Below are 1022302 nucleotides of genomic sequence, written 5' to 3' on the forward strand. Positions count from 1 at the left end.
CCCCAATGGCTGATTAAGCCCTGCTTCTCCTAATCCTACACTCAGAAATACCCTCTTCCCTTCGACCTTCTTCCAGGTCCTTCTGTGGGAACGCAAACCTGCCAAGAGCTGCTTCCCTCCTCCTCTGGTCCTCCCAAACACCCTCCCTCCCTAGGGTCAGGTCATACACCCTAGGGTCTCCATATGGGGTCTGCAGGTGGAAGGGAGTACTGTTCCCAGAGGCAGGGGCAGGCTGTCTACTGGGTGCACCCCTAGCATTAGATGGGGGCTACCTGGGGCCACACACAGCTTTGCATCCTGGCCTCTTTCCTTTTCTCCTTCCTACAACCTTTTCCTCTTTCTGCTTGCTTCCTATACTTTTTTTTTTTTTTTTTTGACAGATAGAGTTAGACAGTGAGAGAGAGACAGAGAGAAAGGTCTTCCTTCCATTGGTTCACTCCCCAAATGGCCGCTATGGCCAGAGCTAAGCCGATCCAAAGCCAGGAGCCAGGTGCTTCTTCCCAGTCTCCCATGAGAGTGCAGGGGCCCAAGCACCCGAGCCTCCTCCACTGTCCTCCCAGGCCACAGCAGAGAGCTGGACTGGAAGAGGAGCAACCGGGACTAGAACCCAGCGCCCATATGGGATGCCGGTGCAACAGGCGGAGGATTAACCAAGTGAGCCACGGTGCAATTATATTTCTGCCCTCCAAAGATTCTTCCTCATCTCTGATTCTGCGTATTTTTTCCTTTCATGGGCTGAAACATTCTGTTTCTTCAAGACTGAGGCTTCCAGGACTGCTTCCTCGCCCTGTCATTCATTGGCTTTGGCCACTGTTCGTTGCATTTCCCTGTCTGCGGTTCATTTCTCTACCTTTGTTTCCTTGATCCATGCCTGCCTTCTAAACTTCTGTGCAGCCAGGAAGCTATTTGCAGCACACAACCTTTCTTTGGCTTCCTCCTTTTCTCTAAGTGCTTTTATTTTAAAACGGTTTAAAAATGTCTCACCAGTCTGTGTCTCCATGAAAAGAGATCCACGTTGCTGTCCCTTGTGCTTCTGTTTTATTTTTCACTTCCTCCTGTTCTAACACAGGGTCACTAACATGCTGGGTGAAACTGACCCATTGCCCCCCTTGGAGACCTTCATTTCCACTCTTACTCCAGAACCACAGTGTGTCAGACAGAATCTTCGCTGGTACATTTCACAACCTCCAGCCTTTCTTGCACAGTCCATTCAGGGCCGGGGAATGGCAACACCCAATTATAGCAAAACCCACCAGTTCAGCCCCGCCCCCTGCCCCTGCCCCATTGGGCTGTTTTCGGGAGCAGAGGAGGATGGAGGCTCATCCTATCCTTAGCAGCGACAAGGAGTAGCTGGCCCTGCAGATGCCCTGCTGGGCATGTCCCCTCATGTCAACTGCTCTCCACTACTGAGGGGTCATCCACAGTCAGGGGCCTGTGCTGCGGCTGCCCCCAAGCTTAAGCCCCAGCCTGCAGATTGGAGCTCCGGGAGCCGACCCAGGCTGACAGCCTCTGTGGGTTGCTCAGACAATTCCTTTCCCGCCTCCAGTACAGCTACGGCCAGCCTGGACCCCCACAGTTTTCATAGCACTGCAGAGGAACAGGCATGCTGTTCGGATGGCCTTCAAAGGGCGGGCCACCTCGGTTCACTCCAGGGTCTTTCCAGACTCCCTCCGGCATCTGGAACTAAAGGATCAAAGCCCTTCCTTTCCCAAGTTGTGCAAGGGTCACCTCTTCCTCCATTGCCCAGTGCCTGGCTGAATTCTGCTTCCTTCCATCTCAACTTCAGTTCTTCCCAGTCCCAAAACACCCTAGCGCCACCCCCCGCCCCAAGCAGGGGAAGACCCACCAGGATGGCTGTGCAGGGGCATCTGCTCTCTGTTGTTCTGAGGTTCCAGCTCCCTTTTTGCTTTGTGAGCAGGAGATTGTAACCCTCACGAATTGGCTTTGGAACTCAGGTTTAGGTTATTTTTAACCAAACCACTTTTCTGAATGTTTTCTGAATGTTCCTTTGTATTTCCCTTCCAGTATTGCTCTCCATAGAACTGTATGTATGTGCACAGCTTACACTGTGTATGGCAGGGAAAGGAAGGAGGAATTGACAATATTGTACTTTTCACATTTCCTAAATAGAATCTTCCTCTCCAAAACTCACGTCCCCAACCATTATTATTTTTAAATGAATATTTAATATTATTAACTTTATTTATTTGGATGAGAGAGAGAGAGAGAGAGAGAGCGAGCTTCCATCCTCTGGCTCACTCCTCAAATGCCCACACTAGCTAGGCCTGGGTCAGGTCAAAATCGGGAGCCAGGAACTCAAATTGGATCTCCCAAGTGGGTGACAGGGACCCAAGTACCTGAGCCATCACCTGCTACCTCCCAGGGTGTGGGTGTGCACTAGAAGAAAGCTGGAATCAGGAGTGGAGCCAGAACTCAAACCCAAGCACTCCCACGTGGGATGCAGGTGTGCTAATGGTATCTCAAAAAAAAAAAAAAAAAAAAAAAAGGAAAGAAACATTTATTTATTTGAAAGACTTATAAAAAGAGAAGAAGAGAGAGCTTCCATCCACTGTTCACTCCCCAAATAGTTACAAAAAGTCCAAGCCCAGGAGCCCAGAACTCCTTTGGGCTTTCCCACCTGGGTGGCAGGGGTCCAGGTGCTTAGGCTGCCTTTCACAGGTTTCCCAGGAGCATCAGCAGGGAGCTGGGTCAGAATGAGAGCAGCTGAGACTGCAGTGCTCCCATCTGAGATGCCGGTATCTCAAGTGGCAGCTTAGCATGCTTCTCCACAGCACTGTCCCCCCAAGTAGCCTCTTAACCACCACATCAAACACTTGACCCTGATCATTCTTGCAAACCTCAGCATTTTGGTCCACACTCAGTGGGCATGAGCAGTAATTCTCCAGGAAGCTTCTGGTAGAGTTCTACCAGCCACTGTGCCTCACTCCCCTATGAAACCTTCCATAAGGCAGCTTGGATGTGCCATGCTGGCAATGGGCACCTGTCTTCTAAGTAGACCAAATTCCTACATTGGACATGGGGCAAGGTCACTAGCTCACTCTTGGTGATCATCTGCACTTGCTCAGTTCACTGTGAGGTCAGCTGGGCACAGACTAAGCTTCTCTATCTTGTGTGCTTTGCGGGGGAAGCCCAGACAAATCGAAAAAATAGTATCCTTAAATTCGCATCCCAGTAATGCAGTCACAGTCTTGTGTTTTAAAGCAGGCTCCACTGAACACACTGTTATGGGTTTTACTGTACTTTCCTACCAGTTCAGTAAAGATATGCCACCCTATGGGTCTCCCTACTTTGGTCTCTTGCAAGTTCCTCCCCAAATGCCTTCCCAAACCTCTGGGCTCCTGGAACTGGGGGAGGGAGAGGGAGGATTCCAGGATCCTCTGCCTTAGCAGGTGTTGGTGAGTGGAAAATCCTTACTAGATATTTCAGATCATGCCTGGTTCTGCCCAATGCACCTGCCTTTCCCAAACAGCCAGTTGTGGGGAGAGTCCCGTGTTGTCTCTGGACACAGCAAGTGGCCTTCTCTGTATCGTATCAGGGCTCTCCTCCCTGAAAGCTCTATCTCCAGAATTTCTCATTCCTGGGCCACTTACATATGTGGCTCCACCTGCAAGGCGAGTAGTGGAATAATGTTAATACTTGTGTGGTTGAGTTTACCTCCTTCTTTAGGTCATGCTCTGGATTCTCCTTCTCCTGTTTTGACCTCTTGGGTTCTGCCTTTGATTACCCTTGTCTTTGGCCTTAGGTTCCAAAATTTCTCCTTTCTTGCAGATGTGAGATTTCTACAATGCACCTCTTGCTCTTAACTTTCTGCTTCACCTGCCCTGGGTGGTGTCATTTCCCCTCTTCCCCCTTCCTCCTTCCTCTACAGCCTCCAGACACAGTTGAGTCTGGTGCTCTCTCGCCACTGTTTCTTGCTACCCATCTTGTTCATTGCTCAGTATGATGAGGGTCGTCTCCCATTCTCCAGATTCCCGCCACCAGCTGCCATCTATCTTACTGACTCTCACCCTGAAGCTCATCCAGAAAACCTCAATCTCTTATGAAACTCCCTCTTGCCTCCAAACAACCCTTTCCCGCATTCATTCGAGCAGATGGAAATAACCCAACCGTTCCTCTTCCCCTTTCTTTTTGCCTTAAAGGCAGGCCCAGCTCTGCCCATGTGCCTTTTTATTATGTTATACTCTGGGATGCTTTACCTACCCGCTTGTTAATTGTCAACAGTAGATGTCATTACCTTCCCATGTATGCTTTTCCCATTTGAATCTGCACTGGTGTTCCCAGCTTCACAATCGGAGTTTTCTGTCGCATCTGTGTGTCTTCCGCTGTCTCTCAGTGAAATTATGTAGCATGTGGTTAACCTCAATTTCCCCTTAGACATAAGTTGATTCCACATGACTTCTCTCCATATCAGACCCTAAAGTGGTCAGCAGTCTTTCCTAGAGCCATGTAATACTTCAGGAATGCTTCTTTATTTTTAAAGATTTATTTTTATGTATTTGAAAGTCAGAGTTATGCAGAGAGAGAGAGAAGGAGATGCAGAGAGAGGTCTTCCATCCGCTGGTTCACTCCCCAATTGGCCACAACTGCCGGAGCTGTGCTGATATGCAGCCAGGAGCCAGGAGCTTCCTGGGGGTTTTCCCACATGGGTGCAGGGGCCCGAGGATTTGGGCCATCTTCCACTGTTTCCCCAGGCCATAGCAGAGAGCTGGATTGGAAGTGGAGCTGCCGGGACTCGAATGGGTGCCCACATGGGATGTTAGCACTGCAGGTGGCAGCCTTACCCACTACGCCACAGCACTGGCCCTTCATGAAGCCTTTTAAAGTCAATCTAAAGGTCAGTGTTGTGGTATAGAGAATTAAGCCAACGGTTGTGGCACTGGCATCCCATATGGGTGCTGATTTGGGCCTGGCTGCTCCACTTCAGATCCAGCCCCCTGCTAATGCACCTGGGAAAGCAGCAGAAGATGGCCCAAGTGCTTGGGCCCCTGCACCCACATGGGAGACCTGGAGGAAGCTCCTGGCTCCTGGCTTTGGTCTGGCCCAGCCCTGGCTGTTGTAGCCATTTGGGAAGTGAACCAGTGGATGAAAGATCTCTCTCTCTCTCTTTGTGTGTGTGTGTTTCCCTCTTTCCCTATAATTCTGCCTTTCAAATAAATAAAATAAATCTTAAAAAACAGTCAATCCAAAGTCCTGTATCCATTCTTAATCTTCACAGAAATAGCATCCACGCTAAATCCAGTTTCTCTACTGATCCGCAATTGCAGGAGAACATTGGCTCCTAAGAATCTGAATTATAAAAAACATACTTAGCCCCAAGTGAATTCATGGCCACGGTGCTCGCTCTATGCATCTCACTGGGTAGCTTTCCTGATCCCTGGTACAGCTGGCTGGGCAGTTGTGGGGTTGGTGGTGGAGGGCAGGTGTAGCTTGGGCTCCGGATTCAGCTTCGGTAGACTTGCTCTGTGTGCCCACCTCAAGCTGCCAGACCTTGAGCAATTTATGTTATCTAAGCCTCAAGGTCCTTGTTAGCAAAGTCAAGATGATAACACGTATCTTCTTGGTGGCTGGGAGGCTTAGATGAGACAATATTTGCTATGCCTTTAATAATATTCTGAGCACATGGTATGGGTGCAGTAAACTTTAGCTAGTGTTATTGCCACACATCTTTGTGTCAAAGGGGTCTTCATTCACTTAATTAGCCTAAATTATTTTCTTGTGTTTTTACTTCCTCAAGTCCTTCTTTAAACCTGAAAGAATTATTTCTTTTCCCTCCTTGCTCCTCCACTTGCTTTTCCACATTTTTTTGCTGATACTCACCTACGTTTATTTGTTGGCAGCCGAGGAGCCGACAGATATTAGCTACCACCCAGTCAGATTGAGTCGGGGGCAGGGGTGGGAAGAGACAAAGATCTGGATTCCAGTTTTGAGTTTGACCCATAGCTGCAGAGGATTCTTTTCCTCTTGCACATAGGCATCTATGTTTAATGCGCACAATATTCAGCCTCGAGGGGAGAATGAGAAGACAGTCAGGTGATGTGACAAACCAAAGACCTAGGGTGGGACCCCATGGAAGATAATCAGCTTTTACTGCTAGGGAATGAAGGACATCAGGCAGAGTGGGATGGAGTCACCCTAATGGGGAAAGGGATCAGGGTCAGACACCTTAGGCTACTCTCTTAACAGTGGCAATATAAAAGCAGGTAACCCTTGACCCAGGGGCAGAGTGCATAGCCAGCAAGGGACCGCAGAGGTCAGTCTCCCAAGATTCTGGCCTGTGGGTTGCTACACTGAGACTGACTGCCCGTCACCCCTTCCCTCTTTCCCTCCAGATTCCGCCCAGTCCATACCACCCCCACCTCCATTAGTCAAGTGTAAGGATTTTTTGGTGTGCCTGAAAAAAGCCATAGAGCTTTCCTGAAACTTCAAATAAATGGCCTGTTACAGTAACAGCTTCTAAAACCTTGCTCCTCCTCCAGTTTTTACCTTTACCTGACAGAGCACTTGAAAGAGTGTAAGTGTGGCAGGTTGTAGTGTTCACTTTTAAAGGGTCCTTGCTACTCGGCCCAGTTTACAAAGATCTTAATTGCTGACAACGAGTCAAATCAGGATGCACTGCTCCCTCTATTTAGAAGGGCATGACAGTTTGGGAACTGTGGGCAGTGGACATAAAAAATTGGAGTGGGAGAGGGCAGGCTGAGCAGAGGTGGTGGAAGGTCAGGAGGGTGGAGACCACCAGGGACCAGAGTTCTGGGGCCAGGACTTAGAACAAGTGACCAGGTCTCGCAGGTCGGGGAGGGAGGCAGAGAAGTGCTGCGGTTCAGCCCCTTTGCAGCCCGCCTCCCTCTCAGTGCTGGGTGAGTCATGGGCCACACAGGAGGATCTGAAGCCACCTGCAGGTTTATAAACAAGCCACGTGACCCAGTGAGACCTGAAACACCAGCTGACAAAGAAAGGGGAATTAATAGAATTCAGCTCACACTGCTGGCATAGGCCTCCCTGCGCTTGACGAGGGGAGCGCTTTATTCTTCCCATTTCATGGATGTGGAAACTGCGCCCAACAGCCAGTAAGCAGAGGAGCCAAAGTGCTTATTTCTAAGTGCTTATGCCCTAAGTGCATATTTCTCCTTCAAAACTCGTACGAGCATCTTACACAAGTGCTGGGACATCCTCATTCACATTGGATCCCGTCATGGCTTTTTCACCTCTATCAGCCTCTCTCTGCACCTGGTCCACACTGATTTTTACCAAAATTGCCCTATCAGGCTCTTCTGCATCTCCATGGAGCAACACCAGGCAAGCTCGATTTCTTGGCACTCTCGCAAAGGAAACCTGCAGGAAGGAGCGTGTTCTGCTTGTTTCTGGTGCTGCTGCTGTTGCAGCTGGCACAGTGGGGGCAGAGGAATTGCACACTTTCAGGGCAGGAGTGCGTGGCTCAGCTGGGGCACCGGGCAGCTCCTCAGTAGCAATCTTGCTGGAATCCCACCTTGGGACGCCCAACAGGGAGACATGCCTCTGGGCCCCAAAAGCTTGGGCGCCCAGAGCCATCTGTGCATCTTTTAAAAAGATCTCCTCAGGGGCTGCTACTGTGGTACAGTGTGTTAACGCACTGGCCTGAAGCGCCATCATCCCATATGGGCATTGGTTCAAGACCCGGCCGCTCCACTTCTGATCCAGCTTTCTGCTATGGCCTGGGAAATCAGTAGAAGATGGTCCAAGTCCTTGGGCTCCTGCACACGTGTGGGAGACCCGGAGGAAGCTCCTGGCTTCGGATCAGTGCAGCTCCGGCCAATTGGGGAACAAACCATTGGATGGAAGATCCCCCTCTCTCTCTCTCTCTCTGCCTCTTCTCTCTCTGTGTAACTCTTTCAAATAAATAAATAAATATTTTTTTTAAAAAAAAGATCTTATTTATTTGAGGGGCAGAGTGACAGAAAGAAACAGAGAAACAGAGAAGGAGGGTGGGATTGGGGATCTTCCATCTGCTGGTTCACTCCCTCAAATGGCTACAACAGCATTTTTTTTTTAACCTCTGGTGGGTATACCAAAATATAGGATACTCCTTGCCTCAAATTTCCAAATGGAGACTGGGTGGGTCATTATTTCTTGACTACAAATGAAGCAAAACTAGGTATGAATAAGGAAAGATGAAGACATCTCCATTTAAAATTAAGTGCATTTCAAAAATTAACCCTTACTGGTTATTGCCTTATGGTAAAATTAAACAACAAAAAAATTGGAAATAACCCAAATACTCAACAGTAGAGGATGTAGAATATCATGCATTCGGTAAAATAATGGCTATCTGGTTGATTCTTCTGTTGAAAATTAAGTGTTTACAAGTTGCTGTGTTCCCAAAAGATCTAACTCCGGAAATGCGAAGACACCAGGAGTTTAAGGTCTGGCGACTGTGAAGGACCGGGGAGGCTCCCCAGCCCCTAAGGGGTGTGGCCGTGGGCTCTGACGTCCTAGCAGTGGAAATTGGCAAGAGGCCAATGCGCAATCCAGACTAGGCTTATTGATGATTGAGCACTAGGGAGCCATGGCGGGAGAGGTTCCATCCACTGGACAGGCGTTTTTTACTGGGTGGGGAGGCGTGGCAGGGCTCCTCGGCACAGAGCACTGCAGTGCCCCCCTCACAGTGTTCTGGCTTGCCCCCTTAGCACGCGGCAGCCCAGTTTGCACCGTGCCTAGTGTTCTGTGCAGGTGCGACTGTTCCTTGTGCACATAAACACAGTCAAAATGGCAGCATTGCTCGCTCCCCGCCACCCCAGGAAAATCACATGTCATCATGTTGGGCTACTCTGGGCAGGCACTCAGGTGCTAGGGAGTCTTTTAGGGTTACAGTGTGAGCCATCCTCGCTCCTGACCGGTGTGGAGAGAGCGAACTGCGGTCAGTTGGAGATGGACACACGCTGGGTTGGCAGCAGCTGGATTTTGAGTCCTGTTTCAGTCCTGTCTCAGTCTTGGTTGGTTGGAGACCTGCCGTTACATAACCCATGCCTACTTCACTCTCTCGAGCGGAGTGCTGAACCGGAGTAGAGTGTGGTGTGCAGATGTGTGAAAAAAATTCTGGACTACTTTCTGTGTTGCCATGCAACACTTAAACGATGAGGGGAGGTGCCTCATTTCCCACAGCTCCTTCCTGGTGAAGGGTTTCAGTTGGGAATAGCCCATAGCTTTCTGGTGATGTTCTGATCTGAAGTCGCTTCTCCTTCCCCAAATGTTTCTTACCAGACTTTAAAAAAAATAAAAATAAATAAAAAAAAAAACTGATGTCTACTGGTACGCGTTGACGATTCAGATCCTGGGGAGGGGAGAGGTATGTAGAGCACTGAACAGTGAGACAGTGAGCTGACAGCTGTCACTATGCAAATGTGACCCCCACATCCACTCTGTCACCCCAGCTTCTTCCACCATTGAGAATGCTGTGAGAGGAAATGCAAAGAGAAAGCCTTATAGGTACATCGATTTTACCAGTATGAGAATGAAACTGGCCCCTCTGGGACTCCTTGGGGTATGTGGTTTCCAAATTTTATGAAATCTTACTGGGAAATTAGAGAAACAAGTACTGTGTCCTATGAAAAATTATGCCCTAGTGTAGCTGTGGTTGAGGAAGTTTAAAAGTAGACCAGTGATGTGAAAAATCTAAGAAAAAAGAAATTTGAAGAGAGGTGTTTAAAGTTCTTATTTTTTAATAAAAAAATCTTGTAGCAAATTTGGAAAATATTAAAAAATATGAATAAGCTATCTGTAAAACCACTACTCTAAAGTGACACTTCCTAGTATTTTGATGTGTTTTCTTCACCTTTTAAAATTGAATATATAAGGCCGGCGCCGTGGCTCACTAGGCTAATCCTCCGCAAGGCGGCGTCGGAACACCCGGTTCTAGTCCCGGTCGGGGTGCCGGATTCTGTCCCAGTTGCCCCTCTTCCAGGCCAGCTCTCTACTGTGGCCAGGGAGTGCAGTGGAGGATGGCCCAAGTCCTTGGGCCCTGCACCCCATGGGAAACCAGGAGAAGCACCTGGCTCCTGGCTTCGGATCAGCGCGATGTAAGGGCCGCAGTGCGCCGGCCGAGGTGGCCATTGGAGGGTGAACCAACGGCAAAGGAAGACCTTTCTCTCTGTCTCTCTCTCTCTCTCTCTGTCCACTCTGCCTTCAAAAAAACAAATAAATAAAATAAAAATAAAATAAAATTGAATATATAATTTAAAAATTTGTCTACTTGCTTATTTTTTTGAGAGACAGAGAGAGAATGCACTTCCATATGATGGTTCACTCTTTAAACGCCTGCAACAGTCGGAGCTGGGCCTGGTTTAAACCAAGAGCTTGGAAGTTGGCTAGGTCTCTCATGTGAGTGGCGGAGACCAAACCGTTTAAGCCACCACTGCTGTGTCCCCAGGTGCGTATCAGAAGGAAGTTGGTAGCAGGAGCAGAGCCAGGGCTGGAACCCAAGGACCCAATATGGAATGCAGGGGTCCTATCTAGCAACCTAACTGTTAAGCCTCATCTTGACTGTATAATTTTTATAAACCATGGTAAAATATACACAGTGTAAAATTTACTCCATTAGCCATTTGTAAATGTACAAATAAAGGACATTAAGCACATTCATGTCGCCGTGCCACTATCACCAGCAGTACTCTTCCTCTTGCCAAACTGGGACTTTGGACCCATTAAACGGTAAATCCTGTTTGTCCACTCCTCTCAGCCCATGGCAACCAGCCTTTTACTTTCTGTCCTGTGATTTTATTGGGTATATAATTTTTATTTAAAGTTGAAAGGCTACTTTGTGCCTTGTTCTTTTTAATTAATATTATATCCCCCATACATTACAATATTGCAATATATTCTATAGATATTTCTTCACTCCCCCCCTTTTTAAAAAGTCCATATGCATACTTACCCATAATGTTTTGTGAGTATAGGACATTCTGTAAAATGTCTTAAGGCGTTCCATTAAATTAACAGTGGTTGAAATCTCTTTAACAAAACAAGATAAATTGTGTCACCTGGTTTCTTTCTTTCTTTTTTTTTTTTTTTTTTTTTTTAAGATTTATTTATTTGAGGCTCGCGCCGCGGCTCACTAGGCTAATCCTCCGCCTTGTGGCGCCGGCACACCGGGTTCTAGTCCCAGTCGGGGCGCCGGATTTTGTCGCGGTCACTCCTCTTCCTGTCCAGCTCTCTGCTGTGGCCAGGGAGTGCAGTGGAGGATGGCCCAAGTGCTTGGGCCCTGCACCCAATGGGAGACCAGGAGAAGTACCTGGCTCCTGCCATCGGATCAGCGCGGTGCGCCGGCTGCAGCGCGCCAGCTGCGGCGGCCATTGGAGGGTGAACCAACGGCAAAAGGAAGACCTTTCTCTTTGTCTCTCTCACTGTCCACTCTGCCTGTCAAAAAAAAAAAAAAAGAAAAAGAAAAAAAAGAAAAAAAGAAAATATTTATTTATTTGAAATGCAGAGTGACAAAAAGAGGGAGAGACAGAGACCTTCTGTCCACTGGTTCACTCTATAAATGCAACAGCTGGGGCTGCACCAGGCTGAAGCCAGGAGTCCCAAACTCTAACTGGGTCTCCCACATGGGTGACAGGGGTGCAAGTACTTGGGTCATTTTCCACTGCTTTACCAGGCGTATTAGTAGGGAGCTGGACTGGAAGTTGAGCAGTCAAGACTTGAACCCAGTGCTCCAATAAGGGAATGCTATCACAGCAGGTGGTAGCTTAACTCACTGCACCACAGTGCCAGCCCCTATTACTTTTCTACTTTGGGAGAGAAGCTACATTTGTCAGAACAGAAGCCAAACCAAAACAGCTGTCTGTGATGTAGTCAATGTTCTGAGCCCTTCATGGCTGCCTCCACATACTGGCCTGCCCCGACTTTGGCCAAAAGAACTCATTCATCATGCAAGGTTCCTCTAGCACTTGTCTCTGGCCGGCTTCTCGAGTGTCCTGCCTTTTCTGTCTGTCACTCCAAGTTACAGATTTCAAGCCATTATCCCACTGCGGTTTGCTGGAGGTACACACTGGCCCTGATGTTCAGTTCTCTTCATTCCTAACTCCCCCACTTTTGTTGTCTCATCTGTAAAGCATTTCCTATGCCAGGGCATTCGCAAGTGCCTATAAGACAATTAATCTTCCATTAGGAATTTAGCCTCTGCGTGCTTTCTCTGGTTGCCTTTTCGTTGCCCTGGACTTTAGGAGAACATCTGCTAACATGACCAGACTCTTCTGTGTTGATCTGGACTGCAGATAATGATGCTAAAACATACATGAGGCTTGGAGTGAGTGGAGCACCGGTAAGACTATCTGATCTAGAAATTGATTTAAACCAATTAGGGCAGCTGAATTGTAAAAGTTGAGCCAGCTGCTCTCCCTCCCGTTCTTTCCTAATCAATTCTTGCCTTAGCTCACTCTGTGTAAGGAATAAAGGAGCAATCACAAAATGTCCCTGACCCGAGGATGTCTGTAAGAATTAGCTTTCAAAACGATTTCCTTCTCAGGATACGGCCTGCATGCAAAAAATAAATAGAACAATAGTAAATAGAAGGGCAAAGCCAATCAGTAAACTTGAAAGCAAGTTCTGCTATACAAAGACTGAGATGGAGCTGGACTGGAGATTGTTTTTGCCTCTGAAAGAAGAGGAAAGCATTATTGATAGTGGAAAGGAAGTGATCTGATTTGCTGAAATGTTTGCTCTAGAGGACTGCACCATGTAATGTCAGATCCAAGTTTGCCTCTGACCGCCTCAACAGATAATGTCTGAGCCTACCGCGTGACTGATTTTCTATGGGTTTTAGTTTTACTTTCTGTGTTTGATATATGTTAAACTGGTTTATCCTATTGGCTCGGACAAGTTATATTCATTCAGGAGTTGTTGGGTAATATTGGCTAACTTGACACTGCTTTTGGTTTAATATATACCCAGAAACTTCTCCATGAAAAGATTCCGACTCAAAAAATATCAGTCATGGCCACAGAGTAAGACATTGTTTTCTATTTTTGAAGGCATTTCCTGTTTAACTTTCACATACTCTGTGATGTAGGTGCAACTATTGCTTTGTTTATTTTTGCAGCCAGACAAACCAAAGCTCAACACTATCAAGTTCTTTTGCTTTCTTCTCTCCCCACCCGCCAGGCCCCAAGGTCACTATAAAAAGCAGGAATACAATCAGTGTTGGCTGACTGCCAGCTTAATGTTCCGTACCTTGGGTTAAGCTGGATCTGGGGCCACTTTTCATTTACCTCCTCAGTCCAGCAATCTAATTCTGAGTCAGGTAAATATGTTTGAGCCAAATTAGAACCAAGTGTTTAATATGCTCATAAGAAGGGTTTTACTTACGGTAGTTGTGTTTCTGCCTCTCATGCAATACATTGTGTTCTTAACAGGGCAGAAAAACCTTTATTTAAACACCTCAATCTGGTGACCTAATCCATTTTCTTTGCATCTGATGACAACATCTGGCAGTACCCAAAGTTCCCAAGTAAGTCGCTTAATGCCCAAGTGTTGCTTTTGTCTGATTTGCACTTAACTGGGACTGTCTAATAAGATTTGGACTCAGGAATGTCACAAACCTAGTAGTAGAAACTTAAACTTGGAAGGAACCTTGTAGGTTATTTTATTTGCGTTCCTGTCCAATTCAACAATGTCTTCCATGGCATTCCCAGCCTTGGCTGTCATCCCTCACCTCCCGACTTCTCCAGGAAGGGGTGCTCACGCCTGGAACACAGCAGTTCTTTCCACCTTCAAACTCTGCATTGCTGGGAAGTTCTTTCTCACACTGTCACTAAGACAGAGATTTTTCTCTCTGTGACTTCTAGCCAGTGCCCATGTTTGATCACCACATGACGAATTACATTACAGTCGTGTTACTCAAGCTGACCATCACATTCAGATTCTTCCACGTGATGAACGTGTGCACAGTTCTCAGACTGTCCCCTATGAAGAAGACTCTTCCTGGGTAGACACTTCTTGTTCCCTTAATTGTTTATTCCCCTTTCATAATTTATGTAGTCAGAATTTTTTTTTAATTTGCTAAAGGCAGTACATCCAACCAAGAATGGCAGAAATAAAGAAATAAAACAAAATCCTCCTTTGGTAGCTGCCAGGGAGTGGTTCCAGGAGCCCCATGGATACCAAACTATGAGGATGCTTCTAAGAAGCAGTGCAATATTTGCATATGACCTACATACTCCTCTCTAATTAAATCATCTCTAGATGCCTTATAATGCCAAATACAATTAAAGCTATAGAAATAGTCGTTTAGTGATACTGCTTAGGGAGTAATGAAAAGAAGAAAAGTCTGGACGTGTTGGTTGAATCTACAGATGCAGAACTCACGTACAGGGAGGGCGGACTGCATCTCTAACCCAGCTGGACCCAAGCTCATCCAAGGCCGTTAGGATCTGGTTTCGGTTGCTCTCTGTGCCATCAGAGTCCATCAGGAGAGGGAAGCCACACAATCATTGGAGCAAGAAAAACTTCATCTGAAGAATTATCAGTGTTAACAGGGGATTGGATTAGCTGGAAAGAAGTAAAGCGGATGCTAAAGAATGCAGGCACAACAGACACAGGAGCAGTACTTCCCCTGGGCTGAGATAGGGCAACTAAGGGAGAACCAGCACTCCCCACCTCAGCCCCAGGTCCCCACCCCGGGCTGAGATTCAGAGCTTCTAATTCTACAGGTATATATATATATATATGTATATATAAAATTGAAAGCAAGGACCTGAACAAATTGTTATACACCTGTGTTCACACTATTCACAATAGCCAGGATCTGGGAGCAACCCAAATATTCTTCAATGGATGACTAGAAAAATAAAATGTACATGTACACATATGATGGACCATTTATTGTTTTATTGTTTAGCCTTAAAAAGGAATGAGATTCTGACACATGCTACACTGTGGATAAACCTTGAAGACATTATACTAAGTGAAATAAGCCAGACACAAAAGGACAAGTATAGTATGATCCTACCTATATGAGATGCTTAAAATAGACAAACACCGAGAGACAGAAAGTAGAATAGTAGTTACTAGGGCTTATGGAGAGGGGAGTGTAGGGGTTATTGTTTAGTGGGTAGTTTCTGTTTGGGATGAAATCAAGTTCTAGAGATGGGTAATGGTGATGGTTACACAGTGTCTATGTATTAAAGACTGCTAAGCTGTATACTTAAAAATGGTGAAAATGGTAAATTTTGTATTATGCATAGTTTATAACAATAAAAATAGAACAAGTCTAGCAAAATTTTAATTGTTGAATTAAAATGGAGGATGGACAAGTGCTATTTGTTGTACTATTCTTTCTGTTTTTTGATTATTTGAAAACTTTTAAATTTTAGATAGAATTTGATATAGAAACAATTTATAATTTATCCTACTTCCATTTTTTTCTCAGTCCCCAAATACCCCAGACTAAACCCCACTGAAGCTTCTCACTCAAAATATTCTTTCAAGCACTTAACGTGTGAATTAGATGGGTCATAATAAAACAAAGTCTATTGGTCCGTCATAACATGCAGGCATGATTTACGACTTCCAAATCCACAAACTAAATTAAATTTTGTCTTAAAAAAATCCACAGGATCCTTAATGTCTGCAGAGCAACAGCCGGATGTCTCTGCAGGGATGCGAATGCTTCACAGCATTTTATAAACTATACTTCTTAGCCCCATCTACTTCCCATGGAGACTGTGCATGCACTGGCAGAGCACTGGAAATCACTTTCCAGAGAGTGCCATACTCCTGGTGATGTGATACAGAAGTGGTGTTATTTGTAGAAAATGTGATTGTATATTTAGATAGCTATCTTCATGGTGAGTACATATATTGTTTTGTCCACTTTTAAAAAAGAAAAAAGATGGCAGGGCTGGTGCTGTGGCATAGCAGGTGAAGCCGTCACCTGCAGTACTGGCATCTCATATGGGTGCTGGTTCGAATCCCAGATGTTCCACTTCCAATCCAGCCGTCTGCTAATGCGTGTGGGAAAGAAGCAGAAGATGGCCCAAGTGCTTGGACCCCTGCACCACATGGGAGACCCAGAAGAAACTCCTAGCTTTGGATTGGCTCAGTTCTGGCTGTTGCAGGCATTTGGGGAGTGAACCAGAGGATAGAAGACCTCTCTCTCTCTGCTTCTGTCTCTCTATAACTCTGCCTTTCAAATAAATAAATAAATCTTTAAATAAAATAAAATAAATTTTAAAAAAGATGGCTAAAATGTATGATCAGTAGAATAATTTTTTAAAAATTGAACTTGGGAATTGTTCATTTTTTGAAAATTAATTTTATTTGCGAGCAGACACACACACACACACACACACACACACACACAGATTTCCCATCTGCTGTTTCACTTCCCAAATGGCTGCAATAGCTGGGGCTAGGCCAGACCAAAGCCAGGAACCTGGAACTCAATCTGGTTCTTCCACATTGGTGACAGGGACCCAGGTACTTGAGCCATCACCTGATGCCTCCCAAGGGGCACATTAGCAGGAAGCTGGATTGGAAGTGGAGCTGAGTCTAGAACTCCAATGTGGGACCCAGGCATCCCAAGCAGTGTCCTAACTGCTCTGCCAAACACCTGCTGCTCATTTTTAAGAAAAATAATCAACTAAAACTTATTAGCAAAAACAAAAGCTCCAGAAGAAAGTATTTAAGGGGAAACAAAAACCTAGAAAAACACTGTAAGTGCAGAAAAATTGTGCGCATTAACAACCAACTCCTCATGAAGCTGGTCTGAACTAGAGGGGTGGAAAAGGAAATCCAGTTCTCCTGAGTGGAGGGTGTGGGCGGGAACCAGTTGGGGGGATGGAAAATACTTGAGAGGAATGCAGTGAGATTAACCAGGAAATGGGCATTAAATGACACCAAAGACCATCGCCCAGGTTCCATCAAGTTAAAGGACCCAGAAGAATTGAGTAGTGCCTTGATTTGAGTTTCAGACCAATATGAAATGGTAAAGGGCTAGCCTCTTTATGTCCCCAGGCTTATGCATAAATATTCATGTGTATGTTTGAATCTGTCAGTTGGAATATTATAAATGGGCATAATACTTAGATTTAAGAAGGTAGGGACAAGCTGAGGCCAGGGATACTGTGGAGGCTTGGGATTGAAATGGGGCAGAAACTTTTGTGTGACCAGGTGAACCCAGGGATGTAGTGAGATACTCCTCATTAATAAGTCATGTGAGAGCAGACTCATAGAATGGCAGATGTCCTAAACAGCACTCTGGCCTCAGAATCAGCCCTTAAGGCATTCAGATTCGGCTAAAAAGCCCATGAGAGTATTTTAGGCATGGAAAGCCAAGACACTCTGGCAAAAAACATAACAACAACAACAACAACAACAAAACCTAAATGAAAGATCTCTGTGAGTGAGATCCCAGTGGAAAGAACTGGCCATCAAAGAAGGAGGTACCTTTCTCTGAAGGGAGGAGAAAACTTCCACTTTGACTATGACCTTGTCTAAATAAGATCGGAGCTGGTGAACTCAAAAGGCTTCCATAGCCTTGGCAACTCATGACAAGAGCCTAGGGTGATTACTGACGCCATGAACAAGAGTGTCAATTGTTAAATCAACAACAGGAGTCACTGTGCACTTACTCCTCATGTAGGATCTCTGCCCTTAATGTGTCGTACAATGTGAAGTAATGCTATAACTAGTATTCAAACAGTACTTTACACTTTGTGTTTCTGTGTGGGTGCAATCTGTTGAAATCTTTACTTAAAATATACTAAATTGATCTTCTGTATATAAAGAGAATCGAAAATGAATCTTGATGTGAATGGAAGGGGAGAGGGAGCAGGAGATGGGAGGGGGTTGCAGGTGGGAGGGAAGTTATGGGGGGGAACCACTGTAATCCATAAGCTGTACTTTGGAAATTTATATTTATTAAATAAAGTTAAAAAAAAATAAGTCATGTGAGAGTCTGGGTGTTCCATGCAAGAAAGGATTTGCTCTTCCAGTAAGATCAGCCCTCTCCTTCCTTTGCTGACGAGGAAACTGAAACTCAAATTGGCAAAGTGAAATCGTTTTACCCAAGACTATGTAGATGAGATTGTTTTGCTTAATTTTTAAATAAATATTCTGCTATACTTCCAAGCAGTTTGAAGTTGTTAATCAGTATTTCCTTCTAAAAAAAAAAGTATTTTCCTTCTAAGCACTCCTCCCTCCAACAGTCTTTGAACACTTTTTTTAAAAGATTGATTTATTTGGAAGTCAGAGTTACACAGAAAGGAGAGGCAGAGACAGAGAGAGAGGTCTTCCATCCACTGGTTCACTCCCTGACTGGCCGCAACGGCCAGAGCTGTGCCGATCTGAAGCCAGGAGCCAGGAGCTTCTTTTGGGTCTCCCACATGAGTGCAGGGGCCCAAGGACTTGGGCCATCTTTTACTGCTTTCCCAGGCCATAGCAGAGAGCTGGATCGGAAGTGGAGCAGCCAGGACTCAAACTGGCACCCACATGGGATGCCAGCACTGCATGTGGCAGCTTTACCCACTACACCACAGAGCTGGCCCCAGTTTCCTGGATGGTGAGATAACACATTCTGATTAAATCAGGGAGGGAGTTCTAATGACATGGAGTCCATGGAGCTGTGGCAGCTGTTCTAGTGATGGTACCCTTAGTCCAATAACAGCCAAGAATGGTGACTGAGTGTCCTTAGGACCAGAGGCATATGCCAGTAGGTGGTTGGAGTCATAGAACAGAGTAAATGTATTTAATTCTACAGCCATGAGCTCATGAACATCTTGCCTAACCAACGAACTGTACACCAGAAAAAGCAGGCTTCCGCTTCCTTCCCAACAACAATCAAGATGCCTTTGTTGGGGAGGGGGCTGCCTTCTGGAGCAGTGGGTTAAGCCACTGGTGACATCCCATATCAGAGTGCTGGTTTGAATCCTGGCTGCTCTGCTTCTGATTCGACTTCCTGCTTATGCACCTGAGAAAACATCAGAAGGTGGCCCAAATGCTTGGGCCCCTGCCATACACATAGGAAACCTGGATAGAGTTCCTTACTTCTGGCTTTGGCCTGACACAGCCCCAGCTCTGACTGTGGAGGCCTTTTGGGAAGTGAAGGTGGAAGCTCTCTGTCTTTCTTTGTCACATTGCCTTTCAAATTAATAAATCTTAAAATATATATATATATATATGCCTTTGTGCAGTTCTATATCAACAGACAAAACTTCACTGCTCTATGAGGTGTAGTTCATGGAAGCCAGATGGGCCAGCTAAACAGTTTCTGTTACTGTAGAGTGTTGGGCACAATTCAGTAAAAATAATAGTAGCCAACACACACTGAGTGCTTGCCATGTCCCAGACACTGCTACATATACTTTCTATAATCTTCAAAACAAACAGTAGGTACAACTGTTATCCTAATGGTGCTGATGTAGAAACTAAAACCAAGAGCACTTAGGCCATTGATCTAAAAACAGTGGCCACTAAATAGCAAAGCTGGGGTTTGAGTCCAAGAATGGGCTGGGTCCAGAGTGTATGCATTTAAGTATTTATGCTCTTCAGTCTCCTCTGTGCTGTACAGTTGTTTGGAGTGGATAATTACTCATCAAACCCATGCTGTCTTCCTGTCTCCCCTCCCTTACTAAAGTATCACCGGATAATGTCCTTCCCGGATCCCCATATTCAGTGTCAGCATTAAGAATTTTTGTTGCTCTGGAAAATTTCTGGCTGAATACAGTTTTTCTTTTGCTGATTGGCAAGTAACTTGTGACATCTCTGGGCAATGCATTTCTAGAAAGGAATTACCATTCCATCTCTCTTGATCTCCTGTTGGGAGATAAAGCTTGGTGGGCTGGCCTGGCTTGGCTGGTGCGAGGTCCAGGCAGGAAGGCAAGGTTTTACTCAGTGATGAGGGGCCGTCTGTGAATGCAGAAATTATATTCTAATGGCTCATCTGAGCAAGGACGAGTTGAGGTCGGTCAAGGGAGTGGAAACAGGGAGGAATGAGATCAGAAAATCAGTGACAACAGGACCAGGAAGAAGCAAGCCAAAAAGAGTTGCCAGAGGCATTCTGGGTAATTGTAAGCAGCTCCATGCAGGATCAGAGACAGGAAGCTGTTAACCAGAGCAGAGCAGACATGTTTGAATAAACTTCACAAACACAACAGAAAAACTTTAAACTCCATTCCAACCTTGACATAGCCTTTAAATGCATTTGTAATCAGTCTGAACAATTATATGCACTCTTTTCACTTAGTGTTAATACAGCTTTTTCAGGAATCAGCAAGGTTCACATTCTTGGGTTTCTAATAGTTTTATGACATTCCTTCCTGTTACTGTTGAGCCATTTCCTTACTCTTGACTTGGTTCAGTTACTTTCTCTTCTAGGTTGTGCTTTGGTTAGGTGTTGGGGAAACATGATTGCTAAAGCAGTATTTCATCAGGTGTACATACACCTGTTGACTCATTGTGTACCAGATTCTTGACCAAAGTAGACCTTCAGGATCCACTCTGTCCAGCTGTCTACCTACAACAATAAGTTAAGGGGTCCTGGAACTCAGGGATTATAAAACCTCAAAAGATTAGGAAAGGCTAAGCCCAGGCTGTAAAGAACATACTTAATTATTTACCTGTTAGCCTACTGATTACAATATGTTCAAAACAGTGTTCAGCTTTCCAATCCTCTAGTCATGGCTAAGCCTTATGTCCTTGCTGTTGACTACTTTAAGTATCTGGATTCTACTGGTTTCGTTCTCTTGCTTAAAACTCTCCAATGAGTCCCAGTGCCCTTAGAATGAAACCCAAGTTTCCAGCAATTGTGGACAGAATAGTACTCACTCAAAGATGTCCAGTCACTGTTCCCTGGAACCTGACTGTTATATTTCCTGGTAAAAGTGATGTTGCATTTGTGATTAAGTTAAGGAACAAGAGAAAGGCAGCTGGAGATTTGGGACATGGAGACACACAGGGAGCATGGTTATGGAAAGATGAAGGCTGACACAGGACTGATGCTGCTACAAGCCAATGAACTCCTAGAGTCACTGGAACTGGAAGAAGCAATGAAGGATGATTTCAGAGAATCTGCAGAGGAAGCACAGCCCTTCTGGTGTCCAAAATCTAAGCGAATACATTCCTGTTGTTTTTAAGCCTCTCAGTTTGTGGCAACCACTGGAAGTTAAGACAACAAACTCCCCTACACTTCTCTATTTTGGAAAACCCATTAAGATCCCATTTCCCACTGTGCTGTTGACAAAAGGCACTTTGCCATCCTGCTCCCTCCCATCCCTCCATGCTTTTGCCTGTAAGTCCTCTCTCTCCCTGGCTGTGCTTCCGTAGCCGATTAGTCCACATTTCTCAGTGTGACTTTGCTGTTAGCACACACAGTGTAAACAGCATTAAGATGAAATATGTCTAGATTCAGCATGGCATCATGGCTGACCGATCCAAATGAGTGCCACCTGCAAGGAGGGAGCCAAGTCTGTGAGGCTCCCTCTGCTGTGCCAGGCACTGACCCTGTAGATGCTGGATGGTGGCAACCAGACCCTGGCAAGACTCCTAATGCAGATTCTTACAGTGTACGAGGATCTGCACTAAATAGACTGACTCTGGAAAACTCACCACAACCTGTGAGTGAGAAAATTTTGCCTTACAGAGGCTTGAAGATGAGCCTGGGGGTCGCACAAGTGGCAAGCAAATGGCAGAGGACAGGGTAGGAACGTGGCTGCCCTGCTATGTAGCCTGTGCACCATGGTGGGTGTGTGAGGAACTGCCTGGGGAGCAATATTTCTCATGGAGGAGGGAAAACTTAGAAAGAGGGGTCACAGAGCTGGCATTGTGGTGTGTTGGGTCAAACCTCCACTTGCAGCGCTGGCATCCCACATGGGCACTGGTTTGTGTCCCAGCAGCTCCTCTTCCAATCCAGCCCTCTGTTTATGGCCTGGGAAGGCAGTGGAAGATGCACCAAGTTCTTGGCCCCTTAACCCATGTGGGAGATCTGGAAGAAACTTCTGGCTGCTGGCTTTGGATTGGCCCTTGTGGCCATCTGGGGAGTGAACCAGTGGATAGAAGAATTTCTCTCTCTCTCTCTCTCTCTCTCTCTCTCTCTCTCTCTTTTTCTGTAACTCTGCCTCTCAAATAAATAAATCTAAAAAGGAAGGAAGGAAGGAAGGGAGGGAGAGAGGGAGGGAGGGAGGAAGGGAGGAAGGGAGGAAGGGAGGAAGGGAGGAAGGGAGGAAGGAAGGAAGGAAAAAAGAAAGGAAGGAAGGAAGAAAGGGTGGGTGGGTGGGTCACCAGGCTGGGGGCCCTCAGGGAAGGAAACTGTAGATTTCAGAGAAATGGTGCCAGACAGGATTCTAGTTGGCTGTCGCTGGGTCCCCATGGGAAGTGCAGGCCTAAGTACTGGTAGGAAGACCCCATGAAAGATGCATCAGCCAGGAGGGCAGTGGGCAGGGGATGTGGTTGCTCACCTGCCCCCTGGTCCCACAGACAGGGGGCTTCCAAGTGGTCACGAATTGTGGCCAGGTCTGAGAAGGTGAGCACTTGGTAAGATTTCTTGCTTTTCCAGATGGACTTTTCCCTGCCTGCTTCCCAGAGCCCATCTATGAGAGGACATGGGTACTTTTCTGCAGCCTTGGAGAGGAGCAGCCACACCAGAGATGAACTAGGTGGTATTGGCTTGCAGATGGAAGGACCTGAGGCTTGCACAAGAGAAGAAAGGAGAATCAGGGAGTTCTCTGTCGGCCTCAGCCAGAAGCCTGGCCGACAGACAGGTGGAGCAGGAAGTGAGGGGCCGTGTGACTGCACCAACAGCTAGTTGGAAGAATTTCCCAGTAGGGGACCTCGCTGCCTTTCCTCCCATGGGCCCATAGCTGTGTTTGCTGAGAGTCAGTGGCATTTTCCGGTACTTTGTATGTAGGTGTACTTTACAAAAACTTTTAAATAACTTTGGTCCCCAGTGATTCATTATTCTATTACATTAGTTAGTTGTTGGCAGATCTGTCACACCATATACAAAAGCTGAGCTATTTCAGGGACTGTGCTTATGAGTCATCTTGCCAACTTTCTCCATATATCTTCTACCACTGATCTATAATCTCATTCTTTCATTCGGTGTATACAGGTGGTAATTATGTTCCTTCCTTCTCCATTTTTTCCCATTGGAAGTTCAAAATAGCAGCAGCAGCAACAATGAAAGACAAATATGGTTTTCTTTAATATATCATGGAGACTTAGAACATTGACCTTGATATGAGTGCTTTGACTAAGATCTGAAATGCAAAGGAGTTGCAATAAATGCCCTTTTGAGATATGCAATAAGCAAAAGCGATATTGAGATAGCCTTGCATTAAATCTTATAGCCATCTTCCCAAATTTTCAAGTGTTCAAACATTCTCCTTATGTTTAATGAATCCACATTGCTGCTGAACTATATAAAGTTTATCCAGAATGCCTTAGTGTTTGTCAACACCTAACAGGCTGAAGGACCTCATTGGGAAAGCAGAGAGAAAAAATTATAGGGACCCAAGAAAAGATGGATGTCTGTGACTGAGCAACTACAAACCACATGTTTCATTCACTGTGCTATTTCTGGAAAGTCTCCCTTGGCAACTTTTAACTGTTATAGCATCGTTTCTTGGAGGCCTCTCTAGCGGTTCAAATGTAGTGAGAAGATGAGAAATTAAAATGAGAGGGAAAGAAAGAGGCTTGCTCCTCTCATTCAGAACTGTGTCTATGTTTGCCTTCTTGTTGTCTTTGGAACCCTCTCGGGTCGATTGTGCCACACTGGTGGGGGCTGTGTTGTGTATACGCAGAAAACCACACACTTCCCCATTCACAGGGCCATATCGGGAAGTTAGAGGCACAACCCTGACTTCCCTGGGGCTTTTCTGTCCAGATGCTCACATCTGTGGGCTGGCCCCAAATGAGGGTCTTTGCACCACACCAAGGTTCCTGCCCAGCTGTGTCTAACCTGACTGCCCAGCAGAGCTCTGAGAAGTTTGGACCTCAGCGTATACAAGAGTGACCCATTTGTCCTGGCAGATGCCTAGAGATGACAGTAAGTCCCAGCTTCAGGACTGGCACTCGTCAACAGCTGGAAATCTGAAACGTTCTCAAGTTTGAAAAGGTTTCCTAGATGCTGCAGATGTTGATTTTGTTGTTCAGCTATGATAATAGGGCCCATATCATGCTTTTTATGGTGGCTACACCCAGTACATTTGGGGCCCAACTTGACCAGATTTTGAAATGGAAGTACAAGTATTTTAGAGAACTGAAAGTGACTCAGTGTGGCTGGAACATAGTGTTGATACTATTAATTAGGAGTGTTTGGCTGAAATCAACAGAAAAGCCAACTTACACTGACTGAAAAAAAAGGGTTTCGTCCTCTCTTTTCCTAAAAAGTCCAGAGGTGGTCCAGGCTGGAAGGCTTGCTGGCACGGAGGGTCTTGTTTCTTTTCCCGACTTGACTCTGGCTTCCACTGCTTGAGTTCTGTCCCAGAGCAGACTTCCTTCTTGGTCCCAAGATAGAGGCCAATAGTCCTGGGGTCAGACAATTCCTCATTCATGTCAGCAGGAGAAAGAATATCTCTTTCCTCAGTTGTCAAAGACATTCCTGGGCTTCATTCTGATGGGACCCCAGTGTGGGGTACCCTGCTGGGCATAACCAGTGTATCCTTGGAGCTGAGGCAGAGTTAATCCCACCTAAACCATTTTGCTGAGAATGGGGAGTGGTTATGAAAAGGAAAATTGGGATATCGTTTTGTCCAAAGAAGAGCAAATGGATGCAAAGGAGGGGCAAACATGACATCCTCTTGTGTTGGAAGGAAAACTGTAAGCTATCCAGAGAGGTGGGCTGAGGAGTGACAGTGAAAGGGCTTTTTTTTTTTAATTTATTTTTTAAGGAATACAAATTTCATAAGTACAACTTTATTAATATAGTTATTCTTCCCACCATACCTGCCCTCCTACCCCCACTCTTACCCCTCCTTCTCCTCTCTCTCCCCTTCCCAGTCTCTCACCCCTCCTTCTCCTCTCTCTCCCCTTCCCAGTCTCATTCTCCATGAAGATTCATTTTCAGTTAACTTTGTACATAGATCAACTCTATACTAAGAAAGATTTCAACAATTTTCACACACATACACACACACAAAACTGTTTGAGAACTAGTTTTACAGTTAACTCTCATAATACAACTCATTGAAGACAGAGGTCCTGCATGGGAAGTTAGTGCACAGTGACTTCTGTTGTTAATTTAACAATTAGCACTCTTATGTATGACATCAGTAACCACCCAAAGCTCTTGACATGAGTTGCCTAGGTTGTGGAAGCCTTTTGAATCCACAAACTCTGTCAGTACTTGGATAAGGCCATAAGCAAAGTGGAAGTTCTCTCCTCCCTTTAGAGAAGAGTATCTCCTTCTTTGATGGCTACTTCTTTCCACTGGGGTCTTACTCACAGAGATCCTTCATGTAGAACATTTTTTGCCATAATGTCTTGGCTTTCCATGAAGTGCTTTGTTAAGGAGCCTCATAATCTGCAATTATCACCCAACATCCTGAAAGGCTCTCCAGGGGTATTAAACATTTGATCATCTTTTTACAAGTAGAACTTTTTGTGTATGTGATTATGAAAGCTAGATGTCTGGATAAAGAATAGTTGGGTGCCTTTAGCAGATGCTGTGCTCACTGATTTTTTTCAAGTTTATGTATTTGAAAGGTAGGGTCAGTCTCCCTCTCACACACACAGGGAGAGAGAAAGAGAGAGAGAGAGAGAGAGAGAGAGAGATCGATCTTCCATCTGCTAGTTCCCCTTCAAATGTCTGCAACAGCCATAGGTAGGTCAGACTGAAGCCAGGAGCCAGAAACTCCATTCAGGTCTCCCACAGAAGTGGCAGGGGTCCAGATATTCGAGCCATCATCTAGGGATTTCCAGGGTGTACGTAATGGTGGTGGGAGTTGATCTCAGGCACTCTGATGTGGCTGCTGCAATTACCATCCCCCATTCCACCCCCCCGCCATGTTCATTGATTTCTGTGTAGATTATAAAACCCAAAGCTTACTAGCTTAAAGCAAATTCATTATTATTTGGTTGTGGGGGAGCTGAATGGGTCTAGCTGGGCAGTTCTTGCTAGGGTTTCTCATACCACTTCAGTCATTTGTGGGCTGGAGCTACCATCACCTAAAAACTTTTTTGAACTACAGTCCAAATGACTCACTCAGCTAGCTGCAATCAATGTTGGCTAGAGGCTTGGGTGTTCTGGAGCTGTCAACCTGGACACCTGTGTGGCGTGGGCTTCTTACTGCTTGGGTCCTGGGTTCCCACTGGAAGCAGCCCAAGAATGAATATTCCAAGAAACCAAGGAGGAATTTGAAAGGTTTCTTATAACCTGTCCTCGGGTGTCCTAGAACTTCATTGCTGCCATATTTGATTGGTCCAGACACAGCCAGAATGGGTTCAAAGGGAGGTGAATCAGACTTCTGCTGTTAATGCAGAGTCGCATATGGTAAGGATAGGGGGTCTGATAATGGTCATATTTATTATCTGCTACACCTGACTTATAGTGGGGACTTCGCATGAGTGAGAAATGTGTTTTACGCATTAAGCTGTTGAGCTTTTTGGGGTTGTTACCTCATAAACCTAGACTAAGCTGATTAACAGAATGGGAATTATAAATATGTTAAAGACTTATAACAACAAATATGGTTAACTTTTCATGTATTTACCCCTATTCTTCCTTGTGTGTATTTTAATATAGTTGTTATTATGCAATATAACAAGTTTGTGGTGTTTTTTAAACCATTGAATATAATATAAACATATCCCCTTCCTATCAAGAAGTCTTAGTGAAGATTTTTAGTTGTTGAATAATATTTCATTGTTTCAAAACACTCAACTGTTCCCAAAGAGATATTTATGTTTTCCCATTTGTTTGATGTTATAAATAATACTGTAATAAACATCTTTGTGCACAAGGCACTGTTTCTTTATGATAGTGACTAAGTTTGAGCTGTTATAACAAGTACCCAAAACAGCATGACTTATCAATGGTAGAAGGTTATTTCTCCCAGTTTTGGAGGCTGGTAACCTGAGATCAGAATGCCAGCATCGTCAGGTTCTGGGAGGGCCTTCTTCTGGCTTGCATACTGCCGACTCCTCGTTGTGTCTGCACTTGGTGGAAAGAGAGTGAGAGAGCTCTCAGGGGTCCCTTTTCTAAAGGCACTGATCCCATTTACGAAGGTTGTGTCCTTCTGACCTAAAAGTTCTACTTCCTACTCACATCCCTTTGTGGGTTACATTTCAACATATGAATTCTTGAGAGACACTGACATTCAGTCCCTAACACATGGATTGCATTCATTCATCTTTGAGTTCTTGGTTTTAGAAGGTTTAATTCCTACAAATTCCTTGTGGGCACCCCTAATCTCACCCTCATTTCCCATCTCTCCAGATTTATGTTCAGTCCTGAGAGCTCCTCTTATTCTAGACTTGATGTCACTATATGAGGTGGCTAATAGGCACTCCAAGCTGAATGTGTCAAATGAACCTTGATCTTCATGCCATATTTTCAAATCAGCTCCTTGCCCAAGCATCTTTATCTCAGTAAATGGAGCCATAGCCTACCCAGTTTCTCAAGCCTAAATCTAATAATCATTCTTGGCCGGTGCCACGGCTCAATAGGCTAATCCTCCGCCTGCGGCACCGGCACACCAGGTTCTAGTCCCGGTCGGGGCACCGGATTCTGTCCCAGTTGCTCCTCTTCCAGGCCAGCTCTCTGATGTGGCCCAGGAGTGCAGAGGAGGATGGCCCAGGTCCTTGGGCCCTGCACCCGCATGGGAGACCAGGAGGAGGCACCTGGCTCCTGGCTTCGGATCAGTGCGATGCGTCGGCCACAGCGCGCCGGCCACAGTGGCCATTGGGGGGTGAACCAACGGAAAAAGGAAGACCTTTCTCCCTGTTTCTCTCTCTCACTGTCCACTTTGCCTGTCAAAAAAAAAAAAAAAAAATCATTCTTCATCCCTGTCCCCGTTCTTGCAGCTGGCTAGCCAATCCTACTTGTTCTACCTCCAAAACATACCTTCTGGGCCTATTTCTCTTTCTTTCCAAAGTTGTCACTCTGGTTCAAGCATGATACTGCCCTTGAGCCATCGTATTGGCTTGCTGATAGATTGTCCTGCTTCTGTTTTTGCCTCCCACTCTAAGGTTAAATCTGCTAAAACTAGAAATCAAATAGCGTCACCTGCCTAATTACAGTACTTTGGTTCAGGACATTCTGGTTTAAGAAAGATGGCCGGCGCCGCGGCTCACTAGGCTAATCCTCCGCCTAGCGGCGCCGGCACACCGGGTTCTAGTCCCGGTCGGGGCGCCGGATTCTGTCCCGGTTGCCCCTCTTCCAGGCCAGCCCTCTGCTGTGGCCAGGGAGTGCAGTGGAGGATGGCCCAGGTGCTTGGGCCCTGCACCCCATGGGAGACCAGGAAAAGCACCTGGCTCCTGGCTCCCGCCAGCGGATCAGCGCGGTGCGCCGGCCGCAGCGCGCCGGCCGCGGCGGCCATTGGAGGGTGAACCAACGGCAAAGGAAGACCTTTCTCTCTGTCTCTCTCTCTCACTGTCCACTCTGCCTGTCAAAAAAAAAAAAAAAAAAAAAAAAAAAAAAGAAAGAATCCTGTGGCCTCTGCCTATATTACTCAGCTCTGTACATCTGTTCCTTCTCCAGCCACAATAGCTTCTTAGTCTGGAGTTCACAGTAAATTATGTGCCTCAGGGCCTTTGCACATGCTCCCTCATGTCCTGGAACCGTTTTTCCTACGTCTTCCAAGGTCTCTTTCATCTTTCAGTTCAATTGTCATCTCCTTAGAGATGGTGTGTGGACTGTCCTATCTAGAAAATCCAGTAACTTTCCATGAAGTACACTGGGATGACTCTAGAACTTTTATGGAAGAGGGGCATGGGACAATAATCTGATTGACAAGGGGTGATGGTAGGAGGGGCTGGTTCTGACTTTTGACTAGGAAACTTGTCAACTGGAAGATGCATTTGCTTAGCAACTTACATAGGACTGGAAGACCATCACTTGCCTTAAAGAAGAGTAATGGTGATAGCAAATTAAATTAATGGATTAAATATTATGGAGCTCAAGTGCCCTCTACACTAGATGATCCTAGGTAATGTCATGATACTTATCATGTTTATTTCCTTTATTGCATTGACCCTTGTCAACAATTATCTTGTGCATTATTTGTCTCTACTTTCCTTATTCTCATGTAGGTCCCATGAGGACAAGGACCTTGTCTGTTGTCTCTCCCTATCCTACTCCATGCCATCTTCAGCTCTAAGAATGACCCCTCGTTTATAGCAGTCAATAGGTATTTTTCTTTTTCTTTTTTTTAAGATTTATTTATTTATTTGAAAGAGTTACACTGAGAGAGGAGAGGCAGAGAGAGAGACAGAGAGAGAGAAAGGTCTTCCATCCACTGGTTCATTCCCCATTTGGCTGCAATGACTGGAGCTGTGCCAATTTGAAGCCAGGAGCCAGGAGCTTCTTCTGGGTCTCCCACACAGGTGCAGGGGCCCAGGAACTTGGGCCATCTTCTACTGCTTTCCCAGGACATAAAAGAGAGCTGGATTGGAAGAGGAGCAGCCGGGACTAGAACTAGCGCCCATATGGGATGCTGGTGCTTCAGGCCAGGAAGTTAATCCACTGCGCCACAGTGACAGCCCCAATAGGTATTTTTCAATAAGTGAACTGATACACAAATAAATGAGTTCACTCCATTTCCATATCAACTTTATCCCCAAGTGGAAGATTTCATGGATTATTTTGATCTTTAAATCTATGGCATACATGTGTACCTACACATATACATGACACTGAATTTCTGGGAAAACTAAATGTGTTCAGGATTCTTCTTGTAGGAAAGCAGAGACTAGGAGAAAATAGAGTGAAGATGTGTTGGAAATTGTACAGAAGAGAAACAACAGGAAGAAAGTTCAGTAGTTGGAGAAAGTGGGAAGAAGGTGTTGTATGGCAGGAAGAGGCCATTCATAATTTTGCATCACCATCTAACAGCTATTCAGTGTTTTCCAGATTGAAATTTCCTTTCCAACTCATAGAAACTTTGATTCCAGTCTCAGAAGCAATCCTCTGCACCAAGTCCTGTGATCTCTGGCTGTGAGCCCATGTCTCTTACTTTGGTTCCCTATTTCTTGGCTACTTTTGCCTCTTGTCATTTAGTTTCATTTCCAAATTTTGGTTTCCTTTCCTAAAAGAGGACCGACTACCTTATACATGAGTCATAAGGCAGTAACCAGTGATTTCACGTGGCGACACCCAATCAAAGTGGAGCAGGTCAAGTTGGAGAAGGGGCTCTTCTCTCGGGGTGCCCCTCCTTCTAGAATCAGTCTCCCAGGTCCCCTGCCTGTCTTGGCACCCACCAGGCCTGGTGGCTGAGCTTGAGCTAAGCAGTGCAGATGTACGTCAACGGGTTTGGGTAGAAATCGGGACCGAAGAATGGGTGCTGGGGCCAGTGGAGACAGAGTTAGAGGAGGATGTGATGAGTAGTGGGACTGGGTAGCTGAAGGATGACTTGTTTAAGTAGCACCTGTCCACTTGTGATCAGCCCCGTGTGTTCTCTGTTTAAAACTTCTAGACAGGGCCAGAAATGTGGAGGAAAGACCTTTCTAAGAGGGGAGCATGGGAATCAGACAAGTTAAAGCTGAATGTATTATTTCCTACCTTTTCACCTAAGTGGGAGAAACAGATATTTTGTTAATAATTTCAACTGCAACAGTATTTACCGCCTCAACCGCCTCAACCGTTATGGCCATTCCTGCTGCGGAGCTCTCACATGTCAGCTGCTGTGCTATGGTCTTTACTTTTGTTGCTCCTAATCCTCATGTTCCTAGGGAGAACGGATGATTTCCCCCATTTTGCAAATTTCAGAAACAGGGAAAGTGAAGTGCATAGAAGTTAAGACACTACACAAGACTGTTCTCGTACAGCAGATTCAGAATTTGAACCCAAGTTTATCTGGCTCCACACTATAAAAGTTTTTATTTTAAAAATAATTTTTATGTGCTTAGGTATCTTTCCAAAGGAGTATGAATGACATATTTATGCCAGCATTTTAGAAAACCATATTGCTTTGAAAGTAGATTCTCTTGGCAACACTTGGAATTAAAGTTTCTTTGGGGTTTTATTTAATCTGGCACCAAGCTTTAGAAAAGTAATCAATGTTCTAACTTTTCAAGTTGCACACTTATTTTTGAACTGGTTTCATAGGAAGTAAGCTTATTCAATAACTGCTTGTTGAGGTTCATGTTTTGCTTGTCATTGTAGGAGTTAATGTTGAGGAATAAGGCATTTACTGTATAATTTCCTTCTACTGCCAGGGAAGGTAATGTGCAAATAATTTAGGAATTTTCTACAGAAGAAAGAAGTCATTGTGTCTTCTTGTTCATGAGTATTTGAACAGGATTTATACTGTATTGCAAAACTTACCCATGACTAGGTCTTGTGTCTGTGTTTTTAAGTACAACAATACATATTTATTACAGAAAATTGGTAAAATACAGAGAAGAAAGAAAAAGAATTATATATAATCCTACCAAAGAAAAAAATTAAAGGAAGATGTATTTTTTATGTCTTTTTTATACTACCATCTGCAGATTTAACATGTAATTTGCTAATCTACCTGGAATTTATTTTGGTGAAGGCTTTTAAGTCTTAGGTTTATAGACATCAGAGGTGAGCATAAACCTACTTCCTCAGTTTGCAATATGGCAAATAAATTTTGTTTCTGTTAGAAAAATAGAAACCTTGAGGTATTGTGGTGTTGGGAGAAAAGCTGCCGCCTGTGATGTCAGCATCCAGTATGGGTGCCGGTTTGTGTCCTGGCTGCTCTACTTCTGATCCAGCTCGGAAAGCTTCTGAGCCAAAGAAGCAGAAGATGGCCCAAGTGCTTGGGCCCCTGCACCCACGTGGGAGACCCAGAGCAAGCTCCTGGCTCCTGGCTTCAGCCTGGCCCAGCCCTGGCCATTGCAGCCATCTGGGGAGTGAACCAGCAGATGAAAGATCTCTCTGTCTCTTCCTCTCTCTCTCTCTCTCTGTAACTCCGCTTTTCAAATAAATAAATAAAATTTCTTTAAAAAAATGCAGAAACTTAGTTTGGAGTAAAATACATAAGTCCCTGATCAATTTATATTTGCTGTTGGAGAAATTCATAAGACTCTTGATGCCTTCTAGGTTTATGTGTTCAAACCTCCAAGATTAATATAAAATTTCTGCCAAGAAGATTTAATTTTTAAAAATATGAATAAGCATCTGTGTTCAAATTTAAAAGTCATTTTTTAAGTCTAAGGTGAAATAGCTTGACAGATGGTTAAAAGAGCAGAAGTTTGAGAAATATGATTTATAACAAATCTTTCAAGGAATGACTTTAAATGCCTGCCAAAAAGCTTCTCAAGTAACACCCCAAGCTTAAATTCCAACCTCCTCCAAGAGACATATGCAATGTTTTTCCTTTTTGAATAATCTTTTCTTTTAGAGAAGTGTTCAGTTTACAGCAACTCTGAGTGGAGTGTAGAGTTCCTAGGTCCTCCCTACTCATCTTTCCCTTCCCCCAACACCTGGAACCACAGATCTTTCTTTATATTTATTCATTTGAAAGGGAGAGAGATAGGGGGGGTGCAACATCCACTGGTTCACTCCCCAAATGCTCATACGAGCCAGGGCTGGGCCAGGCCCAAACCAGAAGCCCAGAACTCCAGTCAGGTCTCTCATGGGGTGACAGGGACCCAAGTAGTTGGCCATCCTCTCCTGCCTTCTCAAGATAGATTAACAGGGAGCTGGACTGGAAGCAGCAGAGTAGCCAGGCCAGCGCTTGAACTGGCACCCTGGTATGGAATGCAGATGTTGCAAGCAATGGCTTAACCCTCGGCCCCACAATGCCTACCTCTGTCTTGAAAATTTTTAAAGGGAGTCTTCTATGTCATTTAAATGGAACTGGGAGGGTCTCTGATAAGATGGCATAGAACTGTATTTCTATACCTTGATTCAAAAGCAAAAAACTTTCAATTCTGCAATTTGGACATGTTATAATTTGGATTATTCTCTTCATACAATAAATTTTAGTGGAGAGTATATCTGTTCTTACTTTATGCAGCCCATGATCTGCAACAAATGTGGCTGCTTCAAACTGGCTTCTAGCTCACAGTGGGCTGCAAAGCCACAAAGATCCCCCTATTCAGCTGTTCAGAAAGATTTCCTATAGGGTCTTTTATTGCAGCCAAGGAACATCTTCTTTACTGTAAGAAGAATAAATATGGGGCCCGCACTGTGGCATAGTAGGTTAAGCTTCTCCCCACAGCGCCAAGCATCCCATGTGGGTACTGGTTGAAGTTCCTGCTGCTCCACTTTGTGTCCAGCTCCCTGTTAATGGCCTGGGAAGGCAGCAGAGAATGGCCCAAGTGCTTGGGCCCCTGCCCAATGTGGGAGACCCAGAAGAAGCTCCTGGCTCCTGGCTTCTGATCAGCCCTGCTCTGGCTGTTTCTGCCATTTGGGGAGTGCACCAACAGATGGAAGACCTCTCTCTCTGTCTCTCCCTCTTTCTCTCTCTGTAACTCTGCCTCTCAAATAAATAAATAAATCTTTAAAAAAATACATTTGCTTCCTGTTTGCTGCAGAATTAGATAAAAGCATAAACTCTGTGTTTTATTTATTTGACAGGTAGAGTTACAGACAGTGAGAGAGAGACAGAGAGAAAGGTCCTCCACCTGATGGTTCACCCCCAAATGGACGCAACAGCTGGCGCTATGCCGATCCGAAACCAAGAGCCAGTGGCCTCTTCCTGGTCTCCAACACGGGTGCAGGGGCCCAAGCACCTGGGCCATCCTAAACTGCTTTCCCAGACCTCAGCAGAGAGCTGGACTGGAAGAGGAGCAACCGGGACTAGAACCCGGTGCCCATATGGGTTGCCGGCACTGCAGGCAGAGGATTAACCTAGTGCACCACAGCGCCAGCCCCATGTGTTTTAAAATCATGTAGCCGGGGCTGGCGCTGTGGCATAGTGAGTAAATCTGTCACCTGCAGTGCCGGCATCCCAAATGGGTGCTGGTTTGAGACCTGGCTGCTCCACTTCCGATCCAGCTCTCTGCTATGAGCTGGGAAAGCAGTAAAAGATGGCTCAAGTCCTTGGGCCCCTGCACCCACGTGGGAGACCTGGAAGAAACTCCTGGCTTCGGATCGGCGCAGCTTCAGCTGTTGCAACCATTTGGGGAGTGAACTAATGGATGGAAGACCTCTCTCTCTCTCTCTCTCTCTCTCTCTCTCTCTCTCTGCTCTGCCTCTCTGTAACTCTTTCAAATAAATAAATAAATAAATAAATCTTTAAAAAAAAGTCATGTAGTTGTTAGTCTGGACCTATTTTGAGACTAGATATCATAGCAGCTCATTTTGCACTAGTCGGTAGAGTTTATTTAGTGTTTTATATATTTTAACTTATTTTTAAAGAATAATTTCAAACTTACAGATAGATAGCAAGAATTGAAATGCTACAAAGACCAGCCTTATATTATTTACCTGGGTTCACTTACTTTTGCTTCATTTGCTTTATCCTTTGGTTATGTGGTTCTTTATGTATAATATGTAAATTATGCTATATATCGGGGCAGACATTTGATGTAGCAGTTGACATTTGGGACCTCCATATCACTCACTGGAGGCCCTGAGTTTGAGTCCTGGCTCTGCTTCTGATCCAGCTCCCTGCTAGTTCACACCCTGGGAAGCAGCGAGTGATGCCTCAGGTACTTGAGTTCCTGACACCCACATGGGACACACAGATTGAGCTCCTGGCTCCTGGCTTTGGCCTGGCCCAGCCCTGATAGTTGTGGGCATTTGGTAACTGAATCAATAGATAGGAGATCTCTCTCTCTTTCAAATAAAAAGTTAATAATTTAAATTATGCTATTTATAAAATATTTTTCTGAATCATTTGAAGGTGAATTATATACATCACTTTTTTTTTTTTTAAAGATTTGTTTATATGAAAGTCAGAGTTACACAGAGGAGGGAAAGACAGAGAAAGATCTTCCATCCACTGGTTCACTACCTAGATGGCTGTCACAGCTGGGCCAGAACAGAGCCAGGAGCTTCATCCAGGTCTCCCACCTGGGCATCAGGGGCCCAACCACTTGGGCCATCCTCCGCTGCCTTTCCCAGGCCATTAGCAGGGAAATGGATCAAAATGGAGTGGGCCAGGACACGGACTGGTGCCCATACGGGATGGCGGCACTGCAACAGCTTTACTCGCTGAGCCACCATGCCAGCCCCACATCATAACTCTTTTTTCCTAAATACTTTAGTGTGTATATCCTAAGAATTTTGATATTCTCTTATACAGCCAGAACAACAAATTGAACTTTACCACAATTTTTTATCTAATTTTCCATTCACATTACAATTTTGCCAATTGAACAAATAATGACCTGTTGAAATTCACCGCTTCTAGTACATGATCCAGTCTAAGGTCAGGTATTGCATTTAATTGTCATATCTCTTTCACCTCTTTTGATCTGAAACATTTTCACTGCTGCTTTTTTTAGAATACAGCACCCGCTCTTCAAAAATAGCATATTCATCTTTTTGTGTTTGATATTTTCCCAGAGGTGTAGGGAAAGTCTCTATGATCCAAGCTGCTATTCAGTGTTACATGGGTGTATACTGGTCCTTTGGTCAGCTATAACAAAATACCTTATACTGGGTGGTTTACAAACAATAGGATTGTATTGGTCCCAGTTAAGTCCATTATCAAGGTGCTGGCAGATTTGGCAACTGATAAGGGTCAGTTCCTCACAGGTGACACCTGTCTGTCAAATAAGGGTTCCCACCCCCTTCATGAGGCTCTACCCTCCTGACCTAGTCACCTCCTAGAGGCCCCCACCTTTCCATATCAGTACATGGGGATTAGATTCCAACAGGTGAATTCTGGGGAGACACAGTCGTTTAGCCCATGGCAACCGCAGAAGAATGGTTTCTCCTTTCCTTCTGCCGCTCGGATCTCCGCGTTCACATCACCGTTGGCAGGATTTAACCTGGAATCATTCAGGAAATGTTCTCTGTAAATTTTGAGTCCTAGGCTTTCTCCCCACAGTGCGCAGAATGTAGGAGGGGTGCATGTGATGCTGAATTGACCACTGACAAGCTGGCTCACATTGCTGCCCTGGTAAGACCTAGGCATGGAAAGGAGCAGACATGGAACTCCACTCTGGGGAGATCTCTCAGTTCTGGGAGAGTAATAAACAGGGCAGTGGCCGAGAATAACAGGGTCACTCTGTCAGACACAGTGGCTGGAAAGGCCTCCATGGGGTCTAAAAGATGACACGGAGGGCAATGGAGAAGCCTTGTGACTCTTTAGGAAACGACAGAAGTTTGAGGAGAGTGGAATTTGGTGGCACGTGGCATCATTTGACAAGTAAAGAACAGCAGGGAATGGACTGTGCTGACCCTCACGGGACCTGGTGACAAGGTGGCATTTTATTTTAAGTGAAAGAGAAGTGTTCTTACTCCCCATATGGCACCTTTGATAAGTTAGAGAAAGGAATCCACTCTTCAAGACAGTTCCATCTTCTTGGAAAATTGTTGTTTCACATTTATTTTTAAAATATTTATTTGGGGGCTGGCACTGTGGCATAGTGGGTAAAGCTGCTGCCTGTGGCACTGGCATCCCATTTGGGTGCCGGTTCAAGTCCCGGCTGCTCCTCTTCCAATCCAGCTCTCTGCTATGGCCTGGGAAAGCAGAAGATGGCCCAAATCTTTGGGCCCCTGTATACCTGTGGGAGACCTGGAAGAAGCTCCTGGCTCCTGGCTTCAGATCAGCACAGCTCTGGCCTTTGCGGACATTTGGAGAGTGAATCAGAGGATGGAAGACCTTTCTCTCTGTCTCTCCCTCTCTCTCTCTCTGTAACTATCAAAATCTTAAAAAATAAGATTTATTTATCTGAAAGGCAAAGTGACACTGAGAGGGAGGGGGAGAGAGGCAGACAAGACAGACAATAATCTTCCATCCACTGGTTCACTACCCAAAAGGCTGCGATGGTCAGGGCTGGTCCAGTCTGAAGCCAGCAGTGGCAGAGGCCCAAGTAACTGGGCCAGCTTCCCTATTTCCCAGGAGATTAGGTGGATTGGAAGCAGAGCACTGGGGACTAGCACTGGTGCTCCTATGTGGGATGTGGGTATCACAGTTGGCGGCTTAACCTGCTGCACCACAGTGCCAGCCCTGCTACTTTTTGTTAGAACAAAGCAGCTCTGGCCGGTGCCGCTGCTCACTAGGCTAATCCTCCGCCTTGTGGCGCCGGCACACTGGGTTCTAGTCCCGGTCGGGGCGCTGGATTCTGTCCCGGTTGCCCCTCTTCCAGGCCAGCCCTCTGCTGTGGCCAGGGAGTGCAGTGGAGGATGGCCCAAGTCCTTGGGCCCTGCACCCCATGGGAGACCAGGATAAGTACCTGGCTCCTGCCATCGGATCAGCGCGGTGCACCGGCAGCAGCATGCCGGCCGAGGCGGCCATTGGAGGGTGAACCAACGGCAAAGGAAGACCTTTCTCTCTGTCTCTCTCTCACTGTCCACTCTGCCTGTCATTGAAATCTGCCAGAAAAATATATGTAATAAATGTAAAATCTACAATGCCAACGAGAAAGGCACTTTCCCATAAGGATGTTCTCCTGCAACCTGTATAAGTATGCCTGACGACCCCATTGAGTAGTTGCTGAAGGTTTTCTGCAGGGAAATGACACAACCTTGGGAGGCTCCTGTGTGGAGGGGACTAGAGATCAGCAAAGTGTTTCAAAGGTAGATCCTGATATTTTGGAAGCAAAGAGATTGAATGGAGATGGGAAAGAGGATGAGAAAACCGTGACTCATCAGGTTTGTGTATGACAGTGCCATTTTACATGGATGGCCAAGACTGGCAGAAGACCAGGGCTGATGTGTGGAGAGGATAAGGAAATCAAGGCATAATCAAAACCCAGGTACTTGCTCCAGGTACTTGCCATCTCCCCTGACATGTCCTGACTTGAACTAAAAGTTAATCGAAGTCTTTTTTTTTTTTTTTTTCAAAATCCATATCCTCAGAAACCTTACTTATCAGCTTCAAGGACAATAACAAGAGCTTTTTTCCTTCAGGTTTATAAAGTTGGGCTAATTTAAATCCAAAGTTTACTAACACATTGAGGTTCCTCTCTGTTATCGGGACCCTGCCAGACACGAATCACTGTTATCGCACTTCCTCCACTCAGCAGTCTATGAGGTCGTGCCTATTTTTATCTTCACTTTACAAAGATGGGAGGCCCACAGAGAGATCTTATCACTGGATTTGATGGCAGCGCCACAGTTACAAGTCCAAGTCAGGAGTTGATCCTACTGCCTCCCAGTGCCTTGAAATCCCTTGTTTGTATCTGTGTGGCCAGTGTGCTCCAACATAACTTTCTGCAGTGATGGCAGTATTTCCCATCTGCACTGTCCAATAGTCATGCGGTTAGTGAGCACCTGAAATGTGATCCGTGTGACTGGGGAACCGACACTTTCACTGAATTAACCTAAATTTCATTAAGACATGTGGCTAGTGCCTATCGTATTTGTCAGCAGAGTTCCAAATCAGTGACCTGCACAGAGCCCAGGGAGAGCACACATTATGCTGAGTGCAGAAGAAAAGAAAACATATATACATATACACACATATAATATCATATGTAAATTGTCATATATACATACACACATACATAATAAACATAAATCATTGTTTTTCAGATTTTGTGTGTACTTTCTTGTTTATTTTTTGACAGGCAAAGTTAGTCAGTGAGAGAGACAGAGAGAGACAGAGAGAAAGGTCTTCCTTCCGTTGGTTCACCCCTCAAATAGCCTCTACTGCCAGCGCGCTGCACCTATCCGAAGCCAGGAGCCAGGTGCTTCTCCTGGTCTCCCATGCGGGTGCAGGGCCCAGGCACTTGGGCCATCCTCCACTGCATTCCCGGGGCCATGCCTTTTATAATGTACTAACAAATAAATTATAATGGATATGTGGGTGTTAAATACATATGATAATTTTTCACATTTTACTGCACTTACCATGTGCTAGGGACATGCTTTATGCATATTAATTCATTTAATTTTCAAAATGATTCTGTGAGGTAGATACTTCTATTGTCTTCATTTTACAAATGAGGAAACCAAGATAATATTTGGATGTAGCCAAGGACACAGGTAGTTGGGGTCAAAGCCAAGATTTGAGCATAGTCTGTCTGGTTTCTATCCACACACTTGATGGTAAGCTAAACAAGTACAGTGGAGGAGAGAGAGGCCAACATTTTGCTGCAGGGGGTGAGTAACCAAAGTTTTGGGGGCCTAATGTTTTAGACTAGACTTTACTGATCAAAGCATTCCCAATTTGAAAATTCAAAGGAACTTTGGAGTTTATTTAATCCAGCCTGTTTTCATGGGGACAGATACTGCTGCCTATGTAGAGGGAGACAAGGCCAAATTAAGTTGGAGTATAGTCATGGCTGAGACAGGAGTTCTGGGGCCATCTACACTTGTCTAGAGCTCACTATAGTTAACAAACTGAAACGAACGGGTGTTTGATCGTGATTCTGTAACTTTCCCTGGTTAAACAACCCAAAAAAAGGTGTTCACTTTTGGCCAGTTTTGTTTTGACTACCGATTAAAAAAAATTGTTTCGGAGCCACAGAACCAGGGAAAGCCGGGAGGGGACGGGACGCCCAGACGCCAAGAGCAGGTGTAAATAAAGCATGGTGGATCCCGAACTGCTCATTTCCCGTCAGTGATCCGCTACCTGCCGCGTGGCTGGTGGTGGTTCTAATTCAACAGCACTCAAAAGAAAAAAAAAATTGCTACAAAGACTAGGTCAATGGAAAATACAAAATTTACCAATACCTGACTCCCACCTACACACACTTTAAAAATGGACGCCGATCTCCCTCCTCCCTGCCTACCCCAGACAGCCCGCGCGCTTACAAACAGGTGCCGCCGGACAAACGAACGAGGGCACCTGTAACCTTGCGTACTGTCCTAGCGTCGCGGTCGCCAGGTGCGTGAAGTCAGTAGATGGGGTTCTGTGGCGTCAGATAAGTTTTGGAAACACTGAGTTCTACGGCTCGCACTGCAAAAGGCGGTGTGGGGAGCGTGCGCTTTCCCTCCGCTTCTAGAGGGAAGAATTTCAGAGAAAGGCACTGGAAGGCGGGATGGGCAGCAGCGCCTGGAGTAGCACACACAGGTGTGCTCGGACGCCTGGGAGCATCTAAATCCGAAGCCTTCCCTCTGCGTCCTTCAGTTTCCTGGGGAGGCCTGCTGTGGAGGTGGAGAAGGTAGTCTTCCATTCTTCTAGGCTCCCTAAGAACTTCGCACACACCTGAACAGTCCTCTCCCCGGGCTCGACCGAGCCAGGTAACTCGCAGCGCGCGGACCTTAACGACCACGAGGCGCGCGGCGCACGGTGCAGCGCAGGAGCAGGCACCCCACCCTCCCCGCGCTCGCCTGACGCCCGGGTGGGTGTGGCCTCCGCCGAAGGCCCCGCCTCTGGAGCGCGACGCGCGGGCAGGGCGGGGCGGGGCGGGGCGGGACCAGGGAACTGGCAAGAAAGGGCGGGGAGCGAGCGGTGTGGGTGTGCTCGTGCCCGCGCGCTCGCGCCCGGCGTGAGGACGGAGACGCGCCCTGCACGCGCAGGGGAGAGGCCAGCCCAGCAGCCGTTGTGGGGTTCGACTTGGAGGGGCGGGGGAGTCACCTGCGAGCGGCTGCGCCGGCCGCCCGCCCTCCTGCCGCGTCTGGATCGCGCCGGCTGAGCGGGACCGCCGGCGCACGGAGCCTGCGAGGTCAGAAAACAGCGGAACGGGCAGAGTCCGCGCTCGCCGTCAGCGACGAGCAAGAGTCGGTTCTTTGCCGCCGCTGGCTGCGCCCTGCCGGGTAGGTGAAGCCGGGCTTGGTGGCCCGCCGGCTGCGGGTGGGCTGAGAGGGGAGAAGCGAAACTTTCGGGCGCTTCCTCCCGCGGTCCCGGGGCCGTCCGCGGCGCGGGGAGGTGTCGCCGTCGCGGGCGGCGGCGGCGGCGGCGGCGGCGGCCGACGCCATGTTGGGGTCTGTGAGAAACGGGGCGCTCTCGGGCGGCTCCCCCAGCGCCCGGGGCCGGCCTGCGGGCGGGTCGCGGCCGCCGTCCCGCCGGGCCCGCCAGCGCCGGAGCGAGCCGCCTGCGCGTGCGGGACGCAGCCACTGCGAGGGGCCTCGGGGGCCGCCCGGGAGCGTCCGGCCCTCGTGGGTCCGCGGGGCGGGCGCGGGAAGGGGGCCCCCAGGTCCGGCGAGAAGTTGCGGGGCTTGAGGACCGGGGCCCAGGACGCGGGCAGTGCCGTCTCCAGACCCCAGCGCCTTTCTGTCCGGAAAGTTCGCAGGGTGTGGATCTCAGGGCGACCTTGTAACTTGAACATCATATTTCTGTGTGACTTGGGCGGGGAGGTGGGGAATGGCACTGTAGGGGGTTTGCTTTGATCGAAGGGATGACTTGGGCACTTTTTTATTTGGAGTCCTTTAAAGTTTTCTGGTCTTTCGCCGGTTTTTTTCTCTGAAGACTTGCTATCAGAGGCCGAGAGCTCGCTGGTGTAGCTCTCAGTACCTGATCGCAATAACTCGGAAGGGTGCGCCGTGGACAGGAGCAGAATGCAGGTTTCGGATACCTGAGCCCTTCGGAGTTAATTCGTAGACCGACGAAGTAAATGCCGTCTTTGTCGTGTTCTAGTACGGCCGAAGAGACTCTCTGTTAAAGTAGGATTTAGACACTACGTTGGCCGAGAGAGTCGAAGGCATGTGGTGTTCTGGTTAGAATATAGTGAAGTGACATTTCCAAGTAGTTTTCCTCTCCGTGGCTCCTTAAGGGTGCATGCCTTCCGTGTGTCGAGCGGTTGTTTTTTTTTTTTTTTTTTTTTTTTTCTGTACCCTTGGTAGCTCGCGGGGTCCTCAGGTTAATTCAGTATTAACAAAGGCTTCTATTTTTAATCTCCTGGGTCATGACAGCAGGGGAGGTGAATGGTATTAAGTTACTTATTTGGAAAGCACATGTAATCGCCTCAAAAAAAAAAAAAAAAAACAAAACTGGTGTACTAAGACCTCAGAAGAAAAGATTGAGTTTCAGTCGCCCCAGTAAATGAATAAAAACTATTTTTAATAAAACATCTTTGCTTTAAAATCCTGTTAAAAGACCGTTAACCACAAATGCAGTAAACTCCATGTTTTGGAGAGCTTCTCTTTTTACTCTTTCTGGGTGAAAATGTGATTTTTGCTCAGCTTCGCTTGCTGGTTACTTTAGTTCTTACAAATCCTTTTTGTGTTGCTTCATTGTCAAGTAAATGCCATCCATATTTATTTTTATAGCTGAAGAGTTAGTTGGACTTGAGATGACTTCACAAACCTAGCAGCCAGCCTGGTATGTTATTAACTGAGGTTTTATGGCCCTGAAGCCTTCTCATTTTTCTTACAGTGTAACTTTGTAGGGTACATAACCCATTCCTGTGGAGCAGTCCTTGTCCACCTTGTTTATTCTCATCACTGTTCTTTCTGATTTGATTTTAGCGCCTTAGTATAAATATTTCCTAGAAATCTGATTTACAAGGGTTGTTCTGCCAAAATTTTTCTTCCGAAAAATACTCGCTTAAGCCTCTGCTCTTGGAAGCCTTTTCTTCACTGTTCTTCCATTTGTCTCCTGAGAACTCAGTTCACTTCGCCCGTGGTATCCCGGTAAATACTGTGGCGCTTTGATAGCAGGCATCACATGGCTTCAGGTCTGATACTGCCCTTCCTCCCCAGCATGCTGAGAACATAGCAGATGCTCAGCAAAGGTTTGAATGGGTTACACATATGTTTGTTCCTTGTAAATATGCTTCATGAATTTCTTATTAAATTGTAATTTCCATGGGCACCGTGATTAAATCTCTGTGCAGTCTTTTCCAAAGTACATACCGTGAACTCCATTAAACCCACAGATTGGTTGATGGGGCTTTTTGTTTATTTGTTTATTTTGTTAGAATTTACCTAGTTAACTCAATGAATTTTGGCCTGGAGGTACAGAATTTGAATATTTATGAAATTTCCAAGTAGATAATAGGCTGAAGTATAATCACTGATGAATGGAAAGAAGCTGTGGGATCACCAAAAGGATTATAATAATTATCTTTAAATGAAATTGACTTTGCTTATGCTTGATGGAGATGTCTTTTACAAGATTTATTTATTTGAAATTCAGAGTGACAGAGAGAGGAGAGAAAGATATTACACTGGGGCCACCATTGGCATCCCATATGGGTCATGGTTCATGTTCCAGCTGCTCTGTTTCCAATCCAGCTCCCTGCTAATGTGCCTGGAAAAGCAGCGGCAGATGGCCCCTGTGCTTGGCTTCGGCCTGGCTCAGCTCCAGCCAGTGTGGCCTTAGGGGAGTGAACTTTTGAATGGAAGATCTCTGTCTCTATGTAACTCTACCTTTCAAATAAATAAACCTTTAAAAAAATACACATTAAAAAAAAAAAAAAAGATCTTCTCTCTGCTGATTACTTCTTAGATGGCTGCGGTGGCTGGTGCTGGGCCAGACTGAAGGCAGGAGCCTGGAACTCCATCTGGGTCTCCCACGTGGGTGGCAGGGGCCCAGGTTATTGGACCATTTTCTTTCTGCTGCTTTCACAGGTGTGTAAACAGGGAACTGGATTGGAAGCAGAGCAGCCGGGAGTCAATCAGTGCTCCAGTATGGGTTGCTGGTGTTGCAGGTGTCAGCTTAACTTGCTGTGCCACAGCGCTGGCTCTGGAAATACTATTAATACCTGAAAATTTTGAAGGTCATGTTTCTATATTTAAGCCCTTTGATAGAACAACTCATTGCTGTTCCACCAATCATTGTTTTGTCAGAATTTTCTTAGAATTTCATTTTAAAATGTCTTGCTTAGTGGAATTGCCTTTCTATTGATATGTTTATCTTTGAGAACGAACTTTTGAACATGAGCTGTCTAACGATGTGGGTGTTGGCTTAACTGAAACAGCCTTCCTAGGCATGCTTTTATGGTTACTAATTTAAATTGCAAAATCTCACCAGGTTAAAGTGTTCAGTAATTCTGTAATGACTATAGAATTTGAGGTTAATTTCCTGTTTCAGTCCAAGATAACTTTCTCTCTGGTCAATCTGTAAGACACAAACTGGAGTGCTCAATTTGGGGAGGTCCTTGGAAGAGAAGACATTCAGGTAGTTTCTGTGAGTGTAGTGGAAAGCAAGCAAGTTGCAGGTAGGGTGGGCTGGAACAAATAAAACAATTGAAATCGTATCTCTGCTAGTTTCTTACTTGTGACTGTTGAACAAGTCACTTCACTTCTCTAAGTCACTTCACTTCTCTTAGCTTCTATGGAGTCCTTTGTGAAATGGATACAGAAATATTGGCCTCACAATGTTGTTAGTTAATTAAGTTATTAATCTTCGTGAAGATTAACTAAGATGTTTATGGAAGTGTGTTTTGTATTATTTTAACAAATGAACAGACTAGCATTGAATTATATGGAAACAGAATTTGAAAATTTTTGAAGGAAAGTAGCCTTTAGAAATATCTAGTTTTCTTTCTTTCCTTTTTTTTTTTTTTTTTTTTTTAAGATGTGTTTGTTTGAGAGGCAGAGTTACAGACAGAGGGAGAGACAGAGAAAGAGGTCTTCCATCCACTGGTTCACTCCCCAATTTGCCGCAACAGTCAGAGGTGTGCCGATCCGAAGCCAGGAGCCAGGAGCTTCTTCCCACGTGGGTGGAGGGACCCAAGCACTTGAGCCATCTTCTGCTTTCCCAGCTCTTTAACAGAGAGTTGGATCTCAAGTGGAGCAGCTGGAAATGAACCAGCACCCATGTGGGTTGCTGATGCCGCATTTGGAGGCTCAGCTCACTACGTCACAGCACCAGCCCACATTTGATGTTCGATTTTGGCTGCATGTTAGCTCCTGAGAAGCTTCTTAAAAATATCGATGCTCTCCCCTCCGCTTCCCATTTTAGTCATCTTTTGAGGGGCTGGTGTTGTAGTGTCACAGAAGCCACCGCCTGTGAGTCTGGCATCCCATGTGAGTGCTGGTTTGGGTCCTGGCTGCTCCACTTTTGATCCCGCTCCCTGCTAATGTGCCTGGGAAAGCAGTGGAAGATAGCCCATTCTTGGGCAGCCACACTCACCTGGGAGACCCAGATGAAGCTCCTGGTTCCTGGCTTCGGATTGACCCAGCCCTGACCATTGTGGCCATTTCAGGAGTGAACCAGCAGATGGAAGACCTCTCTCTCTCTCTGTCTCTCTGTCTCTCCCCCTCCCCCTACTCTTTCTCTTGCAGGGGCCCAAGCATTTGCGCCCTCTTCCTCTGCTTTCCCAGACGCTTTACAGGGAAGTAGACCAGTGGTGGAGCAGCCGGGACATGAACCAGCGCCCATATGGGATGCTGGCGCTGCAGGTTGCTCTATATGCCACAGTGCTGGCTCCCCTATTGGTGTTTAACACTGTTCCAAATACCCACCCCCACTCTTGATTTGAATATGCAGGCGTGGTTAAGAACCTTTTATTAATTCAGTTTCCCATTTCCTTTTCCTTCTTTTTGTTTTGTGGTAGAATAAAAGTTGAGTGGTTAAGTATCAGCCAAAATCCCATTAAGCTATGAAGGATGTATTTGCGGCAGAGGAAAATGAAGTACATAGAGGTTAAATAACAGTTAAATTCATTTCTGGCCAGAAAACCCACATTTGGAACTAGTTTGCTAACTCCAGTGACCTTCACCTATGCTCTGCGTATTGACCTACAGGTGGGATCATGTTATTTAAACTTGTCACCATTTAGAACTACTCTAGCTCAAGTCTTAAACCCTGTGGCCACAAAGTGATGTCTGGTGAAGCAGCTTTTTATCCTTTTGCACTTCCATTTTCTCTCTGGTCATTGGTCTGTCTTTCCAATCTTGTACTTGTAGTTCATGTTCTAGCCATGAGTTCACTGGCGGTACATCATCTCTCCTGTCCTTGACCTTTGCTCAATATAACTGCCTAATTCTCAACTTAGGAATATCATTATTGGCCGGCGCCGTGGTTCACTAGGCTAATCCTCCACCTAGCGGCGCTGGCACACCGGGTTCTAGTCCCGGTCAGGGCGCCGGATTCTGTCCTGGTTGCCCCTCTTCCAGGCCAGCTCTCTGCTGTGGCCAGGGAGTGCAGTGGAGGATGGCCCAAGTGCTTGGGCCCTGCACCCCATGGGAGACCAGGAGAAGCACCTGGCTCCTGCCTTCAGATCAGCGCGGTGCGCCAGCTGCAGTGTGGCGGCCATTGGAGGGTGAACCAACGGCAAAGGAAGACCTTTCTCTCTGTCTCTCTCTCTCTCACTGTCCACTCTGCCTGTCAAAAAAAAAAAAAAAGGAATATCATTATTAACTTGTCTGCTCTCTCTGCCCCATTCTTCTCAAAAATGTCACACTGTGATGACTGTTAACCTGTTTGTTTTTCAACTATCTGTGAACTGGTTGCTTTGGTTTCTGATTCTTTTCTCTTCTTCACTTTTTCTAATTTTAACTCTTTTTTTTCTTGTATTTTCACTCTACTCAGGTTGCTGACCCCATTCTTGAAACATGTAACTCTTAAGTGACCTTACTTCCTTTGAGAGTGATTTGAAATTTTTTGATGTGAATTTTCTGTGTTCTTTGCAGAAAGTTCATCTTTTTCTTCTTCTTGCTTTTGGAAGTAGAACTGTTTTTAATTCTCTATACTTGTTTCATTTAAGCAGTTCATTTAAACAAGTTGGGAAAAAATAAAAAAAGATTTTTGTATTCTTTGTTTTTACTTACTTTTAATTGTACACAGAACTGTATTTTGCTTTTTACACTTAATTTGTTACACATTCTTTGCATTTTGTTCCTTAATTTAAAAGTGTTCTTGTCTATAAGAGATTATGTGTTCATTATAAAATAATTAGGACATGTCAAAATATTATTGCTCTGGCACTTAGAGATAACCAGAACTAATTTTTTGATGTGTGTCTTTCCAGTTTTAAACAAAATTGTACTTTGTGTTTAGAAGTCTTTAGTAAAATGCTTTATTTAACAGTGTTTTCACATGAAATGTTAAAGCATCTTAAAAATTCATGAGTATACTGTAATTTATTTAAATTAGTTTCCTGTTGTTGAACATTTAGATTGTTTTTGGCTTTCCAGTATTATAGATAGAGCTACAGTGAACTTCATGTTGATAACTTTGTACACTGGCCTAATTATTTTTTGTATATATTCTTGGAAATAGAATTGTGTAAGCTTTTGAAAGTGTTTATATTGCCAGAGTGGCATTTAGAAAAGTTATTACAGTATTCAGAATATGAATGTTGGTTTTTCTCATATCTTAATATTTCATGTTCATTTTTTTCCTTTATGAATGATAGCCAGTGTTTTTCTGTTTACTGGTCATTTCTGTTTGTTTTTTTTTTTTTTTTTTATTTGAAATTGCTGTTTATATCTTATTGTTGTTTTGGGATAGTTTTCTTTTTCCCTAAGAATTTGTTGGAGCCCTTTGTATGTATGTTGACTCTTTGCTATATTTTTCCTTAATACTTTTCCTCCAATGTTGAAATTTTAAGTTTCGGCCGGCGCCACGGCTCAATAGGCTAATCCTCCACCTGTGGCACCGGCACCCCAGGTTCTAGTCCCAGTTGGGGTGCTGGATTCTGTCCCGGTTGCCCCTCTTCCAGGCCAGCTCTCTGCTGTGGCCCGGGAAGGCAGTGGAGGATGGCCCAAGTACTTGGGCCCTGCACCCCATGGGAGACCAGGAGAAGCACAAGGCTCCTGGCTTCAGATCTGATTGCGGCCGGCCGTAGTGGCCACTTGGGTGAACCAACGGAAAAAGGAAGACCTTTCTTTCTCTCTGTCTCTATCTGTCACTCACTAACTCTGCCTGTCAAAAAAAAAAAAAAAAAGAAAGAAAGAAAGAAATTTTAAGTTTTAACTTATTTATTTGAAAGGCAGAGAGAGAGAGGGAGAGACGACAAGCTCTCCCATCTGCTAATTTATTCCTCAAATGCCTGCACCACTGGCTAGGGCTGAGCCAGACTGAAGCCAGGAACTCTGGCGGGTGTTCCAGTGTCCTTTTTTTTTTTTTTTTTTTTAAGATTTATTTATTTATTTGAAAGAGTTACACCACAGAAAGATGAGAGAGGAGAGAGGAGAGAGAGAGAGAGAGAGAGAGGTAGGTCTTCTATCCATTGGTTCACTCCCCAATTGGCCGCAAAGGCTGGAGCTGCACCTATCCAAAGCCAGGAACTTCTTCTGGGTCTCCCACAGGGGCCATCTTCTACTGCTTTCCCAGGCCACAGAGCTGAATTGGAAGTGGAGCAACCGGGACTTGAACCAGTGCCCATATGGGATGCCGGCACTGCAGGTAGCCGCTTTGACCACTACGCCACAATGCCGGCCCCCAAACATTGACTTAACTACTACAGCAAATGCCCACCTCTTCCCACTCCTCCTTGTTGATGTTTTTAAAAAAGTTGTATGTGGTACAATATTCTCTCTTAAGATAAATCATATTATATTTAACTATTCCTCTATGGATAGAAATTTAGTTAATGCCAGAAGGAAAACGTTCTGTATGCAGTACTCCTCACCTGTACCCCAGTTTATTTGTCCAGGATAAATTTCTATCAGTAAAAATTTCAAAGTTCAATACTTACATATTTTACTAAAACATTACCATTAATCCTTGATTTTTTTTCATATGTTCCACTGTTTATTGTGATTGATATTTCAGCAGATTACTTAGTCTCTGAGATTTGTGATACATGTGAAAGCATGTTGCAAAGATGCTTTGTTCTGTTTTTCTTCTATTATCTCTTCCCTTGCTCCTCACCTGCTTTTAAAACTAGATGTCACTCTGCCCCACTAGAGTTGAGTCTTCTTCCCCTTTATTTTTCCCATGTGTCAGCCAGCATCTCCAATTGGGTGACAAGCAAATGTCTCTCTGTCCTGGAACTCCTTGCTCATCCTGGCTTCTTTGCTCACGTGACAGATGGTTGTCCTGTGGAAACTCGAAGGACTTCAAGATAAGTATGTCCCAGTCGTATTCTCTCCTGAATGCCCAGTGATTTATGCTTGAACCTTTGAAGTTGCCTTACATTCACTTGTCATCCACATACTTAGTGAGCTCATAAATCTCATATTGCCTTTTCTCAGTAATCTTTCTTACCTTCTGTCTTCCCCTTTTCCACTTCTGCTGTAAATTATTGTGATGCAGGCTTTTGTTACTTCTTACTTGGAAACTGCTGTGATACTTTTTGACTGGTTTTCGTCTTCAGTCTTGCTGCTGCTTCTTCTCTCTAGTCCAGTGATTAATCTTTTCTATCTAAAAACTATCTAAAAACTTTATGTTCACATTGCCTGTATAATAAAGTCTAAACTCATCAATCTGATGCTTCCTTTCTTTTGTAGTTTGTCTCTTCCCTATCCTTCCAAACTTAATTCTACTGTACCTTCTCCTGGCCCTGCTTCCTCCAGCATGTGGTCAGTACTTCCTGCTTGGGGAGTAGATTTATGTACCATCACCTCTTATTTCCTCCCCCCGGCCAATAGTTAGTTGACTTACTGCTTTTGCTGTAAGGCTTAGCTTGAATTTCATGTTCCTTAAGAGTTGGTCCTGGGTGTTCCAAGTCATTTCAACTCTTTGACCATCAGTTTAGCTCCTTGACCGGGACCTTCATTACTCTTTTTTTGTTTCATTTTTGTTTTTAGTAATGCTTTTGGTTTGTTTTCCTCTGCTGTTTTGAACTTTGAATGTATAGATTTGAGTTCTTCATATTCTCCAGTTCATACATAGCACATTACAGGAGTACCAGACCCTTTTCTCATTTTGTTTGTTTTTTTCCTTCTTTGTCAATTACTCTCATAATTCTCTTTCCTGTAGGAGCACACTTGAATTATATATACTTGTCTGTAGACAGATAAACTTATGCATGTAGCTGTCTTTCTTCTCTATGAAGATTTTTAGTTTTGAGTCTTTTCCATCTTTTTTTAACTTTTATTTAATGAATATAAATTTCCAGAATACAGCTTATGGATTACAATGGCTTTTCCCTCCCCATGACTTCCCTCCCACCCGCAACCCTCCCCTCTCCCGCTCCCTCTTCCCTTCCATTCACATCAAGATTCATTTTCAATTATCTTTTTATACAGAAGATCAATTTAGCATATATTAAGTAAAGATTTCAACAGTTTGCAGCCACACAGAAACACAAAGTGTAAAATATTGTTTGAGTACTAGTGATAGCATTAAATTACGATGTACAGCACATTAAGGACAGAGATCCTACATGAGGAGTAAGTGCAGAGAAAACGGTCAGTAAATATTTGGATACTTAGAATTAATGGAAAATTAGTAACAGCTTTATTTGTTTCCATATTACTTAGACTACAAGCAGTAGATAATTTTAGTCTTATTATTCCTTATCCAGTTAGTCTTTTCAATCCTGAATCTTATTTTTTTTTATTTCTTCTGCAAGCTTCAGAATCTTGATCAATTCACCCCTCTACTTTTGAAGATTTATTTATTTATTTGGAAGTCATAGTTACAGAGTAAGAGGGAGAGACAGAGAAAGATCTTCATCTGCTGGATCACTCCCTAGATGGCCACAGCGGCCAGCACTGAGCCAGGCTGAAGCCAGAAAGTAGGAGCTTTATCTGGGTCTTCCATGTGGGATGCATGGGTCCAGACACTTGGGCCATCTTCGGCTGCCTTCAGAAGAGGAGCAGCCAGGACTCCAGGGGCTTGTATAGGATGCGAGCACTGCAGGCGGCAGCTTACCTGCTGTGCCACAGTGCATGCCCATTTTATACATTTGTATTTTCAGAGCTTTGTGCCTTTACTTACCAGTTTTGGCTTTTAAAGTTACACTTAACTCAGTACAACCTGTTTCAAGTGTTCAGTTGCTACATTCTCTGTGCCATGCCTCTTCTCCTTTTTCTGCTTAATTATTTTGTTGATATTTTTATTATAGTACCTAATCTCATTGCCCTTTATATGCAGCCTTACGATACAAAGCTCAATTCCCAGGGTCTGTTTCATTTCTGTTTTTCCACCAAGCATAAAGCCTTGAATGCAGTGAGCAGAATGCAACTGTTTGAATGGTGCTGAAGAAAATTTGTTAGGGAAGTGACAGAATAACCAATTCTACAGTAATATTTCAGTTGAGTTTTATCAGCTTCATTTGTCAGTTATAGAATACTTTACAGCTGTCAGCACTGTATAGCTGCCCTGTGGAAATATTTTTGAAATGATGCAGTTTTTTAATCTGAATTTTGTTGATGATGAAAATATGCACACATCATCATTTTTTTGTTTGCTAACTAAACAGCTGTGCTTTTTGGAAAGAGAAGAAATCATTTATCTGCATTATGAGATTGTGATTTAAAAAAACAGGATCTACCAATACATATAATTTATAATTAGATACTATTTTAAATAGGTCACACCATTTGCTTGTAAATTTAGCATCTAGATCTAGGGAAGCAGTTGATGTATAGGGTGTGGTTCCTTTTTTCTGTAAAATTAATATGTATATAGACATTAAAAATGGAGCCTTTGGTGGTTTTCATCAAACTCCATATGGAGAAGCCATTGCCACTTCTAACTGCTGATTATATTCATCTCAGTCGTATTGATGACATGCATTTTTATAGGTGCTATTGAGAACACAAACTTGTAGGAAATAATATTCTTGTTTTAAGATTTTCCCAAATCTGTTAGGAATAAACAGGTGCACAGTTTTATGAAACGTAGTTGAATATGTGTGCCATAAAGTGATATGAATAAAAAGGTGTGAATATTTAAAGATGAAACAACATCTGGCCGTGAGGCTGTTGAACTGAGTGCATCTTGCTGATGAGATTTAAACAAAGAACACGAGAGAAGGACTTGTTGAGCTTAGAGATGGGGAAGGAAGCCCAAAGCATATTCTAGTGATAACTAGTATCAGATTTTTTTAAAAAAAGATTTTTATTTACTTGAAAGAGTTACAGAGGGAGAGACATACACACAGTGTGTGTCATCTTCTGGTTCACTCCAAAAATGGCTTCAATGGCTGGAGCTGGGCCGGTCCGAAGCCAGGAACCAGGAGCTTCTGGGTCTTCTTTGTGGATACATTGGCCCAAGGGCTTGGACCATCTTTGGCTGCTTTCCTAAGAGCAATAGCAGGGAGCTGGATTGGAAGTGTAGCAGCTGGGATTCAAACCCGCACCCATATGGAATGCCAGCATCGCAGGTGGATGGCTTTACCTGCTACACCACAGCACCAGCCCCAGTAGTCAGGTTTGACTCTGACAAGAGAATATACGGAAAGAGAGAAAACCTTTATAACCTTGTGCTGGTTTTCCAAATTGATTTTCCAAAATCTTTGATTGTGACTTAGTTGTTATGTACTCTTTTGGGTTTCTGTATCAGACTTAGCCTATTTACCAACATTCTGCAGTAGTAATAGCTTTACCTTTTCTTGTTTCCTTTTAGTTTTTGAAGAATCATTTTGAGCATTATTTTATACTTGTTATCATATGTTTTAAAATTTTTTCCCTTATTTTGTCATTGGCTTTTGTGAAATATTTCTTGAATATTTATTTTTGAGGGTAGTAAGGTATAATGAAAAAAAAAACATGCATTTTAAAAAAGCTAGCTATGAGACCAAAGCAAAATTGCTTAACTAGTTAATGACTCAACTTACCTTTTTTTTTTTTTTAAAGTAGATATAATTATCCCTGGAAAGATGATAGTACATGAGAGTAAAATATAGTAACTAGCATGTGTGTAGATGCTCATTAATGTTAGTGTTTTCTGTTTTACTTTCTTGGCTGAGACTATAGAATAAGTCAAATTTAAGTATATTTGGTGCCTAGGAAGAGATTTTAAAAAGTAACTGTAGCTTCTCAAAATATTATTCAGGGTTTTAAGGTGTTGTTTCTTTTCAATTCAGGTTTAATATATAAATTAAATAATATATATATAAGTTAAAAATCAAGTATAACAGGTTATTCATTTTTTCTCTTTCCTAAGAAATGAACTTATTTCCTTATCAGTACTGATTTCTATAATAGATAATTGTTCTATACTCAATATATTACTGCATAATTGTTCTATAATAGATATATTACTGCCATAATGGCAGAAATCCTAGTGGAAATCTTTGTCTCTATTTGTTGCTAGAATAGGCAAAATTTACTAAAATTCAAAATTTAATTTACTGAATTTTCAAATATTTCTTTTTTGCCTTTTCATTCTGATGTTTTATTTAGACTTTCACTGATTATTTTTCTGGTCATTAGAATGTAGAACTTTTGAAAGTAAGGAACTGTCTTGGGCGGTGCCACGGCTCACTTGGCTAATCCTCTGCCTGTGGCGCCGGCACCCTGGGTTCTAGTCCCGGTTGGGGCACTGGATTCTGTCCCGGTTGCTCCTCTTCCCGTCCAGCTCTCTGCTGTGGCCCGGGAGTGCAGTGGAGGATGGCCCAAGTGCTTTTGGGTCCCTGTACCCGCATGGGAGACCAGAAGAAGCACCTGACTCCTGACTTCGGATCTGCGCAGCGTGGCCGGCTGAAGCCGCCATTTGGGGGGGGTGAACCAATGGAAGGAAGACCTGTCTCTCTGTCTCTTTCTCTCTCACTGTCTAACTCTGCCTTTCAAAAAAAAAAAAAAAAAAAAAAAAGTAAAGAACTGTCTTGGCCTTTACAGATGGTGAGCACTCAGTATTCTTTCTTTTGACATAGGTATATTAGGAGTGGGAACTGTTTGCTTTAAAACTATGTATTTGCCCAAGGAAGGTGTCCCCAGGTAGTTTATTCCTGTTTTTATCTTTTTTTTTCAACCACTTTGCCCTTGGTCTCTCCCATTTCTTTTACATTTCCTGTAATGTCCCATTTCAGCAGTCATGCAGATTTTAAATCTTGATTCTTTTTTTTTTTTTTTTTTTTTTTGACAGGCAGAGTGGACAGTGAGAGAGAGAGAGAAAGGTCTTCCTTTGCCGTTGGTTCACCCTCCAATGGCCGCCACGGCTGGCGCGCTGCGGCTGGCGCACCGCGCTGATCTGAAGGCAGGAGTCAGGTGCTTCTCCTGGTTTCCCATGGGGTGCAGGGCCCAAGTACTTGGGCCATCCTCCACTGCACTCCCTGGCCACAGCAGAGAGCTGGCCTGGAAGAGGGGCAACCGGGACAGAATCCGGCGCCCCGGCCGGGACTAGAACCTGGTGTGCCGGCGCCGCTAGGTGGAGGATTAGCCTAGTGAGCCGCGGCGCTGGCCTTGATTCATATTAAGACATAATAAAAATGATTAAAAATTAATTTGTAGGCAAGAGTATGGCTCACAGTAAACCAGAAACTTGATCATTTTACTATCAAAGACTCATTGCTTTAAAGACAGAAGAGGCTTTACAGATTATTTCATTCAAGAATCTTTGAAAGAGCAATTAAGTGATTTTTATGAAATCATTTAGTTTCTGAGTCAAGATTAGAATCCAGGTCTTTTGGTTCATAGTTCCTTGGTTTTTCTACTGTAATGCACAATTGATACTGATGCTCACTGATACCAGATATGATGGTTATGTGTAGGAAATAAATTAAGTGAGCTTTCATTTTAAAGTCACCTGTAAGGATGAGATAAGCAGTATTAGTTTTCAGTAGGAAGAACTGGGACATAGGAATCTGTGGCAGTTGGGCTCTATTCTCAATTGTAAATAGGATTTTGTGTCTTTTTTAAAAAGAGTTTTTGTCTCTTCTAGTATTACATTTTTAACAGGTGGTAGACACCCCACTGAAGAACATATTACTTTAAAAACAAGATGTTACCAAAAGACCAAGATGGAGTTTGGACAGTGTAAATACAGTTCTTGTGAAGGAGATAACTTGAAACCTTTCATTGTTTCTGTTGAATTGGTTTATAAAAGTTGGCTTTATAAAAGATAATGCTTCTGTTCTTACATTTTAACAAGAAGTAAGAGGGCAAAGGAAGTCAAAATCAGTGGAAAACTTGAATTTAATAGAATTCTTGAAGTGGCTGAATGTGAAAAGAAACAAAAATTTTCCTATCAATAGTGTTAACCAATGAGATGCCATGATGTAAAAATGAGATTAAATTTGAAGTGGCAACAAAAAAATCAAATATTTATGAACTTACTAAGAAATGGAACTATCTTATCAGAAGAAACTTACACAATTATTAGACCATAAAAGAATATTTGAAACGTTGGGAAGAGTAAGGAACACTCAAAAGTGTAAAGCTGCTGATTTATTTTGGATTAATTTATGGATATAATGTTCTATCAGCATTTCAGTGAGATTTTTTTTCTCTTTATTTTGTTTATTATTTTTGAGAAATGGTTCTAAACCTTAGCACATTAGAATTACCTGGAGAGCTTTAAAAATATTTTGGTGCTTATGCCATACCCCAAATACCACAGACGAATAAAATTAATATCTGGGGAAGGGATTGGGGTTTCAGCATTTCTTCTTTTTTTTTTTTCTTTTAAAGATTTATTTATTTATTTGAAAAACAGAGTTAGAATCAGAAGCAGAGAGAGAGAGGTCTTCCATCCACTGGTTCACTCCCCAGATGGCCACAGTGGCTAGAGCTGTGTTGATCCAAAGCCAGGAGCCAAGAGCTTCCTCTGAGTCTCCTGTGAGGGTACAGGCGCCGAAGAATTTCAGCCATCTTTCACTGCTTTCCCAGGCCATAGCAGAGACTTGGATTGGAAGTAGAGCAGCTGGGACTTGAACTGGCACTCATTTGGGATGCCAGTACTGCAGGTGGCAGCTTTACCCACTATGCCACAACACTGACCCTCTTTTTTTTTTTTTTTTTTTTAATTTTATTTGAGAGGTAGAGTTACAGACACAGGGAGAGACAGAAAGATCTTCCATCTTCCATACGCTATTTCACTCTCCAGATGGCCACAGCGGCCAGAGCTGAGCTGATTTGAAGCCAGGAACCAGAAGCTTCTTCTGGGTCTCCCATGCGGGTGCAGGGGCTCAAGTCTTGGGCCATCTTTCACTGCTTTCCCAGGCCGTAAGTCAAGAGCTAGATTGGGAGAGGAGCAATTGGAACACAAACCTGCACCCATATGGGATGCCGACGCCAAAGGTGGAGGCTTAGCCTACTATGTCACAGTGCCGGCCCCTCAATATTTCTTAACCTTTGATACTTATCATCAGAGTCCATTGGTCTCAGTTTTGGCTTATGAGATTGATTTTTTGAGTAGTTCTAATTATTTTAGTGATTGATATTTTGTAACTTATTATTTCTTAGAGATGTTCCAAAGTACAGAAAGAAGACTGATTTATTTTAAAAAGTTGAATAAAACTCATTCTAGCTTGCAGTTCTGTGTAGTTTCATTTATAAATCTTACACATACTTTTGGGATCTTGGTGATCTGACTTTTCTTGTATCTTGAAGCATTTTGCTATTTACATTACTTATGATCTTTTCCCAGTTATGTGAATGCCATAATTGGGGAAAATGCCAGAGTAATGAGATTGCCTAGAAGGATGATACAGTGGTGAAATATATTATCACGGTTGTACAGTCTTCATGTTTTCTTATTGCATTGCCCAAAGTCGTATGTTATCTAAGAAGATATGAAAGTGGTTTGGAAAAACTCTTTTGTGTCTTTTTGTTTTGAACTTTCATTCAACATGTTTGGGAATGCAGGTTTTTTGTATTCCTTTCTATCTTTAATAGCAAGGGGAGAAAATAGGTGGTGGAAGAACTGCCAGACAAATCAGAAGGTGAATGCAAAGAAACAGCAACACTCTAATGAATCACGTCAAGTGAAATGTCATGCTGTGAGGCTTCTGATGATGACTTCTTAGATGAGTTTTCTCCAACTGAAGAATTAATGAGTAAGGGCCAGTGTTGTGACATAGAGAGAGAGGTCTTCCATCCTCTGGTTCACTGCCCAGATGGCCGCAGTGGCTGGAGCCATGCCAGTCCAAAGCCAGGAGCCAGGAGCTTCTTCAGGGTCTCCCTTGTGCATCCTATGCTTTCCTACGCCACAGCAGAGAGTTGGATTGGAAGTGGAGCAGCCAGGACTCAACCAGTGCCCATACGGGATGCCAGCACTGCAGGCGGTGGCTTTACCCATGCCATAGTGCTGGCTCCATAAATAAATCTTTAGAAAAAAAGAAAAAAAAAAAAAAAGACAAGAAAAAGAAATCAGGTTCCAGCATTGTGGCATGGTGAATAAAGCTGCTACCTGGAACTCCGGTAATCCATTTGGGTGCCAGTTGGAGTCCTAGCTCCTACAGACACCTGCTTGGGCCACCCACAAGGGAGACTGGAAAGAAGCTCCTGGCCCAGCCCTGCTGTTGCGGCCATTTTGGGAGTGAACCAGCCTAAAGATCTCTCGGTGGAAGATCTCTCTGTCTCACTTGAGTGTGTGTTTATATCCTTGCAATATGAAATGTATTTGTGGTGGTACCGTCAAACTTTGGAAGCTATTTGCTCTAGGCAATTACTAATTAATTGTGCCCTAAACCTCTCCTAAGTTGCATCATGCTTAAACAGGGACTATGATTTGTGACTAAAGAGTCATTAAACATTGTCAGGAGACCAGCTAAGTAAATCATGGCATATCCTTTCAGGTGATTTGCTCAGATTAGTATTCTATTATTATTATTATTTTTTGCTTTTTTTAAAAAAGATTTATTTATTCATTTGAAAGTCAAGAGTTACACGGGGAGAGGAGAGTTAGAGAGAGGGAGGTCTTCCATCTGCTGGTTCACTCCTCAATTGGCTGCAATAGTCGGAGCTGTACCGATCCAAAACCAGGAGCCAGGAGCTTCCTCTGGGTCTCCCACATGGGTGCAGGGGCTCAAGAACTTGGACCATCTTATACTGCTTTCCCAGGCCATAGCAGAGAGCTGGATTGGAAGAGGAGCAGCCAGGACTTGAACCGGCACCCACATGGGATGCCAGCACTGCAGGCAGCGGCTTTATCCACTATGCCACAGCGCCAGCCTCCCCAACCCCCTTATTTTTCTTCACAGCTTTATGGTTTGCAGTGAAGATACAGAGGTTAGTAGTAATAGCTTTCTTAGAGTTCTTGTAGAGTTGGTAGAATTGTAAGGAACAATTAATGTTTCATAATTTACTGTTAACAGCACAGAGAAAACCTGTTCTGCTGTAACAGCCCTCATCAAGTTGCTTAACCCCTTTATGTCTGCTTACTGTTCCATAAAATGGAGCTAAAAGTGCATATATCATAAGGTTGCTTTGAGTAGGAAATACAGTAATGAATGTGAAGTACTCAGCGCATTGCGTGGCTCACTGTGATTAGAGTTCATTTCAGACTAAGTTTTGCCCCTTACTTCATTGAGCCTGTCTCTTTAGGCTTTAGTTTCTCCTTCAGCTTGCATTTCAGCTAATATTGACAGATGCTATTTTGGGGGAGTAATAAAATATTCTAGTTATTTTTTGGGAGTTTGAGACAGTTGAAATCACAAGATAATGAATTATAAATTTATGATGGTATTAATTCCAGATCTAACAATAAAGTGCAACTTGTTTACATTGTATATGGGCTGATTAATAACTGTATATATGAGTAGAATCAGTAGTAGTTTCAGAAACAGATAAATAGGGGTGGGTATTTGGTGGAGTGGTTAAGATGCCCCTGTTCTATATCAGAGTACCTGGGTTCAGTTCCTGGCTCTGGCTCCCAGTTCCAGCTTCCCACCATGCAGACCTTGGGAGGCAGCAGGTAATGGCTCAAGAAGTTGGGTCCCTGCCACCCATGTGGGAAACCTGGCTTAAGTTCCTAGCTCCAACCCTGACCCAGCTCTGGCCATCATGGGCCATTTGAGGAGTGAACCAGTGAATGGGAGTTCTTTCTTTCTGTTTCTCAAATAAATATTAAAAAAATTTTTTTAAAAGAAGGAACTAAATAGATATTTTAGTTCTTAAAAGTGCCATCCTTTTTCCTGCCTTAGGGCCTTTGAAGTTATTCCTTGTCTAGCATATTCTCCCTTGTCCGCATCCCTTATAACTGCCTATCCTAGTTTCTCCTTAGCTGAAATAACACCACTTTGGAAAGGCTTTCCCTCATCACCTGGTCTGAGTAGCTCCCAATTCATCTTTTAAAAATCACTTGAAGAAAAATCATAGCATTAATTATTACTTGGTTCTCAATTTCATTTTGTTTCCCTTGCCCCAGCTAAGAATGTAAACCTTGAAGAGCAAGGATCTCACCTATATTGTTTATTATTTTCCTTGCACCCAAATTGGTGCTGGAAAAAGCATTTGTTCAATGTTTAAAATATGAAAAAATTGTCCATAACCGTATGTTACAGTGAAATTACTGTTGTTCATGGTATGATGTACAGTTTTCTAATTTTACTTTCTGTGTATGTTTACATATTTGCAGGTATCTATGATTATGCCTTTGTGGAATATAGCATTTTATCTAAAGAAACATTTTTTACTATTTCATGTCTCTGAAATTGAGATGCCTTATAATCAAGGGCGTGTGCTATGGTTTACTTGGTAACATTTTTGTCTTTTATCAGTGACACATAAAATTAGTATGTTTAAGAATCTGTTGCATCTTAGATTTGATGAAATGTGGCTTATATTTGTGTTCTTTTTCTCAATTTTATTACTTTCTGGGAAACAGTGCATGATGACCCAAGTGCTTGAGTCTTAGCCACCATGCAGGAGACCCAGAATTTCTTACTTTTTATTTATTTATTTGAAAGAGTTACACAGAGAAAGGAAGAGAGGGAGAGAGAAAAAGAGAGATATCTTCCATCTGCTGATTCATTCCCTAATGGCTGCAACAGAGAGCTTGGGCCGGGCTGAAGCCACAATTCCGGAGCTTCCTCTGGATCTCCCACATGACCTCAGGGGTCCAAGCACCTGGGCCATCCCTTGCTGTCCTCCAAGGCACATTGGCTGGGAGCTGACTCTGAAGTGGAATAGCCAGGATTAGAACTGATGCCCATGTGGGATGCTGGCGTCCTAGGCGCCTCTACCTGCTATACCACAGTGCCAACCCCATTTGTGTTTAGCCAGAGGGAGACATGTGACAGATCTTCCACCTGCTAGTTCACTCCCCCAACGCCCACAACATGGTATATATTGAAACAAAATTGGAATCACAGTGTTTAACTCTTTTTCCCCACCTAAATATGTTGAGCATTTTCCCATACTATATATATATTTTATTTATTTATTTGACGGGTAGAGTTATAGACAGTGAGAGAGAGAGAGACAAAGGTCTTCTTTCCATTGGTTCATTCCCCAAATGACCGCCATGGCTGGCACTGCACCTGTCCGAAGCCAGGAGCCAGGTGCTTCTTCCTGGTCTCCCATGCAGGTGCAGGGGCCCAAGCACTTGGGCCATCCTCCACCACCCTCCCCGGGCCACAGCAGAGAGCTGGACTGGAAGAGGAGCAACCAGGACTAGAATTGGCACCCATATGGGATGCCGGCGCCACAGGTGGAGGATTAACCAAGTGAGCCACTACATTTATACCTGTCTCATTCTCAAGATATGTGTTGAGTATATGGTTACTTGTTCAGCCAATTCCTCTTGATGGACATTTACACCTTTTCCACTTTCTTTTTTTTTTCTTACAAGTAATGCTGTGTTGAATATCCTTGTACATACATTCATGCACTTAGTGAAATTCATAGATTGAAGTGTACCAGGGTTATCTGTTTCCCTATACCCTCACAAGTACAGCCTGTTGAAGAACTGTTAGGATTTTGTTAATATGATAAGTGAAAAATATTGTAGTATTTTAAATATCTTGTCTTTAATTATGAATTGTCAAGCTTATTTTCATGTTTGTAAGCTGTTTTTATTTCCTTTTCTGTGGTGTGCTATTGCACACTATTGACTGACAGATTAGATAGCCCTGATTCAAAAAAGAAGCCCTCAGAGTTTGGAGCCCTACATTATCAAATTAATCCTTGGGAACAACTTTCAGGGCTGCTAGAGCCCGCCTTTGTGGAGAACAAGGGGACTTTATAAAGACCTAAGATTGGGGAAGAGACAGAATTAAGGAATAACCGCAACCTATCTCTTATAATGGAGGCCAAGAAGGATTACTGTCTCATCAAAGTTCTCATCGGGAACTTTGACTTTAGATTTAAATGTTCTACTCAAACTTTATTCTTCTTTAATGTGAGTTGGTTGTATGGTGGTGGTATTAGTAAGTCTGAAATAGGACAAAACCCTGGGACTCAAGTGAGATCAATATTGGATCCAGTGATAAATTTATGATATTAAATTTGTCTGACTTTTTTCAGATCATTAAAATGTTCTTAACATTTTGAAGTACCTTTGCCATGTTATATATACCACATCAGTTTCAAAGGTTTATTTCAAACTATTTCTGCCTTTTACGTTCTTCCTCTGTGGAGGAGAGATTTTAATCCTTTGGTAAAAGTAAAGCTAGAAGATAAATGGAATATGTCAAGTACGGAGGAAAATTTTTGTAGTCTAGTTTGGGAGTTTAAGAAATACTTCTTGGAGAGATGATAATTTAAACCAGGTCTTGAAGTGTAAATAAGATTTAGCTTAAGTAATAGTAAGTAGTAAAATAAACAACAGTGAGATGTACTGTAAGTAACAGGGTATTCAGCATTTGAGGGGAGGTGTGACTTACGGTGATGCCGAGGCAATAAGCAAAAACCAGGTAAGGAAGTCCTGTAAACACCACACCAAAATGCATGTGTTTTACAGGCTAGAAGGAAACATTTTAAACAACGACAGGGTCACACTAACATTTTAAAGATCATTGTCTAAAGATTGATTTAAGGGACAAGACTGAAACAGTTCCACTGAATCAGTTAAGAGAATTGGTCTTGGCTCAGTGCTAATAGCTGGCTGGGAAAATGGCAGTCATTTTTCTTTTTTCCCCTCCCCTCCCCTCCCCTCCCCTCTCCTTTTTTTTAAAGATTTATTTATTTTTTTGAAAGTCAGAGTTACACAGAGAGGAGAGGCAGAGAGAGAGAGAGGTCTTCCATCTGCTGGTTCACTCCCCAATTGGCTGCAATGGCCAGAGCTGTGCCAATCCAAAGCCAGGAGCCAGGAGCTTCTTCAGGGTCTCCCAAGTGGGTGCAGGGGCCCAAGGATTTGGGCCATCTTCTACTGCTTTCCCAGGCCATAGCAGAGAGCTGGATTTGAAGCGAGCAGCTGGAACTCGAACCAGCACCCATATGGGATACCGGCACTTCAGGCCAGGGCGTTAACCTGTTGTACCACAGCACTGGCCCTTCATTTTTCTTAGTTTATTTAATATTTAATAGTTATTTAATCCCACTGAGATTAAATTTCATGTAGCTGAACCTGTTATTTTGCAGGGGTGACTTAAAATATTAACTGTCCATTTTGTTTTCATTCTTTTATGTCTGTAAGAAATCTGTGCTTTTATAAATACCTGCTGATCTAGTGTGATGCTGTATGGAAATAAAGTGTTTTGATATTCATAAAGTTGAGAGATACTAGCCCTTTAGGTATGCTTCTTGATTATCTTTGAGGTACAGAATTTGTGCATTTTACTTTTGCATGAAAGTAATGCATTGTTAGATTAAATTTATGTAACTCATTAGCCTTTAGAATATATACTTTCTGTGAGCTAATTTATTTTTCTTTCTTTTTCTAAAGGCTATTAGCAGAAGATGGTGGATCGCTTGGCAAACAGTGAAGCAAATACAAGGCGTATAAGCATAGTGGAAAACTGTTTTGGAGCTGCTGGTCAACCCTTAACTATACCTGGACGAGTCCTTATTGGAGAAGGAGTATTGACTAAATTGTGTAGAAAAAAGCCTAAAGCAAGGCAGTTTTTCCTATTTAATGATATTCTTGTATATGGAAATATTGTCATTCAGAAGAAAAAATATAACAAACAACACATTATTCCCCTGGAAAATGTCACTATTGATTCCATCAAAGATGAGGGGGACTTAAGGAATGGGTGGCTTATCAAAACACCAACTAAATCATTTGCAGTTTATGCTGCCACTGCCACTGAGAAGTCAGAATGGATGAATCATATAAATAAATGTGTTACTGATTTACTCTCCAAAAGCGGGAAGACACCCAGTAATGAACATGCTGCTGTTTGGGTTCCTGACTCTGAGGCAACTGTATGTATGCGTTGTCAGAAAGCAAAATTCACACCTGTTAATCGTCGTCACCATTGCCGCAAGTGTGGTTTTGTTGTCTGTGGGCCCTGCTCTGAAAAGAGGTTTCTTCTTCCCAGCCAGTCCTCTAAGCCTGTGCGGATTTGTGACTTCTGCTATGACCTGCTTTCTACTGGGGACATGGCCACATGCCAGCCTGCCAGCTCGGACTCTTACAGTCAGTCATTGAAGTCTCCTTTAAATGATGTATCTGATGATGATGACGATGATGATAGCAGTGACTAAGGACACATTTTGAAATATTTAATTGGGTGTGGCTATTTGGGAAATCAGCTTTGTGGAAAATGTAAAATTCTGAGCTCTCTCAATTTTGCTCTAGCCATGAATTTGCCTGAGAAACTTTGAACCTATGTGCCTCAATGTATTCTATAGAAAGTAAGTCCCTCCTGCCTTCTTCCCCTCCCACAGTCTTCTACAGGGATAGACTTGCAAATATAGCAGACACATTTTGAATTTCTTACTGTTGTTTATTTCTAGATTATTTTCTTGGAAGGTTGGGAAAAGATGCTTATTTAACAGATCATGTAGTATGTTTTTCTGTTATATGGAAAAGCTAAAAGCACAGAATGATGGAGAAAAGAGTATAATGTGTTTAATAATATTAGCTTTTTTCTAACCACTTTACCTAGTGGTTCAAACATCGGTAGCAAAAATACATGATTTGGAAATACTTTGGCGTTTTCGTATACCCAGTCGTGCCTTATCTTAATAGCACTGTTACATGAACAATAAGCCCCTACTTTCTCACTTTTAGATTTGTTTAAAAAACACACTGGTGCTCTTTGAGGTAATATAATAAGTGTTTATGAATGAGTTCAGTTAAGAATACTTCTCATCTGACAGCTACAAATAACAGTTTAGAAGTATCTTCATACTAAATGAATGTTTTTCTATAAAGTAGTTGTGATTACATTTTTTTATTTTATAGATACCAAATTATAATTGTCAGATATATATTTTCAATTAATAATCTGTTGTCATTCTTAGATATTTGGTTTAAAATTTATCAGTAATACTGAAATGGCCTATTGCATTAGCTTCTGCTTTTAGTAAGACATTTTTAGGTATGAGTTCATCTGCTAACATTATTTCTAGAATGAAAAATCACATAAAATCCTTGAAAATAAACAATCTTTTTTTTTTTTTAAATTCCAAGATATAAAGCACAGATCTACTTAAGCTTGAAAATCTGGAGAAATAATGTGTAAAAATGGGCAAGGCAGACCACTTTAAATTTGACTAGACTTCGTATCTGTGGGACTATTACCTATTGCAGTGTGAAACTATCTTGAATTTACAAAGGTAGTACTATATTTTATAAAGTTTTGTAAAATCTCAAGCACTATTTCTATTTTTGTAAGACAGTTGTATGTTTAATCTGTTTATGAAATCATTTTGCAACCTATGGAAATAGAGTAGCAATTGATATTTCTAAATTGTGAACTTTAAGTTAGTTTAGATTATTTTTAATGATAGTTTTTCCCTTTTTGCTTTTGAGGCGGCCATTAGGTTGAAAGTCTATTTATCATATAAAACTTGATGCGTTTTGCACTACTCTCTCCATTTGTATGCTGCAGATAACTACAGTCTTTCAAATGTGGAAAATAAGCAGTCTAAAGTTGGTTTTAAATTCTAAATCTTTTAAAAATCTGAATATATTGCAAATGTCATGAGGTTGCATTCAGTAACGAGGTGGAGGATTCTTTGATATTTTACTATTTGGTTAAGGCACTAATTTTACTTTATTTCTAAATTTTGAAAGCATCTGTGATACACATATCTTCCTCTAGGAAATGTGAAGGAAAAGCACAGCAGAACTAGGGTTGGTTTTGTTTTTGTTAAATATCAGATGGACTTTTGTTTTTAAGCAATATATACACATAGTCGATCAATCTAAGAAGGACCATGAAACCTGAGAAAAGCTGACAGAGACTTGCTGGTACATAGGAAGCTAGCAAATTCAGGAATCTTGGATGTGTTCTGAGACAGTGTTTGCATTGTCAGCCTCCATTCACTCTGTTTTTACAATAAAAATATTTTATAACTTACCTCTTATTCTCTGTATATGTGACTTGAAGATTTTCCCTTTTGCTAAGATAATAAAGATACTATGCATAATATTTTGTCTCATTATTAAGAGCTGTGAGTGCCTGCTGTGTTCAGATAGGTGCTAAGGGTAGAGCAGTGAACAGAAATCTCCTTTTCATGGAGGTTGTATGCATTTAGAACCCAGTACATGTTTTTTTCCAGGATTTTCTTCTATAATTTTTAAAGTTCTTGTAAATATTGGTTATATAAAAACCTGGAATGATATTGGTGCTCATTTTTCATGTTATTTCTTTTGAATGAGATTTACTTGGACTACTCAGTATATTGACAAAATTGATAACTGTTTATGGAGTGGAAGTAGGGATTGTATAGATGTAAAGGAAAATTACTAAATTGAGTGCACCTTAAAACAAAAATTCATGCCTTTGGATCAAGGGTATAAAATGACCATAGTTAATCGGCGTGCTGATCCGAAGCCAGGAGCCAGGTGCTTCTCCTGGTCTCCCATGCGGGTGCAGGGCCCGAGCACTTGGGCCATCCTCCACCACCCTCCCCGGGCCACAGCAGAGAGCTGGCCTGGAAGAGGGGCAACCGGGACAGAATCCGGCACCCCGACCGGGACTAGAACCCTGTGTGCTGGTGCCGCAAGGTGGAGGATTAGCCTATTGAGCCAAAGTGCCAGCCATGAAGGGTTTTTTAATCATCATTTTTATGCTAAAATTCTTACAAATAGGTGGTATTAAATTTATATATACTTAATGATTCTTGGGAGTTCCCAGTATTTGACCTGCAATCCCCTTTCTCTGAAATGTACTAATTTTGTCCTCAGAGTAACAAGTGTTTCTGAATAATTCCCACATGTATAACACATTTTACATGATAATATCAATACCAAAGTTTAGGGTGAAAATACATGAAATTGGGTTTAGTTTATTGGTAACTTCTGAAAAGTCCTTTCAGGCTAAATTATTTTAGATTCATTCAACATTTGTCAAACACTTGCTATGTCTGGTTTCATAGCTGTGTTTGGTCCCCACCAAAATCCGTATTGAGATGTGATCTCAGTGCAGCAGTATTGGAAGGTGAGACCTAGTGGGAGGTGTTTTGGTCATGGGACAGAGCACTTATGAATGGATTAATGCCTTTTTCACATGAGTTCTTGTTCTTGCTGGACTGCATTAGTTACCACAAGAGTCGGTTGTTGTAAAGCAAGGTGGCCTCTCGTGTTTTGTCTCTCCCCATACCCTTCTTTCCACCATGATTTGATGCTGAGTGAGGCAATCAGCAGGTGCAGCCTGATCTTGGACTTCATTTTCCAGAACTTTGAGCCAAAACAAGCCTCCTTCCTTTAAAAATTGCCTTGTCAGGTGTTTTGTTATAACAACAGAAAACCAACTAAGAATTGGCATTTCAAATTGTCTAAAGACATATTTCTATAAGATACATTTCTTAAGGATTGTTATCAGTGACATTCCCTTAAATATCTCATCAAAATGTTTAAGAATTGACTTTGTACTTGGCATCTATAATAATTGAAAAAACTTTAAAGCCACATACAGTCAGGTACTGCTTAACAACAGATATATTCTAAGATGTTAGGTGATTTTTTGTCATTGTGTGAACATAGAGTGTACTTACACTAAGATGGCTGTAATGTCACTAGGATGGGGCTGCTGTCGTATGTGCACTCATTGACTGGAACAGCATTGTGCAGCACACAACTGGTACCGGTCACAGATAGTAGGGCTGTTGCTGGAGTGAGTCTTATGGTCCAAGAGGAGACCAGGTGGAGTGCCTGAGCAGGACATTGGCTTTGAGAAAGTGTCCCGGGTTTTTAAGGCATTACTGTTTTTTTATTGGGTCATTCTGCGGGGGTGGGGTGGGGGTGGGGGGGACACGCCCATTGGATGGGGTTTTCACATAGTTAACGCTGATTGGCTTGGGGGTGCTGGAGATAATGGGCTCCTGGAGACTGTCTCCTTTGGGGCTCAGCCCCCCCTCCTCTGCTAGCTCTGGCTGAAAGATTGCCCCCACCCTGAAGGTATGATTTAAGGCCACAAGGTCACACATGCGGCACAATAAGCTGTTAGTGAGGGAGATGCTGGCTGGCCTGGAGACAGGCTTTTCAGCCACAGCTGACGGCTTGCTTGTGAAGGGCATTCTACCTCCATCTGAAGGGGCCCACAGACTCCCAGCCCCACTGGCCGGCCTCAACAACTGTACTTCATAGACCAGATTTCAGCAATAGAAGGCAGAATTTTAAACCACAGAACCAACAGTTTCTCTGCCTGTGTCTGCTCTAAGTGTAGAAGTTGGCGACTGGCAACAGTAGAATCTTTTGATAGCCCTCCAGTTTTCCACATCTTCCCCAGTGCTTACAGTCTTTTTAATCCTAGCCACCTGGTGGGTGTGAAGTGTCTTGTGTATGTGTGGTTTGATTTTTATTTGCAAAAAAACAGAGTTAGCTGGCTGGACTCAGTGTGGATGCTCCTACACTGGTTGGCAGCATCTGAAGCATCAGTCTTTATCTGTGGAGCCTGATCAGGGTGGGCCTTGGCTGCATTCAATGCAGCATTCCCCGTAGCCTGCTGATGTGGTGGTTGGCACCAACAGTACAAATGTGTTGTCTTCTGTCTTGAAGGTAGATGCAGTGTTCAGGGAGTGCTTGATGTTGGCACACTGGTCAAGCTTGTTTCTCCTGGGGATGATCTGAGGGTATTTAGACTGCTTGTGGAGCCACATTGTCTTAGGCTGCTGCAAGGTGGGTGACCTGTGGATCTTATTTTTTAAAATATTTTGTGATTTTTTTTTAGATTAAAACAAATTTAAAATAATTAATTTGGAAAACAGAATTAGGGAGAGACACATCTTCCATCAGCTGGTTCACTCCAAATGGCTCATCAGTCAAGTCAGCCAGATTGAGGTGAGGAATCTGGAACTCCAACTGTGTCTCCCACATGGGTGCGGGGACCCAAGCACTTGAATGGTTGGCTGCTGCTTTCACAGGTACATTAGCAGGGAGCTGGACCAGAAGTGGAGAAGCTGGGATTTGAATGGGTGCTCATGGGATGCTGGCATTGCAGGCTGTGGCTTAATCTCTGGTGCTACAATGTGGCTCCTGGACCTTTTTTCTTTTGTGGTATGCCTTTTGGCCTTCTAAACCTTTGTTTTGGCCTTGGCTTTTGGGGAAAGGGGCAGGAACTTCCTTCTTTGCTTTTGGCACCATTTTGATAAATGCTCTCTGAGGCTTTTTCTCAAATAGCTCATGGTGGTTTGGATTTGCATTTTCTTCAGGGCTAATGTTGAGGATCTTTTAATATGCTTATTGTTTGTATTTGGAGAAAAATATTTGTCCACTTGAAAATTAGGGTGTCTTTTTTTTTTTTTTTTTTTTTTTTGAAATCAGAAAGCATCCATCTGATTCTCTTCCCAAGTGCCTACAACAGCCAGGGCTGGGCTGGGCTAGGCCAAACCTAAGTGCCTGGAACTGACTCTGGGTCTACCATGTAGGTGTCTAGAACCCAAGTACTTGATCCATTAGGGTGGGCCTAAGCAGGAAGCTAGGACTGAGACTCAAGTCCAGGCACTCTAAATGGTATGTGGATTTCCCAAGTGATGCCTTAACCACTGTGTCAGATCCCTGCCCCGACCTTGATATTTTTAAAGATAATGTGTCAGTGATTTTGTAGAATGATTCTCGACGGGTTTGTCTGATGTTTCCTCCTTATTAGTAAATTTAGGGGATGCATCTGTGTAGCAAGCATATCAAAAGTTGTGTTCTTGGGGCTGGTGCTGTGGCATAGCAGATAAATGCCGGCATACCATATGGATACTAATTGCAATCCCAGCTGCTCCACTTCCTATCCAACTCCCTGCTAATGCTCCTGGGAAAGCAGCAGATGGTCCAAGTACTTGGGCCCCTGCACCCACGTGGGAGACCACTGGCCCAGGTGTGGCTGTTGCAGCCATTTGGGGAGTGAACCAGTGCATGGAAAATCTGTCTAACTGCCTTTTAAATAAATAAAAAAAGAAGTGTTCTTACCACATCTGATCCAGCCCAATTTCAGTTTGTCCCTTCACTTAACTACTTAACTGGATTTACTTTGATCATTTAATTAACCCCAGTTATTTTTCTCTTCATAGTATTTTGTGAGGTGGTGCTTTTTTATTTTTTTTATTTTATTATTTTTTTTTTAGGATTTATTTATTTACTTGAAAGGCAGAATTACAGAGAAGCAGAGAGAGAGGTCTTTCATCTGCTGGTTCACTCCCCAAATGGCCACAGCAGCTGGGGCCAGACGGATCTGAAGCCAGGAGCCAGGAGCTTCTTCCAGGTCTCCCAGTCGAGTGCAGGGGCCCAAGCACTGGAGCTGTCCTCTGCTGCTTTCCCAGGCCATAGCAGAAGTGGAGCAGCCAGATCTTGAGTAGGCGCCCATATGGGATGTTGGTGCTCAGGCAGCAGCTTTACCCGCTATGCCACAGTGCTGGCCCAAGGAGGTACTTTTGATAGTGTAAATATTGTATTCCTCATCAGGCTTTCTTTAAAAAAATAGAGACATTTTGTCCATGGTCATGATTAGACCATTACATTTAGCACTGAATGACATGGGTGCAAAAAAAAAAAAAAAAAAAAAAGCCTACATAAAAATCCTTTGGAATGCTTTATGCTTTCCACATAACAAACTAAAATAGCCTGTTACACAGTCCCAAGTACATTCCTTGAGTTGGTTTTTTTTTTGTTTGGGGTTTTTATTGACCCACATGAGAGTTTTGTTAAAAACATATCTTCTGGGTCCAGTGCTGTGGTGCAGTGGGTTTAAAGCCCTGGCCTGAAGCGCCAGCATCCCATATTGGTGCCGGTTCTAGTCCCAGCTGCTCCTCTTCCTATCCAGCTCTCTGCTATGGCCTGGGAAAACAGTAGAAGATGGCCCAAGTCCTTGGGCCCCTGCACCCACATGGGAGACCTGGAAGAAGCTCCTGGCTCCTGGCTCCTGGCTTCGGATCGGCGCAGCTCCGGCCGTTGCGGCCATCTGGGGAGTTAACCAGCGGATGGAAGACCTCTCTGTCTCTACCGCTCTCTGTAACTCTGTCTTTCAAATAAATAAAATAAATCTTTAAAAAAATACAAACATATCTTCTTCGTCCCAGTTTGGCCCTGCCACCACTGTGCAGGTGAGTTCACAACCTTTGCATTTGTTTATTTGTCTTTAGTGTTAGCATGGACTCCTGGTTCCCTAATTTAGTGGGTCTCAAACTTGAGTGTGCATTAGAATTCCTTGGAGGATTGTTAAAATGTAGATGCTGGTCGCTGTCTTGAGTTCCTGATTCTGCAGGTACAAAATGAGACCTCTATTCTGTTTTTAATTAATGTATTTGAAAGGCAGAGTTAGAAGTTGAGAGAGAGAGATCATCCATCTGCTCGTTCATTCTCTGAATGGCTGCAACAGCCAGGCCGAGGCCAGGTTGAAGCCAGGAGCTAGGAGCTTCGTGGTATCCCATGTAGGTGGCAGGAGCCCAAGCACCACAACGCCAGCCTAGAATGCGCATTTCTACCAAGTTTCCAGGTGGTACTGCTGCTGCTGGCCCATGGATCACATTTTCATACTCTTCATTATCGTAACTTTGATGTTCAAATTGTCTAATTTGGCCAGTGGCAAGCTGGCTTCTGTGTCCTATTGACAACCCCCCTTAATTAGCTGAGGTGTTTTTTTTTTTTTTTGCTGCAAGATGTTCCAGGCTCATTTTGTACTTTGTGTGCTCAGACTCAGGAATTAGCCATTTGTCCCAGGCGCCCTGGTTTATTTCAGTGGAGAGTTGTACTTAGAAGCCATGATCTGAGTAGGAAGTGTGCTCATTGTACCACTCCTAGGCCCTTTCTGGTGACAACTCCAGGTATGATATGTAGGTGCATGCATACATACACACATTCATGTCTAGATTTCCACTTCTATCTGTGGATATGGAAATCCATGCCTTCTACTGGTACCTATAGGTCTAACACTGCTGGTTTCACCAAACTTTGACAATGAGACAAAAGGAGCTTCTTCCAGGTCTTCCAACGCAGGTGCAGGGGCCCAAGGACTTGGGCCATCTTCTACTGCTTTTCCAGGCCACAGCAGAGAGCTGAATCAGAAGTGGAGCATCAGGGATTCGAACTGGTGCCCATATGGGATGCCGGCACTGCAGGCAGAAGTTCCTGGTTCCTGGCTTCAGATTGGCCCCAGCTTGGGCTGTTAAAGCCATTTGGGGAGTGAACCAATGAATGGCAGATTCTCATTCTCTCTCTCTCTCTCTCTCTCTCTCTTTCTCTCTCTGCCTCTCTTATCTCTGTGTAACTCTACCTTTCAAATAAATAAATCTTTTTTAAAAAGAACAAAGGAGGGCTGGCGCTGCGGCTCACTAGGCTAATCCTCTGCCTTGCGGCGCGGGCACACCAGGTTCTAGTCCCGGTCGGGGCGCCGGATTCTGTCCCAGTTGTTCCTCTTCCAGGCCAGCTCTCTGCTGTGGCCAGGGAGTGCAGTGGAGGATGGCCCAAGTGCTTGGGCCCTGCACCCCATGGGAGACCAGGATAAGTACCTGGCTCCTGCCATCGGATCAGCGCGGTGCGCCGGCCGCAGCACGCCAGCCGTGGCGGCCATTGGAGGGTGAACCAACGGCAAAGGAAGACCTTTCTGTCTCTCTCACTGTCCACTCTGCCTTAAAAAAAAAAAAAAAAAAAAAAAAAGGAATATTGCTAATTGAATAAGTTATACAGAATAATGCGTCACTGGGAAATAGAAAAAGCAGAACAAACTGCTAGAATTAGAAAAATGAGTTTTAAGGATTTTTTTTTGCATACTTGGTGTTTTGGAAAATCAGTTCACTTTTAACTCGGTATAGTGAAGCATATTGGCCTTTTTTTAAAAAAAGAATTAATTTGTTTGAAAGGCAGACTTACAGGGAGGGGGGAGACAAAGGAGAGACTGTTCGTCCACTGATGTTCACTCCCCAAATGGCCTCAGTGGCCAGGGCTGGACTAGGCTGAAGCCAGGATCCTGGAACTCCATCCTGGTCTCTCACGTGGGTGGCAGGGCCCCACACACTTGGGCCATTTTCTGCTGCTTTCTCAAGCACATTAACAGGGTGTTGTTCTGAAATGGAGCAGCTGGCACTCAAATCACAAGGCTGGCCCCACATAATTCCTTACTGTTGGTGGGGACTGTTCTTTGTAAAGTGTACAACTATTATCTGAGATTGTACATGTATATGTGTTTATAACTGAATTAAATTTAGTTTTGTGAAATTTGAATTTCATGCAGAGGAAGTTTCACTGTGTTAGATCCATGTTGAGAGCATGAAGATGCTAGAAATATATTTGGGTTTCTTTTTAAAAAGGATTTATTTGAAAGGAAGAGAGAGAGAGAAACAGAGATTTCCACCCACTGGTTCATTCCCTAAATGTCCACAACAGCTGGGGTTGGTTCAAGACAAAGTCAGGAACCCAAAACTCAGTCCAGGTCTCCCATGTGGGTGGAAGGGACTTAAGTACTTGAGCCACCGCCTGCTGCCTCCCACGGTGCGCATTAGCAAGAAGTTGGAGACAGAAATGGAGCCAGGACTAGAACCCAGGCACTCTGATATGGATGTGATGTCACAGGGCATCTTCACCACTAAGCCAAAAGCCCACTCCTGGGTTACTTTATATATATATATATATATATATATATATATATATATATATAATATCTGAATCTTACTTTGCACAGTACTTTCCCCCAGTAACGTGCCTGTTTCCATGTCTGCCTACCCCTAACTAAATGTGACTTTCCCAAGTGAAAAGATTCCTTCCATGTTATTCGTGGCAGGAATGAACTGCCACCCCAAGGTGTCCATTATTCTCATCACCATTTACGTAGAAACAAAATGCTCGCTATGCCAGCAAGGCAGGTCTCTTCCTTCCCATGCTAGAATGGGACCCATCACTTCCTCTCTTGGAAAGCATGGAGTTGCCACCATATTCTGCAACTTAACGTCAGGTGCACAGCACAAGTGCTTTCTTGCCAGGCACTCTTTTAGGCTCTGGGAATACAGCAGTGATCAAAACAGTCTGAAGTTCCTTTCTCAATGAAACTTAGATTCTAGCACATCATATAATACAATGTCAGGTAGTGCAAGTGCTGAGATGAAAAACTGTTCCCCCGAACTGTGGGCCTGCTTCCTGATGAGTTCAAAGAAATGCACCAGAGGGAGTTGTCATTGCAAAGCAGTTTATTTGCAGCAAATAAAGAGACCAGGGGGAATTGTTTCCAAAACTGTGACTCCACGTGCAGGGGAAATGGTGTCTCTTAATTTAGAGGGAAACAAATATGCGAGAGGGGAAGCTCTTGTCATCACATATAGGGGTGGGTAGAAGTTCACGCAGGTGCAGTTCGGGAAAGTACTCCAACACAGGTTGCATGTTAAGGTGATAAGACTCAAGCCCCTCCTGGGGCAGAGAGCTTAGTATTGAAATGAAGCCAAGAGTGACCTTTGGATACTTTCTGAGCCATCTGTGCAGCTGCTGCTCTTGCAGTAGGGTCTGGACCCGTCCAGCGGGGCTGGTGACCGTGTCTTTCCTTGGGCTTTGTCTTTCCCCCTGAAAGACGACTTCAGAGAGCATCAGGTGCTCAGAGCATGAACCACTGACAAAATGAGGTAGGGTGTTCAGGGACATTGAGGGTCATAGAGGGAGCTTAGTTTTGAGTTCCACTATGCATGAGAATAATTCAAAACATTCATGGAAAACAAAAGGTAATGTGCATTTTTCTTTTCCTTTTTTTTTAAAAGAGAGATTTTATTTATTTATTTGAGAGGTAGAGTTAGAGAGAGAGGGAGAGACAAAGAGTTCAAAGAAATGCATAGATAGAAAGATCTTCTATCTGTTGATTCACTCCCCAAATGGCTGGAGCTGTGGTGGTCCAAAGCCAGTAGCTAGGAGCTTCTTCCGGGTCTCCAACGTAGGTGCAGGGGCCCAAGCACTTGGGCCATCTGCTGCTGCTTTCCCAGGCCATAAGCAGAGAGCTGGATTGGAAGAGGAGCAGCCAGGACATGAACTGGCACCATAAGGGATGCCAGCACTGCAGACCGAGGCTTAGCCTACTATGCCACAGCGCTGACCCCTATTTTTCATGAAATTTTTAAAGTACCCCTGTACATAGCTGGTGCCTCCATAGATGCTGGAATGATTGACATTTAGATCTCAAGAGAGAAATTCAATCTACTGTCCTGGAGTCAGTTATTATGTCATAATTCCAGTCTGAAAGATGAACATCTGTTTAAGTAACTGGTGCTTAAAAGTAAAATTTCCATCCAGTCCTGATGCAGCTAGGCCTTACTAGGAAATATTTCACTTAAATTCTAGAACTTCCTTGCTTACTGAATTCAAACAAAATGTTGGTTTTCAAGGTCAAGTTTACATACATCTTTTAATTAATAAATTGGTTAGTATTTCTCTTTGGGGACTACTGAAGAAAGATTTCTCTCACTCTGAGATGACAAAAACACTTTGCTGAGTGCATAAATTAGGCATGCCAGACATGGTGACAATTGGGATGCTAGCCAGGGCTTATTCTCATTTAAAGTCGCCCTGTGTCCAGGCTTTGAAGCCTGCTACTCAGCTACTCTGCGTTCTGAGGACAACCGCTAATTAGGATGATGTACCTAAAGAATGCAGCTCTTCCCAGGCTTTTGCCAGTTCTTGGGACAATGAACTTTGAAAAGAGAGATGGGGGTTTGCTTCCTGGCTCTGGAGTGTGCAGAGCACCCAGCTCCAATGTGACCACCTCTGAGCGCCCTCTCATCTCCCTCCTCCCCCGCCCCCAACCCTTAACTATTGGAAGATGCCACCCAGATGTTGTCCAGTCCAGCACCACTCCAGGTGTAGTGACTTGCTGTATCGTGCCTGTTTACCAGGCTGGTTTGGGGCCAGTTATGGGCAGGGGGCTGCCTTGTCCCTCCCTTCAACCTCAGTACCTCCCACAGTGCCTGACCTATGGCAGGTGCTCCATGATTGTTTGGTGAGTTGAACTTGAAAGCATGCACTTGAACTTACCCTCTTAGGAGAAAGAGAAATGTCTGCAGGCATGTGGCCTCTTCTTTTAGCAGGTGCTGGAAGCTTCACGAAGCACTGCTGCTTGTTGATGATTCAGTTCATGGAGTGCGGTGCCAGGAGCACAGGCCTGTTCCTGCCTCCCAGGCTGCTCTGTGGTGTGACAGGAGGGGTGGCTTGCCTGGTCTTGTGTTCCAAGTGCCAGAATGACAAGCCCACGGCGGGGATCTCCCTCATAAGACATCTGCGCCACTTCGCTGAGCTGCGCTCTGCCTTTGCTGAGCCTGCCAGGCCTCTGTGTGCGAGGCTCTCGCCTTGCTTTTCACATATGACCCACAAAACACACTTCCACAGGCTTTTCCTTTTCTTCTCAAACTTTATTTATACTGAACGAGAGAAAGAGAAAGAGAGATCTTCCATTTGCTGGTTCACTCCCCTAAATTCCCACAACAGCGGGGATTTGGGCCAGGCTGAAGCCAGGAGCCAAGAATTCCATCCCTGTCTCCTGGAGACAAGGACCTGGGAACTTGAGCCATCACCTGCTGCCTCCAAGGAGGTGTGCACCAGTAGGAAGCTAGGATGTGAAGCAGAACCCAGACTGAAATTTTGGCTCTGTAGAACGGGATACGGGCCTCCCACTGAACCCAGTGCTGGCTCTGGGTTTTTCCTTTTCAAAATGAGGTTTGGAAATGGCAGACTGAACCTGGGCTAGCACAGATGGCACAGGCCTCCTCTGCTCCTTGGTTACTCCCATCATTCCCTGGGCAGGGTGAAGGACACATGGGAAGCATTAGACCGACTTCTGATTTGTTTGGCTGTCAGGAAGAAAAGCCTTGTATGAGTTTTTCTTCAGGACCAATTTAAATCTCTTTTCTCACATCTAGGGGATTGACTGCTATGTTTCCTATGAAGGGAGAAACCACAAGCTGCCTTTTTACTGAATTTTGGTTTCAGCAGAGGTAAGACTTAGCAATTTAAAAAAAAGATTTATTTTATTTATTTAGTTACACAGAGAGAGAGGTCTTCTGTTCCCTGGTTCACTCCCCCAAATGACTGTAACAGCTGGGGCTGAGCCAGGCTGAAGCCAGGAGCCAGGAGCTTCTTCCAGGTCTCCCACATGGGTACAGGGGCCCAAGCACTTGGGCCATCTTCCGCTGCTTTTCCTAGGAGCATTAACAGGGAGCTGGATGGGAAGTAGAGCAGCTGGGACTTGAACCAGCACCCACATGGGGTGCCAGTGTTGCAGGCAGCGGCTTTACCTGCTATGCCACAATGCTGGCCCCCATTATCAATTTTAAAATATCAGAAAACAAGGCACAGAAGTAATCTCTTTAAGGAATGTCATCTTCAAAGTCAGTCTGTGCATTAGCTGTTTATTATGTGGCATATTGTTTACATGTTGTATGTGTCTCTGTTAGCATCGTTGAAGGTACTGTAACCTAACTAGAACACTGTAGGCATTCCCATGCTGGAGAAGCAGCAGGTGGAGAGCAGGTGTGCTCTGTTGGGCAGAATCCCCTTTGTATCACCCAGCCCTGTTACTGACCAGCTTCGTGACCTTGTGTAGATTACATGACCCTGGAGTCTTGGCGGCTTCCTCTGAAAGTAGGCGTCAGTGAGAGGTATCCTGCAGAGTTACTGGGTGAGTTCCCGAGAGGCCCCCAAAGCTCTTGGCCCTGAGCTTGATATACAATCATTTCTCGAAATGTGGCTGTCATCATTTTGAAACTGCCTCCGTGTAAAGATGCTGTGCTTATCCATTGGGAGCAAATTCCGTTTCGGTCTTTTGGCTTGGTTTGATAGCTATTTTTATGTCAAGAGGGATTCTTTAGTTCCAGAAATTAAATATAGAGATGATAGTCTCCTTGCAAATGGAAATCTCAAAGAAATGACTTGGCGCCTTGTGTTGAAAAAGAAATAAAAAGCCTGAGACACCCAAGCAAGACTAAAATCACGACTGTTCAGGGCGAGTGGAGCTGATCTGGTGGAGGCTGAGGAGGGAGCTCCCAGGAACCGTGCAGCGCAAGGGTCAGCAGCAGAGGCCGGCGAAGGAGGCCCTGGAGAGGGAATTAAGCGTGTCCCGGAAGCTCGGGCAGGACATAATAGTATGGGTGAGCGAGGGATTGTCCAGAGGGCCAAGCACCAGAAGTTTCTGTTGGAGTCAGTAAGTGGGCTGGGCTCACCTGGCTCTCCAGGGACTGTTTGGATCCTGAGTCTGATTGCAGCATGGAGTGCGGGGGGCAGGGCGTGGAGACTATGGACAGGAGAATCCTTGCATCATTGTGGACTGGGAAGAAATGGTACCAGCCAGAGAGGGGCGTGGTGGTGAGAGTTACATTTGCTTTAACAAGGTGGGAGCCGTTGAACCGGCTGATGGGAAGGAGCCTGTGGCGAGGGAGGGGCTTTGATGGGGGTCACTGGTGGGTCTGTGGGCCCGACTGGGCAGGGAAGGAGGGGACGCTCGAAGAGGAAACCGGGGGTGTGGAGAGTGCAGCCAGGGTGCAGGTGCTGCTTGGCCTGTGGGTGGCTAGGGAGCTCCCTTCCCACTTCTCTTTTCTTGTGAAGCTGTGGACCAGCTGATCTCCTGAAGGGGCGGGTGCAGGGCAGTGGCAGGGTGGGAGGTTTCAGGAGCAGAGGAAATTCTGATTGGCTGCCATGGAGACTGGCGGGGAGAGCTGATCAGGAAGCCTGAGGGATTACTGGGCTGCGCTGGAGACCATGAACCTGCCAGTGGCCCACCCAGGATGGAGGAGCACTTCTGCAGGGTCCCTGTGAGGTCTTGGTTTAGAAGTGGGGTTGCAGGGTGACAGGAGTTATCACTGCAGGGTGAATCAGTGGAAAGACAATGCATGTGGCAGCCAAGGGGAGACTATTCCTAAGGCAGGGGTGCTGTGGAGTCTGGGTTTGATCGGGAAGGAAGTGAAAATGGGCCCGGAGTCAGGTGAGGCCCATGTAAGCCGCCGCGGGGGTGGCTTGTGATCAGAGCAGGCTGCTGGATTAAAGATTTCAAAGGTAGAGCGATTCCAGGTGATGAGAGTCCAGGGTGTGGACTAAGTAAGGGCGACTAAAGGGGTGTTGAGAGGACAGTCCTTTGAGATGAAAGAGCTGACATCTTGAAGATACTCAGGATTGTGGCAAGACTTGGGATAGAAAGGAAGACTGAGCAAGGCGCCAAAGGCCCCTGGAATGGGGAGGAGGATGGGAGGATGGGATTTGACATTGGCAATGTGGTGTCTGGAGGCTACTTCAGCACCAGCCTGAAAGGGCGGAGGAATTGCCATCTGGAATGAGCATTAGGGTTCTGCCCTCAACTCTTAGATGCAGTCTGTGTGGGCTGAGGGAGGCTGAGTGGTACCACCTAGGGAAGAACACACAGGAGAAGCTGTGTCCTTGCAAGAATGAGCCGGGATCCGTTTAACCCCGACGAGGTGGAAGGAGGGACCCAGTACTGACTTGATTGTGGATGAGAGAGGGTTTACCATAGAACGAAGCTCCAGGGGGCTCAGATAGAGGTTACACAGACAAGGAACAACGGGATTATTTGTACCAAGGAAGCTCAGAGCTCCTTAGGGTTAGAAAGTAGCCAGGGAGAGGAGCAGAGGGGCTCACGTTTTGGCCATTGGTCAAAGAAAAATAGGAATCTGGTGTTTGGAGAGACCAGCTGGCCACCAGATTTCCAGAGGAGTGGGTCCCAGGAGTCTAAAGAATGGGAGTTGGGGGGAGGGCTCAAGGCTTTCCGGGAGAGGTAGCCTTCCTTGGACTGGGGAGGAGATACTGCCCCATGTCAGTGGCACAGGTGAGAGGAGTTTCAAGCCACCAGGGTCCAGGGACTCGGTCGTTCAGTGCAGCTGGGACCCAGTGTGGAGTGTTACTGAGTGTCAGGTGCAGCCTGGTGACAGGGAGCCTTCCAGCACCTGCTCAGGAGTTCAGATTTTTCTGCAATGATGTGACAAATCGGAGGAAGGTGATGCCAGGGAGGAGGTGGCTGGTGCAGACCAGACAGGAGGTGGATTAACAGGAGCATTTATGTACCAACTGGAGGTTTGGTGGGGAGAACATGGGTTGGTAAGGGCTACAGAGGAGTCAGATGTAAGAGGCAGATAGAGAAAGAGAGACAGAGACTCTTGGGTGGCACATCCAAGGGCAGGATTTGCAATCTGGAGCTCTTTCTGCCTGCAGCGTTCACCCACCTGGAGGAGTTTGTTAGAGAAGCAATGCCAGTTTGCAGGTGGCGGGGCCTTACGTCATCTGACCCACAGACGTGGTGATAGCACAGAGGAGCGGTCTGAGGTCCGGGGCCGGGGCCGCCACAGGAGGTGAGTCAGAAGCAGGACCCACAGTTCCTTACTGCCAGTTTCTCACAGGCAGTTGCTTCCCAGGATGGTTGAGGCATGGGGATATCAGTTTGATAAAGAATGTATAGGTAGGCCGGTGCCGTGGCTCACTTGGCAAATCCTCCGCCTGTGGCGCCGGCACCTCAGGTTCTAGTCCCTGTTCCTCCTCTTCCAGTCCAGCTCTCTGCTGTGGCCCGGGAAGGCAGTGGAGGATGGCCCAAGTGTTTGGGCCCTGCACCTGCATGGGAGACCAGGAGGAAGCACCCGGCTCCTGGCTTCCCATCGGCGCAGTGCATCAGCCATAGCGGCCATTTGGGGGGTGAACCAATGGAAGGAAGACCTTTCTCTCTGTCTCTCTCTCTCTAACTCTGCCTGTCAAAAAATAATAAAAAAAGAAAAAAGAATGTATAGGTGAAGATTTGTCCTTTCAGACGATTGCTTCAAGGACGAGAACACAGAGCAAGCGGACTCGTTGTTGATATTCAGTGTGGCTTCTCCTAATGGCCCCTCTCGCAGCTGTGGATGTGTCTAGTGTTTGGGTGCGATGGGGTGGGGAGTGGAAGGATAGTGTCCTGTTCCCCCCAGTCCTGCAACAATTTCACTGTACTTGGAAGCTATGTTCTTGTATTGTACTTGGAGGCTGTTGTTCTATGTAACACAGGGGCCAAAGATCTAGCAAAGGCTAAAGCTCCTCTTGGAAACCTTTTGGGAAGCATCTGGCACAGTGTCTCAGGAAGGTGCACGCCAACAGCCTTTTTGCTAGGTGAGCCCCAGATGAAGTCGCTGGCTTGCATCCCGGGGCTGTGGTACACTCTTGCACGTGTCGTCAAGCACTGAGCTGTGAGATGCCCACCCCACAAGAGGTGTGTGTCCAAGGCCAACATGGGACCTTGGGTCATGCCTTTTGTCCCAGCTCAGTCTGGGCTTTAGGTCAGAGGGAGGAGAGTAGGTAGGGGCATCTACACTCAACAAAAACTAAAAATTCCTTAAAGGCCTTTTAGTTTGTATTAGAATTGAATTTAAACAATTCCAAAGCTGCTTGGCTTATTTGATGCCATTATAAGCTATCATTTCGGTGAAGTAAATTAATTCAAGTGCAAAAATCACATAAATGCTTTGATGTTCTCCCTGCCCCCACTTAACTTCTTTCTCCACACTTAGCTACTCTTTTCCCAGCAGAATTCTTTTAACCACTCCCCCCAGCCCTGCCACTGTGTATTGCTTAGAAAATGACACCCACTTTCTGTGCTCCTTCCTTGTTAACCTCTTCCCTCCCCCAAGCTTTTTAACTACATGCTTATTTACCATAGAGAGGTAAGAGCAAGTTTAGAAAAATACTGATTTTTGCTTATTTCAGAGGCAGAGAAACAGTGAGAAATCTCCCATTTGCTGGTTCACACCCCAAATGCCCACAATGGCTGGAACTGGGCCAGACTAAAGCCAGGAGCTGGAAACTCAGTTTGGGATTCCCTTGTGGGTGGCAGGGCCCAGAGTACTTGAACCAATGTGGCTGCGTCCCGGGGTGTGCTTTAACAGGAAGCTGGCACTGGAAGCAGAGCTGGGACTTGAACCCAGGCATGTGCCAAGTGGCATCTTTACTCCTGCTCCAAATGCCTGCCCTGTGTTTTGTTTTGTTTTGTTTTTTAGTTAAAAGAATTTCTTACATGTTGATTTTTTGGGGGGCAAAAATTACATAATGACTTTGGTCCTCCTTTAGTTTTTTTTTTCTGTTCAGTTGTTGCTAGTTTCCTAGCTTAGCCATATACTGGCTCTGTGATTTGATGTAATTTTCTCACATGTTTAAGCTTGTTTTCTTGCTGTGAAATAGGGGAAATAATAGCAGTTCCCTTATCATTGTCTCTAAATAGTCAGTAAAATGAAGTGCTTAGTTCCAGGTACAACAAATGTTTAATTATGATAGCTACTAAGATGTTCCATTTTTAAACATAATGCTTGCATTTTAAATTACACGCAAAGAGCTACTGAGTAAAGATAAAGAACATTTTCAGAAATGATCTACACTTTTTAAATTCAATATTTACTTACTTAGTGGAGAGACAGAGAGAGGAAGTGCTCCCCCCTGCAGGTTCATTCTCCCATTCCTTGTAACGGCCAAAGCTGGGAGCTGCGAACTCAGCCCAGGGCTCACACGGGTGTGGCAGGAACCCCATTACTTGAACCTTCACCACTGCCTCCCAGGGTCTGCATCAGGAGGAAGTTGGAGTTAGGAGCTGAAGTCAGAGGTGGGGGTCAGACCCTCACACTCAAATGTGGGCCATGAGCATCTTAACCAACAGGCTACAGGCCCACCCCAAGAATATTTGTAATGTTACCTTTTATTTCATCCCCACAATCTATGTGAACAGTTGAGCTTGGGCTGTGAAAACTATTTGGAATAGACATTTTTTCATAGCTTTGACTTTTACAATTTCTTAGTCTTTAATGGGTCTCATTATTTTTTTTCTAGAGCAGTTTTGGGTTCCCAGAAAATTAAAGCAGAAGGGACAGAGACTTCTCATATACCCTCTGTTCCCACAGACTCCCTGCCAATCCCACACCGTCCAGGAGTGGCCCATTTGTTACGACCGATGAACCTGCATTCGCCTTTTATTTTTGTAAGTGGAATACTTGCATGCCAGGGCGAGGCAGTGGTCAGGGCGGCCCAGCTGAGCAGTCACCCTTATTTGTTCAAGATGCAGGAGCTTCTTGGAACCAGATGCACTGGCCAGTGTGTCCTGTCTGACTGTCCCTTTTCTTTTCTACTTCAAGAAGTTCAAAATGCAGAAACACAGCCAGAAACCCAACGATGGTGGGGGCGGAGGGGTAGACAAAGCCCGCCTCAGAGGGGCCAGCGCTGACACTAAGGGACGTGGGAAGAATCCACGAGCAAATCATCACGCCAGCAAGCTTTCAGCTCCAGGTCCAGCTGGGGTGGTGAATGAGTAACTGGCATCCGCACCAGCTTTTCTCGTTCTGCAGGCATGGTTAGCGTCCCAGCCTTCAGCGACTCTGTCCTCAACCTGCTGCCCCAGTGCCCACTGCTCTGGCCTACCGCTGGCACAAGCTTGGAGAACCAGGCCAGAAGGTTTGCCTGATATCGACCTTTTTCATTAAAACATATATTTTCATTTTTCTGACCAAAGCCAGGAACCAGAAACTCCATGTGGGTCTCTCACAGGGGTGGCAGGGACCCAAGTACTTGAACCATCACCTGCTTCCCCCACCCCCATCCCAGGATGCACATTAGCAGGAAGCTGAATTTGGAGCAGAGCTGGGACTCAAAGCCAGGCACTCTGATATGAGATGTAGGTGTTGCAAGTGGTGTCTGAACTACTGTGCCAAACGGCTGCCCCCAGCATCAACTTATAAATACAGCTGTGCCTGGATTCAAAGGGAGGGAGGGCGTGGCAGAGTGGATGCGGGGTGTGGGCCTTGGTCTGATTGTCAGCATATTCCAGGCTGATTTCTTTCTCTGCAAGGTCACTGCACTTTCAGCGACAGAAGTAGCAATATGATTTCTTCCCCCTAGACAAGTAGGCATTTTAAAAATTAACAGAAATGGAATTTGAACCTGGGATGTAAGTGACTCAGATCACGGTCTCAGAGAGCCTCTGGTCAGGGAGAAAACGATTAGAAAAACAAAGGCTAAAGAGGAAATCTTAATGTTTTCAGGAATTTTCCATGACCATGTCTATTGTCCGGTGTTAAATTGGCCGAGAAATGCATTGTAACTTCACTTAAGAGTGAACAGCAGGGGCCTGTGCTATGGCGCAGTGGGTTAAAGCCCTGGTCTGAAGCGCCGGCATCCTGTATGGGTGACGGTTCTAGGCCCCGGTGCTCCTCTTCTGATCTGGCTCTTTGCTATGGCCTGGGAAAGCAGTGGAGGATTGCCCAAGTCCTTGGGCCCCTGCACCCCCGTGGAGACCTGGAAGAAGCTCCTGGCTCCTGGCTTTGGGTTGGCTCAGCTCCAGCTGTTGCGGCCATCTGGGGAGTGAACCAGCGAATGGAAGACTTCTCTTTGTCTCTGCCTCTCTCTGTAACTCTGTCTTTCAAATAAATGAAATACATCTTTAAAAAAAAGCGTGAACAGCAGTGAGTGAGCAGTTCTTTTGGCGGGTAAGTTGAAAGGGCTCTAGCCGTGTTTGAGAGGATTCACGTGGATGGCGTCCTGACGGCTGTGTGGAGCCAGGTGGAGGAGGGCGGACCTGGAGGAAGACGCTTGACCCTCTGTCTTTCGCTTGGGAGACTGTACATCCAGTTCACCCAAGGGTGTGGTGGGGTGAGCACCACTTTTGGCTTACGTGCTCAGTCCCCTGACTCACTTAACCTTGACGGGAAAGATTTGCCTGAAAAACTGATTTCAATGTGGGCAGGTGAACTTTCCTGGGGGCACAAGCTAATAATTTGTTCAGCTTCACATTCAGTGAAACTCTATTTTATTTTTATTATTTTTTAAAGGTTTATTTAGTTGAGAGGCAGAGTTACAGAGAGAGGGGTTTTCCATTTGCTGGTTCAGTTGCTGAATGGCAGGGAGCTGGATCAGAAGTGGGGCAGCCAGGACTCAAACCAGCACCAATACGGGATACTGGCACTGTAACCCACTATGCCACAGTGCCAGCCCTGAAACTCTATTTTTTTAAAGATTTATTTATTTATTTGAAAGTTAGAGTTACAGAGAGGCAAAGGCAGAGAGAGTGGTCAGTCTTCCATCCGCTGGTTCACTTCCCAGATGGCAGCAATGGCCAGAGCTGCGCCGATACAAAGCCAGGAGCCAGGAGCTTCTTCCTGGTCTCCCACGAGGGTGCAGGGGCCCAAGGACCTGAGCCATCTTCCACCGCTTTCCCAGGCCATAGCAGAGAGCTGGATCAGAAGTGCAGCAGCTGGGACTCAAACCGGTGTCCATATGGGATGCTGGCACTGCAGGTAGCAGCTTTACCTGCTACACCACAGCATCAACCCCTTCAAACTGTATTTTTTCATTTTTATTATTTTTTTATTTGACAGGCAGAGTTAGACAGTGAGAGAGAAAGGTCTTCCTTCCGTTGGTTCACCCCCAAATGGCCGCTACGCCAGATGCACTGCGCCAATCCGAAGCCAGGAGCCAGGTGCTTCTTCCTGGTCTCCCATGCGAGTGCAGGGCCCAAGCACTTGGGCCATCCTCCACTGCACTCCCGGGCCACAGCAGAGAGCTGGACTGGAAGAGGAGCAACCGGGACATAATCTGGCGCCCCAACCGGGACTAGAACCCGGGGTACCTGCGCCGCAGGCAGAGAATTAGCCTAGTGAGCCGCGGCGCCGGTCAAACTGTATTTTAATGAACATCTTTTCATAGTACACAAATAGAGCAGTGGGGCTGGAAGGCACAGCAGGCTCCTTGGGCAGCATGAGCAGGCACCCTGCACAAGGGGCAGGCAGACCGTTCTGAAAACCTCTCGGCTTTCCAGCACCTTCCATCACCCCCATCAGCTCTCAGCTTTCTCATATGCTATTTCCCTTGACTCCTAACTATTGCAGTAAAAACATGAACACATTGACATCTGCAGCTGCACCCACCCTATCCCACCCATGCTGTCATTTTTTTCTTTAGTTCTCACCTCCATCGAATATGCTGTTTGTTTTACTTTGTTTATATATTTTGTTTCGTCTTCCTATCTCTCTGGCTAGAAAGAAAGCTTCATGAGGCTGGATGTTTTGTTCGTTTGGCTTGTTTTTTTATCTGCAGCACCTAAAATGGTGCGTGGTACACAGTGGTACTCATTAAACACTTATGGAATGAATGAATAATGCCAGGCCCTCTAACCACGCCCATGTCACGCCTCTTAGCACAGTGTTATGGAGTTAGTTGATTGTGTGGTGGGGTTCAGAGTGAGGGGGCTCTGGCTGTCATCATGGTGTGCGCTGTGCAGCCGCCAAGGGTCCTGTGGTAGGCTCCATGATCTCTGGCATGATCCTTAAATTCTTTGTGACAATGGAGCACACATATAAGAGAGGAACACTTGAAGAGCAAGTGTCCAAGGCTGAGCCTGGCCACATAACACTGGCTATGTGCCAGGGACACAGAGTTCCAGGGGACCCCTGATGCCTGGGGGCTGGTGGGATCAAAGCAGGTGCAAGATGAGTGTGTTTTGTCTAAGAGCACTCAGTGGGCACCCAGCCTGAGAGCCTGTGCTGTGTGTCTGAATCAGAACTTGCTTGGAACACAAGAATACAAGGGCAAGGAGCAGAAATGACCAAGGAACCCTGACCTTCTCTTATTTCTGTTGCATCCCAGTATTGGTGAACTACTTCTACTGAATGGTGACAGGCCAGGGCAGAGCAACCCATGCTACCTATTCCTTTCAGTCTGTGCTTTCTCGTCTGTAAGCTGAAGGCAGAATGTTTGCACTCTGCTTTCTGCCAAAAAGTGAAATAAAATTAGAGTTCATTTTGTGTAACATTTCTGCTGTTCTATTTAGAATGGAATACATATACATATAGCAAATCTGAAATAGGAAAGGCATAAAATACTCTTATATTTGCGTTTAAAACTGGCATTGTATAATACATATAAATGAGTGACAAAATTCATGCTGATGATTTTTAAGTTTACTTTTTCTTTATTAAGAACCACAATTTATAACAAATTGAAGCATCATGACAGGATAAGCATAATGGCACAGTGGTTAAGCTGCTGCTTGGGATACCTGTATCCCAAGTAAGTTCCTGGGATTAAGTCCTGGTTCTGCTTTTGATTCAGCTTCCTGCTAACCTATCCTGGGAGCAGCAGATGATGGTTCAAGTACTTGAGTCCCTGCCACCCACATGAGAGACCTTGATGGACTTCCTGGCTCTGGCTTTGGCCTGGCCCAGCTCCAGCTGTTGTGGATAACTGGGAAGTGAGCCAGTGGTTGGAAGATCTCTCTCTTTCTGTTGTTCTTTCTTTAAGATAAATAAATTACACATTTTAAAAAAACCCATAATGACCAATCAAGGAAAAATTTTATATTTTAGTACCTTTAATGTCACTTTCCCCCCTGCCTTTTAAACAAGGGACCCCATCACAGGGGCCCATGAATCATGAAGCCAACCCATATTTGTTGCTGTGGATTCGTTTCTGAGAGGAAGAGTGTGGTGGGGACAAGAGGCATGGAGTTACCACACAGACCCCGGGAATTGGATGAAAGCGAGCCAGAGGCAAGCAGCCCGAAGACTCGTTTATTTCAGTTGCTACAGCTGCTTATATAGCCAAGGCAGCCAATCTGGTCAAGGGGCCGTCTATGCCCTAACCAATCACAGTCTGTTGCCAGGCAGTTTCCAAAGCCATCCAATCACAGCCTGTTTCCAGTCAGGCTCTGTTGCCAGGCAATTTCTGAAACCATCCAATCATGACCTGTTGTCAGTCAGGCTCTGTTGTCATGTGGTTTCCGAAGCCATCCAATCACGGCCTGTTGCCAGGCAGTTTCTGTTGTCAGCAGCCATCTTGGCATGACCTTCTCACCTTCTCATTCCACCACACTTATTCCCCTGGTTATGGTTGAATAATTCCATACGGCCAGTCAGAACCTGAAGCCATCTTTCTGAAATAGATTACATACAGGAGGCCTCAACTCACTAACCAGTTATATTCCAATTCTTAGCAGCTTGGAACTTGGCCTTTTTTTTTTTTTTTTAAAGATTTATCTATTTATTTGGAAGGCAGAGTTACAGAAAGGCAGGGGTAGAGAGAAAAAGAAAAGGGGTCTTCCATCCACTGGTTCACTCCCCAAATGGTCACAATGGCCAGAGCTGTGCAGACCTAAAGCCAGGAGCCAGGAGCTTCTTCCGGGTCTCCCATGCGGTGCAGGGGCCCAAGCACTTGGGGCATCTTCTACTGCTTTCCCAGGCAACAGCAGAGAGCTGGATCGGAAGTAGAGCAGCCGGGACTTGAACCGGGGCCCATATGAGATGCTGGCACTGCAGGCAGTGGCTGTACCTGCTACACCACAGCACCAGTTCCTGTATTTTATTATTGGAACATTGTTTTGAATATTGGTCAGCTTTCCAAGCTAATCCACAAATGTTAGCTGATTGTCTTTAGGATATTTGAATTGTTGTCCCAAAGTAGCTGATGACCATTTGTGCAGCTGCCAAATTTTACACTGTGGGGTTGCACTTAACAAGTTGGCTGGGCTATGGGAATTCTGGTTGCTTTTGGCCAATGAGATGTGAGCAGTAGCATGTGACACCTGGACCCGAGCATTTAATGGTTTTGTGAGACCCTCTCCCTGCTGCAGAGAACAGGGGTACCTGTTCCATCAGCCTGGGAGGAGCTGAGGCCTGGGGACTGTGATGGGGGTTGTGAGAAAGATCCGTCCCTGGTGTTGCAAGTCACGGATCTGGGGTTGCTGCAGCGGAAAACGTACCCTCTGATTAATAAGGGCATCAGAGTTCTTTTGTTGCAAACCATAGAACTCAGTTCTGCCTAATTAAGGCACAAGGGGGCCTTCTGTATCTGGGGCATCTCAGACTTGGAGGGGCCCAGCATCCACATCCAGGACTCCTGATTGGTTATTCATGGACTGATACCAGCAGAACTCAACTCCCGTCTTTTTCTGCTCCTGTCACTGCACCCAGAGCCAACTTCCTCATAGGGTAGCCCTCAAAGCGATGTGGAGTTGTTTGTTTCCACAAAGCAAGAGAGACCACCATGACTCTTCCTAGGGTCTGGAGTGGCATGGGGAGAGGTGGAGAGGTGGAAAGGAAGTGACGTGCAACCAACTGTAACCTGGAACATCACTGCGTAGGTTGGGGTCTGGGCCTGGGGGATACCGGTCCACACTGTGCATCTGAACATTACGTGAGCTGCTATGGGCCCGCCAGTTTGCTGAGGGCCCCCTCTTCCTAGCCTGGACACCAGTAGTTCCAGGTCTCGGCTGCATGCCCAGGTGCAAGAGGGGAAAGGGAGCTTTTGTAAAAACAAACTAGTGCCTAGGTGTACCCTTGAGATTCTGAGTGGCCTGGGGAGTCTGGGCAGCGGAGTGCACGTGCAGCTCCTGGTGAAGCTGAGGTGTGGCCATGCGTGGGTGGACCTGCCTGAGGTTCTTTGTCCAGCCAACCCCCACCAAAGCCCTTGCTCATTAAAGGGGGAGGGGAGCTACATGTATGGGGGTTCTTCCCTGTAGGCTTTCTGGTGGAAAGAAGTTAAAGCTGGTGCTGGTGTTGTGGCACAGCTGGTTAAGCTGCCGGCTATATCAGCATCTGATCCATCTCCCTGCTAATGCACCTGCGAAAGCAGTGGGTGATGGCCCAAGTAATGGAGCCCCTGCTACACATACAGGAGACCAGGATGGAGTTTCTGGCTCCCGGCTTTGGCCTGGCTCAGCCTTGTGGCCATTGGGGGAAGTCAATCAGTGGCTGGAAGACTCATTGTCTCTGTCTCTTTAAAAACAGTGAAAGCTGCTATCCTTTTTCTAGAAGCCCGAGATGCATTCTTGGCAATGGCTTAGCCCACTTGATTGACCTCAGTGCGGTTTCAGACCTGCTGCTGGACCCTGCCATTGACCTGTTCAACCCTGAAAAGGGGGAGAAGAACCCGAAATTCATCATTCACCCTCCTGTTGTTTCTTCCCTAGGAGGCTGCGTTGGTGACCCTCTAAGGTCTCACTTGCCCACTAGTCCCTGCCTCAAGAGAAAAAGGGACAGATCCAAATGCAGCAGGCACAGCTCCCCCACGCCACAAGCAGGAGGTCCAGTGCATTCCTGGGTCCCAGTGCGTAGGCTCACGGGCATGGATGTGCTCCTTTGGTGGCCTGAGCCAACATCCCTTTAGCAAAGCCATCACAGCACTGGTTGGAGTGTGAGATGTCTCGTGAGTAGGGTCTTGTCTTATTTTTGAGTTTTGAGTATCATGGGATCTGTCACTGTTGCATCGCTTCCTCTCTTCACTCCCAACTCATGTGATCCCGTAGCTGATTGGATAGAGGACGCATGCCTTTCACATGATCAGCTCACGGATTGGACTGCTGTGTGCATGCCTCCCATGTGATCCCATAGCTGATTGGACAGAAGACGCATGCCTTTCACATGATCAGCTCACGGATTGGACTGCTGTGTGCATGCCTCCCATGTGATCCCGTAGCTGATTGGATAGAGGACGCATGCCTTTCACATAATCAGCTCACGGATTGGACTGCTGTGTGCATGGACACTATAGTGCTTTTGATTGGTCGCTGTGGGTATATAAACCGTGTGGCTCTGTGCTGGGGGCGCTCTCTGGACTCCTGAGTTCAGGAGGCCCGTCTGCGCAGACGCCGAATAAATCCTCTTGCTTTTGCATCAGAAAAAAAAAAAAAAAACCTCAGTGTGTTTCATGCTTGTTTCACCTGCCAGAGGGCTGGGGGAGAAATGCTGTGGCAGCTGCAGGCGAGTCCCTGAGTCGCTCTAGAGCCTGCGGTCCAGGGGGCCTTGCAAGTGGCAGGTGGAGATTTATACCTGCATCCACTTGGCAGGGGCAGGGAGGAAGTGGTGACACTGGGCGGCTGGGCCTCCTCCCGGTGGCTCAGGCTGCCACTCGCCACCAGCCAGTTGGAGGGGACAGGAAGCAAGCGATTGTCCTTCCGGGACAAGCCAGGGCACGACTTAGGCTGTCACACTCCAGGGCTCACTGGCCATGGCCCTAGTCCATGCTGCTCCAGGAGCTATGCCTGGGCACACCCCAGCACCTTGGCCACTTCTCTCTCTCTTGCTTGTTTTACCTCCTGGGGATGCTCTTAAATGCATTCGCCAACCCCAAGCCCATCGCCATGGCTCCCTGTGTTTTTCTTTTATACCACGATGGGGATACTGCCGGTGTTAAAATCTTGAATTTTTGTAACTTTTCCTTGGAATCGCCCAATTTCAATGGCGGGAGGATATTTGGTATCATCTGACTCTCCCAAGGGGAAGTTTTCACAGGAAAATGTTTGAAAGTTTTCTTTCTTTCTTTCTTTTTTTTTTTTTTTTTTTTGGACAGGCAGAGTGGATAGTGAGAGAGAGACAGAGAGAAAGGTCTTCCTTTTGCCATTGGTTCACCCTCCAATGGCCGCCATGGCTGGTGCACTGCGGCCGGTGCACCGCGCTGATCTGAAGGCAGGAGCCAGGTGCTTCTCCTGGTCTCCCATGGGGTGCAGGGCCCAAGCACTTGGGCCATCCTCCACTGCCTTCCCGGGCCACAGCAGAGAGCTGGCCTGGAAGAGGGGCAACCAGGACAGAATCCGGTGCCCCGACCGGGACTAGAACCTGGTGTGCCGGTGCCGCTAGGCGGAGGATTAGCCCAGTAAGCCGTGGCGCCGGCCTTGAAAGCTTTCTACACACATCCTGGACTTGGCAGTGTAGGCTTTGGTGCGGAGGCAGTCTTGCGCGGGAGCAGAGCTGTGACTGGGAGCGGGCTGGCCCCTGATGCCAACGTCCGCTGGGGCCTTGGGCTCTCTGTTGCCACGTGAATTTACCCACAGACTCGGCAGCCAGCCAGCCTCGCAGTGTGGAATGCAGGCTCCGGGTCAGACTGAACTGAGGTAAGACTCGGTCTGGTCAGGGAGGCACCACATGAACTTGTGTTAGGTACTTGACCTTGCATGTTCCTTCAGCTGTGAAATGAAGACAAGGAATTTTTACGAGTTACTTTGCCTCCTAAGCTATTGGTTCCTTCAGTGGTAAACTGCCTAATCTTGCTCTTTTCACTGTCATATAAACACGCGGAGGCATCACCCAGAAAGGGACTAGCATTGTGGCATAGTGGATAAAGCCGCCACTTGCAATGCTAGCATCCTATATGGGTACCCATTCAAGTCCTGGCTGCACCACTTCTGATCCAGCTCCCTGCTAATGCACCTGGGAAAGCAGCAGAAAATGGCACAAGTGCTTGGACCGCTGCACCCATATGGGAAACCTGGAAGAAGCTCTTGGCTCCTGGCTTCAGATCAGTCCAGCTCCGGCCATTGCAGCCATTGTGGCCATTTAGGGAATGAACCACCAGATGGAAGACCTCTGTCTGTGTCTCTCCCTCTCTCTGTCTGTAACTCTGCCTCTCAAGTAAATAAATAAATAAATTAAAAAGAAAGTGTAAACGCTCTTCTTGGTTCACAGGCCACACAGAAGCAGGCATTCGGCCCTAGTTTGTCACGCTGGGCTGTGTGTTTTACTCCTGTCAAAAGAAGTGGGCCAGCAGCTGGGCTGGGTCCTGAGCGCCGTGACCTCTGTGCATGAAGAACAGGGCCTGGTGCCTCTGCACAGCCACGTGCAGCTCCCTGAGAGCTTTGCTTAGTTGTCCCCGCACAGGACTGAATTTTACATGCATTGTCATCTGCTGTCTTCCAAAAGGTCGCATGACGATGTGCTCTAGAAATGAAACTTTGAGAGGTGGCTTGCATGTGCCACACCATGGAACTGATGCCAGGAGAAATGGCCAAGTCTCTCAAGACTCCGAAGTTAGAGGAGTGCACAGTTTGTCAAACACTTCCGGTTGACTCTCAGAAGTCATTGGATTTCTGTGATGTAGAATACAACTGCGAAAGAGGAAACCTCAAGGGGAACTAGAAAATGCAGGCAAACCCGGGGCTCTTCCACAGGCTTTGAACTTGCTCTGTCAATGTTGAAGGACTCGTAGAGGTCAAGGGCACAAACCCTAGGAGTGGAGATCAGTATGCCACTATGCATGCCTTGCATAGCTGCAGGTGGCCACGTGTTATTCCCAGGGACCTGCAGATGCTGAACACAAGCAGGCGTTGAGGTAAATGATGGCTAAGATACCAAGAAAGGAAGTGATGTGCTAGTGTTTTCAGGAAAGCATGCTATTGATGGTTGAACACAGAAGAATTTGGTGACAGTGAAATTGTTCTGCATGGTAGATATGCATCATTATACGGTTGCCGAAACCCATAGGATGTACAACACCAAGAGTGGGCCTAATGTGAATTATGGACTTTGGGTCGTATTGGTGTGCCCATGTTGAGTCATCAGTTCTAACAAACTTACTCTCTGGTGGGAGACATTGGTGGGGAGGCTGTGCATGTGAGGGGCAGGAGGTGTAGGGGAAATCTCTACCTTTCTCTCAATGTACTGCGAATTTAAAACTGCTTAAAAAATGATTAATACACAGGGCCCAGATCAGGGTGTGGGAGGTGCCTACCATGCCCGTGTACAGGACACTCATTCTCGGTGCTGGGCCAGGGCAGGAACACAGAGCACAGAAGTCCACAGTGCATCTCACACTCCACAGTGGCTCAGAATCGAGGAAACACAGCAGTCACACTTCCCCAAGGGGTGGGGTCCTGGCCTCCTTAAGGGGTCTTCCTGAGCTGCCCCCTGGATGTGTCTTTTCAGTCCAAGCGCCAGCTCCTCCGAGAAGGTGCCTGTGCCTCCCCGGGCCAGGTAGGAGCCAGTCCTCTGAGCTCATCACACAGCGTATGTCTCTCTATAGGCCCTCATCTTGAAAATCTGTCTGTCCCTTGGACTTTGAGTTCCATGGGAAGGAAAAAATGGTTGCATTGTACCTTCTGCCTTCAAAAAAATAAACTCAGGAAAATTAGTCAAAGTGGATGCAGTGCTTAGGACACTTTGGAAGAAAGATGCCAATATCCACGTACCGGTGCATTGTGTGAAACCCAGGCCACTGTGTGAGAACAAGGGTGCCGCATGTTTGCCTCTAAGTTGTTGAAAATCCTTTTGTCAAGGCTGACGCTGTGGTGCAGCGGGTTAAGCTGCTGTCTGCAGCACCACATCCCATACAAGCGCTGGTTCAAGTCCCAGCTGCTCCGCTTTGGATCCAGCTCCCTGCTAATGCAACTGGGAAAATAGCAGAGGATGGCCTAAGTCATTGGGCCCCTGCACCCCTGTGAGTCCTGGCTCCTGGCTTTGGTCCCATGGGGAGTGAACCAGACAGGGAAGACCCCTGTCTCTCTCTCTGTCTCTCTCTCTCTCTGTAACTCTGACTTTCAAATAAATAAATAATTCTTTAAAAAAAATCCTCTTGTCTCACTCAATGTAAAATGCCTATCTGCTATAGAAGTGACACCTAGTTTTGCTGAGATTCTCAGAGCAATGGTCTGCTTTCCTATGAGCAAAGGCCTAGCTTGCATGTTCAGTGCTAACAGTCTCATCTATCTTGCCCTTACTCAATAACCAATGCTTTCCTTTTCCTTGTAGCCTGAGAGAAGTTTGGATCTGTTTGCACTGACTTGTTATGATGAGACAAGTCCTGAGTTGGTACCATCGAGGAAAGTAATGACATTTTATGTAATAGATGCCTATTTTTTCTTTTAAAAAACACAATTGTCTTTTTCAGAGGCAGAGTGAGAGAGAGGTCCCCATGCACTGGTTCACTGCCCAGAAGCTTGGCAGCTGGGAACTTAATTTGGGTCTCCCTAAGGCCAGCAGGGACCCGAGTACTTGAGCCATCATCTGCTGCCTGCCAGGGTGCTGGTTAGCAGGAAGCTGGAATTGGGAGCGAAGCTGGGACTCTGACTCAGGGAGGTGGGCATCCAAAGTAATGTCTTAACCACTGCACCAGATGCCAACCCCAAACGTGCGTATTTTTCTTCTGGTGTTAGGGTGGGGGCATGGGCAAGAAGGGGGATGGGCTGATGACTGAAGAGATTCACAAGACGATAAAGATGACTAGCACATATCCTTTTCCCTCTCCAGTGATAATATATATTTATTTTTAAAGATATATTTATTTAAGGGAATGGTTACAGAGAAAGAGGGAGAGACAAAGATTGAGATAGAGAGATCTTCCGCCTGCTGGTTTGTTCCCCAAATGGCCACGACTGCCAGGGCTGGGCCAGGCCAAAGGCAGGAACCTGAATCTCCATCAGGGTCTCCCATGTGGGTAGCAGGGGCCCAACACTCCTCTGCCTTCTCAGGTGCATTAGCAGGAATCTGGATGCAAAGTGGAGCAGCCGGGACTCAAACCGGTGCTCATATGGGAGCACTGCCTGAGAGGCAGGCAGTGGCATAACCTGCCGAGCCACGATGCCGGGCACCAGTAACATATTTCTATCAAGTCTCTTTTAGTGGCATAAGCTTAAAATATTCTATTATAAGAATAATACGTGGTTATTACAGAAAATGAAGGAAAACAGCCCATAATCCCACCACTCAGCAAGTTGTATTATGAAGTCCTTTTTTTGCCTTATGTATATAAAGACACATACAGAAATTGCATCACAGCATATGCATTTTCATAATAAAATCATTGCACTAAATCCTGTTGTACAAGTGCTGACAAAGCACGAGCACAAATCCGTTTTAGTGTACGTCCTGCTGAAGTGAGCACAAATCTTGTGTCTCAATTTTATTTATAAATGTTGATAAAAATATGAAATCAAGTATGTACACCAGAATCCAGCAATATGCTTCAAGAAATGTACATGGCCAGGTTAAATACACTCCAGGAATGCAGAGATAATGAGGAGGTCTATTGATGTAGCCAACTTTATATGAAAACCCCATATGATTATTTTGATACTTAAACATCTTATGACAGTTTGTAATGTAACTTAAAAATTTCAAGGTAACAGCATTATGTTTAGGCAGACATAGTCATAATAGAATCTGAGAAGACACATGTCACCATAATTTCCTTGTTCTAGAAGCGCTAGTCAGTTCCATGAGCACAATAATTAAACGTGATGATATTGGAGAGACATGATGTGATTCTCTTGCCTGACAAGAGAATCATTAAAAAAAAACCTCCATTTTTGGAGATATAAAGTTTAATAGAATATGCAGATGGAAAATAAGTCTAAGTTTCTTATGTATCAGTAATTGCCAGTTAGAAAATATAATGGAAAGTATATTCAATTCCTAGCAACATTAATAAATAAAACACCTAGGCATTCACATAACCCAGTCATATCCAAAAGCAAGTAAGATCTTTATGAAACCGTCCTGAAAGAAATCAGACTTGAGTATGTGGAAAAGACAATCCTGTTACCAGATGGGGACATCAACATTAAAGAACCACATCTTCAAGCCAGTCTACCAGTCCCACGTAACCTCAGTAGAGGTCCCAGAGACATTCTAAATGGTCTGTAGGACTCAGTACACGAGCAGCCCAATTCTGAAAAAGGCAAGTAAAAAAAGGACCTTGCTCCACTTTACTTTTTTTTTTTTACTTAATTCCAATTTTTTTTTTTTTCAGATTTATTTGAGAGAGTTACAGAAATAGGCAGAGACAGAGAGAGAGGTCTTCCATCTGCTGGTTACTCCACAAATTCACCCCCCAAACAGCTGCAATGGCTGCAGCTGGGCCAACCCGAAGCCAGAAGCCAGGAGTTTCTTCCAGGTTTCCCATGCTGGTGCAGGGGCCCAAGGACATGGGCCATCCTCTGCTGCTTTACCAGGTGCACTGGCAGGGAGCTGGATCCAAAGTGGAGTGGCTGGGACTTGAACCCGTGCCCATATGGGATGCGGGTGCTGCAGGCCAGGACTTTAACCTGCTGAGCCACAGCGCTGGCCTCGCCCTGCTTGATTTTAAAATGAAGCTGTAGGGGCCAGCACTATGGCATAGTGGGTAAAGCTTCCACCTGCAGTGCTGGCATCCCAGATGAGCACTGGTTTGAGTCCTGGCCGCTCCACTTCCGATCCAGCTCTCTGCTATGGCCTGGGAAAGCCGTAGAAAATGGCCCAAGTCCTTGGGCCCCTGCACCCACTTGGGAGACCCAGAAGAAGTTCCTGGCTCCTGGCTTCAGATCAGTGCAACTCCGGTTGTTGCAGTCTATTGGTGAGTGAACCAGTGGATGGAAGACCTCTCTCTCTCTCTCTCTGCCTCTCCTTCTCGCTCTGTATAACTCTGACTTTCAAATAAATAAATAAATCTTAAAAAAAATAAAATGAAGCTGTAGTAACTAAGTGTGTATGATGCTATCACAGACTCAGCAGACCAGTGGAATCAGCTCAGAAGGACCTGAGTGAGCGAGCATGTGAGCAGACATGCGTATGTGTGGGTGTGACTATAAATCTATATCAGAATTTATATATAAATATATTATAAAGGTGGCCATTCATGTCTCTGGGCCAACTGTCTACTAATAGGTGAGCCAGAAAGCTGGACCCTTACTTTTTATACCAAAATAAATGGAAGATAATTTTTAAAAATTCAAATATGAAGAATGAAACTGTAACATACCAAAATACAAGTGAATATTTTTAGTCTTGAAATACAGAAGGCATGATAACAAAGATAAACTATAAAGGAATATTTTATAGATTCAGCTACATAACCTTTTTAGAGTTGATCTTCTGTGTATAAAGCTAATTAAAAATGAATCTTAATGAAGAATGGGATGGGAGAGGAAGTAGGAGATGGGATGGTTTGCGGGTGGGAGGGTGGGTATGGGGGGAAGAACCAGTATAATCCAAAAGTTGTACTTTTGAAATTTCTATTTATTAAATAAAAGTTTTCTATTAAAAAAAAAGAAAGTCTTTTTTGGGCTGGTGTTGTGGTGTAGTGGGTTAAAAACTGCCACTTGTGATACCAGTATCCCTTGTGGTGCTGTCTGGAGTCCCGGCTACTCCACTTCCGATCCAGTTCCCTGCTAATGGTGTGGGAAAGCAGTAGAAGATGGCCCAAGTGTTTGGGCCCCTGCACCCACGTGGGAGATCTAGAAGAAGCTCCTGATTCCTGGCTTTGGTTTGAGTCTTGGTTGTTGTAGCCATCTGGGGACTGAACCAGCAGATGGAAGATCTCTCTTTCTCTGTCTTTCCCTCTCTCTCTGTAGCTCTGATTTTCAAATAAATAAATCTTTAGAGAGAGAGAAAATCCTTTTGCACTTCCAGGGAATGAGCAAAGTTGCAATACAAATGACAACCTAAAAGCTGACCATACATGTGACACCAGGTTAGCATCTCTAACACACAAAGGGAATTTATAAATTAGTTTTCAAAAGACAAGTTCTTTAACTGAAAAGTGATTAAGAGATACGAGAGCGCAGTTCACAGCGGACAAAGCCAATGGGAAATAGGCACAGCACTTGTCTCTTGGTGTCGGGGGGGGAGGGTTGTTCTAGGACCTTCCATGGATGCCACAGTCTGAGGCTGCTCAAGTCCATTGTATAAGACAGCAGAGTATCTACCTATAACCAATGCATCTCCTCCAGTACACTTCATCTCTAGGTTACTTATGGTATGTGAGATAATGGGACTGGCACTGTGGCGTAGCGGGTAAAGCTGCTGCCTGCAGTCCAGCATCCCATATGGGTGCCAGTTTGAGTCCCAGCTGCTCCACTTCTGATCCAGCTCTCTGCTAAGGCCTGGGATAGCAGTGGAAGATGGCCCAAGCTGTTGGCATAGCTCCGGCCATTGCAGCCACTTGGGGAGTGAACCAGCAGATGAAGGATTCTCTCTCTCTCTCTCTCTCTCTTTCTCTGCCTCTGCTTCTCTATAACTCTACCTTTCAAATAAATAAATAAATCTTTAAAAAATGTTTAGAGAATAATAACAAAGAAAATGTACATGTTCAGCGTAGCTGAAAACTTTTTTCCCAAATATTTCCTATTTGTGAAGGGTTGAATTTGTGGATGTGGAACCTGCAGATAAGGAGGGTGACTGTGCATGACAATACGACAGTTCTCACTTATAACTAACTATTGCAGGCTGTTTTGCTGTCAGATTGGCTGTGGTCGAGTAGGTGGAGGTCGTTGCTGGGGGCATTGGCTTTCAGAAGCTCTTGCTGGGGTGTAATTGGCTCCCAGCCTCCTGAGGGCACCTGGCGGTGTGTGAGGCTTGACCATAGGCATGTTCTTTGACCCAGAGAGTGCAGGTATCTGATGTGTCCCAAGGAGATCATTGGGCAGCATAAAATTCTGATTTACTCTTACGATCTTGCCTTGTAAGAAAGTCAAGTTTTTTTTTTTTTTTTTTTTTTTTTTTTTTTTTTTTTTTTTGACAGGCAGAGTGGACAGTGAGAGAGAGAAACAGAGAGAAAGGTCTTCCTTTGCCGTTGGTTCACCCTCCAATGGCCGCCGCGGCCGGCGCACCGCGCTGATCCGATGGCAGGAGCCAGGAGCCAGGTGCTTTTCCTGGTCTCCCATGGGGTGCAGGGCCCAAGCACCTGGGCCATCCTCCACTGCACTCCCTGGCCACAGCAGAGGGCTGGCCTGGAAGAGGGGCAACCGGGACAGAATCCGGCGCCCCGACCGGGACTAGAACCCGGTGTGCCGGTGCCGCTAGGCGGAGGATTAGCCTAGTGAGCCGTGGCGCCGGCAGAAAGTCAAGTTTTTAGTTAGATTGATTGGTTATTGTTTTTGTGATTTTTTTTTTGGTTGCATTGATGCTTGTGTGGTCTTTCCCTGGAAAGTAATATGAAAGTCATCTGTAATTTATAATATTTTTTGTTCGTGTTTTTACACTTTGACAATTGTACATTGTAATTAATTTTGATCGTACATTTCAATTTAGTTTGAATTTTTACATTTTCACAGTTGCCTGAAAATTTTGAGTGTGAAATGACATGGTGTTTTAAATCCATATTTTCTCACATGACCCATTTCCTCACAACCCTTGTGTTAAACAGTTCATCACATAACCTTTGATTTGCAGTTCATCATTTTAGATTCACTTATTTATGTGAAAGGCAGTTACAGAGAGAGAGAGGTCTTCCACCCACTAATTCATTCCTCAAAGGGCCACAACAGCCAGAGCTGGGCTGATCTGAAGCCAGGAGCCATGAGCTTCTTCCGGATTTCCCATGTGGGTACAGGGGCCCAAGCACTTGGGCCATCTTCCACTGCTTTCCCAGATGCATCAGCAGGGAGCTGGATAGGAAGTGGAGCAGCTGGACTCGAACTGGCATCCATATGGGATGCTGGTGCTGCAGGTGGTGGCTCTACCTGCTATGCCACAGTGCTGCCCCCGCCTCCCATTATTTCTTTTGATGCATTTCTGGATGCTTCAACTCTGCTCTAAGTGTCTGCCTATAACTTGCTTGTACTTGAAAGTTATTTAATAAATTTTAAAGCGATGAAGTACTAGTCACTGAGCATTAGTGATTTTGTCCTTAGATTTCTTGTTTATTCTTCCAAATTTGTTGGACTTCACCAAAAAGCTCCATTAGGATTTTGAGTGGAATTTATGAGGCGATAAATTCCTTTCTGAAGGTTGGCACATTGGCCTCTCCTTTGCAGGAGCCTTGGGGGTGTCTTGGTCATGACATTTTGCTCACAAACCCAACCAGGCCCAGGGCATGGAGCTGAAAAGTGGCCTCACCAGGGAGGGGGGCACCAGACCCATGTGGGACAGGTGCTCACCGAGCCTGATGCATGTCACAAAGTGGCCAGAAGTGGTGGCAATGCCAGAGGCACTTCCCATGAAAAGTATTTTGAAGCCTTATTCCAGGTCAAATTAGCCCCGAGGGGAAGTGAGGTGCCTTTTGACACTGATCCCTTTGGGAGAAGGGGTATGACAATGGGCCGGGGAATGGCATTACTGTGCTTTTTATCACAGTGGCAGCTCCTTGAGCCTCTTTGGGTCCCTCCCACAAAGGGCTGTGTGGAGCAGCAAAAAGCATAGGCCTCCCAAACAAGATGGACCTAGGCTGATTTGTGACAACTGTATGATTTTTTTTTTTTTTTTGACAGGCAGAGTGGACAGTGAGAGAGAGAGACAGAGAGAAAGGTCTTCCTTTGCCATTGGTTCACCCCACAATGGCCACTGCGGCTGGTGCACCGTGCTGTTCCGAAGCCAGGAGCCAAGTGCTTCTCCTGGTCTCCCATGACGGTGCAGGGCCCAAGAACTTGGGTCATCCTCCACTGCCTTCCTGGGCCACAGCAGAGAACTGCACAGGAAGAGGAGCAACCAGGACAGAATCTGGCGCCCCGAGTGGGACTAGAACCGGTGTGCTGGTGCCGCAGGCAGAGGATTAGCCTAGTGAGCTGAGGCGCCGGCCGGCTGCGTGATCTTGGGCAGCCTGAGCAGCTTCTCTGATCCTCATCTGAAATATGGACGATACTACACTCTTGATAGGATTATTGTATGTGTAAATTAAATAAGGATGTGCCTGTGTAGGCGGGATGCAGGGAAATGCTCACAGATGGTGACTGTTAGTCATAGCAATACAATTATTGCTTTCTGCCGGTGGGGAAGACTAACAGAAGACATGGATACAGAGTTGCTACAGTGTCTCACATCCATAGGGTGTTGTTATTGTTGCTGATGAATTGTCCTCCTTGAGGTTGGGGTTGGTGTAGCATCTGCATTCCATGGGTGACTCTCCCCCATTTGGGTACAAAGGTGTTAATTATGAGTGGAGAGCTTGGTGGCAGGTGCTGCTGTGCTGTCCCTCGCTGGCTTGCACAGGGCACTTGGCCTGAGTGGGTGTGCGCCAGCTGTGAGAATTGAGCCTTCCTCTAGGGCCTAATGATGGGAGAGCCTCCAAGCCTAGGGCCAACCCCCAGCCTCCCCTCTCCCTATAAGCTGCCAAATCCCTAAAGTAGGAGGCGGGAAGCAGCCCTTGGCAGGGAGATGGAGGCTCCTGGTTCAGTTCCCATCCAGTTTTCATGAATACTATGGTACATTAAGCAAATCAGTTGCCTCTCAAAGTATCCTTTTTCTGCTCTGTGCAGTGGAGTTCATGTAACTGAATATTTTCTCCCTTCCAGGGCTGTGTGGGGCCTCCCAACTAGGGTCCCAACTAGCATTGCTGGGTAGATGCAGGACCCTGGGTGGAATCTGAATTTCAGATGGACAATGAGGACCTTTTTAATATAAGTATATCCCAAATATTTTAATATAAGTATATCCCAAATAATCGCAGGCCATTCTTAGACACAAGCAAGTTATCTGCTGCTTTTTGGGAGTTGAATGACACTGGAAATTCCGAACTTTGCTTTGCGACACCTGTGAGGCTCTCATTAATTCCCAAGAGCTCATCCCACCAGTGCAGCGAATGCTTGCTGGGCCTGTACAGAAGGTGCACCGAGGGAGAGGAATGTAGGCTGCCCAGGGTTTCTGGCTTGGGCTTGCATCATGTGGTATCCTGGAAAGGGCCAAGGGCCCGCCATCGTGAGCTGTTGATGTTAAGGTGGGCGAGCCAATGTCCAGGCCTCCCTTTGGACTGGAAAACTCCAGAAGGCAGCCTTTGATCTTCTCCCAGGGCTTAATGTGGCATGTGTCCTCTCCCCTTGGGCCTCCAGGGCAGCCAGGTGGTGCAGGGGCAGAGCTGGGTCACATGCCGGGCAAGGGAGAAGCCCGGATTAGCACCTCCAGGCTCCCCAAGCCACACCTCTGACCCACACCCCTCCCCAGACCTGCTCATATGTGCCCACGAGGCAGCGCCTAAATCAGGCTCGCCAGCCGCTGGGGAGAGGCCCGTGACGGCCATAAAGGGAGGGGGCAGGTGGCATCCGTGGACCACACCATCAGATATCCCCTGGGTGCTGGACCTCCTGAAGCAAAAGAAGTCCCACCCTGTGCTGCAGTCCCTGCCCTGGTGGGTAGCCTGGTGGCCCACCTGCCGGAGTGCAGGACTGTGTGATGTGAGGAGATGGGTGTGGGGGACCCTCTTCCTGCCTCCTAGGGTGCTCAGGGTGAAAGACAAGGTGCCTAGCAGAGCTCACCGTCATCTCCGGGAGCTTGAAGCTTTTTACAGATTTGCCGTGGGGCAGGTGACTTGCAGGTGGGTGGCTGAGCAGCACTTGCCCCCAGGGAAGCAAAGAGGCTCCAGGCACAGACCTGGCTGGAGCTCTGGGCGGGCACAGACCCTATGACCTCAGATTAGTGCTGCAGTGTGCCCAGCCCTGTCTCAGCAAACTCAGTCTAATAAAATCCCAGCCTCGTGGGTTCCGTGATAGGTAACAAAATGACGCCCCGCTGTGCTCAGCTGAGCATCCGGTATTAGTAAAGAGAAGGAAGGTTTCTGTGGAGTAAGTTATGAAGTCTGCCGGGGCTGGTGGTTCAGGTTCCCATTCCTGCTCCCCTCTTCCTGGCCTCCAGGTGGTGCATAGGTGTGTGAGTGTGTGTGTGTGCGTGTGCGCCTGTGCGCAGTTCAGATGGGGTGAGATGCTCTCATCTGATCTTGACCAGCTGAGCACTAACCAGCAGACACACCCAAGAGACCAGGCCAGCCAGCACTTAGTTCAGTCATGCCCCTTTCCTCAGTCCTGGGTGGGTCTGCATCTGGGTGACGCAGGGACTGAACACTAGAACTCCCCTGTGTCTCTATGCTCACTGATATGGAGACAGCAAGAAAAGGGGCCCAGGCATTGTGGGGCAGCTGGTGAGGTCACTGCCTGTGAGGCAGGCATGCTATATGGGCACTGGTTCAAGTGCTGGCTGCTCCACTTCTGATCCAGCTTCCTGCTAATCCACCTAAGAAGGCAGCAGAGGATGACCCAGGTGCTTGGGCCCCTGCCATTCATGTGAGAGACCCGGATGGAGTTCCAGGCTCCTGGCTTCGGCCTGACCCAACCCTGCCCATTGTGGCCATTTGGGGAGTGAGCCAGCAGATGGAAGACCTCTCTCTCTCTTTTTCTCTCTCTCTCTCCTCTGCCTTTCAAATAAAATAGATCTTTTTAAAAAAAGTGGAGAGGAGAATGACATTTTTATGGTGCAGCTAAGTCCCAGGTGCCCAGTTCACAAAAATGGGTACAACTCTCCTGTGTGACAGAACTTGCCGGTGGGGGAGCCAGGAGCCACACCCCATACCAAGCCTGCAGCCCCCACACCGACGTTATCAGGAATCCTCACCCTGCTGCCATGCCCTCCACACCGATGGCAGAGGCGGCACACTGACTGCCAAGGTGGGAGGCAGCCTCAGTCCTTCTGCACATGGGAGCCTGCAGCATGGGCTCTGTGGTCTGAACCTTTGTGTCCCCTGCATCTCCTATGTTGCAACTGTAACGCCTAAGGTGGTGGTGTCGAGAGGTGATGAGAGCATGGGAACAGATCCCTTGTGATTGGCATTAGTGCCCTTATTTATTTATTTTTTTAAAGATTTATTTATTTATTTGAAAGAGTTACACACAGAGAGGGGGAGAGGCAGAGAGGGAGAGATCCTCCATCTGCTGGTTCACTCCCCAATTGGCGGCAATGGCTGAGCTGTGCCAATCCAAAGCCAGGAGCCAGGAGCCTCTTCTTGGTCTCCCACACGGGTACAGGGGCCCAAGGACTTGGGCGGCCATCTTCCAGTGCTTTCTCAGAGCTGGATTGGAAGTGGAGCAGCCGGGACTCAAACCAGCACCCATATGGGATGCCGGCACTGCAGGCGGTGGCTTTACCTGCTGTGCCACAGCGCTGGCCCCTAGTGCCCTTATTAAGGAGACCTCAGGGAGACCCCTCGGCCCTCCCACCAGTGAGGACACACCATCTGTGAGCCAGGAGCAGGCCCTCACCAGATACCCAGTCTGCTGGTGCCTGGATCTTGGGCTTGCAGCCCTCAGACCTAGGAGAAAGAACCGTCCACCACCTGGAAGCCACCCACTCTACGCTATTTGGTTATGGCAGCCTCAGCAGACTGAGTGCTCATGCAAATCAAGCCATGGGCCATCCTGGCACCGTGCACGCTGCCTCCCAGCTGTCTTTGCTGTGGTTCTTGTGTTAACTCAGGTGCGTCTTAGGGCTAGCCCCCCTGCAGGCTGCTGATGGCCAGTCAGGCAGGCGGGGCCAGGTATCTGACATCTGGGGGGAGTCGACATGGGGAAGGTCTTCATTCATCCATGTGAGTCAGTCATTGCCTCCTCTTCAGTTAAAATGTGACTACCTCTGGGATAAGTAAACTCAGCTCTTTCCTGTGAATTGATTTTCTCAATCACCTTTATTTTTGCTTAGAAGGACAGACTTTCTGGAGGGGTAGAGGCTGCAAGCAGAGCTTGGGATAGGTGATCTCCCTTGTCACACCCTGGCCCCACTGGACCGTCCAGGTGGAACTTGCTGGAAAGTGTGCAGACCGGTCCTGCAGCTTCGGGACTTGGTGCCTCACTCACCTCCAGCCTTGCTCTAAGAGACAGAGAAGAATGCCCAAGTCCAGGCTGCTTCACTCCCACACTGTAAAGATAATCATGTGTTGTCCATCTGAAATTCGTATTAAATCAGCATCCTGGCCGGCGCCGTGGCTCACTAGGCTAATCCTCCGCCTTGCGGCGCCGGCACACCGGATTCTAGTCCCAGTCGGGATGCCGGATTCTGTCCCGGTTGCCCCTCTTCCAGGCCAGCTCTCTGCTGTGGCCAGGGAGTGCAGTGGAGGATGGCCCAGGTGCTTGGGCCCTGCACCCCATAGGAGACCAGGATAAGTACCTGGTTCCTGCCATCGGATTAGCGTGCCGGCCGCGGCGGCCATTGGAGGGTGAACCAACGGCAAAGGAAGACCTCTCTCTCTGTCTCTCTCACTGTCCACTGTGCCTGTCAAAAAAAAAAAAAAAAAAATCAGCATCCTGCATTTTACTTGGCAACACTAATTTAAAAAAATTTTTAATTAATTTACTGATTTTTATTTGAGAGAGCACACTCCCATTTGTTAGTTCACTTTTTTTTTTTTTTTTTTTTTTTTTTTTTTTTTTTTTTTTGTGACAGGCAGAGTGAACAGTGAGAGAGAGAGACAGAGAGAAAGGTCTTCCTTTGCTGTTGGTTCACCCTCCAATGGCCGATGCAGCCAGCGCACTGCGCTGATCTGAAGCCAGGAGCCAGGTGCTTCCCCTGGTCTCCCATGGGGTGCAGGGCCCAAGCACTTGGGCCATCCTCCACTGCACTCCCGGGCCATAGCAGAGAGCTGGCCTGGAAGAGGGGCAACCGGGACAGAATCCGGCACCCCGACCGGGACTAGAACCTGGTGTGCCAGCGCCGCAGGTGGAGGATTAGCCTATTGAGCCTCGGCACGAGTCAAGTTCACTTTCTAATTGCCTGTATGGTCAGGGCCAGGCCAGACCAGAAAAAGGAGCCTGGAACACAGTCCAAGTCTCCCACACGGATAGCAGGGACCCAAATACTTGAGCCATCAGCCACTGCCTCCCAGGGTACACATTATCAGAAAGCTGGAATTGGTAGTAGAGCCAGAACTTGAACTAAGACACTCTGATATGGAAGGGCAGTGTCTTAACCGCTGGCTGAGAAGCCTGCCCTGAGGAGTCTTGACTGGGAAAGAACAGGCAGGCCATCCTGGGCGGCTCCAGGACCTGAGCACTGAAGGGTTTCTTGAGAGTGGTGTACACTCCCATAATTGGTTGGGGCCAGGGCTGGAAGGGTTCCCTTGGGTCCAAGCTGACAGGACACTGAAGGAGGTAGCCAGGCTTGAGACTCCTGAAGGTGTGCACCCAAGATTTCTGCCTGCCTGGGAGAGGGCCCTCCGTGGAAAGAGCCTTAGGGGGCCTATGTTGTGGTATAGCTGGTAAAACCAGCGCCTGTGGGTGCTGGTCTGTGTCCTGGCTGCTCCACTTCAGATCCAGCTCCTTGCTTTGGCCTGGGAAAGCGGAGGATGGCCCAAGTGTTTGGGGCCCTGTCACCCACATGGGAGACCTGGAGGAAGCTCCTAGCTCCAGGCTTCAGCTTGGTGCAGCAGTGGCCATTGCGGTCATCTAGGGGGAGTGGACCTGCGATGGATCTCTCTCCCTCTCTCTCTTTCTCTTTCTCACTGTGTAACTATTTTAAAATAAATAAATATTGGAAAAAAAGGAGCCTTTGTGGGGCGGAGGAATTTAGGAAGGAGCTGTAACCCGTGTGACAGGGCACACTGGGGACCCCGGCAAAGGGATCTGTGAAGAACCCACAGAGGGCCCTCCTGACAGACTGGGAAAGTGAAGTCTCTTCTTGAAGAGTCTGGCAGGTGTCTGCATTCGGGGACAGGCGGAGAGAGATGAAAAAGAGGGGGTAAACCTCAAGTGGGCGGAGACAGTCAAAGTTCCATTTAGGTTGGTCTGGAGTTTTTAATATTTGAAAGTAAGAATGATTAATCTGAAAGTGAGCTAGATGTTTTGAGATCCTCTCAGGGTATTTGCCCAGGTTGGGAGGAGAGAAGCTGGAGAAAAACCTGGAAAGCAAGGGTGGGAGGAAAAGTAAAGGCGATGCCAATGGGCTGCACACAAACTCTTCACCCAGGCCCGGCTCTCTCCTGCGCTGCCTGAGCACTGGTTTCTGGGAAGACTGACACACACCTTGTACCAAGCCCTCATCTCACCAGATTGTTTCTTTTCTGCACCAGGAAGGACGGCTGGACACCGTGGTGAGGTGGTGAGTGGGGAGAGGGGTGGGACAGAAGGGGGAGATGGCTGGAGGGCACCTCAGGAACCAGGACCACGTGAGACTTGATCTCTCAAAGACTGGGCCCCAGGGCACCTTGGGGAGCCAGGCCCCGATCCTGCCACCAGAAAGGGAAAGATGGGGAGCTTGCAAAGTTATGTGCCTGGAGCCTTCTGGACTGGTCCCTGGGAATTTCTGGAAGCAGGGCTCTGGCCAGAATCCCACATGGCAGCTGTTGCGTTGGAGGAGGGGATGGACAGGGAAGAGGAGGGGAGGCATGTGGGCCAATCACATGCACAGGGCCAGGCAGCCAAAGGGGGAGGTTGGGGGCACCTGTTTCATGGCTCACCAGGCTCCTGTAAATGATGATAGGGCCAGAGCCAGCGCTGGGGTATGACGGGTTAAGCCACTGCCTTTGACATCAGCATCCCATATGAGTCCTGGCTGCTCCATTTCCTATCCAGTTCCCTGCTAATGCACTTGGGAAACAGCAGAAGATGGCCCAAGGGCTTGTGCCTCTGCCACCCATGTGAGAGACCTGGATGGAGCCTGGGAGCCTGGCTTCAGCTCCCCGTCCTCCAGAAATGATTTCTTGCCTTCATGCAGGCATAGCAGGTCCTGTCATGCTTCCTGGGAAAATAAAGACATGTTGCATTTAAAGGATGCTGGGTCCTGCAAGGCACACCACAGACTTGGTTGAAAGTTCTTGGAGGGCTTTGAGGGGGTTTCTGAAAATTCGCCTTTTTCACGGGTGGAAGGGGTAGGAGGCCACGTTAATTCCTCTTGGAGGCTGATGCTCCTGCGGTTAGGGTGGGCCGAGCCAGCCTGGGACCCTCCAACCTGCCCAGACCCTGCTCCTGCCTGACTCCTGGATGTTTGGGCGTGGGGACCCGGCCGGCTTGGTGCCAGTCTGGGTGTTGCCTGGAAGTGCCACTAGGAGTCCTGCTGGGCTGCTGGGCTGGTACCTCTGGGAGAGTCCCCACCTCTCCACAGATGAGACAGGCCCTGCTCTGGACCTGGGCGGAACTGGGGGAGTGGACAGCGCCACAGCCATCTGCCATGGCCACTGCTGGAGCCGTGATGGGGTGCTGGAGGGGGCCTGGGGTCCAGCTCAGGGCAGCCCTGCTCCTGCCACAGAGAGTAGCCACCTGCAAGGACAGGTAGGCGCCTCTGCTGCTGCCGAGGCTGGGCCCGTGTCACACTTCCCAGCTCCCTTGGGCTCCATCTGTAAAGGGAGAAGATGTGGTGCAGTGCCAGAGACGTGTGCTTGGTGCCTGGCTTGTTCCAGTGGAGACTTGACCCATGCCAGCAGGACCACGGGCAGGGCAGGGGCTGGCTTCCTCCTCCCCTCCTGATCTGGCCAGAATGCCTGCATCCGGGCACTTCCCAGGTCTCTCGAGGGACCTATAATGAGGGAAGCTTGGGTCAGGTGCTGGAGGGCAGGACAAGGCGAGGAGGAGAGGGGAGAGACACTCTGCCTCAGCCGGAGTCTCACCTGTGCTTGCTACTGGGCTTGGCTGTCAGGCCAGGCGTGGCCAGCCCTGGCCAGTCCTCGGCCTGCAGGTGCGCTGCTTTGGGGAGAAGCAGTGGGTTTACTGTCCTGACTCCAGAGCAGCCTTTCCAGGGCCTAAGTCACTGTTGTTGACATCACACCTGCAATACTGCGAAGTCTTTCTCATCTTTGTCTTCTGCTAGGATCATTAGCTGGAGGCTCCCTAGTGTACAGAATCATGGCTAATTACATAGGCTGACTCGGGCCCAGGCTACCTGGATTCAAATGCTGTGGTTACTCCTTCCTCGTTGAGTGATTTTGACCAGGTGACTTGATTTGTTTGTGTCTCAGTTTTCTCATATACGAAATGGGCTTGATAATAGTATCGACACCATGGGTTTGCTGTAGTGAGGGAGGGAAATGCGTGTGAATTTATGTAAGGTGCTTAGTACAGGGGCAGACACAATCTAACCCTCAGGAAGTGGTAGTTCGTCTTGTTTTAGGTCATTATTTAGAGAGTAGGACATTTCTCCTTCTGTTGGGGGGTCATGGCTCCAATGGGAACTAAGTGGCTGCCTGTGTGCCAGGCTCAGTCATTTGGCTGTAGCCACCTGCCAAGTGGTGTTGGGAAAGATTCTGAAGCTGCAACCAAGCTCAGGAAGTGGGAATCAGTGATTACGCAGTTGGCTGTGAGTGAGGAGTTGTGGCAGGGGTGCCACGTGCTTTCTACTCCTGTTTTCTGGCTGGTCCTGTTTGAAGGGGTCTTTTTCCCTCCTCAGCGTCAGCCCCCCTCTCCCCACCCATCTTTGCAGGGCACCCTGGCACATGGATGCACCCTTTCTGCAGGTAGCCACTCTGCAGGGTCTGGAGTCCTTTCCAAGCAAGCCAAGCCCATGTGACCTGGTATCAAGGCTGCCACTAATCTCAGCAGGACACCGCACGGTTCGTGTGTGTGCAGAGCGAGTGCGGCCTCGGAGAAGGCCTGGGGTCCAGCTCAGGGCAGCCCTGCTCCTGCTGCAGGGAGGCAGGTGTGTGCCCTTGCAGGATAAAGACCAGGAAGCTCTTTATCAAGCAAGATAGTCTTCCATGACCCCTGTGGTTCTGGAATTTGGACACAGGAACTTCCTCCTCTTAGGCTCGGTAATCATCCACTCACTAATCCACCTGGCTCCGGACCTTGTGCCAGAGTTCCCTCTGTTTCCACGCAGTGTTCAGTCCTTGGTCGTCCGGTGGCAGCCCCAGGGCCCTCTTAGTCTACACAGTGCCACTCTGCCAGTGTTTGTGAGCTGTGCCCTGTCTTGAGTCAAAGAGGCCTGGATTGGAATCCCGTTGTTCCACAAATTACTACCATTGTAATTCGGATCCATTGCTTCAATTCTCAAAGCCTCACTTTCCTTGTCTATAAAATGGGAATAACTTACCTTTACTGAAATTTAAAATCTACCTCAATAATGAGCATAAGTGTTGCGACTGACGCCCAAACAGATCCATATCTCTTCAATGGCTGTGGGGGCCTCACAATGCCTGCCACATCATTTCTGATGCCAGTTCGAAGTGTGGGGACCCCGAGGCCATCCTCCTGTTTGCTGCTTGCTAACAGAATCTAGTGGAGCCGTTATGCTTAGGGTCACAGGTTGAGAGCAATCAGCCCAGGGAAGAGACACAAGGAAGAGGAAGTTCCAAGATGGAAACTTCACGTGTCCTGTGTCGGGGGCGGCGTGGGCAGCACCAGCCTTTCTTGAGAATGGTGTGTGACAGCGTGCATGGACTGCTGCCACTCGGGACCCCTGAGCCCTGGTGACCAGAGTTCTTCCTGCGGCGTAGACAGGTAGACACCGTGAACTAACCACATGGCTGACCTTTCATCCCCAGGCCTTCTGCAGATGGGGCTGATACCGCCATCCACTGTGTGGTCAGGCCATGCAGTGTGGTCTGAAACCCTCCAGGCAAACACACTCTTATCAGGTGGGACATTCCAAGGGCTTAGGGATACCTCCCTGGGAGCCAGGAACAAAGGCCAGTACATCTCTTTGGAAGAAGATTAATTCTTTCTTTTCTTCTTCTTTTAAAAAAAAGATTTATTTATTTATTTGAAAGGCAGAGTTACAGAGATATAGAGGCAGAGAAAGAGAGAGAGAGGTCTTCCATCCACTGGTTCCCTCCCAAATGGCTGCAATGGCTGGAGCTGTGCAGATCTGAAGCCAGGAGCCAGGAGCTTCTTCTGGGTATTGCACTCAGGTGCAGGGTCCCAAGGACTTGGACCATCTTCCACTGCTTTCCCAGGCACATTAGCAGGGAGTGGGATCAGAAGTGAAACAGCCGGGACTCGAACTGGCGTCCATATGGGATGCCAGCACTGCAGGTAGCAGCTTTACCTGCTGTGCCACAGTGTTGGCCCCAGAAGGTTAATTCTTCACTGTACACTGCTGCACCCTTGAAACTGCTATGTCTCTGCAGCCTTAGAGAGGTGAGGGGTGGGGAGAACAGCTAACACACGGTTGTAGCATTGAAACACTAGATTTGCTTGTACCCTACAAATACAAGGTTGTGTCCATTGCCTCCAGAGGCAGCTGAGTATGCCAATGTTTAAAACTGTTAAAACCAAGGTGCAGGCTGGCGCCGTGGCTCACTAGGCTAATTCTCTGCCTGTGGCGCCGGCACCCCGGGTTCTAGTCCCGGTCAGGGTGCTGGATTCTGTCCCGGTTGCCCCTCTTCCAGTTCAGCTCTCTGCTGTGGCCTGGGAGTGCAGTGGAGGATGGCCCAAGTCCTTGGGCCCTGCACCTGCATGGGAGACCAGGAGACCAGGAGAAGCACCTGGCTCCTGGCTTCGGATCAGTGTGGTGCGCCGGCCGCAGCAGCCATTGGGGGGTGAAGCAACGGAAAAGGAAGACCTTTCTCTCTGTCTCTCTCTCTCACTGTCCACTCTGCCTGTCAAAAACAAAACAAAACAAACAAAAAAAGAAACCAAGGTGCAAGGCTTTTCAAGGGGTATTTCCATCTGGCGTCTCATTTAATCCTCAGAAGAGGGTATGGTTAAGCCTGCGAGTGGCAGGAGCTCTGGGAGTCTGGGGCTTGCCAAGGTCATGGGCTGAAGGAGAGGAGCAAGATGTAGACCGTGCTAGCCTCCTGCATCCCTTCCTCTGCCCCACCCCGACTCCTCCTCCGGCTGTTCAGCGGGAGCGAGCCCTGTGGCTGAGAAGATCAGCAGATACTTCTCAGAATCAGGTGTCTGGTAACGCCAGGGTGGTGTGAGGACTGGCCCGCCGAGGCGTGCTTACATGAGGTCACTGCCCACCTGATGTGGCCGGCTGTCACGCGGAGGGTGTGTTCTTAGCCAGGGTGTGGAGTCTCTGAGCACCAACATGTTGGGACTCATCCGATGCGCGCTGTGGCCCAGAGCTGTGACCGCCCCGACGCTGCTGTGAATCACATGCAGTCGCTCTCTGTGCTGACACGAGTGCCGCTCCTTCAGCCCGCTCTGCCTCGGGGTTGAGGCCACGTCTGTGGCTGCCAGCTGGTGGGGAGTGGCCACTGGGTCTGGTGCTCCAGCCCCGCTCCCTCTGACCTGCCCTGAACCCGCTGGCTCGCACTGAAGGCTTTCTGGGGTACAACTGGGATCCAGGGTGCTAAGTGTCCTCCTTGAAGACGACACCTGTGCTCACAACTCGGCTTGTACGCGTGTCATTTGTGTGGGACTTGGCACCATTTTATGAAGGTCTGCGTGCTATTTAAAAAAATAGACTTATTTATTTGAAAGAGTTAGAGAGAGAGAGAGAGAGAGAGAGAGAAACTTTCATCCACTAGTTCACTCCCCTAACGGCTGCAATGGCCAGGGCTGGACCAGGTCGAAGCCAGGAGCTTCTTCCAGGTCTCCCACATGGGTGGCAGGGACACAAGTACATGGGCCATCTTCTGCTGCTTCCCCAGGCCATTAGGGAGCTGGATGGGAAGTGGATCCAGGACGCAAACCGATGCCCATATGGGATGCTGACATCACAGGTGGTAGCTTCACCTGCTGCGCCACAATGATGGCCCCCTGTGTGGTGTTTTTAAAGCATTCTCTCCTCACCTGCTGTCCCCTGATTGTTCACAGCTGCACCCTCTCGGCCCATCCCACTGGACAGCAGCTCCACGGGTAGGGCCTGCCTGTCCTGTTCATGGGTGCCTCTTTGCACATACATCAGTGCCTGGCACCCAGTGGGCCCTTGGTGAATGTTGAGTGACTACACAGAAATGAGCCCTCTAAGCTACCGGGGGCTCCTCTGTCTGCCCTGTCCCTGCAAACCGGGGGACTTCAAACTACACATTTAGAACCTCCCAGGTCGCAAGTCCACAGGTCCAAAACCAAGGTCAGGAGGTTGGGATCAAGGTGCGGGCAGCTGTGCTGCTGCTGGTGGCTGTCGGGAGAGGAAGCAGGGGCTGCAACCTCTGCCTTTGTGGTTCCGTCGCCACCTCCTCATGTGTGGGTGCCAGACCTCCGTCTGCCTCCCTCGTGATTGCATGTAGACCCCCCCCCCGGAGGGGGTCCCGGCCTCAGACTCCCTAGTCCCACCTGCGAAGCCACCTCACCCCTTTGCACTACAACGCAATATTCTCAGGTGCACCGGATTAAGGTCTCTAGGAGAGGAGGGCGGTGCTCAGCCCACCACGTTTCTGGAGGGGGATAGGAGCACGAAGCAGGCCAGTGGGAGAGAAGAGACCTTGCCTGACGCTGTGAAGTCAGCACAAGGTTGGTAGCGGACTCTGGTGCACGGGAGCCCACGCCACTGTGGAAAGCCTAAAAGGCAGGAAGAACCACCTCCTTGGCCCTTTGTGTCCTGGACCTCGGCAGCTTCCACTTGCCCTACGCGAGCAGGCTGGGGGCGGATCCCTCGTCATGGCGGCAGGTGAAGAAGTGAGGGGAACATGTACCCATCCCATTCTCACCAGGTCCTATGAGGGGACTCCGGACTCTGCCCCTTGTGGCCACTGTGACTGTCCCTCAGCCTCGAGGGCGAGGGCCGGGGTGGAGCAGGCAGACAGGGAGAGTGTAGATAACTCGGAGAGGTCAGATGTCAGATTAAAAAGGTCAGATAAGGAGGAGTCAGCCAGCCTCAGGCTGGCGGGTGGAAGTCCAGGTGCTGCGCCCACTTCTCGCCCAAGCAGGTGCAGAATAGAGTGTGAGGAGGTGGAAAGGCGCCGGGGCCTGGGCTGAGCAGGTTTTCCTCCGCTCACCCCCACGCCACACCGCCCTGCTGCCTGCCCGGCTGCCTCCACCCAGACGGTTCCCAGCGGTCAGCTGACCAATAGCCCTGGGAACCTGCCAAGTCCAGGTCTTTAGTTCTCTCTCCTCCAGATTTTCTCAAATCCCTGCCCTCATCTCACTGTGGCCTTGCAGGTGTCCCTGACCTTCCAGAGTGAGGCCCCACGTGAGGGCAAGAGTACGGCAGTGTCTGGTGCAGGACCCCCAAACCGAGGTCCCTGCTAAGAGCCCGCGGGGTGGGGGCGCCTGCTGATGCCGCCTGCCTATCTCCTTCCTGAAGGGCTGGGCTGCGCTCCCTGGGCAGTGCCTCAGCACCCACCCCAGGAGCCCTGGGCAAAGGCCCTAGTTGTGCACAGCTCCCGTGGATCTGCTCCATCCCCTGGGGGTGCTGAGGGCTACTGCAGGCTGCTGGGCAGAGTCCTGAATGGGATTCAAGTGCCCTGGCCCCGCTCCCTGGGTTTTCTCTGAGAGCCACCAGCCTCCCCCGCCTCACACCCCTGACAAATCGCCTGCCTCTTCCTGTGACGCCCCCAAGGTCACCTGCAGAGGTGAGATAGGGAGCCTGCCTTCCAGGGGCTCTTCCTGGTAGGCAGAACAGCAGGTAAGCCCAATGAGAGACGTGTGGGCAGGATTTTGCCTTGACCTCTTGATAATTTCCAGATGTCACAGGTTCCTTCTTGCCTTAAAGCCACGTGGCAAAGCTGATTGCTCTGCCCAAGCCCCTTCTCCCCTGCATCCACAAGTACCTGCTGCTGCTTCTGTTGCCCAGTAGTCTTTTCCACGTCACATCAATTGCTTCTGTTCGGCCATCACACACCTCTTTCTTTTCTCCTGTCTCCTAGAACCCTGGGCTGGGTCTGTGCTAGCTCTTGTTGTGCCCCAGTACCTGGCACATAGTTGATTCTCAGTGAATGTTTTATCAGATGATTGGAGGAAGCTGTTGTACGAAAGGAACCACTGGTTAACTTTACCAGGAAGAAATCTGGGAAGGCTTTCTGGAGGAGGTGATGATTAAGCTGTTTTTTTTTTTTTTTTTTTTTTTTTTTTTTTTTTTTTTTTTTGACAGGCAGAGTGGACAGTGAGAGAGAGAGACAGAGAGAAAGGTCTTCCTTTGCCGTTGGTTCACCCTCCAATGGCCGCCGCGGCCGGCGCGCTGTGGCCGGCGCACCACGCTGATCCGATGGCAGGAGCCAGGAGCCAGGTGCTTTTCCTGGTCTCCCGTGGGGTGCAGGGCCCAAGCACTTGGGCCATCCTCCGCTGCACTCCCGGACCACAGCAGAGAGCTGGGCTGGAAGAGGGGCAACCAGGACAGAATCCGGTGCCCCGACCGGGACTAGAACCCGGTGTGCCGGCGCCGCTAGGCGGAGGATTAGCCTAGTGAGCCGCGGCGCCGGTCTAAGCTGGGTTTTAAAGGTAGAAGAGAAGCTTACAGGGCATTCATGAAGTGGTTTCATATGGAAAGTGATTTCATGTGGAAATTCAGTATTGTTGGGACGCAGAGTGAGGGGGGGAAATGGGGTGAGGTTTAAGTGCAGCCGAGGCAGGATCTGCTCAGGGAAGGCCCAGCAGTGTTTCAGAAGCTGGTGGATAGGAGCGAGGGGGAGCGTAAAGTGACCTGAGTTCTGGTGGCCTTGTGAGGTGGACTGAGGGCTCCGGACTGGAGCTGGGAGGCCCTTCCGAGGCTCCTGCTGCTCCTGGGAGAAATGCCAGGGCCGGAGCCCATGCCGTGGCTGGGTGCCTGAGCTACCAGGCTGTGGTCTCCAGGTGGACAACTAACTTGATGTGCTAAAGCAATGGTTCTGAGTGGGAGGTGACCCCACCATCCCAGACACTGGGCGGGGACGGGGGAGGGCATCAGAGAGAAGGGAGAGGTGACAGAAGCTCCATCGCAGTCAGAGGGCGTTTGAGCATCCTTTGGGATTTCGTGTCGGAAGCAGACAGTTGAATATTTGGGATTCAAGCTCAAGGCAGAGTGTCGCTCCCCCTCTTCGTGGAGGAACGACACTAAGCCCTGCCTAGGCTTCATATCCGAGTCACAGCACCATTATGTTGCTCCCCGTCTTCGTGGAGGAACGACACAGGACCCTGCGCTGTTCTTTTGTCTGCTCGGTCCTCCCCGGGTTTGCTGCTGGTTCTTCCCGGGTTGGCTACCGTCCCTTCCACCTCCGTGGAAGGGCAGTTCCCCCTGGCCACATTCCCCACTTCCGCAGGGGAGCGGCACACCGCCGGCCGGCTCTCTCGGGGGCTGCACAGGTGTTCCCCTTAGGTGTTCCTGGTGCATGCCGTCTCTCTCCTCCTTTATAGTCCTCCTCTGCCAATCCCAACTCGGCTGCCCACACGCCGAGTACGCTGCTCTCCTCCAATCAGGAGCAAGTCCTACAGTTTATTGGTTGAACTGGAGGCAGCTGCGTAGAAGCTGTTTTCTTCTCTCCCAGCGCCATATTGTGGGAGAGCAGATGCATAGAATAAGTCTTAATTCCAGTAACTCAGTCCAGTCCGGGTTGCTCCCCACAGCAGAGGTCAGAGCAGGAGGTAGGGGTTTGGCCTTCCGGACATTGGAGTGTACACGGAAATGAAAATCACAACAATGGATGCCCTGTTTCCTCCATTCTGCAGACAATGGACCAGTCCCACTGCCAGCCCCTGGAACACAGAAGGCACTTACTGTGTGTTGCAGTGAACTTGGCTGCTTGGTCAAGGTACAGATCTCGCGAGGGCAAAGAGACGCTGGAGGCCGGGCCTCTGGGTCTGGTGCTCGTCCCTCTGTCTCGCTGTCTTGTCTCCACCGCTGTACCTGCTGCTGGCTGCCCTTGGAAGCCTCCTCCTGGGGGTGCAGAGTGTGGAGTGGTATCTTCCTGCAGCCTTGGTTTCTGTGTGGCCATGTGTGTTAGGTTAAGTAATGGCCTCAAACACATCTGAAGGTAACGTATGGCAAAGAAGACGTGGCGGATGCGATTCCATTAAAGATCTCAAGCCAGGCAGTTGGGCTTGGGTTAGCCAGGTGGGCCCTACCTGCGGTCATGTACAGCCCTGTAAGACAGAGGCAGAGGGAGAGACATGACATGCACAGAAGGGGAGGCGATGAGCCCGCAGAACCAGACACTGGAGTGAGGCGGCCACCAGGAGCCGGAAGAGGCAGGGAGCAGATACTGCCTGCAGCTCCCACAGGGAGTGCACCTGGATTTCCGTCCAGTGCCACTGATTTTGGCCTTTCTTAAGCTCCTGCTGTGTGCCAGCACAGATGCAAGAAGCCGCGAAGCACTGTGGCCATCTGACGTGGCAGCGGGGACAGGCCCAGCTTCTGTGGGGCTCTGTGGCTCCGTCTCCCCTCCCCTCTGCCTTCTCCCTCCTCTCTCTTCATGTCTCCTACTTTGTTTTCTCTCTCTGCCCATCTGCTTGGCTTCAGGTCTCTCTGTGGCCCCTGCTCGTGCACACACCGTCTCACTTCTCTCTCTGCCTGGCCTTGTAGCGATCACCTCTGCTGAAGGGCCAGGACACCATGGGAAGCACCTGTGCCCCGCCCCGCCCCGCCCGGCACCCGGTTCCTGGCTTTTCATTTACACTTCCTCTCGTGGCCCTTCTTTATAAATCCCGTCACAAAGCCCTCGGTGCCGGTGCCATAGGTGCCATACCAGTCCCCTCGCATATCCTCATCTGTTTTCATCAGTAAACACCCAAACAGTGTCCTAGTACCCTGCTCGCATGGCCCTTGGCCTGGCCTGCCAGAGAAGTTTCTGTTCACTGTGGGATTGGCAAGTGGGGTCTGGAGCCCAGACAGCAGCCACGCCACACAGCTGTCAGGCTCCTCCCCCAGGGCTCCTGATGAGAAGCCACTCAAAACAGGGCAGGAGTCCAGCTCCCTCTGAGCCTCTGGGGACTGCTGTACCTCAAGTTGGGGATGCAGGACAAGGGCACCCAGGTACAGGCTGCAGAACTCCCTGTTAGCACCCAGCTCAGAGCCTGGATCGCTGAGAGGGGCCTGGGTCCTGTCTCTCTGACTGGTGACCTTGGCGAATTGTTTGATTCCCTTGGAGCCTCAGGTTATAATCTGATCTATGCCCGTTACACCGAGATCTGTGGAGTGAGCAGCTCTAAGTGTGAGGACAGGGAGGATGAGGATGGTACTGAGGTCAGCAACTGTCGCCGACTGTCTGCTAGGCCCCATGCTAGGTGGCTTCACATACAGACTTCCCAAATCCCACAACAGCCAATGGGCCCTGCAACAGTGCTCAGTGCATGTCTCTTTCCCAGGAGAGAGGATGGAGGTGTAGAGATGTTAAGTCACTTGTCCGAGGTTGCACAGCAGGTAAGCGGCAGAGCTGGGTTTCAATCCGCACCCCTTGGAAGTGAGCATTGTCCTGAGGGGGGTTTCTGTGACAACTCTGTTCCTCCTGTGCTCTCCTGGGACAGCCTTGGGAGGGCAGCTACGGTGTTCCCTTTGCGGGTTCCTCTGAGCCACAGAATGTGCAGGTCAAGGTCTGTGGCCAGGAGGCAGGGGAGGGGTGATGCTGCCACAGAAGCTCTGGCCAGGTCCTGAGAGCACAGGGCTGTCTCCCCCGGGGCCATCCTGGGAAGGGAGCCCTGGCCCAGGCTGCAGGAGGCCCTGTGTATTGCAGGGTGTGCTCACGGTGCATTTATTTCGGGAGTATCGCCCTCCCCAGCTCTGTGTGTCAGCTGCCCACCTGCTGGCTCCTGTGTGACTAGGCTGTGTGTTGGCTTGGCCACTGCTATCTCTGTTTGCTTTCTAAAAAGAGGGTGCAGGTGGGAGGCACTGTTTAGTCACCCATTCCTTCAACAAATGCGGCTTTCGTGCATAGGATACTGTGCTCATTACACTGGGGGGTGTCAGAGATGGAGTTGGCATGAACCTCACACGTAGGAACCACACAGTCATCCAGGAACACGAGCAAGCATGGAGATGGTTCTGATGCCTTGTGCAGGCCACCGGAGTGCTCACTCCAGGGCTTCAGACAGGACTCCTGGGAGACTTCACAGGGCAGGTGGCCTCTCATTAAGGTAGGGCTCAGAAACCGCAAAACAGTGCTTTCTGGAAGGACAGCCGTAAGCTGTCATGGAGTTCCCTCTCCTGTGACAGCACAGAGGCGGTGGCACTCTGGGCTGCGAGGGAGAGCCCCAGGACCCAGTTCTGCTCTAGCTGCTCTACTGTCCTGTAGTTGGTGTCCTTATCTATATGGGTGAAGCATGGTCTTGGCCACACAGTGTCCCAGCATGTGGCTGTAGGAAGGGAGACGAGAGGATGGAGGAGCACAGGTGCTTTTGGTCCAGACCAGGAAGGGACTTACATATCCTGTCGGCTAGAGCTTGGTCCTTTGGCCACACCTGGCTTACAAAGGAGGCTGGGAAGTCTAGTCCATAGTTAAGTGAAGCGTTCTGCTAAAAGTTGAATGTGGGAGAAAGTGATGGGGAGTAGATCCCCACTCTATCATGAGCTGGGCCTTGGCCTGTGAATAGAGTTTTGTTTGGTAGAAATGCGAGTGGGAGGGCATCCCAGGCACATTCCAGGAAATGGCCGAGGTGGGGGCAGGTGCAGGAGGTGCCCCTTGGAGAAGGAGTTTCTGGCATAACTAGGGTGTAGGGTTTTGTGGAGGGGGTTGTGAACTACCTGTGGGTGGAGCTGGGGAGGCCTCACCTCTCTCATGAGCTGTTCAGCCTTCCAATAGAGTGTGGCTCTTGCCACCGGTACACCTGCTGTCCAGAACCCTTGCATCTTCTTTAACCAACCACACAGGGTGTGTGCCCACTGAGCCCTACTCAGGAAATTAAACTTTGGACTGATAGCAACCCAGGTCCTATCAAAGTCTTGGCTTTCCAAGGGTGTGCTATTTGACTACTCTCTTCAACAATGATAATTGTGTTCATACTGATTGCCAGAAAGTTCTTTACAGGACTACATCAGCTCAGTCTGCTAGAAAAAGACCTTTTCTGTGTTGGGTTTCTAATCAAACATTGTTAGGAGTATTGCACAGAATTTTGTTTTTGGTATATCACGGCATTTTCCCTTGCATTAGAAGGTCTCAATATCAAGTAGGTCTCACAATATCATGTTGCTGTGTGCTTGGCATTCAGCACTTCAACAAATGCTTATTGAGGGGCTGACTATTGGCAGTTACTGAGCTGCATGCTAGGAGCAGAGAGACAAGAGACAGAGTCCCCAAACCTGACAGAGCTCAAGATCTGGGGTGGACTGGACAGGGGTGTGTAGCAGGTAGAGTGGCCAGATGAGTGCTACATATTGATGATGTAATTTGTTAAGTGTTGTGTGAGAGAGAGGACACACTACAATGGGAGCCTGGGAATGGAAGGTCGAGGAAGCCTTCCAAAGGAGTGAGTCTTGGGGCTTGAGCAAGGGTTAATAATGTAAAGAATGGATAAAAGAATGTTCTAGGCAAGGGAAACAGCTGGGCAGAGTCACGTGGAACTGAGAGAGGGAAAGGCAGAGGTGGTTAGGGAACTGTAAGCGGCTCAGCTTGGCTCTAGTTTGGTGGGAGCCTGCGGCTGGCCTCAAGGGACCTTGTAGCCTTGCTGAGAGGTTGGGTCTTTTGCCAAAAAGTTTCTATGCCATCCTAGCAGGTGGTCAGATCCATGGCAGTCAGTGTTGTCAACATAAATTAGGTGGGGAAGGAACTAAGAAGCGAAGTTGTTGCAATATTTCAGATGAGAAATGATGTGGCTTTGCATGGGTGAAGACCACCAAGGCATAAAGAGGTGGAAAGAGACGGGGGAGGGGGGTGGAGGGACGGGTACCAGGGAAGAGAATCAGTAGCACTCAGTGACTGAGGAGGAGAGAGGATTGGGAGAATCTGTCAGCGACTGTGGCTGTTTGGGTGGGGCTGTGACTCCTGCAAAGAGCACTGGAGGAGGAGCTGTCTTCCTTGCTTGGCCACTGGGGTGCGGGATACCAGGAGGTGGTTAGAGATGGAGGAGTTTCCAAGGTACATGCGCTGGTTAGACAGGCAGGAGGGAAGGATGCTCTTGCTGTGTTGCCAGATGCTTTAATGCAATTGAAAAACATCGATGGAATGCCTGCTGTGGGCCTGGGCCCTTCACATTTGCTCATTTTGCTCTCCCTGTAAACCTCGGAGGGAGAATGCGTTTATGGATGACTGGCTTGCCTGGACCAAGGACTTAAGTCTACAGATATTATGAGCAAATTTCATGGTGAGGTTCAGAGAAGTGATATAAGCAGTTCAAGATCAGACTGCACCACAGGTGGCTGAAGGGGATTGGAGGGCAGGTCTGTACCACAACTGCCCTTCCTGGTGTGGGCGGCTTTGTGCAGGGGATGCTTTGGTTCCGGTGGAACGTGCTGCTCACGGGGGCTTGCATGAGTCCGTGGGGGTGAGGGCCGCCTGACCATGGCCTCACTGAAGTCCATGCGTTCAGTTCTGCCTCTGGCGTACCCCGGGGGGCAGACTCAGCCCAGCAACCTGTTGATACCTGGCGAGGACTCGGAGCTTACCGTGCTTGCTGGAGCGGGAGGCTTCCTGCCTCTTCCAGCCCTCTGTGTCTCCTGCTGTCACAGGAGGATGATTTGATGACACCAGGGCGGGGCTGTCCCTGGCAGGAGAAGGGGTGCACATCACTGTGGGTTGCAGGGTATGTGTGGGGGGGCAGGGGAACAGGTGAGAAGGAGGTACTTACTCACCGATATTTATTTGGCACAAGGTTAGTATGATGGGTTGGATCGGACGTCTGAGCTCCAGCCCCCAGGACCTGTGAACTTGACCTGTTTCAGAAAAGAGGTCATTGCAGATGTAATGAAGTATCACAAGCTGAGATGGTTCTGGATTTAGGGTGAGCCCTGAGTTTGGTGCCCTTGTAAGAGAGAGGAGAGGAGACTCTGCCACACGGGGAAGTCACCAGGTGAAGATGGCAGCAGAGACAGGGGGTAGGGGTTGGGGTGATGCAGCCCTAATCCAGGGGTTGCCAGAAGGTGGAGGAAGCGAGAGAGCCTTAGCTGCTGGAGGCTTTGGAAAGAGTGCAGTCTGCCTATACCTGGATCTTGGCCCAGCGATGCTAATTTCAGACCTGGGGCCTCCAGAGCCACGGCAAAACACATTCCTGTTGTTGTACGCTGTGCAGTTTGTAGTCATTTGTTGCCACAGCTGTAGGGAAAGAAAACAGCTGGCAAACATGTGGCGGGCAGGTGCCTCCTCCGCCCAGGGCAAACATCAATCATCACTCTTAGCATCCATCCCAGGGAACCCGACCCCCCTCCCTCCTGCCCGCACAGCGCTCCACAGCCGCTGGCACACCCCTGGACTTGGCAGGCTCCATTTAGTACCCCACGTGTACAGAATGCTGGGTTAAGGCACTGGCAGGGTGGAAGTGGGTCTGGGAGGGTCGCTGTTCCTGAGGGGCTGGGTGTGAGAGGGGGACACAGGTGCGTCCCCACTGGGGCATCGACACTTCCTGCCAGTCTGTGAACACCTGCTCAGGCCCACCTGGCTCAGTTCAACAGCTGGGCCGCCTCCAGCTCCCTGGCCAGTCCGCTGCTGCTCAGCAGACAGCAGCCTGGGCCTTGTTTGCTTCCCGCACCAAGGTGAATGTCAATCACAGAGATGGAACAGCAGAAACCACCACTAGAGCCAACAGAATGAAGGAAATGCACTGATGCCTGGATTTAGAGGGCTGTGAGACCCCAGAAGGGGACCTCCTTCTCACAGCCACAGAGGGCAGCACAGTGGAGGGAACACAGGTGGATTTTTTTTTTTATTTTTAAGGTGTATTTATTTATTTGAAAAGTAGAGTTGCGGGGAAAGAGACATAGAAACAGAGAACTCTTCCGTCTGCTGGTTCACTCCCCAAATGGCCACAACGGCCAGACCTGGGCCGATCCATCCAAAGCCAGGAGTGAGGAGCTTCCTCCTGGTCTCCCATGTGAGTGCAGGGACCCAAGGACTTGGGCCATCTTCCGCTGCTTTCCCAGGCAGGGAGCTGGATCAGAGGTGGAGCAGCTGGGACTTGAACCGGCGCCCATATGGGATGCTAGCGGCTTTACCACAATGCTGGCCCCAGGTGCTGAGAGTTGAATGAGGAGAGGACATGATCCAGATGTGGAGAAAGGGACAAGAGGAAGGATGCAGGCTCCCTCCCCCCATGGGAGGGGTTTTCCTCCTTGGGCAGAGACTAGTTCCTCTCGGTCACTGTACCTTACTTTGCTCTGCTCTTGCCCTCTTTGCCAAGGCCAGCCCCACCCCATCCTAAGCTCTCTGCCCCGTTCTCAGCCTGGGTGGGGAGGATCAAAGCAGCTATTGCTGAGATTGCGGGGCAACAGTAGCAATTCCTGGGGGCGAAGCTGCCCCACCCCAGGCTGAGGTCCTGTAAGCAGGCTTTGGACTTGGTGCCCGGGCCTGCTCTGTGAACCTCTCATGGCACCTGCGTGCCTAGCCTGCAATCTTCAGCTGGAGCCCTGCTCCCTGCTCACGTGAGGCCCTTGCAGTCACCCAGTGACGAGTCCGTCTTGATTGGCCAGACCCCTGCCGTCATGGTCCTAAGTTCCTGTCGCCGTCTTCCTGAGCAGGCCGCTCTCCCTCTCCCGGGCTGGTTTTGCCCTGCAGCAGGCTGCTTCCTACAGGACCCACACGCTTGCCCAGTATCTGTGCATTCAACTTAAGATAGCTTCTTTCCTTCAAAACAGAACTGCATGGTAGAGCCCTCTGAAGTTAGGTTAGAAAACTGAGATTGAGCACTGTGGCATAGTGGACCAAGCCTCTGCCTGTTGTGCCGGCATCCCATATGGGCACTGTTTGAATCCGGTTTGCTCCACTTCTGATCCAGTTCTCTGTTGTGGCCTGGAAAGCAGTAGAAGATGGCCCAAGTGCTTGGGTCCTTGCACCTGCGTGGGAGACCCAGAAGAAGCTCCTGGCTCCTGGCTTTGGATGAGCCCAGCTCTGGCCATTGTAGACATTTGGGAGTTAACCAACAGATGGAAGACCTCTCTCTGTCTCTGTCTCTGTTTCTGTCTCTCTCTGTAATTCTACCTTTCAAATAAATAAATAAAATCTTATAAAAAAGAAGAAAAGTAAGATTGAGATAGTAGAGGAAAGACACTGGGGGAAACCTGAGACTCAGATGAGGACACAGGAAAGGAGATGTGCGTCCCAGCCTCAAGGCCTCTCAGCTCTGGGCCTGCCCCTGCTCCCCAGCAAGGTGGCTCTGGCCGCAGGAGGGGGCAGCCTCTCTTCCCCTGCCCTCCTCCTTCCATCAGCCAGTGCTAGAGTCAGGCTGAAGTTAGAAACCAGGAACTGGATCCAGATCTCCTGCCTGGGGGTTGTAGGGACCTGACTACCTGAGCCAGCAGCAGTGCCTCCTAGGGTGTGCATTAGCAGGAAGCTGGAATCGGGGCCAGAGCCAGGAGCTGAGCCTGGAACTTTAACATGCGATGTGGGGCCTCCTGACCGCTGAGCTGGATGCCCACACCAGGCACTCACTCTTGATCTCTGTCCTGAATCCGGACCTTTGCTGTGCTCATCCTCCTGGTGCTGTCACTCAGCAGCTCCCAGCTCATCTAGCTGCCCGCAAGGTTCCCAGCTTTGCCCGTGGGAAGCCCTGGCCCAAGGCTCCCCGTGGCTGCCTGCTGTGCATCCTCTTCCTTCTCACCCAGACAGCTGACGGCAGCTGCTTTTCTTCTGAGATCTGTGCCCACCTTCTGCAGCATCGGTGAGGTTCAGGGTAAATTCCTCTGCTGGTGGACCAAAATGCCTGTGTGTCAAACACCTGGGGTTGATTTTTTTTAAAGATTTATTATTTATTTGAGAGGTAGAGTTATAGACAGAGGGTGAGATAGAGAGAGAGATCTTCTGTTCACTGGTTTACTTCCTGAATGCCGCAATGGCCAGAATTGGGCCAATCTAAAGCCAGGAGCCAGGAGCTTCTTCTGGGTCTCCCACATGGTTTTAGGGGCCCAAGCAGGTGGGCCATCTTTCACTGCTTTCCCAGGCCATAAGCAGAGAGCTGGATCTGAAGTGGAGTAGCTGGGACATGGACCAGTGTCCATATGGATGTAGGCTCTGCAGGCAGAGGCTTTTCATACTATGCCACAGCATCAGCCCCTCGGGTTTGATTTTTTAAGTTCAAGAAGCCTCAGTTGTGGGCTGGAGCAGGTAGATGGGCTTCGTGAAGTTCTTGGGGACCCGGGCTTCTTTCCACTCTGTGCTTTGTCATTCTTAAGCAGGAACCCACATCCTCATGACCCAAGCTCTGGGTCAGCCCCAGAGGGAAGGAAATAAGACGGAATTCCAGGTGTACCACGGAGCAGTCACAGGGCCGTGCCAAGCGCCACAGCTGTAAAAAGTCTGGGTGGCAACAGTCCCGGCTCAACACAGATGAAGGGGCCAATGAGTCCCGGTGGCAGCTCTCAGTCCCCCACGCTGTCCTCTGCCATCCTCGCTGAGGTCCTCTCGCCACATCTCAGTCTTCCCTCAAGGCTCTGAGGCCTTGGTCCTTGTTTTGTTGTGCCTGAGCGAGTGCAAACAGAGGAGCACCATGTATAAAATTTGACAGTCCTTTATTGCTGGTGGTAGAGAGTGAGCTCATGCCCTAAAGAACTCTTGACCCTGAAGCTCAAAGCAATAGGTTTCATAAAGGCAAAACCCACAAAGAGGGGAGGGGGAACATATGGTTGCTAGGGCCAAGCTGACCTAAAGCATATGCGAAACTAATATCTATCACAGCCTTGACAATACCAATTACAGGCTTGTCATTGGTCCTAAATCATATGTGGGACACAGATTACAATCTTACCATTAACCCAGGTGCAGCCTATCTGTGTTAAGCTTGAATGATCATGCTAGGGGATTTCTATGTTCTGCCAAGTAGGAGGTAGTGTGCTGTTACTGTCTTAGTTTTAGACAGTAGTTGGTTTCAGACCCTAGTCTCACGTAGGGTGGAGCCTTCTCAGGATGGAATCTTGTGTGCTCTAAAATGGAGTCCCTACTGTCAGGGTTTCCCTTCAGTTTCCCTGTGACTTCACCATCATCCTGGGAGATCCTGACATCCCTGCCAATGACCTTTTGGTGCCAGCCATCTTTTTAAAAAAAATTTAGTTAGAAAGGCAGAGTTAGCCAGAGAGAGAGAGACCTCCCATTTGCTGGTTCACTCCCCAAAGGCTCCTCCAACAGCTGAGGCTGGGTCATGCCAAAGCCAGGAGCCAGGAACTCCATCTGGGTCTCCCACATGGATGGCAGGAACTCAACACTTGGGCCATCGCCTGCTGCCTCCCAGGGTGGGTGTTAGCAGGAAGTTGGGATTGGAAACAGCTGGGATGTGAACTCAGGGACTGTAAAAATGGGAGGTGGGCATCCCAAGCAGCATCTTAACCTCTGTGCCAATGCCCACCCCAGTGCCACCTGCTTTGCCCTCTGCCCTCCTGTCCTTGTGGCTGCAGCACGGAGCCCGTCATGCCACCTCTGTCCTGCCCGTAGCCTCTTAGTCTTCCTGCTCTCGCCTCCCTCCCACGAAGCCTGTTCTAGGCTCAAAGATCTCGAGTCCTGAGCCTGTCCTCAGTTTACTTCTGTCTCTGTCCCCGGCTCCTGCTGGCCTCCCAACCCCATCATCTCCTGGTTTTCTCTCAGCCACACTCCTGCCTCTCCCTGCTGAGCGCTGCTCCTCCATCTATAGCTCCGGCAGCGACTGCAACCCCTCACAGCTTTCAGAGCCTCTCAGTGGACTCAGTCAGCTCCTTGTCCCATTTTCCCTGCGCACGCACTTCCAGCCCTGATGTTTCTCCAGCTCCCTGCTATTCAGAGAAGACGTTCTCAGGTGCTGTCTCCATTTCCTGCCCCACCTGCTGCAAGCTCCAAATTATTGCTCCTTTGAGTAGCCCCTCGATTTCCTGCACCGTCAACCTCATCTTCCTCCCTGGATGCAACACGAGGTTCTCGTGCAGGCTTAAAAAGCCTGCTGCACATCTCGTCCTAGCTATTGGGTTGCAGAGGCCCTTTCAATCGAGTCTGTTGAGAAAGTTGTCTATTCCCTTTATCCGCTTCTTCACTGCTCTCTGGCTTCTACCTTTCCCTGGTTGGCTCCTGCTCTCACTGGTTCCTGGAAACTGGGCTGAGGTCCCCCCCCCCAACACACAAGGGGTTTGCAGGGCTCTCCTGAGAGACTCCCCAGGGCTGGAGAGCTGTCAGCCCTCACTGCACCCCCACTCCCAGGTTCTCTGTTCCCCTTGTACTCCTGGTGCTGGTCTTCTGGTCTTTCTCAAACCACCCATCTCTGCATCTCTGTCCTGGGGCCAGCTCTTTTTTTTTTTTTTTTTTTTTTTAATTTGACAGGCAGAGTTAGACAGTGAGAGAGACAGAGAGAAAGGTCTTCCTTCCGTTGGTTCACCCCCCAAATGGCCGCTATGGCCAGCGTGCTGCGCTGATCCCCAAGCCAGGAGCCAGGTGCTTCTCCTGGTCTCCCATGCGGGTGCAGGGCCCAAGCACTTGGGCCATCCTCCACTGCACTCCTGGGCCACAACAGAGAGCTGGACTGGAAGAGGAGCAACCGGGACAGAACCAGCGCCCCAACTGGGACTAGAACCCAGTGTGCCAGAGCCGCAGGCAGAGGATTAGCCTAGTGAGCCGTGGCACCAGCCCCAGGGCCAGCTCTTTTGCTCTGGGTGTCCTAGGACTGCTCTGTTCTCCCACTGTGCCCCCGTAAGCCCGTGGGTCTGCCCTTTCCAGGACTTGAGTCCACCAGTGATCTTTCACGCCCAGCCCTGCCACTGCTCCCTGCCTCCCAGCAGCCTTTCTGCTCTGACGGAAGCCGGGTCGGCCGGGTCCTCAGGCCGGTTTGGGCAAGTGTGGGGGCCTGGTGGATGCACCTGCCTGGGTCTGTTGTGAGGGCACTGGGAGTCTCCTAGGCTATTGTTTCACTCTCTCCACTACTGTCAATCATTCAATCAGCACATGTTCAGGAGCACTCTTCTAGGCACTGGGGGTACTGCAGGGAAGAAAAGAGGCAGGCTCTGGTCCTCATGAAGACGGACATCACCAAGGCAACTAAGACCCCTGGGGAGAATGCAGAGGCCTGAAGGCGTAGGAACTGTGTGCTGTGTGCATATGTGAGGGTGTGCACGTTAGAGAGCAGAGACTGAGGGCACGGGGGTGGTTAAAGGAGGGGCGAGGATCCGGGGTTGAGGGGTGGCAAAGGGCCTGTGAAGTCGAACTCAAAGGAGGCTGCTGCTTTGGCCCAAGCTCCTGCCCTGGGTCCAGCATACTGGACCAAGCCAGAACAAAGTCCCTCGTGCTAGGTTGGCATGAACTCACACTGAAGTGTGAAGTGGGCCAGTCTCTAAGACACAGGGGATTCACAGCGGCCAGTCAGAAGGGGCCCAGGTCACTTGAGTCTGCTGCCTGCTGTCGAGAAAGTAACTTTGAAACCACCAGGCTGCGGCTATTCTGGGTCTCTGCTCCTTCAGCCTTCTCTGCCTGTGGAGCCCCATCCTGTGCCAGCGCGCTGGAGCCCCTTAGGCACATCACACGTCAGGCTGCTGCCGCTGCCAGTAGAAGCCAATTGGATCTCTAGATTTTCTGAGATTTTTTTTTTTTTGACAGACAGAGTTAGACAGAGAGAGAGAGAGAGAGAAAGGTCTTCCTTCCATTGGTTCACCCCCCAAATGGCCGCTATGGCTGGTGCGCTGCAGCCCGTGCGCTGCTCTGATCTGAGGCTAGGAGCCAGGAGCTTCCTCCTGGTCTCCCATGTGGGTGCAGGGCCCAAGCATTCGGGCCATCCTCCACTGCCTTCCTGGGCCACAGCAGAGAGCTGGACTGGAAGAGGAGCAACCGGGACAGGATCCAGTGCCCCAACTGGGACTAGAACCCGGGGTGCTGGTGCCTCAGGTGGAGGATTAGCCTAGTGAGCTGTGGCGCCAGCCGAGATTTTGGTTTTCAATGGTCCTGAGAGGTCAGCTGTGATCCTTTGCTTGAGGACCGAGGGAAGCAGAGTGAATCAGGAATGGCCCAATGTAAGGTTATCACGTGTGTGGAGGTGGTGGGGTGCTGAGGCTGACAGCTCAGGGCTTTGCCAGGACTTCGGGTTTACTCTGAGTGGGGGAAAGGTGGAGGGTTTTGAGCAGAAATGTGACGTGGGCTGGCTGGTGTTTGCAGAGGCTCACTCAGGCTGCCGTGGTCAGGGCAGGCCAAGGGCAGGAAGAGGAGGACCCATTGCAGTAATCTAGACCAGGGACAAGAGCTGGGCTGGGCATAGTGGGGGAGGTGAGAAGCGGTTAGAATCTGTTACCTGTCCTTAGGCTGTACCAACAGGATTGGCTACAGGGCATGAGCAGGTGGGGTGGGTCCACAGATGATGCTGTTTAAGGGCAAATAACACAGGCTCTGGACTTTTTTTGTCTATTTGGCCTCTGCCTCCAGATTGCTCAGCGTGGGTGGCATCTCAGTCAGTTGTATGTTGCTACAACAGGATGCCTGAGACTAGGTAATGTGTAAAGGAAAGAAATTCATCACTCACCGTTCTGCAGGCAGGGAAGTGCTAGACTGAAGGGCTGCATCTGGTGAGGCTGTCTTGCTGCACCGTTGTCACAGGTTATGTGACCAGAGAGCGCCGGCTCCGACCTCTCTTCCTCTTCCACCAAAGCTGCTCCTCCCAGCCTGGGGCCCCACCCTCGTCACCTGCCTACCCCTAATTACCTCCCAAAGGCCTCACTTCTGAATACCTTCGACCTGGGAATTTGGAGATTCAGCTTTCAAAATAGGAATTCATGGACACATACAAACCACAGCAGGTGTTTTGTTTTTGTTTTGTTTTGTTTTCTTCCCTGAATTAAATGGATGTCCCCAGTGTTGAGGACTAGAGAAACGTGTTTATTCTGGGGTAGGAAGAAAGGCAGGCTTGGACTGGGGCTAGGGTGTCCACGAGGCCTGGATCCCCAGGTGTGGTGATGCTGGGGACGTTTGTGGTGATGGTGGTGCGGGTGTTGCTATTGGTCTTAGTGTTGGTGGTGATGGTGATGCTGTTGGTACTGGTGGTGGGGGATGAGAGTGAGTCCCTACCGGCAGGTAGAGCAGGATCTAGATGGTGCTTGGGTGCTACGGGACCAGAGTGGGGTCGGGCGCTGTCGGTTTTCAGAGAAGTCACACCTAATCGTGGTCACACTTTATCTGCTCGCTGTACGTCTGTTCCTTTACTGACAATTCCCTGGATGGCGGCTGTTGACCCCAGAGGGTTAGGGCAACAGTGGGTGGCTCCTGGAGTGAGTATCAGAACCCATGCTTGGCTCTGGGTGTTCGATGACCCAAGACATCTCCACAACGAGCCAGGGGAATCATGGGTACCGTGTGGTAGCAGAAGTCTAGTTCAAGAAGTTCAAGAAGTCAGCTCCCATTAGATCTCCCCCTTAACCCCTTACACATATAGCAAGGCCTGCCTCCACCCCGCCCCCAGAGTTTCCTGGAGTGTGTTTGAGAGGTGTTGGACTTCCCTAAGCGTGGGCAGAGATGGAGAAAGACCATCCTGGGTGAGACATCGCTGTGCTATTTTTTACTTCACGCTCCCGTTGCCTGGGAAATGTTCTTCCTTATGGTGGGAATCAGCTGGCTCCCACACTCTCTGTCCAGACTAGCTTTCTTTCATGATGTCCATGCCTCCTGATATTTTTGTGGCTAGGAAGTAATGTGTCCGGAGTGAATGAAATCTTGTCTCCATAACACATCAGCTTCCAATTTCATAGCTTGAGATGGGAGTAAGAGCGCCAATCTCTTAGGTTAAGAATAAAAGAGGGGCCGGCGCTGTGGCACAGCGGGTTAATGCCCTGGCCTGAAGCGCCAGCATCCCATGTGGGTGCCGGTTCTAGTCCCGGCTGCTCCTCTTCTGATCCAGCTCTCTGCTATGGCCTGGGAAAGCAGTAGAAGATGGCCCAAGTCCTTGGGCCCCTGCACCCGTGTGGGAGACCCAGAAGAAGCTCCTGGCTCCTGGCTTCGGATCAGTGCAGCTCTAGCCGTTGTGGCCATCTGGGGAGTGAACCTTCAGATGGAAGACCTCTCTCTCTGTCTCTACCTCTCTCTGTAACTCTTTCAAATAAATAAAAAAAGATCTTTAAAAAAAAAAAGAATAAAATGAGATAAAGTGCATGGAAGCATCCTGTGTGGTTCTAGGGCATAAAATTGATGCCTGATTAATGTTTACAGAATGGAGCATGCCCTACTTTCTAGGAGCCGTTGAGTTTGCATGAGGGCACTGAGCAGACTTCTCAGAGTGGCACTGGCATTGGGTTCACAGAAAGCAGCTGGAAAGTGCATTTTTGGAGAGAGGTCTTGGAGCTAAGCTCCCCAAGGCCTGGCGCTGGGGCTGAACTCGCTGCAGCTGCAGGCAAGGCAGTTTCCAGAGTGTGCATGACAAGGAGATCCGAGATCCCAGGAACCGCACACCCTGCCCCAGCAATGCTGAGTCAGAGCTCTGTTTTCCTATAAGGGAGCGTTCCCCTGAACGACAGGCCTGGACAGGGCCGGCGCCTAGCTCTGTGTTGTGGGAGCAGCTTGGAGCCCTGTCTGACCCTCCCATTCCTGCAGGGAGGTGCCCAGGAGCCTCAGTTCCGGTTGCTAGCAAGAAAAGAGACGTGACTTCCGTGTGCTGGGTGGCTGCTGTTAGGTTCCTTGCCACGACTCAGTTTTTCTGTTGAAAAAGGGCTTAGTAGGTGCCTGGGATCCTGCTCAAGGGCCCAGGGCTCCCCTCCCCTGCTGTATCCCTTCTTTCCAGTGGAGGTTGGGGAAGGAAGGGTTAGATCCATCCCTGGGCCTTTCAGAAACAATGGTCACATGGCCATTTAGAAAGATTAAGTTCTGCCTAAGAGCTCATGGCCATTTCCATAATGTGCCCCAAAGTATTCTAGAATAAAAAAGAGAAAAATGGGGCTGGTGCCATGGCACAGTGTGTTAATCCTCTGCCTGCTGCACTGGTATCCCATATGGGCACCGGTTCTAGTCCTGACTGCTCCTCTTCCCATCCAGCTCTCTGCTATGGCCTGGGAAAGCAGTGAAAGCAGTGGAAGGTGGCCCAAGTCCTGGGGCCCCTGCACCCATGTGGGAGACCAGGAAGAAGCTCCTGGCTCCTGGCTTCGGATCAGCGAAGTGCTGGCCATAGCGGCCATTTGGGGAGTGAACCAACGGAAGGAAGACCTTTCTCTCTGACTCTCCCTCTCACTGTCTGTAACTCTACCTCTCAAATAAAATAAAATCTTAAAAATAAAAAGAGGAAAATGGACAGAAGAAGGCCGAGGACAGGGCCGATGTCCCAATCAAGTGGCTCCCCGCTTCGCTGGGCTCTGGATCCCACAGGAACTGTCCTGCAGTGGGGTAGCTTCCCTGTTGTCCACTGGCCACAGCTTCCGTGGGCAAGAAGCACTGTGCTGGCTTTGCGTGCTTCCAGTGTCAGAAACACAGACTTGAGACTTCCTACATTGTGCAGAATAGAGAGGGTGCTTGCTGTGCACCACGAGATTCTGAGTCGTGGCCACTGGGGGTTACAGTAACTGATCTTTAGGGTCAGATTCTAAGAGTAGATGCAAAGGAGCATGATTTTCGAGCTGACGAATGAGCAAATGCAGATGGCAATTACTGCACACAAAGCGCATTCAGGAGGACACTAAGGCCCCTGTGGGGCCCGGAGTCTCTTTTTTAGTCTTCTCGCATACAAGAGATGATTGGCGTGAGCCTGGCTGGTTCGGGAGCTAGACACAGATGTGTGCTTGCAGCTGTACTTACACTTGTGGAGCTGTCGGGACAAAACAGCATACTGCGCCCTAGTGAGCGACTGATTCAGCAGAGGCAGCTGACTGCCCACCAGCGGCTGCGAGTCCGCTCGGACAGAGCAGCCTAAGATAAAGGAAGTGCTGTGAGACATGTGAGGGCCGCAGCTGATCTGTAACGGAGTGTTTTACACGTATGGTGGCTGTACGGCATAAGAAATTCTTTTGTATAGTATTTGTCTTTCATTTATTAATTAAAGTTTAGAAAAGAATGGAGGCACCTTTCAATTAAAAACATATGTGGGGCCAGCAGTGTGGTGCAGCAGGTTAAGCTGCTGCCTGCAACGCCGGCACCCCATATGAGTGCTGGTTTGAGTCCCAGCTGCTCTACTTCCTATCTAGCTCCCTGCTAATGTAGCTGGGAAAATAGCAGAAGATGGCCCAAGTACTTGGATCCCTGCACCCATATGGCAAATGTGGATAAAGATTCTGGCTCCTGGCTTTGGCCTAGTGCAGCCATAGCCATTGTGGCCATTTGGGGAGTGAACCAGTGGATGGAAGAAGCCTCTCTTTCTCTCTTTCTCCCTCTCCCTCTCCCTCTCTCTTTCCCTTCTTCCCTCCTTCTCTCCCTCCCTCCCTCCCTCTGTAATTCTACTTTTTAAATAGAAATAAATCTTCAAACACATGTAGGGGCAGGCATTTGGCCCAGGATGTCAAACACCACTTGGGATGCCTCCATCCCCTGTTGAGTGCCTCACTTTGAGTCCTGGCCCCGTGCCTGATTCCAGCTCCCTGCTAATAAGCGCCATGGGAGGCTGCAGGTATTGGCTCAAGTAGCTGGGTTCCTACCAACCATGTGGGAGAACGGGACTGGGTTCCTGGTTTCAGCCTGGCCCAGGCCCAGCTGTTGGGGGCATCTGGGGGCATGAACCAGTGGCTGAGAGCTCTGTGTCTGTCTCTCTGCCTCTTAAATACATACATGTATACAGAGAGAGGAAGTGAGAGAGAAGTCTGCCCAGAACCTAAGGTAAGGGATACAGGGCATTAAATACAGTTCTGCCCCTCTTATCTTGCTTTCCTTACCTTCCTATCCATACACATGACCTTGGTGAAGTCCCATTTCCCGGAGCTCCTGCAAAGAAGTTGTGAAACATCCCCCAGGAGCTCGGAGCTGCAGTCTGGAACAGCAGTGAGTGGAGCTCAGGAGCAGGGACAGGGCGTCTGGGGTCTCATGGCCTCTACCCTGCTACTCTCCTCCTGCTTGGTCTGGTTTCCGCTGGTCTAAGGTGGTGAGGACGTGAATGCAGGCCCCGGGAAACCCCTGCCCTGTCCTCGGCTCATGCGGTGGGAGTCCAGGGGGAGGTGGCCTCTGGGAGTACGTGAGATGGGCAAACGCTGGCTGCTCAGACCAGGTCCTGAGGACGGCCCACAGGTGGCACCCACATCTGACCCTTGACGCCTGGGCACCCACCCTACTAGGATGGGGGAAACACATGCGGCTCAAGCAGGGGTCTCCTCCAGCCCCTTTCTTTCCCTGAGGACCCCCTTTGTAATGGTGGCCACAGTGGTGGGCAGCACTTGCAGGCCTCGGGCTGAGGAACTAGCAGAGCAGGAAGAGGACAAGGCTGGAGAGAGACAGGAGGCTGGGGTGTAGGCAGGGCCTTGAAGGCTCTGCTGGAAACGTGGGACTCTGTTTAAAGCAGGGACATGGCCTGGTCAGATGCGGTTCTCATACACAGCACTGGGACCCAGCTATAGTGCTGGGCGATGGCCTCAGCGCTCAGGCCACCAGGAAATCCGTTATGTGTGGGGCCTGGCAGTGGAATCCAGCTTGGTTGGAGGTGGCAGGTCTGTCCAGTGGGCTCCTTGCTGTGTCACTCCCCCCTGACCCTGTCCCCCCCAACATCTGCTCTCTGGGCTCTAGTCACATGCTAGCTATTTTGAATTTCTTGAAAGAGCTTCTTCATTCTCTCCTGCCTGTGGGTCTTTCTGGACACTTCCACAAAGGCAAACCAGCAACCTTACTTGGTGGTGCCTGCTCCTTCCTTAAGGGGGCACTTCTGCAGTCCCATCCTGGGCCAGGCCCCAGGGGCCCCTTGCAGTGCTTTTATTAATTGATTGATTGATTGATTGCCAGGCAGAGTTAGTGCAAGAGAGAGAGAGTTATAGGCAGTGAGAGAGAGACAGAAAGGTCTTCCTTCCGTTGGTTCACTCCCCTAATGTCCACCATGGCTGGTGCTGTGCTGATTTGAAGCCAGGAGCTGGGTGCTTCCTCCCGGTCTCCCATGCAGGTGCAGGGACCCAAGCACTTGGGCCATCCTCCTCTGCCCTCTGGGGCCACAGCAGAGAGCTGGACTGGAAGAGAAGCAACCGGAACTAGTACCCAGGCCCCAGCCGGGACTAGAACCTGGGGTGCTGGTGCCACAGGTGGAGGATTAGCCAAGTGAGCCACGGCACCGACCTGCAGTGCTTTTTGAAACATTTACCTCATTTGTAATTATATGGGTGGGGTGTGTGCATGGCTAAGGTATCTTGGCTTTGTTTTGTGGAGCCAGTCCCCCTCCACTCTCAGTCTATGTCCTTTGTGTTATGTTCCAATCCTGGGCTCTTAAGCTGGCCATGTGACCTAGGCTAGGCATTGGTACGGTCCTCCCTGTTAGCTTCAGCGATTGGAGAATGGGCAGGTGATGTAAATAAGCACTCCCTAACGACGGCTAAGGGAACTCTCTTCCTGGTTTGGGTTTTCCCCTGGTCCAAGGTGGTGGGGATGTGACTCTGAAGCTGTCTGAGCCACCCTAAGTGGCCTGAGAACTCACTCATCCCCGAGGTGCTGAGCCAGGAAGTGGCTCCCGGTCATCGTATTTATGCTCAGACTCGAGCTGTAAGCAAAGCCAAACCTATCTGTGCACACTGCTGCCTCGGTGTCAAGACATTCCTGTTGAAAACAGATCCCCTTGGGTTGTATTTGCCGTCAGTTGCAACTGAAAGATCTAAATGATAGTCCTGGACTTGGCTCCATGCCTGGTGCAAAGAAATGTGCGATATGTGAATGAACAAACCAGCAGCGGGGTCTCAGGGCTTCTCCAGGCCCACCCATTCTCTCTGAGGACCTCAAGTGAAGCAGCAGGTTCTGTGCTTTCTGGGTGATGGTCTTCTTAGAACAGCCCATTGGAATCAAGGTTCTTTAGAGCACAGAAATTCAACTATAAGAAGCTAGTCACTTGTAGGTCGTGACAGAAGGAGTCTTGGGGAAGATTTGTTGCTCAGTGAGATTTTGAGTGCCTGAAGTTCTCTTAACAAGATTCCTTTGGCTTATGGGTCTGAGAACTATTAAGAATTCTGTGTGAATAGATTTCTGTATTTGCTTGTATGAGTTTAAAGAAACTCTGAAAATATATATAAGACGCTGATAAAGGTGGTTAACTGTAGAGTGCTGGGATGGGGACCAGCCCAGGGGAGGGCCAGCAGGTACAGGAATGAGAATTTTTTTTTAAATTTAAGATTTATTTGTTTGAAAGAAAGAGAGTGAGTACACGCACATGTTTCCATCTGCTGGTTTACTTCCCAAATGGTCTCAAAGGCTCAGAATTCTTACCCTATTTGAATTCTGAGCCATCTGAGAGTGGTGTCTTCACAAACATTAAACTATAAAAAAGATACACCCTGAGAGTACAGAACCACTGAGAGCCATTATCAGCTCTTCTCAGCTGGGAGGACATTTATTCATTAGCTCATTTTCCAAGTGGGATGCCTGGTTTCAGTGGGGGTGCGGTGGGAGTGTGGTGTGGTGGTGGTGGTGGTGGTGGGGGAAGTGATGTGCTGCAAAGGAGGGGTCTGAACTGGTTGAGGAAGGGGAGTTGGAAAGAGGGATGCAGAGCACAGGGGAACTCTGGAGAGGTCTGGCCTGGGCAGGTCACCCCACCCAACAAGGTGAGAGAAGAATCAGGTAGGTCTTTCTCAGGGCGCATCTACCCCTGGTTGGATTTGATAATTTCCAGCACTCTTCGTATCTTAAAAATGTCCCTTCAAATACCATATGTTCTCTCTGATCTGTGATAACTAATAGAGCATCTAAAATAAATTCTGTAGAAGTGAAATTGACACTTTGAGAAGCAATGACTTGTACAACTCTTGTCTCAACTGTGGAGGAACAGTTTTTTTTTTTTTTTTTTTTGTTCTTCATACTATTTGTTGAATTCTTTACTTAACATAGAGTTAGTCATATGTGTATAAAGTCAATTGAATTTGATCTCAGTAAAAAATGAGTGTGAATAAGAGAGGGAGAAGGGGCCGGCGCCGCGGCTCAATAGGCTAATCCTCCACCTGCGGCACCAGCACCCCAGGTTCTAGTCCCGGTCAGGGCACCGGATTCTTTCCCGGTTGCCCCTCTTCCAGGCCAGCTCTCTGCTGTGGCCAGGGAGTGCAGTGGAGGATGGCCCAAGTGCTTGGGCCCTGCACCCCATGGGAGACCAGGAGAAGTACCTGGCTCCTGCCTTCGGATCAGCGCGGTGTGCTGGCCGCAGCGCGCCAGCCGTGGCGGCCATTGGAGGGTGAACCAACAGCAAAGGAAGACCTTTCTCTCTGTCTCTCTCTCTCACTATCCACTCTGCCTGTCAAAAAAAAAAAAAAAAAAAAGGGAGGAGGAAGTCTGTAACTCTGTAAATGTAAAGCTGTATAGCTCTGCATACATTCCTATGGACTTCTTTTTTTTATTTTATTTATTTATTTTTTTGACAGGCAGAGTGGACAGTGAGAGAGACAGAGAGAAAGATCTTCCTTTGCCATTGGTTCACCCTCCAATGGCCGCCGCAGCCGGTGCGCTGTGGCCGGTGCACGCGCTGATCCAATGGCAGGAGCCAGGTGCTTCTCCTCGTCTCCCATGGGGTGCAGGGCCCAAGCACTTGGGCCATCCTCCACTGCACTCTTGGGCCACGGCAGAGAGCTGGCCTGGAAGAGGGGCAACTGGGACAGAATCCGGTGCCCCGACCAGGACTAGAACCCGGTGTGCCAGCACCACAAGGCGGAGGGTTAGCCTAGTAAGCCGCGGCGCCGGCCCCTATGGACTTACTTCTAAGGGTACAGTTTAAAAACTTGCCATGGGACCCCAAATCCCATTAAACTGGGTGGTAAAAATGCTGTCTTAAGTGTTAAGAGGATGAAATTAAGTGATCATATAGATAGGATTAAGTGTTAAAGGGGTCATATAAATATAAAGGAGTCATATAAATAAGTGTCTGGTAATAATAATAGAATTAAAAGTGAGATTGTTCCAACAAGGGAAGCATTCCACACAGCAGACTCATAGAATGACAATCACTCTAAACAGCACTCTGACCTCAGAATCAGTCCTTATGGCATTCTGGTCTGGCTGAAAAGCTCATGAGAGGATTTCAGGCATGGAAAGCCAAGACACTGTGGCAAAAAATGTTCTGCATAAAGGATCTCTGTGATAGAGACCCCCAGTGGAAAGAAATGGCCATCAAAGAAGGATGTACCTTTCTCTGAAGGGAGGAGAGAACTTCCACTTTGCTTATGTCTTGTCTAAATACTAATGGAGACTGGATTCAAAAGGCTTCCACAGCCTTGGCAGCTCATGTCAAGAGCCTAGGGTGATCACTGACATCATACATTTTAGAGTGTTAACTGTTAATTAACAATAGGAGTCACTGTGCACTTACTTCCCATGTAGGACCTCTGTCCTCAATGAGTTGTATTATGAGAATTAACTGTAAAACTTGTTCTCAAACAGTTTGTGTGTGTGTGTATGTGTGTGCAAATTGTTTAAATCTTTACTTGGTATGGAGCTGGTTTGTGTATAAAGGTAATTCAAAATGAATCTTAATGGAGATTGGGACTGGGAATGGGAGGATGAGGTGGGGTGGGAAGAATCACTATATTCCATTGTACTTATGAAATTTGTATTCCTTAAATAAAAGGTTTATTTGGAGGAAACAAGCCCTTAACACCCACTCTGTGTCTATAGGCATGTCCTTCCAGTGCGCTGAGACTAGTGACTCATCCGTGAAATGAAGGGGCTGGATCAATGACACTGTCTAAAGTATTTCCGGTCTGGGTGCTCTCATTCTAGGATAACATCTCCCCATGCCCCTGTTAGCCCCCTTCCTGTTCAGGAAAGACAGAGTTATAACCAAGCAGCCACCATGTGCCTTCATGACATCCCAATCCTAATCATGGAAGAGAGGTTTGGAGTCAAAGCATCCACCAAAGGCATTCAGTTCCTTCTTGTGTTTAGATATCACTCAAAGAGCAGGTGGTGCATCAGCCAAGCGTGCAGTTAGTGTACTTCCTGCCCCACGCACCAGCACACTCTGGGCTCCCTTGTGGGCCTAATAATACCCTTGTGATACAACAAGGGCCCTTGCTGGCCACGTGACTTCAGCAGAGCAGAACACCTGTGCTGGTGACTGACCATGTCCCTAGAAATGCTGCCACCCCTGGCCTCAGCAATGCACACAGGGCAGGAAGGCCCTCACCTTAGGAAGATAGTGGTCATGGTCAGCCAGGTGGGCGAGGCAGCATTTGAGGATGACTGGAAGCACCCAGATGTGGTGTGGGTGTGGGTGGGGCAGCCAGACTGGTCTGCAGGGCTGCAGATTGTGCTCAGGCTCAAGGTCACAGGGTCGGTTAACAGCACGAAGGCAGGGGGCCCAGTTGGAACATTCATCCATGGCTTCAGTTTAGATTTGGATTTTACGGCAAAGGAGACAATAAATGCAGGCACAGGGATGCAGTGAGAGGATGGAGCGAGGCTCATGCTCATCATACCACTCGTGAGTGTCAGCTCCTGGCCCCCAGCCCCTCCAGGCAGTGCAAGAACAGTAGCAGCTGCTCACAGATGGGAGAACACAGTGCAGCAGACATGCTGTTTAATCCCTGTAGAACCCATCTCTTGTAATGTGTAGGCACAAAGCAGAATGGAACTCTTTATGTAGTTTGTCTATTATCTATAAGGGTACTTTCAAGAGTTTAAAATGGAATTGCGAGTTTATTTGGGTGCAAAAAAAATTGTTTAAACCCAAGAATTTTTTTCCATAATATGCATTTCTCATGAAGTCTTTGAAGGCCTCTTATATATGACATATGTAATCAGCTCTGTAATTACCTTATTATATGGCCTGTACTTTTGTTGTTAACATGTTTGCTCAATGTAACAGCTGAAATAATGGAAGAATTTTTATGACCTTGTCTTGAGATATTTTGTAAATGATTGGGAGTCACAAGTGGAGCAAACCAGGCTGCCTTCGCTGGAGGTTCTGCGGGGAAATGGCTGGCCCCAGGGAGCCCTCCTCGCAGGTGCTGGGCTCTGGCTGCCCAGGCAGCCACCAGGAAATTGGAATGACTGCTGAAGAGCCCACTCAGGTACCTTCTTGCAGCCTGAGCGCAGGGCTGTGGCACTGACCCTTCACCTCTGTCACCCTCTGCCTCTCAGCTGCCCCGCTGGGTGTCACCAGGCAGGCAGGCAGGACAGGACTGCCTGAATTCATAACCTGCACCCCTGTTTCTTTTTGAAATATGACTTTGACTCCTCTTACACTGTGTTTCTCATGTACTTTTCATTTCCCTTTTTCTCGCTTGTCTGGGAGGAATAGGAATCTCCTAACCAGTTCACTTTTCCCCCTCCCCTTCTTCCATGGAGCCCTTGGCAGAAGTCTGCTGATTGAGGTTATGGCTTACGCGTCTGTCTGCAGTCTCCAGTGGTGCCAAACCAAAGGGAGGGGGTTGAGACACTTAAGCTACAGCAGGGAGAGGTGAGGAGGGAGCCACGTGTTTGTTTTTCTTTCTCTTTTTCCTTTTTATTTCTGTGATCTTCAGAAGTTACTTTGGCAACCTGACCCAGAGCAGTGGACTTCTATGAAATACCATGTATCTACAGTACGAGTTACACTATATAAGAAGGGAAGTTGGTAAACAAAATGAGTTTGGGCTTTGAAGTCAAACAAATTTGGGTTAAAATTTTAACTTAGGTTTAGCTGAAGAGGATAACTTTTAGTAGAGAAATAACTATTAAATTTGACTCAAGAAGCGATGAAAGTATTATTTTATCCCATTCCCTGTAGTTTCTTGTATGTCTGATGTATTTCACAATCAAAATTTGAAAAAACCAATAATGCTTAACAAACACATTCTTCTTTCCATTCTTTTAGGGAAAAAATTAGTCATTCTCAACCATAGCTGGTCCTAATATAAATTGATTTCTTAAAAGGGGAAATTGGCAGTCATGTAAATTAAAAATGTGCATATGCTATGACCAAGCAACTCGACTTTTTATTTTTTGGGGCTTAAAAGAACCACCATTTCCTTGTATCGCCCAATTTTGTGGTGCGTGAATTCAGACAGGCTCTCCCGGGCAACTCTCCTGTTCACTGGCCGAAGTTACTTGCTGGTATTTAGATGGCAGATGGGCAGTTCCGGGTGGTTCAAGGGGGGCTTCACTCATGTTGCAAAGACTGGGCTCCTTTGGCACCATCAGCTGTGGTGCTTACATGTGGCCTCTTTAGCAGGCTGATCTCAGAATAGTTGGCTTTATTATGCAACGCCTTATTCATGGCCTCCCTGCTCAGAATATGGTCCACAAATCAGCAGTTAGATATCACGGAGGAGCTTGTTAGAAATGCAGACTGTGGCCAGTGATCTCACGTTTAACAGTCTAGGAAATACTAGTAAGTATGTGTACAGATATATGTGCAGAGATTTTCCCTGAAGCGTTGTTTATAACAGAACTATTTTAAAACAGAAATCTCCATAAACAGAAGAATAGCTAAAGAAATCAGTAACATCCACACCATGAATACAATGGAGTCAAGATAAGAAATGAGATGAATATATGAACACTGGCATGGAGAGATGTTCATGACACGGTGTTTAATTAAAAAGAAACAAATGGCAGAATATGAATATATAAAGATGTACATATATTTACAGCAGAGCTCAATTTAGATAAGAAAGTGACTTCAACAAATAGTTCTATCATCTATCTATCCAAAAATTCAACAAGGAGGGACACGAGTGACCAGTGTTTCTCTTTTGGAGGGTGGAGGCGTTTCTGCTTTTTAATACATTGTATTTCAATGCACCCAAGTGTGAGAGTATAAGATAATTTTTGATTTTCCATGCAATTAAAAAAAAAAACCTCTAAAAAACAAAAGCGAGCCTCTGTAGTCTGGAAATATTTGTGCTGAACAATCACGCTCAAAGGTCGTGAAGATACGGTTTCCTGGTCTCACAGTGCCTGTCAGCACAAACCCAGTCACCCTGCCAGTTTCCTCCGGCTCTGCCAAGGTCGGCACCTTGATTTCTAATCAATTGTTGTAAACGAGGAATCATCTCATTGCTCCCCTTTATATCCACTTAGATTCGTTGAAGTGCTTTAAGGTTCCATTTCACAAATGAACCAGTTAAAATGTTCCAGTTTTCTTCCCAAGATGTGACTGCAAGCTGAAAGTGACAAGTGCTTCTGTGTAGAAAGGGTTACTAACCTTCCCCAGCAGGACTCAAGGACTTGTGCCTATCCTTTCCTAAAAACAAGGACAGGTGGATTCGACGAGGGAGGATTTCTATTTTCAGCCAGAGAAAAACACTTAACTCCACCACTGTGGTTTATTGTTAACAACAGCAGACAGATTTTGATGAGAAATGGAACAGATGTTTTAGAAAATTGCTCTGCTCTGGGAGCTTTTCCCGGGGCAGCAGAGCCCAACAAAGAAATGAGATCTGGTTTTTGGAGCAGGTCTGCCCCCTATGGGTGAGATTCTCAATTTATTAGTTTGGCTTAGTCTACAGGGCCAGGAATCCTGTGTCTTTTCAAATCACTTAATCCTTGGAGGCGTACTTGTCCCTTTCTTCTTCCTTGTATTAGCTCTCCCACTGAAGGCCTGATTCAGGGCCTCTCCTTTGCTGGGTCCCTCAGGCCTCAGGGATGGCTTAGACTGTGAGTTGATGACTCAACAGCTGACCCGAAATCACAGTCAGAATTTCAGACTGTAAAAGGGGAAGTTGAAGTGATGTGCTTTCCTTTGTCCTGTCTGGGAGCAGAGTATATTTCTAGCACAAGTACTGACACATACACTTCCATTTTGGTCACGTTATAATCAATTACGAGCAACAGGGGATATCCAGTGTTGAATTTCACTAGGTTGCGAAATAGCCTAAACGTACCATTGGCCTGTAGATTTAGATGTCTAGCATTGGACACAAAGACGCCTGACCTAAAAGACCAATTATTCAAATTCTTTAGGAAACGACCCATGTTTTACCAATCCCTACTCCTCTCTGAAAACTATCACCTCTGGGCCCTGTTGTCAACACCTGGCCCTGGGCATTTAAGTGAAATGCACTGTGCTTTAAAGGTTCCCATTAAATGAGTCACATTGGTGCCGTAGCTGTAAGATGAAGCTGCTGGGAAGAAACAGTGTTTGGGGCAAACTAGGAAGAATGTTCAAGGCGCAGACGTATCTAGAATCACGGCGTAAGTCATTTTGAGAAGTGCGTTTTTCCACTAAACAGAAAGCTCAGCAAATCATGCATGCTAAGCAGTTACTATGTACCGAAGGCCTTGCTAAGTGTCCTATCTGGATTACTTTTATTTTTAACTACTTCCTCCAGCATTAACCTCTCTGAAGTGAGGATTGTTGTCTATCTCAGTTGCATTGGTTTGGGAGAAGCAGTTTAGTGAGGGTAAGTGATCTGTAGAAGATCGTGCATGCCTGGAGTCAGGTGCAGGCAGTCAAGGCCTGTGCTCTGAGCTAACCTAACACAGCTGGTTTAGGGTCAGACTCTGCTGCTCAGCAGGCACAAAGGCAAGAAGCGGCATGCAGCTCCATTGTGAGGACACAGCAGTGGGCCTCATGAGAACATACATCACCCACGTCGCTAGAGGTCAGGCCATGGGTGATACAAATCCTTTTTTTCACTCCCTTGGTTCCTCAGTGTATCTGGGACATTTTGGAGTAAGTTTTGTGCTGGTAACTCAGTTAAATACCTACAATCCTTACATAAAAGCTGAGTGGAAATAAGCCCACGTGGTCTTTAGTGCACAGTCAGCTGTGGAGGGAAACCCAGGCCAGAGGGAAGGGACCTGAAAGGCATTTTTGTGTGCTTCCGGCACCAGATGCGCAGGCTGCAGGTATTTATAATAGGATATGCCTCATTCTAGTAGGAAAAATCTTGTTTAATCCTCCTTCCCTCAAGAAAAATGTAAAGATGAGGCATTCTATTCCTTGAGAGCAAACCTGTAGCAATTTTCCCCATATATTTTGTCAACCTCAATTTAAAGTCTTGAATTTAAGAACTTACATTGGCTTCTAAGTTAAGTTTCTCTATTGACACAATTGTTTTCCATTCACTTTCTAGAGTCATGCTTTGTACATCACATTGTGACCAAGTACTGGTCTTCTCAATGGAAGATGCAGCCAATGACATTTCCTAGTTGGCCACACTCTCAGAGGTGCTTCTCCTAGTGGCAAAGGATTTGCCTTGTCTAGATTTGGAGTTTGCTATTATTTTGTGTGTAAGGTGAACGGGTCATTATGGGACTCAAAAATTAAACTTGGCATTGACACCATGTTGTTTCTAGGAACTAACAGAAATGTTAATGACAAAACACAGTCCTAAATAAAATAATCATTTTAGAAAGATTGCACAAGACAAGAGATTCATGAACATTTAATCCTGGAAAGGACATTAAAACCACTTAGTATGAGGTTGACATTTGGCCCTGGTGGGTAAGATACCCATGTCAGAGTGTCTGGGACTCAAAACTCACCTTTTGGCTAATGCAGACGCTAGAGGCAAAAGTGATGGCTCAGGTAGTTGGGTTCCTACCATTCACATGGGAGACCCAGAATTGAGTTCCTGACTCCTGGCTTCAGCCTCACCCAGCGGCATTTGGGGAATAAATCAGTGATTGAAGTTTCTCTCTCTCTCTCTCTCCCTCTCTTTCTTTTTCTCTCTCTTGTCTTCCCTACCCCACCTGTTTCTCAAGTAAATAATTTTTTTAAAATACCACTGAGTTCCTCATGGTTTCTATACTGCAAGAAGAGCTCTGGAGAGGAACATATTTGTATAGAGGTGGTGATTAAAGCTCAGAGAAAAGTGATATGTCCACGGCCTTATTGGTGTTAGTGGCTTTCAACTTTAGCTACACTCTAGGATAACTGGGAATTTGAAAAAAGTGCCAATGCTCGGGCTTTACTGCAGACAAATTAATCAGACTTTCTGGACCAGCTCTTCAGCTGATTCAATCTAAAGCCATGGCTGAGAACCACTGAGCTAGACAAGAATCCAGGCCCCAATCCTGTGCCCGGGTTATCAAATCCACAGCCCCCTCTCCTTCCCTATCCCTGAGCCCATGGCAGACATGACTAATGGATTACGGAGCTCTCTCCTCTGTGCCTAACCTGGCCTTCCTCTCATCCTGCTCCTGGAAGCTACCACCTTTCCATAAGCATTGTGAGACAGCCTGAAACCCAGCTAAACATGGGCACTATATCTTGCTTCCTTGAAACGAAACCACACGAAATATGTGAAAATACTGTTCTGGCAAAACTGGGCATGTATATTCTCACAGTCCTGACTATTCACCAGTTAGGCCATCAGGTCTTTGCAGGGGAATACCAGCGTGCAAGCCCGTGTTACTCAATTGCAACTCTGCTCTTGTGCATCTCACAGAGAGCTACTTCTCCTTCCCCTTACTCCCAGATGTGAGTTGGGTGGATTTAGGTTTGAGTGCTACTCTGCTACATACAACCTGTGTAACTTCGGGCAAATTCTTTATGCCTCAGTTTCCTCATCTGCAAGTAAGAATGATGACACTATCTCAATAGTGTCTACCCTTCCTGGCTGCCATCGGTTATAGATCTCCAGCAAAACTCAAGCCTGGGCCTTCAGTCTTTCTCAACTTTCTTTACTTGTCTGAATCCCAATCCTCTCAGCATCAAAATGGACTTGGTCTGATGAGTGGATCCTTGAGAAGAGCTAGTTCTTGGGCTTTACTACCAAGCATTCAGTGCCTGTAAATGACGTCTGAAACAATGACCGCAGCACCTGTTTCCCTTGGACACACTGTACGTTCCTAGCCAGAGATGAACTCTGCAGTTCCTCAACAATTTGGATCCTATTTAAATCAACTCTATTCAAAACTGAGAGGAAAGGATGTAGTGTTGATCTGGGTGACAAACACCAGCAGTCTAGCAGTCTGGGTCACCACCAGGGCCAGAGTGAGCCTATGTCACACATGGGAGCCACATTGTTTCTAATGCAGACCTGTTTCCGTTCAATCCTTGAGACAGGTCAGTCACTCCAGGGCGCTCATCCCCACTGTTTCTTGGCTGAGAATGTAAGTTCCTTCTGGGATCTCTCCTATTCCTGCTCAGTTCTTCCCCACCCGTTGCCATCCCCAGCCTCTCCCACCTTCCGCCCGCTGTTGCCTTCTGGAATGCCCATTTGATGGTAAATGAACTCCTCATCCCTGACCTTGCCCTAACTGGGCATGGTTTTCTTGGGACTGTCTCCCTGAGGTCCTTGCATTCTCATAGGCTGTCATTGTTTACAAACCTCCTGGAAGGAGAGGAGAGAGTAATTATGAATAGTACCACACGCACAGTCTATCACTTGGGAAAAATGCTTGTCATCTTTCTCGTCAATTGCTTCCAGCTAGTTCCATTTCTATCCCACGAGGCTGACTCTGTGGGGGCAGGTTTAATTCAGTCCTACTTAGATCACCAGTGCAGCCTCAGATCTCACCACACTGATAGAAAAAGCGGGCAAAATCAATTGCAGCTCCTCAAACACATCCGGCTGTCTACTGCCTCAGTGGATGCTGTTCTGCACCAACTCGGCTGCTGTAAGGAGGAAGCAACTCTGTCTCCCACCTTGATTTGCATGCCGGTCCGCTGTACGTACGGACCCGTTTCCTTCCCTCCAAGAGCACTTACTACCCTCCTCAGTGGTAAGTGGTGCACTTTTTTACTCCATTGATTGAGAGTTTGCAGACAACACAGATGATGTCATTTTGAGATCCATGAACCACTGACTCCAGAAGCTGGGCTTTCCTCACCACACAGGCCGTATCTCCCGATGTGAGGAGAACATAACATTGGACCTATCAAGGTATTTTTAAGCAAAGAGTATTCATACAGTTTTCAAGCTAGAAGGAAATGTGTAGGTTGTTAAGTCCAACTCTCATTTTATAGATGAGCCAAAAGACACAGTGGCTTACGGTGCCTCGGAAGTTAGTGGCCTAACTGCCCCAGATAGTTTCCCTTAGATCATAAGACCTTCAAAGAGTTTGAAATGAGATTGCTAAGACAGCTACAATAAGCACATCAACTGTTACAACACAAGGTGTTGTATAAGTAGTCTGAAAGCAGATGGAAGGGGAGAAGCACATCTGTAGGGGATGGGTAGGAAGGATGATTGTTGTACTCTACAATAGTTCTCAACCCTTTTGGTCTTGGGACTCTTCTACACTCCTAAAAATGACTGCAAACTCCAAAGAATGTGTTTTTGGGGTGTGTGTAGTGTATTTATTGTATTAGAAAATAAAATTAAGATACTATATATGCCTAAAAATAATAAGCCCATTATGCATTACCAAAACTTTATGAAAATGACTATCTTCCAAAACAAATATAGTGGAAAGAGTGTAATTTGTTTTACGTTTTTGCCAATCTCTAATCTCGCAGCTTAATAGGAGGCAGCTGGATTCTCGTATCGACTGCTTTTTCTCTATCTTGAGACAGACTGTTTTGGTTGAAACCTTAGAAAAAAATCTGGCTTCATGCAGACATGTAGTTGGAAAAGAGAATGGTATTTTGATAGTCACTTCAGATTGTGGTTATTTTTCTATATTGCATCAAAGCTTAACAAGGTCTAGTTTTAAAAAAAGTTTATTTGCTATGTAGAAACAAATCATATCAAATGAGCTTTTAGTACTCTGTTAAAATCCTCTGGCGCCGTGGCTCAATAGGCTAATCCTCCGCCTTGTGGCGCCGGCACACCGGGTTCTAGTCCCAGACGGGGTGCTGGATTCTGTCCTGGTTGCCCCTCTTCCAGGCCAGCTCTCTGCTGTGGCCAGGGAGTGCAATGGAGGATGGCCCAAGTGCTTGGGTCCTGTACCCCATGGGAGACCAGGAGAAGCACCTGGCTCCTGGCTTAGGATCAGCGCGGCGCGCTGGCTGCAGCGGCCATTGGAGGGTGAACCAACGGCAAAGGAAGACCTTTCTCTCTGTCTCTCTCTCTCTCACTATCCACTCTGCCTGTCAAAAAAAAAAAAAAAAAAAAAAAAAAAAATCCATTGGTCTGTCTTGCACTTCAAATGAATAGTCTTACTATATCATGCACTGGTCATTTGGCAATATTTGGTGATCTTCTAAATAGTATTGCATTTCATCACAAAGTTTCAAAAATTACTTGTTAATATCATCTCTAGTCTCATCAGAAAGAATTTAAGTATTGGGGAAGCTATCGTGCTCACAGTGGTAGGTACAAGTTTTCAAAATTTTAATTTTCACTTAGAATCCTGCCAGTTGTTTTCCTGGAAGTGACTTACTTTATTAATGTTCTGAATATCCATAGTTTGTTAGTCATTATTTTAAGCAAAAATGAATTCTGTAAAACTGGTAGTTTGCTCGGCTCACAATTCAGACAATTGCACAAGAGCTTTACAGATACTTCCCATTTAGTCACACAAAATGTTAAAAAGATGTTTTTGAAGGCTGAGATTAGTAAAAATATTTTTTATTTTTGCTATTAAGGATATTCTGTTTTTTTAAAAGAGATTTTCATTTATTTACTTTCATTTTATTTGAAAGCCAGAGAGAGAGAGATTGTTCACTCCCAGATGCTTGCAATACCCAGAGCTGAGTCAGGCTGAAGCCAGGAGCCTAGAACTCAACTGGTCTCCCACCTGGTGGCAGAGACTCAAGTACCAGAGCCATCTCTGCTGTCACCCAGGGTGTGCAACAGCAGGAATCTGGATCAGAAGTTGTTGCTCCCCCTCTTCATGGAGGAACGACACAGGACCCTGCGCTGTTCTTTTGTCTGCTCGGCCCTCCCCGGGTTTGCTGCTGGTTCTTCCCGGGTTGGCTGCCGTCCCTTCCACCTCCGTGGAAGGGTGGTTCCCCCTGGCCACTTTCCCCACTTCCGCAGGGGAGCGGCACACCGCCGGCCGGCTCTCTCGGGGGCTGCACAGGTGTTCCCTCAGATAGATGTTCCCCTTAGATGTTCCTGGTGCATGCCGTCTCTCCTCCTTTATAGTCCTCTTCCACCAATCCCAACTCTGCTACCCACACGCCGAGTACGCTGCTCTCCTCCAATCAGGAGTAGGTCCTACAGTTTATTGGTTGAACTGGAGGCAGCTGTATAGAAGCTGTTTCTCCCTTCTCAGCGCCATATTGTGGGAGAGCAGATGCATAGAATAAGTCTTAATTCCAGTAACTTAGTCTAGTCCGAGTTGCTCCCCACAGAAGTGAGGCTGGAACGTGGCCCCCTAGGGGGACCCAATCACTGTGCCAAACACCTGCCCCTATCAAGGACATTCTTAAATGAAACTGGCTCAGGAGCCAGGAGCTTCCCCCAGGCCTCTCACAGGAGCAGTATATTGCCTCATAAGATATTTTGTTAAAACTATAACAGCTGAGGAAAGTGTGCATTTTCAATTACTGTTAAATGCCATCTCAGTAGTATTGAATATGAAGACTCATTTCTTTCATATTTGAAAATATTAGGTGATGAGGTGGGCGTTGTGGTGTAATGACAACGATAACACACATGCCATCTTGGAGTGCTTAGGTACGCGGCCTGACTCTACTTCTGATCCAACTTTATGCCTATGTGCTCCCTGGGAGACAGCAGGTGATGGCCCAATACTTGAATCTGCCACCATGAAGGAGACAGGGATGGAGTTCCGGCTTGGCCCTAGCTGCTGTGGCCATTTGGGGAGTGAACTATCAGATTGAAGGTCACTGTTTCATTCTTTCTCTCTCATTTTGACTTTCAAATAAACAAAACTTAAAACAAAAATAGATATTACATCACTAAGAAAAGGAGGGAAAGCAATTCAGATTCAGTCTGAAGCCATCTTTTTTGGCCAAGGGAAAAGAAGGGTGCCAGGTTTACTGACATCAACTAACAGGGTGTGGATAGGCAATGCTCTATCAGCACCAGCTGTTCTTCCTGAATGTGGACCTGCTCCTCTGACTACCCTTCTTTTACATTCGCAGGTGTACACACACACACACACACACACACCCTTAAACTTGCAGCATGCTCCTCCTTCCCAACAGAAATAAATAAATCCTCTGTCCAACTGGATAGCTGGAAACCTTTTTCCTGATGTTTAGAAAAATTTAAAAAGACTGTCTCAAATTAATGCTCACATGAATAATAATGCTCACATTCATGCTCACATGAATATTTTATTATGAAATATAATAAGTAACAAAATACAAGGGAAGTTATTTATTATTTACTTATTTCAAGGCAGGATAAGGATCTGAGAGTACAATACCTTTCAAATAAAGTGGTAACTTGACTTGACAATAGGTACTTTTAAAAGTAGAAATTACAAATATTAAAGACAAATGGGCATAACATATTGAGAGTTTTGTAGACTTTGCATTTTAAAATTATAGTTGGTTAGAAACTACCCTTTTCTTCTATACTGATACAAAAGTTACAACTAGCACTAATATATCCATTTGCATATAAATATTTTCTACATTTTATACTAAAAACAGTACAATATTAAAAATATTATAAAGGCAACTGAAAATAAAAATGGGAACTCATATAAGTACTTTTGACACTGGGGATTATTATGATTATTATGTTATGGAATGCCAAATGTAGGCAATGTGTCTAAGTTTGAGGATAGTGATAATAAAATAATAAAAAGAATAAATAAAAAGATAATTTTATTCCAAAGTAGGTAAAAAGATTTTCAAAATAATTATTTAGTCAATTTGCTTGCCGGAATAAAAAGAAAATGCTATTATTACTACTGTGTATGCTTGGATCTGGTTTGTTCTGCTATTTTTTGGAACAGGTGACTTCAGTCCAAAACCCTCTCTATTTCTAAGGCAATTACACACAGAGATATATTTTGGGAAGTAAAAAATATTTACTGAAGAATAAAACCTCTAAACATCTGTAATACAAAATTGTGGGCATCAGCTCATATGAGATTTGTTCTGTTGCCATGCCTGACTTACCAGAGCAAATTTTAAAAGTATGCAGCTGTGTCACAGCTAGGACAAGGATCTGAATATTCCGTACTCTGGGCGGCTGGAAGGGCTTCAGCACAAGACTAGGCAGATCACGTCTCTGCTTCAGTCACTGCCTTTCACGTGCCCTGCGTCACAAAGTCGAACCACAGACTGAATGCCCATGGTAAAGAGTTTTCGGCAGGGATGGGGTTGTGGTGCAGCAGGGTAAGCTGCCTCTTGGGATGTCGGCATCCAATACTTAAGCAGGGGTTTGAGTCCTGGTTCCTTTGCTTCTGATCCAGCTTCCTGCTAATGTACCTGGGAAAGTAGTGGATGATGGTCCAAGTACTTGCGTCCCTGTTACTCACGTGAGAGAATGGAGTGGCGTTCCTGTCTTCTGGCTTTGGCCTGGACCAGCCCTGGCTGTTGTGGGCATCTGAGGAGTGAACCAGTGGATGGAAGATATCTTTCTGTCTCTGTCTCTCTGTCTCTCAAAAAAATAAATAATTTTTTTTAAGAGTTTTTGGTTGATTGGAAAGTCTTGAGAAGTTTTCCATGGGGCTGGGAGCTGGAAGTTTTGAGGGAACTGAATGTGCTACTATTGTAGGGATCCTTACATTTTAGTGATGTCAAGAAGGAGCCCAGTAGTTCACCTGCTGGTTGTTACGCTTTGTCTTTCTTTTCATGTACATACCTAGTAAATACTATAGCAACTTGATCCTACCAGAAAAGTCCACAGGCTGGAAAATAGTATCACTGCACTAGGTGGAGTTTTAGGAATTAAGGGCTGGAAAGTACTTGACAAATCCAAAACTGATGTATTTGTATGAGTATTTTTGTGATTTTTAGATTCATAACAAGAACATTTTCTACAGATATATTTGGTTAAATATCAAATTTAATAATTTCTTGTATCTAAATGAGCAAATGGAGGAAAAATAAGCCCAAACTGGTAACATATACTTATCATGACTGTGCATAACACTGCTTTGAGTTGGTGAGGTAAGATCAGATGTAAGGCAGTGCTTTTATAACATAAACTTATATTCCTGGAGCACATACGGTTAGCCACCGAGCGCTTGGTTTCTGCCAGGTCTACTTTATGATCTTTGGGAACAACAGAGCTTATTAGTGGAGATGAGGTAGACACCCTAGATGACCTCTCTTCTCTGGGCCAGCCTTATCCCCTGTATCTGCTAAAAAAGATGAATGTTTTCACTAAGTGTATTAGCAGTCAATACTGCAGTTGCTGATGAAAAGCTATATGGTTATATGAAACTCCATCACCGTATTTCCACTTAATAGGCGGTAGGCTAGCAAAGAACTTGACTACCTGTTACCTTACTAACTGAAACATCACACATCAGAAAGGAGTAATTCCAAAGTGTTACAGCACATTAGCTTCCCAAGTCCATTTGGTCTTCAAAAAATTGTATGGTTATGTTAAATGAAATCCACTGTCTTTTTCCAAATGGCGTGGCATTGGGCCTCTACCTAAGTATTACGATTAATGGAGACTGCTCTGGTGAGGGCATCTGTCTGGCAGGACATCTGCTTTCTTAATGCTTGCCACAAACCCAGCGAAGCAGATGATCCGTATGAAGTTCAGTCAGTTCTTCAATGGTTCTCCAGCTACACTGGCAGGCGTACGCTCGGGTTCCCTTCTTCTTCACCAACTTTGTTTTCAGTTTGTGAAATTCTGGCATGCTGTTCCTATTAGTAAAATAGCAAGGATTTAGCACAGTGGCTTTGCTCAGTCCTGAATGACCCCGGCCCCCAAATAGTTCCAGTTGCTTATTTTCCTATCTTGACAATATCTGAACAGTAAAAAGCCTGTGTTCCCTCACACTAACAACAAAAGAAATGCTCTGATGTTTTTCTTTCTGGTGGTAATTGCTCTGACATTCAGTACTTTTTAATGATGATCCTCTAGACCTATTTATTAAGGCTGTTCTGGGACATAATGACCTAAAAGGCTGAAAAATCACTGATCTGTCTTATCAAGGATGACGTTAGGGTGGGAAAAAGATGGTAATTCAATTCCTTCCTGAGATATTCGTTTATGTCATATTTTAAAAACCTGCAATCTGGCAAGTGGAGAGTATAAGAAACATGAAGATAAAATGGTTCAACAGATTAACTAAAGAAAATTTTCATTAATAGAGAAAAAGTGCCCATTATTTCTAAGAGTTGAACTCAGTGTCTTAGATTTGTTTCAATCATCTGCTGACAGCTACACTATCAGGAACAAAATCAAGGCCTATCCTGAAAAAAATGTTAAATCAATGAACAGAACCATTATAAAATACAATAATCATTGGATTTTATGCTACTATAAAAATAATACAGAAGTTAATTTTAGTTTAATTAATAAAGGAAATCAATGCTTTTCATGATATTGCATATACTGAATGTATGTAAACATTTTATGGGATAGAAAAACACCAAAATTAATAATAAGACAGTGAAAAAATACAAAGAAATGGTGAAATACAGTATAAATACTAAAAAAAGGAGAGCGTTCTTCATTGCTTGTGGATTTCACTACAATGGAAGGCAGGCTACAAAGTGCCCTCTGGTGGTCAATGGGCACCACGTTCAGTATTATGCTGTGTAAACCTCAGGCACAATTTGCGAAGTTAGATCCGAACAAAACCCGAGAGCTATTTTAGGCCAACCCTCCAGGTTTAGGAAACTGAACTAGCTAAGTCACTTTGCTAAAGTTAAGTGAACTAGGGGAAGGTGAATAATCTAAGTCTTACCAGAAAGAATAAAACCCCACCAAAACTAAGTTGGTTAAATGAGAGAAAACGTTCTTTATTCAGTCTGCAACGTATGTGGACAAACTTAACTTTGATACTTGACTGAATCCTTAATTAGAGATTTTAGTAATAGGAATAATGAATAGCCAGGGAACTAGTTAAGACACTTCCAAATGCTTTTTTAGAAGCACATGTAAGTACCTAAAAAGTTTAGAAATCAATTATTTCCCCTTAAAGAAAATACATGATTTAATGGAAAAATAAAAGCATTTTAATTAGTTATTGTGTTGGGTGGTCAATAAATATAGCTTGTTTCTCTCAGAAAGTTCTAGAACTTGTCAATTGTAAGATATTCTTATTTCCCTCATTTGTGAGATAAGGACAATAAAATAAACAACTACACAGTCTTTCACTGTGTAACAAATGTGCACCTTGACGGCATTGAAATAAAAGGCACCCTGTGTTCTGCGGGACTTTGAATGCAGTGTGCAGGCCTTTTCACTTGCCTCTGGTCACTGTCCACTTCTGGTTTCCTCCAGCGATTATTCCCCATCCTCCTCACGTGTTTCATCTACTTTCTACTCCCTTAGTTTTGGCAGATTACATCCTTGTTCTCAATTCCAGGCCACTAGATGGGAAAAGCCTTCAGTTTGTCACCTAGCTCTCTCTCCTCCTTGTTTATCTAAAGGTCATTTTCCATCTACCCACATACCTATCCCCTCTCACATCTGCCCTACCCCTCACAATAAGAACATCAAGGCATCAGCTGTTTTAACAAGATGATCCCCTTCCTCTGCATCCACTGACAGTCTTCCAAGTTGTGTGCCTCAAGAATGGCACTGTCTGTATCAGCTCCTGAACCAATGTCAGCAGCTCCTATACTGAAATATAACCTCATCCTTCAAATCTGTTCCCTCATCAAGGGACAGTACCATCGTCAGTACTAATTTTCTGGCACTTTTTCACCTCTCTACTGCTTTACCTCTTGCTATCTCTTGCCCTTGTATCCAAAAGTGTACCCAGTTCAAACCAACTGTAATCCCCAGAGATGCCACATGGCTTCACCTCTCCATCTTTAAGAATACCTCCTAAAAGAATACCAGTGTTCATCCTGTTTGCTAGGCAAACTCCTGATTACTCTTCAAGACTGTCTCAGGGTGGGGTGTATCCACCTTGCCTTATGATATCTTTCACATGTATCACATGCTGTGATACTATGATGTCTCTCTCTCTCTCTCTCTCAAAACTACAAAGACTTGAGAACAGAAAATGGGTCCTCCTCAACTTACAAGCTCAGTATCTCAGAGTGTCATAGACTAGGTACGAAATAGTGGCTGCTGGATACAGAAATGCAACTAAGCTGCACAAAATATATACGATGTCAATGATTTGTAACAGGATGGTAGAGACAGCCTTACTCTTTTTTTTTTTTTTTTTTTTTTTTGACAGGCAGAGTGGACAGAGAGAGAGACAGACAGAGAGAAAAGTCTTCCTTTTGCTGTTGGTTCACCCTCCAACAGCCGGTGGAGCCGGCACATCGCGCTGATCCGAAGCCAGGAGCCAGGTGCTTCCCCTGGTCTCCCATGCGGGTGCAGAGCCCAAGCACTTGGGCCATCCTCCACTGCACTCCCTGGCCACAGCAGAGAGCTGGCCTGGAAGAGGGGCAACCGAGAGAGAATCTGGCGCCCCAACCGGGACTAGAACCTGGTGTGCCAGCGCCGCAAGGCGGAGGATTAGCCTAGTGAGCCGCGGCGCCGGCCGAGACAGCCTTACTCTTTAGTCATTCCATTCTCTTGCTCCCAGACATATTCCCTTGAGGGCTGGATAGTATTTCCTACTGATTTAAATAACTACTGGTTTATTTTTAACAGTGTAATAAATCTTATAGTTGTCTCTGTTTTATCTAAATGTATTTTTTAAAACCAGGTTGCCAGAGTTAGAGTAAATTGCCTGTCCCTAACGACTGAGACACTGTAAGTTCCGCAGGTGCCACCTAAGTCACCCACTTCCTTATTTACACCTGGGCTCACCACCATTTTGATGTTTTATGTTAGCTGTGTAAGAAGCCACGGTTCATCTCGGTGATATGGGTTTATTAGCCATTTATTAGATTAACTAGAGGGCAGAGGGCTTACGGAAATGAGAAAACACAAAAAGAACTTGGAATTAAAAGTGAATTTTTCCAATTTTAAAAGTGGGCTAACCTAAGAGTAGGGATTCCTGATCTGGGATTTTGGGACTGTACCAGGTTCTATCTTGGTTGAGAAATGTGAAACACCTCAAGTTATAGTTTTTTCAAGTATTTGTATTTTTGAATTGTATGTGTGTTTATGAAGAGGATTCAAAGCATTCAAAGGGGCTCTTGATATGAAAGAAGTTTAAAAAATATTAAGTTAGGGGAGAGTTCTACAGATTTACCTGAGAATAGTTGTGGAAGAAAGTCTCTCAGCCTGTTCTTCATACTATTGAAAAGTGCTCCAACATATTCTCATTACTTGTATCTGAAAACAGTCTTTGCTGAGGCATAGAATCTGGGGACCAAAGCTGCCATGCTATAGATATTTCATTAATTTTTAGCTCTCTATTTTTATTTGAAGTAATATATTAGGTATGCAGCAAGTATATAAGAATAAACAAATTATAAAAATATGAGTAAGACACTATCCTGACCACAAGGATACCAGGGGTAAATGCTCCAAAGGTATGAAGTGCCGTGGACACATTTACTTGCAAGCTGACATAGTGGTAAGGGAATCATGGAAGATGCATAGTAAGTTGTACTCTGAGGCACAGGTGGGGCTCAGGCAGATAAAATGGTGGGAGGGTGTCCTAGGAGGTGGAGAGCTTACACGAGGAATGGAAGTATGGAGTAGCTAAAATCTCATGGAAGTGAAAAGTACACTGTGGGAAAGCAAAACTGGATGATGGATGGATGGAGGCTGAGTCTGGGGGGTGGTGGTGGGGGACATGGTAAGGAATTTGGACATTATCCTGTGGGCAGGAAAAGTACTGAGCAAAAGAATGGAAAACTCAGATCCATGTTTTAATTCTGAGCAAAAGAAGGATGATCTGAATGAATGGACTATAGATGGAAATATTAGAGAAGAATGTCTCATCTAGAAATAGCATATGTTCATCTAGGCTGACAGCAGACAGATGGTATAATGGTTTGAATGTCCCCACCAAATGCATGTTTAAATTTAATACTCCACTGTGAGGTGTTAAGAGTGAGACCAGGTGGGACTTTTAAGAGGGGAATGACTCTGTCCTCACTAATGGCTTATCACCAAGTGGCTTTGTTATAAGTGAGTTCTCTCTGGCTAGCTTGCTCTGTCTTGCCACGTGATGCCCTGTGCTACTTCGGGATTCTGCAGAGTCCCTACCAGATACCAAGCAGATGCTGGCTCCATGCTGCTGGACTTCCAGAACCATGAGCTAAATAGTCCCTTTTCTTTATCAGTTACCCACTTTGTGATATTCAGCAACAGAGAATGAACTCACACAGATGGAAAGGAAGAAATGGATGGGAGAGCTATATCAAAGAGGTAGAAGCTACACGATCTGGCTAAGTCCACCAAAAGACAATACTACAAAATAAGATATACAAAGTTCTTTGGTACATTTTTCACAGAGGGAAGGTCTTCAGAAACATACCTGAAAAACAGATAATCACATGATTTGTCCCACATACAGTCATTGTAGCTCACTACCCTGAAATCACAGGTTATACAACGCAGATGGTCACATGCCCTGTTCAGAGAAAGAGAAATGTGTATTAAAGATTATGGGTATGCTTAAATATGAAAATATGGTCATTTATAGGCTATGAATATGGTCACACATATTACTAAACAACAGAAAGTAAGATTAATCTAATTATACATATTTACCCTAAAAGATTATTTATATATCTAAATTTTTAAGTTAAATTTCTGTACAAGCCTTCCAGTTTTACTAAGATCTTGCACACTGGTACATACATGCACACATGTTTATTATACAGATATAAAATAAACAAAATGGATTTGTAGATCTTCTCATCCAATGGCTTAAAAATTGTGTCTGAGGAATATCTTCATTTAAGCTAACTTCTTTAAGTGCCTCTCTTACTGAAATTCTCAGGGATACCTCTATCAAAGGATGCACCACACTCCACTGAAATGAGTCTGGATCTCCCATAATTGACTTAAGTGCTGGGGCAGCATTTTGTTTGTTTCTATTTCCCCATGACCTGGTAAATACATTCACTCACCCACTTAAAGAAACTACTTGCCAGGAGCCTACTGGTCATGCATATTTTTATATAATGTGTACTTGCCAGGAGCCTACTAGTCATGCACATTTTTATATAATGTGTATTTTTCATATGCTTTATGAAGACCCCTTGCATGCATAGATTTCTGAAAGATTTTGTACCAAAATAAACTTATCATTTAATTTTATTTTCCATGAACTCTTTGAAGTACCTTTGTATTTACTAAATAGTATCTTTAGGAGAAAAATAACAACATAATGCAAAGTAAAAAAAAAAAAAAATGATGGGGGAATGGGATGGGCATTTGGCCTAGAGTTACGTAGCCCATACAAGAGTGTTTGGGCCTGGTTCCTGACTTCAGCTTCCTGTCAGTGCAGACCCTGGGAGGTAGTGGTGATAGCTCAAGTAACTGGGTGCTAAAACCCTCTCAAGAGACCTGGATTAGGTTCCCAACTCCTGGCTTTGCCATGGCCCAGGTGAAGCTGTTGTGGACATTTGGGGAATGAACCAGTAGGTGGGAGTGTGCGCTCTGTTTCTCTCTGAATTTTATAATATTTATTATAAAAATAAATAAAGTCTTAAAAAATTAAAAGGAAATAACAGTTTTCAAGATACAAAAAAAGTACAGAGTAGAAGGAAATGCTTTCAACACTTGGTCAAATACTTACATAAAAGTTGCTTGCCAACTAATGATAAAAAGGATAAACACACAATACTCTATCTCATTAATATAGGCAGTAAGTAAATAACAGTGGTTAGGAGCATGGACTATGGAATAGATTGCCTGGGTGCAAAGCTGACTTCACTATTTATTACCTGTATAACTGGCCAAGTAACATAGCTTGTGACTCATTAATTCTCATCTGTAAAATGGGGGTAATAAGAGTACTTATACATTTCATAGAATTAGTATGAGGACATAATGAGATAATATTGGTAAAGTGCTTATAACAGTGCCTGGAACATAAAGTTTGTTAAGTTAAAATATTGTATGAACTTGAAATGTAAAGCAACCATGAGATAAATTTTTTAACCAATTAACTTAGCAAAAATTGCACTTTCATATATTGCTGGTGGGTATATGAATTGCTATAATGTCTTTGGAAATTTTGGAGTTTTTTTTCCTTCATACATTTCTCTGTCACCATTCTTTTTGTTCTCTTTTTCATGTATTTTTTTAAAGATTTATTTATTTGAAAGGCAGAGTTAGAGAAAGAGGGAGAGACAGAGAAATCATCCATCTGCTGGTTCACTCCCTAAATGGCCACAATGGGCAAGGCTGTGCTGAGCTGAAGCCAGGAGCTTGGAACTCCATCTGGGTCTCTCATATGAGTGACAGGGGCCTACGCATTTGGGCCATCCTCTGCGGATTTCCCAGGCACATCAGCAGGGAGCTGGATTGGAAGTGGAGCATCCAGTACTCAAACTGGAGCAAATAGGGAATACTAGTGTCATAGGGGGCGCCTTTACTGCTATGCCACAATGCTAGCCCTGCCTGAGCATTATTTTCAGATTAAAATTATACTGAAGCACTGTATCAGCAACCCGTTTTGGGAAATCTATCAGTATATAAGCATATATTTTAAGAATTTTTACTTTAGTATCAAAATAGTAAAAATGAGGATACCACATGAATATCTATCAAAAAAGGAGAAGAGTGGAACCGATCTTGTGGAGCGGTGAGTTAAGCTGCCACCTGCGATGCTGGCATTCCATATGAGCTCCAGTTCAAGTCCTGGCTGCTCCATTTCCCATCCAGCTCCCTGATAATATGCCTGGAAAAGTAGTGGAAGAAGGCCCAAGTACTCGGGCCTTTGCCACCCACATGGGAGATCCGGATGGAGTTCCAGGCTCCTGGCTTCAGCTTGACCCAGCTCTGGCCAGTGTTAAGTATTTGGGGAATGAACCAGCAGATGGAAGATTTCTCTCTTTCTCCCTCTCTGTAATTCTTCCTTTCAAATAAAAGGAGAGGACTGAATAATGTGGAACATTAGGAAATTGATAAAGAGAATTAACTAGAATTATCTACTGATGTGAAGGAATATCCAAAGCAAGGTACACAGTAACATATATCATGGTAATCTATTTTTGTAAAAGCAACAACAATGAGAAAAGTTCCTGTATCGGTGATTATAAGTTTGTAAGAACACAGGTCATTTACTATTCAGCTAATACTGGCTGCCTTAGGACTGGTGAGAATGAAGGGAAGGCAGGGAGATGATCTTCATACATAAAAAATTTTTTTCAATAGCATATAGTACTTCTGCAATCAAAAATCAAATAAAACAAATCTATCATTACATTTTTTCAATTATTTTCCTCCAAAATTCAGATATATTAACTTGGAACTTACAAATATATTTTGGCTTGAAAGTATCATTAAAACTGCTTTATATTTCTAAAAATATTAACAATCATAACAGTAACTAAACATTTAAAATCTATAAAAGTTCCATAAGCAATTCCATATTTTCTTTCAAAGTGTTAACAATTTATGAAGTCATATTTGTACATATGAAAATTCAACACAATTATATTCATATACATTTGAATTCAGATTTTGAATGTACAAGTCAGGAAATACAAAATGATGGTTCCCAAAGCTACCATAACTTGCTTTCTTATGCATATGTAGTTTATTACATTATTGCACAGAGTGTTAACTTTAATGCCTTAATACACATTTGTAATTTTGCTGAATTACTGCTGTTGTGGGAACCATAATTTAGAATTTCCTGACAGTTTGTATGTGTAAAATTTCAACCATAATGTTAAATACAGCTTTTTAATTTAATTTAAAATTTAGTAGTTTATTTAAATCTATTCACACTACCATATTTTCCTTTGAGAAAAATAAAACTAACTTGCAGCTAAGAAATCATTCCACTGTCACAATTCACTCTATTAGATCATAATTAGCACCAGTCTATGGAATAATCCAGTCTTGCAAGTAGTTTAAGAAATAATTAGGAGAGTAAAATTCAATTGGCTTGAAATAATGCTATGGCTTTATCTATGCCAGTTATTAATGCCACCACATTTTCAACTATGATTCTCCTTTCCACTAACTGGGTAAAATATTCAAATCTTTATACTTTTAAAGTCTTTCAGTATTACCCTCAAAACACAGGAATCAGATAAACAAACAGGCAGGATAGACTCAATTCCTTTTATGCCCCAGGCATGTACATCAGTACTTAGTTTTAGGACTTAAAATGTATTTTTCTTCTTTAACTACAGATTCTCTTTGACTCACAATGGGGTTAGGTCCTGATAAAACCATTTTAAGTTGAGAATGCACTTAATACACCTACCCTAGCAAACGTCAGAGCTTAGCAACACACTACTCTGGACGGTGTTGACTGTTTGCCTTGTGATCATGTGGCTGCATATGCTGCTGCCTGGCATGCCACACATAGCTAGCCTGGGAAAAGAATAAAATTCCAAATATGGTTTCTGCCGAGTAAAGATGCACCAGCATAAAATCGGAGAATCATAGGTCAAATCATTGTAAGTCAGGGACCATCTGTATATAAATGCCTATTTAGGGGCTGGCTCTGTGGTACAGTGGGTTAAATCGCTGCCTGCGACTCTGGCATGCCAAACACGTGCTGGTTCAAGTCCTGGCTGCTCCACTTCCCATTCAGCTCCCTGCTAATGTACCTGAGAAAGCAGTGGAAGAAGGCCCAAGTGCTTGGGCCCCTGCCACATACACAGGAGACCAGGATAGAGTTCCTAGTTTTGGCCTGGCCCAGACCCAGCATTTGTGGCCATTTGGTGAGTAAACCAGTGGACGGATCTCTGTCTCTCTTTCTGTCTCTCCCTCCCTCTATGTCTTTTCCTCTCTAACTCCTTATCTCTCTGTAACTTGCCTTTCAAATACATACATAAATAAATCTAATATAAAGTGATGATTGCAATGAAAGATAAATTGTCAGGTCTGTTCCTTTAAAATGTGGAAGGAATTCATATATGAAGGAGTCACCAGCATCTTTGTCAGCTAATAAATAGAATCACCTTTTTAAAAGATGTTTGTGGTACAAATGGCCACAATACAGCCCAATATAGACTTCTGCCCAGACTCTGGTTCAGTTAAATCCTATTGGATCTACACAGTGGGCCTAGGGAGTCTTGATGTTTTAGTAGTTTGAAAATAACAGCAGGGGCTGGCGCTGTGGCTAGCAGATAAAGCCTCCACCTGCAGTGCCAGCATCCCATATGGGTGCGGTTTTGGTCCCGGCTGCTCCACTTCCAATCTAGCTCTCTGCTACGGCCTGGGAAAGCAGTGGAAGATGGCCCAAGTGATTAGGCCCCTGCACCCGTGTGGGAGACTCGGAAGAAACTCCTGGTTCCTGGCTTCAGATCGGTGCAGCTCTGGCAGTTGCAGCCATTTGGAGAGTGAACCAGTGATGGAAGACCTCTCTCTCTCTTTCTAACTCTGGCTTTCAAATAAAATAAATAAATCTTAAAAAAAAAAAATAACAACAGCTGCAAAAGTAGCTAAGATTCTCCACTCTTACATACTTTCATATGGCCTTCTGCAAAGTGGTTACGCTAGAAAGCATAAAGGCTTAGGAATCAAGTTACCAGTTTGTGTCCTTGTTTTGGAATAACTGAATTGACACTGGGCAAGACACACTACCTGGGAGTTTTCACAACTTTCTCTCTTACCTATCACAGCCATTTAATCATTGAATTCTGTCAATTCTATATACTAAATACCTCAATTTTGACTGCTTTTCCTTTATTCACAGAATACCACACAGAACACAGTTCCCATTACTTCTTTCCTGGACCACTGTAACTACTGCCTGATGACTAATTTCCCCTTGTCCTCTTCCTGTCTTGTCCCTGTAACTTCTAAGACATTTTCCACACACCAGCCAAAATAATCTTTTTTAGAAATACAAATCTGACAGAAGCCCAGCAACTTCTATGCATATAGGATATATTTTTTTCTGGAATCCTCCAAAAAGACTTTAAGGTCCCAAACTGAGTCTCAACTATCTCTCTGGCTCCCTTGAGCCACTGTCACCCCTATTCACCAAGTTCTAGGTTGCCTGGCTGCTCTCTGTTGCTCCACGTCCCCTAGCTCCTTCCCATTTCAGGGATCTCCTAACATGGTGTGCCCTCTGCTCCAATGGGCCCTCTCTTTTCTTAACTGTCACTCATTTTTCATATTGTGGTTTGATTAAATGTTATTTGCTTAGGAAGGCATTCCCTGCCCCTTCATAATTAGTTAAGGTACGCATTATTGATGCTTACATCATCCTGTACTTGCCTTAATATCCTATATTAAATGGAAATTAAATACTTATTTGTGGAATTATCTACTTAGAGTCTATCTTCTCACCTAGTCTTAAAGCTCACAGAGGACAGGGAAGTATCCATTTGTTTGTCTGCCACAATTTGTTCACTTAATCCTTAGGACTCTGCAGGTGGCTAATATGTGTTTGGTGAATTTAACACCAGTACCTCAATCTCTCCTCATTTATAAAATGGAGTTAACATTCTTGCTTTATCCGCATCTTGATTTGTTTTCCTCTGTGGATCAGGCGAACCAATATCCACGGATAAAAAACATTCTGGACAGTATGAGAGTACTTTAAAAAGTTCATGGAAAATTAAAAAGCTAGGCACGGACAGTACACTATATAGTATGGATGTAGGAGTCAGCATGAAGCCTATGGTTAATATGCTTGTATCCTATATTAGATTGCCTGGGTTTAATTCCCAGTTTTGGCCCCAGCTTCCTGCAATGAAGACCCTAGAAGGCACTGACAATGTGAAAATTAAATTCCTGCCACCTATGTCATAGAACTAGATTGAGTTCCTGGCTCTTGGCTTCAGCTTCAACTCAGGTCTGGCCATTGTGGATATTTGGGGAGTAAACCAGCAGATGGAAGCTCTGTCTCTCAAATTAAAAAAAAATAGGGGTGGGTGTTTGGCATAGCAGTTAAGACACTTGGGACACCTTCAGCCCAGGTTGGAGTGCCTGGGTTCAAGTTCTGGCTCTACTCCTCAATCTAGCTTCCTGTTGGTGTGCACCCTGGGAGGCAACAGGTTCAAGTGGTTGGGTCCCTTCTACCCACATGGGAGACCTGCATTGAGTTCTTGGCTCCTGGCTTGGCCTGGCCCAGCCTTGGCTATTAGGGCATTTGGGAAGTGAGTCAGTGTATAGACTGTCTCTTTGCCTTAAAAAAAGTACTGATATAAAGTACTTTCACATATAAAATGTTCTGTATGTATATGAATATATTTGTTTATCTTTCTATGGGTGGAGATTCTATTACCATTAAAGGGACAGTTGATGATTGATATTTCTGTGATGGGAGAAGATTTGTGAATCTAAACATTTACCTGGGCATGTACAAGTATATGCAAATGCTATCTCCTCTTGTAGCTGTGCAGAAAGTAAGGAGGAGTGGGCTTTGATAGATTTTGGCATCTTCATGAATCAATACTATGTGATAGGACCCTCAAGCTACAAAAATAGGCTGCTTTTTATTTTTTATTTACTTATTATTTTTTTTAAGATTCATTTATTTATTTGAAAGACAGAGGCAGAGGCAGAGAAGTCTTCCATCTGCTGGTTCACTCCCCAAATGGCCGCAATGGCTGGAGCTAGGCCAATCCAAAGCCAGGAGCGAAGAGCTTCTTCGGGTCTCCCACATGGGTGCAGGGGCCCAAACACTTGGGCCATCTTCGACTGCTTTCCCAGGCCATAGCAGAGAGCTGGATTGGAAGTGGAGCAGCCGAGACTTGAACTGGCGCCCATATGGGATGGTGGTGCTACAGGCAGCAGCTTCACCCGCTATACCATAGTGCCACCTGGCTGCTTTTTTAAAACTGAAATTCCATCTGGAACAAGACTCTTTTGTGATGTATTAAATCAAAGTACACAAAAAATAAACATCTACAAAAATCTTAATTAAACATTTACTTTTTTTGAAGTGAACCAGAAGGCACTGTATTTTTTAATGGTTAGTTTTAAAATCAAAAGGTACTGATATATACGAGTATTTCCTGAGATAAAATGGAAGTAGTAGTAGAATCCAGGACTCTTGCCCTTGAGATATAACATAATGAAAATTGGAACTACTAGATGATAAAGGCATAAATAACTCCAAACCAGGGTACCTACAGTAGCAAGCTATCTTTTGCACCATAATCACGGCTTTCATGTATTATTTCACTTAAGCCTCACAATGTCTCCATGCAGTATGCATAGTTTCTATGGGTGAGGAAGCCAAGGTTTTAGAAGATCAGATTCCTTTCCCAAGGCTTCCCAGCTTCTGAGTGGCACAGCAGGGATTTAACCCAGGCGTCTGTCATCAGAGCCCTTCCCTTTTCATGCCATGGTGTTATTATTTGTTTCTTCATGTGTTCTTCTACTGGTGGTGTTTTGCCTTAGTAAATTTAGGACGTGGTGAGAAATGCCTTCAAAAAGTTTAAAGAGAATGAGAAAATATATCCATAATACGTGAGTTAAGAAGACAGGATAGCAGGGGGCATGCACTGGAAAGGAGTGTTATTCTAGACAGGGAATAAATGTAAGATACTCAGAGGCAGAACAAAGTAGAAAGTAAAGAATCACGACAAAGGTTCTAGTTGAGGTGGAGCATCTGAGTCAGCTTGAATTGGAGGTGATGGAACTGCAGAGAATGGGAAGATCAAGAACAGTTTGGTAAGGCAAACAGTGAGCTCAGAGTTACTTTGAGTCAAACGGAATTCACGTTTCCCTTCTCCACATTGGAGAGGTGCTCAAAGTGATATGAGGACTTTATCTTGACTCCTATATGTGGGTGAGACTAGAGAATATGGAAGCGGGTGGTAAGTGGGAAATTCTGGCTATATTCCATGGGTGATGTGACAGAAGCTTGGATCAGAAATGTCAAGGCCTGGAAATGACTGAGATGAGTCCAAGTGAGTTGGCACAGGTAACACAGGATTGACTGCAGCAAGATTACCTTCTTGTCTAATATATAATAAATATATTCCTAATTCTTTGTTAACACAGTTCTCAACGCACTGTGATTCATTTTTAGCACTTGCAGCTGGCAGCACTTCCTCCCCTGTCCCCAGGAGATTTGTATTAGCCTTTTCACTACATGTGCAAGCCTTCTCTGCACTCCCAGTTTCACTTTGGTCCTATAGTCCCTCCTTCCAGGCTTCCTCGGATCTAAGCTAGCACCACCATGCCCTTCCAACAGTATCTTTCTAGATCCCACTTCCATTATTTAATATAAGTTAACCTCCAGAAATGTAGTCAACATGCAATCATATAACTCAACTGTTTCTCTGTAGAAAATTAATAGAAAGTTAAAAAAAAGGTATTTTAGAGATAAAAAGATAAAAAACAAGACAAAACAAAGTAATCTAGATAGGCAGGCCCCTGCCAAAAATGCTGTACCTTTTCCAAAGTGGCAGAACAGTATAAAGATTTGCTTAAGATAAGTCTGTTTCCCTATATTATGAAAAGGGGAATGGAACGTGATAGGAGCTAATACAGGTTTGGGGTCATTGGCTTCATGACTACAAGACTATCTGGAGAAAGGTGCAGAGAAAGTGGGTGTAGGACAGGCAGGGAAGAGACAAAGAATGGTGGGTTTATGCTTTTGAAAATCTGAATATATCAGAAGCAGCCTCTGTCCTATAGAACTCTTTGGGTAATACAGACTGGTAGTGTCTCACGCTGACAGTCTGGACAAGTCAGCATGGCTAAGGTATCAAGTAGCTATGTGGCCACACTGCCTCATCTGCTTTACCCACTGGCTCCCACTGCCTGGAGGAAAGTTCACTCTGCTGGTGTCCTGTGGACCCCAAACTGGAACTATAGTGATCCAGGCACTTCAAATGGGGCTTAAAAAAAAGGGTATATATGAACAATACATATCCAACAGCACAGATTTCAATAGCTATGTCCCAAGAATCATAAACATTTCAACAAAGTGTTCCTAGATTGTCAAATAAAATATACCTCTCATTATAAAACAGATTGATGCCAAGAAATATATTCTAACAACAGAGCATCAATTTATAACATCCTACCTTTGTGAAATATTTGTTCCAATCCCACAAGGAACACTGCTTCCACCAAGGTACACTGGACTGCAACTAGACGTGTTCAACAGATGGAAGAAAATGAAATTTCAACAAACAAGAAATACGAGAAGCTAATCTGTCCTCATTGACTCTGTGTTCTTGCAATCAAACTGTATATTTTCCCTAGCAAGGCAACTATTTCAAAGAAGAAGTATTTATCTCAGGACCACTGCTTTACTGGCTATAACCTGTACTTTCAGGAACACTCAAGTAGTTAAAATGAGTCACAGCAAAATGTGCTGACCACATAATGTAAGGGACAAAGTAAATACTGAAGAATATAGCAGAACATTAATTTTTAAGAAACTGTTCACACATTTTTTTTTAACATGGCAGAAAATTATTTACAATAGCAATAATCTCCCATTTAATTTCCTCTATGCTAAGGGATCACAGACCATAGGAACACTGGAGATATTGCTATTGGTCTGTCTCCTGAAGGCCAATCAGTGCTTTGTTGTTCAATGTCACAGTTGTTTAAATGATAACATTTTCTAGACTATGCTCGTAGTATTTTCTCACTAGTGTGTATAATTTACCAAAACAATTTCAACTTACCTTTTACCAAGGCCTTGGATGGAAGCTCTGATAGATGTGTTACCTGAAGATTTAGATTTTACTTTCTGTTAAAACAAAACCGTGAAAGGCCAAGAGTAACTTAGAGAATGTTAACATGAAAGCTAATATTCTTTATTTTATAACAAGAGTATTCTAAAAATTAATTTTAGTGGCATCATTTTTAGTTTCTGAAATAAAAACAATGATCAAGCCTTTTAAAGGCAAAAGGGAAGTAAGAACTCCCTGAGGAATTTGCAAATTACTCAGCTAACATTTAGTCTCTGAAATTGATATACTGCCATTATTAGCATGTTATGATTTAGAGTCACTTTATAATTCTTCAGTTAATACCAGAGTTCAGTGATTTAATATGAAAGACTGCTATTTAAAGTTTCATTCTGGAAAAATTCAATTGAGGAAGAAAAAAACCTCAGGCTCATTTTTAAAGGCTTTGAATAATACTCATCTGAACTAAAAATAAACAAACTGAACTCCTGTGTAACTTCAGGAATATTAATTTTGATCATACGGAATGGTATCAACTAATAGCTATTCAAGGAAAATGTAGAGTTACCTAATCATAACCATACAGTAGTTCCTATATGGTTACATAACATCATCATCATTAGCAAGCATTTATTAAGTGTTAACCAGTATACAGTAACAAACAACATAAACCAACCACATACTAGGACCACCGCCAAGGGGAGGAAGTGAGATGGAGAAAAGGCAATTTAAACTATGCAGAGACATGTCTTCATTTTGCCTAATGGAGGCAAAAACATTTCATCTTACTTTTCCTTAACTCTTTTACTTGATGTTAAACAGAACTGGAAAAGATTGTGGTGCATGTCTGAAAAATAATGTGAGTTTCTTTTGTTTTTGGGAACAAGTTTTATGTACCATCCAGGCTCATGTTTCACACGCCATCCGTGCTCATGACTTGGCACACTGTGAAATTTGGTGTTGGTTCCTGGTTTTCCTGTGCAAGTCTGGGAGTTCAGAAATGCAATCTAATGGGAGAGCCAGGGGGTGGAGTAAGATAACGTTATTGTTAGGGCATAATATGGCTTCTATGAACAATATGGGCATGGACTGTCCATGCATAGCCACTTCTTTTTCTCATGCAAGATGTGTTTTACATAGACTTGTTCTCTCCCTTGAAGGCCGCAAAATGGGTTACAATGAATCACTAAAAAGCTAAATATATGTAACTAAACATAGCTACTATATAACTAAACAGAACTGCATAGAAGTTTATTTCTGCAGGATTTTGAGTGCTACTTTTATCTTAAATCAATATATTTTAAAGTCCAACCAGAAAGTATGTATTTTCTCTCTTGAACACCTTGAACTGGAAAGATGGTGCCTCATACATAGGAATGGATCCTTTGGTACTTAATAACGGATTGCTCAGATGATTAATGAATTGCAACAAAACATTATGCAGTTTTTCCCCATTATTAATTAATATTTTGTACATATGATACATTTATATATTCTGTTTGCAGAGTATTTAATAATGTTATTGTGTTGAAATATTACAGATTGGATGAAAATGGCAGAGTAGGGAGGGAGCTTCCTGCTCTAGTCTAGGAAAAGACAGTTTAAAAAAAGTGGAAACAGTGCAGTCTCAGGGAAGAGTTTGGGAGAAAACAACAGAGGAAACTCTACCCAAATTGGAAGGACACATTGGACCTACGTGGAGGGTGAGGACATGCACAACTCAGGACCCCAGCATCCCAGAGCCTCCATGCCAGTGTTTGAAAATGAGGTGAGACTAGACTGCAGCAGCTCAAGCCACTGGCAAAAAAGCAGCAGGAAAAGCCTAGAGGCAATCTGGTTTGGAGCTCTATGGAGGATAGAGGAGAAAAAACAAAACGGGGGCATGTTTTCTTTCTCTGTGGTCATCCTACAACAGGGTCCTGTAACAAGCTGATAGAGAGAAGGTGCCATTTTGGATTTGGACATATGTATCAGCTGTGCCAGCTTGTGTCTGCACCCAGCAATGAGCCAAGAAGAGACAGGTCCTGAGTCTGGTGGGGAGAACAGAGAGGGATGGGTTCTCGTGACTGTGGGAGGCTTGTGTGCTGGGACTGTGAAAATACTGAGGGTGTATGGGAGGACTCAGGGTGTGACTTTGGGCAGTCACTGTGGGGAGCAACCCGGACTAGACTGAGTTACTGGAATTAAGACTTATTCTATGCATCTGCTCTCCCACAATATGGCGCTGGGAGAGGAGAAAACAGCTTCTACGCAGCTGCCTCCAGTTCAACCAATAAACTGTAGGACCTACTCCTGATTAGAGGAGAGCAGCGTACTCGGCATGTGGGCAGCCGAGTTAGGATTGGCGGAGGAGGACTATAAAGGAGGAGAGAGACGGCATTCACCAGGAACATCTACGAGGAACATCTAAGGGGAACATCTAAGGGGAACACCTGTGCAGCCCCCAGAGAGCCGGCCGGCGGCGTGCCGCTCCCCTGCGGAAGTGGGGAATGTGGCCAGGGGGAACTGCCCTTCCACGGAGGTGGAAGGGATAGTAGCCAACCCGGGAAGAACCAGCAGCAAACCCGGGGAGGGCCGAGCAGACGAAAGAACAGCGCAGGGTCCTGTGTCGTTCCTCCACGAAGACGGGGAGCGACAGTCACTGTGGGAGGCTCCACATCATCAGGGCTTCCTGGCTACTTGGTGAGGGACATTGCTGGGGAATCTGAGTTTACACTGAGGACTGCACAGAGCCTTTGTGTGGTCCTTGTGGCAAAGCATACGAATAATATACCCATTGGAGCTAGTGCTCAGGCATTGTTCTCCTTTGAGGAGAGGAGCACAGCTGAGTCTATACCAACGACAAGAACAAACTTTCCCTCTGATAAAAAATATTTACCATGCCAAATTTGGGTGTGTCACCTCAGACATGCCCTTCACCCTGAGCACTGAACAGAGCTCTTTGGCCACACCCACCACATGCCTCTAGGTATTCCTCAAAGCAGACACTCCACTAATCTACCCAGATACAGTCCAAAGATAAAATCTGCCACAGCAGAAAAAGCAAAGAAGAAACCAATGAGTATCTCCACAAATGCCAAATAACAAATGCACCAATTCAAGAAACAAGAATAAGGAAGACAACATAATGCCCCCAAAAGAATACAACACTTCAATACTAGATTGTAAAGATGATGAGATTGAAGAAATGCCAGAAATGGAATTAAAAAATTGATCATAGAATTACTCAGAAGTAATCAGAACCAAGTGCACGAACTAATGAAATCTATACATGACATGAAAGAAAATTTCTCCCATGAGATTGATATCTTAAAGAGAAACAAAAATGAAATCTTGGAAATGAAGAATTCAATAGAACAAATAAAAAAATACAGTGGGAAGCCTTAACAACAGAATCGGTTGAGCAGGAGAAAGAGTATCCGACTTAGAAAACAAAGCACAAGAAATTATACAATCAGATCAACACAACAAGAAGAACTTAGAAAACTAAAAACAAACAAACAAACAAACAAAAAAAAAAAACCACTGTTGGTAATCTACTATCAAACGACCCATCATACGGGTTCTAGGAGTTCCTAAAGGCATGGAAAGAGAGAAAGGATTAGAAGGCCTTTTTAGTGAAATAATAACAGAAAAGAAAATAATAAAAGGACATCCAGGTAAAGGAAGCACACAGAATTCCTAATAGACATAACCAGAAAAGATCTTTACCACAACATATTGTAATCAAATTTTCCATAGTAAAACATAAAGAAAATATTCTAAAATGTGTATGATTTGATCAGCCCTTGTCAAGGAACAGCTTACTATTTTATTCTTTTCAGTATTTTCTTTTTCTACTTAATACCATTGGTTGAACTCTTTACTTAACACAGAATTATTCTTAGGTGTTTAAATCCAATTGAAAATGGATCCCTGTTAAAAATTAGAGTGGGAATAAGAGGGAGGAGATGCACAGTTCAGCACACGTTCCCTCATACTAACCCCTATAGGTAAAGCTAAAAACCTGCCATGGGACTCCAAATCTCATTAAGTTGGCAGGTACTAATGCCATCTTACTAGTTAAAGTGATCATTTTAAGTGCATAACTGATCATAAAGATAGGAATAAGTGTCAAAGGGATCACATAAATAAGACCAAACGTCTGCTAATAACAATAGATAGAATTAAAAAGGAGAGAATGATCCAACATGGAAAGCAGGCCACACAGCAGACTCATAGAATGACAAATGCCCTAAACAGCATTCTGGCCTCAGAATGAGCCCTTAAGGCATTCAGATCTGGCTAAAAAGCCCATGAGAGCATTTCAGGCATGGAAAGCAAGACACTGTGACAAAACATGGCCTACATGAAAGATCTCTGTGAGATTCCAATGGAAAGAAGGGACCATCAAAGAAGGAGGAATCTTTCTCTGAAGGGAGGAGAGAACTTCCACTTTGATTACAGCCCTGTCTCAATAATGTCAGAGTTTGTGGACTGAAGAGGATGACATCATAAATTAGAGTGTCAACTGTTAAACCAACAACAGGAATCAGTATGCACTTGCTTCACGTGTAGGACCTCTGTCCTTAATGAGTTGCACTATGAGAATTAATGTAAAACTTGTCTTCAAACAGTACTTTATATGTTGTGTGTTAGTGTGGGTGCAAGCTGTTGAAATCTTTACTTGGTATAAAGATGATCTGTACATAAAGCTAATTAAAAATGAATCTTTTTTTTTTTTTTTTTTTTGACAGGCAGAATAGACAGAGAGACAGAGAGAAAGGTCTTCCTTTGCCGTTGGTTCACCCTCCAATGGCTGCCGTGGCCGGCGCACTGCAGCAGGTGCACCGCGCTGATCCGATGGCAGGAGCCAGGTGCTTCTCCTGGTCTCCCATGGGGTGCAGGGCCCAAGCACTTGGGCTATCCTCCACTGCACTCCCGGGCCACGGTAGAGAGCTGGCCTGGAAGAGGGGCAACTGGGACAGAATCCAGCGCCCCGACCAGGACTAGAACCCGGTGTACTGGCGCTGCAGGCAGAGGATTAGCCTATTGAGCCGCAGCGCCGGGCCTAACAATGAATCTTAATGAAGAATAGGATGGGAGAGGGAGTGGGGGTGGGAGGATGTGTATGGGGGGAAGAACTGCTATATTCCAAGGGCTACACCTATGAAATTTGTATTTGTTAAATAAAATCTTTCTAAAAAAAGTGTTAAAGGGATCATATTAAGTATTAAAGTGATCATATAGATAGGATTAAGTGTTAAAGGGATCATATAGATAAGATGAAGGGTCTGATAGTAACAACAGATCAAATTAAAAAGGAGAGAATGTTCCACCATGGGAGGAGTCCACACAGCAGACTCACAGAACGACAATCTTTCCAAACAAAACTCTGACTTCAGAATCACCCCTTACGGCATTCTGGTCTGGCTGAAAAGCCCATGAAAGCATTTTAGGCATGGAAAGCCAAGACACCATGGCAAAAAAATGTCCTACATGAAGGATCTCAGTGAGTGAGACCCCTGTGGAAAGAAGTGGCCATGATGTACTTTTCTCTGAAGGAAGGAGAGAACTTACACTTTGTTTATGGCCTTGTCTAAATAGTGAGGGAGACTGTGGATTCAAAAGGCTTCCAAAGATAATATTCATTTAAGAAGCATACATATACATATATATGCTAATTTTCTCATTTTGAGGATTTCTAAATAATTATCTCTAAGGATCAGTCATTTGAGGAATTATTTTTCTTTCATTTCTATGTTTTGTTTCAAGTACTGGGTATATTATCAAAGTATGAGGGACCATATATCATAGCTGCCAACTCAAAGCAGAGTGTACCCAGGACACCAAACCAAAGGAAAGAACAACGATTCCTTCTCTCCTAGGCAGCTCATGTCAAGAACCTCGGGTGATCACTGACATCATACATAAGAGTGTTAACTGTTAAATTAACAACAGGAGTCACTGTGAACTTACTTCCCATGCAGGACCTCTATCCTCAATGAGTTGTAGTATGAGAATTAACTGTAAAACTTGTTCTCAGTTTGTGTGTGTATTTGTGTGTGTGTGTGTGTGCAAATTGCTGAAACCTTTACTTAGTATAGAGTTGATCTTCTGTGTATAAAGTTAATTCTAAATGAATCTTAATGGAGAATGGGTCTGGGAATGGAGGAGGGAGGAGGAGGCGGGGTGGGAGTATAGGTGGGAGGGCAGGTATGGTGGGAAGAATCACTATATTCCTGAACTTGTACTTATGAAATTTGTACTCACTAAATAAAAGTTTTTTTTTTGGGAAAAATGAAATATTAATCAACTGGGCACTAGCTTTTTAATATAATTCAGATGAATGAAAATATTAAATTTAGAGAAATTCAGATTTTAAAGTCTTTAGTAGTCATTTGACTTTTAGTCTGGTTGACAGAAATATTAGTGCACCCAGCCGGCGCCGTGGCTCAATAGGCTAATCCTCCACCTTGCGGCGCTGGCACACCGGGTTCTAGTCCCGGTTGGGGCGCCGGATTCTGTCCCGGTTGCCCCTCTTCCAGGCCAGCTCTCTGCTGTGGCCAGGGAGTGCAGTGGAGGATGGCCCAAGTGCTTGGGCCCTGCACCCCATGGGAGACCAGGAAAAGCACCTGGCTCCTGGCTCCTGCCAGGATCAGCGCGGTGCGCCGGCTGCAGCGGCGGCCATTGGAGGGTGAACCAACGGCAAAGGAAGACCTTTCTCTCCCTGTCTCTCTCTCTCACTGTCCACTCTGCCTGTCAAAAAAAAAAAAAAAAAAAAAAAAAAGAAATATTAGTGCACCCTCTCTATATCCTTAATATCAGCAATACTTAGATTTTCAACCCACAGTCTTCTGTCTTGCTTTAATCTTCTCTACCTTTTTAAAAGAAAAAAAAAAAACCTTCAGTATTATGTTTATTTCTTAGATATTTTTGTGATAAATTTTTACTTGGTCATTTTCTTTTTTTTTTCTTATTAAAGATCTGTTTGTTTATTTGAAAGGCAACATGACACAGAGAGAGACAGAAAGATCTTCCATCTGCCCCAAATGCCACTAACAGCCAGGGCTGGGCCAGGTTGAAGCCGTAAGCCAGGAACTCTCTCTCTCCCACATGGGTATCTGGAACCCAAGCACTTGGGCCATTATCTGCTGCCTGCCAGGCGCTTTAGGAGGAAGCTGGATTGGAAGCATAGGCAATACTGATCCCAGATACTTCAATATAGGATGCAGGAGTTCTGAGTGGTGTCTTAACCCTCTGCCACAACACTTGCCCCTGGTGTATTTCTTTTCTTTTTTTTTTTTTGACAGGCAGAGTGGACAGTGAGAGAGACAGAGAGAAAGGTCTTCCTTTGCCATTGGTTCACCCTCCAATGGCCGCCGCGGCCGGCGCGCTGCGGCCTGTGCACGCGCTGATCCAATGGCAGGAGCCAGGAGCCAGGTGCTTTTCCTGGTCTCCCACGGGGTGCAGGGCCCAAGCACCTGGGCCATCCTCCACTGCACTCCCTGGCCACAGCAGAGAGCTGGCCTGGAAGAGGGGCAACCGGGACAGAATCCGGCGCCCTGACCGGGACTAGAACCCGGTGTGCCGGCGCCGCTAGGCAGAAGATTAGCCTAGTGAGCCGTGGCGCCGGCCTGGTGTATTTCTTTAAAATCTAATAAATATGTTTCACATGCAACCAAACTGGTAAGAATTAAGTATATAACTTCCTATACACCACTTGCTAGAAAAACACAAATGATACTGCCACTCTGGAAAACAATTTGGCAATGGGTAAAAAGTTGGAGATGAGCACACTTCACGATCTAGGGATTCCTCTTCAAGGTTTATACTTCTTAGAGTAACTCTTGTATGTAGGCAGAAGACATGTAAAGATACCTCAGGAAGCACTGTTTGTAGCAAACAGGGCATAATCTACATGTCTCTCTTAGGGAAGTGGATACATCCTGGTAGTCACAGAGTGGCTTACTACCTACAGCTAAAATTGTTTATGGCTATATACATATATAATAAAAGTATAAATTTATGGATGGCTAGGAGAGAGGTTAATTTTGGGAAGGAAGCAAGAATAGGACCTGGAGAGATTTACATCTCAATTTTTTAGTTAAGAAAAAGTCCAGAGAAGCAATTATAGTAAAACATAAAGATATGTTTTATGGCTCTTATATTATTTTATGAACTTTTTATCAAGTCAAGAGATACATAACATTTAAAAATGCTTTATAATGTAAAAAATTAAAATATTAACAATTTAGTCATCAGCTAATGAGACAGCAGCAATGGCACTGCAGCTGATGTGCTAAGCACATTGTTTCTGATCTTTTAGAAAAGTGTTCTTCGAGAGTACAAACAAATATTAGCAATCAACTTGATCTGTGGGTTAACTTTTACACTAACAGCTTTTCAATCTCCTTATTCTTGCTGAGAAATGAACAGGGAAACATGTTGAGAAGTTCTAATACTTATTTCTCTGAAGGCTTTACCTGGAATAATTTTGTTACTAATTGTATTTCTTAAAATTCAAAGGACTATGGATGGCTACTTGTATATTCTTTAAGACTATTTTAAACAATGATTGCATTCATTTATAATGATGTTGATCAAATGTCTGATCTGAAGTGAGCACGTGGACAAATTTGTACTGAAGAACCCTGTAACAGATAAGCCTGGGAAGAATTTAAGGAGACTTAGCATTTTAATGAAAGTTATGTAAAAAAAAATAAACAATGATTGCATATTCGTAATACTTAACTTACAAAGGGTTTTTTGTCAAAGGTAGGCTCTTCAAATATTTCCTTAATAAGAGTGTCAAGATCATCTTCTTTTTTAAACGCTTCTGTTGATCTGAGAAGAAAACACACATAGAAAAATCCCATCTGAAACTTAAAGGCAGATGAAATCAGCATCAGAAGAGTTTGTCTGAAGTCCATGACTGGAGTTGATAACAGAAGGATAAGTGTGATATTAATCATTTTCCCGCCATGAGCCTGGCCTAAGTTTGCTGGGATATATGAGGGCACTTAGTGCCTCTCAGGTTCAGATTCACACGTGTACTTTACTATTACGTACTTCGGACACTCAGAGCTATATGTTACCTTTGAGAGAAAACTGGGCACATGCTTTCCTAAATTACATCAAGCAGTTATTTAGAGAATACAAAAAATAACCCTACTTCTTTACTAGAGAAGACAAAGGCTGTGTAATCAAATAACCAACAGAATAAAAAAAAACCCAACATGTGATTTGTTAGAATATCTCAGCTCTTTATTTTCTGCAGACACAGTCATCATTGGGTTGTTAATACAAACTCATTGTTCAGAATTCCTATTTAACACCTAATATTTATTGAATACTTACTAAATGCCAGCTACCGCTCTAAGATTTTACATGGGGATATCTTTGTTATCACAATTTTATACATGAAAAAAAAAAAGACACCAACAGATTTAGAAACCTGCCCAAGGTCATACAAGTAGTGGGAGAAAAAGGCTGAAACTGAGGCAGCAGGTAACGGGTCAAGTATGTGGGTCCCTGCCACCAGCTAGAAGACCTGGGCTCCTGACTTTAGTCTGGTCAAATAAGCTTGTATTAACAATCTTGGCTATTGCAAGCTTTTGGGGACTGAACCAGCAGATGGAAGACTTTTCTCTCTTTGTCTCTCTGCTTTTTAAATAAAATGAAAATAAAGTTTAAAAAATACTACCTAGATGACTACTGAAAACTGCTTCCAGGTATAATATTTAATCTCCGGCCTCTACATCCTTCAGCTGTAGTGAAACACCTCTGACAAGTCACTGCTGTCCAAATCATTATACTCAATGGTCTTTCTCAGTTTCAATCCTCTTTAATTTTTCAGAAGCAGTTGGCAGTGCTGGAAAACAGTTTCTTAAGTGATAGCAGGTTGCTAAGTTGTCATTTTGAAATGCTTTCCTCCTGTGTTTTTTATGACATCCTGATTCTTTTTCATTTAATTTCAATTTTTTTCATTTTTTAAAAGATTTTATCTATTTTATTTGAGAGAGTTACAGACAGTGAGATGGAGAGACAGAGAGGAAGGTTTTCCTTCCATTGGTTCACTCCCCAAATGGCCGCAACGGCCAGAGCTGCACTATCCGAAGTCAGGAGCCAGGTGCCTCTTCCTGGTCACCCATGTGGGTGCAGGGGCCCAAGCAGGTGGGCCATCTTCTACTGCTTTCCCAGGCCATAGCAGAGAGCTGGATGGGAAGAGGAGCAGCTGGGACTCAAACCGGTGCCCATATGGGATGCTGGCACTGCAGGTGGCTGCTTTACCCACTGCACCACAGTGCTGGCACCTAGAACTGAATTTTTCAGATTTATTAAAAAAAAAAAAGATTTATTTATTTGAAAGGCAGAGAGAGAGGGAGGGAGGGAGGGAGAGAGAGAGAATCTTTCATCCATTGGCTCACTCCCTAAAATAAATACCTGGAATTGCTGGGGCTGGGGCAGATGAAGCCAGAAGCCAGGAACTTAATCCTGGTCTCCCACCCAGGTGATAGGGACTTAAGTACTTGAGCCACCACCTGCTGACTCCCAGAGAGTGCAAGAACAGGAAGCAAGACAGGAATCAGCAGCCAGGACTTGAATCACACACAACCTGAATGGGATGCAGATGTCCCAAGTGGTAATTTAACTTACTGTGCCTACTCCTGAGAACTCACAATTTTGCGGGAAAGAATAATACATCTTTTTGGTCTTTTGATAAAGTAATCTTCTTAATCCCATGTTAATAAACTCTGTTTTACTCCCTAAATCTGCTTAAATTCTAATCTTGATTAACATACAGTTTTGGCTGAAAATAAAAGGTATTTTCAAAATAAAGGAAATATAAACATATGAAATCTACAAGTAAATATAAAAATGTGTATACACACATATAAATTTACTACCATGTGTTGGTAAACTTAGACATAATTTTGGGCAAGTAACTGTTTTCTAAGCCTTGCTTTTGATCAGTGAAATGGAGACAAGAGTATTCATTTTGTGAGGGAGGAGATTAAGTGAAATTACACATATTAAGACTGAGCATACAGAGAGGACTCAATAAATGGTGGCCATTATTGTTGTTATAACGATAGCTGCTATCTGAGAAGTTATGACACTATCTTAAATATTCCTGTCCATATCATCCTGAACCACTTTATTCCTACAACTCTTCTACTCAATGCATATCAGCCTTTTAATAAAAATGAATCACACATTCCTCTATCATTTTGAACACCTGAACAAAATGCATGTTTGGACGACTGACATCAGCAGTTATTCCTGGTATCCAGAGTAGCATGATCATGTATTGTATCACTTGCAGAGCTACCATTTTAAGAGGCAATTTCAGCATTTAATTCTTTAGTTATATTGTCATTACAACCGCCAGGTAGTCTCCTATCAGTAAATTTACAGCATAAATAATTTCCCAGCTTTTAAATATCAATTTTGGCTCAGGCAAAATTTTGATGCATGGCATTATAAACCAGGTAGGGTCTCTACTTGATATCAGGTTTAGGGCCCTTGTTGCTGTGTTTTGCATAATTTACAGCTTACAATGTACAACTTGTCAGGTGAGAAGTTTTAGCATAAATGACAACAGTATTGGTTCATGACAGCTTTTATAAATATAGCACTGAAAAATCCAATGTGCTACAGCAGGATGGGGTACTAGAAGCATTATGGGTGGATTTTAGTAGTGCAAAAACAGTCATGAAATAAACTATGCTTGGAGAGGATCTACAGAAGTAGCGCTTTCCCTTCTGAGCCACCTACTCTAAAAAATCCTATTCCTCTGCATACTGGTTCTCTTGAAATGGGCTCTGGAAAACTTTCTCATTAAGTCCTTTGATAAGGAAGGAATAAAGTAAATCAAAAGAAATTCCAGAAGCCAGTATTACAGGGCACAGGGTTAAGCCACTGCTTAACCGAGTTAAGCCGAGTTCCGGCTGCTCCACTTCCAATCCAGCTCCCTGGTAGGGAAAATCAGCAGAAGATGGCCCAAATATTTGGACCCCTGCCACCCACCTGGGAGACCTGGAAGAAGCGCCTGGCTTCGGACTGGCCCAGTCCTGGCTGTTGAGGCCATCTGGGGAGTGAACCAGTGGATGAAAGAGCTCTCTCTCTCTCTCCCCCTCCTCCCCCCTCTGCCTTTCAAATAAATAAATGTTTAAAAATTTTTTTCAAAGTTAACATTGTTGTGGAATAGGGATGATGGATATGCTGGCAAAGGTTACATAAAGAATTCCAGCATCCAGATATTCACATACAATGAATACAATTAATGAGTGTGATATTTACATATTCAGCTAAATGAGTTTCCCTTCAGAGTTGTAATTTTAATTGGCCCTACATTTATTTTTAAAACTGCTGCTCAGGACTCAACTGATTTTTAGAAGTTCTCTTTCTGAACTCCTTTAAGAATCAATGTTTTTTATCTTCTGAGAGAATTTTTGGAAACAAGTGTCACAGGATGGAAGTCCAATGAAGTGGGTAGCAATGGAGTTGCAGAACACCTCTGGTTAACCACAGACTCCTACACGGAAGAAACCAAACCAAACCACGGCCATCGGCTTAACAAGAATGACATTCTTGGACTGACGCAGAGCTGCCTCTGTGCCATTCACAACTGTTTCCCAAACAGTCTAGGTAAGAGGCGATTTCCCAAAGATTCTCCCGAATCGCTGCACAATCTCTCACCTCATCATGCTGAAAGGCATACTTACTCTGATGCATACGGTTTGATCTTTTTTAGGGTTGAGGCGGACAATAAGAGGTAAAGGGGGGTGGCCTGTTATTTAAATGATGCCAAGTAAAAAGACTGGCAAATTTGAAAAGTAGATTTTTGGATCAAAAGACTTAAGACATGTCCCCACATTTCCATAAGGATGCCTGCACTCCGCTGGAACCTTGACTTGGGAGCCACGGGGAGAGGGACGGTAGTTGGGCTAATACAAATGACGATCACAACGAATACTTTTCCCAAGCATCTCATCTCGGGATAGAACGGAGTCGTCTTCTCCCTCCTTAACAAGGAATGGCCTGTGCAGTGGGGTCAGGGCCCCTCCCGGCGCCCGGCCAGAGGCCACACCCGGCTGGGATCGGCCTGAGCCGCGCCCCCGCCCCAACCTCAGCAAGGCTTCCAGGGCTGTCCGGCAGGCACCGACCCCAGGACTGAATGGGTGAGGGTCGGGGGCTCTGAGAGGCGGGGCATCGGCCGCACCAAAGCTCCCGGGCTAGCCCGGGGGCGGAGTCTGGGCGGAGGGAAGAGATGCCGGAGTGGAGGTGTGCACCGTCCCGGTGGCTAGGGAACTGAGAGTCAGCGTCCCAGTGCTGGGAGGAGGTCTCAACACGATTTTTTTTTTTTTTTTTTTTTTTTTTTTGGGTACGGGGCAGAGGGGCAGCTTTAGGGCCTGGAGCGGTGCATCCCTCCCGCCAGTTAACCTGAGGTTCTCTTTCGCTTCGGCTCGGTTCCGGTCGCCGCTGTGGGTGAGGCCGCCGCAGCCTTTGGGCACCTCGCCCATGCCCAGTCTCAGGGGGTCAGGTCTGCAAAACTTGGATTCGACTTCATCCAAGAGCTCGTCCAGGTCCTCCGCCATCTTGAAGCGTCACGTCTTTCCCCAGCTCCAGCGCAGCGGCAACGGCTGGTTTCCACGGCAACGCGAGGACCCGTCGCGCGCGCCCGCCCCGCCCTCTCCGCGCAGGCGCGCGCCGTTCATGGCGGCCCGAGAAACCCGCGAGGCCTGGGAGCTCCGGGCGCCGAGGGGCTCTGGTAGAAAGACGCGGTGCGTCCGCGAGGCCCGGACAACGCGAGGCTTTCCGCGAGGCTAGGGTTCCGAGCTCTCCGACCCTGTGTGACCTCGCGGCGCTTTGCTTTTTTTTCCTTTAAGAGTAATCTGGCTTTCCCTTCTCATCTCCCCCTTCCGGACCGAAGCAGTAACCACAGGCAAACTCTCTCGCTCCCTTTTTAACAACTGCTTCGTTTGGATCTATATTGTGTTCTGACCGTTCATAAATTTGTTAAAAAAATCTGTGGGGGTCGGAAGGTAACACTCTAAAGAAAAAAACGACAAATGTATAACAAAACTTGTAACCTACCGTAGTCGGCAGGATTCGAACCTGCGCGGGGAGACCCCAATGGATTTCTAGTCCATCGCCTTAACCACTCGGCCACGACTACTGCTGTTGGAAATTTTAGCAGCGAGAATCTATGTAGACTCTGGCAGCAGCGTCTGCGGGAGTAATAGGGTGGTTTGGTTCTAGAGAAAAACATTACTACGCTGGTTTATCTGATGCGAATCCGTTTAAATATTATGACTCAACTATTTTAATGATTTTCGCTGTCTGAAGGACTCAGAACGTATGTTGTCCAGCCCTTTTTATTTCATTACAAAGAAACCCGAGTTCTCGCCGGAACTCTAGAGGGAGCGAGCGAGAGAGCAAGCAAGCCGGGACTGCCACACACCTGCAGCTTGCACAGTGACCGAGCCGTGTCCCGGAGGGAACCGGGAGCCGCGGGGCTTCTGGCCGGCCTCCAGGCCTCCTCGCGTGGCCGCCCGTCCACCCCTGCGCCTTTCTCTAGGCAATCGGCTCCCACGAGAAGGCCTAGGCATCGGAAGGTTGTTACCTGCAGATTTAAATCACCACGCAGGGTCAGACCAGCGCCGCCCCCCATCCCCGACCCCGCCGTGCTGTGAAAGCCCTGTTGTGAAAGTGATAAAAATGCCAGGCTCAGGATTGTCGTTCTTGCTCTAAATTCTCTCCACGGTCTCCCGGGTGCCTTGCGCTATTTCCAAAGCGGGAGCAAAGAGGCTCGCACCCTTGCAAACTCAGAAGAGAGTTTTAAGAACTTCGTTTCTGTATCCCACGTATCCTGAATGTCCCCGAGGAGCAGCGCGCAGTAGCGCGTAGGAGCGAGCCCACTTTGCATTTGCGTGTTTAGGAGCCAGGTGTTAGCTACAACCACGGTTAAAAGTTACATTCTGAAAAGGTACACTCTTACATTAAAACTAAAGTGCTGCTCCAGATTCGCCGCGTGTTGGTTGTGTTGCTACATTTTACTGTTTTTTATGCGGCTGAAGTTATTGACGTCTAGTGTAGCTGAAATACCGCGCGCATCCCGGGGTTGCTGTGGTGTGTCTGCTCTGCTTCTCATTCGCTGATGCCGCTGCTGCCTTCGGCCATGTGGATTCACACCTGGGAAACTGCAAAGTTACAGAGGACAGCGTTTCCTCCCTAAAAGCTGGCTGTCGGATATCTACCAGCTGGCACAGCACTGATGTTACCTACAGAGCAACTGTGGATAGTCCTAGCAAGGCCACACTCCTCTTTCCTGTATTCTGATGATTGTCCCTCCAGCTTTGTTTTAGAATTCTGGCATTTTGTATGACTTACCAGTCACCTTTTTTTTTTGTTGTTGTTGTTCACCCGCAACTTGATTGCACCTGGAACTGGCTTCCAGTAGGAAGACATGTAAAAGTTGCCCTCCGAACAGCGGTTCCAGAGGAAGTAAGGCGTAGCTGTCATTAGTTTGACAGGCTTAGCTTAATGATTTTTCCCTAGAAAAGATGAAATCTGAGATAATACATACTAGTAGTTGAAAGAATCTATTTGCGTGCAAATTTGCAACAAGAGATTGTAAAGAGATAAAAGAAGAAAAGTTTCTTTTGTGTGTTGTGTTTGTGTGAATATTAAGAAAAAATTGGAGTCTATTTCCTCCTCTTCCCATCCTCACCTCCATTTTAATAAAATTCCATACATAGATCATTCAGATCTATGGCACTCATATTTGGAGAATTTCATTTACAGCTCATTCAACTCTCTGGTGGGTCTCCTGACTCCCATCATGTTCTCCTGATTTGCTTCTGACAAAACTAAATCAAGTTCAGAGTGTGCAAGAAGAAATACCGGGCATCACACAAGTGTGGCACATATGTGTATGCTGGAGATAAACTGTAAGATAATTGTGCATTATTAACATCTCCAGACATCGGGAGTGATAGCAGGGCATACTTTAGAGAACTCTGAACTATGGATGTATACGACGAAGGTAGACATGGCTTTAGACAACTCTACATTCGTGCAAATCATATTAGTAGATACAATTTTCAAAAACATGTTATATACATCTTTGGTATTTTCTATTTGTTTTCTAAAGGGAATGATCTTATTTTTTAATCTCTGTAATTGTTAATGTGCATCAACAATGGTGTGAGTTCTTATCCCCTAAATCCCAGTCTTTGAAAGCATGCCAAGTATTAGCTGTTTCAGAAACAAGTGGCAAGTGCCTCCAGATCATATAACTATTAAACACAGTAGAAGGGGTATACTGCGTATTTTCACATGTAGTATCCATAGGAAGTATTTTAAGGAAGAGGTGTCCCAATTAAGAGCACAGAGCCTCGGCTTTTCCCAGTAACTGAAGAACCTCTGAGCCTGCCTTCTCCGAAGTGAGTCAGAGGCGGTGATGCAGCTGGTTCTGTTGTCCTGTGCAGCTCCGGGCCAAGCCCTCGGTTACAAGGTGTTTTATAATCCTCCTGCCTATTCACATAATGAATCGCAAGGCCTCTTTGAATTCCCATGTACTTAGCTTGAATTTTCCCAGCCCGCTTGCTCTCCCCACAGGGCGCGGGCCTTCTGAATAAATCCCCACTGCTGGGCAGTGACCTTGGTGTGGGCAAAGCGGGGGGGGCATCCTCCGGGCCCAGCTGCAAGCTTGCGAGCAGCTGATGCTGAGAAAAAAATGGAGAAGCACTGTGGCAGCCCCGGTCCTTTCAAACAGTCCCTGAGTTAGGCCTCGATGCCGTGTAGGTAAATTCAGTCCAGAACACGCAGACTCTCTATTGGAATTTGTACAGTCATCTCTCACAGCTGTGGAGAGTTTAGACTAATCACAACTCTCACTGGGATACTATCATCTTGGTAATTTGAAAAAGGATCAGGAGCCTGCAGGCTTGGAACATCTTGAGAAAACTCTGGCTCTGAAAGACATCATCACATGTGGGGGACACCACTTGCGGCATCATTGCAGAGAGGTTAAGAATGCTGAAATCAAGTATTTCTCTGGCGTGATTTCAAATGGCTGGAGAAATCCGAGAACTTTTTTTAAAAAAAACAAAAAACTGCAAAACAGATTCTTTCCTCTTCCATCAACCCTGTTGCTGTCAATGTGTCCGATGTTAGGTGCCAGAAATGAGCATAGCCTCTTCGTGATCACAATGCCAGGGTTAGCACGGCCGCCAGGGGCTCTCGCAGGCATTGTTCGGGGCGTGTTTCCATCCACAGACACGTTCCGAAGGCGTGCGTCTCTACTCTTTCTAGTCTCAGTACATTTCTCTTCGGCAGCCTGGATCAAACCTGTCACTTTTCGTCAGACTTTCTCGTGTCTTGGGGCCCCTCGGACGCCCATTTTTCACTGACCCCGTGTGTCCATATGGTAGGGCTAGGTTCAAAGTTGGTATTTGGGAAGCAGCTTCTGACAGCAGAGAAGCCTATGAACTATAGTCATTTGTTGAGAGGGCCAGGATTCGCAGATGTGCTATACAATTTTGACCCCACCCAAATGGATATTTTATCACCATCCACATAGCAACCAACAAACAGATCAGCCAGAGGGGCAAGTGCTAATGTCTGTGGCTCAGACCTGTCAAGCCTCTGAGGAGTCAGTAGTCCAACCCGTTTCTGGCTTTAATGTGAAAATGTGCCTTCCATTCTATGGTTCTTCTCTCTGTCTTCTTTCATATCACTTTTTGCTTTGTGATTTTTAACTTCAATAAAGTTAAACCTGATCCCCAGCCCCCCCAAAAAAAGATGAATTGGGGAAATATGGGAGAACAGGATCTTCATCCAGGGGTTATAATGAAAGCAAAGTAAGAACAAATTGACGGAGGTGATTTCAAATGTCTCTAAGCCCAGGCCTGGGCTTAGGTTTGTTGCCCATCTGCCTTCCTTTCCCCTCCACTGTCAACAAAGACTCTTAGGGAGGTCCCTGAGTTTTGAGGTAGACCAGATGGCACTATTCCTCCACCTTCCCACAAGGTAGCTGGCCTGCACAGCCCTGAATAAAGGTACTTGTTGGTATCCACCTTACAATGAACTGCCCAGAGAATATTTGGGGATTAGAAGGGACTTTGATTATGTATACACCTTTTCATTTGCAATCAAAGCTAGAGAGGTGAAATAATTTAGAAATTCTTTGATTATTCTGAGATTTTTATGGCAACCATTTATTGCTTTATTTCATGTTCATGCTGGTTATTTTGGGGAAGACTATCTCCAGAGGCATAGATGGATGATAGAGATTTAATACCGCACTGCCGTATTTTAGAATCCTTCCATGCCTCCCATATTTCCTCTTCTCAATTTCTTTGACTGATGCTCCGTGTCACTCCAAGGCACCCACAACTGTAGATTAGTGGCCCTGTCTAGATCTTCTATTACATATGAGGATATGAGCTTCTGCAGGCGGGCACCAGGGCTGACATGTGTGTGCTCTGACAGTACCTAGGAAGTGTGGGGGAGGGAAGGTGTGGCTTTTGAGAATATCCAACTTGAAACTGTTGTTTGAAGTGGGCATTTGGTGCAGCAGTTAAGGTGCTGACTGGGGCACTCTCATTCCACGTCCAAGTGCCTGGGTTGGATCTTGGGTCCTCTGTTTACAATGCAGGTTTTTGATAATGCACACACTGGGAAGTAGCAGATGGCACCCATAGTTCTTGGGTCCCTGACACCCTTGTGGAAGACCTGGATTGAGTTTGTGCTCCTGGCTTCAGCCTGGCCCAGCCTTGGCTGTTGTGGGTGTTTGGGGAGTGAACTGGTGGATGGAAGCCCTCTATCTCATTGCCTTTCAAATAAAATTAAAGTATATAAAAATTTAAAAAGGACACCCTATTTTGATGTGATTTTGTGAGGACAGGGGATTCCTCTTGTATCCTAATAATGAGGTGGATTCTCAGACTCGAGTGTCAGAAGTGTTCCTGTAGCGATACTAAATTCTTCCTTTCTCCAATCCTTCTTTCTTTCAAATACGAGTACACAATGGTCTGTTCAAGCCACAGAAACTCTCAGCTGAAGAAGGGGTCTCCCTGGGCATACAAGGAGGTCTCACTTCCAGAGGGGCTATGAGAGCCACAGAGGAGGGCCCGGGCAGCTGGTGGGCCCCCTGAGGGCAAGGCCTGCACTCACCTCTGCCCCAGTGCTGACGTGTGCCTGGTCTGTGAAGGAAGGGACTGGCCTCCCCAGGCCGCAGAAGCAGCAGTATGTTTTCATATACAGAAGTGTTTTTTTTTTTTTTCCTTCTGAAACTGACGTCATCTCTGATTACATGCAGCCAAATTCAAGGAGACGTTTATCATTTATTGCCAAAGACGTCACTGCTTGCTCTGTTGGTTCCTTTTGGTTCTGCCTGGATGTGACTACTGAAATCTTGCCCCTGCAGGATGAACCAACCCCACCAGCCCCAAGCCAACCCAAGATTTGCCCTTCCCCCAACATATTTAGATCTAGAATTGATCTGGACAGCCTAGGTCTGGTATCCAGTGTGCAAAACGTCAGACAAGCCTTTGTATGATGGCTTCCAGTGTACCTATAAACTGCACTTCTGTTTTTGGGTTGAAACTCTGTACAAACCCCAAACCTTGTCCAGGGCTGTAGCAGTTTACAGACGTTGCTGATACAAATCACCACTTAAAACAATAGACATTTATTCCCTCAGTTCTAGATACGAAGTCTGGGATCAAGACGTGGGCAGGACAGCACTCCCTCCCTCCAAAGGCTCAGGTGAACTTGTGGTGTTTCCTGGCTTAGAGTCACATTGCTCCAAGCTCTGCCTGCATCTTCGCATCGCCTTCTCTGGGTCTATTTTATAAGGATACAAGCGGTTACATGTAGGGCCTACCCAGATTATTCAGGATAAACTCCTCTTTTTAAGATTCTTAATCACATCTGCAAAGATGCTTTTTCCAAGTAAGGTCACATTTATTGATTTCAGGGATTTGATATGGATCTCTTTTTGGGGCCATTTCTTAGCCCTGACAAATTCCTGGTCTATGCTGGCCCCTCTTTCTGGGCAATTGGCCCCTTTTTCTCTTGGCTCTGGCTAAGGCTGTTTTTTCCTTTCTTTTTTTCTTTTTTCCATTTTTAAACAAAATTTACATTTTATTTCTATTGAAATAAACTACTCAAAATAGATTTTCTTCACCAAAATTAAAAGCAATATTTTCTGTATTATTTATAGATAGATTAGAAAACACTTCTTTTTGTAGGTTTTTCCAGGTTTTGCTTAGAAACCAAGACAAGGCTGTAGAGTCACGGAAGAAGACAGAAGAGAATAGGGAAGTCAGTTTTCTCTGGCCTCTGACACTGTCTCCACCATTAAACGCAAATGTTCAGCATAAGCCTGCTACAAAGATGTAGGCTCAGCAGAGGAATGCAGACAGCAACATCCAGATGTGGATGACAATGGCAGCCTCTTCCACTATTAACTTACTCCTTTAAGATCCATTTGATCAAGACAAAACTTACCCTGAACTCCCTGTGTAGTGAGATCACTAACTTATCTCTGGTAGTTGTCCATTTCAGGTTTTCAACTCCTATTTATCGAAACTCTTATTAGTCAAAGGTCACTTGTGGGTGGGATTCTTTGCAAATTTCTTAAAATCTATTCCTTCCTCCCACACATCCTCAAAATCCAATTCTTCAAAACATTGCTCAGGGGCTGGTGCTGTGACAGAGCGGGTAATGCCTGTGCAGCTCCCTCCTTATCCCATATGGGGCTGGTTTGAGTCCCAGCTTCTCTTCTTCTGATCCAGCTTTCTGTTAAAGGCCTGCAAAGGCAGTGGAGGATGGCCCAAATGCTTGGGCCCTTGCACCCATGTGGGACACCCGGAAGAAGCTCCTGGCTCCTATTTCATGCAGAATGCTGCCACTCCTTCTCACAATGCACCTTGGTGCCCAGGGGTGCCATCTCTTCTCGAGGCTGTTTCAGTGTGGATGAGTTTGGAATCAAATTGGTCCCCACTTGATGTGAGTATCTCCAGAACCCACACATTCCCATTGCCTTTGTAGGGCTCCAGGTCATGCCCGTGGAGTATAAATGACAAACTAAGCCAGACCTTGCTGGGCTCGAAACTTTTCCTTAGACAGCCCCAGGTCAGTGAGTTCTCTTCACCTGAGCCATCTTAAAACAGTTTCCAGCCTCTTGTCAGCCCAGGCCTCGTCTGCCTCATGGCAATGATTGTGTTGGGTGTAGTGTTTTCATGTGTGTCACACACCTGCCAGCTTTGAGCTCTTAAAGAACGTATTGTATCTAATCATTATAGCTGAAGAAACAGGGACAGAGAAGTTAAGTTATGTGCCCACGTTCATATCACCTGCATTTTGTAATTGGGTCTACCTACCTGAAAAATTGCTGTTCATTTTCTCATGCAGCACAATATTTATTTTATTTATTAAATAATAAATAAATTTTTTAATTTATTATTTTGTTATTGCCTCTACCCCTCATTTAACAAAGCAAAACAACAAAATAAAACCAAACCGAAGGGAAGATAGGAATTTGCTTTACTGGATTTTCTGATAACTCGTGAGGACTCAGCAGACAAATCTACCCAAACAGACTCAGACAACTTAATTCTTAAATTCTTGTCTGTGGAGAATCTTCCCAGGTCAAGTTCTATGAGGGCATGTGAGTTTACAATACTCTGGCCAGTTTGCGTTTTTTTCTACATTGATTGTAATTCTCCTCCGTGTGTATGATCTGGAAGTCTATCTCAACACTGTCAAGTAGCCATCGTGGGTACAGAGAAAATGAGGTGTGAGAATGAAGGCGGGTGCCAGCAAGTTGAGTCAGAAGAGATTGGAAGTCTCTTTTTCAGGGAACGAGCCATTCACGGACCTTACACATTGGTCTCTGACTGAAATTCAGACCAACATCCATTCTCTAACTACAGTGAGACTAATTAATTAATTAATTTGAAAGGCAGAGTTACAGAGAGGCAGAGGCAGAAAGAGAGAGAGAGAGAGGTCTTCCATCTGCTGGTTCACTCCCCAGTTGGCCACAATGGCCGGAACTGCACCAATCTGAGCTTCTTCCAGGTCTCCCACATGGGTGCAGGGGCCCAAGCACTTGGGCCATCTTCTGCTTTCCCAGGCCATAGCAGAGAGCTGGATCAGAAGTGGAACAGCATCCATATGGGATGCTGACACTGCAGGCAGTGGCTTTACTGGCTACGCCACAGCACTGACCCCAGACTAAAGCTTATAGAACCCAAAGCAACTTAGGCCCCTGGGCCTTCTGAGCCTTGGTTTTAGTTGTAGGTCTCTTTATATCATGGTCTCAGATGAGACCTGGAGCCATGCTGGTTTTGAGTTTCCTCGTTGTAAATTGTGGCTAACGCATGCTTGCTTCACTTACTGTGCCTTAGCTTCATATGGTATAAGAAACTGATATAAATCCAACAAGAGATTATTTTCTTAATCTAAAGGAAACAGTTTAGGCTTTAGAAGTCACAAGGGCTAGATTTCAATCTCATTTCAGCCATTTATCTTCGCTGTCAGTTTCTTCACCTGCTAAAAAAATGAAGGTAGAATTCAATACTGCTAGGCAACCATGCTGTGAAGGGATGGAGACCACAGAATTGAGAAGCTATGGAGAGGGATAGCCTCTAATAATTCTCCCAAGTGGAAAAGGCCATCCTCAGTGGCCAACATCTTCTCTGAACTAACCTAAAGCATTCTCTCCAGAATCAGAATCCTGCTTTGGGGTAGACTACTTAGCCAAGCAGAGAGGAATGAGTTTCATGAATTATTTATTTGAAAGGCAGAGTTACAAAGAGAGAGAGAGAGAGATAGAGATAGAGAGAGAGAGAGATCTCCTGTCTGCTGGTTCACTCCCCAAGTGGTTGTAACTGTCAGAGCTGGGCTGGTCCAAAGCTAGGGGCCAGTAGGTTCTTCTGGGTCTCTGACATGGGTGCAGGGGTCCAAGCACTTGGGCCATCTTCCACTGCTTTCTCAGGTGCATTTAGTAGGGAGCTGGATTGGAAGTGGGGTAGCAGGGACCAGTGCCCATATGGGATGTGGCACTGCAGGTGGTGGCTTAAGCTGCTGTGCCACAATGCCAGCCCCTAAGAAATACATTTTAGAGGTGGATGCTTTGCCTTGTGTTTAAAGATCCATGTCCACATCAGAGTATCTGGGTTTGAGTTCTGGATCTGGCTCCTGATGCCAGCACTGCCTGTTAATGCAAACCCTGGGAAGCAATGATGACTCAAGTAGTTGGATCCCTGCCTCCCATGTAGGATACACAGATTGAGTTTTGGGCTCCTGGCTTCAGCCTCTGCACCGTCCTCACCCCTCCTTCCCTTCCCGTCCTTCCTTCTTTCTTACAGTTCTCCAGAGAGAATCACTACACCATTCACAGATCCACAAGAGGGAATTTACTAGGGGAACTGGGTCGTTTGATTAAGGAGGCTGAGGAGTTTCTCCCTTCCTTCCTTCCTTCCTTCCTTCCTTCCTTCCTTCCTTCCTTCCTTCCTACCTACCTACAGGCAGAGTGGACAGTGAGAGAGAGAGACAGAGAGAAAGGTTTTCCTTTTTCTGTTGGTTTACCCCCTAATGGCCGCTGTGGCCACTGCGCTGCGGCCAGCGCACCGCGCTGATCCGAAGCCAGGTGCTTCTCCTGGTCTCCCATGTGGGTGCAGAGCCCAAGGACTTGGGCCATCCTCCACTGCACTCCCGGGCCAGAGCAGAGAGCTGGACAGGAAGAGGAGCGACCGGGACAGAACCTGACACCCCGACTGGGACTAGAACCCGGTGTGCCGGCGCCACAGGCGGAGGATTAGCCTACTGAGCCGCGGCGCCAGCCTGGATTCACTTTCATAACAACCTGTCCACTCCCACGATAATCACATTAGTCCACTCATGAGAGCTGTGCCCTCAACACTCAATAACCTAGTAGGTCTGATTTCCCAGCACTGTTACACTGGGGATTAAATTCCTAATATTAAGAATTTGGAGAGGAACAGGCTAAAACCATAGCCTCAACGATCTATCTATCTACCTACCTTTTTTTCCTCCATAGAAATGTTTTATTTAATGAGTACAAATTTCACAAGTACAGCTTTAGGAATATAATGATTCTTCCCACTATATCTGACCTCTCACCCCCACTCCCACCTCACCTCCTCCTCCCTCTCTCATTTCCAGTCCCATTCTCCCTTAAGATTCATTTTCAATTAACTTTGTACACAGAAGACCAACTGTATACTATGTAAAGATTTTAACAACTTGCATGCACACACACACACACCCACAAACTGTTTGAGAACAAGTTTTACAGCTAATTCTCATAATAGAACTCATCGAGAACAGAGGTCCTGCATGGGGAGTTAATGCTCAGTGACTCCTGTTGTTATTTTACAATTAACACTCTTATGTATGATGTCAATGATCAATTGAAGCTTTTGACATGAGCTGCCAAGGCTATGGAAGCCTTTTGAGTTCACAATCCCTGGCAGTATTCAGAAAAGACCATAAGCAAAGTGGAAGTTCTCTCCTCCCTTCAGAGAAAAGTACCATCTTCTTTGATGACTACTTCTTTCCACTTTTGTCTCACTCACAGAGATCCTTCATGTAGGACTTTTTTTTTTTTTTTTCCACAGCATCTTGGCTTTCCATGCCTGAAGTGCTCTCATTGGGTTTTCAGCCAGAACAGAATGCATAAGGGCTGATTCTGAGGTCAGAGTTTTGTTTGGAGTGATTGTCATTCTACGAGTCTGCTGTATGGACTGTTTCCATGTTGGAACATTCTCTCCTTTTTAATTCTATCTATTATTATTCCTAGACCCTTGATCTTATTTATTTGGCCCCTTTAACACTTAATCCTACCTATATGATTACTTTAACACTTAAGATAGCATTTTTACCACCCAGCTTAATGGGATTTGGGGTCCCATGGCAAGTTTTCAAACTGTGCCCTTAGAAGTAAGTCCATAGGAATGTATGCAGAACTATACAGCTTTACAGTTATAAACTTCCTCCTCCCTCTCTTATTCCCACTCTTATTTTTTACTGGGATCTATTTTCAATTGACTTTATACACATATAATTAATTCTATGTTAAGTAGAGTTAAACCAATAGTATTAAGAAGGAAAAAAGAAACCCTGCTCCTCAATAGTCAAGACAAGGACTGTGTAAGTCATTGCTTCTCAAAGTGTCAATTTCATTTCTACAGAGTGCCTTTTAGGTGCTTTATTAGTTATCATAGATCAGGGAGAACACTTGTTATTTGACCCTTTGGGACTGGCTTATTTCACTAAGTATGATGGTTTCCATTTTGTTGCAAAAGACTGGATTTCATTTTTTACTGCTGTGAAATATTTCATAGAGTACTTATCCATAATTGTTTTATCCAGTCTTCAGTTGATGGGCATTTGGGTTGATTCCATGTCTTAGTGATTGTGAATTGAGCTGCAATAAACATGGTGGTGCAGATAACTCTTTTATTTGCTGATTTCATTTCCCTTGAGTAAATTCCCAGGAGTGGGCTGGCTGGGTCATATGGTAGGACTATATTCAGATTTCTGAGGTATCTCTAAACTGTCTTCCATAGTGGTTTTACCAGCTTACATTCCCAGGGTGCATTTTTCCCCATGTCCTTGCCAGTATTTGCTGTTTGTTGATTTCTGTATGAAAGCCATTCTAACTGGGGTGAGGTGAAACCTCATTGTGGTTTTGATTTGCATTCTCCTGCTGCTAGTGATGCTGAACATTTTTTCATGTGTCTGTTGACCATTTGGATTTCCTCTTTTTAAAAATGTCTATTTAAGTCCTTGGCCCAATTCTTAACTGGGTTGTTTGTTTTGTTGTGGAATTTCTTGATTTCCTTATATATTCTGGTTATTAATCTTTTTTCAGTTGCATAGTTTGCAAATAATTTCTCTTATTCTGTCAGTTGCTTCCTCACTTTCCTGACTGTTTCTTCTGCAGTACAGAAACTTCTCAATTTGATGTAATCCCATTTGTTAATTTTGGCTTTGACTGCCTGTGCCTCTGGGGTCTTTTCCAAGAGCTCTTTGCCTGTGCCAATGTCTTGCAGGGCTTCCCCAATGCTCTCTAATAATTTGATGTTATCAGGTTATATATTTAGGTCTTTAATCCAATTTGAACAGATTTTTGTGTAAGGTGTAAGGTAGGGATCCTGCTTTATACTTCTGCATGTGGAAATCCAGTTTTCCCAGCATAATTTTTTGAATTGACTATCTTTGCTCCAGGGATTGGTCTTAGCTCTTTGATCAAATATAAGTTTGTTGTAGATGTTTGGATTGATTTCTGGCATTTATAATCTGTTTCATTGGTCTATCCATCTGTTTTTGTACCATTGCCAAGCTGTTTTGATTATAAATGCCTTGTAGTATGTCTTTAAATTTGGTATTGTGATACCTCTGGCTTTGTTTTTGTTGTATAAGATTGGTGTAGCTATTCAAGGTTTCCTGCGTTTCCACATGAATTTCAGCATTGTTTTTTAAAAATTTATTTATTTATTATTTTTGCCTTTTTAAAAAGCTCTTATTTAATGAATGCAAATTTTGTAGGTACAACTTTAGGAATATAGTGTTTCTTCCCCCCATACTCACCGTCCCATCCCCATTCACATCCCACCTCCTACTCCCTCTCCCATCCCATTCTTCCTAAGATTCATTTTAAATTAAGCTTATATGCAGAATACCAACTCTATACTAAGTAAAGATTTCAACAGTTTGTACCCACACACACACACACAATGTACAAAGTACTGTTTGAGAACAAGTTTTGCAGTTAATTCTCATAGTACAACTCTTTAAGGACAGAGGTCCTACATGGGGAGTAAGTGCACAGTGACTTTTGTTGTTAATTTAACAATTAACACTCTTATATGACATCAGTGATCACCCTCAGCATCATTTTTTCTAGATCTTAGGATAATGTCTTTGGTATTTTGATTGATATTGCATTGAATCTGTAAATTCTTTTGGAAGAATGGACATTTTGATGATATTGTTTCTTCCAATCCATGAACTTGGAAGGTTTTTCCATTTTTTTGTATCTTCAATTTCTTCCTTCCTTCTTTCTTTCTGATTTATTTATTTGAAAGTCAGAGTTACACACAGAGAGAAGGAGAGGCAGAATCAGAGAGAGAGAGAGAGAGAGAGAGAGAGAGAGAGAGAGAGAGAGAGAAAGGTCTTCCATCTGCTGGTTCACTCCCCAATTGGCCACAATGGCTGGAGATACACCGATCTGAAGTCAGGAGCCAGGAACTTTTTCCAGGTTTCCTACATGGGTGCAGGGGGCCAAGGGCTTGGGCCATCTTCTACTGCATTCCTAGGCCATAGCAGAGAGCTGGATCGGAAGTGGAGCAGCCAGGACTGGAACTGGTGCCCGGCAGCTTTATCTGCTATGCCACAGCGCCAGCCTCTATTTCTTCCTTTAATGTTTTGTAATTCTCATCATAGAGTTCTTTGACATCCTTGGTTAAATTTATTCCAAAGTATTTGATTTTTATTTTTCAGCTATTGTGAATGGGATTGATCTCAGAAGTTTTTTTTCTCAGCCGTTACCCTACTTATCTTTATCTGTCTATTATCTATCTCTATATCTATCCATGAATATCTATCTATATCATCTATTTACTGGTATGTTATCTAAAGTGGTACAAATGCTTTATGAAACTGTATTTAGTGTATGTGAGATGCATTCCAATGTTTTTTATTTCTTTGTATTCTATTGTATTTTATTCCCATTCCATTTTTTCTATTCTATGCTATTCTTTTCTTTGAAAAAAAAAAGTGTCATTCAAGAAATTTTAAATATATTCCATGATGCACTAATTAGTGGTTCGCAGTTGGAAGCACCGTGTTCTTTTTTTTTTAAGATTTTTTTTATTTAGTAAATATAAATTTCCAAAGTACAGTTAATGGATTATAATAGCCCCCCCCATAATTTCCCTCCCACTCACACCCCTCCCATCTCCCACTCCCTCTCCCATTCCATTCACATCAAGATTCATTTTCAATTATCTTTATATAAAGAAGATAGATTCAGTATATATTAAGTAAAGATTTCATCAGTTTGCACCCACAGAGAAACACAAAGTGTAAAATACTGTTTCAGTACTAGTTATAGCATTACTTCACATTGGATAACACACTAAGGACAGATCCCACATGAGAGGTAAGTACACAGTGACTCCTGTTGTTGACTTAACAATTTGACACTCTTTTTTATGGCGTCAGTAATCTCCCTATGCTCCAGTCATGAGTTTCCAAGGCTATGGAAGCCCTCTGAGTTCTCTGACTCTTATCTTATTTAGACGAGGTCATAGTCAAAGTGGAAGTTCTCTTCTCCCTTCAGAGAAAGGTACCTCCTTCTTTGATGGCCCCGTTCTTTCCACTGGGATCTCACTCACGGAGATCTTCCATTTAGGTTTTTTTTTTTTTTCCCAGGGTGTCTTGGCTTTCCATGCCTAAAATACTCTCATGGGCTCTTCAGCCAGATCTGAATGCCTTAAGGGCTGATTCTGAGGCCAGAGTGCTATTTAGGACATCAGCCATTCTATGAGTCTGCTGTGTATCCCGCTTCCCATGATGGATCGTTCTCTCCCTTTTTGATTCTATCAGCTAGTATTAGCAGACACTAGTCTTGTTTGTGTGATCCCTTTGACTCTTAGACCTATCAGTGTGATCAACTGTGAACTGAAATTGATCACTTGGACTAGTGAGATGGCATTGGTACATGCCACCTTGATGGGATTGTATTGGGATCCCCTGGCATGATTCTAACTCCACCTTTTGGGGCAAGTCCGATTGAGCATGTCCCAAATTGTACATCTCCTCCCTCACTTATTCCCACTCTTATATTTAACAGGGATCACTTTTCAGTTAAAATTTAAACACCTAAGAATAATTTTGTGTTAATCACAGAGTTCAACCAATAGTACTAGAACAAAACAAAGAGAAAATACTAAAATGGATAAAGTATTACATTGTACATCAATAGTCAGGACAAGAGCTGATCAAGTCACTGTTTCTCATAGTGTCCATTTCATTTCAACAGGTTTCTCCTTTGGTGCTCAGTTAGTTGTCACCAATCAGGGAGAACATATGATATTTGTCCCTTTGGGACTGGCTTAGTTCACTCAGCATGATGTTCTTAGAGCATTGATTATGTCTTTAGTTTCTAATGAAGTCTCCTATGACTTCGCATTGCATTTTCCGTGATTCCTTTTCCAGGAGGCTTCGAACACCACACCCATGCCATGTCTATTTCCCATTATCTCCCACAAGGGGAGCAGACTGTAGTGGGAGTCTTGGAATCAAGTGGGCCAGAACTGAAGGTGAGTTTTTGACACTTGTAGTGTTGTGGCTTTGGAAAAGTTAACTTTTTATACACTGTACCCTCACCTGTTGAAGGGGCTAGTGTCACGTCTCTCTTTGGGCTGTTGTGAGGGTCAGATGAAAGTGCACCTGATGAGTCCTCAGTAACTGTTAGAAGTGAGGGTCTTAGGCCCAACCTGTGCCCCCACTCATAGCATTCTCCATTCTATGCTGCTCCCTGGAAGCATTTGGTGCCCTCTGTATTTGTGCATTTGCTGATTCCAGTATACCTTCCTTGACCCTACTGCCTTTCTCTGAAATCTTACCTGTTTTTTATGACTCAGCTAAAATCTTACCCACTTGAAAGTCTCTCCTGGACAATAAGTGAGATTAGTCCACTCCTCCCTTGAGTATCTATAGCCCTATAGCCACACTGTGACACTTACCATTGTTGTCATATTTATTTCTAACATCCCTTACAAGAATGTGAGATCTATGAAGATAGAGAATAGGTTCACTCCATGTGTGTCTCTCACTGGACACCTTCCACAACACCAGCCATAATTAATGATTGCTTGAATGTTGAATGATTGCTATAGTTTGAATGTCGGCATTCCCCACAAGTCCTATCTTGGAACTCAATACGCAGTGCAATAGAATTAAGAGTTGGGGCCTTTGGGATGTGATTAAGTCATAAGGGCTCCATCTCATGAATGGGATTAATGCCCATATGAAAGAGGCTTGAGTGGGCTCCCTTGCCCCTTCCACCATGTGGGGCCATAGTGAGAAAGTGCCATCTTTGAAGCAAACAGTGAGCCCACAAGACACCAATGCTGTGGGTGCCTTGAAATTGGATGTCTCTGTTTTCAAAACTGCAAGAAATAAAATTCTGCCATTTATAAATTGTCCATTTTAAGGTATTTTGGTACAGCAGCCTAAATGGACAAAGACAAAAGTGATGAACTATGTAAAATTTCTATCTGCTGTGGGAAGCTGTGATGAGTGCAATTCTTCCATTGTAGAATGTCCAGGACTATGTATTTTACTGGGAATGTTTTGCCCATCATGTACATTTCACACAGATTTTGTTCATTGTGGTGAATTAGATGAAACATAAATCTACCACCCTAACTATTTTCAAGTGTACAGTTCAGTGGTGTTAAATACATTTATAATATTATATATTAATCACCATGATCCACTTTCATAACTTTTCTTTTTTTAATATTTATTTATTTATTTGAAAGGCAGAGGCAGAGAGAGAGAGAGAGAATGAGAGAGAGAGAGAGAGAGAGAGATCTTCCATCCACTGGCTCATTCCCCAAATGGCCACAACAGCCGGAGCTGCGCCAGTCCAAGCCAGGGACTGGGAGCTTCTTCCAGGTCTCCCACGCAGATGCAGGGGCCCAAGGACTTGGAGCCATCTTCTACTTCTTTCTCAGACCATAGCAGAGAGCTGGATGGAAGTGGAGCAGCTGGGACAGAAACTGGCAACCATATGGGATGCCAGTACTGCAGGTGGTGGCTTTACCCGCTATGCCACAGCACCGGTCTTGAAAAGCATTTGGGTGGTGCCAATGCCGTGGCTCACTTGGTTAGTCCTCCACCTGCGGCACCGGCATCCCAAGTGGGCACTGGGTTCTAGACCTGGTTGCTCCTCTTCCAGTCCAACTCTCTGCTATGGCCTGGGGGGGCAGAGGTGGATGGCCCGAGTGCCTGGGTCCCTGCACCCGCATGGGAGATCAGGAGGGGGCACCTGGCTCCTGGCTTTGGATCAGCACAGCTCCGGTGGAAGAAAAACATTTGGGTATCACGAAGCCTGAGGGGCCCAAGGTCCTGGACCATTTTCTGCTGATTTCCCAGGCTCATTAGCAGGGAGCTGGATTGGAAGTGGAGCAGCTGGGCCTTGAACTGGCACTCATATGTGATGCTGGCACTTGTAGGCCTTGGTTTAACCCACTGTGCCACAGTGCTGGCCCCAGCTCATACCCATTAAACAACTATTTCCCATTTCCCTTCCCTCAATCCCTGACAACAAGCATTCTACTTTCTGTCTCTGTGATTTTGATATTATATAAGTGAAATCATATAATACTTGTCTGTTTGTGCTGGGTTATTTAAATGAGTATGAAGTATTCAAAGTTTATCCATGTTATAGCATATGGTAGAATTATTTTTTTTAATTTAAATTTTTATTTACTTGAGAGGCAGAGTTACAGACAGACAGAGACACACACACACACACACACACACACAGAGATCTTCCATCCTTGTTTCACTTCCCAAATGGCCACAACAGCAGGATCTGGGCCAATTGGAAGTCAGGAGCCAGGAGTTTTTCTGGGTCTCCGATGTGAGTGCAGGGGTCCAAGCACTTAGGCCATCTTTCACTGCTTTCTCAGGCCATAAGCAGAGAGCTGTATCAAAAGAGGAGTAGCTGGGACATGAACGGGTGCCTGCATGGGATGCCGGTGCTGCAGGCAGAGGCTTAGCCTACTATGCCACAGGACTGGCCCCATAGAATTCTGCTGGCTCTACATCCAGGAGTGGAGTAGCTGGATAATAAGATAATTCTATCTCAGATTTGAAGACTTGCCATACTGTTTCATTTTCCATTCCCTCCAGTTTCTCCATATCCTCACCAGTACTTACCTTTTTTTTTTTTTTTTGACATACCCATCCTAATGGGTACAAGGTGGTATCTTATTGTGTGGGTGTGCATTTCCCTAATGTTGAGATCTTTTCAAGTGTTTGTTAGCCATTTGTATGTCTTCTTTGGAGAGAGAACCATCAAGGTTCTTTGTCCAGCTTTTAATCAGATTTTGTTGTTGAGTTTTAGGAATTTGTTATACATTCAGGTTATTAATTCCTTATCAGATAAATGATTTGCTAACAGTTTCTCCTATTCCATGGGTTTCAGTTTTACTCTGTTGATATCTTTTGATTCACGAAATTCTTTAATTTTTATGAAATTCAATTTTTCTCTTTTTTCTTTTTTGCCTTTGGTGTCTTATCTAAGAAATTATTGCCAGGGCTGGCGCCGCGGCTCACTAGGCTAATCCTCCGCCTTGCGGCGCCAGCACACTGGGTTCTAGTCCCGGTCGGGGCGCTGGATTCTGTCCTGGTTGCCCCTCTTCCAGGCCAGCTCTCTGCTGTGGCCAGGGAGTGCAGTGGAGGATGGCCCAAGTCCTTGGGCCCTGCACCACATGGGAGACCAGGAGAAGCACCTGGCTCCTGCCATCAGATCAGTGCGGTGCGCCGGCTGCGGCGGCCATTGGAGGGTGAACCAACGGCAAAAAGGAAGACCTTTCTCTCTCTCTCTCTCTCACTGTAAATTCTGCCTGTCAAAAAAAAAAAAAAAAAAAAAGAAAAAGAAAAAGAAAAAGAAATTATTGCCAAATCTTCAGTGAAATTTTTATTTCATTGTAAGCATTATAGTTTTAATTATTTTAGGTCTTCGATCCATTTTGAGTTAATTTTTTGCATATGATGTTAGATAACATCTAACTTCATTTTTTGCATGTGGATATTCAGTTTCCCAGAACAGTTTATTGAAAGATTGTCCTCTCCCTATGGAATAGTTTTGGTACTCTTGCCAAGAATTATTTTACTATATATGCAAAAGTTTATTTCTGGGCCCTCAATTCTTTTTCATTTCTCTATGTATCTTTATGCTATACCATAAAATTTTGATTATTGTAGTTTGTAGTAAAATTTGTAATCAGGCAGTGTGGGTCCACCACCTTTGTTCTTTCATGGGTTTGTTTTGGCTATTTGGCATTCGTTGAGACTTCACATGAAGTTTAGGACAGGGTTTTCTATTTCTTAAAAAAATTTCATTGGAATTTTGATAGGGATTGCATTGAGTCTTTTGATTATTTTGGGTATTAAGCCTTCCAGTTTATGAATATTTTGTGTGTTTGCATTTATTTTTACCTTTAAAAATTTCCTTCCTTCCTCCCTCCCTCCCTCCCTCCCTCCCTCTCTTCCTCCTACCTTTCCTCCCTCCTCCTACCCTTCATCCCTCCCTCTCTCCCTCCTTTCTTCCCTCCCTTCTTTCTTTTCTTTCTTTCTTCCTCCCTCCCTTCCTCCTTTCTTTCTTTATTTTGATATTGCTTATTTAATTGAGGGTAAACCTTGGTGAAAATTTTAGCCCCAAAATAAGTATTGATTCAGAACAATCCCTTTTATTTTTATAGACCATTTTCTTTCTAATAATAACAGTTTCAGAACCAGTTTATCACTTAAAAAAAACCCCAAAACTATCTTTTCACATCTTGATTTTATGAACCAGATCTTCCTGTTTTGGAACTGTCTTTTCAGATTATTTTTGCAAGTAACTGAATCTTATTCTGTGTGCATCAAGGTTGCGGGAATCAATCTTGGGTTGTCCAGAGGCACTTGGTACCAGCCTGAGTGTTCGTGGTGAGGCTGACCCTGGCTTTCCCTCTTGAGATCACTCAATAGAACCCAGATTTGTCCTGCAATAGGACTTTGTCTTCCTCTACCCTCCAGATTGGTTCTTGTTTTGTTGCATTGACTCTTGAACTTTTGCAATGAAAGAGAGAATGAAAATATGGAAGGAAGGAGTTCAGTAAGGTAGTGTGAAAGCCAGGGCTGGAGGTGAGTTTTACAGGGGCACTGAGGAAGGTAGCCCAAGAAGATCGATATTCCCTGTAAGAACTCCTTACTAGAACCTCTGTGGGTGAGACCCCAGTGGAAAGATGTGGTCATCAAATAAGGATGTACTTTTCTCTGAAGAGAGGAGAGAACTTCCACTTTGCTTATGGCCTTGTCTAAATACTTATGGAGTTGAGGGATTCAAAAGACTTCCATAACCTAGGCAGCTCATGTCAAGCACTTCGGGTGATCACTGACATCATACATAAGAGTGTTAACTGTTAAATTAACAAGAGGAATCACTGTGCATTAACTTCCCATGCAGGAACTCTGTCCTCAATGATTTGAATAATGAGAGTTAATAGTAAACTTGTTCTCAAAGATTTACTTCATTTTAGTGTATTAAGTGGAGGATATTCTTATGTCTCATAAGTTATAGTTATGTCTAAGTGCTCCCAAAAGATGTGTGTCATTCTTGGGTTCTTTAAAGTTAATTAAGTTTTTTTTAAAAAAAAAAATGCTTTAAAAAAAAGAAATGAAATCAACTTCAAGGTGCAGTGACTTTGAATAGCCCTTGTCTCAACTGTTGAGGAACAGTTTTTTTTCATACAATTTTTTCTTCCCAAAGAAACCTTTTATTTAAGGAATACAAACTTCTTGCATTTCATATGTACAACTTTAGGAATACAATGATTCTTCCCACCATATCCACCCTCCCACCCACTCTCATCCCTCCACCTCCTCCCTCTCCCATTCCCATTTTCGATTAACTTTATACACAGAAGACCAACTCTATACTAAGTAAAGATTTCAACAATTTGCATAAAAAACTGTTCTTCAATAGTCGAGACAAGGGCTGTTCAAAGTCATTGCATCTTTTTTTTTTTTTTTGAAAGACAGAGTTACAGAGAGAGGAGAGACAGCGAGAGAGGTCTTCCATCCGCTGGTTCATTCCCCAAATGGCCACAATGGCTGGAGCTGCACTGATCCAAATCCAGGAGCCAGGAGCTTCTTATGGGTCTCCCATGTGGGTGCAGGGACCCAAGGACTTGGGCCATCTTCTACTGCTTTCCCAGGCCATAGCAGAGAGCTGGGTTTCAAACTGGCACCCATTTGGGATGCTGGCGCTTCAGGCCAGGGCATTAACCTGCTGCGCCACAGTGCTGGCCCCAATTTTCTATATTATTATTACCAGACACTTAATCTATCCATATGATCACTGTAGCACTCAAGATTGTATTTTTACCACTTAGCTTAAGGGGATTTGGGTTCCCATGGTAAGTTTTTAAACTGTACCCTTAGAAGTAAGTCCATAGGAACGTATGCAGAACTATACAGCTTTATAGTTACAAACTTCGAACACTTTGTAATTACAACTTTAGGAACATGGTGATTCTTCCCACCATGCCTGCCCTTTCACCCATACTCTCAGCACTCTTCCTGCTCCCTCTCTTATTTCCACTCTTGATTTTTACTGAGATCTACTTTCAATTGACTTTATACACATATATTTAACTCTATGTCAAGTAAAGAGTTCAACAAATAGTGTATATATATATATATATATATATATATATATCCTGTTCCTCAACAGTCAAGACAAGGGCTGTTCAAGTTATTGCTTCTCGAAGTGTCAGTTTCACTTCTACAGATTGCCTATTAGGTGCTCTGTTAGTTATCATTGATCAGGGAGAACATATGGTATTTGTCTCTTTGAGTATGATGTTTTCCAGATTCATCCATTTTGTTGCAAATGACCAGATTTTATTTTTTTTTACTGCCATGTAGTATTCCATAAAGTACATAACCTATAATTTCTTTATCCAGTCTTCAGTTGACAGGCATTAGGTTGATTCCATGTCTTAGCTATTGTGAATTAAACTGCAATAAACATGGGAGTGCAGATAACTCTTTTATATGCTGATTTCATTTCCCTTGGTTAAATTCCCAGGAGTGGGATGGCTGGATCATATGGTAGGTCTATATTCAGATTTCTGAGGTATCTCCATACTGTCTTCAATAGTGGCTGTACCAGTTTACATTCCCAGAAGCAGTAGATTAGGGTACTTTTCCCCCAACATCTTCACCAGCATTTGTTGTTTGTTGATTTCTTTTTTCATATAATTTGTTGAACTCTTTACTTACTATAGAGTTAATCTTTTGTGTATCAAGTTAATTGAAAATAGATCTTAGTTAAAAATAAAACTGGGAATAGGAGAGGGAGGAGGAATAGGGGTCAGAGTGTGGGTTGGGGGGCAGGTATGGTGGGAAAAATCACCATCTTCCTAAAGTTGTATTTATGAAATGCATGAAGTTTGTATTCCTTAAATAAAAGTTTTCTTTGGGAAAAATAATCATTAAAACAAAACAAAACAAATAACAGCAATAACAACACAAAAGAACTCCTTACTAGACACTTAGTATGGGTCCCCTCAATGTTAAAAGTAAAATCATCTGATTTCTGAAAGCTTACAGAAAGGATATTTTTTGTTCTTCTGTGAAACTATACATCTTTTCTCTGAAGAAATACAAATAAAAGACTGGTTTTTTTTAAAGATTTATTTTTTACTTGAGAGTCAGAGTTACACAGAGAGAGGAGAGGCAGAGAGAGAGAGAAGTCTTCCATCCGAAGGTTCACTCCCCAGTTTGCCGCAACGGCCAGAACTGCGCCAATCCAAAGCCAGGAGCCAGGAGTTTCTTCTGGGTCTCCCACGCGGGTGCAGGTGCCCAAGGACTTGGGCCATCGTCTATTGCTATCCTAGGCCATAGCAGAGAACTGGATCAGAAGTGGAGCAGCTGGGACTAGAACCGGTGTCCATATGGGATGCTGGTGCTTCAGGCCAGAGCATTAACCCACTGCACCATAGCCCCAGCCCCAAATAAAAGACTTGTAATTAAACTTTTCTTTCATTGCTGTTTTGTAATTTTCAGTGTAGTCTTTTACATCCATGGTTAATTTCTATGCATTGTATTCTTCTTGATGTTTCTATAAATGGAATTGTTTTTGTAATTTTTTTGATTATTGTTAGTATATAGAAATGCAACTGATTTTTATGTGTTGACTTTGTAACCTGCTGCTTTGCAAGATAGAATTTGGTTGCCTTTTGTTTTTTTCTGTAGCCTAATTTATCTGACTAGATCTTCTAGTAAAATGTTGAATAGCAGCATCAAAACCAGACATCCATATTTTGTCCCTGATCTTGGAGGTAAGACTTGCTGTTTTTCACTATCAGGTATGGCTTTCTCTGTGGTTTTATCATATATGGCTCTCATTATGTTGAGATGATTTCCTTCTATTTCTAGTCTGTTGAATGTTTTATGATGAAAGGGTGTTGAATTTTGTCAAATTCTTATTCTCCATCAATTAAAATGATGATATATTTTCCCCCCTTCACTCTGTAATGTGGCATGTTATATTGATCAATTTTCAGATGTTGAACCTTCCTTGCATTCCAAGAGTAAATTTTACTGGGTTAAGGTGCATAATCTTTTTAATATGCTGCTGTATTCATTTTGCTGGCATTTTGTTGATATTTTTCCCATCAATATTCAGAGGGATATTGGTCTATATCTTTCTTATAGAATTTTTGTCTTGTTTAAGAGTCAGGGAAGGGGCCAGCGCTGTGGCTCATTTGGTTAATCCTCTGCCTGTGGCGCCGGCATCCCATATGGGCGCCGGGTTCTAGTCCTGGCTGTTGCTCTTCCAGTCCAGCTCTCTGCTGTGGCCTGGGAGGGCAGTGGAGGATGGCCCAAGTGCTTGGGCTCCTGCACCCGCATGGGAGACCAGGAGAAGCACCTGGCTCCTGGCTTCGAATCAGTGCAGCTCTGGCCATAGTGGCCATTTGGGGAGTGAACAAAAGGAAGGAAGACCTTTCTCTCTGTCTCTCTCTCTCACTGTCTAACTCTGTCAAATAAATTAAAAAAAAAAGAGTCAAGGTAATGATAGTCTTATAAAATGCGTTTCCTCTTCAATTTTTTGGGAAAAGTTTGAGAAGTCTTGATAATTCTTTTCCTTTAAATGTTTTGTAGAACCTTTAAGTGAAGCCATCACTTGCAGAGATTTAGTCAAATTTCTTGATTACTGATTCAGTTTTCTTTTCTTTTTTTTTTTCAAGGTCTATTCAGATCTTCTATTTATTCATGATTTAACTGTTTTTTGCATCTAGGAATTTTTCCATTTTGTCTATGTTATACAATTTGTTGGCATATAGTTGCTCATAGGACTCTCTTATAATCCTTTATTAAAATTTTTGAAGATTCACTAGTAATGTTCCTAGTATCATTTCTGACTTCATTAATTTTTTCTCTTCTTTTCTTATTTTATCTAGCTAAGATTTTGTTAATTTTGTCTATGTTTTTAAAGAATCAACTTTTAGTTTCATTTATTTTCTCTGTTGTTTTCTATGCTCTTATATTTATAATATTTGTTATTTCTTTCCTTATTTTTTAATGTATAGCTACCAATCTCTCCCTTAGCACTGCTTTCACTTCTCTGTGTCACCTAGGTTTTGATATGTTGTGTTTTCATTTTCATTGGCCTCTTAAGTATTTTTCTAATTTATCTTGTGATTTCTTCTTTGATATATTGACTGTTTGAGGGTTTGGTTTAATTTCCAAAAAATCTGTGAATTTTATGGATTTTACTTCTGTTATTGTTTACAACCTCATCCCATTGTGATAGAAGATACTTTGTTTGACATTTACCTTTTAGAATCTATTGGGGCTTAATTTACAGTCTAAGTTATGATTGACTATAGAAAATAACTAATATGGATTTAAGAAGGATGTGTGTCCTGTGGTATTAGCCAGATTTTCATGACTGAGGCAGCCTAACTTTTTTAAAGGACAGAGGTTTATTTTGGCCCATTGTCTGGAGTCCATGCCAGGGCAAGCCCCACTGATTCAGCCTTTGACAATGGAATTTGTGTTGACAGAGCCCCAAGGTGGCACAGAGCACCATTTGGCAAGATATAGGGAGTACATGTGTCTATGTCTATGTGGTTTCTTATAAAGCCAGTGAGTTTTCTTGGCAGCTCATGACAAGAGCCTCGGGTAATCACTGATGTCATAAATAAGAGTGTCAGTTGTTAAATCAACAACAGGAATCACTGTGCACTTGCTCATGTAGGACCTCTGTCCTTAATGAGTTGTACTATGAGAATTAATGGTAAAACTTGTCTTCAAACTGTGCTTTGTACTTTGTATGTCTGTGTGGGTGCAAACTGTTGAAATCCTTACTTAGTATAGAGTTGGTCTTCTATATATAAAGATAATTAAAAATGAATCTTAATGAAGAATGGGATGGGAGTGGGGGTGGGAGGGCAGATACGGGGGGAAGAACCACTATAATCCAAAAGTTGTATGTATGAAATTTATATTTATTAAATAAAAGCTTTCTTAAAAAAAGAAAAAAATAAAGCCAGTGAGTTTTAATAAATGGGCTCCACCTTCCTGGCCAGTTCCATGCAATCACCCATAAGCCCTCACCTCTAAACACCATAATTGATTAAGTTTCTGCCCTCTTGGTATCATTAACATGAGGCTTTGACACATGGGTCACTGGGGGACTACAATATCCAAACTGATATTCAAACCATAGCATCTCTGTCCCTGATCCCCAGCGATTCACATCCATCTCACAATGCAAAATGCATCCATTCCATCCTCGTTAGTTCTGAAGTCTTAATTTAGTCCAGCACTATTTTATTTATTTATTTTATTTTTTTGACAGGCAGAGTGGACAGTGAGAGAGAGAGACAGAGAGAAAGGTCTTCCTTTGCTGTTGGTTCACCCTCCAATGGCCGCCGCGGCTGGCGCGCTGCGGCCGGCGCACCGCGCTGATCCGATGGCAGGAGCCAGGTGCTTCTCCTGGTCTCCCATGGGGTGCAGGGCCCAAGCACTTGGGCCATCCTCCACTGGACTCCCTGGCCACAGCAGAGAGCCGGCCTGGAAGAGGGGCAACCGGGACAGAATCCGGCGCCCCGACTGGGACTAGAACCTGGTGTGCCGGCGCTGCAAGGCGGAGGATTAGCCTAGTGAGCCGCGGCGCCGGCCAGTCCAGCACTATTTCAAAAGTTCCAAGTCCAAAGTTTCATCTAAGACACAAGGGAAATGGCCATAGCTGTGAGCCCTTGTAAAATAAAAAACAAGAGACCAGTGTTGTGGCGTAGCAGGTAGTCACTGCCTGCAATGCCAACATCTCATATGGGTGCCGATTTGTGTTCCAGCTAATTCACTTCTGTTCCAGCTCCCTGGTAATGGCCTGAGAAAAGCAGTAGCAGATGGCCCAAGTGTTTGGACCCCTGCTACTCATGTGGGAGACCTGGTTGAAGCCCTAGGCCCCTTGCTATTTGGGGAGTGAAACAGCAGATGGAAGATTTCTCTCTCTCTCTGTCTCTCCTTTTCTAACTCTGACTTTCAAATAAATAAGTGAATCTTAGAAAAAAATAAAATACAAGTTATATACTTTCAAGATACAATGGTGGAACAGGCACAGGGTATGCAATCTCATTCCAGAAGAGGGAGACAGGATTAATTGGCCCAAAGCAAAGCAAGACTGAAGCTCAGTAGGACAAGCATTGAATCCTAAAGCTTCAGGTCTGGCACCACAAAAAGGTACTATATAGGGACAGTGGAAATTACTGTCTGAGAAACAAAAAGAAAAAAGAATGAAGAAAAATAAACAGAGTCAAAGGGACTTGTGAGACACCATCAAGTGTACAAACATATGCACTATGGAGGTTCAGAAGGAGGAGGGGGAGAGGGGGGAGAGAATATCTGAAGAAATAATGGTTTAAAACATCTCAAATGTGATTTTTAAAAAACAAATATAAACATCTAAGAAGTACAATGAATTCCAGTATAAACTCAGAGTCCCAAACCAAAGCATTTCTGAAGATAAATAATCTTGAAAGTACCAAGAGAGAAATGACACAACAAATACAAGATTTCCTCAATAACATGATCAGCAAAATTTTTTATGAGAAACTTTGGAGGACATCAGGCAGTGGGCCAATAAAGTCAAAGTGTGAGAAAGAAAAACTGTCAACCGGAAATCCTTTATCTGGTAAAAATGTTCCTCAAAAGTGAAGGAAAGAGGCCGGCGCCGTGGCTCACTTGGTTAATCCTCCGCCTATGGTGCCGGCATCCCATATGGGTGCCGGGTTCTAATCCTGGTTACTCCTCTTCCAGTCCAGCTCTCTGCTGTGGCTCGGGAGGGCAGTAGAGGGTGGCCCAAGTGCTTGGGCTCCTGCACCTGCATGGGAGACCAGGAGGAAGCACCTGGCTCCTGGCTTTGGATCGGCGTAGCTCCAGCCATTGCGGCCATTTAGGGGGTGAACCAAGGGAAGGAAGACCTTTCTCTCTGTCTTTCTCTCTCTCTCTCTCACTGTCGAACTCTATCTGTCAAGTAAAAAAAAAGTGAAGGAAAAATGTAAACGGATTTTTTTCTTCTGCCTGCTCAAGTCTGCTTTTGAATTCCTCTAGTTAATTTTTTAATTTCAGTTATTGTACTTTTCAACTCCATATTTTCTTTTTAGATTTTCTTTTTCATATTTCCATTTTGTTCATACATCATTTCTTGACTGTCTCCACATCTTTCTTCAGTTCTTTGAGCTGAAACTCAGAGATAAAAGATAAATGCTATTTTATCCTTTAAGCCTTCTGAAGTTGCCAGTCTTCAGTAACTGCAAGAGCCCCAAACAGTTACATCGCATAGATTCTGCCATTGCAGTTGTTGTTTGGGTAGGGAGATAGATTCCAGTGCTTCTATTCAGCCATCTTAGAATCTTCTCTTCATATTTTTTTGGAAAAAGATTTATTTATTTACTTGAAAGCCATAAATACATACAGAGAGAGGGAGAGACAGAGAGGGAGAGGGAATGGGAGGGGGAGAAGGAGAGAGAGAGAGAGAGGGAGAGGAAGAGGGAGAGGGAGAGGGAGAGGGAGAGGGAGAGGGAGAGGGAGAGGGAGAGGGAGAGGGAGAGGGAGAGAGAGAATGTTCCATTTGATGGTTCACTTCTGAAATAACTGCAGTGGCTGGAGCTGGGCCAGACCAAACCTAGGAAACTGGAACTCCATCCAAGCACCTGGGCCATCTTCTGCTGCTTTCCCAGGTGGGGATGTAGATTGGAAGAAGAGCTACTGGGACTTGAATTGGTTCTCATATGTGATGCTGGCATTATAGGTAGTGGCTTAACCCATTGGGTCACGGTGCTGCCTCCTCCTCATATACTTTTAATTCTACCAGAAATAAAATAAATGAAAATGATCCTTGGTTAATTCAAGGCTCCCTTCTGCATATGTGTAAATTGCCTATGTAAGTGACAAATTTGTGGCTGGTTTTGTATTAGTGATATCAAAGCAGTTGATGACTGTCATTTACAGGACCATCTTTGTGTGTGTGTGTGTGTGCATGTGTGTGCGCGCGTGTGTGTGTGTACAAGGATACTTCAAGAAGTTAGGGAATTAAAGATAAATTTATTTTGGTCCAGATGAATTTTGATATTCATGCATAGTTTTTTTCATAATATGCACTTTGGTTTAAAAAGTTCTTACTGATTTATTTGAGAGGTAGAGAGACAGGGAAAGACATAACTCTCATCTGCTGTTTCACTTTCTAAATGCCTGCAAAAGTCAGAATTGGGCTTGGGCTGAAGGCAGGAGCTGGAACCTCCATACAGGTCTCCCTTTTGGGTGGCAGGAACGCAACTACTTGAACCATCAGTGCTGCCTCAAAAAAATCTTCATTAGGTGGGAACTGGAATCAGGAGTCAGATCTGGGGGTTGAGCCAAGGTACTCCAATGTGGGATACAGCCATCTTAACCACTTAGCCAAATATATATTTTCCATGAACGTTTTGAAAATCCTTTGTATGGATTCATTTCAAAAGTTTTGCACCAAAGCAAGGTTTTTCTGTTAGAGCTAAAAAATAACTAGGCTTTGGGGCCAGCATTGTGGCACCATGGGTTAAGACGCCATCTGCAATGATAGCATCCCATGTGGGCACTGGTTGAGTCATGGCTATTCCACTTTTGATCCAGCTCCCTGCTCATGTTTCTGGGAAAGCAGTGGAAGATGGCCTAAATCCTTGGGTCCCTGCATCCACAAGGCAGACTGAATGGAGTTCCAGGCTCCTGGCTTCAGCCTGGTCCAGTCCTGACCATTGCAGTTACCTGGGGAGTGAACCAGCAGTTGGAAGACCCCCCCCCCCCCCCGCTGCCTTTCATATGAATGAATAAATATTAAAAAAAAAGCCCTAGGCTTTAAGTCCTTGCTTTGTGGTCATGGAGACTGAAGTCTCTTAAACTCCCTATTTCTAGATGGGTAAACAGAGATAATGACCATTTCCTTGAGAGCTTGTTTGGAGGTTCTAGCAGTGGAGCGCAATGCTCATCTGTCCTTGGCTGAAGACTGGCCCTCCTCTAGCCAGGAAGGTCTCCTCTTCAACTGAGCATGCAGCTTGGGTGCACATGGAGTGATGAGGGAGGAAGGGACACCGCCTAGCTAGCCAGATCAACCCTGGAGATCAATGGGGTGACAGATATCACAGCCAGATCATCCTCACATCAATGATAGTTTCCTTAAAGGCACATAAGATGTTATTAAAAACTTGTGAGAAAATTAAAAAAAAATACTGCCATCCTCTTCTTATATCTAGTAGCATCCTTGGAGCAGATTTTCATTATATGCAGACAAAATCATTTGTGTGAATCTCTTGGTTATAAAAATGTAAGGCCAGTAGATACCTTTTACCCGTGGGAGAATATTATTTAAGAATTTTTGTTTGTGATCTGACAATGGTGGAACCCTCACCATAGCCCTTGGTATAGAGAACTATTTCTGAGGAATTCAGTAATTCTACCAAGAAGCCAAGGCGACCCTTGGAAAGAAAGAGATACAATCCTTGACTTTTCTCTTTTGAGGGTTATTGTTATTGCATAGTGATGTATTGGATGAAGTTTGTTGGGGAAAAAAGAACAGTAAGGGGCCTGGAATGAGATTCAATATGAGCGTACTTGGCTGGGTAATCTGAATTCAGTGCTGGAACTGGGTTGGGGTCTCAGAGGGGCGGAATAGTTTCATCACAGTAGATGGCCGAGGCCACACCTTCTACATCCAGCCAGGTGGGCACAGTTTCATGCTTAGGAATGACAACCAAGCCAATGTAATGACCTAAATGTGTAAGTGGAGGTCTGACTGTGACCTGTGGGCATCAGGGACATCTCCAAAGTGAACATTATCATCCACTGGGCTGAGTGGCATCATTGTTTAGCATATTCATGGGGTTGCCACAAAAGCAATGGTGCTGATGGGTCAGTAAAACTTTCTATTTCTATTACCTGGCACTTGGAAATATAATTGACTCTTCAGAACCAAGAAGGGCCCTGGGATGTTGGGCCATGTGGGAACACAGTATTGGGAAAGGCCTTAAGGAAGGAATATCAGACTTCTGTTGTAAGGTCTGTGGACCTCAATCAATTCACCAGAAAAATCAAATAAATGAAACTGTATTCTGTAAAATAGTGACACTTACATCCAGATTAATAGTAATATCCATCATTTATTGGGTACTTGCTATGTATTTGGCATAGAGACTGATTTTTTTTTGATTTTCAAACTTTATTTCTCTCTCTCTCTCTCTCTTTTTTTTTTTTTCAAATAAGATCTTACTGAGACTGATCTTTTCCTACCAAAATTGTTCTCTCCTTTTTCCTGGACCTGTGACTAGACTACGTTTCTCAGCCTCCTTTGCTTTAGATACATTACAACATGCAGAGCAGAAACATTACTTGGGCATCAGGACAACGGAAGGATCTCTTACATGGTTTCCTTCCCTGCTGCTGGCTGGAACCCTGTCACAATCCCTCTAACTGGGCAGATGCTAGCCAGTTCTAGGAGGATGACAGAGAAACACGAAGGAAGGCATTTGGATACCTGAGAGATTTGTGGAGCCTGGCTTTCCTCTGGACTGCTTACTCTGGAACTGCTGTGGGAGGAAGAATTAAGCTGCTTTGTCCTCCAAGCTTATATTTTTGGTATTTTAATGGGCAGAAGATTCACCTGGGGATCTTGTGAAAATACAAATTGTGATTCAGTAGGTCTTGATGGTTCTGCCTGTCTAGCAAGTTCCTGGATGATGTTAATGCCATTGCTCCATAAGTAGTTTATGTTCCTTCCCCAGGAATTCTGATATAATTAGTTGGGCAGGGTTCCAAGGATATGATCCTAAAAGAAATCTGAGGAACATTTTCTGAGGATACCAGGATCCAGTTCCTTTCCTGATGCCTTTTATTGGAGGAGGTGATCCTTTTTAGCTCTTCTAAGTAGTCTTGTTATCCTACCTTCTTGGTAACCACTATGGATAATGCTTCTGGTCGCTTGTCTGAAACTGCTGGGAATAACTTGTCTTTTTAAACTCCATTTTAGCCAGAAACTTATTTTTTGACATCTTTTTATCTGACATCTTCTTTTGGAAGTTGAGCTTTGTCTATGAACAAAATAATTCAAGATGGTGATGTATAGAGAAACTGAATGTTGGCTCGTCCCAAAGTCTGCCTTTAGGGACCACATATGAAACATTTAAACAGTGCAGCAGCAGTCTGACTTGAGGTTTCAGTCTTAAGACAGACACTCACCATTACTGAGATGGATGATGTAATAATTAAACTACTATTTTGTGCAATCAGTTTCACATGCAGGTTCCAAAGCCTTAAGAACATCTGGTGGCAATTTGTTAGTTAACACAACATTATTTTGCATTTATTAAGTGTTGATAATGCACTAGGTGTTGTACCAAATATAATTCCTGTTTAGAGGCCAAGAGAGAGGGCAAGTATTTCCCAACAGAGAGAAGGTGAGGCTTATAACAGCTAAGGATTTTTCCTAAAAATGTCTTCAATCTTATAGGTTAGTTGAAACTTTATACATTTGGGAAAAGCTATCATTTGTATAAATTGTAGTGTTTAAAATATTTTTACGTAGATTGATTTAATTGTCACTTCGATCTTGCTATGCTGTGATTTAGTCAGCATCAATCCAAATGGTGTTAAATAATAAGGAAAGATATAATTGTCTTATCTTTACATCCAGAGCAGTGGCAGTCTCAGGGCTGTTAATCAGCAGGTTGATAAGCCCTAAGGTAATTCTCTCTGTGTCTTTTCACTCTGTCATTTATGGCATTCATCTCCATCCAAGGCAACTTTCCCTCAGGGTAGTAAAAACTGTCAGTAGCAACTGGGGCTACCCATCTTGTCTAAATCTAGCCCACAGTAAGGAAACGCTCATCAACCATGGAAGAGAAGTCCTTCTCTTTTCCCGACTAGTTTAGGTAATGCGTCCATCCCATAGTGGGGGACCTGCCATGACTGTGGCTGGTTCTAAACCAGCTGCTGGCAAGGAAGGGTGGGAATACTGTGTTTGGCATGGACTTGTCAGGATCCACTCCTGGAACTGGAAGCAGAGTCAGTTTCCTTGGGATCACATGGATGGGGTGGATGAATGAGCAGTCAGGGCTCTTAGGAAAGAAGGAAGGGGGAATGGATGCTGGGAGAGAGCCACAGGTCCACTCATTCACAAACAGAAAACTCAAGAGTTGTAGAAATTAAATAACTACAAAAGGTCTCACTCTTCGGGGAGTGGCAGAATGGAGAATTGCATTTACAAACCTGTTGCTTACCTTACAGGTAGCACCAAGCCAAAGCAAAATGTGAGACCAAGATTGGTCTGCAGAGCTTCCTGTCCTACCCCTCTCATCTGCTTCCCTTATAATTTAGGGAGGAACAGCCCTCCCTGGCATGAAGACACTAACCAAGCAGCTAGAAGCTTAGGCCCATTGTTCATTTGTCTTCCATTCTTCAGAGAGGGGTGAGACTTGTTGCAGTATTTGCTAAAAGCTCTAATTTTCTTGAATTTTACATCCCTTTCCTTCCCTCTCCCCCTTTTCTCAAGAGTCTCTCCTTAGTAATGGTTTGAAACTCTTTTGTATCATGGTGTGCTGTGTGACTTTTGTATAATGAACTTGAGCATGAAAACATACATACACACATACATACTTTTATAAATTAAAAGTTCTGTTAAACAACATTTATCTTTATCCTAAGTACAGAGGATAATGCAATCTTTTAGTGTGAGTATAATCTAGTATAATATGTTTTATATATTATAATATTCTATCTTATTCTATTCTATCATATTTCATTTAAAACATTTTAGAGAAAACCTGAGTACATTGATTTCATGGCCCTTCCATGAGTCTCAACCCTAGTTAAACTTTCAGGGTTAACATTCAGCTGACTCTTTGGGCCTTGGACTTGGTAAATCTACACTTTTCCCAATTTTTTCATCCACTACCTGCATCCCAGTAAAATTTCCCAGTCTTAGAGTTCGCTTTCTGGAGATTCTGGCTTGTGTTCGCCCTGTGATAATTAGTTGGATACTCCAACATTTAGTGCTAACAGTTTTTGTTCTGCCCAGCTCTCACTGGCCTAAGCTATGATGAAATCTACTAGTTAAATCCTGTTGGGTCTTCATGGGCTTTTCGTCACCTTTGAGCCTCTGTTGACTTATGACACCAATAAGCCAAAAATGAAACAGAGAAACTGTTCTTGACTAGGACAAAATCAAAGACTAGACTACAGTATTGCAAAAAGTGAGCCACTTCTTTGGCAGATTTCTGTACGATCAGATTCTCTCTTCTCTCTCTTGCTGTCTCTTTGCTACTCGGAGTGAGGGGCTTAGGTCTAAGACTTAGTAATGGTTTGTCTCACTTGGACACCAGACCTCATCAGCATGAAGGTTCACTGTTAGCTCTGCCTGAAGAAGTGTAGCTTTGCTCAGAATTCCTGCAGAAATGCTGGATTCATGCAGGTTCACCAGCAACCTCCACCCCCTGGAAATCAAGTCCAGTCTAGCGCTTCGTAAGTACATAAATCATTTTAGGGAAGGTGAAAGTTCATCTGGCCCAATATTTCTCCTCTGTTTTGGTTTATCTTAATCCCGTTTTGCTATTTTTTCACCACACCCTCAATCTTCTCTGTCTCCAAAAGAAGTATAATGCCCCTCCTCAACTTTTGCAAACTCTGTTAGAACCACTTTCTTCAATAACTTGTTCCATATGTTGCATACATGAGCTCCACCAGGATCCCCTGCCCCCCTCTGCTTCCTCATTTTTGTATGGCATCCATCAGTGTTTGAATCATTACAAGTAAAAGAGGAAAATACCCTCCAGTCCCACCCCAATGGGACCTTTCTCTTTGGCGTGTTCAGCATGTTCCATGTAAGGTTTTGTGGAAGTTTTTCCCCAGTGAGAAAAAGCTGGTCCAACTTCATGGTATGCTCTGTCTTTCCTTTGAAAGCTCTGTATGGCTTAGGTGGTGGGACCTAGGACACCACTCCTTAAAAACGTCTCTATCTTCCTGGGAGGGATTCCCCTGGGAGGGATTCCAGAGGAGACACAGTATTCCTCTTTTGTTTTGGAGTGAATTCCCTCTGCAAACGCTCTTACAGATTTCAGCTGTTTTTAACTGCTGGTGCTGATTGAATAAAAATATATTGTATCTTTTTAAAGCTACCTCCATTTACCTTAATTGTAGTTCTTTTTCTGATCTTTTCCTAGATTGTTCCATGAGACACACACTGCATAATTATGTTATTTCTCACTATAATAATAATTATTTTTTCCTTTCAGGTGGATGCATGTATTCTCTGTGATAAGCTTGTTTTTTTCCTCTCTGTGTACCAGCAGCCTTTATCATCCTTTATTTTCCTCCACATCTTTCTGAAACAGGAGATGTGGCCTCTTCCCCTTGTCCTATTTGCTCTGAGACTCGGGTGCCACAGGTGCTGGTAGCTCTGAAACCGTTTACAGGGCCTGGCAGGGCTGCAGTTAACAGGGAATTAACTTCATCATCGTGGACGTGTGAGTCTAACCTTTCTCAGTCCACTGCAGGAAGCTACTTTAGAGTTCTGCTGAGCCTCCCAGGCAAGGAGCCCCTGGGGATGGAGTCAGCCTGTGGAGGAGGCTGTGCTGAAGCCCATGAAAAGGAGAGTCACACGTGGTGAGTATGTTTCACATCACAACACTCAGTTCTTTTTGCTTCTTAATCTTGTAAAGATGCCATTGAAGAAATATCTGTTCAGGTTGTTAGTCCATGTTTTAATTGGGTTATTTGCTTTTGTTTTGCTTTGCGTTATAGGAGTTCCTTTATTTATTTTAAAGAGTAACTCTGCATCAGATGTATGGGCTGCAAATATTTTCTCCCCTTCCATAGGTTGTCTTTGAACTACATTGATTGTCTCAGTTTGCTGTCCAGAAACTCTTCCGTTTGATGTAGCCCCATTTGTTTATTTTTGGTTCTGTTCTCTGTGCCTTTAGTGTCATATCCATGGAATCATTGTCAAGACCATGAAACTTTTTCTCTGTATTTTCTTCTAGGAGTTTTATAGTTTCAGGTCATAGTCATGAATCCATTTTGAGTCAATTTCTGGGTAATGTTTTAAGTAAGGGTTCAATCTCCCATGAAGACATATGGAGAGCCAACAGGTATACTAAAATATGTTCAGGAAGGCATTTGACCTAGCAGTTAAGGCATCCACATCCAACATCAGAATGCTGGGATTCAATTCCTGGCTCTTGTGCTTGAATCTAGCTTCCTGCTAATGCAGATCCTTGGAGTCAGCAGTGATGGCCCACATGATTAGGTTCCTGCCATTCAAGTGGGATACCTGGAAGAGGTCCCAGCTTCCAGCTATGGTCTGGGCTGGAGGGCTATAGTGAGCATCTGAGGAATGAACCAGCTGAAAGATCCTTTCTGTGTCGGTCTGTCTCTGCCTCTCAAATAAATAAAAAACAAAAACTAAATGAAAAACTCAATGTCATTAATCATCAAAGAAATACAAATCAAAATCACAGAGATATATTACTTCACCCCTGTTAGAGTGGTTACTCTTATTAAAAAAACCAGAACATAACAAGTGCTAGTGAGGATATGGAGAAATTGGAATACTTGCACAGTAGGTAGGCATATAACAAGCAACAGTGAGGGAAAACAGTTTGGAGGGTCCCTAAAAATTTAAAAATAGGGGTGGGTGTTGTGGCACAGCAGGTTAAGTTGTTGCTTGGGACACTGACACTCCATTTTGGAGTGCTGGTTTGAGTCCTAACTGTTCTGCCTCTGATCCAGGTTCCTGTGGATGTATTCTGAGAGTCTGCAGATGGTGGCTCAAGTCCTTAGGCCCCTGCCACCCATGTGGAGATCTAGATGGAGCTCCTGACTCCTGGATTTGACCCGATCAAAATTAGGCCACATCAACCTAATTTTTTGTTTTGCGTTAGTAATTTTATGAAATAGAGTAACACATTTCTCTTTTATCTTTCCCTGGGAAAACTTCCATTTATATATATATATATATATATTTTTTTTTTTTTTTTTGTCAAGTAAGTTATAGCTAAAGGCTATAATTAGAGCAAAAAATCTGTTTAACACTTTTGAGTGAATTGAGTGCACAGTTAATTAAATCTTTCACTAAACTGGGAAGTTAATTGAATGTAATGATTGGTTTGTTGCCTCCTATAGTCAACTTTGTTTGAAGAATTGATTGAAACATTATCAGAGAGAAGTAGATTAGAACACTTCCCCTAGCCCCATCCAAAGTAGACATTAGTTATGGTTCTTTCCCAAGCAGAACTTGTTCTCAAAACCCTGCCTCTTGGGATGATTTTAGGTTCCCTTCCATGGTTTGTCTTTGTATGTCTTCTTGTTCCAAGTATGAATCAGGGCAGCAGAACAAGAGGTTTGAATGAACTACCAGGTTGTTTCTCTCCCTTGAATTATTTTCCAAGTGGTTTTGACTTTGAAGGGCAGAACTTGGCATTGGTTTGTGTTCTTTATTTATCACCAGGTAGGTCTAATACAACTTCTATAGGAACTTAACGTCAAGAGAAGCTACAGAAACCTGCTTATTTCCTGGTTTGGGTCTGCTAGTGAGGCAGTGCTTGAGGTTAACTCAGTTCTTACAGGTAGAAAGCTTGTAAATTTTGATGTTCATTTTATAATTTCCAGGTAATGATAACTACTGTATGTGTGTAGACATTGTTCTAAGTGTCTTAGATATATTCATTTAATGCATGCAGCAACTCTGTGAGGTAGATTCTGTTACTGTACCCACTTTACAGATGAGGAAACAGTGAAGGCCTCAGAGAGATGTGGTTTTCACCTGGGATCCATAGCAAGCAAATGGCAATACCCAAGGTCCCAGAGCCGATGAGGGCGGGCTAGGATTTAAACCAAGACAACCTGGCTCTGGAGTTGTAACTAATATACTCCACTATGGGACTGACTTAACTCATACTGAAACCAGAGGGGAAACTGATTTATTTACAATAAGAAATATAACTATGATGATACACATTGATTGTTTTCTCTGATCACTCTCTCTCAGTGAGTAGATCCACTTGGAAGTCCAACTCCTTGATTAATTGTTAGATGAACATACAACCAGGAAAAAGACAGTAAAAATATTCATTATATTCATTGGATTGACTGAGTAGGAGGCCAATGGGAGACCACTGCTCCTTCTGGACTCCTGCTCACCTGGTTTTTCAGAGAGAGAGAGAGAGAGAGGGAGAGAGAGAGCGCGAGAGAGCGAGAGCTCAAATGATCAGGTCTTGGAGCTGAAGGGTTATGCCCAAGTCTTGCCCTGTAAAGCCTCAGGTTAGTTCCAGGAGTCTGACAGCTCCACCCTGGGCAACAAACAAGAGGGAGCCAAGGTGAGAAACCAAGAGAGCTGAGAACCATGTGTGGTGTATGAGGAAGCTCAGGCAGGCACTGGGAGGCATTCTGTAGGAATTTCCTGAGCTGGAGCACACGGCCTTTTATGTGCCTCTGGTGTGGGCATCCTGGGGATGGCTCAAGTAGCTGCCAAGAAGGAGAATTCATTTCTAGCACTCGGAAGGAGCTGGATGGATTATCTTTCCTCCTTTTAGGGATGCACCTGGAACCTGTCAGGTTCCCAGAATCAGATCACCTTCCTCACAGTCTTTACTCTCACATTCCCTTTTAAAAAACTTTTTATTTGAAATAAATACAGATTCACAAAGAGTTTAAAAAATGGTTCACAATGGTTTTGTGCACCCTTCTACAAGTGGTACCATCTTATCCCACTAGAGTACAATACCAAACTAGGAAACTGATATTGGTACAATCCACAGATTTTTTTTTTCAGAATTCCTGTTTTACTTGCACTTATGTAATTTTATGTGTGGATTTGTGTAACTCTTACCACAGTCAAAATACACAACTCTTCCATCCCCTAAAAGATCCTTGAATTTGCTTTAAAAAGGAAAAATCCACTCTTGGCTCATGCTTCTACAATACAATCAGATTTCCTTTATGTCCTTTACATTTCATTAATAGTTACATGTGAATACACACTGTTCATTTCTTTTTTCTTAAGATTTATCTTTTATTTATTTGAAAGACAGAGTTACACAGAGAGGAAGACAGAGAGAGAGAGAGAGAGAGAGAGCGAGATCTTCCATCTCCTGGTTCACTCTCTAAATGGCTCCAATGTCTGGGGCTGGGCCAGGCTGAAGCCAGGACACCGGAGCTTCTTCTGGGTCTCCCATGTGAGTGCAGGAGGCCAAATACATGGGCCATCTTCTGCTGCTTTCCCAGGTGCATTATCAGGGATCTGGATTAGACATGGAGCAGACAGGTCTCAAACCAGGACCCATATGGGTTGGGACACCGGCATTGCAGGTGGTGGCTTAACCTTCTACGCCACAATGCTGGCCCACTTCTAAGGGACCAAAAGCACTGGATTGGGAGGTTAAGTCACTCCTATTTTCAATACATCCTTAAATAAACCACCTAAAAGGTTGGGGATTGGTCTGTCTTATTTACACTGTGTACCCAGAACAGAACCCAACACACAGAAGATACCCAGTAAACATTCCCAAAATGGATTAATACATTATATTTTGATTCTTTTTTTTTTTTTGAGATTTAAAAAGCAAGGTTTATTAGAGTCAGAGACCTCCAGCCAGAGTGGCATGGAGAGGGGTTGCATGAGAAGCAAAACCTGAAGGACCCTGTGGCACTGTTTTTTTTTTTTTTTTAAAGATTTATTTATTTATTTGAAAGTCAGAGTTATACAGAGAGAGGAGAGGCAGAGAAAAGTCTTTCATCCACTGGTTCACTCCCCAGTTGGCCACAATGGCCAGAGCTGTGCCAATCCAAAGCCAGGAGCCAGGAGGTTCCTCTGGTTCTCTCACACAGGTGCAGGGACCCAGGGATTTAGGCCATCTTGTACTGCTTTCCCAGGCCATAGCCAAGAGCTGGATTGGAAGTGGAGCAGCTGGGACTTGAACTGGCGCCCATATGGGATGCTGACACCGCAGGTAGTGGCTTTACTCACTACACCACAGCCTGGCCCCGGTGCTGGAGTTTTTAAGTACAATTTTGGGGACAAAAATGTCAATAAGGAGGAGACAACCCCAACAAAAGACTCGATTTATGATTCTTTATCCTGTCTTACTCATGATAAAACAAAAACTGTCCAGGAGGGTGGGGTAGATAACTTGCTTTCACAATAAACTGTGAGCTCCCTTGCTATTCTCATGGTAAATTTGGAGATTCCAAAGGAATTGGTGGAACATTTTGATCTTACTAAAGTTAACCTTTTTTTTTTGGGGAAAGCAAGCACTCTACACCCCAAATTCCACTGGGATCACCCTGATTGCCGGTTAACCCATCTGACTCCTTACATTTCCCCCTCAACAAGAATGGACCCTAACATCTATTAGGGGGACTGGGCTTGCTCTGGCTGCTTCATGCTGAAAAGGGGCATCGTTAGGAAGGGCAGTCAAGACAGGGTTCTAGCAGGAGGTGGCTTCTCAAGGGGGATGCAGTGCCAGCTTGCAGAAACTGCTTCCATATGGGATTTCATGTGCATGGCCACCTAGGATTTTGCTTTTTCAAGTCTGGAGAAAACGAATCCAATGAGCAGTTTAAACTCACAGGATCTAAAACTGAGGACAGAGTTATTATTAGAGGCCCTAAGAAAGATGCTGTCTAAACCATGAACAAGTTTTCTCTTTGAGAGGCAAATATAAACTGACAGAAGGGGCTTGATAACAATCAGGTGGGCTTTAAGATCTTGCCAGTTATGAGGCCCAGGCCTATCTCTTCACATGGGGATAAGGATTCATAACGAATGTGTGAACCTTGTTAGGGATCACACCTGTTGACTTCCATTACCTAACTGGCCTGGGAAGAGAGTTGGCCAGGTGAAGGCAGCCTACCATTTCCAACAGGAAATTTACAGTTCTGCCTGCAATGTTGCTGACCATACTTGGCCATCTCCTCAATAGCAGTGGTTACTTTGGAAGCTGGGCTGAGTGAAGGGCTTTTCAGCTCAGAGCCAACAAGGCCTGTGGCTCTGCTTGGAGCCAGTTGACTCCAGGGCAGTTCCATCACCAGTGACCCAACTCTTGGCTGGCAGAGCTGCCAGGGCTCTTAATAAGCTGACTTCTGCTGAAGCCCTGGCTTTCCACATCGAAAACCAATGCAGTGGACTGGCCTCTTGTGTCTGCTTGATGGCAGATCGCTGTGTAAAGCAGCCATTAATTGGCCTGCCACCTATCTTAACATTGCTCCTGCAGCCTCGCTTCCTTTTCCTCCTGGTTTTTGTTAAAGCAGACCAGAGGAATCCTTTAAGAGGGTGCAAGTCAAGGGGGGTGCTCAAGGCCCATTTCTGATCTTTGGTGACCTAAACTAGAAGTCTATAGTCTCAGGCATGTTCTGATAGTGTTTTTTTTTTTTTTTATTTGACAGGTAGAGTTATAGACAGTGAGAGAGAGACAGAGAGAAAGATCTTCCTTCCATTGGTTCACTCTCCTAATGGCCACCATGGCTGGTGCTGCACCGATCTGAAGCCAGGAGCCAGGTGCTTCCTCCCGGTCTCTCCCATGTGGGTGCAGGGACCCAAGCACTTGGGCCATCCTCCGCTGCCCTCCCGGGCCACAGCAGAGAACTGGACTGGAAGAGGAGCAACTAGGACTAGTACTTGGTGCCCCAACTGGGACTAGAACCTGGGGTGCTGGTGCCGCAGGTGGAGGATTAGCCAAGTGAGCATGGCGCAGGCTCCTGATAGTGGTTTTATGTGAGGTAGGGTAGACAATGCCTATAAGGAAAGCTATGCCCTTACTTTAAAACTTTCTTTCCCTTTGTTTGGTCTGAAAGGGAGGTTTTGCCTGTTTACTGTGCTCATGGCAAAGTAAATCTAGCTGTGAAATCATAATTTAAGCTCTCATTTTGGCTATGCTAATATTACAGAAAAATGTTAGCTATCTCTTTTATAAAGTCTAAAGATCAAAAATGTACATCCGAAAGAGTCCTTCAGAATACAACTAGTTTCCCATCTTGAAAAGAACAGGGAAATGATGGAACAAGTCAAACTTCTCAGATTGCTTACTGTCAATAATTAATATAAACTGAAAATTTAGCAAATAATTTTAACTGTTTAAATAACAACTATGAAAACATTTATGAAATGGTCCAATGCCTTCTATAAATTTCAAGAGTACATTTGGAAACAGTGCTTAAATATCTAATACAAGTGTAACTTGTTTGACTAGCAAACCCAAGTACAAACACGTCAACAAATTTAAAGCATCTGGTACAGGGATTTAGGTCACACAAACCAAAAAGGTATCTTCAATTAACTAAGCAGCTTAAATTTATGAGCAATATTTTATCTGTAAGCCAATTAAAACAGAGCTCTTAATAGATTTTCCCATGTAGACCTACAATATGTAGACACATAACATAACATACAAGATAGAACAATAAAGCAGTTTCATAAAATCTGTTTTTTTTTAATTACCATCAATTGATAAGAATTACTTCCTGCTCTTAGTAACTTGAAGTAATCTAAGTTGGAACCTGTAGTACATTATTGGCTTTATCTGCTTATAGAACTGTCCCAAAGTATTGAACACAATAGAAAAGAAGTACTTTAAACACAGAACCAATTATGTTTTAACATCATGAGCAGTATATCTGATTTTTAGAGATTGGAGAATATAAAACTGAATGACAAAAGGCTTCAAATAACCATGTTTAAAGTTATAAACTCATTAATCAACAAGAAGAGGCACTTGCTTACTCCAAACAATATTTTGAAAGCACCTGTAGGATTTTATAAAACATCCCTTTTAGGCCTCTAGGCCTTTCTCATTAAGATAACCAGTATGTCTGATAACAACACAAGATCATTAGACTTTTTAACTTTTGGACATTTGTATCAATAACATTTTAAATTATCATAACTTATTATTTAGCACCACTTCACATCTTTACAGTATCTTTAATGTAATCTAAATTGCCTTATTAGTTGGTGTCTCTACGAGATGAGGGACATATCCTTTGATATGTCCAGGGGCCCAATGGGAAGTATCAAAGTCCAAACATTATGGAACTTTGATTTTTTGAATGCCTGTCAAGGATGCCAAGAAGACGTAAAATATCTAGTTGAAATAAGATGCCTTAACATTATGACATAATATAGATCAGATTTGATCATGTTACAAAGTGATTGCTCAAATGCTTTAGAATGAGTATATATAAAAATAAACCATAACTCAATAAAAAATTCAGCAGTTTTTAAACAATCAGAACTTAAAAGAGACATTAAGAAAACACAATAGATTACTTCGACAGAACACAAAAACCATCTCTTTGGTCATCCCAAGAATTGCAAATAAAAATGTAATTTAGTTAGCACATGGATTCATTCTATGACTTGGAACAACTTTGACAGAGTCAGTACTAGGGAAAAGAAAATAGATTACTGGAGCTGGCTTGAAAACTTACAGAGAATGACTAATTAAACAAAAACTATTAAACAGATTTTTAAACAGATGTTTAAGACTGTTCCAAAATATTTACTAACATATGTATAGCAAAAACCTCATTGCTTCAACAGAAGATCAGATTCTAGTTCTAGTCAATAGACTAATAACTTTTTTTTCTTTTTTTAACTTTTATTTAACAAATATAAATTTCCAAAGTACAGCTTATGGATTCAGTGGCTTCTTCCCCCCCATAACTTCCCTCCCACCCACAACCCTCCCATCTCCCGCTCCCTCTCCCCTTCAATTCACATCAAGATTCATTTTCAATTTTCTTTATATACAGAAGATCAGTTTAGTATATGTTAAGTGAAGATTTCAACAGTGTGCACCCACACAGAAACACAAAGTGTAAAGTACTGTTTGAGTGCTAGTAATAGCATTAATTCACATTGTACAACACATTAAGGACAGAGATCCTACATGTGGAGTAAGTGCACAATGACTCCTGTTGTTGACTTAACAAATTGACACTCTTGTTTATGGCGTCAGTAATCACCCTAGGCTCTTGTCATGAGTTGCTAAGGCTATGGAAGCCTTTTGAGTTCACCAATTCCAATCTTATTTTGACAAGGCCGTAGTCAAAGTGGAAGTTCTCTCCTCCCTTCAGAGAAAGGTACCTCCTTATTTGATGGCCCGTTCTTTCCGCTGGGATCTCATTCACAGAGATCTTTCAACTAGGTCTTTTTTTTTTTTTTTTGCCAGAGTGTCTTGGCTTTCCATGCCTGAAGTACTCTCATGGGATTTTCAGCTAGATCCAAATGCCTTAAGGGCTGATTCTGAGGCCAGAGTGCTGTTTAGGACATCTGCCATTCTATGAGTCGGCTGTGTATCCCTCTTCCCATGTTGGATTGTTCTCTCCTTTTTAATTCTATCAGTCAGTATTAGCAGACACTAGTCTTGTTTATGTGATCCCTTTAACTCTTAGTCCTATCATTTTGATCAACTGTGAACTGAAATTGATTCTTTTGACTAGTACATACCACCTTGATGGGATTGAATTGCAATCCCCTGGCACGTTTCTAACTCTACCATTTGGGGAAAGTCAGATTGAGCATGACCCAAATTGTACATCTCCTCCCTCTCTTATTCCCACTCTTATATTTAACAGGGATCACTTTTCAGTTTAATTTAAACACCTAAGAATAATTTGTGTTAATTACAGATTTCAACCAATAGTATTAAGTAGAACAACAACAACAACAAAAAACTAAAAGGGATAAAGTATTAAGTTGTTCATCAACATTCAGGACAAAGACTAATCAAGTCACTGTTTCTTAGTATCCATTTCACTACAACAGGTTTCCTTTTTGGTGCTCAGTCGGTTGTCACCGATCAGGGAGAACATATGATATTTATCCCTTTGGGACTGGCTTATTTCACTCAGCATGATGTGTTCCAGATTCCTCCATTTTGTAGCAAATGACCAGATTTCATTGTATTTTACTCCTGTATAGTATTCTATGGAGTAAATGTCCCATAATTTCTTTATCCAGTCTACTGTTGATGGGCATTTAGGTGATTCCAGGTCTTAGCTATTGTGAATTGAGCTGCAATAAACATTAAGGTGTAGACATTTTTTTTTTTTTGCCAATTCAATTTCCTTTGGGTAAATTCCAAGGAGTGGGATGGCTGGGTTGTATGGTAGGGTTATCTTCAGGTTTCTGAGGAATCTCCAGACTGACTTCCATAGTGGCTTAACCAGCTTGCATTGCCACCAACAGTGGGTTAGTGTCCCTTTTTCCCCACATCCTCACCAGCATCTGTTGTTGGTAGATTTCTGTATGTAAGCCATTCTAACCGGGGTGAGGTGAAACCTCATTGTGTTTTTGATTTGCATTTCCCTGATAGCTAGTGATCCTGAACATTTTTACATGTGTCTGTTGGCCATTTGGATTTCCTCTTTTGAAAAATGTCTATTGAGGTCCTTGGCCCATCTCTTAAGTGGGTTGTTTGTTTTGATCTTGTGGAGTTTCTTGATTTCTTTGTAGATTCTGGTTATTAATCCTTTATCAGTTGCATAGTTTACAAATATTTTTTCCCATTCTGTCGGTTGCCTCTTCACTTTCCTGACTGTTTCTTTTGCAGTGCAGAAACTTCTCAATTTGATGTAATCCCAATAGTTAATTTTGGCTTTGACTGCCTGTGCCTCTGGGGTCTTGTCCAAGAAGTCTTTGCCTGTGCCTATATCTTGCAGGATTTCTCCAATGTTCTCTATTAATTTGATGGTGTCGGGTCATAGATTTAGATCTTTAATCCATGTTGAGTGGATTTTTGTGTAAGGTGTAAGGTAGGGGTCTTGCTTCATGCTGCTGCACGTGGAAATCCAGTTTTCCCAGCACCATTTATTGAATAGACTGTCCTTGTTCCTGGAATTGGTTTTAGCTCCTTGATCAAATATAAGTTGGCTGTAGATGTTTGGGTTGATTTCTGGTGTTTCAATTCTGTTCCATTGGTCTATCCCTCTGTTTCTGTACCAGTACCATGCTGTTTTGATTACAACTGCCCTGTAGTATGTCCTGAAATCCGGTATTGTGACGCCTCTGGCTTTGTTTTTGTTGTACAAGATTGCTTTAGCTATTCGAGGTCTCGTGTGCCTCCATATGAATTTCAGTGTGATTTTTTCCAGATCTGAGAAGAATGTTTTTGGTATTGCATTGAATCTATAAATTGCTTTTGGGAGAATGGACATTTTGATGATATTGATCCTTCCAATCCATGAGCATGGAAGATTTTTCCATTTTTTGGTATCCTCTTCTATTTCTTTCTTTAAGATTTTGTAATTCTCATCGTAGAGATCTTTAACGTCCTTGGTTAAGTTTATTCCAAGGTATTTGATTGTTTTTGTAGCTATTGTGAATGGGATTGATCTTAGCAGTTCTTTCTCCGCTATGGCATTGCCTGTGTATACAAAGGCTGTTGATTTTTGTGCATTGATTTTATATCCTGCTACTTTGCCAATCTCTTCTGTGAGTACCAATAGTCTCTTAGTAGAGTTCTTTGGATCCCCTAAGTAAAGAATCATATCATCTGCAAAGAGGGATCATTTGACTTCTTCCTTCCCAATTTGTATCCCTTTAATTTCTTTTTCTTGCCTAATAGCTCTGGCTAGAACCTCCAGAACTATATTGAATAGCAGTGGTGAGAGTGGGCATCCCTGTTTGGTACCAGATCTCAGTGGAAATGCTTCCAACTTTTCCCCATTCAATATGATGCCAGCGTGGGTTTTTCATAAATTGCTTTGATTGTATTGAGGAATTTTCCTTCTTTCCCAATCGGCTTACAGTTTTCATCATGAAAGCATGTTGTATTTTATTGAATGCTTTCTCTGCATCTATTGAGATAATCATATGGTTTTTCTTCTGCAGTCTGTTAACGTGGTGTATCACATTGATTGATTTGCGCATATTGAACCATCCCTGCATACCAGGGATAAATCCCACTTGGTCTGGGTGGATGATCTTTCTGATGTGTTGTTGTATTCTATTGGCCAGAATTTTATTGAGGATTTTTGCATCTATGTTCATCAGGGATATTGGTCTGTAATTTTCTTTCAATGCTGTGTCTTTTTCCATCTTGGGGATTAAGGTGATTCTGGCTTCATAGAAAGAATTTGGGAGGATTCCCTCTTTTTCGATTGTTCTGAACAGTTTGAGAAGAATTGGAGTTAGTTCTTCTTTAAATGTCTGGTAGAATTCAATATGAATCCATCCAGTCCTGGGCTTTTCTTTGATGGGAGGGCCTTTATTACTGTTTCAATTTCTGTCTCATTTATGGGTCTGTTTAGGTTTTCTATGTCTTCCTGGTTCAATTTAGGTAGGTTGCATGTGTCCAGGAATCTATCCATTTCTGATAGGTTTCCCTGTTTGCTGGCATACAAGTCCTTGTAGTAATTTCTGATGATTCTTTTTATTTCTGTGGTGTCTGTTGTTACGTTTCCTTTTTCATCACTGATTTTATTGATTTGGGTCTTTTCTCTTCTTTTTTTTTAGTTAGTTGGGCCAATGGGGTGTCACTTTTGTTTATTTTTTCAAAAAACGAGCTCGTCGTTTGGCTGATCTTTTGTAATTTTGTTTTTTGGATTCAATCCTGTTGATTTCTTTTCTGATTTTAATTATTTCTCTTCTCCTACTAGATTTAGGTCTGGTTTGCTGCAGATTTTCTAGATCCTTGAGATGCATTGAAAGCTAATTTATTTGGTGCCTTTCCAATTTCTTGATGTAGGCACCTATTGATATAAACTTTCCTCTCAACACTGCTTCTGCTGTGTCCCATGAGTTTTGATATGTTGTGTTGTTATCCTCATTTACTTCTAGAAAGCTTTTGATTTCTCTTTTGATTTCTTCTATGACCTAGTGTTCATTCAGGAGCATGTTTTTCAGTCTCCATGTATTTGCATATGCTCTAGGGATTCCTGAGTTGCTAATTTTCAACTTTATTCCACTGTGTTCTCAGAAGCTGCATGGTATGATTCTAATTCTTTTGAATTTGCTGAGACTTGCTTTATGGCCTAGTATGTGGCCAATCCTAGAGTAGGTTCCATGCACTGCTGAGAAGAATGTAAATTCTTTAAAGGTGAGATTGAAAGTTCTGTATATATCTGTTAGATATATTTGGGCTCTAGTGTCGATTAAATCTGCTGTTTTCTTCTTGATCTTCTGTCCTGTTGATCTGTCTATTTCTGAGAGTGGAGTATTGAACTTCCCCAGTACAATTGTATTGGAATCTAAGTCTCCCTTTATGTCCCTTAACATATCTTTTAAATAAACTGGTGCCCTGTAATTAAGCGCATATACATTTATAATAGTTACATCTTCCTGTTGAATTGAACCCTTAATCATTATATAGTGCCCCTCTTTGTCTCTCTCTCTCTCTTTATTTTTTGACAGGCAGAGTGGACAGTGAGAGAGAGAGACAGAAAGGTCTTCCTTTGCCGTTGGTTCACCCTCCAATGGCTGCCGCGACCGGTGCGTTGCAGCCGGCGCACTGCGCTGATCCGATGGGCAGGAGCCAGGTGCTTCTCCTGGTCTCCCATGGGGTGCAGGACCCAAGCACTTGGGCCATCCTCCACTGCACTCCCTGGCCACAGTGGAGAGCTGGCCTGGAAGAAGGGCAACCGGGACAGAATCCGGCACCCCGACCGGAACTAGAACCTGGTGTGCTGGCGCCGCAAGGTGGAGGATTAGCCTAGTGAGCTGCAGCACCGGCCTTCTTTGTCTCTCTTAACAGTTTTTGCATTAAAGTTTATTTTATCTGATATTAATATGGCTATGCCAGCTCTTTTTTGGTTTCTGTTGGCATGGAATATCTTTTTCCAACCTTTTGCTTTCAGTCTGCATGCATCTTTGTTGGAAAGATGTGTTTCTTGTAAGTAGCAAATAGATGGGTTTCGTTCCTTAATTCATTCAGCCAGTCTGTGCCTTTTAACTGTAGAGTTGAGTCCATTAACAGTCAATGTGACTATTGATAAGTAGTAACTTTGCCCTGCCATTTTCTCAAAGATATTTCTAATATATGCTTTGAGCTTCCTGTGCTCTTTTACTGGGAGATTTTATCCCTTTACCTTCTTTCATATTGATGGTCGTGTTTCTGTGTTACTGTGTGTAACACATCCTTAAGCATCTTTTGCAGGGCTGGACAAGTGGTGACAAATTCTTTCAATTTCTGTTTGCTTTGAAAGGTCTTTATTTCACCTTCATTCACAAATGAGAGCTTTGCTGTATATAATATTCTGGGCTGGCAGTTGTCTCAGTACCTGGGCTATATCTCGCCATTCCCTCCTAGCCTGTAGGGTTTCTGATGAGAAGTCAACTGTGAGTCTAATTGGAGATCCTCTGAGAGTAATCTGACGTTTCTCTCTTGCACATTTTAGGATATTTTCTTTATGTTTCACTGTGGTGAGTTTAATTACAACGTGTCGTGGTGAGAATCTGTTTTGGTCATGTTTATTAGAGGTTCTATGAGCTTCCTGTATTTGGATGTCTCTGTTCTGCAAACCCGGGAAGTTTTCTGCTAGTATCTCACTAAAAAGGCCTTCTAATCCTTTCTCCCTCTCATTGCCTTCAGGAACTCCTAGAACCTGAATGTTGTTGTTGTTTTTTTTTTTAATAGTATCCTGTAGATTCCCAACAATATTTTTTAGATTAATTTCCTCTTCTTTTCTTTGGTTTGACTGTATACTTTCCTGTGCTCTGTCTTATAAGTCTGATATTCTCTCTTCTGCTTCACTGACTCTGTTTTTAAGGCTCTCTAATGTGTTTGTCATTTGATCTATTGATTTCTTCATTTCATTTTGATTTCTCTTCACTTTTGTAATTTCATGTTATACTAGTTTCTTCATTTCATTTGATTCCTCCTTAAGATTTCATTTTCATGAGAGATTTTCTATCCTGTCCAGTAAGGATTTTGTAGTTCAAGAATTTGTTGTTAAGAACTTTTGTGTGTTCTTATTATAAATTTTTTGAAATCTGTATCTTGCATTTCTTCTATCTCTTCATCTTCATATTCTTGAATTGGAGTGTCTTGTTCATTTGGGGGCGTCATAATGTCTTCCTTGTTCTTGTTTCCTCAGTTTCTGTGTTTGTTGCTTGGCATTGTGGAGACGTTCTTTGGTTTCTTCTTCTTTTTTTCCCCTCACTGTGGTGGTTTTTCTCATTATACTATGACTCTAGATTAAGTGGACTGTCTGTATTTGATGGATCCTTAGAGGCTTGTGATGGGCGTGGCCAGAGAGCTCTGTTTGGTTCTTCAGGGTTAAGTGTGTGCCAAGGGTGACACACCCAGGTTAGGCATGGTAAATCTTCTCTCTCTCTTTTTTTTTTTTATTCAGAAGGGAAGTAATTCCGCACGGAATTCTGCATAATTGAAGGCAGTCAGTGTCTGAGCTCTGGTCCCTGTGGGTATAATATTCATCTGCTCTGTCCCAAGGACCACACCAAGAATCTGTGCAGTCCTCAGTGTTAGCTCAAATTCCCCTGTAATCTCCCACCGGGTTGCCCAGGTTGCCGAGTTTGTGGTGTCTCAGGCACTCTGTGAGTTCTCTCCCACACCCTCAGTTTTTTTTTTTTTTCACAGTCTCGGTTCATTAGCTCCACACATTCACTAGGTCTTAACCTGCTGTTATTTCTCCCCACCAGAGTCAGGTTTTTCTGCTTGGCTGAGGGTGAGCACAGCCCAGAGGTGGTGCAGCTTTTATGTATGTCTAAAATGGCGCCTGCTCTTTGTCTTGCTTGCCTTTGTAAGGTGAGTGGAGAGAGAGAATCATGTCCATACTGGTCCCTTTTATTTTATTTTATTTTATTTTATTTATTTTTTCTCTCCTCTAGTTAGCCTGGTGAACTTTCCCCCACAGGGCTTCAAGCCTTGTTCCCTCTAGGTTCTTCCTGCTGTTTCCTTGTCAGTGTCTCGGGCTACTGAGGTTTCGCCTCACCTCCCTTTCCAGTGCTGGTGCATAGACTTGGCAGCTGGGGTCCCGAGACGTGGGCACCCATGCCCTCCTTGTAGGTCCACCGTGTCCCACTAGTTCTGGAAGAGTTTCCTCTGCAGTTTTTTTCCCTAACTCTTCCCTGAAACTACAGGATCTTCACTTTTATTAAACTATTTTTTCCCGGACTATCAGTGTGCTCCCTCCCTATTCCACCTTCTTAGAGTGACCCCAAATAATAGCTTTTGCATCCAAAAATTTCTTTCTTTCATAACCTTCTGTGACTTCTTCACACCTTTGCAACTTGAATCTTTCTTTTTCATTACAGTCTGGAGTAAACTAGCCCATTAGGATAAATTCTTATAAACTATGTCCCTTCTTTATTCAAAAAAGTCTTTTTCCTTCTTAGCCTTCCTTGCCAAGAACACATTTTTACCTATGACCTTTTTCCATCTGTTGATTTCCTTAATAACCTTTTAGAAATTTCTGAATTAAGACAACATTTTCTAAATAAGAAAACACATCACATTTCAACCTTAGTTATTTTCAAGCAGTGTTGAACTATTTTCATATGGACAATTTATGAAAATATATTAGCAAACCCAAATAGTTTTCCCACAGAATATAAGAATACCAAAGTTTATATTTAGACACATTTATTTCATTTGCTTTACCCAATTTACATTTAGCAATTACACCTAGATGACTGAAGATGTTTTGTATCATACCTCTATCTGAATTAAGGTCAAAGTTATGTTTATATCAAATTCTACTCCTTTTTTATAAAACTAGCTATAAATCAGTGACATTAAACCAGAGTTGCAAAATCCATCTTAGGGGGGCCATGACAAGCATTGATTACCCATTGCTATCAGAAACATGTTAAACCAACTTGAGAAACAAGTTTGGCAAGTTACAAAGCAATATTTTTTTTTTTAAACTTTTATTTAATGCATATAATTTTCCAAAGTACGACTTATGGATTACAATGGCTTCCCCCCCATACCGTCCCTCCCACCCACAACCCTCCCCTTTCCCACTCCCTCTCCCCTTCCATTCACATCATGATTCATTTTCGATTATCTTAATATACAGAAGATCAGCTTAGTATACATTAAGTATGGATTTCAACAGTTTGCTCCCACACAGAAACATAAAGTGAAAAATAATAGATGATTTTTTTAAATGATGATGAAATCAGAGCAGACCTATTGTCATGTTTAATCCCAGTGAGAGTCAAGTTGGGAATTGATAATTTCTTTTTTTTTTTCTTTTTTCTTTTTTTTTTTTTTTTTTACAGAGGATCAGTTTATTATGCATTAAGTAAGGATTTCAACAGTTTGCACCCCCATAGAAACACAAAGTGAAATATATTGTTTGAGTACTCGTTATAGCATTAAATCTCAATGTACAGCACATTAAGGATAGAGATCCTACATGAGGAGTAAGTGCACAGTGACTCCTGTTGTTGACTTTACCAATTGACACTCCTGTCTATGGCATCAGTAATCTCCCTATGCTCCAGTCATGAGTTTCCAAGGCTATGGAAGCCCTCTGAGTTCTCCGACTCTTATCTTGTTTAGACAAGGTCATAGTCAAAGTGGAGGTTCTCTCCTCCCTTCAGAGAAAGGTACCTCCTTCTTTGATGACCTGTTCTTTCCACTGGGATCTCACTCACAGAGATCTTTTGCCAGAGTGTCTTGGCTTTCCATGCCTGAAATACTCTCATGAGCTTTTCAGCCAGCTCCGAATGCCTTTAGGGCTGATTCTGAGGCCAGAGTGCTATTTAGGACATCTGCCATTCTATGAGTCTGCTGAGTATCTCACTTCCCATGTTGGATCACTCTCCCCTTTATTTACTCCATCGGTTAGCGTTAGCAGGTACTAGACTGGTCTATGTGTTCCCTTTGACTCCCAGTCCCTTCACCATGACCAACTGTGAACTGAAACTGATCACCTGGAACAGTGAGATGGCATTGGTACATGCCACCTCGATGGGATTGAATTGGAATCCCCTGGTATGCTTCCAACTCCACCACTTGGGGCAAGTCAGCCTGAGCATGTCCCAAATTATACATCTCTTCCCTCTCCCATTCCCACCACCATGTTCAACAGGGATCACATTTCAGTTAATTTTCAACACTTAAGAATAACTGTGCATCAATTACAGATCTAAACCAGTCATATTAAGTAGAACAGATAAAAAAAACTACTAAGAGGGATAATGTATTAAGTTGTTCATTAACAGTCAGGGCTATGCTGATCAAGCCACCATTTCCCATAGTGTCCACCTCACTCCAACAGGTTTCCCTCTTGGTGTTCAGTCAGTCGTCACCGATCAGGGAGAACATATGGTATTTGTCCCTTTGGGACTGGCTTATTTCACTCAGCATGATGTGTTCCAGATTCCTCCATTTTGTTGCAAATGACTGGATTTCATTGTTTCTTACTGCGGTATAGTATTCTAAAGAGTACATATCCCATAATTTCTTTATCCAGTCTATCGTTGATGGGCATTTAGGTTGGTTCCAGGTCTTAGCTATTGTGAATTGAGCTGCAATAAACATTAGGGTGCAGACCGCTTTTTTGTTTGCCAATTTAAATTCCTTTGGGTAGATTCCAAGGAGTGGGATGGCTGGGTCGAACGGTAGGGTTATCTTCAGGTTTCTGAGGAATCTCCAGACTGACTTCCATAGTGGCTTGACCAGCTTGCATTCCCACCAACAGTGGGTTAGTGTCCCTTTTTCCCCACATCCTCGCCAGCATCTGTTGTTGGTAGATTTCTGCATGTGGGCCATTCTAACCGGGGTGAGGTGAAACCTCATTGTGGTTTTGATTTGCATTTCCCTGATTGCTAATGACCTTGAACATTTTTTCATGTGCCTGTTGGCCATTTGGATTTCCTCTTTTGAAAAATGTCTATTGAGGTCCTTGGCCCATCTCTTAAGTGGGTTGTTGGTTTTGTTTTTGTGGAGTTTCTTGATCTCTTTGTAGATTCTGGTTATTAACCCTTTATCTGTTGCATAGTTTGCAAATATTTTTTCCCATTCTGTCGGTTGTCTCTTCACTCTCCTGACTGTTTCTTTTGCAGCACAGAAACTTCTCAATTTGATGCAATCCCAATAGTTGATTTTGGCTTTGACTGCCTGTGCCTCCCGGGTCTTTTCCAGAAATTCTTTGCCTGCGCCAATATCTTGAAGGGTTTCTCCAATGTTCTCTAGTAACTTGATGGTGTCAGGTCGTAGATTTAGGTCTTTAATCCATGTTGAGTGGATTTTTGTGTAAGGTGTAAGGTAGGGGTCTTGCTTCATGCTTCTGCACGTGGAAATCCAATTTTCCCAGCACCATTTATTGAATAGACTGTCCTTGCTCCAGGAATTAGTTTTAGATCCTTGATCAAATATAAGTTGGCTGTAGATGTTTGGGTTGATTTCTGGTGTTTCAATTCTGTTCCATTGGTCTATCCATCTGTTTCTGTACCAGTACCATGCTGTTTTAATTACAACTGCCCTGTAGTATGTCCTGAAATCTGGTATTGTGATGCCTCCGGCTTTGTTTTTGTTGTACAAGATTGCTTTAGCTATAGCCAGAGCTATTAGGCAAGAAAAAGTAATTAAAGGGATACAAATTGGGAAGGAAGAACTCAAACTATCCCTCTTTGCAGATGACATGATTCTGTATTTAGGGGACCCAAAGAACTCTACTAAGAGACTATTGGAACTCATAGAAGAGTTTGGCAAAGTAGCAGGGTATAAAATCAATGCACAAAAATCAACAGCCTTTGTATACACAGACAATGCCATGGCTGAGGAAGAACTTCTAAGATCAATCCCATTCACAATAGCTACAAAAACAATCAAATACCTTGGAATAAACTTAACCAAAGACGTTAAAGATCTCTACGATGAAAATTACAAAACCTTAAAGAAAGAAATAGAAGAGGATACCAAGAAATGGAAAAATCTTCCATGCTCATGGATTGGAAGAATCAATATCATCAAAATGTCCATTCTCCCAAAAGCAATTTACAGATTCAATGCAATACCAATCAAGATACCGAAGACCTTCTTCTCAGATCTGCAAAGCAATATTTTTTAAAGGCAATGATATTCCTAGTTTCAAAAGAGAGAAATTTCTTTAAACCCAATATCCAGTTACAGTTGAACCAAATTCTCATGCATGAGATTGTTATTTACCAAAGACATCTTTTCAGATTTTAATTGAATTTGAATCTAGTTTTCCTTTTACTTAAAGAAAAATCACCTTAGGCCAGCATATATCTTGATTCTTACTATTTACATTCTTGGTATGGCTCCCCCAACTCTGGACAGTTCTGCTTCAGCAACTAACCTTCATTTTGAGTCTGATTAAACACTAAAACTTTCACTACACTTTATTTAAGTGGATTGTTTTCTGTTATATACTACTATGTGTCTTTAACAAAACTACAGTTAAAAATTATTTAGCACAGGGGAAGGTGCTTAGCACAGTGTTTAAGAAGCTACTTGTAATGTTTCCTTTCCTAGTTCCTAGTTCCAGCTTCCTTGTGATATAGACCCTGGGAAGGCAGGGTGTGATAGCTGAGTCCCTCCCACCCACATGGGAGACCTGTATTGACTGTGTGGCTCCTGACTTCAGCCTGGTCTAGTTCTGGCTGGTGGGCATTTGGGGAGTGAATCAGCAGATGGGAGATCTCCCTGTTTGTTTCTAAGCTAGGCACTTTGATACGGGATGCTGGTATCACAAGTGAGGTCTCAACTGCTATACCAAATACCCACTCCTTTTCTGATGTTGACATCTGGTTGTCACCTTGAAATTCTCTGTGTCTGATAGGTAAATTCCTGTGGATTCATCCTCTAGCACCTTAATGTAGTATCTGGAATCTTGAATGAGTCTTCTTCCAGAAACCAGCCCGGCCATTGGTTCTAGTTTAATCTTAAAAAAGCCTGGTTTTTTAATCAAAAGCCTCAGGCTGCCCATTGGATCAAATCAAATCCAAACTCCTGTCATTCACAACTCTCCTCCTTTACCTGACTGCTGAACATTTCTTCTACAGGTTCTTCTAGGCTTCTTAATGTGGGTGCTGATTCAGCCACATATTTCTGTCTTTGTGCCTTTTAAAATGTGTCCTTGGGCTCTGTATATGCCTTTGACTACTCTTTACACATCTAATTACTACTAATATATATGGAGGTCTTAAAAATTTTATGGAAAATGCATGTTATGAAAAAGCTATGTAGGATTTCTATTTTTTTTAACTAGAATAAACTTTTGATTACATTTCCCATGAACTTTTTGAAGTATCTTTGTATAATGAGGAGGCACACAACAGGCAATGGCTAAACACAATAGTATTAGTTTTCTGTGGTCACTGTAACAAATTACTATAAACTTGGTGGCTTAAAACACAATTTACTGTCGTATTTCTGGGGGCCAGAAGTCCAAAATCGAGACATGAGCAGGATTTAACTCCCTCTGAAAGCTCTAGTAGAGAGTACTTCTTGCCTCTTTCAGCTTCTGGTGGCATCAGACATTCCCTGGCTTGTGGCTGTGTAACTCTAATCTTTGCCTCTCTGCACCCCTCTGGGTGTCATTTGTAAGGACATGGTGTCACTGGATTAGGGTCTACCCAGGTGATTCAGGATGACCGCATTTTAAGATCCTTAAATTAATTACATCGCAAAGATCTTTTTTCCAAATAAAGTCACATGCATATGGTCCAGGGATTAGAACATGGGCATATCCATTTGGGGGCTACTATGAAACCCACTATACTCACAGTATATAGTCAAATCCAAAGAGAATTGATTCTGAGTTACTAACCAGTGCTATTAAAATGTAGGAAACAGGAATTAGGAGTTCAGCTAAGTGACTAAGATGCCCAGGTCCCATACTGGGTTAGATATCTGACTCCAGCCTTCTGCCAATGCAGACTTTGGGAGATAGTCATGATGGCTCAAGTAATTGGGTTGCTGCTACCCACATAGGAAGCCTGGATGGCATTCTCAGCTCCTGGTTTAGACCTAGCCAAGCCCCAGCCATTGTGGGCATTTGGGGGAGTGCTTGCCTATCCTTTCTCTCAAAAAGTAACATTTGGAAAAAAATATGGTCAAATCCGTGGTTAGGATGAGGTTGGGTTGGACAGTAACTCACCCTGAGAGGCAAAATAATTTTATACGTTTAAAAATAAGCCAAAATTAGCAAATGGACTTTCTACTTGTCTCTATTTTACTATTTCTTACATGGTTTACTCTTCCACTTGATTAAGAGTTCCTTGACTGCATGTCTTGTGCCTAGCATATTTATTCTGTAAATGAACAAAGGAAGAACTGTGAAGTCCCATACAGACACAGACTAGGTGAAATCCAGGCTTTGAGGAATTCACATGGAGAGTTAATCAGTAGACCTCAAGCTCACAGTAACTCAGTTACATGGCATGGCTGTGAGAATGTGTTACCCAACGTTAGGGTGCATTACTTGGAGCCCAGCAAGTCTGGCTCACAGAGGCAATATGCCTTTATCATTTCCACAGGCTAGAAGACATGCAACTAGTCTACAGACCCACAAAAGATGAGTTCCCCTTATTGTTCATGTGGCCAGTATGTATTTATTTTTTATCAGCTGATGGCCAATTTAGAGAAAGAGGGGATTCTTGTTGCCTCTTTGTTATGGTTACTTATGAGTGCCCAGGGACAAGGAAGTCAGTGATGAATGTTGAAGGAAGTGGAGTCAATCACTTGTCACCCACTGACTCAACATTTTCACCAGTGCTTAGGTAAGGACACACCGACTTATTTACTGTGGCTGATGATAAAAGATAAGGTGCACAGCTGTAGATTCTGTTCCTAAATCAAGCTTCCTCTGTGGTTGTGATGGTCAGTTTCACGTGTCAGCTTGGGTAGGCTACAGTTCCCAGTTATTCAAACTGGGTGTTGCTGTGAAGGTATTTTGTATTATGTAGTTAAGTTCATATCAGTTTATTTTATGTAAGGGATATCATCCTAGGTCATCTGAATGGGTCTGACTGAATCTGTTGAAAGGTCTGAGGTTTCCCAGTGAGTGGAAGAAATTCTCTGCCTTGGGACAGCCCTTTCAGCCTGTGCCCCACAGTTGCCATCTGCTGTTCCAAACAGCCTGCCCAATGAGTTATGACTTGCACAGGCAGTCACACCATCTTGTAAGCCAATTCCTTGCAAACACATCTCTTAATAATGTCTCCTACTGGTTGTGTTTCTCTGGTTGCCTCCAGTTGATTACAGGGATTTCTTGGGATCTCTAAAAGGGGGCCAAGCAGCTGCAGAGGGTGCTGGAGGCAGTGGAGTGTTGTGTTCCTCAGACTTCATGAGAACCCAATCACCTGGGGGTCTGCTAGTCTGAGGGGACAGGTGTTGCTAATGCTGCCAAGGGACTACACCTTGAGTGGCAAGATTAGATTCAGTAGTTCTCAACCCAGTCTGCATATTAAAATTGTCTGAAGCATTTAAAAAATTGGCGCCTGGACCACATCTTTAATGCTTATGATTTCATTGGTTTGTTCTAAAGTACAGGCCAGAGTATAGAAGAGTATAGGTGAGTGGTTCTCAAAGTGTGGACCTCAGACCTGCAGCACTGGCATCAGCGGGATGCTTGTTAGCAATGCAAGTCATTAGACCTCGTGTCAGACCTACTGAATCTGAAACTCTGGGATTGGGTCTTGACAACCTGTGATTCTTTCCAGATGATTCTCATGCCCAATGAAGTTTGAGAGCCACTGGTATAGGTTGTCAGATTTTGACTTTAATGTCAGACTTCCTTCTTTGGTGAGAAGTCCAAGCTCTGTGTGGCTGGTTTAGCACCTGTAAAATGGGGCTACCTAGAGGACTTATTTTAGAGGGTGAGAGTACTCCATGTGGCTTCCTCTGTGTTGCTTGAGTTTGAACAGGGAGTTGACTCTGATATTATGGTGAGAGGGCTGAGGTTTGAAAGCCAGGATAAGACCTAAATCTGGAGAGGTTTAAGACAGAAACAGAAGCAAGGTTTTAAGACATGAAACAAGAGTGAGAGAAAACAATTTGGGATCAGCTGGGGAGATGGGGTTCCCTAAGAACTTGCTTTGGTGGGCCAGTGGAAGTTTGACCTGTGAGGAAGAGTTAATTCCTTATCATCTGCTGACTTGACACCTTTATTGAGGCTGGGGGCGGGGCAATCAGAATGAAGTCATAAGAGGGAGGCTGGGGGTGGGGCAATCAGAATGAAGTCATAAGAGGGAGGCTGGGGGCGGGGCAATCAGAATGAAGTCATAAGAGGGAGGCTGGGGGTGGGGCAATCAGAATAAAGTCATGAGTGGATGCTGGTGGGTGGCTGACATCTCCCCAGGAAGGCAGTGGAAGAGTCTACAGCATCAACAGGCGAGGTAAGAAGCCCTCCAAATCCCCGTGGGGCGGGAGTACAGGTCAGGGTCAGGATTATGTGGTGGAGAGGAACAAGAGGTGAGGGGTGGGGAGGTGTGTGTGGGAAGTCAGGAAGTCAGCTGGTTTTGAGGTTTGCTCCTTGAGGCCAGCAGGAAGGAAAAGCTTGGGGTCAGGTTTGGGCAGACAACCCGCCATCCCCACCCCCAACCCCTGGTCCTGAATTCTGGCCCTTCTGAGGCTTATCTCTTGCCAGGGCTGTTCCAATGTCCCTGGCAAAGCCAGAGTTGGTGTTAGGGGGATGGGGTAAGGGTAATGGTGGTGAGTCCTGTACCCCGACTCTCTGCTCCCCACTCTGCCTGGCATTTTTAAGGTTTCAAACTTATTTCTGGGCAAAATAGTACCTCAGCCATAAGCACATCGTGAGTCTTTAGTGGTTTGCTATAAGCTCAGGAGGCTGGTGTCATGATGATAGAAACGGCTGTCTACAGTGGCTGCTGGGATATGGGAATAGAAAGGGGTGAGGCGTGGGGCCGGGGGAAGGGGCTCCCAGGAAGTGAATCCTACTCTCTCTTGGATTGTGCGAGGTGCAGAGAAAGGCTGCTGGTCTTCCTTTGGGATCCTGGCACTCGAGGCGAATGGATGAGGGCTAAGCTTCGCCCCCTGCCTTTTATAATTTTCATTTTTCTATGTTACTGTGTTGGACTCTTTCCACTTTGTCCCCTGCTTTTTTCTCCTTCCTTCCCTTTGGGGAACTAGGTGCCTTAGAAACCACGGAAGTCTGTCTTACAGTTCTGGCAGTTTCCATGTCTGGTGAGAGCCTGTTCCTGGTTCATAGCTGACTGTCTTCTCCCTGAGTCTTTACATGGCAGAAGGGGTCTCTTTCATAAGGGCACTAATGCCATAATAAGGGACCTGATTATCTCCCAAAGACCCCACCTTCTAATGCTTGGGAGTTAGGACTTCAATATGAATTTTGGGGGGAAACATTAATGTTCTACTCATTCAGAATGTTTGTATCCATTGAAATTTTTAGAATTTTCCCTGAAAAGTTAGAAAATGAATTTTTTTGAAAAAAAGATTTATTCACTCATTTGAAAGTAAGAGTTATAGTGAGAGAGAGCGAGATTGATCAATTTTCTATCAATTGGTTCATTCCACATGGGTGCAGGCACACAAGCACTTGGGCCATCTTTTGCTGCCCCTTCCAGGCCATTAGCAGGGAGCTGGATTGGAGGTGGAGAAGCTGGGACATGAACCAGCTTCCATAGTCAATGCCAGTGTCACAGGTGGCAGCTTTCTCACTACGCCACAATACTAGCCCCAAGAAGAGGAATTTTACAAACTGTTCTAAGTCAGTGCTCTGGAATCGGATAGGCTAGGTACAAATTCATGTACTAATGTGCTTAATGTTGGGGGAAGTTACTTTCTCTGGACCTCAATTTTCTCATCTTTGAAACGGGGATGATTATGGAAATTGAGAGGTAGTAATGTATAGGACTGTGGTTTGTAGAATGCTATTTAAAAATAGTAGTTGTTGTTCCTCCCAAGCCCTGTTTCCTAGAAGATTAAATGAGATATCTTGTGGGGTCTCAGGAGTTCATTTTTTTTAAAGACTTATTTATTTGAGAGGTAGAGCTACAGTCAGAGAGGGGTGGAGAGAGAGGTCTTCCATCTGCTGGTTCACTCCCCAAATGGCTGGGATGGCTGGAGCTGAGCCGATTCGAAGCCAGAAGCTTCCGCTGTGTCTCCCATGCAGGTGCGGGGGCCCAAGCACTTGGGCCATCTTCTGTTTTCCCAAGCCACAGCAGACAGCTGGATCAGAAGAGGAACAACTGGGATACGAACTGGTGCCTGCATGAGAGGCTGGTACCACAGGTGGAAGCTTAGCCTCCTACTTAGCCACAGCTCTAACCCCTCTTTTGTTTGTTTTTGATTCAGCTACAGGCTTACACAAAATACATTCCAGCAAAAATTACACAGCTACAATGGAACCTGAGCCTTCTCTTTTGATGTTAAATGAAAAATGATAATGATGCAAAATCTAGTTTTAGCAGGATCTGAGCCAATGTTCTTCCTTCCATGTTAACGATAAGTAAATAGCCGCAGATACTGCAAAGTCAATTCAGGATCAAGCTTTTGCCTTTGCCAGGCTCAGGCTTGTTGGGCTGGGAACCTGCTCTGGGGCCAGGGTTAGGGATGGGGCATGGCTAGTGTCCTAGTGTTCTATTTTCCCAGCATCCACCGTGCAGTTCTGGGTCAGGGAAGAGAGAAGGGTCGGGAAGGCCTTATATGACAGGGCAGTCGTGATCTGGCACTGGGGCAGCTGGGTGAGTTGGATGCTATTGGCACCTGCTTTTAGTGGAGAGAGGGAGCTCTCAGTGAGTTTCCAGGGACTCTGGCCCTACCTGCTTCCCACCTGCAGCACCCGTTGTGGGCAGTGACTTGTACAGCTGGGCACTGGAGGCTCCCCTTCAGCCAGTCTCTTCTTCCTCTATGGAGGTCACCTCTCTGTCTGGATTCGGTTAAGAAAACCCAAGTCTGGTTTTCTTTGTTGATTGTACCTGTCCAGTGGGAAACCAATGAATGTCTTCACCCCGCAAATTCTGGCCATTGCCTTGTCCTGCATCCCTGTGGCCAGGTAGGCTATTCCAGTCACCCTCTTGCCTTTGACTCATGAAGGATGAGTCAGGGGCCAGTCTGTAGGTTCCAGGGAGCGAATGACAAACTCCCCAAATTGTCCTCTTAAAGAGCCCCTCACCTGGCACAACAGGGGGAAGTTCCACCTTCCCTTGTGGGGAGGGAAACTCTTGGGACACCACTGTCTTCAAAGAAGTCCTAACTGCTTCCTAGCTTCTCCTCCTAAGGAATTCTCCCATTTTTCCTTATATGACCATAAAGCTGGCAACAGGCTTCTATTGGAGACACTGTTTTTGATTACACATGAGCAAATTCTGCAGGGATGGGCTCAACATCTATTATTTCAGCCTCAGGGCTGGGCCAATATGTTGATGCTGGGAGATTCCCATCTGCACACTCTGCTTCCCCAAGGAAAGGGTACGCGCTTACAGGGTGGGCCTGTGGACAGGCCCCCCCCCCAACCTCTCCAGAGGCCTCTGGGTACCCCCCTATTGTACATGCCACAAAGTACTACTACTACTACTACTACTTCTACTTCTACTACACTACTACTACTACTGCTACTTTTAATTTTTTTAAAGATCTATTTATTTGAAAGGCAGAGTTACAGAGAGGCAGAGAGAGAGAGAGAAAGAGAGAGAGAGATCTTCCATCTGCTGGTTTACTCCCCAAATGGCTGCAAGGGCCAGAGCTGAGCCAATCTGAAGCCAGGAGCTTGTTCTGGGTCTCCCATGTGGGTGCAGGGTCATCTGATGCAGCTGCCTTCCCAGGAACATAAGCAGGGACCTGGATTGGAAATGGAGCAACTGGGACTAGAACTGGCAACCATATGGCATGCCGCTACAGTGCTGAACCCATGCCCCAAACTTCTTTACCAAAGAAGTTGGTAACTCTTTGTCACAATTAAGCCCAAGCCAAGTGGCTTTACACTAGTGGTTAATTAAGCAAAACCAGTCTGGTTCTATGAAATCAAATTAAAGCAAATGTAAACTCAACACTGTTCCCTCTCCCAGAATTATTTGTATGTTGAATGAGAAGGAAAATTCATGGGTGTGTGTATGTGTGAAATCTAACAGAGTTTTGGCATAGAATTTTTGGCAGATGAAGCCCATGTTGTGTCCTGTTGTGCTGTGCTGTCTAGGGCTAGAGGTGAGGTGGGGAACTTTGAAGAAGCTTAGAGGCCCCTCTCTTCTGTTGACCCTGAGTTGTCACCAATGTGACTCACATTCTCTGTCAGCTGGTGACCAGGATGGCAGATGTATCAAAATGATCCCCAATTTAGAAGGTATGTGGAAACCAAACCAAACCAAACCAAACCCTACCACATACAAGATGCCTTCAGCACTATTCAGAAAGTCACTGCTGTCCCTGTGTTCCCTCATAGCCATTTCTTCTTCAAAACTTTTTTATTGGAATTTTTTAGTTTTCAACAGATTCAATGTGATTTGTAGATACAATTATTTTTTGGTATTTATTTTTTATTCCAGGTATTCACAATTGGTTCAAAAATCAATGAATGTAATCCATCATATATACAGTTTAAATATTTATCATATGATCAAATCAACAGATGCAGAAGAAGAATTTAAAAAACATACCATACAATTCTAAGAAAATATTCCCTTCCTCCCTCCCTTCCTCCCTCCCTCCTTCTCCCTTTTCGTAGCTGCTTCTTAAAATGACCAGTAGGGGGCACTGCAGGGTGAGATTCCCAGCACTCCCTCCACTTCTCATGAAAAATTGTTGCAACATGAAATATGGAATACAATACACCTATTTTTGTTCTAATAATATATGCTGAGAGATTGACTATAAATTTAGAGTCTTAGTTGTTCTTGGGATGTTATTATCTAAAGAAAAAAGTTTTAGCTTGAAGGATAAGGGACACATGTAGACTGGGTGTTAAGTCATAGAGGCACCAGCCACTAATGATCGCCCCTGGAAAAGTGGTTCAGACCTGACCATTGTGTGACTCTGATGCGTTAGGATAGGCCATGAAAGAAGGATCTGGCAGCCTTAGTTTGGGGGACCTGGGGAGCCAGAGACATGAAAGCTGAGTGTTTTAAAATGCCAGGAAGCAGCTCTCCTCTGTGTTTACTTTATTAGATACTTAAATATTTTATTGGATGTCAGACCATTGAACTTAATGCCAGCAGCAAGTTTGTTATAAAATGAAATGAAGAAGGGACAAACAGTTCTTTTTGTCAAGGGAGGGGTATTGAGGTACCCACAGAGACTAAAGAGAAAACAAATCAAATTTTAAAAGAGGTACAGATTAAAAAAAAAAAGCCCACAAAAGCCCAAGGCAGATTTTGAAATTGGGGCATTTAAATTTAAAACAAAATTGCTCAATCAGGGAATGCGTCCACATGATTTAAATGAGAAAGTTCACAGAGGTTTATGGCGAGAAGCCTCTCACCCCTTTCTACCCAGTGCAAACTTCTCATCCCCAGGACTTTGTAGAAAGATCTTAAGCATGTACAGAGATTGTCATTCTAGGTTTACATTTGTAATATGACTATTTTTCGGAGATAGTTCTGTTTTATTTAATTTTAAAAGGATTTATTTGAAATACAGAGGAAGTATGAGTGAATGAAGGAGAGACAGATCTTCCATTTGCTGGTTCACTTCCCAGTGGTTCAAAGGGCTAGGGCTGGGCCAGGCCAAAGCCAGGAGTCCAGAGCTCCATCCAGGTTTCCCACCTGGGTGGTGGGCGCCCAAGTATTCGTGCCATATTTTGCTGCTTTTCCAGGCAGATTATCAGGGAGCTGGATCAGAAGTGGAGCAGCTAGGACTGCAACTGGTGCTCTAATATGGAATGCCAGTATCACAAGTGGAGGCTTAATCTGCTGTGCCAAAATGCTAGCCCCAATAATTCTATTTTAGTTCTAACACATTTTCTTCTTGAATTATTGCTTACAAAGTATTCCATTGTCCATAGGTAGACATTTGGACTATTTTCAGTTTTCCCCTGCTATGAGTGAGGATTTGTTGGACATTCTTAACTATTGCGCATGACACCTGCCCCTGCGAGTTGTGTGGCAAGCCAGAGCTCTGGGGCATATGCCACGGCCCTCTACTGCAATCAGTTCAGCATTAGGATGCTTCGCGAGGTTGCCATGGAAAAGGTGCATTCACAGGGAGCCCAAGAGGTCTTTATATACTCACCAGTCCAATGTGGTAACAATCTATGGATCTATATACCTACAAGTCCAACGTGGTAACAATCTATGGATCTATGTATGATCTCATCTCTAGCCCGAGGCCAGATGCAATCTTTGTAAAGTTTCGTTTATACCTTGTCTCTTGCTGTATTCAGCCTGAGGAAGTTTTTCTCATCCTGTTGCTTTGCCTTTATCCTTCAGTTTATTCATCTGTAAATTCAGAAAACAACTACAAATTGTCTTCAAATTTGAGTCATCATAGTTTTTTTCTTTGTAAGACCAATGAAATTGAGGAGGAACTCAAAGGCTCAGACAAAAACAAAGGCTGATACTGTTTCTTAGTTCTCTGATTATTTCTTGGCAAACAGTTCTCCATGGAAATCCTAAAGTACCTCTGAGAAGCTGTAAGGACCCCGGGGAGGATTGTAGGAAAGCAAATAAACACCTGCTTGCTGGTTTTCTGTTCATGTCTACAACACATAGGGATTGAGATTGGGGACCATGACTCACAGGTTGAGAGTCTACCATCTCCCAGCTGTTCTACAAATTATGGACTGAGATATGCTCTGTCCAGCAGAGAAAAGACCAGAGACTTAGAACATGCATGCTAGGAGTAGGTAAGGATGTAGGGCCGAAAGAAATAATAATAAAAATAATTTTAAAAAGGTAAGAACTGGAACTATAAAGGAGGGAAGCCATTCCTGCGGCATTTGATTCATGTCTTGAGCAGTAAGTACCTTCTGTGAGTTGGCTTCTCAATATAGGAGGCTCTGAGAAGGAAAAGGACCATACAGCAAGCAGAGAGGCCAGGAAGTACATAGAATTTTGCTGAGATTTAAACAGTATAAAGGCATCTGGGCATGTTGATATTTTTCAGTGACCTAAATAGCTTCACTTCCAGGCTTGCGTGAGGTTGGGAAGATTCTCAGCGTGGTGAGGTTGAGTAGTCTGCAGGAAGCATGTTCTAATTTTTCTCTACTTTCTGGAGGAGGACTCCTGCATCTTTGTTATATGATGTTAATGACCATTAGTCAGTGGTCATTTGGCTCTTAGCATTCATCCTCTGTGGGCCCGAGGCATCTGGGGACATTTGACTGTGGCAGGCAGAGTTTGATAACGATTTAAACCTAAAATCTCTCCAGAGTGAATGCTTGTATCCCTGGCTCATTGAATGATAACAGAGGTATGTGACTTGTGAATCACATCCGAAAGTCCCCAGCGGTCTCATTTTCCTCTCTAATTATAGCAACTTATCCCTTATATTCCAGTTAAGAACGATTTCCAGCATTGATAAATATTTGAGATTTTTTTCAAACTTATGAGATGTGGCAAAAAAATTGAATAAGAGTTACATGGGTTCGAAATTCTTAATAATATTATGCTAGCATTATCACTCCCTGCGCTTTCCTGTAAGATTTGCTGTCGCAGAATTTGGATGTGAATTTTAAATGTAAGAGGAGATGAGAAGTGCAGGGTGTACGTGTGTGTGTGTGTGTGTGTGTGTGTGTGTGGAGTTACGTTTTTGAACTTGTTTAGGGTACCTAAGCATATAATGATAGCAGAAACAAAGCTTTATGACACAAATATTCTGTTTCTTCCAATCTTTATTACTGTGTGGGATTATGAGAGATGACTGGGATCCTTTTTCTGCAAATATGTGTGAAGTTTTGGATCTTCAAAGAAGGAATCAAAATCTCTGTTTACTGACTTGTTAATGCTAGAAGCCATCTCCCCTAGAAATGCTTCATCATACTGCAGGCATTTCTGAAGGCTTTTCACAGAAATGAATTTGCACAGGCTAATGACTTGCAGCATAATGTAGGAGATGAACCTGTCTTGAAAGATCCTGTATTATAGGCTAATCAGCTTCTACATTGAAGGGTAGGGGACTGACAAGACCAAGGCAAGGGTCTGATCTTGTTATGGACTATTGACACGTTTGCCAACCTCAGAAAGAGGTTGCTGCTTCCTGTCACAGAGGGCTAGGCTTAGTGTGAATCTTATCACTCATTGTCACCCACATTGAAGCAATGGTATCATTTGTTTCATCAAAGGAAAACGTGCATACTGCTGTGGAAGAGGCAGAGCTAATTAAATGGCTTAGTAAATTAACTATGTCTCATATGAGAAGTCTCTTAGAATGATTCCAGTAATTTTTATTAACAATTACTGCACATATTTATGGGATACAATGCAACATTTCAATATACATATACAGTTTGTAGCGATCAAATCAGAGTAATCAACATTTCTTTTTCTTTGATAGAATTTTGGAGCCTTGGAGCTCCTTTTTTTGGTCACAATATATGTAATAAATTATAATTTAATATTTGTGTATTTGAAAGTGAGTGAGTGTGTGAGAGAGAGTGTATGAGAGAGTGTGTGAGTGTGTATGAGAGTGAGAGAGTGAGAGAGAGTGAGAGAGTGAGAGAGAGCAAGAGAGTGAGAGAGAGTGAGAGAGTGAGAGTGAGTGAGAGTGAGAGAGTGAGAGAGTGAGTGAGAGAGTGAGTGAGAGTGAGAGTGAGAGAGAGTGAGAGAGAGTGAGTGAGAGTGAGTGAGAGTGAGAGAGAGTGAGAGAGAGAGAGAGAGAGAGAGAGTGAGAGAGAGTGAGAGAGAGTGAGAGAGAGTGAGAGTGAGAGAGAGTATGAGAGAGTGAGAGAGAGTATGAGAGAGTGTGAGAGAGAGAGTGAGAGGGAGAGTGAGAGAGTGAGTGTGAGAGTGAGAGTGAGAGAGAGTGAGAGAGAGAGAGTATGAGAGAGAGTGAGAGAGAGAGTGTGAGAGAGTGAGTGAGTGTGTGAGAGAGAGAGAGTGTCTTGCCAGAGTGTCTTGGCTTTCCATGCCTGAAATACTCTCATGGGCTTTTCAGCAGGATCCAAATGCCTTAAGGGCTGATTCTGAGGCCAGAGTGCTGTTTAGGACATCTGCCATTCTATGAGTCTGCTGTGTATCCCGCTTCCCATGTTGGAGCATTCTCTCTTTTGTATTCTATCAGTTAGTATCAGCAGACACTAGTCTTGTTTATGTGATCCCTTTGACTCTTAGTCCTATCATTATGATCAATTGTGAACAGAAATTGCTCACTTGGACTAGTGAGATGGCATTGGTACATGCCACCTTGATGGGATTGAATTGGAATCCCCTGGCACATTTCTAACTCTACCATTTGGGGCAAGTCCGATTGAGCACCACCTTGTTGATTCCATATCTTGGCTAACGTGAATAACTTCAATAAACATGATGATGCAGGAATCTCTTTGATATAATGATTTCATGTCTTGGATATATACATAGTACTGGAATTGCAGGACCATATAGAAGTTCTATTTCTAGTTTTTTTTTTTAATTAAAGTTTTTATTATTTGAGAGGTAGAGTTACAGAGAGAAGGAGGGAGAGAAGGAGGGAGTGGGGGAGAAGGGAGAAGGGAGAGGTCTTCAACTGCTGATTCACTTCCCAAATGGCTCCAATGACTAGAGCTGGACTGATCTGAAGCCAGGAGCCCAGACTTCTCCAGGGTCTCCCACACGGGTGCAGGGGCCCAAGCACTTGATCCATCTTCTCCTTTCCAAGGCCAGAAGCAGAGAGCTGGATAAGAAGATGAGCAGCCAGACGTGAACTGGCTCCCATATGGGATGTTTGCCAGTGCTGCAGGCAGAGGCTTAGCCTACTATGCCACAGTACCGGCCCCTATTCCTAGGTTTTTAAAAATAGGAATCTCCATACTGTTTTCCACAGTGGCTGTACTAATTTACAATCCTACTAACAGTGTATAAGAATTTCCCCTTCTCCACATCTTTACCAGCATTTATTACTTTATATTTTTAATAATAGCCATTCTAATAAGTGAGGTGATATCATTTTGGTTTTGGTTCATGTTTCTCTGATGGCTAATGATATTGAACATTTTGTCATAATAGATTTTTTGTTCATTTATAGATCTTTTGAGAAATGTTTGTTCAGGTATTTTGCCCACTTTTTATCTGGCTTTATCTTTTTTTGTTGTTGAGTTTTTTGAGTTCTTTAAGTATTCTGGATATTAGTCTTTTAAGTAGTTTCCAAATATTTCCCCCTATTCTTAGAGTGATTCTAACAATTTTGAACAAGTAAATCAACAAATATTTTTGACTATTTGACTAGTCCCTCTCTAAATATGTACTCTGAAAATAGCAGGACTGGTATCCAATTGTGGCTGATAAAGGGTAAAAATCCATAGCACATCAAGTCCTTATGAACAGAGCTGTCAGTAATTTCTTTTTCTTAAAATAGAGAAAAACCTTAAGCTAATTTTTAAAGGCTTTGGGTAGATTATAAGCACCTTAAGGGTCAGGGTCAATTTTTTTTAAATCTTGTCCCTCCTCTTATTCCTTTGGGTCTGACCCTTTGGGCTGAGTGAAACCATCCACTGTGTTGATAACATGTTTCGGCTTTTCCTGTCTGAATGAAGTCCTCCTAGAGCTGAAAGGAGACCGTGGTGATGGGAGGTGATGTTATGAAGGGCATGTGGACTGCGGAAGGAAATAGACACCTCTGAGTGTTACAGGAGAGGCAGAGCATCCTAGACCAGTGTGAGCTGTCTTCATCCCTCAGCGGTGACTGTGAGCAAGTTCTGAAACTCTGAGTGCCGTAGTTTCCTCACCTGTGAAGCTGAGATCATAATGTAGCTACAATAGAGTTGTTTCAAGTATTAAATGAGCTAATATATTAGAACTTGGAACAATAATTGGCAATGGTAGTTGCTCAACAAATATTAACCATTATTATCATCAGTGTTAAAGATCTTGGGGGAAAGAACAGATTACCCTCCCTTACCCATATAAAATATTTAACAAACACATGAGAGTACATCAAAGAGTTCATGTAAAATGCAATTGAAAGACATTTTTGTGCAAAAACAGTTTTTGAAGTCTATGCATAGTTTTTCATAATGAATATATTCCTTGAAATTTTTTGAAGATACTCTCATCTTATTTTTTCTTTCATATTTTTGAGAATCATTTTTTAAAAGATTTATGTACTTACTTGAAAGGCAGAATTACAGAAAGGCAGAGGCAGAGAGAGAGAGAGAGAGAGAGAGTGAGCGAGCACAAGCGAGCTTCAATCTGCTGGTCCTCAAATGGTCACAAAGGCCAGAGTTGAGCTGATTCAAAGCCAGGAACCAGGAGCTTCTTCCAGGTCTCTGACATGGTTGGAGGGGCCTAAGGACTTGGGCCACCTTCTACTTTCCTAGGCCATAGCAGAGCTGGATTTGAAGTGATGCAGCTGGGACTTGAACCAGTGCCCATATAGGATGCCAGCACTGCAGGTGGCAGCTTTACCTGCTATGCCACAGCACCAGGGAAATAAAATTTTTAATTTACCTTAGAGTCAAAGTCTTAATGTTCCTTTAAACAAAGAGTTCAGTAAAAAAGACGACTATAGTTCAGCAGGAATATAGGTAAGAGTGATAATAATAAAATGAAAAGATGTCAACTTCACCCAGATATGGTACTTTTTTTTTTTTTTAAAGATTTAGTTATTTGAAAGGCAAAATTAGAGAGGCAGAGGCAGAGAGAGCGACATCTTCCATCCACTGGTTCACTCCCCAGATGGCCACAATGACCAGAGCCAGGAGCTTCTTCCAGGTCTCCCACACGGGTGCAGGGGTCCAAGCACTAGGGCCATTTTCTACTGCTTTTCCAGGCCATAGCAGTCAGCTGGATTGGAAGTGGAGCAGCTGGGACTCAAATTGGCACCCATATGGGATGCTGGCACTGCAGGCAGCGGCTTTACCCGCTATGCCACAGTGCTGGCCCCCAGGTAAAGTGCATTTTAGAGTAGTCACAGATCCTTAAAACTATTATAGTATATAATTGATAATCTTTTTGACAAAGATTAAAAATAAAATCTGACAAACCACTATTTGAAGCAAAACTGATACAGGCATTTCTCATTTTTTTTTTTTTTTGCTTATTTTTGATTTTAAAAATTTTAGCTCTGGGGCTGGCGCCGTAGCTCAGTTGGTTAATCCTCCGCTCGCAGCGCTGGCATCCCATATGGGCACCGGGTTCTAGTCCTGGTTACTCCTCTTCAGTCCAGATCTTTGCTGTGGCATGGGAGGGCAGTGGAGGATGGCCCAAGTGCTTGGGCCCTGCACCCGCATGGGAGACCAGGAAGCTCCTGGCTTCGGATCGGTGCAGCGCCGGCTGTAGCGGCCATTTGGGCAGTGAACCAATGGAAGGAAGACCTTTCTCTCTGTCTGTCTCTCTCACTGTCTACAACTCTACCTGTCAAATAAATAAATTTAAAAAAATTAAAAATTTTAACTTCACCTATAAGAGCATGCAGTATTTATCTTTCTGTGTCTGGCATATTTCATTCAACATGTTGTCCTCTAGTTGCAACTATGTTGATGAAAATGATATTTCATTTTTTAAAATAGCTGAGTAATATCTAGCTATATGTGTATATATCATCCATTCATCTGATGATGGATGCCTTGGTTGATTCCATATTCTGGCTATTATGAACTGGGCTGCTGTAAACAGGGTGGTGCTGGTATCTCTTTGATACAGTGTGTTCATGGCTTTTGGGTATATGCCCAGCAGTGGGATTGCTGGATCATATGGCAAGTCAATTTCTATTTTTTAAAGAAATCTCCATGCTGTTTTTGAAGTAGCTGTGCTAATTTATATTCCCACCATCAGCGTGTAATAGGACCCCCTTCTCCACATCCTCACCGGCATTAGATACCCTCTGTCTTTTGGATAGTAGCCATTCTGCCAGGGGTGAGGGCATTCTTTAAGCTGTAGAGAGATTTTTATGAACTTGCAATATAGTAATTCACAAATGTGGAATCTACTGTGCTTTTCTTCGCTTCAGCCTCTTTGGTGTTAATCTCCCTGGGTCCTGGGTGTTTTGTGCTCTCTAGAGGATCTGGGAGGCAGTGTAGCCTAACTGGAAGGAACTCCGAAATCAGAGCAGGTTCCTTTTCCAGCCCTGCTGTTGTTGCTTCCTAGCCCTATGAGCCATGGTTGTTGCTCAGCTTCTTAGCTAGCAAAGTTAATGTGAGAATTATCTAAAAGGTTTTAAGAGCAAAATATGTATGGAATTATAATGATATGAGATCTGTAATGTAATAAGCATAAGGTTTTATAAGTGAAAAAGAACATTGTTTCCCAAAAAGTATTCATCTAGAGCCACGGATGCTGTACATAACACTCAAAATAATTTGGTACTCCTTTTAGAAACAGTTTCAGATTCATGAATGAAAACCAGTCTCAAAACTTTACATCACTTCTTTGTTTTTTTTATAAACTTTCAACTTCTTAAATCTTTTTTAAAAAAGATTTATTTATTTGAAAGAGTTACAGAGAGAGAGAGAGATCGATCTTCATCTGATGATTCACTCCCCACATGGTTGCAATGGCCAGGGTCAGGGCTGGGCCAGACTGAAGCCAGGAGCTTCTTCTGGGTCCTCCACATGGGTACCAGGGCCTAAGCACTTGGGTCATTTTCCACTGCTTTCCTCAGGTACATTAGCAAGGAGCTAGATTGGAAGTGGAGCTGTTGGGTCTTGTCTGCATCTCATCTGGGATGCTGACATTGCTCGCAGTAGTTTTATCCTCTCTGCCACAATGCCAGCCCCAACTTTTTAGTTTATAACAAACTTTTTTTTTTTTTTTGACAGGCAGAGTGGACAGTGAGAGAGAGAGACAGAGAGAAAGGTCTTCCTTTGCCGTTGGTTCACCCTCCAATGGCCGCCGTGGCCGGCGTGCTGCGGCCGGCGCACCGCGCTGATCCGATGGCAGGAGCCAGGAGCCAGGTGCTTTTCCTGGTCTCCCATGGGATGCAGGGCCCAAGCACCTGGACCATCCTCCACTGCACTCCCTGGGCACAGCAGAGAGCTGGCCTGGAAGAGGGGCAACCGGGACAGAATCCGGCGCCCCAACCGGGACTAGAACCCGGTGTGCCGGCGCTGCTAGGCGGAGGATTAGCCTAGTGAGCCGTGGCGCCGGCAGTTTATAACAAACTTTTTAGTTTAGAATAATTACAGACTTATACAAGGTTGCAAAGATAGTTCAAGGAAGTTTCATATATCCTTCATCAAAATTCCCCAAATATTGATGTCTTGTATAATCACAGTATGATAACCAAAAGCAGAAAGTTAACATTCATGCAATATCACTATTGGGGAGATAGTTTAGCCTAGAGGGTAGGACACTGGTTTAGACACCTGCATTCTGCATTGGAGCATCTGAGTTTGATCCTAGGCTCTAGCTGCTGACCCCAGCTTCTTATTAATGCAGACCCTGGGTGGCAGTGGCGATGGCATAAGTGATGGGGTTCCTGACACCCACGTGGGAGGTTGGGATCAAGTTCTCAGCTTTGGTCCTTCTTAGCCCTGATTTGTGGGCACTTGAGGATGGAATCAGAGGATGGGAGTGTTCTTTGTCTCTATCTCTCAAATAAATGAATAGATAAATAAAAAATAATGTAGGATTTACTTAGAACCTATACACATCTTCCCATATACTTAAAAAAGCATCCAATCAGCAAACCTTATCCAAATCTTACTGACTGTTGTAATGTTTCTTGTTAGTTGCATGCCCTCAGTTTCCTTTAATCTGGAAGAGTTCCTTGGTCTTTGTCTGCTATGATCTTGACACTTTGGAAAGGATTGGTCAGTTATTTTGTGGATTGTGTCTCAGCTTGGGTTTATCTGATATTTTCTCATAATTAAATGCATTTTTGGCAAGAATCCCATAGACTTAATGCCATGGCCTTCTTGGTATATTATATCAGGCACATGATGTCAGCTTGTCTGATGATGTTAACTTTGCTCACTTGGTGAAGGGGAGGGTCTTCCAGGCTTCTCCACTGTGACGTTCTTACTTTTATAAGTAAGTATCTTGAGATATTAATATTTGGAGGTTATGTAAATACCCTTTGCCTCATTTACTCTTTAGCATCTATTTATAATTTTTCTCCAGCACAATTACTTGGGTGTTTGCCAAATGGTCACATTTACTTACAACTTTGAACCATATCTCCAGATTGATGAGTCACTCTTTCCACACCCAACTCAGGGTGACTGGGTTGTTCCCCACATTCAGAGCCAACACTCAGAGGTTTGATTCTTTTTTTTTTCTCCTTGCTTCCTCCCTGCCATGATTTATACAGCCTATATGAGACCTATCTGACAGAGGAAAGCACATGTTCTTGGAACACAGCTCTCAATTAGAATCCTAGAACTCAGCCCATGCAAGTTGGGTGACCTCATTTAAATAAGTTAGTCTTGGCTGGCTCCGTGGCTCAATAGGCTTATCTTCCACCTGCAGCGCCGGCACACTGGGTTCTAGTCCCGGTTGGGGCGCCAGATTCTGTCCCGGTTGCTCCTCTTCCTGTCCAGCTCTCTGCTGTGGCCCGGGAGTGCAGTGGAAGATGGCCCAAGTCCTTGGGCCCTGCATCCGCATGGGAGACCAGGAGAAGAGCCTGGCTCCTGGTTTCGGATCAGCGCGGTGCGCCTGCCGCAGCGCACCGGCTGGAGAGGCCATTGGGGGGTGAACCAACGGCAAAGGAAGACCTTTCTCTCTGTCTCTCTCTCTCACTGTCCACTCTGCCTGTCAGTCTTTCTGAGTTTCAGGTACCTCATAATTAAAATAAAAATTCTTGTTTATGTGGGTTTTAACAAGGGATAAGATACTTTGCATAAAATTTAAAATTTGTGTCAAGCATGATGTGAATCTATTTCATGAATATTGGCTCTTTTTTCTTCTTTTCCCATTGAAAGTTCTCAAATGGCCATAGTAAATACAAAAGCTGGATTTTGGTTCCCTTGGACTGGGTAAGAACCACCTTTTTTCCCCCCAAGAAAGCAACTTTAGGTGATCAATGTCTACTCAAGGCTGAGAATCCCTGAACTAGATACTCACTTAAGGTCTTTTTGATTGAGAACACCAGGATAAAAGAAAATCACTACATATTTACTATTATTATAGCAAGTTGTTATTAATGATATTTGCAATAAAAATGCAGAAAGGGAGACATCATGTGAGGTAAAATTTGAAGTATTTGTTCGTTCATTCTCTTTAGTGGTTTCTTGAACTATATCCAGGCACTGTGTGAAAGCACTGCGTGTATAAAGATGAAATGGGCACAGTCAAGCAGCTAGAACACAGTTTGGTGTGATGCAAGTTGTGGCAGGGGAGGTGGAATTCACTACAAAGCCACACAGACTATGCATGGAGTTTACCTTGCAAAGAAGTTCAGATATTATTCTTTGGAGTTTGACAGCATATGAAGAATATTGAGCAGGTAGGTGAAGGGATGATACTTTAGTGTTATGAAATATTATTCTTGTGTATTTGAAATGAACAGCAGGGATGTAGGGTGATCAAGAGAGTTGGAATGCCTCATGCTGAGATATTACAGTGGCGATGAAGTGGGGGGCAGGCTTGTGAGATATGTTGGAGGTAGACAGGACTTGAAGACCAGTAATGTGAGGGGGAGCAGCTTTGGTGACATTTAGGTGTCTGAGTTGGTTGTGGAATCATTCACTGAAGGGCAATGGCAAGGTTGTGAGTGGGCATCCAGTGAATTCAATTTTGAACCTGTTGCCAATGAGACATTTGAAAATATGTTACCTAACAAGTGGTCACGTGGTTTGAATATGTTTTGTCCCCACCAAAAGTTGAGGCTTAATTCTTTAATGTTACAGTGTTGGGAGGTAGGCTCTAGTGGGAGGTGCTTGGGTTGGGAGGCTAGAGACCTCATGAATGAGTTAATGCTTTTCTCCTGGTGTTGAGTGAACTTTCAATCTGGAGGGGCTGGATTGGCTGGCAAGAGAGGAGGTGGTTAGAAAGTCGGCATACCCCTCTTGTTCTCTCTCTCCTACATGTACCCACTTAACCCCTTCTGTTATCTGCCATGAGTTGGAGAGGCTTGAAGCCCTCACCAGATACGACTGCCTGATGGTGAACTTCCCAGCCTCCAGAACTGTGAGCTAACATAAACCTGTATTCATTATTTCACCAGTGTCAGGTATTCTGTGATAGCAGTAGGGAATGGGCTAAGACAGGTGGCTGATACTTGGATCTGGAAGATGGGGAAAGTCCCCCCATTTGAGAAAAAGATAGGGAATCATGAAGATGATGTTCGAAGCCACAGGTGCTTTTGAAATGACTAGATCAAGTAGAAGAGTAAGAGAAAAACCAAGGACAGGCCTGAGGGATTGCCAGTATAAATTGTGGATGGAAGAGGAGCCAGAGAGGAAAGGCCAGAGAACAAGAAGAGAACCAGGAAAGGAGAGTTTTGGGGGGGGGTATCAAGGAGGGGGAGTTTGAGGGCAGGCAGACCAGCCAGCAGCACAGGCAATGGAGGAGTCAAGTAAGGTGAGGCCTCAACTACAATCATTGGATTTGGCCCTTAGGTGCGTGACAGAGCCTCACTGAACTTCTATAATGAAAGGTGTGGGGAGTCTAAGAACTGGGTGGCAGTTTCCCTCCCCTGACTAGTTCCATTCTTTAAAAGGCATTGAATGAGCTCCCCTCGGAGCTGTGACTCTGCTCACAAGGCATTCAGTCCAGGCCTCACTGGACAGGTGAGGGAGTTAAGATCTAGAAAGCTAGTGACTTGCTTGATATGTAGTGGAGAATTCAAGTCCTTAATCCAGAGCTTTCCCACCTACAAGGGCACTGCTGTCCACTCATTTCCTACTCACTCATGTGTTGCTTGTTTGCTCTCTGGTGGTTTTGTTAATGTAGCTTGTGGTTTTCCAAGGCCAAAGAGTAGAAACTACATCCCTACTTCCTTGTCACCTTAGCTTTTCCTCATTTTTGACTTCATGGATATTTTAAAGAATAAATGAGCTATCACGGATAAACCCTTCCAAAAATATGGTACACAGCATTTCAAGAAATGTGGTTGGACAGTCAGAAGGCATGTACATGGAATGGAACCGGTGAGTAAATGACGATATATAGTAGTCAATGGTATTTCTTTCTTTTTTTTTTTTTTAGATTTATTTATTTGAAAGGCTGAGTTACAGAGAAGGAGGGAGGAAGGCAGGGAAGGAGAAAGAGAGAGAGACAGATCTTGCATCTGCTGATTCACTCCCCAGATGGTCATAATGCCTAGAGCTGTGCCGATCCGAAGCCAGGGGCCTCTTCCGTGTCTCCCAAGTGGGTGCAGAGGCCCAAGGACTTGGGCCATCTTCCACTGCTTTCCCGGGCCATAGCAGAGAGCTGGATTGGAAGTGGAGCAGCCAGGACTTGAACTGATGCCCATATGGAAAGCTGGCACTGCAGGTAGTGGCTCTATCCACTATGCCACAGCACTGGCCCCATGGTATTTCTTTTTAACTTTGACATTTTGATCAAGGACCTCTGAGTCCCATGTAGTCCTGATGTCAAAAAATCAGCTACTAAGACAGGCTCTGTATCAGTGTGGATCTCAGAGGATCTGACCCTGTAGCTCTACCTCTGAACAGGTGTTTCCATGGGATTCACTGTTTCTGAAACAATAGCCACAGAAATGCACCCCAGCTATGTGCAATGTGCATATCAGGGAGAGATAATCCCACTAAGAATTTATAATCATTTGATGGAGTAGTTTTATAAAATGTTTATACCACTTAGCATCCATTTGTCCTTCTTAGAAACATCCTGATTTTCTTTTGAAGCAGGGCCTTGCCCACTACCATGATGTCTTGTAATGATCTGTGTCTTGGCAGGCCATTCTGGAAATGGAGCTGTCAGACTGATGAGTCTGCTCAGGCTGCCATAACAAAAACCAATGGACTGTGTGGCTTAAGCAACATAGATTTTTGTCTCCACGATTGTGAGAAAAAAGTCCAAGATCAACATTCTGGTGGGGGTTGGTTTCTGGTGAGGACTCTTTCTGCCTTGCAAATGGCCACTTTGGCCTCACAAGGCTGAAGGAAACCGCCTTGAGGGGGTTGAGGAGAGCAGAGGGAGAGAGGGAGAGGATGCAGGTGCAAGCTTTCTAGTGTCTCCTCTTGCAGGGACACTAATCCTGTTGGATCAGAATCTCACCTCTGTGACCTCATTTGATCTTAATTACTCCTTTACTGAAAGCACAGCCACATTTTGAGTTATGGTTTCAATATACAAATGTATTTTGGGGAGGGGCACAAACTTCGAGTCCATGACACCAGCCAAAGTCAGTTTCTCTGGCTTGCGTATTAGGAACTTAGTTCTTCCTTGCAAAGTAGGAGCTTTAGATACATGCAAACATGTTTGCTAGTCTTAGTTTTCCCAGAATAAAAATGCATTTTTCCCATATTGTTCTTTAAAACCAGCTCTGTTTGTTAGGTCCGAATTCTAGTTTATTTAGCATAAAGCAAAAACCTTTTGATTGACACCAGTCATCTTTGCCCACCTCCTCTTGCATCTTTGCCGGATTCCATGGCCTTACTTGAGCAAGCCTGCAGGCAGGTGACTGGAGACTCTCTGATGTCATTCTCTGCACTGATGTCTGACGCCAGCCTCAGTGCTGGCTGGCTGGAAAAACGACCAGCTTGGCTCTCAAAGTTCTGGCTCTGTGTTACAAGGAGTTGGCAGTTCTCTTCTTGCTTTTTTCTTTTTATTGCTTGTTCCATAATCTGAGGCACATACACAGCTGGTTGGCAGTTCTTTTTCTAAAACTGTGGTGCTCACCATCTGAAAGGCTCTTAATCTGCCTGCTGCTCCAGACACTGGCACAATGACAAATTAGATGAAGCGAGGGCCTTCTCCCAAGGATCTCTGAGCTAGAAGTCTTTGTGGAGCTTGTCAAAGAGATGTCTGCACAAAACTGTCCCCAGGGTAAGGCTGTCCTCAGGCAAGCAAGTACATTTATATGTGAAGAGTCACAACCAGCCTGGGAAAAGGAACATAGAAAGATGGCTCCCAAACACTTGTGGTTCATGCTCATTTAATTTTTGATTCTGCCCCAGTATTCCCCTCTGCACCTGGAAATCACTCAGTATAAAATAAACCACAGTACTTTCCAGAACTGTTTTTGTGTTTTTCAACTGCAGATGTCCGGGAAACAGTAAACTCTTGTTTTGAAACTTTTGAAAATTGAGCTTCTGATTCCAAGCAATTGAAAATGGTTCCTGTTTATGCTTCTTATTGGTGATAGTTTAACTAGCTGGATTTTGTTTTCTCTGGATTATGGTTTTTTTATGGTTTTCCTTTAGGAGTTTACCAGCCCCTGGAGCTCACTGGTAGCAAAGAAAAAACATGTCCAGAGCAATTCAATTTCTTTAATGTCCACAGGAAAGGTGGCCTGTTGCCATTATAGGATAAACCTAGGGCTTTCTTCCCAGGAGTTCATGGATTAGTAAAATCAGAGTAATATTAATACCTTCTTTTTGCAAGGCTAGAATATATACTTTGGATAGTGTCTAAAATTAATTCAAGATAGTCACTTATTTCTGGCATTTGTTATAAAGGAATTATTTGAATATTTCTTTACTCTGGTAATTTAGCAAAAAGATTATTTTCTTTACTCTTGACTTGTTTGGGCAAGCATGACTAATAGTTACCAATGTGTAGACCATTTATTAAAATGTCTAAATCCTTCTGTTAAAGTCAATCCAACAGGTGGTTATGGCTATCCTGCAGCATTTTCAACAGTTCTTCTCACACCTACCAATTAAAATCACCCGAACAATTATTGGGAGCTTCCTGTGTGTACACTTTTGGGTCCTGGGAAGAGGGTGGAAGGAATGATGTGATAAAGGCAGTGCTTAGAGCTAAAAGATGGTACAGTTTTGTAGTTAGTTCAGACTATAGATGGTGCAAATTATATGGAAATCAAAATGGGTAGAGAGTAGGTTTTGTCAGGTCTCTTAAGGGACAGCTTATGTGGTAGTTGCTGGGAAGTGGTAATTCTGAGCTAGAAGATGACTGAGAAGAGAGGCAAATAAACGGAAATGAATCACTGGTGGTGGGGAGTCCTTTGTGCCAGACACTGTGCTAAGTGCTCTGTCGTGCATCTGAAAAAATTGAATCTTCTCTATTAATTTAAAACTTAATTTGATCTCTTTGGGAAGAGGAGCCTAAGATTGAGATCACACAATGTGTAAGTATTAGAATTACTTGAAAATAAAAGTCAAGTCCACTTGACTCCAAAGAATGCAAGTAAGCAAGACTAGCTTAGGAGATCTTCCCCTGGCAGGAGGGGAGGGACCTTCATGGGGTGGAGCAAGGGATGAAGTTTATTAGCTCGGACCTGGCATGGTAAAAACATGTTTGTGTTTCACAAGGAAGACAATCTGAAGCTTCTATAGATCCTGAGTGGGTGAGTGATGCGGTAGGGTGGTACATTTTCTCTGATATTTTCCATATTGTTGAGAATATTTGTAGTATGTTATTTTTCATTCTTGTGTCATACTCTACTGTTGATGAATATTTTGGTTGTTTCCAGTAAGGCTATTACAATACAGTGGCTGATATTCTTATATATCTTTAAATGTTCAAAAATACTTGTTTTGATGATCTAACCAGAGAAATGCTGGGTCATGGGTAAACACATCTAGCATTAGTAGGCACTGCCAAACAAACATGTTTCTCATGGTGATGGTACCCATTTGCATTCCTAGGAGTGATATAAGAGTTCTAGGTTGTTTAACTTGTTAAAAACATACCAGGGGATTCCAATTCAATCCCATCAAGGTGGCATGTACCAATGCCATCTCACTAGTCCAAGTGATCAATTTCAGTTCACAATTGATCATAATGAAAGGACTAAGAGTCAAAGGGAGCACATAAACAAGTCTAGTACCTGCTAACACTAACCAATGGAATAAATAAAGGGGAGAGTGATCCAACATGGGAAGTGAGATACTCAGCAGACTCATAGAATGGCAGATGTCCTAAACAGCACTCTGGCCTCAGAATCAGCCCTAAAGGCATTCGGATCTGGCTGAAAAGCCCATGAGAGTATTTCAGGCATGGAAAGCCAAGACACTCTGGCAAAAGATCTCTGCGAGGGAGATCCAGTGGAAAGAACAGGTCTTCAAAGAAGGAGGTACCTTTCTCTGAAGGGAGGAGAGAACCTCCACTTTGACTATGACCTTGTCTAAACAAGATAAGAATCGGAGAACTCAGAGGGCTTCCATAGCCTTGGAAACTCATGACCGGAGCATAGGGAGACTACTGATGCCATAGACAGGAGTGTCAATTGGTAAAGTCAACAACAGGAGTCACTGTGCACTTACTCCTCATGTAGGATCTCTGTCCTTAATGTGCTGTGTATTGAGATTTAATGCTATAACGAGTACTCAAACAATATATTTCACTTTGTGTTTCTATGGGGGTGCAAACTGTTGAAATCTTTACTTAATGCATACTAAACTGATCCTCTGTAAAAAAAAAAAAAGAAATTATCAATTCCCAACTTGACTCTCACTGGGATTAAACATGACAATAGGTCTGATCTGATTTCATCATCATTTAAAAAAAATCATCTATTATTTTTCACTTTATGTTTCTGTGTGAGAGCAAACTGTTGAAATCCTTACTTAATGTATACTAAGCTGATCTTCTGTATATTAAGATAATCGAAAATGAATCTTGATGTGAATGGAAGGGGAGAGGAAGTGGGAAAGGGGAGGGTTGCGGGTGGGAGGGACGTTATGGGGGGGAAGCCATTGTAATCCATAAGCCGTACTTTGGAAATTTATATTCATTAAATAAAAGTTAAAAAAAAAAAGAGTTCTAGGTTGTTTAACTTGTGTGTCTTCCTGGCATGACTTTGAGCAGGAAAGCATGCAACAATGGAGGTATCTTTCATATCAGCCACAGGGTCTGCATGGGGATTGTGAGTTGTAGGGGTATGATGAATCCTTAATAACTTAATAACCAGGGGTTCACCAAATTCATATTCCACACACTGCAAAAATGCTACAAGAAACTGCAGGAAAACCAAGTTCATCCAGATTTTGCCAAAGATAAAAATATGACTCAAGTGTTCCATGTACTGTTTGAAAATCTTACCCAATTCCTTACCATTTAACAACAGGATGTTACTCAAAGGTGAACCAAACAATTATCTATAGACCACTGAGCCAAAAATCCTGTTTAAATGATAGTCTTATACCAATAGATCTTTCATTTGAGCATAATAAAATGGATTTGTCATCTTAGGTGGTCATCTTAGATTTTCTAAGGAACAACCATAGCTGTTCTAAACTCGCATAGGTTCAGGTGAGGGCCTGAGAACTTCTAGTTAGTTGTTGACTATAGATATTCTTGAAAGATTACAGGATGAATTCAATGTTTAATTTTTTATGTCAACTTGACTGGGTTAAGGGATACCCACATTGCTGGTAAAAAATGATTTCTGGGTGTCTCTCTGAAGGTGTTTCTAGAAGAGACTAGTATTTAAATCTGTAGACTTAGTTAAAAAGATTCACCCTCACTAGTACGGGCAAGCATCTTCTAATCTGCTGAGAGTCTGAATAGAGTAAAGATTTGGAGGGAGGGCAAATTGGCTCTTTTCTGGAGCTAGAACATCTGTCTTCTCCTGAACTCAGACATTGAAACTCTGGGTTTTCAGGCCTTGAAATTCCATTGAATCCCCAAATTCTTGGGCCTTTGGACTCAGGCAGAATTATACCACTGGCTTTCATAATTTTCTACCTTGTGGATGGCAGATTTTTTGGGAGATGTCTCAGCTTCTCAATTGTGTGAAATAATTCTCATGATAAATCCCCTATTTATTTATTTATTTTTTAACTTTTATTTAATGAATATAAATTTCCAAAGTACAGCTTATGGATTACAATGGCTTTTCCACCCCCCATAACTTTCCTCCCACCCACAAGCCTCCCCTCTCCTACTCCCCCTCCCCTTCCATTCATATCAAGATTCATTTTCAATTTTCTTTATATACAGAAGATCAGTTTAGTATATATTAAGTGAAGATTTCAACAGTGTGCACCCACACAGAAACATAAAGTGAAAAATACTGTTTGAGTGCTAGTTATAGCATTAAATCACAATGTACAGCACATTAAGGACAGAGATCCCACATGAGGAGTAAGTGCACAGTGACTCCAGTGACTCCTGTTGTTGACTTAACAAATTGACACTCTTGTTTATGGCATTCAGTAATCACCCTAGGCTCTTGTCATGAGTTGCCAAGGCTATGGAAGCCTTTTGAGTTCGCTGACTCTGATCATATTTAGAGAAGGTCATAGTCAAAGTGGAAGTTCTCTCCTCCCTTCAGAGAAAGGTACCTCCTTCTTTGATGACCTGTTCTTTCCACTGGGATCTCACTCGCGGAGATCTTTCATTTAGGTATTTTTTTTTTTTTTGCCAGAGTGTCTTGGCTTTCCATGCCTGAAATACTCTCACGGGCTTTTCAGCAGGATCCAAATGCCTTAAGGGCTGATTCTGAGGCCAGAGTGCTGTTTAGGACATCTGCCATTCTATGAGTCTGCTGTGTATCCCGCTTCCCATGTTGGAGCATTCTCTCCTTTTTTTATTCTATCAGTTAGTATTTGCAGACACTAGTCTTGTTTATGTGATCCCTTTGACTCTTAGTCCTATCATTATGATCAATTGTGAACAGAAATTGCTCACTTGGACTAGTGAGATGGCATTGGTACATGCCACCTTGATGGGATTGAATTGGAATCCCCTGGTATATTTCTAACTCTACCATTTGAGGCAATATTACTGTATATTCCATTGCTTCTGTTTCTCAAGAGATCCCTAATACAAAGAGGCAATAAAAAGCACACCATGTGCTTTACGCTCACCTTAGATGGTGTGCTGTGGCCCTGATCAAATGCTCATCTCTGTGACTTGTTTTCTCCTCTGCACTGTGGCACTGACAATGTCTACCTCTCTCTTGTTGTGAGGTGGGTATTTACCAAAATGAAAGTCCAGATATGGCTTTAGATGGCACAATAAAAGGATCAGTCTTCTCTTTGATTTCTTTTTAAATTTTATTTAAGTCATACAAGATTCATGTATTCAATATATACAGATTTAGGAACATAGTGACACTTTGCCCCCCACCCTTTCTCCCACCCACACTCCAATGCTTCCTCCTCTTTCCTCTCACATTCCTACTCTTAATTTTTACAAAGATCTATTTTCAGTTTACTTAATGATCATATAGTTGACCCTACACTAGATAAAAGAGTTCAATAAATAGTATGAAGAAAAAAACACAAAATACAAACACTATTCCTCAATGGAAGAGACAAGGGCTATAAACAATCATAAAGCCTAAAAATGTTATTTCAATCCAATGTTATATTTCAGGTACTCTATTAGTTACCTTGGATCAAGAAAAACATATGATATCTGTCTTTTTGGAATTGGCTTATTTCACTAAGTATAATGGTTTCCAGTTGTATCTATCTATTGCAAACCACAGGATTTTATTTATTTTTTTACAGCTGAGTAGTGTTCCATAGTGTATTAAACCATAATTTCTTTACCCAGTCAATAGTTGATGAACATCTGGGTTGATTCCATATCTTAACTATTGTGAATTGTACTGCAATGAACATTGGGGTACAGATAATTTTTTTCATATACCGATTTATTTTGCCTTGGTTAAATTCCAAGGAATGGAATGGTTGGATCATACAGTAGGTTTATATTCAGATTTCTGAGGTATATCCATACTGTTTTCCACAATGGCTGTACCAATTTACATTCCTACCAACTGTGAACCAAGGGTACATTTTACTCCACATCCTTTCCAGCATTTGTTGTTTGTTGAGTTTTGTATGAGAGCCATTCTAACTGGAGTGAAGTAAAACTTCACCGTGGTTTTTTTGATTTGCATTTCCTGATTGCTAGTAATCCTGAGCATTTTCTCAAGTGTCTGTTGGCCATTTGAATTTCCTCTCTTGAAAAATGTTGTTTAAGACATTGCCCATTTCTTAACTGGGTTGTTTGTTTTGTTGTTGAATTTCTTGAGCTCTTTATCAATTCTGGATGTTAACCCTTTATCAGTTGTGTAATTTGTAACTATTTTCTCCCATTCTGTTGGATGCCTCTTCACTTTGCTGAGTCTTTGATTTGCAGCGCAGAAGCTCCTCATTTGATGTAATCCCATTTATTAATTTTGGCTTTCATTACCTGTGCTTCTGGGGTCTTTTCCAAGAAGTCTTTGCCTATGTCAACGTCTTGCAGAGTTTCCCCAATGTTCTCTAAAATTTGATGGTATTGGGTCATAGATTCAGGTATTTCCATTTTGAGTGGATTTTTATGTAAGGTGTAAGGTATGGGCCTAGTTTCTTACTTCTGCATATGGAGATTCAGTTTTCCCAGCACTTCTTATTAAAGATACTATCCTTGTTCCAGGGGTTGATTTTAGCTCCTTTGTAAAATACAAGTTGGTTGTAAATGCATGGATTGATTTCTGGAGTTTGTATTTTGTTCCATTTGTCTACAAGTCTGTTTTTGTGCCAGTACCAGACTGTTTTCATTATAACTGCCCTGTAGTATGTCTTGAAATCAGGTATTGTGATGTTTCCAGCTTTGTTTTTATTGTATAAGATTGCTTTAGCTATTTGTGTCTCTTTTGCTTCCATATGAATTTCAGCATAGTTTTCTCTAGATCCGTGAAGAATGTCATTAGTAATTTGATTGAGATTGCACTGAATCTGTAAATTGCTTTTGGTAGTATCGACATTTTGATAATGTTGATTCCATGAACATGGAAGATTTTTCCATTTTTAAATGTCTTCTTCTATTTCTTTAGTGTTTTGTAATACTCATTGTAGAAGTCTGACATCCTTGGTTAAATTTGTTGCATGGTATTTAATTCTTTTTGTAGCTATTATGAATGGGATTCATCTTAGATATTCTTTCTCAGCCATGGCATTGTCTGTGTATACAAAGGCTGTTGATTTGTGTGTAGTGATTTTATATACTGCCACTTTACCAAACTCTTTTGAGTTCCAATAGTCTCTTAGCAGAGTTTTTTGGACCCCTTATATAGAATCATGTCATCTGCAATAGGGATAGTTTGATTTCCTCCTTTCCAATTTGTATACAGTTGATTTATCTTTCTTGCCTAGTAGCTCTGGCTGAAACATCCAGGATTATATTAAATAGCAATGGTGAGAGTGGGTATCCTTGACTGGTTCCGGATCTTAGTGGGAATGGTTCCAGCATTTCCCAATTCCATAGGATGCTGGCTGTGGTTTTGTCATAAATTCCTTGGTTGTGTTGAGGAACATTCCTTCTATACACATTTTGCTTATGGTTTTCATTATGAAAGGATTTTTTTGCATTCTTTTTTTTTTGACAGGCAGAGTGGACAGTGAGAGAGAGAGACAGAGAGAAAGGTCTTCCTTTGCTGTTGGTTCACCCTCCAATGGCTGCCGCAGCCGGTGCATCGCACTGATCCGAAGCCAGGAGCCAGGTGCTTCTCCTGGTCTCCCATGCGGGTGCAGGGCTCAAGCACTTGGGCCATCCTCCACTGCACTCCCGGGCCACAGCAGAGAGCTGGCCTGGAAGAGGGGCAACCAGGACAGAATCCAGCACCCTGACCAGGACTAGAACCTGGTGTGCCGGCGCCGCAAGGCGCAGGATTAGCCTATTGAGCCATGGCGCCGGCCTTGCATTCACTTTTAAGGAATGGAAACTTCATACATTTCATAAGTACAATCTTAGGAATATAGTGATTCTTCCCACCATATCCACCCTCCCACATACACTCCCAGCCCTCGTACTTCTCCCTCTCCCATTCTACACTAAAATCCATTTTATTTTTCTCAAAGAAACCTTTTATTTAAGAAATACAACTTTCATAAGTAAAACTCTAGGAATATGGTGATTCTTCCCACCATACCCACCCTCCCACCCACACGGCCACCCCTCAACTTCCTCCCTCTTCCATTCCCAGTCCCATTCTCCATTAAGATTCATTTTCAATTGACTTTATACACAGAAGAACAGCTCTATACTAAGTAAAGATTTCAACAATTTGCATGCAAAAAATTCATTTGAGAACAAGTTTTACAGTTGATTCTCATAATACAACTCATTGAAGACAGAGGTCCTATATGTGGAGTTAATGCACAGTTACTCCTGTTAATTTAACAATTAACACTCTTATGTATGATGTCAGTGATCACCAGAGGTCTTGAAATGAGCTGCAAAGGCTATGGAAGCCTTTTGAGTCCACAATCTCTGGCAGTATTTAGACAAGGCCATAATAAAAGTGGAAGTTCTCTCCTACCTTCAGAGAAAAGTGCTTCCTCCTTTGATGGCTACATCTTTCCACTGGGGTCTCTCTCACAGAGATCCTTCATGTATAACATTTTTTTGCCACAGTGTCTTGGCTCTCCATGCCTGAAATGAGTTCATGGAATTTTCAGCAAGACAAGAATGCTTTAAGTGCTGATTCTGAGGTCAGAGTGCTACTTAAAGTGATTGTGATTCTATGAGTCTGTTGTATGGACTGCTTCCCATTTTGGAGCATTCTCTGCTTTTTAAATTTGATCTGTTATTACCAGACTCTTGCTCTTATTTCTATGATCCCTTTAACACTTAATCCTATCTATATGGTCAATTTAACACTTACGATGGCATTTTTACCATCCAGCTTAATGGGATTTTGGGTCCTATGGAGAGTTTTTAAACTATACCCTTAAAAAGTAAGTCCATAGGAATGTATGCAGAGCTATACATCTTTACAGTTACAAACTTCATCCTCCCTCTCTTATTCCCACTCTTATTTTTTACAGGGATCCCTTTTCAATTAACTTTATACACATACTTACTCTATGTTAAGTAAAGAGTTCAACAGGTAGTATGAAGAAGACAAACTGTTGCTTGACAGTCAAGAAAGGTACTGTTCAAATCATTGCTTCTCAAATTTTTAATTTCACTTCTACGGATTTCCTTTTAGGTACTCTTAGTTATCACAGATCAGGGGAACATGTGTCATTTGACCCTTTGGGACTGGCTTATTTCACTAACTATGATGTTTTCCAGATTCATCCATTTTGTTGTAAATGGCCAGATTTCATTTTTAACAATGTGTAGTATTCCATAGAGTATATATCCCATAATTTCTTTATCCAGTCTTCAGTTGACAGGTATTTCGGTTGATTCCATGTCCTAGCTATTGTGAATTGAACTGCACGGTGGGGGGGCATGGAGATAACTCTTTTATTTGCTGTTTTCCTTTCCCTTGTGTAAATTTCTAGGAGTGGAAGGCTGGGTCATATGGTAGGTCTATATTCAGATTTCTGAGGTATCTCCAAACTGTCTTCCATAGTAGCTTTACCAGTTTACGTTCCCACCCACAGTGGATTAGGGTACCTTTTCCCCAGATCCTCACCAGCACTTGTTGTTTGTTGATTTCTGTATGACAACCATTCTAACTGGAGTGAGGTGAAACCTTATTGTGGTTTTGATTGGCATTTCCCTGATGGCTAATGATCCTGAATATTTTTTTCATGGCTATTTGGATTTCATCTTTTGAAAAATGTTGAAGTCCTTTGCCCATTTCTTAACTGGGTTGTTTGTTTTGCAGTTGTGGAGTTTCAGACTTTTTTTAAAAAAGTTTTTTATTTACTTTAAGAAGTAGAATTACAGACAGAGGGGGAGATGGAGAGAAAGGCCCTCCATCCACTGGTTCACTCCCCAATGGCTGCAATAGCTGGAGCTTGGCCAATCCTAAACCATGCGCTTCTTCTGGGTCTCCTATGTGGGTGCATGGGCCTAAGCACTTGGGACATCTTCTACTGCTTCCCCAGGCCATAGTGGAGAGATGGATTAGAAGAGGAGCAGCTGGGATTCGAATTGCTTCCCTTATGGGATGCTGGTGCTCAGGTGGAGGATTAACCACTGCACCACAGCGCTGGACCAGTGTTGGGGAGTTTCTCAATATCTTTAAATATTCTAGTTATTAATCCTTTATTAGTTCCATAGTTTGCAAATAATTTCTCCCATTCTGTTTGTTACCTCTTCACTTTTCTGAGTGTTTAATTTTCAGTGCAGAAGCTCCTCATTTGATGTAATCCCATTTGTTAATTTTGGCTTTTTGTTGCCCGTGCCTTTGGGGTCTTTTCTAAGAACTCTCTGCCTGTGTCAATGTCTTGCAGGGTTTCCCCAATATTCTGTAATAATTTGATGGTATCAGGTCATAGGTTTAGGTCTTTAATCCATTTTGAATGTATTTTTTTTTGGTAAGGTGTAAGGTAGGGGTTCTGCTTCGTACTTATGCATGTAGAGATTCAGTTTTTTTCCCTACAACCATTTGTTGAAGAGACTGTCTTTGCGCCACGGATTGATTTTTAGCTCCTTGGTCAAATATAAGTTGGTTATTGAAGCTTGGATTGATTTCTGGCATTTCTATTCTGTTCTGTTGGTCTAGCTATCTGTTTTTGTACCAGTACCAGGCTGCTTTGATTCTAACTGCCTTGTGGCATGTCTTGAAATCTGGTATTGTGATGCCTCCAGCTTTGTTTTTGTTGTATAAGATTGCTTTATCTATCTTCTCCTGTGTTTCAAGAGAAACATGAATTTCAGCTTTTTTTCTAGATCTGAGAAGAATGTGTTTGGTATTTTGATTGGTATTGCATTGAATCTGTAGATTGCACTTGGAGAATGGACATTTTGATGATATTGATTCTTCCAATCCATGAACTGCAAGATTTTCCATTCTTAAAATCTCCTATTACCTTCTTTAATGTTTTATAATTGTCATCATAGAGATCTTTGTCGTCCTTGGTAAAGTTTATTCCAAGGAATTTGATTTTTTTTGTAGCTATTGTGAATGGGATTGATCTTAGAAGTTCTTTCTCAGCTGTGGTATTGTCTGTGTATACAAAGGCTGTTGATTCGTGTCTTGATTTTTATATCCTGCTACTTTACCAAAATATTCTATGAGTTCTCATAGTCTATTGGTGGAGTCTTTTGGATCCCCTATATATAGAATCATGTCATCTACAAATTGGGATAGTTTGACTTCCTCCTTCCCAATTTGTATCCCTTTGATTATTTTTTCTTGCCTAATGACTCTGGCTAAAACTTCCAAAACTATATTGAATAGCAGGGGTGAGAGTAGGCTGCCTTGTCTTGTTCTGGATCTCTGTGGGAATGCTTCCAACTTTTCTCCATTCAATATGATGCTGGCCATGGATCTGTCATTTGTCTTGATTGTGTTGAGGAGTGTTCTTTCTATACCCAATTTGCTTAGAGTTTTCATCATGAAAGGGTGTTTTATTTTATCTAATGCTTTCTCTGCATCTATTGAGGTAATCATATGGTTTTTGTTCTTCAGTTTGTTAATGTGATATATCACATTGATTTGCACCATCCCTGCATGCTAGGGATAAATCCCACTTGGTCTGGGTAAATGATCTTTCTGATGTGTTGTTGAATTCGATTGGCTAGAATTTTGTTGAGGATTTTTGCACCTATGTTTATCAGGGATATTGGTCTGTAGTTATCCTTCTCAGTTACATCCTTTTCAGTTTTAGGAAGTATGGTGATGCTAGCTTCATAGAAAGAATTTGAGAGGATTCCCTACCTTTCAATTGTTTGAATATCTTGAGAAAAATTGTAGTTAGTTCTTCTTTAAATGTCTGGTAGAATTCAGCAGTGAAGCTATCCAGTCCTAGGCTTTTTCTTTGTTGGGAGGGTCTTTTTTTGTGACAGGCGGAGTTAGATAGTGAGATATAGAGACAGAGAGAAAGTTATTCCTTTTCCGTGGGTTTACCCCCCAAATGGCCACTACGGCCAGTGTGCTGTGCCAATCTGAAGCCAGGAGCCAGGTGCTTCCTCCTGGTCTCCCATGTGGGTGCAGGGCCCAAGGACTTGGGCCATCCTCCACTGCCTTCCCGGGCCACAGCAGAGAGCTGGACCAGAAGAGGAGCAACTGGGACAGAATCTGGCGGCCCAACCAGGACTAGAACCTGGGGTGCTGGCACCACAGGCAGATGATTAGCCAAGTGAGCCATGGTGCTGGCCTCGGAGGGTCTTTATTACTGATTCAATTTGCATCTTGGTAATGGGTCTGTTTAGGTTTTCTATGTCTTCATGGCTCAGTTTAGTTAGGTTGTATATGTCCAGGAATCTATCCATTTCTTCTAGGTTTCTCAGTTTATTGCCATACAGCTCTTTTAGTATCTTCTGAAGCTTCTTTTTATTTTTATTTCTGTGGTGTCTGTTATTACTTCCCTTTTTCATCTCTAAATTTATTGATTTGGGTCTTCTTCCCTGCTCCCCACTCTTTTTTTTTTTTTTGGTTAGTTGGGTCAATGGTGTGTCAATTTTGCTTATTTTTTAAAAAATCCAACTCTTCATTTTACTGATCCTTTGTAATTTTTTTTGGTTTTAATTTTGTTGATTTCTTTTCTAATTTTAGTTATTTTCTCCCTAGTTTTGGGTTTGGTTTTTTATTTTTCTAGGTCCTTGAGATGCATTGATAGCTCATTTATTTTGTGCCTTTCCAATTTCCTCATATAGGCACCAATTGCTATAAACTTTTCTATATCACTGCTTTTACTATGTCCCGTAAGTTTTGGTATGCTGTATTTTCATCTTCATTTGTTTCTAGAAAATTTATTTTTCTTTTGGTTTCTTTTATGACCCACTATTCATTCAGGAGCATGTTGTTCAGTTTCCATGTGTTTGCATATGCTCTAGGGATTCCTGAGTTGCCGTTTTGTAGCTTCATTCCATTGTGGTCCAAGAAGTTGCATGGCACGATTTTGATATTTTTGAATTTGCTGAGACTTGTTTATGGCCTAGTATGTGGCCAATCCTGGAGAAAGTTCCATACACTGGTGAGAAGAATTTGTATGCTGTGGCTATATAATGAAAACTTCTATAGATATCTTCTAGGTCCATTTGGTCTATAGTGTTGACTAACTCTGTTTCCTTGCTGAATTTTTTGTCTGGCTGATCTGTCCATTGATGAGAATGGGATATTCCCTGATTATTTTATTTGAGTCTATACCTCCCTTTATTTTTAAATTGAAAGCTTTTATTTAATAAATATAAATTTCATAAGTACAACTTTTGGATTATAGTGATTCTTCCCCCCATACCCGCCTTCCCACCCCTAAACCATCCCACCTCCTACTCCCTCTCCCATCCAGTTCTTCATTAAGATTCATTTTAAATTATCTTTATATACAGAAGATCAGCTTAGTATATACTAAGTAAAGATTTCAACAGTTTGCACCCACACAGACACACAAAGTATAAAGTACCATTTGGGGACTGGAACCATGGCTCACTTTGTAATCCACCTGCGGCACCAGCATCCCATATGGGTGCTGGGTTCTAGTCCCGGTTGTTCCTCTTACAGTCCAGCCCTCAGTTGTGGCCCAGGAAGGTAGTGGAGGATGGCCCAGGTGCTTGCGCCCCTGTACCCATATGGGTGGTATGTGGTAGGTATGGCCAGGGAGTTCTGGTCAGTGTTCCACGGTGGGGTGAGTATCCAGGGTAACACCCACGTTGGACATGGTAGGTCTCAGTGCCTGGGTGTTAGCCCCCAGTGTGTTCTGCGCCACCATACGAACCTCACAAATGACCTTCACAGTCCTCATTGTTAGCACAGTTACCACCGCAATGACCTGCTTTAGGAAATCAAGGAGTTCCAAGTATGTGGAGTTGCACCCAGTGATTGTCCAGACACCCAGCTACACCCTGCACTTTTTCATATAACCATTGAGTCCTCATGGTCTCAGTACACTAGGTTCCCACAGTTACTGGGTGCAGAGTTTTCTCTGTCAGCCTGTCCAGCCAACAGAGAGGCAGATGTTCCCCAAGTCAGCTCCGTCTACTCATATTGATCCTGGGAGGCTGCGGGTGTCTCACTGTCTTCTGTGGTTGCCCAGCCACTTCTCACCCAGACTCAAAGTCCCTGGGGCCTGCTGATTGTTCCCTCCACCAGAATCTCCGTATCACACGTGTACACAAGTGCCACTGGCCGAATGTTGCCGAGAAGATGGTGTTCTTTCCCAGCCAGTTGCTGTGCATGTGCACAGTCTTCCGTAGGTTTCACCCAAACCCAAAATGGCACCTGCCCTTTCTCAGCTGGGCAGTGGGCACTATTTTGTGGAAGTTGGGGTGAGATAAACGTGCAGTCTTCTTCCATTGGGTCCGTGGGCAACCCCTAGCAATTGCTATTCCCCAGGTCTCCTGTCCATACTTATGCCATGTTCTCCTTCCAGCTGTATCACCACAGGTTTCTGTAGTCTGGTCTCACTCCTTTCTCCAAGCTGCCACCAGTTCAACTCTCCACTGCTGCAGTTGTGTGTTGAGTTCATGTTCGTGCTGTGCATCCATGCCCTCCACACAGGTGCATGGCATTCCTCTTCCTCCTGTAGGATTTCCAGTATGGTTTTCTCCCCAATTTTCCCCTGAGAGTGCAATTCCTACACTTCATGTTGTATTGTTTATCGCTAGCTTAGTGCAGTATATCGTTCCCTAATCTACCATCATGGAATCTCCCTGTCTTGGTGGCAGTTTGTTGTTGGTGTTAACTTTGGCCTTGGAGTCTGTCCTGAGTGGAAACCTGGAGCTTGGCTTGGCCACAAGCTAGTTACTTGACTTGGACAAGTTACTTAACCACATTAAACCTCAGGTTCTTCATCTATAAGATGATGATAACAATGCTCACATTATAGGGCTAGAATAAGGGTGAAATGAGACAGTGTAAGACTATGTGAAGTGCTCTATCTAGAGATAGCCAGATATTAGTAGCTCACCATATTTGTTACATTTCTGATTCTAAGAATTTTCCCATGAAAGTTTTAATATTCTGAACTTCGCAGAATCTTAGCGTAAAAGGCCCAAGTTGCTAGGTGTGTAGTGATCAGGAAGACTTGTAGTTATCTAGAATATGCAAACCCTGAGGTTTTCTTTTAAGTCAGAAGCTTCGCCTTTTACAGTTTACTGAAAGAATGGAAATTTTATGAATGATTACATAGTAGCTCGTGTTTAATCACTATTTTTTGTTTGTATTTGTTGCATAGATTTAATCAAGTCAGCTTCCCCTCTCCTATCTAAAAATGAGAATTATGAAAATTGCTGATGAACCTAATTTTCATGATGGTCAAAGTGGATGCACACTAAGATATTCAGATCAGTTGTTATCATTGGTGAGCACTTTGGAATCTATGGGGCATTACTGTGAAATATCACTACCAGGTAGTAGGCATGATCCAAGGATGCAAGATGTCCTGTAATATATAAGATTACCCCACACTGCAAAAACCACTTGCTTGTCCAGTAGCTTCTTGAATGTCTTAATCTTCAAGGTAGGACCATTCATTTTTTTCTTACTCCTAGCAGATTTGGAGTTGCCAGAGGTTAGTATGTATTAAAAGATAGAGTTTATCAGAACCCCTCTTACTTAATTTTCCTGTAGTCCTAGAGAATGGATTCTGTTGTTCTTCTCTCAAATGCAAACATTTATTATGAGTGAATGTATGTATCAGGCCATTTCATTATGTTTTCTACCACTGTAGTCCCCATAAAAATCTTTACATATGGGAATATACATGATCTTATAAATTACTTTTTATCTTTTATATTATAGTTAGGATAGTATATCCATTTTTTGAAGTTGTATGTGTATATACATATATATTAGATGATTTATCAATTTCACTCCAGAACTATACATGTAGCCATAAAAATGAGAATGATGACTCTGATAGGATTTAGTTCCTTTTCCAAAAGTTCTTTAGAAATTTTTTTATAGATTAAGTTTTTGAAATTATACCTCTCTCCAGTGCAACATTCTTATATCACAGAGTAATTAAAGTACTATAAGGGAAAAGACAGAGAGGTGGGTACAGGCTCTTTGAATTATATCCTGGTTTATTCTGTATGCCTCTTATTATAGGTACCAAAATACTTATGCTTTTATAGGCTTTAGGATCTGAAATGTGTTCTCTAAAATTCACATGTGAAACCTTCACCCCCAGTGTAACTGTATTTGGATACAGGGCCTATAAGGAGGTTATTAAAGTTATCAGGTTGAGGCATTAATCCCATTGGATTGGTGTCCTTCCAAGAAGAGGAAGAGACCCCAGGCATGTACATGTACACATACAGGCCACGTGAGGATGTGGCCAAAAGTTAGCATTTGTGAGCAAAGGAGAGAGGTCTTAGGAGAAACCAAGAACATCTTGATTCTGGCTTCCAGACCTGTGAGAAAATAGATTCCTGTGTAAGCCCTCAGACTGTGGTTCTTTGTTACAGCACACCTACAAGACTGGCTCAAGGAAAGAAGCCCTGATTTCCAGAGAGGTGGCCCCCCTACCTCTCCCCTGTTGTCCTACCTGTTTTCTCTAATCACGTTAGATTGCATGACTCCTGTTTGGAGACCCTGGATCTCATCCTCATCTTTTTACCCTTATCTAACTAGGATTTTTGTATCACTTTTTGCTGGATCTAATGCATCCATTTCTTCTTCCATTTTGGCTCCTTTTCCTCATGGTTTCCCTCCCTCTTATAGGCCCATGTGAGAAACACAAGAAGCCATGAAGCAGGCCATAGCCAAGTGGGAGGGTGGTGTCTCAGGCTGTAGGAGGCCACACAACAGGGAATGAACTAGAGAGACACAACTACTAGAGCAAACCCTGCCAAACAGGGTGCCCCTTGTTGGTGCCAGTGTACTGTACAGGCAGAACTAGTTAAGGATAAGACAGTTTATGTGGGGGAAGCCATTGTGCTCCATAAGCTGTACTTTATATATAATTTATATTCATTAAATAAAAGTTAAAAAAAGGATAAGACAGTAACAATTTCAGGTGTCCAAAGAAGACTCTTTTCACTACCTTGATGTTCTTTCAACATCCTGATTTATTTGCATCCTATTAAGCTGGATGGGAACAAAACACCCTATGCATCTTGTATCTTTGTTAGGGGAAGGTACAATGTATGAATTAGTTATCACGTGGAGCTAATAGTGCAGTGGTTAAGAATGTAGAAACTGGGGCCCGGCACAGTGGCTCACTTGGTTAATCCTCCGCCTGCTGTGCTGGCATCCCATATGGGCACCGGGTTCTAGTCCCGGTTGCTCTTCTTCCAGTCCAGCTCCCTGCTGTGGCCCGGGAAGGCAGTGGAGGATGGCTCAAGTGCTTGGGCCCCTGCACCTGCATGGGAGACCATGAGGAAGTACCTGGCTCCTGGCTTCGGATCAGCACAGCTCTGGCCGTAGCGGCCATTTGGAGAGTGAACCAACGGAAGGAAGACCTTTCTGTCTGTCGCTCTCATTGTCTGTAACTCTACCTGTCAAATAAATAAAAAAAAATGTAGAAACTGGGCTCAAACCCTGATATGGCTACTCTGTAGCTGTATAACCTTGGGTAAGTTAAAATCTATGTATTCCTCAGATTCCTCACGTGTATGATGGAGATAATAATGTCTACCCTAGGGTAGTATGTGAAGGCTTAGACTTCTGTCAGTCACGTGGTAGGAATTTATGTTAGCTATTATAAATATATGATGTGATTGCAATTTTGGACTCATTTTCACATCTTCTGATGCTCCATAGAGGCTTCATTTTGTCACTGGTTTAACAACCTACATTGGAGAATAATGTTATTTATGCATTTTCTTGTATTTAAGTGTGTTTTAGAAGTTAATGTGGAACATTCACATTCATACAATGAGTGATTTTTATAATGAAATCTACACCCTGGCTTTTCCCACTTTTGTGCTCCATGGAAACTCTTTCTGCAAGATAATCAGCAATAAAGGATCCTATGTTAAAATATGATTGGGTTGTAGTGGACAGCATGCTGTTTTTGTAGACTCACAATGTGTAGCAGCATGTTATAGTTCCAAAAAAGTCCTATAAAGAAAATTGTTTTACTTTTTTTTAAACAAGTATTATCTTTTTAAAAAGATTTATTTGAAAGGCAGAATTAGAGGGAGTGAGTGAGTGAATGAGATTAATCTTCCATCCTGTGGTTCACTCTCTAGATGGCTGCAATAATCAGGATTAAGCCACACTGAAGCCAGGAGCCTGGAACTCCATCCAGGTCTTCCATGTGGGTGGCAGGGGTCCAAGTATTTGGGCCATCTTCTGCTGCTTTCCCAGGCATGTTAGCAGAGAGCTGGATTGGAAGTGGAGCAGCCGGGACTTGAACCAGGACCCATAAGAGATGCCAGTGTTGCAGGCAGCAGCTTAACCAGCTGCACCATAGTGCTGGCCCTAAAATGTACCATCTTAAGATGTACATGTAGTACATGGATATAGTCCCCAACTGGGACTAGAACCTGGGGTGCCGGTGCCGCAGGTGGAGGATTAGCCTAGTAAGCCACAGTGCCAGCCTGTGCTATGTCATCTTGACAGCCCATGTGCAACCACCATTCTTTGGAATAATTTTTGGAGGTTTCTCATTATTCGATGTTCAATCATGAGGTATTAATGCCAATGTGCTCAGGATTGTGTTTTCTGGCCTCTTTGAGTAGCTACTGGGTGAGACAGATTCCATGCTCTGCAACATGGCATTGGCCCCTTGGGTTAGGTCTAGGCATTGGGGCTCCTGTGGAGCCTCTGCAGAGGACACAAAGCCTTGACCTTACTCTGGAGGAGGCTGAGACTATGTCCATGTCATTGTGTATAGTGGTAAGGCTGTGGTGCCTGATGGCATTGGAGAAGCATTAGCCAAGCAAACAGGGGGAGGTAGAGAAACTGGATCCCATCTACCTATCCTTTCTCAAATTTTATCAACATAAACCTCACTGTCTCTCCTTCCCTTCTTTAGACGTTTATTTATTTTTCTTTACTTGAAAGGCAAAGAGAGCTGGAGAAGGGAGTGAAGTGGTGGAGAGATAACTTGTGTTCTCTATTTCAAATACTTGCAACAGCTGGGGCTATGCCAAGTTGAAGCCAGGAGCAAGAACTCCATCCAAGTCTCCCACATGGATGGCATGGACTCAAGTGCTTGAGCCATCATCTACTGCCTCTCAGGATGCACATTAGCAGAAGCTGGATTGAAAGAGGAGGTGGAACTTGATCCCAGGCACTCTGATTGGGGATGTGGGCATCCAAGGTGACAGCTTAACTGGTTGTGCCACAGTGCCTGCCTTCCTTTCTCCTTTTAAAATTACATTCATTATAACCCTTGAAGTAAGTGCCTTGAAGCATAAACTGTAGTGGTTTACTCACTGTTCATAATCTGGTGGAGAATTGATAAGACTTTTGAAGACGATTTCGAGCATAGTGACACAAATTTGGGCTCCTGTGATTGCAGTGAAGATGGTCCACTTTAACTTTGGGACACTCATACTGAGTTGGGATCATAGTCCATTCTATACAGCATTCCAATACCAACCATCAGCCCCAGTTATTGTAGTAGGGAGCATTTGTGTCTTCCCAATGCCAATCTTCCCTATTTTTTTTTTGCCAGCTTTCAGTCTATTATTTCTTTTGACTTGGTTTTTAATTTAAAATACTTATAGGTACTAAAAAAACTTAAGGATCTTTTAATAAGGTATTTTTTGTTTGAGATACTTTCAAACTAACAAGAAAATTTCAAGAATAGGACAAAGAACTTTCATGTGTACTTTGTCCAGGTACTCATTCAAGTTTCGCCAGTTTCCCCAATATTGTTCTTTATTGCAAGAGGATCCCAGTCAAAATCACAGTGCTTTTAGCTATTGTGTCTCTGGTCTCCTGCAGTCTGGAACAGTTTCTCAGTCTTTCATTGACTTTCATGGTACATTTTTAAAGATTACAGGCCAGTCATTTTGTAAATTTTATTATTCAATTTGGCTTTGTCCAGTATTTCTTCATGACTAGGTTCTGGTTACTTATTTTTGGCTGGAACATCACTGGAATGAGTCTTTGTTATTTCTATTGACTCTTATAGCCTGGTGCACAATGTTGATTTGTCTGCTTACACAGGACTCTAACTGGATGACTTGGGAAAGGGGGTGTCTGCCAGGTCTCATCAACTGAACTTCCCCCTCTATAATTCATAACAATTATGCAAACAGCTTAAATCTCTGTATAACACATTCTTCATGACACTTTAATCTACCAATTTTTGATTCATTTGATCTTTTTTTGGTCTCAGTTACTACTATCATGGTTGCCAAATGGTGACTTTTTTTTTTTTGACAGGCAGAGTGGACAGTGAGAGAGAGAGACAGAGAGAAAGGCCTTCCTTTGCCGTTGGTTCACCCTCCAATGGCCGCCGCGGCTGGTGCGCTGCAGTCGGTGCACCGCGCCTATCCGAAGGCAGGAGCCAGGTGCTTCTCCTGGTCTCCCATGGGTGCAGGGCCCACGTACTTGGGCCATCCTCCACTGCACTCCCTGGCCACAGCAGAGAGCTGGCCTGGAAGAGGGGCAACCGGGACAGAATCCGGCTCCCCGACTGGGACCAGAACCCGGTGTGCCAGCGCCGCAAGGTGGAGGATTAGCCTACTGAGCCGCAGCGCCAGCCCAAATGGTGACTTTTTTTTAAAGGTTCACCATTCTTTCTATATTTATTAGCTAGTATCCTGTGAGGAAGATCTCTTTTTTTCTCTGCACTTTTTTTCACTTATCTATATAAACTTAGACTCCTAGATTCCAATTTTCTTCACTGGGTCAAAATACATTATTGCCATTATTTTGATGCTCAAATTGTTCCAGACCTGGCCAGTAGGAAACCATTCAAACTGGCTTCTGTCTTTTTGATGCGTCTCGATCATTCTTCAAGCACTGCCTTACTTGCATCACAAAAGATATTCTAAGATCATCTTGTTCCTTCCCTGTCCTAATCTTGGAATCAGCCATTTCTCTTGGGATTCCTGGCTTCTTTTTGTGGAGAGTGCATTTAGAAAACATCATTTGACTATTAGGTGTGCTCTGTGTTGCTGAGATGTAAGTGTTCCCAAGAAGACTGGGAGATGCATGTCTGCATAAGTATATAAAAGTACATATTTGAATTTGTTTTCTTTTTTTATAATGACTACAACAAATTTCAAGAAGCTTAACCATCAAAAAAATCTACCTCATTTGATACCTCCTGTTTATGAAATAATAGAAAGTAACATAACATTTTAGATTCTTACCAAGTTCACAAAGCTTCACTCTTTGGAGTAGTGTAAAATAGTACAATTGCAGATAGTCCAAGAGGTTATGGAAGTATTTATGGCAATATGGATTTTTTCTTTTTACCTAGAAACCTTTTATTTAAGAAACACAAACTTCATGCATTTCATATACAAATTTAGGAACATAGTGATTCTTCCACTCTACCCTCCCTCCTGCAGACACTCTCACATTTCCTCCTCCTCCCTCTCCTATTCCCACTCTTATTTTTTACAAAGATCTGTTTTCAGTTAACTTTATATACAACACATAAGTTTAATCCTACACTAAGTAAAGAGTTCAAAAAAGTATGAAGAAAAAAAGCTGTTCCTCAAAGGTTGAGACAGGGCTGTTCAAAATCATTGCATCACAAAGTGTCAATTTCAGTTCTATAGGTTACCTTTTAGGTACTGTATTAGTTACCACAATCAGGGAGATCATATGATTTTTTCTTTTTGGGACTGGCTTATTTCACTAAGTATAATGGTTTCCAGTTGCATACACTTTGTTGCAAATGACAGGATTTCATTTTTTTTACTGCTTTGTAGTATTCCATGGTATCCATATCTAGTCTTCATTGATAGACATCTGGGTTGATTGCATATCATAGCTATTGTGAATTGAGCTGCAGTAAACATGGGAGTATAGAAAACTCTTTTTATATGCTTTCATTTCATTTGGGTAAATTAATGAGTAGGATGGCTAGGTCACATGCTAGGTCTAAATTCAGATTTCTGAAACTGGCTGTGCCAGTTTACATTACTATCAATAGTGGATTAGGATACTTTTCTTTTTTTTTTTTTTTTTTTTTTTTTTTTTTTTTAATTTTTGACAGGCAGAGTGGACAGTGAGAGAGAGAGACAGAGAGAGAAAGGTCTTCCTTTGCCGTTGGTTCACCCTCCAATGGCCGCCGCTGCAGCCGGCGCACCGCGCTGATCCGATGGCAGGAGCCAGGATCCAGGTGCTTTTCCTGGTCTCCCATGGTGTGCAGGGCCCAAGCACCTGGGCCATCCTCCACTGCACTCCCTGGCCATAGCAGAGAGCTGGCCTGGAAGAGGGGCAACTGGGACAGAATCCGGCGCCCCGACCGGGACTAGAACCCGGTGTGCCAGCGCCGCAAGGTGGAGGATTAGCCTATTGAGCCACGGCGCCGGCCGGATTAGGATACTTTTCCCCCCAGATCCTAACCAGTATTTGTTGTTTGTTGATTTCTGTAAGAAAGCCATTCTAACTGGGGTGAGGTAAAACCTAATTGTGGTTTTGATTTGCATTGTCTGATGGCTAGCGATCCTGAGTATTTTTTCATGTGTCTGTTGGTTATTTGAACTTCTCTTAAACTGTTCAAGTCCTTTGCCCATGTCTTAACTGGATTGTTGTTTATTGCTGTTGAATTTCTTATTTATAGATTCTGGATATTAACCCTTTATCAGTTGCCTAGTTTGCAAATATTTTCTCCCATTCTGTCAGTTGCTTCACTTTGTGGAGTATTTCTCTTGCAGTGCAGAGGCTTCTCAATTTGATGTAATCCCATTTGTCAATTTTGATTTTGATTTCCTGTACCTCTGGGGCCTTTTCCAAGTATTTATATATGGCAATATCTTACCAGGTTTCCCCAATGTTCTCTAATAATTTTATGGTATCAGGTCTTAGATTTGGGCCTTTGATTCATTTTGAGTAGATGTTTACATAAGGTGTAAGGTAGAGGTCTTGCTTCATACTTCCATGTTCAGAGTCCAGTTTTCCCAGCACCATTTGTTGAAGAGACTGTCCTTGCTCCGGGGATTGATTTTAACTCCTTTGTAAAGATGAGTTGGCTGTAGATGCATGGATTGATTTCTGGAGTTTTTATTCTGCTCCATTGGTCTACATGTGTGTTTTTGTGCCAGTACCAGACTATTTTAATTACAACTTCCCTGTCGTATGTCTTAAAATCTGGTATTGTGATGCCCCCCGCTTTGTTTTTGCTGTATAAGATTGCTTTAGCTGTTCTAGGTCTCTTGTGTTTCTATTTGATTTTTAGCATTATTTTTTCTAGATCTCAGAAAAATGTCCTTGGTATTTTGATTGGAATTGCATGGAATCTGTATACCGCTTTTGGTAGCAGGGACATTTTGATAATGTGGATTCTTCTAATCTGTGAACAATTTTTAATCTGAAGATTTTTCCTTTTTTTTCTTCTTTAATGCTTTATAATTTTCATTGTGGAGATTATTGATATCCTTGGTTAAATTTATTCCAAGGTATTTTTTGCAGCTATTGTGAATGGGATTGATCTTAGAAGTTCTTTCTCAGCCATGGCATTGTCTGTGAATACAAAGGATATTGATTTTTGTGTGTTAATTTTAAATCCTGCCACTTTACCAAACTTTTTGAGTTCTAGTAGTCTCTCAGTGGAGTCTTTTGGATCCCTTATATATAGAGTCATGTCATCTGCAAATAGGGATAGTTTGGCTTCCTCCTTTCCAATTTCTATCCCTTTGATTTCTTTTTCTTGCCTAATGGGTTTGACTAAAACTTCTGGGACTATATTGAATAATAATGGTGAGAGTGGGTGTCCTTGTCTGGTTCTGGGAATGCTTCTGACTTTTCTCAATTCAATATGATGCCAGCCATAGGTTTGTCATAAATGGCCTTGATTGTGTTGATGAAATTTTCTTCTATACCCAATTTGCTTAAGGTTTTCAACGTGAAAGGATGTTGTATTTTATAAAATTTATAATATGGTTTTTGCTCTTCACTTTTTTAATGTGATAGATTACATTGATTTGTGAATGCTGAACCATCCTTACATACCGAGGATAAATCCCACTTGGTACACATGAGTGATCCTTTTGAGGTGTTGCTGAATTTGATTGACTAGTATTTTGTTGAGGATTTTTGCATGTATGTTCACCAGGGAAATTGGTGTATGTAGTTCTCTTTCTCTGTATCTTTCTGGTTTAGGAATTATGGTGATGCTGGCTTCATGGAAGGAGTTTGGGAGGATTCCCTCCCTTTCAGTTGTTTTGAATAGCTTAAGAAGAATTGTAATTAGTTCTTCTTTAAATGTCTGATATTTAAATTCAGCAGTGAAGCCATCCAATTCTGGGTTTCATCAGCTTTGTTGGTCTAGTCTCACCCTCACTCCTCTGCTCCAAGGCAACTAATGCCATGGAGGTAGCCACAGTGGGTGCATTATTCATGTACACTGCCACAAGAACCATACAAAGGACCCATGCAGTCCTTGGTGTGAGCATGGATCCCACAGCAATGACCCACCCCAGGCAGTCAGGGAGCCCGAAGTGTATAGAGCTGCCCACAGTGACTGCCCAGAGACCCAGTCATACTCTGCACCCTCCCATGCAGCCAGTGTTTCCACAGTCCCATCATGGGGTATTGAGAATCCATTCTACCCTGCTGGTCTGTCCCTTCCACAGAGATGTGGAGATGCTCCCAGAGCCAGCTACATGTGGGTACTCTGTCCAGGTAGCCTGAGCCCCAGGGCATATGATGTGCTGGGAGGCTGGGGGTACCTTACAGTCCTATGTGGACACCTAGCCCCCTGTCAATCATCCCACCCAGACTTGGGCATCTCCTTTTAGCTGGTTGCTGGGTGTGTGGACGCAAGCTAATGCTGCTGTTACGTATGTCCAAAATGGTGACCATCTTCTAACAGCCAGTTTCAGGTGCCATTTTTGGGGGACTGTGGAGAGAGAAACATGCCTCCTTTTTCCTTATAGGTTGGCAGATACCCTGTCCCCCATAGAGATCCAGGATGGACTCATGCCAGGCTCTCCCCATAGCTATATTGCCAGTGGCTTGGGCTGCTGCAGTCTGGTCTCATTCAACTCTCCAAAGCTCATGCTGAGGCTCTCGGCTGCTATGGTCCTGCGTTAGGTCTGGGCTCATGCTGTGTGCCCTTACCCTCCACATAGGATCACAGCTTCCCTCTTCCTTCTGTGGAGTTCCCGCTGCAGTTTTCTCCCTAACTCCTCCCTGAGATTGCAGTCTCTCCACTTTTTAAAAACTATCTCCCACTAGCCTAGAGCTGTAACTCCCCTCCCCATCATTCTGCTATCTTGGAGGAACCTCAATATCTTTGTGTTTATTTCTACATTGACCTCACTATATTAAAAGCAACCAAGTCACACTGATACCTTTAACTCCAACCACATACTGCAGGGTTCATTCTTCATTCTAGCTTCTCCCCTTCCCACATTTGTACTTCCTTTCTCCAACTCTGAGAAATTTTATTTCTATGATCTTCAAACTTCTTACTTATTTGCTCAATCCCTTTGAATGGAGCTAATTTTGGCTACTTTAGGACCACTAGCCTGTAGGCCCTGACTTCTACCCTGCTCCATGTCCCTCACAGAGGAAGGGTGGATTCAATGGAAATCTCAAAACTTGATTATAACTTAGATTTTCTTAGTAGCTTTTTGTGGCTTGGTCATTCATAAATTCTTTAAATCCTTTGAAGTTTAATTTGTATTTCTCCTTGCCCCACTTTTTTCTAAACTACTTTCTTATGATGAGTTCCACGAATCTTTACTCTTTGAAATAGTCTTTCTATTTATTTTTCCTAAACTTAAGTTCCTTGAGGTTTAAAAGGTGGCTTTGGATTCTTTCAGTTCAGTATTGGGTGAATACATTTCTAGTAGGTTAAATTCAGCCCCTGCTCCACAATCAAACTCAACAGGATTTGTCTGACTCTTGCACACACATATTTGTAACGACTTTATATTTTGGTCATATTCTCTTTCACAGGTCACTGTTGCTTCATGAGCACTCAAATATGCATGCGTAGTACTTTTATCATTCTTCCTTCATCTTTTTCTAAAGACTGCCTATGTTCCATTACATTATCTTTAGTATCGGATTATCAGAATTATATGCAATATTCCTGTAGCTTTGAATAATTTTACTATGGGATAGAACTAATCATTCTGTCTTTTTTTTTGACAGGCAGAGTGGACAGTGAGAGAGAGAGACAGAGAGAAAGGTCTTCCTTTGCCGTTGGTTCACCCTCCAATGGCCGCCGCGGCTGGTGCGCTACGGCTGGTGCACCGCGCTGATCCGGTGGCAGGAGCCAGGTACTTCTCCTGGTCTCCCATGGGGTGCAGGGCCCAAGTACTTGGGCCATCCTCCACTGCACTCCCTGGCCACAGCAGAGAGCTGGCCTGGAAGAGGGGCAACCGGGACAGAATCCAGTGCCCCGACCGGGACTAGAACCTGGTGTGCCGGTGCCGCAAGGAAGAGGATTAGCCTATTGAGCCGCGGTGCCGATCATTCTGTCTTGTTGGAATATTTTGATTTTCCTTGGGCCACTGCTGGCTGTTCCCCTTTGAGGCAAGTCTGAGTTGCAGGGGGCTGGAACTTAATCAGAAGGGAAAATTGTCCAAAATAAGTAGTTTGAGGTAAGCTATAGGAAAATGCAATTATTGTCTTAGGAACAAGGGGGAACTGGCTTCTCTGTTTGAAGACAAGGGGTAAGGCAGATGATAGCAGAACAAGGAACCAATATCCTGGGGAATAAACTATAGTAAATGTAAGATCCTTTCCCTGGATCAGAGGCTATTCTTCAGAAAGCTTAATTTTGTATGTATATTGAAATAACTTTTCAGCTGCTTACTTAAAATATATTCACTATTCTTTTAAATCACAGAGACTTAACAGCAGCTTTTGACTTATCTGTCTCATTGAGTATCCTTAGTTCCAGACTCTGTCTTGATATAGGAAAGATTTGTCAGTGGCTGTGATGTCAGGTAGAGCTTAGAATTAAATTCTCGTTCAGGACATGGGAACTGTCAGCTTGGCTAACAGTGGGAGACAGTATAGTACAGGAGTACAGGAGGAGTCACCTGGGCTTCGACTTATTGTCTGCCTTGAGTTTGTTCCCTGTGTTTTTTTTTTTAAAGATTTATTTTATTTATTTTAAAGTCAGAGTTACAGAGAGAGGTAGAGACAGAGAGAGAGGTCTTCCAACTGCTGGTTCACTCCCCAGATGGCCGCAATGGCTGGAGCTGCACCGATCTGAAGCCAGGAGCTTCTTCTGGGTCTCCCACGTGGGTGCAGGGGCCCAAGGACTTGGTCTATCTTCCACTGCTATCCCAAGCCATAGCAGAGAGCTGGATCAGAAGAGAGCAGCCAGGACTAGAACCAGCACCCATATGGGATGCCAGTGCTTCAGGCCAGGGCTTTAACCCAGTGCACCACAGCGCCGGCCCCGCCTGTCCCTTACTAGTTGTTTTTCTTTGTAAAGTTACTTAACATCAGAACTCTGCTTACTTGTGAAATGAAGACAATATCTACCTTGTAGTATTTATTTGCAGAAACTGTATCTAAAATGTCTGACCCACGATGCTTAGGAAGTGATAGCTGTTAGATTTCTAGTTATGGCTGCTGTTGAATGCTGCCAGATATGAGTCATTCCTGCTCACTAACTTCTTTCCAGCTTCTCGTGGCCATATGCTCAGGCTTGTAATTACAGATGCTTGTACCTGTCATTATCTTTTTTGAGACTTTCTCTTCAGGCTGGGACCTTATCTCAAACATATCCTGTGGTCATGCACAGCTCTTCTGACTGGCATCTACTGGCCTGGCTGAACCCTGGCTTTTTACTTCCGCTTGAGCCCCTCAATGTCTGAGTGGACTGCCCAGTGCAAACTGTTGTTTGAGCCATCCTGAACCTGCTAGAGCCTTTGAGTCCTATGCCAGAATCTCCTGAATACTTCCTGCAATAGCCATCCTGAACTTCCAGCTCTCGACCACAGTCTTGAGCTGGGACACTCTTGTGGTCCATTTTCTGTGGTCATGAATGATCTATGACATCATACACCCCATATCTGGTCATAGCTCTTCCATTTGAACAGGTCCATAGTGCTCTTCATCCAGAAGAATTAAGGATCATCCACCAGCTTGGTACTCCTTTTAGATCACGCACAAGAAAAGTAATTCTTACAAATCACTTGCACAAATGGCAAAAGCTCTATTGTTTAGATATTTCTGTTTAAAACATTTTTTAAGATTTTATTTGAGAGGTGGAGTTAGACATAGAGGGAGATACAGAGAGAAAGGTCTTCCATCTACAGGTTCACTCCCAAAATGGCTAAAAATGCCAGAGCTGGGCTGATCTGAAGCCAGGAGCCAGGAGCTTCCTCCAGGTCTCCCACACGGGTATAAGGATCCAAGAACTTGGGCCATCTGCTTTTCCAAGGGCATAGCAGAGAGCTGGACTGGAAGTGGAGCAGCTGGGACATGAACCAGTGCCCATATGGGATGCTGGAGCTGCTTCCAATCAGGGAACACCTGGACCTCCTCTTTTTGTCCCCACCTGTTTACTACCCTGCCTGCCTTAGAATCTCTGTAGATTATGGTGGCTGACTAACAACGCAAGCTCTGAACAAATAGATTTTGCTTGTTTTCATTTGGTTGGTCTTCATTTATTTCCACATATCTATGGCATCATCAAGGAATCTTGGTCTTATAAAGATGACCATTGCACTGCTATTCTCAAAGTCCTGAGTCAGAAATGTCAAGTTTCTTTGTCTATGAACTTAATTAGAAATCAGTGTCTTCAGAAATTAACTTTTACTCAAGGATGAATTTTTGATATATAATTTAAAATTCAACATTTGCTACCCATAATAAAAGTTTTCTCCTATTCCAAGTTGCATTATTACTAAGATTTTTAGTCTTTGGTGTAAAATTGACTGAATTGTTTGCTTTTTGCTTTTACTCCATTCTATCCCTATGGAAGTATTTATTTAAATTTTATGAGAGAGACAGATGGGGAGAGGAGGAGAGGGGGAGAGGGGGAGACGGAGAGAGGGAGGGAGACGGAGACAGAGAGAATAAGAATATACTATCCCACCTACTGGTTTACTCCCCAAATGCTTGCAATGCTGAAGCTGGCTTGGGGTTGCATCTGGGAGCTGGGAACCCAATATAGGTCTCCAATGTAGTTGTAAGGAATTTGAAAACTTAGGCCATCACCTGCTGCCTCCAAATTTTTGCGTTAGCAGGAGACTGGAGTCAGAATCTGGAACTGGGTACTGAAGCCAGTATTCTAATATGGGGGGTGTGGACATCTTAAACCATGCCTTACTGTTAGGCTAAATGCTCATATTTACTATAGTCAAGCAAATGACTATATCTATCATCTCAAGTAGTGTGTGTGTGTGTGTGTGTGTGTGTGTGTATGAGAGAAGGAGAGAGAAAAATACCTAAAGTCTTCAGCCTTAGCAAGTTCTAGGATATGATATTACTAGCTATAGTTCTGATATTGTATATTAGATTTCTAGACTTATTTATGCTACATAACTACTTTTGTACTCTTTGGCTTCCATCTCCATGTCTCATCTCCCTGCTCCTGGTAACCAGTTCTACTTTGTTACTATGTATTCAAGTCCCTCTCCCCCTCCCCCTCCCCCTCCCTCACCCAGGGGAAACATATCTTTTTTGGTAATTATCTCACTAAGTATAAGGGATACCAGTTGTGACCATCTTGTTGTGAAATGCAGGGTTTCATTTTTTTTACAGCTGAGCAGTGTCCCATAGTGTATATACACCATAATTTCTTTACCCGGTCAATGGTTGATGGACATCCGGGTTGGTCTCATCGTTGCTATTGTGAATTGAGCTGCAATAAACATTAGGGGGTATAGATAATTCTTTCATATGCTGATTTCATTTCATTTGGGTAAATTCCCAGGAATGGGATGGCTGGATCATATGGTAGGTCTGTATTCTGATTTCTGAAGTATCTCCATACTGTCTTCCACAGTAGTTGCATTAGTTTACATTCCTACCAGCAGTTGATCAGGGTACATTTTTCCGCAGATCCTCACCAGCATTTGTCATTTGATTTTGGTGTGTGAGGCATTCTCACTGGGGTGAAGTGAAACCTCATTGTGGTTTTGGTTTGCATTTCCTGATGTCTAGTGATCCTGAGTATTTTTACAAGTGTTGTAGGCCATTTGATTTCCTCTTTTGAAAAATGCCTGTTCAAGTCCTTTGCCCATTTCTCCACTGGTCCTTTGTTTTGTTGTTGTTGAATTTCTTGATCTTTATAGATGGTGCATGTTAACGCTTTATCAGTTGTGTAGTTTGCAAATATTTTCTCCCATTCTCTCAGCTGTCTCTTCACTTTGCTGAGTGTTTCTTTTGCAGTGCAGAGGCTTCTCAGCTTTATGTAATCCCAGTTGTCAATTTTGGCTTTGATTACCTGTGCTTCTGTTGTCTTTTTCCAAGAAGTCTTTGCCTATGCCAATGTCTTGTAGAGTTTCCCCCATGTTCGCTAATGATTTGGTGGTATTGGGTCATAGATTTAGGTCTTTGATCCATTTTAAGTGGATTTTTTGTGTAAGGTGTAAGGTAGGGGTTTTGTTTCATATTTCTTTACATGGAGATCCAGTTTCCCTAGAACCATTTGTTAAAGAGACTGTCCTTGCTCCAAAGGTTAATTTTAGCTCTTTTATCAAAGTTAAGTTGACTGTAGATGCATGGATGCATGGATTTATTTTTGGAGTTTCTATTCTGTTCCATTGGTCTACAAGTCTGTTTTTGTGCCAGTATCAGGTTGTTTGGATTATAACTGCCCTGTAGCATGTCTTGAAATTGGGTATTGTGATGCCTCCAGCATTGTTTTTGTTGTATAAGATTGCCTTAGCTATTCTGGGTCTTTTGTGTTTCCATATGAATTCCAGCATAATTGCCTTTAGATCTGCAAAGATATCATTGGTATCACATTGAATCTGTAAATTGCTTTAGGTAGTAATGACTTTTTGATGATGTTGATACTTCTAATCCATGGACATGGAAGATTCTTCCATTTTTAAATGTCTTATCCTATTTAGTGTTTTGTAATTTTCATTATAGAGATCTTTGACATCCTTGGTTAAATTTATTCCAAGATATTTGATTCTTTTTGGAGCTATTGTGAATGGGACTGATCTTAAAATCTTTCTTAGCTGTGACGTTGTATATGCAAAGGCTATTGATTTTTCTGTGTTGATTTTTGTATCCTGCCACTTGACAAAACTCTTTGAGTTCCAATAGTCTCTAGGAAGAGTCTTTTGGATCCCCCATATACAGAATCATGTCATCTGCTAATAGGGATCGTTTGACTTCCTCCTTTCCAATTTCTATCCCTTTAATTTCTTTTTCTTGCCTAATGGCTCTGGCTAAAACTTCCAGGACAATATTAAATAGCAATGGTGAGAGTGGGCATCTTTGTCTGGTTCTGGATGTTAGTGGGAATGCTTCCAACTTTTCCCCATTCAGTAGGATGTTGTCCGTGGTTTTGTCATATATTTTCTTTTTTTTTTTTTTTTGACAGGCAGAGTGGACAGTGAGAGAGAGAGACAGAGAGAAAGGTCTTCCTTTGCCGTTGGTTCACCCTCCAATGGCCGCCGCAGCCGGCGCGCTGCGGCCAGCGCACTGCGCTGATCCGGTGGCAGGAGCCAGGAGCCAGGTGCTTTTCCTGGTCTCCCATGGGGTGCAGGGCCCAAGCACCTGGGCCATCCTCCACTGCACTCCCTGGCCACAGCAGAGAGCTGGCCTGGAAGAGGGGCAACCGCGACAGAATCCGGCGCCCCGACCGGGACTAGAACCCGGTGTGCCGGCGCCGCTAGGCGGAGGATTAGCCTAGTGAGCCACGGTGCCGGCCATCATATATTTTCTTGATCGTGTTGAGGAATGTTCCTTCTATCCCCATTTTGCTTAAGGTTTTCAACATGAAAGGATGTTGTATTTTATCAGATTATTTCTCAGCATCTATACAGCTGGTTTTTGTCCTTCAATTAGTTAATGTTATGTATCACATTGATTTTTTGTGAATATTGAACCATTCCTATATAGCAGGGATAAGTTCCACTTGGTCCAGGAGAATGATTTTTCTGATGTAATTTGGATTTGATTAGCTAGTGTTTTGTTGAGGGTTTTTGCATCTGTGTTCATTGGGATATTAGTCTAAAGTTCTTTTTCTCTGTTGTGCCTTTTTCAAGTTTAGGTATTAAGGTGATGCAGGCTTCATAAAGGGAGTTGGAAGTGTTCCTTCCCTTTGAATTATTTTGAATAGCTTGAAGAATTAAAATTAGTTTTTCTTTAAATGTCTGGTAGATTTCAGTAGTGAAGCCATCTGGTCCTGGGCTTTTCTTTGTTAGGAAGGTCTTTATTATAGATTCAGTTTCCTTCTTGGTAATTGATCTGTTTAGATTCTCTGTATTTTTTTTAAAGATTTATTTTTATTTTAAAGTCAGAGGTACACAGAGGAGAGGCAGAGAGAGAGAAAGTCTTCCATCCAATGGTTCACTCCCTAATTGGCTGCAATGCCCAGAACTGCACCAATCCGAAGCCAGGAGCCAGGAGCTTCTTCCAGGTCTCCCATGTGGGTACAGGGGCCCAAGGGCTTGGGCCATCTTCTGCTTTCCCAGGCCATAGCAGAGAACTGGATTGGAAGTGGAGCAGCCAGGTCTCGAATCGGCGCCCATATGGGATGCTGGTGCTTCAGGTCAGGGCATTAACCCAATGTGCCACAGTGCCAGCCCCAGATTCTCTGTATCTTAATGACTCAATTTTGGTAGGTTATATATGTTCAGGAATCTATCCATTTCTTCTAGGTTTCCCAATTTGTTGACATACAGCTCTTTTTAGTAATTTTAATGATTCTTTTTATTTCTGTGGTATCTGTTGTTATATTTACTGTTTCATCTCTGATTTTATTGATTTGGATATTATCCTTTTTTTTTGGTTAGTTGTGCCAATGGTGCATCAATTTTGTTACTTTTTTTTTCAAGAAACCAGCTCTACATTTCAGATTTTTTTTTGTATGTTTTTGGTTGCAGTTTTGTTTATTCTCTAATTTTAATTATTTCTTTCCTCCTCCTAATTTTGGATTTGGTTTGTTGTTGTTTTTATAGTTCTTTGTGATGCATTGATAGCTCATTTATTTGGTATCTTCCAGTTTATTCATATAGGCACCAATTGCTATAGACTTCCCTCTTAGCACTGCTTGTGCTTTATCCCGTAAATTTTGATATAATGTATTGTCATCTTCCTTTGTTTCCAGAAATTTTTTTCGCTTTTAATTTCTTCTATGACCCACTGTTCATTCAAAAGCATGTTGTTCATCTCCATGTGTTTGTATATGATCTAGAGGTCCTTGAGTTGTTGATTTCTAGCTTCATTCCATGGTTGTCAGAGAAGATGCATGGAACGATTTCAATTTTTTTTTTTTAAATTTTGCTGAGACTTGCTTTGTGGCCAAGCATATGGTATATCCTAGAGAAAGTTCCATGCGCTTATGAGAAGACTGTGCATTCTGCCACTGTGGGGTGAAAGGTTCTTAGGTATCTGTTGGGTCCATTTGGTCTATAGTGTCAGCTAACTCTTGTTTCCTTGGTGATTTTCTGTCTGGTTGATCTGTACATTGTTGAGTGTGGGATAATGAAATCCCTTGTATTGGAGTCTATGTCTCCCTTTTTGTCTATTAACATTTCTTTTAAATAGCTAGGCACCCTGTGGTTGGGTGCATATATATTTTATTATAGTCACTTCACATCTTCCTGTTGAATCGATCCCTTGACCATTATATATAGTGCCCTTCTTTGTCTCTCTTAACAGATTTTATGTTAAAGTTTATTTTATCTGATTTCACGATGTCAATACCAGCCTTTTTTTTTTTTTTTTTGGTTTCTGTTAGCATGGAATATCTTTTTTTTAATTTTTAAATTTTTAACTTTTATTTAATGAATATAAATTTCCAAAGTGCAGCTCATAGATTACAATGGCTCCCCCCCATAACTTCCCTCCCACCCACAACCCTCCCCTTTCCCACTTCCTCTCCCCTTCCATTCATATCAAGATTCATTTTCAAATCTCTTTATATACAGAAGATCAGTTTAGTATATATTAAGTAAAGCTTTCAACAGTTTGCGCCCACACAGAAACACAAAGTGAAAAATACTGTTTGAGTACTAGTTATAGCATTAAATCACAATGTACAGCACATTAAGGACAGAGATCCCACATGAGGAGTATGTGCACAGTGACTCCTGTTGTTGACTTAACAAATTGACACTCTTGTTTATGGCATCAGTAATCACCCTAGGCTCTTGTCATGAGTCGCCAAAGCTATGGAAGCCTTTTGAGTTCACCAACTCTGATCATATTTAGAGAAGGTCATAGTCAAAGTGGAAGTTCTCTCCTCCCTTCAGAGAAAGGTACCTCCTTCTTTGATGACCCGTTCTTTCCACTGGGATCTCACTTGCGAAGATCTTTCATTTAGGTCATTTTTTTTTTGACAGAGTGTCTTGGCTTAGCATGGAATATCTTTTTCCATCTTTTCACTTTCAGTCTGCCTGTATCTTTGTTGGCAGCAAATAGTTGAGTCTTGTTTTTTTAATCCACTCTGCCAGTCTGTATCATTTAAGTGGAGAGTTGAGGCTATTTACATTCAAGGTGCTTACTGATAAGTAATGACTTGGCCCTTCCATTTTCCCCTAGATATTCCTATTGTTTACTTGGATTTCTTCGTGCTTCTATAGGTTTTTTTCCTTCTCTTTTTTCTTTTTAATTTATTTGAGAGACAGAGTTACAGACAGAGGGAGAGACAGAGAGAAAGGTCTTCCATCTGCTGGTTCACTCCCAAAGTGCCTGCAATGGCTGGAGCTGGGCCAATCCAGAGCTAGGAGCTTCTTCCAGGTCTCTCATGTGGGTGCAGGGGCCTAAACACTTGGGCCATCTTTTCCTGCTTTTCCAGGCCATAGCAGAGAGCTCAATAGGAAGTGCAGTCCCTGGCACTTGAACCAGTGCCTGTATTGGATGCCAGTGCTGTAGGCAACACCTTTACCCGCTATGCCACAGTACCAGCTCCTTTCTCATTCTTTTTTTAATGATGACTATCTTTCTGTGTTTCTGTGTGTAGCATAATCCTAAGCACCTTTTTTAAGGCCAGATGAGTGGCAACAGATTCTTTCAATTTATGTTTGTTACGGAAGGTATTTATTTCACCTTCATTCATGGATGCAAGCTTTTTGGGTACGGTATTCTGGGTTGACAGTTCTTTTAAGACTTGGGCTTGTGCTGGCGCTGTGGCATAGTGGTTAAAGCCATTGCCTGCAGTGCTGGCATCCCATATGGGCACTGGTTCAAGACCTGGCTGCACCACTTCAGATCCAGCTCTCTGCTGTGGCCTGGGAAAGCAGTAGAAAATGTCCCAAGTTCTTGGGACCCTGCACCCATGTGGGAGGCTTGGGGGAAGGTCCTGGCTTTGGCTCCGTGCAGCTCTGGCTGTTGCAGCCAACTGGGAAGTGAACCAGTGGATGGAAGACCTCTCTCTCTCTCTATGTCTCTCCTTCTCTCTCTCTGTAACTCTGACTTTCAAATCAATCAATCAATCAAAGAAAAAACTTTTCCATCTCATTTGATCTATTGAGTTCTTCATTTCTAATATTTCATTTTGATTTCTCTTTAAAATTGCAGTTTCATGGGAAAATTTTCCTGTCATATATGGTTTTCTTTAGTTCTTTAATTTGGTTCTGATTGCTTTTGAGTAACCCTATGATTAATTTTTTGAATTGCATTTCTAGCATTTCTTTGATCTGTTCATCTTCACATTGTATTATTGAAATGTTCATGTGTTCCTTTGTAGGGGTCTTGTTGTCTTGCTTATTGTTTCTTGATTTTTGGTTTTATTTTTAGGTATCTGGAGTTTTTTTTTTTCTGGTGGCTTTTTTCTCAGGTCTATGCTTCTGTGGCGTAGTGGAATGTCTGCGTTTTTAGCGAGTACCAAGAAGTGTCTGGTGTGGTCTGGGAATTCAAGTCAATGCTCTAGTGTGGGACGAGTTTCCAGGGTAACACCCAAGTGGGGCATGGTAGAACTCATGACCCAGCTACACACTACCCTTTCTCATTTAACTGCCAAGAGTCTCCTAGGTCTCAGTACACAATACTTGCATAGTCCCTGGGTCCAGGGGTTTCTCTCTGCCCTGCCAGTTTGTCTGTCAACAGAGAGGCAGAGCTTCCTAGGTGTTTTGACTCTGGGAGGCTGTGGGTGTGAGTGCCTATTAGTCACCCAGTCACCTCCCAGCCAGGCTCAAATACTATGGGAACCATGGACCTGTTCCCTGTGCAAGGATCTCTGGTTCACACATGCACACTAGAGCCACTGGCTGAACACTGCTGCCTATTCACCCCGGCCACCAGCACTGCTTAACAGGCATTGTGTCTCAGCCAACTGCCACGTGTGGACCTTGGGGTTTCCAAAGCTGCTGCTGCCCTATTCCAAAATAGCATCTAGCCTCTCTCAGCTGGGCAATGGGAGTTATTGTTCTAGGATGACTTGGGGGGAGGTTTCAAATGTCACCCTCTACTTCCACTGGGTCTGCGGGTAACCACTAGTGACCGCCAGCCCTTAGGGCTCCAGTATGGACCCACATCATGTTCTCCCTCCGACTCTATCACCAAGGGTGGCTGCAGCCAGGCTCACCTCCGTCTCCAATCTGTAGCCCATTCTAGCTTTCTGCTGCAGCTCTGCTCCCACCAATGCTGTGCCTTAGCAGCATTCACACACAGGTTTACACCAATTCACCTCTTCCCATGGGGCTTCCTGTGCAGTTTTCTCTCCAATTTTCCCCTGGGGATGTACCTCCTATACTCCCCCACCACTGTTTGTCCTTAGCACAGTAAAGCATGTTGCTCCCTAACCCACCATCTTTCTTCCGTCAATATCCTCAATTTAACCTATGTTGCCATAAATGGAAATAGCTCCTTTTTACAGTCTGAGAAGTATTTCATTTATGTGTGTGTGTGTGTGTGTATCCATTTGCTTTATTCATCCATTGATGAACACTTATATTGTTTCCATATCAGAGGTGTTATGAACAGTGCTGCAGTGAACATGGGGATGGAGCAAGATATCTTTATGAGGTGATTTTATTTCCATATCTGTAGACCAGAAGAGGAGTTGCTGCGTCATATGGGAGTTCTACTTTTGAATTTCTTTAGTAACGTCCATATTGTTTCTTTTGATGGATTTACATCCCTACCAATATTATCCCAAGGATTGAATCTGTTTTTATGTTAACTAGAACATATCCATGGTTTTATGTCTACATATGTGCTTATGTTTATCTTCTGAAAGTACAATTAAAAAGGCAGATGTCAAGAAACTGGAGTGGGACATTTTTACTAAAGTGTTTAATCTCATTTGATTCAGCAGCATTGTCTCATCATGATCATAATCATCTCATTACAAGCTGTATTATGTTTTGTTCTCTCTCCTTCCAAACATTGTGAATTACCCAAGGGACATGTTAAAATGCAGATTCTTGGGCCCCATCCCAGATCTAAGGTAAACTTTTTTTTTTAAATTTTTTGTACTTTTTTGACAGGCAGAGTGGACAGTGAGAGAGAGACAGAGAGAAAGGTCTTCCTTTTGCTGTTGGTTCACCCTCCAATGGCCGCCGCAGCCAGCGCGCTGTGGCCGGCGCACCGATCTGATCCGAAGGCAGGGGCCAGGTGCTTCTCCTGGTCTCCCATGGGGTGCAGGGCCCAAGGACTTGGGCCATCCTCCACTGCACTCCCTGGCCACAGCAGAGAGCTGGCCTGGAAGAGGGGCAACCGGGACAGAATCCGGCACCCCGACCGGGACTAGAACCTGGGGTGCTGGCGCCGCAGGCAGAGGATTAGCCTATTGAGCTGCGGTGCTGGCCCTAAGGTAGACTTTTGTAATGAGGCCTGGAAATTTGCATTTCAAATCTGCTCAGAAGCTTTCTCTATTGGTGTCTTATCATAACTCTCCCTCTCTTTCTTCCATGTCTCCTATCTCTTGTCCCCTCCCTCTCCTTGTTCTTGGTTTGTCTATAGGCCAAAACTTAATCACTGGTGTGAACTACTTCAAGTACTTGACATGGTATCTTTAATTCTTAAAATGGTCATAAATTATGGTTTCCATTCTATAGGTCAGAGATTAGGGGATCAGAGATAGTAAGTGATTTCTCCAAGGTCACACAGCTAGAAAATTATAGAGCTGGGAGTAAAGCTATATTATCAATACATAAATAATCCTGGATCGTAAGGTAAAACCTCTTAGCTTTTCGATGGGAATTGATAATAATGCTTTATGAATCAACTACCCCATGGCTGGGTGTAGACATAGGCTAGATTGTGAGATGTGTGTTTGGCAATGAAACTTCACCATCATCCCATTTATGTAATAAGAAACATATCTCTGGAAACCTTGAAGAAACAGTGAGTTATTACACCTGGGGATGCTGTGGTTGATAGTTCAGAGAAGCAAGCAATATAGTAGGAGCAGAGAGTCCCATCATTGTTGAGACTGGGTCTGAATTTGAATTATGGGGGAATCTAAGTTCATTTTCTGTTGGAAAAATATCTCTAAGTGAAAGTATTTAAAAGGCTTATAAAAACTTAAAAGGTCCTTGGACATCAAATGGCTCTTACAAATTAATCAGAAACATACGGATTAAATTTCTCATAAAATACATTTAGGTTTAAAATTATGGAGAAAAACTCAGGGCAAAATGTCTTTTAGGTTTTTCCAAACCAAACCCTAAATTCTTGGGAAAAGTTGGAATTCTTCAGCCACAGAAGGATAATGCTGAGCACATAGGCAACGTCTTCAGGTGACACAAAAGTGCCCTTATTTTCACAGTGGGCTGTGGCCTGGGCTCACATAGAAATGTGGAAAGTACCTCTTTGCATAATGGGTCATGGTGGGCTAGGGATGGCAGGGGAGCTGGGAAAGGAGAATTTGGAGGCTGAAGAGATGATCTCCCCCTCTTTCTGGAGAAGGCTGATGAGTGGCATTTTTCTCTTTCTGAGCATCAGCCCATTCTCACCCTGTAGAGTTTTCTTGGTGCATCTTTGGGGTGAAGTGGAGCTAACTGGCAGGGTGTTCAGAACACCTGCTTTCCATTCCTAGCTCTGCCACTGCTCGGCTGGCTGGCACTGGTCAAGATGCCTCCACACAGGACAAGCATATGTCCACTCTGATCCCCGAGGTGTCCTCCGCTTCAGTTTGCCACTCGATAATTGGAGACAGTATAGATCTTAGAGTGGTGCTGGGAAGAGTTAGGTGAGAGGATGAAGGAATCTACTTAGCACGGTGTCTTCTTCATTTTAAGCTTCTCAGTGAGTGACTACTATCATTATTCTTTGACATGACCTACTGTCTGACTTTTCTTAGTAAGAAGGAGCCTATTCCTGCTTGGAATTCATTGGCAAGGTGGGATAGAGGAAGCAATGGTGGAAGGAAGGATTTTTCTAGCCTCCAGGTGGCAGATAAATTTTAGAATTAACTTTGAAACTGAGTATGGGAATGCATAGTCCTTTGATAGAGGGGAGACCATGATCTGAGAAATCCTCCTTTGGATACAGATTGTTTTTGGGTTCTTTCTTTTAAAAGTATTAGTCATTGATGCACAAATGATTTTTTAGTCTTATAAAATTTACTTATTTGAAAGAGTTCCAGTGGTGGGGGGCGGGGAGAAACAAGACTAGTCTGCCGATTTAGTCTTCAAATGACCATAACTGCTGGGGCAGAGCCAGGCTGAAGCCAGGAGCCAGGAACTACTTCTAGGTCTCTCATAGGTGGCAGGGGCTTTGGGTTATCTTCTGTTTGGGTTATCTTCTGTTGATTTCCCAGGGACATTAGCAGGGAGCTGAACTGGATTGGAAGTGGAACACCTGGGACTTGAGCAGGTGCTTCTATCAGATGCTGGCTGCAACACTGGCCCTGGAAATGTGTTTTCAAATCTTACATATTTTTAGGGACTGTTGTCTTAGAGTTTTGAAGCTACAAGTTGGGGGGAAAAGGCATTGGAAATGAGTAATTGAGTCTCATGAAAACCACCAATGTGTTTTCATTAGTTTTTCTCATCCTTTCTGATGGAAGTGTCTGTATTTGCTACCCAACTGCCTAGGGAACAGGGCCCTCAATTTGGGCTATATAAATCTAGCCAACCTTCCCTTCCTCTCTGCTCTTCTACCCCCTCCTACCCAACCTCACAGTACTCAAAGCTCAGAGACTGAATACCTGACTTAACTCATCCTTTTGTGAAGGTGTCATCACCTAAAATGTTTTATTATCCTTAAAAATGTTTTGATTGCTGTCTTCTAGATAATACAAAAGAGACTTAATCAAAATGCCTAGATACAGTCATCATAGAAATGAGTTTATAATCTGGTCATTCTATAATAAGTGTTAATGAAATATTTAAAAAATATACAAATCTAAGTGTGTTCTGTTAACAGTTTGTGTTCTTAGTTCCTTTACATCCATTTTTTGTGTTCAACTTATTTGATCTTGAGCACTTTTATTTGAGTATCAAATAAAACACATCTATCATGCCTGAGAAAATGAATGTGGTCTCTTGTTATTGATTGTATAACCATTTGTGTGACAGTGTGCATATTTTATTTAATTACAGATTCTAAGTGAAAGAAGGCTAAAATGCAATAATGTATTGTTATCATGAGAAGTCAATTTATTTCATTGTTGCTAAATTTATGATTAATTGTAGTTTTGCTTATGCATTACAGTGTTGCACATTCTGGGTGTATATCTACAATAGGAAAAAAACCTGTCCGTTCCTTAGAAGCTCTTGTTAAAATTGTATTGCATGAGCTCAGAGCTGTGTGTTACATAATAAGACAATTTACAATCATCGTGATAGCAGAGGCTGTTTGCTGGAAAGAAAAGATAGCAATATCTGTAAAACTGCACCTGCAAGGAGGCTATAATTTCTGTGTGGCTGTCACAGGCAATGTGAATCATGGATTATTACCATTTTCTTTAAAGGCTCCATGCATTTCCCATTATTTATTATAGCTCCTATAGGACTTAACCTAGTATACTCACATGGATTGAGATAGATATATATTCAGACACACAGATGTGTATATAGTTATATACTTATACACATATATTATGTGCACACACATTATGCTTATAATTTATAGCAAAGAAAATAAATAAGCTCAATGCATAAGACCTTGCAAAATACCTAAACTCAGACAAAAGGGACCTTTACATCTGCCTGTTAAACTCAGGACTAAATCCTTGGAAGGACTCTAAAGCTGCTGCCTAGGTTTTCAAGGAGAAACTTCAATCTCACTAATGAACCGTAGCCAAAGGCCAGGGTTCCCCCCAGTGTACAGGCGCCCAGTGGCCCTATTTGTCATTTTGCTCTGGGCTCTGCTGTGCCGAATCCAGTCCCAGGTGCCCATGATGTGACTGATTCCAGCAAAACCAAATGGGGCTCTTTCTTTGCACTTTCCTGTTGTCATCACAAGCTGTTTATAAGCCCCATTCTTTTGGTGCCAAATCGTTCCCTGCTGAAAATGAATCACTTCTGTAAAATACCTTTAGTTCACTCAATTATATATTTAATAATTGTACATGGTGACAGTCAGTGTTGGCTTTGGGCAAAAGCTGAAAGTATGTCAAGGCTTGATTTCTGTCTCCTGTTTCTTGGTAAGAACTTTGCCCATTCTCAGACATCCCCTATCCCAACAGTGTTTATCTGTTATCTGTTGCTACAATAATACTGAGTAACAAATAACTCCATCACATCAGTGTCAAAATAAGTGTCTATTTCTCATTCTAGAATTAGCTGGGGATTTGCTAGAAGGCTCTGCTGATTTTGGCTGAGCTTTCTCCACCCTGTGGAGGGTAGATAGCTATTCAATGATCTGAGATGACCTCAGCTGGGACAACTTGGCTTGTGCCAATCAGGAGAACTCAGCCAGGTGCCTGGCACTGACAGATGTGCAAGAGGGAGGGCAAAGTCAATTGTAAAGCACTTTTCAAATCTTGCATCACATTTGCTAACAAATCTCATTGGCCAAAGCAAATCACATGAATGAACCCAGAGTCAGGGTGGAGGACATGATAAATGAGATGGCAAAGGGCATGGATATGAAAAGGGTTGAAGAACTGGGGCCATGACTTGGATGTGCCCACTTCCTGCAGAACTACTGCTTGGGAAAGGAGCCAAGAAATGCTGACGCTGAACTGCAATGTTGTGTATGAGGTTAATATGTTGCTGCTACTACAACTGTCTATGTGAATACATAGGCTGAAACACAAAAGAGGAATGAAGCTCTTGGTGGGTTGAAGGTGGCCATACATGCTTTGTCGTTGCCCCCACTGAGGGTAGGCTCTTTCTCTATCCCCTTGGATCTGGGTTGGGTCAGGAGCTTCATGATCTACAGAGCTAAGTGAAAACAACCCTTGGTCTGACTTAGGATAAGCCTTTCAGAGAACTGACAGCTTCTCTGTCCTCAGAATGTTTGCTCTTTGAGAAGACAGTTGCCATAAGGTGAGAAGTTCAAGCTGCTGAGAGGCCATGTGATGGCTCAGCTTGATCAGATCTCCAGATGACTGAGGCCTCACCTGTCACTGTGTGGATGAAAAGACCTGCCCCTCAGTCAGATCCCTAGAGATAATAAAATGATCATTGTTTATTTAAACCATGAATGTTTGGGATGACTTACTGTGCAGCCACAGATAATGGAAGCAACCTCTAAGAGTAACATTCTAGACATTAGATTAGGGTGAAGAAGAAATTGTTGATCTGTGGGGTTTCTGTAGAGGTTTAAAAAAGGCAGAGAACTATTTTGCCCAAACTTAGAGTCAACTCTGCAAATAGATAGTTCCCTGAAAAGGGAAGTACAGTATGTCAAAGATGCTCATTTGCAATAGAGAATCCCAGAAACCTTGGCACAGTCTTAACTGCTGTGGGTTTTGCCACATAAACACCTTGGGCCCCCTTCCCTCTTCTTGACTCCAGAGGGCGCTGCAGAGAGCTTTCCAGAGCAGGGAAGAAGGCAGCTTTCCTCTCCTAAGGCACACACCCCTTAGCTTTCTATTTACACACACACACACGTCTTATTTTTTAAGCTTAAATGTGCTTTTTCAGCTGCTGATTTCATTCTTCAGAGAAACTCAGTGTGGTTCAAGATCCCATGTGCCAACCCACCCATTTTTTTTTGAAAACTTGTACTTTCGAAATTTATATTTATTAAATAAAAGTTTTAGATTATAGCGGTTTCCCCCCCATAACCTCCTTCCCACCTGCAAACCATCCCTTCTCCTACTCCCTCTCCCATCCTATTCTTCATTAAGATTCATTTTTAATTATATACAGAAGATGAACTTAGTATATACTAAGTAAAGATTTCAACAGATTGCATCCACACAGGAACACAAAGTATAAAGTACTGTTTGAATACTAGTTTTACCATTAATTCACATAGTACATCACATTAAGGACAGAGATCCTATATGGGGAGTAACTGCACAGTGACTCCTGTTGTTGATTTAAACATTCCCATCTATTGTTTCTTTTTTTTTTTTTTTTTACTGGACAATCTCTTTTCTTTTCTTTTTTTTTTTTTTATCTTTTATTTAATGAATATAAATTTCCAAAGTACGTCTCATGGGTTACAATGGCTTTCCCCCCCATACCGTCCCTCCCACCCACCGCCCTCCCCTTTCCCACTCCCTCTCCCCTTCCATTCACATCAAGATTCATTTTCGATTATCTTAGTATACAGAAGATCAGCTTATTATACCTTAAGTAAGGATTTCAACAGTTTGTTCCCACACAGAAACATAAAGTGAAAAATAATAGATGATTTTTTTTTAAATGATGATGAAATCAGATCAGACCTATTGTCATGTTTAATCCCAGTGAGAGTCAAGTTGGGAATTGATAGTTTCTTTCTTTTTTTTTTTTTTTTAACAGAAGATCAGTTTAGTGTACATTAAGTAAAGATTTCAACAGTTTGCACCCCCATAGAAACACAAAGTGAAATATACTGTTTGAGTACTCGTTATAGCATTAAGCCTCAGTGTACAGCACATTAAGGACAGAGATCCTACATGAGGAGTAAGTGCACAGTGACTCCTGTTGTTGACTTTACAAATTGACACTCCTGTTTATGGCATCAGTAATCTCCCTATGCACCAGTCATGAGTTTCCAAGGCTATGGAAGCCCCTTGAGTTCTCCGACTCTTATCTTGTTTAGACAAGGTCATAGTCAAAGTGGAGGTTCTCTCCTCCCTTCAGAGAAAGGCACCTCCCTCTTTGAAGACCTGTTCTTTCCACTGGGATCTCACTCACAGAGATCTTTTTGCCAGAGTGTCTTGGCTTTCCATGCCTGAAATACTCTCATGGGCTTTTCAGCCAGATCCGAGTGCCTTTAGGGCTGATTCTGAGGCCAGAGTGCTATTTAGGACATCCGCCATTCTATGAGTCTGCTGAGTATCTCACTTCCCATGTTGGATCACTCTCCCCTTTATTTATTCTATCGGTTAGTGTTAGCAGGTACTAGACTTGTTTATGTGCTCCCTTTGACTCTCAGTCCTTTCATTATGATCAATTGTGAACTGAAATTGATCACTTGGAATAGTGAGATGGCATTGGCACATGCCACCTTGATGGGATTGAATTGGAATCCCCTAGTATGTTTCCAACTCTACCAATTGGGGCAAGTCAGCCCGAGCATGCCCCAAATTATACATCTCTTCCCTCTCTTATACCCACTTTTATGTTTAACAGGGATCATATTTCAGTTAATTTTCAACACTTAAGAATAACTGTGTGATAATTACAGAATTAAACCAGTCATATTAAGTAGAACAGACAAAAAAAAAATACTATGAGGGATAATGTATTAAGTTGTCCATTAGCAGTCAGGGCTATGCTGATCAAGTCACCATTTCTCATAGTGTCCATTTCACTTCAGGAGGTTTCCTTTTTGGTGTTCAGTCAGTTGTCACCGATCAGGGAAAACATATGGTATTTGTCCCTTTGGGACTGGCTTACTTCACTCAGCATGATGTGTTCCAGATTCCTCCATTTTGTTGCAAATGACTGGATTTCGTTGTTTCTTACTGCGGTATAGTATTCTAAAGAATACATATCCCATAATTTCTTTATCCAGTCTACCATTGATGGGCATTTAGGTTGGTTCCAGGTCTTGGCTATTGTGAATTGTGCTGCAATAAACATTAGGGTGCAGACCGCTTTTTTGTTTGCCAATTTAAATTCCTTTGGGTAAATTCCAAGGAGTGGGATGGCTGGGTCGAACGGTAGGGTTATATTCAGGTTTCTGAGGAATCTCCAGACTGATTTCCATAGTGGCTTGACCAGTTTGCATTCCCACCAACAGTGGGTTAGTGTCCCTTTTTCCCCACATCCTCGCCAGCATCTGTTGTTGGTAGATTTCTGTATGTGAGCCATTCTAACCGGGGTGAGGTGAAACCTCATTGTGCTTTTGATTTGCATTTCCCTGATTGCTAGTGACCTTGAACATTTTTTCATGTGCCTGTTGGCCATTTGGATTTCCTCTTTTGAAAAATGTCTATTGAAGTCCTTGGCCCATCTCTTAAGTGGGTTGTTGGTTTTGTTTTTGTGGAGTTTCTTGATCTCTTTGTAGATTCTGGTTATTAACCCTTTATCTGTTGCATAGTTTGCAAATATTTTTTCCCATTCTGTCGGTTGTCTCTTCACTCTCCTGACTGTTTCTTTTGCAGCACAGAAACTTCTCAATTTGATGCAATCCCAATAGTTGATTTTGGCTTTGACTGTCTGTGCCTCCCGGGTCTTTTCCAGAAATTCTTTGCCTGTGCCAATATCTTGAAGGGTTTCTCCAATGTTCTCTAATAACTTAATGGTGTCAGGACGTAGATTTAGGTCTTTAACCCACGTTGAGTGGATTTTTGTGTAAGGTGTAAGGTAGGGGTCTTGCTTCATGCTTCTGCACGTGGAAATCCAGTTTTCCCAGCACCATTTATTGAATAGACTGTCCTTGCTCCAGGAATTAGTTTTAGATCCTTGATCAAATATAAGTTGGCTGTAGATGTTTGGATTGATTTCTGGTGTTTCAATTCTGTTCCATTGGTCTATCCATCTGTTTCTGTACCAGTACCATGCTGTTTTGATTACAACTGCCCTGTAGTATGTCCTGAAATCTGGTATTGTGATGCCTCTGGCTTTGTTTTTGTTGTACAAGATTGCTTTAGCTATTCGAGGTCTCTTGTGCCTCCATATGAATTTCAGCATCATTTTTTCTAGATCTGCGAAGAATGTCTTTGGTATCTTGATTGGGATTGCATTGAATCTATAAATTGCTTTTGGGAGAATGGACATTTTGATGATGTTGATTCTTCCAATCCATGAGCATGGAAGATTTTTCCATTTTTTGGTATCCTCTTCTATTTCTTTCTTTAAGGTTTTGTAATTTTCATCGTAGAGATCTTTAACGTCCTTGGTTAAGTTTATTCCAAGGTATTTGATTGTTTTTGTAGCTATTGTGAATGGGATTGATCTTAGCAGCTCTTTCTCAGTCATGGCATTGCTTGTGTATACAAAGGCTGTTGATTTTTGTGCATTGATTTTATATCCTGCCACTTTGCCAAACTCCTCTATGAGTTCCAATAGTCTCTTAGTAGAGTTCTTTGGATCCTCTAAGTACAGAATCATATCGTCTGCAAAGAGGGATAGTTTGACTTCTTCCTTCTTGATTTGTATTCCTTTGATTTCTTTTTCTTGTCTGATGGCTCTGGCTAAAACTTCCAGAACTATGTTAAATAGCAGTGGTGAGAGTGGGCATCCCTGCCTGGTGCCAGATTTCAGTGGAAATGCTTCCAACTTTTCCCCATTCAATAGGATGCTGGCTGTGGGTTTTTTATAAATTGCTTTGATTATATTGAGGAATGTTCCTTCTATACCCAATTTGCTTAGAGTTTTCATCATGAAAGGGTGTTGAATTTTATCAAATGCTTTCTCTGCATCAATTGAGATAATCATATGGTTTTTCTTCTGCAGTCTGTTAATGTGGTGAATCACATTGATTGATTTGCGAATGTTGAACCATCCCTGCATACCAGGGATGAATCCCACTTGGTCTGGGTGGATGATTTTCCTGATGTGTTGTTGTATTCTATTGGCCAGAATTTTATTGAGGATTTTTGCATCTATGTTCATCAGGGATATTGGTCTGTAATTTTCTTTCAGTGCTGCATCTTTCTCTGGCTTAGGGATTAAGGTGATGCTGGCTTCATAGAAAGAATTTGGGAGGATTCCCTCTTCTTCGATTGTTCTGAATAGTTTGAGAAGAAATGGGATTAGTTCTTCTTTAAATGTCTGGTAGAATTCAGCAGTGAATCCATCTGGTCCTGGGCTTTTCTTTGTTGGGAGGGCCTTTATTACTGTTTCAATTTCTGTTTCAGTTATGGGTCTATTTAGGTTTTCGATGTCTTCATGGTTCAATTTTGGTAGATTGCATGTGTCCAGGAATCTATCCATTTCTGATAGGTTTTCCTGTTTGCTAGCATACAGGTCCTTGTAGTAATTTCTGATGATTCTTTTTATTTCTGTGGTGTCTGTTGTTACGTTTCCTTTTTCATCTCTGATTTTATTGATTTGGGTCTTTTCTCTTCTTTTTTTAGTTAGTTGGGCCAATGGGGTGTCAATTTTGTTTATTTTTTCAAAAAACCAGCTTCTCGCTTGGCTGATTTTTTGTAATGTTTTTTTGGATTCAATCCTGTTAATTTCTTCTCTGGTTTTAATTATTTCTCTTCTCCTACTAGATTTGGGTTTGGTTTGCTGCAGTTTTTCTAGGTCCTTGAGGTGCGCTGAAAGCTCATTTATTTGGTACCTTTCCAATTTCTTGATATAGGCACCTATTGCTATAAATTTGCCTCTCAATACTGCTTTTGCTGTATCCCATAAGTTTTGATATGTTGTGTTGTTGTCTTCATTTACTTCCAGAAAGTTTTTGATTTCTCTTTTGATTTCTTGAATGACCCAGTGTTCATTCAGGAGCATGTTGTTCAGTCTCCATGTGTTTGCATACTTTCTGGGGTTTCCTGAGTTGCTAATTTCCAGCTTCATCCCGCTGTGGTCTGAGAAGCTGCATGGTATGATTCTAATTCTTTTAAATTTGCTGAGATTTGCTTTATGTCCTAGTATGTGATCAATCCTAGAGAAGGTTCCATGCGCTGCTGAGAAGAATGTGAAGTCTGTAGATGTAGGGTTGAAAGTTCTGTAGATATCTGTTAGATCCATTTGGGCAATAGTGTCAATTAAATCTGCTGTTTCCTTGTTGATCTTCTGTCCGGATGATCTGTCTATTTCTGAGAGTGGAGTATTGAAGTCCCCCAGTACTATTGTATTGGAATCTAAATCTCCCTTTAAGTCCCTTAACATATCTTTTAAATAGACCGGTGCCCTGTAATTAGGTGCATATACATTTATAATAGTTACATCTTCCTGTTGAATTGAACCCTTAATCATTATATAGTGTCCCTCTTTGTCTCTCTTAACAGTTTTTGTATTAAAGTTTATTTTGTCTGATATTAATATGGCTACACCTGCTTTTTTTTGGTTTCTGCTGGCATGGAATATCTTTTTCCAACCTTTCACTTTCAGTCTGCATGCCTCTTTGTTAGAGAGATGTGTTTCTTGTAGGCAACAAATAGTTGGGTTGTGTTCTGTGAGCCAGTCAGCTAAACGGTGTCTTTTAACTGAAGAATTCAGACCATTAATGTTCAATGTGACAATTGATACGTAGTGACTTTGCCCTGCCATTTTCCCGGAAATATTTTCTAGTATATGCTTTGAGCTTCCCATGCTCTTTTACTGGTAGGTGTTCTTCCTTTCCCTTCTTTCATATTGATGGCCGTGTTTCTGTGTTTCTGAGTGTAGCACATCTTTAAGTATCTTTTGCAGGGCCGGACGAGTGGCCACAAAGTCTTTCAATTTCTGTTTGCTATGAAAGGTCTTTATTTCACCTTCATTCACAAATGAGAGCTTGGCAGGATATAATATTCTGGGCTGGCAATTTTTCTCTCTTAGCACCTGTGCTATGTCTCGCCATTCCCTCCTAGCTTGTAGGGTTTCTGATGAGAAGTCAGCTGTGAGTCTGATTGGAGATCCTCTGAGAGTAATCTGATGTTTCTCTCTTGCACATTTTAGGATCTTTTCTTTATGTTTCACTGTGGTAAGTTTAATTACCACGTGTCGTGGTGAGGATCTCTTTTGGTCATGTTTATTGGGGGTTCTATGAGCTTCCTGTACTAGGATATCTCTGTCCTTCTCCAAACCTGGAAAGTTCTCTGCTAGTATCTCACTAAAAAGGCCTTCCAATCCTTTCTCTCTCTCCATGCCTTCAGGAACTCCTAGAACTCGAATGTTGGTTTTTTTAATAGTATCCTGTAGATTCCCAACAATATTTTTCAGGTTTCTAATTTCCTCTTCTTTTCTTTGGTTTGACTGTATGTTTTCCTGTGCTCTATCTTCTAAGTCCGATATTCTCTCTTCTGCTTCACCCATTCTGTTTTTAAGGCTTTCTAATGTGTTTGTCATTTGATCTATTGAGCTCTTCATTTCATTTTGATTTCTCTTGACTATTACACTTTCCTGTTCTACTAGTTTCTGAGTTTCATTTTGACTCTTCCTTAAAATTTCATTTTCACGAGAAAGATTTTCAATCTTGTCCATTAAGGATTTCTGTAGTTCAAGGATTTGCTTTTGAAAACTTCTAAATGTTCTTATCATAAATTTTTTGAAATCCGTATCTTGCATTTCTTCTATCTCATCATCTTCATACTCTTGGCTTGGGGTGTTTTGCTTATTTGGAGGCATCATAGTGTCATCGTTGATCTTGCTCCCTCTATTTCTGTGTTTGTTACTCGGCATAGTTAATTCTTCTTGCGTCACTGTGCGCTTTTTTTTTTCTTTTTTATACTGTGTCCGTGTTAAGTGGACTGCCTGCTGTTGGAGGAGCCTTGGAGGCTTGAGATGGGTGCGGCCTGAGAGCTCTGCCTGGTTCTTCCAGGTTAAGGGTGTGCAAAGGTGACACCCTCAGGTTATGTGTGGTAAATCTCTCTCTTTTTATTTATTTATTTATTTTATTTATTCAGGGGGTAAGTAACACTGCAGGGCAGGGCTGTGCAGAATTGATGGTATTTAGCTTCCAGTCTTTGGCTCCTCTGGACTCCCACTGGGTTGCCTAGGCTACTGAATTGTAGTGACTCAGTTCCTTAACTCTCCCCCACTGATATGTAAATCCAAAGAGGAGGCCTGCTCTTTGTCTCTTGGGAATTCTTCAAGTCTGGCAGCCTTGTAACCTTTGCAAGGTTAGGGGGAAGAGAAACCCCGAAGCTTCTTTTTTTTTTCCTTCTTTCCGGTAGTGAGTTTGCTGCACTTTCCGGCCCCCCTCTAGATTCTGACCCCCGTTTCCCCACCAATGTCTCGGGTTATTGAGCTCACCTCCCCTTCCAGCGCCGATGTGTGGACTCGGAGCCCTGAGCATCTCAAGTCTCCCCGCTGTTTTCTGTGTGGCGTGCACTCTCCTTGGAGCACTGTTGCGCAGACCCTGGGGCTTCTGCGGCTGGGTCCCGTGACTTTGCTTCCGTGCGGTGGGCGACCTTGTTCTCCCAGTAGGTCGTCCGATTCACGCCTGCTCCATTCAGAAGGGTTTCCCCTGCAATTTTTGTTTGGTTCTATTTTCTGTGGCTACCGTAACTCCCCTTTTATTAAACTAAATTTTCCCGGACTATCGGTGCGCGCCCTCACTATTCCGCCATCTTGGCTCCCATCTATTGTTGAACACCAGTCTCTGTCCATGACATTGGGTTTAACTTGAGAGATTTGCTGTGGCAGCTCACAATTCACATGATTTCTTCCTGGAACAAATAAAGTCTTCGTGTGAATTCCCGTCTTCTGTAAGTTCTCTAGGCTTTTGTTGTTCTTCTTGCTATGGGTGGCGAGATGCTGACTGGCCATCAGTTAGCTCAGACAACTCTCCCATCTTGCAGCAAATTCCCGCCTTGACCCCCTTAAACAGATAACCCACCAAAGAGCTGGCGGTGAAGGAGGCATGGTGCAGTGAAGCCTGCTCCTGACTGTGTGATGCTGTGAGTTTCTGGCTGTTCTGGGTCTCCATTTCCTCATCTGTAGAGCTGTGGCAGATGAGAACCAGCATCCATTCGGCCCCCTTCCAGCTGTACAGTATGCCGATTTGACACAGCACTTGGAAACACTAATGTTGACTTTGGGAAACTCCTTTGAGGATTCTTCCCATGATGTAGGCATTCTGGGATGCCATGAGGAACGTGTCCCTTCAGATCCCTACTTTCCATTCTTCTTGCTTTATACATTTAATTTTGCAAATGAGATCTATGGTCTTACAGTTTTCTGAAACAAACCAAAGGAGTAATTTAGCTTAGAGTACAGTAGAGAGGGACAAGAGACAAAAATAGTCTCTTCGACCAATATACTGAAAACTCAGTTGTTTTCTCCGTAGTGAGGCAGGGTTCTTCCAAGATAGCACTTTGGTGTGGAGGGCTGAGACATGGCCCCCTGCCACTTTCGCTAATACTTGTACCTTCTGAGTTCCTGGGATTAGCCTGAACCTCCTAGGATAGCTCTTGCATTAGCACATCCTGGCCTGGACTCATTCCCTCAAAAGGGGGTGAGGACCCTAGACTCCTGGGGGCAAGCTGAGAGGAGCATACCAGATGGCCAGATGACATGCTTGTTGGCATTTGTTTCTGTGGCAAAGCTCTGGGGTCATGAAGGGGTACACTACAAACATGAGCATTATGATAGGAACTCGGAAAGGTATATTCATGTACTGATGGAAACCTTGGTGGCCATTTGGAAGCATCCAATCATTTTTTTAAAAGGCATATAGTTTGTTTTGCCCAGAATTTTTTCCTTATAATTTTTAAACTCGTGCATTTTAATAGAAATTTAATCGTATGTTTCAGATTTATTTACACTTCACTCATCAAAATGTTTTGCAAGAGGGGTTCAAGGTCCAACAAGACTTTTGAGTTTTTTTTTAATAAGCTTTTTAAGGACATTTCTTTTTTCTTATAAACAGGAAACCATGTATCACTGAGAGCAAACAAACTTGAACCCAGAAAGGTTCAAGTTTGGTTTGAAACTCAGAAGTCATGAACACCAGGAACACTTCTCCGGAAATGGATTTCCTGATTTCCTTAGAAATGTATAGGGAAACAGCTAAGGATTTCAGCAGAATGCTAACAATTTTTCTAAAATTAGTGAATATCGTAAAATGTAGTACACAGGCTTTTTTTTTTTTTGAGATCACTTTTGACACATTTTTCAATGTTTTTCTCTCTAAAAGTTGGGTGAAGTGCAAAACCACATCATAAGCAGGGATTCCATTTCAGGTCAGGTTTTTTAGTAGCATTAAGTTATACCAAATAAATACGTAAAAAGGTTATGTGAACAAAAAGGGACACACAAGAAAAACTGGTCCAGCCTCCCAGTGCCTTCACCTGTCTTGGCTGTGTCTATACAGGTAAAGTAGACAGATGATTGGTTGTAGACGTCTGTAGCAGTCCTTCCCCTCTTCCCCCAGGAAGGATTTGAAATCATTGTTGTCATGATGTTTATATACACTTATATATTATTGCTTTAGGCTTATATACTTTGTTTAAAGACTTTGTTTGCTTTGTACTTATTACTTATGTGACTATATGTACTTGTGTACTTTTATACTTGAAATATTTTATATATATTTTTAAAGATTTATTTGTTTGAAAGGCAGAGTTACAGAGAAGCAGAGAGAGAAAGAGTCTTCCATCCATTGGTTCACTCCTCAAAAGGCTGTAATGGCTGGAGCTGCACTGATCCAAAGCCAGGAGCTTCCTCTGGGTCTCCCACATGCGTGCAGGGGCCCAAGCACTTGGGCCATCTTCTACTGCTTTCCCAGGTCATAGCAGAGAGCTGGATTGGAAGTGGAGCAGCTGGGTCTCAAGCCAGTGCCCATATAGTATGCCGGCACTGCAGGTGGTGGCTTTACCTGCTATGCCACAGCTCCGGCCCCTTAAGGGCCTTTAACTTACTGTTACCAGAGATATGCCTTGCTAGGCTGACGCTCTGCCACTGGAGGCCGAATGTACAAGTTTCTCACCAGTTATTTCGTTGACCGTGACTGTGGCATTGATAAATTTTATTTCATGACTTTTTAAAAACTCATTTCTCCAAAAGGTGCTTCTGCCATATATAGTTTCTTCACAGCAGTGTGTGTGGGAGTTCATGATAAAAATGGCTGTTTTGTGAACCTAGTATTTTTTTTCTGCTGAAGTCTTTTTGTCTTTTGCTGGGAGCAATATGTTTTTGCGTTCACCGTCACCTGTGTAAGTTTCTAAATTCTGTGAGTCCACACTGTAATTTTAAGTACAGTTCCATGTAGGATTCTGTGTGTGTGTGTGTGTGTTTTAAGCTAATCTTAATGTAGAAGTACCAAATCATTTGAGTTTTTATGGTACTCATGACCTACATGTAACAAGTTGAAAGAGTCTGAAAAATGGTTTCAACAATATCTCGCACATTACAGAATCCTTGTTTTATTATTAATATTTATATTACACCTTAAAAAACTATATATGGCAGAAGCACCTTTTAGAGAAATGAGTTTGTTAAATTTTATTTCATGATTCATGTTTTTTCAAATTTTTTTTATCAGTGCCATAATTATAGCCAATGAAGTAACTGACGAGAAACTTCGTCGGATTCACATCCTTTGAGCTGTTCAGAGGATCTCAATCAGATCTGCCTGGGAGAGCAATAAAGCGACTTGGTGGCAAAACAAAACACAAATAATTGCTCATCCTGTGTGAACTGCCTTCCATCCGCTCTGGGAAAACCTCCTTGTGGCAGGAAGGAGCCAGGTAGCATGGAATAAAAGGGTAAGTGATTTCTGCCAAGCGGGTCCCCAAGAGCCAGCTGGCTGCCAGGGACTTGTGGGCAGAGACCCAGATTTGAATGGCAAAAGCCAAAGGAAAAACAAGGATTTCACCCGCTTCAGAACCGAGCACTTAATGGCCTCACAGAGGAGGCTGGGGAGGGAGTGGTGGTGGGAATTCAACACATAAATAAAATATAAACAGACTTAAAAACAGGCTTTCTAGGCCCAAGATAGAGTGCTAGCTGTTATGGGGCCTCCGCTGGTGCCCAGGGATGCGTCATTGTGGGTGGTTATGGCTCTCGGAAAAGTGCAGAGCGGAGCTGGGGTGGTGCAGATAAAGTTGCTGGGTTTTCTGTGGGAGCTGAGATCTTTTTAGTTTCCATTTACGAACTGGGTCAAACTGTGCCCTCTGTGTGCAGGTCACAGTCACCTTCGTTCTGAGTTTGATGGAATTAATCTGCATTATTAATGTAGTTACTTAATAATTACTTAGCATCTCTGCTGTGAAATAACTCCAAGAACATGTATCTTGTAGTTACAAACTGTGTTAAAATCCCTAAAAAGTGTGATCCTTTGATCCATGGATGAATATGCAAGGGCCATTTTTGAGTGTTCATGTTATATTAGTTTTCTTTTTGAGATTCAACATGAAAACATTTTGATAGGCGACATGGACTCCAGTGGGAAGAGGGCTTCTATGTGAGCTTGCAGGAAGTGGGAATCTTCCTGGCCAAACGTCCAGTTTGGGATTTTTGTCAAACAATCATTATTTAAAGTTAGGTCCATGATTATAGCTAAGAAAAACCCCGGAATTCTCCTCTTTTTTTTTTAATCTGAGAAACAATAATCTGAAAGTTTCTCCCCTCTGCTCATAATCCAAACAACATTCAAATACCTGTCACAACTTCATTTCATCTTTAAAGGGTCTTTACTCAAAAGAGCCAAAGAACTTGGATTTCTCTGCTCCTTTCCCTGGAATGCATTTGGCTTTGTTCTTTGCAGCCTAGGCAATTGCTGTTCAGGAGACTTTCAGTTTAACCTGTAATTAATAGTTTGGCATTTCCCTCGGGCTTTCCTTAGGACCCTTTCCATATCTGTTTTGTATTACAGAGTTCCCTTGCTAAATATTTCCAGATCATATAGATTTAGATAAGACAAGCTCCAGAACTTAGAGTATTTTTTATTTTGACAGTTACAGTATTTATTAGTATAATGAAAAGAATACTTTGACAAGTCCTCCAATAATAAATGGCAATATTCTCAAACTCTGAGTGGTTTAGAGTAACTTTCAGTGGCTGGTGACCACCTCGCATTCAACCGTTCTCCTTTCCGATGTGTTAGCAAATGTGAAATGCCATGGGATAAGTTCTTTGGAATGCTTTCCCATGATGGTAATTGTATTTCCTCCCTAGTCCCTCTGGGTGGTCAGTAGGCCTGACATATCTCATTCTTTCATCTGTGAGACTTAAAGAGTTAGGAAAGGATGAACTACAGTTCTGGGCAAAGTCACATTCTTTGGACCTGGGCTTAACAAGGGGGCATACTGGGAGTCATGATGTATTCAAAGGGAGCAGCCATTACCCCCAAAGCCGTGTGTGTTAACCAGAGGGTAAAGTGAGTCATCCGGGGTATCAGGAGATGTGACTGAACTGGAACAAATACTCGTCACTCAATCTTGGGACCAATTAGAGTTCACTGGGATATTTTACAGAGCAGTATGCAGTGAGGTTTTGGTGGCATTTATTCATTCTCCCTCCCTCTATAGATCTGTGCTATTATTGTGGAACTTGCCTTATTTAACTTGGATGCAAGTCTCCATGGTCTAATAGGTTTGAGCTAGGAAGGGACTATATTTTTCTCATAGGTCTCCCCAGCTATCAGCATAATGCTTTGTAAAAATATTTTAAAAATTGTATTGAAACTCTAAATTTCACTGAACTCTGTACTTCCTATAGTAGTTAGGGTAAAGAAGAGGTGCTTGGAACAAATGAATAATCAAATTTCAGTGGCTTTTCCCAAGGATAGCTTCTTTCTCATGTAGTAGTCTAGTGTGAGTGTGTCTTATTCATAGTGGCTTCCTCCTTGATGTGATTCTTACTCTCAGGCTCCTTCTGTTTTAGGGTTCTACCTCTAAAGGTCCTCAGAGTCTATTGGGTTCTGGCAGGGATAGGGGAAGAAGATGTAGACAAGGGATATCTACATTTTAATTGCCTGGCCTGGATGCGAAAAATGCATCACTTCTACTCATATTCTATTGATTACAACTAGTGAGATGTCCTCACTTAACAGCAAAGATATCTGGGAAGGAGTAGTCCCTGGCTAGACTGGTGCTTCCCAGTGGAGAAGAGGAAGCTACAGAAGGAGCAACACATATATGGTGGCCGATTTTCTCTGCTATCTTTCCTTTAAGACACCTTGAGAAGCTGACTTACCTCAAACGGTAGAGTTAGAAACATACCAGGGGATTCCAATTCAATCCCATCAAGGTGGCATGTACCAATGCCATCTCACTAGTCCCAGTGATCAATTTCTGTTCACAATTGATCATAATGATAGGACTAAGAACCAAAGGGATCACATAAACAAGAATAGTGTCTGCGAATACTAGCTGATAGAATAAAAAAGGGAGAGAACGATCCAACATGGGAAGTGAGATATACAGCAGACCCATAGATTGGCAGATGTCCTAAACAGCACTCTGGCCTCAGAATCAGCCCTTAAGGCATGCAGATCCGGCTGAAAAGCCCATGAGAGTATTTCAGGCATGGAAAGCCAAGACACTCTGGGGGAAAAAAAAACCTAAATGAAAGATCTCCATGAGGGAGATCCCAGTGGAAAGAATGGGTCATCAAAGAAGGAGGTACCTTTCTCTGAAGGGAGGAGAGAACTTCCACTTTGACCATGGCCTTGTCTAAATATGATCAGAGTCAGTGAACTCAGGGGGCTTCCATAGCCTTGGCAGCTCATGACAAGAGCCTAGGGTGATTACTGACACCATAAACAAGAGTGTCAATTTGTTAAGTCAACAACAGGAGTCACTGTGCACTTACTCCTCAGGTAGGATCTCTGTCCTTAGTGTGCTGTACACTGAGATTTAATGCTATAACTAGTACTCAAACAGTATTTTTCACTTTGTGTTTCTGTGTGGGAGCAAACTGTTGAAATCTTTATTTAATGTATGCTAAACTGATCTTCTGTATATAAAGAGAATTGAAAATGAATCTTGATGTGAATGGAAGGGGAGAGGGAGTGGGAAAGGGGAAGGTTGCGGGTGGGAGGGACGTTATGGGGGGGAAGCCATTGTAATCCATAAGCTGTACTTTGGAAATTTATATTCATTAAATAAAAGTAAAAAAAAATGGAATTTCAAAAAAAAGACACTTTGAGAAATGTCAGAATCAGACAAATTAGATCTGAAGGGATTTTTTTAAGAGATAGAGTTAAAGAGAAAGGTCTTCCACGTATTGGTTCATTCCTCAATTGACCACAATGGCTGGAGCTGGACTTATCCAAAGCCAAGAGCCAGGAGCTTTTTCCAGGTCTCCCACAGGGATGCAGGGGCCCAAACACTTGGGCCATCTTCTGCTTTCCCAGACCATAAACAGAGCTGGATCAAAAGAGAGCAGCTGGGACATGAACTTGCATCCAAATGGGATGCTGGCACTGCAGGCAGAGGTTTTAGCCTCCTGTGCCACAGTGCTGATCTTCCTCCCCCACTCCTGCCAAGGGACATAAGAGCCATCATAACCTCTCCATCTAACCACTGAGAAGGCAGGAGATTAAAAAGGTAATGAGAGTTTTGCAAGTCTCTACAATGGTAATTAAGGTAGGAGTGTTATTAGAATAATTTGAGTTTTCTTTCTCTTTTTTTTGAAATTTATTTTGTAATTTATTTGAAAGATAGTGTTAGAGAGGGAGAGACACAGAGAGATCTTCCATCCACTGGTTCACTCCCCCAGTAGCTGCAAAAGCTGTGGCTGGGCCAGGCTGAAGCCAGGAGCCAGGAGCTTCTTCCAGGACTCCCACTTTGGTGCAGGGGCCCAAGCACTGGGGTCATCTTTAACTGCTTTCCTAGGCAAATTAACAGGCAGCTGGCTCAGAAGTGGAGTAGCTGGGACTTGAACGGGCACTCATATGGGATGCCAGTATTACAGGTGGCTGCTTAACCCATTATACCAAAGTATGAGCCCCCATTTGGGTCTTTTGACTGCCAGTTACTTCCATAGCATCTTGTACTGTGTGTGTGTGTGTGTGTGTGTGTGTGTGGTTGTGCCTTCCTCAGGTATCCAGCAAGTAGCTGAGAACAGTAGAGGAGGAGTGTGTCTGTGGAAAGTCCAGTGGAATTGGGTCATCAGATTTTCATTTGGTGTATGTCATGTTCTGTTTGTGCTCCTATAATGAAAGACTGCAGACAGGAACATTTGTAAGTGATAGAAATTTATCTTCTGGAGTCTGGGAAGTGTAAGATGAAGGCATTGGCAAGTGTGGCGTCTTCTGAGGGCTCTTCTCTGCTTTCAAGTTAGCTCCTTGGTGCGGTGTCTTCTAGAGGGGATGAAACTGTGTCCTTGCATGGTGGAGGAGAGGACAAGCACAAACCCATTCCCTCAAGCCCTCTTCAAAGGATCCTGACTGCATCCATGAAAAGTGCCCTGAAGACTCAATTGCCTCATAAAACCTCTACATCTTGATGCAATGACATTGGCAGTGGAGTTTCAATATATGATTCTTTTGGGAGAACAGTCATACCATAGCAGTGTATTTCATATATCTCCCACTTTGCACTTTTGTGGAAAAATAGAGTTAAAAAAAAGAAGGCCGGTGCCGCGGCTCACTAGGCTAATCCTCCACCTGCGGCGCCAGCACACGGGGTTCTAGTCCCGGTCGGGGCACCGGATTCTATCCCGGTTACTCCTCTTCCAGTCCAGCTCTCTGCTGTGGCCCGGGAAGGCAGTGGAGGATGGCCCAGGTTTTGGGCCTTGCACCTGCATGGGAGACCAGGAGGAGGCACCTGGCTCCTGGCTTTCGATTGGCGCGGTGCGCCGGCTGCAGCACGCTGGTGGTAGCGGCCACTTTGGGGGTGAACCAACGGAAAAAGGGAAGACCTTTCTCTCTATCTCTTACTGTCTAACTCTGCTTGTCAAAAAAAAAAAAAAAAAAAAGAACTTCATTTATCTACAAAAGCTCCGTCAAGTTCACACCAATTTTGCAAGCAGTGCTGCCAGTCATCTAGTCCATCCCTAAAGGACGGAGCACCCTGGGGCTTGAACCATGTCAACGTGGTTTTTTTACATGAGTAACTGAAGAAAATCCTGCAAAGATTTTCTTATGGAGAAAGTTTGCTCCACTTTAATTTTTCAGTCATATTTGTGTAAACTGAACCAACTGGGATGTCTGTTTTTGGCTATCATTTCTGCTGTGAATGGTTAGGCTCTTCAATTACGGCGTTAATGAGATTAATTAATTAATGTGAGTTGACATGGATGCTCTGCTGCTGTGAGCTTCTCCTTCAACGTTGTCTCATTCTTGCTTTAAATGATTTATCCATCTGTGAATCGATGCGTTTGAGGAATTGTCTCCGTAAACTTTTTGGAAAGCGTCAATTCCACCATTCTCCCACCCAAGCTTCACCACAAGTAGCATGTTTGTTCTTGCTTCAGTTTTACCAGAATTCATGTTGCTCTGATAGGAACTCTTTTTAAATTGATGTCTTATCCTTCTTAGTGCCTCAAACCAGATTATGTTAAGACATGGTATAGCAAGCTAGTAGGAGTTTATTTTTGTGCAACATCTTTTTAAAATCCATGCATATTTGTAACAATATACATTTTTCATTAATGTTTTGAAAATCTCATATTCTGTTTTCTGATTCACCAAAACTCTCCCTTCTTGTGGTAAAATGTAGTAGCAAACTGGCTGAGTTTGGAGACGAGTGAGAAATGGGAACATGGGGTCAAAAATGTGGCCAAGGTGACTGATGTTGATGGTGGAGATATCCCAGTTCTGTCAAGGTAAAACAGGGTATCTGTCTTCCTAGTGATCAGCATGTTTCCCCTTACAGTTACTTTTTAAAAAGAGCTTCTAGAAGGTTCTTATTGATTTGTATTTATAGAACTTATTTAAATAATATATAAGCATCTAAAAATATATCTTCATGATTGATTGGTCAGCATGTTGATCCTTAGTGAGAAGAGCGAGTTTGAGGGGATGAGAGAGAACAGCTAAGTTCTGAGAATATAAGAGACAGAAAAGGTTTGGGGGCTAGGATAATTTGGGGAGGGCAGACTGGAGTGGAGTGTTGTGTTAGTAGTGGACAGGAAATGCTCACTAGTCAAAGGCCCTGGGTGATTGCGAGATCCTGAGGAAAAAGGGTGGGAGAGGGCCGATGCCATGGCTCAATAGGGTAATCCTCCGCCTTGTGGTGCCGGCACACCAGGTTCTAGTCTGGTCGGGGCACCGGATTCTGTCCCGTTTGCCCCTCTTCCAGGCCAGCTCTCTGCTGTGGTCAGGGAGTGCAGTGGAGGATGGCCCAAGTGCTTGGGCCCTGCACCCGCATGGGAGACCAGGAGAAGCACCTGGCTCCTGGCTTCGGATCAGCGTGGTGCTCTGGCTGCAGTGTGCTGGCCGCGGTGGCCATTGGAGGGTGAACCAACGGCAAAAGGAAGACCTTTCTCTCACTGTGCACTCTGCCTGTCAAAAAAAAAAAAAAAAAAAAAAAAAGGGTGGGAGAGCATCACAGTCAAATTTCTTCTCTCCTGTCCTTACATTACTGGAGCCTGACCATCATCTTCACGTGGCAAGGAGTCTTGGGTTCTAGACCTGGCTCTCTCACTCCACCCTGGACTAACACTCAGTGGTGATCTGGCCTCTCTGGTCTTTGGCTCTTCAACAATGTGGAGCCTTGGTCATGAGTAGATTTGTCAGTCCCTTGGTTATCATGTGATGCAGGTGCTCACCTGGGCTGCCAAACTTGCACTAAGAACAGTGCACAGCACAAGGTGATATGACGCCTGTTTAATGACCTTTCCCTTACCAGCTCAGCAATGTGGCAGAGGTGCAGGCAGCTCTAGGGAGGTAAAGGGATTCAGTTCACATGGCATAAGGAAAGGTACAGGACTGTCCTAACACTATCCCGATGATTAGATTACTCCATGGTAAATTGTGACAGGATTCTGGTTTTAGGTAAAGAGAAGCCACTTAAAGACACACACACATACACACACAAACACACAACCTTAAATATAAAAACCTGCCACATGTTGAGAGGTATCTGGATTTTTCTCAAATATTTTCAAACTCTCCCAGTTTTTCTGCTTCTTACTCAGTGTTTTTAACAGCTTTGTCAACCTTAGTCCTATTCGTAAATGCTGCTCAACCTGCAAACTGTCTAGGAGCAAAATATAGTTGAAGATGGGCTTGTAATCTCACCTGCCTCAGCTGCCCTTTTCCATGTTTGCCTAAGTTTTAAAGTTTAGCCTATCTCCTTTATGCTGGCTCTTTGAATAGTGCACCTTGGTGATGAATTCCAGATGTTGTACTTCGAAGTGCTTCAGGGGCTTATATGTTATAGTTCTGAGCAAATAAATGGATTTTTTTCCTTGTGATTAAAAGGCTAAGCAGCAGGTCATGCGTACCTATGCGTGCAAAGGGGTATTTCTGTTTCTGATCAGGTGAAATGCACCTGGGCACTGTAAATATCACAGATTGGTGTGATGTGATTGAATCTAAATCTGAGTAGCTCAAAACACCAACCTAGATTTGCTCTTTTTCTCAACCACCTATCTCATTTGGAGATGTGGACAAGATAAGCTGAACTGTTAGAGTATATCGGAAAGTCCTAAATTGTGCCCTTTGAAGTTTGGAGCCCACAGTGTGGAGAGTGCCCTTCTGACTAGTGTGTTTGGGAGGAGGCTGGAATGAGGGATTTTTCCCAATGTTTCATGGAGAGAAGGGAGGTCCACTTGAGGGCTACTACTGGCCTCCTGCTCTCTCCTCCTTAGGCCTGGAAATCTTTGGAGCTGGAATGTGGTGGAAAGCGCCAGTGATGTCGGCCTTCTTGCTGGGAGTCCAGGGCAATAGCATCTTCTTCTGTCTTTGGCTTGGTGGGAAGCTTGGCAAAGAATGAACTCTTCCCAGATGGGAACCTGGGGTTTTGGCATAAGCTCAATTCTGTAGAAGGCTATCATGCTTCTTGATCAGTCTAGACCATGACATACATACATACTCACATGTCTACATATTAGTTTTACTGATAACAAGGATGTCAGTTTGATCTCTGTCTTGCAGAATTATTGTTCAATTCATGGGTAGAGTAAGGGTTTCACTTAAACCCCACTAAAATAATACCTGATCATCATAGGGAATTTCAAAGTAGAGAAAAATAAAAAGAAATAAGACATTGTAATTCTATTAAGGACAATCCTTTTAATTTTTGGGGTAATCTTTTATGTTCTCTTTCTCACCTTCTTTCCCTCTCCCCCTAAACAAATGTATTTGTGATATATATGAAGCATACATATGTATTATTATGTGTGTCCAAGTATACTCATATATACACACAAATAGCTGTGTAAAATTCTCTTATCATAAAGTTATGTAGTGATAAAAGTTTCTATTAAATTCTTAGTGTCTTTTGAGCCCTTTTTATGTAACTAGCATGCCTTCATGATTATTCTATGGAGCAGTTAGTATTTTTATCCCATTTTATGGATGGATAAATCAAGTCACAGAGAGTCAATTCCTTGCCCAACTTTATTTTTTAACTTTTATTTAATAAAAATAGATTTTGAAAGTACAACTTTGCATTATAGCAGTTTTTCCCCCATAACCCCCCTCCCACCCACAACCATCCCATTTCCTATTCCCTCTCCCATCCCATTCTTCATCAAGATTCATTTTTAATTATCTTTATATACAGAAGATCAACTTAGTATATGCTAAGTAAAGATTTCAATAGTTTGCACCCACACATACACAAAGTATAAAGTACTGTTTGAATACTAGTTTTACTGTTCATTTGCATAGTACAACACATTAAGACAGAGATCCTACATGAGAAGTAAGTGCACAGTGACTCCCGTTGTTGAATTAACAATTGACACTCTTATTTATGACATCAACAATCACCCAAGGCTCTTGTCGTGAGCTGCCAAGGCTATGGAAACCTCTTGAGTTCACAAACTCTGACTATATTTAGACAAGGCCATAGTCAAAGTGGAGGTTCTCTCTCCCTTCAGAGAAAGGTACCTCCTTCTTTTATTCCTTGCCTGACTTATATGGACAATAAGTGACCTTGGAATGAGTTTCAACCATCATGTTGTGTCTTTTGTATACAGTTAAAGTATTTTCTGTTTTGGAATATGCTCTTGATACTCAATATTTCATTAAAAATTCCTACATGTAGTTAAATATTCAAAAATAGGATTTTAATGGTTTATAGAATTTAATTACAAGGATATACAAAGGCTTCAAAAAAATTAAGCCAGTCCCAAAGGGACAAATATCATATGTTCTCCCTGATCGGCGACAACTAACTGAGCACCAAAGGGGGAACTTGTTGAAATGAAATGGACACTATGAGAAACAGTGACTTGATCAGCTCTTGTCCTGACGGTTGATGTACAATGTAATACTTCATCCATTTTAGTATTTTTTTTGTTCTAGTACCGTTGGTTGAACTCTGATTAACACACAATTATTCTTAGGTGTTTAAATTTTAACTGAAGAGTGATCCCTGTTAGGAATTTGGAAAACATTATGCTGAGTGAAATAAGCCAATCCCAAAGGGACAAATACCACTTGTTCTCCTTGATCGGTGACAACTAACTGAGCACCAAAAAGGAAACCTGTTAAAGTGAAATGAACACTATGAGAAACGGTGACTTGATCAGCCCTCACCCTGACTGTTGATGAGCAACTTGATAGGTTATCCCTCTTAGTATTTTTTTTGTTTGTTTGTTCTACTTAATACCTTTGGTTGAATACTGTAATCAATACACAATTCTTCTTAAGTGCTGAAACTTAACTGAAAAGTGATCACTGTTAAATATAAGAGTGGGAATAAGAGAGGGAAGAGATGTGCAATTCGGGACATGCTCAAGCTGACTTACCTCAAACGGTAGAGTTAGAAACATACCAGGGGATTCCAATTCAATCCCATCAAGGTGGCATGTACCAATGCCATCTCACTAGTCCCAGTGATCAATTTCTGTTCACAATTGATCATAATGATAGGACTAAGAACCAAAGGGATCACATAAACAAGAATAGTGTCTGCAAATACTAGCTGATAGAATCAAAAAGGGAGAGAATGATCCAACATGGGAAGTGAGATACACAGCAGACCCATAGAATGGCAAATGTCCTAACAGCACTCTGGCCTCAGAATCAGCCCTTAAGGCATTTGGATCCTGCTTAAATGCCCATGAGAGTATTTCAGGCATGGAAAGCCAAGACACTCTGGACAAAAAAAAAACCTAAATGAAAGATCTCTGCGAGTGAGATCCTAGTGGAAAGAACGGGTCATCAAAGAAGGAGGTACCTTTCTCTGAAGGGAGGAAAGAACTTCCACTTTGACCATGGCCTTGTCTAAAAATGATCAGAGTCAGTGAACTCAGGGGGCTTCCATAGCCTTGGCAGCTCATGACAAGAGCCTAGGGTGATCACTGATGCCATAAACAAGAGTGTCAATTTGTTAAGTCAACAACAGGAGTCACTGTGCACTTAGTCCTCATGTAGGATCTTTGTCCTTAGTGTGCTGTACACTGAGATTTAATGCTATAACTAGTACTCAAACAGTATTTTTCACTTTATGTTTCTGTGTGTGTGCACACTGTTGAAATCTTTACTTAATGTATGCTAAACTGATCTTCTGTATATAAAGAGAATCGAAAATGAATCTTGATGTGAATGGAAGGGGAGAGGGAGTGGGAAAGGGGAGGGTTGCGGGTGGGAGGGATGTTATGGGGGGAAGCCATTGTAATCCATAAGCTGTACTTTGGAAATTTATATTCATTAAATAAAAGTTTAAAAAAATTCATGGAATATGTGTATTATGAAAAAACGAGGCATGAATTTCAAAACGTTTTTTGCATCAAAATGCTTATCATTCAAAAAGTTTTTGGAAAAATAGAATTGAAGTTTCCTAATACATTTTATTTCATCTCTTATCTAAGATATTTGGTTTGGTTTTACATTTTCTGTACTGTAAATAATACAGCAGTGAATATCCTTGAGCTACTTTTTTTTTGGCATAGCTTTGTTTATTTTCTTTGGCTAGACCCTTAGACATTAAAATGTGAAATGACTAGAGTTTGTTTTTTTTTTAAAAAGACTTTATTTATTTATTTGAGAAGTCAAATTGCAGAGAGAGGGAGAGACACAGAGAGAGGTCTTCTATCTGCTGATTCACTCTCCAAATGGCTGCAAAGTCCAGAGCTGAGCCTATCTGAGGCCAGGAGCTTCCTCTGGGTCTCCCACGTAGTTGCAGGGGTCCAGGGACTTGGGCCATCTTCTGTTGCTTTCCCAAGCCACAGCAGAGAGCTGGATTGGAAGTGGAGCAGCTGGGACTTGAACCAGCATGTATATGGGATGCTGGCGCTGAAGGAGGAGGCTTAGCCTATTACGCCATAGCACTGACCCCCAGGGTCTTCATTATTCTCAGACATTTGATATTCTCACCCTCACCAAGACTTCATCACCAACTCACCTGGGAAACTGCACAGTACTCTGATGTATTTGATGACTAAAACTGGGAGACTTTACTCAGATCCTCTCTTCTGGCCCCATGGAGTGTGTTGACTAATGTGGAATCTTTTTAATTACTATTTTGAAGTTTTGATTTATAATTATCTTCTGTCCCTGGTGGAAGATGTTTGGCTAGTGTCTCTTGAAATATTTTTGTTTGGCAAGGATGAAATAGGCTTATGTCTTAAGTTTTTGCTTCTTTAACCTGGCATCTTAGTCTGTCTTATGCTACTGTGACAATATTACAGACTAGGTAATTTATGAAGAACAGAAATTTATTTTCTAAGAGTTCTGGAGCCTGGAAGGACCAAGATTAAGGAGCTGGTATCTGTCTGGGGCCTTCTTGCTGTGTTAGAAGGTGGTGGAGGGCATCATGTGTTGGAAGGGCAAAGAGATGGGATGAGGAAAGAGAAGCAGAAGAGGGTCGAACTCATCCTTTTACGAGGAATCCACTCCCATGATCACTTTGTTAATCCATTCCTGAGGGTGGAGGCTCATCTCTTACAGGTTCTACCTTTCAGCACTGTTGAAATGGCAAATTGCACCGTGAGCTTGGGAGGGTACAAACATTCCAACTGCAGCACCTGGTAAACATTCATCCTGCTTTGCCATTGCGAGGAGCTGGTCTCCTCACTGACAAGTCCTCACACACACACCCATACCATGGCTCTTCTGGCTGTCTCACATAGAAAGCCTTTTGCTCTCATCTTTACAAATCTAAATTCTCTCCATCCTCAAGGGGCAAGCAAAATCCCACCAAATGGCATAGCCATCCTTGCTTATCTTTGTTCAGAAATCATCTTGTACTTTATTTCTCTGTTTTTCCTAGAAGCTAGATACTTCCTTCACTTAAAAATCTTTGGTACCATGCTGAATGCATCCATTGAGAAACAATGTGAATGAGACATGGGTGGGCCCTTTCCCCATGTCCAGTAGGGAGAAGGATGCATAAGATAAGAATTTCTGTACAGTGTCCTGAGTATAGTAAGAGTGTCATATATACAATAGCAGAGCAAAGGAGGAGAGAGACATGCAGTAGGAGGTGGTGGAATATGAGTGTGATGTGCCTACATGCAAGGGTGGGGATGGGGAAGAAACTTGAAGCATCTGAAACAGCATGGGTGAAAGTGTTGTGGGAAGAAACAGCACCATAGTAGGTAAAGTAAGGGGGGCACGATCGGTTGACTGGGGCTGGAGAAGTGTAAAGTGTTAGTGGAGGACATGGCATTCTGTAGTTAGCCCTGTTGTAGCCTTGCCATGCCCTCTGTAACCTCCCATGTCCTTGCCTAACTCCCTACCCCCTCCACCCCAGCCCCAGACAGCAAGTCCTGTGAGGGCTTCTCTGTCTTAGAGGCACATAGTGGGGAGACTCGGGAACTACCTACGGAATATCTGGATGAAGGAGGAGAGTGAGGACAACAAGCTATGCATAGTTATCAGCCTTTCCCACAGAACGCCAGTCACGTGTCCAAAACTTGCACCTAGGTTCTGTGACACAACTTTGGAAGGAGGTCACCATTGCAGACACAGACTCCCTGTTCTCTCCCCTCTCCCTGTTGCTGCTCCCCTTCCTCCCACGGGTCACTGCCTGAGCCACCTGGTTGTCTAGTCCAGGGTCAGCTTCTTTGGTGGAGTCAGTTCCTGTCAGACTCCCTGCAGCACTTACGAGAGCTGTCTGGTCAAGGGTTCCTCACCTCTAAAATGCTTCCTCAGGTGTCCGCCTAAGCTAGACAATGCGGACTTGACTTTTGGCTTCCAACAGCAAACATTATTGCTCACATGGTATCATTGCTGTCATTCTCCTTCAAGGTGTTTGTCCACCGGTCCACGTTATGTCATCAGAAGTTTTGTATCTATTAAGAGGATGAGCTGCATGAGGACAAGGATACCTGGCATCTCTCCTCCTGGGGGAAGTAGTACCCAGCATGGTGCCTGACAGGCTCAGAATGCTGACGGATGCAGACTGACTGTGACAAACTCACAGAATTTACTCTGCTCAGTACCCATGGTGGCAGTTGCTTATTGTACTCCTTTTTATTTGTGTTCCTATGGCTAGACTTTGAGCACTGTGAGGATAAGGCCTCCTTCCCTGTCCCAGGAACGCAGGGCAATACTGAATTCTGCTGCACTCACCATTGAGAAGCTATCAGTTTCATTTTTGTAGCCCACATGGTATCTCTGAGTCTCTATGTGCGGTCCCCGTGTTCTTCAAGCACAAGTTTGCTGTGCTGTGATCCTGCAGCCCCTGAGGCTGACAAAACTGGGGTCATCTCCCCACCTCTCAACTTTTGGAAGGTGGCTGACGTCAGTCCCAACATGATGCAATCTCTGAATTCCAGCTGCCGACCGCTGAGGTTTTCCTCTGGCTCTGCACACCAGCGCTCCTGGTGGAGTGCCCTCTAATATATAATTAATGATGAATTCCAGCAGTCCACATTTTCAGAAGTCTTTCTAGGCATGATCTCACCAGTAGGCTGGGATGCCTTTCTGCCAAGGGGTTCCGTGTGGCCCCAGGGGAGTTTTCTCAGTCCAGCCGGTCTGCAGATCTGGTGTTCAGTAATGTGAGTTTCAGGACTGTGCTTCAGTCCAACTACTCATTCCTACCCTGCTCTCTGCCCCCATGTTTTGACTCATAAAATATAACCACATTGATTTTTAAATGGAGACCAAAGTATCTACTGACCAGGCAAGCTTCTAATAACCGAAAACTCTCCAAATGTAAATCTCGTTAGGATGACCAACTGTCCCAGTTTGTGCAGGACTGAAGGGTTTCCTGGGAAGTGGGACTTCCACAGAGCTAAAATCAGGATGGGCCTGGGAAAACTAGGATGGCTGATTATCTTCATGTGATTCAGGTTGGAAAAGGTAGTGGGTACCTCCATAGAAGAAAATAGTACAAAGTGAGTGGTTCCAGCCTGGTTTATCCCTGAATTAAAACTGAGGGTGGTTTTGCTAACCCATTGAGCCTGAAATTGGTGTCAGCCAGAAGGGCAGTTTTGTGTGTCAGTGGAGTCCTCTCTAAAACACATAATTGGTTAATTACTAGCAGTTGTTCTACATTCTTTGTACTGTAGGGAGCAGTGGAATCAGGAACTGAAAACTTCTCAGGAACTTAGTATCTTAGGTTAGGTTCCCCTAGGGATAGATCCTGAGTTAAGGATTTAAGTCTAAGTTGCATATGGGAGAAGGGAAGCAAACACTGTAGGGAAGGAAGGTGGTGACAGAAGGAAGAGAAAGCAGCCAAACAGGGTGCCTTGTGCAGCTGGTTACTGGCCCTGGGTGACTGGACCTTGGTCCAAAACCTTTTCCAGTAGGGCAGTTTCTCAGCCTTGGTGCTGTGGGCTGAATACATCTTGGCTGTGAGGACTGTCCTGAGCATTGCAAGGTGTTTACTCCTATCTCTGGTCTCCGTCCTGAGATGTCAACCATACTGTTTCCCTCCTACAGGTTCCACATATCTCATTGGGGGATGGTGCAAGTTTGCTCCAGTGGACGACCAGGATATTTTAGAACACGAGTCAGAGCTGTCCCACCCTAGAGAGCGAGGGAGCTGGGATATTTATATGTCGACTCATGTTGGTCCTTGGATGAGGGCTGCTGAGGGAGACTTTGGAGGAAACACTTAAACAAGCACTGTCAGGTGGAAGTTACCTATAGTGCAGCAAAATGGAGAGAACCCATATAGTTCACTTTCTATCACTATAACAAAATATCTGAGGCCGGATATTTTATAAAGAAAAGAGGTTTATTTAGCTTACACTTCGTGGTGGTTCTGGTGAGGGTCTCGCTGGCTGCGTCACATCAAGGTGGATCACATGACAAGAGAGGAAGCCAGAGTGAGAAGGGCCAGTCTTGTTCAACTCGTGTGGAAGCTAACCAGGTTCCCATGAGAGCTACCTTAATCCTTTTCAAGGGCAGTGGCCCCAGTGACCTAATTCCTTTCCTCTAGGTTCCACTTCTTAGGGGTTCTTCCACCTCTCACATCACTACTGAGGACCAAGCCTCCAACACAGGAACCCTTGGGCCTGCCTCAACCCATAGCCAAACTACAGCTGCTGAGTAAAGTGGACAGAGCTTTGAAGGCACCTGCTTCTCTCTGCATGCTCTAAACACTTGTATTCTTTTAGGACCAGCTTTGTCTTTTTACCCACATACATGATGGCATGTGGCTCTCTCCCAGCCACAATATTAACCCCAGTAGATTTTCAATTCTAATTCCAAATCCTGAGGACAGGTAATCTCATTGACTCAATTTGGGTCAAGTATTCATTCTGAACCAATCAATTGTGGCTTTTAAGGGGCCCATTCTAGTCCCACTTCATTATTTATTTTCATTTTTATCGGGGGACAGGGAAGAAAGAGAAAGAAATATCTTCCATCTGCTGGTTTGTTCCCCAAATGCCCACAATGCTGAAGCCAGGAGTCCAGAACTGAATCTGATCTTCCATATGGGTGGCAGGGACACAGGTACTTGAGCCATCACTTGCTGCCTCCAGGAAACTGGATTGGAAGCTGAGTTGGCTGGGACCCAAACCAAACACTCTAATGTGGTATACTAGTTTCTTTCTTTCTTTTCTCTCTTTTTCTTTTCTTTTCTTTTTTAAAGATTGATTTATTTATTTGAAAGGCAGAACTACAGAGTGGCAGAGGCAGAGAGAGATAGAGGTCTTCCCTCTGCTGAGTCATTCCCCAGATGGCCACAATGGCCAGAGCTGAACCGATCAGGAGCCAGGAGCTTCTTCTGGGTCTCCCATGTGGGTTTAGGGGTCCAAGCACTTGGGCCATCTTCTACTGCTTTCCCAGGCCATAGCAGAGAGATGAATGGGAAGTGAACAGCTGGGACTGGAATCAGCCTCCATATGGGATGCCTGCACTGCAGACTGGGGCTTTACCCTCTATGCCATGGTGCCGACCCCTGATGCCAGATCTTAACTGACTTAACTGCTGTTCCAAACACCTACCCTCTGTTTCAGTTCAGTGCAAGTAGGTGGTATAAGGAGACTGGGTGTCATTGTGGACAGCTGGGTTGAGGTAGGGATGGGAAATTAGTTGTGCCAACATTATCAGGCATTTTCTATGAGGAAGGCTCTGTAGAGGCCACATGGACAAATGACTGTTAAGGTACTCACAGAATGTACAGAAGGAAACAGAACTCAAAGACCTATCTGATAACTCTAGGTTAACTGTTAGGAACCCTTACTGCCACCCTCTCACTCCATACTTGAGTAATTGTGGCAAGGACATTAGGAAAATGAGTTGAGATTGTTGTCTATTTGCACAATGTTTATGGTGAGATAGCAAGGTGGACATTTTGGAGGGTTGGAGCACTTTTCTAGCCAGCTTTGCAAGATAAATTTAGACCCCACTTCCACATTCTGTCAGGCCCTCTCTCTTGTCTTAGAGGAGTGTTTGCAAGATCTGATGTCAGGTTGATTGCTAGGGTACAGGAAGGGAGTCTGACATGATGAAGATGGAGAAATTCTCATGTCTGACAGCCTGGTCTGTTCTGTATAGCAAAGGAAAGGCAGGGGCATGGGGCCCTCATGGTGACAGCCCTTCTCATTGCCAGCCCCATTCTTCTGTCAAATAAATTAAAGATACAAACCACGCAAGCAAAACTGTGGAACAGAATGATTCTTTATCAGACCTAGGCATGAGAGGCTCTTTGACCTTAGTAAAATCTTGCCTGGGAAATGCAGAGAGAGGGGGTCGTCATGTATGTTGGGGGTGCTTCAGATTGCTCTTGCATTGGAGGGGGAGCTTCTGGTTGGCAGAGGGAGGACACTGCTTTTTACTTAGTGTGTTTGTTAGGAGCAGTTATCCGGAGGGCCTGATAGAGGTAACGAGGGTTTGAACAGAGCCCCCCCGACTCCCTAGTAGACTGTTGTCTGCATATCTCAAGGAGGTACCAACCATGTGAGCTGCAGTGTGACTGCTGCCTCTGGAATTGTGCCACTGTGGCCCTGCCAAGCCACTGCCTACTCATTCTTTAAAGAGTCACCTGGCTAATGGGATGATGGCCCTTGTGCCCTGTTGTAGCTATTAACTGCTTCTGTCACTTAGACCTTCTGGTGGATGAAGGTGAACCACAGTCAAGGTCTTATTCAGAGTCCTGCTGAACTCTGGAGGACAGTTGGCTTGTTTCTAGTGGGTGTTTATCTGAAACTCGGGGCTCCAACAGGCAAAGAAGAGAGAGCAGGAATCATGCATGGGAACATAAAGGGAGTAACAAACATGACCTCGGGTTTAATGGTGCAGTGGTGGTGGGAGTATCCTGTCTGGCAGACTGTCACTCATGTGGGGATAATTGACCAAGGGCTTTCCTGCCACTTCCATCACCTAATTCACGCAGAGGCCACGATTCCTGTGGGTTGCTTCCAGCCAGTGGTTGAGCACAGCAGGGATACTGAGGCCTGCCCACTCCTGGGAGACAGGTGTTTCCTGGATGGCCAACGTGGGCTCCAGGGCTCCAACTACCTCGCCAAACCTTCCTGAAACTGCTCGGCCATTTTGGAAGTGTCTACCCCCTTTCCACTTCATTTCTTTATGTGGTGTTGGACTTGACTGGTGACCTAGTGGCTCTCAGCATTACTCAATCCCCTCTCTCTTTTCTCAAAGATGATTCCCTTAATAAAAATCCTTGCTTGTGTAACCACACCTTGGTGTATGCTTTTCAGCAGGCCTAGAGCAACATAGACCACTGTATAATTTGTATTTCCCATGGAGGCACTTTGAAATAGTAGTAATATGAAAGATAACACTAGTAATCTGGGGCCGACCATAGGGAAATGCAAGCACAAGTTTTTGTGGAAATCCTGATTGCTTTGGCTGAGATTCCTAAAGATACAAAGGCTGGTAACTGGGATTTTGGAGCAAATTAAAAATTAGAACTCAACCTATTTTTTAAAAAGTATTTGTTTCATTTACTTGAAGGGCAGAGTTACTTAGAGAGAGAGATCGTCCATCTACTGGTTCATTCCCCAAATGGACACAATGGCTGGAGCTGGGCCAGGCCAAATCCAGGAGCCAGGAGCTTCTTCCAGGTCTCCCATGTGGATGCAGGGGCCCAAGCACTTGGGCCATCTTCTGCTGCTTTTCCAGATGCATTAGCAGGGAGCTGGATCAGAAGCAGAGCATCTGGGACTTGAACTGGTGCTCATATGGGATGTTAGCACAGTAGGCAGTAGCTTAACTTGTTATACCACAAGGCAAGCTCCCAAACTCAACCTATTTAATCCAAGAAAGTGAACAGTTGAGTTCAATCAACATCTCAACATTTTATTTTTCAAAAAATATTTATGTATCTGAAAGAGGGAGAGAGAGAGAGAGAGAGAGAGGGAGAGAGAGAGAGAGAGAGAGAGAGAGTGTGTTTGTGTGTGAGAGTGTTTCCATCTACTAGTTGACTCTCCATATGTCTGCAATGACCAAGGCTGGGTTAGGCAGAGCCAGGAGCTCCATCCAGGTCTCCCACATGGGTGGCAGGGGCCCAAGTACTTGGGCCATCCTCTGCTTTCCCAGGTCATTAGTAGGAAGCTGGATCGGAAGTGGAGAGGCTAGGACACAAACCAGTGCCTGTATGGGATGCTGATGTCACAGGCAGTAGCTTCACCTGCTATGCCACAATGCCAATGACCAACATTTGATTCTTATGTACCAAGTAACAGGCTTGACATACAAAGATGCACTGGACAGAGACTTCATCTTCAAGTAGGCTTGAGGTTCAGATGGGGAGACACAGGTACTTTGATAAAATTTTTTCAGATTTATTTTATTTTTATTTGGAAGTCAGCATCAGAGGGAGGGAGGGAGGGAGAGGGAGAGGGAGAGGGAGAGGGAGAGGGAGAGGGAGAGGGAGAGGGAGAGAGAGAGAGAGAATCTTCTACCTGATGGCTCACTCCCCAGATGGCCGCAATGGTCAGTGCTGTGCCAGGCCAAACCCAGGAGCTGCTTCCAGATCTCCCATGTGGGTGGCAGGGGCCCTAATACTTGGTCCATCTTCTGCTGCTTTCCCCAAGTCATTAGCAAGGAGCTGGATTGGAAGTGGTGCAGCTGGAACACAAACTGGCACCCATATGGGATGCTGGTGTTGCACATGGTGGCTTTACCTGCTATGCTACAATGTCAGCCCCTGATAATTTTACTATATGATTCTTGTAAGATAAAAGTGTTGGCAATGGTACTAATTCAGCTGTGTAGAGGCAGGAGACGGCGCCAGCTGATAATTCCTGGTACCCTCCTAGAAGGTGATGTTGATGTAGGGGTGGGTCCTGGGCCAGGTTTGGAGGCCTTGTTTGTGCCAGTTGGGGAACAAGAAGGACAGGAGTACAGGCAAGGCAAGTTAGCCTTCTGTGCAGTGTATCCCTAGCACCTCTTTTTTCCCTTTTTAATGAGCAGAAAAGCAGTTTCCCCCCACAGCTGCACCCCATACACGGTGGAAAAACCACTCTGACTACATGCAATGACTAGACTCAGGAGGTGTTTTCTAAGGATTCTCCAGTATGTGGACGTGTGCACAAAGTCAAATCAGCCGTGCGATTATGAGCCCTCCAAGGCAGCTTGCATTTAGCAAATGCTGGCTGAATAAAACCTCCTCAGACAAGCAGTCGGGCCATTGGCCTCCTCTGGGCTCTGTTCAAAACACCTCTGCTCTGAAGCAGCTGGTGCTACCAGGTTTTCTGGCAATGTTACCCCCTCTGCAAGTGGGGCTTGGGAAAGAGCACAGCGCAGTGAAGAAAGAAAAAACACTTGAACCAAAAAACACTTGAATAAACAAACGCCTGGTTTACCCCTCTAGCCTTTCCCTTGGCCTCATGATGCCTGACAAAAATTGAGTTGAAAGTGACAGCTGGGCTAAGAGGAGGCCAGCAGTGTGTCACGCAATCAAGCTGAGGCCTCAGGGGGTAGCAAAGGCATTTAGCTGTAAGTGCAGTCATGATGCTGCAGCGAGGCAAGAGCCCTGTGGCCCCTGCAGCCTCTCCCTCCTCCCCCTTCCCACTTGATTCAATTTCATGCTGTTTGCAGTTGTGAGGCAAAAGCACATTCCACCTTCCAGGCCCCCATTCTGCAGCACCCTTTGGTAAGTTTAGGGAAGGCAGCCCGAGAGCCCACATGCCTTCCTCTGTCCATAGACAGCCAGTGATGGTATTTGAAGGCTGCAACCAAGCTCTTGGTTTTCCACTTTTAACTCTAATGGGTAGGAAACCTATGGAAGTTGAAAAACCAGTTCTGTGCTTTGATGAGAACGTTTTAAACAATGACAAAATCTTCTTGAAGCCCATGATTTAATTTTCTTCCCTGGAGGAGATAGCACAGCATCGGCACATGTAACATAGGCAGCTGAAGGCCATCTCAGCATCACATAGTGCCTTACCCATGGAGCAGAGGTATGTCAGAAAACCTTGATGCAAATCCATGTGCTCGTTCAGCATTAGCACCACTTGCCCTCTCTTGTATTATGATTGCACTGCCCACCTCCTTCAGCATTGGCTTCTACTTAAGTGAGCCCCACATGGATGTAGCCTCTAGCCTCTGAAGCCCCATCCAGTATCGTTACAATTAGGTAGAATACTACTCGTCTTTTTGTTACTATAATGAAATATCTGAGACAAACTACTTACAAAGCAAAGAGGAGTTTCCCCATAATTTTGGAGACTGAAGCTTCAAATGGCAAGCTGCAGTCTTTGGCAAAGGCCAGTGGCAGATGGAGAGGTCTATGCAGGAAGCATCACATGGCACATCAAGAAGTAGGGAGCAGGTGGCCCAAGCTCAGGCTTTTATGACAACCTCTCGTGAGAATTCAAGAGGTCACATGCAAACTACCTTCTGAGGACATATCTCCCATGACCTAAGTGACCTAAGTCTCTCCAATTGGGCTTTACCTCCTGAAGCTTCCTGTATGTCTCAATAATGTCATCTTGTGGACTAAGCCTTTAACACACATGCCTTTGGGGTACATTGAACATTCAAACCATAGAGGCGACATTTCTTGTAGAAATGTAGCAACTCTGGAGTATGTCTATGTATTGGGAGTAATGAGGGATTGAAAGGTCATGTTTTTGGTCCTTGAATATGAACTATGATTCAAAGATACTTTAAGATGGGGTTCTAGGTTGTAATAGAGACTTATATCAAAGTGAAATAGCAATATTGGTTGATTTCTATTGTCATCACATTGTTGAAACTCTAGCTAAAATGTTTGTGGCAGCCCTGGGAGGTCAAACCCATAGATCAGGTGAATATGTGAATGAGAGGCAAGAAAAGGCACACAGGGAATGGATTTGCTCCTTCAATTTTTTTTCTGGCTCATGGAAGGAAATCCCAAAAGCAAGATATGGAGAGGAAGATAGAAGAACATTTCTGGAGGGTAATGGGAAAAACGTGATCAATGAGAGGAAGTTTTACCTTTATTTTCCTTCTCTTTCTCTTGGCTTTCCCTTCCCTTCTTCCCTTCCAGCCAGCCAATCAAACTCTGACAGTGGAAGAGGGTATACTGTGGTAAGACAAATTATTTGTGAAAAGAAGCATCACTTGCTTACTGTCCATAGAATCTGTCTCCTAAAGAGGATAGATCCGACTAAACAATGCTTTTTGTCTACCAAGTAGAGAAATGGGTTTAGGATTCATGACTGCATCCAGCAGAGAACTAAATTGCTGGGGTTTTGAAAAAAGGGTCTAGGAATTGGGAATTTCCATAAGGCAATGAAAAATAAAGATAGAAATGTTGGGAAATCTTCTTGGGAAAAATGTCTTGAGAAATAAGGCAACTGTCATAAATTGGGACTTTGGAAGGAAGCAGATGAATTTATTCAGGATTTTTTGTTACATTTTTTCTGGATGATATGCAATTTAGTCTCCTTGATAGTCACAAGATTTTTCAGAAAAAATTCCACATTAATTGCTAATGCTTGGTAGAATTGAATTTGCTTTTAGGGTTTGCAGTGAAATGCCAAGACCTGCTTACAGGCAGGGAAGCAAACACCAACAGAGGATGCCCACTGTATTCTGTAAGCTTTTGGCTCTAAGGAACAAGAAATCAGGTGGAGACTTAAAGGACAGAAAAGGCAATTTATTATTAAGAAGTCTGAAGCAGGTTGAACACCTGTAGTGGAACTTGATGCTGGCTCAGCATGTCTGCTATTTTCTTTACATGCCCTGTGAAGGATGACTGCATGGTTCTAGTTACTGAAGCTGCAACTTGAGGGCAAAAAGAGCCTCTGGTTTTGCTGGGGTAGAACTTTAACATGTTGTTCACTGGCAGATGTCCCCATGCACCTCCCAGCCAACAATAGATCTTATAACTGCTCTGGCTGCAAGGGAGGCTTGGAAAGTGCTTAGCTTTTTCAGTCTATATAGTGAGAAGGTTCAAAAGGTGAAGGTGGTTAGGGATAACATCTGGGAGCCACTGTGGTGTGCTATGCAAACATTGCAGGTATTAGAGAAGAAACAGACACAAAAGCAACTACACAAGGATGCTTCCTCTGTATTTTTCATAAGAATGGATTTTTGTTGTCTGATTTTCCAATATTGGCTTCCTTGATGGGGTCACTGCTGATGTTTTAGGAGACTCTTTTATAAACTGGTCCTTGCAAAGTTACTGAACTTTAGGAAAAACCCTGATCACTTTCATTTCTGTCCCAGGTGGAATATATTTCAATGTGTCACCAAACTGTGAAAGGACTCAGTACTGGATCCAGGGAGGGTTCAGTGTGAAAGAGTCTGGTCAGAATAACCCAGGTTTAAGGAACTTGGTTTCTGATTCTGAGTTGTTAAAGTATCAGGGCCCTGGGTTTTAAGCAACTATTTCCTATAATTGGCTTTTTTTTGTGTTAAAGTAAGTGCCTTTAGTATGATTTTTTAAAGGGATAAATATCCACTTTCCCTGAGTCTGTCTTGCCAGCAAAAGGCTGCTAGCTGTATAATCTTTCAAAGAAGACCAGTTGTTGATAATAAAAAGGCATTTAGCAGGATGCTCTGAAGAATAGCTTCCAGACTCAAGAAGATGGAGTGTGGAGTTTAATGGGCACCTTCAGAAGTCACTGGTTTATGTTCTTATGATTTATCAGTTAACCCTGAACTTCAGTGAGCCACATAACTCTTGCAGCCTTTCCATTCCTGCTCCTGCTGGGTAAGTATAAATCTTGCTGACAATGACCTCTCTATCTATTGGCCTGCTCCCAACCTCTGTGTGGGCAACATGGAAGCAAACATTGCTTTTTATCTTCTGCATGTTTCCTTGAGCTTGGGAAGTACAACTCTCCTGTACAAACAGCCTATCATTTTCTGTAGATCACCTATTTAGCATTATTTTTGGGAGTTTCTGGTCCTTGGAAACTTATAGAGAGAACTATGTTTAGTGGAATTGGGGAGGGAGGTTTGGAATGTTCTGCTCCAGGTAGTCCTCCTGGCTCAGTCTCATATTTCTGTGCATACAGTGGGGAACAGGTGAAGACACTGCTCACCTTTTGCAAAAATACTTTTAAATTATCAGTGATTTTTTTTTTTTCAAACTTGATGTCTTTAAAATGGGTCTATTTTGGCCTTACTCTCAAAGATTTGGGTTTGGTGGGTGTGGGGTAGAACTAGAATTTAGGTGTTTTGGATTTCAGGGGGATGGTCTCTTGCTACATTTAGATGTTTAATGGGATATAAATATATTTCCTCTTGTGCTACTTAGGGCATGATCTTAGGTGTTGTAACAACAGGACTACCTCAACAGAGTGGGTTGTAGAAAGTGAAAAGTACATTTCTCTCTCACATCAGTTTCTAGGTTCGGGGCGGGGGGACTATCATCCTTGACAGATTAGCTCATTTCTCATCATCTCTTGGCCAGCAGGAATAGGAGAAAGGTTCATGGAGTCATGGAGGCACACATGTGATCCTATTAAGGACAAGAACCGGAAGTGGCCTGTGTTACTTTTGCTTACATTGAATTGATCAAAACACAGAAGGCGGCAGTGGCTTGCAAGGAGACCGAGGAGGATATTTTCACTGGGACATCTATTTGCCCAGGCACAATTGTACAACAGTGGAAGAAGAGAAGAATCATTCTGGGGGAATCTCTGGCAGGGGACCAGGTGCCTGGTTAACTCTGGTTACTCAGCCTGCTTCCTTCCCTGCATTTCCTCGAACACGATGGTGAAAACCACAGGCCAGACTTCCCAGAGAGGGAAAGAGCTGGAATGACTCAATCAGAAAAATAGCTGTGTACACTTGGGACCATACAGAAAGGAGCCAGGCACTCTTGAAGGATAAAGGGGAGCTCTGAATTTGTAATCTCACATGTAAGTGTAGCCTTGAGGATTAGAATCTAAGGCATGGGTTGAGAGACAATGGGGTATGAGGCAGATGGAGTTTGTTCCACCTGAAACAGGTGGAGGGGAGGCAGTGGGGAGGGAGATGTTGAGGCGGAAGCCAGCACCAGAGGTGGCCTGTGTCACCTGGAATTCCAGGAGCACTCTGCATTTGAACCAACAGGGTGGCTGTGGTGGGAATGGTAGTATGATGGAATCCATCAGCCGCCAATGGGCCTGCGAGACTGCTCCAGGCCCCCCTCAGCTCCTGTGCGGACGGAAAGGCTTTAGAGGCCTCACCTGCGCATTGAAATTCTGATTGTGTACATGATCCAGTTCTAAGTGCATGGGATACATTGGCGGCCGAAACAGAGGTCATGCTCTGGAGGAATGAGGCAGAGTAGGGGTGGGGAGGATAACAGATAGACACGATAAATAAGTGGCTTACAGCATACGGCAGGTAATAGGTGCTACAGAAAAAGGGAAATGTAGACCAAGGTGAGGGGACTGTGAACAGCAGGGAGCAGATGTGCAGTGTTAAATGGGCAAGAGAGGGCGCCTGGAGAAGGGGATGGGTGAACAAAGCAATGACGAAGAGGGGTGTGTCGCCAAGTGGGCATCTGGGGCAAAGTGGTGGGGACAAGGAACTGGGCTGCTGGTGCTTTCTCTCATGGCTGCCAAAGTACACTCTGAGGCCAAACAAGCAGATGGGCTTGTCTTCCCTCCAGTTTCTGACCCTTCCTTCCATGCCTCTCTCTCTTTTGGAATCTACCTCCTGTTTTCTTTTTCTTGATCCTTTCTCCTTCCCAGTCCTAAGTTGGACAGAGCAAGAGGGCTGTGTGATAAGTGGAGTGATTCAGTGCCAGGGAGGGAGTGGGGATCAGTTCAAGAGCGGCTTTGTAGGATTTGCTGTGGGTTTTGGCTTCTATTGAGTCAGATGGGAGCCACTGCTGGGCTTTGAGTATAGCAGTGATATGGCTCAGTTTAATTTTGAAAGCATCCTTTGCCTGCTGTGTTGAGAAGTCTGTAGGAGGTGATGGTGGAAGCAGGGAAGATTCTGTTATGGTAATCCCAGCAATAGGCCAGGTGGCTTCGACTGGTCAGTGGTGCAGGGGTGAGAAGTGGCTGGTTAAAAAGAGAATAACTGAGAATGGAGACACTAGTACTTCCCCTTGGCTTGACTGTGGTAAGAAGACAAGGTGAGCATAGCCAGGGTCTGTGTGATGGATGCTACATAGGTTGGAGGAAGCATGTGGCTGATGCTTGGAAGACACGGAGTCCAGTGAGAGCCAAGGCAAGGCAGGGCTGATGCAGCGAGTGGGGGTTTCCTGAGTCCCATCCTGGCCAAGGAAACAGACATGTCTGTACCAGCCAGGGACATTGCAGAAGAGTTTGCAGTAGATGAGCCAGCACCCAGATACTGGGAGACATTCCAGTGATCTACAGGGAAGAGCAGTATGAAACATCCCACAGTGTGTCAAGGATGTGAAAATGTCACCTTGTACCTACTGTCTGGTTCCTCTCTGGGGAAAAGAACAATCCCAAAAGTGAGTTTGAACTCTGAGATTATTGACCCCAAAAGGAAACTTCTTGAAGTAGAAAAATACTGAATAAAAACTAGCCAGTTATTATTTTTCTGCTGTACCTGGGAATGGGGTCTTTTGGGTAGGCTCCGTTCAGATATAGCAAAGCAAAAGAAGCAAGCATGTTGCACAGTGGATGGCAGTGTGTGAATTTCATACCCGTGGTACAGAAGGTACCAGATGTAGAATACGATTGCTATCCTTTTTGAATATGGCCTAAAGGAGGAGCATGATAGTGGCTGTTCCTTCTGGGGGATGAGTAGGCTAGTGGAGAGATGGGGGTCAGACAGGCCTTGTGGGACCCATCCAGTCAGACCTGGGTGTGGATGGCACCACCTTCAGGGTGAGAGAATGCTTTATGGACTGTGGCGGAAGCATGAGGTCCTTAGAGGTAGTCAGAAGGCAACAGCAAGACCATGATTTTTGGATATGCACATATGAAGAAAAAGCCACCATGGATAGAGTTGGTGTAGTAACAAGCACTGACACCCAAGCCCCCTTTGCTTAGAAGTCCACGTCCACGTCTGCCCTACCCCTGCCCCCTTCTAGGTGCTGCAGCCCTGGGGCGTGCAGTGAATGTGCCTGAGCAGCCGTCTTACTCTGTTAGGTTTCTGAAGGGCAATCAGCAAGGTGCCTGCATATGCTGCTGTCAACTTTGTGAACCCTCTTGGTGGGGCTGCAGCCCTTCGTCAGGCCGCCCTGGGGGTCCAGCTAGGGAAAAAGACATTTTCCTGGTGTGTGGCCCACTTATGACTTAACACTCCGGGCATGCTGTGACGTCAGACTCAGCCCTGAAGCCCTGGAGTCTACAGGAGAGGTGGTCCATTGTAGGGACTATGGGGGGAGAAGCTGAGCTTGGAGGGCAGGGGCTGTGTTTCTGATTCCTTGTGGAAAAGAATCTAGCACCTCTGTTAGTGTGCTGGGAGAAGCTGGGGGAGATGGATGGCGGCCCTGGCCCACGGCTGCCATTGTGGTGGCGGCCCCTCCACCACCCAGTGTAACCGGAGAAGCGTGGCGCTGGCAGCCTGCACAGGCCTGCACGTGCTGTGAGGAGGAGGGCAGGGCGGGGGCTGTAGCTCTGCCAGCAGAGTGGGCTTGGACCTGTTCCGCCGCTGTGCCTGGATGTGATTTGCTTCCCTCAGTACCAGACTGTGGGCTTCATAAGAACTGACAGAAAATAAGAAAGAAACTACCAGCAGAAAACGTCTCACCTGGCTCTTTTCCAGACATTGTCCTTGGAAGCCCAGTGGGGCTGACATCCTGCTGGGTTGTGGATTAGAAGAAGTGAAGTGAAGGCACACCCTGCCTTGTTCTAGGAAGGATCTAGGGCCATTTGGAAGGATACACCCAACCCAGGGAGATGGCGTGTGACTCCCTGTACTATTTGGTGAAGGTGGTTACAGGAAGGAAACCTTGGGATAAATACAGGATCACACTGACAGGAGTCAGAAATGATAGGAGCTGTGAAGTCCATGGCCTCTCACAGTTGCTACTAAAATGGGACTCAAAATAGCACCTATGTCAAAGGATTTTTGCAAGGATGAAGTGAGTTTAAATGTGAAGTGTGTGGAGTCTAAAAAAATGTTGACCTCATAGAAGTTGAATAGAATTGTGGGCACTGGAGGCTGGGACAGAATGGAGAAGGAGGGAGGGATGGAAAAGGTTTGATTAACTAATACTAAGTTATAGTTAGATTGGAGAGAGAAGATCTGGTGCTCTATTACACAGTAGGGTAACTGTAGGGAAGCATAAAGTCCTGCATATTAAAAACTAGAAGACGCGATTTTTGAGTGCTTCACCAGAAAGAGACAATAAATGATGGGGCTGGCACTGTGGTGTAGTGGGTAAAGCCATCTCCTGTGACACTTGCATCCCACGTGGGTGCGAGTTCGAGTCCTGGTTGCTCCACTTCTGATCCAGCTCCCTGATAATGTACCTTGGAAAGCAGTGGAAGATGGTCAAAGCATTTGCCCCTACATGCATGTGGGAGAGCTGGAAGAAGCTCCTGGCTCCTGGCTTCAGACTGGTCCAGCCCTGGCCGTTTCGGCTATTTGGGGAGTAAACTAGCAGATGGAAGACCTCTCTCTTTGCTCTCTCTCTCACTCTCAATCTACCTTTCAAATAAATCTTTTAAAAAAGAGAGACTATAAATGTTTGAGGAGATAGTTATCTTTACCCTGATTTGAGCATAAATGAGGTAGACACGTATCAAAATATCACAAAATACTCCATAAACACATACATATATGGTTTTTGTGTATCATTTAATAAATGTGAAGTGCTTAATGGAATACATTAACATGCTGTATTCTATGTATCCTATTATAGAAGTGATGAAGATTATTTCTATTATGAAGCACTTTTTTTATAGGTTTATTTTATTTTACTTGAAAGGTAGAGTTACAGAGAGAGGTAGAGACAGAGAAAGAAGTCTTCTGTCTGCTGATTCACTCCCCAAATGGACACAACTGCTGGAGCTGAGCTGTTCTAAAGCCAGGACCTTCTTCTGGGTCTCCCACATGGGTGCAGGGGCCCAAGGAGTTGGGCCATCCTCCACTGCTTTCCTAGGTGCATTAACAGAGAGCTGGATCGGGAGTGGAGTAACCAGGGTTTAAATCATCACCTGTATGGATGCCAGCACTGCAGGCTGGGTCTTTAACCCTCTGCGCCACAGCTCCAGCTCCAGGAAGCACTTCTTGATGGCATATGTGCCTAATGGTTCTATTGAATGCTGACTTGAACCTGCCTCTGTCATCATGGACAGATTGAATGACCTCCCTATGCCTCAGTTTTCACATGTGTTACGTGGAGATGATAGTAGTATCCACTTCATAATGTTGTGAAAGAAAAAGGAATGGAGCCCCGCGCTGTGGTGTAGAAAGTCAAGCCCCGCCTGCAGTGCTGGCATCCCAAATGGGTGCTGGTTTAAGTCCCAGCTTTTCTACTTCCAATCCATCTCCCAGATAATGTGCCTGGGAAAGCAGTGGAGCACGGCCCATGTGTTTGGGCCCCTTCACTATGTGAGAGACCTGGCAGAAGCTCCTGGTTCCTGGCTTCAGACTGGCTCAGCCCCCACTGTTGTGGCCATTTGAGGAATGAACCAGCGAAAGGAAGATCTCTTTCTGTCTCTGTCTCTCTCCTTCTCTGTATCTCTGGCTTTCAAATAAATGAGTCTTTTAAAAAAATTTTAAAAAAAGATTTTATTTATTTATTTGAGAGGTAGAATTACAGACAGTGAGAGGGAGAGACAGAGAAAGGTCTTCTCTCCGCTGGTTCACTCCCCAAATGGCCACAACAGCCAGAGTTGTGCCAATCCAAAGCCATGTGCCAGGAGCTTCTTCCGGGTCTCCCACGCAGGTGCAGGGGCCTAAGGACCTGAGCCATCCTCCACTGCTTTCCTAGGCCATAGCAGAGAGCTGGATGGGAAGAGGAGCACCTGGGACTCAAACCAGCGCCCATATGGGATGCCAGCACTGCAGGTGGAGGATTAACCCACTGTGCTATGGCACCAGCCCCCAAAAATAAGTCTTTAAAAAAAAAAAAAAGAAACAGGAGTATCAGGTTGTCTTAGCTTGGGCTGCCATAAGAAAATACCCCAGACTGTGTGGCTTAACAATAGAAGTTTATGTCTCACAATCCTGGAGACAGAAAGTCCAAGATCCAGGTGTCAGTATGTTAGATTTCATGATGAAGCCTCTTGTTTTGGTTTGTAGGTGGCTGCCATCTTGCTGTGTGGTCAGCTGATCTCTTGGTGCACTTTGGAGAGAAAGAATGAGAGAACACATGAAGGGAGGGGAGCACTTGTGCAGCCTCAAGTTTTCTTATCAGGGCAGCAGTCCCTTTATGAGAGCCCCACTCTCATAATATGATCATGTGGAGTTAGGGTTTCAACATAGGAATTTGGAGGTAGGGGACACAAAACACTCCATTGATAAAATAAGTGGCATAGCAAGCATCAGGTACTTCTAATCTATGTGGTGTATTGGTCAGCTTTCCATCAGTATAAATAAATAATGCAGGCTAGATATGAAGGGAGAAGGTTTATTTTGGATCATGGTTTTGGAGGTTCACAGTTCAAGATCAAGTGAGCCTCACTGGTTCGGTTGTCTGGTGAGACCAGAGGAGGGCAATGCGAGCACATGCAAAGGAAGGATCCCATGGCAAGCCAGGGTGCAGAGAGTGACTAGACCCAATTCAGCTTTTATAACCAAGAACTACCTTGCAAGGGCATGTCCCTGGTGATCTAAAGACTTCCCCCTACACTGACCTCTTGAACACCATACTTGGATTAAGTCTACCCATTTGGTATCATCAACTTACAACTTTGGGGATTAAATATCTATATGGCTTTGGAAGTCCAATCTTATTATAACCTATAGGAAACCTAAAGCTTGGACAGGCTTATGGCCATGCTAGGCATGTGGTGAGCACCCAGTAGATGTTTGAAGATGACTTAGCTGATCGTATCAGTGTGTATTCATCAGCAGCCTAGTTACTACATCCTGTAGAGGAGAAAGAACATCTCTTTTAGGGCGTTCTCAACTCAAAGCAGTTTCTTAGTAGAAGCAAGAACAACTAGGAACTCTAGTGGCTTTGTTTTGGCTCCTCTCAGTGGACTGAGGGGTGTTGGGAAATCGATGCACCTAACCCTTGCCTGTGGAACTGAAGAAATCTGGAGGGACTGGGATTTCCCAAGCCTGCTTGACCTTCTTGGTCTCAGCTGTCTTGCATGTTTAAGAAATCTCTACCATTTTCTCAGTGCTAGTCTCTAAAGCATTTGAAAGAAACACCTTCCAGCATGTTTAAACATGTGATTCAATCACAGAAAAAAAAGAACACAATACAATGACCTCTTGAAATATCTTCTTGTCTAAGGATTCCTCTCTGAGCAAGTTTCTCTTTAATGCTGTAGTCTTTTTCTGATTATAAAACAGAATTAGGTGCTAAGAAAGGGGAACAATCCTTTCAAGTGGTTCAAGTGCCAAGGTACCAACCTTAATGATGTCCCAGAAACCTAAAAGGGCTAAATGAATTTCTTTTTTTTTTTTTTTTTTTTGACAGGCAGAGTGGACAGTGAGAGAGAGAGACAGAGAGAAAGGTCTTCCTTTGCCGTTGGTTCACCCTCCAATGGCCGCCGTGGCCGGCGCGCTGCGGCTGGCGCACCGCGCTGATCCGATGGCAGGAGCCAGGAGCCAGGTGCTTTTCCTGGTCTCCCATGGGGTGCAGGGCCCAAGCACCTGGGCCATCCTCCACTGCACTCCCTGGCCACAGCAGAGAGCTGGCCTGGAAGAGGGGCAACCGGGACAGAATCCGGCGCCCCAACCTGGACTAGAACCCGGTGTGCCGGCGCCGCTAGGCGGAGGATTAGCCCAGTGAGCCGCGGCACCGGCCCTAAATGAATTTCTTAAAACATGTCTTATCATTGGCATACAACTTTAAATTCTCCAGAGTGTTTTCTGATCCATTATCTCTTTTACCTTAATGGCAGTCTGATGTGGGAGGGCAGAGACTTTTAGGACTAGAAGTCTAGGATGTTAAATGCTTTTGAGAAGATGGTTAACAATAAAAAGAGAGTCTAGAGAGATGGCTGCTGGGGATGTGAGAGCTGTGAGCCTTGGACTGCCTGGAGACTCCTGTCCATGCTGAGACAAATAGTGTTTCCTTTTGTCTCTAGTGATCCAGGGCACTGGGAGAAATTGGAGGAAATGTTTGCCCACAGTGGAAGAGCTGATGACATAGAGTGTGAATGGGTTGGGCATGTCAGATGCCTCAGAATTACCGAAGCATTTGTTTTTCGTCATTAACAACAGCAACAAACAGTTATTAAGTGCTAACCCTGGGAAAGGCAAGGCAGGAAGCAATGATGAATAAGACATGATGTTTTTAGTTCAGCTGGGAGGTAAGACACAGTAATTTGAAAAAACACAAATGTCAACACACCATGGATGTTGAATGAATGGAAGAGAAACAAGGGCTCAGAGAATCTGAAGGTAGGAGAGAAAAGTTCTACTGAGATGATCAGATGAGGTAGAGTGCATTTGGAGTTGAAATAAATAATGCAAGGGAATACACGGAGGCCAGAGAACATAAGGCTAGGTGAGTTCAGCAGGAGCAGAGAACTGATTTAGGAAAAGGAATGGGGAGCCACACTGGGAAGGAAAGTAGAACAGGTCAGGAATATCAGACTCAATGACTCAGGACTTCCTACTTGGAGTTATAGGGAGCACTTTAGAATGATATGTGAAAGCAGAGTACGAGGACCACCATGTCTTTTGGGAAGGCTGTAATCATAATCTTGGTTCTTCAGAATGCATCACATTCTGGGGCTTTCATTGACTCTGTTGCTGCTTTGTTCCAGGTACTGTGGTAGTTCCTGGAGATGCAAAGGTGAATAAGATCAGTTCCTGGTTCATTGCCAGGTACTTGGACCAGAGCACACTCTTGGGAAAGAAGAGTTACTGTGTGCTATTGCCAGCCTGACTTAATATTTTCATATCAATGTCCCTTTTATGTTCTTTAATTCTTAAGCATTTTCCTGTGAAATCAGTCTCTTCAAGATGACTTTGATGCTTGTAGTCTCAACTTCAGCATGATGTTTTGGTTTTATTGGGTGACCCTTGGATTACAACCTGTTTATCTCTAAATGGTTAAACGAGGCTCCATTGTGGTGCCCAACTATATGGCAGTCTGGAATTTCTGGGATATATATACATTTATATATACATATATACATATGTATATATATCCCAGAAATATATATATATATCCAATTTCCTATTTTGAAAATAGAATTGGAAATTGCCCACTTCCAATGCTCATAGACCTCTTTACTTACCACATTCCACATTGGTAACTGGCAGTGGCAAGTTCTCTTTCTTGGGTTTATGTCTAATCCAAACTTGGATACTTGAGACTTATTTAAAGCTGTAAAATGCTCTCCTTATAAGCTCCTCAACTGCTAGGACCTCATTTTTTCCCCCATCATCATTATTACTACCCCAACCTTAAGTTCTGAATGTCCATTTGTTAGGAAGTACACTAAAAATGTACTAAGGGTCTGGAGTTCTAATGTAAAAATGAGCTATATTCTTTCTAATGACATTGGAAGGTGGATGTTATTATACTCATTCTATAAATAAGGAAATTGGGGCCACTCTAAGTGGTTTGCCAAAGACCACTTTGCTTCTAAGTGGAGATGCATAGATGTGAATTCATGTTTCCAGTTCCAAAGCCAAAGCTTGAGCCACCACTTACACTATGCCCCTATATGCCGCACTGTATAACCATGTACTGTTACTCATGGTTCACTCAATAGTTTCCCATTCAGGTTTCCTCTTTGGAGATAAGGGTCAAGCCTGGGAATCAGACATGAATCTGAATCCACCACTTATTTGCCACCTTGGCGACATTACAAGACATAATGGTTAACTCAGATATTGTGAGGTTTCATAGACAAGTGTCTCTCCTAGGACTCCCTGGGGAACTTCAGTTCCTTAGCACAGCTCCTGTGCTGCAATTTCTTTTCATTTACATCTCTCTGTCAAGTTCTTCATCCATCCTTTTGACTTGGTTCCGATTCTTTGCTTTCACAGGAATCTGCCCCCTCCCCCATCTTTTTGGCTTCCATCTCAGGATTTTTTGCATTCTGCCCTGTTAACTTCTTTTCTTTTGGCTTAAGAGTCACTCAGATGTGTAGTATACATGATTGGTGTCTGGCTCAAGGAACTTAAAGAAAAAAAAAACCCAGGACATACCCTGCAGTTTAATGACCCTACAAGTCATTGACACCAATTCCTTGCTGTCCAGATTTTTTGGGATATGTGTGTGTACTGTGCTTTCCCTACCCTAGGGAACCAGCAATATGAGCATCACCTGGGAACTTGTTACAAACACAGACTCTTGGGCTCTACTCCAGAAACTCTGGGTGTGACAAGTCATTCGTGTTGTAACAAGCTCTCCAGGGGACTCTGATGCACATTAATGTTTGAGAAGCACTACTAGACTTACTGGAAAATCCCCTGATGAATTGGGGCTTTGGTTGTGCATCTCCAGGCTGCCCAGTGACTCCCTTCTTGGGCCTAGCCTTAGACTGTGGCCAGGTGTTAGTCTTTGGCATTTGTTTACATCTCTGATTCATAAACATGGGCTCAGAGCTGTGCTCTGCCAACTTGCATTTACACATTGGCTTCTCAGAACTTAATTTTTTTTTTTGACAGCCAGAGTTAGACAGTAAGAGAGAGAGACAGAGAGAAAGGTCTTCCTTTTTCTGTTGGTTCACCCCCCAAGTGGCTGCTATGGCCAGTGCGTTGCAGCCAGCGCGCTGCCGATCTGAAGCCAGGAACCAGGTGCTTCCTCCTGGTCTCCCATGTGGGTGCAGGGCCACAGCAGAGAGCTGGACTGGAAGAGGAGCAACCGGGACAGAATCTGGCGCCCCAACCAGGATTAGAACCCGGTGTGCCGGCACCGCAGGCGGAGGATTAGCCTAGTGAGCCACAGGCCGGCCAGAACTTAATTCTTTAAAGAGGTTCATTTTCTCTCGTTTAAATTACATTTAGGGTAGTTTCCTCTTACAAAAACCAATCATATAGCCCTTTTATTATCTAACCTAAGTCACAAAACTTCATTTTCTTATCTAGCCCAAGTATCTGTATCTAGCCCAAGTATTTGTTTTTTAAGAGTCACCTTTCTCTAATGTATCTTGGACTGTGTTGTCATTAAGACTATTATTTATGACATCTCTTGTATGAACTCTTACTTGAGGACTATTCTTGGATTATAAGAAGTGTAGATTACAATGTGAAGAGGTAAATATAGGGTCTTTTGGGAGAGTTTAGACTAAAAGTTGAAATAAATTCAAGAAGAGTTAGTTTCATCAGACTGTAAGGCTTTTAAAGAGAGGGACTCGACCATACTCACCTTTGTGTCTCAGCATTGAGCACCATGCCTATTGAATACTTGAGGACCTACTGTGCACTAGGATTTGGCCGTTCCAATGATGAACAAGATAGATGTGGCTTTTGCCTTTACAGAGTTCACAGTCTCACTGTTCAGTGACTAAATCATGACTTAGTGGAAAGTGGTATATGGGTATCATGTATAGAGTGTACGGAATTTCTTGAACTTGGAAGTTAATTTCAGGATGACCTAATGAACTGGATGATGAAACTGGGTTAATAAGGCAATTTGAAATATTTGATCAATATGCATTGTATACCTGTATTAGAATGTTAAACTGAAAACCATAAAGTTTTAAAAAGTAAATAAAGGGTGGGCACTGTGGCATAGTGGGTTAAGCTCCTGCTTGGTATGACTGTACCCTATATTGGAGTGCCTAGAACTGAGTCTCATGTCTGCTTCCAATCCAGCTTTCTGCTTATGTGCCTGGAAGGCAGCAGGTCATGGCCCAAGTACTTGGATAACTACCATCCACATGGGAGGCCCAGATGGAGTTCTTGACTCCTGGCTCTGACCTGGCCCAGTCCTGGGTATTTGTGGGCATTTGAGGAGTGAATTAGCAGATGGAAGATCAATTCTCTCTCTCTCTCTCTCTCTCTCTCTCTCTCTCTCTTTCTCTCCCCCCCTTTGCTCCCTCCCTCCCACCATCCCTCTACCTTACTTTCAAATAGAAAATATTTTTAAAAAGTTAAAATAACTAAAAATATTCTGATAGTAAATGTGAAACTGACCGCTAGTTTGGGCTTCTTAGAGAAGTCATCACTGTTGCAAAGAGATGAACATGAAATATGTTACTCAGCACCTTGGGATAGCAGAAACAATGGTGCTGATAACAATGACAGTCCTAGTGGTTGAGCACTCATGGTGTGCCAGGCAAGGTACTAGAAGCTGTACAACTCTATCATATTGCTCTATGAACAGTGTAAAAGCATCCCATTCTGTCCTCCTAACTGCCTCTCACCCGTGTGGGGACTCTGATGAATCACTTTGCTTCTATGAGTTTAAGTGTCCTTGTCAGTAACTGGAGGGATTAGACTAAGAGTTGTCTGTAAGGGGACTTCCAAAAATTCATGGAAAATGGTTGGGAAGGGCCTTTGGCACAGTGGTTGGGATGCCTATATCAGAGTGCCTGATTTGAGTCCAGCCTCTCTTCCTGATTCCAGCTTCCTGCTAATGCAAGCCCTGGGAAACAACATGTGATGGCTCAAATATTTGGGTTGCTGTTACTCACATGGGAGCCCAAGATTGAATTTCCAGCTCTTGGCTTTGGCTGGCTCCAGCCTAGTTTGGGCTATTGTGGCCATTTGGGGAGTGGATCAGTAGATAAAAGATCTCTCTCTGTATTTATCTCTCTCTGTCTCTGACTTTCAAGTAAACAAAAAAAAATTTAAAAAGTTAATGAAAATGGAATTAAAAATTAAGTTTGTTTTGATGCAAAAAATTGTAGATATCCATGCATATGTGGGGTCTCCAAAAAGCTCGTTGAAAATGTATATTATGAAAAAAACTGTGTATACATAACCTTATCCTAGAATTCCATTTCTCATCAACATTTTGAAGTGCATTCATATGACTTCCAAGTTTAAGATGCCACTCTTCTTGCTTGCCTTGTTAACATTTAGAGATTTAGTCAGAGGCTTAGGTTGAAACTTCACCTATGTCTCTCACATCTGACTCCTCAGCACCATGTTTGAGGTGTGGATAATGGATGGAGTTGAACCAAGTTTTGCCCATACAGAGGACATTTTGTTAAACAGGGTCCTGAGTTAGGAAGGTATACACGTTGCTATTTCTAGAATTGCCCTGTTCTTTTATTTGATAAGGTAAATGCAGCATAATTTTTGCTTCTAAATTTTCTTCTTCTACATAAAGTAATTCATCTCAGGTTAAAAAAAAGAACTATCTAAGATACCACATTATTTTGCTAATAAACAGACTATAGAACTTACGCTAAATTTATGAGACGTGCAACAGAATGTTACAGCGTTCTTGAGCCACCACTGTTTTACAAATTTGGCATCTGCAGGCCTCAAAAGGCTGAAATGTTTTAAATTTATTTACACCCTGCAGTTTCCTTAGGGAACTGTTTTCCATAAGCTAATGAGGCGCTGGTGCGAGGCCTCTCTGTTATTCCTGGCAGGAACACTGAGACACATCGCCTGCTGCTCTGCTTTTTTCCTCAGTAGTCCAGTGCAAATAATAAATATGGGGAAATACATCATCCCTTTGAATATGGGAGCCAAGTTGCAGGGCTGCCAAGGTTAAAACAAAGCAATTGCAAGCTTGGAGCCTGTTCAGGTCCTGTACCACATGTGCCCAGATTTTAGGGACACCCTGCACACAGCTTCTATCATGTCAGTTTACTTCTTCTGAACACATAGGCAGTCTTTTGAAATCTACTTCCTGAAGAAATTGTGCTTTTCTGGGTTACATGCTAACCTGAGATCAGGGAATTTGTCTTCTAGTTTATGGATCAACTAGCAGGAGTTTTTGAGAACCTCCAAGGTGCCCAGCCCTGTGTTGATGGCAACTGTGGAAAGAGAGAGGCAGAGGATACCTCTTGCCTTCATAAAGGCTCACGGCCAGGCTGGAGTAGGGGAGAGTGTTTCAGATTACCAGGGACAGAAACCCCCCAATATCTACCCAACTTCTGGAAGCATTCCCCATGACGGAATCTTGGATTCACCTTTGGCATAGAGTAGGTGCTCAGAGAAGGAATGAATGATTGAATGAACGAATGGAGGTTGCTGCTTTGTTTCTGTTCTCTCCTGGGAGAAATCCAGTGTATCAGAGTTAAACTGGTGGTAACATCAGCAAAACACAATGGCTAAACAGAAATAGGCGAAAGAGCCATCAGCCTGCCTTACCTTCAAACTCAGCCCCAGACGTGTGCAGAATTCTCACTTCCAGCTGTCCTCTGATGTCACCCTTATCCAGTCTAACTCCACATGGGCAATTAAATCTTACTGATTCAATTGGACGTGGTTCTCTCTTTCTCTTTCCTGCTTTGTTTTTTCTTCTTGTCACTCAGAGCTGATTGAGGTCAACCCAAAAGTGTTTCCTGAGTTCAAGAAAGCAGTAAAGAGAATTTAAAAAAAACCCCACTTGATGGATTGTGAGAAATAAAATTCTCTTCAATAACTAGGCAGATGTTACTGACTTTGCTATAGTTCTTAGCTAGTCTGAGGTCTAGGGGCTTAGGACAGAGCTGATGATCTGGAAAACTCCTTTTCAGTTCTGGAACTTGATCAGAGCAAGGCTGGCCTTCATGCCTAGGGGACTCTGGTACATCAGCAGACATGATCCTCAACAAGGAGCAGAAGTAGAGGGAGCTGCTCTTCACCTATTTGCCCCTTCCCATGATACCCCTCTCTTCCCCTGCTTACCTGCCTAATTACCGCCCCTGGATGTCTGTGATACATTCTTTTGATTTTGTTCTCCATGGGCTCTCCCTCAAAGTGTAATTGGAGAACCAGAGTGTTAGCTAATAAGGCCTTGAAGAATTGCAGAAGGAAAAAAGTCAAAAGACTGGCAAAAAGTAGATAGGGGAGCTAACCCGAGGTCCCATGGCAAGTTAGTCAGTGTGCCTGTGGCCTTTGGATCTCTTTTGGGGCTCATATGGGTCAGTTCTAGACACAAAGTCCTTGTCTCCACTTCCCTCAGATTGAACACCTGAGTTCTAGGAGTTGCTTCATTCTGCTGTGCTTGGAAATAATCATTTCTCCTTAGGTTTTTCATATAGAGGAATATAAAGGAAAGCAGAAACTAGGGGGTGCTGTGAGATTGTTTCTCTGCATTCTAGGTGCTTCATGCCCACTACTTCTACAACTGTATATTTAACAGAACTTTATGAGATAAAATTTTATTTTACCATTTTATAGATAAGGAAACTGAAGTTCTGAGAATATAAGTGATTGCCCCAAATAACACACATGGTATTGACAGAGGCAAGATGCAACACCTAGATTGGTATTTTTGCCCCTTACTATGCAATGGTCTCTGCTCTGAGTTATCTGGACAATTACTCAGTTCTTCCCTGGCCTTGCAGAGTGCACAGACTGGCCGTGTTCCTAGGACTCCCTTTCTAACTGTAGAAGCATTGTGAGCCTGTCTGAGGATAAAGGCGGGTGCCCTTCGCTCTGGAGAGCTTGGCCCTCACTCCTACAGCTCCAGGTCTCGTCCTGAAATCCCTGGCCTGCCTTTGGGAGCATATCCCTCTTGTGAAAGCCTGCTTCTATAGCACCCTCTGTGTGATTCTAACAAGGCTAGCATTTTTTAAAATACTATTCTGCCCTAATTTCCATACATGTCTGTTTATCTAGAATATAAAGCCATGATGTCCATGGAGATCTTTTTTTTGGACACCCTTGCTTGGCATGGCAGATGTGCAATAAAGGTTGAATAATGAATGTTGGACTATTTTAGGCTGACACAAATAATTCTTGCCTGAGTGTGTGTGTGTGTGTGTGGGGGGGGGTGTGGAATCAAGTGCAACAGAGGTGACTTGCTGTGTAAAGACAAAGGCCAGCAGTAGGCTGGAAACATCAGGATACATTGCTGATCGCAGTTCGTCCACAGATTTGGCAGAGGGGAAGAATGATGTCAGATGGTTCCTGTTCAAGTATCAGTTCCTCTAAGTGATTAAAAAGAACTTCCTTGACATGGAAATGCTTAAGTCTGCTGATGCATCAGTGATGTTGATCTTATTTATATTAGTGGCTGTCTTATTTGAATATTAGATTCACACTGCTTTCAGCCTGAGGTGATCTCTTTGAGGGAAACAGTATGGGGAATGGGTTGAGAGATTAGCTTGGAGGACAGAGAAATCCTGCAAGGAAGGCCCTGCTTAAGGGAGACCTTTTTGGTTGTGATGAGTGTCCCAATTAGGAGGCTGTGGACAGCCAGAAGCAACATGAGTTGTTGGAGGGGCTGTAATAGGATGAGAACTCCTGAGAATGGAAAGAGAACAGAGAGAGCAGGAAAGGACCAGAAAATGATGACACCCATTGGATGGGGAGGGCAAGTTTGCAAGGGAGGGCTGTCTCCCACGATTGATGCCTGAGTCAGAATAAGGCTTGTCAGAGAAGTGACAATATTTGTCTGTGATTGTGAGTATGTCCCTTGAAAAAGAGGCTTTCTATTGGGTGTAAATGGTATCCAGCACCTAGGAGGTCTTAATGAACAGGAAATTAATCTGTGATCAAAGATACCTTAGTTACCAGGAACATAACTTATTAGAAGCTCCAATTAACTGATATGTATAAGACAATCTGCGATTATGGGAAAGTAGCAAGAAGGAGGAAGCAGTAATTTATGGGGGCTGATTTAGGGGCCAAATGCTAGATCTAGAAAATTGCCTACATTGTCTACATCTTACTAATGAGAGTTGACTTTCAGAACGAGAGCTCTGGAGTCTTGCAAGATTCTCATGCATCAAAGTTAGATCATCTGGTGAAGGTGAGGCTGGCAGGTGATATAACTGTTCTTTGAACAAATTCATCAGAACTTGCATACAAAGATGGATTTAACTATTAAGTCAAAGCTGATGTAGGAACATGTACTGTAGTTGTATCCGGGTAACTCCCCTGGTTCTTTCATTACCAACAGGGCCTTATGAGTCTTTCTTCTGAGTATCTCCAGTGGATTCAAACCTTCTTTTGTTGATAATGGGTAGGACTTAGGAAAGCATACTGTTGTCTCTGATTTCAAGTTTGGCGAAGAACACAGCTGATCCAGGTATAGAGCATTGATTTTGATACAACAGCATGTAAGACTTTGATAGTGTCATGGGGATGCTGAAGTATGTATCAATCACCAACATTTGAACACAGCCCACTGGAGAACTCAGGGCTCCTAGGAAGAGCACATTCTGAATAGAGCCTCTCAAGCTAGTGCCACAGCAGTGCTGTTGTGCCTGTAGCAGCCTGAACAGCTCCTGAAGCCAAAACCTTTTCCACACGTATTGAAGAAAATGGATGAAGTACAGCTGAGTGGAATTCTTGGACCAACACTGCTGCATATTCATGCCTCCTGTAGAATCTTTGAGGAGAAAGAGTTTTGTTTGCAGAGTAATGAAAGTGTGGTTAGCATAGGATTTGGTTTTGCAGAGCTGAATTTCAATTCTGACATTAGTAGACCTTTAAAAATCATGAAATATCTTGGAGCTTTGGTTTTCCTTCAAGGCAGATGGAGAGAAACATAGAAGGCCCTTAAGGAGCTGAAAGAAAAGACATGGAGAATGCCCTAAACACACTTGTATCCTCTTCATTTTTTTTTTTTTGACAGGCAGAGTGGACAGTGAGAGAGACAGAGAGAAAGGTCTTCCTTTTGCTGTTGGTTCACCCTCCAATGGCCGCCACGGCCGGCGCGCTGCGGCCGGCACACCGCGCTGATCTGATGGCAGGAGCCAGGTACTTATCCTGGTCTCCCATTGGGTGCAGGGCCCAAGCACTTGGGCCATCCTCCACTGCACTCCCTGGCCATAGCAGAGAGCTGGCCTGGAAGAGGGCAACCGGGACAGAATCCAGTGCCCCGACCGGGACTAGAACCCCATGTGCCGGCGCCACAAGGCGGAGGATGAGGATTAGCCTAGTGAGCCACGGCGCTGGCCTATCCTCTTCAATTTAACTCCTATTTGTCCTTAGACGTTCTGCTCAGACATGGCTTCCTTGAGAAAATCTAAATCTGTTAGGCACCCTTTTCATACACTTCTCATCCCAATCATAGCTCCAACGTACTTCAAAGCATTTGTTTAATGTCCACATATTATGTAAATTCTTTTATTCCCTAATACCTAGCACACTGCTTGACACATAGCTGGTTTTCCATACACAGTGATTATTGAATGAATGAAGTAAATGAATAAGTAGTAGAGGGTATGTGTTTCATTCATTTGCTCACTGAGGGAAGAGGCTCTCTACTGTGGCAGAACAAGACTGGATATAAGATTTTTATGGGCCCAATTTTGTGCTGCCAAATCATAGAATGCTGGGAATGGTAGTTCGGATGTATCAGTCTGACTTTGTTCTCACATCTTGCCTTACCTCTGACCACAGCTAGTTGTGGAGAGGATCACTCATGACAGGTGAGCCAAGTGGGGAAATGAAACGTTTTTTGCATTAAAGTGTTAAAATATTTAGTTCATGTGGTTAGTGGCAATATGATTGGTAGAAGGAAACAGTTATTTATGTTGAGTCTTCAGAGTTTATTAGGTACAGTTGTTTATTTCAGGATTGATTCTACTCATTGGGTTGGAAGATGGGTGGGGCTGTCAGATTCATGGTGGGTGTAAAGACATTTTGATTTGTGCTGATGACATAGCAGTGTATATGGTATGTGTGTATCTAATGGATATGGGGCCAAATGACATGACTTTGTGTGACATTTCATGCCCCTTCTGCAGGTGACTTAATATTTCTGATTATCCAATCTAAGTCTCAGTTTCTTTGTCTATAAAGTGGGTACAGTAATAGTGACTTTGCAGACTTGTTGTAGGATGAGATTCATGGCGAATCAAGGAAAGAAGTCATGTAGGACATTTTGACAGTTGTACAAGTTGAACCCAATGAGCATGAACGTGAACAATTTCTGTCATGACAGGTACTGAGAAAGTTGGCACTCCCCTGTTGCTCTTTCCTACAATGAAATCAGCGTTCAGACCCCAGTTGGTATATATGTAAATAGAAAAATAATATGACCAAAGTAAACAAAAGTTGGAAATTGCATTTGTATAATTTAAGAGTGGTTTATTTTTTAAAAATTCAAGTCATTTGTTTTCATTCAAGCCATTTCCTCTTGATTTGAGTGGATTATTGCTTTGTCGTTAATTGCACTTTGCTTAGAGCTTTCCCCATTCATTGCAGGACCAGATACCATTCTTTTGTTGATATAACCACTGACCTTATTAAAGTTGGTTCAGATAAATCATGATCTGTGCGATAAGACGGGAACTAACACAAACATGGAAAGCTGGTCACCACATGGAGGCTGGTATAAATAAATGCTCTACAATTCGTTAATGGGGGCACATTTTAGCCTATAGTTCTGATTTTCTTTTCAATTCATTTGCAGGCTCTCTGGGAAATGGGGGGAGGTGGTACTGAGAGTTTACTTGCAGATTTGCATACAGTGTTACATTTTTAAGAAATTTCCAATGCATTTTGATTCAGACAAGCTTTTGTTGGCTGAGAAATTATATCATGCACCCAAAATAGTTTTGCAGAGTGTGGTGTTGAGTGCCATTTTATTCCCATGAACTAGAAGTTCAGTACAAAAGGCCAGGATTGAGAAATGCAGTCTGACATTTTCTACACTTACATACATCTCACTTATGGCTGAAACTCTCCTGAAACTGAAAGTTTAAATTTTCCAAGACTATGTCAAGGGGGAGAGATCCTCAATGCTTAGGAGGTGCAGAGGCATCTCATTTGTGGGAGCTATTCCGACTTTCTGATTCTTTATTATGTGTGCACCACAGAAAGTTGTTTAATGTTAAATATAAATAATGGCCTTCAAGCTATAGCACTCATATTAGTGAATTTAAATACTATTGTGTATATGTAACCATGTTCAGATTATTTGATACTGCTTGTGCTGGTGTATTATCACAGAGCATTCCAGATGCTTTTCTCCTATTTTGTGAAGTTTTATTTTGTGAGAGGAGGTAGATGTTTTAAAATTTAATAACAAGGTTATAAACGTCAGTTTCAGATATAAAGAATGGTTGGTTGAGAACAGAGCATGTCCAAAGCTGAAAGAGTATTTTTTACTACCATCTAGAGGGACCTAAGGAGCAACAGATGAGTATTTTTGATAGTAGTTGGGGAGGAGTTAGTGTCCTCTGTTGAAATGTAATTGTTTTACTTATCTGCCCCTTATCTTCATTGACCCGCATACAGTTGGCTCTCCATATCCATTGATTCCACATCCATAATTTCATCCAACCATGGATGGAATATATGCATATACCTTTACTTTTCATGCTAATGTGATTTAATATGAAGAGAACAGATTCAATGTAATTCCTAGATAAATTTCAAAGAATATAGTGATATTCCCTCCCCCACTCTTTCTTTTCCTTCCTTCCTTTCTACATTTTTGAGATATCATTTTAAATTTACATTAGTTAGATTAAAAATATTAGATTATAGTTAGATTAAAAAATAGTTGAAGAACAAATGGCACCTCTACTAAATGTACAGACTTTCTTATTCTCTAAACAACACACTACAGCAATTATTTATAAAGCATTTACTTTGTATTAGGCATTGTAAATAATCTAGGATGACTTACCATTATACAGGGGGATGTGGGTAGGTTGTATGCCAATGCGACATAGTTTTATATAAAGGGCTTGAGTATCCTCAAATTTTGATATCTGGTAGCAATCCTCCATGAATCCTGAGAGAGGCTGTATTTACTTACTGGAAAAGTAATTATCTTAATTCATTTGCATTTTTCTCAGGGTAGAAGGGAGGAATCTGAGCATCCTTTGTACAGTCTTTCCCTCCTAGGCAGTCTTCGTTCCATGCTTTCACATGCATGTGACTAAATCATAGGTGGATAATGCAGAGCCACCCTCTACTAAGTAGCAGAATCCAACTGAGCAGTTAGCAAATAGTAGACAACTGCAATTGCCACATCCTGCAGATTTTTACTTTGTGGTCTCTCTTGATTCTGCCACCTCATTCATTTGCACCCACCCAGTCCATGCTCTGACCCATGCAAGCCTGGACTAAATGCTCATCTGTCTCATGCAATCCATTCTCCACAGCACCATCAGATGTATGTTGCTACCATGGCCATTCCCCTCCACCGCTTCCTGCTTGAACCATAGCTGACATTCTTCACTGCTTGCTGAGGAAGTGCCAACTTCTTTTGCTTCATTACAGCTTCTCCCGCTGTGACTCTGATTAATTAACCCATCATCATTGAAAAACATCTGAGCATGCTGATAAGTTCTGGGGTCATGGTGGCCACCAACAGGACAGGCAGTGCCTCTGCCATCATGGATCTTATGTCCTAATGAGGGAGACAGATATGGAACAGTTTATGAGGCCATCAACGATTGATTACTGATTGTGTGAAGAGCTGCAGAGGAGAAGCAATGTGTGCTTCGGAAGAGTGTTACAAGTACATGAAGAGGGAGGCAAGCTGAGATCCCGAGGTTGTCTGAAAGCTGAGCACGTTAATGAGGTTGAGTGAGGATTTCGGGAGGAGGCCAAGGGAACAGCCTGCAAGAAGGACTAAGGGACACACAGGTAGGAAGAGTAAGGAGGATGGGGGCAGCTCAGAGGATAGAGAGGAAGATGGGCTCTGCAGACAGGCTAACATTTTGTACTATCCTTTTTGAGCAGCAGGAAACTGTGAGTAGGATATGACTTAACCAAATCTGAGTTTTATAGAGTGTGCAGTGAGAGAGTGAGTCTGGGAGCAGGCTGGGGTGCACACAGAAGACCACCTTGGAAGCTCTTGAAAAGCCTGGTTGCTGTCAGTAGTGGCCTCCATCACAGAGTAGGGGAACTGGATTTGAGACAGTTCCTGGTGGTGGACTAGATAGGATTTGGCAGTGGTCTGGACATGTAGGTAAAGGAGTGGCAGAACACATATTGGGTTGGTGGTGACAGTCTCCAAATTAAGAAATAATGGAGGAAGACGAAGTTGGGGAGAAATACTAGGCATTTAGTTTTCCTATTTGACATTCAAATGGTAATTTTTAGTAAGCAAATAAACTGAAAGACAGTATTGCAGAGTGGTTAAGGGTGGTCTCTGGAGTGCCTGTGACTAGCAGCTGTGTGACCTTGGGAAAATTACTTAACCTTTCCATGCCCCTTGGTGCCTTCATCTGTGAAATAGGAATGATGACAGTAGTGCTTACCTCATAAAGTTCTTGTGAGGTCTGAATGAGTATAGGATACATAAAGAACTTAGATTGGATCAGTTTAGTATGCATTAAGTAAAGATTTCAACAGTTTGCACCCCCATAGAAACACAAAGTGAAATATATTATTTGAGTACTCGTAAAAAAAAAAAAAAAGAAAAAAAAAAGAAAAGAAAAGAAAAGAAAAGAAACTATCAACTCCCAACTTGACTCTCACTGGGATTAAACATGACAATAGATCTGATCTGATTTCATCATCATTAAAAAAAATCATCTATTATTTTTCACTTTATGTTTCTGTGTGGGAGCAAACTGTTGAAATCCTTACTTAATGTATACTAAGCTGATCTTCTGTATATTAAGATAATCGAAAATGAATCTTGATGTGAATGGAAGGGGAGAGGGAGTGGGAAGGGGGAGGGTTGTGGGTGGGAGGGACGGTATGGGGGGGAAGCCATAGTAATCGATTATTCGTACTTTGGAAACGTATATTCATTAAATAAAAGTTAAAAAAAAATAAAACATAAAAAAATAAATAAATAAAAATAAAAAAAAATTAAAAAAAAATAAAATAAAATCCTTAGGAGTCAAAAAAGAAAAAAAAAAAAAGAACTTAGATTGGTATCTGGCCTAGAGTATCACAAAATGTTAGTCATTCTTATTATTTATATACAAATATAAAGCTCAAAAAGTCTCAGCTGCTCGTGTAAACTTGGGGCTTGTTCATATGTGCTAAGTGAAGCCACATGTTGGGGCAATGCTGTTTTGAGAACGTCTATAGAGTAAGGGAGGAAAAGGACTAGCTGTAGTTCTCAGAGAATCCAAGACTGGACTGAAGAAGACGAGTGAGCCAAGGTTCCTGAGACTGACTGGGTCAGAGAAGGAGAGAGAGGAGAAATTCAGAAGCAAAGAGAAGAGAGGGCTTTGAGGAGGAAGCAGTTTGCAGCAGTGTCAAATGCCATTAAGTGTGCTTTAAATGCTAAGGCTGAAAATGTTCACCTAGGATTTAGCAAGCCATTGAAAACTTGTAAGTTTTGGGTGGTGTGGTAGAGATTGTGGCCAACTTGAAGAGTGAGGGATGTGGGGACATTAAATGAGAACACATTATTAGAGAAGTTTGGCTTGTTAGTAAAGGGAACTTCAGTGGGGAGCACAGAGTTACTTTCTAGCCAAGAGTGCACTAATCTATAAGGACTGATCCCTAAAGAGTTGAAAATCCCCTCTTGTTGCCACAAGGAGGGCCTAGCTCCCCTGGCTGGAGGCTTCAGTGAGATGAAGGAGTTCATTTCAGTGCTCTCCTACCTTAACAGAGTTGTGGCAGTGGTAGAAGTGACCTGTGGTTTCCAGGTTGCTGTAGGCTTCAGTGCCTTTGACTTCTGCAGGGACCAACAAGAGATCACCACATGGAGAAGAAGCTGAAACACTGGGGACTGGGAACATGCAGCCAGACTCTGTAGAGAATGCACTAGACCCCTGACTCGGAGGGAAAGTGGACTCGCAGACACGAAGGCTGGATTTTGAGTGTTTGGGAAGAGCATTCCTCTTTGTTGATTTGGATGTAGAAGAGTCTCCAGATCAAAGTAAGTTTAACAAAGGACTTTTCAGTCACATTAAGGAAGAAAACTTGGGAGAGCAGCCTGGTTAGTGTTAAATACACACTTGGTGGGAATGTTCTCCTTTTGGGAAAACTTTCTTCTAGTGTCTTTGCAAAGTGTGAGTCTTTCGTGGTAGCATGCTGTGATTGCTGACCACTGTTGGAATGTGAAGGTGAACTGCCTTGGGTCACTTGGTCATGAAGCTAGAAGGGGCTCCAGGCAGGCTGGATTCACGGCTGTGAGGCCACCGCATCTTGGGAAGGACAGATTCACTGAGATTGATGTCATTCTTTCTCTATAGTTTTTCCCCCTGAACACCACAATTTTTATGAAAGAAAAAAGTAGGAAGTGAAACATAGAATCAATTCTCACTATTCTTGATAATTATAGTCTATAAAGTTACATGAACACTGGATTAGTTAATTCAAAGCCATCCTTTTAGGGAAAATACAGGCTTAGGTTTTGTGAGCCACTGATCACAACATTTTCATTGGAAATCAATTCTTAATCTTGTTTTATGTGTGTTCCCATTAAATATACTTTATTTAATATACATTATTGACTAATGAACTCATGGTCCACACATCACAGGTTTTTGGGTTTAGGAGCATGGCACAGCACTTCAGCACTAGGGAACCATTTTTAAAAAATGATGTGTTCATTTATTTGAAAGGCAGAGCTATAGGGGTGGGTGAGAGGGAACAGAGAGGAGACAGGAGAGGGGAGAGGAGAGAGAGAAATACTATTCTATCTGCTGGTTCATTCCCCCAAAGAACTGCAGTGGCTGGGGATGGGTCAGGAGCCTAGAATTCTATTCTAGTTTCTCAGGAATCCAAATACTTTGGTCATATTCTGCTGCCTCTCCAGGTATATTAGCAGGAGCTGGGTCTGAAGAGGAATAACTGGGACTTGAACTGTGCTCTGAAACAGGATGCTTGCATCGCAAACAGTGGCTTAACCCATTGTGCCACAGTGCTCTAGAGGACCATTTTAAACAGTGAAGTAACTAATAAAGAGCACAAAAATTAAAGAATAGTGCTAAATATACAATGAAAAAGGACACTTGTTTATAGTATGAGAGCTGAAATCAGAGGCTAGAATATCATCTTGTTCAGGAAAATCAAATACGACCTCCACAAGTAATTAGGACCTAGACACTTGTATATTACAACTTTTTTTTTTTAAAAAAAGATTCATTTTATTTATTTGAAAGAGTTACAGAGAGAGGTAGAGACAGAGAGAGGTCATCCATCTTCTGGTTCACTCCCCAGATGGCTGCAACGACTGGAGCTGTGCCTATCTGAAGCCAGGAGCCAGGAGCTACTCTGGGTCTCCCACGTGGGTGCAGGGACCCAAGGACTTGGGCCATCTTCTACTGCTTTCCCAGGCCACAGCAGAGAGCTGGATTGGAAGAGGAGCAGCCAGGACTAGAACCGGCGCCCATATAGGATGCTGGTGCTTCAGGCCAGGGCTTTAACCTGCTGAACCTCAGCACCAGCCTCTATCACAACTGTTTTTTAAAGCTTTATTATTTATTTACTTGAAAGGTGAGCTAGAGAGGAGGAGGAGAAGGGTGAGGAGGATGTGGAAGAGATAGAGAGGGAGAGAGGGAGAGAGAGAGATCTTCCCTCTGCTGGTTCATTCCCCAAATGGCTGCAAAGCCAGGAGTCCAGAAATTCTTCCAGGTCTCCCACTTGCAGGCACGGACCTAAGCATTTGGGCCACCTTCTGTTGCTTTCCTAGGTGCATTATCAAGGCACCGGATGGAAAGTGGAGAAGCTAGGTCTTGAACCAGAGCCTATATAGAGTGCTGGCATTGCAGATGTAGGCTTAACTCACTATGCCACAGACCTGGCTTCACATTACAACTTTTCAACTTTCATGAATGTCTATAATTTGGCAGAATTTGATTATTCTGGATGTAACTTAACATATCTTCTTTATTAATATGAAGGGAACAGATTTCATGTATTCCATAGGTATAGTTCTTAGAAGATAACCATAATGCCCTCCCTCCCCTTCTTCTTCCCTCCTTTCTTTTCATTAAATTTTGCAAAGGCATAATTTGAATCCAGTCTATAAACACAGGCTTAATTCACTACTAACCATAATATTCAACAAATAAAAAGTAGGAAGGCCACGGTTCCACAGGAGTACGAACAAAGGCTAAAAATGATCATATCACAAGAGATTTGTTTTATTCCTATATATTTTATTTTGTGTTCTCTATTAACTGTCACATATCAGAAAAAAACATAATATTTGTCTTTTTGGGACTGGCTTATTTCACTGAGCTTAATCATTTCCAGTTGCATCCATTTTGTTGCAAAAGACAGGATTTCATTCTTTTTTTTCTAACTAGTGTTCTATAGTGCATATACACCATATTTTTTTTGTTCAGTAATTGGTTGATGGACATCTGGGTTGATTTTATATCTTAGCTTTTGTGAACTGAGCTGCAATAAACATGGGGGGTACAGATAATTCTTTCATATGCTGATCTCATTTCATTTGGATAAATTCCCAGGAGTGGGATGGCTGAGTCATATGGTAGATTTATTTTCAGATTTCTGAGGAATTTCCATACTGTCTTCCACAGTGGTTGTACTAGTTTACATTCCCACCAACAGTGGATTAGGGTACCTTTTCCCTAATATCCTCGCCAGCAATTTATTGATTTTTGGATAATAGCCATTCTGTCTGAGGTGAAGTGAAATGTCATTTTGGTTTCAATTTGTAATTCCCTGATGGCTAGTCATCCTGAGCAGTTTTCATGTGTCTGTTGGCCATTTGAATTTCATCCTTTGAAAATTGCCTGTTCAGGTCCTTTGCCCATTTCTTAACTAGATTTGTTTTGTTGTTGTTGAGTTTCTTGATCTTTCTAGATCCTGGATATTAATCCTTTATCAGATTTTACTCTGGGAATCTAAAATTGTCAGATGAAATGTCTATATCTTTTATGTTTAAAACTCACCTAAATGAAAGATCTCTGTGAGTGAGATCCCAGTGGAAAGAACAGGTCTTCAAAGAAGGAGGTACCTTTCTCTGAAGGGAGGAGAGAACTCCACTTTGACTGTGACCTTGTCTAAACAAGATAAGAGTCAGAGAACTCAAGGGGCTTCCATAGCCTTGGAAACTCATGACTGGTGCATAGGGAGATTACTGATGCCATAAACAGGAGTGTCAATTTGTAAAGTCAACAACAGCAGTCACTGTGCACTTACTCCTCATGTAGGATCTCTGTCCTTAATGTGCTGTACATTGAGGCTTAATGCTATAATGAGTACTCAAACAGTATATTTCACTTTGTGTTTCTATGGGGGTGCAAACTGTTGAAATCTTTACTTAATGTATACTAAACTGATCTTCTGTTAAAAAAAAAAAGAAGAAATTATCAGTTCCCAACTTGACTCTCACTGGGATTAAACATGACAATAGGTCTGATCTGATTTCATCATCATTTAAAAAATCATCTATTATTTTTCACTTTATGTTTCTGTGTGGGAGCAAACTGTTGAAATCCTTACTTAATGTATGCTAAACTGATCTTCTGTATATAAAGAGAATCGAAAATGAATCTTGATGTGAATGGAAGGGGAGAGGGAGTGGGAGAGAAGAGGGTTGTGGGTGGGAGGGACGTTATGGGGGGGAAGCCATTGTAATCCACAAGCCGTACTTTGGAAATTTATATTCATTAAATAAAAGTTAAAAAAAAAAAACTCAACACAATGGGGCCGGTGCTGTGGTATAGTACAGTGCCAGCATCCCATATGGGCTCTAGCCCTGTCTGCTCCTCCTCCAATTAAGCTATCTGCTTGTGGCCTGAAAGAGCAATGGAAGATTACCCAAGTGCTTGGACCCTTGTACCCATGTGGGAGACCCAGAGGTAGTTCTGGCTTTGGATCAGCACAGCTCTGACCATTGCTGTCATTTGGAGAGTGAACCAGCAAATGGAAGACCTATATCTGTGCTCTACGTCTCTCTCTAATTCTACCTCTCAAATAAATAAAATATTTAAAAAATGCAGCACAGTGAGAAGATACTCAGGTGATGGAAGACACCACCAGGTCCATTCTTGGGCTAATTCTTTTCAAGGCTGTGTGATGGTTGTGGTAGTTCTGAGCATCTCATCTAGACAATGCAATAGAGGCATTATTTCTTCCTGTGTGTATTCTATTAGTGAAAAAGCCTTTCCTGAAATGCTATGAGAAATTTCTTTGCGCATCTTATTGGCTAGGGCTATATCCTATGTCTATCCATTCACTGGCAATGAGATTATAATATTGACTTACACTATGGCTTTGTGGACAAGATAAATCATCAGAGTTTTTTTTTTTCTTTTTCTTAACTTTCATTAGAACCATAGGGGGATTGTTTGCAAGAATTTATGGGATTAATCTTGCTTTAATAAAGTAAAATGTAGTGCCAATTATTTGCTACTACTTCTTTTAATAGGCAGAATATTGCCTGTTCCTTGAGTTGAGATTGCCTTTGTTGACTGACTAGCAGAAGTGAAATTTTGGGATTTCTGAGGTTAGATCACAAGAAAAAGAAATTTGAACTTTCCCATACCTCTTAGAATAATTCCCTGGCAGTCTAGCCACTGTGTTGTGAATGAAGAGGTCCTGGTGGAGAAAAACCAAGGTCCCTTGATCACAGCCAGGTTGAGCTCTCAGCTGGCAGCCAGCATGAACTTGCTAGGTATGTGAGCATAGATCCAGCAATCCCTGCTGAGCCTCTGTAGCTGGTGCCACATGGAACAGAGATGAGCTATTTCCACTAAGGTCTATCCCAAGTGCAGACTCATGAGCAAAATAATTGATTATTTTTGTTTTAAGCCACCACAATTTGGGGTATTTTGTTATTCAGCAAAAGATAACCCAAATAGTAACCAAAAGGTAAAATAAGACGTGCTCAAGACTTCAATAATTCCAGGTAGATGTTTCGGAAACCAATAGGCAATAAGACAGACTCTTATTAAACACACTTTCCACAGTATCATGCTCAAAAATGCATGTTGATGAATGACTGCATGATCACTTCATCCTTGCTGCCTTCACAGTAGTTAGAGAATAAGTGTTTAGAATGTTCTTTTCTAGGAATACAACTTCAGGCTTTAGTCATTTTTGTTTTTTGGAATGTCCAGAAAAATCCTAGAATCAATGGGTTGAAAGGGAGCATGTGCAATTTGTCACCCTGCCCTGGGGTTACATGGCACCTCATTCATACTCTTTCCAAGTTGGTTTTATTGCCTCTTTAACTTTTCTCTTGAAAATCCCAAGAGAAGGAAAGCATAAACCTCAGCTTTTGTGACAAGTGAGTCATTGATATTAGCCAAGAAAACAGAAAAAGAAACTTTTCTCCTTAATTGAAAATAAGTGAGGATGTTTGTCTATTTTTTCCTGAAATTTACTTTTTTCCATATTTTATGAAATGAGGTTAGTATCGTTAGTATAGTTACTTTGGAATAATTTCCCAACACACGACAGAATTCCCATTCCCTCCATATATATATATATATATATATTTTTTTTTTTTTTTTGACAGGCAGAGTGGACAGTGAGAGAGAGAGAGAGAGACAGAGAGAAAGGTCTTCCTTTTGCCGTTGGTTTACCCTCCAATGGCTGCCGCGACCGGCGCACTGCGGCCGGCGCATCGCGCTGATAGGAAGCCAGGAGCCAGGTGCTTCTCCTGGTCTCCCATGCGGGTGCAGGGCCCAAGGACTTGGGCCATCCTCGACTGCACTCCCGGGCCATAGCAGAGAGCTGGCCTGGAAGAGAGGCAACCAGGACAGAATCCGGCACCCCGACCGGGACTAGAACTCGGTGTGCCGGTGCTGTAGGCGGAGGATTAGCCTAGTGCGCTGTGGCGTCGGCCCCATATAGATATTTACAATAGTCTACAGAGCCGGGCAACCCTCACCTTGTAGAGTGTCGTGGTCTATCTCAGTGGCCAGCGCGTGTCAGATTTCTGTGGTAGGGATATTGCCTTCTGTGATGAGGCTCATCAGACACCACAGAAACAAATGGTAGGCATGTAATATTCACTACTGAGATGCCTGACCTCTTCATAATTCTTCAGATGTATTTTATATGTGAGGGGCATTTTTTAAGGAGAAAATTATGACCAGTGCAGACATTGTCTAAGAAGTGATTTCAATCAATTGAATTTTGTCTTCATTTTCAGTATCCATCTCAGGAAGCAAGATAGATACTTGTAAATGGCTGTCAATTAGAGTTGAGGAAGAAGTGAAAATTCACAAAATTTGGCTTTGTTAAGTCTTTCCAGTTTATACTCACAGTCCATATTCGCTACTTAGTGTAATCAAAGCAGTTAGGTCTTTTGATGTGAATTTTTATGCTAGCAGAATAAGCCAGACACAAAATTTATGCTTTTCTAGATCCTAAGATCAATAACCTTATATAGGACAGGGTAACCTGGAAAATTCCCTCCTACAGACCAGTGTAGAAACTCCTCTGTTGTAATATTCAAAGGGCAGCCTGCAAATATTTTGCTCCAGGATTACCTGTTGTAAGTGTGTGCTTGTGAAATATCCAGATATCTAGACCTTATAAGGAACATAGTGAATCAGAATGGGGTTGGGCCAGGAGTTTGATTTTCTAAGACCTTTTCCCTGCAGGAAGACATGTGGTTTGTAAGTCACCATTTCAAATAAAAAGAACCTTCAGTAGATACTAAGAGATGAACATTTCTTCTACCATCCACAGAATGATTTGTCAGGAAGTAGAGCCTGTAGAGGGGACTTTGGGACTCCATAATTAGTATCTGATAGCAGCTTGGAACTAGAATCTTCAAAATTGAACTCAAATTCCATTAAACTTCCAAGTTAAACTTCCATCAATGATCTTCATATGTAAAAGGGCTGTTCAGAGTATCAAACTTTATTTTTAAAATTTGAGAGGCACCCTCACATGCATATTATTCATGAGAGAGAAAGAGAGAGAGAGAGAGAGAGAGAGAGAGAGAGAGAGATATCACTTGTTCACTCTGCAAATGCCCACCATGGCTTGAGTTGGACCAGGCTAAAGCTGGGATCCAGGAATTCAATCCAGGTATCCCACGTGGGTGGCAGGAACATAATTAAGTAAGCTATCACCTACTGTCTTCCAGGGTGCGCATTAGTGGGAAGCTGGAAATGGGAGTAGAGTTGGTGCTGCAACCCAGGCACTCCAATATGGGATGTAGGTGACTCAGCCAGCATCTTAACCACCAGGCTAAATGTTTGCCCCTCGGTAGAATTTTTGAGCATTTTCAAAATACTGCATTATCACAGGTCTTATCTTATCCAAGGATGAGTAATCAAAGGGAATTGATATTTGCTTAAGGTAATACCTTAGCATATCAGGGGTTGGATTTTGAGTATTTTACTGCCTGTGATGTAAAGACAACTTTTGATCACAAAAGCATTGTGGTAGTTTGTAAGAAAATAGCCACTGATAAATCACATCTCTGTGAGTTGAACCTGGGATGGCCTACTGACTTGATTATTGTTGTACAAGTTCTAGGCAGCGTCTGGTTTTGTTCTCTCACTACCCTGTAAAAAGGCCCAGGCTAGCCTTCTCAAGCATGAGAGGTCACAGGGGAGAGAGCAGCTCTCGAGGATGAATGGCAGCAGGATTCCTAAGGGTCCCAGCCATTCCACTGAGGTGCCATCTTGGATTCTCCATTCCATTCCTTCTACAGGTAGACTTCAAATGCACCAGTGAGCCCATGGAACTCATGGAACAGAGACAAGTGACCCCAGCCCAGATCATGAAACTGTGGGCACATCAATGGTGATAGTCTTAAGTAACTAAGTTTGGGGGGGTGATTTGATACATAGCAGTAGATGGAAGGAAGTATGAGAACAACTGGGCTTGGTGGTACCCTAGCTGGGCTGTGGCAGTTTCCATTTTTCTGAGGGACTGACAACATAGTGTCTTACACTTTTATTTGGTACTACATAATGTTATGATCTTATTTGTTTGTCTCACTGGGTTGCAAGTTCCTTGTAGAAAGTGCTGTATTTCAGTTTTTTCTATAGGTCTACAGACTAATGCAGTGTTTATGATGTTCAAGTTACTAAAGAAAGACTTGTTAACAACAAGAGAAACAAGACCCCAAAACCAAATGAGGTTCAAAGAATAGGAAGGAAAGAGTACACCTCCGAATGAACCAGCAAAGAGGATTCTAGAGCAAAGAAAGATTGGTTGTTTTGAATTTATGATTTCTTCTTGTTCTTGGAGTTGAGCTGTGTTTATCTTTTCTATTTCATCTCCAGGATGTTTAGTGCATCCTATATTAGTCCTCTTTGTAGTCATTACTTCTGCTACCTGGAAGAAGGACATAAAAGTCCAGTGTAGGATTTCCTTCCCCATGATTTAATTCTACCCATTTTATTTGCCAGATAGGAAGAGTGTTAGTGCCTATAGAAGAGAAAATACAGCTAGCATTTCAGTGCCTTTGGTGACTATCTTATATTCACAGAATGAATATTCTACTCCATTCCTGAAAGTTGGTATTTGCACACAAGTGTGTTTATGTGATTGTGGCTATCCTGGATGTCTTTCTAAGTGGATTTTAAATGTTTCTTATACTGTTTCTCTCCCTCTCTTCCTCTTTGCTGCTGTTTTTGTATCCTTTTATTTTTATTTTTATTTTTTTTGACAGGCAGAGTGGACAGTGAGAAAGACAGAGAGAAAGGTCTTCCTTTTCCATTGGTTCACCCCACAATGGCCGCTGTGGCCAGTGTACCACACTGATCCAAAGCCAGGAGCCAGTTGCTTCCCCTGGTCTCCCATGTGGGTGAGGGCCCAAGGACTTGGGCCATCCTCCACTGCATTCCCGGGCCACAGCAGAGAGCTGGCCTGGAAGAGGGGCAACCGGGACAGAATCTGGCGTCCCGACCGTGACTAGAATCTGGTGTGCCGGCGCTGCAGGCGGAGGATTAGCCTAGTGAGCTGCGGCACCAGCCATCTCCTTTTCTGTCTTCCTGTCTGGATACTTGCTTTTCTTATTTCTCATTAAAAATCAAACAAGGGGCCAGTGCTGTGGTGTAGTAGATTAAGCCTCTGCCTGTGGCACCGGCATCCTATATGGGCGCCAGTTCATGCCATGACTGCTCCTCTTCCAATCCAGTTCTCTGCTACTTGGCCATCTTGTGCTGCTTTGTCAGGCTATAGCAGAGAGCTGGATCGGAAGAGGAGCAGTCAGGGCATGAACTGGTGCCCATATGGGATGCTGGTGCCTCAGGCATAGGCTTAATTTATGCCATAGTGCCAGGCCCTATTTATTCTTAAAACGATTTAGTTATTGTATTAAAAGGCAGGTTATACACACACACACACACACACACAGAAAGAGAGAGAGAAATAGAGAGAGAGAGAGAGAGAGAGAGAGAGAGAATCTTCCATCTGTTAGTTCACTCACAAAATGGTCACAATGGCTAGGGCTGGGCTAAGCCAAAGCCAGGAACTTCACTGGAGTCTCCCACACTGGGGCAGGGGCACAAGACCTGGCCATCTGCTGCTGCTTTCCCAGGAGCATTACCAGGGAGCTGGATCGGGAATGGAGCACTAGGACTCGAACTAGTGCCCATATGGGATACTGGTGCTGCAGACAGTGGTTTTGCTCACTGCACCACAAGGTTGATTGGTTCTTATCTTCCTCTCCCTCACCCAACACCGCCTTTAAATATTTATTTATTCATTGGAGAGGCAGAGTTACACAGGGAGAAACAGAGAGGAGAGAGGTCTTCCATCTGCTGGTTCACTGCCCAAATAGCTGCAACAGCCAGAGCTGAGCTGATCTGAAGTCAGGAGCCAAGAGCTTCTTCTGGGTCTCCCACATGCGTTCAGGGGCCCAAGCACTTGGGCCATCTTCCACTTCTTTCCCAGGCAATAAAGAGGGAGCTGGATCAGAAGTGGAGCAACCAGGAATTGAACTTGTGCCCATATTGGATGCTGGTGCTGCAGGTGGAGGCTTAACCTCCTATGCTGTAGCACTGGCCCTGCCTGTAGGGTTTCTGATGAGAAGTCTGCTGTGAGTCTAATTGGAGATCCTCTGAAGGTAATCTGGCAGTTCTCTTGTGCACATTTTATGATCATTTCTTTGTTTTACTGTTGAAAATTTGACTACAATGTGTCATGGTGAAGATCTTTTCTGGTCATGTCTATTAGGAGTTCAATGCTTCCTGTACTTGGACATCCCTCTCTTTCTCCAAATTAGGGAAGCTTTCTGTTATTATTTCACTAAATAGGCTTTCTAATCCATTCTTTCTTTCTTCACCTTTAGGAACTCCTAAGACCTGTATGTTGGGTTGTTTGATAGTATCCCATAAAGCCCCAATACTGTTTTTAATTTTTCTAATTTCTTCTTCTTCTTTTTTTTTTTTTTTAGGTCTGAGCATTGCCAAAGATTGGATACTTTCTAACTTGGATATTCTTTCTTCTACCTCATCAAGTCTATTGTTAAGGCTTTCCACTGTGTTTTTATTTGACATAATGAATTCTTTTTTTTTTTTTAAAGATTTATTTATTTGACTGAGTTACACACAGAGAGGAGAGGCAGAGAGAGAAGGGGGTCTTCCATCTGATGGTCACTCCCAAATGGCCACAATGGCCAGAGCTGCACCAATCTGAAGCCAGGAGCTTCCTCTGGGTCTTCCACATGGATTCAGGGGCCCAGGGACTTGGGCCATCTTCTACTGCTTTCCCAGGCCATAGCAGAGAGCTGGATTGGAAGTGGAACAGCCAGGACTTGAACCGGTGCCCATTTGGGATGCCGGCATTGTAGGCAGCAGCTTTACGTGCTATACCACAGCACTGGCCCCAAATTCTTTATTTCTAATATTTCAACTTGATTTCTCTTCTAAATCTCAATCTCATAGGAAGATTGTTTATTCATGTCATGTATGGATTTCTTTCTCATGAATTTGTTTCTCATTGCTTCTGAGTATTCCTATGATCATTCTTTTGAATTTCTTTGTAGGCATTTCGTTAACTTCTTTGTCTTCAAATTCTAATATTGAAGCACTGTGTTCCTTTGGCGGAGTTGTGTTGTCTTCCTTGTTCTTATTTCGTGTGTTTCTGTGTTTATTTTTAGGCATTTGTGGAAATACTTGTTGGTTTTCTTCACTGTTGGTCTTTCTCTTTGAACTATGTCTCTGCAGCTTAGTGGAGTATCTGCTCCTTCAGGGAATACCCAGAGGCATGTGCTGAGTGTGGTCAGGGAGCTCTGGTTAGTGCTCAAATATGGGGCAAGAATCCAGAGTGACACCCACGTTGGGCCTGGTAGGTCTCCTTTATTGTCAGCAGTGGGGGAGGGTATGATCACCTCTGTTGGTGTAATCAAAACCTCATCTCTTCTCTTCCAAGGTAGTCAATGTCTGGGATTAGTCCACAGTAGGTACAACCCTCACCCATCCTGGTGCATAAACCACACAAAAGATCTATGCAGTCCTCAGGATGAACAGTGACCTTCTGCAATGACCCACTCCAGGCAGTCAGGAAGCTCTGAGCCTCTGAAGCCAGATACAGTGATTGCTCAGAGACCCAACTACACCCTGTGCCCCATCATGCAGTCACAGGGTTCTCGTAGTCATAGTGTGCAAGGCTCCTGTGGTCACAGGGTGCAGAGAATCCCCTCTGCCCCATTCACAGAGGGAGCAGAGTTGTTTTCACAGCCACCTGCAGGTAGCTATTCCACCTTGGCAGTTTGAACCCCAGAGCCCATGATAGGTTGAGAGAATGGGAGTACCTCACAATCCTAGTGGGTGCCTAGCCCCCTGTCAGCCCTCCCAGACAGACTCAAAGGCAGTACAATATTTTTCCTCTGCTAAAATCCCCTGGCCACCTGCATGAGAACTGCCATAGCGTCTACTTGTGTCAAGATTGCTCCTTCTCCCCTCCAGTTGCTGGGCGCCCTTGTGGGGCTATGGAGAAAACAAAATGAATGTGCTTTTCCTTCACTGGATTAGGGTTGCCCTGCCCCGCTGGGGCTCTAAGCTATACTCAAAGACATCGAGATCCTCAGTGTTCTCCCTTAGGCAACCTCACCAGTAGCACAGGCTGCTGCAGTGTGTTCTCACTTCTCTCTCAGAACCTGGAGTCTCTTCCAGCCTCCAGCTCAAGGTGATACTTTCTAATCCCCATATGCCACACAAGCAAGGCAGAGACTACTGCTAGCCACCAAGGGCTATTCTCTCCTCAATTCCCAGTTTAACTTAGTTATCTGGGCCCATGAACTTGAATTCTAGGCTATGGAATCTGAGCAAATTTGACACAGGCCTCTTTGGCCTGGCTTTAAACTTTCCACATTTGTTCCTCTGTTCTCTTTCTCTGTTTTCCCCAACTGGAATGACTGTGCACAGCATGATCTTGGAAGGATCCTGTTAGAGATGACAGAGCTGCCATCAGTTTGGGTCTTCATGGAGTAGACCTCTCTTCCTTAAGTCTGAAACCACCCTGGGCTGTTAAATAAATGGAACATTAACTTTATTCGTGTTGAGCATTTGCATTTTGGGCATTTGTTAAAACTAAATAATGAACCAAGGTAATTCAACAACTGTCTAAGTGTTCAGTGAAGAATTTCAGCATAAGGCACTGAAACGTCCTTAGTGGCTTGTAGTAGAGATCTACTATGAGCATTTCTTGAAACACAGAGTGCATGTGCTCATTTCTGGTGGAAACCTCATTCTCTCTTGCCGTACTGTGTTGTACTAGCGTTTGCACAAATGTTATGAATTATAATAGCAACATTTAAATTAATATTAGCTCACAACTTTGTGTGGTAGCAATCAGCTGTACAGTTCTTCTGGTCTTGCCTGGGATCACTCATGCAAGTGTGAGTAAGTGGGCTGGGGTGGGATAAACTAGGATGGCCTCATGGCTAGGATAGGATGGCTGCTCCACATGGCTTTTTTAGTAGGTTAGCTGGAACATGGTTCCACGATAGGCTCAGTGTTCTAAGTGCAATAAGAGAGGGCAAACACCTACATAAGCACACTTCAAAAGTTTTTCTTGTACCATGTTAGTTAATGTCCCATTGACCAAAGTGAGTGAAGTGGCCATACTCAAATTCTGGAGGAGGACCAATAGAGTCTTTAAAAAATTTTTTTTTAAATTTTTGATTTTATTTGAAAGGGAGAGAGAGGCAGGCAGAAAGATGCAAAAAGATCTTTTATTCGTGTTTCTTTTCTTTCTTCCTTTCTTTTTTTTTTTTTTTTTGCTACTGGTGAGTTTATTACTTGATTAAAGGTCAAATAAAAAAATAAAAAGCAACCATTCACTGCTTCACTTTTCAAGTGCCTGGCATAACCAGGCAAAAATCAGGAGCCTGGAACTCCATCTGAGTCTCCCACATGGGTAGCAGGAACCCAAGTACTTAGGCCATCATCCATTGCCTCCCAGGTGCATTAATGGGACACTGGATTGAAAGTATGGAGAGGCCAGGACTTGAACTAGGCACCCTGATAGGGGATCTGGACACCCCAAGCAGTGTCTTAACCACTGCACCAAATGTCCATTCCCAACTCTTCTTGATGGGGTTGGTGGGAGGAGCTGCTGTGGCTTGTTGTGGTCAGTTGGCTGCAGAATCATGGATGTCCCTGAAGTGTTAAGTAAGCCCCACATGGAAGGTGGAAAATGCAGTGTCGGGAGTCAGGGGAGAGTCCTGAGCCCATGTGGGCGCATTATGTTACTGTGCAGCCTTAGAAAAGTCACTCACCCCACTCTCCACCTCAGATACAGGAAGTGAAGCACAGAAAATGAAGCTTAGTAATCTCCGAGGTCCCATCCAGCTCGCTAATTTTATCTTTCTTTCCCAGCAGAGGAGTAAGGTTCAAAGCACACTTTATGGTAACTAAAAACATACTTGAGTGTGTTGTTTTATGGTGGTGCAGGGGCACCTCCTGACCAGCCAAACCCTGAGGCAAGACGCAGAGCAAACCATGCAGGTGCCAAGGCCAGGGGCACAGCCAGGGCCAGAGCCATGCCAGCCAGCCCAGCTGTGACCACTTCCAGCTCCTTTTAAGTTCAACTTGGGTGAGTGGGAGGTGGGGATCCATTTTTATTTCCGGTCAGCTTCCTGCTGATTGTGATGCTTCCGCTAATGCCCTGTGCAAGTTGAATCTCACCTCCACTGTCCTCTTTAGGGCCAATTTCTCCTTTTATAGGTGTTTTCTTTTGCGGGGGTGGTGGATGGATGCAGCCACATTTTCCAAATACAAATAAGCTGGCATGGAAGCCACCCTTGAAAGCATTAGTGCTTGGAGCAAAGCCCTGGAACTCTGGAGCTGTCGGCCTCCTGGGGTCTGCTCTTGCTTTGCTGCTGCCTGCTTGCCAGGAGCTGTGCTGGTCAGGGAGGGACAGGTGGCAGAGGTGACGATTCTGTTTTAAGAAAACAGCAATCAAAAACTTGAGAGAAAGACATCAGGATGAGGGTCCTCTGAGGGTGGGGACAGAGTCATGAATTTTGTTTTGCACCCAAAAAAAATGGCTACAATGATGGTGTGTGTGTGTGTGTGTGTGTGTGTGATGTGCCTTTTTACTCTATATACCTCTTATCCTATGTGGTTCCTCCACAGAAATCCCCCTTAGGAAGCTCAGTCTAAATTGAGCCTCCTGAGCATCTTCTTTCCCTTCAACCTTTGCATACTTTTTTACACATGGAACAATCAGCAGAGAAAATGCTGGAAGGAAGAAGGAGTCACAGAAGCACAGCTTCGGCACTTAGGTAGGGGCGGCTTTCCTGTGGTCCAGGTGGAGGAACTGATGGATGGAGTGGGTTAAGAGCCTCAGAGCTCTTTGAATCCTGCTGGAATCAATTTTTCTAATTGCTCAGTACTCCAGCCCTAATGGCTACCCTGAAATCCTGTGGGGCTGGCACCAGGAGAGTGCAAAGGCCTGAGACTTGGGGCTCCTGAGCTGAAATTAATGCTGTGTTTGCAAATAATGCTGAAGACTGTAGTGGTGGTGGTGACCATGGTAAATGGGAGGAGGAAGAGAAGGAAATGAGAGGTAGGAAAGGACAAAGATGAAAAATGGATCTTCCCAACCTATCCTACAAATAGGATATTGTGGGTAAATATGAAGACACCTTTTATTCTGATATTGTGCTGAAAAGCAGTCAAGGTTGACAACCAGGAATATGACATGACCAGTCTCTGGCTACCCTTTCCTGCTGTGAAGCCATTCAGTAGAAGACCTGTTCTCAAGGAGATCTCCAGTATGGGTCAGTTTCTTTGAGTGTAAACAATGAAAGAGGGTTGTCCAATTTCCTGTTAAGCTCAGTGACTCCGTGTCTCATCAACTGTTAATGACCGTGCTAGGACAATATGAAATAGTAACTATTGAAAGAGAAGTCATAATTATGAGCTGTTGTGGCCATTATTGGTAGTGACTGGGTACAGATGACTGCTAAGTGTTAAGAGCTCAAGGAGAAAAGAGCTTAGGATGTTAGATAAGGAGAGGAAATTGGAGAGTGGGTAAATATGCATTATTGAAAAAGGAAAAGGGAGATCTTGGAAGATCAGACAACATAATCACATTGGCCAAGGATATTTTTTAGTCAAGAGGAGCAAAAAGTGACAAAACACTTTAGGGCATTCAACTGATACTGTGGAGAGGCAGAGAGAGGAAAGAGGGAATTTGAGAAGAGTTTTGGGCTTTATGCAAGCATAAGTGGTCTGTAAACTGACATTTCTTACTGCTTAAGATGTTTCCTGACTGTTCTATCCAGGGCTGATCATGATGAAAGATTAGAAGTAACTTGTGTACCAATAAATCCTTGGTCTTATTAGTTTGTGTCCTGCAAATAAGAGTGCACTTTCTTTTAATATCCCAATTAATTTTCTAGAGTACCCATTGGCCTAATTGCAGGAAATTAGTTTCTCTCAAATGTTCCCTAGCTAATTCTCTGATAACTTCCTTACTGTATAATTAAAAGGGCGCCACCAACTTACTGCTCTGAGAACAAAGGGGCAGTCTGCTTCAAAGGCAAATTCTGGGCACCATCCAGAAGGCAGTAGCTTTACGGTTACTTTCAGAAGGGGCTTTTTCAGCTTCCAACATGGCTAACTTGGACTCTGCATATACCTTGGTGCAGTGTAAACAGTGTCATCCTTTATTTAGTGCCTGCTGTGCACCAGATACTTTGTTGGGTGCTATGTTAGATAAGATAGGTTTAGCCTTCTAACCAGATCTCAAAGTGTCAGTGGCTTAAATAACACCAAAATTTCTTTCTCTGTGGAGGTCTTGGCTGTCTTGTTGGCTCTGTTCCACAGGGTTACCCAAAGTTCCAGGTTTCTTCAGTCTTACCATTCTGCTATCACTAGGGTGCTCTCCTGTCCACCTGTTCTATGATGGCTCACCACTGCTCACATGCCAAGAAGACAAAGGAAAGGGGGCAGGCATGTCTGGGAACAGCACACTTTCCCCTCCTATTTCAGAACTGAAGTCTGTGTCCACAGTAACTGTGAGGGAATTTGGTCATGTATGTTGTAGTTTGAGTACCCACATGTCCAGCATTAAATACTACTTACTCTATGTAGAACATGAAGCCTGTGATTACAAAGTAAATTCAAAATGTTATTGGAAAAATCAAAAGGAAAATGAAGGGGGAAGAGAAGTATTATACTCTTAGAACTGTACCTGAAATACATGAAATCTGTTCTCTTTATAGTAATAAAAATATGAAAAAGGAAATTACCTGATTGCCTTACCAAAGAGGATAGGTAACATATAGAAACCTAAATTTTTATTGAAAAATTAAATTTCTACCTGAAGGAATGTGTGGAAATGTAAATTTTGATTATATGTATGTCCATTATGCACTCTATAGCAGGAAAATAAAACAGATCAATTAGGTTAAAATGGTATTATAGTAGAAGTACAATGAAGCATATAATGAGTGAAAAACAGTAGCTTTTGCAATAGGCACATACAGAACATCTGTTTCATTTAATGCTTAAAGTAACTCTGTACGATCATAGGATCCCTAGGAAATTTAAGCTTAAAGAGATGCTTTCTATTGGCTGAACAAACCAGGAAGACAGAGGGTAAGAAGGATAAGGAATTTAGAAGACAGGAGAGAAAGATTGGGAATGGATTTGAGAACAAAGGGATCAATGACAGGCACATTTTTTGGAAGTCACTGTGGACTTGGCATGTGCAGGAATTCTTTTATCTCCTATACAATGCAGATATCTGATTGATGGTTATGTGCCAGAAGGATATGTATTTAATCAAAGGACTTAGAAAAAAAAAGGGGTCGTGGTGGTGTATTGGGTAAGGCTGCTCCCTGCAGTGCCATCATCCCATATGGGCACTGGTGTGAGACGTGGCTGCTCCACTTCCGATCTGGCTCTCTGCTATGGCCTGGGAGAGCAGAAGAGGGTGGCTCAAGTCTTTGGGCCCTTGCCACCCGCATGGGAGACCCAGAGGAAACTCCTGGTTCCTGGCTTCGGATCGGCGCAGCTCCGGCCGTTGCAGCCAACTGGGGAGTGAACCAGCAGATGGAAGACCTCACTCTGTAACTCCAACTTTCAAATAAATAAATCTTTAAAAAAAAAAAAAAAGAAAAGGAAAAGGAATTAGGATAGTACTGAATGTGACATTTGTAGTATAAAGTTGAAAAGGAAATTATTGGTTGTGTTTTATGAAAATGCTTGGTCCTCCCAGTCAAGATACCCACAGAGAAGGAATGTCTGTGAGCATTTGAAAGAACATCAGGGCCGGCTCTGCGGCTCACTAGGCTAATCCTCCGCCTAGCGGCGCCGGCACACCGGGTTCCAGTGCCGGTTGGGGCACCGGATTCTGTCCCAGTTGCCCCTCTTCCAGGCCAGCTCTCTGCTGTGGCCAGGGAGTGCAGTGGAGGATGGCCCAAGTGCTTGGGCCCTGCACCCCATGGGAGACCAGGATAAGTACCTGGCTCCTGCCATCGGATCAGCGCAGTGCGCTGGCCGCAGCGCGCCAGCCGCGGCGGCCATTGGAGGGTGAACCAACGGCAAAGGAAGACCTTTCTCTCTGTCTCTCTCTCTCTCACTGTCCACTCTGCCTGTCAAAAAAAAAAAAAAAAAAAACACACACACACACACACATCAGAAGGTGAGAGGAAATACAAAATAAATACCAAGTCAAATTTCCCTCTTGTCCTCACACTAACTGGAAAAGATACAGGCATCATCACAATAAAGCAATAAAGCTGTTACGATCTGCCATCTAACATTTGCTTAAACTGCTTTCAATTTCCTGAAGTTCCCTGGTGTGTCTTACTGCTGGGCCACTGTGCACACTGTTCCTTTTGGACATCTAGTCCTCCCCATCTCTCTTCCTTTCCTTACCCCTAAAACCTCTCTCACTTTCTTTGTTCAGCAAATATCTTCCCATCCATATGCCTTAGCAGGGTGCCACCTCTTTTAAGAGCCCCCCAACTTCCAAACCAAAATCTTGTTTAGACTTCTATGCTTACTACTGCTGCAACTATATTACTCCTACTAGTAATGATAATATTAACAGTTAACCCTTATTGAGCACTTACCAGATTCCAAGTCCTTTCTATTCATTGTCTCATTTGAAAAACCCAATAAGATTTATACTATTATTATCCATGTTTTAGATATGGGAAAATGGAAGATTAGAGAGGCCACATGTGTTAGCTTCTTCATACCACCATAACAAATCACTACAAATTTGGTGTCTTGAAACTTGTTTAGTCTTGAAGTACCAGAAGCCAAATGATGTCTTCATTGATACCCACTATTTTGCCACCACAGTACTTGGTTGGTGATTTGTTTTCCCTAACTGCCTGTGGAATGACTAAATCAATGCCACAAATATTGTGTAACTGTTCAGAGTCTATTTTTTTTAAAAAGATTTATTTATTTGAGAGGTACAGACAGAGGGAGAGACAGAGAGAAAGGTCTTCCGTCTGTTGGTTCACTCCCCAAATGGCTGCAACGACTGGATCTGAGCTGATCTGAAACCAGGAGCCAGGAGCTTCTTCCAGGTCTCCCATGTGGGTGCAGGGGTCCAAGCACTTGGGCCATCTCCCACTGCTTTCCCAGGCCATAAGCAGAGAGCTGGATTGGAAGAGGAGTAGCCAGGACATGAACTGGCACCCATATGAGATGCTGGTAGGATGTGAATGTTGTGTATCACTTTCAATATTTCTATGATTGTGGGGAGCAACTCGGACTAGACTAAGTTACTGGAATTAAGACTTATTCTATGCATCTGCTCTCCCACAATATGGCTCTGGGAGAGGAGTAAACAACTTTTACACAGCTGCCTCCAGTTCGGCCAATAACCTGCAGGAGCTGATCCTGCTCCTGATTGGAGGAGAGCAGCGTACTCGGCGTGTGGGTAGCAGAGTTGGGATTGGTGGAAGAGGACTATAAAGGAGGAGAGAGACAACATGCACCAGGAACATCTAAGGGGAACATCCGGATAACATCTGAGCAGCCCCCGAGAGAGCCGGCTGGCGTTGTGCTGCTCCCCCGCGGAAGTGGGGAAAGTGGCAGGGGAAACCGCCCTTCCACAGAGGTGGAGGGATCGGCAGCCAACCCGGGAAGGACCAGCAGCAAACCCAGGAAGGGCCAAGCAGACAAAAGAACAGCGCAGGGTCTAGTGTCGTTCCTCCGTGAAGAGGGGGAGCGACATATGATATTTTCTACTCGGTCCCAAAAGTTCTTGGATTGTAATAAAAATAATACACACACACAGTAGAACCTCATATTTAGTTGGCAAAAAAACCCTTGCACCTTTCCTCCCTGAATTATTTGCTGAAAAGCCACATGGTGATCCAAGCATTTACTTTCTCATCCTGGATTCCCTAAATGGTGCTATGATTAAGGTCCTCAATATATAGTTGCAGAAATGATGAAGTGGTTAACAACAACACCAAAGCAGCAAGGATAGTGAGTGAGAGCTCTGCCTGATTCCCAGGTGGAAGCCATGTAGCTGGGCTGGTCTTAGAGGTGGTAGCCACCGGATGGGGGTGGAGGATAAGTCAGTTGAGTCAGGTAGGAGGGAATAGGGTGGGTAGGGCATGGAGTCTGGAGTTCATATGTTATAATTTTGCTACTTCCAAGTGTTTCTTGTCTGACTCAATAATAGTATTTTTAAAAAGTTGGGAGAGGGGCTGGCGCCGTGGCTCACTTGGTTAATCCTCTGCCTGTGGTGCCGACATCCCATATGGGCGCCGGATTCTAGTCCTGGTTGCTCCTCTTCCAGTCCAGCTCTCTGCTGTGGCCCAGGAGGGCAGTGGAGGATGGGCCAAGTGCTTGGGCCCTGGCACCTGCATGGGAGACCAGGAAGAAGCACCTGTCTCCTGACTTTGGATTGGTGCAACTCCGGCCATTGCGGCCATTTCGGGGGGTGAACCAATGGAAGGAAGACCTTTTTCGCTGTCTCTCTAACTCTGTCAAATAAAAAAAAAAGTTGGGAGAAATTCACATGTCATAAAATGAGCTTTTTTTAAAAGTGAACAATTCAGTGGCATTTAGTAATTCATAGTGTTGTGCAAGCATCATCTCTATCTATTTCCAAAACATTTTCATCACCCTGAAAGAAAACCCTGAACCTATTAAGCAGTGTGATGGGACTGAATGTTAGTGTCTTAAAATTCATATACTGAAGACTTAATCCCAATGTGATGATAGTTGGAGGTGGGGCCTTTGGGAGGTGACCAGGCTTCAGAGAGGCCTTGAGGGTGGAGTCCCCATGATGGGAATTGTCGCTCCCCCTCTTCATGGAGGAACGACACCAAACCCTGCCTAGGCTTCACATCCGAGTCATGGCACCATTATGTCGCTCCCCCTCTTCATGGAGGAACGACACAGGACCCTGCGCTGTTCTTTCGTCTGCTCGGCCGTCCCCGGGTTTGCTGCTGGTTCTTCCCGGGTTGGCTACCGTCCCTTCCACCTCTGTGGAAGGGCGGTTCCCCCTGCCACATTCCCCACTTCCGCGGGGGAGCGGCACACCGCCGGCCGGCTCTCTCGGGGGCTGCACAGGTGTTCCCTCAGATGTTCCTTCAGATGTTCCTGGTGCATGTTGTCTCTCTCCTCCTTTATAGTCCTCCTCTGCCAATCCCAACTCGGCTGCCCACACGCCGAGTACGCTGCTCTCCTCCAATCAGGAGCAAGTCCTACAGCTTATTGGCTGAACTGGAGGCAGCTGTGTAGAAGCTGTTTTCTTCTCTCCCAGCGCCATATTGTGGGAGAGCAGATGCATAGAATAAGTCTTAATTCCAGTAACAGTATAGTCCGAGTTGCTCCTCACAGGAATAAGTCCCTGATAAAAGAAGGAGATTCCAGATATCTTTGCACACACAAGGGAAAGACCATGTGAGGCTACAGCCAGGAAGAAAGACTTTGCCAAGAACCTGAGCATGCTGCTGCCCTGAAATTGGACTTACCAACCTTCCAGAACCATCAATGCATTTCTGTAACAGTCTGTGTTGTGTGCTTATAGCAGCCTGAATGAACCAAGACAAGCAGTCACTATTCCTTGTCACTCCACGCCCTGCCCCTGGAACCACAAATCTGCTTTCTGTCTGTTTACCTGTTCTGGAAATTTCATATAAATGGAACCACATGACATGTGATCTTTTCTCATGTCTTCTGTCCTCCTCATGTACCATCCAGTTGCTTCCAAAACAGTCAAATTGCCCTTTCCAAACCATGAAACATGACATTCCGTCTCAAAACTCTTCAGAGCCATCCACAGGCCCTTGGGATAAGCTCTTTGAGGTGTGTGAGGATGTCTCAATTTCCAGCTCATAGACTACGCATGCCCAAGCTTCACTTTTATTGCCCATGGTATTCCCACCAGCGTCTCTCAGTTCTTTGTTCCTACCAGCCTTGCTCCCTGTTGCCTGGGGTGGCCCTCCTTACTCACAACTCCCAGCTGTGTCAGATGTGACTTCCTCCAGGGCATCTCTAGACGAGGTCTTGCCCTTGTTAGCAACTCCTCCATCTGCCTCTCCCTCCAGCCTCAGGGCTTCTGTCACCCTCTGTTGTACCTTCTGCTTTCAGCGCCAGTTCTCCATGCCAGACTCTCAGCTCCCTGTGGGCAGGTGCCAGGTGGATTTTGCTCTTTAGCAGAGGCTGAGAATCCAGTAAGGTTTGTTGAATGCAGGGAAGGGGAAGGAAGATATTTTTAAGGGTTAGCAGCTAGTCAGTTGTTGGACAGTAGTGCTATGCGTGGCTGAATGGAGGGAACCTTCCAATGCTAGGGGATTAGGATTCATCCTGGAGGTCAAGGGCTGAAAAATTCTAACAACTCCCAGGTGTAGGCAGGGAGCATCGTGGGCTAAAGGCCAAAGAGTGATGCAGGTGGTGGTGGGGACGCGGAGGGCCCTAGAGAAGACATGCCAGGGACAGGGCAGCCTCTGCTCTGCGTCAGCTGATTGTTGCCAGGTGGGAACAATGGCCCAGAGTTGCCAGACTGCCTGAGTCTTTAAGATGAAGCCAGAAGTCTGGATTTGTGTGTGTGTGTGTGTGCACACACACATGCCTGAAGTCTCTATTTTAAAATGTTGTATCTAAGTCAAGTTTTGAAAAAACACAGTGTGAGTCAAACAAAAGCCATCTGTGTGTTGGATTCAGCTCAGAGGCTTCCAGTTTTCAGCCTCTGCTAGAGGCATTCAAGTGTCTGAGCTGGGAAGTAACAGATGAAAGTGACATTTTCAGAAGGTTCCTGCACAGGTGATCCAGTTGTCTGGAGGCACAAAGGTGAGCCTGGAGCTGGCCTACCAGCTCATGGCTCCTGCAGCACATCTGGAACACAAGATCTGTCCCAGAACAGAAGACTGAGATGGCACCTGCTGGAATAAGCCAACACGTGCTTCCTCTCTGTGTATACAGCCACTCTTTTTTTTCTTTTATTTAATGAATATAAATTTCCAAAGTACAGCTTATGGATTACAATGGATCCCTCCCCCCACCCCATAATTTTCTCTCCCACCTGAAACCCTCCCCTCTCCTGATCCCTCTCCTCCTTCCATTTACATCAAGATTCATTTTCAATTCTCTTTATATACAGAAGATCAATTTAGCATATATTAAGTAAAGATTTCAACAGTTTGCTCCCACACAGAAACACAAAGTGTAAAATACTGTTTTGAGTACTAGTTATAGCATTAAATCACAATGTACAACACATTTAGGACAGAGATCCTACATGAGGAGTAAGTGCACAGTGACTGCTGTTGTTGACTTAACAAACTGACACTCTTGTTTATGGTGTCAGTAATCACCCTAGGCTCTTGTCATGAGTTGCCAAGGCTATGGAAGCCTTTTGGGTTCACCGACTCTGATCTTATTTAGACAAGGTCATAGTCAAAGTGGAAGTTCTCTCCTCCCTTCAGAGAAAGGTACCTCCTTCTTTGATGGCCTGTTCTTTCCACTGGGATATCACTCGCAGAGATCTTTCATTTAGGACTTTTTTTTTTTTTTTTTTTTTTTTTGCCAGAGTGTCTTGGCTTTCCACGCCTGAAATACTCTCATGGGCTCTTCAGCCAGATCCTAATGCCTTAAGGGCTGATTCTGAGGCCAGAGTGCTTATACAGTCATTCTTTATGATGGATGGGATCCCAACAGCCTCTGTCATTGTGCACTGAGCAGATGGATAGGCTTCTGGTCACGTGACTGTTGTTTGCTGCTCTCATACCCAACCTTGCTTGCCTGCCTGGTCTTTCTCTTGTTCTCGGGTCTCACGTTCCATCTGATGACCTGGAGTTCTGCCTCTCTGTTTCAGGAACCTTGCCTTGATAATTCACCCAGGGTCCTCACACATTTGAGACCAGTCTCATGGCTTCTTAGATTTTGGTGGTGAATTTTTATGACATTTTTTTATAGGCTTTTCGGTTGACTTGTGTATTAGTCAGCTTTTCACTACTTTAAAACACCTGAGATGAGCAATGTAGGAAGAAGGTTAATTTTGGCTTGTAATTTGGAGGGTCCCAGTCCAAGGTCAGGTGGCCCCATTGGTTCAGGCACCTGATGAGGTTGGAGGGTCTGAGAGGAAGAGTCACATAGTGAGCTAGGAAGTAGTGAGAGAAGCTAGGGTGAACTCAGCTTAATTACCAGTGCTCTTGTAAGAACTATGTCCTGAAGGCGTCTCCCCGAAACCTAAAGGCCTCCTGCTGGACCCCCTACCCTCTTTAGATCAACTCTCCACCCTTCATCTACTAACCATTAACATTAATGCGTTAACCATGAACACAGACTTTTGGGGAGCAAGCCCTCAGTACATAGCCTTACATGCAAGCTTATCTGATCCAAACCAGCTTGCCTGCTTCACTCATTTCCACCTCTCCTGGAGTCTCCTGTTACACTCCAGGCTCTGAGGACAATGCTAGTGTTTGCCTCAGACCTTCTGGCCCTATGCTGTGGTGCTCGCTGCTGGCTGAGGCAACCGCCTCCTTTCCTCTTTGTTTTGGGCGGGTGTTGTGTCCTACCTGTGGCCTCTGCTTTCCTAAAAACCTACAGGAGGCCTTGTCTCATCAGGGTCTGTCCCTCCAGTGGTCTAATTCTGGATACCAACCCTTTTCTATGGCTCCTAGGAACGTGCTGGACCCTGATAAGAAGTGTCCACCTTCTCAGAAATCATGGAAGGAAAGCTGTGGAAGACTTAGGTGCATTCTGGTGCATCCTAGGGCATTAGATGAGGAAGGGCTCAATTTGAATTATGGCAACTTCCACCTGTTATATGGCTTAAAAACACCATAAACCTCAAAACTCACATGTTTGATTTAGAATAGCCTCTTTTCCCAACTTTTTGACACCAATAATCTGATTGGATCAATGAAATTGAAGTTTTCTCCTATTTTCCCACTTCTTTGACAGTGCCCTTAGCTTGTTGATGTGTGCAGAATGGGGCAGGGTGAGGAGACCAGCAACACCATGTAATGCTGAAGGCACTAAGGAGAGTGACAAGGCAAAGCACCCACATGAATGGGCTCAAGGAGAAGAGGTTGAAAGAGATAATAAAGTGGTGCATTTCTCAGTAAATCTAGGTCCTAAATGTCACATGGCTCCCTTATCTATTGAATAATGTCATTTGTGGCCTTGAGGAAAGTTTAACATTGAGTCCAAAGTCAGGTGGACTTGATTTTCAAGGCAGATTTGATTGAATCTAAGCAAAGCCGAGCTAGACTTTTAAAAGATTTATGTATTTATTTGAAAGGCAGAGTTAGAGGGGGAGAGAGAGAGGAAAACAGATCTTCCATCTGCTGGTTCACTTCCCATATGGCCTCAACAGCCAGAGCTGGGCCAGGCCAAAGCCAGGAGCCAGGAGCTTCTTCCAGGTCTGCCATGTGAGTACAGGGGCCCAAGCACCTAGACTAGCAGAGAGCTGGATCAGAAGAGGAGAATCTGGGACTTGAACTGGCACCCATATGGGATGTTGGCAATGCAGGTGGTCACTTAATCCACTATGCCACAGCACGGCCCCTATTTTTTTTTTAATTTATTTTGAAATAGTTATATATAGAGAGTGAAAGACAGAGGGATCTTCCATCTACTTGTTCACTCCCCAGATGGATGCAACAGCCAGTGCTGGTCCAGGCCAAAGCCAGGAGCCAGGAGCTTTATCTGGATCTCTGGATGAAGCATGGGCCCAAAGTGCTTATAATTGGTCACTCTATGTGTGTGTGTATATATATAAATCAGCAGAGATGGAGGCTTGAGGAAAAATAGTTGTTATTAAAAAATCTTTTACTATCTGAATGGTAATCCGTGCATTTCAAATCTCCCATGCTATCCACACACATGTACACACACACAACAAAAAGCTATAATTATATCCAATATTTTGTATCTGAGAGCAAAGGAGAAGAAAGGGTTCAAGATAACTCTGTAGGGCCAAGTCTGAGTGAGAACACTAGGAAGAATGTATCATCTGTCCCCTGGCTACTGAATCTCTTGCCACTCTGTCTTCCTGGTGACAATTTTGTTTTTCCAGCGGATGCTCACTGGGGTGAGGGGGAAAAAAGACAGTATAATCAGACTCTGCCTCCATGGCACAAGATCCCCCATTAATGGTCACAGGTCAAGTCAAATACATTTGTCTTATGACTAGTAACAATTTCTGGCATTATGGCTGCAAAAGGGCTTAGCACTGTTTCCAATTAATTTTGACTACTGCTGGTATAATTGAAAATTGATTATGTATAAAATGATTTCAGGCAACAAATGGTAAGTTTTTGATGTTAGTATAAATTTTGTCTTGGACTTTGTTGTAGAATTAAATAAACTTAACATCTCAGAATCTTAGGGTTAGAAGAAACATGTGAGGTAATTTAATCAAGCTTCAGTCCAACATAAGACTTTGATGTTTTATCAATAAGATGCACTCTTTGAGAGCAGGGACTGTATCTTACTCAGATTTGAATTCCCAATGCCTGTTTTGGGGATTGTACAGTATGTTGATTAGTTGATAAAAAGCAAACCAACATATCTAAGAATAAGTAATATAAGTTTCCAAATCCAGAGTTTTGTTCATCATAGACATATGGTAGCCAGAGGCTATACCACAGATTCTAGCTTACATGCCAGAAGCATCTAGATCAATGATTGCGATGGAGTTGTCAAGATGATGCAAAAGTTAGCATTCTGATTTTTCTGTGCAGATGTGTCAGGGTTACGAATTAATACACTTTGTTCAGTAATAATAGTATTAGACTCATTCCTTGCCTAAATAAAAAAATAGATTAAAAAAATTCCTCCAAGACTTTGCAAGAATATATCCTTCTTTATGGTCAAGCAGACTAAAGAATCATGACTTTAAGCCATGCTTTTAATATTAATATTAAAAATATAGATTTCACATTGAGACAAAAGAAAAAAAAAGCCAGGGAATTAATTTCATCCCCCAGGGATAAACAATATCCCAGATGAAAAGAAAAATCAAGTATTCATGTTGGATAAACAATTTCAGCCATGGCAGGGCCTTCAGACTTTCTGATAGGAGTATTCACAGCAGGCAATAAGCCCAAAAAATAAAATAAAAATACTTTCCAAAATGATGAGGGCCCAAGTTGTTGCATCCTCATGGCAATAGAAAATACAATATTTATGCCCTTATGTACCCTTCTATTCAACCAAAAAATGCCTGGCATTTTCCATGGTAATACCTACATCATATATGCATGTGTTGCTTCAGATACGTAGACTGCTGTTCTAAAAACAACAAACACATACCAAGACACACACGTCATGTGAAACCTCCACTCATTTTACAATGTTTTGATGGAAAAATATGTCCTGCTGGACCTTGACATCTTTTCTCTCAAGGACTGTTTTCCAGTTTCAGTGGCAGAAAACCCAGGTGTCGCTTTCTCTGCCTCCAAAGTCGCAGTGAGAGAGGTGTAGATGCATCATCACACGTGGATGTGGGAGGAAGTTTGGGATGAGAGTGTCAGCAACAGGACAGGTTGAAGGTTGGAGGGGCTTGACAGACAGGGGAAAATGGCCACAGTGTGGCCACAGTGCCTGACCCTAGGTTATCTATGTCCCCAGAGTGATTTGAAAAGTCTTGAAAGACCTCTTCAAAAGATTTATTCCCGGCATTTGTGTTGAGGGATGAAATCCAGACAGTCACATCTTTCAGTTAAGCAATGATTCTGACTCATACAGTGTAATTATCTGGGGGAAAATGCCTTAATTCCTGAATATCCAGTATCACCTTGGCTCATGTAAGTTGGTTTATTGGCTTGCCCAGGCCCTAAGAGAATTGTGCTTGGGATGGACAAGCAGGGTTGAGGAGTAGGAAGGTGTTGAGGGCTGACAGTGGGTGGCTGAGAGATGGGGCTCAATGTACTGAAAAAGGAAAGGGGCCAGGAAAATGAACAAATAATTCAGGAAATAATGATGTGTCAGCTGCATGGCAGATACCAGGTTCTGAAAAGAAACTTCACGATTTTGTCCGTGGCTGCCCAGGTTTTCTGCTTTCATATTTACCCTGCTGCTGGCCTGACATAAAAGTTCAGGGTATGGCTGAGTAGCAAGTGTTCCATGCCATGTAGTATAGCTCCTCACCCCCATCCTGCCCTTGAGCCCCTCATGATAGCCTCTTTCCCAGTGGGGTATCTTTCAGGTGTCTAGTATGAGGGTACTTCAGAGAGTTCTTGGAATATGCACATGTTGAAAAACTGTACATGGATCACAAATATTTTGACAAGGAATAAACTCATTTTTTAACTCCATCTTCCACAAGTACCTTCCTATATCCACACAAGAGGGCAAACTTCTGTTGCCTACCGGTATTTCCTGTTCTTATTTTATTTGGCACCTTTTGCTACTTTGCTTTCCCGTTTTATGGTCATGACCGCTATTTTTGGTTTCTGACCCAGATAATCTTGGGGAGAGGTCAGGATGCTCTTATCTGAGAGTGAGGCCATAGTGTTCTATTCCCAGCTTAGAATCCCACTGAGTGGCAGCAGGTGTTTCTGGCTGTCTAGTCACATTAGTCAGGCAAAGTTCTGCTGGAATATGTTCACACACTCTAAAAATCTCAGGGGCTTAATATATGAAGCTTTAATTCTTGTTTAAGCAAAGCCTGGTACTTCCCTGGGGTGTCTTCTCCCTGAACCTTGACTCCTCAGGGACAGAGGCTGTCCCATATCCTAGTGATATTTTTGGAAGTAGAAGACAAAATTAGAGGACCACGTGGCACTTAATGCATGTTTTAATCCAGAAATAACAGGTGTCCCTTTCACACACAGCCCCTTGGCCAGAGCTAGCCCCATGGCCCATCCACAACCTGGGGGGTTAGGAAGCTGGCTGGGCTCGTAGCCCATCAGTACAAGTCTCTGCCATGCCCGTTGTGTCTGGTAACCAACCTTCTTAGACTTGTGATTCCAAGAGTAAGATGGGGAGGGTTGGGGCAAAGTCATCAATCAGGGCACACGATCAGTCACTGAGAACTGAAAAACAAAATCTTCTAAAGACATCCACATCAAAGTAGGCAAAACAAGGCTCTTTCTAATGATAGCTGTCCTCATTCAGGTCAGACTAGCCTGAGACACTTCTGCAGGACTGAAGAGCCCTGCCTGTCAATTGTACCACGTGTTTCTTATTATCCCAGTACAGCATGCGAATGGCTCCTGGTGGTAAATGATTCAAGAATAAGGCTCCTTAACTGATCCAGGACTTTTTTACCCAAATGCTAAGCAATCTGATTTTTAGAAAATATTTATTCATTTGGAAGGCAGAGTTAGAGGGAGAGACAGAGGGAGCTTTTCCATCTGCTGGTTCACTCTGCAAATGGCCAAACAGCCAGCGGTGGACCAGACTGAAGCCAGAAACCAGGAGCTCCTTCCATGTCTCTCATGTGGGTGCAGGGACCCAAGCACTGGAGCCATCTTCTGCTGCTTTCACATGCACATTAGCAGGGAGCTGGATCAGAAATGGAGCACCTGGGACTCCAAATGGCAGCCAAATGGGATGCCGGAGTCACAGGTGGAGGCTTAACCTGCTATGCCACAGCACCAGCCCCGATCTGTTGCTTTTGTGTCTCAGAAGTACTACTTGGGTTCCTGGCACAACCACCCTCTGTCAGTGTAAATGATATGTTCTTTTTCCAAAGAAATGAGATCCTGTCCCATCAGAGAAATTGTTCATCTACTCAGAAACATGGCGGACCTGAATCCTTATTGAACTGTATCCAAATTATAAAACTGACCTCCCAAATCCCAACAATTGCTGATCATGGATGTTGTGATGATTAATCAAAGGCAGTGCAACTATTATGTTGCATTGGTGAGTGTTTTAGCTTGGAGAGGCAGCCTGAGGCATTAGGCAAGGAAGTGGGAAAGCCCAAACAGGATATTGATGACTAAGTGTGCCCTTCATGGTGACCAAGAGGAGGCCAGCATGGACTGGTCCCGCTGAGGGAAGAAGTGCTGTGATTCACAACCTTACTTCCCCTGGCAAGCTCTCTTCTTTTGCTGGAGCCCCAGCTTCCATCCTAAGTCTGGATACTGCCAAGGCTTTCAGTCTGCACTCCACCATTTAGTGCTAGATTTGGTGGCAACTGTGCAGCTGTCAACATTTCTGTGTGTGCTTTCACTGCTCCCAACGTAAGACTGAAAGGTAAAAGAAAGCACACCCCACGTGTGCAATGCCTCTCAGGCCATGCCGCTTTGTATGGAGGAAGATGTAAGTTGGTGATCTTAGAACCTGAAAGCTGGGAATGACTTTACATCTAGTCCCAGGGTCTTACTATAGAAGATTTGAATTATAATTGCAGCTGTAGGTGGAAAAGAAATACAGGAAAGATGTCCATGCAGGAAGTATCATGTTGTAACACACATCTTTTCTTATCCTCTTGGTTGACCAACTACTCAATATTACTCATACGAAGGCTGTTGTCTTTGGTGCTCATGGCAGCTCTGCTGTACAAGCAGACCAGGTAGGAACAGAACCATTTTACAGCAGTGTGGGTTCTTTGTCCTCTGCTGAAAGGTCTATGGCCTTTTACCAGGGGACTCATGGGAAAAAGGAGTAATCAGTCCCTGTGGAGACTATTGGATGCTGGTTCTGAACTGATCCCAATTCCAGGAGACCTTAAATATTGCTGTGATCTGCCCATCAGAGTAAGGGCTCATGGAGAGCAGGGGATCAGAGGAGTTCTAGTTCAGGTCTATCTCACAGTGGATCCTGTGGGTTCCTGAACCCATCCTGTGGTCACTTCCCCAGTTCTAGACCCATAAATGGAGAAGACATACTCAGAAACTGGCAGGATCTCTGCACTGGGGAAGCCTTCCTAGGTCTTCCTCTAAACCTGCCCCCATCCTCAGATGATCTGAAGCCCTCCCCTCTGCAGGCGCAGGTGCCCCTTTCTTGTGTTCTTACGCTGTGGTTTATTGTGCCCATCAAAAAGTCCATTATGTTCTATTATGGTTTTTGATGTGATTGCTTTTCCCATATGAAGGAAGCAACTGTGTGCTATTTTTGCTTACATCTCTAACACCTTGCTTAGTGGCTAAGTAGATAGTAAATATTTGAAGAAGAATTGAACACCCCCGTGAGTAAGTCATGAGGCAGCAGAACCAGGTCTCACACCCAGATCTGCATTCTAAGTCCAGGGTTACAGCATTTGATACCCTCACTCCTACTACTGGCCTCACTCCAGACCTCTTGGTCACATTTTTGGTCAAAGCCCTGCTTACAGAGTGGTGGTTATTGCTAGGACTGGCTGCATAACTCACAGGACCTAGCACAAAATGAAAAGGCAGGGGCAGGAATTTGGCACTGAAATTAAGATGCAGCTTGACATGCCTGAGTTCCAAATGGGGCAGAGTGCCTGGGTTTGAATTCTGACTTCACTCCTGATTCCAGCTCCCTGAGCATATACACTGTGGGAAGTGGGTGATGGCTGAAGGGCTGGAATCCCTGCCACCCATGTGGGAGATGCTGATTGAGTTTCTGGCTCCTAGCATCAGCCTGACCCAGCCCTGGCTGTTGTGGGCATTTGAGGAAGTGAACCAGGGGATAGGAGATCTGTCTCTCTCTGCCTTTCAAACTAAGGAGGTAAACAAATGAATAAGGCTGGCATCCTTGTACAAACATTGTTTAAGAGTTTGAAGATAGCAGTAGCCGATCATCAAGATGAGGGTGAAGCCCTGTGTAACTGCACAGATTGGGGGGCCCATGCAGCTGGCTCCAGCACCACTCTTTCAGGAGGTAACTAGTTGCTGACTCTGTGACCTGTGACCTGGTGGTTTGTGGCTATTCCTGGGGGAGGGAAGGGTTTGATCAGCCACTCCTAGCAGGAAGAAAATGGTGACAAATCCTCAGCAGGACTGCCGCCCAGAGAGTGAGACCACACAGGTCCTCTTTCCCTTCCCTCCCCTGCCCCAAAGCACTCTCAGAGGGGCATTGGGCGAGGGGACCTGGATGGGACCTGATGAGTCCCTCTGAGTCTGAATTACCCCTCTGTTTTCCCTTCAAGTCCCAAATGTTCCACTTTCACAAAGTCCTCAGTGAGCTGTGTTGCATCTAGGTAGACCTTTCATAGAGGAAACCTGGGGCATATTCTCAAAATGATTTAGAAGCCCTTGGTCCCTGCAACCTCCTGTGTAGACTTGCTCCTCTGTTTCCTACCTCTCTACTCCTCCTTTCCTTCATGATCATGTGCACCCCTCTTTACTTCTGGAACTTCATATCCCTGCCTCTTCTAATATAGTGCAGTTCTGCATAGCCACAGCATCTAACTCCTAAAGGGAATAGAGAAACAAAGGCGCTTCAGCCAATGGGATGCTTTCCATTTATAAGGTGATGCAGTGACTGCCTTTGGTACTGTGGTGAGGCCCTGGGGACCACCCCCTCACCTCCAGAGATTATTCAATACATTTAATACATATGCAGTGAAAGAGTGTACTTTTCTCCAGCCTTGTAGTTTTACCATGATAGGTTCCCCTCTGATTTTGACATAGAATGTTCCCTCTTCTGTCAAGCCCTAGAGGGTGGGAGAGGTTGGGTGGCCATGGCAGGTGTGGGCAGGGCATGTTCCCCATAAGTGAGGTGGGTTCATTGCCCCGTGTCCTTGTCTGGAGGGAGAGTCTTTCCAGGGACGTGGCATGCTGAGTGTCTGTCCTGTATTACTTGCAGGTACTGTATGTGTGCTTTATTCACTGAGCTCATCTTGTTCTTGTGGGCTTAAAACTCTGGTTCAGGCCAGTAACACCACCACAAAGAAATGGCAATTCATTGAAATACAGACTTCTGTGCATATTGATATTGGCAGGTGAGAATACTTTACATTTAGCAGGACTTTGTCTTAAATGCTCTTCTACCAGAACATAATACAAACTTGAATAGAACACAGGCAAGAAATACCCTGGCTAGAAAGGCTATCATCAAAAAATAGACCATTTTGGATGACAGTATGGACATTCCTCAGAAATCTGAAAATCTACCATATGTCCCATTCATCCTACTCCTGGAAATTTACCCAAACAAAATGAAATCAACACACAAAAAAGTCATCTGTACTCCCATATTTATTGCAGTTCAATTCACAATAGCTGAAATATGGAATCAACCCAGATATCCATCAACTGAAGACTGGATAAAGAAAATGTGATATGTACACTATGGAATACTACTCAGCTGTAGTAAAGAATGACATTGTGTCTTTTACAAAAAAGATGTAACTAGAAACCATTATACTTAGTGAAACAAGCCAGTACCCAAAAGACAAATATGTGTTTTCATATTTAGTAGTTGATATAGAATACAAAAAATCTATAAGAACAGAGCAGACAACTTGTGATTTGATTGCTGTTTTTAGCCCTTATTTATGCTCTTGTGGAACTGTGGTCTTTATACTTTCTACTTGTTGAATATTATGGTTATTGGTGCATTAATCCTGTGATTATGGAGGGGACTGAAATTATATATTAGCAAAAATTAAAGAAGAAAGGAGAAGAGGGAGAGTGGAAGGGAGGTCATTATGGTTATCTTAGAATTGTACCTATGAAATAGATGAAATCTGTTCTGTTTATATTAATAAAACTTTTTAAAAAGGTTAAAAAAGAAATACTAGCCAATTGGAGACAGAGACAGATACCATGTACTCTTGCCTTAAGGGAAAGCCAACATCAGGATTGTTGTTACTAGGTGTGGTCTAGTTGAGTCGGCTGGTCCACCTGTTGGATGAAGTCTGCTCCTTCTCAGAACAATACTCATGTGCTCTTCTCATGTTCAGTCAGTTTCTTTCCAGTGGAAGAAAACGTTGAATGAAACACACAAACCTTAGCAACCTTTCCTGTCCAAGTTCAAAGGCTGGGTTTTCACTCTCACTTCTAGAAGGGTGGCAGTAACATCCTTCTCTAAATAAATAGATGGAAGATACTCTTAGATGCCCCATGTCTCCTTCTGTCAGCCGCAGCCCTGGCTGCTCCTCTTTCCTGTCATTTAAACCAAGCCGATAGCTACCCTGGGCAGCTCCATGGAGAGGGCTTGTTTGTGCTGTTAGAATCTTTTGGCCCTTGGGGACTGCTTTTGTTTACAGGACTGTCCCAAGACTTAGTTTAGTGCCTGGCATCTAGTGGCTGCTTAATAAACAGTTTTGGAATAAACAGAGGAATAGAAGAAAAATTGAATGGTCATTTTCAAAGTGATATCCATGTAAAGCTCTGTTCTATTCTGGAACAATTTAGAACACCAAGAGCAGAAGGCTGAGTCATGACTCAGGGGTTTTATCCACAAGCCAGGGGTGGTGTGATGTTCAGTGTGACTGGGATAGGTGCTCATGCTTACCTGTTCTGGAGTCTATTGATGCTACTTGACTTTTTTTAAAATTTTTAATTTTTTTTTAACTTTTATTTAATGAATATAAATTTCCGAAGTACAGCTTATGGATTACAATGGCTTCCCCCCATAACGTCCCTCCCACCCGCAACCCTCCCGTTTCCCACTCCCTCTCCCCTTCCATTCACATCAAGATTCATTTTCGATTCTCTTTATATACAGAAGATCAGTTTAGCATACATTAAGTAAAGATTTCAACAGTTTGCTCCCACACAGAAATATGAAGTGAAAAATACTGTTTGAGTACTAGTTATAGCATTAAATCACAATGTATAGCACATTTAGGACAGAGATCCTACATGAGGAGTACGTGCACAGTGACTCCTGTTGACTTAACAAATTGACACTCTTGTTTATGGCATCAGTAATCACCCTAGGCTCTTGTCATGAGCTGCTAAGGCTGTGGAAGCCCGCTGAGTTCACCGACTCTGATCATATTTAGACAAGGCCATGGTCAAAGTGGAAGTTGTCTCCTCCCTTCAGAGAAAGGTACCTCCTTCTTTGATGACCCATTCTTTCCACTGGGATCTCACTCGCGGAGATCTTTCATTTAGGACTTTTTTTTTTTTTTTTTTTTTTTTTTTCCCAGAGTGTCTTGGCTTTCCATGCCTGAAATACTCTCATAGGCTTTTCAGCCAGATCTGCATGCCTTAAGGGCTGATTCTTGTTTTTTTTTTTTTTTTTTTTTTTTTTTTTTTTTTTTTTGACGGGCAGAGTTAGTGAGAGAGAGAGAGAGACAGAAATAAAGGTCTTCCTTCTGTTGGTTCACCCTCCAAATGGCTGCTATGGCCAGTGCTGCGCCGATCCAAAGCCAGGAGCCAGGTGCTTCCTCCTGGTCTCCCATGCGGGTGCAGGACCCAAGCACTTGGGCCATTCTCCACTGCCTTCCCAGGCCACAGCAGAGAGCTGGACTGGAAGAGGAGCAACCAGGACTAGAACCGGCACCCATATGGGATGCTGGCACCTCAGGCGGAGGACTAACCCAGTGTGCCACAGCACCGGCCCCTACTGATGCTACTTGAAAGTAGCAAGACTTGGTCAAATGTCCTCACGGTTGGGGAGATAGGCAAGGATTGGAATGAATTAGCAGATGGTCTGAACATAGGGTGGGGCTGTTGGAAATAGAATGGAAGAAGTGGCGGTGTTTGTCATCAAATAGGATTCTATGAATTGAAAGAGATTTTATAATCTATTTCAAGTGTACCTTTCTCCCTTTTCCTGCCTGTCTTCCTTTTACAGATATAGAAACTGGGATTTAAGGAAGTCAAGAGTCTTGTTCAAACCACATATTTAGTTGGCAGCGGATTCAACAACATACCTGGTCTACTTCAGGTTCAAGAGCTCATTCCATTGCTGTGACCTTACTCTTGGGCATTTTAAACTTTTTGGGATCTGTCTTTGATAACCTGATGGAAGTCCAATAATCATCTTTATATTCTGGGAATCCCTATAGCTCATTATTTATTCCTTCCACTCTGTTTATTTTCACTGTTGGCATTGAGCAAATGTCTGAAATGCCTTTGGGGTTAAACCAAAACTTAATCTTCATTAAGCATTTTAGGCTCAGACATCTTTAAGGCTTAAAGAAAGTTTTCCTATTTTATGGGGGAGTAGTTAGAAGATAGTAAGTGTACAATGAGTTAAAAAATCAAAAATATTAGAAAGAACTAGGCGTTGTGGCTGGGGGCTTTCTGAGTGCAAGAACTTTCAGAATGTAGAATCCTTGCCTACATTAGGGGACTCTGGCTCGACATGTGACATAGATGCCTGGGTATCATTGTAGCACATGTACCTTGGGGGACAATGTCTCTCTAAGAGGGACGAGTACAAGATGACTAAGTAGATCTTTTCCACCTCTAATTTCTGTGTTTCTGAGGAAGGGAAACAATCATGCAGATCCTAAGAGGCAGACCGTTTCAGAGCTGGTCCGATCACAAAGATGAGAATTAAAATTAATGTCCACATCGGAGATTTTAAACTTTCAATCTCTGGTATCCATGGAGAGGCAGTAGAAACAAGTTCTAGATTTAATGGATGTTCACACTGTTGTTTTTGAGCTCCTGGCTCTTCAGAAGGTATAAGAAAAAGGAGGGAACCAGTTAGGTTACATATGTGCTCTGTCACTCAGGGCTGGCTCTGACTATGTTCTCCCACATGAGACTGGACTCTAGTGTCCAGGGAACTGCTGCTAGCTCTCACTCTGCTCACTCTGCCTGGTATCAGCAGCACTGTGAAAAACTACCATGGCTGTGAGGATGGCCAAGTAGACACGGATATGACAATATGGACTTGATTCTATTTATTCATTAATTCACAAATTTAAAAAATAACATACCAGATCATGAGTCTTTATGCCCCATCACAAACTGTCACATAACAAGTACCTCAGGATCTTTCTGTTGACAGAATAAAACCTACACTTCTTGAGACAGCATTCAAAGCTGGCAAATCTAACCTGGTCTCTATGTACCCCTACTTTCTTACTACCTCACCTGCTATGGTCCAGCACCCTGTTTTTTTTTTTATCTTTTATTTAATGAATATAAATTTCCAAAGTACGACTCATGGGTTACAATGGCTTCCCCCCCAATACCGTCCCTCCCACCCACAACCCTCCCGTTTCCCACTCCCTCTCCCCTTCCATTCACATCAAGATTCATTTTTGATTCTCTTAATATACAGAAGATCAGCTTAGTATACCTTAAGTAAGGATTTCAACAGTTTGCTCCCACACAGAAACATAAAGTGAAAAATAATAGATGATTTTTTTTAAATGATGATGAAATCAGATCAGACCTATTGTCATGTTTAATCCCAGTGAGAGTCAAGTTGGGAATTGATAATTTCTTTCTTTTTTTTTTTTTTTTTTACAGAAGATCAGTTTAGTGTACATTAAGTAAAGATTTCAATCGTTTGCACCCCCATAGAAACACAAAGTGAAATATACTGTTTGAGTACTCGTTATAGCATTAAGCCTCAGTGTACAGCACATTAAGGACAGAGATCCTACATGAGGAGTAAGTGCACAGTGACTCCTGTTGTTGACTTTACAAATTGACACTCCTGTTTATGGCATCAGTAATCTCCCTATGCACCAGTCATGAGTTTCCAAGGCTATGGAAGCCCCTTGAGTTCTCCGACTCTTATCTTGTTTAGACACGGTCATAGTCAAAGTGGAGGTTCTCTCCTCCCTTCAGAGAAAGGCACCTCCCTCTTTGAAGACCTGTTCTTTCCACTGGGATCTCACTCACAGAGATCTTTTTGCCAGAGTGTCTTGGCTTTCCATGCCTGAAATACTCTCATGGGCTTTTCAGCCAGATCCGAGTGCCTTTAGGGCTGATTCTGAGGCCAGAGCAGCACCCTGTTTTATTTTTATCTCTTGAGATGCCAAAACTATACCTGTCTCAGGACATTTGCACTTGTCCATCCTTCTGCTACAATTGATCTTACCTCTAATCTTTTTAAAAAAATATTTATTTATTTATTTGAAAGTCAGAATTGCACACACACACACACACACACACAGAGAGAGAGAGAGAGAGAGAGAGAGGTGACTTCCAGCTGATGGTTCACTCCCCAGTTGGCCGCAATGGCTGGAACTGTGCCGATTTGAAGCCGGGAGCCAGGAGGCTCCTCCGAGTCTCCCACACCGGCGCAGGGGCCGCAAACACTTGGGCCATCTTCCGCTGCTTTCCCAGGCCATAGAAGAGAGCTGGATCAGAAGTGGAGCAGTTGGGACTAGAACCAGCACCCATATGGGATGCTGACGCTTCAGGCCAGAGCGTTAACCTGCTGTGCCACAGTGCTGGCCCCACCTCTGATCTTTATATGGCTCCCTGGTCATTGTTTGAATATCATATCAAATATCCTGTCTTCAGAGAGATCTCCCCCTTGATCTCTTGAGCTGGGATTGTGCCTCTGGTCACTCTCTACATTTTTCTCTTCCCAGCACTGGATATGAATCATGTTTGTTTATGTTTTTATGATCTGTTTCATTTCACCAGAAAATTTCTGAGGCACAAACTCTGGCTTGTTCACCACTGTATCCTTATTACTTTGAACAAATATGCTATATGATATGGGCTTATGGGCTAATCCATTGAACAGACTAAGTTCAACATATACTGAATTCTAGGAACTTTCATATGTGTTATTTATTGTTTGTAACAGAGTACTTTATGAACTACTATCCACAGTCATTTATAGGTGATGAAAAGGACTTAGGTAGCATGACTTGCCCAGGGCCACAGAGCAAATAAGTGCCAGAAATGGGATTCAAGGCCAAGTCTTATAAGTCCAAACCCCAGGTTTCTTCCCTAGATCCTCATGTGTTGTGGCTGAGCATATAAAAGGAAGCCTGGATCCTTGGTATGTTTGGATTGAAAGTCTGAGAGTTCTCTTCCCGATCCAGTCAGTGAGTTGAGATCTTCTAGTAGAACATTTCTTTCTTTCCAAGATTTTTGCTCAGGCTCACACCCTTGGTTGATAACTCACCTGCTCTGGAGAGAGAGAGAGAGAAAGAGAGAGAGAGAGAGATATCTTCCATCCATTGGTTCATCACCCAGATAGTCACAATGGCTAGGCAGAAAACATGGAACTCTATCATGTCTCCTATGTGGGTGGCAATGGCCCAAGCAGTTGGCCCATCTTCTACTGCTTTTCCAGGTGTGTTATTAGCAGGAAGCTGGATTGGAACCAAAGCAGCTGGGACTCAAATGAGTGACCGATATGGGATGTTGGCACTGCAAGCTTAACCCACAGTTCTGGCCCCTCAAATAATCTTTTGAAATCCCACATACTGGTCTATTTTCTTTTTCATTTTTTTTTGTGTTCGGTTTTGTAAACTTTTGCTCATTTTTAATACCATTCTTCTTTCATTTAGGTCTCTGAACATCCCAACAGGCTCATTATTATTATTATTAACTTCTTTATACTGTTTCTTTCATTATCCATTTTTTTGTTTCATTTTTGCCTTTAACCATTTGTTGACTAACTTTCTTGGTGTTAGGTGTCTTGCATTTTAGAATTTTGGTTTGCAGGTGAATTTTAAATGAGAGCTTTTTTTTTCTTCTTCATTATCCATTTTTTGTTGTTGTTCCATTTTTGCCTTTATCTAACCATTGTTAAAATTGATGGTAGACATGTTTCCTCATGCAGCTTTGTTTCTTTAGTCTCGTCTTCTTTTGGCTCACACTTCTTATGAAGCTATAGTCCTCCTGTAAGGCCAGCAATGTTTTATTTTCCAGCTCCTTCCATGATCAAGAAAACTCCAATCTCAGGGGGTTTTTCATGTGGGGATTCTGGTGGAGCCAAGATGGCAGAATAGTGAGGGCGTGCACTGATAGTCTGGGAAAAGATAGTTTAATAAAAGTGGAGTTACTGTAGCCTCAGGAAAAGGCTCAGGAAAAAATTACAGAGGAAACTCTTCCAGATATAGTGGATGTGACACGGAGGACCTATGGGGAGAGCAAGGTCGCCCACCACATGGAAGCCCAGCTGCAGAGTCTGTACGCCAGCGCTGGAAGGGGAGGTGAGACAAAAACCTCAGTAACCCGAGACATTGGTGGGGAAATGCAGAAAGAGCCTAGAGGGAATGAGGCCTGAAGCCCCGCTGGGCAAGTTCACCAGGCTGACTGGAGGAGAGAAAAAAAAACAAATAAATAAGGGGAACCGGCATGGACACTAGCCTCTCTCTCCACTCACCTTACAAAGCCAAAGATCATCCACCCAGACCAAGTGGGATTTATCCCTGGTATGCAGGGATGGTTCAATGTGCGCAAAACAATCAATGTGATACACCACATGAACAGACTGCAGAAGAAAAACCATATGATTATCTCAATAGATGCAGAGAAAGCATTTGATAAAATACAACACCCATTCATGATGAAAACTCTAAGCAAACTGGGTATGGAAGGAACATTCCTCAATACAATCAAAGCAATTTATGAAAAACCCATGGCCAACATCCTATTGAATGGGGAAAAGTTGGAAGCATTTCCACTGAGATCTGGTACCAGACAGGGATGCCCACTCTCACCACTGCTATTCAATATAGTTCTGAAAGTTTCAGCCAGAGATATTAGGCAAGAAAAAGAAATTAAAGGGATACAAATTGGGAAGGAAGAACTCAAATTATCCCTCTTTGCAGATGATATGATTCTTTATTTAGGGGACCCAAAGAACTCTACTAAGAGACTATTGGAACTCATAGAAGAGTTTGGCAAAGTAGCAGGATATAAAATCAATGCACAAAAATCAACAGCTTTGTATACACAAGCAATGCCATGGCTGAGGAAGAACTGCTAAGATCAACCCCATTCACAATAGCTACAAAAACAATCAAATACCTTGGAATAAACTTAACCAAGGATGTTAAGGATCTCTACAATGAGAATTACAAAATCTTAAAGAAATAGAAGAGGATACCAAGAAATGGAAAAATCTTCCCTGCTCATGGAGTGGAAGGATCAATGTCATCAAAATGTCCATTCTCCCAAAAGCAATTTATAGATTCAATGCAATCCCAATCAAGATACCGAAGACCTTCTTCTCAGATCTGGAAAAAATGATGCTGAAATTCATATGGAGACACTGGAGACCTCAAATAGCTAAAGCAATCTTGTACAACAAAAACAAAGCTGGAGGCATCACAATACCAAATTTCAGGACATACTATAGGGCAGTTGTAATCAAAACAGCATGGTACTGGTACAGAAACAGGTGGATAGACCAATGGAACAGAATTGAAACACCGGAAATCAATCCAAACATCTACAGCCAACTTATATTTGATCAAGGATCCAAAACTAATCCCTTGAGTAAGGACAGTCTATTCAATAAATGGTGCTGGGAAAATTGGATTTCCATGTGCAGAAGCATGAAGCAAGACCCCTACCTTTCACCTTACACAAAAATCCACTCAACATGAATTAAAGACTTAAATCTACGACCTGACACCATCAAATTATTAGCACTGGAGAAATCCTGCAAGATATAGGTACTGGCAAAGACTTATTGGAAAATACCCCAGAAGCACAGGCAGTCAAAGCCAAAATTAACATTTGGGATTGCATCAAATTGAGAAGTTTCTGTACTGCAAAAGAAACAGTCAGGAGAGTGAAGAGGCAACTGACAGAATGGGAAAAATATTTGCAAACTATGCAACAGATAAAGGGTTGATAACCAGAATCTACAAAGAAATCAAGAAACTCCACACATTGAAACAAACAACCCACTTAAGTGATGGGCCAAGGACCTCAGTAGACATTTTTCAAAAGAGGAAATCCAAAGGGCCAACAGACACGTGAAAAAATGTTGAAGATCACTAGCAATCAGGGAAATAGAAATCAAAACCACAATGAGGTTTCACCTCACCCCGGTTAGAATGGCTCACATACACAAATCTACCAACAACAGATGCTGGCGAGGATGTGGGGAAAAAGGGACACTAACCCACACTGTTGGTGGGAATGCAAACTAGTTAAGCCACTATGGAAGTCAGTCTGGAGATTCCTCAGAAACCTGAAGATAACCCTACCATACAACCCAGCCATCCCACTCCTTGGAATTTACCCAAAGGAAATGAAATTGGCAAACAAAAAAGCAGTCTGCACATTAATGTTTATTGCAGCTCAATTCACAATAGCTAAGACCTGGAAACAACCCAGATGCCCATCAACAGTAGACTGGATAAAGAAATTATGGGACATGTACTCTATAGAATACTATACAGCAGTCAAAAACAATGAAACCAAGTCATTTGCAACAAGATGGCGCAATCTGGAAAACATTATGCTGAGTGAACTAAGCAGTCCGAAAGGGACAAATATCATGTTCTCCCTGATCGGCGACAACTAACTGAGCACCAAAAAGGAAACCTGTTGAAGTGAAATGGACACTATGAGAAACAGTGACCTGATCAGCTCTTGTCCTGACTGTTGATGTACAATGTAATACTTTACCCATTTTAGTATTTTTTTTTGTTTTCTTCTACTACTATTGGTTGAACTCTGTGATTAACACACAATTATTCTTAGGTGTTTAAATTTTAACTGAAACGTGATCCCTGTTAAATATAAGAGTGGGAATAAGAGAGGGAGGAGATGTACAGTTTGGGACATGCTCAATCGGACTTCGCCCAAATGGTGGATTTAGAAACATACCAGGGGATTGCAATACAATCCTATCAAGCTTGCATGTACCAATGCCATCTCACTACTCCAAGTGATCAACTTCAGTTCACAGTTGATCACACTGATAGGTCTAAGAGTCAAAGGGATCACACAAACAAGACTAGTGTCTACTAATACTAGCTGATAGAATCAAAAAGGGAGAGAACGATCCAATATAGGAAGTGGGATACACAGCAGACTCATAGAATGGCAGATGTCCTAAATAGCACTCTGGCCTCAGAATCAGCCCTTAAGGCATTTGGTTCTGGCTGAAGAGCCCATGAGAGTATTTTAGGCATGGAAAGCCAAGACACTCTGGGGAAAAAAAAAGAAGACTTAAATGAAAGATCTCTGTGAGTGAGATCCCAGTGGAAAGAATGGGGCCATCAAAGAAGGAGGTAGTTTTCTCTGAAGTGAGGAGACAACTTCCACTTTGCTATGACACTGTTGGAATAAGATCGAAGTTGGCGAACCCAAAAGGCTTCCATAGCGTTGGCAACTCATGACTAGAGCCTAGGGAGATTACTGACGCCATAAACAAGAGTGTCCAATTGTTAAGCCAACAACAGGAGTCATTGTGTACTTACTTCTCATGTGGGATCTGTCCTTAGTGTGTTGTCCAATGTGAAGTAATGCTATAACTAGTACTCAAACAGTATTTTTACACTTTGTGTTTCTGTGTGGGTGCAAACTGTTGAAATCTTTACTTTTTTTTTTTTTTTTTGAGAGGCAGAGTGGACAGTGAGAGAGAGAGACAGAGAGAAAGGTCTTCCTTTGCCTTTGGTTCACCCTCCAATGGCCGCTGCGGCCGGCGCACTGCGCTGATCCAAAGCCAGGAGCCAGGTACTTCTCCCGGTCTCCCATGCGGGTGCAGGGCCCAAGCACTTGGGCCATCCTCCACTGCACTCCCTGGCCACAGCAGAGAGCTGGCCTGGAAGAGGGGCAACCGGGACAGAATCCGGCGCCCCGACCGGGAGTAGAACCCAGTGTGCCAGCGCCGCAAGGTGGAGGATTAGACTAGTGAGCCGCGGTGCCGGCGAAATCTTTACTTAATATATACTGAATCGATTTTCTGTATATAAAGATAATTGAAAATGAATCTTGATGTGAATGGAATGGGAGAGGGAGCGGGAGATGGGAGGGGTGCGAGTGGGAGGGAAATTATGGGAGGGGAAGCCAATGTAATCCCTTTGGAAATTTATATTTATTAAATAAAAAAACCAGATAACTTCTTTTAACTCATTTTTATTTATTTGAAATTTTGTGGTTGGGGGAGAGAGAGAGGTCCATCTTGTCTACTGGGTCGCTCCCCAGATGCCTGCAATAACTGGGGGCTGCATCAAGCCAAAGCCAAGAGGCCTGAACTCAATACAGGTCTTCCATTTGAGTGTCAGGGACCTAAGTACTTGAGCCACCAATGGCTGCTTCCACGGCATGGGTGTGCGGTTGCAGGAAGCGGTAATCGGGAGTGGTGCTGGTACTCAAACCCAGGTGCTCTAATGATATGAGACCCAGATGTCTGGAGCAGCATCTGAACTGCTGTGCCAAAATGCCCACTCCAAGATAGGTAACTTCTTGAGTGCTTTTGGAGGAAACTGAGGCAGACAGGATCTAATTAAAAGCATATCTTAAATGCTTAAAAGGATTGTAACAACACTAGAGCACCTGACCTTGTTAGGCTAAAGACTTCTGTTATATAAGAATCAGTTTAATTTCTCCCATCATTACAAAGCCTATCAATCTGATGAATAATTGAAGCCATTTTACTTTATTTAAAAAATAATTCCTGTTTAGAACAGGGAGAGATAAAGTATTGGAGGGCTGGCTTTTATACCTTCATGAGTGTGTGCATACACTCAGCATGGGTGAAAATAGAGTTGAGTCTCCACTAGCTAGCTATTCCTGTTTTTCTCTGGTGGATCTGGAAAAGAGGGGTGGGGAAGGGTGCTTCTATGACCATGATACTTTTTTTTTTCCCTTCTGTCCCTCATCACCTTATGTATTCCCTCACTTCCTGATGTGGTCACAGAACCAAGGCTACATCTACAAGTGCTGGAAGCAGGGATGATTTCTAAGCAAGAAACTGGGACCATGTTTTTAAATTTTTGTCAGAATTCCCAAGGGTCCGATGGGAGTGGGCTGTGCCTCCACTCCATCTGTCAAAACTGAGGCTATCAGTGAATGCAGCTGTATTGCTTGCTGGTGAATTTAACCCATTAGTCCTCCCCTGTGAGCCTTACCCTATCTGATAGGCAATGGATTCACTGGGGGGTACTTGTTGCCTGCAAGCTAAAATAGCCCAGAGGACCAACCTGAGGTTCCTTGCAGAGAAAGTTTAACTATTAGTGGACAAAAGGAAGAATAGTAGTTGAAGGTGAGAATGGGTAAATGTGTTATGCATGGAGGGAAGTTCCATATACATAAGTACCTCAAAAGACGCCCAGGGCAAGAGGTGTCATTGTCCATTAGCTCTTAGGCAGAGCCTGTTCCAGATCCTGAAAGGGTTGAAGCTGTGTGTTTGTGGAGCCCACTTCTATTTTTGGAATCTGACAAGATGGAATGGAAGCCTGCCAGCTGAAGTGGCCTTATCCTGGAAGACATATGCAACATGTCTGATGAAAGATTTAATGTAATTCCAATAATGGACCAGGATCTTCTGAGTTGCATATCATTTTGATGTAAGGGATTGGTGTCCAAAGACGAAAGCATAGACTATGATAACATAAAATACATATTTGTATAAGAAATCCTATTTTCCTTGGAATCTATAGAGTGACTGTCTTTTTCTATGCTAATGAATCTAGGTGACTGCAGCCCCTACCCAGCTTCAGAATGGGGGCTGATAACCAGAAATTGGCTTACAGCCCCACCCTACACTCTGGGGAAGGGTGAAGGGCTTAGGGTTAAATTTATCAACAATGGCTAAAAATTTAATCACTTATGCATTTGTAATGAAGCCTCCATAAACTCCCCTTTGGTGGGGGATGGTTCTCCAGCTTCCAGATAGCTTCTCATGTGGAATGTACCAGAGGCACAGAAATTCTACTCCTCTTCTCCATACCTCCCCTAGTCATCTCTTCAACTCTGTCTATTTTTTCACCCAATGATTAAATTTTAATAGGTATTTTAGATTGTCATGTGAACATTATTTTTTCTTTTTTAACTTTTATTTAGTAGATATAAATTTCCAAAGTACAGTTTATGGATTACAATGGCTTTCCCCCCCATAACTTCCCTCCCACCTGCAACCCTCCCATCTCCTGCTCCCTCTCCCATTCCATTCACATCAAGATTCATTTTCAATTATCTTTATATACAGAAGATCAATTTAGTATATATTAAGTAAAGATTTCATCAGTTTGCCCCCACACAGAACAGAAAGTGCAAAATACTGTTTGAGCACTAGACATAGCATTAATTCGCATTGAACTACACATTAAGGACAGAGATCCTACATGAGGAGTAAGTACACAGTGACTCCTGTTGTTGACTTAACAAATTGACACTCTTGTTTAAGACATCAGCAATCTCCCCAGGCTCTAGTCATGAGTTGCCAAGGGCATGGAAGCCCCCTGAGCTCGATGACTTTGATCTTATTTTGACAAGGCCATAGTCAAAGTGGAAGTTCTCTCCTCCCTTCAGAGAAAGGTACCTCCTTCTTTGATGGCCCCATTCTTTCCACTGGGATCTCACTCGCAGAAATCTTTCATATAGGTCCTCCTTTTTTATTTTTTGCCAGAGTGTCTTGGGTTTCCATGCCTAGAATACTCTCATGGGCTCTTCAGCCAGAACCAAATGCCTTAAGGGCTGATTCTGAGGCCAGAGTGCTGTTTAGGACATCTGCCATTCTATGAGTCTGCTGTGTATCCCACTTCCTATATTGGATCGTTCTCTCCCTTTTTGATTCCATCTTTTTTATTCTAGTATTAGTAGACACTAGTCTTGTTTGTGTGATCCCTTTGACTCCTAGACCTATCATTATGATCAACTGTGAACTGAAGTTGATCACTTGGAGTAGTGAGATGGCATTGGTACATGCAAGCTTGATGGGATTGTATTGGAATCCCTGACACATTTCTAACTCCATCACTTGGGGCAACTCAGCTTGAGCATGTCCCAAGTTGTACTGTGTCTTATAATAAACCATCAAGAGTAAAAAAAAAAACTCATCTTCGTTTTTGCAATTTTCTTACGAACTGGTACCTACAAAGGCTGGGAGCTCTTTGGCATTTCTTGCATGGTTATGATTTTCGTCTTTTCAGAAAATTTAGGTTTCCTTAAAGTTGTCCAGTCTAGGGAATCTGACAGTGTTATTTGTAAATCCTTTCCAAGTATTCGGATTTTAATAATTTTGGTGCTGATGAAAAAAGAGCCTCTTAGAAGGGAGAGGCAACAATGACAGAAGCAAAGGGCCAGCTGCTTTCTCTTGTTCCTCAAGCTGTCAAGGAAATAGGTCTTTTATTAGTGGAGTTAGCCTGTTGCCCTAAAGCATTTGGAAAGTCTGTGACAGTGAATTATATCATCAGGGACTGAGTTCTAGGGGGGTATGCAGCAGATGAGAGGCCTTTTTGAGCCACTATGCTGGTAATTGATCATCTGCTAGAAAGTACCACAAGGGAGGGCACCTGAGAGCAGGAGTGACCTTTCTCTGAGCAGGTCACATAAATCCAAAGGTGTAGTGACCTTCAAGACCACGTTCAGGTTAAGTGGCTTCTGAAAACAGAACATATTGTAGTGACACATGGATGCTTTATAGTCCTATTTATTTAGCTATGATGATATTAATTGAACTGTCAGGTCGCTGGGGACTGAGTTGCTTGGTTCAAATACTTGGAATTACAGAGAAAGAAACTCCCAGGCAGTCAAGGCAGCTGGACACAATGTGGAATGCAAAACTCATAGGATAGTGCTGCCTGCCTGCCTGCCTTTATCTGGTCTGAGATTCCAGGGAGCTCTGGGATCATTCATGCTTGGATGATTGTGTTAAGAAGCCTGGATCTTGCAGAGCTGTCTCAGGCAAGCATGTTGTGTGCACAGCTGGTTGATACCTTAAAATACCAGTTAGCTCTGAAGTAAGGCTTTGATGGAAGATGTCAGTGTTGATGTTGGGAAACTCCCTACACATTAATTCAAGAGTTATGTTAGCCTAAGAGTTTGGGGCATAGGTGTGGAGATGTACTAAGAGAAGGAAGGGAAACTAGGTATAATTTCCATAGTACCTGCCTCTGGATAGGGAAAGGTGTCAGACCTTGACACCTTCTGAAATTTGAGGTGTGAATGAAAACACAGATTACCATTAATTCACAAACATTTAATTTATTCAGTCTGAATCCATCACTCAAGCATTTTCTCCATGGGCATAGGACAGTGGCAACTTTGTAAGAAACAAGAGATGAATTAACTTTTGGTCATGTAAACAGCAACCTAGAATTCTAACTACTCAGGATCCTCTGAAGAATAAATTCATTGAGTTGGTCTAGTTTGTGCAGCTGTCATGAAACCACTTAAAGATTTTACATTTGAAACCCTTGTCCAAGATTGCTGTTTAAAAATGTGCTGTGGTGTGGAATACATGCGCCTTAAAGAACCAGTTCTGAAAACTTGCTGTTCAAGGCAGGTGAATTCTAGCCATGGCTCAGGTGTACTAAGAAAAAGTAGCATTGTTGGAAATTGTAAGTAATGTCTAGCTGGTTACTTCTCTCCAGAAAGCTGTTGGAAGAGTGAGTGTATCACTTTCCTGTTTTGTGTTCATTGTCATTACCAGTCTATCCAGAAATTGGGACTTGTCGATCCTTCAGCACCAACCCTGGACCTATCTACTGGTCTGCTCACTGCTGTCTCCCTTCTAAATGCGATGTTGTGTTTCTTGTCTTCATGTTTTTATTCACTCCATTCCCTCCATGTGGATCCCCATGTACTTCTCAGAGTTCATCCAGTATCTCCCCACTTCTCTGAGGTTGGTTCATAACCGCTGGAATTTAAGTAAGTGTTCATTAAGTACCAAAGAAATGCAATGAATGAGATAAGGGCCATTTCAAGACTCATATTTCTCACAAGACATCTCCAACCCTTCTCCTAGTGATGCATCCATTACACAGCTTCCTAAAGTGATTGCTGGCACAGTCATCATCAGTGGGGACGCTGCTGTTATTCTAAGCCCCTATGCTGTTCTGTGCACCCTGGAGCCCCTCATGTGTCAGGACAGGAGTGGAGATCATGGCCACGCCCCCTCCTCTGTTTCTCTTTGCTTTAAGGTACTCAAATAGTTCTACTTTTTTTTTCCCCACTGGGATTCAAACAAAACACATCCATACATTCCTGATTAACATTCAGATCAATCCAAATGAAGAATGTTGTGCTACACTCCATCCATCTATGTATTCATTCCAGAAAGCATTGAGTGACCTTTTGAGGTATCATTCATGGGATCAGGTATGTAAGATATAATGATGACAGAAGTGGAGTAGGTTTCCGGCAAGATGGCGGAATAGGAAGGGAGCACACTGATAGTCTGGGGAGAGATAGTTTAATAAAAGTGGAGATACTGCAGGTTCAAGGAAGAGTAGGGGAGGAAACAGCAGAAGAAACTCTTCCGGAACGCGTGACTCACAGTGGACCTGCGTGGAGAGCGTGGGAGCCCACAGTTCGGGACACCAGCGGCAGACTCAACACACCAGCGCTGGAACGCGAGGTGAGCCGAACCTCAATAGCCCGAGACACCGGCAGGCAAGCAGAGAGAGGAGACTAGAGGGAACGACCCCCGGAGGGGGAAGTTCACAAGGCTAACTGGAAGAGAGAGAGAGAGAGAAAAAAAAAAAAGGTGACTAGTACGGACACGGGTTTCTCTCTCTCCGCTCACCTCTCAAGGGCGAGCAAGACAAAGAGCAGGTGCCATCTTGGACATACGTCATAAGCAGAGCGACCTCAGGTCTGCACCGGCCCTGAGCCTAGCAGAAAAACCTGACTCTGGGCGGGGCGAATTAACAGGAGATTAGGACCTAGTAAATTCGTGGTGCTACTGAACTGAGACTGTGAAAAAAGAGACGGTGGGGGAGAGAACTCACGGAATTCACGTGAGCACTCTCCAGAGATGCTACAATTCCGTAACTTTGGCAACCCAGTGGGAGGCTGAAGGAGAATTTGAGCCCACTCTGAGGGCCGAACAGATTCCCTGTGGGGTTCTTGGGAAAGAGCTTCTGATCTCTGGCTCCTGTGGGTATATCATTTGCCTGCTAACTACCTCCAACTTCGTTCAGCTGTGCGGAATTACTTCCCTTTTGAATCAAAAAAAAAAAAAAAAAAGAGAGAGAGAGAGAGAGATTTACCACGCCTAACCTGGGAGTGTCACCTTGGGCACACCAAACAGAGCTCTCAGGCCACACCCATCTCAAGCCCTAAGGCTCCATCAAAAACAGATAGTCCACTTAATCTAGAGTCATAGTATAACAAGAAAAAGCACCACAGTGAAGAAACCAAATATCTCCAATATGCCAAATAACAAACGCAAAAACCGAGGTAATAAAAACAAGGAAGTCACCATGACGCCCTCAAATGAAAAAGACACCCCAATTCAAGATTATGAAGATGATGACATAGAAGAAATGCAAGAAGCAGATCTCAAAAAATTGATAAGAACATTAAGAAGTTCTCAAAAACAAATTCTGGAACTACACAAATCCTTAATGGACAAGATAGAAAATCTCTCTCGTGAAAATGAAATATTAAGGAGGAATCAAAATGAAACGAAACAACTAGTACAACAGGAAACTGTGATAGTGACTGAAGTGAAGAATTCAATAGATCAAATGAAAAACACAATAGAGAGCCTTACAAACAGAATGGGTGAAGCAGAAGAGAGAATATCAGACTTAGAAGACAGAGAACAGGAAAGGATACAGTCAGACCAAAGAAAAGAAGAGGAAATTAGAAATCTAAAACATATTGTCGGGGATCTTCAGGATACTATTAAAAAACCCAACATTCGGGTTCTAGGAGTTCCTGAAGGCATGGAGAGGGAGAAAGGATTAGAAGGCCTTTTTAGTGAGATATTAGCAGAAAATTTCCCAGGTTTGGAGAAGGACAGAGAAATCCTAGTATAGGACGCTCACAGAACCCCTAATAAACACGACCAAAAGAGATCCTCACCACGACACGTTGTAATTAAACTCTCCACAGTGAAACATAAAGAAAAGATCCTAAAATGTGCAAGAGAGAAACGTCAGATTACTCTCAGAGGATCTCCAATCAGACTCACAGCTGACTTCTCATCAGAAACTCTACAAGCTAGGAGGGAATGGCGAGATATAGCCCAGGTACTAAGAGAGAAAAACTGCCAGCCCAGAATATTATATCCTGCAAAGCTATCATTTGTGAATGAAGGTGAAATAAAGACTTTTCATTGCAAACAGAAATTGAAAGAATTTGTTGCCACTCGTCCAGCCCTGCAAAAGATGCTTAAAGATGTGTTACACACAGAAACAAAGAAACACGGTCATCAATATGAAAGAAGGTAAAGGAAGGAAACCAAGGAAGGAAACCTCACAGCAAAAGATCACAGGGAATTCAAAGCATATATTAGAACTTATCTTTGGCAAATGGCAGGGCAAAGTGACCACTTATCATTAGTCACTTTGAACGTGAATGGCCTGAACTGTCCAGTTAAAAGACACCGATTGGCTGATTGGGTTAAGGAACAAAACCCATCTATTTGCTGCTTACAAGAAACACATCTTTCCAACAAAGATCCATACAGACTGAAAGTGAAAGGCTGGAAAAAGATATACCATGCCAACAGAAATGAAAAAAGAGCGGGCGTAGCCATCTTAATATCGGACAACATAAACTTTACCACAAAAACTGTTAAGAGAGACAAAGAGGGACACTATATCATGATTAAGGGATCAATTCAACAGGAAGATATAACAATTATCAATGTATATGCACCTAACTATAGGGCACCAGTTTATCTAAAAGATTTGTTAAGGGATTTAAAGGGAGACTTAGATAGACCCCAATACAATAGTACTGGGGGACTTCAATACTCCACTCTCAGAAATAGACAGTTCATCCGGTCAGAAGATCAACAAGGATACAGTAGATTTAAATGACACTATAGCCCAAATGGATCTAACAGATATATACAGAACTTTCAATCCTACAGCTAAAGATTTTACATTCTTCTCAGCAGTACATGGAACCTTCTCTAGGATTGACCACATACTAGGCCATAAAGCAAGTCTCAGCAAATTCAAAAGAATTAGAATCATACCATGCAGCTTCTCAGACCATAAAGGAATGAAGTTGGAAATTAGCAACTCAGGAATCCCTAGAGCATACGCAAACACATGGAGATTGAACAACATGCTCCTGAATGAACAATGGGTCATAGAAGAAATCAAAAGAGAAATCAAAAACTTTCTGGAAGTAAATGAGGATAACAGCACAACATACCAAAACTTATGGGACACAGCAAAAGCAGTGTTAAGAGGAAAGTTTATATCAATAGGTGCTTACATCAAGAAATTGGAAAGACACCAAATAGATGAGCTTTCAATTCACCTCAAGGATCTAGAAAACCTACAGCAAACCAGACCCAAATCTAGTAGGAGAAGAGAAATAATTAAAATCAGAGAAGAAATCAACAGGATTGAATCAAGAAAAACATTACAAAAAATCAGCCAAACGAAGAGCTGGTTTTTTGAAAAAATAAACAAAATTGACACCCCATTGGCCCAACTAACTAAAAAAAGAAGAGAAAAGACCCAAATCAATAAAATCAGAGATGAAAAAGGAAATGTAACAACAGACACCACAGAAATAAAAAGAATCATCAGAAATTACTACAAGGACTTGTATGCCAGCAAACAGGGAAACCTATCAGAAATGGATAGATTCCTGGACACATGCAACCTGCCTAAATTGAACCAGGAAGACATCAAAAACCTAAACAGACCCATAACTGAGACAGAAATTGAAACAGTAATAAAGGCCCTCCCAACAAACAAAAGCCCAGGACCAGATGGATTCACTGCTGAATTCTACCAGACGTTTAAAGAAGAACTAACTCCAATTCTTCTCAAACTATTCAGAACAATCGAAGAAGAGGGAGTCCTCCCAAATTCTTTCTATGAAGCCAGCATCACCTTAATTCCTAAGCCAGAGAAAGATGCAGCACTGAAAGAGAATTACAGACCAATATCCCTGATGAACATAGATGCAAAAATCCTCAATAAAATTCTCGCCAATAGAATGCAACAACACATCAGAAAGATCATCCACCCAGACCAAGTGGGATTTATCCCTGGTATGCAGGGATGGTTTAATGTGCGCAAGACAATCAATGTGATACACCACATGAACAGACTGCAGAAGAAAAACCATATGATTATCTCAATAGATGCAGAGAAAGCATTTGATAAAATACAACACCCATTCATGATGAAAACTCTAAGCAAACTGGGTTTGGAAGGAACATTCCTCAATACAATCAAAGCAATCTATGAAAAACCCATGGCCAACATCCTATTGAATGGGGAAAAGTTGGAAGCATTTCCACTGAGATCTGGTACCAGACAGGGATGCCCACTCTCACCACTGCTATTCAATATAGTTCTGGAGGTTCTAGCCAGAGCTATTAGGCAAGAAAAAGAAATTAAAGGGATACAAATTGGGAAGGAAGAACTCAAACTATCCCTCTTTGCAGATGACATGATTCTGTATTTAGGGGACCCAAAGAACTCTACTAAGAGACTATTGGAACTCATAGAAGAGTTTGGCAAAATAGCAGGGTATAAAATCAATGCACAAAAATCAACAGCCTTTGTATACACAGACAATGCCATGGCTGAGGAAGAACTTCTAAGATCAACCCCATTCACAATAGCTACAAAAACAATCAAATACCTTGGAATAAACTTAACCAAAGACGTTAAAGATCTCTACGATGAAAATTACAAAACCTTAAAGAAAGAAATAGAAGAGGATACCAAGAAATGGAAAAATCTTCCATGCTCATGGATTGGAAGAATCAATATCATCAAAATGTCCATTCTCCCAAAAGCAATTTACAGATTCAATGCAGTACCAATCAAGATACCGAAGACCTTCTTCTCAGATCTGGAAAAAATGGTGCTGAAATTTATATGGAGGCACAAGAGACCTCGAATAGCTAAAGCAATCTTGTATAACAAAAACAAAGCCGGAGGCATCACAATACCAGATTTCAGGACATACTACAGGGCAGTTGTAATCAAAACAGCATGGTACTGGTACAGAAACAGATGGATAGACCAATGGAACAGAATTGAAACACCAGAAATCAACCCAAACATCTACAGCCAACTTATATTTGATCAAGGATCTAAAACTAATTCCTGGAGCAAGGACAGTCTATTCAATAAATGGTGCTGGGAAAATTGGATTTCCATGTGCAGAAGCATGAAGCAAGACCCCTACCTTACACCTTACACAAAAATCCACTCAACATGGATTAAAGACCTAAATCTATGACCTGACACCATCAAGTTACTAGAGAACATTGGAGAAACCCTTCAAGATATTGGCACAGGCAAAGAATTTCTGGAAAAGACCTGGGAGGCACAGGCAGTCAAAGCCAAAATCAACTATTGGGATTGCATCAAATTGAGAAGTTTCTGTACTGCAAAAGAAACAGTCAGGAGAGTGAAGAGACAACCGACAGAATGGGAAAAATATTTGCAAACTATGCAACAGATAAAGGGTTAATAACCAGAATCTACAAAGAGATCAAGAAACTCCACAATATCAAAACAAACAACCCACTTAAGAGATGGGCCAAGGACCTCAATAGACATTTTTCAAAAGAGGAAATCCAAATGGCCAACAGGCACAAGAAAAAATGTTCAAGGTCATTAGCAATCAGGGAAATGCAAATCAAAACCACAATGAGGTTTCACCTCACCCCGGTTAGAATGGCTCACATGCAGAAATCTACCAACAACAGATGCTGGCGAGGATGTGGGGAAAAAGGGACACTAACCCACTGTTGGTGGGAATGCAAACTGGTCAAGCCACTATGGAAGTCAGTCTGGAGATTCCTCAGAAACCTGAAGATAACCCTACCGTTCGACCCAGCCATCCCACTCCTTGGAATTTACCCAAAGGAATTTAAATTGGCAAACAAAAAAGAGGTCTGCACCCTAATGTTTATTGCAGCTCAATTCACAATAGCCAAGACCTGGAACCAACCTAAATGCCCATCAACGGTAGACTGGATAAAGAAATTATGGGATATGTACTCTTTAGAATACTATACTGCAGTAAGAAACAACGAAATCCAGTCATTTGCAACAAAATGGAGGAATCTGGAACACATCATGCTGAGTGAAATAAGCCAGTCCCAAAGGGACAAATACCATATGTTCTCCCTGATCGGTGACAACTGACTGAACACCAAGAGGGAAACCTGTTGGAGTGAGGTGGACACTATGGGAAACGGTGACTTGATCAGCATAGCCCTGACTGTTAATGAACAACTTAATACATTATCCCTCTTAGTAGTTTTTTTATCTGTTCTACTTAATATGACTGGTTTAGTTCTGTAATTGGTGCACAGTTATTCTTAAGTGTTGAAAATTAACTGAAATGTGATCCCTGTTGAACATGGGAGTGGGAATGGGAGAGGGAAGAGATGTATAATTTGGGACATGCTCAGGCTGACTTGCCCCAAGTGGTGGAGTTGGAAGCATACCAGGGGATTCCAATTCAATCCCATCGAGGTGGCATGTACCAATGCCATCTCACTGTTCCAGGTGATCAATTTCAGTTCACAGTTGGTCATGGTGGAGGGACTGGGAGTCAAAGGGAGCACATAGACAAGTCTAGTACCTGCTAACGCTAACCGATGGAATAAATAAAGGGGAGAGTGATCCAACATGGGAAGTGAGATACTCAGCAGACTCATAGAATGGCAGATGTCCTAAATAGCACTCTGGCCTCAGAATCAGCCCTAAAGGCATTCGGAGCTGGCTGAAAAGCCCATGAGAGTATTTCAGGCATGGAAAGCCAAGACACTCTGGCAAAAGATCTCTGCGAGTGAGATCCCAGTGGAAAGAACAGGTCTTCAAAGAAGGAGGTACCTTTCTCTGAAGGGAGGAGAGAACCTCCACTTTGACTATGACCTTGTCTAAACAAGATAAGAGTCGGAGAACTCAGAGGGCTTCCATAGCCTTGGAAACTCATGACTGGAGCATAGGGAGATTACTGATGCCATAGACAGGAGTGTCAATTGGTAAAGTCAACAACAGGAGTCACTGTGCACTTACTCCTCATGTAGGATCTCTATCCTTAATGTGCTGTACATTGAGATTTAATGCTATAACGAGTACTCAAACAATATATTTCACTTTGTGTTTCTATGGGGGTGCAAACTGTTGAAATCCTTACTTAATGCATACTAAACTGATCCTCTGTAAAAAAAAAAAAAGAAATTATCAATTCCCAACTTGACTCTCACTGGGATTAAACATGACAATAGGTCTGATCTGATTTCATCATCATTTAAAAAAAATCATCTATTATTTTTCACTTTATGTTTCTGTGTGGGAGCAAACTGTTGAAATCTTTACTTAATGTATACTAAGCTGCTCTTCTGTATATTAAGATAATCGAAAATGAATCTTGATGTGAATGGAAGGGGAGAGGGAGTGGGAAAGGGGAGGGTTGTGGGTGGGAAGGACAGTATGGGGGGGAAGCCATTGTAATCTATAAGCTGTACTTTGGAAATTTATATTCATTAAATAAAAGTTTAAAAAAAAGATATAATGATGACAGATAAGAGTCCTTGCCTTCTGAAATTCAAAGGTATTTTTCTGAGTAGACTTTGTGTGACTGCCTTTCTTGTCTTTTGATTTTTTACCTATTGCATTTCTCAGTAAGTAGATTCTGGGCAGGTGAGGTTAGGTAGGTGTTACGGGGCTAGATTTCACAGTTGTCCTATCTGGAGGAGCAGTGGGTATTGGAAGTGAGAGAATAGCTGGTCTCTTCACTCTGCTCTTCCCAACATCAGGCCCTTGAGGCTCACCCAGTGCTGAGATTCCCACCCCTGGGTTCAGGAGGCTTATCAAACTGGTGAGCTGTTGAACAGGCCATGCCTACATGGGCAGTTTAGACAGAAAGTCTGATTCTTGAATGAGGCACAGCTCTTTGTGGAGAGGCTGACAGGTAGAAACCACTCAGTGCAGGTGATGGAGGAAGTCTTGGGAATGGTGGTCAATGGTCTGAGGTCTGGGCCAGCACCCCCATGGATCCTAGGTACTGGTCAGTGACCAAGCATTTTGGGTAAGAATCCAGATTGTCTTCCAGAGCTAACCCAAATGCTTTCTGTGTGGTTCCTCCAGGTCTGGCCTCCTTTACGTAGATTCACAGTTCTGTCAAGATCAACCTTCCCTCTTCTCAGACTGGCCATCTCTCCTCTGTGTCACAGTTCCTGGCTCCTCATCTATTAAAAATATATTAATTTGAACAGTTTCTCAATGGAGATGATATTGACATTGAGATAAATTAGTAATCTCCTGTCCTGCTTCCAACTCAACCCTACTTCCCATTCCCATCATCCCTGACAGGCAGGTGCCCCAGTTCAGATCGACAGGGTTGTGGGCATAAACTCTAAGCCTTTCTTCCTTCAGAGTTTACCTGTTGATTTTCAAAAATCTTCTTGATCTCAGCAAGGCCAGTTTATACAACATGAAAATTTTTTGGCTTTCCGTAAGTATCTTGTTTGTGTTACAGATTTTTAACCTCGATGAAGAAGTTCAGAAACTGAGCATCAATACATTTTCTCTCTGTGTTTCTGCTGAATCATCTGGTGATTGAATGGGGGTAGGATAAGACCTGGTGGCTCCAGTGAAAATCTGTGTTTAATATTTCCAAATTTTAGCCCAGTGCCCTGTCTGAATCTCAGCAGAAATATATAGCTTAAGCTCTAACTGGGCTCCTTAGTATGTCATCTAGAACTTTCTATAACATCACTTTGCCTTAATCAAAATACCATCACATCATGACTCCTTTAAACCATCCAAAGCTAAAATGGAAAAATCCTTTGCTGGGAAGGAGGGCACTGATTTTAGAAAAAGACGGCGACACAATACTTGCAGTTTGAGAGTCACTGGTCTGTAGCAGAACACAAGGGAAACTTTAGAACAATTGTAGAACAGTTGAGGGTCCCAAGCTCTTGGGCAACATTAAGAAAACAATACAGGAGGGTTGCAGGTTGGAGGGACGCTATGGGGGGAAGCCATTGTAATCAATATTCTGTACTTTGGAAATTTATATTCATTAAATAAAAGTTAAAAAAAAGAAACCAATACAGAAAAAAAGGAGCCTACTGTTGGAAAAAAATTCTTCAAATAGGTAAATCATGAAGGAAGAGAAGTCAATGGCCAACAATGCTTGTCTGGCTTTACTGAACTTGAACAGCAAACAGAGTGGCCAAGGATAAATATGTGGTAATAAAAAGAGTGATTGGAGGAGGTGAACATTTGTTTACTTTGCCATAGAATAGTAAATGCATATCTGGAACATTGTTTATCACAGCATTATTTATAATGAAGAAAAGCTGCAAAATATCTAAATGTAAATCAGCTGAGGATTGGTTAAATCAGTTTATGATAATGCTGATCTTTATTGATCAGGAAATAAAACCACATGTTTTTTTCTTTAAAAACGTCTTTGATGTACAAAAGTATATATAATTCTTTCATACACCTTGATGAGTTTGGAGATTAGGTTATGGATTGGCCTAGCCCTGGTTGTTGAATCCATTTTTGAAATGAACTAGCAGAAGGAATATTTCTCTGTCTCTGTCTCTCTTTGTAACTCTTTCAGATACATAAATCTTAAAAAAAAAAGATGGAAACATCTCTGATCTATGTCATAAACCTACTCTCTATGATGGTGATAATGATAGGAATACTTAACAAATGCTTGGTCGTTTCAGCATATTTTAAATTATACAATGATTATTAACTATAGGCACTGTGCTATACAGTAGATCTCTAGAACTTATTTATCTTCTATAGTGGGAATTTTCCATCCTTTGATTAATGTCTCCCTGTTTTCTCCTCCCCTTCCATATGTTTTTTTTTTTAACTTTTATTTAATGAATATAAATTTCCAAAGTACAGCTTATAGATTACAATGGCTTCCCCCCCATACCGTCCCTCCCACCCACAACCCTCCCCTTTCCCACTCCCTCTCCCCTTCCATTCACATCAAGATTCATTTTCGATTATCTTAATATACAGAAGATCAGCTTAGTATACATTAAGTAAGGATTTCAACAGTTTGCTCCCACACAGAAACATAAAGTGAAAAATAATAGATGATTTTTTTTAAATGATGATGAAATCAGATCAGACCTATTGTCATGTTTAATCCCAGTGAGAGTCAAGTTGGGAGTTGATAATTTCTTTCTTTTTTTTTTTTTTTTTACAGAGGATCAGTTTAGTATACATTAAGTAAAGATTTCAACAGTTTGCACCCCCATAGAAACACAAAGTGAATTATATTGTTTGAGTACTCGTTATAGCATTAAATCTCAATGCACAGCACATTAAGGACAGAGATCCTACATGAGGAGTAAGTGCACAGTGACTCCTGTTGTTGACTTTACCAATTGACACTCCTGTCTATGGCATCAGTAATCTCCCTATGCTCCAGTCATGAGTTTCCAAGGCTATGGAAGCCCTCTGAGTTCTCCGACTCTTATCTTGTTTAGACAAGGTCATAGTCAAAGTGGAGGTTCTCTCCTCCCTTCAGAGAAAGGTACCTCCTTCTTTGAAGACCTGTTCTTTCCACTGGGATCTCACTCACAGAGATCTTTTGCCAGAGTGTCTTGGCTTTCCATGCCTGAAATACTCTCATGGGCTTTTCAGCCAGCTCCGAATGCCTTTAGGGCTGATTCTGAGGCCAGAGTGCTATTTAGGACATCTGCCATTCTATGAGTCTGCTGAGTATCTCACTTCCCATGTTGGATCACTCTCCCCTTTATTTATTCCATCGGTTAGTGTTAGCAGGTACTAGACTTGTTTATGTGCTCCCTTTGACTCTTAGTCCTTTCATTATGATCAATTGTGAACTGAAATTGATCACTTGGAATAGTGAGATGGCATTGGTACATGCCACCTTGATGGGATTGAATTGGAATCCCCTGGTATGTTTCTAACTCTACCATTTGGGGCAAGTCATCTTGAGCATGTCCTAAATTATACATCTCTTTCCTCTCTTATTCCCACTCTTATGTTTAACAGGGATCACATTTCAGTTAATTTTCAACACTTAAGAATAACTGTGTATTAATTACAGAATTAAACCAGTCATATTAAGTAGAACAGACAAAAAAACTACTAAGAGGGATAATGTATTAAGTTGTTCATTAACAGTCAGGGCTATGCTGATCAAGTCACCGTTTCCCATAGTGTCCATTTCACTTCAGGAGGTAAAAGATAACACAGTATGGATAGAATCATTCCATTTTGGTAGAAATTTTAAAATTATATATATCTATGTGTAGTTTCCTGCTGCTCCCTTTATGGATCGATTGGTTGATTGATTTTGTGGTGACAACAGTTAACACGAGATTTACTCTCGGCAAATGTTGAGAATAGTCATGTGCTGGAGAATTACATTTTGGTAAAAGGTAAGCTGCATATATGACAGCATATACAATATAGGCTGGGTGTGTAGTAGGGCATAGCGGCTAGGTTTGTGCAAGTACATTCTATGATGTTTGCTCAATGATAATGATCACTGAATAGTGTGTTTCTTAGAATGTATCCCTGTGATTAAGTGACACATAACTGTATGCAATGCAGCAGTATAGCTGTAGACATAATGACTGTACATTATATCTCCAGGACTTGTTTTTCTTCTGTGCTTGAAACTTTGTATGCTTTGATAATTGTCTCTCCATTTCTCCCTAGCCCTAGGCCCTGGAAACCACCATTCTACTCTCTGCTTCTCTGAGGTTAGCTATTTCAGATTCCACATATAAGTGAGATCATACAACCTTTGTTTTTTCTACAGACCAGTATTTTATTATTTTTATGCCAGGATGCCTCTGTGGTTTGCATTGTCAGCATTCTTCAGTGAAGAGATAAGAGTACCAGTGGCTTTGGGGAACGTGTTTCTGAGAACTACAAGAAGATGTTTTATTTCTCTTAATCCATAAGCAGGTTCAACGTTCCTCCTGCAATTCATTTAACGGTTTAAATTTATTTCTCCAACCAATCTCTATGCATAATTAGTAACTTTTTATGTATGATTCTTATTTGATCATTAAAAAACATAGCCTGTTTCTATAACAACTTCTAAGCTCTGCAGGCTGCTTTCTCCCCTCTTGACCCTACTAGCCCTTATTTCACTCTAGCTTTGTGCAGTGACCTCTGCCCCGCCAGGTTTTTTTTTTTTTGGGTCTGGCCAGATATGCATAACTGAAATATCAAGAATTCCAGATGAATGGGATCCAAATTTGTGAGCTTATTCTATATGTTTATTAAGTCCACTGCCCCACACAGGTGGAAATGTGGTTTGAGCAAATTTGGATAGTGTGACTTTTCCCCAAGCATTGCAAGGATGAAAAAAACATGTGCACAGTAGCTCTGAGGTGACTGAGTATAAAAACTCATAGTGTTCAATAGAGCTGACATTTTTATAATGGCCTGTTTTCCTTTGGTGGTCTCGTTAGGAGGTTGCAGTAATTGTACTTTGGAATTCTGTCTGATGGCAGAAACATGAAGTAACATTACTTTCAGGTTTCTTTAATGAATTAATAGCTGGGAGGTGCCCTTGCCCATTTTTAACTCATTAAACAGCATTTCTTCATCTCCTAAGAGATTAAATATATTTAAGAAGACAGAAGAGGTTCTAAAATCAAGGGAGTGAAAAAATTTCCCGGAGTGAGATTTAAAAATGCCCCCAGTAAATGTCAAATCCTGCATCCAAGCTTAGTTTAGGGTGGGAATCTAGGTGGTGGTGTTTGGTTAGACTAGAAATGTTCCTGAAAGGGCTGTGGCTGCCAAAGATGGGAGCTGTGCGTATTCATGGAAAATGCACTGGAAAAGCTGGGTCAGCATGAGGACAAATTGCAGGCCAAAATGGCCTTTCAAAAAAATAGGTAACTGAAGCACAGCACTTTTAGAAGTTCACTTATTTAATGAAAAGTCTCAGTTATTAACTTATGTGAAGTTGGCTTTTCTTTCTAGATTCATAGTTCAGAATATCTTTCTGGTGCTAGACTTTCTTTCTTCAGCACTGGGCTAGCTGATTAGCGTTGGGAGAGTCACTCACCTTAGAAGACTTGGTTTCTGCATCCTGTAGAAAGAATGACAGTGTTATCTGTTCTGTAGCATTGCTGTGTGGATTATATGAATAGCCCTTTTTTTTAAAAAAAATTTCTTTGTGTGTGTGTATTTGAGAGGTAGAGTTATAGAGAGAAGGAGAGACAGAGAGAAAGGTCTTCCATCTATTGGTTTACTCCCCCGATAGTCACAATGGCCAGAGCTGGGCTGATCTGAAGCCAGGAGCCAAGAACCAGGAGCTTCTTCCAGATCTCCTACATAGGTGCAGGGCCCCAGGCACTTGGGCCATCTTCTACTACTTTCTCAGGCCATAAGCAGGGAGCTGGATCAGAAGAGGAGCAGCCAAGACTCAAATGAGTGCCCATATGGGATGCCAGTGCCAGTGGAGGCTTAGCCTACTACACCACAGCGCCGGTCCTGAAATATGAGGCCTGATTTCTATGAAAGTTTTTCATTCAAGCCAGCTTTCCCTTTTGCTTCAATGGATGTTGTTACCTATGCTTTACACTTGAGGGTGTGCTATGTTTTCAAAGTATTTTCACAGAAAATATCTCACTCACCCCTTCCCCCAGTCCTTTGATGCAGGAAGAGCAGGTGTTTATTTTTACCCTGTATTATTCAGGATAGGATAGACCAGAACAATAAATAGACCCCTGAAAGTTGAATGGCTTGACCCAAATAATGCTTATTTATATCTCATGAAACAATCCAAGGAAGATACATGGGGTTATAGTGCATCTGTCTTTCATGGGGCTATTGCTGTATATCATTTCTGGCTTTGCTGTCTTCGATATGTGGACACTCAAGTCCTCATCACTGTACACATGCAGCTGGTGGTGTAATAGTTATTACACTGTGTAGTTTGGGGAATAATGACAAGAAAAATGTGTCTGTTTAGGATGGATTTTTTTTCAAGATTTGCTTATTTATTTGAAAGGCAAAGTGAAAGAGAGAGGGAGAGACAGAGACAGAGACAGAGAAAGATATTGCCATCTGTGGTTCACTCACCAAATGCCCACAACAACCAGGGCTGGGCCAGGCTGAAGCTGTGAGCTCGAAGCTCCATCCAGGTCTCCGATGTGGATGGCAGGGACCCAAGTACTTGAGCCATTACATGCTGACCTTCAGGATGTATCAGCAGGAAACTGGATGGAAGCAGAGTAGCAGGGACTTGAACCAGGCAGTCTGCTGAGGGATGCAGGAGTCTAAAACATTGCTTAACAGACAGCTCCACAACATTATTCTTAACATTTTAACCAGACACAACGTTATTCTTAACATTTTGATCCTTGGTTTGGTTGAATCCACAGACATGGAGCCCATGCACACGGAGGGCCAGCAGTGCACTTCTGCTGTATGGCCGAGGAGGAGGGGACAGATTGAAGTGAGCAGCTATCAGGGTTGGCTCTGACCCTGCCAGGATATAGTATTTATGGGATAAAACTGAGCTGCTTGGAGACTAACCAGATTTTCCCACTGTGACATGGATGCATGTACCATTGCCCAACATGCTGGGGTCTAATGTGAATCCCAGCTTGACCTATCACCGGGGCAATGAAGAGAGTGCAGAAGGAAGAGAGTACTGAGCTGGTAGAAGAGGAACCTTGACACTTGGCCTGGGGATGCCCCACTAAGCAAATCCCCCAGGGTTTATCACAGCAGCTCTGTCTAGTGCCAGATGCAGACTTGAACATCCACTTTGCTCATACATACTTGCTGATGTGTGGTGGGCCACTCAATGAGGGTAAGGAAGTTCCAGGGCTCCACTGAGATAAAATAATAGCACCTCCCCAGCATCCTGGCTGTAGGCTCAAGGAGAAAACTTTGAATCAATTTGTCTGCTTGAGGCCAAGGGGCTGACTGGCTGCCCTTCCCAACTTGCTAAAGTGAACACTTAGATCTTTGATTGGGGTGAAGTGAAATTTGTGGGTAATTCTGACCCTGTGACCTCGTCCGCTGAGTTTTTAGGTGCTGGAACATCAGGGTCATGGTTGTGGGATAGAGGGGGTTAGTGCTGAATCTTCTGTCCTATTTTTCCCCCACCTGAAATGTTTTTAAAAAGTAACACTTCTAACTTACTGGAATTTTGCCCAGATATTTTTCTCTTGAGTTAGACCCAAGCACTCCCCTAATGTTGTTCCTTTGGGACATGAGTCTCAGAAGTCCATGGCTCTTCCCTCTATGCGAGGGGTCATGAATACCCAGATCACATAATCTGCAGCCCACTATGGAAGGGACTCCCCTTCTACCCTGGCAAATGGCCGATTGGACCAGCCCAAAGAGTTTTGTTTCACTTGACATGATAGCTGGTTGAAGTTAAGCAGGAGACATGTTTTTGTTTCTTTAATAAATAAAAGTAAGGACCCTGTACATGAATAAAAGTAAAAGTCACTCCCCTGAGGTTTTTAGGCTTCCAAAAATAGTCCCAAGCTTAGCCAAGTCCAGTGCAGCCAGAATTTCCATGGAAAGCTCCACTGGGGAGGAAGAGGTAGTGCCAGGAGTGTACAAACAGGCCGCTGCATCCTCTCCCCCCACCCTTCCTGTCTCAGTCACTGGGAGTCCAGAAAACAGGTTTTGCAAATCATGTTCGTATTTTTTTTTTCTGGTTTGAGATAAAGTCAATGGCAGCAGCAGCAGCAGCAGCAGCAGCAGCAGCAATATTTATCATGGGATCCAATTTGGGGGCTGCAGAGAGCTGGGGAAGCGGAGAGTGCGGGGAGATTGCCAAAAGGGAGTGGGAGAAATTGTCCCTGTCACCAAGGAGGATTTAAGTCTCCCTCAAGGAAGAAAAAGGAGCACGAAGCATTTTGCTGGAGCCCCCTCCACTCTCAGAATTACGCCGGCAGCTCAGACGGCAGGTCCAGGAAACAGCATCTCCATGCTGCTCCCCTTGTCACCTGCAGGCCTGACCCACTTACTTGTCTCCTCTTGAGCAAAACTCTGAAGTATTAGCATCTGTCTGCCCAGAAAACCCCACTGAAGTCCCAGGTTTCCAGGAAACTGTTAAAAATGTGAGAAAAACAACGAACCGCACCAGCTAGGGCGAATTTCTCCTTTCCTGCAGTCGGTTGCACCGTAGATGTTGTCAGGGCTCAGAGGAACAAACCTGGAAATTTCAGGAAAGCAGGTTTAAAAAATAAACACCTTTTTGTCAGGGAGGAAGGAGTGTTGGTGGTGATGTTTGTAGTTATGAGAGACTCAGCTCTGCCTGCGAGAGGAGACATAGTTGCTCTAAAAACAGATTTTCATAAATCAATTTCTTCTCCCCTAAATTGAGGTGACTTTCCAAAAGGTCTCAGGAGGCAAAAATCAGAAAATTCTCCAAGGGGTATGTCCAGCAGAATAAAAGAGGCAAATATTCTTTCCTGCCACTTCAAGATGTAAATTGAGTTTTCTTTTACTCCTTAATACAGAGAGAGGGAGAGTAGAGAAATTGCAGGGTGTAGAGGGGCTTTAATAAATGCACATTACCCATCAGTAACTTGCCAAATACTACTCAGTTTGAAAAAAAAGGAAACAGGAATAGACAGTGAGTATAAATTTTACTTGAATTTATGCTTGTGAGCCAAATAATGACAACAGAGGGAGTTTTAGCCACAAGCTCCCCACCTGTTGCCTCTGCTTGTGTTGGGAGAGGTGTGGGGAGTCAGGGGGGCTGGGCTGGGTGTCAGCCTGCTGCCACCACAGCTGAGCAGCCAAGTTGGGGTCCTAAAGTGGAGACCCTCTTTCAGAGAAATGCACGGTGGCTCCCCAGTCTGTCTTCCAAAGGCCCTGGTTTGTGAGGTGATCAACAGTTTGACAGCCTCAGCGACAAAGGCATGCCATTTTATTTCCTGTGATTACATTGTGAGGGAAGAGGGGAGGAAAGCTCATTAACTGTGAAATGTGATGCAAGCCATATTCCATCTTGGAGTTGTCAAAGACACAGTTTCAAAACAACTTTCTGGTCACAGAAATTTTTCAAACGAAACTACAGTTACAACAACAGCAACAACAGAATTGTTTGTAGCTGAGAAAGACCTATTGCAGGGACAGGCATTTGGTGCACTGGTTAAGTTATCACGTGGGATGCCTGAACCCTAGATTGGCATCCCTGGGCTGAAGTCCAAGCTTGTTTCCAAATTCTAGCCTGCTGCTATGTGTACCCTGTGTTGATGGCTCAAGTACTTGGGTCCCTGACGCCCATGAGGGAGATCCAGATTGAGTTCTGAGCTCCCGGCTTCAGCTTGGCCCAGCCTGGGCTTTTGCAGGCATCTGGGGAGTGAACTAGTAGAAGTGAAATCTCTTTATCTGTCCATCAAACAAACAAATGAAAAATAATTTTTTAAAAAAGAACTGAGTTTCAAAGGTAAATTCCATTTGGCCCTAAAAGGCTGTGTTTACCTCTGACACACTGAGATTCTGTGAAAATGTGACTTTTTTCGTGGTTGGTTGCCTTTCTTGTTCAATTTTAGCTACATCCATACTTGAAAGAATAAAACTATCCTGTATGTTTTGATATCAACCCTTCAGATATTTGGTTTCTTAGAAGAGTATAGTGTTGCCCAAGAAATGTTTTGTTCTCATTAAGGAAATTTTTGACCAAGAGTGTTCAAGAAATCAAGTCTGTGAGTTCATGTCTATGTAACAGGAAAACATCTATGTGGATTGTAAGAAGGAGATAGTACACCGGATTTTCAAACATTAGCTCACCCTGGCAATACACCTGTTATGTCATGGCAGTGGTTCCTTTTATATAATCACTCACACTCCTTCTCTAGCTCTCAGTCACAGGATCGCAAATTTCAGTGAACAAACCCATCTTTACCATGTGGTGTGCTTTTCACAACTCTACAGACTTCATGTTAACTCTCTCAGGTCTTCATCTTCAGTGTTTTTACTCATTTATTTAATTTTATATGAGAGGCAAAGACACACACACACACACACACACACACACACCCCACATAAAGGGAGAGAGCAAGAGAGTTGGGAGAGCATGCCAAGCACTCCCACCAACTGGTTCACTCCCCAAATGTCCACAGGACTGAAGGGCCCAAGCCGTTTGCTGGGAATCCAGCCTTGATCTCCCATGCAGGTGCAACACATTACTAGAAAGCTGGAATCAGGAGCTGGTACCAGGCATTGAACTCATGTGTTCTGGTGTGGGATGTGGAGCATCCTAATCTACATTTTAACCATTAGACCAAAAACCCACCCACTCGTCTATTTTGATCTGTCCTCATGAGGAAGTCGTTTCTGTTCCAGTGACAGTTGCCATTGTCTTCAGCTAGTGTGCCTGCACTTGCTGTGGTCAGAATCATGGAGGTCACATGCCTTGTAGAATACCTAGGCTTTGCTCCAAATTTAATGATGAAACAATTGAGCTCAGAATGATGAAGGGACTTCTTTCTTCTCAATGTGAATATAAATATCACTTATTTTGCTGTTTAAATATTTTCAGGCTATTGTCACCTCTTTCCCCTCAAAAACCACAGCTCAAGGTCAGCCTTCATCACCTTTCTCTGGACTCTATAGTAAATCACCTTTTGTGTAGTCTCCTGATCCGACCCTGTCCTCTTGACCCTGACCCTAGGTCGGTCAGTCAGTCTCAAATATGAATGTGGTTAATGGCGCTTCAGTGGTACCCATCACCTTTAGGATTTTCTTAGCCCAAGGAGCCATTGTGACTTTGGTATAGGGAGACTGTGCAGGAAGTTTGATAGGGATGAGTGAGCTGAATTTCTGCTAGCTCTACATTGTAGCTCTTTCCCTTTACTGGTCAATCTAATACACCCTCTTTCTCATGATGCACTTATGTGTTCATCTGGGACAAGGAGGGAGGAGACATCATGATGGCCACGTGAAAGTTAAGATCCATGTGCAGGCACCGTAAATACCCCAGAAAGCCTCATGATCACTAAACTCTACTCAGACTCCACCCTGATTGTATATTCAATTAGGGCACCAACCCTGTCTCATAAAAGAGAATGAGCATGGGAAGGGCCCTTCTTTTACTCTTGACTTTGCTTGAGGACCCTTTGCTGGCCTCATAGGCAGCTCTCTGACTCACCTGTGATGGGTGTCTCTCCATGTGGAGTGGCCCACACTCATGTGTGAATGTATATTCCCACTCCCTCTTCCTCTCCCTTCCTTGAATAAATCCTGGTATCACTTGTGCTGTATTTTTATGCCTCTGCTTTGAATTCTTATCTCTGTAGGGGCAAGAATTTGTAGTAAAAATTAAGATACATAGGCCCACACCAACGTGACCTCCATCTGTGTCCCCAGCCTTATTCTCTATCCTTTTCATCTCGTCTGCTCCCTTAATGTTGAACTATTTGCTGTGCTCCCATGATATATCCACACCTGTAAGGTTCTGCTCCTGTTACTCTTATATTAGGTATTTTGGCTGCAAGTAAATGAAACCAACCTCAATTGCTTTATGCAGAAGATAAATGCATTAAAAGGGTGGACGGAGGCTCACAAAGTTGCTGCAGAGGCTTACACATTAGACCAGAGGCTACTCAGGTGAAATCATAGCCCAAATCAGGTCTATTGAGGTTGCACTGCCTCAGCCCTTAATGTGGTGGCCTGCACTGCCCACACCGTGGCCCCAGGGGCTGAGGCTGCCCTGGCTCCTTTGGAATCTCTGACACTGGAAACTAGACCTTGGCATGGCTTATTGTAGTGCTGGAATGGTTTTTTGTGGTCTATGTGTCTTTGTGTCATTAGCTCCTGCTCTAGTGTTTTTGGCACATGTCTACTCCCTAACTTTGTAGGCAGGAAGCAAGAATCAGGAAGGAAGTTCCTCAGACAAAAAGAGGGAATTCAGATGCTGAGCTGCCCGCAGAGTGACAATTACCCGTGATAATAACTCAGCCTTGGCGACAGTTCTGGGAACTGCAGCATGTCCTCTCCTGGTACACTTGCTGTGCTTTGTCCCATCTTTATTCACTTTAACACAGACACAGGTGTCTTTGCCTTCAAGAAGCTTTCCTGCACAGCAGTTGGGATTTGTCTTTCCTGAGCTCTGTGGGCATGTTTCTATCTTATCAGTTATGAGATTTTACTGTGTCTTTGTGTAGGAATTTTGCCTGCCTCTCATTTGTAAACTCCCCAAGGGTAGGTACTAGATTTTAAATATCTTTGGATTCCCAGTGCCTAGCAGTGTTTGGCTTAAAAATCATGCCCAGTGAATGCGCTGATTAGCTCACTCTTTGTTGAACTGAATGAATCTGAATTGCAGAAGAGTACACAGGAATCAGTGGCAGAGGTAGACTAAAACCCAACTCTCTTGACTTCAGTGTTTCCATAATAACAGAAAAAGGGACATCCTTCTTTTCTTCCCTTTCCCCTCTTCCACCCTAGTCCTTATTTATTTCTCTGTGTAGTTTAGCATCTGCCAGTCTTCATTATTCCCATTGAAGTTTATTCTCAAGAATTGCCATGGCAAATGGTTGAAGGAACCCAGAATTGTGTATTTATAAACTGTGGTCCTTCCAGGTCCAGGGGAAGCAGGAAGGCCCTGAACATGGAGTAGGCAAATGCAGAGAACGTTTGGGAAAATGCATGAGCCACAGTTTGCTTTTGAGTAATTATGCCAGGAATTGAATTAGGCTTCCTTGAAGAAGTTCTGACAGATCAATGCTCTGGCCCGTAAGCCCTCTGGCCAAGAAGTGCATGCATTTTTAAGAGGAACATAAACATAGCTCACGTTGGTCATACAGCAGCTTGGGTAGATGGATTTATACTTCAGCAGACGGTTGGTCCCTGGGTAGAAATATGGGCCAAGAGCCAGGAGACCCCAGTCAAAGTTCCAGTTAAGTCATCTCTGTTTATTTCTCACAAAATACATATTTAAAAAAATCTGAAATTAAAACGGCATGCTTAAAACACTCTACAGTAAATAGAGGCCTTAAAAGAAGAGCTGTTGCCAGCATTACTTTTTGCTAAAGCTGTATCCAATTTAAAGTTTATTTTATACCCGGGCTACGGAATGGTGTGCAGAGTGCTACGGGAGTCACTGTACATCTGGGCAGGACTGATCAGATGTTTTGGCAGGGTTTCTCTCTGGACAGGACACCCATAAGCTTGAAGCACTGATGTCTGTGTGTGGACATGCATCTGGGGCCTTGGAAATAAGGTGCGAGCATCTGCCACTCACTCCTTTCTACTGCACTTGAGCCATGCTGTTCTACCTTTTGAGTATCTCTTGGATCTCTGCTTTCTCCCCATGTACTCTGCATCTTGTCCCTATCCCCATCACCCGCTGAGTAGTCCATCTGAATCTACTTCAGCTTCTCCCCATCATATGATGATTTTGCTCATATCTGTCTCCTCTGCTTGCAACCCACTCATTGTCTCCTGTTGCTCTTAAGAGAAAGATGAAAATCCTTAGGGGGCTGGCATTGTCATGCAACAGGCTAAGCCACTGCTTAAGTAGCCAGCATACCACATCAGAGTACCATTTCTGAGTCCTGGCTGCTCCACTTCTGATCCAACTCCCTGCTAATGCACTAGGGATGGCAGCAGAAGATGGCCCAAGTGGTTGGGTGGGGGGCCTGAATGGAGTCCTGGCTCCAGGTATTAGCCTGGCTTACCCCACTTGTTGAGACAATTTTTTTTTATTTGACAGGTAGAGTTATAGACAGAGACAGAGAGAAAGGTCTTCCTTCCATTGGTTCACCCACCCAAATGGCTGCTATGGCCACAGCTATGCCAATCCGAAGCCAGGAGCCAGGTGCTTCTTCCTAGTCTCCCATGTGGGTGCAGGAGCCCAAGCACTTGGGCCATCTTCCACTGTCCCCCTGGGCCACAACAGAGAGCTGGACTAGAAGAGGAGCAACCAGGACTAGAACCCTGTGCCCATATGAGATGCCAGCACCGCAGGTGGAGGATTAACCAAGTGAGCCACGGCGCTGGCCCCTGTTGAGGCAATTTTGATAGCAAAACAGTGGATGGAAGATTTCCTTCCTTTCTTTCTGATGCTCTACCTTTCAAATATATCAGAAATGAATCTTCTTAAAAATGATTCTTAACATGGCCCAAGTCCTCATCAGGATCTGAGCCCATCCAGCTCTTCATTTGGTTCTGGTGTCTAACTCAATCTGTTCTCTGTGGGGCAGCCTAACAGGTACATGACCTGTGCCACAATGCCTCTCTCTCTTGTGCTATTTCCTCTTGGGAAGCTCTCCACAACCCCCAAGCTGTTTACCAAGCTATTGGCTCACCCATCCTTCAGTGCTTAGTTCAGAGCACTTCCTTAGAAAACTCTGCTCTACCATACCCACTGGAGCCTCCTCATTCTATAGGCTCACAAAATTGCCTGAGCCACCTCCTCCTTTTTAGCATTTATCATCACTCAAATTTATTTTTGTGATTTTTAGGATAGTCTTATTGTCTCCACTGACAATAATGAAAACATATATGAAGCACTTAAAATTTACTGGGTGATTTCTAAGTTGTGTCAATGTGTTAATATACCAGGGTACTTCAAAAATATTCATAAAAATGAAATTAAAAGGAAAGTTTATTTTGGTGCAAAAATTGTTAGAAATCCATGCATCTTTTTTCCCTAATATACGTTTTCTATGAATTTTCTGATGACCTTTCTTATGTATGACATTAACATTTTTCCCCACTAAAAATTTATCTTTTAATTTCATTTTCCATGAATGTTTTGAAGTTCCAACCCAGTTCTATCCTCCCTGAGACTTTCAGTAACTTGCTCACAGCCACACAGCCAGGTAACAGAGAGCAGGTATTTGAGCCCTGGCAGGTGGACTATAGGGCATATTTAATTAATTCCATTAATCATAATGTTACATGACTTTCCCACTAGAGCCCTGTTTCCCAACTTTTGCTTCATAATTACCCTCTGCCTAGGGTCTTCGAGTCTTTTAAAATGTCTGTTCTACAATCTTATACTCATAAAATGTTACTACCACATATTTTCTGTTGTGATAGACAGAATAATGCCCCAGGCTAGGACATCTACACCCCTAGACCCTGGACCTGGTGACTATGTTGTTACATGGCGAGGACAAAATGAAGGCTGCAGGTGGGACTGAGGTTGTTAATCAGCTGCTCTTCAGCTGATGAGCTGATCCTGGATTATCAGTTGGCTCAGTGTGATCACATGGGACTTACAAGTAAAGTGGGGGAGGCAGGAGAGTCAGTGTCTGAGAGCTGCAGTAGAAGAAAGATGTGATTGTTGGCTTTCATGGTAGAGGAAGGGGTCCTGAGACAAAGAATATGGGTGGCCTCTAGGTGCTGAGAAAGATAAGAAGTCAGATTCTCCCAGGAGCCTGCAGAGGGAATGCAGCTCTGCCAACACCCCAGGTTTCAGCCCAGTGAGACCAATTTCAGTCCTCAGACTCCTAGAACTGTGGGATAATAATGTTTGATAATTTGTTACAGCAGCAATAGAAAACAGATTCAACTGTGTATATATGTGTTTGTATATATGTATGTGTGTGCATTTCTATGTATGTATGTATGTATAGATAGATAGATAGTATGCCTATCTCTGCTTGAGAGGCAAGGGAGAGAAAGTGTGTGTGTAAGCATACTTCCACGTGGTAGTCACAGGCAGAAGTTAGGAGGAGGGAGCTCAGTCTGGGTCTCCCACATGGGTAACAGGGACCTAGCCACTGGAACCATCACCAGTGCCTCGCAGAATCTGCTTTAGCAGGAAGCTGGAATTGGAACTGGGAGCAGAGCTGGCCCTGGAGCCTGGGTGCTGTGATATAGGACATTAACATCTTAATCAGTGCCTTAACTTGTAAGCCAAATGCCTGTCCCTATAAGAGTAAATGTTTCCCCACCCTGGAATCCTCCCCTGCCCCCTGTTGGTGAATATTTCACCCACTGAGAAGGCATATACTGGACCATCAGAGTGACAGTGGTCCCTGGCTTTACTCACTACTCTCTCCTCAGTTCCTGGCATAGTGCCTGGTGCAGTTGGTGCTTTATAAGTGTTTGTTGAATGAATGAAAGAGTATCAATTTACATTAAGGGCCATAATTCTACTTAAGCAAGATTAAAAGGGCTACAGTGTTCTGTGTTAGGAAGTAGGCAGGTGGTACCTTCAGCATCACAGAGTTGCTAATTTCCAAAGCAACTGTAGCATTAGATTAAACTGATCAAGGCACCAGCAGAAAGGACCCCGAAGTGTTGGCTACAGGGTGTGCTTTGAGAACAGAGGTGGGCTCAGGGCCTCAGGCTGCAAGGAGACTGGTGGAGAATTGGGTGAAGGAGACTCACATCCGAGGAAGAGGAGTCAAGATTCACTATGAAATGGGTTAAACATTTTGATTTTTCAATAGCCTGGCTTCCTAATAACCAGGTTCCTTTTATACATTATCTTTACAAAATCCAGGCAGAGTCAGAATTTTAGTCCCCATTATACTAACGAGGCAGCTCAGAGAAGCCAAGTATCTTGCTCAAAATCTTTCTAGGCATTCCAAACCCAGAGAAGAATGCTAATTTATTATTGCTGCTATTATTATTATTATTTTAGCTCATTATAAACGTCTAAGATTTGAGTTTCTACAAGTCATTTTTAAGTTTTGGGTTGAGCCAAGCAGCTTCAGGAGCATTCCCTATTTTCCTGCCAGTGCTTTCTCTCCCCTCTCATTTGCCAAGTGTGTACTTGGAAAGTGTCCTCCACGGCTTGGGTATTGGTGGCCGAGCTTTTACGGGAGAACCCACATAACCACATGGTTCTCAGGCCACCTCCCTGGCCCTGGGAAAGGTGCAAGTGCTTCCTTAGGGCTTGCTTTGTGTCTGTGTCATGGTGATGATGGGAACACTAAATTCCCTTGGATGATGGGACATGGCTTTGATTCTGCCCCAGAGATGCAGAGTTAGCACATTCCTCTTTGACCCAATGAGAGATGCTGTGTGGGGCAGTTGGGCAGAGCAACCCCACTGGGGTGAACCCAAGGGAATGGAGGGTTGGACGTGCCACTCTCGGGGCTTCCATGCCAACTGGGGATGAGCACTATGTAGGGCTGAGGGGAAGGCAGGGACCTCTGGGGAGGTGGCCAAGGTGGGGGCTGGGAGACCTCTGGGGGAGTCATTTCTCAGACACGTGTATGGGATGGCCTCAGAGCCACACTTGGCAGAACCCATCATTTCACTTGATCTTACCACATGGCAGAGCTGGTCTCCAGGGCCCATGCATAGCTAACGAGGAACACTTGTCTGGCATTCCCGTTTACAAATAACTTTCCTGTGCAAGATCTCAGGCTGGTGAGTCTTGAGGGGGTCTGGCCCAACCTCTCCATGGCTGTTTTGTTACCATATTTTAGCAATCATTGATTCCAGTGCCTACTATGTGTGATGATAACAGCAAGCACAAACATTTGGATTGCATTTTCCATTTAACATATTTTTGACTTCCATTGTCTAATTTCATCTTCATATCCAATCCTGTGAGGTTTCATCTCATGCTCTCATTGTTCAGATGAGAAAACTAAAGCAAGAGAGGCAAATTAACATGACTGGTTCATTAAGCTATGGATACTAATAATACACTCTGCCATAGCATATACATTATTACAGGAGCTTACATTTGATTTCTAGAGCCCTGTGGATGGGTATTTTCAATTAACAGATGCAAAAACAGCTACAAAGTGAATAACAATTTGTCCAAGTTCATCCAGTGACTAAAAAGAGGCAGGATTTGATCCTGGGCAACTCTGGGTCTGTGGACTGTAGTTTCAATCACTGTGCTGTCCTTCATTCTTTCAAAGTGAGACTCAACACCAGAGCCCAACTCCAGAACCTTCTCTCTTCTTTTCCATGCTATCTTTGTGTGCTGAATAATCTGGTAGACAGAAAGTTTAATGATATTGTTCCTGCTTACAGCCTGGTGGGTGGAAAGGTGTGCAGCAGGTGTCTCTTAAGGGCAGAATCCTAAGTGCTAAGCAGAGGTCAAAGAGAGCTCTGAGCGGACCCCGAGGAATGCCCTAAGGACTTAGATCTATGTTTTCCTTGGCCCCTTCCCTGCCATTTCTGCCTATGAAGGGCTGACCAGTCTTAGTTTCCCTCTTAAATGGAGGAGCCTGTACAGTTGTCCTGGAATGGTCATTTTGACTTTACACTTAAGAAACTGGAGCCATTCCTCTAAATTTCTCTCTCTCTGTGTATGCACCATGACCTATAAACATGAGCCCAGCCAGCAAACTGCTCAAAACAGTCTCTGCAGGAAGAGTCTCTTTGAGCTCTGGTTTTCTCTGCCTGGGTTCTCACTGACTTAGAAAGATCATCCGTTGCTGTTCTGCCTAGGTGCTGCCTTTTCCAGTCTTGCCCTGCAAGTAACCTACCCTGCTTTAAGCCCAGCTCAGCCTGGACTGTTATCTCTACTTGTTCATCATTTTCTAGACCACAATGCTGTACATAACTCTCATACCTATCTTTTGCAAACTCCAAATTGGAATAAGTGCTTTGGCACATATTTGTATACTTCTGGGGTCGATGATTTAAAAAATTTGCAATTAGAGGGGTCATTTAGTTTCTTGAACCATCACCATCATGATTTTGTCAGACTCCCTACAACTTGGCTGCTGTGACCATTTCTTCTCCTCTGCTAGCTTTGAGAGAGTATTTATTACATGCATTGGAGTTCTGTCTCTTCTCTTGTCTACCCCAAGTCCATGTCTCTGTCCTCACAGCTTAAAATACCTAGACTCCCAGACAATCGGTGCTTTACATGACTATTTGGGGATATCAGTTTATTTAGTGCAGGCTTTAAAATCAGCTAGAAATCTCAAAATTGGCACAGATTTTGTTTGGCTGTTTGGTACTTGAGAAGTAAGTTCCATGGAAGTTGCTTTGTTCCTCATTAATAATGATCTGAGAGTCTTTGTGTCTTATGGGGAGAAAGTGATACTCTGCACAAATCAGGTCATATAAGACAGCAGATGTCATGTTTCCTTCTTAACCTTGAGGTGGTCTTTTTGTACCTCTATTAGAGTTGCTTGTTTTCATCCTGTTTCTCCCACAGATGATATACTTGTCAAGGTTGTGAATGTTGCTCATTTCTCTTTGTGTTTTTAACCAAACATTCTATATAGAACACAGTATGTGCCCAATAAATGGTGTAGATATATCAGATAATTGTTTTTGATGTTTCATCGATGATTTACTATTGTTGCCCACTGAGTCATAACTATATATTTCCAAGTATTAAGTTTTTAACTTAGGACATTTAGTGTAAAACCGTAGATTAAAGTTCTTTTCTTTTTTTAATTTATTTTTTAAAGATTTATTTATTTAGTTGAAAGAGTTACACAGAGAGAGAAAAGGCAGAGAGAGAGAGAGAGAGAGAGAGAGAGAGAGAGATCTCTTCCATCCACAGATTAAAGTAATTTGTCTGAGGTAAAGCTACTAAGTGGAAAAGCTGGGGTTTGGACGTGGTAGAATGAGCTGCAGCTAAGCGCTGTCATTCCTTCTGCGAAACTGACTTAAGCAGGCAGCATGTTCTATGTGATGGATGCTTCCAACGTTAATTTTCTCCTCTAACCTTGAAAAAAAGACCAAGAAGTGGTGTGATCATTGGTTGTAGTTTTCAACTGAGGAAATTGGACTTCAGGTTAAATGTGCAGTTCAAGGGGGAACGTCTGAATTGAAAAGCAGATACCTTGCTATTTCTGTATCTCAACTGGGTGCAAATGAACTCCAAGTATTTAATTAATGCAAATTCCTGGGGCTTCATTTGTCATAATTGGTCTTGCCAAATCTCAGCCTTGGGAGGAAGACACTGATTTGAGTCCTTGGTCTAGCACTTCTGAATTCTGAGGCATTAGTCATCAAACCAGCCTCTTGGTATCTCAAGTTCCTTATTGTGATGGTGAGGTTTATAGATAAGATGATACACCAGGAGGATGTTTGATACTTGGTAAAGCTCTGTATCAGTTGCTATTCATACATGGCCACACATATGATCCAATGACACAGGGAGGATTTGAACTCACAACTCTCAGCTTGACTTTGTTAAACCCTCCTGCTTCTCATCCGCTTTTCCAGGTTCTCTCTTCACATCTCCCAACTCTGCCTTACTTAATAGTTTGACAGAGAATGAGTGCATTCTTCAGAAAAAGCAAGTTCTGTTGAAGTTCCGTAATTGATTCCAAAGGAGAACAATGTTTATTATAGAACTAAGTAATTCTGGGTACAATGTCACCAAGTTAAAGAGAATCAATAGAATCAGGTCTGTGAGGATTTGTAGTAAGAGGGCCTATCATCCGTTCAATCCTATCCTTTTTTTTCTCCCTCCCTGGTGGTAGCTGTTTAGAGTAATACATAACTCCTGGAAAATACCTAGAAACACAGAAAGAACATATAACACCTAGGACCAAAACAAAGCAAATCAAAATAAAAGAATAAAAAAATAAATAAATAACATATTTCTCCCTTCCTCAATAAAAGAAGTTTGTACCACTTAGAGGGCGTAAACAGTGCCTGGATCTTACACCATTCTTTTCACTGCATGTATTTCAAATGCTCCAATACCTAGCTTAGGATTAGTTCTCACTTTATAGTAGCAAGGTGGAGGTCAGCCAGCTTTCAACGTGCACTTGGTTTTCTAGGGGATGGAGCAGTCATGATCTGGAAACCTTTGATTCTCTGCTTGACCCAGGTCACCTGATGGCCACTGTAGCTTGGGCTTGGGCAGTCCAAGACTCTACCTTTTTTCCTTTTAGTTGCTTTCCTTTTGCAACATTATGACATTCTTCCCCAAGTTAGGGGACAAGAATTTTCTTTTCCAGAATGTGCAATGAAGGGTACAATTACTCATCTGGTTTAATTTAAAATGCAAAATTTTTGAAAAATAGGTATTTTCAAAATAAGCCTTTTGGTCTGGAGCTCTGGTTCTCATTAACTTGGCTGGAGCCCTTGATGATATGTTGGAACTGCTTAGACACCAGCTTGCACGCCTGCTCTCAGGTGTTCATAAGCCTACGGCTTTCCTGGGGGACCACTGGCCAGCGGCATCCTGACAGCATCGCACCACAGCCTGGAGTTCCCCACGCTCCATCCGTGACTTTTGGGAAGGGAGCTGAGTGGTTTAATGTGATGTCTTGGTAATCTCTGCCCACTCTGCTGAAGTGCAGGGCGCAGGCATGACAGTACCTAGGCTTTGCTTCCACCTTCAAACACTTGCCTGAATTCTCGGTGTAAGTGATCTCTTGCCTCGCCTCCTGTCCTTGGGCCCCTGGCCAGGGACTTACCCATCACTGGAGTTCATGCACATATATTTAAAGAAAAACTTTGGCTGAGACTGCAGACTCTTTCTGGTGGGAATGTATGAAATATTATTAAACCAAGCCAAATATAATCTCTATTCCTACTGTTAAATCTAGAATGCATGGAAAAAAGGGCATTCCACAGGCACATAAAATTATATGTTTACTTGAAGACATTCCTTCTACCTATCATGCTCCATGCACGTGAAGTGCTATAACTGCTATTTCTCATGAATAAACTTCAGTAGTGGGGAAGGCAGGAAAGTTAGTAATCCTTTTCCTACAGGTGTCCAGGAAAGGGATAACAGGGCTCTGAGAATGCAGTCAGCTAAATTTCACTGGATGTTGTGTGTGTGAGACCTGGTCTGTCCCTTCCTTGAGCACTTGAATGGAGGTTCTGTGTGGTCCACTTGAAGTCTTATGCCCAGCCTTTCCCCAGAAGCTGTGCTTCATTGAGAGGGCAGATTTGGAAAGCCTTCCCCACCCCTTAGCTGTTTAGGTAAGAGTTCTCTTTGAAAGATCCCAGAAGAGCCTTTCAGCAACTTTTTATCTGGAAAAAAAATGCAGTGTTTTAGCCTCACTAACCTTCTGATACTTCTTGGGATCCAACCTGCTTGAAGCAGTCAGTTCCACTGGGACCCCACATCCTTGGTAAATTGGTCCTAGCCTCAATTGCAAAGCCTGTTTTTGGGAGGTCTTTCCAAAACTTCACTTGGGGGTGAGTATTGGTGGCATTGGTTAAGATGCTCCTTGGGATATCTGTATTTCATATCTGACTACCTGTGTTTGAGTTTCAGCTCTGCTTCTAATTCCAGCTTCTTGCTAATGTGCACCCTGGGGGGCAGCATGTGGTGGCTCAAGTACTTGCCACTCATGTGGAAGATGCAGATTAAATTCTGGGTTCCTAGCTTTGTCTGGCCCAGCCCCAGCTGTTGTGGGCATTTGGAGGATTAATCAACAGATGTGAGATCTCTGTCTCTCTCTGCTTTTCAAATAAAAATTAAAAAAAATAAAGTCAAGTAAAAATAATTTCATGGATAATATGTATTTTGAAAACATTATGCAAGGACTTCCATTTTTTTCATCAAAATTTTTCTTTTAATTCTATTTTCTATGTGTGGGGAGCAATCCGGACTGGACTGAGTTACTGGAATTAAGACTTATTCTATGCATCTGCTCTCCTCTGTGGGGAGCAGCTCGGACTGGACTGAGTTACTGGAATTAAGACTTATTCTATGCATCTGCTCTCCTACAGTATGGCGCTGGGGGAGGAGAAAACAGCTTCTACCCAGCTGCCTCCAGTTCAACCAATAAACTGTAGGACCTACTCCTGATTGGAGGAGAGCAGCGTACTCGGCGTGTGGGCAGCAGAGTTGGGATTGGCAGAAGAGGACTATAAGGGAGGAGAGAGACGGCATGCACCAGGAACATCTAAGGGGAACATCTAAGGGGAACATCTAAGGGGAACACCTGTGCAGCCCCCAGAGAGCCGGCCGGCGGTGTGCTGCTCCCCTGTGGAAGTGGGGAATGTGGCCAGGGGGAACTGCCCTTCCACGGAGGTGGAAGGGATAGTAGCCAACCCGGGAAGAACCAGCAGCAAACCCGGGGAGGGCCGAGCAGACAAAAGAACAGCGCAGGGTCCTGTGTCGTTCCTCCACGAAGAGGGGGAGCGACATAATGGTGCCGTGACTCGGATATGAAGCCTAGGCAGGGTTTAGTGTCGTTCCTCCACAAAGAGGGGGAGCGACATAATGGTGCCGTGACTCGGATAGGAAACCTAGGACGGATAGGAAACTTAGGAGGGAAGAAACGGGAAGAAGCAGGAAAATACCGGAGAGAGAGACTAGCGAAGAGCCTAGGGGAAAGCCGGACGAGAAAGGTGCCGGAAGAAGCTATTGAAAGCCTAGGCATAGACTCGGATATGGACTGTGGGAAAGAAGTTAGGATTGAAAGCGAAAGTGAAAGCTTTCATAGACTCGGATGCGGACTATGGTGGGGAAGCTAGGAGATTAAAAGCGAAAGTGAAACCTGGAGGAGGCTTGGACTCAGATACGGACTGTGGGGAGTAGCCAGGATAAATGAGAGGAATATTGTTGGAAGAAAACTTAAGGAAACATACCGGGTAGAGAGAAATGTTAGGGAGGATGAAGCCGCGAGTGCAGGCCAAGCCATCTTGGAATTCTTCAAGTCACCCCGGGGAGCAAGAGGCGAAGATCTGGAACCAGAGGCAGAGACGTGGGCCGCCAGGATTCGCCAGGTTAGTCCGGGGAACTTGGACTGAATGCCGGTGGTGGCGGAAACATTCGCGGAAGCCGCCGCGTGCAGAGAGAGCACGGGGCGTTGGCGCAAGGCCGTGGTGCGGGCGCGAAGTGCGTGGAGACCGCGGAGCGTGCGCGCAGAGCCGGGAACCCGCCGGCGGGGCGAGGCGCCGGGAAGCCGCGCAGAGCCGTGAAGCTGCCGGCGGGGCGAGGCGCCGGGAAGCCGCGCAGAGCCGTGAAGCTGCCGCGGGGCGAGGCGCCGGGAAGCCGCGCAAAGCCGGGAAGCCGCGCAGATCGGAGAAGCGCGGGCTGAAGCGGCTCAGAGCCGGGAAGCCGCCGAGAAGCAGTCTCGGGGCGGGCGCCGGAAAGCCGCAGGGATAAGAGAAACAGAAGTTTTAGAAGTAAAGTGAGAGAAATAGGAATGCTGGAAGATAGAAGTAAAATGGGAGAAATAGGAATGCCCGGAGATGGAGAAATGGAGAGATGAAAAGGCCTCCCTACAACGCTGCGGTGTGAGAGCTTGGATTCGGTCTGCCTAATCAAGTGAGGCGATGAGCACCTGTGGGCAGCTAGCAGCTTATGCGCCGCAGGTCACCGAAGACAGGCACGAATTAACATCAGTAAGGCTTCCCCACAATGCAACAATTAGGAGGCTTGGATTCGGTCTGCCTGATTTAAGGCGGTAAGCGCCAGCAAGCAGCTCGACCAGAGTATGAGCTGCAGGTCACCGAAGATAGGCACGAACCAACACTAATAAGTCTCCCCCACAATAAGGCAATGAGAAGGCTTGGATTCGGTTTGCCTGATAGGTCTTGTAAGTCCCCTGCAGGCAGAGCAGAGCATGCACTGCAGGGCACCGAACACAGGCACGCATCAGCGCCTAAAAACCTCCTCACAACATGGCGAAGAGAGGACCCGGATTCGGTTTTCCTGATTGATAGGACTTGTAAGAGCCTGTGGCAACTCTAGCAAGTAGAGCAGAGTGTGTGCCGCGGGACACCGAAGACAGGCGCGTATCAACGCCAAAAATAAAAAGAAAGGGGGATCTGTGGGGAGCAATCCGGACTGGACTGAGTTACTGGAATTAAGACTTATTCTATGCATCTGCTCTCCTCTGTGGGGAGCAGCTCGGACTGGACTGAGTTACTGGAATTAAGACTTATTCTATGCATCTGCTCTCCTACAGTATGGCGCTGGGGGAGGAGAAAACAGCTTCTACCCAGCTGCCTCCAGTTCAACCAATAAACTGTAGGACCTACTCCTGATTGGAGGAGAGCAGCGTACTCGGCGTGTGGGCAGCAGAGTTGGGATTGGCAGAAGAGGACTATAAGGGAGGAGAGAGACGGCATGCACCAGGAACATCTAAGGGGAACATCTAAGGGGAACATCTAAGGGGAACACCTGTGCAGCCCCCAGAGAGCCGGCCGGCGGTGTGCTGCTCCCCTGTGGAAGTGGGGAATGTGGCCAGGGGGAACTGCCCTTCCACGGAGGTGGAAGGGATAGTAGCCAACCCGGGAAGAACCAGCAGCAAACCCGGGGAGGGCCGAGCAGACAAAAGAACAGCGCAGGGTCCTGTGTCGTTCCTCCACGAAGAGGGGGAGCGACATAATGGTGCCGTGACTCGGATATGAAGCCTAGGCAGGGTTTAGTGTCGTTCCTCCACAAAGAGGGGGAGCGACACTATGAACTTTTTGCAGTATCCTCAAACTGCTCAGGGCTTCTTCTTCCATTTGCCTTAACTCTGCTTTCCCCTTTCCAGTAAGTTCTGTTTTTGCTTGTTGGACCCTTGGTCCTTGATCTTTATCTTCTCAGTTACTGTCTTTTTTTACTACCTGTATAGCAGAAACTTGTCCATCTGCTTCCAGCATTCCTCTTCTACAACCCCACCATTCTTACCCTGTACTGCTGAAATAAAGAAATGCCTTGTTAGCCAAAAGCTTTTAATATCTCATTTGGTGACAAACAGACTTGAATTGACCTGAAGCTATTTATTCTAGTTGTTAATATTCAGATGTTTCTCTGCAAAAATACTAGTGTATTAAAGAGTGCTTCTCAGGTGTTATGTATGAATTGTGTTGTTCCATTTTTTAAAAAAAATTATTTCAGAACAGTTTTAAATTTATAAACCAGAAGTTCTGAAGTCATAATACAAAGAGTTCCTATATACCACTTACTTGACTTCTATTGTTAATGTCTCATATTAGTTATATTTTTCAAAATTAATGAACCACAATTAATGAATCCAAACTCCTTTCAACCCTACCATCTTTCTTAACCTGTAGTAATCAACAACATTCTGTATTCAAAGTAAGTTGGCTTCCTTTTTTTAAAAAAAGATTTATTTATTTGTTTGAAAGTCAGGGTGAGAATGAGAGAGAGTGAGAGAGAGAAGAGAGAGAGGCGAGAGAGGGGAGGGAAGGGGAGAGGAGGGAAGGGAAGGGAGAGGGAGGGGAGGGGAGGGGAGGGGAGGGGAGAGAGAGAGAGAGAGAGAGAGAGAGAGAGAGAGAGAGAGAATGAGAGAATGAATATCTTCCATCTACTGGTATACTCCCCAGATGGCTGTAGGTATGTCTTTGATACGATGAGTTCATGTCCTTTGGACATGTACTATGTACCCAGTAGATGGATTGCTGGATCATATGGCAGTTCTATTTCTAGTTTTAAAATAAATCTCCACGCTGTTTTCCACATTGGCTGCAATGATTTGCATTCCCACCAACAGTGTGAAAGAGTTTTCTTTTCTCTACATCTTTGCCAGCATTTGTTTCTCTGTCTTTTTGATAATAGCTATTATGACAGGAGCGAGGTGATCTCATTGCGGTTTTGATCTATGTTTCCTGATGGCTAGTGATACTGAACATTTTTTATATGTTTGTTGGCTATTTGCATTTCTTCTTTTGAGAATCGTCTATTCATTTCCTTTGCTCATTTCTTAACTAGGTTGGTGTTTTTGTTGCTATTGTTGAAATTTTTGAGTTGCTAATATATTCTGGATGTTAATCCTTTGTCAGATAAATACCTGCAAATATTTTTTCCCATTCTGTCAGATGTCTCTTCACCTATTGATTGTTTTCGTTGCTGTGTGGAAGCTTCCGAGTTTGCTATAATATCATTTGCATAGTTTTGCTTTTGTTGCTTGTGGGGTCTTATCCAAGAAATCATTACCTACACCAACATCTTGAAGGGTTTCCCATATGTTTTCTTCCAGCAATTTCATAGTTTCAGGTCTTAATTTAGGTCTTTGATCCATCTTAAATTGATTTTTGTATATAGTGAGAGATAGGGGTCTAATTTCATTCTTTTGCATACATACATTCAGTTTTGCCAGCTCCATTTATTGAGAAGATTGTCCTTTCTTCAATGCATATTCTTGGCATCTTTGTCCAATATCAGTTGGCTGTATGTACATGGATTAATTTCTGGGCTCTGTATTCTGTTCCATTGATTATGTGTTCCAGGATTAACTTCTTAAAATCTGAAAAATTCTGAAGCCAGAAACACATGTGGCCCTGGGGTTTTGGGTCAGAGTGTGTAGGTCTGTTCTTTAATCATTGCGTTCTGGTGAAGTCCTTCTCTCCACTTAGAATTGTGCTTTCTTGCTAGTCCCTATCATTCCCCATCCATGTTGATGTCATCTTCTCACCTTCTGGCCTTTTTGCTTCTTAATGGAGGCTACATTTCTCCATATTTTTCTTCTGCATTTAGCTCTGCACTGAGTTCTCTCTGACTAAATTCACCATTTGCCGCTTAATGCAGATATCAGAGAAGTTCACCCATAATAGAGTCTCATTTTTCAAAACACAGTAAAATCACACCTATAAGTAATTTTTATTAATATCATTAAAATGCCTGGTTAGGTACTAATTTTTCCAATGGGCTTATCAATTTTTTGAATAATTCATTTCTTTAGATCAGGATACAAAGGAGACTCACAGATTACAGTTGGTTGATAAGATTCCATTTCCTTTGCTGTGTTAGTCCTCATATCCCCTTTCCTCTTTTCAAAAATAGTACTTTATCTCTTGGTGAACCTGGACTGTTACCTGTAGAGTGTTCTGCCAGTTTGGATTGTGCTGTTGGCTTTCTGTGATGGCATTTAACAGGATCCCCTAGCACTGTATTACCCATAAACTGGCAGTTAGATTTAGAGGTTTGATCATATTTGGCTTTCACATTTTTTAATTTTCTCTGGCTGTCTCAGCTTGGGAGGTACCTGGCTGTGTCTCTTTGTGATGCTAGTGGTGGTGACTGATCATGCCTAAAATCACTCACTCATCAGGGTCTTGCTGGAGAAGGACATTACTTAGGAGTTTGTTAGAAATTCAGATTCCCAGTTTCCACCCCAGACCTAGTATGTGAAATCCCATTTTTTTGTCCCTTTTAAAAACTTTTATTTAATAAATATAAATTTTCAAAGTACAACTTTTGGATTATAGCGGTTTTCCCCCCATAACTTCCGTAACCTCCCTCCCACCCGCAACCATCCCATCTTCCACTTCCTCTCCCATCCCATTCTTCATCAAGATTCATTTTCAATTATTTTTATATACAAAAGATCAACTTAGTATACACTAAGTGAAATCCCATATTTTTAGCAGGATCCTTAGGTAATTCACATACAAAAATCTGAGAAGTTCTTAAAATATTTTTAATTCTGTATTATCCCTCATGATTTATTAGCTATATAATACTTTCAGGAAGAGAAACACCTTTCCTTAACTATTTGGTTTCCTTGAGTAATAATTCATATAATAGGGAAGCCTGTGTGTGTGTTTGTTTATTCCTGTTTATCATCAATTTTGAAATAATGAGTCTATTCTCTATCAGACTGACTAAACACCCCTAGTAGGGTATATTCTGATATATCCTGGTGATTAATTTTAAAAATTACTGTCATGTACTTAAATACACTTGCTATATGTCAGTTCATTTTTACTGTTGAACTTCTACTGTCTTTGGCTTGTGGGAATCTTTCCATATCTTTCCAAATCTATTTGACACAACCCTAGCAGTCTTTGTTAGTATTGTTTGCCTTCTGACATGATTAAAATAGTCCATGATTATTTTTTATCTTCCATAATTCCTACTCCAGACTTGGAGTCAGTCATTTCTCCAATTGTTCCTGGGCTTTTTAGTGGAAAATGATATTTAGAACTCAATCTGTGTGCCAAAGATGCTTATTTCTGGAGTTACTTGGCCTTTTCAGCACACAAAACTATGAGATAGGTACTTTTTTGAGGGTAAAATACAGTATGAGTTTGTGGTGATACTTTTCATTAAAATTAATGGTTATTGGGTTTTGGTTTAAATTCATTATTGTCAGAGCTCTATCTTCCTTCAATGTTGAAAATTATGGTTCTCAATTATGACAATATTCTTGCTAAATTGCTTTATCTTGAAACAATAGAATAAAACAGCAGCAGAAACATTATGATTGCCTAATCTAAGTTGTGTTGTTTGTAATTATTATTATTAGGATATATTCTGCCAGCTATGTGGAGTCAAACTGTTCTAAATTAGTCTGGAGTAATTCCTCTTTATGTGATCATTACCACCAACTAGATAAAATTCTTAGCTTTTTTATGATATAAAATATGTTCATAGTTCAAAAGCTACAATCCTACTCTAGAACTAAACTCAATCATACATTTATAAGTGGAATTGTTTAATTAATTCCTTTAATAAGCAGAAGTTAAGCATTTCTTTCTTTTTCTTAAAGAATTCTGTTTGCTTTGATTTTATTTTAAAGGCAGAGAGAGAGCGAGCGTGCATCCACTGGTTTACTCCTCAAATGTCCACTATAGCCTGGGCTAGGCCAGTTTAAAGCTGGGAGCTTGGGTCGCAGTGTGGGTTTCCCAGGTGAGTGGTGGGATCTCAAGTACTGAAGCTGTGATCACCTGCTACCATCCAGGGTACCAATTAGCAGGAAGCAGAGCCTGGACTTAGACCCACAGATTCCAATATAGGATGTAGGTGTCCTAAGCAGTGTCTTACCTGCTGTGCCAAATGCCTGTCCCCGGGTTAAGAATCCCCTTTGGACTAGCTACACCATGAAAATATTACTGAGACGCTAGGGGTGTTATGAAATAAGGAAGTTTGGAAAGATTCTTCATTTCTTTTCCATCTGCATGGTACCTCTTTGGGTGGATATATTATAGTTAATTCTGCAAACTCTCTGTTGATGGACTTTTGGGTTATTTCCAGCTTTTAGCTATTTCAAATAGTGCTGAAACGAATAGCCTTGTGCATGTGTCTTTTTGTATCTTTGCCAGTGTTTCTGTGGGAGAGATTCCTAGAAGTGGGATGGCTGGGTCAAAGGGTAAATACGTATGACATTTTGTTAGAAACTGCCAAATTCTTCACAGGGGTTGTACCATTTTGCATTCCCATGATCAAATTATGAGAGCGTCTGTTCCCCACAGTCTTGCCAACAGAATATCATGTCAAAGTTTTGGATTTTTGCCAATATGATAGGTGAGAAATTGTATCTCACTGTAGTTTTAATTTGCATTTTTCTTGTTTTGAAAGAGACTAAGCATTTATATTTTCCTATGACTTAGAGTAATTTGCATTTCCTTTCCTGTAAATCGTTCATTTGGATACAAAACTGTTATAGAGCTTTTAGCCTTTTTGTTCTCCATTTCTAGAGGCTGTTTTTATATAAATTGCAAATTTTTTCTGGTTTGTCATTAGTCTTCTCAGTTGATTATTATGGTGACGTGTGAAGTGTCATTTTTCTTTGCTGTGCAAATTCTTTTATGTTATTGCCTTTCCTTTTTTGGATGAAACTTCTAGATATTCAATCACACAATTAAGAAAGCCTTCTGGGAGAGCATTGTGGTATAGTGGGTAAAGCCGCCACCTGCAATGCTGGCTTTCTATATGGGCACTGGTTCGTGTCCCAGCTGCTCCACTTATGATCCAGCTCCCTGCTAATGGCCTGGGAAAAGTAGTGGAAGATGGCCCAAGTGCATGGCACTGTTACCCAGTGGGAGACCTGGAAGAAGCTGCTGGTTCCTGGCTCCTGGCTGTGGCCTGGCCTGTCGCCAGCTGTTGCATCTGGGGAGTGAACCAGTGGATGGAAGATCTCGCTGTCTTAGATCTCTCTGTCTTTGTCTCCCATTCTCTCTCTCTGAATTTTTGTTTTTTAAAAATTTATTTATTTGAGAGGGAGAGTTAACAGAGGGGGCAAGGGGAGAGACAAAAAGAGAGGTCTTCCATCCACTGGTTCATTTCCCATTTGTCCGCAACAGACGGAGATGGGCTGATCCAAAGCCAGGAGTCAGGGGCTTCTTGCAGGTCTCCCACGTGGGTGCAGGCTATAGCAGAGAGCGGGATCAGAAGTGGAGCAGCCAGGACTCAAACTGGATCCCATATGGTATGCCAGTGCTGCATGTGGATGCTTAACCTACTGCACCACAGTGCCAGCCCCATCTGACTTTCAAATAAACAAAAAAACTTTTAAAAAAGTTTTCTGTATTATATAAAATCATAATTTTAATTTAGTTTAACTTTAGCATACCTCTCTATGTCAAGGAAAATAAGACAATCAAAGAAAAATCATTGTAGAATTTTGGGAGTGCCAAGACACAATGAGTTCTTTACCTTAAGTGTTGGGACCTAAAATAACTTTGTGTATTTTATTTTTGACATGCAGTCAGTCATCTTTTGTATTTGGCTCTGTGTCCTTACCCTTAAAAAGGGCCCACTCCCACCTGCAAAACTCACTTTAAAATATATCCTCTGTGAGCAGTTGGCTTTGTCTCACCTTGTGTAAGACAGGGGAATATAAAGGCAGCCCGAGTAGGGAAAGCCTGCAAGTAACGAAGCAGTGGAATTCTAAATTAAACATTTTTTAATCATTTGTTTGCATTTTATTTGAAAGACAGATGGAGAGAAAGAGACAGAGATACAGAAAGAGGTCTTCCATCCACTGCTTCACTCCCTAAAACCCAAAGCCAGGAGCTCGGAATTGAAGCTGGGTTTTTTGCATGGGTGGCCCAGACTCAAGTTTGTGAGCCATCACTTGCTGCCTCCCAGAGTGTGTGTGGGCAGGAAGGTGTATCAGGACTGGAGTTGGGTGGATGAAAGACCTCTCTCTCTGTCTCTCCCTCTCTCTGTGAGTCTGCCTCTCAAAGAAATCAATAAATCCTAAATAAATCTTAAAAAAATAAAAAGGCCATGTGAGGACTCAGCAAGAAGGCAAGTCTGCAAGCCAAGTAGAACGCTTCAGGAGAAAAATCAAACCATCCTACACCTTGATCTTAGACTTCTGACCTCCAGGACTGTGTAAAAATAAATTTCTGTTGTTTAAGCCACCCAGTCTGTAGTATTTTGTATAGCGGCTCCAGCAAACTAATGCAGTTATGTTAGTCTCCTAGATATTATTTATTCATATATTTCTCCTTAACAATCTAACGTGAATATAGTTATGTAACTCCATATTTTATACAATCTAAGATACCATTTGCAAAAGACAAGTTATTTTGTGTCCTATTTAAAAATAAAAAATGCTCCCAGTTACCCCATGATGCCACCTGTTCGTTCTTTTTTTAAAGATTTATTTATTTGAAATGCAGAGTTACAAAGAGAGAGGGAAAGACAGACTGACAGAGACCTTCCATTTACTTGTTTGCTCCCCAGATGGCCACAATGGCCAGGGTGGGGCCAGGCCAAAGGCAGGAATCTGGAACTCCATCCAGGTCTCTCAGGTTGGGGGCTCGGGTTCAAACACTTGGGCCATCTTTTGCTTTCTTAGGTGCATTAGCAGGGAGCTGCATCAGAAGTGGAGTAACCAGGACTTGAACTGACACCCCTGTGGGATGCCACTGTTGCAGGTGGCAGCTTAACCTGCTATGCCGCAATGCTAAGCCTTATACCATGCTTTCTTAATCTTTGTCGTTTTCATTTTAAATGTATTGGATTAGCCTTTTTAGGCCTATTTAGGGATTGAGGCTTTGTACACATGAAAAGGAAATAAGTAAAATCAATTGGAAAGATATTCCTGAAACATCTTGATGTTAAGAGTTTGGTTCTTCTGAACCTCTTTTCAATGCATGGGCATTGGGCTCTGTTTTAGTCAACTTTCTATTACTGCAGTGAAATACCAGAGGCAATTAACTTCATGAAGAGAAATATTTATTTAACTCATGGTTTTGCAGGCTCAAGTTTAAGATTGAGTGGCTCTCATTGGTTTGGCCTCTGGTTCACTTCTCAAATGGCCGCAATGGCTAGAGCTGGGCCAGTCTGAGGCCACGAGCCGGGAACTAAAACTCCACACAAATGCTTGCAATTATAGTTTAGAAAATTTTCCTACACAGTTTACTGAATGATTATCTCTTCTCTGTTCCTTTTCATCCTTTAGGGATACCTTTATTTTCATATCAACTCTTCTACTGATTTTTCCAATTTTCCTTTTTCTCTTCCTGTATAACTTAATTTATTTTATATTTTTGCTTGGTACTTTGAAATATTTCTTGAATTTACTTTTCCAGAGGATTGGTTAGTCTTAGGAATGATTATATTCTCTTTCTTTTTTTTTTAACTTTTATTTAATGAATATAAATTTCCAAAGTACAGCTTATGGATTACAATGGCTCCCCTCCCCCAACTTCCCTCCCACCTGCAACCCTTCCCTTTCCCTCTCCCTCTCCCCTTCCATTCACATCAAGATTCATTTTCAATTCTCTTTATATACAGAAGATCATTACACAGTTATTCTCAAGTGTTTAAACTTAACTGAAAAGTGATCGCTGTTAAATATAAGAGTGGGAGTAAGAGAGGGAAGAGATGTGCAATTCGGAACATGCTCAAGCTGACTTACCTCAAACGGTAGAGTTAGAAACATACCAGGGGATTCCAATTCAATCCCATCAAGGTTGCATGTACCAATGCCATCTCACTAGTCCTAGTGATCAATTTCTGTTCACAATTGATCATAATGATAGGACTAAGAGCCAAAGTGATCACATAAACAAGACTAGTGTCTGCAAATACTAGCTGATGGAATAACAAAGGGAGAGAACAATCCAACCTGGGAAGCGAGATACATAGCAGACCCATAGAATGGCAGATATCCTAAACAGCACTCTGGCCTCAGAATCAGCCCTTAAGGCACGTGGATCTGGCTGAAAAGCCCATGAGAGTATTACAGGCATGGAAAGCCAAAACACTCTGGCAAAAAACAAACAAACAAACAAAAAAAAACAAAAAAACCCTACATGAAAGATCTCCACGAGTGAGAGATCTCCGCGAGTGAGATCCCAGGGAAAAGAACAGGTCATCAAAGAAGGAGGTACCTTTCTCTGAAGGGAGGAGAGAACTTCCACTTTGACTACGACCTTATCTAAATATGATCAGAGTTGGTGAACTCAAAAGGCTTCCATAGCCTTGGCGACTCATGAAAAGACCCTAGAGTGATTACTGATGCCATAAACAAGATTATATTCTCTTTTAAAATATGAAGGCAATTCATGGCCGGCGCCACAGCTCACTAGGCTAATCCTCCGCCTGCGACACTGGCCCCCAGGTTCTAGTCCTGGTTGGGGTGCCGGATTCTGTCCCGGTTGCTCCTCTTCCAGTCCAGCTCTCTGCTGTGGCCCGGGAGTGCAGTGGAGGATGGCCCAAGTGCTTGGGCCCTGTACCCACATGGGAGACCAGGAGAAGAACCTGGCTCCTGGCTTTGGATTGGCGCAGCGCACTGGCCGTAGCAGCCATTTGGGCAGTGAACCAACGGAAGGAAGACCTTTCTCTCTGTCTCTCTGTCTCTCACCGGCTAACTCTGCCTGTCAAAAGAAAAAAGAAAAATATGAAGGCAATTCAAAATTCCTCAGAAAAATGGAATTAAAGGTTAAATGTATTAAATTTTCAATGCATAGTATTTTAATAATATAAATTTTTCCACAAATTTTTCATGTCCCTCATACTGAATGTTCCACAGAGAAATTATAATTTAATACAATTAAAATCTGTTTAAACTGCTTCTAGAATTCCATGGAAATCTCACTTTCTATTCAAGTTTCTATCTGTTTCCTCTAGTAGTTCTGTTTCACTTGGACTCATTTTGATTATTCTACCTGAGCTTCCTCTTTGTGGTTCCTGGGACTTCTTGAGTGGGGTGCTGGTTTTCCATGTCACTCTTCAGGACTCTCATCTCATTGCTGAAGTGACCCTACTGGTGGGAATTCCTACAGAAGAGAAAAAGCAAAATAGGTGTATAGTTAGATGGATCTGTACCATAAAGGTAGGATGTTACCTTTCTGCTGAGATAACTGGAAGAAACTCCTATGGTCTCCCTTTATAGACACAGGAGAAGGAAAGATTTGTACAACTGTTCTACTTCTCTGAAATTTAAAATTTTATATATTTATTTGAGGGGCAGAGAAGGAAGGGCGAATGAAAGAAGGGAGGAAGAGATTGAGACATTGACAGAGACAGTGTGTGTGGGGGGGAGGATTCATTAAATGTTTCATTTCTCAAATGCCTCCAAAGGCCAGGACTGGACCAGGCTGAAGCCAGTAACTGGGAACTTGATTTAGGTCTCCTGTATAGGGTGTAGGACCCAGTTACTTGGGCCATCTTTGCTGCCTCCCGGGTTCTGCATTAGCAGAGTAGAGTCAATTAATTCATTAGTAGAGTCAATTAACTCAGCACTTTTATATGAAATGCAGGCATACTCACCAGTTTCTTAACCACTAGGCCAAATGCTCTTTGGCTTAAGAAGGTATGTACCACCTAGAACACTTAGGGTATATTGATGTCCACTTTGAGGAGTTCATAGTTGAAGTCCACAAATCCCTGACTGACAAGTTCTTTCATGCATTCATCCACATGTACAGGTCCTGGCTACCAACTCTGTTCTATTGATTTTCTAGACCAAAGGAGAAAGAATCCAGTATTCGTTCTATTTGCAGAAACTTTATGGGGCTCAAAGTCTCACTCTCAGAGGCCTCATCTCCTGGCTGATGTTGGAGTAGCAAGTATGGATGCTGAGATAGGTACTTCATTGAGATCCCCATGTTTCTAGCATATTCAACATAGGAGTGACATGGCTAGATTTGCACTTAAATAACATAGTAATTCAGGAGGCAGGGAGACCTGTTAGGAGGTTGTTGTAGGAATCCAGAAGGAAAATGAAGGTAGTTTGGACTACAGTGATGGCACAGAAGAGGGAAAGAATGGGTGGGTTTGACACTAAGGAGATTGATTCTATAGGATAGACTGGCTCACTGGGGATTGTGGTTAAGGAAAAGGAAGGAGTCAGTAATTAATATGGTAAGTTGATTACGTAACCCTCAGAAGACTGTCATTCCAAAATTACACATTCAGAGAATCTGCATGAACCTTGGCAAGAATATAAAAGTTTAGGCAAATTTTTTTATGCTCAATCTTAAGAACTGAATGAAAGATATAAATTTAGAAGAAATAGCACCTTATTCATTCATTTGAAAAATGTTGGTATCACCTATACTTGCTAGTCATTGTGCTAGGGATTAGAGATGAGTCTATGTAGAGATGATGTCTATGAGTAAGACACTGTTCCTGTCATCAAGAAGGCAATTATGTTTGTTAGATGAATCCAGTTGCATATGATTGATCTACCCTGCCAAAATTGTTTGGCCATGCAATTAAAAAGAGTAAGGGCCCAAAGATTTTTATAATGCAATGTTACACTAGGAGGAGGAGAGGAAGTGTCTCAGATATTAATTTACTGTTTTTCCTTTGTTTGGTGGAGAATAGCTCCAGCTACTTCACAGTACAGAAGAATGTATTGCTATAGAACGCTAAGGGTACATTTAGAAGGAAAGACAAATGACCTTGAGATCACTTAGTAGGGTTAGGATAAATTTCTTGAGGAGAGATTACCGATGCTGGTCCATAGTGGGTGAATACTAAAATTAGTCCCGTTTAGCACCCTTGGAGTCTTCTTAGACATGCCTTTGTGGACTGAGTTGCAGAATATTACCCAGGCCTAGCAAGGCATGTGAACCAGACCCCTGAGTGTGATAGGAGATTGTCAGGGTGGGCTTTGCCTAGCACTGTTACAGCTGCAGGACCAGGAGGTGTAGTTTCCCAAATACTCTTCATCCTGGCCTCAGTAGGTTTGGGCAGGACTTCTTCAGCCCTGAGCAAACCTACCTATTCCCCCAAAGACTCAGTTGTCCTGGCACTCCAGAGCTGCTTTTTGCTTAGTTCACGTGATCTGTGCTGAAATAGTCAAATGGCCCTTCAGCTGAGATTTCCAGGCCTATTTGAGTCAAACGTACCCTTCACTGGGAATTCAGGAAATGAAAGGGATTTAACACAAAGGACATGAGCCTGCTGGCTGAGAGAACTCACTCTGAGTGTCTATGGATGAACTACTCAGGACACTCACAGCCATTTCTTGAGAGCTAGATTCTGTTTCTAGCATGTGGATGCCCTTTGCCAAGGCTGGCTTTGTTTAGTCATGAGCAACCCAACACCACAGCCAGTGCCTCCAAACAGGACTGAGCTCCCATGGATCCTTGTCAGGAAACCCCTTGTACCTGGTAGGTATCTGAGAGCCATAGACTTGATTTGAGACAATTGGCTCTTATTGGCACACCAGGGACTTCAGCATTTATGCTCTGGGGACAGAAAATGTGGAGATGCACCCCACGGTAACTCTTGGAAATGAAGCCAACTGTTTGAATGATTAAGAAAACAGTGATCAAGGTTGTTGTGATGAGAACCGTGTCCTGCCACGTTATTGGTGTGGAGTCTTAGTCATGATGAGGAATATTCCGGAGAATCCACCCACTGGTTCTGGGAAGATGTAACAATTTTCCATTTGTGAGCAGAGATTTTTTAAGATGTAGATAAGTGGGCATGGAATAGTCTGAAGCCAGCTGTGGCTGGGGAGGAAGTAGCAGGGTGGTGGTGACTTTACCAGCAACATGGACAATCACCTCTTGCCAATGTGCCACAGATGTTTACACGTCTGCTCCCCGGTAACCCTTTTCTCCTTTATCATGCCATCCCTGTAAGCTGCAGGCATCAACACCTAAGATAGTGCCTTAAAAGATGTAAGGCAGCAGCAACCAGGGCAGAGGGAAAGATGGGCTAGGAAGGAAGAGAGAGGCATCTCTCCCAGAGGACAGGAGTGATCTGGGAACCGGCTGTCATTCTGGCAGGAGTACCAGCCAGAAAGCACTGGTGGCTTTAGTAGGAGACTCAGAGACACTGTCCGGGAACTCCTCCATCCCTCTCCTCCCCTCCCACCCATGAATTCTCTACACTGCCAAGACAATGAGGAATATTGTCATAGCTGTGTCCATAATGGGGATTTGAGGGCATTCTCAGTTTTCAAAAGTGAACCGTGGAATTAATTTTTTCTATATATTTCTTTATAGATTATTGAGATTATAGATGAAATGTTCACAAATTTAGTGTGCAAATCTGCAAAGTTGCATTTTCTCTTTATGGTAAACATTCTGCAGTGTGAATCATAGGCTAGAGCCCTGGGGAGAGGGCATATCTTTGTCTGTCTGTCTGTCTCTCGCATCCCTGTGGTTTCTGTATCATGTTTATCAGACAGTTATCCTCCTGTGTTCTCCATAGGTGGGCTGGCCTGGGCATGACTGGATCTTCTGCATGGATCAGCAAGCCCCCCTTTCTCTCTGAATCTGTGTTTCAACAGATAGGGCAGGCTGATCTGCTCAATAGACCAAAATGTTTTTGCTCTGGGAGAAAGTGAGGAGGTGGCCCTTCTTAGATGTTCAAACCTAGGCTGCCTCTCAGCCCTCCCAGGGTCCCTGAGAAGCTGGCACTGCACATGTTTTGGGCTTACTAACGTGCTGCTCCATTTCCCTCTGTGACCGCAGTCCTTATATGTACACACTCCCCAGAAGCCCAGTGCTCCAAACACAGGAGTCTGTGATTGGGTCCTAAATAAATTTTTTTTCTTATTGAAGCACCTATGTGCCAATACCTTTCTAAGCATTCTACCTTAACCAACTGAGCTCATTCTCACTGCGGCCCGGTAGGGCAGATGCTGTGTCCTTGCCTCCATTTAATGGAAGAATAGAGTGAGGCACCGGAGGATGAGTAATGTGTGGCAGAGCAGTTTTGCAGCCAGGCAGTTTGGTACCAGAGCCCAAACTCATGACCCCTTTCCCATCCCCATGACAACTTCAGGTATGGGAGGCCCAGTTAGAGAAGAGATTGTTCATTCTCAGAGGGATGCAAGATCAGTCACTACCAAAGAGACTTCCGGAGTTCTAGGGAGACAAATGGCTTCCTTTTTACAAGTTTGCCTCCCAAGGGATCATGAGGACTAGAAGAGCATACTCACGAATCTGTTCTGTGACATTCACCTTGCAGAACAAATCTGGAAGGTTCATTTTCCTCTGGTGAAGTGTGACACCAGAACATGGGAAAAAACCATTATAGACCAAATATTCTAAAGATTGTTAGGTCTATAAGCTATTAGAGACTGTCCAGAGACTTTCATCAGGTTTATTTTTGCTTAGGACTCCTCATGGGAAGTAAAGCAACTCTAGATTTTGAGCAGAATGCTAAAAAGAATGGCAAATTCTCCAACATTAAGAATACTTTTCTGTTTTGTAAATCGGCTTCCCCAGTACTACTGTCAGCACTAAGAGCCCATCATATTGCTATCCTTACTCACTCTCTGGGGGATAACCTGTACAGCCCCCCAAGTGTCTCATCAAGTTGAGAAATGTACCTGTTTTTTTCTCCCTTTGAATGATGCTCTTAACTATGCGTGATGAAGCTCTTGGATTTTGTAGTTCTCCTTTTCCAAGCAGTTCTTTCAACATTACCTCATTTTAACCTATGGAGTAATTTATTTTTAGCTTCAAATCCAATTAATCCAAAGGTGTTAGGGGAATCTGATCCAAATAGTTGTCTATTTAACCCTTTCTTGGAGAAAGTACTGAGTTTTCCCTCTTCTGCACATAATTGCAGCTCTATAACCATAACTGATGGAAGGAGAAGGATAAAGTTCATATGACAGGGTTGTAGTACCACGGAGGTCACAAGATAATTTAGGGAAGACTAAAAGTTGGAGAGGTCACGATAACAATAAAAATGTGTTTCTAATTTAATATGTTCAAAATAGTTTACACATGGGGCTGCAGAGAGACCATGCTGGAAACAGAATAAGTAAAATAAAAGCTTGAAAAACAATCTCATTTTGTGGATTGAAACATTTTAGGGGAACTATTTGCTTTAAATGAATTCCAAGGCCCCACAACAAAATACAGATCTTTTCTCCATTTCTCAGTGGTGGGGGCTGGGTGGACTGAGCGAAAGTAGACACTGAAAGAATTTGAAGAGCTTAGATGCAAGCCAACCCTCTGTGGAAGGGCTGGTGGAAAGGGTTGTGAATACATCCACCATTTGACACATTTTTAAAATAGATTTTTTTCCCCTCTCCTCATGTCCCATCCCTTGTCACCCAGGTTTTTAATTCTGAGATAGGAACTAAAGGAGAGCTCAGTGGTGACTGCTATTGAACTAAATTCTGAAAAGGGAGTTCCTAGAGTCATTTAAAAAATCTGACCCATTAGATAAGACTGTAGTGGTTCAGGCAGTGAGGAGAGAGCTGGGGGAGCCTGTCTCATGGCTGTTAAAGAGGCCAGAACAGGTGCCACTCCTGTGGAAAGGGAAGAATCAGGTTGCTTGGGTGAGCAGGTGGGTTATGAAGATCTGTATTGGCATCAAAGATCTTCGAGTCTTTTCTCTCCTCTCCTTGTGTCCTTTTTCTTTCCTCATTTTTAAAATTTCTTTTCCCTATGACCAAGGAAGAAACCCACAATTCTTTATCCAAAACCCTGAGGCTACACCTGCCCTGGAATTCAGAATATTTCAAATTTAGAAAAGAATTCAGCAATAGCCATGATTATACTTTTATTACTGCATATGTACACACCCACAGCAAGGGAGAAATTCCATAACCAACTGCAGTTTAAAGCATGGATCTTAACACTCGATAGAATAAAGACAGACTGTATATAACTTGACATTACACTAGATAGAGTTTTGCTTTTAAAAAAAACTTTTGATTCTCAGAGATTTTGGGTTTTGGCATCTTAGATAATGGAATGTGAGCTTTTAAAAGTTTTACTGGGGCTGACGCTGTGGCATAGAAGGTTAAGCTTCCTTTTGTAGTGTCAATATCCCATATGGGCTTGAGTCCCGGCTGCTCTATTTCCCATCCAGTTTTCTGCTAATGCACCTGGAAGAGCAGTGGAAAGTAGCCCATGTACTTAGACCCCTGTATCCACGTGGGAGATCCAAAGGATGCTCCTAGTTTTGGCCTGGCCTATCCCCGGTTGTTGCAGCCATTTGGGAAGTGAACCAGCAGATGGAAGATCTTTCTCTCTTTCTCCTTCTTTCTCTGTATCTTTGCCTTTCAAATAAATAATCTTTTTTAAAAAAAAATCAGCTTTATTGGGTAGTTTACATACAAATATAATGCATCCATTTTGCATGCACTGTTTGGTGCATTTTGACAAATGCGTTCACTCATAATCAAGACATGATTTCTGTCAGCCCCAACATTTTTCTTATACTGTCTCACTCCAGGCCCCAGGTTACTGACCTGCTTTCTGTCACCAAAGACTAACATTGGATTTTCTGGAATTTTCTGTATATGAAATCATGGAGCATTTACTCTTTTATAGGTGGCATCTTATTGTCAGCTTAATATTTTGGAGATTCATCCACTGTGGTTTATTTACCCATTGCTTGTTCCTTTTTATTTCTGAGTAGTACTTCATCATTGATATATCACAGTTTGTGTCTGCTTATCTTTGATGGAAATTGGCATCATTTCTTTGTTTTGGCTGCTGTAAGTATAGATTCTATAAGCATTTGCATAAAAATTAAAGACATTTCTTTAAGCAGAGTGGCTTGATCAGGTAAGTGGATGCTTTACTGTAAAAGAAGCTCTAAAGACATTTTTAGTGGCTCTAGCGCTCTCCATTCCAAGCAGCCAGGTATGAGAGTTCCTGTTGTTTCTCAGGCTTGCTAACACTTGGTATTGTCAATCTGTAAGTTTAACTCTCCTGGTGGTATCTTTATTGATGGCTTAGTTTGCATTTCCTTAATGGCTAATGATGGTTTTTCCTGTAATTATTCAGTATTTTTCAAAATTTTACAAAGTGTTCAAAATTTTTGTCTATTTTATATTGGATTGTTTCAATGAATTTTATTTTTTAAAAAGTCTTATTTTATTTTATTTGAAAGTGTTAGATAGAGAAAAAGAGAAATCTTCAATCTGCTGGTGCACTCCCCAAATGGCTACAACTGCTGAAGCTGGGCTTGTCTTAAGCCAAGAGCTTCTTCCAGGTCTCCTTTGGTGGTTCGGGGGCCCAAGGGTTTGGACCATTCTTCTGCTGCTTTCCCAGATGCACCAGCAGCAAGCTGGATCTGAAGTAGAGCAGCCAGGAAATGAACCAGCGTCCATGTGGGATGCTGGCGCCAGAGGCAGTGGTTTTACCTACAATGCCACAGTGCCAGGCCATTGAATTGTATTTTTTTTTCTGTAGTCCCATGTTTATTGCAGTTCAATTCACAATAGCTAAGATATGGAGTCAACACAGATGTTCATCAATTGAGGACTTTATAAAGAAAATGTGATATATGTGTATACACACATGTACACATACATACATACCATGAAATATTACTTAGGCCTAAAAATGAATAGTATCTTGTCTTTCACAACAAAATGGATGCAACTAGAAACCATTATAAATATTGAAAAAAGCCAGTCCCAAAAAGATAAATACCATGTTTTCCTTAATCTATGTTAACTAATAGAGTACAAAAAAGTAATGTGCAGTTATTTGCATTACAACCTGCATAAAATTATTCCTGTGAAAAAATTGTTGAGACATCATAGCTTAAATTTTAGACACACTTAAACATTATCTTGTAACCTCACAGGAAATAGTGAGATGTTACATTGTCATTGGTTCTCTTTCATTGAAAGAAATTTTGACCAACTGACAAAAACTGTGTTGGGTGAACTGATCATTTTTTCCATTCAATTATTACTTACAGCCTTTGTCTATATTTCCACTATACTAGGATCTTTTTGATTTTTACTCATTAAACTTATCATTTGGTGAAGTATTAAGCATTTTTATTTTTTTAACTTTTATTTAATGAATATAAATTTCCAAAGTACAGCTTATGGATTACAATGGCTTCCCCCCATAACGTCCCTCCCACCCGCAACCCTCCCCTTTCCCACTCCCTCTCCCCTTCCATTCACATCAAGATTCATTTTCGATTCTCTTTATATACAGAAGATCAGTTTAGCATACATTAAGTAAAGATTTCAACAGTTTGCTCCCACACAGAAACATAAAGTGAAAAATACTGTTTGAGTACTAGTTATAGCATTAAATCTCAATGTACAGCACACTAAGGGCAGAGATCCTACATGAGGAGTAAGTGCACAGTGACTCCTGTTGTTGACTTAACAAATTGACACTCTTGTTTATGGCATCAGTAATCACCCTAGGCTCTTGTCATGAGTTGCCAAGGCTATGGAAGCCTTTTGACTTCACTGATTCTGATCGTATTTAGACAAGATTGTAGTTAGAGTGGAGTTCTCTCCTCCCTTCAGAGAAAGGTACCTCCTTCTTTGATGACCTGTTCTTTCCACTGGGATCTCACTCGCGGAGATCTTTCATTTAGGTGTTTTTTTTTTTTTTTTCCAGAGTGTCTTGGCTTTCCATGCCTGAAATAGTCTCATGGGCTTTTCAGCCAGATACGCATGCCTTAAGGGCTGATTCTGAGGCCAGAGTGCTGTTTAGGACATCTGCCATTCTATGAGTCTGCTGTGTATCTTGCTTCCCATGTTGGATCGTTCTCCCCCTTTTTGATTCTATCAGCTAGTATTTGCAGACATTGAATTGTATTTTAACAACAATTCTGGATAGAAGTCCTTTGAAGATGTATATATTATATTTGTCTGTTAGTGTGGCTTGCCCTTTCATTTTCTTGATGGATATTTCTCAGAAAATGGAAGATTTGGGGCCAGCATTGTGTTGCTGCAAGTTAAGCTGCCACGTGTGGCGCCAGCATCTCATGTTACAGTGCTGGTTCTCTGCTCCTGATCCAGCCTCCAGCTAGTGTGGGAGACCGGGCTGGAGTTCCTGGCTCCTGACTTTGGCCAGACTCAAACCTGGCTGTTGTGGTCGTTTGGTGAGGGACCCAGCAGACAGAAGACCTCTCTCTCTCTCCCTTTCTCTCTCTCTCTCTCTCTCTCTCTCTCTCTCACACACACACACCCTCGCTCCTTCTCTCTCCCTTTCTTTCTCTTTCTCCCCCTTGCCCTCTCCCTCTCTCTCAGTTGCTCTGCCTTTCAAAATCAATCAATCTTAAAAAAAAAGAGAGAGAGAATGGAAGTTTTGACTTTTGATGAAACCAAGATTATTTTTATTTATTTTTAAAGATTTTATTTATTTACTTGAGAGGTAGAGTTACAGACAGTGAGAGGGAGAGAGAGATAAAGGTCTTCCAGCCACTGGTTCACTCCCTAAATGCCACTAACGGCCAGAGTAGAGAGCTGGGTCTGAAAAGAAGCAGCTGGCACTAGAACTGGAGCCCATATGGGATGCTGGTGCCACAGGTGGAGGATTAACCTATGGAGCCACGGTGCTGGCCCTGAGTTTATCTTTTAAAGTTCATGATTTTTCTATGTCTGACCAAAGGACATTTGCTGACCACTTGGCATTTTTGTAATTGTCTACAGACAAAAAATGGTCAGTGAGTCAAATGAACAGAAAATGGTCTTGCACTATGAAGGTGACTCATAGTTTTGAGCTAAAGATTTCCTTGTATGTTATTAGTCTTCGCTGCAGCCTTTAGGAGTGATTAATAAGTATGTAGTAGAGGTTCAAGAGATGTTAAATAACTTGCTCAAAGTTCCGTGTCTGCTCAGTAGTGAAGAGAGGGTTTGAAATTAGGCTTCCTGAATGGTATCAACAATAGTTTCTATTACTGAATTCTGAACCTATGGTATTCTACATGCTCTACATGTGGAGTAATTTAATCATCACGCAACAGCCCTATGCAGTGAGTGCTATCACTCCACGGATGGGCAGCCTGAGGCTTAGGGAGGGTATTACCCTGACCAATATCACACAGCTCCTAGACTTCACCTTCCCTGCTTTATTCCAGTTCCTGTTAGGATTCCTATTAAGACAGTCGAGTCACATATCTTTGGTGTATAAGTGGTGGAAGCCTGGCTCTTCTCTGACCTGGCTGGTGGACAGTAGCTTCTACAGGTAGACATTTGAGGGAGGATTGTGATCATCTGTTCTGGTTCAGTTCCTCTAGTGCTGTCAGACTGTATCCTAAGAAGTCCTATGGTTTGGGACTCCATACCAGAGAACCTTTGGATACTTACAATGTGTTTATACCATTTAACCAAGTTTTCTAAAAATCTTACATCTTGATTTTGATTGTTTGTGCTAATTTTATTGTCCTGAAGCTGATGGTTTGATTTGATTCCTAAAGGACTTCTTTCTTTGAAAGAATAATTCTTGCATTGCCTGTAGAAGTTTGATTTTATAATATTAAATAAATATTAAATATTAAATAAATATTAAATTAAATAATTAAATAAATAATAAATATTAAATAAATATTTAAAAGAATGTGCCTGTAGCTAAAATGTGGCCTAATACCCACCTCATTTCACTGCTGTTGGTATTATTTCTCTTTAGAGCTTCATCAGCTAACCATCCTCTCCCTTTCTCTTTCTGTATTCTTCATTACAAAGCCAGACAGCAACTTTCTGAGCACATTGTCACGTCCAACTTTTTCCAGAGAAATTTCCATGGGTCTTAGTCATTCTCATTCTCTTTCTGTCTCACATGGTCACCACACGCAGCACAGCATGTACACACTGACACACACACACACACACACACAGATAGGATTAGGAAATTTTATGAAAGAGTCTGGTGTTCTGTGGTATCAGACCTCCAAAGAAAAATTCTAGAAGTCATTGTTCTTCATCATTTCAAAGTGAAAAAAAAAAAAAACTAGATTGTACTAAGAATAGGTGATTACTGAATAAAAAACTGGGTTACCTTTATGAAGGGTGTAAAATTTCTTATGGGAACAATGGGTCAATTATTTGAAATCTGAACCATTTAGGTCACGAGGTCACTAAATGTCTTGAGCAAATGACTGGGGACAGCTTGGTTCTTGACTCTAGCATTTAACATTGTCTTCTCTGCCTTCCTTTTCAAGGGGGACTTAACATACAACATTTCTGTGTAAGAAGTGCGTATGTAGGCTACATTTTTGGCATCTTTCAAGTTGGGGAGGCTGTCTCTAAGGTAACAGGAATGAGGTTGGCTGACAGGGTGCTGGGTGCCAGAGCACTCCTCAGTTTGAGATCTAAGCCAGGACAGCAGCCTTCCCATGTGGGGTATATGTACCTGTTTTCTTTCCTTTGGGTACACATGTGCAGATGACTTTAAGGAAATCAATTTCTAAACCGTTCTTTTTTCTTTTTGTATTTCTTTCTTTTTTCACACTTCCTGAGAACTTACCTGTCTCTATGTTTACCCCTTAGTAGAATCTTCTGTCTCCGAGTGTAAAAATATCGTGAGTAAATACAGTAACATTTAAAAATATTGTTTTGGAGAAGATTCCTTTAATGATTACTTAGAGTATCTTGTTTGGTGGGGCTTCTTTTCTTGCCCTGCTTTTCTGAAAGATTTATTTATTGATCTAAAGTCTGAATTACAGAAAGGGAGAGACACAGACAGGCGAGAGAGAATCAATCTGCTTGTTCACTTCCCAGATAGTCATAACAGCCAGGGCTGCACCAGGCTAAATCCAGGAGCCAGGAGCTTCATCCAGGTCCCAGGTCTCCCATGTGGGTGGCCACTTTCTGCTGTTTTTCCCAGGTCATTAGCAAGGAGCTGGATCAGAAGTAGAGCAGCCAGGACACAAACTGGCACCCATATGGGATGCTGGCCTTGCAGGTGGTTGCTTTACCTGCTGTGCCACAACACTGACCCCTCTTACGCTGGTTTGTACATATTTCTGTTTAGAGTGGTGCTGGATCTGTATACTCTTAATTCAAAGCATCCAAAGTGGTATAGGTTAGTATTTAGCAATTCTTTTTAAAGTATATGCTTAACCTTTTAAATTAAATGTTTGTTGAGAATAGAGAATTTTTCAAGATCCAGTTGCTAGTATGCACAGATAAAAGGTGTACAAGATTGCTTTTAGAAGTGTCATATTATTGCATAAGGCATCAAACATTTGCTTATCACACTGTGTAATGAAGTGATTACTGTGATGGTAGTCATAGCCAGTCTTTACCATATTTCAGCTTAGAACATGTAGACATGTGACCCATGGTCTATCTGCCATGCACTTGTGTGGGGATAGGGGACTCACCTGTTGACCTGTGGAGCACTGGCACATGGACAGGCAATTCACCATCTGCTATGTACTTGTTTATGGCCAGGTCAACTCCACAAGAAATAGAGTATAACTTTTAATCAAGGGTATTAGTAGATGGATCTTGAACAATTTAATGGGTATTGGAAAACAATCTATTTTAAAAGATTAACAGATTTAAAAGAGTCAGTATTACTAACGTATACTCTTTCATATGTTTTGACTTTGGAACATCACAGTATAAACCTAGCTCTACCCTAGGAAAAAATTGTACAAATATGATAATTGGTTATTGCCAGTGACTTTAAACATTTTCATGAAGAGTTCACACATGCACACACAAATATCTTAATAAGATTTATTTTCTCTATGTTAACACATTATGACAAAAAAAGCTTGACTGCCATCTTTTTTTAAACTTTGGGAGCTTTTGCTTATTTTATATATTCTTTTTGTTTCTATTGAGAATGTTAATTATAATGTAAAATCTTCTAATTACCTGCTCTATTTGAGGAAGCTTAGCAGTGTGTAAATTGAAGAAATCTGGCTCAGAGCCGGGTAGCCCTCATAAATGTAATTTTTACCATGCAGCTGCATTTATCCTCGAAGAAAAAGATGAAATTCATGACTTAATTTTAAAAAAATCGCCCAAACAGAAAACAAAAAACTAGACATGAAAGATGAAAGAGAGTAAAAAATATGAAAATTAAAGTGGCCTGTGCTTACAATAATTTTAGGAAGTCTTAAGCCTAAATAAGCTGGAACTTTTAGAACATTCTAGCAATTGTGAGAAAAATGTTAAAAAATATGATAATGAATGGCAGACTATGGATCAGGGTGTAGAGACAAAGGGCACTGGAGCTGTCCTTTTGCTCTTGTCTTTTCTGTTTGGGAGGATGCTCCCTGGGTAAAAAAAAAATTAAGAGGAAACTGAAGCCCCAGTAGAAGAAGGCAGGGCCTCCGTGTTCTAGATTAGCTCAGGACTTCTGGGTAGTTTCTCTCAAAACTGGAGAATGAAACTACTGAACAGTTGTTTGGGCTACGTGAGGACCGGAGATGAGCAAGCAGAATTTTAATGTTAAAAAATAAGGCTAAAACACGAGTTCTTAAATTATTGCCTGACATGTAGTAGAGTACTTTCTGGTCCTAGGCACTGTGCTAGGGGCTGGGGCTACACTGGTGGGTAGACGGACATTGGCCTGAGTAGTCAGTGGGAGGTGCAGCTCAGAGAGAAGGCCATGTAAGAAGTTTGACAAAGTAAATGAGAGCACTGGGTTGGGCACCCCTCTCAGATACGGGAACAGTAGTTAAGAGTTCTAGGGAGCATTCCAGAACAGATCATCAAAGTACTGACTTGGGAAATATTGAAGCAGTGGGACTATACTGAGTAACACCACCTACCTTATATCTTTCCTTGACTGCGGATTGATTAAAACATAATCCATTCATTCAATAAGAAATGAAGAAAGCTTTTAGTGCCTAATATGTATCAGGTACTGTTATAAGTTGCTAGGGATACAGCAGTGATGAAAACAGTAAAATCCTGCCCTTGAGATATGTGTTTGGCCTGGTGGCTAAGCCTGGATTAAGACCCCCTCTTCCCACAGCAGAATGCCTTGGTTCTGTTTCTGACTCCAGCTTCCTGCCAATGTAGATCTTAGGAGGCTGGGTCCATATCACTCATGTGGAGACCTGATTTGGGTTTCTGGCTCCTGGTTTTGGGAAGGCCCAGAAACGGCCATATAGGCATTTGGGAAGTGGGCCAGCATGCCCATACACAAATGTGCATGTCCATACACACACACACACATATACTCTCACACTTTTTCTCTCTCTCTTCCCCTCTCAAATAATAATGAAACAAAAAATGTAAAAAAAAAAAAAAAAAAAAAAACTCTGCCCTCAAGGAACTTGTGTTCCAGTAGTAGATTCAGATAGTAGATAAGAGAATTACATAGAATTTGTATTATGTTAGATATTGATAAGTTCCAAAAGTTAAAATGGATAGAGGGATTTGAGTTATATTTGAGTGGAGGTTGAATCTTAGTGTGGTCAAGTAAAGTCGCACTGAGGAGGAGACTATGAAGCAGACTAAAATCAAATGAGGTTGCTCACCATGTGGCCATCCCGCAGAATAGGGTTTTAGCCAGAGAATAGAAAGTACAGTGGAGGCTGGCGCTGTGGTGCAGTATGTTAAAACCCTGGCCTGAAGCACTGGCATCCCATATGGGCGCCGGTTCTAGTCCCAGCTGCTCCTCTTCTGATCCAGCTCTCTGCTATGGCCTGGGAGAGCAGTAGAAGATGGCCCAAGTTCTTGGGCCCCTGCACCCATGTGGGAGACCTTGAAGAAGTCCTGGCTCCTGGCTTCAGATTGGCGTAGCTCCAGCTGTTGTGGCCATCTTGGGGAGTGAACCAGCGATTGGAAGATCTCTCTCTGTGTCTCTACCTCTCTCTGTAACTCTGTCTTTCAAAAAAAAAATAAAAAAGAAAAAGAAAAGAAAAGAAAGAAAGAAAGATGCAATGGCTTGGCTGGCATTGTGGAGTAGCAGGTAAAGCTGTCTCCTGTGATGCCAACATCCCATATGTGTGCTGGTTCATGTCCCGTCTGCTCCACTTCCAATCCAGCTCCTTGCTAATGGCCTAGGAAAAGCAGCAGAAAATGGTCCAAGTACTTGAGCCCCTGCCACCCACGTGGGAGACCCAGATGATGCTCCTGACACCTGGCTTCAGTCTGGCCCAGTCCCATCCATTGTGGCTGTGGGAGTGAACCATCAGATAGAAGATTCTTTCTCTCTGTCTCTTCCTTTCTTTCTGTAACTCTGACTTTCAAACAAATAAATTAACCTTAAAAAAAAAAAAGTACAGGCTGGCACCATGGCTCAATAGGCTAATCCTTTGCCTGTGGCAAAGGCACACTGGGTTCTAGTCCTGGTTGGGGCACCGGATTCTGTCCCGGTTGCCCCTCTTCCAGTCCAGCTCTCTGCTGTGGCCTGGGAGTGCAGTGGAGGATGGCCCAAGTCCTTGGGCCCTGCACCTGCATGGGAGACCAGGAGAAGCACCTGGCTCCTGGCTTTGGATCAGTGCGGTGTGCTGGCCGCAGCGCGCCGGCTGCAGTGGCCACTGGGGGTGAACCAACGGAAAAGGAAGATCTTTCTCTCTGTCTCTCTCTCTCTCCCTGTCCACTCTGCCTGTCAAAAAATAAATTAATTAATTAAAAAAAGGAAAAAAAAGTACAATGGCACTGAGGCAGGGAAACAGGAGACAGAGTAGGTAACTGCTATGGTTGGGGTGGAGTGATCAAAGTTGAACATAGTAGGAGAAAGGTAAAAAAATGTATATGAGGGCCAGATCTCATTGGGTCTTATAAATCATTGTAGAAACCTGTTTCTAACTCTGAGAGAGATGATTTTTGAGTATTGAGGCATGAGATCTGGATTATGTTTTCGGGATCAGTGAAGAATGAAGTTTGAAATAAGGGGGCAAGTATGGGAGTAGAAGAGAGATGCTATTGTCTGGTTCCTGGATTCTGGCAGTGGACATGCCAAAAAGTGATCAGATTTTTTACTTAGAGCTGCAAGATTTGCTGACAGATTAGGGGTCAATTGAGAGATAAAGAGGTTTCAACCATGATACTATGGGTTTTAGCTGGAAGGAGTGGAAGAAGGGAGTTTTCACTTTTTGATATACAAAGGCTGCAGAAAGAGCTAGTTTACAATGATGCAATTATCACAAGATCAGTTTTTGTTATGTTAAGTTTGGAAATATTAAACATTCAAATGGAGGTGACAAGTAGACAGGCAGATCTTCAGGCCTGATGCTAGGAGTGAGCTGGGCTTCAGACATCAGCATGTGGATGTTCCAGAAGTCATGAGTCTAGATGCAATCATGTAGGATTATACATGCATGTGTGGAAATGAAGAAATCCAAGGACTGAGTTCTGTGGTCCTTCAAAGTCCAGATGTCAAGGAAATGAAGAGGAACTGAACGAAAAACACCGGAATCTAAGAGTGAAAACCTAAATGGGTATGGCTTCCTGAAAACCAAATAAAATACTTCAAGGGTGAGTGGGAGATCTGAGAAAGACAATAGACATGGAGTATCTGGACTTCAGCAAAGCATATGGCAAAAACCTCACCAATAAGGGAAAAATTACACTGGGGATAAAAATAAACTGGACTTATAGCAACTGCCCAGTTGTATTCAAGGAATCTTGATTCATGGACTATTAACTCAAGCAATGTCTTAACCATTTAAAATCCTTGGCCCCTAGTTAAAAAACTAGAAATTGCAATTCCTATAGCATATGATGGTAAATCAATAATAGTTTTCTAATATTAAATTATGGTATTGAAGATGCATATTTAAACATTCTCTAACTTCCCATCATGGGGATTCTGATATACCTCCTAGGGAGTTGTGTCCTTCGCCTGAGTTGGAGAAGTCAGAGGAGTCTCCAGGTACCTCAGAGACTCTCATCTTAGCCCAGCCTTTTATTTCTTCCTTTTTGAAAAAAAATAGTGTCTTGGGTAGAGGCATAGAGCAAATAATGATGTTTGTGGATGTTTTAAAGCTGTAAGTAATAGAAAATACAGCACACACAATAACATCTGGATTCAAAAGGATTTGAATAGGAGTTGGTGATTGATAATTTGGGAGCACTGGAAGGGTATCAGCAGGTTGGAATAGTGAAAATATAGCCTTGGATTTCAAAATTAAAGAATTAGACTACAAACAGCAAGGTACTAAGTCAAATATGAGCAAGAATCTGGACTGGATGGTTTGTGACCATTTTGGAAAGGAGGTGGCATGACTTAACATGTCATACTGCCCTTGCTCTACCCTAGTCCATGATTCCTACACTGGCCAAGCAAGAAACTAGTTTTTGGAGTTTTTCCTTTGAAGGTAATCTATTATTATATCATGAAAATATCATTCAACATCTAAAGCTGAGTAATATAGTCACAGAGGCAAGTGATTTATAACCAGAGGACCTGGGTTTTGGCCCTATCTTTGCCTCTTCTTTATATAGCCTAGGAAAATTTACCTAAGCTCTGAGAAATCTTAATTTTTTCATCTTAAAATGATGAAAGGAATATCTTCATTACAAGTTGTTATCAGGGTCAAATGAGAGAGAGCCAGAGATGAAAGAATTTGCAAAGTATAAATAAATATCAGTTATTCTAGGCAAGAGGAATATTGCTTAAATGATAGCAACCAAAATGTTTGAGTTTTTGGTAGAATGAAGGAAACTATAGCACCTAGAGCCAGAGAGTTCATAGTCAGTGCACTCTCTGTCCTGGGAAGGTTATAGCATGACATTCTGTGTTCAGATCTATATTTTTAGAGGAACATAGGGAAATAAGGATATGAGAAGATGAGATGTTGTCCCCATGAAGAATATTTGGGGGGACTGAGAAGACTCAGAGATGATGGTGGTGGTGATGGTAGAAATGAGGTAACCATCTTCAAACACTGAGAAATGTTGGTGGTTGAAAGATTGTTTGTTCCACTTGGTCTCAAGAAATGGCAGTAGGATGGAAGAGATGAAGCTGGACTTCTGATCATAGCAAGAAACTGCTTTCTGATAGAGCTATGGCATGGTGACAACAGGGATAGTTCATATCAGTAGAGGTTTATAACCATGGACTGGGTGACACCTGGTGGGGAAGAAGATTCGTGAGTCAGATGGGGGGTTGGCCACCGTGACTCTTTTTTTTTTTTTTTAAAGATTTATTTATTTGAAAGAGTTACATGAGAGAAGGAGAGGCAGAGAGAGAGAGGTCTTCCATCCGCTTGTTCACTCCCCAGATGGCTGCAATGGCCGGAGCTGTGCCAATCCGAAGCCAGGAGCCAGGAGCTTCTCCCAGTCTCCCATAAGGGTGCAGGGGCCCAAGGACTTGGGCCATCTTCCACTGCTTTTCCAGGCCATGGCAGAGAGCTGGATTGGAAGTGGAGCAACCGGGTCTTGAACCGGTGCCCATATGGGACGCTGGCACTGCAGGCAGTGGCACTACCTGTTACGCCACAGTACTGGCCCCCACCATGACTCTTTAGTGCCTTCCGACCTCATAGTCCATCATTCCATGACATCGTTTATCTATTTATTTAACTTTCTAAGTATCCCTGTGACTTCTGTAAGTATAATGCACCATAATCTTGGAAGCTATGTAATGATTGCATTTCTCCCTTTATTTAATCTGATGTGAGGTCATTAAACTGAGATGTAGCCTTTATTCTCCGCTTCCTCCTTTGCTTTGGCTGCCTGACACTTGTCCTGATCATTCATGAGCCTTGGAAGCAGCAAATCCCAGAGAGACATCTTATTATGAGAAAGGATTTTCCAAAGCTGAACTAACTGCATTCAGTCTTTTCCCAAATAAAGGAGCGACTTTGATCTGCCAACTGTGAAAAGTAAACCGGGCATGACCTTCACTCATCACCAACTATCTCACTTAATGACATTTGTTAACTTTATTCTGGTATTAGATCATGGTCCTGCTTTGTCCTGTCCGGGTTTTTTTTTTCATCCAGAGTCTAATTGTTTCTATTGATACATATGACCTCCAAAAGGTTCTAAGCAAGCTTAGAAGCTGGATGTATTGAAAATGACATTTATCTCAGAATGTCTCAAATTCTGAAGATACTTTGTTGTATTTGCTATTTACCCAAGGAAGTTGAGAAAATAAAGAGATCAACTTTAAAGTCAAATGCCCTGAAAGTACTCACTGTATTGCCCCTTGAGACTTGGAGCCTTTCCTTTGCTGTGTGATTGTGTGTTCCAGCTTCTTTGCTTCTGTTTTACCTTTTTACCCTGAAGGCCCCCAAATGACAATTACTGTTTCTTAAAGGATGCAACTTCTGAGCAGCTGTCACAGTGAATCAGGCTGCACTCTGCTTGAAGAAGCTTCTGGGATCTGAAATGTTGCAAGTGTTTTATGCACTTGGACTTATTTGCTGAAACATATATCGGAGCACTAAAAGCAGGTTAACTTTTCACAGCACGGCAGAGGATAGATGAATTCATTTTCTGCTGAACATTCTAATTATGTTTAGTTGCAGAGGCTAATTATGTTTAGGTGCATAGCACTTGATAGTGATTCTCAAGTATTTCCTTTAAATTTATATCTGAAGTTTATTATCTATACTGGTAGTTGAAATATTTATACTCGCTTATGCCATATACAGATATGACCTAAAATAAATTAATCTGGATATTATTTGTCAAAAATCATTGGTGTAGGTAAGAAAAGTTTGTCTAAAAAGGTATGAAAATTCTCTTTTGATTACTATTCCTTTCTCAATTAAATGTAAAACAAAGTTGTCAGCTGATAGCAAAGATGGGAAGGAGGTGTGGGAGGTTTGAAGAGAGAGAAAGATATGGAACCATCTTCTAGAAAGGGGAGAGAGCAGCAGTGGATCTCAGCTATCACCACCCACTGAAATTAACTGCAAGACCTTTAAAAAATGATATCAGTGCCGGGGCCAACCATACAGAGACTTTGAATTCATTGATTTGGGGTGGAAATCAGGGAGCAGGACTTCTGCATAGTCTGCCTCAGGTAATGCTAAGGCAGGGAGAGTTGAGTCCCACAGGACAAGGAAATGCAGCAAGATGGCCTGACACCAGCTTGCACTGAAAGTCCTTGTCAGGACTGGCCTTGTGGTACAGCAAGTAAAGCTTCCACCTGCAACACCAACATCCCATATGGGCGCAGGTTCCTGTCCCGGCTGCTCCATTTCTAATCCAGCTCCCTGCTAATGGCCTGGGAAAAGCAGTGGAAGACGGCCCAAGTGTTTGGGTCCCTGCCACCCATGTGAGTGCCCTGGATGAAGTTATTGGCTCATGGGTTTAGCCTGGCTCAGCCCTGGCCATGTGACTACTTGGGGAGTGAACTAGTGGTTAGAAGATCTTTCTCTGTCTCTCCCTCTCTCTTTGAACCTCAACGTTCAGATAATTTTTTTTTAAGAAAAAACATTTTTTCTACCATAAAACTGGAATTGAGTCAACATTCATCTGCAAGTTGTTTTCCTTGACCTATGAGCCACACTGCTCTCCCTTGGTCCTTCTCAAATCAGAAGGATAAAAAAACTTGGTAGAGAATACGTGCAAAATGACCCATCTCCTCCTCCTCCACACAGACTTATATGGAAGGAAAACAGAAAAGGGAAAGGCAAACAGCATGTGTTAAGTTTATTTAAAGGTTTATTTTCATTTATAAATGTTTTGCCTCAGCTGTCTATGTAGGCTGGTGATTATGTTCATTGGTATATTTCCATATACTGAATTAATTGTGCTAGTTGAGAATTATATAAATCAAGTTAAGGTTTATAATAAATTTTACTTCAATATTAAAAATTATACAATTTGACATGCCTATTGAATTGCTTTGTTAAGAATGTTCTTGAGAATAAGTGCCTTTTCATTGGATAAACCTGAATTAAAATAAACTTCTAGAATTATTATCAATAATATGCTGGAAATCATGACCTTTAAGACTGAGGTTAATAACCTGTGGAAGTGACTGGACTTGGTACCGTAGGTTTTGAATCTTCCCAGCACGTCACCAAGAATGACAACCATTTTAGACATTTTGACTTGAAATTAGGCTTGAAAGTCGCTACTCTCTTGGGATGAGTTAACATTTAATGTTGGGCAAGTAGAAATGACTGCTGATTTTCATTCTTTATATTAATTCCATGGGGAGGGTGAGCTAGTAAAACATTTGTGTGAGCTGGTCATTATTTGAAATTTATTTACCAAAGTGGCTTACGTAATAATCATCCCTGTGCTAAATCACTCAGTCAACAGGTTTTTATTGCGTCCCCACTGGATTAGAGTAATGTACAGTAATGATGTACTCAGTAGTGTACATATGTATGCTCAAAGATTAGGCATGAGATCGACCCCCAAGGCCTTACAAGCCATTAGAGGAGACAAACAGACACATATCATCAAGTGAAATGTAACCAGATGACTTAACTCTCTGGGCATGGAGTAATGGCTGGGCTGGGATTGTTCTGGTAGGTGATAGGATGGGTTAAATGTGGGAAATTTCCACGATATAGGTAGGTGGCTTGGTCTGAGGCAGGTTGAAGTTACTGGCTTGGTCAATGAGAACAGCAATTTGGCTTAGTGAAGACAGTGTCGCTTGGACAAAGACTGAAGCAGAGGGTAGGAATCTGTTGAACTTATCTGGAGGTAAAGCAAAATGAATAAACACACAGGTAAGACAGGTAATGGGTAGTTATTAGAAACCACGATTTGAGCAGGAATGGAACTAGTGGGATGTGAGTCACATACCACGATGGTAAACTCCATTTACCGAAGCTTTATTGAGCTATACTCATATATAATAAATTATATACTTTCAATGCGTGCTTCTTGATGAATTTGGATATATTCATAACAAACCATGATACCATGCCACAACAAAATACTAAGCATATCTATCACCTCCAAAAATGTTCTTGTATTCTTTTGTGTTTTTTTTTTTAAATTCTTACTTTGTATTTGTACCAAGAATATTTAACATGAGATCTATCATCTTACATGTTTTTTTTTTTAAGATTTATTTATTTACTTGAAAGGCAGAGTTACAGAGAGGCAGAGGCAGAGAGAGAGAGGCCTTCCATCTGCTGGTTCGCTCCCCAAATGGCTGCAATGGCCTGAGCTGGGCCGATCTGAAGCCAGGAGCCAGGAGCCAGGAGCTTCTTCTGGGTCTCCCACATGGGTGCAAGGGCTCAAGAACTTGGGCCATCTTCTACTGCTTTCCCAGGCCATAGCAGTGAGCTGGATCAGAAGTGGAGCAGCCAGGACTCAAACCGATGCCCATAAAGTATGCCGGCACTGCAGGTGGCAGCCTTATCTACTACACCACAATACCATATTGTTAACTAGAGATAGTATGATCTATTGAGTAGATCCATAGAATGTATTCATCTTATATAGCAAAATTTTTGTATCTATTGAAAAACAGTTTCCACTTCCCCTCTCCTTTGCCTCAGGCAACCAGAGTCGTGTTCTCTGCTTTTCTGACTTTGAATATTGTAGATATGCCATTAAGTAGAATCAGGCAATATTTGTACTTCTGTGGTTGGAGATTATTTTCATTTTTTGCTTTGTTAGATGAAAGGCTTTTCACAAAAAGTAGTTGAATGAGAGGCTCTTGTGGGATTGTTTTTGGGAAGTACGTTTAAGTGATTACCTGGATTGCTAATTTAGGACAGACCCAAACTTGATGGCCTTCACAGACTGAACAGCATGCAAACCAGCTGTAAGCTTCTAAATGTACTCCCTAGCCATCTGATCAACCACCAGCATTGTGCATCACATGACAATCACTGGTGGACTTTTCCTCTTGCCCATATTCAAATACTCTCAATTTATAGGCCAGTTAAGTTGGATTCCATTTGTTTTCTGGCACTCAAACTTCTTTCATAAGTAAATAGCCAGGTCTAGTTTAGAAGACTTGGTAACAAAGGAATGAATGATGAGAGTTGTCCTTTGAACAGTTAGGCTTCTCAACAGACTTCATTGTCAGGTATAATTTATGGGCCGTTTAATATTAACAGGGAAACATCCTTGGAATTTACTTATATTACCTCATTTAGACTACACAATAGGCCTCTGATATCTGTACTGTTAGGCCTGACTTAAATTAGGAAAACTAAAGCTCCAAAGCGTTGAATGTTGTTTCTGTAGTCATAAGGCTGGGCTTTACATCCAGGTGGTTCTGGCTCCAAAGTATATGCCTTTCCACTGTACCACATGAACTGTCCAGGTTTTAAAAAATGATGATCTTCATGTAACCACCAGCTGACTCTCCCAGTCCTGCTTTAGTTAATCTGAGTATGATGGTCAGAGAATGTTGTAGATCTTATACTATTTATTCTAGTCGAATAACTAATTATTGAAAATCTGTTATATGTTGGGATTTGTGCATTGAGGAAATATTGAGGGAAAAAGATAGCTGCATTAGCAAGTTCCTCATGGGCACTGGTGTCCTCTAGCTATGTCGAACATAGGCTGTGCTTGTGGCAGCCTCTGACTTTTCACTTAGTCTCCCTACTTCCGTTAGATACAGATCAGGGAGATCCAAGCAAACTCCACTTTTCTGAGACATTTTCCTGATTCCTCAGATGTATTTGGATTTCTGTATTTCCTAAACCAACTATGTTCAGGGCATAAAACTGTTGGACTAACTCTCCTGTCACCTTTGCTTTATATCTTTATCTCTCTCAAGACTTTTCATACCCAAAGGGTGACAACTTAGTCTTATTCCTTTTTGTCTTTTTATCTATCATTTATCAGAGCACTGAGTGAATGAAGGAAGCAACCGCGACAGGACTGGCATTTGGGGAGGATCCTGAAGGAGAATGCAAGTTCCTGGAAGGAGGGAACCACTCAAGGTCAGTCTTTCTGGGGAAGGAAGCTTCACAAAGGAGCTGGAGCTTGTTCTGAATCTTGAAAGATGCCCTGGATCGGAAAGTAGTGCAGAAGGAGGACACGACCGTTGATAAAGGGAGTATCTGCTCTTCACTTGGGACCTACATACTCCTCTTCATGGCTTCTGTTGGGTGTTCCCAGTTCATTATCTTCAGATCACACAAAATTAGCCTACTCCCATTTCCCAGGCTGCCCTGCAGTGTTTGAAAACCTTGGGTTTTCACCGGTCTGCTTTCCTTGTGGTGTAGGGCTTTCCTGATTCTTTAACCCGAGCTGCTCCCCATCCAGGTGGCCACGGCTGCTGCTGGCCACATCTGTTTACTTGCTCAAGCTCACTTTAGTGTCCGTGAGGACCACTGAGGCTTTTTTTTATACATGGAAACCATGTGCCCCTTATCCATGATTGCATTAATGTCACTTACCACTCATTCACTCTCAGTCATTCCACCAATACTAAAGTATTCACTATGTGCAAACCACTGTGTGAGGTGCTAGGGACATAATATCTAGCAGAGTTCCTGACATAAGTGTGGGAACTTACATTTATCTCTGTTTCATACCATTTTGTTAGGTTGGACTCTCCAATCTTCCTTTGTCTCTGTCTCTGCTTCTCTGTCTTTGTCTCCATTTCTCTATGTTATAGATTAAGTGTCTCTAAAATTGATGGAAAATGCATGGTATGAAAAACTATGCATGGTTTTAAATTTTTCCACAAAAATAGACTTATCTTTTAATTATATTTGGCCATGAGGTTCTTGAAGTGCCAATTTAGATAGATGATAAAATAGAATATATGTAGTATGTATGTATGTGGGCATATATGTGTGAGTATATATATATATATATCCAATATTATGTATGTGTATACATACTCTTTTATATGCATATATGTTTTCCAAGTGTTTGTGTTGCTTCTAATTTGTAAGTTAATGAGGCAGATTATGATGTAGGAAAGAAACCTTATGGAAATAAATTAGGGCTGTATTCTTAGATAACATTAAAATTATAACTCTTTCAAGTTCCAGGACAGAAAAAAACAATGTGTGTTGGAGAAGGTGGTTTGGTGACATCTTTGTGAAGAGCATGGATTTTGTTGTGGGTTTTGAATCTTCTGACACCAAATGTGGGCTCCATTGCTTACCAGCTTTGTGACCAAGGGCAAAATGATTGATTCCCCCAACTCTCAATGCCTTCTATATATATATCCCTGCACTCTCAGGAATAATAATTGCTTCTGTTCAAAGGGTTCTTGTGCTAATTACATTAGGTGATGTGTATAATGTGGTTAGTAAAGTGAGTCATATTCAAAATCATTAGCTAGTAGACAGACTTATATAAGACAAACAATTGGCTTTCTTTTTTTTTTTAACTTTTATTTAATGAATATAAATTTCCAAAGTACGGCTTATAGATTACAATGGCTTCCCCCTGATAACGTCCCTCCCACCCGCAACCCTCCCCTTTCCCACTCCCTTTCCCCTTCCATTCACATCAAGATTCATTTTCGATTCTCTTTATATACAGAAGATCAGTTTGGCATACATTAAGATTTCAAGAGTTTACTCCCACACAGAAACATAAAATGAAAAATAATAGATGATTTTTTAAATGATGATGAAATCAGAGCAGACCTATTGTCATGTTTAATCCCAGTGAGAGTCAAGTTGGGAATTGATAATTTCTTTTTTTTTTTTTTTTACAGAAGATCAGTTTAGTATACATTAAGTAAAGATTTCAACAGTTTGCACCCCCATAGAAACACAAAGTGAAATATACTGTTTGAGTACTCGTTATAGCATTAAATCTCAATGAACAGCACATTAAGGACAGAGATCCTACATGAGGAGTAAGTGCACAGTGATTCCTGTTATTGACTTAACAAATTGACACTCTTGTTTATGGCATCAGTAATCACCCTAGGCTCTTGTCATGAGTTGCCAAGGCTATGGAAGCCTTTTGACTTCACTGATTCTGATCATATTTAGACAAGATTGTAGTCAGAGTGGAGTTCTCTCCTCCCTTCAGAGAAAGGTACCTCCTTCTTTGATGGCCCATTTTTTCCACTGGGATCTCACTCGCGGAGATCTTTCATTTAGGTGTTTTTTTTTTTTTTTTTTCCAGAGTGTCTCGGCTTTCCATGCCTGAAATACTCTCATGGGCTTTTCAGCTGGATCCACATGCCTTAAGGGCTGATTCTGAGGCCAGAGTGCTGTTTAGGACATCTGCCATTCTATGAGTCTGCTGTGTATCTTGCTTCCCATGTTGAATCGTTCTCTCCCTTTTTTTATTCTATCAGTTAGTATTTGCAGACACTAGTCTTGTTTATGTGATCCCTTTGACTCTTAGTCCTATCATTATGATCAATTGTGAACAGAAATTGATCACTGGGACTAGTGAGATGGCACTGGTACATGCCACCTTGATGGGATTGAATTGGAATCCCCTGGTATGTTTCTAACTCTACCATTTGGGACAAGTCAGCTTGAGCATGTCCCAAATTGCACATCTCTTCTCTCTCTTATTCCTAGTCTTATATTTAACAGCGATCACTTTTCAGTTAAGTTTTAACACTTAAGAATAACTCTGTATTGATTACAGTATTCAACCAAAAGTATTAAGTAGAACAAACAAAAATTCAATAAATTCAATAAATGTTGCTGGGAAAATTGGATTTCCACATGCAGAATCATGAAGCAAGACCCCTACCTTTCACCTTACACAAAAATTCACTTGAAATGGATTAAAGACTTAAATCTACGACCCGACACCATCAAATTATTAGAGAGCATTGGAAAAACCCTGCAAGATATAGGTACTGGCAAAGACTTCTTGGAAAAGACCCCAGAAGCACAGGCAGTCAAAGCCAAAATTAACATTTGGGATTGCATCAAATTGAGAAGTTTCTGTACTGCAAAAGAAACAGGAAAGTGAAGAGGCAACTGACAGAATGGGAAAAAATATTTGCAAACTATGCAACAGATAAAGGGTTGATAACAAGAATCTACAAATAAATCAAGAAATTCCACAACATCAAAACAAACAACCCACTTAAGAGATGGGCCAAGGACCTCAATAGACATTTTTCAAAAGAGGAAATCCAAAGGGCCAACAGACACATGTAAAAATGTTCAAGATCACTAGCAATCAGGGAAATGCAAATCAAAAGCACAATGAGGTTTCACCCCACCCCGGTTAGAATGGCTCATATTCAGAAATCTGCCAACAATAGATGCTGGAGAGGATGTGGGGAAAAAGGGACACTAACCCACTGTTGGTGGGAATGCAAACTGGTAAAGCCACTATGGAAGTCAGTCTTGAGATTCCTCAGAAACCTGAATATAACCCTACCATTCAACCCAGCCATTCCACTCCTTGGAATTTACCCAAAGGAAATTAAATTGGCAAACAAAAAAGCAGTCTGCACATTAATGTTTATTGCAGCTCAATTCACAATAGCTAAGACCTGGAAACAACCCAAATGCCCATGAACAGTAGACTGGATAAAGAAATTATGGGACATGTACTCTATAGAATACTATACAGCAGTCAAAAACAATGAAACCAAGTCATTTGCAACAAGATGGAGGAATCTGGAAAACATTATGCTGAGTGAACTAAGCCAGTCCCAAAGGGACAAATATCATATGTTCTCCCTGATCGGCGACAACTAACTGAGCACCAAAGGGGAAACCTGTTGAAGTGAAATGGACACTATGAGAAACAGTGACTTGATCAGCTCTTGTCCTGACTGTTGATGTACAATGTAATACTTTATCCATTTTAGTATTTTTTTTTGTTTTGTTCTACTACTATTGGTTGAACTCTGTAATTAGCACACAATTATTCTTAGGTGTTTAAGTTTTAACTGAAAAGTGATCCCTGTTAGGAATTTGGAAAACATTATGCTGAGTGAAATAAGCCAGTCCCAAAGGGACAAATATCATATGTTCTCCCTGATCGGTGACAACTAACCGAGCACCAAAAAGGAAACCTGTTGAAGTGAAATGAACACTATGAGAAACGGTGACTTGATCAGTCCTTGCCCTGTTGATGAACAACTTAATACGTTATCCCTCTTAGTATTTTTTTTGTTTGACATTGAATTTTGATAGGCTTCAGACAATCCTGAGCAATATTTTTATGAGAGTGAACTACTTTACTTGATAACACTGGCTGCCACGGGACTGGACTTGGATTAGTAAGGAGTTAAGAGTGAAAAAAAAATTAAGAAACTCTGAATTTTAAATAAGATTTCTTTATTTTTTACATATTTCAGTTTCTGGGACAATTCAAATAGAGGTCATGATTTTTTTTTTTAATAATATCTAAGTGGCTTACACTTTGTATTGGTTAATTTAATAGCTGTGCATAATTTGTGATTATATTTTACTAATTAAACTGGTTTGATTTGTTCTTGTGTGCACATTTGAAGGATTTTTAAAATAAGTCATGGGAAAATAGCTGGCTGCCTCATCTTTGACTCAGGTGATCCCAGTATTGTCCAGTTCTGTTCTGTTTCAGAGCAAATGAAGGGAAAGTCACATTGATATAAGAATGAAGGATATTGCCAAACTTGGTTTTGAAGGTCCTTGGGATATTACTTATAATTTCTTAATAAATTCCAGCAGCCCTTTTTGATAATTAGGGAATAAGCGAAGCCCTCAGCAGCATGCCAGTACAGTGGAGTAATGGCCATTAAAGACATGAGCTTGGGGACTATTTGGAAACAAATGGTCATTTCACCAGAAAAGTAAAACAAACTGAGCAGTTTTACTTAACTTGCCTTCTTCGGCTCCGTGCCATTTTTATAGGTCAACTCTAACCAGTCAGTCCTGGTGAGTTTCTTATTTGTCAGCTGCATGGACTTGGGCTGTGGCAGTGCTTAGCTCTGTTCTTGCTCTGTGCTCTGATAGCAGGTTCATGTTTATTTTTCTTTGTTTGAAGAATGTGCCCCGCATTTTTTTTCCAATATAAGATCAAATTATAAGACAGTGATGTGGAGTTGAAATCAGTTAGCTCCAATTCATCCTAAATGAATCTCACAAATGCATACTCGTAGATTGTGGTTCCTGTTTTGCCTTTTGGTTTTAGGAGCCTTTGTTTTTTTAAATTTAGTACAGTTATTTTATATTGATGGAAGCACTGTAAGGAATGTTAGGTTTTATATATATATATATATGTATGTGTGTGTGTATATATATATATATTCCTTTGCCTCATTCACAGAATAGCTTTCTGACTACTGTGTAAAATTAACTATGTGATGATTACGTAAGAAAACAGGCTTACTTTCTGCTTATAATTACCCACAAGGTGTTAACGTGTGATGAAAATGAAACAAGAAGGAAAAAAACAATTGATGAAAAATGCTCATTTATTAGTTGGACAATTGGAGTGGATCTTTTCAGTTTTGTTGCAAATATGCTGAGTAATACAACAGTAAAGCTTTATCTAAAGAATTGTTGGTGTGCAATGAGGCAGGGGAAACAGCAGCTAAGATGTGTCAGGTTTGTTTAGGTTTCTATACTGTGCTTGGTGATTTTAGTGAGTTGTGTGTGTGTGTGTGTGTGTGTGTGTGTGTATGGGATGTCTTACTTTGCTGTTAAAGTTTTTGGTTAAGTCTAGCTGTTTTCAGTTACGTAACTGTTCCTTTGGCCTCTCAAGAGAAAGAGCAGTCTAATCAAAGAAAGAATCATGGTAGAAAGAGTGGAGTATGGATGTGGTTGGTCAAAAGATTTGGGTTGCTACAGTAGTCAAACTCTAGGCACTGGCACTAAACCTTGATCAGAAGTCTAGAAAAGGTGGCTGGAGAGAAGTTGAGAACTTGAATTAGGCAGGGCTCCTTCAACAAATTCTCACAGGCCTATGCTCATGAAGCAATCAAGAGTAAGGACCTCTGAGGTTATTACCTCTTCATTTTGGAAATGGAGAAACAGGCTGCACATGGAGGCCAGATCTGGGCAGGTCAACAGAAGGCCCAGGTCAAGGTTGTCTCCCTAAGTCTTTGGATGAGTCTTCAGTGCTGTAAGTTACACTGGGTACATGACTGTTGGCCCCGTTTCCCTGAAATGGTTAGCGGAATGTTGTTTGTGAAAGTGCTATGACAACTGAAGGCAATTCCTGTATAAACATAATAGAATACTACTGGCTGTTCCTCTTCTAAGTACTTCCCAGCAGCTACTCAAGGCTGCCAAAATATCCCAATTCTTTAACACCCAAGGAAGACACAAAGAAATTATCTGGCATTCCCAAATGCACCTGCACGCCACTCACAGTCTAAGGTATGAAATCCTTGAGAAGCCTGCTTTTAGCTCAGCAAGTGGTGAATACTCATTTCATTTATTTATTCATGGACTCATTTATTGAATAAATGAGGCATAAAGAGTAGTAGACATAGTCTTTGCCCTTTCCTAAAGAGGGAAGCAGACAGATAAATAAATGTGATCTAATATGGCAAGTGCTGCATAGTAAGGGCTAGGGAAGACTAAAACAGGAAGTAAAGGGAAGAGACTGTAAGAAAGACGTGGTCTTGAGGGTCGAGTAACACTGGGACCTGCTGGAAGGGTGAGGACACACTGAGAGTTCCACCTCAGAAAAGTCATGAGAATGTGACAGTGAAAGGCTTGTGTGGGAAGTGCTGGGCTGTTCAGTGAACCAGAAGTTAGGGAATATGGGGAATATTGAGACATGGATCTAGACAGGAAGAATGTTGTTCAATCACTAAAGTCATTTGTCAACATGCTAAGGAGGTCAGTCTTTGTCCAACAGACGTGGGAAGACATTGATATTTATTCCATAACTACCTTTTCATCGGCCGGCGCTGTGCTCACTAGGCTAATCCTCTGCCTTGTGGCGCCGGCACACCGGGTTCTAGTCCCGGTCGGGGCGCCGGATTCTGTCCTGGTTGCCCCTCTTCCAGGCCAGCTCTGCTGTGGCCAGGGAGTGCAGTGGAGGATGGCCCAAGTGCTTGGGCAGGGAGACCAGGAGAAGTACTTGGCTCCTGCCATCGGATCAGCAAGGTGCGCCGGCCACAGCGCGCTGGTCGCGGCGGCCATTGGAGGGTGAACCAACGGCAAAGGAAGACCTTTCTCTCTGTCTCTCTCTCTCTCACTGTGCACTCTGCCTGTCAAAAAAAAAAAAAAAAAAAAAAAAAAAAAAAAAAAAAAGCAGTTCCTACATATCAAAAAAAAACTACCTTTTCAGTCAAAAGCAATCTAATTATAAAAATATTAAAAAATATACACACACATGAGGAAAATTAAAACCAACCAACAAGCAAATAAGCCAGATCTCTTGGAATACAATCATTACCATTCAGATGTTTTTTTATATGTACATATACAATCCTGTTTCTAATATACAGAGATGAAAACAGGATTATGTTCTGGCCCTGGCAGCAAGATTGGCTGAGTTAATAGAAACTCATGGGTCTGGGCCTTGTTGTGCAGAGGATTTGGCTGCTGCTTGCAATGCCAGCATCCCATACTAGAGTGCTGGTTTGAATTCTACTTGCTCTGCTTCCAATCTAGCTTTCTGCTAATGCACCTGGGAAAGCAGTGGAAGATGGCCCAAATGCTTGGATCCCTGCTAGCCTTGTGGGAGATGAGGATAAAATTACTGGCTCTTGGCTTTGATCTGGCCGAGCTCTGGCTATTATGGCCATTTGGGGAGTAAACCAGTGGATAGAAGATTGCTCTCTCTATGTCTACTCCCCTCTTTCTGCCACTCTGTCTTTCAAATATATATTTTTATAAATAAATTTATTTGCATACACATACAAATCTTTTAAAAAAGGAAGAGTCAGAGCCAGCACTGTGACACAGTGGGTAATGCTGCTGCCTGCAATTGCAGTGCCAGCATCCCATATAGGCGCCAATCAGTCCTGGCTGCTCCACTTCCAATCCAACTCTGTGCTATGGCCTGGGAAAGGAGCAGAAGATGACCCAGGGCCTCTGTACCAACATGGGAGACCCAATAAAGGCTCCTGGCTTCCGAGTGGCTCAGCTCCTGCTGTTGTGGCCATCTGGGGAGTGAACCAGCAGATGGAAGATTCTCTTTCTCTCTCCTTCTGCCTCTCTGTATCTCTGCCTTTCAAATAAATAAATAAATCTTTAAACAAAAAAGGAAGAATTAATGTAAACTCTATCTACTTTTCAGTCCTCTAGTTATGAAACCATAGATGTGCTGGACAACATTTATTAGAACAAATTTAAATATAGAAATTAATTTGAAAAAAACATCATTTATGTTTGAGCAGGAAAGTTACGAGCAGATGTGGTGATGGTTTGAAGGCTATTAGGCTGGATAAGGGGATATTAATGCCCATGTGGACATGGGAACTATGGCACTGGACCTGGTGGTGGCAGGGAACTGGGACAGAAAGCCCTATTTAAAGCTGGGATGCTGGAAAGGAAAAGCTGCTCCCTTGCTAAAAAGAGGCTGGTAAAAACCCACTTGCTGGGTCGGTGTGGCTAGGAAATTTGTTACTTTTAGAGCTCTGAATGGGAAAAATGAGGGATATTAAGACTCCTGGCCACCAAAAATAAATGTGAATTTGGAATTTAGTTCACTTCTTCAGTGCTGAAATGCTGTCTGAGAAACTACTTCAAAACTCATTTCAGACCAACGGAAAAGTAAAATGATTCTGTAGCAAGATTTTCGTATCTCAGAGTGTGTAGATATTCTGGGAATAGGAGAAGGATGGAGTGAATGATTAAATTTGATTAATTCTGTGAGGGTATAACTTATAAAGAGTCAGCAGAGAATACAAATAGTCATACCAATAATTCCATAAACTTAAAGTAACAGAGCAATCAGATGACTACAAAATAACCCTGTTTCAAATTGTTGAAGTGATAAGATAATAAATGAAAATTATAATGGGAGAATAGCACATTGTGAAGAGATAAACTTGAAGAGCAAATAGAGCATAGGTTCATCACTAGATGAGTTGAATATAATATTATACGTAGCCGAAAAAAGAATGAGTGAATTGGAAGTCAGAACTGAGAAAATTACCTGGAATACAGCACAGGGAGATAAAAGGATGGAAAATAAAACAATTTAATATACTAAGTTGATCTTCTGTATATAAAGATAATTGAAAATGAATCTTGATGAAGAATGGGATGGGAGAGGGTGTGGGAGATGGGATGGTTGGAGGTGGGAGGGAAGTTATGGGGGGAAAAGCCGCTATAATTCAAAAGTTGTACTGTGGAAATTTATATTTATTAAATAAAAGTTGAAAAAAAAGTCTTGAAAGATAAAATCAAGAAAATAAAGAAGGGACAATTCTTAAAGAGATAATGGGTTGGAATTTTCCAAACCTGATAAAAAAAAGCCATCACCTAATTTAGATAATTATATACTCAGCAGTGGGCCGCTAAGTATTTAACAACCAGGTCTCCAAGATAGCCATGATTTATAGTGTTTGCTAATTGCTGTGCCATAAATGCTGTCACTGACTGATTTCAGAGCACCAGAGTGAATTCCCTGAAAGTGGAGTCGGGAAGAGACATCCATAATTGGCTCTTATGAGCATAGCTGCCTGGGCTGAATCCTGTGAAGATTTATTATAAATTATTATGAATCAGTACATTGCCACATTATAGTGAAAGTACAAAACACTGGTAATAAAGATAATATCTTCATATTACTATATAATTATTTACACACATATTATTATTTATATACACAAAAGACAGATTATCTTCTGAGGAATAAATAGTTTGGTAGCAGATCTCTCACTGGATTAAACCAATCCAAGACAACCCTTGACAAAAGGCTGTGGAATCTAGTCTAGACAGCATGTAGAGGAAGGGTGGATGTCTGCATGGAAACTCATTGTTGTTGGGAAAGGTGACGGAAAATGGGTATTAGGTAGACAAGCTAGGTATGTCCTCAATATGGTTTATATTTGTGTATTAGCAGATGCAGGCTTTTCTTCATTTTGAGGGAAATTTTCCTCCCAGTAATGTTTGAATGACCATCTCTTTGGTTCTATACTTAAGGGAGACCAACAATTTGTCCTTATTCTATGTATCTTTGTTATTATTAAATATTTTTGCTTTTGCTTTTTTTTTAAAGATTTATTTATTTACTTGAAAGTCACAGAGAGAGAAACAGAGTCAGAGAGAGAGAGAGAGAAGTCTTCCATCTGCTGGTTCATTCGCCAATTGGCCGCAACAGCCAGAGCTGTGCCAATCTGAAGCCAGGAGCCAGGAGATTCCTCTGGGTCTCCCACACGGGTGCAAGAGCCAAAGAACTTAGGCCATACTCCACTGCTTTCCTAGGCCATAGCAGAGAGCCGGATCGGAAGAAAAGCATCTGGGACTAGCACCAGCACCTACATGGGATGCCGGTGCTCCAGGCCAGGGCTTTAACCCACTACACCACAGCATTTGCCCCCGCTTTTGTTTTAATCTCTGCTTTTTTCCTTTGTATTTTTTGGGATTGTAGCAAGATTTTATTGGGTGGTGGTAGTTTTAGCTGAATTATTCTTTAATTTGTCTTTGCTGCCTTACAGTCTCCTTTTCCATCTTATTTACTTTGTTTTGTTGGATTAAGGTGCATATGAAATTATTCTATAGATTGATGTGCCCATAAGGGACTCTCTTCTCTTTCATGGCAATTTAAATGAAATTCATTAACCTAGTTTCTACCTTTGAGTAGATACTATTGATTTTCAGAAGTTACTGAGTTGGATAAGGGAACAGCTGGTGATGCAAATAGAAGTCTGTGTACATAGGCACACTTTGATTTTGTTGTGTGATAAGCAGTGGCTGGCTTTACGCAGGTCTTTTGGTCATGCCTTGCTTCTTCTCCTCACTCCTCACCCTCTCCTGCCTAATTGCCAGCACATAGACTTTGCACAGAAAAGAGCATTAGGTTCTAATAAATTGCTCCCATGTATTTCGTACCTTAAGTCAGACAGGACTTAAGAAGGTTAATTGGCTGGAGGAGAGTTTCCTTGAATCTGAGAACCTGGCTCCCTCTCACTCTCTGGACACTACCTGAATTGGCTTGATAGCCAGCAGGTTGTAGCTTTCAGAGTAGGGAGAGAATTTGTCAGGATTCTTTTCATTGAAATTATCAGAAACCCAATGAGAATGAGTATAAACAAAACATAGAAGAGTGATGTTTTTGCTAAAATCATGGGGCATTTGAGCAGATAATGGATTAGAATATTTTAAAACTGATAACAACATAACCTTTTAATTTAGAGAATTATATACTCAGTGGCAAGCTGGGAAATGTTTACTAACCAGCCCTCCAAGATAAAAAAGTTCTGATTCGTAGTGTTTGCTAACTGTGGTAGACATACCATCATCGACTGATTTCAGGGTACATGAGTGACTTCTCTGAAAGCAGAGTTGGAAAGATATGTGCATAGGTCCAGTAACTGGCTTATCAGGGCAGTCTCATAATCTCTCATTTGTGCTTCTTTCCAATTTCTAGCCTCATCTTTTCTGGTTGACTTGTTCCAGGAGACTCCAGGAATCCAAGATCTTGTGTTCTTATAGTCCAGTGACCAGAGAAGAAAGAAAGCTCTTCCCTGCCCCCTCTAGGACTTATGAGAAAACCCAGAGGAAGAATTTGATTGGCTGCTACTGGTCATGTGTCCAACTGTGGGATGGGATTCTGGGATAGTAAATTGGCAGCTCCCACCAGAAGTATATATTTCCTAAAATTGCAAGGAGGAGGCGGTAGTCTGAGCACATAAAACAATGCATTTTCACTGAATGGAGGAATAAAAGCCTCTATATGCTTTGTAGGAACTAAACTCACCCCTGCCAAGCTATCGAGGCATATGACCCTTCATTCATGTTCCAAGTATATGAGGGTCCTTTGATGGCTTGACATTGCTCCCCATTGCCAAGCACAGAAAAATGGCACCTGTTGATTTTGTAACCTCAAAATCAGCCTCAGGATGTTTCCAGGTTCAGCTTAGCTCCAATCAGTTGTTACTTCCTCAACTCAAGAGCTGGTATGGAAATAGATAGGAGGCATCTGCTGCCTTGTGCTGTGGCAAATTCATGAGGAAGACACTTTTCCAGGACCAAGAAGCCACAGTCACACTGCTGAGGATGAGGACACACTGCAGGGGACCAACTGGTTTTTGTTTGGATCGCGATTAAGAGAAAGTTCAATTGCTCTAATGCTTTTAAAATCAGCTCCGCTCCAAAGCACTTGGGTTATGTATTTGCCATCTTGCAGAAAGACTCGGCATTTGAGATTCAAGCCAAATGCTTTTAGCCCACTTATAAAAGACACTGCTGCCTGGGGCCCTGCTGGCTCTAGGAGCTGTCTGGGCTGGGAGCCAGCTCTCAGACTATGATAGTGCATGCCATTTTTTCTTTTTTTTTTTTTTTACACAGGGAAGAAAGGTGACATGGTTTAGGGTAGAAGAAATGCTAAGCAGTTATTGGATACCTTTCACGTAGCCCGAGACATTTTTTAAACCAACTTTCTCCCATTATTATGCAAGAAAGCCTGATATTTAAAAATGCACAATCACTTAAATTACTATTACAAAAGGTAGTATATAGCATATTGTTCTTCTAGGTTTCCAGATTAAAAACCATTGCCCTGGGAAGATTGTAAGAAATTATAAAGGCTATAAATGGGAGGACAAGGAGTGGCTATTTTAGTGACTAAAAGTTTCATAAGGGAAGAAATTTTGTTTTCTTTTTTGTTGTTTGCTTAACTTTCTTTTTTGATAGTCTGTCTAGGGTTGAGCTCAATGCCTGGTACGTGGTAGGCACTCATTATATATATGACATAAATATTTAATTTTAATTTTTTATTATATAGAGAACAAATTTCATGTATTTCATATATACAATTTTAAGAACATAATGATACTTTCCACTCTACCCTCCTTTTCCCTCACTCTCACCCTCTATCCTCCTTCCTTTCTTATTTTTCTTTTAATTTTTCAATGGCATATTTTCAATTTATAATTACAAGCTTAACCCCCCCACCCCCACACACACACTAAATAAAGAATTCAATCACTAGTATGTAGAAAAACCATTGTTCCTCAGGAGTCTAGACAAGGGCTATAAACAATAATCAAATCTCAAAATGTCAATTTTGTTCATCTTCATTACATTTTTGGTATTCTGTATATTAGTTACCACCAATCAGGGAACAATACCTTTAGGACAAGAACTATCCAGATTTTATTCAGATAAAACAAAGCCTAAATATATACTTCCATACAAAGATAGATGATTACATGAGAATATATGTCTTTTTTTAAAAAAGATTTCATTTATTTATTTGAAAGGCAAAGTTACAGAGAGAGAGAGGAAGGGAGGGAGGGGCTGGCCTTCTATCCACTAATTCACTCCCTAGATGGCTGCAATGGCCGGAGCTGAGCCAATCTGAAACTAGGAGTCAGAAGCTTCTTCCAGGTCTCCCACGTGGGTGCAGGGGCCTAAGCACTTGGGCCATCTTCAGCCGCTTTCCCAGGCCATAGCAGAGAGCTGGATGGGAAGTGGAGCAGCCAGGACTCAAACCGGTGCCTATATGGGATGCTGGCACTGCAGGTGGCAGCTTTACCCTCTGTGCCACAGCGCCAGCCCCTATCTTGTGTGTGTGTGTGTGTGTGTATATATATATATATATATATATAGTTTTATCTGGCATAGGAAGTGAAAACTCAAAACCCTCAAACAAATGAATCATCTTCTCAACATGTCTATCTTAATGGAAGTTCCTAGAAATTTTATGAACCCAGCTTGCCAATTTTCCAGCTGTAGTTTTCTTCACTAAAGTGTTTCGAGATAATTTGGATTAGATTTCAGTCTAATACAGAAAGAGTAACTCAGAATCATCACGTTGATTTTGTTATTTATGGTATTAGGAGCTGTTACATAATTTGTGGGTCAGGTACAAAATGAAAATGTAAGACTGTTATTCAGGAATTATTAAAAATTTCAAGATGTGGGCTAGTGGTGTGGCATAGTGGGCTAAGCCTCCCACTGTGGCGCCAGCATTCCATATGGGCACTTGTTCATGTCCCGGCTGTTCCTCTTCCAATCCAGTTCTCTGCTGTGGCCTGAGAAAGTAGTAGAATTTGGCCCAAGTACTTGCACCCCTGCACCCACATGGGAGACCCAGAAGACTCTCCTGGATCCTGGCTTCGGATTGGCTCAGTTCCAGCTGTTGCGGTCATCTGGGGAGTGAACCAGCAGATGGAAGACCTTTCTCTCTGTCTCTCGCTCTCCCTCTGTCTGTAACTCTACCTCTCAAATAAAATCTATAAAATCAAGAATTTCAAGATGGTGAAAGTACAACATTAATCAAGTGTAGGTGCTTCTAGGCCTGTACAGGCGTGGAAATGCATAGGTGGCACACCCTGAATCGCTTGCTCATCTTTAGAGAACTCTGTAAACATTGGTGAATTCATGTTCAGGAGTGGCCCTGTTGAAATTGATGCATTGTTTCAGTGTTGCAAATTTGAAGGTCACAAGTAGAGAAAACAATTTTGACGTAGATGCCACTCCCCAAATGCCTGCAGTAGTCAAGGTTGAGTCAAACTGATGGCAGGGTTCCAAACATTGAAACTCCCACCTGCTGCTTCTCAGGATGTACATTAGCAGGAAGCTGGAGTTGGAAGCAGAGCTGAGACTTGGGCCCAGACATTCTGATAAGGGGATGTGGATATCTCAAGCAGCGTCTTAACTGCTGCACCGGATCCCTGCCCCAAAATGTCTTCAGTAAGCTTCACTCATTCTTAGTATTGTGAATCCAGTATTTTAGATGTTGGCTTTCTGTGTGAAATGCTCTTCTAATAGTAAGCAACTCTACCATTATGGACTGGCTGAAATTAAGTAGGAAATTATTTTTCTAATATTTTATCCAATCTGACCATACCTTATGAAAGTTTATTAGAGAAGACTGAACATATCCTACTGGCCCAGAACTTGGGAGAATTGTCTTTTGTAGGTTTCTGGTTTAATAATGTCCAAAAAATGGATCTTGAATGTTTGAATAAATAAATGCTGAATTGTGTCCCAGCCAACTACTTATGGATGCCAGTCAATGACAGTAATACTAAATGATGCCTCAATTTTGAACTGTTACTTGTGTTAAACAATTTAAGAATATATACTTTATTCATTTGAAAATCCATCACAAATTTCAATAATTCAAGTTATAGTCTGTATTCTACCCTGATTCAGTTTAAATAAATATTAGAATCACATTTTATGAGAATATATGTACAATTTTTGATTTATTGTAATACTTTTTTGGGTTTAGAGAAATATCATTTTCACATGATAAAATTCCCCAATTTAGGGGTACAGGTTCTTGAAAATTTTAAAAGGATTATTTAAGGCAGCGCAAAAGAGAGATCAAGAAAGAGCACTCATCCAGTGGTTCACTCCCCAAATGGCTGCAAGAGCCAAGACTGGGCTAGGCTGATGCCAGGAGTCCAGACTTCCAACCTGGTCTCTGACATGGGTGGCAGGAACCCAAATACTTGGGCCATCTTCGGTTGCCTTCCCATGCACATTGTAGGGAACTGGATTAGAAGCAGACTAGCTGCGACTCAAACTGCAACCTGATACAGGATGTGAGTTCCAAGCGGCAACTTTACTGGCCCCATGGTGAATGATACTCAATGTGTTTTTTTTTTTTTTTTTTTCCTATGTACTTACTTACTTCATGTTTACTCTCTGGTAAAATGTGCTGTGTCATCTTTTACCTGTTTTTAAAATTGAGTTGTCTTATTATCGGTCCTTTATCAGATGTTTTGCAGGTATTTTCTCTTAGTTTCTAACTTGTTTCCTTAGCTTTATCTTTCAAAGAGAAGTTTTTTTTTAACTTTGAGGAAAGCCAATTTATCAATTTTTGTTCCTTTGTGGCTCTTATTTATTTTTATTTTGTTTGTGGATCCTATGTAAGAAATCTTTGCCTAAGCCAAGCTAATAAATGTTTTTCCTAGTTTTATGTTTAAACTTAAACCTATGATTCCTTCTGAGTTAATTTTTGTGTATTGAGCTGTGTAGAGGTTGAAGTTTATTTCTCTGTATATGGGATGTGTAATTGTTCCAGTACTATGTGATGAAGATGTTGCTTATCTACAAAATGCCTTGACGCTTTGTAAAAACCCAATGTGCCATGTATATGTCATTCTATGTTTGAATTCTATTTGTTTCATTCATCTATGTGTTCATCTTTTCACCAATATTACAGTGTCTTGGCTACTGTAAATTTTATAAGAAATCTTTTTTAAAAGATTTATTTATATTTATTTGGGGGCAGAGTTAAAAAGAGAGGGGGAGAGGAAGAGACAGAGAAGTTTTCATTTTCTTATTCACTCCTCAAATGGCTGCAAAGGCTAACTCAAAGCCAGGATCCTGGAACTCCATGTGGGTCTTGTATGTTGGTGGCCAGGGCTCAAACACCTGGGCCATTTTCTGCTGCTTTCCTGAGAGCTTTCCTGGAAATGGGGCAATTGGGACTCAAAGTTGTGCTCATATGAGGTGGGCACTGCAGGCAGTGGGTTACCTACTGCACCAGAACAGTGCTTATAAAAGTCTTGAAATTAGCTTCTGAGTCCTCCAACTTTTTTCTTTTGCAAAATTATTTTGGCTGTACTGATCCTGTGTTTTTCTATATAATTTTTTTTTTGACAGGCAGAGTGGACAGTGAGAGAGAGAGACAGAGAGAAAGGTCTTCTTTTGCCATTGGTTCACCCTCCAATGGCCGCCACGGCTGGCACGCTGTGGCCGGCGCACTGCGCTGATCCGATGGCAGGAGCCAGGTGCTTCTCCTGGTCTCCCATGGGGTGCAGGGCCCTAGCACTTGGGCCATCCTCCACTGCCTTCTTGGACCACAGTAGAGAGCTGGCCTGGAAGAGGGGCAACCGGGAAAGAACCCGGTGCCGCGACCAGGACTAGAACCTGGTGTGCTGGCACTGCTAGGTGGAGGATTAGCCTATTGAGCCGTGGCGCCGGTCTTTCTATATAATTTTTAAGTTAGCTTTCTGTACTCTGCTAAGATTTTAATTAGGTTCACTAAGTTGTTTTTAAGCTGCCCTTTTAAGAGACATTCCTGTTATCATTCCCTTCAGAGTGCCTGTAGTTCCCATTTATATTACTCTGTATACCCTCAGGCTAAGGTATGGTTGAGCTGGAATGACAGCAAGGCTATGAAAGTAACACGAAGGTGGTCTTGAGACTGGAATTGTGGACATAGGAACTTAGGTTGCCTTTAAACGTAGTAGAGTTAATGCCAGTGTTGACTTGAAGTAGCTAGAGGTGAGGATGAGCAGGTGGGAGACCAAGTTTGTGCTGTTTCTTCTCATCTAGAGTAGACAGGATCTAACTTCTTGGGCTTATACTATCTCTCTCAGAGGAAAGGCATGACTGAAACATAAAACAGTACCAGGATCCTTTGATTATTTTCAAGTTTTTTCTCCTCTTTTGCTGCTATATTGAAAATCTCACTCATCCATCGCTATTCCCGTTGTCTCTTATTCTATACTCTTTATCTTTCCATTACCTAGCTCAAAATTGTTCCCCAGGTTTCAAAGCTCATTGGAAACCAGTGTCCTCTAAAGGTAAGAAATGTAAAGTAAATATATTTTGATTGAAGTTTTGAGATTAAAAAAAAGTAAGCATTAACTTAATCAAAACTATTGGAATGTGCTGATCATAATTAATTGTTGGATAAAATGTTCTGGCAATGAAGGAATGATTTCCCAAGGTTTTTCTCCAGTGTTACTCCACAACTTCATTTTAAAACAGCAATATCTCCATAGTGCATCTTTTACAACTCAGTGGAATCATTGAGTTTCAGATTTTCTTTCTTCTTCATGCCTCGCAGCCATGGACCAATTAGTGTGAAAGTATGAACATTTGGGGAGGATATTCTTCGGTGAGTCAGCAGGGAAACAGATGGCAAAATGTTTAATGTTTATTTCAAATCAATTTCCATATTGGGTTCATATCCAGGAGTGTTTGAAAGCATTTTTGTTTGGATAGAGACTGTTGTTCACTTTCAGACAGCAATCTGTGCCTGAACACACCATTATTTGTACTACAGCCTCTCTGACAGGTGTGAGGCACACATTGAACTTTCAATGATCATGAATTTGTCTATCTTTCCTGCTTCACACACTATTTTACTTATCAAGGTTATATTTACAAATGCTGTTTTTTCATTTTATTTCTTTTTTTAGGATTAAAGCCAAATCCTAATTCCAAACATTAGAAATAGAAAGGAATGTGTTATTTAATTTAAAAAGCTTTGAAATACTGATCTTACCATCAATGTTCATAGATTATGCAGATATATTTGTATCAACTTCCTTTTGAAGATGATCATTATTTGACTCCTGGGGAACCAATTCATGAAATATTTAGACACACCTGGAAAATCATATAAGCATTTGCACAAGCAGGACACTCTATTGACCAACAATTATACACATGGGCTTTATATGTATTTCTCTTCAGGAAACTACAAAACATGCTGGCTATTAATGGTAGTCATTCATTCTTGTACTCGTGCATTAATAACACTTGTGTAGCAATTGCTATATGCAAGTGTTTGTAGGTAAAAATCAGAGAATAAAAGTCTTACAATCAAAATCCACTGAATTTAATGACTTCGTCTATGAGTTTTAATCCTGTTGAAATATTTACTTTACTGTATAACAGTCCTTGTATTTCTTTGTGCTTGATATGCTTTTCATTCCAGTGCTGTAGATTTGTCTAGGGCAGCTGGTTCATGATGAATACCAGAGGCAGATTTACTCAGAAGCGAATAAAACTTGTATATCAGAGCTCCTTGCTTGTATAAATTCATTCGAAGATCTGGGTGGGGGGGGATCCTATAAGTGCATTTGTATGATTATGATTTTTATAAAATTTGCAAAGATAAGACATTGTAAATGCAATTGGTTAAGATTATGACTCTTTCCATTCTGAATTTCCGTCTGTCATTCTTCTCATGTCAGATGGTGATGAAGTATCATATGGGCATTTTGGATATCCAGCTAAGTAGGAGTTTAGTTAGGGGTCACTCAGTTTAGGTTTCATCAAATATAGTAAGATTTGTGGTCTTTTTCATGTGTAGTTTTTCTAGTTGTCCCATATGTAAATATACCTAATGATCGCTGAAGTGACTCCACAGTGTTTTAAGCTGAAATTATGACAAGTCAGAGTACAAAGCAGTGTTGGGCATGAGAAGTATATAGTATGGGGCGGGGAGAAAAGTTCAGACTGTAGGGAGCTGGAAGTAATCTGTGGAAAAATCCTCCAAATTTTAAATGAGCAAAACTGAAAGCAATAGATTTAATTATCAATGCTTAAGGAAAATGGAAATAGTATCTATTATTTATATATTTGTTTCTTTTTATTTGAAATAGAATATTTTTCATCTACTGATTTTCTCCCCAAATTTTCACAATAGTCAGGGCCGGGCTAGGTTGAAGCCTGGAGCATGGAACTCAGTACAGGTTCCCAAATGGCTGACAGGGACCCAAGTATTTGAGTTACTATCTTCTGCCTCCCAAGGAGCACTAGTTTTTTTTTTTTTTTAATTTTTTTATTTTTTATTTATTTATTTTTTTGACAGGCAGAGTGGACAGTGAGAGAGAGAGACAGAGAGAAAGGTCTTCCTTTTGCCGTTGGTTCACCCTCCAATGGCCGCCGCGGCCGGCGCGCTGCGGCCGGCGCGCTGCGACCGGCGCGCTGCGACCGGCGCACCGCGCTGATCCGATGGCAGGAGCCAGGAGCCAGGTGCTTTTCCTGGTCTCCCATGGGGTGCAGGGCCCAAGCACCTGGGCCATCCTCCACTGCACTCCCTGGCCACAGCAGAGAGCTGGCCTGGAAGAGGGGCAACCGGGACAGAATCTGGCGCCCCAACCGGGACTAGAACCCGGTGTGCCGGCGCCGCTAGGCGGAGGATTAGCCTAGTGAGCCGCGGTGCCGGCCTTTTTTTTTTTTTTTTTTTAAAGATTTATTTATTTATTTGAGAAACAGAGTTCCAGACAGAGGGAGGGAGAGACTGAGAAATCTTCCATCCCACTGGTTTACTTCCCAAATGGCAGCAACAGCTTGGAGCTGGACCAATCTGAAGCCAGGAGCCAGGAGCTTCTTCCAGGCCTCCTACATGGGGGCAGAAGCCCAAGCACCTGGGACATCTACTGCTTTCCCAGGCCATCAGCAGGGAGCTGGATTGGAAGTGGAGCAGCTGGGACTCGAACCATCACCCATATGGACTGCTCGCACTGCAGGAAGATGCTTAGCCTATTGTCCCACAGCGCTGACCCCTAGTTCTATTTAAAAAAAAAATTATTAAAATATAGTATACATACCAACAAATGCATATAATACACATAAATGAGTTTGGTTCTCTGATCATATATCTTGATAAAATTCTTTAATACAGTGCATGCATTTATAAATGTATCATATAGTGGTTTCTTTGTATCTTTGGGTACTACATGGCTACTACATGGCATAGAATTTATCAGATCTTTTATATTTGTAGGACACCAACTATAATACTATAAATAGACAATGCATCCATGTAACATTGTGTATTTTATGCATCCTAATGTATTGAATAACACATGACATTGCTGTTGCTCATTATGAAGCTTACATACACTTTTCTAAATTATCGAGTATAAAGTAGAAATTCTGAACATTATGCTGGGGCCAAACCAATTTTTAAAACGAAAATTTCTCCATAGAAAGTATTACATTCAGGGCCGGTGCCGTGGCTCACTTGGTTAATCCTCCGCCTGTAGCGCCGGCATCCCATATGGGTGCCAGTTTTAGTCCCGGTTGCTCCTCTTCCAGTCCGGCTCTCTGCTTTGGCACAGGAGGGCAGTGGAGGATGGCCCAAGTGCTTGGGCCCCTGCACCCGCATGGGAGACCAGGAAGAAGCTGCTGGCTTAGGATTGGCATAGTGCTGGCTGTGGCGGCCATTTGGGGAGTGAACCGACGGAAGGAAGACCTTTCTCTCTGTCTCTCTCTCTCACTATCTAAAACTCTGTCAAATAAAAAAAATTAAAAGAAAGTATTATGTTATTCTTGTCATATGACGAATGAATCAAAATAGCCAAGAAATGTAGGATAAAAAGTATCACACAGATATATTATTATTTAGTTAATCAAACTATTCTGCTCTTCTCTGGATGTTGTGATACTTGCAGTTTTTGTTAACATTTGCAATTTTTTCTCATTCTTTTTTTTTTTTTTTTTTTTTTGACAGGCAGAGTGGACAGTGAGAGAGAGAGACAGAGAGAAAGGTCTTCCTTTGCTGTTGGTTCACCATCCAATGAGTGCTACAGCTGGTGTGCTGCGGCTGGCACACCGCGCTGATCCGATGGCAGGAGCCAGGTACTTATCCTGGTCTCCCATGGGGTGCAGGGTCCAAGTACTTGGTCCATCCTCCACTGCCTTCCCTGGCCACAGCAGAGAGCTGGCTTGGAAGAGGAACAACCAGGACAGAATCTGGCGCCCCAACCGGGACTAGAACCTGGTGTGCCAGCGCCGCAAGGCAGAGGATTAGCCTAGTGAGCCACGCTACCGGCCCCTCATTCTTAATACTTAAATTTTTGCCTCATATTAGTAATTTTACATTATTTTTCTTAAGTTTATATCACAAAACTCAGATCTTCTATCTGCTCTAGATTTCATTTTGTGTGTCCAGCTAGTCCTCAAGGAAGAGTAACTCTTTGGGACTACAGTAACTCTATGGGAGGATATAAATAAAAGGTATTGGGGCGGTGCAGTGAAGGGAGAGGGTAAGATAAAAAATAGAGAAAAAAAGAGTTTGTGGATTGAACACTTGAATGGTTGATTTAAAAGTGACAATGAATTGATAATAGAGAAACATGGTATGGGGAATGAAGTGGTGACATAGGAAGAAGAATGGGACAAAAAGGTAAAAACTGAAAAGAAAGAACACAGGTGGAATCAGGATGCAAGTTCATTAATTGTCCAGCTGTGGGTGTGACCTTGATCTGTTCACTTGCAGACTCTGGGCTTCCAATGTTCTCCTTTGTCGCACAGAGATAATGACACTCATCCTATCCACTAGAATTGATGTCAAGACTTAAAGTGTATCAAATCTGCAGTCCTTAAAAGGGCTTCCTTCGTGGCCCTTGCCACAGTTGAACCAATTGCACTTTGTGAAGGAGGGGAGGAAGGTGCAGCAAAATACAGAAATCCACATTTGGAGGACATGCAAGAGGCGAATATGAAGTGAAAACAGAGCCAGAGATTGTCCACTAAAGAAGGACAATATCAGGAAAGCTAAAGCTCAAAGGAGACACTTACCATAGTAGGCTCAATAATGATTTGGTGTTTGGAAGTAAAAGAAGAGCGCTGAGAGATGTTTTGTGATTATCCTTGCACTGAGGGAAGAGAAGAGGAGGGAAATGAATGCCTCATTGGTGGAAGTGGCAGAGAGGTTCAGGAAGAGCGTTGGGGCTCTCAGGTGAAAAAGTTTGTAATTGGGAGTGCTGGCAGGTGTGGATGTTTGGCTAACAGGGAGATGGCTGACTCCTGGACACTCACTGGGGAATAACTGAGTCCAAGTCTAAAGGAAAACCCAGAGGCTGCCTTCAAAGAATGAAGACTCAAAGTTAATATGGAATTTTGTAGTAAAATATTGGTGTCCACCAGTGAAAATTTCAGTTTGTATCTGCTCACTTGTCATTCTTGCTTGAGTTGGTAGGGTTGGGAGATATAACAATAGACTGAAAAAAATGAAAAAGAAGCTTATTATGGAAAACAATCTATTATCTTTAGTTAGTAAAATATATTCAAGATGGTTTCTGCTTTAAGAAAATTTGAGTTTGCAATGCCAAATTCTCAGTGTGCAGATTAGAACCTACATATTTACATATTCATTTACAAAGAGATGGAAGGTGGAATTCCTTTACAATTCATCTTGTTTACAAGGCTTAAAATGTCCCCTGAGCCCTCTTTTCTGTTAGACCTTGACCTTGGCTTCCATTCTCACTGGGTCTACATAGCCCAGTTTTAGTGAGAATCATGCTAAGTCAGTTTGGTGCCAATTTCCCAGGGCTTTGTATGGGATAACTCTGGTGATCTGCTCAAATTCCTATCTCTTATCCTCCATATCTGATTACCCTAGCCTGCCTTCACCCAGAATACTATTGTGCCAGTTTGGCAAGAATTCCCTTTATCCTTCATGTCTTCTCATAGTTTTCCATCCTCAGCAACCACAACCCCACCTGCTCCTTGGCAACGAATTCCTGTTTGTACTTGCTGTATTCGAAATTGACCCAGTTTTATACTGAGCTCTTTTTTTCCTCCCATTGCAAAAGTTCTAGAATGAAATCTGCTCTTACTGTCTTAACTGCTGTTTGGCTCTGGTTTTTCTTAGTAAATATAAGGCTGTGACTGGCAGCTGTCATTTTCGACTGATGACTACCTCTGCTCAGATTGGGAAGCAATGTTCTGTGAAGGGCACTGGGTATAGGCTTTCCTGTGCAATGCTAGACTCATACTTGGCACTTGTATACAACTGAGAATTTCAAAGGCTTTTTCATGTTTTATTTTCTCCCTACAACAACCTTTGTGAAATAGGCAGGGAACTAATGGGTAAGGAGACTGAGACCTAGAGTGGTTCCTCAGCTTGGCCAGGGTCCCTCAGCCGGTATAGTAGAACTAGAATAGAGGTCTTCATAATCTTCGTTTAATTCTTTGAGTTCCAATTAGAATTTAAAATACAAATGAGAGGATCCATCAGCATGTTCTAGCTAAAAACGAATTGTTATAATGATAATTTGAAAACTTAATCAGGACAATAAAAGAGTTAGGTGTCTAATGCCTAATTTGACTTAGGCATTAGAATCCAAAATTATGTCATGGACATCCTTGAAGAATTTATTTTTTCCACATAAAGAACTCGGAGTTTCAATACTTTTAATTGTAACAGAAGATCTTTTACTTAGATACATTAAGAACAAATCTTGGCTGTAAATCTGATTACAGGTTCAATGTGGGGAGCAACTCGGACTAGACTGTTACTGGAATTAAGACTTATTCTATGCATCTGCTCTCCCACTGTGGGGAGCAACTCGGACTATATTGTTACTGGAATTAAGACTTATTCTATGCATCTGCTCTCCCACAATATGGCGCTGGGAGAGAAGAAAGAGGCTTCTACACAGCTGCCTCCAGTTCAACCAAGGAACTGTAGGACCTGCTCCTGGTTGGAGGAGAGCAGCGTGCTCGGTGTGTGGGTAGCAGAGTTGGGATTGGTGGAGGAGGACTATAAAGGAGGAGAGAGATGGCATGCACCAGGAACATCTAAGGGGAACATCTAAGGGAACACCTGTGCAGCCCCCGAGAAGAGCCGGCCGGCGGTGTGCCGCTCCCCTGCGGAAGTGGGGAATGCGGCCAGGGAGAACTGCCCTTCCACGGAGGTGGAAGGGATAGTAGCCAACCCGGGAAGAACCAGCAGCAAACCCAGGGAGGGCCGAGCAGACGAAAGAACAGCGCAGGGTCCTGTGTCGTTCCTCCACGAAGAGGGGGAGCGACAGTTCAACATGCAGCAGTTCATTCCATCATTCAACAAACTCATAGATGTATCCATTATTCTCAAATGTTGAGTGAAATGCTAGAGGGGAAAATACTGGGAAAGATGTGGTCCCTGCCCTCTAAAGCTCTTGGCTAGGATGCACTGGAGGGAGACTCTCCTATGTCGGGTTACCGAGCAGCCAGGAGAGCCGTGTTAGTTGTATGAATGCAGTGTGTTGATTGAACACAGTCCTTGGCCTGCTTAGCTGTGTACCTGTCTAGGGTAGGAGGCAGGACCAGCTGGTCTCTTAAGTTCTTTCCAGTTCTTTTCTTGCACTGACTCGCAAATCCTGTTTTCGTAACAGCCACGATTTCTATTGCTATGGAAATGATGGTGATGTATATCACAAATTCAAATATTATGAAATGACTGCAGGACTCAAGAGGAGGAAAAGATGAGCTGTAAAGGGGCACAGTTTTCCTCCAAGCCAAATACCTTTGCTAATGAGCAAGTGTGTTAACAAAAAACTATGAAAAACATATGAGAAGGCAATCAGCTGGGAGAATGGGATATGTGAGTGAGGTTCTTCCACAGATGTGCCTGGGGTGAGCTCAGTAGATAAATCTTAGCACCTTCTATTGGAACATTTCTCAAGCCAAAATGCTGTCCCATGAACAATCCAACTTCATTCTCCTGTTTTCATGTAGGTGGAGGCTGATAGGTCTCTCCCAGGTGAGAGAGACGTTCCAAATGGGTCAGGTGGTGCCTCAATTGAGAAACTGCTGAGCTGGTATCAAGACCTAACAGATGTCTTGAGAAAGACCACTCTCTTGGGAGCATTTTCAGATGTACCTGCCTTGGCCTTGGAGAAAAACTATCCACATACCATTGTGACTCTGCTGCTTATCCCTTGAAAGAGTGTTTTGACCCCGTTCCCTGCATCAGCAGAGATTACCCCCATGGCTTCACTTTCTGTGTGGGGTGGGGTTTTGGAAGGGCTCTGGGCGGTGTGGGGGAGGTCAGCTTCAAGGTCAGCAGCAGAACTGTCACAGTGAAGCAGCAGTCTCTGAGCAGAGTTGGCTTCCATGTCCAGCGTCCCCACCCTCTGGCCTGGCCTTCGAGGGTGTCATGGTGAAAGTGAAGGGAACTTTGTTTAGTCTGCACCACAGCCTTGACAAGGCCATAAAAACTCCCCAGGCTGCGACTGACTACACTTGGAACAGCAGACTTCTGCTCGTCACTTGTGCGCCTTCCTTGTCACTTTGTATTTTGTGTGTTGTCTCTATCCTGGTGGCCTGTAAACACACCCACCACACTCCACACTCCACATCTGGAAGTCACTGTGCTAAGGCTATGTTCTCCAAGGCCCATTCACAGGTTGATCAAATGATGGGAAATGCTGTTTTACCTTTAGGGAGTGGTGTCGCTCCCCCTCTTCGTGGAGGAACGACACAGGACCCTGCGCTGTTCTTTCGTCTGCTCGGCCCTCCCCGGGTTTGCTGCTGGTTCTTCCCGGGTTGGCTACTATCCCTTCCACCTCCGTGGAAGGGCAGTTCCCCCTGGCCACATTCCCCACTTCCGCAGGGGAGCGGCACACCGCCGGCTGGCTCTCTGGGGGCTGCACAGGTGTTCCCTCAGATGTTCCCCTTAGATGTTCCTGGTGCATGCCGTCTCTCTCCTCCTTTATAGTCCTCCTCCGCCAATCCTAACTCGGCTGCCCACACGCCAAGTACGCTGCTCTCCAATCAGGAGCAAGTCCTACAGTTTATTGGTTGAACTGGAGGCAGCTGTGCGGAAGCTGTTTACTTCTCTCCCAGCGCCATATTGTGGGAGAGCAGATGCATAGAATAAGTCTTAATTCCAGTAACTTAGTCCAGTCCGGATTGCTCCCCACAGAGTGGGATTGAAAAAATAGACATTTGGAATTCAACAAGCAACATGAAATATTTGTCTGAAAAATTTTCTCTCCTGAAGTCTCCCGACTTTCAAATGCTAGAGGCTCACAACATCTTCATTATGATTTGAAGAACTGTAACGCAGGCCTGATTAGAAACATCTTGATTCCTAATAGTTTCTAAAATAAATAAATAAATAAAACTCAAAACCAGAAAACCCTCACAACCTGAGCATTAAAAAAAGTGCTCACATATAAAGTGGCTGGGAGGTTTTCCTGCATGGAAGTTCTTAACATCATTTCAACAAGAGCAATTAAAAAAAAACCACATACATTTTCACCAGAGGAAGATGAGGAAAAGGATGAAGAAGAGGAGGAGGAAGAGGAAAGGAGAGAAGACGAATAGAGAGGAAAGAAAAGGAGTTTGTGGTGAGTTGAGAATTCAGCTAGAAAGCCAAGGCCCAGCTTGGAGCAGAGTTTTACGGCTGAGCTATAAACTCTGGAAATAGGGCTTTATGATGGAAACGTTGACAGACTCTTTACTATAACCAGGCTAGCGGATGCCCGCTGTAATGTACTGTGTAATTTATAGGAGTCACCTGTTAAGCCATCTGGGAAAGAAAATTTCCCTTCTTTTAAAATGTTAATAACTTGATTAACCTCTTGAACTTCATCATTATTCCAAATGGAGTCCTTGCAAAGCAGTGGCTGCTGGATGGCCAACCTGTATTTGCACACACAATTTGGGATTAAAAAAATTCCATACCGACTAGCTTTCTTATTCTGTAGGAAAGCGTGTTGTTGAGGGCAAGCTGCACCTGATGACTTGGAAGAAGTGGTTGCTTTCTGCAGACTGAAGCTGTCACAAGTCAGAGTGTAGGAACTCATCCGCACTCTCTTCTCACTCTCTTCCTCCACTAATTTTGAGAAGAGAAACCAGGAACTGAGATTCTCTTACCCTAAGTGACTCTGTAACTTTTTAATGAATTGCTAAATGACTCATATATGTGGTTTTATGACTTCTATACTTGTAGAGCTGAGGATCTCCATACACAAACTCCCCTTTTAACTATATCACTCCCTCTTTAAATTTTAGTACCACTCTCATTCCTTCTTACAGCATTCTTATAGAGTCACTTCATACTCAATGTCCATTCCCCCCAGAGACCAGCCCCTTAGGCTGGATTCTGCTAGCTTTTGTCTGTTACTCTCAGGATCCACCCCTGGCCCCTTGACTCCTGCAGAACAGATCTCACTGAACAACCCAGTGGGGTTAGAATTTGTGTAGACAGGGGCGGCGTGGTGGCACACTGGGTTAATCCTCTGCCTGCAGCACCAGCATCCCATATGGGCACCGGGTTCTAGTCCCGGCTGCTCCTCTTCCAATCCAGCTCTCTGCTGGGCTCAGAAGGGCAGTGGAGGATGTCCCAGGTGCTTGGGCCCCTGCACCTGCATGGGAGACCAGGAAAGAAGCTCCTGGCTTCAGATCGGCATAGCTCTGGCCGTGGCGACCATTTGGGGAGTGAACAAATGGAAGGAAGACCTTTCTGTCTCTCTCTCTCTCTCTCTCTCACTGTCTGTAACTCTATAACTCTACCTGTCAAATAAATAAAAATCTTAAAGAATTTCTGTAGACAGCATGAGGTCTTATTTTTTATTTATTTATTTTTGACAGATAGAATTATAGACAGTGAGAGAGAGACAGAGAGAAAGGTCTTCCTTCCTTTGGTTCACCACCCAAATGGCTGCTATGGCTGGAGCTATGCTGATCCAAAGCCAGGAGCCAGATGCTTCCTCCTGGTCTCCCATGTGGGTGCAGGGCCCAAGCACTTGGGCCACAGCAAAGAGCTGGACTGGAAGAGGAGCAACCGGGACTAGAACCCGGCGCCCATATGGGATGCTGGCACTGCTGGCGGAGGATTAACAAAGTGAGCCACGGCACCGGCCCTAAAATATGAGGTCTTAATGACTGTGATGTCTGTTCTTCATTGTGGAGAAATTTACAACTTCTTGAAAATGAAATTGCTCACCTGGAATTTTTTTATTTGAGATCATTATTCCAAATGCAGATCAGGGCCCTGTTATCTATTTCTTCTTGTTTTTCTCCAGGCTGACTATTTTATTGCTAATCTGGGTTACACATGTGGTGTGGGAGGGAGACATCTTACTCCTGCGTAGTCATCATTGGTTAACTCAGGAAATCTTTTTCTCTATTTCCCTAGAACACTGAAGCAGCCGTACCCACAGTCAAATAAAAATAATGATCTTAAGAAATATAATCCTGGAAGAATCAATGTTAACCCCACAATTTTCTCCAACCATTTAATCCAAGAGGCAAAGCTTCTCAAAGGACACCCTTCCCAGGGAGATAGTGTCTAAGGAGAACAAATATCTTTTTGTGCCTTTGGATGGGTTCAGCCCTATTTTTCTTAACTAAGATGAACAACCAGGGAGGTTTACCTGAGACTCTTGTAGTTTTAGCACAGAGAAATCCAGCATCCCAGGAAACCATTTAGAACCAGGCAAACTTGGACAATTGACCTTCCTGTTCTTATTGGACAATTTCTTTATTTCTTTCATCACCTGATTATGTTGTAAAAAGAAGGGGAACTGTATAAGACTTGATATAAGGAACATTTGTCTCATTGCTAGAGTATCATTTGCTAGAGCTTCCTTGAATGATGGTAAGTTCTCAGTCACTGGGAACATTCATACAGAAGTTGAATGGCTACCTGCATGGAGGTTGTGAGGGTAGAGTCCTATTTTGGCACAAGGACTAGACTTCATGCTCTCTGAGGGTCTTTCAAAATTATAAAATTTTAAAATTGTAGATGGCTCCCTAGAGACAGAAAGCTGACCGATGCAGGTAGATTTAAAGGACTCTCAGGTGCTGATGTTTTTATGTGACTGGTGTATATTTCACATTTTTGTGTTAACTTGGTTTTGTTTCTTGCCTAGAGCTTGGCTGTGTGGATTTGTACTGCTCTGTCCTTTTCTGTAACACAGTAGGTGCCACTTGGCTTCTTATTGCCTCTTCTGTGACTTTCAAACCCTTCACCCCTTAATGGGCTGGGGCCTGTGTTCTTCATTGGAATATAATGCTCATTAATGCCTTGACCATTTCTCCACTGGACCCATGGTTCCTGCCTGCAGTTTGATGCTATCCATCTCCACATACTCCAGCACTCACAGACATTTCACAGCTGTGTCATAGGGGCCTCAAGATGTTGAGAAGGAAGGTTTGCCAAAGCTACAGTGAGATTGTGTGGCACAGCCAAGAATGAAGTAGTCAAAAGTCTGGCTCCAAGTCCTTTTTGTTCCTAAGGACTAGACACCAGCCCTCATTGGAATATTTCTGGTTTTAATGCCTTAAAGAGATACAGAGAGCTGGCTGGTTTAGAAAACCCACAACTGTTTCCTGCTGGAGCGGTAGTCTTCCCTGCTATCGTTAGGCTTGAGCTGTGAGTCTTCCGCAATTGATAAAGTTTCTATCCCCATCCTTTCCATCCATACATCTACTGCCGAAATCCCTCCTGAGTTTCCTGGATGGAATTTTATTCTGATATTAGTTGTTTAAGAGCAACAGGAACTTCTACAGTATGCAAACATGCTTGGAAGTCTGAAGGATGTTGCAGAATGTGGGTTGGGAAGTTCCTAAGAGTTCATGTCTTTTTGGTGTCTCCATTGAGACAGAAGAGGATCTGGAAACAGATTTTTGTTGTTGTTGTTGTTCTTTCTGTGTCTAAGTTAAACTTGCCCTCTTTGAATTGTCAGACAAATCTCTTGTTTTGCTGAACCCAGATTGTTTTGAATTCAATCCTATTCCCTCTCTTAGTCATTCTTCTTCCTTTCACTCCAGATGGTTGGGTACCGTTTGAGGTTATTGCAAGGCCTTTAGTTTATTCATTAAGCATTTATCAAGCACTTATTGCATTCCATGTATCATATAGACAGAAGATAATAAAATAATTCAGAAAATAAAATAATATGATACGTCCCTATTGTATTCTTGAAGAGCTCAGTTTGGATCTGAGGTAGTAAATAAAGGAGATAGAAAAATCTGAGGAACCGACACGAATACAATTTGGTAAGTATTCAAGGCTCTAAATTGAGAGACATTTGAACAGGCTGAGAGGCAGCCACTGCTTGTCCACTAACATCTGCTGGCCATTTTACATGTCTGCCCTGAAGATATGGATGTGAGAGGAGCATCTTTAAGTTCATGTCTACCCTTCCAAAAATCAGATCCTCGAAAGACATGAACTGGACTAAATTGGTCTTGGCTCTCCATAGACTTGATTTCTGACCTTTACTTGGATCATATCAGGATTTTATATTTTGAGATATCATTTAAACATACCTGTGAAACTTGCCATTTTATGTATTATAAGAAGGTATTTAAAAATAAATTTACAGTGCTTTCTCTGTTGGTATCCTTGAAAGAATAGTTTCCCCAAAACTAGGATTAGAAATATTCAAATATTTTTGGAGAACATTGTTTTTTTTTTGGCTAATAGAGGTTGTGGCCTTTTAACATCAGGATTATGTTTCCTTTTTGATCTGGATCTTAATAGTCACATAGTTCTGTCAGTCCCATATGATACTTCCATCTCTTCAACTGGATGTCTGTCACAGGAAGTTTTAAAGTTCTTAGACTACTATCCACACTAAAAATAGATTTTATCTTGTGACCTGGCATGTGCATGCACACACACATACGTGCATGTGTGATTAAGAATAAAGTTTCACAGAACAATACTGATTTCTATAGCAGTGCCCTGGGCTATTTTTTATTCCCTTCTGTTTCATTCTACTCCATTCCAACTAAAATAAAGCTGATGATCACAACTTGCTAAATTGATTTCATGAGTTGTGACCCTCAGTTTGAGAAAATCTGATCCCACCCTTTATAGAACACTTCTTGCCACAGATAATTCAGCACTTCCCAAGGAAGCCTATTTTACCCTGGAGAAATTTGGAGCTCCTCCTCTGTCTAATCCTACTCCTTGCTGGCTGCCTTTCCAGTGTTTAAAAAGAATGTGTCCCCCTGGAAACTCCTCACCCACTGACATTTTGTTGTGGTCCCAGAAAGAGGCTTGGTGGCCAGACACCAACAGCTGAAACAAAGTTAGTCCAGAGCAATTAGAAACGTTCCCTGAAGCATTTGAGTAATTTGAAGGAAAGTGTTGCTTTTTAAAACTGTGCTCAATTTAACTGAACAATTGCCCCAATTCCCTACTTCACTTCAGCTGTGGAAAATCTGGCCCACTCTCTGCTATGTATTGATTTTGCTCAAATGTGGCAAGTGACAACACAGCCATTACATAAATGACATGAGAAAACAGCCTCCTGCCCCTATGGTATTTAGCACACTCCACAGATGGCAACGACATAACTCAGGCCAAAGAAGAAACAAGTGAAATCATTCGCTCAATTACTTTCATTGGGTAAAGGCAGTGTGGCTCTCTGCTCCTAGAAGAAAAAATACCCTTCCTGAAACTGCCATGCATGGGTAATTTCATTACAACAGAGTTCCAGTCACCTCTTGTTTTCTTAAACTTGTATTATTGAAAGATTAGTCTTCTGTTTATGGTTACATTGCCAAGTATCCAAAGCAGAACTCTCTCCTTCATTTGGAGTTAATCGAACTGGAATAGACATTGCATTACCAAGGCCCATGGCTCTATGAGATCAGAAGAATTACTCAATCTGTACTACTTAAATTTGAAGTTTTTTTTTTTTTTGAAAGAAGCTAGGATAAATTGACAAAGATTGCTTACCTCAGAATACAGAGGTTAAAGTGCAGTGTAGAAGGTCTTTATTATAACTATATGCTGTAATGAGAAAGATTGAATGTTGTGTGGCTGGGTAGTAGGACTCATGGAAGTGATGGCTAAAGCCAGAGTTGAGAAGTGATCAAGGGTGTTCAATTGTTTTCATGACTCCTTATACAAAACTAAATGGAAGAGAAACTCTGTGTCTTAAAAAGGGAAGTCTTGTAGAGGATTGTACTCAAAACTGATGGTTAATTTCCAATAATATGTTGGGATTGAAAGGAACATCCTTGTTTTGTACAGTTCTTGAGCAGGGTTGCATAGAACTTTAACTGAAATTTAAGGACAAAACATGAATATTTGAAGAAACTAGTGAGAAAAAGTATAAACTAAGTTAAGAATTGGTCAGAATTTTTATTCCATAAAATTTAAATTTTGAGATAGCTCTTTGATATTTGCAGATAACATTATTTTAAGATGCTGTCATTGAGAAAACCAAGAGAAAAAACAATCAGCCCATAGCAATGTTTAATTTCCTTACTTCTCTTTCCCATCTAGTTTGCATCATAGTTGTTCTCAATTAATCTATTCATGGCCAAGATTTGTTATAGTTAAAGTCTTTGATTTGAATTTAGGCATTTCAACTTGGAGCTCTGTAAGAAGTAGCAGTGAAGTCTTCACAGGGGTTTAAGTCCTTTGACAACAGATGACCAAGGAGGGGGATAAAATACTAAACAGCAGAATAAAAACCTATGTGATACCCTTTCTCCAAAGAATGATACCCTGTAACCAAAGAAAACCTTTCTTGGATGAAGGGATGTTGGTTATGGGAATAACAATTAACAGGAGATGATTTTCTGAATGTACTTTCACCTTGTCAGAATCTCAATAAATGTGGAGGACAAGGCCACATAGTGACTTTTGGCCTTTTCAGCAGTTATAGTTTCTTTTACTTCATCTTTCCTTTTTGTTCTGAGGTGGTTGGGAAGTTCCCATGATGGGAAGTTCATCTTAGAAATTGTAAATTGTCATTCTGAAGGCTGAGAATATCTTATAGATTGTGTTTGTTATGTTATGTATGGTATTAAATAATAAAAACATTCACGATAAAAACTTTCAAAGAAGTAGAAATATAGGGGGATTTCCTCAATTTAATGAAGACCATCTACAAAAACCTATAACACTGTACTTCAGGACTGAATACTGCCTCAGATTAGGAACAAGGCAAGGATGTCAACTCTTACCATTTTCATCCAATATAATGCTTGCATATGACTATTGTGGTAAGGTAAGAAAAGGAAATAAAAGACATGCAGATTGGGCCGGTGCCGTGGCTCACTAGGATAATCCTCTGCCTTGTGGCGCTGGCACACCGGGTTCTAGTCCCGGTCGGGGCGCCAGATTCTGTCCCAGTTGCCCCTCTTCCAGGCCAGCTCTCTGCTGTGGCCAGGGAGTGTAGTGGAGGATGGCCCAAGTACTTGGGCCCTGCACCCATGGGAGACTAGGATAAGTACCTGGCTCCTGCCATTGGATCAGCGCGGTGCGCCGGACGCAGCGCGCAGGCTGTGGCGGCCATTGGAGGGTGAACCAACGGCAAAGGAAGACCTTTCTCTCTCTCTCTCTCACTGCCCACTCTGCCTGTCAAAAAAAAAAAAAAAAAAAAAAAAAAGACATGCAGATTGGAAAACAAGAAATAACACTGTCTCTATTTAGAGAGTATTTACTTGTCTAGAGCAATCTACCAAAAAATGCTGAGATCTGGATTTACCAGGTTATTGGATACAACATAAACCTAAAAATCTTATTTGAATTTTAATATCAATGCAACTAACATGTGGACTTGGAGATTAAAAGTGTAATAACTTTGAAAGTTGCTAAAAAATACATATATATGTCAATCCACCAAAACTTGATCAGGATCTATAAACTGAAAAGTACAAATTGCTAATGAGAAAAACTGAGTAAGATCTCAATAAATAGGGAAACCTATCTTGTTCATGAGTTAGAAGATCTAGTAAAGATAAAAATTCTTCCCAGTTGGCATATAGTCTCAATGAAATTGAAAAATACCAGCTTGCTCTTTTTGTAGATGTAGAAAAGATTATCCTCAAATTTATATGGAAATGTAAAGGGACTTAAATAGTTAAAACAATTTCAAAAAGAATAACAATACAATAACCAATTCAGTGAGGAATTAGCAGAGGGGATAGATCAGAGGTTATTAGAATGGAACAGAGAACCCAGAAATAGGCCAAAATAAATATTTCCAACAATTTTTGACAAAGATAGAAAAGTAATTTGGTAGAAGAAAGATGGCTGGAATAAGTAGATATCCATAGGCAAACAAATGAATAAATCTGAACCTAAGTCTTACATCTTATACAAAAAGTAGATTTTAAAGATAAAATATAAAGCTAAAAATGCTTTAGAAAAAATGCAGGAGGAAATATTTAGGATCTATAGGTAGTCAAAAAGATTTTATACTTGACACCAGAAGTATAATCCATAAAAGAGAAAATGGAGCAACTGTACTTTGAAATCAAGAAGTTATATCCAATACTCTATTGGGAAGATGAAAAGACAAGCTAAAAACTGGATGAAAATATTTGCAAGCTAAATTTCTGGTAAAGAACTAGAATCTAGAATTATAAATAAACTTTAAAGTTCAATAGTGAAAACGAAATGAAACAGAAACTCAAACCATCCATTGAGAAAATGAGTGGAAGACATAAAGAGACATTTCTCAAAGAGGACATACAGATACAAGCAAGCACATGAAAAGAGGCTTAACAAATTCCATGCTATGGAAATGCAAACCAAAACTACAATGAGATATTACCACCTAACTATCAGAGTAGTTAAAATAAAAATTAGTGACAACATCAAATGCTGGCAAGAACATAGATTAACTGAATCATTCATATGTTGCTGATGGGAATGTGAGATAGTACAGCCACTCTGGAAAAGAGTATGGCAAACTTGTTAAAAACTTGAGCATTCCAACTAATGTATGAGCCAACATTTGCATTCCTGTGCATTTTTCCCAGAAAAAATAAAATTTATATTCATACAAAAACCTATCTATATTTGTAGCAGCTTTCTTCATAATAGCCACCATTTAAAAAGTACCTTTAAATGGAGGAAGGATTAGACAAATTGTGGTCCATCCATACCATGGAGTACTGCTCAGCAATAAAAGGGAAAAAACTATTGGTAAATTCAATGAATTAGATGAATCTCCAGAGAATAATTCTGAGTGGAGAAAAGAAGCCCCCAATCCTAAAAGTTTACACATTGTGATTCTGTTTCTACAACATTCATGTTATTACAGTTGTAGAAATGTGGAACAATTTAGGGGCTGCCTTGTATTAGGGAAGGGGTGGCAGCAGGGAAGTAGATGTGGCTATAAAGTGGTGACATGAGAGATCCTGGTAGTGACAGAAATGTTCAGTTACCTGACTCCATCAAAGCCATTATCCTGGTTGTGACATTGTACTTTAGTTTTGAACAATGCTACTTTTATGGGAAAGTGGGTAAAGGGTACACAGGATCTTTGTATCATTTCTTATCACTATATAAGAACTTTCAATGATCTGAAAAGGAAGTTTAATTTAAAATAAGCTCTTAGGCAGGGTTTTCAGTTCACCATGACCCTCACTATTTTATACTTACTTTGCTTTACACAGTGTGTTATCTATATGGCTCCCATAGGCATGGGAAAGACAAAGAAAAAAAGACAATGGGTAGAAGGAGCATCAGATGGTGTGCTCTTGGGGACAGATGCATTCTTTGTAGAAAACTTGGTGGATTTTGACCTTTGGAAACTGTGTTCTCCTACCAGTGCAGGGGCCCCAGAGTAGAGAATGGGACTATATGGCAATGCGGTTTGCTCTAAGGATCTCTGCATGACTCTCCACCATTACATCCTGCAGGGTGGGGACCATGGATTTTTTATTCTTTATACTCCCCTCCTTTCTTCTTCCATCCACCTACCACAGTGACTAAATGCAGCATTTAACAGGGGGAAGAAAACTGATTTCTACATAAATTGGTGGTGATCAGCATGATCGTAGCAGTAACCCTAGTGATTTAGCCAACCTGAACTGGTCTGTCTCTGTACGTGTTGGGGAGTTCTCTCACTTCACTGCCTTGTCTCACATGATTTCCACCATGTCTAACACTCCCTGTTCCATTCCTACAGGTTTGGATCCTGTTGATCTTTCACCATTCTATTGAAAGGCTATCTCTTCTACAGAGTCTTCCTAGTGGCAGATACTTTTCATAGTTGGCATCTTATCCCTATGACTTTCAGCTTCATAAGAGATTTTTTTTTTTTTTTTTGTGATCTTCGTCTTGTGCTACTGTAAGCCGCTTGGGGGCAGATCTGTTCTGGTCCTTCTAGATCTTCCCATATAAGCTGGAACAGAATGCTGCCCACAATAGAAATCTGTAAGTGTGCATTGAAAGAAAAATGAAATAGAGAAGAGAGGAATGCTAATGACCAGACTACTGTAATGGATGCTCTAAAGATAACCAACTAAAAATGAAAGGAAGCTCAAAAGGAGAGTGGGTCAGAAGCAATAGCAGATGATGTTAAACTGTTGCAAGGTTGATTTTATGTGGCATGGGTAGAGATTAGGTTGCTCACCACAGCCAGTTTCACTGTAAATCATGTAACAGACTTTGTAGAAATGCCAAGATAGTAGAAGTCTGCTTAAAACCCACAGCTCCAAGAAACGCTTGACTGGAAACATTGTTTACTTTCTTCATTAGGAGCTAAAGGGAAGCAAGTACAAGGCAGCGGGTAGCAATTACCTAATATCTTGCCGAAAGAGAGATTTTTTTTTTCGAAATGTGATTTTTTTTTGCTAATCCTTGAGGGGAAATGAGGTTTATTTATGGTGTCAGAAGAGAACAAGGCATTAATAGTAAAAGATTTTATGTGACTTCATGTTTTTAGGAAAATCATTTGTTTACAAATCTGACTCAATCAAACCCAAAGGTATTTAATATATTCCAGATTCAAATGTCACCTGATTTTTCACCCAAATTTCAGACTAGAGGAAGCAATTAGGAAGGAGTATGTACACTGATGCAAGGAGATATAGATTATAAGTATTTCCTTACCATGATAAAAATCTTAGAACATCCTATAGTCCAGGAAAAGAATGGAATAGTTTAGTACATTTCTTCCATCTCTTGCTTTAACTAGGATTGTACGGTAATGGAACTGTCTAAAGTTACTGACCTGTTTTGTTTGATAATTCAGAATAACAGTCTTTTGACAAGAGATGATTATGTAAATAAGACAGAGTACAGTTATATGAAAATAATTATGCCCAGTTTTAATCTCTTTTTCTTACATACCAATCCTTAAAGATGAGCTCTAGTCATTAAAAACGGTATCTCACATTTGGATACAACCTTGTACTTTTCAGAATATGTTTGTGTAGTTTTTTTTTTTTTTTTTAGAGATTTATTATTTATTTGAAAGGCAGAGTTACAGAGATGCAGAGAGAGAGAGAGAGAGCGAGCGAGCTTCTATCTGCTGGTTCACTCCACAACTGGCCGAAACGGCTGGAGCTGGGCTGATCTGAAGCCAGGAGCTTGTTCCGGATCTCCCACGTGAGTGCAGGGGCCCAAGGACTTGGGCCATCCTCCACTGCTTTCCCAGGCCTTAGCAGAGAGCTGGATCAGAAGTGGAGCAGCCAGGACTGGAACTGGTGCCCATATAAGATGCTGACACTTCAGGCCAGGGCTTTAACCCACTGTACTACAGAGCCGGCCTGTTTTAAAAAACTTCATTTTATTTGAGGGGCAAAGCTTTAGATAGAGAGACAGATAGGTCAATCAATCTTCTGTATGCTTGTTCTCTCCTCAAATGATCATAACAGCCAGAGCTGGGCCAGGCTGAATTCAGGAGTCTGAAACTCAATCCAGGTTTCCCTTGTGGGTAGCAGGGATCAAGGTATTGAGGCCCTCATCTGCTGCCTCCTAGGGTGTGCTTTATCAGGCAGCTGGGTCAGGAAGAAAGGAGACAGGACTCACATCAAATGCACTGATACAGAATGCAGGCATCCCAAGCAGCAACTTAACCATTGTGTTAAACACTTGCCTATTCATAATTCATTTTATTAGATATTACTTACAATAATCTCATCATTTAAGCAGAAATTGTTATTTTTGTCTTACTCAAGAGCAAACTAAGGCTAAAAGGAAAACAAAACAAAAAGAACAACAACCGCCCTCCCCCCAAAAAAATCCCTCCCAAACCCACCCCAAACCCTCTAATAGCCCAAACAAATAATTAGTTTTTAAAGCCAGAAGGAATCTGATGAGATTTTGTCTATGAATGTGTTATCCTATATGCTTAGTTAAGTAGTTGCCTTGGTTGTCTTTTGGGCCTGTGGCCTGATTATAGGCATTGTGACATTATTCTCCTGTTTTGCAGAGTAGGTAACTGAAGTCTGGCTGGTTTGTGCCTTGGCCAAGGTCACAACTAGGTCGTGGCTACAGCTGTCACACTGGACAGAGGAACAAGGGCAACATCTCAAGGCTTTCTTCTGCATCGGTTAAGGTCTAGTTCTGGAGCATCTAGGCTCTCTTGTTTGCCACAGCATCTTCCCTGAATACATAGAGAAGAGGTAATATTATGACATGAAGCACCTTGAACTTCAAGGCAATCTTGGTTATCAGAGAAGTGGTGAAATGTCATGGTGAGGGGCATGCTGTGCACAAAAGCAGATGACAAGGCTTTGCAAGAGATCTCATGGCAGGTGAGCCACTGGGTACCTCGCTCATTCAACAGTGGCCTCTCCTGAGGACCATGCCAACACTTAGAGAGTTCTTGGAGTAATGAAGCTACCAGCAATCATGGGGCAGAGGCCCATCCCAGAATTGCTTACATAGGGGCCAGTGCCGTGGCACAGTAGATTAATCCTCTGCCTGTGGCACTGGCATCCCATATGGGCGCCGGTTCTAGTCCCGGCTGCTCCTCTTCCAATCCAGCTCTCTGCTGTGGCCTGGGAAGGCAGTAGAAGATGGCCCAAGTGCTTGGGCCCCTGCAACCACGTGGGAGACCAGGAAGAAGCTCCTGGCTCCTGGCTCAGATCAGCACAGCTCCAGCCGTTGCGGCCATTTGGGGGGTGAACCAACGGAAGGAAGACCTTTCTCTCTGTCTCTCACTGTCTGTAACTCTACCTGTCAAATAAATAAATAAAATCTTTAAAAATACTGCTTTCTTAAAAAAAAAGAACTGCTTACATGGTAACTGGCACAAGAAACTTAAATAGAAGGGAGAGACAAAGAAGAGTATGTTTTTGAGGAAACTTTTCAAGCAAAAATTCTTTGCTTTGAAAATAGGTCACCCAAGACCACGGATGTCTTTAGAGAATTTAGACCCTACATTAACGACAAAATCATCCAGTCAGAATTGCATGTGGGGCTTGCTTTCACCATGAAAGCTGCAGCAAGAATGCTGGAAGATGGTACTTTTTGCTTTGAGCTAGGTGAGTCCTCTCGAGGATCCTTTTCAAAGTCCTTAGAGTTTTATGAGTCATTTAACCAAAAACCTTTTCAGGTATTATAGTTAACTGGATTCTACTAGTTTATCCATTATTTTTCTATTCAGTAACAATAAAGCATCTGACTACCTGCTAGGGCTAAACTGCTTTCTTCCTATCTTGGTTTCAAGAAGGTGAGTAGGACTTTGGATTCTCTTGTCTCAGGGGCCCTGGAAGTTGCTTATCTGGAAAGGATCCATGCTGGATTTGTTCAAGGAAGGACAGATATGTGCTTGGAGGGTAGAGATGGATGTAGGCAACTTGGGAAGAAGGAAACATTTCCCAGGGGCTGTGGGTGCAGCCCTTAGGCTCTATGAGTGAATTTCTTACCAGTTTGATGGAATCTGATACAGGTTAAATTTGATTAAATAAAATAAATACAACACTAAATACACCTATCATTGCAATAAAAAGATAGAAAAATAACAGTACTTTTATAGTTTAAAATTTATACTGTACATTCACACCTGCTAGCTCATTTTGTCTTTCTTTTTTTTTGAGTATTAGTTTTATTTATTCTCTTAAGAAGATTTACAAATACAATTACAAAATGTATATAGTTACAATGAAAATGAATTTTCTGGAACATCTAAACTTTAAAATAAACAAAATGATAACTACTTACAACTGAAATTTGTAAAAACTGAATTCTGTTTAAATAATTAAAGTAGAAGAACAAATTTAAGAACTTAATTCATTAGAATTTCAACTATGCAACACCTTTCTCTAAGTATTGGGCATATACAACAACAACAAAAGCATAATAAAACCTCTCATTTTTTTGGGTAGCAACCTGACCACTCAGATCTTATAATGCTATATCAGAAATCATAAACTAGTAGGGATTCACCTGTTGCAATGCAGCTGCTGCAGTTGCAGCTTGTTGCTATAATGCTGCAGTTTGAGTTAACTGATAGTTTGCTGGAATCTGTGTGGTAAGGCCTGCTGCTGCCATGAAGTTTTCTGGTTATAAATGGTAGGAGATGCTCCAAGAAGTGATGGCTGCTGAACACCCAGTGCAGCTGGCTGTGATACTGCAGTGGCTGTAAACTGAGTAGCCCATGGCAGATTCTTCTGTCCTCCAAACTGAGCCATGATGCAAGGAGGAAAAAACCTCTGCTTGTTTGTCTTCTACAGCAGTGACCAGACCTTCACCTGAGTTGGGTCCCGGCTAACACCGAAGCCATTTCAAACCCGTTAGCCTCAGGCGCATGCGCCGACTTCCATTTTGTCTTTCAATGTTCTTAGAAATGGGCTCATGGTATGGTTATATCCATTTTATAAATGATTTTCCTAAGGTCCCACAGCTTGTAACAGGCAAGTCAATTCTACTCCCTGCCACTCTCAAAAGGGGATCCCCTTCTTCAGGTCCAAGCTGTTTCATTCATCCGCCCCCCCACCCCCCACAACTGAGGCGATCATTTCACACACATTCCCAGAGGAGCTGCAACACATTGAGCACTGTGTAAGGCTGGGATCCAACAGCCAATAAGACATGGTCCCTGTCCTCAAGGAGTCTCAGTCCTGAAGAGAAAAACTGCAGAAGGGTGGAGGGGTGGTGTGGGTGGGAGAGGCTCAGGGGAAAGCAAGAATCAGATTATGAATGACTCTGAATTTAGTCAAGAAACTGAAGAGCCATTTTAAGAATTCTACTTTCCAGTTTTTTTTTTTTTTGTCAATTACAGGACTTGCTGAGCTATTTGTTAATACGTTAATATAAATCTTTGTTTTTTAATAGTAAAAAAAAAAACCACTAAATTTATTTGTTTGAGAGGTAGAGAGAAAGAGGGAGTTACCATCCATTGGTTCACCTCCCAAATGTATGCAACCAACAGGAGCTGGAAACTCCATCCAGGTCCCCCATGTGGGTGGCAGGAGCCCAACTACTTGTCACTGCTGCCTCCCAGAGTCCATGTTAGCTAGAAGCTGGAATCAGGAGCCAGAGCCAGGTATCAAACCTGGGAACTCTGATATGGGATGTGGGCATCTTAATGGCTGGACCAAAGTCTGCTTCTCAGGCTGTTAGCAGGAAGCTGGATTGGAAGTAGAGCAGCCAGGACTTGAACCAGCACCCATATAAGATGCTGGTGCCGTTGGCAGAGGTTTAACCTACTACACCACAGTGCCTTCCCCTCCTCAAATATTTTTAAGTTCCAGCCCCTGCATGGTGCTGGGGACATAGTGGTAGACAAGATAGATATGGTCTCTGTTTACATGACATTTATATTCTGGTTGGAAAGACATAGACAATAAACATGCTAGAAATAAAAAAAAATTAGTTATAAGCTGTGATGGAATGACATGGAGGAAATAAAGAGTTCTGGGTTCTGGGATAAGGAGAAATGAGTGCTACAAGTCAGGGTACGTGTGTGTTTGTGTGTGTGTGTGTGTATGTGTGTATAAAGCTCTTTGATTTCCACCTTCAACTGCTATTCTGTGGAAAATATCCTGTGTTCACTCTAAAACAAATGTATGCAAATGCATTTGAGTGTTATTTTACAAATACAGGATTATACTATCAAAATTACTTTGTGATCTGCTTTTGTTTTTAGCTTAATGTATATTGCCACCTTCTCCATGATAATGTATTTAGCTCCGATTCATTTTTGAAATTTCTGTGTTAAATGATTCCATAATATAAGGGATCTTCAAGTTTATGGAAAAGGCCCATTGTCTTTTGATTTTGTTTTTTCCATTACCTTTTTGAGGTACCCATTGTGTGACTATATTTAACTCTTTCTCCACTGAAGATCACTCAGGTGGTTCTATTCTTTCTGCTGGTACAAAACAATGCTGTAGTAAAATTCTTATACCAATATCCTTACATATTGGTGCTTTTCTCTTTGTTGAATAGGGTCCTAGGTGTTGCTTTATCTTCTAACCAGTTTACAGGCACTCTGTACACAGGAGGCACATTGACTCTACTGTGTATGTTGCATGTATTTGCCCCCATTTTATCATTTGTCTTTTGATTTGTGTTTGTACTCACCAAAGGGCTTTAAGCAAAAAAGGAAACAGATCGTATTTGCCTTTTTGAAAGTTCATTCTGCAAGCATATGAAAGATTAATCAAGAGGGGCCAGCGCTGTGGCGTAGAGGATAAAGCTGTGGCCTACAGTGCTGTTATCCCATGTGGGCGCTGGTTCGAGTCCCGGCTGCTCCACTTCTAATCCAGCTCTCTGCATGGCCTGGGAAAGCAGTGGAAGATGGCCCAAGTCCTTGGCCCCCTGCACCACATGGGAGACCCAGAAGAAGCTCCTGGCTCCTGGCTTTGGATTAGCACAGACAGCTCCAGCTGTTGCAGCCAACTGGGGAGTGGACCAACAGATAAAAGACCCTTCTCTCTCTCTCTCTCTCTCTCTCTCTCTCTCTGCCTCTCCTTCTCTGTGTAACTCTGACTTTCAAGTAAATAAATAAATCTTAAAAAAAAGAGTAATCAAGAAATGAGATTGGCAGCAGGGCAACTATTAGGAATTTCTAAGAGATTGCACTACTCTGGAAAATGAATGGTGAGGGATGTCAGTGGGAAAAGAGGCGAAACGTAGGGCCGAGACTATGAGGAAATCTGTAATGATACTGACTATTTATTTGCATAGGGGTTTTGAGGGAACTTGAGGTTGACCTTCAGTTTTCTGAAGGAGATGAGTAAGGGGTGTTGGTGGCATTTACTGGGAAAACCCAGGAGGAGCCCATGTGAGAATGGAGATATCAGGCTTGGATTTGGATGGGAGTTAAGGTGTCCCAGGGATGTCCAGGTGGAGAGGTATGGTAAGTTTCTGGGTCTTGTGGCCTGGCACATAGGGAATCGGTGTGGGCTCAGCAGCAGTTGAGGGGATTTGGCAGCATGCAGATCATGGCTGCCTGCAAACATGGCAGTTCAGGAAGTTGTTTGGAGGGAATGGGGTTTCTCTAGGGTGCAGAGGTCTGAGAAGGAAGGCTGGGGACACCCTCATAAAAAGGGCTTACAAGAAAAAGGCTGCTAACAGAGGCTCTTTTTTGCTCTGGAAGCCAGCCTGGACATAGCAGGGACAGGAGGTCCCTCTGTGGGCCACTCCTTGTCCTGGGATGGCAGTCTTTTCTAACAGGAGAAATTTGTCATAAGATTCACACCTCTACCTCCTGCAGAGAAGTCTCCTCCAACTGCAGCCCAATTCTTCTCTACTGGAGGCTGGATGAAGCCTTCAGTCTCACTGGAAGGGAACCAATACACCCCATCGTCTGTGTCCCTCTCCCTCTAAATTCTCTGGGGGACCTGGTCTCTCTCTGGCCTCCATTGCAGAGCTCAATTTACCATCTCAGAGAAAGGTGGTGGAATCTTTCATTAGCTCACTTCAGCCTAATTTATGCCAAGGAAGTGAAATGAATTCTGCTTAATAAAGTTCCAGTGAATGAGCTCACCCCACATTTGGTTTTTGATTTAAAAGACCACTCTGAGATCTGGCCTGTCCTCTGAATACCAGAAATCTGGCTCCTACCCATGTGAAGTTTTTGTTGTGTAAACTAGATTGATATGCAGTGATTTTAATAATTACTTTGACCCAAGTTTGGTCCACTGGGATGAAAGGAATTCCAGGTTGTACAGAAAGAGAAAATGTCAGCATTTGTCTCAGTTGATAGTGACACGGGTTTATTGAGGACTTACAGAGGTAGACATGATCTAAGAAGCCAATGTCTATGGAAGAACAACACCCGCTATGTAAAACACCTGGTCCCTTAAACAGGAACCTGATACTTTCTCATTTATCCAAATGTGACTTGGCGATTATCTCATAGTCTCTGGCTCAGTGGCTGTTTGTCTCTTCACTTTGATGCAATGTAAATTTGGCACAAATCTAGGGCCATCCATAGTTTAAAGCTGCCATGGCCAATGAGTCATAACCATTGAATGTTATGGTTGGAAGGGGCTTCAGAGACCTGCTAGGCCCACTCTCTCATTTTTCAGATGAGGAAACTGAGAGTAAAAACTTGCCCATGATCACATGACCAGCTGACCCAACTGGATTCCCCCTATCTCCAGTCCTGCAGAGTGAGTACTCCTCCATGTGCTACCTAGAGCTGGTCAGGAAAGGAGGTCCTGTGTGGATCAAGGGCTATTTACCCCTTTTGCTTTCCATCTGACTCTCTCCATTCCAATTATCTCCAAATAAGCAGGTAAGGCCCTGGCTTTGCTAAACAAAGGCCTCTGACTGTCCTCTTCCCTCGGCCCCAAGCAGATGGCCACATCTAGGCTTCCCAATGTGGACGCTGGAGTTTTCACCTACTTTGGTCATGCAGTTTATGAGGACCAATGTGAAGGGTAAATAAGCAGTGATAGGAAATAGGAAATGAAGTTGAAAATTATTATGTTGTATCAGACATTGGTAATGAAAAGGGTGATCTGCGACAGGACTGTCCATAGTTCACCTGTACTTTTCCCAATGCCTTTCTATGTACTTGGTTCAGTGATGTATGCAGCATATTTGATAACCACAGGGGGTTGTTTCTGAAAACACCTCCCCTGTCTATACTGAATCTTTAAAGAGCTGAATAATAACAGTGCACAGAAAATAAACCTGTGGAAATTTAATTTTGTTAATCGTTGTGTACATATCATACTATACAAATTACTGTAACACAAAAAAGGAAAAAGCAATGGATTATTCTAACTTGTAATAATATTTTTGAAGAAAAAAACATTTTATATTCAGTTAACCTGAAACTACTGCATAATATAAAGCTACTTCAAAAAGAAGATGGAGAACATGATAACCCTAAATAAAAGGTTTCTAGGGGTAAAAAAGAAATACAAACTTCATGCATTTTATAAGTATAACTTTAGGAACACACTGGAGAAAGATGAAGGGACCTGGGGAGAGAGGGGAACTTGACAGAATACTTAATGTGGGGAATGTTTGGGAGAGAAGGGTAAGCAAATGAACACCTAAATTGCTATCTCTTCATGGATAGATAAGAAGATATATATGGAAGGTCTTTGCATGGACCAATACTGAATTTGTGTCCTGAATCAAAAATCACCATTAACCCAATTCTGTATACCTAAAGTTCCACAAAATAGTATCAGAGGAGGTCAGGGGAGATTGGGGATTTCAGGAAAAAAAAGCTTTTATACACTGTTTGATTTGGTAACAGATATTGTTTATGTGGTCATAATAAAATATAGCTTTTGATTTCACAAAAAATCATGGAGATATGTATTATGAAACAACTTTGCATAGATGTCAAAATTTGTTTTTGCACTAAAATAAATTCATCTTTTAATTCCAGTTTTCAAAAAATTCTTGGAAGTCCTTTCCTATTATAGTTTCTGATTTTTCAAAAAGTTTATTTTCATCTTGTTTGGAAGGCAGAGAGACAGAGATGGATCTTCCATCTGCTGGTTCATTCCCCAAATGCCCCTGCTACACTCAATACTGGGCCAACCTGAAGCCAGGAGCTCAGAACTCAGTCTGAGTTTCCCACATGGCAGGGATCCAATCACTTTGAGGCTTCATCTATTGTTTTTCAGAATGAACATCAGCAGGAAGTTGGATTTGAGGTGGATAAGCCAGCACTCAAGCAGGCACTCTGATAAGGGATATGGGCAACTTAACCACGGAAGTAAATTCCTGGTCCTGGTTTCTGTTTTAGAGCCATGCCTTCCATAAATTTTTCAATGATTGTTCACAATCAATAGACAGTTAAGCCACATTTATCATTCACACTTCTCACAGTTGATGGAGAAGATTTTCTGTTAACTTCAATTTCCTTTTTTAAAATGTGGAACAACAGATATGTAAATAGTTTAGAAAAGTCTCATACTTGAGGATAAGTTTGGGAACCTGTAATGAAAATCCTGTAGTATTTTCATTGTATTCCAGAAATTACAATACTGCTCCCATCTTTATTATTATTATTATTCAGACACATTTCTAGTACTTTTGAGTATCTATTAAAACATTTTTAGTAAAGCATTTTCACAAGAAAATTCATGAGAAATCTATTACATTTGGTAAGAGCTTCAAAAATTTTAATTCTGCAAAAATAAATTTTAAAAATGGCTGAATGACAGAAAACATTGACTTTTTTTTGATTCATGGTTTTAGAACAATGGTCTAGGTCTTGGTGAAAATGATTGAAAGTTCAGTTAATGTCCTTTAGATGCTTTTGGCAATGTAAGGCCAGTATACTTGTGTTTTCTTTTGGAATTCTTCAAAATTTGATTATTTTTCTAGAAAATGTCTACTTCATTACATTTTATTGTTGATGGATAATGACCTTCTCCACAATGTATATGAGCTGTTCCAAAAATATCAATTTCAAAGCTTGATTTCTCATTAAACATTGTTCAAGGAGAATTCTAGATGTTAAAAAACATTTTTGTGACTGACTGATCTTAATTAAATCTTATCAGAAGGGGCCAACACTATGGTATACTGCGTAAAACTGCTGCCTGAAGTGCCCGCATCCCATGTGGGTGCTGGTTTGAGTCCCAGCTGCCCCACTTCTGATCCATTTCCCTGCTAATGTGCCTGGGAAAGCAGCAAAGGTTGGTCCAAGTGTTTGGGGTCATGCACCCGTGAGGGAGACTCAGAAGAAGCTTCTGGCTCCTGGCCTCAGATTGGCCCAGCTCTGGCTATTGTGGCCATTTAGGGAGTGAACCAGTGGATGGAAGATCTCTCTCTGTCTCTCCCTTTCTCTCTCTGTAACTGTCTTTCAAATAAAAAAGAAAAGATCTTATCAGAAAAAAAGATAGCCTGAAAGAAAAAAATACCTTGAAGAAAGAAATAAAACTTGAGTTGTTAATTTCATGCCACATTTTCTTTTGGATTGCCAAACACTTCAAAAGTTGACCTTAACTGTTCAAAAATGTGTCCTTTCCACAGGCATAGTTTCATTTTGCCTGGAGAAAGCCTTTTCACTAGTGTAGCTAGATTCTGCAGCATTTTCCAACAAGGAAATGATACTGAATAAATATATATATTTTTTTTCTCTAAAGTTCCAAAAATGTCAAAACTTTAAAGTGGTCACACAGAATATCAAATTGAAGTATTTCAGGTTCTATTACATTGCCTTTACAATCACTGTGCTGTCATGGTTTACTTTGAGTCTACTGCATAAATACAGGCATATATGTACAACCACAGGGTTAGAATGTTGAACTATGCTCAAAACAAGCTTGAAAGATTCTAACAATTACCAACTGACCCTCAAAATGAGTATGTATAGCTGAGTCTGCATATTGTTGAGGGCTGACTATGTAACCTGTAGTTTTCTGAATTAGCATTCATGTAAACAGTAGGATCAAAGACTAATGAAATATGAGGATATGCGAAAAAGTTAATAGAAAATGGAATGAAAAGACAATTATTTTGGTGCAAAAACTTTTGAAATCCAAGTATGGTTTTTCACATTATGTACTTTACACAAACTTTTTGAAGACTCTTCATATGCATGGATCTCAAAAGTTTTTGCACTCAAATAAACTTATCTTTTAATTCCATTGTCTGTGAACTTTTTGAAGCATCCTGATAAAAATGTACTAATGTGATGCTTGCATACTCATGTTAAAACTCAGCAGAAACTGTTATGGTTGTTTAGAACTAGACCAACTAAGAAGTTTTTGTTGGAAACAGTAGCTTCTCATTGACATTGTTTAGAATTTCCAGGACATGGTGATAATAAAAAGCAGATCAACTTTTTAGTCAGCTTTCCTACAATCTTTTCATTCTCTGCAGAAAATGTGTTTAGTGCACCCACATGTAGCATTTGCTTTTCCAACCTTTGCAGACCACCCCAGGGTTCTGTCTGCTTCTAACTGTGGAAGATGCTTAAGTACCTGGTTGCTTTTGTTCTCCCACATCCACTTTACCTTTCCATTCAGAATGAGGATCAAGTTGTTATGGCAGATAAGGTGACCACTCCATACCACCTTTCTTCCTGTCCATTGCTCTTATCTTCCATTTTGGTAACAACTACAGAAGAATTGTATGAGGGTTAAGCGGGTTTATACAGGTCAAGTATTTAGACTACATCTAGTGTATAGTAAGGCTCAATAAAATGCTTTCTTGAAGGTGATCAGAATGAAAGTTAAGCCATCTGCTTGTGGCAGGTCCTGAAGGGGTAGTATTATTAGACTTAGAACTCCTCTTAACAACTCTCTTGAGCATTTAAAGACTAAGTCTTTAGCAGAAATTACCTTCTCTGCCATGCCTGAGGAATCACAAGACTGTTGGTGAATATCAGGCATTTTAGAAAGAAGACCTTACAAGCCTACATCCCAGATATGCTTGTAGTGGTATCATCTTTGCAGCTGAATCCTGGGCCACTAAGATTTCTCTTCAGAAACCTTCATCACTATGAAAATTGATTAACACATTAAGTCATTCTTGTCCTAAAACAGAGCTGGAAGGCCATAGGGGCAAATCCTCAAATTACAAATGCCTGTTCCAGGAACTATCTTGCAAATTCAATACAAAAATTAAAAAAAAAAAGCCTGCTGTGACTTTTATACAAGCTTTCCCTAGTAATGGTGACTACTTACCAGCCAGAGCTCTCTAGCTCCTTGGTTTACACTGATGCCAATTAACTTTCTTTCAAAACAACATAAGTAACTGTATTAGTCAGATTTTTGTTACTTTAAATGAAAAACCTGGGCGAAACTAATTAGGAAGGAAGGAGGTTTATTTTGGCTGACAGTTTGGAGGTTCACAGTCTAAGATCAGCTGGCCCCATTGATTCAGGCACCTGATGAGCTCAGAGGATGGCAGAGGCACAGTCACATAATGAACCGGGAAGGATGCTTAGCTTATATAACCAACTCACTCTCAGCAATTGCATTCTTTTTTTTAAATTTTTTTATTTTTATTTTTTGACAGGCAGAGTGGACAGTGAGAGAGAGAGACAGAGAGAAAGGTCTTCCTTTGCCGTTGGTTCACCCTCCAATGGTCGCCACGGCTGGTGCGCTGCAGCCGGCACACTGCGCTAATCTGAAAGGAGGAGTCAGGTTCTTCTCCTGGTCTCCCATGGGGTGCAGGGCCCAAGGACTTGGGCCATCCTCCACTGCACTCCCTGGCCACAGCAGAGCTGGCCTGGAAGAGGGGCAACCAGGACAGAATCCGGTGCCCCGACCGGGACTTGAACCCGGTGTGCTGGCACCGCAAGGTGGAGGATTAGCCTAGTGAGCTGCAGTGTCAGCCAGCAATTGCATTCTAAGGGCAAGGGCCCAATGACCGAGAGACTTCCCAGTAGGCCCACATCCAAGATAACATAGTTAGATCAAGTCTCCATCCTTAATCCAATAACGTTATTCCATTAGCTATTAACATAAGACTTTCAGGTTTGAAGATCTGCATGAATTTGGGAGCCAAATTTTGTTAAAACTTAACTTTTTCCTCCTAAGCTCCTTCCTTTATTCTTTGAACACACCAGAAACCACATCATGGTCTGTGTATGTGTCTCAAATTACAATTCTATTTTTTGTATAGTATTCCTCCAATAAATCTGTTTTTTAAAACTTAGCTATTCATATATATATATATATATTTAATATCAACAATCACCAACACATAGTCACAGAGCCTGATGTGAAAATGGGCTTTGTGTTTTCTCCAACTCTGTGCTGGTAAATGGAATTTATGTTGAGGGGAATAAAATTGTGCCCCCCAAAAAGAATTCTCCAATGATATAAGGGATCTTTGTATCCAAAAATTGAGATACAGAAAGCATGGATGTTAGTGTTTATTTCTATGAGTTTTGAAAATTTTATGCATCCATCTACTACTCAAAGTAAGATATCTGGTTTTCTGCCATGACAGAGTACCCTCATCAGTTGTTCATTCTAAAACTTGGATCCAGGATCCTTAACCCTGACTACCTCACAAGAAATCTAGTATGGAAGAGGGAAGGCTGGGTAGGAGGGTACTGAGGAGATATGGGATCTTGGCCCACAGGTGAATGGGTCTTGTGAGTCAAGGGGTTTACTCCAAAAAGACCACTCAGCCGAACTAGAAAGATTAAGAATGTTCATTAAACGCAGAGTGTCCCAGAATAGTAGTCCAGAGTACAACAGATATTTTATAGCTTTAAATTATCTGAAATATAAAGCCTTAGTGAACTGCTGTTTTAAAAACTGTATCATTTCTTTTAGTTGTTTGATACTTGCCTAATAACATGCTTTGGAAATTCAAATGAAGAAAGCATATGGAAGAAGTCAGATGATGATTTGATGCATTGTGAATAGGCTCTACTTTTTGATGTTTTTAACTTAATTTGTCCTAAATATTCTTTTTTATTCATGGGGTACAGGTTGTATTGCTATTTAAAAGCTTACTGTTTGGCTGGCGCCGTGCCTCACTTGGTTAATCCTCCATCTGCGGCACCGGCATCCCATATGGGCGCCAGGTTCTAGTCCTGGTTGCTCCTCTTTTGGTCCAGCTCTCTGCTATGGCCCGGGAGGGCAGTGGAGGGTGGCCCAGGTGTCTGGAACCCTGCTCCCGCATGGGAGACCAGGAGGAAGCACCTGGCTCCTAGCTTCGGATCGGCATAGCTCCGTCCGTAGTGGCCATTTAAGGGAGTGAACCAACGGAGGGAAGACCTTTCTCTCTGTCTCTCTCTCACTATCTAACTCTATCTGTAAAAAAAAAAAAAAAAAAACAAAACAAAAAACAAAAAACACTTACTGTTCTGGGGCCAGCATTGTGGCTTAGCGGGTAAAGCCACCGCCTGTAGTGCCAGCATCCTATATGCGTACCAGTTTGAGTCCCAGCTGCTCCATTTCTGATCCGGCTCTCTGCCGTGGCCTGGGAAAGCAGTGGAAGATGCATCCACGTAGGAGACCCAGAAGAAACTCCTGGGTCCTAGCTTTGGCCTGGCCTTACCCTGGCCATTGTGGCCATTTGAGGAGTGAATCAGTGGATGGAGGTCTCACTCTTTCTCTCTCTCTATCTCTGCCTCTGCCTCTCTGTAACTTTGCCTCTCAAATAAATAAATAAATCTTTTTTTTAAAAAAAGCTTATTTTTCTTTCTTATTCTCCTGGTTTCCTTTAATTACTTTCATTATACAATAGTGCAATTAAAATAATTTTAAAAAATCACAAAAAAATGCGGAGTGTCCATTGGTATTGAAGAAGTATCATTATGACCTTTAATCTATTTGCACTAATGTTATATTAGGACAGCTGTGAAACTGGATAATTTGCATTCTTGTACCCCTGTTATATTAACAGGATGTTCTATTTTGCCAACAACTCTCAGCTGGCTTATATGCAGTGAACTAACACCACACTACTCACACATTATGTGCTATGAGATACTTTATGCTAAGTAGCCCAAAGGTTAAGCCTAGAGTATTGTGTGTGTGTGTGTGTGTGTGTGTGTGTGTGTGTCCAGTGACTATTTTTAAAGGGGTGCACCCTTGAAAGAGTGGAAATCTGTTAAGTTTATACAAAAATATCCAGAGTAATAGTCAGTGTGAGAAAGTTAAGCTGCTTTCTGGTTTACTCACAGATTCCTCAAATCATTAACTGGACCAAACTCTGGAGAAGTTACAGTGAGTGAAGGGGCTGATAAGAAACTCTGGGATAGGGCCTGTTGCTCCTGGTGGTCTTGTTCCAGTTACACGATAGTTTTGAAAGTAGTTTCTAGAGTCTAGAATGAACTGTTCTGAAAGAGAAAAGTGAACTCAGAGTTGGGCTTCCATCCAAGGTACCATCCCTGGAGAGCTCCTCTGTGTGGCAGAAGAGTTTTAAGGTGTAAGTTTAACAAAGCAGCTGGAGAAGTTAAACAGGGAGGTGCCACAGTGTATTTCCATGTTCTGGGAAAGATTTGTGACCATCAAATTTTACTCATGGTTAGAAGAAGAACAAAAGTACCATGTTTGCTCCAAGGTCAATGATTTGGGACATGCAGTTGCATGTACAAGGCGGCACTGGGCTTAGTGTGCAATACCATAGCAGGGCAACTCATTCGTATCTAAATGAAAAAAACCTTTATAGTGCTCCATCCCTTGACGTGAGAATTTGCTTAATACTCCAAATACTCTCATACTCCAAAGGGTATTTGCAGATTCTACAAAGAAGTGTGCAGAGCCGGCTGGAAGCAGCATGGTGTGATGATATAAATGTGGTTGCAGGCATGATAAAGATGCTTCAGAGAGCTGGGAAGGGCAGTTCCCTATCTGATGTTAATGTTAGGATTTCAGATCAGTTTTCAGGTTAAGTTCCTATTGTTTGTGAATCTTCATTTCCATTTGGGAGCTTTTTCTGCAATTAAAGGGTCCTAACGCCAGATGGCACCTTTGTTATAATCATAAAGTCTGAAGACCCAAATTTTTCACCCAAAATGAGTGCATGTATATAGTATAAATATGTATAAAATATTTTTATATAGTTACTGTTTGCATATTTACATGTGCATATGCATATATGTGCATGTATTCTTCATTTAGTTACAAACATTTTAATGTGGTGGGGAGAGAGTTAAGATTCTAAGTTTCTTAAGCCCTAGAATCAAAGTCCAGCTCTCTTAACTGATTGGCCTGGCTAAGCTGGAAAATTATATAATCTATCTGTGCCTTAGACTCCTCATTTGTAAGATGAGGTTAATAATAGTGCCTATTTTGTAAGATCGTTCTAGCATTAAGTTAGTTAACACATTTAAATACTTAGCATAGTGCTTGGTATATAACTCTTATTTTTTATATTTTTTTCAAAAGTTGATCTGTGATTGTTCTCCCAAGCAGATCCCACCTCTTCCCTGAGTGTGTCAGCCATATGGTGTGGGGGAGGATTCAACTTGCCCCTGAATATAAGTGAGGGCCCTGATTTGTGCAACCTAATCAGAATGATTCCTCCCACCCTAGAGATGGGTCTAGGAAAGTCAGACATAAGTCAATCAGTTTGTGGCATTTTCCTGAACGCTGGAATTTGTGCAGGTGCAGGAAGGGGTATTGACCTAGGTCAGACAAACAAAGTGTGAGTGCAGGTTTTCTGTAGCTTTGGAGAAATAAGGCTTCCTGGTATTGCTGAACTTAAACACTGGAAGTGCTGCAATTCTTGTTACCACAGAGAAAGCACACTGGATGATTTCACAGAAGGAAGAACAGATAGATCAAGGGAAGCTCTCCCTTGAAGACATTGTGGAGTTGTTGGGTCAAACCAGTCCTGGGACTTGTCCTAGGCCTGATACCAGGAAAATTCCATGTATTCTTTAAGCTAATTTGAGTTGTTCTGACAGAGTCTTAATTGATAGAAAATCAAAAGTGTGTATCTTTATTAAAATAACAAGGCCATTATTATTAAATACTATATCCTGTAAAATGATGTCATATGGAAATAGAGAGAATGCAAAATTTAACAATTTTAGAGCCTTGTCACCACACTGGCCCTTTCTTACTAACCCTTGAAGGCAATTCATAGTTCATAGTGCATTCCTCTTTTCACTTTAGAGCTGCAGAGAATGTGTCTTGGTTCTTTAAGCTCACAGATTAAATTCTGTTTCTGTATATAGCTCTATGGGCAAGTTTTTTTTTTTACTATCTTTTTTTAACTTTTACTTAATAAATATAAATTTCCAAATTACAGCTTATGGATTACAATGGCTTTTCCCCCCATAACTTCCCTCTCACCCGCAACCCTCCCATCTCCCGCTCCCTCTCCCATTTCATTCTGGGCAAGTTTGTAATTAAAAATCCGTAGTGCCATAGCCTCCTTATAGATTTGACCATAGCTTGTTTAGTAGTCTTTCCCTCCCTCAGGTAGAATAAACTCTCAGAAGGATGGGGCCTGAAGAAAGACATAGTACGGTTTTCCCTTACCTAGAAACAGTGAGTTATGTTATATTAGCTGATAGTTGTTAAGTTAAAACAAAACCACGCCACAAAAATTCTATAGTCAAAGCATTTTGGAAAAAAAAAATAAAAGAAATAGTCATGATTTTTAGTGACAACACTCTTCAGACATTTAAAATACAAACCATTGTATTTAGTCATTATTCTATCTATCTGGACTGGAGAAAACCTAGGGTGATTTTGGAAGCTCCCCTCAGAGGATGATGAAATCCCACGGATGAAGTCTGGCTTACGAATTAACTCTTAAAGGTACTTCCTTGAACCCTAACACTGTCATAAGCTAGGAATATAGCTTTATTTGTTGATCTCAGAGAAGTTGAAAGTAGAAGAGTGATTACCAAAGGCTGGGAAAAGTAGGAGAGAGGAATAGAGAAGGGTTGGTTGATGGACTAAAGAAGTACAGTTATGGGGGTGGCACTGTGGCACCGTGGGTTATGTCACCACTTGTGAAGCTGGCTCCCATATCAAAACAACAGTTTTAGTCCCGGCCATTCTGCTTCTGATCCAGCTCCCTGCTAAGCACCTGGGAAGGCAGTGGGTGATGGCTCAAGTACTGTGGGGGAGCTGGATGGAGTTCTGGGCTTCTGGCTTTAGCCTGGACCAGCCCCAGGACTTGTAACCATCTGGGGATTGAACGAGTAGATGGAAAATCTTTCTCTCTCTCCCCCACCTTTCCTTTCTCCCTCTTGGTCACTCTGCCTTTCAAACAGATAATAAAGTAAAAAAATACAGATAGGAAGATCAAATTTTAGTGTTCTATAGCACAGTAAGGGTGACTATCATTGACAACAATTGTATATTTCATTTTTCAAAACTGTATATTTCCTTTTTCAACAATCTCATTAATGTTGATTATATGTTAAAATAACACTTTGTGTATTTCAAAGTAGTGGGAAAAGAGCATTTGGAATGTTCCTAAAACAAATGATAAATGTTTATCATTTCTGACATGCTCATTACCTGATTTGATCATGGCAGATTATATTATTTGTTAAAATATCACATTGTACTTCATCAACAAGTACATTTGCTTTGTGTCAACTAAGGAAAAGAAACCCCAAAACTCAACTCCAGAAAACAGATGATGGACAAGTTTTATGTGTTCTTTATTTGCTATTTATATTTTGGTGTTGAGAAAAACAAGAAAGGAGGGAAATGAACTTCTAATAGTGGAATTTCAGGCATCGTTGATAGAACTGGGGGAGATCTTAGGGGGAGGAATAGCATTACTAGCATGTTAAGAGCATGCAGCATAGATGTCTACACCCAGACCCATCTGTAAACTGCCCCTGACCACAGGGTTCAGTATTTCTTCTCAGGAAGCCGCAGCAACCTTTAATTTGGCCCTTATGCCATTTATCTGCACGTATTGATTTTATTACATGAAGGCAGAGTTTTCTTCCTGGGCAAGTTTATGAGATGTCACTTCCCATTACAACGATTACAAGAAATTTAACAAGCTTAATTTCCTTACCTGTTTTATTCCACTTTGGCCAAAAACTAAATTTGTCAAAATGCAAGAGTACTTTTAGATTATTACCCAGAGTGAAAATATGACCTCAAATTTGCTCTTCTCTTTCCGATCCATCTGCTGCAGATATTCAGATCAATTTGCACCTGAATGTTTGGAACACAAAAGAAATGAGTTATTTCATAGGCCTAAAGAATTTCTGGTCAAATCTTCCTATTATTGATAGGAAGATAAAAGTTGCATTTTTAATTGCCAAGTGGAGAGCTTGCTTGTCACTTTGCAGACTTTGAGAGGAGGAAGCTGTTTTGCAGAAGTACATTACCTATGGAAACTTGCATTTTATTAATTTGTTTCCGATATTTTGCCAAGACAAATTTTGAAAGTGAGGTCATAGTTGGTACATGAATTTTGGGAGACCAACAATTTATAGAATTTTTTTAATTAAAATATTTTGATTTTATGATTGGCATGGTACTCCAGTGGAATACTTGAGGGAATTTTTTATACCCATATTACTTAGTGGAGTATATGTTTATTTGAAAGAAATTTACCATTGAGATCAAGTTCCAGATAATTGATTCAAGGTTAATATAAATGTTTTTTAAAAGACCAAAGTCATATTTAACTTGCATTGTTTAATCTTAGAGAAGCAATGTCTGTGACATAAGGATCAGTAGTAGGTGGCGATTCAAACTGTGCAATTTTCTCCTTGTCATTGTAAGAACTATTTGTTTTTAAATACAGAATTATGTTGTTGGCCAAGATGACAATTTCTGGATATTGTATTGAAAAATGAGGGTAACAAATGTATTCCTCTGAATTTATGGAAAGTGGAAGCTATAAGCCCAGAAGGGATGATCATCTTATTGTAGTGTGGTTTCAATGGCAAAAGGTTGGGAGCCTGAAGGCCTCAGATGTTCAGGAAAAGCAGCAAGTGTCTATATTGTACTATGGAATCTCCCTGCTTTTTGGTAGGCTCTCCATCTATGAACTTCCAGTACATAGATCCACCCAGAAACCGGGCTTGATTATCATGGAAGACTCATATTTTTCAAAACAATAGAGATGTAAAACTTGGTAGCCAATATGATTTGCAATGGAATAATAAACCCTGTTCATTAATTTAGCTGCTACACTGCCTATTTGAGTAATCATTTTCTGTACAGGTATATATAATGAATAGCACCTTAGATATCACCAGAATCTTGAACTCACACCTCCTTTTCTATGCTTCACACAACTTGTGTGCAGTATATAGGCTACCTGTAACCCTCCTATAGATCAGAGTTAGACTTTCCTTCCATAATTTATTCATTTTTAAAAGGCTATGGCACCACAGATTGAAAGCTTACTGTGAAACCTATGAAAACACATTTGTTCAGCTGAACCCACATTGCTTTTCTGCTTCCTTTGGATTCATCTGAGTCTTGGTAAGCTTAAGGTGAGAGTGAGACACATCAATTCAACACAGAGTTGGGGTGTGCTGAAGGTTGCACAGCACTAATTAAAGAGCCGGTGTGTTTTTATGGCAGGATTCTGGAGGGCTGCACTGATTTCCTGATGAATGCTGACAGGACTATTAAAGTTGTGAAACAACATCACTTGAATATGGCATTGAATGAAAGGACTTGCTGAGCTGTGCTGCTCTTGGGTGTTAGTAGCTGATTAAACTAGAGTCACAGGGAAAATCATCTTCGGTCCATGCATTCATTTGCACAGCTTTGTTTGTTTGTTTGTTGTTGTTTGTTTCTCCACAATAATTTCACAGGGGCCTTAGCTAGATTTCCTGACCTGCAGCCTTTACACTCCATTCCTGACACAAAGGATGCGATTCTATGCTGCCAGATCTTTCAGTTGTCCCAAGGCACTCAGTACACCACAAAAAACTTTGTTTTTGTTTTATATGAACCATATCTTTGAATGGCTTGCATGTTTGTGAAAAGCTACAGTAGACTTATGCTAAAGCTGTTTCAACTCTGATGATATAATTTATTTTTGAGTGGATCTTTAATCTCTCTGCATCTCAACTTTATTCAGTTATCAAATTGCCATAGTACCTTGCAAGTTTATTGTGGGAGGTTAGAGATATATAATGTGCCAAACCTGGTTGCTGGTATAGATTAGACACCCAATACAGGGTAGCTTTTATTACTATTGTGATTGAAACAGACCAGTGAAAGAAACATGTAGGAGTTATTTGCAATTTTTGTCAGAGAAGAACTTGGGGGAGGGAAATAAACAGATTTTTCCACTAGTGGAAATGAAATGGAATATGAACATTTGCTTTTAGGCATTTTGTAAGAATTAGCATATTTCTTTGAAAAAGTAACTTTGATAGGATTTTGTAGTTTGACTTTTAAAACACTTTTGAATAATATTCTGAGGGAAATTGGATGAGATTCTTCCAGTCATTGCACAAAATGTGAAGAGTATGTGAGTTATTTAATACAAAAGCAGATTAGTTAAAATGAGAACAAATTACAGATGAGCCATAGGTTAGAGCTAAAGCTACACTTGTCTTTTCTACTAAGGTGTTGATTGACCCATGAAGGTTGAGAGAGGCACCCTGTGCTGCTTTTCTGGGATTTTTTTTTAAAAACAGATTTGTATATTTGAAAGTCAGAGTTAGAGAGAGAGGGACACACACACACACACACACACACACACAGAGAGAGAGAGAGGGAGAGAGAGAGAGAGAGAGAGAGAGAGAGAATCTTCCATCTGTTTTACTTCCCAGATGGTGGCGACAGCTAGCGCTGGGCCAGGCCAAATTGAGGAAACCGAAGTTTCACCTGCCCATGTGGTGGCAAGGGCCCACTAAGCCATCTTCCGCTGCTTTTCCTAGGCCACTAGAAGGAGCTGGATTGGAAGTAGAATAACCAGAACACAAACCAACGCCATTTAGGAAGTCAGTGTCCCAGATGGCAACCTTACCTGCTATTCCACAATGATGGCCCCTAATCTCTGACATTTTAACTCTGCGAGTCAAGATGTAATTTGCTAAATGGTAATAAGATTCTTAAACACTTTAACATTATGAATCAGGAAGTTGATTTATTTTATTCATTCTAAGGGAAAATACAAATTTAGAAAATATTCTATGCACAAAGATACTTTACATAGTATTAGCTGCAATAGGACAAAGTTAAAATTGTCAAAGATAGGAAAATATTTATGCTAAATATTATGTACATATTTATTTCTGCAAAGAGAAAAATACAAAAGTACATATAAATTATTAACTATGTAAAATAGCCAACTAAAAGGAAATATTTAGCTGGACTCTGTAAAGTTGTTGATTTTCACAAATGGAATATCATTTAAAATTTCAGACTAACAAATGAATATCATTGGGAAGTGGTACCATTTTTAATAGTATTCTGTTAATTTTTGTCACTTCTCATTTTACAAACCATTTAATTTTTACAACAATAAAAGAATTATTAATAGAAAATAATGTGACCTTCTCAAAAGGAATGCTTCTATGTTAGGTAAACTTAAAAATAATTTCTTTTTTTGGCAGTATTATGAACTTGATATCCCCAAAAGCTTTACACTACAAAATAACCCAAAATACTATATAAAGTGTTTGGAAAAACTTTTTAATGCATGACTGAACTGGCAACAGAGTAAGGAAATTACCAGCAGCCAAATATGAAGCAAGAGCATAAATCCTGAGAGAAAGTATATGGCTGCTCTCAGACTATCTGTGGGTTTCTGGAGACCCAGCGATTAGGTTTTAATGGTCTGATGGTGGCAGAGAACAAGTCTTAGTGTTAAATCAGAGGCCTCCATATGAAGCCAAGACTGTACAGTTGAAGAGGTCCACAACTTTAGCAATCAGGGAACTACAGGAAAACCTGACTTTGCAAGGAAAACTTGCCTCCTTTAACGTCAGCTCCAGGTGGAATGAAAAACAAAGGCATTTGAATGAAAATAGTGACTGGCAAAAACAAATTGGAATTCTCTTTGAAAGAATTTCAAGCCTCCAAGAATTCTTGCAGGGAAAATTGCATTTGAAAATTGATTCAACAGTCAAACATCATAAATCAAGTGTAAGAGAATCAGAAATGTCGATAGTTGAATCAAACATCTAAAGATTTAGATATCCGAGTTATCACATACAGTATAGAAAATGAACGTAGTTGTTAAATTTAAAGAAATATAGAAATATGAATAAATTCAGAGATTCTCAATGATTAGAAAGCACATTTGAAAAAGATACATAGGTTTGAAAAAGGTAATTGAAATAAGAACATTTAAATTTTAAAAGTAGATTAGACACACTGCTCAAGAGAAGGACTGAACTAGAAGGGGAATTATATAGTCAGAATGTAACAGTGTCAAAGATATGAAGTTATGAAAGAGAAATCCCACATCATGGGTCACAAAATGAAAAGGTCCAACATACGTGTAATCAGAATTATAGAAAAAGACTGGGAAGGATGAAACAAAGGTAACATTTCAAGAGATAATAGTGAAAACGTTCCCCAAGCTAATGAACTATGCAAATCCTTGGATTAAGAACTACATCAAATTTCAAGTAGGATAAATGCAAAGATATATGAGGGGTCTTCAAAAAGTTCATGGAAAACACATTCTGCAAAGGCTGTAGATTTCAAATTTTTTTACACCAAAAGTAAACCTCTTTTAATACCATTTTCCATGAACTTTTGCAGAACCTTCAAATAACGAACCTGGTTACATTGTAGTAAAGCTGCAGAGTAATAAAGATTTAAAATATATATCTAAAGAATAGTCAGGAAAAAAGAGATTAATAAAAACACATAATTAGAAGACAAAAATGAAAACTAGGATATAGTGTTGGAATAACTTCCAAAACTTACAGAAAATAAAGGTAAGTCTGGAATTACATAGTCAGCAAGACTATTTTAAGAATAAAAGTAAAAAGACATTTTCAGATGACAAAAAGTACATTTATCACCAAAGTGATTACCAACATTTGTGGAAGAACTAATAAGAAATATACTTCAAAAAATAAAAATGACCCCAGAAGGAATTTCTGAGACAGAAGCAAGAAAGAATAATGAAGAAAATGCACATGTGGGTAAATCTAGATACATATTTATTGCATAAAATATTACTTAGAATATCAATAAATATGCTAATATTTTGTTTGTGGAGTTTGAGAAAACATCTTTAATAGTATATATGTTGGAATCACTATGTAACAGTATATATGATAGAATCACATTTTAGACTCTAATATGTTTGCATGCAAAAATGTTTAAACAACTACTGAAGTAGGAACAGAATATAAAACTAGCAAAAGCAAAAAGTGAAAACACCTCAAAAAAGTTAGGTAGTCCAAAAGATGGCAATCAAAAGTATAAACAGGAAGAGCAAATACAAGACAAAACTAAGATGGTGAAAAGAAATACAAATGTTCCAATAATTTTAATAAATATCTATGAAATAAACTTCTTGGTTAAAAAGTTGTTAGACTGGATGTAAAAAAGATGTAGTTATGTGTTTCTTTATGAGAGGCTTGCCTAAATATAAATATATAGAAATTCAAAGTAAAAGGGAGGAAGTTTTACTAGGAAAATAATTATGAAAAGTAATTTAGTGTGGTCATGTTAGTTTCAGAAAACATAAGGCTTTGAGACAAGAATCACTACTAGAAACAAAAAAAAATCATTATATATTGGTAACAGATTAAATTTTTTGGATTAACAGTTTAAAATATGTATGCACATGATAATATAACTTCAAGACATATAAATACTAAAAAACTATGAGGACAAAATGAAACAATCTACCATCTTTATAAATGACATTATAACAACTGATAAATCAACCAGAAAAATTTAATTAGGCTAAAGAACATTTGCTCAACTCAATCAACCTGTTTGATATATTGATTCCTTCACCAAGCAATTCAAAATATTCCATTCAAGCATCTCTTGAACATTTATGAAAACTGACTACCAGAATTTTATAGGATAGTTACCCTGTAGACTATATATTCTGATCACAATGCAATTAAGTTAAAAATATATTGCAAAATGATTACTAAAGGACAATCAGACCTTTGTAAAGCTAAATACTAAATACTTGTAAAGCTAAATAAGTAATTCATAGGTCAAATAAAAACAAAATAACATTTTGAAAATGCTTAGAATTGAATGAAAATGAAAATATTATATATCAGATATTTGAATGCAGATAGAACAATTCTGCGAAACATATATCACAAAAGATTGATTGTAGATTAATAAGATAACCTTGTAAGTTAAAAATGAAAATAAAAATAGCAATATAGTAAACTCAAAGAAGATGGGAAGAACAAAGACAAAGACAAAAACAAATGAAGTGAATGAATAAAAAAACAAAGAGAATCAACGAAGCCCAAGTTGACTTTTTTTTGGAAGTGACAAATAAGATTGCTCAATGCCTGGTGAGACTGATTTTCTAAAAATGAGAAGACACAAAGCTGTTAGGAATAAAAAAGGGAACATAACTTCAGATGTAGAAGAAATTAAAAAGGTTAGAAAATGATATTTATAGCTTATACCAATAAATTACAGGCTTGGATCAAATGTACAACTTCTTTGAAAAGTGTATCTTATCTAAACAAACTCAAGAGGAAATAAAAATGTTGAGTAGTGCCTTTGTCATAAAATAAATTGAATCAGTGGTTTAAAATCTCACAAGAGAATGCTAGGGTCAGATAATTTTACAAGAACATTTTCTCAAATGTTTTCAAATATTTAAATAACAGGTAATTCCACAAATTTTTCCAGTAAATAAGAGAAATACTCCCTATTTTATGAGGCTATTAAACCTTATTATCAAAACCAGACAATGATGTTATGAAAAAGGGCAATTATAAGCCAACTTCACTTACTAATATTGATGCAAAAAATTCTAGAGGAAATAATGGACAACTTAAAAACAATGAAATAAACCATTCTAAGCTGAATTTTCTAGCTATGAATTTTGACTTTATTGACAAATTAAAAAGAATTAAATAATAATTTAAATAGATGCAAAATAAAAACAATAATTAACACCTCAGATGCACTCATATTAAAACTATCCTAGTCAACTAGGAATAAAGAGAAATAATTTTTATCTGATATGTAGTATCTACTAAAAATTTCAGATGACATTAATTTAAATTAAGAAGTGACAGGGACCAGTGCTGTGGAGTAGTGGGTAAAACCACTGCCTGTAGTATTGGCATGCCATATGGGCTCTGGTTCATTTTCTATCTGCTCCACTTCAGATTCAACTTTCTGCTGGTACACCTGGGAATGCAGTGGAAGGTGGCCCCTGTGGGAGATTCAGAGGAGGCTCCTGGCTCCTGGCTTCCATCTAGCCTAGCTCCAGCCATTATGGCCATTTGGGGAGTGAGCCAGTGGATGGAAGATTCTCTCTCTCTCTCTCATTTGTAACTCTGTCTTTCAAATAAAAAAAATATGTTTAAACAAGCAAACAACAACAAAAGATGTGACAAAACATTCTCAGAAACAAAAGAATAATGCTATGACCATTACTGTTTATCAGGTTACTGCTGGGTCTAACAAACCCAGTAACAGAAGAAATGTAAATGATATACACTTTTTAAAGGAAGAAACAAAACTGCCATTACTGCAGATGACAGAATTAACTCATAATTAAACTCACAATTTCTTTTGAATTAACTGGAGGGCTTAGTAAGGAGTTTTGGATATAGGTCAATAGGTAAGAATTAGTTGCATACTTAAAATCAGCAATAAGCAGTTAAAAATATTCAGGCAGAGTGGCAAAGAGAGAGAGGCAGAAAAGGAGGTCTTCCAACTACTGGTTCATTCTCCAAGTGGCTGCAAAGATGGGGGCTGGGCCAGGTCGGAGCCAGGAACCTAGAAACTCAAGCCGGGTCTTCGATGTGGGTGGAAGCTGCCCAAGTACTCGGCCCATCTTCTGTTGTCTTCCCAGGAGCATTCCCTGGGAGCTGGATAGGAGGCAGAGCAGCCAGGGCTTGAACCTATGCTCATTTGGGATGCTGGTATTGCCTGTGCACTACAACACTGGCCCCAAATGTGCATATTTAAAAGATGCTATTTATATTGGCAAGAAAGGTAAGGTTCTAGCAATAATGTAATAATAGATGAACAGAACCTTTAGAGAGAAAACTATGACGATCTATGGAAATATATTAACATGATAATCTAATGAAATATATTAATAAAAACCTAAATGAAAGCCAGTTCATGTTTTCATAGAACAAAATACTCAATATCACAAAATTACCATTCATCCTCAAATTTGCCTCCAAAATTCAATACAATTTCCATCAAAATCTCAGGAGGGTTTTTCATAGAACTTGACAATAAATTCTAAAGATAGAAGAGCCAAGTGCTGAGAATAGCTGAGACATCCCTAAAAACAAGGTAGAAATGAGAGTAGCTAACACCAGAAATTATTGCAACCTCACAAGTAATCACATATGTTGTTGAGACCAATAGAATAGAAGCAGACTCATGCCTGCTTGGAACATTAAAGCTAACAGGACTGGCATTGGCGATCAGTGGTGCTGGAGAAATGTTAGATCCTTCCATCAGACTGTATGCAAAATTTAGTTACAATTGTGTTAAGAAAAGACAAAATGTAAACACCCTCAGGAGAAAGGGTAGTCCACATTGTCGCTCCCCCCTTCGTGGAGGAACGACACAGAACCCTGCGCTGTTCTTTTGTCTGCTCGGCCCTCCCCGGGTTTGCTGCTGGTTCTTCCCGGGTTGGCTACCGTCCCTTCCACCTCTGTGGAAGGGCGGTTCCCCCTGCCACTTTCCCCACTTCCGCAGGGGAGCGGCACACCACCGGCTGGCTCTCTCGGGGGCTGCTCAGGTGTTCCTTCAGATAGATGTTCCTGGTGCATGTTGTCTCTCTCCTCCTTTATAGTCCTCTTCCACCAATCCCAACTCTGCTACCCACACGCCGAGTACGCTGCTCTCCTCCAATCAGGAGCAGGTCCTGCTGTTTATTGGTTGAACTGGAGGCAGCTGTGTAGAAGCTGTTTCCTCCTCTCCCAGCGCCATATTGTGGGAGAGCAGATGCATAGAATAAGTCTTAATTCGAGTAACTTAGTCTAGTCTGAGTTGCTCCCCACACACATATCTTTAGAACTTTGGGAGAAAGAAGAATTTTTATTACTAAAAATTATAAATCATACAACATAATTACATTTAACCGTATTATAGTTTAAAAACTTCTTTTCCTTGGAATACTTATTTTTTTATTTTTGACAGGCAGAGTGGACAGTGAGAGAGACAGAAAGGTCTTCCTTTACCGTTGGATCACCCTCCAATGGCTGCTGCGGCAGATGCACTGCGGTCGGCGCACCACGCTGATCCGAAGCCAGGAGCCAGGGTGCTTCTCCTGGTCTCCCATGCGGGTGCAGGGCCCAAGCACTTGGGCCATCCTCCACTGCCTTCCCGGGCCACAGCAGAGAGCTGGACTGGAAGAGGAGCAACAGGGACAGAATCCGGCGCCCCAACCAGGCAGAATCTGGTGTCCCAACCAGGACTAGAACCTGGTGTGCCGGCGCCGCTAGGTGGAGGATTAACCTATTGAGCCATGGCGCTGGTCCCTTGGAATACTTATGAATAGATAGAAAAGAGATGTCATAGTTTAGGAGAAAATATTTACAGTAAAATACATAAAACTGGCAAAGATTTATATCCACAACATGTAAAGAACTCCTAGGAACTAATGAGAAAAAAATGGGTGAAAGTTATCAATAGACATTTCACAGAAAAGGAGATATGAATAGTCAATAAGTAAGTGCAGAAATAATCTCATTAGTGATGGATAAAATGCAAATTAAAAGTGGCATGAGAGGCTATCCACACTCACAAGATTAAATGTGTAGTTTGTCAGTCACTGACAAACTGGTTCCGGTGGGCGAATGGTTTACAAGGGGCAAAGCTGGAGGAAGCCAGGAAATCAGCTGCAAGGCTGCTCTGCCACCCTTGCTTCCCCCGTGGAAATGGCTTTCAGTTACCCCTCTATTGCCTTAATGTCCCTTGACTGCATAGAGGAACATCATATTGCTTTAAAAACCTGTTTACTTCTTCCTTTCCCTCTCCACTAGGTGACTATGTGGGAATTCTGTTATTTACCTTTGTTTTTGGAAGACCTACTCACTAAACTTTCCATAATTTACTCTAAGGCACTTTCCATTAACATCTAACTCAGTGTCTTTTGTTCAGTGGATCACACACATTTTCCCAAATTTTGCTTTGCCTTGTTTTTTCCATTTCTGGGACACTCCTTGGACTTAATGGGAGAAATGAAGCAGCAAAAGACCCATTTGGCTGCCATGCAACCCTGTTGATGTAGCATCAATAGGTAAACAGAAACTCCCCCACCCTGTTTTTTGAAAGCCAATGCTTGAGGTCTTTCTTTTCAAACCGACTCTTAGACAAAAATTTCTCTGGATGCTTTCTCGGATCCTCTTTGGAGCTGTTTATTTCCATTTTGCTAATGTGGGTACCTAATCCCAACATGGAAGCAAGAGGGGCTGCATCCCCTCCTTCCATCATCTGTGGCCGGCATCTGCTCAAGTTCACACACCTGCTGCTTCCTAAGCTAACATCCTCTACACTGTAACTTATTTGAGAAGCTCTGTGTGAAACCCGTGGGTGTAGAAATAGCAGGTGACTCTATTTCAGCAGTTTTGGTGGCCAGAGAAGAATTATTGCTTCCTTCACTTTGTGGCTCTGGTAAGTGCCCAAGAGGTGTAGTCAAAAAATCAACACGTTAGTAATCCAGCAGGGCTGATTCCAGCTGTTTAACATGGCCAAGCTCAAATGTCACATCCTCGGCGATGCCTTCCCTGACCCCCTGCCTGTCCTCATCACAGTTTAACTGTGGCCTTTGTGCTTCCATAGCCCTTTGTTCAAACTACTAGGGTGGAATTGATCACCCCCTGCCACTATCAGAGTTTGGAAATTGCTTTGATAAGGTAGGGGGACAAGAGAGTGTGAATTTTCAAGAAAGAAAAATCTGGGTGCTAATCCTGCTCTGCTGTGCTCGGGTTTGAGACTGGGGTTTGAGTAAATACCCTACCTGAACCTCCATTTTCTTACGTGTAAGAGGGATTATGAGGTTACACAAAGGAGAATGGATAACGGACTAGCATGGCCTCCAGCAGATATTTAACCAGAGTTGGTGTCCTTTGCTTTCCCTTTCTGCCTGGATACGGACTTACCTGTCTCTACCACTACACTATGAAAACTCCTTCATAAATCTCATGCAGACCCCTCACCTTATTAATCTTTCTAGCTTCTGGCCCCGGCACAAGGGCCTAATACAGGTGTTTAGTGCAGGTGTGCTGAGTGCTTGATGGAAGGAATACTGTGTTGAGCCCTACAAGACTTCTCAACTTATCGGTCAGCCTCCCCTGAAAATACACTGGGAGTCTCTATTTTGGTTTGCCTCATTATTTTATTGATTTTTTTTGACAGGCAGAGTGGACAGTGAGAGAGAGAGACAGAGAGAAAGGTCTTCCTTTGCCGTTGGTTCACCCTCCAATGGCCGCCGCGGCCAGCGCGCTGCGGCCGGCACACCACGCTGATCCAAAGGCAGGAGCCAGGTGCTTCTCCTGGTCTCCCATGGGGTGCAGGGCCCAAGGACTTGGGCCATCCTCCACTGCACTCCCTGGCCACAGCAGAGAGCTGGCCTGGAAGCGGGTCAACCGGGACAGAATCCGGCGGCCCGACCGGGACTAGAACCTGGTGTGCCGGCGCCGCTAGGCAGAGGATTAGCCTATTGAGCCACGGCACTGGCCTATTTTATTGATTTCAAGAGGACTAAGAAGTCAGGGCAACTTTATTTAGCTGGTAGTCTTGAAACTCAAGGGAAAAGATAGGTAAATGCAAACTCTTGTTAGAATTACTACTCTTCAAAGAGTTGTGAGTTACAAGTAAGAGGACCAGGTTTGCTTGTTGAGAAAAACAGTTGAGCTAGAACTTGGAGCTATTTGAGCCATTTGGTGAAGGTTTTGACTACCATTCAGGTGCTCTGGTCTTGCTCTATCAGCAGGGATTCATCATCAAGGCCTCTGCCGCCTTCTGTGGAAAAAGCACATACATTTGGCTAAAGAGAAAAAAAAAAAACAGTAACATGGAAGGTATTGTACTTTAAAGTTTTTCTTATGTTGGAGTTAGTTGCATGTTACCACACTTAGCTTCAAGCCAGTTTCATGTGAAGCATCCCCTGGTGTGCTTATGGCATGTGGTGTAACCAAGATAAGTTGATGAAAATCCCCTTGTAGGATATCATTCACACGTGATATTGATGACTTGCAGATATTTAGCACTTTGTGAATATCTTTTTCTTTTGATTATGTCCTCCCCAACACTTTCCAGATTGGTTTCTACTGTGGACATGTATATTCCAGTCAAGTCAACTTCCAGCATAAGCCAGATACTGTCCTGGGTATTAGGGATACTGATGGAAGCAAGACAAATAAAGTAGATTACATTTTACTTGGCCTGTAAACTCCTTTTATTTAATTTTATTTTCGGTGTTTGGCTTTTGTTTCTTCACCTTCATTGGCTATCTGTGACTTCCAATAAAGGCATCTGGTATGCTCCATTTTCCTATCAAAGTTTTTTTGAATTCTCTCCATTTGAGGGTTCATTTATTTATTTATTTTTGACAGGCAGAGTGGGCAGTGAGCGAGAGAGAAAGGTCTTCCTTTACTGTTGGTTCACCCTCCAATGGCCGCTGCGGCCAGTGCACTCCACTAATCCGACACCAGGAGCCAGGGTGCTTCTCCTGGTCTCCCAGCGGGTGCAGGGCTCAAGCACTTGGGCAATCCTCCACTGCCTTCCCAGTCCACAGCAGAGAGCTGGACTGGAAGAGGGGCAACCAGGACAGAATCCGGCGCCCCGACCAGGACTAGAACCCGGAGTGCCTGCACCGCAGGAGGAGGATTAGCCTGTTGAGCCACAGCGCTGGCCAGGTTCATTGATTTTTAAAGGTTATGATATAGCCATAAACTCTTAGAGCTAGGAGAGCAGTGAGTACATGTAATCCAACATGGAGCCATGGAGATGGATTGATTGTTCAGGCACACAGTGCCACTCTGGTGGGTGGAGCCCAGTGCTGACACCAAAGTCATTGGATTAATTTTTTATTACACTTTCTCCCTAATTTCCCATCCTATGCTTATTCAGATACAGATTTCTTTTATCCAACAAACATTATGCCAGGCCCTGCACTAGAAATTGGGCAGAAGACATTCTGAAAGATCACAGTCCTCCTTCTGCTTCTATATTCCTCTCCCTTTATTTTAAATCTCTTCAGATTCTGAAAAATTTTCTAGTTTCTCATGTCTCCACCAAACTTGTCTTTCATTTCAGATATTTAAAAATTTTAAATCTCACTTTTATTCCTATTGATACATAGATTTATTTCTTTTTTATGCCATTCTACATGGTAAATAGGTGTGTGTGTGTGTGTGTATATATATATATATATATATATATATATATATATTTGACAGGCAGAGTGGAAAGTGAGAGAGAAAGGTCTTCCTTCCTTTGGTTCACCCCCCCCCCCCAAATGGCTGCTATGGCCAGTGCCCTGCGCCAATCTAAAGCCAGGAGCCATATGCTTCCTCCTGGTCTCCCATGCGGATGTAGAGCCCAAGCACTTGGGCCATCCTCCACTGCCTTCCCGGGCCACAGCAGAGAGCTGGCCTGGAAGAGGAGCAACAGGGGCAGAATCCAGCGCCCCGATCGGGACTAGAACCCGGTGTGCTGGCACCGCAAGGCAGAGGATTAGCCTAGTGAGCTGCAGCACAGGCCTTTTTTTTTTTTTTTTTAAATAGGTTTCTGTAAATAAGCATTCCTCATTACCATGTCCATGGTGCCCTATACAGAGCCAATGCAATTCTTGTCAAAATACCAATGGCAGTTTTCACAGAGCTAGAAAAAATGCTATTAACACTGGGATGGGACCATAAAAGATCCCAAATAGCCAAAGCAATCTTAAGCAAAAAGAACAAAGTAGGAGGCATTACACTACATGACAAAAATAGACTACAAAGCTATAGTCATTAAAATAGCACCGGACCCAAGCACTTGGACCATCCTCCACTGCCTTCCCAGGTGCATTGGCAGGGAGCTGGATGAGAAGTGAAACAGTTGTGACAAGATCCAGCACCTAAATGGGAATCTGGCATCACAGGCAGCTGCTTTTTCCACTATGCCATAACACTTCACCCCACCCCTGCCCTAAACCCACGTGAGAGACCCAGAAGAAGCCTGGCCCAGACCTGGTCATTGCAGTGATTTGGGGAGTGAACCAGCAGATGGAAGACTTCTCTTCTCTGTCTCTTCCTTTCTCTCTAATTCTGCATTACAAATAAATAAAACAATCTTAAAATAGCATGGGATTGGCATGAAGATAACCACATAGACCAGTGGAACAGAATACAGAGCCTAGAAGTAAACTAATTCATCTATAGCTAACTGATTTTTTTGACAAAGTGCTAAGAACATGCATTGGAGAGAGGTCAATTCAACTTCCTGATAGGTTGAACCTAATATTTAATTTCAGATGATGACTTCATGTTTCTCACCTAATTCAGATGAAATTCTCTTACCACCAAGTGACATGTGGTGATGTAGCAGTGGTTTGAGCTCTGGGAGAATACTGTATTCCTCTGGGAGGGCTTTTGAAAAAATACCGATGCTGGGATCCCATCCCAAACAAATTAATTCAGAATGTCCAGGGCTGGGGCCCAAACATTGGTATGGTTAAAGAAGCTCCTGCAGAATTCTAACCTGCAGCCAAGATGGAGAATCATTGATCTATTGGACAAATGCCATTCCCATTCCTTTCAATTTCTGTGTTTTGCATTTCTTTGGGGGTAATTTATTTTTACCCCTCTCTTTTTATACAATTCAAAGCCATAGTTATGTATATTTTATTAGAAGCAACACAATTTTCAAACTTTGGTTAAATGTACTAAATCCCATATATCTGTATTTCCTTATTGATCTGTGTGAAGAGCTCCCAAAGAACTATCTTCAGTTTTTACAGCCTTCCCTCACTTTGGGTTACTGGCTTCTCTTTTCTCCAGTGCTCTTCCTCTAGAGTTCTGTGTGTTTACACTATTTGAACCCTGTGTTCTAACTTGAAGGTGCATTTTCTCCCTGTTTGTGATGTTCACATTTTAATGTTTTCAAGTCCCCCTTTCAGCACATTCTTTTTTGCCCTTTGCTGTCTCAGGCTAAATGCCACTGCACTGTTTATCTAGATTTGAACTTTGAGTTTCCTACTATTATAGACTATTTTTTTACCTTCACTTTTTAAAAAAATTTAAGTTATACAAGTTTCATGTATTTCATACATACAGATTTAGGAATATAGTGATACTTCCCTACCCTTCCTCCTGCCCACACTTCCACTCTTCTTCTTCCCCTCTCTCCTGTTCCCACTTTTAATTTTATAGAGATTTGCTTAGGCCATTTTTAAATTCTTTTTATTTTCTTTAATCATTAATTTCCTTATCATTCTCCTGCTGACTTAACTTTTCTCCTATTAAAAATAGATCATTTTGAAGTCAAGATTTTGATCTCTAGGATTTTGAAATCCAAAAAGAAGTAGTTTTCTAATTTTCTCCACTGTTTTCTTATTGCATTTCATGTTTATTTCTAACAATTTCAATTTTATTTTCCATACCTATTTATTCTCTCTTTGGGCTCATATGAAACGCATTCAGTTGTCATCTTTTATCGTGATTTTCTGCATAGCTCTTCTTCCATTCATGTTATATTTATGTTACATCCCCAGCTATACATGGAACTTTTCACCTCTTTTATTCCCACATTCAAAATTCCCTCTCCTCCCTTCACTATAGATCTCACTCACAATAATATTTTGCTCATGAAATTCCCTGGCCTTTCAGTGGGACTGTTTGTTAGTACCTCACCTTCTCTACTTAATTAGGTCACATCATTGTTTTTATTCACTTCTTCATTTATTCTTTAAGTGTGTGAGTGTCTTGGTTTGAATGTCCTCACCAAAACTCATGTTGGAATTTAATCCCTTTTATGAGGCATTGAGAAGAGCATATGGACCTATTAGTAGGCGATTAGGTCATGAGAGCTCCACCCTGAAGACTGGGTTAACCCCTTCACAAATTATGGCTTAGTGGGTTATCTTGGGTACAGCTTTATTACAAAGCAAGTTCCTATTGGCTTGCTTATTTTGCATTACCATCTGATGCCCTCCAGCATAATATGAGACAACAAGAAGGCCCTCACCAGAAGCTGAGTAGATGCTGACCCCATGCTCCCCAGAACTGTGCGCTAAATAAACCTCTATTCTTTATAAATTACTCAGTCTCTACTGTTTTGTTATAGCAGCAGAAAATGGACTGAGCCAGTGAGCTTGGGATCTAAAAGTGCTTAGGTGCATCTCCACATAGTTCTTCTATGAATACATCATCTTTCTTTCCTTGGTACAATATCTCTAAGCAAATCCTATTTCTCTGTTATTCTTTCTCAAAGCCTTAACTGTAGGTGATATGGAATACTGCCAACAGATGCTTGGGTACATCCTACAGACTTGGAAAACCAGCACTGAAGTAGATAATGCATTTCCTTCTGTCTGTCCATCATGTCCTTTATTTGGACTTGGATTTCCCTCAATCAGCTTTGGTTTCACAAGGTACACTTCTCCTGCCCTTGTTCTGTGTGGCTCTATTGATGATTGCTTTCTATGTGAAATTGGTGGGCTGGCTGCCACTGACTCCCAGCTGCACAAACTAATTCATCCCTGGAGCCTGGCATCCTTGTTCACTTACACATTGTTTTTTCTGCTCACCCTCCTCAGAGCTGCCAATATCCCAGTTGTCTTGGATTACTTCTGCTTTTCCTCACTAGCATATGGTATGGTCTGACCTGGTGAGGCTAGGTTTCAGTTTCACTGAGAATAGAGGCATTCTGATGTAAGCTGAAAGATGGAAAGTACCAGAACAGAGACTTCCACTCTCATTTACTCAACAGCTTTTTCTTGAGCACTTGATCTATGCCAGGCACTTTGCTAGTACACACTGAAGTTATAATTAGGAATATGATTTCAGCCATGATCTCAAGTAACTTTAAAACTCATTGGAAGAATTAGGAATGTCTGCTCTTAAAGTATATCAGCAAATATACTTTAATTAGTAGAAAAGGTAGAATAAGATAGTGCTGAAGAGAGCAGGCCTTGAAGTCAGATACATCTGGACTTAAATTTTGATCTCACCACCATGTACAACATGGCCAAGCATAAGTTCCTTAATGTTTTTGCAATCTCTCTCTGATCTGTAAAGTGATTATAAATGTAAGTTCTTAGAAGATTGTCAGGAGGATTAGGTGAATTAGTAGAGGTTACATGCTTGACCACTTAGTAAGGGCTCAGCAAATACTGGTTTTAAAAATGAGAGTGCTATGTATAGGCTGCCATGGAAACACAATGGGAAAGTCAGGGAAAGTTTCTGGCTAGTGGTGACCCTTGGGTTTGGAGGGACAGGTAGACAATAACTAAATACAGTGCAGAAGAGGAATCTGAGGCAGAGCCACTAGAGCTTGCAAAGGTAAAGAGGTAAGAAGTAGTGCAGTAAATGTACAGACTCCAGATAGTTCCTTATATGTGATTAAACCAGAAAATTCATTACAGGAAGAATAGTTACTGAGGAAGAAAAAAGATTATAACTCATCTCAACATAAGACTTGCAAGAAAATTCAGATTTTCTTGCAAAGTGCTATGATATATGAAAAAGATGAAGCCTCAAGCTTTTATAGATGTTTGAGAAGACCTCCCACTGAAATATAAGGCAGAAAGGATTGCAGAATGAAATGAGGTGATAGAAATGATGACATCCTGACACTCAATTAAAGACATGTCATCAAAAAGAAATTGGTGCCTGGTTCAAAGGATCCCAAACTGGCAACCTGTACCTTTCTTGTGGACTCATGGCCACCAAAGCCCTTATCTAGCACAACATTAACTTTTTAACTGGTCCCTCTCCCTGCTTTTCATTATCAGACAAATAAGTATGTAGCTTAATATCTTAATGAAGGAGCAAAGCAACTTGGTGCTGTGATACCTGAGTCTAGCAGCTGTGTGTGAGTGACCTGCAGAAAGAAAAGCAATACTCCTTGTCCAAGCAACCTAGACATGGCTGTGCTGTGTCCTGTACACACCCAGGGTTGAATTTGCACAGTCATTGCCAGAAAAGCACACCACACCCATATGTCAAAACAAACATGATATCCAGGGGAGGAAAATCAAGGTTTCAGTTGTTTCTTTTCTTCCCTCTCCAAATCCCAAGAATCCAGTGAGTTTTAATAACACTTCTAAAATGTCAGGAGAAAAAAAAATCTTACTTCTAGAAAGGTTGGAACAACCAAGGGGGTCTTTTGTGGAGTCTGGTTTCACTCTGGGGCTCTTGGGATAGTAAGGGTGCAGGTGTGCTGTGCTTTAAGCAAATGCAATAAAAAATCAAGCATAGAATAGAGAGACTTTAGGAAGTGATTATTCATGTTATGAGCTTTAAGTTTTATCTGAATCATAGGTTTGCTTTAAAATAGCCATCTTATTCCTGTGAATCAGTGTTCATTTTCAGATTGCTATTTTAGTAGGGTTGGGAAGAGAGTGTCAAGACATTTAGTGTTCAAGGATTATACACATATTTTTTTTATTTATGGAAGGTATATCAAAAACAAGGCTAAGCATTTATGAAATGAGGGGAGTCACTGAGAAAGGAAATACTATTATGTGTATGACAGTTTGCATATGAGATAGAGAAAATTTAATAAATCATAATTCCAATTTTATTTCATTCCTCCCTTTTCTTTGTCTCTGAGTTAATCCAGCCTTTCTTTTCAGCTTTGAAGAAGAGATCTAAATTTTTGGCCAGGTTTCTGTGATTTGTGAGTCCAGAATCAGGAAAGTGGATTGACAGAGTTCAAGACTGGATGGTTCAGGAGGAAAGTAGGGATGGAACAAAAACACAAGAGCTGGTACAGACTGCAGTGTTGAGAAGAGCTTGCCAAGGATGTAGACTAGTGAGGGACACCAGAGAAGCTATGGACTATGAGGAGACCAGAATTTTAATTTAACTTAGGATTTGAATGTTTTTATATTCTTCCAGAGGTACAAAGAAGGATTTTGCTAGTTTAATTGTAAAAATACATTGACATTTTGTAATAGGGATCTCTGAGAATTGCATGATTATCATTTCACCCTTCAGTAACCATATGAAGTGGTCATTTTCATTATACAGATGAGCAGACTGAGTTACAGAGATGTTCACAAATATGACCAAAGCATATGGCTAGTAAATGACAGAGCCTGGGTTTAAATATTGACTTCTAAGAACTCTACAAGTAGCATAGGATGGGTTGGTGGTTTTATTTATTTATTTATTTATTTATTTATTTGAAAGAGCTACAGAGAGAGGGACAGAAAAATAGAAGGAGAGAGAGAGAGAGAGAGAAATATAGATATATCTTCCATCGGCTGGTTCACACCCCAAATGGCTGCAATGGCCAGGGCTGTGCCAGGCCAAAGCCAGGAGTCATGAGCTTCATCCAGGTGCTCTGTCGCTCTTTGTGGAGGAACGATACAGGACCCTGCGCTGTTCTTTTTGTCTGCTCGGCCCTTCCCCGGGTTTGCTGCTGGTTCTTTCCGGGTTGGCTACCGTCCCTTCCACCTCCGTGAAAGGGCGGTTCCCCCTGCCACTTTCCCCACTTCTGCGGGGGAGCGGCACACTGCCGGCCGGCTCTCTTGGGAGCTGCTCAGATGTTCCTCAGGTGTTCCCCTTAGATGTTCCTGGTGCATGTTGTCTCTCTCCTCCTTTATAGTCCTCTTCCACCAATCCCAACTCTGCTACCCACACGCCGAGTACGCTGCTCTCCTCCAATCAGGAGCAGGATCAGCTCCTGCAGGTTACTGGTCGAACTGGAGGCAGCTGTGTGAAAGCTGTTTACTCCTCTCCCAGCACCATATTGTGGGAGAGCAGATGCATAGAATAAGTCTTAATTCCAGTAACTTAGTCTAGTCTGAGTTGCTCCCCACAGTGCCCCACATGGGTGCAGGGACCTAAGCATTTGGATCATCTTCTGTTGCTTCCCAGGCCCTTAGCAGGGAGCTGGATCAAAAGGGGAGCAGCCAGGACATGACCTGGTGCCCACGTGGGATGCCAGCATTGCAGGCGCTCTTTTTCCCCATTCTACCACAGTGCTGACCCTGTGTGCTTTCCTTTTTAATCTGAATTTGTCTTTTATGTTCAATAAGGAATTTTAAACCAGTTATGTTTATTGATAAAAGTGTTGTGTATGGTCTCTTACAACGTTTATACTGTCTTTATGTATTCTTGTCAACAACCTCTTATTTCCAGAGTTTCTTCTTTTCTATATGGATTATAAATTTAAAGATGATTTTATTATCTCTAATCATTTAGAAAATATTCAGTTTTAGTTTAGGTGATACTTAGTCTTAAACTATTCAAAAGTATTTCTTATATGTTATTTTATCCTGTTAAATTAAGTCATGTATGTGTGTATTTTGATTCTTTTTTATGTAAAATGTTTCGACATAATTTTCCCCATCTTTCCTTGTCTTCTCTTAAATTTGTTTCATTTTATGAATGTTTTCTCTGTATTCCATCCTTTTTTTTTTTTTTGACAGGCAGAGTTACACAGTGAGAGGGGTAGACAGAGAAAAAGGCCTTCCTTCTGTTGGTTCACCCCCAAATGGCCGCTATGGCCAATCTGAAGCCAGGAGCCAGGTGCTTCCTCCTGGTCTCCCATGCAGTACAGGGCCCAAGCACTTGGGCCATCCTCGACTGCCTTTCCGGGCCACAGCAGAGAGCTGGACTGGAAGAGGAGCAACCGGGACAGAACCGGCGCCCCAACCAGGACTAGAACCCAGGGTGCCGGCGCCACAGGCAGAGGATTAGCCAAGTGAGCCGCGGTGCCGGCCTTTTTTTAAAGATTTATTTTTTTATTTGAAAGACAGAATTACAGAGAGAGGTAGAGCCAGAGAGAGAAAGGTCTTCTATTGTACTGGTTTACTCCCTAGATAGCTGCAGTGGCTGGAGCTGCATGGATAGAAATCCAGGGGAGCCGGCGCCGCAGCTCACTAGGCTAATCCTCCACCTTGTGGCGCCGGCACACCGGGTTCTAGTCCCGGTCGGGGTGCCGGATTCTGTCTCCGTTGCCCCTCTTCCAGGCCAGCTCTCTGCTGTGGCCAGAGAGTGCAGTGGAGGATGGCCCAAGTACTTGGGCCCTGCACCCCATGGGAGACCAGGATAAGTACCTGGCTCCTGCCATCAGATCAGCACGGTGCGCCGGCGGCAGCGCGCTGGCCGTGGCGGCCATTGGAGGGTGAACCAACAGCAAAAGGAAGACATTTCTCTCTGTCTCTCTCACTGTCCACTCTGCCTGTCAAAAAAAAAAAAAAGAAAGAAAGAAATAAAGAAAGAAATCCAGGAGCCAGAAGCTTCTTCCGGGTCTCCCATGGGGGTGCAGGGCCCCAAGGAGTTGGGCCATCTTCTACTGATTTCCCAGGCCATAGCATAGAGCTGGATCAGAAGAGGAGCAGCTGGGATTCAATTGGTGCGCATATGGGCATTGCAGGCTGGGGCTTTAACCCACTGTGCCACAGCGCCGGCCCCATGTATTCTCTCATAATAATCGTATTTTATCTTTGCACTTAGATTTTATCACCTATGGTTCTCAGTGCAGCTATATTAGTACAGAGCTGCTTTCTCTATATTCTGGAAAAGGTTGCTTGACAATAAAATAACTTTCCTATCTTTCAGGGCTCTGTCTTTAGTTATTTAATGTTTCTTAATCAAGCTTTTATTGGAAGGTTGAATGTAGATATAAACAAGTCTTTTATAAAAAGAAGCTTATAGTTAAATTGATAAATAGCGGGGCCAGCACTGTGGCACAGTGGGTTAACATCCTGGTCTGAAGCGCCAGCATCCCATATGGGTGCCAGTCTGAGTCCCGGCTGCTCCATTTCCCATCCAGCTCTCTGCTATACCTGGGATAGCAGTAGAAGATGGCCCAAGTCCTTAGGCCCCTGCACCCGTGTGGGAGACACAGAAGAAGCCCCTGGCTCCTGGCTTTGGATCAGTGTAGTTCTGGCCGTTGTGGCCAATTGGGGAGTGAACCAGCAGATGGAAGACCTCTTTCTCTCTCTCTGCCTCTCCTCTCTCTGTGTAACTCTGACTTTCAAGTAAAATAAATAAATCTTAAAAAAAATAAAAAAAGCTTATAGTTAAGCTTATAGTTAAACTGATAAATAGTGGGGCTTGTGCTGTGGCGCAGCTGGTTAAACCCCAGGCCTGCTGTACCAGCATTCCATATGGGCACCAGTTCGAATCCTGGCTGCTCCACTTCCGATCCAGCTCTCTGCTATGGCCTAGGAAAGCAGTAAGATGGCCCAAGTCCTTGGGCCCCTGGACCCACAAGGGAGACCTGGAAGAAGCTCCTGGCTTCAGATTAGCTCAGCTCTGGCTGTTGAGGTCATTTGGGGAGTGAACCAATGGATGGAAGACCTCTCTCTGTCTGGCTCTACCTCTCTCTGTAACTCTGTTTTTCAAATAAATAAAATAAATCTTTAAAAAAGAAACAAAAAAATGATAAATAGCAATATCATCTTACTAAAAATGACTAAAATGTTCAAAAGTAGTTGATTGGAGGTAAAGATGAGGCAAAAGCTATTTTTCTTTACATACCTTCGAATATAATTTCATTAAAATATGACTTGATTTTAAATTACTACATATATTTTGAAAATAAAAATGCTATATGCATATAATACACTCTTGGTCTAAAAGATTAATATGTAGTAATTGTGGAATAATAAATGATATTGCAACCATCTTCACCCTTCTTCTCAAAGAAGTATGAGATATTCCAAACTAGGGTGGGAGAGTGTTGGAGAACACCGTGATAATTAAATTCTGGTGAATTTCCTCAAGAATATGCCAGGTGTATGCCCCACTTCTGCCTTAGACTGAATCCCAGGAGATGGCCATAGTGATCTCAGACAGATTGGGGTATCCAAATATGGAGGAGTTCTTTGTCCCATTTCTTGTTGGGAGCCTTCAAAGGCAGCAAGCCTCCAGAGCTCCTTATGTCACCATGAGTTAGACAAATTAAGGTACTGGTGTTGGGTGCCAAGGCAGAGAGAACTAAGGCAATCCCATAGATCCATGCCATATATCTTATTGTGGTGCAAGGGCAGCACATTCTTTTCTTGTGACTGACACTGAAGGGCTCCTAAGACTGAGGCTGGAAGACTTGAGAATGGGTAGACCATAGTAGATGATGGTATGACCCATAAGAACAGGAGCTAGGAAATAAGGTCATCACAGGTAAGGCCAGTGTGGAGGGGGCGGGTGACTAAGAACTGGAGAGGACCGGCTCACTTGGCTAATCCTCTGCCTGCGGCGCTGGCACCCTGGGTTCTAGTCCTGGTTGGGGTGCTGGTTCAGTCCCAGTTGCTCCTCTTCCAGTCCAGCTCTCTGCTGTGGCCTGGAAAAGCAGTCGAGGATGACCCAAGTGCTTGAGCCCTGCACCCGCATGGGAGACCAGGAGGAAGCACCTGGCTCCTGGCTTCGGATCAGCCCAGCACTGGCCGTAGCAGCCATTTGGGGGGTGAACCAACGGAAGGAAGACCTTTCTCTCTGTCTCTCTCTCTCTCACTGTCTAACGCTGCCTGCCAAAAAATAAAAATAAATAAATAAATAAAATCCTCATAAAAGAACTGGAGAGAACAACATACATCTCCATGTATGCCTGTGTGGAACAGATTACAACCAAAGTCAGGGCACACCTTTGATGAAATGCTGCCGTGGGAAGCCCTGTGGAGCTTGGCTACCTCTCTCCACCACCCTCTCAGAAATTTAGGGAGAAATACTTAACTGAACTTGTCAGGATTCTTGGTCCCAAAATAAAAAAAAAACAACTCTAGTTAACATCAACAGAAAAGGAATTTACGGGAAAGATACCAGAGTGTCCTCAGAATCAATGGGTTCAGAAAAAGGGTGGGGCTATTTTCAACCAAAACCACAGCACAGGAAGCATCTGGTTAGATGCTGATCACACCGCTATTGGCATCACCACTGTCAGAAATGGACACAGGAATCACTGCCATAAACCTTCACCATTCCCTGAATAGTGCTTTGAATTCCATTGCTGCTGTTGCTACCAGAATAAATTGTCCAGAATCCCTTGCTTCCTACACACTGCTGATTTGATGTCGTAGGTAGGACTATCCTATTGGCCAACATCAGCCATATGCCTACCCTCCAGTTACTTGGGAGCAGGCAGTGGGCCTATTTTTGGATTTGACCCTGATGGGGTAGGTCTTGATCCCATTTATTGTGACATTCCTCACCCCCTTGTCACTCTAAGAAAAAATGTTAAACAGTCAAAATGTTATACAGTCAAAAATGATATACTCTTGGATGAGGATATCTTGAAACAACATGATTAACCTGGACATGACTAGTTTTAATTTCTGCCACTGGAAGGAATTGGAGTTTAAGACACAATCTAAAATCTAACCATAGGATAGACTTAGATTTTCACACACCTGAGCTTTGACCTGTGAAATTCGTATCTGAGTCATTCAGTAGAATGAAGAACACCTCACACGTTCATGAATGCCCAATTCAACCATTACAATCACTCTGGACTACAGTATAACACCTTTTTCAGGCCAGGAAGCTGAAGGCCAAGGAAGTTAAGTATGTCTTTCACACCAGCAATTGGCAAAGACTCAATCTTGGGGCTTTTGTTCTCTAGCTGTGAATCCTATCTATTGCATTATGATTTATTTTAAAGGTATTTGGGCAAATGTTTACAAAATGAGACAGTTATAAATGATTTGTTCTGAAATCTTGTCCTCCACATGGTGCCATTCTCCTTTTCTATTATGTGTAAAAGGGGAGTCTGGGCACATGTCTGCAGTGCTGCATGTCTCCTCCAAATATAATGCCAACATTTTATAAATGCAACAGAATTCATGCTTCTCAGATCATGGCCCTATGCCACTGGACAATCAGAAGTAGTCAGAAACAATAATGAGGCGCTCCTTTGTTACTATTACCTGCCAATCTCCTTTCTTTACCTTGCATGCCCTGGGTATCATATAAAGGGATGAGAATAGAAGTATTTTCCAGGCAACCTTTTCTGCTCTGCTTCAGCCTGACTGGACTTGGAGACATCATGGACCCCAAGATGTTAGCCTTCTTAGCAAAGCTGAGTACTTAGGAGACAGGAAATATTTAAGAGCAGAACGGTAATAGGTATAAGTAAGAAACATACCTGTTTTCCATTAAGGAGATTAACTTCTCTGTTGGGGTTGTTGTTACAGGACTACATCAGGGGCTGCTGGAGTCTGACTGGTGCTTCTTCTTACTGGGTGGGCATTGCTTCCCTCCCAACTCACCATCTGAAGCAGGTGCTGTCTTTCCAAACTTGACTTCCCCTGATGGAGTCAGATTGTTGAGATGCCCTGCTTAAAGTAGGGACACAATAGAGTCCTAATGGTGAGTCCTTGTCTTCAGGATGTTAGAAAGTGAGAAGACAGCATTGTGCTCATGTTTTTTTACAGCTACTCATTGAGGCTGATCTCATGTTGAATCACAAAATTATTATATATATGCATATTAAAGATTTATTTATTTTTATTTGAAAGGCAGAGAAAGAAAGAAAGGGATCTCCCATTTGCTGGTTCACTCCCCAGGTGGCTGCAACACCAAGGGTTGGGCCAGGCCAAAGCCAGGAGCTGGGAGCTTCTTCCCTGTCTTCCATGTGGGTGTAGGGGCCCAAGCCCTTGGGCTATCTTCTGTTGCTTTCCCAGGCACATTAGCAGGGAGTTGGATCAGAAGTGGAGCAACTGGAATTTGAACCAGCATCTATATGGTATGCTGGTGGTGGCATTACCCGCTATGCCACAGTGTTGGCCCCCAATTATATTTTATGGTAAAAAGTAACATCTTATATTGGGTTACCATATAACATGTTTATTTCATATTTATATCAACTAAGCCCTTCTATAATGCCCCATATGTAGCAGTCATATAGTAAACATTTGATGAATGGAAGAATGAAATCTTTCTAAAGATAGAAACAAATGCAACTATCCATCCACAGAAAACAGGCTGAATTTAACATAGAAAGAGTATACCAAAGAATGCTGATGACAAACAACTGACAACAAATTTCAGACACTTGTTTGTTTCTGGGATTCCTTATTTTTTCTTCCTACAATAAAATTTTCAAAGAAACAGAAAAGAGAATTTTCCAATGATTACCCATGCATCTATCATCTCACTTTAATAACCATTCATTTTTCTGCCTTATCATTCTTAACTCCCTTTTCTCACGTTTGGGAGGGATATTTAATTAAAAACTAAGACTTTTTTATAGAAAACTTTTATTTGATAAAAATAAATTTAGTAAGTACAACTTTTGGATTGTAGCGGTTCTTCCTCCCATACCTGCTTTCCCCCCTCCAAACCATCCTGCCTCCTACTCCCTCTCCCATCCCATTCTTCATTGTCATTTTTAATTATCGTTATATACAGGAGATCAGCTCTATACTAAGTAAAGATTTCAACAGTTTGCACCCACACAGACGCACAAAGTATAAAGTACTGTTTGAAGACTAGTTTTACAACATTTTTGATGGTTCTAAGCACAATTATTTTGGTATATAAAACAAGCAGAATAAGACTTTATAAGAACTGCAAGGTGGCTGGTGCTGCGGCTCACTAGGCTAATCCTCCACCTTGGTGCTGGCACACCAGGTTCTAGTCCCGGTTGGGGCACCAGGTTCTGTTCCAGTTCTTCTCTTCCAGTCCAGCTCTCTGCTGTGGCCCCAGAAGGCAGTGGAGGATGGCCCAAGTGCTTGGGCCCTGCACCCGTGTGGGAGACTAGGAGGAAGCACCTGGCTCCTGGGTTCGGATTGGCGCAGCTCGCTGGCCATAGCGACCATTTGGGGGGTGAACCAACGGAAGGAAGACCTTTCTCTCTGTCTCTCTCTCTCTAACTCTGCCTGTCCAAAAAAAAAAAAAAAAAAAAAAAAAGAGAGAGAGAGAGAACTACAAGGATAATACTATATCACTCCTCCCAATAATAATCAATTCCTAGTAACATTTAATCCTCAATTTATATTTGGCTTTCATTACTTCAGAGCTTCCTGTGCAGTTTCTTCTTAAATGGTAATTTGTGGCTTTAGACTATTAGAGGTGTAGCCTCCAACTCCCTTCCACCCAAACCATACTTGAGTACTTAAGATTGCTAAGTGAATGATTTATGTCCCCATTAATTCACTGAATGGTATTAAATGAGAACTTAGAAAGTGACTAGTATTATGGATTGTGAACAAAATGAACAGGATGCTTGGCTTATTGAGGACCTTCCTGAGGCTGGTGGCATCCTATATTGAAGTACTGGATCCAGCCCCAGTTGCCCCGCTTCTGATCCAGCTTCCTGCTAATGCACCAGAGAAGGCTGGGAAAGAAGACCCAAATATCTGAGCTCTTGCCACCGTGTGGGAGAGAAGGATGGGGTTTCTGGCTCCTGGCTCCTGGATTTGGCCATACCCAGCCCTGGCTATTGCAGCCATTTGGGAAGTGAACCAGCATATAGAGGATCAATAACTGTTTTTTTTTTTTTTTTTTTTTTTTTTTTTTTTTTTTTTTAGAGGAACTCTTTATTCCAAAGAGAGTCTCTTGGGCTTGGATGTCCCTCTTTTATTTTTTTATTTGACAAATAGAGTTAGACAGTGAGAGAGAGACAGAGAGAAATGTCTTCCTTCCATTGGTTCACCCCCCAAGTGGCCGCCATGGCTGGCGCTGCACCGCCGAAGCCAGGAGCCAGGTGCTTCCTCCTGGTCTCTCATGCGGGTGCAGGGGCCCAAGCACCTGGGCCATCCTCCACCACATTCCCTGGCCACAGCAGAGAGCTGGACTGGAAGAGGAGCAACCGGGACTAGAACCTGGTGCCCATATGGGATGCCGGTTTCTCAGGCAGAGGATTAACCAAGTGAGCCATGGCACCGGTCCTTGGATGTCCCTCTTACACTTGTTGATACTCAGCATGAATCTCAGCATCTTGCCTGGAAGGGTCAGCTCCTGCAAGATGCCATCACATGTCTGTCACTGATCTCACATTTTTCATGCCTCCCAGGCTCGATGCTACTGGCTGTTTCTCTTAACCCTATATAGCTTGTCAGTTCCAAAACTGGCTGATTTTCCTCTGAAATGTTTTCTCTACCTAAACTTTTTCTTCAGGAAGGCAGCTTCCTGTGATGAAATAAGTCTAATACATGGTGCTAGAGTTCAGATGGGTTCTGCCTTCTACACTGGGGCAAACCTAAAAGGAGTTTCTCAGCTCTGAGGGTATGAGGTCCAGCAATGAGCTGGGAATGACTTCATAGGAGGTGGGGTCCAAAATTGGAGAGGTAAGAATACAATGGAAGGAGCCCAAGTCATTACCAGGAAACAGCCACATATCCCACATGAAGGGGAAGAGCAAAAGGAAGTAAGGCTGTGACTAGGAATGCTGAGAGTGAGATCTGGCAGAGAGGAGCATATCTCTGGTTGATCATTTGGAATTTCATTTAGTTGCTGAGGGTCATTGTCTGATCACCTCCTTGACTTAATGGTTTTCTATGTCTCTGTATCACATTACTTCAACTTGAATGGCTGAACAAAATTCATTCATTATCTCACATTTCTGCAGATCAAAAATTCAAGCAGCTTACCTGGAATCTCAGAGTTTTTTAAAATATTTATTTATTTAAAAGCATAGTTAGAGAGAGAAGGAGAGAGAGAGAGAGAGAGAGAGAATGAATGAATGAATGAATATGAATCTTCCATCCACTTGCTCATTTTCCAAATGGCCACAACAGCTGGGACTGAGCCAGGCTGAAGCCAGGAGCCAGGAGCTTCATGCAGGTCTCCCACCTGAATGGTAGGGGCCAATCACATGGGTCATTTTCCACTGCCTTCTCAGGCACATTAGCTGGGAGCTGTATTGGAAGTGGAGCAGCCTGGACTCAAACCACCACCTATATGGGATGCCAACTTTATAGGCAGCTGCTTTAACCTGCTGCACCACAATGCTGGCCACTGCTCCAGAGTCTTATAGAAGTGATGCCAAGGTGAAGGCCAGCCAGGGGTCATTTTAGAGGCTGGGGAAATCAACCACCATTTTTTTTTTAATTCTTGAGATTATCATATAGAAAACTTTAGGCATGAAAAGGTGAAAAAAAGTCTTCAAATGCTGGGCTGATTTCTACTTTCTCTGCGGTCTTCTCCACTATGGTCTTGATACTAACAATGAACCCAGTCTTTCTACCTGCTTTTTCGGTTTGGCTTGAACAATGGTTTAGTCTACTTACTTAACATGAAAGCCTGTGTTCTGTTTATTTAAAAAAAAACACATACAATTTTTTCTTGGTTTTAAAAGATTACTGCCTTTGTGTGTGTGCGCGTGTTTCTATTTAAATTCTTGTGACTTCATGACCTCACCCCATTGAAAACTGAGATGCTCAGACCCCACTGCCTTTTCTCATTGATCTCAGGGCCATCTGGAGTATTTAGTGTATTTCACACATGATCAAATCAACAATAAACTTTTGAGTTGGTTTTCAAGAAAGCTTTCCTTAGTTTACAAAAATTATTAAAAACAAACCTCTTTTTTTTTTTTACTCACTAAAGGCATTTCCAAAAGTTGTCGCAAAAGGAATTAAAAGATAATTTTGCATGCAAAAATATTTTGACGTCCATGCATAATTTTTTCATAATAGTCATCTTTATGAACTTTTGGAATTACCTTCATATATACCCTCAACCTTTCTTATTCTTCACTGTTCTCTGAAAGGATTCAGGAGTTTGGTGCTTCTAATTTTTATGTTTGAGGTAAACATTTGAAAATGAGGATTTTCAACAGAAAAGTGGTTATATCATATATGTGATTTATAAATTTTTATTTATTTGAAAGAGAGAAAGAGCAGAGAGTGATCTTCCATCTGTTGATTCATTCCCCAAATGCCTGCAACAGTCGAGCCTGGACCAGGCTGAAGTCAGGAGACCAAAACTGCATCTGGGTCTGTCATGTGGGTGGCAGGGACCCAAGTTCTTGAGCCATCACCTGCTGCTTCCCAAGGTGTACATTAGCAAGAAGTTGTAATTTTGAGCAGAGCCAGGGGACTTGAACCCAGGTACTCAAATGGGGTGCAGGCATCCCAAGTGGATTTTTAACCTCTTTTCCAAAGATGTGTCCTTGTTTTTTTTTTTTAATATTTATTTGAGAGAGAGAGAGAGGATTAGACATTCACAAGCATACCATTTTCTTTCAGAAGGATGAGGGTATTGCTTTCTTTTCTTATTAATGGGGTTGTGGTTAGTACCTATCAATTTTTTAGAATTTAAAAAAATTTTCTCTTTCATTTGGAGAATTCAATAATTAAAATCCAATAAATGGGATTTTAAAAAGAATGTAAATTAAAAGGTATCTCAAAAACTTAAAAGAAAGGAAAGGACAGGGTGGGAGAGGTGAGAGGGAGAAAGAAATATTATATTCTTAGAACTGTATCAATGGACTATATAAATAGATAAATCAGTACATAAATGAATAATTAAGTCTGGAAAAATAAAAAATATATTGTAAAATATCTCATAATCATTAAAATTATGTTATGAGGAATGCTTATATAAAAATACATGCACTATAATGGTATTTGAATAAAGATGATATCATCCTGGTTTATGTAGGGGTCTGAGAATGGGGGATATTAATTTCCTTCTGCACTAAAAGCAAATTTCTTTTTCTTCCTATCTTTGCCTTATACTTTTGTTACCACATTTATATTTTTAATTATGTTAATAAAGATTCACACACAGTAATTGGACCACACTTGTTAGTTGGGTCGTGTCTAATGTGTGATTTTCTATTGCTCTAAATGTTTGTATTAATATTAGTAAAACCTCATTCAAGATGCTGTTTCTCCTGATTTCTTGGAAAGTCGGATCAATAACTTAATTCTGGGTTTGTGGCCTGGAACTTCAGTGTGAGTAACTCCAGTTCAGTTTGGTCTGTTGGGCCTCCTTCTGCAGTTCAGTTCAGAACAATAGCTTCCCGTAGTTTTGTTTAATAGATACTGTCTTGTGATCAAGACGAGATGCAAGATGAATTTTTGTATTTTCAGGTAAGTTTTCAACTCAGAATCCATTTGACCTAGTTTTGACTTAAAATGTTAGCACCCTGGGGCTAGAGCTGTGTCTCAGTAGGTTAAAGCCATGGTTTGCAGCGCTGATGTCCTATGTGGGTGCCAGTTAAAGTCTTGACTGTTCCACTTCCAATCGTTTCCTGCTACTGTGACTGGGAAAACAGTAGAGGATGGCCCAAGTGCTTGGGCCCTTGCCACCCACATGAGAGACCCAGAAGAAGCTCCTGGTTCAGGCTTTGGCCCCGTACAGCCCAGGCTGCTGAGGCCATTTGGGAGTGAACCAGTGGATGTAGTATCTCTGTCTCTTTCTGCCTCTACCTCTACCTCTATCTCTGTGTAATTCCTCCTTAAAAAAAAAAGTTAGCATCCTAAAGGAATCAATCCACCCCAAGGATTATATCTACTTTGATCTACGGGTATTTTAAAATTTGTATCTCATTTTTTATCCAGTGCTTGAATTGGATAAGCAAGAGTTTTGGATGGTTTTAAAGCACTTGTGTTTCCATAGCAGATCCAAGGGTCAGTGAAGCTTCATTGTAGGAATGTCTGCCTATTGTTGGTGCTCTCTAAATAGTTTTGCAATAAATGAATGAAGGAGTGAGGACAGCACAAAACCAAGAAGGCTGAATTATTCTGTGGTGGTTTTTTAGCCTCTGTAAAGCAGCAGGTGATTTTTAGTAACCCAGAACAGAACAGCTGCCTCCCGTCACCTTCCTCAAAGCTCCAGCAGTGAGTGTTGCTGTGACCTCAGTGTTGCTGGCACTCATTACGTGGGGAGGACGTGCAGGGTCAGAAATCTTGTGAAATAAAGTCAAGAAAATTTACAGGATGCCTGCAGGGCAGGGGGTACCAAAAAGACCAAATGGGAGTTTATGTAGTGACTGTACCGGTAAAACTTCCCCTGGTGGCTGGCTGTGAAGTCTAGAATTTGGCTCCTAATGTCATCAAGAGTGACACATGTTATTGATGGCACTGCATCCTGGAGTCTACTTGACTCTTGCAAATTTCTTTTCTCTGCCACTCTCCCTTCTTCTCTCCCTCTCTCTGCATCCTTCTATGGTGGTGGTGGACAGGTGTTGAGAAAGCAACTTTGCTTAGGGTCTGCTGGGCTGGAGGGGCAGCTCTTCTGTGATAGGACACATCCATGAACTCAGGGTCGCACTCCAAGAACATCTAAAGATGATTCAGCATCAGCATGAAGCACTTTGAGTTTTTTGGCATTTTCTAAGCTACCGGGGAGGGAGACAAAAAGGTGGAAATGAATCATTTCATGTAAATAAAACTTCAATAGTAGTTTTCTGGAAAAAACAGAAACAGCCCATCATAGAAACGACAGTCTCTATGCCAAGAGGGAAGTGAGCAGGGAGCAGTTTAAACATGTACCAGGTCACCTCCTGGAGTAGTCCAGTCTGGCCTTGGGCAAAAAATGGTATTGTTCAAGCAAGAAAAGTGAGGAAGACAAACGTGTGAATAAGTATCATGATGAGAATCACTATCAATAGTTGTTAGAGCAATAAAGCGATGAGGTCAGGGAGTGTTAGGAATTCCCTTCCTCTCAGAGCTTTAGGGACGTTTCTAGAATTATTGTTATTATTTTCAGAGAAATTTTAAAATGGCTAGTTGTTCAAGTTTGTTCCTTGTCCTGATAGGGCAGGTGTGGGGTCTTGAAATATTCAAACTATTTCAGCCCTTGAGTTGGTTTGTATGACTTATTAAGTTTCAAGTGCTGCTTTGTTGCTTTAATGCCTTTGAAACTTCTAAAGCCCAAAGTCTTAACTGTGAGATCCCCTGCTTTCACCAGAGATGACCCAACCGAGTGGAAAATGCTCCCCATTCAGCCCATTCCCTTACTAGTGACATTCAACCTAGTCATCAACCCAATGGGTTTCACTACCATACTGGTTTATGAGATCATTCAAACAAGCCCATTACATTCTCCTGTGGGAACCAGAGGTCACCTCACCCTCTTGAGACCACAAAGTCTGCCTTCCACAGTCCTGGGTGGCTTAGTTTACTCCCAAATGCAACCCATGTGTGGTCCTGTATGGCATGTGTTGCCCCTTTCCCCAGCTCTGAATATGTGTGATGAATAAGTTGCTGTCAGTCTCACCTGCCCATTGTCAAGAGTCATGTGTTCAGTAACCTCATACCACCTGGAGCTAGACAACTGTTTTCCACCAATGGGATGAATAGGAGGTTATCAGAACCTGAGAACATGCATTAACTTCTGGGTATTGGCCAGTGCTTGGCTTCTCCTGTTACCAAAGACCTGTCCAAACTTTGGGGGATAGTCACTGGCAGGTGCATGGACAACCAGTACAAAATAAGAAGGAACCAATAAACATCGAACTTACTTTCTCATCCTTTAACTTTTGGAGCAAGCCTCATGACCTAGATCCCATGCAAGGATCAGGAATCTGAACTTATCTAGGAAAAAAAATTGATTCTCTCTTCCTATGTATCCATATATCTACTTTTTACCCACAGTGAAGCACAATCTTTAAGACTTTCAGTTTTCCACAGTTAGCTATTTATTATATGTCTGAGAACTATAGTTCTCAAAGCCTCTTAATTGCACAGCATGAGATGAATTTGACATAGGAAGGCCAACATGGAAAAACAATGAAAACGTTAAACTGTAATTTAGAAACAAGGCACTACCTTAGGTATTTTCAGCTTAATTAAAGCCACCATGATACCAAGAGAGGTTAAATTGCATTGACTGCAATTATTAATTTATACTTGGCTTCGTTTTTCTCAGTGTCAAAGAATATTTGATTCTCTTTTTTCCAGTTAGAACTTCAACAACCATCAGTCCATGGAATATTTTCTTTAAACTGGTCAATTTGGTGGAGTAATTTATTTAAAATAAGTTTTTAAAAAATATAGTTTTTTCTTCATTTTACAAAATGAGTAATGCAAGCTGGGTTGTTGAGCTATAAAGTCATTGCAAAAAAAATTACACAGCAAAACTGCTATTTTTGGCTTTTAATTCCTACCAGTTTGCCAACTTGTTGCAAGTTATACTTATCAAGGGATCGTACACTTTTTCCATCTTGTTTCATTTTGAACCCTAAAATGCTAACAGACCAGTATTTGATTTAATTAGCTAGTGTTGCTATTGCTTGCTACATCTCTCAACTCTAAATATCTCTAAAAAGAAGCTTCCTTTGATTTCAGCCTTCAAGTGACATAAATTGTATTCACAAGAGAGAAAAGCATTACTTAAGTCATCTATAACATATCTGTTTATATTTCTAACTGGAGTGCTTTATCACACAGTCCTTAGTTTATGTTATAAAAGGATGGATCTAGAATAAATTAGCAGGAACCACAGGCATTCCTTTGAAATAACTCTTAATGGGAAACTTTATAAAAAAGAATATTTAGAAGTTATAAAAATGAGTTTTTAAAGAAAGTAATTTTATTTTACTCACTTCCTGTGAAATTTGAGATATTGAAATTAAACATTTATAATATATAATACACAGGTGCAGCTGCTACTTTTTAAAAATAGAAGTTATTTAGTAATAACATTTTGGTCATAGAAATGAAATAATTTAACCCATTTTACACACAGAGAGGCTCCCTCCAAACAAGGGATAGATTTATGTAAAGAATGTTATTTAATAGTCAAGGGTCTTTATTGGCCAGAATTCAAAGAAAACAATTCCTAAATTCAGATATGAAGTTCAACAGAGCATGTGCTGGACAGAATTCTAAGATGGCTTCTGAGTTTCCCTCTGTTCTGACTCCCTGGGGCTGTGACTGAGGTGGGGTTTACTCTGATTAGATTAGGTTAGGTCTAGTGGTTGGATTCCATGGCACAGTTGATTTTAAGCTAGGGAGATTATGCATATGGGCCTGACCTAACCACAAAGGCCTTTTTCTCTGGCTAGTCCCAGAAGAGGGCATCAGAAATCTGAAGTAGGAGAAGCAGTCAATGAATGCACTGTTAGTAGCTTAAGCACAAATGGTCCAAGTTAAAAAAAAAAAAATTGTGGGTAGTGTCTAGCAGCCAAGAGCGGATGCTAGCTGAGAGCAAGCAAGGGAATGGGGAGCTGGCATCTGTGCAAGAAGCTAAATTCTGCTATTGACAAGGATGAGCTTGGGAGTGGACTTGTCCGTAGAGCCTCCAGACAAGAGCTCAGCCCAGCTAACACCTTGATTTTGGCCATATGACATCTAGATTAGAAAACCTAGCCATGCCATGCCTGGCCTAAAGACATATGACCTAAAGACATATGAGCTAATGAATGGGCCTTATTTTAAGTTGTGTAGCTGCTGGTAATTTGTGACATAGGAATACAAAAGTAATACGGAACATAAAACGGTGTGAAATATGTATATGGAAAATTCAAATTTATTGCTCATCATCATTCATATGAAAATATATGGGAAGGCAGTAAAAGGTATAGACTAGTTCTCAATTATCTTAACTATGGTGAATTACTGGTTTTATTAACTTTCAGTCTATCATGGACTATTACCTATGTGAAGTACAGTAAAAATGAATCAGTAGGACGATGAAATGAAAAATAGAAAGCTACATGAAAATCAATTCTTAATCTATTGAATTTGGTAAATATAAAGTTACTTGGTCAGAATGCTATAAGCATTTAAAAGCACTTATGTACCATTTTGATGTGTTTACAGATCCATAACAATCAGTTAGTGGACTGGCTCTGGTTCATGGCCCATAGTTTGAGTAACACTGGTTTTGATTGCATTAAATTATAAAGTTCTGACACTAGAAACATGGACCTGTTCTAAGACTCAAGAAAGTACAAATTTAGCCATTTATGTGTTCTCATTTAACTTTAAACCAGAATGACTGGAGAAACTGATTGGCCTCAAAACCCTTTTGTCACTGAAAGACTAAATTACAAGGAAAATGGAAATGTGTATTTATAGGAGCTTGACAGGAACTGAAATTGTTGCCAAGAGACCTGAGTGTTTGTGTATCTTGAGTCTACAGAATGCCACTGATTCACAGATGCTTTAAAATAAATGCAAATTTCCCTCAAAATTGACCATTTTGTGCTAATATGAATTAGGTCACAGTCACTGTTCCCAACTATTGATTGCTTAATTTTTTTTGCTTGTTAAAAATTGTGTATAATTAAAGTATACAATATGATGACTTGATATACATATACCTTATTGAATAGTCACTACAATTATATTAATTAACATACTCATCCCTTAGTCACCTTTTTTGCTTTTTAGAGGTGTAAAGCGATTCATCTTTTTAGATTATTTCAAAGTACAGAACCGTACTGTTACTTATTGTCACCATGCTGTACATTAGACCCTTGAACTTAGTTATCTTGCATAACCAAACCTTTGTACTCCTTGATCAACATCTCTCCAATTCTTCCAACTCCAGCTCCTGGTAATCACCATTTTACTTTTTCATTCTTAGAGTTTGAATATTTTAAATTTTACATGTAAGTAGATCATACAGTATTTATCTTTCTATGCCTGGCATAATTCACTTAGCATAATTTCCTCTGGGTTCATCCCTATTGATTGGCAGGATTTCCATTTTTATGAAGGCCTGATAATACTCCATTGTATGTATAAGTATATACATAATTTTCTTGATTCATCCATTTAAGGATATCTAGTTTATTTTACTATTTGGCTACTGTGAATAATGCTGCAAAGGTAAAATAAGCACAAATAGTTCTTTGGGCCCCAATTTTAATTATTTGGGATATATTTCTGAAAATGCGGTGCTAAATCACAATGGTAGTTCTATTTTTAATGTTTTGAAGAATTTCCATTTTGTTTTCCATAGTAGCAGAACTAATTTCCATTCTATAAATGCTGTACCAGGGTTCCATTTATACATATTCTCATTGACACTTGACACCTTTTGATTTTTAGATTTTTTTTAAGATTTAACAATTTTTAACCCTTGCTGTATTCACTTCACATGTAGTTCTTATACATACTCACAATACAAACTTTTTTCTTGACAATAGGTATATCAATATCACATAATTTGTGATTCTTGATAGTGATCATAAAGTGAGGAAAGAAATATAAATTATCATGTAAATGGTATATTATATAAATATATATTATATATGTAATATATGTTATAAATATATTTTAACTATCAAATCAACTTATTTATTTTTCTGTTGTATGAATTCCTAAATATTTTATATATTAGACCCTGAAACTAGATGAATGGAAAGTGTTTCTCACTTTCTTTTAAAAAAATTTAACATTAACAATCATTGTACAAAATACATATAGGTCCCAGTGTCCCATTTCAATACATGTAGATAGTGTGTGCTGGTCAAATCAGGGCAATCAACACTTCCCCTTCATTGATGTTACTTTATGATTAACAGCTTGGAATTCTATTTGTCCATAAACATTTACTAGATAAGTCATGTACTTTGTTTTCCTGATAGACTTCCTTAAAGTTAAACCATTTGCTATAGAACTTAAGTGAATGGTTTACTGATCAATGGTTATTCACAAACAGTGTGAAGAAAGTTGGATGCCTTAAATGAGATTCTAGTGATAGAAACAGAGTAGCAGGATGGCTTGTAGTGTGTTCACATTATGTTTCATACTTTTGAAGGAGGTCAGCCTCATGAGGATTGTCACCTTATGGAGAACTGTGGTATGTGCAATGCCCATGTTATTCATTATATTGACATATGCTTTTAAGCAACATCAGTGTCATTGGACTCTTGTTGACAGCACACAGGTAGAATGAATACTATCTCTCTTCTCTTTTGATTCCTTGGTTGACTCTTCCAATCATACAAAATTCTTTCTCACTGACTCAAGATACAACTTCAAGATTTTTGCCCATGTGGTATTCCAGTAAATTAATTGTCTGTTGGGACTTGCTGCAAATTAGATCAATGTTCATCCATAATCTACCTAAATCATCCAAAATAGATTCTATGGCTTCTATAAATTAAATTTGTTACCATCTCATTCTCATTTAGGCCTGGGGTGGAGACAGAATCTCAAAAAGAGAAAGCAGTGTTCTTAATATAATTTCCAAACACAAATGCATGTCTTTAGATGACATTTCCTTGAATCAACTATTTATGGGAATCCCCAAATTTTTGCCAACATTGGATAGATTCACTCCAAATCTCTGAAAATTAAGTTTAGATATTAAAAAAACAAAACTTCCAACAGAGTACAACAGGTTACACTTTTATGCCTAGTGATTTATCAGTGGTTTTTCTATCAACTAAAAGGCAGAAGAGATCAGATGTAATTCCACTGGGGCCATTCTTTGGCTGGCACAGTATTACAGCTTTAGTCATGACTAATGAGATAGCATTGAATATTCTCCTTAAATCTGTTGGTGGGTGAGTTGGCTAGGACTTTATATAACTGTATTAATAATCAAAAAGAGTGTGGTATTATAAATACGCTGACTGTTCTGTTTCTAATACTAGCAAAATATAAGGAACAAAAAAGCACTACTATAAAAATATTAAACTTTTGGCAAAACTGGATTTTGCCAAATATTCAGTAAGTCAATGGCAATGTCAAGTAGTTGACCAAAACTTGAAGGTTGCTTCATGACTGATGGCTTAGAGTTTATGTCATACTACTAGATCATTACAGCAATACAACATTTTCTTGGTATGTGTTTGGAACACATGTTGTATACCCAATGCGTACTAGGGGGCAAGCTTAGAATGATGCACATCACTGTTAGTCTACCTAAAATTAAACTTAGGGAAAAAATTTGGAGTAAAACTGCAGCTAAATTTTGGTGAAAAATATAGGCTGCGTAGTTCATAAAAGTTATTTTTAAAATACCATGATGCCTTGCATATTGTATACAAAGTAACATTGATTTTTCTGATTCTTTGATTTTCATTCTTTGATAAAGTGAAGTGTGAGAGTCAGGAAGACAGCGAGGAAGGTCATATATATTAACTCTAGGAAGGTTTTGTGACATAAATTTCATGGCATACCAATCAAAACTTATTAAACTTCAAGCAACTGCTTAAGATGAATGAGTATAGGGGCTGGCGCAGTGGCTCACTTGGTTAATCCTCTGCCTAAGGCGCTGGCATCCCACATGGGCACCAGGTTCTAGTCCCGGTTGCTCCTCTTCCAGTCCAGCTCTCTGCTGCGGCCCGGGAAGGCAGTAAAGGATGGCCCAAGTGCTTGGGCCCTGTACTGCATGGGAGACCAGGATGAAGCACCTGGCTCCTTGCTTTGAATTGGCTTAGATCTGGCCGTGGCAGCCATTTGGGGAGTGAACCAATGGAAGGAAGACCTTTCTCTTTGTCTCTTTCTCTCACTGTCTAACTCTGTCAAATAAATAAATAAAAAAAAAGATGAATGAGTATTAACTTCTGGAATAGTGGATTTATGAACTTTGTTACTTTTTCTCAACAAAACAACCATAATTGATAAAAATTACTAAAATAGAAAAATTAAAATCTTTGGAAATATATGCCAAGGGCATACATTCATAAATATACTTAGATGGCATATGAGAGAATTTCTAAAAGTTCATGAAAAACTGGAATTAATACCTCCATGAACTTTTTGAAGACCATTGCACATTTATCATTGAAAAATAAATGAAGAAATATTTATTTAAAATATCTACTTCATCTCAGAACAGTAGGAGTCTGTGCCATTTGAGTCATGACCTGCTCCCTCCTTCCTCTCTCCTAGTTCAGCATGAGGGAGTATCTATCCCAAGTGAATGTAGCCAAAAACACAAGCCTTCATTTGCCTCCAGAGGTCACCAGAATTTTTCACCACTTTTCCCTGCAGAGGCTATATTCCCAGAAAGGATGGCTGAGGCATCTGGGGTTTGCCTCTGCTAGCTATTCCTCATTCATAGGATGAAGACTCTATCCCAGGCATGGCAGGCCAAGAATACTGGGCTCTGTATGGTCCATCCTGATGTTAGGGTAGAGGTTGCACACTGGGAGAGGGCAGCTGTGAAGGCTAGGGGTTGCTGCCCTTGTCTAGTGAACTTGTGAGGCAGGGTTGCCATTTGAGAGAAGTGGGCTGCTGTTTTGGGCCCGACTTTAGGGCAGAGATGTAAAAGTATTGCCAAGGAAAGGGGAAGGCCATAAGAACTATGAGGTCCAAGCTCTGTCCAGGGGAACAGATTTCTTGAAAGAAGCATATAGAAAACCTCTCCTAGATTTAAGGTCCATCAACATGCTTTCAAGAGAAGACATACTGTAAATTCAGAGAGACAAAGAGTTTTAATACAAAAAGATGTAAAAAGAAATATTATTATAGCAAAAATTATAAGAAAGATGATATGAGTACACTAATATCAGATAAAATAATCTTGGAAACAAAAAAAGGTACTAGAGATAAGGAGGAATATTTTGTAATGAGAAGAGTCAACTGATCAGGCACATATAAACAATGTAAGCATATATGTACATTACAAGAGAGCCCTCAAATACATGAAGTGAAACCAGATGGAACTGAAGAATAAGTAATTTGACAATATTTGAATACTTTGGTGTTTCACTTTCTTCCTTTTTTTTAAAACTTTCAGTCATGGATAGTACAAATCATTAATATCAAAACCATAAAGCAACTATAACTAACAGATATGTATAGAAATTCTGCTTAGCGAAATATAGATGCTTCTCAACTTATGAATGGGTTATATTTCAATAAGCCCAGCATAAGTTGAAAATGCATTTAATATACCTAACCTGTTAAAGATTACAGCTTAGCAACACAGTGCACTGTTGAGTATCAGTTGTTTGTCCTTGTGACCAGGTGGTTTACTGTGAGCTAGGGCCCTCTGCCACTAACTAGCATTGCAGTTTCTATACAATGCATATCACTTTCATACTATCATAAAGTTGAAAAATTATGAGTTGATTCATCGTAAGTCAGGGACTGAACATTTCCTTTGCAAGGGCATAGGGAACATTCTCTAAGATAGACCACATTCTAAGACATAAAATAGGACTATATAAATTTGGAAGTATTAAAATCATACAAGTATGCTCTCTGAGCACAATTGAATGAAATTAGGAATCAGTAACAAAAATAGATTTTGGAAATTCAAAAATATGTGGAAGTAAATCAACACATTTCTAAATAACTGATGGATCAAGAAGAAATCACAAGGGAAATTAGAAAATACTCTGAAATGAATGGAAATGAAACTGTAAGAACCCAAAGGTTATGAGATGCAGCTAAAGAAATACTTACCAGAAAATTTATAGTAGCCAATGCCTACATTTAAAAAGAAGAAAGAACTAAATATATTACCTAAGCTTCCACCTTAAAACACTGGAAAAAGAAAAGAAACCAAATCTAAAGCAAGAAAAACATTACAAAAAATCAGCCAAACGAAGAGCTGGTTTTTTGAAAAAATAAACAAAATTGACACCCCATTGGCCCAACTAACTAAAAAAAGAAGAGAAAAGACCCAAATCAATAAAATCAGAGATGAAAAAGGAAATGTAACAACAGACACCACAGAAATAAAAAGAATCATCAGAAATTACTACAAGGACTTGTATGCCAGCAAACAGGGAAACCTATCAGAAATGGATAGATTCCTGGACACATGCAACCTGCCTAAATTGAACCAGGAAGACATCGAAAACCTAAACAGACCCATAACTGAGACAGAAATTGAAACAGTAATAAAGGCCCTCCCAACAAAGAAAAGCCCAGGACCAGATGGATTCACTGCTGAATTCTACCAGACGTTTAAAGAAGAACTAACTCCAATTCTTCTCAAACTATTCAGAACAATTGAAGAAGAGGGAGTCCTCCCAAATTCTTTCTATGAAGCCAGCATCACCTTAATTCCTAAGCCAGAGAAAGATGCAGCACTGAAAGAGAATTACAGACCAATATCCCTGATGAACATAGATGCAAAAATCCTCAATAAAATTCTGGCCAATAGAATGCAACAACACATCAGAAAGATCATCCACCCAGACCAAGTGGGATTTATCCCTGGTATGCAGGGATGGTTTAATGTGCGCAAGACAATCAATGTGATACACCACATTAACAGACTGCAGAAGAAAAACCATATGATTATCTCAATAGATGCCGAGAAAGCATTTGATAAAATACAACACCCGTTCATGATGAAAACTCTAAGCAAACTGGGTTTGGAAGGAACATTCCTCAATACAATCAAAGCAATCTATGAAAAACCCACAGCCAACATCCTATTGAATGGGGAAAAGTTGGAAGCATTTCCACTGAAATCTGGAACCAGACAGGGATGCCCACTCTCACCACTGCTATTCAATATAGTTCTGGAAGTTCTAGCCAGAGCTATTAGGCAAGAAAAAGTAATTAAAGGGATACAAATTGGGAAGGAAGAACTCAAACTATCCCTCTTTGCAGATGACATGATTCTGTATTTAGGGGACCCAAAGAACTCTACTAAGAGACTATTGGAACTCATAGAAGAGTTTGGCAAAGTAGCAGGGTATAAAATCAATGCACAAAAATCAACAGCCTTTGTATACACAGACAATGCCATGGCTGAGGAAGAACTTCTAAGATCCATCCCATTCACAATAGCTACAAAAACAATCAAATCCCTTGGAATAAACTTAACCAAAGACGTTAAAGATCTCTACGATGAAAATTACAAAACCTTAAAGAAAGAAATAGAAGAGGATACCAAGAAATGGAAAAATCTTCCATGCTCATGGATTGGAAGAATCAATATCATCAAAATGTCCATTCTCCCAAAAGCAATTTACAGATTCAATGCAATACCAATCAAGATACCGAAGACCTTCTTCTCAGATCTGGAAAAAATGGTGCTGAAATTTATATGGAGGCACAAGAGACCTCGAATAGCTAAAGCAATCTTGTACAACAAAAACAAAGCCGGAGGCATCACAATACCAGATTTCAGGACATACTACAGGGCAGTTGTAATTAAAACAGCATGGTACTGGTACAGAAACAGATGGATAGACCAATGGAACAGAATTGAAACACCAGAAATCAACCCAAACATCTACAGCCAACTTATATTTGATCAAGGATCTAAAACTAATTCCTGGAGCAAGGACAGTCTATTCAATAAATGGTGCTGGGAAAATTGGATTTCCACGTGCAGAAGCATGAAGCAAGACCCCTACCTTACACCTTACACAAAAATCCACTCAACATGGATTAAAGACCTAAATCTACGACCTGACACCATCAAGTTGCTAAAAAGTTACTCTTCAAAGAACGCCATAAATAAGGTGAAAACACAATCCACAACATGAGCAAAAACATTTCCAAGTCATGCATTTGATAAGAAAGTATGCATAGAAGATATAAAGAGCTATTACAATTCAATGATGAAAAGAAAAGTAGCCCAATTAAAAGTGATCTGGGATCTTAAAAGACATTACCCCAAGGAAGATATATATCCAAATGGCCAACAAGCACACACATGGATACTCAACATTATCAGAGAAATCTAACTGAAAACCATAGGGAGATATCACTTCATACCCCCCTAGGATGGCAATGATAAAAAAGATTGATAGTAACAAGTGTTAGTGAGGACATGGAGTAATTGAAACCCTTGTATATTGATGGGAATGTAAAATAATGTAGCCACTTTGAGAAATGGTCTGTAAGTTCCTCAGAAAGTTAAACATAGAATTAGAAGACCCAGCAATTTCATTCTGAAGTATGAAGAAAAAGAAAAACATACATTTACACAGAAACTGGTATGAAAATGTTCATAACAACATTATTCATAACAATGAATGAAGTAGAAACAATTCAAATGTTCATCCAGTGATAACAAATACATAAAAATGGTATATTTATATAATGAAACACAATTTGGCTATAAAAAGAAATGACACAATGATAAGTTTTACACTTCAAAACATTATGCTAAGTGAAAGACAAAGAGCATACACTGGGCCAGTGCTGTGGCATAGTGGCTAAACCTCTCTGCTGTGCTGGCATTCCATATGGGTGCTGGTTTGTGCCCTAGCTGCTTCTCTTCCACTCCAGCTCTCTGCTGATAGCCTGGGAAAGCAGTGGAGGATGACCCAAATGTCTGGGACTCTGCTCAGGTGACCCAGAACAGGCTCCTGGCTCCTGGCTTCGGATTGGCTCAGTTCCTGATGTTGCAGCCATTTAGAGAATGAACTAGCAGATGGAAGACCTTTCTCTCTGTCTCTCCCTGTCTTTCTCTCTAACTCGACCTCTGAAATAAATAAATAAAATCTTTAAAAAATCCAAAAGCCAAGAGCACATATATTGTGATCCCATTCATATAAAATGTCCCAAATAAGCAAATTCACTGAGATTGAAAGTAAATTGGTGGCTGCTTAATGCTGGGAATTGGGGAACAAGGTGAAGAATGATCATTAATTGATATGAGATATTTTTGGTGGGAGAGGAGTAATGAAAATGTTCTCAGATAAATATTTCACTACCCTGAATATACTAATAAATTGTGATATATTTCAATGAGGATTTTTAAAACAAATAAAAAATGGAATAGTTAGAGAATCTTAACTCAGTTCTGACAGTATTAGTTTGAGGGCAAGGAAATACCTATGGATCAATTGAAAAGGTGAAAGAGAATCAGTTCAATGGACTTCTGTTCCTTCATGTGATTAGACTTCATTTCACAAAGAATTAAAGCAATATGCATTCATTCATTGATCCATCCATTATTTATTTACTCATTCAACCAACATTTGTTAGGTTTCTGCCATATATTATTACTGCACTTAGGTTAGGAATTGGTACCTGTGCACAATCTTAATCTAATTGTCTTATATTGGGACTCACTGAATCGGAATTTTACGTCTGGAAGTACTTTGGGAATCTTATGGTGTGAAATGCCTTATTTCATAGGTGGTAAAAAATGACACCCGTAAATTTTAAAGGCCTGTTATAAATAAAAAAACTAGTTTCTGACTTCAACTAGAGGAGTAGCATATTTTATTTAAAATGCTGATTAGTACCTGGTTAACACTTTGGGTTAATGGATTCACAGTGGGAACAATTCAGGCAAGTAGTCTTGTTATTACCTTGGGCCAGCTCTGTTCATGATTATTGATGTGATTTTACCTAACTCTGTTGCAAATGGCAATAGTCCTAGGTGAAGGGTTTCTGCCACATGAAGCCCTGTAGCTTCATGAAGCCCTGTAGCTTCATGTAGCTGTCTCTTTGAACCAACTGGGAGAAGAATTATATCATAAGATATCATATTCTTAGACTATTCAGAAGAGTTACATATTCTTAGATAATTGAAGACTCGGTACCATTTGGAGTGGCAAATTTCCACAGCTTCAGAGCCCATAGAACTGACCTAAATACAGGTGGGAGACACTAGTTGTAGGAATAAACTCCTCAGTCAACTCATCACCAGAATGTAAGTATTGGGTCCATGTTTTGACTAAGCTCATAGGGTTCACCACTAAGATAGTAAGACATTGGGCTGGTTTAAAGGGTCAAGATGACAGATGTGATCTGTGCTACATGTATCTTTTGGATTAAAAAAAACCAATCCTTTGATATTGTTTAATGGTGGGTGGTTTGGAAAGATTTTTTTTTATTTTTAAATCCGTAAGTTGAAGGAAAAGTATTTGCAATCTGAAGGAGAGGTGAAACAGTAAATTAGGGACCTAATCATTTATCTCCCAGAACATAAGGGCCATAATTAGATTGCAAGTGAGTCACACATTTGGCTCCAAGAATGTAACAATAGCTGAATGCAAAGTGGGGAACAGGACGAATTCAGAGTCCAAGTGACAAAAGTATGCCAGATACTCAAGAAACATAGCCACACTGCAGCTGAGCCCAGAGAGCAATGCCTCCTGTGAAGTATCAAAGAGAACAATGTAATATAATTGTCGCTCCCCGTCTTCATGGGGGAACGACACTAAACCCTGCCTAGGCTTCATATCCGAGTCACGGCACCATTATGTCGCTCCCCCTCTTCATGGAGGAGCGACACTGAACCCTGCCTAGGCTTCCTAATCCGAGTCACGGCACCATTATGTCGCTCCCCGTCTTCATGGGGGAACGACACTAAACCCTGCCTAGGCTTCATATCCGAGTCACGGCACCATTATGTCGCTCCCCCTCTTCGTGGAGGAACGACACAGGACCCTGCGCTGTTCTTTCTGTCTGCTCGGCCCTCCCCGGGTTAACTGCTGGTTCTTCCCGGGTTGGCTACTATCCCTTCCACCTCCGTGGAAGGGCAGTTCCCCCTGGCCACATTCCCCACTTCCGCAGGGGAGCGGCACACCGCCGGCCGGCTCTTCTCGGGGGCTGCACAGGTGTTCCCCTTAGATGTTCCCCTTAGATGTTCCTGGTGCATGTTGTCTCTCTCCTCCTTTATAGTCCTCCTCCGCCAATCCCAACTCGGCTGCCCACACGCCGAGTATGCTGCTCTCCTCCAATCAGGAGCAAGTCCTACAGTTTATTGGTTGAACTGGAGGCAGCTGTGCAGAAGCTGTTTTCTTCTCTCCCAGGGCCATATTGTGGGAGAGCAGATGCATAGAATAAGTCTTAATTCCAGTAACTCAGTCTAGTCCGGGTTGCTCCCCACATATAATGAACAGCTCCCTTAGCAAATACTATAATGAATTAGGTGGAGCTATTTCGCATAGTGTTCTTCAATATATTTTGTTGCACCAAAACACCATTTAATTAAAATAAGTGGAATTTATTCAATTAAGATAAATGGGTCATTAGGTGACCTTACAATATATCATCCAAATAATAGGGCAATTTTGAGAGTAAAAAGGAGATGCCTGTTTAACCATTTACACCCAGATCATTGGAGTAGACCAAGCTTGTCTAAGGCAGAATGGGATAAAGGGTTATCCTGGTTAGCACAGACTCAAGGTTGTACATTTCTCTCTGTATTCTGAAAGTCTAAGTGCCTCCCTGGTTGTGAATGTCTACCCATCTTTTTAGGCAGAAAGTTTCTGGGGAGCCAACCAGGCACGTTGAAGTCCCAGAAATCTGAACTCAAAACATGATGTAGAGAGTTTTTCTTTGGTTGTTTGTCTAATTGATCTCAAATCTTTACCTTTAATGGTACGTTCTTACAATTTAAGTCTCAGTCAGAGTCACTCTAGTAATATCAGATGTTTTTATTGTCTTTTAATATTCATGGAAATAGATGTAGGGATCAAAGGTCTTTTCCTTTGCTCTGAGTTTGCCAATGTATTTCTATTAAAGCAATTTCTATTATAAATTATACTATTGTGTTGAATATCCTTGTATCTACATCTTTGCATGCTCTTAATTATTGAATTAGACTTCACTCTAGTATTTGAATATCTAGGTCAAAATGTATGATAATTGCAAAGTTCTTGGTATTTATTTTTGAATTACTTTATAGAAACTACCAAATTAAACTTTGCTAGCAATGGATGAGAAAGCCTACTTCTGTACTATCAACAATACTGGATTTTACCTTAATATTTGTAAACTTCGTGGGTGAAAAGTTGTATCTTAATTTTTATTTCTGTAAACACTGGATTTTAGACCAACTAAACCTGAGGCAAGAAAACATTTCATTTTTTTTCTTTTTAAAAATTTAGCTCTGTAATCTACAACATTTTTGTATATGCTGTTAAGATAGAATATTATTTTTCTCTGAATAAACAAGTTTTCGAGTTTGAATTGTTACCTTTAACATTCATTAGTTTCTTATGTATTCCTAGTTTTCTAAAAAATTTCATGGCCCATCTACTGCATATCATGTTAGTGTAGAAAAGCTTTACTTGTTATAGCCTCTTGATGATTTTAAGTTATGGCAAGCTCCCTCTCACCTTTGTTTTATTAAATGTTTTCACTTGTTTAATTTTTCTGTGGGTTTTAAAGTCATTACGTTTAGAAAGTCACTTTGGAATTGAATGGAATCACAAAATTACAATGCAATTGCTCCAAGTGTACATGTTAATTTGAGGAACTATGACATTATATTTGGAAAAGAGAATGAAGTTTAAGTTTTGAGATTTCCTTGATTGGAATTTTTTATGAATGGAGTGATACTATATGGGCAACCATTTTAACTTAATTGCAAGAAAAACCAAATGAAAAATGAGAGTGATGCTTTGTAGACTTTTTCAGAGTTCTTATACTGTTTACAAACATTTGCATGGTGCTGTGATATGTGAGGACAAAGAAGGACAGCCAAAGGGGTGTTTGAGACAATCATGTCAAGGGAAGGTAAAACTCTGCTCAGACGTGCTGCTGGGGATGAGAGCTGGAAAGGGAGGGATCAAAGGCTATACTGGCTCTTTTGGAGGATGCTACAGAGTTATTCACTTTTAGTATGGCCCCAGGATTTTAATTTTCCCTCTGGAGTGTGGTGAACAACATCAGGGAATGGTAGACGTCACCCTGAACTTAGGGAGGCCAACCAACACAAACACAGTAAAGCTGTCCCCCTGGGTCCTCCAGAGAGGGAAGAGAGTGCAAGCTGCTGGCTGGGGGATCTCAGAGCAGACCAGCAGAATTCTTTGCCAAGGTTCACAAACCAAGATTGAATTTCGGCTGAATTTCCAGGAAATTTGAGCCAAATCGTAAGGGGACCTGAGCTATGTGGAATGTCAGGTAGGAGACACGAGAATATCATTTAATTCAAGATTAGTCATTGATTGAAAACCAGAAAGAGTATCCAGAAAATACAAATTAATGGGAAATTCTTCCAAATGAAATTCTTCTGATATCTGCTCTGTTGATCTGAGACTTTTTGGGCCTTGAGTCCATGCCCTATATTCTTACATACAAAAGGGCAAGGCCCAGGAATCCACCCAGAATGAGAAGAACTATACCATGCTTAGTAATGTTTGATCACAAAGAAAAATTAATCTCCTTGTTGTAATAACTCTTAGAGTGTTGGAGATGGCATAGAATTCCTTTCCAGGGAATTTTTAAGGAAACTCCTTACTTGACTTCCTCAGGTTTCTTTCATGGATGTTGAGGAAGGAATAAATTGAGATCATCTGGAAGTAATATTTTTTTCTTTTTAAAAAATTTTTGCTTATATTTTGTTAAGCCACTAGGATATCATATTTATTGAAAGTTCTATAAATATGATTGATATGCTTTATAAAACAAATATTTATGCTCCAATTCTGTCAGTTATCCAAGGGGCAAATGATGGTATGGTGAACTGAACAATGGAAGTCTTGCTTCTACCTCCAACTCTGCCACTAATTGAGAATAGGAGCAATAGGTAGCTGAACTACTGTGGGCTTCAATTTCTTCCTGTTGGGAAATGAGGTCACTGGACTTGATGATCTTGAAACTTGCCTCCATTCTACAACTGGCATTAAATGTCTAAGATTATGTCTACTTAGAGGTATGGGAAGGGATATTTATTCAAATAGAATGGAAAAATGTATTAGAGTTTACACTATAAAATATTTCTGTCACTTGTGGATGCTGTTTATTATTAATATCCTAGTTAGCTCACGGTTACTATCAGTTCCAATCATTTTTACCCCTACCCAGATGTTTACATGCAGGACTGCGCAACCTCATACTTGGACCTGAGTGTGTCCTACAACGTGTATTTATGTGTGCAAGTGTGTATTTTCCCACCACAACTAAACATTATCTCCAAATGATGCCATGATCCTCTAACAATAGCTTCATAATGAACAATTCAAAAATATTATAGTGGTTACCAGATAAAATAAATGTCATTGACCAGTTTACAGCAATATAGCTGAAGCTCTGCTTTGTCCCTCACCTTGGAGAAGTTTGGTTCATATTCTCCTTAGAAAGCCTCTTTCTAATCTAAAACGATTTTGTGCATTGTCTCTTCATTTTCCTCTATGTTTCTTTTGTTACATCATCTTGGTTCAAAAGAAAAAACTGAAACTTACCTGGAATATGGAAAAGAAACAAGCCTTATAAATAAAAGGCAATATTTTGTATAGGCATTTATATGAGGGGTTTTCAAAAAGTTCATAGAAAATTCACATTATTTCAAAATTCCATTTTCCGTGAGTTATTTGAAGCCCTGTCATATACAAGGTAGAGAAAGCACTGCAGGATTTTGGGAATAACCAGTTTTCTTTGAATAGCTATTAGGTAAAGCATAGAGTTGACACAAAAGTGGTACCTGGGACTTTTCTGTCGTTATTAGAACCCTGAGTCTACCTATTACTGCTGAAGAGAGATGATATCCTTATAAATGATCCCAGCCTGAGTTCCTCCATTAAAGTATATTTGGGGCCTCAGAGGGTTAAGGATTGTAATGTTCCAGTAAAAGTCATTAATCTTATAAAAAATTATGGCCAAAGGAAAAGGTCAGTGATCAGACATAATTAAATACACCAGAATTGCTAAAGATAAAAAGTCTAATACCAAGTGTTGGCAAGGGTCTGAAGTAACAAGCGGAAGTTTTATTCAATGCTAGTGGGAATGTAGTAGGTATTTCTCTAGAAAACAGTTTGAAAGCTTTTTTATACAGTTAAACATACACTTACGGTATGACAGCAATTGTAGTGGACCTAGGTATTTAACCAAAAGAAGCAAAACTGGCTTTGTTTATAATAGCCTTAAACTGAAAACAACCTGAATGTTTATCTGCAGGTGAGCTGACTGTGGGGAGCAACTCGGACTATACTGTTACTGGAATTAAAAAAAAAATATTCTATGCATCTGCTCTCCCACAATATGGCGCTGGGAGAGGAGGAAACAGCTTCTACACAGCTGCCTCCAGTTCAACCAATAAACAGCAGGACCTGCTCCTGATTGGAGGAGGGCAGCGTACTCAGCGTGTGGGTAGCAGAGTTGGGATTGGTGGAAGAGGACTATAAAGGAGGAGAGAGACAACATGCACCAGGAACATCTATCTGAAGGAACACCTGAGGAACATCTGAGCAGCCCCCGAGAGAGCCGGCCGGCGGTGTGCCGCTCCCCCGCGGAAGTGGGGAAAGTGGCAGGGGGAACCGCCCTTCCACGGAGGTGGAAGGGTCGGTAGCCAACCCGGGAAGAACCAGCAGCAAACCTGGGGAGGGCCAAGCAAGCAAAAGAACAACGCAGGGTCCTGTGTCGTTCCTCCGCGAAGAGGGGGAGTGACAGCTGACAACTGATGATAGTGCCTTTAGTAGAATCCTAATGAGCAGTAAAATGGAAGATCCACTTATTTATGCAAGAACATGGAGGAATCTGGAGAAAATTATGCTGAGCAAAAGAAGCCAGATTTGAGAAATATGCATTTTATGATTCCATTTTCAATTGTGTGCCATCAAATCAATAATGATAGAAAGCAGATGCTAAGGTTAGGGGTGGAGATTAGGGATTGCAGGGAAGGGACACAGAGAACTACTGAGGATAATGTTTCATAGTTTGATTATGGCAGTGGTTTCTTGGATGTATGTGTTTGTTAAAACTCCTTGAATTACCAATGGTGAGATTGTGGGAGTAGTCTCCTCCAAGGTACAAGCAGTAAGGGCATGAACAGTCTACATAGAATTTAAAATCATAATAAAACTGATGAAAATTAAGTATCATCTGTATTGTTTCCATGCATTGGAAATTTCTAATCAACATTGATGACAAAGTATTTTCTCTGAAAAAAAAAAAGTTGTAACTCTAAGGAGTAAACAATTGTTGCTGTTCCTATTGACTTTTAAAAAAAGATTTATTTGGAAGTCAGAGTTAGAGAAAGGGAGAAACAGGGAGAAAGAAAGAGAATCTTCCATCCACTGATTCCCACTCCAGATGGCCACAATAGCCAGCGCTGGGTCAGGCCTAAGCCAGGAGCCAGGCGTTTCATCTGGGACTCCCATGTGGGTAACAGAGACCTAAACACCGGGGCCATCTCCCACTGCTTTTCCTATGCTATTAGTAGGGAACTGGATTGGAAGTATGCGGCTCTGCCTGGCTTAGGTTATCCCCCAGGGGATCTTACCAGTCATTGACTAACCAGCTCTCAAAACAGAAGGCCACAGGAATGCTTGCTTGCTCAGATAGGGGTAGGAATGAGGAACAATGGTAATCAGGAATGACGTGACTGAATGCAGGCCATTCGAGTGGCTGACCAGAGCTAAGAGTGTTATAAAGCAGTCGTGGATGTGGCTATGAGTAGTTCCTCAGGATAGGATGATAGGGTAGCAGCTTGACAATTGGTAGCAGGTGCATCCACTAACAAGGCAACCCTCAGTCTTGTTCAGCTGGTTCTGGTTGACTGTCAGTTGCAGGCTTGATGTTTCTGGCTGGTACCCAAATGGATTGTCCCATACTCTCTGGAAAGACACAAGCATATCCTTGGCCTTTGGTTAGCAGAAGCCTTTTTATGGGCATTGGAATCCGGTGCCATGGCCTGTAAGCATATCAAAGGCTACTGCAATTCCATAGGCAGCATTATTCCTTACCACGGTTTCAGCCTCTTCCTCATATGAGGCTTTCCACAGTAAGAACTGTGGTGTCAACAAACATGCTTTGAGCAGTGCAACCCAGTCAAAATGAGTTTGAAGGTTCACTGCCCATTGTATGAGCACCTGTTCAAAGTAGGGAGAGTCAGGGCCTGACTCTTGAGAAGCCTTTATTAGCTTAGTAAGGTTATTTACGGGCGTTGGAATCCAGGGCCTGAATTCTGCGTTCACTCCTCCACTAATGGCAAACACGCAGGTGGGATGGGGTCTAGGGGCGCCCTTAGAGCCTGGGGTGCCCAGGGACTGCCACAAATGTGGGGATTTTCACTGGGTGCAGATGGGATAACCTCACATTGGTTATTGCCTCAAGGTCATCTAAGTTCATCCCACGGATATTTGACGAGTGGCTGACTAGGCATCGCTATGTTGTCTGCTGTCATGTCATTTTCACTGTTGGAGCCCTCTCTCCCCAAGTCATCAACTGTTACCTGTGAGGCAGTGGCCTGGAGTGACAGGCTCTTATCACTCACAGATTCATTATATTTGGTAATCCGTGTGGGCTTCTGAGAAGGGAGTATCTTTCCCATGTTTGAGCACTTAAGAGTGGCGCGGCACACCAACTCTAGCCAAAGGAAAGATACCCACAGCACTGCTGCTGTAACAAAACAAATTCCTAGCACCTCAGCAGCTGATGGCTTTATGCAGGGGTTCCCTATATTAGACTAACAGACAGTGGTGTATCAGATCGTACATGTGTCCTGTGCTTAGTAGGGGATTTCCTTGATTTATTAGGTCAAGGCCTTATGCCCACATGGTGTCTCTGGAGCATCACCTCTCTCAAATGAGGGAAGATGACTTGGTTCCAAATTCTAGGATGAGGCTGGTGCTGCAGCTCACTAGGCTAATCCTCCGCCTTGCGGCGCTGCCACACCGGGTTTCAGTCCCGGTCGGGGCGCCGGATTCTGTTCCGGTTGACCCTCTTCCAGGCCAGCTCTCTGCTGTGGCCAGGGAGTGCAGTGGAGGATGGCCCAAGTACTTGGGCCCTGCACCCGCATGGGAGACCAGGATAAGTACCTGGCTCCTGCCATCGGATCAGCGCGGTGCGCCCGCGGCGGCCATTGGAGGGTGAACCAATGGCAAAGGAAGACCTTTCTCTCTGTCTCTCTCTCTCACTGTCCACTCTTCCTGTCAAAAAAAAAAAAATGAATTCTAGGATGATCAGTCCCTTATGTAAATTTGCTGGGTGAACTGAAAGTAAAAGGAGGAGCAGAGAAGTGGCATTATGCTTCTGGGTGGTGTGTGCCTAACCTGGGGTTACTTCGATTGAGGATAAGGACAAGAAAAGGGGCGTAGGAAGGGGTTCTGTGCTCACCCTCACAGAACTGAACAGCACACAAAACACTGAGGGGCCTTCTTGCTGAAATCAAGGGGGAACCTCGTCAAGTCCGGCACCAGATGTTGCTGTGGATTTGTTCTGAGAGGAGGAGCGTGGTGAGGGCAAAAGGCGCAGAGTCACAACACAGACACCAGGAGTTGGGAGTTGGGTGAAAGCGGGCCAGAGGCAAGCAGCCTGCAGACTCATTTATTTCAGTTGGTACAGCAGCTTATATAGCTGAGGCAGCCAATAAAGTCAAAGGGCGGTTTATGCCCTAACCAATCACAGCCTATTGCCAGGCCGGCTCCATTGCCAGGTGGTTTCCCAGGTGGCTTCCCAGGTGGTTTCTAAAGCCATTCCTGAGTAACTGATGCTTGCTTGCCAGTGGTCGTCTTGGCATGGCCATCTTGGCATGGCCTTCTCATTCCACCACATTCCTGTTCTGCTCTGTTGTTACCAGCTATGTCCTTGTTTTCCTGAAGATGCCTTCATGCTGGGACTTCCTGCCTGATAGTTCCTCATCCTTTCCTAGAGCACATTTTCCTTGCACACTAAGTCTTTTTAGTATTTATGGGCCAACCTCTGGGTTGCCCCTTTATGGAACCTTCTCTGCTCCTCAAATATTCTTCTCTGTGCTTCCATATTGTAATTTTCACACATTTTATAGCACACTTGACTTGGTGCTATAGTTGTGGTAGCCGTTAGTGTTATTTCCCAAATATTTCTGGTTTTCCTTCTTCCTTGACAGGAATGAATTCTTGGCTGCTTGTGGTCAGTGGCTTGTCACCAGTTCTGACCAATGAGGTGTCTGTGCCCCTTTTGTGACAGAGCATTTAGTAGAGCCCTAACTCCCTTTGAGTGTGACAACTTGGTGATATTCCAAAAAGCTGTATGGACAATTGCCTGGAGTGGCTTTATGAGCCCTTATGTCTGCCATCCATAGATTTATGTATGTTACTTAGAGCTGTTAGTAGCAATGCCTATCAGCAGTTCAGGGACTTTCTATAACAATTTGGATCCCATTACTTTGGCTTTTTCTTTATTCCTCATGTGAGACACATGAGGGACGGAGAGGAACACAGAGTATGGGTTGGAAGGCCGTGTAGACCCAGGATCCAAGCCTGGCTCTACCACATGTTGGCTGTACAACCATGGTCAACTAACTTTCTAAGGCTCTCTAAATCTCAACTTTCCTGTCTTCAAACTGACAAGAAAAATGTCTACTCTATAGGGTTATCTTGAGACACAGTTGAGATAAAGGGTAAACACGTTAGTACATGGCCTGGAATCTAAAGCACAAGGTTGCCCGCATCCCTAGAACCATGTTTCCTGAGGGGTTTTTGCATTCAAAAGCCACATGCCAGATACCTAAAATTCTAGTCTCCAGGGGCTGGTGTTGTGGCATAATAGGTTAATCCTTTGCTTGCGGTGCTGGCATCTGATATGGGTACAGGTTTAAGTCCTGGCTGCTCCTCTTCTGATCCAGCTCTCTACTACAGCCTGGGAAGTCAGTGGAAGATGGCCCAAGTCCTTGGGTCCTTGAACCCATGTGGGAGACCCAGAAGAAGCTCCTGGCTCTGGATTTACCCAGCTCTGGGATGTTGTGGCCATTTAGGGAGTGAACCAGCAGATGGAAGACCTTTCTCTCTGTCTCTCCCTCTCAGTGTCTGTAACTCTACCTCTCAAATAAATAAATAAATAAAAACCTTAAAAAAGAATTCTAGTCTCCAAGACTGATAAATCTAACTCTGTTGAACAATTTTCTCAAGCCAAAAAATGTACTTATTCAAATTATGTGGAGGAGAACATATGATATTTGTCCCTTTGGGACTGGCTTAATTCACTCAGCATGATGTTTTCCAAATTCCTCCATCTTGTTACAAATGACCGGGTTTCGTTGTTTTTGACTGCTGTATAGTATTCTATAGAGTACATGTCCCATAATTTCTTTATCCAGTCTACTGTTGATGGGCATTTGGGTTGGTTCCAGGTCTTAGCTATTGTAAATTGAGCTGCAATAAATATTAATGTGCAGACAGCCTTTTTGTTTGCCAATTTAATTTCCTTTGGGTATATTCCAAGGAGTGGGATGGCTGGGTTGAATGGTAGGGTTATATTCAGGTTTCTGAGGAATCTCCAGACTGCCTTCAATAGTGGCTTAACTAATTTGCATTCCCGCCAACAGTGGGTTAGTGTCCCTTTTTCCCCACATCCTCTCCAGCATCTGTTGTTGGTAGATTTCCGAATGTGATCCATTCTAACCAGGGTGAGGTGAAACCTCATTGTGGTTTTGATTTGCATTTCCCTGATTACTAGTGATCTTGAACATTTTTTCATGTGTCTGTTGGCCACTTGGATTTCCTCTTTTGAAAAATGTCTATTGAGGTCCTTGGCCCATCTCTTAAGTGGATTGTTTGTTTTGATGTTGTGGAGTTTCTTGATTTCTTTGTAGATTCTGAGCACCAAAGGGGAAACTTGTTGAAGTGAAATGGACACTATGAGAAACAGTGACTTGTTCAGCTCTTGTCCTGACGGTTGATCTACAATGTAATATTTTATCCATTTTAGTATTTTTTTTTGTTCTAGTACCATTGGTTGAACTCTGTAATTAACACACAATTATTCTTAGGTGTTTAAATTTTAACTGGAAAGTGATCCCTGTTAGGAATTTGGAAAACATTATGCTAAGTGAAATAAGCCAATCCCAAAGGGACAAATACCACTTGTTCTCCCTGATAGGTGACAACTAACTGAGCACCAAAAAGGAAACTTGTTAAAGTAAAATAAAAACACTATGAGAAACGGTGTCTTGATCAGCCCTTGCCCTGACTGTTGATCAACAACTTAATATGTTATTCCTCTTAGTATTTTTTTTTGTTTGTTTTACTTAATACCTTTGGTTGAATACTGTAATCAATACACAATTATTCTTAAGTGCTGAAACTTAACTGAAAAGTGATCGCTGTTAAAAATAAGAGTGGGAATAAGAGAGGGAAGAGATGTGCAATTCGGGACATGCTCAAGCTGACTTACCTCAAACGGTAGAGTTAGAAACATACCAGGGGATTCCAATTCAATCCCATCAAAGTGGCATGTACCAATGCCATCTCACTAGTCCAAGTGATCAATTTCTGTTCACAATTGATCATAATAATAGGACTAAGAACCAAAGGGATCACATAAACTAGAATAGTGTCTGCAAATAGTAGCTGATAGAATAAAAAAGGGAGAGAGCGATCCAACATGGGAAGCGGGATACACAGCAGACCCATAGAATGGCAGATGTCCTAAACAGCACTCTGGCCTCAGAATCAGCCCTTAAGGCATGCGGATCTGGCTGAAAAGCCCATGAGAGTATTTCAGGCATGGAAAGCCAAGACACTCTGGGAAAAAAAAAAAAAAAACCTAAATGAAAGATCTCTGCGAGTGAGATCCCAGTGGAAAGAACGGGTCATCAAAGAAGGAGGTACCTTTCTCTGAAGGGAGGAGAGAACTTCCACTTTGACCATGGCCTTGTCTAAATATGATCAGAGTCGGTGAACTCAGGGGGCTTCCATAGCCTTGGCGACTCATGACAAGAGCCTAGGGTGATTACTGATGCCATAAACAAGAGTGTCAATTTGTTAAGTCAACAACAGGAGTCACTGTGTATTTACTCCTCATGTAGGATCTCTGTCCTTAGTGTGCTGTACATTGAGATTTAATGCTATAACTGGTACTCAAACAGTATTTTTCACTTTATGTTTCTGTGTGGGAGCAAACTGTTGAAATCATTACTTAATGTATGCTAAACTGATCTTCTGTATATAAAGAGAATTGAAAATGAATCTTGATGTGAATGGAAGGGGGGAGGGAGTGGGAAAGGGGAGGGTTGCGGGTGGGAGGGACGTTATGGGGGGAAGCCATTGTAATCCATAAGCTGTACTTTGAAAATTTATATTCATTAAATAAAAGTTAAAAAAAAATTTATGTGGAGGAAAGAAGCTACAAAGTGACATCATTTATGTAAACCTGAGAACTAAACAAATTGCTAAAACCTTTGTTTAATTATTTTATGTTCTTTTTCTTAAAAAAAATTTATTCATTTATTTGAAAGTCAGATTTATAGAAGGAGAGAGAGAGAGAGAGAGAGAGAGAGAGATTTTCCATCTTCTGATTCATTCCCCATATGGCTTCAGTGGCCAGGCCTGGCCAGGCTGAAGTCAGGAGCTTCATACAGGTCTCCCTAGTGGGCATCAGGGCCCCAAATATTTGGGCCATCTGCTGCTGCTTTTCCTAGGCCATTAGCAAGGAGCTCTAATGGAAATGGAACAGCTGGAACACGAACTGGTACTCATATGTGTTGCTGGTGTCTCAGGTGGTAGCTTTACCCATTATGCCAAAATGCTGGTCCCCACTGTGTTATGCTCTAAATCCCAAACTTCATAGATATTCTTAATAGCCACAAAGAAGTATATCATATAGAACTCTGCATGTTATGAGGACATACTACTTACTGTTTTTCTGGCACTGGCACTGAAATACACAACTTGGTTATAAAATCAAAGGTGTTTTTTATTTTTTAAATTTTAAGTTATACAAGTTTCATGTATTTCATATATACAGATTTAGGAACATAGTGACACTTCTCCACCAACCTCCCTCCTGCCCATGCTCCATCCCTGCTTCCTCCTCCCTCTCATCAAAAGTATTTCTAACTCAAAATGACTCAAGAAATAATTTGATTCACTACATTAATTTTACAGTTGAAGAAACTACAAATCAGTTGGCTTATGAGATTATTAGGACTAAAATCCCAACTCCTTTGAATCTAAGGATTTTACCGTAACAACATAGTGGTCTGGAGCTTTAGTTATTGTTTATGAAGGGTTGCTCTCTTATTATTTTGTGAGACCTCTGCAGAAGTACAAAAAGGCACAGAAAAGGTAAATGCCAAAATAGACCATATTTAGCCTTACTGGATCTCACACATTTGAGTTAAGTTATTCATTATGGCATACTCAGAGTTCCAATCTATCCATGTAATTGGAATCTCTGATGAACTTTTATTTTTTCTAAGTTTTCTTTAAAGATTTATTTATTTATTTGAAAGGCAGAGTTACAGAGTGGCAGAGGCAGAGGAGAGAGAGAGAGGGAGGTCTTCCATCTGCTGGTTCACTCTGAAAATGGCCGCAATGGCTGGAGCTGCGCTGATCTGAAGCCAGGAGCCAGGAGATTCCTCCAGGTCTTCCCACGCAGGTGCAGGGGCCCAAGGACTTGGTCCATTTTATACTGCTTTCCCAGGCCATAGCAGACAGTTGAATTGGAAGTGGAACAGCTGGGACTTGAACCAGTACCCATATGGGATGCCAGCACTGCAGGTGGTGGCTTTACCCACTACTCCACAGCACCCACCCCTTTCCTAAGTTTTGCAATGTTTTATATTCTACAAGCTGAGGTGTGTTTTTGTGTGTCTGTCCATTAACTCTGAGGACCTCAATTTTTAAAGCTCAAATTACTTACAAATAACTATTTAGATAAAATTATACTATTACTACATTAAGCACTTGAGTTAATGCTTAAAATTTCAGGTTCTTCCTTTATCTCCTCTCTCCCCCAAATACTTCTTTAGCACTTATAGTGTCAGGCAATGTTCCAGTGATCAGAAGTACAAAGATGAAAAGACCAACAAGGAACCTGAGTGTGTTATCCCTGAAGTTCTTGTGTTAGAAACTTCATCTCTAGTTCATGTGTTAATGATATTTGGAGGGGGAAAGACCTTCGGAAAGTAATTAGGTTTAGATAGCATCACGACGGAGGGATCCCATGATGGCATTTGTGGCTTTAAAAAAAGAAGAAGAGACACTGGAACTAGTACGCTTGTTCTGTGTTGATACGTGACGCCCTCTGCCTTGTTAAGATGTAACACGAAGGTGCTTACAGGATGCTGGTGCCTTGCTCTTGTAGTTCTCAGCCTCCAGAATCATAAACTAAACAAATTTAGTAATATTATTATCCAGTTATTATTATCCAGCCTATAGTCATCAGTTGTAGCATCAGAAAATGAGCTAAGACACCAAGAAAGTTGAGGTGGTTATGTTAATTTATGTGATATTAGTTTATATTTGTCCATCTTGCCCTTGAAACTAAGCCAGTAAATGGTACCTTGAATGCAGATACTAGATACCCTCAGGCCTGTCTCCTAGCCTCCCTCCCTTAGCTTGAAGTGTCCTTTTTTTTTTTTTTTAAAGACTTACTTATTTGAAAGGCAGATTAACATAGATAGAGGATGTGACAGAGGTAGATCTTCCATCTGCTGGTTCATTATCCAAATAACCACAACTGCTGGGGCTGGGCCAGGCTGAAGGCAGGAGCCTGGAACTCCATGAGTCTCCTATGAGGGTGACAGGGGCCCAAGCACTTGGGTCATCTTCTGCTTCCTTCCCAGATGCATCAGCAGGAAACTGGATTGGAAGTAGAGCAGCTGGGATTTGAACTATGGTCATATGAGATGGTGGTGTTCTGGGAGGTGGCTTAACCTGCTGTGCCACGATGCCTGCCCCAAAGTGTCCTGGCCCAGCCTTTGGATAGCAAATCAACCACATATTAAAATTAACTCACTGAATTGAGTGAGTGGTACAGCTGGCACTAGAAGGTTCTAATCGCCAGACTCACGAGGTTATTTCCTTCTCCCATAGATGACACTCTGATGCTCGGAATTGTCTTGAGGGGTTTCTTTTTGGGGAATTCCAGGTCTGGGACTGAAAGTAACTACCACCTACGTGTAACCCCAGGCTGACTGAAGTCCACTTTGCTGTCATAAAAATTCCCTAGAGAAGACAGTAACAGTGACCAATCAAGGGAAAACCACAAACCAAAAATCTGGACACTTCTCATCCCAACTCCAGCCCATGAGAACTTTTGCCCCTAAACCCCTCAGGTCCAGAATTAGTTGATAGCTGCCCTGCTCTTTGTTTTGCTCATTTCAATGAACACTTCCTTTATTTTATCACCCTGATGTCAGTGACTGCCGTCGTTCATGAGCAAACACAGTTTTGGGGGTTCTGTAACAACTCAGCTGGTTTTGGGGATTCTATATTGCTCTGTGGATGAAAGATGCTATGTGTTTAATAATATGTATTAGCACAAGAAATTTTCATGACCTCAGCCATCACTATTTTGATTCTACTTCTTTTCAGTTTTCCCATTTGATAACTGAAAATATTGCTTCTGCAGGTAAATGATCAGTTTTTAGTTTGATTCTCAAGTCAAGAGCTGTTGGTCTTGGGTTGGGTTCAAAGAAGCCTCCTGATCCAACAGCAAGTCTTTCAGGTAAAATTATCTGGTGCCTGATTCCTTCATGGTGTGTGATACCAGATCATCCCATTGACTTCAAATTCAACCTCAACTTTACATTAGAGTTTCCCACTAATCAGACATCCTCTGAATGTCTCAAGGTTTCTCCCTGTGCACATCCTTTGTTGGTCCAAATGTTCTGCCCACTGTACCTCAGTCCTTCTATGTCCTGGCACATGCTTCCTTTTAGCAACCTAGTCTTTCCCTGGTCTTGCACCATGCTCCATCGTTTCTCACTATAGCTTAAAAATGATATTTTCTTTCTGTCACCTCCTTCCTCTTGCTGCACTCAAGATTTAGCATAGAGGAATTTCACTTGTTCTCCATTACATCCTTCGCCTGCTGAAGATCTGCTGAAACTCATATTCTAGTATGCAGCTTCCAGTTCAAGTTGCACTTTCATTGAGGGGATAGAGTTGTGCCTAGTTAACAATGGAAAGCAAACTTTATTTTGGCCACTATTTAATTAGCTGCATGATTCTAAACACTTTCATCTTCCTTTCTCTTTGTTTTTTGGCTAGTTCCAGGCTCTGCACACCAGTTTTACACATAGTTATCTCTTTACATCTTGGCAATGTGTATAGGCAGGAATAAAATGTGGCTCAGGTGGGATTTGCTATTTTCTTATTATTTAACTAGGCAAGGCTTCAAGTAAGAACTATTCTGCAAGTGAATGTTTAGATAAATAATTGTTCAGATTCTCGCATGCAGCAAGGCTGGTTTATTCTTGACAATCCTTGAAAGTTCTTTTATTTTTCTGGTCACAGTCAATTTAAACTGACTTGGCAAGTGACCAGATTGCCTCCACATGAATTACAAATTATTAGTGTCATTGCCTCTTCCACTGTACAAATGGCTGCTATGTTGTGAACAGAAACCAGGCAACACTTAGACCTAGCCAGCCTTTCTAAATGTCCTTTAAGAAAGAGGATCATGTACATTTGATTTCAAACTCAGAATCTCCTCCCTGGATTTTCTGAGTGAACTAATTTATGTTTTACCTTAAATTTCCTAGCTGATGAGTAAGTAACTGCCAAAGAATACTGCTCCAGAGAAGGCTCTGAGTGCTAATTCCAGAGACTGGTCTCAGGAGCTTTTCCGAGATGGGCATTCTTTGTCACACTTGAGTCATAGGAGGGAGGAGCTAATCTCTGCTGGGACTTTAGTTAGGTTTTTCCTTGAGACCAAGTGGCAGTAAGACCCAGTAACAATCGCTGTGTATTTGAATCCATGCTACATTTTCTTCAGTCTTCTAGCTGCTGTCTGCCAAGAAGTCCCTTACCCCTGGACTTCTCTATTTTATGATATTACAGGCTATTGGGAACAACTTTCATGTATTTCATGTACACAAATGTAGGAACATAGTGATACTTCCCACCATTCTATCCCTCCCGCCCATGCTCCAACCCTTCTTCCTCCTCCCTGTCCCATTCTCACTCTCAATTTTTAGGAAGTTCTATTTTCCGTTTATTTAATGATCCTATAGCTAACTGAATTTTTATCTTTCATGCAAAGTGATGCTAGTGGTAGAAAGTAGATGATTATATAAGCCATAATGGTTTGGGTAGCCTAGTTGAGTTGGCAATATTGTGACACTGGATATGCATCCCAAGATACCTGCTCAATAATGTTGCCTGAATTTATTGTGCAGAAAAAAAAACCAGAATATTTCCTGATTTAACTTGTGCTTTCTAGAAAAGTAATATTTGTGGAAGTAAGTGATTTCACCAGAAAAAAGTCTGAATTATGCATTTAGGAATGATAGGTGTATCATAGTTATTCTTCTCTCACTATTTTTAGCAATTCTAAAAAAAAAAAAACCCTATATGAAAGATCTCCGTGAGTGAGATCCCAGTGAAAAGAACGGGTCATCAAAGAAGGAGGTACCTTTCTCTGAAGGGAGGAGAGAACTTCCACTTTGACTACGACCTTGTCTAACTATGATCAGAGTTGGTGAACTCAGGGGGCTTCCATAGCCTTGGCGACTCATGACAAGAGCCTAGGGTGATTACTGATGCCATAAACAAGAGTGTCAATTTGTTAAGTCAACAACAGGAGTCACTGTGCACTTACTTACTCCTCATGTAGGATCTCTGTCCTTAATGTGCTGTACATTGAGATTTAATGCTATAACTAGTACTCAAACAGTATTTTTCACTTTGTGTTTCTATGTGGGTGCAAACTGTTGAAATCATTACTTAATATATGCTAAACTGATCTTCTGTATATAAAGAGAATTGAAAATGAATCTTGATGTGAATGGAAGGGTGGAAGCGGGGAGGGAGAGGGAAAGGGGAGGGTTGCGGGTGGGAGGGAAGTTATGGGGGGGAGCCATTGTAGTTCATAAGCTGTACTTTGGAAATTTATATTCATTAAATAAAAGTTAAAAAATTGCAAGAATTTAGGAATATTGTGAAATGAATAAGTATCTGCTTCCTGAGAAACTATCTTATTTTCTTTTCGAAGATGTGTCTAATATCCTAATGTGGTTAGGGTATGAGATTTCCTTTAAAATATGTGTGCCTCATTTTAAGTCAGGAATCTCCCTGGCTGCATGATTGACAAATTACACAATTTGAAGTTTGTGACTTACTTCTTCCTAATTATCTGTAAAATGGACAAAACAATCCCTGAATTTATGAGAAAGCATCCAAAAGGACTGCAGGATTGCATTTTTTGGGTAAATATATCCAAACAATTTTGGCAATAGAATTTCTCACAATTAAAACAGATAGTAGCATAATAATTATAGGATACTTGAATAGTTGTTTAGTGCTTTCATGGGATGGATTTTGTTACAAATGCCCAAATCAAACAAGGATTTAAAGAAAATACCACTTTTTCTAATAATAACGATTCTATTTAAAGTTCGCCATTACTAATACATTGAGATATTGTGTGCATGTGTGATCTGGAATCCTTCAGCCAAGAGCTGGGAAATATCGTTAGTGATTAAGTGAAAATGAATCTCACCTTGGGAATGAAGGAAATAAGTATGTTTGAGAATAACTTCAACATTCATGCATGGGTTTGGGGCAAGACTGCTTAAAAATGTTGTAATCCTTTCAGAAGGTTCTAACTGAGGTAGATAATGAATTTGTTCTGCAGAGAGCCTTCTCAGATTACTCTCTTTGTTTGCAGGATGGTTCTTAGTCCACTGGAAGACTTTGTTGTTCAATATGCTCCTCACCCAAGTGGGATTGTGTCCGGTGGAATGAGGGAAGGTCAACTGGGACAGCTTTGTGTTTTCAGACAGGTTTTATGCTTCTAATAAAGTTAATTAGGAAGTGAAATCTTAAGCAGTTGACAGTGTGCATTGTTGGCTACTAGGGCATGGTGACAAATAGCCTTGAAAGGTCTTCACTTTCTTTTGTAAACAGAAAGGTAAGGAATTTGCACAGAAATGCGCTGGTAAAGATCTGCTTTTCATCAGGGTCTAACCACATAGTAAACAACAGAAATAACTTGTTTTAATAAAGCATGGTGTTGAAACATTTGTCAGCAAGTCCTTTCTACCAGCTTCAAAAGGTATATTTGGATAAGAGAAAACTTTACCCATCAGAACACAATTTGAAATTTATTTATATAATTTTTTCTTCATGTCAAGGTCAAGAAGCTTACGGGAAAAAGTTTGACTTTCCTGTAATCATGAATTTATCTGTTATTAGGCTGAGCTATTATGATGAAGAATTCACTTATTATCTCAGGGTAGAGGTGGTTGAGGGAAAAGAGACAACTCTGTGAAATATTTGATCTGGAATAATTTAATGAATTCTGTTATTTTAAGGGTAGAAGTGTACTGGGTTCCATGGGAAGGACCTTTCCCAATGCAAACATGTATTGTAATGATGAGAAAAAACAAGAACCTGATTGATGTGATACAAAGCATAGATAAACCTGGGAGGTAGGGCTGAGCCCGGATCAGGGGCAGTGATGAAGAGCTTGAGATACAAAGCTTCAAGAAGTGGGACTGGCAGTGCAGGCAGGCAAATTAGAAATGGAAGAGAAGGAGAATAATGAAAGAAATAACATGAAAATTATGGTTTCCAGTGTGGGGATGAGGTCTTAGAGCTCTTAACAGTTAGAGCAAAACAAGGCAATTATTTTTTAATTCAATGGGATTTGTTGGCATATCAATTTCTCTCTTCCAAGCAATGAGAATTTCCTAGGAAGGCTCTGCACTTGCCTGATCACATGTTCTGAGGGGATGGGAAATGGTCTATGCTGGTCCACACATGGCTACTGTACACTTGCAATGTGACCCAATGCCTGAATTCTGAATTTTGGATATTGCTTTGGATATGTGTCCCCCGAGGGATCGTGTTTTGGAATCTTGCTCCCCAGTGTGGTGATGTTCAGAGGTACTAGGCTTTTAAGAGTTAGGACTTAGTGGGAGATTGTTAGGTCACTGGGGCTGTGCCTATTGAAGGGAGGAAGGGAGTTCCCACGGGACCCCAGTCTTACTGAGTGATTTCTTCTTCTCACATGATCCCCTGCCACTGTGATATCGTCAACTGTGATGAGATGCAGCCAGAGGCCTCACCTGAGTCAGTGCCATGCTCTTTTTTTTTTTTTTTTTTTGGACTGGCAGAGTGGACAGTGAGAGAGAGAGAGACAGAGAGAAAGGTCTTCCTTTGCCGTTGGTTCACCCTCCAATGGCCATCGCAGCCAGCGCGCTGCAGCCGGCGCATTGCGCTGATCTGATAGCAGGAGCCAGGTGCTTCTCCTGGTCTCCCATGCGGGTGCAGGGCCCAAGGACTTGGGCCATCCTCCACTGCACTCCCTGGCCACAGCAGAGAGCTGGCCTGGAAGAGGGGCAACTGAGACAGAATCTAGCGCCCCGACTGGGACTAGAACCCGGTGTGCCGGCGCCGCAAGGTGGAGGATTAGCCTAGTGAACCGCGGCGCCAGCCTAAATTTCTGAGCCTATTGAGCTGTGGCGCCAGCCGCCATGCTTTTTTGACTTTGAGCCTCCAAAACCATGAGTTAAATAAACCTCTCTTCTCTGTTAAGTGACTCTGACTCATAATAATAAAAAACAGACTGCTACAATCATTCTACTCAGTTTTCTTTAGCTCCAATCACTTAGGCAATCTCAGTTCCATCAATGACAAATTTACAACTCACAGATGTAATTCTTTCTATTAGTCAATGAAATAAAATGGTATCAGAAACAATAAGTTGTTTTAATATTACTCTGTCCCTGATGTAGATTCTTCCTCTCTAATCCCTATTTGAAACTCTTATTCATACTTTTACATCATCTGTTCCTGTCTCTAATGACAGGTGTTTGGTCATCTTTATTCAGTATGGTATCTCCAGTACCCAGACCAGGACTGAAAAATGTTAGCTGCTAAATAGATTTTTATGAAATATTATTTTAAAAAGCACATATATTTTCCTGTTCTCTTATAGCTTTCTTTGGAAATTGTTGCTTTGTTTAGTAGCATGATGATATACTCATGCCTGCTGCACCCAGATTTTTATCTTACAAATATTCTTGATGAAGCCTAGTTAAGTATTTTATATAGTCAACGTGAAAGAATATCTGGGATTCTGGAAAGCCATCTTCAGCTACATTTTGCATAGAGTTTTTACAGTAGGTGATATCTAACATTTTTTTTTTTTATCAGGGGGTTGCACTCTCTGCTATCTAAGGGCCTCCAGTATTCTTTATGCTTTCTTAATTTCCCTTCAACATTTGGAGCCCAAACAAAAGTGGTAAGATGAGCTTGTTATGTTAGCCAGCTAATGAATCAATTAGCCAATGGGTGGGAGCTCTTCATATATGCAAGGGACTAGTTGAAGTGACTTGACATGAGTGTACCTGCCTTTGAACTGAAGGTCAAGTTCCTGTGGAAGTGTAAATCTCTGTGCCTCCCTTCTCAGCTCACCTGTGTGGTTAAAAACAAGTATCAGATCCACATTCTACGAGAACTAGAAATTTCCTCCGTTTTAATGGCTTCTTAAGTGCCTGGAGAGTTTCATAGTATGAGTGAATATCATGAAAGAGAATAAGAAGTTAAAGAAAGTGAGAAAAAGAAAGTTTTATTGCTTCAAAAACAGTGGCAAGTCCCCTTAAGTGGTAAATGGACCATCTGCGTGCTCAGGCACCAGTAAATGCATAATTTATTTTAAATGACCAGGTACGTATCTATCCTTTTAAATGCCTATCTGGAATAATGTTGGTATTGTATATGAAAATGCAGTATGGAAACACAGTAAGCCTTTTAAGCATGGTGTGCCTATTTACTTCAAAGCTATTATTCTTCTTGTCAACAAGAATGCAATTTATTAACTCAGGTAAGTCGAAGGAGTCAGGCATTTTCTTGTAATATGGAAGCTAAGTAGATCACACCTTGAAAATCTGTCTGCTCCTATTTGAAAAAGCACTGCCTTGAATCCCAAACATTTTGTTTGAAATACTACAGACATTGTGGGGGCAATGCAAAAGCTTCATTTCTGATGGAATTCACCAACCCCTCCAGTCTTCCTAGGATATGGAAGTTTAGAAACACCCATGTCCCACCAATAGATTCTGTAGATGTTCTCCATTAAACTTAGAGCAAGGGAAAGGATTTGTTACGTCTTTTGGCTCATTCCAATCCCTTCCTTAAGTACTGGTTTACTATTTTCACAGTTTATAGAAACACAGCAATCAGGCCGGCACCCCAGCTCACTAGGCTAATCCTCCGCCTGTGGTGCTGGCACCCTGGATTCTAGTCCCGGTTGGGGTGCCGGATTCTGTCCCGGTTGCTTCTCTTCCAGTCCAGCTCTCTGCTGTGGCCTTGGAAGGCAGTGGAGGATGGCCCAAGTGCTTGGGCTCTGCACCCCCATGGGAGACCAGGAGAAGCACCTGGCTCCTGGCTTCTGATCAGCACGGTGAGCCGACCACAGAGCATCGGCCGTAGCGGTCATTTGTGGGGTGAACCAATGGCAGGAAGACCTTTCTCTCCGTCTTTCTCTCTCTCACTGTCTAACTCTGCCTGTCAAAAACAAAATAAAACAAACAAACAAAAAACCAAAAAACAAAACAAACAAACAAACAAAAAAACCAGCAATCAGAGATGGAAAAATCTTTATGGCCTTATATAGGCGTTAGTTTTTCATATTGTACTTTTCTCTTATGAATGCAACTCTCCTGTTCCCTTTAAATCAATCTATGTGTGTCTGTGTGGGTGGGTGGGAGGCAGTTAATTGAGTTGGTGGAGTAGAGTGGGCATTTGCCCAGTGATATCTTGGCAATGTAACTCAAGTTGCTGGAATTGCTTGTCTTCCAACCATACCCTGTTATATAATTCCCCTTTTAAAATGAGAAACTGAAGGATGAATGTCTTGAACTGCCTCATTTGGGCTTTGAAGAAGATGTGCACCCATTGTTTGTTGTGTGTGTCTACACCAGAGAGAATAATAGTCTAGTAAGACGGCTCATGGATTAGCTTTAATGTAGAAAAGGTACTATTTTATATTAAATACAATCCACAGTATTTGGACCCATGGAGTATATTTCAGTTGATGATTTTTTTTAATATTAAAGCAATTTTAACAGACATTTTAGTGCATCTAGCCTATGATAACCAATTCTAGGTTTTTTTTTTTTTTTTTTTTTTTTTTTTTGCTACACCAATGATTGTGTTCCCTTTGGAAGATTATTTAACATTAAAAATTTTAAAAATACATTATGTAACATATGGGGTCGACACTGTGGTGCAGTGGGTTAACGCCCTGGCCTGCCAGTTCAAGACCTGGCTGTTCCACTTCTGATCCAGCTCTCTGCTATGGCCTGGGAAAGCAGTGGAAAATGGCCCAAGTCCTTGGGCCCCTGCACCATGTGGGAGGCCCGGAAGAGGTCCCTGGCTCCTGGCTTCGGATCAGCACAGCTCTGGCCGTTGCAGCCAATTGGGGAGTAAACCAACGGATGGAGAACCCCCCCCCCCCACCTCTGTCTCTACCTCTCCTCTGTGTAACTCTGACTTTCAAATAAATAAATCTTAAAAAATACATTCTTTAACATATAAAAATATTGAACACCAATTTCTTATGAGAACTTTTGGGTTATTGTCATATCCTTTTATATCCTTCCCTGTTTTACCCTTCTTTAATTTCTGGAGATCGTAATTTCTCTTCAGCGTTAATCTATGTAGTCTGATCTCCAGCACTCTGCTAAAAGCCTCATTTCATTGTTTCCTTAGTTGGTTTCCTTCCCTTTTTCTGCTTAGTGAAAATAATATTGTGGTTTTTTTTTCTGCTTTCATATCTTTGAAGGGTCCTCTGTGTATCCACACAATATATTTCTTGATGTTTACATTTTTTCCTTTTTCAATGAAATGATAGTTTATTTTGTCTTTTTTTGATTCCAAATATCTTCTACACTCATGCATTTTTATTGCTTCCTCCCCCACACCCGTGGTTACCCACCTGTTCCCTCATGAGCCATGAGTGGCTCACAAAGCCGTTTCAGGTGGCCTGTAAGCTGCCTGTCGGCCCACTGCTCCTGCCTACACAAGTAAAGAGGTTGCCAGTGGGGCCTTCTTGTGCTCCTTAGCCACTGTTAGGGCCAATGCCCACCTGCTCCACGGTTACTCCTTCCACCATGGAAATAAACCTTCTTTCAAGTTTATGACTCATAACATTATAAATGAGGCATATCAGTGCAATTTGAATAATAAAAAATAGCCTACCAAGTCATAGCATCCCAACAGGAAGCCCTCGTTTCCTTAAGACTTATGAACTGAGTATGAATGGTACACAGTCACAAACCCAGGGATACCAAAAGAATGCAGTGGCTTTATTTATTAAAAACTAGCCTTGGCCTAGAATTAAAAACTCAGCTTGGCCATAGAAATCTTGCCAGTTCCAGAATATTCACTACCTTGTAGTCTTTAACACATAGTCCCTTAGTAGGGAGGGGACGGAGATGATAATTAATTAGCCAACTGAGGATTCTTCCCTCCATCTAGATGTTGGAGGGGTAGTGACAGCAAACTGGGCACATGCCCGGGTGGGGTGGGAGGCAGGCCTGTTCCCAGATGCAGCTCATCCCACCAGGACTTGGGTGCTGCTGCTCAAGTCTGCAGCACCTGCTGCTGGAGTCAGCGGCCTCACTGCCGCTCCCAGGTGTTGACTGTTGCTGTGTTCTCACTTCACCCTGAGGCTGCTCTGGTCTGTTTGCCTCTTCAGTGCATTCTGCAGGCAGGGGCTGCTGTGAGCATGAAGGCTGGGGCTTTCCCTGCAAGCACTTGGGAATGCCAGAACCACATGAGACTTCTTTGAAGTCTGTTTTCCTAGAGGTGGTCTTCGATAATATTTTTTCCCTACTGCTTAGGTGCCATCTGTGCTTGGTATTAAATCACTAAATCTAGTTTAACACTTAGTCCCCTAGTAGGAAGGGAGGTAATTAATTAGCCAAATCAGGATTGTAGGCAATTCCTATGTGGCTGGCAGATTTCCAGTCTATGCTCCAGGAGGCAGCTGGAAAAGGTGTAATCGATCGGGTTCTCTCAAGCGTCTGTGAGCTTCCTTTTATCATGTCCCTGCTGGGGTTCATCTCTCCCCATCTTTCACGAGATGATGGAGCCCTCTGCTCCTTTTGCTGGTTAGGTGCCCTTACATTCCTTGAATTCATGGTGTGAATTAAGTGTTCTGGGTTCCGTAGAATTTGGTTGTAATGCTGAAACCAACCTCTTACATTTTATTATTTATTTAAAATTTTTATTTATTTATCTGAGATGGAGAGAGAAGGGGCAGGGAAGAGAGCACTCATCAGCTGGTTGACTTTCCAAACGCCTGCAATGGCCAGAACCAGGCTGGGCTTAAACCAGGAGCCAGGAATTCAATCCAGTTCTCCCATGTGGGTGGCAGACACCCACTTACTGAGCCATCACTACTGCTTCTCAGGGCCTGCATTAGCAGGAAGCTGGAATCAGCTGAAGTCAGGTGTTGAACTCAAGTCTCCTGATGTGGAATGTGGGCTTCTTAAATGCAAGGCTAAAAGCTTTCCACAAACCTCTGAACTATTAAAAAAAAAAAAAGCTCTTTTAAGTGTTTGATTCTTGTAAATGAAAAGCTAAGACTTTCAAGACTATTGTCTCTGGGTTTACAGAAACAAATACCTATTGGGGAACTAAGAAGCCAAGAGTGTAGTTTATTCTTTTTCCAAAGTCTCTTCCCTAAGGGAGGTACACATTAAAATTGAGCATTGGGATAGAAAAGGAGAATACAAGTAACTACCTAGTTTAACATTAAAATAAAACCTCTGTAAATATATCTTTATTTATAGAAAGTATGTGATGATCATCTCAAAATGGGTCTCTTTTTTTCCATTTATCATTGTCTCTGGAGTGCTATCATATTGGAAAAGTCTGTGTCTTATAAACACACATCAAGATTCAATAATTGTTATGAATCCCTAAAAATAAAATAAGAATTGTGGTGTTCTAAAATATTTAGAGCTACTTCATTTGCAATTTTAATTATTATTCCACATGTAATTTCAAGGGAGAGGTGTGATGGAGTAGCTTAGAACTGGGTAAGGGTTTGAATCCTGGATCTGGCAGATATTAGCTGTATTACCGTGAGTAACTTAATTAAAAACTCTGAGGCTTTATTTCCTCATCTGCAAAATTGGGAGTAAGTGTTTTCAATGCTGCTTTCTGGAACACAGTTTAGGAAAAATATAATGCCAAGAGAAAAGGAGATTTTGTGGCCATATATAATTGAGGAATCCTGGGAAGACCTAATTAACCTTGATGTAGCACTTCCTGGGTCCTGTGTACAGCCAATTTCATTTTGGTTTTGCAGGAAAGGAATAATAAATAGGTGGTCATAGTTTCAAGCCAGAGAAACTCATTCTGATTGATCTAATGCACTGGATGTAATGCACAGTGCATTCCAGGAATGCACTGGAAAGATGCTAGCTGGCTCACAGAACTGTTAGGTAGGCTTTTGAGTGAGATCTGGAGAAAGGGTAGGAACAAAGAGAGTTGGGAGGCATCAGAATAACTTTCATGGACTAAGCCAGACTGAGAGCACACATAAACCCCATGGCAGTGCCTGGACACACCCACTCTACTGCCTCAGCTGTGGGGCTGACACTGGATGCTGCAGCTGCTCTTGGGAAATTGATGGTGCCACTTCTAGGATCACCTCTTGTGCCCAGTATAAACACTCCAGACACCTGGATGCTTTATCTCATTGGCTTCCAAAATCAAATGCAAAAGCAATTTAATCCCATCAAGGTGGCATGTACCAATGCCATCTCACTAGTCCAAGTGATCAATTTCAGTTCACAATTGATCATAATGAAAGGACTAAGAGTCAAAGGGAGCACATAAACAAGTCTAGTACCTGCTAATACTAACCGATAGAATAAATAAAGGGGAGAGTGATCCAACATGGGAAGCGAGATACTCAGCAGACTCATAGAATGGCGGATGTCCTAAACAGCACTCTGGCCTCAGAATCAGCCCTAAAGGCATTCGGATCTGGCTGAAAAGCCCATGAGAGTATTTCAGGCATGGAAAGCCAAGACACTCTGGCAAAAAAAAAAACAAAACAAAACAAAACAAAAAAACCCAAACAAAACAACAACAACAACAACAAACCTAAATGAAAGATCTCTGTGAGTGAGATCCCAGTGGAAAGAACAGGTCTTCAAAGAAGGAGGTACCTTTCTCTGAAGGGAGGAGAGAACCTCCACTTTGACTATGACCTTGTCTGAACAAGATAAGAGTCGGAGAACTCAAGGGGCTTCCATAGCCTTGGAAACTCATGACTGGTGCATAGGGAGATTACTGATGCCATAAACAGGAGTGTTAATTTGTAAAGTCAACAACAGGAGTCACTGTGCACTTACTCCTCATGTAGGATCTCTGTTCTTAATGTGCTGTACATTGAGACTTAATGCTATAACGAGTACTCAAACAGTATATTTCACTTTGTGTTTCTATGGGGGTGCAAACTGTTGAAATCTTTACTTAATGTATACTAAACTGATCTTCCGTTAAAAAAAAAAAGAAGAAATTATCAATTCCCAACTTGACTCTCACTGGGATTAAACATGACAATAGGTCTGATCTGATTTCATCATCATTTAAAAAATCATCTATTATTTTTCACTTTATGTTTCTGTGTGGGAGCAAACTGTTGAAATCTTTACTTAATGTATGCTAAACTGATCTTCTGTATATAAAGAGAATTGAAAATGAATCTTGATGTGAATGGAAGGGGAGAGGGAGTGGGAAAGGGGAGGGTTGCGGGTGGGAGGGACGTTATGGGGGGGAAGCCATTGTAATCCATAAGCCGTACTTTGGAAATTTATATTCATTAAATAAAAGTAAAAAAAAAAAATTAGAGATCTGTTGTAGGCTGAATAACAAACCTCCCTCTCCCCAGAACTTGTGAATGGATATATTTTCCCACCTGGTAAAAGGGGAGTTGGCTTGGTTAAGGCAAAGATTTAGACATGGGGAGGACATGATGTTTTCAGTGGGGTCTGACATAATCAGAAAGGTCCTTATAAAAGGGAGGTGTGGGGGCTAGCCAGGAGTGAAAGTTGTAAGGCCAGAAGCAAGAAGCAAGAAGCAGAACAGGCCATGAGCCCAAGATTGAAGGCAGACTCTGACGACCTGGAAAACACAAGAGAACAGATTTTCTCTTACAGTGTCCAGAAGGAGCCAGCACTGTGGGCACCTTGACATAAGCCCAACAAGACTCATTGACCACCAGAACAGGGAGAAATAAACATAAACTGTTTTGTGACACAATGTTTATAGCAATGTGTTACAGCAACAATGGAAAACTAACATAGGACACTTCAATCTGATTGGCACAGTGTAGGCAGTATGTCTAAACCCCAGATGGGAAGACTAGGAAAAGGAATGTTTTTGGTTTCTCCAGTGTGAAGTGATATGTAGAGTGGCCAAGATTTTAGAACATAAGAAATGAATCCTGATGCTGGTAACTTCAACCACCCAAAGTCAAAAGCTATTAACCACAAGATTATTATCTGGTATTTTAGACATGTGTTAGATACCAGCACCTCTATCTTTTGTAGGAGCATCTCCAGAACCTTGTCTGGAAAGGCAGTGTTGGAAGAAATTGTGACAACAAAGAACGGAGCACGGTGCCTGGTACATAAGGTAATGCCAGTCTCTTTGTGGTTGTTATTGGTAGCTACATTAAGGTGAGCACCAGCAAGTCTGCTGGTTTCAGACAACTCTGGCTCTGTTAGTCTTCCTGTGAAAGAAAAAAATACCTGAGTATAAAGCATGGAGAAATTGAGGAGAGACAATAAGGAAGAATGAAGGGTAACACAGAGCAGACTGGCAGTGATGCTCAGTTCTCCACGTGGGGAAGGCCAGAGTGATGGCCTTGAGCATGCTCCTGAGGCATGGAGGCTCTGGGGCCAGATCATGGCCGTGGACATGCAGAGGAAGGGCCACCCCTGAGAGATTCTGTGAAGAAAGACTTCACGGGATGTGTGACTTGGGCACAGGGCATGGATTTGAAAAGGGAGGCAATATCACTGCAGGGTTTGAAGCCGTATAGCCACTACAAAACTAGTGGTGCTAAAATGGAGACCAGAAAAAGAAGCTATTGGGACACTTTTTCTTTTGGCTAATTTTAAAATTTCCTTTGTCAATTTGAGATTGGGGCTAGAATCAGTTGAGCATTTACTTTCAGATGTAGTTTCACCCATCACTAGGACATTGGTTCACTTAATCATTTTTTTTTTATATTTTAAGGATTGATTTATTTATTTGAAAGGCAAAGAGATGGTGGATAGAGAGAGCTCTCCTACTGCCTGGTTTGCTCCCCCAATGCCGGCAATACCTGGGGTTCGGCCAGGCCAAAGTTAAGAGCCAGGAACTCAAGCTAAGTCTCCCACATAAGTAATAGGGACCCAAGTACTTGGGGCATCATCTTTGACTTCTTAGGCACATTAGCAGGCAGTTGGATCATAAGTAGGGAAGCCTGGACTTGATCAAGCACACTGATATGGAATACAAGTGTCCCGCCACTCACTTAAGCTTGAAGAGTGTGTGAGGCACAAGAGAGGAAAAGTAATCTCATGGAAATCTTACGATGTTAGAATTTTAAGATCATTTGATTCAGTTCACTTTACCTACAAATAAAGAAATGAGGCCTGGAAATTGTAAATGAAAAGGAAAATAATCTATGATCGAAATTAAAAATGAGAAATCAGAGATGTGCCAACACTGAGAGAGCCAACATTACAGAAGCAAAGGAAAAGGGACACAAGTGTATCAGAGGGACTTAGAAAAAACAAAACAAACAAACCTGAAACTGAGCCTAATGCCATAGGTTCAAGATGGCACTAGACACTGTTCACATATGATAGCCCATTTAATTCTCACAGCACCCCCACACTGTAAAATGTTACTGCCATTTGAGAGTTGGGGACACTGAGACTAAGAGAGATTAGGCAGTCTGCCCCAAGATTGTGCAGCTTGTAAGGTTGACAAGTTGGGATATAACCTTTGTCTGACTCCAAAACCCTGCTCAGTTGTAGGGACCTTTTAGGGACATATGTGGGAGAAACACCTGGAGGCACCTGGCCCTAGAGGAATAACAATGATGTGTATACGTCCCAGAGCAGTTGTGAGGATGAAATTCATGATACATGTCAGGCACAGAGTAGGTGCTCAATAAATTTTCAGTGTTTATTATTATTGTGGTTGAGGTTGAAGATGCTGAAAAGGGAAAGAATAAATTTGGCGAAATTATTCCTTAGCTTAAGGGTAGGGATAAGTCAGGGTGTGCTGGAGGAATCAGCTCTGGGGAGAAGCAGATCTCTGGTCACTTTCTCGTCCAGGAGAGGGGCAAGCTCTGAGTGCTGGCCCCAGCCCCTAGGGATCTTTACTTTTTTCAGTTCTCTTTGGCATATTAAAATTCCAAATAGTATGACGATTTTTTTGAACATCCCTGTAGAAAGTCAATAGATTCACAGAAGACATTTAAGTGAATTCAACAGTTGGCCTTTGGTATTAAATGTGGGTAAAGGCACTGGCTTTTGACCTGTTACCCAAGCATTCACTTTACTTTTGCTTAAATTGGCAGCACTTTTCCATGCATGGTTTTGTGAAGGAATAGACAGTAAAGATGATGTTATTTCGCTTGTTTCCATGACAACGGACATGCTTCATGGAATATATCCATCATACACAGTCTTGAACCATCTGGTTTCTAAGTCCTTGGTGAAAACCCTCTAGGAATGAAGTGTAGGTAAACTTTAATCAGTTTTATAATTACTGTAGTCCTTGCAGAAATTATTTAACTTGATTTTGCAGCTGCTTCGACATAAGACCCAAAGGTCTTATTAGGGTTTTTATTGCCACTTTTAAGGAGCAGTTTAAGAATCATTATTGTACTTTAGCTGCAGATGCCACCGTTTCTGTTTTAGGTTCTGAGGCTGGGTCGCAGTGACATCACACAAAGACTGAGAAAGGTCAAAGTTATTTTTTTCTAACAGGCTCTGTCAAATATAAAAATTAACCAAACTTTGAGCTGGGTTTTATGTATTGGTAATGTATGTTTATGTTAGAGTTTCTGTCAAAACAGGCATTAAAGATAAATGTAGCTAATTAAAAGAACATTTGCTTGGAGCTCCTGGTAATAGATACCTCTTTGTGAGGTCTAGAGGTATGGCTTTCTTTAAGAACTGATGCAATTTGTGCGAGTGAACCTGAAGAGGAGAGGGGACTTTTGATTTTTCTGGAAATAAAACATGAGACTGAGAACTATCCAGTCTGAGCTCTAAGGAATAACCCAAGTAATAGTTAGGTGGCGAATTCCGTAAAACGTACGTGTCTAACCCACTTCTGACCTTTCATGTCGCCAGTGTTTCCCAAGTCTTTGAAGCAAATCTACTTTCAGAAGGTAATACCTCTTAACTGGCAGTAGATGAGTCCATATATTTCAGACTGAACCCTAGATGATTAAAAAACAGAACAAAAACTTTCAGCATCAACTTTCTGGCAGTTGTTGCTTTTCTTCATTTATTTTACCAGTCATTTATTCTACCTTCACTGCTTTCAACTATGTCTATGTATGCCCGTGGCATCTATGTTTTTTTTTTTTTTTTTTTTTCCTGTAGTGAGGGGGCATAAAAGTGGAGACCAAGGGTAGATTTCTCTTCTAAAACAGCTAATTGAATTTGTGGTCCAAAAATAGATTCTTAGGTAACAGAAGACATGTTGTAAAAGGGATAGTATCATTTATCTCAGCCCATTGAGCCTTATAAGCTACGTGTTTACCTGGTACTAGGCAAAGGACCAATTTCATCTAACAATAAAGAGATTTAAGTGTTGAGATAGGATGGAATAAATTTTGCAAATAAACCATAATATTTGCATAATATTTTGATATTTGAAGCTATTTTCTATTTTAGCGTCTTCAGGACTATCAGAGTGAACTTCTAACCATAAGAATGATCCTGGAACTTATTTCTAATCTCTAATCTACTTTGACATAATTTAGGAAGTGCTATTTCTTGAATTTAAATATTTATTAACTTGAAAACACTACTAAGAAATTCCACCCGCCCCTTCCATGCCAAGAAGAGCTTTATGAAGTAGAAAGCTACACACATTTGAATAAAAGGTCCCCGTGACAATTAAGAGTTGTGAAACTTCTGCATGTGGCATAGTTTTTTGTCCCTAAAATATGAAGGAAGATTTGTGATAGGAAGCTTATTATGAGTCTAGTAATTCTACCACCAGAGGGCTCTCTATTTTTCACTTGAATGCAGCCACAGAGAAAGGAGCTGAGTCTTGGTATTTAAGAAAAATTTCTTTTTTACTTCTTATTCCCAAGTACCATAGCTTAAAAGCAAAAACATGGATTTCCATTCATCTACCCCAAGTTTAAAAAATAGCTTAAGGAATATTTTGCTTTTAGATCTCTAGATAAAGAGAAAAAAAATCAACACATCTTATAGGCTCCAATCATTTTATGTGTATGGAGTTGAGATTCTTATTTCTTTGATAAATACTGAGGCCTTTGATAGAGTTAGGAAGAGTGAGGAGAAGGAAGGCAGTGTGTTGTTATGTTGGTCTAGAGCTAAATGGATGGTATGGCAACAGCTGAGCTTGTGAACTCTATGGACTACCCAAGTACTTACTGAGGGAGCAAGCTGAACTGAGCAACAGGATGAGGAAGGCACACCATGGAGTGAAACTGAGATTGAGGAAGGCAAAGGGCTTCTGTGGTGAGCTATGTTGGATTTTTGTGCATGCAGCGAGCATGGTCAACACTGAATAAGAGGGAAGATAGTGCAGAACACACAGGTGCTGTTATATAATTTATGTGTGGATATAAGTGACTAGGATTTGTGGATGCTGAATGCCTACAATATTTATCTTCTCATGTTTCTACTGACCTATCATCAATTTGTACTCACTTTTCTTCCCCCTAGAAATGAGTTAAAGCATTGACTCCTTTGAATTTTTCTTGCAGTTGGCCTATGTGATACCCTAGAACCTTTATAGTGAAAACTTCATTGGTTGGGAATTCTTAGTTCTGGTTCTGACTCACTAAACCAGCTCAGTGACGTTGAGGAATTTACTTTCTCTCTCTGATCCTCATCATTTTTATATGTGAAAACATGAATGAAAAGTTGCACAGCCTTTTTATATTCAGATTCTAATTCTTCTGAATTATTGTTAAAAGAGCTTTAAGAAGAGGCTCTTATACATACCATAACATCCACCCAGTTAATGTGTATAATTTAAAGATTTTTAGAAAGCATATAGAATTGTGCAGCAATCCAATTTGAGAACATTTTCACCCAAAAGTTCCTTCATGCCTGCTTGTATTCAACCTCTTCTTCTAATTCCAGCCTAAAGCACAGTAATCCATTTTCTGTTTCTATGAATTTGTCTTTTTGGAAGTTGTATATTTATACAATCATATAATATGTAGTTTTGTTGTATCTGTCTTCTTTTATTTAGCATGGTGATTTTGAGGCCCACCTGTCATGTGGCACATATCAAGAGTTTCTTCCTCTTTCATACCTGAGTAGTATTCCACTGAATAGATATATCACATTTTGTTTGAAAGTGTTTAAATTTTTTTCCAGTTAGGAGCTATTATGGATAATGCTGCTATAAAAATTCATGTGCAAGGCTTTCTGTGAACACATGTTGTTTTTCTCTTGGGTATGTATATATATACAAGTATATATACACACATATATACAGAAATGGAATTTTTTGGTCATATGAGAATTATATACATGATTTTAAAAGAGACTGCCAACATTTTCCAATGTGTCTGTTCCATTTTGCATTTTTATCATCAGTATATGAGGGTTCTGATTTCTGCACATCCTCACTAATTCTTAAGATTGTTAGTCTTTTTTCATTATAGCCATTCTGGTGATTATATAATGGTATCATATTGTGGTTTTAATTTGTATTTCCCTAATGACTAATGATCTTAGAGATTTTTATACACTTAATGGCTATTTATCTTAACTGCTATTTAATAAAATATAATTTCTACTTTTAATTGTGTCATTGTCTTCTTTTTTTAAAAATTATTTATTTATTTGAAAGTCAGAGTTACACAGAGAGAGGAGAGGCAGAGAGAAAGAGGTCTTCCATCTGATGGTTCACTCCCCAGTTGGCAGCAATGGAGCTGTGCAGATCCGAAGCCGGGAGCTAGGAGCTTCCTGTGGGCCCTTGTGCAAGGGCCCAAGGACTGCCTTCCCAGGCCATAGCAGAGAGCTGGATCAGAAGTGGAACAGCCGGAACTCTGACCAGCACCCATACGGGATGTCGGCCCTTCAGGCCAGGGTGTTAACCCACTGCACCACAGCGCTGGCCCTGATTTGTTTTCTTAATAATCTAGTTCTAAGAGTTCTTTATATATATATTCTGAATTCAAGTCTTTTTCAGATATGTGCTTATAAATATTTTCTCCCAGTTTGTAGCTTATCTTTTCAATTTCTTAGTGATGTTTTCAATTTTGATGGAGGACATAATTGACTTTTTTCTTTCCTGAATCATAATTTTGTTGTCCTACTGTTTATCAAGCAAAAGGAACAAACCATTGATACATGCTAAGAGATCTTAGCTAAACTATTTTAAGTTTTGTGCATGCTTGTGATACATGGGTCTTACTTAATTCTTTATATATATATATATATATATATATATAATTTCCAATTGACTCAAGCACAGTCAATTGAAGAATATTATTCTTTCTCTTGACTTATCTTAGAATATTTAGCATTAGACCATAATTATAAGAATTTATTTGCAGAGTTTCTATTTTATTCCATCAATCTATGTATGTCCATTTTTTACACCAATACTATACTTACTTAACTTATTGTAACTTTCAAGTAAGTTTTGAAATAAGGCAATATTGTATTTTTATTTTAAATCAACATATTTTCTAAATATTCTGTGAGTTCCTCACAAATTATTTTAAAAGATATTAGTTAACCTCTAAAACTTTTAGGGTTCACAAATACCTTTTTTAAGTTATTGATAATTTATTTTAGTTGTGGCAAGAAATATATTTGAGTGATTTAAACTATTTTCAACTTACTGGTAGTGACTTCATTTTCCTGTATATGGTCTATATTTGAAAATAATGCTCCTTTCCTGTATATGGTGTATATTTGAAAATAATGCTCCTATGGAAAGCCAAGACACTCTGGGGAAAAAAAAAACTAAATGAAAGATCTCCGCGAGTGAGATCCCAGTGGAAAGAATGGGTCATCAAAGAAGGAGGTACCTTTCTCTGAAGGGAGGAGAGAACTTCCACTTTGACCATGGCCTTGTCTAAATATGATCAGAGTCGGTGAACTCAGGGGGCTTCCATAGCCTTGGCAGCTCATGACAAGAGCCTAGGGTGATTACTGATGCCATAAACAAGAGTGTCAATTTGTTAAGTCAACAACAGAAGTCACTGTGCACTTACTCCTCATGTAGGATCTTTGTCCTTAGTGTGCTGTACATTGAGATTTAATGCTATAACTAGTACTCAAACAGTATTTTTCACTTTGTGTTTCTGTGTGGGAGCAAACTGTTGAAATCTTTACTTAATGTATGCTAAACTGATCTTCTGTATATAAAGAGAATCGAAAATGAATCTTGATATGAATGGAAGGGGAGAGGGAGTGGGAAAGGGGAGGGTTGCGGGTGGGAGGGACGTTATGGGGGGAAGCCATTGTAATCCATAAGCTGTACTTTGGAAATTTATATTCATTAAATAAAAGTTTGAAAGCAAAAACAAAAAAAAAAAAGAAAAGAATGCTCCTACTATTGGATGAAGTAGGTTTTTTTATTTTAAGATACTTCAAACAATGTAGAAATGAGTAAAGAAGTGTTCAATGAGCACTCACAGACTTAACAATGTTAACATTTTGCCATATTTGCTTCATATATAAATATAAACACATGTATATATACATATGCTAATTTTTAAAGCCTTGGTGAATATATTAATGTCATATTATGTGGGCTTAATGGCAAATATCATAAATGTGGAAGGAAAGGTATATTATTATATAAGGAGTATCAGTGAAGACAACATTTATGAATACCTACAGACCAAAAATATGACATTCATACATTTTTTAAAAAGACTTTTCTATTTATTTGAAAGGCAGAGTGATTGAGAAGGGGGAGAGATGGAGAGAGAGAAAGGAAGAAGGGGGAGAGAGAAATCTTTGATTCACTGGTTCACTCCACAAATGTTTACATTAGCCAGGGATGGACCAGACTTAAGCCTGCAACCAAGAAGCCAGAACTCTATCTAGGACTACAATGTGAGTGGCAGAGACATAAGTACTTGAACCATAATCTTCTGTTTCCCAGGTATATTAGCAGGAAGCTGTATTGGAAGCAGATTAGCTAGGATTTGAACTGGGTACTCCAATATGTGGTGTAGTGTCCCAAGCAGTAGCTTAATCCCTTGTGCCTCAGTGCCTGCCCCCACTCCCTTTTACTATACAGTGTGTGTGTGTATAAACTTCCACATAGGAGAGAAAAACATATTTGTCTTTCTGTGTCTGGCTTATTTCACTTAGCACAATGATCTCAATCCCATCCATTATGTTGCAAATGTCAGGATTTCATTCCTTTTTGTGGCAGAGTAATATTCCATTGTGGGTATATACCACACTTACTTTGTCCATTCTGCATTGATAGACATCTGGGTTGATTCTGTAGCTTTGGTGCTATGAGCAGAACTGCAATAAACTGAGAGTGCCGGCATCTCTTTCATATGCTAACTTTATTTCCTTTGGATATATTCCCACAAGTGGGATAGCTGTGTCACATGGTATATCTATTTCTAGTTTTCCAAAGCATATACCTACTTTTTTCCCATATTGGCTGTAGTTATTTGTACTTCCATCACTTGTCTTCAGTTTGGATCAGTAGAAATTCCTTGTTCTGCCACCTCATGTCTACTGTTGAGTGCATCTTATGAATTTTTTTGTTGGTATTATGCTTTTGAACCATAGATATTCCATTTGATTCTTTTTGTAGTTTCTGTTTCTTTACTAAAATCCCATATTTGTTGAATCAGTTATTATATTTTAATTTAAGTTTTTAAACATTGTTTTCCTTTGATTCTTTGTACATATTTTATTTTTTTTTTTTTATTTTTTTTAAACTTTTATTTAATGCATATAATTTTCCAAAGTACGACTTATGGATTACAATGGCTTCCCCCCCATACCGTCCCTCCCACCCACAACCCTCCCCTTTCCCACTCCCTCTCCCCTTCCATTCACATCATGATTCATTTTCGATTATCTTAATATACAGATCAGCTTAGTATACATTAAGTATGGATTTCAACAGTTTGCTCCCACACAGAAACATAAAGTGAAAAATAATAGATGATTTTTTTAAATGATGATGAAATCAGAGCAGACCTATTGTCATGTTTAATCCCAGTGAGAGTCAAGTTGGGAATTGATAATTTCTTTTTTTTTTTTTTTTTTTTTTTTTTTTTACAGAGGATCAGTTTAGTACGCATTAAGTAAGGATTTCAACAGTTTGCACCCCCATAGAAACACAAAGTGAAATATATTGTTTGAGTACTCGTTATAGCATTAAGCCTCAATGTACAGCACATTAAGGATAGAGATCCTACATGAGGAGTAAGTGCACAGTGACTCCTGTTGTTGACTTTATCAATTGACACTCCTGTCTATGGCATCAGTAATCTCCCTATGCTCCAGTCATGAGTTTCCAAGGCTATGGAAGCCCTCTGAGTTCTCCGACTCTTATCTTGTTTAGACAAGGTCATAGTCAAAGTGGAGGTTCTCTCCTCCCTTCAGAGAAAGGTACCTCCTTCTTTGATGACCTGTTCTTTCCACTGAGATCTCACTCACAGAGATCTTTTGCCAGAGTGTCTTGGCTTTCCATGCCTGAAATACTCTCATGAGCTTTTCAGCCAGCTCTGAATGCCTTTAGGGCTGATTCTGAGGCCAGAGTGCTATTTAGGACATCTGCCATTCTATGAGTCTGCTGAGTATCTCACTTCCCATGTTGGATCACTCTCCCCTTTATTTATTCTATCGGTTAGCGTTAGCAGGTACTAGACTTGTCTATGTGTTCCCTTTGACTCCCAGTCCCTTCACCATGACCAACTGTGAACTGAAACTGATCACCTGGAACAGTGAGATGGCATTGGTACATGCCACCTCGATGGGATTGAATTGGAATCCCCTGGTATGCTTCCAACTCCACCACTTGGGGCAAGTCAGCCTGAGCATGTCCCAAATTATACATCTCTTCCCTCTCCCATTCCCACCACCATGTTCAACAGGGATCCCTCTTTGTACATATTTTATTAATGCTTTGTTAAATCCAATATCTGGGCCCAATTAGAATCAATTTCTATTGTTTTCTTTCTTTACATGAGTTATAATTTCTTTTTTAAAAAGAGTTTATTTGAAGAGCAGAGTTGCAGAGAAGAAGGGAGGGAGGGGGAGGGAGGTAGAAAGGAAGCGAGGAAGAGAGAGAGCGAGATAGAGAGAGATATTGAGAGATTGAGATCTTAGATCCGCTGGTTTACTCCCCAAATGGCCACAATGACTGGAGCAGGGCCAGGCTGAAGTTAAGAGCCAGGAACTCAGTCTAGTCTCCCATGTGGGTGGTGGCAGGGCCCAAGCATCTGCAGGGAGCTTGATTGGAAGTGGGTCACCCGGGACTTCAACCAGGGCTCATATTGAATGATAGTGTTGTGGGTGGTAGCTTAACTCACTGTACCACAATGCTGGCTTTGAGTTATTTCTTGTTTCTTTGCATGTCTCATCATCTTTTGTGGAGATTGGACATTTTCTTTAATGTATTTAGCAACTATGCATTCTGATTTCTTTTTTATTATTTATTATTATTATTATTATTATTATTGCTTTTTGGTAACTTGCCTGTTGTCTTTAATCTACAGGACCTGTCTCTCTCACAATGTAAGACCACAGATATTTTTTTGCACTAAAAAAAATCTTATCTGTGCTTTTTAACCTGGGTTTTAAGAAGTTGCCCTGTGTCTATTCCTGTTCACCCAATCATTCGGTGGGCTATGCTTAAACAACTCATCTCTTAAGACTTTCATTCTGTGGCAATTTATTTGTGCTTGAATTGTAGAGAATGTTCAAAACCCAGGCAGTTTTCTGTTGTGCTTGAGTTTTTAATCTCTTCTAATCTTTTCTTTTTTGTCTCTCCCATGCATTTCTATATTTTCCTAATTAATCAAGAATAACTATGAATTTATCTGGCCCTTCTCTAGCTATCTCATATACAGGTTCTCCCCCCTTGAAATTCCTGACTGAGATTGCATTCTCAGGCTCCTAGGGCTGCCTACAACTCTGTTTTACTAAACACACTGCTGGGCATTCATTTCTACACTCCCCTCCAAAACAGCCTTTAATGACAGGAAGCTGATGGTTTCCAAGTCAGTTCTACCCTGATAAGAGACAGCAACTGCATCCAAAAAATCTGCAGGCCTCCAGTACTCCTACCCCACATTCTGGTAGCTTTTCAGTATGTTGTTTATTTCCAGTCAACATCCAGAGCCATGAAATGTGTATTTTTGACAATTTTGCATAAAAATGTTTTCCTGAAAGATGATTTCTCAGCCTCTTTATTTTGCTCTAACTGGAAGTCCTGCCTTGAACCAGTTTTAAATTTATACTATTTTGCTTTCTATGTTTCTTATACAACATCATCCTCAGTGCCATTGGGAGCATTAATGACGTAGTATTTATTAAAAGAATGTTCTGATACAATCTCTAGCGTTTTCTTCCAGCCACTAACTTTTGCTCTGCAAATTTCATGCTGGACATATATATTTTTTTAAAGATTTATTTATTTTATTTGAAAATTAGAGTTCCAGAGAGGAACAGGGAGAGAGAGAGAGAGAGAGAGAGAGAGAGAAAGGTTTTCCATCCACTGGTTCAGTCCCCAGATGGCTCCAATGGGTAGGACTGTGCTGATCTGAAACCAGGAGCCAGGAGTTTTATCCAGGTCTCCTATATGGGTGTGGGGCCCTGAGGACCTGGGCCATCTTCCACTGCTTTCCCAGGCACATTAGCAGGGAGCTGGATCAAAAGTGGAGCTGTGGGAGACCTGGAGGAAGCTCCTGGCTCCTGGCTTAGGATCAGCTCAGGTCTGGCCATTGTGGTCATTTGGGGAGAGAACCAGCAGATGGAAGATCTCTCTCTCTCTCTCTCTCTGGCTCTAATAGTCTCTGTAAACTCTGTCTTTCAAATACTAAAATAAACCTTTCAAAGGAAAAAAAGAAAAGGTGGTCAGAGAACAACTAGTGCTCATATTACTTCTTCAGATAGTTCTTAATTGGTCTGTTTTCTAAACTGTTGAGAATGATCATTGTTCAACCATTCTACCAATATTAACATGTTCATGTGCTTGCAGTGACAATTATGTTACAGCCACCAATTATATAACAGTAATTGTGAGAGCCATCTCAATCATGGAGATATTAAAACTTGAAAAGGGTACTTCTTAGACTTGATAAAATATGTTAATAATTCACTTTACTCTAGAGAAGATTCTGAGATTAGATAATTTGTAATTGCATCTTATCCAAAATACATAAAACCTGAAGAAAACAAGAGTTCCCTAACTTGGATCATATACATGGAATTATCTTTCAGAATGAGCTCAGTAAATAGTCATAGAGCAAATAGGGTTTATTTTTTCCTATAGTCATTTTTATTAAGATTATGATGTTGTTAAAAAGATGATAAATTATGTTATTCATATGATTTGAATCAAGGAAAAGAGCAAAACACACCGACTTGAGCTGAATCAAAATCCTGCCTCTGGGGCCAGTGCTGTGGCATAGTGGGTAAAACTGCTGCCTGCAGTGCCGGCATCCCATATGGGCGCTGGTTTGAGTCCCGGCTGCTCCACTTCCAATCCAGCTCTCTGCTATGGCCTGGGAAAGCAGTAGAAGACGGCCCAGGTTCTTGGGCCCCTGCAACCAGGTCCTTGGGCTCCTGGCTCCTGGCTTCAGAATGGCGCAGCAGCTCTGGCCATTGAGGCCATTTAGAGTGTGAACCAGTGGATGGAAGACCTCTCTGCCTCTCTGTAACTCTGTATTTCAAATAAATCTTAAAAAAAAAAAATCCTGTCTGTGGAGAGCTTTCAGACTGAAAGCTGACTTTTAACTATGGAATTAATCTATTTTTGTCTTTGAATTTTAATACTTTTAAATAAGTTACATGGAACTCAAAGAAGTTGAGTAGAGTTTATATTTCACCCTGTTTTGTATGTGATAAACAAAAACCTTTATTAAAAACAGGTGGTAGCAGAGGAAACAACGATAGCAGAAATGTACATTTTTATCCTCACTAGTTGCTTCTGTACATAGGGAGGTACTGCTTTGTGTCCTGCCTTATATATTGTAATCTCAAACTGAATACCTTAGGGAAGGTCTGGTTGTTGATAAGAGAAATGATAAGGGCACAGTGCCTAGGAGTTCTGACTCTGCCTACTCTGATAGCCAACATCCAACCATCAATTTATAGAGTTGGAAGGCATGTAGGGATAATTGAGATTTGATGTCACAAATACAAAGGCCTACAGAGGCCAGAGAGATTATGCAAATGGGTGAAGCAGGTCAATTTTGTAATCTTGCCAATTTTTATTGAAACACATGATCCTTGTTGTAAATACATTTTCCTTGACTGATGAAAGTGACATGAGTAGGGAGAGAGATTTTTCTGAGAAAAACATAGCAGAAGTAAAGAGATAACATGACAGAGATCAGCCTGTTTCATAAGTGAAACTTTGATTGCCTTTAGAATTGGCAGATAAAATTGTGTCTGTTGATTGTATAAAACATGTTTTAAAGCATGCTTGCCTTGTGACTGGTAAAATCTAGCTCATTAATGGCCCATTACTTTGTATAGTAATCATTTTGTGGTGCAAACACTTAATATCCATTCTGTGTATGTTTTTAAAGAAAACATTGTTATGAACCATAGTCCACATGCTGTACAGTGGATTTCTGGAACTTATTCCTCCTATATTAGGTGTAATTATGGATGCTTTGACCAATAACTTCCCTTTCCTCCCTAACTACCCTAACCTTTATTAACCACCATTCTACTCTCAACTTCTATGAAATCAAGTTAATTAGATTTCATGTATGGTGAGATCATGTGGTATTTATCTTTCTGTTTCTGCCTTTTCCACTTAACATAATACCTTCCAGTTAATCCACATTATTATGATTTTTATTATTCAAGAGGCAGAAAGAGACAGAAGACATATAGAGAGCTCCCATTTGCCTGTACCCTCACCAAATGCCTGCAACAGTCATGATTGGGCCAGGAAAAAACCAGAAGCTGAGAATTCCATCCAGATCTCCCACATGGGTGACAGGGACCCAAGTACTTGAGTAACCTGCTGTCTCCCAGAGTGGATATTAGCAGGAAATTGGAATTGGGAGCTACAACATGGAATTGAACCTAAGCACTCTGATATGGGATGTGGTATCTTAATCACCAGGCCAGATTCCTGCCCCAGGATGTCCTTTATTTTTATGGCTAAATAGTGTCTCATTATGTATATGTTATCATGTTTTCCTTGTCCATTCACCCAGTGATTAACACTTAAGTTCATTCTATATTGTGAATAATGCTGAATAAACATGGTAATACAGATATCTCTTTGACAAACTGATTCAAATTCCTTTGGATAAATACACACACACACTCACACACTTGGGATTATTGGATTGTATGGTAATTCTATGTTTAATTTTTTGAGGAAACTTCCAAACTGTTTTCCATAAAGATGGCATTGATGTATATTCTCAATAACCATATATGAGGGTCCCCTTCTCTCCATATCTCCAAGGATACTTGCCAGAACTACTCTTATTTTGTTAAAAGACATTCAAACAGAAGTGACTTGATTTTTTAAGATTTTATTTATTTATTTGAGAGGCAGAGTTATAGAGGGACAGACAGAGAGAAAGGTTTTCTATCTGCTGGTTCATTCCCCAGATGGTGGCAAAAGGCTGGAACTGCCAATCCAAAGCCAGGAGCTTCTTCTGAATCTCCCACATGGGTGTAGAGGTCAAAACATTTTGGCCATCTTCCACTGCTTTTCCAGGCCATAAGCAGAGAGCTGGATCAGAGGACGAGCAGCCAGACACAATCGGGTAGCCAATGGGATGCCAGTGCCACAAGCAGAGGCTTAGCCTACTATGCCACAGCACCCACCTTATGACATATTTCATGGTGGCTTATATTACTTCCCGGATGATTAATTATGCTGAGTATTTTTTCTTATACATGGTAGACATTTTAGTGTTTTATTTTGAGAAATGTCTATTCATGTCTTTAGCCCATTTTTAATCTGGTTATCTGATTACTTGCTATTGAGTTCGTTGAGTTTCTTACATATTTTGGATATTTTTTTTCTTTTTCTTTTTCTTTTTTTTTTTTTTTTTGACAGGCAGAGTGGACAGTGAGAGAGAGAGACAGAGAGAAAGATCTTCCTTTGCCATTGGTTCACCCTCCAATGGTCACCGCGGCCAGTGCGCTGCAGCCGGTGCACCGCGCTGATCCAATGGCAGGAGCCAGGTACTTATCCTGGTCTCCCATGGGGTGCAGGGCCCAAGCACTTGGGCCATCCTCCACTGCACTCCCTGGCCACAGCAGAGAGCTGGCCTGGAAGAGGGGCAACCGGGACAGAATCCGGTGCCCCGACCGGGACTAGAATCCAGTGTGCCGGCGCCGCAAGGCGGAGGATTAGCCTAGTGAGTCGCGGTGCCGGCCACATATTTTGGATATTAACACCTTGTCAGACATGTAGTTTACAGATATATTCTCCTATTCTATAGGTTGTCTCTCAACCTCTGTTGATTGATTCTTCTGCTATGTAGAAACTTTTTAGTGTGATATAATCCCATTTGTGTATTTTGGTTTGTGGCTTGTGATTCTGAAGTCATATCCCAAAACTCATTGGCCACACATGAATTTTTATGAGCATATAACACATATATTTATGTTTTGTCTATGGCTGTGTTCATGTGACTGAAGCAATGCAGCCTGCAAAGCCTAAAATATATGAAGGTACTTCAAAAAGTTCACAGAAATATGGAAGTAAAAGATGTTTATTTGGTATAAAAATATGGAACCAATGTGTTTAAGTGGTCCTTAAAATGTTCACAGAAAATGTTTATTTTAAAATAACTATGCATGAATGTAAAATTTTGCACCAAAATAAGCCTATCTTTTAATTCTATTTTTCCACAAATTTCTGAAGTATCCTCATGTATAGTCCTTTACAGGAAGAGTTTGCCAGCCCACTAATAACTGACAACTCACTCAACATCAGTGATGGGAAGAGAGAAAGTGTTGGGGACTGCAGAAAATTAGGGAGTAAGTCCTCTACCTAGAAGACAGCCACTCATCAGTACAAATGCATTGTTGCCTTGTGTGAATTGGCCCAGTGTTACCAGATGTCAATTTAAAAAAATTTTTTTTGACAGGCAGAGTGGACAGTGAGAGAGAGAGACAGAGGGAAAGGTTTTCCTTTTGCCGTTGGTTCACCCTCCAATGGCCAGCGCGGCTGGCGCGCTGCGGCTAGCACATCGTGCTGATCTGAAGCCAGGAGCCGGGTGCTTTTCCTGGTCTCCCATGCAGGTGCAGGGCCCAAGGACTTGGGCCATCCTCCACTGCACTGCAGGGCCATAGCAGAGAGCTGGCCTGGAAGAGGGGGAACTGGGACAGAATCCAGTGCCCCGACCGGGACTAGAACCTGGTGTGCTGGTGCCACAAGGCAGAGGATTAGCCTATTGAGCCACAGCACCGGCCAACCAGATGTCAATTTTTAAGAGAAATGTAGGTTTTGAATTTTATGTTTATCTTTTTTTAAAAAAAAAAAAACTGTAGTTGAGAGGCAGAGTATTATGAATGAGAGAGACAGAGAAAGAGAGAGAGAGAAGCAAGATCTTATCTACTATGGTTCACTGTATTTCACTGGGCCTGACGCTGATGCCAGGAGCAGACAACTAAATCTGGGTTCTCATGTGGATGGCAAGAACTCAGTTACTTAAGCTATCACCATGGTCTCCCAGGGTCTACATTAAAGGAAAGCTGGAGTCAGCAGTTGGGGCTTTGATATGGGACATGGTCATCTTAACTGGTGAATTAACAGTTAGCAGAAACAACTGCCCCTGCAATCTTCTTGCCTTTAAAGACTGGTTCAAATTTTATTTAAATTCTGGGTGTCAAACCCTTAGAATCATGTATGTTCAGCCTAGATTTGGCCCTTAAACTGCTATTTTATGACTTAAAATCTTTTTCTCAGTATTGGTTATTTCATTTTTTAAATTTCCATTTGCTTTATTTCACCTTATTTTAAAGCGATATTTCTTTTCATATTTCCCTTACTCTCTGCATCCATTTCAAGTTTATTTTTTAAGTGTAATTGCTTTATAATATATTTCATCTGATAATTGTATTGTTTTTGTGGATTTGTTTTCTGTGGCTTGTTATTTCTGTTGCTTATCACCTATAGTGCCTTCTTTCCTTAAATGTCTAGTTATCTTTTTTAAAGATTTATTTATTTATTTGAAATTGAGAGTTATGCATAGAGAGAAGGAGAGGCAAAGAGAGAGAGGTCTTCCATCTGCTGGTTCACTCCCCAATTGGCCACAATGGCTGGAGCTGCACTGATCCAAAGCCAGGAGCCAGGATCTTCCTCTGAGATTTCCTACACGGGTGCAGGGCCCAAGGACTTGGGCCATCTTCCACTGCTATCCCAGACCACAGCAGAGAGCTGGATCAGAAGTGCAGCAGCTGAGACTTGACCTGGTGCCCAAATGGGATGCCAGCACCGCAGGTAGCGACTTTATCTGCTGTACCACTGCACCGGCCCCATCTAGTTATCTTTGACTATAGTGTTGATCATTCTTGAAAAATGATATTAAATTATTTTATTTACTTCTCTTAGGCACAGGAAATAAATAAAATTCAAGATCAACTTTATCCAAGATCAGAGTGTCATATTTCTTGAACCATGGAAAGTGGATTTTAAGAATGTGAGAGAGTAGGTATATTTTAAAGAGTAGGTATATTTTAAAGTTCTAGGTTACTTTGGAGAGATTTTATGATCACATTCCTTGCATTATGTGGATCTAGGCATTTAAAATTGGATCCTTATCAAGTGAGCTAGCAAGTGAGGATAAAAAATAAAAACTGAAATTTGTTGGACACATTGGCAAGTTCCCTCACGGTGAAAACAGCACCTTTCCTATTTACTACAGTTGTTCTATGTTTTACTTATCCTAGTATTTCCTTATTTTCTTGCTAAGTCATTTATGTTTATAAGAATATATTTTTGTATTTCTTATATTTATGCATATGCTTTCATATAATACATCTGTATGTATGCAAATATCAAATTTCTATTTTACTTACTTTATTTAGATTTTCTAGCTTTTAATGGGAACATTATGTGAATAATAACCTGTCATTATCAGAAACAGGAACCTTATCTATTTCAATCTTTTCATTTTGCAGACGAGGCAATCTTAGAATATGAAGTGCATTATTCAAAATCATGCAAGTAGCACTTTGCAAAAACTTGGATTAGCATTTAGCTCCTCTAACTCTCAAACCAGAATTCTTTTTACTTTTATTTCAAATGTTATTCATGTTGTACTACCAGATGTTTAACAACTATATTTCTGAAGCAAAAAAAGTACTATTCCACATGTGTCCGAATTTCTGTGATGTAAATACTCCTACTGTGGCCACCTTCAAACTACCAATCTGATGATACAAATCTCAGAATTGAGAAGAGATATGTACAGATGATTCCATGAGATTGGTACAACCTCGTCCCAGCAACACTAAACTCACTTCAGAGAATTAACATCTTTTGAATGCCCCTTTGTGCCAGACAATTACTCATACAACTTTGTTTAATTTTTGCTATATTATTGCAAGATTCTTATTGTCAAAATTATAATTTCATAGGTAAGAAACTTGGCATTGGAAAGATAAAGCTACTCATTCAAGGTTAGCAAGTGGCAGAACTCATATTTGAAACAAGGTCTTTGAGATTGCAAAAGCAAGTGCTTTTACTGATGAGTCACTTTTATTTCATGAATATAAAAATGGAACCAGAGGCCATGTAGAAGGCAGAGTAGTTGGAGACATAATAGAGATTTTTCTTTCCAAGTGATTTCATAAACTACTTTCTCTTATTACCTTCCTCTGGCTGGTTTTCCTTTGGCTCTACTATGCTCTTACAAGAAGAGATATCAGAGTTAATGTACATGTTTCCTGCATTTTTCCCCTAGTTTCTTGACAGCATCTGTCTCTCTCTCCTTCCTTCCTTCTTTCCTCCCTCCCTCCCTCCTTCCCGTCTAACCATCCATCCAACCATCCTTCATCTATATATATTTTTTTGCCAGACATTGTACAAGGTTCTGAAATACAGAAGTTAATATTGGAAGTTAATAGCCTCTGCCCTAAAGAAATATCCTACCTAACACCCAGAGAATGTTAAGAATGTTGGTACCTCTTTCCCCAGAGAAATGTAAAAATAACATTGGATTATAAAATCCAGGGAATTTCTTAAAGCTGAGAAATCAAAGTAGCCCAACTAAAAGCTGGTTTCCTCTTCCACTCATTTTCCTATGTTGTCTGTTTGGCAAGAGGTTTCTATATGAGAGGGAAGAGGTGTATTTTATATTGACAGGTAGACAAACTAGCATTCTCCAATGATCCTCCCACTTCCAGCTGCAAAGGATGTCTCCTTTGACCTAGTTGGAGACCCATTTAACACATCCATTTCAAAAGAGAGAGATGAAGTTCCCTTTACCTTCCTCCCAGCTGCAAATTCCCATTCTTGTTCCTCATGTTCAATAATGATTTAATGTAAATATATTAAAAATAACTAGCATGTTCCCCCACTACCTTCCCCCTCCTAGCTGTTGCTTTCTACCTTGAATTACATTTGAACTGTGATTAAAACATATGTTTAAAGAAACAGCAATTTTCCTTTTTTGTCTTCCTCACAGCTATATTGTTCTCATACAGTTCTTTTCCTTTCCCTATTATCTATACATAGACTCCGAGAGACTGAAGAATTTTGTGTTCATGCAATTGTATTCTCTGTTAGTGAGGCATTCTCTTCCAATGTCATGTTAGGGGTACAATTTTAGATTGCCTAGATAATGTTTTTGTTATATGAATTTCACTTTAATAAATAAAACATAAAATTAACCATTTGCAAATGTGCAATGAAGTGGCATTTAGTACATTCACTATCTTGTGCAGCCATTGTCTCTAGTTCCAAAATATTTTCATTACCCACAAGAGAGAATCCATGACCATTAAGCAGTGATTCCTAATCTCTGCATTCCTTTAGGCCCTAACAACCACTGCTCTTTCTGTCTCTGTGGAAGAGCCATTTTTTGGGGGGAGAGGGGGGCGGATAGAAGTGTCAACAACACTAATTTGAACCAACTTCTGAATGTGGTTTGTTCTACGGCTGAGTGATGAAGGTCTCAAATATGAAGCCACAAATATCTGGCAACAGGATGGCACTAACACATTGTATTCTCATGGTTAGAGAATATCTTGGTGACTAATTCAATGCATGATGGATTGGATCTGGATCTGATATGGTCCAGGCTTCTTGAAGCTCAGATTTAACATATGACAATTAGAACATTGTGAGAAAAATTCTCAACCCCACCCAACCATGACTGAGGATCTAACAATAGCCATCAAGGATGTTTTAAATGAAATAAATCATCAGCCTGGAAGAAGTCAGCAGAATAGCGTAGGGAGAGCATGAGAACTGGATAGGAACTAGGGGGAGGTGCAAACAAAGTTCCTAAATACCAAGCACAAAGATTCTGTCATTTCTCTGTACGAAATCAAAACAGAGGGGGAAGTCTGTAGCTCCCCTAGACTCTGTCATGACCTTGAGTTCTCTTTCCTCCTCTATTAATTCTGGAAGTGCACAGATTGTGGTGATGACGGAGCCATTGTTTTCCCTCCATTGTTTCCTTGGTGACCCGCTACCCCCAGTGTGTTCTCCAGGGCATTAGTTCTAGAGGACTTTCAATAGGTGTTATATAAAAATGGTTTCATAATTTGTGCATTCACTTTTTTTCATTTTCTCATGCATTTATTTAACAAGTGTTTGCTGAACTTTTCCAATGTGCTTAACACTATTTTAAATGCTAATGTCTTGCAGATAGAGGGAGTAAGCACAACAGAGAAACCACACTTGTAAGTTAAGATAGTGGTCTTTACTAAAGGTCCTCCTGGAGGCTAAATTTAGTAAGACAGCGTGAATTTTGATGGTTCCAAAGAAATTTTAAAAATTTTTGCTAAGAGGGATTTGACTCTATGGAACTTGTATTCTTTTGAAACACATTGAGGAACTCTTTATTATTGATAATGCAAAAGTTTAGTTTTCCTGTTTTTATTCTACTGCCACTATAACCTAATTCTCAATTAAGTGTTCCATAGTATTCTCTGGAACAAAATTAGAACAGCTTTTTCCCTTTAGAGTACTTATCACAGTGTGTAATTATAGGCTTATTTTGGGGATTACTTGTCTGTGCTTATCTCTGCTGCTATACCAGTAGCCCCATGAAGACACAATACATGGCACTTACTTGGCACCCAGTAAATAGAATTCATCCAATGGATACCTGAAATAATAAATTTGCTTGTTTATCATCCTTATCAGGTGTCTGTGAATGACATTTGTTACTTCTTGTCTGGTGCTTAAGAGTATACTACTACTTTGCTATTCAAAGTGTGATCTGCAGACTGGTAGCATCAAATTTATGTGGGAGCTTGTTGGAAATGCAGAAGCTCAGGTCCTCCTCCAGGTTGATGTCTATGTGCAGTAGAATTTAAAAGTTATACTTTATCAATAGTTAAAATAATTAGTTAGGAACAAATATTTGGTACAGTGGTTGAGTGTACCCTAGAAGAGAGCAGATGATGGTTCAAGTACTTGGGTTACTACCACCCACCTGGGAGACCTGGATTGAATTACGGGCCCCTGGCCCCTCATCCTTTCTGGTTTTCCTGGCTGTTGCAGGCATTTAGGGAGTCAACCAGAAGATAGAAGAGCTCTTTACACCTCTCTTACTCTCTTTCTCTCCCTCCTTCCCTCTCCCTCTCTTTCTCCCTGCCCATTTCCCTCTCCCTCTGCCTTTTAAATAAAATGAGCCCCATTCAGTAAGATGTTGGCTGTGGGTTTATCACAAATTGCCTTGATTGTGTTGAGGATTGTTCCTTGTATACCCAGTTTGCTTAAGGTTTTCATTATGAAGGGATGTTGTATTTTATCAAATGCTTTCTCTGCATTAATTGAAATAGTTATATGGTTTTTGTTCTTCAGTTTGTTAATGTGATATATCATATTTTTGATTTACAAATATTGATCCATCCCTCCTGGTGAACAACACTCCAGCAGAAGGATCAGGCCATCAAGGAGAGAGGCGCCTTTCTCTGAAGGGAGGAAGGAACCTCCACTGTGATATGGCCTTGACTAAACAAATTCAGAGTTGGTGAACTCAAGGGGCTTCCATAGCCTAGACAGCTCATAGCAAGAGTCTCGGGTGATTGCTGACATCATAAATAAGAGTGCCAATTGTTAAATCAACAACGGGAGTCACTGGGTTCATGCTCCCCACGCAGGATCTCTGTCCTTAATATGTTTATCTATGAAACTCAAAAACAACACTACTAGTCGAACAATACCCTATACCTGGTTCGGTTGTGTGAGTGCAACCTGTTGAAATACCTGCTTAGTATATACTAAATTGATCTTCGGTATATGAAGGTAACTGAAAATGAAACGTGATGAAGGGCGGGATGGGAGAGGAAGTGGGTGAGGGGAGGGCCACAGGAGGGAGGGAGGTCGGGGGGAAGCCACAACAATACAAAAGATGCATTTTATATTCTACTTAAAACTATTGGTTGAGCTCTGTAATTAATACACAATTACTCTTAGGTGTTTAATCAATGCTATAACTAGTACTCAAATAGTATTTTACACTTTATGTTTCTGTGTGGGAGCAAAATGTGGTAATCTTTACTTAACATACGTTAAATTGATCTTCTGTATATAAAGATAATTGGAAATTAATCGTGATGTGAAGGGGAAGGGGAGAGGGAGTGGGAGAGGGGAGCATTGTGGATGGGAGGGAAGACACGGGGCGGGGAGGAGGCTATTGTGGTCAATAAACTGTACTTTGGAAATTTATGCTCATTAAATAAATTAAAAAAAAGACCTCAAAAAAATATTGATCCATCCCTGCATTCCAGGGATATATCCCACTTATTCTGGGTGAATGATCTTTCTGATGTATTGTTGAATTCAACTGGCGAGTAATTTGTTGAGGATTTTTGTACCTATGTTCATCAAGAATATTGGTTTATAGTTCTCTTTTGCTGTTGGGTCTTTTTCTGGTTTAGCAATTAATATTGGCTTCACAGAAGGAGTTGGGGAGGATTCCCTCCCTTTCTATTGTTTCATAATAGCTTGAGCAGAACTGTAATTAGCTCTTCTTTAGATGTCTGATAAAATTCAGCAGTGAAGCCATCTGGTCCTGGGCTTTTCTTTTTTTGAGAGGGATTTTATAACTGATTCAATCTCCATCTTGGTTATTGGTCTGTTTAGGTTTTCTGTGTCTTCATGACTCAATTTTGGTAGACTGTATGTGTCCTGGAATCTACCCATTTCTTCTATGTTTCCCAATTTATTGGCATACATTTCTTTGTAGTTCTTTGTAATAATTCCTAATGATTCTTTTTATTTCTATGGTATCTGTTGTTAAATTTCCTTTTTCATCTCTGATTTTTTTTTATTTTATTTTATTTTTGACAGGCAGAGTGGACAGTGAGAGAGAGAGACAAAGAGAAAGGTCTTCCTTTTGCCGTTGGTTCACCCTCCAATGGCTCCCACGGCCGGTGCACTGCACTGATCTGAAGCCAGGAGCCAGGTGCTTCTCCTGGTCTCCCATGCGGGTGCAGGGCCCAAGGACTTGGGCCATCCTCCACTGCACTCTCGGGCCACAGCAGAGAGCTGGCATGGAAGAGAAGCAACGGGGACAGAATCCAGCGCCCTGATCGGGACTAGAACCTGGAGTGCCGGCGTCACAGGCGGAGGAATTGCCTATTGAGCTGTGGCGCCAGCCTTCATCTCTGATTTTTATTGATTTGGGTATCCTCTCCCTCTTTCTCTCTCTGATTAGTTGGGCCAATGGTGTATCAATTTTGCTTATTTTTTCAAAAACCCATCTCTTTGTTTCACTGATCTTTTGTATTTTTTTTTTGTTTTAATCTTGTTTATTCTCTCTGATTTTAATGATTTCTTTCTTCCTACTAATTTTGGGATTGGTTTGTTGTTTTTGTAGGTCCTTGAGTTCATTTATTTGGTACCTTTCCAGTTTCTTGATGTAGGCATTGATTGCTGCAAACTTACCTCGCAACACTGCTTTTGTTGTATCCCATAAGTTTTGATATGTTGTATTGTCATCTTCATTCATTTCCAAAAATGTTTTGATTTCCTCAATGACCCACTGTTCATTCAGGAGCATGTTGTTTAGTCTACATGTGTTTTCATATGTTCTAGAGATTGTTGAGTTGTTCATTTCCAGCTTCATTCTACTGTGGTCAGAGAAGAATAATCCCCCACATAGATTCAATGCTGTCAGTCTGCAGACCACAGTTTGAATAGCAAAGTAGTAGTGTACTCTTAAGCACCAGGCAAGAATTATAAAATGTCATTCATAGTCCCCTTTACTGAATGGAGGCCATGTAGATGTAAGGAAGGGATAAGAGGAGAAGGATCATTCTGTCTCAGACTAGTGATCTTAGGAAAAACTTGAGTATAGTAGGACAGCATCTAGAGAGCAGTGGATTTTCTGACAATGGGTTTATAAAGGGAAGGTAGACAACAAAACAGATATACAAAAAGGCCTCTATCAATCATTTTAAACTTGGAAGCTTTAAAAATAAAGTAAAAACACTTTATTTGGGATATTATGAATTGCATTTCAGGAGACATAAGTTCAGGTATCTCTGAATCAGTGTTTTGAGGAAGGCTGGGGAAGTGGGAGCTTATATGTTGAGAAGGAATGGGAGTTAAGTGACCAATAGGAGATAAAAAAAAAAAACATATAAACAGCATGAAAAGGCCCGTAAAACAAGAGTCTGATAACCTCTTGATACACATCTTGAACCTCTGGGAACCATGTAATTGTTCAGTTGTTCCAGATGCCTGTGGTCAAAGGGTGGAATTGACCAAAGTTCACATTCCAGGAAGCAGCCGGAATTGTGCCCATGTCCTGCTTCCATAGTGGCCTTCCAACTCCATTTTTTGAGCAGCTCTTTCAATGTTGCATTTATTGTACTTTGTCTTTTGTTTTCACCCATAAAAGCAAAACAAATACTAGAACCAGTCTGGGTTGTAATTGAAGACACACATTGAAGCATTGTTCTAAATAAGAAAAGTGATAGCACCTTGTGGTATGATGAATATGTGTGCACAATGCCTATGCCATTGCCTGCTGTCTTAGTCTGTGAGAATTGCAGGCTTAGTGGCTTAAACAACAGGAATAATTTTCTGATGATTTGGGAGGCTGAGAAGCATAAGATCAAATTATTGGCAAGGTGGAGTTCATGCTCAGGTCTCTTCACTGCCTAGTGGGTGGCTGCCGTTATGCTGTGTGCTCATGTAATATTATTGTGCATTTATGGAGAAAATGTATCTGGTGTTTGTTCCTCCTCTTATAAGTACACCAGTCCTATCATATTTGGACCTTATTTATTAACCTTAATTACTTCTTTAAAGACCCTATCTCCAAATACAATTGCATTATGGGTTAGGTTTTCAGTATAGAAATTTTGAGAGCATAATTTGGTCCATAATATTTAATAAACAGTAGCTATTCTATATATTCCAAGTATAGTAGTATCTTCACAAATAGGGTCTATGCCTCATGCATCTTTGCATTATCATATACTGGCAAATAGTAATTTTTTAAGCAAATGTTTGCTAAATAAATGAATGACATTCTGAGAAGGTTGGTGTCTCCCAAATACAGCACACACGTAGTGTAGTTTGGGTTTAGTTCTAGGACCTGAAATTGCCTTTCTGGAGCACCATGTGGAAAGGAACTCTGATCACAATTGCTCCTCACAGTGAACATTCTTCCACACGATTATCTTTGAGTAGGAAGGGGAGTAGTTAATAATCAATCCCTAGAGAATAGAAAACTTCCAATTTACTTTTAGTAGTTTATCTCTAATATGTTCATTCAGGCCCTTAGCAATCTGTCTTCTCTGAAAATGCATTCAATAGTGAAAAATAAAAATATACATATTGGCCAACTGGTTTTTGGTAGATGGTAAAACAAGTTAAATATCTTCTAATTGTCCATCCTTGCCCACTGGCCCAGAATCATCAGATTGCAATGACAGAGTATTTCATTAGCATGGAAAGAGTGCTCTTGAATGCTACCTTCTGGCAAATAAACTCAGTACAGGTAAAGCAAGAGACTGAATAGGTGAATTGGTCTCCAACATCATGTCATCCTGGGCCATGGAAGCAGACTGGATTGAATTTTTAATGCCAGCTGAGTCTGATCCCTTTAATAGTTCTGGTTATGCCATGTTTCCTTCCTTCCCAGGGGACTCAGAGCCATTTGACAATCACCCCTTTGCTGATTAAACAGGAAAGGTCATAGACTCCTACTCACCCACAAAAACTGCAGCTGGTCCCAGGAATGTGAAGGAGGGGCTGTCATGACCAGACCATCTCCAAAGGAGAAAACTCGAGGTTTAGGAAAGTATTCTGAATCTTTATGGGATAGGAAAATAGGAACAAGGGGAATTCCATGTGTGTTTTTTTTTTTTTTCCTGCTCACTTTTAAAGGAAGCTCTTTCCCAAACTGTCTCTCTAGGTTTCTTCATTAGCATAATAGGTTTTAGTTAGGATAATTTAGGGATCAAGGGAAATAATACATGTACTCTGCCAGTAAAATTTCAAAAACTTGTCAAGGGTGGGTTATAGGATCCAGTGTTGCCATAATTTTTGTTTGCCAACTATAGGCATTGTATATACACACACAACATAGCGCAACTAATATCTGCTATAATTAGTACTTAGTAAGAGAAAGGGAATTTTAATATGAAAATGTAGACAGTTCATTTCAAGAAATAAGAGTTGGCAAATATAACACACTGGTGCATGCACATGAATGTGCACACCAGATAGCTTTTTATTTCTCATTTTGCCATGGATGTGTTAGAATTTAATCTCAGCCACAACTGTTAAGTACCTGACTGTTTTGAAATCATGGGCCTGGGTAATTTCTAAGGTTACTTGAGATCTAACATTCTACAATATAATAAGAAATCCTGGCATCACACCACTCTCCTTCTCTCCTCTCCAAGTGCTTTAGGCAGATGAGTCATGATGCCCAGAACTAAAACAGAAAGGACTACACATGACATACAGAAAGAAGAAAATGAAAAACATGTAAATAAATTGCATTGCTCCACTAGTGCATCTCCTTCTTGGCCTAGGATTTTGTTTTTGTCAAGACACAAATTCATTCATTCAAAAAGCATGTAATTGACTATTTTGAAGGTCCAGTGGGTGTACAAATTCATATAAGTTGCTTCAAGTTAGAAGCTTTGTTCAAGTCTATGACATGGCAAGAACCAGAACTAGTTTCATCTGAAAGAATTTCATGAGAAATTTGCGACGCTGTATTTATTACAGAAGTAGAACTTTATCCTATTTAAAAACACACAGCATCTGATCTAGCTCCCCTTCAGATTCGTCTAGAATCTTTTTCTTTGCTCCTTTCATACAAATACATTGCCAACTGTTTTCCAATGGTCTTAATCTGACACTTACATTCTTTCTGCAAGAGTTTTATTATTATCATTTATGTCCTCAAGTAGATAGTATTGTCGTCTAAATTTTGGTTGGGGATTCTCCTGTTTTATTATCATCCACAGTTACTTTCCCAATTATCCTCCACCATGAAATACCAGGAATCATACTGTGGTTCTCCCTGGAAGGACTCCTGAAATCCTCCTGCTCTGTTTGTGTCCTTGGCCACCACATTCTTGAGCTTATTGTCATAGTTATTTAGTGAGGCTTCTGGTACATGGACATTTCCTGTGCATGGAATGTGTGTTAAATGACCAGCTGGCTCGGAAGTACAAGAGTTGAAAGTCTCAACTGGACCAAGTAGTAAAATTATTGTCTCTTTGAGTGGGAGATTTCACAATGGAAGTTTTATAATTACTCACATTCCATGTGGCCAGATTTTCCTGACAAGTCCAGCTCTTTAGATATTGTAACAAGAAGGTGAAAGGAGATGAGTGGTGACAGCTTTTTCTAGGCTAGTATTGTGTGTGTGTGGGGGGGGGGGGGTGTGGTGTGGTTGTGATGGCAAGCAATATGGTGACATAACAGGATACAGAAGGTACAATAATTAATTGTTGTGTCATTAAAACTTATGGGAATGTGATGAATTGAGTTTTTTTTTTCTTAATATAGACATGAGGTCACAGATCTGATGGACGTTCTCAAATATCCCAGCAGAAAAAGCTTCTCAGGATTTCTTAAGATACTTTTAGAACTTTAGTAAGGGACAGTTTAGGACCTTAGTCCAAGAGAATCAGAGGATTAAGGCACCTCCTTTCACCAGCATCCTCACCCCTTCTCCAGTATATAATCAAAAGCATTATGTGGGGTAGAAAAGTGGGAATATGTGTTGAAATGAGAGAAGAAAAATAATTTTGGAAGGATTTAGAGAAGTCGGAGTAGTTGAATAAACCATCATTTTAAAAGAACAATTTCTGGTGTTTTATAACAACAACAAAAAAAAAGACCAGAGAATGAGAATTTTATTGATCAAAAATAAAAATGTGTTTATTGAAGATTATAAAATAAATAAATTATGCCCCCAAATGAAAGACTATCAACAAAGATTTTTTTTGAGAGGACAGCAGTGGAAAAGCATTTCAGAGTATATAAAGCATTTGTTTATATACTATCTTACTTGATTTGCATAGTCCTGGGTGGTAAAAGAAGATCTCAGGGAACCATGACTTAGAAAGATGGAGTAACTTCCTCAAGGTCACAGAGCTATCAAGTGTTTGGCCAATAATATTATTTTCTCAATTCTGAAATACTTATGCATTACTCTGTGGCTTGATGGAAAACTGAGATTTTTTCCTCTTGGGTTAATTTCCATTCTCTTTCTTCTGAATGAATACATGATAGTCCAGAGGTGGCAAATGTTCTCTGTAAAGAACCAGATAGTAATATTTTAGGCTTTAAAGACCATATGGTCTCTTTCCCAAGTATTCAACATTGTCTTTATAGCATAAAGTATCCATAGGAAATATATAAATAGGAAAGTCTGGCTGTGTTCCAGTAATACTTTACTTGTAAAACCAGGTAATAGGTTGGATTTGACTTGCAGGCTAGAGTGTGCCAACCCCTATTCTACTTTATATGTATGAAAATCCCTAAATTCTCCCAATCTGTTTTATGTATGCCTTTATCACATAGACAGTTTTGGTTTCTTCAGGACAAGAACCACACTGGGCTTACTAATGTGCTCATCATTGTTATTGGTATCTGCTACACACAGAATGTTTGTCAACTGTTGAATGAGGTTTTCATACTGGTTGCATGCATCTTTCCCTTTGCTTTTGCATTTGTTCTTTTTTAGTCCCAGTGTAATTTCTTCTCCCTTCTTAGCCAATTTTATTTTGTAACATGGCTGCAATATCTCTGATTCTGCATGTTGTCTTCATAATGTGGTATTGATGGTTCTCCCTTCAAGAGCTGGAAGCTTACATTCCCTGCTTCTGAATTTGAGAGTTTAATAACAAAACAGATGAAATTAGGTGACTTCTGAGGCTAAATCAAAAATAGCTATACTTCTTTCCCCCGTTTCTTAGAAACTTCACACAGTATGTAACGGTCTGATTGTCCCAAAGCTTCCATACTGTGAGGAAGAACAACCTAGTCCACATGGAGTAATCCATTGGAAAGGATCTGACACTACTTGGGGAGATGGAGATACTTGGCCTACCTCCATTCACTATCTGCCTCAGCAGTTCAAGCTCCAGGAACCTTACTCTAAATTCCATAACCAGATTAATTTTTTACCCTCTTAGAACCATCAACTTACAATGTTGAGTTTCAAACTCCTGAATGAGCTTGGGGGCCAAATCATATTCACACCATAGAAAACATCTAGAACGGTTACTGACAAATACTAAAGCCTTAGGACAAGGCATTATTATCACTCCATCCACTTCATCATTCTCCATTATTTAAAGATAGCATGAGAAAGGGGATAGAGTTATTCGAGATACCTTCTCTGCTGATGACTCTCAAGTAGGAATTTCCAGCACTGATTATGACACTGCATGATATATGTGCACATACGTGTGTGTGTGTCTGTATCTGTAAATCATACTCATTGAATACCTCAAAGTATTCCAAAATTAATATTCAAGGAAGAATTATTAATTTTCCATCTAGCTCCTGAGATATATTCCTATCATCCTTGCTTTAACAGTCTTCTTAAGTGAATAGTTACTCCATTGATCCATTAAGTAGATGTCATGCATGATCTCTCTAATACTCATATTCCTGCATTGAATTCATTAATAAGTCTGATTGGCTGTATCCCCAGCTGTATCCTTTTTGGTTTATGTCTTTATTTTTCTACATTATAGCTACTAATATCTAAGTTCAAATGAAAAATCATTCTTCACCTGGCCCATTGTAATTGCCTTTTTTTTTTTGACAGGCAGAGTTAGACAGTGAGAATGAGAGACAGAGAGAAAGGTCTTCCTTCATTGGTTCACCCCCCAAATGGCTGCTATGGCTGGCGCACTGCGCCAATCTGAAGCCAGGAGCCAAGTGCTTCTCCTGGTCTCCCATGCGGGTGCAGGGCCCAAGCACTTGGGCCATCCTCCACTGCCTTCCAAGGCCACAGCAGAGAGCTGGATTGGAAGAGGAGCAGCCGGGACAGAATCCAGCGCCCCAACCGGGACTAGAACCAAGGGTGCCAGTTCCGCAGGCAGAGGATTAGCCTAGTGAGCCATGGCGCCAGCCCTGTAATTGCCTTTTAACAGGTCTTTTTCTTCCTACTCCCTTTCGCATTGATTTTCCTTACAGCAATTGATCTTTTTTTCCCTTAAATTGGACAACAAAACATGGTACAAAATGAATAAAAGATAAATTCACATTTCACAAAATGATAAAAATGGAACACAGTCCCTGTAACTAACAACTAAGTCAAGAAAGAAAACATTACCAGAACTCCAGAAACCCCCACCTTTAGTACCTGCCTATCATTACTCTATCTTTCCTTCCTGAAGAAAAATATTTCTGACTTCTAATACTATAAATTATCTTTGCTTTTTTGATCTTTATATAAATGGAATAATACCTAATGAGTATATATAATACATACATGTATGCATGTATATATTGTACATATAATGTATATATTGTATTTGACTTCCTGTGTTTAACATTGTTGTTATGTTGAATCATGTTGCTAACTAGAGTAGAAGTTTGTTTAGTTTCATTGCTCCATAGGGTCCTAGTGTATGAATATGTCTCCATTAATTTATTGACTATACTGAGAGTAGGCCTTTAGCTATTTCTAATTTGGGCAATTATGAAGGTTGCTACTATAAACATGTGTGTGCACATTCAAGTGCATACATGTGCCTGTATGCAATTTTGCTCAGTTAACTATGTAGCAGTAGAATTTCTGGCTGAACATTGTGGATGTTATCACTTAACATTTCTGCCAGGAGGATATGAGTCCTGTTTGCTCCATGAATTTGTCAATACTTTGTATTGTGTATCATGTTAATTTTATTCATACTGGTAGGTTTGTATTAATACCACAATGGAATTTTTATTTGCTATACTCTAATAAATTAGTTCACCTTTACATATGCTTTCTATCTACTTGAATATTCCTTGTATTAAGAACCTATTTAAGGGCTTGCACCGCGTCTCAATAGGCTAATCCTCTGCCTGCGGCGCCGGCACCCCAGGTTCTAGTACAGGTCGGGGCTCCGGATTCTGTCCTGGTTGCTCCTCTTCCAGTCCAGCTCTCTCTGCTGTGGCCCGGGAGTGCAGTGGAGAATGGCCCAAGTGCTTGGGCCCTGTACCCCATGGGAGACCAGGAGAAGCACCTGGCTCCTGGCTTCGGATCAGCGCGGTGCGCCAGCCACAGCGCCGGCCGCAGCGGCCATCTCTTTCTCTCACTGTCCACTCTGCCTGTCAAAAAAAAAAAAAAAAAAAAAAAACTATTTGCGGGTCCTGCCCATTTTAATGTTGTATTGTATGTCTTCTAACTGATTAGTAGGTATTATTTTATAGACTACATTTGTGTCTGTTGTCAGTTATGTGGTCACAAATATGTTCTCCCATTCTGTGCCTTGACTTTTAAGTTCTTTAAACATGTAACAAATTTTCCATGTGTTTTCATATCATTCTATTTGGCAGTGACTTCCAGCATGGTTAGAGCTTTTTGCATCCTTTGTCAGAAATCTTTTCCAATCTCAAATTTATGAAAATATTCTATTTATCTTCTAGATTCATTGCCTTGTATCTCAAAATGAGGTATAAAAGCTACCTGAGAATTAAAATGTTTGAAATAATGTAGAGATCCAGTTTCACTTTTTTTTTTTTTTTCTCTGTAGATATTTACTCAATCTCTTAGCAAAAGGATCATCAATCCTCTGCTACTCTGTGGTACCACTTTAGTCATAAATAAAGTGTCTTCATATCCATCTGTTTTTATGTGGGCACTCTATTCTGCTCTGTTGTCTAACTGTTTATATTTGAACTTTTGTCACACAGTCAATTCATGTAATCTATACAAAGTTTTTTCGACTCAGTAAGTTCTTCTACTCTCTGCTTTTGTTGTCCCTTTCTTCCTCCTAATTGTCCCCCTTCTTTTTCTTCTTATTCAAGAATATCTTCTCTATTTCTGGCATGAGCAATGAAAGATACACAGAATACCTTAACTCTTCTCTTCATACTTTTGTATTATAGTTGTGTATTTTGGTTACATGTGTATGTATACATCGTTAGACATTGTATTATAATTTTTTACTACAGAGATTCATTTGAATTTATTAACATGTATACTGTTTCCATTGCTGTGTGTAATTTCTTGCCTTTCTGAACTTCCTTATGCAATTATTTTCTTTTTGCCTAGTAGCTTTTATTATTTCTTAGAATAGTGTTTGGTTGCTGGCAAATCATCTTCATGATAAATATATCATACTAAGATGATATGTTAATGACAGGGGAAGATGGATGTGGGGTACATGGGGAGTCTGTATTATCTCACAATTCTTAATTTTGTAAATTTGAGACTATTATGAAATAAAACATTTATTTAAAAATAGAAAATGAGGGGCTGATGCTGTGGTATAGAGGGTTTAGCCTCTGCCTGCAGTGCCAGTATCTCATATGGACATCAGTTCAAATACCAGCAGCTCCAGTTCTGATCGAGCTCTCTGCTAATGCAACTGGAAAAGCAATGAAAGATGGCCCAAGCCCTTGGGCCCCTACACCATGTGGGAGACATGGAGGAAGCTCTTGGGTCTTGGCTTTGGCTTGCCCCAGCCTTTGTGGCCATTTAGGGAGTGAACCGGTGGATGGAAGTTTCTTTCTCTCCCTCTCCCTCTCCCTCCCTCCCTCCCTCTCTCCTTCCTTCCCTCTATACCTCTTTCTCGCTCCTTCTCTGTCATTATCTCTGCCTTTCAAATAAATAAGTATATCTTTTAAAAAATCAAAAAACAGAAAAAGAGAATATCCTTACTTTTATTTTTGATGGATTTTATGTGTATGAAGTTCAACTATGTTTTTGCGTATAGAAGTTTACTTAGGTCATTATATAATATTCCAATATATGTGTATGCCTGATTTATTTGCATAATACATTAATAATTCACCTTTGACTTATGTCCCACTTAGGCTAGTATGAACAGTGCTGCATCAACATTCACCTGTGTGTGTGTGTGTGCGTGTGTGTGCTCATACATATACAGATGTAGTTCTTCAGATCTAAGTAGAATAAATGTAGGCATAGAATTCTATATATGGCCATGATTTTGTAGTGGTGTTTTTAAGGTATCATTCTATTTCCTTTTTTTCATATATCTGTTGAGAAGTCAGTTGTTAGTGTTGTTTCTGTTCAAATTCAGAGAGACTTATCCTAAACAATCTAATGAGTCTAGGTCCATTTCTATCTTTAAAATAACTTTTTTTTTAAAAAAAATGTAGTTATTTATTTGAAAGTCAGAGTTACACAGAGAAGAGAGAGGCTGAGAGAGAGACAGGTCTTCCATCAGCTGGTTTACTCTCTAATTGGCTGCAACAGCCAGAGCTGTGCTGATTCAAAGCCAGGAACCTGGAGCTTCCTCCCTGTATCCCACGTAGATGTAGGGGAAGCGCCTGGATCATCTTCTATTGCTTTCTCAGGCCATAGCAGAGAGCTAGATAGGAAGTGGAGCAGCCAGGACTTGAACTCGTGCCCATATGGGATACCAGCACTTCAGGAGTGACCTTACTTGATATGTCACAGCACCAGCCCCCTTCATTTCTCTTAGTAGTCTAAAACACTTATCCTAGTTTACCAGACCCTATCCCATCTGGCTATGGAATAACTGAATTTTTCTCATACTACTCTTATGTTTGCTAGATTCTAGTGACAAAAAGACTTTTTACATTTCAAGTGGGTAAATCCATTTTCACTATTAATGACTCCTTTTTAACGTAATTATGTGTATTCCATCCTACTCATTCTTTTCTACATCACCATGTATGATGTTTGTGTGGCACTTGGCACTTTTAATCTACTTATTCATATTGGTATTCTTCTTTATTTCTCTCTCCTCTTCCACACACTAAGTAAAAACTCCACAAGAGCAGGAGCCCTATCTTTTTTTTTATTGCTGTTTCTCCAGGACTGAAGACAATAACTGGCATATGGTTGCTGCTCAATAAATATCATAGAATCATAGAAAGTTGGAACAGCTACTTTCAGAAATGTTTTATGAGGCTGATAACAAGAAACTAAATTTAGAGAGGTCAACCTGACCAAAAATAATTTAAAAAACTATTTTATATGAGAAGTGTTTCACGATTCACAAAAGCACTTACACATATATCATTAATTCTCACTTTTTTCTGACAAAGAAAAAAAGGAATGGGAGCCAGAACACAGGAATGTAATTGATAAAAAGACTGAACACATTTTGTTTCTTAACATTTTGATAAATGTCTAACAATGGATTTCATCCCTAGTGGATTACCCCTATTTTTTGGTTGTAAAAAGTCTTCCAAAATTGTTCTGATTTAAAATTTTCCAAATTACAATATTGCTTTTGAGTATTAAATCTAATCTGTAGAAGTATTGTTTTCTCTTCATATTTTATCAGTCTTATGAAGTGCTTGAGAGTCACACAAGGACCTGGAATGCAGGTTTTCTCCACAGGACCCTACTTACCATTTTGTGTTTCTTTTTCTTTTTCTTTTTTTTTTTTTTTTTGCCAGGCAAAGTTAGACAGTGAGAGAGAGAGACAGAGAGAAAGGTCTTCCTTCATTGGTTCACCCCCCAAATGGCTGTTCACCCTTCCAGATGGCCACCACAGCCGGCGCGCTGCACTGATGCGAAGCCAGGAGCCAGGTGCTTCCTCCCTGTCTCCCATGCGGGTTCAGGGCCCAAGCACTTGGGCCATCCTCCACTGCCTTCCCAGGCCACAGCAGAGAGCTAGACTGAAAGAGGAGCAACTGGGACAGAATCCAGCGCCCCAACCAGGGCTAGAACCTGGGGTGCTGGTGCCGCAGGCAGAGGATTAGCCTAGTGAGTCACAGCGCCGGCCCATTTTGTGTTTCATTTTTAGTGTTCTAGGCCCTTTCCTGCTTTCTTTCTGATGGTGAAAAAGAAGCAATGACCTTTCTCAAGGGCAAGCAGAGGAAGAAGCCAGGACTTGCATAATCAACACCCAGCATAATTTCATTGACCACATCCACTCTGTCAAACTTTGTAGAAATATTTCTATTTCTCCCTTCCCCCACTTCTTTGTCACCAAATAATTTCTTTCCCTTCTTAAGTGGCTTAGCTCAGAAAGGAAGTGGAAAAATGGGAATAATTATTTAAGAAAGGCAGCCAAACCACGTCTACACCTTGTTCTTTTGGAGTTTTGCCTGTCCTTCTGTTTGAAGTTATGTAGTATGCACTATTTGTGTCCATTCTACTCGTCCCTATTCCTCTTAGGGGTGTACCTTGTAAAATGGTAGGAACCTGAAACTGCAGCGAACATATTCTTTTGAAAATGAATACATTGCCCGTGGTGTCCATTCCTAAGGGGTGCCACTACCAGTAAGTCTTCTAAATCAATTGTATAAGCCACAGATGTTTCCTCTGTAGTGTAACAGAGCACCCCCCTCTTCCTCCCCCACCAGCATCACAAATTAATTTCCCTGGTTTGGGGACATTGTGGTCTTTATCCACAGATAACCTGATAATAACACATATATGACAACAAATTGCCTCCTCTTGTTCCATAGAAATCTGACTCCTTTGGACATTAGAGCTCTAACTGTGGGAAATCTTTTTGGTTTCTCCATTTTATAAAAACATACCACACAGTTGGAGTAGGTAAATAGTAACCAAAATATTAAAGACAAAATCCTCCCATAGAATGGCTTTTTACAACCTTCCTACTTTCCCTTCTACTGCACAGAACTTTGTTTGGGAGAATAATTTGGGGCTAAAGGATGGGGATAAGTCAGGGTAGAAAGGACAGTTATTTTATTATTATTCCATTTGTGATCCAATACTTTCTTTAAAAGGCAGAAATATGTTAATTTTACAACAGGAAACCTTTACAGATTTGAGTCCTTTAACATGCAAATGTTTATCCTGATTGGATTCTAACAGTTTCACTGGATCATTCTTTCTGGCACAAAATGACTTCTATTATCACTAGAGAATTCTGATTTCTCTTTTGCTTTTCTTTCTCGGGGTGGTTTTATTGGATTGCTTCATTGTGGAGTTCATTTACAGTCTTGAAATCCAATCACAGCTTATTTTAGATTTTTTTTTAATCTATCAACTTGGAATCTCAGTAGCCTCATAGCTGAGCCAGGTTTGACAACCCTTGTACCTGGTTTCGGGTAAACAATTGCCTGAATTGTACGGTGCACATTTGAGGAGTAAAATGTTACATCTGAAATGCCATCAAGAAGATTCTGTTTCCCCAACGTCTTGGTGTAATGAAGTAATCAGATGTGAAATTTTGGAGAATGAAGTTCAGAAGAAACCGGAGAGCAAGGTTTGTTGTTCATTTAATATTTAATAGCAACATTTTAGGCCCTGATCAGGCTGCCAAAATGGAATTTTCTGTCCATATCCCAGTTGTTGGTTTGATTTATCCCACGATATTGTTGAAAGTCAACCATACTCTTTTGAGGCCCCTCTTTTCTTTCTTTTGTCTGTTTTTGAATACTTTTTGTTAGAGATTCTCTGATGATGGCCTGGATTTGATACATTTCTGGTTCATTAACATTCAGTCTTGATTAAAACACTAAGAGGTCCTGGTGGTCAACTGCTAAGGCAAATGACATCCACTCATTCAAAGTAAACTATGTTGTATTTCTTCACGAGATACCTTGCCTTAGCTGTAGTTCAGTGACAGAGCATTTAACAGAATAGCATCAAATGTACTTTAATTCACTGGGACCCAAACTCCCTGTTTCTCTCAAGGAAAATCTGAATGCATAGTAGTGTTACTAGAGGTTGGGAAAGGCAGAAGGAGGTGGGTAGAGGAAGATTGCAAAATGGGTACCAAAACATGGTTAGATGGAAGGAAAAAGTTCTAATGTTAAACTGCCCAGAGTGCTGAGTATTTTATGAACAAACAAAAGAGAGGAGTTTGAAGGCTCCAAAGAGAGGGATCATGGAGAGGAAGAAAGTTGATTGTGTAAATTTGATCAATACACATTGTGTACATTTGTTGAAATGTCACACTGTACCCCATAGATAGGTGCAATTGTTGAGTTTCAACAAAATATTTTTAAAACAAATGTTGGAGGAGATAGAAATCCTAGGTAACCTGATGTGACCAACACAGTATCAAATTATCACACTGTACTGTTCCATTCAAATGAGATAAGCATGTTTTCTTGTCTAAATCCCACTCCTCTTTTAACATGAACCTCTATTGTGGCACTTTTACCTTTCTGTCTTTCAGAACATGTCTCTTTATATGTACAATTGAAAGACTTTTTAAAAAATAAATCGATCGCTTTGGAAATATATCTATGGAAGTGACTCTCCCAACCCTACCATCTATAATTAGAAATATGTTGCAATGTAATAAATAATATTACTTTGGTGAAATAGCACATAGGGACATATATGTATTATTCTTTTAAGCAGAGATTATGCATAGATGCAAGTTCTGTTTAAATAGTGATTCTGTATCTTATAAGTGATTTAAAGAACACAGTACTGTATGAAGGCCATTTGTGCATTAAAAGCTTGAGTTACAAAGGGACCATCCCCTTTGGAGCATCCATGAAGTCTACCATTTACCTGGTCTTGTCTCTGCCCACTTACTTTCATTTCTTGCCAGGCCCCTCTAGGTATCTGAATTTGGAACTCACATTCTAAAGGTCACCTACTCTAAAAGCTATCCCTGCTTCTATCCAGATAAAATGGGTATTTTTCTTGTCTGAATCCCACCCCTTCCCTGATTTCAACCTCTGTTGTAGCATCTGTACCTTTCTGCCTGTAAGAACATGTGTTAAGTTTGGTGTTATGCAGCAGACTCATAGAATGGCAGATGTCCTAAACAGCACTCTGGCCTCTGGCCTCAGAATCAGCCCTAAAGGCATTCGGATCCGGCTGAAAAGCCCATGAGAGTATTTCAGGCATGGAAAGCCAAGACACTCAGGCACAAAAACAAAACAAAACAAAACAAAACAAAACAAAAAAAACAAAAAACAAACAAAAAAAACCCACCTAAATGAAAGATCTCTGTGAGTGAGATCCCAGTGGAAAGAACAGGTCTTCAAAGAAGGAGGTACTTTTCTCTGAAGGGAGGAGAGAACCTCCACTTTGTCTATGTCCTTGTCTAAATAAGATAAGAGTCGGAGAACTCAAAAGGCTTCCATAGCCTTGGAAACTCATGACTGGAGCATAGGGAGATTACTGATGCCATAAACAGGAGTGTCAATTTGTTAAGTCAACAACAGGAGTCACTGTGCACTTACTCCTCATGTAGGATCTCTGTCCTTAATGTGCTGTACATTGAGATTTAATGCTATAACGGGTACTCAAACAGTATATTTCACTTTGTGTTTCTATGTGGGTGCAAACTGTTGAAATCTTTACTTAATGTATACTAAACTGATCTTCTGTATAAATAGAAAATTGAAAATGAATATTGATATGAATTGAAGGGAAGAGAGAATGGGAAAGGGGAGGATTGCGGGTGCGAGGGAAGTCACCAGGGGTGGGGGTGGGGGAAGCCAATGTAGTCCATAAGCTGTACTTTGGAAATCTATATTCATTAAATAAAAGTTAAAAAAAAAGTTTGGTGTTATGGTGTAGTGGGTAAAGCTGCTGCCTGAAATGTTGGCAACCTACAATGGGTGCTAATTCACGTTCTAGCTGCTCCATTTCCAGCTCCCTGCTAAAGGCCTGGGAAGAGTAGAGGAAGATGGCCCAAATGTTTAGGTCCTGGCCATCCATGTGGGAGACCCAGATGAAACTCCTGGCTTCAGCCTGTCCTAGCCCTGACTGTTGCAACCATCTCGGGAGTCAACCAGCAGAAGGGAGATCTCTCTCTCTCTTTCTGTTTCTCTCTCTCTCTCTGTAACTCTGACTTTCAAATAAATAAATAAATCTTTTAAAAAGTCAGAGTTATGCAGACAGAGAGAGAGAGAGAGAGAGGTCTTCCATCTGCTGATTCACTCCCCAATTGGCCGCAACGGCTGGAGCTACGCCGATCTGAAGCCAGGAGCCAGGATCTTCTTCCGGGTCTCCCACGTGGGTGCGGGGGCCCAAGGACTTAGGCCATCTTCTACTGCTATCCCAGGCCATAGCAGAGAGCCGGACTGGAAGTGGAGCAGCCAGGTCTTGAACCGGCGCCCATATGGTATGCTAGCGCTTCAGGCCAGGATATTAACCCACTGCGCTACAGCACTGGCCCCATAAATAAATCTTTAAAAAAGGAGTACATCTCAGCACTCCCACTCCTTATTTAGAATTATTTTTCTATTCTCTTGGTTGGAGATGAAATGTAGATTCCAGAAAGGCATAGGTAGATTAGAACATCAAGGCAGGGTGTGAGGTAGAGAAATTAAAACAGATCTGTAGGCTATGGCTCTGACAACAAAGATGAATTCAAATGTTCCTTGTAGTAGGAACAAAAGGAATAATGACCTGATTTGTGTATGTGCCCTTAGAGCAGTCACATGTGAACTCCTTAGGGAAAGCTTAGATCTGTTTCCAATAGTTTTAAATCCTTTGGGTTCTAGAAACAAGTCATTTTGTGTCTTTGTAATGACCCTCAGTCCCAATACAGTGCCATGCACCAGGTGGGTAGGGACTTGGTAAATATTTGTTGACTCCTTCTGTCTGTGATTTGTTCACTTGCAGAAATGGCCAATTTGTAAGTATCTCCACTTTGTGAATGTGAGAGGGCAGCTTATCCAGCACACCTTCAATTGGTGAACTTGGAACTTCTTGATGGAAAATAGGTGATAATTGCCCCACTATGGCATTTTACTCCCAAATCCACTGCTTCTTATATGTCCTTACTACTAACATGATTTTGCATTTCATTATACTTGGCTGGTGACTTAAACATAAGCTCAAATTTTCCTCCCATCCCTTTGCTACTTCTTTTTCCTCTACAAGTGTTTCAGTGTTTCTTCACAGATGTTCACATTAATTAGCAGAAGGTGGTTGTGATGAGGTATCAAGCAGCCCCTCAGATTTATTGGACTAGATTCATGGTTTTGTGTGTTCACAGCAAGTCCACTTATTAGAGGCATGAAGAGGCCATGGAGCACTGATTATAGTGAAGACAAAAGCAGAGTAATAAGGACAGTCACAAATCTTCCCATTTGTCCAAGCTTTTTATTTCCTTGGACTATTTTCAGGATTGTATTTATTCTCAACTGTGAAACAGAAGAAGAGTTTGGCTTAGAAGCCACAGCCCGGAGAACGCTTGCCATGCTGTTACTCTCTCCCTGCAATTCCCTCACGAGTAGGAGTGATACTCTTGGCTTCCTGCCTTGGTGTCTTTGTTCACAGCTCCCAGGAATCTACCCTTGCACCCTCTACTTTCTATGCCTTCTCCACCTAGCCTGTGACTCACTCCTCAACCTGAGAGCTGCTCCTGGCTGCCAACAGGTAGTGCCAATGCCAGCTTTGTCTTTCTTCCCCGGTGGCTAAAGGCCAAAATTTCAACATGAAACCTTTCCCAGAGACTCACAGTCCCTTAGCACACGTCAAAGCATTGTAGTCCAAGTGGGAAGGGAGAGCCTCCAGGTATACAGAGGTGCTACAACAGTTTTCTTTGTTCCACATTATTATTTCAGTGAATTAAAGTCTCTGGCATCTACCCGTTCATATTTATACCCAATTGTTGAATAATTAATTTCAGACAGTTTTTCATGTCCCTGTTTGTGATCCTGTCCCCTGTCACCTACCCTGAAGTATAAATACTTCATCCCAGAGTTCAAGTTCCTCTGCTTTGCTATATCAAAAAATATGAAGGATACAGAAGCTTGAAAGAATGTCAGAGTGAGTAACCTTGAAAGGATGCTATATTGAAATCCAGGTAAATGAAATGACATGTTCAAGGCCACACAGCCTAAAGAACAAAACTGGCCAGGAAAGAAAGAGGTCAAACCCTTCAGTCAAAGTTTCTTTCAATAACACGTATGCACTTCTTTAATCAACCTAGCAGACAAAATATGGAAAACACAATTATCAATGAACTCTGTGTGCAAGTGAAGATTTGATAGTTGGAAGTTTGAAGTTTGGTGAGTTTTGCTGATATAGCCAGTATGTAACCCAATGGTTAAGTCCACAGACTTGGGAGCCAGGGAGGCTATACTTGAATCTAAGGTGTCACTCATTAACGGTCCATACACTTGGACAAGTTGCATAACCCCTCTAATCTTCCATGTGCTCATCAGTGAGATAGAGTGATAGCTGTCCTACAAAAATGATTCTAATTATATTGGTAAGAAAATTAATCAACATTAATACTTATATTAATAGTCATTATATTATTCTAAAATGGCATGTAATACTCATATTATCCAAGATGATTTGTAACATCCCTCATATATCCTTTTTCCAAATTCTTATTACTTGTCTTTGCTTTTGGATATATTTTTGCATCTCTCTTTTTCCACACAGTAAGCTCCTCACATTCTCAATATTCCTGCTACTGTTCTACAATGGATCACTTCTTCCGTCATTCAGGTAAAACCTTGTTTAGCCATAATTTTGAAAGTGCATCATGGGGAAGCATGATCAGTGAGAAGATACCCATCAGTAGGAAGTTCATTTGTTACCCATACATTATGTGATTTTTTAGTGTATTAAGATTCTTATAGTTTAGTGATATCAAGCAAAGTTGATCCTAATCAGTTTTAATTTCTTAACTGCTGTAACAAATTACCAAAAATTCCACTGAGTTAAAATAGTCAAGATGTATTCTCTTAAGATTCTGGAGCTCACAAATCTGAAAAGGGTCTTATTGGACTAAAACCAAGATGTCAGCAGGATTGTGTTCCTTCTGAAGACTCTGAGAATTTGTTTTGCTTTCCTTTGCAGGGGTGGGGAACCTTTTTTTCTGCCAAGGGCCATTTGGACATTTATAACATTATTTTCAAGCCATACAAAAGTATCAGCTTAAAAATTAGCCTGCTATAGATTTTATTCACTTTCGAATCTCACCTGCAGATGCCTTGGCAGGGCCAGACCAAATGATTTTACAGGCCTTGTATGGCATGTGGGTTAGACATTCCCCACTCCTGAAGGTTACCTTCAAGCCTGGACCTTAGGCCCCATTTCTCTATCTTCAAAGCCTATAATGTGGAACTGATTTTTCTCTTCATCTTCCTAATCCTTCTTTTCTCCCTCTTCACTTACAGAGGACCCTTCAGACCACATTGGGCCCACCCAGATAATCTAGATAAATTTCCCCATCTCAAGTCAGCTGATTAGCAATGTTAATTACCCATTGCATGAAACCTTATCAATCATAGATTTGGGAGATTAGGACAAGTAGATCTCTAGTGGTCATTTTTTTCTCCCTATTACATTTGTATATACTTTTCTATTTTACTTCCCAGGTATTGGTTCTATTTTCTGGCATGCCCTTGTAGTTGCAAGATATCTACCAGCATCTTCAAGTTTTAGGTCTTTGTGATTTTCATCCAGCAGCAAATAGTGAACATCTTTGTTTTATTATTCTCAGCAAAAGTGTTGACATTTACCTTGTTTAGCCCAGTAATGGTCAGATGCTCAGGTGAATAGTAACAAACATGGCCAATGAAAGATAGGTGTAGTCCTCGCTTATAGAGTCCACTACTTTTTTTTTTTTTTTGACAGGCAGAGTGGACAGTGAGAGAGAGAGAGAGAGAGAGAGAGAGAGAAAGGTCTTCCTTTTGCCTTTTGCCATTGTTCACCCTTCAATGGCCGGCACGGCCAGCACGCTGCAGCCGGTGCACTGCACTGATCCGAAGGCAGGAGCCAGGTGCTTATCCTGGTCTCCCATGGGGTGCAGGGCCCAAGCACTTGGGCCATCCTCCACTGCCTTCCCAGGCCACAGCAGAGAGCTGGCCTGGAAGAGGGGCAACCAGGACAGAATCCGGCGCCCCGACCGGGACTAGAACCCGGTGTGCTGGCGCCGCTAGGCAGAGGATTAGCCTATTGAGCCACGGCGCCGGCCTCGCTATGTTGAGTGGGAGAACAGGTTTCTAATTGGTTCTGGGAGTTTGGGAAGAATGGATCAGTTGCATTGGAATTGTGAAATTCGATGAGAATTTAATACAGATATTACATACAAATATGTGGGCAAATTTAGAAAAAGCCAAAAGGTAGCACATGGTGTTTGTGGCCACTAGGAATGGTATTCATGAGCTTGAAATGAGATAGGAGGGAGAATTTATGAATACTTAGGGACACTTAGGCTATAAGGAGAGATTCCTCTCATAGGAGCTGAGACCTTTAGTGGAGAGACATAGCTAGCATGCCCACCTCAACTATCCTGTGCTCATTTAAGACTTCTATGAATGAACTCCAGAGTTAATGGCTCCTAAATCTATCCTCTCTGGTGTGAAATAAACAGGAAAAAAAAAACCCTTTATCTATTATTGTTACATTTCTTAAAAAATTTAGTGCCTCCTTATACCGAAAGATCACTAGGGCCTGAGTCTGTGACTTATTTCTCTCTCAGGACAGAATTATGGGTACAAGGATCTTTTGAGAGGATTCCTTTAGGATGTCATGGGATCAAGTTTGTTGATAACAGATACAAGTGGTGAAATACTTTTTAAAAATGCTAATTGGCATTGCCCCTGCCCCTACACCCAGTTTTTCTTATCCTCCCATGCCCCCACCATGATTTGAGAAACCCTTGACGTTATCTCTTTTTATTGGCTAAATGATGGGGGCATGGGGACTTTTATAGCCAGAAAGCAAGAGTTGGAAAACCATTAATCAGATGCTGATACATTTACTGAAGTGTGTGTGTGAGGGTAGTCAGAAGGTGGATAGAGGTGAGAAACAAGGGTAGGAAAGTGGGAAACCATGAGATTTGGAGGCAGAGTGTTGTTCCTGGAGAGGTAACTCTTAAGAGAGTCGTCCAATCAGGATTATGCTGCTTCTTGAGGGCTAGTGACCATTCATTGGAGAGGACAAAGTACTGCTCCCCTTCTGTCCCCCTTGGAACAACTCTGCCTCCCCAACTCCAAGCTCCCCATGGGACTGGCGGCAAGTTTTATTGCAACTGCCTGACAGTATACCTTCTCTGTCCATGTTTTCCTTTCTTACACAGTTTCAATGTTTTTAATATCAGAAAAAATGCAATTATCCTTTCTGTCTCTAGGTCAGAGCTCATTCAATTTTATCCTTGGAATTTCCTGCATTGAATTCAACCCACACACACTCATGGAGAAAGAAAATGTTATGAGCTCGTTTCTCTTCATCCCCCTCAAGTGTCAGGAAAACCCCAAGTCAAAGCTGCAATATTTTAAAAAGAAAAGCAGCTGTTTTTATCCTTGAGAAGAAGACATTGAATTCTTGTAGCCAAGCCTCTTTCCATAGATGCTGGTGCACTGATTTTGGTGAAGTACATTGTGCTGCTTGGTAACATCAAGCTGCTGTGAGTCCTAAGTGATTAATTTTCAAAGGTTGGATTTATTTAATTAGTACTAAAATTCACAGCATGGCTTTGGGATTTAGACCTCCAGTACAGGTATATCTACCTCCCTGAAAACCACATTTCCCCTCAAGAAATTCCTTTTTAGCATTGCATAATGAAAATAAGACACATAGATTTTCCCCAGAAGGATATTCACATAATAATAACTTTCTTCCCCTCTATGTATCTGTTAACTCTAAACTTCTGGCATTTTCACCCTCTCCCCTTCCCAGAGTCCTAAGAAGAGAGAAATGAAAGTCATGGGTTATCTGACATAGATCTACCCTGGAGAATTTTGGTACTTCCAGAGGGTTTTAAGTGTCTTGGGCTTTCATAATAACTGATGAAGGTAAGACTCATTCATCCAGGCAACCAGTTTTTGAAGGGATTTTAAAGTAGCTCCAACCTCTCCTGTGGAGATGCTATTCAACCTCTCAACTGCCATGATCACTGTTCATCCGTCCTGGAACTACTTCTTGTTCTTGTTAAAGCATGGTCTCCTGATTATCAGAGGGCGAGTCTTGGCATCATTTTTCCTTTCCTTGACTGGCTCTAATAACTGAAATGAGAAGTAATGTTTGCCATATTCTATTCCCTGAAATTTAGAATGGTTTACTGAAACTAGGTCCACTTTGCTCTATATCAGTCCTACATTTCATTACTTCAACACCTCTCCACATCTCCAAACAGAACAAAAATCTCTGTCTCCCACCAAGTGAGTAACTAAGAAATTATTTTCTGCTACCTATACCTCTTAAGCCTACTGTAGAGCACAGGTGCAAGATGCTACTGTCATTGAAGGGCAAGGGGCTGTTTTAAGCATCAGTGTTGGACCTCCGGGGCATCCAATGGATCTCCAGCATTTCTGGGACTCCATAGGTATGAAAGTAAGCTTGAAGCTTATGTACAGCTATGAATTATTAAAATGTTGAACAACTCCAATTACTATTGGCAAATGGTTGCTATCCTACATCCCCTCCCAATCTTACATGAAATGCAGCCCAAGTCTCTTTCCCTAGACTGCCCCCACAACCTCATGGAAGCCCATGCCCCTCCCCTGTGACTTTCCCAGCAAACACCTAGCATAGCTTGGCACAACAGAGGAACTCGAGAAACTCTTCTAATGCTATTGCTTTGTCCGTTTGTAGTAGGTTGAATGGCATTCCTGAAAAATTCAGATCTACCCACAGTCTCAGAATTTGACATTATTTGGAAAAAGAGCCTTTGCAAATGCAATTAGTTAAGATGAAGTCATACTGGATTAGGGCCCTAGATTCAATGATTGGTACTCTTGTAAGAAAAGAGGAGGATGCAGAAGAAATACATAGGAAAGGATGCCATGTAATGATGGAAGCAGAGAGTAGAGTGAAGCAGCTACAAACCAAGGAATTACAGGATTATTGGGAACCATCAAAAGCTAGGAACAGGCAAAAGATACTTTCCCAGAGCCTTTAGAGTGAACATGGCCCTGAAAACATCTTTTGGACTTCTACTATCTTCTAGAATGATGGGAGAATTAATTTCTATTTTTCAGTCGATCATGTTTGAAGTAATTTGTTGTCATGGGCCTTGAAAACTAATATGCCAGCTTGATTAATGACTGTCATACCAGTTATGAAATATTACTAATTCAGCCCTGGTTGTGGGTCCTGGTCAATATTTCAAGATGCCTGTATGTTTTCTTTTAGTTCCGTTTAACATTTGGGTCAGTAGACTGGAAGACTTCACAATAAACAGTATATTCACTGCTTTGCTATTACACCTAGCCCAGAACCATACATTCTAATTGGTTTTACAGGTCTCTAAACTTCTTTTTCTCCTCCTCATACCCAGTAGGAGTCCCCACCATTAGACTAGATTGATTTCTGTCCTGTTGTATTACTCTGTAATGCTGATTCTAAATAATGTTAAAGCAGAGGCGGGGGGGAGGGAGGGAAGGAGGGAGGGAGGGAGGGAAGGAGGGAAGGGGGTTTGCTTCTAGATTACGGGTCCTACCAAGCTCATTGTATAATTTACATTGTACCAGAACTTAAGTTCTTAATTTAATGATCCCCATTAATCCCTCTTTTTGTCACCATCCTGCCTCAGAAGGGTTCTTGAGCTAACTTTCATTGGCACTAGTTTGGGTCCTGGAGACTTTCCAACTCAACACTATTATTCTCATAGTTGTTTTCAAGTCTAATAGGTGTCCTGGGAAATGACAAGGGAGTGCTTTCTTCAGGAATAGATTGGCATCACTTCTGTTTGATGATTTGCAGAAGTGTTAGGTGCAAGCAAGGTGCAGCCCTCTATAGTGTCAGCTAACCTGGACCCTGGAGCAGAGAGAATGCTCACTGTGTGGAAGGATGAACATTCCTAGATGATGACTCAGCTCTCACATGGCTCCTGAGTGCTCACACAAGCCCCCATCAACAGTCATTTGTCACAACATTCTATTCCTGTCAAGTGGTCCACTCACCTCTTTCTCCTTACCTCCTCACCTATTTCATGTTTGTTTCATTTGGGGAACAGTTATTTCTCTTAAGTATTTATCTACACATAGACACATTCTGATTGCTCTAAGAGCTGACTTTTGTAAACAAGACTAGAAAGAATCCACTGGCTTTTCTGTCTCTCATATTTTCCCCCTGCTTCAATGAGCCCAGGATCATCTGCTTGTGTGGCAATAATATAGAGGAGAATATTTTTTTTAACTTTTATTTAATGAATATAAATTTCCAAAGTACAGCTTATGGATTACAATGGCTTCCCTACCATAACGTCCCTCCCAGCTGCAACCCTCCCCTTTCCCACTCCCTCTCCCCTTCCATTCACATCAAGATTCATTTTTGATTTTCTTTATATACAGAAGATCAGTTTAGCATACATTAAGTAAAGATTTCAACAGTTTGCTCCCACACAGAAACATAAAGTGAAAAATACTGTTTGAGTACTAGTTATAGCATTAAATCACAATATACAGCACACTAAGGACAGAGATCCTACATGAGGAGTAAGTGCACAGTGACTCCTGTTGTTGACTTAACAAATTGACACTCTTGTTTATGGCCTCAGTAATCACCCTAGGCTCTTTTCATGAGCTGCCAAGGCTATGGAAGCCCCCTGAGTTCACCGACTCTGATCATATTTAGACAAGGCCATGTAGAGGAGAATATTGATGAGAAAAAAATTCTTTGAATTTTGAACAATATTATCCCACTGCATTGAAAGTATTTCAAAAATTCTTTCATAGTTAACCCACAGTTTTCAATATCCTTTCCTAGACCCAGGAAATACCTTCTGGACAGATGCATGAGTGACTAGGGGCTATATAGATTCGAGACATGAGCTCTTTGGGTGCAGGAGTGGATCTGTCTCATTAACTTGGGACAACACTCAGCACATGCATGTCTTTAAAATGCTTCCTGGTGTCTCTAGAGACTCTGGGCCTCCGTCTACAGATTGATGAACCTTGTAGTGACAGGGATCTCTTTCCTCTTATTGTGAAAAAAAAAATAAATGACAGTTTGGCTCAGTCACAACAGGCTGAGCAGATAGAAAAAGTCAGTTGGAAATAAAGCTGAGTGATATTCAGTGCAAAACTTCTAAGAAAAGGAAATCTCTTTGGCTGTTTCGATTTCAAGTGCCCATCCAACTTCATGCACACTCAGCTTTCTATTCCCTGATCCTAATGTGAGGTATCTGTCTCTGTGCCTCCAGGAATGTTGCTTCCCATCTCTTCTTTGAGCCAGTCATTACACATGTGGGCTTTTCTTGCTCTTCACAACACAGCAAAGCAACTTCCATGACTTTATCTTTACTTACCTCCTCCCTGAAACCATTACCTTATTTTTTTCTTTTAGATCAAATAGCAGCATTCTTTCTCTTGGCTTCCTGTATCTATTGCTATTAACCCATGTCAGCAACTGAGATCACTGTAGGTAAAACGTCCAACTGAGTGGAGATGCTGGTCCCAGCTCAGCTCAGGCCATATGGGGCCCATTTTTCTACACACACTAGGTCCTGACCTAGACCACTGGGGGAGCTGCTGGAACTGCGGCTTATGGCTGTTTACAGGCTTGAGAATGGATTAGAGGACCATCTTCTATAACCTCCTCTGAACTTTTCTGATATTTTAGAGAAAATAATTTTTGTCTGACAGAACAAATGCCTGAATGTAAAACAGAAAACCTCAATTTGGGTTCTCTGAGCTCACTCTGCCATAGGTTTACATGGCAAGTATTTTACAATTTAAATCAGATTCTTGGTTCTATCAAGGAAAAATTCATTTTAAAAAGTCAATGATGCCTTTTTTTCATTTTCAATTAATTTTGTACACAGAAAACTAACTTTATACTAAGGAAATATTTCAACAATTTGGACATATACATGCAAAATATAAAAACCATTTGAGAACAAGTTTTACAGTTAATTCTCATAGTACAACTCATTGAAGACAGAGGTCCTACATGGGAAGCAAGTGCCCAGTGACTCCTGTTGTTAATTTAACAATTAACACTCTGATGTATGACATCATTGATGACCCGAGGCCCTTGACATGACCTGCCAAGGCTATGGAATCTTTTTGAGTCCACAATTTCTGTCAGTATTTATACAAGCCCATAATCAAAGTGGAAGATTTCTCCTCCCTTCAGAAAAAAGTACATCTTTATTTGATGGTCCCTTATTTTCATTGGGATCCCAATCACAGAGATCCTTCATGTGGGACATTATTTTTGGCACAGTGTCTTGGTTTTCCATGCCTAAAATGCTCTCATGGGCTTTTCAGCCAAACCAGAATGCCTTAAGGGCTGATTCTGAGGCCAGAGTGCTTTTTAGGGCATTTGTCATTCTATGAGTCTGCTGTGTGGGCTGCTTCCCATGTTGGAACTTTATTTCCTTTTTAATTCTATGTATTATTATTACCAGACACTTGGTCTTATTTATCTGATCCTTTTAACACTTAATCCTATCTGTATGATCAATTTAACACTTACTATGAACACTTTAACATTTACGATGGCATTATTACAACCCAGATTAATGGGATTTGGAGTAACATGACAAATTTTTAGCCATACCCATAGAAGTATGCCTGTAGGAATGTATACGGAACTATACAACTCCTCCCTCTCTTATTTATTTAAATTTTTTAAAGATTTATTTTATTTATTTGAAAGAGTTACAGAGAGAGGTCAAGACAGAGAGAGAGAGGTCTTCCATCTGATGGTTCAGTCCCCAGATGGCTGCAATGGCTGGAGCTGCACCAATCCCAAACCAGGAGCCAGGAGATTTTTCAAGGTCTCCCACATGGGTGCAGGGGCCCAAGGACTTGGGCCATCTTCTGATTTTCCAGGTCATAGCACAGAGCTGGATCAGAAGAGTTGCAGCCAGTATTAGAACTTGTGCCCACATGGGATTCCAGCACTTCAGGCCAGGGCTTTAACCCACTGCACCACAGTGCCGGTCCCCTCCTTCTCTTATTTACACTCTTACTGTGATCTATTATTTACATGATTGTATACATATATAATTAATTCAATGTTAAGTAAAGAGTTCAACCAATGGTATTCAAAAAGAAAAAAAAAAAACTGTTCCTTGACAGTCGAGACCAGGGCTGTTCAAGTCACTGCTTCTCAAAGTCTCAATTTCACTTCTATAGGTTTCCTTTTAGGTGCTCTGTTAGTTACACAGGTCAGGGAGAACATATGGTATTTGTCCCTTTGGGACTGGCTTATTTCACTAAGTATGATGTTTTCTAGGTTCGTCCATTTTGTTGCAAAAGACGGGATTTTAATTTTTTTAACCACTGTATATTATTCCATAGAGTACATATCCCATAATTTCTTTATTCAGTCTTCTGTTGACAGGCATTTAGGTTGATTCCATGTCTTAGTGATTGTGAATTGAGCTACAATAAACAAGGGGGTGCAGATAACTCTTTTATTTGTTGGTTTCATTTCCCGTGGGTAAATTCCCAGGAGTAGGATGGCTGAGTCATATGGTAGGACTATATTCAGATTTCTGAGGTATCTCCATACTGTCTTCCATACTGGTTTTGCCAGTTTACATTCCTACTAACAATGGATTAGAGTACTTTCCCCCCACATCCTCTCCAGCATTTATTGTTTGTTAATTTCTGTATGAAAGACAGTCTAAGTAGGGTGAGGTGAAACTTCATTGTGGGTTTGACTTGCATTTCTCTGATGCCTCGTGATCCTGAACATTTTTTCATGTGTCTGTTGGCCATTTGGATTTCCTCTTTTGAAAAATGTCTGTTTAAGTCCTTTGTCCATTTCTTAACAGGGTTGTTTGTTTTGTTCTGGAGTTTCTTGATCTCTTTGTAGATTCCGGTTATTAATCCTTTAATAGTTGCATAGTTTGCAAATAATTTATCCCATTCTGTCAGTTGCCTCTTCACTTTCCTGATTGTTTCTTTTGCAGTGCAGAAGCTTCTCAATTTGATGTAATCCCAGTTATTAATTTTGGTTTTGGCTGCCTGTGCCTCTGGGGTCTTTTCCAGGAACTGTTTGCCAGTGCCAATGTCTTGCAGGGTTTTGCCAATGTTCTCTAATAATTTGACTGTATCAAGTCATAGGTTTAGGTCTTTAATCCATCTTGAATGGATTTTTGTGTAAGGTGTAAAGTAGGGGTCCTGCTTCATACTTCTGCATGTAGAAATCCAGTTTTCCCAGTACCATTTGTTTAAGAGCTGTCCTTGATCTAGGGATTGGTTTTAGTTCGTTGGTTGATATATGTTGGTTGTAAATGCTTGGATTGATTTCTAGCATTTCTCTTCTGTGCCATTGGTATATTCATCCATTTTTGTACCAGTACCAGGCTGTTTTGATTGTAATGACCTTGTAGTATGTCTTCAAATCTGGTATTGTGATGTGTTTATATATGTTCTGGAGATTTCTGAGTTTCTAATTTGCAGCTGCATTGCATTGTGGTCCCAGAAGATGCATGGTATGATTTCAATTTTTTTGAATTTGCTAGACTTGCCTTATGGCTTAGCACGTGGTCAATCCTAGAGAAAGTTCCATACATTTGTTAGAAAAATGTGTGTTCTGTGGCTGTAGCATGGAAGGCTCTGTAAATATCTGCTATGTCTATTTGGTCTATAAACTCTGTTTTTCCTTTTTGATTTTCTGTGTGGTTGATCTGTACATTGCTGAATGTGTGGTATTGAATTCCCCCATTACTGTTGTGTTTGAGTCTGTATCTCCATTTAAATCCTTTGACATTTCTTTTAGATAGCCAGATGCCCTGTAATTAGGTGCATATACATTTATAATAGTCAAATCATCCTGTTGAATTGATCCTTTAATCATTTAATAGTGTCCTTCTTTGTATCTTTTAATAGTTTTTGTGTTAAAGTTTATTTTGTCTGGTATTAGGTTGGTCACATCAGCTCTTTTTTGGTTTCTGTTAGCATGGATTATCTTTTTCTACTTTCACTTTCAGCCTGTTTGCATCTTTATTGGTAAGATATGTTTCTTGTAGGCAGCAAATAGATGGGTTTTTCTTTGTTAATTCATTCAGCCAGTCTGTGTCTTTTAACTGAGGAGTTGAGACCATTTACATTCAGGGTGACTATTTTTTGTAAGGTTTATATATTTTATTTGAAAGTCAGAGTTATACAGAGAGGGGGGAGGGAGAGGAGAGGGAGAGGGAGAGGGAGGAGGGGAGGGGAGGGAAGAGGAGAGGAGAGGAGAGAAGAGGAGAGGAGAGGAGAAGAGAAGAGAAGAGAGGAGAGGAGTCAGGCCTTCCATCCTGATGGTTCACTCCCCAATTGGCGACAACAGGTGGAGTTGTGCCGATCTGAAGCCAGGATCCAGGAGCTTCTTCCAGGTCTCCCACGTGGGTGCAGGGGCCCAAGGACCTGGGCCATCTTCTAATACTTTCCCAGGCCATGGCAGAGAGCTAGATTGGAAGTGGAGCAGCTGGGACTTGAACCAGTGCCCATATGGGATACCAGCGCTTCAGGCCAGGGCGTTATACTGCTGCACCACAGCACCAGCCCCCAGGGTGACTATTCTTAAGTGCCAACTTTGCACTGCCATGTTTCCACAAATAGTCGTAATGTTGTATTTTGGGTTTCTTTTGTGCTTTTGCTGCGTCATTTTCTGTGTTCATCTTCTTTCATAATGATGTTCCTGTTTCTGTGTGTAGTACATCTTTGAGCGTTTTTTGTAGGGCTGGGTAAGTAGTTACAATTTCAAGTTCTTCTTGTTGTGGAAGATCTGTATTTCTCCTTCATTCATAAATGAGAACTTTGCAGGGTACAGTATTCTGGGTTGACAGTTTTATTTTCTTTTAGGACTTGGAGTATGTCTCGCCATTCTCTTCTTGCCTGTAGAGTTTCTGATGAGAAGTCTGCAATGAGTCTAATTGGATTTCCTCTGAATGTGATTTGGTGTTTCTCTCATGCACATTTCAAGATCTTTTCTTTATGCTTTACTGTGGGGAGTTTTACTGCAGTGTTTTGTGGTAAAGATCTTTTCTGGTCCTGTCTGTTGGGAGTTCTGTGTATTTCCTGTACTTGGATGTCTCTTTGTCCAGATTGGGAAGTTTTCTGTTATTTCATTAAGAAGGCCTTCTAATCCTTCTAATCCTTCGAATCTAAACCTCTCTCTCTTTCTATGCCTTCCAGAATTCCTAGGATTGTATGTTGTGTTGTTTGTTAGAATCTTGTAGATCTCCAATTGTATTTTTTAGTTTTCTAATTTCTACTTCTTTTATTTGGTCTGACTGTAGTATTTCTAGAAATTTGCCTTCTGGTTCTGATATTCTTTCTTTTGTCTCACCTATTCTATTGTTAAGGCTTCCCACTGCATTTCTTATTTGATCTGTTGAATCTTCATTTCTAGTATTTCATTCTGACTTCTCTTTAACATCTCAATTTCGTGGACATGCTTTTCATATAGATCATGAATTTGCTTCTGATTGCTTCTAAGTAATCTGATGATTAATTTCCTGAATTACATTTCTGGCACATCGATCTCTTCATCTTCACCTTCCATTATTGAAGAGTTCTAGTGTAGTGTTCCTTTGGGGGATCATAGTGTCTTCCTTATTCTTACTTAGGGTTTTTCCTTTGTTTTCTGGCATTTGTGTGTGTTTTTTTTATAGTTGCTTTTCTCTTTAATTTGTGTCTTTGTGCTTGTGGTGTGGTTTCCCTCTCATATGAGCTGCTATGTGTCTGTGCATGGCAAGTCGAAGCACCTGCATACTGGAGTTCAGCTTACTTCTCACTGGTGGCTGGAACAAGCTTGAGTTTTTGATATTCAGGACTTCTTGTTGTGCAGCTTGCATTGTGGGGAAGAAATTATTCTGAAATGTTGTGGTCCTCATTCCTGGGTGGAGGGTGTGGTGAGTTGTCCCTGCAATTGGTTGCCTGGTGCATGGGAGGCAAAAGCAGCAGTCCCCTCCTTACATTTGAAAATGTAAACAAACAATATGGCTTCTCCCAGCAGGCTGCAGGTCTGGTTGGTGGGTGGGGGGATGTAGATGCATAGGGGGTACCTGACCTCTCTGTTTTTCCTCTATGACCTTCTTTTTATTCCCACATGGAACTTCAAATGCAGTTCACCAAGCTCCCCCTCCTGCTACTATATGCAGCTCTGTGGACCCATGATTTCCCATATAACCTGGTCCTCTAGGGGCTGGCACCAACCTCCTCATTCTGCACCTCTGCCACTTCCTTTTCTTATTTGCTCCTTCAATGTGGACCTGCTTAGTCTCTGTTGGTCTCCTGTACTTCCCATTGTGAAATTTCCATGGTTCCATTTCTGGCATGTATCCCCTCTCCTTTTTAACTATCTATTTTGCTCCATGTCACGCAGATAGTCCTTTTGGTATACCACCATCTTGGAATCCGCCCCCACTTCGCCCAGTTGTCAATGATGCCTTTTTATAAGTTGGGTAGACAGAGTGAGAAAGCTGTTGTCTCCCTAGTTCTTCTTGGACTTTTTCTATTGTCAGGGAGCATTACTTCCAGTGATAAATCGGAGAAGATTCTTCTGTTTGGTGTCTGACATATCACGGAAAGCACAGAGGAAGGAGAGATGTAAGATCTGATTCTGTGCCTCACTTTTAAGTTGTATAATCCTCCAACCACTTTCTTCTCTCTCTTAAGCACTGTATTTTGTATTCAAACTTTCCATTTTTCTTGTTGGCTTAATAGTGTACTTTTCCCAGTGCAAAACCATTTTATTATCCACCAATCTCCTCTATTAAAAAAATCAGCCTTCTTATTAGACAACCAGATAGTTTGTGTTTCTGTTGTGATACACTACATCATCAATGATGTGTTCAAGCCAAAAAAGTTTAGCCTGAATCCTTTAAGCCTTTAGCGGCAGGAAAACAGCTCTACAAGTGAATGTCATAAAATACAGTTGGATGGGGTGCTGTGTTAGATTGGAAGAGCAACCAGATGTAGTATGTAGTCCTGGATCAGACCTGGACTGAACCACTCACCCCTAAACAACATATTTGCTCAAATAAGGAAATTCATAACTAGATTAGTAAACATTTATTAGTGTGAAAAGGTGGAGACTGGCAACTGAAAAAGTATTACAAAATAGCATTGCTGTACATTGTGATTTAATGCTATAACTAGTACTCAAACAGTAGTTTTCACTTTGTGTTTCTATGTGGGTGCAAACTGTTGAAATCTTTACTTAATATATGCTAAACTGATCTTCTGTATATAAAGAGAATTGAAAATGAATCTTGATGTGAATGGAAGTGGGGAGGGAGAGGGAAAGGGGAGGGTTGCGGGTAGGAGGGAAGTTATGGGGGGGAAGCCATTGTAATCCATAAGCTGTACTTTGGAAATTTATATTCATTAAATAAAAGTTTAAAAAAAGAAAGAAATAAAAACAGTTCATATAATTAAGAATAAGAATGGAAAGCTAGATTTCCTAAATTCTAATAAATTTTGTTTATATAACTTTAAAAAAATAGCATTGTGATATGATCTGATTTTGGATTAAAATACTTTTTTAATGAGTGAGAAACCTTTTTTAAAAAATATTTATTTATTTGAAAGACAGCATTGCAGCGAGTTAGAGGCAGAGAGAGAGAGAGAGAGAAATAGATATCTTCCTTTTGTTGGTTCACTCCCTAAATGGCTGTAATGGCCTGAGCTGGGCCAGTCCAAAGCCAGGATCCAGGAGCTTCTTCTGGGTCTCCTATGTGGGTACAGGGGCCTAAGTACTTGGGCCATCTTCTACTGCTTTCCCAGGGCTAGCAGAGGACTGGTTTGGAAGTGGAACATCCAGGACTCAAACCAGTACCCATATGGGATGCTGGCACTGCAAGTGGAGGTTTTACCCACCACACCACCAGCCCCTAAAATACATCTCTTTATACACATATATACATGTATGCATATACAAAGCATGCATGAAAAATCTGGAAGCACATACAATGCTTCCTTTAAAGGACTTGTGTCTTATTTTATTCTTTTTGACTTTTGTTTTCTATAACATACATGCTACTTAAAATAATTAATTTTAAAAAAGATTATTTATTTTGAAAGGCAAAGCAACAGAGAGAAAGAGGGAGGTATCTTTCATCCAACTGTTTCACTCCCCAAATGTCCACAACAGACAGAGTTGGGTCAGACTGAAGCCAGGAGCCAGGAACACCATCCAGGTCATCTGGTCTGCTACATGGATGGCAAAGACTCAAATACTTTGTGCAGATTAGCAGGACACTAGATAGGAAATGGAATAGCTGATATGGAATGTGAGTTTCCCAAGCAGTGACCTAATCTGTTATGCCATAATGCCTGTCCCTATAAATAATTACTTTAATCAGTTAATTAAGAAAAAAGAAATCTCATTAATAATGATGTAATGACTTACATGCTTTTGGTGAGACATCAAATAAAGAATTGTGGGAATTTCAGTAATTATCTTAATCCAATTCTCTTGATTATTGTGATTCTTGAGCCTCATTTACTGCTACCTGTGGCATCTTTAATTAATTTTGGAAACATTCATCCACATTTTTAAAATAGGAGTTTAAAAATACAGTAAAAATGTCTCCAAATCTTGATTAATCAAGATCAATCTGGAACATTATCTCCATTCATATATCTTTTCCTGTGTTCAAAAGAGGTATTTAGAGTAAAAAGTTCCAGGGAGGCTATCTGGCTCTCTGAGAACAAAGAAAGTAGATGGTTTCTAAATCAAAGAACCCTTGATTCTCAAATTTGAGGTACATATTTTTTAGGTTTTAAGAAACCCAAGACTAGGCAGTGTCTGTAGTTTCATCCCTCACCACTGAAAGTTTACAGTCAACCCGGATTACATCTTTCTTATTCAGCGGGCTTTTTGGAACACAGGATCATACATGTGCACCCATTAAACTGTACCCCAGTCACCTCATCATATTAGTTTATTTGTTATGCAAAATCTGTGTGGTATTAAGATGTTTTCTAAGCTTCTAATCACTCATACTGTGACCAGCATATTGTTAATAAAATATTTAGTGTGATAGAGTTGAATAGAACCCTCCTGTGTGCTATAAAAATAATAAAAAATACTCAGGGAGATAACAAGAGCTATCATCAAACCAGTTATGAATCCATCTAACCATGCATGTATCTTGTTTTGTCTTCAAGGTTGTGTTGAGAGACTGTTGAGAAGTGCAATACAACTCAGCTGCACTATGCAATGTGTCCCCTTGATGTATTACTCTAGACACTCTATGACAAAATGAGGTTTTTCCAGCAAGGCATTCCCTACGAAGACTCATACTAACTCCTTTTCATGATATATTTTAGAATCTTGCCTTAAACTGACATCAATCTCATTGATTTATACTTTGCATATTTAATATTCTCATTTTAAAATATTTACATTCTTCTAAGTTCTCTCCCATATTAATTATGCCACAGTGATAACTAATAAAAGCTAGTGAATTTTCTAAGTGGAATCCCTGAACACCTTGGACACCTGGTTTCCTTCTGACCACTACCAGGCAGGCACTAGCCTTCATTTTCACTTTTCTTTTTCCAGTATCTATTTCATCCTCTCTCATTGAAAGATCAATTGTTGTTGTAGGAAATGGATGTCTTACAAGTTTTGCTGCCTTTATTACCTATAAAATTATAATTCTATCCTTTATTGTTCTCGCTACACACACACACACACACACACACACACAATCTCTGTGCTTTTTCCATATTTGCAAGTTTCAGCTTATTCCCAGCATTAGTCACTTGGACTACATTCTTGCTGCATTTGTTTCTGGATTCTTGGTTATTATATACCTTTACATTTATCTTTTGTGCATTCCTTTTTGACTTTAAGCTGCTTGTAAAGTTCTCTGTGTAGCCATTAATTTTTAGATCATTTCATCCATTTCTTCTTCATTGGAACCACGTGTAGTTGCTTAGTCAGAATTACAGTTTACAGAACACCCTGACCCCTGAAACTACTTTTATACCATTTCACAGAACTAGGTTTTCTATTCTGTGGAATTCGTGAAATCTAAATCTATTGGCCCCAAGTCCTACGGCTGTGATAGCAGACATCTGGGCTTGGCAGCTGCATGCCTCACTTTTGTACTCATGGCTGACATCACTAGAATATCAAGGTACTCTTTGCCACGGTTTACAGTCTTCCTTCTCAACACTGGGGCATGTGGTCAGAGTTGGCACTTGATTTGCTATCTGTGCTCTAGAAAAACTAATTCTTACTACATTTTTTCTTACTATATTTTTATGTTCTTGTCATTTGTACTTCAACAGTAGCTTCCTTCAAATTAATCAGATTGGCCCAGCCCTAAATGTTGTAAGCATTTGGGGAGTGAACCATCTGATGGGTTCTCTCTCTCTGTCTCTCTTCCTTTGTGTTTTGAAATAAGATAAATGTATTTTAAATACAAAAAATAAGTACAGATTAGGCTAATGATTCAGGCAGGTTGACTCCTTTAAGTATCTAATTGATTTATGAATCAATTTATAAATGCTTCAGATGCTTTACTGTTTCTAAAGTTCTACACAGGCTGATTCCTTTGAGGTGGGAATTCCCTGTCATTATGGTAATCTAGGAGTAGTCATAACATCTTCATGTTTGTCCACTGGTCTGATCCATGAGTGAGATATCCTGATTTGCATTTTCCAGGGGCTGAGCCCAGGGATACACAATTAGAATGGGTTCATACTGGCCATCTGTGCTTTCTGTGGTTCTTCTGGTTAGCTATTGCTGCATAGCAAACCATACCAAAATTTATGCTTAGAAACCACAGCAGTCATTAATTTTTCTTGTGAATCTTTAATTTAGATATGACTTGCAGGAAGAGGTTATTTCTGCTCCATGAAGCATTAGTTTGCATAGCTCCACGGTGGGTGGGTGGTGATGGAAAATCCATTTCCAGTGTTGAGCATATACTGTGTTCAATGGCCTGGGTCTGGCATTGATGAAACAAAAATGAATAAACAACTCTGAGTATATGTTGTCAATGAAATTTAAGTGACTTTTTGCAATTGTTGTGTCCTCTGCCTAGAATGCTGTTTTCCCAGATAGCCATGTATTTGTTCTACTTATCTATTCATATATTATCATGTGAGACCATTCTTCCTGTTCAACCTACATAAAGTGTCTGCTAATAGTAACTGATAGAATAAAAAAAGGGAGAGAAAGATCCAACATGGGAAGTGGGATACACAGCAGACTCATAGAATGGCAGATGTCCCAAATAGCACTCTGGCCTCAGAATCAGCCCTTAAGGTATTCCGATCTGGCTGAAGAGCCCATGAGAGTATTTTAGGCATGGAAAACCAAGACACTCTGCCAAAAAAAAAAAAAAGGACCTAAATGAAAGATCTCTGTGAGTGAGATCCCAGTGGAAAGAATGGGCCATAAAAGAAGGAGGTACCTTTCTCTGAAGGGAGGAGAGAACTTCCACTTTGACTATGACCCTGTCAGCTTAAGATCAAAGTCAGCGAACTCAAAAGGCTTCCATAGCCTTGGCAACTCATGACTAGAGCCTAGGGAGATTACTGACGCCATAAACAAGAGTGTCAATTGTTAAGTCAACAACAGGAGTCACTGTGTACTTACTTCTCATGTGGGATCTGTCTTTAGTGTGTTGTCCAATGTAAAGTAATGCTATAAGTAGTACTGAAACAGTATTTTACACTTTGTGTTTCTGTGTGGGTGCAAACTGATGAAATCTTTACTTAATATATACTAAATCGATCTTCTGTATATAAAGATAATTGAAAATGAATCTTGATGTGAATGGAATGGGAGAGGGAGCGGGAGATGGAAGGGGTGCGAGTGGGAGGGAAGTTATGAGGGGGAAAGCCATTGTAATTCATAAACTGTACTTTGGAAATTTATATTTACTAAATAAATGTTAAAAAAATCACCTTCCCATTATTTCCTATCCTTAATGTATTTCTTTCATAGCACAAACAAAGGTACTTGAAAAAGACTGTGAAAAATGAAATTAAAGTGTTTATTTTTGTGCAAAAAATTTGAAAATCTGGCCAGCGCCATGGCTCAATAGGCTAATCCTCCGCCTGTAGCCCTGGCACACTGGATTCTAGTCCCAGTCAGGGCTCCAGATTCTGTCCCGGTTGCCCCTCTTCCAGGCCAGCTCTCTGCTATGGCCCAGGAGTGCAGTGGAGGATGGCCCAAGTGCTTGGGCCCCGCACCTGCATGGGAGACCAGGAGAAGCCCTGGCTCCTGGCTTCGGATCAGCACAGTGTGCCAGCCGCAGCGCGCTGGCCATGGCAGCCATTGGAGGGTGAACCAATGGCAAAGGAAGGCCTTTCTCTCCGTCTCTCTCTCTCTCACTGTCCACTCTGCCTGTCAAAAAAATTGAAAATCTATGCATAGTGTTTTACAATGTTCATTTTTTCATGAGTTTGTGGGATTTTTCCTATCACTACCCAGAACATTATGCATTTATTATTTGCTTCATTTTTTTATGTCTGTTGGTTCCAAGACCTCTGATTATGTTTGTAGATTTTGGCAATTCCATGCCTCACTTTTGTACCCATGACTTACCTCACTAATAGATAAAGGTATTCTTTCCCATGATATGCACTGCTTTCTTAACAAAAATTAAATTATATGAAGTATGTCTCTAGCACTAGAAAATATGTGGCACAGAGTGGGTGCTCAATAAATATATATTGAATTCAGTTCAATGCCTGTTGAGATGTAGAAGTGGAAGGAGATGTCAGAGACAAGATAACTGAAGTTCAAGGCAGGGTATCAGGTACAATGACATCATGAACAGAAATGGAGAGGACATGGGACAGTAGATTATTTTCATTGTAGTTGTTTGTTTTGGGGTCATATCTAAGGATTTGTCTATCTGGAGGCATACATTTGAGCGCATTCTAGAATATCCCACAGATACAAAACCAAGCAGCTCAATGTTCCGAAGTTTCCTGACAAGCACAATGCTTTGTTAGCTATTTGGCCAGCTGTCTCATTTACCTTCCAACATCTTCTGGGACATCTTTACAACAGGAAATGCTACTCCAAGTGTCTTAGGGCAATCAGTTTCCATGGTTAGTTATTAATCAAAGAAAAATTATAATGACTCATATTAGCCTTTATCCTTGGCAAGGCTGTTTCCTAGAAGTAATATACAAACATGATGAGGTGTGGAATCTCAGTTGCGTAGGATAGAGGAGGTTAATGTTGGTCTCCATTCCCACACAGGTGCATGGGGTCAGGGGAGACAATGGAAAAGGGTTGGGAATCCCAGACACAAACAGGACCTCAGGGTCAAGGAGGGTGTCCCAAAACTAACAACTGTGAAGAGCCAGGGCCTCTCTGGGTGGGAGCCAGCAGACATCACTTGTACACACAGCACTCAAGTGGGAACAGAAGCAAATAATCTGGCAGTTGTTTCCTGGCCATATAAAACCGTGAAACAAAATTGTAGTAACATAAAGCTAATAGAGGGATTGTTGCAGCTGTAATGTAACTACATTTCACATTTTAATTCTTGGAGCCTAGAAACAGTGGATTCTTGGTGACTTGACTTTGTAAGAAATTCCAAAAAGAAGCTATAGTCAAGGTTCCTAGATTTTCCAAATTTGGTAATACTAAAGAAATGGAAGGTTTCCAAGAATGTCTACTGGAAAAGATGAAGTGGAAAGACTATAAACTACATTGAATCTCTTCTAACAACACAAACTTAGATCCCCTAAACAGTGGTTTGCAAACCTTGTTGCACATCACCTTTTGGGGTACTTAGACTGACTACTCTTAGGTTGCTCCAGAGGTCAATTAAATCAGAATGTCTGGAACTGAGGAGCACACATACATATTTTTAAAGGCCTGCTAGGTGAATGAGTTTCATAGACCTGCCATAACAAAGTGCCATAGACTGGGTGGTGTACATATCAAAAATTAAAAGTGTCTCACATTTCTGGGGACAATAAAGAATTGTTAGATTCCCTGTTCTAAGACAAAGGAGTTGGAAATAAACTTTGGTTTCCAAGGAGCTTGTAGGAGGAAGACATTGAAGGGAGTAGATAATAGTAGATAATAGCAATTGCTATGGTCTGTGTTATGATTTCACTTCTGATTTTATATCTCTATATATGTGTGTGTGCATGTGTGTGTATCTCTTAGCTCAGACATAGTATGTTTCGCACGTAGAAACACTTGCTAAAAGGATGCTAACACTTTGTTTTATTTTTTTAACCTAGAAACCTTTTATTTAAGGTATAGAAACTTCATGCATTTCATATATACAAAATTTAGGGACACAGTGATTCTTTCCACCCTACCCTCCCTCCTGCCCATACTCTTGAGTTGATAGCTATAATGCACAGGTACTCTAAGATGTGTGAGTACATGTATTCTCAACTAACAGTATGTTTCTATAATTAAATAGTATGTTTCTATCATTAAAAGATCACTTTATGGATTTTAATTCTTTCTAAAAGCATAAATTATTGTAACCATATTTTAAATCCAGTTATAGGAAATGAAATATGAGTATCTGAAGACACTCATGCATTTTAAAAACTGTATATTTGTTTATTTATTAAGAGAGAGAGAGAGAGAGATATCTCTTCCATTCACTGGTTCACTCTGCAAATACCTGTATTAGCTGGGTCTAGACTGGGCTGTAGCCAGAAGCCAGGGATTAATCCAGGTCTCCCAAATTGGTGGTAGGAACCCAAGTACTTGAGTTATCATCTGCTGCCCTCTGACGCATATTAGCAGGAAAGTGTATCAGAAGAAGAGTAGCCAAGGGGGGACCGACACTGTGGCGTGGTGGGTAAAGCTGCCACTGGCAGTGCCGGAATCTCATGTGGGCACCAGTTTGAGTCCCGGCTGCTCCACTTCCTATGCAGCTTTCTGCTATGGCCTGGGAAATCAGCCATGGATGGTCCAAGTTCTTGGGCCCCTGCACTTACATAGGAAGACCTGGAGAAGGCTCCTGGCTCCTGGCTTTAGATTGGCGCACTCCAGCTATTGCGGCCAATTGGAGAGTGAACCAGCAGATGGAGGACCTTTCTCTCTCTGCCTCTCCTTCTCTCTGTGTGTAACTCTGACTTTCAAATAAATAAATAAATATTAAAAAAAAAAGAGTAGCCAGGACTCACAAGTGGCACTCTGATATGGGATGTGAGTATTCCAAGCAGCTTCACCTGCTGTGCCACAATGCCTGCCACCCTCATGCATTTTTACAGACACACTAAACTCGAGTTCATAATAAGAACATTACGGTAAATGTCACATGCCATCCATAGAAAGATCATTGATACCCCAAACAGATAATCTAGGAAATAAAATGGTTTATTTATTTATTTATTTATTTGAAAGACAGAGTTACAGAGAGGCAGAGGCAGGGGCAGAGAGAGAGAGGTCTTCTATCCGCTGTTTCACTGCCCAAATGTCCACAACGGCCGGAGCTATGCTAATCCAAAGCCAGGAGCTTCTTCCAGGTCTCCCATGAGGATGCAGGAGCCCAAGCACTTGGGCCATCTCCTGCTGTTTTCCCAGGCCATAGCAGAGAGCTGGATCAGAAGTGGAGCAGCTAGGACTTGAACCGGTGCTCATATGGGATGCCGGCACTGCTGGCGGTAGCTTTATCTACTATGCCACAACGCCAGCCTGAAATAAAATGTTTTGAGAAGCTGCTTAAATTCCTTTCTGAGTCTGGAGTGGGAAAGTTAAGTATTTGAGAGTAAACTTCCCACAGAATATAGAGGTCAATTCAATGGCTGTAGAAATGAAAACCAGCATTGTGTCATAGTGAATAAAGCCCCGCTTGTAATGCCAATTCCCATGTGGGCACCAGTACTTGTCCCTGCTGCTCCACTTCCAATCAAGCTCTCTGCAAATGTGCCTGGGAAAGCAGTGGAGGATGCCCCAAATCCTGGGACCCCTGCACTCACGTGGGAGATTCTGAGGAGCTCATGGCTCTAGGCTTTGGCCTAACACAGCCCTGGCCCTTGGGGCCATTTGGAGAGTGAACCAGCAGATAGCTGATCTCTTTATCTCTCCCTCTCTCTCTGTGACTCTGATTTCCCAATAAACAGATAAATCTTAAAAAAAGAAATGAAAACAGTAATTGATTTCTTTAAGATGTAGTGGCCATGAAGACAAATGACAAAGTTTTATTTCAGAAGCAGTTAAATGATGGATATGATTAAGGTACTTCAGATTTGTTTTTGCCCCTTAAAACTTAACACTGAAACAACATGTAGGAAAGGACTTATATTTAACTCAGAAATGGCTCACATTAGCAGCCTGTTCTTACAGCTGTGGTTTTCATCAGGATCAAGAATTTTGCCTGCATGGTTGATCATAATTACAATCTTATATCACTAGACAAGCAACAAGGTTGAGGATATTTTTAATTTGAGAAAGACCAACACTAGCTATATTGACAACTTGAAGCTAAAAAGTCAGTGACTCATGTACAGAAGTGTTAATCACTATAGAGTGATTTTTATGTTTTATATGGTTACATACAACATAAGTCTTGAGTTCATCCAGCTCCCTTCCTGGAACATTGTGAAAGATCTCGTGATTTTTCACAGCCTCCAAGAGAAAAATGTGAACTGGAAAACATTCAATGAATGACACAGAGGTAATCCCAAAAGGGAAAATCATGCTGTAGACAATATTTATATCAGAACAATGGGAAGCCAATTTCTGCCTTAAAATATTATGCAAGATGCTGGAGTCCACTGGAGTCCAAACTCTATCTGGTTTACTGTGAGTCTACATATTTTTGGTGAATAGCATTTTATTTTAAAATTGGGAGGCAGTGTGGGAATAAAAAATTCTTTTCATGGGAAAAATGTGAACCCAAATGATATTTTTATCTGATATAAATAATAAGACTAATAGGTATTCATAAAGGACTCAAAAATTCAAAGCAGATATTAAAATGAGATATCACAAGTATGTGAGAAAAATCACAAGTACATGGAAGAGGATTACAAGGGTGGGGGAGGAAAAGAGAGGTGTATGTAGACATCATTAAAACAAACATATCACAGGGAAATGATATAGAATAGGTGAGACATGTACAAGCTTTTGTGTTTTCATTTCTGATGGCTAGATGCTTTGTAGCTCAAGTTATCACCTTTAACAGGCTTCTGATGGATGGATGTTATGTTCTATTCTGTTTTCCTCTCTTCTCATCACTGTCTTAACGTGTTACTTCTTTAAAAAAAAAAAAAAAGAAGAAGAAGAATGTTTAGGGCCCAGCATTGTGACATAGAAGGTTAAGCCTCTGCCTACTGTGCCAGCATTTCATATGGGTGCTTACTCAAATCCCGGCTGTTCCAATTCCAATCCAGCTACCTGCTAATACACCTGGAAAAGCAGCAGAAGACGGCCCAGGTGCCTGGACCCCTGTACCCATGTCGGGGACCTAGATGAAGCTCCTAGCTCCTGGCTTTCGCTTGGCCCAGCCCTGGCTGTTGCAACCATTTGGGGAGTGAATCAGTGAATAGATGTTCTGTCTTTCTTGCTCTCTGCTTCTCTCTGTATTTTTGCCTTTCAAATAAATAAATGTTTAAAAAATAAAGATCTACTTCCTAAACTTATTTAAAAAGAATGTTTATTTTCATCTACTTGAAAGGCTAAACAAGAGAGAAATAGAGCATGAAGTCTTCTACCTATTTGTTCATCCCCAAATGCCTGCAATAGCTAGGGATGGGCCAGGCTTAAGCCATGGCCTAGAATTCCAGCCAAATCTCTCATGTGGGTGCTGGGATCGCAAGTACTTGGACCATCATCTGCTGCCTCCTGGGGTGTGTGTTGGCAGGAAGCTGGATTGGAAGCCAAGTAGCTGGGACTCAAACCAGCACTCCAATAGGGAATCCTGGAGTCCAAGCAGCAGCTTAACCTACTGCAACACAACTTCTACCTTATACTACGTGTTACTTTTTAACTTGTCAGGTTTGGGTCTACCAAAAGTGACACACATTTTGCTAGTAGAAAAGCTATCTGTGAATGAGATAAGGTTAAATGTGTTCCTTAATTTAAAAAGTCTCAGGAAGGGTTTTACTAGGTAGATTACATGCTCTTTCCTGTAAACTTCAAATCTAGTGTACTGAAATTATAACTGCAGTACCAGCTCAAACTAGTTCAATGTCGGTGATGGTATGTTGAGTAGTCTTGAAGATACAGCCAAAACAGCAAACCCTACAACTTGAGCATGTGCAAAATAGGAAGATCTTAACTTCAAATGATACTCAAGACTAGTGTTCCCTACCCGCCCCCTCATGGATCCAAGGAGACAAAAGTACAGCCAGAAACTGAATGCCAGAACACTTTCAGAATTGAAAGGTTCACTGACCAGAAAGCTTCAACGCCAAAATTCATCTCACCATGCCTTACACTAAATGGACTAGTTCAAAGACTCCCAGTGAAAATGTTTTTCACCAACATTTCCACATACCAGCTGATCTTCCCTGGCCCATAAAACTAGCCCCAGAGCTCAGAGCAGGGAGCCAGGTTTGAGCCTTATCTCCTACTTCCTTCATCAACCACCCTGCCATAAATCTCATTTCTCAAATGTGGGTGCCATCACGTTGGTTTCTATGTGCATTGGGCAGTGAGGTCTTGCTTGGTAACAAAACCAATTCTTGAACACTATAGAGATGCTTTAGTTCCATAGGTCTAATTTCTTTTTTAATTTTTTAAAGATTTATGTATTTGCAAGAGTTATAGAGAGATAGGTGGAGAGGGAGTAGAGAGGGACAGAGGGAGAGGGAGAGGGAGAAGGAGAGAGAGAGAGCGAGAGACAGGGAGAGAGGTCTTCCATCTGCTGGTTTACTCCCCAGATGGCTTCAATGGCCAAAGCTGTGCTAATCCAAAGCCAGGAGCCAGGTCTCCCACATGGGTGCAGGGGCCCAAGGACTTGGGGCATCTTCTATTGCTTTCCCAGGCCACAGCAGAAAGCTGGATTGGAAGTAGAGCAGTTGGGACTTGAACCGGTGCCGATATGGGATGCCGGCATTGCGAGTGATGGCTTTACCTGCTACGCCACAACGCCGGCCCTAGGTCTATTTTCTATTAGAGTTGCTTGTTAATAAAAACTCTGAAGAGTGTTTTGTTTACCTTAACATAATGATATATGAATGCTTTGTCCCCAAACACAAATAATAGAAGTGCTGTACAAGAATGTTCCCATCTCTGGCTCTTTACCTTGGTTCCCCAGCTTTCTCTGCCTCTGCACTTTTGTGACTCACTGAGTTTATAGCTCATCACATGATTCAATTGCCACAACACATATAGGAGCTGTTGTGCTTCACTGGGCCACAAGTTAGGCCTTGGTAAAAGGAGTGCCCTCTGAACTCTCCCAAAGATACAGTAAGAGAGTAAGTGAGCTCATCTGACAAATCCACCTTGACATTCCAATCTCTCAAAGGCTTTAGATACTTCCTCTCCAATATACCAAGGAAGTTCATATTAAATTTATAGCTACTAGATTGATTGTCATATTTCTGCCGATTTCTAGACTAAGAATTGCCTTGATAGAGAAGAAACTGGCTTTGTTGCTATACTGCCAGAAATGTATGTATTCTACCAGTTAGAGTAAAAGCTTCTGGAAAGCTAATAATCAAAGGAACTTTGGTCAGGCACAAGGTAGAGTGGGCCCATTGAACTCACTATGTAACTATTTCCTTAGTTTGTGAATAATTGAGCACAAAAAAATCATCAGCTGGCAACTCCCCACACCTACCTGGCGGAGTGAGGGCTATTGTGGTAGGAAATGCCAGGTGGAAGCTAACTGGAACTATTTCTAGCTTCCAAAATAGTAAATGAAAATCAGTGATTAATTCCTTGAATTATTGCAGAAATTAATGCTCCCATCAGGGATTTGAAAAATGCAAGTGTGGCAATTCTTCATACAACTCACAAGTCTGCCTAAGTACATGACAGAAGGATCTTGGAGAATGATAGTGGCTGTCATGGATATGTCATGTTACCCCAAAATCCATATGTTGAAATCCTAAAGATGGTAATGGGAAGTGGAGCCTTTATCAGATAATTATGTCATTAATATGGAACCCTCGCAAATGGGATTAGTGCCCTTATATAAGACCCAGAGGCTCCTCTTGCTTGCTTTCTCCCATGTGGGGGTTCAGCAAGATTTCAGCAGTCTGCAGCCTAGAAGAAGAAACTCACCATCCAAACCCAACCATGTTGGCATTCTGATCTCAGATTTCCAGCCCCCAGATTTATGAGAAATAAAGTTCTATTGTCTATAGGATCCCCAGTCACTGCAACTTGGCTATAGCTGCCCTATATAAGACAAGTAGACTAGAGTAAACGTCATCAGGTAGTGACTGCAATTGCAACTGCTATTCCAGATGTGGTTAGAGCAAATCAGCACATCCTCTTGGTCATTTATATGCAGTTATCAATATGGTTAGTGATTGTTTTTCTCTATTGGGGCCATTCAATACAATTTGTTTTTAGCTAGCAGGGTTGGCAATATATTGTCACTGTTGTACTTCAGTGCTAGATCAGCCCTCAAGTCCTATGTTACAGTAGGGGCCACAGAGACCTTGACAACCTTTCTGCCCCACAGGACATGACATTAGCCCTTCAGGACAATGATATTGTCCTGCTTGCCCTTGGAAGGTAGGAACTACTAGACACATTGTGAAGCTACATGCATGCAGTGGAATGAGATGTAATAGAATGAGAAATAAACACCAAGAACATTCAAAGGTCTGCCACATTCAGTGAGATTTGTAGGGTTTAAATAATCTGGAGCATATTGAGTTACTCAGATTACAATTTCTCTTGGCTCCTCCTACCACTAAGAAAATGCCATAATACTTAGTGTACTTTTAAAAAAATTTTTTTGAAGACAGTGGATTTATTTGAGCATGATTCTCCAACTCATTTATTATTATTACTTGAAAAGCATTCTGTTTTGAGTACGGAGAAGAAGAGAAAAGGCACTGGAAGAAGTCCAGGCTGTTTTGCAAATTACTCTGCTGTCTGGACTATATGACTTGACTTATTCAATAGTTAGAGGCTATAATTGTCACCTGTAGTTGAATTGTGGTCATTCTCTTTGGATTTTGTAGCAGAGAGATGTCAAACTGTGAAGATAATTGTTTTCTCTTTGAGAAAAACTTTTGGCCTATGACTGAGCTTTAACAGAAACTGAAAGTTACCATGGACTACCATATTATCACCAAGTTGAGGTGCCCATTGCTGCTGTAGCATTGGATGTGAAGAAAATTTCTCCCCCAAATTTTAATACACACACACACACACAACCCTGAACCCTGACTGATGTAAACCTTTGCCCTTACACATAAATTGCATGAACTTGGGTATAAGGTAGTTCAGCTGGGTGAGAATTAGAGCAATTCCAAGTTCAGATTCCATCATAATCTGATGAGGAAATCACATAAGTAACATGGTTTTAGGATATCTGGAAGTCCTTCCTCGAAACCTGCCCTGTTGGGGTTGTAAGGATATTCCTGAAGAACTGTGTGCATTTGCATTTACTTAAATGTTTGTATGTAGCTTTCCATCTAATTAAAAGTACATCTAATTACAAGTACAGATTAATTTTTTATATCATACCAATAACTACTCAACAACAACTACTGAACAACAACTTGTAACCTATTTCAAAATGCTAAATGGCTCAAACTTATGTCCCCTGGAAATTCATACGCAACTGTTAATCTGGTTAATATTTTGTAACCACTGCTTTATGTAGACTAAAGAAGCATGAGAGGTATTCAAAAAGTTCGTGGAAATGTATATTATGAAAAAAAAACTATATAAGGATTTCAAAAAGTTTTGTACCAAAATAAACACTTTTTAATTTCATTTCCCAAAAATTTTTAAAATAAGGAATATTCCCCTTTTTTAAAAAGATTTATTTATTTGAAAGGCAGAGTTAGAGGGTGGGGAAGACAGAGACAGAGACAGAGACAGAGAGATCAATCTTCTGTCTGCTGCAATCATCAGGACTGGGGCAGACCAGAGCCTGGAGCTTCATCCAGGTCTCCCACATGGGTGCAGGGGCCCAAGGACTTGGGCCATTCTTTACTACCTTCCTAGGCACATTAGTAGAGAGCTGATTGGAAGCAAAGCATCCAAGACTTGAACCTGCATCCATACGGGATACTGTCATCACAGGTGGTGGCTTTACACACCATGCCACAACACCAGCCTCTCCCACAAACTTCTTGAAGTACCCTTGTATATATATTAAAATATGAATAATATCAAGGTATGGAACTATATAAACTTTCCTCTTGACTTTTATGAAGAAGCTATTTTATAATCACAGTTTTATATTAAAAAGAAATATTATTATAGCCAAAGCAGAAAGTGAGTCCCTAGGTCATGATCAATATGAACCTTTTGGATTGTTGGAAGAGGGAATACTGGATAGAATATGAAAACTTTTCTGAATTTGGTCAGAACACCACTGTAGGTAGGCTGAGATCAGTTCCTTCTGGGGAAAGGCAATGGTCGGGAGGGAGGAAGAGAAGCAGTGCCTCTGGTGGCTCATCCCACACATTGAGCACCAGCCTACTTCTTTCTCCAATTCCACTCTTTACTTGTGTGACCTTGACCTGTTGTTATATTTTCTCTGCCTCAATTTTCCTATGAAATGGAGATAGTATTAGTTGCAAGAAGGAAATGAGCTAATACATATACTTGCTCAACAATGACATTTATTGTCATTATTGCTTTCAACCTTGACCTGGAGCTTTGTCTGAACTAGTAGGGCAGTTCTGTACAGTAGAGGGAGAAGACGCTAATGCACCTCCCATCCTTAGCCCTCTTTTAACCTGTTCTTGCCATTTCATATGGCATTATGCAGCATCTCTGAACTTGGGACTCTGTGGGTAATTTATGTGTTTTTTCTGGAAGTCAGCATCAATCTTTCCACTGCTCTCATGGAACAAAATGGTCTATGTCTATTCCTGATTTTTATCACTATTGTTATTGACTTTTATTAAGAACAGAGTTATAGATGGTATAAAAAAACAAAGAATCACCCACCAAGGGTCCCAATGCCTTTATACCCCAAACTACACTACTGAAAAAAGGTAACAAAGTGATTTTTCTTTTTTCTTTTTCATTGCTTTAACATGTGAATTTAAAATGTCATTTTTAATTACGTTTTTTTGGAGATGTTAAATAAGTCCATACCCAGCTATTTTTAGCATCAACACTTCCTCTGGTTCCGTGTGAGAATAAGAATGCTGTGTGTATAGGGGCCAGCACCATGGTGCAGTGGGTAAAGCTGCCATCTGCAGTGCTGGCATCCCATATTGGCACCAGTTTGGGTTCCAGCTGCTCCACTTCCAATACAGCTCCCTGCTAATGCTCCTGGGAAAGCAATAGAAGATGGCTCAGGTGTTTGGGCCCCTTCTACCCTTATGGGAGACCTGAAGGAAGCTCTTGGCTCCTGGCTTCAGTCTGGCCAAGTCCCAGCCATTGAGGCCATTTGGAGGATGAACCAATGAATGGAAGATCTCTGTGTGCATCTCTCTCTCCTTTTCTCTATGTATTTCTGCCTTTCAAATAAATAAATAAAAATAAATCTTAAAAAAGAATACCATGTGTAGATTGTACATTCCATGAGGACAGTGACCTTATCTGTCTTCTACTTTGTATTACTCCTGGTTCTTCAAGTGCAGTATATGTTCAATAGGTGATAATATAGTTTAAAATGTAAAAAGGAGAGAACGACCCGGCATGGGAAGCAGGATACACAGCAGACTCATAGAATGGCAGATATCCTAAACAGCACTCTGACCTCAGAATCAGCCCTTAAGGCACTCAGATCTGGCTGAAGAGCCCATGAGAGTATTTTAGGCATGGAAAGCCAAGACACTCTGGCAAAAACAAACAACAAACAAACAAAACCCTAAATTAAAGATCTCTGTGAGTGTGAGATCCCAATGGAAAGAATGGGCCATCAAAGAAGGAGTACCTTTCTCTGAAGGGAGGAGAGAACTTCCACTTTGACTATGACCTTGTCTAAATAAGATTGGAGTTGGCGAACTCAAAAGTCTTCCATAGCCTTAGCAACTCATGATAAGAGCCTAGAGTGATTACTAATGCCATAAACAAGAGTGTCAATTGTTAAGTCAACAACAGGAGTCACTGTGCACTTACTCCCCATGTAGGATCTCTGTCCTTAATGTGTTGTTCAATGTGAATTAATGCTATAACTAGTACTCAAACAGTACTTTACACTTTGTGTTTCTGTGTGAGTGCAAACTGTTGAAATCTTTACTTACTATATACTAAATGATCTTCTGTATATGACGATAGTTGAAAATGAATCTTGAGGTCACTAAAAGCTTTTTATAAAGCTTATTTTTTATAAAGCTTATTTTTTATAAAGCTTATTTTTTATAAAGCTTATTTAGTGACCTCTTTATATAACATATTTTGGTAACCTCTCTGTATAAAGAGGTAGAATATTTTGGCTATCCCATCAGTATATTCTGTCTCACTTAAAAAACTCAGGACAAACAGTCTTGAAGAGTCAAATAAGCCCCCATTTTGGTGAGTTCACTAACTGCCTCTCATCACCAACACCTATTTGTTCTTTGATCACATGGCTGATGACAATGGGACTTTACAAAAACAATAATTAAATATTTTTATTGCAATGTATCATCATATTTTTTTTAACTTTTATGAGATGACATTGTGATGGGTGCTTTAAGAGAAATATTTTTCCAGAAACGGTTTTATAGTAAAGACTAAGGGCAGGTTTTGCATTGTGACGTATGGGTGGGTTGTCATATTTGGGTTAGTAAGAAGTCATGAAGTGTTCCCTACACAAAAACTTGCAAAACTCCTTGACTGAAAGAGAAACATTGAATTCTAGTTTGTTGGTTTTCTCTCATGCTATCTTGTGAGCTACCAAGTTAACTCAAGTGCATATCATTACCTTGGTTCAAAGGAGAAGCCAGAATTCTTATTGGTGGGAGTAACACATTCACAGTTTCTTTGTCATGGTGAAATAGAGTAGTACTGAATTCCCAATTAGAAACATCAGTTTCATAAATTAATAATTCCTATCCGTAGCTGACTGTTCTCTCCCTGGATGTATTTACTATTTATTTTTTACCTCTGATTTTTTTTTGCCATCCTACTGTATTAAATATTCCCAACATTGAAATAAGTTAGTAAGGAAATGCTTTTAAAACTCCACAAATATCCATTTTAGTTCTTAATACATGGAGGAAACAATTCAAAGAAAAGCACTTCACCATGTAGAAGGGAAAGGGTTGATCATGATTTCAACTCATGGTCAATATTTAGTCCTCTGCAGCAAGGGAATACTTACTAGCAGTACTTGAAGATTTGTGAGTTGGAATTGCATGTTACTTGAAAGATCTAATTAAGCTAAATCTTGGTGCACAGCAGTTGTACATGATTTCATGTTTATGTAGCAAAATGCATTGAAATGTACTAGTATTGAAACATACATGTAAAGATAGTTGTGGAAATTGTCTATTATATTTTCCTTGTGTGTCATTTGTTTAGAGCATAAAGTTTCTTTTTCTTAATTGTTCTAACTGAATAAGGCTAAATGAATACTGTAACTGAAAATATATTTTAAATCTTTGTCATGAGTTTTTTTAAAAAAAAACTATTGCAAATTGTATCATTCCTGATTACACAGAACTTTGTGGGTGGTTTTAAATAAATTTTATACTTCTATTTTGCAAAAAAAAAATGAATCTTGATGTGAACGGAATGGGAGAGAGAGTGGGAGATGGGATGGTTGTGGGTGGAAGGGAAGTTATGGGGGGGAAAAGCCACTGTAATCCAAAAGCCGTACTTTGGAAATTTATATTTATTGAATAAAAGTTAAAAAAAAGTTTAAAATGGAAAAAGTAAAACAAGTTTTACCTTTCATGTGTACAAGTCTAAAAAGAAATTGCACAATGGATTGGTTATTTTGAGTATGGTTATTATGATTCTATAAAAATTTAAATGGGAAATTTCATTCTTAACATAATTCATTATGTATATATACACACATACATATATGTGTATTTCTACATATACAGTTATCTTTCTACATATCCATATCTATATACATATACATAGGTATGTATTATATACCTTACATCATATATATGTGTGTATATATATATGTTATATACGTGTGTGTGTGTGTATATATATATATATGACTGTGGTAAATATTTATTGAGCATTTACTAATTTTCAGTAACTGAACTACACATTTTATATGGGGACTTTTGTTGAAGCTTTACAAAAACACATTGAGTGCAGATATTGTAGGCTAGGATTGTCCTCCTTTGATAGAACCCACAGGTGTGAAGAGACAAGGTAGCCTGTCTGAAATCACAGGGTATAAGGGAGGTCTGAGTCCAGTCAGAGTCAGGTTCATTCTGGATCATGCTCTCTCCCTTCTCCCTCAGTACTTCTGCTCGCTTTTGTGACAACAGTGAGTGGAGTAAAGATGGCCAAAAGAAAAAAAAGAGTGATTTCCCACTTACAAGATTGGCAGGAATTTATGAGAGACTTTGAGCCCTTGGAAAGACAGGCTCTGAAAATGGAGCTTGCTCTTCCTCTGAACCACCAGTGAACAGAAAAGACTTGGGAGCCAAAACACATTCCCTGGGAATTAATTTTTTGAGAAACTGAGTATAGAGAAGGCAGTTAATCTGACAGTTGATTAACAATCCTATTAGAAGTTGATGAACAATCCTATTAGAAGTTGATGAACAATCCTATTAGAGGGCTGGGGGAGTTGTCTTTTCTTCCTTTCTTTACCATTCAGTGAGCAGAAGCTGTGTGGTAGGCCCTGAAAATTCACAGAGGAACAGTGCACAGGCACCAGCCCGGAGCAGTTCCCAGTCCAGGGACTGAACAGACACATAAACATGACCACCCTGCGACGTAATCCCATGGAGGCATGTGCAGGCTCCAGGGGAGGATGTGACTCATTCAGCCTGAGGAGATCAGGAAACCCGTGGAATTGAGGGCATGTTATTTGAACCAGGTTTTAAAGCATGAGTAGGAGTTAGTCAGGGGAAGGAACCAAACAGTAGAGGAAACGACATTCATTTCCCTCAATTATTGAGTTGATTCAATTCTTCTCAGTCTTTCATTGAATGTCTACTTCATTCCAGCCCTTGTATCCTGAGCATTCTGAGGATATGAAGACAGCTTATTTAGTATCTTCAGTTTGATGGAATCCAATATCTCATTAATAGTGTCATTCTCCATCTGTTTGTTGACAGCAGTCCCAGCCTTTTCTAGTCCCCCAGGTTCATAACCCATCTTAGTTGTCTCTGATCCTCTTGGACTGCCCCCTGACTACAACTCCACTTCATTGGATATCTTCTTTCTTATCCAGAAACCAGCCTTCCTCATCCTGTTGTTCTTCCCCTCCTTTCCTCTTTACTCCATATGAATGCACAGATCTAACTTTTAATTCCTCAGGGCAAAACAGTTTTGAACAAGCTGTATTGTCTAAGAAAAACTTATTGAAAGCTTGCAGATAAGAAACAGAGTTCTAATGCAGGAAGTGATGTCAATGACGACATAATATGACATATATACCAGATGCCATTTGCTACTGCTCATTGTACACACAGGCCAAATTCTTCGCTAGGATTTTCCCTTGTCATCTATTAGCCCTAGCAATGTAATGGTGCAGGGGAAAGTTGATTTTCCTTTCTCTGTCCCCCAGCTGGTTTCTCATATTTGGAATCCTAATTATCACAACTCTGAGATTCCCAAAGAAAACAAAGCCCAACTTTCTTGTAAAAAGACTATAAACTTCAGAGGTGTAATCTACCTGTATAATATTTAAACTTATTATGCAAATAGCCTGGCTATTTAGAGCCTCCCATCTTTCCATCTCAGAATCAGCAACTTGCTTTATCTTTGCATAAAGATAACAGCCTCTGTCAAGGGGCTACTCCTAGAATTAAGAGATAGGCAAATGCAAATCAGAGTTTATTGTCTAGAAAAAAATGATTCATAACTTAAAAGAAATTGTATACTTTTTACATATTTTTTTCAAGATTTATTTTATTTATTTGAAAGGCAGAGTTACAGAGAGAGATAGAGACAAAGAGAGCTCTTCCATCCACTGGTTCACTCCCCAGATGGCCACAACAGCTGCAGCTGAGTTGATCCAGAGCCAGGAGCTAGGAGCTTCTTCCAGGTCTCTTACATGGGTTCAGGGGCCCAAGCACTTGGGCCATCTTCTACTGCTTTCCCAGACCATAGCAGAGAGCTGGATCAGAAGAGGAGCAGCCAGGACTAGAACTGGTGCTCATATGGGATACCGGCACTACAGGCCAAGTGTCTTTAACCTGTTGCACAACAGCACCGGCCCAAGAAATTGTATACTTTTAAAAATGGGTTTTGGCCATCCTAACAAACCATTTAAAAAATTTTAACAAACCACTGACCATATAGTTATATAATGTTCCTCTTGGATGTTGACCTAGAGACAGGTTGTATCTCCCTGTGTATGAACCAATTCAGACTTGCCATTTTGCCTGCCGCCCTTAAAACTAATGGATGAAATCCATTCTCACTGGTTAGTTTTTTGTTCTGTTGCATCTGGCCTTGCGGTCATAGGAGACCCAGTCTGGGAATATGTGTTGTGTGTCACTCCAGGGTCCTTCAGTGACATCACTGCTTATCTATCTTTCCTGGATCTGGACATGGCATTGTAGTGCTTTCCTTTGCAGCTTTCCAGACATTCCCTATGAACTGATCAGCTGGGCATGCAGTAGACTGTGCATTTGCCCTCACAGATCTGGTTGAAACTCTTCATCTTTAAGATGAGGCTCTGCTCACCAGGAGAAGGAAGACTCAGCTGATCTACAAATGGTGACAGAGCTAGAAGAGTGAGCAAATATAAACACCATGTCCACAACAAAGTAGGCACATTAAATGTTAACTGCCATCTTTAAAACTCATTTCCTTAAAGTTTTTTTTTTTTTTTTTTTTTTTGCTTATTTTGTAGAATCAACTTTTGTTCACTCCTTTAATTTCTGATTTCTTTGGAAAAGGAGAGTGCTTACTTATAGAAAGGTAAAAGTCTGTGTTATGTACTGCTTTCTATGCCATTCCATTGAGAATTCTGTCTTTATTCTGTCCCAAGTCTCTCTGGAGCCCGTCAAGTGACCTAACTTGTATAAACTACTGGTGAATGTTCTCTGTGAATAAATTCAGTCTGTGGAAAAGTAAAATGTTCACTTCTAGCTTGAAAATCAATCGTCTAGAGGATTTCTTTACTCTTTAATAGGTCTGTGTGTCCAAATATGTTAACACTAGTGCATAAATCATTGTTCAGAAATTGCTTTTTCCATTATCTATTCTAAGAAATTGTTTTACAATCCTTGAAATTAATAAGAATTTCTTAAGGTATGAGACTTGAACACTTAACTTTGACTTAACCAACTGGCACATTAAAAGGCAAATGAAGGGTTCACGACTGGCACACTTTCCACAAAGCAAATATTGCTGAAGTACAAAGCTATAGCCCTTCCTCATTCTGCAGATAATTAAGGAAACACTCCAAAAAAAGTAAGGTGTTCAAAATCACAAAGTAGAAATGCAATACCTGTATGTAAGATCTGAAGTCAAGAAGACCTGAAAATGTCTAAACTCGTCCTAAGCTGCTACATCATTCTGGCTAACCGGCTTAACTGGAGTGGTACAGATGGCTGCAAAAAATGGAAACTGAGTTTAAATTTGCTTGTTGATAAATATGTTTCATCACAACTTTGTACTGTATAATTTCAGAGGGGAGGGGATATATATCCTGTTGTTAGTAATTTCCCAAGACCTCCTGAAGTCACGTTATAGGTACATACTCTATCCTAAAATAGGAGTTCCTTTTGGACCTTTGCATAGGAACTATTTGACAACTGCCATGATTCAGGAGCAACATGGCAGTTGAAAAATAAAGCAGATAGATAACACTATAACAGATGGGGGTCAATTAATGCACTGAAGTGTAAATAAACATTTTGATTTTGCAGAGGGAGGGATCTAGCACTCTACACTTGCAATCCAGTGCCTGACACCTGATGCTCAATTAAATATATTAATATGTTTTTATTTTTAATTTTATTTAAAGTATACAAATTTCATGTATTTCATATATACAGGTTTAGGAACATAGTGATACTTCCTACCCTACCCTCCATCCTGTCCATTATCTCACTCTTACTCTTCCTCCTTTTCTTATTCCCTCTCTTAATTTTTACAATGATATACTGTCAGTTTACTTTATACTCAAAAGATTAACCCTACACTAAGTAAAGAGTTTGACAAATAGTAAGAAGAACAAAAACACTGTTCCTCAACAGTAGAGATAAGAGCTGTAAAGAATCATTGAATTTCAAAATGTCAATTTCACTCCTATACATTACATTTTGGTACTCTCTTTATGGAAATAATAGCTATAAAATACCTTTATCTATTTTTCAAGAATGCCAGTTATAATTATTTGGAACATCAAATATTTAGGTATAAACCAACCATCCAGTTTCACCTTAAATTTCACTTTTGTATTTATAGTTCTTATACAACTGTAGGTAAATTTTTCTCCCTCTGTAGTTGCTCTCAAGTTTTACTCTTTGCCTTTGGTATTCTGCAGTTGAATGTGTGTGTGTGTGTGTGTGTGTGTGTATGCTAAAGTTCAAATATGATTTTTTAAAACTATAGAACACTTCATGAATTTGCATGTCATCCCTGTGCAGGGGCCATGCTAATCTTTTCTGTATCATTCCAATTTTAGTATATGTGCTGCTGAAGCAAAAACCTGAATATTATTTAGTTCCCAAATTTGTGGCAGTGCCTAAATCCCAAAGTCACAGGTTGATGGTATTAAGATGGTAGAAACTTCAAGTCTTTAGGTCACTGGTGGTGTTCCCTTGGAAAGTGGTTCTTGTGAGAAGATTGTTATAAAAAACAACCCACTTTTGAACACTTTGTAACCTTTTTGAGAGTGTTTCCTTAAGTATCTACAGAGTGAGTAGGTTGACCCAGCCTCTCTCATTGCTTCCTGGATCACCACATGATCCTTTCTCTGCATGTGCTCCACCACTGATACCCTTTGTCTTTACCAGAGGTCACACCAATGAGGCTGCCCAATCTTGGACTTAAACTTCCAAAATGGTGAGCTAAATAAAGCTTTCATCTTTATAATTTTAGTTGCCTTGGATGTTTTCTATAATAATGAAAAGCTAATACAGTGATTGCGTGTGTTCTTTATTCATCCTACTTGGTATTCTCGGAGTTTCTTGATCTGTTTTTCAGCTCTCAATAATGTTAGAAAATGTTCTGCTATTATTTATTTTGTTTTGCTATTCTTCCATTCTCCTTCTATCATCTCACTTATGAATATGTTATACCATTTGACATTTCTCCACCATTTTTTGATTTCTATTCTATTTTGTTTTTTTTAATCTTTTTTTTAAACTTTTATTTAATGAATATAAATTTCCAAAGTACGACTTATGGATTACAATGGCTTCCCCCCATACCGTCCTTCCCACCCACAACCCTCCCCTTTCCCACTCCCTCTCCCCTTCCATTCACATCAAGATTCATTTTCGATTATCTTAATATACAGAAGATCAGCTTAGTATACATCAAGTATGGATTTCAACAGTTTGCTCCCACACAGAAACATAAAGTGAAAAATAATAGATGATTTTTTTTAAATGATGATGAAATCAGAGCAGACCTATTGTCATGTTTAATCCCAGTGAGAGTCAAGTTGGGAATTGATAATTTCTTTTTTTTTTTTTTTTTTTACAGAGGATCAGTTTAGTATGCATTAACTAAGGATTTCAACAGTTTGCACCCCCATAGAAACACAAAGTGAAATATATTGTTTGAGTACTCGTTATAGCATTAAATCTCAATGTACAGCACATTAAGGACAGAGATCCTACATGAGGAGTAAGTGCACAGTGACTCCTGTTGTTGACTTTACCAATTGACACTCCTGTCTATGGCATCAGTAATCTCCCTATGCTCCAGTCATGAGTTTCCAAGGCTATGGAAGCCCTCTGAGTTCTCCGACTCTTATCTTGTTTAGACAAGGTCATAGTCAAAGTGGAGGTTCTCTCCTCCCTTCAGAGAAAAGTACCTCCTTCTTTGAAGACCTGTTCTTTCCACTGGGATCTCACTCGCAGAGATCTTTTGCCAGAGTGTCTTGGCTTTCCATGCCTGAAATACTCTCATGAGCTTTTCAGCCAGCTCCGAATGCCTTTAGGGCTGATTCTGAGGCCAGAGTGCTATTTAGGACATCTGCCATTCTATGAGTCTGCTGAGTATCTCACTTCCCATGTTTTTTTAATCTTTATTCCCTTGACTTTTCAGTTTGAGTTATTTCTATTTATTTATTTTCAAGTTTACTGATTCTTCCCTTAGCTGTATTGAGTATCTCATACTTCTATTCTTTCCTTTGATGTTTTCTTAGTTTTTCTCCATCTCTGCTAATATTACCAGTTGATCTGACATGTCCTACCTTTTCTGTAAAGTTTTTTAACATTTTAATCAGTTATTTTGATTTTTCTGTCTGATAATGCCAAAATCTGTGACATATCTGAGTCTGGTTTTGATGATAGCTTTGGGTCTTCAAACTGTGTTTTTGGTTTGTCTTATAATTTTTTGTTGATAGCTTCACATGTCATAAAAGGCAGTAGAAATTGAGATAAACAGAGCTTTAGTGTGAGGATTGATATCAATCCGATCTGAATTTGGCTGTGTTTGATGCTTGTTGTAGCTGTGGGTGCCAGAAGGTTCCAATCCCTCTAGTGGCCTCATTTCGTCTTCCCTTTGGCTTTGGGGTTTCCCTTTGTGCTGATCCTCAGTCAGAATCTGTCTCCTATAGCTCTCTCAGCTATAATCTATTGTCATTGCTCCTCTAGGCTTGTTAACGTGGTGGTGGTGGTGGTGGTGGTGGTGTGTGTGCTGGGGGAGTGCATTTTCTAATATTCTGATTAACTCTCAGTCTTTGGAGTGCAGAATGGGCCTGTATCCCATGGGTGTGGTCTTCATATGTGTTTCTGTCCCTACTCTTGAAATAGAGCGTTCTTTCTTCTGCTCCTAATCCCTTTCCTGGCTTCAGCGGAAGTTTTCCAGTCTTCCCAGGCTACATCTTTGATGACTTACTTCTGCATATTGTGGGTTTGTTTTCTTAGGTGAACTAGGATGGAGTGGCACAGAGTTCCCTAACCCCAGCTGGGATGGGATTTTACTGCTGCCCTCTGGTGATGTCCTTCCAGGACACTAAGCCTAGCAGAAAAGCATTTTAGTGAATTTCTCCATGGCCACTCTTTCCCTCTTTCCAGAACTGCAAGGATACTCTACCCTATGACAGTCTGGTGGGGTTCTTGGAAGAAAAGGCTGTTTATGTATGAAGCCCTCCAGAAACTTGCCACTTGATGCTATCTCCCATTTGCTGCTCCCCCCACCCCCACTAATTCATTAAAATTTCTAGTTTACTCCTCCCAAAACAACTGCTTCAGGTAAGCAAATGCTAGGGTCCTCTGTCTTTTGCAGGTCCCTCTTTCCCCAGATTTTGGGAGATAATTTGTGACTTTAGCTCTATGGTCCTAAAAAAGTCACAAGGTTGTTGTTTACCTACATTTATCCTGTTATAAGGATACTAACGACAACTTCCAAGCTCTTTCTATGTCTGAGCAGAAATTGTACTCCCTACACACCCTTGTTTTAATTCTATTGTTGATGTAATGTAAGTGATTGTATTAGGTAGAAGTGTAGCTGAAGCTAATGCAAAACCTAAAATAACAGTTGATTGGATGATATAGAAGTTTATATGTGTCTTAATAAAATGTTGTTCATGAATGGTCTTATATTCTTGGGGTCAGGGACTCAAGTGCCTTGTACTTTTTCCAAACTTAGTAATCAGAATCCATATGTCGATCCAAAGTACTGCTACCCTCCAGCTGTTATAGTTGCAAAACAGCAGGAATTAAGAAGAGGTAGAAGATACTCCTTTTAAGAACGCATCCTGTAAGAAGGTAACATTGCTCCTTTTATACCATTGGCTAGAACTTAATCACAGATATATTTATCTGCAAGGGACTTTGGGAATTATTCTTTATCCTTAATGACTCTGTGCCTAGTTTGAGACCAGGAAATTTCTTACTAAGTAAGAAGCGGAAATGGATATTGAAAGTATTAGTTTGAGTGTTTATGCATCTCTCTCTCTCTCTGTATGTGTATATGTTAACTCTGAAACAAACTTTCATCTTAGGTATATCTCTAATTTACTCTTTTAAAATTTGCCTTTTAAATATTTATTTACTTATTTGAAAGGCAGAGGGAAAGAGAGAGATAGAGACAGATCATCTACCAGCTAGTTCACTCCCCAGATGGCTGCAATGGTCAGGGCTTGGCCAGGTTGAAGCCAAGAGCCAGGAACTCTATCTGGATCTCCCACATGGGTGATAGTGACCCAACAACTTGGGCTATCTTCTGCTGCTTTCCCAGGCACTTGAGCAAGGTGCTGGATCAGAAGTGAAGTGGCCAGGACTTAAACCAGCACTCATATGCAATGTCAGCATCCCAGGCAGTGGCTTAAACTCCTGCACCATGATGCTAGCCCTCAAAATTACTTTTCTAAATGACCTTTTAGCCAAGTTGGTCTATGCATTTCTGCCTTTTTAGAACGTAGAGGCTGAGTTTTCATATTTGAAACATGTTATTTCTGATAAATATGTACAACAGTTTTTCATTAAACCTAAAATGTTACTCCCTGGGAAAATTGGCCCATTGGTTGTTTCTACACCAACATTTCTTAGATGCAGTTAGATCAAATGATCAATGGGAAGGGATTGAAGTCTTAATGTGTTCTTGTTTAAGAGCTAGATGTAAATAAGAAATAAAAGGCATGGTCCTTTTCCTCAAGGAAAAAATATAAATAAACAAAGCAATTGGATCTAGTAAATAGTATTTATCTACCTGTAGAGATGATAACTATCATAGTGTTTGTGAAAATAGTAAAATCAGTATAGGTAGGCTAGTTGGATAGTTGGTACTGTGCCCCAATCCTGAGTTACAAACAACCCATCAAGTTAGAATAAATATCCTACCAGATAGGATAAAACATGGCATTGCACCAGGCATAGACTGGTTTTATAAATCAAAAAGTGAAATATATTTGAAGGGTTTATTATGTGTACAACCCACAAAGGCCATCTATTATATCACATTTGATCTATATTCCAGGACTAATAAGGAGTTAACAGGTTCTCCCCAGATACATAGCAATTGATGGTATGTCAAAAAATAAAAAATAGTTATTAATTACAGTTGGCTTTCATTCAGAAAAGGGAAATATCAAGACAATCACTCACAGTAGGAAAATTACTATCTTAGCTTCCATTAAGTAACTCCCCTGCTCCAATGCTTACAGTTGGGGTATGGGCTTCCTGCCTTAGTGGCCTCCACTGGCTTGAGTAACTTTGTTATTTCTAACATCTCTAACTAATCATAGTTGTAGACATGACAGGTCCAAGCTGGACAGCTGTTTCTTGAAAATGAAATGTCTAATGGCAAAAACTATTGGCCTTGCCAATGAAAAAAGCAAAGGCATCTGCACTTCTCAACCAGAAGGGGCTGTTTCTTGGTTTTTCGGTTCCTTTGTAGTTTCAGGCCACATTTAGATGAATCTGTTTTGCTAAAATACTGGATTTTCCAGTGAAATCAGTTAGGTATTAGCTGTTTGTCAGGCATAACAGAATCACGACATGCTTAAAGCTGCAGTACATTTAGTGAAACAATAATGCCTGTTTTCTTCATTTCCTTAAATTCGGAGAGAAACAAACTGCCAGCCTGGTTATTTGGGTACAATTTTGGAGTATTACTTCTTGGTTGTTTCCATAGGGAGGTTCAATGCATTTCAGGAGAAGAGGCAGTGCAATATCTCAGTGGGAGCAGACAAATGGCAGGGCAGAGAACACACCCAGGAGCAACTGAGGACCACATATGTAAAGAGCAATGTGATTCCAGGGTTTTTGAAAAAGAGAGAATTTGAACTATTCTTTTTGAATTCAGAGTAGGAAATAGACAAGTCTATTAAAAGCACTATGAATAACAATAATAAAAGCAATTGCCTGGTTTTTCATTTGAGGGAAAAAATGATAGGAAGAGAAACATAAAAAAAAAAATAGCAAGAAAGAGCCATTAATATAGATCCTAAGAGCACTACCATGGAGCATTTGCCCGTGGATTCAACTTCTTAAGAACTTTTTTTTTTAATGGCTTTTGAAAGGCAAAAAGATGCCCAGAAACAGAGACAGACAGACAAAAGGAGACCTTCCATCTGCTAATTTATTCTCCAAATGCCTGCAACAGCCAGGGCCAGGGCAGGCTGACCAATCTGGGTCTTCTGCATGGGTGGCATATACTCACTTGAACACTCCCTTGCTACTTTCTAGGGTGTGCCCTAACAGGAGGCTGAAATTGAAAGCTAAGCTGGGACTTGAACCCATGTGTTCTGATACAGAATGAGGAAGGCCTTAGTGGCATCTTAACCACTGTGCCAAATGCCTGCCCCAAAATGTGTCTTTTAAAAATATTTATTGATGTGAATGTGTTGAACAGAGATGATAAAATATTTGTAATGACTAAAGACAAATTTCACTTAGTAAAAAAAATATTTATTGTGAGGGCTGGTGCTGTGGCACAGTGGGTAAAGCTGCCACCTGCACTGCCGGCATCCCATATGTGCTCCAGTTCGAGTCCTGGCTGCTCCACTTCCTGTCCAGCTCCCTGCTAATGCTCCTGGGAAAGCAATAGAAGATGGACCAAGTATTTGGGCCCCTGCGCCCACATGGGAGACTTGGAGGAAGCTCCTGGCTCCTGGCTTCAGATTGGCCCAGCTCCAGTTGTTGTGGCCATTTGGGGAGCAAACCAATGGATGGAAGATGTCTTTCTCTTTCTCTCTCTCTTTTTCTCTCTCTCTACCTCTCTGTAACTCTGCCTTTCAAATAAATAAATCTTAAAAAAGAAAAAAAATTGTTTATTGCTAAAGACTCACAATTTCATGTGATTTTTGTTGCAATTGTTCTAATGGTAGCAATACTATTATATTTTTACATTCACCTCTATTTTGAGCTATCAGAAATCCCTCATGCCAGACTGAAGTTTTTAATTCATTCTATTTTACACAGTACATCAAGGAATGCAAATCATACATAGGAGTTACTGTAAATGCATTCATTCTGGCATAGCAATGTCTTTGTCCTTCATGTATACCAAACATGTTGAAGAGATTAGAAAATGAACAAAACTAAGTAAATGATAATAATGATTTAGAGACAGTGGGCCTTAAAGTTATTGTAATATAATGTCATCATTTTATAGATGAAAATATCAGATTCCAAACAACTGAAATGACTTGTTCAAGGGCCCTAACAGTCAGTGGTGGCCTGGATCAAACAGTAGATTCTGTGTCTAGTCTTCTGCCTCTGCTTATATGAAAAACTCTAATGCACCTGTACCCCCATGGATCTTTCCATTCCACATTCTACTCAGAAAGGCTTCTTTTAATAACTGAGCCAAGTGCCTGGTAAATGACAAAATTAGACTTGTTTTCTTTAAAACCTCTGCCTTATATACTTCACTGACATTTGCATGCAGATTCTCTTCAAATGGCTGGTAATAACTGGATTTCTCCTCCTTGATTCCCATGCCAAAATAAGAGTAGAAATTTTATTTTCACTAGGGCCTTTCAAATTCTAAAGAATAGGATGAGAAAAATGGATGCATCACTGGAATGAAAATGCCAGTTTCTTCTTTCCCTCTTCTCTGGGAACTGTAAGGATAGCTTGTGTTTGGGCCACTACCAGAATAAATGAGGAGTGATTGTCAAATAGCTGAAGCTCACAAGTCAACCTCTGGCATTAACTGCAGCCAAATAATTTTTTATCTCATTGCAAATAGTCTCCCATTGGAACACTCAGAACACATAATCAAAAATACGATGAGTTAATTTCCAGTGAGTTGAAAAATTTATTTCCAAATTTGATACTGAACATTTGTTGGACATCTAGCAAAACATTTTAGCACAATATGATTTAGTTTCCTCATCAGTAAAATGGATATGCCCTGTTGCCTTATTTGGATATTGGAACAATTAATGATAAATTCACTTCTTTGAACATCTGCGTCTGTATTAGAGTTGCAGGCTAAATACTATAACCAAGTGAAGTGTAAGCCACTTTTTAGCACATTATATTATAATTCCATGGGAGCCATTAAATACAGCCATTGTGGAAGACGGTATGGAGATACCTCAGAAATCTGAGACTAGATGCATCATATGACCCAGAGATACCACTTCTGGGAATTCACCCAAAAGAAATGAAATCAGCATATGAAAGAGTTACCTGCACCCCTATGTTTATTAGAGCTCAATTCACAAAAGGTAAGATAGGGAATCAACCCAGACATCCATCAACTGATGACTGGATAAACAAAATGTGATATATCTAGATAGATAGATAGATAGATAGATGATTGATAGATAATGGAATACTACTCAGTCATAAGACAGAATGAAATTCTGTTTTTTACAACAAAATGAATGCAACTGGAAATTATTATATTTAATGAAATAAGCCAATCCCCAAAAGACAAATACCATATGTTTTCCCTGATCTGTGGTAACTAATAGAGTATAAAAAAATGTAATGTGTATGATCAAAGTCGACATCTTGAGATTTGTTGATTGTTTATAGCCCTGGTCTCTGCTGTTGAAGAACAGTGTTATTTTCTGTTTACTATTTCTTGAATTCCTTACTTAGTGTAGAGCTAATCTTATGATTATTTTTTTATTTATTTTTTATTTAGTAAATATAAATTTTCAAAGTACAGCTTATGGATTACAATGGCTTCCCCCCCCCCCATAATTTCCCTCCCACTCACACCCCTCCCATCTCCCGCTCCCTCTCACATTCCATTCACATCAAGATTCATTTTCAATTATCTTAATATACAGAAGATCAATTCAGTATATATTAAGTAAAGATTTCATCAGTTTGCACCCACACAGAAACACAAATTGTAAAATACTGTTTCAGTACTACTTATAGTGTTACTTCACATTGGACAACACATTAAGGACAGGTCCCACATGAGAAGTAAGTACACAGTGACTCCTGTTGTTAACTTAACAATTTGACACTCTTGTTTATGGCGTCAGTAATCTCCCTAGGCTCTAGTCATGAGCTGCCAAGGCTATGCAAGTCTTTTGAGTTCGCCGACTTCCGACAGGGTCATAGTCAAAGTGGAAGTTCTCTCCTCCCTTCAGAGAAAGGTACCTCCTTCTTTGATGGCCCCGTTCTTTCCACTGGGATCTCACTCGCAGAGATCTTCCATTTAGGTCTTCCTTTACTTTTTTTTTTTTGACAGAGTGTCTTGGCTTTCCATGATTATAAAATAAACTGAAAGTAGATCATTGTAAAAATTAAAGAAAGGGAGGCAGAGGAAGGTAAGGGTGGGAAGAATCACTATGCTCCTAAATTTGTATATATGATATACATGAAATTTGTTCACCTAAAAGCTAAATAAATCAATTAATGAAAAAAAGTATGATGATGCTCTCCCTGAATTGTATGATATGTTGTCACCTTTGTAAAAATAGATATAACATTAGAACATAAATTTGAAAATGTCCTTGGTTGGCACTGTGGCTCACTTGGCTAATCCTCCGCCTGTGGTGCCGGCACCCAGAGTTCTAGTCCCGGTTGGGGAGCCAGTTCTGTCCTGCTTGCTCCTCTTCCAGTCCAGCTCTCTGCTGTGGCCCAGGAAGGCAGTGGAGGATGGCCCAAGTGCTTGGGCCCTGCACCCGCATGGGAGACCAGGAGGAAGTACCTGGTTCCTGGCTTTGGATCGGCGCAGCTTGCTGGCTGCAATGCACCAGCTGCAGCAGCCGTTGAGGGGTGAACCAACGGAAAAGGAAGACCTTTCTCTCTCTCTCTCTCTCACTGTCCACTCCGCCTGTCAAAAAAAAAAAAAAGAAAGAAAGAAAGAAAAAGAAAAAAGAAAATGTCTTAATACATAGTCCATATTCATAAAGTCTTAAATACTTGGAGATGAAATGTTGAAAATAATATTACAGGTCTAGGAGAATTTACCAAAAAATAGTCCCTTCTCTTTAAATCTGTTAAATTATCTAATAAGAATTCTTTAGATTATTCATAAATCTTGGAAAGTAACAGAAACAGTTAAAATACCATATGAAATCACCTTAAGTTAGTACTAAACATTGTGAAGTGTATTTGAAAGAGTAATGTGCAATATAATTGGCAGGGCATTGAGCATCATAGTCAGACAGCCCTTGTTCTCCATTTTTATTGCTTTGTTTTCTTTTTACAAACAGAAGTTAGAATGGAAAGAGAAACCTATATAATATTTTCAATTTGTAGAACCATCAGGGCATGAAAAATGAAAACCCTAATTCCTAATTGTGAGCAATCCAAAAGGTTTGACAGGGGCTGTGTCTGTCTAGTTCTCAATAAAAGAAACCAATTTGCTAGTGAAGAGATATGTCTACTGCATATTTTAGACCTCTGGAACTTTGCATTGTTTACTTAAATTTGCATGGGCAACTCTTCTAATCCAAAGAAATTTAGATGTAGCAAGTGTGAAGTTAATCCAATCAACTTTTGTTGACTGAATAAGTCATTCAGTTCCCAAAGTGATTATCTGATAAGATCCTGTGGCTTTGTTGATAAATTCATCTAGATATGAATGTGAAACTCAGCAAAATGTGATTAAGTTATATTAACCTTTTTTGGGCATCTGTATGTTATTAGGTGCATACATACTGTAGACAACTTGTTTTTATTTGTTTACCTTATGAGGACTAAAACATCTGGTATACCTATTTAAAAGAAAAAGTTACATTTGATTGCATATACTTGATATTGTGTAAAGTCATGTTTTCCACACTTGGATAGCAAAAGTCCCAGATAAGATTAGTCTAGAAAGGAAAGGCTGAAACTATTTATCTTGCAATACTAAAATAAAAAGACAGTTCTTCACATTTATATTCTGTACTTAATCTGGAATGAATAAAAACTTATCAGTCTTCCTATTGTACAGTGTTCTCAGTAGGCATTCAATAACTTATGCTTAACTTCCATTTTTTCCTGAATTCATTATTCTCTTTCTATTCATCTGTCCTACATTATTTGAAACATCTTCACTTGCCATGTTGAAAAAATTGCACTTGTGTACTTCTGAAGGACGGATTTTAATTTCTTGAGTTAAAAGACTATAAACAAATAGGAAGAGACATAGTTTCCTAATTGTTTTAAAATTTACAAGTCTACTTGTCAACAATAGAAATACTATTTCATGTTATGAAAGTCGATACTATTTCATCTCCTTATTCCTACTCCTCTCTACTTTTAAATTTCATTATTACCCCACCTACTTTTCAACTGTACTACTTTTGGCATGGTGTTTATTAAAGTTAAAGTCTTGCTGATTCAGTTACCCATTAATGGATATTTCCTTAGTCATCCAAAGATCATAAAAGCTTTGACATGACCAGTTCTAGGGATTCCATCAAAATTTAGCCAAGACTTCACTCAGTTGAAGGTTGCATGTGCTCATGGATGTAATAGTGTCATTGGTTCATTTAATTAATCTTTATTGATTGCGTATTAGGTACCTTACACAGTTCTAAGACCAGGATGATTCTCTTTTATCTCTACTGGCTTCAAATCTTAAAAATATGGCTGATTTCCTCCTTAGTTCTGCTTTTTCTCTTTCTCTCATGAGATGTGGCCCCTCTAAGTCTCCTGACTGGACCTTATCATACTATTCTCCATTGCCATCCATAGTTAGTTGTAGCTAATTGAGAAGAACTGGATAAAAGGGTACTAACTGAACAATTTATGTACTGGTTTCTTGGGAACATTGGAAGTTCTAATAATAGATAAATCTATGTAATGGTAAGACATACATATACACACAAGAAGGGGCTTATAAAAAAAGTTTGCATAATCTTTCAATTCCATCGTTCCATGAACTTTTAGAAGCCACCTTGGGTGTGGGTGTGGGTGTGGGTGTGGTGTGGGTGTGGGTGTGTGGAAGTGGGTGGTATAATGCCAGGTCCTGGCTGCAAACTGAGGGAAGAAAATTTTCTGCAGGCTCTTCTCACCTCTGCAGCACACACCCTTTAGACCTTTGTTTCTAGAAGGTTGGCCCACTTATCTCATCCAAAAGGGTGATACAGGAGTTTCTCCACAGTTTGTGATAGGATTCACTTCACTTTTGAGAAGGTATCATTTGGAAGGAGATAGATTCCATTTCACCAGAGAACATTCTCATCAACCCTTGACCAGTAGCCCTGCCACTGCCTGCGGGCATTTGCAGCCTGTTTACTTCAGAGGCTCACAGCAAGAATTCCTATTTATAGCAAAATTCTCCATTGCATAAGCCTTTCTTCCTACCACTTCCTGTGGCAAAATACTGTTGGATTGCAGAACAAGGAATAATGGGAGAAACAAAGATAAGATTGTAAAAATTTAGAGTCTTTGCAAAGAAAATACCTCTTGAGAGCAGAGAGGAGGAAATCGGCCCATTTTTGTAGAGGCTCCTGACCCATAAGGGAAGGACACGTTGCCCTGACTGGGCAGGGTCAGTGCCAGTTGTATCCTCAGGCACCTTGCAGCCCAGGCCTCCCGAGGCTGCAGGTGGAAGCCTGTGGCGGGGACGCGACTCAGAAGTGGCAGCCAAAATTCCATGAATCTGTTCTCTCTGGCAGGTGGTCGAGGTATTGAAAGGGTTGGGCCTTGACAGCAGCAGAACCTGGGCCAAAACCTGAGGGAGGCTTAGCATGGAAAAGCTGACACTTGGCCTGGAAATCAAATTCCAGGCACATGTGGCAATGTGGTTGCTGTTTTACAAGAATGCTCAGGAAAAAGTCTCAGAAGCTGCCAGGCCTGGGTCATCTGCATCCTGCCCCGGCTCTGCTGAGGGTCACACGCAGGGGAGTGCTGGGCTTCTCTCCTTGAAACTGCTAGTGCACGTGGCTGAGGGGATCCGCCGCCCTTGCCCTGCTGCTGTCCACTCCCACCCCCAAAAGTGCTAGTCCTTTAGTGCAGGGGTTCATTTTGTGCCATGGACTCCCTTTTATAATTGGTAAAGTCTTTCGGCTTCTCAAAATAATGTGTTCAAGTATAGAACATGAAATATATAGGATTTCAAAGGAAAAAATTTGTTGTTGAAATTGAGTTATCAAAATATTTTAAAATTTATGGCAGATTGCAACACAGAAAACTAATAAGTGGCTGGCATTATAGTGTAGTAGGAAAAACTACCTCCTGCAACTCCATCATCCCATATGGTCTCTGGTTTGTGTCCTGGCTACTCAACTTCTGATCCAGCTCAGTGCTAACGGGCTGGGAAGATCAGCAGAAGATGGCCCAAGTGCTTGGGGCCCTGCCATTCACATGACATGGGAGACGTGGGTGAAGCTCCTGGCTCCTGGCTTCTGCCTGCCTGGACAAGCCTTGACCATTGCAGCCATCTGGAGAGTGAACCAGCAGATTGAAGACCTCTCTCTCTCTCTCTCTCTCTCTCTCTCTTTCTCTCTCTCTCTCTCTAAGTATGACTTTCAAATAAATAAATCTTAAAAAAATAAAAACATATGTATATATTCATTAAATAACAAGAGTTCATGACAGACCTAATAACTGATATCAAAGGAGTGGTGTGTGTGATAACAAGATGTTTGAAATGACTGAAATGTGATATGAAAATATGGAATATCTGTTAGTGGCCAGAGACACAGGTATTTTTTTTTTTTGACAGGCAGAGTGGACAGTGAGAGAGAGAGAAAGAGAAAGGTCTTCCTTTTCCGTTGGTTCACCCCACAATGGCCACTGCAGCTGATGCATTGCAGCCGGTGCGCTGCACCGATCCGAAGCCAGGAGCCAGGTGCTTCTCCTGGTCTCCCATGCGGGTGCAGGGCCCAAGGACTTGGGCCATCCTCCACTGCACTCCCGGGCCACAGCAGAGAGCTGGACTGGAAGAGGAGCAACCGGGACAGAATCCAGTGCCCCGACCTGGACTAGAAACCGGAGTGTCGGCGCCACAGATTGAGGATTAGCCTATTGAGCCGCAGCGCCGGCCTCACAGGTATTTCTAATACCACTTATGTTTGGTGACTATGACCACAATTAAAGCACTTGCTAAATTTCAGTTAGAGGTTAGGAAAAATTCAAGAGGTGACATTTTTCCCCTTTAAACTCAAGCATCCCCAGGCATAGGACCTCTGTTCTAGCACTGGCCTTCAGTATCCTGCCATAGCAATCAAGCCCGGTGCCTTGACTTCTAGAACATCAGGTAATCTGGAATGTCTGCCCCACCCTGGGACTGTTTTTTGGCAAAGACAGAGATACAGGTTGAGGAATCTTCAGGCTCTTCCAGGTCCTGAAATCTTTGCCAGCATTTTCTCATGTAGTTCAGTCTTGACAACATCAAAGCAGAGAGGATCACCTCTTTACATAGGGGAGGAAACGGAGCCTCAGAGGACTCAGGTCGCTGGGCCAAGGCTGCAGTTAGTGAGCATCAGAGTCAGGGTTTGAACCCAGAGCCCTCCCTGCTCAGCCATGTTTCCTTACTGCCTGGGGGGAATGAGTCACTGGCCCAAAGTCAGGCGTTATGTGCAACTTATCTGACACTCGCATTTATGCTGACACAGTAAGGGTTACTTAAGCCCACAAATTCTGTACACTGACTTCTTGAGTTCCAATCTCACCTCTGTCACTTTATTTATTTACAGAGAAAGACAAAAACAAAGATATCTCTCATCTATTTGTTTACTCTTCAAATGCCTACAGCAGCCAGGGCTGGACCTGGCCGAAACCAGGAACCAAGAATTCAAATCCAGGTAACCTGCTGACTGGCAAGGCCCCAACTTCTGAAGTCACTGCCTCCCCAGATGTACTTTAGCAAGATAACTAGAACGGGAAGCAGAGCTGGGATTTAGCTGAGGGGCATCTTAAGTGCTGCTCCAAGCACCTGCTATAATATCACTTACCTTCTGACTTCAGGCAGGTGACTTAACTCCTGTGTCTTGGTTTACTACCATGTTGTTGTAAAGGCTGCATGGGTTAATTCAGTCAATGTCAGCTCTTTTTATTTGCAAAGGTCTCATGGAAAGAGACTACCCCCTTACCTCCTTACTTCACAGCCTTGTGTTTCTTTATACTCTTTTGTCTTTAATCTTCTCCCCATCAGTCCTCTGTTTTATCATAAAGCCAGATTATTCTTTCAAAAGGGAAAATCTAATTCTGCTATTTCCCTGAGTAAAATGGTTTAAGAGATCCCCATTGCCTACAGGAAGAAGTCTAAACTCAGGGCAGTTGTTTAAAATGCCCTGTCTTGCCCCTAGTTTTTCTACTCACTTCATTTATCTTTAGTATTCTAAACATACTGAATTATTTGAATTTTCTGCTTTTCTCCTGCTCTCTGTGGCAAATACAATGGAATTTAATAGGCATTCTCCCCATTCTTCCTTGCTGGAAAACCCTAAATGTATTTTTTGGCTCACTAGCAGGTATATCTTTGATAAAGCTAAACCTTTTTTTTTTTTGCATAAGTTCTTGAGGATAAGTCTTAATTGTGGTAAACTCAAAATCTTTCCAAAATGGTAGATTTAGGAATGTCATTGATATTAATCATGTTACATGGGAAATTTTTATCCTGATAAGTAGTGTCACATTGACTGAGAGAAAGTTTGTTAGTGGCCCTTAGGATCCAAGATAGAAATGATTTCTATTGTGAGTCCTGTAGTTTGATGTGTAGAGATATGATGCCTGGAGTGCCTATGGCCAACTTTTGATCATGACTGGAATTATTAACTATGGAGGATAGCAGAATAGAGAAATAAAATAATATGGACCCTTGATGATTTTATGAAAACATAACTACTCTAACATTCCTGAAGACATCTTGGTATTTGAGATAATAATGACTGTTGTATGAGGTATAATTATTTGCTTTTGTTTCTTGCTTCTTAAAACCTGATGTCTTCTTCTTGTCTTGTCCTCTGCATTGCTTTTTCTTTGCATAGATCACTCTTTACCTGCTCCATGTATTCTTTACCTGATAAATTCCTACCTAGAAGGTACAGCTATTCAGTCAGATAAAATCCAAATTTACCTGAAAGGTTTCATACAGCTATGGTTTTCCTGGTTAAAAGAAAATACAGTTAACTCTCCTGTGCCTTCCTTCTACTTTAATCTTGTCTTGAGTGTGAAAATATTATTTGGAGTTACAGGTATTTGATAAACTTGAGAGGATGCATTAAGTAAAGGCCAAGAGAATTTTAAAGACATCAACGTTGACAACACTGAACTGCTGAAATTTCAATATCAGTTAGTGCCTAACTTTAGGGTTCATCAAGTGAGCAGTTAAAAACCGGTTTCACTAAGCTACCATAAGAGCTTTTCTATTACCCATAGCCAAAAGTATTTCTTGTTGACACAGAGATACTCAGTAAGTATTTATTGAGCACTGCATTAAATTCATCAATGTTGATCACTAATGAAGAATGGTCTCTCAAAAGACTTCTACCTTCAGTAAGATAAAGTATGCTGTGGGAGGTACATTCTCCCATTGTGACTAATGAAAAGAATTAGATGTTAACTTACAAACATGCTTTTTTTTAAAGATTTTTATTTTATTTATTTGAAAGTCAGAGTTACAAGAGAGGTAGAGACAGAGAGATAGGTTCACTCCCCAGTTGGCCACAGCGGCCAGAGCTGTGTGGATCTGAAGCCAGGAGCCCGGAGCTTCTTCTAGGTCTCCCACATGGGTGCAGGGGCCCAAGGACTTGGGCCATCTTCCACTGCTATCCCATGCCATAGCAGAGAGCTGGATTGGAAGAGGAGCAGCCGGGACTAGAACTGGCGCCCGTATGTGACACTGGTGCTTTAGGTCAGGCTTTAACCTGCTGCGCTACAGCACCGGCCCCCAAATATTATGTTTTAAAGACATAATGGAGCTGTGAAAACTACGAAGAATACATGAACTAGAACTGCAGAGAGTAGAGGACTGCTCAGAGTGGAGGTGATGATCATAAACCTTTTTATCTGAAATTAGACACTCACTGAATGACTTTAGTAACAGATTGACCACAGCAGATGAAATGGATTAGAGACCTAAAAGTTAGATTAACAAAAAGTAAATGCAAACTGAAGCACAAGGAGAAAGGATAATGGGACAAAATATTACTCAGGAGACAATTGGGAAATACTCAAATATGTGTATACATGATGTTCCAGAATGAGAGGAGACAAAGAATGTTGAATGTGATGACTAAGCATTTTCCAAAATTGAAGAAAAATATTAGCCCCCAGACTAAAGAAGTTCTGGAAATCTCAAGCAGTATTAACACATAGAAAACTGCATATAGGCACATAGTTATCAAATTTATATAATTAAGTGTATAAAGAAAATTTCAGAATTGAGAAAAAAAGGAAAAACAAATTAAATTAAATGAAACAGAAATGACTTACATCTGATTTCTCAAAGGAAACGATGGAAGCCAGAAAAAAAAAAAAATGGAGTAATCTTTTCAAAGGGCCAAATGGGAAGACAAGTAGAAATATTTTTCAAAGGTGAAGGCAAAATGAAAATATTTTCATAAAAATAACAATCAAGGCTATTAATCACAAGTAGGTCTTCCTTACAGGAAATACTCAAGGGACTTCCTCAGGCAAAAGAAAATTACTCTAGATGAGCAAATGGAAGGGCAGGAGTAGAAAAAAAAGGAGTACCAGAAAGGGTATACATGTGGGTAAATAGGTAAATATGTGTATATATATTATATAGTATTAATAATATACACATTATATATTAATATATATTAACATACACATATACATATTTGTATATAATATATGTATAAAATATGTGTATACAAGTAAATAATGGTTATAGGAAACTCTTTTAAAAATATTTATTCATTTATTTGAAAGAGTTGCAAAGAGAGGAGAGACAGAGAGAGATCTTCCATCATTTGGTTCATTCCTCCAGATTTCTGCAAAGGCCAGGTTTGAACCAGGTTGAAGCTAGGAGCCAGGAGCTTCATCCAGGTCTCTCATGTGAGTGCAGGGGCCCAACCACTTGGGCCTGCTTCTTCTGCTTTTCCCAGACCATTAGCAGAGAGTTGGATCAGTAATTGAGTAGCTGGGAGGTGAACTGGCACCCATATGGAATACTGACATTGCATGTTGCTGTTTCACCTTGTATGACACAACACTGGCCCCAGGAAATTTTTAATGATGCCTTTTGAAGTTTCAAATATGTGTACAACTAAGTGTATGACAAAAATAATGAAAAAGGAGGGAAAGGAATAAACTGAGTTTAAAAAGTCTAAGAGTATCCAGGAAGTGGTAAAGGTAGAAATTTATTTTAGACTCTAAAATGTCAGGCCATAAACTTCAGAATAACCACTAAAAGAAAGCAAGAATATGTATAACTAATAAATTAGAGAAGGAGATAAGAAAAAAGTAAAAAAAAATACAACATAAGACCTAAATGAAAAAAACCTAGTAAGATGGTATATAGAAGCTCTGCTATATCTATGATTACTTTAAATATAAGTGGGCTAACTTACTACATGAGTATCTATAATTATATAAGTGGACCAATACTGCAATATATTAAATATAAATGGGTTATAATTACTCTTCTATTATATAGATGAGTACACTGAATGTCAGAGGGCTCAGGAAGCTTAGCCCAGTTTGTAGCTGATGAACATCAGAACCAGGATTTGAACCTAGAGAGCTACTCAACCACACTTCCTCCAGAAATTTCTCTCTTCTTGTTGGGTGAATTTGTCACTGGACTAAATTTGGATAATATTGAAGACTTATCAGAGACTCACTTCTAGGCTAACATAGTAAGGGTTATAGTAAAGTGGTTAAACTTACAGACTTTTGGGACAGAACCTTGAGTTCCAATCACAAATCTGCCACATACTTTTAACCTGATGATTTAATTTCCAAAATGCGAAATTATTCCTTAAGAATAATTCTTAATTTAAAAAAAATAATGTTTTTATTCCTCTTAATGGCCACATTATATTCTTTATGGGTCAGGTGAGCAGGGGTCAGATGAGCAGAATATAACGGAACATTGAAGTCAATGAAGCAAAACATTGGCAAACTGAAAAACATCTGGAGGAGGGCAAGTAGGAAGATAAAGTAAGTAGGAGGCATGCAGTATGTGAAACATTTGAAAGGAATGAGGGGTTTTGGACTGCAAAATAATGGACTAGAGTAAGGATGCTAGTATCATTAATGCTTTTAATTCCATCACATGTCTGGTAGATCTGTTTTATTTTAAGGATTTTGAAGACACAACATGAAAAAAAATGGTAGTCTACCATAGGGAGGAAATTTCCTTTGAATGCTTATTTATCAATTCATGAAAAAAGTGATGTTATTCATTCACTTATTTAACAAAATTTTTGAATGCTGAATAAATTATATAGTGTTTGCTATCAAGGATCTCATAACTTAGTGTGGAAGATAAGTATAAACAATTATATAACAAGGTAAAGACTCAAAAATTAGATCACAAGGGGGTGTTGGGCTCACAGGAAAAAGGGGGAATGAGTGAGAAATAGCAAGAGAGATGATTGAAGAAGCGGAACTCAAGAATCTTCTCACCACTGGCCTGCTTTCCATCTTATACTGTCATGGAAATGAACAGTACTACCATCCCCTCAGTTACTCCAGTTGCTAGCCTGAGTGTCCAGCACGACCTCACCTCAATCCAAACTTGTCCAAAGCCTCTCGTTCTATTGATCTTTGGACACAAAGTACTTCTCAAATGTTCTGTGCAGAGTTTAGATGCCCATGTCACTTCCCTGAATAGTGTCATCACATCCTGCTATTCTCCCTCATCCATCTCTGGCCTCCTCAAATCTGACCTCACACATCCCTTGGGGTTACTTTTCTAGAACAAAAATCAAGTCATATAAATATCTGGCTTTAAGTCTTTTGTAAGCTCTTGGAATTTAGGAAACACTGTACTTTATGGCATAGGATGTGAGATCTTTCCCTCTTTGGTTCCCACCCATCCAGCCAGCTCATCACAGCCCAATTCTCATCTGTACGAGCTACACATCACAGCAGTCACTGACCCACTGTAGTGACTCTGTCAGTCCACACTCCTTCACACATCCACATCTGTATTCATCATGTTCTCTTTATCTGAAATACTCCTCCTTAGCTCATCCCTCCAAGAATACCACTCATTCTCATTGGCGTTGATTCTATAAATCCTCTCTGACCCCCACACTTAGAAGATGGACAGCTTCTTTTGTATATCCATTTTATTTCTGCAGATTTCTGGTTTTGCCTCTCTTGCCAACTTGTGAGCTCTTGAGGAGTATGAACAAGTTTGTATAACAGTGGTTCAGAATGTAGACTCTGGAGTCAGGGTGACTGAGTTTGAATTCTGGCTACATTTCTACTATCTTGGTTTCTTCAACTCTTTGATCCTCAGTTTTTTTTTTTATATAATGGAGATATTAATACCTTCCTCATGGGGTTCTTATAAAGAAATAAAACTACCTGTTAAGTTGCTTATAATAGAGCCTGGAACATAGTAATTCCTTAGTAAATGTGATAATTTATATAGTCATTATTTATTATTATTACTATTATGTCTACCTGGAAGTACATAACTCAGAAGATGGAATGTAGTAGATCCTCAATAAATTTTCAACAAATTTTTCCAACCCTACGCATTAATAAAAAAACCTTTATGTTGGAATTTTACATGCACTGTGCCTGTATCCACCCACCCACACATATACACACAATCCTGGGAACTAGAATTTATGAAATTTTACCTATCAGAGTTGTATCACAGTGATCTATTTTTGGTCCTCAAAGGGAAAATTTGTTCTTATAACCCAGTCTGTTAGTTCTACATTCTTCCTATTGCAACATTTAAGAGTAATTCAGTGCTTTAAACTAAAGATATAGTTATAAAACTACCTCAGTGACATCCACAAAGTTACATCAGGTAGGAGGAAAGCTAGGGATGGAAGTCTTAAGCCATGGGTAGCAATTTCACTGCTGTTTAGGAGTAAGTTTTCAAATGAATTGTTACAAATAATTTATGCTCCAATGAAGAAAATAAAACCTCCTTCAAGCAAAAAGTATTTAGTAGTAGCTTTTATGACATTAAAATTTGGTACAAAGTTATATAATGCAGTCTTTTTTTTAATGCTATTCTTTGCCTTTCTTTGTCACCTCATTACATCAAGACTATATAAGCCTAATTAACCCATAAGCTTTATGTTTTTATTCCTATATTTTGAAAAATTTTGTTCCAGATTCAGAGTACTTTATATGTCTAAGGAGGCTTTTCTAACACGATGGCCAAATTATTTGAAAAATGTATCCCTGTGGTGATGTCATTTTCAAGGGAAAACATACTTGGGATATGAAGTATTCCCATCAGGAATCTCTGAGATCTTACATCTGTACTCTTAACCCCAAGAGGTTATCAAATGATAGTAGTTGATTGTAAAAGGGATGACTTCTAATGGGGTGTTGGCAGGCAGGCTGGCCAACAGTCAGAGGTCATTGCACAAATATTTATAGAGGAAGTGAAGGCTTCATTTTTGCTTTCACTATCAGACAGCTTTCCCAAAATTGCAAAGAAAGACTAATGCTCAGGATTAAGATACCTTTGTATATGAGAAATTTCAGAAATCAATAGCCTTGTTGGCAGAATCTTACATTGTGTCAAATGCCAGCCCATAATTATAGAACATGAGCTGTCTAAAGATTTACCATAATAAACAAGAAAATATTCTAAATAAACAAGCAGAGCTAGAACAAGCAGTTTGAAGAAAAATGCAACATCTTCACAAATAGAACATAAAGAAGACGTTTAAAATGTGTAGACATGAATTACACAGTTGCATGGACATATTTATTCATTGATGATTTCAGATGGTTGCCAATATCAGACTCAGTGGACTACTTTGTTTATTCCTTTAGGAAAGAGATCTATTATGGCAAGGTCACTGGTCTACTATTCATTCAAAGGGCAAGATATGCATGATCATTCGTATAGCTACATGACAAAAGTGGAAAAGTAAAAGCAGGTATTTGGTTTCAGGAGGTGCTTCAGGTGCCTCATTTGTGAGGTGACATGGTGGATAGAAGTAGGCTTTAAAGCAATAAAGACATAAATCAAAAGCCTTTCTCTGTTCCTTGTCAGCTTTGCCTCATTTCTCTATACTCCATTTTCCTCTTCTGTGAAATGGGGACAATCCACAGGGTCATTGTGAGGATTAAATGAGATCATGACAATTAAAACATCAGCATGTTTCCTAGCATTCAAACATTATTCCAAAATATTAGTGATTGTACTGTGGAATTAGTGACTAGAGGAAGGGGTCACCTTCTGTTTCAGTTCACAAAGTGCAACCTGATTTTTCTGAGAGTGTTGACAAGTCTTCTCAGGGACTGGTGTCAATGTTTTCAAGCTTAATAGGAGAGCCAGCAGAGCCCAGACACCAGCTTTCCCAGCTATAAAGTAGGAGAAATGGCTGTGAAGGCCAAAAACTGCCTAACACCAAAGACTTTGAGTCTGGCATACAAAATAGTTGATGTTGATTCTTTGATTCATTGCTATGGGTAATGACTACTGCAGGAAGGACAGGACCATGGTGATGGCAGCAGAAATGAGAGCTCTGGGATGAGTCACAGAATAATCACATCAGACCACATAGAATTGCACATCCTTGCCAGACAGCTGACTTCTTTCATTGTGCAGATTGAAAGACTATATATAAGGATGTGTTAATACACCCTCAAGTATCAAAGAAGAAAACACAATCAACAAATGGCAAGATTGCAGTTGATTGGCAGCCCACAAATCCCAGGTTTTGGTAATGCCAGAAGAAGTACAAAATACAAATTGCACGCAGGAAGAACATGAGTGTTTACATGAGTGTTCACTGTGTGCACAGTTGTATGCCTTTTTGCATGTGCGCAATATCATGTAGCCACCATTCCAGTCTTATGTAGAATGGTTTCAGTGCCCTAAAAAGACCCTGTCTTCAATTTTATCCCTTTCCTGTGAACCCTCAATGTTTGGCAACCCCTGAACTTATAATATAGTCTCTGAGTTTTGGCTTTTCTTGAATGTCATGTAGTTGGAATTATAGTTTGTAGTCATTTCAGACTGGATTCTTTCACTTAGCAATATGCATTTAAGTTTGCTGTATATTTTTGATAGTTTCTTAGCTCATATGCCCAGATAGCTAAGTAGTATTTCATTGTCTAGATGTTCTGTAGTGCATTTATCCATTCACCTATTGAAGACATCTCCATTGCTTTCAGGTTTTGGTAATTAATAATAAAGCTACTGTAGATATTTGTGTCTAAGCTATTTGTGTGGATGCAAGTTTTCAACTCATTGGGTAAATACTAAGGAGAGTGATTACAAGACTCTATGGGAAACTGACATTTAGCTTTGTAGGAAACTGCCTGTCTTCCAAAGTATTTGTCCTATTTTAAATTCCCACCAGCAATGAATGAGAGCAGTAAATTGTAGAATAGTTTATTGTTGATTTTTATATGAAATTGTTTATTTAATTTTTTTGTTTTTTTTTTAACTTTTATTTAGTAAATATAAATTTCCAAAGTACAGTTTATGGATTATATGGCTTCCCCCCACCATAACTTCCCTAGCACTCGCAACCCTCCCATCTCCTGCTCCCTTTCCCATTCCATTCAAGCAAGATTCATTATCAATTATCTTTATATACAGAAGATCGATTTAGTATATATTAAATAAAGATTTCATCAGTTTGCACCCACACAGAAACACAAAGTGTAAAAATACTGTTTGAGTACTAGTTATAGCATTAATTCACACTGGACAACACATTAAGGACAGAGATCCCACATAAGAAGTAAGTACACAGTGACTCCTGTTGTTGACTTAACAATTTGACACTCTTGTTTATGGTGTCAGTAATCTCCCTAGGCTCTTATCATGAGTTGCCAAGGCTATGGAAGCCTTTTGAGTTCGCTGACTTCGATCTTATTCCAACAAGGCCATAGTCAAAGTGGAAGTTCTCTCCTCCCTTCAGAGAAAGGTACCTCCTTCTTTGATGGCCCCATTCTTTCTACTGGGATATCATTTGCAGAGATCTTTCATTTAGGTCTTTTTTTTTGCCAGAGTGTCTTGGCTTTCCATGCCTAAAATACTCTCATGGGCTCTTCAGCCATATCCAAATGCCTTAAGGGCTGATTCTGAGGACAGAGTGCTATTTAGGACATCTGCCATTCTATGAGTCTGCTGTGTATCCTATTTCCCATGTTGGATTGTTCTCTCCCTTTTTGATTCTATCAGCTAGTATTAGCAGACACTAGTCTTGTTTGTGTGATCCCTTTGACTCTTAGACCTATCATTGTGATCAATTGTGAACTGAAATTGATCACTTGGACTAGTGAGATGGCATTGGTACATGATGGGATTGTATTGGAATCCCCTGGCATATTTCTAACTCCACCATTTGGTGCAAGTCCTATTGAGCATGTCCCAAATTGTACATCTCCTCCCTTTTTTATTCCCACTCTTATATTTAACAGGGATCACTTTTCATTTAAATTTAAACACCAAAGAATAATTGTGTGTTAATTACAGAGTTCAACCAATAGTATTAACTAGAACAAAAAAAAAAAAACTAAAAGGGATAAAGTATTAAATTGTACATCAACAGTCAGGACAAGGGCTGATCAATTCAGTGTTTCTCATAGTGTCCATTTCACTTCAACAGGTTTCCTTTTTCGTGCTTGGTTAGTTGACACCGATCAGGGAGAACCTATGATATTTGTCGCTTTAGGACTGGCTTATTTCACTCAGCATGATGTTTTCCAGATTCCTCCATTTTGTTGCAAATGACCGGATTTCATTGTTTTTGACTGCTGTATAGTATTCTATAGAGTACATGTCCCATAATTTCTTTATCCAGTCTACTGTTGATGGGCATTTGGGTTGGTTTCAGGTCTTAGCTATTGTGAATTGAGCTGCAATAAACATCAATGTGCAGACAGCTTTTTTGCTTGACAATTTAATTTCCTTTGGATAAATTCCAAGGAGTGGGATGGCTGGGTCGAACGGTAGGGTTATATTTAGGTTTCTCAGGAATCTCCAGACTGACTTCCATAGTGGCTTTACCAGTTTGCATTCCCACCAATAGTGGGTTAGTGTCCCTTTTTCCCCACATCTTCGCGAGCAGCTATTGCTGGTAGATTTCTGAATGTGAGCCATTTCAACCGGGGTGAAGTGAAACTTGCATTTCCCTGATTGCTAGTGATCCTGAACATTTTTTCATGTGTCTGTTGACCATTTGGATTTCTTCTTTTGAAAATGTCTATTGAGGTCCTTGGCCCATCTCTTACGTGAGTTGTTTGTTTTGTTGTTGTGGAGTTTCTGGATCTCTTTGTAGATTCCGGTTATTAACACTTTATCTGTTGCATAGTTTGCAAATATTTTTCACATTTTGGTTGCCTCTTCACTTTCCTGACTGTTTCTTTTGCAGTACAGAAACTTCTCAATTTGAGGCAATCCCAAATGTTAATTTTGGCTTTGACTGCCTGTGCTTCCAGGGTTTTTTCCAAGAAGTCTTTGCCGGTACCTATATCTTGCAGGGTTTCTCCAATGCTCTGTAATAATTTGATGGTGTCAGGTCATAGATTTAAGTCTTTAATCCATGTTGAGTGGATTTTTGTGTAAGGTGAAAGGTAGGGGTCTTGCTTCATGCTTCTGCATGTAGAAATCCAGTTTTCCCAGCACTATTTATTGAATAGAGTGTCCTTACTCCAGGGACTGGTTTTGGATCCTTGATCAAATACAAGTTGGCTGTAGATGTTTGGGTTGATTTCTGGTGTTTCAATTCTGTTCCATTGGTCTATCCATCTGTTTCTGTACCAGTACCATGCTGTTTTGATTACAACTGCCCTGTAGTATGTCCTGAAATCTGGTATTGTGATGCATCTGGCTTTGTTTTTGTTGTACAAGATTGCTTTAGCTATTCGAGGTCTCTTGTGCCTCCATATGAATTTCAGCATGATTTTTTCCAGATCTGAGAATGTTTTTGGTATTTTGATTGGTATTGCATTGAATCTGTAAATTGCTTTTGGGAGAATGGACATTTTGATGATATTGATTCTTCCAATCCATGAGCATGGAAGATTTTTCCATTTTTTGGTATCCTCTTCTATTTCTTTCTTTAAGATTTTGTAATTCTTATCGTAGAGATCTTTAACGTCCTTGGTTAAGTTCATTCCAAGGTATTTGATTGTTTTTGTAGCTATTGTGAATGGGATTGATCTTAGAAGTTCTTCCTCAGCCATGGCATTGTCTGTGTATACAAAGGCTGTTGATTGTTGTGCATTGATTTTATATCCTGCTAGTTTGCCAAACTCTTCTATGAGTTCCAATAGCCTCTTAGTAGAGTTCTTTGGATCCCCTAAATAAATAATCATATCATCAGCAAATAGGGATAGTTTGACTTTTTCCTTCCCAATTTGTATCCCTTTAATTTCTTTTTCTTGCCTAATGGCTCTGGCTAAAACTTCCAGAACTATATGGAATAGCAATGATGAGAGTGGGCATCCCTGTCTGGTACCAGATCTCAGTGGAAATGCTTCCAACTTTTCCCCATTCAATAGGATGCCGGCCGTGGGTTTTTCCTAAATTGCTTTAATTGTATTGAGGAATGTTCCTACCATACTGAGTTTGCTTAGAGTTTTCATCATGAAAGGATGTTGTATTTTATCAAATGCTTTCTCGGCGTCTATTGAGATAATCATATGGTTTTTCTTCTGCAGTCTGTTAATGTGGTGTGTCACATTGATTGTTTTGCAAACATTGAATGATCCCTGCATACCAGGGATAAATCTCACTTGGTCTGGGTGTATGATTTTTCTGATGTGTTGTCGTATTCTATTGGCCAGAATTTTATTGAGGATTTTTGCATCTATGTTCATCAGTGATATTGTTCTGTAATTTTCTTTCAATGCTGCATCTTTTTCTGGCTTAGGAATGAAATTGATGCTGGCTTCATAAAAAGAATTTGGGAGGATTCCCTCTTTTTCAATTGTTCTGAATAGTTTGAGAAGAATTGGAATTAGTTCTTCTTTAAATGTCTGGTAGAATTCAGCAGTGAATCCATCTGGTCCTGGGCTTTCCTCTGTTGCGAGGGCCTTTATTACTGTTTCAATTTCTGTCTCAGTTATGGGTCTGTTTAGGGTTTCTATGTCTTCCTGGTTCAATCTAGGTAGGTTGCATGTGTCCAGGAATCTATCCATTTCTGATATTTTTCCCTGTTTGCTGGCATACAAGTCCTTGTAGTAATTTCTGAGGATTTTTTTTTATTTCTGTGGTGTTTGTTGTTACATTTCCTTTTTCATCTCTGATTTTATTGATTGGGTCTTTTCGCTTCTTTTTTTAGTTAGTCGTGCCAATGGGGTGTCTATTTTGTTTATTTTTTCAAAAAAACAGCTCCTGTTTGGCTGATTTTTTGTAATTTTTTTGGTCCAATCCTGTTGATTTCTTCTCTGATTTTAATTATTTCTCTTCTCCTACTACTTCTGGGTCTGGTTTGCTGCAGATTTTCTAGATCCTTGAGATGCATTGAAAGCTCATTTATTTGGTGCCTTTCCAATTTCTTGATGTAGGCACCTACTGATATAAACTTTCCTCTTAACACTGCTTTTGTTGTATCCCTTAAGTTTTGGTATGTTGTGCTGTTAACCTCATTTACTTCCAGAAAGTTTCTGATTTCTCTTTTGATTTCTTCTATGACGCAGTGTTCATTCAGGAGCATGCTGTTCAGTCTACATGTGTTTGCATATGCTCTAGGGATTCCTGAGTTGCTAATTTCCAACTTCATTCCTTTATGGTCTGAGAAGCTGCATGGTATGATTCTAATTCTTCTGAATTTGCTGAGACTTGCTTTATGGCCTAGTATGTGGTCAATCCTAGAGAAGGTTCCATGTACTGCTGAGAAGAATGCAAATTATTCATGTGTAGGATGAAATGTTCTGTAGATATCTGTTAGATCCTTTTGGGCTATGGTGTCGTTTAAATCTACTGTCTCCTTGTTGATCTTCTGTCCTGTTGATCTGTCTATTTCTGAGAGTGGAGTATTGAAGTCCCCCAGTACTATTGTATTGGAGTCTAAGTCTCCCTTTAAGTCCCTTAACAAATCTTTTAAATAAATAGGTGCCCTGTAATTAGGTGCATATACATTGATAATCATTATATCTTCCTGTTGAATTGATCCCTTAATCATTATATAGTGCCCCTCTTTGTCTCTCTCAATGGTATTTGTGTTAAAGTTTATTTTGTCTGATATTAAGATGGCTTCACCCACTCTTTTTTCATTTCTGTTGGCATGGTATATCTTTTTCCAGCCTTTTACTTTCAGTCAGTATGCATCTTTGTTGGAAAGATGTGTTGCTTGTAAGTAGTAAATAGATGGGTTTTGTTCCTTAACCCATTCAGCCAATCTGTGTCTTTTAACTGGAGAGTTGAGGCCATTAATGTTCAATGTAACTATTGATAAGTAGTAACTTTGCCCTGCCATTTGCCGAAGATATTTTCTAATATATGCTTTGAACTTCCTGTGATCTTTTGCTGTGAGGTTTCCTTCCTTTACCTTTTTTCATATTGATGACCATGTTTCTGTGTTTCTGTGTGTAACACATCTTTAAGCATCTTTTGCAGGGCTGTCTGAGTGGCGACAAATTCTTTCAATTTCTGTTTGCTAAGAAAGGTCTTTAATTCACCTTAATTCACAAATGAGAGCTTTGCAGGATATAATATTCTGGGCTGGCAGTTTTTCTCTCTTAGCACCGGGGCTATATCTCTCCATTCCCTCCTAGCCTATAGGGTTTCTGATGAGAAGTCTGCTGTGAGTCTAATTGGAGATCCTCTGAGCGTAATCTGACATTTCTCTCTTGCACATTTTAGAATCTTTTCTTAATGTTTCATTGTGATGAGTTTGGTTACAACGTGTCGTGGTGAGGATCTCTTTTGGTCATGCTTACTAGGGGCTCTATGAGCTTCCTGTACTAGGACGTCTCTGTCCTTGTCCAAACCCGGGAAGTTCTCTGCTAGTATCTCACTAAAAAGGCCTTCTAATCCTTTCTCTCTCTCTCCATGCCTCCAGGAACTCCTAGAACCCAAATGTTGAGTTTTTAAATAGTATCCTGTAGATTCCCAACACTATTTTTTAGATTTCTAATTTCCTCTTCTTTTCTTTGGTTTGACTGTATACTTTTCTGTTCTCTGTCTTCTAAGTCTGATATTCTCTCTTCTGCTTCACTGACTCTGTTTTAAGGCTCTCTAATGTGTTTGTCATTTGATCTATTGAGTTCTTCATTTCATTTTGATTTCTCTTCACTATCACACTTCCCTGTTTTAATAGTTTCTGCATTTCATTTTGATTCCTCCTTAAGATTTCATTTTCACGAGAGAGATTTTCTATCCCGTCCAGTAAGGATTTCCATAGCTCAAGAATTTGTTTTTGAAAATTTCTAAATGTTCTTATAAATTTTTTGAAATCCATATCTTACATTTCTTCCATCTATCTCATCATCTTCATAATCTTGGTTTGGGGTGTCTTGTTCATTTGGGGTTGTCATAATGTCTTCCTTGTTCTTGTTTCCTCAGTTTCTGCATTTGTTGCTTGGCATAGTGGAGATACTCTTTGGATTCTTCTTCCCTCACTGTGGTGTTTTCTTCTGGTTATACTATGACTATATTAAGTGGACTGTCTGCTTTTGATGGAGCCTTAGATGCTTGAGATGGGTGTGGCCAGAGAGCTCTGTTTGGTTCCTCAGGGTTAAGGGTGTGGGAAAGGTGACACTCCCAGGTTAGGCGTGGTAAAGCTCTCTCTCTGTCTTCTTTTTGTTTTGATTCAGAAGGGAAGTAATTCCGTACAGCTGAGCGGAATTGAAGGTAGTCAGTTCCCGATTTCTGGCTCCTGTGGGTATAGCATTTGCCTGCTCTTTTCCAAGGACCACACAGGGAATCTGTTCTGCCCTCAGTGTGGGCTCAAATTCTCCTGCAGTCTCCCACTGGGTTGCCAAGGTTACCGAATTGTAGCATCTCTGGAGAGCAGTCACGTGAACTCCATGAGTTTTCTCACCCACCGTCTCTTTTTTCACAGTCTCAGTTCATTATCACCACACATTCACTAGGTCCTAATCTCCTGTTATTTCACACCCCTCAGAGTCAGGTTTTTCTGCTTGGCTGAGGGTGGGTGCAGCCCTGAGGTCATGCAGCTTTTAGATATGTCCAAAATGGTGCCTGCTCTGTCTTGCTCACCTTTGAGAGGTGAGCGGAGAGAGAGAAACTAGTGTCAGTACCAGTCACTTTTTTCTCTCTCTCTCTTCTAGTTAGCCTGGTGAACTCTCCCCCATGGGGCTTTAAGCCTTGTTCCCTCTAGGCTCCTCCTTCTGCTTTCCCGCCAGTGTCTCGGGCTATTGAGGTTCAGCTCACCTCGCATTCCAGCACTGGTGCGTTGATTCTGCCACTGGTTTCCTGAGCCATGGGCTCCCACACCCTCCACACAGGTCCAGCATGAATCACTAGTTCTGGAAGAGTTTCCTCTGCTGTTTCTTCCCCAACTCTTCCTTGAACCTGAAGTATCTCCACTTTTATTAAACTGTCTCTCCACGGACTATCAGTGTGCTCCCTTCCTATTCCACCATCTTGCTGCTCTTCCTTCTCTGGACATTTCTATGTAACTTTTAGAATCAGCTTGTAAACACCTACCAAAATGTCTGCTGGGATTTTGGTTGCAATTGGGTTGTATCTATTGATGAACTTAGAGGAAATGAGTGCCTCACTAATATTAAATCTTTCTATCAATGAACACTTTCTGCCTCTCCATTCTCCATTTATTTAGTTTTTTAAACTCCATCATGTTTTATAATTTTCAGTGTAAAGATTTTAAATCATTTTCTAATTATTTTAAAATAATTTGAATTATTTATTATTTTGATGCAATTGTCAATAGTATTTTAAAAACTTCATTTTATATCTATTTATTAATATCATAGAGAAATGGGAAAAGATCCAGTATTCTACACCTTTGCTGATTTTTTAGTTCTGGTCACCTCTTGGTAGATTATATAAGACATTTACTTGTGATTAACAAAAATGTTCTTTCTTCTGTGAATGGGTACTAAATTTTTTCAGATGCTTTTTCTTCCTCAATTAAGCAGATCATATGATTTTCTACTTTATTCTGTTAATATGGACAGCTATCTGATTTCAAATTTCAGATTGCTATTTTTGATTCACTAACATTTTGTTGTGTGAATTCATTTGTATGTTTATATGCTTTGTTTTAATGGTAGCTCATTAAATTTTTGCATGTATGCACATGAAAAAATATGGCTCGTTATTTTGTTTCCTGTGATTTTGAGGCTTTAATATCAGAGTTATAATGGAACCATAAATGAGGTAGTATTCCAGCCTCTTCTTAGATGCAGAATTGCTATTGTTTTTCTTAGTTGTTTAGTAGAATTCCTAGGTGAAGCCATATGGGTCTGAAGCTACCTTTTGGGAAATATTTCTAATTATAAAACCAGTTTCTTTAAAAGTACCAAACTATTCAGATTTTCTATATCCATGTGTTGTGTTTTTCTAGGAATTTTTCTATTTCATCTTATTGTCATTTATTGAGAAAGGTTTTCATGGTATCTAATATTTTTTAATTTCTATAGTATCAGTTGAAGTAGCCCTATTTCTATTCTTCATATTGCTCATTTATGATTTTTCTATGTATTAGGTTATTCTTTGTAGATTTTATCAGTCATTAATTTTGAGATATTTAAGGAAGTAATTTTAGCTTCTAAATTTTCTGTGGGAGAAGCTACGTTTCTAGTTAATTATTTAACAGTCTTGTCTTTATCATATATATCTTTCCTTATATTTAGTCTGAGTTTGATGCAGTCTCATTGTCACAATTTAATAAAATATAATTTTTCTAATATATATTGTTTCAAATTTTGTCTAAGCCACAAATTGTGATTTGTTTTCATTATCTATTTGTCTAAAATATTTTCAGATTTCCCTTGTGATTTCTTCCTTTAAACATGGATCATTTATATGTTATTCTCCAATCTTTGGGAGATTTCCCAATACCTCATTGTTATTGATTTCTAATTAAATTCTGCTGTAATCAGAGAAATTATTCTTGTTTTTTGTGGCCCAATTGATAGTGTTTTTGGTAAATATTCCATGTTTACTTTAGAAGTATGTATATTCTTTTATTATTTGATGAGGTGTTCTATAAATATTAAATAGACAAAGATGCTTGAGAGTGTTATGAAAATCTCATATATCATAACTATTTTTTCTACATGTTTCACCAATTATAAAGAGGTGCTAAGATTTTCAGTGATTGTGAATTTGTAAATATAGACTTCTGGTTTTTGATTAATGTATATTAAAGCTTTATTTTAAGCATATAGCCACTTATAATTATGATATATGTCTGTTGAATGGGCACTTTTCTTGTTATTATATGCCCCACTTATTAATTTCGCATGATTAAAATAATTCCACCATCTTTGCTTTCTTTTTGTCTCACTTGTTCTTTATTTCTTGAGCTGTCTTTTTTTCTTTATGATTTTCAAATATATTTTAGTACCATTTAATCTTTACTGGGTTTAAGGGCTAATTCTTTGAATTTCTCTGTGTGTGTGTGTGTGTGTTTGCTCTAGAAAGAAATTAAGATATGAATCCTTATTTTAATAGTTTACGTTGAGTCTTTTATTTTAACTTTTATTTAGTAAATATAAATTTCCAAAGTACAGTTTATGGATTACAATGACTTTTTCCCCATAACTTCCCTCCCACTCGCAACCCTCCCATCTCCCACTCCCTCTCCCATTCCATTCATATCAAGATTCATTTTCAATCATCTTTATATACAGAAGATCGATTTAGTATATATTAAGTAAAGATTTCATCAGTTTGCACCCACACTGAAACATAAAGTGTAAAATACTGTTTGAGTACTAGTTATAGCATTAAATCTCAATGCACAGCACACTAAGGACAGAGATCCTACATGAGGAGTAAGTGCACAGTGACTCCTGCTATTGACTTAACAATTTGACACTCTTGTTTATGGCGTCAGTAATCACCCTAGGCTCTTGTCATGAGTTGCCAAGGCTATGGAGGCCTTTTGAGTTCGCTGACTCTGATCATATTTAGACAAGGTCATAGTCAAAGTGGAAGTTCTCTCCTCCCTTCAGAGAAAGGTACCTCTTTCTTTGATGGCCCGTTCTTTCTACTGGGATCTCACTCGCAGAGATCTTTCATTTAGATTTTTTTTTTTTTTTTTTTTTTGCCAGAGTGTCCTGGCTTTCCATGCCTAAAATACTCTCATGGGCTCTTCAGCCATATCCAAATGCCTTAAGGGCTGGTTCTGAGGCCAGAGTGCTGTTTAGGACATCTGCCATTCTATGAGTCTGCTGTGTATCCCAATTCCTTTAATTTATAATGGAAGAGCTTTAACATGATATAATTTTATTTACCTCCACTTCAATAGTTGTGCTGTTGTCATCCTATAATCCTCCAATATGCTACTGTTATTTTAGTCATAAGTGATCAATTATCTTCTGAAAATACTAATAAGAAAGAAAAAGTCTGATATATTTATATATTCGCTATTTCAGGTACTTTTTATTTCCTCCTGTAGATTTAACTTTGCATCTGCTATCATTCCCTTCTATCTGCAGAGCTGGAAATCAAATTTTCTCTGCTTTTATCTGAAACTGTCATTATTTGATCTTAATTTTTGAAAAATATTTTTACTGGTTATAGATTTTTAGGTTGACACTTTAAATATTTTAAAAACATACTTCCACTGTTGTCTGGTCTGTGTAAGTTCTGATGAAAAGTTGGCATCATTCTTACATTGTTCTTTTTTAATTTGTCTCCCCCACCCCACCCAGGTTGCTGTTAAGATGGGTTTCTATATCTTCAGTTTCCAGTGATTTTATCAGAAAATGCCTAGTAGTGATTTTTTCCATATTTGCTCTGGCTGGAGTTCAGTTACCTTCCTCTATCAGTGATTTTTTTTTTTACTTTTCATCAAATTGGGAGAATTTTCAAACAGATTTCTATCTCATTTTCTCTGTGCTCTTCTGAGATTGTAATTACACAAAAGTTTGTTTGATATTGTATTAAAATGTTGAAGCTTTTTTTCTTCATTTTTCAACCTATTATATCTGTATGTTTTATTGAATATTTATATGAATTCAGATACGCTGCACCACTGCACCTTTATCCTGCAGTTTCTTTTCTTTTCTTTTCTTTTTTTTTTTTTTTTGGCCAGGCATAGTTAGGCAGTGAGAGAGACACAGAGAGAGTTATAGACAGTGAGAGAGAGACAGAGAGAAAGGCCTTCCTTCCATTGGTTCACTCCTCTAATGGCCGCTACAGCCAATGCTACGCCAATCCGAAGCCAGGAGCCGGGTACTTCCTCCTGGTCACCCACGTGAGTGCAGGGGCCCAAGCACTTGGGCCATCCTCCACTGCCCTCCTGGGCCACAGCAGAGAGCTTATCCTGCAGTTTCTGATTTGCTAGTAAGCCCAATACAAATTTGCTTTTTGTAACAGTGATTTATTTATTTGAAAGTCAGAATTACAAGGAGGGGAGACATAGATAGAGATAGAGAGGTGGGGGGAGATATCTTCCATCCACTGGGTCATTACCTAAATGGTCACAATGGCCAGGACTGGGCCATGGGGAGGCCAGTAGCCAGGAGCTTCATTGGGTTTCCCTCGTAGGTGCAGTGGCCCAAGTACTTGGGCTATCTTCCACTGCTTTTTCAGGCATGTGAGCAGGGAGCTAGATAAGAGGTGGATTAGCCAAGGCTTCAATCAGTGCTCATGTGCTATGCTGGCAGTGCAGGTGGCAGCTTTATCCACTACACCACAATGCTGGCCCCAAATTTTGTTTTCTAGTCTGTTATTTTTCAGTTCTAAGATTTCCAGTTGATTCTGTTTAGGGTTCTCATATCTCCCCTGAAATTTCTCATTTCTTAATTAAATTAAGATTAATTTAAATTTAAATTAATTTAATTTTAAATTTAAATTAAGATTAATTAATTAAATTAAATAAATCCATATTTTCCCATAAATTCCTTAGCATATTTACTGAGATAATTTTAAAGCTCCTGTGTCCTTTGTGGATCTCCTTCTGTAGACTACATTTTCTCTCAAATATAGTCTGCATTTTCTTGTATCTGTGACTGTCTAATAACTTGTTGTTTTTAGATTAAACAGCATGTTTTATTTTAAAAGATATGCCATAGAGATTTTGTATTTTGATCATGTTTCTTTAGAATGTTGACTTATTTTTATAAATGCTAAATTACTGATAGTTTATCTTATTTTTATAGAGGCTGGGTTTTAAGGCTTTTGTAAGTAAAGATTTATTTTCATTTCACCTTTAATAAAATTATGACCCTTAGTCCTGCAATATGGCCTTTATTTCTAAGTCATAACACTTCAGGGGTTTGAATAAGAAGCCTGAAGTATGGACTAGTTTACTCTAACTTGATAGGACTTGAAATCACAACTCTGTCTCCCCAGTACTTCCTCTGTTGGCATCTCTGTTCAGTTCCTTAGCTTCCAGTTGTACATTCTACTGTTTGCTCCTTGGAGTCTCTCCCATCACATTCATAGATTTAGGGTCATCCAAGAATTTGACTGGAATTTTTATGCAGCTAAGTGCTCCTTCTTTCATGACTACTGCTTCCCTTCCAGAACCCTCCACTCAACGCTCACCACACACACACTTCATTCCCAGCTGTTCCTGCAGATTTTTTGTGCAGTAAAACTGTTGTTTTCTCTCTTTTTCCCATGCAAACTGAGATGTGCCTTTAGGAGGAAGTTGTATAAGTAATCTCACCTAATTTGCATCCCTCTTTCACAGGTCATGTCTCTTCTAATATCTGCCTGCTTTCGGGTACTCTAGTGCCTTCTAAGAGTCTTTTTTGGGGGGAGAGAAGGTTCATAATTTGTAACGCTCACTGGCAAGAGGGTTAATCCAGTGCAAGCTATTCTGCCATTACTATAACTAGAATTCCTTGTTTTATCTGGACATTATTTAAAGCACATTTTGTAAATAAAAAAGGAGTCTCATTCAGGAGCTATCTCTAAGACTACTATTGTGATTCCTGCTTTATTTTCCAACACATGCCTTTGTCAACATTACAGATGTTCTTCTGAGTCATTTCAAGCTATTAAAAAAAAAACCCACAATGACACATAAACACAAACCCACTTCGAGGTAATGCAGAACCTCATTCACTATGTCAGCCCTGGCTGCCCTGGGTTCATTTTATGTATCAGAGGAAGCAAGAGCAGTTATCCCACTAACTGTGAAGCACCCACCACTGTTTTGCTCAACAATAGCATTTGGATCAAGAAAGCCACTTAGGCATAAAACACATATCCTATAATTGCAGCACTCATTACATTGCTCAAAGCACTGACAGGTCACATTACCTGTTCTTTCCAAGAAAGTTTGATTTTCTACATAGCTTCTTTTTAGGGCCCCAGATAGAGTCACCTTTTGAAGTTTAGTTGCTCTACAATGGAAGTCTGTGCTATCCCAAAGAAAACAAGCAGTGAAGATAGAGCTTGGGAGTGAGGTTGTGTCTTGCCTTGCACCTTGGTCCCCTTCATTGGTGCAGAGTTATGAAATTGTCTATCTCTGTGCCATAGACTATCATAAGAACTTACACTGATTACATCCTCACAACAGACACATTTAAAGCTGAGAAAGTGGACACAAAGATCCAGCTGTTTCCCAAGATCACCACTAAGTGTGACCACACCCAAGCACATTATTTCACTGAAAAGCAAGGGACCAAACTGAGATTTGAACCTATAGTCTCTGTTCTTTTCTTACCTCTTGGACTCTGCTGCACCTCAAATCCTATTTATGCCCTTACACAGGTTTAACCTATAGGGAGTGCAAATGTCCCATGCCAAGGCCTGCCACCTCTTTGATGTTTATACTTTCTTCTGTGTTTGCATGGCTTTTCTGCCAGACTTCAGATATGCTGTAGTGCTTTCCTCAGGGTCATTCCTTCATCTCATGAGCTGAGATGCACTAAGGCCATGTTCCTAGGAATGGTCAAAAATCTGAACATTCCATAATGTGATTTATGTAATATGTCCCAACCAGTGTTTTTGTGCCAGGCACTGCCAAGGTATGAGGGAGTAAAACAAGATTATTAGTACCCTTGGCAATTTCAGGGTTTAACATGAAATACATACATGTAAATACAGTCATCCCTCAGCACCTGTTGGATAGTCATTCATTCCAGGACCCCCTGGAGGTACCCTAATCTGAGTATACTCAAGTTCCTTGCTTGAAGTGGTATGGTATTTTTATATAACCTATGGACATCTTCATATATACTTTAGATCATATCTGGATTACTTATAATACTTAGTACAATAAAATGCTATGAAAATCATAAACTGTATTATTTATATAAGGAAAAAGGACAAGGAAAAATCTGCATGTTCAGTATGTATTAATTTTTTTTTAAAGATTATTTTTATTTATTTGAAAGACAGTGTTACAGAGAGAGGTAGAGACAGAGAGAGGTCTTCCATCCGTTGGTTCACTCCCCAGATGGCCACAGTGGTTGGAGCTGAGCTGATCCGAAGTCAGGAGCCAGGAGCTTCTTCTGGGTCTCCCACATGGGTGCAGGGCCCCAAGGATTTGGGCCATCTTCTACTGCTTTCCCAGGCCATGGCAGAGAGCTGGATCTGAAGAGGAGTAGCCAGGACTAGAAACAGTGCCCATACGTGATGCCAGAACTTCAGGCCGGGTCTTTAACCTGCTGCATCACAGCTCTGGCCCCAAGTAAGTATTTTTGAATAATATTTTTGTCCATGGTTGGTTGAATCCATAGACACATCAGACAGGGATTTGAAACTATAACCACATATGTACAGGTGGTAAAACTTTGGAACGGACATCTGAGCAGGGAGTGGTAAGATTGTAATGGTGCAAGTAACTAACTCTGCACCAAACCCCACCTGGAGAATTTGGGGAAGCTGCCATGACATGAGGCATGCATAGAAACGAGCTAGGAATATTTCACATAGAGAGAAAGACATGTTCAAAGGTATAAAGCAAGAATAAACATGGCTTCCTGGGAAGGAACTATGGAGGTCAGTATGAACGCATGGAGATGGAAAATAGAGTGAGGAGCTATAAGCAAGAGACAGATTGTAAAGGAGGGAGTTTGGGTTTATTCTGAAGGATTATCCCTGTAACTCCTAATCTACAGCCTGATTTCATTCCAATCCTTTGAGCAAGCCCTGCCTACTCTTCACATGTCAAATATCTACACCCACACCACATACTTAATGTTCTTCCAGTCCTCTCCTCCTCTCCTGAAAAATTGTAGCTTTTCAAGAGAGTTTGTGCTCCTTCAGCCCTTCTGGATTGAACAGCCAGCTTTACTTCACAAAGCCTTCCTGATTTTTCTGTTGCCCATCCACAGTGGATTTGCCAAGGATCTCAGGGAGAGAGAAAAAATGGACAACAAAATAAAACCTCCAAGAAATACAGTTCTTTATTTTCCTTTCCCATTCTCTTCTACCTCCCTACTCATATCTTCCAAACCAGGAGCGTGGGGAGGGGGGTTATACAGGAAAAAGTAAGAATATTTTTAGAATGTGTGATTAGGTTTATGGCCAACAACCTAGTGCTCATTCTCATGCACTCTGGGCATGATTTATCTCTTTAATTTACTTAGCTGCTAAGAAATGAGATGTCAGGGTCAACTAGTTGTCTATTTTTTGCTCCTGTGATGTACATGGAAGCCATCTGCCCTTTGCCACAACTGAAAGGCTGAACTGAGCCTTTTGACTTCCTATCTTCCCAGATGTGTAGCTTCAGATTAGACTGAGATCCAGAATAAATGTTGTTATAGGCTCTCTCTTCAAGTCTCATCCTTTTTTTCCAGAAGCTAATAAATTCTGCAAGTGTTGCCATAGCTGCTACTGAAGTCAGCCTCTGAAAAAAGACCTGGTGTGCATGCTTTCTCATTTGACAGCCTTAATCCCAGCGGAGGGAAACAGCAGAAGATGGAAGGGCTTTCTGGCTCTTCCCCCCTCTTTCTTTCTGACTCTCTAATATTTCCTTCCTTCCCTTCTCCTCTCTCCCTCCCTCCTTCTGCCTCTCACCTCCGTCCGTCCTCCCTCCCTCCCTCACTTCCTTCATTCCGTTTCCCCTTTTAAATTTTCTTCTTACACTTCAAAACATGATTCAGTCATTTTAAAAAATAAAAAAGAGAAATGTTTGCAATGTGCCAGGCTTTGTAATTAGTATTGGGATTTTTAAAATGGAGTAAAAGGTGCAAGAAAGAGTTCCTGTTTTTAAGAAGCTTCTATCGTACCCAGTGTGGCAACAAACCAGTACTGACACTTGTATTTCTCTGTGGTAAATCTGACATGCTCTTACTTAACTTTACACATGATTTCTCCAGTCTTCTAATGATTATTCTATGATTAAATGGTAAGTTGTTGTCTGCATTTAATATTCTACATTTTATAATTTATTTTTTGCATTTAAAAGATTTATAAAGGAACTTCTATAACTTTCATAATAAAATTCATTTCATGATTATAAAACTAATAGTGAATATTCTTATTGTAAAATTATAGAAAGCCCATTTCTTCACTCTTGGAAAGTTTATTTCTTAGAATAGATGAATAATCTATTTAAAATGTTTTAAAATACCAGCGATAGAATAACAACAAAAAAGTAGAAAAAAAAAGTACAACACTGTAGGCCTAAAACATTATCTATTCTTAGATATCCACTTTCCTATTCCTGGCCTATTGACATATATGTTTTTAAATGGCTGAGGTCAGGGCCGGCGCTGTGGCACAGTGTGTTAACACCCTGGCCTGAAGTGCCGGCATCCAATATGAGCGCCAGTTCGAATCCCAGCTGCTCCACTTCTGATCCAGCTCTCTGCTATGGCCTGGGAAAGCAGTGGATGACCCAAGTCCTTGGGCTCTTGTACCCACGTGGGAGACCAGGAAGAAACTCCTGACTCCTGGCTTTGGATCGGCACAGTTCCAGCCATTGCAGCCAAGTGGAGAGCGAACCATCAGATGTAAGACCTCTTTCTCTCTCTCTCTGCCTCTCCTCACTCTCTGTGTAACTCTGACTTTCAAATAAATAAATAAATCTTTAAAAAAATGGCTGAGGTCATAGATTCAGTTAGGCTTTTGTCATCCTGACAAGGAGATATCTTTTGTCATTTATTCATGTATTCATGAAAGTGATCCAACATGGGAAGTGAGATACTCAGCAGACTCATAAATGGCAGATGTCCTAAATAGCACTCTGGCCTCAGAATCAGCCCTAAAAGCATTCGGATCTGGCTGAAAAGCCCATGAGAGTATTTCAGGCATGGAAAGCCAAGACACTCTGGCAAAAGATCTCTGTGAGTGAGATCCCAGTGGAAAGAACAGGTCTTCAAAGAAGGAGGTACTTTTCTCTGAAGGGAGGAGAGAACCTCCACTTTGACTATGACCTTGTCTAAACAAGATAAGAGTCGGGGAACTCAGAGGGCTTCCATAGCCTTGGAAACTCATGACTGGAGCATAGGGAGATTACTGATGCCATAGACAGGAGTGTCAATTGGTAAAGTCAACAACAGGAGTCACTGTGCACTTACTCCTCATGTAGGATCTCTGTCCTTAATGTGCTGTGCATTGAGATTTAATGCTATAACGAGTACTCAAACAATATATTTCACTTTGTGTTTCTATGGGGGTGCAAACTGTTGAAATCTTTACTTAATGCATACTAAACTGATCTTCTGTAAAAAAAAAAAAAAGAAATTATCAATTCCCAACTTGACTCTCACTGGGATTAAACATGACAATAGGTCTGATCTGATTTCATCATCATTTAAAAAAATCATCTATTATTTTTCACTTTATGTTTCTGTGTGGGAGCAAACTGTTGAAATCCTTACTTAATGTATACTAAGCTGATCTTCTGTATATTAAGATAATCGAAAATGAATCTTGATGTGAATGGAAGGGGAGAGGGAGTGGGAAAGGGGAGGGTTGTGGGTGGGAGGGACGGTATGGGGGAGGAAGCCATTGTAATCCATAAGTCGTACTTTGGAAATTTATATTCATTAAATAAAAGTTAAAAAAATTTTTTCAAATAATAGAAAAACATAAACATGGATGAAAATCTATATCTTCGTATAATTTTACTCCTCAGGAGAAAACCAGTACTAATCAACAGTTTGTTGTAATTGCTTCCAACCTAAAAAATCTATATTCAAGTGGCACTGAAACAGAGAGAGAGAGAGAGAGGGAGAGAGAGAGCAAGCTCCCATTCACTTGTTACTCCCTAAATGCCCACAACACCCAAGAATTGGCTGGGTCCAAAGGCAACAGTCATGAATTCAATCCTGATCTCCCACGTGGGTGGCAAGGAACCAAAGTACTTAAGCCTTCACCATTGCCTCCCAGGATCTGCACCGGTGGGAAGCTGGAGTCTGGAGCCAGAGGTAGGACTTGAATCCAGGCTCTCTGATGTACAATAGGGGCATCCTTGCCCTATTGTACTCAATGTCCCTGCTAAGCTCAATGTCCACTCCACCATGAACTTTTTGAAGTGCCCATGTAGAGTTAAAATATAAACTGGCTTTTTTGACTTCTGACTCTATAGTTTTACCTTCTCCACTATTATTATTTTTTCATTCCATAATTATTTCAAAAAACCTTGTTGAAAAAGGTTATTTCTAGTTTCCTCATTTGTAAATATACCTGAAAGAATATATATTAATTATTGTTTAAAGTTGTATTTAAATTTGATGCTGAAAAAGCTAAAATTGGAATTTTTGATTCAAAAGGAATAATTTTTACACATATCAAATTATCTGTCACAAAACAACATCCATGAGAATACATGGATACTCAACCAACAATCCTTGAAAATTTCTTAAAACGTTTTAGTCACATATGTTTACTTAAGGAATATAAAAATTACAGGGGGCAGCATTGTGGGACAGCAGGTTAAGCTGTGGCTTGCAATGCTGGCATCCCATATGGGCAATGGTTTGAGTCCTGGCTGCTTTACTTCCTATCCAGTTCCCTACTAATGGGCTTGGGAAAGCAGTAGCAGATGGCTCAGGTACTGTGATGACTGCCATCCTTGTGGGAGACCTGGATGTGATTCCAAGCTCCTCACTTCAGCCTTGGTCTAGTCCTAGCCATTGAGGCCATCTGGGGAGGGAACCAGAAGATTGAAGATCTCTATGTCTCTGCTTCTCTCTGTTAATTCTGTCTTTCAAATAAATAAATCAGTATTTTAAAATGTATATGCAAAAGTAGGACTAATTAGACCACATACATAAAATGCAAAAAGCATTTAAATGTTACTTATTATTGCTATTATCACTGTTATGCAAAAGCTACTGTTCTCATTACATTCTTTATTTTGCAAGGGCTAGACAGTAAGTTTGGATTACAACTTTCAAGGCTAGTTCTATTGTCTGTTGTCAGTGTTTCCATTTATAATATTTCAAAAGTTCAGATTTTTAAGCCAGGGTGCTCAGTAACTATATTCCTGAAGAGGGTGGCTTGTTCCAGTACATTGAGCAAAATGATTGGTTTAAGTACAGAAGAACTGGGAATGGCTCATCGTGACTTACAGCTCTGAAGCTTTCAGACCCCCTGGATTTCTTCCTCAAGTGTTTGTCCCTTTGCAGTCTGAACATAATTCTGTAGTTTTATAGCTCCAGCTTGCAGTGGGTCATTGGAAAGCAGTAATTGAGGCGCTGAAATTTCCCATGTAAAGCTAATCAATGTCGGCCGGCGGCGCAGCTCAATAGGATAATCCTCCGCCTGCGGCGCCGGCACACCGGGTTCTAGTCCCGGTCGGGGCACCGGATTCTGTCCCAGTTGCTCCTCTTCCAGGCCAGCTCTTTGCTGTGGCCCGGGAGTGCAGTGGAGGATGGCCCAAGTACTTGGGCCCTGCACCCCATGGGAGACCAGGAGAAGCACCTGGCTCCTGGCTTCGGATCAGCGCAGTGCACTGGCCGCAGCGGCCATTGGAGGGTGAACCAACGGCAAAAGGAAGACCTTTCTCTCTCTCTCTCTCTCTCTCTCTCTCTCACTGTCCACTCTGCCTGTCAAAAAAAAGAAGTTAAAAAAAAAAAAAAAACTAATCAATGTCTCTTAAGCCTGAAAATCAAGGTGCATTCCATGGTCACTATTGTATAAGCTATGTGAACTATGAGAAAGAAAAGTGGCATCTTGGTATTTTTTCACAGCCTGTATGTGGCCTAGTTTGTTACTGGCACCTGGATGGCATTTCAGCCAATACTTCTGCCTTTGAAACCTTTAAGCTGAGAATTGTCAGTTCCCTGCTTTGTCTTTTCATTCTTTAATCTTTAAAAATTTAAAACTCAACTTTAAAGCTTTATGATTTCACTTTTTAAAATTACACTTTTATCAAAACTGTGGACTTGGTGTTAGCTATTCAGGCTTCAGAGTTCTCTTTTCTGAATGAGGATAATAAGATCAACCATTTCTCTGCTGAGATGGGCCAGCTAGAGTTAACGAAGTACAGGAAGCGTGCATATATGCAACGAGAATACGATGGCGATGGCTTTGGCGAAAGGTAGGTCAACTTTAGTGAAGAAATATTTGTTTTCTTGAATTCAAAGAAGAGGCTTGGTGCTTACAACCCAGAGGAGGAGGGAATGTAGGGGAAAAGGAACCCATCTAAACACTGGGGCATTTTTTTTCTTTTCTATATGACCTTCCCCGACCTTCCCTTTGTCCTCCTTCTCTGGTCCCACACTCCATGATCTGACGACATGTTTCACTTCTCCCCAAGTTATGTTGGTGTTATGTAGGGACAGCCTTAATTAAAGTTTGCATGTGGTGAGTGAGAAAGAGACACATTTAAACTCACTGAGTCAGGGCCTGTTTAGGAGAAGAAGAAAAAAAAAAAACAGTGTCAGAATGACACCAGGAAAAAGAGGAGGTGCAAAAAGCCATTTGGTTTGAGCTCTGTTAATTCAGGCCAGGGAAGAGGTAATGCAGAGGCCCAGGGGGGTGAGCTAAGGACAGGCTTTCTGCCTTAACTCTCAACATGCTTGGTTTTATTAGTTTAGGCCAGGCGGCTGCTAACATTATTTTAGTATCTATTTTGTGAGTGATTATGTTGTATGCATGGGCAGGAGGTCAGGCGGGTCAGGTCTCTGTGCTCCAGACCATCTCCACATGAGGCTTTCGCCTTTAGATCTGCTTGAAACTTGCCACCTGTAAAAGCAGACAACCTAATGGGAAAAAGAGCAGCACTTAAAATGCTGTTTTTTTCTCTCCTGCTCTCTAGTGTAAAGAACGTTGTAAAAATACTTCAAACTGGATTTTTTGTTTTGGTTGTGTTAACTCTTTGCTTGCTCATCGTCACAATTTTCCCACAAAATTTACTTTCAGTAACCAGAGATGTTTTGGAGAAACTGAATATTATGTCTGCAAACAGAGGGAAGCAGTCAGAGAAACCCAAAGGGAGGCTTACTAATGCTTTGATGGCTTCAAGTCTGTCCTATCACACACGCTGACCACAGCTGTGGAACACTGACAAATCAGTCCATCTTCCTGGGCCTGTCTTTCACTTGTGTTTGAATGAAAGAGCCATGAAATGTGGACCCACTCCAAGCACAATGTTTTTGATTGGCAACACCCAAAAGAAGATGGAGTGTAGTCTAGATCTGAATCCTCATTCCTTGCCCGGCTGCTTGTATGACCTTTGGTTCATCTTTATGCCCCAGTGCTTCAGTTTAACTTTGCAAGAACCTAATTGCCTCCTTGGTTGGGAGATGGAACTGATTTATTCACCATGATTCAGAGATGTTTGGCCATTAGGCAGCAATCATGAGTCAGGGTGGGGTAGAAGACAATGGTATAGATGAGGCTATATCTTTCTCCATTGAAAACCTTCGTTTTGCTCTGAAAAGACTTCATTAAAACCAGTAGGACTCAATCCTGGTGTAGAACAGAGTATTGGCTGGCGCCGCCATAGTTCAATAGGCTAATCCTCCGCCTGCAGCGCTGGCATACTGGGTTCCAGTCCCAGTCGGGGTGCCAGATTCTGTCCTGGTTGCTCCTCTTCCAGGCCAGCTCTCTGCTGTGGCCTGGGAAGGCAGTGGAGGATGGCCCAAGTGCTTGGGCCCTGCACCTGCATCGGAGACCAGGAGAAGCACCTGGTTCCTGGCTTCGGATCAGTGCGGTGCGCTGGCCGTAGCGGCCATTGAGGGGTGAACCAACGGAAATAAAGGGAGACCTTTCTCTCTCTCTCTCTATGTCACTGTCCACTCTGCCTGTCAAAATAAATAAATAAATAAAAGAGTATGGAGACTCAGACTTAGTAAAAAGACCTGCTGTCCTCACTCCTTTGTAGGTCGGATCTGGGTCTTGATGCTAGGACACCCCTCCAGTTTTTCATCTAACCACTCTGGAGAGCTTTCTGGACATTTATTCAAGTACTTGTTGAACCCCTCCCTTGTTCCAGGCACTGTGGTTGAGATGCCCTAAGGTCCAACAGCAAATTTCCACTCAATAAAGAGATAATACATATTCAATAAATGAATAAATATGTATACAATGTGTCAGAAGGTGAATGCAATGCAGGCTAAGAGAAAGAGAAAGTCTGTCTACTCTAATGACGTGACAATGAGCAGGGGCTTGGATTAAATGGAAGATTGAACCAAGCAGATATCTGGAGAACATTTCCAGCGAGGACAAAACCAAGGCCCTTAGATAGAAGGTGGCTGGAATGTTCACAGATAACAAGGGGTCCTGTGTGGGAGACCGGAGTTACTGATTGGGAGAGTTGGAGGGATGGAGAGTTGTGAAGGTAACCAGGGATGAGCTTCACAGCTCATGTGGGGCCCATGGAACATATTATGCACTTGGGATATTGTTTAGATTGTGATGAGGAAAATGAATGGACCTTTATTTTTTGTTAACCAGAGATGTGTTATGATCTGTTTGAAAAAGGACCACATCACGCTCTGTAGATAGTGGACTGAAGAAGGTCAAGAGTTAGCTATCTGTAGAGCTAGATAGGAGTCTATTTCAGTAGAGCAGGTGACTGCTAACAGTGATGCAGATTAGGAAGATAATGTAGTAAGTGGTGAAAAACAGTCCAGTTTTGAATGCATTTCAAATATAGAGGAGAAAGGATGGAGGATAATATGTATATGGGATATGAGAGACATCAAGAATGATACTTCAGCAAAAAGGTACCATTACAGAGAAAGGACACTCTGGAAGTAAGACCAGAGAGAGACAACTAGCTTGGAGGATCTGGAGGCTGATGGGAAAATCCAAAATTATGTTTCAGTTGAAATTTAGAGGTGCTATTGGAAAAAGCACAATCTCACAGATGATACAGAGCAAAGGATGGTCTCATGGGGACCAGAGGTTGAATGGCCTGCTCTATAGAGAGGAAGCCACATTCATGCTGTGAATCCTGGGTAGGATATTGGCAGACAGTTCCCCTTGGTCAATGTAACAATACTGACCACTGACCCTAGTGGCTACTGGGTCTGGATAGAGGCAGACTTCTGGTTAGGATCCTTATTGTTTGGAGTTCTAGATGCTGTGCTAACAGCAACTTGATCCAGTGTGGGGCAGAACCTTGAGGCCATGCCTCCTACCATGTGCCCCACCCCATACCCTTTATTACTTCCTCCCTAGAAAAGTGGCAATGAACACTAGGGGGTCTTATCTGCAAAGCAGGTAGACAGGAAGGAGAAGAAATAGACGGATCATAGTAGACAGAAATGCAAGCAGAAAAATCTGCAGTAGCAGAGTGGGTCCACAACAGGTAGAAAGGGTCCACCATGGACAGGATTAGGGCACGATGTCAAACTTGCTATTCTTCTTTACTTCTTCCTCCTTTCTCTTCTTTTACCTTCTTCTTTTACTTTCCCCATCCTCTTCTTCCTTCTCTCACTTTTCCTTGCCTCTTCTACCCTTTGCATTTAAGCATTTATGCCTTTAGCAAACATTTATTCAATGCCTGCTGGGTACCAGCCACTATGCTGGGACTTGAAGACATCAAGACAAAACATAGGCTGAGCCTTCCTGAAGCTAACTATTTAGTGGTAGTGGAAAGGAATTCCCTAAATTCCCTCCTGGGGCACTGGAACAGGCAAAGGATTTGGTGATGGGGCCACAGAGGTTACCTGACCACACACATATTTGTAGTCTGTTTTCAATGTAAAATATGAAGCCACCCTGCTTTTGGCTTTCTTTGTTCACTGTTATGTTTCTGTTCAGTGAATGGCAGGGTTTTCTTCCCTGTGGGTTTTTCCAGAGTCTTATCATGTACACCATTCTGTTGCTCCATTTTCACAGTGGAAGAAACTTACTTATTACACAAAAGGACATTATTATTGGCTTGATGTTTTGAGAAAACTTTTTGTTGAAGAAAGCATTTTTTAATTGACATCCTAGGCAGGAAAATGCAGTGGTTAGGAGAATGGGTTCTGAAACCAGGCAGACCTGGGTTTAATCTAGGGTCTGACATCTAAGAGCCATGTGACCTTGGACAATTTACCTAGATTTTTTGAACCTCAATATCTTCATCTGTGTAGTAGAAATAATGATTACAACTAATTATAGGGTTGTCATAGATATTGAATAAGGTTGGTGTAATAAACAGTTAATAAAAGGCTCAAAAAAAGGGCAACAAATAGCTCAAAAGCCAAGTCCACAAATGCAATGCTTTTCTCCTGTGCTTGTCTCTGCCTGTCTTACTTCTGTAGTGTCAGTTGGTAAATATACTCATGGTGTGTGTCCAAATCATCTTGAATTTTGCCTCCAAAGAGTAATCATTCATGGACAAGAGACGCAAGATGGAGCAAGAAAATCACTGTAATCATGGGATTAGCAGTCAAGTAGAACTCGATCCCCATTTCAGGGATATAAGCAGGAACAGTAAGTTGAGGAACATTGTGATCATTGCTCACCCTCAGACGTGCAACCCAGGAAAACTGTCCCACACACATTAAAAGTAAGAATTGGGTTCTGCCAAATTGAGTAAGTTAAGAACAGAGGTCTTCAAAAATTCTACTGGAAACTTAAAAAAAAAAGTATTGTGTCACACATTTGGATACTGTTGAAAAACATAATGCTTTAATAGGTTTGCAATGGCAGATGGATTTCTTGGCATGTGCCAGTTCTAACCTAGTGGTAGTAGCTGCCAGAGAATCATGATGAAGGCCTATGAGGTTTCTTTAATTTTTTTTTAAATTTTTTTTTGACAGGCAGAGTTAGAGAGTGAGAGAGACAGACAGAGAGAAAGGTCTTCCTTCCGTTGGTTCAACCCCCAAATGGCTGCTACGGCCAGCGTGCTGCACCAATCTGGAGCCAGGAGCCAGGTGCTTCCTCCTGGTCTCCCATGCGGGTGCAGGGCCCAAGCACTTGGGCCATCCTCCGCTGCCTTCCTGGGCCACAGCAGAGAGCTGGAATGGAAGAGGAGCAACCAGGACAGAACCGGCGCCCCAACCGGGACTAGAACCCAGAGTGCTGGCGCTGCAGGCAGAGGATTAGCCTAGTGAGCTGCAGCTCTGGCCGCCATGAGATTTCTGCGGAATCCATGACAAGGAATGCTGTAATCCATTAGCAGTATCTTTTACAGATAGGTCAGGCTTGGTGAACGCTTGTAGCTGCTCTTCTTACTGGACACTGTGCTAACCTGGAGACAGTTCTAGTTCTAGTGATACTTAAGAGAAAAAACGTATCTACTTATCCCAAAATCTTAAGTTTCATTTATTCATTTATTTTTGCTCAGGTTTATCCCTTTGGCAGAAAGTACTTTGGAAACTGTTTTCTATTTTAATCTAGAATTAATTCAATTCAGAAAAGCACTCATTTATTAGTGGATGTGAGAAGCAAGCAGGACTAAAAGATGGCTTCTCCAAATGAAAAGGAGAACTGTTCATTTGCGGGAGAGAAAGCTAAAATGGAGACAGATAAAAATTGAAATGATTGAAAAGAACATATTAGATATGGAGGACAGGAAACACTGTTAAGCTCAGATTTATGGGTATGCTAGAGAATAAACTAAAGTAATTGGCGAGAAGATATTGTTTAAAAAACAAAAAAGAAAAAAGGAAGGAAGAAAACAGAAGAAAAAAAAAAACCTCACATCTGGGAAACTACTCAAATTGAAAGAGAAAGAAAATAATTTGGATTTCTGGGTCAAAGGGTATTGCTTCAAAAAAAATCCTAATTGTATTTTTGATCAGTACAAAATCATGGTCCTCTTATTAAGTAGCTGAGACAGTACAATGATAGCAAATATCCCACTAAATGAATCTGTCAAGGCACAATTGTTAAAGCATTTGAACAAGTATGCGAACAAATCAATCAATCAATCAATCTTTAACAAAAGAAAGAATTCACAGCAAAGGTAAAAAACTGAAAAAAGAAGTAATTTAGAAAACAACAAAAATAAATACAAATGTTTCTGTTATTTTTTTTTTACTTTATCATTCACAATTTTTTTTTTTTTTTTTTGGACAGGCAGAGTGGACAGTGAGAGAGAGAGACAGTGAGAAAGGTCTTCCTTTGCCTTTGGTTCACCCTCCAATGGCTGCCGCAGCCAGCGCGCTGTGGCCGGCGCACCGTGCTGATCCGATGGCAGGAGCCAGGTGCTTCTCCTGGTCTCCCATGGGGTGCAGGGCCCAAGTACTTGGGCCATCCTCCACTGCACTCCCTGGCCACAGCAGAGAGCTGGCCTGGAAGAGGGGCAACTGGGACAGAATCCGGTGCCCCGGCCGGGACTAGAACCCGGTGTGCCAGCGTTGCAAGGCGGAGGATTAGCCTAGTGAGCTGCGGCGCTGGCCTATCATTCACAATTTGCCATAACTGGGATATTATTCAATGAAATATTAAGGTCAAATATCTAATGTTCCTGAGAATTTAAAATGATAATACTGGACTACCACAAATTGAGTGCTTATTTATACCAACTTCTATACTGACAATTCTCCACACTTGTCCCGTTTGTCCCTTACAGTAAGTTAATCAAATTAGTGTTATAATTTCCATTTTAAGATAAAGATATGAAAACTTTGAAAGTATGTGAGAGCCAGAATTAAAATCTTAGTTTTACTTTGAAGCCTGGGTAGTTTACCCTAACAATATAGTAAACTACCTCCAACCAGTCATTGATGCTAAGAAGGATGCCCCCTAGTGGCATGAGTTAACAGGGAAATCAAGGTGACCCTTTGGGATCATGGTCTGTTTTCAGGATTCTCCTTGTTGAAGCCAACCACTTCTTTCTGCACTGAGCAAATTAACGTGGCCAATTAGACATGGTGAAGAGAAAACATTACCATAATTGGAAAAGTTATTTTTAAGACATTTATTTGAAAGGCATATTTAGAGAGTGAGGGGGAGAGAGAGAGAGAGAGAGAGAGAGAGAGAGAGAGAGAGAGAGAGAGAGAGAGAGAGAGAATCTTCTATACACTGGTTAACTCCTCAGGTGGCTGCAAAGACTAGGAGAGGAGGGTAGTGGGAGGGGGGACTGGGCCAGCCCAAAGCCAGGAATCTGGAACTTCATCAAGGTCTCCCACATGGTGGGAGGGGCCCAAGCACTTGGGTCATCTACTACTGCTTTTCCAGGTACATTTTCAGGGAGCTGGATTGTAAGTGGAGCAACCTGCCCTCAAACGGTACTCACAGGCCCCAGCTCCTGAGAAAGTCTGCAACTTTGTTGAAGGTATTTCTTTGCAGCAGAGCTGTGTTCTTTTATTTTTCTGTTGCTGGATTCATTCACTGGGCATTCAGGAGAAAGTTTTCTAGACTCCCAGGAGCACAGAACTTCCCAGGCTGTGGAAGAATGCTCAGGTTGCTCAGCACCTCTAAGCTGCTCATCTATGGACTTATTTCCTGGTGTTTCTAACTTCTCTCTGATGTAGAAGAACTGACTCACCTGTCAATTTATTGGTCTTTTATCTTCTCAAATCATGTTAGATCTGAAGATTTACAGATCTAACAACATATCTCCCTTTAACTCATTGATACAAGTATGCATTTTATCTTTAGTATCAGGCACAGTAGTCTTAATTTGTTAGAAAATGTAACTCAATAAAATATAACAGTAACTATTATATAGAGAATCATTAGTATAATAATATTAATTGGGGAAGCCAAAGGGACTGGTAAATACTTTTATATATAGTATTAATAATGTTCAACTTTCTGTAAATAACCCCTTTCCCATCTTGATTTCACAGTGGCTTTGGAAAGAATTTAAATCTGATACCAAATCACAGTATTAAATTTCCAAAGTCCCCAAATTCACCTTTAAATTCCTTTCATCCTTCTCCACTGGATTATGACTTTCATCCGCTTTTCCCCACAGCTCTGTGGTCCCAGAATCAAGAAAATTCCTCTTTATGTTGGACTGATCTTTTGGTCAGGAAAATGGAATTTGCCTGGATATTCTTCCCCAATCACACTGTAATAATTAGTTTGAAATGGAAAGGACCACCCTTCATTTGGACTGCAAGAGAAACATTCTCTTAAAAACAAACAAACAAACAAACAAAACAATGGAATAGTGGGAATTTCTGCTCCAGAATTGTGTTATGGACCCAAAGACAAACACTGAAAATTGGGACTGATGGCTGGTTGAGAAACCAATAGCCCTTCTGTTTTGCTTAAATATTGCCAAAGTATTGGGGTGAATAGTTGATGAATGCACTTTTACGTTTACATTTATCACAGCTATGGCAATATTTTCAAACTACATAAAGTATTTACTTAGTGCCAATGGAGTGTCTTGTCATCAGTATCCACAAAGCATTAATTTGTCAAAGCACTTATTGATTGAGACTTTGTGTCAGAAGGACATCATGCTAAGTCCTGGAGGATACCTTGATGAGGCCAAACCCCCTGTATACTCTTATGGGCACTTACATGGTATTTCTAAATAAGTTACTATGGCTTTTAGAGGAAAATAAACTAGGATTTTTTTTTTTTTATAAATGACTACTGTCATTTAAGAAATAGTAATGCAATTTTAAACAGACCTAATTAATTGCAACAAAGTAGCTAATACCCTAGTGTCTGATGCTAAAATATCAAACTACTAAATAAAAATGAGGCTTTGAGGAATAACTTGTATCTAACATGCATTTTAAAATATGAGCAACTTCCAGTGAGTTGCACAAAGGCAAAAAAAACAAAACAAAACTGAGATGTGGCTATCAAATGACAAATATGGAGTGAAAGTTTTTGTGCTTTGGGGCTGACATTTACATACAGGCATTTTTTGTTTGCCTTTGGGGGGGAATTTATTTCACGTGGAATTTTGAAGCCGTATTTGAAGATAGTACTCAGGAAGAAAGTGGCAGCTTCCTACTTCTGCCCTATTCAGCAGCACCTCCAACCACATCCACCCTGGTTCAAGTCCATCTTCTCTCAGATTAAGACTGAGTGACCACATACACATCTTTCCTGGAGTAGGAAGTGGCTTAAATGTCTGGCTTTCAAAGCCTTGTTTTGCAAGCTAAGTAAACAGAAAAGTTTATTGGATTAGGTAATTGAAATTAAGTAAATTAGTTCCCAGCTCTCCATAGTAACTACCCAAGATGTCCGCAGAGCCAGAATTAGAGTCAGGAGCATCAAAAGCAAGGCTGGTCATGCTTAACAACAACAGAAATAGTGCAGTAGGAAAGTGCAACTCATTTGTATGCGCCTGAATTCCAAAGGTTTTCATGAAAGGCAATGACATTTCATCTTTTTCTCTGGGAATTCCAGAGTGGGCGTTGGGAAAAATATTTCTAATAATTAATAAGAATAATGACAATGATAAATTTTATTTTAGATCCAGTGCCAAACTTCAACAGTCCCATTTGTTTCCTTCCACCCACATTTTTGCTGTAAGCTAACAGGTACTCTATGCAAGAAATTATTCTCACTTGCAAAGTGTGTAATTCCATCCATAAAGAATCCCAGCTCCCTGCAGAATCCAGGGTTTACTGGTGGTTGAGATGCACTGATGACGACTCAGATTGTACCCTTTCTCTTGATTGAAAGCAGAAGGATCTGCCCCCCTCCCCCACTCCTGCTTGGCTTCCTTACTTAGGAACAGTGTTGATCTATTTCCTGTTCCCCTCTGTTAATTCATAGCAGGAGAGACACAGATCAGAATGAGGGACCCTGCATTTCGGCACCTCCTTGGAGCAGTGTTGATGGAAATAAGTGTTTGCAGACTGCAGGTTCCTGTTCAGGCTACCAGAGGATGGCTTTTCAATTCTGAGTTAACCAGTTCCAGCCCAGAAAACACAGCCACTGTACACCAGCACTGTTCAATATTGTTTCTCCCCCTATCCTTGAAGCATTGACCACCCAACCATTATCACTCCCAATTTAAAATGAAATAAGGCTTGCCTCATCTGGGTTTCAAATGAGATGCAATTGTCCCTTTGTTCTGCTAAAATCAATCAGAATCTTGCCCAAATTGGGGGGTTTCGGGTTACCACAGGAATGTGTTTCCAAGGGGTGTTTGCTCTGAAACAAAAAATGTGATAATCATTACATAGACAGCCAATAATTATAAGCATTTCCTCTTGGAATCACAGAGGAAAAAAATATAAGAAACATATCAACCTTAGAAAAAGAAAAAGGATCATTGAGTTTCTATCTGGTATATGAAGGCACCTGATTGGGGCCTAAAGCCACACTTCAGAATGCTGCTGCATTTTAACTTCATTGTAACCTTGATTGCATTTGACACACTATTTTGCTAAAAGTTGTACTAAATTTGTCAAAAGATTTTTTTTCTTAAAGTGAAATTCCGTAGTGACTTATAGCTGATACTACTTTGTCAAAAATACATTATATTTTGTCAAGTGCATCCTAATGTGCAAGAGGCCACATAATTTAGTTCTAGAGAAAGGTCAAGTTTCAGTAGAGGAATGAGTGTTCAGTGTAGCAGTTAAGACTCAGGTTAGCACACCCATATCCCATATTGGAGCGCCTGGGTTTGAGTCCTGGCTCTCCTTCTGATACTAGCTTCCTGCAAATGTGCACCCTGGGAGACAGCAGGTGATGGCTCAAGTAATTCCCTACCAGGAATGTGGGACACCCAGATGGAGTTTCTGCTCTGGCTTTCTGCCTGGCTCAGCCTTGGCTGTTGAAGGGATTTGGGGAGTAAACTAGTGGAAGGAAAGTTCTCTCTCTCTCTCTCTCTTTCCTATCCTGTTTGTCTCTATCTCTCTGTCTTTCAAATAAAATAAGTAAATACATAAAGAAAATTGAGGAAAAAATTTAGTGGAAAATGAGATCCCCATGGACAATTAAAGGCACCACACAAAGTCATTTTATATGTATATTAAATATAGGATCTGTACTTGAAAGGAAGCCATTACTGCTTCAGAGAAAAATATTTCCAAAATACTAGGCTATTGTCCACTGTGCATTCTTGTCTTTTTCACTAGTTTCAAAGTAAATAGTCCAGCAGGTCAGGCAGATTCCACTTGCTCAACTAAACGAAGAGCTCAGTTCTTTCCTTTGTTGCTTTATATGTACAACTTATGTATCTTATTTTAAAGACCAAGGGAAATGTCCCAAATAAAGGCTACTTACATATCAAGTTGGGGTGCTCTAAAACTGTGTCCACCTGCTTCACGCCCTGAATCTCTGTCCCCCTTCAAACCCAAAGGGAGTCATCAAGCAAAGCAGATCAGGCTCCTACTCTCCTACTATCCTGGCTGAAAGGGTAGCAGGATCCGGCAGGATGCTGGTGGGTCGATCCCCTAACATGTGTCTCCTGCTGTTTCATTATTAGTGGCTCCTACTTCTGAGTCAAATCTTCAAAACCTCACATGATTCTTCTCTAGAAAAACCCAGCACATTGTTTTGGACCCTCAGATTAAGAGAGTTACACTTAACTTTCCTTATTTGTATCCTCACCCTTGACTACACAGAGGTGAGTGTTACATAGGCTAACTGGGGAGCTCTGCAGAGCATGGGTAAAGCCATGGGTAAAGCCAAGGTTGGAGGTAGTGACAGAGGAGCAAGCAAAGGGAGTCAATATTTACTAAACAATGACTGAGAGGAAATAATGGACCTATAGCAAAGTTTGCCTTAAAGCTTGGTTGTGATTTAGGTGGTATTCACATAGGAAGCTACTGGACTTATGTAGGGCCAACAGAACTTCTTTACTTATCTCTTCCTAAAATTTTCCTAAAACACATTTCCTCATTTTATTATCTCATTTTATTACCCCCAAAGAACCCATGTTAAAATCAATTTTGCAACAAGACAAACCTTGAAATTTCTAGCCATTTCTGTGAGCTTTTAATTTGATAAAATAATTTAGACACTGGTAAAAGTAAGAGTGAGAATAGGATCAAGGTAGAGAAATGAGAAGAGAGGAAAGGGATGGATGCTTGAGCCATCTAAATATTTGCAGGAGAATTTGAATATGTGAGAACTGGATCTCAGATTAATTTCTAATAAATATCAGAATTTAACCAATTCATAGAAAGATAACCTAGGAGCAGATGGAAGAGACTCCATATGGCTCAACAAGGAAGAGGCAGGCAGATAGAATCCTTGTAATTACAACTGTAGGCAGTGGCAGCTCACACCAAGGGTCCTGGGGGACCCTTCTTGTGCATACATGCCAAGAGTGCCCTCTGTTGTCTGCCAGGAATACCAAGGAACTTCAGAGACCTAGCCTGGCTACAGTCTTTATTTTACTGCCCACAAAGGTTTTCCCACACCTTTCAAAGTACCTGAAATATGAATTAGGTCCTACAATGAGACATTATTCCATCCATTTCACAATATTAGAGTTTGAAGAATCCTTAATAGTTAACTAATAGCAATTGTCCTTTGACAGTTGGAGTGAAGGAGACTCAAAGGCCAAATATCACTCAAGAGGATATTCACTGGGTGACAGACCTTGATCTTAAACACAGGTCTTCAAGTCTAGTGCCACCTATTTTGCAGCCTCCTAACTCTTACCCTGGATTGCTTCATCCTCTTTGAGGAGGGATGGTAACCCTGTGAAATGTAATAGCAAACTCATGGAATGCTTGAACAGAAGGAACTGCAGAGATGGTATCTCAAGCTTCCCTGTTTTACTAATAGCGCACTAATACCTCTTATTGACCATGGTCACTTGAGGAGGGCAGACCTCCTTATCAAGGTAAAATAAGGAAAATGGGCAGATGTTTGGTATAGCAGTTAAACCACTTGGGATGGATGCCCTCATTCCACATTGGAGTACTTGTTTTGAGTCCCAGCTACTCCACTTCAGATCCAGTTTCCTGATAATGTACAGCCTGAGAGGTAGCAGAAAATGGCTCAAGTACCTGGATCCCTGCCACCCACATGGGAGACCCAGATTGAATTCTGGGTTCCTAGCTTTGACTTGTCACAGCCCTGAGCATTTGGGGACTGAACCAGCAGATGGAAGATATCTGTCTCTGCCTTTCAAATAAGATGAAAATAAATAAAAATTAAAAAAATAAAAAATTATCTTATTGTTCATTTATAAGATCTGAGTCTCTTCTCCACTTTCATATGCATACCCCTTACCCTACTCCTTCATTCTTTTTATAAAAAATTAAAATTTTAAAATTTTATTAGAGACAGTGAGAATGAATTAATGGATGAATGTTCCCAGATACTAGTTCACTCTCCAAATGCTTACAATGTCTGTGGCTGGGCCAGGATGATGCTTGAAGGAAGGAACTCAATCCAGGTCTCTCACTTGGGTGGCAGGAACCCAGATTCTTCAGCTATTATGTGCTGCTTCTCGGTGTACATTAGCAGGAAGCTGGAATCAGGAGCCAGAACTCAAACTGAACACTTGGATGTGGGATGCAGATATCCCAAATGCCATCTTAACCAGTGCACCAAACCCCTTCTTTCTTTCATCCTTAATTGTTTCTTTCTTTCTTTCTTTCTTTCTTTCTTTCTTTCTTTCTTTCTTTCTTTCTTTCTTTCTTTCTTTCTGACAGGCAGAGTGGATAGTGAGAGAGAGAGACAGAGAGAAAGGTCTTCCTTTTTGCTGTTGGTTCACCCTCCAATGGCCGCCACTGCTGGCGCGCTGCGGCTGGCGCACCGTGCTGATCCGAAGGCAGGAACCAGGTGCTTCTCCAGGTCTCCCATGGGGTACAGGGCCCAAGGACATGGGCCATCCTCCACTGCCTTCCCGGGCCATAGCAGATAGCTGGCCTGGAAGAGGGGCAACCGGGAAAGAATGCAGCGCCCCGACCGGGACTAGAACCCCGTGTGCCAGCGCCGCTAGGTTGAGGATTAGCCTATTGAGCCGCGGCGCTGGCCCATCCTTAATTGTTAAGTTCATGAGCTCATCCATGTCATGGAGAAGCCAAAGCAGAATGCAAGCTGAAACCAAGGGAAGATGGCCTGGAATATTGGGATGAGGGCCTGCTAGGTTGGGGAGTAGAGATGGTGGGTGTCCTTCATGATGGAATGGCAGGAAGTGACTGCTTAAAGTCAGGGCCTAGGTAGACACCATGAGAGGCTCCTCTCCAAGATGCATATCGGAGCACTCTTCTTTGTTATTGCACAGAATGTTGGTAAGGAAGCAAAATGATTAATCCTCATTGCTTCCCATATATGCCCAGGCAATGATGTCCCATGCTTGGCAGGAACAGAGAGATGAGATGTTCCTTGAGTGGATGCTAGTCAGAATTGCCTACATTGTAAACTGCAGCAAACCTTGTGTTAAAATCCCTCATCCCAACTAACCAATAACTTCTTTTCTTAATCTTGGCCTCAGCTCAGGACCAAGGTAATTGTGGAATTGATTCTTACTGAAGAGGACAGAAAGATCAGGGATATAAGATTTATTCTCTTCCTGAATGTACAGATGATGAGAATAGCACTCAGTGAGGTACATTAATTTAACCCAAGTCCCACAGGTTCTGGTGAGGCAGAACTTTCACTTAAGCCAGATTTTCCAAAATGTAAGTCATTGTCATTTTCTCTTCTTACAGTAAAGATGGGTGTGGGGTTTTTTTTTTTATTATTTTTTTTTGACAGGCAGAGTTAGACAGTGAGAGAGACTCACAGAGAGAAAGGTCTTTCTTTTTCTGTTGGTTCACCCCACAAATGGCTGCCCTGTGTTGTGGCCAGCACACTGCGCTGATCCGAAGCCAGGAGCCAGGTGCTTCCTCTGGTCTCCCATGTGGGTGCAGGGCCCAAGGACCTGGGCCATCCTCCACTGCCCTCCTGGGCCACAGCAGAGAGCTGGACTGGAAGAGGAGCAACTGGGACAGAATCCGGCACCCTGACCTGGACTAGAACCCCGGGGTGCCGGTGCCGCAGGTGGAGGATTAGCCTATTGAGCCGCGGCACCAGCCCGGGTGTGAGGGTTCTTTGGTAAACTAGTATGGTTACTCTATCTGACCCTACCAGAGAATCTCTGCCTCTTAACCCTTGTTCTTACCCCTGACTTCTGCCCACCCACCCACTATGCATACCCCTCTGGCTACCTGGACGTATTCTGATCCTCTGCTTCTGAGCTGTGTCTCTGAGATTGTGTCTCTGGTTTTCCCGACTTGCTCTATCAACTGTCCTTCCTTAACTGGCTGACATTATAAGCTAGTGTCTTTTCTTACATGGCCCAAAAAACATTAGTCTACTCTAACCACCAAGGAGGGGGTCAGTAGGGATGAAAGGTGGGTGTCCCTGGTAAATGAAGTTTATGAGAGACCAGAGACTAGCAGTCACTCTGGTAGACAGGTCTAACACACAGTTGTGTTGACATCAACAGAATGTCTTGAATAAGAAACACTAGCTGCCTGCATCTCCTACACCACCCATGTACCTGAGGATAATGATACCTGCCTTTCAGTGCTGGCCAAGAATAAATGTGATAATGGTTGTGAACTCAAAAGCACACACAGTAGGAGTTCAGTAGGTGATAGCTTCTCCCCTTAGGGTTCCCTGGTAGGTGGAGCCAGCGGCTCATTAATTAACAGCAACAACAACAACAAAAACAGCCCAGGTCGTCAAGATGATCCAAATCCAATTTATGTCACTTGCAGATATTTCTAGAGATAACCAGGAGCCCATAAAACATGGAGAAAATAAACAAATCCTTTTTTGCAGACATTTTGCTGTTGAAGCAGATCGCCAGGTCATAGATTTCTCATGTGGTCTTCTGGCCGCCCACGTTACAGTAGGAAAGGCACCTGCATCTCCAGCTGGTTCTCCCTCTCATTTCCATCTCTGTGCCATTTACCAAAAGTGATACCAAGTGGATGGAAATCCAGTGAGGCCTGCTTCGCGGAAGTAACCAAAGATGACTGCACACCTTGGCATGTCACTCGGCCCATTCTTCTTGGGGCTGCTAAATGCAGTCAGATGTGGGGCCTGAGCTTGTAGGGATACCCAAATATTTTCTTGGAAAGTAATCTCAGTTTATTAGAGTTCCTTGTCTCAATTCGGAGTCTAGATTTTTGAATGCATTTGCTGACAGATTGACCCGGACTGTGTTTTGCCCTCATTCAGGGAGCGATCGATCTTTATCAAAAGGATTTGTTGACTGACGGGCTTCCACGGTTCTAATGTGCTGTTTGATACTTTTAAAAGACATATGCCCCTTTGTATAATGAAATTATCTGATAAAAGACGGAATGAAGCTCAGCTTCTCAGAAGCATCTCAGCTCTTGGCTGCTTTGGTGACTGCCAGGGAATTTTGTTTTTATTTGGCTATGATGGAAACCTTACAGCCCCTGGTGAAATTGTTTTCGAATATTCAAGTTTCTAGACCATATACCGGGCTTCTTGGCCTAAGGGCCTGAACTAAACCAAGATTGTGTTTCCCTCAGGTAAGTACTTCCAGACACTCTATCCTCTCTCTCTTTACAACCCTCGTCTCCTCATTACTGTACCATGTAACACTAGATGCGCATTATATTCCACATAAAAAGCCATTTCTGTAGCATCTTGTCATCGTTTCATGGACGCTGCTTTGAAGCCGTGTTGAGTTCTGAACTCAGAGCCTAACAGCAAGGGCTCAAGTGCACCGCTCCGTATTATTTACCCAGATGGGGTTAATTGTTAAATAAAAGAATGGTCCCTTTCAGTTTACTTTTTTGCAATCTCTCTCTCACTGGTTATGGAAGACAGGGAAGTCTATGATAAATATCAAACTTTCTAATCAGAAACGAGTCCAGTTGTATTTGAAATCTTGAACTTAATCCAGAATCAGGAAATGTAGCCACTTGTGTTACTGTTGCTGAAAGAAGAAAATGACCTTTTTATTGTAGCTTACATTCACTATTGTACTTGAGAGCTACAGGAATGAAGCAAGTAAACGTAAAGGTGTAAGTTGATTTTTCCTTTTAACAGGGAGGGTATAACTTAATGTGTGGTAGTCATTGTCTCCTTATATTTTCAAGAGGTTATTCTTTTTATCGTAATTTTTTTTGGCTGAGAGTGAACCCTGAACTGAATTAAAAAAATATATATTTTTATTTTTGCCTAAAACCTCATACCAAAGCCCCTTCAGCCTTCTGATTTCAGGGTGGCTGAATGGCTATTACAACTAGTTTGATTGATTGATTGTTGAGCTATAATTTGCAGAGCAAATTTCACAAATCTTAAGTGTCGATATCACAAATCTTAAAAAGCAACAAATTTACGTGTATATAAGTATGTGAGTATACTCATATATAAACCTGTGAACAAGAACAAGAACATCTGGGTTCGTGGTAAATTCTCTCAGTCAAATTCCACGAGGGTAACCACCCTTCTAATTGTCATAACCATAGACCAGTTTTTGTCCATTTTCAAATTTCATGTCAACCAAATTGTAATATACATATTCTATTCTGACTGGCTTTTCTCTCAGGATAATGTTTTTGAGAGTCTTTCGCTATTGTTGCATGAATCATACTACTATTTTTTTCAAGTTATCTTATTATTTGGAGAATAATTCTGGAAGTACAATAGATTTCCTAAAGAAAGGCCTTTAAAGCAATACAAAATTAAACAGTAGCAAAGGGTTTATATCTTACACTACACTCTAAGTTTTGGTCTTATGGTGGAAATATTAAGATTTTCAGGGAGTTTGCATGTACCTACACAAACATATCTGCAGTCTAAATACAGATTTATTTAATTGTGTACTTCAATGTTTATAACTATATGCAAAATCTATTCATATTGCAAAGGAATATCATCCATAGGTAAATAATTAGCCATTTAACTTGAATTCAGGTCTAATCAGCAGAGTTTACAGGGTTTCTTGTGAGAAAAAAATTCTCTCCCAGACCAATCAAAGAGTATGAAACATTTGGATTTGAGCTACACATCCTCCCAAGAAACATAAACTGGATGGAATTCTGAAATTATTCTGGGTAGATTTTTTTATGGGCAAGATTGTTGCAAACTCTTTTATTACTGTGTTATTACTCTGAGTTTCACTGGAATTAAAAAGCTAGCACAAGCTAGACATCACCTTAATTCTTTTAATCATTAATTCCTTAGACATTTATTCCTTTGATAAATATTTGATGAGTCTCTACTGGGACCAAGGATTGTTCTAGGCACTATGGACTCAGCAGTAAACAAATCAGATAAGGTCCCTATTCTTGGGGAGCTTATATCCCATTTGGGAGGAATAGATAATAAAAAGTAAATAAATTAATGAGCAGAAATCCTTGCAGATGGCCATGAGAGCTAAGAAGCTAATAAAAGAAGAAAAATAGGGGAAACGTGATGGTGGGACTGGGTGTATTTTAGGGTAGGATGCTCAGGAAGATGACTCTGAGTACAAGATATCTGAGTAAAGAACAGGAAGAAGATGACCATGCTGTGATCTGGGAGAGGCCAAGCAACAGTGGACACTCAGGCCCAGGGCAGAAAGGTTAAGTTGGTCTGGTTCAAGAAGAAAAAGAAGGTGACTTTGAATGGAACCTGGTGAAAGAAGGAGATGTATGCAGCAAGGCCTTGAACTCACAGATTCCATCGTGAGACATTGCATCTCTTTGTTTCAAATGTTATTGCTAGCATAAGGGGATTTTAAACAATCACAATGACTTGCAGTGATTCTATTATTGAAAATTTACTTTGTCAGCTGTGTCGAGAACAGATGATCAAGTGAGAAGGGTGGAAACAGGGATGCCAGTGAGGAGAATGTTATTGAGAGATATCTTTGGCTTAGACCTGGATAGAAGCAGTGATACAGAGAGAGAAATGATGTTCGTTGTTATTTTAGCAGACAGTAAAGCCAAAAAAACTAGCTAATGAATTGAAGGTAGCAGATGAGAGTCATAGTAGTGCCTTTTAAATTGTTGGCCAAAGCAAGTTAATAAAAACTGAAGCTATTTAAGTGCAATGGAGAAAACTGGAAGAGAAGCAGTTGGGCAGCAAACTACTGCAGAATTCTGGCTGGGCTCTGTTAAGGTTCAGATGCCTATTAGACTTTCCAGTGATGATGTTGTGGAACCAACTGGATGTAGTCATCTGGAAGTCAAGAGAGAAGTCAGGCCTGAAGACAAATATTTTGAAGCCATCAATATAAAGTCAGTGTAAAGAGCCATAGGATTCAATGGGATGATTTAAGAAGATCTTATAGAAAGACAAGACTGAGTCCCAGGGAAAGCTCCTCCTTATTGGCTTATATTATCATGGACACAAATAGTTCTGGGCTCTATTGTGCTATGCCCAAGAGAAATACAAGAAGAAAAAAAATCTAGGAATTTGGGCTGTAAGGAGGAGAGGGCAGACAATGAAAAGTTGGAGAAATAAGTGCTTTATGGTTTGGGTTAGCTAAGGGGCCTTAGAGGCAAGAGACTCAGAGGCCAAGCGGATGATGTGGATTTAGATATTTGAATTGCATGTTCAGATATAGAGCATTGTGATACATAGAAAGAGAGTTTTCCAGGCAAAGAACGGCACTTACAAAAGCGGGGGATACAAAAAGGCAGGCAGATCTTGAAGCTGACAGTGATTCTGAATGACTGAGGCAGGGTGTGGGCATGGCAGGAGATGAAGCTGAGAAGAGCAGTGTCTGGATTGTCAAGGCCATGTCCACGTATTCTGCAGGCTGAAAGTAAAATGAAAACGATGTGATTTCCCATTGTATTAGAAGAAAATGGCCTCACAAAAACCTTGGATGGGATATTGAATATTGAGAAGGAAAAACAATGTGTGATTTTTGCTGCTCCTGAGGTACAAAGACTCAAAAAATATTTCCATTTTGCATTGAAAACCCTTCTATAGTTTTATCATGCTGGGACATAGGAATGGGTGATTCAGTATGATGACTTAAGAGGAGTTTATGGAAGGATGAGATTGAGTCCTAGAGTGAGATGCTCCCTTTGGCTGTAGTACCATGGACACAAATGATTGGGGACTATTGTGTTAGGCTAATGGATTATGGTCTAAACTACCTAACAGATTATCAGAATTATTACTAGACTAGTCTGGACATTAGTTCTTATGGTAGAGATGGCTAGTTAATTATCCCAAATCTATTTTCCCTTTCCTCCTTAGAAGCAGAATCTGGGCAAAGATTTTTAGCTGAACTTATTCTTACACAGCCAAAAATCCATTTTCCAGGCTTTCAATGGTATAAAAGTAGAAATAAAAGTATTTCAAAGTGAAAAAGATCCAATCTTCTTTTCTTCTTTCTCTATCTAGCTACCACAAAAATGAACACAATGGCCCTAATTCTAATAGTCTTCTAGGCCATGAAAATGAGGATCACAAAGGAAGCATCCCTGGATATCTCCTTTTTGAGCTTATTAACTTTTATTGAGTTTGAGCCACACTATTTGTTCTATTAATGTATCTTCTTTTAAAAAAGATTTTATTTAGGGGCCAGCACTATGGAATAATGGGTAAAGCCTCCACCTGCAGTGCTGGTAGCATCCCATATGGGCGCCAGTCCGAGTCCTAGCTGCTCCACTTCTGATCCAACTCTCTGCTATGGCCTGGGAAAACAGTAGAAGATTGCCCAAGTGCTTGGGCCCTGCACCCGCATGGGAGACCAGGAGAAGCTCCCGGCTTCGGATCAGCGCAGTGCACCGGCTGCAGTGCGCTGGCTGCAGTACGCCGGCCGCAGCGGCCATTGGAGGGTGAACCAACAGTAAAGGAAGACTTTTCTCTCTCTCTCTCTCTCTCTCTCTCACTGTCCACTCTGCCTGTAAAAAAAAAAAAAAAAAAGAATAAAAAAAATTTATTTCATTGAGAGGCAGAGTTACAGAGTTACAGAGAGGGGAAGAGACAGAGAGAGGTCTTCCATCCACTGGTTCACTGCTCAAAAGCCCTCAACAGGCAGAGCTGAGCGATTCAAAGCCAAAAGTCAGGAACTTCTTCTGGGTCTGCCATGCAAGTTCAGGGGTCCAAGCACTTCCACTGCTTTCCCTGGGCATAAACGGAGAGCTGTAACAGAAAAGGAGCAGATGGGACTCTAATTGGTGCCCATATGAAATGCCAGCACCACAGGTAGAGGCTTACCTTAACTATGCCACAGTGCTGGCCCCTATTTATGCATCTTAATGTAAATTTTATTGAGAAACCTTCTTTTATAAGACTTTGAGTGCTTATTAGAGTAAAAGCTATTGGTTCTAATTTAAAGAACTTAATCAAGGAAAGCAATATTTAACATAATTAATCATGAGTTTGTTATATAAAAAAGAGTGCCTTAAATTTATTGAGTGATTTGCCTTTCACCCGGGACTCAAACTTAAAAAATGTCTCTACTTTCATGCTGAATTGTTTGAAATTTTATCTTACAAAATAAACAAAATTACATTTTAGTTATCTTGTTATAGTGATTTCCAGTGTAGCCACTCATTACCCATGTCCTAACAACTCTTAATCTTTAGGAGACTCATTTTTCTCATCATTCATGGCTATGATTTATTATTTATTGAATTGGAGAAAATGAAAGGCAGTGCAGGACAGTGGCTAAAGTATCAAACCCAATTAATTCCCAAAGAGATGTGATACCTCAGTCAAGTTGCTTTTCTGTACCTCCACTTTTTAGTTGTATTGTGGTGGTAGTAAAGCATATGCTACTTAAGGATTTTGTGATGAGGAATGGAATACTGTTCATGATGTATTCATCATGGTTCACGACACATAGTAAGAGCTAAAGAAGTGTGACTTATTTTCCCCAAACACCCTTGCACAGAACTTTGGAACTTTGATATGATAGGGCCACTCAACAAATTGTTATCACTCCTACTGTGTATGTTCTGCAACTCTAGGAAATCTCAGAAAAATTCTTATATCATGGCGAGTACTGAGTCCTTGAAGTAAGTGGAGGTTCTGGCTCCAGTTCCTGGTCCTGAGACAAGGAGCAGAGGTCCAAGGCTGCAATCACAGGAGGGAAGTTGGCCACCTGCCACCCCCTTCTCCAGGGCCACAGAGGAGGTCTTGGGTCAGGAGCCAGAAAAAAAAAAGACCTTTGAGCACCCGCAGATGACAAAGTATTTTGCTCTGCATCCTTCATGCTTCCCATGGGCAGGCCAGAGTCCTAGACTCAGACTGCTATTTGGGATTGAATCAGCCTTCAAGATTATCCAGAGAATAATGAAGACTTTGGTGGAGGTTCCAGGAATGTGTGTGCCAATACTGATGGAAGAGCTGGGCCCACGGGAAAAACAAGCACAACCCCATGTTGACAGGAAAATGTGAGAAGGATGGGAGACAGGTTCTCATGCATATAACCAGTAGATCTCATGGGCAAATGGTGTGTCCAGGAGTGAAACTGGATCAAGAAATGCCAAGGATGTATATTGCACTCCTAGGCCTGGTACAAGCTTTTTGAAAAGTGTTATTCCTTTTAAAGAGGCCCTCTTCCTAGGAACTGTACATCATCAATTTCCAGTGGGGTGACCTAAGTCACTGAGTATGTAAAGAGTAGGGGGAGGGTAGGAAGTGAATTCAGGCTTGGATCTAATATACTATCTAGCTACTTTTATTCAGCAAATCACCTAATCAACCAGAGCCTCCATTTTTCCATCCACGGAAAGGATAACCTAATAGCTGTGCACCTACTCATATCATTGTTCTAGGTCAGCACTGGTCCATAGACATCTGGTGAGGATAGTAAGCCATATACCAGCATAGTTCAGACAGTATCACTTAGCCACATGTAGCTACTGAGCACTTGAAATGTGTATAATGTGACTGAGGAGCTGAATGTCAAATTTAATTTGAATCCCTTTGATTAATTTTGATTAAATTTAAATAGTGACATGTGACTAGTGATTTCTCACAAAGCAGCTCTAGGAACCAAATGTCTCTGATCACTGTGCCTGGGCCTTACATCAAGGCTGGATAACTGCTAGCTGCTACTGTTATTTAACTTACAGCTTCAGTTTCCTCATCTGTGAAATGAGATTAAAGATAGTATTTACCTCATAAGGTTTTTGGGAAGATGAAATAAAACATCACAGGTAAGGCAATCAGCAGAGTGTTTGGCATGTTACAAGTGCTTAACAAATCCAAGTTAATTTCCTCTTTCACTGAAATTTCTTGGGCACTACTGAAATTGCTGTCCAGTAATTTGCAAGGCTCCTGAAAATCTATAGTGAGCTTCCCAGCAAGCAACTGGATTACTGAGTAGTCACTTGCACATCTCTAATGCTGGCGTTGGCTGAAAAGAAAAGTCTGCTTGAGCAGGCAAGGAAAAAGAAAACATTGGCAGAGATATGTGCACTATGAGAGTTCCACAAATATGCATTTGGCAGAAGCCTGACTGTCCAGACAGATCACAAACCACTAGGCAACACACCTGCTAGATGACAGGGAATGTTATTACTGTTATAAAGATATGATTTATGAGTAATCTATACCCCAGGCAAAGACTTGTTATAGCAGACCTATTGTCCAGACCAGTCATCGACCCTCCAACTGGGGAAATGATTGGGGAAATGATGGAAGAGACAGCAGAGTAGGCCATGGAATTAAGCGAAACACTTGACCTTGTAGTCCATGGGAGGCTGAGTCCAAGACAGGAAAAGATGTTGTGTTGAAGCTACAGATCCAGATGTTGCAAAATGGCTGGCGTGACAGAAGAAAACAGAACAAGTGCAGGTGTGTTAGTCTCTAAAGAAGGGGCTGATTCAGCCTTCTAACAGCAAGTGGGGATTTTAAGCAGTGCCTTGTATGAAAGCAATCAGACAAAGAGAAAAGATGTGATCACAAGTGGTCTCTGGAGAAGCAAACTTGCTCACATCCCCAGACGATTTTCCTATATGCTCACTGGTTTTTGAAATTTTAGCTAGACACTGGGCTCTCTTATTTAAGGATGCTGAGTAAGCTGAGATTGTATTTGATTCCAATTACAGTTTTTCAACTCTTGGCCAGTGGTACCCTGAAACTTTTGTTATTTACTTAATCTTCTGATTCTTCCTGAAAAATGGGGAGACTGGAGCAATAGTGCACAGAGTCATCAAAGCAGTTTGTGTCATGGAAGGATGGCATTTGTTATTGAAAATGTAGAAAGGTATAAAAAATGGGAGGTTTCCTATCAGATTTATATGTAGAAAATGCATTCATTTCATGATAGATGACAGGTGACCAAAATGTTGTAATAGTCACACTAGAAGCATTTAAAACGTTGTTTCATTTAGTTTGAAAGAAATAGAAGTCTTTTATCCACTTGTTCACTGCCCAAATATCTACAACAGCCAGCAGTAGATCAGACCAAAGTCAGAAGTTTAGCACTCCATCCATGTCTCCCAAGTGGGTGGCAGCAACCCAAATACTTGAGCCATCACCTACCACCTACCAGAGTATGTATCAGCAGAGATGAATTGGAAGTGGAAGAGCTTTGGAATGAGCCAGACACTCCCACATGGGATGCTGCTGTCCTAAGCAGCATCTTAATTGCTGTGCCAAACATCCACCCCCAAACGACTGAAAACTTTCTGAAGATGGAATTTGAATCCTCTCCTACTTTTCCAGCATCATCATGATTGTCATTATCATCCTCACCACTACCACCACCACCAATGTGTCAGATGGTCTAAGTGACTTATTAGCATGTAACTTATAATCCTTACAGCAATCCTCACCAACAATGTAGGTATTGTTAGTTCCATTGTATAGATGAGGATACTAAGGCTCAAAAGATATAACTTGAAGGAGCTAAGTTCATACATGCAGTAGGTGACAGATCTAGAAGTCAGACATTTGCCGTGTATGCTCCTGGTTTTTTCACTAAAAAACTGATCCTCATAATTAAAAACAAAAAACAAAGAAAACTTTCTTTTGATCTCTAGCACCCAGCTCCCTGCTTGCAGTCAATGTCTAATATGGCTAATGTGACTGAGAAATCTATTTTTTCATGTGATTTAGTGTTAATTAACTTAAATTCAAATTTAAATAGCCCATGAGAACAGTTGCTACCTTATACAGTGAAGCTCTAGAGACCACATGAGGTAATGTCCTTTATGACTGAGCAGGGCATGTCATTGGTGCTTAACTGAAGCTGCTGGACCTGCATTGTGTTCTGATGTTTGCTGTTTATTAAATACAATTGGTGAACAATTTCATTCCAACCAACTTGTGACTGCAATAACTCAGTCAAGACCAGTCAGTCATAAGTTACTCCTGCTTTATGAGTTTTCATTCTGTCATACAGATTGATCTGTCCTCTTTACTTGTTTCAAATTTCCTTATCTCCTTGTCTATAGCTGCTGTAAACTCCATGGTGTTAAAACCAAAAATGTTCTCTAAAATAAAGATGATGCCAGAAAAGTTATGCAAAATGATGTGATGAAGCAGTAACCAAAATGCAAAATTGTAAATATTGATAAGCAGTATTTTTACAGTGAATTATAACTTTGGTATTTCACATACTTTAAACTACTTAGTACCTTTCACTACCTTCTCCACTCATCCCCATATTCATCAACATTTTTTCACCTTTATTTCAGTAGTCTTCTCCTATGTAAGTCTTTTTCTATACGATCACTTCAGGTTTCTAAGGCAAAAATGAAACTAACCACACCACACCAATCAAAATAAGAAAATGATCCCTCAAATAAAATTATTAACAGCCTCGTTAAAGAAAAAGAGAAACATTAAGATAGGATATTGGACTGAATCCCTCTTGAAATTACTTTGGTAGGAAGCACTAAAGTAATCTTGAGAAAACAAACTACAAAGTCTGTGTTGTCTCAGTAGACAAATTGACACAACCCAAAGGACAAGTCTGAGAAAGCCACACGGGAAACAGGTTGCATCAGCTGATTCAGCTGCCTCAGCACCTAGATGCACTGGTGCCCATGCGCTGATGTTCTGCAACCCTTAAGCCCACAGGTCACCACTTCTTTGTTGCTAACTTCCAAAGCCCCCCTGAATTTATAGTATGTGCCATATATTGTCTTATAGTTTACAAAGAGGTAGAAAACGCTTCTTGTAACTAATTCTCAGATTTTGGGTTGTCGCAGCAGCAAGGCAGGTCCTTAATTTTCCATGGGCTGCCATGGTCAGCCACATGTCAGCTTTGGCTATGGCAGAGCTGCCTCAGCTTGCATGTCTGTCCAAGTGCCAGCTCAAGCCTTTCCCTCACAGTCAGGGACCTGCCTCCCCAACTGTATATATTAACCCACATTCTCAATAAAAATTAACTGCAGTTTTATCCCACGTCCATTCAAGGTCAGTCACAGCTCCTGTGTCGATGCTGTTTCAGTCTCCCATTGCCAGCCAGTAGTAATGTGCTATAAGTATCACACTTGGGCATATCTCTCTTAAAAAATACTTTTATAAAAATAAAGAGAACAGATTTCAGATTTCATGTATTTCAAAGATACAATTCTAAAAACATAAAGATACTTCCCCCATCCTCCTTTTTATCATGTTCCCCTGTATATGGGATCATGGCATCTGAAAACAGGGATACACATACTTTCTATTTATTTTAAAATCAGAAAATTAATACTTCACTAAATATAGTGTTCAACAAGTATAAAGACTACTGTTCCACAGGAATATAGCCAAGGGCCATAAATTATAATCAAATCATAATAAGTCAATTTCACTCCTAAACATTCTGTTTATATTTTTTTGGACTCTACATATTAGCTACTACAAATCAGAGAGAACATCATATTTGTCTTCTTGAGAATGCCTTATTTTATGAGGCATAATGGTTTCTAGTCACATCCATTTTGTTGCAAAAAACAGAAATTCATTGTTTTTTTATGGCTAAGAAATATTTTGTCATATATATATATATATATGTATATAAAATTTCTTTATCCAGTCATCTGTTGATGGACATCTGGGTTAATTCCATGTCTTAGCTGCTGCGAATTGAGCTGCTTTAAACATTGGGGTACAGGTAACTCTTTCATATGCTGATTTAATTTCCTTTTGGTATGTTCCCAGGAGTGGGATGGCAGGGTCATGTGGTGGATCTAATTTCAGATTTCTGAGGAATCTTAATACTGTTTTCCATAATAGTGGTACTAGGTTGTATTCCTATCAATAGTTTTTACTGCACCTAATCTTTGCCAGAATTTGTCATTTTTGGATTTTTAGATGATAGGCATTCCAACTGGGGTGAGGTAGAACCTCATTGTGGTTGTCATTTGCATTTCCCTGATGGCTAGTGATTCTGTGCATTTTTCACCTGTCTGTTGGCCATTTGTATTTCCTACTTTGAAAAATGCCTTGCCTATTGATTTCCTTGCCTGTTCATTTCCATTTTTAACTGGATTGTTATTTAACCGGATATATATTTTCCAAATATTTTCTCCCATTCTTCTAGTTGCTTCTTCACTTTGACTGTTTCATTTGCTGTGCAGAAGCTTCTTAGGTTGATATAATCTCATTCTTCTATTTTTGCTCTTACTATTTTTGCTCCTGGGTTCTTCTTTAAGAAGCCTAGGCTATGCCAGTGTCTTGCAGAGTTTATCCAGTGTTTTCCTCTAGTAATTTGATGGTTTCAGGTCTTAGGTTTAGATCCCTGATCCATTGTGAGTTGATTTTTGCATAGGGTGTAAGGTAGGGGACTTGTTTCATAGTTCTGCATGTATAGATCCAATTTTTTCAACACCATTTGTTGAAGAAATTGTCCTTTCTACAAGAAATTACTTTATCTCATTTGTCAAAGATTAGCAAGTTGCAGATGCATGGGTTAATTTCTGGGGTTTCTAATGTGTTCAATTGATCCACATGACCCTTTTTGTGTCAGTATCGAGTTATTTTGATTATAACTATATTATATTATGCCTTGAAATCTGGTATTGTAATTCATCCATCTTTGTTTTTATTGTTTAATATTGCTTTAGCCATTTGGGGTCTCTTGTGTTTCCATATGAATTTTAGGATCTTTTGTTTAGATATGAGAATGTCCTTGGTATTGTGACTGGGATTGCATTCAATCTGTAAATTAATGATATTAATTCTTCCAATTCACAAACATGGAATTTTTTTTATTTATTGGTGTCTTCTTCGATTTCTTTCCTTCACATTTTGTAGTTTTCCCTGTAGAGATCCTTTACATTCTTGATTAAATTTATTCCAAGGTATTTATATTTTAGAGCCATTGTGAATAGCACTGATCTTACAAGTTTTTTTTCCCAGCTATGGCAATGTTTGTGACTACAAATGCTATTAACTTTTATGTACTGATTTTATATCCTGCACCTTGATGAACTGTCTTATGAGTTACAATAATCTTTACTAGAGTCTTTTTGTTCTCCTGTATAGGGGATCATGTCATCTGAAAACAGGAATAATTTACTTCCTCCTTTCCGATTTGTATCTCTTTGATTTCTTTTTCTTGCCTAATGGCTCTGGCTAAAACTTTCAGAACTATATTGAATAGTAGTGGTGAGAGTGGCATCCTTGTATAGTTCCAGATATTGGTGGGTGCTTTTCTCCATTCAATATCATTCTGGCTATGGGCTTGTCATATATTGCCTTGATTGTGTTGAGGTATGTTCCTTCTAAACCAAATTTTCTTACGGTTTTCTAAAATATTTTATTTATTTGAAAGGCAGAGTTGCATAGAGAGAGAGAGTCAGAAGGACAGAGGGAAATGTCTCCCACCTGCTGGTTCACCCCCCAATTGGATACAAAAGCTGTGGCTGAGCCACCCTGATTCCAGGAGCTGGGAGCTTCATCCAGCTCTCCCACGTGGGTGTCAGGACCCCAAGCACTTGGGCTAACCTCTGCTACTTTTCCAGGCACATTAGCAGGAAGCTGGATAGTAAGAGAAACAGTTGGAACTCCCCAGGTGGCAGCTTTACTTGCAATGCCACAACACCAGCCTCTGCTTAAGGTTTTTTTTTAATAATTAAAAGATGTTATATTCTATGCATCTGTTTAGATAATTATATGGTTTTTACTCTTTGTTCATGTGATTCATCATCTGCTGTGTATCCCAATCCCCATGTTGGATTGTTCTCTCCTTTTTACAAATTAGGGAAATTTTCTGTTGTTATTTTCTGTTGTTATTTTCTGAATAAGTTTTCTAAGTAATTCTGTACATTTGGTTGTTTGATGGTATCCCATAGATCCTGAAAATTGCTTTCAGTTTTTCCTTCCTCTGTCCCTCTCTTCTTATACTTCTCCTTCTCTTCCTCCTCCTCTCCCTCATTCTTCACCTGTTTCCAAAGATTTGTCTTCTAGGTCAGATGCTCTTTTTTCTACTGTACTAGATCTGTTTTTTAATTTGACATATTGAATTCATTTATAATATTTCAGTTTTATTTTTCTGAGATATCTCTATCTCCCTACAGAATTTCTCACATTTCTTTAATTCAAGTGATTACTTCTCTTTGTTTTTGAGTAATTTTATAAACATTAAATTTGTCTCTTTAACAGGATTTGTGGGAAAAGAAAGTTCCCAGAATGTGGTGTTATTTTCAAGATAGATATCCTGGACAAGTCTACTATGAAACATTATGAAATCTAATTGCCTTTGTATTTGTATATCACCTCAATATTTAAAAAATTCTTGATTTTAGAATCTGTATCTTGCTTATGGCTTTATTGTCAACACCTAGGATGAGTTTGGCACAGGCATATTCAATACATATTTCTAGGATAATTGAATGCAGCAATGGATAAAAGGGTTAATGGGTAGATAGAATACTCATAAATGGACAGATGTGGACAATAAAACACAGGGGTTAGGAGCATGGACTCTGCATGAGTCTGAATCCTGACTCCATTGCTCACTAGCTGAAGGCTCTTGGCAAATTCCTTAAATTTTATGTCATGATTACCTCATTTTAAAATAGAAATAATAACAACAACCTCAAAAGGCTTCTGTGACAACGAGAGTTAATCCACAGAAAGCACACAAAATACTATGTGATATATGGAAACTGCTAGTCAATTTTGCTGTCAGGGTTATTATAACTGCTAATGTTGAAGGGTCAATTCTTTTTTAAAAAATTCTATTTATTTGAAAAGCAGAATTTCAGAGATAAGAGGGCAAGATAGATCTTCCATCTGCTGGCTCAGTCCCCAAATGGCCACAATAACCATGCTGGGATGAGCCAAAGCTAGGAGCTTCATCTGGGTCTTCAACATGGGTACAAGGGCCCAGTGGACTATCTTCCACTGATTTCCCATGGAGTCGGATCAGAAGCGGAGCAACTGGGACTTGAACCAGCACCCAGATGGGTTGCCACCTTTGCAGGCAATGGCTTAACCAAGTATGCCACAATGCTGGTTATATCATATTATAACTGTTAATATTGATGTGTCAAGTCTTTTAGGCAGCCAGTGTACTTGGAGAAAGAAAACGAAAAAAGAAAAAAAAAAGATTGTATGAAATGGCACATGAGGCAGAAACAACCTCAAACTAATGGATAAGAAAAACAAGGTGGGAAATTACATAGAAAGAAAACGTTGGGGAAAAGACGGGAGAAAGAAGACCTGGGGAAATATTTGTGTCCAGAGAGCCAGTAATGACCTACTTGAACAGAAAAGTGCAACTGAAATTGTTGTTGCCTGTTTGCTCATCTATTCTGAGTTGAGGTTCATCAATATCCCCGAGGAGATGCTGAGTACAGAGTTTGTTGAGTGCAGGAATTAAAAATACAGATATCACCTCGAGGATTTGGTTAGAACTTGCACTCCAACTAATGGACTGCACTGTCTTTGTGAACCCCAGAAGATGCTCTGTCACCATGGCTGTTGGTCACAGAGTGGTCCTGCTGAGTGAGTTGTGGGGACCTGAAGTCTAGCCCTGGCTCTAACTGCAGAATCCTGGAAGAGCATGAGCTTGCCTGGAAGTTGTCTGCACTAACTGGTCTGCCCAGAGGGGGCGTCCTTCTGCACGTCTCCAACCCAGAGGGAATGTCCTTTTTCTAATGTGCACAGAGGTCTTTTAGTACTGGCAGCAGCTGTTTTTGTGGGCTTGGGAAGTTTTTTAACCAGTTGCAAGATAAGTTGGTTTTCAGGAATAGGAGAGATTAATGGGACTACAGAAAGATGGATGTGAGATTGTTGCTGCCTTGGCCCTACCCCCAACGCACACTGTGGCCAGCAGCAAGGCCAACACAGATGACCTTGAGCAGAGTTACATATTTTTCACACCTCCTACTAAAACTCAGCAAATGCTTGACTGGCTGTTCCCAGCACAATTTTTCTTCCTGCAAAACGTGTTGGGATTATCACTTTTAGCCACATATGGGCTGTAAGTACTTTGTAGGAGCTCCATGGGCTGCAACTGTTCAAATCTCTATCCTTGGGAGGGAGCTTGGGGAAGCAGGGACCCAAAGTGCCTGTCTGTGAGCTCCCACGTAGAGGACTGATTCCCACTAATTAAGTCCAGTTTCCAGGACTGAATCAAAGCTGCCATCGAAATGATTTTGAAAGTCAGGAGGTAAAATACAAGTTTCAACCCTAACACCTTCCCCTTATCCATCTTCTTGAGCCATTTCAGGACATTGGGTAACATATGACTCTTCCTTAGTCAATCCTAGATATTATCTGCTGAAATAGCTGTCCTGGTATGGGAGGAAGGTTTCAAAATGTGTAACAGATGCACAGCTGCCACCTGAGATGATGCATTATGAATTCAGAACTGTCATCACCTCCCCCACCACTTCTACCCTCACCCCCAAGCACATATTTGTTCATGTGGTTTACACCTGTGGGATTGTGGGATGCAAGACAGGAATCTGATTACTGTTTGGGAGACAACCCAATCTCTAAAACTGATCCATGTATCTTTACTTCCCTTGAAAAGCTTGAAACTGCTGCCAACTCTTCATGGGCTCCAGCTGGGTTAATGCTCCAGTCCAATTTTTTCTGGAATTCGGTACCGATGACTATGAGGCCTTCCTACAATGAGTCTAATCCTCAGTCTTTCCTTTTGTGTCCTGCCATGAAGGCAGAGCCATTGCTCAGTCCCTTTGTAAACAGATGCTCTTGTGTATTCTGGTAAAATAGGAACAGGGAGTGACCAGACCATTATCATCCAAGGCAAAAGACTTAGTTTTGATGTATTTAGGAGAGTCCTTGCTACTGACAGAGGAGAAATGTCCTGTAAATGAGCACCAGTGGAGAGAAAATAACTCGTGAGGGGAGAAAGAAAAGCAGAAGGCTATTCTAGAAAGTTCATATGGGCAGGGAAGAGAAATACTAGATGCTCCATCAGAGAAGGCCCCTTTGCAAGAAAACATATTAGAAGTATTCCTGCTCACCAAAAACATTTTATGGGTTTTGGTTGTATGTTGATGTATTACCTGGTTTAGTATTGGCTTATTTCACTAGATTATAAATTCCATGAGGGCATAAAATCTGTTTTACTCATCATTGTATTGCTCATGCTAGAATAGAAACTAGCACACAGTAGGTAATCAATGGATATTTGGTGAGTGACTGGATACTCCCTGAAGACAAGCTATACATCTGAATAAATAATCTCCAGGATAAACCTCCCATTCTTTACAGAGAGGACCTTGCCTGCAGACGTGAATGTGATACAAACCATTAACTCAAGCTTTTATTTCATACACTACCTGGTAAATCATACTGACTGCTTTGTAGTCTGCTGTCCCAATCTGGACTCTGCTATTGCCAGCACTACCTCTTGGTCCTGGGGGAAGGGAGTGGAGGGATCCTATCCTGACCTATTCTGGAGAAGGAGCCCTACTTAGGCTGTTCCTTTACAGTCCTAGAGGAGAGACAGGAACTCTGCTATCCCTTATCCTTGGCCATGTAAGCTGCTGTTTCCCATTAATGCATTGGTTTGGTGTGCTAGCCTGGCTGGGTCCGCTGAGGCTCAAGATTCACCAGTTGAGCTCACTGAAAGTCCAAGGCATAAAGTCATATTCCTGGCCTCTCTAAAGCCTCTTGATTATGCATGTAGTCCCGGCCCTTGCCAACAGCTCATACCCTTAATCAGCCTTTAAACCTAGGATTTGATTCCTATCCATCTGATTCTGATCTAAGTCCTATATGTGCACCCCTTTATGTCAGGAGAAGGGTAGTTAGTGGCAAGGCCTCTCTAAAGAACTCAGAAGAAATTCATAAGAGCATACAGTTGTACCTTTATCCTTTCCCTAAAAGATAAAACTAGGGACTTGACTTGGAAATGTCAATGAACAAAGGAATCAGAAGTCAGACTAATGGTTTACTAGCAATGTTCAATTATCAAGGCAATGAAGATGAATGTCTCAACATCACAAACGTATTAAACACTCATACACCTACCAGAGGGGGTTCCACCCAGACACAAGCCATTTGAAGGACAGGGATTCCAAAGAAAAGACTAATAAAGGGGTGTTTTTTTTTTCACAAGTCCTGGGCACAAGAGTGGACTTTTAGTTGAGTCTCTGTCCTGAAGTGTGTTAACCTTTGGTTCTCTATTCTGACTGCCTGGTGATGAGGGGAGTTTAGTTTGGTCTGTTGAGGAAAGTGTCCCACTCTAACAGTGATTATCAAGACAGCAGGAATGTAGAAAGCTTGCAGCAGCACCCTGGACCACATTCCTCGGACCTGAGGGCATTTAGTTGACCAGTTCTCTGCTTCTTGGCTTCAAACTTTGCAAAATATCATCTGGCCAAAGTGAAAAAGCAGAACTTAAATTCTTTGCTTAGCGAGCACACTGGGCAATGTGTTCTAACTCCTGCCTCATACCCCCAACAAAATGTGGAAGTGAATACTCGATTTTAATACATATTTCACACACATGTCTCAACACACTCTACTGCAGAGGACTCAACAACACTAAATTCACCCTTTATTGATATAAATAAGACATGACCTTAAGGAAGATCAGGTTGTAAAGTCTTCTCCCAGTTCTACGCTCATGAGATGGAAGGAGTATGATATTTGGTGCAACTGGAAGATCTAAATCTGACTCACTGTTTATGTTTGCAGGAAATCATTTAGCCTTTGTAGCCCAATAGCTGGCATCAATATCTATGACAAAATAGGGATCTATTGTTGCCTCCGTATGCTATAGAAGTGTCTCTTAGCTAATCATTTTGCTTCTTTTTTAAAAGGGTTTCATTTATTTGTTTGAGAGGTAGAGTTACAGGTAGAGAGAGGGAGAGACAGAAAGGTTTTCCATCCACTGGATCACTCCCCAAATGGCCTCAATGGCTGGAGCTGGGCTGACCTGAAGCCAGGAGCCAGGAGCTTCCTCCAGGTCGCCCAGGTGGGTACAGGGGCCCAAGAATTAGGGCCATCTTCTACTGCTTTCCCAAGCTGTAAGTATAGAGCTGGATCAGAAGAGGAGCAGCTGAGACATGAACTGGCACCCATAAGGGATGCTGGCACTGCAGGCAGAGGCTTAGCCTACTACACTACAGTGCCAACCCCATCATTTTGCTTCTGATATCAAAGGACACCAGTAATTTTTTAAAAATTTAAAACATAACTATTTATTGAAATAACAAAACATAATTACTCGTGTTTTTTAAAGTTAAAGATGAAGCATAATGTGGAGCAAAATCTAAAGAAATTCAAACATTTGGGTATAAACAATTCCTTACTCATTCATCCTTAATCTGGTACCAATTGTTCTGGCTTTTTCTAAACTTGAATATAACTTTACTCATATCAATGAGACTCTCTGAAGATAGGGTAATAGTTATTGGGCCATACAGATAGATTTGGAAGACTGGAAATCGATTTGATATCAAAAGCCTTTGTTGGATTTGCTCTCAAATTTTCATTGATTTCCTTTCTCCACTAGCATGTGAAAACATCATTTGCATGACTGGTATAGGCAGTAAAGGACCACACAGTCTCCCAGAATCCTCTACTCTTAGGTTTTTATTACTTCCCATTTTATATGAGGCACACAACTCTTTCTGACGGAAAGCATGAATTGCTTGGATGCCTTCTCACCAAGAGGAGTAGTCCCTCCACATTTATTGTGGACACTTCCCTCGTTCTCTCCTGCATCTGATCCAATCAAGTTGTCTCCAGAGCAATGAATTCACACCTGAGATATAAAAGTGTTTTCTTCTTTGAAGGGATCAAATCCCTTCCCACAGTGCAATTTCAAATTTATCAGAATATGATTTTAACTCAATAAATCCGCATATGACAGAATTTCTGTTTCACTCATCCGAATATCTGGCAAAGATGAACTAAGTTACTTTTTTTTAGTTTCATACATACCACATGTATGTATTGGCTGGAATAAGGAGAATATAGTCTGTTTTTTAAAAAAATCCCCCAATTTTAAAAAAAGTAACTAGTCCCCAGCCATATTTCTTGCCACGTATCTTTGTTAATATCTGATGCTAGCAAGGCAACACTGGATCTCAGTCCCCACACTTATAAAATGAGGTGGTTAGACTAGATCAGTGGGTTTCAAGCAATGTTCCTTGAGTTACAGAACTTCACAAGCTTATCCATGGCCAGAGTGGAGTAGGGAGATTTAGGGAGCTGATTGGACAGCAATCACAGCTCTGCACCTTTAATTTACTCAGAGAAAATCTACTTTTCATTTGTTTTACACAAGGGGCTCTTGGGTAAGGCTTAACAAAACCAAGGGCTTCATAGCCTAACCATTTCTTTGAAAACCACTGACCTATGTCATCCCTAAATTTTGTCCTTTTTGCCTTAAATTTTCAAGGGACTGATTACAATTGTAGTCTTCATTCTACTTCACTGGGATAGGCCCTGTACTGTCAGGGAGAATTAGGGTACTGGAGCAATTTTAGAGAATTGAGTTCTAAGCAGCAGGGCTTTAGAATCCACCAATCAATTTGGTCCATAATATAGTGATGTTTACCTACTAAATACCTTTAGTTGTCAGAAAACACACACACACACACAGACACACACTCACACCCCTTGCAGTTGTTCAAGGAGACCCCCAAAATCCTTAAGTTAATTTACTAAAGATTTACGTATTTTTATTTGAAACACAGAATGACAGGAGTGGGGGAGAGGGAGAGAAAGGGAACTTCCATCTGTGGGTTCACTCCCTAATGACTGCAATAGCCAGGGCTTGGCCAGCCTGAAGCCAGGAGCCAGGAATTCATTCCTGTCTTGCCTGTGGTAGGCAGAGACCCACTTTTCTGCTGTTTTCCCAGTTGCATTAGCTGGGAGCTGGATTGAAAGCAGAGTAGTTGGGACTTGAACTAGCCCTCTAATATAGGATGACAGTGTCTCAAGAGGCAGCTTACCCCGCTGCATCATAGTACCTGTCCAAAAGGGAATATTTAACATCATTGTTGTTAATTCTGGAAAGCGAATGTTTCAGAAACTTCCAAGTGAAACTACTTAAAATTTCTTTAGAGCTCAATGCACTTATATATTAATCAAAATGCCCATGTCAATTAAAAGTAAACAAGATCAATGAAAATAGAATTTTTGATGTTTGAGGTCAGTTTTCCACATGCTGATGTGACTTGGTTTTGCCTGAGCAACTCAGCCTCTTCATCCCTGGTCTTAAGTTGAGTACACTACCTGCTGCATCTCCAGACAGCCCCCTGGGGTCCTTCTGATTGCCAGTTGGCCCTTCACACTTTTTTCAGCCCTCTGTAGTAATAACTGAACCCTGACCTCTAGTGGTGGCAAAGAATTAGCAAGAGGAACAATGGGGTTGTGAATTCCTAACAGAGGGCGGTTCCCTGTGGTCTACGTGTTTTGGGTGGCCTGGTTGCAGTGGTAGCTAATCTGGGAAACTAGTCATACAACAAGTGGGTCACCTGCAGAAAACTGTAGACTCAGGGGCTTCAGATGTCACAATTCCTAGCTCCACTGAGGTATATCGTTGAAGGGACTTCTGATGATACACTTCCTGGCTCCACTGAGAAGGCAGAGCTATAACCCTAGCATGGGAATTTTTTTTTTTTCTAATTAAGTAGTGCTGACCTACATGAGACTAGAGGATATAAGTTGTGGGTGTATGAGGAGAAAAAAGCCATTGTGACCCAACCTTTTGTCCAAGGCTAATTTTAGAAACAAAAAGGAGGCATGAAATTTCCTTTGAAAAAAATAGTACTGGCTGTATGCTAGAGCATAGATAATTTCTGTAAACATGATGTTGATCAAAAAGTTACAAAAATACATAAGTGATTCTAATCATATGGCATTCGGAACTGATATCTAGTGGTGGAGGTGAGAATAGAGATGAACTTTGGAGAGGATGTTGTCTGGGAGGGGATTGGAAAGGTCCTCTCTTGACCTGGTATCAGTCACATGGGTTATGTGCATATGAGAAAATTCTTCAAGTTGTACAGGTAATATTTATGTGTTTGGATATAAGTAATTTATGTTTTAGCAAAAAATCATAGTAGTAAAAATATTCCTGGAACACAGTAAGAACTTCCTAAATGTTGAATAAAAGTAGTAAATAATATTTAAGAGACTGTGATAGAAAAGGGAATAATAAGAGAAGGAAAGGAAAGCAAAAAAATGGTCTTTTAAAAACAAGATACGGAAGAAAACTAGAGGAGAGGAGCAATAAGAAGGACAAAACATGAAAGAGGCAAAAAAAATCAACTGACAGCAATAAGAGGGTAGAAAAGTTTTCCTTATACACTGCTTTTCCCTCTGGGTGCCCTGAAAATTATTTTCTTTCTACCTTGAAACAACTCTTTGAGCCATAAGCTATACCAGTCTACTTTCATGTTTAACTTTAAATTCTCTTTTAAAATATTTTATGAAATTTTCATGTTTTGCATTTTTAAAAGTTTATTTTGCCACAAATAAATTTAAATCCATTCATAGTTTTTCATAATACACATGTTCATGAACTTTTTTTGCATGTTTTGCATTTTAAAAGAATAAAGTTAGAGATTTGTAATGTGAACCTTAAATTGCCTCAGTTATATTTAAGAGCCATTCCCTGAAACAGCACCCATTTACCACATATTTATTAAACATCCACTATGTGCCAGCCATTGCCCTGGCTGCCAGGAATAAGACAGTGAACTAAGCAGATAAAAACCCTGCCTTTTCTGGAGCTGAAATTCTCACTTTCCTGTCTTTATTCCTGGGGAACTTATTGAAGTCCGATTCATAACATCTAAGAGTTACCTTGGAAGCTACCCTATCCCTCTTAACTGTGTTGTTTGTTTTTAATTAAAGTCAGATGTTATTTTGTTTGTGTAACTACTGAGAGGGAGAGAATAATAATGAAACAAGAACATTTCTGGAATAACTTTTTTTTTCAATCAGTGAGCCCCTTTATCGGCACTGTGCGTCTTGCTCCTCTCAGACTGCAGCTAGGGTGGCCCACGAGGCTGAAGTTATGACTCAAGGTCTGTGGTCTGAGCAACGGCCTCTTATACTGAACAGGATGACACGAAGCAATAAGCCAGATACTGGGTGCGGGCTGGAAGTCCTCCACCCGGCTCTCAATTGTCAACAATTAATAACCATGCAAAGTTTTCAAGAAGGCCTTCAGTGAGAGTTTCCTCATGAGGGTAATGCAACAATGTAACAGTAGCAAACACTGTTTATCACATGCTAATCATTGTTTCAAGCACTGTACATATTGACCAATCTACAACAACTATGGGAAGTCAATGCAGATTAAGAAACAGACACAGAAAGTTTCGTAAGTGGAAGAATTAAGGTTTGAACCAAATATTGGGTATAAATCTGTTTTCTTTGTATTATCTGATTGATCAAAAAGGTTTTCAGAATTTCATAAAATCAGTGAGAATGAGACAGAAAACATGAGATTATCTGGGATTTATCCATTTTCTGTTGCCACTGAACAAACTTTGTAACTTTATTTGCTTGGCCTCTTTGAATCAGGTTCTACATTTAAAAAATTGAAGGTTTTGGTTGTCTACAGTCTTAGAATCTCTTGAGCCACTGGAGCTTAGATTTTGAAGTGCTTTAAATGCCATCTAATGCATCAATGACTTTACCTTTGATTGTAAGCACTGCCTGCAGAGCTTTGGAACTGCATAGAATCCTGAGCCTTATCCCCAACCTGTTGAATCAAAATTTCCATGGGAGAGGCTCTGGATTCTTAAAGATTTACCCAAAGGAATCTGATATTTTCAAGAACCATTGGTCTAACTTCCCTCAGTGCTTGAATCCTTTCCATAGCATTTTTTTCTTAATAAAAAATGTCAAATGCACACAGAGAAAAAAGATAATAAATCTGTATTTCAGCTTTAAAAATTATCAACCCATGATTAATCCTATTACATTTTTACTCTTACTCTATCCGTTGTAGCAGGTGATGGTAGCCCTGTTTCTCTTAAAGGCCTCTAAAGATAGAGACCTCATTACCTCCAGAGATAGCTAGTATTAGAGTCCTTTAAACTAACAGGGACAAAAACTCAGCTGTAATTTGAGTAAAAGAGACCTTCTCGTATGAAACTACAGTGTTTCATAAATTCAAGAAAGTTAATTCCAAGGATAAGAGGATTCTGAGTTTCAGGAATAAGTGTAATTCAGGTCTCAAATATCCTTTTTGTTCCCCTCCCCTTCTCTTCTCTCCTGAGTGCTAGTTTTATTCTTCTTCATTGCTGTATATTAGTCTGCTCCTGGTGAGGAACTCTTCCCTAGTTTTGCCTTGTAGAACTTTAGCCATAGGCAACCTGACTCTTCCTCACTCAAATTCTCTGAGGAAGACTCAATGGCCTAAATGGGCCATGTGGAATATCTGATGCATTCCTATGACAACCATAAAGGTGTGGGAAGCAGTTCCTCAGAAAGTGTGCACGTGTAGGGGGTGGGGTAAGCGGTTCAAGCACTTTTTTCTGGCATCCACACTGTGTCCAACCCACACATGTTTGACATCTCATTGACTGCTGGAAATTATCTCCTGTAGAAGGTTGACCTCTCCCTTTGTCAAACTTCCACCTTTAGGACAATTCCTCTACTCTACAAACACACAGACCAAGTCTCTCTCTCCTTTCACATAATCAGAAAACAATTGTCAAATCCCCAAGTTAATCTTCTCTCCCCCAGGCTAAAAAGCCCTGGTTCCTTCAATACTTCCTGGCCTGACATGATTTTGAGCCCTTTCTTTGTCCTGGTCACTCTCTTCTGGAAGGACTCCAGTTTGTCACTTAAAAATTGGCACCCAGAACTGCAGGCAATAAATGTTCCAGATGTGGATTTGCCGGCAGAGCCAGGAGCAGCACTAAGCAAGCCCCACACATCACATATGTATGCACATGTATGCCGTGGACACGGCAGAGCGTCAGCACAGCCCCAGCTCACCCTTCTTCTGGAGCCTCAGAATGCTCAGCTGTGCGGTCTGCAGTCACCCTAATCACAGCTTCCTTCATGGGAATAGCTGTTGACTCAGCAAGTCCCCTTACTTCACCCTTTCACTGGACTCAAAATATTGATCCCATGTTTGAATACATCTTGTTAGTTGGACTGAACATTTCAGGCTGTCATAATCTTTACTTCATTCCTTCAAATATTACCTCTTCCTTGCAGCTCTTTCAGCTGTCTTTGTGTTTAAGTCATTAATAAAATGTTGAAGAAAACCAGACAACCCTGGGACACAGGGACACTCTATTGAAGACTTCTTTGTTGTTAATGTAGTCCTATTGATCAGCATTTTGTCTTTTTTGCCTTGACTAGCAGGTAACTCTTTTTAAACTAGGGGTCCACAATTCCTTACATTATAATTTAAAAAAATTAAATTAAATTTGAAAACCCTCTCTAACAAAATATTGGCAAGCCAAATCCAAAAACACATTAATAGCATTATACTCTATGGCCAGATGAGATTTATTCCAGGAATGTAAGGATGGTTCAACAAAACAAATCAATGTAACACAGCATAATAATAGAAAAAAGGGGGAAAAAGAACATATGATCATCTCAACTAATGCAGGGACGCGTTTGACAAAATCCAACAATTTACACTATTAAAAAAACTAAAAACAGAAGAAAAGTTGCTACCCATTATAAGAGATAAAAGACATTTATGAGGTGCAAGTATTGTGACATACTGGATAAAGCTTCCTCCTACAGTGCCAGCATCCCATATGGGCACCAATTCATGTCCCAGCTGCTCCACCTCTGATCCAGCTCCCTGCTAATGGCCTGGGAAAAGCAGCAGAAGGTGATCCAAGTACTTGGGCCCCTGCCACCCATGTGGGAGCTCTGGATGAAGCTCCTGGCTTCGGCCTGGCCCAGTGGCCATTTGGGGAGAGAATAAACAGATGAAAGATCTGTCTCTCTGTCTCTCCATCTCTCTGTGTAACTCTGACTTTCAAATAAATAAGCAAATATTTTAAAAATATATGAAAAAGGCATAGCCAACATTTCCTGAGTAGGGACAGACAGCTTTCCAAGATCATGGCACCCCTATTATTTAATATTATTCTAACTCTATCATATTAGAGATTCTAGCCAGAGCAGCCAGATAGGAAATAAGAAGCATTTAAACTTGAAATAAACAAGTTTAATTACCTCTGTTTGCAGATGAGATGATCCCATATATACAAACGCCCAAAGAATCCACAGGAAAACTATTTGAGCTAATAAATGAATTTAGCAAAGTTGCAGAGTATAAGATCAAAACGTATATAAATCAGTTGTGGGAGATACAAGATGGATGAATAGGGTGTAGCCACACTAGCAGCTACTCCAGGATATGAAAAGAACAATGGAAAGACTGTTTCCAGGGGTCTGACTGAAATTTTCAGTGAAGAAGTAAAAGAAAAAAAAGACTGCATAGATAAGAGGAGAGAAGACAGAGATAACCTGCAGAAAGAGCCTCCCACAGTGTAGCCAGCTGCTGGCCATGAGCTGCCATCTAACCATGCCAAGGTAGGAAGAAATCACTGTATGCGTACCACAGTTTTATCACAGTCACCCATGCACTTTTATTTCAGCTTGGGGAGCTGACTGGGGTCTGAGCAACTGAGGGGCTTGGAGCAGGGAAGCCCAATTGTTTCTTTCCCCTAATCCACTCCCACAGAATGCCATACTTGTCAGCAAAATGTCACATAGTGTGCCTCTGTTTTTCTACCAGGATCATAGAGTCAGGGCAACTGTGTGGAACTAACACATATCCCCTGCATCCTGCAACCCTGAGACTTTTTGTGCTTTAGCCCCAGAGCTATGCTCACATATTCTATGTGAGCAAGGGAGACTCACTTTAGCTTCTGGGAGATTACAGCAGAAGCAGACCATAAAAAAATCAACTTCCACACTGGGAGATCTGGATAATGACCTCACTATTCCCTGCAACACTAAGACTGTAACAATTTGTTCCGAATTTCTCATTGGCACTAGAATCTACCTGCATTCCACCTCTCTGGACTCATACCCTCCTGAGTAAAATCTCTTATATTCTTTGTAGTCACCCTGTAGGACTGGAAGAGTTCACGTCATATCTTCTAGTCCCAGGACTAGGGCTGCTGGTATTATAAGCCACAGAACCAATTGGACTCTCCTGGCAGGACCTGGGGAAGGGTCCATCCACATGGACCTATGAGCCACAGTCCTAGAGCCACAGCAACTGGTGCCACAAGCTCCAGCATCACTCAGGCTTGCCACTTGGACAAGGGGGCAGCCACTCCTGTCTCCTTCAGCATCAATAACAAGGCTCTGGCTATCACATACATCAGGGAAACTGACACTGAACTGTCTGTGGACCAAAGATACACACCTAATGAAACCCTTATTCATATCAAAGCCACACTTCCATCCCTACAAACTACAGCAGATTAGTCCACAGTGTCACTTATAGACAGCTGACATTGACTCAGAGACTACACTCCAGGGCTCACCTTAAACCAAAGCAGCAAGTCAAGTGATACCCTGTATACCAGCTAAACCATAAACTATTTTATAACAAAACCTACTTCATAAAAAAGGGATAGGTATACCAGATAGGCAGATGTCAATACACGGACATGGGAGGCATGAGGAAGCATGGTAGAATGACACAACCAGGAGAACACAATACTGCTCCAGACTTAGATCTTGAACTGAAGAAAATCTTTGAAATTACAGATATAGAATTCAAAATGATTGTAAGGAAACTCAATGAGACACAAAAGAATACAGATAGATTAAAGAAAGGAGGAAATCAATGAGTGGAATGAATTAAAATATTACTAAGGAGATAAAATTCATTAAGAAGAACCAAACAGAAATTTTGGAGATGAAATCTTCAATCAGTGAAATAAAAAGTAGGACTGAGAGCTTTAACAGCAGAATAGATCAAGTGGAGAAAAGAATTTTTGATCTCAAAGACAAGAATTTTGAAATAAACCAATCAGACAAAAATAAAGAGAAAAAAAATAAAAAAGAGCCAAGAAAGTCTAAACAAAATATGGGATATCATTAAACAACAAAATATTCACATTATAGGTATTCCTGAAAGAAAAGCAAAAAGGCATTCACGCAGGTAGCAGGTTAACCCACTATGCCACAGTGCCGGCCCTAATATTTTCCAGATAACCAAAAACAGAGAATTCACCAACAAACCAGGCTTAAAAGAAATGCTTAAGAGTGTCCTGAATTAGAAGTAAACATTCTGAAACCACCAAATTCACTAACAGAGCAGATAGAATCATTATTCAATCAAGAAAATGACAGGTCTTAGTTCTTATCTGTCAATACTAACCTTGAATATAAATGGATTAAATTCACCAACCAAAAGACTTAGGTTGGCTGAATGGATTAAAAAAAGATATGACTCCACTATATGCTATCTACAGGAAATTCGCTTCCCCCCCCACCAAAAAAAAGATGCACACAGACTTAAGGTGAATGGTTGGAAAAAGATATACCAGGCAATTGGAAATCAAAAGCAAGCATGCATAGCTATTCTGATATCAGATAAAAGACTTTAAATCAAAAACTGTAAAAAGAGATAAAGAAGGACATTATATTTTGATAAAAGTTTCAATTTAGCAAGAAGACACAGAAGTTGTAAACATATATGCAACTCATCACAAGACCACTCCTATCTATATAGAACATACTTTTGGACCTGAAGGGAGAGATAGACTCAAATATAATAATAATGAGTGACTTCAACACCCCACTGTAATCAATGGACATCCAGACAAAAAAATTTATAAAGAAACATGATGAAACATATTATCAAACAAATGAACCTAACATATTTACAGGATATTTCACTCAACTACAGAATACACCTGCTTCTCATCAGCACATGGAACATTTTCTAGAATAGAACCGTATTATGCCACAAGTTGAGTCTCAGCATATATAAAAAGATTGAAATCATACCATGAAACTTTTCAGACCATAAAACAAGAAATCAACAACAAAAAGAATATTAGAACACTCATAAATACTTGGAAATTAAACTACATGCTACTGAATAATCAATTGGTTATTGAAGAAATTAAAAAGAAAATAAAAACTTTCATTGAATAAATGAAAATGGAAAACAGCATATCAAAATCTATGGGACACAGCAAAAGTTCTATTAAGTGGGAAGTTTACAGCATTAAGTGCTTACATTAAAAATAAATGTATCAAATTAAATAGCTAATTACATGTCTTGAAGACTTAAAAAACAAACAAACAAACAACAACAACAAAAAAAAACAAGAACAAACTAAACCCCCAAACAGCAGGAGCCAAGAAATAATAAGGATCAGAGCAGAAATAAATGAAATTGAAACAAAAAAAATCAAGAAAAAGTTGAGGTTTTTTTGAGAAGATAAATAAGACAGATAAATCTCTAGCCAGACTAACAAAGAAAAAAGAGACAAAACACTCAAATAAGTAAAATTAGAGATGAAAAAGGAGTCACTACAATTGATACCACTGAAATACAAAAGATCTTAAATTACTATGAAGAACTATATACTAATAAACTGGAGAACTTTGAAGAAATGGTAAGTTCCTGTATTCATATAACCTACCAAGAATTAAATTAAGAATATATTGACAATCTAAACAGACCCATAACAAGCAATGAGATTGAAGCAGTAATTTAAAGTCTTCCATCAAGGAAAAGTCCAAGACCTGATGGCTTTACTACTGAATTCTACAAAACATTCAAAGAGAAAGTAACTCCCATACTCTTCAAACTTTTCCAAAATATTGACCAGGATGGAATTCTGCCAAACTCATTTTATGAGGCCAGTATTACTTTGATACCAAAATCAAAGACATTACACAAAAAAGAAAGGTAAAGATCTATATCCTTAAAGAACATAGATGCAAGATTCTCAACAAAATACTAACAAATCAAATCCAAAACCACATTAAAAAATCACACATGACAATGAAGTGGGACTTATCCCAGAAATGCAAGAATAGTTCAATATTTGCAAATCAATAAATGTCGTAAATCACATCAGTAGAATGAAGAAAAAAAAAACCACATGGTCATCTGAATAGACACAGAGAAAGCATTTGATGATTCAACACCCTTCATAATAAAAACCCTCCACAAATTAGGTATGGAAGGAAAATTCCTCAAAATTATAAAGGCTATATATCACAAGCCAACAGCCATATCATCCTGAATGATCTAGAAGAAGACAAGGATGTCCAGTTTTAACGCTCATATTCAATACAGTACTGGAAGCTTTAGCAAGAGCAATTAGGGAGGAGAAAAAATAAAGGGCATCAAAATTGGAATAGAGGAAGTCAAATTATCCATGTTTGCAGATGACACGATTGTGTACATAAACACGCCACCAGAAACTGTTAGAACTGATAAACCAATTCAGGTTTTGCAGGTTGAAAAATATACACATAAAAACCAGTATATTTTTTGTATGCTAGTGATAAGCTCACAGAAAAAGAAATCAATAAAAATGCCATTCACAATAGCCACAGAAAAATTAAATATTTACCAATATAACCAAAGACGTGGAATTTTCATTTACAATGAAAATTATCAAAGGTTCATGAAAGAAATCATCAAGGACACACACAAAAATAGAAAGATATTCCTTGCTCATAGATCAGAATAATCAATACCATTAAAATGTCTATGCTGCCTAAAGCAATCTACAGATTCAATGTGATCCCTATCAAAATATCAATGACATTCTTTACAGAACTAGAAAAACCAATCCTAAAATTCATATGGAGCCACAAAAGACTCCAGATAGCCAAAGTCATCCTGAGCAAGAAAAACCAAGCTGGAGGCATCACAATACCTGATTTTAAAGCATACAGCAAAGCTGTAGTAATTAAAACGGCTTAGTACTGGAATGAAAACCAATACATAGATCAATGGAACAGAACATAAAGCCCAGAAATTCATCCATATACATATAGCCAACGGATTTTTGACAAAAGTACTTAGACTACAGTGAAGGAAGAATAATCTCTTTGACAAATGGTGCTGGCAGAATTGCCATGCATATTTGTAGAAGAATGAAATTAGATCCATAACTCCCAACATATACAAAAATCAACTCAAGATGGAGCAAAGACCTAAATTTAAGACCTTAGATCATAAGTTGCTAGAAGAAAACTTATTGGAAACACTCCAAGGGGACGACCTCTTGGACAAGACCCCCTAAATCCCCAGGCAACAAAAGCAAAACTAAGAGGCCAGTGCTGTGGCATAGTGGAGAAAGCTGCTGCCTGCAATGCCGGCATCCTATATGGGTACTGGTTAGAGTCACAGCTGCTCCACTTCCAATTCAGCTCCCTGCTCATGTGGCTTGGAAAGCAATAGAAGATGGTACATGGCCGGCGCCGCGGCTCAATAGGCTAATCCTCCGCCTAGTGGTGCCGGCACACCGGGTTCTGGTTCCAGTCAGGGTGCCAGATTCTGTCCCAGTTGCCCCTCTTCCAGGCCAGCTCTCTGCTGTGGCCAGGGAGTGCAGTGGAAGATGGCCCAGGTGCTTGGGCCCTGCACCTGCATGGGAGACCAGGAGAAGCACCTGTCTCCTGCCTTTGGATCAGCGCAGCGCGCCGGCCGCGGTCGCCATTGGAGAATGAACCAAAGACAAAGGAAGACCTTTCTCTCTGTCTCTCTCTCTCTCTCACTGTCCACTCTGCCTGTAAAAAAAAAAGAAGAAGATGGTACAGATCCATGGGCCCCTGCACCCACATGGGAGACCCAGAAGAAGCTCCCAGCTTTGGGTTGGCCCAGCTCTGGCCATTGTGGCTATTTGGGGAGTGAACCAGCAGATGGAATACCTCACTCTCTCTCTTCCTCTGCTTCTATGCAACTCTGCCTTTCAAATAAAATAAATAAATCTTCACCAAAAAAAAATAAGCAAAACTAAACAAATGCAACCATACCAAAACCATAAGCTTTTTCATAGCAATGTAAATGATCAAGAGTGAAGAGACATCCAATAGAATGGGAGAAAATATTTATAAACCACCTATCTAACAAAGGATTAATATCCTGAATACATCAGCAACTTAAAAAGAAAAATTTGAAGTGTTAGGGGCTCCAAGATGGTGGAATAGGGAGGGAGCTCACTGATAGTCCAGGAAAATATAGTTTAATAAAAGTGGAGATACTGTAGTCTCAGGGAAGAGTTAGGAAAAAAACTGCAGAGGAAACTCTAACAGAATTAGAGGGATATGGTGGACCAACGTGGAGGGCACAGGCACCCATGGCTCGGGAGCCCAGGTGCCAAGAGAGTCTCTGCTCCAGCGCTGGAAAGGGAGGTGAGGTGAAACAGCAGTAGCCCAAGACACTGGTGGAAAAGCAGCAGGAAGAGCCCAGAGGGAACGAGGCTTGAAGCCCCATGGGGGAAAGTATACCAGCCTAACTAGAGGAGAGAAAAAAAATAAAAATAATATGGACATGATTCTCTCTCCACTCACCTTACAAAGGTGAGTGAGACAATAGAGCAGGTGCCATTTTGGACACATGTAACAGCTGTGCCATAACTGGTGCATAGGGAGATTACTGATGCCATAAACAGGAGTGTCAATTGGTAAAGTCAACAACAGGAGTCACTGTGCACTTACTCCTCATGTAGGATCTCGGTCCTTAACGTGCTGTACACTGAGGCTTAATGCTATAACGAGTACTCAAACAGTATATTTCACTTTGTGTTTCTATGGGGGTGCAAACGACTGAAATCTTTACTTAATGTACACTAAACTGATCTTCTGTAAAAAAAAAAAAAAAAAAAAAAAAAAAAAGAAAGAAATTTTCAATTCCCAACTTGACTCTCACTGGGATTAAACATGACAATAGGTCTGATCTGATTTCATCATCATTTTAAAAAAATCATCTATTATTTTTCACTTTATGTTTCTGTGTGGGAGCAAACTGTTGAAATACTTACTTAAGGTATACTAAGCTGATCTTCTGTATATTAAGATAATCGAAAATGAATCTTGATGTGAATGGAAGGGGAGAGGGAGTGGGAAAGGGGAGGGTTGTTGGTGGGAGGGACGGTATGGGGGGGGAAGCCATTGTAACCCATGAGTCGTACTTTGGAAATTTATATTCATTAAATAAAAGATAAAAAAAAAAAAAACAGCTGTGCCAGCTTGGGGCTGGGTCTGCCCTCAGCCAAGCAGAAAAACCTGACTCTGGTGGGGAGTAATAACAGGAGACTAAGACCTAGTGAATGTGTGGAGCTTATGAACCGGGACTGTGAAGAAAAAAAAAACAACTGAGGGTGGTTGGGGGAACTCACAGTGTGGCTGAGACATGAGTAGTCTCAGTGGGAGACACCACAAATTTGGGCAGCCTTGGCTACCTGGTGAGAGACATTGCAGGGGAATCTGAGCTTATACTGAGGACTACACAGATCCTTTGTGTGGTCCTTGGGACAGAGCAGACGAATATTATACCCACAGGGGCTAGCACTCAGGCACTGATTGCCATCAAGGAGAAGAGCTTAGCTGAGTGGAATTAATTCCCTTCTGAATAAAAAAAAAAAAAAGAAAAGATTTACCACACCAAACCTGGGTGTGTCACCTTTGGCACACCCTTAACCCTGAAGAACTGAACAGAGCTCTCTGGCCACACTCACCACAAACCTCTAGTAATTCACCAAAAGCAGACAGTCCACTTAATCTAGAGTCATGGTGTAACAAGAAAAACCACCACAGTGAAAAAAATAAAAATAAAAAAATAAAAAGAAGAAACCAAAGAATATCTCCACAATGCCAAGCAACAAATGCAGAAACCAAGGAAACAAGAACAAGGAAGACATCATGACACTCCCAAATGAAGATGACACTCTGAAACAAGATTATGAAGATGATGAGATAGAAACAATACAAGATACGGATTTCAAAAAATTTATAAGAACATTTAGAAGTTATCAAAAATAAATTCTTGAGCTACAGAAATCAATACAGGATGGGACAGAAAATCTCTCTAGTGAAAATGAAATCTTAAGCAGGAATCAAAATGAAATGAGGAATTTAGTAGAATATGAAACTGAGATATTGAAGAGAAACCAAAATGAAATAAAGAGTTCAATATACAAATGAAAAGCACATTTGAGAGCCTTAAAAAAGAATCAGTGAGGCAGAAGAGAGAATATCAGACTATAGAAGACAGAGAACAGGAAAGTATACAGTCAAACCAAAGAAAAGAAGAGGAAATTAGAAATCTAAAAAATAGTGTTGGGAATCTACAGGATACTATTAAAAAAACAACATTCAGGTTCTAGGAGTTCCTGAAGGCATGGAGAGAAAGGATTAAAAGGTCTTTTAGTGAGATACTAGCAGAAAACATCCCAGGTTTTGATTAGGAAAGAGACATCCAATTACAGGAAGCTCATAGAACCCCTAATGCACATGAACAATACAGATCCTCACCATGACACGTTGTAATCAAACTCACCACAGTGAAACATAAAGAAAAGATTCTAAAATGTTCAAGAGAGAAACATCAGATTATTCTCAGAGGATCTCCAATTAGACTCACAGCAGACTTCTCATCAGAAACCCTACAGGCTAGGAGGGAATGGAGAGATATAGCTAGGTACTAAGAGACAAAATTGCCAGCCCAGAATATTACATCCAGAAAAGCTCTCATCTGTGAATGAAGGGGAAATAAAGACCTTTCACAGCAAACAGAAATTGAAAGAATTTGTCACCACTCATCCAGCTCTGCAAAAGATGCTTAAAGATGTGTTACACACAGAAACGCAGCCATCAAACAAAAGAAGGTAAAGAAAGAAAATCTCCCAGTAAATGATCACAGGAAGTTCAAAGCATATATTACAAATATCTTTGGAAAATTGGCAGGGCAAAGTCACTATTTATCAATAGTCACATTGAATGTAAATGGCCTCAACTATCCAATTAACAGACACAGACTGGCTGAATGGATTAAAAAACAAAACCCATCTATCTGCTGCTTACAAGAAACACATCTTTCAAAGATGCATGCAGACTGAAAGTGAAAGGTTGGAAAAAGATATTCCATGCCAACAGAAACCAAAAAAAGAGACCAACATCCTATTAAATGGGGAAAAGTTGGAAGCATTTCCACTGGGATCTGGTTCCAGACAGGGATGCCCATTCTCACCACTGCTATTCCATATAGTTCTGGAAGTTTTAGCCAGAGCTATTAGGCAAGAAAAAGAAATTAAAGGGATACGAATTAGGAAGGAAGAAGTCAAACTATCCCTCTTTGCAGATGATATGATTCTTTATTTAGGGGATCCAAATAACTCTACTAAGAGACTATTGGAACTCATAGAAGAGTTTGGGAAAGTAGCAGGCTATAAAATCAATGCACAAAAATCAACAGCATTTGTATACACAGGCAATGCCATGGCTGAGGAAGAACTTCTAAGATCAATCCCATTCACAATAGCTACAAAAACAATCAAATACCTTGGAATAAATTAACCAAGGACGTTAGGGATCTCTACGATGAAAATTACAAAACCTTAAAGAAAGAAATGGAAGAGGATACCAAAAAATGGAAAAATCTTCCATGCTCATGGATTGGAAGAATCAATATCATCAAAATGTCCATTCTCCCAAAAGCAATTTACAGATTCAATGCAATACCAATCAAAATACCGAAGACATTCTTCTCAGATCTGGAAAAAATGATGCTGAAATTCATATGGAGACACAGGAGACCTCAAATAGCTAAAGCAATCTTGTACAACAAAAACAAAGCCGGAGGCATCACAATACCAGATTTCAGGACCTACTACAGGGCAGTTGTAATCAAAACAGCATGGTACTGGTGCAGAAACAGATGGATAGACCAATGGAACAGAATAGAAACACCAGAAATCAATCCAAACTTCTATAGCCAACTTATATTTGATCAAGGATCCAAAACCAATCCCTGGAGTAAGGAGAGTCACTTCAATAAATGGTGCTGGGAAAACTGGATCTCCACATGCAGAAGCAAAAAGCAAGACCCCTACCTTACACCTTACACAAATGTCCATTCAACATGGATTAATGATCTAAATCTATGACTCTACGCCATCAAATTATTAGAGAACATTGGAGAAACCCTGCAAGATACAGGCACAGGCAAAGACTTCTTGGAAAAGATCCCAGAGGCACAGGCAGTCAAAGCCAAAATTAACATTTGGGATTGCATCAAATTGAGAAGTTTCTGTACTGCAAAAGAAATAGTCAGGATAGTGAAGAAGCAACCAACAGAATAGGAAAAAATATTTGCAAATTGTGCAACAGATAAAGGGTTAATAACCAGGATCTAAAAAGAGATCAAGAAACTCCACAACAACGAAACAAACAACCCACTTAAGAGATGGGCCAAGGACCTCAATAGACATTTTTCAAAAGAGGAAATCCAAATGGCCAACAGACACATGGAAAAATGTTCAGGATCACTAGCCATCAGGGAAATGCAAATCAGAACCACAATGAGGTTTCACCTCACCCCGGTTAGAATGGTTCACATTCAGAAATCAACTAACAGCAGATGCTGGTGAGGATGTGGGGAAAAAGGGACGCTAACCCACTGTTGGTGGGACTGCAAACTGGTAAAGCCACTATGGAGGTCAGTTTGGAGATTGCTCAGAAACCTGAATGCAGCCCTACCATACAATCCAGCCATCCTACTCCTTGGAATTTCCCCAAAGGAAATTAAATTGGCAAATAAAAGAGCTGTCTGCACCTCCATGTTTACTGCAGCTCAATTCACAATAGCTAAGACCTGGAATCAACCCAAATGCCCATCAATAGAAGACTGGATACAGAAGTTATGGGATATGATTTCTATAGAATACTATACAGCAGTCAAAAACAATGAAATCCCGTCATTTGCAACAAAATGGAGGAATCTGGAAAACATCATGCTGAGTGAAATAAGCCAGTCCCAAATGGACAAATATCATATAGTCTCCCTGATTGGTGACAACTAACTGAGCCCTAAAAGGAAACCTGCTAAAGTGAAATGGACACTATTAGAAACAATGTCTTGATCAGCCCTTATCCTGACTGTTGAGGAACAACTTACTATTTCATTCCTTTTAGTATTTGTTTCTACTTAACACCATTGGTTGAACTCTTTAATTAACGCAGTTATTCTTAGTCGTTTAAATTTAACTGAAAAGTGATCCCTGTTAAATATAAGAGTGGAAATAAGAGAGGAACGAGGCCAGTGCCATGGCTCAATAGGCTAATCCTCCGCCTGTGGCGCCAGCACACCAGGTTCTAGTTCGGGTCGGGGCGCCGAATTCTGTCCCAGTTGCCCCTCTTCCAGTCCAGCTCTCTGCCGTGGTCCAGGAGTGCAGTGGAGGATGGCCCAAGTGCTTGGGCCCTGCACCTGCATGCAAGATCAGGAGAAGCACCTGGCTCCTGGTTTCAGATCAGCGCAGCATGCTGGCCGCAGTGTGCCAGCCGCAGCATCCATTGGAGGGTGAACCAACAGTAAAGGAAGACCTTTCTCTCTGTCTCTCTCACTGTCCATTCTGCCTGTCAAAAAAAAAGACAAAAAAGAAAAAAAAAGAGGAAGGAGATGTACAGTTCAGCACATGCTCACTCAGACTTACCCTTAATGGTAGAGCTAGGGGATCCCAATTCAATCCCATCAAGGTGGCACGTACCAATGCCATCTTGTTAAAGTGATCAGTTTCAGTTCTTAATTGATCAAAAAGATAGGATTAAGTGTCAAAGGGATTACATAAATAAGACCAGTGTCAGCAAATAATAATTGATAGAATTAAAAAGGACAGAATGATCCTATATCGGAAGCAGGATACACGGCAGACTCATAGAATGACAAATACCCTAAACAGCACTCTGGCCTCAGAATCAGCATTTAAGGCGTTTGGATTTGGCTAAAAAGCCTATGAGAGTTTTGCAGGCATGGAAAGATTTCGCAGGCAAGCCAAGATTCTGTGGCAAAAAATAAAAAGACCGAAATGAAAAATCTTTGTGAGGGGGCTAGTGCTGTGGCTCACTTGGCTAATCCTCCACCTGTGGCACCAGCATCCTATATGGCTACCGGGTTCTAGTCCCAGCTGCTCCTCTTCCAGTCCAGCTCTCTGCTGTGGCCCAGGAAGTCAGTGGAGGGTGGCCCAAGTGCTTGGGCCCCTGCACCCACATGGGAGACCAGGAAGAAGCACCTGGCTCCTGGCTTCGGATTGGCACAGTGCCAGCCATAGCAGCCATTTGGGGGGTGAACCAAATGTCTCTCTGTCTGTCTAATTGTCTCACTGCCTAACTCTGCCTGTCCAATAAGAAAAAAAACTCTGTGAGTGAGATCCCAGTGGAAAGAATGGACCATCAAAGAAGGCAGTACCTTTCTCTGAAGGAAGGAGAGAACTTCCACTTTGACTATGACCTTGTCTAAATAAGATCAGTGTTGGTGAACTCAAGAGACTTCCACAGCCTTGGCAGCTCATGACAAGAGCCTCGGGTGATTACTGATGTCATAAACAAGAGTGTCAATTGTTAAATCAACAACGGGAGTCACTGTGCACCTGCTCCCCATGTAGGACCTCTGTCCTTAATGTATTGTAGTATGCGAATTAATGGTAAAACTACTTCCCAAACAGTACTCTATACTTTGTGTGTCTTTGTGGGTGCATCTGTTAGAATCTTTACTTAGTATATAGTAAGTTGATCTTCTGTATATAAGGATAATTGAAAATGAATCATGATGAAGCATGGGATGGGAGAGGGAGTGGGAGATGGGATGGTTGCTTGTGGGAGGATGATTTTGGGGGGAAAAAGTCACTATAATACAAACATTGTACTTTGGAAACATATTTATTAAATAAAAGTTGAAAAAATTAAGTAAATAAAAAATAAAATAGACATAAAATAATTGAAAAATAACCCAGGAACACAAAATTAGAACAAATCGATAACAGGTAAGGAGATTGAATCAGTGAACAAAAAATCCAAAAAAGAAAAGCCCTGGATTAAATACTTTACTGGTGGGTTCTATCAACCATTTAATTAATAACTGGGGAAAAGTCTTTTGAGATGTTTCAAAAATAATTGAAGATGAAAGTAGACTTCAGAACTAATTTTAGAAGATTGACATTGTCCTTATAACAAATCTAGATAATAACAATAAAAGAAAATAAAATTATAGACCAAAATTCCTGATGAATGTAGATGCAAATATCCTCAGCAAAATGCTATCAAACCAAATTCAAATTCAACAACTCATTAAAAAATGTGTGTAATATGATCAGGTGGAATTTATCTTTGGGATACAAAGCTGGCTCCATATGTGAATAACTGTGCTGTTTCACCTTAACAGAATGAAGGGTAAAAATAGTATGATCATCTTAAAGACATAGAAAATATGAAATTCCACATTTCTTCATACTAAAAACTCTCAAGAAATTAAATATGGAAGGAAGAACCTCAAAATGATAAGGATCATAAAGGAAAGCCCACAGATGACATCATATTCATCAGTGAAAAGCTGAAAGCATTTCCTATAAAACCAGAAGAAAACAATGCCCACTCATATCTATTCAATATAGTTCAGGAAGTCATAGCCAGAGCAATTGTACAGGACAAAATGTAAAAAGGCATATAAATTGGAAAGGAAAAGTTAAATTGTCTCTGCTTGCAGATGATATGGTTGTATTTACAGAAAACACTATTTGATCAAAAAATTCTTTTCATTAATGGCCAAATTCAATAAAGTTTCAAGCTACAAAACTATCATACAAAAATAAAAATCAATTCTATTTTTTATACACCAACAAAGTATCTGAAAGAATTAGGAAGCCAATTTAATTTATAATATCCTTAAAAAATACTCAGGGAAAAATTTTACCAAAGAAGTGAAAAATCTACACACTGAAATGAAATTGATGTTGTTTTAAAAACTTCTGCCCTTAATGTGTTGTACTATGAGAATTAATGGTAAAACTACTACTCAAACAGTACTCTGTACTTGGTGTGTCTTTGTGGGTGCAGTCTGTTGAAATCTTTACTTAGTATATACTAAGTTGATCTTCTGTATATAAACATAATTGAAAATGAATCATGATGAAGAATAGGATGAGAGAGGGAGTGGGACATAGGATGATTGCAGGTGGGAGGGAGGTTATGGTGGGAAAAGCTGCTATAATTAAAAAGTTGTAGTTTGGAAATTTATATTTATCAAATAAAAGTTGAAAAGAAAAAAATGGATACACAAATAAATGGAAATATATCCCTTGCTCGACAGGAGGCCTGGATGCAGCTCCAGCTCTTCACATTGGCCTGGCCCACCGTTTGATGTTCTGGCCATCTGGGGGATGAATAAGTGGATGAAAAATTCTCTGTCTGTAATTCGTTTAAATAGATAATTTTTTAAAAAGATAAACTAGGTAGAAAATACTTTTTAAAAAAGTCTATGCTGCCCAGAGAAATCCAAATATTTAATGCAATCTTTTTCAAAATCCTAATGGCATTTTTTAAAACAGTAGTAGAGAAAACAATCCTGAAATTCATATGAAGCCACAAAATATCCTAAATAGTCAATGTAAGCTTGAAATTCATGACAAGGATCATAAAAGGAGATTTTATCATGGAAGAGGTATAATTTAGTGAAGACAACATTCATAAATATTTATATAGCATATAATATGCATCCACATCTTGTTCAGGAGAAAAGTAATTTTTTAAATTTTAATATAAGTGAACAAATTTCATGTCTATATCAATTTATTTTATAATCATAAGCTTAATACAGTAAATAAAGAATTCAGCAAATAGTAATAAGTAAAAAACACTGATCCTCAACAGTAAAGACAAGGGCTATAAACAATAATCAGATCTCAAATGTCAATTTTGCTCATATACATTACATTTTTTGTACTCTATTAGTTACCAAAGATCAGGGAAAACACATGGTATCTGTCTTTTGGGGACTGGCTATTTCACTAAGTATAATGGTTTCCAGTTGCATCCATTTCGTGGCAAAAGATAAGATTTCATCTTTTTTATGGCTGAGTAGTATTCCACAGTGTGTGTATGTGTATATATATATACACATATATATACATATATCCACATCCATATATATATATATATATATCACATTTTCCTTATTTTTTCTTTCCATACACATATATATCACATTTTCTTAATCTAGTCATTGGTTGATGGACATCTGGGTTGATTCCATATCTTAGCTATTGTGAATTCAGTTACAATAAACATGGGGGTACAGGTAAATTGTTCATATGCTGATTTCATTTCCCTTGGGTAAATTCCCAAGAGTGGGATGGCTGTGTTCATATGGTAGATCTATTTTCAGGTTTCTGAGAAGTCTCCATACTGTCTTCCACAATGACTATATTAGTTTTCATTCCCACCAATAGTGGATTAGAGTAACTTTTTCCCTACATCCTTGTCATCATTAATTGTTGTCTGGTTTCTGTATGAGAGGTATTCTAACTTGGTGAAATGAAACATCATTGTGTTTTTTATTTGCATTCCCTGATTACTGGTGATCCTGAGCATTTTTTCATGTGTCTGTTGGCTATTTGAATTTCTTCTTTTGAAAAACTCTATTCAAGTCCTTTGCCCATTTCTTAATTGCATCGATTGTTTTGTTGTTTTGAGTTTCTTGACCTCTTTATAAATTCTGGATATTAATCCTTTTTCAGATGCATAGTTTGCAAATATTTTCTTCCATTCTGTTAGTTACATCTTCACTTTGATGAGTGTTTTCTTTGCAGTGCAGAAGCTTCTTAGCTGAATACTATGTGTATATTAACTTCTACATATGAGGGAAAATGTGGAATTTCTCCTCTGTGTCTGGCTTATTTCATTAGCATAACAATTTACAGTTCCATCCATTTTGCTGGAAATAAGATTTCATTCTTCTTATGGCAGAATAGTATTCAATTATCATTATTTTTGTGTGTATTTGTGTGTGTATAACATTTTCTTTATCCAATCATGAAGTGACAGATATCTAGATTGATGCCATATCTTAGGTCTTGTGAGTTGGACTGTATTAAACATGGAAACGCAGGTATCTCTTCCAAGTCCTGACTTCATTTCCTTTGACTGTATTCCCAGTTGTGGAATAGCCATATTAATGTCCCTGCTTTCAAGAAAATTGGTTTATATGTGTATATAATATTTAAATATAATTGTCAAGTCTAGATTTACTCTTTGAACTCTATATTCTTTATTGGAAATATTTTTAAAAGGGCAAAAAAGAAAAAGGAAAGAAAAAAAACTATGCATGCAAATTTTTCAGTTTTTTATATCAAAATAAACTTATAGTTTAAGCCCCAAAACAAATAATGTAATCTTGAGAAGAAAAAGATTGGAGACATTAAATTTCTCAATTTAACACTATATTACATAGCTGCAATAACCAAAATAGTATGGAATTGGCATAAAAAAGACACATAAGTAGAGAACCCAGAATAAACCAAGACATATATAGTCAATTAATATTGACAAGATCACTAAGAATACACAATAGAATAAGTGTAGTTTCTTCAATAAAGGGAATTGAGAGAATTGGCTATCCATCTGTAAAACAATGAAACTTGACCCTCATATTACACCATATACAGAAATTAATTGAGGTTAATTCTCAAATTTGATATCTGAAAGAGTAAAACTTCTAGAAATAAAATTTTAAAAAGCTCATTCACATTGATGTTGGCAATGACTTTTAGTTGTGACACCAAAAGTACTGTCAACAAAAGAAAAGTAAATGTGGGTCTACATCAAACTAAAGGATTTTTCCCAGCAAAGAAACTAGTCAACATAATGAAAAGTAGTGGACAGTATATGGGAAAACATTTGCAAACCTGATAAAGGGTTAGTGTACAAAATACATAAGAAAACACATGGAGACTGAACAACGTGCTTCTGAATCAAAGTGGGTCATAGAAGAAAGCAATACTTTTTGGAAACCAATGCAGATGACAATACAACATATCAAAGCTTATGGGATATAGCAAAAGCAGTGTTAAGAGGAAAGTTTATAGCACTTGGTGCCCACATCAAGAAATTGAAAAGGCACCAAATGAGCTCAATGCATCTCAAGGTTCTAGAAAAACAACAGCAAACCAAACCCAAAACTAATAGGAGAAAAGAAATCATTAAAATTAGAGAAGAAATCTAAAAATTGAAAAACAAATACAAAAGATCAGCAAAATGAAGAGCTTGTTTTTTGAAAAAATAAACAAAATTGACATGGGACTCCAAATCCCATTAAGCTGGCAGGTACTAATGCCATCATACTAGTTAAAGTGATCATTTTAAGTGCGTAACTGATCATAAAGATAGGAATAAGTGTCAAAAGGATCACATAGACAAGACCAATTGCCTGCTAATAACAATAGATAACATTAAAAAGCAGAGAATAATCCAACATGGGAAGCAGGCCACACAGAAGACTCATAGAATGACAAATGGCCAAATCATCACTCTGGCCTCAGAATCAGCCCTTAAGGCATTCGGATCTGGCTAAAAAGCCCAGGAGAGCATTTTGGGCATTAAATGCCAAGACACTGTGGCAAAAAAGGGTCTACATGAAAGGTCTCTGTGAGATCCCACTGGAAATAAGGGACTATCAAAAAAGGAGGTACCTTTCTCTGAGGGGAGGAGAGAACTTCCATTTTGATTTCAGCTCTGTCTATAAAATGCTGGAGTTTGTGGACTCAAGAGGCTTCTGTAGCCTTGGCAGCTCATGACAAGAACCTCAGGTGGTCACTCACATCATAAATCAGAGTGTCAATTACTAAAGCAACAATAGGAGTCACTGTATACATGCTCTACATGTAGGACCTCTGTCCTTAATGAGTTGTACTATGAGAATTAATGGTAAAACTTGTCTTCAAACAGTACTTTGTACTTTGTGTGTCTGTGTGGGTGCAAACTTTTGAAATCTTTACTTAATATGGAGTTGATCTTCTATGTATAATTAAAAATGAATATTAATGAAGGATGGAATTTGAGAGGCAGTTGGAGTTGGGACAGGAGTGGGGGTGAAAGGGCGGGTATAGGGGGAAGAACCGCTATATTCCAAAAGCTGTACCTATGAAATTTATATTAATTAAATAAAAGCTTTCTAAATATACATTTAGAAATCTTTAGTTTAATATATATATTTATATATATTAAATATATATATTTGCATATATATAACTCATACAACTCCATAGTAAAGGAAACAAAATATAGAAACTCAAAAAAGTAGATAAAGCATGTAAATAGATGTTTTTCTAAAGAGGACATACAAATGATGAACATATATATGAAAAGGTACTGAACATCACTAATCACCATGGAAATGAAAATGAAGACTGCAATGAGATATCAACTCATACCTTTTGTGTTGGCTATTATGAAGACAATAGAAAATAAGTGTTGGCAAGTATATAGCAAAAAGGGAACACTTGTACACTATTGGTAGGAATGTTAATTGGTTCAACCAATATAGAAATTAGTAAAGAGATTACTCAAAAATGTTAAAAATAGAACTTCCATACCATCGTGCAATCCCACTTCTAAATAAACATCCAAAGGAAGTTATATTAATATATCAAAGAAATATCTGCACCTCTGTGTTCATTGAAGCATTATTCACCATATTTAAGATGTCCATCAATAAATTAATGGATAATGAAAACTGTTATAATCATTGGGTTATCTTTCTTTCTTAAAAATGAAGGAAATTCTGCTATTTGTGACTACATGAGTGCGTCTGAAAGATATTATGCTAAGTGAAATAAGCCAGAAACAAAAAAATGCTGTTTAATTTATATGTGAAATCTAGAAAAAGGTTTGAAACTCATAGAAGCAGAGAGTGGAATGAAGTCTACCAATGGTGGAAGGTAAGGAGATGTTGGACAAAGATTACAAGCTTTCAGTTATAAGATAAAGGAGGTTCTGGGAAGCTAGTATATAGTATAATGACTATAGTTAATGATATTTCATTGTTTAAATTTTATAAGAGAAAGGACTTTAAGTTCCCTTATTCCCCCCATACCAATACACAAAACATATCACTTAGATGATTGTGTATGTATTAATTTGAATGTGATCATTATTACACCATGTATATGTGTATCAAATTATCACATTTTATACTTTGCATACTTTAATTTTCTTAAATATTTTAAAATTAAAAAAGCTGTTCAACTGTCCTCCAGAGTGAGTGTTCCATTTTGTTTTCCTATTGCTTCTATGTCCTTGTTAGCCTGTGGTGATGTGTTTCAGATTTTTAGAAATTTTAGTAGATGTGTAAGGGTACCTAGTTGTTTTAATTTGCATTTCTCTTCTTTTGATTTTATTTGAGAGGTAGAGTTACAGAGAGCGAGAGAGAGAAAGGTCTTCCAACCACAGGTTCACTTTCCAAATGGATGTAATGGCCAGAGCTGAGTCCACCCAAAGCCAGGAGCTTCCTCTGGGTCCACCATGCAGGTGCAGGAACCCAAACACTTGGACCATCTTCCTTTTACTAGTTCATTCCCCCAAATACCCACAATATCTAGGGCTGAGCCAGGTTGAATCCAGGAGCTACATTCTCAATCTGAGGCTTCCATGGAAATGGCAGGAACTCAAGTATTTGAGTCATCATTTTCTTCCAACCCGCTCCCCGACACAGTACACATTATCAGAAAACTGGAATCATGAATAAAACCAGGACTCAAACCCAGCTGCCTTGATATGGGCTGCAGGGGTCCCAAGCAGTGGATTAGCTGCTGCACCAGATGCCCAGTGTCCACCCCTCTAGTAAGTCATTATGTCAGATGGTGTCAGTTCTCCAACTTTGTCTGCTCCATCAATACTGCTTTGGCTATTCTGGGGCCTTTGCCTCTCCATATGAGCTTTAGAATCAGTTTGTCAATATCTATAAAACAACATGGTGGGATTTTGATTCAGATTGATATAATCTATGTATCATTTTTTAGAACTTAAATATTGACAATATTGAGCCTTCCTATTCTTGAACGTAAATCATCTCACCATTTATTTTTTTATCAGAGTTTTGTAGCTTTCCTAAGATTTTGTACATGTTTTGTTAGATTAGATTTATACCTAAGAATTCATTTTAGAAAGTGTAATATCAGTGGCATTGAGGTTTTAGCTTCAAATTTCACTTCTTCATTGCTAGTACATAGTGCAGTGTTTGGCTTTCGTATATTAGACTTGTATCCTGCAAACTTGATGTAATTACTTATTAGCTCCAGGTTTTTTGCCAAATTTTTGAGGTTTTATTTAGATATGTGAATAAAGGCATTTTTACTTTTCTTGCAAATCTGTATACCTTTTCTTGTTGCATTAGCTGGAACTTCCAGTAAAATTTTGAAAAGGAGTGATGTGCAGAACATCCCTGCTTTGTTCCAGGTCTTACTGAGAAAACTTCAAAATTTAACCATTAGAAATGATGTTAATTGCAGGTGTTGTACTATTCTTTTTTTGCCAGGCAGAGAGAGAGTGAGAGAGAGAGAGAGACAGAGAGTTATAGACAGTGAGAGAGACAGAGAGAAAGGTCTCCCTTCCGTTGGTTCACTCCCCTAATGCCCCTACGGCCAGCGCTGTGCCAATCCAAAGCCAGGAGCCGGGTACTTCCTCCCGGTCTCCCAGGCGGGTGCAGGGACCCAAGCACTTGGGTCATCCTCCTCTTCCCTCCTGGGCCACAGCATAGAGCTGGACTGGAAGAGGAGCAACTGGGACTAGTACCTGGCACCCAACCGGGACTAGAACCCGGGGTGCTTTCGCCACAGGCGGAGGATTAGCCAAGTGAGCCATGGCACCAGCCTTGTACTATTCTTTTTCATGGTTTTGTGAACTCTTAAGTAGGGTCCCATAACTCCAGGTGAAATTTAACTTATGAGGTACAGTATATCTGTTGCTTTTAACAGATTTTCGAGCCTTCATAAAAAAGAAATAAATCACATGCCTATTTCAAATAGAATAAAAGGATCTAAGTGTGCAAAAACTTCAATATCCATGAAATTTTTTCTTCAATTTTAGATGACATGACAAATGTCAAATTGTGTACAAGTAAGTGACACAGTTAGCTCTGACCCTGCACCTTGTGGGCCAACATCTAATGCAAGAACTATAATAAAATAATGTGATCATTGGTTGTTAACAACCAACCCCCTTTTCGAGTGTTTTGCACTGAGGTTTTACTATGTAATATGTAATATATTCTTACCTTTTTACAAATAATCAGTGGTGCTAACATGAATACTGAGTGCTGTTTTTTCAGTAAGGGGTATTGGGATATTTATCAATTTCATACTTCTGAGAGTTGCAGAGGACAGGAGTTGAGGAAATCTACAGTCATAGGGAATACAGACTTCCATTTTCAGTGGATACTGAGACTTACATAGCTTTTGGCTCTAAATATCTCCAATGCATTGTATTTAAATATAAAATATTCCCAAGTTTCTTGATCTGATGAAATAAATATACTAGAAGCCTGTTGTATTTACATTCCTTTAAATGAGTGATCGTATTTCTGGCTCTACCAGATACCTGTATACTGAAAGACAGGCTCACAGGATTCCAATTGATTCGTCCCAAGCTCTGTAACAATATGCTTTTCAAACATCCTCAGGGGTATAGCCGAGTACATACAGTTAGTTATAGTTTATACCATCAATTTAGGAAATTAAAAATAGGAACCAAAATTCAAGTTCAATTCTTATGCTATAAATAGTAATGATTAAACTATTTCCCTATCCCCTTGTTTTCTTCTCAGAAAAATTCAAAACAACAACCAAGACAATCACCCCAATAGCCCATATACACTCTTTGTGAGAATGTTAATTTGTAGAGCCATTATAGAAAACAGAAGGTTCTTCAATAAATTAAAATACAACTTCCAATTGCTCCAGAAATCCCTCCTTTGGGAAATGAAATCAACACCTTACAGAGACATCTGCATTATTCACAATACTGAAGATCGGAAAACAACCTATGTGTCCATTGAGAAGTGACTGAATAAAAAAAAGGTAATATACACAAAAAGTGGAGCATATTCATCTTTTAAAAAGGAGATCCTGACATTTGTGATAATGTAGATCAAACTGCAGGGAATTATGTGACTAAGCCATGAGCAAAAGACAAATGCTGCATGACCTGACTTATTCAAGGAATCTGAAAATGCTTAATTCATAGAAGTAGAAAATAGAAGAGTAATTACCGGGGGTTGTGGTGTGTGTGGGAGAAATGGAAAGATATTGGTCTATAGTGTACTGTTTCAGTTCTGCAAGAACTAAAGTTTTAGAGATTTTATATATATAAACATGATGACTGTCATTAATAATACTGTATTATAAACTTAAATTTTTCTAAGATAGTAGATCCTAAATTTCTTTTTTGACAGGCAGAGTGGACAGTGAGAGAGAGAGATAGAGAGAAAGGTCTTCCTTTACCGTTGGTTCACCCTCCAATGGCCGCCGCGCTGCAGCCGGCGCACCGCACTGATCCGATGGCAGGAGCCAGGTACTTATCCTGGTCTCCCATGTGGGTGCAGGGCCCAAGCACTTGGGCCATCCTCCACTGCACTCCCTGGCCACAGCAGAGAGCTAGCCTGGAAGAGGGGCAACCGGGACAGAATCCGGTGCCCCGACCAGGACTAGAACCTGGTGTGCCGGCGCCGCAAGGTGGTGGATTAGCCCAGTGAGCCGCGGCGCCGGCCCCTAAATGTTCTTAACATACACCAAATGGTAACTATGTGAGGTGATATATTTGTTCGATAATTTCACAAAACATACATATATCAAAACATTTTAATTACATGCATTTTATTTGTCAAAGTTATACCTTAATATATAAAAATAATTTATAAAAACAATAAAACCAAATGTGGCATGTTTATTGGAATGTCACTGGCTTAGAAAGAAATAGGACTATTTGTTACAAATCTGTTCCTCCATGGAGTCCTGTTTAAACTGTAGTAAGAGATAACCATGATCATAAGATGAACTATTTTAAGAATTTTTACTTATGTGAAGTAAGGTGATTTTGACTTTGTCTATAACCTTTCATGTGATCTAATTATAAGTGGTCAGGGAACACAAAGATCTTTATTCTTTAGAAATCAAACAGGCAGGTCTGGCTTTATTGCTGAGATGAGTCTTCCTTGAAACCACAGCCTTAGTCTCCACCAGTGACCACTGACAGCGCATTCTTGCCCCTTGTGGGTGTCTCGAGACCTGTCAGCAGTCAGAACTGCTGGGCATTGATTAGCCAATAATAATTTAGTAACTAACATAGGCAGCCTTATTAGGGATTGTCAGAGCTAGAATAATTACCACACAAATTCAAACCATCTGGCCTATAAGAGAGTATGTCTTCCATAAGTTTTATCTTCCTGTTTCAGTAATAAATTATTCTATCACATTCCCAATAAAACACTGGAGAGGAGAGGTCAAGTGACCTTGAAGTTTCTGAGTTAATTCAGTCTCTGCAGCTCCACATTTTATCACCATCTCCAAACCATGGGAGCATTTTTTTTCTTTTCCTATTGGCCTGACAGCCAGGAATGCCACTAGTGAGTTATAGGAATTGAGGAAGCATTCGTCAAGCCCTGTTCATATGGGCAGGTGGCAGGAGGGGGAGGGGGGGTGCATAGCCTAGGAGACTGGATTCCAAATCTGATTAATTATCAGAATCACATGAGGAGTTGTCTAGAAACAGATTCCTTTGCATTAGAGGATGTGCTTTGGTGGCATGGAGTGGATCCTGGTGTACTGGCTCGTTTATGCAAAGGTAACACACAGCATAGAAATCTCAGTGACTCACACAAACATTTGTGCTCACGTTTCATGAAGGTTGCGGTCTTCTGTGGCTCATTTGGGCTTGCCTGGACTTGAACTAGAAACATGTGTATTCTCATTCCAGAACCCAGTTGAAGGAGTATCTGCTAACTAGGGCATGCCGTTCTCATAACAGAGGGCAGAAACTCAAAACAGTGCCAAACCAAACCATGCCAACACATCTAATGTTTCTAAATTGGTGTGGTCTTCATCATGTCCACTTATCATTCATCAACAAAGGTCATGCCCAGGGTCCATGGGTAAGGAGTAAACCCCACCTACAGGAAAACAAGGAATATAAGGTAGGCCTAGGAGTAGGAAGGTAGAGAAATACTTGTAAATGAGTGGTACAGTTTATTACACTTAAGAATATACGTTTTAAAAGCTCCTTAGAAGATCCTGATGAAACCACTGAACCTTGTTATTTTACGGAAAAGAATCTTCCCTGATGCACCTGTTGTGATGACTAAGCAACTATTAGTGGTTTTTCAGCAGACAGGCTGCACTAAGTGCAACTCAATCACTCATTCCATCAACTAACATGTGTACCCAACACATATCGAAATCTGATGCTTCTATAAAGCTTAGGAGTTCTTCCAAATTGTAGTTGTCTTAACTATCCTATTAAATGGTATTGTTGCTCCCATTTTGAAAATATGGGAAATGAAATGACAGACCTCTAGAAAAGAGTGGACCTGGCTTGATCATGTGCTTGTCCATGTCTGAACCTCCTCCTGCTACAATGGATGCCCTGGCAGGCCAAGCCCTGTTATTGCCATCACTTCCTCTCCAGCACACACTAGCACAGACATTGGGATCTTTGATGTAAGTTTTAATTAACTTATTTATTTGGCAAATATTTATTAAGCACTCATCACATTCCAGATACTATTCTAGGCACTAGCAAGATAAGCAGCAGGATAAAATTGACAAAAAGCCCTGCTTACCATCTGGCCAAGGGACATGGATGTTAAACAACTGAACAAGTAAACTCATGTTAAATGGCAACAATGGGAACTTATGCCAGATGGGGACAAGTGCCATGAGGAAAAATAACAGATTTTTGGCATGGTCAGAGTCAGCCATGGCTAGATATTACAGGAAGTAAATCCTTTTAAAGACATGAAGAGAGAATGATTAAACTGTTTCATCAGAGGGCAGAATAGTTCTAGGACCTCCCTCAAATAATTCCCATGCTTCAAAATATAAACAATGAACTCACACTGAATTTTATGGGATAAACCATGTTTCTCTTGACAGATCAATTGCTGAAATTCAATTCTTATTAAAGTGAATTATGTGGCCATTCCAAATACTTTACTGAAGAGGAACAGTAAAAGTAAATAAAAATGAGTATGTTTTCTTCATTTGTAATAAATACCATCTTATGAGCTGCATGAGGTGTCAATTACCACATGGCAGGCAAACCTTGGGACATGGCACACCTTGCATAATGATAAGACAGGCATCCTGAAGGGTATCGTGTTTTATATAGCAAATTTCCAGCATATTCACTACCTGCTGATTTTGTTTATTTGCTATTATTATTTGTGCATAATTGTATTTATTTATGGGGGTAACACTACTCCCTGCTTATTCCTATTAGGACTTCTTTTCCCTGGAAGAAAACTGAGGTACAATGTTACTGTTTGAATCTCCATTTATTCATTCAACAAATATATGTTGGTTTCTTGTCATATGCCAGGAACAGAACACACAGCAATGAGCAAAACAGATAAACCTCCCTTCCCCTTGTGGAGCTTACTATCCAGCCAGACGGAGGTGGATATTAACAGCAGCATTTGCTTGTTTGAAGAAGATGCGTGAGCTCTTAGGAAGAAAAGTTCAAACAGCCCTTGTCCTAAAGCCTTGGGGTTACGGGCAGACAGGAAGCAGCTGAGTGTTTCGGCACATAGGCGTTGTTACCACCGACACAGTTGTTAGGTGTGGGCCCCAGGCACATCCCACACTGGCAAGTTGGTTGGGAGATGTTGTGCTTTAAGCCTTCTGGCCCCAGCGTGGATCATCTGTCAGGCAGTATTTCTGTCTAACTCTCTCAAATGTGGTTATGGGCCATCTAAAGGGAGTGGGACATGATCAGTCGTTGCAAAATAATTTGTTTGAAGAGGCATCATGGACCACAGCTGGAAACAAGCATGTTAAGAGTGACAGGATCTTGGCAGCCACAAAACCTTAGATTTTGAGTCTTGCTTTTCAACCAAACCAAGTGGGATGGCTGGGCATTCATTAGGAAGAAAGAGCCTTCCCCATTCCAAGGCTTTCTCATTACATCAACCCCTCTCCCACCCAAGGACTGGATAGGGCAGTCCTAACACTTCAGTTTATCAAAAGTGGGGTTAGTCAACTTTCATTACAGAGTAAAATTTATTTTGAGTGTCTCAAAATTATATCATAAGATCATTACTAATTCTACAGTGTTTATTTAGAGTAGTTTCAATCATGTAATAAAGAACACACAAACAGAACCAAACTCCTATTGACTTCTTGTGTTAAAAATCTACAAAGTTGAAGTGGGTGTTATCCCAATGGTTAAAATGCCTGTATCCTACATTGAAGTACCTGGGTTCAATTCCCAGCTCCAGCTCCTGACTCCAGCTTCCTGCCAATGAGTCCTTGGCAGTGGAAAGCTCACCACTCATGGCAATACTGTGAGGGAGGGATTTCATTGTATTTATCATATGCACTATAATATTTTACTTATTTTGTTGTTTATTTATGCAATTTAGAGGCAGAGAGAGAGAAACAGACAGAGCTCCCATCTGCTGGCTTATTCCCTAAGTACCCAAAACATCAAGGGCTGAGCTTGGGAGCTGGAAGCTAGGAGGCCAATCTAGGTTCCACATTTGTGAAGGGGACTCAACTTCTTGAGCCATCATTACTAGCTCTCAGGGTACACACAAGCAGGAAGCTGGAATCAGAATTAAATACCAGACTCAAACCCAGGCATTCTGATATAGGGTGCAGGAGTTCCAACTGGAATCTTAACTGCTATGCCAAATGCAGGTCCTTAGTTTACTTTTTAAAATAAGGACATATAATTCTTTGGCAATAATAAGGGCATAGTATTTCACAGACTCAGTATTTGGGACTCAGAAAAACATGTGCATTTGTTGTGCAAAGGACTTGTGGTAAATCACTAAGGATTATATCAAATCTTAGAAGGAGTTGGGCTGCAGGTGTGAAACTGTGTTCAAAATCTTCAGAGTTGCTTCTAAAACTGGTCATGAGAGGTTGGGCAGCTTATCTTCCTGCAGGCTTTGGGAGAAGAGGGGACATACATCTATCTCGGTGATTTAGGAATTTACCCAAGGGACTGAACCAAATGACCCTTTACCTGTAATATGGAGACAACATTTCAAGTTCTAGAATTATGATGAAGATTCTATGCCATGTGGGAACTCAACAAATGTTACTTCTTTTTTGTCAATCAAGGGAAGAGATTTCCATCCCCATCTACGTGTGTGGTTCAAATTGAACCTGATTTTACTTTTTGGAAGATTTATTTGAAAGACAGAATGACAGAGGGGAGGGAGGGAGGGAGAGAGAGAAAGAAGAGAGGAGAGAGGAGATGGGAGAGGGGAGAGGGGAGAGGGAGAGAGAAGAAAAGAGCTTTAGTCTGCTGGTTCCCTCCCTAATTGCCCCCAATGGCCATGGCTGGGCCAAGTCACAGCAAGGAGCCAAGATTTCAATTTGGCTTTCATACATGGATGTTAGAGACTCACGTAATTGAAGCCATGATCCACTGCTTCCCAGGCACATTAGCAGGGAGCTGGACTGAAAGCAGAGGAGACAGGACCCAAACTGGTGCTCTGAAATTAAGTACATTTGTGAATGCTTTATGAATCTTTGGATTTTCAAAACTTGGGACTATTATTATCAGCCAACCTGGTAGACATCAAATAAACATAGTTTGATTCTACGATGCTGAATGACACAGTAACTTTGAAGGAGAGTCAACACTCACAATCACAAGCATTCATGGGTGTTACCACCATTATCATTGGCTCTCTATAAGCTACTTTCAGAAAGACAAGTTAATGCACAATTTCTTCCTAGTTTCCTAGTTAGAATGAGAGAAATGTACAATCTAAGACTATAAGCTATTGAAGACCATATACTCGTGTATCATACAATGCTTTCTACAGTCTTAGTGGTGGTGAGGTTTTCTCCACTGCCTTCTAATGTGCACTAGTAGGGAGCTGAATCAGAAGCAGAACAACTGGGACTTGAACTGATGCTCTATGGGATGCCAGGGTCACAAACAGCAACTTAACCCACTACACCACAGTGGCAGCCTCTGTACTTGATTTTAAACATAGACATTTTGAGTTAAAGTCTACACAAACTAAACAAGGAAGCAGAGCAGGGACGTTTGATTACCTTCCTGTCTTTGTCCTACAGATAGGCCCTGGAATTGCATCATTTTAATACCCTTTCCACTCTTTAAAGACTTTGTCACTCACTAAACACTCAGAAATTTCACTGGAGCAGGATTATTTTGTGTATGAAAAACCTCAAAGCAGGAACACTTCATATTTCTGAATAGAGACCCTACTATTAGTCAAAACAACACTTTGGGTCATTCCAATTAATTATTTACTTAGAGTTCCACATCTTCTTTCTGTGACTATAGATAGTGTCTGGGGAGCATGACTTGTTTTTTCCTCATGGTTATTATATTAGGTTACTTGAGTTAACGTACTGCATCAGGAATGTTCCACTTGCTAAACTTTTTGAGGATTTCTGCAATTCACTAACATATTCATCAGCTAAATATGAAGTCCTCTAAAGAGCTTTCGTCTTTCCCTTTCATATTTCTCCCTTGGCTCTGAAGTGGAAATGCATGCTCAATTAATAATACCATTGCAAGGTTCTTTGGGAGTACAACCTTGTCAGAGAGGTGCTTCCTGAGTGCTTATGTAGTTCAGCTTGATTTCTCCAGCTAAATGTTTAGAAAGCCCACTAAGTAATCATTCTGATACTGCTCACCCACCTGTGTGTTTTCTATCTTCTGAGAGAAAGAGACAATGGTCAAGAGATGAAAGAAGAGAAGATAGAGGCAAAGGGAAGGCTTAAAGCTAAGAAAGGAAGGGATGAGGTAAGATAGACAAGAATCAGAGCATCCCATACTCCCTGAAAACTGGGTGTGATGGTCTGATATTACTTTGCAAACCATATCCTTGTTGAACCCATGACTAAGCCATAGGGGTAATAATTTCCTGTGGGGAATAGAGTCCCCAATATCCAGGTATGCAAAGAAAATTAGATATTCTATTTCTTTAGACCTCATCTCATTTTTTCCACTTGCTTGGGTAGCAAGAAAAACAAAGAAATTCAATATATCTGGACCAATTCTGCTTAGAGTTAGTTTGGCCCAATCATTTATGCAAAAGCTTGAGATTAACTAGCTTTTCTGCTCAGTTCTTCAAAGCTGTTTCTTCCTTTGTTGCTCCTCTCTCCAGGTCCCATGGTCCATGGTGCTGGGGGAAGGGAATCCCTGCATTTGCACTTGTGCTTGGGTGTGAGGTGCCTGGTGTCTGCTGAGGAATGCTTGGCACCACCCTATGGCTGGCGGCCACAGCTGGCAGCCACAGCTGACATCTGTGACTGATGTACTTTTAGTCTATTTCTGCTTGGCTTGCTTGGAGCTGGGAGCCCCTCCCTGAAGACTAGCCCCACTCCTACCCGACTCTTGCTGGTGAAGACCCCTTTGGGTGTCTGTCATATCTTCAACGTCTGGTCCCACCTGTCTACCCTGGTGCTAAGCTTGCTTGCTCATCTCAGTTCTCACCCCAGCAACCCATGGCAGATCTGTGGTTTCTCAAATTGGCAGCGGTGCTATGGGAGAACAAGGGGAAGCTCAGGTGCAAAAGCCTGTCTCCTTCTGAACTTGAACATGCCAATCCACACTCTGAATTATGTAGGTCTCATGTACTTTCAGATCCAGTTGTCTCCACGCAAAACAAGGCATCAGTCAAGCCAACCCATCCTCTTCCCCATCTCACACCATGGGACTGTGAAGACACAAAGAGGAATCTTATAATTAACTGTTTCCTTTGTCACCTCTCTCAGCTATTCACCCCTTCTCTATAATTCCTTGCATTTGGAAGGGCCACACTTTTCCTTTATGCTCTCTCTTTCTCTGCCTTACACAAAACTGTATAATATTTCCACCAGGCCTTGTTTTGTTATGTTAAGTGGTCATCAGCATAATTTATAAAATTCTTGCTCAGTAATGCTTGCTACAAATTCCTATTTTGAATATCAAAAAGCCAATAATAATTTCTCTTTGTTATGCCATTAGTTTGCACTGATATTACTATGAACATACTAGGTAGCTGTTCATAACTATGTAAAAGGAAAAGAAGATTAATATTCAAGATATCATATTCTCTCTGTGTGTTCTGTAGATGAGACAGTGTGGGGGAAGCACACTACTCCCCTGGGCTCCTTCCTCACTGGAATGAGCTATGGCTAATGCCTCTGACTAGTGCTGAAGTTTTCAGGGCAGCAGCCTCCATTCCCATTGCCAGTCACTGTCCATCCAGGCGCTAGATTATGGGAGCAGCCCTACAATGGTATTCCACCAGGGTCTTTCAGTTGCAAAGAAATCTTCAATCTTTGGTCCATTTATTAAGTACCCACTATGTGATCCATACTGATCCAAATGTTACATGAAACAGAAATGAAGATGAGATAAAATAGATCTGTTGGAAAATATTTCAGCTAAGACTTTGAACATTTGTCCCTGTACAATTTACCCAAAGAAGCTCAAAGTTGTGAAAATAGTTGTTTTTAATTTCTTATTTCTGATGATTCAGAGTTATTTAAAACTTAATTAATTCATTTATTCACATTGATCCTTCGAACAAATGCTTTTTTACTATCTTAGGCACTTTGCTAGATTCTGAGAAAGCTGAGATTATTAATATATAAAAGGCTTCTCATTCATAAGGAATAGAAATACTCCAATGGCAACAGTAATGCAGTGTTACAGGTGCTCCCATTACTCTTGTCAGTAGACTCTGCCCAGGACTTATTATAGTACCTGCAGTGAGTGCCAGGAAAGCCATGGTCAACCTGACCTCTGGTTGAAGGGGATGGTGCTCAGGAAGGTTATATGAACAAGATAACCACCTATTGGAGACTTTAAATATTCAAACTTCATTATTTCCCTGTTTATTTAGTCTTCTTATAAGCAAGGACAACTTTGCAGGCAGAGGGAGCATCAAGGGCAGAGGCCTGAGGTGGCCAGTAGGGGAGAGTGTCCAGGGAGCTACAAGCAGTTGAAAAGAGTACAGAAGGAGTTAGTGGAGCAGAGATATAGAACTGCTCCTTATGCACCTGCCAGACATGGGAGGGGCCACTTCTGGGCAGAAGCCTCCTGGTTCTTTTCATGCCACACCACATGGAAAATCATTAGCTCACAAAGTCTGTCACTAACAAGCACTTCAAAGGAAAGTCATGTATGGGGACCAAAGAGAAGGGAGAACTGATACTTCTGTAATAGACAATCAAGCCTCATAATCTAAAAAATCTGTGACATCTGCTCCTTTTGTCACATCACTAATTCTATACCACCAGTCCCTAGAGACTTCAACAAAACCATTTCCCTGGAGTGAAAGGCAATAGCTATCAGTACCATAGAAATTCCCCCCAATCAATTTTAATATTATCTGGAATCATAGCAAATTTCATGTTTATTTACTGAAGTTTTCTTTACAATTTACATCTATTTTACTTCTGGTCTCCATAGCTGCTAGTGGCTGCACATAGTAGGTCTCTGTAACAGCCTATTTCTTTTTATTTATTTATTTATTTTTTGACAGGCACAGTGGACAGTGAGAGAGAGACAGACAGAGAGAAAGTTCTTCCTTTTGCCGTTGGTTCACCCTCCAATGGCCGCGGCCGGCGTGCTGTGGCCGGTGCACCACGCTGATCCAAAGGCAGGAGCCAGGTGCTTCTCCTGGTCTCCCATGGGGTGCAGGACCCAAGCACTTGGGCCATCCTCCGCTGCACTCCCGGGCCATAGCAGAGAGCTGGACTGGAAGAGGGGCAACTGGGACAGAATCCGGCGCCCCAACCGGGACTAGAACCCGGTGTGCCGGCGCCGCAGGCGGAGGATCAGCCTATTGAGCTATGGTGCCAGCCTACCTATTTCTTTTTAACCAAAAGATGATGCAGAAATTTCATTTTTCCTGTTTTATACAGATAAAACATGAGTAGGCAGAGGTAAGGACTAGTTGAGAAAGAGAACACCTAGGTATTATTGAGCACTTGTGTGTGCCAGGCAGTGTTCTCAGCATGGATTGACTCTTAGGATTCTCAAAACAATTTTGCGAGGTGGGTGCTATTATTATTACACCTATTTTACAGATACAGAAACTGATTTAAATCCAAGGTCACACAGCTAGGAAGTGCCAGAATAGGCATTCAAATATGGGCAACTGCTCCAGAGTCCCAAATGTTAGTGACTTTGCAGGTAAGTGCTCTGTCTATGATCACAGAGGTGGACAGTGGCAGAGAAGAAAAACTTCAGATTGGGCCAGCGCTGTGGCTCACTTGTTTAATCCTCTGCCTGCAGCGCTGGCATCCTATATGGGTGCCGGGTTCCATTCCCGGTTGCTCCTCTTCCAGTCCAGCTTTCTGCTGTGGGCTGGGAAAGGAGTGGATGATGGCCCAAGTGCTTGGGCCCCTGCATGGGAGACCAGGAGGAAGCACCTGGCTCCTGGCTTCAGATTGGCGTAGCTCCAGCTGTAGTGGCCATTTGAAGGGTGAACCAACGGAAGGAAGACCTTTCTCTTTGTCTCTCTCTCTCACTCTGTGTAACTCTGTCAAAAAAAAAAAAAAAACTCAGATTAAGGTGTATGTTAGATCTACATAAATATTTCATAAGAAAATATTTCATAAGAGTCATCAAAAATACTGTGTACGACGAGGGTACTGAAGCTAATACTTGCTAAATGTCTTCCATGGATTGATTTCTGAGCTAAAGGCTTTAGAGATGTCATCACACCAAATGCTTACAATAGACTGAGTGGGCATGAAGAGGTGAGCGCACTGGCCAAAGTGTTGCCCTAAGATAGTGAGTTAAACGTCATACTCACCTGTTACCCCACAGTGTATTCCACCCCCACTACCACATTTTGCCACAACACAGTGGCTGTAGGGTGGCTCAAGAGGACATCCTTCATGGTGGAGGGGAAATTTTACATGAACTATTTAGGACACTGGAGACACCTGATCAAATCTCAGGGTGGCTGATAAACCAAATCCAAGCCAAAGGCTTCAACTGGCTCCTGTACTTTCTTCTCCATCCTATGCCCTCAGTCCTTTCAGCTCTCCAGTTCCCTTTCTTCACTCCCGTCTCTGCATTAGTCCTCAGCTATCAAGACCACTTTTTCATTCTCTTCACCATTATGTCCCCTTATACATTTCTTTTGGGTGATCACCCAATACAAGGATGTTTTCTTAAGCTAATAACCATTTCAAATTCCAGTAAAAATGTTTTTCTTTAGATTTTGTTTGCTGGATATATGTGTAGTGCCAAGTGTTCTGTGCAGTGTTTTTTTTTTTTTTTTTTTTTTTGACAGAGTGGACAGTGAAAGAGAGAGAGACAGAGAAAAAGGGCTTCCTTTGCCGTTGGTTCACCCCCCAATGGCCTCTGTGGCCAGCATACCGCACTGATCCGAAGCCAGGAGCCAGGTGCTTCTCCCAGTCTCCCATGGGGTGCAGGACCCAAGCACTTGGGCCATCCTCCACTGCACTCCCGGGCCACAGCAGAGAGCCGAACTGGAAGAAAAGCAACCAGGACAAAATCCGGCACCCTGACTGGGACTAGAACTCCAGGGTGCTGGCGCTGCAGGCAGAGGATTAGCCTATTGAGCCGCGGCACCAGCCGCAGTGTGTTCTAATAACTGGGCTTGCATCTTTTCCTTCATACTTGCTACTTAAACAAAAGTTCTTTGCAGGCACAAAGAATAAATTTGACTTATTTAATAAAAAATTAGATGGCTGTTGATCCCTTATTTCTGGCCATAATGTAGGGATCAGGATTTTAAATGCATTCTCTCATTGGAACTGGACAACAGCTTTATGAGGTGAACATAATTGTCACATCCGTAACTGCAGATGAGGACTTGGAGACTTTGGGGTATGAACAATGAATAAAATGGAACACTGGGACTCCAACAGGACTGAGTATCTGATGTACTTAAAAAGGGTGGACTAGTTGCCCTCCTCCTATGTACCAAGAATTATTGATTTCTCCAAGCACCACAAGGTTGACTTCACTTACCTCCCACATACAGAGGGTGAAACCAATAGGTTTGTGAATGTTATGTGCCTGACTTCCCAGAAATGACTGGGCATGGATTCAGGTTTGTTGGTGACACGCCATTCTTCCCGCCTATTTTGAATAATGAGGTCAAAGAGGATATGAATCAAGTTGTTCCCACCTGCTTTGTGCAGATACAGGCCGTGTTTGAGTGACAGGAGGGAACAGATATTTAGGTACCTCCGGGCTCTGTAAAAATGAGCTGTGGAAAAAACTCCTGCCTTTGTCAGCTCACCAGAACAGTCACAGTGAGAATGAGGCAGGGGCAGAGGGCTTGTGCTCCCAAATAATGGGCTCTGCATCTCTGGTCACGTTCTATTGTCCCTGAGGCATGTGGAACCAAATTGTCAATTCCACAGACCTTTCTTCTGTGCGTGGCATTTACTCTCAAGCAAGCTGAGCTCTGAGAGGACAGGGACCCGGCAGGCTGCCTGGGGATTATTAAACTCCACAAAAATAAAGAAACACAGAATTAGGGCTTGGCATCTGGTTGGAGCCTATCCATTATAAATTCAAGTCCTTGCAGAGGGATTCTTCCTTTTTCATTTCTTCTCCCTGTTGTTGTTTACCTAAAGTCTGATAGGGACCCTGAGGAATGGTTGTTAGGTTAAGAAAAACATCCTTATATTGGGTGATCACCCAAAGGGAGTGTATAAGAGAACATAATGGTCAAGAGAATGAAAAAAATGGTCTTGATAGCTGAGGACTAATGTAGAGACAGGAGTGAAGAAAGGGAACCGGAGAGCTGAAAGGACTGAGGGCATAGGATGGAGAAGAAAGTTGAAGCCTTTGGCTTGGATTTGGTTTATCAGCCACCCTGAGATTTGATCAGGTGTCTCCAGTGTCCTAAAGAGTTCATGTAAAATTTCCCCTCCGCCATGAAGGATGTCCTCTTGAGCCAACCTACAGCAAACTTGGCCCTTGGAGCACAAGGAGCTAGGGTTGGGAACTATCAAAAGCAGAATGAAACTGAAGATAAGGCTTGGGCCTCCAGGAGCTTGCCATCTGGATAGAGACAAGACAAAACGGTTAGTAGAAGTTATGCCTCAACAAGGGTTAGTAAAAGTTATAATTCAATGAACCTGGAAAAACTGGACATATATATAGTAGGAGTATTTGATTATCAAAAACAAAAATATAACTTCTTGCATGAGTTATTGGATCAAAGGAAGCAGCAGATTACATTACTATTTTCCCCAATGCACTAGAAAACCTACACTTCCTGGTTTGGGGGAAGTACTTTTTAAGTTACCAACTATTTATTGACAACTCACAAATGGTGCTGCATCTTGCTATTGTAGATCTACTTGTTTTACGTCTGATCAGAACAGTGCTAACCCCCATGACGATATTAGGTCTCTGTGAAGAAGCTGTTGCATCATCACAGGCTTGAGGTCTGGTCTAAGACTGAGTGGGAATAAACCTGGGGCTCTCTCGCTCATTCCGTGACTTCAGATAAATCACTTCATCTCTCTAAGCCTCACTTTCATCTTCAGGAAAATAAGCATAGTAATGGAACCTGCCTTATGAATTTGTCATGAGTATTAAATGAGGCAGTATATTTAAAACAGTTTTTAGTGCTTAGCACATAGAGAATGTTCAACAAGTAAAGAAATAATACTGTAATTACAGTGCAGTTAATTGCATTGCAATGCTAATAGTCTGTTTTTCTTTTCTATGCACACGCAACGTTGCCAATTTTTATACTACTGCAGAACCAGTGGAACTGGGGCTATTCGGAACAATGCCAAGCGTTCCCCCCTAACCCTGTGCCCATCCTTTGCACGCCACTTAACCTGATAAGAACCAAATTAGTCCTTTAAGGTACAGTCCAAGATCCCTTAAAAGCCAGCATGAGTGACTTTTTTCTGTGCTCCTGTGGCATCACATACTTAGGCTTGTCATAGCAATGTCAGTTTTGGAATGTGTTATGGAATGCGATTTCCTGTCCATGTGTCCATTTGTCTGTTTCTGCCTCACTCACCACCACTACATCTATCCTAAAAGGCAAGGATGCATCTTGTTTTTCATGATATCTCCAAAATATCATGTGGTACCTTAGAAAATATTCAACATGTGTGTTAAGTGGAAGTGAAGGAAAGGAGAGGAAAGGGGAGGGAGGGACGGAGGGAGGGAGGAGGGGAGGGTGGGACAGAGGGAGGGAGGGAGGAAGGAGAAGAAAGACCACAGGAAGGATTGGTGAAGGTGCTCTGGTCCTGGCAATGTGACATTTGTCTCAATCTGCACACCCTCTTCCCTCTCCCTCCTGTCCTATAAAATGGGAACTTTGAGCAATGAGAATGTTTTACTTACCCCAAATCACCACTGGAGAAATCCATTGCATTACTGAGAACTGGTAATGGGTTGGCCCTGGTTCAGAATATAGGGTTTTGCTCCCCTGCCAAGCAGGCTTATGCACATGGAGCTTAAATGGTGACTTTGCCCACACCTGTCTGGCTCAGGAAGTTTGCTGGGCTGTCAAGGGGAGAGCTGGGCATTGAGAAAGGCTGATGGGCTTTGACGAAAGAGAACCGGGCACACAGGTCTCATTTATAATCCATTCCAGCTGCTCCTCTGCTGGGGGAAACTGGCATTCTGTTTTGTTGGCCCCTTTTCCATCAGGACAGCTGTGAAACCCTACTCAGTGAAGTAATCGCAATAACAACCACCACTTTGCATGTTGATGCCTTTCTTCCAAGGAACTCAAAGTTCTTTGGAGACATAACCTCATTAATCCATCCTGCATGAAGTGGTGGCTGGTGGGGAGGGGTAGGGGTTTTTACTCATATTTCCAGGGCTGGGGGATTTAGGAAGGGAGAGTAAAAGAGGAAGAGAAATGAGTTTCAGAGCTAGGAAAGATAAGGGTTGGTATCTTGTTCCCCCTGAACCTCACACTGGGACAAAGATATCACTTCATAGGACAATGATCAGTCAAATGTGTGAGTAAAAGAAACACTGTATACTCACCATCCTTCGAAAGGAAGAGAAACTAGATGAGGAGCTAGGAAATCTGATTTGTAGCCCTGATATTGACACTAAATAGCTGTGTGACCATGAGCCAGCCACACCCTCAGAGCAGTAGTTTCATATCAGAGTATGTGACCTCCTGGAAATGTCTGAAGAGCAAGGAATCACGAATTAGAAGATGGATGCTTGCCTCTCCTGTGATCAGTCTCACTTTCCTTGTCTGGGAAATGAAGATAGACTGAATTATCTCTAAGGATTTAATTCCAAAAAATCCAATGATTCTAGAACTGGTGGGCTGAGGAACAACAAATCTGTTGGGGCTTAGCCTTTAGGAAAACCAACACCCATCTGCATGAGTGTTTTATGACCACCACCCCAAAACTCAGTGACTGCGGTAAAACAATAATGAGTGATTTCTCACAGCTGTGTGATTTGCCTTGGGCAGTTCTATGGCTTCACCTGGGCTCATATATGTTAGAGAATTCAGCTTGATGGTGGCTGGGCATTGGGCTTAGCTGGAATTTCAGTGACAGTTGGGCTTTGTTGGTTTTGTGGACTTTTATTCTCCAAGAGGCTTTACCAGACTTTTTCATGTAGTGGGGCAACCCCCCAGGAAGGCAAGCCTATATCTATGTTGAGTCTCGTGTCATGTGGCCCAGAATTCCAGAATCAATGAGAGAGGCAATGGCACAGAATTGTGCCCTTCAAAAAGAGAAGTTGAGGCCCTCACCCCTGACACTTTGGAATATGACCTTATTTGGAAATATGCACATACAACCAAATTAAGATGTCACTGTGAAAAGCAAGTTCCTAAACCACTATGACTGATGTCTTCATAAAAATGGAGAGACTCACAGAGACAGAAGGAAGGCATGTGAAGATGAAAGCAGAGATTGGAGTTATGCTGCCATAAGCCAAGGAGTGCCTGGAAGTATTAGAAGCTGAAAGTAGCAAGAAAGATCTTGTCCTAGATCCCAGGAGCATGGCCTGACCAACACCTTGATTTCTAACTTCTGATCCACAGGACTCGAAGAAGACATTTTTGTTTTAAGTTTATGGTACTTGGCGACAACAGCCCAGGAAATAAATATGGGCATGAATACTGAAGACATGGTTTTATTTGGCACCATCAGTATAACAATCCACTACAACCATCTATTTTTAATGTGCATAAATATACCAATATTATGTGATTTTTGTCCAAAAAATGAGTAAATGTAGGTTTCTCCATTCTGCACCCTTTCCCAAACACTTGATTTCTGCCATGTGACTTTACTTGCCCCCTTGCCCACTAAAGGGAATGGAGTGAATTTTCCTTTCATGTGCAGTGTTAGTTCTATAGAAACAGAAGGAAATGTCATTATGCCAGTTTCTTAAGAGGCCTTTCGGCTGCTGCAACCAGCTGCGCTGCTGTCAGTTTCTTCAGGACCAAGCTGCCCTGCCAAGGATCCTGGTCCCTGGTGCTCCCAGATCTGTCTGCCTCAGATATGAACTTAGAAGCTCCAGGACTTCAGAGCCATCTGTTACTTTGGTTTAAAGCTGGAGAGGACTTTGGCATTACTCTAGGAACCAAGCCTGTACATAGGCTGGCCAAGGCCTTCTCCTCACCTGTGCTCTCCTCTTCCTGCCCTGGACACAAGCATCCCCAACTTGCCTCTCTGGTATCTTTTTCTCCTATACTGAGCCTGTGTGCCAACAGAAATGGGATCCAGCTTTTCTACTCTGGTTACATCAAGCAAATATGTTATTACCAAGATGGGATCACACTACACCAATTATTCTGTAACCTGCCATTTTTATTTAATATTATAACATCAATGTTTTTTCATTACTGTAAACACATATTTGTCATCATTTTAATAGCTGCATATATTTCTATATATACATAGAATGCTATTTTATTTAAACAATTACCTAATATTGAACATTCTGTTTATTTCAATTCTTACTTATATATAAAATGCAGTAATAAACATGCTTTTAAATTAATCTTTGTATACTTTTTATTTTCTCTACATAAATTCAAAGAGAATTGCATGCATAAAATACTTTATAAGGCTTTTGATATATATTTCCAAATTACCTTCCTGAAACACTGTAACAATTTATATCCACCAGGATACAGAGAAGTGCTAATTTTTTTATTTCCATGTAAATCCTATTATTCTTTACAACCTTTGCCAGGTCATAGGTTAAAAATTTGCATTCACAACACATTCTTCAGCCTGTTTAATGTTTCTTAATTCAGTTTTAAATAATTAGGCTGGTTTAAAAAGATTTTCTAAACTTAATATAGCAAGGACAGCAAGAATTGAGAATATTAATGAAACCTGAAATGAGTTTAAAAAAGAAAACAGAGGGCAAAGTAGTAAGAGACATGCTGGGCATGGTTGGGGATAGTAGTGCCTCACAGGTTTTTATTTTTTTTTTCCAACAGGCAGTTAGTGAGAGAGAGAGAGAGAGACAGAGAGAAAGGTCTTCCTTTTTGCATTGGTTCACCCCCCATGTGGCTGCTACATGGATCTGAAGCCAGGAGCCAGGCACTTCCTCCTGGTCTCCCATGCAGGTGCAGGGCTCAAGGACCTGGACCATCCTCCAGTACACTCCCGGGCCACAGCAGAGAGCTGGACTGGAAGAGGAGCAACCGGGACAGAATCCGGCACCCCAAGTGGGACTACCGGTGTGCCAGTGCCACAGGCGGAGGATTAGCCTAGGGAGCCACGGGCACCAGCCAGGTTTTTATTACACACAAATTTAAAATGGCTCAGATGTGAGTGCACTTACACTCTAAGTCAGTGTGCTCAGAGGGTCGAAAATCTTGGAAATGTGGGTTGGAAATACCAACTAATAGTAGATCTAGAAGAAGCTAGATAATCTGTCAGGGAAAAATTTATCCTAACAGCATAATACTTAGTAGGAAGAAAATGCAGTACTCGGAAAATATTCTAGGAGTAGCCAAGTTGGTTAAGAGCTTGTAGAGAAAGAGAAACAAAATTAGACAAGATTAAAGAGTTGCACATGGTGCTGTGACCACCATACTGGTGTAAGATTGGGCTGAGTACTGAAGCTGCTGTTGGCTGCATCTGGTTTAATACATCCATGTTTCCTACAGAGAGTGGTGGTTTTACAAAGGAAAGGGATGCTCGATTCTGGATGTCAGCTAGAAATTAAAGAAATTAAAACAATATCTGATCTATCACTTTCATTCAGTGCTGGTAGAAATAAGGTGATTTACTCACTAAAGGGTACACACTGTACATGTGTTTGGTTCATGTTGCAGTTCTTAAACATGTACACACCATGTGCTGCACAATAACATTTCTAGGGATTCATCCTAGTGAAATTAGTCAGCATATACCCCAAGATTTATCTACAGGGGTGTTCACTAAACCACTATTTATTGGTTGAACTCTGTAATTAACACACAATTATTCTTAGGTGTTTAAATTTTAACTGAAAAGTGATCCCTGTTAGGAATTTGGAAAACACTATGCTGAGTGAAATAAGCCAATCCCAAAGGGACAAATACCACTTGTTCTCCTTGATAGGTGACAACTAGCTGAGCACCAAAAAGGAAACCTGTTAAAGTGAAATGAACACTATGAGAAACGGTGACTTGATCAGCCCTCGCCCTGACTGTTGATGAGCAACTTGATATGTTATCCCTCTTAGTATTTTTTTTGTTTGTTCTACTTAATACTTTTGGTTGAATACTGTAATCAATACACAATTCTTCTTAAGTGCTGAAACTTAACTGAAAAGTGGTTGCTGTTAAATATAAGAGTGGGAATAAGAGAGGGAAGAGATGTGCAATTCGGGACATGCTCAAGCTGACTTACCTCAAACGGTAGAGTTAGAAACATACCAGGGGATTCCAATTCAATCCCATCAAGGTGGCATGTACCAATGCCATCTCACTAGTCCCAGTGATCAATTTCTGTTCACAACTGATCATAATGATAGGACTAAGAACCAAAGGGATCACATAAACAAGAATAGTGTCTGCAAATACTAGCTGATAGAATAAAAAAGGGAGAGAATGATCCAACATGGGAAGTGAGATACACAGCAGACCCATAGAATGGCAGATGTCCTGAACAGCACTCTGGCCTCAGAATCAGCCCTTAAGGCATGCGGATCCGGCTGAAAAGCCCATGAGACTATTTCAGGCATGGAAAGCCAAGACACTCTAGGGAAAAAAAAAAACCTAAATGAAAGATCTCTGCGAGTGAGATCCCAGTGGAAAGAATGGGTCATCAAAGAAGGAGGTACCTTTCTCTGAAGGGAGGAGAGAACTTCCACTTTGACCATGGCCTTGTCTAAAAATTATCAGAGTCAGTGAACTCAGGGGGCTTCCATAGCCTTGGCAGCTCATGACAAGAGCCTAGGGTGATTACTGATGCCATAAACAAGAGTGTCAATTTGTTAAGTCAACAACAGGAGTCACTGTGCACTTACTCCTCATGTAGGATCTTTGGCCTTAGTGTGCTGTACATTGAGATTTAATGCTATAACTAGTACTCAAACAGTATTTTTCACTTTATGTTTCTGTGTGGGAGCAAACTGTTGAACTCTTTACTTAATGTATGCTAAACTGATCTTCTGTATATAAAGAGAATTGAAAATGAATCTTGATGTGAATGGAAGGGGAGAGGGAGTGGATAAGGGGAGGGTTGCGGGTGGGAGGGACGTTATTGGGGGGAAGCCATTGTAATCCATAAGCTATACTTTGGAAATTTATATTCATTAAATCATTAAATAAAAGTTAAAAAAAGAAAATTATGGTAAAATTCATATACTGAAACAATTTTAAATGATGACAAATACATTTTTGGACGTCAACTGATGATCATAATATATTATATTTTTAAAAACAAATTATAGGGGCAAGCATTTGACCTAGCAGTTAAAATGCCACTTGGGATGCCCACATCCTATATTGGAGTACCTAAGGTCAAGTTGCTGCACTGCTACTGATTCCAGCTTCCTGCTAATACATACCAGGAGGCAGCTGATGAGGGCTACAGTAGTTGAGTTTCTGCCACCCCTGTGGGAGTGTTGGATTGAGTTCTTGGCTTTTGGTTTTGGCCTTACCCTGACCCAGTTGTATTTGAGTGAACCACTGTCCAGAAACGCTCACTTGCTCTCTAATATAATAAATGAGGATATTAAAAAGAAAAAAGCAGATCATAGAGTACAATACAGTGTTTGTACATGGTGTTGGGGAGTCAAATGTCAACAGTCTATGGAGAATCTCTTAAGGACAACTACCATGAAGGCCTGAGTGGTATCAGTACCTTAATTCTTTTTTATGCTCAAGTAAAGGAGAGCTCCTACAAGGGTGTTTGGAATTCTGGATTTTATGCTTTTAACTTTTGCTTGGTCTGTCTTTTTCTCCAGAGTGTACTAACCCAGAAGGCTAGGTGGGTAGAGACTGAAATTTTAGATACACCTGACCCAAGAATAATGACTTACTCCTTCAGTCCCTGTTTCTGAATTTAGCCCAATGAACTTGACTCTTGGGATGAGTTCCTTGTCAGGAATCCTTTTTGATATTGACTGCATGGAGGGATCACCCCAAACATGCAAGCAAAGTTTGCCAGACATAACTATATATCCAAACCCCAACTTTGGAAATGCTTTGAGTTCCTTTCTTGTAAGGCTCCTCATTCTCCAGGTGAATTGTGCTCAGAAAAATACATTAAAACACCAGGAGCAGCCAGGAAATGACACATAATGGCATAGACCAAACATACCAGAATCTTAGCTCCAGCTTACTCAGTAGGTCTTGTAACATGTATCTGTGCATAAGACTATATTACATATATCCATACATTAATATATTAAAAATTACTATGAAGTCCCAAAGGACATGGAGTACACCAAAACTGTCAATGGAATAGTGCTGGGGTTATCAATAATTTTTCTTCTTTTATATGTATGTGAATTTTTCTACAGTGATCACGTACTTCTTGTGAACCATTAAATAGCAGAAAATAGTTGAAGTAACTTTTAAGAGATACTCTTAACGAGTACCATTTGAGCAGCTACTTGGAGGGAGGTATCTATTAGTACACTTTAAATCATTCTGTAGTGATAGCCATCATATTAGTTCTTGATCCCAAGACTATCAACAAAAATGCTTTTGTATAATATGGCAATTTTCCATCTTTTTTTGGATCCAAATCATTATTTCATAGTAAACCTAAAAACAGTCTTTATTTGGGATTGATAATTCTGATGAGTAATGTGGAAAGAATAGATATCCAGATTTGAAAATACAAGAGAAAGTCTTCCAGAGAAGCTGCATGAAACACTTGGGGAAGCAATTGGGTATCATTGTAGTATTATAAAGGGGGTTGAACAGCTGAAAAGTTTGTAATGAACTGCAAGTGGCCAGATTCATGATCAAGATGTTGGCCTGAAGTCTAAGACATGTAATGAAATATGATTACACATGGAGAACAAAATATCAATTCCAGCAAAGATTTTGCAGTAAAGAGATGAGGACAGATTCCAAATTTACCATAGGAAAACAGGAAGACATACTTGGCAACAACTATGAGTCAACTTTTTCAGTGTCTGTTCAATTTTTCCCCACCATTACAGCCTCTTGTCCCCAACATACGTAGGGCCCAGTGAGCTGCCCTGCCCTTGAAATCTCAGGAGCAGTCTCCACACTTAGGCAGGCATTTGGCCACTCTTTGGTCCAACCTAACCCCATTAGCCTCCTCAGAGACGAGGCATGCCAAAGTTCTTGTGCAAGTATGTAGTGAGACTTTGAGTCACACTCTTGCTTAAGAGGATACTCTATGCATTTTCAGACATATGACTAACGGGGCAAAAAGCTTAAAAAGTATAATTCAGAATAACAGTATCCCACAGGAGAGCTGTTCTTTGCTTTTCATGTTGTTGTTGAAGTGCGGGGTGGGGGGGGGGGCACTTATGAAGGGGGTGGAACAGGATTGGCTTTGAAATATGGAGCATCATAAAGGGACAGATAGACAGAGATTCGAAGTCCCTGAATGGCATTTAATTCCATGTTGCTATTTTTCCTGGTCTGGTTTCAGAAAGCCTCTGACAGTTGGACTATTTGCTATTTAGTCATTCTACTGTACTCATTTTTACTGACAGTCAACAGGAATTGCCGAATTTCACAAATTAATAAAAAAAAAAGACCAAAGTAGGTTACAATGTCAAATATATATTTAAGTTGATGGTATTTTTTGAACATTTTCAAAATCACACAACAGCAGTAAAGGCAGCATATATACAGGGTTGGAAGACATTTAAGTATGTTCGGATTTTAGCCAAAACAGCTTGCAATAACTAGATTTTTTTAATAGATTTTTTTAAAAAAGAAAGAAAGCCTAATTGGAGTCTTTCACATTAGGTTCTAAAACACATTTTTCAGTCCCCTTGTGCCTTGTTTCCAAGATGGTAGCACCTGGAAAAACATGAAGCTTGATTTTTGTAATAGATATGAGCTCAGATAGTAAGGACTGCATTACACCAGATCCTTTGAAACGGGTGGCAGTTATTGCTGGAGTCCAAGTGGTTGAATCGCATGCTTGGAAATAGGAGAATATTCATCTGTTTGTGAAAATCACCAGGCATAGACCGTTTCTACCCAACACACCATAGAAACTTGCAAGCCTCTTGTTACCAGCAAGAATTGAAGCCAAAACTCAGCAAGAGCAATGCCAGATCATTGCTGCTGTTTTCCTGAAGCCTTTATTTTGGATGCTGGACCTAGTGGTACTATACATTCTTTCCTAAGTTAGCACCCTCTGCCAGATCAATTAAAGTGGCCATTTCTACCCAATTGTGACCAAAAACTGTGTCCAGGATGCATTCGCTTTTCATCGTGACTTGATTAATTATCCCAGGAAACTTAATTTCATTCTGCTTGCCCAAATGAGCACAATTTGAGAAGCCTTTGACCCTTCTTTCCCTATCCCTCTTAGTGTGTAGTGCGCTGTGAAATGTGGTAAGTTATTCTTAAGCCTATACTTTTACGTCAAGAACAAGTATCTCCTATTTGATTTGCTCTTGCCCCACTGAAACTTAGTATTGTTTGTTTAAGAATTTGACAGTCAGCCTTTTTGTCAGGTGAAATTAAGAAGAAATATCCTCCAAATGACACAATTGCCCTATCTATAGAAGGTTCATGAACTTGTCCCTTATCTCAATATCTGTAGTAATAAATGTGCTCTTTTGCTACATATGGAAGGTACAGTTTAGCTTACTAGTTTGAACTAAAAACACAACAGGGTTAGATTCAGTTAGTAAGGATCAATTATTAAAAAAAATGCACAAGCACCCAAATACTCAACTGCTCAGTTCTTTTGCACTGTATTGTGCTAACCCTAGATGCATTTTAAGGGTACACTGTGGGCTAAACAAAATTCTTGAATCAACTAAAAACATGCATTTTCGTATTTTTTAAGGATTTACCTATTATTTGAAAGACACACACACACACAAAGAGAGAGAGAGAGAGAGAGAGAGAGAGAGATCTTTAATCTGCTGGTTCACCCCTACCCCCGCAAATGGCCACAACAGCTATAGCTGTGTCAGGCTGAAGCCAGGAGCCCAGAACTCCATCTGGATTTCTCAAATGGGTGCCAGAAACTTAAGTCCTTGAGCCATTATCCACTGTTTCCCAGACACATTAGCAGAGTAGACACGACTTGAATTGGTGCTCCAAAATTAAGCACTGTGAATACTTGACTAATAACCAGGAAATTTGTCTTTCCAGAATTCATAAGAAAAATGAATTCCAGAATTATAAGAAAATTTTATCTTTGCATTTTCAAAACTTCAGACTATCATTATCAGCCAATCTGGTAGACATCAAATGAATACAGCTTGATTCTAGGATGTTGAATGAAAGGTAGAGGCACAGTAACTTTGAAGGAGAGTCAACACTCACAATCACAGGCATTCATTGGTGCTGCCACCATCATCACTGACTCACTATAAGCCACTTTCAGAAAGAGAAGTTAATGCACAATTTCTTCCTAGTTTCCTGGTTAGAATAAGAGAAATTGCACAATCTAAGACTCTCAGCTATTGAACACCATACAACTGTGCATCGTACAATGCTTTCCACAGTATTAGTGGTGGTGACCAGGGATTTTCTTACTTCTTTGGATCAATTCTTTTTGCAATGACCCATAGTAGCTGACTAAAGCCATGCATACAATGAATTCTGAGATTGTGGATGGTATCATATTGCTAGATAACACACAAGTCTCCTACAGCAGGTTGAGGTACCTTCAAGGAAATAGTCACAGGCACCAGGACACAAGTTCAGCAGAATTTGAAGAAAGCCCTTTGACTTAATACAGCCTAGAAAATTTGACCAATATTTACAAGAAAGCTAGCTGAAGGATTGCACTGTTGGTATCATGTGATGGCTTCAAGGGCTTAAGAAAAAAAGTGTAAGAAGAATTACCATTGTATTGTGCCAACAACATGTCCTCACATGGACTGAGCCTGCTATGTTAACCCTGGATAGTGCCAATCCATCTAGCACTTCCATTTCCAGGAATGAATATACTGGACTAACTCCATACACCTGGATGGCCGAGGTTAATTATTAGCCTGTGAGTATTTTTTAAAAAATGCTCATCAGCCATTGATCTTCTCCAAGTCAATGTCCTAAAGTATTCTGGGCAACCTGTAAGTAGTCTTCTAGTAGAATATGTTTGTGGTCACCTGGATGGGTGGAAGTAATCTCGAATGTGTGAGATTCAATGAGATCCAGAATGTGCAGCACTTACCACCCTCTGCTGGAGTCATTTGTCTACTTCCCTGTCTTACTGCACGATGAGTCACTCAAAGACCAGGGTGGAATCTTATCACTTTTTGGATTCTGATGTCTAGCAGGTTGCCTCATCTGTAGCAAGCATGCAGTACATGTGTGAAGTCTTCAAAAAGTTCATGGAAAGTACATACCTATGAAAACCATGCACGGATTTCATTTTTTTTTGCACTGAAATTAACTTTTTTTCAAATTCCATTTTCCACAAACATTTTTCAAATTCTTCAGATATTTTGAGTGGATGAAAAAATTCTCAAGACTTAAGCCTGGGGTTTGTCCTTAATTCCTACTTCTTCAAGATCCTCCTATCTCTCTACTACCACATTTGCTCAAGGGAAAGAACAACTCTTTAGTCCAGTGTTCTCCTTCCCACTCTCACACTGTAATCCAAGCCACTAACATTCCTTCCCCAAATTACAGCAACTACCTTGGAACAACTTCCCTACTCTCCCCATTGCAGAGCCCAAATTCCTTTTTCATAATAAGATTAGAGAACTTCCAAAAATATTAGACTAGCCTCCACCAGCTTTTTATCCCACCTATATTAAAATCCAGAACCCAATTGCCAACTCTCCAGGTGTTTCTCACTCCTCTCCCCTACTTCCTCACTCTGCTGGGTTATCTTGGACTTCTGTAGCTCACCAAGGTGTCCTGTGCCTCCAGTTTTAGCAAGGGCTGTTCTGTTTGTGATGCCCCTCTGCATTTCTCTCTCTTTCTCCTGGCCATTTTTTGCTTGTTCTTCAGGTCTCAGGCTAAATGTCACTTCCGTAAAGAAGCCTGTCTTGCCATCCCAATTGAAGGTAGACTTGCCTGTTAGTCTCTCTCCTGGCACCTTCCTTTTTTCTTCAGGGTGCTCATCAAAATTTGGAATTATGTATTTTGTTAATTTATTTAATAAGCATCTCTCTATCTAAATGGTAAGCTTTTACTTGGGACCAGGAAATGTATTCTTTTCACTCACTCCACCAGGAATTTTGCTCACCACCTCATAGCCTCTTTGCCTCAGCTCATGGCTCCAGCAGAGAATACCACAAGTCTTCCACCTGCTGTTTATTGATAGTGAACACATCAGGATTGCACCACATAGCTCTGCTTCCTGTTCACAGACTTCCTTTACTTCCCTGGGTGGGGTACCTGCTAACGGTTGCTGGACATTCTTGCATGTGCAACCCAAAACTGTAATTGTTGTGTTCTGTGGACAAAGGAGACCAGGAGCCAGTAGATCAATGTTTATCCCTCTGATCCCTTTTATATATCCCTCTAAAGGTGCCAGCCAGACTAAGAACTAGTCCCCCACACTGGTGGCCAGCTCTGGAGTGTATCCTTGTACTTATTTTCCTTCCTCCATTCACTTCCCCTGATCTTTCACTTGTTCTTTCTAAATCACTTATCAAATAAACCACCTGCATCCAGTTCTTAGGCTCAGTTTTAGAGGACCAGGCTAAGACAACCCCTGCCTAGCATAGTACATGACATAGTTATTCAATGATATTTTTAAGTCAGCAAATAAGTATAAGTAAAAATTAATGTAAAAACAAAGGATAAGAGCAGAAGCAGGATACGAGGTAAGTGCTTCTCCATTCAGGACAATAACTCTAATAATTTCTTAAACTTTACTAAGTCAGGGGAGACCCTCAGCATGCATGCTGATGAACCCAGAAATGTGCTTGCTTTTTTTAAAAAAGATTGATTTATTTGAAAGACAGAGCTAGAGAGAAGCAAGGGAGAGAGAGAGAGAGAGAGAGAGCTTCTATCTGTTGGTTCACTCCCCTAATGGCCTCAATGGCCAGAGCTGTGCCAATCCAGAGCCAGGAGCTTCCTCTGGGTCTCCCACATGGGTGCAGGGGCCCAAGCACTTGGGCCATCTTCTACTGCTTTCCCAGGCCACAGCAGAGAGCGGGATTGGAAGTGGAGCAGCCGGGACTCGAACCAACACCATATCAGGTGCTGGCAGTGAGACCAGGGCTTTAACCTGCTGTACCACAGGGCCAGCCCCTGTACTTTCTTTTTTAAGCAGGTGAATTTCCACCAAGACTTATGTACCTAACCCTACCTCCTGCAGCTATAGGTAGCTTGGGGTAATGTAACAAGAATGAGGTTTCAAACTAGACCTAACTGGCCCTGAATCCCCACACTGCACTCATTTTCTATCTGAATGACTGTACCAAGCTCTTCAAGTTCAGTTTGCCTGTCTGTAAAATGGGAACATGAGTATTGTCTTATAAAGTTGTTATAAAGATTTTAAAATACATCCTGAAAAACACTGGTTTTCTTTTCCCACAATATCTAACTTCCTTTCCTCCTTTCTTTAGTGAAACACACATGTGACATTGAAGAATTTGTGTCCCATAACTCTGAGCCATGCATGCAGTATAAAAATCTTCTGAGTAGCTACTTTCACCCTCACAATCTCTGCACTTATAATACACCAACTGGTGGGTGCATCCCTTGAAAGAAAATCATCCCAAGTAAACATCTTTATAATACAACAAATAGCTTCTTTCAGAGGTGTTGTGGTCCCAGGGGGCTTTCCCCAAGGGACTATCTAGTGTGTTTGGGTCTTGATGAGAGGTGAGGGTGTGGACATGGCTCTCCTGTGAGCCTGCTGGTCCCCACCCATCGTCAGCCATTTGTGCCTATCGTTTGCTTGTGTTCTCAAAGGTCATACTCTTGTGGGAAATATTTGCTCTATTAATCATCTTGGAAGACTGCTCCAGACACATTTTCAGAAGGGATGTAGTAAGTTTTGTCTGCACAGTGCACCCTGGGAAAAGAGTTTCCCTTCTGAAAAGCAAGCTTGTCTTTCTGCCAAGTCTTTCCTCTTTCCCCCCCCTTACCTTTGAAAAAAATATAAAGTTATTGCGTGTTCTGAAGGCATCATGAAGCTTGGCCATTCTCTTAGCATAGGTATGTCTCAGCATTCAGGAGTTATTTGGATGGAGGGTTTCACATGACTGCTGGGGTTACATACATCTGTATCCAGACAGTGCTCAGACTTTAGGGGAACAGTAGAAAGTTTAACCATTATTTGACCTGCATTCACTCAGTTTGAGAGGGAGTTGTAGGATGTAGAGAGCTATATGCTATAGGCCAAGGGCTTATGAAAGACGATCCAGAGATCAGACTGGCTCACAATTCGGATAATTTTTATACTCAACCTGTACCATAGTGCAGGACTGGTCCCATCTCCTCATGTTATATTGCCTAAGTGGGAAAGGATATCCTTTCCTCTTCCTCCTTTATCTGGCCATTATAGTTTTTAGATCTTCAAAAATAGCAGAGGCTCTTTCACCCATCATTTTAATGAAAACCAGTCTCACCTGCTTATCTGGCCATTCAGGAAGGAATCACTTCATGTGTGCAATATGGTGAAGGAAGTAAAGATAGAAGTTCCAGAGGTTGTTTCTGTCTCCTACAGAAATGTATTTTTTTGCCTTTTCCACTTGAGCCTTCTCAGTCTTCACATAATCTAATATCCTATTCCTCAAGATCAACTCTTACAACAAGGAAAAAGTCTTGAATGAAATTCATTCATTGAGCACTCTCAACATATGAGGTTAAGAATTCAGTTTTTTTGTAGAATTATGAGACTATCTACTGTATTTCACATATTATTTTAACAAGTATTTGCCATGGATGAAAGCAAATTGTTTTAAATAGCAATTTTCACTTGGGATAAGAAATAACTGATAAACAACATCCCACTAGGAGAGGCCTCTCCAAAACACCATGCCAAGGGAGGTAGGCCACCATGTACAGTGGAAATATTTAACAAATTGGACTGTTTTCCAAGGGAACGGAGGCCAGGGTGCTTAGGAGACTGTCTGGGTATCTTTATGGAAGCATCCGCTTGAGATGGATATTCTTCTCCCTCAGATTCCTGCTCCTGTGTATGTACAGGACTTAGAACTGACTCATATTTTTCAAGAATGAATGTGGGTGTCACAGCCAGTAATCTGTGGTCTACAACTTCATAAATAACTTGTTCCTAAAGTACTCTAGGCGCAGCTGATCCCAGACAGTCTCTTGAATGGCATAATTCCAAGTCCATTTCAATATGTCTCTTTCTTGTCTATACTCCTTTTTACTACTGCTGCCTTGAGTAATCCCTGCAATCATCTAAAGAACTTTCAATGAAAAACCACCTTTGAACCAGATGAATAAGGACTGGATAGAGCTGACTGACTTGTAACTGAGGCATTCTGAAAATGATTCTAACACATCATTTCCCGGCCTAACCACATATGCAAATTTGGTCAGCCAACTACAAACTTTTCAGGCAACAGGCAGGGAGCATTTGCTAAGGATCAAGCACCCAGAAGGTCCAGGCAATAGAAATACAAATGAGACCATGGTTTCACTCTGCCCTCCACCAGGGGACCCAGGGACAGAAATGTTAACAACCATTCTCAATACAATAACATGGGTGACTATCTCAAGTGAGAACTGGAGAATTTGCCATAAAAACCTCCTCTTGAAGAAGGAATAGGCATTGACCTATTAGAAGAGACAAAGCATGGTATTCTTTGATGAGTAAATGCATGGGGCTGAGAAAATCATATTAATTGATCTGTTAGAAAAGAGAGAACATAGCTATTCTCTGATGAGCAAAGTCATGATGCTGAGAAAATAATGGCTTGTTCAGAGGACTGCACAGCTGGATGTATCCAGACAGGGTTGTGGGTGGGCCAGGGCACATAATGAACTTGTCAGACAACTACAAAATCCTAATTCTTTCTGAATCAGATAAATTAGAGGAGATTTATTATAAGGAGGTAGAACTATTTCTTTTAACTCAAGGACAAGAGGTACAAGTAGGCCCATGAACAGAAACACTATCAGGAAATGAGGCTACAATGACCTCTCTACCTTTCTCTTTCTGGTCCAAGAAGCCACTTATTTATTTATTCCAGTTCATTGATAGATAGCTCTGAACTATTTGTTCTTTCAGTAATTCAGTAGGAATAATTGTACTCTGTGTGGGCTTTTTGTTAGCTCCATTGTTATAGAACACAGACCAGGACTTGCTTCTTGGATATGCAACCAAATGGTCCCACTTTTGCTTTGATGAACAACTATCACCATCTTACAATTCTAAATAATTTCAGTGAACATGCATTTTGTAAGAAAGTCCAATAGGATGATGGGATATGAACATGGACATGTCTACTGCTTACCCATTTACATATAGCATTTATGATAATACCCTGTAAGAACAGAATTTGGCAGCCCACAAGACATAAGCATTCAATGAGACAAAAGACCAAGGCAAGGCAATCATAGTAAAACTACTTCTGAGCAAGAAGCTGGCATCTTATAGGCCACATTGCTTAGTTGAAACCAGAACAAAGACCAAGGAACTCTTTACCATCCATTCTTGTTCATATTTCTTCCCTGAATTAGCCAACTACTTAAAGTCAAAAATAATGACATAGAAGGAGATAACAACAGTCCCTTTATCAATCAGCTCTTCCTTACTCATCAGTAGGCTGAAGATTGTGTTGGTAGAGTGTATCAGGAAGTGAAATAAAAACTGTTAAGTTAGTTTCATGCACATTTTCATTGTTCTGGCAAAAATGAAAGTCATATCCATGTATGAGCTATGAAACATTAGTTGTGGGGCCGGCGCTGTGGCACAGCGGGTTGAAGCCCTGGCCTGAAGCGCCAGCATCCCATATGGGTGCTGGTTCTAGTCCCGGCTGCTCCACTTCCGATCCAGCTCTCTGCTGTGGCCTGGGAAGGCAGTAGAAGATGGACCAAGTCCTTGGGCTCCTGCACCTGCATGGGAGACCTAGAAGAAGCTCCTGGCTCCTGGCTTCGGATCAGCTCAGCTCCGGCCGTTGCAGCCATCTGGGGAGTGAACCAGCGGATGGAAGACCTCTCTCTCTATCTCTAGCTCTCCCTGTAACTTTCAAATAAATAAAATAAATCTTTAAAAAATAAAGAAAGAAACATGAGTTGTAAAATTTTGGTGATTTGGTATGTTAAATGCTCTTATATTTGTATTTAAAATTGGCATAGTGCAACATAAAGATGAAATCATAAACTTCAAGTTAATACTTCAAAATTTATATTTTTTACTTAGAATGCCATTAAATAGAAAATATAAAACCAAAGGGTAGGTTTAGAGAGCATTCAAGAAATGAAAAAATTTGAACTTTAGTGACTTAAGAGGCTTTTTGGGGGCCAGCACTGTGGCTTAGTAGGTTAAGCCGCTGCCTGCAGTGCCGGCATCCCATATGAGCACCAGTTCGAGACCCGACTGATCCATTTCCGATCCAGCTCTCTGCAAAGGCCTGGGAAAGTAGTAGAAGATGGTTCAAGTCCTTGGGCCCCTTCATCCATGTGGGAGACCTGGAAGAAGCTCCCATCTCCTGGCTTCAGATTGGCACAGCTCTGGCCGTTGTGGCCATTTGAGGAGTGAACCAGTGGATGGAAGACCTCTCTCTCTTTCTCTCTCTCTGCCTCTTCTTATCTCTATGTAACTCTGACTTTCAAATAAATAAGTAAATCTTTAAAAAAAAGAAGCTTTTTGAACAAAGCACTCCATATTTTCAGTTTCCATCAGGACCTACAAAATTTTTTTTACATAGTAATTTATTTTATTGAAAGTACAAAGAAATATTAAAGAAAATTAAATAAATTAAACATCATTCCATAGCCCCTCTATACTACCACATAGATTTGTTTGGCATATCACCTTCCACATGCATACTTTACAAAGTCACAATCATAGTGTGTATACTATTTTGTAATGCGCTTATTTTACTTACCATATCTTAGATACATCCATGTGTCTAAAGTCTTCCAAATAATTACTTTAATGGCAGTGTAACACTTCCCTACTTTATTAGCCCACTTTATTCTCTGACATGTAATTTTTTTCCAACTTTTCACTAGTATAAATAATACAGACATAAACACATCCATGCATTTGCTTTTTTATGCATCATTCTTCAGGTTAAAAATATGGGAGCAGAATTTATCGAGCAAAGGAAACAGTCATTTTTATGGCCCTTGCTATGTAGTACCATATCGTGTCACCAAAGGGTGTATTTAAAATGGACCTACAAATTTTGTAGCCAGCCCAGTCCTGGAGATGAGTAGGTGAATGAAACAGACAGCATCCCTTTTAGCATGCAGCTTACTTCCTATTGGGGAAAATAATAAATGAAAACAATAATGAATGAACAAGAAAATCTGTCTCTTAACTACTCTAGGAAACAACTAGGTGACATGGTTAGGAATGGTGAAGGAAGGTGATCTAGTTTAACTTTGGGTGGCAAAGAAAGCATCTCCAGAAAAGCGATCCCTGAGAGACCTGAAGAAGAAGCAATCATTCTGTTGAAGTGAAATTTCCTTAGGCAATGCCTAAGCACCCAGGCAGGGTTTCAGGGTTTCATCCAAGTCCCCAGTGCTACCTTCTCTGATGACATTCCCCAAAGGGTGTTGGATTCATAAGATGAGGTTGTCTGTTTTACACAAAAGAGCCTCCTGGCAGTGCTGCCTCCAATAGAGTGTGACTGCCCTAAGGATGATGGGGAGAGTATTATATCCCCCAGAATCCAGAAGAGGAGCTGTGTTCCCTGCCTCATGCTTCCTGAATTACCAACAAACTGACAAGTCTTCTGTTTGCAAGTTCCTGGAAAGATACTGCAAAGAAGAGGACGACACACTGAGGAAGGCAGAGAGCATCCAGACCCTGTCCTCCGTCCACCCTCCAATTATAGAAATCCAACCCAACAAAATAGCTACTTGTATGACTGTTTTCCAACACTATCTGGTTTTTGAGGGGAAACAAAGGCTTATTAATCTGCAGTTTGTATAATGCTCGATGGACATATATTAAGGAGAAACTTAGGGTTGATCTTACTTCCATCTGGGCCACAGATTTGGGAACTGAAATACTACTGCTCCAGTAGTATTTGACTTTTATTTTGTGGGAATGGTCTTTTTCTACTCATAGCCATCAACAAAGTAGATGATTCCAGCAAGCAAACCATCTATGTAAAGATGGAGATCTATGACCAGATTAACCAAAAGCTGTTGAGAAGGTTCAGATTTGCAGTCTTTTCCTAGTGATTACTTTCTCCCCCTTCAAAATATATTTAGAAATAGACTTAAATTTACAGAAGAGTTGCAAAAGTAGTACAGAGAATTCCCCTATGCCCTTCACTGGCTTCCCTAATACAAACATTTAACACCACTATGACACCTTTATCAAAAATAGTACAGGGGCCAGTGCTGTGGCATAGTGGGTAAACCTGCTGCCTGCGAGGTGGGCATCCCATATGGGTGTCAGCTCTAGCCCTGGCTGTCCCACTTCTGATCCAGCTCTTTGCTAATGGTCTGGGAAAAGCAGCAGAAGATAGCCCAAGTGTTTGGGCCCTGGCTACCCATGTGAGAGACCTGAAAGAAGCTCCTGTCTCCTGGCTTTGGCCTGGCACAGCCCTGGCCTTTCTGGCCATCTAGGGAGTGAACCAGTGGATGGAAGATCTCTCTCTCTTTCTCTCTTCCTTTCTCTGTGACTTTGACTTTAAAATAAACAATTATAAAATTTAAGAAGAGTAAGCAAACAACATTGGTACAATATCATTAATTATTTTTAAAAACAGAGAGGAATGTTTTACACAGCTTGAGCAGTGGCAGCCAGTTCTTCCCCAGGCTTTCCTACTTCTCTCTACCATGCCCCAGTCCCTGATAATCCTCCTCTGAACTACCTGTCAATGGAAATTCCAGAGACTTTTCTCATCAGAGCTATTAGCAGGCAAGGACAAGTTGCAGAAAATAACGTAAAGCATCTATTTCTGACCAAGAGCCTGGCGGAGCCAGAAACACAGTCCCTGGAGGAAGAAGTCCCTCTTTTCCCAGTAACACCTGGGAAAAGCCACCTGACCAAACCTTCTGCCTTTGTGAGTCATGGCAAAGAAAGTCACATCAGAAGGAAGGGTGATTTGAATGAGCCCAGATGTTTCACTTAAAACCGCAACCAGGCATAGCATTTGAGCAATTTTTATTTTGCTGTCATTTCTCTTCATGTCATCCAAATGCTCGAAAGTGGTCTACAGAGACAGCATGTCTTATAAGATGACAATTGCAAATGGCAGCAAATAGCAAGCACGATAATAACTTGTCATGTTTAACACAAAGTTACAGCAAAGGCAAGCCATTTAGCAGTAAGCAGATGTGACCTAAAAGGTAGTTTGCAGATAGCTAAATGCAGGCAGCTCACAATGCATTTCGGTAAAGGATTATAAAAATACTACCTATGGTAGAACATTTACAGTAATACAATATTTCAAGAAGGATTTAGAAATGGGCAAGATTTACTATTTGACAGTTTTTTTTAAAAGCACAATTGATGTCTCAATCAAAGGACTTAAGAGTTTTGCCAAGTGAAGCAGAGTATGATTATGTGGAGGATTTTAAGCTAAGATTTACTATTTTTTTTCCAAAAAGAAAGCTACATTTGGCAGCCTTCTCATCTCCAGTGTACAGAAGTTAGTAAACTGATGAAATAGTAGGGGGAGGGGTTCTTCTAGAGAAGCTAATTGCTACATCAGTTTCTGCCAAGACCATTTGAAAATAACGCCCTCTGTCTTATTTATGTTGTTACAGGAATGAGATTGGGGTTAACAATTAAAAGTAAAACAAGTAAATTTAGGCGTCTGGACATGGCAGGTTTTCACAAAATACGGTTTGAATGAATGAAAGAATAAAGACAACCCAGAGGTTTGGGTTGCAGAGCAGCCTCCAGGACTGGGCTGTTTTGTAGGGAGCTATAAACGGTTTTCAAGGGCTTGGGTATAGCTTCTCACACAAGCATGTATCTATATATACATGTGTAATTATCTGACATACATGAGTTAGAAAGTCCCAATTCATGCCAGTAATAAACTTGAGAACATTGGTCTAAACATGGAAAGAATGAGTTCACTTGCCAGTGGGGCACCTGTGGTGAAAAGGAGGAAAAGGTGGCTTTGACAGCTGATGGCAGTCAGTGGCACGGGCTGGCATGCCAGACTGCCATTGCCTCATCCTGCCGAGGCCGGGACTGTGACCTCTGTGGGCACTATGCTGTGTGATGTGATGCAGCAAATTATTCCAATTGTGACTGTTCTTCAAGCCAGTCCCCATAGCCATTGCCAGTTTATTAGATATTTGGAAGCAGTTAAAACACTGTGGGCAGATGCCATTTATTTTTATGCTGTCAGATGGGGAAATTGCAGAAATTTACTGAGCTGCTTCTTCAAGGATTTCCGGGAATGGAAGGACTGAGAAACCCAACTTGTGGGAGTGTTTATTGTTCATATGATGGTGCTTTCTTATGGTCGTAACAAAACAAAGAAATACACTGGATTTAGTCCATTCTGTGTTGCTATGGCAAAATACCTAAATGTGGATACTTTATAAAGAAAAGATTTTAAGATCACACTTCTACAGGTCTGAGAGCCTGGCACTGACATTGGCTTTTGGTGAGTTCCCCAAGGCAGATAGCATCATAGTCCTGGAGTGTGTGTGGTGTGTGTGTGTGTGAGAGCGTGCGAGTGAACGAGCGAGAGAGCATACAAAGAGAAGAAACAAGAAACTGAGGAGGGGTCAGTCTTGCTCTTTTGTGACAACACATTCTCACAAATTCTCACACTCTCCTGGGAACTAATCCACTCCCGTAAGTCCCAACCCACTCTGGGAGACCAGCATTAATCCTTTCCAAGGGTTGTGCCCATAATGACCTAATCACCTCCCTCTAGGCCCCACCTTTCAAAAATTCCACCACCTCTCAATACTGTTACATTGGGAACCAAGCCTCTGGCACAGATACTTTGGGGGGACAAATCATTTGCTAACCATAGCCACACACTGAACTCAAAACATTCATAGAAGAAAGAAAAGCACAGAGCATCACTGGAGCGTTAAGAAGTATAGCTCTCTATATTAAAGCTGGACAGATGCATGTTGAAGAAGGCAATCATTATGTGATATAAAACTGAAGGATTCTAGAACAGTTAATGAAACATAGTGGCACTTGCAGAAACAAATTGTTGGCTTTGTTGAGTTAGAATCACAAATTCAAAGAATGAATGAAGATTTGCTATGAGAACAACACAATTTAATAGCCTCTTAAAGATCTAGAAGTAAAGTCATTCCCAAAAAATAATTTGGTTGATAAATATATGAATCTATGAATTGATATTCCTACTGTGTGTCAAGTTCCAGAAAATGACTGAATTCCCGTGTCAAAATGTATTGTGATTCTTCATGCTTCTGAAATCCAAGCAAAATGTAAGCATTAATGCTCCAAACCTGGAGTCTGAATCAGGATATGGGTACTAATTGAATGCTGGAAATGGCTCATTACGCTAAACATCAACATTTTCATCAACATGCTCAAAGTTGATCAAAGTTATTACTGAGTATATGTTCTATACAGGCAGGAATAAAAGTGATTAGAAGTATTGCTATTTGCTATAGTTTAAAAATAACTATGATTAGTGTTGCAATTGACTCTATATCTGTGAGGACTGGATCTATGAATTTAAGCAGCCACAAATGGAAAATATTCCAAAAAATTAAAAATTAATCCAACCATAAAAATAATATGATGTTTAAAACAACGCATAGCATTTTCATTGCATTAGGCATTAGAAATAATCTAAGTTGATTTAAATTAGACAGGTGTGTAGGCTATATGCAAACACTACACATTTTCTATAAGGAGTATCTAGAGCTTGGTATCCTGGCAGAGGTTCCTGGGACTCGGACAACTGTATTGTTTTACATTTTCCATAGTTTTGAGTGGCTACTGAGCTTTTTCACTTTTATTCTTATTTTATTCCTTTCGATGTCTAATCATGTAGCTCACTAACAAAAATGAAAAACAGGTAAATAAATTTGAGTTTTCTGCTCTAGGGCATAATATTTGCTGAGCATGAAACTGCCTTGGACTTTATATCTTCACGCCTCAGGTTACCGTGTGCTCCCCCTGGCCAGAGAGAAAGATCCATCTGTTTATCTCTAGTCTTGTCCTTGCTGGCAGACCCACTCACACACTGGCAAAGTGCACTCAGTCACCTTGAATTTCATGGAGGCTTTTACCCAAGTCTCATGAATCCCATGACCTTTGTGATTCAGACTTTATTGGCCTATTCCCTTCCATGCTCTCTGGGTCCAGGATACTGAGGAGTGACATAAATTGCCAGTCATCAGCTGGTTCTGAGCAGACTTCCAAGAAAAACTGTTACAAAACTTTTAACAAAACTCTGAGTTTTAAAAATCTAGAATGGTGTCCATCAACTGGTCTAGAATGGAGACTATAAATTGGTGGCTAAATCATCCCACAGGCATGTTTTGCTTGGCCATCCTACTGTTGATCTGCAGATTGCTTAAAAATTTTAATTAGTTCTCAACGTTTAAAAAAATCAAGAGATTTCCCTTAAAATTTCAGATTCCTTGCATTGGTTGATTTGGGAGCATAGAGACTGCATTTCTACCTCTTGCAGTTACACAGCAGTTGTCCCATCTAGGTGGGACAAGCACACTCCAGTTCATCACCATCCTAATCACTTCCTACCAAGCCTGCTTCACTCATCTCCATGATATGCTTGGCTCTGGTAGGCCTTTGAGATCAGGATAGTTACTTTAGAATTGCAATGTTCCTAGCACTGTGTTAAGAACTACAGGAGAAGATGGAAAGGATAAAGCATTTGCATAATTCAGTCTTCCCAGATTATTCTCTGGCTAGAGAAAATATCAACAATAATAACACTAATTTATGGATCAATTAAAGTCTTAATTGTGAGAAGTGAAGCACGGAGTGGTCCCTGACTTTCAACATGACCAGCACATGGCTCTGTCATAACAGTAATGACCAGGAAGAGCCAGCCATGCAGTCTTCTTCATCAAACCAGTAGAAGAGCCCAAAAAAGTATTTGTCTTGTTAGTCAATGCAGGTATCTCTAGCATGGAGTTCAGAGACCCACTCATGCAGTTATTCACTTGTTTTTTCTTTCAACAAATATCTAGGAATTCAGGGAAAGCCAGGGAAGTTCACCATCCAGATCCCCATTCAAAAGAATCTGCACAGGTAACCTCATGGACTGTAACCCCAGATGCAGCCCTTTTGGAGTAATTAGGGACACAGTTTTCCAAGGATCATTCTATTCTTTCTGAACACGGTCTTAAAGCCAGGCCATCCCTGCCCAACACAGGACTTCTTTAATGGCAAAACTTTGTACAGGTTCTCCCCATCAGCCTGGCCAAGGCTTGCCCATAACTTCACTGAAGTCTGAGACTCTTCCTACCTTTTCTCCTTCCTTCCCGCTTTTTCACAAATATAAGACACATCACACAGTCTGAAGCTCATCCAGCTTCCTCTTACTCTCCCCTTTATTCTTCTCAAATGTTTTTTAAATAAATTTTTGCTTGTCTAATCCCATGTTAGCATTAGTAAACTAGAGACTGACACAACTGCCTGCTAAGATCCCTTCATTTGTGGAGCTTGCACTGAAGTGGGAGATAGACGCTCACAGAGAGAATAGGTGAATTCAATAAACAAAAAGTCTGAAAATGACTCTTGACAGATTGAGTGGTCAAAGGTCTTTCTGAGGTGATGATGTTCAAGCTAACACCTGAATACAGAGAAGGAGCTCCTAAAGTGAAGATCTTAGGGAATAGCACGCTAAGTGGAGGGAAGAGCAAGCACAAAGAGTTGAGACCAGAACTTCTTTAGCATACTTGAGAAAAGAAAAAAAGCCAGTGTGGTTAAAGAATAATGAGAAAAGGGAGGAGTGAACAAGCAAGAATATTAGAAAGTCAGGCAGTAGCCTGGACATCACAGTAAGTAGGTTAGAGCAAGAGGGAAACCATTCTCTGTTAAAAATGCAGGGAGAGTTCTGTTAGGACAGAACAGTACTCCAAAGGACTGTGTCACTGAAAATTTGCATATCAAATTTATGTCTGTGTGTGTATGTGTATGCATGTGTGTGTGTGTGTGTGTGTGTGTGTAAAATCAGTTAGTTTGTAAGCTGTTCATACTTCTAAAGTTCAGAGAAGGAAGTAGGGACTGTGAGTTAGAATAAGTCCAAAAGATCTTCTTGAGAAAATGAGATGTTAACTTATCAAAACTATGTTGCCTGTTAGGAAAAGGGTAAAAGGTAGTTTTCTTTTGCTAAACCTGGTTGGGTGGATTTCTGATCTAAGAAAATAGGAGTCAACAAAATTCTTAGCAAATGTGCCACCATTCCACCTGGCTCAATGACCATATGTGAAGCTGTGGGAAATGAACTGATGCTAACATACAATGAAATTTGAAGAAGAGCTCTTTTCTAGGTCTAGAAATCAAATGTATAATATCTTTGTAGAATATTGTTTGGATAATGGTTTCACAGGCTGTCATCCCAGGCATATGACTATCACTCTTGATGAATAAGTTCCTGGGTTTATGCTTCTTGATCCACGCACCTGGCAAGGTGCTTACTGTTCACTTTTACTCCTGCCACTGTCCAATGTGTGGTTTGAGTCCTAAGGGATTTTTCCTTTTCACCTCGCCTTCCATCACATCAGGGACAGTGCAAATAAATAAATAGGTCTACCGTGGCTTAGCAGCTTTCCTTCGGACAGTTGCTGGGCAGCTACACACACTAGGAAAGTTTCCTAAAATAGAATTGCATTATCTGAGGCCTGGAAAGGGTGTTGGAAAAGCTCACTTTGCTATGGGGAGACTGATGAAAGGTCTGTCTGGTTTCTGGGCATTGTCTGGGGAGCTCAAATTCTCTAAATAGGCTGCCACATGTCCATCATTCAGCCCTTGCTAAGGCTGTGTCCAAATGCTGGGAAACAACTGCCTGACCACTGAAGAACTGAACCTAGTATTTCATGAGAAAATGCCAGTTATATGAAATAGCAGTTGAGTTTTTAAACACCCATCACAATGGTTTTGAATTAACTTATTATGGTGAGCCGGCGCCGTGGCTCAATAGGCTAATCCTCCACCTTGCGGCGCCGGCACACCGGGTTCTAGTCCCGGTTGGGGCGCCGGATTCTGTCCCGGTTGCCCCTCTTCCAGGCCAGCTCTCTGCTATGGCCAGGGAGTGCAGTGGAGGATGGCCCAGGTGCTTGGGCCCTGCACCCCATGGGAGACCAGGAAAAAGCACCTGGATCCTGGATCCTGCCATCGGATCAGCGCGGTGCGCCGGCTGCAGCGGCGGCCATTGGAGGGTGAACCAACGGCAAAGGAAGACCTTTCTCTCTCTCTCTCTCTCTCACTGTCCACTCTGCCTGTCAAAAATAATAATAAAAAAAAAAAAACAACTTATTATGGTTTGTTTTATGTTGTTTGATACATAATATTTGTACATATTTAAGGGGTATAAGATGATAACTTAATGTATGTGTATAATGTCTAATGATCAAATCAAGGTAAGTATTTTTACTACCTCAAACTTGGGTAATTTCTATATGTTTGAGGCACCTGAACAACTACAAAGGAAGAATTCTGATGTTCTACAGCATAATAGGGCAACTACAGTTTACAGCAATCTTGACATACATATCACAAAGTAACTAACAGAATATAAAGGTTCTCAGCTTTCTGTTGAGAGAAACATGAAGAAAATTACATATATTATAGTGAACACATCAATGAATTTTTGGAATATGAATTAGATCATGTAGCCACACCAAATCAGGAAAATTTCCAGCATCCCCAAAGTGCCCCTATTGCTTCCTTTATATAGAGGGTAATCACTATACCAGATTTTTTACATACAAGGTTACTTTGGGGACCGTCACTGTGCTGTAGCGGGCTAAGCCTCCATCTGCAGTGCTGGCATGCCATATGGGCAATGGTTCAAGTCCCAGCTGCTTCTCTTCCCATCTAGCTCTCTGCTGCCTGGAAAAGCAGTAGAAGATGGCCCACGTGCTTGGACCCCTACACCTGCATGGGAGACCTAGAAGAAACTCCTGGATCCTGACTTTGGATTGGCTCAGCTCCAGCCACTGTGACCATTTGTGGAATGAACCAGCGGGTGGAAAACCTTTCTGTCTGTCTCTCCCTCTCTGTCTGTAACTCTATCTCTCAAATAAATAAATTAAAAGAAATCTTAAAAACAAAAAGTTTAGCTCTGCCTGCTTTGTGTTTTATACCATACACTCTCCTGAATCCAAAGAAGATATTTTCAGAATTTGATGACTGATTTTGATATATCATACAAAATTTTTTAGATATTCTTTACTAAATAAAGAAGTTACCATTTCTAGATTTCCATGAATTTCCATCATTAATTGATAATGAATATTGTCAGATGTTTTCTCTTATTCCATTGACAATATTTTCTTTTCCTTCCTTTTTTCTGTTAATACAGTGAATTACATTATTTTTCTAACATTAAATTAACCTCTGATACCTATAAAAATCTATTGGTTATGTTCAATTAACCTTTTTATAAATTATTTAAATTTCTTATATTTTGTTAAAATATTTTGCATTTGTGTTTATGAGGAAGTAATCTTAAGAGTGAATTTTGTTTTAAAATAACTAACATTTGGACTGTTCAGTTTATTTCTTTTGATAGTTGTAGTAAAAAGTTTTGTGTAATTTGCACATTTTTTTCCAGATTACTAAATGCATTGGTGTCCAGTTTTTCATAATGTGCTGTTATTGTAATTTTTAAAAAATTTTTATTTATTTATTTGAGAGGGAGAGTTACAGTGAGAGGGAGATACAGAGAGAAAGGTCTTCCATCCACTAGTTTACTCCCTAAATGGCTGCAATGGCTAGGGCTGCACCAATACAAAGCCAGGAGCTTCTTCCAGGTTTCCTATGTGGGCCATCTTTTACTGCTTTCCTGGGCCATAAGAGAGAGAGCTGGATCGGAAGAGGAGCAGCAGAGACTAGAACCAGTGTCCATATGGGATGCCAGTGCCACAGGTGGAGGATTAACCCACTGAGCCACAGCACCAGCCCCTCTTATTGTAATTTGATTTCTATAGGATCCGTAGTGATGTTCTTCTTTTTAATCCTATTTTGATCATTTATTTTGTTACTCATTTTTACTAGAGACATTAATTTCATTAATCTTTGTAAAAAATGTTTCATGGTTTTTCTCTATTGTTTATTTGTGGTTTTTAAATTCCATTGATTTTTCCCATATTTATTATTTATTTTATTCTGTTTAAGTTTGATTTGATGGACTGTACTCATTTTTTGAGCTGTAAGTTTAAATTATTGGTTTCCAGACTTTATTCATCCCTCTCCATTTAGAGTCATAAATTACCCTCTAAGAAATACATTCACTGAATGTCCCAAGTTTTAATATTTTATATCTGTCATCATACAGTTAAAATATTTAATTTCGAACTTAATATCTTCTTTGACACACGGATTATTTGTAAATCTACTGTTTAATTTCCTGGGAGTTCAAGTTTTTCTAATCAGGTTTTTGTTACTGATTTTTTTATGCCACTGTGTTCAGAAAGCATATTTTATATAATTTCAATTTTTTAATTTTGAGATTTACTTAATGACATAGCATCTACTCAATTTTGGTAAAATATTTTATGTCATTCTTTGGTGCAATGGTCTATATTTATTCAATGAGCCAAGCTTATTAATTGTGTTGTTAATATTTTTATTTCATTTTGAGCTTTTTGATTTCTTGTTCTACCATTATTGACTTAACTATGTTAATATGATTATTTATCTATTTTTCATGTTAATTTCACTAGCACTTCCATGGAATATTTTAAAGATTTGTTACGTGCAATTCATCTTATGGATAAGTGGGTTGAATTCTTCATTATCAAGAATTATTAGAAAGTTATTGGGTTTCCAGAATAAATTCTCTGCCTTTTCATTTAATTTGTTCATATTCTAATTTGTTTAACTTTTACTTTTTAGTCTTCATGTGCTACTTCCAATAACAGGAACATACGTAGATTCATTCCTAGTGTAAATATTTTAAAGTATGTCAGATTTTGTGTGTGAAAAAACTATAGAGGTTCCAGATGATATAACCTTCTTCCAAAGAGGGCTCTCTTGTTTCTCTGTTGTACAAGAAAGATGAGCTGACCACTTCAGTCCAATTGAGAACTTAGCTAAATGGTGCTGAGTTGTAGTTTCAGAATCAGTCTACCACTAATCCTCTAAACAGCCCCCTAGGCTCTTGACTGAAGATCTGAAGGTGTCTTATTGCTTCCTCCTCAAGAGATCATGAGATTCAAAGAGCTCTGTGCACTCTGCACTGTCATGGAACCTCCAGATGAGAGTCAATGAGGCTGGCTGGTATGTGATCACCACTGCCTGTAGGAATTCCTTGGGAAGGAGTCCTAGGGTCCACTGTCTCCCCTAATCAGGGATCTAAGGAGTTGATGGCTTAAATTTCTTTCCTTACCCACCTAGTACCAGGAGGTCAATTACCATAAAGAGGAGGACTGAATCTATGAGAAGAGCAGTTCTTGTGTTTCACAAACTGCAAATGACTAGAGACAACTGTCTCAGCTTTACTCAGACCAGGCGGAACACTGGAATGTCTGAAGATGGATTGACCTAAGTTTCAAGAGTAAAATGAATCTGTTTTATCAACTGAGGTCATAGAAAAATTAGCCACACTAAGATGGCGGTTGATGGCAGTTTCTGGGGAAAAAAAAATCTCATTTTTTGCAACAAAGTCATTGAGATATCCTATAAATTTGTGATTGAAGAGGAATAAGCCTGACTACTCAGAATCTTAAACACTCAGAATGTAAGGTTACATGTTAACCAGAATCTTAAAATATCACATCAACAATGACATGTGTTTTAAGAGATGACTATTTACAGAGGGGATGGTTGATGGATTACCCAGTGAACAGAACTGCTTTCCCCCAGAGGATGTTCCCTCCCACTCCTAGATAGATTTGTACTATGGTTAAACTATAATAGACTGCTCTGAGTGTTCATTTGATTTTTCTATATTTTTACTGAACAAATGAAAATAAGAAAGTCAAATAGATTTAATTTAGAAATATCTAGGATTGAGACACCAGTTGGGAATTTTCACTGTATCACTTGTCTTCATATCTACACATACCCATCAGTCAATATGAGTTCCAAAAGGAATCTTGGTAAGAGTGAAGAAAAGAAAATTAAAGTTTCTCTCTGGATTGTGGCAATTTACTAGCTCTGTAAAATGCTTGGTGGGAGGAACAGCTCAAACACTGTAGTTTAGGGTTTTTTTAATACCAAGTTGTTTATTGAAGGAATTATTATGAATGAGGAACACGTGTCTATGAATAAATAGTCTGCATGGAACAACCACAGGAGAGGATATTTCAGCTGAAGTAGAATCATTTAATAAGATGAGTTGCAACTGATGGTGGTAAAAATAAGTGAGGGACACACTAATATTGTAACTAGTTGCAAAAATTTGCACAGCTTGTGAAGATGAAAAGCTGAAAAATCTGTGGTTATTCATTGTAATATTAACCATCAAGTCATTTGTGGAATATATTTGAATCTGGTGCATTACTGAGCCAGTAGTGTTGACAGTAAAATTAATTCACTGTCATAGATTTAATCATTTATTTGAATATTTGTCAGAACCAGATGAATATCCCAATTTGCTCTGCCATATTTCAGTTCAATAACTTTTCTGTGATAAAGTTTATTGCAATCTATTGTGTTCAGATCAAAATGGAAATATTTCTGAATGAGAACAATGAATCTCTCAACTGCTGTTACTGACATTAAATGGCTGTAAAATCGGTTTTTCTGTAGACTTGATAATGTTTGCAATGACTTCTCCCAAGATTACAAGGCAAAACAGTTATATGAAAAAACTTCAGAATAGTAATTTCACAACTAGATTGAGTCACAAGTATACTTCACTTGCTGTCAAAAATTAAAGCAAGAAATAAGGTCTCCATTCCCACAGATTTGCAACAGATGTATTTTATGAGTTCAAACTGGTTCCAGCAGGTATTTCATACCTCAGTCTAGTTCAAAAGTGAATAACATGTTTCAAAATGCCATTGTGGAGCTTCTTCCTAATATTCAATTGGCAATGATTAATCTGCAGTCATGCTAGAGCAAATATTAACAGAAAACCCTCTAGAATTCTGTAAATACTTTACAAAATCTACTAGAATTCTATAAATGCTTTACAGATGGGGATTATTACTGAGGCCACTACAAATCTAGAATTCTATAAATGCTTTCGATGGACATGCCCCTAATGGTGTTTGCTCATGGATTGATATCTGTATTTGGCACAACCTATGTAAAAGGCATTTCACTCTTTATTTTTAGATTGAGTTTTAAGACAGTATCTATAGATTCTTTTATCTAAATGTAGCCTGTCTTACCATGAATCATTCATAGTAGCAAAAAGTTAGTGGGAGACATAGTTACAAAGATGAAGACATTTTGTGTACTCTATACACAAAATACTCTATACACTGACTATGTGCCATTTCACCAAATCTTAACGAAGATCTTGCAAAATTAGTTTATTACCCCATATTACAGAGAAAGAAACAGATTCAGAAAGGCAATACAAGTTGAATAGAGTCAGGGGGTAAATGACAAAGTCTTTTCCAATACTGGGTGTCCCAGTTTCAAGCCCAATAGTTTTCCCACTGCACCAAAGCAGTCTTGATATTCTGACTTGGTTTCATATTAATTGTACTATTGGTCATGGTAAGAATATTAATGAAAACAATTACAAATGATTTAGTAAAGGAACAATTTTAAAAGCTTAAGTTTATTAGAAATGGCCAATTTAGTTTTATAGGGGATAGGTCATTCCGAAGTAAGTGACTGAATTTTGCTAGGATATAGTTTCCATAGTGACCATGGAAAGACTGACATTATATACTTGGAATTCCACAAAAGGCTTTGGTAACATCTCAGAGATCATTAGCTCAGATCTTGGACCTTGGGTCAAAGTACCTTATTAGATAGATGCCAGGCTCAAAACCAAATAAAAGGACACAATTTTGTAGCTGGAAAGAAGGCAGAAATGGAACACTCCATCATCAGGTTGGGTGTTGTTCGTATTTGTGATTCATAGGAGTATTTAGAATTGTAAATGTGATGTTCCTAGCGGGTTGGCAATATACAATTAGGGGGAAAAGCATCTGGCAAATTCAAAAGAATGTGTTCATTTTAACCACCCTGAAGAGTTATTACAACTCATCTAATTCCTTTTGTTAGAGATAATGAGCCAAATGGTTAGACAGGGTCTGGATATAGACAACAGCTCAGAGTAATCCCCACAGGAAAAAAAAAAGTACAGGAAGTACCAAGCCTTCTTTTTTTAAAAAGTAGGAGAGGGTTTAAATAGTACATATGTAAGAAATTTTAAAAAAAAGAATATGTCAACCCCCCTCTCTCAAACTGCCTTTCAAATAAATAAATAAACCTTAAAAAAAAGGTGTGTGTGGGGGGTGGGGGTGGTGGTGTTATGGCGTAGTAGGTTAAATTGTTGCCTGTGGCTTATCAGTTTGGGTCCTGGCTGCTCTGCTTCTGATCTAGCTCCCTGCTGGAAAGCAGCAGAAGACGGCCCAACATGGGAGACCCAGAGGAAGCTCCTGACTGCTGGCTTTGGCCTGGCCTTGACTTGGCTGTTGTGGCCATTTGCAGTGTGAATCATCTGGTGAAGAGTCTCTCTACCCATCAACCCCTCCCTCTCCCTCTGTTACTCTGCCCTTCAAATAAATAAATAAATCTTTAAAAAAATAAGAATAGAAACTGACATTGTGGCATATGCCAACATTCCACATGAGTACCGGTTCGAGTATTGGCTGCTTCACTTCTAATCCAGCTCTCTGCTAATGTGCCTGGGAAAGTAGCGGAACATGGCCCAAGTGCCTAGACCCTTGCCACCTATGTGGGACACTCAGATGGAATTCCAGGCTCCTGGTTTGATCTGGCCTAGGCATGGCTATTTTAGCCATCTGGGAACTGAACCAACAGATGAAAGATAGCTCTCTCTCTATCTCTTTCTCTGTAACTCTGTCTTTCAAAGAGTAGGAAGTGCATCTCAGGGAAGAATCAGAGAACGAAAACCACACTGGAAATCCTATAAGAGGAAGAGGAATGCTGTGAACCTACGTGGAGGGTACAGACACACAGTATAAACACGAACACAACACATGACTGCAGCAGTTGACAGCCAGGGCAGGAGGCGACTTGGCGGCAGCTTGGAGATGGAGGTGAGACTGGACTGCAGCAAACCATGATGATATAGCCAGAGGGAAAGTGTGGCGTGAGTCTGGATGGAGCCCTGGAGGCTAGCGGTTGCTCACAGACCCAGTGGAAGTAGACGGAGCACATTTACCTAGCCCCAACTTACCTGTAATAGTGCCTGCTGCCTGGCTGAGAAAGGACTGGTGCCATTTTGGGTGTGGGCAGCAGCTTTGGAAGACTTCGTGCAGGTGCACAGCAACTGGCTGGGACAAAATACCTTCCTGGCTGTACTGGCAGCAATGGTGGGGAGAGTGCAACATTCAGCCAGTGGCTCTTGTGTACACAGGTGATCAAGAGACCCTGTTAAATATGAGTGGGAATAAGAGAGGGAGGAGATGTACAATTTGGGACATACTCAATCGGACTTGCCCCAAATGGTGGAGTTAGAAATGTGCCAGGGGATTCCAATACAATCCCAGCAAGATTGCATGTACCAATGCCATCTCACTAGTCCAAGTGATCAATTTCAGTTCACAACTGATCACACTGATAGGTCTAAGAGTCAAAGGGATCACACAAACAAGACTAGTGTCTGCTAATACTAACGGATAGAATAAAAAAGGGAGAGAACGATCCAACATGGGAAGTGGGATACACAGCAGACTCAGAATGGCAGATGTCCTAAATAGCACTCTGGCCTCAGAATCAGCCCTAAGGCATTTGGATCTGACTGAAGAGCCTATGAGAGTATTTTAGGCATGGAAAGCCAAGACACTCTGGGAAAGAAAAAAAAAAAAAGAAGAAGACCTAAATGAAAGATCTCTGCAAGTGAGATCCCAGTGGAAACAACAGGGCCATCAAAGAAGGAGGTACCTTTCTCTGAAGGGAGGAGAGAACTTCCACTTTGACTATGACCCTGTTGGAATAAGATTGAAGTAGGTGAATCCGAAAAGCTTCCATAGCATTGGCAACTCATGACTAGAGCCTAGGGAGATTACTGACGCCATAAACAAGAGTGTCAAATTATTGAGTCAACAACAGGAGTCACTGTGTACTTACTTCTCATATGGGATCTGTCCTTAATGTGTTGTCCAATGTGAAGTAATGCTATAACTAGTACTGAAACAGTATTTTCACACTTTGTGTTTCTGTGTGGGTGCAAACTGATTAAATCTTTACTTAATATATACTGAATCAAAAAAGAAAAAAAAAGAGTTCTTCCATCTGCTGGTTCACTCCCCAAACGACTGCAACCACCAGAGCTGCGCTGATCCAAAGTCGGGAGCCGGGAGCTTCTTCCAGGTCTCCTACGTGGGTGCAGGGGCCCAAGGTTTTGTGCATCTTCTACTGCTTTCCCAGGCCATGGCAGAGAGCTGGATCAGAGGTAGGGCAGCTGGGATTTGAGCCAGTGCCCTTATGGGATGCCCCAGTACTGCAGACAGGGGCCTGACCTGCTATGCCACAGCACCGACTCCAGGTCTCATTATATTTCTATCAGATGGCTCTAAATCAAACCTGGGGGTGTGAAAAAATAAATACTTGTATGGGCTATCATGTTCAGATTGGTGTTGAGGGGCTCAACTTCTGTTATTCACCTCTCACACTCCAGAAATTACTCTGTGCTCTTCACATGTATTATTAACTATTTTTAAAGTCACAATGATGCTATGTTGGAGATGTAACTGAGGTTTGCAAAGATTAAGCATCAGATCCCCCAAATCACACAGCTATGAAATAGCAGAGTTTTGTCTTAAAAATGATAATAATATGTCAACAAGATCTGCAATGTGCCTTCATAAAAGCATTTTGTATCTTTTCTCATTTAAATAAAATTAATCTGATGCTTTAAAAAAGAGAGAGAGACTCTAACAGAGGGAAAAGTTTGCAGTCCCCACTGACTTTCAGCCTGGCTAGGCACCCACGTAGAATGGTAAGACATACCCAGCCTCCCAGGATCAAGATGCCTAGGCAGAGCTGGCTCCAGGAGACTCCCTGGTTACATGACAAGGTGCAGAGTGCAGCTGGGTCTCTGGGCAATCATGTTCAGAGCTCCTGGGGTTCCTGGAGCAGGACATTACAGCAGGTACTGTGCTCACAGATCATTTGTATGGTTCATACGGTGCACAGATGAGTGTTCAACACACTGGGATCTAACACCCAGGTATTGCTCAGTTTGAAGGAGAGGAGGTGAGGGAGAGATCACACCAACAGAGTTGACCACTCCTAACCTTCTATAAACAGGAGGAGATCTACCACGCCCAACTAGGGTGTTACCCTGGATACTTATATACTTACTTACATATGTACTGACCAGAGCTCCCTGACCACACCCACCACACACCTCTTGGTATTCACTGAAAATACAGACATTCCACTAAGCCACAGAGGAATAGTTCAAAGACAAAAGCCATTAGAGGAAAAAACATCAACTCTACAAATACGTAAAAATAAATGCAGAAATTCAAGAAACAAATATCAGGAGGACAGCATGACCCTCCAAAGGAACACAACAACATTTCTACATTAGAATGTGAAGATGAAGAGACTGAGGAAATGCCAGAAATGGAATTCAAAAATTAATCATAGGATTACTCAAAAGCAATCAGAAGCAAATCCACCAACTTAAAAAAAAAAACATACAAGACATGAATGAAAACTTTTCCCATTAAACTGAGATTTTAAAGATAAATCAAAATGAAATATTAGAAATGAAGAATTCAATAGATCAAATGAAAATGTGGTAGAAAGTCATAACGGAAAACTTTGTAGGCAGAAGAAATAATATCTGAACTAGAAGATGAAAAAAAAAAAAGAAGAAGAAATTAGAAACCTTAAAATCAGTGTTGGAGATTTATGGGATACTATCAAACGACCCAACTTATGGGTTTTCGGAGTTCCTGAAAGTGTGGAAAAAGAGAATGGACCAGAAGGCCTATTTAGTGAAATAATTACAGAAAACTTCCCCAATTTGGAGATAGAAAAGAATGTCCAAGTAGAGGAAGAGAACTCCTTACAGACATGAACAGAAAAGAACTTCACCACGACACATTGTAGTCAAACTTGCCACAGTAAAACAAACAAAAAAAGATTCTAAAATGTGCATGAGACAAATGCCAGATTACTTGCAGAGGATTTCCAGTTAGACTCACAGATGACTTCTCATCAGAAACCCTACACCCTAGAAGAGCATGGTAAGATACAGTATAATTCTTAAGAGAAAACAACTGTCAAGCCAGAATACTGTATCCTGGAAGGCACTCATTTGCATTTATGAATGAAGGTGAAATAAAGTCCTTCTATAACAAACAGAAAGAATTTGTCACCACCCATCAAGCCTTACAAAAGATGCTTGAGGATGTGCTACATGTGCTACCCATAGAAACACAGAAAGATATCCATTATTACAAAAGAATTTAAAGGCAGAAAGTCCCCCAGTAAAAATACAAAAGAAATCCAAAGTAGGAATGTTTATGGAAAAATGGCAGGGCTAGTTGTTACTTACCAATAGTAACCTTGAATGTAAATAGCCTCAGCTCTCCATTTAAAGATACAGACTGACTGAATGGATTAAAATACAAGACCAATATATTTGCTGTCTACAAGAAACACATCTCACCCACAAAGATAAATGCAGATTGAAAATGAAAGGATGGAAAAAATATATTCCATGCTAATGTAAACCAAAAAAGGGCAGGTGTTGCCAATCCTAATATCATACAAAATAGGCTTTTCCACAAAAACTGTTGAGAGACAAAGAAGGGCCCTGTGTAAATATTAAGGGATCCATTCAACAGGAAGCTGTGGCTATAATAAATGTATATACACCCAGTTACAGGTGCATGGCTATTTAAAAGAAATGTTAACAGATCAAAAGGAAGATATAAACTCCAATACAACAGTAACAGGGGACTTCAACACCCCACTATCATCAGTGGAGAGATCAACTAGACAGAAACTCAGCAAAGATAAAACAGAGTTAATCAACACTATGGACCAAATGAACCCAATTGATATCTACAGAACTTTTAATCCCACAGTTGCAGAATACACATTCTTCTCATCAGTCCATGGAACTTTCCCTAGGATAGATCATATGCTAGGACATAAAGCAAGAATCAGGAAATTAAAAAAAATCAAAATCATACCATGCATCTTCTCAGATCACAATGGAATGAAACTAGAAATCAGTAACTCAAGAATATCTACATAATATGCGAACACATGCAGACTGAACAACATTTTCCTGAATGAACAGTGGATCACAGAAGAAATCAAAAGAGAAATAAAAAAATCTCTGGAAGTGAATGAAGATGACAATACAATACATCAAAACTTCTAGGATAGAGCAAAAGCAGTGTTAAGAGTTAAGAAGTTTATAGCAGTTGGAACCTACATGAAAAAATTGGAAAAGTACCAAATAAATGAGTTATCAATGCACCTCAAGAACCTAGAAAACAACAAGCCAAACTCCAAAAATAGTAAGAGGAAAGAAATAATTAAAATCAGAGAAGAAATGAACAAAACTGAAACCAGAAACATCCACAAAAGATCAGTAAAATGAAGAACTGGATTTTTGGAAACATAAAAAAAAAACCTGACACATCATTGTCCCAACTAACCAAAAATAAAGAGGGAGAAGACCCAAACCAATAAAATCAGAGATGAAAAAGGGAATTTTTTAAACTTTCATTTAATGAATATCAATTTCCAAAGTACAGCTTATGGATTACAATAGCTCCCCCCCTCATAACTTTCCTCCCACCTGCAACCCTCCCCTTTCCCGCTCCCTCCCCCCTTCCATTCACATCAAGATTCATTTTCAATTCTCTTTATATACAGAAGATCAGTTTAGCATATATTAAGTAAAGATTTCAACAGTTTGCACCCACATAGAAACACAAGTGAAAAATACTGTTTGAGTACTAGTTATAGCATTAAATCACAATGTACAGCACATTAAGGACAGAGATCCTACATGAGGAGTAAGTGCACAGTGACTCCTGTTGTTGACTTAACAAATTGACACTCTTGTTTATGGCATCAGTAATCACCCTAGGCTCTTGTCATGAGTTGCCAAGGCTATGGAAGCCCCCTGAGTTCACCGATTCTGATCATATTTAGACAAGGTCGTAGTCAAAGTGGAAGTTCTCTCCTCCCTTCAGAGAAATGTACCTCCTTCTTTGATGACCTGTTCCTGTTCTTTTCACTGGGATCTCACTCGCGGAGATCTTTCATGTAGGGTTTTTTGAAAAAGGAAATTTAACAACATATACCACAGAAGTAAAAATAATCATCTGGAATTATTACAAAGAGCTCTATGACAACAAATTGGGAAACCCAGAAGAAATGGATAGATTCCTAGACATATACACTCTCTGAAAACTGAGTCAAGACAACATCAAAAACCTAAACAGATGAATATCCAAGTTATTAACTGAATCACTAATAAAGACCCTCCCAACAAAGAAACGCCAAGGACTGAACATCTTCCCTGCTGAATTCTATCAGATACTTTAAAAAGAACTAATTTCAATTTTTCTCAAGCTGTTCAAAACAACTCAAAGGTAGAGAATCCTCCCAAACTCCTTCTATGAAATCTGCATCACCTTAATTCCTAAACCAGAAAAAAGATGTTACACAGAAAGAGAACTATATACCAATATCATTGATGAACACAGATGCAAAAATCCTCCACAAAATTAGCTAATGTAATCCAAAGACTTGAACAGGCATTTTTCAAGACAGGAAATTCAAATGGCCTACAGACACTTGAGAAAATGCTTAGGATCACTAGCCATCAAGGAAATGCAAATATAAACCACAGTGAGGTTTCATCTTACTCCAGTTAGAATGGCTCTCATATAAATCACTAAACAACCAATGCTCTCAAGGATATAGGGAAAAAGGTACCCTGGTCCACTGTTGGTGGAACATAAACTGGTACATCCACTGTGGAAGACAGTATGGAGGTACCTCAGAAATCTACATGATTCAGCCATCCCACTTCTGGAAATTTACCCAAGCCACAAGGAATTAGCATCTGTACCTGTACCCCATGTCTACTGCAGCACAATTCACAATAGCAAGATATGAAATTAACCCAGATATCCATCAACTCTTGACTGGATAAAGAAATTATGGTATATATACACTATGGAGTACTACTCAGCTGTTAAAAAGAAAATGAAATCCTGTCCTTTGTGACAAGATGGTTGCAACTGCAAAACATCATACTTAGTGAAATAAGCCACTGCCAAAAAGACAGATACCATATATTTTCCCTGATTTGAGGTAACTAATAAAGTACCTGAAATTCAGTAGACAGACATTGTGAGATTTGATGATTGTTTACAGCCTTTGTCTCTTCCATTGAAGAACAGTGGTTTTTTTTTTCCTTCACACTATTTATTGAAATCTTTTATTTGTTAAGGCTAACAATATGATCATTAAGTAAACTGAAAATTGGTCCTTGTAAAAATTAAGAGTGGAAATGTGAACGGGAGGAGGAAGAAGGATTGGACCATGGATGGGGGCTGTGGGAGAGAGTGTCACTACGTTCCTAAGTCTGTATATATGAAATACATGAAATTTGCATAACTTAAATTTAAAAAAGAAAATTTTCTGTATAATTCCAGTAGAATATTATTCTGCCATAAAAATAATTAAATCCAGGCATTTGCAACAAAATGGGTGGACCTGGAGATCATTGTTTTAAACAAAATAATCCACTCACAGAAAGACAAATATTGCATGTTATCTATCATGCATGTAAATTTATATATACGTATAGTATATGAAATATATACATAAAATATATTTTGCATATATTATATATTCCATGTACAATGAAATTCCGTCTCCATTTTAAAATAGTGATTACTAGAAGTTATGAAGGGTGGAGGAAGTGATATGGGGGAAGGTTGGATAATGGGTACTAAAACACAGAGTGAATATAACAGGTTTTGATGTTTTGCAGCACAGTGAGGTGACTATAGATCATGACAATGTACAAGATACTGTATAAAGATCTGGAAGAAAGGAACTGGTCATCTCCAAACAAAAAGACAAGAGAATGGAAAACTGATAGCCTAGTACAGTCGGTTTAAGCAATGTAGGTGCTGAAAATTTGAATTTTACAATTTAAAAATATGCTAAAGTATTCCAAAACTTAAAAAAAAATAGAAATAAAATAAAAACTCAGCAGTAAGAAAAAACAACCCTGTTAAAAAAAAACTTACCAGTTTCTTAACATGCATTTTACCAAGTAAGATACACATATAGCAAATAAGTCTATGAATAGATGCTCCACATCATATATCATCAGGGAAATGAAAATTCTAAAGAGTAAAATGCTACTTCACACCTATTAGAATTGCCAAAATACAGAACATGATAATATCAAATGCTGGTGATGATCTAGAGCAACAGAAATTTGCGTGGTTGGTATAAATACAAAATAGTACTTTGGAAGAAACTTTGTCAGTTTCATACAAAACTATCCTCTTACCACATACTCCAGCAATCAGACTCCTTCTTATTAACCAAAAGGACTTGAAAATCTATGTCTTCAGAAAATCCGACACACAGATGTTTATAGCAACCGTATTCATAATTGCCAAAACTTGGGAGCAACCAAGCTCTCTTCTGTAGATGAATGGGTAAATAACCTGTGGCACTTAAAGCAATGAAATACTACTCAGCAATAAAAAGAAATGAACCATCAAGCCATGAAAAGACATGGAGAAAGCTTTTATCAATATCACTAAATGAAAGAAGCCAATGTGAAAAGGCTACATAGAGTATGGTTCCAACTATATGGCATTCTGGCTAAGACAACTATGGAGAAAGTAAGGTCAGTGGTTACCCACTGATGGATGGGTTGGAAGGAAGGGATAATAGGCAGAACTCAGAGGATTTTTAGGGTAGTAAGAATAGTCTATGTGATACTACAATGGTGTATACATGTTATTCCACATTTTTCCAAACCCATAGGATATGCAACAGTAAGAGTGAATCTTACTGTAAACCGGGGACTTTGAGTGGCTGTGGTGTGACATGTATTTCCCAGTAGTAACAAATGTACCACTCTGATGAATGGCATTTAGAATGGGGGACATTGTGCATATGGGAGAAGGGAGGATATGAAAAGTCCCTAAACCTTCTTCTCAAGTTACCTATGAACCTGTAACTCAAAAAGAAAATGAGCCTGATAAAAACAAACAAAATCCTTCTGCTTGCTGTGTCACTTTGCGGAGACTGAACGTGAATGAGATTAAGATCAAAGGCCAGGAGATCAGCAGGTATAAGGCAACTTATGATGCCTCGGAATTTTAATACTTTAACTATTTTCAGATAGGATAAAATATGCTGAGTTTGCTATGTTCAGACACAGGTCTACATGAAGAGGGACTTAGTCTATCACAAAATGGGAATAGGCCTAAAAAACCTTTCCCAATAGAATCATCCCCTCTCCAAACAGCACTGTCTAAAAAGGAGGGAAACTGGCTTTTAAGTAACACAGGCTTATGTTGGAATCTCACCTCCATCATATCACTTCTCTATCTTCAGTTCTTTTTCTCTTTGAATTGGGAATAATGGATCCTCCACTCAGAAGGCCTGCAGGGATTAAACGAGAAAACATAGGCAGAAGTACTCAGGAAGCATGAGCTTCCCTTCTCACTGGGAGTGGTACCTTTCAGGGAGGTGATTCAATAAAATGCTATGGTCCTATGTTTCCCAGATGAGAAAGGATCATGACCCTTGGGTTTATCACTCTTCCATGAGAAGTATGAAGGTAATGCGCCTACCGGACCAGACAGATTTTTCAGCCTACTTTAACCAATAGAAAGAAACTAGAACTAAGAGAGAGGGAAAAAAATCAAGGAAACAGGCGTGGAAAAGGTTTGCCCAGCTCCATGCCAAATCAAACCGCTGTATCACACCTACTCTGAGACAAAGCTGTGAGGACTAACTTTTGCACAGCCACACACTGTTTCAAAGGGCATTCATTTCTGAAACACCCTCTGGGAATGTGATTTGGATGGTGAAGCAGATTTGGAGGGTTTGGATCCGCATGTAAAGAAAGGGCCAACATGAAGTTTGGAATAATAACTTTCACCTGACAGCCAGCGGAGGGGGTTTACTTGGGTAAATGGTTTCCTAATTGACAGTTTTAGGCCCTGGCAACTGCACTAGAAGTCGAGTCCAGATCCTTTTGAAGGACTGTTACTCTAAAAGCTGTGTTAATGCGATAGATTAAATGTACCAAAGCTGAGGCAGCCCAGCACAGACCCCTGGGTTGGAGATTGCCTTTTCCTGGTTTCACAACTGTTTATTTTGATTACTTTAAGTATTGCAAAGCCCCATTGCCTTTCTTTCAAATTTCTGGCCCACCTCTACCCATATTGCTCATTCCTATGAGCTTCTATCCAACTTTGGATTCCTAACAAAGCCTCCGCTAATCATGTGGTCCAGGATTTTGGGTGGTAAAGTTTAGTTACCCTGAGCAGCCATATGGTTAAGAATTCTCCTTTCTCCATGCATTTGTAGAAGTTGTTCCCACACATCTCTCTTTAGCATCAGTTTCTGCTGTGTAGCAAACAACCTCAAAAATCTCAGGACTCCATGGGTTTGGTAGACCAATTACTGTTTGGCCAATTTAACCTGGGCTCAAAGGGGTGCTTTAGGATGTGGATTTGTTGAGTTGGCTGTAGGCTCTGGATTGGATTCAGGTTGTTTCACTTGCCTATTCTTCTGGGACCATCAGCCACCTGAGGCCTACCCTCTTGGCAAATAGAAGAAGTTCAAGAAGACAAACCAACTACACATTTCAGTCTCTGCTCATACTACTTCCTCTAACATTGTCCAGAGCAAGTCACATGACCAAAACCAAAACCAGGGGGCAAAGAAACCTACTATTCCTTAAGTAAGGGTTAGGAACCTTGCCAAGGGCAAGGGTCATTTGGATATTTACAACATTACCCTTGGGCCATACAAAATTAACAACTTAAAAATTAGCCTGCAGTCCATCTATTGGGTTCCGAGTTCCAACTGTAATTGCCTTATCAGAGGCAGATCAAATGATTTCATAGGCCTTATAAGGTCTGCAGATCTGATGTTCCCCACCCTGCCTTAGAGGGAGAGGGGAAGATCATGAGTCAAAGAATACAGAGGTTTAATTCTAACATAAAGATGTGTGAAGAGCTGGGGACCAATGAGCCCATCTATTACAACCTTCTTCTCCAGGTCCTGGTCCTGGCCTTGAATAGCAATGGAAAGAGAAGACATAGAAAATATGGAGCCCACAGAGGTTGTTCATATCCTTACTTTAAACTCTATTTATTCTCATATTTGGAATTTTACTAGGTCTTATTAGCTTGTGTGTAGTGATAAAGTCACATAAGTCAAATTTCTAATATCACAAGTTGTATTCATAATGGTATTAAGTAAGGCCTGCTTCAACAACATCCCCAGTTAAATCTTGCATTCCCCTTAAGTATATGACATGACCTTACAAAGACTTCTTTCAAATCTTTTGACCTGACATTACTTTGATGATGCTTATGTTAATACACATACATGTAAATCATACAAAAAAAGGATTTATCAGCATCAGTGTTTCTAGGATTCTTGTGGCAATCTCCCAGAACTCTTGAACCCCAATTGGTGTTCCAGTGAGGCAATGCATTCCCTGTGGCATCTGCTATGAGTTAAGAGAAATATAGCTACACGTTCCCTTCCAACCCCCTACCATCCTCTTGTCATGTTCTGAAGAAGAGCTGTTTGTCAACCCTGCACAAAACGAAGTGAAGCAGGTGCCATCAAGGTCCCCTGTAGGTCTCTCACATTTTTCACTCTGCTCCAAATCATTTCCACCTTGCAGAATCTGTCACTTTGGCTAGGTGATTTTTTTCAGAGCTGAAAGAGGCTACTCTGCCTGCATATAGAGGCTTGAGTTCTCAGGGGATTAACAACAACACTCCCACACAACGTGATTTCTATTTATAAAGTGCCCACTGTGCACTCTATGCAGCCCAAGACTCCCTTGGAGAAATCATTTCACTTCCAATGGATCCACTTTAACACTGTAAAATGAAAATGTTGAATTTAACGTTGAAATAAGATAATTCCATCTTCAAGCATTCTATGGATGTATATATTCATACTTGCTTCTTAAAGGGAAGTGCTATAATATCATTTCTGTAATATATTCTTGGGCCAAAAAATGGAAACTGATAACTGGTGTTATGCATGAGAAAGTCACTAAACAGAAGCATGGAGGGTTCCTTCTAGATCTTACTAAGTTTATCTCAAACTCTGATAATTGATCAGAGCCATAAAGAGGAAGAAGAAAATGCATTGTTAATTCACCACATTTATTCAGTGCCTGGTATATTAGCCACAAGCCATGTGAGGCACCAAGGATACAACATTAAAAAGACAAGGTCTCTGGTACTATGGTTTTTATATAGTTTGTGTATCCCTTCAAAGGCTTAGTGTTAAAGGCTTAGTCTCAAAAGTTTATGTTAATGGTTAATGGATTAATATTAATTGTTAATGGATTAAAAGTGGACCCTTGATCCGCTTATGGTATCAATGGCCTCATAGGAGGTCCTTGGTTCAATGACAGTGTGCATTTGGAGGGTAATTCTCATGATAAGGTTGCTTACAAATAGGACCTGGGTTGGGTGCTACCATTCTTTTTTCCTCTTGACTCACCATGTGATCCTTTCTCTGTTCTACCATATACTGCCCTTATCAGATGCCAGATCAATGAGGCTGCCTAATTTTGGATGGCAAGGCTCCAAAATCATGAGTCAAAATAAAATTTCTTTTTTCGGGGCTGGTACTGTGGTATAGCAGGTAAGGCAGCCACCTTTCAGTGTCAGCATCCCATATGGGCACTGGTTCAAGTCCCAGCGGCTCCACTTCCAACCCAGCTCTCTGCTATGGCCTGGGAAGGTATCAGAGGATGGCCCAAGTCCTTGGTCCCCTGTACCCACGTGGGAGACTTGGAGGAAGCTCCTGGCTCCTGGCTTTGGATCCACCCAGTTCTAGCCATTGCGGTCATTTGAGGAGTGAACCAGCAGACAGGCGCCCTCTCTCTGCCTCTGCTTCTCTGTAACTCTGACTTTTAAATAAATAACTCTTTAGATAAAAACTTCTTATTTCATAAGTAGTTTTCTCTAGTATTTGTTATAGCGACGAATGCTGGCTAATACATCATCTGGTCTCAAATAGCACAGTTCCACTGAGTTGGATTCATTTATGCACACGTCAATTCCAATTCTTTTTTTTTTAACTTTTATTTAATGAATATAAATTTCCAAAGTACAATTTATGGATTACAATGGCTTCCCCCCCATACCGTCCCTCCCACCCACAACCCTCCCCTTTCCCACTCCCTCTCCCCTTCCATTCACATCAAGATTCATTTTCAATTATCTTAATATACAGAAGATCAGCTTAGTATACATTAAGTAAGGATTTCAACAGTTTGCTCCCACACAGAAACATAAAGTGAAAAATAATAGATGATTTTTTTTAAATGATGATGAAATCAGATCAGACCTATTGTCATGTTTAATCCCAGTGAGGGTCAAGTTGGGAGTTGATAATTTCTTTTCTTTCTTTTTTTTTTTTTTTTTTTTTTTTTTTTTGCAGAGGATCAGTTTAGTATACATTAAGTAAAGATTTCAACCATTTGCACCCCCATAGAAACACAAAGTGAAATATATTGCTTGAGTACTAGTTATAGCATTAAATCTCAATGTACAGCACATTAAGGATAGAGATCCTACATGAGGAGTAAGTGCACAGTGACTCCTGTTGTTGACTTTATCAATTGACACTCCTGTCTATGGCATCAGTAATCTCCCTATGCTCCAGTCATGAGTTTCCAAGGCTATGGAAGCCCTCTGAGTTCTCCGATTCTTATCTTGTTTAGACAAGGTCATAGTCAATTCCAATTCTATCCCTACAAAAATCCTCAAAACAAATTCACTGCATTTGTGCCCTGTTATACTTTATTATTTTATCCTGTGCCCCTGTTTGGGGTTCAGTACTAAGTTCTTCTACACTGCCCCAGTCTCACCTAAAGAACTAGATAAAAATCACAGAAGTTCCAGGGAAAGCAGTGAAGTGGAGTAGGATCTAGAGGAGGAAGATGAACATAGCTACATCCTGGACGGAGTTCCTGAGCCTAGTGCTCTGTTGTTAACAGCAATTACTCAAAGCTAGCTACAGATGTGTAGACTGTAGCGCCTATCTACCTAGTTGGTCACTTCCCTTCAGAATGTCAAGAAATATTTAACAATAAGAAGGAGCTAGGGTCCTCACAGCTGCTTTGAGAATTTCTGAAGACAAGGCAAATCCTCAAAAGAGGGAATGAGCAGGAGACAGAGAATGATTAAAATATCAAAAAGGAAATCAGTAAATTTGAAACCTCAGACCTGGAAACAATTAGAGGTCAGCTGGCAACTGTCAAGATTCAATATAAGAAAGATGTAATTTTTAATAACTCAGAAATAAAGTACACTGCTAGTATGCTGGAGATTGGGGGAAGGGTAGAAAGGAATGAGGAAAAATGTGGTCTGTTAGCAATTATTGCAGATGCCAGGGCCAGCTTACAAGAGTCACTCTCACCTTCTCAATGCACCACCTCGTGTTATGGTTCCAGCTCAATGCAGCACCCAGCACGCTGGCATCTCCAGAGCACCTCCAGCTCTCTCACTGCTCAGCTAGTTCAGAACACACTACATTAAGACTCCTTCCCATGTCATCAACACGACACATGGGTGTTGCTGCCATTCTCTTCTTCTCCAAAGAAGTCAAGGCTATGAGAAACTTTGCTAAAGATCCCTTGGCTTTTAAATAAATATATATTTACCTATCCTCTTATTTACATGCTTAACTGGCATCTTTAAATATTAAAAGCTACCTAGGGTAACTCAAAAGTAGCTTAAACTAAACACTTTCACTTTTGGAAAGTATAGGTCTTACCAACACAGGAAATTAGAGCCAAATTGTCTTTAAAGTATCGAGGATGAGCACAACTTGTAGAGATAGACACATCTCCAAAGAAAGAACAAAAGCTGTCTTAAAAGACAATGGCATGCAAAGAGACATGAAGATTTCTGGAAAGGACAGACTAGCATTCTCTAAAGTGTGCTCTGTAGAATACTAATTCTGAGTGACTTTAATAGGCATTGCATGAGGAAAAAATTAAAGCAAGCAATTAATCAACAAAAGTGGATGCCAATATCAAATAAATTTGAAAATTCTGGGATACATAAAGTCAAATAGTTTCCTTTATAGTAGCACTTTTTAGATCCTTTATGGGATCTTAATGGGACTGCAAGTCTCAAAGATTGTGTGTGTGTAGCATTTACTATTACATCATCATAAAGTTATATCACCATGGGACCATTTTCTTGTGGGTAATCTTGCCAAACCCAGGTATTGGTTTGCTGAAACTTTTCCTTATAACTCAGGAGGTGTAAATATCTTAAGTTCATTGAAGTTCAAATGGGTTATTGCAAGGACAACATTTCAGAGAATATTCCTTGGCACCTTTTTCAAATATAATTTTATCCTAAGGTTACTGGAATAAGAGAATTTTACGTTGCTTGATTCTAAATTTCTCTGATGTTCATAAATGGACACATTTAATCACGGCCAAGATAATTTGAAGCCATTCAGTTTCCCACCCGAGCATCAGGCCAGTCTTAATTCTAGTTGAATTTGACCTTGGAGTACAAGCAATTGTTTCTTGCTTTGTTTCCCTGTGGCTGAAAGTTATTAAATCTCAAAGCAGCCTGAGGGATCACCTCTCTCGGCAGTTTAAGTTTACAGCTTAGGAAACTGAGTCACAGAGATGACAAAGAACTGGCCTAAGAGCTTCACAGACCCTTTATCTGGAAGCTAAGCCTCGCAAAGCCTACTTGGATGATGAAGCTGTGCTCCCACTGCCTACATTTCTCAGGCATAAAGAAACCCACGTGTCTTCCAGCCTCATATCGCACTTGCCTCTTCAGGAGTCTGAAGCAATTCGAATGAGCCTCTCTGTGCCCTGTCACAGACTGGAGCACATTAAGGGCAGGAAATTAGGCAGGGGCATGTTTGTAGATCCGGTGCCGATTACTCTTCTACTCAGATTGTGCATCCACCAATACGGAATGGATTTATCTCTAATTTATTAAAGGTCGGTCAGCATGGATTGATAAAAGAAAGGCCATGTCTGATAAATTCACCTAAATTGAATTCTTGGGCCACATTACCAAATCAGCAGACATAATTTATCTGGAGTTCAGGAAAGCATTTAGCGCTGTACCATATAACAGATGCATTTACTAAGGCAGAGCATTGTGTGACAGTGAAGTGTCAGGTGGCAATTCTGGAAACAGGTTTAAAATGGCCCAGAACCCAATGCTGGGTGCACTGACAGGAGACACTTAAGAGTACAGAGAGGTCAGTCTGGAGGTCATTATTTCAAAGTCCTTGACCCTAATTATAATTTAATTTCCACAATGGTCCTATCTCTTGAGAGCAAAATTGAGACAAAGGGGACAGTTTTAAAAGGAACTGACTGAAAACAAGTTCTGAATTTCTTTTTTCAATCAGACTGGCTCAGGAAGCAATGAATGAGTTATTCTTCTACCAAATGAATACAAATAAACAAAAGAGCAAAGGAAGTCAAAGACTTCTGTCCAACAAAGACATGCAGTGAGGAAGGCTGAACAGATCAGTGATGAGAGGCAGTGGATTTCACTGATATCCCAAACTCAGAGTCTGAATGGATACCAGAGGGCAAGAGAAGTGATATTTAGGGCTCCTGAGATATAAATAGGCTCAAATAATTACGTAACTGTGAGTCATTAATATCCTTGTTATGGCCTCAAAAGGCATGAACTACTAACTCTGGTTTGAATTTACCTCTTCTTAAAGTCAAGATTTATGCATCAGCCCTACATCTTTATCCAGGCAATGTGGAATGGATTTCTCTCTAATTCATTAAAGGTAAGTCAGCATGGATTGATAAAAGAAAACCCATGTCTGATATATTTGCTTAAATTGAATATTTCCTGTGGGCTACTGCAAAGGTGACCTGAAGTGACCATCATCAAGAATTCACCCTCACAGCCTTAAACTGAGATCTGCTGTCTAATGTTCTCATCAACTGTTGGAGAATCCAAGAACACAGCAAGATCTGAAAACAGGGTCATTCTGTTACCTAGGAATGAACTGTGGTATTTAGACTGGGCCTCAATAACTAGTTTCCAGGTTTGCTGCCAAAATTGAAGCTTAGGATGTCTGCAAATACTAAGCATCTCACAGTGGCATTGAGCATGTGTGTTCTTACATAAGATCTGTTCCCATGCCTCTATTGCCTACTACACCATGGATGCCTATCAAAGCTAAATACATACCAGAGCAATCTCTGGCTGACACTTAGTTGTCTCTGGGGGTTTGCTTCTCGTTGGGAACTATGAAAAGTACAGAGTTGATCTTATTAATTAACTTGGAGGGTGTTTAGGATGAAATTAACACTTAAAATGGTGACCTTTGAGCATGTGGATTATGTTCCATAGGTAGGTTTCATCACTTAATTGAAGGCTTGAATAGAACCAAAAGAGAAGCCTCCCAAGCAAGCAGACTCCATTCAGGCTTCATGTGCACCATCAGCTCCCCTGAATCTCCACTTGCTGACCTTTGGACTTTATCTGTGCACAGCTTCTCCTGAGTCTCTAGCTTGCCAGTCTACACTGAAGAGTTAGACTTGCCAGTCTTCTTAATCACATGTGCCAATTTCTTACAATAAATCTCTTTCCAATGTTCTGTGGTTGTGTTTCTCTGCAGAACCCTCACTAACCACAGAGATACCAGTAATCATACTTCTATCCAGAATTTTGCAGCCTCCAGCTTCAGGTAAGCTCTCAGCTTTTAATTCAATTCTGTTTCTAGAAAACTCTCTGGATCTACCTGAACAGAAAACCAAGTCAAGGAACAGTGATGTTGCAGGCTTGCAGTCGCAGGAATTAGATGGTATATCTACTCCAAGAATCCATAATACCAGAGACATTGTCATGACTCCTAGAGGTGGAATCCATTCAGTTTACAACATTTAAGATAAATTCTTTACATCCTCTGCCCAGCTTTTTAAAAAGTCACTTTTACTGGGAAACTGTAACCAGAAAGTTTTGAGTACCAGTAGTATAAATATCACTCATTTTTAAACTATATATTTATTTATGGGAGGGAGAGAGAGAGAGAATGAATATTCACTCCCAAATCCTGCAACAGGGCTGAAGCTGGAAGCTCATTCAGGTCTCCCATATAGGTGGCTGAGGCCCAATTACTTGAGCCATCACCACTGCCTCCAAGGGTATGCATTAGCAGCAAGCTGGAGTCAGGAGCAGAGTCAGGTTTTGAACCCAGGCATTCTGATATCAGACATGGACATAATTCCTATGCCAAACACCCACCACCTGAAACTCCCTCTTAAAAATCTTCTTGGACCATCACCATTACCCTTCTCAGGGTACCATCTCTCCATCCTTAGAAATCAGAGACAGGTCACATCTTTTTTTTTTTGGGTCAAAAGGCTAAGTTGCCATGTCACAGAGCTTTGCTACTTCTCCTGAGATATCTGGAGTCAAGGACTGCTCTAGGGAGAGAGCCCTAAATCCAAGGCTAGGAGTGAGGCTGAGTCAATTCAATTTCACATTGCACAGTCATTGAGAACTAAGGGAGCTCTTGGCCCAGAGAAAATGGATAGGATACAATATTTGAATGAGTAAATTAGAGTTATTATTAGTGTCAATTTCACAGCCCATTCCTTTTGAAAGAAGACAGGGAATTATAACCCAAGTTCAGCAGGGATGAAGGCAAGCAGAGCAGACAAAACCTATTGAAGAATGAGGAAAGGTTGCATCCAGGGGAGGTTGCAGCCTTACTATCCTTAGCTCACCTCAAAACCTCTATGGCTTATGAGTTGAAAATCTTACAGTATACAAACTTTTCATTGGTTAAAGAAATAAAATGGACCATCTAGGAAAAACACATATTCCTTCCTTCAAGACAAATGGTGTTAGAACAGGGCTAATATCTATGCCCTTGTGAAAGTGCTATTTCTGTTCATCTGCACTGATAATCATAAAGTGATGTTTCAGGGCATGTTTGGAAAAAAATTAGAGAAGACTCTTGTTTTCCCAACCAGCCTTCAAAGTTATAAACAGATTGTTTTCTGTTTTATTTGTGAGTGTATATGTGTGTGTTTAAAATAAGTCTGTGTTGGCCGGCGCTGTGGTTCAATAGGCTAATCCTCCGCCTGCGGCGCCGGCACACCGGGTTCTAGTCCCGGTCGGGGTGCCGGATTCTGTCCCGGTCACTCCTCTTCCAGTTCAGCTCTCTACCATGGCCCGGGAGTGCAGTGGAGGATGGCCCAGTGCTTGGGCCCTGCACCCTCATGGGAGACCAGGAGAAGCACCTGGCTCCTGGCTTCGGATCAGTGCAGTGCGCCGGCTGCATTACGCCAGCCGCAGCGGCCACTGTGAGGTTAACCAATGGAAAAAAGGAAGATCTGTCTCTGTCTCTCTCACTGTCCACTCTGCCTGTCCAAAAAAAAAAGTCTGTGAATAAAAGATACAGGGCTTTTAGAACACATGTAAGTCTGCAGAATTTTTCAATCAACATACTCATTTATTTATTTTCTTTTAAACTCAAAGTGATATGGATTAAGAACAGTACTTGACCATGTTGGTTTCTGTGACCTCCAATGGTACTCTGAAATATTTCCAAGCTGTGAGATATGAAAACTTCTCACTTAGCCCTATTGCACATCTCCTACAGTTTTAGATAAGGTAGACTGAAAGAGTTTTCTTAGCAGACCCTATCTGGCCATTCCTTCTCTCACTCTAACAGTCTGTTCCTAGTTTAGAGCAAAGACGATTGACAGCATTGAGTTCAAATCACAGCATTTCCTTTCAAACGTATTTGGAGTACAGAAAAGTAGGTTTCTTCAATCTCTAAGGAGATGTTACCAAAACAAACAAACAAACAAAAACTTTGCCAGAATGTCTCATGACATAAAATACAAGAAATTAACACTGGAAACCATCCTGTGCTGTGTTAATCACCTTCCTCTAACTATATAAATTCTCTCTCCTGGGGCTGGAAACACCAACTCAGGTTTTGCAACTCTGTGTGTACAGATGAAAAAAATACTGTTAGTTGAACTTTGCAAGTAGAATCATCAAAACACATCTGCAAGGCAGTCCAGGATCTGGCCCCTGCGGATGTGCACAGCAAATTCCAGGGGGTCACTGGGAGCCCATGTGACTACTGTCCTAAAAGTGAAATCAAGGGTCAAGAAAGTGAGTTCACCTATCAGAGGCCACACAAGCTATTGCAAAAAGGAACTGAGAGAACTCAGTCCTGGATTATATATTCATTAGCCAAATGAATCTGACCTACCATTCCAGAGGAATTTCTGGAGATGTTTTGTACTTGAGAAACTATAATTGACATGCTGTAAATGAGAAATTTTGTACTGGGTTTTTGTTTTTTTTGTTTTTTTTTTTTGTTTTTTTTTTTTTTTGACAGGCAGAGTGGACAGTGAGAGAAAGAGAGAGAGAGAGAAAGGTCTTCCTTTTTCTGTTGGTTCACCCCCCCATTGGCTGCTGCAGCCGCTGCACTGTGCCCGATGCACTGCACTGATCCGAAGCCAGGAGCCAGGTGCTTCTCCTGGTCTCCCATGAGGGTGCAGGGCCCAAGCACTTGGGCCATCCTCCACTGCACTCCCGGGCCAGAGCAGAGAGCTGGCCTGGAAGAGGAGTGACCGGGACAGAATCCGGCGCCCCGACCGGGACTAGAACCCGGTGTGCCGACGCCACAGGCGGAGGATTAGCCTAATGAGCCGTGGCACCGGCCTGTCTACTTGATTTAAATACAGCCGCGTGAGCCCTACCTACCATTCTGTACCTCATGCAGATATTCAACAACATGTAAAGGACAAACCTGGATAAAAGCAAGGGGGGATTTGTTGGCTTTTTGTATTCTGGCCCTTCTTGATTTAGTCACAGCTTTCAAGCTTTACATATGATGCTTGTTTTGATATAGTAGATTCATGTTTTTCTGAGCAGCTAATGCAATTTAAAAAAAAAATTTAACATGGGAGACAAGGAAGAGAAGGCATTTCCAGCCTGACTCAATGATTCAGTGAAGATGTTTGGGTAAGGTCACATTTGTAGCACCATAAACTAGCTTCCCAGTGCCATTTGAAACACTGCCAATTTACTTATCACTAACGTATTCCTTAAGAACAGAGTCTCTCTTCTCTCCTCCTGTCAGCTCGCCAAAAGCATTATATCGCCACAGTCAGCGACAAGATGGGATAGAATAGAAGTATTCGTTAATTATATTCTGAAACTTGCCATAAATTCACTGCAGTGAATCTGTATGGGGAGATTAAACAGCATTTAAGAACATTTTCCAAAAATACACTCGAACATAAAATAATGGTTTATGTAGGACAGAAAGAAGATGTCATGGGATGACTGTGATTTATGTATATTTCATGCTGGGTCTCCACTCTTCAGAGGCAGGGCTGAAGTCTTCATTCCATACAACTTCTCAAAAACTTGTTAAATATCCTGCTCACAGTGCACATTCACTGAACAGTGCCATTTCCTGGTGGTCCATGTCATGAATATATTTTAAGGGCATTCAGAGGATGTAGCCAATAACAGGGTTTGAAGAAGGAAATGACAAGAACTTCTGAAAGAAGAGATTGAGAATGTGTGGAAAAATTACAAATAAGGAAGCCAAGAATTAAATACTGTTAATGTGACCTTGCAATTTATTATCCAAATGGAGAGATAAAGGAAGTACTGTAAACATTATGTCACAACAGCAAGCATGGACTGAAGCTATCATCTTTTTTTTTTTTTTTTTTTGACAGGCAGAGTGGATAGTGAGAGAGAGAGACAGAGAGAAAGGTCTTCCTTTTTGCTGTTGGTTCACCCTCCAATGGCCGCCACGGCTGGCATGCTGCGGCCAGCACACCACGCTGATCTGAAGGCAGGAGCCAGGTGCTTATCCTGGTCTCCCATGGGGTGCAGGGCCCAAGCACTTGGGCCATCCTCTACTGCACTCGTGGGCCACAGCAGAGAACATGCCTGGAAGAGGAGCAACTGGGACAGAATCCAGCACCCCGACTGGGACTAGAACCCGGTGTGCCGGCGCCGCTAGGTGGAGGATTAGCCTAGTGAGCCACGGCGCCGGCCTGAAGCTATATTCTTAAATTAGGATGCAAAGACATCATAAATACGTGTTCTTTGGTAAAGAGACTTAAAATTGTAAAGAAAGTGTTTCTAACAGTATTAACTAATGACAAATTTAGGAAAAGGTACTGTATCTGCTTTTTAGAGCTACCATATGAAGTAACATAGACTTCATGGCTTCAACAACAATTATTTTCTCTAAGACGAAGATGTTAGCAGATTGTTTCTTCTGAGGCCCTTCTCCTTGATTTGCAGGTGGCCATCTTCAGCGTGAGACCTCACAGTATCTTCCCTCTGAGTGTGTGTCTATCTGTTCCTCCCTTTCTTGTGATAACACCATATTAGATTATGCCCCACCTACATCATCTCATTTTACTTCAAGACATCTTTAAATGTTCTACCCCTAAATACAGTCACATTCTGATATCAACATATGAATTTTGGGAGGACCTAGTTCAGTTCCTTACACAAACTGATTCCTAAATAAATACCAGCATTTTATAAAGGCAGTTCATATGTTCAAAAATGGTCAGGACCTTCAAGAGAGAGACTAAGAATTCCAAGTTTTTAAGACTCTCAGACTTAAGGTAGAGATCATTGAAAGCTAGACACATGTTAGGGTAGCAGTGGGGGCAATATTTCACAATGAAGAATGGGAATGAAGTTTGAAATCTTTAACAGAGATGCTGTAGGCACTATCAGTAAGAATATGAGCCATTGATCTAGAGCAACGTGGGGAGGGCTTCCTGCTCTCCGGCTAACTTTCGGTTGGGGATGATGGGGAAAGATTGCTGGCAGGATCAGTCTCTGGGCAAGAATTGGATGAATGGAGTACTCAGAATGAAGGACTCAAAGAAACAGCTATTTACTAACTGTATGGAAGTCTTTCAATGTTTTCTTAAGATTTATTTATTTATTTGAATGAGAGAGAGGGAGAGACAGAAAGAGGGAGAGATTCCATTCACTGGTTCACTCCCCAGATGGCCAAGGTCTCCCACATGGGAGGCAGAGGCCCAGGGACTTGGGCCATCTTCTTGCCTTTCTCAGGACATTAGCAGGAGGCTATGTCAGAATTAGAGCAGCCAGGGCATATCCAGTGCTCATTTGGGATGCTGGCATATCAAGAAGCAGCTTACTTTCACTGTTTTAACAACTAAGGCAGTTATTCACGTGAGTACTAACTGTAAAAGCCACTGTTTAGGTAAAGGAGATTCAAGTCTTGCCATCCTGGCTATATAGTTCTATCTAATGATGTCACACTTTTGGACTCTTCTGTGTGAAAATTTCATGTTTTCTAGACTCAGATACACAAATTTTCAAGGTATTGTCAATACCATGTTAGCAGCTTTTCCTAAGGTTGCTTCCACTGAAACCCTACCTTCCAAGGGGCAGGATGGTATCAATTTCCTCTTGCTTTCTTTCCTCTTTCCTTTCTGTCACTCAGAAATTATCTAGTAGGGTAATGGAGGTTTTCTTCATGTAATCAGAGCCACTACTTTTAGCTTGATGCTATGACATTAGCTTTTGAAAGTAACCAGACGACAAATGCAGATTAAAAATCCAGAAAGGTTTCTGTGGATGGTGAGGGTTTTTAATCTCATTCAAGAGAACATATCTAATTATATGCACAATTAAAAACTCTGAGTAAGTAGCAAAGTGTACACTAATAATTTTGCACACAACTAGCTTGGACTGTGTTTAATTCCCTGGATTTCCCCACCTTGTGGCCTGGGCATTGGGTTTTCCAATTTTAAAAAGAAGAAACAAGCAGTAGGTAAAGGACACAGCACTGAAGACTGATTGAATTGACTGAGCTAAGAGAAGACATTAGCAGGTCCCCAGTTTGGAAGCAGGTTACCTGGAAAATTTTTTCCTCCTTTCAAATTGTGTTTCCCAGAAAGCAATGATATAACCTGTTCAACAGCATATCATGATCAGCATAAGAAAATGAGTATAAGAAAAAATGCTAAGGACATATTTCTGAAGTATCACTTTTTCTGAGTGAAATAGTAGAATGCTGGGGGCTTTTAAAATGTTTAAAAATCAAGGCAGAATATCCTTCCTGAGGACAGGAAAATAAGCATGTGACTTTTTAAAGCTCAATCCAGCCTTAGATGCTGGGGATTAAGATCCTGAAGTCAGTAAAAGCCTAGAGTTCTGTGTGAAGCTTTGTGGGGAAGGAATGGGTGTCAGTCCTTCATAAAAATCCCATACTTTTCTTTTGTGGATTTATTATAATATCATTTACCGAGGAATTTGGGGGGAAAAGCCTGGAACAGAAGATAATTTTATGTAATAAATAATTCTACCCATAGCCAAGCTATGCATCTCACTCCTCCCTGACAGAGGGATTGGGAAACCCACCAAGCAAAGAAAGGCTTAGGTTGTAAGGGAGTTAAATCTCGGAAGAAAATATTGCTAGGAGGATCTCCATAATTTTGTCTCTAATATGGAGGATGGAAAGAGGGAAGACACTGACCACCAACAGTGGATAGGAATATGTAACTGTATATGGCAGCACCAAGAAGATAGATGGGATGGAGAATCCCAAAGCTCTCAGATTCACTTTAGAGTTTACAGGTGATGATTTCCTTTGATTCATGGCTGAAGATCTTAAGGGCGAAAGAACTTAAGTTAACTAAAGATGGGATGCAAACAGAAAGTCTTCTCCAGCTGGGAAAACAAAAGATGTTTGGGATGATGTTGATGAAAGCTTTTTTAAAGTGAGAGGTACAGAGAGAGTGTAAGAGGAAGGCAGCTGGAGCTTTTCCAGGTCGGCTAATGATGCATGGAGCTGCTGACACAGCAGTTCATCCAGCCAGCCCGAGAGAGAGCTGCCTCCGGGAACTGCCCTTTCTCTTAGGGTTGGACCCTAAGAGTCCTGGGCAGGGAAGGCTTCACCACTTGGTTTACAAGACTTTTTTCTTGAGCTCCAATTTAAATGCTTACCACTGGGACATACTTAACTGAAAGTCAGCTTAATTTTTCCCTTTTCAGACTTCATCCCCCTTAGCAGGTATTTGGTTTCTAAGATCAGAAATCAACAGGGAGAAGACTTTAGTCTGGGTTGTAAAATGAAATGAAACGCCTCCACTTTTTCATCCTCTTTTACTAAAATTCCTGGTGCTCTGCTCATGAGACTGAGAAAAAAACCCTGCCTAGATGTAAAGAGTCACTTGCTTGGTGACCATTTACCCATCCAGGGACCTTGGGAACTGTATGCCTTGGTAATTACATCTGCCTAGTTTTAGGTTGTGCCTATGTGATCTGGAATGTAAAATAATGTGCCTGAAAAAATAATGCATTTTAATCTTTTTCGTGTCTTTTCTCTAGTCAAGGCAAGATAAAAAAAAAAAAAAAAACACCCCAGTCAACATATATAACGGTCTAAAAATTTGTAAATTTGAATTGCAGATTCCACATCTTCTTCTCTTCATTTTCACACAGTGATCTCCAATCCCTCCTTACATAATTTCAGGATGAGGAGCTTACTGCCTCTGGAAGTAGTCTGTTCCATCTTCAGTTTAGTGTGAGATGGACGCTAAATTTGACAATTTTTTTTAACTGCTGACAGCAATAAGTCTTGAAGTATTAACATCCAAAGTCAGTGTTCACCTAAAGTGCCACTGCAGTATGGATATCCTCCTATTTATAATACATATTTACAGCTAGGCTGTTTCTATTCCATCATGTTTTATGAATGGACAATTCAGAAACATTAATGCTTGCCCCCATTTTGGGGATAAAGCTCTATCTCTGGTGCAGTAGATTGGGCTTAGACCCTGAGAAGAACTTGCTCCTGCAAAGGTTTTTACACTTGGGGACACAGTTACTCTGCAGAGGGGTGGAGTCCGGAGAGTGTCCTTCTCTAAATATCTTTCAATGTCTCACCGCCCAGGATGTCTCTGTGAGAGTGCCCCACGTGTCACATCTGAAACAAAGGAATGCACTAGCTGCTCCTTCCTCCAGTGGGTCAGGTGCTTCCCCAACAGCAGAAAGATGTTCCTGAAGATTAATGCATGTCAGAGGTCAGCAAACTGTGGCCCGTAGGCCAAATTTGATCCACTGTCTGCTTACTTAAGGCCTTGTGAAATAAGAATGGTTTTTACATTTGTTAGTGGTTTAAAAAAGTCAAAAGATGAAATATTTGTGACATGTGAAAATTACATGAAATTCAAATTTCAATGTTCATAAATAAAGTTTTCTTGGAAAACAGCCATGCTCATCCATGTATGTGTTGTCTATGCCTGATTTCAGATTACAAGAGTATAGGCCAGCAGTTGTAACAGAGACCATATGGCCCCAAAGCCTAAAATATTTTCTATCTTGCACTTAACAGAAAAATGTGCTGATCTCAGATGTGTGTCCTCCCCATGTCTTTCTGGTCATATTTGCCTTAAATTCAAGAAATCCTTGCTTTGCCTAGACCAGTATCCTCCACTCATTGTTTACAAAGCTTTCTTCTGTAGAGTACATGGCCCATACTATATTTTCAGTAAGTGGCTAACAAATATATATAATAAATATTAACTTAAGATAACAAATATAGTACATGGAACATGAAGTAACTAATAAATACAATCAAAAATTTCATTATGGGGTCAGCAGAAGGAGATAATAGAAGCTTTGAAGATACCCAGCAGTATTTCTTGTTAGAGACAGCACAGCACAGAGAAGTTCTTCTTGATGAATCTGAACAGTTTTCAGGAGAACATAGACCACAATGTCTGCATGGTATCTGAAATTCAACAACAGAGTGCTGCTTCTAGATGCCCTGGCTTGTAATTACAAAAGAAAATCTTCTAATGCCAATAAGACTAATGCCAATAAGACTAGCCTCTGTACTTTTTAAGTACAATCTTCTTGATTATAAGCAGCCACTGACTAAAGACATCAATTCAAGAGGGAGATTTCTTTTTTTTTATTTAGTTAATATAAATTTTCAAAGTACAGTTAATGGATTACAATGGCGTCCCCCCCTCATAATTTCCCTCCCACTCACACCCCTTCCATCTCCCGCTCCCTCTCACATTCCATTCACATCAAGATTCATTTTCAATTATCTTTATATACAGAAGATCAATTCAGTATATATTAAGTAATAATTTCATCAGTTTGCACCCACACAGAAACACAAAGTGTAAAATACTGTTTCAGTACTAGTTATAGCATTACTTCACAATGGACAACACATTAAGGACAGATCCACATGAGAAGTAAGTTCACAGTGACTCCTGTTGTTGACTTAACAATTTGACACTCTTGTTTATGGTGTCAGTAATCTCCCTAGGCTCTAGTAATGAGTTGCCAAGGCTATGGAAGCCTTTTGAGTTCGCCGACTTCAATCTTATTCTGACAGGGTCATAGTCAAAGTGGAAGTTCTCTCCTCCCTTCAGAGAAAGGTACCTCCTTCTTTGATGGCCCCATTCTTTCCACTGGGATCTCACTCGCAGAGATCTTCCATTTAGGTCTTCTTTTTTTTTTTCTACCAGAGTGTCTTGGCTTTCCATGCCTAAAATACTGTCATGGGCTCTTCAGCCATATCCAAATGCCTTAAGGGCTGATTCTGAGGTCAGAGTGCTATTTAGGACATCTGCCATTCTATGAGTCTACTGTGTATCCCGCTTCCCATGATGGATCGTTCTCTCTCTTTTTGACTCTATCAGCTAGTATTAGCAGACACTAGTCTTGTTTGTGTGATCCCTTTGACTCTTAGACCTATCAGTGTGATCAATTGTGAACTGAAATTGATCACTTGGACTAGTGAGATGGCATTGGTACATGCCACCTTGATGGGATTGTATTGGGATCCCCTGGCACGTTTCTAACTCCACCATTTGGGGCAAGTCTGATTGAGTATGTCCCAAATTGTACATCTCCTCCCCAAGAGGGAGATTTCTTAAACCCTCAGGCAAAAGTTTAGTTTAAAAGCAACTTGGGAAGTGGTTTAAGTCCCTATCGCCCATCCTCAGCACACACATTCAAAGAAAATCTATATTTCCCACAGCATGGAAGCATAGAAGCCCTCCGTATTTCCTGTTGGGTGGCTTCCCTTCCCTAGATCACTCTATTTAAAGCTAATATAGAAGCAGTGTGGGCAGGGAACAGATTTCAGTTTGTTCTTTTCTTATTGTTCTAATTCTTTACTTTAGTCATACAAGTTTCAAATATTTCATAAATATAGATTTAGGAACAAAGTGGGGTTTCCTCTCCCTCTCACACACATTCCAACCCTCCCCCCTCTTGGATTCCCCTTCTTAAATTTTATGATGATCTATTATCAGTTTACGTAGCAATCTTATAGTTAGCCCTACTCTGGTCTTGATTTTAGAGCCTCTAGGAGCTTCAGAATCCTTTGGGAGAATGGAAACTCCACCTGCCTCATAGACCCCAAGGGACTGCTGTCACGCAGCACTCTCAGGAAGATCCAAGTCTCTTGTGCAGAAGCCTGCCAGGCTGGGAAAGAGAGGGCAAGAAGAAAGCTAGAAAAATCCCAGAGAGAAAACTGTGATATGTCCCAGCCCCCAATTTTTATATATGTAAATTTTTATGTATATAAATTCTATTATGTATTTCCTAGCATTTATGAGAATATTTTTGCATTCTAGCATAAGCTAGAACAATGTGGCACTCATTCAATTACTGACTTACTCTATAACTTTGCCTATTCACACCTCCCTTTATTTGTTGGGTTAGACCAATCACTTCCTCTTCGTATTATCCTGTATCTTCACACTTCACTTCCTTTCAACCCATGCAGTATGATACATGAGGGTACATCAGAAGTTCGTGAATAAAAGGAACTAAAATATAACTTCATTTTGGTAAAAAAAAAATGGATATCCAAGGTTTTTTTCATAATACATATTTCCATGTACTTTTTGGATGAGTCCTCACATTTATGATTTCAAAAATAGTTTTCACCAAAATAAACTTTTTTTTCCATTTTTCCATGAACTTTTTGAAGTAACCTCATATGTAAATATATATTTTAATAATTTACTCTTAGTGGCATACTTCACACTCTAGAGGGAGATCAAATCTCCAAACCCTGAGGATGTGTGGGTCAAGAATACAAACTGGACCAAGGTACCTGGGTGGAGAGTTTGGTGAGAGCAGCAACAAAGTTCAAATTTGCCTGGAGTGCCCACTGTGGGGTTCCTTCTTCCAGGATCTCCCTGTCCATTTAGCTTTGGCTTTCTTAGAAAACCCCTTTTAAAACTGGCTTTACTTGTTTACTTTCCTTCCTGCTCATGTAGCTGCCATGGTAGTCAACAAAATGAGTCCTCCCATCTTTAATGAGGAAAGGGAACCAGATAGATATTTTGTAAAAAAAAAAAAAAAATCAATTAGTATGTGGCAAGATAAACACAGAGATAGCTGTGTGCAGCAATCGAGCGGGATTGAAAAAGTCTTATTTGTTAACTAAATTTCTGAAACATTCCATCCACTCTTAAACACGGAGGCTTGCTCCTTCTTGAGAACAAGACTACATTCACCTACTTCACAAGGTCCCATCTAGGGAAGGTGCAGAAATGGAAGCAAGAAGATTGCTTTGCAGGGAGGTCCTGGAACAGCTGAATATGCCAGGGAAAAGGATGGGAGAGGAAAGGGATTCTAACAAGTGTTTCTCTGATCTCCTTGAATGTTCATTGGAATGTAAAGACTAGAATTTCCTTTTATGTACTCTTGGTTTTTAATTTGTTTGATTCACAACAGTGTTCTGAGAATGAACTAAGTTCTCCAGGTCAATTTGAGCCACACACAAAAAAAGTTCATTAACCCATTGTACATTTCCTTGAAATCCATAAAAGGTAGGTCACTGGGGATTTGCAGATTTGGAGGCTTATTTTGCTCACCATGATGAGTTTCTGGCATAGTCCAGCTGATCAGCACAAACGTTATGTATGAGGGTCTAGGATCACGGAGTGGGTTTACTCAGGAACATTATGTAGTATCAGCAGCCCAACACTTTGGGACAAATTCTGTGATAGGAAGTAAGACCCCTGCACTGGAGAGGGTTTGGTGAAAGTAATTTGTTGTCAGCAGGGATAGTCATTCATTCTGGAATCAAAACAACTTGTCTTTTCATGACCTAGTTCCAGAGAAACTATAGGAAAGACTTTAAAACAGGGAGTCTCCTATTAAAAGGGATTCTCTACCTCTTGGTTCAATTGCCTGAACTGTTGAGTGATAGCTCACAAAAAAAAATCATTAGAAGTCTGATCTTAACATTAATAACTCAGATCTAGATTCAATGCAAATTGCTTGCAGGCTCTTAATTTAGTTGATGGCATGACATTTGCTTTGCCAATTTCCCTTTTTCTCTTCAATTTGCATGAATCTCTAGGGCTATAGGGTGAGGTTGTTTCTTCAGAAAGAACAGACAGGATCTACTTTAAGAGGAACAAAGGTGTTTTCAGGAAGAAAGGTCTGTATTGACCTTTCAGTGGAAAAACTTGCAAAGTCAACATAGTTTAGCTACAGTCCTGTACCCCATGACCTCCAGGGTTTCAATCTTGGCATCTTACTGACTCAGTGGGTAACTTAGACAAGTCCCTTAACCTCTCTCTGTCTCAGGGTTCTCATTTATAGATAGATAAGTTACATGCACTTCATGAGATTTTTGTAAGAATTAAATGATGTAATACATGTAAAGCAATTAGAATAGTATCTGACACAAAGCAAAGGCTCACAAAATATTATCTACTATTTTTTCTCACGGCTCAGGAAATTAAAGTTAGAGAAGACAAAGTTGGGAGATTGAATATAATTAGGTATATATTGTTTTGCTCGGAAATGTATTTTAATTTGATAAATTACTTTGAGAAAAAAATAATTTTAAATGTACATCTCAAAAATTAATCTAAATGTGTTCTATGAGGAAAAAGATATTTTGATCATATAAATATAGAAATTATATTCTGGAATCCACCAAAAAGCCATAATTTCTAATGACATTCTAATTTCATTGATTATAGCAGAATACACAAGAGCAAGGAGAAGGAACAAGTGTCCTCACAATGCTGTAGGATAGAATTTTCTGGTCCTCTGGTGATGTCCTTCATGGAAAGGACACTCATATCTCTGATTTGGAGCACAGCTGTTTAGGGGCTAATCAAAAGACAAAACATGTAAGATAATAGCACTGTTCTATCTCTAGGGTGTAGTTTCCCCCAAACCATGCACTGAGCTGGCTGTCGAAAACTCATCTAGGGAACTTGCTAGTATAAGAAACCTTGGTCCCCAGAATTCAACCAGGAATGGGTGCGTATTTTATTATCCTCTTCAGGTGATTCCTATGCACAGCCACTTTGTCTAGAGAAGGGAGGGCGGGATTAACAGTTTGTTCTCTCCAGGAGGAGGAGGAGGAAGGGGAGCACTCATATGCATCAAATGCTCACAGTTAGACCAAGGTCAAGGAGTGGGGATCTTTGATACAAGCAAATAGAAGCTTTAACTTCCATTCTGATCACCCTTTAGTGGCTCACTTTCTCATCCTTCTGGAAGACTTTCTGGCTGAATTAGCTGATGGAGCTCTTTCATTCGCTTTCTTCCTTGTGGTGACTGCAATGGATGACCCTGGGTCAGAGATGAGAATGAGATAGGTCTCCTAAGTCAGCAGCTGACTACAGGGATCAGAGATTTCCCTTATCTCACCTTGGATACAGCTCGTCTGTTCATCAGAATAAAGCTACAAAGGTATGTGGGACCAAAGTACCAATTAATAATAATAAGTGAGCATTCTTCCAGAAGGTTTCAACTGGTGACCTAGAAGAGAGACAGTAACTCTGGTAGATGTAGGTCAAGATCTGCAATCTGGGTTTCCAGATAAGACTTTCCTTTGGAGTCAATTCTCCCTAGTGTCCTATTCTACACTCTGCTACTAGCCAGGCTCATTTTTTCTTTCCTCTCATTGTTTTTTACTACTCAAATACATGCCATACACTAAAAACCACAGGGCTGCATGGACTTAGAAGACCGCAGGAACACACAGCAGCTTAATCAATGAAATGATTATTACTGTCCTAAAAAACAGAACACAAGTAGCACACTATTCAAATTAATATTGCTGAAATATAAACAACATCCCCAGTTTCTAAACTTTATTTTGGTCAACTTCTCCTCACATTCTATCAGCTGCTTAGAAACCTGCTGAAAAATCCCTTTTTATTGCTTAAGTTGGAGAAACTTTCTTTCTGCTCTTTGCACCAGTGATGTCTAATTGATGCTGATAAATTGGAGGCTGCACTCTCATGAGGCGATTTACAAAAGAGAGAAAAATGGGGTCGGTGCTGTGGCTCACTCGGTTAATCCTCCACTGCAGCACCAGCATCCCATACAGGAGCCGGGTTCTGGTCCTGGTTGCTCCTCTTCCAGTCCAGCTCTCTGCTGTGGCCCGGGAGGGCAGTAGAGGAGGGCCCAAGTGCTTGGGCCCCTGCACCCACATGGAAACAAGGAAGAAGCACCTGGCTCCTGGCTTCGGATCTGCGCAGTGCCGGCCATAGCGGCCATTTGGGGGATGAACCAACAGAAGGAAGACCTTTCTCTCTGTCTCTCTCACTGTCTAACTCTGTCAAATAAAAAAAATTAAAAAAAAAAAACACAAAGAAATGAGAAACATGAGCATTGAAAGATAAACCAGGAGACTATTCCAGTTAACAAGGTACAGGATCATAGGGCTGTACAGAAGAAAGAAATGAAAATGAAAGAGACACTAGGAGAACAAAATTTTCCTTTTCATTGAAAATTTCAATTTTTATGATATAGACATATAAATATGAAGGAGAAGGACAAAGATAATTCCAAATTTTCTAGCCTGGCTTGGAAGATAAAAACACTCATGATGTACCTATTTATTATGTACCATACCCAAGGCTGGGTTCTAGTGATACAGCACTTCTTTTGGCAAAACTTAAAAGAAAGAGAATGAGATCCACTTTGGAAAGAAAGAGGTTAAGTTACCAAGAAGAGCAGGAGACTGGAAAAGGAAACTAGAACACATCTGAAGGATCGGAAGTTGGGCAGAGATTTGGGGTCATTAATATTTAGAGTTATCACTTAAGATAAATTTTCAGAAATGGGAGTAGGAAATAAATTTATAAAAGTAATAGTTCAAGAAATACTGCTATAACATTTCTCCAAATGGTTGAATCAACATATAATGCCACAGAAAATCATTTTACTACAATCTCATCACTGGTTGTTATCATCAAAAAATTTTTCTTTTATTTCATATGCATCCAATTGCATTTTGTTTTAATTTTTGTCTTGACTATTAATAAAATTAACATTTTCCCAAATGTTAAATAATTATGTGCTTCTTGGGGAAATTGTGTACTTATGTCTCTTTCCAGCTATTTTTAAAATCTTATTATATCACTAAAGTGCTTCCCAATTTATGATATTCTTTTGACTATATGTTATTTTTACTGGATAGTTTTATATTTTTATGTAGTCAGATGCATTAATTTCTCTTATTTATTTACTCCAACAGAATTGTATCAAGCTTCTACAAACAGAATATGTTCTGCTATTTTCTTCAGGATGACATTTTTGTAATTATTTAGGGAGTTTATTTTGAAAAAGAATTTACCTCAACATGATACCTAGTTATTGCACTGGCATTTATTAACTAATATTGGATCTTCATATAAACTAAAAAAAAAACTAAAATAAGAGTAACAAAGTGTAGTTTTGTATCTAGCCTCTGCCATTTTTGGGCTGTGTGACCTTGGACAAGTTATCTTTGCTTTGATTGATGTCAGTTTATGCATCTCTAAAATGAATACATTATATAAAAGTATCTTAGAGAATAAATTTTTGGTGATTCCATTAAGAATAATGACCCTTAAGTCAGAGTAAGTTAGGTGCTCTGTGAGCATCCGCCCGGAACATGGTAATCCAGCACATTGGCCATTGCTGTTTGCACTTCCCAGATAACTCACCAACATTCGTGGACACAGCCATGTTGAAAGCCCAGACTCTAGCATATTTACTTCATTTAGGAAGGCTGCACAGGATATGCCTGGCTGACATGAATGGTGCCTAATGAGCTGTAAATAACTTCTGACCACTTGACCTTGGTCATGTTGATATGATCCCAATAAGTTCCCCTCAACTATGAGGTCATGTGGATGCCCACGCACCACTTCATAAATGAAAAGGGTATTTCCCCTAATTGGGGAGAGGAAGCATGGTGATGTGGAGCAATGACAAGTCATGCATTTCGTGAATGCGTGGCTTGATTGGATGCCACAGTAAATCACCCCCAGCCCAGCCCTGTCAATTTCTCCTTTGGAAGTCAAAGACACTACAGAACCACAACTTTGAATTATTTCCCTAAGCATCAGTTGAGTACCACTCTGGATCCCTCGCACTCTCCCTCACCCAACAGCATCTTCTCCCATGCTTGCAGGGTCAATTCTTGGCTGTGTCTTGTTCCTATTTTCTCATCAAAGCTACTTTTTCTATAACCCTACGCACATCAACATTTTTCGTGCTTTGAAATCTTTGTTCAGAATGCAGATTCACTGAAAATATTTTCCTGTGTGACAGTAATGATAACAACAGCTACTATACCATACCCCCACCACCAGCACCATGAACTGAGCCCCTGCTGTCTGATTGGCACCACATCACAAGCTTTACAAACCTCTTCTCACCTCACAGTCAGGCTGTCTGGGTTTGACTCTTCTAGTTTTCTAGCTATGTCTAACTTTCTAGCTTTGTCACATTGTTTAAGTCACTCTTCTCAGTGATTCAGTTACCCCATCTAGAAATTAGGAATATTATGAGTATTTATTTATTAGGATTTTTGAGAAGATTAAATATTATCTTAGTCTACTCAGGCTTAGAAACAACAGAAATTTTTTGCTTAGAGTTCTGGAGGTGCCAACAGATTTGGCATCTGATGATGGCCTATTCCTCATAGATGGTGCCTTATTTAATTTAGCTGCATCCTCACATTGTGAAAGGGGCCCCAAATTAGTCTCTGTGATAAGGGCACTAATCCCAGTCATGAGAGCTCCACCTTCATGATGCTAGCACTTCTCCAAAGCCTCATCTAACCCTAGGGGTTAGAATTCCAACATGTGAATTTCAGGGAACACAAATACTCAGACAATAGCAATTGTGATGTATTTAGAACAATGCCTGACACATAATGAGTTTCCAATAAATATTAAGTGAAAATGATGGAAATAAAGTCTCCATTATTCAGATGAGGAAACTTGCTTCAGAGAGGTTAAGTTTTTCAAAAACACTTATCTGTTTGTTTATTTGAAGGGCAGAGTTACAGAGAAAGAGAGGGAAAGACAGAAAAATCTTCCACCTGTTGGTTCACTCCCCAAAATGGCCACAATGACTAGGGCTAGGTAAGGATGAAGGCAGGAACCAGGAGCTTCACCTGGGGTCCCCTCATGGGTATAGGAGCCCAAACCATTGGATGGTCTTCTGCTGCTTTCCAAGGTGTATTGAAAGGGAGCTGAATTGGAAGTGGAGCCACTGAGGCGTGAACTAGCACCCATATGGGATGCCAGCATTGCAGGCAGTGGCTTAACCTACTATACCACACAATGCTGGCCTGCCCAGAAATTATTTACCCAAGCTTCCAAGTTTTCTACTCCTACATAATTACCAACACAAAATTTTAGTTGCTTTAAATGACATAATGTTACTCTAGTTCATGGGTTTTGGTGTCAGGAGTTTGCACTGAACTTAAGCAATTCTTCAGTTCTACTTTAATTGGCTGGGGTCACAGCTTAATGGTCTGGAAGGACCAATATGGTTTGATTTAAATATATAGTTATTTCTTAGAAACATTTGGATGCTGTAATGAGCTGGGTTTCTATCTATCTGTATGAGTTCAGGTCCTGTCCATGTGCTCTCATCAGGCAGGTCACATTTTTTAAAGGGCAATTTCAGAATCCAAGAGACCAAGATGGAAGCCACCAGTTCTCTTAAAGGCTTGATGTGAACTGGGGTGGAGTCACTTCTGTACTCCATTGGTTAAAGCCCATTTTCAAAAGAAGGGTATATGGACTTTACTTCTTGCTTGGAGGAGTATCAGAGAACTTGTAGGCACTTTAATCTGGCATGTAAAAAAACACATACAGTTAAATCACATATTACTTTATAAATATGAAACATAAAATCCAGTATCTATTGAATATTCCAAAACTAATAGCTATTAGTAAATGGAAACCTTTATCTGATTCCAAATGCTATGCTCTTAACCTCATACTCATCCCATGTGATAGAGATAATATAACATCTCTGATTAACAAAAGCTTGTATTTCAACTGACTTTTTTTCTTTAGATATTAATTTATTTGAAAATCAGAGTAACAGAAAAAGATGAAGAGACACAGAGATAGATCTGCCAAGTACTGGTTCACTCACTCAGATGGCTGCAATGGTCAGGGCTGAGCAAGGCCAAAGCCAGGAGCCAGGAATTTCATCCAGGTCTCCCTCATGGGTGCATGGGCCCAAGTACTTGTGGCATCTTCTGCTACTTTCCCAGTCACATCAGCAGGGGCTGCATCAGAAATGGAGCAGCCAGCACACGAATGGCACCCATATGGAATTCCAGCATTGCAGGTGGCAGTTAACCCACTATGCCACAGTGTCAGCACCTCATTAAATAAGAAGTGCAGAGGCAGGCACTTGCCAGATTTCATTTAAAAGACATGTTAGAACTGGCATATATGTTTTATTTTTCAAACTTTCCTATATGACAGCAAAACCTTTACTGCAATTATGGCTATCACATCCATGTACAATGTAGGAAGTATGAGGAAGGTGTGGTCAGCTCATGTGTAAACTTTTATCAAAAAGAAGAAGGGGGGAGGGGGAGAAAGTGGGAGGAGGAGGAGAAGAAGACGACGATGATGACAAAACATTCCCAGGAGCTCCCCCCGTAGATTTCCCATTGTTTCTCATTGGCCAGAGCAGGGGCGTGTGAGGTGGTGAGGGGAGTTTAGACTTCATGGCCAACCTAAACTGCTGCAATACAAGCCCTGTAGAAAGGCAATAGGGTGACTTGAAAAAATCGCAATTTTGTTAGTAATAAAGAAGGAAGAAATGGCTATTTGTGTGAGTAGCTGACATATCAGTTGATGTAATAACTATCCATCAACGTCATCAGTTCCTCTATTTAACTCCTGCTAAACAGTATTTAGTGGTCCTCATTGAAAACAGCCTTCCCCTGTGGAGGATGGCCCAAGTGCTTGGGACTACACCCCATGGGAGACCAGAGAAGCACCTGGCTCCTGTCTCTCTCTCTCACTATCCACTCTGACTGTAAAAAAAAAAGAAAGAAAGAAAGAAAAGAAAAGAAAGAAAGAAAAGAAAACAGCCTTCCCAAGAGAGTTCTCTGGAATGCTGTTCAGACTGAATTCTCCAACTATCGCCACAACTGAACATCCAGCAGGCCAACAATACAAGCTAATACTGTCCCTCAGTATGGTACATTCCTTGAGAGGATAACCAGCCACTTGATGACAAGCTGATTACATTAGTAACACTCCCACCTTTGAAAAGAAAGCAAATGCTTCATCCTGAGAGAGGGACAATATGTTCTGGATGAGAGTTTACCTTTCTTGCTATGCTACCTCAGCAACACCACTCTTCAATGGCTCACAAGGGGTCTGATCTCTTGGCATTGGATCCCTCATAATGTTATCCCAGAGTACGCCACCTGCTTTAGAAAAAAGGAGGAATGGCAATAGCCATGAGATCTACTGACTCCACCACAAATGGCACAATCTAGAAGCTGTTGACCTTGGAATGACCTCTTGAAGATACAGACAGGTTTCTGCTTGGAAATGCAGATATGATACCCTGCAATGATAGGGTGTCATCCTTAAGGAGGTGGCATGGTGCTGTGTCTCCAGTAATACATAGTTGTGAGAACCAAAACACAGAGCCTCAACTGATGAGCACAATCAGGGACCAAGGAACTTGTGCTTCCCAACTCTACAGCTTTGGATTATATGAGTTTATAAGTCTTAGGTCCTGGACAAGAGTTGCTTTTATTGGGGAATTGTAAGAATTCCACTGAACATAAAACAAAGGCTGCCAAAAGGTCTCCTTGGGCTACTTATGCCAGTAGACAGGTGGTACAGAAATTAATCACCACACTAACCTGAGGAATTGCTACTGAACATCCAAAGATAGCTACCTAAGAAAGGCAGGCATAAACATATTTGACACCCATGATCATTCTTAATATTCCATCTCAGATTTTGGCTATAAGTGGCCAAGTAGAGCTAATGAGACCTAGTGAATGAATGATAGACAAGTCTCAGACACTCACTCCGATCTTAAACAAGCCATTTAGACTGGCAGTGCCACATGTCCTCATTCATCTGTGGAAGCTTAAAAATATTGATTTCTTAGAAGAGGGTAAAACATAGAAGAGGATAGGCTTCATAGAAGATGGCAGTGTTCACCAGAAGCTAGGAAGAATAGGGGAGAGAGAAAATAGAGAGACTGAGTAATAGGTACCAGAATCAAATTAGGTAAGAGAAATAAGTTCTAGTGTTCTATAACACAACTGGATGACTATACTATACTTTATTACAAAGAACTAAAAGAGAGGAGCTTGAAGGTTCCCAGTACACACACACACACACACACACACACACGACTAGTGCTCTAGGAAACAAAACTGATTTGACAATTCCACTTTGTACACATGTATCAAATTATCTCCCTGTATTCCATGAGTATGTGCAATTATTATGTGCCAATTAGAATTCTTTCAACTTCAAAACAGGAAAAGTCTCAGCCAAGTGTAAGGGGAATATAGAAGGGAAGGAGATGATGAGAATCAGCTACAACCTCAGGACCAACTGCAGTAGCCGCTGACCACTAATCCCCTACCTATAAGCTGTATGGTAAAACAGAATTGCCAGAATCTGGAGGACCTTGGTCCTGGATGCAGGGAGCTTATTGTGAAAGGCAAGTAGTTCTGAGCAGGATCAGGGTGGAATAGGTGCATGCTGCTGACATCCCACTAGAGCCTCCTCCCCAGTCCCTTGCTGCTGTGTCTTGGCTCCTTGCCTCCTTCTCCAGAGAACTTCCTGAGCCAAATGGAGCAGATTGACCAGGAGGTTGTACATACTCCTTTCCCCAGGGGATGGGGGACACAGTCAGGGACCAAGAACACACAGACATAGGGATACAGCCTGGCTTCTCTGCCCCAAAGTGGGACAATTCTGTGGTGCCATCCATGCTGCAGAGCTTCTCATAGGACCAGGCTAAAACTGGCTTCAGATAAATCCACTTCCTTGGCCAGTTTCCTCCCTCTTCCTTAGCTTACTTACTTTACTCTCTGTCCTGAGACAAAACTCACTTCCAAAACTCATCTTCTCGGGATTCCCCATTTCAGGTCCTGCTGTTGGAAACCTGACCTAAGACACTGTTTTGGGTTAAATTGTGTTCCCCCTCCAATATATTCTAATCCTAATTAGAATAATTAACCACTGGTATCCAGGAATGTGATCTTATATGGAAATAAGGTCTTTGTGGATATAATCAAATTAAGATGAGGCCATATTGGATAAGGATGAGCCTTAACCTAATGACTTGTATCCTTACAAGGAAGAGACACAGAGATAGACAGACACACACAGAGGAAGACCATCACATCATGATAGGAATAGAGATTAGAGTTATGTGGCCACAATAAGGACCACCAAGGATTGTCAGCCAGGAAGAAACAAGGATGGATTCTTCCCAGAGCCTTCAGAGAGCATGGCCTTGCCAAACTCTTGCATTGAACTTCTAGCTTCTAGTTTTTGTTTTTCAGATGATTGTTACATTTTTAACAGATACATAAGTTACATATATATTTATGGGATATCATGTGATGCTTAAATGCACATACATTGCAAATGCTAAAATCAGATAAACATCTATATAAAAATAAATGCAGCAATAAATGAAGTAGAGAAAAAATTAGAAAAGATCGATGAAATAAAGAGGTAGCTCTTTGAAGAGGTAAACCTAATTGATAAGCCCCAAGCTAGAATATTTCTAATCTTCCAGTTTGAAGCGGCCCCTATCTGGGCATTTTTGTTACAATGATGACCAGAGACAAACACAGTGTAGTGAAGACTCGTCTTAAATTCCAGCTCCTCTATGAAGCTTACAGAACTTTCTGTGGCATCTACAGTGCACATATGCCCTCCATTCACCAACACTTGTTCTAGGCAGATAAGGAGCTTTCAAAAAAGGTGCATGGAAAGTGCATATTATGAAAAAAAAAAAACACCACGAAGCTTGGATTTCAACAATTTGAGGAACCAAAAATAGACACATCTTTTCATTCATTCTTCTATGAAGTTTTTGAAGTACTTTGTAGTACATTTTCACTATCCATGAGTGCTAGTCTATAAGTTTCTGGACAACAAAGATAAGGAGCGATACACTCATTTTCTAGCTTTCCTAACTGGGAATGCAGTTTACTATCTTTGCAACAGAAAAGTCTGAAGCATATTTTATTGTGGATTCCTATTAGCAAGTACTCTCTGCACAGAAGAGACAGATATCAATGTTGTGGCACAGAGGGTTAAACTCCAACTTGTGACTCCAGCATCCCATATCAGAGCACCAATTCAAGTCCCAGCTGTTCTGCTTCCAATCTAACCCCCTGCTAACATACCTGGGAAAGCAGCAGAAGATGGGCCAACTGTTTGGGTCCCTGCCACTCACCTGAGACACCCAGATGGAGTTCCTGGCTCTTGATTTTGGCCTAACCCAGCACTGGCTATTATGGCAATTTGGGGAGTGAACCATCAAACAGAAGATCTCTTACCTTCTCTGTCTCTTTCTCTCTGTAACTCTGACTTTCAAATCAATATTTTTTTAAAAAAGGAGAAGAAAGAAAAGAGTTGAGGTTTGCAAAAGTAAATAGCTTTTCTCATATATAAAATTTTTTATTTCCTTTATGAGTTGAACCACTTTGCCTGGCAATGGCAGGGATGTTAGAGCAATGACATGGTACGGACTGAAAAAAAAAACTGTACTGGCAAAAATATTAACAGTTGCACAGAATTTTTGAAAGGCATTGGCATTTGTTAATCTCCTTGCTTAAAACACCCTAGGACTATTCGATCATCTGAAGTCATTTCACTTTCAAGACTAAAGCTCTTAAATTCCTCTGGAAGCTAAAGTGTAAAGGACAGATAAGTGGAGAAGGGTGATTTATGGATTGAACCAGAAAACAGAAACATGATGGCCTCAGTTTTAAACTTTTTGATTTCAGCATCCAAGAACACGTATTAATTAAAGAGATCGTCACATTTTGATCTGCTGATTGCTTGTTAGCATTCTCAATCCACCCCTGGACAGTTTCCTTGGAGAACAAGTGTCCCACAGAATGCCCGCAATCCATCAAGGCCACATTCCTGAGATGATTGTCTTCAGATTGGACTGTTTTGAGAGCTTAATGGAAGGGAGAAGACTGCTAGCCCATACAGCAAGAGATTAATACTATCAATAAAATGATCTCATTCTTGGGAGCTATGTTGGAAATCGTAGCCTTAGCACAAATTCTTCAAAATGAACTTCAGGAAGAGAGTCACTGCTCAATGTGGACAACCACAAATGATTTAAAGTTAACATTTCAGCCTGTCAACTTAAAAGCAAAGTCCTGAATATCAAATCTGATGTTTGTTTTCCTCCAAGCCCCCAAAGGAAAGGTGATGATTCAACTGTAAATCATTTGTATGATTGAGTCATTATTTGGATGACTTTGAACAGAGTAAGAAGGGTCATTATCAGAGTTAGCCATTGATCTGGACTAACGCAAGTGATGAACAGGAAAAATGAAATAACATTTATTGACATATACAATTCTACATAAATGTAGTATAATAAAATTACAAATAAGAAATCCCTTCCTGATTGTTTTGGAAATTTTCTTTTTTTTCCCTGAAAGATTTTTTGCTTTTCCCCTTTTTCTTCAAATACATCAAAATGTTAGCAGAATGAATACACTGTTCTCTTGCCCTAAATGTCTTATGGTCAAAATATTCAAATGTAAAATCAGACCAAAAAAGAGCTCCAGTTTTGGAAGGCAAAGAACATGAGAACTTTTAGAGTATCCAGTGTCATTCTACAAAAACCTTTTCTTTCCTCTTGAGGGCCTTTGATACCCTGCCCTGGAAAACTAATACACATTATTGTACAACTTGCTAATGTGTGCATAGTGCTCTGTGAGAAGTTGGCAGAAGTAAAGAGAAGAAATAATACTTGCAGTTTTACAGGAAAATAATAAGGTCACTGCAAGCACAATTTTTTCCTTTTGTCATGTCTCAATGTCTATCATTTTTCTAAAATTAGATTTGATTTGCACTTCAATACTGGATGAGAAAACTCTATGTTCATTCTATCAGCTCACCTGCCTGTGACAATCTCACAATCTTAATAGCCAGACCACCAAACAGCAAATAGTCTTACAGATCAAGTTTTTGAAACTATCGGTCCACAAACCTTGCTTGCCACGAATAGATTCCAAAGCCCATCCAACATTAACCATTGTAATTTATAAATACAAAACAGAAGTGTTCTGCGTGTATCTTTTTTGACATAACAGAAAGTAAGCTAAATCTCAGAAAAATTAATTTACATACATCTATTTATTTGCATTTTGTATCCCTTTAATTATCAATTGCCTCAATCAGCACAAGTCAGGACCTTATTCAAAGTGATGAAAATACGAAGATGAATAACATCTTTTCTCCTAAAGAACTCCTGGGAGGCAGGTAAGCAAGCACTAGCCATATGATTTACAAAGAAACACATCCAGTTCCAAATAGGCCAGAACAGCTCCACCCACATGGAAAGAAACCTTTAGGACCCTTCAAAACCACTGGGACAGTTAGCTCTGATCTCAGATAAGTAGAGAAAACAAATCCCCAATCAAAATAGGAATTTGCTCTTCTGTTCTACATTCTAAATCCTTGAAAGCCCAGTTCTTCATTTTCTTCCTTGTTCTCATTCCAAGAGCAGGTAGCATTGTCTTTGCTCTGCCCCAAATCCCTCTTTAAAGTGTGTTGGTGTTTCGACTGGTTTGAGGTAACTGCATTTTTTGTTTGTTTTTTCAGTGCTGAGGGCAGGCAGCAGGGGAAGGACATGACAGCATCTCTTCAAGGAAAGCCACTTGTACCTCTACCCTCCTCACACAGGATTCAAATCCCATGTAGTTTGAGGATCCTTTGCAGGACAAGAGAAAGAAAAGGCAATCAGAGGAGTGGCAGCAAGCTGTCTTAGCAATCAAGCCTTGCTCTGGCTAGTCCCATCTCCCTCATGCTTCCTAAACCCACATCTCCTCGGTCCCTGGTCTTTGAGTTCTGCTCATTTGATACTTCAGCTGCTCTGTTAGAATGTATCACCTCACTCTGATTATGGATGAACACATATTATGGCATCTCACCCTTATCCTGGCATCCATATTTACCTGGTTTTTATGTTTTAGCTACTTTCCTGATACTAAATACCACAATGGAAGAAAGAGGCTTTGGAGACCATCAGAATGGGGTTTTCCTCTTGGCATTTATAATTTGTGTGGCTTTGAGAAAGATCAAACCTCTCTAAGCCTCTTTTCAGATACTATTCCCTCTGAAGGTTCTTGTGAGAATTAAATAAGATAAAAATTGCAAAGCACCTAGCATATAGTACAACCACTGAGCAGTACCATTTTAGTGACTATCTGTATACGCTGTTTGTAGCCAGACCTGGGCAAGCTCACCTCGTGTGAAGTGTGTCTACTTATTTGTAGTGTGTCAAGAACTCTGAAAAGTTCTGAAGCTATTAACAGTAAGGTATTCAAGGTCTTTGTCCTAGATGAGCTCTTAAATTTTGAAGAAATAGGTACACAAATTATTATACTAAGCTATCAGATCTTATAAGTTCTACTACAGTAGAAATAAAGGCATGGTGCTCTGTGAATACAGGATTAAGAAGACTGTAGCATGCACTCAGCAGAGAGGAATAAATCCCAAGTCACAATTCCAAATAACCAATTGAATACATGGCTTTTACCCTCTCTGGGCACCAGAATTTCAATGGGAAAAGACCGATCAGCACAAGCACACTTACCCACAATGAACTACAAAAGACAAAGTAACCTCCACAATCTCCTGATTGTGTATCAGTTAGGGTTTGGTCAGAAAAGCAGAAATCACTTAGGTATTTCAAACAGGAAGATTCTAATCTGGGAAACTGGGTACTTGTAAGATCACTGAAAGAACTGGTGAAAGGAGGGCCAGAGACCACTGCTAGATATCAAGGATGCTGCTGTTTTCAATGGAATTGAGAAATTGCAGGAACACCAAGAAAGTGCTGGCAATGATCACATCAACAAGCTGGATGTTTGGCAGAAGATGTCTCTGGGGTTGCCATAAAATCTCACATCTGCCAAACCCTATGCAACTGCCCACTGCTGCTGGAAGAAAAATAGTGAGAGTTCTGCTCCTGCTAAGCCTTCCAAATCTCATGGGATTGCCTATGTGAAAGACTTGCTAACTCAAGAGGGACTGCCCCATCAGGGTTACTTAATGCCTAGAGACAGCAAACAAATTGCCTATGAGTGTGCCTTTCATCTGCAAACCCACCCATACAGAGCACTACCCTAACCACCTTCATTACCAGACTCTCACATTTGGGGCCACTATCCACCTGCCCTGTTAACTCCTGGCCCATATACTAAGCATGGAAGGACAGCCCCTAGACCCTGGAGCCTACTGAAATTATCCAAACCTAAACCTACTTACCCTGCCTCGCATGTTCCTATCCACAGAAACCACAACAAGGGTTCTTGTTCACTTTTTATCCCCTCCCTCTGCTTCCTGACCAACCCTGGTGCTTCCCATGTGACCTCCCATGTCATGGCAAGCCCCCTCCTCTTGGGATCTATAAATATAACTATTTATTCAATGGCAACCTATTCCTGATCTGTTTGCCTCACCATACCTGCATAATTTTTAAAAACAGCTCTCTGCTGTGGCCAGGGAGTGCAGTGGAGGATGGCCCAGGTGCTTGGGCCCTGCACCCCATGGGAGACCAGGAAAAGCACCTGGCTCCTGGCTCCTGCCATCGGATCAGCGCGGTGCGCCGGCCGCAGTGCGCCGGCCGCGGCAGCCATTGGAGGGTGAACCAACGGCAAAGGAAGACCTTTCTCTCTGTCTCTCTCTCGCACTGTCCACTCTGCCTGTCAAAAAAAAAAAAATTAACCTTTTAATATAGTGCTTCTCGTCAAAGAAATTTAATCTGGAATTTGCTGGCAGACAACTGTGTTAGAAGGGAAAAGGAAACATAGTGTTGAGTTCCTGAGAGACAATCCAGCATCATGAGCTGGCGGTAACTCTCATTTAGTGCAGCTAAATCAATAGTTCCTGTGCAGGGTCCATTTGAACAGCTTTTATTTTACTGTCCTTGTGACTGTTTTTGAAGTTTCAAAAAATTATTTACTTATTTAATTTGAAAAGCAGAGAGACAGAGACAGACAGAAAGAGATCTTCTATCTGCTAATTCACTTAGCTCCCTAAATGCCCACAACAGCTGAGGTTGGTCCAGGACAGAGCCAGGAATCCGGCACTCCATCTGGATCTCCTGCATGAGTAGCAGGGACCCAAGCACTTGAACCATCATCCTCTATCTCCCAGGGTTCACATTAACAGGAGAGTGGAATCAGAAACAGAGTCAGGGCTTGAACCCAGACACTCTGATATGGGATATGGGAGTCCCAAGTGATGTCTTAACGGCTGCACCAAACACCTGCCCCAAGTTTAAAAACTGATTACTCATTCTCAAAGTCAGCCTTTAAGTATCCATTGGTGATCTCCATAGAAGGTGTTCTGGCCTCCCTTGGCTATGACAGTTTCTCAACACAAAAATGGGAAAGTTTTCTTTGTGGAAGAATTGTGTCTTGCACATGGTTTGCCACACATGTCACTTGCTAACCAAGGTGGCTGTGTACTGATTCAGCTCCCTAGTGACCTCTATACTCTGTTCTCTCTCTAGCCAAACTACAGCCATGCAAGAGAAACTTAGAAACCTTTTGGCAGGAAAAGGCACTTCCTGCTTACAGTATGAATTGAAAATGGATCGCTAGTAACCCAACAACTTCCTGTGCACTGTCTTTAAACTTTCCCCCTCCCAGTGGGGCTTTAGTCTTTAATCACCTCCTCTAGCCTGAGAGCCCTGACCCTGGCATGGGGAGCTCAGCAGCTGGAGGGATTGCAGATACAAACACACAGGTCAGCCACCGATTTACAAAGAACTGCAATTATGGAAGGGTGTTTTAAAAGCTCTTCAGGGAGAGATAGGACTCCTAGCTTGTATTTCAGTTAAAAGTCAATCTCCCCTGACACGGACGCCATTAACAATCTCTGTACAACCCCGTTAAGCATACTGATCCTATAGGGAGCAAGAGTTCAAAAGAAGCTTTGGACTTTTAAATTCATCTATTTAAAAGAAACTTACTGCTTCCTCTTCCTCTTTGTCTTCTCTTCCACCTTAGAACATTCTAGCCACTTGTGGTGGCTGAAAACTGGGCATCTTCCCTAAGCAAAGGGAGTGCAGAGAGTCACAGCAAGTGTCAGAGTCTGATCAGGAAGAAAGAGGCCACCCTGGGCAGAGGGAACTGTATCCAGTGGTGGATATTGGAGCCATTGGGGGTGAGAAGACCATTAGTAAAGGATGCCAGCCACAGGGAAGAGGGAGGAAGTGTCCCCCTCAGAAGTGCCTGGCATCTGCTGCTAGAGCTCACAAAGCCGAAGGCAGCTTCTATGCAGGAAGAAGCAGTCTAGTGTAGGGTGTCAGGTCCTGAACCAGAAAGGAGGACATCTCTGTGGGAGGTAGGCAGATGGCATGGGGTATCTAGACCAAGTTGAATAAGGGCAGCAGTGATGAGAGATCAGTTAGGTGAAGGGGACTGATTGCATCAGCACATGCATTAAGGATAATAGATGCTGGGGTTACCACTTTTAACAAGGGAGTAACAAATATAGAGAGGGAGGGGAAAAAAAGAGAGGGAGGAAACAAGACTAAACTTTAAACAATTTGGACTAGGATTACAGGTCTCTGTGAAAACTCATAATCCATAATCTTCAGTGTACATGCATGTGGGAGCGGATGTACATAGTGATGTAGTTACGCACCTCATAATGACGTTTTGGTCAAAAGGGGACCACATAAGGTTATATCACATAGTGACTGTTGCCATCTTAGTTTATGTAAGTATGCTTTATGATGTTCACACAATCAAGACGTTGGCTGACATCTCATTTCTTAGGACATGCTCCCATCATTAAGTAACACATGACTTGTGTGTGTGTGTGTGTGTGTGTGTTCATGTTTTCAATATCTGTCCACTAACAGGCCCTGAAAGCAAGGGCAATGAGTAAATCTAGCATCAAATATTATCTTCGCAGCATCATTCTCTACTTAAAAGAACCAAGATTGGAAAATTGCTGATTCTAGGGCTGGGATAAGGAAAGGCTTAGTGAATCTTGGTCATTTTCTAAGTCATAAAGTAAGAAATATGATGATATCTCAAAAGGACACAGAAGTCAGTCAGTTTAAATCTGGGATGTTGTAAATAAAAATGCAGACATCATAATTTAAAAATGACAGTAATGAATGAATTCTTATTGAATACAGTAAGAAACCTTAGTCCCAAACAGATATGAAGGCATGCATGAACACATTGAGATACTGATTTGAAAGAGAATGTCTACATTTTCCCAGGGTTTATTCCCCAAATAATTACCACAAAAGAACAAAGAGTGACTTTCCAGTTGAGGAGATGGACATGTAGCACCAAAATTAAATGTTCAGAGTGAACACCATCATTGCTGTGATAAACCCCCACCTGATATCATACAATAAAAATACCATCAATCCTGTGATATTCCTGCTAAATAGGTACAACTTGAATCTAATGAAGAAATATCATAAAACACAAGTTGAGGTGCATGCTACATGATAATTTATCTGTAATCTTCAAAAACAAAATCAAAGTCAGAAAAGTCAGGAGACTGTAGGTGAACTGTTCCAGTTTGGAGGAGATTCTTTACTCTCTGTAGCCTTGACAACTAAATGGAATGTGTGATTCTGGACTTACTCTTTTGTTTTGAGAATATTATTGAAATAACTGGAGTATTTGGATTAGATGATAATGATACCTCAAAGTTAATTTCCTGAAACTGATAACTATATTGTGAGTAGGAAGGCAAATGTTCTTGTTTGTGTATATTACAAACTCAAGTTTCTGGCTGTGATGGAACATATGGAGGCATCATTTCAAACTGTTTAGGAAATAATGAGTAGCAAGCTTTATGTAAATTTGAGATAGTTTTAGAGGCAATCTTAAACTATATCTACTTATAGAATAGTTTTACATGTAAAAAAAAGCTGTAAATAGTGCAGTTTCCATATACTGCACACCCAGTTATCCTATCATCGACATCTAACATTATGAGTATGGTGTATTTCTCATAATTAATGAGCCAGTATCACCACATTGTTATTAAGTAAAGTCTATAGCTTATTCCTACTTCCCTGGTTTATAATCTGTTTTTTTTTTTTTATTTTCTATTTGAAGATTCCATGCAGGATGTCCTGGCACATGCACATTAAACATCATTCTCTTAGGCTCCTCTTGTTTGTGACAGTTTCTCAACACAGAAATGGATAGATATTTCTTGTGGAAGATTAAAGCCCATGAGAGTATTACAGGCATGGAAAGCCAAAACACTCTGGCAAAAAAAAAAAAAAAAAAAAAAAAAAAAAAAAAAAAAAAACAAACCACCACCTAAATAAAAGATCTCCACAAGTGAGATCCCAGTGGAAAGAACAGGTCATCAAAGAAGGAGGTACCTTTCTCTGAAGGGAGGAGAGAACTTCCACTTTGACTACGACCTTGTCTAAATATCAGAATCGGTGAACTCAAAAGGCTTCCATAGCCTTGGCAACTCATGACAAGAGCCTAGGGTGATTACTGATGCCATAAACAAGAGTGTCAATTTGTTAAGCCAACAACAGGAGTCACTGTGCACTTACTCCTCATGTAGGATCTCTGTCCTTAATGTGCTGTACATTGTGATTTAATGCTATAACTAGTACTCAAACAATATTTTTCACTTTGTGTTACTATGTGGGTGCAAACTGTTGAAATCTTTACTTAATATATGCTAAACTGATCTTCTGTATATAAAGATAATTGAAAATGAATCTTGATGTGAATGGAAGGGAGTAGGGAGAGGGAAAGGGGAGGGTTGTGGGTGGGAGGGAAGTTATGGGGGGGAGCCATTGTAATTCATAAGCTGTACTTTGGAAATTTATATTCATTAAATAAAAGTTAAAAAAAAAAAAACTACTGACCCTTCAACCCAACAGGCTCGATGGGTTAATTACTATGTCTGGGCACATCTCCGTCTCCATAATCACCCTTTGTTCTGTCACTTATCAGATTCTTCTCCTTAGGAATATCTCTCTCCATCCAGAGGGGTGCCTATCTGCTTTGATGGAGGCCCTCCCCCATAAAAAAAAAAAAGAATTAGCATTGTTAAATTTTCCATTCCACCTAAAGCAATCAATAGATTCAATGCAATCCCTATTAAAATATAAATGACATTCTTTACCGAATTAGACATAACAATCCTAAAATTTATATGGAATCATAAAAGACTCATAGAAGCAGAAGAGATCGGGGTGGGGGGATCTATCTGAAAGCATCAAAGTATCTGTTTTCAAAGCATGCTACAAAACTATAGTAACTGAAACAGTATGGTATTGGCATAAAAACCAACACAGAAATCAGTGGAAAAAGATAAAGAACCCAAATATGAATGCACATACATACAGCCAACTGTTTTCTGACAAAGGTACCAAGAACATACATTGGAGAAATCAGTTTTTCAACAAATTATGTTGGCAAACATATGTAAAAGAATGAAATTAGATACCTACCTCTATATATAAAAAAGCAACTCAAGATGGATAAAAGACTTGTATGTAAAACTTGAAGCTATGAAATCTCTAGACAAAAATTTAGGGGAAACATTTTAAGATACTGGTATAGGTAATGAATTTTTAGAGAACAGCCCAAAAGCTCGGACAAAAAAGTAAAACCAGACAAATGGGATTATATCAAACTCAGAAGATTGCGCACAGCAAAGGAAACAGTCAATAGTGTGAAGAGATATCCAGTGGAAAGGGGGAAAATATTTGCGAACTACTTATCAGAGAAAGGATTAGTATCGAGGATTATCAGCAACTCAGAGCCTTAACAACAAAAAGCAACAAATCCAGTTGAGATTTGGGACTAGGGTCTGAATAGACATATCTCAATAGAAATACAATGGCTAAAAAATATGTGAAAAAATATTCAATATCACTAGCCATCAGGGAAACGCAGATCAAAATAATTCTCAGATATCACCTCACCCATGTTAGAAAGGCTATTATCAAAAAGAAAGAAAATAATTAATATTGGTGAAGATATGGAGAAATGAGAACTCTAGTACACTGCTGGTGGGAATATAAATTAGTGCAGCCACCGTGGAGGACAGAGTTCTTTAAAAACTAAAATTGAAGTGCCATATAATCCAGCAGTCCCACAAAAAATATAAAATCATTGAATCAAAGACACTTGCTCTGCGATGTTTACCACAGCGCTTTTCATAATAGCCAAGATATGCGATCAATCAATGTTTCAAAATCCTAAACAGATTGTGTGAGTTAAAGTGTTTGTATTCCCATTTATATGTATATAGGCTTTGACTAGCATACTCAGTAGTGTATGAAAATTCCTAGGGACAAGAACAGACATATATATATATATATATTATATACATATATATATATACACACACACACATACCAGATATGGAATTTTATTATAAAACCATAGTAATTTAAAGAGTGTCTAGGATTACTGCTTACATAGTTAACTACACATTAAGAAATGGCAACCAAAATACAAACTAGTAAATTAAAAAAAAACTCAACTGGGCAGAAGGAACATAAGGATGTAAGTACAGGCAGAAAGGGGAGCACTAAAAGAGAATTAGTTATGATATATACTGGAGATGGATGCAACTTGGTGGTTATTTTGAATTTGGGAGATGAAAGATAAGAAGTCATCCAAGATATAGGTGTCCTTATCTTAGGTTACCAAGTGAGTGGTAAAGACACTGACTATGGTTCAAAGGTTGGGAACACAATTGGAAGACAACATAGTGGTAGGGAGGAAAAAAAATCAGTTTGATTTCAGACATTTCATCACAAAGTGGTTTCAAGCCATTCACAGCAAGAGTAGACTTCATGGGAGAAATTTGGGCTAAAAACTTAGATGCTGGGTATATTAGTAATGAGCTGAGTGCACCCTTAAAAGATGTAGAATAAACAGTGAAATACATTTAAAGGTACCCCAACATTTAAAAGGAAGAAGTACCAATAAAGGGAGTGAAGGAGGAGTAGCTAAAGAGGAAGAGAGAACTGAATGAAGTGGTGTAACTGGACTCAAGGAAAAGAGTTTAAAAGATAGTTCTAATCACAAATCGAAGTTTGTCTACCAGAAAACACATGGAGAACACATCTCTGAAGCGGTCCAAGGAGACATGGGGAGAGGGTTTACTTGCAGCGTGCTCAGATCTGGATGAAGACTTCTCCAATTCTTTATTCATGCTGGGATTTATATAGCTAAAAATAGCAGAAAGCATTAGCTTTCCTAGAATTGAAGGAAGGATTAATATCAGACATTATTTCAGCTAATGCAGAGTAGGCTTGGAAGAAGGAGATTGGAGTCCAGAGGCTTTCTCGGGCCTCATAACATTTCTCATTGCTCTCTATGTGGTGACTCTTCCAGTATCAAATATAACCAGACAATGTTGATGCTACTTAAAATTGTCATCTGTTTATGAGTTTGTAGCCAAAAAGACCAACGTATAGTGAGACGCCTTTCCATGCTGGATGCATGCACATACTGATGTGTTCTTGGCAGAGACATTCTGATTCATACAGCCTGTTGTAATTTTCCTCTTATGTTCTCACTCTGTGGGTTTTGCTCAAAAATAGCTGTCTCATTCCTTGGAATTATATACTAAGACTGTCTCTCTGTGCTATATTTTTTCATCACCAAAAGTGATTATTTCATGCTGTATTGTTTCCAAAGTACTTGCATATTCAATATGTTGTCTTCGACCTTGCAACAACCCTTGAAGTAGAAGAGTCAGTTGTTAATATTATCTTCACTTTATGGATGAGAAAACCAAAGCTCAAAAATCAAATGTCTTACTGAAATTCAGACAGTTACTATTTGGAATAATAATAATAAAAGCTAATAAATAGATGTATTTACTGTGTGCTTGCCCTTTTCTATGTAGTCTACATATTAATTTATGCTATAACTCATTTAATTGTTACAATAATCCTGCAAGGGAGTGAGGGTGGGCAAAAGTTCAGGTATAGATAAGTGACTTGTCCAAACTAATAAGTGAGGATTCAAACTCAACTAGTTTGATTTCTATACTAGCTATTTTGCCCTCAAATCTCACTTGCAATTAAACCATGGTATTTTCTATATTGTGTGGTCCTGAGTTTAATGTAGCAATAAAGCATTTCCTCTGGCACTTGCTGCTCGAGTTAACGCACTTTACCTCATTCCTCAAAAGTCACTTCAAATTCCACTTTTCCATTTTCCAATATACATTAAATCTCATAAAAGAGTAATGGGATAGGCAGTGCAGACCATATTGCAGTATCTAATTTTTAAAACCATTTCTGTCCCATCAGAAGTTCAGCATCATTCAAAGAATTTGAAATTGCTTGAGATGTGGTATGTGCGTTTCCCTGGTATTATTTCAGATGCGGGGGGGGAGGGGGGAGGTCTGTTTCCTCAGTATTATTTGAGATGCAGTGTGTGTGTGCGTGTGAGTCTGTTTCCTTGGTATTATTTGTTGATTTCCAGAGTGTAAATACTCCCACCATAACTTACTTCCAGCTATCAAAATTAATTCCCTCCCCACCTTGCAAAATTTTTGTAAATTTAATAACCAGCTCTCATTCTGTCCCAGTGCTTTCTATTTAACACACTTAAAACTCCTGACAACAATTGTGTAGGGAAGATTCTGTTTATTAGCCACATTTTACAGAGGAGGAACAAGTACAAATACACTAATGTAACTTTCCCAAAACCCATTGCGAGGCAGCAGAGTAAGGATTTGGACATGGACGTAGGGTTCCAGAGTCCCTGACACACTATCTGGCTAGCCTCTCAAACACTGGCTTGACCTTTCAGTTTCCTCAGTGTCTCTAAAAGTATCAGGAAAACCATGAATTGCTTCCTACATTCTCTTCCTGATTGTCCAGCCTTCTGTCTCTCCATTCCACCTAATGTGCTACTGACAAACTGTCTCTCTAAAGAAAAGAGCTGATCATATTCTCCCTTCTGAATACCTTCAAAGGGTCTGCTATTTACATAGGAGAGAATAGAGACTCCTTACCTTTGGTACTCACATCCTCTATGGTCAGCACTAAATGTCTTGTCTTGTCTTCATTACAGCTCCCCTGAAACTCTTGTCCACTTCAAATTAATTGCAATTGCACAAATAGGCCACATATTCTCTTACTTCCATCTAATGTTAATCTCTGCAGCTGTTGAAGTCCTACCATCTTTCAAAGTTGTATACAAATGTCACTCTTGCTGTAAGGTCTTCCCACATGTCCCCGTTGCAATAAATTTGTTTTCTGCTTCCCTGTTGCTCCACTATATTTGACTTATAATACCTCTATTATAGCACTTACAACAATCTGGTTTTTATTTCAGTTGTATTTTTGCAGTGTGGGAAATGTGTCTCCCCTACTATAGAAGACGTCTTGGAGCGTAAGGGCCATGATCCTTTTCTGTGTTCATCACAGAATCCAGGACAGTATTTTGCTATGAGCAGGAGTTTAGTAAATAAATGAATTTTTACTAGTTCATGTTAAAGAAAATCTGAGTTTGGTGTTAACTGAATAGTTACTCTCTTCTTTCTTAGCTTATTGTCCACTATCTATCCTAGGTCATTCCCTGAAAATAAGAGTGCCGATCCCTTAGTCAAACAGGGAAGCAAGGGGGTTGGGTAGGAAGGGCAATTTCCAACTAGGAGAGTCAGTGAGGGAAAAACATCAGACTTTTGCATCGAGCCACAAGGGTATGCAGTCTTGGGAGATCAACACTGTGAAAATTCCTATCAGTTCATGGTCCTTGTGCTATCCTCTAATCCTGATGAGGATGATGCCTTCCACCGAAATCCCTCCCTGTGTCACAGACATAAACATCTCGAGGTATGCAAATCCATCCTGGAAGGTGAGATTTTGTGCCTCATGAACACAAAACTCAAAACATCTTTTTCCTTCCTACTCCCTACTGCAACCTCTCCTTTGTCTCTGTTGTCTCATTTAAAGTCTTCAAAAAGACAATACCGCCACTTGTTCACCCTCCTACCCTGGTTTCCTGATTACTTGCAAAGTCTATAGTTGCTACCTCTACATTAAATGAGTAGCATTGAGGTAGTGTCTTAAAGGACTCTAGAGGATGATCAATGTGAGTTTCTGGGACTAGATAAAGCAGAAAAACAAAAACAACATTTTTAATTTTATTGTGTGCACTTCAATCCTCAGCTGACATCTCCCTACATTAAGACAGAACAGGGTATTCTCCATAGTTGGACTATTCACATTTGGGGCTGGATAACTGTCTGGAGTGGGGTCAATACATTATAGGATATTTAGTGGCATTCCTCACCTTACACAGTAGATATGAGTAACTCCTTTTCCTTGCTTGTAACAACCAAAATGTCTTCACATATTGTCAAATGTCCCTTGGGTGACTCTTTTTCAAATTAGCCTGAATTTCTTTGTAGAAAATAGTTTTGGAAGGATTGTATTTTATGGAATGATGTAGTCAATTCAATCCACACAAGAAAATCCCCCAAAGGGTCAATAAGGCCTGAGGGGTATGCATATGTATATCGTCAAGTGTCCATTGAACTTCAACTACACACACACACACACACACACTCACCTCTCACACTCACACAAACTGCCCACATACATGTACACACATGTACACATGGGAATACATGCTTATACTCACATTCATTCAGTCACAGGTACACATGTGTGCACATTCATACACATGTGCACACACATACTCTCACGAGGTGTATGCACACATACACACTCACACTCATGTTCCTACGCACAAAAAGTTTTGCCAGATTCTCCTTCCTGTTTTGAAAGACTTAATATGTGTTTCTCAATGAAAATATCTTGTCAATGAACACTAGATAGTACTACCAAATTGTTCACCAAAGTCCCAGTAACTTGCTTTTCTGTAAAATGCAGCAGCACAAGTTTATATTATATTGGTGTTCAGAATGTTTCTTTATGAAGCTTTTTCCTTGGTGTTAAATGGCCTAATGTACCATATGTTTCTTAATAAAAAGCCATGTAAAAAACTACATTAATAAACTGAACTCAAAGAAAAGCTGCCCCAAGACGGCTCTAACTAAGCCTTTTTATAGGCTTGCCAACAATTTCAAGATTGTTTTAATGAAAAAAATTTATGTTCCTGTCTTCATGGACCACAGCACACCAGTTTCCCTCCTACCTCTACCTCATTCACCCCCACCCCACCCCCAAGGCCCAGCCAATTCTCCAGTGCCCTACAGAAAGGGTCACTCATATCTTGGCAAGAAGTTCACTGAAAGGACTGAGCTCTGTGGAAGTCCCTGCACACACACACACACACACACACACACTCACACACAGAGAGAGAGAAGCACACCCAAACACAGCTCAGCATCCACTTGCAAGTCCTTGCCTACTAACACTTCCAGGTTTAACACTGCCACCCCCCTGCCCAAAATATCCTCCTCTGGGGCTACTCTGTATAGGATAGGCAGAGAAGACGAGACTTTGAGAGAAAATTTCTTTGGAGTCCAGCCTAAGGGACTTTAAGCATGTTCCCACATTTAGTGTTTCTCCATGTGTTGGAGGAGAAAGAATGTGATCTTCAGACCAACAGTTTCATTTTATTTTGTAATAGCTTGTTTATGTGCTTTCATCAGCTACTGGATAATAAATTCCTTGGGACTGTATTTTGTTGATCATGCATGGTGCTCAGCATACCTAGCTTTTCAATACACCCATATATATACATATATACTGTATATACATTTATCTATGATTACTTCCAAGTTCAATTTAAGCCACATGCTAGTTATGTTAATAACAAATATTGTGTGATTAAACAAATGAATGGCAAAAGCATGTCAAATAGCTGCTGGGTGTAACCAATTCATGAAATTAGTGTGTGTGTGTGTGCGTGTGCGCAAATTGTTGAAATCTTTATTTAGTATAGAGTTGGTCTTTTGTGTACAAAGTTAATTGAAAATGAATTTTAATAGAGAATGGGACTGGGAATGGGAGAGGGAATTTAATTTTTAAAAATTAAATTAAAAAATAAATAGATGATAGTCACAGCTTCAAGTCACAGGTTTAGTCCATTTGTGCTGCTATAACAAAATACTGGAGACCAGGTAACTTATAAAGAACAGAAATTTATTTCTCACTTTTATAGTTCCCTCCATTGCTTTTATGAGGCACTAATCTCACCCATAAGGCTTCTACTCTCATGGCCTAATCGCCTCCTCAAGTCCCCATCCCTTAATCCTGCTTGTGTATTGGGGATTAAGATTCCAGATGCATTTAAGAGAAGGCACAAATATTCCAGCCACAGCAACTACATTTTTATTGTTATTATTAATGCTAGCTATGTGCACTTGAGGCAATTTACCCTCTGAGTCTATGTTTTTTGATCCATAAAATGTATCATAATGCTTGTTTTCTTAACTAGATTATGATTAAGAAGCCATGGTAGGTGCTCAATAAAGGCTGATTTTTCTGGTTCTCCTTTTACAGTGGAAGCAGTGACTACTTTTTGTCTTCCACCTACTGGAACACAGACCACTGCAGCCCCTTTGTTCTACACATGATATAACACTGCCACAGTCTTTCAAAGGGGAGGTGAGATTCCAAAGCACCTTCCACTTCTCCTTCCTTATAGAGAGCACAGTGAAGGAAGCAATCTGGCTGGGAAGACAGAGTGGCCAAATTTGTGGCAATGTCTATTGGTCACATGCTTATTATGTTCTATTTCAGGGGTTTTTTGTTTGTTTATTTTATTTTTTTATTTATTTTATTTTTTTGACAGGCAGAGTGGACAGTGAGAGAGAGAGACAGAGAGAAAGGTCTTCCTTTGCCGTTGGTTCACCCTCCAATGGCTGCCGCGGCCAGCGCACCATGCTGATCTGAAGCCAGAAGCCAGATGCTTCTCCTGGTCTCCCATGTGGGTGCAGGGCCCATGCACTTGGGCCATCCTCCACTGCATTCCCTGGCCACAACAGAGAGCTGGCCTGGAAGAGGGGCAACCGGGACAGAATCCGGCGCCCCGGCCGGGACTAGAACCTGGTGTGCCGGCGCCGCAAGGCGGAGGATTAGCCTAGTGAGCCACGGTGCCAGCCTGTTTGTTTAAAAAAATGTTTTTTGAGAGGTAGAGAGAGGGAGATAGACACACTAGTAGGCATACAGAGAAAACTCTCATCTGCTGGTTCATTCCCCAAATGCCCACAACAGCCAATTCTAGGCCAAGTCAAAGCCAGGAGCCCAGCACTCAATGCAGGTCTCCCATATGGATGACAGGAACCCGATTACTTGAGTCATCACTACTGCTTCTAAGAATGCACATTAGTAGGAAGCTGGCACAGTTACTCTGATGTAGGATGCAGAGCATCCCAAGCAGCCTCTTAACCTCCACACAAAATGGCTGTCCCTTTTGCTGTGTTTTTAGTTTGGTCTCAAACATTTATTTTTGTCTACGGCTACTTGATTCCACAGAGCTAATGAGAAAACGATAGGCTTCCTAGTCTTGCAAAGACAGCAGGCTACTGTTTAAGCCTCGGGATAGTAGCGTTATCAGGGGAGGTGAATTTTTCTCAGGTGTATGTGGGGGGGGGGGGGTGAAAGTTGAGACACTGGTCTATTGTTGAGCATGGCATCTCTTCCCGCTGGAATTATATCCCTAACGAACTCTGGGTTTCTTTGCTTTTTTTTTTTTTTTTCTCATTCTTGGTAGATTTTTTATTTTAGGTATTTTTAAATATTTACATCTCTTACAGGTTGTTATATAGAAAAAAAGAATAGATGTATTCCTGTGTGGTCATACAGTGTCAGGACAATGGATAACAGTCACAAAGATGAAATTCTGGTTGTACAGAGAAAGAACGTTCCCGTGATTAGAAGGCTGTAACAAAAGAAGCTGGCTAAAAATCAAGGAGCTCACCAATACCTGGAAACATACAAGCAGATATCAGATAACTTGATCAGACATGCCATAGAACAAATTCTCACCTTGAGTGGGGAGTTGAATCTGATGACATGTAACAAAATTGAAGATTCTTTAACTCTACAATTATATAAAGTTCTCATTTCTGACTTTACATGTCTACTCAAGCTGTATGAAATTTTTGTACTTTGTTCTGTGATCAGGCCTAATGAACCGAGAATCTATCTATCTCCTGTCTCAACAGATACCACCTGGCTGGGCTGGAAAATGCCCCTCAGTCAAGGGTTCATTATGGCACAGGCCTTCTCCTAGCCCCCTTGTCTTACCTGGCCAATTTTACTTTTTCATCTTCTTCCTTTATCATCAGACTAGTTTTCTACCCTCTCTGGTTTTCATCTACAAGAAAGATTATGACCCCTGACTTCTCTTGACTCCTGGTCAATGCACGTGCCCTGACGTTGTCTGCTTGATGTCTAAAGATCTGCTTTGCCTCAATTTATATTTGCAACCAATTCTTAACTATGTGAAAATTCACTCTGATATTTAAGTGAGTGTGCTCTGGATTCTCCTGCATTCAAGTCCCGTTTCATGCTAACAGGCACACTTTGGATAAGTCACTCAACTCCTTTATGCTTTGCTTTTCTCAACCATTACACAAAATAGTTACAGTGCCTATATGGAATTGGCACGTGGTTTGTGCCCAGCTAATGTTTCTACAACTATGGCATGAAGACCCTAGTTCAGCTTATCTTCCCAGGTCCCAGCTTCCTAACTATCCTTGATGTGGTGACACATTAACCCCTAACCCAATATAAAATCTTAGTTCAGGCTACTCTTGATCAATAGAATGGATATGTTCCAGTTATGTTGATTATAAACACCTTTCCATAAAGTGAGTCATTTTGCCTATTAAGCTGCATTACGAAATTGAGAACACAATTCTCTTAAAAACATTTTGGATCTTGAATATAATGAGATTGACTCAGGATTCAGAAAATATTTTAAGATATAAGAAATGATAACTTACCAGTTAAATATTACTCATATTCAAAACAATTGTTCTAACCACACGTCTTTTGCTTGAGACAGCAAGAACAAACTTAGCCCTTAGTTTCCATCCATGTGTGAGGAAAACCCCTCTAAAATGAATATATGAACAAGTTCATGAATTTGTGAGTATAGAAGCCTCTCCAGCAAAGACAGATCATGCTTCAGTGTTGCAAAAAAACTACTCACTACTATGTTTAGCATTATTATTCTGTTTCAGGACAGCCAACTTAAAGAGAACCAGAGGGCCATGGAAATGTTTTTCATGAAACAGGCACAGTGCATTTTTGTTATCCATTGGCTGTTTCCTGAAAATACCCATCAATCTAAAATTTTCCAGACTCCTTAAAGCAGGATTTGAATCAAACTTAACTCCATACCAATAATCAAATAGAACTGAACTCAAATGTTAATGTTTTACTAAGTCATGAACTGAACCAACTTTTGGTAGAGAGGGAGAGAAAAGAAACTACTAAACCAGTTTGATTTAAAGCCAAAACTGTATGTTTTATGAAATGATTCAATTGGAACAAAATCAGATCAAAACACTACTTGAACTGATTTAAACTAAGCAACTACATTTTTATTTCTTTCTAATTGTATCCCAGGCTACTAATAAGGCTTACTTTAATGCATATGATATTTATTTATTTAATGCATATGATATTTTATTTATATATATTTTATATATATTTACATTGAACAAATGTTTTCCTCTGTGTCAATTTTCTTCTTAAAACAAAAGGGGTACTGATCCCTACCAATGTCAATAGAGTTACTGGGATGATTAAATTAAACAAGCAAGCAATTCCATCTCATCCTCTTCATCATCTGATCTAAACTACATCCAGCACACAAGAGGTCAACTTGACATATTAAGTCCTCCATTATGCTCACTGGCCACGAGAGGGCAGCAAAAAGGTAGAAACCCTTGCTGGAACTGACTGTGGAATTTGTCCTATTTATGAGGAGATGCACTGAGGGCTTACTATGTGCCAAATGCTGTTCCAAGCACCTTGCATCCATTAACATATTTACACCTTCAAGGAACACAATGAAGTGAGATCTGTTATTATTTACACAGTGCTGATGAGGAAACCAAGGCAAAGGGAAGCAAAGAAATTTGTCCAAGGTCACACAACTAGCCAGTGGCAAAGCCAGGATTTGAACGCAGGCAACAGACCCCCTTCTGTTAATTTTCCACTATCTATTTCCATATACTTGTGTTGGAGGCTGCTAACATGAGAGAGGTTCAGATCTTGGCCTTGTTCATAGACACGGGTGGAACAATGCCCCAAGATGACCCACAAAGTAGGCCCACATTTTAGGACCCAGAGTGAATGAAGGCAAACAAAACTCAAGCTAGAGGAGCAAGATGTGGTCGTCAGTGGGTGAGGGGATCATTTCAGGCTCAAACTAGGGAAGGGGGAGGAGATGGGACTCAAGCACAAGCGTAGAAAAATGATCAGGACAGTCGCCCTTGACAAAAGTTATTATTTTCATGGTTGCTGAGGCCAACTGGCCTATCCTCTGAAGCTGTAATATGTACTCAGCCTTAAAGAGCCAATACTAGCAAGACAACAGGGAGCTGATTCTGTTCCATCTTCACAGCAATTTCCATCTCCTATTTTTCTGGTTTATTTTTAAAAATGAAAACAAAAACCTGTCATGCGATCATCACAGCTAAGCCTCTCAAAGTGAGCAGTCCAGACTGAGTTCCTGACATCCTCATTTCCCACGCCCTCCCCAAGCCACTCCTGCCAGACTCCTGCCCTCCCGCCTTTGTGAAGTGAACCTCGCAAACTCACCCATGCAACTGCCAACTGCCCAACTCAAGGGCCACTGCTTCATCCTTTCAGATGTGCGGCAGTATTTGATACTGTCAGTCACTCCACGCAACTCTTCCTTGGTTTGACACTCCTCAGGCCTGGCTCTCTCCTGGCTTCTCTGAACACCGTGTTTTAGTCTGCTTACTAGTTTCTCTTTCCCGCTATCTCTTGTCAAAAATGATGCAAGTACTTCTAACTGGTCTCTACCTTCAGTCCGGACTCTCCAATCCATCCTCAACATTGCTGCAGAGTTTCTGAAAATACCAATCTGATGGTTTTCGCCCTTGCTTTAAATCACTCAATGATTCCTATTCCCTTATGTTATAGAAATAGTTTCACATGGCCTATAAGATTTCTTGCTTCTTTCCTTCTTTTCCATGTGACTCTAGCATGGTCCCCGCACATGCCCTTTTGAGTAGGCACACAACTCCTAAAGCAATCAAATTCCCATTGCTCCTCAAGCCTCTTTTCCTTTGCATCCTTCCATGTTCACCTCAGTCATCTCCTTTGCCTTCTAAAAGGACACCCCAGACCTTTTTCCTTAGACAGCAATGCTGGATTGCCCCAGGGTGCTCCAATGAACATGAGCCATTGCATAACTGTGGCTCCTTCAAAGCCATAGATCTCCCATGTGGATTCTGATCTCCTTGAGTAAAGAACCAAGTTGAATCTATCTTGATCTTCCCAACACCCAGTGGCTCATGAGAAAAATGAATTTTCTCAATAGGAAGGAAAGTAACTACCAGGAGAAAGGTGAAATTAAGATACCATGACTGGTGTATTAGTGTTTACAAAGTAGTAGATGATTTAAATTGGAATCCTGACTTTAAATCTATCCCATTGGTGTTACAGACTTCAAAGACAGGGGTGATGCTGAAGGCCGTAAAGTATAAATCATGTAAGAGTCATCATATTGATTTTATTTTGTTATCAATGAGAAGGCAGCGAGAATTTTAATGAGACCCAGCAAAGAAGGCTGAACAGTGGATTCGGTGTGAGCAGGGGTACAAGCCCAGGAAGCAGACTGTGTGACTGACTTTTTCTCCGAACCTCCCACTCACCAGGATGAGCCCTGACAATTTGACATGGAGCAGAAAATGTGCTCTGTGGGTAGGTAAGAGGGAATTTAGCATATTTGAGTAGAATCATGTGGACTAGATTTGTTTTGTTTGCTTGTCTTGCCAGAAGGAGTAGAATCTGTTCCCCTGCCTCACTCCCACCCCCTAATTCAATAGTAATTTAATAGTTGGGGAAACTGTACATACACATTTTATCCATTTGTTTGATGAAATGTCAGAGAAACACCACCAAGGCTTTAACCTGCTATACTGGCAGAGACCTGGGCTCCAGACAAGGCGAGGCAGAGAAGGCATGCAGTACCTGTGTGGTGTCCACCTACCTGCTGAATACAATTTAACTTTTTTGCCTTGGCTTTGAGAAAGTGATAGATGTGCAGTTATATTGCCCTGTTTATTCTGTGACCCTGAGATAAGATTTAGAGATGAGATTTGGGAGTGAGATGGGCTGTGAAATGGAGCAGCATACGTTTCTCTTCTATTGCTATAAGTCAGCACTATGGACTATTTCATTCCTTCCCACTAGACAACCTTCCAGCTGCCAGCATAACATGTTGATTACACACTTAAACTTGATGTTCAACATCCTGGGTTCAAATCCTCTCTCAACTTATTAGTCATATGACTTTCAGGTAAGTTGTTTTTAAATCTCCTTATGTCCTCAGAGTTCTGAATTCTAACATGGGGATAATAATACCTTCCTCCAGAGAGTTGGTCTAATGAGAAAATGCCTGTAAAATGCTTGGCACCGAGCCTGAATCAGCACTTTGTAAATGTGAGCTGTTACAATTTAAATTCTTAGTTTAAATTCTTAGAAATTGGATTGGCTTTCAAGAAGCTCCAAATGAAATAGAGCTCAGTATGCCTTCACATCTGGCCTAAAAGCAGTTGGAAACCTCAGGATAACTAGCATGACAGTAATGACAGAGCACCACATCAGTTTACAACAATGAGCAGTTGTGCTCCCTATGGCTTAAGGCAATTGCTCTCATATTCACAAGCCATTTTTTGCTACTGTCAGCATCACTGAGCCAATGTTGATTTGGATGAGAAGGCTGGGTCACTCTTAGGTTGGCTTCTATATGAATAAACTACCAACAAAATTTCAAATACCCCCTCTTCTGAGTGATAAGGTTAACAGTGGAGTTGATGGACCAGGTCATCAAGTCTGGAATCCTAAATCCAACTGTGTCCTGCATCCCAAATATCAGATAAAAGTGGAAAAGAAATTATGGGAGATTTGAGCCAACTTCCCATGTGCAAGACTAAACATAAGTTTTATTTTCAAGTTTCAGACAAAGTTCTCAGTATTGATCACTAGACAAATTCCTTCTGGATTTTCTTCTTTAAACTCAGACATACATATGATAGAAAAAATAAAGATGTTGCTTCCCCACCCACTTTCTTAAGCATAATCTCCTTTCTGTAGATATAAAGTAGATCAGTCAATAGAGGGACAGCAGCAGAGAAATGGAGCGAAGAGAGGTTAATGAAAGAGCCTTGGAACTCTTCCCAGATTTCACAATTGCAGCTCTCTTAAAGTAGTCTCTTAAGGGAAGGGTTGGAAAACCACTACAAGAGCACTTTCACTAATACAGATCACCCAAAATGAAGTGAAGAATGTATTTCAACAATGACAAACAATAACAAATATTAGCATAACTCAAACTCTCAATACTGTATGACATATACAGATGGCAAATCAGTCAGGATTCAGTTAGAGTCTCAGACCCATAGAATATACATATACACACATGTATGTCTGTGCCTACACATAAGTGTATGTATATGCATATGTGTGTGATGCATATGTCTAGGCACATGCAGGTATGTGTATATGCACGTGCACATATATGTGTGTATGCGTAGATCTGTGTATATACTTATATGAATATACATGTGTCCATGTACATTTACAATCATCTTGCAGTATTCATGAGGGATTGGTTCCAGGCCTCTTACAGATACTAAAATCCACAGGTGCTCAAATCCATTATATAAAATGACACAACGTTTGCCTATAATATATGCACATCCTCTAGTATGCTAAAAACCATCTCTAGATGATTATAATACGTAATGCAATGTAAACACGATGTAAATAGCTATTGTGCTGCATTCTTTAGGTAATAATGATGGTAAAAAAAAATGGCTTGCCATGCTCAGTACATACTCAATATTTTCAATGCCCAGTTGGTTGAACCTGCAGATGCAGAGCCTGTGCACAAGGAAGGTCTACTGTGTACCCTGTGGTTCTGCTTCTCTGAATGAATCCTGATCTCTCTCTCTCTCTCTCTCTCACTCTCACTCTCTCTCACACACACACACACGCACACCACAGAGATTTGACCTGGATCTTGAAGTCTACAGAGCAGGAAGTGAGGAAGGGAAGACGGATGGAAGGTGAAGGTGGGGGAAGCCACAAAAATGAGCTAGAGTCGCACAAGCACAGACTGAATCCTGTGTCAGTTCTTGTGATCTGGAACACGGATAGTGTGGATAGCCAGGGCATTTCCTCCTGAGCCAAACACATAAAACCTACTTGAGGGGTCAAGAAAGCTGAAAAAGGACACAGGGAACATGAGGCTGCTACAGGCTTGGCCACTTTCTCAGGCCATTGTGGGGAGTCAATAGATCAGCAACAACATGGAGAGCTTCTACCTGGCTTCTATGTCCACCCTCCAGAGCTCCCACTTCCCTCAGTGGCCCATTCCTACTGGAAACAAAAGAAAGGGGATTCTGGGAAATGTGGTTCAGCCTGGCCACGCTGTCACCTCATGGAGCCCTTCCAATAGTTATCAGACCTCTTTGCCTCCTATTTCTTTGTAACACCTCTTTGGGGGAATATATCTTCCAGTCTACAATGGTTTAAAAATTCATAGAATAAAGACTATAGCCTTCTTCATCATATCATTCACAATCTAAAAATAATCATTCATTTTGAAAAGAAGCTTGATTTTCAGAGCTCTCTGTTTCCCTAAGAAAGACCATTACAAGGATATGGCAGAAGTTAATCTGTTGTGTCAAGACCCCCTCTCTGTCCTGCACACATGTGCGTGTGTACACATGAACACACACACACACACACTAATCTAGTCCATAAATATCATTCCCCAAGTTCAAGTTTCATGTATTTTCAATATCCAGTCCATGTCATATCTTGGCAGGGATGTTCCGTGTGAGATGAATGTGCCTGTCCTCACTGTCCACCCCAAGCACCTATGGCCTCGAGATTGAGAGATCACTTTGCCTGACACCCAGTCATCTGGAAAGCATCAAAGTTGGACTGTTCAGCTGCTCTTTAAAGTTATGTGTGTCTCAGATTTGCAGTAACCACAGTGCATTGGGATACTAGAAGTAAACATTTTAATCAACTCTTTAAAGCAGAAAAAATATCTAAGGAGCAATCACTTGACAATATTAAATATTTTTGCATTATATTTTCTAATCATTCTCAAGCACTGGTAACCATAAAAGCCTTCAAAATGTGTTTATTGAGATCTGTAATCAATGCAGGATGGAATGTTCACTGTAACTCAGGCAGTCCAAGACTGATGGAACTCTGCCCCTTTGCTGGAATATAAACTTGACTCTCTCTTTAGGGCACTGAGGTAGTAAAACACAGGAGAGCTTCCTAATGGAAATGAGACTATTCTCATTAAATTAAATGAGACCATTTAATGTGGGTGAAAGTGATTTAAAATTCACACACCTCCTGCAAATATGTTCTTGATTTACTTTTTAAAGAGTAAAATGGGTTTAGTAAATATTGCCAGGTATAATAAATCATAAAACATTTAACACCGATTTGTCAAATGTAGTTTACATGAACTAGCACTTAGCGTTATTTATGCCAGAGTGAATGAAATGGCTGATATGTTCAGAGGGTTTTTAGCCAGTTAGGAAACATGCAGTGAGCAAAACATTGTTCTGGGTGGTATGTTGGTTATAGATAGTTACATGACACAACATTATCCCAAAGTGCTTACTGTCTGGATAGGGTCCTCAATCTCAATACAACGCAGAATATGAGAAGAGCTTGTCCACACCAGCTCAGTTCCAGTTAAATCAACCAATCAAATGTACTCTTTTATGATTCCACCCATCACTCCCTGCTGGCCACCATTCACTAACAAAGCCCCACCCCTCTAAAACTCTGGACCTGAATCTATCATCCCAAAACAATCTCATCTCATCTTGCACGCTGTTTCTAATGCTTTTATGTTTGCAGCACTTGATCTCTTGTGTTGGATGGCTTCACAATCTCTGGGACCAGCTCTTGGTTCCACTTTTCAAATGTAAGTGTTACTTACACTTTAGAGCTGTTGAACTTGAATCACTCTGTGTAACATTCTGATGCAATTCAATTCCTACCCTGGGACTCTACCCTAACACAAGCCAATTTGGCTAATGTCGTTACCTGATCTTCCCTGTTCTGACAACTATACAGATACATGAAGGTGCCATAGGGATCGGCATCTGTATCTTCACAAGTTAAGATAGGTCACAGAAGAAGGAAAATTTTATCAGTGGAAGTATCTTCCCCAGTGCACTGAGAAACTGAAAATCTGCCATCATAGAGGACTTTGGCAGGAGAACAGACGAGTTTTGTTGCCCAAGTGCTTCCTAAAACCATATATAATATGTTCTTCATGGGCATAGGCACTGACTTGTTGTCATGGGCAGAGCAGGATTTCAGCTATCAGTAACAAAATGTCCTGATATATGCCCCCCCAGTTATTTAATCATGGATGGGACATACATTATCTGTCATCTGTTAACTCTGAGGTCACGAACTCAAGACTGGTGATTTTGATCCAGAGGAGACTTTGTGATGACAATGGGAATTCTCGGGTAGAAGGGCCAAGTTGTAAGAGGGAGATGTTAGGTGCAGTTGTAAAGTTTGACTTGGTATGCAAACAGCAGGAGTTGCAAGGAAAAACATATCCTCTTACATGGAAGAAATGGAGATTAAGAATCTGGGCAACAGCAGGTTGTTAAATCATTTTTTCTGTTAGTGCTCCATAGCTTTTTAATAGACGTGAAGTCTTTTGAGAAGTAGCCTTCAATGATGACAACAGGTCAGCATCTGGTTGGACAGGATAAATCTGGGGGCTTAAGGTTATTTTCCACTGGAGCTATATTTAACAGTGCTGTTTTCTGGGGGGTGAAAAGACACCGGAAGTCTAGGAGTGAGGGAAACGGTGCAGAACATTAAATGGTTGGAAAAGAGGTTCCAGAATCCAAGCCAAAGGAAGTCTATTTCCCAAGGGATCCCTGGCCTTTTTGTATCAGATGAGTGCTCCACCCACCACCAGATCATTCTGCTGTTTTTCAGTTGTTTTCCTCTTGTGGAAAATGTGTAAATGATTAAACTTATGGCATACCATAGGATCTCTTCATCTCCAGGGTTACGGATCTCAACAGGAAACTACGCTAAGACCAAGCCTTGGTTATGGCCTATCCTGACTTTCTTACATGGTCTTGTCTTGAGCACACACTGTGCTCTGATCCCCCAAATTACACTGTAGCAGACAATTCTGCTGCTTGTCCACAGCTCCTTGGATCGCCTTTAACTTTGGCTATAGCTCTGCAGAATTTCTCTACCTCTCCTAGCACTGCCAGCACCCAGCCCGAGAGCATGCCTGGTTTCTTCACACTTTCTTACCAACAGGGCCTTTTCCACTGGTACAAGTGCAAGTACAGCCTGGGAGGACAGAGGAGTTGATGATTTCAGAGAAAATCCAGCTTCTAATCCTTTTCATACATATCTCTAAGAAGTATACAGAACTCAAGAGTACAATCAAACTCCATTTTCCACCTGGGTTGTTTTTCCTCAGCTGTCTCACTCTCCCCCATACCTCATATCATTTCATAGAATTACTTTCCAAATAAACTAACTGCATCCAAGTACTAGTCTCATGCTCTGATTTTAGGAGAAGCCAAACTAACATCCATAATAAGTCAGAAATCCTCCCTTTTTCTTTCCCAAATTACACACAGACACACAGACAGTAAACTTACTAGAAACTAAACTAAGATATGTAATGAGATTGCTCAAAACCAACGATGTGCAGAACATTTTTTAAAATGGCAATAAGGAGGGGAAAAGATACATTGTGTACAAACAAGAAATGAATGACATCATCTTTTCATTAGAAATTATGCACAGCGGGCTGGCGCCGCAGCTCAACAGGCTAATCCTCCACCTAGTGGTGCCGGCACACCGGGTTCTAGTCCCGGTCAGGGTGCCGGATTCTGTCCCGGTTGCTCCTCTTCCAGGCCAGCTCTCTGCTGTGGCCCGGGAAGGCAGTGGAGGATGGCCCAAGTGCTTGGGCCCTGCACCCCATGGGAGACCAGGAGAAGCACCTGGCTCCTGCCTTCGGATCAGCGCGGTGCGCCGGCCACAGCACGTCAGCCGTGGGGGCCATTGGAGGGTGAACCAACGGCAAAAGGAAGACCTTTCTCTCTGTCTCTCTCTCTGTCCACTTTGCCTGTCAAAAAAAAAAAAAAAAGAGAAAAGAAAAGAAAAGAAAAAGAAAGAAATTATGCACAGTAAAAGACGAGGAATTGATTTCTACAAATTATTTAAAGAAAAACACTCAACTAGAGTATCTTTCAAAACTGAAGGGGATACAAAGAGTTTTTCAGATGCGAAAGCTGCATGGCACGAAATGTTAAAGGAGCTCTTCTGGCAGGATAATGCTACCAGGTGGAAATTTAGATCCACACAGGAATGAAGCACCCCAGAAATGATAAAAACATGAATAATACTGTATTCATTTCCTATTGCTGCTGTAACAAGCTACCACAAACTTAGTGACCTAAAATAGCATAAATTTATAATCTTACAGTTCTGGAGATCAGAACTGTGAAACGGGTTTCGCCAGGACGACTCAAGGCCTCCATGTCTGTGTTGACGACAGTCTCAGTACTGGCATCAGCAGAGCTTGCTTGCTTTCTGGAGGCCCTGGGAGAGAAAGTTTCCTTGTGTTTCCCAGCTTCTGAAGGCTGCACAACTTGTGTGGCTTACGGCTGCCTCCATCTTTAAACCTACAGAGGCTGAGAGAGCCTTGCTGATTGTAACACAGCCTTCATCTGCGATTCTCGTGTCTGCCTCCTTTCCTATTTAAGGGCCTCTGGGATTATATTGGGTCCATCTGAGTAATTTAGGGTCCTATTTCTATTTTGAACTTAGCTAAACAGCAAACAGTTCAATCTTCAACCTTAATTCCTCTTGCTTTGTAATAGAATTCACAAGTTTAGGGGCCATTAATCTTCCTTCCACCTACCATCTGAAATGGTAGAAGTAGAAGCAATGGAAGAATAAATGAACACAGTATATAATGCCTTAAGAGAAGCAAAAATTTACAAAAAAGGCAGATAAAATGTATCTTAGAAGACATAAATATGCTGAAGAGAGGCAACATAAATTCAGAAGATACTAGATACCTGAAGAAGAATCCTTTATCAAAGGATTGTTAACAAAAGGACCCAGAAGCCAACATGAATAGACTCTCATTGGGAAAAAAAAATAGAAAAATGGAACTTCATTAAAGATTATTGCAATTGAATAAGCTCACTAGATTGTTTAAATTCATGAATTATGAAAAACAGAGAAAACTAATGGATCACTCTCAGAGGATAGTAGTTAACCATTGAAAATGATGAGTAAAAGGAAAGAGATGAGAATCTATCCTGTCTTACCTGTATGACTGGCAGACAAGGAAAAACATCTCTTTAGAAAAGCAAAAAATGAAAAAGAAATGATTAGATTAGAGAATAACTGCTTTGAAGCCCTCTAGGAATCAACGGGCACAGGTGATGAATTCGTTGGCTGCAAACACCACCAAAGGAGGGATAACCAGACTATGTGATGACAGGACCCACCATCACCCAAGGTTCCTAAAGGGCTGTACACTGCTGTGATCTGGGGGACGCAGAAGGTTAGAGGTGTATGTGGAATTGCAACACAAATGTACAATTGGCGAAATCTAGCCTAGAGGACACTCTTAAGTTGTGTAAGCCTGGGTCTTCAACAGGCAAATTTCAGGGAGAAGAAAGGGAACCAAGGCAAATTTGCAGATTAGAAGAATGTGAAGAACATCAAATGCTTTTGATGAGAAAACTGAAGATCTCTGGGATGCATATGGCAATAAACTGTGAAGACATTTAAAGAAATGGAAAAAATCCAAATAAATTCTGAAGACTATCTAGAAAATAAAGGTAATGAAACTATGCCTCAGAAGAACTAAAACAACATTCATCGGAAAATACGTAGGCCACACTATTATGTTAAAAAAGAAAAAATTTTAAAAGGAATTTAAAAGGCAGATATTTGGCTTAGCAGTTAAGTCATGGGTTGGGATGCCCACGTCCCATGCTGGAGTGCCTGCATTTGAGTCCTGGTGCCATGCCCAATCCAGCTTCCTTCTAATGTGTACCCTGGGAGGCAACAGGTGACGGATCATGTAATTAGGTTCCTGTCACCCATGTGCCTGTACCTGGAATGAGTTTTGCCTGGCTCAGCCATAGCAGTTGAGGGCATCTGGGGAGTGAACCAGCAATAGGAGCCCTGTCTATCTGTCTCTATCCCTCTGCCCCTCAAATAAAATAAAAAATTTTTAAATGCTTTAAAAATGAATTAAGTGTCCAACTAAGAAGCTACCTAATGAAAGCAGGAAAATATTAATAGATAAATCAATTAATTTAAAAAATAAATTTTAAAATTAGTATACAAGTACAAAGGCTGCATCTTTGAGAAAACCAATAATACTGGTAAACTGTTAAATAACCTGATCAAGAAAGTGAAAGAAGAAACGATAAATACACAATATATGATGAGGAAAAAGAACTACAAATACAAAAAGAAACTAAAATATCACTTTCTCAACTTTATGAGTATGTTAGGAAAGAGTAATGAAACAGGTTATTTCCTAGGGAATAAAATTTACCAAGCTAACTAACCATACAAAGAAGAAACAACCTAAATAATCAGTTACTATAGAAGAAATGGGCAAAGCTGATAGCTATTTTCCTTCAAAACCACCTGTCCTAGATGAATGTATAAGAAGCAATACATAAAAAAGTAGTAACTATCTCCCATTTAGTTAAATTTCCAAAACAACTGAACAGAGGAAAGTCCTCACCTATCTTAGGCATCAACCACAACACTAGTATTATAATTCTATAAAGATGGCACAAAAATCTATAAACCAATTTTACTTACAACTGTTGTTAATACCAAAGAGACATTAATTCACAGACTCCAGCAGCTCATTAAAAGAGTAATACACTATTACCTAGTAATCTATTCTAACAATTAAAGTTTAATAAGGAAAGATATTACTGTAGTTCAGTATATTCATAGATCTAAAGAAAACCATATTACAATTATGTACATATATTTCGAAAGGATATTTGGTAAAACTCAGAATCTATTATTGACCTTAAAGAATAAATGAAGAAAGAACAGCATTGTGGCACAGCAGATTAAGCTACTACCCATGACACTGGTATCACATGTGAGTGATTATTCAAGTCCTGGCTGCTTCATGTCCAATCCAGCTTCCTGTATTGCCCCTAGGAAGGCAGCAGACAATGACCCAGGTACTTGGGTCCTTGCCAATCATGTGGGAGACCCGGAAGGAGTTCTAGGCAAGCTCCTGGCTTCAGCCTGACCCAGACTTGGCTGTTGTGCCCATTTGGGGTAGTGAACCATTGGATGGAAGGTCTTGCTCTCTGTATCTCTTTCTCTGTTTTTCAAATAAATAAATAAATCTTTTTTAAAAAATTAAAAATTGTTAATTAAATAACATGAGAATATTCTCAACATGATAAAAGTGTCTTCTTTTAACAAATAAACCAGTATAATGCTTAACTGATAAGATAATAGAATTTTTGCCCTTAAAAATCTGAAAAAGGACCAATATTTATGACCATTAAAATGTATTTCCATATTGTTAGTTTAAAGTAGCCAAAATAGGGACCAGCATTGTTGTGTCATGGATTAACCCACTACCTGTGGCGCCATCATCCCATATGGGCACCAGTTTGAGTCCCAGCTGCTTCTTCTGATCCAGCTCCCTGCTAATGACCTCGGAAAGCAGTGGAGGATGGCCCAAGTTCTCAGACCTTTGCACCTACAAGGGAGACCAGGAAGAAACTTATGGCTCCTGGCTTAGGATTGACCCAGTTCAGGCCTTTGCAGCCATTTGGGAAGTGATCTCACTCTCTGTCTGCCTCTCTGTGTAACTCTGTCTTTCAAATAAATAAATAAATCTTTAAGAAATAAATAAAGTAGGCCGGCGCCGCGGCTCACTTGGCTAATCTCCGCCTGCGGCGCCACCACTCTGGGTTCTAGTCCCAGTCCAGGCGCCGGATTCTGTCCCGGTTGCTCCTCTTCCGGTCCAGCTCTCTGCTGTGGCCAGGGAGTGCAGTGGAGGATGGCCCAAGTCCTTGGGCCCCTGCACCCGCGTGGGAGACCAGGAGAAGCACTTGGCTCCTGGCTTTGGATCGCCATTTGTGGGGTGAACCAACAGAAGGAAGACGTTTCTCTCTCTCTCTCCCTGTCTAACTCTGCCTGTCAAATAAATAAATAAATAAAGTAGTCAAAATAATGCTGACAAAAGAAAAAACTTGGAGATATAAAAATCAGTACCAAAGAAGTGAAATTATCACATTTTTCTGATGGCTGAATAAAATGAACACAATCCACAAATTTAATGCAGATAAATAGGAATAAAATGATCAGAGTTTATTTGTAAAAACACCAGAAAGAAAAAGCACCAGAAAAAATACATGAAACAGGAAGTTCTCTCTTTTAATGCATATTTTAAGTACTCTTGAGGGACAGAAAGAAGACTTGAACAAATGACAGGTCATACCATGTTCTTGAAAAGGAAAACGCAATATCATAAAAATGTTGTTTCTGAACTTTAAAATACATTTATAAACTTAAATACATTTATAAATACAACATGATCCCAATAAAAATAGCAAGACTTGTTTCTGGAATAAGGCAGGCTGATGCTAAAGTTTATACAGAGAAATAAACAAGGAAAGTAGAAAATCTCTAAAAAAGAAAAAAAGTGAGAATGTACTAGAGAGAAGAAAGCATTGCATTGTCATAATAAATTTTATGATATATTGTTATAAGCTTAAGAATTAAAATAATGTGATACTGGCACTTGAATAGAGAGACAGATTGTCGCATCACATAGAAAGTGAGGAAATAAATACAAATATTTAAGAGAATTCAGTCTTTGGCCGGCGCCGTGGCTCAATAGGCTAATCCTCCACCTTGCGGCGCCGGCACACCGGGTTCTAGTCCCAGTCAGGGCGCCGGATTCTGTCCCCGTTGCCCCTCTTCCAGGCCAGCTCTCTGCTATGGCCAGGGAGTGCAGTGGAGGATGGCCCAGGTGCTTGGGCCCTGCACCCCATGGGAGACCAGGAAAAGCACCTGGATCCTGGCTCCTGCCATCGGATCAGCGCGGTGCGCCGGCTGCAGCGGCGGCCATTGGAGGGTGAACCAACGGCAAAGGAAGACCTTTCTCTCTGTCTCTCTCTCTCACTGTCCACTCTGCCTGTCAAAAAAATTAAAAAAAATAAAAAAAAAGAGAATTCAGTCTTTAATAGAGATAATATCTCGAACATGTGGGGAAAGCTATTATTAAATAAGCGGAGCTATCAGATACTCATCTGAAAAAAAAAGTGAATTGAGACGAAATAAATTTTTCAAAATAGATTCCAGGAGGTCTAATATTTAAATATAAATACTGGAAACATGAAAGTTATATGAAGATTCTCTAACAACTTTTGTAGAAGAATTTTCTCTTTCTTTCTTTTGACAGGCAGAGTTAGACAGAGAGAGAGAAAGAGAAAGAGAGAGAGAGAGAGAGAAAGGCTTCCTCCCATTGGTTCACCCCCAAAATGGCCACCATGGCCAGCACTGCACTGATCCGAAGCCAGGAACCAGGTGCTTCTCCTGGTCTCCCATGCAGGTGCAGGGCCCAAGCACTTGGGCCATCCTCCACTGCACTCCTGGGCCACAGCAGAGAGCTGTCCTGGAAGAGGAGCAACCGGGACTGAATCCGGCGCCCCGATCGGGACTAGAACTTGGGGTGCCGGCGCCACAGGCAGAGGATTAGCCTAGTGAGCTGCGGCACTGGCCTGTAGAAGAAATTGTCTAGTAATGATATAAAATCTGGAAGCTATAAATCAATAATTGGGATGGGCATTTGGCATAGCAGTTAAGATGCTGCTTGCGCTACCTGCATTCTATATTAGAGTGCTTGGGTTCAAGTCTTGGCTCTGCTCTCTAGTCCAGCTTCCTGATAATGCACACACTGGGAAGCTGGAGCTTATGGCTGAAGTATTTGGGACCCTTACCACCGTGGGAAACCCAGAGTGAGTTCCTAACTTCCAGCTTCAACCTGTCACAGCCCTGGATATCGCAGGCATTTAGGGAGAGAACCAGCAAATGTGTGAATTTCATTCTCTCTCTCTCTCTCTCTCTCTCTCTCCTCAAATAAAATAAAATAATAAATTTATTTAAAAACACAAAAATTGGGCAGATTTGAATACTTGCTTTTTTATTGCAAAGAATATATAAACCTTTTTTAAAAGATAAATCAGGGAAAAGTGCTATCAATATATTTTACCAATTAAGGATTAGCTCTCTAACATATAAAGAATACCTATAAATAACTAAGAAAAAAAGACAAACATGCCAACTGAACTATGGACAAAAGGATCGTTTACAGAAACACAATTAACTTGTTCTCAAAAAATATGAAAAAATAGTTAACCCTACTCAGGTAAGAGACTTGCAAATCAGAAATATGTGAGAAACCATCTTTTATGTATCAGATTATCAAGTATCAAACAGTTTCATAACACTATTGGTATAGATGTGACAAAATGGCATACTCACAGATTGCTAGTGAAAGTACAAATTAGCTCAACATCTGTGGAGGCCAATTTGTCAATACATATTAAGTTAGACATCTATACATCCTGTGACCTTGCAATTTCAGTTCTCGTAATTGATGCTAAAAGACAAACTTATACCCTCAGAATGGCTTATCTGCCATTTTACACAGTGTGAATAGTTGCACAGTTTGAGAACAATGAAGTTTGGAAACAACTTGGATGTCCATCAATAGAGGACAAGTTAATGTAGAATCATATGGCTATTTAAAAAAAATAAAAAAGGATTCAGGAAACACTTTAAATATTTATGTTGAAAATATTCTGAGATGAAGGAGCTGGTGCTGTGGTGAAGCCAGTGAAGCCACCACATGCAATGCTGGCATCCCATCTGAGCACGGGTTCAAGTCCTGGCTGCTCCATTTCTGATTCCTGCTCCTTGCTAATGTGCCTGGGAAAGCAGTGCAAGATGGCCCAAGTGTTTGGACCCCTGCACCTATGTGGGAGACCCAGATGTAGTTCCAGGCTTCTGGATTTGATCTGGCCTAGCCCCAACCATTGCAGCCAGCATATGCATCTACACCCTTCTATAGCTTCCTCTCTCTGTAATTCTGCCTTCCAAATAAATTAATAAATATTAAAATTTTTTTTTCTAAGATACATTGTTAAGTGAAAGGAAAACCATTGATACTTGCCTTTTCTAGAACTTGACATGTACAGTGGTGAGCATAGCATTTTATTATTCATGTATGAATGGGTATAGAGAGGAGAATATATATGTATGTGTATGTATAAATGCATGTATATATATGTTTGTGAATATATATAGTATATTTTTATACATATATATGTATATATATGAGGTAGCTTTGGAAAGCTCAAGGAAAAAAACACATCTTTTACTTCTGTGTTTTCATGAACTTTTTGAAGCCCCCACATAAAAATCTATCCCAAAAAAATTTACACCAAAATAAACATTTTTTAATTCCATTTTCCACAAATGTTTTGAAGTACCCTCATATAGTTACATATAAAACATATACCTAGGCCGGCGCCGCAGCTCACTAGGCTAATCCTCCACCTGCTGCACTGACACCCCGGTTTCTAGTCCCGGTCAGGACGCCAGATTCTGTCCCGGTTGCTCCTCTTCCAGTCCAGCTCTCTGCTGTGGCCCGGGAGTGCAGTGGAGGATGGCCCAAGTGCTTGGGCCCTGCACCTGCATGGGAGACCAGGAGGAAGCACCTGGCTCCTGGCTTCGGATCGGCCACTTTGGGGGTGAACCAACAGAAGGAAGACCTTTCTCTCTGTCTCTCTCTCTCACTGTCTACCTCTGCCTGTCAAAAAAATACATATAATAGTGTGTATGCACACATAATATACATACATACATAATATATTATCTATATACATTATATACATGCATAATAATATATATTTATACATATGGATAAAATATCTTTGGATACCTATAGAGACCTATTTAAGAAACTAATGTGACTTTGACAGATGTAAAAGGAGATGATTGTAAGGTAAGAGTAACAACAGAAAAAAGATTTGTACTTTATTCACTAGTTGAAATTTACATCGTGTGAATAAACCAAAATATAAATTCATGTGTGTATATTAAATATATAAGTATACATTATATATGTATGCATACATATAGATATATGAAGACTATGGAATGTTTTAGTTAATACTTCTGATTTGGTGATCATGGGTCATTTTACTTTCCTATATTTTCTAGATTTTCTTTTTTTTTATATCTTCTTTTTTTTTAAAGATTTATTTATTTTTTTTACTTTTATTTAATGAATATAAATTTCCAAAGTACGATTTATGGATTACAATGGCTTCCCCCCCATACCGTCCCTCCCACCCACAACCCTCCCCTTTCCCACTCCCTCTCCCCTTCCATTCACATCAAGATTCATTTTCGATTATCTTAATATACAGAAGATCAGCTTAGTATACATTAAGTAAGGATTTCAACAGTTTGCTCCCACGCAGAAACATAAAGTGAAAAATAATAGATGGTTTTTTTAAATGATGATGAAATCAGATCAGACCTATTGTCATGTTTAATCCCAGTGAGAGACAAGTTGGGAGTTGATAATTTCTTTTTTTTTTTTTTTTTACAGAGGATCAGTTTAGTATACATTAAGTAAAGATTTCAACAGTTTGCACCCCCATAGAAACACAAAGTGAAATATATTGTTTGAGTACTCGTTATAGCATTAAATCTCAATGCACAGCACATTAAGGACAGAGATCCTACATGAGGAGTAAGTGCACAGTGACTCCTGTTGTTGACTTTACCAATTGACACTCCTGTCTATGGCATCAGTAATCTCCCTATGCTCCAGTCATAAGTTTCCAAGGCTATGGAAGCCCTCTGAGTTCTCCGATTCTTATCTTGTTTAGACAAGGTCATAGTCAAAGTGGAGGTTCTCCCCTCCCTTCAGAGAAAGGTACCTCCTTCTTTGAAGACCTGTTCTTTCCACTGGGATCTCAGTCACAGAGATCTTTTTGCCAGAGTGTCTTGGCTTTCCATGCCTGAAATACTCTCATGGGCTTTTCAGCCAGATCCGAATGCCTTTAGGGCTGATTCTGAGGCCAGAGTGCTATTTAGGACATCTGCCATTCTATGAGTCTGCTGAGTATCTCACTTCCCATTTTGGATCACTCTCCCCTTTATTTATTCTATCGGTTAGTGTTAGCAGGTACTAGACTTGTTTATGTGCTCCCTTTGACTCTTAGTCCTTTCATTATGATCAATTGTGAACTGAAATTGATCACTTGGACTAGTGAGATGGCATTGGTACATGCCACCTTGATGGGATTGAATTGGAATCCCCTGGTATGTTTCTAACTCTACCATTTGGGGCAAGTCAGCTTGAGCATGTCCCAAATTATACATCTCTTCCCTCTCTTATTCCCACTCTTATGTTTAACAGGGATCACATTTCAGTTAATTTTCAACACTTAAGAATAACTGTGTGATAATTACAGAATTAAACCAGTCATATTAAGTAGAACAGACAAAAAAAAACTACTAAGAGGGATAATGTATTAAGTTGTTCATTAACAGTCAGGGCTATGCTGATCAAGTCACCGTTTCCCATAGTGTCCATTTCACTTCAGGAGGTTTCCTTTTTGGTGTTCAGTCAGTTGTCACCGATCAGGGAGAACATATGGTATTTGTCCCTTTGGGATTGGCTTATTTCACTCAGCATGATGTGTTCCAGATTCCTCCATTTTGTTGCAAATGACTGGATTTCGTTGTTTCTTACTGCAGTATAGTATTCTAAAGAGTACATATCCCATAATTTCTTTATCCAGTCTACCGTTGATGGGCATTTAGGTTGGTTCCAGGTCTTAGCTATTGTGAATTGAGCTGCAATAAACATTAGGCTGCAGACCGCTTTTTTGTTTGCCAATTTAAATTCCTTTGGGTAAATTCCAAGGAGTGGGATGGCTGGGTCGAACGGTAGGGTTATATTCAGGTTTCTGAGGAATCTCCAGACTGACTTCCATAGTGGCTTGACCAGTTTGCATTCCCACCAACAGTGGGTTAGTGTCCCTTTTTCCCCACATCCTCGCCAGCATCTGTTGTTGGTAGATTTCTGTATGTGAGCCATTCTAACCGGGGTGAGGTGAAACCTCATTGTGCTTTTGATTTGCATTTCCCTGATTGCTAATGACCTTGAACATTTTTTCATGTGCCTGTTGGCCATTTGGATTTCCTCTTTTGAAAAATGTCTATTGAGGTCCTTGGCCCATCTCTTAATTGGGTTGTTGGTTTTGTTTTTGTGGAGTTTCTTGATCTCTTTGTAGATTCTGGTTATTAACCCTTTATCTGTTGCATAGTTTGCAAATATTTTTTCTCATTCTGTCAGTTGCCTCTTCACTTTCTTGACTGTTTCTTTTGCAGTACAGAAACTTCTCAATTTGATGCAATCCCAAATGTAAATTTTGGCTTTGACTGCCTGTGCCTCCCGGGTCTTTTCCAGAAATTCTTTGCCTGTGCCAATATCTTGAAGGGTTTCTCCAATGTTCTCTAGTAACTTGTTGGTGTCAGGTCGTAGATTTAGGTCTTTAATCCATGTTGAGTGGATTTTTGTGTAAGGTGTAAGGTGGGGGTCTTGCTTCGTGATTCTGCACGTGGAAATCCAATTTTCCCAGCACCATTTATTGAATAGACTGTCCTTGCTCCAGGAATTAGTTTTAGATCCTTGATCAAATATAAGTTGGCTGTAGATGTTTGGGTTGATTTCTGGTATTTCAATTCTGTTCCATTGGTCTATCCATCTATTTCTGTACCAGTACCATGCTGCTTTGATTACAACTGCCCTGTAGTAGGTCCTGAAATCTGGTATTGTGATGCCTCTGGCTTTGTTTTTGTTGTACAAGATTGCTTTAGCTATTCGAGGTCTCTTGTGCCTCCATATAAATTTCAGCACCATTTTTTCCAGATCTGAGAAGAAGGTCTTTGGTATCTTGATTGCTATTGCATTGAATCTATAAATTGCTTTTGGGAGAATGGACATTTTGATGATATTGATTCTTCCAATCCATGAGCATGGAAGATTTTTCCATTTCTTGGTATCCTCTTCTATTTCTTTCTTTAAGGTTTTGTAATTTTCATCGTAGAGATCTTTAACGTCCTTGGTTAAGTTTATTCCAAGGTATTTGATTGTTTTTGTAGCTATTGTGAATGGGATTGATCTTAGAAGTTCTTCCTCAGCCATGGCATTGTCTGTGTATACAAAGGCTGTTGATTTTTGTGCATTGATTTTATACCCTGCTACTTTGCCAAAATCTTCTATGAGTTCCAATAGTCTCTTAGTAGAGTTCTTTGGGTCCCCTAAATACAGAATCATGTCATCTGCAAAGAGGGATAGTTTGAGTTCTTCCTTCCCAATTTGTATCCCTTTAATTTCTTTTTCTTGCCTAATAGCTCTGGCTAGAACCTCCAGAACTATATGGAATAGCAGTGGTGAGAGTGGACATCCCTGTCTGGTACTAGATCTCAGTGGAAATACTTCCAACTTTTCCCCATTCAATAGGATGTTGGCCGTGGGTTTTTCATAGATTGCTTTGATTGTATTGAGGAATGTTCCTTCCATACCCAGTTTGCTTAGAGTTTTCATCATGAACGGGTGTTGTATTTTATCAAATGCTTTCTCGGCATCTATTGAGATAATCATATGGTTTTTCTTCTGCAGTCTGTTAATGTGGTGTATCACATTGATTGTCTTGCGCACATTAAACCATCCCTGCATACCAGGGATAAATCCCACTTGGTCTGGGTGGATGATCTTTCTGATGTGTTGTTGCATTCTATTGGCGAGAATTTTATTGAGGATTTTTGCATCTATGTTCATCAGGGATATTGGTCTGTAATTCTCTTTCAGTGCTGCATCTTTTTCCGGCTTAGGAATTAAGGTGATGCTGGCTTCATAGAAAGAATTTGGGAGGATTCCCTCTTCTTCGATTGTTCTGAATAGTTTGAGAAGAATTGGAGTTAGTTCTTCTTTAAATGTCTGGTAGAATTCAGCAGTGAATCCATCTGGTCCTGGGCTTTTCTTTGTTGGGAGGGCCTTTATTACTGTTTCAATTTCTGTCTCAGTTATGGGTCTGTTTAGGTTTTCTATGTCTTCCTGGTTCAATTTAGGTAGGTTGCATGTGTCCAGGAATCTATCCATTTCTGATAGGTTTCCCTGTTTGCTGGCATACAGGTCCTTGTAGTAATTTCTGATGATTCTTTTTATTTCTGTGGTGTCTGTTGTTACATTTCCTTTTTCATCTCTGATTTTATTGATTTGGGTCTTTTCTCTTCTTTTTTTAGTTAGTTGGGCCAATGGGGTGTCAATTTTGTTTATTTTTTCAAAAAACCAGCTCCTCGTTTGGCTGATTTTTTGGAATGTTTTTCTTGATTCAATCCTGTTGATTTCTTCTCTGATTTTAATTATTTCTCTTCTCCTACTAGATTTGGGTCTGGTTTGCTGTAGGTTTTCTAGATCCTTGAGGTGAATTGAAAGCTCATCTATTTGGTGCCTTTCCAATTTCTTGATGTAGGCACCTATTGATATAAACTTTCCTCTTAACACTGCTTTTGCTGTATCCCATAAGTTTTGGTATGTTGTGCTGTTATCCTCATTTACTTCCAGAAAAATTTTGATTTCTCTTTTAATTTCTTCTATGACCCATTGTTCATTCAGGAGCATGTTGTTCAATCTCCATGTGTTTGCATATGCTCTAGGGATTCCTGAGTTGCTAATTTCCAACTTCATTCCTTTATGGTCTGAGAAGCTGCATGGTATGATTCTAATTCTTTTGAATTTGCTGAGACTTGCTTTATGGCCTAGTATGTGGTCAATCCTAGAGAAGGTTCCATGTAATGCTGAGAAGAATGTAAAATCTTTAGCTGTAGGATTGAAAGTTCTGTATATATCTGTTAGATCCATTTGGGCTATAGTGTCGTTTAAATCTACTGTATCCTTGTTGATCTTCTGTCCTATTGATCTGTCTATTTCTGAGAATGAAGTATTGAAGTCCCCCAGTACTATTGTATTGGGGTCTAAGTCACCCTTTAAGTCCGTTAACAAATCTTTTAGATAAACTGGTGCCCTGTAGTTAGGTGCATATACATTGATAATTGTTATATCTTCCTGTTGAATTGATCCCTTAATCATTATGTAGTGTCCCTCTTTGTCTCTCTTAACGGTTTTTGTGGTAAAGTTTATGTTGTCTGATATTAAGATGGCTACGCCCGCTCTTTTTTCATTTCTGTTGGCATGGTATATCTTTTTCCAGCCTTTCACTTTCAGTCTGTATGGATCTTTGTTGGAAAGATGTGTTTCTTGTAAGCAGCAAATAGATGGGTTTTGTTCCTTAACCCAATCAGCCGATCGGTGTCTTTTAACTGGACAGTTCAGGCCATTCACGTTCAATGTGACTAATGATAAGTGGTAACTTTGCCCTGCCATTTGCCAAAGATAAGTTCTAATATATGCTTTGAATTCCCTGTGATCTTTTGCTGTGAGGTTTCCTTCCTTGGTTTCCTTCCTTTACCTTCTTTCATATTGATGTCAGTGTTTCTTTGTTTCTGTGTGTAATACATCTTTAAGCATCTTTTGCAGGGCTGGACGAGTGGCAACAAATTCTTTCAATTTCTGTTTGCTATGAAAAGTCTTTATTTCACCTTCATTCACAAATGATAGCTTTGCAGGATATAATATTCTTGGCTGGCAGTTGTTCTCTCTTAGTACCTGGGCTATATCTTGCCATTCCCTCATAGCTTGTAGAGTTTCTGATGAGAAGTCTGCTGTGAGTCTGATTGGAGATCCTCTGAGAGTAATCTGACGTTTCTCTCTTGTGCATTTTAGGATCTTTTCTTTATGTTTCACTGTGGAGAGTTTAATTACAATGTGTCATGGTGAGGATCTCTTTTGGTCGTGTTTATTAGGGGTTCTGTGAGCTTCCTGTACTAGGATTTCTCTGTCCTTCTCCAAACCTGGGAAATTTTCTGCTAATATCTCACTAAAAAGGCCTTCTAATCCTTTCTCCCTCTCCATGCCTTCAGGAACTCCTAGAACCTGAATGTTGGGTTTTTTAATAGTATCCTGAAGATTCCCGACAATATGTTTTAGATTTCTAATTTCCTCTTCTTTTCTTTGGTCTGACTGTATCCTTTCCTGTTCTCTGTCTTCTAAGTTTGATATTCTCTCTTCTGCTTCACCCATTCTGTTTGTAAGGCTCTCTATTGTGTTTTTCATTTGATCTATTGAATTTTTCACTTCAGTCACTATCACAGTTTCCTGTTGTACTAGTTGTTTCGTTTCATTTTGATTCCTCCTTAATATTTCATTTTCACGAGAGAGATTTTCTATCTTGTCCATTAAGGATTTCTGTAGTTCAAGAATTTGTTTTTGAGAACTTCTTAATGTTCTTATCAATTTTTTGAGATCTGCTTCTTGCATTTCTTCTATGTCATCATCTTCATAATCTTGAATTGGGGTGTCTTTTTCATTTGAGGGCATCATGGTGACTTCCTTGTTTTTATTACCTTGGTTTTTGCATTTGTTATTTGGCATATTGGAGATATTTGGTTTCTTCACTGTGGTGCTTTTTCTTGTTATACTATGACTCTAGATTAAGTGGACTACCTGTTTTTGATGGAGCCTTATGGCTTGAGATGGGTGTGGCCTGAGAGCTCTGTTTGGTGTGCCAAAGGTGACACTCCCAGGTTAGGCGTGGTAAACCTCTCTCTCTCTCTCTCTTTCTTTTTTTTTTTTGATTCAAAAGGGAATTTATTCTGCACAGCTGAACGAAGTTGGAGGTAGTTAGCAGGCAAATGATATACCCACAGGAGCCAGAGATTGGAAGCTCTTTCCCAAGGACCACACAGGGAATCTGTTTGGCCCTCAGAGTGGGCTCAAATTCTCCTTCAGTCTCCCACTGGGTTGCCAAAGTTACGGAATTGTAGCATCTCTGGAGAGTGCTCACGTGAATTCCGTGAGTTCTCTCCCTCACCGTCTCTTTTTTCACAGTCTCAGTTCAGTAGCACCACAAATTTACTAGGTCCTAATCTCCTGTTAATTCGCCCCACCCAGAGTCAGGTTTTTCTGCTAGGCTCAGGGCCGGTGCAGACCTGGGGTCGCTCTGCTTATGACGTATGTCCAAGATGGCGCCTGCTCTTTGTCTTGCTCGCCCTTGAGAGGTGAGTGGAGAGAGAGAAACCCGTGTCCGTACCAGTCACCTTTTTTTTTTTTCTCTCTCTCTCTCTTCCAGCTAGCCTGGTGAACTTCCCCCCCCCCGGGGGTCGTTCCCTCTAGTCTCCTCTCTCCGCTTGCCTGCCGGTGTCTCGGGCTATTGAGGTTCGGCTCACCTCGCGTTCCAGCGCTGGTGTGTTGAGTCTGCCGCTGGTGTCCCAAACTGTGGGCTCCCACGCTCTCCACGCAGGTCCACTCCCCTTCCAGCGCCTATGTGTGGACTTGGAGCCCTGCACGTCCCAAGCCTCCCCGCTGTTGTCTGTGTGGCACGCACTCCCCTTTGAGCACTGGCGCGCAGACCCTGCGGCTTCCGCGGCTTGGTCCCGTGGCTCGGCTTCTGCGCGGTGGGCGACCTTGTTCTCCCAGTAGGTCCTCCGATTCACGGCCACTCGATCCAGAAGAGTTTCCTCTGCAATATTTTCCTGGTTCTTTTTTTCTGAGGTACCGTAACTCCCCTTTTATTAAACTAGATTTTCCCGGACTATCGGCGCGCGCCCTCACTATTCCGCCATCTTGGCTCCGCCCCCTAAAGATCTATTTTCTAGATTTTCTTACAGGAACTTTGTGTTATATCAAACCTGTAAGTGAGTTCTCTCTAAAGAGTGAAATAACCAATAGAATATATATTGTGTGTGATATGTGTGTGTGTGAGAGAGAGATTAGAGGAGAGTTATTAGGGAAACAGGTTAATGAAATTATGCATACTGAAAAGCCCCACCACAAGCCATTTGTGAGTTGAAGACTGTGGGATGCTAGTAGCATGATTCCATCCTTGTCTGAGGCTCTGAGTAACCATGAGGCCACTGGTGTAAGTCTTAGAGGTCAAAGATCAGTGATCCTGGAGTTCTAATGTTCAAGGGAAGAGAAGACTATATCTCAGGTACAGGAGAGACAAGTTTACCTTTCCTCTGTTTCTATTCAATCTCTCCCCACTACCTGCCACTGTTGATTGAATGGTGCCTGCTCAAATTGATGGCAGATATTCCCCCACTTAGTTCACTCACACCCACGAGCTAAACTCCTGGAAACACCCTGACAGTCATATGTAAAAATAACGCTTTGTCAGCTCTCTACGTAATCTTTAATCTAGTCAAAATTGCACCTAAAAATCAACCATCACAGAACCATGGAACTACAAGTGTCATAGAGAGGGACCCTAGTGTGGTGAACGAAAGCTCAGCTTAAGCATCAGAAGACCTGAGTCTTGTCCCAGAACCAACCCTCACCAGATGGGTGCCATTGACGTGTCTTCTTGGACAACTCTCTTTATTTTCTGCATAAAATGAGGATAATACTACTTGCTCTGGTTTTCCCAAATGTGAGGGGAAATCATATGAAATTATTTGGAAGTTCTTACAAATCATCATGCTACAGAAATACACAGTAATGTAAAAAGTATTTTTGACATATTAGATTTCTGGGCTTCAGATACAAATTGATTGGTGAATTACACAAAACTAATTAGGGTTTCAACAGATACAGGGCAATCAAGACCTGACCTCCACTGTTATTTTCATCTGAAAAGTGGAAAGAGCAGGTTAGGAGAGCCTGTAGGAATAGTCTAAGGGGAAAAAAAATCTCTCCAAGTAAGTAGCACAGCCTGACCTCTCCTGATGCCAGATATTACCACAATAAGCCACATCCAACTCTGTTCACTCCAAATAAGCTGCATCCAACCTAATTCACCCCAAATAAGCACATCCAACCCTACGCACTCCAAGTAAGCCACATCCAACTCAATCCACTCCAAATAAGCCACATTCAACTCAAATCATTCCAAATAAGCCATGTCCAACTCAACTCACTCATCCTACCACAGGCAATCTGTTTCTGCTGCACAAACTGGCTGCATTGAAAACACAGTGCTATAGGCAAATCTTCTGTTCAGCTGAACACTTCCTTTGGTACATTTGCATCCATATGGGATGCTGGTGCCTATCCAGAAAAAAATATCCAGGAAAATCTGAAAGGTCTCCATGCCCTATATAATGCTCTCCTGAGATAGTTCCTTCCCCAACTCTCCCCCAACACACACACATGTGCATACATGTGTACACACATTAATCTTGGTATTTTTCTAAAATTATGCATAGGGTTACCAGGGAAGATGCTGAAACCATGAAATAATAATAGTTATGTCAGCAGGAATGTGGGATTGGAGCTCAGGACTGCTTGTAAAACAGTATATCCTTTCAACAAAAACAAGGCCAAAAGATCAAAAACAGTTATGAATCAGTGTCCAAAAAGTCCATTTTAAAGTAACGGTTTCAAAGGATTTTCTTAACATCTGAGGCAAGAAACCAGACATGGGTAAGCAGCTGGATTCCCCTCACCTTGGCCAGCTCACTGACTGCTTGCTCTCTCTCACTCTTTCTTTTTTCAGGAACAGGATCTTTCAAAATATCTAAAGTGGAAAACCTAGCCATTGTCAGCACTCAGGAAATTCATTCACTCAAGGTCATGGGCCAGTGCACTCCTATCTGCTTCACCACTCAGCAGGGTGTCTCCAAATACCTTGAGGGGTGTTGCAAGATGCTAAAAATAAATGGGGAAAAACACATTTAATTGGTTCAAGTTTTTTCCTTTAATTTATTTATACCATTCAGAGCCCTTTAGGGGAAATATGGATGGGTTAAAAAAAATCAACCACCACAAATATCACACAAAAAAATCGAGATTGTTGCTTCAGGCCTGTTGGAGATAATTTAGTGGTATTAGATGTAATGATTACCGTGTGGTCCATGAATTATACACTCCCGGGTTCAAATTCCAGTTCCAGCACTAGCCATGTGACTTCTCTGTGCCTCTTTTTTTCTACTTCATAGAGTTACTGTGAGAATTTGATGTAATTATCCCTGAAAAGCACAATGCCTCACACAAAATAAGCTTTCAATGAATGATAATCATTATTTTAATTACTGTTAGTGGTACCACAACAGAAAGTAACCATCTGGGGGCTGGTGCTGTAGCACAGTAGGTTAAGCCACCACCTGCAGCACCAGCATCCCATATGCGTACCAGTTCGAGTCTTGGCTGCTCCACTTCCAATCTAGCTCCCTGCAGATGTGCCTGGGAAAGCAGCAGAAGGCCCAAATGCTTGGGGCCCTGAACCTGAATGGGGAATCTGGATGGAGCTCCTGGCTCCTGGCTGCGCTCTGCCCCAGCCCTGGCTATTGTGTTCATTTGGGGAGTGAACCAGCAGATGGAAGACTTCTCTCTCTCTGCCTCTCCCTCTCTGTATCTCTGCCTTTCAAATAAATAAATAAATCTTTAAAACAATATAACTATCTGGTGCTTGAACACCTTGAAAGAGTATACTTCATTAAGCACCTAAGTACCACATCTTAGTACCCCCAGAGGCATGTGGGCACAAAGGACAGTTTAACTCTCTAGAGACTAAGCACTGTGTGGGTACTTAATTTGTTCATGGAAAAAACCTGGAATTAAAAGGTAAGTATTACGGGGGACGGTGCCATGGCACAGTGGGTTAATCCTCCACCTGCGACGCCTGCATCCCATATAGGTGTCAGTTCTGGTCCCGCTGCTCCTCTTCCAATCCAGCTCTCTGCTGTGGCCTGGGAATGTATTGGAGAATGGCCCAGGTTCTTGGGCCCCTGCACCCACATGAGAGACGGGGGAGGCTCCTGGATTCAGATGAGCGAAGCTCTGGCCATTGTGGCCAATTGGGTAGTGAACCAGCAGATGGAAAACCTTTTTCTCTGTCTTACCCTCTCACTGTCTGTAACTCTAACTCTCAAATAAATAAATAATCTGTTTTTAAAAAAAGGTAAGTATTATGGTACAAAAATTTTGAAATCCATGCATATAGAAGTCTCCTCAAAAGTTCATGGAAAAGCATATTATGAAAAAACTATGCTTAGATTTCAACACACTTCCGCAGCAATATAAACTTATCATTCATTCCATTTTTCCATAAATTTTTTGAAGTACCATTGTATGTAATACCTTGTCTCAAGTTTGGAGACCACACCTCAGCAGGGACTGTCAATGTAGGCTTCAAATCAATGCATGCAAGCCGGCCAAAACTGTGTCTTCTATCTTGCAGTGAAGGATGCTGACGGATTGGTATGCTGCATTTGATTTTTATTAAATTGGCTGCTGTCTCTGTGGATTCCAGCTCATCTCTGAGCTTCAACAGATTGGTGGGCAATGCAGGAGTAGCACGGAACACACTGCTTTGTTTTGGTGTCTTAACACTTCAGGCAGATGAAAAGAATAGTTCTTAAACTGGCCCATCTCTGTAGACTATGTCTTCAACAGAACTTACTTCATTTTTTCCATGAGTACAACCAAATGACCTGTTGGTAAATGTTTTAGGGAACAGATCATCTCAAGAGGAAAACTCAAGGCATATTTGGGTTTTGTGGAGATACCTAATTTTCCATCACCAAAAGATGTTCTTCTTTATCTCCATGTATGTTATTCATCAAGGCATCTTGACACTATTTACTGGAAAGTAATGGCACTGTTTACAAAAAAACTAACTTAATCTGCTACTCATTGTTTTCATCAGTTAAATAAAACTGACCTTTCATCTTTAGCATTGTGCTTCCAATAAAATCTTGCCAAAATCTCTAATGATCTGTGTTCCTCAGACAGCTGCAAGACATTCTTCATGAGCTAAGGAATGGTGGGATCATCACCCCAGTCACAGATACCCAGCCTTGTAGGCCAGGTTAATGGGTTGGCCCTCAAACCAGATCATTAGGATCCAAGGGAAAGCATAATTGAAGGTAAACACTTGGAAAGGAAAATTCTGAAAGCTGGTAATGACTCCCTAAATCAAAAACATTGAGTCATTAATATTGACACAATGAAATTCAGAGTCAAGAGTAGACTTAATAATCAATTCATAAATATATAAATCTAGTTTTGTAGAACTTCACACGACAAAATCAATATAGATGTTCCCTCAGTGTTGCCTGATTTACCCTAATCAGTATTCTCACTCACCAAGACCACCTGTCAGCTAACCTTTTCATGTATGATGATATCATACAGCAAATAATTTTATTTTACTGCTCTCATTGGTAAAGAGGTTTATGTGAACTTATACTCAGTCTCAGTTTACCTAGAAGAGACCAAAGTTTATATACTCACAGATACTGGATATCATTCTCAACCTAGCACTAACACCAAAAGAATATTAACAACTTTCTCATAAAGTACAATCAAATTAAGAATCAAACACTTTATTTAAACAAGCAAGGTCTTATATCTTGAGTTTTTGCCCAGGGTTTTTGCTCACACACAATCCAGTCTTTCTGTAGTAACAGTGCTTTGATACTCCTTTGAGGAACCGTGTCATCCCTTCTTGTCTTTGTATTTTTTTAATGTTTATTTACTTCCATCTACTTGGAAGGCAGAGCTAGAGAGAGAAAGAAACAGAGACAGAGAAGTCTTGCAACCAATGGGTCACTCCCCAAATGCCCATAATAGCCAGGGCCGAGCCCCACCAAAGCCAGGAGCCAGGAACTCTACCTAGGTTATCCTGGTCTCCCACATGGTGGCAAGATACAGGCACCATCTTCTGCCTCCTACATTGCATTAGTAAGAAGCTACTCAGAGAGGAGTAGCTGGTACTTGAAGTGTCACTCCAATATGTGAAGCAAGTATCCCAAGTGGTGACTCAACTCACTGCACCACAACACCCACCCCATCCATCTGCGTATTTTAGTTTGTACTCCAAGATATGTATATGGAAATATTCAATGTAGTAAAACTTTAGGAAAAACCTAAATATTGGATGTTTAATAGAGGAATATTGGTTCAAGAAATTTATAGGATATCCATTTTGTGTAATACCCCCTCAGTAATATCCATGTTGTCACAAAAAGCAATATCCCTGTCATTTTAAAGGTTGGATAATATTTCATTGCATATATTACCATATTTATTCAACTATTAATGCACACATATGTTGCTTCTATATCTTGGCTATGAACATTGGTTGCAATGGGCATGGAGGTAAAATATCTCTATGATATACTGATTTCATTTACTTTGGGTTTATAACAAGCAAAGGGGTATATGGTTTCTCATAGAGTTGTTCTACTTTTAGAAGAACTTCCATATTATATTCTAAGTGGCAGTATGAATTACATTCCCACCAATAGTATATAAAAGTTTGTTCTCTTCCACCCTTTCATGCATTTGTTATCACTAGTCCTAGTGATAACAGCCATCCCAACAGATGTGAGGTGATATCTCACTGTGGTTTGGTTTGTATTTCCCTGATGACTAATTAGGTTAAGCATATTTTCACAAACATGTAGGCCATGTCTATTTAGGCCTTCTGCTCACTGTAAATTGGGTAATTTATTTGTTTTTAGTTGTTGAGTTTACTTCCTTATATAGTGTGGATATTACCCTCTTATCAGATATATTTTCTGCCAATCCATAGGCTTTTCATTTTGTTGCTTTTTCCCTTTTTAATATAGTTCTTCTTCTTTATCTTTGCTTTCATTGCCTGAACTTGATGTGATATGAAAAAAATCATTGCAAGGGTCAATATCAAGGTACTTTCTCTTATTTTTCTTTTTAAATCTTCTAAAAGATTTGTTTTATTTATTTGAAAGGCACAGTGACAGAGAGAGAGAGAGAGAGAGAGAGAGAGAGAGAGAGAGAGAGATCTTTCATCCACTGGTTTACTCCCCACATGGCCAGAGTGGTGGGACTGGGCCTGAAACCAGGAACCCAGAGCTCCACCTGGGTCTCTCATGTGAGTGGCAAGAGGTCTAAGCGCTTGGACCATTTTCTTCTGCTTTCTCAGGTGCGTTAGCAGGCAGCTGGATCAGAAGGGAACTCTGATATGGGCTGACAAGTGTCGCAAGTAGCAGGTTAACCTGCTGAAACATAATACCAGCCCCCATCCTTTATGTTTCTCCTAGGGATTTTACAGTTTCAAATCTTACATTTAGGTCTTTAATCCATTTTGATTTTATTTTTGTGTATGGTATGAGATAAAAGTACATATTACATGCAGGTATTCAGTTTTCTGAATACCATTTATTGAAGAGACTGTTCTTTGTTGTGTCTTCTTGATGGCCTTGTTGAAAATGGACTACTGGCCGGCGCCGCGGCTCACTAGGCTAATCCTCCGCCTAGCGGCGCCGGCACACCGGGTTCTAGTCCCGGTCGGGGTGCCGGATTCTGTCCCGGTTGCCCCTCTTCCAGGCCAGCCCTCTGCTGTGGCCAGGGAGTGCAGTGGAGGATGGCCCAAGTGCTTGGGCCCTGCACCCCATGGGAGACCAGGAAAAGCACCTGGCTCCTGGCTCCTGCCATCGGATCAGCGCAGTGCGCCGGCCGCAGCACGCCGGCCGCGGCGGCCATTGGAGGGTGAACCAACGGCAAAGGAAGACCTTTCTCTCTGTCTCTCTCTCTCACTGTCCACTCTGCCTGTCAAAAAATAAATAAATAAATAAATAAATAAAAAGAAAAAGAAAATGGACTACTAATAAGCTGGATTTACTTCTGGAATCTCAATTTTGTTCCATAGATCTATGTTTCTTCTTGTATGACAGCATCCTACTGTTTTGATTACTACAGTTCATAATACAATTGAAATCAAGAAGTGTAATGCCTTCAACATTATTTTTCTTTCTAAAGATTGCTTTGGCTATTTGAATTCTTCGGTAGTTCTATATAAATTTTTAGTTTTTTTATGCTTCTGTGAAAATACCATTTTCTTAATAGGAATTGCATTAAATTTGTTTATCATCTTTGGGTAGTGTAGACATTTTAGTAGTACTAATTCTTCCAATCCACAACATGGAATGTATTTCCATTTATTTGTTTCTTCAGTTTCCTTCATCAGTGCATCCTGGTTTTCAGTGTAAAGGTCTTTCAACTCCTTTGTGAAGTTTATTCCTAAGTATTTTATTGTTTTTGTTGCTATCATAAATGTACTGTTTTCTTGAGTTCTTTTTCAGATAAGTCCTTGTTGCTGAAAAAAAAAGTGACTGATTTTTATATGTTAATTTTGTATTCTGCTACTTTAAAAAACTGCATGATTTCTCTTATATGTTGGTTTAAGAAAAAGTTGAGTGGCTGGTATGGTGGGGCAGCAGATTAAGTCACTGCCTACATAGTCGACATCCCATTTGAGTACTGGTTGGAATATTCTTCTGCTTCTAATTCTGCTCCCTGCTAATGAACCTCGGAATGCAACAGAAAATGAACTGGATACTTGGGCCCCTGCTACCCATGTCAGGACCCAGATGGAGTTCCAGGCTCCTGGCTTTGGCCAGACCAAGTCCCACCCTTTGTGGTCATTTGGGTAGTGAACTAGTAGATGAAAAACTCTCATTCTCTCTCTCTCTTTTTCTAACTCTCTGCCTTTCAAATGAATAAATTAATCTTTTTTTTTAAGAAAAAAGTTGAATGCATAGGAACTGGGAAAATAGAATGATGATTACCAGAATGGTAAGAGGGAGGAAATAGAGAAATGCAGATCAAAATGTATAAACTTAGAGTTCTCTAAGATGAATAATGCACATCTGGAGGTCTATAGGTAATATAATTGTATTGTACATTGAAAATTTGCTGATTGAAAATTGAAAATTTATGTGATCCCTTTGACTCTTAATCCTATCATTCTGATCAATTATGAACTGAAACTGATCACTTTGACTACTGAGATGGCATTGTTACATGCCACCTTGATGGGATTGAATTGGAATCTCCTGGCATGTTTCTAACTCTACTATTAGGGGTAAGTCCAGTTGAGCATGTGCCGAACTGTACATCTCCTCCCTCTCTTATTCCCACTCTTACATTTGTATTTCAATTTCTTGCATTTACTCAAATACCCGATCAATGTTGCCAACTTTTATACTAATTCTAATTTTCATTTTTCAATGGATTTTTCCAGTTCCCCCAAAGTTTATGTGAACAAAACCATAACAGTTTATCATAGAATAAAATAACATAAATCTAACAATTAATTTGGAGTAATTCATGTGGAAAGCATTTAGTGATTTCTATCTGTAATATGTTTCAGAAGTTTAAATTTTTTGCTGAAGTGGTTAAATTTTTGATAAGGCAGGAATTCCAATACATAATGTTCACATTACACAGTCATGTGGTTGGAGCAGCAGGAAGTTAAACAAATTAATCTATTTTTTCTTAAGAAATTAATTATAAGATATCATACTAAAAAAGGATCAGGGTTTAAAAGAGTGTGAGTGAGCTGTATGTCTTAACGTGGAATATCTCCACGATTATCATTAAGATAAAGAGCCAGCTGCAGGATGATATGCCAAGCTGAATCTAATGTATGTAATGTATTATGGGGACTTACATATGTATGTTAATACACAAAAGTTATCCCTACAGAAGTACACTGAACTGATATTGCTGATGACTTCTGAGATAGGGATGTAACAAGGACAGGTGACAAGGAGCATTAACTTAACTTCCATTATCTGTATTATTTGAATTTTATCATAAGCAGACATTTATGATATAAACATGTAAGACTTAAGATAAATTTCATAAAAAGATAAATGATCAAAAATCAAGTCTTTTTCTAGAGCTGAATCCCATCTTCAGACTTTGGAAAACACTTTGGTTTGTTACTGTCACTCCCCCTCTTCGTGGAGGAACGACACAGGACCCTGCGCTGTTCTTTTGTCTGCTCGGCCCTCCCCGGGTTTGCTGCTGGTTCTTCCCGGGTTGGCTACCGTCCCTTCCACCTCCGTGGAAGGGCGGTTCCCCCTGCCACATTCCCCACTTCCGCGGGGGAGCGGCACACCGCCGGCCGGCTCTCTCGGGGGCTGCTCAGGTGTTATTCGGATAGATGTTCCCCTTAGATGTTCCTGGTGCATGCCGTCTCTCTCCTCCTTTATAGTCCTCTTCCACCAATCCCAACTCTGCTACCCACACGCCGAGTACGCTGCTCTCCTGCAATCAGGAGCAGGTCCTGCTGTTTATTGGTTGAACTGGAGGCAGCTGTGTAGAAGCTGTTTCCTCCTTTCTCAGCACCATATTGTGGGAAAGCAGATGCATAGAATAAGTCTTAATTCCAGTAACTCAGTCTAGTCCGAGTTGCTCCCAGTTGCTCCCCACAGTTACCAAAGGCATGAATTCATGGACACAGAAGTTACAATCTCTTCAGGCGTACATGATTGACAAAAGCAAGTTTTCAGCTTGTAATTCATTTATAGATGCAGAAATATAAATTATTTTTCAATCAATTCAAGTAAATCTCATGACTCCCTTGCTCCAAAGTAGCTACTGTTGCTAGTACAAGATATTTCCTTACAGATTTACAAATACACACATGAATACCAGTTTTGTAATATCTTTAAATCCTCATATTTGTGACCCTTAAGCTCCAAGAAACATTGTCTGAGTGGCCCTGTATCATCACTCTTATGTCACAGAAATAATTACTTCAATTTTTACCAGCAAATTTTCAATTCTTTCATACTGTTGAGTTGGATAAAAGACAAAGTTTACAGAACTGTTAATTCCTTTACCAATGGTCCAGCCCTAACTGGGTTATAGGAAAACAGCTGCCACCTATGGCCTTAAGAACCCATCTAAAACTAAAGACACCTGTTTTAGTATCTTGTATGTAAAATTTCTTAATTTTAATATGTGCTGTCCATACTTAGCAATTTTGCTTACCTATCTTATTTGCCTAAATAGTTTTCAGTTATTTCTCTTGACTTTTTAATATAAAAATCATTTTTGCTCTGTCCTTTCCAATACTTATATGTATTATTCTTTCTCCTAAGTACATAATCTAAAATCTCCAGTACAAAGTTAAGCATCTCAGTGATACTAGGGACCCTTTTATTTTTCTATTTAGAAATGCTTGTAATGTTTGACCAGTCAATAGGTATGATTGCTCTATATTTATGTTAGATGCTCTTTAAAATAAAAATACTACTTTAGCATGAATAAATATGTTTATATCATTTAAATGATTGTATTTCTAAAAGATAATTGATTTATTATTTCAGAGACAAAGCGAGATAACGGGAGAAGGAGTAGATGTGGGGAGGGGAGATCCCATCTACCGGTACCTCCCCAAATGTCTTACAGGGTTGAAATGGGAAACAAAGAACTCAATGGAGGTTTCCCCTGTGGGTGGCAGGAGCTCAGCTACTTGAGCCATCACTGTACCTTCAAGGATCTGCATTAGCAGGAAGCTGGCATCAGGAGCCAGAGGCCAGTATCAAGTCCTGGTACTCTGAAGTGGGACATGAGCATCCTCATTCATATGTACATAAGACTCAATGCCTACCCTGGATGACTGAATTTTATCAAAAATTTTTAGCATTTATTTGAGATGATTTTAAGGCTGTTCTTTAAGTATTAACATAGTAAATCATAGTAGTAAAATTTTCTTGTGTTGAGTCATTTTTGAAGTACTGCTATATCTCTATTTAGCTATGTGCTGTATTATCTTATTACATAATTCTGTTCTATTTGATGACATTTCATTTAAAATTTTTGTAAATAATAACAATCACAATTTTCCTTTGTTGTTGCTTTCCTTATCAAGTTTTTAAAGTTTGCTTAACTGAATTCTATAGCTCCCAGGTTTTTGTGTACTGGAATAATTTATGGATCATGGAGATTATCTGTTTTTTTTTCAATGTTGATATAAATCATCCATAAATTTTGTTTAGTACTCCTGAAATTTTGAGTTCTAGTCCTTTGATTTTATTTTCAATTATACTTTGTGCATATTTTTCAGCAATTATAAGAATATTTTTAGCGCAAAATATCTTGTCCTAGGCTACAGTCTTCCATTATTTCTTTCATTTTATTTATTTTAGGTATATAAATGATGCATGAACATATTCTCATTGTAAAAAAATGTGGACAATTCAGAAACTTAAGCAACAACAAGAGAAGTTGCCATCTCTTTTCCAATCTCATCCCTCTCTTTAAGGAAAATCACTGCCATCAATTAAATATGTATCCTTCCAGACATTATTTTTCACTTAATTTTTTATCAAATTAGCACATGTTTATGGTTTGCAAAATCAAAACAATAAAGACCATCACAGTAACAACAATTCCCTGTCAGGCCTCCCTCTCTGATTCCTGCTCCTCAGAGACAAACACTTTCAACTCTTTTAGGTTTTTCCTCTGCTTTACAGCACCATAAACTTTTAAGTACCTGTTAACATTCATTTTCCTTGATTTAAAAAAATTTTACATGTTCACCATTAAATTTGTAATATGAAATGTGAGGATTTAGTTAGTTTTACACTGCCTCACATCCCAACCTAATCTTGCCTTCCTCTATCTTCCAGTATAATTACATCACAAGTTTTAGTTAAATCAATATTCAGGGTTTACATGATTACGACTGGAAAATATTTTTCTCAGTCAAGTCACTGACAGCTGCCACAGTCTCCTCAACCTGAGCAATAATTTCCTCTTGCATCTGTTAGCTGATAACTCAAGAGATCTTCTTGAATTTATGAGCATTGTCCACTTGGAATCACCCCTCTTGGCCTTAGATCTCCAATCTCTCCTTTCTTGATAACAAAGTAAGAGTGATTTTACAAGAAGCACTCACCCTTCCTGGAAACCAGTGCCATGAACAAATTTGAGCCTCTTTTTCACATAACCAATGTACTCTTTGTGGTTTTATCTGGGATTTATAATGGAGGTATGATTAAAAGTAAATTAATAACCCACTTGCAAATATATCTAAACAAATTTACTAAACAGTTAAATTGAACATGACAACAAACTTGAAACACATGATGCAAATGTGAGTTTAGCTTTGGTCAACAATGTCTCCCCCTCAGAGTTGGTCAATGTTCTCAAGAAATAGTTTTATCAATGTCTTCATCACAATGTACCATCTGTTCTTCCACTTGGTGTATTTCAGGAAACATGCAAAATTCCTTCTGAAGGACTGGTGTTTATACATCATAATACTATGACTTTGCTTCCATGACTGCATAGCCTTTATATCTCTTTTTAGAAATTATTCCTGGTCTGTACTAGTTTCTTTGTTTAAACAATTGTATCATATGGGAATTTAATTGAATTGCACTGGGTAAGCTCACTACTTGTGTTTTTCAGTCTAGGTTGCACAATGGAATCATCAGGCGGCTTGTAAAGCCCTACTTCACAGGTCTCACCCCAGAGGTTCTGATGTGATCACTTAGGAGTGTGACCTGTCAGTGGAGTCAGTTTTCTGAGTTCTCCTGAATCTCAGATGAATTTCAACAGATTCCCATGGGAGAAGCTTTTGAAAAATAAGTCACCTTCAATTTGCTTCTTTGTAAAATCTGAATCTGCATGCATTAAGTTTTTTGTAATGCAGTGAACCCACATTTAATTCTGTTTTATTGATTCTATACTCAAAGGGAGAGGATAGACTAGACTTAAGGGTGTCTTAAAGAACAATTCATCCAATACACTTATCTTGTACGTGAAGAGACTTAGAATTCCTGCTATCCTAGAATCACAATCCATGTGTTCCCCCCAACTACTAATTTAGTACTCTTACCTGCCAGCTGGTCTCTGGTGTGTGACTCCACACAACTGCAGATGTATTTGTACACATGACTCAGTACATCACCAGCTCCCCTGACAATAGCAGAGGCTCAGGCTTCCAGAGTCCAGCTGCCCCTGGCTCTGTGTAACAATCACTGTCCTGGTTCAGCCCTAACTAGGTACTTATCTCCACTTAGGAGATAAGAAAATGAGTGTCTTCATTTGTAGGAGAACGTTAGGTGTACTTACAGGCATTGTTATTTCTTTAATTTATGTATTCTTTCTTACATTCTGTTTCCATCTTAACTATACAAAAATAACAGAAATGGGTAATGGAATCCACCACTGAGTTAAAAGAGGAATGTATTTTTGTATTAGACTAAAATCCAAATGCTTTCATTCTTAAAGAGATTTAAAGACATAAAATTGTGAAATTCTCTCTCCAGCAGAAAAGATCAAAACGATAGACATTGTGTATTTATTTTCTAGTTGTCTTCATCATTATTATTCTTTAAAAGTTATAATGTATAAGATGTTACATAGTGAAAATTAAGTGATCAGTCCCTTTATCCTTGGTTCCTTTCTCAAAGGCAGCCATGTCAATGACTTTCTAGGCACTTTCTCGGAGGTGTTCTCTCTATAGTTCATAATGGCACTCTCTGGTCAAGGGCTCACATCTTTTAGAAAAGCACACATAGCCTCTGTTATGATCCAAATGCATATGTTCCTCCAGGATTAGTATGCTGGAACTGAAACCCCAAAGTGATCATAGCAGAAATTGAGACCTGGGTGGAAGCAATTTAATCCAGAGGCTCTGCCCTCATGAACAGATCAAGACCCTTACATTAGAAGACATTACACAGGGAACTCAGCCCGTTTTCTCTTCTGTCCCTTCTACCACCGGAGGACAACTCGATGGTGCCACCCATGAGGAATGGCTCCCCACCAGATACCAAACTTGGCAGCACCTTCACCATAGATATTTCAGCCTCCAGAACTATGGGGGAAATAAATTTCTGTTCTTATAAATTACCCAGTCTCAGGTATTATTGTTACAGCAGTACACTTGAACTAAGGCAGGCTTCGTGTGTAGGGAAATGTCAGTGTGACACCAGTGACCCAGCACTGCCAGGACATCCAATTACTCCAGTGACCACTGGTGAGTTTTGGTGTGAACTGCAGGAGCTGGCAACATGCTGGTGATAACAGAGCTGTGGCACTTAATCACTCATGGCACACATGGTGATTACAGAAAAGTGGTTATTTGCAATGTCCTAGAAGGGATGCAGAGAGAAAAAGAGAAATTGAAGGTAGTGAATGTTCGGCTAAGAACAGAAAAGGAAATCAGAAACCATCAACAATAGCTTGAAAGTCTCCCTTATCTCTTTGTAGTCACAGAATGTATACGGCTGAGTTCCAGGTGGCAGAGCGGCAATGCAAAGTGGATGCTTGACTCTTTCAGGTCTCTGCACTAAGGCAAGGGCACTGTCAGAAGGTCACAGGATGAGGGCACTGTCATGTTGTTCTACTTTCCTTTATAGACACATAGACACACTGCAGACTTCCCTCACTGTCCGATTCCTAACTTCTCCCTGATTCTTCACTTCATCCTGACCTAGCCTCTGCCTCCACCAAGTCCCTGAGAAAGTTTTTTGTCAATGTCCCAGACAACTCTATATCATAAGACATGGTGTAAATAATTTAGTCTTGCTTCCTGAAACACTTCTTTCTTGGCTTCCATGCCATTTCACTTTCCTGGTTTACCACCTATTTCCTAAGCATTCTTCAGTCTCCTTTGCTGGTATAGTCTCTTCTTCACAAGTTTTAAATGTATTCACCTGATTAGCTCATCCTAAATTATCTCATCCATGACTGTCCTTGATCACCTTCTGTATGCTGAAACCCAAATAAATACTTCCTACTCAAATATTTCTCAGCTTCAGACCCTAATATGCAACTGTCTACTTCTCGTTTCTCCAAGGTGTCTTTAAGCGCTTCAAACTTCAAATGGAATTTATTATTTTACTCCAAACAAGACCCTCTCCTAGTGGTTTTTATTTCAGCAAATGGTGTGTGTGCCCACCCCCACCACTCAATCATTCTAGACTGAATTCAGGAAGAAATATTTAATATATTCTCTCTACCAAGCTACCATCAAGCCTGATTGACTCTACTTTCTTTGCATCATTTGAATCTGCCCATTTCTACATCAGCACTGCTGCCATTCTAACCTGGGTTATCGTCACCTCTGACCTGGGATCCGGCAGTTAACCAGTTTTGCTAGGTCTCTCAGTCTCTTACAGTTTATAACTCAAACTGCTTTATGTAATGTGGCAGAGATTGTTAAATGCTTTATATAATTTGTTTTTTCCTCCATCCTTACTAAGAGAATGCTGATTTTATTTGAAATTCTACAGAGATCCCAATTCTCAGTCTCCTGGAATTAGGTGTGGCTCTGTGGGTAAACTATTGGGTCAGTGGGATACAAGCTGAAAGAAGGCGTGGGATTTTTAAAATTAATATTTAAGGTAAACAAATTACATGTATTTCATATACACATATAAGGAACATACTGATACTTCCTACCCTTCCCTTCCTCCTGTCCATACTCTCACCCTTCCTCCACCTTCCTCTCTTATTCCTTCTCTTAATTTTTATAATGATCTACTTTCAGTTTACTTTATACTTATAAGATTATTCATACACTAAATAAAGAGTTCAACAAATAGTAAGAAGAAACACTGTTCCCCAACAGAAGAGACCAGGGATGTAAACAATCACCAAATCTCAAAATGCCAATTTCACTTCTATACACTACATTTTTGGTACTATCTTAGTTACCACAGATCAGGAAAAACATGGTATTTGTCTTTTTGAGACTGGCTTATTTCACTAAGTATAAAGGTTTCCAGTTGCATCCATTTAATTGTAAAAGACAGGATTTCATTCTTTTTTATGGCTGAGTAATATTCCATAGTGTAAATGTACAATTTCTTTATCCAGTCATCAGGTGATGGACATCTGGGTTGATTCCACATCCTAGATATTGTGAATTGAGCTGCTGTAAACATGGGGTACAAATAACTCATTCATATGTTCATTTCATTTCCCTTGGGTAAATTTCCAACAGTGGGATTGCTGGATCATATGGTATATCTATTTTCAACTTTCTGAGGTATCTCCATACTCTTTTCCACAATGGCTGTAGTAGTTTACATTCCCACTAATAATGGATTAGGGTACCTATTTTCCATATCCTTGCCAGCATTTATAGTTGGTTGATTTCTGTATGACAGCCATTCTAACTGGGGTGAAGTGAAACCTTATTGTGGTTTTGATTTTCATTTCCCTGATGGCTAGTGATGCTAAGCATTTTTTCAAGTGTCTATTGACTATCTGAATTTCCTCTTTTTAAAAAATGCCAACAGGAAGACCTTTCTCTCTGTCTCTCTCTCTGTCCACTCTGCCTGTCAAAAAAAAAAAATGCCTTTTTGTTTTCTTGGTGTTGAGTTTCTTGAGCTCTTTATAGATTCTGGATATCAATCTTTTATCAGTTTCATAGTTTACAAACATATTCTCCTATTCTGTCCATTGCCTATTGACTTTAGAAGCTTTCTATTTTGGCTTTGATTGCCGGTGCCTCTAGGGTCTTTCCCAAGAAACTTTGTCTATGCCAATGTCTTGTATAATTTCCCCCCAATGTTCTCCTCTAGTAATTTGATGATATCAAGTCATAGATTTAGATCCTTGATCCATTTTGAGTTGATTTTTGTATAAGGTGTTATGTAAGGGTCTTTTTTCACACTTCTGCATGGGGAGATCCAATTTTCCCAGCACCATTTGTTGAAGAGACTGTTCTTGCTCCAGATATTGAGTTTAGCTCCTTTGTCAAAGATTAGTTCATTGTAGATGCGTGGATCAATTTCTTAAGTTTCTATTCTATTTCATTGGTCTACATGTATACTTTTGTGCCAATACCAGACTGTTGTGATTATAACTGCCCTGTAGTATGTCTTGAAATCTGATATTTTGATGCCTCAGGCTTTATTTTTGTTCTTTAAGATTTCTTTAGCTATTTGAGGTCCCTTGTGTTTCCAGATGAATTTCAGCATTATTTGTTCTAGATCTGAGAAGAATGTCATTGGTGTATCGATTGGGATCTCACTGAATCTGTAAGTTGCTTTCCATAGTATGGACGTTGTGAGGATACTAATTCTTCCAATCCATGAACATGGAAGATTTTCCCTTTTTTGTGTCTTCTATTTCTTTCTTTAATGTTTTGTAATATTCATCATAGAGATCTTTCACCTCCTTGGTTAAATTTATTCCAAGGTATTTCATTTTTTTGTAGCTATTGTGAATGGTATTGATCTTAGAAGCTCTTTTGCAGCCATGACATTGTCTGTGTGTTCAAAGGCTATTGATATTTGTGTGTCAATTTTATATGCTGCAACTTTACCAAACTAAGAGTCCCAATGGACTTAGTGGAGTTTTTTGGTTCATTTCATCCCAATCTAGCCTCTGCCTCCACCAAGCCCCTGAGAAAGTTTTTGCCAAGGTCACAGTCAACTCTATATCATAAGATGCGGTATAAATATTTTAGAATCCCTTCTTGAAACACTAATTTCTTTGGCTTCCATGCCATTTTACTTTCCTGTTTTGCCACCTAATTTCCTAAGCATTTTTCAGTCTCCTTTGCTGGCTTAGTTTCTTCTTTACAACTTTCAAATGTATTCACCTTATTAGCTCATCCTAAATTATCTCCTCCATGATATATAGGATCTCATATAGGATGACATCATCTGCAAACAGGGTTAATTTGATTTTCTCCTTTCCAATTTGTATCCTTTGATTTCATTTTCTTGCCTAATGGCTCTGTCTAAAATTTCCATGACTATATTGAATAGAAGTGGTGAGAGTGGGCATCCTTCTTTGATTCCAGATCTTTGTGGGAAAGCTTCCAACTTTTCTCCATTCAATAAAATGCTGGTTTTGGTTTTGTCATAGATTTCCTTGATTGTATTGAGGAATGTTCCTTCTATACCCAATTTGCTTAAGATTTTCATCATGAAAGGATGTTGTATTTTATCAACTCCTTTCTTTGCAACTATTGAGATAATCATGTGGGTTTTTTTTTTTAAGATTTGTTTTACTTATTTGAAAGACAGGGTTACAGAGAGAGGAAGAAAGAGAGAACGAGAGAGAGAGGGAGAGAGAGAGGGAGAGAGAGAGAGAGGTCCTCCATCTGTTGGTTTACTACCCAAATGGCCACAACAGCTGGAGATGAGCCAATCCAAAGCCAGGAGCCAGAAGACTCTTCTGGATCCTCCACTTGGGCACAGAGGCCCAAGTACTTGAGCTATCTTACACTGCTTTCCCAGGCTCATTAGCAGGAAGCTGGATCAGAAGTGGAGCAGCCAGGGCCAGTGCCGCAGCTCACTAGGCTAATCCTCTGCCTGCGGCGCTGGCACACCAGGTTCTAGTCCCGGATGGGGCGCCGGATTCTATCCCAGTTGCTCCTCTTCAAGTCCAGCTCTCTGCTGTGGCCCGGGAGTGCAGTGGAGGATGGCCCAAGTGCTTGGGCCCTGCACCCCATGGGAGACCAGGAGAAGCACCTGGCTCCTGGCTTCAGATCAGCATGGTGCGCTGGCCGCAGCATACCGCTGGAGTGGCCATTGAGGGGTGAACCAACGGCAAAGGAAGACCTTTCTCTCTCTCTCTCTCTCTCTCTCTCTCTCACTGTCCACTCTGCCTGTCAAAAAATTAAAAAAAAAAAAAAAGAAGAAGTGGAGTAGCCAGGATTCAAACTGGTGCCCATATGGGATGCCAGTACCACAGGCCAAGTTTTAACCCAATATACCACAGCATATATTGTTTTTATTCTTCAATTTGTGGGATTTCCAGAAAGATTTTTTCAAAGAAAAATGTCTCAACTCAAAACTACACATCTTTCTCTTTCTCCTCGTGACCATTCTTGGGGTACAGCAAATGCTCCCACAGCACTGTCAAGATGCTGTACAGAAGTAGGACTGAGCTGAGCATTTCCTGAATTACTGAGCACAGAAACCATGACTGATGATAAAATGAACAGACTTGTTCCGAACTACTGTGCTTTAAGGTGATTTTTACATAGCAAGAGATGTCTGCAACATCATCTGCTAATTAAGTAGAGAGCTTTCTGTATATGCTGTCCTGTGCTCTCCAAGACAAGACAAGTATCTGCTCTGGGATTCCCTAGAAAACTTATTCAAGGACACTCATGGCCTTTTATTTTCAGGAGTCCTCTATAAAGGAGGGGTCCAGGTGCTGAACACTTTCCAGAAACTCACTACTTTATTTTTTTTAAAAGTTAATCTTTTAATTTTTTTTCTTTTTTTAAACTTTTATTTAATAAATATAAATTTCAAAAGTACAACTTTTGGATTATAGTGGCTTTTCCCCCCATAATCTCCCTCAACCACAACCATCCACAACCATCCCATCTCCCACTCCTCTCCCATCCCATTCTTCATCAAAATTCATTTTCAATTATCTTTATATACATAAGATCAACTTGGTATATACTAAGTAAAGATTTCAACAGTTAGCACCCACACAGATACACATGAATATTTATTAATATTTAGTTATTATTATTTTATTTATTTATTTTATTTTTAAGGAATGCATTAATACATTTGATTCTTGGGGCTGGCGCTGTGGCATGGTGGGTAAAGCTACCACCTGCAGTGCCGGCATCCCATATGGGTGCCAGTTCAAGTTCCAGCTGCTCTACTTCTGATACAGCTCTCTGCTATGGTCTGGGAAAGCAGTAGAAAATGACCCAAGTCCTTAGGGCCCCATACCTCTGTGGGAGAATGAGGAAGAAGCTCCTGGCTTCTGGCTTTGGATCAGCCCAGCTCCAGCCATTGTGCCATCTGGGGAGTGAACCAGCAGATGGATGACTTTCTCTCTCTCTCTCTCTCTCTGCCTCTGTGTAACTCTGCCTTTCCAATAAAAAAATTAGATTCTTGGGGTCATAGCAAACATATAATTACTACAACACAATTCTCATCAATCCTTATGTTATTGTAGTATTAAAACAAAGACAGCAGATTCCATATAGTTTATAGATAAAATTCTAAGAGTGTAATGATATTTTCCTTCCTCTGTTCCTTTCTTCCTTCGGTCCTTCCTTCTTTCCTTGTTTCTCTCTCTCCTTCCTCTTTCTCTCTCTTTCCCACTGCTTTTAAACCTTACCTGCTTCCTTTCCTGATTTCCTCATTCTTGCTAATCAAAGATGTTGTTATTCCCTTTTGATTCGAACTCATTCTCACACATTGAGTAGATTCTTATCAATGGATGATTAATAGATACATTTTGTGCTTCCTTTTTTCAGATTTTCACTTTTTATTTCCAGTCAAAATCTTTTATTTCCTTAAGTTGCTGGCCTTGAGTTGAAAACCATGGCTTCCCTAACTACATTTACAAAAATTAATGTAGTTAACAGTGGTTTAAGATAAGGGAGAGAGTTTGACATAGCAATTAAGATGCCATTTGAAACACTTGAATTCTGTATTAGAGAGCCTGGGTATAAGTCCCAGTTCTACTTCCAACTCCAGCTTCCTGCTAAATATGCACATTGGAAGGCAGATAGATGATGTACTTGGGTTCCTACCACTCATGTGTGAGACCTGGATTTAGTTCCAGGGTTACAACCGTGACTGTTGCAGGCTTTTGGGGTGTGATCTAGCTGACAAAAGATCTGTGTGTGTGTGTGTGTGTGTGTGTGTGTGTTGTGTGTGTATGTAACTATCTGTCCCTCTCTTTGTCTTTCAACTAAAGAAATGGCTTAAATACTACATTTTATGTTATGCGTTTTAAGCCCAATAGTAATAACAATTAATAATAACGTAAAAGTCCACATAGGAGCTCAAAAGCCAGGGTCTGATGTCTTTGCTCTGTTCACCAAAGCTTTCCTGAGAACAGTGTACATAGAAAAAAGTATGTATAGAAGTAAAAGTAACTGAGAAAAGAAGCCATATCATTTACCTGTTACACTCCTTAAATAAGTTAACATCGCAATTAGAATGACAATCAATGTATTTAACCGGATGCAGAAAATCTTGCATAATGGGATTCTGACCTACTCCACTGACTTCATCCTGAGTCATTCTGTATATTGGGGACCCCTTGAATTCCTTTTTATCTGTTTATTTATTTATTTAAGAAATAGACAAAGGAAAGAGGTCCCATCTGCTCCCAAAATAGCCAGGACTGGGCCAGGCTGAAGCTCAGAACCAAGAATTCAATCCAGGTCTCCCACATGAGTGGCAGGAACCTTATTACTTGAATATTCAACTCTGCCTCCCAGAGTCTGCATTGGCAGGAACCTGGAGTCAGGAGCCAGAGCCAGGAGTAAAATCTAGGCACCTGGATGAGGGACACAGGCTTCTTAACCCCTAGACTAAAACAACAATCTGTACTTCAATGCAATTAAATGATACCATGTAACAAGCTGCCTAATGCTTACTCTTTAACATATGCCTTCAACGAGGCTAGCAGCTAACTCTATCCGTTTCATTGTTGTATCTTCAGTGGCTATCACATTTCTTTTTGTCCAGTAGTAAATTAACAGTTCGAGTAAATTATTACATTGTGAATGAATTAGTAGATCATTTTGTAGTTCTTGGATCACATCAGCGGTTGGGTTTTAGGATATCTAAAATCCATTCTAACTCCAAAAGGATGTGTTTTTGTGGTTCTATTCCCATTGCTGAAATGGCCATTTATCAAGAACCTCGCCCATATACATAATAGTTTGTATTGCATGGATGTTCTTACTAACACCTGTTTTTCCAGTTGCTTGGTTGATGCTATGACTACAAATATAATGGAAGATTAAGTGAAAGATTCAGATGTTCAGTTAGATCACCAGAGCCCACCCTAGGGCAATTAAATAACAGACATCCAAAGTGGGAAGTGACCCTAATCACTGGGGAGCATTGATTTGTTTGCCTGTCAAGAGTTGTGACATATTTTTAGGCTTTGGTTTATCACAGTAAACTGACTAAAATAGTTCCTGAAATAGAGTAGCTGTTCAGTAAACATTTTTGAATGAATATCCTGTTGTGAATGAGTTTGTGCATTCAGCCAATTCAAATATACTTTTAATCAATCAATCAATCTCACCCTACATATTGCTGATGATACATGATTCATGGTCCTCTGGGAACTAACTCTGGATGCTCTGCCCCAAGTGAAATTGAGGCAACTGAAAATTCTCTCCAGGTAAGAATATTGGCAGAATTGCCTGCTAACAAGCCAAAAGGAACCCAAGGTGTACCTATACACTTCAGAAATAGAGTCTAATGGTAGACTCTTCAAAGTAGGTTCATTTATTGCACAACAGAATCAAAGCAGAGTGGCAGGATAGGAAGAAAGCTTGAGGTTAAATAGCTTAGTATGTCCTCAAACTCTACCATTTAGGATGGCCATAACTGGAATCTCTTTTTAAAGTAGAGTAATAATACTTTTGAGTAGCCAAGGATAAATGGGCTGACAACGGGCTTTTTTAAAAATTTTTCACACAGCTCAGGTAACTAGAGGGACCAAGTGCAAATTCTAACACTCGCAAGATTACATGCACCATAGCCATTTCTTCATGGATTTGATTCTATAAAAATGAGTTTTGGCAGTTCAGGCCGGTAAAATATTGCTTCCTTGTTCTTAAAGGAGATTATTTCTAGGGAAACTTTATTTTTTCTCCAACCAGCCTTCAAAGATTTCACCCAATAAAGAAATGCCTACATAGGTTTGTGCTAAACCTGAATTCTGTTATTTTCATTGTTCTAATAGGGTGACAATGACCAATCTTGTTCTTGAGTAAAAGTTCAGATTTTATGAGATCAGCTATTCTTAATAATTACCTAACATCTTAGAGCTGGTGTCAGAAATCATATAAATTTCAGAAGGTGACTGAGAGACTCCATAATCCAGGTTGTAGTCTCAGTGGGCTCTGAGAAAGCAGCAAGGGAAGACAAACTGACTTGGCTGGAGAGAGATGTTTTCATAGGATATAGTTTAAGGTATTAGGACATAGATTAGATAGATGCAAAAAAAAAAAAAAATGAGATCCTGAAAACCAAAGGGAAAGTAATACTAAGCCAAACGTCTCTGAGATAGTGCCCTAGAAACAAAAAGAGATGACTTATAAGTTGGTGAAAAAAAGTTACCAGGACCCAGACAAATATTTTGGATGAAGAGATGCATTCTATCAGTCAGAATCTGCAATGATTCCTCAAGAAATGAACAGAACCCAGGAATCTATTTTAACTCCAAGTCACAGGTAATGAAGTCCATAGTAAAAGCAATTCAATAACTGCCCTATGAAGGACAGGAGAGCTTTATCTATTTTTACAGAAAATCTGGATAGATTTGAGTAGTGAAACTGCTCTATAAAGTCAGGGAATCAGGCACCTAGGAAAAACATATCAGAGATGAGCCATAGTAAAGGGGAACCAGACAGAATAATGTACAGGTTAAGACCAGGTCTGGGCTCAACCTTTGTCTCACATGAGAGATTCTCTAGTCACTGTTTTGCTCATAGCTTTCTTTTCACTTAGAATGAAACTCAAGTCCTCAGATCATCCTAAGTCTCTTCCTGCTTTTCCCCTCTCTTGCACACTACAGTCCTACTGCAGTCTCTGTGTTCTTACATACCCTTTTTTGCAGGGTTTTACTCTTGTTGTGCGCCTTACTGCATACACTCTTCCCCAGATATTTGCATCACTCTTCCTCTACCTCCTGAGGCCACTGCACAAATGTTTCCTTTTCAGCCAGGCCTTCCCAGACCATCTTATTTTATTTTCTTAAGATTCATTTATTTAAAAGTCAGAGTTAACAGAGAGAAGGAGAGGAAGAGAGAGGGGTAAGGGGAGAGAGGTGAGAGAGAGATAGAGATCAAGATATCTTCCATCTACTGGTTCACTCCCCAGGTGGCTGAATGGCTGGGGCTGGGCCAGGCTGAAGCCAGGGCCAAGAGCTTCATCCAGGTCTCTCACATGGGTGGCAGGGGCCCAAAAACTTGAGCTATCTTCCACTGCTTTTCCCAGGCCATTAGCAGGAAGATGGATTCATAGTGGAGCAGCTGGAACTGGAATGGCACCCAAATGGGATGTCAGGTTTGTGGGCGATGGTTAACCAGCTATGCCATGACAGCAGCCCATTTTAAAGTACAACAACCCACCCAACCTCCAGGCACAGTCATTTTAACTTTCTGCTTTTGCTTCACTTCATGGCTCTTTTCATGATCTGACAGATTTATGTTCACCAGTGTGTGCTGCCTATCCACCTCCCTCCAATGGCATATGTGCTTTTGAGCTTTTTTTTTTTTTTTTTTTTTTTTTTTTTGGTGAAGACAAAGGCACTTTTCCTTTGCTCCATTAATTACCCAGAGCAAACAAAATTGTCTGTACTTAGCAGAGATTTGAAAGATGCTTGTTGAAGCCATCAAGTGTTTAGTCTTCATGGCTGAGGTGCCCATGTCCCACATTATAGAGCCTGGGTTTGATTCTCAGCCATGGCTCCTGACTCCAACTTCTTGAATCAGGAGACCCTGCAAGGCATCAAGTGATGGCTCAAGCAGATGGGTCCCTGACATCATGTGCTAGAATTCCAGTTTATGTTCCCTGCTCCCAAATTTGGCAAAGGCCTAGCCCTGTCCATTGTAGGCATTTGGAAGTGAACCAGCAAATGGAATTTCTCTCTTTCTGTCTCAATTTCTCTCTCCCTTCAGATAAATAAATAAAATATTAAATATATATGTATACTTGTTGAATATATTGAATATTTATTTAAATGCTGGAAGCTTTTAGCATACTGGTATTTAACTCATTCAAGAGATTTTACTATGGAAGATCCATCTGTCAAATATAAAGGAATATATTAGAAAAGCAAAAGTTTAGAAATGAAATCAAATAAAAAGTAAAAGGAAGAAAGGGGTTCTCTCTCAGCCAACAGCTCTAGCCCTGTTTGTATTAGAGAAAGGTTCAACTGTCAGTATCTCAACTAAGCTTTTACTGAGGACTAGGGGAAGAGCAGGTGGGAAGGGCACGTTGTAGGCATATTCCACAGAGTAGCAGAGAAAGATGCAAAAGAAAGAGGGGTTTCCAAAGACCTGGAATATTCCAAAGTTGAGGAAAACAAGATCACATATGACTTGATATCCAATTAGGGCACCACCCCTTACACAGTGGAGGGCTCTACTAATTGTGGGGTCACTCTGTTCTTTCAGAGACAGAGTTTTCTCTCTCTCTCTCTCTCGCTCTCTCTCTCTCTCTCTCCCACTCCCTCTTCTCATAGGAAGAGTCTCCTGACTGCTTGCAGCTCTCCTCACGTGGTTGCCTGCACTCATTTCTGAATGTGTACTCTAAATAAATGAATAAATCATACTCCCATTCTTGCACTTGATTTATGTTTCTGCTTTGAATTTTTATCTCCCATGAGGGTAAGAACCTAGAATACAACATCTTCCCACAACAAATCCAGGATGCCAGAAACCAGGTCTCAAGGGCAGCTGAAAAACAAGACATGTGAAATGTTGGTTAAAACAAAATCAACACAGCACACCTCAAGGAACATATGATGAGTGTGGCATTTCAAGTGTCGCAGAGCTACTTATATCTCAAAGGGGACTTTCAAAGAGAAGAGACAGTTCCAACAGGAGAAAGACCCTTCACTCCATATACAATTATTAAACCAAAACTTCTTGACACCAAAGGATCTCTGATATTACAGTGACTATGGAGCCATAACAGATGCTAGTCACAAAGGGACTGGGTCGGGACAAGTTTCTCAGCTACTAGCAGGAAAGCTAGATAGTTGTTGGAAAATGCCCACTGGAGCTATCAGCCAAGAGCATTTTCATAATGAAAATCTGGGGAAGGGAAGTGTAAACTGATCGTGTTGAACTTACCCTGGGTAAAGATAAGAGGCTCAGGAAAATACCACGCAGGGATAGGAGAACTGTCAATAAGGAGAAACATTTGCTGCTTCTGGATTGGTTGGGGCTAATAGTCTGGAAAGCTTATGTGTGAGTAGGAGGCACCAGCACCTGGGAGATTCCCCCAGGGATTTTAAGTCAAAGCTTTAACATACATGCAGGAATGTACAACAGTCTGATGGTTTCAGCCAGTAGCTCTTAACCGATTAGCTTCCTTATCTCTTCTCCCCATCCCCCTCTGCCCTTTGTGAATAAATTTAACGCATGCCAAAATTTTTCTTTTATCACAGTCATTGCTCTCAAAGGAGAGATTTCCCCCACATGAGTTGACAGGTCATGGATTCTGAACGAAACCATGTTTTATTTTTCCCCAGTAACATTTCTTCCCCTCGGATTGCCATTAGTCCTTGGCTCTAGAAACATAATTCTGCCTGAAATAATGGCTACAAAAGCTGGGAATTATTTTGTTTCCTGAATATGGTGGGTATGAGACCCCTGCTGTGATAAACTTGTCTGTCCTTGAATTCTTTTCAAAGGAAGGCAATTTAGAGGCTTGGCATTGAACTAGCACAGCTTCAGAGATCCTGAAGGAACTCTGCTGGCTCAGGGAGAGGCAGCCCAGCCCAGGCATCATCTGCTGGAGGAATTCCAGCTGCCTGCCCTTGGAAGCAAGCAGCCCTCAGCGGAGAGCAGTGTAAGAAACCGGACAAGGGGGAAATTCTACACTTAAATTATGTTGAGCCTATCAGGGCAACGTAATTTGACTTTTTTGATAATTTGGTATTATTTTGGGCTTGAATGTTTCAGGTCTGCAACTAGCAAGATGACTTTATCTTGGGTACTTTAATTACTACTCCCAAGGAAAGCTTTTATATTCAAATTGGGGACTGATAAGCAGAAAGCTTTTATATTCAAATTGGGGATCCTTCTATTGTGTTGGCATTTTTATTATTAATGTATATTTACATATCATAGTATTGGAGCATCTTAATGTTCCAGGCTGATCCTGTGGTGGGATCTCCAGATGCCTCTACTTATACATGGCTGGAAATAATTTGCGATGGAAATAGAGCAGACATTGTTGGACAATATGGCATGAAAGTGCATTTAAGTAATTTCTGAGCTTTCTGAGATAAAAACCTACACTGCTCTCTAGAGGTCCCTCAGAAGAAAGGTGTGGCCAGGCTCCATAGGGAGGGATGCTGGGTTACTACTAGTCTTCCCACAGGGGAAAAGCCACAACGCAACCTTATCATGCACTCAATAGGCCAGTCCAATCAATAAAGAATTCAAGTCTATGAAACCATGGAGGGGAAAGCCCACACCCCAGCCCCCTGAAAAGGGGCTTCCCTAAGTGCACTGGCCTCTCTCCCTCTATTCCCCACAGAGCTGGAAGGAGGTGCGTGGTCAGTGAAGCTCACTCAGTAGCCATGGAAACTGTCCCGCAATTCTTGATCAGCAAAAGTAGCCTGTGAAAGATCCTGAACATAGGAAATTTGTTCTTTCTCCTTCAGTCTCCACTTGTTCAGTGGGAGGCAATGTTTAACCCGGTTAAGAATGTTTGCTGTGCAAGGACCAGTGTTGTTGTAGATGAAGCAACACCTGCACCCCACATTGGAGTGCTGCTTCCAATCCCAGCTGCTCTGCTTCCGATGCAATTTCCTTGTTAATACATCTGGGAAGGCAGAGGAGCATGGCCCAAGTACTTGGGTCCCTGACAATACCCATCTAGGAGAAAAGGTTGGAGTTCCTGACTCCTAGGTTTGGCCTGGCCCAGACCTGGCTGTCGTGTCCATTTGGGGAAACAACCAGAGGATAGAGGATAGAGGATCTCTCTCTCTCTCTCTCTCTCTCTCTCTCTCTCTCTCTCTCTGATTTTCAAATACATAAATATTTTTAAAAAGAATGTTTGCTCTGCAGATTAAACTTCCCTTTGGGTGCATTTTTCTAAGATCTAGATAGAAAATCAGAAAGACTATCCTAAGCTATTTCTACTAAAATAGACTTTCTCAGTTATAAAGATCATTGTTTGTTACTGCAGCTTTCTTTCTATTTTTCTACTGGTAAAATGTAAGGCAGAGAAAGGTGTGATACATTGGTCCCCAGGATCCATGGAGAGACACATGATGTAATTCACGTGAGGCTCTTGCCTCGGTGCCTGGGTACATTATAAGCGCTCAAGACCCTGACAACGTGGCAAATGAGCTGCTGTGCAGCAGTTGTGTGTTATGGTCTTTCCTTCCATGCTACTTACCACTCTGCTTCGTTTCCTCGTTAGCTTACTTGTGTCATCAGGGATTATAACTGCCTGGAGGTCAGAGGTCACATCTGAGTCATCTTTGTATTAGCTGAAGCACTCTACTGTCTTGCATGAAAAGGGCGTTCAAGGAAAAATTACTAGTGAACAAAGGGCAACCTAATGTTGCCTATTAAATATTAAATCTAGATTTTCATATTTAAATAACCGCATGAAGAGGGTCAGCATTTCTTTTGACTCTAAGTGGAATTTCTTCCTGGACAAAATTCTCAACAAGAGGGAAATGTGCAGTTTAACACCTGGGCTACCCAATCTCTGCAAATGAAATCAAATCTCAGTGGAACTGATGGGGTTGTTTCCTTCAGGGACGTTCAAAGCGCTTTATGGTCAGCACAACATCCAGTCTCATGGCAGCCCTGGGAGTCACTGTCTGGGCCTCCTCAGCTACCTAAACACTTTGCATGCAACACATTTCTCCCTTTGAGATCTTTCTTTCGGTGATGGAAACCATGTGGGTGCTTAATAAATATTATTATGAAAAACAATAATATTTATTTGAGGTCCCACAGAGAAGCTAGGAAAGTGAGTGACGCAAAGGGTCGGAATCTGCAGTCTCCTATAGCAAAGCAGGAGCCCTCTGCGACTGCACACTCGCCATGCCAGGCAGTCCTCGGGGCTTCCAAGTGGGAGGCAGGCAGGTGACCTCCACCTGGAACTGAAGAAGGAATACATAAAACGTCGAGACAGATATGGTTCTTGGTCTTGAACTGCTCTCTATCAAAAGAAAATAGGTACTTCTCCAAAAATAACACCATACACCATGAAATATGTACAGGTGCATGAAGCCACTTGTTTACATATAGCCACAAGATTCAACAGTGAAAGTGAGTTCTCAAGACCAGAAAATACATATTTAACCCTCACTTTGCTTTTGCTTATCTGATTAGTACAGTCCTGATGTTCCAATTAGGACTCCAGAGAATTTATAGCTGTGTAATCTGTGGTTCAGCCTCTTAGCCTCAGTATCACTCTCTGTAAAATGGGATAAAAAATAGTACTAATTTTCCTAACCCAGTCCTAGCCTCTCTCTCTCTTTCTCTCTCTCTCTCTCCCTTCTCTCTCCTTCTCCCCTCCCACTCCTCTCTCCCTCTCTCTTTCCCTTTCTCTCTCTCTCTCCCCCATCTCTCTTTCTCTCGGCTTCTCAAATACATAGACTTTTAAAAGTATTATTCCAATAAAACCATCGAAACCATCAGGAGTATTAAATATGTTTATATAAAATATTCATCATGGGGCCAGAATTGTGATGTATCAGGTAAAGTCACTCTGCATGCTATGTTGGCAGCATCCCATATGAGCACTGGTTGGAATCCGAGCTGTTCCACTTCCAATTCAGCTCCCTGCTAATGTACCTGGGAAAGCAGTGGAGATGGCCCAAGTCCTTGAGCCTCTGCACCCATGTGGGAGACCCAGAAGAAGCTCCTGGCTCCTGGCTTCAACCTGGCCCAGCCCTGGCTGTTGCTGCCATTTAGGGAGTGAACCGGTGGATGGAAGATCTCTCTTTATAACTCTGACTTTCAAATAAACAAAATAGATCTTTCAAAAAAATTCACCATACTGCCTGTTACATAGGACACTCTCAAAATTGCTATTACTGATTTTCTTTTTACATATTTCATATATCTGATTTTCATTTTTGAATTCTAATTATAAAATTATTAGATATTGTACAAATTTTAACAATTGTAGAAAAAAATAAATACAAAAAGTAATTGCAGAAAAAGAAGTTTCACCAATAATTCTGCCATCCTCTGATTTAAAAAAAAAATAGCAATTCAACGAATTTCCAACTTCTAATTTCTAAGGGTAGGGGCTATACTGTTAGATCTGTGCAAAGTACCTGCCATATAGCAGATGCTCACTGAGTGCATGGTGAAAGACCTCACGGTCAGGAATAATTGTACGACAGTTAAGCTGTTTCTATGCATAAGTAAAAGGGAAACCTTCTAACAGACGATCTCTGAGCTCTTTTCTCAGTAATTAATAGGATATATTCCTTAGGTCACCTCTGAAGCCTCACCACCAGAACGTTCATGAGTGTAATTCAATACTCAGTTGCTCTGTATAAACTATACTAATTTGCTCTCTGCTGGGTGGCGAGTTTTACATGTTCCTATTCTTTTCCTTTTGGTCTTAAGTTCTATTACACAAATAGATTGAAACCCAAGTTAACCGAGCACCAAAAAGGAAACCTATTGAAGTGAAATGGATACTATGAGAAACAGTGACTTGATCAGCCCTTGTCCTTACTGTTGATGAACAACTTAATACTTTATCACTTTTAGTAATTTTTTTGTCCTACTTAATACTATTGGTTGAACTCTGTAATAAACACACAATTATTCTTAGGTGTTGAAATTTAACTGAAAAGTGATCCTTGTTAAATATAAGAGTGGGAATAAGAGAGGGAGGAGAGGTACAATTTGGGACATGCTCAATCGGACTTGCCCCAAATAGTAGAGTTAGAAATGTGCCAGGGGATTCCAATTCAATCCCATCAAGGTGGCATGTACCAATGCCATCTCACTATCCAAGTGATCAATTTCAGTTCACAATTGATCATAATGATAGGATTAAGAGTCAAAGAGATCACATAAACAAGACTAGTGTCTGCTAATACTAACTGATAGAATTAAGAAGGAGAGAACGATCCAACATGGGAAGCAGGATACACAGCAGACTCATAGAATGGCAGATGCCCTAAACAGCACTCTGGCCTCAGAATCAGCCCTTAAGGCATGCGGACCCGGCTGAAATGCCCATGAGAGTATTTTAGACATGGAAAGCCAAGACACTCAGGCAAAAAAAAAAAAAAAAAAAAAAAAAAAAACCCTAAATGAAAGATCTCTGTGAGTGAGATCCCAGTGGAAAGAATGGGCCATCAAAGAAGGAGGTACCTTTCTTTGAAGGGAGGAGAGAACTTCCACTTTGACTATGACCTTGTCTAAATAAGATCAGAGTTGGTGAACTCAAAAGGCTTCCATAGCCTTGGCAACTCATGACAAGAGCCTAGGGTGATTACTGATGCCATAAACAAGAGTGTCAATTTGTTAAGTCAACAACAGGAGTCACTGTGCACTTACTCCTCATGTAGGATCTCTGTCCTTAATGTGTTGTACAATGTGAATTAATGCTATAACTAGTACTCAAACATTATTTTACACTTTGTGTTTCTGTGTGGGTGCAAACTGTTGAAATCTTTACTTAGTATATACCAAGTTGATCTTCTATATATAAAAGGAATTGAAAATGAATCTTAATGTGAATGGAATGGGAGAGGGAGCAGGAGATGGGAGGGTTGCAGTTGGGAGGGAAGTTATTGGGGGGAAAAGCCATTGTAATCCATAAACTGTACTTTGGAAATTTATATTTATTAAATAAAAGTTAAAAAAAAAGAAACCTAAGTAAGAGCAGGTATTTGTAGTATCTCTTTCTTTTAGATTCCCCACCATCTCCAAGTTCCAGACTTTGCAGTCAGTGGCCAGAACCTTGGTTTTAATGGACTGATAAACTGAGTCGGTATACATTATGCATCACTGACTTATCCCAGCCATGTGTGGGAAAGTATCTCAAAGAGTAGAGGACAGCCCAATTGGCCTTTAGTTGTTCTACTTACTTTCTTTTTTAAAAATTTATATGAAGGGAAGGAATTTAATGTATTTCATATATATAATTTTAAGAGCATAATAATACTTCCAATCCTACCCTCTCTCCCTTCCCCACTTTCCACCTCCTTCCTTCTTCATTTCTTATTTTCCTTTCAATTTTTAAAAAGACATACTTTCAATTTACTTTATAATCACAAGCTTAACACTCCACTAAATAAAGAATTTAACAGGTAGTAAATAGAAAAACCACTGTATAGACAAGTGTATAAAAATAATCAAATCTCAAAATATCAATTTCATTCATATACATTTTTTGTACTCCGCATGTTATATCTAGGTCTGTTGAGAAACTATAGCTAAGTACCCTAGATTGAGTCCTATTTTCTGATCTTAAGTGACTGCTTTATGGCCACTTCCTTCATGATCAACACAGCATTAAGAAAGGATGTGGCTTTTTGAGCCCCATTACCTGGGTTCAAATCCAGGACCTACTGCCTTCTACTATATGTTGAGCAAAATAATTGACTACTCTGAGCCAGTTTCCTCTGACATTGTCTGGCACATGGCAAGCATTAAATAAACATAAACTACTATTGTTATTAGTAGTAGAAGTATTAATAAAATGAACCCTAGTGATTGGTGACCTAGCAATGTCCCAGCCAATATCAGTACTGCCATGAATCAAAGGTTGCATGGGTATAATTAGAGCCTCCAAGTGTTACATGCCAATTATATTCAGATCACTGCATTCAGAGCTATAGTGAACTGGGATGAATAAAATACACATTTTGCTCTAATAGTTTCATAATGCAGAAACCAAAAGCTCAAAGTATTACAATCTCAGAATGCATTAGGAGAAGTCTTTTAGAAATGTGTAGTGCTATTAGTTCCATATGAAAAGATGTACAAAATACAATCTAAAGACTAAAGTAATCAGGAAAATGGGCTCCCTTCCATCTTCTATCCCTGCAGATAGTGGTCACTATCCAAATTATTTGTGTCATAAAGTTGTTTCCCACAAAACTGACTGTTTAAAGTGTTAAAAGCACACGTGTGCTATAAAAGAAGATATTATCAACATTGTTATTAGTGCATTAAGAACAGACAGAACTCAGCCCTGCCACATCAAAGGAGTGTTTTTCAGATTTTCCCCTAGTGGGTTGGGAAGAGAAACTAGAAACATATAACCTTGCAAAAATGGATATTTAAATAGGAAAGGCAGAAACATAGAGCCAAAGGTATACAAACACATGCGGAGGACCTTATAAAAGCATCAGACTCTGCTCTCTCAGAGTCTTGGGACTTGACTAGGGATATAAGAAGGGAATCTTAAGGTCATCCCAATGCATCTTAGAACAAGATGAACCATCACAATCAAGTTACACAGGGGATAATATACAGATAAAAGTAATTCATCTGAAAACCAAAGTCAGACAAGATTCCCACTGTGCTCACAGGCCCCTCCTGAGGACTATCTTTGCACATGTCACCACATACGAGTTCACGGCTGATTGCGCCAATGGCTACCTGAACCAAAGCCTGATGTACAGGTTGCCTGAAGTTTATGAAGTGGCATGACACTTTCTGTCCAAAGTGAGTATATTAGTCTCCCTTTCCCTTCTCTCCAGTTTTGCTTTGGATGGGTTCAGTTACTTATGATCAACCACAGTCTAAAGATACTAAATGGAAAATTCCAGAAATAAGCAACTCATAAGTTCTAAATTGCACACTATACTGAATAGTGTGATGAAAATCTCACACCACTCCACTGGATCCCACCTGGGATCCCACCATCCACTTTGTATATGCCACCCTCTCATTAGTCACTAAGTAGCTGTCTGTTAGATCAACTGTCAATATTGCTGTACTTTTTTTCATGTGCTTCTGTTCAGATCTTACTTTACTTTAACATCAGCACCAAAATACAAGGGTAGTGATGCTGGCAATTTGGATAAGCCAAAAACAAGCTGTAAAGTGCTTCCTCTGAGTGACAAAGTGAAAGTATAGTAAAATGCTTGGAGGAAGAAACCACATTCACATAACTGTTATTACAGTACATAATTATAATCGTCTATTTTATTATTATTGTTGTTATTAGTTTCTAACTCTGCTCGGCTTCCGAATTAAACTTTATTGTAAATATGTTACACAGGAAAAAGGTAGTGTATACAGGGATCACACTATTCACAATTTCAGGCACCCTCCAGAGATCTTGGAATGTGCCCCCTGTGGCTAAAAGAAGGACTACTGTATCCCCTATTGGATGGTGATGCATAGACCAAATTAGATTCCGTCTCTTAAGGAGTGTGATTGACACAGAGAGAAACACAGACATCAGGGAGTAAAAGACAACAGAGAGCAGTGAAGAAGCAAAATACATTACACAGCGGTCATCACGAGGCGATAGAAGATAAGCATGAGCAGAAATCCTGAAGTACAAAAGAAAAAGGATAAAATGTACTCAGTAGGAATCAGGAAAGCCGAAGAGGTGATATTGAGTCACTGAGCATGGAATAGCAACCATTATCTTCTGAAGGACCACAGCTGAGGCTACAAGAGTTAGTGTTGCTTCCCATTGCTATCTGAGTTCTCTATAAGGCCTGGTTGTGGATCTCCTGAACAATTTTTCTTCCTGACCTGACCTCCTGATGTGTTCTCATTGCACTAACTCCCTGTGAACTAAGATAGCCTGGGAGTCTCTGTTCCTTGCAATATGAAAGGTTGGACCCAATTAGAACTGCAGGTGGTGATGCTGGTTATTTAAATTATATACCACATGATCTCAGAGATCCAGGGCAGTACATTGGGCCAGAATGTGGGCTTTGAAGTCAGATTGGCATGGTTTCAACTTGGAGTCCTGGCACTCCCAAGCTGCTTCAACAAGCAGCTAAATTCTTAAAGTTCTCTCATATTCAGTTTCTTGACCCATCAAAGAGAAAAAGCCTATTCTAAAGGGATGTTTTGAAAATTGCATCAGATCAGGTACATGTATGCAAATGCCCAAAGTAAATGCTTACTAAAAACTAGCTATTGTAATACGATCATTTTTAAGCAGTGGCTTCATAATTACTAAATGCTTTATTTATGGCACCCTGTGATCACATTGGACATGCTTAAGAGCTTCATCTTGAGCAAAAAGGCAAGAGTTTTGCTAAGGTGTCCTTGTTTTGGTCTGTATTGTTATCTTTAATGACTGCCTCATCTCTTTAGATTTTGATTTGATTTTGCTTCTGGACTTCAAGGGTCTCATTCTCCCTTTCTGTGAACATTCCTCCTCTACTCACTTGCAAATGAATGTCCCAGATTCCTAATAAGCCTGACATCTGACCCTGAAAGCCTGGTATGACTCAGTTCTGAGGTAGACTCGCTGTCCCACCCTCTCCGCCCTGTCTCAGGAGAAAGGGAAGGTTTTGGAGGATCAGTATTTATGTTAGGCTATGAATCCTGGTGGCTTGAGCATGAGGGTTTTCATGTCGCTAAACGTCTGTCTTGACCAAGAGTTTTGACTCACTAAAGCCCTTTAAAAAATCTTGCTCCATCTCTCTGCACTTTGGGCCCACAACACAAAGCGGAAGGAAGTGGTGAGGGGAGGAACAAGGCCTAATTGGCGATTCCTGCTTAGACCCATAGACTCACACTGTTTGCTTTGGAAGGGAAATGGCCTGAATGCTTTCCCCACTGTTTGCATGAACCTACAAAGCCTCTGATCCATCCAATTACATCTCATAGTAAGGGCTAATGGATATTAAAATTACATGGGTCAGGGCTCAAATACAAGTGCAGTTCTCTCGAATTGAGTTAAATCAAGTATTTACTCTGAGACCCAAAGTACAAATTGTGGGCTGTTGAATCAGCTGGAGTTCTCAAAATAGAATTTGACCTGAATAGAGATAATTCCATGAAAACACTACTGGAAACCAAAATACTTATCTAATCTGTAAGTCTGGCAACATGTACAGCATTACTGATCACTGGTACTGGTGAAAGAGTCTTAATTTTTATGTCTAGAGGAAATTAAGCCAAGAAAAAAGCAAATCATTTCGTTCAGAGGAAAGATGTTCATGCATTTTACATTTTAAATGATTCCATTTGAGCACTTGGAAAATTAAAGGGCTTTCAGCCAAAAACAGCTGCATGTCACTCGGCTATGTGAAGCTCAAGGAAAGCTTGGCCTTATCTAACTTCTCAGAAATACACTAACCAGAGACTCTATGAGTTCCAGAGCTAGCACATGCCTACAAGGGATTAGAGGGAAACCAAAGTGAAAAGCAATTCACTCATAATGGAGAGTATAATGGTTATAGATACCAAGTGTGAGAAGGGTCATTCCAAATTGTCAAAATGAGCTCCAGACTTACCAAAACTAGAAGACCATTCTCTGTGTGGGCAGCAATGAGCTCTGGGAATTCCCAAAAAGAACAAGAAGTGGGATTCATCTTGGGATATTTAAAAACCCATCTTTCCTAACAGCTAGAGGCCTACAGTTCCAATGACAAAGAGAACAGCTGTTACTTTTCACAAAACTCTGTGTATTCTTAGCTTTTATTAACAGACTGCTCAAATCCAATGTTATCAGGATGAGCTTTCTAAACAGCTAACTAGCTAAGAAGTGTGACTTCAAGAGTACCTAGAATGCCTTCCCATGACGTTCATCCTGTCTTAATCTTTGGGCTTCTTTAAAACCAAATACCATAAACTGGGTGGCTTATAAACAAGATAAATTTATTTCTCACAGTTCTAGAGACTGAAAATTCAATATCAAGGTGTCAGCAGATTCAGGGTCCAGTGCGGATCCACCTCTTGATTTATAGACAGCACCTTCTTGCTGTGTGCTTCTCTTGTTGTGTGTGGAAGTGACAAACAAGCTCCCTTGGGACAATTTTATAAGGGCACTAATTCCTTTCATGAGAGTTCTGCCCTCAGAACCTAGTCACTTTCTAAATGTCTCACCTTCTTGGGGTTAGGATTTCAGCATATATATTTGCGGGAGACACGAACATTTAGATCATAGCATTTAACTCAATTTACTATCCATTGGCTCAATGCTCAAAATCATGTCTAGTTGAGGTGTCTATGTCAAATAGGAGATAGGTCCCTAAAAGGACAACCTCATTAACGTTCATTAGTCATTTACACTTCAATGAAGAGGAATTTATTACTTACTTTCAAAAGGGAAGGTGATGTTTAGTGTCACTGGTCACCTAAACTTGGATGTTTGACTATCAATTAGAAAGAAGCCTAAAAATGGGAGACTGATAGGTGGAAAACTAATAAAACCTTCTGAATGATGCTGACCCCTAGGCAGAGGTTAAAATTAGATACCAAAAGATCTCCAATTTCAGAAGAAGCTGCAAATATCCAAACTACAAAGAAAATGCAAGCAATTCTCAACTCAGTTTGCCAACTTTTCTATTGCAATGACATTTACAATCTCATTACACAATGTACAATTACATTAATTAATTAATGAATTACATTAATTTGGGCTCTGGCCTCTTCTATAGTTACCGGATAAATACACACAGACACATGTATGTCTATATTTGTAGACATACACAATCATAATATAAAAAATCTGCATTTGAGAATTCACCTACTTAGTAAAATGTATTCGTAATCCCCATAAGAATGCCCATAGCTTTGTAAGTCATTTGTGGATATGCACAGAGCAGCAGAAAACTTGAGTCACACAATGCACACAGCCCTAACTGAAGTCAAATGAGACAACACTCTGCCTTCCTGTCTCAGCTCTCAAATTGTCATACTGTAAACAAGTATACTTTTGTGGTTTATTTGATGTCATTTTTGTGCTTCTTGTTTGTGAGTTCCTGTTTAAAATAGCTCCATATGTAGTGCTGGAGTGCTGTGTAGTGTGCCTAAATGCAAGAAGGCTGTAACATGCCTTACAGAGAAAATACATGTGTTAGGTAAGCTTTGACATGCATGAGTTACAGTGCTGCTGGCTGAGAACTCAGTGTTTAAAATCAATAATATGTATTAAATAAGATGTTTGCAAATAGACCCACATGAAAGCAAGGCTATATATCAGTTTATGAAAATATTGTGACCAAAGGCTTGCAGGAACCTAACCTTGTGTTTCCTCTGGATAAAATGGCTCAGAATTCATTAATTCAACATTCACAGAGCCTTTAGAGAATATAAATTGTGCAAAACTTGAGAATTTATGATATATGTCTTTTATTTGGAAGCAGTTTAAGACTCTCATAAAGTCACAAAAATAGTAGCTTTGTGTATAATTCCCTCAGCTATCTCCAATGATATTTTATGTTCAAAATCAGGACATTGACATTGATACAATACTATTAAAACTCAAGTACAGACCTTATTCTAAATTTCATCAATTTTTACTTATATGTATATTTCTGTGAATTTTATCACAGTACAAATTTATGTAACCATTATCACAGTTGGCACACAATTGTTCCATCACTCAAGGAAAATTCTTCATGTTACCATTAATAGCTCAGCTATAGGCCCCAACATGCTGGTAGTTATTAACCTATTTTCTATCACTAAAATTATTCCCCCCTTTGAAAGTTTATATAAATTGAATTTACAGTGAATAGCCCTTTGAGATAGTTTTTTTTTTCCACTTAACTAGTGACCTTGCTGTCCATCCAAGTTGTTGAGTATACCAATGGTTCATTTCTTCTTCATCACAGAATAGTATTCTGTTATACAGATGTACCACAGTTTGGTTTCCCATTCACCCACAGGTGAATCCATTTGAGTTGTTTACAGTTTGGAGATATTAGAATAAGGCTATTCAATATGCCCTTTAATATTTACCTTATGTTGCCTAAAAGACCAAATGCAGTGTGGGAGAACCTGTGTTTTATCACAGAGACAGTTGAGACATGAAATGTAACTGAGTACTTAATGTTTTCGTTAATTGCCTCTTGCCAAGATTCTATTTATTTGTTGAATTTTTAAAAACCATCTATTTTTTACCTTTCTTCTGTATTTGTTCTTTTCCATTTCATATTGTACTACTTAGCTCCATGATGGCCTTTTTATTCTTCAAAATACTGCTTTACCACTGCAAGCTATGTGTAAGGGTGCTTTCTTTATGGTTTCAGGTAATGGATGAGGATTACAAACCACAAAGTAGAGCAACACTGAATACCTTCCCAGTCCTTAAGTATCCTTGGATGCTTTCCGAATGGGAGATTTTAAGTGCTCACTCTATTAAGCAGGCTCTTCCTTCTCTGTCTCTAAATTTTATTAATTTATTTCTATTCATTTGAAAGGCAGAGACACAGACTCACTATCCAATGGTTCTCTCCCCCAAATCCACAACACTCAAGTCGGATCCAGGTCAAAGCCAAGAACCAAGAACTTGACCTATGCCTTTCACACGTGTGTCAGGGATCCAGCTACCTGATCAATCATCTGATGCCTCCAATGGTATGCATTAGCAGGAAGCTGGAATCAGGAACAATGCTAGGATTCAAACCCTGGCACTGTGATATGGGATGTGGACATCCCAAGCAGAGTCCTAACCACACCTGCTCTTCGCCTCTGTCTCTAGGAAGGTCTCTTGCTTCTTGACCTCTTTCGAGCCCAGTTCATTGACCCTTAAACTCTCTGACCTTTATTTACAGAGGCAGTTTAGCTGTCTCTGTCTCATTTTCATTTCATTCTGAACTAGTCCTATGGGTTATCTTTCCAGAACCAAAATTGTCCACCCATCAAGATGTTTTGCTGAACACCTTCCTTTCCAAGAGAGTTTGCCCCTCAGCTCCCAAACTGCCTTATTTTTCCTACCTTCCTTGTATTTAAAATGAAAGTCATCAGAAACATAAGATTTTTTCAGCATAAAACTGCTTAATAGTTAGTTTTACATTATTTGAATCCACGAAATAATATTTATGCATACTTCCAGATACTAGAGTTTAATAAAAGGGAGACAGAGTCTGACCCTAATAGAAATCTGTCATGTGCAGCCTTTATAGCTCCCACTAAGGGGTGCCCGTGAGTTCCCTGCTGGGCTCATACACAGCATGAATCCTGCTGTTTAGAGCTCATAGTCATTTGAACTGCCTGCTCTCCAATTTTTACAACTTCTGCCCATAGCTGTTAGCCAAAAGATAACAAATAGGATGAAGTCTCAACGTCATTTCTGACAGACTGAGAGCAGAGGTGGCATGACATAGGAAATGATCCCTTGCTAACTCCTGGGAAGCAAAAGGAGTTGCAATTCCCTCCTTTCTCCTCCTACCTCTGTCCTCTTTCCCATCCCAGTCCTATTCAAGAGTCCCTTAGAACCCAGTCCCTGTTGTGCTGGGTGCTGAGGAGACAAAAGTTGGAAGTACATGACCCTGAGCCAAAAATGCCCCAGTAGAAGTCAGAGGAAGTCAGGTGAAAGATGAAACATTTAAACAACAGTACTTTTCCAGAGGCAGAGCTTAACTGTAAGAGTTTGATTTCAGGGATTTAAGCCCATATGGTTTCTTAAAGACATTTTATGTATTTGAAAAGCAGAGTAACAGAGAAAGAAGGATAGACAGACAGACAGACACACACACACACATACTGGGAAAGAGGGAGGGAGGGAGAGAGGGAGGGAGGGAGAGAGGGAGGGAGGGAGGGATCTTTTATCCACTGGTTTACTCTCCCAACTGGCCACAATGGCTTGGGCTGGACCAGGCCAAAACTAAGAGCTGAGGGATTCTATCTGGGTGTCCCACATGGGTGGAACGGCCCATGTGGGATGCTGGAATCACAAGCAGGCATACGATGTTGCACCGTAAGGCCTAAGCCTACATGAATTTAAGGAGGAAAATAATGGACTTGGTTTTTTGGGAAGCAAACTATTTGCAATTTTGAAAAGGGTGCTCTTGGATGAGGAGGCACTGGAGGCATGGAGGCTGAAAAGCAAAGGCCATAATCCAGCTTAGAAATGATAAAGTTCTGTCCTAAAGCACAGTTCAAGGCAACCCTGAGAGGCAACAGGGTTTGGCAATTGACTATGATGTAAGAGGTAAGACAGGCCGGCGCCGCGGCTCACTAGGCTAATCCTCTGCCTGCGGCGCCAGCACACCGGGTTCTAGTCCCAGATGGGGCGCCGGATTCTGTCCCGGTTGCCCCTCTTCCAGGCCAGCTGTCTGCTATGGCCTGGGAGTGCAGTGGAGGATGGCCCAAGTGCTTGGGCCCTGCATCCCATGGGAGACCAGGATAAGCACCTGGCTCCTGCCATCGGATCAGCGCGGTGCGCCGGCTGCAGCACGCCGGCCGTGGTGGCCATTGGAGGGTGAACCAACGGCAAAGGAAGACCTTTTTCTCTGTCTCTCTCTCTCACTGTCCACTCTGCCTGCAAAAAAAAAAAAAAAAAAAAAAAAAAAAAAAAAAAGAGGTAAGACAATAGGAAAAAAGACAGTGCCAGTGGCCCAAAGCTTGAGAGGCAGGGAGAAAGTGTGTCCTGTTAGCTGGATCGCCAATACTGGAGGACCAAAGTGTGTGTAGGGTGTGTGTGGCTGGGTTGGGCACAGAAACAATACCTGCTTGTTTTTCCCATTCTCATGTGACAGACATCTTTGGACATACAGGCACAGGAGGCCAGAAAATAGCTTTAAATGTGATAGACACATATTATGTACCCAATAAATGTAAACAGAATGAAACACTACTACATTTTGGAATTCAAAAAAGATTAGAGATATAGTAGGATTTCAGAGCTGTAAAAGTATTTAGTTATCACCTAAGAGGCCTCCAATTCATAAATCGTATCCTATTTCTTCCCATCTCCCTGTCCTTTCCTCTACCACAAAATTGTTCTTCCCTTTGTGCTATGGATGCTACCAACACTGAGACATCACTCACACACCTGCAGTTTCATTATATTATTTTTCTATAACTGTGCATCTTTATTTTATTCTACCGCATTTTTTAAATATTATATCAAAAAGAAATCTATTTTTAATACTTCCATTTTAATCTTATCTTCTCTTGGTAAGTCATGTCTACGTATTAAAGTTCATCTAAAATTTTTAAAAGGCCCTGACACAGCCACACTGTGTTGGACAGGGAAGCTACAAGAGTTCTTTTTTTTAGAAAGCTTTTATTTAATAAATGTAAATTTCAAAGATACAGCTTTTGGAATATAGCAGTTCTTCCCCCCATAGCTCTCTTCCCACCTCCACTCCCATCCCTCCCTGCTACTCCCTTTCTCATCCCATTCTACATTAAGATTCATTTTTGACTTCAACGAGTTTCCCCTTTGGTGCTCAGTTAGTTGTCACCGATCAGGGAGAACATATGATATTTGTCCCTTTGGGCCTGGCTTAATTCACTCAGCATGATGTTTTTCAAATTCCTCCATCTTGTTGCAAATGACCGGGTTTTGTTGTTTTTGACTGCTGTATAGTATTCGATAGAGTACATGTCCCATAATTTCTTTATCCAGTCTACTGTTGATGGGCATTTGGGTTGGTTCCAGGTCTTAGCTATTGTGAATTGAGCTGCAATAAACATTAATGTGCAGACAGCTTGCTTGCCAATTTAATTTCCTTTGGGTAAATTCCAAGTAGTGGGATGGCTGGGTTGAATGGCAGGGTTATATTCAGGTTTCTGAGGAATCTCCAAACTGACTTTCAGCGACAACTAACTGAGCACCAAAGGGGAAACTTGTTGAAGTCAAATGGACACTATGAGAAACAGTGACTTGATCAGCTCTTGTCCTGACGGTTGATGTACAATGTAATACTTTATCCATTTTAGTATTTTTTTTTGTTCTAGTACCGTTGGTTGAACTCTGTAATTAACACACAATTATTCTTAGGTGTTTATATTTTAACTGAAAAGTGATCCCTGTTAGGAATTTGGAAAACATTATGCTGAGTGAAATAAGCCAGTCCCAAAGGGACAAATACCACTTGTTCTCCTTGATAGGTGACAACTAACTGAGCACCAAAAAGAAACCTGTTGAAGTGAAATGAACACTATGAAAAACGGTGACTTGATCAGCCCTCACCCTAACTGTTGATGAGCAACTTGATATGTTATCCCTCTTAGTATTTTTTTTGTTTGTTCTACTTAATACTTTTGGTGGAATACTGTAATCAATACACAATTCTTCTTAAGTGCTGAAACTTAACTGAAAAGTGATCACTGTTAAATATAAGAGTGGGAATAAAAGAGGGAAGAGATGTGCAATTTGGGACATGCTCAAGCTGACTTGCCTCAAACGGTAGAGTTAGAAACATACCAGGGGATTCCAATTCAATCCCATCAAGGTGGCATGTACCAACGCCATCTCACTAGTCCCAGTGATCAATTTCTGTTCACAATTGATCATAATGATAGGACTAAGAACCAAAGGGATCACATAAACAAGAATAGTGTCTGCAAATACTAGCTGATAGAATCAAAAAGGGAGAGAATGATCCAACATGGGAAGTGAGATACACAGCAGACCCATAGAATGGCAGATGTTCTGAACAGCACTCTGGCCTCAGAATCAGCCCTTAAGGCATGCGGATCCGGCTGAAGAGTCCATGAGAGTATTTCAGGCATGGAAAGCCAAGACACTCTGGAAAAAAAAAAAAAAAAAAAAAAAAAAAAACTAAATGAAAGATCTCCACGAGTGAGATCCCAGTGGAAAGAATGGGTCATCAAAGAAGGAGGTACCTTTCTCTGAAGGGAGGAAGGAACTTCCACTTTGACCATGGCCTTGTCTAAAAATTATCAGAGTCAGTGAATTCGGGGGGCTTCCATAGCCTTGGCAGCTCATGACAAGAGCCTAGGGTGATTGCTGATGCCATGGACGGGAGTGTCAATTTGTTAAGTCAACAACAGGAGTCACTGTGCACTTACTCCTCATGTAGGATCTTTGTCCTTAGTGTGCTGTACATTGAGATTTAATGCTATAACTAGTACTCAAACAGTATTTTTCACTTTATGTTTCTGTATGGGAGCAAACTGTTGAAATCTTTACTTAATGTATGCTAAACTGATCTTCTGTATATAAAGAGAAATGAATATGGGTCTTGATGTGAATGGAAGGGGAGAGGGAGTGGGAAAGGGGAGGGTTGCGGGTGGGAGGGACATTATGGGTGGGAAGCCATTGTAATCCATAAGCTATACTTTGGAAATTTATATTCATTAAATAAAAGTTTAAAAAAAGATTCATTTTTAATTATTTTTATTTACAGACAACCAACTCTATACTAAGTAAAGATTTCAACAGTTTGCATCCACACAGAAACACAAAGTATAAAGTACTGTTTGAAGACAAGTTGTACCATTCGTCTCATAGTACAACTCATTAAGGACAGAGGTCCTACATGGGGAACAAGTGCAGTGACTCCTGTTGTTGATTTAACAATTGACACTCTTATTTATGATGTTAGTGATCACCTGAGGCTCTTGTCATGAGCTGCTAAGGCTACGGAATTCTTTTGAGTCCACCAACTCTGTCATTATCTAGACAGGGCCATAAGCAAAGTCAAAGTTCTCTCCTATCATCAGAGAAAGGTACCTCCTTCTTTAATGGCTCCTCCTTTCCACTGGGATCTCATTCACAGAGATCTTTCATGTAGGTGATTTTTTGCCACAGTGTCTTGGCTTTCCATGCCTGAAATGCTCTCATGGGCTTTTTAGCCAGATCTGAATGCCTCAAGGGCTGATTCTGAGGCCAGAGTGCTATTTAGGGCATTTGTTATTCTATGAGTCTGCTGTGTGGCCTGCTTCCCATGTTGGAGTTACAAAAGTTCTTCCAAAGTATTACGGAGCTTTTAACAGAAGCTCCAACATTGGGAATCCCTGATGACAGGATTTTATGGAATATGGATTCTAGGATTTGGATTCCAAGCCTTTATATGAAGCTATAGAAGGCCCCGACATAGACACACTATGCTGGACAGGGGAGCTACAAAAGGTATAAGGAATTGAAGAGGTTTTAACAGAAGCGCCAACATTGGGAATTCCTGAGCAAGCCTTTCACAGACCCTCTTCCAATCAATTGCAGCTTAAATGGAAAAGATCTTACCAGGTGCATTTGAGCACAACTACCTCAGTAAAATTACGGTTAAACTTCCAACTCTTAAGTCTCCACAGGTGAACTGAAAAGGCATGCCTGATTATTCCTGTAAGCCAATTAAAGATCATAGATACCTCTTCAGAAACTAAAGGATAAGTAAAGCTTTTGCTTTTGTCACATCAAAACTGCTGTACCTTAAGGCAGAAATGCTGTACCTGCCTCCTCTTTTGATTCTCTCTCGGAGCTGATATTGACAATAAAACTCCTTAACAGGTTCTTCTATTATAATTCTCTGTGCTCAAGCTAAATGGTTTTATAATCTTCATAAGGGTAGCCTATCACCATCCACTACCTGGGAGTCTGTAAGATATGTTCTTTCCAACTTAAGGGGAACACTTCTTGGAATTGGTTTTGTTCCAGTTTTGCTTATGTGAATTAACAAACTTATATGCTTCAGAGCTCAACAACTTCAAAGATTACTTACTCCTTATTTGGGATCTCTGTCCTTCATGTGTTGTCCAATGTGAATTAATGCTATAACTAGTACTCAAACAGTATTTTACACTTTCTGTTCTGTGTGGGTGCAAACTGATGAAATCTTTACTTAATATATACTAAATTGATCTTCTGTATATAAAGATAATTGAAAATGAATCTTGATGTGAATGGAATGGGAGAGGGAGCGGGAGATGGGAGGGGTGCGGGTGGGAGGGAAGTTATGAGGGGAAATGGCCATTGTAATCCATAAGCTGTACTTTGGAAATTTATATTCATTAAATAAAAGTTTAAAAAAAGAAGAATAACTGACCATGCAGGGGACCCAGCCATTGGTGGTGACTGAAAATTCTCCAGCTCATAAAACAAATTCTTCAGATGAGATACACAGAGACTTTTAGATCCAGGAGAGTCAGCGCCTGCACTACTCCCCTAATAAGCAGGAAGCAGTTATAGAAGATATGATGACTCTATGCCCTTCAGCATCCGTTGAGATTAAGGTCTGGCTTATTTCACTCAGCATGATGTTTTCCAGGTTCCTCCATTTTGTTGCAAATGACCAGATTTCATTTTTTTTACTGCTATATAGTATTCTATAGAGTACATATCCCATAATTTCTTTATCCAGTCTCTGTTGATGGGCATTTAGGTTGATTCCACTTTGCCTATGGCCTTGTCTAAATAAGATCGGAGTTGGTGAACTCAGGGGGCTTCCATGGCCTTGGCAACTCATGACAAGAGCCTCGGGTATTTACTGACGCCATTAATAAGAGTGTCAATTTTTAAATCAACAACAGGAGTCACTGTACACTTATTCCCCATGTAGGATCTCTGTCCTTCATGTGTTGTACTATGTGAATTAATGGTATAACTAGTACTCAAACCGTACTCTATACTTTGTGTGTCTCTGTGGGTGCAGTCCGTTGAAATCTTTACTTAGTATATACTAAGTTGATCTTCTGTATATAAAGATAATTGAAAACGAATCTTGATGAAGAATGGGATGGGAGAGAGAGTGGAAGATGGGATGGTTGCAGGTTGGGGGGAGGTGATGGGGGGAAAAGGCCACTATAATCCAAAAGTTGTACTTTGGAAATTTAGGCAGGCAGATAGGATAAAATTGATTAGATTTGTGAGCTGTAAGACCACGCCCCCTGTGTGACCTTATGTTCCTACCTGACCCCCACCTATATGCCCACCTGCCAATCAGACTACATAGCCACTCCCCCTCTGGGAGTAAATTAAAGGCCTGGAATATGGTGGGCCCCTCTCTTGTTGCCCCGTGCCTTTGGGGCACATGGCCCATTGGCCCCCGTCCTGCCTCTGTTTTCCTGCCTGCATGCTTGCTCCACGTGGCTCCTGGCCTGTTCTCTGCCTGGTATGAACTCAGCTTAGCTTCTAGACTTCTTTCTCCCCTAATTAAAGCCCTCACTTTCCTGTGCATTTCTCTCACTGAGTAAAATCCTTAAAAACTTTAAAAAAATAAAAAATAAAGTTCATCTAACAGGACACCAGAATGTTCTCCAGCTGTACAAGCGACCTAGTCACTTGTCACTTTTGTTTTAATGAGTCCTAAAATTAACTACTTATAATTACACTTTCTCCTTACTTTTTCTAGATAACTCAGATAACCCTAAATAGGAACATGAATAAAGTTTTCATTTTAAAGTAAAATTAAAAATGAAAACAAAACCAAACAAAACTATTCACAGTTCTGCTACTCAATAGCTGGAATCAATAATTAAGGGCATTTTCCATCAGCTGTAAGTTTCCAGTGTCTTTCAAACTGTACCTTAGAAGCCTGTTTTGATCAACATCTACCTCTATTATTAATATTCTTATATTTTCCATGCAAGTCTAGAATGGCTACTGTACTAGTGACTAATGGATATGCACCTGTTAATCCTTTTTCCAAAGTGTTTACCTGAATGAGGTAGACAGGCTGTGAGGGATATCACTTTGAGTTGGTAGAAGACCCTTTGCTTGTATGCCGCAGCCTCTTCAGTGGACAGATGTGCTGGTGAGCCCACCCCCGCCCAGCTGAAGAAGTAGAACAGCTCCTGGAAGAAGAGAAGAGAAAGTCTGGCCTCTGCTTTGCAAAGGCCTGAGATGACCCTCCCCAGTCATCCCCCTGTGCTGGCTCAGGGCCTCCTGACTGACCCTTGCCCTCAGGGGTTGGAAATGGACAATAATTTAGGGTCTTGGGGGCTACTTGGCTAGAATAGAGGGAAAGGGGAATTGGCCCATTCCTCCCTTCTTTGACGGAGAGACAAGCCAGGAACCACACATTTTTCTTCTTCCTCCTCCTTTATAAGCCAAGTTAACTTCAGGAATGCTTGGCTTGACTCAAGAAAAAGAGTTTCCTATTTCTCCACAAATCACTCATTGAGCTACTCACCTATGCTTCATTCTTACAAAAAACAATCTTCACACACTCCTTATTAAATGTATTATTTTATTTTATTACAACCTAAATTTTTCTCTTTTATTTGCTGTCTCCAGCTTGCTATTTATATAAGATACATGTATCTATTTATTACTATTAAAATATAAACAGTAAAATGAACCTCAAATGTTTAAAGTACATGTAAAATAAGAGGATTCTTCTATTGTAATTAGGTTAAAAGCTAAAATTAAACATGGCATTATGTTTTCTACCACATAATTTCTAAGGAAAAATAACTCCAAGGACATTGACAAAGGCTCTAAAGTCAAATTTCAACTTTCTTCAATTCATTCATTGTGTGTTAAGATACTGAAGTGGGCAAAAAAATCCCAGAGATGACTCATGCCTTCAGTAAGGTCAAGGTTTTACAAGGTGGGCAGATAGGGAGAGCAATTATAATATCCTCTGGAAAGTGATGGGAAGGTAAGCACAGAGCTTTTAAGAGCACAAGGTTGGGGGGGGGGGGGCGCGTTGTTCAGCTGAGGTTGAAGGGATGACAAAAGAAGGCCTCCCAGAAGGGAAAGCGTTGTGATGGAAAAATGGGAGTTCTGGATGGGGAAGGGTGAGGAGGCACTGCAAGCAGAGGAAATGGCATGCACAAGGACCAGAATGGAGACAGCGAGTGGTTGTGATTATTTCATCATGGGTTGACCAACAATTATAAGGAAAGATCAAGGGGAAGACCAAACTGTAGTGGAAGATGGGGGCTTACGCTATACTAGGTTAGGGCAGTAGAAAAGCACCATATGGCCTTTAAGCAGATCAAAGACATAATCATATATTATGTAGTCCGAAGCTAGAAAGAATATTAGAAAAATTTTCGTGCATCACTTTGCAATTGAGTACGCAGACAGGATGAGTGACTTGCACAATGTCACACAGCTTTCTGAGGGTAGAGTGGAGTCTGGAAATATTTGGGACTCTCTGTTCTCAATTACACCTGTCCCAGCAGCACTGACCATGGTCTTATAGGTTGAGCTACATTCTCCAGAATTTTGCACAATACTTTTTAAGAATATTGGTTCACATGGTCATGAGACAGTTGCAAAGTTGGCCTCCCCAACTGTAAAAGCAGACTTCACTGCCAACAAGAATTTTCTATGCATTTCCAAAACTAAGCAATGCACAAGATGGAAATAAGTGAAATAGCTTGAGTAAAGGATGAATAAGTGGATTCAGTAGAGCAGAAACTGCTCTTGCGCATCTTTTTTTTTATGATCCATTTATTTATTTTAAAGGCAGAGTAACAGAGAAGCAGAAGCAGAGAGAGAGAGAGAGAGAGAGAGGTCATCCATCCACTGGTTCACTTCCAAAATGGCTGCAATGGCCAAAGCTAGGCCAATCCAAAGCCAAGAGCCAGGAGCTTCTTTTGGATCTCCCACATGGGTGCAGGGGCCCAAGGACTTGAGCCATCTTCTACTGCTTTCCCAGACCACAGCGGAGAGCTAGATTGGAAGTAGAGCAGCCAGGACTTGAACCGGCACCCACATGGGATGCCAGCCATGCCACAGAGCCAGCCCCTCACAACATCTTTTGCTCTCCTATTTTATGCTGTCCAGATGGCCTCACCTGTCTCTCTCTCTTCCTAGGTTTCTTTTTTTTTTTTTTTTCTGGTCTCCATTTTTTCCTGCCCATTACTCTCACTTCCTATCCTATGACCTAAAGGGTACACAAACATAGTCAGAAATAAGAGCTGGTTAGGATCATGAAGAGGAAGCCCCAAATATCCTAAGTGCCTTATTTTCCCCCAATTCCACCTTGCAGTTCCATATTAAGCTTCTTCCTCTATCCTGCTGGCCAATTTGCTGTCACAAGGTGGGACCTCAACAACATCACGTAAAACTCATGATCAATGCTGCTGCATCCAAGGCAGAGCAGTTGACCCTTGACCCTCCCTCCAGAGAAGAAAGGCAACCCGAACACTCAGCAGACCTGAATTCCAGCCTCTTCTGCACCATTTCGGTGGAGTGAGTAGAGCAGTTCCCACCCACCAGGCTTGGCTGCTGGGCCTTGGCAAGCACACCAGAGAGCCTGGAGCTGCTGCCCCCACCTGGAGGCAGGCTAGGCTTCTGGGCCAAGCCCAGGCTGCACGGGTGGGAGAGGAGACATTGTTTTATCCCTGCACTCTTATGAACTTGTTTAGCTGCCAGCAGGGAGGCCTTGCCAGCAGGGAGGCCTCCAGAGGCCCTGGTCACAGTGGGAAGAGAAGATGGCGTTCCTCAGAGGGAGCAGCTCAGACTTAGTGTGATGTATCGGCCCCAGAAGACAATCTCACTTCCAGATAAAGTGCATTTGTTTTGTCCGGCTAGGAGCTGACAGGAGGAGGCTTGCTGGCGGGGTGGCTTCCGGCCTATTCATCCTTCTTCTGGGGAAACCACCTCACAGGGGAAATGCGTCTAGGTTGTTTCCTCTCCTCTGAGGCTACTAAGCACCTGCTGGGTACGGGATCTCCACCCCACAGGGACTTCTCCCAGAGGCCACCTGAGCCCCATGGGCTTCCAGCAGCTGGCCTGTCAACAGGGAACAAAAGACTGATGAGGCAAGAGGTATCCCTTCCCAGGAAGAAGCTGAGAGTGGGGGCGGGGCTCCACTCCAGCACTGGCAATTTCGGCTCTGGCTGGCGGCACCCAGCAGATCTAACAGAGGGTGGGAAAGGAATGTGCCCACAGGAGGGTGATGGGAGAAGGGCAGCTCCATGGGCAGGGGAGGCTTTGCTCTTGTCCTTGTCATTCTGGCAACTTAGAAAGTCACAGAACCTATGGGAAACTTGGCTCTAGCCTTGTATCTTCTAAGTTCAAAACATTACATATTAGATACTTCTTGTATTCGTATCTAAAACCTAAATACAAACACACAACTCTTTTCTATGCCACTTTTCTCCAGCTCCACTTTGCAGGTTCACATTTGATGACTGTTTTGTGGGTGACATAGTGATTCCATAAGTATTAGCGACTGTTCTCACTATCGCTTCTCAGCCTTTGGGCTTAGGTCAAGTGTAAGTATTAGTGAGTGTTCACTACTGAAAGCTCTGGGCCACAAAAGTGAGAGTGACCAGGTTGTGTCCTTCAAGGGCCCACCGTCGATAAGAACATGTACATGTATGCATTGTAACACAGCGGCATAGAAACGTGGGGCAGGTGTTTGCCCTGGGCAAACAGAGACTGTATCAAAGAAGATAACGTTGGACATGGGAAGGGAATGAAGGGTGGGCAGAGAGAACACTACAGCAAAGGTAGATGGGCTTCAGTGGTGAGCTGTGTTCAAGAACTGGGAAGAGTCCGTTTAGACCAGAGCAAAGGTTCTTTAGGGGAAATGCTGGGAGGTGACTCTGGAGAAGCTCAGGACTCCATTACTTAGGACTGTACAGAGTATTGTGTGCTCTGGCATTGGTATTTGTGTTGCATCTCATTGGCCAGGGGCTCCCAAAGGTTGTGAGCATGAGGATCCCTTTTGGTTATATCAAAACAAAATTGACACATTGGGAGAAAACTGAGATCCCAGGAAACTTAAAAAAAAAAAAAAAAAGGAAGAATCACTACTAGTTTCATTTCTGGGGAAAATGAGTTGGCAGCAGTGCCGAGGGAAGTACCTGAAAGTAAGGGACTGGTGGAACAGGAGTCAGGTGTTTGATATTCCAAAGTTCTGTAGTCAGTCCCTCAGTTCTGAATGCATCTGTGTAAATGTAGTGATTGAGACTGGAGTTGTGGCCTAGCAGATTAAGCCACTGCTTGCGATTCTGGCATCTGCATTAGAGCAAAGGTTAGAGTTGCAGCTGCTCTGCTTTGATCTAATGCCCTGCCAAAGCACCTGGGAATCAGTGGTAGATGGCCCAAGTACACGGGCCCCTGCTACCCATGTGGAAGACCCGGATGGAGTTCCTGGCTCTCAGCTTCAGCCTGGCTCAGCCTTGGCTGTTACGGTCATTTGGGAAGTGACCATGAGATAGAAAGTGCTCTCTCTTTTGCACACTCTCTCTCCGTTCCCTGCCTTCTGCCTTTCAAATAAATAGAATACATCTAAAAATAAAATTAAAAATGGACAGCAACTTGGCCTCTCTTGTTTTCCCCTGCATTCTCAATACCTAGAAGAATCCTTGGCATATAGTAGGTCCTCAATAAATACTTGCTGATTGACTTCTATGTTGGAAACCTTAGATTTTTTTTTTTTTGGTCAATTTATCTAAGAACCCAGATTAGTACCAGGAAGCCAAGCAAAGCTTAATAAATATTTGACAGAGATGATGAAAGAAGTGTATCCTGACAGAGCAAAACTCTGAAAGAAGCAGGATGTATTCATGTCCACAGCTGCTGGAAAAAATCACCACAAACTGGGTGATTCACAACAGCAGAAAAGTTTTCTCTAGAATTCCCAGGGATCCAAAGTCTAAAATGAAGGTGCCAGCACAGGGTTGGCTCCTTGTGGAGGCTCTGAGAGAAAGATCCACTTCGAAACCATGCCTGTGTCCCGGCTGCCGGTGGGTGCTAGCCACCCTTGGTGCTCTTTGATGTGTAGACCCCTCCCCTAACCTCTGTGGGCGTCAGCCTGGCTTCTCTGTACCTGTGCCTCTGCTGCTCTAGATGACCCATCCAGATCATCTAGAATGCTCTTACCTTGAGATCATTTTTAAAAATCCTTTTTCCAAATAAGATCACATGGATGAGTTCTGGGGCGTGTGCAGAACATGGACATATCTTTTGGGAGACCCACCCTTCAGTCCTCTAGCAGGGATTTTCAGAAAGTGTGACTCACCTCAACTGGGCAGGGTACACGTTTGCCTCAACTCTGTGGTCTACAACGCAAAACAAGTCACCCAGGAAGAAAGAGAAACTTCCGGGGTTCCCTGAGCACAGATGAATCCAACTTCCCTGACTAGACAGAGTCTCCAGGAGAGTAAACCTGCCTCTCAGGGTAGCAGTACTCCCACATCTTATCACAGCCCAGTACTAGTAGGCGCTCAGTTACAATTGTGAGTAAATAAAAGATTCAATATAGGAAATCCCACCACTACCCTTGTTAGTCTAGACATTTCATGTAACGTTTTAGTACACATAGAAGCTAATTCTGTCTTTCTGAGGCAATCATGAGGCCTCTAAATGGCTATACAGTTAGGATACAATCCAGGACAGCTCTGAAACTACATGAAACAAGACAAATTCTCAAAAGTTCCAGCAACTGATGGCAGTCTTCAGAACATCAGACCACTTGGAAATAACAAAGGGTAAAAGAAACTCTGAACAGCTTTCAACACACTCACCACGGCCCTTTCAGTGAGCCAAATCTGTCCATCACCGTGGTGCCCATTGGAGGGATCCCATCAATGACAAAACATCTCGCCACACCTCAGGCCAGAACAAGCAGTTGACAGACCTTCTGGAGATTTTCCAACCTGAAAGAGAAAACAGAGGGTGGCAGGTAAAAAAAAAAATTGTCCTGTTTAGTTCAGTAATTGTTCACTAAATTGAGCACTTGAAATATGACCAGGAACACACACCGAATTTTAAAGACTTGAGTGTGAAAATTTTTATATTGATTACAGATTGCAGTGATAATATATTGGACATTTTGGATTATATGATATTTATTATTGAAAGTAGTTTCATGTAGTTCTTTCTACGTTTTTCATGCAGCTGCTTGGTAATTTTAAATTGCACATGTGGCCTGCACTTGTAGTTTGTGCTGTATTTCTGCTGGGGAGTTCTGGTCCAGAGCATTGTGGATTCTGACACTGGCACGAGGCTCTGTGGGAAAGGCCAACTCTGACGGAGGCAGTTCCCCTTCATTTCCTCTTGGTGAAGATCTCTGCTTCCTTGCAGTGATCACAGCAGCAGAGTGTGGAAGCCTCCAACCTACTCTCCTCAGCGTTACTCTTACGCATTTCTAATCCTTACTCCATGGCACTGCTACAAACACCTTTCTAAAGCACAGCTCTGGCCACACTAAAAACTACACAACAGAAGAAAGTCTCGGTGTAATCTGGAGAATGAGGCCTTCACAATCTGCCTTCAACATCTCATCTGTGGGCATACCCAGGCAGGTCATGCTGAGCTGCCTATATTTCCCTGAATGCGACAATAATGACAAACACAATGGGAGCCTCTCTGTGCTGGCAACTCAACTGGTCATCACGAGCAGTTCTTTGGAGGTAGGTAGACACTATTATTAGCTCCATTTGACAGGAAAAGCATTCGTGGTACTAAGAAGGTACTATAACTGGGAGGTGATAGAGTTCGAATTCAAACCAAACAAACTGTTCCAAGTCTGTGTCCTTAACAACCACACTATCCTGCTGGACTTGTCCATCCTGTTCCCTCCACTCTTCCTCACCTTGTCACTGCAGCACACAAATACACATACTGCGATATCCAGATCCAATGTCATCTTTGCTGGAGCTGCAGGATTCCTCCTCCCAGCAGCATGTGTCACGTACTCTATTATGCTAAGGTTGGAGGCTAAGGAATTCTTCAGACGTAGATTCAGATAACCTCAGTTTTCAGGCAATGGGAGCCCCAAACCCTCCTTCAATATTTCTGTGCCTTCCTGAGAAGACGTTCGCGCTCACAATGAATCCCGCTTCTGGGCTGTAGTCATTGTGGGTCCTGCCTTGTTCCTGAGCACTCTGGCCCAAACAGAAACCTAGGCTGTGTCTCCCATGTTGATAAAAATACCTTGCCCTTAAGACATTTGTCACTGTGGGGATTTACTAAAGATACAGTGATCATGGTGAGGGATTATGGTACATTATTCTGAAAAACAAAAGATTTTGTGAAATATATGCATGTTCTTAAAATTCATTTTTGAATACCAAGTGGTTGTTTATGAATCCTTCACTCTGTGCAGTGGCTAGCTGCCTTCTGCCTTTGCTGGTGTCTCTGACCTCTCCTACACTTGGCCCTCTATGCCCTCTCCTCTACCTCCTCTTCTCCTTCAAGGGGAATTTCACATGCAGAAGACCTTTTGTCTGTTTGTATTTCATTTAGGTCATCTCCCACTTAATAAAACTTAAAGTAACTTATCAAACAGTTCACTTCCTTGGAGAAATTTGGATAACATCTGTTAAAATAATAAAAATTTAATTGTACTATAGAATTATCTCCTTACAAATAAGCCTCATGTGCTCCAATGTACTGTCTATTTGCAGAACCAAAGTAGGGGTCCAGTAGTCATTTTTGGTTGAGTGAACTGATGATTCATCAGTTAGAGCTCTTGTTCTGGATAACCAAGTGCCCTCTTAAAAAATTCAGACCTACGTGTTTATGATGGTTCCACAGAGAGCATAATGCCCCCTCTCCAGAAAATCCTCCTCTGGGACCAAGAAGGGTGATTCCTCATCTTTTTAGCATTGCTCTTCCACAGGTAGGGGTCACCAGACATTGCTCAGGAAGTAAACTGCTGAAATTCTGCTCACCACTGCCTCACCTCAAAGTTCTTTTTTTTTTTTTTTTTTTTTTTTATTTGACTAGTAGAGTTATAGACAGAGAGAAAGGTCTTCCTTTCGTTGGTTCACTCCCCAAATGACCACCATGGCATGCGCTGCACCGATCTGAAGCCAGGAGCCAGGTGCTTCTTCCTGGTCTCCCATGCGGGTGCAGGGCCCGAGCACTTGGGCCATCCTCCACTGCACTCCTGGGCTACAGCAGAGAGCTGGACTGGAAGAGGAGCTACCGGGACTAGAACTGGCACCCATATGGGATGCCAGCACTGCAGGCAGAGTGAGCCACGGTGCCAGCCATCAACTCAAAGTTCTAATATAATCCCTAAGGTCAGGAAAAATTTGTGAAAAGTATTTTCTGTGGATACATCTTAGCCAAAGCATTTATTTCTGTTAGGAATGTTTAAACAGATTTCAATCAAAATATTTTATTATGAGATGTTTGTAAATACAGAAAATTTTCAAAGAATTGCACGTAAAACATTCACTTAACTGACAACTAGATATTTGTTATTTTTTTTGCCATATTTTGTCCAGAACTTTTTTCAAAAGAGAGATAGCAAGCAGGTATAATTAACCTTTGTTATAGCTTGGCCTAATTATTACCACAATTATAAAAAGTACTTCTCCTTCTTGTCCATGTTTTCTAGTTTTGATGACAGCATCATTATGTGGGTGTTTTTGCATACATTTGGGGTATAATGTTCACTATGTTTTATTGTGACTTTTTCTCTAATGTCTATGCTTTCAAGCTCAATATATGTTATACATGTAGTCTTGGTTTATTCTTTTGAAATATTGTGTAACAAGCATTTAATTATATGAATATATTGTTTCACATTTCTAGTCTCCTAGTGTTTTACATTTAGATTGCTTATGTAAGTTATGTAAGTTATTACTACAAAAACATCGCATATATTTGTATATATCTCTGCACACAGAGGTTTTATCCAAGATGTGTACACAATTTTCTTTTTAAACTGCATTCAAATATCTCCTAATTTGTGACATCTGCTCTAATTTCATCAACTGTTTCATTTATTTTATAGATGTTTTTATTTTGATTTTTTGAAAATGTACTTCTAAGGTCAAGTTATGGGTTCCTCTATTTTCTCTTGCACAGGGGATGACATGCAATCTTTAGCTAAGGTGGTCTGTCACTGCTCAGTTTTATTGAGTTTATGGAGATTATTGTATACCTATGAGTTTGGAGTGGCTTCTTATACAGCAATGCAACCAAAGGAGGGACACTGGCCCCAAATTTGAAAAGCTCCAGGTGCCAAACAAAAACATAATTTAAAATGTTGATATAGATGCTGATAAAAAGGACTCAAGTGACTGCATTGTACATGTTGTTAAATAGTACATGGTTCCTTCCTTCCTTCCTTCCTTCTTTCCTTCCTTCCTTCCTTCATTTGAGAAGTAGAGTCACAGAGAGGGAGAAACAGATAGGAAGGCCTTCCATCTGCTGATGAGGCATGTGTTTTCTAATACCTTGCTCTCAACAAAAATTATAAGAAGACTTCATAGATTTATAAACTGTTGGATAATTCAAATAATTTTTGAGGTTTGGTAGGGGTAAGTGAATTTTGGTTTATAAATCGTAAGGAATTCAAATAATATAAGACATTGCCATGATAAAACTTCTATTTCCGGTTCTGTAAACAAAATTCCTCTGTATTTTATATGAATAAAATAAATGCAGGCCACATCTAATTTGAACAGTGATATTCATCCATGGTCATCTGAACTGACCTAACAAAAAATGCCCTAACCATTTCATTAAGAACTGCTCTGCCAATAAAATCTTACTTAATGTTCATTAGCATCTCTCAAAATATATAATAAATTCATATTTTAATCAGTTGGGTAGCAACAATTATAATTATACCTCAAACTAGACAAAATTCATGTAACAGTCACAGGAATATTTTATCTTTACTTGACAAAACTGTATGTATTTTTTTAAAGATTTATTTATTTTTTACTTGAAAGTCAGAGTTACACAGAGAGAAGGAGAGGCAGAGAGGTCTTCCATCCAATGGTTCACTCCCCAATTGGCTGCAACGGCTGGAACTGCACCAATCCGAAGCCAGGAGCCAGGAGCTTCTTCTGGGTCCCCCACGTGGATGCAGGGGCCCAAGGACTTGGGCCATCTCTACTGCTTTCCCAGGCCATAGCAGAGAGCTAGATGGGAAGTGGAGCAGCCAGGACTAGAACTGGTGCCCATATGGGATGCCAGCACTTTAGGCCAGGGCATTAACCTGCTGCGCCACAGCACCGGCCCCTAAACTGTATGTATTATGTAATTACATGAACATATAAAAATATGATTTTTAATATACATGTTTTCATTGTGAAATGATTGCCACAATTAAAATTATCGATTACTTCACACAGTTTTGGAAGTTGGGTTGGGGGAAAGAAGGGATATTGGTCAAGGGTATCGATTTTTTTTTAAAGATTTATTTTACTGTTTGAAAGACAGTTACAGAGAGAGGTAGAGACAGAGACAGAGAGTGAGAGAGAGAGAGAGAAAAAAAAGCCTTCGGCCAGCGCCGCGGCTCACTTGGCAATCCTCCGCCTGCGGTGCCGGCACCCCAGTTCTAGTCCTGGTTGGGGCGCCGGATTCTGTCCCTGTTGCTCCTCTTCCCGTCCAGCTCTCTGCTGTGATCCAGGAAGGCAGTGGAGGATGGCCCAAGTCCTTGGGCCCTGCACTCGCATGGGAGACCAGGAGGAAGCACCTGGCTCCTGGCTTCAGATCGACACAACACTCCGGCCGTAGCGGCCATTTGGGGGGTGAACCAATGGGAGGAAGACCTTTCTCTCTGTCTCTCTCACTGTCTAACTCTGCCTGTCAGAAAAAAAAAAAAGAAGAAGAAGAAGAAGTCTTCTACCTGCTGGTTCACTCCCTAAATGGCTGCAAGTCCAGAACTGAGCCAATCTGAAACCAGGAGTCAGGAGCTTCTCCGGGTCTCTTACGTGAGTGCAGAGCTCAAACACTTAGACCATCTTCCGCTGTTTTCCCAGGTGCATTAGCCAGGAGCTGGATCAGAAGTAAAGCAGCCAGGACTGGAACCAGTGCCCATATGGGATGCTGGTGCTCTCGGCTGGGGTTTAACCAGCTGCACCACCATGCAGGCCCCAAGAGTACCAATCTTTTGCTATGTGATAAATAAATACTGGGGAGTTAATGTATAGCATAGTGACTATGTTTAATAATAATATATTGCATACTTAAAATTTTCCAAGAGAGTAGATCTTAGGTGTTCTCACAGAGAATTTTTAGAAGTTAAAATTTAAATTTATATTCATATTTCTTCTATCAAAAATAGTATCAATTTTTAAATCTATTGTTTAAATACATTAACCCAAATCCTACAGACAAAGAAATAATGAACTGAAACTGAAGAAATTTTAAAATTCCCAGCTGTTAAAGGTGAGCTTGTTCATGTAATTTTAAAAGTAGATAATGGGGCCAGTGCTGTCACATAGCAGGTTAAGCCTCTGCCTGTGGCACCAGCATCCCATGCAGGTGCTGGTTTGAGTCCTGGATGTCCTACTTCTGATCCAGCTCCCTGATGATGCACCTGGGAAAGCAGTGGAAGATATTAGAAACATATAACAGATGTTTTCAGCAATTTGCTGTGAATTCCTTTTATTAGCTGTTTTTTTTCTAACATAAGTTTTGTTTTATATAATTAATGAACCATTTACCATTTCTTATAATACATATTGTTTTTACAAGCTGTTTGCTGATATGTTCCCATGTTGTTTCACGTGTCTCTGCATGTTTTCCTCAGATAAATGATTATATTACCTGTGTTTATAAGCTGTAGAAGTAGTTGAAAATCCTTAGCTGTATTTCTTCTTCATTGTCATATTTTTTTAAAGATTTATTTATTTATTTATTATTTGAAAGGCAGAGTTACAGAGAGGCAGAGACAGAGAGAAAGAGGGCTTCCATCTGATGGATCACTCTCCAAATGGCTGCAATGGCTGGAGCTGGGCTGATCTGAAGCCAGAAGCCAGAAGCCAGGAGCTTCTTCTGGGTCTCCCATGCGGGTGCAGGGGTAAAAGGACTTGGGCCATTTTCTATTAATTTCCCAGGCCATAGTAGAGAGCTGGATCAGAAGTAGAGCAGCTGGGACTCAAACTGGTGTCCATATGGGATGCTGGCACTGCAGGCAGCGGCTTTGCCCGGTAAGCCACAGTGTTGTCCTCTCTGTTATACCTTTAGGATTCTATATATGACTGAGTTAATGACAGATCTGCCTACAGAATAGAAAACCTTGAGCAGTATTCCCATCAGTGTTATTGGAATTTTGCACAGCTTTCAGTAATTTCCATGATAATAGAAGCAGTCAGGAATTATTAACCAGTCACCCTGGTTATCTCTAAGTTAGAGAAGCTTCCAAATGTTGATATCACTGTAGCAATCCACATTCTTAGAATCATAAGGAGAATGGAGTGAGTTGAGAATTCCATGTTGGCCACATTTTTCTCCAGATGGAAACAGCGGAGAGAATGAGTCTCCCAAGTGGCAGGAAGAGGTGTGTGGCAACAAATCCCCGTTCACAGTTCACTGCAAATCACCATGCTCTAAGATGCTGATCTTTGATTCAAGCATTTCCTCAGGCCAGCTGCTGCTTAAGAGCCTTTAATTAGAAGAAACACAATACTCTTCAAACCATAATGTTGGCTAACATCCATTTGTACTTGGTTCTTAGAAAGGCCAATGTTTAATGCCATCAGAGCTCACTCTGGGGAGAGTGTGAGCCTAACATCTTAGAGCCAAAAATATCCCCCAGGCACAAACGCAAACGTGGGTTCCATTCCACACTTAGTTGAAGAAACATATGATTTTCCTGTAATCAGCAAAGTTGCAAGAAAAACAAGCACACAAAGGGCATTTCTCTAAATAGTGCTGCACTGTGCACATGACACCTACGGTATTTTCTCCTCCCTCAGTCACTGCTTAACCCAGAGTTCACAAGTGAACTTCCATGTTCCCCTCTACCCACAGGTGACCGACTCAGAGGTGAGCCTTTGGGTCAAGCAGGACGAATCCAGTGTTCCATCTCTCCAGCTACAGAGGATTGTTCTAGGAGTGACTCCCCGTGCTAATGTGTGCCAGCAAACCTCACACGAAATACTTGAACTTGGAACTGAGAAAATTACATCTGTCTCTTCTCAGTGGTAAAGAGGAAAACTTCACATCATCTTTTCTGTCATGTGGAGAAAGCCAAAGAGATGGTCCCAGTTATAACAGGGGCCAGCCTGCAGCTCTACTTCTAGAGCAAGACTCCAAGATTCCTGGCAGAACCCAATTTTGGTTAAAGTGGTTTGAGTTTGGTATTTGGACTTGCAAACAATGGATTTTTGACTCATAACCTCAGGTTTATCAGGTCTGACTAAAAAGACTTTGTTTATTTTTATGAACCAAAAATGTATCATTCTTTTGGGCACTACATATTTCCTCCTATCCATTTCTTGTAGTTTTGCTTTTTACTCCACTTAGGCTTAGAAAATCCTTCCTACAAAATGGCATCTCGTGAACAGTGATTGCTCTGAGGGTTTATCTAGATAAGACTGTTTGCATACACACAGAGCTTGGTTGATAAATGTAGCAAAGTATCCAGCACTTGTAGCTTCCACAGCCAAAATTCTCTTAGAAATAGAAACCAGAACAGACTTTCTTTGGTTTAAGATAGGCCATATGCCAACATTTTGTCCATTTGAGAAAGAATATAGGAAGTGAAACAAATGAGAGAAAAACAAGAATTGTGCACATCATTCAGCATCTGCTACACAAAGAGAGAGCACATGGCTACCACACAGTCTGAGTAGGACTCTCCAGTAAGACTGGGGGAATCATCATCCCTGCCCAAAGGTGGAGGCCAAGAGAATGAGCATCCTTGTGCTGAAAGGAGATGGAGTGGGGTGGGATGGAATGTGTGTGTGTGTGTGTTTTCACTTTCTCAAGTAGCTGGAATTATGAATAAAAACAGAAATGTCCCCAGGAGGTGCACTGGATATTGGCAGAAGCTAAAGAAGCAGCAGAAAAGGGGAGTGGCTGCGTCATAATCATGCAGGATTAGCCACAGATCCATTTTGCCATAGCTCCCCTTCAGTGTCCTCGCCTTGCTTTTCATCATCCATTCTCAACTCTATTTCAGTATTACATCCATGCATTCAAGCTACAGGAAAGGAGTATTTTCCTGGAGATTCTTTGATGTTCAAAAGAATTCCTGAGGGAAATGTAGTCCTCTTGAAAGGCATGTATGTAGCTATCTATTCTGCTCCTGAAATACAGCAGCCGCTGAGATTTCCACTCCATGGCCCTTCTGAAGATAACTGTTGTTAACTGTTTCCTCCTACTCTTCTGTACTCAGGTACCAGGAGGTCTCTGAGAGTTGACTATGCACAAACTGAAAACAAACATCAGTCCCTGTGCCCATGGCAAAGAAGCCTGTGCACCAAGATCTCAGACCCTTTCCCATCCTTTCCTTTTCATTGCTTCCATCCATCCAGAAGATGCTGCTCTTGCACATCAAGTGTAACTTCTAGCACATGAAATTTATCCATTACCAGTCGGGTCAAAACAAGCAGTCTTGCTATAGAGATACTTCTCCTTCCCAGTTACTTTAGGAAAGGAAACAATGGAATTGGGTATTGAGGATCGGTTATTCCTCAAAAGTGGATGATCACAGCAACATGCAGAACATGAGAGGGAGTCTAGCATTGCCAGTTTACAGAACTCAGAAGCCAAGCCCTGATGCCCATTAAGTGTTTGGGGTAAGTTAGCAGAGCACATCTGGGAATAAAATTAGGAGGATACTTTTGAAATTTGTTAGTGGGAGGGACGTTATGGGGGGGAAGCCATTGTAATCCATAAGCTGTACTTTGGAAATTTATACTCATTAAATAAAAGTTAAAAAAAAAAGAAAAAAAAAGAAATTTGTTGATTCATGCTTTCTCTATCGTAAAGGTTTCTGAGTATAAGACCCCAAACAAGAGGCCACAGATGACTGACAGGAAGAGGAACACTCCTTTTCCTAGACTCTTCAGCTTTGGCTGTTAAATGAAAGGTGAGTACAGCTACACAGTCTCCAGCAATGCTGCACGTGTGGTACATGCCCAGATATTAGCATTGCAGCATAATGTACACCTAAGACAGGCGTTAAGAAACAGCTCTGGTCTAGTAGAGGCTTCTCTCAGGAAAGATCTTGATCACCTATTATTTTAAAAATCACACAATTGTAAGGAACATATTGTACTGGACACAGATTTTTTTCAAGATTCATCTATTTAGTTGAGAGGGAGTTATAGACAGAGAGAAGGAGAGACAGAGAGAAATATCTTCCATCTGCTGCTTCACTCCACAACAGCCAGAACTGGGCCAATCTGAAGGCAAGAGCCAGGAGCCAAGAGCTTCTCCTGGTCTCCCACACAGGTGCGGGGGCCCAAGTACTTGGGCCATCTTCCACTGATTTACCAGGATATCAGTAGGGAGCTGGATCAGAAGTGGAGCAGCCAGGACTCGAACATACACCCACATGGGATGCTGGTGCCACAGGCAGAAGCTTAACCCAGTATGCCACAGCACCAGCCCCAACATAGCAGATTTTGAAGAGATGGAATCTACTGGAGTGAAGTCTGATAGCCCCATCAACCAGCACTGCAAACATATGGGGTCCAAGTTATCACACTGGAGTTCATTTCCAAGAACTTCTCTTATGAAGAAGGGGGACTGTCTACATGGGCTTCACATTCTTCTATAAGGACTTCCCACAGACCCTGACTACAGGTATACATAAAAGCAGCTAACCCTGGAAAACCCATACTGCCTTCAGGAATAGTCACATGCAAGGGGGTAGGGCTAGTCAGAGTCCATAGGAGTTATTCAAGACTCCTGTAGAAAACAGAAGTTGGAGGCCCTGTCTAGGCCCCAGGTATGCGGCTTGCAGCACATCATTGACTCCTTCTAGGCTGTCATCCCAAACAGAAAAGGAGGTGATTGAATTAAAAGACCTCTCAGGGTCCTTTCTTGGAGGGAAAAGCATGATTATTCTTTGACTATTTAGTAGAGTTCAGAGAATTCAGTGGCTTATTTGTTGCTAATTACTGCTGTGATAAATGACATTCTTGGAACATTATTAGTGCAATAATCAGGTGTTAGCACATAACATACTCCTAATATTTCCTCTTGGGTCTTACAAAGCACCATCTAACGTGGCAGAGATGATCAGTGTGTGAGGTAAGCTCCTTACTGGAAATACGACATGTGTGGTTCAGATACTCCTGTTTATGACAAGGTACATTTTGGTTACATCTCTTATATTGGCTCTCATCCAGAAAAAAAAAATGTGAACTCAAGATAGAGGATATTACAAAAACTAATAAAATATTATAGCAGTTTTAACTGATGTTAGTACCTTAGAGGGTGGGGATGGGTCATTAAATGCACAATGTGACCCCTGAATCCTTTGTGTGTAAGACAACTACATGAGTATATATTGCAAGCAGACTCCTGCATGTGTTTGCCAACAAAAATACTAAAGTTAAGTTCACACTAAGCTCTGACTGTTAAAAGAAATTCAAGACTGATTTAGAAAAAAGGAGTTACTACTTCTAATAATTATTTAAAGGTGGACAAAAATAAAGACAACTTATTTTTTAAAGATTTATTTTATTTTAATTTAAAAGGCAAAGTTACAGAGAGGCTCTTCCATCTGCTGGTTAACTTCACAAATTGCCACAATGGCCAGGACTGGGCCAGGCTGAAGCCAGGAGCTAGGAGCCAGGAGCATCATCCAGGTCTCCCACACGAGTGGCAGGAGCCCAAGGACTTGGGTCATCCTATGATGCTTTCCCAGGCACATCAGCAGAGAGCTGACTTAGAAGTGGTGCAGCCAGGACTAGACTAGGCGCCCATATGGGATGCCAGTGCTGCAGGCAGAAGCTTAGCCCACTACACCACAATGCTGGCTCCAACACATGTTTTTAAAATTAGAATGGTACACTAATTAGGTTAAACAGCTAATAGCAAATATGAGGAGACATTAAGCAGGAAAAGGAAACTTCCATAAAAAATAAAGACTCATGGATAAAAAAGACAAGACTACAAAATAAGAACAAAAAAACGATATGCTCTTGGAATTAAAAATATGAGTGCATAAATGATACACTTAGTAGAATGAAAAATGAAAGTTGGGGAAATGTACAGAAATTAGAGCAAAAAGAAAAGAAATATAAAACAAGAGTGAAAGATCAGAAAGTTACGTAACAATTCTAGGTGGCCCCACATCCATCTAAGAGAAGGGAAATGGGAAGAGAAAGAGAGTGAAAACAGAGGAATCAAATCATGGAAAAAGTAATGTAAGAAATTTCTCAGAACTGAAGAATGCAAGTACCTAGACCAAACAGGCTGACAACTCAGAACACTGAAACACTGAAACAGACTTACACCAAGGCATATCATCAGGACATTTCAGCAGATGACATAGAGTAGTTTATATAAGCTTGAGAGAGGAATAAATCAGTTTCAAACAAAGAGTCAAGAATAGAATGACATTATACTACTCAACATTATACTACTCAACAATTACAGTTGAAGCTAGAAGACAGATGAGGGAAACTTATATATGGTCTAGAATTCTATGCACAAGCCACACAAAAAGCAAAAAGGCAAAAATACCTTAGCAGTAGCTTCCTGAGGTTTACTAAGCCAAGGTTTTATTAACTACTGCCCATCCTGCCCTACTCCCACCCTACTGTTTTCAGTGTTGGTGATGCCAGGTCTGGCCTCTGCAGACCAGTTCTGCTTTCTCATTTGGCTGCATGTTCATTTCTGCCAACAAGGGGGCATGAGTGAGGGGTGGGGGTGACTGTGAGGCTGGAGGAGGCAGAGGGATGTTTCTTGTTGTTTGCTTCCTGTTACTTCCCTTCAATGATTTTTCACCCAAGAAACAGCAGTGGGCTCCAGTTGGCGGTTTTTGTACCCTATCCCCTCGATAACATCACTAGACACAAGTCTCAGCAGTATACTCTAAACTCTGGGGCCCCAACCCCAAATTAACAATACTCCTTTCCCATAGGTCTGAGTCCCAGCCCTACAGAGATCTACTTCCAAACCTTCTCAATGGTTCCTTTGTTCACCAGTTCTATTCTCAGTGTGGATTTCCTGTAGTTACCACCTTGTGGCACTTCAGTTCTTACCTTTTTCAACTCACTAGCAATCGCCTGTGATACCCTTTGTTAAAGTAATTGATGTGTTGTTCTGCCTCTTGACTGACCCCTGATGAACACAATGTTTCTATAGTATGTGGCAGTATACCAAGGAAGAGGAATAAGTGGGATCCAGGAATGAATATTCAATCAGTAAGGTAATTATAGACACCAAGAAAGCAAAATGCTAGGCAGCTAAGGATGAGTGTTCTTACTGTACAATACAAATCTGCTGTGAATAATTTTTACTTTTACTAAACTAACTCAAAGTCTAACATAAACATATTGGGAAATTTGGGGGATGTAAAGTGTATATTGTGTGTGTGTGTATGTGAAAAAATGCCCATACCTGTATGTGAAAGAAAGCTAAATCCTGCTTTTTCATAGTGGGAAATCAGCAATTAATGCATAAGCTGAAAAATGAGAGGCATATTGTATAATGACAGGAATCATCTTAATAGTCTGCTTCAAGAGTCATTATCAACATTGAATGAATTACAGCATTTACAACACTGCCTGCCCCATGGTAAGAGATACATAAGAATTTGTTGAATGAATTGGCCACAAGAATAATATGGGTAAACTTTTATGTATCCCTAAAGGCACTTAAACTTTACCACTCCAATATATTTCACCCACATCTCAAAACAAGTAAGTACCTGAAAATTGTTTCTTTTCAGTCTCCCATTCCAGAAATCATCAAAGATGACAAACATGATTCAGTGAATCAAGTTTTCAGATTTTGGAGGATGACATAAGAACCAGTGGAAGTGGTGCCTTCAGCTAACCAATCTGCAAGAGTAAGGGCACAGTCTTCCAAGCTGCCAGTGCCCCCTGAGACATCCGACCTCAGAGGCAAGGAGTTATGGTCCAATGACAAACTTAGAGGGAAGAGACAACCCAAGACCACCCTCACTTCTGATGCCAACTATATTCAAGAGTTTTTCCAAACCATCCCAAGTTTCAATAATTCGCTATAAGTTTCATAGTCTCAATGAAATCTATTGTACTTATATTTGCATTGACATTTATTATAGGGAATGGAAGGGGAGAGGGAGGGGGAAAGGGGAGGGTTGCAGGTGGGAGGGACGTTATTGGGGGGAAGCCATTGTAATCCATAAGCTGTACTTTGGAAATTTATATTCATTAAATAAAAGTTTAAAAAAAATAGGGACATGATTCATTGATGTCATCTAATGAAGAGACCTATAGGATGGAGTGCCAAACATGTCACTTCCTTTATCCTCAGGATGCATTACCTTGCTAGCATTAGCATGTGGCTGTATGCATGGAGCTTTCCCAACCCAGGAGGTTTACATGAGCTTCTGTGTCCATAATGTTATGGAAGCTTCATGACATAGGAATGATTGATTAACCAATCATGTGGATGAACTCAATCTCTAGCTCAAACAATAGCATGTGACCTGAAAATCCATTCTAAATCACAAAGCTGGCCATTCTTACCCTAAGATTATTGGGAGGTGGAGGGATGGCAGGTATAGGGAGGGAAAGAAGAAGGAGAAAAAAGACAGGACAGGATAAGAAGCTTTTTCTTGAAAAGTGATTGCTTTCTGAAGCTTTAGACCACTTCTCAGTAGTAACTGCAATTTGCATTGCCTTTCTCATTAGCTTCAGCATCCCTATGCTTCTTAACTTCACAACCACCTCAAGAGGTCTTTAGAGTTTAGTAGATGAGGGAACTGACATTCAAAGAGACCAAATAAATGGTCCTACATCCCCCAAACAAGAAAGAAGGTTCCTTGGAATACCCTGATAGTGGAGACCAGGATTCCTGGTCCCACATGCTTATTCCCTCCCATACAGTTCACAGCCTGTTCTGCATACTTGTGTCAGTCTTCCTCACTTCAACTCTGCAAATTTCAGACTCCTGAAGTGCTAACTACCATCTCTTTCCTTCTCTATATCTATGTTAACTTCTACACTTCACATAAAGTTTTGTGATGAATTAAAGAAATGCAAATCCAGAAACTTTGTAACCTGGGAAGAAAAATCTTGGGCCAAAATTTTTTGCTTTGTTCTGGAATTTTGTCATAATGAGGCAGCCATGTGTCTTTTGGACTTTTTCCAGCACAGCCTTCCCACCAGCACTCACCATTAGTGACAAGCACAAGTGTCACAAGCTGACCCAGGGATCTTCCCAACAGGTGCAACTGTTTGCAAACCCAGAGTCACTTGGTTTGGACATCATGGTGGGCTAGTGAGAACAGAGTGCTGGAGCAAGACATTTTACCACAGTGTTTAGACTCTGTCCTCCATCTAGTTCCTGTGAATGTGCTTTTTGACTGTTGTTCCACTGAAACCTTACCAATCAGCAGCCCTTTATCTAACTCTCAATGAAGGTTGCTGGAAGAAACAGCACAGAATAAAGCTAACATTGGCTAAGACTGTATCTGGTGAGGTTTATTACAGATGAAAACCTAAAGAATTAGAACTAGGAAGCAGACTTGGTAGAAATAAATTTTTAAACCAAAATTAACACTACCTAAATATGTACATTATTTTAAGCACTTTTAGCTGAAAGAGAATAGAGGAACCAAGGCTTTTAAAATTTTGAATTTATTCATTTCAATTTCAAAGGCAGACACAGAGCGATACAGAAAGAGATCTTCCATCTGCTAGTTTACTCTCCAAATGCTTTCAACAGCCAGGGCTGAGCCAGACAGTCAAGAGCCCAGAACTCAATCCAGATCACCCATAAAGGTGTCACAGCCATCACTTGCTGCCTCCCAGTGTGAACATTAACAGGAAGCTAGAATCAGAAGTGGAGCCAGGACTTGAACCCAGGCATTCTGATACGGGATACAGACATCCTAAGTGGTGTCTTAATTGCTATGCCAAAGCTCACTCCAGAATCAAGTCTATATATTCAGGTAATTTAACCCAAGAAATAAACTTGGTAGAAATAATTTCTGTGCAAAAGAAAATATAATCACAGACTATGCAATCAAGAAAAAGTTGAGTCAAATGAATCATACAAGAAAATAATGATCCTATTAATATGAATAATAATCATTTTATTGGAATAAAAATAAGAATGGTTTAACTGTTTTCTGAAAGCATTATGAAAGGACTGAATTAAAATTGATCCTAAAAAAGCTTTTTCAAGAAAAATTCAATTTTGGTGTAATTGTTATTATAATATTTACATTCATAAGCATAGGCAGTAAATATCTCTGAAAACAATATGAAAGTCCAAAACAGTGAAGTCTAAACATCAAGGCCAAAATTTTATTGATTCCTTTCTGTAGGACTCATGTAAAACTATATAACCAATAACAGTATCAAATTCAGGGAGTTGTTTTTCAAAAAGCATGCCAATGTAAATGATTTGGATTTGATTTACTTATCAGATGAAATATAGGAAAAGAGGTCAAATTTTATCCTGTGGTTCCTGGACTTGAAACATTGCACAGAAGAAAAAATGCTGCTGAGTTGGTGCATCCTTTTTTTTTTTTTTTTTTTTTTTTTTTTTTTGACAGGCAGAGTTAGACAGTGAGAGAGAGAGAGAGACAGAAAGAAAGGTCTTCCTTTTCCGTTGGTTCACCCTCCAAATGGCTGCTACAGCCAGCGTGCTGCGCTGATCCGAAGCCAGGAGCCAGGTGCTTCCTCCTGGTCTCCCATGTGAGTGCAGGGCCCAAGGACTTGGGCCATCCTCCACTGCCTTCCCGGGCCACAGCAGAGAGCTGCACTGGAAGAGGAGCAACCGGGACAGAATCCGGCGCCCCAACCGGCACTAGAACCCGGGGTGCCGGCACCGCAAGCAGAGGATTAGCCAAGTGAGCCACAGTACCAGCCGGTGGATCCTTCTTTACCTAGCAAGTCCTCACAATGACCTGCAATGCCCCGCCTGATCTACAACTTCTCTTTCTATGACCTCATTGCCTTCCACAAATCCCCTCTCTGCCCACCTCAAGCTGTTTCCAGCCACATCAGTAGTAAAAGAGGGCAGGGATCGAAGTGCTGGGAGAAAAAAGAAGGTTTTTGATTCCAAGATGGTGGAATAGGGAGGGAGCATATTGCTCTAGTCTAGGGGAAGATAGTTTTTAAAAAGTGGAAAGAATGAAATCTCAGGGAAGAGTTAGGGATAAAAACTGCAGAGGAAACTCCATAGCAAATCAGAGGGACCCTCTGACTCTATGTGAAGGGTGTAGACACGCATAACTCAGGACCCCAGCAGCTGGGAGTCTTAGCACCAGCTTTGGAGAGTGAGATGACAACAGACTGCAGCAGCCCAAGCCACTAGCAGGAAAAGCCTGGAATGTCCATCTTGAAGCCCAATGGGGGACCAGTATACCTGCCAACCTAGAGGAAAAGGGGGGAGGGGCACATTTCTCTCTCTCAACCTCCTGCCACAGTCATCCAGTAACTAGTTGAGAAGAGAGGGTACCATTTTGGACATATGTAACAGCTGTACTAGCTTGTGTTCGTTTGCACAGCAATCAGCTGAGAGGAGACACCTGCGTCTGGCTGGGAGCACTGACTGCCTGGGCACTCATGACTGTGGGAGCCTTCTGTGCTGGGACTGTGAAAACAGTGTGGCTGGGTGGGAGGGTCCAGGGTATGGCTGGGTTCCTGGGCCATCATTGTGAGTGGCTCTACATACTCAGGGCTCCTGATTGACTGTTGAGGGTCATTGCTGTGGGATCTGTGCTCACACTGAAGACTGCACAGATCCATTGTGTGATGTTTATGGCAGCGTGGATGAATTTTGCACCCACTGGGGCTAGCGCCCAGGGAATTGGTTTCCTTGGAGGAGAGGAGGTAAACATGAGACTATGCCAACAGAGTTGATCAAACCCTCTGCTCTAATTAAAAAAAAATGAATCTTGATGTGAATGGAAGGGAGGAGGGAGAGGGAAAGGGGAGGGTTGCGGGTGGGAGGGAAGTTATGGGGAGGGGGGGAGCCATTGTAATCCATAAGCTGTACTTTGGAAATTTATATTCATTAAATAAAAGTTAAAAAAAAGATAAAAAAAAAAGAGGAGATTCGCCATGCCCAACTTCGGTGGCACCTTGGACTCGCCCCTCATCCTAGAGCAGTGAACAGAGCTCCCTGGCCACATCCAGCACATGCCTCTGAGTATTCACTGAGAGAGCAGACACTCCACTGAGCCACTGGAGGGGGAAAAAAAACAAGTAGCTCCACAAATGCCTAAAAATAAACTCAGAAATTCAAGAAACAGGAATAAGGAAAACAACATTATGCCCCCAAAGAAACACAACACTTCAATATGAGTATGTGAAGATGAAAAGATTGAAGAAATGCTGGAGACAGAACTCAAAAAGTTGATTGTAGGATTACTTAGAAGTAATCAGAAGCAGGGGCTGGCGCTGTGGCACAGCAGGTTAAAGACCTGGCCTGAAGCGCTGGCATCCCATATGGGTGCCAGTTCTAGTCCCAGCTGCTCCTCTTCTGATCCAGCTCTCTTCTATGGTCTGTGAAAGCAGTAGAAGATGGCCCAGGTCCTTGGGCCCCTACACCCGCATGGGAGACCTGGAAGAAGCTCTTGGTTTCAAATTGGCTCAGCTCCGGCCGTTGCGGCCATCTGGGGTCCAGCTGATGGAAGACCTTTCTCTCTGTTGCTACCTCTCTCTGTAATTCTGTCTTGCAAACAAATAAAAATAAATCTTTAAAAAAAATGAAAAAACATTGTTGGAGATTTATGGAATCCTATCAAACCACCCAACATATGGGTTTTAGAAGTTTGTGAAGGTGTGGAAAGAGAGGAAGGATTAAAATGCCTTTTAAATGAAATAATACAGAAAACTTCCCCAATTTGGAGAAAGAAAAGGACATCTAAGTACAAGAAGCACATAGAACTCCTAATAGACGTGACCAGAAAGGACCTTCATCATGACACATTGTAGTCAAACTCTCCACAGTTAAACACAAAGAAAAGATTATAAAATATGCACAAAAGAAATGCCAGATTACTTTCAGGAGTTCTCCAATTAGACTCACAGTGGAACTCTCATCAGAAACCCTAAAGGCTAGGTCAGAATGATGAAATACATTCTAAGTCTTAAGAGAAAAAAACAGTCAACCCAGAATACTGTACCCTGCAAATCTCTCATTTATGAATGAAGATGAAATAAAGACCTTCCATAAAAAACAGAAATTGGAAGAATTTGTAACTTGTCCAGTCTTACAAAAGATGCTTAAGTATATGCTACACACAGAAACACAGAAACATAGTCATCACTACAAAAGAAGGTGAAGACAGAAAGTCTCCCAGTAAAAGTACAAAGAAAATCCAAAATAAAAAAATAGAAATATTTATGGAAAAATGGCAGGGTCAAGTCGTTACTTATCAATAGTCACCTTGAATGTAAATGTTTTCAACTCACCAGTTAAATGGTACAAATTGGCTATATGGAAGAAAAAGCAAGACCCATCTCTTTGCTGCCTACAAGAAACACATCTAACTGACAAAGATATGCAGGGACTAAAAGTTAAAGGGTGGAAAAAGATATTTCATGCTAATAGAAACCAGAAAAGAGCTAGTGTAGCCATGCTAATATCAGACAAAATAGAGTTTAACATAAAAGCTGTTAAAAGAGATAAAGAAGGGCACTATGTAACAATTAAGGGATCAATTCAACAGGAAGATGTGACTATAATAAACATTTATGCTCCCAATTACAAGGCACATGGCTATTTAAAAGAAATATTAATGGATCTAAAGGGAGACATAGACTCCCATACAATAGTAACAGGGGACTTCAATACCCCACTTTCAGCAATAGAGAGAAAATCAGCAAGGAAACAACAGAGTTAATCAACATTATAGACCAAATGGACCTAACAGATATCTACAGAACTTTTCATCTTTCAGTTGCAGAATGCACATTCTTCTCACCAGTGCATGGAACTTCCTTAGGATAGACACTGGTAGGCCATAAAGTAAGTCTCTGCAAATTAAAAAAAAATCATACCATGCATCTTCTCTGACCACAATGGAATGAAGCAACTCAGGAATCTCTAGAACATATGCAAGCACAAGAAGACTTAACAACATGCTCCTGAATGAATAGTGGGTCATACAAGAACTCAAAAGAGAAATCAAAAATGTTTTGAAATGAATGAAGTTGACAATACAACATTTCAGTACTTATGAGAATCAGCAAAAGCAGTGATAAGAGGGAAGTTTATAGCAATTGGTGCCTACATCAAGAAATTGGAAAGGATGAGCTATCAATGCATCTCAAAGACCTAGAAAAACAACAGCAAACAAAACTCAAAATTAGTGTGAGAAAAGAAATAATTATTTAAAGAAGAAATAAACAAAATTAAAACCAAAAAAAAACAAGACCAGCAAAATGAAGAGCTGCTTTTTTTCCAAAAAATAAGCAAAATTGTCACACCACTGGCCCAACTAGCCAAAAAAGAGGAGAAAGAAGACCAAAATCAATAAAATTAGAAATGAAAAAGGAAATAAATCAACAGATACCACAGAAATAAAAGAAATCATCAAAAATTACTACAAAGAGCTATACACCAACAAACTGGGAAACCAAGAAGAAATGGACAGATTCCTAGACACATATATCCTACTTAAACTAAGCCATATAGACATAAAAAACCTAGACAGACCCATAACCAAAATAGAAATTGAATCAGTAATAAAGACCCTCCCAGCAAATAACCCATGACCAGATGGCTTCACTGCTGAATTCTACCAGACATTTAAAGAACTAACTCCAATTCTTCTAAAGCTATTCAAAACAATTGAAATGGAGGAAATGCTCTCAAACTCCTTCTATGAAGCCAGAATCACCTTAATTCCTAAACCTGAAAAAGATACAACAGAGAAAGAGAATTACAGACCAATTTCCCTGATGAACATAGACACAAAAATCCTCAGCAAAATACTAGCAAATCAAATCCAACAATATATCAGAAAGATCATTCATCTAGACCAAGTGGGATTTACCTCTGGTATGCAGGGATGGTTCAACAATCACAAATCCATGAATTTGATATATAACATTAAAAAACTGAAGAGCAGTCGGCGCCGCAGCTCAATAGGCTAATCTTCCACCTGCGGCTGTGGCACACTGGGTTCTAGTGTCGGTTGGGGTGCCAGATTCTGTCCCGGTTGCTCCTCTTCCAGTGCAGCTCTCTGCTGTGGCCCGGGAAGGCAGTGGAGGATGGCCCAAGTCCTTGGGCCCTGCACTCGCAAGGGAGACCAGGAGGAAGCACCTGGCTCCTGGCTTCGGATCAGCGCAGCATGCCAGCTGTAGCAGCCATTTGGAGGGTGAACCAACGGAAAAGGAAGACCTTTCTTTCTGTCTCTCTCTCTCTCTCACTGTCTAACTCTGCCTGTCCAAAAAAAAAAAAAAGAAAAAGAAAAAGAAAAATTGAAGAGCAAAAACCAAATGATTATCTCAATAGATGCAGATAAAACATTTGATAAAATACAACACCCTTTCATGACAAAAACTTTAAGCAAATTGGGTATAGAGGGAACATTCCTCAACACAATGTATGTAAAACCCACAGCCAGTATACTATTGAATGGGGGAATGTTGGAAGCATTCCCACTGAGATCCAGAACCAAACAAGGATGCCTGCTCTCACCACTGCTATTCAATATATTCCTGGAAGTTTTAGAGAGAGCCATCAGGAAGAAAAAGAAATCAAAAAGATACAAACTAGGAAGGAGGAATCAAACTATCCTAATTTGCAGATGACATGATTCTATATATAGGGGATCCAAAAGACTCCACTAAGAGACTATTGGAACTCATAAAAGAGTTTGGTAAAGTTGGCCGGCGCCGCGGCTCAATAGGCTAATCCTCCACCTAGCGGCGTTGGCACACAGGATTCTAGTCCGGGTCCGGGCGCCAGATTCTTTCCTGGTTGCCCCTCTTCCAGGCCAGCTCTCTGCTGTGGCCCGGGAAGGCAGTGGAGGATGGCCCAAGTGCTTGGGCCCTGCACCCCATGGGAGACCAGGAGAAGCACCTGGCTCCTGCCTTCGGATCAGCGTGTGTGCGCCGGCCGCAGCGCGCCAGCCGTGGCGGCCATTGGAGGGTGAACCAACGGCAAAAGGAAGACCTTTCTCTCGGTCTCTCTCTCTCTCACTATCCACTCTGCCTGTCAAAAAAAAAAAAAAAAAAGAGTTTGGTAAAGTTGAAGGATATAAAAAAATCAATAGCCTTAGTATACACAGACAATGCCATGGCTGAGAAAGAACTTCTAAGAGCAATTCCATTCACAATAGCTACAAAAAAAAAAAAAAAAATCAAATACCTTGAAATAAATTTAACCAAGATAATATAAGATCTCTACAATGAGAATTATAAAACCTTAAAGAAATATATAGAAGACACAAAAAAATTGAAAATTCATCCATGTTGATGAATTGGAAGAATTAATATCAAAATGTCCATACTACCAAAAGTAATCTACAGATTCAATTCAATACCAATCAAAATAACAAGGACAATATTTTCAGATATATAATAAATGATGTTGAAATTCATATGGAAATACAAAAGCTCTCAAATAGCTAAAGCAATCTTATAACAACAAAACCAAAGCTGGAGGCATCACAATACCAGATTTCAAGACATACTACAGGGCAATTATAATCAAAACAGCCTGGTACTTGCACAAAAGCATACATGTAGGCCAATGGAACAGGACAGAAACTTCAGAAATCAATCCACACATCTACAACCAACTAATCTTTGACAAAGGAGCAAAATCAATCCCTAGAGCCAGATCTCTTCAACAAATGGTGGTGGGAATGTTTGATCTCTGCATTCAGAAATATGAAGCAAGATGCCCACCTTATACCTTACATGAAAAGCCACTCAAAATAGATCAAAGATTTAAATTCACACAATGATGCCACCAAATTATTAGAGAACATTGGGGAAACCCTGCAAGACATTGGCATAGGAAGAGAATTCTTAGAAAAGAGCCCAGAAGTACAAGCAATCAAAACTGAAACTGACAAATGAGATTACATCAAATTGAGAAGCTCCTTTATTGTAAAAGAAACATTAAGCAAAAAGAGGCAACCAACAGAATGAGGAAAATTATTTGCAAACTATGCAACAGATAAAGGATTAATATCTAGAATCTATAAAGAGCTCAAGAAACTCAACAACAAAACAAACAACCCAGTTAAGAAATGGGCAAAGAACTTAGACATTTCTCAAAAGAGGAAATCCAAATGGCCAACAGACACATGAAAAAATGCTCAGGATCACTAACCATCAGGGAAATGCAAATCAAAACCGCAATGAGATTTCACAACACCTCATTTAAAATGGATGTGAGTGGGAGGGAAATTGGGGGGGGTGGAGCCATTCTAATCCATTAACTGTACTTTGAAAATTTATATTTACTAAATAAAAAAGATAAGAAATGAAAAAAAAAATAAAATGGCTCTCATACAGAAGTCATCAAACAACAAATGCTGGTGATGATGTGGGGGAAAAGGTACCCTAACCCACTCTTGGTGTGACTGTAAACTGGTTCATCCACTGTGCAAGACAGTATGGAGATACCACAGAAATCTCAATATAGGCCCACGCCGTGGCTCATTAGACTAATCCTCCACCTTGCGGCACCGGCACACCGGGTTCTAGTCCTGGTCGGGGCGCCGGATTCTGTCCCGGTTGCCCCTCTTCCAGGCCAGCTCTCTGCTGTGGCCCGGGAGTGCAGTGGACGATGGCCCAAGTGCTTGGGCCCTACACCCCATGGGAGACCAGGAGAAGCACCTGGCTCCTGCCTTTGGATCAGCTCGGTGCGACGGCCACAGCACGCCGGCCATGGCGGCCATTGGAGGGTGAACCAACAGCAAAGGAAGACCTTTCTCTCTGTCTCTCTCTCTCACTGTCCACTCTGCTTGTCACAAAAAAAAAAAAAAAAAAAAAAAAAAAAAAAACTCAATATAGATCTACCATATGAGCCAATCATCACACTCCTGGGAATTTACCCAAGAGAAATGAAATCAGCATATAAATGAGTTATCTGTACCTCCATGTTTACTGCAATTCACAGCAATTAAGGTATGGAATCAACCCAAATGTGTGTCAACTGAAGACTGGATAAAGAAATTATGGGGGTCAGTGCCGCAGCTCAGTAGGCTAATCCTCCGCCTGCGGCACCGGCACACCAGGTTCTAGTCCTAGTCGGGGCAGCGGATTCTGTCCCGGTTGCCCCTCTTCCAGGCCAGTTCTCTGCTGTGGCCTGGGAGTGCAGTGGAGGATGGCCCAAGTGCTTGGGCCCTGCAACCCATGGGAGACCAGGAGAAGCACCTGGCTCCTGGCTTTGGATCAGTGCCATACACCAGCCACAGCGCACCTGCTGCGGCAGCCATTGGAGGGTGAACCAACAGTAAAGGAAGACTTTTCTCTCTGTCTCTCTCTCTCACTGTCCACTCTGCTAGTCCAAAAAAAAAAAAAAAATTATGGGATATGTATACCATTGAATACTACACAGTGGTAAAAAAAAAAAAAAAAAAAGGATGAAATCCTGTCTTTTGCAACAAAATGGATGCAACTGGAAAACATTATACTTAGTGAAATAAGCCAATCCCAAAAGGACAAATACCGAATATTCTCCCTGATCTGTGGTAACTAATAGAGTACATAAAATGTAATCTATAGAAGTGAAACTGACACTTCAAGATGCAGTGACTTTGAACAGCCCTTGTCTCCACTGCTGAGGAACAATTTATTTTTCTTTTTTCATACTATTTGTTGAACTCTTTACTTAGTGTAGGGTTAATCTTATTGTATAAAATTAATTGAAAATACCTCAGTAAAAATAAGAATGGGGATAGGAGAGGAAGGAGGAAGAAGGGTGGGAGTGGGGGTGGGAAGGAAGATAGGGTAGGAAGAATCACTGTGTCCCTGAAGTTGTATTTATGAAATGCATAAAGTTTTTATACCTTAATAAAAGGTTTCTGGTGGAGGGAAGAGAAAAAAGAAGTGCTATAAGTAGTTGCAGTCTCATTCCCAGATGAATTGGCATCAGTTTACCTGATTGTGAGGCTCAGTTCAACAGGCTGCTGCTTTTAGACCTAACTTCCCACTCTGAAATCCTAATGCATCCACTTGTCCTGCTCTTCTGGTATCGCCACCAGGAGCATCTTCTCTTACTCCAAACTAACTTTTAACATACAGTGATCAGAATCTTGTCCCCAGATTCCAGCCTTGTACTTGAGGCAGCTACCTGTGACTGGCCTAACATGGGCTGACCACTAAATGTCATCATCATGCTCAGCCTGCCTGGGGAAGACTCCAATCTTGTTCTAGTCGTCTGATTGCCTGAACTACCGTAATGTTAAAGTGTATATGCTTAGTTCCTATGGCTTCATCTCTGCTACCCACTCTTGGGAACCTGTTCCGAGCCAGTGGATGTGTCTGATTCGTAGTCGAAGCCCTCCCTGCCTGCTCTTTCAGTCCAATTATAACACAAGCAGCCACTGGCAGGCTGTCTCCTCATAATAGCATTCACTTCCAGGCCACTCTCTTTGAACGAGGCAGTGTTCTAGCAGGTCCAGTTGGATACAGGGTAATACAGAAATGGCTGTGAAATCCCTTTCTGGGATCTTGGAATTAAAGACATAAGGAAACTACAAGAGATCAAATTCATACCAGTCCTCACTGTGGTCAGATGGTGTCTCAGCCCCAAAACTTTATTCTTTAAAACAAAACTGTTTTCTTCTTAACTCTGTACTCCTCTCTCTCTCTGTCTCTGTCTCTCTCTCTCTCTCTCTCTCTCTCTCACACACACACACACACACACACACGCAAACAAACACATCATATGCTGCAATTGGCTTCTCACTGGATTCTACTCCAATCTCTCTGTCCCAATTTGCCTGGCCATTCTAAACCCACAACTTGTTCTGTGGAGCTAGCTTTCCAAAGGAGTCTTGAGTTTCACAATTAATAGACATGTTACAAAACAAAAATAAAACAGAACATCACACTGGGTTGAAGCCATCTCATGAATTTTTTTAAAAAACTAGAAGTGGGGATTTGTGATATAAGCAGCTGCTGCAAAACCAAACAAATGACAGCACTCAACTCAGAGTTTGAGCCTATCCAGGGGCTGAATTATGTTTGCTTTGAGGTTTTGTGAAAGGTCATGGGGCCTAACAAAGTTCAGATGAAACTTGGCTGTTTCTCTACTCGGCTCTGGCTCAGAACTTGCAGCGTTTCATGTGGTTTGGAGTTTTCAAACACAGCGCTTTGCACAGCGCTAATAAATGATTCTCTCTCAGCACGAAAAGCAATTAAATGTATGGCCTCTTGGGTTTTGGTCTTAGAATCAGTATTTATTTATTAAGAGCCAGGAGAAGGGCTAAATGGTCTAGAAGAGGGATCGTACATAATGAGGCGGATAAATTTGCTGAAGACACCACATTTCAGATGACCGGAGGCCTGAAAAGCAAGAGGGAAGCTACTGAAGAACCTATAAAGTCAGGCCACTGAAAAACTTGCTAATGAATGGGATTCAGCATGAGCCTACAAGCAGCCAGGTACAGCAGTTTGCAAAGCCTTCAGAGAAGGCCATGTGAAAGCCCCCAGGCATCATCTATCTTTGGCCTTCACTGGCCACTCTGAAGGTGTCTCCTGACCTTTCTACCACTTAACAACTCTTGGAACTTCCTCCATGGGCACTGCCTCCACCAGGCAGCCAGCTTGGAATCACCCTCCAACTCACACTGTGAGTGGAGTTGAGGGAGTCCCTCTTCATGAATCTGCTTCTAGCTTCTCTTCTCTAACAAAGAGGGTATGTACGTTTCCATAAGAAAGTATCATAGACCACATAATTAAACAACAGGAATTTATTTTCTCACAGTTCTGGAAGTTAGAAGTAAGGTCAAGATGTTAGAGAAGCTAATTCCTTCTGAGGGCTCTCTCCTTGACTGGGAGATGGCTATCTTCTTGTATCTTCACATGGTCTTCCCTCTGTGTATCCCCATCTCCTGTTCTTACCAGGACAACACTCACATCAGATTAGGGCCCACCCAAGTGACCCCATTTAACCTTAATGACCTCTTTATAGACCCTGTCTCCAAATATTGTCACATTTAATGTGAATTTTGGGACCACAAATCTCATCTGATAAAGGAGGTATCAAACCCTTTAGTTCATCTCATTAGTTCACTGCTGTGATCTCTTCAGCTGTACCACTGAGCCAACTTCCCAACCCGTAATGGAGAATGATGCAGTGAGACAAGGCTGGGAGACAAGAAAAGGGAAAGTTCATCGCTCTTTCAAGTTCACACCCTCAACGGGGCATTAAATTACTCCTGAAAAACGGGATGTAAAATAGAAATGCAGCCAGCCTAGGTGTACCAAAGGAAATCTGTGTTCATTTATTTTCTAGGGGCAACTGTCTGCTTTCTAACTGAGCCAGCTGTCATTGCAAATCCAGCAAGGCTACTGCAGGGTTTAAACTTCAGTGGGAGATTCTCAACAACTGAATAATTTGATAGATAAATAAGCCTCTACTGCCTGTGTGTAGGCACTCAACAATGACTGAAAGACTGATTGCATTAGTATTGTCAGTTCTTTACCTCCCATGTCCTTTGCCATGTGGCTTTCAGAGTTCTTCCCATCAAGAGATGGAACAGGGGCCAGTGCTGTAACACAGTAGGCTAGCCTCCACCTGAGGCACTGGCATTTCATGTGGGCACCAGTTCCTGCCCTGGCAGCTCCTCTTCTAATCCATTAATGGCCTGGGAAAGCAGCAGAGGATGGTCCAAGTTCTTGGGCCCTTGTATCCATGTGGAAGATCTGGAAGAAGATTCTGGCTACTGGCTTTAAATGGGCCCAGCTACACTGTTTCAGCCATCTGGGGAGTGAACCAGCGGATGGAAGACCTTTCTCTCTGTCTCTGTCTCTCTCTCTGTCTCTCTCTCTCTCTCTTTCTCTCTCTCTGTAACTCTACCTCTCAAATAAAAATAAATAAAACCTAAAATAAAAATAAAAATAAAAATAAAAATAAAAATAAAAATAAAAATAAAAATAAATAGGGGCTGGCACTGTGGCGCAGCAGGTTAACACCCTGGCCTGAAGTGCCGGCATCCCATATGGGCGCTGGGTCTAGTCCCGGCTGCTCCTCTTCTGATTCAGCTCTCTGCTATGGCCTGGGAAAGCAGTAGAGGATGGCCCAATTCCTTGGGCCCCTGCACCCACGTGGGAGACCAGGAAGAAGCTCCTGGCTCCTGGCTTTGGATTAGTGCAGCTCCGGCCGTTGTGGCCATCTGGGCAGTGAACCATCGGATGGAAGACCTCTCTCTCTCTCTCTCTCTCTCTCTCTCTCTGCCTCTCCTCTCTCTGTGTAACTCTGACTTTCAAATAAATAAATGAATCTTTAAAAATAAATAAATAAAAATTATTTGTAAAAAAGAGATGGAATAACTTAGTCATGTAACTCACTTTGACCAATAGGATGATGGCAGTTATGACACAGCCGGGCTTGTAAAAGGGCCTACCCATTTCTAACTCTGCTCTTACCCTTGAGCCACTGTACTGAGGACCCGCCTGGGCCAACCTGCTAGTTGGGTGAGAGAAACACGAAGAGTTACACGGAAAACAATTTGACTGCCAGACAATGTTAATAAGGGTAATCCTCAGCTGGATGGCCCCTAGATATGTAAGCAAGCCCAGTTGAGATCAAGGATTTTTTCAGCATTAATCACCCAACTTCAGACTTCTGAGCTAAAATAAATGCATAATGTTTGAAGCCCCTGAGATTGATTTGTAACACAGCATGATTATGGCTACAGGTAACTGATCCAAGCCCTGAAGGCTCATAATAAACCTAAATATTATCCGAGGGAGGTAGTACATTAAGGAATTATATGGTGTGGGGGGGTGTGCTTAAGTGCAGTACTTAAGATGCCACTTGGGACACACACATCCCATATTGGAATGTCTAGATTTGAGGTCCAGCTCTACTCTTGATTCCACCTGTTGTTAATGTACAACCCTAGGAAGCAGCAGATGATAGCTGAAGTACTTAGGTGCCTGTCATCCACATGGGAAGCCCAGATTGAATTCCAGGTGCCTGGTTTTATTCTGGCCAAACCCTTTGCTGTTGTAGGCATTTGGGGAATGAGCCAGTGGATGGAAGATTCTCTCTTTCAGTCTCTCTCTCTCTCTCTCAATAAATAAAAATAAGTAAGAATTTTTTTAGTAAGAATTTTTTTAAAAGAGATTATTGGCCATTGACACCTTGGATGACAAAAAGTGAACAAGATCAATTTGTCAAGATTCTTAGATGAGCTCACGACAAGAGATGGAGACTAGATAAAATTTTATCTTTGGGATGAAGGTAGTATGGGAAATGCAGTGGTAAATAAACTTATAGCAGGATTCAAAAAGCCACTGGTGGACCTACTTAAAATAATTCCAGAGCTTCCTCTAACCTTCAGTATAGAATTCATATTCTTTATTCATAACATACAAGGTCCTCAACCTGATGCTTGCAATTTCCCCTCCAGGTTGACTCCCTTCTGAGCTGCAAGGGGCTAAATTATAAAGACTGTGTTCACCACACTTCCCTTCCCCCTGGCTTCCAGTTGGGTTTTCCAGTTAAAGGAAAGAGCAAAAGATAAAAATGAGGGACGACAAAGAGATTGGAGCTTGTATTTATCTGCCTGTCTCCCAGATGCTGAGCTCCAGTTTGGCCATGGTTGTTTCTGTATTAAAGGTGTGGCTCCTGCAGGGTGGCTCTCTCCTCTATCTAAAGCTCCAAGCATTGTTCAGTGACTCCTCCTTGCATAAGGAGAATATTTCTGGTTATTATAATTTGTTGAAGAGAGAGGAGGATTCATTATTTCTTGATGTCTTCTCTTAGCTCAACCCAAACACTTTGAAAAGAACTTTTGATGGCCCCCTTTGAAGGTGCCTTCTGTTTCCTGCTGGAACTTTCCGATACATGACTTTTCCAGCCTTAGCTCTCACCTGTAACTCTCTTTCCTGGACCCCATATTTCAATCATGTTTTATCCTCTATCATGCTGCCATATCCTTGCTTCTGTTGTATTATTTTCCCTTTCCTTAGAGTTACTTTTCCTTTTCCTTGGCCAGACTCTCACACAAGCTAAAACTCTGACCTCAAATGTCACCTTTTCCAGAAAGACCTCTTTGACTGCTGTCCTACTGTCATACCATCCCTCCTATCCTGGTTGAAGCACTCCCATTACTTGCTCCAATAACAGTAAAAATCCTAGTGTTTAACATCCAGGGTAGGCAGAATGATGGCTTACCAAAGAAGTTATAACCTACACCCAAGAACATATAATAAATTTGTTGGATTAAATGGCAAAGCTAATTAAGATTGCTAATCAGCCAATGTTAAAATGAAGGGATCACCTCAGTTACATGGGTTGGCCCAACATTATCATTAGGGTCCTTGAATGTGGAAGAGGAAAGTAGGAGAGAAAGAACTATGGACATCGCAGTGGAAGAAAGACTTGATCAGCCATTGCACCCTTGAAGATGGAGGAAGAGCCACAAGCCAAAGGATATGGGCAGCCTTTAGAAGCTGGAAAAGGCAGGAAACAAACTGCTCCAGTCTAAGGCTCAAAGGTATACAGCCTGGCCAGCACCCTGGTTTCAGTCTGGTGAGACCTATTTTGGATTTCTGAAGTGTAAGATAATTTGGATTACAGAAGTGTAAAATAATAAACTTTGCAGTCTAAGTCACTAAATCAATGGTAATTTGTTTCAGTAGCAAGAAAAAATTGACCCAATCCCCCAGGAGAGGGGCAGCTCCATGAGGACAAAAAACATTTCTTTCTTTTATGTCTTCCAAGCTCCTCCCACAAAACTTATCTTAGAGTGTTTCTTCAATATATTTAATTAAGAAAAGATAGGTTGCAAAACTGTATGATCCACTCATGCTTTCTGAATCGTTCTGGGCTTATGGTCAGATAGCAAAAGTTTATCTGAAAGAAGAAATCTGCATTTTTCTCAAATTTTTGAAAATATTTTTATAGTTTTCAATCTATCTTCTTAATCATTGAGAAAAAAATAATTTGACCAGTTGCCAAGAACAAGAAGGATGCAGGAGTGTGGAGGGCATTCATGATGTTCTCCCCCTCAGGAAAGCAGCTGTGGTAACAGTGGCCTGCCTCAGGCCATGCCCAACTCCCCAGATAGGCAGGAAAAGAACAAATTGTTCCTTCCCCTGCAGCAGCTGGCTCCAGTTTTGGCGGAATCTGGATTCCTGGGCCTTGCAGTCTCACGAGTACTGTCTACTACAATCTGACAAGAGCCTTCAGCTCTGGTATTCTAGAAGGCTATTGTATTACTAATCAGGAGTGGACACCTCCTATCATCACCATGATTTTATTCTTACAAGCAACACACACACACACACACACACACAAAACACAGATGATCTATCTTTGAATGCCACAACCTGTTCGTGAAATGAGCACCAGTGCCTTGGGTCGAAGCCCATTTGACTTCACTGAGAGCTCTGGACCAGGAGCCAAGAACCCAGAGTTCTGCCTCCAGCCAGCTAAGTGATCTTGACTGATGTCCTCACCTAGCATGTGAAAGAGAAGGACTTCTGTGGTTATTGTGAACTCCTGCATTCTAAGAGTCTGTGACAGTCACACAACTCTCAAAAACACTGATGCATGGGAAATGCCAGTAACCAACTGGCCTGGCTTAAAGAGAGCATTTCACTAGGACTGAAAGTGCTAGTTCCTGAGAAGGCACGCGAAAGAAACAAAGAAAGTGGGGGAGGGGTGCTGGTGTTGTGGTATAGCAGGTAAAGATCCTGCCTGTGACACCGGCATCCCACATGGGCGCCAGTTCGAGTCCTGGCTGCTCCACTTATAATCCAGCTCTTTGCTAATGGCCTGGGGAAAATAACAGAAGATGGCTGAAGTATTTGGACCTCTGCCACCCACATGGGAGACACAGATGAGACTCCTGGCTCCTGACTTCAAGCTGACCTAGCCCTGGCTGCTTCAGACATTTGGGGAGTGAACCCATGGATGGAAGATTTCTCTTTCTGTCTCTCCCTCTCTCTCTAACTTTGACTTACAAATAAGTAAATAAATCTTAAGAAAGAGAGAGAGAGAGATAAAGGAAGGAAGGAAGGAGGGAGGGAGGAAGGAAGAATGGAAGAAGGTAGGAAAGCAGTAAAGGGAAAGGAAGAATTTATTTTTTAAGGTGGACAAATTTTATGTATCTCATATATATAGATTTAGGAGCATAGTGATACTTCTCACCCTACCCTCCCTCCTGCCTATGCTCCCACCCTTGCTCCTCCTTCCTTTCTTATTCTTTCTTTTAGTTTTTACAACAATCTACTTTCAGTTTATTTTATATTCATAGGGAGAACTTATTAAGCAACCAAGAGCATCAGCCCTTTTACTTGCCTCAGATACCTCAACTCCAGACCAGAGCCTCAGGAAAGTTCCCTCCAAGTACCTCTGACCTTGAGAGACAGTGACAAGGATTCCTGAGAGTCAAACCTCTATAGGGTAGGAAATCTGAAAGCCTTATTTTATTATAAAATTAAGGTACATTTGGGGGCCAGCACCATGGCTCACTTGGTTAATCCTCTGCCTGCGGTGCTGGCATCCCATATAGGTACCGGTTCTAGTCCCGGTTGCTCCTCTTCCAGTCCAGCTCTCTGCTGTGGCCTGGGAGGGCAGTGGAGGATGGCCCAAGTGCTTGGGCTCCTGCACTGCTTGGGAGACCAGAAAGGGGCACCTGGCTCCTGGCTTCAGATCTGCGCAGCGCCGGCTGTAGCAGCCATTTGGGGAGTGAACCAACGGAGGGAGGACCTTTCTCTCTGTCTCTCTACCTGTCAAATAAATTAAAAAAAAAATTAAGGTACATTTTGTGTACCTGGGATTTTATTTCTTCCATGGAATAAAGCAGTTAATACAGAAAGATGTTTAATCCTGAGGTGTACATATTCACTTCCATTCCTCTCTGAGATAGGAGGCTCTAGATTCAAAGGAAGGAACCTGGACATTGCAAGGCAAGATTAATTCCTTACGCACACCACAGTCATGAGAAGACTGAAGGATACCCGTTTTATTAAAGCCAGAGAAATCAATTAAATAAAATAAAATTTAGCTAGCCTCAAAATGTTGCCTCCAGAAAACTGGAATGGTATTATTTGCTGAGGCCATCCTGCCTCCCCAACAATCTGTGCCAGAAAAAAAGACCACGTCTATTTATTACTCTGTTTATGACAACGAAGCATGCGAATGCTCTCTTTGCAGCATTGTCAGCCGTTTGTAAAGGCAGACTTGGGGACTTTTATTCTTAAAGTCAATGAAAGTCAGGGAAAGAGGGGGTCAAAGTTCCAGGGATTAGAGACCACATGCTTGGGAATTAAACAGGAGGGCCTAACTAGATACATCTTAGCCACCAGGTGGAGGGGGAAAAGACAGAACTTAGCCAAGTACCCAGCAGAGGCTCCTGGAAGGCCAAGCAGGGCCAAGTCTAGATGCAAAGGAGTTGTTGTGAGGTCACCTTCACAGAGGCTGTGTGATGAAAATGGGCTGGCACGTGCTTGCCATACAATAAGAACATGTTTTGTTAATATTATAATCATCATTCATCAGGAGTGAGGTCATCTGCTCCGGTGAGAACATCAACCACCAAGAACAGAATCCAAAACCAGGCAGTGGGTGTAACACAGGAACTGAGGCTGCACTGGCAAAACTACAGGGGTTCTAAGGAAGAGACTGTAATGCTGGACCAACCCAGAGGTCAAAAAAATCTCATTGAAGTCACTGGAAAGAGACTTGAGAAAGGAATTTTTCTTGAGTCAGAAGAGGTTAAGACTTGAAGGAGTTAAAACAATGCTGGATAGAGCATCACAGAACTAGAATTGGTCAGAAGAGCAAACAGGAAATGAGGAAGGGCCATATAACATTGGCCTTGGGCTCATGAACAAAGGTTTAACTCTGACTACCACATCTCTCTGTGTGACTTTTGACAGGCTGTATAACCTCTCTGGGCCTGTTTCACTCTATGAAAATGAATACTGAGTATTTCTTCCATAGAATTTTTGGGAGATCCAAAGGGATAATTCATAGGACATCAAAAATCCTCAATAAATGTCAATTTTTCTTACTCATTACTGTTACAGAGCAATTGCAAAGCAAGTAGATGGTGCTTTGCTCATATTAAGATTCTGAAATTGAGTATGGAAAAACACTGATTGGAAGAAAAAAATACTTTTTTAGGGTCCCTAGATTTTGTTTAGGAACAAAAAGCCAAAAATTAGAGAAGAAAAATGGAAGAAGAAGAGGAAAGGCAGGAGGGGAGAAAGGAAAAGAGGTGGAGGACAAGGAGAAGATGAAAGGGAGGAGAGGAAAGAGAGAGGGATGAGAAGGAAAGAGAACGTTTGGTGGTTATCATCAGGGCAATTTTACATGAGAAAATTCTAAACAATCCATCAATTAGCTCCTCTCACTCTCCACTCACTCCTTACATGTCAAGACTCTCCAGAGAGTTGCCTCTGCCCCTCTCATCTTCTCATTTTACAAGGTCATATGGGCAATAACATTCATTCTTATGGCTCCACTTACTACCTATTCTTTAATCCCCAAACATTTCTTTCCAGCCTAGGTGTCTCTCTTTAGCTTCAAATTTTGCCTAGATAGATCAAAGTCAATATAAAACAAATCTTGCATCTCTCTACCCACCTCATCTTTATTCCTTATTGAGATCAATAGTATCCCAAGCCCCCCAAATCAGAAATGTGGGAAACATGCAAGACTTCTTCATATCCCTCTGACACTTCTGCCTTTTCCTTGAAACCTGTTTCTTTCCATTCATGAATGTACTGCTTCAGTTATAATACTTAACCCTCACCTAGACCCTAGTAAGAGTCTGCCAATTGGTAATCCTGATGTGGGACCCATCTTATATAACCAGGACAATGAGAAGTGATAAATAACATTTTTTCAAACCTTTCAAAGACTCCTCTTGTAGTATACAGGATAAAAGTATTAACTGCTTGTCTGTGCATACAAAGCCCTTCACCTCACACATGCTTTATGGTTTTAATATGGTTTATTCTCCTCAAGAAACCCATATTGAAATTTAATTCCCAGTATGAGATATTAAAAGGTTGACCTCTAATAGTTGATTAGGGCTTTGCTCTCATGAATGAATTGTGATTAGAGAATTAATGAGTTATTTCAAGATTGGGTCAACTATAAAAGTCAGTTTGGCTCAGGATCTAATGGGCTCCCCGTCTCTCACCATGTGATGCCTTGTGCTACCCTGAGACTTCACCAACAAGAAGGCTATCATTAGACATAGCCCCAAGACCTTGGATCATAACCATGAGCCAAAATAGATCTCTTTTCCTTGTGACTTATCTAGTGTGTGGTATTATGTTATCAGCAACAGAAAACAGACTAAGACACCTACTTACTTCCAGCTCCATCCATCTTCCTCTTCTCTGTTCCCCAATCAACTTTTATGGATACCTTGCCTTCCATCCTGACCTAACCATTTATTTGAAGCCCTTCTTCACTCTGCCTGCATAATTTCTGATTATCCCATCAACATGGCAAACTCCTGGCCAGCCTTCCAGACTCTGCTAGAATGTTACCTCTCACGGAAAGACTTTCCCAACCTTACTATGTGCATAGTTAAGCATTCCAACCACACTTTTTTCCTGTAAGTCTGTTACGGAACTTATAATGTTATATGATTATTTGTTTAAAACACAACTAACGTTTGTTTAAAATACAGTTTAAAAACTGGGCTAAGATCCAAGGTTGGTTAGGGATTATGCTCTATTTATCATTGTGTTTCCAATAACTAATTCAATGACTGGGATATAATGGTAATTAATGAATTACATGAATAATTGAATAAGGGACACTCAGAAGGACATGAGGATGCTTATACCTATTAACCTAACCCCAAGTAACCAGAATTTCAACAGATTTGGAATAAATTGACATTTAATTATTTTATATTTATAGTGAAGGAGATAAAGAGCTCATCTAGAGAGCCCAGCAGTCACCTGGGATTCAGAAGCTAAAGAGGTCACTATAGATCATTCAGAATTTGCTGTTAAATCCTAGAAATTATACTTGGTATACATGGCCTGTGGTGCTCAGGCTTGGGAAAATGTCAATTGATTCATCATTCACAAAAATATACCTGCCAAAACTTTAATTGCTAGCTTTCTGTAGTCATCACTTTCGTGGTAGGAGAATCTACAGAGAAAACAAGATTATAATTATAAGATTGGTTTGCTAAACATGAAGTTAGGGAAGGTAAAGTCAGCTCAACTTATCCATCAACCATTGAACACTCCTTCTATCCTTCACAAGTTGATGGAAATGGCCCCAAACACAAGCCAGTATGCCATTTTCTTTAGACAGTGATAGAGATTCTCTGAAAAATTCTGTTTCTTAGCTCCTTATTTTCTAGAGTTTATGCAAACAATATCTTTATGTTCACTGGGAAGACACAACTGACCAGATTTCAACATTAGACACACTAATAGAGTCATATGCATTCCTAATGCTACACCTGGGTTAACAAAATATCTCAATCACTTATGTTCAAATAATCACTTAAAGAAAATAACTTTTCTTAGAAGACTAATCTCACCCAAAATAAATTATCCTAATTTTTTGAGGGGAGCCTTGTACAAAACTTGCTACTTTGGGGCAATAAAAATCGTCTGATTATTAAAGTTGCACTCTAGTAGGAGGCATTTAATACCGGTGAGGAGGTTAAATAGGAAAAACACACTAAATAGGTAATAGTAGTAGTACAAATTAAACTGATACCTTCACCTTTTATTTGTTGGGGGCTCATTTGTATACTGGAAAAGTTTCAAAGCTAGTTAAAAGAGGATCCCACCACCGTAGAACAGGACTTGTCAATCTCTCCAGCCCCAGGTATCTGTCTTTTCCACAGCATCAGATTAAAGTGATTCAGGCCTTGAGTCAGAGAACACAGCTGGCTTGGACTACAGAAGGGAAGCCAACTTTCTGCAAAAGGATCTGGAGAGCTGGGTAGTGGGGAAAATGGAAAGTATCATGGCTAGAACATGCCTATGAGTCTCAAACATATGTAAACTGGAACTCACTGTTGGCTATGGTTTGGGCACAGAATTATAAAATCACATTCAAAAAAGCTATTTTCAAAAATCTACACCTTGGGTTCAAGCATCATCCCAAGAAACCCAGAGCAGTCTGTTACCTCTGTCTCTCATAAAATAAAATGAGGGAACTTGCTCTGGGCCATATTTTTCCTATTCCTACTTTCCCTAGATATTTATAGTCACAGGATCTACTCTAAGAAAAAAATGACTGAAGCAGGACTGGGAAAGGATCCAAGTTATATGGGGCCTAAATAAAAAGTGGTTGCTATGAGGATTAAGAGAGACAACATATGCATCCCTTGGTTTGATGTTTTGTACAGTGTGAGCACTCAGTGAACAGTAGTTACACAAGTGACAGGTAACAAAAGAAGGATTCCAGTTAGTAGATTCCCTTAGTGGTGCAGGGAAGAAATACTAAGGACATACCCTGGTACTACAGCAGTGAGGAGTGGATGAGGAAGACGAGATAGCTATAAAATTAAGAATTAAGAAAAATTAACAGAGGATGCCCACTGATTTTTTTTTTATTTTTTTAACTTTTATTTAATAAATATAAATTTCCAAAGTACAACTTTTGGATTATAGCGGCTTTTCCTCCCATAACCTCCCTCCCACCCACAACCATCCCTTCTCCCACTCCCTCTCCCATCCCATTCACATCAAGATTCATTTTCAATTATCTTTATATACAGCAGATCAATTTAGTATATATTAAGATGATTTAATTAGTAGAAAGTGGAAAATACTACCTTGAGAACCTGAAAAAGAACAGACCAGCAAGCTCAAAGAAGTGACAATTGAATGACTCAGTACCATCCAGCATGCACCTCAGGATCGGACATAAAATGTTATACTTTCTTAGACATATAAGTGTCAAATCAAGGTGAAAAAGCATAAATCTGGTATAAAACAAGTACTTTGATTAATATCTATATTGTCATCTAAATTTAAATACTAATTAATGACTTCATAAGTCAACCAAGAGTGTTATGAGAGCATGTACATTCTTGGAGACAAAGAAAAAATCATTGCTTCTATTTTTTCTCAAGATAAAACCCATCTTTCAAATAGAGAACCTCATCGGCTTCCCTGTTAATAAACAACAATCCAATGTGAAAGGATGTTTGATTGGAAGATTGGGCACTAGTGTCAGAGCCGCAATTCACCCAAGGACCGTTAGGAAATTACTTATTTTATTTTGCTTTACCTTTAAATTATTTTCCCCTTAAAATTTTTTAAATACTTACTCTATTTGAAAGGTGAAATGACAGAGAGAGGAGAGACACAAAGACTCTTCCATCTGCTGATTCACTCCTCAAATGGCTACAATGCCAGGGTTTGGCCAGGATGAAGTAGGGAGCCTGAAATGCCATCCAGGTCTCCCACATGGGTGGCAGGGGCCTAAGTACTTAGGCCATCTTTTGCTGCTTTCTCAGACTCATTAGCAGGAAGTTAGATTAGAAATGGAGCAGTTAGGGTCTGAGTTAGTGCTTCAGTATGGGATACTGGCATTGGAGGTGGTAGCTTACCTCATAATACGGTGATGAAGGCCCCTTCCTTGGAATTCTAACACAGTTATGCCGGTGCATAGCAAGCAGCTGGAGCCACACGTATAGGTCATGAGGAAGAAAGGGGAAATAGCTGTTACAAAATGTGCTCATCAGCATAGAATAAACTGAGGTCAGCAATAGGTTTCATTGTCCTATATTATGCTGGTAGAGACATAAAAATCAAAGTATTCCTAGTTCAGTGCTCTAAGTGACCATCAGCAACCAAAAGTTGACATCACAGAAAAATCCCATATTTTTGGTTTATTAGTCAGAGCAGCCCAGGTGAAGATATAGAAATAGAAAATTCCAAAATCTCAGTAGCATAAAAAAAAGATCAATTTCTTTTTTTAATCTTCCATGTATTTCTTTTAACAATTCTAAAAATATATTTCCTTTATCTTTTAGTTTTTGAGATAACATATTTTTAATTTACATCACAGTCAAGGGCTTAATGCTCCACTTAATAAAAATTTCAACAGGTTAAAAGTAAAAAGGCCTTACTTCAGTGGGAATTTAGGCAAGACCTATAAACAATAATCAAATGGAAAGATGGACAATTCACCCATATATAATAAATTTTAAAATTTAAAAAGAAAAAAATCAAAAAACAACAGATATCTTTCTTATTTAGGTATGTATCATTTAGGGTTTTTTAACTTTTCATTTATTTAGTTTTAAAAAGCGAGAGAGAGAGACTGACTCTCTATCCACTCGTTCCCTCTTCACATACCCAAAACAGCAGGGGCTGGGCCAGACCAAACTGGAAGCCAGGAATTTAATTCAGGTCTTTCAGGTGGGCAGCAGGGACCAAGAGCTTTAGCCATCACTTGCTACCTTCCACAGTGCACATTAACAGGAAGCTAGAATCAGGAGTGGAGCTGGGAAATCAACCCAGGCACTGGTGGGACGTGAGCACCCCAAATGGCTCCTTAATCACTACACCACATGTTTTAGCCTTAAGAGCTGGCTGAGGGCTTTGCTCCACATTATGACGAAGCTTCCTTCAGGACCTTTGCTTGGGGCCAGCATTGTGGCCTAGCAGGTAAAGCTGCTGCCTGCAATTCCGCATCACATGTGGGCACCAGTTTGTTTCCTGGCTGCCTCCTTTCAGACCCAGCTCCCTGCGAATGGCCTGGGAAAAGCAGTGGAAGATAACCCACGTGCTTCAGTCCTTGACAGCCACGTGGGAACCCAGCTGGTAAGAAAGGAAGAGTGTGAGATACACAAACTGGCTCTGAAGGCTTTTGCTTAGAAGTGACACCACATAATTCCCTCATCTGCTGTCACCCAGGGAAGTCACAGGCCACATCTAGGTGGCTAGTGTACAGGAGAGCACAGTCCTGCCAGGACTGGGAGACAACCAGAATATCGGAGAATAGCACTGCTGAAAAGCACACTGGGAGAAACTCAGAGGAATGGGGCCCAGCTGCAGAGCCCATTCCAAAGGCACAGTCAGGCCAGAGAGTCCTTTTGTTTTCAGTCTATATAGTTAGTCCTTAAAGAGCTTAACATTTGTTTTAGAGGGAGGAGAATGTTCAAGAAAACAAGTAGAAACAGGAGTTTGGTGCAGTAGTAAATTCACCACTTGGGACCCCTACATCCCATAACAGAGTTCCTGGTTTGAGTACTGGCTCCTCCACTTCCCATCCAGCTTCCTACTAGTGCACACCCAGGGAGACAGCAGGTGGTAGTTCAAGTACTTGGGTCGTTGCTATCCACATGAGAAACCTAGATTGATTTCTGGGTGTCTGGTTTCAGCCTGGCCCAGCGGCAGCTGTTGCAGACATATAGGGAGTGAATCAGCTGATGGAATATCTGCTTTTTCCTCAAATAAAATGAAAATAAATACAAATTCATAAAAGAAAACAGGTAATTGTAATTTGCAGGCCAATAAAGAGTTGTCACAGATGGGTTAATTGCTAGATGCTACAGGTGCACACAGGAAGGACATCGAGCCCATACTTGAGGGGTCAGAAAGGGGCAGCATATAAACCAAGACTTGAAGACTTGCTAGTTTACACAGTAGACAAAAACTAAGTCTTCAACACAGAGGATGCTTTGCGGCAAAACTTACTGAAATGACTGTATTTGTTATCGCTTGAAAATAAAGACAAATGAGTCTCTTTCAGTTAAAAATAACTTAAAAAAACTCAGAAACATGCCTTATTTTTCCATGGCACCATTTAGAGAAAAGTCTCTAAAAACAGACCAGTATGTGCAGTAGTGCTGAATCTCTCACCAATCAGATTAGAGCCAGGCCCAGTTTGACTTCAGACACAAGCTTGAAAGATGACCCTGGCCTTCAGACACAGGAGAGACATCTGGTGGTGGGATAGGCCAGAGTTCTCTAAAGCACTCCCCAGAACATAATAATGAGGGCTTGTGTGTGTGTGTGTGTGTGTGTGTGTGTTGTGAATCTTCATCTGCCCTGTGAGCTGAATCCTGGAAGGAAAATTTGTACAGCAGCGAATGCAGATGTGCAGGCCCCTCTGAGTCAGCAACAGTGCCCTAGCAAGAGGCCAGTCCTCAGGTAGAGGCTGCCCCAAGAGAGGAATCCTCTTGCTCCATGTAAAGTCTCTATCACTCTGGTACACATGAACATGAGAGAAGCTAAGAGGCCCAAAGGAGTCCACCCAAAAGTAGCCCACAGGTACTCTACCTGTGTTGCCTCAGAAGTCAGCCCTTATTGCAAGATCTGTGCTATCATTCTCTCTCCCAGCTTCTTCCCACAGCCCAAAATATCTCTAAAGGAGAATGGAATGCATTTCAGACCTGTGTTTCCTAAATTTAATCACACTTTTCCATACGGTGGCAACATATCAGTACTAAGAAATATGCCTTCAAGCCCCTTGTCAATTCACAGGTGACCTGCTTTTTATCCATTTTACATAATCAATTTTCAATTGCTAGGCATTTGCACATGAAACTAATCATAAGAAAAATCCCCAGTTATTTCCTTGTTTCCGTCAGAAGTAGAACAGAAGGGAGCAATGCACACTGTTTTTTTCTTGGATGTTGCTCATTTCCATACTTCACAACAGTGGGATTCTTTACGGAAACTATTGTCCCACAAATATGAACCCCTCTTGCCAAGGTTATATTGAAACTCCATCAGTTGCATTTGAATTTGGGAAATTTTGATTCTTATCGCATCATTACATGCACAGAATAAGATGTTTTACAGGCTTAGATACATACCCAAGAACTTTTTTCACCTAAGGATGTTGGTTTCAGAAGGAAATTTTGTCACAAATCTAGAGTCTCTTCTTTGAGCAAAGGATTCATATTCTAGCCCATGTACAGAAACCACTGAACAAAATAGATGCTACAGTGTAGTATAAAGTATACAGACACTCACATATTTCTTTTAAAATGAAACTCCTCTATGCTACCTTGAGAAGATGGTCTCATGAGAAATGCTATCATCACTTGTTCACACTAGCTGCATGTTTTACAAATTTTACAAATTCATCCTGGATTTATAGCTACTTCCAAGGCGGTATCACTCTGTGGCATCAATAAAGCAAACTCAAACTTGGCAGCAGTGGGGGTGGGGAGTGTATTCCTCATAGGAAACCACTGGGATCCTGGCCAAAACACTTGCAGGTTAACATAAGAATGGATTCAGGCAAGTAAAGAAAGAAATGTGGTTTCATTTTAAGTTGATTCACTATCAGTCTAGTTGGCCTGAATCTCTGATTAGTTTAAGATAATAATCTTTTTTTAAGAAAAAACAAGTATTTATTTATTTGAAAGTCAGAGGGAGATGGGGGCAAGACTGGGGTGGAGAGAGAGAGAGAAAGAGAGAGAGAGAAAGAATCTTCCATCTACTGGTTTATTTTACTTCTGGAGAACAAGAGACTCCCTCCCTACACTGAATTCTTCATTCTTTCCCTCTTCTGTTCTTACAAAGTATAAAACTCCATGCATTTTCTAACTGTCTCATTAAAATGTGATCCACTGCTTGTCCAGATCTTTCTATGTTTGTAAAAGAGAAATCTTGTACCTTTGAGATGGAGTAGTTATGGAAAGTAACTAATTAAGATGTCCTACCACCAATGTCCCCAGCGGCTGACAGGGCACCTCAGTGATAATATTTCTGGAAGAATAGGCAATTCTGCATCTGAACTCTTGAGAGATAAAAACATGGAGATACCATTCTGAGGTTTCTGACTAAACAGCCTGTTTGAGGCTGCACAGCCTCATCTACTTGAGAACAAGACTGAAATTGTTGACTGATAGAGTCAGCTAGTTTTTTTGAAGCCAAGACACTCATACCCCAGATCATAAATACCTTCCTCAAAGAATTTTAAAATATAGGTTGTTATTATTATTCACATATGGGGAAGCCAACAGTTCAGGAGACTACTGCCATTGAAAACAGAGTTCGTTATTCACCATGCAACATGGGCTACCAGCAGAAAAAGAGAGAGGGAAGGTGGACAAGAATTTTTATTGTGATTTCCATGGAAAACAAAAGGCAATACAGAGGAACCAGAGTTCAGGGGTGGACTATGTTGAGTAGTTTCACCACTTGGGAGTACAAGATATCTCTAGTTGTCTGGGCACGTAAATATTCAGCCCAAAGTGTCACTCTTTTGTTCATCAGATATATTTTGAGATAAACCATGTCCCAAGCACTTCTAGGCTCCAGGGATCCATTTGTAACCCAGGAAAACAAGGTATTAGTCCAAGTGGAGCTTTCACCTGTGGTGGAAGCAGACAATTCACAAGTGAAAAAAAAAATAACTCCTGCTGTAATTGCAGACAACAATGAGCTCCTTGAAGAAAAATGACAGGAGCTGAATATTTTGGAGAGAATTGTTAGGAGACTAACTGCATACATCATGTGTGAAGTGAAGACCATGTCTGCTGATATACCAGGCAGAGAAAACAAATAGGAAGACTTGAAGTTGGAACTTGGAAGTTGAACTTGGCAAGTTTGAGGACTTTTGAACTGAAGGTGGTCAGAGTGGATTGGAAGATGGGAGGAACATGGGGGATAGAAGGAACATGAGAGTGTTAGCCAGGGGTCAAGTCAGGAGGTTGTCAGCATGATAGGAAGCCTTTTGCATAGCACATATGTCCATGCCAAGTGCTGTTCCATGCTAAAAGCACTATTCCATTTCCTAGGAGGAGAACAGATCATGGTAAGTGGGGATTCCATTGGGTGTATGTAGTGATGATCCAGACAAGGATGAGGGAGGGTTCTGAATCAGTATTTCAGAGTTGACAGAACTTGCAGGTGGATGAGGTATGGAGTATGATGGAAATAGGGTTCCCCCTAGAAAAATTATGGCACCCAACAGTGAGTTGTGAACATTCTTCTGCCATAACTTATCCTGCAAAAATATTAAATTGCACTACATTTCTTTTTTTTCTAAGGAACATAAATTTCATAAATACAACTTTGTATACATATTGTCTGTGTATACAAAGGTTTTTTATTTTTGTGTATTGACTTTATATCCTGCTACTTTACCAAACTCTTCTATCAGTTCCAATAGTCTTTTAGTGGAGTCTTGAATCCTCTATATATAGAATCATGTCATCTGCAAGTAGGGATAGTTTGACTTCCTACTTCCCAATTTGTATCCCTTTGATTTCTTTTTCTTGCCTAGTGGCTCTGGCTAAAACTTCTAGTACTATATTGAATAGCAGTAGTGAGAGTGGGCATCCATGTCTGGTACCAGATCTCAGGGGGAGTGCTTCCAACTTTTCCCCATTCAATAGGATGCTGGCCATGGTTTTTTTTATAAATTGCCTTGATTGTGTTGAGGAATGTTCCTTCTATACCCAATTTGCTTAGAGTTTTCATCATAAAAGGGTGTTGTATTTTATAAAATGCTTTCTCTGCATCTATTGAGATAATCATATGGATTTTTTTCTGCAGTTTGTTAATGTGCTATATCACATTGATTGATTTGTGAATATTGAACCATCCCTGCATACCAGGGATAAATCCCACTTGGTCTAGATGAATGATCTTTCTGATGTGTTGTTGGTTTCATTTGGCTAGAATTTTGTTGAGGATTTTTTCTTCTATGTTCATCAGGGAAATTGGTCTGTAATTCTCTTTCTCTGTTGTATCTTTTTCAGGTTTAGGAATTAAGGTGATGCTGGCTTCATAGAAGGAGTTTGGAGCATTTCCTCCATTTCAATTGTTTTGAATAGCTTTAGAAGAATTGGAGTTAGTTCATTAAATGTCTGGTAGAATTCAGCAGTGAAGCCATCTGGTCCTGGACTTTTCTTTGTTAGGAGGGCCTTTATTACTGATTCAATTTCTGTCTTGGTAACGGGCGTGTTTAGGTTTTCTATGTCTTCATTTCTCAATTTAGGTAGGTTTTATGTGTCTGGGAATCTATCCATTTCTTCTAAGTTTCTCAGTTTGTTGGCATACAGCTCTTTGTCATAATTCTGATGGTTCTTTTTATTTCTATGGTATCTGTTGCTACATTTCCTTTTTCATCTTTAATTTTAATGATGTGGGTCTTCTCTCCACTTTTTGAGGTTAGTTGGGCCAATGGTGTGTCAATTTTGTTTATTTTCTCAAAAAACCAGCTCTTTGTTTTGCTGATCTTTTTTTTTTTTTCATTCAATTTTCTTGAATTCTTCTCTAATTTTAATCATGTTTGGGTTTGGTTTGTAGTTGTTTTTCTAGATCCTTGAGATGCACTGATAGCTCATATATTTGGTGCCTTTCCAATTTCTTGATGTAGGCACCAATTGCTATAAACTTTCCTCTTAACACTGCTTTTGCTGTATCACATAATTTTTGATATGTGTATTGTTGCCTTCAATTGTTTCCAGAAATTTTTTAATTTTCTTTCTGATTTATTCTTGACCCACTGTTCATTCAGGAACATGTTGTTCAGTCTCCATGTGTTTGCATATGTTCTGGAGATTTCTGAGTTTTTAATTTGCATCTTCATTGCATTGTAGTCAAAGAAGATGCATGGTATGATTTTGATTTTTTTTTAATTTGCAGAGACTTACTTTATGGCCTACCATGTGCCTAGCCTAGAGAAATTTCCATGCACTGGTCAGAATATGTATTCTGCCCTGTAGGATGAAAAGTTCTGCAGATATCTGTTAGGTCCATTCGGTCTATAGTGTTGATTAAATCTGCTGTTTTCTTGGTGATTTTCTGTTTTCTGTCTGGTCGATCTGTCCATTGCTGAAATTGGGGTATTGAAGTCCCCCATTACTTTTTTTTTTTTTTTTTGACAGGCAGAGTGGATAGTGAGAGAGAGAGAGACAGAGAGAAAGGTCTTCCTTTTGCCGTTGGTTCACCCTCCAATGGCCGCCATGGCCAGCGCGCTGCGGCCGGCACACCGTGCTGATCCGAAGCCAGGAGCCAGGTGCTTCTCCTGGTCTCCCATGCAGGTTCAGGGCCCAAGGACTTGGGCCATCTTCCACTGCACTCCCGGGCCATAGCAGAGAGCTGGCCTGGAAGATGGGCAACTGGGACAGAATCGGGCGCCCCGATCGGGACTAGAACCCAGTGTGCTGGCGCCGCAGGCAGAGGATTAGCCTATTGAGCCACAGCACGGCCCCCCCATTACTTTTGTATTGGAGTCTATGTCTCTCTTTAGATCTCTTAACATTTCTTGTAAATAGCCAGGTAATTAGTGCATAT

General features: G+C 41.6%; 2 protein-coding genes, 3 long non-coding RNA genes and 3 other non-coding genes across 17 annotated transcripts; 4 read left to right on the forward strand and 4 right to left on the reverse strand.

The window, feature by feature from the left end:
• The first annotated feature begins 40137 nt into the window (after positions 1-40137).
• On the forward strand, positions 40138-65326 carry PLEKHF2 (pleckstrin homology and FYVE domain containing 2). Of its 6 annotated transcripts, XM_070075327.1 has the most exons (4): positions 40794-40933; positions 42386-42437; positions 43566-43687; positions 62670-65326. In XM_070075327.1, the coding sequence occupies exon 4, from the start codon at positions 62684-62686 to the stop codon at positions 63431-63433; it is 750 nt and encodes a 249-aa protein (XP_069931428.1). In that variant the 5' UTR covers positions 40794-40933; positions 42386-42437; positions 43566-43687; positions 62670-62683; the 3' UTR covers positions 63434-65326. The 6 variants fall into 6 exon arrangements, with proteins under 6 accessions (XP_008253989.1, XP_051700607.1, XP_069931428.1 ...); XM_008255768.4 differs by lacking the exon at positions 43566-43687; XM_008255767.4 differs by lacking the exons at positions 40794-40933; positions 42386-42437; positions 43566-43687 and adding an exon at positions 40138-40417.
• An 84348-nt stretch (positions 65327-149674) lies between these two features.
• On the reverse strand, positions 149675-180850 carry CFAP418 (cilia and flagella associated protein 418). The gene is made up of 6 exons (XM_002710701.5): positions 180598-180850; positions 175908-175995; positions 167164-167228; positions 166552-166617; positions 156900-156995; positions 149675-152196 (listed from the first exon to the last, which is right to left on the reverse strand). The coding sequence occupies exons 1-6, from the start codon at positions 180750-180752 to the stop codon at positions 152043-152045; spliced, it is 624 nt and encodes a 207-aa protein (XP_002710747.2). The 5' UTR covers positions 180753-180850; the 3' UTR covers positions 149675-152042.
• On the forward strand, positions 175737-175800 carry LOC127490877 (small nucleolar RNA SNORD78). Its single transcript, XR_007919266.1, has one exon. It is a non-coding gene; the product is annotated as a small nucleolar RNA SNORD78 (small nucleolar RNA).
• A 401-nt stretch (positions 180851-181251) lies between the features above and the next one.
• TRNAS-AGA (transfer RNA serine (anticodon AGA)) lies at positions 181252-181333 on the reverse strand. The gene has a single exon. It is a non-coding gene; the product is annotated as a tRNA-Ser (tRNA).
• A 58420-nt stretch (positions 181334-239753) lies between these two features.
• Positions 239754-797858, forward strand: LOC103348092 (uncharacterized). 5 transcript variants are annotated; one of them, XR_011389240.1, is made up of 5 exons: positions 239754-239848; positions 241603-257583; positions 476516-476613; positions 607107-607191; positions 792258-792926. It is a non-coding gene; the product is annotated as an uncharacterized lncRNA (long non-coding RNA). The 5 variants fall into 5 exon arrangements; XR_011389241.1 differs by lacking the exon at positions 239754-239848 and adding an exon at positions 649103-649168 and having other exon boundaries at positions 239855-257583; positions 792258-797858; XR_011389242.1 differs by lacking the exon at positions 239754-239848 and having other exon boundaries at positions 239855-255938; positions 257446-257583; positions 792258-792985.
• On the reverse strand, positions 686299-686401 carry LOC127490830 (U6 spliceosomal RNA). Its single transcript, XR_007919225.1, has one exon. It is a non-coding gene; the product is annotated as a U6 spliceosomal RNA (small nuclear RNA).
• A 38281-nt stretch (positions 797859-836139) lies between the features above and the next one.
• Positions 836140-857903, forward strand: LOC127490738 (uncharacterized). Its single transcript, XR_011389244.1, has 4 exons — positions 836140-838488; positions 849883-849946; positions 855583-855654; positions 856495-857903. It is a non-coding gene; the product is annotated as an uncharacterized lncRNA (long non-coding RNA).
• An 85040-nt stretch (positions 857904-942943) lies between these two features.
• Positions 942944-1014609, reverse strand: LOC127490737 (uncharacterized). Its single transcript, XR_007919120.2, has 4 exons — positions 1014361-1014609; positions 976583-976714; positions 970807-970942; positions 942944-949036 (listed from the first exon to the last, which is right to left on the reverse strand). It is a non-coding gene; the product is annotated as an uncharacterized lncRNA (long non-coding RNA).
• Between the last annotated feature and the right edge of the window lie 7693 nt (positions 1014610-1022302).

This window comes from Oryctolagus cuniculus, chromosome 6 (genome assembly GCF_964237555.1).
Source record: "Oryctolagus cuniculus chromosome 6, mOryCun1.1, whole genome shotgun sequence".
NCBI classification, from domain to species: domain Eukaryota; kingdom Metazoa; phylum Chordata; class Mammalia; order Lagomorpha; family Leporidae; genus Oryctolagus; species Oryctolagus cuniculus.

Bases quoted from the DNA above. Each gene is read 5' to 3' on its own strand.
- CFAP418 (XM_002710701.5), bottom strand. From the start codon at position 180,752: ATGGCGGAGGACCTGGACGAGCTCTTGGATGAAGTCGAATCCAAGTTT. The intron at 175,996-180,597 runs GTTAACTGGCGG...TTTTCTTCTCAG, and splicing joins GAAGCGAAAGAGAACCTCAG to ATCAACAGAAGCGTTTAAAA. The intron at 167,229-175,907 runs GTAAGTTAAGTA...TTGTTTTAACAG, and splicing joins CCTTTGACAAAAAACCCTTT to AAAGTAAAATCTAAATCTTC.
- PLEKHF2 (XM_008255767.4), top strand. From the start codon at position 62,684: ATGGTGGATCGCTTGGCAAACAGTGAAGCAAATACAAGGCGTATAAGC.